We start from the raw sequence: 1,153,433 nt of genomic DNA on the forward strand, positions 1-1,153,433 counted from the left end.
CTCTGGGAGCCTTTCTCAGGGCGTAGGCAGCACCAGCTGCTTCCCAGGGAGGTGTGAAAGAGCCCTGTCAAACAGCTACGCCTGACACAGAGGTGTCACTTCCTGGCAGCAGTGTTTGGCCTGGAGCATCAGCCTTGTCTCAAGTGAAAATACAGCAAAGCACAGTCGTAGAGTGCAGAGATTGCAAGGAGAAACTCTAAAAAGGTCTCCCTGTTTCAAATGCTAGCCGAGGAGGGCAGCCACTCATCCTCACAGCTGCGTGTGGAAGAGTTAGAGCCATCTCCCTCCTCCCTGAGACAGATCTTTGGCTGACAGCAGCAGTTTTGATGGAGCTGCCTGGTTTTCCTGCACGCTCTACTGTACCAGGACACCCTTTAGTTTCATTACCTCCTCTGTGCCCACTTACCACTTTCTGGGACCGTTTCTTGGCTGGAGCTGCCATTCTGCATCTTGGAAAAAAAACCCCAAAACAAACATCTATTAGAAGCAGTTAAGTTGCTAATGGAGACAGATCAAGTGTGAAGTCCATCACCTGAAGGCTCAGCACTCGGGAGACCAGGAGGAAGCACTTAGCTACTTAAGAGAGGGATGCAAAGCTGTGGGAGTGAGCTGGAAGGCAGTTGTTGAAAAGAAGCCTTCATCTGTGGGATGCTTTAGCTACCTGTGTAAGGTCTCTGCAGCTCTGCCTAGTCTTTGCTAGTATCCTCTTCATCGGGTGGGTGGTACAGTAGAAAAATGAATAGGAATTAATTAGGAAAGCTGGGAATTTAGGGTGTTATCTGTAACATGCAGGTGGAAAAAACATGCGTTCTCTCTTAAGGACTTCCCACAGATTTAAGTCTCTTGTGTCTTTCCTTCTAATGTCAGTGGTTAAAAAATAGGACCGAAGAAGAAATCTAATATTTTTGCTAGCGTTAAGCTGGCAGCTAGTTAGTGCTGGCTATTTATTGCATAAGGCAAATAGCTCAGCTGAGACTTGCTTTATGGATGTGCAAAATAGCTGTGGCTCTCAGGAAGCAGGCAAAGTTGGAATCTTTTGTCCCTGTACTTCTCAGGAGTCACAGTGACCTGCAATACCTTAGCTTAAGGTAATGAGTCTCCCGTATCTGTGCTTACCCACCAGATAACAGCAGGTCAACTGGGCTCCTGGTAGAGTTGATGAGGCTTAAATAAGGGCGAACGAGTTCTCTAATAATGTCTGCTGCACTCCTGGGGGACACTTACCTGGGATGATGCTGTCCCCTACTGAGTGACCATCATCAGCCTTTATATTCAAATCCGCTGCTTCTCCTGTGCTTAAGAAGGATTTAAGCCTGTTAGGGAAAGGCAGTGTTCAAGTAGGGAGAGGATTGGCTCTGTGATGCACTTTCTTCTGGGTGCTGGTCTGAGCTCTGCACTGCTGAAACATCCAAACAGTGATCACAGGTATGTCTGTTTGTGGTCCGTACTGGAGTTGCCAAACCTGTTTACGGTAGTACTAGGATGCTGTCCCTTCTGCTCCCAACAACTGAACATTCAATGATTTCAGTTCTGATAATGTTCCTTTTTTCTTTTCTTTTTTTTTTTTAATATTTTAATTTAAACAACAGAAAACCAAACCCCTCCAAAACAACTCTGAAATCTGAAAACAAATTACTAGTTGCCACTAATTTCACTAGTGTAGATCCATAAGCATCAAAACCAATTCTTTTCCTGAAGAACTTGTAGTGGTTGCAGCCTGGAGTAGGGTGTCTTCAGGGAGGGGTGGAAGGAGCAGAATGAATCACCAGGCAGGGACTTGCCTTGCAACGGGTAAGGCAGTGCTGGGAGATGGACTTCAAGCTCTTCAGACCTGCAGGTCTCCCCTGTAAGGCTGCATTTCAAATACAAAACAACGTATTTTAATCCACTGTTTGAGAACATATGTTGGGAAGGGACTCTGCATTTGCTAACTGTTTGGGTTTGCTGCCTGGTAGAGCAGAGCCTGCTTGTTGCCTATGAGGTGCTGTGCTGGCTGAACATGCTGCTGCTTTTGCCATGCATCTGATTTTAAGTTTAAAAGTTACTGTTTTGGGGGAGTGGTGTAGCTGACTGAGTGGTTTTGTCATGGCCAAGGAGAGGAGGCTGGGATCCAGCAGTAGGAGTGCAGTGAGGCAAACTTGGGCTCAGATTCACCGGCTGAGCTGCTGGCTAGACCCTGCAGGAGTCTGTTAAAGGCAGGAAAATGGTGATGTGAGGACAGGCTGAGAAAATGGGGACGTTTCTGTCTCTCAGGGACTCCTGCCTCTTCCTCTGCCAGTGTGCATGTGTTGGGGAAAATGTTTCTTCCAACCTGGTACCTTCCTTAGTGTGGTGAGGAACGCTGTGGACTGAACTACTCTTCTGTGGAAGTGTGCTCTCTGCAGCGCGTGAAGCTCTCTGTGGAGCTCAGTGGCCCAAGGAACCAGGCAATAAGAAGAAATCCTGGTTCACGGGTGGTGCTTCCCTGCAAAGACATACAGTCCCCACCTGCCAACACCTTTGGAGTTAGCTTGGTTTTCATTTCAGATATGTTTAAAAACTTCAGTCTGGCAAGATGGGATTCCTCTTCTCAGCTACCTGCAAGCTGGCTCTTTCTATCCTGTCCTGCTCTTTTCCCACCAGCTGCTGTGCTTGCCAGCACGGATCTGCCAGGCAGCAGGAATCCCTGTGGCTGTGGGAGAGGCAGGCAGAGCCCATCTACACAGTCTTTGCTTTCTCTGGAGGATCTTCAGGCTTGATCTGTGCCAGCCAAGCAGCTCTTTTCGCTGGTAGCATCAGTGGATGTTCATTGTTTCCTGCAGGCCAGGCACTGGGGAGGGAGGGATGGTGACCCCACATTGGCACAAGCAGTTGCAGATGTTGCCAGTTCAGGGGTCCACAAAGTATATCTGTGGTGCCCCAGGAAAACATATCCCTCTTTCTCAAAACTATATGAGACGGAGCAGCATCTTCTGTTTATGCTCCCTCTTGCCAGGCTTTTAAATGTTATTTATTTAGCAGCTTGAGAAGAGCTCACCAGCCGGCAGCACCTTCCCTTTGAGCCATGGTCCATGCTGTCCCTCACCATGGCAGGCTGCCCACTTGCCGAGTGCGTTTTGCTGGCTCTTCAGCTGTTTTAAGGACCTGCTCACCAGCTAGGCTTTGGAAAGATTAATAATGTCTCTTTTCTGCACAATGCCCTCCACAAGCCAGAAATCCACCCATTCACTGTTTCAAGCAATTAAAATGATGACATGGCCATCAACCCCCACGCAACCAGTTGGCGAAAATGCTCTGCGATGGAAACTCACAGTCCTCGGTGAGTGAATTTGTATGTAGTTTGGCACAGAACAGCCCTACTGACTTCCCAGGCCGACACTGCTTTGTTACTCAAATACAAACATCTAAAACCAGCATTAGGCACTGCGAGCCGCGCCAAAGCCGACTGCTGTCGTCGTATAATAAAACAGCACGTTGGGGTTTGCTATTCTAATTGGGCAGCCAGGAACCCCGGCGGACGGCGGAGCTTATTTATTGATTGCTCTTCAGATCAGAAACTGGACGGCACCACAGGGAGCTAGTAAAGGAGGAAAACCATTTTAAATACACTGTAAATGCTCCTTTGCAGGATTAATGAGTGGGAAACTGTAATGTGTGTTAACAGGATGCACAGAAAAGTGAAAGCTGGTAAACTTGCATGCCTTTCCCTTCCACAGGAGAATTCTGCTTCAGCAGAGGTGGGGAAATACAGGCTGAAGTGGATGTTGCTTATTTCTGGGGCCTTATAGTGGGAAAATAACCTATATTCTTTCACTTAAGTTCTTGCAAAATGGGAAATTGTTAGAAAATATGGGGGAAAATGCTTTTTAAAAAGAAAAAAACCACCTGAAAAACTAAGGACGAGGGGGAGTTGGAGTCAGCAGAAGTGGGAACCTTTCCTGTTGGCTGCTTATTCCCTCAGGCCTAGCTTGCAAAAGGCATGAGATGCATGCTGTGCTGCCTCTCCTGCATAGCTGGAGGGATTCACCAAGCAAAATCACTGAAGGTGTTCAGTAGGGACAGGTTCCCCGCTCTGTAATGGACACAGTACCATGAAGCATCCCCAAGTCACCTCTCACCATGCAACACATGCCCACCCTCAACAGCTGGTCTAGTCAGTGTGAGGGAGGAGAGTGGGCTCTGATCGCAGAATCATAGAATGCTTTGGGTTGGAAGGGACCTTAAAGATCTAGTTGCAGCCCTGCTGCTATGGGAAGGGACGCTTTCCCGTTTATTGCTTTGCTGAGTGTTTGGATCTTCACCCAAAGTTGTACTTTCAAAATGCCTGGGAGGGGGGCTGAGCCACTGATGCACAGATGTGCAATGAAAGTATAAAAGCCTGTGCTGTTGTTTTAGGAACATGTGCTGTTCCCGTGGTTTGCCAAACTCTCATAATTATCACAACACCTGCAGCTTGCCTGCAGTTCAATCCTGGGTGCTTTTTTCTTGCTTGATCAGCTCATTTCCAGCTGCCTGTCATGTGGGAGATGCCCTCTCCAGCACAGCGGTTATCGTTACTGAAGCAGCTCCTGCAAGTCGGCAGGAAGGGGAGTGCAATTGCTGCGTGCCTCCTGTGGGCGTTTTGTGATCCTGGCTGGAGGAGACAGGTGACAGGCACAGCCAGGAATTAGCACATAGAAGTCCTGAAGTTTAGGCAGTCTAATGTCTTCATAATGAGCTGACTCCTTGTAGAATCACTTAAGAGTGAAATATTAAGGAAATTAAGTAAACCAGAAAGATGCTGGAATTTCTCAGTATAAAAGGCTAATGTTGCATGGGGAATGAACTCACCTGCAAAGCCTGTTTTGTTTTAATATGATGTCACCCTGTGCTTGCTTCCCCTTTGTGTTTGTCCACTTGACACATTCAGTCCGAAATGTGAGCAGCTTGCAACAGGGTATGTTTTTCTTGTGTTTGTAAAGCCTGGAGATCTTGGGCTGCAATGTGGAAAGGGGCCTAGGTAATCTCTGGGGGAGCTAGACCTGATGCTGAACTGAAGCACTGCACCGAGACCAATGAGTTAGATGCTTAGACTTCTGCAGCCTCAGGCATTTGCCATCTCGTGACTTTTAAGACAGGGTTGGCAGTGTCCTCTGGGAGACCTGTCAGCTCATCCACGCATGGGTGTCTCCTGGACCCTCTGCCTGGGAAGCAGCTGCCCAGGGCCACGGCGTGCCCAGTGATGCGCTTTCAGGACATCTTGGCACACTTGAACGCAATGGGCTGGACTGTCCTCACAGGGCTCAAACGCTTTGGCGGTGACGTGACTGCTTCATTGCTAGAGCTATCGGCTTGGAGCTTACTGAGAGATCTCCGCTTGTGCTCAGACCACCAAACACTGTGGCAAACGAGAGGGCTGTTTCTGTTATCTAATCCTTTCTTGTGGAGCGTGAGTGATTACTTAAGCACACAGAGGTTCGTGATGCAAGTGCTCATTATCTACCCCAGTTTGTTACAAATGAATCATAAAGTAAACTTAATGAAACAAAGCACACAAAAGTAGATTGATGTTTGACTTGGCTTGGCTTGATGTTTTCTCTTCTGAGTTTTTTTTTTTTTTTTTTTTTTTTTGTCAGTTTGGCAAACACTCTAGGTTTTTATCCAGCTTTGTGATCCCTTTAGAGGCTTTCACAGATCAGTCCAAAGTAAGGAAGAACCACGAAAATGAGAGAGAAACAGACAACACAGAGGTAAAAGCACAACAAGGGTACCAGGGTGTATTCTTTCACTCAAGGTCTTTTGGACCCATTTGGGGTCATCTTGACAAAGAAGCTTGGTTTCTACAGCTGTGGATGTTATTTTCAGGGGACTTTCCTCTGCAAAATGCTTTGCCATAACTGAAGCAGCAAAGATTGGCATGTCTGGGCGGTCATTGCTGCTGAGGGTAACTTCATGTAATGAGTGGAAAGTAAAGTAAAACTTGAAGAATAACTATGGAAAAAAAATTTAGAGGTTATAGTCAAGTCTCAGGGCACATTGCAACTTGTTGCTTTAGCAGACGGGCTGTTTTGTTAGTATCTGTCTTAGGCCTTCAGTGCCCCAGCAATGAAGAGCTATTCTCAGAAGGAATCACCTTAGAGGCAGTTTGTGATCTACAGAGCCTGACATTTAGATTATATTTCTGGTGGACTTCCATGGGCACCCAGGGAATGGTAGCCGTTGGGAGCAGGGAGGTGGTCTGAAGAGGATGTAAGACATACCTTACTTTTTATGCTTTTTTTTTGTCCCATCTCACTAAGGAGTTATAACAGGTTGTGTATTGGAGGATGAATGGTGAAGATGGGGTGTGCTGTACAGAAGTGAGCCATGTCCCTGGCTGAGCTGAAGGCTGTCTCTGCTTTTGAGGGCAGCTGCCAGAATGCGTCTGCAGCAACTTTTGGTCCACCAGCTGCGGAAGGCCCTGGTGCAGAGGGCAAATCCAGAGCCCCTGATGCCTTCTGGTGCAGCCAGACTTTTATGTTCCTTGTTGAAAAGCTTCCCAGGGGAGCAGGAGAGGGGTCTGCCTTGCTGCGTGAAGAGAAGCATAAATAAAAGCCATCAGAAAAAGGAATGGAGAGTTATTTTTCAGGTTGAGTCCACACTAGCCGACAACTTTGTCTCCTCTTAAAAACCAAAATCTCACTGGAGTCAGTCCTCTGGCAGCATAGAGCCTGCTTTAGGGAGGCTTTCTTTCTGGTTGCCTCAGCAAAACAAATATACTCAGGGTATATCTCACTCTGTGGGCCAGGTAACAAGCAAATAAAACCAATCAGCCCATCTCCAGGTGGTTTTTGATGCCTTTTGGTAGTAGCCTACCTGCCAGGAGCATCGCTGCAGCCCTGCTGAGAGCCGGAGTGCTGACAGAGTGGTGCAGGCGCAGCTCTGCACTAACAGTGGTGTGTGTCTGCCTGTCCTCTGGGCAGTGTGACGGCTTGAAATAATGTAGTAATTCAGTCTGGCGGGGTGCTGAGGACTCTCATCTTGCCTGAGGCTTCAGGAGGTCTTAGTTCTGATCCTAAGTACAGAGCACCTTGGAAACGTGAGTGTTTGGAGGGCAAGCCAACTGCCCTTGAAATGGGTGGCAAAGCCAGCACCTATTTTAGAGGATGCATGTGGTTATGTTTACTGCTGGCTTGGATACATCTGGGATCCAGGTGATAAAGCCTGGCTCCAGAGTGTCCTAGGTGGCAGTTTTGCAGGCAGAGCATTAGTCTGGTGAAGCCAAACCTTGAGGGTCAGATCCTCCACAGACAGAAGCAGATGCAGTTTTTAGTGCTTTTGGAAAAGCTGGGCCATTAATTATGAATAGAGCATGTGTACTTGCCTGCTTCCAGGGGACACGGAGCATAAGGGTGTCTGCCTTTGTACAAGGCACACAGTGAAATACAGCGATAGTTAAATGTTAATGCTCACGATCTGATATTTGGCTGTCTTCCTGCGTTTCTGTTTGCAGATGAGAGGGTTTTTTTGTGTGAGTTTGTTTGTTGTTGTTGTTTTAATTAAAAAAAGTCTTGAAGAGCAAAGAGCCTGAGAGCCCTCTGTGGAAGATCTGAATGCTCTCCTAATCGGAAAGGAGGGGGGAATAATTTAGAAGCCAGCCAAATAAAACTCAGGTGCCAGTTAAAAGCAAAGCAACCTTCCACTGACATTCGGAGTGGTGTCTCCCTCCTGGAGAGGGAATGGCATCTGTGGAAGCCTTCCAATTCAGACATTTGAGAGACACTTCTATTGACATTGACCTAATGGCTCAGGTCATTTGGATTTGTTACAATTACAATGGGACTTTGATTATGCCTTCTGTGTGGTCATAGCAAAGTCATGAGACTTCTGGACGGTCTACAAGTCTTTGGCTGCAATACTGTTCTTACTTGATGGTTAATAACAACACCACCCATTTAGAGTTGCTTAAAGAAAAATAAAGGCTGGGCAATTGGTGAAATTGTATGTAGTCAGAGTAAGGTAGTATTTTTTTTGCTATTTGCTAACAACAAATACACCGACGTATGTGAAAAGCTTAAATTGTGTTATTGCTTGGGTAGTTGCCTTACAATCTGTGAAGCAGCACAGCGTGAGGTCACACAGTCCTGTTGTCTGAGGATGAGCAGCTGCAGGGAGCAAAGGCAAATTCGACTGCGCCTGTGGCCGCAGGAGAGCAAGGCTGGGGGAAGGCTGCTGGCCGTGCTGCTGGCCCCCACACAGGCTGTGTGTGTCCTGAGGAGGAGCCTGCATGGCCATGCAGCATCCCCACCGGGAGAGGGGGGGGGGTCTCAGCAGTGGGAGCTGGGGGGCAGGTAGGGGGCACTGGCCCTCAGTGCAGGGTGTCAGTGCGCTGCCTGGGGGGCTTGGGGTTTTCCACTTACTTTTGTGGAGATGCGAATTCTTCAGCCAGCCTCATTAATTGTGGTTTAAGCAGAAAGTTATTTTTCCAGAACATGGTTTTCTCAATTTGTTTGCCCTCTGGTTTGATGACTCTGTGCGTGATAGATCACATAGGGAAAGGTGTGGGCATGATGTGCCTGCGCAGCCATATTTTAATCCTTCCTGGCTGTTTTGCATGTAAGTGATACACTTGTTCCTGATTTGGTTTTTTTTAACGTTTACTTTGTATTGCTGTATTTGATGTATTTGTATCATTTTATAATCAGAAGTGTCTACAGTGTTAGTTAGTAAAAAACCACATAAGAAAATTGGGCTTTTGTGCCAACATTCCTATGCTAATGTACCAAAAAAAAAATCATATTTAAACACCAATAACATTAAACTGCATTTAAATTAGAACCACTGAAATTCACCCCTTATTTCTGTCAAGGTCTCCAAAACACGCTTTTTCTAAAATACAAAAAGTAACATAAAAGCCTAAGGCTTCTAAAAGGTCATCTTTTAAAGAATAATCTGGATTTCAGCTGGAGGCTGCTAGAAATGCAGCAAACCTTTTAGTGACTGAGCTAAGCAACACTGAAAATCAGGTTTACAGGACTTGTATCAACAGACTGGCTGTAGAAGTTCAGCTTTGTTATCGTGGCAGCTTGCTACAAGTGGTAGGGCAGTATTGAGAAGCTGAGGTTGTGCTATGGGCTGCACTGAGAAGCTACAGGTGAGGATGTGGGGGTGCGTAATGTGAAGCGCATTGCATTTGTCTGTGGAAAACCAGGCCAATTTATTAATGTACATTTCTAACTGGAACTCTCGCTTTCAGTTTGTCTTTGTAAGGATTGAGGACCTTTGCAGTCGCACGCTGCTGTACCTTGCGTTGCTGCCGAATTGAGCGGTCCCTCAGGAGCTTACCCTCACTTACCCTCGGAGGCCGGACCAAAGTGATGATCTGCCAGTCCCATGGATGAGCTGGAAGTCGCTGGTGAGCAGCCGGTGTGTGGAAACCACAGCCCAGCACGACGGGCTGTGTTGTGGGCAGTTCATAACCCCTGGTGGGAATGGCAGGACTGGGATACGGAGGGGCCATGCTCAGCCTCCATCTGTGAGCAGATGGTTTTCTGCTCTGCTCTTTTCTGAGCAGCAAAGGGGCAGAGAGCAGGGGCAGGGCACAGCCCTGGGCTGCCCTGTAGGGCTCCAGGGACATCTAATAAGATGCATTATATTTTCCAAATGGTTCTCACTTCTCTGTGCTTTTACTTCCCTGCTGTATTTGTAGCTAATACAGGAGCAGCTGGCTGCTATTGCTCTCTGACTTCCAAAGATCTCCAGTTCCTCACCAGCCCTGCCGAAGGAGGCCCCAGTAGCCTGTACCAGTGATTTTTCCTACGTGACCTCGCCTTCTCCCCACCAGTCTTCAAAACCCAGACACTCTGGCAAAGTTTCAGATGACCCATAGAGGTCCAATCTAAAGAGCTAAAGTGACAGAGAATCTGTTGCATCCTCAGGTAAATTGTTCCAGTGGTTAATTAATAACCTTAAATGTTCTGCACCAAGAATAATTGTATTTCTTTGTAGAAATGCCTTTGGTTTCCAGCCACTGGATCTCAAGATGCCTTCATCTGTCAGATTAAAGAGCCTCATCTTATTACTTATTACTGTGTAGGCACTTGCTGACCGCTCTCAGGTCACCTCTTAACCTTCCTAGGGACAGACTAAATGGATTGAATGTCTGTAGTTCCCCTCTGTAAGTGAGGTTTATCAACCTCCTATTCTTCTTGCTTCTGTCTGCTGAAACCCCTCCAATTTGTTCTCATCCTCCTTTCCAGCCAGATGCAGCAGGGTCTTGTGCAGTCTTTCGTGCCTTCTACCATGGCTAAAGAGCTTCTGGGCACCCGCTGAGCCTTGTCCTGCTCTGTGCATCCCAGGGCTGAATTATTCCTCAGCTGCTGCTGTGTCCAGGGTCAGGCTGAGCCCTTAGTGCCTCTCTGGTGTCCCCATAAGAACGGAATGGAGAGTGCAAAGAAGCCAGTCCTGAGCTTGGGATCAGCCTGTCATGGCCCAAGGGGTTTTGGTGCCTCTAATTTGGCATCTACCCTGGCTATGCAAAAAGAAAAGGAAGGTCCTGAGACAGGCGGCTGGGCTGGGCAGGAGGGACAGAGGAGCTGCTGGGGAGCTTGGGGCTGTCTCCTGTGTGAGTCTGCTCACACAGAAGTTCACCAGCTCCAAGTGAGTGTAATTGCAGAGACAAAGTCGGAGCAGCCTGAAAATCACAGGGACAGCATAACTTCCAGCCGAGGAGAAAAGGGCCTTTACGAGGTCTTGAACCAGTGTCCTTAGGTAGGTTGTGCGGCGGCGTGATGTGTGAGCACTCAGCCACTCCGCTGCTGGTTAGAAATGAGAAATTTCAAGGGCTATTGAGCACTTTGTGAATTTTCACAGTGGCTCAGCGCAAAGTTATTTAGCACAGGTGTTTTAGTAATTGTGATGCATTGGGAAAATTCACAGTGCTCAATGGCCCTCAAACTTCCACCTGCTTGGTGTGGTGGTTAAGTATTAGTGCAGTGGATTATAAGATAAAATATGCAGGAGAGACTTGCTGGCTGCAGGAATTTTTCTGGCACTGGTTATACTTCTTTGTTATTCTACAAATGGTTTGTTTATCTGATGTGTATTAGAAGGACAGAAAGTTGACTTCAGTGGCTCTTAAAGTTGAGTGTTCTGTACCTACTGAGGCTGATGGGTCCACGTCCCCTCATGGCCCAGGCAAGGGCACTGCAGAGGGAAAGGGGTCTGCAGACCACATCCCTGGCCGTGCTCAGCGGTATCTCTGGGTGTCCCATTCTGGGGCTGCACAGCTGCTCAAAATGCCCAGCCATGAGCCCTGGGTAGGGGGACAGGGAAGAAGAAGGACCTCTGCCCACAGTTCTCTGAAGGTACGCAACTGTACCTGCAAGTCCTGGGTAAGTTTTCCTTTAATTATCCCTTTCCAAGTCACCTCTGCTCCCATGCTGACTGTGCTAGGAGGGCCCCTTCGGGAAGGATGCTCTATCTGTCCTTTCATGCACAAATGAATTGATTAGGCATCTTTGCAAGGATGTGATGTGGCCAAGTACAAAGAGTCAGAAGAAAGCTTTAATTTTACTTTTACTTCAGCCCTGACAGTGGAACATTGTGGAAAGCACAAATACCGAACTGATGACACAGGCCATTATTACAAAGTAATTAAATACAGAAAATACTGTTTTCTGCTGTCTCCTAAACTGAATTGATGGAGTAATCCTGCAAGCTTTACTGATTTTGCTGTGCTGTGGATGGGCAGCTAAAGCACAAGGACCTGTGGCAATGTGGGATGGCTGAGCTTGTTGGCTGCTGCAATTTGCAGAGCAAACTGTTTTCTCATGTTTTAGTTTTTGATGCTGAACGGATATTAGCAATGCGATTCCCCTCCTTCCCCAGCTTTCTTCCCAGATAAACACACATAGCTGACTGGCTTTGTTCCACCCAGTTCTCTCCATATATTCACCCCAAGCCCAGTTATCATGGGAATGGGCCTGCACCACTGAATAGAAATTTCCGAGGAAGGGAGGGTTCAGCATCTGAAAGCAAAAGGTGATAAGCGAGAACACACTGAAAATCCCAGATCTGTGCTGTGAAAGGGGAAGGCTGGTTGGGTCAGCTGAGACTCGTTGCTATATTCTTACATGGAGGTGTAAGTGCAGGTGAGGAGGAGGAAAGCGGTGGTTGTGGTGGGAGTGGGAATACTCAGATTGGGAGCTGTCGGTGTGGCTGCCACACGGCAGGAGCTCTCTGTCACCGACACAACCCCATCGGCCTAAGGGCAACTCAGATCCATCCATGGGGGCTGGAAACCCCTCAGTGGTGCTGGCGATGCTCAGCCCAGAGCTGCTTTTCCATTCACGGTGCCTGATCCTCTGCCACACGCTCCCCTCAGCCCTGCTAACACAAGCAGTGACGCTTTCTTTTCCAGCTCCCACAGCTGAGAGAGCAGCACTTCTACTTTTGCTTCTTTTCCCCACACTGCGTTTAGACACTGACTTTCTAATTGCAACCGGCCACCTCCTCCGTGCTGGGAAGCGAGCGTGTCTCCTGCGAGCCCTGGTGAGGCTGCGGGCTGCCCTGCCGTGCACCGTGCTGCGGGTTTTTGGCAGGGTGAAACACTGACTCTGTGGCATCTTTGGGTCTTGCAGGCACAGGTGGGACTTCAGTGATAAAAAAGCAAAACCAAAGCAGGCAAAGTTTGTCATGAGCCAAATGCAGCCATTTGCAGGTCTCCGGAAGATTAAAAGCTGGTGTGTAACTGGAGAGTCCTGCTGTGATATGCTAATAAAATTAATGAATGGACTCTATTTTGAGCTTATTGAAATATTTCAGAATTCCCAATTCTGACAAGATTTCAAATGGAAATTTCAGATGTCTTCTCCCCAGTTTCTCCTCAGTCTCCTCTCTCCCTCTCACACCATCGTTTTTGGTGATATTAACATGTAAATTAAGCTCAGTTATAGAAAGTAACATTTTGACAAGTTGACAAGTGTTGTACATGACAAGAGTTTGGGTTGGGAGGGGTTCCTGTTTCCACAATTGCTATTATTCCCTGGCATGGAAATATAGCTGTGTGCAGCAGTGGTCAAGGTGCTTGTGCTGTATTTAGCCCCAGTAGCCGGGATACCCTGCTGGACGCAGTCATCGGTGGCTGTGCAGGGTCTCTCCAGGTCCTACCAAAGCCAGCAGATGATCTGCTTTGCTGCCGCTACAGGAATCAGGTTTGGACCTGTGTGTTGCATAGCAACTCTAAATTATTATAAGGGTATTATTGCTACTCATGAATAAATACAGTTTGTCTCTTTCCTGTTTATGAATTGTTTTTATGCCGTTCCCCAGCCGAGTGAAGGCTTTCATCTCCCCAAACAATGAAACTCAAGTTACTGCCAGAAGCCTGGTAGCTGTCACTCAGCAGCACAGAGGCTGTAATTAGTCTTTTCCAGTGCACACTTCTTGGATTTCATTTTAAGGAGGACTTTAACTTGTTGCTTATTACTCACAGCTGACCCGTCTCAGCTCCCAGTTGTGAAATGGGTTTCCTGGTAAGCGTTGAGACAGGTTGTGTTTCAGGTGTGGGTGTTTTTCTGTGTGGATCCTCATTCCCAGATGGAAAAAGCTTACAGCTCGTCTGTCTTCACCACTTCTAGGAAAAAATCATCCCTGAAAGCAAGTGATATATTTTGCCTTTTTCTCCTATTCTTTGAAAGCTGTCAGTACTAATTTAATTAGTTGAAGCATAATCACAGTTTATCATTTCCAAGTCTAATGTATTATAATGTTGTTTATACTGATTTGATGATTAAAGGCCTTGTCAGAATCTTTGTTTCTTTTCAAAAAGAAAATGTATTTATCACCCTTAAAAAAAATAAATAAGTCTTTGTTGTTATGCAAATGAGACACACCAGATTAAGGATGCTTATTTTACCTGAACAGGTATTTACAATAATTTTCTGTACCTTTGTTGTCTTTTTTTCTTGACTGCAGTGCCCTTGTCTTGCTCTGCAAGATGAATCCTCACTGGGACCAGCTCTCTCACGCAGTGCTGTGGCTCTGCCCAGCCTTGGCCCGTGCTCGTGTCCACCCACACCCTCTTCTCCTTTACCTGTGAGCCCTGTCCACCCTCAGAGGGGCCCTCCATCACTGTGCCTGCTAACAGGGTCTCTCAGAGCTTCATCTGCAATGTGACCCCCTTGCACAGGACTGTCTCTCAGGGATGGTCCCAGTGCACCGGCCCAGCTGTGGGTCCCCAGGATGCTCAGTGCAGGTGCTGGGGTGGCTGTGGGACCCACTGCCAGCTGGGGAGCCCATGTCTGGGGGTAAATTGCAGTGTGTCCAGGGGCAAAATCTCAGTTTGGAGGCTGAGGGAGCTCCTTGCCTCTGCTTTGCTGGTGCAGGCAGTGTTGGTGGGTATGACCCTGTCCAGCACACAGGTGCTTCCATCCTTGTGTTGATGGGTTTTCCCAACTGCCCTTCCCAGAGACCACGGAGCCTCCACCAAGGTTTTACCAAATCCCACTTTATTTCCCCAGTCTCCTTGTAAGATCAAACATCTCCACTTTGCAGCAGCGCTGGACTGAAGATCCAGTCAGGTGAGTAAATGGAGAGAGGCCTGTCTGCTCAGAGCAGTATACCAGGTAAAAGCTTCTGGGTTTGGGCTGTTCACTATGTTCTGCTTTATTTTGCATGCATAAATACGGTGTCCTACATCTCATGGCCATGGTTGTAAGCTGTGTTTCTGGTCCTTGAAAAAGCAATATGTTTCATACACCTTCCTGCTGGAGCCTTAGCTGCAGTTTTCTGCAGCTGGGTGAATGATCATATTTGTGTCTGTCATCAATTCCACAGTCTGTTATTTAAATTACAAAGCTCATTCTTTGCATCAGTATATGCACAGCAAGTTAGCAATCTATGCATAAAGTCTCAGCAGGCAATGATTGTCTCCTGAGGAAGGCAGAAGTAAAGGCCGCCCACTGGATTGACAGAAATATTGCTGAATTCAGATGAGTTCCTGGAACAACTGGTTTTCTTTCGAAGAAAGTTGCCTTTAACACTGTTGCGACTGAGCACAGATGAGCAGGGTGTTGGAAATTAGGCTACCAGCATAATTACAAGCTGGTGTAAAAAAAAAAAAACACCCCAGTGTCATCAGCTTGTTTATGACCTCAGTAAAAACAAACCCCAGACCTGAACAATTATGCTAATTCTGCTTTGATTTACAGCAATGATAACCAGCAAATATGCTGACAGAGCTGCCTGATGCATGTGCTGGAGGAGCAGGCGGGGACCTCATGGGGCTTTCTGCAAGGTTTTTCTTTAATGGGTCATTAAGGTTTGGGTTCTGTTTAGCATTGCTCTCTCTTTGGGCGTCTCCTCCAGCCATGGGTGAAGGGTGATGTGAGCCCACTGACTTGTTTTTAGTGGTGGGGGAGAATGTGGGTGTGGGGAGCTGCACCCTATGAATTGGGGTATCAGTGATCTGTGCCAGCTGGCGAGGGAGGCAGGAAAAAAGAAAAGGTTTTTTTATTATTATTTTTTCTTTACTTGCAGACCCTAATAGGGTTATTCTCCCCTTGGCCTAGGCGGTGGTCAGGCAGGGAGACAGAAGGGACTGGTTTAGCCCTGTTTTGCCTCTGTGGTGTGGTCTCTTTGGGATACTGGTAGCAAGCACTGCAGTCTCCCAGATGTGCAAGTTTCAGATGTGCTGGTCCTTCCTTGAGCAGCTCCGAGAGTGATGCCCTGTCCCAGCAACACCTGCTGGGGCCAGCAGAGCTGGCACTGTTGGCTGTGAGTGCGGTGGAGACAGCAAGACCACCTTTGGTCCTCTGAAGGTGCTGAGCCACCTGGATTTTTGAGCTTACTGTGGATAAAAAGGCTATTTTCAAAGAGATCACTGGTTAAACTTTCAGTGGACAAAAAAGGAGCTGAACTTTAAAAGTAACTGAGCCCTCGCAGGACATTTCCAAGTATCTTTGCGAGGGAAAGTTCTGGGCTCTTGCTGTTTAGCTGGCAGGGACTGAGGGATGTGTGTATGTTTATTTTATATCTACACACACACACATGCGTGCATGCATGGGTGGGAGGGATGCCATGGAGGCTCTGAGATGTCTCTGTGTGCTCGAGGCTGGCAGCACAGGGCTTGTGTACGGACCAGGCTGGGAGTCCAAGCGGGTAAGTCACCCTGGTGGTGGCACCTCCTCGGGGCACTCTGGCTGAAGCCTCCACAGGCACCGGCACTGCTGCCCCGTTCTTGTTTGCAGTGCTGCCCTAACCAAAGTTCATGGTCGCTGACCCCTGGGGGGTCTGTCCTCTGTCTTACCAAATAAATCGGAGGAAGTGGCTCGTGCTTGGGGGGAGCCCACAGTGCCAGTGGATGGGGAGCATCATCCCCTGGCCACCATGCCGCAGCTGAGCCCGCCTGCCTGTCTCCCCACCCCGGCTAGTGCTGAGCGTGTGGAGGAGGCTGTGAGTAATTTTAACCCCTGGAACAATTTCTGGGTCCCTGGTAATGGGCTTTCTTCTTGCAGTAAAGCAATCTGGGAAAGTCTACCCTTCACTTTCAGGCTTTAAAATGACCTTTTTTTTTCCCCTGACATAAGGATAAAATCATGAAAACGAATGCCATAGTTCTTGTTGTTCGGGGTTTTATAATGCAATATATTTTGGCTGGTGTGAAAGTTGCACTCCCTGGTTGTGGCTCCTGCATGCTTCACCAAGCAGGCTCTGAGTGATAGGATTACAATGGCATGTCTTTCTCTAATGAGTTTAAGCACAAAGAGTTACTATTTCTAAATAAATATGTGCTATTAAGTGCTGTCAAACTTCTACAGAAATTATTAAAACATTGGATGAAAAACTTTATAAAAGGCTGAACTCTCACTTGGGAAGCAGCACATAATGCAAATCAATAGAGCTGCATTCCTTTGCCGTTTGACTCTCAAACATGCAGCTTGTAAGAGTCCTTCAGGATCTCCTCCCCCCTTCATAATGCTGTTTTGTTTCCAAATACCAGTAAAGGAACGTTTTTTTCCTCAAGGTAATTGCATAACTTCCTTCTGTTTCATGCTCAAAAAGCACCTGTGCAAGTCAATGGACCACAGAGCGTGTTTAGATATCTCTTACCCTCTGCTAATGATGTTCAGTAGATCAATCGAGGAAGAGAGTAATTTTTTTTTTTTTTCCCTTATAGAGGATCTTGATCTTTCTCTGAGGGGAATGACCTTGACTTCGTAAAGCAGCTAAACTGGGAAAGCTGTTTTGCTATTCAAACTGAATTTAGACTATCTAAATGGATAGTAGGCAAAAGAACAAATCTTCTCCCTCAAACAAATGTAAGATATTAAGACGTGGCTTTGGAATGATTATAGGCTAATACACAGCTTGCTGAGAGGTGGTATTTTTGCTTTTTCGCCTGTGTCTCTAACCTTGAATGTTCCATTCATCTCTGTGGAAATGCTTCCTTTTTGTCAGACGTTTTGTGCACACAAAGAACAATTTAAAACTTACATGGCATGGTCAATCTGAGATACCTAACTGGCTCTTTGGAAAACATGAATTGTGTTTTTTTTGGGTTTTTAATACAAACACAAAACAAGTCAGTGGCACCACATTAATCATTCAAGCCGATTGGACAGTCTCCAAGCACCAGTTGAGTTTAAAAAAAAAACAAAAAACAACCAAACAAAAACCCTACACACTTTGATAAGAACCAACTGGGAATGAGATATTTCTCCCCACCCCCCACCCCCACCCCCCCCAAAGTTTCGAAAAGAACAACAAAAAAACAATTGGAAGAATTGGCAAGAAAACAAATTGAACTACCATGGCTGGTTGTAAGGGCCATACTTTGCCTCTGGAGAAACGATTCATAAATATTCATTAGCCTGGGGAAACATGAAAAAGAGGATTAGACTTATTCGTGGGAGTTCATCTTTAGGGTCAATGCTAGGGTGTGAGAGCCAAGACAGGCAAATTGCAGTTTTATAACATATTTCCTGGGACAGGCAAGATCTGTGGTCTTCCCTCTTAAAAACAAAAAGGGGGGAAAATCCTGAAAAGACAACAAAAAAGTATTTTCATTTCTTTACACAGCAGAGATGCTGTCTCAGCTCAGGACTGCCCCATGGGTGATGCACACCCCGTGTCCTGAGGCACCGTGCCATGGCTCTGGCTGCGTGTCCCGGGGGCTCTGTGTGGCACGTCCCCAGGGATGGGTGCTGGCCCGTCCCTGCAGACTGCGGCACTGCTCCCTGTGCTGTGTTTGCTCCTTCTGTTGTTGCCTTGGCCTGTTCATCCCTGGGATGCTGGGGGGTCCCCTGTGCTCCTCGGCACTCTGTGCAGAGAGCCGCATCCAAGCAGCCCTGTGCTGGTGGGGGATTAGTGCCCGTGGCACGATGTAGCCCTGTACAGCGATGGGGTTTTTACTGCCTGAAAAGATCCAACAGTTTTGAAGCTGGCAGGATTGCTCCTGAAGTCCTTCCACGCAAAGCTGGTGCACAGCGGAGAGCTAATGAGCTCAAAAGGCTGATGGGATGGGAAGAGTCCATGATGCTTCCAGGAACCACCCCCAATTTACCAAGGGAAAAGAAAATGACTGTGACCTCTGGCAAGATGGCCAGGAGCATGAAGATGTCCATATGTCACCTATCCGCTAGAGGCTGAGATGATGAAGAGAAGCGAGTCCCAGGGAAATGTAGCCAGGTCCAGATGATAACTCAGTATTGCAGGACTTGGAGTCACTACCTTCCTCTGCTTCCAGGGAAAAGGCTCTGTTTACTCCTGCATCCCTTGGTTGCCTGTTTAGAAGGTGACATTGGTATTGCCTGCTGCCAAATGTACGTGTAATTTCTTATAGATTGCTCTCCACTGCCGGGATGGATGGCTATGTGCTGCCGTGAGACACAGACTGATATTAGCAACAGAAGTATGGAATCTGAGAGCGAGCCCCTGTGCTAATATTAAAGGAAAAATGCAGCATGAGCGTACGCAACATACTTTATGAAATCTAGCAGACTGATGACATCTAGAACCATCTGAAAAATCAGACCTCCACTTATCCACCCTCTGCAGCACACAAAGTTAATCATGCCGTAATGCCGCTAAAATGAGTGGGTAAGTGATTTTAGAGACTTTATCCATCATCAGTTCAGGGCAGATACACCATTTGTGATTCCTACACTTAAAATCATATAACCATAGAATCATTGTACTGGGTTTGCATGGCAAGGTTCTGGTAGCAGTGTGGCTGCTGTGAGAAGCTGCTGGAAGCTTCCCCCATGTCCGACAGAGCCAGCGCCAGCCGGCTCCAAGATGGACCATCAGCAACGGTGGTAGCACCTCTGAGATAACGTATCTAAAAAAGAGGGGAAAAAACCTGCGCAACAGCAATTGCGGCTGGGGAGAGCAGCGAGAATATGTGAGAGCAACAGCTCTGCAGGCACCAAAGGCCAGTGCAGGAGGAGGCAGGAGGGGCTCCAGGCGCCAGAGCAGAGATTCCCCGGCAGCCCGTGGTGAAGCCCACGGTGAGGCAGGCTGTGCCCCCAGCCCAGGGAGGTCCAGGGGGAGCAGATCCCCACCTGCAGCCCCGGGAGGGCCCCGGAGCAGGGGGATGCCCGAAGGAGGCTGTGAGCCGCGGGCAGCCCGCGCTGGAGCAGGGTTGTGGCAGGGCTTGTGCCCCCGCGGGGACCCCCGCTGGAGCTGGCTGTGCCGGAGGGACCCCCGCTGGAGCAGGGGCAGAGGGTGAGGACCCTGTCCCTGAGGAGGGGGGAGCAGCAGAGACAGAGTGTGATGGACTGACCCCAGCCCCGTTCCCTGCACCCCTGCGCCGCTGGGGAGGAGGAGGGAGAGAAAACCGGGGGTGAAGTTAAGCCCAGGAAGAAGGGAGGGGTGGGAGGATGGTGTGTTTCAGGTCTGGGTTTATTTCTCATTATCCTACTCTGATTTGAATGGTAAAAATCTAAATTAACTTTTCCCCAAGTTGAGTCTGTTTTGCCGGTGACGGTAATTGCTGAGTGATCTCCCTGTCCTTGTCTCGACCCTCGAGCCTTTTCTTATGTTTTCTCTCCCCTGTCCAGCTGAGGGAGGGGAGTGATGGAGCAGCTTTGGGGGGGCACCTGGCATCCAGCCATGGTCAACCTACTGCAAGCATTCAGGTTTGAAAAGACCTTTAAGATCATCAAGTCCAATCATTAACCCAGCACTGCCAAGCCCACCACTAAACCCTGTCCCTATGTGCCACATCTACATACCTTTTAAATACCTCTAGCAATGGGAATCCAATGCTTGATAACCTTTTGATGAAGAAACTTTTCCTAATATCCAATCTAAACCTTCCCTGGTGCAACTTGAGGCCGTTTCCTCTTGTTGTATTGCTTGTTACTTGGGAGAACGACCCCATGCCAGCCTCCTTTCAGGCAGTTGTAGAGAGCGATAAGGTCCCCCCTGAGTCTCCTTTTCTCCAGGCTGAACCACCCCAGCTCCCTCAGCTCTCCTCATCAGCCTTGTGCTCTAACCCCTTCCCCATCTTAGTTGCACAGAGGGATGTGATCCTCAAAATCCGGTAGCTGGGACAAAGTGTTGGAGTCTCACTGCCAGTGCACTAGAACAGGGAAACACAATATACCTTGTAAAGTGTGCATGGGCAAGTGCTGCCAGAGAGTCTTGTCAGAAATTGCACAGGTTTTGTAGACAAATCAGGCAAGGATGAAGCTGAATTTAGGAAAACAATAGCTAGAAATATTTTCTGCTTTGCTATAAGCAACAAAAACCTTGGAAGTGAATTGGTTAGTCTGCAGGATCCTGCTGTTAAATATCAGCTTTCCCAGCTTCAATGGGAAATGCTTTGCCCCATGGTAACCGGGATACTGTAATATTGCCTTGCATTTTTGTCTTTTCTATGTCTGCGGAGCTGTTTCCTCCATTTTTTCAGTTACTGCTGTCATTTCTGGTGCCTTTTAATATGCCAAAGTAACTCCTAGCAGAAGCACCAGAGGCTGAGGGGAAATTGGGCTTTCTCTGCCTGAGCCTTTTTGTGCAGGGTTTTCTGTTTGCTGATTATTATCTTGAACAAGCAGAATTCTGACAAACGAGGGGGGGGAGAAGGGGCGCTCACATTGCTTGAGCCTTTGTACCTTCCCCAGGTTGTTTTCCTCTGCTTGCTGGGTTACAAAGATACAATCACGGTACTTTAATACTCTTGCTTAGGAGCGAGGGATTTCCAGCTCCCCAAGGTGGATTTCACTGAACAGCTCCAAGCCTGATGATGTGGGAAGGCAGAGGCTGCAGGACAGGCTGTGCTGTGCAGCTTTTCTTGCTTTTGATTAGAGCTCATCGCGTGTTGAGGATAACTTGCCGTAAGGGGTAACCAGCGCACGCTAAGGCAGTGCCAAACAGCCGATTGCTCTATTATAATAAGAAGACTTAAAACCTTCCTCCACAGTGGGTCACCCTGAGTGTGCTTTTATCCCAGCCCAGGTGTCCCGTGGCTGTTTGGGTACAAGGGCCATTGTTGTGGTTTAACCCCAGCTGGCAGCTAAGCCCTGCACAGCGCTCGCTCACTCCCCCCAGGTGGGATGGGGGAAGAGTCAGAAGACTAAGAGTGAGAAAACTCGTGGGTTAAGTTGAAGACAGTTTAATAGGTAAAGCAAAAGCCACACACACAGCAAAGCAGGGAATTCATTCACCACTTCCCATGGGCGGGCAGGTGCTCAGCCATCGCCAGGACAGCAGGGCTCCAGCACGTGTAGCGGTTACTTGGGAAGACAAACATCATCACTCAGAATATCCCTCCCCTTCCTCCTCCTTCCCCAGCTTTACATGCTGAGCATGACACCATATGGTGTGGGACAGCCCTTGGGTCAGCTGTCCCGGCTGTGTCCCCTCCCGACCCCTTGTGCCCCCCCAGCCTCCTCGCTGCTGGGGGGGTGAGGAGCAGAGAAGCCCTTGGCGCTCTGTAAGCGCTGCCCAGCAGTAACGAAAACATCGGTGTGTTACCAACGCTGCTTCCGCCTGACAGGCGGCTGCCAACTTTTGAAGGGCAGATCGCTGCTGTTTTCTCCCCCCGCATGCTTAGGCATCTCAGACACCACCAGCCACAAACAGGGAGCCTGGAGCCCCGTCCCTCCCCACTCTGCACTTGCTCCAGTCTCTTGCTGTTTTCTTTTTCCTGCCCTGCATTGATACTTCCTTCACACTTCTTCTGGTCCTCGATCACCAGCAGCCAGGGCATTGCAGCTGTCTATATTTTAACTTAAAGTGAGTGGCATCTTTTCTCCTGGCAACAGGCTGCCTTGCTTTCTTCCCCTCTCCTTCGATAAAAAGTGACAAGTGCTCCTTCACAGAGCAGCACAATCAAAGGAGCCGCTCAAAGAGAGCTGACAGTAAGTTGTGTGCTGGCTGCAAGCTGTTTTACCGTGGGACCGCTTAAATAGAGTTCACATCCTTCCCATCTCTCTCCCTCATGTGACAATGCCTTGCACCCTTTCTGATGATATCAGAGATTATCTCATGGTGGCTTATCTGAATAATCAGCTCTGGGGTTTCTAAACTGTCTAGAGGGATTTTTTTGGCAGCTCTGCAAAGCTCTCCGAAATGTGGTACAATGCAGCTGAGAGCCGTGCCAGAGGGCTTCGCTCCTTGCTCTGCCGCTCAGCACCCTGCTAATGGCTAGGTCAGTATATAAGAGGCTTTTCTAAACATTTCAGGATGCACTGATGTGTCTTTAGCCCTGGTTCAGGCAATCACAGACACTCTTTGGATGCAGGATTGCATCTTACTGAGTGCCAGCACTGCCTAACAGCAAGGGAGCCTCTCGGCAATGCTGCAAATCAATAATGTCTGTAGTTTTTCTCCAAATTCCCTCGAGCCAAGGGTTTTACCTCTCCCCTGCCTTCATCTTCAGCAGTCTTCTTCAGTAGTAATGGGCATCTGTTACCCACTACCTCGGTGCCAAACATTTTCAAGTCTGTGTTGGAGGGATCTTGACTGAAACCGCTACTGTTACTGGTAGCAAGCCGACGATGAGCATCTGTGCTACCCAGCATAGCTCCAGTCTCAAAGGGAGTGTTTGTCAGGCTCCTTTTGGTTTGTAATGGCTGCTTTTACAGTACAGCAGTCAATTCAGCAGATAGCAGTGTAAGCACTGATGGTGGATACGGCTGCTCCCCTCTGCTCACCACCGTGGATATGCGGAGGGCAAAGTCAGCAGGATGGTAGCACAAGCTTTAAGTTAAACACATGCTTAAATTCCCTCTAGGGTAAGGTTGGGTTTTGTAACCCAGCCTTGCAATTAGGAAGGAAAATGCCTGCCATGGCCACGTGTGCTGGGACAAACCCATTGCTGCTGTGGCGATGCCGCCAGGAGGGCTCGGTGTTATTGCTGCCGCAGCTACGGAAAGGTGAAGAGTCCAGGGAGTGTTTTTTGCCTCAGGCTTAAATCTGAGTCTGCTTAAATGCCACTCCATTTAGTTCTGTTTGGACCAAGTGCATTTTAAGAAGAAGTTTAAGAAGAAGACTTTCAGAAAAAGTCACCAAGTCTTCCAGTCTGTCCTGCTTTGTATCACCAGTCATTTTATTTTGGCCCATTTTCCTAGAGATGACCCAGTAATGTGCACTGGACTCCAGCATATTTCCAGGAAGGCATCAGTCTCGATCTTCCTGTGTTTGGTGGGTTTTTTTCTTACTTTTATCTACAGTATGTTTCAGTGAGTTATCACCTTCGCTGTTAAATTATTTATTTTTTTCACTCCTCTAATTTAAATGAATGTCGCTTTAGCTAACAAATGTACCTTGGTAAAGAGCATTAAGAAGCTCAGATAACTACTTTGCAAAGATTCTCCTTCTGCTGCTGTGTTAATGAAACTGAAACACTCTTCCTTGCAGTGGTCTGTGTAAGATAGCTGGACTTTTTACATTTCATAATTAGTTTCTGGATGATTATCTATTAATATTTTCATGCTTGATTCCATGCCCACGTCTGCTTTTGGCCAAGGTCTCTTTTGGCCATCTTATTTTGCATATTTGGACTAAGCCGTTGAAGAAAATACTGCCTGTGCTGGAATCAGGGAGACTGCATTTGCTGAGCAGACTGGGGTAGCAATTTGGGAACTTCAATAATTAGTCATTTGTTTCTAGAATTCTGCTTTGGATGGCATGTAAATGTGAACTAACCTTTAGGAATCCTCTGCAGCTCTGACACCTAACATCAAACTTACACTTCGCAACAGGACAGAGAAGCTATAATTTATGAGCTAGTGAAGTATCTTTAATTAAACCGGTATTTTCTAAATTTTGACTTAATTTAATTTTAATCTAACAGAAAGAAGCAATCTGAGTCCAACCAAGGTTTTCCTTAAATACCATCCTTGTTATCTGGGAGGCTTTGAATCAAGTAAGATAGATGATTTTAATTTCCATGTTCTCAGTGTAACACTTGGGGTCAATGTTTGCATACTTATCATAGGCAGTTTACCATTGACAACCACTGTAATTGTTCAACTTTTCCTTGGTGAAGATCTGATTGACTATTATGCACTGTATTTATTATGTCTCACACTAAAATATAGATGATTGATTATTCCATTATTCTATTGACCAAGGCTGTAACAAGGTGTGACAAATATATGCCATTACAGTCCATAACCAACTGTGGAAGGTAGTGCAGTCAGGGTAGGAGAATTCTAATGCGTGCGACTCTCTGGAAAGCTTTAGGAAACTTTCAGGACACTGTATTTAAAAGACTTTTCCTGAATAAATGTTCTTCATTCCTGCTAGGTACTTTCTAAGGATAAAAAAAAAAGATAACAGCCCCCAATCCGAAAAGCTTAGAATATGATTGAGAGCCCACTGGATCCAAGGGAATTTCTTCCAGTGAGTTGCTGGGCTTTGGCAGGGTCCTGAGGGTAATCCCTCTGTTTACTTCACTGGGAGTTGTGTCAGCCCCTGGAAATATCACCATTTGTTAGCTGCATTAAGATGTGTGGGGAAAAAAGTGTCTTCTGTCACTGACGTAACACGTTAACGTGAATTATGTGCACATATAAAGGGGGCTTATAGTCGGAAGGAGAAAAACCCTGTATTTTAAAGCTCTTTATCTGCAGCTTGGTATTTGAAATACATAATTTAATTATCTTTGAACTCCTTTGTTCCTCCTTAAAATAAATCACGTTTAATTTTCCTTCTAAATATCATGCATTGATGGACACAGCACTGGGGATCATGGTAACAAAATGGTGTTGAACCAGCTACTGGAAATTAGGAGTAATAAACAATGCATTTGCTACCAGTCTGTCATATTAATTAGTCTTCAGAATGTGTCAGTGCTTTTCATTTGTATTTAACGTTGCCTGAGCTTACTGCCAATTAAATACAATGTTGTTATCAATTCAGCTCGCACGTGATTACATTGGATTAATGTGGTTATTTTCTTTGATCCACTATAATTAAAAATCACAGTTGTGATTTTAAACAAGTGTAAAAATATAATAAGTTTGCATTCACAGCTGCCTTTTTCTTCTAATTTACTTTAATAACATTTGCCTCTAATTAACAATTGTGGAAGTCCCGGGCCTCATTTAGCAGCTCAGAGGAGACAACAGCACTTTGCACGTGCCTGGGTGCTGTCCTCGCCCCCTGCCCAGCTGCAGTGGGCAACGTTTTCAAGCCAGGTCTATGGCAGTTCAGTCCCCAGATCCTCAAGGAGAACTCATCAGCCTCAAGCCAAAAGAAAATACCACCTTAAAACTCAATACTGTTTCCCATGAAGCCTGATGGCTGAGTCTAACTAGCGTCTGCACTGTGCTTAATTCCCAGGGAGGCTCGACCGCTGCGAGTGCTGCAGCAGGCTGTGCTGTGCAGCCGCCTTGTCCCCACAGGACCTGTCGCCCCAGCAGTTACACAGCCAAGAGGCACACGGAGACATTGATTCGTGCAAAATGGGAGACCATGACATGCTGAGAAGACGCGAATGCCTACAGGCTGATCTACCCAGTTCTGGGTTTTTGGGCTTCGGCTTTCCACTGAGTCGGAGCTCTTGATTTTGAGACCTTCCACCCAGATGAGGTAAGGAACAGGCAAAATGCCACCGCCCAAACCAGAAGGATGTTGTTTCCCATTGCAGCCCACTTCTGTGCTGCTGACAGACAAGACCCAGACAGCAGAAAGGCTGGAGGAGGCTGCTCTTCTGCTGAAGCAGATAGAAGTAATTAGTCAAATCACTGCGGCGCAGAGAGGGATGCTGGCCCATCTTCTGTCAGGCAGCAAATGACTCATTGCATAACAACTTCAGTAAAGGAGTAATTTTTTTCTTTTTTTTCCTCTTCCACTTTCAGCAGGGAAACAGAGAGATGGATTTTTCAAGAGGCCACCAAGGCTTTTGTTTGGGAGCTTTGCCTCCCAGGTCGCCTAAAGCCACTGAGAAAGTTACCGCCTGAATAATTGTCATCAGCAGTCACTCTGGTAAGGATGGAGACCAGAGGCATTGCTCCCCTTCAAGAGGCATAGACATACTGAGCAGCCGGTGGGTGAGTTTATTCCCTGTGTGGACCCAGCACTGCTGGATCCTGCAGGAATAAGGCAGCCCTGGATGCTCACCACCTCCCACCACCCAACCCCTTGTATCCCCCTGTCCATGCCGGCCATGGGGGTAGTGCACAGCAAGGACATTGCCGTGCAGCCCCCCACAAGGCACTGCTGGCTGGAAGAGCATTTTCCCCACAAGCAGCAACAAACAGAAAAGCGCTCTCACACATTCTTCATCACTTCCAAGTGAATGATGAGCAGCAAGCACCATGTTTGCTGAAAGCTGACCGCTTCAGCGACCGCTTCAGCTGAGTTTTGCCCACTGCTGTGTTTCATCAGGGGCCACTGCAAAGGTCTTCTGTGCTACAAGAGGCAGAGTCTGCCTGTCCTGCTGCGTGCCCTTCCTTACCAGTTCAGAAAGCAGATGAATAATAACGAAGCAAAGAATTAAGCCTGAATGAGTAGAAGTTAGCGAAACAGGAGCCATGCCTTGCTGGCCCTTAGGTAAGTAATGTGCAGCGTTCTGCTGAGGCAGGGCTCTCTGTGCACATAATAAGTAATGTTCCAGTGAGATGAAACCTCAGGCTCCTGATTCAGCTGGTATTTCTGGCAAATTGTTGACCTATTGCAGTTTGTTCAGGATTTTTCTAGTCTTGGTAGAGTGGCTCTTAACAGTGACAGATATGTCTGGCTGTTTCTAACAAATATGCAGCTTTTGTGACTCTAAAAATTCTAATACCTTGAAGAACCCCAGATAATAATTGCTCCTGTACTCTGCAGTAGCACTCTGTGTTTATAAGCAAGGAAAAGAATTAATTAAATATTAATTAATAGGATTTAATATAGCTGGTGCTATCTTGTGTCATAGAATAACTCACAGGGACAATTTTAATTTCACCTGACGTACGTATATGGATGATTTCTCTCCCGGGCTGGAACCGGAGGACAGTGCAGCTGTGCTGCAGGCAGGGAGAAGGGCAGCCCGGCTAATGAAAGGTGGCTGTGGGGAAAGGGTTCAGTGGAGCCGTTTGCCACATGGGAAAGATGTAAAGAGGAAAGCAGGAAAATGGCCTGCCTTTCTGTTCACCTTGGGAAGGAACAAATGCAGAAACCATCTCCTTGCCTGGCTTTGATGCAGCAGGTTTGATGGAGAAAATCCTGCTCTTTTAGAGCCCTTTTCCCTGCTTTATGGTAGCACAAGCAAAATTTTAGCCCAATTTTGGATCTGTTAAAATTTAGAGGAATTTTTTGAGTTCCTGTGAAGCGAACAAAACATAAGGGCATTGCTTATGTCACTACAAAGAGATGTGTCAAATGGAGTGACAAAACCAAATGCTAGCTTGTGCTTCACCACCTATTAAGCCCAGCAAGAGGCTGTGATCAAACCCCTTCTCTGAGTGTTGCTAAAAGGCTTTTATTAGCGGAGCGATGCAGCCTGTGGGGACCTGTCATACTGATGTTTCCCTGACAGGGGTCAGAGATCAGACAAACTACTACAGCACTGTACATCCAGGTTGTCTCTCAACATCCTTTGGCCTCTCGTTTCATGTCACATTAAGGCTTTTCTCCAAAGTACTTGTGTTTAAGGTGAATCTCAGGCTGACGCTTGCACAAGCTCGTAGATGTGCACCAGCAGCTGGTCGTTTGGTGATTTCAGGGGGCTTGCCATCGCAGCCCGGAGGTCAGGCAGTGCATGGCTCACCTTTGGCTGCCATGGGCTGGATCTCCATTGCAGCCCAGCCTGCATGGGTGAGGATGCTTGCAGACAGCTGAGGTCTTGGGAATTGCTAATGAAACCAACTGCTCTGCCAGCAAACTATCCCGGGTCCCCCACTGGCTGTGTAATTAAAATGGGGACTGTACGGGTGTGAAGTTAATGCTGTATACATAATGTATCTGTCCCAAGGTAAGCCTTCACATCTGTTCTCTGTAAAACTGTAAGTGCAGGATATAATTAAGCGAGTGAGAAATAGTTTGAGCTGAACACAGCATTGTCCACCAGCAGCTCAAACCGCCTCTCCCTGAAGCAGTGCAGTGAGTCTAACCAGCCAGAGTTAGAGCTGGCATAAAACAAGGCTGGAGGCGCTGGCGGATAAGAACGTTTGTGGGTTTGGCTTTTTTTCCTTTCCCCCCTTTATTCTGTCATCGAGTACAAGGAGAAACTTCAGTCTGTAAATGCCACCGGATCTCCATTTCACACTGACATTCCCAGGGACAGCAGAACTGCTTGTAAAGTGTCTGTCACCCAACGAAAATTGGGGAAAAAAATATCTTCCAGGCTTCTGCACACCTTCATCTCTCCTAAATAAGCTGTCGCTTAACCCTTGCCTGCCCTCCTCCTCCTGCTTCTGCCGGAGCTGATGGTGAAATGCTTGATCTGCTGGGTGTGGGCAGTTCTTGGAGAGCTGCTCACGAGATAGAAAAGAGGGAGGGGAAAAAACTTTTCCTGGATTTTTAGGAACATGCCTGAAAATGCTTTTATGTTCGTGACCCAGAAAGGCTCACCCAACAGATTTGCAACCACAGCCAAACACTGAACTGCCCATCCGGGCTTTTCCTCCCACCTCACCTGGTTTTTTAGTTAAATGTCAGCTTGCTTGTCAGCCCCCGGCTGTGGTTTTGATGTTATTTCCTCCCTTCTTTCAGCAGGATGTCTTTGCTGCAGAAGGACAGAAGTGCCGCGGCGTGACAGCTCCTCTTTCCCAGCCAGGGCTGCGCATGTGAGCAAGGGGCTCCGGCAGCGGCCGGGCGCACGAGGGATGGGCAGGCAGACATCAGACAGACAGGCATCACATCTCCTGGCCGGGCTGGTGCCAGGAAAGGAAAGGAGGTGTCAGGGCATCTGTCAGGCCCCAAAGCAGCAGCTGGCAGATTTAAAAGTGAAATGTGCAAACGGGGGATGTCCGCGCTCCAGTGGCCTCTCCAGGCACCAAGCAGGAGGATGCCGCACGCATCCAGGGCGCTGTGCTGGCCCCTCGGCTCCTGTTTGCCCACGGCTTCTCGTGAGTCAATGGTGTGCATGTTGTGTACGTATTGCAGGGGTTTTATCCAGTTACACCTGACTTCATTTACAAATACACACTTTTCATGTATAAAACTGTGCAGGGCTACAGGGCTCTCCTCCTCTTCTATATTACTTCTATGCCTCCTCTTCTATATTACTCCTCTTCTCCTACAATTTAGGTATAATCTTCGGTGATGGGCTGCTGATCTTCTACACTGTTTGTGCCAGCCCAGCCTCGGAGAGCCCCACCTGAGCAGCTTTTCCTTCTGGTGCTCCCGGAGATAAGTACAAGCTGCTCTGTCTGTCTGTGTATTTGTGTATAGGTATGTCCGTGCATACGCCTGTGTGTATATATATAGTGTTGTCTTGGATCATTAGAGGTTATTACCTAAATCTTTTCACATTTGTGTCTGCCAGGCAATAAGCAAGTATTATTAAAACAGGGCTGCTTAAATGAAAGCAGCTGGAGAATAGTTTTCATTACAAGGCTGCCAAATTATTTGAGCAATCTCCTCACCTTACCTCAGGCCTACCCAGGGGCTGCAACTCAAATGCCAGAAACTCATTTCTGTCGTTTTACTTTTATTTTTTCATTCATTCATATGCACAAGTTGAGATACATAAATATATATATGTGTACTTGTATACATATGTAGACAGACACCAATTATACCTATATATAAAGACCTTAAAGATCTTAAAAAATGTACATTCAAAATATATGTAGAATTATAACAGTATAAATGTACCCAATGAATAGCACAAAAATATAACATATTGTTTTCATATAATTGTGTATATTATATAATTATTATTAGTATATCATATAATTACCGTGATGATAAGTAGATATGTATATATAGTTAGATTTATTCATTATATCCATTCTATATTATATGCATATATGCATATTCATATAAACAAATATACACATATCTATATATAAAGTCCTTCTAAAGTACCTTCATATGGTTATATTTATATGAGGTCTATAATAAATATGTTAAATGTATATATAATATTATATGTGTATATGTATATATAGAAAGGTCTTATATATGTGGGTGTATATATGTGTAAATACATACGTCTGTATGTATATATATATATAAAAATGTTTTTTAAAGGTCTTTATAGATACATACACAACCAGCATATACATATATGCATATAGAAATGCATATATACACATTTTATATATTAAAAACAGAATTTCTTTTTCAGCTCTATAAAGACCTTTATATACAACTACCTGAAATCTGTCTATGTGTACCTAGTTAACGCATGTATTTTGCTGGGAGGGCTGCAGCGCCGGTGCCTGGCACAGCTGTGCTCGGTGGTGGCCACATCACCTGCCCAAGAGGTCCGGGGGAAGCGGCCGGCCCCCCGTGGGCTCTGCAGCGCCGGTGCTGCTGCTGTTGCCCCCCCTGCCCAGCAAAGCACGGCAAAGTTGCCTGTAGCATCTCGCTTTCAGCTTGCACCAGAGTATTTGTATTTGTTTCCCTGTCCCTTCATGCTGCCCTGCAGGGAAAGGATGGGATCTCTATCTGCTTGCCCCCATCCCTGACCAACATTTCATCTGTGTTTAGACCTGATAAACACGAAGTGTGCAGAAGCCTGGCCCGTGGGAGATGTGCATGTGCACACAGGCACCTGGGGCTCACTGTCTTGCAACTGTTCATTTTCCTCTCCTGTTTTATTGACAGGCCTTGCCTCAACCTACCCCAAAAGTCACTGCAGAGAGTGGCTGAGGCCAGCATAGAGCCAGAGCCCTGCTCCAGGGCCAGCAGTGACAGTAGGTCTTAGGAGAGGAGACCACGGGTGGAAAGGGTTGCTTTTCTTCTCAGCTGCTGCATTTGACTGGAAACGTCTGTTCAGTGTTTTTAGTACAGGTACTTACTGATGGTTTGCTTATGATCTGCAGCCTGGTTTATGCCAGGGGAGGTCTGGGATTCCAGCCTTCCCTTCCCTTCTGGTTATGGGGCTCAGGGGGGCTTGTGAGCGCTGCTGGAGGAGGCTGAGGATGCGGGCGGTACCTGGAAAACTCAGTTTAGCTGGGGCACAAACATCTGTGCAGGCTTAAGGCGGTGCCGAGTTTCTGCCTTGCGTGCAGTTAGCTGAAGTTGTTGTGTTTGTTCGTGCTCCCTGGAAAGACTTTTAATATTTTTTTTTCCCCCCATTTTATTTTATATCCCTGGCTTGAAATTTATAAAGCGCTTGATCACCCAAGGAGCTGTGCCACTCTACCATCTGCATCGTTGCACAGCGAGCAGGCAGGGACAGGCCACCTGCTTCAGATCTGGAAAGTGCTTCTCAGTTTAAGGGGAAAAAAACTTTTAGGAAGGAGTTGGAGGCAGAATTGGATGAAAAAATGTCTTCTTAGAAAGACCAAGAATTAGCAGAATCTGAGTGGCGCGAAGACGGAAGCCCTTGTAACAAAGCAAGGTCAGGAAAGGAAGGGATGAAGGGAGACTTGCTTAGGCAGACCTACAAACGATTATTCAAATGCACAACTTCTACAACCACAGGGCAAGAGGAGACTGGAGCGCTGCTGGCTCCTAGCACAGGGCAGGAGTGTGGGGGCAAGCATCATGTTTTGTACTGTCTTCCTCAAAGCGGGAGCAATGCCTGGCTTTTGGTTGAGAAGGAAGATTTGGAGCATGGGCTTAAAGGCAACATGGCAAAGGGACTGAATGCAAAACAGGAGGTTAAGAAGGGTATGCAGAAACAAAATTCCAAATCCAACAGCCCACAGTGAGTTAGGTTTTATGACACTCAATTACCCAGTGGGAACTTGCAACAGGTTGGGTTTTTTAGGTATTTACATACTTTTTGGGTTTTTTTAGGCACCGAGGGAGCAGGCTTGGGTGCCCAACAGCAGAAAGTGGGCAGTCTCTGTCCTGAACTTTGGAAGGATCTGGCCCATGGACCCACAGGTGGGTGCTTAACAAGTGTAACAGCTCAGGGGTGGGACTGTGTATATGGAGTGTGGCAAATGTAGTGCATCTATTTAAGAGGGGCTTGCTAAGTGTACAGGGTCCAATACTCAGAACTTGGAGACATTTTTCTGAGAGAAAGACCATTTACAGAGACAGGAAGGCAAATGGGATAAAATGCAACATGATTTACCAAGCAAGATTAACCTGAAATCCCTAACTGATCTCGCAGATAAAAGAAATCCAACGGTTCTCCTCCTCCAGGATTTCAGTGATCCCCTGCCTTCGTGCTCTGAATATCTAACAGTATAAGCCATGCTGGACAAGATGTGGATTAACTGAATACCTCAGAAATGGGCTGGGAACTGGCTAATAGGGCCAAGTAATGGTAAAAGGAGAAGTTTTTCAAGGACTGTCTGTCTTCCTTCAGCATGGGTGTTTGCTGATGGTACCTGGTGAGGATGGCACAAACTCACAAGGAGCTTCAGAACATTTTAGCGAAAGGACCTGGAAGACTGTGAGTACACAGGAGATTGCAACCAGCTGGTACAACATGGTCAAGGGCACCCTGTTGTCCCCCAAAGGCCCTGTGGCAAGAGGGAGCACGCTCAGCTTGACACATGTGGTGTGCTCTCCTGCAGCCGTGCACCAAGGCGCTGGCCTTCCTGGCAGCAGACGGAGCTACATTTTGGATGCCACTAGCTGCACAAAGCTGTGAGTAATGCTGGGGCTGTCCATTAGTGGACAACTATTGCCTGCGCAGGGTACACCCCGTTGTGGTGCATGGGCACCTGGTGCTCCAGAGCCTCCTGGGAAAACGCTGTATTTCAGCATATAGGAAGGTACATACAGGAGACTAAACTGGCTGATGGGAACATTGCTCTTGGGAAAAGCATGTGCTGCTCAGCCCCAGAACGTCTCTAGGGAAAAGCAGTGGTGCTGGTGGCATCACGCCTGGTTCAGCAACCCCCTTCTTCACAGCTACCAGGGAAACCCATCACAGCTGTGCTCTGGGTTTTCTGGCTATGCTTCTTCTTGCTGTCACCCATCTCTCTGCATGCCTGAGTTCTGACTAATGTAAATACCCTCCCCCTTCTTTAGCATAATGAATACTAATTCCTTAATATGTGTTATTTTCTACTGTATCTCTATTTCCCTTCTATCCGTCTTAAGAGTGCCAACAATTGCTATCACCGTTTGTCTGCTGTGTGTATATAATTAGAACAGTCGGCTCAGGTAATTACTTTTTGCTTCCTTCAGTTCCTTCCTCTGCTTTGTACTGGTTTGCCTTGTTGGGGTTTTTCTTCATTTCAGGCTCTTTGGAAGAAGTTTTCAAAGCAGGGTGCGTGGCTTTTTACCACCCATTGAATTGGAGGCCACCAGCTGCTAAAGCCTCTAAACCCTCTAAAACCTCAGAGCTTCCTAAAACCTCCTGAGCAGCCAGCTCTCTCTCATTCTCTATTTCTTATCCCTGAGGCTCTAAGTGGAACTTGGTAAATGGTGTTTCTGCAAGTGAATTGCCTGGTTGAGAAAACTGCCCAGCTGCTTTTATTCCCCCAGGGCTGCCAAGCACCCGGCACTGCTGGTGCTCAGCTCACCCCCAGTGTGCCCAGGGAAGGGACACACAGGAGATGGATCTGGCCAGCCCCTTGCCTTCTACCTACATGGAAACCAGTGGCTGTCAGTGGGCCATGAAACCTTCCTCGTTCCAGCAGCAGGGAAAGGAAAACTCCCAGCAGTTTGAGGGATTCATGCAGAGACACAAAGCAAACCCACATCGGAGACCTGGGAAATTCCTGCTCTCCTCCAGCGTGTCAGTTTGCCTTGAAAGATTTCCTTTCACAGGTAAGTATCTGTTTAATTACAGCTATCACAAAGACAGTTAATAGCTGATGAACATGCCAGTATATTTAAATTGAATATATTGAGCACGCTGAACAAAACCGCAGCTCTTGACCTTTCTCGTAAGTGAAATGTTGGAGCAAGCTCCTCTACATTTGGAGCCCAGGGAGAGCGTGGAGGGGACCACCCACTGCTGTTAATGGGAGCCACCCATGTAAATCCCTTTCATGCCAGCTCAACAACAGGCTGCTTAATGTCCAATTATTTTCATTTCATAGAGTTATTGTTCCTGTTGGCAGGGGAAAAAGTGGGAGGAAGGGTCTGGCTAAAGCAGAGCGCTCCAGGTTGCAGCATCTCTGGCCACACCAGCCTCAGCCATCCTGCACTAACACTTTTGTTACCGCCCTGAAGGCTCGGGGTGATTTAATGCTGGTGGCTACAGTTTGTCATTGGGATGGGACAGATCTGTGAACTAACCACCCTCCCCTGCCCTTCAGGATCATGACAGGACAAAGCCAGATTTATTCTGGATGCTGGGAAATGCTGGCCCTTTACCGGCCCGGGTGCAGGCGCTGCAGGGATGTGCCACCCACCCCCCTCACCGTCCCCTCGCCCCAGCCAGCTTCTGTCTTTATTGATTTCTCCGGAACGTGAGCTTGTGATTAAAGTTTGCTTGTGCTTAGGTACTTTCCTGAATTGGTGCTTGGGTCCTTACTCCAGCAAAAACTCTCATTGATTTGTGCTGGAGCACAGGCTGAGTAAGCCCCCGGGGACTGGCTATATATTTGCAGCACGGTTCTTTTCAGACACATGACAATTTCAGGGCAATTTTGTAACATTAAAACAGCATTACCAGTGTGTCTTTAACTGGCCATAAATAGAAACCTTGACTTGTCTATAGTGGTTTGATATTCCAGGCTAGGCAGGAACATTCAGTCCTGGCTCACAATCTGTTTTATCACCAAAAAGAAATTTTGTAGGTTAGACAAGTCAAGAGCTTACTCTTGCAAAACTTCAGCCTGTGTCTGTGAGCTGCGGTGAGGCTGCATCAAATATTCAAGTGCAGGAAGGCCCTTTTTAAGGCTCATTAGAGATGGCAAAAAGATACAAAAAGACCAACACCATTTTACACTTGTAAAAATACCCCTAGTAGATTCATATTTTTTAATCTTCAGTACAAAAGCTCCGTAACTACAGCAAGGCATTAGTTTCCGATGACTAGCTACCTTTTTTTCTATAGCCTCTGGCATTAAAGCTCTCAGTGAAAAGACACTTTAGAGCTAGTTCAGGCAGTTCATTTTCTGTCAATCAAGTCTCAGGCTGGAAGTATAAAGGCAGTAACATGACAAGATTTCTATTTTAATATCTTTACTCTTGATAAGATAATCCTAGAGGAACGGTGGTGATCAAATATTTACAGGCAGTGCTCGCTGGCACAGTCTATTGTAAAATTAAATACACAAAATTATGTGGGGATAATGTTAATGTTGTGATATGAGGACAAAAGGCAGCACGCTTGAAATGAAGGTTGACTCTTCTTAATATATCCTCCTCTGTGGCAGGGACTGGCGCTGCCGGAGCGGAGAACAGAAGAGCAGCTTTCATTTCACATTTTCTGACCTTTCTCCACTTTCCAGTAGCTTGTTTGTTATTTAAACATATTTGCGTACTTAATGATCTTGATTTTTAAGTATGTATTTGTGTGTGCATATCCTGTGGGTCTCTCGGAAGCACTCGACGACTCACAAAAGCCTGGGAGGGAGCAGTATTTTGTACTGAGCTAACCCCTTGCCCCATCATGAGCCCAGGTTCGGTCCCAGCCCTGGTTTGAGCCCCCTGGGAACAGCCAGTGCTGCAAGAGGCCATGCAGAGTGGGGACTGCAGGCGGAGGGTACATGGGGGGGTCTTTGCCAACTCGCCGCATGGGTTGCAGCCAGCAGTTACCTCTGGGGAGCTCTGCCTATGCAGCCTGCAGCCATGCACGTGCCCCAGAGCAGACAGAAGTGCCCCGAGTTCCTGGTTTTACAGACCAGGAGACTCGCAGCAAATGCACTCATGGACAAACCTTTGCAAAAGTGCATATTTTTCTTTCTTCCCCTTTTCTCTGTGCATCCTTGCTGTGTGGAGGTGGGGACATGCAGCGACCTGAAGGTCCTGTCCCTGCCCAGGCTGTCCAGGAGGAGCTCTGGCAGCACTGCGATGCACCGGGGCCCCTCTGCCACCACTTTTTCATGCCGCTCTGCTGGGGCTTAGCCGGAGCCTGGGGAAAATGAAGCGCTGATTTAGGCTGAAAGGCCAGTGCTAGCTAATATGGGAAATTACTCCAGCAATCATCACTCTTCTCCTGTCACTATGGTGACAAAAGAAATGACAAAAGCCTGAGCAGAAAGAGATAGAGTGACACAAGTAAAAAGGGACAGAGCAAATGCTCGGCAGCTGTGGCCGGTTCGGGAGCAGAGCTGAGGAGGGAACACACGGTACTCAAAAACTGCGCCGGAGCCACCTCTCACTGAGGGATGCAGCTGTGTCCCACCTGTGCACGCAGGGCTGCAAACAACACAAGTACTAAGCCCTCATTATACCAAGTGCAACAGTCAATGCAGCTTCCACAGGCCTAAAAAAAATTAATCCTGGCTGTAAAAGGCTTTTATGCCACAGCTTTAATCCTTAATGCACTAACCATTGATTTTTGCACCTCCTCCCTCCACAGCACTTGTTATTTGCCACCTGCCATAAGGACAGGGTCTGCAACCAGCCCAGCCTCCTCCCTATGTTTCAGCTCTGAGCAACGCTAGAGGACACAGCGAGGATGTCTGCGCTTTCCAGCCAAAGCAATGATCACCCATGACCGAGAAACACATGTCCAAAAGGAAGGGGAAAGCCCAGGGGGACACACCTGGAGGCAACCCAGAACCAAGAGGAGCAGCTGAAGGCAGGCCAGTGACTCTTGCTGCTCGGCCCCTTGTCTCTGCAGCGCTGCTGGTCAGGTTTATCTCAAGGCCATTCCAGCACCTACCATCTCCCCATGAACAGACATGGTTGCCAGCTCCTAGACGCCTAAACAGCACATTTTAGCTGCTCAAGGAGAGGAATAACTTCACGAAACTCCAAATAAGTGGTAAGTAGCAGCAAAAAGTGCAGGTCCAAGGGCAACTTGCCCAGGAACCCAGCTGGAGAAGGTGCCAGCGGGTTGGTGCCCATTCTGCAGCGAGACTCCTTACCCTGGGGGCCAGGAGGAGGTCACCAACAGATCAAACACAGCATCCAATTACTTTCCCACTTTAAGTTAAATTTTTATTTTCTTGGAGTCACTTTCAAAAAAACGGGGTTGGGAGGAAAAAGGGTGGAGTGCAGGGGAGAGCAGAAGAGGGTGCTTGAGGGAACAGTGGAGAAAATGTTCACCCTGACATGCCAAGCCAAAAGTACCCCCTGCCCCACCAAATCTTTTTTTTTTTTTTTTCCCCCTTTTGTCAAGAAGGAAAATTGTATTTTCCAGCCAGCTCTATTCATGAGTGATTGTGCAGAGCTCTGCTAATGGGCTATGCCAAGCTGTGGTCACCCTACAGAGCTATTGGCAGGAGAGGTGGCAAGTTGGAGAGGACTACAAGGGAACTCTGCATGATATTTTTTGATGAGCTGATTATTCAGAAATTTCACAAGAGCTGAAATACATCACTCTGTTCTGAAACTCACAGCCCTGCCAACACACAGGACAGCTTACATGAGCAGCAGCGTTTTCTCCTTCACAGTGCTGCTGGCCTGTGCATTAGCAACCAGATGCAGGAATCGGACAAGACTTTTCAGCAGCCATCGACAGCAGTGACAGCGAGAGATGGAAAGTGGGTAGAAGGACACAGAAAGCTGAGATAGAAATGATTTAGGTACTTTCACAGCTGTCACTATGTGAGTATTTGGGCTTGAAAGTTTTTCATTAGCTCCATGGGTACTAGGACATAATAATTTTTATTGCTTTACAGCTAGGATGTGAGATCACCCCCAGATCCCACATGTATTCAAGTATTCTTATTTCAGGGGTTGCTCAGTCCCCAGTCACATTTCAGGGTGCTATCACAAGCCAGGAGCTGACCTTGACTCTCCCCGTCGCAGCCAGGAGCCTCTGCCTTAGGCATTGTCCTGAGTCTGCAGCCAAGTCAGGCTCCCACAGAGAATAAACAATCATTTTCCCCTCTCTGCACCACTGATTATAAACAAAACACGGTGTTAGTTGAGCACAGGATCAACTGAGAGCATGATACCTGGGGGGGTTGGGTGCGTGTGTACTGGAGTGGGTTAGAAGCAGCACAGAGCTGATTTTGGAAATACTGCACAAAGACTCCAAGGAGCTGATGGGGCATGTCCCCAGACCATTGATCTGTCAACACACAAGCACCTTTGAGCTACCTGGAGTGGCACCGACTGTCCCCTGGAGGAGCAGAGGCTGAAGCAAGACTGGTGCTGGATGGCAATTAAAAAACACCCTCCTGCTGTACTCACCACCTTTGTTGTAAGCACTGTAGAATCCCTGCCTGCCTTAGTGCAAGCAGATTTGCTGTAGGTCAACTAGACTGTCTAAAGCTCTCTTTGTGCACCAAGAACCATAATTGTGGTCCAGGCGAGCATACTAGAAAGCCAAGTAGAGTCATCCAGAACTGGGTGCCTGCGACCTTGCACAGCATTGGCCCACGCTGCTGCCACGCCAAAGCCTTCAGGGACCATTCCTAATGGGTTTGCCCAGCCCTAAAAATGTACATGCATGAACCGATGGCTGCCAGGTAGCCTTCTCTCGGGACCGGGTACCCGGGCTGCCTGGCAGGGCAGGGACCGGGTGCACTGGCTGATTGTGTGCTCCCAATAACCCAGCCATTCTCCTACCCGCAGGACTAACCATGCCCAGGACAGCTCTTCTGCAATTTCTGTTTCAAGGCAGGCAGGGGAACAGGGCACGTGGAGCCACATCCTGCTCCCAGCCTGGTCCTACAAAAGTGAATGAAGAGCACTGTAGCGGAACCGCAGCTGGTTTACTAATGAAAATAGAGGCACACAGCCACAGGCACTGCACCCCCTTGGAGGAAATGCTCACTTCAGCAAAACAAACTTTTGGCAATGAAAAGAGTCTGGGAGTCTTGCTTCTGTATAAGAACAGGGAAGAAGAATCCGAGCCGTGTAACAGCAACCACAGTTAGCTCTGTCCTGTTACGAAGCCACCCCATTGGGACCACTCCACTTGCACCACATCCATCTAAGCCCCTGCATGTGCGATTTTTCTCCTGTTTTCTGCTTTTGGTGGAGGAGCTCAGCACTCTGAGGCATCCCCCAGCCCAAAGGCAAGCCCTGGGCCTGACCATAGCAAAGGCAATTATTTAAGGTTTTAAAGGACAAAGTTGGTTACAAAGACCATCAATGCCTTCAGCACAGCATATCCTCACATTTCCAGCAACTGCATCTTTGTATGCAGCACCCTGCCTGTGGAAAATTAAGTCTATAGGAAGCGTATTAATGATCCAGACACCATCCTCGAGACTCAAGTCTTATAAAAAGGGAGGGTTTACGCCACATACTGCTGCAGGATGTCATGTACTTCATGATCTGCCTTTTCTAATCTCGCCTTATCTCTCACCCCAATCCTTTCTCATGTCCCTCATCTATTGCAAATTCCCTTTTTAAGCTGGAGTGAAGCACATAAATATTTTCATGCTGCATAAATAGGTTGTTTTGTGCATAATGCCACAGGCGGCTTTTTTTTTTTAAAAAAAACAGGTCCTTTAGTGCTGTGATAACGGCCTCCTCATTTACACAAATGAAATCTTCCATACAGCTCAGCACTCATCTGCTCAGCAGCCCCCATGCAAAATGGTTGGCGCAGCGCCCACTCATCACAAGCCACAGAATTAATACAGAATATTCCATACTTAGTAGGAAGCCACTGAGCATCAGGTTTGGAAATACCTTGCACACGTAACGGATGCTCAGCTTCTCCTTGTAGCACTCTGCTGGCAGTGCCACTGTTGTCTTCTGCCTATGTGAAATCACAGCTACTTTAAATATTACAGTGCAAAAGCAGAACTGTTTGTGTCGGGCCCATTTGCCAGCATCTTTGCCCACCCTGCCTGCTCACCTTTCCTCCTCTGTCACTTCTTGCCCCCTGACCTTCATTTCCTGTTTATTCAGTCCTTGTTCAGGGTCCAGAAAGTGCAGACACCATCAAAATGGACTTCTCGTTTACTCTGCATCGAAAAAAAGATAGTGTTACAATCTCTACAGTTTTTAAAAGGGCTAATGAAAGACATCGGTGGCCACAGTGGGTCATGGTAAATCTTTGAAACAAACTGGCTTTTCAGGAGCAGTATTTTAACAGCACCACCATAAAATCTAGAATCAAACATCAGTGATTTTGTTTTAGTGTTTCTATTTATATTTGACCCGCACAAAGACTTCAGACCAAAGGACTGAATTCCTCTGCAGTATATAGCAGAGAAAGACTTAGGGAAAATTATGAGAGTTCATCCATTGCACATTTTCATACTTCTCAGGTCAGGCTGCAACCCTTTAGGACATACTATTGTGGAGCATTTTTATTTGTTCTGGTCAGTGACCACACTGTGCTGTCAGGCATGCAAAGCACTGCCAGGCTCTGGTTTGGACCTGACCCTGACCTCCTCACAAGCCTTCAAGCAGACTCTGTGCCCTACAGCTCCCCTCAGCACGGCTCTTACTGAAAGGCTTGGTTCAGGGGACACAGAAAGCTTCAGTTGTCACTTCCCTGCGATTCAAGAGCAAGATTACAGGTGCTCTTTTCATGCATATCTCACGGTCTCGTTTCTTCTCTCCTCCATCTGTTGTTTGACTACTTTTCCCTTATTACACGTTAGCAATCAACAACTAACACGCGTGGTGGGTATATTTCTGTGCAGGGCTCTGAGCGCAGCATCTCCTCCTGCCGGAGTGTTCCACACGGGTGGCTCCCACTCGTGTTGTTCGTTGCTGCAAGCAGGACATTAGTGTCAGTCTAACCCTAATGCGATTACTATGCCATTAGCACCTTTACATATTCATTGATTTGCAGAGGTGGTTTATACCACCTTACGCTCCAGAAGCACTGTGACAATGAATTAAAAGGAACAGAGAAAGGGAAGATCTTAGGAAATGTTATACCACCTTACCTGACAAAACGGTAGCTCTCCAAGCTTCTTTTGGCTAGTCTGTAACAAAGCCTTAGGTTTTATGAATTGTCATACTGCTAAAAAAATAAAAATCTACTTTTTCTGTCATACACAATAACTGAATCAAAAAGTGCAACACAGAGTAAATGCTTTGTAATATACCTAAACACAGTAGCTACCTGATTTTGCTAGCACTTTATTTCAATTTAGGCCAAGGGACAATTTAAAAAGATTCGTTCCCAAGTACACAATTCAGAAAAATATGAGTTACTACTCAGAGCAATATTTTGAATCAGTGCTGTTAGTTGTCTTAGCTGAAATTCAACCTTGATGATATCCAAAGGTCCAATAAAATTTTTCATGGAAGAATCCCATATTTGTAGAACATAATAAAATTGCTCAGCTGCAGCTCCAGGGCCACTGAGAACCGGAGAATGAGGTCTGTCTTTCTGGGAAGTTTCTTATGTCACAGGATATTTTTCAAACACTTTGTTACCTGAGAAATACCAAACATAACAGATAGTTACATATAACAGTATCTCTAATCTTTGTTAGTAAGATAAAGTGTAAGGCTGTTTATTGCTAACGACTTAGGTGCTCATTACTATGTTCCAACAGGAAACACTGACAGCGACAGGCAAAAGGAAATGTTCGGTGTTAAATCCACACACAGCACATTTTGGCTCCTATTATAGCCTGTGCAATAGAGAAAGGAGAAAATCTTTGCACACAACTATTTTAAAATTATATATCAAAGCAAGAAAGAGGACCATTTGTTTGATTTATTATCTACTTTTTCAATAAAGTTCACTTCCAAATAAAACTAATGCCTGTCTTTCACATTGCGCTTTTCATTCCTAACTCACAAAGCACCCTCCAAAGGAGGTCAGCAGCATTTTACAAAAAACAAACATGAAGTGAAGCCACCTCTCTGATGTCCCTGAGTAAGACAGCACAGTCCCCAGCTCTGTTGACCGCTAGTCATAGGAACAAAGGATTAGAAAGGGCATCTTGTGTCATCAAATCCAGTTTCTTACTCTTCAAATCAATTTTGCTATAATAACCTCATGCAAGAGTCTTTGGGGTGCATGATCGCTTATATAAGCTCCCTGTAAATGCTCTTTCAAAATCATCATCTCTTATGTATCCTCATCTAGGCTGACCCTGCCACGGGACTGTACCTGATGCCAAGGTATTACACACCAGTCATTTGGAACCATCAGCCTGAAAATGCTGCAAGTCTCACACACTGGAGAATGAATGGGGTATTTCTTCCCATTCCTGCTCTGATTTTATGACTCTCTTGGTGGTCCATCCTAGTAAAAGACCTGTAATAGGTGCCACGACAGACCTAGATGGTGTCCCCAAAGCAGAGAAATAGAAATAGCTGCAGCCAACTGCAGCTGCAAAAACGGCGTGCAAAATCCCTGCACAAACTCGGCACAGTTGCTATTGCAGTGCTAACTGGAGGGCTGCAGCAGCCCCAGACATTAACACAAGTGGGGCATTTGGGTTTACCGGGCACATACCTGCCCTTTTGGGTAGAGATTGACATCCTGGCAAACAAGGGAGCCTCAAGTATGCTCAGTTCAATATATTTCCAATGTCCATCACCCGCTTCCTTTTTCAAATAACTACTTACTGGAGAAATTATTAATGCCTTTCCACCTACGCAGCCTAGATATCAAAACTCACACAAAGGAAGCTTTCAAGCTTTGAGGTCACTTTTGAGTCGCTGGCTGGAGTGTTCCTCTGGACAGTTCTATTATGCACCAGCTACAGCAATAGGATAACACAACAGAAACCTTTGCTAATAACTGAGCGTGGAGTGGGCTTTTTGCTTGGTATCTTCAGTTTTGTACCTTCACTTCAAAGCATGTTTAGAGCTGGCTTCAATACTTGGAAAATTATTTCAGTTTATTAAATACAAAGCTGTTACTCAAATGTTACACGAGGGCACGGCCCCCAAACTCGTTTCCCCGGGGCTGTGTGTGAGGCTTGGATCCTTGCTGCTGTTGCGGCTGCAACTCCCCAGCCGCCCACTTCTTTGTTTGATTGTCTTTTCTCACTGAAACATATGTTTCCCCTTTCGATGGCATTTTGAGCAACAGTTTCCATTGTATGCCCCTCTTGACTGGCAGTTTGATGGCAGCCTGGAAATTACTTGGCACATGTTTTGCAAATCTGCTTGAAGGAGGGTCTGGCTGTTTACTATCCTTTTGCAGCTTTGGGGGCAAGAGATTAGCACCATTTTAGCACAGGTTTGAGTATAAAAGTACTTGACCACAGTTGATATTATCCTTATTTGAAGCTCAGCATTATCCTGTACCTTGACTCTTTTATCCCAGGTCCTGGGACACGATGTCTATCAGTTATTCTTGGCTTTCCCCATTTTCCTTTCATACAATGCAACATACATAAAGCTTAATGATGAACCAAGAACAGATCAGACTGAAAATACTTGGCATTTAACAGACAGCCCAGGTAAGTATCCAGACCACTGGATGTGCAAGTTAAGAGAACATCTGGCCCTCTATCAGCTTCCTTTGCTAACAGTAATGCACTTGCTGCTTTGCCTTTATAGGGTACAATCTTGTCTGTGTCTCTGACCACGACTTTTCTACTGTAGCTATACTCGCAGGATCCGAGCAGTGCTGTATGGGATTCATATACTCTTTACAGGTGATTTAAATGGCCACCTACAGGGAACTGGGAGTCCAGAAAATGAGGTGTATAGCTTTCAGCACGGTACTACTCTCAGCCTCAAAATAAAGCCCTGGAATACATATGAGGGGGACATTATGTTTATGCTGGCCTCCCACAAGAGAAAGACATTTCGCTTGTAATCATAGCTAACTCCATCGCAGCTTTGTTTTCATAAGAATAATGACATGCTTCAACCAGAAAAATAATCAGCCTCGACGCTGAGGCTGCTGTGCATTAGCACACCACATTTATTTGGGGAAGCCTTTTGCCCTGAGCTTTCTGGAGTGGGTATTACTGCTGTACACAATCGTTGCACTTCTTTTGGCTTTTTACATCTTCCCTTGAAGAGATAACTTAATTCCTGTGCATAAACCTTCTCCCTGCTGCAGAGGTGGTGGGTCTGGATTTTACACTTAAAAACACCAGCATGGGCCAGATTATGTTTGTCTGCTGGATTTGTGTTGATATAAACTTCTCTTGCATTCCATTGAAATGACAAAAAGATTACTTTATATATATTTACTGCAGAAATGGGGAAAAAAAGCATAGAACCTATGATATGATCCATCTTCTCTTTGCTATTTCCAACTACTAAAGCATAATGTCACACTGAAACGCACACTTGGAGTGCTGCATTCGCTTCCTCTCACAGATTGTTGTGATGTTTTCCAAGGTGACCTTTGTAAAGGTTTCTTTTCAAGCTTATATTTCACTCTCAGGTCATAACACTTTCATACAGACACAGAAACCGTCAGCTCCTGCTTTCTAATTAATGGTTCTTGGAGGCTTCTGAGTGGGGGATATAATTAATAGCACTTAAGTCTGGAGTGCAAGAGAAATCTATAGCTGATTATTAGGATGTGTATTTACTTAGGGATTATACACAAACAGCTACTAAGTGCAGCCATGAACAGCTCTCAGCAATGCTCTGAGAAATCCCCAGGACCAGACACCACCTTGAGTCTGGCTCCAGTGGAAGCACTCCAAAAATTCCCCTGCCTGTAAAATGAGGCTCTGAAACTGAGGGGTCCCTGCCTGCTGTACCCCTTTTCCTCTTCTCCCATTCCCCATACCAGAGTCCGCAGCATGTTGTATTTTCTGTGACTCGTGGGGACTCTTGCCAACAGGCTGCCTACAGCGGGGGAGCATCTACTGCTGAAAATACCTCTGACCACATCTGTGTTATCACTGTGGCACCCACCCAGGGGACAACCTGTGCTGGGTCCATGCTGCAGGTACAGCATCTTCTGGGGCAGACTGTGTCCTCACTGCATGGCATATGTCCCAGTTCCACTCTGTGGATCCACTCCAAGACATAGTTATTATTTCATGGTTCTATTCAGTTTAAAGTACCAGAAATAATAGGAGGGCTTTTCTTAAAGTAAAGCAACCAAAGAAAGGTGGTGCAAGCCATCTTGTTGTACTTGCTTAAATGTAAGGCAAGCGATGGGATTGCTCTGGTACTCCCTTTCATGCATACAGCATGGATTGTTAGAGATGCCAGTGCGAAACCAGATGCAAGCCAAAACACCAGTTTAAATTCCCACTGGTCAGCTGCTGCTAACAGTGGTTATTTCCCTGCTGAAGTCAATAGAACAGCATCTTTCCACACATACTGAGATCTTGGTGCAGAAGAGGCAACTGTGAGACAGAAGGAGCACTCTCAAAGAATGAGATTGTCTCTTTTTCACAGTGGGGAAAAAAAAATAATCTATATTCTCTGACAAAGTTGAAAAGACTATATTCTCTAGAAATATTGCCAGGCTGGGGATAAAGGGGAGAACTGACTTCAGAAATCTTGCATGACTACACAGCCTGCATTATTTGGAGAGATTTTAAAATGAATTTTGCATGTTGAATGACACAAAATATTTAGATGGTTAAGCAATTAAAAGCTATTGAATATTTGTAACTCAGCAAGCACTAGGCAACAGAATATCACTGTCAACTCCTTTATGCAAAGGGATGTTTTGACACCATACTTAAGACTGACTGGTTTTCTAATGGCATAAAACTATTACTTCAGTTATACATAAAATAGGAAAACTTCTACTGAAACTTGTACAGCCTGGTTCTTTCTTCAGAAACAACAACACAGAGTGAAACTGCCTTTGAAGAGAAACATTTTTCATATACTATCTGAAGGTTAGTAACTCTTTTAATCTTTACCCTTTTTTCTAGCATATGTAACTTAAAATGCACAAAACAGACTATCGAACCACTTATCCAGCTACAGACAGATAGAAAATTTAAAAAGTGACTCTGAAAACAGGCTTGGAAATTAAGATGCTGCATCAAATCTTGCTCTTTGAGTAAAAACTCTTTCCCCCTAGATCCACCTCAGAAAGCAACCAGTTACTAAACACAGCTGACCATACGACAGCTGATATTAAACAAGTAATGGCTCATGAAGAGGTCAAATCTTGGTGTTACTAAGCAAAAGAGCAACTAACTGGGGCAATTATTTATTAAATACCCCATCCACAGAAAGTTTATTTTCCTTTTCTTGTCCTCCTCCAGAGCCACATAAAGTTCTGCTGAACTTTGGCCCCGCAGACACAGTCCTGCGAGCAGCTCCACAGAGTCTGCACTTGCTGGGGGTGTTCAAGAAGTGAGAAGTCCTTCTAATGAGATAGGATACAGTGACATGGGCACAAGCAGTGAAAGACTAGAAACACGTACAAACCACAAATTCGCTCACTGATTTCAGTTTCATCCACTCAAGGCAATTGCACACACAAATAAATTATTTTAAGACAAGTATTTTCTCAAGCGTGCAAACTTAGCAAGGCTAAATGGGGTTCATTTCTTTGAGCAAGTGGCTGGTTATTTCTGATCATCTGGAGACTGGTGTAGAAGCACTGAGCTGTGGCAACCCAACCTGCCAAGAGGGATCAGCACCAGCAAACCTAGTAGGGAGAGAATCAAGAGCTTCTTCCTGCCTTGTTCTAGTATTTCTTAGGAAAAAGAAAAGTCACCTGCAAATCCTTCTTGAACAGACAGTCTACAAATACAGGTAAAAGGCGCTACTGTACCTGGTCAAGACATACAGCAGTTGTGACAGTTGGTGAAAGACTTGTGATAAATGTAAGAGTAACTGGGAAAGCTCTGAAACCCAGCTCAATCTGTCCAGGCTAATCCAGCTGAGCTGGGCTTCTTGGAACCAAACACTTAAGTAGAAAAATAATGCATGAGGCCTTAAAATTTTCTATTTATTGGCTCCAGCACACCCACATTCAGCTCTTTCTGAGTTTCCCTGTGCCGCCTGAAAGAACTCAAGTCAAATAGCATCCAGGTAAACTTATAAATGGCAAAATAAATCCTTTGTAGGTAAAAAACAAAAATAGCTTTGAAGAAGGATGCATATAGCCTTGTTAATTTGCCAAATGTTTTCAATCTTCATTACTTCAGAAGCAAGGTTAAGAGCATAGACAAAGGTTGAGAAATTCAGAAGGTGCTCAGATACACCTTTATCTTAGTTTCAGAGCCTTAAACCTCAGAAGCAAAACAATGTCGGGGGGAGAGATTGACAGTGGTGCCTTGTGTTGGGAATCTAGGGTTGGAAGGACTGCCTGTACTAGGCAAAATACTCTCATGATAATGATGCCAATAAGATTTAATTTACCAGTATCAAGAGGTCATTCATGCAGACATACACTGATTTATTTTCATAATAAATGGAAATAAAAGTCCAGCCACATGAATTTGCTTGCAGGAATGAATTTAAACCCTCTATCCAGTTTTGTGTTTAGTATCGAAAGAGCCTAAGAACATTTTATTGATATGTGGGGATTTAATCCTAAGCCCTTTGAGAATCTCTGCAGAAAATCATTGCAAATTCATTTTTAACCAGACCAAAAAAACCCCACCAAATATATAATGGGGAACATCATCACGTTGGAATAGGGATGTACCATTTTATCCTAAGTGCTGTTCATTTGCTGCTGCGCCATTGATGAAGCACTACATAATGCCTCTGTTAGTAGAAAAGAATGCTTACATATGCATTACCTAAGAATATGCTCTTTCTGGCTGAGTAAATAATTTTTGAAAAGTATATTTCTAAGAAGGTGAAAAGTGAGTGTCTAAATACAAATCCAGCAGCCACTGTGGCAACTTGCCTGTGTAGTCCAAACCCTGCTGCTCCAAGCCCTGGAGGACCCTAGGTCCCAGGTGCTGAGGACAAACTTCCTTCACAGATGGGACAGTGTGTGTTACACAGCTTTCTCTGTGCCAGTCCACAGAAGCGTTGGCACAGCTAAGTTAACTGGAGAAGATGAGAGCATGGTCATCATGCAGAAAAAAAAACAACTGGAGAGTCCAATGAACCAGCCCAAATGGAGATGCCAGAATGGCACTGGAGATGAGAGCTGCCACATGCACACTGTGTAGTTTAGCTCAAGATTTCTCAAGCTGAGCTGCAAGCAGTGAGTCACAGGCAGAGAGGAGGGATATTTATGGCATTTCAGTTCGTCAGAGGAAAAAAATATGAAACAGTCACAAATGACAGAGAAATGAGAGTGCTGGACGATGGCAGACGACATATGGGGAACAGGGAGAGGGAGGTTTTGGCATCATTGCTGCAGTGTACGTCCCAGCGTAACTCATATTGATCTCCGGGGGCCAGTTCACTTCTACTGGAAGAATCTGGCTTCTGGGACTCCAGGTACAAAACGAAAAACTCTCAATTTCTAGAGCACCAATGTTAGTGCCTGCCAAGTGTTTTCTTTTTTTCTGTTTCTCCCTGCAAACCTCTTTTGCTTCTACGGCCAGTGGAAAATTTAGCAGAACAGGCAGCTTTCCAGCAGGCATAATTTTGAAAGTTGAACTGATCAGATGATTTAAGATTTGACAGATGAAGTTAGCATTTGTTTAATCACTCTCTAGTCTGAATTCTTCTGGGATTTTGTATGTATAGGTGCATATGCATGTCTGGGTGTACACAGACACACCAGTTTTTAGCTCTTCATAGAGGTACCAAGGCTATTTTCTGTTCTAAAACCAGAGGGAGGATATGTTAGTTTAGACATTCCTCTTAAGCAGCTGATGATGATTCTAATTTCCAGATTTGTTATTTTTTGCTGTCTGGAAACTAAATGCTCTAGGATGATGCTGATTTGTTCAAGAAAGAGAACATTATTTCAGCCACTGTAGGAGTGTTCTGTTCTTTTGGAAACAATACAAACTGCAGAGCTCTGGTTTGCTTTGTTCTATTCTGCATCTTCCCCCTCTGACCTCAAGAAGCCTGTGGAGGCTTGAACAGAGTTTTGGACGTTGCAGGAATAAGTCAATATGTAAAACTTTACCTTTAATTTTCCTGAAAATACTTCTTCAGTATTGCTGCTTCAGCTGCCATTTCTTCTTCTGTCCTCCACTTGTCAGGGGAATCCTCTTTGTCATGTCGTTGCAACTTTTTTGAGGAAGAAAGAAGAGAAAAAAGAACAGTTAGTTGATATCTTTTTTCTAGTTTTATTCCTAAATTCAGAGCATGTCTGTATGTAACCAATCTAACTATCCACATGTCTGTGGGACGGAGGGCCCTGATGATGAAGAGATGAAGATTACTAGTTTAGAGTGGTGACAGTAGTTAACTGGCTCTGATGGATTTATGACAACGCAAGGTACCAGGGTGAACTGTAGGCAGTTGACAGAGTTCACCTTTGTGAATTGATGGTCAGATACCTTGCAAGTCTTTGATGCAAAGCTGGTAGGTAAGTTAATAGGATAACCAACGCACTCAGATATTTTGAGGTGCCCATGACATCAGTGGAGTGAGCTAGGCACAAGCTACCATGCCAGAAATTCATGTAAAACTTTCTCTCTGGCTTTTCCCTTGCCCATGGGGCCACCTTTCCCATCAAAGTCCTATTGTTATAACAAGGCCCTGTTGCAGCTCTTTCCCACCAGCAGTTTATATCAGGAGTTTTCAGAAGAGATACGTTCCCTCCCTGCATGCAAGTTATTAGTCCTTCCTTGCCCTTGCTGAGAGCGAGGCACATCCCTGGTCTAGAAACAAACCCTGTTATTTTAAGCAAACTATATTTCATTGATGATTTACTAGGGAAAAAGATCAAAAGTATGCGAAACAATTTTTGCATCTAGGTTGCATAATATGCCCACAAAATAAATTATAGCCCACATGCAGTATTAAGTAATATTTTTTCCAGCATGACAATTTTAAATACACATCCTTTGTCTCTCCAGAAGAAGGGAGAAGCTGCTTGTTTTCCCGCTTTCCAGAAGAAGGGAATTCTATTTTATGGCAAATAAAACGTGACAGCACTTGAGTGACTATTTGTACACATGTCCACTCAAAGAATCCCTGACACTCAAGGGAAGGCCACATTTAGAGCAGAAACATTTGCATTAACAGCCTAAGTATTGAGATTTCTAGTGCGTCTCTAGGTACAGAGCACAGCACAGATTGTGTTAACAGTATCACTGCTGCTGAGGAACGTTGTATCGACTTTTTGTTAAAGTCACAAACAAAGTTGGAAACTAATGAATTTATACCTTTTATTCCTGTACAAATTTTAGTAGAGAAGGTGAAGAAGTGAAAAACCAAAGATGAAGCAATATTGAACCTGCCAAGCAAACTGCATTACTGTATATGGCATGTTTAGCAATAAACTAGGATTGTTAGCATACATCCAACTCAAATGCTTTTATTTGTGCTGTGTTTCTCCTACTCTGAATTTCGCTGCCAGCTATAGTCCTATGTAGGTTTATATTCTGCAGCACAGATTTCTTCCTGCTCAGCAGATGAAGCTGCATTAGAAAGCTATTTCCTTTCATGCCAATACTTTACAGTAGCTGCAGGCAAATTAAAGTGTATTACTGTTCTCGTAGTAGAGAACTAATCTTCATTGTTACATTAGCTCTAGGTGTGTTATAAATCCATCTTGTAATAATGCTACAGAATTAGAGAAAGATTTGAAAGCCATGAACTGGCACAACGTATACACTGTCAACCCATGTCCTTTGCGTCCATGTGCCTGCTCTCCCCCACTGTACACACCTATGTGGTGTATAGGTACCTCATCTGAGCTGGCAGTGAGAGGGAGTTATAAGAAACAGCATACATCATCCTGTACTTTCCACGGCCTGTGAGCACTTACACTTCACAAGAGGATGCACCAGGACAAGCCGAGTGGTGGTAAATCAATTGTCTGTCTGAGGTGTGAGCTCTTTTTCTAAAAAACCAATGTCTTGCTCATTAGACCTAACACCAGCAGGAGATACAGCAGGCAACAGCTAGCAGGCAAGGGAGGGCAGCCCCTGCTCCTCACAGCCTCCTTGTTTCACCTGCAAGAAGTGCTTTTGGTGATGTGATTTGGCTGCTGCCCTCCCCTGCTATCCTGTTTCTGTGCAACCCAGGTGAGAGCTGACTCCAGGAGGAAACCAGTAAAGCGGGGATTTGACTTGTAGTTTTTATTTTTGTTTTTCCTGTTCAAAGAAACTGAACAGTAATTAGAAGGCATATCCTGAAACGGCTGCTGTTGTCCAAATTAAAACTGTGTGAAGTCGCAGACCATAGTGACTTCTCAAAGCTGGCAAAGGAGAGGGTTTCTTTTGCTACATAACTGCTAACCTTTCAAGATAATCAATCTTTGACTTAAGGTTAAAACCTTAAGCTGCTCTATGGGGAGCAGCAATGCTCTGTGAAACTTGCCTTCAAACCCAACCAACTCCAGCAGCCCTGGCTCCGGGTGCACAGCCCGCAGTCCCAACAGCCTGCCCCAGCCTGGCACAACAGCGCCCGAACACCCCTCACCGCGCTCTGCCGCGGCCACGCGCCCCTTACTGAAAACACGTATCCACAGTTTGTGGGCACACTGGGTATGGCGAACAACAGTCTGCGGTGTTAAATCACTGCCACGGCCAATGTATTCATGGTTCAACTGACTTATAGACGATATTATGTCACTACGAAGGCGCTGTGTCTACCCTAACAGGATCCCAGAACTATTCTGAATTCAACCCTCTTAGCATGTCAGTAATTTCTGAAGTGCAATAAGCAATTAGCACTCCAATGCCACTTAGTCTCTGATATTATCTAACCACCACTGTGGACATTTGGAAGACTTCTCCAGTGGCCACCTACCCTTCTCCCACCACCCTGCAGCTCTGACACAAGCCAAACTGTATAGCCGGCTACTCTGAAGCCAAATAGTTAAATTACGGATAACCTTTTACTAGATGATGTTCTGGATGCCGAACATTATGCAGGTTTAAGATTAACAGTACCAATAGATGAAAGGCAAATAAATTAAGGTCTGCTGATACCACCTCTAGCTCAGGGATTCTACATGCCACAAATTAATGGAGTCTGGAAATCACAATGGAGGCACATCTGTGCATCTGCCCAGTTCTTCAGATCTTCTCTTCTCTTCAGATCTTCAGATCTTCTCTTAGCAGCTGCTAATGGTGATCTGTGATCATAGAGGAGTTGGTCTCACCTGGCTATTTCATGTTTTCTTATGTAACATACTTTTCAAACAGGTTCAGATCTCCACGTGAAGACCTCTGTAAGCAAAACTACTTTATTTAATTTTTTTTTTTTTTTTTTTAAGAGCCTAAACCAGTCTCCCTAGTATTCTGGCTGTTGTAAAACAACATTCAGGAAAGAAGAACATACATATTTCCATATTAAATTGTATTCAAATAGAATTCAGGTGGGAGACACATGTAACAGTCGATACTTGTTTCTAAGGGACTTCTGTGCCTTGGAGTGTGCTTCTATTCACATGCACACCCAAGTCCCAGCCGTGCATTTTGCAAACATTTGACATGCTATTGAAAGTTTGGATTCTACAGGGGAAGCAATGCTCTCTCACACCTGGAGAACACTCCAAAGTTCTGCTCAAAGGGGAAAAAAACCCTCTCTTTGCCAGCTATCCATCTGTAAAAACCAGTGATTCCCCTTGCTTTTCTGCCCAGTCGGACAGAAAAAGCCCGAGAACTTAAGCCGACATCCTTACTCTTCTATTCAAACACAGACTAGCTTGAAGTCTGTGATAATTTCTGTAGAACAATTCTACTTCTGCACACTCTGAAAAGAAAACAAATGAAATTTTATCCAAAGCCCCACATCATCTGCCTGACACTATTTTCTGTGAAAGATGTTTCGCCTGGGTTTCCCTGGACAATCTGAACAGTGGTGGGGACTGACTGATCCACAGTGTCTCAAAACCACTTTGGCTACCTTCTCTACAGTTCCTGGGACAAGGCTTCTGTGTTACCCAAACACTCCTAAACAACGACCATTGTCCTTCTTGCAATAAACGCTTCTAGAAGAAACTGCTCACCTTCAGAATCCTTTCCCAAGCAAACGTATGCATTTCCAGTTGTGATAAGTAACCGCTAGTTCAAGTGACATGGAGGTAGCACATGATGAGGTTACAAGAGTCACTTTTGTGCAAAACACTGAAGCAAAGGGGACAGATTTTGCTCAGGGTCTTCCAGGGACATCCATGGGGTGATGGGGCTACTGCCAGGGGCTGTGGCTGAGCTCTGCTGGCACGCCAGGCTCTCCTGACAAGCACTCTTTGGTGGATAGCTGGAGACTTCTTGTCTTCCCTGAAACCCAGATCCCTCAGATGTGGAGCAGAAATGCGGGGAAGCACAGCCTGTCCTCAGCAATGTTGTGGTAATGTTGGCCAAAGCTGGCCAAACACAGACTAAAATTTACAATCTCTACAATAAGTGAAAGAAAGAATAATTAGGAAGCTATAACAATTAAAATAAAATAAAATAAAAAAAAGCTATAAGCTTCAGGCGAGCCTGGCAGGAGCGGAGACAACAAATACCAAACTACAAGGGATGGATCCGCATGGTGGTTTATACTGACATGAGCTCAATCTTCTAACTCTAAGCCAATCCTTCCCTTCCAGGCTGCATGCCAGGAAGGAAGCAGCATTTCTTGGTATCTGGACAGCAACTCCTCCTGCAGGACATGGCACAAGGGCTGGGAGGTGGGGGTCTGCCTACACACAGCGTTGCATTGCTTCAGGCCACAGGGCATGCCAAGGCACACACAGTCCGTAAAACCTTTTCTGTACAACTCCAAGGTAGTTACCAATTTAAAACTGCTGGTACGTTGCCTGTTTTCACAGAAGAGGGGTGATGCAAAAACACCACACCAGAGAGACAAGATGTTCTACTGCAAAACTCAGAAAGCCCCACATTCTCTGAAGCCAAACCCATTGCTGTATTACAGGAGTCTCAGAAGCACAACCATTAAAAATAAGGTAAGCAACCAAACTGGCATAGCTCGCGTAACTTCGAAAGGATAGGAAGAGAGAGCACCAGTATTTCTTTTAGACAATCTCTATTATGCTAACTTTTTCTTTTAATATGCTGAACAAGCACCGAGACACACATTAGTCAATTCTCTAATCGCAGCTGCCCAGCAAATTACACACTGTATCTGCTCAACATTCTTCAAGCACTAAAACTCTTGTTTATAACTTAGTACATCTTCTTGCCTTGCAGTATAAATAAACACGCTATTTCTAAGATATGCCCTTCTTCAAGCAGATCATTACTGATGTCTGACTTCTTGGGCTTCCTGATAAATTATCCTCTTCTTTCACCTCAAGCAGAAAATGCTCTTCCACCAATAATCTATGACTGTCAGTCTTGATTACTTGTAAACAGTGGAGCTCTTTGAATATTTCTGCTTGTGAAAAGTGTTCATTTTCTCACTCCTGTCTCCCAGTGTGAGATGCTGGCAGACCTGACAGCTGTGCTTTATGTTATTTTATTAAAGTTGTTAGTGCTGCAGAATGGTCTATGTTTTTATCACTGCAATTCTTAAGGGAAACACAATATTGTTTTATAACACATTCACATTGGGGAACCTCTGCTTCTTGCCCTTTGTGGAGAAGCCCAGCTCAATGCAGCAGACTACAGGGGACCTGGGTCTATGACTGACTGGTATTTGAAGTAACATCTATATTATGGTTTGTTCTATTTATGCCATAATACCAGTAGAAAAACAACCCGTGTCAATATAGGGCACTAGCCAAAAGTATTGGTAAAGAAGCTTTTGTGGTAGTTAGCACTATTCTCACTGCCCATGAGTATTTACTGCTTGATAGTTAAGAGTTTATAACCTCCAATGCATTTAACTAAAAGAAAAATTACAGTGATGGAGAACAGCTATGCCAAACTGCAGCAACACAACAGAGCTCAACTGCTTCAGCAATTGTAAAATATAGTATTATCAAACCCAGCAGCCAATAGCAACAAAAAAAACAGAACAAGAACAAATTTTTGCCAGCAGTTTGGATCAGATATTAGGCATTACCCAGCTGCTGGTATGCATTATTACCAATGCACCTTGGGATACCCAGGCATCATTTCCACACATTTCCCACACTTGGGTGAAATCTGCAGAGTGACATTTCAGATATTCATCAGATCAACATGTGAGCCATGAGGAGGCTGGATGTCTTATCCCCTGTCTCCAGTGGCAACTCTTTTCCAGAGATGGGAGACAAAAAGAATCCCAGGGCTGCTACATGTAGTTTTTCCTCCAACTCCCTCATGGATCCAGAATCTTGTGATGAACACACACCCCCAGCACATCCTCGCCCCCTGCTCTTGCGCTGCAGCGAGCAGCTGTGGTGGGGCTTCATCCAGAGCATGCCACCACATGGGAGGAAAACGTGACAACTGAGCTGGCTATAGCTCCTCAGCCTTTTGGTGATACTAAGGGCGTCCTGGTGGCAACTTCCAGTCATCTGAGCCTCCTCTTGTTACTGCTTTTACATCAATCTAACTCCTGAATTGCCTCCTTTGCCTTCTTGTCCCTGGTCTTGTTCTCCTGTGCTTTCTTTCCTCTCACTTCTCTTTATATTTAGCTTATATCCTCATCGTAAAACTTCATTTCCACCCCTTCCCATAATACAATTGTGATATTTACTTCTATTATCTGTACCCTCCTGCTATGCTTTAGCCTTTCTTCTCCCTCTGCTGTCTTGCTGAAGGAAGTGTGGGCTTTTTGGTGGGCAGCCTCCTCTGCCAGCCCATGCCTTCTGTCTCCACCTCATTTGCCTACAGTTGTGGTTTGAGCCTCAACTTGACTAGCAACATAAATTGAAAGAATAATTAATGAAACACAGAAGTTTCACAAAGCAGCTTCTCAGGGATGCTGCAATCGCAGCTTCTCAGGGATGCTGCAATCACATGGCTCTAAATCCTACCTACCTGGGGGTAATCACCGCAGAAGCTCCCAGCTGTGGGCATGGCCCAGCTGGATATTCCCCCCTGCAACTGCTCCGGGCAGGGCCCCAGGAAAGGCAAAAATACAGGCAGAGAAAAAGCATTGCATGCTCCCATTTGACCACCGACAAGATATTGCTTTAATACAGTGCAAGAGGCCTGGCTTGCTGATACAGGATCAGGATGAGTTTCCAAGCCCCTTTTACCATTGCTTCTACTCTGCAGCTCAGGCAGTTCAATGCTTTCTGCATCTCTGGGCTCATCTCCATATTTAATTACTGCTACAAGACTGCTGTAATTTAATTGCTCTAATTTACAGTGAACACTGCAGGAAAAAACCCACATCCTATAATTTTCTCATCTGCTGACTTTGCTTAAGATTCTATATCATACCAATATCTGCATTTGCATAAATCACAAATCTCTGATTTTGGGGTGGTTTTTACTCCCTGCGTTAAATCTGAGTTATTTAAGGAGATGGAGAAGAAGCTCAAGTTGCCTGCATTCTATATGAGACACAATTTTTTAACTATCTACTGGAAAATCCTCCTCCAATTGTTTCACCACTTCTGCATGAAATACGCTGCTACCTCACAGCTGCTGATATTATTGCTGCAAAGCATATATCCCATTGGAAACCTCAGTTTTTCAAAGCTGCGTTTTAAAGAGTGGTGTTTTTTTCCTCTCCTATCGACTCTTTGTCATAGTGGCTGCAAATATTTTTTCAGTTTTATTGTTGTGCTTTGGGGAAAGACTTGAACCTCACACTTCACGTGGACATATGAGTAACTGCACCCTTTTTAGCAAAGCACTCAAAGAGAATTTTGTGGAAACACGTAAAGGTTAAGTAAAACCCTTAAGCATATGTGTTTAAGTGCTTTGCTAAAATAAACTCTGCAAACACTAGTTTCTAACAATTCTGCATACAAAAAAGAATAAATATAAAAGGAATCCTAAGAAATTTTCTTTTGAAAGTATGAGACACAAGCAAGCCCACAAGCAGAATGACGGTTGTATAGAAAACACATTTACCATTCGGCAAAATATGTAGATTGCACTTTGAAGAGCTCAAATCTTGACAGATTTCCAGTTTGGCTCCAACTAAGATAAAAATCCTTGGAAAGTCAACATATTACAAAGGAGATACTTGAAGGAATATTCACTGGGGTAAGAAAGTCCTGCCAAAGACTTGGAGAACTGCTATTCACAACCTGATATGAATCCAGGACAGAACCTATAGAGATGTTTGAATATATTTTCACTGTGCCCATTATCCTCCTAGTTATCAGATAATGTTAGAAAGACCTCTGCAGTACTCCTCACCTGGGAAGAAAAGGTAGATGATTGTGGGGAGCTTCCTAATGACATTGGCTAGAGAGGGTTGCCTACACAAGAGAAATGTGTTGTATGGAGAGCCAGGTAAGAAATGGCAATGTCATCAATGTGATAATGTTGGAGGAAATGCTACCCTGTTGTGCATAGCCTGCCATGCAACATTACTCATTTGGAAAAAGGCTATTTTTAATCAAGGAAAAGCACTTTAATCAAGGATAGAGTCAGTGATTCAAAAATTTCATGCAGGTGCATGTATTACTTGACTGAAAGCCTTTTCCCAAAAGGTCAGAGCTGCAGAGCGATGTGTATGTCCCACTCCAAGAGCAGAGATAACCTCGAGGCATCTGTATCAGGCTGATGTATTCTGGCTCCCAGCGCAGGGAGTTTCAAAGTCAGAACTTCCCCTGCTAATCTTCTTAACTTTAGACAAATATTTGCCATACCCTGAGCACACTCAGTAAGATTCATGACATGCCAAGGAAGACACATGTGTTAGGGAGGTTGATTTGGTTTATTTGTTTTCTTTGTATTTTTCTGCCAGCACAAAGGCTATCAGCTGCAAGTCCTACAGCGCAGGCACAGAGCCGACTCAGCGTGCAGAGGGACATGCAGAGCATGCCCCCATCTCCCGGGGGGAGCTTCACCCACCCTGCTCACCACATCTCTCGGAGCTGCAGGGAAAGCCCACAACGGTCACAGCAGAGAGCAGATTTCTTCTCTGGGGAATTAGCCTATTCATATTAAACAAATGCCCACCCCCTCCCAACACTTTCTAAAATTAAGAAGAAAACATTCAGTCAATGTGTCCTGGAGGAACTCATACTCTGAGTCACTCTCTCTGCTGACTGTAGGAGGATTTTAAGGAGACTTCAGTTGTCTAAAATGACACATACTGCAAGCTTGAGGCAAACCACTGGGGTTTCAAAGCTGCTTTTGCGTGTGCTTCTCAGGGGACCCCTCACCAGCCAACAGATCTTCCTAGGATAGCCCTGTCTGCTTTCCCTGCGATGCTTAGGATCACAGCGCTCCTGGATGAAGCTACATCCTCAGGACAGGCTTTTCCCCCAGGCATCCCTCAAATACTTCTTTAGCTTTCAGCCTTGCACACGCCAGGCTACCTCACCTCTGAGATTGCCTCCCCGGGATTTAAGCAGCCAATACCCTCTAGTAGGTAGGTACTAAAATAGGTTGAGGAATAAATTGCTCTCATTTAACATTCACTCCAAAAAATACGGCTGCATTTATTATGCAGCATATTGTTTTATATACTGTTTTGTTATAATAAGTCATGTTTAAAATGTCATGACATTTAAATCAACAGCAGTAAGAGGGAAATGCTGAAAAAGAGCAAGATGATCAAAAAGGATTTGAAAAATCTTGGCGAAACATTATGGGCTAAACAGCCTCATTATAGTAAAAATAAAGTCACAAGAGAGCTTAAAACTCATCTATATGAAACCTGTTGTAGAGAAACCCACTCTGTCCCCCCAGGTCTCTGTGTCACTGTGGCTGTCCCCAGGTCCAGTGGCCGAGGAGCAGGTGCCACCACCAGCTGGCCAAGGGACTCGGGCACCTGCAGCAAAGCCTTCTTGGTGCTCTGCCTTCCCTTGCATGATTAGCCTTTCTCTATGCTGCCCTTTGCCACTGAGCCACCGCAATACTCTGGAAAACTATTGAATACGTCCTTGGAACCTGTTAATGCCATTTGTCTCAGTGAGGAGCTTTATTTCAATGACTGTGCTAAGTTATATGAATGAACTTTACATATAATATAAAAGCCTACTTTAATGTGGCTTCATAGCCTTTGAGGAGACACAGAGACTATCCGCCACTGATGATCTACATGCATAATGGCAAATTTTCACCAGAAAGCCTTTTAATGTTTAAAAAAAAAAAAAAAAAAAAAAAAAAAAAAGATAGCTTCGATCAGAGGAACTACCCTGTTTCTGCATATTCGGTGCTCATCTTCTGTATCAGGTCTGGACCCATATGCCAGCATCCCTCACTGCTGCCTCCATGCTCCCTTACCCCCCACCAAGGGAAAAAACAACAACAAGTGCAACAACAAAACAGATGGTGATGCCATGAAACATTAAACCCAATCCCAATACCTGAGCCATACCATGAATACTTCACCGAGGCATGGGGTAGAAAAGACAAAAAAAATGACCTTTTCTATGATCTTAAGGGATATCTAACCTTGTAATTTGTATAGACACACCAAAGACACACAAGAGGGAGACCCAAACTACTTAAAAGAAGCTGTGTATATTTTTATAAATTAGTATCTCAATGTTCCCATTATAGCCTGCCAATATGAATGACATTTACTCTTGCTCTGAAAAATGAAAGAAACTCTAAAAGACCGACTGCATTAAGAATCTATTGATATTCCACTGACCTAGTGACATAAGAACCAGACAAGTTTTGTCAAGGGCAAATGCCCCAGAGTCTGCAAATTCATCTTTTAAAGTAGCAGTAAAGTGGAAAAAAATATCTTCAATGTCTACAATATTTATAAAATCAGTGGAGGCTTGCAATTCTGGATGTTATGATGGAAGTGGATGGCACCAGACACAGATAGGGGAACAGAACTGGAGATTTCAGATGGTCAGTCACCTCTTCCGGTTTTCCCACTTCAGTTAATATAGCCAAAAATCTTATGCAGATATTCTCTTAAGAAACATCAACACGGGATTTTTACCCAATTTCTTTTTTTCCTGTTGTACAACCTTTACAAAGATATGTTACCCATAGCAGAATATGGTCCAAGATTCTGTTTGGGATGGATGGGTGCAGAAGGAGTAAGCTTTGCAAGAAGTCCCTGCGTTGCCTTCCCAGCAGCAGTGGAAAGACCCAGACAAGGGAAGAGCAGGGAAAATGAGGAACAGTTTGGTATTGTTCAAGCAGGCTCCTTCATGCATCAGATAAACTTCTTAACTCATACACTAAATCAAATGGGAACAAAATGTCACAGGCAAGGGGCCCAATACAGGAGCTCTTATTTACTTGGTGAAACTCAGACTGGGATAACAGGGGCTTTTTCAGTGGGCGGAGGGGCACAGGCTGACTTCACTTGGAGGAGGAGGAATCTATTTGCTCCTCTTCCAAGCTGCAATGTTGGCCTTCTGTTCAAATTCTTTTTCTGGGGAATAAGACCACAGTTGTACCCACATAAAGCCCACGCCGAAGAACAGGGACAGTATAATAGGCTGGGAATATAATATTCTGCAATTAATTTCAGTGAAGGGACTGTGAATTTGGGGTGAATTAATTTTAGCTGGATACATGTTGCAGTTAATTAAGGCTGATAGCTTCTACTAGTAGGAAGGTGTTTTTGATGAAAATACTTTGAAAAATCTTATTAAACTGCCTGGGAAAAAAACAGTTGCCATTACCCGTGCTATAACCTCCCAGACATCCTGAAGTTTCTATATAGGAATCATGAATTGATAGCATTTGCATAACAATTATTATTCAATATGTAGACTTCAGTATCATTGCTTTTGGACAGAATTAACATTCGAACATTTGAGCACAGACATTTTAGAAATATTCATCAGGAAGAGTCACAGGAACTTTTTTGTTTGCAATATTTTTGCAAGTTCTGTTCCTGTGATGATACCCTGGCAGCAGATCACCACCTTGTCTTACTACAATTCAAAGGACAGGCTTCAGAGATACAGAAAATCCCACACTGCATGGATGGGGCGACCACATGAGCATGGGGGTTGGAGGGTAGGAAGGGTATGGCGACAGGAAAAGCAACCCAAATATTCCTAATTTTCAGAGACAAAAAGTAATTTTGTTTGCTTTCAGTTCAATCAGCTTGTTCATGCCTTAGGAAACAATGAGATCAACAGAAATGAAAGCAATTTCCAGCAGATATGAATAAAACACATGGCTCAGCTGAGAAGAGGCTGTACATTACCCCAGAAGCTCAGTCAAATACTTGTGGATTAAATGCCATGAGAATGAATCTAGCATGGGCTTGCTTCATCCCAATTTGCCAGACTAGGAATTTGCAGGTTCCCCATTCATTCTTCAGGAGAGAGCTGACTGGGGCATAAGCTGTACAGTCACACGCTTTGGGGAGGATTTGCAAAATAATATTATTCATGTAGACACAATTCAAAGTCAAAGCAGGGTACCTTGCAAGCAGAACTTCTTCCACAGAAGGTCTATTGCTGCATTTTTCTCTCCTTTCTTTATGTCTGTCTTTTTTTTTTTTTTTTTAACTAGCCTTTAAACAAAATTATTAATAATAAAAATAATAAATCACATTTTCATTTTGCATTTCCAGGGTTTTCTGTATGCATGTACCTAGGTGTACTGAGGTCTACAGAGGCACACAAGCTCTCCTCATTCATTCTGACCCATAAGCATCGTTACGTTACATTTAATTGCAGAAGACACTGTCTTCACAGCTTTATTTCTCACATGACATCTTGTGAATTGCTTTTAAGAAGCCATTTACATGACTTCTATATATAATGTAAACTAGTACTCTAATGTCATGTTCTTGTTTGCACATACCCTTGTATTCATGTCAGCTAATCCTAATGAAAAAAGCAAGTGGCCCTTCATGTATTTCAGTTAGGAAACAGTAGCATGGATTTTCACAAAACAAAAGTTTGACTGATACTATGCAAAATCTGTTCCACTGGAAAACTGGCATCTTGCCCATCATCTTCCACAAAGTTCAGTATTTTTGTCAGTGCTCATCTACTTGACTTCTTAATTGTCTGTGTTCACTGGCTGTATCAAATGGAGTTTTCTTTTTGGTTTTGCTCACTGTGTATTACATCTTTTAATCGGTATATATAATTACTTACCACAATCTGCCATGCCAGATTTTCTAAGCATTAGTCTAATTAACTTAAGCTTGATAATTATGTTTCAGATATCATAACAGTATGCACAGAACTTGCAGATTGTGCTGTTGGCTTAACTGTTTCTGATAACATTTCTCTCCTAGTCTTACTTTTCAATTTTTCCTTTTGCTTTTTCCTTTGTGCAGGATGGGAGTACAAGAAGAAAGAGACTGCTGTTCTGTTTAAATGACTGGAAAGTTCTCTAAAAGCAAGAGCCGGCTGTTTCTAATAACAAGTCATCAAGTCAGTCAACACAAATGAGAACAGATCCAAAACGCAAGAATTTCCTCTTTTTATAAGAATAGAAGAGAAATATCACTGAAGAAACTTGAGCTTACGATAACAGAAATTGTAGAGGATTCAAGCACAAACCTACGTGCTTACTGGCCAATTATGAAAGTACTCACACTTTCCAAGGGTCTCCAGCCTGAGCTAGTCTAATTATATGCCTGTTGGCGACAGCATGCCGCCAGGGAGGCAATAAATAAGTGATAACATGCATGGGACCTGGCACACACACCTTTTCAGCACAGAAAGATCATCCTTCACAAAGTGATGCAGGCCATCTGGGCAAATGAAATATGCAAACCTGAGACCCCAAGTAAGAGTAAATAGATGCAGAGGACACATGTCACAGTAATAAATCAAGGAAAGCAAAAGACAACTGTAAAAGGCTATAGATTGGTATTTGGCTTTCTGATGTAAACCAAAATTTCTTCTCGCTTCTGTCCAACTTGCTTTGGTATTGTGCTTTTATGATGGAGAACATATCCCATGTTCATTTGTCTTTCTCCTGCATGAGGGCATGGATATTGTGTCCCACCACACTGAATGGCTTCTACCCAGTGGGAGGTGGGGCAGAGCCAGGAAGACCAGACCTCCTCTCCCTGCTCCCAAGGACCAGGAATCTCTCTTGCTGACTGGAGTCCAGCAGGCCACATTCAGGCACCCAGACCACAGTTTGGGTTGCAACCCCACTGATGTTATGCCTGTGCCAAGAGCTCATTTGTTTGAATTTTGGGTGCAGTGGTACATCTGTTTTTGTCAAGTCGCACAGAGAACCACACCAATGTGTTTCCTCTAGAATTATTGCTGAGGATTTAATCAGCTATGAAACACTGAAAGGATGTTCAACTGCTCCTATTTTTAACACAGACTTTATTGATACAGGGACAGGAACAGGCAGTTCCTCTTGCTGAAGTTCCCCTCATCCAAGCTCTTATTTTCAGGTGATTGAAGGGCTGTCACCCTTGACAGAAAACATTGCCAGCAGTCAAGGAAGTAATCAGGGTGGCCAGTGCATAAATAAGCGTAACAAAAATCTGAACATTACTGATTAGCATTTGATTCAATCAGACTAAAAGTGTTAGGCCACTTAAGCAGCGATTCCTTATAGGAAACTATTTAACATTCCAATTATCTTTAATGAATTAACCTCAAAGTATGGCTGAGGTGCAACATCCTATGAATCCCTTTGCTCATCTACAGTCCACTTGCAACTAATTTCACTTTACAAGCCTACCTCAATTAACATTTTTCTGTATTTCACACATGAGTAACTGCAGTACTGAAATATGCACTCCTTTCCTAAATTTAATAGCTGAGATACCTTAATTTTTTTTGATTCTATAAATGAAGGAAAATCATTTCCTGCTACTATCTCAAACCAATTAAAATTCTTTTTATATTGGCTTTGCATCTCTTCGATATATGTATGAACCAAAAAGGTCTTGCATTTTTCACATAATAATTACTTGGAATCGATCTGCTATGTAGTACTCCAAGACAAAAGGGTTTACAATTAGCAAATTTTAAAGCTTGGTTTACATTTTCCATCACTAGAGTTTTTAAAGAATGGTTTTTTGGTTGAATGTTTTATATTAGGAAAGAAAACTCAATTTGAATTAAAAAAAATTAGAAAAAGTGCAAATTTATCGATAAGCCTAGAAAGAAAGGAGAGCACACTGCCTTCTTGCACTATGCAACTACAAGTACACAAATAGCTATTGTAAAATAACGCACAAGGTGTATTATACTAGTGTTCTTTATGTGGCATGGGTAGAATGACAGATCTCAGAGTTACCAAATGCCTCTAAGGTAGGTTGAGACTGGTCAGTGGCTTCCCTATCTGCATAGCAGCGCAGCTGCTGGATGTCATGACTCTTTCCTTCTGCTTTACTTGGTTTCCTCTGTGAAATGTATAAAAAGACATAGTGTCATTTAATATCATTCCTGCTTTAGTGCAGAAACATGGTGAGGAAGCTCTTGCTTTGCACCAGGGTTGCAGTAAAAGGAGCAGCATTCTTGAACAGATTATAAATCTGACGTTATTTTCCTTTTCACTGCATGTTTGCAGCACTATTTTAGCATTAAGAAAAATGAACACACATGTAGATAGCAGCATCCACGCAGCAATATGGCATAGCTGTTATTCTTCTTACAAGCATCCAATTTAATTTTATCATCAGATACCACGCAGTACAATTCTGATGTTCTATTCCTTACTGATTTTAACCTTAGAGCAAAGCATTCTGTGCTTGCACATCAGCCAGAGCTCACTGTGGAGGGCATTGCTGGTGGAGACACGTGGGGGTATAGTACATGAGTCCTCCTCATATCAGGACTGTTGAATTTTCTTCTCCATCTGAAGCATCCATGTGATGCCACAGAGCTTCACTGTCATTTCTTCTCTGAACTACTGAGTAATGTTATAATGAAGTTACACAGACAGAGACACAGACATAATATAACTTGCCTACATAGCTACATAAATAGAGTGTATTTTTTCATATTAATTTTTATAACAAATAGGGATATTCATGGCCTGTTTGATTATATGAGCAAATTCATGCCCTGAAAGACTATGTTCTCATTAAGCAAAGCTGCAAGCCCGAATCTTATCTGAAGTGCTGTTTACTTTGCTGGCAGAACAGCCAGCATGCTACAGAGCATAAGTCTTTCACTATTGCCACTCAAATTGAGAGCACCCCATAGCAAATTCTGAAAGCTTAAAAAAAAAATATTAAATAAACCAGTGAAAGGAAAACATATTAATAACCAGTAACTGCTTAATTTCGCTAAAGTTATAAACCAACATTTTTATATAGAGTGAGGTTTTTTTTTCTTATCACACTATTTCTCAGTAGTATTTTATCTACCCTTGGAGAATACTGAATATTCTAATATTTTACCCTTACCTGAATTTTTACCAGCTCTTGGTTTTTATAGCGTACTACACTTTAGAAAGTCTAAATAACAGTTAAAAATAAACTCTTTGCTATCACCCTGTTTCCACTGCTTCCACTTATAACCAATACCACACTGCATTTATGCATGAATCTGTTCTTATTTCAAAACCTGTTTCAAGCCTGCTTTTACTCATGCTCTTTGTAAATGTCACTGGGCTCCTGGAATGGCTTTGGTCCACTCGGCCAAGTCAGGGAGAAATTCTTTACATCAAGGAGGCACTTTTATGCCTGGGCAAGCGTCCAGGGCCAAACCCTTGCATGGAGTTCCACCAGAGCTAATGCACCCTCCAGACCTCTCTCCACATCTTCTCATGCGTTAGGAACCCAGTCAGGACCATCCTGCTTCTAGAAAAGCACTGGTAGGACTATCAGCTGCCTTACAGCCAGGCTGAGCCGACAGGGTAACAGTTCATCGCCTCCCAGCACAGCTTACTGGCACTGACCTCTGAACTGATGCCTTTTGGGTGTTTTTTTGTTGTTTTTTTTTTTTTTTTCTTGTTCTTTTAAAAGTTTATTTTAGGTGTCAATGCCAAGCATCTGGAGACATTGCAGGAGATAGCCTTGAGAACATTAGGAAAGCTATAAATACTGTGTTAAGGATTATCTCTGTGACACAGATCAGGTCAAGACTTTCCATCTTTCCAACTCATATCTGGCATTTTGGGGCACCAGTAAAAATCTGGATAAATCAGTCATCACAGAAATAAAAATTGTCCCAGTTCACAACTAAAAAGTCTCCTGAAAATTAACATTGTGAAGCATCTCATTAATTCTTTAATACAGGAAGAGGGAAAGGCTGAGAATAATCTAAAAAAGCAAAATAGTTTGTATCATCTTGCTGCATTAAGCTTTTGCTTACATTGTGAAGACAGATTTTGTGTTGTTTTTGGGACCTGTAGGAAAAGGCTATTATCTCCAACTCATCTAACAAGATCCTAGGAAGGATTGAAATTTTCTTTAAATAACAATTTTGTCAGTAAATCAGAAGCTGATTCATGTCCCCATTCAACAGTGCATTTAAGTTCTCTCTTAATACTGAATGTATGCTTAAGATCTGTCTTAACTCACTTAAGCTGATCATTTGCTTAAATGCTAAAATGGGATTGCACTAAATACCAGTAGGCACATATATAATTAAAAAAACCTTCTGAGCCTAACAAGCATAGCTGGCTGTGTGTTACTCATTGTCTGCATTTGAGGGTAAGAATTTCTGCTTTAAAGTGATTGAAGATGTCTGAATGCTTACATATTATGACAGCAAGCACAGTACAGAATGAGAAATTAAGTCACAGTGTGAGTCAGAAACCACATGCAGAGGTCAATTGAAACTAGGGAAAAGTTATGACAAATTTGCTGAAATCCTTCATGAAAATGTTATCTGCTAGCTCACAGTCAAACATTCTGACAAATTTTAGGAAAACAACACTTCATTCTTAGCATCTCTTCTCTTGCATCTTCAGAAGCTTCTCCTGTTATGACACTTCTTCACCGTCACGTTTCAGTCGTGGCTAATGAACACTTAATATTATCTACAGTATTCTTGTGCCTCAACATAGAAAAACATGCATGGCACTTAAGGGGTAAAAGGAGACCCAGCAAGGGAGGATCACATCCTGCAGTGTTTACTCATAAGTATTGTTCTCATTCACTAGCATGTCCCTTGACCTGCTGTGATAATTGGGGTCTGCAGGTCTTCCATAATTGTGAGCTCAGCACAGGAAAATGTAAGGTTTCACATGATAGTCTGGAAACCTGTAACGATCGCTGTTGATAAAAACAGCACAGAAAGGGAGGAGCCTGCATTCATCCTAACAAGACAGCTTTGTATGTAAACCCAGAATAGTGATTAACACATAAAAAATTAGCAGTAGATCATAATTGGCACATCCACAATTACATTGAATTCGTGAAAAAATAAGGTAATACCTACTCTAATATTTCCCTCTCACTTTGGAGCTTCAAAAGGAGGTAGTGCGAGAAGAGGGGTGAAACAAGCTCCTGTGGAAGTGGGGAGGGTGCTGCTTTTTTGCTCCAGATACTCTGTTCCAGTCAGGACTATAATCTGCTGCTATTGAAGGAGATACACCATCATCCTTGCCATTCTCCCCCTTTGTGTGTTTTCCCATCCTCCATCATGTTGTTTTTCCTCTCACTTTCAACTTAACCTGATGCCCAGCCAGATGCCGTGCAGTACCCAGCGTGACTGCAGGAGATGCCTAACCCAGCGACGGTGGGTGGACAATGAGAGGGGTCTGGGATTTTCAATGCAGGGAGCATGAATTGAGGAGAACTGATTCTCATTCAAGTCATGGTGTCCACAGCACTCTTTCTTCTAACAGACTGTTTCAAAAGCATATTCAAATTAAAACCCTGTACACCATTTAACAGTGATGTCAGAAGTGACGTGTGGCTCTAATTTGATGCATTTGTCTGCGAGGAGAGCTGTATCACTTGCATTCCTGTGCCGCTGTAAAGCTGCTGTGCAGGCAGAGATGAAAAATCCCAGCTGCTTATAAAGAAAGTATCCAATACCCATAGTTCTTTTTTTTCTTTAAGGACACATTTTTAGTATAGATTGAATGAAAAAAATGACACTTTTACATATTTCCCCCAGCAGCCACTTTTGCATTAGATCAGTCCTTGGCAAGGAGCAAAATCACAGCGGGGCTGGCGGCGGAGCCGCAGCTAGAGCGAACAAGCTCCGTCCTGCCAGGCAGCCGCCGCTGCTCACGTCTGGGTGGGCAGCAGGAGGCCGGGGCACGTCTTGCCGGTGGTTATTGTGAGCTATCCGGGATAAGCCCTGGAGCCGGCTTGGTAACTCTGGATTTGCAGAGCTGTAATGGGGCTTTGATCTAATGTCACAACAGGCACAGGCCCCATCTGCGGCAGAATTTGACCCAGCCAAGGGCCTGCTGCAGTCAGTGGAAAAACACCCATTGGCTTCACTGGGAGCTCGTTCAGCGCTTCAGTGCCAGCAGTGGGGCTGGGGGAGGGGAAAAAAAGCTCGAAAGGTCACATAGAGAAAACATAAAGGGGAAATTGTTCCAAGGCACAAGGAGCTGCTTCATTTTTTTTTTTGTTCAGGCTGGCCTATCAGTTTGATTTTCAGCAGAGCAATGCATCTTACCATGCAGCCTCCCCTAACTAACTAGGCAGCAGCAGGATCAGTTTTTAAGAAAATACTGGGTTTTGTCTGCAGACAACTCAATATTTCATTGCATCAGACCCTGTTCCCTCATACTATTTTTTATTGATCAGAATACCTCAGGCTATTAAGTTTATTAATTAAATGATAATTTTTTTCCTGGTGAGTATACAAGGAGATAAATGTCTTACAAATAAACTCAGAGCTTGCAGGCTGAGTCATGTGGTGATTTAGAAGTCATTTATCTTTTTCTCTCCCCCTCAGCAAAAAGTAATCATTGCCACAATGCTCTGCAAGTCTAATGTGGCTGTGAAGTATGCAACATAAAGAGATATTTTTCATTTCCAGAACAATTATACCAAGCTTTTATGTTATACTAATTTGTAATTGCAATGCTAACAAGAGGACATGGATAGCTGCTAATCCATTTAAGCACAAACTGCCACCCTTCTGAAGTAGGGAGTGGTCTGACCCCATCGGCTGAAGCCAACCTTTGTAGAGGCTGAATTTAGATTCGAATGTCTCTATTCTTCAGTGACATACAAGTTTGCACAGGCCTGAATTTTCATTGCTGTTCTGAGTCAGGCCTCTGGTTGACAGGAATGCACTAAAGCTGCGAGACAGTAGCACTTTGAAGAACTTCCCCCCCCCAGTGCTGTTTTTCCTGGCCGAACCACTGGAGAGCACCCAGCCTTTCACTGCACCACCACCCCCCACCCCAGGGCAAACAGAGAAGCTGGCCAGGTGCCTGCTGAGCACATAGAGAAAATATCACCATTCTTTGGTCAAAACCCCAAGCAAACTGGTGGTGCCAAGCAGCACCAGGTGGAAGGGCCAAGTAACAGCAGAAACTAAAAAAGCAAGCATCCTGGTAGACAGAAATGAAGAAAAGGGTTTAGGTCCACTCTGGGAGAGGAGGGCTGCCGGGGACACGAGGACATGTTCAGATACAGCAGTGGATGTAGTTAGCAACACAGACAGTTCAATCTAAACAAAGCCTCTGGACTGCAAAGAAGCTGCATGAAGCTCCCCATACAGGCAGGTTTAATATATGGTAGCATAGCTATTGCTTTAAATGTTTTTAACACTGAATGCACAGTGAAGCTGAGCCCATTCCAGAATCCCTTATTTTCTTCTTGCTTCATCAACAGGACTTTGACTTAAAAAGACCATCATCATGGCAAGCCCATAGTTTATAGGGTAGCAGCTGAAAGCCTGAGTGATCAGAAGAACACTGGAAGAAGGAAAAACAGTATGAACTGAGAGCAGTCTAAATAATTAATCTGAAACTGGAATTGTGTTCTACAGCAAGACAAACCAGCAGCAGTTGACATTATCTGTGTGTAACTGCATTAACTGCAGCAGCCCACAGAATGGTAGGAGAGCTGGAGGAGTGCCAGGGGTTCCTCCTGTGCTGAAGACCACAAAGGTGTGCTTTGCTATTCTCAGTGAAAGTAAGCAAGAATCCAAATAATGCACCTTTTTTTCGTGCTCTTTGTTCTAAAAATTGCAGCTTTTTGTTTCTTCCAGAAGAATGTTACATTTTCTTAGGACGCTCAGCACAGAAAGGGACATAGCAGCATATGGGAAAAGAATGGTGACCTCTTGTGTGAAAAAAAAACAACAAAACCAACCAGACTCCAGTCTGGATCTCTCTTCCCAGGCCTCTTACTCTGATATGGTTTTGCTCGAGTCAAGACAGACTAAAAGGCCTTCAAGATTTGGTTCATACATTTCTCATCCTTAGATCACCTGCACTTTGAATACAAAATATCAAATATTAGGTTTTCTTTAACATTTACCAATCACTTAAAATCACAATAATTTCCCATTGACGCTACCCGTGGCTTTAGGCAGGCTGAAATAATTTGTCTAAGGCTGATTTGCAAGGTGATATTCAAAATTAACATAAGAGCCACATTCTCCTATGTTTGCAGTGTTGCTCTACCAGTCTGGAACTGGAAGAAGGGCTTAGCAGAAAGAGTCATAAAGAGGCAAAGGCAGCAAAGATAGTGCTCACAGGGACATATTTGAAATAAATAGCACAGGAATATAATGTAAGGCCTCTAATTTTTCATCCCCTTTTCCTGCAAGCAAGCAGCTGCTACAGTACCAACCTTCAGGTAGTTAAGGGACATCTGCAATTCCTTGGGGGAACCATGGATGCTGTTCCAATAACACATTTGATAGTAAGCTCAAGAGACCTTACTGACATCTTCCAGCTAGAAAGTAGGGCATGGTGTTAGCAGCATGCACATGTACAGTACACACGTCTTTTGGCCTTCAGCATGAACATCACATTCTCCACAGACCCACAGCCATCATGCCTCTGCTGGTAGTGTGCAGGTCAGAGAGCTCCCTGCACTCTAAACCAGGCTGCTTCCATCAAAGCAGCTCAGGGGTATTTCTGCAATAACCTATCCTGCTCTCTAGAGCTGTTTACTCACTGTTCCAAGTCAGCATCTGATACAGTTTGAAAGAACCATCGTGTTTAAAGAAATGAAGACCACAAATGTCCTGTGACAGCTACACAAAGAAACAGTGATGCTGCACTGAGTGCTAGTTTGTCAACCTTTGCTACTCACGCAATTCACAGCCAATTTAATTAAAAATGTAACAGATCTGAAAGCTGCTAAAATGCTTGCAATGACTATCAGTCATTTGATAATGGTATGAAAGAGCCATTAGAAGTGAACTGTAAGCAAACTTTTTAAGATTGAATAACAGGGGCATTACAGTTCCAGCCATTAATGTCATAATTTTCGAAAAATTAGCTGTCCATCTCAACATAAAAACTAAGCTTTTGTTGTCTCACACACGCATTTACAATCAAAATACATTTATAAAATGTACAGTAAATTTCATGGTTATGAGCTGCACATTTTGCATACTGAACACTAAAGCAGCCTCTGCTGACTCACTTCATCATTTACTTGATTTAGTACAAAACTTTTTTCCTCCCCTTTTCTGCTTGTTGCTAAGATGAATACTCTGTATTCATTAGTAATCAAATACAATAGCAAATGTAATATTGTTGCACACATGAACTCTTTTTATTACTAACACCCTCATGTTTAAATTATTTCCTTTAAATAGTTGTGTCTTGTTATTCTGGTTCAGCTCATGAAGGAAGCTCTGACAGCAACAGCTTGGCCAAAGAATGCAGAATTAAATAAGTGAAAAAAACCTACAGAATCAATGCGTACTGGTTACATCATTAAAATAAAATCATGTTTAGCTGTGCCCCAACAAGCCTTTGGGATTGACATTGTGGGATAGTGCTGGGAGAGAATTCTACTGCCAGTCCTAAGCACAAATCACACACATTCAACTGCTTTTGTCAGCTGAACACTTAAATATAGGTTGCCTCAACTTTGGGACATGGATTGGTCCTAGAAAGTCTGCAGAGTCCTGCAGGTCTCTTCCAGCAGAAGGTACCCACTAGATGAGAATGCTTGACTTTCAGGTTGTGTAGTCCTGCAGGTGTTGGAAGACCTCTGAGCTTTCAGAAGTTTGAAAAGGTGGATTTTCAGACCCAGGAAGGTACAACTGGGAGGTCGTGACAATATTAGCAATGTTATTTGACTGATGAGAATTCTGCAAATCAATTTTTGAATTTAATTCTACTACCTTAAAGCCACCAGTATTTGTTTTATGAGATACATTTCTCAATTCTGTCTTCTAACTGGAGGACTTCAGATTACCTGCAAAGAAAGAAATGCAAATAGCTTCGGTGCAGAGTAGCTTGGATGGTGCTCCCACAGCAAACTGCCATACACAAGTGCAGATGTAAAAGGAAGCCTGCACTCCTGTGAGCCAGGGCAGCCAAATGCAAAGCTCTCCTGGGGAGAGCTCAGATTTTGTAAATTGTCAAAAACATGAACCAAAGGAAGAAAAGCAAGCTGTGGCTTCCTTTGATCACATAGCTCCAAGAACAGAGATTTTTTTTTTTTTTTAACGATGCTGTATTACAAAGAAAGTGTATATATACACACACAAATTTATGTTTAGATGAAAAACAAGAGTTAATAAATCTTGTGCTGGAGATTAATCCTGATTCATCAAGGTCCTAAGCTCTGTTTTGAAATTCATTTTATACTTGTTATCACAGAATATTTTTTCTGTTTAAAACTAACACAAATTACTTGCTTTATTGAAGTGTTGCAAAGTTAGAATATTTATATGTCTAGCAGATGCTGCTGTATCTTTGTACAATATAATACAACTTTATATCATATACTGCCTTTCACACCAACTGTATTCCCAAACATTGAACTGAATTAAATACAAGGAAGCAGTGGATGCAGGCAGTATACAGTATAAATTACAGAAACCAGTGGTGTAAAGACACTGCATGATGAATAAATTAAAGCACTGAGCCATAAGGCCAATAAAAGAGTGAGAAAAAAAAATTAAGAGGCATATGCAGATGAGAAAATCTACTTTAAAAAAAAAGACAAAAGTTGAAGAGATGGAGGGTTGATGAGGCAGAAAGATACACGGAGGCTGCTCCAGATGGTAGAAACAACAGCAAAGGTTCCTATACCAGAGTGGCAAGACTATGTACAAAGCAGCATGAGGTGGTTGCAGAGTCTGCAAAAAAGACAGAAAGCAAAAAACAGGGGCTGCATGCATTGCTGAGATGAGTCACTGCTGTTTGAAATAAGGAAGGACCCTGAAAAGACTGAAGAATGTATTCCGAGTATGGTCATATTGCTTAAAGTACAAAGGCACCTGAGATTATGGCTGTGAAAGGGTCCTTTAGCTCTGGTGCTTGAGGAGCCTCTATGGCACAGGCAGGGATATCTGCAGACACAAAGGTCTGAAGGGAACATGTTACCAGTTAGATAACCACTGCTTAACAACTGGCACAGACATCTACATGAAACCACGCAATGAGTACACACACATGTGCACAAGGAATTACTCATATACATCACACACACTGTATAAAAAAAAACATTTGCCCAAAGGTATGGTTGACCTGACATCCCCATAGTAACCACTAGATATATACTACTATGTATGTGGTAGATTCGCCTTATGGCTGGGCACATTTTATGTAAAGTGCAGAGAAGTCAATCCATAAAAATACCCTGCTACCTGAACAGATTTTAGCACAGACTGAAATGATGCACTAGTGTCACCATGTTGTCTAATATTTTGAAAAGTCAAACACAACTGTGCTATGCTACACTGTTTTAAAAATATTAATAAACAAACATTACAAATCCTCAAATTTAGATCTTTGGCCTGAAGCTACAATACATGAGTGGCAAACTGGCATAGATGTGTTGGCCACAATTTACTCAGCTCTGAACTAAGTGGCAAAAGTGATGATAGTGCTACTTGAAATCACCAAGCACACATATTTGTGGATCCATTTCACTCTGAAGTTGTCAGTGTGAGAACAGTGCTGAAAATAAACATTCCTGTGTCAACCTCCACTAACAAGCCTGCACAACCTTTAGGCTTTCAGACTAGCAAGGTCTAGTGCTCACACGTGGCTTCCACAGTGGCATTTTCAAGCCGAGAACGACAGCAGTGACACATTTAAATCTTGCTCATCTCCTTCCCATATCCAGCTTTGTTTCCTTGCCCATCATCTGTAGTCTCTGCCAGTCAACTCCCAAGAAGACCCTAGTATATCAAAACAGGATTTAGCTACAATGCTTGTACACGTGGTCTTGCATGCCTCAGAAGACCCAAACATATAAATGCTGCACTTAACATTCATCAGACAGATTCAATAGAGCTGTAAATGAAAAGAAATGGAAAGGACTATGTGCCTAGGAATAAAGGTAAATTAAGTAGCAAGTGTTTATAAGATCAAGACCTAAACCACTGGCTCCTACAACATGGAATCAGTCACTCTGGCACATCTGGGCATTCAGTGGCCAGAAATGAGATCGATTCTCATGCAGAAACCCAGTAAATAACTTACAGGTAATTTAAAAGCCCTCAAGAGGGCACACAGAAAAAGCCCAAGTCACTTACTGAATTAGTGGTGGGACTCTGTATGGTGGCTAAACATCCATCTCTCTAGTGTCAGCTTTGGAAGGCAGTAAACGTAAGCTATCCAGTGCACCCAAAGAAAACAGCATGCAAAGGATTGGTAGCAATATAGATTCACTTTCCTGGCTACCTCCTAGCTTTTGAACTCGGGCATTTCCTTTTAACAGCAGATGCTTTAGACATTTTGGCATTATCAGCTATGGGTAGCCAACTCAAATAACTCAAACTATTTTAGGTCAGATACTTTTATGCTCAGCTTTGAGGATGATGGGTCATTACAAAGAGCTTGCATTACACAAATGCTGTATGATGTGCTGCTGGGTCATACTCCTACCAACGTGACAGTCCAAAATATGAAATGCAATATGAATGGATGCACTAAAAAACAAATCAAACCAATAATTAGTCTTCAGGTTGAAGACAGGACACTGCTGGTTTATATGAAATAGCCCTTGGAAAAAAGTTGCATTATTCATCTATAACCTAACTTGGCATTTAAATAAATTTCACTTAACTATTAATACACATATCATTATTTTTTTTTGCATTTATTTTTTAGATAAAGTTCTTATTAGCAGACCACTGAATCGAATATTTAATGGCATGGTGCTTTAAAGAGCATGCAAATGTCATGTGTGTCCAATGCTCGTGCAACAAATACAGAACAACCCCATGACCAGAATTGTATGTTTTCATAATGGATTTAGGATACTGTCAGTCACAATGCTTTACTCGGAACATCATGCTGATATGCCAGCTGAGATCCCCAGACTAAGCAGGATCTTGGGCTGTCAGAGCAGTCCAGATCTGAACTTTGAAAAGGATTAGGTCTTCCTCTGAGTCATAGGCAAGAACACAGTGTAGCTTCTTATGAAACTCAGAGTAATCTCTATCCAAAGCTACAGAAAAAGTATAATATTTATCAAACCTAGAAGGAAGATACAAACGATCATGGCCAGGTGCATGCACAACTTGGAAAAAAAACACCAATCACAAATAATCCACGGCAGGTAAGCTAGCTGCAATTATTAAATCTGATTGAGCAGAAAAAGCATTATTAAAAGAATTAACACATCCCATCCTGCAATTTATTTGTATGGAACCAACTGGTGGGTGAGATCATGTAAGAATTGATTTTTCTGCCTTGCTAAAAAAATAAGGTTATGCAGACACTAAAAATCATTATCTGAAGTGCCCAGAAAGTCTTAAGCAAAACTAAATCATACCTATAATTCACCCAGTGCATACACACATTTGATCAAGGGGTGGTAAAAGTAGTTGTAATGGAGAAATTACTAAATGCTTTTATTTATTTCAATTTTTAAAATATATCAAATATTTTGAAGACACAGACTAACATCAATTCATTTATTAACTAGGTCAATAAAAATTGCTGTAGCCAAGAGCTCTATTAAAAGTCCATAATGTTACCTTAATGGAGGAAAAACTAATAGAGTTCTTTTGGAAGTTGTCCATAAAATTAATATTATAGAATTCTAGTGGATGTCTTAAATAGTTTAAATAGACATTTTTATTAACAGAACTAATACTAGAATTAAAAAGAAATAAAAGCATTACTTTCTCTAAGAGGAAGTATTTACATTCCAAGCATCTTAACAGAGTTTATTCTTAAAAAAAATTTAGAAACAACACGCATTATTCAACATCATGAAGTCAGAATTGGCTAACTGGCATCCACGCACAGAAGATCTGCCAATTTGCAACTACAGTAGCACTTACTCGGAGCCTCTCTGTCTAAACCACTTTGCGTGGCTGCCATCCAGAACCTAGACCTGCAATACAATCCACCTCCTTGTCAAGAGCCATTCTTGTTGGAAAGCATTAAACTCACCCAGCAACCAAGTAACAACCCCCCCCCCCAACCAAACAAAAATATCTGGGTGATCCACAAAACAAATAATTATTGTAGCAGATATCTGCTCATACCGTGTTTCCCTGGGCATTTCACCATTTACAATCATGCCCTTGGTTTATCCCAGGTTATCCTGTATTAATTATTTCTGTGGCTAACTGCTTAGTGATGGTCTATGCACATTTGGAGCTGAATGAAAGCTTTATATTTCAATTGGACTGAGTACTTGCCTGTAGGATTAAAACACCCACCAGGCAATGTAGATGAGCTCAGTGTGAGCCTTAGAAGACCGTCATGGTTTAAGATGCAGATGGCATTCAAGGTGCTGGGAATGGCACTTCCTGCAAAAGCAAGCATAGCACTGGAGTAAAGTTTTTGGCAAACTCTTCCAGCTCACAGGGTAGAAGCATAGAATCACTCAGGTTGGAAAAGACCTTTAAGGTCATCAAGTCCAACTGTTAACCAAGGACTGCCAAGTCCTCCACTAAACCATGTCCCTAAATGCCACATCCACACCTCTTTTAAACACTTCCAGGGATGGTGATCCCACCACTTCCCTGGGCAGCCTGTTCCAGTGCTTAACAACCTTTTGTTGAAGATATTTTCCCTAATATCTAATCTAAACCTCCCCGGGTGCAACTTGAGGCCATTCCCTCTTGTCCTATCCCTTGTTACTTGGGAGAAGAGACTGACCCCACCTTGCTACACCCTCCTTTCGGGCAGCTGTAGAGAGCAATAAAGTCTCCCCTGAGCCTCCTTTTCTCCAGGCTCACCAACGCAATTCCCTCAGAAGTCCTATGCACCTTGCACAGCTAGAGGAAACCCAGACTAAGAAGCAAACTTGATCTGGACACCATCCTTAATTTATTGGGGGGGGGAGGGGGGCAGAAAGCATATTATTATATAGCTATTTAGGCCAAAAGCAGCCATGGAGCCTGTGCCTAGAACTAAACCCCACAGAACCACAGATAAATTTTGCTTTGAGCTTACCCAGGCATTTCTCAGGTGGTTTATGGAGAAGAGGGAAGCCCTGACCTGACAGAAGGGTACTGAAGCAAGTTTACCTTCCTGTTGAACTCTGTAGACTTCCAATTCTGTTCCTAAATTACAAAGCTGATGAATTTCTGATGAAGCCACTGTATATTTAATATCCAATTACTGTATGTGGGCAATTGAAATTAATGCTTTTGGAGTTTTATTGGCCTATGAACATCATCACTCGTCTTTGGTTAGAAGAGTACGTTTTCTTGACATGTCAGAGCAGATTATAAAAGGCATTTCCAGCACTGTTTTGTACACCAGGGTAATGCATGCATGTGCCTTCCAAAGTGAGCAAAAAAATTCATGTGACACCCACACTTCCCTTACCTCCATCACATAAGGGTGAGCGGAAGGTTGCCATGAGAGTGCTGTTTGGCAGGCACAGCCTGCCATGAGACCCAGCACAGCTCCCAGACTGGGGACCTTCATTAAAGGTTTTTTTACCAAGAACCCATCTCTTTTGTGCAGGTCACGTCATGCAAACAGGGACTTACCGCAATGCAAACAGCAGATCATACAGAAGTTATTGGCCATTATGGACTCAATAGTGATAACCAGATTTTGCTTCTTGTTATCAAAATTAGGTTGGAATAGATATTGGTAGAGGTTTCATACCACATCATAATTGCTGCCAAAAGTGGAAGATTTCCCCACCCCACCCCAAAATAGCTTGCCAGAGAGTTATAGCCCTTCCACAGAAACTGGCAGTACGTTAACATTCCAAGAACAAAGCAGAGCACTGGAAACTATTTCACCCATTACCTTACCAGACACATGCAAGGATCAGATCCAAAGGCCATAAAAGCTCCAGGAAACTTTTCATAGTCTATAACAAGGTTTGTATCAGGCTCCAGGTCCCAAGTGGCTATCCCTAGTTTTGGTATTCATGTTTGCTAAAATTGCAAAATGTCCTTTCATTACAGAGAATCTTATCAGAAAATTGATCTCTTTATATATAAAGTCTTCAGCCAAGCTAAAGTCCTTTCAGGAGTTTTATGGTTTCCTATCATTCTTTTCAAAACCCTCTGGAAACCGGAAAATATGCTGATACTGTTTCTGTGTTAAAAAGAATGGTTAAATAAAAGAAAAATATAGTTCTCAAGTGTTTGCAAATATCCAGCCTTTTCTAGTTTCTTTGACAAAAATGGCAAAGGTTAATAGCAAACAGGTAAAAAAAATAAATCAGAATGACACAATTATTTACAGAAGTACCTATCTGAATGTTATCTCATTCAGTTTCTTATAAAGACGACCTACAGCTGTGCTCTATGTATTTAAATTAAATTATCAAATGCAAGTATTATATATGAACAGCTCAGCAAGACACTGCATTGTAACAACACACCTTATTCCATGTAAAAGTGGATTGCTAGTTTTGGGATTGTAAATGTGTCAGACAATTTTATTGCTTCACAGGTAGAAGAACACCCAACGTTCTTGTTCCCAAATGGTGATTGAGTGATAGCTTTTAATATTGTCTAATGATCACAAACATGTGGAGTCTTGTATTAACATCTGGTTTATGGGTAAAGTCGCACACAGAAACTACTCACAAACAAATAACCCCCTGCCCTCCAAAAGCTAGAATTAATAGAACAAGCACATGCTTTTTTATTACTGAAGAAAAAGTAGCAGGGCACACACCAAATATTTCTAGGTATGTTTTATGTAGTGTAACTAACTGAATAGATCACTGTGTTAAAAAAGTTCTTAGAAGTCACAAGCTCTAAAGAGGGGAAAACAGTTTGTCAGGAACATTGGAGGAAGCAAACAACCACAAAGCTAAATCTTGTAATACTGAGCATAGCAAGGTTTCCACTGCAGACAAGGAGAGCTTTGCCTAAGGACAGTCTTAGCCACTAATATGTGATGTCCAGGTACGCTCAAGAACTCCTGAAGGTAAAAATAAAAACACTATGTTGGTTATTCCATCCTTATGGCTCATTTTTTCAGCAATGAGCATCACATAACCAATAAGACCTTAAGGACTATTAGAAATCTCCTTGGTCAGAGCTACGTTTTATTTGCAGATCTTCTTCTACAAAACTGTATTGAACAGGCTCCACTGTGGGATTTCCAGCCTTTTCACATTTATTCCAGTATCCCAGAAATTGCACTACTGTACTTTTTCCCCTTTAAACTATTTTTATTTGTTCTATCCCATTTTTGCTGTGGGGTTGGACTTTGTCCTAGATGCATAGATCCTTCCAGATGTGTGTTCACAGCCCAGAGCCCTGCTACTGACCGGTATGAATTCCACAGAAGACATTGCCATTTGCAAGGCAGAGCAGCAGCTCTGCTCAGGGCTCACACTGCATGAAAACAAGTCCCCCACACCTCTGGCATATCCCATCACACACCCCAAGGCCAACTTGCACCTCTTGCTGGGCTGTTCTGGAAGGGATGGGAAATATCTAAGACCCAGGGCTGCAGAAACTGCAGAGATGCAGAGGATGGAGAGGTATTTATTGTAATTAACAAAGCACCAGGGGCATTGTGGCCATTTTACAGAATTGAGATGCAGAAAAGGAATTTTTGCTCTGAGCAGAGGGTGTAAACAAGGCCTGCTCATTACACATATCCCATGTGCACCAAAGATCTCAACCCAGCAACACTCTTGCACCTGGGCCACAGGTGCATGTTAAAGACCCACCAAAGCAAAAAGTTTAAGCACACCAATACAGACTTGGCTAAGTGCTGCAGAGAGCTACAGGCCCTGTGAGCCTCTTCTAGTCCTCAAAGCATCTCTGTCAGACAACTTTCAGAAGAGAAACAAAGTATGATTAATGCTGTGAATAATACAGAGAACAACCTTTGGCATTACTGAAGCTTTCACAAGTCTGCCTCTTTACGTGAAACTGTAGGGCACAACTGCTCTTCCACCTCAGCACCAAATAGCCCTTACTGTCTGCTGCTTTCCATGGAGAGCAGATTGCTCAAAATCCCAAAATGCCATGGCTGAGATTTGGATGAGACTCAACATCTCCATCCTCTAGACCCCAACATATGCATATACTCCCTTTCACGCTCTCACCCCTGCAATTAATTGAAGAGATATTTTTTAACAAACCAGTTAATTGAACGGAGCTAAGTTGCAAAATTTAAGAAATTTTGCCACATTTATATACACAGTAATGAGATCAATTACTTTCAGCTCATGTAGACATATTGAGAACTAATGAGGTACTTAAAACATGCACGGAGAAAGTCTACTTTCTATTTCCATGCTGTAACTTAGAGCTTGTTAGGGATTTAGCTCTTTATCAGTTTGAGCTATGGCACTTCCATTGATAGAAGGCCTGTTAGCTGTGGCTCCCGACTGCATTAAAAAGTCTTTTAATGCAGTTTTGTAGTAGCATACATCTCATTATAGTGCAAAAATGGGCAAACACTGAAGACCGCATTGCTGGAAAATACTTTGTCTGAGAACACAGCAAGCAGAAAGCTTATTCTTTGAAGGATAACATCCACCTCACTCATAATTTAGATAAGTAATCCGGAGACCCTTATAATAAGAAAACCTTTATCATTTTTTTAAAGCTATTAAAAAAGACCTGCAAAGTGCCAAATTCTAGAACTGTTATCTTTATGGGTCACTTTTAACAACAAAACACTCTTTCTCCCAATACAAAACACAGTGGTAATTTATTTCTTCAAAGAAATTGCACTGAGAGAACATCTACAACACGCTTCCCTTCATACACTGAGCTCTAGGTTATTACCTGGGAAGCCAATTTTCAGGCAGCGATTTCAACATCTGAGCACAGCCTTGGATACAGCTCCAGGCACATCCAAAGTTTCTCATTAAGTTGGACATGCAATGAAAATGTTGAAAGATGTTTAAGGGTGAGAAGAAAAGGGATATAGATATTGTACAGGTACAAGAAAGAACAGAGAGTAGAGAAACCTTTGACTCCAACATGGAGAGTTACAGGTGAAGTCAGCCCAAGACAGTCTCACCATAGAGCATGTCCCCACTTCCATTTTCTGCACAAGCATACTGGCCAACCCACAGCAGAGCTTTAAATCTTGCTGTTTAGCAGATAAAACCAGCTTCTTTTTAACTATCCTTCTGACCATGTTTTCTGCCTATCAGGCCCTCTAGACATCTTATTTCCCTGGCCCAGATATTAAATGAGACCCTAGGTATGCAATAGCCCTCAGCCATCAGGCTGTCTTCCAGCTCAGTGCAACACCTTTCCCTGAGGGAAAGGGAGTCCTTGTCCACAGAGGGAACGCCACTGCACAGATATCTCAGCTTGGCTCCCTGGGCTCATTCAGGTTACCAGGGACATCTCTGCAGCATGACCAGGAGCTTCCTCTTCCCAAGATGCACAAAACAGCTTTTTGCAGCTCTACCAGTCCAAAGTCACCCTTTTCCTCCTTCAGTCAAAATGGCTCAACAACTTAATTCTACTCATGCACTTGCTGTTCTCCTTCGAAATGCCCATTTGCAACGATACAACACCCACCAGGACAGTACCCCTTCAAATATCAAATCAACGCTGGATGTGAGGCTCAAGGCAGGAGCCACAGGCACCACCTCCACTTGAAGCAGAGACTTTCAGATCTGACTTTGGGCTGCTAAGGGAAGGAAAAAAACCCACTTACTCAGCCGTGGCCAAGTGAAACACCCCTCAGGCAGCAGGAGAGCAGCAGCAAAAACTCAAGGCTGTTTGAGGGAGGATTTAAATAGCTATCTCTCGACCCAGCTGTGATCCTGCTGGGCTTAACCCACCTGCAGCACAGACTTGATTACCCAGCCTGGGTGAAAACAATCCTGTGGTACTCAGGTTTGTTGTTACCAGGCTGGAAGGCAGCTTAGCCCCTGATTCACTCCAGCTGTGGGTGCGTGCCAGGGCTGATGCTCCCCACCTGTGCCAGAATTGCCCTTTGGTTTCATCAGTCACCTGGAAGAGGAACAGACTCTACCCCTATCAGGCTAAATCAGCTGTGTGGGATTTTGTGGGTTTAGAGCTGGGGCATCAAGGCTCCCAGTTTACAGTGAGAGTTGGGAGCAGGTCTGTGGGTCCACCAGCTCTTCCTCCCTGCAGGAGATGACAACCTGCAGAATGGGGGAGAAGCAGACAGCTACAGGCTACACCTGGCTTTGGTTTTCCTTACACCCAGCATGCGTATGCTGATATGCAGCATGTTCAGCCTGAAGATACCGCTTTCTGTAGCACTGATCGTACATTTGCTTGTCATTACAGTGCCTATAAGTAAATACACAGAAATAAATAAGAATACTTAGCACTTTAAGCCCATTAAAGCATTGGCAAAGTTTCACATAAGATGGTCCTTAAAGCTTGATGTATGGCAATAAAATTAGATCAGAAAGAGACAGCTGCATAAAAACAATGTATGCCTTCACATAAAACTGTGAAAAATATTTTGACTGGCACAGATTTTAAGGTAGGCTTATTTATTGGAGCTATGCTTCAGTAATTTACAAAATACACAATCTGATAAATAGGAGTGTCAGATGCTTGCAGAGACGAAGTCCAATGTGCACTCATTTCAGCTGATGAGTTTGAAATCACATTAGGCTCATACCAAAGATTTATACCCAATGTTGGGGAACAATCACACTTTACAGAAACTGACAGCTAACAAAGTAAAATTAAAAATAAGTGGTATGGCAGGCTGAAAAGATTATCTAAAACTATAATATGAAAGGAATATCTAATGACTAAAGACCCATTCTTTTTAAAAAAAATCTAGGAGCATCAAGTTGGAATTAAAACTAGTATGTATTTTTCAAATTCTGCTTCTGGACTACGTGTGTCAGGAAAAAAACATCCAATCTGTGTCTTTTATCCAGTTAGCAGTAATAGAAAACACTTTCCCAGAGAGCGATGCAAAGGAAAAACAGATTCATGAGAGCATCCGCTCCTTATTTATAGCTTTATGCAATTTTTATCTCATATCCTTCTTCCTGTCCTTTAATTGAAAAGCAAAATTTATACCTAAGAGCAACAGTGCAATGAGAGATGGTGCCTGTAGATTGGATTTGAGTCTCTAAAGCGAACTGAGTCACATGAATGATGCAGTGTTCTAGTTTTGGTGTGCTCTTTGCTATCTATTTAATGATATTGTGAGACAAAGGCACAGGACCAGCAGCAGTAGCCTTAGCTAGCTCTTTCTTACCCTGTTTTAAAGTGGTGAATATAGTGGCCTCAATTCACACAGACCAAAGGAAAATAGGACATCTTACTCTCTGGAAATTGTAAAATGAGACAGAAACTTCATATTTTTAAACAAATATTAAAGGCTGATGTCTTTTGACAAGACCTTGGGCTTAAGCAAATAGATTGCTTTACCTTTTCATATCAGAAAAAAAGTTTCAAATAGTCAATGACAATTTGTACAGGTTCTCCATTTACACCTGGACTACCACCGAGCCTGTCTCACATGAGGAATGTCCTATTCATGCATTCTCTTAGTTGTCCATGTGATGAATTCTCATTACAAATTGAAGCCTTTGCAGTCACATTAAAGTCCATTAATCCTCTGATATATACATACATGTTAATTCAGATTATATTCCTCTAATTGCACAAATTAATTGCTCTCTGATGAATTTTACAACACCTTATTTCTAAGGGTTTCTCCTGAAAGTACACTGAAAAGGTCAACAACATGATCAAATGCTACCCTGTTAAACATGCTTTGAAGATTATAATTATATCTAATTAGAAGGTTTTGCAGTTAGCACATACTGTAAGTTTTCCATTCTATGAATTAATAAGATCCTTTTGTATTTATTTACCCTGCCAAACATGCATGCACATACTACACAACTGCTATTGTTGACGGACTATTATAGCTCAGTGAGGACAACAGGACATCACCGTTACTTGGTATTTTTCTGAGGCTCAGATGTCCTTCTCCCTGAAATCTTACCGCTAGTGTCTCCAGCCTGACCAGGACTTTTGGGACAGAAGAAGAATATGAATGAGCTGATATTTAATGTCACAGATATTAGCAGTAGTCTATGCCTTTGTGCAATTTTTTCATTAAAAAATGCTACCGTGAGGAGAAACTACTGATGTATCGGGTACTCTGTGGTGCCCGCTGTATATCGCCACTAAGCAAAGGACAGGCATGAAACCAATGCATTTCTGAGTCTGCCATAAGGCACATTTTTCTCATTCAGAAGGGTACAAATAACAGATTAGTATTCCAGGTACTGGCTGATTTTCAGCTCTTCTCTGAAAGCTACACATGCACTTGTACCCCAGAGAGCAATATTAGAGGAAGACTGTCAAGCTTCATCTTTGCTGTAGACTAATTACAAAACCTAGGAGCCTACTTTGCAAAACTAGGCTTCCTTTGCTGCCTATCCATGCTATTTTATGTATCTTAACAATATGAGGGATATTTTATCATGGTAACAGATATGCTCAGTTTCTGGGTCTCTTTGAAACAGCAAAACAGGACAGTGACGGTATTTGCAGCGCCATCAGGAAGAAAAGCTAGCAATGAGCTAAGTTTGCCTCAAATTAATTGCCTGTTGAAATCACAACAATTAGTTTGTTGATTCGAATTTTACCTAGGATACAAAAATAAACAGAAGAAAAGATTAAAAAAAGGAAAAAACAGTAATGGTGAAACTGAGGTTTCGTTGTCACCTCTTGAGACAGGATCTCTCTCTAACTCTCCAGCACAAACGTACATGGCTATGACAGAAAGCCCATCGCTCTCAGGAAGATTTGATTACTTTCCAAACACAAGAAGGAAGCATCATTCCTCAAAAGCCTGTCTTTCAGAGCATACCTGGGGCTTTCACATCACCATTCATTTAGGGTAGCAACTCACAACATAGCCTCTCCCACAGCAACATCATATCAAACTTCATTTAGAGAATGGCTCATCTCTAAGTCTGTCTGCTGCTTGAGTACGCCCAAAACTGCCCAGAGAGCTAATGACTAGTTTAATGATCAGATTTTAATATTCCTGAGCTGCCACCACATTGATCCTTTCACTGGATTGTATCCACATGTACCCTACAGAGCCATTTGTATATCTACTTGTACATCCTCAGGCATGTTCTGTGCCGATTTGCTCACTGTCTTGGATGTAGTATCTGTTTGGAAGACAAAGAGCTAATTATAAATATAAATAACAATAAAAAACATTTTATCCTTCAAGGCATTTTTTTTAATGTACATACTTTTAGCATATATGTGGCTTCCATATCTCAGCTTGAAGAATTACAAATGTATTATTGAGCGTTGGTAAAACTCTTCTGATTTGCTTATATTCCTTACATTCACATCCCACTGAACAAAATCTCCTTTTGTGGGATCTGTTGTCCTCCATCAGTGACATCAATATAACAATCCCTCACCACCAAGGGAAACATGAGTCAGGTGTCTCATTAGAATTGTTTCATTAAATCCTTTTTTATTGTCCCAGAAAATTCAGGAAAAGGTGAAATTTCATCCATTGCTCAGCTACAACCAACTGTGGCATGACTTCTAATTGACCTTGACATATGAGAACTTCACAGGATGGCAAATTACTAAGAGGACCTATGAGTCAGCAAGGTTAAGAGAAGTCAAATAGTGAATAGCGAGAAGGGCAACACAGCCACCAATATGTAAATTAGGAATTGTATTTAAGCCAACATATTGCATTATGCATGAAAAGGTGAGTAATAGCAAATAGTTTAAAAAATCTGTCTGCAATTAATGAATCCTAAATAGCTTTATTAATGTAGGTCAAATTCCATCTTCTTGTGGGAATTTGACATTTACTAATATGTCCCTGTATGAATTATTCAAATAATACATATTTAATATATATACAAAATTGTATTGAGTATGTTCTTCACAAAGGCTGCATTATACTTGTATTACAAAATCTATAGGGGCTACTTAATTTCTAATCCAGTAATCATTAATTAAATAATATTTAAATCATACTCTACTATATCTAAATCCAAATGTTATGCAGAAGTCTGCAAAATACTGTTTTATTTGTAGCCTGTAGCACAATGTCATCACCCATCACAAAGCAGGTATTCAAATTCTGTCTTTTGTCCTTGTAAAATATAAACCTAGTATCAATTCCCACTGTGAACAAAAACTATGATTAGTAATTAAATTACAGTGCATTAAACTTACTTAACTTAAGTTCACCAGCTGGGAAAATTCTATGCCTCTGGGCTTAACAATAACTCCTAATCTTGCTGTTGGCTGTACCTATTTTTTTAAGTTGTATTATAATTTTCTTTATTGGAATTTCATTAAAAATGGTAATGTCATTACTCCTGTTAATGCTTAAAACCAACACCATAATCCTGAATTTTAATTAGTAATTATAATTAATCATTATTTCATTAATGAAATGTTTAGTTGCTAATTGTCTTTGAGCACCCCAGTCCCTAGGTTTATAAGCATTTCACAGCATTTAATTTCTCACAGTTTCTGATCGAGTGGAACCATCAACCTTATTCACTTTTAACACTTTCATGTGGTGTAGTACTTTGAGCCTTTTATTTAGTATTTACACCTGTTCAAATGGATGGCTTCTGGTCTTGATTAGCGTTTCATTAACAGAGAAACAAGTGCCTGAGGTATGCAGCAAACAACACAAAATACTTGGGAGGTAAAATCAGTTCATCCAGGGCTATTCCCACTCACTCTGCTGTAACTGTAGCTGTAGATCTTCATTTTCCACTGTCTCAACATCACACAGGTCTGGGTTCATCCACCTGACATTTGGTAATACAAGGAATGCCCAATGTTAGCACCTGTTCTGCCTAAGAGGGACAGTGGGTGCCTGAGGGTCCCAGGCTTTTCATGGGCATGGGCAACTGTGCCCCCGACTACAAGACCTGGGGTGTTTGGAATTAGGTTGGATGATCTTGGGCCAGTGTGGTTAGATGCAAAGACACGTAGATACAGTGAAGATGTAAACTGCTTCTGAAAACCTGCCTCAGCCCTAGAATGACTGCAAGGAGAAACGTGCCAGTATGACACCTGGGATCCACACACCATGAATTCTGAAAGATAGAATACAATAGCAAAATTTTGCAATATGTAACTCATTACACTATTCTTACAAAAATGCCTACAACCGCTCTCTTGGGATTAATTTAAAACCAGGTGCTGGCTAGCCAACGGCTGGGATAACAAACTTTCTTTTGACAGGGTGTTGGAGGGTGCGAGAACCAAAGAATTCAAATTAATGGCTTAGTTCATGTGTGCTCTAAGAAAACTAACCTCTCACTGCCTGCTCTGAACTTGGGCAAAACCACAGGGGAAGGGGTTGAACCACAAGTGCCTCTAGCCTGGGACTCGTCTCCATCATTGAGCAGTTGTGGGTCCCAAGGAAAGCACAAAAGAACACACTGAGCATATGTTGACACTTCCCCAAACTCTTCTCAAAACTCTTGAGTTTCCTGAACCAGGCTGCTTCTATAATTACTCATAGAAGTCTATAAGTTGTTAATAGTCATTATATGTATATATATGTATACAGGCATGAGTATTATGAATTAGGCGTCATCCTAAATACAACAAAAGAAGGTTTTAGAGATGATCGCAAGTCATGATAATTGTTTTTTGAAGCTGTGGGGGCCGTGTAACAATTGGCTTACTGATGAACAAATATATCACTGCTAACACGAATATATTAACCTTTAATTTATAAATGGAACTCAGTATGGAGTGTAGCCAATTTGATCTGCAAAAGGGGCTGTGAATCTTACAAGGAATGACTGATATTCTGCATCACCATTTCCTAAGTTAAGGTTCACAAGTTACTGACAGTCTGTTCAGCTCTTGCTGGAAACCCTATCTGGTCCACAGAGACATGATGCCCCTTGGGTATTTTTAATTTAATGCTCCTTTCTAAGGCTGCAATGCTATCCCTAAGAAGTTATGAGGACTAACAAATGGATGCTGGCCCAAAAGGGTGGAAAGCCGGAGTTCCAGGTTTATGCTGGCATCGCTGTTAACCTGAGCCAACATTCACTGTGTAAAATCTTGAAAATTGAAAATAAGAATTAACCTGAGGTCTTGGTGAAAATCTGCTATTTTTGTTTCTGCACAGATCTTCATTTTCCAGAAGAAGTAAAGCAACAGAAATACTCAGCATTTTTGAACCCATGTATTTTTGGTTCAACAATAAAATAGTATTCAAGTTACACAACTTAAGTGTCTACTTATCTTGTGAATACACACACACAGCATTCTCGGGGTGGGGTGGGGAATATTTCTGTAAATGATTTTATGCTTATTTTACACTAAATATTCTTTAATACACCTAATCACGTGCAGTCTGTTACTACAAAGCACAAAGAACTTATTTTCTCCTTTTCAAAACAGGATGCTAGATATTTGATAGCTACCCAAGAGACGGTCAGTGAAAATGTCTGGAAATATGGTGGGATTTACATATAAAGAAGGGCTGGATTTTGAAAAAGGCACAGTGTGCTCAGGGAGGCACCGGCTGAGGGAGGCGCTTGATTCCATTGGCACAAGTTGAAGTTGGAGTATTTGTTTTAGGGCTGAAGGTTCAGAATACAAATCTCGGCCCCAATGCACTCAGGGACAAGAACTGCATGAAATACAGTAACAGAAAATAGACTTCCTCATGGTTCACCATCTGGATATTATCTATTTATTAGGAGATAGAAGATATGAAGGAAGGTACCTCTTTGTAAGGTATGGCCTACCCCCAGGAATATCTGACAATGCGCATATCCAAAACCATGATATTTGCAGACAAGGGCATTTAATTGAGATTTATACAGTATTTTCTTGGCTGCACAGGAAATAAACATGCAGAAAGCCAAGAGCATTTTTCTGTGTTATGGTGGCTGATGGATGATAGAAGTACATTTCTACTTACTACACCTCTAAGAGCAACTGGGATGCTGTGCTCTATCATGTTATGGTACTAATGTAGTACTTGATTCAGTGAGAGAAATGCTTAAAAGATCATTTTGAAGCAGATGGGGGATCAATAGTTTCCTGTACAGTCTGTACTCTCTATAGACCAAATAGTATTCATACATCTGAAGTTTAGCAGATGGTGTTTTTGCATTAATTTTCTAAACTACCAACTGTAGGATACTCTGTTTTCAGAAAACCAGTTGCCTTAAGGCTTGAATTTTTAAGAGTATTTCAAATGTTTTCATGTGTTGTAAGCACACCTCTTTCTCAGGTTTTCTCTCCCAAAGGTGCCGTTCTGATTTTGGATCTCAAAAAAAATGAATTGGAACAGGCTCAGATGTGCGGGTTCGCACTACGTTTGTAACAGGAGGGTGGAATACGGCAGCAGCATTTCACCAGAAGGTGTTTGCTCCACTGCCCGACCACAGAGCCACTCCTATGCCATCGTGCAACCTTGCTGCTTAGAAGGAAGGAAACCAAACTGGTGGGTGGAAAGTACAATAAAACCATTCAACATACTCACAAGATGCCGAAGACCATTTACCTCTGTTTCACATAAGTCTCCAAAGCCCACTCCGCACTTGGAGCACCTGTTTTCATCTATCTGCACTTCTTTTCTGACTTAAATTATTCATGTAAACAGAAGCAAACTTTAGAAATTACGAGAAGGCATAGCGCCTCTGAATATTTTAAAGATATTGGATTCTTTTTTTTTGGCCAACTATCACAAGCAACATTTTTGAAAATTTGATTATAGGTATATATATCAGGGCAGAAAAAGTCACCTGAAGGTCACTGTCTCATGGATTTTATCTGAGTTCCTAAAGAACTCACCAAAACTGAGAAGTCTTTGATCCACACCAAAAAGGGCAGAAAAAGAAAACTTCAAAGAAGAATAAAAATACTCCTACTTTGCACCTGCCTTAACTGCAGTCAGTGTGTATTATTTATCATCCTCACCTCACTTCTGCATTGCTCTAAGCATGCCGAAGTCATTCAATTTAGCTTTTCAGTTTGGTCAGCCTGCCAGGAAGGAGTAATCTTGCCTTCACCTTCCCTAGCCCTCTTCTGAACGTAAATATAGTGTGACTGCTAATTTGGTGATTTATACAAGGTTTAATCCACTAGAGTCATAAAATATTAAAGGAATCTTTCTTCGGTAAATTTACAGCTAAATAAAATCATAGCTCTCAAGACTTGCAAGAAACTAGAGTGACATTTTATTTGCTTGAAATGCATTTTCTGATTCACTGAGGTGGACTGACATGGGCAGCTTGCTTATTTAAACCACAGCGTATGCAATGGGCTTGGGTGGTATCTTTCTGAGAGAGAAAATTTGTTTCCTATTTCACACAGTAATGTAACCATTGCCTTCATCTCATCTTTTATTGTTACTACTAAATAACTGCAATGAAAGAGCAGTTAGTCTCTGCTGTAATTAACGCAAAATAATTAACAGAAAACCCCAAATTAGTGCAAGATGGAAGGTTGGCTGACTTGGATTGAAAAACATTCCTAAGCACCCTGGAAAACCTTGAAATAAGATCTCTCCCACTCCCTCGCAATTAGCAACTAATGGAGCTGGTATTCATTTCTACTGCAAAGTGAAGACTATGGTGTAAGTATCCAAAACGCTGGATAAAGGAGATTCAGTTTCCTACAGCACATCTGCAAACACTATTTCTATCAGTGTAAATTCTGCGAGCACCAACAGTCTAGACAACAGAACATGAAGAAAAAAAAAAAAAATTACCCCCTGTATATATCAGATTGGAGAGAGGTCAGACAAGGCATAGGAAAAATAATTTGATTGTAAAACCATTAATTTCATCCCAAGCATGATCCTGTCCATTTTTATTTCCATGTTTTATTTTACTTTTCATCAAGAGTCAGGCAATTCCATTTTGTTTTCTTGAGTACCTTACAGGGGTCAAACAGAACCTTTTCAGCTGTGTACACCTAGCATTGGACTTTTATTACATAGGGTTATATGCAACTACTATTTAAAAAGAAAGAAAAGACCCATGGGGCTACATCTTTTCTGAGCAAGAGAGGATGGGGAAATGGCCTATAGATTTTAACTTCCCACTGACAAGAATGGACCATAAGATGTCATTTGTGTACTATAGAAATTCCTTTACATAAGTGTTCTGCATATTTTTGGCAATTTCTCTACTGGAAACGCTTGTTTAGATGCTTGGTGTGAGTTCTATAAGGCAATAGAAGTTCTGGGTAATAAGCATTTTGGAAGACTGATTCCTTTACTTAAATGCCTAAAAATAAGATTAAAGAACAAGTCAAGTACCTGTATTAGTTTTGTTGCAACAGATTATTCAAGTGTATCAGAAAAATATTAGAGAGTGTGAACTCAATGAACATTAAAATATACAGATTAACAATGGGAAAACTAACAACTTCCATTTTTTAAGATGTTTATTGAAGAGCCTACACTTAAAAATGGTTATTTTCAATAAAATATGCTATTCCTATTAGAATAAAATCCTTTTATAAGAAGTATGGTTTAGCTTGAAATCAGAGTTGTTCCTTAGCATGGTTTGGAGGCACTTATTGATGAAGTTAAAAATTATTAAAGATTTTAAATCTCCATGTGTGGTTTTCTAGATATAATCATAGTGTAGCTTTGCTGATTTTCAGCCTGCAAGGCAGAACAACCAGTCCTTGAATAAGACCAGTTAACAACCAACTTACAGATCCCATATTTTCCACACACTTATCAGAATTTGGCAGATTCTGAATCCCCAAACTGCAGTATTGCAGAGAATCTCTTCTAAGTATGTCTGTGTTGCCCAAGATAATCTTTTTGATGTAATAAAAACCAAACCACAAAACAAAAAAAGGGTCTGCTCTCTGTGGTGATTTTAAAAAAGGGGACTAAAAAAATTATAATATTTATTCTTTCTGATGGGCTTGCTGTTAAAAGAGCAGCTAATCTCCTCTGCCTCTTCATCACAGAATCAAGTCTGTTTCCTTAAGGATGTAGCTCTGTGGCTGTAAATGATGCTGCACTTCTGCAGGCACAAAAGCCCTGGCACTGCCCCTGCTGCAACTCCAGCCACCTCCAGAGTCCCACAGCCCCACTGCCCAGACACTGGGCTGCACTGCTGTGGCACACTGGTATTTCCCCAAATGCTGGGCACTGGAAATATTTAACCATTCTATCATCTCTATGTCAGGATTGGCACTGTCTAATGAAAATTTCATTTCAAGCTCTCTAATTTATTTTTGAAAGTATTTATTTCATCTCAGCACTGACCTATAGGAAATCATGCTGTGAAGATATTTGGGGTTTATACAAATGTTTACATACATACATAGCAGAAAAAGTCCACTGTTTCCTTCCATCCTGCGATTTTTGTATTCTTTCCCTGTAGTCTGATGTTTCTGTGCCCATTGCATTGGAAGCAGTGTGTCAGCTGGTAAGTCAGCTACATCACTTCTTAGAACTGAGTTTCTCACTACATTTTCTTCTGGTTTATCTTTAAAAATCTGCACCGTTTAACAGTAATCCTCCTGCAGGTCTGCAAGCAGGCTGCTCCATTGCCCTTCATACTAGGTTCATTTATCACCATTCACTTCCCTCTCAGACCTTGCCTCTTTCCATAACAAATGTTCCTGTAATCTCTTTTTCTTCTTTCTCCTAAGCCTGCACAGGAACTTGCCAGAGTTTCTGCAAATCTCAGTATGGCATTAGGTGTAGCTTTGAATTCAGCTGCTGGCTAAACTCTGCCTGCTTGAGCCGAAAGCCCTGGGCCAGTACACCTCTGCTCTTGCCTTGATGAGTGGCTGCAGCCTGCTGCAATTCCAAGTAACCCCAATTCCACCCCTACATGAACCCATACTCCTTTCAAATTTAAGTCTTTCACTAGCCCCAAACTCATCTTCATTTAACTTAATGTCGACTCCTACTCTGGGAGACTCCAGCCATAAGTCTGCAACCGGGATGCTAACTTTTTATATCAGACACTTCAGCTATCTACAGAGGTCCACCACGTGGCTTGCCAATACATGTTTCACAATCCAGTTCTCAGCTGCTGAAGATCCTGAAATTCTTTGCAAATTTCAGGAATTCAGTTATAAATGTGCTCCAACCACTAGCTTCTGCTATCTGTGCTTTCATTGTACTTTTCATTCAATCAGTGTTTTATTTTTTCTCTCAAAGCCTTCCTTTCCTACTACTGGAGCCACAGCTTGGTCTGACACCATTTCCATCATGTTGCCTATCACCTATTTACATACAATATTGCAGCAAAAACGGTTGGAACATCCAGCATTTGGAGGTTCTTGCAGTGGGATTTATCCACCAAGAGATAAACTTGATTTATATGTTGCAGACTTTACACCTTCAGTTCTGTTTTGGCATACCCCTCGTACATTCAATATTCATTCCTGTCACTCTTATCCTTGCAGTTGTTGAGTTTATAAATCCTAATCTGTCTCTGTGGGATGGTGAGGTTGTATTGCATCTTCTGTAGTTCTTTGGCTCCTTGAAGATTCACATCATTTATTAACTGTTTGCGAAAACATGAGTTTGGGAAAAAGCTTTAATGCAGGGCCATGGATTAATCATAGTTATCAGAGCTCCTTTTTAAAATGGATAGCAACAAAGCATACACACACACACACTGCAGTTAGAATTTAAACTGCATTACTAAATTACTTTTTCCATTTATATATAAATTATGCATCTAAACGGAAGTGTTAATAATTTAAGTTATGAAGTTTCTCAGCTAACATCAGATCTTAATTAGTCTTTAGTATATCTGTAAAGTATAAATAGATTGATTATAACATGTAAATTAATTATATGTCTTTTCAGCTCTGAGTACAAAGTGAAAATTTGCTTTTTGTTTGTTTGGGGAGTTTAGGTATCCCAATTGCCATGTATACTTGAAATGTTGTTGTTATTTTCTCCAATAGGCAACAAACAGGAAAGAGCAGATAGAAATATTTAAACTAATTCAGAATTTTACTAGTAACAGGTTTTGGACATGCTTGGGACTTCCACTTTGAAACGCATTCTGAGTGAGGGAAGTAAAGATTTACTGCCATGGAGCTAGCTGCAAGGAAATATTCTGGGGCAAAACAGAGTATCACAGTCGAATTCAAGGCACGACCTCAGGTTCAACAATGCTGGGGAAATAATGATGATGGGAAAAAAGGCACTGATCTAAAAACTGGAAAAGTGTTTTGAAAGTTACTTCCTTCACCTTCAGCAACACAGTTAACCCAATAGTCACATGCTCCTTCTTTGCTTTCTGACCAAAAAGAGATGCCACCTGCTTGGCTGCTTGCAGTCAACCTTCTTTTATTTACATATCACATATTTCTAATTGGTACTTATTCAGCTTTGAGTTCTATTTGGGGGTGGAGAGGACATTAATTTAAATGCAAATGCATAAATATTATGCTTTGAAGAAAACATAGTTCAATAAGAAAAGTTTAGAGCAGGCCTGCTTTTCTTGTGGTTAGAAATTTGAACATGAATATGTGAGTACATAGGCATGTGTGCACCCTGTCATTGCAATACCCCATCCTCGGCACCTCCAGCCATGGGCCTGCAGAATGGTGATTTGCCGTTCAAAGGGACCAGTGAGTTCTGGAGACACCTGAAAATGATGAAGCACCTTGATGGTGTTGTGGATGGGCACAGCTGGTGCTGCCATCCTGCAAAAGACCACCAGCTGCTGGGAATGAACCCCCTAAGCTGTGATAACGGTCACCTCAAACACTCTCTAATAATGATGGCTCAGCCAGATGAGGCACTTGAGCCTGGTCTTGTGCCCCTGCAGACATGGCATAGTCCCGGGTCTCATTTTGCATTTGCTGAGCTGGACCAGGTCCTTGTCCACTCCCACTCCAGGCGGGACTGCGGCTCCTGAGTCTCTCAGGTCCATTTTCTGTTTTTCCCTTTGCAGTCAGTCCTCTAGGAGTTCCCCCCTTGGAAGCAGCTTCTCTCACAGCATCCAGAAATATATATCTGGGTTTGGGGTTTTTTTTCCTTCATACATCTAAGACATTTGCTTGGACTTGTGAGTTGTATTCTTTGGTACAAAGTCTGTCCGGGTGAGCCGTAAGAGCCTCTGTCTCCCAGCCCTGCTTCGCTGCTCCTGGTGCTGCTGCAATTTCAGAGATTAATTTTTCATCCTCTGCTTTCAGTACTTTTTACCCCAGCAGTTTTGAAAAGACATGACTATGGAAGGTTTCCAGACACTGCTTTGCCAGTTTAAGTGTATTTCATCTCTGTAGTGCTTGATTTTCTTTCCAGGATGTGAGAATTATACAAAAAATGCCACCCAATAAGCAACTGTCTGTGTTCCTCTGTTAAAGAATATGTATGTGTACACACAGAGAAATGTATCTGTAAGTGAGGAAATGAATTGCGCTCATGGTGTGTGAGGATGAAGTTTTCTAAACTAAATTCTCTTTGACAGAAGAATTCCAGCTTCAGGGGGGGAAAATAGTAACAGTAACTGTTAACACAAGGCCATCAGCATTTCCATGCGAATTATGATGAGGAAGGGTGACTATCACCATCCAAACCAGAGAAAATAGTCAGCCTTCATCACATATAGACAAATGTTTTCATTTGAAAATTTTGCTAGGAAGTTTCCAGACAACAAATACATCCCTTTATCAACGTCCACCTTTGTTCATAATGTCCAGCTTCATAAGTAAACTTTCTGAAGCCATGAGCTACCAATCATCCAGTGAGCAGAGTCCTGTGACTTTGCTGAGTTACCACATTACAGTGAAATTAAGATGCAGTCTAACACCAGAGAACCTCAGGCCTCCGATAAAAAATGATGCATGTATCTCCTCCTAAATTACATGAAAGATGTGATATCTGCCTCATCAAACAGTAAGGAGATCCTCGAGGCTGAGCTATTGCAGTTAATGAGGCAGTCCCAGACCAAGCACCCTAACCTAAGAGGTCAGAAACTGAAAATGTGCCCATAATTTGCAAAGTTTTTAAATTTAATATTTCAATTAAAAACTCTCCCTCACAGATCTCTTGCAGATCAGGGCACTTTGATCCAATGAGGGAATGTAAGTGTGGTGCCTCTGTCGTACATGAGCAGGTCCCCCGTGCAGCAGTGCTGAGCAGAAGGCACAGCCGCACCAGCCTGGCTTGCGATGGCAGTGCAGTGGCAAAGAGCACCGTGGAAAAATTGGATCTGGGAAGAGCTCAATTACAGACATGTTCTGGAAAAAAGAGTGAATCTGTCCTTGCCAATGCTGACAAATGCCTGACACAAAAGTTCCTCTGGGAGACTGCTTTGCTTCCTCTCCCAGGCTTAATGGAGTTTATTAACAAAAAGTGGGGTTTGTTGCTTTTGTCCCCACATCTAACGCTTTGCTTCCTAGACAGCACTCGTTACCCAGGGGCCAGGGATTTTCCCTCAAGCCCAGACACAAAGTCTGGGCTCTTTCGGCTGTTCAAAATCAAAATCAAAACAGCAGACACTAGTTCAAGGATCAGTCTGCAATTCAGTGGGGCCTGTTTTCCCACTCTCCAGAACCGAAGGGCAGTGAGACCCCGATGTGGCCACCCCCAGTGCTCTGCTGAAGCTGCTCAGCTCCATAGGGCAAGAAACATGAGCCCTCACCAGCATGCCAGTCGCAGCCCTCCACCACTGCCATTTCCAAAGGCCAGGAGGGCCAGCACAGCTTCAAAACTGCTTCCAGACTTCACCGTTCAACTGTGTACCACCTAATTCTATTGTTTGTCTCAAATACATTGCTTCAAAGTTTCATGAGATGTTCCCTTCTGCCCTTTCTTTGGAGGAACAGTGAATAACCCATCTCTTAGTCACCTTTTCCATGTTACCCTATGATTTTTATAGACCTCTGCATTTCCTTCCTTCTTTGCCTCTTTTCCAGCTGGAGAACCTTAACCCTCAGTCTGCCTTCCTGGGGAAGTCATGCGGATTCTCCTGAAGCTTTTTGGTCGAACACATTTCACTGAAATTTCCCTACATCCAAAAAATTCAATAGTGTACTGAAAGCAAATACAATAAATGCAATATGCCCAAGAGGTGCTTTTGTTTATAGAAAGCTGTGAGTTCTGGGTAGAAAAGAGAAGGAAGATTATAATGGATGCTGCATTTCAACATGAATTATATAAAAAATGTTTTTAGTTTCTTCTGCAATTTCACATCTTTGTTGTGTGTCCCAACCACAACGTGGTAATTTTCATTTATTCCACAGTCCAAATGCACGTATCTCTCTCCACAGCCCTTTTTTAATTAGCAAGAATATTTTTTTAGAAACTATTATATCTTACAAAGTTAGAGTGAACTTAACACTTGTGCAACTAGCATCTCACCAAAATAAATGCCCAGACTAGAAACTATGCTTTAGCTAAAGACAGAATCTCATTTGCAATTCTGGTTTGGGACAGAGCAGTTATATTTTAAACTACTTCAGATTAAAAGTTCTTGCTAGCCTTAGATGATGAGAAAATCATACATTTTTAAAATTAATTTGGAGGGATGGCAAGAGCTCAAAGATTCACATTCAGGGTTACAGAGCAGACACTGTATGAGTGATTATAATTTACACCTCCAAATTGTTTTAATAAATATGTAATGCTAAAAGAGGGATACTCTTGCTAGGCATTTGGGGGCTTTATACATTGAATAAGTTATTTAAATTATTTACTTAAATTCCTAGCAACCGAGCTATGTCTTGTTCACACATGCTTTCAAAACTTAATTTTTTACAACGGAAACTGGGTCTAGAGATCCTGGAGACTTCCACATAAAAGTCAGAGGCAGGGATGGGAGGAGGTCTGAGGACAGCAAGTGAGATATCTGACTTTAGGCACGTAATTCAAGTGACATGGTCCATCACCCTTCCCCCCGCAATCAGTACAAGCTGAGGTCCCTTCCATCGAGGAGAGCACTTACCCACTTTGAACAGATTTGTACGGATTAGTATTAGTATAACACATCACTCAGCCCCATGAAACACTCAGAGACAAATAAATGCAAAACAGGGATACAGATGAAACCAAGCCCCTTGCTTATTTGTCCCTCATTTTGTTATTTAATCTTTTGCTTTGCAGTTATGCTGGCTATTCCTTCCCATGAAAAGCATGAGAGCTTGACGTAAAGTTGAGCACATCCCACACCACGGTCCAATGGAACCAGAGCGAGCAAACCTCACAGCCAGATCCTCCGGGCAGGTCTCTTTCACCGCTGCCATGGGACTTACTGCAGCTTCAAAATGATTTCAGAAGTGCATTAATGGAGCTCATTTTGCCTCGGAGCACTATTAGGAGGTTACCATGCCATTGACTTCGTTTGCTGGGGAGAGTGGATTAATTGCCTTTGTTAAGTTATCATTACTGAGGAAAAAAAAAATTACTTTCACTGGGAATATCTCCCCCAGGCACCATCAAGTTATCTTACAATCTCCTAACTTGTTCATTTACTGGTAGAAACTTCATCATTTTCCCCTAATTTATATACATTCGTATATATTATATATATTCCAGGCCAGTGACAGGTACCTTGTCCAATATCTTTCAGCCCATCAGGGTTAGTAACAGGAGCTTTAAGCCATGGAAAACTACAAATCTCATTTTCCCAGTGGAATATGGCTTTATTTCTAGCCTTGAAAGGCCATGAAATGATAGGCTATAAATTGCATGTTTTAATATCTATTTATAGGCACTTCTATGGTGCACATCTATGTATAAAAAAACTTTCTGATCTCTAAAGTACTAAAATATATTACTGTCCTCTATTTCCAAGGTCTTTTTGGTGGAAGTCACAGATCTAAAGAAGCCAGGGTTTCCACATGGCAGGGATCAATAAGACGTGGATTAATTCATGCCAAAGTACCAAACTGCTGCCTCCCTGGACACTACACTCTGTCCACAGCAGCATCACATTCAGACTACTTATCCCATTAATATCTAATGAATATTGAAAAGGAAACAAAAGCAGGTAACCAGGACAGCTGATGCAATGAGCGTCTAGTGCAGAAACTGGTTCCTTCGTGCCCCCCCGGCTCCAGTGACCCACACAACACTTTCATACAGTCACTTGTGATCAATGTGATAGGAAATGGCAGAGTGCTTCCTGCCACTTCAATCTAGGCAAGAGCACAAGTGTGTTAACACGTGAAGAACAGTTACACTGAAAACTTCGCAGGAAGCATTTCCTGGTGGGCCACATCTCTGCACCTCCAACAAAACCCCAGCCCCTCTGGCTTTGTACACACAGCAGCGAGCTGTGGTGGTGAGTGCTCCAGGGGTGGCAGCAGCAAGCTCCAAACATCTGCCAAAACACTGAACAAACCTTCTTCCTGAAAGCAGTATTTACACTAAGCCTCAGGACCTTCTCTTGGACTGGGCGCCATGCAAGCCAAAGTGAAACTGAAAACGGAGAAGCTGTGCAGGTACCGTCAGAGCTGTTAGGAGCAGGCAGCTCTTTCTGGCAGGAACTGCCTCCAAGCCCCTTCTCAGCTGCAGCCCACGCAGACAGCTTTTCCCAAGTCACAAGGCTGATGTATTAGGGATATGCAATGTGGAGCAATCGTGCAAGACTCTGGAGCATCACCCCAGCTGGGCTGCTCTTCTACACTGCACATTTCCACCTCCATTCCCTTTGCACAGCACCACCGAAAGCAACCCCGTAACAGAAACCCTTGCAAGACCCAGAAGCGGGGGTTTCAGTGGGCCACTTCAGCCTTCGCAGGAAGACCAAAACACATTGGAAATGAGACCTGACTAATATCAGCTAATGAGAGCTGTGACTGGGTTTATCCCTCTTTGCATCATAGAAACCGAGAAAGTAGTTCCAGATTTGTGCCCATGCACCAAAGCGAGGGGCCAGCCGGCAGCGCTGCTTGGCAGGACATGCCGCAGCAGTGCACAGAAGAAGAGGACAGCTGCAGAGCTGATCCGAGAACTTCAAACAACTTTTTTCTCCCCTTCTTTTTTATGTTGACACAGGCCTGAGCAGAATGCTTAATGCTGGTGCACACAGCTACCACCACAGCATACGATTTATGATTATTTTCATAACATAGTCCTTGTCAGGGATTTTTGATTTGATTTTGGTTGGATTATCTATTGCAATGCCAATAACATGTTTCACAGGTTTTTTAGAATGCAATGCAGTCAAGGCTGGTGGGAAGCAGGGACAGACCCACTTAAATGCGATTTGTTAGTGTCCTCAATTCTAGGAGCTGCTCCCTAGGGGCAGCAAAGTTTGCAATGCTCTACAAAGGAATTACTTATTTTTTTTATTTTTTTTCCTAGACAACTACTTCCATTAATTATTTGAATAAGATTTAACTGAGATGAAAGTCTTTGGTCTGCCTTTGATGTGAATGCATAACTATGATTAACATTTTCTTATTAATAGGAGTTGGGCACATACAGAGGGAAGAATAGATCCCTTCTTATTTAAAGTAAAGCTTTTCCTCTTTTTTCCACCCTGTTCCTTTTACCTCTAATGACTAAAACAAGGGATTAACAGCTGGACACATGCTTTAGTGGTGTTAACAACCCACAAAACATCCTTGTTTTGATGGGAAGCATTTGCCAGCCTCCAGTACAAAGGTGGCAGAGCAACCTGCACTGAAGTTTCAGCTGTTGAGTAACATCCTCATGTGCTTACTGTGGGGGTCACATTTTACATGGCTGATGCCTGCCTCCCCAGCAACTTTTTCCTGGAAAGCTGAGGCATTAATTTGGCTGTTATTTTTGCATTCCAGAACAACAAAAACCCCTAGACTTTTTCCCCTGGAGCCTTCTTTATTAGAGTTAGGTACAAGCTGCCATCTGAACCTTAGAAAGCATTTATCCCCTGCAAAGACCTTACCTACAGGAGGAAATTGGACTATAACCATGACAGTGAAATTCCCTGCATGAGCAAACTACTTTAGAAAAAATATTTAGTCTAGGAAGAGCTACATTACAATGGTATAACTATTGCAATGGAAGTATTTTACTACACTACTGCCAACTGGTTTACAGATGTGGACAGGCTTCACATCTGAGACATTCATGAGGCATTAGGAAAAATTTAAAGGGTATAAACACTGGAAAAAATTACACTATAACCTAAGTAGGGTTGACAACTCTTAGGAGTTTGGTCAAGCCTTAAACAAGTTCCAGCTTCCTCCTAACAAAAATGCATATCCTCATTGCATATCTATTCTCCTGGTTTAGATAAGGAGATTGTGTTTCTTTCACAGAAATACCATGTGAGCAAATTAATGAAGCTAACAGAAACTTAACTTTTTCATTTCCAGACTATATCATTTTAACTGTGTTGGTTTTATGGTGCATTAATGTTGTTGTTGGCATTTATATGGCACATTAATTACATTGCACTCAGTTATTTTCTCTGCTAAACTTAAAAGGTCATATCCTTTGTGTATACTTCTCTATATGGAAATTTGATTTCTTTAGCATACCAAATAGAAGCTAAATCAATGAAATAATGCATTTTCTACGAAACGAGTAAACAGTATTCAGTGAAAGGACAGTTAATCTACAGGCTTGTTGTGAATATTTGAGCAATAGAATTAATGTTTTATTCCATTTCCTGCAGCAGAGGAACTGTGCTGTTCCTGTACAGCACTGCACGTGTTCTGTCAGTGCCAAGAACATTTACACCTGAGAAAGAAAAAAATGAGGGCGTGTATATAGCTTTCTATGTGCATAGTATTATACATGGTATAGAAATACTTTCCCCAAGAAGATAGCAGCATGGAAGACATCTGATATACTACAAGCTATTAAGTTGTCACTAAGTCTACACTGTATATCTTCCCTTGAGTGCAATTCTTGGATGTTTACCTTTTTAAAAAAAACTGGTTATATTTTACCCCCAAAAAATTTCCTGCAAAAATGAAGATCAATGGGGTGAGTAGAGAAGTGTAAATATTGTCTAGTGGAAAAAGCAGTCAATGCATAAAAATTATTGACAACAGCTGGGGCAATACAATGATTTTCCACAGAGATGAGACCATTTCATCATGAAAAGTTTGTATAACAGGAAAATACTCATTCTGCTAGGGACCTGCTGTACTATATTTCTCACAGATTTCCTTTGTACCACAAGCTGACATGCAGAACGCTAGTATGAACTGCAATGATAAGGTGCTTTTTGATCCTTACATTTCAGAAGTACACACGATCGACAGTGATCTGCTTGTGTGCTTGGGTTTACATTTTCTCTCAAAAGTGCAAAGGTCCTGTGGTCTGGGTACTTGGTCCTTGGAGGAACGACTCCCTGAAATCCACAGAAATTGTGTCTGAGGGAAGCAGCAGGATGCAGGATGCCAGCAGCTGCTGGCAGCTCATATGAGGTGTCAGTCCTGTGAGCACAGACGCTCTGTCCGGGGTCAGGGGATGTGTGTCCACCACTGCTTTCTTAGCTAGAGAAATGGCTCTGATCTAACACAGGGAGACATTACATCTGAGCCCTAAAATGGAAAAGAACATGAGAGAAACGTGCAGGACAGCAGGAGCACAGACAGGGGACTGTGTACAGGGACATGATGGGACACTGCCAGTGCTTGCTGTGGAGTCAGGCTGCCCCTGCCTCCCTGCTCTTCATACAGACACCAAGACACCAACATCCTTGTCCCCACCAGGATCTGGGAGTTTCCCCACTACAATAATGCAATATGCAATAATTACATTACAGTGTAATAATACTATTGATGCCTTACTGGAAAATAGCTAAATAAATGTTACTTAGAGACCTGATCCACCAGCTGCAACAAGTTTTTGCACCATTTAAGTGTCTGCCTTGAGACAACCACATCTGAAAAACATTTATTTTGGCCTCTCAGTGACTGAATTCCCATCAGCCACAAAATATTACACTGCTGCCTGGTGCTTTGTAAAAGGCATTATGCAGCTACAGAATACAACTGCCATGACAGTATGGTCAGTTGTGCCCCATCTGACCCAGCCAGCTGCTGGGTCTCATTGGGCTGCGCTCGGTACAAAAGCCATGGAGAAAGGTGCATGAGGGTTGTCTGTCTGATGGCTATTCCCCACCACATCTTAAAGTCTTGTTCAGTAAGTTTCTGCTAACAGCCCCCAGCACCATCGCATTGTGTGGGGCAGGTTGGTATGGAGGGATATCTAATGTAGTTGCCACCCTAGCTCTTAACTACTTGAGTTTCTCTTTAGTAAAGGAAAATACACCAAAGCATTCTCGGGTTCACAAGACAAAGCGCAGGTGAATTAAGGTATTTAAGTTTTAGCATTTTAGCTTTTTTTTTTTTTGAGAGAAGGCAAATTCCTTTCCGTCAAAATAGCACCCATCCTGCAAGGCAACAAATTACATCTTTTCACCTCAAAAGGGCAGGAAAGAATAGATGGACGTAATGACCATCTGGTTTCCTCAGGCCATATCTGTTTTCCTTCTTATGACAGGCTGAGTGATTTTTTTCTATTTCTGCTAAAATGAAGAGGGAATTAAGGTTGCAATTAAAAAACCAAAAATGTATTAGAAAAGCAAATAAAAAATATTGACATATATACATAAACCCAGGCAAGCACACCGAGCTACAGCATTCCTTCAGCACCTTGGGCTTTTTAAATATATTTCCTTTGGAGAGGGTGGTTCCCTCCTATCACAACAAATATCTTGAAGGGCAGGAAACTGCCAGCAGTGGCAACAGCAATATATGAAATTGCTTCTCAATTCTTCATATCTCCACTATGCCAGCTACTGTAAATCTAGCAATGTAAAAGCAGTCTGAACCTGCTGGGCTCCAGTTGTGCTTATTGTAGTGTGGAATGGCCAGAAACTAGAAGTGAATATATAACCTAGTGGCCATGCTTGTCCAGGCTCCCCCCCCACAAGTAACGGGTGCACTCAAAAAAAAAAAAAATTAGGAAAAGATTGTTGCCTGTAATGGATCTGTTTGCTTCTTTTCATTTGTTTTGCAGGAGGAATTTATGTTTTGTTGTGAGGTTGCCCACTCCTCCATGATGAAGTGATGGGGCAGGAAAGGTCTAGAGCCTCCTGATGCTAAGACTGAGGTACATAATGTTTTTTTTCCCAAGGCAGTACTCCCTCTCAGGCAATGCACTACATGTTATTGTGTTGACTTCAAATTTTTCCTGGTTTTTGGCCATGGGGCAGGAATGTGATGGCTGTCACTCCCATCTGCTGCATGGAAGCAGCCACCAGAAGTGCATCCCCTTCTCCTCCAGTCCTCATATACCCTCCAAGGAGGCTCCAGAGAATTATTCCTACAGCTGAGGAAGAGGAGAAGCAGATGGCAGAAGAAGACAGGGAGAGGACAACTCCCTCCTGGCTGCTAAAACCAGGCTGTGACATGTAGGGGAGAAGGAAGACAGGAAAGAGGTCAACTCCCCCAGCATGTGGTTCTCCCTCCCTCCTCCCAGTGCACAGCTGTGGTGCAGCCTGTGCTGCAGGGGCTGCAAGCTTCACTGGGTATCAACACCCTGACCTGCCTGGAGCAAGCAAAACCAGGCTCTAAAAGCACAGGGACTAGGTCAGCAAGGTGTGTGCTTGTGCTCCCACACATTTAGGAATGGGCTGAAACCCTGTTGGAAGCAATGACAGTCAAGCACAGAGAGCCAAAAGCTTTGCTGTATCAGCAAAGAAAGGCAAGCTCAGAGCAGGGTCTTGCCCAGGCACCCACTGCCCCCAGGCAGCTCTGCCCAGAGCCATCAAACACCATTCCCTGCTCTGACCCAGCCAGCCAACCCCACCTCACAGCTTCCCAAAGTTTCAACTTTCTTGAAGAAATAAAGAAGAGGTGCCGAAATTGGAAAGGACATTACTCTTCACATTTCTGGTGGGTTATCAATGTTAGAAACTTAAAATAAATTAATAATAGCAGATTAGTACTACAATGAAAAATTAATTCAATCTTTATTTTTTTAAAGAAGATTCCTTTCATGCTGCCGGTGTCACTGTGATATTAACAGTGTTGAAGCATAAATCCTTCCCTCCATGAAGCCCGCATAATTGCACGCTGTGTGCTACCTATTCTATTCACATTGGAAATGCATCCTTAAAACATTTCAGCTTAAGCCTTGTCAGTGCTAATCCTAATGCCTGATGCTGAGATGTGTATTTTATTACTGTGTATAAATGAAAACGGAAAACCTTCATGGAGGATTACAGGGTGTAGTAATGACCTCCACAGCATTACAGCATGAAGATGTTCCCAAGCACAAAATGGGATTCTGGGATAAAAGTGACATGTGCCTATATAACCTTGGCACCCACTCCCAGTACACATGTACCTACCAGCTGTGGGATTGTAAACATATGTCCCTTCTAGTGAACTGAATTTTCATTTATGAGAAGGCTAAAAATAAAGAGTGAGCAGGGGAGATGGATTTTGTCTGAGGCAGCTAATGGGCTCTCGCTTGCCCCTAGCTGGGAAAAAGACTGTTGTTGTTTCGTGCTGTCATGAGAGTGTGGACTAAGGGATGGCAGTGAGAACAAGAAGAAATGGCAGGAGAATGGAAAAAATGGAGGAGAAAAAAGCTGGAGGGTTAGGAGACAGGAAGGGGGAAGGAAGTGAAGGAAGACACAGGAGGAGGAGAGGAGGCAACAAAAGGGCTGGGGCTGGGGGATGCGTCTCCCTGCTTTCATGTCCCACCCCTTCAAAAGGACTGTCCCTCGTGTGTTTTTAGGGATCCCTCGGAGAGGAGCTGTGACAGATCCAGCCTGAGCTGTGTTGCTGTAGCCCAAGTGATGGCTGTGCTTGGGATTACTCCAAAAGAAGAGGGGGAAGTACATGTGGGGAAGGAGAGAGAGAGAAAAGTGGGGAAAGAGGCAAGGTTTATGTCATCCATGCTTCCTAAAAATGGCCCTTGCTGCCTTTTCTAATAGCAGTGAAATAGAAGTGAGATGCTTTGAAGCCTCATTTTATTTGGCCTGGTTTTACTCTAACCTAACCTGAGCCCAGAAACACAACTTTTCAATCTGCCAGAAAGTTGTTCTGCTGACCCTGAAATGTCAAACTGCTACAGGGGGCTGAATCTGAAACTGATTACTTCAGAGATAAGACAATAGCCAGTGTTGTAGTGATTTTTTTAAAAGTCTTTCCTATGAACATAAAAAAAAAAAAAAAAGAAAAAAAAAAAGAGAAAGAGAAGAAAACACTTTTGCAATAAGAGCAAGTGACCATGAACACAGGGCTTTCTGAGACATCAGCAGTGGCTCTTTGCAGAGGAGGGGAATGAAGCATAGACTGATGCTGCATGTGGTGCCTGCTGCCCCAGGGCAAGAGTGAGATCCCAGGGGTACAGCGCGCAGGGCGTATTTTTAGCCCAGTACTGGTACGCAAACATGGAACTGGGGCCAGCTGGCTGCCTTGACTGACTCCCAGACTGTTTCCATCACGAGCTTACCCCTTGCAGACTTGCAGAGAGGCACATGCCTTTCCCCTTCACCCTACAGCAATTCCCTGTGGCTTCAGGATTCATCCTGCAATGTCCAAAGCTGCAGCAGCTGCTGTTGAGCCACTGCAGTCACTGGGGAGAGCCCCCTCCCACCTGCATCCACCAGAACTCTCTCTGCCAAAGCCCCTTTATTTAACTTCCCCTCCAGCAATGAGAAATGCACACAGGAAGCATTTGGATTACTGTCTGCAGCTATTAGACCATCGCAAATACTGTAATCTATATGTTTATTCTCTGTAGTAAATATGTGCTCTTGCTAAATTCCAGCAATTACAAGTGCTTCATCCTTTTCTTTAGCCAGCCAGCAATATAAATACATTTAATTAGTTAACACCCCCTGCCAATTACAACATCTGAGGAAAGTATTGCTGAGATTGTTGGTCCTAATTATTTTAATATTCAGGAGAACCACTTTAACATAACAAGATAATTACTCATGGATAAGGGTTTATGAGAGCTGCAATCCTTTTCTTTATTTTCTACAGTGCAAGCCTGGGCCTAGTTAAATTTCTGGACACATTTTCAATTTAAGATTAAAAATTGTAATTTGTGAGAAATCATCAAAGCACCACATGTTGGAAGAAAAATAACTATATGCAATCTCTGTTAACACTATAGCAAAATAAATTCACTGTGTATTACATGCGATTAAGAGTGGAATCTAAGGGAACCAGTTTTATTTCTTTTTAAAAAGATCATTTCACATGTACTGAATTGATCAGCTATAAGAAAAACCCTGTCTGTTCCTCATTTTAGACAGAATGTGAGTTGTCCTTTATTAATCTAGCCTGTATCCTTTTGTAGCTATGTAAATCCTCTTTCCCTGCTAAAAGTAAATGGAAAACCTGAGCTACCTTCTCTACTGCATATCTGCGAAATCTTTAACTCATATTTCTGTTGTTTGCAGTATGACCATCAATGGAGGAGTTATTCAGCTGAGAAAAGGTTGGTCTCGGTATCTGTTATAAGTTAATAGTATAGCATACCCAAGGAGATATCCCACAAGGGTTTTTCACATGCCAAATACCAGAAATATATGCAGGTATTCATTTAAAAAGAGTTTGGCCAGGGCTGCTGAACAATAAATTGTGTGCTGTTCCCTTCACAAGCATTCAGAAGGAAGCCTTTCTTCCACTTCCCTAAAGACAGCTTGAGTACATATCCAGTGAAATATTTCAATTTTCTGTTTCGCTTTCAGTATTTGTACTCATGGAAGTACAGCCTGTTCACAGCAGAAGCCCGTTTTCAAAGGAAATTTTCCTTTAAGAAAGTAATTTGCCCATAACTCCTGTATTATGTATTTGCTTGGTCTCTACAGTGCACTAGTGGGAAAAGCAGAAGATGAGAGCTCAGCACCACCATTAAATATCTCCAGTTGCTCTGTGTGTAAAAAAGGCACCTGATGACGCAGCTCTTGCTCGGGATGACAGACCCTACTGGCTTTTGGGTTATTCCTATCCGACCATTTGACTTTAGACACAGGAGATTAATAGGCCAGGCACCAACTAGTAATATGAGCTAATCATTAGTTGTACTCCTTTCACTACTGCCACCACCAAATATTAGAGCTAACCTTAGGTGAAAGAGGTTGGCTGCTAATTAGATGTTTAAGTATTAAAGAATAATTTAGAATTAGATAAAAATAAAAAAAAAAGAAAATACCAGCATTGACCATTACTTTTACTCTATAATCAAGATCATTGGAATTTATTTACCAGAATATTTGCCATTTTTACAGTGGACTACCAGAGCGCACAGGGAAAAATCTGTCTGAGTAAATATATAGTAACAGAGAGGGAAAAGAAAGCAGCTTGATTTAGTGAAGCAAACTTTGCCTTTAGCCTGACAAGTGTGCTTTAACTCAGTTGCAAGTGTTGTAAAAACAATGCATATCTAAACAGCGGTGATAAATTAGTGAAATTAATCCAAATAATAGGCAAATGTTAAAAGCAACATATGTAGAATGATTGCAAAGTTAGATTAATTTAAAATAAAACCCTGGAGTTATGTAACCAATTACAAAACTTGCATTTAGCAGTAAAAGGGCAATTAAAAACAAAAAAATGCCCTAACCCCAGACATTATGGCTGGGAACAGGGACAGGGCTCATAGAGAACTCAGAGATGAGCTGGAAAAGCAATTGAACAGAAAGTTTGTCTGGTTTTACTGTGTTATGGAATCAAAGTGCTCAGATATGGCCTCATAATACACAGATGAAAGGCTCGTTTCTCCCCAGATGGGGCTTCGTAATCAGATATAGAAACAGCTATTTTTAATGAAGACCTGCAAAATCATAAAGGCTTAGATGTTGCTGGCTGGGATAAAGCAATGGGAGGCAGACGAAGCAATTTGCTAATCTGCCTGGTGGCACAAAGTCAAGCCCAATCAACACATTTTTCATAGCAAATCACATTCCTTCAGTAGGGCTGGCCCAGAAAGGCAACCATGCCAAGCAAGAGGGGAGACTTGTGCCAACTGGCACGCATGCTCCTCAGGTGGGAGAGCCCAAGCTGCATTACACAGCCTTATACATTAAAAGACAGAAAATACCTGCTGTATTTTTCAGTCCATCATCCTGACAAAATGTTCCCATCAGTTCATCTCTTTTTTTTTTTTTTTTTAAAAAAAAATATCTCCAGTCCACTCTATTTAAAATCTTTCCAGTCGGGGGCATTTATTTGGTATGCAGGCAGAGATCCTGATAATTACAGTGAGAGTGAACATCTCTGCCTTAACCCCTTATTTTCCATTGTACACATTACATATCTTTTGAATCCAATATACTCTGATATGCAAAGCCAGCATCATTTTTTAAAATGAGGTACTATCTTCTATTGGTAAATATATTGAACAGTGATGGCAGAGAGGATTTACTTCTCATTACAGTACGTTGGAATGCTAACCCTGAAGCATAAAGACACCAAAGAAACAAGCACCAAATGCCTAACAAAAATCTTAGTTGAACAGTCTCAAGCACGTCAAATAAATAATTTCTAATGGGACAAATCTGTGTATTTCTACACTAAGCAAATGCATGTTTAAATCGCTGTCTGAATCAAGTTGAAGTTTTATACCAAAAGACCTGCAGTGTGGAGGTTGTCTGTGGCACCCACAGACACAGCCTATGTACTGGGCACCTGAGATTCACCAACATTCCCCACCTGTTGTCAAAAAACTCAGATAACAACTCTGCAAGAAAGAAGTGATGTCAGTGCTTCCTGGCAGAAGCGACATATATTATTCTTGGCAAAACAAAGTCAGGCTGGTCCTGCCAGAACAGAAATGGAAGTAAGAGATCCTGGCAAAGCAAAGATAGTAGTAGAACTCCTATTCTAGAAAAAAAATATAATAAAACAAAGCAAAAAGAACTTTACATAATTCTTGGCAATGGAAGTATATTGTGTGGGTTTGATTTCCTGACAAGACAATCTGGCATTTGCAGACAAATAGTACCACACAGACACAGGCAACTACTCAGCTCGTGCTTGAGAGTTGCCAGCCCACCACAAAGAGAAAAAAAGCAAACATAAAACCCACAGTAGTTCCACAAAACCATTTTTGTTTCTTTGTGAATCCTGGCCAAGTTATATATCTCATGCCCACAACAAAGGAAGTCTGTCTTTCCCATGTGAAGGTTCTCTCAGGAGTGGAAAATGGTGGGGGGTGGGGGAGAGGGGGAGGCGCGTTACATCCTCATTTCAGCAGTGCCATGACTGTAATATTCCCTTAATAAAGAAATAAAGGCACACAACTAAGTTTCATAGAAATGTTAAGCACCATTAGCAAAAAGCCAATGTATGGACTTCTCAGCCACAGCAACCTCAAATCCGTTAAAAAATAGTCATGGCTATGAGAGATATAGGACATTACCAAATGTCTATTAGCGAAGGCTAGCAAACTGCTGTAAGTGGACTGTCAAACTTGCAATGAATAGAACTCAATTATTTGTCTATAGCCTTATTTGAGTTCAGTGTTCTTCTGACTCACCTGGATAAAACCCTGAATTTCAGACACCCTGTTCACGCTTTTTCTGCTTCAGATTAACCCCCCTCTACTGGTACTGGATCCCAGAAATAAAAAATAAAAACACATATACAAAAACATCGTTCTGATGATGGTTTACCTTACTGTTGGCAAGATACACTGTTTTCACACTTGCTACTGCTTCCTTGTCTGGTATCTATGAATAAGGCTGAGGATGTGTGAAGGATGAGAAACCACAGAAATCTAGCAACTTACAGTTTTGTACTGAAATAATCTTTATCTTGCACTCCTTGGTAAAAGAAATAAATTAAAAAGGAGGTCATAGCATTTCTAGCATACTGATGAATAGGTGAAACCAGCCTTACTGTGAAGTAAATGCTTCAGTAGCCAAAGCAGGAAAGAAGTCCCACCAGCCAGGGACCCTAGCAAACTGCCTGAGAGCTGAAGTCAAGGAACCACGTCTTGGCTGATCTTTTGACCTTGCTGCCTCAAAAAAGCCAGCAGAGCTACCTGCTAGAGCCCCCAGCTCGCTCTCCCTTTTACAAATGCTCAAGGTAGGAGGGTGAGGAGAAACACCATCTTTAAACATGGGTCTGAACTGAGAAACTGCAAGGCATTCAACCAGATTTCTTAAAAGAACTGTGTCCAATCTAGAGAAAAGTCTTTGCAAATGCAGAGGTCGTATACTCTTCTGCTAAGAATGAGCAGACCTCATGGGCTGATAAAATAGAGTGCAAAAGAGGGTCTAGTCTCAGGCCCAGAAAATTCCTCTGTATCAATGACAGCAAAAGAGACATGCCAACCGCCCAAAAGGAGGAGCTCCATCACTTAGCTAAAGAGGAGAGTGAGGGTTCAGCTATGTTGTATGTACTCACTGGAGAATTTTTAATTCAAGAGCCCAGTTTAATGCCAATCAAGCTTAATATATCTTCACACTGGTTTAAATAGGAACAGGACTGGACCCCAAGGAGCCTGTGTGAGCACAGATGTCCTCAGCTCCCAATGCACTGAACAGAAGCTGGTGGTCCACATTCCCACGATCAGGCACTAACCACCCCCATATGCTATCTCAGTCAAAAGTGTTAACCACCTTCAGAGTTTAACATTAACTCCTGATACAGCCATAAATGAGTTCCCAGCAATAATCTGTTCGTTTTTTGTTGGTTGTTTTTTTTTTTTTTTTTTAATCTTGCTCTAATTATTAAGGAGCAAAACACTGATGAACAACACTGATTGCATATTCTAAAAAAAAAAAGTACAACCCTCCAGCTGCTCTGCTGGTGAATCCCCTGCTTGCTGCTTGTTGGGATTTACTCTCAGCCCATTGCATCTGAAACTAATTACTGCAGCAGCATCTTCAACATTAATTCCCTTCTCCTCTCTGGAATCAGGAGCAATATGGTACATTCAGAGGATAATTTTTCATCTCTCTTCATAAAGGGAAGATCTCAGCTGTTCGATGGAGATAATGGTAAATGAGTCACCAATTTCAGAAGGTGAAGATTTCCGACGTCCCTTTATCAGAAACCATTGTCCGAAATTTCAGCTGGTGATTTAGGAAACTTTTTTATATGAATGTCACTGAGACCTAGAGAAATCTGTCAGCTCTCTGTGTGGTCTTAAAGACAAATTGCAGCAATATCTTGTCAACGAGCTCTCTTAAACTTACTTCAATGTCTATTTTCATTGTACCTGTTTCACTATTATTTTTTCTCCCAGAAAACCTTTTGCCAACTTCCTTCAGCAATACCTGCTGGAAATTAAATATTTTTCTTCCTTTTTAATTAAGTCCTTTTGTTTTCAATGAGAAGAAGCACTTATTAAGTGACCAGAATTATTAGGCAGTTGTATTTATGGTGTGGCAATATTAAAAAGAAAGATTGTGCCATCAGGCCCTGATACATCAGTGACATGCCCTGCCATGGTTGGTTTCAGGAAGGAAAGCCACCCCTTGCCACCTGCCAGTACTCACTCCTGTCCTCTGTCACCTCATCAGCCCTATTCCTGCATCTGTCTGGTCTCTGCTTTCCTGTGCAGCTGTACGTCTGGTGCACCTAAGTTTCCCTCCAGTTAAAGATCCTCAGCTCACACTTTAGTCAGCAGCAAATGTGCTGCTGCCCACCTGCTCCATTGGCCCAGGCATCTGAAGAGTGGCTTTTCAAGAGGCAGAGCCTTTAGTCCAAGATATATTGCTATAGCAAATATGTACTCTTACATTTTTCGCTATTCAACAAGATGCTAAAAATAAAAGGAAATGAAAAATCAGTAATTCATTCAATTCAGCAAGCAGATGTAACTTGTGCCCTTCCACATAGACTTCCCTATGCTAAATATTAATCATAACAATTAGACTTTCTAGTAGATGACACTGTGCTTTCTCAAATTGCTGCAGAGCATTAAGACTCGCTGCTCAAGTTCTCTGGTGCCTGAACTATTGCATTGCTATGCATAACATTAGAAGAATTAAATAATTCAAAGATGTACTGTTATGACCAAAATTACACAACTGAAGCAGTTTTCAGTTTCTGTGTGTGTTCTCTGAATACAGTCTGAGCCTTTCTAATAATACGTTCAAAACATTTACATCCTGACAATGCATTATAAAGGAAGTTAGAAAAACAGCAACAGGATAAAACGGAACACAGCCGAGGATCTCCCTAGTCATGTAGGTGAAGATGAGAATGCAAAGCTATGTCATTTCAATGAAACTCTGGTCCAAGTACTCCCAAGATCTATCTAGTCTGTATTTTTTAATCTATCAGGTTAAAATGAAGAACTGTTTGTTTAGCCTTTTTTTTTCTTCCTATTATGTTGACTGAGAGATTACATCTGACACTTGCCATTCGTGGTTCACTGATATTTGAAATAATGCAGCCAACAAGTTTTCAATGGATGAAACTGAAAAAGAATAATTGAATGGAAGTGACTTTCATGCAAGTCCTGGAAGAAGGGCTGTTTCTGTTGGTTTTAGTCTGGTTTGATCCTGATGTGAAGCTTGAGTCAGGCACACATCCTCTGTCCAGGCTGATTTAGATTGGAAATTAGGAAAAATTTCTTCACTGAAAGGGTTGTGAAGTATTGGAACAGGCTGCCCAGGAAAGTGGTTGAGTCACCATCTTTGGAAATATTTTAAAAGTATGTGAATGTGTTGCTTAGGGACATGGTTTGGTGGCGGACTTGGCAGTGCTAGATTAGTGGTTGGACCCTGTGATCTTAAAGGTCTTTTCCAACCAAAACGATTCTATGATTCTATGATTTTGTATCAGTGCTGCCCTATACAAACCTTTGCATGGACAAACCCTTACTAAAGCTGTACAGAGACGGTGAACAGCTATATTGCTCCAAGAGGCAATGTCCCACTCTTTTTGTTGCCCCATTCCCTGTGTTTGTGGGCTATGCAGACGAGTCACTGGCACCTTGAGACGATTCTGTTACATTAGGAGCTGTATTTTCCCCCTGCATAGCCCACTTGTGCTTTGAGCACAGTTTTCATGCCCACACTCTGGAACGGGAGAGCTGCAGAGCCAACAGCCGAGCTGAGAGCAAGCTTTGACTGTGAGGATTAGAAGAAATTTGCAACATCGTGTTTGCAATATTTTGTACTCCGTTGTTCCCAGAGATAATGCCTTCACTTTTATTTGGAAGATCTTTGTGTTCCCCACTACAATCAAGGAGAGGAAATCTGACTGTAAACCTTTTTGTTCTACATTATCATTTCACGTTGGTTTGGTGCGTTAATCAAAGTGTCAGTAATGGCTGCAAAGAGAACTCATTCAATCCTCAAACGAAGAGAAAACTGAGCTTTCTAACACTGACACATTTTCCAGTGGGTAAGCTTTTTCACAAAGTAATTATTTCATTTCCCAGAAAGATTACTGATTACATCACACTGGGAAAAACTAAAAGAGGGGCCCTTTATCTTCCCCATGTTTCTGCAATTCTTGTACAAACTTATACTTGTTACCATGAAAAATGACAAATTTGCCATCTGATCAAAATGTTAACAAGGTAAGTGTCAGTGAGATGGATCACTGACTGTCACTGCAAGCCAGAACATGAGGATACATTGATATTTCTCAATATATTCACTGCTTCCCCAATGTTCGCTAACAACATTTCTACTGCGAGTGTAATAAATCAAGCAGAAATAACAAGCTGCATAGGATCTCTAGGATATGATAGATTTGTCGTAATAGCAGTATCTGCAAGGTAGAAAACAATTGGTAATGATCTATAGAAAGACCTAATCAACTGTCATTTGCTATAATGTGGCAGATGAAGCAAAGATATGAAATCCCCAACACTTCTTTAGCCACTGCCCTACCCCTGCATATACACATGCATCAAGTGGGGAATAGTAAAAAGAATTAATGAGCTTTGGGGTCGCAGAAGTAGAAAAGAAAGTTAATAGCATGCCCTGGATGCAATCATTAAATTATACACTGCTGAACAAGGCAAGGGATAATCACAGAAGCTGCACAGTCCTGTAGCAACGTAAAGGCTTTTACCAAGCCTGCTCCTTCTCCTCTGCTTCATGTCTTTTTCATAAAAAGTGCCTGTGTCGAAGTAAAACCAAATGCAAGTGGGGCTGGATAACCAAAGGAAAGGCTCATCCTAAGTTCACAGGGAGGCTCAGAGGACTTAAGGCAAGATGTGCCAAGGCTCTCTATGTGTTTTGTGCAGCTCCAGAGATCAAAAACAAATGGCTGTTTTGTGTTGAAATGTGCCAGATCCTGAACTGGCTGCTAAGGCTTTAGTGTTCCTTTGCCCACTCCCATGTGGGAGTGAAACACCCACCTTTTCCAGCAGACATGTGCAAGATGTGCAGTTTCAGTTTACTGGAACACAAAAGCTTATCAGAGCTACTTTCCAAGGAGCTCAAGTGCTACCTAGGGTTAAAGCCTGAAGTCTTGCATTTTTTGTACACTGAAATACCCTCTCCCCATCACATTCTCCATTGCCACCTGCCTGCAATAAATTCCAGGTCAAGAATTAACACTCGATTTAACCCATAAGCTTTCAAGGTTCCACAGACTATTCTGCACAGATTTTTCTTGCTAGCCACATCAGGGGGGAAGCCTCTCTGGAGAACATGGCAGCACAGTGCATCCAAGGGGAATCTTGGGTTTAAAATTTCAAAAGAAAAACTCAACCTGTTTTTATAAGGTGCAAACAAATATTTTTTCTTTTTTTTTCTTTTTTTCTTTTTTTTTTTTTTTTTTAATTTATTTTCATTGTTTTCCCCGGGAAGGCTGGTGGAAGACTAATAGCTGCTTTGTGCTACTTTGCTTGCAAATCACATTTTGCTAAGTGAATGCATTTTTGGGAACAGAGGAATTGCCATGCTGTCTCAGCACAGCAGTGCTCTGCTCCAGCACCCTGCCTGGCAGCTGCTGCAGGGGAATATGCAGGAAACCTCCTAGTGGGCAATTATGGGAAAACCTGTGCAGATCCAAAATTTCCTCCCAGCTCCTCTATCGGTTGATAAAAATTGGCACATCTTGAAACACGAAAGTTTGTCTCTTCTTAAAAACTTGTTTCAAGTTCTTCCCATGTTTGTAATTTAATGTTTTCCATATCAGAGAGTTTGCTAAAAGCTGTATTTTCAGAAGTCCTCATCTTCCAGCTTGGTGCTAAACAAAGCTGGGCAGATTTTGGAAAGGGCTCAGCTCCTTGGTGAAAGGGAACTGCTGAGTTCTTTTGCAAATCTGTCCTTAAAGGGTCACAACAGGAGCTGCTCTGTGTTGAACAGTTCTGAAAATCTGTCCTCAGTGGGAGCTGCTAAGCCTTTGGGAAGCTTTGGAAAGCTGGTACTCAACACTTTTGATAATCTGGCCCCAAGTTAAGTAACAGGGGCCAAATTATGTGATTTAGAGGCAGAAATTCCCTACTGACAGCAGTGGAGATTTCCACTCAGCGATGAATGGCTCAATAGGATTCTGGAATAATAGAGCCATGAAAAGTGGATAATGCAACAAATAAACATCAAAGGGTAGGACTTTCCTTTTCAATCATGTCCTCTTGCACTCTACATAAAAAGGCTGAAATATTCTGACATGAAAGAGGGAGAAGGAATGATTAATTATACAGCTCTGCATTTCCTTCTAAGATGAAAACAGCATTTTTTAGGAACAGTGTATTCATATAACATATAATTGGTAGTTTACACAATATATAAGACACTGGTGGTATTTGGACTAGTCCTCTCTTCATATGCACGGACATGCATCAATGAGAGAAGAGCCTTACATTTCTCCAGTCTTTTCCACACTGGGAGGAAAGTTTTCTCAATCGAGCCCATCTTTCTTTTGCTTAGGAACAAATGACCTTCCCCTCTCTCCCTTAGGTATTTTCAATATTCAGCCACTTCTGTCCACGATTCTGATCAAAACAGGTTTGCACACAATTTGCTTGTGGCATTTTTGACCAAGAATTTCAGGGGAACTTACTGGTACTCAAATGAGCTTGGCAACCACAAGGCTTGAACCTCGGTCAATTTCCCCATGTTTCCATGACAGTTTTGGCCCCATGACAGTTTTGGCCCTACTTACTACTATCGTTTAGCTTTCTGTCCTTCACTTCTGCTGGAATATCCACTTATTGGGGGTTGTCTGTGCATTTAGAGGTGTAGGCTTGAACAGAGAGCTAAGGAGGGTATGCATGTTGTGGACTAGATGGGAGTACATCATGATTCCTTCATGGCTTCAGGTCTCTTCCAAAGCCCTGGACAGAAGACTGTTACTCGCAAGTCCCTGTAACACAGCCCGCTGCAGGGGCACACAGGATTTTTGGGGCCATAGGAACGGCCTGTTTGCAGAAGCTGAAGACACCCTATTAGGAGGACAGTGGGTTGCATGCTGGGGAGAAAATTTGGGCACTGGACTAATTACCGGAACAAGGTTGTTTAGCAAGTGTTAATGGAAGCTTTCTGTTGCAGAGGTTATTTGGTTTGGTGAAACCATGGGATAAGGCAGAAGACACTGAGATGTGGAAGATACTGCATGCTCCCTCCCCGAAAGGAAGGGAGCAAGGCAGAGGATGAACATTTTCATTTCACCAGAGGAAAACTGGTTATCAAGATACGATTTGTTAATAAATGCTGTTCCATGTAATTAAAAGAAACCAACAACAAACAAAAATGACTGCAGACCAGCAGGAAACAAGAAACTCTCCATGGAGAGTGGCAATTCAGAGAACACCCACCAAGCGGCCCACCCTCACATTTTCCCTCTAGAAACAGACCCATTTTATACATGGCGATTAAGGCACTAAAGAAAAAAGTATTAACATGATTCACATGTAGAAAACAAGGTTATTCATTTTGAGCACATTGTTCTCCCTAATAAGCATAGCAACGAGTAATTGAGTTTCAGGCAATCTCCAAGGTGGTGCTTTGTAGAGAAAACGGAACTTGGCATGATGTCTACTTTTCCTTTAATTACATTGCCCTAATGAGCAACTTTCTTTACTCTCAGCAAATTTATTTCTTGAGAAGAAGTAAGAGTAATAAATGGGTAATAAGGAACACCAGGTAGTACCAGAGAAGAAATATCAGCACCTTAAAATGACAACAGATTGCAAAAAGTGGTGGAAAACCAGCAGATTGTTCTCAGCTTCATTACGTTTACCACACTTACAAACAGAGTAAAGGATGTTAATCAATGGAGCACATTATCTAACCTGGGAACTGCCCTTGTCCTACTGTTACCTTCCTTCTGCACATGTCCACACAGCAACACAGAAACATGAAGTGCTGATACACCAGTCCAAAGCTCCTTTGCTTATATGCAGCAGAGGGCAATTCTGCCTCATGCCCTTGTGCAAGATAAGAGGAGAAAATCATATGCCAATAACATCCTACTGTCAATACTGCTCACCACCTTCCAACAGAAGGATAAAGGTCTGGCTTTTCAAAAGTCTTTAAGGCATTTAGACATCTGAATTGAAGGTTGCCCTGGCTGTTTTGCTTATCTTCATTTAAAAAACTCCACCTGAGAACCCACTTATGGCAAAGGACTCCCTGGATGTGCCTTTCTGGAGCACAAAAAGATGGGACACACCATACGTATGTTCATCCTTATCATCTTTTCTCTAAGCATTTGGTAGGAGATATCACACCAGTGAAGGCAGACCCCCAGCCCTAGTAAAACCATTCTTACCTACAGGTGGGTGAACATGTCACCTCTTAAAATACCTGAGATGTCCACCTTCGGAGAGTAGCAGTTGCTACAGCTCACAGGCCTTAGTTCAATTAAGCCAGTGTACTCCCAGGTGACAGTCTGGCTTTGTAAATGCCAACAGTATTATTTTCCAGAAAAAAAGCTGAAGCAAAGCTCTTTAGAGCCATCCAAGTTTTCAATGTTGCTCAAAGCCAAGAGGCACATCCCATCATATCTATCAGCTGCTTTAGGGTCATAGTTTCCTACAAGGAAGCATGAACTTCAGGTGTTGAATTAATCCATGTAGCTGTGGATGGGTCATCAATTCACTTCCCTCCTTTTCCTTGTTCAGAGATTCATGGATGTATCGGCACTCAGCGGCTTTACCCTGACTCGCTCCATAACTTCACAATGTCCCTTCGCCTCTCTGCACCACACTTGCAAGTACTATTACTTAACGCACTCACAGAGCTGGTAGGAAACTTAATTAACATAAGTAAAAAGAATACTCTGAGGTCTCCAAAATCAGGCACTTCAGATGTAAAAGTGTGACATGAAATTATCTTCAAACAGAAAATCTGAAAGTGTCAGTGGAAGCAGACACCGAAGACCTTAAGTGTTTGTGCAGCTTTATGTATTGTTATTTCTTCAGTAAGGCTGCCACAGAAATGGCAGAGGTATGGGAAGAAAGTATGTTAGCACTTAGAGTCTACTCGTAAATGCATTAAGTGCAACTATTTTACTGAGAAAAAAAATCAGGAAAAGAGCAGAGTCCCTTCTCCTGGGGAGCTAATCTCAATTACTGCTCACAATCATGCTTCAGCTGAAGAAAAACCTGCATAACTCCCATGCTGTACGTGATCTGGCAGTTGTGTGAATTTGCCACTTCAAAGACAGTAATGTAATGAACAAGACTAGATTTTTCCTTACAAAAAGAAATAAAAAAGTGATCTTTAATTCTAAAAATAGGCCTTCCATTAAAAACTCTATTTATTGCATTAGCTTCCCACTTCTATAGAGAATACAATCCCTAGAAGAAAGTTGCCAGTACACAAAAGTAATTTGTGTAGGCACAAGGGAGATACAAATGTTTAGGTGGATTTGCTTTGTGAATGTTTACCACAAACTCATGATCAGTTTTTGCAATTAAATACAGGAAGGTGCTCTTTGCCAGCCCCATCCACAACGCTGCGACTGTCTGGGCAGTGTGGGACAAAGGCTGCCTTGGTTCCCTGCTTTCCCTGGTTATTGGATTACCTGCACTTGGATAGCTGTAATTAGGTTGCAACCCAGTCAGGCAGGACTTTGAAGCAGTAAATGATGCTGCTCAGCATGGGCACCAATAAACACTCTCCATTTTGCAGAATACAAAAGCTGAAATTTGGGGAAAATGCTGCACCGCGCTACTTGAAACCCCTTCAGTGGCTCTCTGCAACATGGGAGGCATTTTCAGCCAAATGAAGCTGTTAGCACACAAGTTAGTTGTCAGAAAGATAAAAGTTTTCCTATACATGGAAAACAGAAACACTAGCTGTTTTTGGAAACAGATCATACATTTCAAGTAATTAATTAGATTTTGGACATGTTTCATTTTTGCCCCCCAGGGAAACGCTGTTAGCTCCTCTCTTCTTCTGAGCATCCTGCGTGTTTTAAAACACACATTCAATTCCACAGAGAATTAACAATTCTGAAGTCTTTGCAGTCATACGGGCATTTAAGGCTCCCTGCAGAGAGACATCACCCAGTGTGGGAGTTAAAGCTCTTCAGTCCCCCCACCCCAATGTTCCTTGTGGTTCGAAGCTGAGCAGTGGTCACTGTGGTCTGCTGGTGGCACTGCTGAATCCCTCCTGTCCCTGCAGTACCACATAAACCCTGTGCAGGGTTATAAACGCTATCTAATAAATTTGAGGGCTGGAGAACAGTAGGAGAGAGGGGAGCAGATTCTCACATCATCAGGAGGGAAATAGACTTTTAAAAAGCCAGTTGTGTCTGTGCACAACAATGAAGCTTTATGTCTATATAAACTGACAAGTCAAATTGTACTCCTGGGCCCAATTCTCAACATCAGCGCCATTTGACGGTGATAGCTCGCCTCCTGCCTCTGCAGCCTAATGGCTCTGTCTGCCAGGAAGGGCAGGAAGGATGATTAAAATAAGCATTAGCAGAATGGTTTGGTGATTAGCTTCTCCCTCTCTCTTTTTTCTCTTTGCTTTCTCTTTTTTTAGATATAGTTTTGGTCTGCCAAAGATTGCTAAAGCCTTTTCTTCATTAGCAGTGTACTTAACAAGTGTAAATTTAAAGTATTCATTTTCTTAAGGCCAAGGATTAAAGCAATTAAGGAAAACTGCAGCAACCCAGCACTCAAGTCAATCCTTAACATGAAAAAGAAACAATGGTGCTTAATGTATTTAAACAAAACCAAATTGTGTATAATTATCCTGACACTCTGTCAAACTGAATTTTCACTCTGCTGCAATGATTTGTTAAAATCTCCTTTCTGAAACTGAAATAAACACTTTCTTTCCCAGTGTGGGAACAGGTCTGCGGTCTCTTTGGACTACTTTCATGGCAAAAACATTGAGACAAAAGCTAATGTCCACTCTCATTCTGTACTCATTTTATCATCAGCTTTCTTCCTGATATCCTGTGGGCTTAATCCCCTCACCGGGTCTGCCCACGGGAGGCCTCAGCCCTTGCCAGCCCAGCAACTGGCCTCTGTACTGGCATCATCAGGGCCCGAAAGAGAATAAAATAATTTTGAGCAAATGTTTCTAGAAAGGGAAGCCATATTCCTGCAGTATTTGGCCTAAAATAATGTTGTGCCTTTGCCCTTTGTGCACATTAGGTCCTTCTTAAAATATGACAATAATTGTATAGAATGGGGCCTGGTCTATCTTTCACAATGATTTCTTCAGCTACTGTTTTAAATGCATGAAACCGAGATGTGCTTATGTGTGCTGGTTTTGGCTGGGGTAGAGTTAACTTTCTTCACAGTAGCTGGTACGGGCTGTGCTTTGGCTTTGTGCTGGACGCAGCGTTGGTAACACACCGATGTTTTCGTTACTGCTGGGCAGCGCTTACAGAGCGCCAAGGGCTTCTCTGCTCCTCACCCCCCCAGCAGCGAGGAGGCTGGGGGGGCACAAGGGGTCGGGAGGGGACACAGCCGGGACAGCTGACCCAAGGGCTGTCCCACACCATATGGTGTCATGCTCAGCATGTAAAGCTGGGGAAGAAGGAGGAAGGGGAGGGATATTCTGAGTGATGATGTTTGTCTTCCCAAGTAACCGCTACACGTGCTGGAGCCCTGCTGTCCTGGCGATGGCTGAGTGCCTGCCCGCCCATGGGAAGTGGTGAATGAATTCCCTGCTTTGCTTGCGTGTGCGTCTGGCTTTTACTATACCTATTAAACTGTCCTTGTCTCAACCCACAGGTTCTCTAACTTCTACTGTTCTGACTCTCCCTCATCCCACTGTGGGGGGTAGTGAGCAAGTGACGGGGTGGGGCTGGGGCTGGGGTTAAACCACATACTGATAAACTCTAGCATTTTTGTTAGCCCACAAACTGTAAAGTGTCCTCTGCTACAGAAAGGTGAGGTGTTAACTGTGAAATAACAGTGAGCTGGTGAACAGAAAGGTGTTAACTCTGGAGCCTTAAGGATGGCAATTTATATTTCAATGTTGCTAACTGTTTCACTGGAGATCTTGTTGCAGAAATACTGAGCAAAGGCATGATGTAATGAGATTTTGCTCAGAGATGTAGATGATGGCTCAAACCCCATACATTTCTGTGGAAAACAGAAAGTCCACAAGTTCCCACAAACTGTTTATGAATAAACCCCAAACACACGTCTATAGCATGCTACAATAGGAAGTGCAAAAATGCAGCATTATTCCTTATCTTAGAGGGGAACAAAAATACTGCCATGCTCCTGAGCCCTCCACTCTATCTATATGTGTAAGCCTATAAGTGTATGTCCATAAAGTGTATGCCCATAAGTATATATGCAAATATATAAATACAAATATATAAATACCTTCTTATTAAAAACAAAGTACTTTTCTTCATAATTTATAATTTTCACTTTTATTTTAATAAAAAATCCATATTTTAAAGTGCTTAAATAAGAGGTTTAGTGATTTTTGTTTCAACTTGAACTGTCAGCATGTCATTTTGGTTTCTGAAAACCACAAACATTCAGTTCTCTGTTTTCCAGTTTAGGCTTATTGATAGGGTTTTTTTAACTGTCTTTCAGCTCAGCTTCCTTCTACACTTTTACTTCCCCAGGAAAAAGAAAAAAAGAAAAAAAAGAAAAAAAAAAGAAAACAGTGGGCAAATATATAGAGGAAAAAGAAAGCATACTTTTTTTCTCCTCACAAAACAAACAAAACCAAAATACAAGCACATATCTGGAAAGCTTATTTCTCATATCTAGATATTTTTTCACTCTTTTGACTCAAAAAATAAATTAACTTGACCTTTCAGATATTGGCAAACCCATCCCATCAGACTTTTATTTACTTCCCAACCAGGAAGAACACTTGGCTCCATTAATATACCACCACCTTCATTTACAAAGAAAGTGATAGATAGGATTGCATCCGAATCACTGAAGCTGGTCATTCAATGCTGGGTAAGCCAGCAAAACTGCCAGCAACAACCAGTTCAGATGGTGTCTCCTATGAGATGATCACTTCCCAGGTACCCGGTCAAAGCTGATCCATCTGACCCATATTTGCAAGGCAGCAAAGAAACTGCCCCAAATTACAGGGTACAAAGAGCTCTTTCCTTGTGGGATCACAGGCTAAAACCACAGCATCTTTAAATAGCTGCATGTGGGTCAGAGGGTTGGATCGCTGTATCAGAATCTCCAAATTCTTGCTATTGCAGAACAGATCACTGAAGTAATCTGTTGTGCAGAGCACTGGATTTTAGTGCTATTTGTTTTGTGGATTATGAACTAGCTGCTCCCATAGCCTGAACCTTAAACAGAATGCAAGGCTGTATTTAATTTTACGTTTATGGCAACATTCCAGTTCAGCAAAGAAAAAAACTCTCTTTGGAAAATGCCAACTACCGGATAGGTTTGTTTACTTTCCAACTCATCAATTCCAAAAAGCCAGGTATCTAGGATACTAATGGGGCATGTTCTCCCCACTAGCATGAATTCACTGTGCATCAAAGAGTAAGCGGAGGTTGGGAGACAGTTTTACCTCCGGGACTGGGAATACACAAGAAGCACCTGAGCAGCTAAGCAAGTCCAAGCACTGACAAAGTACACTGGCCTGAGAGACCATGTTTGCTTAATACCCTTCACAGCAACTTGTTTTGGTTGGAGGCCCTTTGTCACTAAGTTGTTTGCCAATGAACTACCATCAAGGACACAAAAGAGCAAATACTCCATGAGCTAAACACAGTAAACATCCTACAGAAGGGGTCAGGAGATCTTTTGTAATGGTCATAATAATTTGTGTCTGCTATATTATAGACTAAGTGTAAATGATTTTTGGAAGCAAGTCTTTTTTACCTATGAGGAAAACAATTGTAGAAACCTTGAGGCAGGAAAGGGTAAGAAGCAGCAAGAGCAGTGACAGAATGCAGAGAGGCAGGTGGGCAGAAGGGCAATAAGTTTACACAACGGTATGCTAAATGCCAAATGTACCTTACCTTCCAGACAAAGTCTAGGTGTAAAGGGCATGTGTGTGACCATGAGGGATGGCTGCCTTAATGGGAACCCTTCTAACCACTTTGATTTGCTCCTATACTTGAGCTGATTCCAACTCTTTTGATCTGATGGAAGATATCAGTGAATGAAATGGCTCTTAATCAGATCTGATTATGATATCCGGCTATCTTAAAGTAAGTGCAGCAATGTATGCAGCATACAGGAATGTGTCAGAGATTTCAGGTATCAAGAAATGCCTCACAGGGTTGGAAAAGGGAGAAAGTACCACGAACAGTACGGTTTCCATCTAGGGAGATACATGTGATGATAGGATGTCTCCCAGTATTCCTGCTGGTGACAAATTTGTCAGTTTTGCCTTATGTAGGTTGGGCACATGCAAGAAGCTTGCAGGGCATGCTAGCAGTCTCCAGGGGCTTTCAAATCATAATCAGATAAAATATCATGGTCCAGAAAACAAATAATCCTGTTTAACTCAAAAAGGAAATTCATTTGATGGGGGGCAAAAAAACCTTTCAGGTCAACTCAGAATGACTTTTTGTCTGTTCAGCTCCCAAATCCAAAACATAATTATTTGGACAGTTCTAGCTTCTACCGCAATACTCTCCACTGGAAATATTCATGCACAGTTAATCTGACTTGCCCTGCTGGAGTCGCTATAATATCACAAGACTCATGAAGCAGCTGGGAAAGGCTTATGCTCCTTGGCTGGCAGAACCTCCTCTGATGCTCTCAGTCAGAAAGAGCAACATTGGCAAGACCAGGAGAAAATCCACCAGGATAAAATCCACAGCCTACTGTGAAGGATTTACTTGCTGCTGCATCAGAAGAAGATAAGGAAATAAACTTGTAACTGGGAAAAAAAAGAGCTTTTTTTTTTAAAAAAAAAAAAAAAAAAAAAAAGCACAACAGTTTAGATTCTGTGCTGCTTCCCTTCCTTTCCATGGGTTTATCCATGCAGGATGCAAAGAAAGCCGAGTCTGGCCCCAAGGGAGTTCAGATGCAGCAGACTGATCTACCAGCAGGCTACAATATGTTCCCAGAAGGTGCAATATAATTCCGAGGCCAAGGAACAGCCTATTAGCTCTGCATGCCATTAATTTTCATGAATAGTTCAATCCAATGCTCACAGAAGCTGTTGGGCATCTTTCCATTTTGTCTCGCAGGACCTGGATTAGGGCTTATTTATCTTTTCACTATATACCTTATCTTTAAGTAAGAAGCAGCCCAAACAGTTCAGTGCAGCTGTGCACGTTTCAAGCCCTCCACCAGGCACTGTGCACAGCAGCCTGCGCGACTCTGTCTGTAGGTTGGAGTGAAGGCATGTCACAGTCAAAGCCACTCACGGAGAATTAAACTTCAGGCTTGTTTAACTAAACTTGTGAATTCGCCATCATTCCCCTGTTTTGCCAGCCTGAAGAAGCAGCCCAGCAGGCTACTTGAGTCACATGCCAGAGTGCCTCCTTCATCCCCCCTGGAATTTGAAATGATTACTAATAGGTATTCTTGCTGAAGTGATTTAACATAATATGTTGAATGAGATCACTAAGTCAAAATATCTTTCCCTAAGTGACTCTCTTGCTGCTTGCCTGAATGCCAGAGGGGAAGGAGGACAGCATGAAGCAAATTCTTTTGCTGGCTTCTGCGTTTTACAAAATCTTTCAGTTACTGAAGAATTCACGTTAGGAAGTTTCACCCAGACTCATTACAAGAGGCCAATGATATAGGTCTGGCAGGCAGCCAGGGGATGGAGACACAGATGCTTGGGTTAACCTCTCTTGTTCACACTCTGCCCTTTTGCAGTATTTTCAGTGCTCTTCAGTCTACATTGGGAACTAAGACAGGCGAGGAAATGAGGTGGGCATGAAAGCAAAGCACTCTTTGCCCTGCATGCACAGCCCTGGACGAGCACCACTATTGCAGCTGCCTGTGTTACAGCAGGATGCAACCACCAAGTGAAACAGAATTCATGGAGGAACAGAGGCGTGCACCACAAAACACATCCCTGCATGCCAGGGATGCACAGGGTTTCACTGAGAGGCCAGGCTGCCCTTACCCGTCCGAGTCTGTCAACCTCAAATTTAAATTATTGAGGTCAGTACTCATAACAGCGGTATTGCGGGCTTTTGATTCAGTCTTCCTTTCTGAGAAAGCCCCATACTCTCTGGCCCAGTACGGCTATTACCTGCCAACCTAAAGGATGATGAATTTTATATATATTGCAGTAATGGCTAACCACTCAGTGGAGACCAGGGACAGGCTGTGCTATGGACTTTTCACACACTGAATGAGGACTGCCCACAGATGGCAGAGCGTATGAAACTGCTGAGACATTTCAGGATAATGTTCTTGAATGCCTTGGACACGATGACCTCCAACAACTCTGCAGTACTTGTGCTGACTGTAACAATACAGGGTGCCATTCTACAGTAAGGATGTTCATTCATACCAAATTACTATCAGTTGCCCTGACATGGCCTTATGATAGCAAGAAACTCATCTAATTCAAAGCAGGCAACTCCTTGATAGGAAGGTATTTAAGTGCCTTGATTAACAAATGTAAAAATTTTAATCTATTTCAAACTGAACAGAAAACATAGAGGAATAAGGAGATATTCTAATGAGAAGTTTTCCTAATATTTGGCTGCTATAGTTTTGGCTGTCCAAGAAATAAAGTGGATCAATGAACAAGAACTACTCAAGATGTAGATGAGAAAAGTAATCCAGCAATAGTAAAACGTGAAGGACCTGAACCTATAACAAAACCTGTAAGACCAATTTAACTCTGACATGTTCACACTTGCAGGATTAGGCTTCAAATAATTGCAGAAAAATGTAAGAACTGAAAAACTATACCTTTAGCTTTCTACTAGAGTGAGCCCTGAGGGTGGATAGCTAACCATTCCTGGGAAATACCCTCCCAAGAAATAGTCCCACAAAGATGCAGAGGAAATAAATCTAAAACATTCACTGCGGATTTTTTTCTCATTATTAGTCATTCTCTCTGTAACTCAGAAAAATCACACAGTGACTTCTTTCATATGCACTGAGGTACAGAAACATATTCTACCACGAACTGCCTTAAAGAAGGTGCTGTGAAAGAGGCGTCAGCCACTCTTTTATCCCTTCTGCAATTAATGTTCCAGTATTGAAGTTCTAAATATATATCCAGAAACCAGCAGACATTAGTATCCATCAGCAACCTTATTAAAATACAAGTGCTAAAGATATAAGTTACCTTTAAATATACTCTTTACACTTAGAAGTTGCTTTAGATGAGGCTGTGTCAGAGCTTCATAGCCAAAAGCCTGAAGATACCAAAGCCCAGCAAACAGACTAAGCAGGGACCAACCTGATACACTTTTTTCTCTATTCAGTCAGATGAGCGGTCACTCCCAAACCAAATGGGAGAAATAAAGCACACTGTAAGAGACTGCAAGTACTTTCTAGCTGTCTCAACTCTGAAAGTCTCCTAAGAGGACTGATATCTCAACAGCTGGGCACTCCTTTTGCTGTCAAACACTCACAGAGCAATGGGATTTGTCAGCAATCTGCTGAGCATATACAGATGACAACTGCCAAGCTTGGAGAGCTCAAAGGCATTTACAGAGAGATAGGGGTTTGCGATAGATACGTTGAACCAGAGCTGCGATCCAGAATCTGTGAAAATTGTGCCCAATAGCTGTAAAGCCTTTAGCTGTGGTAGTTAAACCAGGCACCGTAATATGCAGAATTTAGCCTGTTCAAGGGAGGATGATCAGCCTCCATGTCACATACTACAAGGAAAAGGGTGTTGGTATGATTTTGGAAGCTGATGTTTGCTGCCTAAATTACAACTCTATTTATCAGTCAAATATATGGAAATGAAGCATTGCTTAACAAACAGGTTTTGATTTGTCCCAGGTACAAATGTACAAATTTCATTGTTAACGGATTTAAAGCTCTCTCCAGCCACCTACACTTCACTCAGTGGTGCTCCATCCCTTGTAGATTTTCAGCCTGTTGCCCCACCATGATCTACATATCCCTAAATCTTTTTAAAGATCTTCCTGACAAAGGGATATGTTTTGTTGGTACAACACAGAGATGTATTATATCAAAAGATTTTTGCCTTACTGACATAAGCTCCAAATGATTCCCAAAGTCAGCTGTATTTTCAATAATTTGCCCATTTCATGTATTTCAAAACAGGTTTATCCACTTATGACAGCATACTGCTTAATCCCCTCCATCCTCCAATCCCACCAGTGATAGAACTTTGCATCAAACTTTTTATAGCATCAAATGTGGTTTTTTTCCCTGGCATCCTAAAAGAATGAAATTTTTGTTCAGCTACAGTCTGTGCAAAAGCGTAAGTTAGCTCAGTGATATTCAAGAATAACTAGTTAGACTCTGAGGCTCTACATTCTGCTAAAAGATACATTGTCACATCTGTGTCTGTTTTTTGCTTCCTATGTCTGCTAAAAGCAACATCTACAACGACTATAACCAAAAATAACAAGTTAAAAATGTTTTTCACCAATTTGTCACCTTTTTGCCCTTAACAACAGTAAATGTATAATCTAGTTCATTAACAGTTTCGCCTGTTTATACTTAATGTATAACAAGGGAAAAATAAATGCATTACAAAAGAAGAAAATGGAATTGTAAGTATGACAAAAATGGAAACAGAGTTCATGGATTGGTGCAGCAATTAAAATCACTTAACACATTTGAAAAGGAAAAAAATTACAGAATTATAGAAACATTTAGGTTGGAAAAGACCTTTAAGATCATAGAGTCCAACCATTAACCCAGCACTGCCAAGCCCACCACTAAACAATGTCCACATCTACGTATCTTTTAAATGCCTCCAAGGGGTGGTGACTCCACCACCTGCCTGGGCAGCCTGTTCCAGTGCTCGACAGCCCTTTCGGTGTTAATTCCAAGGTGCCTCACTTAACTGCTTTTATCTACATCAGCATATAAAATGGCCATCATATGTTTTCATTCAATCTTCTTGCTCAGCAGTGTCATTACAAGGTTTTACCCTTAGTAGTGGGGTTCTCATTCTCTGTGCTTCATGCAACTGGTCAATAATAAACTTTTTTTCCACAGCTTTTGCATATTTAAGTCATTAGAAAACTTTAAAATACACTACAGTTTTTTTTGTGAGTGGGGAGTTCTCATCATGTGATTACATGGGATACATATTACAAAGGAAAAAATACAAAAGCAGAAAATGTCATTAATTCTCCTTCAAGCAGATGGTAATGCTGTAGCAATGAACAAGTTTATATTATTACTTTCAGAAAGAGAAGGACGTGTCATATTTGAGATAGAGGATCCTACCAAACCTACTAAGTATCATCAGTAAATCTAACAACAGCAAAATTTTTCCATTAACTCATTGTGACAGCTGTCAAGCTAGGGAAAACTTTTTGTTAATGCCAGTATAATTGTTCATTTAAACAAAAGCCAGGAATTCAGTCACACTGGAACAGCTTATGTCTCCAGCTCTGCCGTACAATCTGCACACATGCATATATTACATCTATATGCATAGTTGCTCTTTAATTTTCATCTTTGAGGCTACAGTGTGATTTGTCCTGAGCCTGAGCAGAACCCTACAGAAAGCAGACCAGAAGGCAATTTGTGATTGAGTTGTAATGAGCCGCCTGTGTTTTCCCTTGTTGGAAGGAAGGCTTGGCACCCCAGCCAGCAGCTGGGGTAGGACATGCTCTCTGCATGCCAGGCTAACTGCATGGTCACCGATTTTCTCCACGCCTTCAAAATAGGAGAACACAACTATTGGTAGAAATGTCACCTCACTTTTTGTGAGGTGACAGATTGAAGTACCAAAGATGTAGACTGCATCCTCCCTTGGGACCCTGTGTGACCACAGCCTGACTCAGAGCTCACAAGGAAATCCCGGTATAGGTCTTGGTGCTATCACAGGGTCTTTGCAACCAAGGAAGATGCAGAGATCCCATTACCTACCTCCATTCAAGGCAGGGCTGGTATCATTAAGCTGATCTTCTAACAGCAAAACTAACCCTGAACAAGAAATGGTGTGCAGCCCTTACCTCCTCGTAGACATCGTCATTCCTGCTGAAGTCTCCAGCCCTCCTTGGAAGCACGTGGACATGAACATGCTGTCAACATGAAACAAAATAATGGTGATAATCAAGCTCATGACTTTCTTTTCTGGATTGTCAGCATTATTCTCAACACACACAAGTAACCATGCACAGGCTCCCACAGCATTATTTTCAGAGAAAAATACATTAACCTGTTCCATAACGGTATCTCAAGTCTTCAGAGAATATAAAAGGAAAAACATGAGAGAGCAGCTCTGCTGTATTATATGAGCTTCAGAGTGAAATGCCTGGAAGTTTAGGGACTCTGTGAAATTATTCATAGTTGTCATTCAGGAACGTATTTAGCCTCAGCTTTGAAATGACAACGTACCTCTGAACTGACAAGAATAAGAAGGTGCTGGTACAGGACCTGGCTGTAGCAGGTGTGAGCAGAGGGCTTGTGTAGGCAGCCCCGGGCTCAGTGCTGTGCTGCACGGGCCGGGGGACAGAGGAACCAATGGTATACAGCGGAGACCACGCAGGTAGGAGGGCTGTCAGAAGAAGACACTCACTGGGCTGTACAGCATGGCTAATACAATGTCTTTTGCAAGATTAAAATGGTTTGCTTTTCCTCCCAGGAGCTCATAGCCTGAACGCAACAGACTGAAGACCCCGGTGACATGAGGTGTGTGCTGGGGGCACGCGCCTGCAGGGACATGGGCTGCAGTGTATCAAATGGTACCAAACCTGTGAGGCACAAGAATTATGAGCCCAGTTTTGCAGAGGCTGAAGCGTAAGTGTCACTCTCCTGATGGCAGGGCCATTGCTTGGGGGGTAGAAGAGCTAAGGACTATAAGCTGCACAAGCAGCTTTGAGCTACCCAGTATGGGAAGCTAGGAGGTGCAATGTATTTTTGTCACAAATGATGACAGAAAAGACACAAAAATATGGACAAGAAAGCAAATATATTACTTGCCACCTTGCCAACTTGATGTTGTGTTGTTACTATATTTTTTTTCTCTTAAGAGACTATGACTGTCTCTTGATACGACATAGGAAGGGTAATTCAAGATTCTCAAGACTCAAACTCTACTAGGAAATTAAACAAACACTCATCTATCTGCTTTTCTACAGTAAATTCAGATTACATTGCAAAGCACTCCTTTATCATTTTCCCTTTCTCTTTCACTCTCTTTTGATGAAAAAAATCCACACCACAACTGAGAAGTAATTCTTCAGGAAAAAAACCACAGCACCTCATTGAGGAGAGGCAGCAAATGATCTGAGTGACAGATCACATTCATGCATCTCCAGATCTTTTTAGATGGGGCTTAAATCCTTTAAAAAAACCCACTGCATCAGAAACAGCACCAAATGCCTCACATAAAATTTAGATAGCTTGCACCTGACTCAATTTGATGAGGTAGAAATCAGCTGAAATTCATGCACCTCATTGAAACACTCTCAAAACACGGCTCAAGTCTATAATGAAATCCAAAATCAAAAAAGGTTTTCTTAGGCTATTTGTAAGAAAATTCAAACACACCTATATTGTGTTAGCTTCAATCCATAAAAACATTTGCTCAGTGAATAAAATGAAATCACAAGGATGTTTCAGTTAATGAAATATTCCGAATACCACTTTTTTTTTTCTCACTTTACCCTAGAGAAACTGAATATGCGATTGCTTATTCTTATCATTATCCACAGCCTTCAGTGTATTCAGCCTAGAGATGAGGATGATTCTTGAGGGTCAAAAACTGTGTTTTTGAGTAATACATCAGTGATAGTGTTCTGATAGTGTATTATACTAATATATCATGAGAGCGAAAGTGCTCTTGTGATGTATTAGTGCAATGTATCATCTGAACATCACTGCTCTCATGATGTATTGCTCAAAATCGCAAGGCAAGTTTAAAGATGGTCTTCAGTAGCCCAGGGCCTGAAATTTTGTTTTTGAACAAAGACTTTCAAGTAAAATAAAAGTGAAGATTAAAGTTTGCAGTGGTACTGTAAAATTTTGCTAGTGTGTCACACTTGTGGTTCTTGTTAGATTTTAAATCTACTCATGAAAATAGGGATTAATCCGCCAGTCAGTTTTTTTCTCTTCTACTGCTAGGAGTGAGAGTTTTGCTACAAATATCAATTTTCAGGAATTTCTCCTGATGATACATGTATATACAACCTAATACCAGCTATCAACAACCATACCCCCTAAATGTTCAGGCACCTTTAAAGTATTTTTTATCTCTGTGGCAGAATGTTCCAGGATGCACATAACAGAAGATCAGTATACCCATGACAGACAATTTGGAATATCAGAAAGCACGCAGGGACGTAGTCCAAAGCTCAGTGCAGAGATGCTGCACTGCAGATGCACAGACCAGCACAGCAGGTAATGAATGAGCCTAATGTGATCTTCTACCCAAAATGGGCTCTTGCGATCAGCATGAATAAAAGAAGAAAAAGTGTTTATGACAGCATATGGGCCACTTGGCATCAGTGAGGACATTCCCAGGGGTTAGTCACCTTTACTACATGCATTATGTTCCTACACAACACCAGGCTGCATAGCAAAATCCGTCAACTGTATTAGAAAACAAATTAGTATTTCCAAGGGTTGAGGTAACTACAATCAGTTTAAAAGACAGTAATTTTTGCCAGACATTCCAAATTTTTTTAAAAAAAAATATTTCTGTGCACGAAGCATAAATATATATCTGGATTCTCCCTATTGTTTATGTAACAGAAACAAATGGGATCAGCAATAGAGTCTCAAGCAGTTTCCATCTCTTCAGCTTTACCAAGAAAGCAGGGAAATACAAGCTGCACAGAGCAGCGGCTATCACAGAGAAAGAAACACTGAACAAGAGGATTTCACACCTTCTCTAATCTGCCTTTCAGCTTCTGGCCTTCCCAGCTCAGGGAGGCTGATACTTTGATTTATTAGGAGTTCTTTAATTGATCATTTTTGCTCCTTAGTGCTATTTGTTATTGCTAAAGCCTCAATCCACCAAGGCACTTAAGCACCAGCTCGATTTCCAGCCTGTGAATTGGTTCAGTGGGAGTATTCACATCCTGGATATTATGTATATGTCTGTGCTTTGTGTCCGCTGCATAGGCTACAGGGAGGTCTCCCCAACTAGTGGTAGCAGAAATAACCTCAAGGTACCTGCAAATTACAGTTGCTTCCTTCCAGTTTGTTTTCCAGGCAAAACAAAAACCTGCACGTCCAAAAAAAGACATTTGCAGTTGACTGAAATGTGTCAGTTGATGCAAACAAAACATTTGGCTGCATTGTTTTTTTTAACCAAACAAACAGATTTAGGCAAATCCTCCCTCAAAACACTGCTCGGAGACAAAAAAAATCCAAACATTGTGTATACAAACTGTCAAAATAAAGCATTTCAACTTTTTTCTCCAGTTATTGAGGGTATCCTCAAGTCTGGTGGGTGGCAGACAGCCCCATCACATTCCAGCAGGCTGTATTCAATCACAGTTGATAGTATTTCATTTTTTTCCTAAAAAATTGCTTTCCCCTCATTTTGCATTATTTTGATTAATAAGCAAGAAAAGCAACATACAACAGCCGAGACATTTACATTAATGGACCAATCAATGTCACCTGCATCAGGGTAGAAAATAATGCAGGCACACGCTTGCCTTGCTGAGAGTGTTAGCTACCTTTCCCTTCTCTTGTCAGACACTGATGGAGAAAGCTGCATGCAACTGGAGGAGGTGGGCACACTGGGTACAACAACATGAGGACACAGCAGTATGCCCTCAGCTAGGGGACATCATGTGGGTCAAAGATGCCTGAGCCCCACCAGTTGCTTCTGATACTGGGGACAAGATTTCTTGCCAAGGAGGGTCTGGGGCAGCAGTAGCTGAAAGGAGGCTGTGGGAGCTCAATTTTATAGGACTTTCAAAGTTAAAATTATTAGCCTGAGAGTTTTCCAGGGCTGGGACTGCAGCTTCCTCTGTTTTCACAGTGGCTACCACATTACAAATGAAATTGCAGTTTGAGAAACACCCAATGGTGACAATTATAAAGTGATGCAAAATCACTTTTAAGATAAGTTTTTTCAAGACATCCAGAATGGCAAGAATAGTTAGAAAATGTACTGCAAGGAACAAATCTATAGTGCCATGGGGAAATCATAAGCCAGAGCCAGAGTGATGTCTCTGACCTCCCACTGCAGCCAGAGGATCCTCCCCTGGAGCCCTGTGGCATTCCCAGCATGACTGGGAGCATGGGGCTGCTGCTGGGCACTCTGCAGCACGCTCATCCGTCTGCTGCTGAAATCTGGCAGCAGCACAGGCATTTGTGGGATTATATGGCTGAAGTTGATTTCCAGTGAACCAGGGCTGCAAAATGCTCACAAAAGTCTCAGTCAAAAAACTTGGAGCCTGTTTTGTTGCAAAAACAGCCATTCTGGTCAGGTGAGTTTTGCTTCAGCACTCAAGGCCATGCAGAAAGCAATGTTCCTAGTTACAGCTGGTTTTATATACTGAATTATGGTTGAATAACCAATGTGTCACCACTGCACTGGATGTAAAGTAAAAATACTAGGCAAAAATAGACACTGAAAGAGATTTCCTGGGTAGATCAGAATAGTGAAGAGCAGATGACCCTGCCACACACCACTGGGGAGGACATGGACGTTGCCCGCAATAATTCATGAACATTATGTTGTGTTCGCTCAGCTGCTGTGCTGGTTAGCAGAGCAACAAAGCTCAGCTTCCCACAGAAAGGGAGATAATAGCCTGTACAAGAGTTCCTCAGCATGCACTCAGGGTCTATTAGCAATAAATGTTGCTATAAGATGAATACATAAAAACTGGCAACGCGTCACGCAACCTTGAGGACAGGGGGCTGCCAGAAAGTCGGTAGAGGAAGAGCTGTTCCCACCACACCTGCAAAAGCAGTATATGGTCGAGATGTGCCTTCATACAGCAAAACCAGGTGCCTTTCAGCAGCTCAGTCCTTGCCCTCATTACTTTTCATTCTTTTTACAGAGACAAAGCTTTGCAGTTATGAGCTTCCATGGTCTCATGGTGCAGCAAGATCAGGAGAGGCTGTGATGTGGGGCACAGAGGGACGTCAGGGCCAGGAAGAGTAAACCCCAACGTCCCTTCCACTGTTGTGTTTAGGCAGGAGGAATGGTAGGAAGGGCATTAGTGGCTGCAGGCAGCAAGACTTGCTGGCCAGGAGACCCCCATCAGCCAGTTCACTGGGAAAAAGGATCGTGGTTCGCAGATAAGACCTTGCTTGCTGCACAGTCCCCTGTCCATTATAGAGACACGGGCTTCTTACAGGAGGCTGTGGCAATGCTTCTTCTAAACTACCAGATTAACTGTAGAAATTCCAAACTAATAACCATTCTCCAAGTAAGACTGTTAGTGGGTGATAAAGAAAATCAACAATAATACTGAGATAGCCACATGAAAAATAGGGCAATTTTGTCCTCTCTGTAAACTGGGCTTCCATGGAGCCCTTGTTTGCTATTCTTGATTAACTGCTCAATTATCCCTGATACAAAATTATTCCACGGAAAGCCCTGCCTGTATATCCATAGCTCATTAACAGAAAGCACTCCCTCTGCCGTCCCTGAAAATACATGGCGTTACCCAGGCGCCAGCACACTTCGTACTATCGCTCTTTCTAGGCACTGAAAGCTGATTTCTAGGGCCCTTGACTTGCAGACCCTGGCAAAGGCATCTTCATGGGAAAGCAATTTCTGTTCAGTGAGTACTTATGAGTTCTTGACGTTTTTCCTAGTCATGAATTAGGTTGGGATGGAGAAACAAATTAAAAACTAAATTACGTCCTATCCAACACTAGGAAGAGTTTTGGTCAATTAAAATATTCTGTTTTCACAGCCTTTAAAATTATTTCCAGCATTAATACTATTTACACGAAGCAGAGACCGCTTTGAAAGACCTAATTTTTGTGAAATATTAAAACATGACAGGAAACTACTTGAAACAATTCCTTTCCTACAAAAATGCCTCATTTCCAGCAATCAGCATTTTCCTTTCCAGCTTCCCTAGAACCTCATGCATGAGACTGTACAGATGCAGACACTCGGTGCCTCCTCCCCAGATGGCAGCTCTGGCATTCTGCTTGTGGGGGTGGCTCTGAACCCACAGGTTCGAAGGCTGCACAGACTAATGCATCTTTAACACCTTTGCTTTGGCCCCAGTTTATTAAAACACGAAACTGAGGCTTGGTTTTCTACCTTCATGAGAAACACAAGGAAGCGATACAGATGGAAAGGAGCGGCACAGACTGCCAGACTGGAGAGCGGTATGTGCAGGGGGACAGAGGGATGCTTTGGAAGGGAAGGACAGGGAAATCCACATCTGTCTCAGAAAGCCTAGGCCAACAGCAGAGGAAACAGGTGGGAATAGACTAGAAGAGCCACCAGAGAACAGGAATGGTAGGAGCTACTAATGGGATACAGATAGTGGTGGAAGTTTTGCGAACTAAAAAAATTGTGCAGAAAGAGGGTGCAAAGAGAGAAAACAGAAGAAACTGGAACAAGTCTTGGGAGAGGAGGCCACACAGGCTGACCACACAGTACCAAGCTGGAACATGAGGGCCCTTTCAGGAGACACTTGCATACACCTGGCATGGCCCTGCACCGTACACATACCCTCAGAAGGAAAAAAGAAAGCTCTGCAATGCTCCCTACCAACCTTTATGGATTTGTCTCTGGAAGAGTGAGTATCAAGATACCTGCTCAGCACAGAGGACACGTACTTTGGAAAGCAACAGAATGGAGAGAATTTGCAAATATATCAGAAACCAAACCAGGTGGGGGGGCTTACAGCAGAGTACATCTTCAAAAATGTAGATTGAGAAATGTACAGATTCAGCATCCTCAATAAATAATGCATCTGTCAACTGTTATAAAGTTTTAAAGAAATGAGCTGTAGATGAGCTAGAAAAGGGATGTAGACCTAATGAAAACATGTGCAGGAAGATTTTTAAACCCACTTGAGATCTGCAGTTATAACTTCCACAGCTGAAGGCAACTTCAGCGTTTGCAAGAACTGCTAAGCCTCCCTTCCCCCCCCCCCTCCAGCCCCAAACCCAAGAAAACTGGCACGATAATGAGGGTAATTAGCCTGGTTTTTGGAAGTAGTGATCCAAATGTAATTTGGACATCTCCTATGGGATCCTCTAAAAGGCAACAAATGAATAAACTAAATGGAAATAAGGGTGGGATGGTGCTTTTGAACTGATATTTCCTGACTTCTAATCTGGTCCACAACTCTAGGAATAAAGGGTCCACACACGGTGGTAGGAAGGTCAGGCCAAGGACCATCACCAGCTCCTCTCACCTGCCATTATTCAGTGCCTATCCCCTGTCTAGCACCCACAGTGGATGGGACAGGCAGACCTGCAGGAGCATCAACCATTACTCTGTGTGAATCAACAGGAAGAACAACACCTTGTTCCAGCCAAGGACCCTGATGGGAAAACTGCTATACCATGTTTCCTGGATTATATGTCAGCAACACCACAAATGGAACACCGAGAGACCTGTACAACATCTTCAACCCCCTGAATACCAAAGAACTGCAAAAACAACCTGACACCCTGGAAACCCCTGAATAAAGTATCACTTCCATTTTACAGATGGGAAGGCTGATGCACAAACCAACGAAGGTGCTGCTAAAGCTGCTTGAGAAGGTGGTGCAGGTTTAGGAACAGCTGGAGAGCACCTGCCTTGAGGTCCTGCCCCTTTGCCTTCCCTCAGGGTCACTTTGCCCAGGTGTTTTTGTGCAAGTTTGGTGTTGCTGATATGCAAATGAAAGCACAATTGCATTTCCCCTCACCTCTGATCTTTAGTTAAGTCTTGATAAACGCATATTGTTTAAACACTTGTGATACGTATAATTAGGGTTCTTTAATTTATGTTTCAATAAAATGTTCTATAATAAACATTTACTGCTCTGTGAATAAACATTTAAATGAAGCTCCTAATGGGGGTTACATGTTTCGAAGCAGTTCATGGCTTTGCCGAAGTTTCTCCCTATATTTAATGAGAGTCATTTCCATAATCTGTGCATTATTGCTTAAGCCTCCCTTCAGGAATATTTTACAAAGTAAAATTCTGTGAAATATTATCAGCCAAAAGAGAAAATGCTAAGAGGATTATCAAATTGTCCCGTTAAAGGGACAGCATAAGCTTTCATTTCCCCCCGAGATGCTAACATTGTAATTATGTAGAATGTGCTTACTAATTATCACACCGGTGTGTTATTACAGTTCTTTTTCCTCAGAGACCCAGTCTAAATGAAAAGGATGGGAGACTTCTGAAAGGTCTGATATGGGGGGCAATATAACGCTAATTTACTTTCTGATATTAATAAGAGTAAGGATTCAATGCCCCAGGCAAATTTTGTAGACGTCAGTTAAGGTCCAGCTCCCTCAGGGGGGGTTGAGTGTTGCTGTGTATGAAGTTGCGTACAGCTGATCCCACAACATCGGCCCTGCAGCCCCACGATTGACACCCAGGGTCTCATCCCCATTTTGCTGAAACTTACACCCATTTTCTCCCTGACTCCAATAATAGCAGGACTCGGCACCCCAGCTGAGATATAAAGTACACTAAGGTTGAGGGCAAGATTATTGTTGGAATACAGAGGGTTTTCAATTCTCTGGAGTATCTGCAATGATACAAACACCTGTAAGATATTTCTTCCATGTGTCTGAGTACATTTGAGGAGAGCATAAAACTGAAATATATCTTTTCTCCACTCACAGGGAATAAGAGCACTATAGCAGCAATGGCCCACTCTCCCTTTAAAGCAGAGGGTAGGGGATAAGAAGAGACAATAAATCAGGAATGGATGTGGCAGGGGAGGACAACCCTTACATACCAGTTACTCTTATTCTGAGAAGGAACACATTATCTCTAATTTTTGTGCTTATTCCCTTTCTAGACAACTGTTGCAACTTCTTCTATGATGGTGAAAAGGTGCCTACGGGACTGAAATACTGCCCTATCTCCTCTTTCCTTAAAGGTGTGTATTGCCTTTGCATGGCAATGTTTTGGCAGTGGGTGGCTTCTGTGAGAAGCTGCTGGAAGCTTCCCCCATGTCCGACAGAGCCAGCACAGCCAATACGGACCCGCTGCTGGCCAAGGCCGAGCCCATCAGCGACAGTGGTAGCACCTCTGAGATAACGTATCTAAAAAAGAGGGGAAAAAACCTGCGCAACAGCAATTGCGGCTGGGGAGAGCAGCGAGAATATGTGAGAGCAACAGCTCTGCAGGCACCAAAGGCCAGTGCAGGAGGAGGCAGGAGGGGCTCCAGGCGCCAGAGCAGAGATTCCCCGGCAGCCCGTGGTGAAGCCCACGGTGAGGCAGGCTGTGCCCCCAGCCCAGGGAGGTCCAGGGGGAGCAGATCCCCACCTGCAGCCCCGGGAGGGCCCCGGAGCAGGGGGATGCCCGAAGGAGGCTGTGAGCCGCGGGCAGCCCGCGCTGGAGCAGGGTTGTGGCAGGGCTTGTGCCCCCGCGGGGACCCCCGCTGGAGCCGGCTGTGCCGGAGGGACCCCCGCTGGAGCAGGGGCAGAGGGTGAGGACCCTGTCCCTGAGGAGGGGGGAGCAGCAGAGACAGAGTGTGATGGACTGACCCCAGCCCCGTTCCCTGCACCCCTGCGCCGCTGGGGAGGAGGAGGGAGAGAAAACCGGGGGTGAAGTTAAGCCCAGGAAGAAGGGAGGGGTGGGAGGAAGGTGTGTTTAGGTTTTGCTTTTTAGTTCTCATTATCCTGCTGTGATTTGATTGGTAATAAATTATACTGATTTCCCCAAGCTGAGTCTGTTTTGCCCATGATGGTAATTGCTGAGTGATCTCCCTGTCCTTGTCTCCACCCATGAGCCTTTTCTCATGTTTTCTCTCCCCTGTCCAGCTGAGGAGGGGAGTGATGGAGCGGCTTGGGGGGGCACCTGCAGGGCATCCAGCCAGGGTCAACCCACGACAAGATGGAAGAGTGATGGTACTACAAGGCAAAAGAAAAGGTTTCTGATGACAGTAACGTAACTGAGACTCATAACTTTCTGCAGAGGATGAAATGCATGAAAGCCACGGTGCTTTCCATCACAGTATCTATCAGTGCTAAGGGAGATTTCCAAGGCTCTGTGTCAGTTCTAAGGCATTTTATACCCTTAAGAATACATTTCCCAAGAACTGGCAAATATCTCTTTGCATACCTACAGCACTCACTAGACTGTATTTAGTTATTTATAATATTAAAATTATATATAGCAGCATGGGTTCCAAAACATGGGCTGTTTCCCTGTTGTATTGCCGAATGTGCACATTCATCACTAAGGTTTAGCTGCTTCAGTTAAACCTTTTAAATGTAAATTATTTTCTATTATAAAAAGCTGATTGTGGGAGTTTTAGTATTACAAAGATGGTAATTTATGTGACTGGAACAAAATAAAACATTCAACAGAAACAGAATTTTACTTGATCAGAAACACTTTTATGTTTCAGTATAGTTTTCTTTTCACATTTTCCTCCTGCAGCAGTGGCCTCTGTCTTTCAATTAGCTTGAAACAGAAGATCTTAAATAAAACTATAATTTAACTGCATTTGCATATGTATCATTCCACAGCTTCTTCACCTCACATCTGAAGTATTTTTAAGCTATCATGAAGCAATGCCTGGAAACCCTTACGCAGCTGCTGAGCTGTTCACCCGTTAACAGTCCACCAAAGTCTCTGGGATGGTGACAAACAGGACCATTTTCCAAGCAAACCACAGGAGTAAGTCTCCTCTCATGTCACCTCAAACCATTTTTATGGCATATCCAGTGAGGAAGCTGAGAATCCAGAAAGCAGGTTTTGGGCATGGATTATATGACTGCTGGTCATACTTTTCTTTGACTTACTTCCCACACACACCATTGAATCTGGGACACAAAATGGTTTTGTGGAAGTAAACGGCCTCCTTGAAAATCAGACTTCATAGGTCACCTACAACATCACCCAAAGGTGACTGAAATCCCCATAATGACTCCTCAGTCTCAGCAGCTACTGGATCAGGCCTTGCAGAATACCACAGTGTCAGCGTTGACACAAGTCACTTTTGAAGATTTTGACAACAGCCTATACAAGGTAGTATCTTCTCCCATGCTACCAGCGCGAAAGTACTTTTCTCCTTGGTTTCCCAAGTAACTAGGATTTTTCTTGCCACTTTTCATAATATGCAGCCGTGCTCCAATTCCCTTTCTGCTCAGGCCAGTGGCAGCACTCTTACTAACTTTAGGTTAAGTCCTTCATGATTTGAAGAGATTTGTCAAGCAGACGTGCTAATAAAGGCAAGGGATATACAATACTATGTCCTTAAACTTCAAAATAAAATAAAATGCATTCCATTGTCTTTATTCACTGTGTAATGTTTTGAAACCAGATTCGAAAAGGTACCAATGTCCCTTTCTGAAACATTTTTTAAACTTCTTAAAGTACTTCTTTTGTAAGCCCTTGCATGGCATGCCACATTTGCCCATCTGCCACCTAAGAGTAGTGAATGGCTACAAGGCCAACACTGATAAACACACAGAAATGCATCTTCCATTGACTGTTTGCTAAAACAAGAACTCGATCATTTTAACTTAACCAATTTAATTACAGAAATGTACTATTGATTCAATCTTTCTTCATATTCATGAGCTGGCTAGAGTGAAGAGTGAACTGTTCTGCTTAGTACACTTTCACCTTGACAAGCATGAATTACCCTAATTGGGAAAGGAGTTCTTTCAAAATTGTTTAAATCCACAAAATCCTTTCAACGAGGGAACTTTGGTGGATTTGTAATGCTCACTAGTGTTTGCCAGGAACCCAGCTGAAACCACCAGACTTGCTGTCCTGGAGACCTTTCAACAGACAGTTTGTCCAAATGGACTTTGACTGTGACTAGCAGGGCCATATGGGCAGAATGGTAGCAGAGGTGAACAGTTTGTGATTATGTCCCTAAGTCGTTTAACCTTCAGAACTGCAATTCAACATACTCTGCCACCCAACAGGAGGCTGTACAAGCAGGTGAAAAGATAGATGTCTATTCTTAATGACTGTTTAGGAGACTGCTGAGCTCTGGTCTGTGCCCATGTTGGTTCAGTTCATTAATGTAATTAACCAACAATCAATCTTTTTAAATTAGTTACACAAAAACAGCTACAGCCAGATCAACTGACATGGAAGTTAGGTCACGCTCCATTTCTGCACGATTTAACATCCACACTGGAACAGAATACGGGGCATGGAAGCATAAGAAACTGGAGCCAAATTCATTTGAAGTCCTACAACTTAATTAAAGTGTGCAAGATCTGTGCAGCTGCCTTGGTCTTATTTGCATGGCCTTCCAAGCTTGCAGCTAAACACCTTGGCAATATAAAAAGTGCTCAGAAAAAAAAAGAAAGAAAGAAAGAAAGAAAGGAAGGAAGAAAGAAGTGCTTCCAGGAAATACTTAGCAGTGAAGGAATTTAAATAATTTTAAACAGTGTAACTTTATGCAGGGTTTGAAACTGGACGTTAACAGCAGCTTTCATGGTTCACCAGCATCTCTGTTAACAGAATAAAATGAAACCAGAAGGAGCTTAAGTCACTGTTAGTGTCTGTTCCCTTTCTTTGGGCTAAGAAAAGACCAGCTAAGCACTGTCCGTTTTCACTGAACGCAGGGGTTACCCGGGAAGGGTTACAGCAGTGTCATCGCCAGCCTCGACATGCTGATCTGCTGTCCCGGATCAGAGCGGAGGCCCAGCTATAACTCAGGCTCATAACAGCCTGCCTGCCTCTTTCCCCTTCCTCGGGGGGCTGGGGAAAATATCTGGTTGGCCTAAAAGTGGTGCAATGCGTTCTCCAGAAGTGCTGGCCGAGAGCTTGCTAAGGTGACCGAATCCTGCCCCTGCTCACCTTCCAGCCCATTGCTACAAGGATGAGGAGCAAACAGCAGCCCTGTAGAGCCTGCTTTGGACCGAACAGACCTCACATTGTACAGACGTGCTCCGCTTGTGCTAGTCTGAGAGGTGGTCTCAGAGGAAGCGGCTCAGTGACCTCTGGCTGCTGCCTGTGCAGCTCCGCCAGGCTGAGCAGGGCTGCCAGGGGCAGGACGTGCCCAGCGTCGCCAGCAGGTCAATGCACGGCTCTGCCTGGTGGGCGCCGAGCATCTGCGAGCTCGGTGTGGGCGCACTGTCAGCCTGGTTTGAGACTAATAGACAATTACTTTCTTAACCCTCCAAGCTGAACCTGAACTAAACTGCTTTCAATTTCCCCAAAAGGCCAAGTGTGCGACTTCGCCTTATGCTTGTCCATTAAGACAGCATCTGGCTTTTTTAAATCCCTCGCACTAACTGAGTTGATCCAATTGCTTCCACTGGGCCTAACGCAGGCATTGCTGCTGAATGACTGCCATGAAACCAGGTTCCTCCCCCTAAATCCACCATGAAATGGATGGGCAGGAGCCTCCCTGCAATGCAGTGCTGCAGGAGGGTTCGGTAGTGCCCAGGCTTGCGAGTCTGCAAATGGCTGAGCACATCCCATGGAGTGCTGAGCACCTTCTCTGCTGTTTGCTGGAACAGCCATTGAAGGTTGCAGGATCAGGCCCACAGATTCCCCTTAAGCGAGGAGTAAGTGAAACACTCACCTGGTTTTCACTTTCATGAAATCAAGCAATTAGGCTGGTGCAGCAGAAAAGGAGGAGTGGGAATTGGGGCAGATGGGAAGGAGAGGAAGATGCCTGCTCAAGTTTCATTTTGAAAGCTGCATGTAAATTAGTGTGACTGGAGGAAAAAAAAGCCACTTCTAGGAGACCGAGGAGGAATGTACAACCAGTCACTTACCACTCCCCACCCTCTGCAGCATTGCTGCCAGAAAACCACCAGAGCAGGTGCCTCTGGAAATGAAACTGAAGCAGACATAAGTGAATTTAAAACTAATAAGAGCAAGAAACTTTAATGAAACTCTCTCTGACTAGCTAAAGCAGCTTTTCTCATATAGGATTTTCTGAGCTTTTATAACTCTGCACTCAAAAAAATCCTAAAAAATGGCAGGTAGCATATTATTACTTTGTGCCTCTGTGTGAACATACATGCATCTTTCCTGCAGCATACATATAACAGCAAAATGCAAGGAGCTCACCCTGGCTAATTCCTTATTCATTACCACAGTGATCTCTTGGCATATGCAATTTGATGTCATTGCTCTATGATATGCATACTGCTAACTGCAAATGGGCTGCTTCTGTAGCTGGAAGACTGGGTTAGGGGAGCTGGGGGAGTGGAGATCTTGCCCCAGGGGAAGCTCCCAGTTTGGGTTGGGTCTGCCTCTTTCCACAAGCTGAGCACAGAGCCTGAGCTATTTGTAGTTTTAGTATCCAACATTGCTGCCAGAGTCAAAAACAGGCTGCAATGCACAAGGAATACAAAATAGAGACCTAGAGGGCAGGCAAAACTTTCATAAATTCAGCTCATCTACCGACATTGAAAGAATTACTAATCAGAGAAGGCAAGCTATATAAGTGTTAACATTAATTCTACTCTGCTACAAGCCACGTGGCTAACACCATGACACCTTGCCATTTACTGAGGGAGAGCTATTTATTTATGTAACCTATAGCTCACATTTAAATAATTAGTCTGCCTGATAAATTTTAGAACTTGCAATCTGTGTGCCACATTTGCGTAAGCACAGCATATTTAATGCAGGTACAATTGTTTAACACCTCCAGCATCATATTAAAGAGTTTCATATAATTAGCAGAGTTAGCCACTCCAACTTTCAGGCCAGTTACAGACTGAAAAAAAAAAAAAAAAAAAAAAAAGTGTACAGAGTGAAGCTGCTGCTCCAGAAATGTAGCCTGCACTCCTAACAAGGGATGTTCAGAGTGTGATATGTGCTGCCTAGGAATAAGCAAATCAGGTCAGATAAGACAGGACTTGATCCAAAGTTCCTCTCAGACTTTCTGTTATCTCCAAGAATCTGAACGCTCCCCAGATCAGTCTGCTGTCTGGTTTTCTTTCAGCCTACCAGGAGCAAAGGCCTGAATTTAAAGAGGTGCTGACTACTTGTTACTCTCTTCAGCATCAGAAACTCAGTGCGCTTCCTTATAGTCAGATGCCAAAATACCACCCACAAGACTGTGGATCAGAGCTGAGCGGTTTTTACATGAGGCCAGGTTTCTAGAATGTGAAGAGTAACAGTCCTGGGATCCTATTCTGGATGCATAAGTTCTGACTTTTCAATAAGCAGCAGCAGCAGGAGTTGCATAGGGATACAGCTAATGAGCTATATTCACTCCTCAGCAGAATGGTCCTCACTTCCAGGAGGTGCATCAGGGATGAACTTGATCTTTGTTATTATTTTGACATAGTCAAGTAAGCAGAACCCTAGTTGTGTGAATCATATCATGGCAGTCTCTTCGCATCTCAGTAGAATAAGAAAGCAATAAATACAAACATTGTAGTTCAGATTGTAAACATTAAAATAAACCTGAATTTCAGCTTAAAAATTTAATCAGTGGAGGAACCTGAGGTAAAAGCTATGCTCACAGAGAGCGGATGCCCTTGACATTCCTACTACATTAGAATTTACTGAACAACATGAAGTCAACTAGCCTGTATTTTGGAACTTAGGGTGTGCAAAGTGACAATTAGAGAGCAAGGTTATATTCTGAAAACAAAATCAGAAATTCAGACATCAGAAATGCTCACTTAAGAGCTTTGCCTTAGGCACGTCACCTGAAAAGAAGTCCAAAAAAAGTTTATTTGCTTCTTTGGTAACTGTTGCTCTCTAGGCCAGATCTTCAAACATCCAAATTTAAAGCCAAATTTCTGAAGTCATTCTGCAACTAGCAGTTACTGTGACATTGACACTTCTTGTCAGATTTTCAAAGCACTTCAACATTCAGTATGCTTCAGATAAATTAGCCACCTGTACTATCACCAATCAGTTCCGAAAACCCTGTTTCATCTATGTTAAGCTCTCATGAAAGCTTCTACCTGTATGTCTTTTCCAAATGGTGTTTAGGCACTTCAGAAGCAATTCTAAGATTGATTATTTTGAAGACATGTCAAGGTCCTTTGCACAGGGAATTATTTTCTAGTTCAATCTATAAAAAAAATGTAAAGAAACTGCGATCAATCCTATCATGCCTGTTTATCACAAAATCTTGTATCATCACATGACATTCATCCTAGACAAGTAAAATGAAGCCAAACTTAAACTTAAAAATAGCACTATGCAGACTCCTACTTTGGTAACTTAGCTGCTAGGAACATTTACCTGTATATTGTACCAAATTCAGTCAAGCAAATAAACATCTTCTTGCTACTAGTGGAGAGAAGGAGCAAAGACCAATATATATTAAACAAGCCTTGATAACTCTGGGAAAATAAGTTTTATCAGGTGATAAGAATATCATTTCCAAGGAGAACTGCCATGAGCAATGAAGACTCTTAGCAGGAGGTGTGGGGTGAAGCACTGCATGATACTATAAGGGACATAAAAGACTTTTATACTGGCACAAGGAGAGTATAAGCAGCAGAAGAAAGGAATGAAATATTCCATATTCTTCGGCATGAGAAACAAAGCAGTCCATATTCAAAAGACCAAGGAAAGAAGATGCCTGTTCTTTGTTAAAGCAATGCACAAAACTTGGCCTGGAAAAAAAAAGGACCCTCTTTCTCCACAAAGAAACAAACACTGCACTGAATTCAGTTACACCAAAATCTTCAACTCAACAGGCATTTTAAGGGAAGGGTTTTCCCCAAATTTTGTCCACAACTTGAAAATAAAGAAATTCTTCCCCCCCGTCATTCCTATGAGGAAGCAAATGCTCAGTTTCCTACCTCTCCAAGCACAGAACCAGATCCCTGCCCCCTCCACAAGTGAAAGGAGATGGGGAGATACAGGAGAGAGAAATGTCTCCTTTACCCCCACAGAGAGGTTGTTCACACAGAGAAACAGGTCCTGTCCTGCCGAGGAAGGATGACACTGGGAGTGGGCTGGTGTTGACATTGCAGCAGGATAATGCGTAAAGCTGAGACCAAAAAGACAGTGGCAATGCAGCTGTGTGAGGTCCATCCATGTGGTGTATTTCAATGTCACGAATCATTTCTCATATTGAAACAAAGCCAGAATAAATATAATGGAGTAGTCTGGGAAATCATCCTTTGTAATCTGTAGCTCACAAAACCCAGCCACCCAAAGGGGTATTCCAAAACAGCTTCTGAATTGGTGATTGACAAAACCTGTGTATTCTGAAATGTTAATCAGAGCAGAATTAGCAGAATCAGGGAAACACCAAGTTAGATGAGGACAGGAGACTAGCAGCAGATTACAGTCTAAAAAGGTTTAAATAGACTTGTTAACATCTGCTTAGGGTACAACTATAATTAAGAGATCTCCTCTCCTTGTTTGGGGGTTTGAGAGTTTTGTTTGTTTGGGGTTTTGTCTTTGCTAGTTTTCTGCCTTTCCAGTTCTGACAATGAATTTTGTATCAGGACCCTGGGGAAGAAGAGCAGACTTTCAGCATTCACAATAAGGAGAAGCAGAAGATCATGGCAATGGAAAAGCAGTTTAGTCCCAGAGTTGTTACATACTTTCAGAAGCTTTTCATCTTATGAATGCAAATCTCTGAAAATTCTCTTTGCTCATGGATATACTTCTTTGGGCAGTTATATCAGTAAACACCTAAATTGGCACAAGTCAGTGTTACTCATTTTCCGTACTTGTTTTGCTACCTTAGTCAGAAAAATTAGCTAAAAAAGATCAATTCCTTCCATGTGTATAGGCTGTTAAAAGCAGGTGTCCAAATTATACAACCCTCACTTGATCCCTTATCCCCCTTCAAAAGTATGGAGTAAGCCAAAACTTACGAGCAGGATAATAGTTTTCATAGTGCTTAAATACATTTCAAGTGGCAGGTTTTGAAAGGCAGGGGTTTTTTGACCATCACAACCAAGAGACATGCACTTGTGGTAGCCAGAAAGCACAGCTTTGAGGGATAGTGGCTCATGACAAAAAAAGAGGTCACAGTTTATACAAAAAATGGAAGCCTGGTATTTGTCTTTGGTAAGTTAATGTAGACCTTTCTAAGCAATTTTTTAGGGCCTACTTTTGCTTTAGACCGCTGAAACTAATAGGTGCTTCCAGCACAAGGAGTGCAAGGGATCCTTTGGTTAGGGAGCAACTTGCTGGGAGAGTCAAGAGGACGTTATAACATGAAAATGTAAACATAAATTCCAGGCTTTTCCTGGAAGGAAAACACAACAGAAGTGCAAAGGGCTAGGGAAAGACCATATGATCCAGAGTAATACTACAGGACCTGGTGATTAAATGGAGCTAGCAAAAGCAAGGTACCTGCGTGCAAATTTAGCTACCTAAATGATTGGTTTGATTTTCAGAGGTGATGAATGCCTGCAGCTCCTGTCAAATTCAGGTGCCCACATTTGAAACGTTTGGCCTTTAGTCTTCAACTCAAACTAATTGAAGGATTTAACATTTCAAAGCTAAGGAGGTTTATCCAATCCAAAGTGCCATAGAGCTGCAGTTCCTAGGCATGAGAGATATGACACGCGAGCAACTCAAAGGCAAAGCAGGAGAAGAAAGATGATTATTCCCCAAAGTGCATATACTTGAAAGACAGGCTAATGAGTTCTTAAATGACATAATTTAATCCCAAGGCTTCTCAAATACAATGCTGGAGTTTTCCCTTCCTCAGTCATTAAGGAGTGCATAAGGAAATTTTAACTGTACTTCTCCTGCCCTTTGAAATGCAGAAAAAATGTGCCCCTCAGTTCAGTTCCCCGAGCTGTGCAATAGATCAAACTAGCCAGCAACAGCCCTGCACTACATGTGGGCAGGAAAGCAAGCCAAAGGGGTTATGCCCTCCCAAAGAGCAAGAGACACAACATTTTCACAGTGATCCAAGGCCCATCAACCCTTGGAAGCAGCCTGAAAAAGAAAATTGCCAGGCACTGCGACAGGCTTAGAGACACCTTGCAGAGAAGGGGACACCTCTAGAGAGGTCTAGACTGGTGCAGGCAATCCTACAGAGTATTAGGTCCTCAACATGCTCACACAAGGGATGAGCAGGTTTTCAAGAAAGCCTTGTAGGCCATTTAGCATCCAGTTCAACAGCTGCGGTGCACACTGTGGGGTTTTTGTAAAAGGGCTATTCCTAGGAGCCTCTGCCTACCAGGATCCCCACTGGCTTTGCACCAGCTTTACTCTGGAAAAACTTACATCGGTCTATATGATGATAAGCAATACAATATAGCTGCTTAATTATTGGTTAAACATTTAGTCAAAAGCAAGAGCAGTGAAAATATTGTTCTAAGAAAGGGGTGATAACATTTAAAGCTCAAGAGAGAGTTCTAGCAGCAGATTGAGGTTAAGTGAGGCTTTCTGCAATATGGTCCTTGCTCTGGTAGAGACATTTGAGAAAGCACAGTAAATTAAGACTGCATAAGACTGTCACAAGAAAAAAGTTAAGAATAAACCCATGGATAAGGTAATCAAACACCACTTTACAGAACTGAGCCCATCCTTTTCTTTGCCACGATTTTGTACTGCTAGGAAAGTCACCTCAGCCAGAACACCTCACAGTTGGTCAGCTTCTGGGCATCCACATGAAACATGCTGGCCTGGTCTGCAAAAATCCTGAGCGATGACAAGTGCAACTGTAGTCTCTAAGAGCCATGAGCTGAATCTGTCATTTAAGTTGCTAAGTATGCAAAAGAAATCAAGCTCTAAAGCTGTCACCCAAAGAGAATGAGCATTACTTAAAATATAAAATATACGTATTAATGCTTCAGAGACTTTCAGATACTCTGCTGAGAGGCTCCGTTTGAAAGCTCAGAAGACATTAATAACCTTGTATTCAGGGCAGAGTTAGGATGGCATCTAAGCACCGGAACTTCACACTGAACGATGCAGATAAAAATAAACACTTGATCTTGTCCACCCTGTGCACAGGATAAAGTAGCAGCTTGTGATCGAGTCTTTAAGACTGTATCTCATTCAAGTTCCAAATTAAAGCTATACAGGCAGTCTTAATTCTATCTTTTCCTAATCCTTCAGAGTCCAATTTTACAGTTCTAACTTTCTTTAAAGACAGACCTTTTTGCACATCAGTAATAGTTTACCCATCTCTGGCAAGAATGTTTTACATCTAGTATACTAGCACAGTAAATTCTACTGAAATTATCCCATTAACAACAACACAGCATTACATTTAATTGCTATATTCTTTAAATAAAAACATTGGGCTTTTTTGTAAAATTAGAAATTCTGAAGTGTTATCAAGTAAGATTAAACTAATAAGATAAGATTTGACTGAATGTTACTTGTATAAATAAGATTTTACACTGTGCTATATTCTAGCTTGATTTTAATTTGATTTAGGACACCAGCATCAAACTTTCAGATTCATTTCAGTTAATTTCACGCTAACTTTAAGAAGCTGAGTTTAATAATGATTGCATTGATAGCATATTGATTTATTTTCCTGTTACAGGTGATGTTTTCTGAGCAACAGCACTACTACTTCACAGAAAACACAGAAGGTGGACAGGATTTGTTTAGGTGCAAAGGGCACCTACTTATACGATGGAGAACTTCTACGTAAGCGAGTGTAAGATTAACTTGGTGGTGATGTTTTAGAGCCATGTAATTGCAAGTCCTACCAGGCAGGCTGCAGAGTTAAATGTCTTGGAAACATTCACATGGCCATTGGAGAATAGGAAGGGTTTTTTTTCCTGGAGATAGTCTTTCTTTTGGTGACTGGCTTGCAAAATTAGAGCAGAAAGACCTGGGCATCTGGAGAAGAGAAACAAGTCTCCTTTGCACCAGGTCCTGTCCTTCACAAGTATAAAAACAACCTAGAAGCCTAATATTATAGAATCATAGAGCCATTTAGGTTGGAAACGAGCTTTAAGATCATTAGTGCTGACCATGAAGATTTCAGATGCTTTTCTGTAAGAAACGCTGTTTTACCTTTGAGCATCATCTACTCAACAATTACCATAAAGTATTAATGTATACAGTGACTCTCACAAGCACCACAGCTTCCACCCACAGCAAACCATTGCAAACATTCATTTCAACGACTCTGACATGCTCTTGCTTCTGTTTTGCAAGGGACAGTTCCATAAGATGTCCACCCTTGATGTTTAACTGGAAAAAAAAAATAAATAAAAAAAAAGGCTGCAGAGACCAGCAACAAACTGTCACACAAATAAAGCAAATACCTGGAAATGCCCAGAAATGAGAACAGAAATAGAGTGTTTCCATTATCTAGTGGGCATTAAAAGCCATCTGCAGACTGTTGAAATTAGACTTGAGTTAAATGGACAGTGTAACTGAATAACACTGGACCATGTGAACAGCATGAAAATCAGCAGTGTAAGTTGAGCAGCCCATTTGGGCAAGATACAGAAAAACAGGGGGTCTTTTGAAAAGGGAATTGTAATAAGTCAAGTGTGAAGAAATCTTTGACTGAATCACACTTGTAGTTGAAGGCAGAGCCACTTGACAGAGGACTTCAGAAACATTAAGCAAATGTTATCTCCGAGTCTGAAGAACCAAGAAGGCAAAAAAAGACACAACTGAAAATGCTCTCAAGATCATCAACAGCACAATGGGGCAGAACAGCACCATAAAGAAAAACAAATAGTTTGATAACTGATATAAAGGCTGTATAGTATAAGCCAACTTAGATTTTGTAATTCATGTCAGAAAAAGGATGTGGCTTTTAGTGATGCTGAGCAACTGAAATCAAGCTCAAGGACACATTCCTACTAAACCTCACTTGGTTACACACTCCTTGCAGGCACAGACTGAACAACAGCATACACAGTTGGACCTACCAACCTCACAATTAACTGAATTTTCAAAAACATACACTTCTTCATTTCAGTACTCCCTGGGCTTTTCCACAGTGCATACTCAGATACAGGTTTCTCTAAGTTCAATAGATTCATCTGCACTTCTTAAGGATCATTACCCTGTGCTCTCTACTTTTGATCTAACTATGCCATTCTTAAAAAAAACCCAAACCAACAAAAAAGCCCTAATAATTTCCAATTTCCATGTCTTTGTTTATGTATCTTCAGAATACAAATGTAAAATCTGAACAAATCCAAAGACCCTAATACTGTTTCTTCAACGCTAGGATCTCTGCATTCCTGCCATATTACTGACATACAGGTGGAGGGTATCAGAGGAAATCTGAGAGTGATTATGGTTTATTCTCTAGCCTAATATATAAAGCAATATAGCACCTCATTAACATACACTTCAATTACCATACTCCATAGCTTAACAAACCACTTAGAGAAAAAGAAGCCTTTGAAAACGGTCCCAGTTCAGAAGGGCAAAATTACCTCCTGCCACTCATAAAAGTGACAAATCAGAGCCTCTCTCCCTGGAACATCCCTCCCCCCCCCAGCTATGATTCTGTCTACAGTCTTTTGAAGGCAGACAGGAATTCATCATTTGCATGCCCAGAAGGCCAGTGTGGATTCAAGCACCAGGACCACCTTCATAAGGTAGATGGCCCAAGCTTGCTGGGTTTATTAGCTTGCATCACGATGATGCTACCACAGTCTCAGGGCTTTTGGACCGAGGCTACTTTGCATTCCCCTGACCTTCAAGCAGACCTCACTTGCAACTACCTCAAAGAACAGGTAGCTAAAGGGCTTGCACTGTCTTCCATGACTGTGAATTACAGCTGTTTATTTGTCAGAGTACTTTTCACAAATAGCTAAGGAAAAAAATCTTTACATACCCTTACTGTGGCTTCCTCCTTTAGAAGCATGAAACAGGCCTTTTTTGCCCTTAGCAAACTTTTATATCAACTGTGCTTTGGTATGCTCAAGCATGGATCCGGTTCAAATGTTACAAAAGACTATTGGATATCATACCAGAGCTTTGGATCAGACACCATAACACTAATGTCTTTTGTTTTCACATGAAAAATCATATCCATATTAATATTCTGAAAAGAGCCTGTAAAAACACAATCCACATAAAATCTAATGAGATATACTATTTGTTAATAAGTTGTCCCAGGTCTTTTTTTCATTAACACTGCATATTTTGTTGCAAGAAATAATTCCAAATAAAATAGAAACTCTTTGTGCATTTATGCATAACTCATCTACTATGTGAAGCTCCTCTGGAGAATAGTATGTGGAGAACAGAGACAATAAAATTTTTTGGCAGTCTTTCTGACATACAGAGGTATCTTGTCACAGAGCAGATGCATATGCTTATGATAAGAGTATACAGTAGGTCATATTGATATTGAAAGTTTGATAACTCCCACAGTACAGAGCTGTCACTTAGCTGCTCCATACAACAGCAATTTGTTTGTCTGACATACAGTAATTCACTTCTGTGAGACAATTCAATAGAGCTAATGGCCAGAGGATTCTCCTAGTGTTGGTTACACTGATTTTACTGCTTGAGAAAAAGCTATTAGCTAATGACAAGAATTTCTTTTGTAATCTTTCTTTCATCTTTGGGGAAAAAAAATAATCACGTTCCATGTACGTCAGCATTGCTCAGTTCATTATTTCTGGTTGCAGCTATTTTGTGTTTTTCTTGGGTTTCTAAGAAAGCCTAGTGTACATGCTTTGGTTGATATAAGAAATAAAACGTTAAACACCAAAAAAACCCTGTTTATCTAAACTCTTGTGTGGAGTTAACATTTATCCTCTTGTCTGAATTCTGGATAAGAATGTTATCTTGTTTGCTCTCTATTGCCATGGTTATGTCTGTGCAGGTCATGAAAGGCTGTACTTGCATAATCTACATTGAAGTAGCAGGAATACTCAATCTGTTTTGTGTAATATGAAAACACCACCACCATTTACAGCACTTCTGTGCCTTTTTTATACTGCTAACCTCACTGGGGGCATTTCACATTCTTTCACAGATATCTTTATGTGATGGAGTTTTGTCTCATTGACATTCAGTCTAGTCTACTCTTTCAGTTTATGCATAGAATTAAATTGAACAGAATTGTTTATTTAAAGGAGACCAACCTGCTTTTCATCCAGACCACTTTAAAACTGAATAGCACCTGACTACAATAGGATGATCTGTAGAATAAAGCAGCACTCTGTTACTCTGGTAGGGTGCAATCCAGACCTTTACACTGCAGGTTTATAATGTGAGTGTTTATGATCAACCCAAGCAAAATGAAAAAGTGCTTCATTTTCTACAAAGTAAACCCAGCTTCACCACAATCACTGCTCAAGTAATTTGCCACTTGGTACATTCCATTGAGGTGTAGGTAGACAGAAAAGAATTACTCAGTCAAAGGTGGCAGAGTTCAGTGCAGATTAAAAATTCTGTAAAAGTAAAGGAGGAAGATAACTACAATCTTTCCAACACAGAACCATTCTAATGTGTACAGAACAGCTTTACCTAGTCTCAATCCACATATATTTTCATTTAAATACAGTCCTTTGTTAATTCTACCACTCTCTAAAGTTTACTGCAGGGAGCTTGAAAAAGATGGTCTTTATGAACAGATGGTCTTTTCAAGGAAATGTAGTTACACTTAAATACAGATAAATGTACTGCAGACTAATGGTCCTGTTAGAATGCAAGTTCTGAAAAGGGAAATATGGGACCACATAATATGCTAGCCCTTAATTACAGAGGGTTTTTTTCCCCTTCTGAAGACAAACTAATCACTAATGAAGCTTAATTAGCAGTAAACAGGTACCAGTGTACAATCATTCATGTACAAACAGATGTCTATTGATTGTATTTGACTGAATACAAACGTGACTAACTGTTGTTTAGGTATTATTTGTACAGAATGGGAAACTGTAACACAACTGCTGCCTTCTCTATGACAAGTGAACAAATTCAGTCTGTCATGCACAGCTGCATTTTTACTGTAAAGGATCAGCTTCCAATCTGAACACTTGGTAGCAACCTTTTAGTGTCCAGCATGCTATCCAATGAGCCTAGTTACATTTGAGAGCAAAGGTGGACAGATTGTACCAAACTACAGCCCAAATGAGCAATATACTTTTTTTTTACTTTTTTTTTTCTTTTACTTTTTTTACTTTCCAAGACACCTCCTGATATTTGCTCTTTTCCACATTTTTGCAGAGATCCTACAATTTTGTGCACGCTGCCTGGGCCAGCTGAAATGCTGACTGCAACAAAGGACCAACCAGGACGCAAAAGCCTGTTTGGTGGGTGGTTTTTTTTCTTTCTAAAGAGCCTCTCTTCTTTCATCTTCAACAGGGTTCTTTTATGAAGTCCATCAGACCTGAATCTGTGAAAGGCCAGCTCAACCTGAGGAGGCCAGATGACTTTCATAGGAGCAGAATATTTGGGCAGTAAACACTGGCAGATGGGGAACACAATCATGCTAGGGAAAAGATACAAAGAAACCTTGAAATTGAGAAGAAATCCTAACCTTTAAACTATATTGCTTTTTGTGTGCATGTGTGTTTGTTTTCTTTGAAAGACTTCTTGAGCTTACTATCTCAAGTTTAGGGCAATGCCTTTCAATCCTTAGCAGCCAGAATCCACTTTCAAGTCTACAAATACAATGAAATTAAATTATGGAAGATAAAAGCCCTCTGAATTCTTTGTCCACTGACAGTTTGCTGTTAGGTATAATGTTTTTTTGAAAAACATTTAAGCCAAAGTAGCCAAAATGGTATTTTTTTTTTTCACTCTCTAATGAAAATGGTGAACTTTTCACCTTCCAGAGATAAGCCCTATGGTCTTCCCTATAGGTCTCTGGAAAAGAGCAAAATTATGTGGGTACTGACAACAGCCAAGATCATTCCCCCGCTGTGTTTGCAATAGGTGCAGCAGGACTAACAAAATTCCACACTCGGCGGTGCTTCCTGCTGCAAGACTTCAATTTCTAGAGATGAAAAGTGAGCACAGCTTGGAGCTGCACCACCTCCCCAGGAAACCCTGCTCTCTGGTTGCGGTGGCACAGATGCATCGGGGTCTAATTGAGGGCAACAAGAGTCTTTCTGACATGATGAGGAAGGATAAATATCAAGAGCTATTCCCACCCCTACAGTTATCCAGTGTCCTCAGTTAGGAGGCTCTCACAGTCACTGGGAAACACTCAAAGAAAAGTCAGTCCTGCAGAAATCCACGTGACAGATCTTAGCAACTTATTTTGGTCTGCTCTAATTGGTTTTTCAAAGTGAAAGAAGCAGTGAATCTGGAAAGGATGACAAGACATGCAGTGCATAGCATTGGGCCAGGACTTTGGAGTATCAATTTATTTCAAGTTCTGCCTGTGGCTTCTTCTTTAAATTTCAGCGTGTCACTTCTCTCCCAGTGTCTCTTCATAAAGCAAGATAACAATGCATCCTTTGCCTGTTCAAGCTCAAGTCTAAGTATAGTTGCATATTTCATCAAAGTACTTCTCAATATAGGAGTGGAGCATTCAAAAGAATTGAAGCTGTGTCTCTACAGCACATACAGTGATTTCAAATGCTGCTGCAATATTAATATAATATTAATAATTTTTTAATAATAAAGCAAGTTGTATTTGAATATGCTAACAGAAATTTTAATAATGATCAGGTTTCCAACTATTACTTTTTCTAGTATTATAGTGGAGAGTGAAACATTCTTTTGAAGGCAATTAGTGAAGAAGATTGAAAAAAAAGAAATCAGTGATTAATATATTGAGTAAATAAACGAACACTGTAAGGCACATAGTGCCAGATAGTATCACAGCTAGGAGGAACCTTATTTCTGTTTTCCCCCTTTTATAGAGTAAATAGATTCAGCTAAAGAGCAATGATGCTACATTCTCTTCAAAATCAGATGAGTGAATATGCTCAAAACTGGTTTCTCTTCACTTGGGCAACAAGGATGATATGGCTAAACTTATAAAGGTATTTAGCAAAATAAAGGATGAAAACTCTAACTAAAGGAATGCCAATTCTATTAAGATGAAGACAAAAGAACTATAATACATATTAAAAAACAGGAAGGCTTATTTGATACCAGCTGAAATATTCATTCTGTTCTTTTTGCTGTGGCCAGTATTTCAGCTGAAGCCCTAGTGAGTGGCCCAAAATTTGGTCTTGCCTCTTAGGTATAGCAGTGAAAATCCAGAATAAATCCACTAAAGCAACAGAATTAGACAGGATTTACTCTGGTGTTCTTCAGAGTACACTGAAACCAGTTGTTCCTTTCGCTTTTAACTTCAGGATTTAGTTTTAAACAGGACAGAAAGGATGTCTCACAGTACAGGTCTATGCTTATACCACAGATATTCTGGCTGCCCAACAATCTTTTTTCTTTCCCTCAAAAACCAGCTTGATTCAGAGAAATCAGTAAAGGAACATGCAGATACAACACCAGAATTCCTATCTTGAAAAGAAGTGCTGAACCAGTGTCTCATTTAAAGCCATTTGGGACTGTGCTATTGATTTCATGCAGCAGTCACCCAGCTTCATTAAAGTATGTCAGGTGTGTTCAGTAGACGCATGTGTATCCAGCCTCCTGTTTCTGTTCTCCTCCCTTGTTTATTTGTTTCACCTCACTGGTGCATCGCAGTATTTACAGAAGAGTTAAATTTTAACATATCTATCCATTTGATGGCTTTTGACTATAAACCTTGTGAAGGAAGAAATAACCCTATTTAAAATGTTAAATTGCATGCTTGTCTACCATCCAGAATGGCCTCTGGTCTATGCCTCAAGGAACCTCTGAAAACAAATAACATTACCATATTGCTGAGCATGTCTTTCATGTCTTTCCACCTTGTTTCAACTACAGACATGAAATTTCCTTCATGCAATAATAATCTTTTTGTTTGAAACACAAATATGCTTAGTAACAACAAATAACTGAATTTGCCAAGAAAAGAATTAATTTGAAAAGTCTGTTTTAAATATTTCTTCCTGCTGCAGTTCTAAGTAATACCCATGCTTACTGTAAATAAGAAAAGTTTTGTGAAAATATGTTTTTGTCCTGGCTTTATTTGTGTAGAGAGCAATACCCTGAGCACATCATTCACTCTCTACTGTAGTTGATCAGATATCAAATTTTCACTTGGCTCATCAGCCATAGTGGAGGTGGAAAATAGTAAAATACTGGCCTCCTTGAAGTCATCAATTGTGTCTTTGGCAAGTATTTCTGTAGAGACAAGAATGAACACTACAGCAGCTTTTAAGGAAATAATCAGTACTGAACTAACTTAGTTTGTGCAGTTACTGCTGGAAGTTTGATTGCAGAAGTCAGTCAAGTGGACACAGGCTGATGATAAACACTTGGAGAAAAATCCTTATTTTATAAAAAAATAAATATACTCAACAATATCAATGCTTTGACAGCTGTCCTATGAGGAACTTAATTTTTCTTTCTTAATTTGGAAGTAAACATATAGAAAAGCGGCAATGTCTTTAGCATTTTCTTATTTCTAGTTTAAGAAACAGTACAGAACAAACAGATTAGAGAATATTTAAGAGTCTTTAATAACTTTCTATGCATTTCCCCTTGTATTTTACCTTGATTCATAAATACCATCTTTGCACTGTTTCTGAAATAGGTGACACACAGTATGCCTGCACAATTTTAGGTTTAGAGATTCAAGACACATTTGTAACTGATTCTGTAGCACAGCCACAGATCAAAGCGATGATTAAAATCTAAGTTCTGGTGGGAGTTCAATCACTTCAAAGCCTGTACATAGCAACATTAACATCCAGCCATGCATAGCTGTAGTGTGTGGCTGGGATCAGGAGTCCCAGAGGGAAACAAGGCAGTCTTTCTGTGGAAGCAGATAGCACTCACAATACTCAAAAGTTTAAATCTTGACTACTGTCAAACCCTCTTGGATGGTGAGGAGTCCTTTTGTGTTTATGTCAAAAAAAATTTATATTTTTTTTTTACTTTTGCTAAAATAGTAACAACAGCATTTCCATATGTGAGATTAAATGCACTGCTGTTACCACACAAATGCAGTGTGAAGAGCAATCTTTGCATCAATTGCAAAAAGACATCTGCCCCATAAATCCAAAATAAAATATGTTTTGAAATCATCATATACTACTTCAATGCTCAGGAATGTTCCCACTGAATACCTTTATTGTCTTATTCAATAATACCTCTGCACATAAATGGTACTAACACAATCAGTTTACCTCTGCTATTATTTATTATTCATGTTGTGGGAGCACAGAGAACCCCAGCCATGGGGCCTTGATCTTATTTGTACTTGCTGAACAAATATATCCTAAGAGACAAGTTGCTGTCCTGAAGAAACATTTTATTTACAGCCTAATCAGACAAGACAGACAACAGGTGGGAGAGGAAATAACAAGGTGAAAAGGCTTGCCCACAGTCACACTACTAACCACTGACTGATTGAGGACAAGTAACAAGCCACCATGAAGTCCAAGAATAGAAATCTGGTCATTGGGACTGCTGCAAAGAGCCAAACTCCCCATCCTGGCCCCTGGAGCACAGAATTCCGTCACCCTCTCATAGACACTGCCGTGAATGATCTTATATGGCAGCTGTACAACCCATCACATCTCAAATGCTTTTGCACTGAAACCTTGAGGAGAAGCTACTAGGTTTTCGGGGTTACAGGGAGTATATGCTGCCATAGCTGTGGATCAGTGGCACAGGTTTGTCCTGTGAGATGGCCAATTCCTCCAGCTTTCATTCCTGTCACATGATGCACATCGAATTTCTTGGGATCCCTCATAGTAACAAAGTTACTATGCTGCAAGTTTGCCTGAACTGGGCCAAAAATACATTTATTTATTCACTCGTGCCTGTCTCAGTGGCATAAGAAGCAATTAGTGCTTATGGGGACTAAATATAGAAGTCTGCAGTAATTAAAGAACATAGCATGGAGAACTGCTCGATCACCTTCACCACTCCTGAAAGACTCAGGCTCATTAGCTCATCTGTTCATGCAGAACAATGTTAATTCACCCTGAAAAGGATGGCAGGAGGGGTGAAAGGTTGCTACACATCCCTAGAGCTTACATATGGCACTGATAAGGTACAAGCGATAAAAAAACAAACAAACAAATGAAAAAAAACCCAAAACCTGGAAATGAGTGGGAAAGGCCCCTGGATCCTAATGTGGCTGGAAGTGAAACATCTGTCACATCCAGCATTCTTCAGAACCAGAAAGAGTCATTTGTTACCCAACTCTCTACTCAGAGATTTATATGCACAGTAACATCTAATAGGTGAATGATGTAAAATGTAATAGTTACAACTAAAAAGGTAGAAAGATATTGGAAACCATCACCAAAGCCGTAAGACTGAAGTTCTGACTCCTGATCATCCCAAATTACATCCCAGACCTCTGTTCTGTATATGCAGACAGGTTGGCACCAAGGTCCTGGGCAAATTGCAACTGAAGTAACATCGGCCCAGCTAATTTACACCCTACTTCCCCATCTTTTAACTAGCCATTAGATTTTTCTTACTACATTTTCACATGGTGCTTTTAAATGATAGCACTGTATTTTTCCAAAGATGTGGCTCTGTTTTCTGACAGATGGAATAATTTTTATATATTGTTTTGACCTGCCTCGCTGGGGAGCTCTGCAGTGTAATTAACACACAGGACAGATGAAGAGGTTTACAGCACAACTGCATCACTGCAACATAATGTTTGCTTGAGCATCACTTATTTCTTCCTGTTTCCCAAGGATGCAGCAGGCAGTGCAATGCTTGCTGGATGTCAGGCTGTTTGACTCCTCCTAGTAAGTGACTGAAGGACAAAAGAAATGCAGTAATTCTGCCCCATAGTTGCTTGGAACCATCTCAGCACCCAGGCTTCTGTTCCTAACTGAAAATATTACCTATATCAGAAAAATCTGTTCTATAAGAAGGCAGATGAATCAGGTAATGGGACCTCCCAGTGTTGGACATGGGAAAGAGAAGAAACAAATTCAGATGTGCCACTAGCAGTGTATTATCGTGTACTACACTACCTGCTCACATCCTCTCCACAGTGCTAGTGTGGTGGGATAATTCAGAAGTTAAAGAGAAGCAAACCCAACCCCAAACAAAACAACCCATAGAAAGCTGTTTGGCTGTCCTGGTACAACTTTGTTCCTAGTATTGCTTATTTATTAATACTGGGATTTTCAATGATACCTCCCAATGAGATTCGTGCATCTAAATCTCTCAATCTTCTTCAAAATCCCAACCTGAAGGCTGCCTATAACCTCAGCGCTAAGAGCTGTAGCAGTACATACATAAAAAAACACCAAAAACCTTGAAACACAAAAAAAGACCAAACCCAAAAAGCAAACCAACCAACCCAAAAGCCACAGCTGCAAACCAGAAACTGCTTGGAAAGAACCACGGTGGTAACTTTCTTACCCTCTAGAGATTAAACCAACATCAAAGAGCAGTAAAGGAATGTATATCCAGAAGGCTGACTAGTGTATTATTACCTACTATAGACCTTCCTCCTGATGCACATGAGATTGGCCATTATTGGTGAGAAACTGCTAGACTTCAATCAATCAGTCAATCAATCACTGGTGTGAACCAACCTGGCTGTACATGTCACCACACTGCTCCTATATTATTTCTTAGTGATCTTTTCCCAGTTTCTGTCTTTTGTCACTTGTTGGGCATGCTGTGCATGCAATGAAGAAGCAGCAAGAAACAGCCAGTTTCTGGATTAAGACTGACCTTCTGAAGCTACTATGATAAATTCATCCTTGCTACTGCTAACGATGTAAGTTCCCAAGGGTACCACCAGCTGTAAATGGCAGAGAAAGAAGACTCTGTTCCAGGATTTTAGGGTGCAATCCATAAATGTGACAGAACTACCCATCTCTGATAGTCTTTATACATACAGAATAAAGCCCAACATTTTCATGTGGGCTCCAGTTTTCTGATGTTATTTAATTTTCTTCACTTTTGCACAAAGACAACATAAAATATACACAATATTAAACTGATATATGAATCTCTAGACAAATGTCTAGAGAATTTTGGAGTGAAAACTTCATTCCCATAGCACTTACAAAGCGGCTTCACAACCCAGAAAAGACTGGCATTTTTTTGGTGAACAAAGGAAACAATACAAATTTTTTAGCATTTTGATTTTTATAAACTACCTTAGAATGGAAATTAAGTATAAAGACTTCCACAAAGTCAGCAAATCACCAGATACTTGGATCAAGCCCATGTGAAATGAATGGTTCAAATGGACACAAGTAGATGACATTAACTTAAAAATCCATAAAGTAACAAAACAGTAGAACACAGATGAACCACGAAGGCTTTGCAGACAGATGTTGTTATTGAGGTGAAAAACTACTTTATCTTGGCATGCATTAATAACCCATAGGGAGTGTAGGTATCTGTTCAATAGCGTGAACTATCTGCAAGATCAGCAAAACCAGAAAAAGTTATTGATTGCTCTATCATTAAAAATCAGTTGACGTGAAGTCCTCTGTGAATACGCAGCACTTAGGACTAGCAATATACTCATTGCCAATTTTTTTAGTGACAAGATGAAACAATAAATTGACTATTCAGACAAATCTCTCTTCTCACATTTGCCTTGGAAATACCAGTGTTCTGGAAAAAATATCAGGGAATACCCTTTGTTAGACAACCTTCAGCATATCATTAATTTGACTGGAATTTTAAATTTCAGTATTGGAAATCTGAAAATAAAAATAGCTGCAGATAAAAGTTCTGACATATTATTATAACAAATGGGCAATGTTTAATAATAATACTAATAAACTAAAAATGTAAAACACTCTTTGCAAGAAAATATCTAGAGGAAAAAGTGAAAGAATGGATTATTTCCGTATGTTAGCAAATTAAGTTAGCTCTATTGTCAAATGAATTTTTGCTACAATTTTATATTTAAATAATTCATGCTTTTTTTTGTTCCTCCTTTTACTAACAGGCTTATGTTTCCTCTTTTTATGTGTAGCAAAATCAAAAAGCGTATTTTCTTGCGTAAAGCTAAAAACATTCTGGTGTAGTTAGTTTTCTGACATACATTGTGACGGTTTCTCTACAAAAGCCTTTAAGACACTATGGAGTGAATGCAATATTCAGGGACATGTTCCTGCTTAGCCATCTGCAAAAATAAGATCTCAGCAAACCTACAGAGCAACAGGCTATCCAAAAAGCCCTTCTGGCCACAAACACAGTTTGTTGTTACATAAATGATTATGTGAAGAGTTCTTGGAAAAGGAAGCATGACCCTTGTATTTCTAGCCATCTTTTCCTAATAACATCTCCTTCCTAGTCTGTGTGGCTCTCTGAAATCTTGCCCTTCTTTTGCCAGTATAAGACTACCTTCTCTTGGGTTACTTCCTACTTTTTGATCTTTTCAGTTTGCCTTCAGAAAAACTTTAAATTTCTCTGTCATTTCTTCTTCACAGCTTCGTTGGAACTGTGGCCCTTTCCCTGGTAATCCTATGCATGCACCCCAGCTGCTACCCGCTCTAACAGAGGACACGCGGTAGGTATGTTTCTGCACCAGACAGCAACTGCTGCCTGTCTTGTTGGGCTGGGGCATTGCCCAAGACCATGGCAAATTTAATCTCCTCCACTTACACCTGTCCCCAAGGCCCTGTAAAGATCTTGCCTTAGCCTGTTATTTTGGCCATCTTACCTCTCTTTGCATCCCTGCATTATCTCACTGTCACTTCTTGATTTCACCAAACATTAAAGTTTTTCCTTCAACAGAGATCTACCTCCAGCACCAATTGCACTCGCCTGTCGCATTCTCTTATGCTGTTTAAATACTTTATTTTAAGATAAGACGACATTTGTTCAATTGCAAGCATGATTATAACGCTTCTGCTATGACAGAGGCAATGCCTGGTAATAATTTCATTTTAATTTTTAAGTAAAGCAAAAGGATATGCTTATGCATTTTAGTCAAAAATTAATTACTGCCAACATTTTCAAACAGGTAAAATTACATGAGCTAGGCATATAGAAATCTCAGATAGGCAGAGGATGACTATCAGACTTCGCCTACTGAATCTGTATTACAGAATATCTTTATGCTGCACATAGAGGATAACTCTGCATTACTTCTTACATGACAGATTTTTATTCCTTGTTCTTGTTATACAATATAGCTTAGTAGAAAATACCCGCATTTCCTTTAACAGCAGAATTTAACTCTGGATTTTGCCCTTGTTCTAAAAAAAAACGCAGTAATCCACTGCTGTCTACCTGTTGAGGAGTGTGGTGACAGTCACTCTGTCAGTTCTCTGTTACACTTGGTAGGTGGTAACAGAGCCATCACCTGGGAGCAGCTGCAACATAAGCAAACCGCTCGTCTCTTTCCACCTAGCTGTTCTATAGAAGAAAAAAATAAAGGTAGAGCTGAACTGGTACCACATGGTGCCATATTTACCAGATATAATTTTAACATTTATCACTACAGGTGATGGCATAAAGCCTGTCAACCATGCTCTAAGTTGTGCAGGAGACTGCAGAGCAGACAAATCTCAGTAGATGAAACTGTACATAGTTGCATGGGGAAAAATAAAGAATGCCTTAAATTGTGAATTGTGGTGGGTTGACATTGGCTGGATGCCAGGTGTCCACCCAAGCCGCTGTATCACTCCCATCTTCAGCTGGATGGGGAAAGAAAATATAACGCAGGGCTCATGGGTGGAGACAAGGACAGGGAGATCACTCAGCAATTACCATCATGGGCAAAGCAGACTCAGCTTGGGGAAATCAGTATAATTTATTACCAATCAAATCAGAGTAGGATAATGAGAAATAAACCCAAACTTTAAACACACCTTCCTCCCACCCCTCCCTTCTTCCTGGGCTTAACTTCACCCCCGGTTTTCTCTCCCTCCTCCTCCCCAGCGGCGCAGGGGTGCAGGGAACGGGGCTGGGGTCAGTCCATCACACTCTGTCTCTGCTGCTCCCCCCTCCTCAGGGACAGGGTCCTCACCCTCTGCCCCTGCTCCAGCGGGGGTCCCTCCGGCACAGCCGGCTCCAGCGGGGGTCCCCGCGGGGGCACAAGCCCTGCCACAACCCTGCTCCAGCGCGGGCTGCCCGCGGCTCACAGCCTCCTTCGGGCATCCCCCTGCTCCGGGGCCCTCCCGGGGCTGCAGGTGGGGATCTGCTCCCCCTGGACCTCCCTGGGCTGGGGGCACAGCCTGCCTCACCGTGGGCTTCACCACGGGCTGCCGGGGAATCTCTGCTCTGGCGCCTGGAGCCCCTCCTGCCTCCTCCTGCACTGGCCTTTGGTGCCTGCAGAGCTGTTGCTCTCACATATTCTCGCTGCTCTCCCCAGCCGCAATTGCTGTTGCGCAGGTTTTTTCCCCTCTTTTTTAGATACGTTATCTCAGAGGTGCTACCACTGTCGCTGATGGGCTTGGCCTTGGAGCCGGCTGGCGCTGCTGGTGGACCCACAGGAAACTTCCAGCAGCTTCTCACAGAAGCCACCTGTGTAGCCCCCACCCCGCTACAAAAACCTTGGCAGGCAAACACAATACTCTTAACAAAGCCATTAAGTGAATTTCAAGAGACATAAACAAACAGAACAAGTGATGTGTCATGATAAGAATTCTCCTTTTGATCAAATAGCTTCCTCTTTTTATCTGAGATATAGCAAACAGGCAGCTCTGACTTCTATCACCTTGAACACTTCTGGGCCTACAGGAGAAAGATGAGGAGCGTCAGTTAAGTGTTGCAGCCCATACTATGTCTCACCTAAATAATTTTTACAGAGATGCTCACATGCAAATCCAACAGAGATTTTGCCTTGCAGTATATGTTGGGCTGTGGACTGTAGACAGTAGCCTAATTGAATTTTGCTGTATGTGCAAGCACTTTCAGTGTACCTCTTGCTTGGGGTGCTAAGCTTAAGCATCATTAAATTGACATAAATGCAATAGACTTCAAATAGCAAGCTCAAGCATTAGACATAGAACACAATTCTTGAACCATCTTGTCCAGACCCCTACCCCTCCAGGACTGTTCCCTACAATACATGCTGAGATGTTTTACCTAGTGCTGTTGTATCTTTTTTCAGTCTTGTATAACATCAGTGATTACTGCCTTGTTAACATTCTATACAAAACGATATATAAGGCCAATGTTTAGTGCATTAGCAGCACCCTGTCCCAAGACACCACCCTGTTTGGAGACATTTGTAAACCTAAGCCTTGGTATTTGGTTTTTAATTAACAAAGAAAGCTTAATACGCATTTTTTGTTTAAATCCATCTGGCACTAAAATTGCTGAGTTGCTTCTGTGCATTTTCAGGAAGAGTTTAGGGCTATTAGAAGAAAATTACAGTATATTTCTCTCTCTCTGGTCCATTTGCCTATTTCAAAGGCAAAGGGTGTTTGGAATTGAGAAAAGTGTTAGAGAAGATACTAACTATACTCATATTTTTATGCATTCTTTCTACTGCCAGTAGAAAGGTCTTTTTTATTTGCCTTTTCACATGTTTCCACTGTTCTGTATCAGGTCTCTGCATTTCCCCCCCATCAAATCTTGACACAAAAAGAAAGAAAGAAGAAGAAAAAAAACCCAAAAAGAAAAAAAAAAAAAGAATCTGCAGTTAATGCATTGTCCACAGGTTGAAACAGGCCTAACTTCAGTGATCCAATTTAAAGACCCTGATGTGGTGAGATGACATAAATGTGGAATAATTTTATATTGCAATCTAGCACTTGTTCTCAGTGATTCCTTTATCCTCTTGAGGGTACCTTCAGGGACTATATATTGAGTTTTTAAATGAAACTCACTAAGTCTTTTTCTTCTCTTCCTTTCAAACTTTTCACTGAAGGAAATGTTTGTGAGCTCTGCAGAGTCTTCTGCAGTGTTCCTCTATCCATATTCCACCTTGCCTATTACAACTTTTCCAAGTACCACATTATAAACAAATGCAAATAAAGTAGAAACAACGTTGTTTTGAACTAAATCACAGAAAGGGGAGAACACCTAAGGAGCATGTTAGGAACTGCTCTTTGCTGACTTAGTTTCATTAGATATCCCAGTGGAAATATAACACAGAACATATGTTCATAAATAAAGTGAACATCTGATTAATTCTATTTCTATGTTTTTAATTGATCTGTTTCTCAATACATAATGCACAAATTACCATATCTAGGTTGCACTGGAAAGCCCACATGAAACCATAGAATATGCAGTGGAAGAGGCTCTGGGGAATTTTTAGCACAAGGTAAGCTTTTTAATGAAATTCATTTTTCTATGCTTTCTGAAAGGCATCCAGCACGCCCCATCTTAACAGCAGCTCCCTGAAATGGATCACCCTATGACACCCTCCATACCAGTAGTACCACCACCTGCCCAAGTGGTCAAAGTAATCCATCAGGGCCAATCTCTTGCTGTGGGACTGGCAACTGGCAGATGCCACAGCAGAAGCTGAATCCCTCTTAACAGTACATCTAATGATTTATATTATCTCGGGGAGGAAAAAAGATTTCTTTATATCTCCACATGACAATTGATAGGTGCAGAAATTGGAGATATAATCTTTGACTTAACTATAATTTGTAACTTGTCTAGTGCCACCACAGATGTTATTCTTCAAACAGAAGCTACCAAAGACTAGATACAAACTTCTGAGTTCGTTACTGCAGACACTGACAATAACATCGGTGTTTTCCTTCCCTGGGAACGAAGGGCGTGTCTATACCGCTACCATTGCAGTCTATCAAATGCTAAGTATTAACTGTCTTCCCTCTACAGTCATTTACCCCCAGGACCAAATAGCTTCTGTAAGAGGAATCAGAGAAAAGTGGAAAATACAGAGTACCAGCTTCAGAACTGCAGAGTTCAAGGAGAATTTCTCTAGATATGTTTTCTTTTAATAAAAGTCCTGTGCAAAGGAACAAACCTGCAAAGCTATGGACTCCAAGGGTGTCAAGAAATCTCCAAGATTCCAAGGACATCCTTGAGTATTGGGGAAATTTTTACAAAGACCTACTTCTCTAACAAGAATTTTCTTCCCTATGTTGGTCCCCAATACGCTATGCTTACCTAAATAACCCAGGATTTAATTCTTTCATTCGTTTACAAACCAAATCAGTAAGTTTTGAAAAGATGCAAAAGCAAGAACCTTTGTCTTTTAGTCTAAAAGGTTAAAATGCAAAAGGCTACATATCTAGGCCTACTCCAGAGTTTGCTGTAACCAGTATGAAAAAAAGGACACAAACCGATGCAGATTATTCCCCTAGAAACAGGATTTTGAATTTACATTAATTTAATCTAAATACATCAAAAGTAACATCTTAAAACAGAATGATGTTCCACAGTTCATATGGCAATTAGTACGAGGTCATGTTGTCCATTACTGTGGCTCTTCTCCTGCACTGTGTGTTTTCATTGCTTACTAATTACAGGAATGCAAAATCAATTAAGAGAAAATAATGAAAGGGAATATATAATTTCCATAAATAAAAAGAGCCACTTTCTTTAGAAACATTATATAAGCAAATGAAGGAAATCAGCTTTAATTTAACAGATGGCAATCCATTTGAAGATGCTGCTCACCACTAAGCCATACTTCCTAATTAGAGAATTTTGCCTCTGTGAACCTTTACTTATAACTGCATTATGATCTTTCCTGCCTGATCTGCTATGAAGGGCTAATTAATAATAACCCACACTAGCCAATACAGATAGACTAAAGTGAAAAGAGTATTAGATATACATTATCTGGAAATAATGCTCACTCTCTGAAAAACAACTAAAGGACTTTATTGACCTATCTTGTTTAACAAATGACACATAAGTAATCCATTGACAAGCTAGAACAATGACAGGACTGAAAGCCTATTAAGTCATTTTTCTAACAGACATCACACTGCATTGGCTGTACATTTCTGGTGTAATTAATTAATTAAGATTTAAATATTTCAGTGATTAATTTCTATGAGCAATTCATAAAATAGCATGGTGCTTCAGGAAAGAGATTAAGGTTACTAGCATCTATTGACTGGGCTGTTAAAAAAAATAGTCTATTTAGAAAAAAACCTCCTAGTTCAGCCACAGAACACTGAAAGCACTTATTGCAAACACTGTGAAAACAAAGTGCTGATATTGCTCTTACTTCTGGTGCATTTTCATTTTTCATTTGAGGACTGCTTTTAGCAGATTTTATTTAGGGATGAATATTCAACTCAGATGCACACAGCATTCCCAAGTCCCATCATCCCAGGACTAGCTTACTTAAGGATTTGGCTTAAAATGGTCGTGTATCTTGCCCAAATATCACAGCTCCACCTCCGCAGCTCTCTGCTGAGTTTGTGCCACATCCAACCCAATCTGTAGACAGGATCATGCCAGCCTTTCCCATCTATCCTCAACCCTGTACCACTCTTCACTGTGCCTTAAGCCTTTTCCCATCCAAGACTCATACTTCTTGTAGCATCTGTTGCCCAATATAGATTACTCTTCTGCTTGCAGCAAGTGGAGGAGTCTTTTTTTTTTTTTTGGGTGGTGGTGGTGGTTTTACCATGTTAAAGCAAACCAATCAGCTCATCCTGCCTGTTAGAAACAAAGATGATATACTTTTATCCCTCTTCCACGTTAAAGTCCCAGTTGCACACAGGGAGACCTGGATACCAGTACAAAGAAGCAGCAAAGCCATGAGGCACGCAGTGCCTACACAGATAAAAATTCCTTCCAATCTGTAGAAGATACTCACAGTTTTTACAGCAGGGGACATTAGATTACCCGCACTGACCTCTGTTTTACGGCACATTAGATTCCTCCCAATTACCATTCCACTGAGATCTGCAGGTTTAGGCCAGCCAGCTGACTTTGCAGGATCAGGGCTAACCTCTTCCATCCCACGGGAAGTAATAACAAGAAAAAGAAACTTAGAGGAAAATAAAAAAGAAAATAATTTCCTGGCATTCTAGCCTTAGCTGTTATCAATGCATATTGCATTTCACTTCATCTTCTATACAACTCTTAGCATATTCAGCACCTCTGATGGAAATCAGCATGGTAGAATGACAACAAACACACCCAGGGCTCTTCAACCCTCTTGGCTGTATCATTTCTATTTATCTGTTGTCTGCGTAAGTCCCTTTATTATAAACTCTTCCTTGAGGCTAAACATTAATGAGAGATATTGCAAACTCAAAGCTCAATAGAATTTATAATCACTACAAATGCTTTATATATAAAAAGCTAATATTTTCAATCTTTTTTCTTTTTTTGAATTAAAAGCCTCTTTCATATTTGATGTATTAGCATTTGTTCTCTACAGATATTAAATCTCGATGATAATTATTTGTATGTTAATGCTTATTAGTACATCCAACTGGATGTGAACAATAAATAGGAAAAAGTCTAAAGTGCAAAACACTTCACGTTATGTATTTCTGGAAAAGGATGGGAAGCCGAAAATACCAGTGAGTGCAGCCAAGCCTGCAATAATCAGAGTGAAATCTAAGGTGAAACTAATATGAAAACTGTAATGTAGTTTAACATAAGTTAAAGGTTAGATTAGTTTATTTATTTTAACTAGAAAATAGAATAAATTTAGTTTCTTTACATTTTCTCACATACAGCATTTTGAGTAATGTAAGAAGTTAATGTTTCCCCATAGCCCTCTTCAATTCTCACCAAAATTGACCTGTTCCATGAAGCACACAGAAACGCCAGCAGCCCCGGAGCTGGAGAGCTGCGGGGTGAACACAGCTCCCACCTGAGCCAAAAGCCGTGCTGGTGAGCACCATGTGTGACTGCACACCTGGTCATACATCAGCTCTTCAGCTTTTTGGTGCATCAGAGCTGCTTTCCCACAACTGCTTTTATGCCAGTATCATTGTGCTGACACTGAGGGTTTGGTCTGCATGGGAGTTTTGGGAGTTTTTTGTTTGTTTGGCTTTGTTTGTTTTAAAAGGAAAATATTACTTGGGGTCAAATTGAAGACCTAGCAAGTACAGGAGAATCTTGCTCAGCCTGTTCTTCAGGGTCATTGTCTTTCCCTATCCTTTTCTCACAGTTTTGCTCCTCAGGGATTTTATCTCCCTACTCTAATGGATCACTGTGGGGCTCCCTTCTCTTTCTAGTCCAGAAGCTTCCCACCCTGCTGCCCACTGCCCTGGCAGGCTGCTGGCACAAGGAGGGAGAGATGCCCAGAATGACTCCCAGCAGCAGGAGGGGCAGGGGCAGGATGAAGCAGGGCTCTCTCACCACTGTCACCTCTCATTTGCAGTGAAATTATCAGTCCTTTGGGATAAAACCTGGGTCTTTGTGCACAGCCTCAGACGAGAGGCTGGCTCTGGATCCCACAGCATTTTGGGGAGCTGCTGGTTCAGGGGAACAGATCATCCCATCTCCACTCCACAGTGGCACGTGGCCAGCTGCCAGGGCTTGTGTTTTTTCTCCATGGGGAAAGGGTAATCTCGGTTTAGGATAAAAGGGTTATTCCCTGTTGATTGTTTAAATTAAAACTGCTATCAGACAGTGAATATACACTTGGACTGTGACCACTGTGATTTGGACTCCAGTTCCTGAGAGCACTTGAAAGTCTCTTAGCACAGTCCTAGTCAAATACAGCTCTTCAGTCTGATGTAGGACCTGACCCTAATACAATACTGGCCTGAAGGCAGGAGACCAGCTAAGCAAGGCACACGAACACCTACTCTATGTCAAGACAACCTCTTCTTTCTTAGCGAAAACTGAGTTTAATTGCAGTTTCATTCATGATAATGACCTACATAATTTTCAACAATTAGATACAATTTATCTTTTCTTAATGAAAAAAATGGAAATTAGCAAAGAGATAGGATACTAGAAAATGCTTCATTTAACACCTCTTCATTAATTATGAGGATGTCTAAACACCATTTTGAGAAGTACAGTTATAAAACAAGAATCCAGCTAATAATTTTTTTCATTCTTCTGTAGAGTTTATTGTAATACTCTACGTCAAAAATAGCACCTAGTTCTAGGAGGCACCTGTTTTATTTGGGTACCATTAACTCCACTTCTGAAGTAAATGATAACTCCACATGTACTTGAAGATGCAGCACAACCACCAGTATAAACATGAATGAACACTATGACCTCATTAAATTAAGATGTTTAGGACTTACTGACATTCTTATAAATTGCTTAGATCTTCCCAGAATTTTTAGTGGGCTTTCTATCAACCACAAAATTCTTAAAATCTTTATTTTAAAATTAATTATTGTAATTCACATCATGTTCCTCATAACTAACTCTGACATCAGCATTTGATGGATGAAACAGAACAAGCAGGGCTTTGAAAAGACTGGTATACCTGTTATATTCCTCCCAATGACAATGATTAATAAAACTCAGTGTAATGCACTATATTTACCAAGTCTCATTTTACATTTGTCGACTTACTAAATTACTTTGACTTATATCCAGTTTATGTTCTATTACTGAAGAATAACTACACAACAGATGGCAGTATGTTTGCATAACAATTTTTTTCAACGGGTCAATCTACAAGGTGGTTATAGGGATTGATATATATTGGTAAGCAGAGGTTTTTTTGGGCAATATCAATCAGACAGTCAGTGAACATAGTAATTTCTATATTGCAAAGGAGAGGTTTAGTGAACATACACCATTAAGGACAATTCTTTAAAGAGTAAAACTGTAGTACCAAGGACTAAGATTAGAGTAGAGCCAGTATGTTGAAACTGACGTTTCTAGATAGAATCACTTTTCAAAGAGGGACTTGAAACTTTGAATCTTCCAGCAATATTAACAAAGAATGGCTGTGAAATCATATTAAAATTCATTTGGTACATAATTAAATAGCTATGGCTATACCTATTGCATTCTTCAGCAATAAGCAATAGATAATTACAGACTGTGTCATGTCAAGTGAAAATAATATCTTGCAAAAAATGAAATTATTATAAAGGAAAGCTATGCTGCTTCAAGAACCTTATTATTTAATTTTTTTTAAAAGCAATTCTGAAAAAAATGCCAAATCCTTCATTCCTGGAATACAGCCAAAGACATATGATTGAAAAGTTGCATTTTCCCCTTACACTGCAGACTGAACTAATGGGAAGGACTTTGTTTTCCCCCATATTTTGGGTTTATGTGCCAAGATTTTGGTATTGGGGGGCTAAAGGGGTGGCTTCTGTGAGAAGCTGCTGGAAGCTTCCCATGTCCAACAAAGCCAGCACCAGTTGGCTCCGAGATGGACCTGCTGCTGGCCAAGGCCAAGCCCATCAGTGACGGTGGTAGCACCTCTGGGATAACGTATCTAAAAAGAGGGGAGAAAAAATAATATCTGTGTAACAGCACTCACAGCCAGAGATTGCAATAAGAATATGTGGGAGCAAAAACTCTGCAGGCACCAAAGGCCAGTGAAGAAGAAGGAGGGGGAGGAAGTGCTGCAGATGCCAGAGCAGGGATTCCCCCAGCAGCCTGTGGTGAAGACCCCAGGTGAGGCAGACTGTGCCCCCAGCCCATGGAGCCCATGGGGGAGCAGATCCCCACCTGCAGCCCCAGGAGGGCCCCAGAGCATAGGCATCCCGAAAGGTGACTGTGACCCATGGACTACCTGTGCTGGAGCAGCTCCTGGTTTATGGTGGGCTGTCTCCTGTGGGAGGTAGCCCATACTGGAGCAGGGGCAGAGGGTGAGGACTCTCCCCCCCCTATGGGGGAAGGACCAGCAGAGACAGAGTGTGATGGACTGATGGCAGCCCCATTCCCTGCACCCCTGTGCTGCTTGCAGGGAGGAGGTAGATGAAACCAAGAGTGAAGTTAAGTCCAGGAAGAAGGGAGAGGTGGGGGGAAGATGTGTTTAAGGTTTGGGTTTATTTCTCATTGTCCTACTCTGATTTGATTGGTAATAAATTGTACTAATTTCCCCAAGCTGAGTCTGTTTTGCCCATGACAATAGTTGCTGAGTGATCTCCCTGTCCTTGTCTCGACACTCGAGCCTTTTGTTATATTTTCTCTTCACTGTCCAGCCGAGGAGGTGCATGATGGAGCGGCTTGGGGGGGCACCTGGCGTTCAGCCAGGGTCAGCCCACTGCACCTCATTCACCACTCTGCAACGTTATGTAATGTGATAGTACTGATTAATAAACCAGAACAGTTTGATCCTGTGTTAAGATGAAACAACTCTAGAGATGGGGCAGAAAATGTGTTGACCTGCAGTTCAGGACATCTGGCTTCCATTTGTAGAGCCACCCTTGCGCTGTTGCTTGGTCCTGGACAAGTGACCAACTATTTGCATTTCAGTAATGAGGACAATAATTCACTCTCTGAGAGCTAAGAATATAAACCATTATAACAAAGTGGGGTACACTAGTTACTTACAGTAGACATACATTGTAAATGGTTTTTTTCTATTTTGTCTGGTTGTAAGAGCCATTAAGTGACATTCCAATTGATTTTCAGCCAAAGAGACAGCTAATATTAATGACTTTCTGTCAAAGTATTGAAATGAAATAATAATGACAGAGTTCACAAAACACTATTATTGTATGTTCTTCTTAAGGAACATCTGTCAAAGTATTGAAATGAAATAATAATGACAGAGTTCACAAAACACTATTATTGTATGTTCTTCTTAAGGAACAATACAAAGTTCTGATTACTCAGCGCATTTTTTAAAACATCTCTTGCCATCTTACTCCAGTGTATAACTGCCATTGGAGAGGGCAGGGAACAGCTGTTTTCTGTAAGAAATTCTAACTTGTCTCTGTGGGTCAGTATTTCTGCTTGTTATGTACCCAGCTTAGTACCAGACCACTAATTTTTAGTAATGCAGGCTCTGTCTTTGATGCACAAAAAGGGTAAAGCAGTGTAATAATTTGGAGGTTGAAAATGCACTGCTTGATGCCTCCTGTAGTAAATTTGACCCTGGAATATTAAGGGGTGTTAAATAAATTGGACAAAGAGGTGTTTGGGGAGTAAAAGTGCCAGACACACTGCCATGAATGAGCAATTAGATGTTCACGAACCAGCTTATCACAAATTACATGCCTACAATATCTATTACTGTAATGACCTTGAGAGTTGACTCATATTCTCCCTTAACCTAATGAGCATGCTGAGTATAATCAATTACGTCTGCAATTAAAATTATAATTTATCTAACAAATTCTTCTTCACTTTCAGACGTTTTTTAACAAAGCCTGTTACATACTGGTATAAGATAAACATTAATTTCCTGTTGTGTTCTCATTTTTTCAGTTACTCTGTGGCTAATTTATTAAATCATATTACCTTTCTCCATTATTTTTTAAGTTTTCAGCAAAATTTAGTTACGTTTCAGTCCTGAATGTCATGGGATAATTATAACATTTAACAGCAATTTATCATTTCCCAACAGGGTTTGCAACCTGTCTTTGCCTGCCTATTGGAATTTGTTTGCATGTTCCACTCAACAGTTACTGCAAATATTCTGCCTTTCACTTCTATACACACACCCTGTTTTACTGGAGCGATCAGAAGATATCCTGCTGAACAGAACTGACATCCATTTGCCAGCCCGGACCGGCTGAGGTCCAGTCAACCCAACACAAGCAAAACACAGCCCTAACCATTAAGGAACAGGATGTCATTCATTGCAGTCTGCTGCTACATATAGAGTCAAACAGGCAGGCAACTACAGAACAACATTTTTTGCTTATGTATCCAGGTGTTCACAAACACTTAGAAAGATTCATACGGAAATTCAACATGTTAATCATAAAAAAATGGAAAGAACTGGAAGAGGGCTTTAAAATATAGGTCCATGCATTTTATGTAATGAACAAGCAAAGGAAATCCTTCCAGTTCTCAAGAAAGGACAACCTTGGCTCTTCCAATGTACAACTAGTTCAAACTCCCCAGAGTCCTGAATCCTTGCACTGAGCTCAGAGAGTTTTGAGTGAACCCACGTACCTCAAAACAGTCACTCCACTTTGCCAGGGCTGTTACTTTGCGTGTCACCAAGTGTACAGCACCAACTGGCATTCTGTCCTCGCAGGGAGGGGAATGAGCGCTCAGCTGGCTCTCTGCCACAAAAGTAGCAGTTTGGCTTTGGGCAAATGAAGGCCAGGATTTGTAACTGCAAGCATCACACAAAGATGCTCTATCAAGTAAAGCCAACCTAGAATAATGCTCTGCCCAAGGCAATATGCTCTTCTAAAGTCCTACCACTAGCCTAGCTGCAGTGAGCTGGCTTGGCGATAGTGTTCCCCAGCACAACTGCAACCAAATGCGTTCCCAGGTCCGTACAGATGTGCAGACTCCTGCGCAGGTAGGCTCAGCGCTTCCTACAACAAGCCAAGGAATCTGCCTCCCTGCTTCAGTCTGCTGCCAGGCTAGTCCAGCAAATGTAAACAAAACGCAGCTTTAACAGCTAATGAATGAGATGCCATTGCTCGTCCTGCAATTTTCTCTTAATTATAGAGCCAACCAGGTAGGCAACACCTGAGCCACAGGTGCTGCCAGGGTGTTGCTGTGGCAACGTGCTGGGCTGAGGAATTACACCCAAAGAGTTTTCTTGCCTGGGACAGCAGTGTTCTGGCACGTAGCATTTTATATGCGGAAGAGAATTAGCTGAAGGACTCATTTCCTGCTCCCATGATCTGCTCTTAAAACTCCCAATTAAGTGGAAGTGTGTCAAACTGAAGAGCTTTATTTGCTTACTTTCCCTTCTTCGATGCGCTTTTCCCAGGACCTTCACATACTTAATGCTCTCTATGAAATATTGATGTCTACCTCAGAAATGCAGAATGGCGAAGTTGTTATTTATATGAAATTAATTAAATTCTGTGTCCTCCGGATTTTGGATCTTTGTACTGTACTACACCTGGATGGAGCTGGAGGATGACTGACTACTGTGGAATATAGTTAAAAGCACAGGAAATGGGGAAAAAATGGGCCTTTCAGGTACAGAAATATCCATGAGTCACTTCTCTCAATATGCTACAGATAATGAATGAACTATCCTATATTTTGTATTTATTTTTGTCAACAAAATCTAATCAAAGTTATTTTTTTTTAGAAACTCAATAGTTACCCTATATTAGATTACATAGAAAATTAAATCATAAATCCATGTAACTAGGCCCTGCCTCTGTTGCTCCAAAACACAACTTTGCTCTCTTGAACACCTCATTTAATTCGAAGAGGCTGAGCTTCCAAACTAGTTATGGATTTGATCATTTAATAACATGAAACAAGTAATTGTGTGTGTGGAAATTTATTATTTAATTAGGCCTTACTGTTAATCAATAGCAATTTATTAATTCATTAATTTGCATATCCCTTGTTTTTACATGTGTCCACAGATTCTGCTAGATTTTTCTTTTAATTTATGAACTTTATACTTTTACTATGCAAAAGGAGGTGCTCAAACTGTATATATTAAGTAGAACAAATAACGGAGAAGCAGGAATGCATGTCTGCCCTATAGAACTAACTGCAGGACAAGATTTAACACTGAAAACAAGGAAAAGAAATAAAACAATAGGGCCTATTCTCCCCAGGATGCATACATAATTCTCATTAATGTTAATGAAAGATACTAAATGTATATGCACTGAGGGGAGTTTATTAGAACCTAACAAATTCTGGTATTTTTTATCTTTTTTTTTTTTGTAAACTTGATAGTTACTACTGTAACAGTGAACTTCTTCAGGTGAAGTGGAAAATATTTAAAGAAAAAACACCCACTGCTATATCAAATTGTGCTTCATAGGTTATTGTCTCAAAATACTATTTTGCATTTGGGACTACTAGATTTATACATATTACTAATAATTTAGGTTTAAATTATAAACTATGTGAAATCAAAGAGTTGTTTACACCAGTAGGGTCAAAAATGCTTGTGTAGAAATGGCAAAAGCTCTATTGATTGAGTCCACATATTTTCACAAGTGAACAGAACCATTTATACCAGAGAATAATCTAGCTCCAGACATGAGAGTTGTTCTACTTCCATGGGACTCAGAGAATTGAAGACAGGTTACAGATTCATATTCTGCTAGATCATATTTCTAAATGTAACTCAGAATGGCCTCACCAAAAGGCCACAATTGAAAGAACGGCTTTTATAGAGTTCAGAGATTACTTATTTGCAGAAAAAAGCATCCATTAAATACGGTGTAAATTGATCCACTTCTTAATCTGGGCAGACCAACCACCTGCTAATGATAACTTCTCTCCAGCTGAGCTGTGCTGGAAGGCCAGATGAGAAAACATCACTGTATTATTGACCTTTCTATACCTTCCCAATGGATAACTAATACAGTTCATTCGTAGATCCATTTAAAAAAAAAAAAAAAAAAAGGAAAAAAAAAGAAAAAACAAGTGCTACCTCTAGGCATTATCTTCACTTCAAATATTTATAACTAGACTTGAAATCAGAGAAATTAAACATTCATAAAACCAGATAGAGAAATTAAACGTTTCAGATTTTAACATTTTTACAAGGCAGATCAAGACAGTCATTCACACGAGCGCTTTCCCTCCAGTCTAGTTTATTTTCTTCCAACCTCTCACAGAATTTGGATCAGCGATGCTAGGCAGACAACATGAAATGAAGACTGTCATGATAGCAATGAAGGAGGTAACTCACAAAAAGAATAAATGGAAAAGAAAATGGTTTGATTTTTCAGAGATAATAATCTAGGAGCTAACCAAAGGAGAAACCATTTTTGTCCTTTGAAAGAACTGAGCAATCTAGCAAACAACACAGGACGTCTTTCCAAACTTCAACCTTTACCACAGGCTGTGGATTTCTGCTGCTCCTAGCCACAGAGCCTTGCTCTGAAGTGCTACAGGGCAGGATTTATTTAGAAGAGATGTGTGCACGGACGTACCACACTTAGCACTGGTCCTTGCACATGGGTATAGGCAGAAACAAATTTATTCTGACTGCATATATCATTCCCAGTCCAGAAGCAGAGGCAGCCTCTTAGCCTGAACCCAGCCCCATGCTAACAACCTCAGCCTGTTTGCATCTGTCCATGTAGACATAACCTTAATGGGTTTCATCAAGGATGAAAAACTAACCAGTCTCTTAGGGCTCTCCACTTGGGCATGTGGAGCCATGTCCGAGGTCACAGGAGACAGAAAAGCTCAGGACAGAAACAAGATGGTGCAAATGCAAAGCTCTGAGAAGAACACAATGTCGTGCACAGAGGTGAGCTCTCCTGGCATGGCCAGAGCAGGGCATTGCCTCTAAAGGACAGTGCCATTACCAACCCCAGCCTCTTCATCCACTCAACAAAAGAGGAATAATGACTTGGCCCTTCTTTAAATCACTTTTGCCGCAACAATTTGGTTGGTAAAATTGAATTACCAGTGTACTGCACCTAGCAAAGGACTGAAAACTCCTGAGGGGCACCGAGGCACCTCAGACTCCAGAAAAAAACAGTCTGTGATGGAAAAGAAGAATATGTATGTAGACCTAATGGTAAAAAAAGCAAGCTTCAGGATGAATTTTATTCAGTGGGCTAATTATTACAGGTGAATTTTCCCCTTTGAAAGTGAACAGTTTACGTCTAAAGTAGGTAACTGTGTCAAAGCAGGGAATCTAAGCTTCTCTCCTCAAATCTGTCTGTAATCTCAGATAAGGGGACAGTGTAATTGTTAAGAGATTCATTTGGTTTTCCCCAATTTATGCTAACTCTGGTATCATTCCTAGAAATCTGAAATACTAACATATGAAAAGAAATTTAAAAAAATACCCAGAAATGGTTTTATTTACAGAATTCTCTATTTGGAAGTTGCAATTCTAATTTTTTTTTACCTTCAAAATGAAGGGGCTGCAGAGTGTTTATGTATTGAAAGAAAATCATGAGCAGCAGCAGCTACTTCAGAAAGAGAATAATTTTTTTTTTAAAAAAAAAACCTTAATCCTCGCTGGGAATTTATCTACTAGTGAAGCAGAGAATTTCTCTCCAGAAAGGCCTGGCAGTTGTGCTGAACTGCATCCGTGGATGCCAATTTCTTTTATGTGATCCAAAACTGAGAAACCCACAAACCTACCAACCCGATTTTACGAAATAACAGCCTACATTTAAGTAGGAATCATACTTTGTCTCATGATTATTCCTTTCTCTTTTTAAAGACATGTTTCTTAACATTTGGTACATATATGTGCGTGCAAACCATCCAGAGACATTGGCATTCGGATTTCTGCAAAAGGGAAGGTATAGAGTGTTTCTTTAGCTTTTGCTAACACTTGCCTAAAAAAGCACCACAGCGCAAGCAGCAGAGCATTGCTCAGTAGCTGTCACCGAAACAGTAAAACAGAAAACAGCAGCGTGGAGTCATAGACCTCTGAAATACGTAACTAGCTGAGTTACTGCCTTGCGGAGTCACCACGTGAGCAGCACTGCATAAGCTGCAGGTTTTCGCTCCCATCACTAAAGCAAGTGAAAGGAAAACGTAAAATGGTGAGCACCACACAAGAGGTGCACTGGCATCTGCTCTGGTTCAACCTCAGAAACTGCTACTCCAGCAATATTTCCATCACCAGACAGCATGTGCTTTTCCTACCGCTAAGCAAATGAGGAGGGGCCATTGATAAAGCTCCCAGAGAGTGATTTTAAAGGCATATTTCACATTCTTCAAACTACAGCTTCGCATTATGGAAAGAGCAGGAGCCCTGTGGATGAGTGGTCTTGCCAGAGGGCACCCAAGCAGCTTTCAGGAGGATGGGGAACTGAGGCTTGAGAGAGGGGTTTTGCTTTCTTTTGCAGGAAGCTCTTGCTTGTAATGAGCTTAATACAAAAAAAACCCAAACCAAAACAAAACAAAAAAAACAAACCACAACACTGCAGTATCCAGAATGACTGATGTGTTTTTCTTTTAGTACTTTTAAACCAGTAAAAATATTATATACTCTTCACCCTGTCATCTTGTCTGGAGCTTGCTGAGCAAGTTTTATTCTATTATTTTAACCTTAGTTCTCCATTTCTGAATCATTTCAGCACAGGCTTTTCTTTCTTTGAAAGGAAGTCCTCCATGGGCTAACATGGTGCTGCCAGAACAGACTAAAAGGCGTGGACTAGATCAGATATACTTGTATTTCAGATGTGTTTAGAATTTCAGTAGCTTACAGGACAGTGTAACCACCTACTCTTTCACATGATAAAGGAACACAGGGCTAGGAAAGGCCCCCATTCCCTTGTTAACCACACGCAAAAACATTACATACGCTCTTTCCCTGTTGACATTTTTTAACAACAAACTCATTCAAGCTGTGCAGGTTCTCTGGGGAGCTGAAGGGACAGGTTTAAGTAGACAATTCTTTCATTTTCAGAAGGGGAGGTGACTTTAAGGGGAAAAAAAAAATGGAGCCAGCTTCACATTTTCTTTATTATTGCATTGAGAAGGCAGCCAAGGACTCTAATAAACAGGTTCCCTTTGTCTGGCTGAAACTGGGTCATTAACACGAGCAAAGCACAGTGATCCTGCCCTTCCCTGGGAGACTCTGGATCCAACCAGACCACTGAGGCACAACAGGTTAACACAGATCAGTCAACTGAAGATGCCTTTGGGCAAGAACACCCAATAAACTCGACCAAAAACCAGTTCAATTGTGTGGTTAAATGCCTGCTTATTGAAGGCACACATTGGCATGAAGAAACCTGTTTTGTACAGGACCCTTTGACATCCCTTCTAATCTGTCACCGGCATACAAATAAATTTATGGCAGCTCTTTGGAGGAGGCAAAAGCAGTAGTTGGTAGGTAAGAACACAAAGACAACTGTGCAAAATCATATGAGGTCAGAGCACAGGCACACAATAACCAGTTATAAAGCATTAAAGTAATTTTTAGAAAGAGTTAGTCAGAAACTTATTAAATTGAAATCTAACTTTGCCACACTTGCTTAATAAACAATTTTCACCTACTAAAAACCACTGAACAGCAGCAAGTTACACATCTGAATTAAACAGGAAAGCTTTTGCACATTTCTTGGTGTGTTGCACTCTAGTTGAAAGCAAAGTTTTGTAACAAAAAAGAAAGAAAAAAAGGAAGGAAGAAAGAAAGGAAAGAAAGCATTCCCTGTTAAATGAAGAGGTTTATAAGATATGAGCTTGACAAAAAGTATTATGGATGAGATAGAGCTTGGAAAGAAATTCATACAGTAACCACACAAAAATTAATCAGACAGCCTTGACTGTGCTACTAATGATTTCAGACCTCATACATTGTCTGGGATTTCCAGAGGTTTTACATTTACAGTACAATAGTGCATTTGTAGGACCTGTACTCAAAAGTGGCATTTGATTGATTGTACATACCCTGAGACAGAGAATAATTTAAATGCAAAACATATTGCTGTAACATGGGAACAAAGAAGTGAAAGATACTTTCTAATTAAAACATGGGATTTTTGATCCTAATCTCAGTCATTGTGGGGCAAATTAAGAGCAACATGTAGAGCAATTCATGGATTTCTCAACACCCCTCCCTGTATTGTTTTTGGGGTTTATCAAAAAAATGCCAATTCAGTAAAACAGAAAGCATTTCTAAAAGAGGTTTTGTTTTCATAAAGAAAACATTTTTGTTGTCAAAATACCCTGTTACAACATTTTCAGAGGAAAACTTTTCCACCTTTCTGCTAAAAATATTCTCATTTTTAAATGTTTATAAAAAATATCACTGATTTGTTCAAGATTCTTCTGTCATGAAAATTGTAAATATCTGAACACATACCAGAAAAAGAAGGAAAAAAAAAAAAAAAAAAAAGTAGTACATTTGAAATGCTTTTGTCAAAGCAGGAGCAGGCACTCCTGGAACTGCACAGAAGGGCAGAGCATGGGGAGCCTTGGCATTGCTTAACCCTTCCCTGCAGTAATCAGTCAGGTCACTGTGGGCAGCCTGAAGCATTGTGTCAGCATGAGCAGGGCTCCATGGGGTGACTGCTCACTTTCCACTGGAAAAGCTGCTGGCACAGCCACCTGCAGCCCCAGCCCTCCCCAGGTCCTCGGGGCTCTGCTGATGCATGATGCGGCTGCTGGGGACTGGGGCAGGCGCCACTGTGCTCCCACGGAGGTTCCTGAAAATGCACACACTCTCCACGTAACGGACATGCAAGCACCTTGCAGGTCTGCATGTGCTACCCAGAGTTTAGCTCTCACCCATTGACTTTTGGGAGGACAAAAGCGCCAGCAGCCAGTGCTCTGAAGGTCTGCTGCTGAAGGGGATTGTGCCCAGCAAGGGAAGAACTAGACAGTGGATGTGGCCAACACGTGACTTTTAATATCTGTACACTAAAGCAAATTAAACAAGCATTTGAGCTCACTTACTTGCTTATTAAAGTTTAATTTAGACAGTGTCAATAACTCTGACTAGCTCTGGGGGTATTTTTGGAATTAAACTGTATAAAGAGAATATTCATCTAAGAAATCCATATGGCAGGAAAGAAGTGTAGAATTGCTAGCATGCAACAGTAAAGTCTTCCTTCTCATTACCATTCTTCAACTTACATCTTTTGAAGTTTCTTTTACTTCCCTCCTTTACAGTTGCACATTTGTAATCCTGTTTTGTTTTGGAGTTTTTTATTTACACTCTAGTGCATACAGAATATTCTGTGTTTGTCCAGGGACAGAGAATGATATTACTTTACAAGTCAGTGGTACAGCATGTCATGACATTCACTACTGGAAATCCAAAATCATCCAGGTATAGAACCATAATTCACTGCTAAAGAGAATCTTTCAAAAATTTCTGTTCCCATCCCTTCAGGGAACTTTCACAACCTGATATTTCTAGACCAGACTTCATTATCCAGGTCATCATTTCAATTTATCAGTGCCTTGGAGCCTTTGGTATTCTCAACTAGGATAGTGCCACGTCCATCAATCACTAGGCTGTTTCCACATTCCCAATTTTCTTTCATCTCCTTCAGTCTTCGAAAAACCTTGATAACTTTACATGGGTGTATATCGGACACAGACACTCTTACTTTCGTCAACTGTTACCATGTTTTAAGCACAGGAACTGATCTGTACAAACTATGAGGGCCTTAAGAACTGTTTTCATTCTAGGTCCTGTATGTTATTATTTGTATTAAGGGAGGGTTTACAAATCCACCAGTGCCTCTTTGGAGTATAACCATGGCAAACAGAAAAGAAATACAATGCTTTTCCTAGAAAACTTAGAGTTCAATCAAAACCTGAATGTTAAATATAACAAACAGGAGTAAGAACCTGACAAAGCAAAGAGGAAACTGGGACTCTAGGGTTATACTATTACTATATGGTATATACTACTATATAATAATAATATACTAAGTGCATCTCAGAAAACATAGGTCTGGCCATGGGACTGAATGGAGAATTAGACCAACACAAGGCAGATTTTGAAGACAGCCCTGAAGGAAAGGGCAAGAATTTTTATTTAGTGTGAGTAGAAAACAGCTAGCAAAAGGTTTCAAGGGAGGAGGGACAAACTATCTGCATGCCTGTGCTGCTTCACCATTTCTGTAAGCACCAGTACAATCCTAGCTTTGAAAATACACACCACTAACATCCCACCAAAACCCATCCCAATCTAAGTATCGTACAAAAACAGAGAGAAAATCATGAGCTCAAGAGACATAGCAGCACTGAGACTACTGAATTTGCTGTACCAATTACCTATCTGCAATATTACATATTCTCTAATCAAATACTATTGGTGTGCTTCTCAAAGCAATTAAAAAAGACTGCTGTTCTTCATCAAATCATTTTTGGACATCCCACAAGCTTTCAAGACAATCATGGTTCTTCAGAGTAAAGCAAACAAGACCATTTGTTCACATGCTTGAGTACAATCTGGTTTTCATAACCTTGTTTCTTTCTTCCATGGTTTTGTTTCTCTTTCTTTCCTACTTGAATTTTTATATCTGTTTAGAGGTAAGAAAAATCTTTGCATTTCTCAAATGTCAGGTTTTTGTTCTTTTAGGAGAGCAAAAGGTGGTTTCCAATACTTCATTAAACAAGGACTCACATCTGCCAGTTTGCAGGGAAATCAGGCTGAGGCATCAGAAGTATTTCAGTTAGTGAATTTAATCCTTCTGATGCAATCAGTCTGCAATGCAATCTGATTAATTTTAAAGACTCAGACCTGAAGTCTAGTACTTCAGGTCCAGAGATAAGTAGACAAATAGTATGAAAAAGCAGTCTGCTGTGGGCTTAAATAAACCCTAGACTCCACAGTTCAGGTTAAGATTTCTAAAGAATGTAAGCCAGGTGGATTGATTTAACACAGCATTAAAAAACCATCTGGGAAAGAAAAACATGTACATCAAAAAATAATCGTAAGACAATCTTCTCAGTGTAAAATAATTAGTGGAATGTTTGACATAAAATAAATTTCTGCACATATACCCACACTGCCACCCTCAGCCTCGCTTTCTCATTTATTTACGTGAACCTGTAATTGGAAAACAGGCACTTACTCATGGATAACAGTGGAGGTGCTGAGCTGCTGGAGACTTTGACACTGCTGCAAAATAGAGTATGTGTTCGTATGTGTTTGTGCAATGGACACTTGCTGTGCAATATTATCTTGTCTCTACAGATAAATTAGTTGCATCATGCTCCCGCCAGCTTGATTTGTTTGGCTTTTACAGAGTACAGAGTACATGGAGTTTCTTGTGATTGAATCTCACATAAAAGGTAAACCTGAAAGTTTATTCTACACTATGCTATACATCCACCAAGGCAGCTAGAGCATTTGCTGACTTGATGTTAAAAAGAGGGCTATAAAATATACCAGGGAAATCTTGAAACGTCACTCACTTGACATAGCAATAAGAGCCCTGCATTAAGATGCAGAGCTGATTTCCCTGATCCATGAAATTACCTGGATATTTAAGGCATTCTCAAACATAACCAGCACGAAACGTACCCTCCATTCCTGGCACAAGGACACCATAAGTTTTGTGCTCTCCAAGAAAAACAGAGCTCAAAATTACAGAAATAAATATTCTTCAAGAACTTAAGCACAATTTCCTTCCTTTCTTAGGTAAAATGTGCTCAAAGAGTCTTTAACGCTGGAAGGTGGTTATACTTGCTGACACACAACTCGGAGATGCTCAGGTTCTTTGTTGTGAGTTGGTGCAAGTACCTCATCATAAAACACAGTGTGGAAAAGCCTGTGATCACTTTTGGAGAGGGACATTTCTCCCTCTCATATATAGATGACAGGGCTGGAATAGGCATAGTCTGTTGATGGCTATGAAAAAGATTATGCAGCAATACATTGTATTACTTTATGGTCTGAGAGCTGGGACATGGTTCAGAATTCCTTAGCAAACGTATATTTCCAGCTGCTAACAGGTATGAAAAGACCCACCTACATTTCCAAAATGTTGGTGAGCTGAGGGTGAGGTATCATTTACTCCAAAGATCCATCCAATGCAAACACACAGGCTGCACAAATGGGGGAATGTGAAAGGACCATAAGCTTCCCTAGAACACTGTCCTGCAGGCTCTGCTAGCTTAGATTCAAAGGAGTACAGTATCCACAAGGATCAGAGTACAGCAATAATGGAGATACATTTTAGACTATGAACAGCTTCCCATTAGATAACAAGGAAGGTTTCAGTCCAAGAGGCACCACTGAAGTATCCTGACATTACAGTACCTGGTACATCTAACTGAAACTTGCACACGTCAGCAGGTTTCACACCAGCACAATGAACATGTAACACTGGTAGGCAATCTTACTGATTTCTATCCAAAATCAGACTGAAAGGGTAATCTTTAAACCTGGTGCATGCTTTACGCATAACATTTTTTGACATCTCCATAGCAAAGAAAGACCTAAAACTCATACTCAAACTGAGATCCAATATTAGTCTTGAACATGTATTACCATTCCTCCTTCTTGACAAAGAAAGAAAATTTCCTAATCTTTTTCAGATAAAATTTCTCAGTCAGTTTTTGTCTTCAGCTAGCCTAACAGTTCCTCCCATTTTGTAGTAAAGCTTTGCACTGACCCATTTACAGCCAGTACACTTCCCCTGCTTCCTGTAATTATTTTCCTACATAGCAGATACAGTAGCCTGTATTTATACAGGTATACAGAATTATGTACTAATTATACAAAATTATACAAATTGTACAAATTATTACAAAATTATACAAAATACGAATCAAAAGGACTCTTGAAGCCATCTGGTATGTGACCCTGTGCAAAGCAAGATCAGCTACACCTAATTAGCTCCTGACATATGCTTGCCTACCCTACTGAAACAGTCTCCACAAATTCCCTTGGATATTTATTGTGATGCTTTGCTAGTCTTACTATTTAGAATGTTTTTCTAATGTTTAGTCTGTTCCAGAAATTTTAATTAAAACTTTCCTTACAGGAAGATTGGGTTATTCTGCATTCTGATACATGAAGAAAAATACATACAGAAAGACACGACACATTGAATTTAAGGTTCCTAAATTATTTGTAGATCACATAGGTGTTTTTTTCAAACTTTCTGATTCACAACAGTTTAAATGGAACCAGCTATTTATGTATCTACCTTATTGTTCACTTTAAAGAAGATCTTGATCATAGTAATTTCCTCCCTAATTCAAGTTTTGAAAGCTCTAAGTTCTCTGAAGAAAATAGTTGTTGGCACTTTTGGATGATAAGCATCCCAAAGTGATGATGATAAATTACAGCATTGACCAATGACGCAGAAAAGTAGAGAAAAGCAAACGCTAACCTCTGATTTATGAATACACACTCTTTATTACAGAGTCTAGGGGTTCACAGCTGTAAGAGCAGGCCATTTTCATCTCATTGCTTATTAAAACTGTGAGAAGGAAGCATGAAGGGTGGCTACCATCCTGCAATATATTGGATAGATTAACACTTAATGCACTTTGTCTCCAGTACAAATACAAAATGATACAGATTTTCTTGCTTTTTTAAGGTCTACATGAGTGTACATTACTGGTCACAATCACAGAAGATGGGAGTTTTGCATCTAGTTTTGCTTATTTGTATTAGTAATTTTTTTCATATTTTAAGGTAAACATCCCTATAAACCTTTTCTTTACACAGAAAAAAAATATTGCCAAAAGTATTAAAATAAATCCTGTGATCTACTAGTTAAAACACATCGGTGTTAATGACAAAATTTGCTTTGGAAAGTAGTTAAACTTAGTATTTTACCTATCAAAAGGCATTCCCAGTGAAACCCACCCAGTGCACTCTAAGTCACAAGCAGAGGAATCTGTTTTGTCACAGTACAGAACTGAATTGCATTACATTCCTTCATCACTCCTCAGCTTCCCAAAGGCTGGGGATTTTCTAATTTCTTCGTCTCTTTATTACCTCTCTGTTAAATATTCAAAGCAGGCAACAAAAAGGAGTAAGAAAAATAAGGTCAATACAGCAAGTTAGAAAGTAGTAAAATATTTCTTATACGCCATCATTTGGTTGTTACAGTTGCCTTAATCAACCCAAACAGCAGCTTTGAGACATCTAATTTGATTTTACAAAGTGCTAACCCATAGCCATATTTGACTTTCCTTTGATTCCGAATGTAAAAAATAGCCTTTGTCTAATGTTCAGGCATATAATCTAACCACACACGCATTTGCATTATGAGGTAGTGAAACATGGCTGGAGAGCCATCTTGGATGTTATCTATGTTATTACTCAAGTTGAGAGTATAATCATAAATCCTTCTCTTCCCCTCCACCCCACTGTCTTTTTTTTTAGAAGAACACTTAAAATCTGTTTTTAAGCTTCACTGGCTCCATTACATTTGAACTTCAGCAACAAGAATGTGATATGAATATATAGAGAGAAGGAATAGACAAAAGGTATATTTTCATAATGTGGTTCAGTTTAACTGTTGCTATAATTAGCTACAACTCATTAGGCAATAAAAAGACAAACAAAGAGATTATGAATGGAAGGGCAATATTTTCTCCATAAAACAAACAAAAAAACTTAAACAGATGCCTCTTTTCCAAGGCTTTCCTTGCATAAATACACCCAGCAGCTTAGAAAAGATATTTTCATGATTGAAAATTTTTACCTAGAAAAAAACCCTTGTAAACATTATCCTGTGCAATTTCAATAAAAAGTATTTACAGTTATTGTACACTTGGGATTTTTTGATCTCAGGGATAAAATAACAATACAGCAATGGTCTGCAGATGACTAGCTTTGATCTTTTATTAGTGCTTTTAATTGTCTCTTAATTTGTATTCTGCATAATAAGCACTCACCTTCACCGTTTGTCCAGCTTCGGGGCCATCCTGTAAGCAAAGGGAGAAGTCTTGGGTTAGAGAAGCTAACAAGGATCATGCAGCAATTCAGAAATCTTACTCAATAATCATTTACATCCAATTTCACTGTATGCTAATTTAACATGTTTTCCTGGGGACCATTCAACACAGTTTTTGGACAAGACGCCTTTCAATATAAGGCCACGGCAATGTTAGAAACTTGTCTTTATCTGACCACAAAACCGACAGATGTTATTTTTTATTCTTTCAGATCATATTTTTTAATAGGTAGCAAGAGATTTCTGATCCTTGTGAATATAAAACCAGACATGTGAGAATTTAATCAAAGCAGGCTTGCTTAAATTCTTATTCTAATGAAATGAGCTTAGATTCCTGATTTGCTTTAAACAGAGCTCTTTTTTGGTATAGAAACACCCAGCACAAATAACTGAAAGGTCAAGACCGATAACAGATTTAGATGGCTACATCTCTTTGCCTGCATATAAATGGCTGTGAGCAGGAATTACCTGTTTCTATCACAAGCAGTAGGTTACCTGCTGAATGGGGTGATGTGGCTGCCTTCTCTAGGTCAATCCTGCAAGCACTTCTTTGAAGAAAGAGTATGAAGAGTATTTGCTGAAATATGCACAAGTAAGCATCGTGCTTGGGAGAATTTGCAGGCTTATTCCAAAATCTTGCACTTACTAATTATCCACACTTATCTGCTGGTTTGTGTTTTAGTTTTCAATGGTAAATCTGGCAGACTGCAATGCAGTTATTGTACTACTTTTTATTATTATTATTATTATTTTGCATTTATTGCCCCTTGAAGTTTGAAAGTCCTTTTGTCATTGGACTAGGGAAGAAGGTTGAAAGCTTGATAAAACAAACCATTAAACCTTTTTTAGTTGACTGGTTTACGAACCTGAATTGAAATGGTGAGCGAAGTGCTGCAGAAGTGTTTCTCCACCACATTGCCAACCCTTTGCGCTGTACAAAATAAATCGGCGACTTCCTCAGGACACAAGTCACGGAAACGTTCCACTGGCCGGAGAGGACAAACAAGGACATCTGAAGGTGGCATTGTCAAGGCACAAATGCAAGTCTGAGTGGTCCAGAAGGACAAGGGTCTCAGTCCCTAGCCTGTAACCTGCTTCTGATCACCTTTGAACTGGCTAAACTCTTCCTCTCCAAGGATTACAGCAAGAGCAACTAAAATATAAGGCTAAATACGGATAATCATATGATGTTTTGTTCAGAAGTTCCCTCAGATACGGACAAAATAACTAAATTTAGGTTGCTACTGAGACATCTAAAGGAAAGCAAAGTTTTCAGAGACTCAGAGTTACCACTTTGATGGAGAGATACCTGTATTTAAGACCTCTGAATGTCAGAAACATTTCCTTTTGTGATTAAAAATGGGGGAAAGCCAAAGGAATTTAAGATGGGTTTGGGTGTGTGATCTGAAACAGCAGTTTTGCAATGCTTTTGTGCATATGTGGTATGTATTTTCAAAAATGTTATTCTTACACCTCTAATTTTAGGTACCTAAATGTGAAAAGCTCACACTATGCTTATAGTAGCAGAATGCTTATTTCTATATCACGTTAATTACCAATCACAAGGAACGCTCACCTGTTATAAATATTACATGTTTTTAGAAATACATTAAGATAATTAAGACTATTTCCTTTTAAGTGTGGTGTTCACCACACTGTAAATATACCTTGATGTTATTCTACCCTGGTGACTGCTCTTCATAAGTCAGTGAAAGGAAGCTATAAAGTAAACAATGGAAATACACAGGCACTATTCACAGTCATCTGATCTGCTGTCTTCACAGGAACTAACATTTGCTATGATTCCTCACTTGAACGTCAGTTTCGTAACATTATTAATAGGGTCCAGAATTCTTAGCCAGAGACTCAGTTGTGTAAATCCAACAAGCAAGTACTTGGGACTTGATTCTTATTTCAATTCCCTGCAGACAGGATTTTTTCTCAGATGTACAGTATTGTGTTTGCAGAATAAAGACCTTAAAATCACCTTTAACACCACTTGAATTTTCAAGACCAAAGGCTATGAAAATTAACAACTTCTTATTTTTCAGTATTGAATCGAGTGTTCAAAGGACTATTTGAAGAAACTAAAGTTCCATGCCATTGTATTAAAGTAATCTTTATTTTCACTGCATCTTGAAGTTTGCAGTTATTCAAGAATATTCTCTATACTTCAGAAAAGGTAACTAGGAGATGTTCTCAAGTTAACAGGTTCACAGAAAGGTTACATCAACCTGATTTTCAGGAACCACATGAGGCATTTGAAATAAAGATTAATACATGTGAAAAATATTTATTTCCATAAACAGAGGCAACATGTTTACATTCACCAAGTTTATCATAGGAATCTCATTTTTAATCCCAATTGGAGAGAAAACCAGACATTTTCTGGAAGAAGTAGGGACAGGTTTTGACCATTTTTCAGAGTCAAGACGAGGACAGACAAGATTGTAATGGATATTTGCTAAAGCAGAAGCAGATTTTTCAAGCAAGCTCCACAGCTAGTAGCTCCCAACAGAACAAGGGAAGACTGGCCCCAGCTGAAGGTGTTAATTTGAAAATCTGGCCCTCAGGGGTTTTCAGTACAGCATCAGCTATACCATCACTATTCTCTTTTTCTTTTATTACAACTTACAGTATTAAAATTTAAGAAAGGAGAAATATATATTTAGAAAGGAAGAACTTGGAAATAAACCAATCCTTGATGGGAACAAAACCCCTAGTTTTGTGGGGTTTTAGTTCTAAAACGCTGTGCCTCTTGGCAAGCTACTGGACATAATAAAACTCCTGTAATTTATTTGTGCCTTCCCAGCACACTGTACAAAGCACCTCCATAAAGGATGCTGTTGGCTGAACTTGGGGCCCAAGGGAATAGCTGGAAACTTGCTTGGCAGACCTGATTTCCATACCAGGAATAAAGGAATAGAAAAACTAATTAATTTTACTCATAAAAAGAAAATCCATGTCAACACTAAAACAGGAAAAAGGACATTTGTTTAATCTGAGTTCATTTTTCAAAAGGAGAGAAGGGAAGCTTTTACCCTTAGGGCATCTGATACTTAAGTAGATAATTATCCTTCTTCTGCAGCACTGCTTTATTATCATGGGTCAACGAACCATTTATAAATGAAGAATTTCCCCTCACTTACCTCTAGCAAAACTGCTGCTTACATTAAGACAAGTTTCCTTTTCTCCTTAAGGATTTTTCCCCAGCAGTTTCTCCACTCTCAGACTTGCACACGCCTCACCAGCGATTGTTTGTTCTCTACCTAGCTCAGGGCCACAGCCACAAGTATGAATTTTTGCATTAATCACGGTTTCTATAACCTTATATTAACACTGTGCTATTTGCTACTGTGATGCATTGTGAAAAACATGGGCTAAACACTGCTTGCAAGAGCTTTTTTTTCCATAGAACATAGCAGAGGGAGAGAGCATGGTGTAAGTGCTGGTTGTGACCAAGACAAGAGATCTGTTTTCTCTTCTTAGTTCTGTCACTAATCTGCTCTGTCGTTTAGGCAAGTTGTCTTTGTACCTCTCTCTCCCTCTCCTGTTCCACACTTTATCTGTCTTATCTGCTCAGATAGCATTTGCCAGTTGGTACAATGGATGTTTTCTTATTTAGCCATGAGACCTTCTTCTCATGTGGGGCCACAAAGCACTCTTGCAATATCAAATGATGCACCCATAAACCATATTGTTCTGAAAAACGGATTTTCAATTCCTCCTTACATTAGCAAGACACATTTACAACTAAAACTAGATTTTAACCATATTTCTGTCTTTGAATGCGATAAATAATTCAAAGGCACAATCACACACTAGAGCATCTTTACTGAACTTTCCATCATTTCAAAATAATTCTACAAAGAATAATGATAGAAATTCTGAATCAGAGCTAAATTAACATGAGAATGTAATTAGGACAACATTCAAGTTATATTTAACTATGAATATATAAAAAGGCAAATGTTAGAATGAATCCATGGATTTGAGGTCATTAAGAAAACAACCATTTGCTGCAACTTTAAATTATACTTTTAACTACAGTTTTTAACATTAGGATAGTGTTTAACTTTATAGCCTGGTCAGATTTTAATCTAAGTTCTCTATTCTTTCTAAGAACCTCAAAATTCTTCCTAAGTTTAAAATTAAATACACTGTTCATTGCTTTCTGCAATTACCCACTGCAAACACTGCTATGAACTACCAATGTGCTTCAGGTGACTGTGTATTAAAGATGCAAGTGAAAGTGATTCTGTACTTATGTCTACATGCAATTACTCCTTAGAAGCATCTACTGCCATCTGAGATGCCTCAGGGCATCCAGCTGACACTCCAGAAGGGCAGAAGTCTTCTGTATGCCCTGTGTCATATCTGTCAACCAGGTGGGAAGCCTGACTCAACTTAGGATATCTGAAATTGCAGTAGGTGCCTATGTTTGGGCAACAGATCCCAGTTTTACAGGGTGGTTCAGCAAGACAAGGGGCTGATACCCAGTAGACATGCTGCATGATTGAAGACAGCATTCTGCCTTCAGAAAATTTGAACTTTGTTTCCTTTCTCTAACCATCATAATTAATAATTTTGTGATTTCTTCATTCATTCTGAACTGTTACTGACTGATGAAGTTTCTATTTTTAAGCTTTGATGTGCACAGCTGTTACTTCCTTCAGATTCTCCCGAGTCAGTCTACATCATTAGAGTATGTGCAATTTAGTATATCAACTTCTCCATTTTAGAGTGTGGCAAACTTTTACACCTTGTTATAATCTGTGATCATATATTCCTCTCTAAGTCTTACAGGAGTCTCTCATCAGCTTTACTTTTTTCCTAATACCTAAATATGCTTACACAATTCGATATACATACCCTTATATGCACTAAAAGCTCCATTAAAGATTCATTAAACAATTAGAAATGTCAGTATTTTCCAAAGACTACCAGTAGATAGTAGATGAACTGCAGGTATATTAGTGGAAGTGCATAACCATAAAGTAGTGGTAAAGCAAAAATGGATCAGACCCATTACCCTCAAACTGAGATAAAACCCAGGGATGACCTACGATTTCAACAAAATCACTTGTTCTTATATATTTGGCACAATAGACTACTCCCTGCACAACCAGGGGTAGGTAGATTAATGCACCAAAGCCTGTAAGCCTCATCCATATTTCAAATTAACAGCCATGCCTGTTGGTCTGTTAAGATTGTAACCTGTTTGGAAAAGTTCAGGCTAGAGGCCAAGCAGGCACAGTTCGACAAGTTTCTACACACCAGCAGAGCAAGGATGATGAAACACGTGCCAGCTCTCAGCCCCCAACAGTCAAGGCTGCACACATTTCTGTAAAGCTCTTTCACTCTTTCATTGACTTTTTAGACCATAGTAACTGGAGCCCTTTGAGAGTGGCATTCAGAGGCATTTATTGCAATGTGTTTCTGTACACATTTACATCCAAGTATTGAAGGATATGCTCACACTGGAGATTATGGGTCACTACTGAAAAGTGAGCATTTGTTAACCACACAATGAATTCAAGTTGATCAGACAAAGAGGGCCCAGATTCTGCAAGAAAAGCAAAACACAAGGCCAACATTTGCAAGCTGACTACTTCAAATGCAGTTTTCCTTCCACTAATACAGAGTGGAGGCTGAAACTCCAAGGCACAGCAGCAATTTTTATTTGCTTTACACAAATTTTGACTTTGAAGCCTATATTATCGTAATTCCATATTTAAGGTCTAATCCAGGCTCTGTGTTTCCTTCAACAGGATTCTGATCAACCCCACAAGATGCCCATTACAAATTTTCACACACAGGTATCAAGGTACACATGTTCTGTAGTTCTGAAACATTGGAAAAGTGGCCATTGGGGGAGTAAAAAAACAGTAAGAAAACCAAAAGGAAACCCAAAAGAAGTCAAAATTCATTTTATGTGACAAGCTTTAGAACAAAACACAGCTTTTTCTTGGTTAAGTGCATTAGTTTGCTATATAGAAAACACTTTCGGTTTTGACTTTCGTTTTATTTCTGAGTTTGAACTTCAAACAGAACAATTCAAAGATTTATAAAGGAAAAAAAATTAAAAGCTCTCCAGGTATTGACATTCTAACAATAGGAATAAAGTTCCTTTTTCTTTTTTTTTTTTTTTTGAGAAACCAGTTAAAAACATTAAAATTGACAGGTTTTCTTAATATGTGAGGCTTTAAAAGAACAAAATACAAGGGGAAAAAGGCAGAATATCTAAAAGTGAAAGAGTAATTACTTCTTTATGAAGCTCCTGCATTTGACCATATTGTTAGTTTTCTAAACTATTCTTTACAAAAGGGTTTAACTTAGGAAAATGATTTATTTTCAATGTGTCATGGTCAGGAATCCATAGCTCATGTTGGTTTGAAAATACTGTTTTTGTTCAGGAGATCTTTTATAAGATTTTAAAAAGTCTTCCCTCTCACAACAGCACAAGAGTCAAAAATCTCAACAAAAATAATTGAAAAATATAATTTAAAGATTAGTAGTAGTAAATAAGATTTCATAAACTTTTAAAACTCTTGACCTGTTTCAGCATTCTAACATTTTTATACAAAAAGCAGTTTAGTGAATGATAAAATTTTTCCTTAATAAATTAAGTTTGGGAAACTCATAAAAACTGACTTTTGTATTAATATTTTGACTAACTGGTTCACATTTTTTAAAAACAAACAAAAAAGTGACCCAGACTATGGTACCTAGGGATACTTAATATTGCTTCATGTATTTCATAAGCTTGGGCGAGTAACTTAAAGCACAGCAGCATCTTGGCTGAAAACACCCTAATCATTTACAAAGCAACTCTCACCAAGAAGTCCCACCTTGGAGATCAGAGATTTGCTCATTTTGGGATTAGTACAGACTATAGCACCATGGATACCACGACCGCTTCTTTCTAACAGCAGGAAGCATTTGAGAGACACGTAGAGAGGGTGTCCCTTGAGTGAGAGGGCTGCTCAGTGTCCAGTTTAGCCCTCACTGAGGTGTGAAGACAGTACCTTGGTGTGGCTGCTGGGAGCTCAGAGGCCAGAAGAACCAGCTGCAGAAGTCTGCAATAAGTGATTATTTCTAACCATCTCATGTGTCTGTATGAAAGACCCCTTCTGCACATCCATAAGCTAGTTGATGGGAATGCAGAAGTAATGCACTGTGGGGAACTGGATGAGGGATTATTCTTTTCTTACACTCTGTTTTACATGAATTTGCATCAAGTGCCCCAAGCAGAGAAAATCAGTCAGATGAAGCTTCAGGTATTAAAACTCACCACAATGTTGTCCCCAGATTCAACTGAGGAGTGTAGGCAGGGGTATCGAATTCATCATTGCATCTAAGCAGAAGTTTTCTTTGTTCAAAAGCTCTAATTGCTAACAGAAAGTAGTCCCACAGCTCATAAAAAACACAGGAGAATGCATGAGTAATAAAATTTATATAAATGAAAAACAACTGCCAGTCATTTATCTTTTTTTCTGCCCTTGAACAATTCTTCGCATTTTTAAGGCTATGGGAGAAATTTCTCTATACGAAGAAAACAATCATGGTTCCACAGACACTGCCTATAGGAGGAGTTAAGAAGGAAGTGAAAACAGCTGAAATAGTGCATGCGTATACACATGCAAGACATCAGAAAGCCTTTAAAAATTAATCAAATACATATTCTGCAACAATACATCAAGACATGCGTTCAGTCCCCACTAAACCCTCTGAATTAGGAGATACATAAAACCGTAGTAATGCAAGAACTGATGTCTACCCCCCAGGACAAATCTTACTTGGGACAGAGTGACTCACTTTTGGAAGGAAATCTATAGAAATCCAAACTCTTATTTGGATTAAGAGTGATCATCTCATAATAGGAAAAGTTGGAGGACCACTCTTCCATGAGTTTTACATGTAGAACTGGATTTAAATATATTTTAGAAGGCTGCTTTGGTACAATACAGGAAGAACTTGTTAGTTTGGGAGAAAACTTAGTTGTGAACAATAAAGATGATTAAGAACCAATGAAAATGCAATGAAATTACAATAAAAACTTCAAAATTGCTTCTTACTCTTAAACCCACATACACTGCATTTTTAAAATATTGCTATGGCACATCTCAGCATTAATAAAATAAGTCATTAAGACAAGAAAATTATCTAAACATAGTTGATCTTGATAAGGCAGATCAGTACATGTTTACACTAATACAGAAGACCAGATCTATTCAATAAAACAGAGAATTAGTGGTTCCAGTGGAACCAAGAGCAATCAGGATAAATCTTTGACATGGATCTCTCTGTACTATAAGTTTTAAGACCACAATGCAGCTTTTATATAGCATGGTTTTTTACTCTACCTGATCTTCTCACCCCACTGAAGCTACTTAAAATAGCTCTTCATGTCAATGAAACATGCAATAGTTCCAAGAAAGGAACAATAAATATTATTTTACTTTTTCTGTAGAAAAAAAGGCAATACATTAAATATAGAAATGGCTTATAGTCTAAACCATGCTAGATAGCACACCAAAGTACAAAGTACTGCTACTCAAAGCACAGCTACTCCACAAGACAGAGGGCCACAGCAGGGAAATGTGAGATTTGGAACTGTTCACTTTTCATTTTAAACAAGTCTTTCGTATATTTGATATTCCCTTTAAATGCCTTTAGGGTATGTCAAGTAGGTCAACTGAAAGCTCAGTTCCTCATAGCAAGTGGTATTTTACTGTAGGATTCGTCCTTTTCTGCTAGCTAGTGACCTCAGGGGCAGCCTTGGGCAACAGCAGGTGCCTAAGTGGAACCACAGTGAGAATAGCCATGGGAGAATTCGTGGCTCAGAAACATGCCTCTGATCCAAGTTTCATTTGGTGGAAATTTACTGCAGATCTAAACTTACATTTGTACTAGGAATCATGATCACATTCTAGAATCACGTTAAGCTTTTGATCTTAGAAGACTCAAAAGCAATAACCAGTGGCTGAATTGGAAATGTAGAAGTTACAATACAAAAGGACTTCATCTACAACTGCTACGATGATCTGAGAAGATCATGTAAAAGAAATACGTCTGTACAACAACCCAAAAGTACTATGTCTATATTCCTCCAGACGATATATCATATTTCTAAGTATATAATGAAACTATTCATAATTACATGAAGATATCTATGCACATATACCAATTATACATGTATGAGACCGCTGAAATAAACAGCCATGCCTGAAGCTGACAGGAGACACCCAACAACATCTGGGGTGCAACACTCAAAGAGCATTTTTTTCTGCCTAAACATTGGAGCAATGGCATTTGCCATAGAAACTAATACGTTCATGCAAAGCAGCTCAGCAGCTACAAGTCTTGTCCAAATGATCTGCACCACCAGAAGACTGCACTGAACTGAATTTACCAAAGTTAACCCTGCTGGAATTGCAACATGTCATTGGAAAGCCTCATTTCAAACAGAGGAAGTAAGCTCATGATCCAGCCTCTGCACCTGAGAACAAGCAGCAACTTGTGAGAAAATTCTTCAGCATTGAATCTTAATTAAAGCTGTGGCATCATTTTATATAAAAAATAATGTGATCGTTATGAAGTTTATTCTAGCTCATGATTCAGGAACAATAGTTAGGGAATAATTAATTACTAAATATTAGTTATGACAAATTTACTTTTTTGTAATTCATTGGATGCCATATTCCAGGCATTAAGTTTTATTGGAAACAAGATTTAACCTGGTAGAAAGACACCATAGAATGCGTTGGGAATTAAGGTTCTGTACAAACCATAAGCATTATTGACATTGTTGTCTATGGTACTTGAAAGCACAATCTTTTTTGCTCCTCTGGGCATCTATGGCAGGACACACCAAAAAAACCCACAACCCAACAGATAAATATTTGGTGAACCTCCCTGGGATTTATCTTGCTTAATTTTGAAAATAAATTGGTTTGACCAACAGAGCAAACCATTGGATTTGGAACTGTGAAAAGGCAGTACTTCATGGCAGCGCTGAAGTACCTCGCTGCTTAGGAAGTATCACTCCTCCCATCCTATTCTGTTTTCTCCAGAATTAAGTTATTTCAAGGAGGGTTCCATTGGACCTACTGCTGGGGAAGCTGATAACAGGTCCACTTTCTCCAGCTACCTGTTGATGGCAGATGAGCAAGAGCTTTGTGCGTATTCTTTATAGCTCTGCACTAAGCCTATGCCAAACAGCACACAGAAAGATGAGCTTGTGGTAGCGCATGCCAGACAAACAGTGCCTTCATTTCATAACCAGTGGAGCATCAGCTGGAGGAATGCAGTACAAGATCAATTATCAGAGTATCACAGGGGACAATGAATATGTTTGGATAATCAAGGTTTCAGGTAATGAAGGTAATTTTGAAAGTAATTGATAGATAATGAGGAACATGAATAACAGGGAGCCCTGGAAAACTGAATTTGGATAATTCAGACTGGTTTACACTAAGTGTATTCCTCAAAGAATATTGTAACATATGCTGGGATTTTCAGAGTTTGTAAATGGAATAAACCACCTGATTCCCATTAATTCCTTTGAAGTGGTTTTCTACCTAGTTCTGTTAGGGCATTCAGACAACTGCTCCAAATAAAGTTAACGGAGAGCTGTGTTTACCTTAAGTTGGAAGCTCTCATGGCATATTTTGCACACTTAGTTACTGAAATTGCTTCTAAAGCAACAGGAAGGGCTATGCTGTTCCAAGGAACTATTCCATCAGAATACAATGGGCCTAAATTACAAAGAAGAGAAAGAAACTCTCTTGCAAAGAAGAAATGCTCTCTACACCTCTTGCAGGAACGGCTTAGCCCTCTGTAATAACATCAGCACCTTTAGTAACAGTCTGGAAAACAAAAGAACCTTCTATCTGCCTTATGAAAGAGCCGTTGAGCACATTTGCATGGCAGAAAGGCAAATCGTAGTGCCCTCGCCCTGCAAGACTACATCTTTGCTGCTGCACCTAATAATAATTCTCAGTGTATTTCCATCAGTTCCTCTGAATGTTTAAAATTGAAGAAGTCCATGATGAAGAACCTAGATGATTACCTTTTCTGCATTGGCAGTAACATTTAACACACAGTTGAAGTAGATGTAGTAGAAAGATGACTTTGCAAGTGAAAGTTTATCATTGTTTTTGCAAATGTTATTGCTACTTTGCTGTTTAGCAGGACCTACTGGAAACAGTACTGTTGACATCCCAAGTTCTACATTATTCACCAGTAAAGCCCAGGAGCATGCACATAACCCTCCATGCATTCAGGAGAGAAGTGCTGACCCTTCGAAACAGTAATAGTTGGTGAATGGTTTACCTGAAAAGGTAAACAAGGGAAATTTAACTGAGGACTGATAGAAGTATTTCAAAATGAAGAGGAATATAGCAATAGCCTCTGCAGTTTATGTATCTGGGGATTAAAACAACCAGTGTAGCAGTGCAGGGAATCAGCCTTCGCTCAGCTGCAGCAGAGAGAAAGGTGGGGTGGAAATACCAAAGACCTTACGTAGTGTTTAAACAGAGACTCAGAGGCAGTCTAACAGGAAAAGAAATTATTTTAAGCCACTATTCTTTAGCTACTTAACTTTCACAACTTATTTCATATCTGCTTTAACACAAAAAGCTTGATATCAATAAGAACGTTCATAGAAAGTGCATGTGTTAGGGCAAAATTCTCCCAGAGGTGCATTTTCCCTCACCTGCCAGGGGACTCAGTCTTCGGATAAGTCATACTTAAAGGCTGAGGAAATGTAAAACAGCCGTAGAGTAGTTAATCACAGAACTACCGATATTAAGCCCTCCTTTTAATACAAAAATAAAACTCAAGCAGAAATGGTAAAACATAGTTTACAAAGCACCAGAGACAATGAAAGCTATAAAGGAGAAGAGAATCAGAAAGCAGTTCTCCTGCCGTTTTTCACTTGCATAATAAGCCCTCTTGGATAACAACAGGGCCCTGAATCATGATTGCTTCTGTAGATGTTGTTCTAATACTATCATTGTCATTAACGCTCATTGTTCCCAGCTCTGTGCATCATAGCTAGGCATTTCAGCCTGCACAGTACATAAATTCATATCCTCATCCAGGACTCTTGCAATATTCAAGAACATGAGAATGAAGAAGACAAACTAGCAGTTTAACTCTGAATAACCTTATTTTGTGTGAGTGTCATCTGAAACCATTACTTTAATGTGATTATCTGTTTTTATTATTTCCTTTCTGTGGACTTGGAATAAAGACACAACTGAGACTCTCTCAGACACGGTCATTGGCATCATTACAGTCTTTCTGCTGTCATAACAGAGATCTAATCTGTAAATCAAGTTAGACTGTAAGGGCTACTGAAGAGCAAGCACTCTTTATCATGCTATTACATACCCAAGCTACCACTTCCTCTGGCTCACTGAGTAAACCAGACTGGTTTAGTTCCTTTACATAACCAGAGGAGTTCTTAATGCACAGATTATTGACTTACTGGGGTTTTATCATGTCCCAGTGTACCAGGGGATTCCTTAATCCAGGACTTCTTTACATGATCTATTTTCATGGGTCTTTTTATTGTCACAGTCTGTCATTATAATGATTTGCAAATCCAGACCCAGCATACGCTTAGCTCTTTAACAGTTGCTCAAGGAGGAGAGCAGGAGAAGGCATTTCCTGTCTTGTTTGCCCTCTTGCACTCCATAAACACTGAACCCCATCACATACAGCATGATAAAATCCCTGCAGGGCTGACTGCAGCAGGGAGTTGTGTGACACAACGTTGGCTTTCTGCCAAGAGCATTTCCACATCAGTCCATCACCTTCACCAAATTGCTAGGATGAAGATCCTCTTTTGCTGCTCTTCACAGAGGTCAGCCTTTGTGGGGAGGCACAGAAGACACACACAAAGAGCCAAGTAATCAGACCAGTGCTCTGCAGAAACAGGAGTCTCCAAGAGCAAATATAGATCTCAAAATGGTCTGCTGCATGTCAGTTACTAGTAAAAGCCACCAATGTCTGATTCCTTCGCTGATACTACTGAAAGTAGCCAAAGATGTTCATCCCTAGTCCAGGGTCAGTGCTGGGAAAAACAAATGTTCCAAAGCAAGTGGGTGTTGTCTCAGAACTGGCAAGGGAAGACCCTGAATGTCTTGCAGTTCTGAGATCAACAAAAAACTCAACAGAACAAGGGGTATGAAAAGATGTTTTCAGAAGTGAAATCTCCTATGTCTCCCTCTGTGAGTTTCTGGTCAGTAGAGACCTGAAGCTGCTCTTCTCCCTTCCACTCCCTCCTCCAATTTATTGAGACACAGTTGCACAGGCCCAAAGAGAAACATCCACATGAACCTCAATACCTGCTGGAAGCTCCCCGAGCACTGTACAGTGTGAGGACAGGGTTCAAGGTTATCAGATGCTTTAGGCTGAGGTCCATCAAGGCAAGCATCTGCTTTTACAGCCCTTAAACCCTGACATCCTACCTGACCCTCATTAATAGGTGTTTCTCTTGCCACTGTCGGAACTAGTGTGGGAAATCTGCAAGACCGCTGTGCACTCCAAATTAATCACAGGCCTAAAAGTCTCCCTGGAGCAAGGTCTGAGTAGCTGTTAGCACTTCACAGCACGCCTACATACCCCCAAAGATTTGGGCTGTGATCTCTGGTTTGGACCTCTCAGTGTCATCATAATATAAGCTGATAACAACAGTATGTCACTGTCCTTGTTGCTAGCAGACAGTTCCCTGGAGTGAAGAAAAAAAATGGTTTAAATCTGACATGTTTTCAATGTTAAAAAAAGAAAGTAAGTTTATAAAAAGAAAAAGCCAAACCAAAGAAAGATGACAGTACTCCAACTGCATCCTTGATGCAAGGGAAAAAACTGATGTTGCATTTGGTATCACAAACTTTGTTCCAGTAAGTAAATTTGTAGATCGCTCAGGTTTTTCTCTAAATTACAAGCACACAGCGTTCTTGGGGGTTTATGACCACCATCAAAGCCGTCTTGCTGAGAAACATAGATGTCTTTCTCTCTCCGAAGGTCACAAAGTAGATATCCCATATCTAGGGGCTGAAAAAGCAGGAACATTTGGTACTCCTCCAAATGAAAGCATCTCCACTGTCATTTGTTCAGCTTCCTCTTGTTAAGCTGCTGGATGTGAATCACCCAGTGACCTCTCAACATGTCAGTGATGGCTGTGTACACTGTTATAAAACTCACTCTTGCAAAAGCGATGTGCATGGTTGTTGCTCTGGAAATTAAACACATGTTCTCTACAGAGTCTCCTTGAATGTGCCTGTCTGCATTTCACATGCAACCCCATGCTGCTACTTACCACTGGTGTGAAAAACACTTGCGAATCATTTTTCCTGGGCTTTGCATTGCTATCTTATGTTTCTTATCAGGCCAGTCAGAAACTGGTGGCACAGTCATTCCTGGCTGCATGTCACTGATACAGAACAGAAGACACAAGAGATGCCTAAGTGGAAGCAAGCAAACTAAAAGCAGTATAACTAAAAAAGGCAGAAAACACTGCTTTCCAGTTGTTTATAGGAACTTCAAAGTTCTCCTCAGTTATAAATCATTCTGAGCTACCAGTCTGCCTAAGGATGGCTGTGCTTTTGAAGGTGAAAGCTTGAAGATCAGACCTTGGGTGATAAAAAGAATGTTGGTTCCACTACAGACAGTAGATTGCAGAGGAGATAAAATGGTGTCCAAGAATAGGATAGATCAGGCTGAGATGTTTTTGCCATGCAACTAGTCACCAAGAGATAAAAGTGCTTCTATAGGATAGATTTTCAGTAGGGTAGAATTTAAGGCCTTTTAAGTCACATTTTCCATCAGAAAGAGAAAAAGTAAATAAAAATTCCATTTGACTACCACTTTCTTAAGACGGGAATGAAAGTAACTAAATAAAAACCTCAATCTTTTAAATCAAACTTAAAAAAAAAAACCACCCTAAACAAACAGTGAACAATTTAAAAAAACCTACACCTTTGCAGCCATGACGCCAGAGCCATTTATATTTGTTCTACTAATTTTTAAGTGCAAGATTAGCAGTTATCAATGGAGATAAGAAGCCAAAGAACTATATGAGGGAAGGGAAATTGTTCTGTAGCAAAACATGCTCAGGATGTCCTCAAAAGAGGAACCGAAAAGCAATTTAATGTTGATTCAGTCTCTTCTGTTCCAGAAGAAGCTCATCAGACTGCATATGAAAACAAAGAACTGGCTCATAAAACTTTCAGACAAATTACGTTTAGAAAGCTTTATAAAAAAAAAAATCAGCCTTTTCTGGGAAAAAAAATTGATTTGTATGCAAATATACCCCAGCATTTGTCACCAAAACTAAAGGATTTTGAAGTGAGAGCTTTTTTGAATATAAAGTTTATCACTGCTTTGATGAAATGAGATGCCAGCTGCAAGGTTGCTGCTGTCTCCTTTAATACCAATTAAAAGAATGGAGAATGGAGCTCTAGCTTGTGCTCACAGGCAGAGCTGACACCACACATGTAGCACAACTTTGACACCTAAGCCTCCAGTGGCAGCAGCCAAGACATCAAGGGGCCTACATTTAAAAGTAAGCCACTAGACTTACTGGCAGCCTTTATGACCAGAAGCATTACAAAATGCATGAAACACATATTATTTACAGTAATTTAATGTTTTCCAGTGAGAGGAGGAATGGGGAGCCAATGTTTGAATAGAATAAAAGCACAGTTGCTTCCAAGAAGGAATGGGCAGATGTGTCATTTTACATTTTAGCCTTCTTTCAGTTTGTTCAGAAGAGTGTGTTTGCCCTTGGATGTCCTGGATGGTTTCATTTGACCCTTCTAGCCAGCAAGGATAGAGCAGGAAAGAAGTACTACAAATTGAACCCAGTAGCCATGCCTCCCTACCCAAGCAACAGGGAAGGGACAAGTCTTCCAGCACACTTTAAAAGTCAACAAGATCAGACAGAGCTCAAAGCCATGGGGTCCACACGTCAGCAACTCTGTCTTACAGGTCTTAGATCTGGAAACATTTGATAATCCCTCCATTCTTTTTAATTACACACTCTACATTTTTATCTGCACTTACAGAAATCCTGCAAAAATGAAATCCTGCAAGGAGGAGCTTCTTCCTCTCCCAGTAATTTTGAACCTAAATAAGTACTGGAAAATTCAAAAGACTTGCTCAGACTCAGAAAACTATCCAGACTTCCAGATGCTATCACCATTGCTCTGCAATAGTCGATTGCTAATTGATTTCCTTTAAAGTTGTGTAAGCTATACATATATAGATGTATACGTGCGTTGAAACTCAAAGTGTGTTTCCTTGTTCAGAACTCCAATATCAGAACTTCTACAAGCTCCCCAAGTGTACTCTAGGACAACCTTCAGGACAAAAGTAAATTAGTTTTGACAAAGCAGTACAGATTGCTAGAGTAGTGAACATGTTAACACATAATTTTTTAAAAAAATATTTTCTTGCCTTAACTCATATAGCCACACAATAGTTGTGTTTTAGAGGATAACATTTCTGAGACTGGCAGTGATCTATAAAAAAACCCCAAACAACAAAAACTTGCCAACAACCACAGAACACTCACTTGGAGGTTTAGCTTACTTACCTACATGTACACACCTGTTTCTTGTGTTTGCATGCTATAAAGATGTTCCAGAAACAGGTAAAGGCTAAAGTAATTAAACATCATTTTGAACACATCAGATAAAAAAAGTTCCCACAATGGCAAGCACAATGCAAAACAGTATATCTGCACATTATGGCAAGGAAAATACTGTGGAAGTAGACGTCAAGAAAATGGTTTTATCTTGATTAAGTTTCCTCAAGCAGGACTTCAAAACATTTTTCTGAAATATAGCTTAACACTGATGGACAAAAAGCTGGGCTGAGCAGCTGGGACATTTGCACCCCCCTTCTCCCACAACATATCTATTGTGTAGGTAGCATAGGTGATAGCACATCTGGATCACTCACTTTGCTTTGGGCACATGCAAAAAAACCCACAAAGCATGGCTGGTTGTACTGCTGACTCATGGGAGGCTGTGCCCAGGGAGCAGAGACATGGACAGTCAATGGCATGCATCAGCTCCACTGCAGGCAGGAGGATGCAGCAAGGCAGGGATGCAGCCCTCAACCTTGTGTGATATACCTTACCAGTACCCTAGTGTATCCTCCCAGTGCTCACGGGCTATCTCATAGCACAAAAAACATGCCATTAGAAAAGTGCAACTAAAAAAAAAATCTAACATACTACATTTTGTATATTTAACTACAGAAATAGATGCACGCACAGAAAAAGCCCCTTTAGAGTTATCAAACAAGTTTTGAAACCCAGTTGCTTCAGCATGGGGCACACAAATCTTCTGCAACAGCTAAAGATCTTGACTGATGGCAGGAGTGCCACACTGATATTGTTCTGTTTTCCACACAAACATGCACAAGGCAGAAACAGTTCTGGATTTCTGGTTTTACAAGGTAGTTTTACTATTCAGAAATGCTAACCCTTGAGATAAAGCAAAGCAAAAAGGTTTTCTGAGATAAGAACTTTTTTTAGCTAAAAGAATGCTAAAAAATCCCACCAAAAAGGTAGAGAAGAAAGGACCTTGGGATCCATCCATCCTGCTCCATATAATCCCCAAACAGGCTCTGTGCAATAAGGAATATATTACTATTTAATACTTTTGCCTTAGATAATTTAGTACAGCACTGGATGTTGCAAAACCATTTGACCTCTGCGTTTTTTTTCTCTCTCAATTTCCACAAAACCTGGTGACTTTTCTCTAAGGAAGTAAGGCATACAAGTTAATAAGTTGAGTATCATTTCATCCTCACATGATAAAAATTCATAAAGAATTCTTAAAAACACCCAAACAACCAACAACAGAGAAATCCGAAACAGAAGAAAATCATTAGTGCTGGAGTTTCAACAGAGGGCAAGAAAGATGGCCTCACTTGGAGCACAGTCCCTCACTCAGAAAAATCAAGGGTATCTATTGCCTTTTTTACAAATGCAGTTTGGAAAACCCATAAAAGCAGTTGTAACACCAAGTCAGGCAATGTAAATACTCAGGTATATGTCCAATTAATTCAGCTTTAAAGATTGGTGCAGTCTATCTCTTTATAAGCAGGCAGGGTGCACACAGGTTTTGATATATATGCTTGATGTATTTACCTTTGAAATCTGGCACTGCTGGTGACTGTTGTTGTTCAACCGAAGCGTACGTATGCAAAAGCTAGATCATTTTCGTCATGCTGTGCTGTGTGTAGCTGCACCTTTCAGACTAAATATCTATACTGCTGAAGAAAACGCCCTTTTTCTTTTGAAGTCGGAGAGCACAAGCCTCAAAGGTTCATTTCTTTGCAAAGACTAAGGCCCTAATGAGCATAACCAACACACTATTACACCAGCTCCAGAGTTACATGCAAATATATCTAAGGTAGATCTTTGTCAATACATCTTATAGCACAAATCCACATTGCAGAGAATAAAGTTGGTATAAACTATGCTTTCATATATTACTTCATATTGAAAGAAATATTGGTGACCTTATCCAGCATGACTGTTATAACAGTAATAAAACTGAATCTTGGAAGATTACACTTCTGGTCAGAGTAGTAAAATGTGACCTTATGCTATTCAACGTTGACATTTATAATATTAATACAGACAAAAAACTGCATTAAAATGATGTTAAGTGTCTAGCTTTCAAGCACAACAGCTAAGAAATTTAATCTGTAAGAAAGACTTCTTCACCAACTCTCCATTTCGCATTTCACCATTGCAACATATTGCACAAAATACTTATAGCTGTCCAGAGGATCTCAAATCTGAAAGTCTGGGCTCCTTAAATAAAAATCTGCTTGTATCTCAGCCACAGGGATCACGGCAGGGGTGACATAATGCATTGTCACATCTACAGTGCTCATACATTGTGCCTTCAATATAAAACCAAAAATAAAAAAAAAACCCCAAGATCAGGAATTCATCTTTGACCACCAGACTCCAAGAATGAATTTTTTCACAGCCATTTTTTAGTATCACAGCAGCACGTTAATTTTCAACACAGAGGAAAAAAAAAACCACCTGTCATGGTTTAACCCCAGCTGGCAACCAAGCAACAAACAAAACCAAACCTAGTCTCAGGTCAGCAAGGAAGATCGAGGATTCTGCAGTCCCACGTACTGTAAACTCCCACCGATTTCACTAAAAATACAGGACATACAGAAAGAGCAGCGTATCAGAGCAGAGATGTGCACTGCAGATCTCAGAACAGAATGAGGTCTGGAGCTATTTTGGGATTTAGCAAAAGTTGAAAGTAGAGCTATCTGACATTCTTTTTTTATTTTTCTTCTGTAGTTGGTGTTTATTCACAGGCAAATACTGCTGTACTAAAAAAAGATTTTTCAGGGTTACAAGACAATTTCTGGTTTTAAAATAATAACAACAATAATAATAATTTAAAGATTCCAGTATCTAAGTGATCTCAGATCAGGCAACAGTATGGTGATTTGAGCATTCATTTGAAGATCTGTCTCATGTTATGAGTATCCTGACTGTTCTGTCCTGTGTTACATGTTCACAGTGATTTTTAATAACTAAATTCAACAGCCATGTCAGTAACAACAAATAGCAGGACATCAAACATTTTTTTCCTAGATCAGAACTCTTATTTTCTGGCCAGCCTAAATTTGCAAATATGCCTAATTTTAACAATTCTGCAAATTAAATGAGAACACTAATGCTTCCTGCTATGTTGGCAAGTTGCAAATTTCTGTTTTAAATTTCAGACAGAAAGTGAAAAACATTGGCTTTTATTATCCAAGTTGCGTAATCTGTAAAGAACTATGATTTGCATCTGGTAAATGCTGATACGCATGTTTAGAAGAGCTAAGCAACAGCAGCTCTGTGAAGAGTGTGGAATCCACCCCCACTCCCCCCACCCTGGCTTGTAGGCCAGGCATCGCAAAATGAAGCTTTACGGGGAAAAATAAACAAAGTGGGTTTGTCATCAGAGTGGCAGACAACCATGCCTATTACATGTCAGTAATCTAGAACACAGACTTTGGTTTTTTTAGGCTATAACTGACAGAACTGCAGCTCTCCTGTAAGGGTGACACTTCATCTCAACAGCAGCTTCACCTCAAGACATCTTTTGGGCATGCACACTAGTCATACTCTCTTCCCAGACCATACAGCTTTGCTGGAGCACCTTGACATCACATTTGTGCAGGAGATCTACTGCTCTTCTGCCTCGACAGAAGCTGTTCCCCCAGGGATGGGTTGACAGTGCAGTGCTCAGTGTCTATGCAGATCCCTTGATTTTGTTCCCTTTCCCTCTCAGGGGTGCAACTGGGTCAGGCTTTTTTTTTTTTTTTTAATTTCCTTTTTGACACATTTCAGCAGGTTTTTCCTAATCCAACCATATTCCTGCCTCATCTTCACATAATGTGCTCTTTTAACAATGCATAATGCTCAGCAGGCCCCAACACCTGGATATAAAAGTCTTCTTTCTTTGCTCTTTAGCTCTTCTCCTACGTTATTTGCATCCCACTAAGATCCATCTCCTCTTATTTATGAGGACAGAAATGTGACTGGTAAGGCATGTTATGAACTAGAGTTTTTCACAAAAAATCTGCCAAGCCCTCCATGGCCAAACTAATTATAACTGTACTCTCTCAGGCTTGATGAAGCTAAATGGAGACATACAAACTGTCTTTGAAAACAGAAAAACATGCAAGTGAAAAATGTTCATATGGAGAAATATGCATAGAACATTGAGGCTTCAGGAGCAGCAGTTTATAGACCCAGTTACTACTACATGCATTTTAAATTTGAATGCCTCCTCAGTATTCATGAAGTGTACCACAGTTCAATAGTTGTTTTCATGAGTTGTGCCTTCATTAGGTGAACAACATTAAACACCTGGGATACTGTTCAAACTAGTCCTAAGGGGCAAATTTTCATGAAAAATGAGCTGAGATAAATTTTACACCTGAAAAAAAAAAAATCTCAATTTTGCAATGGTAAATTTACTACTTGTTTCAAAGAAATAAAATAAAGCAACAAAGACACAAAGTTAATATTAATATTACTTCTACAAAATCCCCACAGAAATGCTTTCAGTTGGCTGTGCAAATCAGAACACTTTCAAATACCAGAAGGAGAGTAAATATTTATTGACACGTGCTTTTTTTTCTCCCTTCAGGTTAATGGGGTTAATTCCTCGCTATCTTTGGAAACTTCTCTATATTCATTATCAGGGTGACTTCTAATGCCTTTAAGGCTAACAGTAACTTACAGATTTTGTTCAAATCTGTTTCCTTTTTCCCTAAGGCTTGCAGCAAGCTTGATTCAATTCTTATTTGGATAAGGTTCCATTGGAGACGTTACCAAATGTACATTTTTGTCTGCCCTCTCTCTCATTGGGAGCCTGCTTCATTCAGCACTGCACAAGTGCCTCAGTGCACACACAGCCCTCCTGCTCAGCCAGCCACAGGTGTTTTCCCACCCAAAAGCTTTGGGAAGGCACAGAGACAGCTAACTGCAAAGAAGTCCTCTGGCCTTGCAGGCCTGCCATGACTTCCCACAGCTCTGGCCATCCCCACTGCATACATGAGAAAGGTTTATTCCCCTCTGGATACTGCTATCAGGACAAAGAAACATTTTATATATGGGGTTTTCTTCTCTTCACTCACAGTTAGCCCTGTCCAAATGGGTGTTAACCTTGACAGCTTACCAAACTGTAAAAAGACTTAAAATACTTTGGACTGCAGGACTGACAGCTCAGGACTGGATATCAGTCTGATATCAATGACTGTCATACAGCCTGGCTGAGTCAGGGCAAGTCTTTTTCAGCTGGCTCCATACAATCTGGGCAGCACGACAATTTCAGTCACATGCCCTGCAGAGAAATATTGACATCACCTGCACTGCAAAATGACACTCATGCCAGAGGCAATAAGGACACAGACAGACTTACACCTCCATTTTGTTCAGACACCAAGGTCATAGAGAAGACATGGTGGAGAAGAAGCAAGAAGGGGCAGGACAACAAGCCTGCTAATCCTAAAGGCTGGTTTAATCATATGCAGGAATATTCAGCATGTGGTCCTTGCACCTGGCATATTCCCCCAAGCACTACAACAGTTGAAAATAGGGAAAAACAGCTGTATTTTGAGATAATTCTAATAATTACTATTTCCATAAACCTTTGTTCTAGTTTCTTAAATCACTGTTGCCCCCTTCTTCAATGACACCATCGCAGTAAGATAATACTGTCTAGCTGAGTAATATGCATAGATGCACAAAAGCCCCTAGCACAACAGAAGCTCTCCAGATATTTTCTTCTCTGCCTCTTTTTACTATCTTTCTGTTTCATTATACCCTAAACAACTCTTCCCTCGGGAGACCTTCCAGCTCTCTTCCAAGCAGCCACAGAGCCTTTCATACTTAATAAAACATAAAAATTAAAGCAATGAATATTAGAAATATCCATCTTACTCGATTACCTAGTCCACAGTGAACTGTAACCCTTTGAATGAGGTTGACTAATCCCATTAGCTGGTCAAGCAATTTTCTCTACTGCGTCTAGAAGTACAGAGCTCACTAGAAAATACATTTAGAACCATGCTCAGCCTTTAGATTAGATTAAGCTGCCTATACAACTCCAAAGCTTTTTTCTAAGGTTTAAGACCTGTATAGTAATCCCTGTATTTTTCACAATTCAGCAGGTATGCAGTGCTCCTAAAAATCACTACAGGCTTGCTTTCACTTAAAGGTTAGACCCTCCTCCAAAGTACCAATTATTATGGAATTACAGGCAAAGGGAAGAAGGACTTTCTTTATAGATTACTAAAAAGATCTTTTTCCTTATACTGAGAAAGAATTTTCCCAAGTTTGATTTATTAGCAGATTCAAGGTAGGCTTGAACAGGAGCAGGCTGGCTTCTCTGGATTGCATTACAACAGCTGCCAACCTTGCTGTGCCCGAGGTTGCAAACTTTGATTCAAGTCTGGTCCTCATTCATGAGGACTCTGTGATTTTGGTTTATTGTTGTAAGATCAGGCTTCAAACCTTCCCTGGGAGAACAGGGGAAATAACGGAGGACAGTTGGAGCCTGCCTCCTGCACCCAAATGTCTCCATTCAGTTATCAGGGAACCCCTGAGAACATAATATCCCCCTTCCCTTCCCACCACTTGAGACCACTTCCCTGTCAAAGTTGGTTAACAGGTTCAAAGCATGGGCAGGCTCCAGGGGATGCTTGGATCTGAATCCAATTTTTCCCTTGGTTTGAAGGTGGACAAGATGGTTCATTATCAACATCAGTTATTTTTATCTCCACTATAAAATACCAATCCCTTCGGGCCCTAAAAGCAAAATTAGAGGCAAGGTGCTAGGTCCTGCACAGATGAAGTAAGAAATAGTCCCTGCTCAAAAACCATGCAGGGCAGACAGGGGACAGGAACGCAGAAGGAGAAGAAATAAAACACATGCTCAAAACAGATATACAGCACAAGCATATAAACATCGTTTCCTAAGGATCCTTTGCTAAAAATCTGCCACAATCTCACTCAGCAAAATATGCAGCAGATGACTGAAAAGCCCAGTAGTGTTTGCAATGTAAACCCTATCCATGTGGATCCATTTTAAAAGTGCAAGAAAGCAAATCAGCACCAAAGTTTAGCTGTTTACATCAGATGATAATGTCAGAAACATGTTGTGTCACTCTGTACTGTATGCTTAAACAAAAGATACTAGAAGCGCAGAAGGAAGATATTTGAAATCAGTAACTAGAAAGGCAAATTAATTTTAAAACAGTGACATCTTGAAGTCTGTTTTCATAAAACGTTAATAAATTGGCTAGTATTAAACCTGAGTTTAGCTCAGAATATTCTTCATAGGTGATTATTCAATCAACATGAGGCTACTGAGAAAACGTTCTCTGAGCTGAACCCTAATATAACTGGTACAAAATTATAACAGTATAAAACATACCTCTCTACTAATAGAGCACATCTTTCAGCGACGACTCTTCCCAAAAAAATGCTACTTTTTGTAATGTGTGAATTCTCTATGTTTTCCAAGAAACAGCAGAGTAATAGTAAATATTTGCTTGGCACACAGCACACAGATCACATACTCTGAGATTTGAGGGCTCCGAGTCAAGAAAATGCTTCAGTGAATGCTTAAGTTTGAATATTCACACATCACCTGCCTTTTTTCCCCACAGTTGCTCCCCACAAGGCCCCCGCGTGACAGCACAACCCAGTAGATTAGACAGGCTCTGCTACAGCTAAATCAAAAGCTGGTAGTGCCTGGTATAGTGCTGTGAATCTGGGAGGGTCTGCAGAATGATGTCTGCCCTAAACCAGGGATGTAAGGCCTTTATTTTCATAAATGAAACATCTTTGTGAGTGATACACAAGTGAGGACTTAAGCAGGAAAAGGACAGACTGCAGAAAATATGCCACATCACAGGTATGCAGAAAAAAATCAACTGTAACATTTGCCCAAGAAAGGAGATAAACAGGGCTTTGATGGGTAGGTTCTTAAATAATCCCCAGGGAGATGTTTAATAGGAAATGCATTTAGAAACATATTTATCTACTTTGAAAAAAAAAGCCCACATTTTTATAAAGTCAGGAACACCAAACAGAGGACACACAACAGAGGAAAGCACCGACACAGATCACAGGCACTTGCTCATGCCCAGCACAAGCTCAACGGGGAGCAGACAACAGCATAGATCCCTAAGCACACAGGGTCCCGTGTGGTCACACAAACCTCCAGAACGGGCGTGGAGAGGGGTGCTTACCCCAAACACCTGCCCAAATTGAGCCATGCAATGTCACAGTGATGTGGCTAAGTGGTCCCATGGCCATGCTGATTTCTCACAGCTGCAGCTCTAACCCTCCCTGGGCAGTGCCACTGGAAGCCCTGAGCATTACTGAGGCACTAGAGGTCTATCTCTAAAGGCTGCTGCTGTGTATGTGCATCGCTGTGCTGTTGCTTAGCTATCCCCAAGTCCAGACTGGTCCTCTGCTGCTGTGCATAATTTAGAGGAGTCTGGGGAGCCAGAGCACCACAGCCTGGAGTTGTATTGTTTTCCAGCTTTAACCTTTGTCCCTTCTGCCCCTCAAAGAGTCAAGCTAAGCTCTAGCACAACAGAGAATCTGCATCACAATGGATTACTTGGTAACTGAAGTGCTGGACACTGAAAGAACCAAGTCCATAAGCAGGACAATAGGAGGAGATTAATCTCACTGCAGACACACCTTTTATCTACTTAGCAGCATTTGACACGTTAAGGAAGCCAACATGCATGGAAAAGAGAATGCATTTCAGTCAGTGACATTTTCACTACAATACTGAGTTAAAAATGCATTAGCAGTATCTTTCCATCTATCAAAAGCACGAGGCAGGAAGCAACACTTGCCTGGCAAAGCCTAAGAATGCTATTAAATGTGCCAGAGGCCAGACTCTGTCCTTTTTTTATGATCCATTTGCATAAGTAGGACATTTTCACATAAGTCTACATGGCTCTAGGGCAGCACAACTTGCCACCTCTCTACCTGACTGCTACTTGGATTGCCTGACTACCTAGCATCAAGGGCTGACTAAACATGAGTTTTAAAAAACATTTATACCTTGACCCATACAATATTTGCTCATTATTTGAATTTCTATAACATACAAACAGCAAATAATTACAGTCTCACACAAAGCTACCACACATCAGCTGATTCACAGTAACTGTACAAGTACACACTGTCTGCCCTCAGTGAATACAAGGGACTTAGCCTGCGCTCAAGGAAAGAAAATTACTGTATAGCAATGAGGTCTGGAAACCCCCACATGCTGATGTAATCACCTCCCCTCCTTACGTGCGGTCACTGAGTCTCCATCTTGCCATGGACTTGCCTTTCATTTTCAAACCCATGAACCACCCCACCCTCCTCACCCTTTTCTTGTTACACAGAAGTAGAGATCACTTGCTGTCCCACAAAAGCAGTTCATACTTGGAGCTCCCCACTGATGAAAGGCAGCTCGTGTGAAACTGGTAGAAAGCTCAGGGCAAGAGGAATTAAACCACCACTCCACAGCACCATCTGGTAAGCCTCTAAACTGCTCCATTCAGAGAAGCGGTGAAGTTTGTTACAAAAAGCTAACAGTAAAAAGTTCCCCAAAGCCTTTCACGCCAGAGGCTGTGCATCCATCCAGCATGATCCAACGTTGCCCATAAGAGTGGCCAGGGCTTTCCTGGTTTGGCTGCCAGTGCTCCACCTGCATTAGCTGCTGCTTCCCAGGGGCTTCTGTGTTTGTAGAATAAACACCAGAGTCCAGTATTCTGTGTTACAGAGTGCACTCTGTTAACTTTTATCTGCATATTTAGCTCTCTACAGAAGACTTGTGTTACAGACTTTCAAAGAATCTTCTTTGAAGTGGTGTAAGGTAGGAACCAGCCACAGGCATGCTTGCTCCTGCTCTCCGTGGGAGGAAAGAAGAAGGGCAGGCAAATACCCTTGGTGTCACTACTCTTTCTGCTATTCTAATGAATGCTCCTTACAGCTGCCTTTCTGATTGAAAGCCTGCAGTTTCTTTACATAATGACTTCAGAATAAATTGCATGGGGATCAGAACAGAAAGAAAATTATAACTTCCAAGTACAGTTCCCCATCTTTGCTTCTTAGTTGCTTCTTTATTTGGATCATACTCACTGTGTTTCTGATGATACAAACACATCAATGTATGCAGTGCCTTTACCGTGACTAGCAGTTACTCTGGAGTAGAGCCACGTGTGCAGGGGCAGACATTTAAAGTAGCCAGATGCCTAACTGTGATTAGAAAAAAAAACAGGTTTCCTTGCCATTCCTTCAGGGTCACAATAGTTAATTTTAAAACCTGTTTCCTGTCAGTGAATTTTAGACACTACTTGAAAGAAACCCACAGGTTTAGGAGTAGGCAAACTATCTTTTATATCTTCTTTAGATGCACCTGTTGGGTAATATTCTTTGGGAATTGTTATGGGCATCTAAGGACTGGGGCAACGTAGATTCTTATCAGAGAATGTTGTTGTCACAGACAGTAATACGGGCAAGTGGTCAAGAGCTACTGCAAGTCTTGCCCAAGTAGCACTTGGAATGGCAAACCTATTCATATTAGTGAGGGCAGGGCAAGGACCTGAGAACAGCCATTTGAAAATGTAGTAACCAGCCCAGGAAGCTTCCTGCAAACAGAAGTTCTTAAAAGGCTAAAAAAGAAAACATTTATTTTGTTCTTGAATCCAAGAAATGCTCTGGGATGAGCCAAGGCAAATTTTCCTGGGCCTTAAATATGATAGCGTGAGAGCCAAACTCCCTCACTCATTTCTTGCTATACCTTGGGCTCACTTCACCTAACTTCAGCCATCTAATATTAGGGTAGTGTAAATGTGTTAAAATCTAGTTTAAAGCTATCCTCAGGGGAAAGAGTGAGTCTTCTCTAGAATGCAATTTTCCTGTGGCGGCTGTCTCAGGTAACCAGGATAAATTGCTTCCTGGAATTATCTGCTTCTTTTCAGTCTAGATGACTGCCTGTCCTGATTTTGGCTGGGATAGAGTTAATTTTCTTCTTAGTAGCTGGTACAGTGCTGTGTTTTGGATTTAGTATGAGAATAATGTTGATAACACTGACGGTTTAGTTGTTGCTGAGCAGTGTTTGCTCTAAGTCAAGGACTTTTCAAGTTTCCCATGCTCTGCCAACGAGGAGGTGCACAGCAGCCAGGAGGGAGCAGAGCCAGGACAGCTGACCTGAACTAGCCAAAGGGTTATTCCATACCACAGAACATGATGTTCAGTATATAAACTGGGGGGGTTGGCCAGGAGGGGCCAGTCATTGCTCAGGCTGGGCATCAGCCAGCAGGTGGTGAAAATTGTATTGTGCACCACTTGTTAGTTTTCTCCTTGGACTTTATTTCTCTCTCTCTCCTCTTTTTTCTTTTTTGTTATTTTTGTTGTTGTTATTGTTATTACTTTGTTTCAATTATTAAACTCTCCTTATCTCAATCCACCGGTTTTACCTTTTTCCAGTTCTCCTGCCCATCCCACTGGGGGGTGTGGGGGAGTGCAGGTTAGCTCTCAGCTGGCATGGTACTTGGTTGCTGGCTGAGGTTAAACCACAGCATGAGCTTACAAAGGCAGTACAAATTCTAGGAGTAGGTTCTAATTTCTAACACCTAGATTAGGTATTGTGTCTAGATTGCTCAGCATTAGCAAGTCATCCTCTCTGTTACTTGCCTCACCCTGGTCTGCATCATCTGCCAAGCTGAACAGTAGCAATCTAGTGCTTTCATCCTGACTACTGATAAAAATACTAAAAGTGACAAGTGATACCAAGTTGAAGGATACCTGGAAATCTTACACCGGTATTATCAGCTTTAGCAGCACAACTTGGAATGAAATTTAAGAAGTCCACCCAACCAGTCTCATAAGAACCTTTGCTGCAAACTTACAGTGATAAGAATTACCTTGTTTTCATTTCTTTAGCATTATTAGTTAATTTTTACATCAATTGCTCTGTTATTTTATCATAAAAGTCAAACTTACAATTTTAAAATAGCTGCAAAACATTAGATTTGCTCTAGTCTTCTAAATTGCACAGTCTTCCGAGTCTTATTAAGTCAACAGTAATGGTCGACTCTGAAAAAGTTCAAGAATGTAAGCCACATGTTACATGTAATAATTGAAAACAAACAAAAAATCATGGCTGGCTTTTGCTTGAGTACTAAATTATTTTACACCTTTTTAATTTCCTAACTTCTAATTCCTGTTCAATCATTTTCATGCAGAAGTGGACTAATAACACTGTCAGGCTTGCTTTCTGTCCCTATCTTTCCTGGATCACATTTCTACAAGACTTAGCTTCTGATTTACACCAAAGGATTGAGCACTTGGGGCATCATTTAAAGTTTAATGAAACTTAGAAACAGGTTGTGAATTTTATTCCCCCCAATTATTTTGTCACAGGCCATAATTTTAATTTTAGAAAATAATTAAATTTTAAACCCCCAAAATGTTGAAGTTATGAAGTTGCTATAGACACCTAGCTACATTCTGAATCTCTAGGACAAAAAGCTTTGGGGGGTGGTGGGGGGTGGTGGGGGGTGGTGGTGGTAGGCGAGGAAAGCGCACACGCGAGAAAGCAAGCAGAACAGCAGATATATTTGTAGGAACTACCCACATGTCTAGATTGATAAATATATGTCTGTATAGACATTTACCTAACAAAAAGATAGATAAAATGTGCGAAGAGAAACAGTAATAGTAAATAACAGTTTCTGTTGCTGTTGTTTCTTTCTAAAATTAGTCAATTTGATTTCTGAGGTCTTGATCTACATTTTCTATTGCAGACTATTACAAACACAAGAAGTCAAAGCATCTACAGAACTTCAATCTATTATTAACCTTGGGACTGGCAGCTTATTAAAAGTCATAGGTTGAGTATTTCAATTATCAGCCAAGGAGATGGAAAGAAACAAATTAAACATTGTGGCAAACAACAAGGGTCTTATGGCCCACTGCATGCAGTAAAATCTTGTTTAGTCTAGTGTCTATTCTCAGAGGACTGCAGATTGGGCATATTGTGCTCTTATTCAGAGATTCTTGTGTATTTGTCTCTGTTATGTAAATCCCTGCACTCATCAGGGATGAGAGCTATTAATAGAGATCACAAGGACTCAGAAAATTGCTGTTTCTCTTCCTGTACTACTTTAGACTTTGATCCTGTAAACACTCATGCATCTTAACCCCCCCCCCCCAAATCTTGCAGTACTTACAAGTGCAAGTGTCCATGTCAAAATGCATGCTGTATTTCCTACCTTACTTTTTACAGGCTCACAAAGTTACTTTTTCATTTCAAACACTAAAAGTTTGTACTGCAGCATGGAAATTCTTCCTCTTGAAACCTGTCAATTACACAGGCCATGCCACTTACAAGCTTGAAACTCTTGTGTAAGAACGTACCCCTTTCTAGTAGCCTGATAAATTGTAAATATTGGCTATTTAATGTCACACAGAGATCACAGTTGTTAGCTTATGTGACAAAATCTCTGGGTTTGGGACAGATAATCTACGTGTTTGCATATGTAAAAGACTTGCAGGAGCTCTGTGTTTTACAGCATTTTAACTGCCTTTTTTATTACTTGCTATTTCTATCATCCACACAACTTTGAACCCACAATCATGCATTTATGCATGATTTGCCCTGCTTGTATCCAAATAGCTCACCAGTGGGACTATAAACGAAGCTTTCTCTGCAGAAAAACTAAGTGGCATGAAGAAGCTGAAGCTACTATTTCCTCCTGTGCCAGTCTTTGCTTAATCACAGGCATTGCAGCCTTTGACCCTTCATAGTAAATTTGTTAAGGTAATGCAACGTTGAGAATGTTACATTTTCTTTCGCAGGGAAGGAAAGCATATCTAAAACTAATTATTTTTCATTCACCAGTGCTACAAAGAGACTTGCTGTGTGGTCTTGTTTGCCACCAAGCATTAAATAGCATTTTTTTTGAAATAGCACTGCAATAAATGCTGATACAGGCACTAGAGAGAAAAATTTGAGGTATGCTTTTTCCCATTAAGGACTGTTAAGTGAATCTAAATCAGTCACCTCCATAGATCATTATCTTTTTTTTTTGTACTGACTTGCAGGGCACTATAGCTCAGAAGTATTTGTCCAAATTTCTACTTGGGTATACAGTGGGTAATCACAGTATCAGATTGAGAAGAAACAAATTTCCTTCAGACAAAATGAATAATGGATTTTTTTGCAGAAAACCTCTCCTTACTAATTGGAAGCCATAATTGCCATCATACAACTGTACAGAGGCGATTTTTGTGCCCCACTTGAAACACAAGTCCCACAAAGAATTACCAGTTAGGAAGACATAGTAAGAAATATTACACTGCATACAAATGAGCTGTGGAAAACATTCATACTTCTGAAGTGTCACAATTAAAATGCAGAATGGTATAACAACATATGAAGAGTGCTATAAATGCATAGCACATCAGCACTTTGAAGGAAAACATTTTTTGTCTTTATATATCTCTTACTACAATAGTACTTCAATTCTGGTATTAATTTGTTATATCCAATCACATTGTTTAGTGACTCAAGAAGAAGTAGAGCATTTTTTTAAAAAAACAGCCAAAAATCCAAGGGAGCACAAGTTTTCTTTTCTTACCACACCCTAAAAATATAAATAAATACTAAAAAGGGATTGTTCTGCAAAGCAATAGAAGCCCCCTAATGCGGAACAGCTGCATAGCACAACAGTAACAAAAGAGTAATAAGATCTGAATGTCATCTCATAATATGATTCTCTACAGAAACAAAATACTTTATGAATAATAGAACACTCCCATTCAGAATTACAGTCTCATTCTTTTGTATTTTTAACCTCTCTTCTTATGTGATAAGGAAGGTACCCTTGACTGCTTTGTACTTCTATCCTCTTGAAGCTGAAATGCACTGGCATATCGTCTATGAGGCACAGAAGAGACTTCATTAGCAATTCCAGGTTCAGGATGCTATGAACTGACATCTCTAGTGTGCATCTCCTTGTCACTTTACCCTTCCTTGGGGGGGGGGGGGAGAGTAATCCTGTCAAACACTCTTCTAGACACATGAGTCTCTAGATGGAAAAGAGTATTTTTAAACCAAATCCTCTAATCAGAAAAAGCAATAAGAAACCTGGTTAGTAATGCACAGTGATAATATTCCACATTGATTATGAATCTTCAAAAGCCCAGTGGTATTACTCTAAAGGTTTCTTTTCTTCTACACAAATACTAAAAGTAGCTGCTTAAGCATAAAGTAATCTACTTACAGAGTAAGTGGACTATTTGTGAACAAATAAAACTTTGCAAAAGTAGAATTACACATTGGTGATATCCATAACACCCAGGAAATATATCATAATAACTATGGAATAAGCTTCTAGTTCACTGATACTTAGTGTAAAAAAATAAACAGTATTTGTTTATTGAATACCCATACTCTGGTACAAAGGAGGCTTATGTTGCCTTACCAATTCTTTTGGCTTTAAAATATCTTATGGCCAGCACAGAAACAAGAAACTGCTTCCAGCACCACTTGGCTTCCTTCCACACTGAGTAACATTGAGAGCAGTTCACCTTGCCTTTTGGAAAGCAATCTTTATGGACCTGCTCTACCTACATGTCTCAACTGTCAGTCACAGGGAGACAGGACAGTTCTGGCATCACAATTATTTAAATGTTTAAAAGAATTGAAGAGGGTTGCAAAATGAAATCTTCCTTTTAGGAGAAATTCTAGAAGTTCACCACTAGTTTTCACCTTGAACAGACAAAAATTAAAGCTCCCGCAAATTAACATGTTAAAACTTTGACATAGTTTTCAAATCTTAAAATAAAAATACAAACTTGATACAAAAGATTGAAAACTGTCATCCAGCTGCATGTTACATGATTGGAACCCATTAAATAAATTTTTAAGCATAAACAATTTTTAGCATGACATGGTATGAAGTTCTATGCTTTTTAAATACTGTGGTCAGAAGACAAATCTATATACAGTTAAGTTTACTTTTTTTGAATTAAAATGTTAAGATGAGGGCTAATACCAAATTTGTAAGAGCATCTTTACTCTTCAGGTTTATACATTAGTCCTAAAGTTTCATCTGGAAGATAGATGATACTTTGCATTCACAAAATAATAAGCAAAACATTAATCTCATAATCCTCACTGTCTACTCTGTAATATATATATTATTAAAACCATTTCACAAAGAAACTGAAAAGCTAGACAGGTTGACCACAGGCAAAGCTGCTGTTTATGCTCAAGCCTTTCTAATTCCACTCTCAACCCAGTTTTGTGCACCTTCCTGTGCTGCCTGGACTCTGTGCAGCCTTCTCCAGTAACACATCTGCAACTTCTCAGCACTTACAGGCTGTCTCATTTCCAGGTAGTTTTGGTTATTCCAGAACAAAGAACCAACTCTTGAGAACAGAAACTCAGCTAATGAGAGATATTTTAACTATATGACAGAAAGGTGCCCTGCCCAGCACAGAAGGCGTACAGAACACACACAGCCAGCCAGCCAGCTACCCAGATATTTCTTTCAGCTAAAGATGTAACCTAGGGCTGGATTTCAAATACCTGTGTGGCCCAGGACTACTTTGGTACAACACCACTTGGTGACCTTGGTCCACTTTTATTGAGAAAACTGTTGCAGAGCTGGGATAGAGACCATGAACTAAAGAGCTGTAAGGTAAGAAGAGTAAAAAGACTGAAGCGTAACTGTTGAGTTGATAATTATTGGCTACTGAAGTGAAAAATATTGCCATGAAAATATATAAAACTATAAGAAAAAAAATGGGCTAAAAAGGAGAAGGTGTCAACTCAGCAAGACTGAGGATCAGCCTTTACCAAGAGACAACAAAGCTTAACACTTCCCCTTCCCTCCTGCCTGGCCAACAGAAACTCTTCGGTGTCTGCTTGGTCGTAGTAAGCATACTAATGCTAAATACATTATGTTGTGCTTATACATATGTACATATAAATACATATGTTGTACATAAATACAATGTGTTGCCATGCAGCACATTTGTCCTAGCTCTTGTATATGTGTATTTTGCACTTAATAGCTGATGTGTCCTCAGATTACATCTGCTCTGCCTGCTGTTTCTCTGTGCACAGTAAAAGATGTCCAGAAAAAAAATTGCCCCCAAAGTGGAGGGGATCACAAACATCGATTGGGACTTCAGTACCAGATCCTACCTTAGGATTCAAGCAGTTTAGTCACACTGAATGGCAATCTGGAGACAGATAGAATAAACATGGTTACAAACACTGGTCAGCAAATTGACTGAGAAAGCCAAAGACAGCTTCAGGCATGGGATGCGTATGTCACACAGTAAATCTTGGGGATTTGTAGAATTGCCTGCTTGGTCTTCTGCTGACTGCATTTTTAAACTCCTATACTACCCAGAAAAGAAAACTGAAGAACTATATCCAAATGCAGCACATGTACAGCCATGCCAGGCAGTGAAGGAAGCTCTTTCCAGTTACCAGCTCAAGGAGCTGTATTTCAGACACCAGAAGGCAGTAAGAGTCCTAGCAACCCTTCATTGCTATGGAAAATGCAGCGCACCCTAAATAGCTTCCTTTGCAGCAAATGAAAGAGTGGAGCCTACTAAATAATGTGCTGCTGCCCCAGTGAAGCAACAACTGTCAGTGACTCATTAAGAAATGTGCAATGCAGGGCACTTGTACAGGTGCATGGGAGAACGAGGTGGATGCCAGCATCAGCAATCAGCAGCCTTTTCTTCTGCCCATCATGCAAACCTCGGTGATCAGACCCTAAGTTCCCCATTGCCTCATCACTTGTGAATCCAACTTCTGAGTAGGAACAGCATTCCTCCTTCCCCAGACAGAGGTTCAGATCTGCCACATCTCATCTCACCACCCTGCGCCATCACTTAAAGCTAGAAGCGAGTTAGAATTTCTAAAATCCAACTTAAAAGTCCATGAGCAAAAGTTAAAACTATTACATGGTCTAGGATTTTACACAGTAAAAAGTTAGTGGAATTAAAAAAAAATAAAATTATCAAACAAGCACATTAGCACCTGCCAGGAACATTTGGGATCCAAATATTGTAAGAGTCTGCAATGAGTAGAGCAGAATAGGTAGATACCCTCCCATAACATACAAAATGTCAGACAGGTGTCCCTGAACATGCCTTGTTCCCCATTCCTCTTCAAGCCAGCACAAAATTACATCTGGTGACTGAGAAAATACACTCTAGGCTCAATCATCTGTAACTCCATGAAGAGTTGAAGGGTGTTCAGCTTCAGGTGTGAAAGCGAAGTGAGATATTTTAGTAATAGATTTGAGTAGGTTCCAAGAATTTACAAAAAGTCCTACCTTGGTGAGACTTTCATAGTATTAAAGGTTTGCAGAACATCTAAAGCCAGAATGTGACCTCCATCTCCAAATCCAGATTTGATTTGAAAGGCAATTAATTTTAGCACTGTTCTCCTTGGCATGACAGTGATTTCTTTTTATGCCAAGACATCCGATTCAGAACTAAACTAAACAGGATGCTCTTCCAGTCAAGAACATGTGACATCACATTATCTCTCACAGACTCAGCGTGGGTTTCTCAAGATGAGACACCAATTATCTAAACATTCTTTATTCTCTTTTCATAAAACAATTTGGCAAAAACTTAACTGAACCAATAGAATGGTAATGGATAACACATGACACTGATTTGAGCTTATAGCTAAAGATGCTGAATTTCTAGAACCAATCTTAATGAAATTTAATTTAATTTCACTTTTTGTGTCTCTCTTTCAGCAATAATAATCTATAGCTTACTATACTTCCCTAGTAGGAGTATTAGGTCTCGAGGCTGACTTCAAAGAGCCAGGGAAAGACTACACAAAAATGGGAAGTGGGCCAAAAAGCAATTAATTTTTTTCTACCATTTCATTATATTTACACATAAACAGAAATATATAGCCAAATATCATCCCAAGGCTTTCTTTAATCAGGCTAAACAAGCAATGCTCAGCAGATGTCTATTGGGCAACAGTTAATGAAAAGTTGTCTCGGACTGCTGGGGCTTTCCTGACAGCACCAGACCATTTGATTTCTCGTACTACACTGTCATTCCCAACAGTGGAATCCCTGCACACATATATAAGTACAGGTCTCAAGTACTACTGGATTCCAATATCCTGGACTAGGCTTTCTAGTTAGTGCTTGACTATGGGTTTGGTTTTGGGGTTGGGTTTTTTTGTTGTTGTTGTTCATTTTGGTGTGTTTTTTTGTTGTTGTTTTGTTTTTTGGTTGTTTGGGGTTTTTTTTTAGTTGTGTGGTTTTTTGGCACTTTTTTTTTTTTAAAAACTTGAGTATTTACCATCATGCTTAGTGTTTCCTGAGAGTTCTCCAAAGTCACTGGAAAGGCTTTCAATGAATTGCCTGAGTTTTCAGTCAGGTCCTATGGAGCTTTTTCAACTAAACCAGCACAGCTCCAGGCAGCAGATAAACTACAGAGAGTTCACACTAGGCAACGGTACCTAGTAATTTTAGGGGTAGGGTAGAGAATATCTTAGTTCTCAAAATCTTGTGACTTTATGTGATCAAAGTGATAATTCACAAAAGATAGTTATATATGTATTATTTATACTCCTAACAACCCAGCTGCTTATAGTAGCTCCCTCAAGCAAGAACGTCCAATCTGAATAATGAAATTGTAGAGATCATGTAAAATATAAAGAGACAAACTATTTTTAAATAGTTTCACATTTCCAAGGTATATCTGAGTAACCTATTTCCTCTTATGTACCCAACGTTGCACTAACTGTAATAGCAGCAACATAAACTAGACTGATAATTCTGTAAATACAATGTTTCCAAGAAAAAAATCCAGCCATTTTGGGTATAGGTGGTTGACTGTCTCAATTGACTAAATAAGCAAAATAACTTGTTCGTATACTACAGAGGCCAAGTTTTTAATACCTTCAAATTGGTAAGTTTCTGGAAGTAGGAACTTTGTATCCTTTTAGCAGTCAATCAGTCTTGAGGCGCTGCTCAAAATCCCTTTCACAGATACTGCTCATTAAGTCTGATGATTTTAAACATGCATGCGCGAGAATCTCTATGTGCTTTTATTCATAACCACTCAAATGGCGAGACAAACCATACCCACTTAATGCCAGTGTGGGATCAGAACCAACCTGCGTACATATTATGGCTGCAACTGTCATCTCCAGCCTTACTGTTACACCCACAACTATGTTTGCTGCCATTCTTGTTCCAACATTGTAATCCAGATGTAGCCTCACTATGAATAGTAAGGATGAAGAAGTGGGTCTTCGTGTCTCCTCCGTAAGGTACCTACTATGCCTTCAGAGCATTAGGAACTAATGAAATCCTATTATATAGTACCTTAAAAATATTTTTGGATTGCCTCTTCTAAGGACCTAATGAGAGCAGGTAATTCATGCAACCATACTCAACAGTAATTGGTAACTCACTGTTTGGAATTAAAGCTATTGGCTTCAGCGTACTTGACTAAAGCAGCATTGTGAGTCAAAGCTATGACCATGAAAACTCTTTTGAGAAGCACTTGTATAACTTACGGGGCTCATTTAAAGACACCTCAGACTTGCATTTTGTAAAGTGCTGTGCACAAGTTTTCCAGAAGTCAGTGTCCAATCTTTCTTCTTTCAGGCACCCCAAAACTTCTTCAGTTTTGGTTTTAACCTGAGCTAGTATTTTTCCCATTGTAAAACCCAATTTGATTATTTCACATTTTGGGACCCTGTACTTTCTTCTTTTAAACTCTTTCATTCTTAACTGCTTCAATCTGCAGGCAGAATCCAGAAGGAAGTCTGGCTCTAACAAGCTTTCACATATGGAAAACTTCTGCTCTGTTGAAAGGCCACAAAGAAATGCAACCTTTCCATTTTGCACCAAACTGATCGATACACAGAAACCGTATTTAAGAAATTCACAATCTTATAAACATCCTTTTTGAACTTAGCTGGCATCTCCTGAGTCATAATTCACAGCTCAAGACATACTTCACAATACTGTCCTAAATAGTGTTAAATTGGTATTCTCTGCTCCACTGGGCAATCTATCTAGATGTGTAAAGAAAAATCAAGACAGTCACAATTATTTATGGTTGACAGACACTGGCAACAAGAAATTGCAACATAACTCTTGGAAGCTCTATACCTTGCTTGAACCATAAAAAGATAAAACTTCATAGCAAATTAATTATTATGATTAGAAGGAAATAATAACCACCCCAAGCCAAACAACTACCTTGGCAATCAAATGTCACTTAAATTACTTGATTCATTTGACATATCTTTAATGCAGAATACATATTAATATAACACATGAGGAGTACAACCAAGATTTCAGAGGACAGCACTCCAGTAAAGCCTGAGAAAAATCAACCTAAAATGACTTTAGATCACCAAATCGATATCTAGGGATTAACTAAGGATCACTGAATCCTTCATTATTGATCCAACAAAATACCGTCCTTTTACTATGCAGCACACAATTACTTGTTATTTTTACAAATTCACACAATAAGAATCAACAAACTGTGTACTGATTAAAATTCAGTGCTGAATAAATTACATTATGAATTAAAATCATCTCAAAAATGAGAGCATGTTGTTACAAAATTCATAGGCTTCATGTCTTTACTGGAGATATAAAATGCATGCTTGCTTCCTTGTCATCTCATTTCAATCTTTCTGGGGTTTTGATGTTAACTGGTCTTCTACACCTGCTAACACAGAAGTAGATTTTAAAATGAAAATTAGTCGAAGAAACTCTGTGAAAAGTTTTCACTATATATTTCTACTTTGTAAAAACAACTGTCTTGACTGTTTTCTGCTAAAAAAACCCATAAACTGACTACATTGTATTTGTGTGTTCCAATCCCTTATTTTATCAGTGACTACTGCATTATATAAAGAGAGCACTGCCACACAATTCATATTTCTAACAAATTGTATCATGCTAGATTATGTTTTTTCTCTGTTTTGCACCTTACACTCAAAAAATATTAAATAGGGTGAGACTGGTAAACAAGAAGAGGCTTTTCTGACAACAATATTAAACTTAAACAAATCCTGTTCTCCATAAATAAGCTGAATCTCCACAAAGCATGCAGCTTTTCCCTGCCAATTCCTTGCCAAAAAAGTTCTACTCTTGTATTCAGGTCTGAACAGCCCCGACTGAAAAACCCAGGGCACAGTTCAGTTAAATCCATCCAAGAGCATTCAAATAATGCAGGATTGACTAATTAGCTACACTTTAAGGAAAAATATGGTAAAAGCTATTCACTTAAAAATCTACCACACTCACAGGAATGACAAGTACCTTATAAAGTTATATGCACTGGTTTTGAACAGGAATCTCTCAAAATGCTTAAACCATTTGTTACCCATATTGTTTTCCCTGAAATAACAGTTATTGCTATTTTATTCAGTATCAGAACCTCACAGGGATATTGTCCATGAGTGACCATGTTTTAATCTTCTGGTTTTGCTTCAGTCAGAAGAGTAGAAGTCAAGACTATGCCACAGTCATGATTATTACAACAGCTTCAACCAAAAATAGAGAAGGCATTTTATGTTTCTCTGGTTTTGTATGCACAAACAGAAATTTGTTGATATATAACAAATTTCAGACAAAATTGCAGAGACCCATTAACTATGAAGTTCACACAAGCCAAAACATTTTCACCAGAAGAATGTAATGTAAAAAACCAAACCAAAACAACAAATTGATGTTTAGTTCATAAATATTCTTTGGACAGTTTATATATAATATATATATATATATATATATATATACACACACACACATATATATATAGGTTTTAGGTTTCTATGCAGATCCATTCCCAGAGCATGCAGCCACATAACAGAACGTGCACAAAGAGAAAAAATACTCTCACAAGAGTCCAAGAAATCAGAAAAAATTTTAGATAGTGGAATTTTGTAACACATTTGTTAGAATAAAATTAGAAAGGTTCCAAGAGTGCAAATTAATGACTTCCCACAACACAGAAATCATATAAGACATAAAATGAAAGGGCTTTATAGCTATTTTTTTTTAAAAAAAACAGTAAATTAAATAAGGCAGTTAGGAGAGGCAAATACTCAAACTATCCTGCTAAATTATCCTGCCTTATATCCAGAAATCAGTCTCCAAAGCTTCTCAAGTCTCACCTTGTGAGACACAGTTCCCAAAGGATGCCTGTAAATACAGCCCTGCTTGACAAGCTTTCAACTCAAATAAAAAAGCTGTTGCATTGCAAGTAAATTTAATTTTTAAAAAAATAATTCCCTAGCACAATCCTACTATCTTTTCTACTTCAAAAGTAAGACAAAGAAAAAATAAATCATTATGTGGAGGTAGTAAAACAATATGGTTTATAATTTTCCTTTTTCTGACCTTTGAATGTGTGCAGTTCTCTCTGAACTTACTTCAGTGAGCTGTGCAGTGGTTGGCATTTTTCAATTTGAAGCAGTAATGAAGGAGTGTAACTATGACTAATGTGCCATAGTTGCTTTGCTCTATTCTGTCATTTCCTTCCATCCTAAACAACAATATCTACCATGCATTTTAGAAGCACACAGCAAAGCTTTTCAGCACGCTCTCTATACCATTGTGCCACTGATTTCAACCCTGTTGTAAACAAGCTGCAATGATATTCACCAAGGAAAATAGGTTGCACTGCAGTCTAAGGGAAGCAGCTGCCACTGACAGAGGAGCAAATGCAGACACATCTCAGGGACGGACAACAAAGGTGTTAATTTTACCTATTTTTACTTTTTATACTTTTCTGTTTTTTCCATAATGCATCTTTAAGGTATCACAGAAGGCGTAACATTTTCTGAGTCAATTCTTTGGGGAGGTGAAGGGCTGGATACTAAGCAAAGAGAAAATGCAGAAACTGGGAAATGTGCACCAGTATATTCTAATAGAAAGAAGGTCCTCTTCAATATCTGAATTATCCCTGTAATCTATGTTTCTATACTACAAAAGGAATTTAGCAAATCACAGCACATAAGCTATTTCTGCTGGGTTCCTTCTAGAGGTTTCTCCATATTGATGCCAGCAGGGTATACTGGGAAAAATCTATATATTCAATCCTACATTATCATGCAAAATGGGCTGTCTTCATAAAGGGTGGGCTAAAAGAAGTGAAAATACTGTAACATTTGAGCTTCTCTTAGCACAGAAAGAATAACCCCTTAACAAACAACACTTTTTTCCACACAGTTGGAAAGCAATCCCTAATTCAGGACTACTTTATATGTTAGCTCCATATTTTCACTGAAATCAAATCGAAATTGTGTCTTACTCTAAATAAGCATTTCTTCAATTCAAAGAGTATTAAATACACTGCACTTCAAGGCAGACAAAATGTTTACTTCCCAAGCCCTGACCTTAAATATTGTTAAACTGCAGAACCCAGGATTATTTTCTATATGATTAAAAAGTTGAATTCCCTTTAAATTTTTGACAAAATTAAGAAATATGATTAAATAGTTAATATTCTTAAGATAGCGTAAATATGTTTTAAGGAAGAATTGACTTCCAAGGGAAAAATCCTCAGCCTTTCCTCCACCTTGAGCAGTGTGACACCACTTTCAACAAACTGAACTGGGAAAACTATAACAGCTATCTAGAAATTATGCATGTCCTACTAATAAATGAATTTTTTCTGAAAAAAAGTTCTATGGAAGATTTGAACACTGGCTATTAGTATTACACACAAAAGAAACATGAATAAAAGCTTGCATCTCATTAGAATTGCATTATTTTCTTAAAGTATTGAGTCCATTTCATTTGCCCAATAGAAAAGAAAAAGATTAAAGTGCTTCCCTTAAACTGTAAGTCGCATGTGAATTTTTTATGTGATCTAACTGCTAAGTGGATGCTTTGGAGAAGTGGTAGTCTCCTGATCTCCTCTGGGGAGGAAGCCCAGGCAATAAACTTGCTCTGTGTCCCTTGCTCTGGGCACCAGCCTCTCTTCCCTGCCTTTCCCATCCCCAAACATTTTGACTTTGAGCAATGGGGTCTGATAAACCTTAGCTAGGAAGTCTCAACATTAAAAAAAAAAATACCATAGCTATTTCAAGGAAATCAGCACATAGGAGGAGAGGAGAGAGTTGGAGATAACACCACACAGAGAAAGGCTAGGGACATTCAGCAGCTGCAGCCTCTGAGAGCTGTTGGGACCACTTGACTGCATGACTTGCAGGCACATTTGGGATGTGAGAAAACATATGATGGGATGCGAGAAGACATGTATTACTCCATCCATGAACAGACAGCTTCTCTGAGAAGCATGCAATTCAGGGTTCAGGCTGCAAACAGATGTTGGGGGAGATACAAATGTTGATCAAAGAAGGACCTTCTCAAACTCCCCCCTTGTACAAATACTGGCTATGGGAGAAGCCAACACAAGTGCCTAGAGGGCCGTGACTAACTTGGGGAGTGTGAAGATCCACAGAGAAATGCCCAACACCACTGGAGAATAGGAACATCCATATTTTCTGAGTAAACTGAAGATGTGTGAATAGGCAAAACGTTGCCATACTCCTCTTCTGAGAATAGGATGCATCTTCTCCCAAACACTGGAAGCTACAGTCGCTGTCTAATTAGGAGTGTTATTAAAGGTCTTGTTCCCTCTATGATTTCCCTTCAAATGACACACGACAAGGTAATTTCTAAAACAGAACCCATTAATCATATATGCCAGGGAGCCTGCAGCTTGCAGTAAACATCTGGCTGTTTGTTCACTGATGCTTGCTTGTCTTGAAGACTGCCTTACAAAGGTGACAATATTTGCACACCCCTTGAAACCTTATTTTATCCCTACTGGATTTCACACAGTACTGTATGTCCTAGCTCCCTTCACACTGACAAAAAAGAGACCCTACATGTTGCAGCACTCTTGAACAAATATCTCTGAGCAGATCAGACACCCCCTGGCCTACAAGCTGGTGGTGGTCAGAGAAGCTCTCCCAGCTACATCGTTTGTTCAAGCTACATCAGTTGGAAACAAGAAAACTGTTTTATTTCAGCAGAGAGAGTATTACAGTCTCTAATACCATTACCTAAAAGAGGTTTATTAGTGGGAACAAACATATTGTCATATTTGCTAAGGTTTTTCTCATCCTCTCTCTCATTTCCCTCTGGAGTCCCATAAAATTAATATATTAACCCAATGTTGTGTCAGTAGTACTGAAAATAACCCAGGAGTACAACCTATTAATGTTATGGCACATTGTGGCAAACCTTGCTGAGACTTATCGCCACAATAGCTGCCTTTCATTTGGGATAGTTGTGGGGGATCTCTGAGCTTACTTACAGACATGGAAGGAAAAAATGTACCAGGTTCCAGCCCTTGAACGCCTCCACCAAAACAAAAAAATTATATTTAGAAAACTAGTTAAATCTGTTGTCATCCACAGAGGGAGAAAGAGGGAGAGGTCAGAAACAGGTTAAAAGGAAAGCACAACCTAACCCAGATTCAGTGAACCTGAAACAAAAGAAAAAATTTTGGGTCATACTAGCATGAACAGCAAAATTATTTCTGGCTGATTCCTTCAGTGCAGTGTTGGCTCTTCCCCCCCCCCCCCCCCCCCCCTAAGTAATCTGCAATGGAACAAAGAATCCACTGGATCAAGCACCAATCTTAACTTCTAAGTGAAATAAATGCTGGAGATCCTAAATTTTGACAAAATTTCTGACTCAAGGACTACAAAATTGCTTTACTTACACACTCCACTTATATAACAGCTCTGGAGCACTGCATTTATCAGCAGAACTGTCATTAACAGCACCTAGAGAAGTAGCTGGCAAGAACAGCTTGAGATTTTGCTTGGAGTGCTCCAGAATCTGTATTTGGAAGTTCTAGAGCCTCCAAGAATATATGTAATTACTTTTTCTTGATAGAAAGTTCAGATGCTTCCTGGAATGATTTTTATCTTTTAAAATAAAAGAAATAATGTCTTGTCAACAAGTAAAAATACAACCTTAGTAACAGAGCAACATGGTAATGGCAGAGGGAAAAGAGAAGATCTCTTGGTTAAAGTGCAGAGGACAGACATGGAGATGAGCACTAAATACCATATCACACGATCTACTTGTCCTACATATAGTCTTCCTTGGGCTGTATGGGCTGTTTCTGACTCCACAGAGACGGTGTGATGAGACATTCAGTAATAACTAGGGAGTGTAGAGATACTGCACTAGTTTAGAAAACTGGTTTGCTGGCCATTTCAGCCAAGACTGTTGATCATTCTTTAGGGTTCACACAACACCTTGCTTATCCATAATTTTACCATACATTTCTCCTTTGTGTTTCTGCCTAACTCCTCACTCTTCTTGAGCAGTGAAGCATGCTGTCTATGCTTAGACTGAAAACCTTTATTACAATTTTTCCAACACTCTGAGTAGCCTGCCAGGAGATATTTAGAAGAATAATAAATCTTATTGGTGCCAGGGATGTAGGAGAAAGGCTCAGGACTGATGCAGAGGTCTGGTTTATGGGTGTCATCTATTTCTGTTCTGCCAAAGGAAGAATGGCATATTGAAATTACTCTGCTGTTGGCAAGAACAGCAAGGACAGCACATTATCCTCTCTTGGTACTGGGGCAGGGGATGGGGTGAGGCGTGGAAAAAACATTGATGCTAGTACTAGGAAATACAGCAGATGATGTGGTGCAAGTTAAAGTGTTAAGTTACTATTAAGTTACTTAGTTACTGAAGCAGCAAACATTCCAGAGAGTTGCATAGAGTAGGTTACTGTTCCTGTTTTTTGTGATTGGAAAGATTTCCAGTTGCATTACAGCAAATAAGCATGATATCCTGTAAGTAGAAGATACACACTAGTGAAAGTGAAATGGCTCTCAATTCATACATCTGCTAATGGAAGCAAAGAAGCCTGGCACAACTGAAGCAACCAACGCATATCAGCTGTCCACAGAAAGACCTAACGAGCTTAGAAAGATTTTATTGCAAAATTAAAAAGATCTTGCACATCTTTAATCTCACTTGGCAAAGAAAATGCAGTGAGGGCAGCTACTTCTTTCATGCTATATGAAAGAAGGTCTAGAAGATGTGAGCATTTAAATCTTTAATGGGGAGGACAGAATAAATAAAGTTGAGAGTAAAGGGATTTTTCTTCTTCTGTTTATCAGGATTTGGTCAGCATGTACAACATCTATATTGATGATGTTAATTTATGATAAGCCATCACACATCAGTGACCACCGAGACCTTTACAATTTTTTCCGCCCAAGGAGAGTGCTGGAGGCCTTAGATAAAAATTTTAAATGACATTACTGGTAGTGGGCTACAGGAACCTAAAGAAGAAAATACAGGAACACAACAGTCTTGAGATATATATATATATATATTTATCTATTGCAAACAGAAGGCACCGTTCTCTCCATGTCTGGTGGCCAGAAAACATAACGAGCTTGAACTGTTGCATGAAGGAGCCACTGGAGAAAGGAAAGTTTTTCTGTTGGGGGATGCCCAGTAGGGCTCGGGTGTAGATCCTAAGAGGCTGTGGGACCTTGGCACTGGTGATAAAGTCATAGGTGATTCTGCCCTGGGGCAGGGAACAGATTAGACAACCTCTGAGAGTCTTTCAGATGTTTTTGTATAATCGACACAAGAACATGCTTCAGTCATCATGATAGGGAAGCTGTGATATTTGATAAAGCCATTGTGAATGGCTCCTATACCAAGTGTGGATGAGTTCTAGAAAACAGCAGATGCTAAGGAGAAGCAGAATTCAGAAGGAAAGGTGTTCCATTTTCCAGTGAACAATGGTCATAATTTGGAGTAACTAGATACAAACCAAACATCTGTGGCAACGAGGCCCAGATGGGGTCTCATCATTGGACACATTGTGCACACAGAGCTGCCAAGACAACCAGTATTGTTTTGCCAAGGGCAGAGGATGAACTACAGGCTGGTACTCCTGAGACTTCCCCATGATTTTATCTGAGGGTTTGGTCTTTATTTTTTTTTTTCCCCAGAGACCCAGAAAGGCCTAGAGTAGCAGGCTGTTTTATTCCAACTGCAAAATTCAGTACACACATTGACATACTTTTGAAACTTCAGAAAGGTAAAATTTCAGTCTGTAGAACAGGCTTGGCTGATTCTTAGGGTAACCATATCAAGTGACCCATCATAAGCAGAAACTCTTTTTCAAAAACAGAATTTTCAAGCATGGCTTTCATCTCCTGAGAAGGAGGAGAAAGTTGCGTTTAAAGATCCTAAACTCAGTGCAAATCACTTATGAGAATCATGTGGAAAGAATCTCTTCAAACAGAAGCATGGACACAAAACAAGTGTCATTTCAAGTGAAAATATATCCTGTTTTTCTCAAGAAACCCTGGAAACTGAGGAGGGGAACCCCATATGTTAATGTATTCCAGGCATTGAAACCCCCTGATTCACAGCCTTCTTCCCTGCTACCAATGCTCCATACACAACACCATCTAGCTGCTTTTTTGTGCACAGCAGTACCAGCACAGCAAGTGGTCCTCATGCAAGCTCCCAGTCATGGAGCACTGTATGCAGAAAAAAAACCCCTAAAATATCAAGGCTTACATGTAATAAAGGAAGAAAAGAAAACAGGAAAGCATAGACAGATGTCACTAAGTTACATTCTTAAAACAAAAAAAGTCTATTTTTTTAGCATGCCAAGTAAGTTATGTTTTCACAGACCAAAATGGGATATCCCTCCATCATTGCTGGCATTACTTTTTTTTTTTTAAAAAAAGGAATAAAACAAGCCAGCTTTCATTTTCAAATGATTTTTTTAAAAAATCCTTTCCATAAAATATTAAAAGCATTATTAAAAAAAACCCAAACCACTCCTATTTCTGTGCTGATAAAACCACAGGTTGATTATAAACGTTTGTCCTTTTTCATGTATTAAGGTAGCATTGTGCAATCATTGCTGACCTGGAATGAAAAGAAAACAAAACAAAAACAAAGAAGCATAGACCTACAACTATCATTATCCACATAGGCTCACCATGCAGATGCTGGGATATTAGCTTGAATTGTGCAAGTATGAGAGGGAAAAAGACCGTGATAGATGAGGAGATAATATTGCACAATGTCACCTAGCAAATGGTGATCACTGTGCTCATAGGGAGCCAAACAGCCACGCTGATATCCAGCGGCAACATAATTATATTTCAAATTAGTTTTCCGCAATGCAAAAGGGAAAATAAGAAAGATAGTCTGATGTGATCAAGCTACAGAAAGAGACTTGAGCAATATATTTGCTTTTCTGGTCCATTATTATACACAGAAAATGAGGCTGTACAATTCCAGCTCATTTCTGAAGGTTCAGGGTCATCTTATTAGGAACAACATATTTACTGGCTCTTCAGGTTCACAGTATTGATTTGAATATAAGCATTTATGCTTGTTTTTAGGATCTGTCTTTTTCTGCACTGTCCTAATGAGCCATGAAAATAACCTCAGCTAAATCAGAAATGCCCAACCATGGCTGGAAACAGGCCTTGTAACTGTGCTATCATTTTGATACCAGTAACATGGAAGCAACAAATTTCCAGCTCAGTGATTTTTAGGAGATACAGAAAACCAGCAAGAGGATATGGGAACACCAGGACTGATTTGCTGTAGCAAAATACTAAACAGAGGCACAATCCAGGCCTGTCACATACATGTAATTACAGGACCAGCCAGTTTTTGTGCTTTGTTTCACCTCCTTCTGCATTGTCTGAAAATGCACAAAAGTGGCAGCATAGATGTTGCCAAAACTTGAGTTTTGGCCCAGTTCACACATGCATCAAGGAAAAGCAGTATATAGTTGAGCAATATCTGAACCAACACAGGCTTGTATCCTAAACTCCATGCTAAGATGACATAAGCAGGCTTCTCAACAACAGAAATAACATCAAACTAGTGTATCATCCTGCTGTGGGATTTTTTGCTGGATTCATTACAAAAGCATAGCCATTTGGAGAATTCTTTCTAAGTAATACACTTTGAAATTAGCATTTTTATATTCTCTGTTACTTTAATGGATTCCCGCCTCTTGTTTGATACTTTGCTAGAAAGAAAATGCCTCCCTCTACACAACAAACCTAGGAACTGAGTCAGCAAACTACTGTTATGTGTGAAACCTCTTTGAGACATAGGCATTCGGCAGCTCCATTTCATTTGGACTAGATGTAAGCAGCAGTAAGAAAGTGGAATAATAGAAACAATACTGATTCATCCACCCAAATCCAAACCTCAGGAAAGCTTATTTAGGAACTGGCCTATATGGACAAAAACGTTTTGTTAGATATTACTGTTATGAGAAGTTTATGTATGTAGAAAGTAGAAAGAGAGAAAGAGAACAGAAACACCTTAAACCTTTCAAGCGTTAGAGAGAAACATCCCAAAAATTATACAGTAAGAACAGAACTGGAAAAGTTGCCCTGTGAGAACAGAAATGGAGCCTTTAAGAAAAGCACTAATGAAGAAAGAAGCCCCATAGACAAAGAAAAGTAGTCTTGTTATCTGCTGCCTGAGGTGTCTGGGGAATCAGGTCACAGGGTGCTTTCTTCTTGAATAAACTTGATGATAGCAAAGAAACAGCAGACTGCGTCATCAGCTTCTCCTCCCTGAGGAAACAGTCTACTAGACTCCAAATGCTGGCTTACCTTCTCAGTAGTACCTTCTCAGCAATAGTACCAATTTTATGCCTAAAGCTAATTTTAAGCCTACGCATTGTGTTTAAGTACCTCACTGCACAATGACAAATGCATAAGAGAAAAGAGAAAACTACATTTTTACAAGTAATTTCCTTCTGGTTTGGTAGCAAGTTGTTATTGATACTAGGAGTGAAAAATGTCACTTCTGTGCTTAAATGCAAGGTGATGGTGTCTTAAAAGGTAGTTTCTTTATCTATCAGGACCAGGCAAGCACTGGTCCTACTGAGCTCATTGGCAAATCTGCTGCTTCCTGTAGGACCGGGGTCAGACCTGTACTTGTGAATCCTGTCACACAAATAAACTCTGTAAAATAACAACACAAGGCTGGCAGCTCAGGGGCACCACGAGGCTCATGGGAGCAGGCGGCCTTATTTAATTTCATTTTTGAAGATGTTATCCTGTCTCCTCCTTTCTGGTTCCATTCCTTTTCTTTCTTCCATTTCTATCTGTCCAGAACATTTCTGTCCATTCATTCTCCTTTACTCAATCCCTCATCTATTTATCTGCTCTCAAATGTCAATTTTGTCTTGTCCCAAACCCCCCAACCCTCTCACTCCACTATCACTTCTTTTAAATTAGCACTAATTCAAGGGTGAAGAGACAAGGAAAAAAAAGGGTAAAGATGGCGAAAAAAGCTGACTATTGGTGCTACCACGTTTTATAACTCATTTCTATGGCTTCCCCTGAATCCTGCAACATTTTCTAGCCATCAAGGAGTCACAGCAAAATATAACCCCTGATTATGAGGGGGGGGGGAAGTGAGTGGCACAGAAAACTTGGTAATTCTCAGCCAAGGGCTGCAACTATCTACCAGCAGCAGGGCTGCATTGACAGTCTGCGATTTAGGGTCTTTACCAGAATGTATGCTGGTATTATACCAACTAATAAAGAGTTGCAGCAGAGATGTGCTAATTATATTTTTCCACTTCAGTGTGTACTGAACATTGTAAACTATCATTTAGTGTCATTATTTTAATGATATATTATGTTGACAATACAATCTGGGTTAATTCCCAAATGTGAAATATAGGAAGAAAAAGTTATTCTGATATTTTTAAAATGTGATTTCTCATTAACCCTAAACCAGAAACTACTATAGTCACAGCTTCAGAGAAAGCATTAATTTAACAGCAAAGGTAGCAACTATAATTATTCTGGAAACAGTTGTCCCAAACCAATTGTAAGCTCTGTTATTTTAGTACCAAAGACCCAAAGAAGAGATAAAACCAGTATTTTGTATAGTAAGGCCCATGATTAAGTGCTTTATTTTAAGGCATCTCTCACCTTTTGCTGAGAAAGGGCAAACAGCAGTGTATTCAGCACTGGCACAGAAGAAAAACATATACTTTTGTGTGCCTGTCTCAATGGGACGAGAACACCAAAGTGTAACAAAGTACGTAATTCTGATCACGTGTGTTCCCCATCATTTGAAGCAGTATCAAACACTTGATACTTTAAATAGCAGGGGCTTTCCCCCTAGTCTATTAGCCTGTGATCAGCAAGTAATCATTATCTCTGAAATTCCAATTCCAATCAAGAGACAGATATTTTCATATGTATTTAGGCAATAACTCCAACACAACGCGGGATGTGATGGCAGGTCATACAGGCATTTGCTTACTACTATATACTTTGTCATCGTGTATCTCTGGACTGCTGCAGAAGCAAGGAACGAACCCTCTGTGGGCTTACTGCCCACGAAGTATTTAACTAATTGCTCAAAGCAAGATGGAGGTGATCATTATCCTGGCTATCACAGAATCACATTTTCTTCAGGTAGGTAGTTTTACCTACCTTGTGGTACATACTCATGGTTAATATCCACATATCTCTCTAAAAGAAGTTTAAAGATTGTACGTAAGATTTCAGCTTTAAACATACTTGAAAGCCAAGAGTCTGACTTCCTCTACCTACACTCATATAGCCAGGAATGATCACCCTAAGTAACAGAAGGGTCTGCTAATATGGGATATGCCAATGGGACAAATGAATGAAGTTCAGGATGTTCAGCATCTTCCTCCGCTTCCTGCAGAGGCAGCTGGGGGAACACTGATCAGCAGATGGGCTGAATAGGCTCTCTGCTAAACCCCACGCACCTTCAGTGCCAACTACCTGTTAACAAAGCCCCAACAGATTCATTCATTGTTTATCAAACCATGGAAAAATTAAGTTTTTCCCCAGACAGAGAGAGGCAGAAGAATTCAAACAGACTCGAAGAATCTACATTAGGCACTTCTAGCAGCAGATCACAGGGACAGAGAATAAGTCTTAGCTACTGCAGCCACTGATTACTGGGTGCAGGACCTTGTCCCCAGCCCTGGAGGAAGGGCTGCTCCCAGCAATTAGAGGCAGATGAAACAGTTTGAAAAACAATGGATTTTAGATATTTAGAGGATGCATCAGAGAGTGGTTAAGGCATTTTTCGCCATTTCATCAACAGCAAGGGTTTGAGCCTGACTTCTGACTGTTGTTAGTTGACCAAAGCACAAATAGAAGCTTGCCAAGGAGAGAAGCAATCCAAATACCTTCATTCTATCCTGTGCCATCCTATTTTTACCCAGAACCTACCCCAGCATAGGGAATATGTGAGAATTTACAGGTTATGCAACTTGTATTTTCACTGTAGTTCAACACTGCGATGGCTATAATTGTGCTACACTGAGAACACTTGCAACCTTTTGCAGATCTCACACTCACATTTCTGCCCAACGGGTGTGATGTGCTCGTATTATAACAGCTCAACACGTCACAACCAAAAGCTGTCAAGAATGCTGGCTCATTGATTTTTCTCCATACACTGTCCTTTGTTTAGGACTTTACATCTAACAGTTGAAGCAGGGGATGGAGATTCAGTGCTAGTCACAGCCTTTCCAATTCCTTACTATGACACTGGGAAACCCACCTAATCTCTGTGTCTCAGCATGTCAGTCTGATATACTAATACCCTGCTCACAAAGGCAAGCAATCACAGACTTTAGAAAGGAAGGGCCAGGTGGGTGGTACCACTCTACAGATAAATTATGTAAATCAGATGGAGGTTTATGACAGATTAGGTATCCCAGCAAAACTAGCAATCTTGGTGATTCTGGTCATATCATGGAACAGTCAGCTGTATTTTCCATCAGCTTACTAATGCCTTGAGGCAAGAATAAGAAAATGTTTCCCAGCAGCTGCACTCAGACAGAACAGCAAACACTCTTAGTAAAAGATCCTGACTGTAGTGTTCAAACCTCCCAGAGTCTGAGAAGGAACTAACAACAAATGAAATCTCTCAAAGGAAGCTGCTCCTTTTCCATCTCAGAACATTGCTGACTTGCATGTTTTGCCCAGGGGATGGAAGTGGAGGGGATTTGTTTGAAGCTTTCTGTGTTGTCCGAGGTTTTTTTTCCCCTCTCAGACTTCTTGACCCCTTGGGAAGCTTCTGCTCTGTCAGATGAGTACTCAAGCCCAAGGGGAAATCAAATGGGCTCACTTACACAGTCATCATTGGTCTCTACGAAGCCCAAGGGGCTCATGCTTTCTGAGATTTGTAAAATAAATTGAGAAAACATTGTAAAATAAAGGAAATGAAGAGGGGAGAAAAGTTGGAACACATGACCGAGTAGGTCTGCTGGAGGCACCCTATTTTTGCAGCAAGTCCAGCAGCCTCCGTTGAGATTTGTTGTAAGAAAAGAGCCATCAAATCTGAATCACTAGTCCTTTGCAAAGTTTTTTTTCAATCTGCACCTCATGCATCACCTGAATGTTCTAGCTGGAGACAACTCAGCTGTCTCTCTCAAAAAAGCAGATTGTCTGAAAAACATCAGGAAAACAGGCATAGCCTATTAGGAAGGGCTGACAATAAATCCCTTATCTTTATTAAGATTCAAATCTTTCTCCACCCCACACTTATCAAATATATTGATTTCAAAGTAAACAAAACTCTCTGTATAGATTGGCTGTACTATGGATTTTGAATTTAATCTAAGTGTTCAGGTACCATGATTTAAGCAATAGAAAACCGTATCACCACAACAGGCTAGGAAATCATCTTTAAAAATTTGCATTCAATCAAAATATATGCTATGTATGCTATTTGCTATATTGTGTACTTCTATAATTTCTGTATATTAATTTAACCCCTCATGAGTCACACAACTGTACAACTGTGAAGCATTTGAACATAAGAATCTAGGGAAAAAAGAATGATGAGTTGATCTGCAATTTGTTTTGGAAAAAAATTGTTATCCACTTTATATCATCACTGGAGAAATTGCTTTTCAAATCTATTACATCTCAGGCATACTAAGTATACTCTAATGAGTTCAAAAATGTGTAATGACACTGTTAATTCTATGGCTAGCTTAGAATCAAGACTGTTTCTTTTCTTCAAAGGAAAATAGGATTATCAAGTGCACTAGGAGAATTTCCTTAAGATGATTGATAGGAAGAAAGAGTAATCACCTTTGAAGTGCCACTACATATAATACCTCTCTAGTGTTCTCTTTCTCCTCCTGACATCCACGAGTAATTGAAAGTAAAGAAGCTGCTTAGTGTGATCAATGAAGCCCAGATGACAGCCCCTTCTACAACACCCAGCAGCACTGTCGGGTGACAACATCATCATCTTTGATACCTTAGAGTTGACATAGGGCAACATATTTTGGAAGTGCCAGACTTCAGTTTGGCAGGTATCACATTTCCAGGAATGCTAATGACTTGTATTAGGTGCTCCTCCATCAGCACAGAGGGCCTTGCACTCTGTGGGAAATAACGTTGGAAGTTAGGTTGGAAATCTGAGCCAGACACTTGCTGGGTTTGGACTCAGTCTCATACCACCAGGCTTCTACTACAGGAAAGTCTCAGGACCTTAGTTTTGCAGCTATCAAGTGTATAGTCCCCCTCCTGACTCTGGCTGTGACATAGGCTGCTGAGCCCCTCCTAAACATCATCTTTCTGACGTTGCACAGAAGAGCAACAGTTCTGCACAGTTCCTTAAGTCGAGGTACTCAAGGGGCAGGGAGGCACTACCGTGTTTCCCAGCGTGTGATAAACAAACCAAGATGCATATACACTGTTAGTCACAAATTGTGTTATTTGGACAAAATAAAAGAAAATTGCAGACCCCAAGTACGCTGGAGTTAACTCGCTGCAGGTTTCTGAGGGATTACGTTGTCTAAAAAAATACCTGTTTGAATGGCTTCAGATTTATCCATGTAACATTCCATAATATTGTTTTGGTATCAACAGCTTAGATATTCATAATGAATTCAATTACTGTTACATAAGGAAGTAGCAAAACAACTGTATCTCTTCTAATGAATTCTTTGCAAGATGACAGGCTGGTCTGAGCTGACTTTTTTTGGAGAATATTTCTCATAAAACCTACAAATCAAGAAAATATGAACAAATTGGGCTTCTATCTTGAGCACTAGAAAAAAAATAATTCCTACACACAGAGCTTCTCTTAAAAAAAATAAAATTAAGTCCAACTTTATTGAAGCTTCAACAGCTCAGCTCAGATCTATTGTTTCACAGTCCTAGGCACTGAATTGAAGGTGGTACACAGAGGTTAAATCACAGTATTGACAGCTTCTTTTGTCAGACACCTGTCAAAATGTAATAAGGAATCTGTGAAAAGAAATAAGATGCCAGAAGAACATCACAACAGCTTTTTTTTTGTTTTTGTACATCATGATTTGTAAATCACAGAAACCGTATACCTATGAAAACAAGGTGACAGCTACATGCCAACACTTCTTGTTTGGCAGAAAGTTAGACTGGGTCAAACCCTAAAGTCCTGCCTGGGCATGCTCTAGAAGGCTGCGTACTCCCACGCGTGGGAATAACCTACTTAAGACATTGGCAAGTGGCAAATTTCTGCTTCACCTGGTAAAGTTGACAGAGGCAGCAGAGATTGCTGAAGCCTGGCCAAATCAATGCCCCAACTCAGCACCTCATATCTGCTGTGTCTGCAGCTTCTCCCTGGGGTCTCCTGCACACCTGTTTTCTGTGATTCCTAGTACATACCAAAATTCCAAGCTCCCTTTTCTTTACAAAGAACCCATGCGCATCAGACAAGCCGACCCAAAACAACAGAAGAAAATCCAAAGCCGTCAACTGAGTCAAGCCAGTATGTTCAAAACCATATTTAGTTAATGTATTCATAGGAGTCCTATCAATACTGGACTAGGGCACTGAGTCTGAGGAAAGTAGGACAGTCACAAGATGGACAGTTTCAAATCTGCAGATAGGTGCACAGGCATAAGACGGAAATAGCTCGAGAGTTGTAACACTGACTCCTTTTTGCTAAAGGGAATTATTTTAATATCTGTCCTTTGTAATTAAGGTGAAGTGACTTCCACGTAGATGAGCTTTCTGAATGCTATTCCAGTTACCAAATGATGCAATCACAGAGTAACTTAAATACCACACATACCTCTTGGCTTGCAAGCCTGCTTTAATGAATTCTAGCTGTACAGCAATAAGCAACCTCCAGTAAATCCCCTTTTCTGTCCTACATTACCTTTATTTATATGAGAAAAATAATGAAAACAGTGGCCAAAAGATGTATATACATTATGTAAAGGCAATATTAATTTCCATGCAAAGAGGACTTATTTCAGAGCGCAGTCACCTTTTTCTGGTTTGTTTTAAAATAGCCCTATTCTGTAATATAGGACAGTACTGTATTTGCTGGAAAGTCTGCTCCTTGAAGTCGATTTCTTTAAAACTGTGAATGATACTGTCTGTTCTGAGCTACCTATGCAGGGCTTTGGCAATAACACGTTATTGGCAGGAAAAGGAGTTTATAGCTGCAGTTTTGCAAAAAACAAGTAACATTTTCCTGTGATTATTGATTGCCATCTATTTTTATGACACATCTGTGACTTTCAGTGACTTACACAGTAAGTGTTCTGCATTAATAATATATCTGTTCCAGTTATTTACATATTTACTTGATAAATCAAAAATTACATACTAATAAAACAAGTCTAAGATTTTCCAGAGAGGAAAAATATTAAATGACTACTTTCAATGAAAGGCCACAGAGCAACACCCAACGAGATACTAACTAGTGGTTTGTATGTACATGTCACATATCCACACACATCAATGAACATACAGAACGTCCCTTTTCTTTTTGTTCCTCCCCCTTTAGGTGGTTCAATAACTTGTTACCTCCTCCCTTGCCAGAGGGGCCAGTAGCTGGGCTTGGCTCCACCTGCTCCTTCAGGGGCCCCAGAAGATAAGATTCCAGACCTTAGGCTTGACCCCTACCACAAGCAATTTGAAAGGGATAAAGTTATCAACAGCAGTCATTTCCCAGAGACTATTCATGCCTTTGCTACTGGCAGGGCTTAAAAAGATCAGCTGCAAAATAAAAATTATTGTTTACTATTTTTTCTTGCAATTTCTAAATATCTAAAAAAAATAATTTTAAAAATGTCTTACTGTGGCAGGTGCACGCACACCCCAACAAAAGAATCCCAGTCTTTGCCATAAGGTTTTCAACCCAAGTGCCTTCTCCTGTACTTTGGTTAGTCTCATGCTTACCTGCAGTTCAATGACACATCCTCTGTGTTGCACGCTACAATCTGCATGAATTTATACCATAATAAGACAATAGATATATTAAAAAAAAAAAAAAAGAATGAAAGAAAAAGCAGCACTGCTAAAAAGTTATTTCTATTTCTGTCTGTAGCAGTTTTCCAGGCTGGCATTTAGTCCTTAAAGTAACTACGCCTGATGCTGTCCTCTGTGCATCTTCAAGCCCTCCTGCTCCTCAGCAGTTCATGTTCCCAACAGTGCTAGCTCTGTCCTTCTCATTCCTTCTGCAGTCTGATGCAGCACCACTGAGCTAACTGGTACCTCACAAACTAATCTTTTACTAAAAAGTTCAGAACAAAGGCACTTAGGTGTTGGTTCTTACATTTAGAATTTCAAGAGGTCAAACCTTATGTGACCTTTTATATCTACATTAGCGATCAGTTCAGATGAAATGTAAAAGGTTATGACACTCCAAAATTGTGCCCTGCTGCTTGTCTAATGGAAGCTACAATGCACAGAATTACCCTTTAATCAGAGTTATCCTAAACCATCTTCCAGCGCTCTGCATTTTGTAATTAAAACACACTAGCCAGAAGGAAATGTTAGATTAACTAGCATTCACAGCATGCCTTTGAGCAGAGATTTACAGAGAACAAGTCACTTTAAACTGAAAAGATATTCCAATCCATTCTCAAAGTTCTGCAGAACACGAACAGAAAAGCAAAGAGAATAACCAGAACTATTCATACAGACTGCTAATGTCAAAGATGATGAAAATACAAAGTTGCATATTCCTGTTACTGGAGGAAGAAAGATTTCACCATCGTCCTGGTTTCAGCCAGATGGGGTGAAGCCATGACAGCCAGGGACCAAGATTTGCTGTCAGCTCTGCCACCAGCCTGCCAGCTAACCCTGGAAATCAATTTACCCACTTGCACCTCTCATTACAGAGAGGTTCCTCATCTACCCCTCTTTGCTCACACAGTTGTCCTTTTAAAAAGTGCTTTAAAATCCCCTAAGCATTTTGAGCCTGTATTTGTGAGGCTGGGTATCCACATGATGGCCTGTAGTCCACCAGGGAAGTCCCTTTACCCAGGTCACCATGTTGTGCTGCTGTAGCACAATGGGTTGCATGAAGTTAACAGCAGGAGCCAGGGGACATCAAGGGCAGAAACCACTAAGCTACCACTAATTGTGAAACCAGAGCTCAACTGAAATGAACTGGGTACATTTTCAGTAAAACCATGAAGCAAAGGAGTTCAACAGCCAGGCTGCCATGTGGCAGGAGCACAAGTCAAAAACACCGTAGCATCGTTTGCATCTGAGTTTTTTTTATATGCTCATAAAACTGCCCGCTCCTTTCCACCTCTAAAATCAGGCACCTAAGAGAAGCCTTTTCACACCGGCATCCCTCAATAGTCTAAGAGGCCCTTTCATACTGTGGAAGTGCGTCTTTTTGGCCACTGTCTATGGAGAAAGCATTATGGACTGAAGTGCCTTAGCTCTGTGCCCACTGCTAAGCCAGATGAACCCCGAGCCTAGAGTTCAACATCCTCTTTCATATTGTGACAGGGATTTCTGGTGATGCTATGGAAACCATTACTTTTCTCTACAGAGACTCAAAGCTGCATTAAATACTTTGCTTTACAAGCTAAACTTTCCTTCCTTCAATGCTGGTCCCATCATGAAAACGGATGCTGACGGGCTTTGCTCTTGACCTCAGTTCAAGCTCCCTGTGTTTCTCTGTCTAGTCCAAACAAAGAGGTAAATGCTGAAGGTGGCTTACAAACACTAACATCTAGGGAAAGGGTGAGGAAAAACTGCTTATATTATCACCTTGCTACTGCGTAAATAGTTAAAGCAAGGGACTAGGTTAGATGCTGCATTTAGCAAGTTATAAATCTGAGGTTTCAGTCTTAAATTCCAAGGCAAATACTGCTCAGCCAGCCCTTCTCTTTCTAGCCTTTAAAAACTGTACCTCATCCTCAGTCCTTTAAAATATGCAACTATGCATAAGCAGAAGGTGTTACAACTCAATCACTGAGTTCTTTCTTAAAAGGCAGGTTTTCTTTTATGCAGCACACTTTAAAAATGTGTAACATAATAGGGCCAACAAAAGGAGCAGGGGTCATTTGTTAGGTCCTTAGGTGCTTCAGTTTAAGCTTCTGGTTTTGAAATACCTCTGCCTTTCTAACTGGATAATGGTTCCGTTGCTATTTTCTTAATCATTTTACACATATCCATTCGCTCCAGACAGATTAAGATGAGAAAATGGGTCACACATCTACAACTGCTAAATAGATACCATCTACTAAAGTGTTATTTGCATGCATACCATGCTGTTACAAACATTGAAATAAAATGCATGTTCCAATGTTCCATGGCATGTAAACTAAGTCACAACAAGAGAGGAAAAAGGAGCTAATTAAAATACAAAGGTGAAAGACAAAACAGAACAAGCAATGAGCCAGGTGACAGCATTCTTTGGGTCATTACAAGGATGCTATTTCTCCATACATTCTTGGTAGAAGCACATGTCTCTGATAGAGATAGTTCTATTATCCCCTGTAAAGGCTTTTGTTTTTATTGACACCATCTTCCTGATGGACAAGAAAAGCCTGAAAATTTATCTTAATACACCCAAAATATTCAGAAACCAAAGGACAAACAATAATAAATCCAAAGTTAGTCCTTTCCTCTCAGTCTCTTATTATATTAAGATAATTTTGTAAGCTTTGGAGGCCAACTCATGCTTCTTGAAAACCTGAAGGCAGTCATAACTACTACTAGGCCAGTTTAATAATAGCTTAAGGGAGCTCCTCTTTTGCAAAGAAATTATCATGTCCTGAGCTAAGGACTTCCTCTGACCAAGAAAGGGCAGCTCTCCAGTTAACTGGAAGCCCAAACGATTTTATTATACTGAATATACTCTCCCTGTTATTTCTAGGGCTCTGCTTAAGAATTACAAATTGACTGCACAGGTAGGTGCTTTGAGAGATCAACTACCTGTCTAACATCGTTGTGTCTTCTATACAGAGTCACTGCAGCAGTGGGCAACCTAACCCCAGCCCATAGCAGTGGGTATGGCTTTGAGCACAGTGGAGTCCAGACCCCACCTGCAGTCCGTACGGTCAACGCTGCAGCTCCAGCCAACTCCCTTCTACACTGATTTAAGGAATCTCTGGCTTTGTGCCCACGTAGATGAGTCATGGGAAACCTTGCACTACAAAACCTCAGAGTTAAAACCACCGGAGTTCATCTTCTCTTGTACCACCCATATGCCTGCAGCCAAGCAGAGAGACTAAAGATACAGTTTGCCTCTTAACCCTTAAATATTTAATCCATACCTTCTATACAATATTCTAGCTTCTAGATACACTCCTGTAAAATCACTGAATGTCTGTAAGTAGTTGCCCAACTCTAGATTATTTTTTTTACATATTCCATTCTGTGTCACATACACATATAACGTGAAGGCTGACTGAATTATGCCTTTACATATTCTGACAAGGTCTTCCCACAGTGCTCAGGAATATTTCAGGCAAGAGAAGGAAACCATACTGAAATACAGCAACTTGGCAGTTCTCACCCTTGCAAATAGTTTGCCTTGAGTCCATCCTCAATGCTAAATCCTGCAGAAAAACAGATGTAGTATGTAAGAAATAGTGCAAGAGAGACATAGCCAAGGTGGTGGTGGTGGGGAGTGTATTTTATGCCAAGCAGTAATCTGTGTTTCTCTACAAATACACAACTGAAATTAAACAACTTTCCCAAAAGAAAGACACATTACACTGGTAAATTAATAAACTATTAAGACCTTAACCCGAGAAACCTGAATCGTCATCAGTGACTACTCCTAAGAGAACTTAGCTGCATCATTTTGTAAATGACACTTTGTTGCCACTGCATTTCACTGCAGCTGAATAATAAGGGATTTACGAATTGTGAGCATTGTGGGAAAGTCAGCAGGATTTTAAGTATCACAGGTGCAATTTGCATCTAGGCACGCAGTGAATGAAGGACAAATGTCCATTTTTACTTCAATGCATTAAATGTATTTATGCATTTATACAATACAAAAATAGGACCGTGTTCTGAGCAGTACTCTTGCCTTTCAAAGATGTGAAGGGACAGGATTATATGTTAGCAGGATAAGGTATGGCTGAGTACTTGACTGCTCAGGCATTTACAGTGATTTCTAGAACAGTCCTTTCAGGAAGGGAGTTACCTATATAATTTTCTCTTCTATTATGAAATAAATAATCAGGTACAATTTCCACTATTGTTCACTAGAAATAAAGTTCCCTCATTCTCCAGGATGGAACACTACCCACGGGCAAAATCTTGGTTTTTTCTTTCTTTTTTTTTTTCTTCTTTTTTTTCCCCCCTTTCCTTTCTGTTTAACAGGAAATTGCTATAATGCTAAATGTATATGTAACTAAGCTCTATGAGCAAGTTTGAAGCAAGGCTTTTATAGCTTTAGTAGTCAGGTTTGTGGTTTTTTTCATCTTCATAGTATCCTTTAACAGGTCTTCAGGATAAGTTTGTTTATTAATTATATCTGTCACACCAGGGACACAAATAGCATTCAGATTATTTCACAAAAGGACAAAAGCACCAATATCACCCGCTGGCTATTGAAAGAAGCTGAGAACAGAGCCTAGAAATCCCCATTTCCACATTCTTTGTCTCCACTAGACCACTGCAGCTCAAGTGGTCTAAAACAAGTTTGCTGCCACATGTTAAAATGCCATAAGCATTTAAAAATGAGAAACAGCCATGGTTGCTCAGAAGTAACAAGGTACTAGAGAGCCAGTGAGTAACGGGATAGGTTCTAAAACAGGAAACTGATTAAGAATTCCAAGTATAGGTTAGATTTTGCTTGTTTCACCTCTCCTAGAGGGGATCTACTGTCTCCAAGTCCTTAAATTAAAAAGTCAGCAAAAGTATGTGCTGAATCCCAGATGTTAATTGCACAGACTCACTGGATTATAACTGCAGACTATTAATTGCCAGTTTTTAATACATGCTGAACTAAATGGATGATGAGATTTCCAGTAGGTAGTTCTGAGGACCAGAAGGGGAAGATTATTTCTTAAAATGAGAGAGCCCTAGAGGCCAAAGTCATCTAAAATGTCTGATTTCAGGAAGTTAGAGAAACTTGGGAGACTAGTGGAATGGCAAGTGAGAAGCTTTAATGCTTGGGTATACAGTGCAACAGCTCAAGGGACCTTATATGCTCCTAAATTCCTTTTGGTAAGAAGGAAGCAGCTTTTCAGCTTTTAGAAATGGGCAGCCTGTTTGCTATGTTTGTTATAAGGTAAGCTATACACAAACTGCTCCATTAGATTTTGCTTAAAAAAACCCCGCAAAACAAGAACTCACACCATTTACTGCTATGATACGATAATCTCATTGTCCCAGTTCTTGGGAATTTAGTTCATCAATTAACACTCAGAATAAAATTATGTAATGACAGTAGAATTAATATACAAACCTTTTTAAGGGAAAAATGTCTACCTTTATGAAGACATTTTTATCTGGAGAGTACATAAAGCTAAAAGAACAAGATTAACACATAGAGAAGAATTCTTTTTATAATTTATACAATAATATAACTGGAAGACTCCAGCCATGATAACAGCCACACTGTACTTGGTGTTACTTGCTCATTAAAATCTGAATTAAAAAAGAAAAGCAAAAGTATACAGTAGCATAGGCTTTAAGACATATATAGTCTATTGTCTGATCAGGGAATTGAATCTTGGTCTTGAGGTCTCTGACTAGTTTGTTACTGCTCCTTTCTATCTTCACGCACTACAGCACTACCCTATTGCACACTGCCTTCCTGGTGTTTTCACTGACACAGGCAGAGTAAGATGTTTTGAGGTTGTTTTTTTTTCCCTGCAGAAATGTGCTACGGAGACTCTCAGACCTAAATTCACAAGTGTCTGCTGTGTGCTTCTAGCATTTTATTAGGAACTATGACTGAGAAGTATAATTTGAAACTATTGTTATACTGATAAGGCCACAGTTTATTTTCCTATAACAGGTGACCCAAGAGAAGTAATTTCCTGTATGACAAGACACCTAAATGACCATTAGCTGCGGGTATCAGGAAAACATGCCCTGCAATTAGATTTAAAGAATGATGAGCTTATTTTGGCTGGTGCCTGATACCTTTTGAATTACACTTCATCCTTTGTGGTGCCTTTTAAAGGAAGTTTTAGTGTGTCTGGTTTGAAGGTTCATGACCTCGAGGTCATCTTGGATATCAGCCCATCTTTTGATTCTCAGTTTAGCTACATGACAAAAACTTCTACATCTGCAGAGGATAGTAAGTAAGGCCACAACCAAGGCTGTCTCAGGAGGGTGCTAGGCTTTCATTCATGCTTTCATTACATCTCAGCTGGATTATTGAGACACATTGTTCACAGGCCCTCCAGATCAGCTGCTTCAGAAACTGCAACACAGCAAAAATATTGAAGCTGGAGGAATAAGTAGCTGCCAGCGAGCACAGCCCCTTTCACCCATGCTGAGAGCTTAACAAGAACCTCAGGCAGGACAGTAAAATACACTTCTGGTCTCCCAACCCCAACTCTAATACTAGGTCTTCACACCTGCACCAGCAGCATACCCAAGAAATAGACTTTGCCCCTCTGGGTGTTATTTGGTTACTAATGACAGGGCAGACAGAGGTTCAGGATTTGTTGAGTGCTGTGTGGCACTCTGCACATCAGACATCCATGGGGAAAGCAGATTTGCCTTCACACTGTCCCAGAGACTAAGGATTTCCTGTCAAATTTAACCAATAGACCCACTCTTCATTTACTCAGATCTATTTATTTTGTCAAAAGGAAAATGCTGCAGGTCACCTGGACATCACCTAATTCACCTGGGTGAACCCCAGCTCTCTAGTTTGGAACCAGAACTGTTTATTTAAAAAAATAATAAATTACCATTTCGACATTAAACCAAACTTATGTAAAGTGAGAAACTGTACTAATCACGCAACAGCTTAAAACATTACTTAGCTGTGAGGTTTAAATACAGAGCAGATAATTTTCTCTATTAGCAGAGGGCTGCAGCTATCGCTCCCTACTGAAGGAAGCCACAGAGAAGGTGTTCACAGGAGACCCTTGGGTTAGATGGCTTAAGACTCAGCTGTTGTGCAAACCTGCTCCGGCTCCACACTCACCTCCTGGCAATACAGTTACAAAGTCACTGTACAGTTACTTTCAGTCTGCATGGAAATATAGCAAAACAATATTAAACACTCTTGGAGAAGAAAAATTAAGACAGGCCAAATATGACCGCAATGTAACAAGGATTTCTATGTTAATGCAATCATGAGAGCCAAAACATCCAGCATGTATCTTTAACACAGAGGGTTTACATTAAAGTGAGTTGAGTCATAACTCACCGAGCATCACACTACAGTCTTGGGATACTCTTAGACATAGTATGAATTTATTTATTCAGCTGCACTTATTCACAATTGTATCTCAATATCTCTTCCCTCTAAGAACTAACTCAGCTTTTATTCTGTAGTTTGTTACTTCTGTGATTTTCCTACACACGAAGGGCATTCAGAATTTTACTGTATTTTGTAATGTATTGGTATAATTAAAAAAATCTCATTAAGGAGAACTTTATTATTGATTTACTGGTTTTCTATTCATTAAATTTCACTATAAAAAGGATTATTACTTTTAAAGTCAGCATGCTTAAACACAAATGGAATTATCGTAAGAGAAACAACATAAAATGGAGCTATTAATATTAGAATAGCTATAGTTTGAAGATTATTCATTTAATAAATCTTTGTGATATTAGCAAGATTGATGAGTAGTAGTACAAACGAGGGGAACATGGGAGAGATGATAATTTATTATCATTACAGAGATATAAAGTATGATTCAGTGTTTCATAATGGATGTTAAATTTGATTTAACATATGGCTGACTCATTCTCTGAAAACTAATCTTAAAGACATAAACTCATTGAAAAGTCAAATCCATTGTCTTAATAATACACATGAATTATCTTTTGATAAGAAAATAACTACTATGTCCTAAGACAAATCAGGCACATTATGGCAAAGCTGCCACGCTGTTTGCCACCAGTACAGAAAATGCACACCTTACATGTAGAAAAAAAATAAATATGCCTCAAGCATGTCACTGTAAGAGAGAATTGAAAACAAGTAGAAAATGTCTTCTACTTTTGTAGCAATTCCACATGCCCACAGACTGATGTTTGCACTGTGCATGTATGCCAGGTACTGCTTTTACCTAGTTAAAAGACAACAGCAACAGCATATCTGATTGTGAAAAGGGACAAGGCTTGCTAATTCACATCACACAAGGACCTGCTTGTACCTCTTTGATGCACAGACAAGGATCACTTCTCTATACACATACATCTCGCCCCACACTCGGACAGAATAGCTTTTTACTAACCAATGGGCTTTGAATCAAGTCTCTGCACAAAAATACCTACACCCAGGTGATGTAGCAAACCCACCGAGGTTTGCTGAAAACACACTTTAACCCCATTCAAAAAGTATGTTTCAGTACTTGGTATGTATAGATCAGTTCCTTGGACAGAAACGTGCAGTCCTAAGTTAGAATGTCTACACAACTCAAACGTTACACTCCACTCAAATGCTGAGCAACAGAAACTGAATTTTGTTACACTGTTAACAACATTTCTTTATATAAAATCAAACATACTGTGAGAAAGGACGATTAATTGCCTGATCATCTAGAATGTACTACTGCTTTAAATACCCTAGCAGATTAAAATACACGTTTAACAAATGAGTCATCTTAAATGAGTGACTAGTATTTCTTGGTGAATAAAGTCCTGGCAGGCATTTTCTGAGTGTATATCTGAAAGAACTGCCATCCACATTAACTGTGTACTCATGACAAGTTCTGTGTCATAGTAATGTTTCTGCTTAGCAATCTTGGCCACAAAGACTTCTGAAAAATACTCCTGTAAATTCATGGTTATTTTGCTATGAGTTATGAGCAAACAAAATGTCTTGTCCCCTACCCTGCCCCAAGAATTTCACCCACACATGGAACAGACACAGATGAGACTGAATGAATGTCACGTAGCACCCTCGGGACATTCAACATCTGTATCGTGCAAAGTGTCACCATTTTCCACAGAGGGCACTTCTGCTGCCTCTTTCCTTGCCTGCAGTTATCTGCAATAATTTTTGTTTAATTAGCAAAATAATTGAATCAATACGTCACCACCTCACTGTTTCACTCCCCTGAGATGCAGTCCTAACAGGATATTTATTTATTTATTCACACTATTGTGATAGTCTAGTCCTTGTTAAAATATTGGCAGCACAAGTCCCAGCAGTATGGTTTACTGGAAGGTTTACTGTTCTGGCCTATGTTGTTCTTGCTCAGAAATCATCCTCATAAATAGACTCCAGCAAAGGTCTGATGTTTTAATTTCTCACCTCTACAGAGTTTTACTTGTTTCTACACTCTGTCATATGCTATAACTAATCCAGACTTGTACTTAATGGAAAAGGATTGCTGAGCTGCTCTGTTACCTCTTCTTATGAAACAATTTACATTTCTAAAGGAAAGGCTTTGTCTTATTCTAATAAATTGCAGGCCTAATCCTGGAGCCTGTTGCAGAATCTGGCCTTCAATAACTTGTGTGTTCCTATACATACATCCTCCCAAATATCATCCTAAGTGAAATGTGACAGGCTCAAACATGCAGAAGAGTAGGAGTGTTTATTCTTTGAATATTATAATAATCTAATCATCTGCTAAAATATCCCATTCACTACCTCAATTCAGCCATTTGTTTATTTGGGTAGGAACTGAATCTGCACATCAACATTACATACATCTCAGACACTGTTATACTTCACCTTTTCTCCATCTGTTCTGTGAGAATTTACTTTCTCTTATGCAGCACTATTCAGGCAAACTTCCCAGTTGTTAAATGCACTAAAGAGGTATGAGAATAAAAGTGTGACAGGATGAAAAGGTTTCTGAATATTTGGCAACGGATGGATATGTAGATAATCCACTGAGGCAGAGATGATTCGTAATAGGAAAATTTTAGCATTTACATAAGTTTTAACTCATTCTCCTTTCTAATTTTACAGACTGACAACAGTTTCAAAAGCTCCCAGGAGAAAGTGAGCATGGCTGAAACACAGGAGGTCTAGTACAGAGATGAAGAAGCATTGTTAAGTGAAACTTTTTGAATATATATATATATATATATCTCCTTTTTTGTTCGCTGCAGTGAGTTTCTGTACTGCTAGTAATTCACTTCTGCTTGTTTACAATTAAAAGATACCATTCCTGTTAGAATATACAAGTGAAAAAGTGTCTTCTGCAGGTGAATAAATGTCATGGAAAGATAGAATGTAAGTTAGACGTGAAAACTGTTAATTGCAAATATACTCCAACATTAGGAACACTATCCCTGTCATAGTCTCCTTCCTAGCAAATCACACCAGAAAAAGACATTTGCAAGTCACACAGAAGCATGGACATGTTTTGCTAATGCTTTGTTGGACAATCCAGTGATTCTCATTTTGTGCAGTTTCTTACAGGTGAATAAACTAACAGTAAAGCCCTGAATATTCAGTGAAGTGCTGAGGAGACAGAATTAAGAAAAAAAGAAATATTTAATTGCTTTTGCTTAGTTTGCGATTAATCAAGATTATATTTTCTCATGATTACTTATCTTACAATTTTCATCAGGCACATACACATCTTGGGCCAAGTTAATCAATGGTGAAATAGCAGATCAACGACATTCAACCAGCAATGAGATTTTCCTAAGTGTACAGGAGTTGTAAACACAAACACAATATTTGGTCTATATGGCAATTTGATGCTTATAAAAAGATCAAAAAGATACTAACCATGCAAACTGTGGCTTCAAGCACACTTTATCCCAGCATCATTAGTTCCAGTGTTGGGCCAATCCCAAGTCATTATCCTTGTACCAGCATTTCTTTGTTAAACTAAGCATGTTTTGCAAGCCTTGCAGTGTTTCACTGGACAGATCCATCCGTCAGGTATGGGTTCACCTTCTGCTGATTTTACTTCACTTTCTTCAAAGTTTTATTGTTGCTGATTCAATCTTCTTTCGTGTTATGTGGTTGTTTGTTGTTTGGTGGTTTGTTTTTTTTTTTCCTTTCTTCCTTTTCTTCATATGATGGGAATATTTTATTTCAGAATTGTATCCTTTAGACTTCGGTCTCATTCCATCTCTTTGAACATTTCTAAATGTAACAGGTGTCATGTGAATATTTGAAGCAGAAAAAGACTTGTTCATTATAGTGTTTGGAAATTCAAAAAACATTGATCTATCTTTGATGCTAGTCTTCTCTGGCCAAGGTGTCATAGACTTCTTAATTAGCACTCAGTTCTTTTACATCCACTGTAGATTTTTCCTACTTCCTGGTGTGTGGCATGCAGATATATATATGTATCTATAACTTTATATGAATTTCTGAACGTCAAAATTAATAAATTTACTTTAAATAATCTTATAATAATAAATAACAAATATCAAATAATAAATAATAAATAATCTCCTTTGTCTTAATTCTTAAAGTCTTGTAAAAACAACCAAAATCATTTAGTGGCTGGAACTAAGTTTATGACCTTAAAAATGCTTTCTCCTGATGTCTCTTCAGTGGGACTACCTTAACATCTTTACACACCACTCATCACCAGACATGAGCACCGTTGATTTGAGCACATTTGCACGACTGGGAAAGTACTACAAGCCTATGAAAATCATCAGAGCCCCAAGAACATGAAGTACTGAGGTCTGAAAACACTAGGCATGCATATTGTTCATTATGTCTCTTTCTTCTCATGGTCCTAGCTTCTAAAACATCTCTCAAAATAGGAGGTGAAGATGTAAATGAGAGAAAGGCTTTCTTGTGCAGCACCATGTTTTATCTCGATCTTTTCATTCTCTCCCAGCGAAGCTTAAACACCATGTAAATGATTTTCAGAATATATGGATTTTCTGTTCTTTTTTCTTCTTGGGCTTCCAACATCGATGCTATTGTTGAGCACTGAAAGGTTCTTTGTAGCCCAAAATAGCTGTACCAAAGACTTTGCCGTATTCAGTCATTTTACCCAGAACCTGATTCTTATTCTGTGGAGTAGTGACGAGTTTTTTAAATCCTGCATGCTTTTGCAGGCATTTAAGGTTCAAAAGTCCCAATGCCTAGTTAATCAATACTTTAGGAAGATTTGTGTAATGCTCATTAAAGTCTAATTCATTGTATTTCTTCAGCTCCTATGTACTCTGCGCTCAGAACACCCTGCAGCTTCTTTCCAGCTAAATGGCCTTTGAGTTCCTCACACAGCTTGTTGAGGTGTTTTCCTGCCCATTTTTCAGTGATACAGCTTAACACCTCAGATACATCTTTTGTCCCAAATCCTCCCCCTCCTATAGACAATCTGCCAAGAAAATAAGGAGGGGTGGGAAGAACCAACTTCTCAACTGTTAATTCCTGGAGCTGCTACTATGCTTTTTGCTCTAAAGTGAAAAACCTGCAGGCTGTCAGAGGCAGCTGAGCACACAGCAAGGACACCCTTGTGCTCCCCTAGTCCACACAGATAAGCGGCCAGATGCCTTTGAGTGACACTCATCTTCTCCATCTCACTCTTTGAACTCAACTGAGGGCAAAGCTGACAGGCTATATTGCCTTCTCTTCTGTCCACTGCCTCCAACATCAGACAGATTCCAGGTGATGCCAGTCCAAACAACACTAAGTGTCATTTAACCTTTAAGGAGACCTCATCTCTGTAGGGAGAGCTAGAAAAAAATATCATACACTGCTTATTTACAATTTCTGGCCTATAGAAAAGTTTAAGTTGTCACACATATAGTTGCTAATTATGTGCTCAATTATCTGCTAGGTATCTACCCAGGACTACATTTCACCTCAGACTAACTTCCCACACTCTGAACCAGTAGCCCAAGCTGTTCACAGCTGGACCTCCAACAAGCTACTTTGCTACATTTTCCTTCAGCAGTAATGATCCTGACAGACCTACCAGCTATGGCCATACTGGGGAGAAGGCGGCTGCTACGGAGAAGCATTTATACTATGTAACTGCTGCCTGGGCATCATTCAGCATATCACTGGCTTCTGACCAGAGGCACACACCAACCCATTACGTTACCTGGGAGAAATATTAAATAGTACAGTAAACAAAATCCCTATTTTATTATTCCTGGCTGTAAACCCAACCCATCTTCCATTCTGCTATGTTAGGGCCACATTCAAATGAACATGCTGTTTCCATTTTCTCCTTCCTTATTTTCTCCATTTACATTAGTACAGATCAAATGAGATCATCTTGGTCAAAGTAAACCCCTGACAAACTTCTAAACAAGAGGCCAAATAATTTTTGAAAATAAATTTATATTCTCCTAATTGAGAAGAAAGGATTATAAAACGACCAAACTGATGACTAATAACTATTTAGACAAGTTGAGATCTTCTAATCTTTAATCACCAAGATAGGCTGCTCTCTCCAAGTCAGAAAGGCAGGCCAGTGTTTAACCTCAGACTGCGCTTGTTTTATCACACACAAGCTAGAATGTACTAAGTGACGTAAACTGCAAGCTACTGTCACTCTCACTTGTAGCTGTGATGCTTGAAATAACAGCTCAGAAGGCATATTTATCTTTTGCCACCTTATCTGGAAAGCACTGTAAAATGACCACCAGTCAATCTTAAATCAGAGCTCATGACAAGTGAGAATCATGTCTAATACAGACATAATTTTACATTCAATTGATTTTTCAAAAGTAGACTTTACAGAAATTGAGCAGCAATATAATCATGCAAGCAACAGCTTCACAATGTAAACCAGTATGTTTCTTGGTGTGTAAAGACACTTAATTAAAAGACTAGAAGAAAACCACAGATGTGTCTATCTTCAGATATAAAGTTCACATGCCTGCCCCACAAGTCTGGCAAAATCTTAGTTTGATAAGCCATGGATTTGGGAACATGAAATACATAACTTCCATAAACGTAATCTATACTACCACACACATCCATTTTCATAAAGACAGCAGAATGATCTCCATTCCACAAATTTATTTGCACTCTTCTGAAGGATATTAGTAACCTGATGTGACAAATAATCAGAGGGGAGAAACACCAAGTAAAACTTGTTTCACTAAAGATGCCTTACTACCCATATCTACAGTGAAACACCTGTACCGCCCCACCTCAGCCTTGCTCCAACGAAGCAAGGCCCATACAAATGTTGAAAAAAAGCATCCCCACAAAAAGGTCAATGAGAATTGCTGGCCTTGGCACAGGGCACAGTTTCCTAATGGCAACAGCCACTGCAAAGGGATGCTGGCTTTAGACACTATCTGACCCAAGCTAGTTAATGCTGTCAGAACTGGCCATTTCACCAAATTAGATAACAGTTCTCCTCTGGAGGGTGACTGGCATTTCCAGAGCAAGTTTGCTCAGCTTTCTGCAAACTAAACCTCAGGCATATGAAAGTCAATCTGTGCTCTTTCTGGTTCACACTGAAGAGGCAGCAGCAGCAACAAGATTCTCCTGACCAAATCTTGCCCTCAATTACACTTGTGCAGTCCCAGCTCTGTGAGGCTAACTGGAATACAAAGCAAGTACAAATGTGACAAAAGCAGCATGCTTGGCTCAGGATACACACAAGACTGGTTTGTTGGCAAAGGTGGTGACATTCTTAGGTGATTTTTTTGATCTACACTTTAAAGCAATGTCTGTAGCAAGCTAATTGTAGCAAGCAGAGAAAAAAAATTGCTGCAATTTGAAAAGAGAATTTAAGTAAGGATTTTTTAGATTAAGTCCATTGCAAACTCCAAGAAACTCCCCTGGGAACACATTTGAACATGTTTACTCATGCCTGTGAATGCTGAAAGAAGGGTCTATTTGTTTTTCCAGTACCCAGTACAGAGGAGTTGACTGACCACTAAAGAGTGCACAGCACCAATCTACCTGTTCAGTGACATGGAAAGTAATGGGGTGCTTTAATTCCCCTTCAGTCTTTATTTCTATTTCAGAACATCTTATTCATAGATTCCTAGCATTCATGGAAGCAGCAGATGCCAACTGTTCAATTCCTTTCCTCCTAAATGAGGTCTATCCTTTCTATTGCAATGCAGTTGTCAGTTGGAGTAGGTATACAAATCTCCGATCTATGTAGTAGGTTCCCAACCATCCTTGATTTCAGCTTTGGAGAGTCATAATGATTTCTTAAGGTAATGCTTGGGAGATAAATGCTTAGAGCTGATTTTGTTTTATTCTAGAGAATGAAATGCAATAAACCTACTAATTTCTGAGTGCTTTGGAAATAATCACTCTTTTATTTAGATGATGCTTCTTGCTTTCAGTCACAGAGGTAAATCCAAAGCAACTACTTGAAATCAGTGGAACAACCTCTTCAATTTGACCCTTTGTTTTCATAAGCTTATATAAAAATACTTGACTAGCAAAAGCTACAAATTATAAATAATAATAAACTACAATTTTAGTTTGACTGAGAGGAAAAAATTACCCTAATTTTACCTTAAAGAATAAAAATTAAAGCTTTTCCACATATTGCCAAAAGTTAATGGAACTCTGCAGCAATAATTACAGCAGGAGCAGCAAAACAAGAGTAGCCTCAGTCCTGACCACAGATGTGAGCCTTTTAGAACAAATCACTGGCTTCCCACACAGCTCTGCAGGATGTGCACTGCCCTCTGAATAACAAAGAGCCTCCTAACACCTTATAAAGCAAAGAACTCTATTTTACCATGACAGAAGCAGTATCCTGTCACCAGCCAGGTGGAATAATCCCAGGCTCTCTGTTCAATAGGATCATACCCATATCCATTTGTTTATTATAATACTCAGCTTTTCCCTTGCCTATTTCCATGACCTTCACATTTCCATGAGACAAGACTAAGTACTATCACCCTACCCACTTTCAATTATTGCTTTGATATTTGTTGCTCAAAACTATCAAATTCAGTGTGATTCCAGTCTTGCAGAAAGAAGAAATAGGAACGCGAATATTATTAGGAGAAAAGTTTTGAACCACCTACAAAAATAGCAATAATAATGAAACACACTTTCCCAAAGATGCCGTATATCACCTTTGTTTAATATTTTTGTCAGTTCCACTTAGAAAAATTAATGCCTTGCGAAGAAATAATTGAAAATGTCTTTCTGGAGTACTATAAGCAACCCCTTGGGGTCTTTATTATTCTAACAATTTCCCATTTTAAAATACACAGGTACTAACAACCAACAAATTATTACATTTCCTTTAAATGAACTGAAACAACAAAGATAATTAACTAAGAACATAAGCCTGCTTTCCATATGGTAATACACATCCCAAGGGCAAAGCACTTCTCTTTTAAGGAATTCCCCAAAGACTTCTTATCCACCTTGTAAGGGTAATTAACAACTGCAAAACACAACTGAACTTGCTTTATGTCACAATATTCTGCAATGCATTACTTTTTCCACAGAAAATGAATATGATCTGTAAAAAAACATAGGATCTTGAAAGAGTAAGGTGTTATTTTCTGTGATAGAGCATGCTGATGTAAGTAGCAGTATGATTTAAAACCTGAAAAGGTGTTTAGAACAATGTTTACATTGAGGGCTATGTCAAAAAGAAAGCTAAAATGGGAAGCATGGTTTCCCACTTAGCTATGTAGTAGTTCACAGTATGTTCTGTGAACAACAGTTTTTGGAGAAAAGAGAAAGGAACGCACTGGTTAATAGATATCCAATGTGTTAAAGATTAGGTTAGATAAGGCAAACTATGGTTTTATTATAATGTCATTAGTTGAAGCAAACAGTACACAGACTACTAACGCTTTCTTAGAGTGCACAGTGCCTACTAAAATTCAAAAGCATCTTGTCTACACTAGAATTTTAAGCTTGGAAGTATAATAGACAACAAGCCTATTGTTACTAGGAATAATATAAGCGAGAATGCGGTAAGTGCAATGAACTTAAAAATCAAGGGCTAAAACCAGTAAGCACAGGGGAGCAGCAAAGGTAAAGAGATGTTTCTGGATTGGCTGTGGATTTCCATGGGAATACAGCTAAAGAGACAGAACCCCACTCAAAGCAATCCCAGAAAGGAAAGATATGCCCAAAGTAGATCAAACCACAAAAGCAGAAATTATCACAACTTCTCTCTTCCTACAGTAAATGGCATGTTCAGTTTTCCAAGAGAACTTTTCTATGGATATACAAACCCTTTGCATTAATGATATGTCTTTCACTATACAGGAGACTAAACTTGAAATTCAGAGCTACCCTTCCTGTGCAAAAGTCTTCAGGCAAAATTATGGGCAGGTTAAGTCAAAGTAAACTTTGCCATCAACTTCCATGGCATGACTACTTGGTTTTAGATATTTTTTCTTTAAAACAAACACCACCACCACTCCACAAACTGAAACCACCACCTTATTTCCTTAAGGAAGATCCAAAGTAATATCTCATCAAGACTAGTCTTAATGTCTGCCAATAATTGCAGGAAGGCAGGTAGGCCATGCAGTCATGAGCAACCCAACTCTGGTTAGTGTTCAGGTTTTCAAATTTTATGATATTGCTTCAGTGAGGGATTTGACATGTTACCATTGGTGCAGTGTGGACCAGTTTTAAATTCAAGAACATTTTTACATAGGATAAATCACTGAGCTAGAGGGAAGTGAATGATTGACATAGGGCCGAAGTACATTTTGCTTCAAGGCTCTGGCCTGTCGTTTGCTAGAAAATCTGTTTTATTAAATGCCATTCACACTTCCCAGATAAGTCACCAAGGGATATGCCAGATTCTTTCCCAAATACTACTTGATTTTCAGTGCTGGTCACTGGTGCGAACACATCTCTTTTGATGTTCCTAAACACTGAAGTGTATTACATTTCCCAATGCACCAAATGTTTATAAGGCTAAAAGAGAAAGATATCAACCCTTCGAACAGAGAAAGAGAAGAAGAAACTATGGCTTTATTTAAATAAATATATTACTTGAAAGAGTTCAGGAAAACTCAAAATAGGTGCCAATTGACAGTGAGGTTTTGCGTTTGGTTTTGTTTTTTTTTTACTTTAGTTACTATAAGTTTTACTTAAGTGTAATTTCAGTCAATCAAGTAAACATTTATTACCAGGAGACAGGAAACAAGAGGGCAATAAGGTCTACTGTGTTAACAGTAATATACCAAGATATACCACCGGGGGCTCTGATCTGCTCCTGTGAAATATGTCTCTATAATCTACCCATGCAGAGAAGGGAGAAGGATCACAGCCTAAGTTTGCAGGTGACCGTGAAGGCCAAAGGAGTAAAAGGAAGCTGACATATATACATTTACTTGTAGACACATACAGATGCATTTCCTTGAACTAAGGCCCCTCATTTGACTCAGTCTTTTTCAGATGTGACATCTAAACACAATTATATCATCCACGTCAATGGCTGCTTTCTACTTCTGCTATATATGTCAAAGGACAATAAATGTATTCCTGCGACACCCAGCAACTGGGCAATTACCATCATGAAAACAGTACTGTTACTCAGGGACCATACAGAATGCTATTCTGCTTAGTCCCTTCAATCATACAAAACATCTTAAACCATTTTTTTTTTCAAAGACTTTATGGGTTCAGATCACCTTCAAAGAACTGTAAAGTGCTCTTATGTTAGAAGTCTCCTAACTGATCATTTAACATACACAGTATTTATAGCAATAAATGAAGTAGATTTACCATTAAAGCTGTGAAAATCAAGGTTGTTACTACACCAAATCTATCTGTCACCAGCCCTTATTTCAGATAGCCTTTTCTGCAGCTTAGGCACGTATACATATTTCTCAAATCGGGCACTGCATTCAAGAGTGATATGTAAAAGCACATCTCTAACACACAGCATGCTTTACAGCAGCATTTAAAAAAAAAATAATGTGAAGATTCAACCAACTAATCCTCATTGAGTATTTTTGCCTGCACCATCTGCATTGCTGTTTTAACCTCCTGTTTCGCTTTGTATCAAAACCAATGACTAACTATACGCCCACATGCACATTATCAAGAAGACTCACAACTAACCCTAATACATTATTCTAATTATTTTCTACAAAGGAGCACATTATACTTGATAATAACCACCAGCAGATCATTATAAATTAAATTTACAAACAGTAGAGGCAGGAAATAAACATTTGTATCACAGGCAAAGATCACTTTACCTCAAATGTAGTTCAGATTATGAACTAAAAGACCACTGATGTTTCCAAGGACTCTCAGCAAATGCAGTACATCCAGTGTTGCCGACATGGTCACACAGAATACTAATTATCAGTTTAATATCGAAGTGAAAATAACATAACACCCTTACTCAGCTGAAGGCTCCGATTCCTGGCAACCGCTGTACAGGATTTGCCCAGTCTGCAGATGCAACCCGCAGGGCGCCATTTGCAGGTGAGCCCCGGGCTCCTGCGTGAAAAGGCCCCTCACAACCCAGACACTGGGGTGCCATTGTTGAATGCACAATTCCACAGCCATCCTGCACAGCAAAATCCCCTGCCCCAGGTTACCAAAAAATCACAAAAATCTACGTAAGAGGTTTTTTCCTACAGCTGCAGGCATGCACCACCATTGCAGCTGGGCTTAGCACAGAAACCCAGCACCGTCTAGGACCACAGAGGCTATAATCCACCCTACAGCCAGCTTCCCACATCCCTGGGATGGCCCCAAGCTCACTTTATTAAGCATTTTTGACCACTATTTAGGTCAGGTTCTGTTGCTCCTGCTCTCGGCTCAGCCTGCTAATGGGGAAGCCCAGTGAGGGAACACCAGCACAGGCCACTGGTAGTTTCTGTATTAACAGGCAGGCACCAGTGGCAAACTGACAAAAAAAAAAAAAAAAAAAAAAAAATCAATCTCATGCTTCAGGCCCCTTCTGACACTCACTATTGGGACTGAAAATTTTCTTAGTTCTTTTCTCGGGGCTCATTCCTCTCACACTCACCAGAGCTTTGGGCAGGGCCTGTGTCCCCCCACAGCGGCCGCTTCCCGCCATGGCCATGCCAGCCCCACAGCCTGCGGAAGCGGAGCCCCGGGCACTGCCGGCCTTGGCTCCGAGGCTGTGCAGCTGCTCCAGAGAAAGCCTTGTATCCACTTCCAAACAGGTGATTAAAACATAAAACAACTTGGTCTTGGTGCAAGATTTATTACAAGAACTGACAAATTCCAGCAGCTCCAAAACTTTAACCAAAGCCTCACATGCTTTTCTTTGTTCCCTTTTCTTTCCTTCACAATCTTATCAAGCATGTTAGCAGCGTGCTACCTCAATACATCATAAAATATGTAAGAACATACAGGATAGCAAAGTGAACAGCTCCAGAAGCAGTGAGGCCCTTGGTATTTCCTGACTTTGGGGTACTTTTCATTCTTAAAGCTGCATTAGCGCTATTTTCAAGTGTTTGATGCAGTATTAACTAGCATCACTTTTTGAGGAATAGAGCTGTACAACACTGCCCGAAGGAAAGAGAAAATACCTTGAAATGAAAGATGTGATCATTTACAATGCCAAAAGCTTTTTAGCTATGGGCATTATTTCATAGCAAGGTAAGCTCTCTCTCCTATGAGTATGACTACACGGCTGCGTTACCAGCCCATCCTTCCTTCTTAAACTCACCCTGATGAGAACCAACCTCCCAGCCCTAGAGGTGCCACAGCTGCCCCCAAACCAGCCCACGAGCAGCCACAAAGGGGTTTTCCTCCGGCAGCCCCTCCAGCCTTCTGCAGCACCGCCCCAGCACACAGGGGCAAGCGTAGCTGCACAGAAACCTGCAAAGCCAACAGACATACCTGACCCAGGATGCTGAGAAGGATATGAAATCTGGAGCTGACGCGATGTGCTTGAAGGTAGTAAGGTACCACAGGCAAGTCACTGGCGCGAGGCCAGTATAACCAGCAAGGAGCAGCCATTCCACTGTGAGGGTGAAGTGAGGGCCCCTCCAGAGACCTCACCCTCACACAGCACCCAGGACACAGGTTCCTCCAAGAGTCCATCAGCTATCCTGGAAACAGCAAGTGATCATCCAGAACCCTTTCAAAGCCAGAGACAGGCACACACAGCATGACTCAGGGCTGAGATCAAAATGGAGCCCTCAGAGCAACAAGCTGAGGGGGTGTTGGTAGAGGTCCCAGGTGACGCTGGTCAGGGCAATTAAGCACAAGCAGAGCCCTGGGGATGGCTGCACATGTGTGCAAGAGCCTTGGCAGGTGTGTTTGTGTCTTCAACTCAGAAAGAAGCAGGAGGAAGCAATTTTCAGATCCCCCCGGTTTAAATATATTCTGAATTGCAGGGCTAAACCAAAAGGTTTCTACAAGTCCTTCCTTTGCCTTTGGGCTCTCCAACCCCACCCTAGTTTGTAGAAAGCATGAGTGAGCATATGCAACCCCTCTCCATCAGCTGGAGCACACAGTGAAAAAATGAGTTAACATTTGAATTAAAGTAAATAAATGTATACAGCATTACGGGGCAGACATTTTATTTAATTTCTCAGGTTGCTTATCCCTAAAAAAGAAATTAAGTTTCATCTCATGAAGACCTAAAAGCTGGACAATCTCTGGAAAAAAAATCTGCCTTTCAAGAATGCTGGAAATTGGAATAATATGTTCTATGCAGCATAAATAAACCTTAGCCTACAAAGAGGCTGCCTTCAGCTACACATATATTAATGTGCAAACATATAATTGATGCATAAATTTATTAATGCAAGCTCAGAAGCTTTACACCTTGTAGTCAAGTTGACATATGATCTTTTTATTTTATTTTCCTATAGGAGAAAAAAGTAGTGCAGAACTGATAAAACTGTTTGAGATTAAATTGGATTTTCCACTACAGAAAGCTGTTTGGAGACAGGTATTCCAACAGTGAGACACGGTACAAAAAAGTCTCTCAGAGCCTTAATGAGAGTGACAAGGGGGGAAAAAGTGTCTGTGCTCTTCTAGAATGTTACTCCAAACGCTGCTTTTGTCATAAAATACTTCTGCTTCTTTGCAGAAACTCTTTTCTTGTTGTCATTATTTTGCAGCATTTAGCTGAAAGCTTGGAACAAGAAAGCTACATTATGCAAAAATGTCTTATGTGCTATTCAAGCAAAATAAGACACCAGCTTTAGATTTAGGAAGTAATACACTCATGAATTCAGATTCAAAGGTCTAAATTCAATATAATGAATATGGTATATTAGGGTTCACCTGACAGTATCAAGGGGTTGGCATTATTAGTAAAGTTATCATAAGAAATATGGGATAGCAGTGAGTCTTAGCTCCACAGAATGAGTTCACTCAGCCCAGAGCTTCCTCTGTGCTTCCATCCGTTGCACCATACTGATCTCCTAACTAGTCAGCTCCTCCTTCCCCACACTGCATGAAGTCTACAACCCCTCCTTCATAACTGGGGAATGGCTTGTCCCTCCTTCTCTGCTCCTTCCCAGGACAGAGGTAGCTCACCATGTCCCTAACACCCTCGTATCCCTTCTGCCTTTTCAGTTGTCTTCCTCTTCTCCTTCCAAGGAATGTTTCAGCTTCACATTTCTCTCTGCCACCAGGAAGGGTTTCTTATTCTCTCCCCTGTGCCGATGACAATGTTCATTCCTCAACACAAACCACCTTCCAGCCCATCCCAGGATCTCTCAGTCCTTGACTCCAACTCATCTCTAGGTACACATGTACTGCCTCCTTCTTCAGGAACCCTGTTATCTCCTGTTCCTGTGGGGTGTCACAAGTCTTTCATTCCCTTCATCACTTATACTCACAATTCTTGGGTGAAGACAAAAGAAAACCCACAAATCCCCAATTCATGCCATGAACAGCAGGACAAATGAAAAACATCCTTTCCTTCAACTCCTAGATCTCTGCCGTCTAGAAAGAGAAGAGCTCTCATTGAAGCTTAGACAAATTGAAGATCCCATTGAAGATGTGAAGCCCCTTACAACTGGAATTATTCTGTGATTCTATGTGATTCTGATCTGCACTGGAGCTGGCAAAAATTAAAGTTATGGCTTACAGGCAGCAGCAGTTGGGAAAGCGATGTTAACATTTTTTTCAGCCAGATCAGACAGTTCCAGTGTCACTGCACATGCAGATAAGTTCATTGAACCAGGAAGGTTTCAGCTCAAATGCGCTCAGCTAAACGAACCGGTATTTTCTGGTTCAACTTTGTCATTTCACAAAATAACTCTAAATTCACACAGATCAAGGAAAACTTCAGCTCAAAAAAAATTATATGTAATTTATTTTACTTTCCTGAAGTACAGAAGGATAGCAAGCTGTTGCTGGTACTGCTAACTGAGCAGTTAAAGGGAATTTGTCTTTTCAGTGAAGAGCATTTGCAGGCTGAGTTATCAGTTAAATCTATCAAAATACTTTGAATCAAATACTGAAGATTTAGACAGTAAATACAGACTGGCTATACAAGCTGCTAAAGAAGCTATTTGTTGTGTCATTCACCAAAGACCCATATTAACAAGTTCTGATATACCCAAGGTTGTAAACACGGAAGTGCAAAATTTGATATTAATTGGGCCTAAACTGTGTAGGTAATGATGATACGGTATGTTCATGTAGCAGCACTCTACTTGGAGTGACTGGGAAGTTCCAGCTGTAATATAATAAATTTTCTCTTAGGTGACGAGTAAAATATCACCTTAGCACTGCCATTTTCTGCACAATAATGCAAATATTCATATTTTTTCAGAAAAGTAATTTATTTTTGCCCCTTTTTTTTCCCAAGCAGCACTCATTACACTTCGCCCTACCATCTTCAACACAGGCATTTGTCTTTCTCTGCACTCCTCAGTGTAGCACTAAGTCTAGCTATTGCTGAGAAAAACAGAACATCACAAAAATGTCATGACAAATGCACAACAGCATCCAGTATAGTTCATGTTATCACAATTCAGAATTCAGTTTGCCCTGCTCATAACAGTTTCTGTTGCATTTTTACCAAGTGAAAATGTTTGTCACCTTTAATAGAGACCTTTGCAATAGAAACTCTTTGAAAAGGATGGATTGAATAACTTCTTAAAAGCAGTAACTGACATGGCTATGAACGTTTGAAGAAGTCTGGAGCCTGAAAAGCAACATATATATATTCTTTGCAAAGAGCCCTGGCTTGCTTGCATGTGGGTCCTGGGGAAACACTGCTTTTCAAGTCTTCCAAAGAAAGGAGCCCCAAGAGCATTTCAAGTCCACAAGCCTGGAGTCACATCAGCCCAGTACACAACAGATAGCGTTGCAACATGCACCCTCCCTGCGAGGGAAATGGTATGAAGAAAGACCAAATCAGTACATCTAATTCTTTGATAGAGCACCCAGTCTGCACTAGGAACATGCAGTCCCACCATTTTCTTTCCTTCCTTCCTACACACTCTACGAAACTCAACCTTGTGCCTACATAGGAGCTATGGACTTTCCTGAATTTGCTGTCTCTTTTCTCCACACAGTCATTGTCTGTACCCACAGTTTCATAGTATGAAGATTCTGGCTGCAATGGTGGCTGACAATTCTTGTCTATCCCCGCACCACCCTGTTGTACCATGCCTCTACTCCAGTTGTGCAAATGTGCATTTTTTGAGGGCTGCAGTACAAAACATTCCTCAGGACTGATGTCGTAAAAATCTTTATACCACTGTTTCCATCACACATCTATTGTCATGGACTGGATACCTGCTATCAGGTCAGAAAGTAGACTGTAATGTTAAGGCACCTCTAGCTGGGAACATCTCTTCTTATTAATGCCAGTTTCCACATTGTTTGCAGTTACTTTGTAATGTCAACAAGTTTTATTAATTTGGACTGATATTTTCTAATTTGTATGCCTTGAGATTTTTGTTAGTTGTTTTTTAAAGTTTTTTGGCCATAATGGTGAAGGTCTTTCTGAGGAACAAGCTAAGGAAAATTACTTGGTATTGTTTTGGGGTGGTTTTTTTTGCACAAATTTGAAGATTCCAAGAAATCTTTGTTAACTCCATTTACCCCACATCTTCAGTATTGCCCAGGACCTTTCTTTTGCCATCCATACAGATGTCTGCTCAAATTCAGCTAACCTGAACTTCTTTAAAATCCTAGCTGTGGTCATTTATGTCATGCTATACCATTTTAATGCAATGCTTATTCATATAACAGACCAGTTTCTCCCAGTAGCATATTAAGCAACAAAATTAACAGCAATAATGTTGTCTAGTCTGTTCCTTGATGCTCGTTACAGTAGGCACTTCCTGGAATTTTGCGGCTTCATCTACTACAAACTCTGCAAGAGCAACCTCTTTGTGTGGGTCATCCTGTTCAGCAGCAACACCCCACCACAATAGGCCATGAAAGGTTTGCATCCAAATGGAAGGAAAATGGGACTCCCCACACTCTCCATTGCTTCCATTCTGCATTTGGATCCAAGTAGTGAACAAGAGGAAGTCTTTTCCAGCCAATTGCACATGCAACCTTAATTTAAGAATTTCCTAACTCCACTTTGCTACTTTGGTATGTGCTTTTAAAATAATTTTCTGCACTATGTAAATTACATAATTTTTTTTAGAACCAAGCTCATGCTTTTGGTGTTTGATATGTTTTAATAGTTCAATGATTCAACTATACACAGCATAGGTAATCAGTCAGAAAGACAGTGCTTACTGACAACTACACTTGGCATGTACATTATAATTTACAGAAATCTTTTTTCTAGATACTTAACAGTTATTTACCCAAATTATCCTCAAGGAACTACTTTTAAAAGAGGAATTATCATCCAAATTCAATGAAACAACTTCAGTTGATTTCAACTTCCAAGAGAAAGGTAAACTTTTTGAAAACAAAAGAAAACATTGGCAATCATGTATGGCAAATTTTAACTTGACTTTCTGTCAGCTTGCATTCAATAACCACTCTGAATAGAACTAACACATTATTCAAGGTTGTCTTGGGCCTACTAATCTTCAGTATATCATGACTTCTGAGTCACTATTATTACCGAAAGATAGATGATACTAATAAAGGACTTTTTTGGAGGATGTATTTTAGGGATTTCATTTCCCACTTTCAAATACCGTTTATTTGTAGGTTTCAAGAAAAATATTGATGTTGAAATTAAAACCCATCACTAAACTCAATCGGATTTTTCTGTAGCATATAGATAGTGATCAGGAATTGATCTGGCACAAGCTGAAGTCAATGGAAGGATTATTATTAACTTTTAGGTCATACTCTCTAGAGAGTGAAAGGGATTCTTTAACAAAAGCATAGTAAAATGGCCACAGTGTGTCAAAATCCATATCTAGCTCCCTCTGCATAGGTCTGCACTACACATTTTGCATATTTTAAGTGTGTGGAGCCTTAAATTGCTGGAGGAAATGTTAAAGGGTACCTTGAAGCTATTCTTTACCTGAACAGACTGACTATCCTTTATCTGGGAAAAAAGGATGGAACAGGGGCTGGAAGCAGTGAGAGCTACCACGTACACCATAGCATCATCTAAAAAGTTTTGGGCAAATTCTATTTCAGAGCAAGAACAAGAAGTGTTTCTTGGAAATTGGCTGAAAACTAGTGATTGTCCCAATACTTCAAATTAATTAAAGCAGCAGAGGAAAATAGTCATGGATATGGCTCCAAGAGCAAGAAGAGTGTGATTTATGTGGCCCTAAAACCTAGCAGAAAAACCTACTCAGGAAAGCCAGCTCAAGGATCACTGAACAACTAAACGTGCTCTGTTTAGGGGAATATCATTTTGTGTAGAAAAGATAGGTATAAAAGGTATATATGACTGTGATCTCTACTGAACAGAAAAAACTGTTCAGCATTCAGGGCTATTATTTGGGCCAGAGAAAGACGAGATGAAGAACTGAGCCATAATAGTCTGGACACAAGTGGAATAAACTGTACTCAGTAAGGAAGATAACTATTGAGGGAAACTTTCCAGAGGAGGAATGTGAAAATAAGGGGCCCTAGACTCTTTCCAGAAGGACCATAATTTGATAAACTGATAATACAGTCACACAAAATCTGCTAACACACATTCAAATTTCACCTGCTCTGTGTTACTGTATAACCACTGAAACAGGCTACTATCTGTAATTTATTAGATGAAGAATTATTTCACTTTGCCCTTCACTTAAAGGCTATTCACATACACATAAAGAAACATGACCTGCAGTAAATGGAGCATTTTCACACTACTTCATAAAACATTTAGAACACATTGAAAGTAAGAGAGAGTAGCGGTACAGTGTAGCAAAACACTACTGGAACAAAAACTGACCAATTCTTAATTTCATGTAGCCAATTTTCAAATAAAGTAAAGGGTGAGTGAATTGCTGAAGTTCTATGGCTAGACCTGCAGTTTCTGAAAAATCTCAGAAATACATGTAATTTACAGCAACTTCCCCAAATTAAACTCTTTCACCTTGCATATTTTGGTATTTTACTTCCCTAAATAGCCAAAGAGGTACTAAACATCCAGTTTTTGATCAACACAAACTCTCTTTACCTGTAGTTGGAATTTTGCTGAAGTATTTTCTACTTCATGAAAATCCATAAGAAGGTAATATATAAACAGAGAATCCAGCCAAAAACATTTTACTTTTCATTTGTCTAAGTGGGTGAAACTCTAAACACAGTAGATCAATTGTAATTTTGCCTGTGACATTATTAAATCAGCCGTTTATCATTTAGCTTTATAGTTTTAGCTGCTCAGCAAGGTATCTTCAAAGGATAGAACAGGTATAATTTTTCAGGGACTGAATTAGAGTGTAAAAGAGTAGATGGTTTGGATAAAATTCATAGTAAGTGTTCAGAACCCAAAATTTGGGCTCAGTTTATTGCAGCTGGTCACTCAATTGGAGCCCACCTGAAAATTTTCTTTAACTGAAATGTGTATATTTTGTAATCCAGCATAAAGCTTAAATGGTCACCTTTAGGTATACAAATTCCCCTTTCCGTAAGTATTGTGCCTTAGCTGGTAAATATTTTTTTTTTTTTTTCTACAGCTGGCCTGTCTAGCACATGCATTTATTAAAATAATCAGAGAAAGCTAACAGGCAGACAGGGATGTAACTTGGCTACAAATGGAAGAAAACAGCAGCAGAAATTTTGGAGCACAATATAACCAGCTCTAGTACAAGGCCAATACTGTTGAATCTGTAAGATTATCATGAAAATAATAAAACAGAAAAAGGCTTTCAGCATTCAAGTGAACCTCTGATAATTTTACTATTTATGTCAACAACAATTTGTAACAAAGTTTAACATGTTTATATTATCAGGGATTGTTATAAATATAGAGATTTTTTAAAAGGAAGGTATATTTCAGAATACGAACTATATGGCTCTTGGTCGTGAGGTGTTTGTCTCTTCTGCTATCGCCATACATCCAAGAAGAATCCAGTACTTTCTTTTTTTGTAGTAAGCATGTGTAAGCTTAACATATTCTATGTAATAAACATAATTTAAAAGCTGTAGAGATAACATTTTTAATTGTTGCCTAGTAACAGTTACATTATTGGAACTGACCTTCAGCTAAAAATAAAATATTTTAAAACAAAAAAAAAAGAAAGAAGAAGATAACATTCCTATATTAAAAAAATAAAACTATTTTAAAATTACCGTGCTACCATTTCTAAAGGTTCATTTCAGCTTCTTCCTATTAAAATGCCTGGAAGATTTAAATCATTCACCTATTAAGCCATTTCCCATTTCACCATCCAAGCTAAGATTTTATGAAGTGTTGCTAAAACATGACACACAGGATGAGTCTGTCACCTTGACAGCAAAAGTGTCCTGGTTTCAGCTGGGATAGAGTTACTTTTCTTCCTAGCAGCTGGTACAGTGCTGTGTTTTCAGATTTCACAGATTTCAGATGAGAATACTGTTGATAACATACCGGTGTTTTAATTGCTGCTGAGCAGTGTTTGCACTAAGTTAAAGCCTCTTCAGCTTCTCACCCCACCCCACCAGTGAGTAGGCTGGGGAGGCACAAAAAACTGGGAGGGGACAGTTGGGACAGCTGACCCCAGAGGGCCAAAGGGATATTCCATAACATATGGCATCATGAGCCACTGCTTGGGGACTGCCTGGGCAGCACCAGCAGGTGGTGAGCAATTGCATTATGAATCACTTGGTTTGTATATTATTATTATTTATTTTCCTTTCCTTCTCTGTCCTATTAAACTGTCTTTACCTCAACCCATGAATTATACTTTTTTTCCTTCCAGTTCTCTCCCCCATCCCACTGGTGGGAGGGGGAGTGAGTGAGTGGCTGTGTGGTGTTTAGCTGGCTGCTGGTTTAAACCGTGACGAAAAGGCAAACTGAAACCTAATGTAAGTGAACTTTTGATGTCTGGGAAATTTCAAAGAATAACATAAAAAATGGACTACATTCACTGTATTTGCTAAATGCATAGTACCTTTGTTTTTCACCATAAATAAAACAGATATAAAATTTGCACTCACCAAAAGAAATGAGCAGATTCTGGGACAGTTCTTAGTTGTTAGCATGCACTTACATGCAGCTCTGGTTGGAAATCCTCTTTTATGTGACCAGACAAAATGCAGACATATTTTTATAAGCAGAAATATTTTTACATATGTTAAAATCTGAGGTATATAACATCCCAGATTACAGTTTCTCTTAGCCGTTGAGCTATTCATTTGTAAATATTACTTACATTAATAAACAGGACACAATAATGCTAAAAAATAGTTCTGTATACATAGAAATGGCAAGTTTTTTTCTGCAGCTGCTGAATATTTCAGCACTGAAACAGATCCTTCATAATTCAGAGATAACAAATCTGAGGTCCCTTTGCAGCAGCCATATGTACTGGAGAAGATATTTCTCCAAAAAAAGAAATTTCATAGGTGTAAATGGTGATCTTTATGTTAACCAGATATATATCTAAAGGGCATTCATGAAAGTGTTGTCTGTTTTCAGGTCAGTTCCCTTGCTTAGAAGGCTCAGCTTTAATTGAAGCAGTAAGTTAGCTGATTTTACACATTTGGATGGAAGAGGAAAATGGCTTTTGTGATGAGCATCTGCTGTTTTGTTAAAAATGTGGTTAAAGACATTAACAAAAGTGACATTACCAGCTGTTCTAATGTCAAACAGCTTAGTAAAACTGTTTTTTGTCAAATGACAACATATGACACCAAAATCAATTCCAAACCAATAACACTCTCTTAGTTGCAAAACAGGCTGCAATCTAGAAAAAAAAATGTTAATTAAAGTACAAATTATACTTTTTTCCCCCTGAAAGACTAGAACACCAGATTTACTGACAAAACTCAACCTCTTTTCTAAGTTCATAAAAGGCAAAATATAATCTACAGTGAGTTCTCTGATGGATAAATAACACCTTATTCCCATAATATACTCATAATAGCAATAAAACATGACAGGCTGTGCCTTTCAGGGTAATTAAAGCATGCCTCAGGTGGTTAAAGTATGGTGGCCTTTGGACTTGCAGCTTACAACCCCCCTGCCCTCTTGTGCTGTAATCATCAGGCAGGCAGTGCCTGCTGTGTGCTGCTGTTCAACTATCCCACGCTCGTGTTTGCATCATTTATAATTATCAGATTATTAGAAGGTGACACATTAGCAGCCTTTGTCAGCCAGCATTCCTCTAAGAAGCAGATTATAGTCACAGCTAAGCTGTGCGTATTTGGGCCAATGCCCTTAAAATTCTCCAAAAATTTACTTGGAAAGAAAGAAGCAGGAAAATAAATTACCAAAATAAAAATGGCATCATTTATACCTTAATGTTAGGCTTCAAGTCAAAACTGGACAATTTTGCCTTCAACATCCTAATCAACCTGGCAAGATCAGATAAAATGAACCCCTAAATTCCTCTTGGTGCAGACCTTATTTAAGTGGTATACCCTGTTATTTGTGTGTGAGGTTTTTTGTGTGGTGGGTTGTTTTATTTTTGTTGGGTTTGTTTGTTTGTTTTGTTTTTTAATTAGGAGAAAGTTGCCCATCACAAATGTTTGGGAAAATGCCTTCCTGAAACATACGGTGAATTACATGAGTAGAGAGACTCAAGGTAAGTTTAGTCCTCTGAGACAGCTATGCTGCAAAAGAGATTGGTGGGAGAAGCAAGCAAACAGCTGTGCCTTCTTGTTAACTAAATAAAGGACAAATACTTTAAATCATGATCGATGTATGCAAACTCACAAACCTTGAAAAACATAGAAAATGGAATAATGGCTTCCAGATGGAATTGCCAGTAGTGCTTAAGTGACCGAGGTATAGAAGTCTGGTGGCATTCACTGGATTCAATGCTTTTGAACATTAACCCAGCTTGTACAGTACACACCATGGCAATTTGCATTTCTATATTAATCTCAGCCCGCTAAAATGGTGATTTTTATTAAACTATTTTTAAACGGATATCATTTTCCATTTTAAAAACCCAAACACATTTCAATACACATTTTTAGCCAGCTCCAGTAAAGAAACAGGATATGAAACATAAGTGTTTGTTGCTGTCCCCTCACACCACAGCATATGGTAGGTGAGTTACAGACACTTGTGTTGCTGCTGCAGCTCTTCAAAACTAAATTGTTACATTAAAACCTTAGACACATGCTATTTTCAAGCTGTAAAATACCTGCTTACTTAAACACACAGATGCCAATAATCCCCATATGTCTTGAGAAGATTTTGAACCACTTTTAATAATTGATTAGCTCTGCGCAATGCAAATTGGAAAATGTAATAATAAGAAGGGAAAAATAATTCTCACATTTGTCACAAATAACTGAAGTGCAGAATCCAGCCCCCTTTGCAGGCTGAATGCACGTCCTGGACTGGGTCATATCAGCCTTCGTCATATACTCAGTTGCACCTTCCCTGCTATAGGTACCATTGCTCTTTCCCGTGGGCTAATTAAATCCTAACTTGGAAATGATGCATGTTGCAGAGGATGGGGAGGACCTGGTCCTCTCTCTTCAGTGCCTGGGAGAGAAGACACCCTCAGGCAAGGTGATCCCTCCTGGGGAGAAGACAAAGAAATAGGAAACCCATAAATGGCAGGAATGTGGGGAAAAAAAACATGCCAGGAGAAAACAGAAACTGTGCTTATGAAAAGAGGGAGGCATACTAAAACATCCTGGATGCAGGATGTAGGATGATGTCCTGAGCAGCAGCGTATTGACCGAATTGGGAACTTGTGGCCCTCCAGCCTGTCCAGGTGCTAGGTGGACTCAGCACTCTCTTATCACTGTGTTTACATCATTGTCGACTGTGCATTAGACAGCACAGCAAATATTTTGTGTTCCATTTTCAGTAGGGAAAACAGCATGTGATGGTTGTTTGTTTCTTCATTTAGGAGAATTATTCTTTTCCAGTCGTTCAGTCTGATAGTATCATGTGCACATACCACTACATTTACAGTAGAAAAAGCAGGACAAATGCTTTACCAGTTGTCTGAACAAGATGGCTGAAACTTGGTAGCTTCAGAGTGAATCTGTTGCGTGGTCCTGTTCCAGGACAGATGACTTCACCATTGCTAGCATTTTCCATTCTGAAGCATCCCAACACCCTCCTGACAGCTCAGGAGTGCACTGTGTTACCCACTGTTCAAAACAAAAAGATGGTTTCTGCTCCTGCAAAGTAGTTTTGAGGGGTCTCCAAGGGGGCTTAGTCTATCCAACAAGGGCTCCCAGCAAGGTTTTGCTACCACGGGCCTAGGCCATAGGAAATCTTGAAGAGAGGACCCACAAAGGCCCAGAAAGGGCCAGGTCTTCTCAATACACAACAACCCACGACTGAGGAGGAAGGCCACAGTGGTTCGGTCATGCTCTATTCTTAGCAAGAAGAGTCAAGCAATCCTGAGAATGGCTTTTCCCCTTTGCAGATGCTTCTAAAACACAAACTTGAGAAATGCAACTGTTGCACCAGTACAGGATGTCTGGAAAACAGTTGCCTAGGATTCCTCTTTGAAGGGTCCCTGCTGATCTGGAAATTTCAGTAAAAGGGAGAGTTGCCTGGTTGAAACCACTATTATCTGAATGCACTGTCTCTGCAGACCTGTTTGCAAGGCCTCACTTAGATACAAGCAAATCATTACGTACAGTAAATATAAGGGACTGAACTCACAGTACAACCATTAATCTAATGCTCCCACTGCATCCACCTAAGTAATGAGATTTTCATTCCAGCCATCTGCAGAACTATGGATTCTCCTCCCACAACTTCTTGCTTTAGCTTGCTCTAAAACAGCACATTCACACAGAGACACAAATCAAGATATACATATTCCATAGTAGTTCATTAGGATTTCCCATCTGCTAATATTATTGATTAGTAATTGTTTTCACCCTGCTGCAAGTGGAATTTCTATTCCACATGTTAAAATGAGGCACCACCAAGGAAACTAAAAAAAAGATGCAAAAGGCTGACAATACAGATCAAAGAGTCAAAACTAAGCACTAAAAAAGGCAGCAGCAGACTGATGTTTAAAGTGTAGAATTAATCTGTAAACTATAGCTTAAACATTTTGTATGTTTTGATCAGGACACAATCATATAATAAAGTACACACAACAACAGGCTGCGTGCATGTGAGTCTGCCATTTCTCCCCAGCTGTGCAGCAGCATGTTGCACTGGTAAAAATTAGAAAGCAATGTAACCTCAGCTGACAGGTTTATTAAGACACAGAAGACATTACACAAGCCCCTTTGACATTATAATCACTAACTCAGTCAGGAGTAGAAATCTACTTGCTGTCATTATTGGAAGTAATTGGTCAAAAAAAAAAAAAAAGAAAGAAAAAAGAGGAAGAGAGTAAGCAAATACTCTTGTAAATGTCACGCTAATTATTTAGAATACAGGTGCTTTCAGCCAAATAGGTTGCATCCCATCTGTACTTTAGTATTTTTCAGTGATCAAAAGGAAAGACTCAGTAAAAGAAGTCTACTATGACCTTGCTCCATTAGTTCAACTGCTCTTATTTATGTTGATGAAACTGTTCATGCTCCTGTTCCACAGCTAAGGCTGTATCACTGCTACTAGTCCCAGTTTGCAAGGATTTATAATTAAACTATACAAAATTGCTCTAGGCTGGGACTTGGTACACACAATCACAATGCAAGTTCTTTCCTTTTTTTTTTTTTTTTTTTTTTTACTTTTTCCTAACCAAGTTTGATTTTAATGGAGTTGTCTGATTTTGTTATATGAGTTAGGGGAGGAGAAAGATTTAATGGACTTCTTGTGCTCTCCTATATGGGCTTCTACCTTAAATATATCAGAAAATGAATGCAAGAGAGTCAATATTTCTGGGATACACATAAGTAGTTTCCAGCTCTTCACCTGGTGGGACACAATCTAGTGCAAGTCAGAAGCAAATAAAACCTGTTGCCATCCCATCTTTACAGCCCTGCTCATTGCCGTTCCACCTCTGCTGTCCCCCTGCTGTTCCTGATGTGGGAGAAAGCATCATGTCAGGCACCAAATGACAGAAAAACACAATTCCTGCGTTTTTTGTAGTCTGCAATCTACATACAAAGACAAATATGAAACAGGTCAATGGGAAATACGAACTACCATAGAGATGGTATCATCCCTCTAACAAGGATCAATCTAATTGTAATTTTTGTTGGCAAAGGACAGAAGTCGTGCAGCCCTCTCAGAGCCTGGGCTGGCTCCTTATGCCATACACTGAAGAGTGGGGCAGAAGACTGTGTAGCTAATACTGTTTCTTTCTCTACTCCATGATTTAAAAGACTCACACACTCTTCACCCAACTACTTCCACAGCTCTAGAAAACACTTGAAAACAAGACTAAGCCGGAATTTCAAGAATGCTCACTCTACTTTCATGGCGACATGTATGTGTGAGTGCATGTGGAAATGGTGCCCGTAATACACAGCTCCATCCACTCCAAATAAAAGTCCTACAACAATTTTTATTATTTTTTTACACAAACTGCATAACATTTTAAACCTGACCTCTTTTTTGGGGAAGGAAACAGCAATTTAAAGTAATTTTAGTCTCAACATATTTGAACTTGTGCTTTTGCTTTCTGCTTCTCAGGGCAAGACCTCTTTTGCTCCTTGTGTCCTGAGAGAGCCTAGACCCACAGGCATGTCCTGTGTAGACCTACTGAAACTGCCTCTGGCTCCACTGATTGTTGCTCCCTGCCTTCAGGCACAACACAGGTATCTGGCATGAACTCCAAAGGGCAGCAGTCTCCTTAAAAAGAGGCACAAAGCAAAGATGCTCATATTTGCAGTCTCCTCCATGCATTTTTATAGGACCCCAAACCAGTTCACTTACAACCCTGATCCAATCCCATAAGCCACAGAAATCAGTCATTTGCAAGTGCAGATAACAGCTTGTGAGTTTATGTACACAGAGCTCCTCTGTTAACTTCAAAGGGGAGACCACCTTCAGAGAAACACTGTGTGAGTGTCACTGCAGGTATGTGCATGGATGAAAGGAGATACGAAAGTTCAGAGCAGTGCACTGTATTTATTTTATCTTCAAACTTTTCTGAATAATAATAAATGCAAAGCTAACAAACATTTACCATACTGGATTTCCTGATTTCTACTAGACTGTGTCACAAGGGTCCATTTAATACAAAGGAATTGCAAAAAGACTTGAAGATGCAACCTTTTAATGCTGAGCAGCCACTGCAAGCATTAAGTGTTCAATATATCTGAAAATACGCTTAAAAGAAGTTTATAAACACAGGTGGTGATGTGACTCAACTAGCTTTAATTTAAGAAGAAACCATACAGAGGCCTTAGGTACTCCTGTTTGATAGACATGGTAATGTATGCCAACACTTGTGCCCTGGAGGGATTTAGGGGATGATTTAGCAGGTGCAGAACTGCTTATGTTAAGGGATTCCTTTAATTTATTTATTTTGCTTTTAGAGCTTATATTGAAGAGTACTCTGTGAAGATATCTCAGGAAAGGTCATATTGCTTGGATTTTTACACCTTGTACAGAAAGTCCTCCAGAGAGCTACCTGCAAGCAGTGGTGAATAAACATTCTTTAGTGATGTTTGCTCCCAACTTACCTCAGCAGCCTGCAAGGTAGTAGCAGAGCTCTGCTTTCCCTTGCAGGATGCATGCCTTTCATTTTAATGTCAGTGAGCTAAGACAAGATCTGCTTTTTGTTTCCTCTCATTTCCAGCTGCCTTTTTTCTTTGTCAGAACTGACAACTTAGCGGACAATCGAAACACCGAGTAAGAAACCCTGTTTGACCTTACTGCCAAGAGTCATAAAAAATTAATGTTTACATCTATTTATATGCATTGGGAAATCACTCTTTCACCTTTGAGTTTAGCTGTTTCAAAATGTCTTTTTCAAGCTCTCTGGACTTCACCAAACTCTAAGAACTTTTCACAAGCCATGATCTTCACTTTAAGAAATGTACAAGGGCTGATAAGAAACTAATGTATCTCAAACACCCAGAGAGACAACTTCCAGCCACTGTCCAATGGGTAGATTCACCATAACACAATTCCTAGCATAATATTTTTTCAAAGCATTTAGCTTGCAACCCCACCTGTATCACATGAGGTATTTTCTCCTCCAAATCTATTCCAATGCCAGTCCTGAATCCAGCAATACTTTCTCCATACCCAAAACAAAGGGACATCCTCTTGTCTGTCTTTTTAGGTGTTCCAGCTGATCACTCTGCTAATCATATCATTTGGAATGTTTTGCAGGTCCAGCTTACTTTCCCAATAAAAGGTACTGTTTTAGTAGTAGTTGTAACTAGTGACTGTTCAGTTAAAAAAGCAAGAATAACAAGGGAAAATAAAACAAAATGATTGCACGCATTATTCTATTCCCTACCAAAATAAGTATTTGTGTTCAGCTTCCGTACATCTGTACTCTCCAGCTTGTTGGCAGAATTGGACACAAACTCATTTGAAGCTTAAAGGTCAGAGGGTGCTTCTTTAACAATTGATACTGTTCTCTGAGAAAACACTTGTGTTTGAACAGTTATATTTTCCTCTTGCTTTAAAAAAAAAAAAAGAAAGAAAAAGAAAAAAAGTGCATGCTGTTTTAAAGCTCCTAAGGAAGAGCACCAACAGCCGTGCAGAAATCAAACCAGAAAGACTAACTTGACACATTAGGATTCATCAAGCAAACTTTATCAGACATCAGGCCCTCGGGTAGTGCTTGGAACTATAAGCCAGGATGCTCTTAGCACCAGGTGAAGGTGTGCATTTGACCTAAACAGTGAAATGGTCTTAGTAGCCCTGTGTGAAAAAGCGCTTAATACATTGCCCATGCTGATGTTAGACATTACCTTTACACAGAAAGGGGAAAGAGATAAGAAAGGGAATGCACAGATTTAATAAGGAGAAGATGTCATTTTCTCTCTAGTAGGAGGCTAGCATCAGGGAAATGTTTGAAAAATTGTTAAATCAACTTTTGTGGCAGCTGAACATCCTTGAGGTTAGCCAATGTGATCTAAGCCTTCACAATGTGATTTGAAGATCCCACAAAGCAACCTGGACTGGAAATTGCAGTCAGGGTGAAAACATAGCTTCTAGGTCTTTAAGTGCCAGGTAGAGATTGTTCTTTACAATTGCTTCCTGCGAGGAGGAGCTGGAAACACGGGGACTGTGAAAGGAAGCTCTGTCAATCAAATTTTACAATTTATTTTTTCCATGGTTTAATTTTCACCCCAAAGCAATACAACTCACCTGGGTGGGAAAAGTGGTTGAAAACCTTTAGAAATGTCAAAGACCACTTCTGTACAAGAAAGGTAGGGAACATGCCTGGCGTGTGCCATTAGGCTGGTAGTCAAGACAGTATCAATACAAGGTGGATGACGGCATGGATGTTGCTTTTTTTATCCTGTCTTTTTCCAGTCGTATTGCCCCAAAAGAGCCATTAGTGAGAAATATAGGCAAAGATAGCCAGAATTATACACTATCAATGAATTGAAAAATAAAATTGTATCAATTTTATAGATATGCTTAGATTTCTGAGGGGTATATTACATTTCCATAACACCTTTGATTGCAAGTGCTCTGCAGACTGTGCATGGAAGAACCACAATACCCTCAGCCAGTTCTAGGGTCGGCAAGAGTAACTGTCACAGAGCTTACAGAACCTCACTGATGGTGGCTAGAAATGTTCAGCACAAGGACCAAAAACCCAGTCTGTATATTCTTCAGGTGGGAAGCAAAAAGGAACACAGTAATTATGGTGCAGGAGGAAGAATTAGATAAAACAGAATGTAATCCTGAAACTTGCAAGTTAGCCAGGATATCAGATTTATTATGTAACGTTCAGCAGGCTTAGCAAGAAGAGCAATGCAATTTTCAGGAATTAGTGGAATCCAGGTGGTCTTCATTTACTCTACTAGACTGAAAGTCACGGAGAAGCTTGAACTCCTCAGCATTCTGCAACAGTTGCCACATGTGAAAGACTGAAAAGGCACTTTCTGAGAAAACAAATGGTGAAGAAACCTAGTGATGTATTGAGTTGAGAGTGAAACCCCAGGCACATTTATTCCTTACACCCTGCTGTCTCTAATGATACCCATGCATCCCTCCCATAGACTGGGCTCCACTACGCTGCTGCTGAAAAGGAGCAAGATTTACAACATTGCTCTGAACAGCGCTATCACAGGATAATTGTTGTTCCATTGGATTTGGGTTAAATGTTTACCAGTACTTTGAAACTACAGGCTGAACAGGAGTCTTTGCAGATGTATGCACTCCTAGCAATTCCTTTTAACTAAGAGAAGAAATGCCAGTGTGTGACACGAGGATTAAGACTTCTTTTGCTGACCTCCCCTAACAGTTGGGAAAAATCTTCCCGGTTGTCTCCTCAGCTTTTCTGCTGCACTCTCTCCAAGCAGCATTTACACTTGTCAGAAAGCTGTGCTATTACTACGCTCTCAAATTTTATCTTGCATAGCCAAAATGCTATGTTATGCCTATCTACAAATTTCAGCACAGTGCATTGCAGCATGTTCATAAAACAGAAGTTCATACACACAAAGCCAACATTAATATGCAGCAGTTGAAAATGGATAATCTCAGCACACTGAATGCCAATGTTGTAAAACTGTGGGATACACTAAACTTAGATATACTGTCATATTAAATACAAAACTAATGTTACTTTAGTGGTGAAAGGGAGCACTGGAATTACCAAAAGTGTGTTCCTACTGTTACAGTGGGAATAATTACAGGGTATTGAATATATTATAAAGGGAATTTGATGATGTGAAGCAATGATGTAACAAGGGAAGTGTTTCCATACAGTTTCTGCTCTTAATTCCTTCGGGTAACAGTGACAGAAAAAATAAAGAGGGTAAGAGACAGAGAAAGAACACTAAACTATTTCTAATCACCTTAAGTGTGCATTAGAGAATCTGACTGCAACATTAGTGAAATTACACAGCATAGCTCAGATCAGGGGGACTGGATTTAATATAAAGAAATCCTTTCATAGGCTGTACTGAGGATAATATGGTAAGGAACATTGGGCTGAAAATTTGCAGGGTGAAAAAATGCACACTGTACAGCCTCATTAAAAGTTTGAGAGCTGTTGATATTCTCGGTAACAAATCTTTCAAGAAGCTGCAGCAGCAAGACACAAACTAGCATAGCCTTAAGCTGCTATCAATTGCACAACAGTTTAAATACAATACATGCCTGGCCAGGACAGAGATTACTGTATTAATAGGTAGTCTGGGCAGCCGATCTTGAAGACAGGAGGATTAGCTTGTGACATCAATTATTGAAGAATCCAAAGATGTTTTTTGACAAAACCAACCTAGAAGGACCAAAAGCACTAAAAATTGCCCAAAGCACAATAGCTGAACAGAAAGTAATGCTGACTTACGCTGAAGTCCCAAGGCTCAGGCAGCCACTTGACAATCAGCAGCATGTACACACTTTCAATGCATCTCAGAAAAGAAGAAACGTCTGGGAAGGCAGACGGAGCTCCCTAAGGCCATATAGGAAAATGTCCATTTGTGGGCAAGAGATGGGGAATGTGCGGTGGGGAGAATGTGTGTATGTATGATACAGACAAATGCTGTAACTTACATTCAGACAAAGGCCTTTGCTAGTCGAAAATTTAGCTGTCCAAAAGAGGCGCACCAAGACATAAACTCAAACAAGAGAAACAGAATGTTTACAAGGGGAATTGGATTTAACTAGGTCAGTGTCAAGGCTATCAACAGTGGAGATGTCCATGTGACCGGCAAAAGGGCAACAGATCATGACTGGCGAGGAGGATCCCCACACTTGTTATCCTATTTCTCCATAGTTTTCACTTCTTTTCACAGTTATCGATAGAAAAAGCAGCACTGGATTTTTCACTGCACAGATTAGAGGAGAGATACATAAAAGGGTATAGCACAAAAATAAATATGTGGAGAGAGGTACAGAATGATGGGTAACAGATAGGAGCAGAACATCAGTGGAAGGAGAGTTTTGTAGGGAAAAAGAAGATTTACAAAGACAGGTGTTCAGAGGAGCCAGAAGCTGTCACACAAGTAGAAAGGAGAAACACACAAAGAGCTGAGGAGGCGGCATTCATCTGGAATAAAAGAGCAGGCAATGAGACATATAGCAGACACACAGAGAGAGCAGAGGGTCTGGAAGAGGCAGAAGTGTTTGCAGACTTTCTGGAGGGTGAAGAAAGTTCATGAGCATACATGGAGGTCTGCAGTAAAGGACCAAATGCTGAAAGCCAGTTCTCCCTCCAATCCCTTCATCCACATCAACTGACTTTTAAGACATGCTATATGGCTGATCTGTTGCTGTAGTTTTAGGTGAAGGCTGTGAAATGAGGAGGAGAGTTGTTCATTAAGATGGAGCAGTATTTTATACTGTGTAGGAGGGTGTTGATCTGATATGATGCACTGTGTAGTGTTTACATTTACAGGAGTCCAATAGCATAGACAGATGCTTTATAAAACAAACTAGGAACATCTTAAAAGTCAAAGGTACATGGATATGCCAACACAAGGCAAACGCTATCCTTGTCTTTTCTAAGAGCAATAAACAGCACATTCACACAGATCAAATGTGGTTAAGGCACATAAAGCTAAACTAGGGCAAGATTAAGATTGATACACTGTCTATTTAAGCACTTGCAGAAGAAATGTTGAGCTTCATTCTCAAAGGGCAGCGCTCACAACCTGGTGACTCCTCAGAACTGGGAACATGCATTTTATCTCTTATGAAAGAAGGCATTTATATAATCCATCTCTGTAACTCTCAGCTGTCTGCCTATATCTTATCTTTGGCTGGGACCACAGCCCATCCAGCATATAAGCAGTGAAGATTATTTCTCTTTTTTCTGGCAATGGAACCAGTGGCAAGCTTCACTCTACTAGGGTTCTTGCAGAGCCAACATGGACATCCCCATTTCTCCAAAGCAGGTTATGGGTGGCTAGTGTGACCAAAATAAAGCTGGCTAAAGGACAGCTGCTGAATAGTAAGAAACATAGAAGCGTATAGACTTAGTATCTGAATATTTCAAAAAGGGCTAGCAAGCAAACCTTATCAGAAAGGGATAAAGATACAGGAAGAATCCAAAGGGAGGCGCACATCCATCCTCTTGCCTACGCAGTCAAAGAGATCGCTACAGCAAGGACAAGGACAGCAGAGCTATGCGGCTTTTCTCAGCTCGCTTTGTCTTAAGCTCCAGAATAGTTCATACAAAAGAAAAGAAGCTTTCACACAGGTGGCATTGCTACTTGAGAAAGGAAATTATTTCTGCCTGTGATCAGCTAGAATCCCTTTCTCTACATAGCTTGGGGAAGGGTCATGGGCCTAAACAGTCATCCACTATCTCCCACAGAAAAAATATGCCCTGAGCAACTGAGGCTGGGAAGAGCACTGACAGGTAGGGAAGATCACAGAGCATCATCTCAGAAAGTAACAGCTAGAACAGATAATGCATCAATTTAACCAGGTGTTGTCAGATCAAATCAGAAACACTGCTGCTACCCAGCTTCGAATTAATGTAGGTCAAGGCGCTCTGTTCCTCTCTTCTATATAATCTCCCACACTTGTTATGTAGATAAATGCAAAACAAACAGCACACTAAAAATAGGCTGAAAAGCCAAAAAGATTTCTCAGATTATGCCGTGAGCGTGTAAGACAGCAGGAGAGCAACTGCTCTCAGATTTGGGAGATGAAGCATATTCATGTTGTTTATTTGTCCTGTTTTCAGGGTATAATTTAATTGCTCTTAGCTGATGGGTTAGAGAGCAATGCCACAGGGTATACTGTATTCACAGTAAATACAGGTATATGACCAATGCAAAGCCTTTCAGTGGAATTTACAGAGGTGATAAAATGAGTCATACCAGAAATGTAGTGACCAAATCAAATTGCCAGGCCTTTCTTGACAGAGCATGCACTCAGATACATATAAATTGAGTCACTCTGTAAGAAACCCTTTTTAAAACAAGCAGAAGCTAAAAGCAGCAGGAGAAGCTTAATTGCAGTTGTGTTACACTGTTATCAGTTAAAAAGCCTAATTCAAAAATATTAATTCTAATTTTTAATTAAAGTTTGAGAATATCGTTACACCAGTCAAGGCCCAGTGAAAGGAAATGGTGCATAAAAGAAAGTTGGATGGGGGGTTGTTTTTAAGAAAGTGAATAACAAAAAAAAAACCAACAACCTTCTGCCTCACACTTGCCTCATGAAATGACACCAGAGCTTTTGGTTTGCCCAACTGCTCCTCCCCTCATTTCCTCTCTAGAGTGTGACTTGAGAAAATGTACGAAAAAGAACTGCAAGTGCTGCAAATTAGACTGACTGGGTTTATAAAAATTTCTGCTACTTTGTACACTGTCATTGCAAGCACCACGTTACATTGCTGAAAACTACATTTCTACAGGAACTTTTAAAATAGAGGTATTTGGTAAGTCCCATCTTCAGCATTGTCCTGGTACTGCTGAACCATTTTGCTCTACAAGCTTCTCATTTTCCCTGAGTCACTGTAGCAGCCACTTTTTCTTGGGGTAATAACCCTATTCAGGCAGAGGCTGGGAAGTTAGTGTCCAGCTGTGAGATACATCCCTTCAGCTAGGACACACTAACTGGGCATGTGAAGCAACCAGTTTTACCTCAGTGCAAAGGAAAATACTTCTACCTAAATCATCTTCAATTATTTAAGACCACCTTGCTGTGACTTGCACTGGAAAAGCCCAGACATACTTATGATTTCCTTTATGAGAGGAGCAGTAAATCCCAGCCGAGGCTGCTATCAGCCCTGATACGCATTTTCACATGATTTCACTTTTTGGGAAAAGGATGCTAATCCCTCCTCAGCTGTAATGCAGAAAGGTTAGGACAACTGTCTTGTCTTCAGGCAAGCTCAAGGGCAGTTTCTCAGCTGAAATTACTCCACCTGGACCCTGTCATGATACCATTTGTTGTATATTAAGATCGCCGTGCCTAATGATGGAGGGCAGGGATGTTCTAGTGTCATTAAATGTATTAAATCTGTCAGTTTTTATTTCTGGTCAGTAATTTCACCAACATCTCAGCCCAGCTGAGCTTAAAATGGTCAGACTGGTAGCAGAAGCATTTCAGTGGTGAAGACAACATGGGAAGTATTCTAAGACTATATATGTAAAGAAACTGTAAAAGACTTTAAAAAGGAAAATAAGTAGCCTCGCAGTTGCCTTTGCAAAACACAAAATATTAGTGTTGGCTTTCAAAGCACTAAGTGGCATTTAAATATCTTTGATGCATATAGCGTAAAAAGCAAAAATAAGTTCAGAAACCAGAGTCAGGAAGGTGGTTTTGAAGTACTCTGTAAACAGAGGAATAACCCAAAGCGATATAACTGAGGTATTACCGTGGAAAGCCACAACTTACATCTCCATCTTAGCATATTATTTTTCAGTTAAACCAATTACACACAAATCCACTTTTGATGGCTATCAGGAGTTGGTAAAAATATTCCATAAAGCGATACAAAAGCTACATTCTGAAGTAAAAAAACCCCCCCAAAAAAACCCCAAACAACAAACCAACCCACACACGACATAATTTTGTCATTTATTTTCAAGTAAACATCCCATGAATTTGAAATGCATAGCCTGGGCTGGAAGTTGACAGGTACCATCAAATTATGAGGTACTAAAATTTTTAATTCCCGATTTTTAATCAAATTTTCTACCCTAAACATCAAACAGATTTTATGTCTAAAATACCATGAAAAAATGACACTCTTCCCTAGGAGATTTATTACTTCACAGCACAAACACAAAATCTGATCCTGCAAATGCTCCCACACGAGTAACCCCTCGGATACAGGTTAGGTCTCAGATAACTTACTGGCATGAATCTAGTGACCAAAGAGTCAAAGATGGTAAACACTCTTAAGTACCACAAATTACCCGACCTGAGCATTTATCTCAATTTCTGCAGAATTAGACCCATGAACATGGGTCCATAACACAGCTGTTACTCACTGTTGATAGTAACAGCAGCAGACAACTCTCAGTCAGAATTGGAGCCCTACTGAAAGGCCTTTCCCACACACAGAGCCTTTAATTCCATATTAGTGCAGCAACTTTGTAGTATAAAATGTGGAAAAAGCAAGTAACTCTCCCAGTACGGTATGATGGATATGACACGGGGAAATACATAAAACTACCCTGCAGAAGGAAATAAGGGGGAAGATCAAATCTTGCCTGTGTTAAATGCACAACAGATCCATATTCCTTCAGTAATCAAGATTTCAGAATGGTCCAGCCTATTCTCATGAAAACGAGTGTTGGAGGAAAATGCCAGATCAGTGCTACTGTAGGCTGTACACCTCAGCTTTGTCTTTTACAAAAAGCTTTTCTTTTACAACGAGCAATTGGAAAACAGTTTTAAACTGGAAACAACAAATCAGAATAAGCAAAAATGGAATAACTCCTTTGAAGTCTAAAATAACATTTAAAAAATTATTTCAAACAGCATCATAACAACAGGTTGTTGTTTGGGAGTATGGGGCGGGAAACAGAGGACCAAACCAGCCTTGGCTTCACCAGTGTCACCACAGCAATTCTTACCAAAATGAACAGATCTGGAACCTGTACCTCCTCGTGCCGTGCACTGTGCTGGCCACCAACAGCTATGACCAATGGCCATACTGGAAGATACTGGTTCACTTCGTCTCCACTCTTATGCCTATAAACCCTTCAATATTTCAGGGTATCTCACCACTACAAGTGCCACAGCTAAAAGAAATGAAGGCTGATTCAGCGGAAGAAAGTCTTTGAACTGCAACATGAAGCACCTTGAACTCCTGTTCCCTGCTGTGCATCACCCTGCTCAGGACACAGGGTGCTGCCCCCCCTCAGCACGTTGCTGTCTACCTAACCAACCTTCGTTCATCTAACCTTCCTTCCTGCAACCACTGTTTTCTCTTCCTATACAAAGGAAACCATTTTATGACGACTGTATTCACAAACCCTAAAAAACAGTGATTCAGTTCTAAAAGAGATGGTTGTAACATTTTGTTTCTTGGTGTACACATCAGAGATAACAGCGACAGATCCACTTGATGAAACCCTTTGTAACGCATCTCAACAGGAAGGGGTGCTGGGCCTACCATTGCCTTTGCCTCACGCACAATGGTATTGTAAAGGAGTGGATTTTACTGCAGTATGTCTTTTTCAACACATTTCCCAGCAACAGCATTCATAAGCACCACGAGAAGACAGTAACATTTCAGATGACAATCCAATTCCAATTTCAAGCCTCACAGGGTGCTATTACAAACAGCAGGGAAAAATTATAGAAGGTACTTTGGCACCTTTAACTTTTAATAGCCATTTTAATGCAGATGATCTTGACATAATTTTACTGCCTATTTGGTAATCTTATTTGGAAAATGGAATGAACACAAGATCATTTTGCAATATACAGTAACATTTATTTTTTTCAGTATCTTTTCCTGAGCATCCTTCTAAGGGATCTTATCATAAATCAGTATACCCTGAATTGCTGGAATTTATTTGACTGTGTTGGCAGCTGGTGCTGATAGCTACAAATGTGAGTCAGAGAACTGTAAATTAGAATATAGTGCATCAATGGATTTCTTTAGGCAGAGACTTTTTTAATAGCATCACAGGAGTGACTGCATTTATGGCTCAAGTAGTATCTTGAGTTCTTTTCCAGCTTAACTTGTGAAGTCAGTTGAGTGGAATAGGACTTCAGCAAATTTTCCCCTAAAATGACTATCAAAAACCCACAAATGAAATAAAAACAACTTTTATTTTTTCAGAGTACTTAGTGGAACCCTTTTAGGATATAACCACCGAGGAAATGTAGCTATCATTTCTTACTAATGCCTCTTTTGGGGGGAAGGAAAAACAAAATAATCAAACCAAACCCCTCCATAACACCGAGATCAGTGGTATGTCCACACTGGCCAAGATTTTTATGAAGATTAACATAAATTATTTTTGCTTGTGTTCCTTCACGCTTCAGCATAAAGATGATGAAACTATAAATAAAACCTCTGTGTAGGGCTTTACCAATAAAAATACTTAGAACAAATAACAGAGCTTTAGCTAACGCTGCAGTGCAAAATCCCAAGGATGATTTGACATCCCACACATTTGTCTCTCTGCCTTCTGGAGATACTGGTGGGCCAAATGGTATGTTTTGTATTTACCAACATTTTTGCCATGACAGCAGGACCTCAGAACTAGGCATCCACAGGGTTTGTGTTTACATGTTCCCCAGAAGAAAATTTTTCTCTCATAAAGCTATTGAAAGGAACTTAATTAGAGCAAATATAATTTATGTGTATACTAAAATAAACTCTCACACATTAGAAATCAGAAGTAAAAACAAGGCAGATACTTAGATCATAAAAAATTTAAAAAACCCCAAAAAAACCCAAAAAACAAACAGGGGTGGATGGGAGAACACCAAAATTAGTTCCAGTTGAAAATGAAAATAATGATTAAAATTTATTGACAGACCATAAATAGGAAAAAAAAGTTCTTCTGACAAAATTAAAATGTTACATTTCAGCCTCAAACTTAAAGAAATTGGGTAACTTTTAAGGAAATGGTTTAAAAGAAATCTTATTCTAAAAAAGGAAAATATTTTAGAAAATGACAAGATCAAATATTTCAAAATTTGTTTTGTTTATAAATTTTAAAATTGAAAAATTTACTAATTGGCATTTGTGCCAAGTGAAGCTCTGCTCCATTCCTTCTGTTATGTATTTCAGGTAGCCCAGTTGTTTCTACATTTACACTGATGGAAATGTATGCTAAGTCTGTGTTACCAGCAGAACTCTCCTATGAATGCACACACATTTAGTTGGATGCGTCATTTTACAGGACAGTAATTCTGCCTAATCCTTCCCCAAAACCTAGAGAAAAAACAGAAAAAAGAATGGAAAAAAATCGAATCAATTTTACTTCCTTAGTGAAAAGAAAAATCACATAATTACATTCATTGTCATTAATCAATTTTTAAACAACGGTATATTTTGGAGCTTGGAACATAGTTTGAATATAAGAACAGTAAAGCAACTATTCATATACAGATAAACCTGCTAGAAGTGACAGTCAAAATCTGCTATATTCTATCCTCCGTATACATCTTAATGTATTTACAATGCCAATGCATAGAAAGCTAACTCACTTTTTTCTTTGGGAACTCAGCCTTCCTAGGCTGTCCTATTCCTATGGAATGGATTACCAGAATCGCTCTACAGAAAAGCATGTATGCAACACGGAGTCCAACCTGCTAACCAGGGCAGATGGAGCTGAAGTCAGACTGTGTAAATATTTGTTAGATGCCTGTGCTGCAGTGACTGGACTAGTTCGTATTTGACCTCTAAATTCTAGAAAAAATGTGTAAATTCTGCATGCAGGTACCAGTTGGGTTTTTTTTTTGTGGTTTTTGTTTTGTTTTGTTTTTTTTCCAGAGGATCACAGACATCTAAAAAAGCAGAAATAACTATAACTTGGTTGTTTTTCAGGTCATTATTCCATCTAGAGGAAGGTTGGCATACCTAGTGGTACTGAAGACAGGTAATAAATTTGGTATAAATTAATGTTTGACAATTTAGAGATAACAAATATTAAAAATAGTATACTATATTCCGAATGCTAAGGTTTAAGGAAACCAGAATTTTATCACACATCAATAAGAAGTCCTTAAACCAACAAAATACTAACATAAATAAAGGCTGCCTGGAACTTAATACTTCAGAGGTGGCAGATATTTAAATTGTGATTTCAGCTAATTTCTCAAATTCTAAGAGTAAAGCTTCTCCTTTTATTTGAGCTATGTGATCATATTGGTCTATATCTGCCCCAGAGCTCTGGCTGCCTTTTTTTTATTATTATTCAATAAAAAAAAAAAATGAAAGTGATCATAATTAGAGTCTGCTGGAAGCAAGTAAATCCTAGACAAGGTCAAAGAAATGTTTTTCTGTCCCGAGGGCACCACCAGAAATGAAGTGGTGAGAATTCTGAACCACTTCCTTGTCCTTTCTGTGCCTGTTTACAAATGATAAAAAAGATTTCTCAGTCACCCACACACTCACAGAAATCACACCAGCCAATCCATCAATGATATAAGTCCTTAATACTGTCACACTGGACTCAAGATATTATACCTTTCACTTCTGCTTCTCATGCCTTCTAAAATAAAGACAAACAGATGGATAAAATTATAGTTATAATGCAAAAAGAGAATGCATAGATGCTGAAGTTCTGCTAAAAGGCTGTCCTCTGAGACCTGAAGTGTATAACTTTGTAATTAGACTTTGGATGGGAGGACTACCATGTCTTAGTCTATTGTTGTTCTTATCAGTGGTCTCTAGAGACTGTGGACAACATCCGGTAATGATTGCAAAATTTGATCATGTTTCTAAATTAATTGAGCTTTGGCCTGTTGGGAGTATGCAGTCATATCCAGCAGAGAGGAAGGGAATAATACTGTAGCGTGCCAAATAACCCTAAATAGTCATTGTACTCAGCCTAGGCTGTGATCTAAATCAACTCAATTTACATAATCAAGTTGAATGTATTAATTTACATAATCAAGTTCAAATACAGTAAAGGTATATAACTGCAGCACAAATATATTTCTTATTCAGAATTTGGAGTCTACTAGTTGTATTCAAATGATCTGAAGTTTGAAAAATTTCTCCACAGTGTTAACATGGCGAAGAAACTTATCTATTTTGCTGAACAAAGTGGGATTGGGAGAAAGATTAAAGAGAATCAAACATTCCAATTTTTACTTTGTATTTCTTTAACATTCCTTTGTGCCTGATCAGACAGTGACTAATGAATACGCGTCTCAACATCCACAGCCACTCTGAACAGGATTCTCACGAGGAAGTAAGCTGTTGTGGAAACCCCAAACAAAAACAAAACCCCAAATTAATATTACAGTACTTAGAATAAAATAAAAATAAATAATTAAAAAAAAAAGGACCTTAGAGCTGTTGCATTATTGAGCAACCTGAATGTTTCCATTCATCAAAGTTTTGTAGATTCTTAACTAAAGGAAAAGCCGGTTTGTTTTTTTTTCCCTAGACAATGAGAAAGCCATAGACTGCTGTTTAGCTGAATGTGTCCTTTAGAACTCTTGAAGATACTGTAACCTCGTCATCTAAAAATCACATCAATATTTAAACAGGCCACTATAGTTGAGTGCCTTCAGTTGAAGATGATGGCTGTGGGACACGGGACTGGCTGGGATACAGGGTATGCCTGGCCAAGGGCTGCGCTGCCCAAGGAGATGGAGCATGGTGCGGAGAAGCCTGAGTGAGCAGAAACCCGGGCTTCTTATCAGCCACCGTGAAACTCTGGCACAGCTGCTGTCTACCTCCTGTGTATGGACAAGGCACTCACCGCTGATCTGTGCATTTCACTTGCAATTCTTACAGCCCTTGGGTTAGGGCACTTCCACCTGTGCCCATAGACTCACCCCTGGACAAAGGCCAGTGCAGAAGCATCATCTTCCACAAAGTCTCACAGTTCCCTTCACCCTGTCAGCACAACTGCCTCTGCTGTGGTGCTGATGCCATTTTTGTCCTTGAGAAGCACCAGGACTAGCTTTGCCTGGGCTCCCAGTGCTGAACCAATAAACTCATTTATTCCAAGTACTACTTCAGAGAAGCCCTAAAATTCTTCCTTTGGCAGCCATGTCTCCTCTTGCTAAGCATAAGCCCATGGTAGAGCAGCTGCTTGGTCATTTGTGCATCAGCTGCCTGTACCACATGTCCAGCCCAGGGCATCTGAGCCCGCACAATCAGCACTTTGTCACTCGGAGCAAATACTACATTTCTGGGCTCCTTCTCATGTTAGCCACAGGGCACCCCAGGAGATGGTAAAAATTAATTACACTTCAAGTAATTTCTCTAAGAAACACTGTTGTGTAAAATGGGAGTGCTTCTGTTCTGCAGTTGTTTCGTAAGGGCTAAAAAAACAGAAACAAAACCAAAAAGAAATTTGCAGGCCTGCAGATAAAATCTGCTTCCCTTCCACAGTTTCTAACATTTCCATTCCAGCACTGCCTTTGAAAGCCAGTTTGAAACAACCCCTGCCTACCAAATTGCAGAGGAATTATTCTCAATTACAGCCCTCCGTCTGTTAAAAAGTAGAGTCACTGATCAGTGCTGACCTCTCCTGTGACAGGTCAAACAGATGAAAAACTCTGACAGCCACTCAGTTTTGAAGCTCCAGGGAGAGGGAGACAGAGAAAGAAGGAAAGAAATAAGGTTTCTTTGCTCAGTTTGATTTCAGTCTTTTTTTGCGCTATTAGTAAAACCGCATTTGCTTTCTCTTTACTGAATAAATTGCATATGGCAATGCAATTTTCTTTAAAGTCATTAGCTTAATGTTTTAATTTTGGTATCATTTGTGGAAATCTTCACACAATCAATCACTTCAGCTTTTTTTTCCTAGTTCTGGACAGTTTTGCTGAGCAGCACAACTTTGCTCCTCTCTCTGTTCCGGTACCCTATATAACTAGATTGCATATAAATCTGATAGGATTCAGCAATGTCAAACAACTGGGAGAGACCTATTGCTGGGGACACCTTGCCAAGCTGTGGAGTAATCACTGAAAATGCCCTTTTGAAGCAGATTTGGGTTAATCAAATTTAACTGCATGAAAAGAGTTTTCTTAAAAAACTGACATTTACCTGTGACTGTTCCTTCCAAGAAAAGAGTTTCTGTGAAGGAAAGAGGCACTGACCTAATGAAAGGTAAACACAAAACCGTCTCACTTAAGACTTAGCAAAGTCTATACACTCCTGCATCCTCAAGGTAGAGCTGTTAATTAGGAGTGGGAACTATTTATATAGCTGGGCTGCCACTTCTAAGGATTTAAAAAAGATCAAAAGGACCAAAGGAAGAAGTATCCCCTCAGGAGCACTTTCAGCCCACATTTAGGTCATCTCATGCTTTATCCTTCAACTATACCAGATGTTTTTTTATTAGGGAATATGGTGTTCTGCCCCAAAAGAAATGCAGCTACTTAATCTCAGTGGAAAGAGTACATACCGGCTAGTGCAGCCCAGGCAGGCCAGCGGAAACAGGAAAGCAACGTTTTTGACATTTTACTTACGAATGACAGTGAAACTCTTAGAGAAAATGCTGATATCCATATTCATCTTCTACTCTGCTATTTTTTTCTACAACTAAAATAAACAAGAAAGGGAAGTCTAGAGCTGTCAAATAGTTGATTCTTGAGATCACTGGCTAAACAGAAAAAAAAAAAAAAAAGAGAAACAAGCAGAGAGCCTATAACTTCACAACAAGCCAAAATGTAAAAAAAAAAATAATAATAAAACAAAAAGCTTTTTTTTTAAATTAAAACAAAAGCAAAAAACCAAGCCAAACCATCTGACATGACACCACATTTTTATTAGGTCAATCAGAACTGTCCCCTTCAATCTGTACTAAATGATTTCCAAGTTGGGGTGCTGCATGTGTAATGATAGTCCTTGCTGAATTAAATCAGACTGATTTCAGAAGAAAATGTTTTTCTGGAAAAAAAATCCAAAAGATTTATTTTTAACATGTCAAATATAAGGAATATTTTCCTACAGCTGCTCATGCCAACCACAGAAACATTTTTTTCATTGACTATTTTAAGAAGCAGATAAGTTATTTGTGTGAAAAAAAGAAAAAACAAATTCAGTTGCCTGTGTATTTTTGCTTAAGTTGGCAAGAAACCATGTTGTTGTTGCTTTTGTCTCTCAGCTAATTGCGGGACAAACTTTTGGGTTTTGTTACCCTCAGCTTTAAACTTGAACAACCCTGGCGGGACAATTCCAACCAGTGAAGCTGGTTCTTTAGTTTCCATTCCTGTAAGTTGTCTGCCTTATTCCGTAAGCCTAAGAAGCCCATTAGCATGCAATATTTTCTCCTCACAACAACACTTACACCCGGTAGCCACAGCATCTCTCAGCCTTCGTTTGATTAAATGACCAGGCTGAACAATGGTTTCTGCACTCTTAGGCATTTTCTCCATTTCTTGACTCATTTTTATTGTTCTTTTTTTTTTTTAAAAAAAAAAAAGTGATTTTTGCAGTCTCACTATTTTTCATCATCCTGTGAGCACCAGAGCTGAGCACAGTACCACAGCACTGGCCTCATTGATGCGGTGCATCAGAAAGTGGAAGGCTTTGGAGGAGATCATTCTATCAGCTCCACTGTTAGCAGAAGACTGCTCCAAATTCATCAAAACAAAAAGTGCCATAGTCATGCAACTCTCATTAAGTCCCCTGCAATTAATAAGTGGTTAATATTTTCAAACTCTTCAATTCTAGCTAACTATTTCCCAGGAAACTGATGGGAAGGAAAAACAAAAAAAAAAACCCAACAAAACTAAACCAAACCAAACAAACAAAGCCCATTTCACTTTGAGTGCAATACATATGTAGGAATGGGAGAAATCTCAAGGCAGGTTTCCAGCACAGCAGTACCAGGGCTGACAAAGCACTGGTAATGTGATTCAGCCCTGGTGATTCAGTAGGTGATCATTCCCCCATGTCCCCTGAGATATGTCAGATCTCACTGCAAAGATATGGTGTTGCAGAGGCATTCTGAGGACTGAGATTTGGCACAAAAACTGGGACCTGAAGACTTGTTGTTCTTTACTTTCTATGGTAATTCATATAATCTCTGGGATGGGCATCTTGGCACTTTAGGTGCTTTCCAATTACATTTTGACCACAACTCCTCGCAGACCTTATTTTTTATATAAAAGCTGGTGGCTTTTTTCCCATTTCTTACATATTACTGGACACTGCTGAAAGATTTCCATCTCTTTCCTTAGAAAGGATGAGCAAAGCAGCTACTGTAAAACCTCTTGCCTGCCCCACACCCCACCTTGATCAGTTGAGAGGTTGTCCTGACTAAGACTAGCAGAAAATGACCTGTGTTTCACCTAGTCCTTGAGAACAAAAGACCCCACAATAATTATCTTGATTATAATTGCAGTTTTAATAATCTGACAAGAGACATAGCTCAGAAGATACTCTAGAGAGCTTTATCAATTAAACTCACCTCCTCAGTTACTACTGCTACTCATACAAGGACTACAACATTTTTTAGCTTTGCTATCTTGGGTGGTGATAAATATACTTTTATGACTTTCCAGATGTTAGTGTACAAGTCTCTTTCATTATTCATGCTCCATAAACCCATACGAAGAGCTGGGCAGAGATCAAGCACATGGGAAACCTAATTCCAACTATCTCACCATATTTTAGAAGTAATTTAGCAACAGCATGCTCCGTGCTCTTATTTATGAAGGTTATCTGCTTTAGAAATATATAAAGCCTCTACTTGTCCTTTTACAGAAGCTTTTCACGACTGAAGCTTGTAACACATCATGATAGCATAAGTCACATGAACAGCCAGCGAGGGATAATGCCCACATACAACAAAGTGTCTGATTTAACTGACAGTCTCTGTTTTGAAAGTAAAACTTCCCAAGGAGTTCAGGCCTAGAAGTTGACTTGAAGGCCCATTTATCATGACTTTGTGCTGTTAAACATGAAGGATTCAAAGACTTCAAGAGTACAAGAAGAGTCACGCAAGCATGGATGCATTTCTCTTTCAAACACAGGATTTGTAAAAATTTATTTTGCTTTTTAGTAGATTTAAGTTTAAACTTTAAGTTTAAAGATCTTAGTTTAAACCAGTTCTTAGCTACCTGGTTGACCACATTATATCCTGGGCCTTCAAAATAGGTTTTTGTTAGTCAACTAAAAAATACTACCAAAAGATCTATTTTATATGGATGTTGGTAAAGACTAAAATACTTCACAAGATAAAAATCTGTGGTTACATTTTACATGTTAGAAGCATTGTCTCCTTTCTGCAGATGTGTTCCAGCCTTTGGGATCAGAAACCCGCAAACCACTAGTAAGCAGCAAGCAGAACAACAGAGAGATATTCAGACTAGCCTCACTCCCATTAAAAGGTCTAAGCAATATCCCCAATTACTCTGATACCTCCCTTATGAGTGATACATGTGAAGGCACTGGCACAGTCATAAGTGACACAGGGTGTGCAAACCACCCAGTGAAGCAAGTGATGCTCTGAGAGAGCCAGCATCTTCTGATGACAAGGCCTAGGACTACAGCAAACCAGCGAGGACCCACAGGATGAGGTTTAGCTTTTAGTTTTCTCACTTCAGAAGATGCTGCTAAGCAAACCAAAGGGCATCGGACCTTTGGTATACTCAGAAATTTGTGAGCTCTAGTGGCAAAACATCCTTTCTTGCTTCATGAAAGGTGGAGGCAACAGTACCACATGCTTCGGAAATTCCTCCAGCTTAATTCATAATCTGCCTTTCCCTCTATGCAGAAATAGAGTGCAGGAAGTATTCTGCCATTAGTAGAAGAAAATGAAGCAAAATCCTATATCACATGTATCTGTATGTAGGTGGATGCTACCTTTTTTAATGCATAGTGTTTCATTGCCAAGGGATCAGTTAGAACATATGTATCAAATCATCACTTTCACGGAGCCAACTGTGAAGAAAAAAAGGGATTTTGTTCTCATTCCTTTAAGGGACACAACCAGAACAAAATAAACGCAACGCTTTACCGATACTAAGGACCCTTCTAGCCCACTTCTCACCTACAGCTTGGATAGTCCAGCTTAAAGGAGTGTGCCTCTCCTAACTTTCTGGACCTAAAAGCTCAAAGGAGCAACTCCACAGCAACTGCCAGGGTGAGCTCTAGCTCTCAACCGTCAGCTTGGTGAGTGTATACGGGTGAATTCATGGTTTCTGCCCTCTCTCTGTTGCTGACATAGCCCCTACTCTATGCAAAGAAACGAGAAGATAAGGGCTCTCTGGGACACACCATCACGTTCTGCACACTCTGCAAAACCTTAACAAGGTCACTCACACACCACCGCAGGGCTGCCTGGGACAGAGGGCTGGGTTTGCACCAACAGAGCAGAAATCCAGCGTTACATGAAAGAACTCACTTTGCCTTTCAAACTAAGCCAAGGAAAATTGGCTTTGATTTACCCCAGACATCTTCCTAGCTTGCAATACTCAGATGCAGTAACACTGAACTATCTTCTGACCACTTCAGGTTAAATTAAAATTCCGTAGAAATGAAAGTGACAAGCATAGAACGAAGAATGACTGAAAAGTTCAGATCATTTCAAGAGGGTTTGTTATTCTGAAAAGCTCCCAGCTCCATTTATGACATACAGGAATTTCATAACTGATTCACTGAAATTAGGATCAAAACAAAAGTTTAAGGAACTCTTGAGGAACCATGAAGTGATTGTACATCCACGTTTTTAATCTATAAACTCAGTTCTGTTGTAACAAAATCTTGCCTGCCTTTGCTGATGATGGAAACAACAAATGTATAATTTGCCTCAAAGGCAAAGCAGAAATTAAAAATGCATTAATTCATGCAAACTGAGATCTGGGATACAGCCGTTTTGTTTTGTTCTATTATTTAAAAAAGAAAGTTTAAACAAGATGAAAATTTAGCATGAAACATAATCCTGAAACTCCTAGGGTCCACTACAATGCTTGGACAAAAATCAAATACATTTTATCTAAAGTATGGCACCAGCTTCTATCAAAAAATTACATGTTCAGTCACAAATGGTTATTGTAAAATCTTTATTAACCTAAGTGCATATAAAAATTGTGAATTCTTAATACAAAGCAGTATTTGACTTTTAAATTTCATTTTAAGCTTGCCCTGTTCACTTGGAATGTGATTACAGAGTAAATTAAAAAGTAATCACATGTGAATTACATTTCCTCATGAATGTAATGACTTCAGGAGACTGATTAATGTTAAGCAGTGCCTGTCCTACCTCATGCATACCTTCCCAGGTGAGATGTGCAAGATAGCTGTCGTGAGTTGATTTAATTTCCTTTCTCTGGTAGTCCAGTGAGAAATGCTGAACAGAAACCAATTCAGCACGTTCATTAGATCTGTATATGTTCGCTTCTTTTGTCCATCCAAGCACCATCTGCAAAATGCTATCAGTGTCAGCTTATGATTGTGAGCAAGACCCAAGAGACTTAGCTCATCCTGTACACTGTATTCTAGCCAGGAAAACTCTTTACATTTAGATAGAACAACTCAGCTGGTGCATAGAGCAAGAGATACATATGTGTCAGCATATTAAAGACTGATGAAAAAGAATACCTTGTCAATAAACCAGGAAATAGGTCTGTCTAGGAAAATACCATCACACAAATATATATACCGCTGTTAAAAAAAAGCTGTACGTAACAAAACATGTCTAAAATATTTTTTTGAAAACAAGTGGTTTTTTAGACATATGTAGTAAATTAAAACTCACCATACTACAGGAATAGTTTATTATCTATGAGTAAAATAGAAGCCACAGAATTCTGTGTCTAGTACAACAGTCCCACAAAGGTCCAGTTCAAACTTTGTTTCCCAAGTATTACTTTTAATTTAAGTAAGAACCAGAATGAATATCAGCCTTATCCTCAGTTTGTTTGAATCAGTTCTCCTTACATCTTCTCTTTCCCAGGGAAAGATTCATATCTCTCTTTCATTCTTAACTTTAATAGTAAATAGGAATTCACTTAATATCGTGGCTCAAGAAATAAATCTGTCTTTCTGCACAGGCTTATATGTTTCTATACATGGTTTCTATCCAGATAACAATTTCTGGACCTTTTGTAAGCAAAGCATTCCACCAGACACAGAGGTTCAGAAGGGTGTTCAATGCTTGTGAGAATAAGAAGTAAATGCAGAATGTCCTCTGAAGACAGGAAAGGAAAATGTCCCCAAAGGAACCAGTCCTACCTGACCCATCACTGGTCTCGGATGGTAATACTGATGTTCTTCCAGTCTTAGATGTCTTGATGGGCAACAGTATGAATGTGACATGAATATATGCATATCAGCATTTACAAAGCAAACCTCTCACTTTGTTTTCACACAGCCAGGGGAAAAAAAAAAAAAAAGAAGAAAGAAAAAGAAATTTAAAAAAGTATAAACCCAGCGATTATTTTATGATTTTAGACTAAACTACCATAAGGTAAAATGTTAAAGCATTAATTCTGCAGCTTAATTCAGCCTTGTAAATACTAAACACAAAAGTACGGTCTAATTGTTCCAGAGCACAGTTTATTTCTGCTGGCAAGAGGACTGTTCTGAATTCTAAATGTGCATTTTAGTGGCAGCATGACAATAAATTCCAGCTTCTTAACAAGGCTTTTTACAATTATATATACATAAGTGTGTATATTCCTTTTCATCACCTTGTGTTGTCACTTTCTATTATTTGTACAGCCTCAGCAGTAAGGCTTTGTTTCTTATTGATTTGCCTCCCCGTCCCAAGCCCACTCCATCTCCTCCTGGCAGTGCTCCTAACACAGCACAGCCTAACACCTCTGCTTTCGCTGCCCTGGTTAGGTCCCAGGTGGAGCCATCCACTCACAGCCTCATTTGTTGGCTGGCTCTGCAGCAGTGCATCCAGCTGTGCCCAAACAGGTCACATTTTGGACTTAAAAGGTAGCAACTGCCCCATTCAAAACCCTATTTTAGAAGCAGCAACAAATAAAACCTCTGCAAATTGGACTATATCCTGATAGGAATAAAAATATCTGCAAGTAATGATTTGTAAACTATTTTATATAGAAAAGTTCAAAATATCTAAAACACCTACTTGCAAAGACGAGGATACCTGTAATGAGACAACATTCAAAGGGGAGCCTTTACATGTCACGTATACCATGCTCATTTTCCAAGCCCATGAGATTACTGCTTTAAATTTTCCTCTTGACACCTAGTACTCCAGTTTCCCTTCCTAAGAAGAGCACGCAATCACAAGAAAACATTTTACAGACGGTATATGGCATCCTTCCTACTATCTGCTTCTTCCCCCCACCCCCCCCACCCCCCCCCCGGACATCAAGGATCAAAAAAGACTATTCATAAAGACACAGAGAGATACTACTGCCCCAACTATCATTCTGTCACTTAAATAATATAACTGGAAATGAATTGGCATTAATTCACTTGTTCAGACTCGTATAGGAGATGTTCTTTACAAAAAGCAGCCATGGTTGACTGATTAGAGATAGGTAATTAATTTAGAAAAAAGGATACTGTAAAATAAGAATCCAATATAATCTCAGCAGGTGTCACTGTAGTCAGAAGAACATATCAGAGCAAGAATTCTGAATATTTAGACTGCACTGGCATCACCTGTCCTGTAGAAAGGAAATCTTTTCTCCATTTACCTGGCCTCTTCCGCTTGTAAACTAATTTGTAATCTCAAATTTCAATTCAGAGCTTGACTTAAGTCAGTTGTTTAGTGGAATAAAGATTCAGAGTGCAAGCACAGTATTTCTCTGCCCAGAATGAGAATCCTACAGCGCACACTGCTTGTAATGACTATTACCATTGAGACATTTCTCTGCAAAACGTGTTTCCTGAATTATAAATGAAAATAAAATGAAACATCTAGCTTGGCACAGGTTACTTCAGTATGCACCCACTGCCATTTTTCAGAGCAGGCTATTTTCACAAGCAATGCAGTGAAAAGGACTGGATGTTAGTGGGGGTGTCAGGATGCCCGAGTCTATTTCAGCTCTGCCATTCGTGTGCCATACCTCTTTTCCAAATGACATCTTACCTCCATGCCCCGTTCTCCTGCTATGTTTACTTCTTATGCTTAGTTTCCAGTCTCTTCTAAATCACTTTTTGTTTGTGTAGCATGTAGCTTAGTGGATTTCCAGCTTTGACTTGGACCAAAGAGAGTACAGGCATGGCTCCGACAGAGGGGGTGATGCACATGTTCTGCATGAACCTGTCCCATGATTGCACTTTTGTGCAATACCCTGGCTTCCCCCTGCACAGCCAATAACCCTGACACTGCCTAGTCCAGATGATGTGGTTTGGTCCAGTCCTATTTCTTACTGACCTATTCTTTCTCCTTCCTCAGACATTATGCAATGTTGATAAAGCAACACAAAAACCTTGATAAGCTTAGCATTTCTCTGCTATCAGCACTTTATACACAAAATATAGAACTACTAGGAGTTAATATTAAACTGACGTGGCATAGCTGTGTGATAGATATGGCAGCTAAAAGCAGTGCCCACATGCATTTTTTTCAGCTATATAATAAATTTTCTCTGTTAGAAGTTAGGTACTGCAAAACTGGTAGCATAATCAGCACTGAACTATGCCACTTAAGAAATCATAAGGTAGCCTGGGGAAAGCTTTAAGAATAGAAAGCTTAAAATTTTGTCAAGTGTTCTACTGACTATTTTCCATTTATTTTTGAAAGGAACCAAACAAGACAGGATTTTAAAATATGTATTTACAAGGGACTTATTTCTGAAGCCATCTTCTATCACATAAGGCAGTAGCACAAAGAAAAGGGAAAAAAACCTAAAAGAGCTCACGTAAGGATGCTACCATCTGTAACACTTAACTATTCTCCAGCTTAGTTGATATTACAGGCTTCACACTGAAGATCTGCCCAGCTCCCAGCATTATGCAGTGCAGAAGGCTACTCACACCCTAGAAAAAATACAGTTCAGCTATAGAGTGAATATAATTCCTGATGGGTGTTTTTTTGCTTCCTGACAGCTTCAAAAAAATCCCATCCCTGGTGTTTTTTCCCTAACAGCTTGGAAACTCTGGTTCAAGGCCAAAAGAATGAAGAGATGGTATTCCAGCTACTTGCGTGTATTTGCAGCGTGGCATACCAGAAGAAAATTTAGCTCAGAGAGACCTTCTGAGGAAGCTGAAGGAGCAAAAGGGAATCAGTATCTCCTCAACAAAGCTATTGTATTATTATGGATGTCCACAACACTACACACATGGCAGTGTGGCAACTGAAGTCTTCTAAACAAAGTCAACAAAGTCAGCTTGAAAATCCCTCAAGGGATGGGAAAAACCATTCATCTGAACAGGCTTCACTTTGAAAAACTTATTTGACTGTTACCAAAAGAACCAGCAACAAGAAAGCACTACCTCTTTAACTGCCTATGCTCAGCATGTAGAAGAACAAATTTATTAAGCAGACAACATAGACAACATAGAGGGGGAAAAAAAAAAAAAAAAAAAAGACCAGTATACCTTTTAAAATTAAGAACACTCATTTGGGATGCAGAAAACCTAACTTCAAACCCAGACACTGTTTCCTTCAGTGGCTTGAAGCTGGTTCATGCCAAATGAATGCCCTAAGCACTTAGTAACTTTGAAGTGCAGCAGATTACTTGCTCCTGTATTTTTAAAACCTTTCAAAAGAACTTTTCATTCCGGTGAAAATGAAGCTGATTTCACAATATCATGTTTTTGTGCACCTTGGAACAGGTGTCTTCCAGCCAGCCATATTAGAATTCTCCAAGATTTGATTAAAAAATAAATGAAATTACCTTACATCTTCTCAAAAACCCTGAATGCAATTTAGGATTAACCTTCACAATAGCCTTCATCTGTAATATTCAAATGTGGATCGATTCATTAAGGTGTTAAGCAAATATTTCTTTAACAACTGATTTTATCTTGGCCTTTACCACCTATTGTAGGAAGTCAAGCTAATACAGAAAACCAAGGATTTCCAACAAGGAAATGAAAGCCTTTTTTTATTCTGACTGGTCTTGGAGTCCCATTGTCTCATAAAGAAGGCAGTTACCTCCCCAGTAGTTACAACTGAAGAAACAGTCTATTTAATGCATTGATATTTTTCTCTGACTTTTGCACTTAGGCCTTTTGCTACATTAATGCCAAATGGCAGCAGCAAAAGGCACAATAGTAATTGCTTCAAGTGGCACCACAACCTTTAGGCATCATTAAGAAGTGCAGCTAGCTTTTTAAAGGTAACAATTATACCCTTACACTATGTAATTTTAAGACAATTGGCTGAAATTCCAATTCACATCTTGTGTTCTTTGTTTTACTAATAAAATAAATAAAATATATTCCACTACTAAGAGTATTAAGAGGTACATTTTCCTTCTGACAGAGATATAAAACTGTCATTAATATGTTATAAGAGAAGATTATAGTCCTAAATGTAGCTATCCTTTCCACTTCTGACATGCCAAATTAATCTTTGCTTACACCATTACATAAACTAGACACAGGATGAAAATTCATGCCTCTGTAAAAAGACACTGCAAGACCTCTGCAATACTGAATTTCCATTGTAAGTGCTAAGTGAGAACATGGACCTTGCTGCTGCTATGAATCTTCTGTGAAAGGCTCTGGTATTTCTGTGCCAATTGACAATATAACCTCCTAAAACTGCTAGCAAGACGGACAAAGCACTACAAGTGTTACCTGCATCGACCAAATTTTATCTACCAAGGACAATTCACATATATCATATATGTTATGTGTATTTCTGTTAAGAGTCATTAATTCATGATCCAGATGAAAAACCCACATGGTTAATAACCACACAGAACTTGAACCGCCTTACAAGCCACTCAGCAGATTATATCCAATTTGACTACTCGTGATATAGACCTAATCTTCAGTTCTCCATGAAAATTGCTTCAAAGTTGGACTTATTTTAAGATTACAAATGAAATAAAGACCAAGGTTAATAACATTCACACTGTTTAAACAAAGACTGCCAGCTGACATCTTTTAGGGAAAAGGTCCAAATTACTTCTGTCGACTTCCTTTTATACAATTGCACGTTACAGCAATGGCAGGGGTGAGAGCCACGTCTTCAGAGTCAACTGCGGAGGTGCTCAGAGGGTCTGAGCAGCACCGTCTATTAGAGGCTCCAAAGGAAAACAAATACACAGGCTGCTCGTCACAATTAATCCCCAGAGCTTCCAGCCATGGCCGTGTAACCTCCGTTCTTTTGTGAATACATTGTGAACTACAGGGATTCAGGAAGCGAGCAAAGGAAGATGAAGTGAGAATGCTTTATCACCAAAAGTTTGAAACCACATTGCTCCTTGTTTAGCACCAGACATTCCGGCTGTTCTGACTGTGCATTGCTTGGTAGCTAGAGGAGAGTAAATGAGAATACACCCTATCTCTACGGTACGTGCTTTTAAAATATCACATTTCTCCACATAAGGAAGAGCATCATCCAACAAAACCCCCGAGGTTTTAAGCTGGTGTGACTGCATCTAAAGTAGGATTGCATCTCTTGTTAAAAAACCCCACTGATGCGGTAAGCATATATTTAAAGCATTACAACACTGAAATCTGGGAGTGTTTTTCTAACACTGAATTTCCTGCTGTCTTCACCTGGACCTTTGACAGTGTTCAGCAGCATTTGCTGAAGCGGGGCCCAGAATGCCAGGTCCTGGGGAGCCCCATGCAGCTCCCAGCTGTGTTCAGAGAGGCTCTACCAGCTGAAAGCCTTCCAGGGGGACATGGGCCAGCAGGATGTCCCACCTCCCAGCAGCAAGCTACGGTGCTGGCTAGACAGTTTGTCAGAAGCTCCTGAAAGGTGTAGCTCACAAAAGCTACCCATAAATTTACTTTATTTTATTCTGCACTCTTGATCTTACCAGAGCTTACCAGCTGCTTATGCTGATTTTGGTATGGTGGATCTATGTTCATCCAAAGCCATTGTGGGCCATTCACGCTGAAACAGGAGCCTCTGGGAAAATGGTTCTTTGTGCCTGTTCTCACCTCAGCATGCCTGGTTGTGAAGGAAGGACTCAAAGTAATCACTTTACATGGAAATATCACAATTTAAAGTCCCTTTTCTCCACACCTGCCAGGTCCAGAAAGGCTGTTCAGAAATCTCTGATACTAGCGTTGAAAAGCTCAAGCTAAGATCTGGTGTGTTGGAAAACACTGTACCTTAAACTGGGATTCAGTATTTTCTTTGAGCAGTGAAATCCCTCACTTGGATGTGAAACGATGAAATCTCTGTGGCAGGCAGATGTTTTAAAGAGAACCTGAAACAGCCTGTTACCAGACAGAAAGTTGAAGCATATCCAGTCAGACGTGATATGTATACAACCTACCATGTGTGCATCAGGAGAACATACAGAAAAGCATACGTGTGTGCTATCTATAAATGCCTACACGTATATCAACACACACATACACGCACGTGCTGCTGAACTACAGCTGTTAAAATTATACATTCAAAGAGTACAGATTCCATCTGATCAATCACTTAAGATGTATTTACCTTTAGTCTGCATAAAGGATACCATGAGAAAGCCAAATATGTCACTGTGAAGATGTGCTAAGCCAAAGAAATTCTGTGCTTTGGGCAAACCCCCAGCATTATTAAGCATTTTAATCATATTTTTATAGGGGCAGTCATATAAATGTATGACATTGCTGGAAACATGACCAATTTTTTTTTTTTTTTTTTTGATGGCTTACCAAGCATGAAGCGAGCCAAAGATGCTCTGGAATCAGCCAACTTTATTTGTAAACTCACTTTTTAAAATGAGATATTAACCTGCAGTAAAGTAAAAATCTGAAAGGGCAGCAAAATAGCCTATTAAAACCTACTAAGTCTATTTAAATAAGAAGTTATCTAAAGTAGCAAGAGCACAGCAACTACGATCTTCACTTAGATAACATATTTCAACTTGAACCACTATAGACCTTTCTCAGTTGGTTCTTTCCAGGCATTTCAGAGTGCCTTGAAAACTGAAACAGGGCCTCAAGATTCTCCAGTTGAAAAAGAAAAAAGAAAAAAAAGGAAAAGAATAATAAAGAAAGAGCTTCTTTAAAAACAGCACAGCAAAAGGCAGCCACGACACTACCTTCTGGACACACATCCTCCATGTCACGTTAGAACTGGGGAAAGGCCAACGTAACAAGCAACCTGTAAAACAGCATGGGAAGATACTACCAGCTTGTTTAACTCCCCCTCCTCTCCCACCCACCCGGTTCGGTTATTCTGAGTGCCTTCCATCACTAAATTTGCAGGGTCAGGGTGTTAAAAAGAAACCAGCATGCCTTCCTTCTGCCTGGGCTGACAAAGAGATCCTCTACACAGAATCATGCTAATTTCCATTCACAGCAATTTCTTGAAATAGGCAGGTTGGTAAGATATTGGAGAACCAAAACCAGGGATAATTAGACCATCAGAAAATCCATTTGCACCTTGGTACCTGCAAGAAGTGAGAGGACTAGGAACAGGGAGTGCGGTAACATAGAACGTATACATGTGTGCATGTATGCGTGCAAATGAGAGAGAGAATGTGTATACATACAAGTAATGGAAATCATCAATGTCATGGATTATAAATACAAAATAAGAAAGTAACAAAGTGCAATTGGCTTTCACTCAGCAGAACTCAGCACTGTTGCCCACAACAAGACGTGATTAAGTAGCCTCTTCACAAAGTTCTGAGGAATTTTTTGAATGGAGACTGACATACGTTTCCTGATGGGCGGAAAACCCAGATACATGGTTTGCATGCTTCTGTATGTCTAAACAAATTCTGTTCCAGTTACAAGTGTTGAGGCTGGCTCTCACTAAGGATGCCAAAAAGCCAGCTGAGTGCTTTTTGTTCTGCCCTTCCAAAAACATGAACTGCTTAATGACCTAAAAGTCAATACCTAAAAATGTTACTGCAACATGATCTATGTTACATCCTAAAAGAAAAGAAATAATCCCATGATTAAGATATTTAACAGGAAATTAATAGATTTTACTTCAACTTCTTTCTTCTGTCATAAACTTTACTGTGTGACATTAGCAAATAACTTCATATCTCTGTGTCTTCATTAACCTTTCCTGTTACAAGCATTTCATGCTGTTTGGCACTATATATAGCCTCATACCCATTATTAAACATGAATACCCATTTATTCATGAGGTTATACATACTTTTCCTGAAATTAGTGCTGGAAATCAGTAAAGATAAAGGGGGGGGGGGGGGGGGGAAAACCTGAAGGTAAAGAAAGAGGTGCAGAATGTGCTGTACAGAGGACAATGTTTTCCATATTCTAATAGCACTCCTTGTTCGTCAACTAACAAGAAGAGCACTTTCTCTAGCATTTTGTAATTGTTATGTGAATATCTGCCAGTTAAATACTGGCACCAACTTGTTTGTTTTGATTGTGAGGGTAGAAAACTAGATGTAATTGTTCTATTAAAATGTGAAATTAGAGTTGGCTAATTTTACTAAAAAACTGAGTGTTTTTCTCCCCCCCCCCTTTAAACCTACTGCAACTTGTTTTAAAGACCTCTCAGTCCTCACAGGATGAAGCCATCTCTGATACTTGACAACTAGACACAGCTTATAACTATACATAAAAATACATTAAAAAACAAAACTAAGTTAATGGTACAATAAAAAAGAAATTGTAGAGAGTTTTCAGTAAACCTCATGCAACATGGCAGAAAAGCAGTGTACTGATGGATAGCAATTTATCTAGGAAAAACGTGATTTCATCCACAGGACTGCATGGATTACCAAAAGACTGTAGGTAATTTCATAGCATTACCTCCAAGAAAATAAGAGTAATCTTAGCATATTGCTGCAGGGAGAGGTCGAGATATTAAGGGGATGATGATGACCTTGAGATATAAATGGGGAAGAAGAGATGAAAGGAAAATTATCCGTAATTTTTTGTTCTCAAGCACTAGTAAATCTAAAGAATCCCTAGGTGAGCTCCATGCCTCATGATTCTGACAGGAGCACTGCATACTGAGCTACTTAAATATTTACTGGTGATGGATACTTGCTTATCCCATTGCCATGTTTTTAATAGGAAATTTCATCCAGTAAGTTTTTCTGTTCTACTCATGAATACGCAGAAAGTTTGTTAGAGCAACAGGTACATTTCAGCAGGTTCTTTCAGAAACTTCTTTCTATTTTCCTTGGGCAATACCAGTTACTGTTTTAAGAGAACGGCTTTTGCCAAGAGCTATCAAACACTAAGCTACTGCAATTATTCATTCCTTGAAATACAAATAGTTACAGTACTATTCATTTTTAGAAACAACAGTACATTTTCTCCTTCTATCTGCTTCAGTTCGGGTATTAAGATGAATCACATGGAAATACTGAATCTGAGTTGTCTGACCAGCACTGAGCTGCTTTGCTTGTGGTAGTGTTATTATGCAATTTGTTGCCTTTTTTGCTCAACAATGGTGCCACCTTTAAAACTATTAGGTGAAAGATGTACCCTAGCCAATAGAGGACGAGGCATTCCAAGCATTTTATATTCCCTTTTACAGTCCCCAAGATACTTAGTCCTCTGGTTCAGAGAGCAGTGCCAAAATTAAATTCCAGCAGTAGTTCACAGCACTCACTACCACAGAAGAAATCAAGACATAGAAACAGATGCAGAACCTGTTGAAGAGGAAAACAACACAGGCAACTGCTGAGTTCCTGTTCTTTTATTAGTCGAGCTCAAATAAAAAAATTGATTAATGAGCAAAAGCCCACTAAGGGATGGAGCCAAACAGCCCATTGTTTTGTACTTTGGTACAGGCTGTGACGGTATGGAAGTATGGACAGGATGAGATCAATCATTCCTGTAGATTTGGTAACACATATCCCCTAGGTTGCTCAGTCTAAAGTCTGAGCTAATAAAATGTTCAAGAGTAACTAAGAAACAGCAGTGTGACATGCACGCGCAGACACAGCAGAGTCTTCCTGAAACGTGCAATGAGACACAAAGAGTAGAGTGTGAGTAACATTCAGGCAATATATACAGAGTAGGCCAGAATGTACAGTGAAGCGTGTTGCATCGAAACAGCCAAATTACATATACTGTATTTTAGTAAAAATAATGACGAAGTGAAATCAAAGGCACCTCATCTAAATTTGAAATGGAAATATGCATCTGCCATGTTTATTTCATTATTATTTCATGAGGAGTCTATGCTTGTTTATGAAATCTTAAAGTATATTTAAGGAATCAGGCATAATAGTGGTGTAATTATCTCAAACCTATTGCAGTTCCAGGACTTTATGAGAAATCTAAGTGCATGTCATGTAGCTAGCTCCTAAGGTGTCTCACTCATGAGCTTATTCCCTGCTGTGTCTCATTGAAAAAAAGAGGCACTGGCAATCACCAGACATGAAAAAAACCATCACATTACGTGGGTGGGGAAGGCAACCCAATGGTCATGTACGCTGACACCAGTCCCATAAACTGTGCCCACATCCTTCACCGCACCAGCCTAAAGCCAGCAGCAGAGATCTTACAAGACGGGGCTTTTACTGGGTACAAAGCTAACTCTGCAACGCACTTCTGACCTGGGCATCTGTGCCTTGCAGCCAGCTTGCAATACAGTTGCCACCTTCAGGGGAAAAGAATACTGTTGGGGAGCTGGTATAAAGTGAAAATGATTGAAAAGAGGCTTTGCACTTAATAACACTGCTGCCATGGTGATCCCTTCTCCATTCTGCTGCTCACCAGATAGACAGCACTGGCACGTTCCCCTTCAGGTGTGCTATCAGCTGTTTTTAAGAGGCAGAGGGGATAATGCTTGGCAGCTGGCGTAGCAGCAGGGCAGCATAAAGCAGATATAGCTGTTTCCTTTGTCCCTTCTCTTATGGCCCAACAGAGTTTAACTTGCAAAGGGGTTTGGATGCATTTTGGGTTTTTTTTTTAAACATAAGAAAGACAACCCATGTTGTGGATTGTCCCCAGCACAGAAACAAAAAGGCACCACAAAGGATTGCTCAGCATTCAGCATTTGTGGAAAACACATTTTCTGTCAATCCCCTCAAAATGCTCCTATCAAAAGTTAAGAGTTTGTAGAAGGAAAGACAAGGCATGCAAGGGAAAGTGACAGGCACCATGAGAAACCAGCAAAGACCTTTCCCTTCTCTCCAAGCTGACACAAATATCATAGCTCAGAAATTAGCTTGTTCAAGCTAGGCAAAATTCCTGTCCAGGATTGCTACTACTAGGGCACGTTTCCAGTAGATGTGGGCCAGTTTTCCTGTGAAATCAAATATGGAGATTAGATTTAATTTCAGAGTAGAACTCTGAAACTGTCACCTTGGATTGGACTCGAGCTCCAGCACAAATTATCTTTTGTCCTCTTAAAACTGATCCAGCTAACTGAACTCTTCCCACTCAGTAAAAGCAAAATGAAGTCAAATACAGGCAAGATCATCTGCTCCACAAATTATTCTGAAACTAAGCTTTTCACAGACAACATACCTAATTAATGATTTGAAGAGTGTGAAAATTGAGCTCCAGGAAAACACATCTGTAAATCTCACCTGAAACAGCTCAAAGAATTGCCACTGCTCTAAATTCTGATACACACCTTTGAACTTTCAGTTTTGCTGTGGTAAAATCAAGACAAATGGGAGGTGACAGCTAAGTAGCAACAGTTCTTCAGTATAAAATGAAAGTCATTAGATGAACTTTCAAAGGGTCTATACAGTGTTTCATACTGAAAGAGCATCTTTTCTATGGCCTGTTTCAAGATGTTCAAGATTATATTGTTCCAACACAACTCTGGCTGCAGGGGAGTTTGTAAAAAAATTCTGAACTGATACAATAACGGGATACACAGTCATGGACAAGGATTAGGAGGTTTCCTTTATGGCGCTACTGTAAAAGGATTAGTTCTTTGGGTTTACAGCGTAAATCTCTAAAGAGAAATTTCTTCTTTGAGAAATTTCTTCTTTTTCTTTTTTAATGTATGAACAACAAATATATCACAGTATTTCTTTGTGAGATATGAACTTACTGCAATTTTTAAAACACGCTTCATCCTTATCTTTATTGCTGTATTACAATCAACAAACAGCATTTCCCATGCAATCCTTCCTTTTATCTCACCTTTTGCTTTATTAGCTCTGTCCTTTTTAGACCTAGCTCTACCTTTCAGGTGATATTTGATTAATTTGTGATCACTGCTTCTAGGCATCACATTCTGTAAGACACGCTATTGTGCAGATGATTATACATGGGAAACAACATCCTTTATATTTACCTTTGTTTATAACTCTTTCTCACTGTTCAGTGCCCATTTTTCCTTTTGTGCCAGACATACTGTGTCTGACTTTACACTAGCCACAGAGTTTTGGTCTCTGGTAATTGAAAAATTCTTTATCTAGTGTTACTGAGGTCAACAGCTGTGGACATCTCACATTTTTGAAATGCATTGAATGACACAGGCAAGTAGGTTTTCAGTTGTTTAAAAGAATCATACACAACTGTTTTTTAATCAGCAAAGACTCTTCAGATTAGTTAGTATGGTGCTGTTAACAGAAACTGCTGTTTAGATGTTTATATGAAAAGCACAAAGATTATTCAACCTGCTTTAACCTAAAATAAACTCATATTATCCAGCTCCAAATCAATGTGCACACACATAGTATAGTCCATATTCTAGCAGTACTTGGCTCATAATTTCTTTTCTACTAATACTGCAGAATTAAAACATACAATGTATCCCTTTGAGATACAAAAACTGTAGAGATACTCTTGGATCCAATACTGCTCTATGCTAAAGGACTTATTAGAATTTAAATTACTATTGTGTATTGTTTTAATATGCCTTCACAGCATGCACCGTAACAGTTCCTTTGCAGCTATTATACTGTAGATTGGCTACATCAATTAACAGAAGCGCGCGTTATATATTATGGACCTATATAATACCTAATACATTTTTCTACAGTCTATTTATTTTTCCTAATGTACATTCAGAAAACATACTAGGAGTTTTCCTAAAAAAGACATGTATCTGTGCACTTATTCCAAGAACAGTGTGCATATCTACATGTAACTGAATCTAGCGACTCCTTTTTAAAATGAAATTTTACTGTTTCCTTTTGCTAATGGAGTAAAAATCCTACTGTGTTTCTTTTAAAATACCTATTTTTAACTATGGCACTAAATTGATGCTGTGTTCCTAATGCTGAATTACAGGAAAACCCTTATTAACTGCACCCAGCAGCACAAAGAAAAAACTTGTGCAAGTTCAAGTGACAAATGTGAAAAATGTCAAATCTAAGCCAACATGATCAGATGATTACACTTGATATGTAATATCACACAACAAACAGACTGCAAAATACCTAAATGTGATTCACTAAATCAAGACAAAATGTTGAAACTGGCTTTCTTACAGATCACTATTTTAACAATAAACTTGATATTTGTGACTCTGCCTTTAGGAAGAAGAAAAAAATATCTTTAAAGCAGTGCTGAGAATTTAAATATTTAACTTTGACAGTCTGAGAAAAATAGTCAAGCATTTCTAAGAATTTCAATTATGTAAATGAGAAAGTTTTATAAATAACTGACAAAACAAACTGTTTCTTTGGTGGCCTATTAGTATTGTATTGCTAAACCAAAGTCACTGTTATGTTGATCATAGTGATTTATAAGCATACAGTGACTTATGGTTAAGCATCATATATATATTTACATTTATATATATACATTTATATTTATAATGCCACTGAATGCAAAAGCCTTTACACAATTCCAGGTTTGAAATGACGCATACGTATGCAAAGAAAAACAAAAAAGGGGCTTAAAAAAAGAAAAGCTTTTCTAAACTTTTTGCAGAGGGCTAAGCAGCTCTGGCTGTTCACAATAAAATAAAATTCTTCCTATTTCAAGACTGCTGATTTAAATTCAGCCTACGTTGGAAATGACCAAAAGCTGCTTAAATGTGACACGGTCTGTGTGGGAAGAAATGGTGGCTTTGCAGCAGCAGATAAGGACTCCCACCTGCGAAAGTGTCCTCACCAGGGCTGAAAGTCAGGGCCAGCTCAGGGGGAGGCTCAGCTCCTTTCTCCAGGCTGTAACACACCCTTGGCACAGTCTGGGGCGCTTGACGCAAATGATTTAGTGAACCATTGTTTTAGTGAAATGTTCACAGTGGCTCCATACTCTGATGGCAGCTCATAAACCCCTCCAGGTGAGCGTGAAAGACCATTCAAAGGTTCAGTAACAAGGCAGCTTTTTCAGAGGTCTCCAGCAGTGACTTCAGTGCAGATTAGCTGCGCACATCCTCTTCTGCCCTGTCCAGAGGACATTCTAGGGGCCTGGTATATGGATTTAATGTGGGTTGAGGAGAGTACAAAGAAAGATGGAGTGGGTTCATAATGCTTCACAAATCCTTCTTTTTTTCCCTGTCTTATTCCCCTCCTTTAATGTCTCCTTTCATGTTTCTTTTCTTTCCTTCTTTCTCTCTTCATGCCCAAGCAGTGGTGCTGAATGCTAACGAGAGCAGACCCAGTCAGTGAGTAACTTTGGATAATTTCTTGGGGTACAAGCCATGCGATTCACCCTTTGTGTACACCACCCAGCTACCAAAAGGTTAGACTCTTCATTGAAAGTAATGTTTCTGGTATCCAATTTTCAAAACCTGCCTACCTGATAGCAATCTCCTGATTCCATGTCTATTGTAGCTTTGGTTCTCTTTCACAGAGCCTTTTTCATTTTCTCTTCACGAAAGTGCTTCAATCTATCTTACATTTTAATTGAATCAAATTTAATTTAAACCAAATCAAAGGTCCTTTCGATACATCTACATAAGAAAGCACTTAATCTTAATAAACTACCGTTTAAGATGGAGAGGGTATCTACAGTAGCAGTGAAATATATAGCAAATCAAAATTCTCTCTGTTCATATAAAGGAATGAAGCCAAAATAAGCTCACTCTACTGTTTAAACTGTGCTGCATGTAATGTGTGAGGAAGAGAAATGTGCTGCTAAAGTAATACACTGTGACTGTGAACTATTCGCTGAAATCTGAAAAGAATCCCATTTCCCAAAGCAGCTTAGAAAATGACATTTGCTGGGACCCTGTATTAATGAGATGAAGTTCCTTACCCCCTTCAGATTTTATTACATTTCAGAAGACATTTCAAAAAGTCAAATAATTTACTTTGCTTAGGTGAGGAGGAGTTAACCCTCTGGGATTCTCTGTCTCTTCAGCTCTACAGTTGTCTAGCATATGAATTTTACTAGAGCTGTTAACTTTTATTTCCTGCAATGCATGGATATGAAATACTAACTGCTCCTCCTTCCTCCTTTGTGCCTTTGCATTGGGAAGTGCGTACAATTCTTCAAAAGCAAACACTGCATAGTCCTACATTAGCTGGACTATACGTTCATGTATTATTTACTACAATTTACGTAAGAACTAGCTCACATCGAATAAAGATTTGTGATCTTTCAACAGGACTGGATAAGAGACATTAGTTTACGGTAGACAGCTCTATTATCTTTCAAAGTCCTGCAATAAGATCATTAGATTTCTCCTTTAAAAAAGCATTTCTACAGGCTTCTTCTGAAGAAAAAAGCAGTGTTAGGTACGACTCCTTAAGTCGATGCATTTTGAAAACCTTAACATAGAGCATTTGTTCTGGCAAAAACGGTTTAAGGTTGTGGAGCCCGGACAGGCAGCTCTGGTGCACACCTCGGCTGGTTTTTGTAGCAGGGAGCAGAAAGCAAGCAGGCTCTTCGATAGCCTCTGCGCTGGATTCAGGGTCACTTTGTGATAATACCGCACAACTAACAAGACGTCACGTGCTCCGGCTGAAACCTTGGGCATGGCAATAACAGCATTTTTACTATCAGTGGTAAAAACATGAGATTGAGAAACCATGGAAGAGCAACACCTGCACTAAAGCATCTCTCACTCTGCTCTTGCAAACACTTCTGCTTCCATGCTCATGGTGAAATACGTAGTGAGAAATTTTGGGATTGTAATGCACACATAAGAAAACAGCCAAAATCAGTGATATGAATTAGTTTCCTCCACCCTCCACTTGTGGGGCACTGTTGTTAGCATAGAATGTGGCAAGAAAGGGTACTTACTGATGGTTAGCGTGGGTTTGGCTGCTAGAAAAATTTCAGGATACCAATAGTAACTGGTTTGGTCAGTAACACCTGGAAGACTAAGGCTTTTCTGTTTGTAGGAGTGAAGGCCAAGAAATGACAGCTAAGCAAGAAAGGGCAGGACAACACCTCAGAGGTAAAGAAAATAAAAATAAAATAAAATAGGCACAGACTGTGTTATACTTACGTGGCTGGTGGCAAATGACTACACACAATAAACTTGGGTAACTAAATATCTCAAATCTAAGGAGTAAATACTTATCCTACACATGTATTATTAAACGCATGCCTGCATACCATACCAGTGTGACACATTTGGTAGCATCAGGCCAATTTCTTCAAGAGAATCCCTTGGCAACAGCCCCTTGCTTACTTTTGAGGCTCTTGCCAACATTTTGATGCACAGGAGGCATCAAGCTGGCTGAATAAAGGGGACAAAAATTTATACCTCAGAAATCACTCATTGATGCAGAGGATGAGAAGATATAAAATAGAAGATGATATGCTGAACCATGCAGGAGGACTGGCAACAGGCCGGACCAGAGGGAAGGGAAAGATGACTGTCAGGGGGGTGAAAAGAAACAGATGAGCGCTGGAGTTTTCAATGCATCCATGGTAGTGGGAAGTCAGTGCGCACTCTTGAACTTCCCCCATATTAAATACTCAAACCACTACGATACATCAAAAGAAACAGAACTGTACTCCAAGCACCTGAAACGTTTCCTAGCTAAGCTGTTCACGCCACTTACATTCCTGAAAGCATATGGATGTGCCCAGGGTCTTTCCTGGATGTAACATCAGTCTGGCACGGAGTTACCCTGACGTTATGCTGTAGGTCAGCCTGACTTTTTTCTCTTGCTCTTTTCATTATCATTCAATCTCTGAAACAGACACATTTATAACCACTTCATCAGGAATTTCCATCTCTTTTATGATTCAAAGTGCTTAATACCACAACAACAGGCCACTGACAGTGCTCAACTCAAATGAGTCCTCTGTATCAGCTACACAGAGGTGTAATGTGTGGAGTTATGAAGACCATGATACTTAAAAAAATATAATAAACCCTAAAATTTAGTTCCTAAATACAGACTCAGGTATCTGCCTGATTTTCAGAAGCACAAAGCAATTATTAGTAAACTCTGAGATACAAGTAGGATTTCGGCTCCTCTTCCTGAAAACCTTGGCTTTGGTATATATGCCTTTTGTTATCTAACTGGTTTTAAAATCCAGCATGTACAATACATTGCACGTTACTCATATCAACATTCTTTCTCTCTTTCTTGCCCTTTTTTATTGTTGTCTTAAAGATTAGTCTTTTTTTTTTTCTGGGAAGCTAACACTATATTTGTTGAAGATATGTTTATGTGGCAGCTAGAGATGAATTATTGTCTGGCATTCCCTCATAGGGTTACAGGTGAATACAAAAGCATAACTTTCCTCACTTTGTTACATGTGCTAATGGACCAGTGTTTTATTTTGCTTTCTTTAAATTCTTTCCATATCTCACTTATTTGAGGACTTGTATGGTATAAGGAACGTCAATGACTGACTCGATACTTTTAATATTAACTGTTTCCTGATATATATGGTGTTTCTGAGCTTATGAATTTTCTGGCAACCTCCATTGCTCCCATGTGTTTGACCCCACCAGATGCACTGGTGGGTAAAAAATGGACTTTCCTCCCCCCCTCCCCCATAGCTATCACTCATTTGAAGCTTGTTTTAGCTGAGGAGACAAGGAGAACACACATCAACAGAGTTACTATTGTTTCTAAACTTCCCATTCCTAAAGGTCCTGCTGACACGGCATTTCATTAACCACCAAACAGCTTTGATGCTTGGGCAAACAAAAAGTAACACATTCTCCCAGGAGCAAACTTCCCATTTACGCATGGCTCAAACATCAAGCTAGCATGTTTAGCAAAAAAAGAAGCTTCATACCTAGACATATCTCTTCCCCAACACGTATTGTAGAAGGAAAAAATGTCCATGGCACAACATCAGCTCACGTGTTGCTCCAGGGACCTGTCTCCCCATCACAGGGCAGGAGACAACACAGCTTCACAGCCGTGCCACCGGCACAGCGAAACTGCACTGGCTCTGCTGCCCCGCTCTGAAAAGCCCAGCTAAGTTTCCAACAGGCATATTTGAAAAAGTAATTTAACCACAATCAGAGAGAGCACGGACTAGCTGTATGACTAGCAGGGATAGCCAAAATAGTTAACGGTAACAAAAAATACAGGATCGTTTAAAACCTCATGGATTATGCATAGAGTCTGTTCAGAACTGTATCAAGGCAACTACTTACTGCACCATTCTTTAAAAAACTGAGGGTCTCCAGAGGAGCTGCAAGATACTGTATTGACTGTACCTGAAGCTATTAGTTCTGATAGTTCTGGAAAAAATAGGAGTGGGTTATCTAAAATGTTGAGAGTTGGCTCAAATAGAACAAGGGAGAGCAAGTTCTGAAAAGTAAGAAAAGTAAAAAAGTAAGTAAGTAAAAAAGAAAAGTAAGAAAGGAAGATCATGAGGACAACGTCTGATCCTATCCGTTCCTCTTTGCATTTCCATCTGGAATTCAAGCATAAAGATAAGGCAATTCATAAATCTCTAATATTTTTAGTAGAAGTGTTAATGTTCAGTGCTAAACCAGAGATTTTATACAAGGTAGCTTCTACTGCCCTAGGAAAAACACATAAAATATTTCGAAGTAGACAAAGCAAAATATTGTTTATGCTTAATATTTTTTTAATGACTGGCCTTCTTCCAACTGGAAATCACCTATATTTAAGCCATTTGAATTGATGAACTGAGGCCTAAAATGCCTAGAGATGCTGACAGAAAGATGATTCTTCCTTTAAGTGGTTCTCTATAGTCTGTGTTAAAGCTTCCTGCTATATCCAGTATTTGTTATTCTACTGTTAACTACCTACATTATTCACAAGAACAAAAGTTCCAGTCTCTCCCCAAAAGATAACAAATGTTATGCTCTTTTTGTGACTTCTGATCAAAGTATAGCATATATGACAGAATTCTTCATAATATGGCAGGTATCAAATAAGGAGAAATCCCTTAGAGATAAATAACATCCTATAAACTAGGTCAGTCCATCCTCTTTAAGGTGAAAGGGTCCCCAGTACTTGTGAACTATCACAGAAAAAAAAAAAATAAAATCCTTATTCTGCCTGACCAAGATATGGATAAAGATGAAAATAAGCCAGAGAAGATCTGAGCCAGAGAAAGTGTAGGTATATTTAAAAGCATTCATTTGCAGACAGTTATAATGACTATGTCTGGTTTCATTCTAATCAGAAAGATGAAGAAGAATTCATAGGCTCCCTTCAGCAGTACCGAGGACATTATGTGGCAGCTGTTTGTTCATACGGTAAATGTATAACACCATGTCTTGATTATTAAATATGTATTTGCAGGTTTACAGGAATATTCCTCTGTCAGACATCAGCATACTTTATATTCAGGTGCAACAGCCTTATCTAATGTTAAGCAACCTCAGCATATTAAGTACACTTTGATTTTCCTTCAGTTATTCCATGACGCTCAAAAAATTGATTTTTAAGATTTTTATCAATGACCTTTAAGGTTCTTTTAGGGATGATTCTCTGCTATCATGGGGATTCATGATGGACTTACATGCCTGGTTGTTGTCCATCACTCCTTTGCAGTGTTCACTTTTTTATATACAATATCTTTTGAGAAACACTTAATTCTTTGTGCTAGATTAGTTGCAGATACTTTTAAGCCCTCTTTGAGATTGCTCTTTCTGTGCAACTTCCTGAACTACGATTTCTCCATCTTAAATGTTAAAACTAATGACCAGGAGCTTGCAGTACCTGATTACGTTGCATGATAATGAATTTCCTCCTTGAATGTAATTTTATGTTACTGTTCCAATTACATAGGCAAAGTGTATAGATTTCTACTTGCATGCATAATTTCTTTCACAAAAGTTTAAGTACAAATTGCCCAAAAACTCATCTAAAGAGATGCTTTGTACTGTGCTGCAGCCTAGAAAACAAACTCAGATCAAGCAGTTTCTCTTTGAAGGGTAACACATTGATCCATCCACTCCCTGTGTTGCACAAAAGAACAGACTACCTTATCTTAAAGGCTCTTTCTACTCTGAAAATCTAAGACTCAACTGCGATATTAGAATAGCTATCTGCTCTCACGATTATAAAAGGATGCTTAGCACAGAGCCAACAGTCCAGAGGTTCTTGCCACAGGTGGTCAAAAATATTCCAGCAAATTATCCTGATCCATGGATTCCACAGAAAGCTTACTGAAGTAGCATCATTTTCACAGTCCCATGCATACTCAGAAAGGAGAGTATTAATGCTTATTTTCCTTACAGCTAACGTATATCTATTTCTCTTCAAATTAGATGTGAGTGCTCACAAATTAAATATGTAAGCAAAACGAGAATGTACCTTTCCCACACGATAACCCCAAATGTAATAGCATTCTCAGTCTATTTGTCATCCTAGCCACGAGTGAGCTGAATCTGGCATCTGAACTCCTTTTTCACTCAAGCAAACACCTATATAGGTCAAAGGAAAATTGCTTTTGTAAAGACTGTGAAAATTGAGCAAGGAACATAGGACCTGGTATACAAGTAGCAGGATACAGTATGCTACAGGGAGATTATGCAGTTTAGCTATCCATCTCCACAGTACTCTGATTTCTCTTAGCAAAAGACACTGCAGCAGAAGCATAAAATACAGCCTACACACATTGTACATTTGAAATGTAAGCGAAAGTGTCAAGAGCAACTAAGTGAAAACAGTGTCTAATACAGACACAAGTGGAATCATGTCTCCCATCAAGACAGTGGAGTTAAATTGGGTACGATCAGTGACTTTGGTTAGGCATCTCCTCCTGTTGTGAACACAGATGTGCAATTTTCCCTTTTTTTCCAGAGGTATGGTGTATGGTCCTTATTGTTCTCTCTGATAACAACATAAATAACTCAGCTACTAGATTAAAGAAAGGTCCATGCTGGAAGTTGGAGAGTATTGTGGGGAAACCTGACTATTTACTTGCCCTGTTCTGCTGGCCTCTTTCAGAGCCAGGCCAGATGAACCTCCGATGGCTGTCCTGGTTCAGTTATGCTCCTTCAGGCAGAAGAGAGCCTCAGACAGGCTTCTCTGGGTCCTGCTGCCTCAATGAGGGCGTACAACCCAAGCTTAATAATATGATGTTGCCTTTGAAATGTCTGTACAGCTTGTACTTTATACAATTGCCAAAAAAATTGATTTACAGAGCCTTAATGACACCTTGAAAATAATTGTAAAAGGACTTTCACTTCTATGATCTGGTAATAGAAAGAGTAAGGAAAAAAACCATAAAGACCTTTTTAGGTTTATTTTTCCCAGATGTTAAAAACACCAAAAGGGAAACATTTCAGAATGACTCATTTGTAACCTCACAATTGAAAAAACTATTTAAAACATCCCCCAAACCTGACAGCCTACAATCAAATGAATCAACCAGGAACAGAACCCAGCCAGAAGCTCCTACCACATATTGATGCCTGGAAAATGTGACGCTGGGAAGCCATCATTCTTCAGCTACAATGGCCTGAAATTATTTGGTAAACAACATGACTGCAATGTAAAGGTAGAATAAACAGCGCAATATTAAAAATTCAAGAATGACTGCAGGGACTGATGAAATTATTACTCTATGTTTTTTTGTTTTATTCAAGTGCCAACAATATTTAGTCATCTTTCTCTCTTGTTTTTCTTTCTGGCATTCCTTTCAAAATGCACTTGTTGTGGTAATGCACTAGGTTAACCCTAACTGAACTACTGAACAGCTAGCTTGAGCACCAGCCACTGCAGTCTTTACAGCACTGAGGAAGGCTTCAGCACTTACTGTTTTAAAGAAAAATACACACATGTATGAGGTGCGGCTGGCTCACTCTGTGCAGCTTCTCCACAGCTGCTCTGACACCAGTGAAACCACACCGCAGTGAGCATCAGCTGAGTTTAGCCAGAAATCACAGCCATTAAATGTAAATGTGGCATGTTCATACCCAGCTGAAAAAGTTCAAGATCAAAAACACTGTCACACTGTCCGAGCTGTAGGTAGCACGATTTCAAGATTATTCTGCCTTCGACAACAACCACAGCAACATTCGCATTTTTGTCATGGGAATGCTCAGAGTTTGGGCAATTAAAATCCATGAGGATTAGGCCAGAAGACAGGACAAATCTACAAGGTCACAAGCACCATAGTGCAGCGTGTCTCTGAAAAAAAACCAGGGTGAAATAGCAGTCTGTGACTTCCTGAGGACTTAAATTGCTACTTTGTCCATGCTGCAAAGAGCTTTTCATGTAAGTGCACATACACAGTATTAGGTTCAATTAAAAGAAATGCAAGAAATCTTGCAAGGATATCACAGAAATTAGTTTAATTTTCCTGGGTCACAGTTGATGCATGTCTTCTCTGCATCCCCTGTGTCAGAGGGTCAGAAGATAATGTACTTCCAAAAAGACAGAGAGGCTGGTTGAATTCGTAGTTATCCTCACCAAAGCACTTTGTTGGTTTTTTTTTTCAGTTCCTCTATTGTTATCCTTCAATAACAACTCTTCTGAATTACAGAGGAAGATCTGCATTTCAAGTAGAAAGCCAATACCTTCCCTTTGGTTCTAGAGAAAGTGGAAACCCTTTTGGTAGATAAAACGGGAGTGAGAGTGACTATTCTACTCTTTGCATCCCCAGTTGTGTTCATTTTTCAACAGGAGAAAAAACTAAAATCCAAGCACTAAACTTCACCTTTCTGTAAGAGACCACACACATGTTGAGGTTCTTGAGCATAGAAATCATAAACTTCCAAGTGTGCAGACACCCCCCATGCTAGGGCAACGTGAACTGATAACTCTGAATTCACTCTTTGGACCCTGGGTTTCATTTCCCTACAGTTATGAGTTTACAAGGAACTGCCAGGGAATTTTATAAATTGCACAGCCCTCAAGCCCTTAACTCAAACTCCAGGCTCTCTCGTCACAACCACAAAGTAATCTCAGGTGAAAATTATGACATTTTTTATTTTAATATTCCAAGTATTTATTGATTTTTATTGTTCTTGACAGAAATTAATTGAAACTAATTTGAATAAAATTAGTTTCTATGTCGATTTAAGAAAGCTCTGCATTTACTTTCTGATGTATCAGCAAATTGACATGGAAAAACATTTGAACCATTTGCGAATATCAAGTAAGAGGTTTTCTCTTGAGGAAATTACTTTGTAGTCAAAAACCTGTACATGCTTTCCAAATAGGGCCATATAAGTTTCTAACTTCTTTCTAGACATAACATACATTAAACAGTCAAGAACCCAGATAACTAAGCCTGGAGCAATCACTTTTCCTCGCCTGATGGCAGAAACCCAAAATAATTTCCCCGTTTCTTTTTGTCCTGAAACATCCTCTCATTTGCCTTCTTACAACTTCTACTACACGAGCAAGTAAAACTGAAGAGAACAGAATCCCTCACTGATGAAATAGTTAAACTTTACCGGGACCTCGGAGCACATTCAAGTTCAACAAACTACAGAAAGTAAAACCGGGTCAAGAAGAGGTGGGTGGGTGGTATAAGCAAAGGTGTGTCACTAAGATTTTGAAGTGATGCGAAAAATACGGCTTCGTAATTCTTTGAAGTTAAAGAAACAGAGCACATACTACTTGTAATTCCACAGTGACACAGCCCACAGGCTGGATCCTCCCAGACCTTCATGAGGCACCCCCTTCCAGAGCTTCTCGATTCAGAATACTGAAGGGTTAATAGAGTTTAAAACCATTAGGCTTCACAATCATTTTATGATAAAGTCCACCTTGCAGAAACTGGAGAATTTGTCTGAAATCTATCTTTCTGAGACAAAACTGAATAAACAGTATCTCAGCCTGACAGAAATATTATTATTCTTTTGTAAAACAACAGACTATTGACATGTTTTGTACAAGATGGCATTTCAGAAAAAAAATAAAAAAGCCAGTACAAAACAGAAGGATTTTTAGTTGCTATTTTTAGCTCTTCTGAGAGATTTATGTATTAAAAATAAACTTGTAAAGAATGTAGTTCATCATACTCATCACATCTGCTACTCTGTTTTCCTTTTAATGCTAGAGAAAAAAAATGAAAACTGTCTGCTAGGTTCGTGAAAGAATTTTTAAAAATTATAAATTAAATTATATTACAGCAATAATGGCAAACATTTCAGTAATTACTTCATATCTTACTAGAACATAGATGTATTTGTATTAACTAGGTAATCAGAACAAGGGCAAAACCCACTCATTAAACAATAATAAGAAGTATATTAAAAAACATAACCGAGGCAAATGTTGCCTATTTTCATTGTCTTCTCACTTTGCATTGACACAAAAGTCCTTTTCAGCAACAACAACTGATAAAGGCTCTGCTTGCTCAAGCTGTAGACCTCAGATAAGTATTTGCCCATCCAGTGACATTAATAAGGCTTTTGGTTACTATAGGGATTTGCCTGTGTCCAGTCAAAGCAAGGTCAGACTCCCCACCACAAAGGTCAGGGACTATTCTCATTATGCACAGTTCTTCCCATTCACTCTCCAACCTACACAACTGGTTTTGATGAGAACCCACTTTGTCTTTGAACCAACTCATAGACAACCATCTGTAGTTTACGGCTACTTCTCTCTTTGTTCATCTTTATTTACAAGACACCTCCTGAGAACCATTTCTGGGCAGCTCTGATTAAAATTTCATCACTGAATATTCAGATGTTTCCTCTAACTCACGCTTGCCCCTCAATCGCCTGCATGTTCCCTGTGTCTACCTCTGATAGCTTTCTTTATCCACACTCAGTTCAGCATTAACTTCACATCCTAAAAATAAGGTTTCTTCTGGTTTACTGTAAGACTTAAAGTTCAGCATTTTGTGTAATCTCCAAAATCCTAATACATACAAGAGTTGCATACCTTCACCCATTTTGTTTTTTTCTTTTTTTAAATGGAATTCATTTACTAGCCATTAAGAAAAACTTTACCTGTTCCAACCATTCTTCATGTTAAGATTAACCAGCTATCTCAATCTTAACTACTTAGTAAAAAGAACCATCTTGTTTCTTTTTCGTATTTATTCTAACAATCTCTCTCTTATTCCTTTTCTGGTTATTCCTGTTCCCATCCAAGTAACAATTGAGCCTGGCTCTTGCTCTAAGTATAATGCTTAACACATGTTGAGGATTTTTTCCTTGAATGCAAGTTACATTCTCTTAAACTTCAGTGACTCTTTGCAGTCTCATGGTTGAATTCTGCTCATGCCTTGTAGAAGCGAGGCACTATAACCAGAGAACACCCAAGTTTAACTATTATTCTCCTTGGTGACAACAAAACCATTCTTAAGAGTTCGTTGAGCTTAAAAACATATACCATAGCTTATAAATTCCTTTATGAGCACTTCCATTCAGTCTCGACTGATGAACACACCACAAATGTTGATGGTAATGTATATAACTAAGGCACGTTCTGTTTGGCTTCAATGGTGTTTATCACATTTTGTCAATAGTATTTTCAAGTGCTGCACTATAGTTTCCTTACATTGATCAAATAGATCCACTTATGCTCTTGGCATCACTGCTACCTAGAAGTTAGACATTTTTGCCTTTAATGGAAGTCTTTCTAGACATGTACAATCAACTGTCTACTGGCATACATCCCTTTCCATTCGTTCTGCTGGTCACCATCGGAAAGGATTGAAAAGATTAAATGCTAATATATGTGCACAGACATAGGAATTTCTATACCAACCTTTTAACTGGTGAAATACTGTTCACACCATGTATTTTTAGTCCAAGAAATTCAGCCATGAACCTCTTTCATGTCAATTAGTGTCTTAACAAATTAAAGACAGATGTACAATCTGTAGCATAAGCTTACATGATGGAAAGCAAAAAAAAAAGTAAGTTTTTCTGTAATTGCTTTAAGAACCTTTTTAGGATATACAGCCTTCAAGTGTAATTTGAGTTATTTAGCCATTCTTAATTCCAAGAAAGGAAAAAGTAAGTAATGGCTTAGATAAAAACCTTAACCATGTGTAAGGAATTAGCTCAGTTGTACAAATTAATTCTTGTTGATAACAGATACTTGACTGATTGATTTGTTTTAATTATGTCATAAAGAAATATTCTGTGCATTCACTGCAGTTATTCATACAATGCAAAACTCCTAAACGTATATTAATTTTGGCACTGAAATCCCCAGCATCGTAATGTTTTGATCTGAGCATGATGCTCATTAATCTAGCACAATTACCACCTTTTAAACATTACTGCAGTGTTTACACTTGGATATAATGAGACAGACATTGTAAATTGGACAACACACTAGGGCAATTGAATACTTTTAAAACGAACAAAAACACCCCTAACATTCTGTCAAAAGGCACACAGCAAATTTAGGTGACAGACATTTTCTTAGATAGCCTTGGTTTTTAATTTACTTTAAATATTTTTGAGCTCTGGGAAAACACTTTAGCCTTCTAGAAAGGGTGTGTTATTAGTGACTGTCGATTGATCTGACTAAAGCCTTCATCATAAAAAATTTATAGCTCCATATAATTAAAAAATCCAAGCACTGTGAGTTGACTAAAATACTGTGGACTCTTAAATAATTCAAATTTGTGTTTAGTTACAGCAGCTGTTTAATTAAAAGGTAGAAACTGCAACTAATCCACTATGGTTGAATGAAATATAATCTATAACAGAGTTTAATCCCCCTAAGACAGAGAACAGTGATATGGATTCTAGAAGTCAGGGGCTCCATTTAATGAATCTCACAAAAGGGATCATAATACAACCGAGCCAGCGCATCTTTGTTTCTCTGATTATCCAAATAATGAATCATTTCCCAGCTTGGTGCTGAAATTATAATTTTGTATTTTAATATTAAAAAGAAAGTTCTTTCACATGCATTATGTAAACTCTTCTGTTGGAATTTGTACTCAAAGCTTTACCAGAGTGAGAAATTAGATGCACAAGAAAGAATGCATTTTTTGACTCTTAGCTAACTACTTAATTGTTCATAATTAAAACATTTTGTAACAAAATTCTTGCACGAATGGCCTGGAAGTATCTTTTGTAAGTTAAAAGTCAGCTAAGGAAACTGCTGCACACACGAGTTCTGCAGTTGCTTGCTCTAGCTCGGATGCAATGATTCAGGCACGATTTCAACTTTATATCAATTCCCAGAAGTATACTTCAAGGCAGGAGCACAACAAAACATTTTTTCTTCACTTCTGTATTTTTAATTACAAAACAGAATGAACAAAGCTAAAAATCACCACGTTTTCCTTCTCTGATCCAGAAAGCATTCATTAGTTTGGGATGTTTGTAATCATACTGAATTTTGTTTATACCAAGGTAGAGGGGCTATCAAAGCAGAAAATGGTAGTCCTTAATTAGAGAGGCCAGGTGGCACACAGAGTCACAGCACAAGTGCCTCTCCACATCCCTGCCAATGATTGAAGACTTGACCTCAGCAACCATTCTTCAGGGGTGAAAAATAATACAGTCACCAGGTGGCCATCTCCTCAACAAAGACAGCCATCTGCACCAAAATGTGCTCAATTATGTTTAGTTCATTTTAATGTGAACCATTATCTATTAGAGTCACGGCAGGAAACCACGAGGTCCTACTAATTGAAACTTCAGCTGTGACTTAAACCTCGTCCCAGACAGAAGACAGACACTTTACCTGCTGAGTCCTTCAGTCCAACAGGGTTAACATTTTTTCCTGAGTGTCTGATCAGATACACAACAGTAAATGCCTGATCTGCAAAATAGCTGAGGTTTTGTGGTAGGACTCATTCTGTGGAAGTTTTTATAGGTTTCTCAGTGCTGCCTGTCAGCCCAAAAAACAGTTTGATTTTGCACACCACTGTTTATTTTACTAATGAGCTGAAGGAGTTGTACTTGTGACTTGTTAACAAGCAGCTATTAACTGCTTTGAGGAACACCCTGAGAAAACGCAATGCAATGCAGGCTGCTAGTGCTGAGTCACATACAGAGGGCAAGCTCTGCTTCTGCAAAGAGAACCCCAAATTCTGTGCTAGTCTGTGACCTCCCCCAGCATACAGGAATCACACTGTTTGCTCGCTCATCCGTTCCTCAGGTATGGGGAGACTGAAAACGTACACCGAAATGCAAACAGAGGGTAAACATCTTGGGGAAAAAGCACGGCCAAGGGAAAACAAGAGAGGAGTTTGTACCCATCATAAAGATGCTCCTTCCAATGCTCAAATTTCCCTAAGCACCTTGACTTCTGTAACCGGGAGAAGCTAAATGGGAACCTCCATCTTTATGAAGACCAGTGCCCTGCCACTCAGCAGTATTTCCCCTTTGTTATTTCAGCTGCACTTGAAATAGATCCAGCACTGAACAGGAACTACCGTGGGGAGCACCCACCCGAGAAAGACCACTTCAAGGATCCCAGCAGAAGGCGCACCAGCAAGGCAAGGGAACGTCTGATGGAGCTGGAAGCTTGGGACACATTGACCCACCGCATTCTGCATTTGGAGGAGTGGGGACTGCATGAAGTAAAAGATGCCTGTCATTCCTGCGAAGACTTGATTGAAAGCTCACAGTCACCTCACTGGCTGTAAAGTATCAGTGGCATCACCAAGCCGTCTCTAGCTGGTGCATTAGGAGCGCTGTGCTAGAAGTTAACTTTCTGTGCTGTCATTTACATCTCCAAATGCCCAGGCAATCCTTGTAACATGGACAGGAGGAGATGGTCACAGACAATCGTGGATCTTCACTCAAACAAGTTTTTATTCAAACGAATAAAAGAGTAAAGACAGAGTGTTATGACTCCAAGCACGCACATTAACAGAATCATGGTTCATCAATTTTTAAATCCACATTTAGAGCTTCCTCCTAAAAGCCAAAAAGTAGATACAATACTCTTGAAAAACACAGCATCTGTTCTCTTTCATTCCTTGGTTATAGATAACCTTCATAAGCTGATTTGCTCATGACAATAAATTTATTTTCAGAAATTATACTCCTGATCTAATATGAAACAATAAATAATTCAGAAGTTTCACATTATTACAGGGAATTATATTTAGGAGATCAACTAGGGATCTCTGTAATGAGAAACATTCACCTTGCTAGAGGAATGCTACTCTGCATTTAATCTTATAATATTCCCTTCAGGGTGTACAAGACAGCTTGCTGGAAAATATAATGACTCCTTGACTATTTTCTGAAGGAAAAAAAAAAAAAAAAAAAAAAAAGAGTAAAGAAAACAGTGATATGGAAATGAGATCTACATTTCATTTGAAATTTTATATGCACTATTTTAAAGCCACCTTGTTTCAATATGGAGAAAATCAAAAGATTTTGATGGGCCTGATGATGTTATTTAGAAAAAAAGAGATTAAAACCACAAAGAAACAAAGAGTTGGCAAATGCGGTCATATTAATAGAAAGTGACTTTTACGCCACAAACAGGAAAAGATCTGCTTCAGCTGTTTTTGTTATATTATTTGTTACTAGAAAGAGAAGGGAACAAAGTTCCCATTGCCCAAAAAAGCAAAAGCATCTGTTGAGGTCACAAGTGACCAGCTAACCAAGCACAGCAGCACCAAGGACGCTGGCAGCAGCACCGCTCCACTCTCACTTTTAGGCAATCAGCACCAGCGACAGTAGCTGAGCACTGTGGGAACAGAGGAATACATTTTAGAGGACTGTGATGTTGGGCACTCATCTCAAAGTAACAACATTGTAACTAAGTATTTTTCTCTCTTGCCCCCCCATTCGGTGTAATTTATGTTGGCCAAAAGAAGGAAATTATCTACTTTTTCCAACCAAAGCTGATGATGGGGGTCTGCTGCATGCAGGGTAATGAATATTGATGTATGCAGACCTTTTCTCAATGAGGTAACTAAACAATACACACATAGTTTCCACCAGCATGGAGTCTCCAAGAAAAATCATTAAATTGTCAGTATGTATGATCAGCTCTAAAGAAAAAATAAATATTATTGATGATGACAGCTTACTATTGTATCTCTGCATCATTATGCAAGAGGTGTACATTTTCAGAGCATGCTATGAGAAGTAGGCAGACAACACCATTAATTGCCTGTGGGATTTAGGTACGCCATTTAGATGCAACAGCCTGAAAAAACATGTCTAAATTTTCCAAATGCTTTATTATTTTTTTAAGCATGGTACCTTCTGCCTCAAAGTATTTCACATTACATTCTTCAGAGTAATTAAAAATCTACTTATAATTAACTTTGTGGCAAACCAGAAATTTTGTCTTAATGACTATAAATGGATAATCTAAAAGATCAACTTTGATACTTTAGAAAATACAGTGATATTTAATCTATAAATACAAAAGAGCTCCAGGAAGAAGGATCTTAAAAATTTCTATTTTGGTTTCCACCTATGTTGTTATTATGCATCAAATGTCCATAGGCAACTGCCATCACAAAAACTATAAGGCTGAAAATTTCTACTTAGGCACTAATTTCAGAGTTTCACTTTGAAACAAGGATTCTGATATAAATACAGTCTTACTGTGATCTTTTTCTCTAAAAAGTCTCAAAACCCAATGGTCTATGTTGTATTTATGCAATAAACTATAGTGAGTTGACTATCTTTCAAACAAAGTTCCAGTCCCTGTATCGTAAGATTCCACAATAGTAATATGGAGACACTGACCTCTGTCAACTATCTGTATTTACATTTTTCTTCAGATTTGGCAGCTTTCCTCCAGAATTGACTTTATCAAACACATTCACAAATTATTATCTTCCTGCTTTCATCCTAGTTAATTGGAGAGTAGGTTTACTACATACAAATACTATTTTGTAAACAGTCTAGCAAGATATGCTGTGCAATCCACGTGAAAAGAGACACTATGAATATGTAGTATCCAGATGTAATTCCATCCTTAAGTACTCACAAGAATAAAACTCAAAATCACTGCAAATCCTGAGCCAAATAAAAAAGTGTTCTTTGCCATTATCAAGACAACCTCATTTCTTTTACCCTAGGAAATGCAGCTCAACTATAAGTTACAGGTATCAGTTAACAGCATTCGCTACAAATATGTTAAAATGGCATGTATTAAAATTAATTAGATTTCCAGAGGAGTAATGTGGTATTTGGACTTTGACATTAAATCAATTCAAGCTTTACAAATACTCTTGACAACCCCACCCGTAAAATCAATAGTAAAACCTTGTAGCCTTTGGAAAGGACAATGGTATCTATGTGCAAATAGGAATTTAAATAAAATTGGAATTGTCTGTAGTAGATAGGTTTGGGATTATTCTAGCATTTGCACAGTATTTAACATGACTTCTGAGTTATTCTTAATCTTATATTCCCAGTCACAATACAGAGGTTCTTTAAAGATGTAGTTGACTATTGTGAATATTTTCTGTATGATACCTTGTACATTGCACTTTTTTTTTCTCCATTATTAAAAGAAAGTTCTGGGATTAGTTTAAGGTAAAACGTGTATCTTCTCTTTGCACTTACTCTACCAAAGTGGTTTCACAAATCACGCAGTGATGGCAAGATTCTAAATTATACTTATGATAGCAAGCAGCTGTGAAAATCACTATGGGAACATTGGTAGGAGGTGGTGATATCATTTGTCCAGAACTAAACTTTTTATTTTTGTGCTACTTAATAAAAATTACTACTTTTTAAGATGGTTTTCGTTGTTGTCACCATTCATCTTCCAGTTTCTCATTACGTTAAACAACAATATCAAAGAAAAAGTAGGTGTTTTTTTCCAGAAAGACACCATAAACATCAGTCTAGAAACCAAGACCTGACAGTGACAGAAGAAACTGGTGAGACACACTTTCACAATCATTGAAAATGTTAAGGCTTCAAATGAAAAACAAAATGAAAGCATCCCGAAGGATGCAGCTACCACAAAACAATCCTGAATCTCCCAGAGAAGAGTAGAATATAAATATTCATTGTTCTCAACAGAGAATAGCACATTGCAAGCTCACTGCAAAATAGAGATACTTTAGTATATGTTGAGGCCTCATAACAATGGGATTTGCCAATTAAATCTGAGGGGTGTGATCATTTCTGTTGTGATATGGTGAATAACATGCTGAGAGACACTCAGATGAAAGGGTTTTGAAGCAGGCTTTTTTTTTTTTTTTTTCCCATCCTGTGTAAATATGAGAATGAAATGTGGTAGACAAGCCTGGGGAGACATAAAGGAAGGTTATTTTGAGGTTGTTTTTCTTTACTTAAGATAGCTAAATGCTAAACTAATACCAGCTATATTTACTTTTATTTTAAAGCCTGTAAATTGCACCTAATTATTAGACCCTGATGAAGTAAGACCGAAATCCGAGAAAAGGCAGGTATCTAATGGAATTATTCCCTGTTATGTCTCATGATTAAATCTTGGGACTGTGCTGTGCATATCTAAAGAAACAAATCCCCTTGGTTGCTTCCACCAAGTAAGTGTGAAGGACAGAGGATGGCCACCCTGCCACTACTGTAATTTTCAATCCTTTTGTTACAAGGGGCAAAACCCCCTGACTGTGACTCTCTGAGGCTGAGGGGGGAAAGGAAGGTCCTAATGCAACCTGACAGCATTCACAGAGAGCAGCTCACCACATTCCTGCAGGATTCACTGCTAATAATCCTCATGAAGGGGTTAGCAGGTTCCCTATGCCATCCTTTTCAAAGGCTGAGTTAGGTGAGGCACTGAAGTGACAGACCCAAGATTATCCATCACCATCGCTGTTCACATTAACACAGTATGTGGCAGCCAAGTCATGGGCCTCATCCCCCAGACTACACACAGTTTAAGCAAAATATAAAGCCATCTTGCTTGAAAATCTTATAATCCAGCAGAAGGCAAAGAACCCTAATAGATGGAAATTCAGAATAAAAAGCTGCTGTCTGGCATTTCTACAGTAGTCTCTAGTTATTAACCACCTCTCTCAATAACCTGAAATCATTACATTTCTGGTGTATATGCCATAGAAAAGGAGATATTTAAGGAGAGTTTTGAAGGAGAACCAACATTGCTTTATGGGAGTGTGTTGGGAGCTCTTCTGCCTGCGGGCATGGAAGGAGGTGCTGGAAGCTCTGCTGACAGCGTGGTCCATTGCACTCTGCATTCACTTCTTTTCTGAACTGACCTGAGGGCCATATGTTTCCAGTATGGTCATTAATACTGTTTAACTGGCAGGCACAGATATTTAAAGAAATCTAAAGGGAAAACTCCTTTATGTATATCTATATTTAAATAATGTTTCAGATCTCTTGTATAAGCACCGCCCCTACTAGCAACTACCACAGTATTTCAACCTTCAGTAGACTCTGTAAGACGTCATCTATCATTTTAATGTGACATACACTTATTTTCTTAGAAAATGAAGCCCCCAAAACCTAAAACACTATGCTACCAAAACAAAAGGCTACCAAAAGGGATCAATGGTAATACGTGGCTCTGTCTGGAAGATCATTTAGAAGAACTGAATAAAAAAGACCTAGCTAATATATTTAATTAACAACTTCTTGTCCTTTAACATCATGTCTTGTATTAAATGACAACTAGCAAAGAGTTTTCACAGAGCATGAAGTATCTTATTTCAGCTCATATTCTACAGAAATATATTTGATGGCCAGTCCCCATTTTGTCAATATGGCAGATACCATCTAATCTTCGTGCAGCAACATAAATCAGATATATCTTCACTTTTCTTGATAAACTCATTTACCCTCTTTCAGTAGCCACCAGCTCCCAGTGTATGTACAGCTATATGCTAAACCCTATTTTGGTCTCTCAAAATCATTGTCACAATTTCCTTTGACTTCAGCAAGACTTGGATTTGGCCTAAGGAATTTATCCCATTTATTTGCAAAGCTTTTGCTAAGTCTGTAAATCCCTGGAGTAATGTTCATATTGCAGGAAGAGAAATCTCTTAAATGTGACAGAGTTTATAAATTTCTGAGGCACAGAAAAGTCTGGAGAATGCTATTGCTATACTCTGAGCAATCGCCTGGCACACTGGGTGACGGCAAACTGGTTAATGCAAAGGGTTTCATGAGGATTTTTTAAAATAATTTCTCTTCCACCTTTTTGAATGGCCACACAACTACTATCAGATTCTGTATTAATATGCATTATAGGGACAAAGAAGTGAATAAGTTAAGCAGTAGTCTCCTTCCAGGCACTTGCTGCTGATCTATAAACCTTATGAAGTGTAGTATCATCATTTTGTAGGTCATACACCCAAGAAATTTAATTTTGCTTAGTTTTCATAAGAACTTCATTGCTGCAAAATAATTCAGATTCAGCTAGAAAAATAAGCTCACCAATTGGTTAAGACTTAGCTCTAGATGCTTCTTGTCAAGAGTAATCCAGAAAGAAGCTGAAGAATAAAAACAAGTAAAGGGTAATGACAATTTTCATAAGCAAACTAGGAACAGCTGCTCCAGGGTCAGTAACTGGAAAAATGATGTTAATGACCCTGCATTAGCTGGGTAAAGTGTCACAGCTAAAACAAATCAGTCCAGATTTGAACCATTGTGTGGCTCTACATCAGTACCAATTAAGGTGGCAGACGATGTATAAAGAGCATGGACAAGGGATATTATTATGTTACGAGCTGCATTGATTTTTACAAGGCTTGTTTGATTGACTGACTGATACTATCAAGTAATTAGCTTTAATCTTGGGTTACAATGACCAGAAGAAATCCTGAATCAGGTTATATTTGATCTTTGATAGTACTTCACTGATAGGAAAGCGCTTAAATAAGGCAGAACCCTAGTTTCCTTTGTAAAGGCAATGTTACACGAATAGTCTGTGCAGAACTTGGCACGCTCGGGAGGTGCCCAGGCTGCATACAGATTCTGGCCACACAGGCAGCAGTCAGTAAAGAATAACATGAGAAGTCATTCCAGCCCAGGAGTTCTTCATAATTGGTTTAATGTTTTGGCAAATCCAATTTTAAAAAGCATATATGTAAAATAGTATGCAAATCTAGAACTTTTTTTTTTTTTTTTTAAGATGTACATTCCCTTTCCTAAAAGACAGCCACAAAGGACAGAGGGGGAAGATGCCCAGCCCACTCGTCCACTGTGGCCACTTCTCTCACCAACAAAGCCAGGACCTTTACAAAAGCATTTACAATTTGCAAGCTCATTATCCATAAGAAAACCAGACTAATGTGGTGTCTGGAAGCTGGCCTTTCGAGTGAGCCCTTCCAGTGCATTTCTGATCCCAAATCCCAATATGACACTTATCTGAAAGGAAATTCTGTAGGAACAGAGGACCAGGTTACAGACATATGCAATACCTCTCCTAGGACAAGTAACAGCAAGATACCTTCATTTTGTCTTTATTGGCCCCAGCTCTTTTAAATCTATTTTACATATATGCCTAAGTTTAGACCAAGGCTATAAGAAACACTGCATTTTTTTAATCTTTGAGTTCCTCAACACACCCGTTGATTTCTAAATACATACTTGCCTTCCCTCCATTTACATACTTGCACTTGCTCAACATGTGGGCCACTCCGCTTCCTTGAATATCACCTCCCTCCCTTCACACATTTGCTCTCACACCCCTGTCCTCCTGACCCATATAATTCAGCTACATACTCATGAAGGTCTCTACTTTCTCCTGCTCACACTATTTTTTTTATATATGTATAGATACTCCCCATTTTTGCATAGGCTTTTCCCCTCTTCCCAAGCAAAGCTTCTCTAAAAGCACCTAGCTTTCCTATTTCAGCTAATAAACCCAACAATTTGGGACTACGAAACCACAAGGAAATACCATCACTGAATTTGCTGGCTCGGGCTTCTCCATCTCCCTTCAGCATGTCAGCTCTGATAAGCTACACATGCCTGCAACCATTTCAACATACTTGTTTGTAAAGCATCTGTCAAATCTTCAATTGCATGCAAATTATAAATAATACCATTGGAAATGATGACAGCAGATGTACGGTGATTTTTACAACAGGCAGCCCCGCTGAATTAAAACCTAGCATAGTGCTGAAGATACCCATCTGTAAGAGAAACAGAACATTATTTCTGCCACTGTGCTAGCTATTGACTTGCAGGATTATCCAGGCTCAAATATAATTTCCTTTCATTAGGATAATTCTATATTCATAGCATTTAAATAGTTTGAAAAATAGAGGTAGCATGAGCAAGCTGCAGCTCAACTTATCTCTTTAGTGCTATTAATGTAAACCCCAGTTCCTGGTCATCAGTGTTGGGGCAGGGGTGGTGTTGAAACGCAGTTAGTTTTCTTGTTAAATCTCTCTTTCCCCCCCCTTTGTTATTGATTTGCAGATCTTTTCTCCTAGAATGAATTCTCAGTTCCTTTTCTGGTGACACATTTGTGCATTGATATTTATTGTGGGTTTGGCTACATATATGTATGCCCCAGGGCTTCAGCTCTTATCAAGAGAGAGATTCAGTTTCTCAAAGCTGCAGGTCCTGTTTTTTCTGGTTCAACACACCCTTGCTCTGGAAGTTTCTGGGTTTGCTTGCCTCCTGAGAATTTACAAACTGAGCCAAAGTTCCAGAGTAAAGATAAATGTCTGTATATGCAACAGAAAAAAAGAAAAATGACAGCTGTTCTGATAAAATAATGCTGCCAGCTCATTTGAAAACTGTACTAATTTAAATTGAGGCAGCATAAGCTGATGCTTGCAGGCAGATATTTACAACCACCCTGCACCCCAGCACGGAGCTTGTACCCCAAGGACCTGCCAAGATCCAGGTGGCCCTCAGAGCCAGGGACAAAACTTCGTTTGGCCTATCGACAGCCTAGCTCATGCCCTCGTGAGACCAAATGGAGATTTGCCATTCTTCTCAAAAATAATATATCTGAGTTAAAATTTTGCTAGCTACCACCAACTGCATATGCAAGTGGGCAAATGATACATTATCATACACAATTAGCCTCTGTGAATGCAAATGACACACAAAACCTCCAGTAATCAGGTGCGGAAAAATTGAGTCCGTTTAAAAGGAATTCTTATATTTCTTCTTTTTAAAAGGAATTTGTACAACCTGCCATGGTTTTTACAGTCATTCTTAGGATGATGGGGCATATTAAAAAGAAAGTTTAAGAAAGCAATAAAGGAGGCTGTTCCTTACTGTAACTTGTAAATCTGAAACTAGTGCTGTCTGGGAAAACATCATTGGTGTTGGAGATCATGGGATGGGGAAGACAAGAAATAAAGCATCACGTATGAAAATAAGCATATGCAACTGAGATTTTTACATCTCTCATGAAATCATCTGTCTTCACTTTGAAAACTGTCGAGTTGGTGACACAATTATCAAATTATTAATTATTTTTTAATATTTTTTTGTGAGTTAGTTAAATATGGCTTCCAGGAGGGAGTTAAAAAGGACTTGCATTGGATAAAGGCTTCCCCCCATGGGAAGGCATACAGTCAGAAATGGCTGCTACGTATTCTCAGGGACTTCTCTCTCGTTCTCATTCAATACTGTTTTCTTTGCTAAAGAGAGATACAGCGTCCACATAGCTTCTTACAATAACTGTCCTTTTCCTTCTGATGGGATAACAGTTAAGCTAATGGGATAACCTTAGGAAGCAGAAATTCGACACAAACCAGACAGCAGGTACTTACCAAGCAGATTGCTCTGAAACAGAAATAATGCCACCATAAAGCCTCCATCCAAAATGCCAAAAAATAAACCAAGTCACAGTCCCTAAAACAGTTTTTAGCCCGAAAATAGAGGTTGCAGAGTCTCCGTGAAATCTAAGGACATGCTGGTTTGGATTTTCTATGGAAAACATTCAGATAATAACAGAGCATACAACAATTTAAAACCTTGAGATAGATTAATTTAAAATAAAGCCAGGAAAGACAGGCTTAAATTTGTACAAAATGAGCATACTATGTACTAAGCAGCAGGAGAATATCACATGTTCATCCCATTTTGAGAATGATAGCCAAATTCTTCTTTCTTGGAGTGAAATCCTAGCCCCGCTGAAATCAATAGCTGCATTATCAGAGCTTCACTGTCATCTCAGTCTTTATGACTGCCAGCTCTTTGGCCAATGAAACAAAATTTCAAAGAAAGAATACCATCTTCAAAGGATCTTTATTCACTCTAATATACAGGCATGTATACCAAGTAAATTTTTTGCTATTATGACAGACCTGACGTTCATTTTTTGGTCATATAAAAGCAGCAGATGCCTAACTAGGCAAAATGGGAGAGACAGGAAGGATAATGATAGCATAACAATTCTGTTTAGGAGGGGACAATGTATTCCAGTGGGTTTGAAGAGTTTTCTTTTATCTGCTTTGCTGGAAAGAACTGTTTCTTTGTGAAACAGCCAATATGCAGTAGCTGTGGTTGTTCTTTTTCATTCTAAAAAACCCTAAGACAAACCATAGATAAATTTGCAGATTTTAGATTTGCTCTTAAATTCCAGATGCTGGACTAGCTCTGAATTTAGAAGTAGATGTAACCCCACATCACTGCAAAGGTTCCCCATTCCTTCTGCCTGCTCCCCTGAATGATTTACATGCAGGAACAGAAACTGGAATGAGAAACAGCAGATGCCAGATAAAACCATACAAGCCACGTGCTAAGGAGCTGTGAAAGTACAACTGTAAAGGGAGATGCGTGAATCGCCAGCAGGATTTGCAGCTCATCAGCCTGCCTGGGCTGGGCACTCTCCTGGGGTAGCTGCATTCCCCGGGTGCCCGGCGAGGGTTGCCCACCACTGCTCCTAGGATTTATTATGTTCTTGCCTAAGCCACACCAATGACAGTTCTCTTTAACTAGTCTAAAGCTAATATAGGTCTTATGCAAGCTACAGAAGTGACTGCAATACAGATCTATCCAGAGAGATTGTGTTTCTCTTGGGCCAGAAAACCATGAACTACTTTTGTGTTTTTTCTATTTCAGCTGCTATTGTCTCGTTCCTACAGTCAAAATTCAGTTACAAAGCTGTTCTTTGAAGCTGAATGTTATTTTGTGATATCTATTTTAACAGTAGATACCAAAAAAACCTCAGCAACATTTCATATTACCTTAGTGTCCTGAAAGAGCACAAAACTCTCTGAACACAAGGGCAAACCAAAAGTAATTCAAATTCTGACAGCCTGAGCCACTACCAAAAGGGTTCCCCACATACCATGTGTCCTAAGGAACACAGCTATCTTTGTTCCCAACTTTAGCTGGAACTGGTATAGATATTTTTATCATAGAAAATCTACCAGTAAAGTAATTTTCTTCTCGTCGTTATTTTCTTCATAAAGAAACCTTAGCATTAAAAAGCATTTTAGGAAATTAGAACTGAAAAGCCTTTGTTTAAGCAACAAAACCTGCGCTTTGATGATTCAAATAGCACTGTGAATCCAGTCAACATTAATCATGACAGTCGGCATCCATTCAAGGCAGCAATTAAAATAATGTTATCTCCTGAGTTTTAAGAGCCACTTACTTAACGGGGAAAGGACTTTATATATACAGTGACACACAGATGGCACTTTAGTTCTTACAAAAGAAACAGACACAAATACCTCTCAGAAACATTCAGAACCCAACTGGTAATTTTAATATCTCTATTCTCAAGAGAATTGTCTGTATCTGAAGATCAGTTATCAAATCCCATGATTATCAGAACATGATTACATATAGAATTTACAGTGATAAAATCAAACTATTTCTTTAACAAGCTCACAACAGTCAGAGGAGGGTTTCAAATCACAGCACCACTTCCTATGGCCCTGCACCTCCACTATGGGCAAAGAAAGCACACAGTGGGACATGCTGAGATGCTGCCATCAGCACCAAGAGGGGGGGTGACAACCCTCGTGGGCATGCCTCAAGGCCACTTACTTTTGCTAGCCAGAAGCACAGCATGCCTCGGCAACATGCAAAAAGGAGGTGAGACAACAGGACTCTGCAGTCCACAGCAGCATGGGAGAGCAAACTGAGATTGCCTTCAGATCAGCTATGGAAGAAAGGCTAAGAATTTACTTATTAATCTAATTATTATTAATTAAATTACTTATTTAATTATTATTAATAATTATAGATTCATCTCACTGCCTGTGAGAGCAGCATAAGAACAGTCTAAGAGCTGATGCAGCAGGTACTCGTTCACACTGAATTATATACACTAAAGGCTTAGATTTGAAGTAATTTACTTTCCTTACCAAAATCAGAGCGGAGAGAGAAGATGCAAGACTGAATTCAGGGACTTGGCAGCAGTACATTACATTGTAATACTTATTTTTCAACTCCAATTATAAAAGGCAACCTATTCTCAACGTGAAACCTGAATGGGGTATTTACATTTACTGTATGTGCACTGGCAGAAATCAAATACGTATAACATAAATGCTTCCATTGCCATATTTGGTTCAAATCCAGGAGTGACTGAAGGCTGTGACCATCTGGGGGCATATGTATGATCCCTGTTAATTAACTCCCTGCTTCACCCCATGTTCTCATGGACAACTGTCTACAGCATAGTTGCAATCACTAGCCATTTTGGCAGTTTCACGGCTAAGCAAGATTCATGAAAACTGGCTCTGGAAAGAGAACGGAGCGTGCTCACAGAGAGCTGGCAGTTGTGCTGGCTGGTTCTGCCACTGGAGAGTTCCTCCTCCAAAACTGCTGGTTCTCACCTTTTAAAAGAACTAAACCTACACCTGCACAGGCCTACAGAGTATGTACACATAGGTGCAGAGTGGGAACTACCACCTTTTTATGGCCCAACAAAGGGTTACATACCTGAAGAACTTAAAATATTCCTTTTTTGAGGAGAAAAAAAAAAAAAAAAAAAGCTCATTCATTGCTGGCAGATGCAGTGAGCTTCCAGACAGAATAAAATAATTTTGTGAACAGTTATTTACCCTGAACTCAAGGTTTCTCTGCCTACACATCTGCAGAACTACAATTAACTCAGCAAAACTTTGCCTCCTCCACAGTGTCAGATTTTACAGTTAACTGGTGGACATCAGAAGAATTCCAGTAAGAAAGCCAAATAATTGGAAACACCAAGACTTTAACAAATCAGCACAGATGCACAGATTTGGTTTAATTTTCAGTTTGAGTTAGTAATTCTCAGTTCCAGAAAAAAGCAGAGAACAAAACAGTAGTGAGCATCCACTGTTCACTGGAACTTTTAAAATTTTTTACATCCCTCTGCCAATTTACTGCTCACCCTGAGCCGCAAAGTATTAGGAGTGAAACGTAAATCTTCAACTAAATAATGCAAATGTGATCGAGCCAATGTATACTACGTGCGAGTAAGAGAGAATGTGGGAATATACATATGCAATAAGGAATATTAAAAAGTTTCTTGGGCACTGCAGTATGACAATGCACTCTGATGATTATTAGATAGCACTGGATAAAGAGCCAATTCATTAAAAATTAATGGGACAATATTTCCATCCATACATTATACAGGCCCATAAAGTGGATGTGGAGCTAAATGTTAAATCTGTTGGAAATAACTGCAAAGTGAAGTCAGAGAGTGTCATAAAATAATAGGAACCATGTAATATGAAGGCCATACAATAAAATGGGAAGAAAAGAAAGACAACCTCACTGTCTGCTGAGTCTGCAAAATCAAATGAGGAAATTAGAAAAACTACAATAAACCAAAATTTTCCCTGAAAAATTGTTCCCGGAAAGTGTGCAACAGCAAATAAAATAACCTTATTAAAGAGTTACACTGGCGAGTGGTGAATACAATGACAAATGGCAGAAAGATGTTTTATTGCAAAACAGCAGAGCCATTCACAAAAAGAAAACAACCCTATTGTGTCTTTTGATGAAAGCTCAGCAAGGTAGGGCATTAATATCACCGAGGCAGAATCGGTAACAGGCATCAAAATAGTACAGATAAACCTTTTTATTCAATCAGAAAATGAGAATTCCATTTATTCCATGTTTTCTAATTAAATACATTTCTCTTTTAGAGCAATTTAAAAATATATGTTTCAATATTCTAAGATTTCTTACAGTTTTTGATTACAAAATGAATGCCTGTGGCAAATTACATGATTTTGGATTAAAACCACTACTCAGAATACTCACATCTGCTAGAATGATTATTTCCAAGGTTTGTAGAAAGCTTTTGCGTGGACTTCAGCTATCAGGAATAAATAACCATTTGGTGTGTACAGCCCTAATAAGATATGCCTTTATGAACATTTACCATTCCACATATTTATACAGCAAGATACTTTCTGAAATGATTTTGTTAACAAATGATTCCTTCACAGTGCACTGAGAATTAACATTTCTTCATAGTAGCGATGAAGAGGAAGAAATGGAACTTCAAAGAAAAACTGCTTAGTTCAAATATAGATGTATTTTCATAAACACATAAATCCTAATATTCCCAGAACTTACAAACAAGGCACAAATATTCAAAGAACTCTATCTTTGCAAATCAAATTTCAAGAGGAAAATTATATAGAGAACCTATCTGCTTATCTATGATATCTAGCAACTTGGTTTAGGAGCGCAACAAATACACATTGATGCAATTTAAGAGCCCGCACAGAACTGAAGGAACTGCAATAGTTAGCATAAGGCCAATTTTTAAATTTGACCTGGCTGAGGCACAGGAACAGTGTTACTCATATTAAGAATGGCATTACAAAATGTATCTAAAACAGACAAAGCTCCCCTCATTTCTACTAAACTGAAATGAGATCCTGACCCTGCAGCTCTAAGAACCACCAGCCTGACAGTGACAGCAGTAACAACATCCCGTGTCATCTGCGGATAACGGGCACTGGCATTTCTGAGCCTCTGTGAACGTCTGTACTTTGCGTTTCCAGGACGTACACGGCTTTTAATTATCATGTTGCATCACAATACAAGTCACCCTAAAAATGTACTGGTGCACCTCAGTGGAGCTCAGCTCCCTGGACTGAGTCTGAGACACAGAGCCCACCATTCTGCTGTTTGCAGACTTCTCTCTAATAAAGCTGTGTGTTGCACATCTGGTTTTACAATGTATTTATCATCACCGTTAGTCTCATACTTTGATATTTCAAATACAGATCCTTCAGACAACCGACAACCTTTTCATTTTAGCATCTTCTAATGACAGCTCTTTAGAAGAAGCTAGACATAGAGAAAGACTAATGCAAAGAGAACCTGAAAAGCAAGTTTTGAGTTTGGGGTAGGAAAGACCCCTAACAGAGCTCGGGAAAACATCTATTCCATGCTGCAAAGATCCTTGTGGATTATAAATGTGGAAACTACGAACAGAAAAGGAATTATTCACCATATTATTAAACATGACAAAAAGCTTCTGAATTGAAGCTTAAAACAGGCTATTTAAGATTCCAGCAATCCCTGGGACTTTGGCAACAAAAATGTTCAAAAGCCTTTTATAGTTGCTGTCAGATTTATGTAAAGCATTTGAGATTCCTGTGAACTTATTTATATAACAACCTAAAACTTGAAGCCAACTTGAAAGTCTTTCTATTCTAATTATTCAGAATTGTAGGTGCTGCACAAAAGATACAGAACACTCTTTCTTGAACATCTCCTAAAACGGTAGCTAGCAAAACATAAGACTTAGGTGAACATTTTATGGAATGACTGTTATTGTTGATGAGCTGCATCATTTGATATAAAAATTATTTGGTGAGATGTTTTCCTGTTTTCTATTCAGAGACAACAGGGGAGATATCACCGTATGCTACATTCAACTCTAATTGACTGCTCACATTCCACCCCGCTCGTCTCGCATAATTATTTTTAGGAAAATGCTGCAGTATGTAAAAATAAAATAAATGTTTCCATCTCTTTTCAGAAATATAGCACTGGAATACTTCCTGGAGTCAGGCTCAGGATGGACACCCAGATATTGCTGGGAAGTGAGGTCCAGCTGTCCTGGATGCAAGGCACTGTCATTCAAAACCATTTGGGTTATATCCCGCAGGAACACTGTGCCATCATTCTGGGTCACTCCTCCAGATCCAAAATGGAAAGGAGCATCAGCAGCAAACACATCTAGCCTCTCTCCAACAGCATCCACCCAACTGCATGTAGGGGTCACTGTGGGAGTGCAGCAAGACATGATCCAACAGGGTCTGCACAATTCAGTAAGAGCTACTACACAGTAAAAGAGCCCCCCACCCCAAAAAGCCTTTCAAGCTTTATCTTTCAGGATGATTCGATCACGTTTTCCCTTTCATATTCCCAACAGCTCTCAATGCATTTCCTTCCTTCCCAACTCCCAATTTTCCTGTTCCCACCATTGTGCTGTCTCAATGAGGTCTCTCCTGTTTCAACCACCAGCTTCACTCCTCCCTCATCCTTCACGTCAGCACTTCTTAACTATCTAGGGTGTGCATACTCTCAAACACAGACTTGTCAAACAGACTTCTAATTAGCTTATATGTCTTTATATAGATACTGCACCAGGGTGTCTGCAGCTTCAGAAAACCACAGGTCTAAGAAGAAATAAATACAAATGCTAGAGTATTGGCATTCCATATAAACATTGTGAATTGCAGACACAACAAAAGGGCATTTGCCTGTATTACCTGGAATGTGAATTATCTTTTGTAAGTATTGTGACACCACTGAAACTGTTTTATCCCTACACCTCCACAACTGCTCAGTGCCCAAATGTTGCAGTCTCTTCACAAAAACATATAGTTCCTCATCATTCTTATTTCTTTCATTACTATACAACTCATTTAATACTAGCTTATATTAACTATTCAAAGCAGGAGAAAATTTTTAACTCAAATGAGACCAGAAGCAATAGTACACAAGTTCAAAATTCTTTTCATTTATCAAACTTTTGCCATGTCAGTCAAGAACTAGAATTGTTATTGCAGTAGACCTAAAAAGAAGTCCACACATACAGTACTGCAAGTAAATATGTTAACTTGGTTTGGTTGGGCTTTTTACTTGTTTGTTTTCTCTGTCTTTGGGTGTTTTTTTTTTATTGTGCTGATGACATAGTTTAACACCCATGGATTGTTATAAACCAATGTGGCTTCCCTCTCTTCCTCTGTTTCTTTCATATAGGATTATTCCATATACATTCTGGCTGTGGGATTTTTATGGATTAAGACAGAAGCCAGAAACATTCTTTATTTGCTGCTTTTGGCATTAAAACACCACTTTGATTGCTTTCCTTTTTTTCTACTTAATCATGTTTTAGACAGACAGCATCCAGATTTAACTCATCCAAGCTCTGCTTTGCCATTTTCCCTTTAGCCATAAGAGCTACAGACAGAGGTTACAAAGAGCAAAGAAAAGGTAATTTAATATTTAGTTCAATGACGCCTGTGGAAGTGTCTTGTAAACCTGTGCTGATATCTCAATGAATCACCAGTCACTTATGATGCAAAAACAGTGACATAAAGGGGTAAAATGTTCATAAAGTCTTTAAAAGACCATTAGCTACCAGAAATAAAAATATTAATATCTCTGATAAAAGCATCCTTCAGACATCCACACTGCATTGCAGGCCCCGGGTCAACCTCATCCAGCTTATGCCAGGACAGATCCTGCTTAACATGAGGGTGGAAAACCTGTCCACACAGGGAACACATCAAACATAAGCACTTACAATTTCCCTTGTGTTGCTTGGATCACTTGAGTCAAGCAAAGCGAAGCCTCCACAACTTGCGATGTATTTACTTTATGGGCAGGTGTAAGAACAATCCCACCTGAAACCTCTTGGGAGGCAAAAAGCACAATCCAGTGTTTTACCTCCTACAGCAATTCCCATTGCTCAGGGATCAACGTACATTCAAAGTGAACCAGACCATCTCTCATAAGCCACACAACTGTCCTATGAAAACAAAAGATTTGAGAAAAAAAATATCTGAAGACAAACCAAAAATGTGGGGTACATACATCTCATTTTTCCTCGCAAAAGACGTTTTTCATTCTGACAGAGACAATACCCAGTGAAACTCACCACCCACGACAGACAGGCGTGACCTTCCTAAGCCTGCTGATCCACACAGGAAGCCTGCACTTGCTTCTCAGAAGGGCTGTTTCCATGCTTTGTGATCAGGTATCATTTACTTTGGGGGATTGTATGATACTAAGATTGTTAATAGGATACAGAGCCTTTCACCTGTAGGTCAGCGTCTTCAATTTCACCCCAGCTTATGAAGCTTGATCTTGCAACGTGCTGTGCGCTCTGCAGCGACTGCCCTCCGCTCCTGCCGACCCCCAGGAACTGCTCGGGGCGCTCGGCAGGGGACAGGAGCACTCAGCTCCTGGGAGAAGCAAGGTCCTGCTGGCTAAATGTCAATGTGTGCTGTGCAAGAGACCTAGGTGAAACAGTGCTGTTCCCAGGTTCGTTCCTATTACATTAATAGAAGGACCCACCAGGGCTGCCCCATTTGTGGCGTGAAATCGTGGTGACAGATGCAACTCCACCAGGCACACACAGAGCCTTAGCCACTTCTGCAGCCCAGAAGAACCTGTTCACGGCACAGCAGCAGATGGCCTGCTCCAGCCAAAGGCTAATGATGCCTATGATTAGCCACAGAATAACTAAACAGAGTGGTTCTCTAATAACACAAATTCAGGGCTTTTTACAAACATTAAGTTTCTTTTTTCTTATTTAAAAAGGATAACAATGTCTTTTGAATAAACTAATGGCACCCAGGAGTTGGGAAAGAGTTACTTGCAAGTATGCGTTATTTAGACCAATTTTTTCCTCAGGAAATAATGAGCTGAGTAAGACCCTAACAATTCCAGCCTCAGGTACAGCAATGGAGAAAATCACTCCCTCATTTACATATAACTGTGTAACACATTTCTAAGCGTCTACATTACCAATTTGGAAATATACTGCAAGTTCCCAGGATGAAAATTAACAAATGTATGTAGCACAGCTGAACTCTTCAGTTACAGATAACGTTTCTTGGACTAGAAATCATCAGAATCACCTAGAAAAAGATTTCTTTTCCCTAGTAAAAGTTTTAACATTTTTCAGGGAAGACAAATAAGAGAGACTTGTCCGTAGGAACTGTTTAACATATCTGAAAAGCTAATGCATTTACTTTAGACTGAGGTCAAAGCTGCATGTCTTTTTGTAAGTCATATTTTACTGTTATTTTGTAGTAGTATAACAAAAATACAAATTTTACAGAATTGTAAGTCAAAACTGCAATTCTGACTATAAAATGGGATCTTATTTTGTCTTTTAGTCTCAAAAACTGGAACTCAAGTACTTTGTAAGTCAAAATGAAATTCGTTCAAAATATTATCTTCTATTTATTATTAGTAGTCTTTTGACTGAGTAAATATTTTCTATTAAATAGAAAAGTTGTTTTGACAAAATTATATTTTTGTTTAGAAAGTATCTTGCACAAAAAAAAATCAACCTTCTCTAAAAAACCAGAGGGTTTTTTTTTTTGCATATGCCTCTTTCTGTGTGGAAGAGGTGGCTGCTCTTCAGTCTCTCAATTTTGTTGCCTTCTCCTCTATTCTATAAACCCACTGTTAGAGATGCCAGCACTGAACCATCAAACAGCAGTTGGCATTCACCAGCCCAGTGCTCCTGTACAACAAAGATGTATGCCTGTGCATGTCTAAATTTTGGCAGGATTTGACTGAAAAAAAAAACCCTTACTGTCAGCATCCAGAAATAAAAATTATGATGAAAACCTGATTTCCTAATTGCATTTTTAAATGGAAAAATGTACAACACATTTATTACGAAACTACAGCCATCAGAAAACACAAAAATAAATAGAAAACTCCTATCAGTGTACCAATTCTAGGTCCGTGACTGTGATATTTAAGGGCTTTCTGCTTGCTGATATATATTCTGCTAGCTGTCACTTTGTATTTCTAAATTGTTAAAAAACCCCTTACCTATCAGCCCCTAAGGCATTCATTTTTCCCTGGACTTTATAAAAAACTAGAACATGTTTCCGTGATATTTCTTTTAAAATAGGAGGCCTGTTAAAAACAGCATCATGAATATTCTAGTTATGACAGATATGAAAGGACATAATATCCAGGAAACAGTTCTTTCTTAACATATTCATGAAGAGGTCCTTGTCAATCACAGCTAGTGAATTGAATAAAAAAATAATACTCGGAGTCTTAGGAGGATACAACTGATTTTTACATGCTGGAGATATGAAGACTGAAGTGAGACCAGGTTCCACTAACAAGATTCCTGGCCTGAAGAGCCTTTGTGAAATTATTCAGAAACCTGCCAATAACAATATTGCAGGCTGCAGCTATCTCCTTGGCACTTGTGCTCCGTGTGGGTCCGTGTGCTGTTGCCACACAGTTAATGGAGTCTTTCAGCTGGTGCTTTAAAGGAACAATGTCTCCAATTTTCCATTCATCTTGGAGTTTCAAAACAATATGTTTTATGCCCCTTCTTCTTCTGAACATTAAAAAAAATCACATCTTGAAATATTCTGGAAATAAGAAATAAACTGCCAAATGCCTTAAGCAGGTGAAGAACTTACAAGGCAACTTATATAAGTGTAAAGCAACATTATTTACTATTTATGCTGTGTCTTCAACTTTTTCAGTGGTATCCCCATAGATAATTAAACAAAATTTTATATTAAAATACTTTTTTGTTGTCTTTGCTACTTTTAAAGCAGGTAAAAAGTATAATATTTAAAGGATACTACTCAAAAATATACCATATATAGTCAAACTTTACTTGATTTTTTTTACATATATCGAAAGCTAATTCCAAATGTTTTAATACACACAACAGCAGTCTGAAAAAAAGCCAGTTTGCTAAGACTATCAAACAAGGGCACCTCTTGAACCACATGTCATTTTCCTAAGCAAAGCCTAGAGGATAGCTCCTCCTGCAATAATTTACAAGCCAATTTTAATGGCTGTGTCACTTTACAGGTGTAATTTTCACCTTTAATATAATTACTCGTCACTGAAAGTTCTGCATCAAAATGGTAAAAAAACAAACCCCAAGTATAACAGATACCTCATTTCATATAAAATGAGTGAAACAAAACGAAAACCGTAATTAGAACAAGTTGCTAGAGCACTACACCCTGGGTTTCACTGCTGACCACTCTCCCCACAGCTAGCAACCACCAGGGTAACTCCCCCAGCATTCCTTCACAGCAGCCTGTTTCCAGGGCACTGAAAATACCAAAACGACTGGCCTAGGAAACGCACATGGATTCTTCTCATACAGCTTCCTACTGGTACTTCAAGCACTTGCCCCAGGATATATTTTATTTTCTTGTCTGGCTGAAGATAGCACTTTGTTTCTCTAACATTTAAAAGCAATCCATCTGAGATCCATTCTGAATTTAAAAGCGTATCACCCAGTCAGATGACATCAAAGTAAAACAGAAAACACAGGTAAACTTGCAGGCTAATGCAGGTAGAAAAGGGGAAAGTTATGAACTGGCAGCAGCACTACCAGAATTTTGGTATGGGGACCTCTTGTGTGAGTTTGTTGTGGATAAAATTAACCACAAGGCCTGACTCCAAGAGGTTTGCTGCTGCACTCAGATGTTATGTGTATATACAAAAAAACCCAACCCAAACAAAAAAGAAAAATCCTGCTTGAAGGTAGAAATCACCTCAACCCAAAACACTGGAGTAAATTTGCAACAGCTTTCAAATTGAAAATAACCATAAAGTGATAGTCAGATTAATGCATGTATATGGCATTTCACAGCCTTGCTTCCTCATGGAGATGGAAAAAATTGTGCACTGCTGGACACTCCAGCCCACAGGGTGATATATTGTCTTGACAGTTTTCATAGATTTGGTCTTTGCATCCTTTTCACAGTGCATCTGATGCCAATTCAATGGGATTACTTTCAAAAAGATAGGTTTCGATGCCTAGATTCCAGCGAAGAGCCAAGATTTGCCAGCTCTTATTGGAAAGACACCTTTAAGGCTCACAAAAATACTGCAGTGTTTTTTTGTTTTTGTTGGTTTTTTTTTTTTTAACAGGAAACAAAAATAATGTGAAACAACATCACAGAGCACATTGCAATGAAATCTGAAATATGGGTTACCAAAACCTTGAGGCAGAATACCAAATTGCCAAGTGACTGCTTCTTAAATGGAAGTGTCTCAGACTTTTATTTTCACCTACTTGTGGCAGAGTACACTGAATTGCAAACAAAAATATCCAAACACATTTTGGACTTCGTTTGCAAGTACCAGCAGAATTGCAAATAATAATAAAAAAATATAAATATATATACATATATGTATCTGCCTGGCAGTCATATATTAGCAATACTTACTACAGGTAAAGTTTGGCACAGCACCACATGTATTATGTAACTCACCCTGTTGAAAATAGTAACAACATAATAACATCTGAATAATTTTTAAAACACTGCTGAATCGAGCTCAGCCCTGGTTTCAAATTCCTCTCATGTTTGGACTAAAATAAATAAACAGGTTTTCTGAGCCACAGAGGTAAAATTTAATCACATTTTAAAAGTTTAAATATGTGAAAGAACAGCATCAGCATGTACCGGCGTGAAAACTGCAAGAATAATGAGGAACCACTGTTTGAAAACAAAACACCACAGATCTGAAATGCAAAAGGATGAAATTTCTGTGCACAGAAGCTATGTAATTCATACTTTTCCACTGGAAGTCTAAGTTGCTTCACCTTTGGTAAACTTGATTCATCAGTGTATTAACTGACAGTTGTCGTCTTTTCTGCATGATTGTTTTCCAGGTCTATTATGTACTGTTAAACAGCAGCACATGATTAACTACAAATAAACTAAGAACTTTGCTAACAATGGGATATTTGAAAGCCTCCTACCTTCAGGGAAGGAAGTCTGACACACATGGCCAGTTGAGTTGTTTTCTGGAGATTCCCTCACAGTCTTTCAAACACTGAGCGGCACTGGTATCTCAAGAGATTTTGGCTGACATTTGAGGTTGATATAAATGCGTTAATTCTTATTTTGTGCCTTACAAAATCACCCCTTAAACACACAAAGTCATGTACCAGTGTTGGTCCACACACAGAACATCTATCAACTGAGAAATCAAAACATATAAGGAGGACAGCAAAAGGCTGTACCATCAGCCACTTTATAGACCTCCAGCATGAAGTCCAGGTCCAATAGAAAGCCATCCCAGCCCTGGAGGCTTCCAAAGAATCCTCAGATCGATACAGGGAAATTAAGATACTTCATTTTGCTGTCAATATAATTAATACGAATGCCACTTAAGCAAACAGATTATCTATGGTCTCACGGCTCCCCAGAAAGAATTGGAAACTTAACGTGTTGCAATACCAAAGATATAAAGGCAGACGGCTGGACAGAGACCTCTGACAGGCTATTTATCACCCACCTCAGCACTAATGGCAGGAGTTCATAATGATTAAGAAGAAACATTTTGTCTGAGGTTGAAGTTGAGACGGTTTAACTTTCCCTTTCAAATCTGTTTGTGATGGATTTCCAGGGCTCTTATATGAACAGTTACTTGAACTGCAAACCAAAGAGGCTTGCATCCCTTCTTAAATGTTCCTCCTAGCCCGCTGCCCAGTTTCCTATTACTGGGGTGAATTACAAACTCTTTTTCTTCTAAGTCAGAAAGCTTCCCCCTGCCTATATTTCTTTTGGGCTTATCTGAAAACTAATTTCAGTAACTAAAATTCCTGAAATTACAAGAAGTCCATGAAGTGTACCCTGTTGCTCTCTTTCAGACCCTATAAAAACATTGGAATCACCTACACTGGAATAGCTTGCTATTTCTACAGTTCAGTTTTAAGATATTTCCAAAAGAACAGAGTTACTGCTGTTTAGGAAAAAAACACTCCCATGAGTAAAATAGTTTTCATCACTTTCAATAACATTAACAGAAAACAATTATTTCACTGTGGAAAACAATTGTGGTCTTTGTATCATGTAGCCAAGTTTAAACATCTGAAATAACCACACACAGCAGAAATGGAGACCGCCAGGTGTTTGTTTTATTCCTGTGAAAGCTATGGTGAATAGTTCTGGTAAGTCCACGGTTCATATTTTCAGATAGGTTGAACATGGCCACTGGAATTTTAAGTAAATTTCCCTACACCTCTAAAAACAAATAAATAAATTAATAAATAAAAAATAGATAGGCTATACATACAAGAAAAAGATGATTTACCTTGGCCCATCATAGAATAAAAGCCAGATGCAGTTAACTGGACCCTTCAACTAAAGCTGTTAAAATACATACGTCAATCATCATTTGGGGGCAGTCAGGAAAACAACAGTAATGAAAATTAGTACTTTGATCTTTTGCACCTAACTTTCTTTGTAAAAAGACAGACACATGCACAAGCAAAAAATCTATTGGAAGTCAAAATAAGTTATTTGCCAAGATCCTCAGATTTTCAAATTGTAAACAGCCATGATTAACATGGCTTCTTTTACTTCCTGGACATTTATTTATTTATTTATTTACTTATTTTAAAGCAGTTGTATTCAAAAGAAAGCCCGGTCTATAGCTGCCAAAAAATGCAAAAACAGAAGAGCCTAGATCTTTGTAACATGAACAAGGCTTATTTATTTCAGCTACTGTTAAGATGCAAAGATGAAGCATTTTGCTGGCTGTATTTTTCATTAATATATATACCATTAAATAGTATTTGTTAAACTAGTAAGAAAAAATGATGCATAACACATGGTATGTACATAATCCTGTACTCATCTCTGTAATCTTCGCTCAAATTTTTCCTAAAATGACAAAGTCAGAGAACAGCATCCCTGGGATCAGTTTCCTAACCGTAAAAGTAGAGGTGAAAAAGGTGAATGAATCACTTGATAAAGCTTTCCCTCTACCACAATATCCTTCTTTTTCTGGCAGGATTTTCTCAACCAAGTAATTATTTATTGCCACAAAGCACTAAATACTCATCTGAAAAAAAACTATTCACTTTTGAGAAGAACATCATCTGCTTCATCAGAAACATTAATCTAAAATGTTTTATTATTAATATTCTGAGAAACATTCTACTTGCACCCCTTCCTAATCCATTCCTTCATAGGCTTTTCTAATTCAGAGATTATCCTGCTTTTGGGATAATTCTCTATAATCTCATCACACTTCCATACAGTATCTTACTGCTGACCTACTTTGGGTCAGATGCTAAGCCTAATAAAGATAATCAAGCACCTTTCTTCTATATAAACTATATTTGCATCTTGAAAAACCTTAAATTTTGCTTGCTTTTTCCCCACCCTCCAAGAGTTGCGACCTTTAGTTACACTTCTTCATTGTTGCATTGCTTCCATGCCTTCAAGCTCAACTTCTCTCTACAAAATCTCCAAAACTGAGAGAAGACAAAGAGAGTGAGTGAACTCTTCTGCTGAGGGAAACAAGTGAAGTTTGTGGGTTAAAATGAATTGCATTTAAAGTATCTTTGTGACATATTTATAACAGACAAAGGTAGATTGTCCCATTAATCTTCAGAAGAAACTTACTCAGCATAAGAAACCCCAAAAGTGGAGCATGCCTACCTGACAATGACCCAGAAACATAGGTCTCATTGGCTACAAGTCATAGAAAACTACTGTTTTCAAAATTGACTTTAAGACACACACAATAAAACTGAATTTTAAAAAATTCAGCATTTGAAAAAGGAAATGGATGTGTACATATTTTGTTTGGCTTGAATCTTTTATGACTAATGTTTAGGCACACAACGGAAGGCTATATAATCCTTTTGCTATATTTCACTGCATTTTATGATTATAATTATTTCATATTTCTGAGTGTAAGCAATCTAAAAATAACTTGTAAGTAGAATTTGAAGAAATCTCAGCTTTTTTTTAAAAAATAAACTTGGAGAAATGAAGTAGCAGATGTATTAAAAGATCAAATCATCATATCATGTAACTGACGGAACTATTCCTAATTCCATTTCCCAAATCAGCTACAAAACTTCACTTTGTGCTTTATCAGGAACCATCAAGGACCAGAGTGTGAAAACGTAAAGGACAATGTATTGAATAAATGGAATGAAACAAAACAGTGCATGGTATGTGATGCAGAATCACTCCTTACCTTTACAGCTTACATTCAGTGCTGTCAGGGAGCCAATATCTCGAACAAGAATTAGCCAAATAAAACACTGCTGAATTCCCCTGAGCTTTAAATGCAGCTTTGGAAACAAACCCACTAGGTCAAGCCCCGTCTTGGGGCATTTTGCAGTCTCTGTGAGACACTTGCATTGCTGGGGTATGGACTGCAGGAGCTGAGTAGAATGAGAGGGAACAGCTGGGAGCCAAAACTCACATAGAACCAGAGTTAAACCTCATGCTTATAGAAGTACCTATGCCCCACTATATGCATTCAGCTTGAGTTTCATGCAAATTAACACACATAAGAAGATATACATACAGAATCCCGGAAATGGCTACATAATCCATAGTGTAATTTTGGTGCTCTTATAGTAACTTTGATCAGTTTTCACAATTATCACAGGCTTTTTTTGCCCCAATCCCCCCCCCCCCCCTCGTTTTTCTTTTGTTTTTGTTTTAGAACTAAACAAAGCAAAGAGCAAATTTTGAGCAGTCTTGTCCCTTTGGAATCATGCATAGAAACATGACATTTTCCACAAAGGATTTTATTATGCCAAGACTCTAAGACCCACAACAGGCAACATGACAGAAGAAGGATCAAGAAAAGACAAGTATGCCAGAAGAAAATAGGCAGTGCTGCTCAAGCACTTCATTTGAAGCACAAGAAGCTCCTTCCATCAGTAAAACACACGCATCTGGAAAGCCCTTAATTTACAAGTGACAGCGTCTGAATATAGAAATTTACAGGTATATTGGAACTTGCATATAATTGCACAGTCACTAATTTGTCATGAGAATACACAGGCCACTTGACCCTGCTGCTGATACGACTCCTCAGGGAGCTCTCAGAGTTTACTAAATCAGCAGAAAACCAGTGGAGCCAAAAAAACCCGGTGTAGTTTGAACTATCCAGTTTCAGGATAGCTATATTTGGCCACAATAGCACAAAGCTCAGCACCGGGAATTAGTTGAATATTTGTTTGCACAGACCACAGTGAGCTCCATGCTACCACAGCTACTTGGATAAAACAAAACCCAGGTGTGCAGGACTAGCAGTCAAAGCCAGGTCAGGTATGGTTGTCCAGTGCCTCACACTGGTGACGTACCTAAGTTACCTTTGAACGCTTCCATTGTGCTGACTGTATTTATAACAATGATTCACTATGACTGTCACCTGCAGTACTGCAGTTCAGCTGTATGCACTCCAGTCTCCATGCCCTGCCGCACAGGTAGGTGAACTCCAACATCCACCCAGCCATTTGCAACAAGACATCAGTCTCCATTCAGCACGACACCCACCCTGCTGGAATACCTGCATGTCATAGCCTTGCTCAGAGCACACTGCTTCCAAAAGAGCACCACCCGCATCATACTTTATTCTGCTTGGATCACCAGAACAAGAGAAGGATGAGACCAGCCTTGTTTATAATTCTGGTGTCGCTCTAGTAAAAGCCAAAAGGTCTAACTAGTAACTAGCCTCTAACACTTCCCAGCTGCTTCTCAGGATCAGCGATTAATTCTAAGATCACATGTTTAAAGCTATATGAAGTCCTAAAGGAACAAAACTAACCCCCACCACATTAAAAATATATCTTAAGATCTAACCCATTCTAATTCCGTAGTTTTCCTTTATTTTTATTGCAACCATTAATGACTACTTAGATATTTATTAGAGCACCCCATATTTCTCCATTAATGCAGACACTTGCCTGTTTAAGGTAGAGGCCGTGTTATTTATCTGTCTGATAAGTATCGTGAGCAGTTACTGCACTGCATAAATAACAACATATATACACAGACAGATAAGGGACACTGGGCCCAGACAGCTAGGTGTCTTCCCCAAAAATCTATTACCATTGTCAAAATCTGTGCAGTCAAGTTATATAGGGCAGAGAATTTAAGGAATAGAACTGTCTCTAGCACAACCTACATTTTTCCTAAGATGAGAAATGTTCAGCAGTACTCTGAGACACATTAGCTATCAATAGACCAGGGGTCCAGAAGATCAGTACAGAAGGGATGTGCCCTGGAACCACCTACCTGCCTTGTGACTGCTCTTGACTGAGAAGAAGGGCAGAAGGAAGTCTCTGTGCTGTTTTCTGAGCAAAGTCCTAAACTATAAGACTCCTTCATTTCAACCTTTTGCCGTGCTCCCCCTCCCAACAAGCCCTGCATCTTAGGTATTAGCAATGCAACCCCTCTTACCTGATGGGTCACATGCATTTTGGGGTGGGTATCATTTGGGATCTTCTCCACCGTGTACATAGCACAACAGATGATATCTCCCAGCAGGACACTGTGCTCATGTGGGCTCAGCTGTAAGGAACATTTCCCTGGGAAAGCCCAGTACCCTGTCCCCTCCATATTGCCATGTGACCTTTCACACTTAGAGAAGCACCTACCATATGACTACACCTGCAAGAGACCTTCAATAATGTAAGAAAGGCACTTGTCCTATTATGCAATCCAAAGCAGAACTCTCACCCATTAGGATGCTAGAAACTTGTGATGTCTGTATTTTAAATGGGGGAGAGCCTTTATCAGATAAAAAAAAAAAAAAACCAAACAAAAAACCACATAAAACAAACCCAAAACCAAACCAAACAAACAAAAAAAACCCCACAGCACAAAACCAAAAACCAACTCAAAAAAGGGTGGCTTCGGCCAGGGTTTCAGCTGGCACATTGACCTGCAATGCCGCCTTCAACAATTCATCTACAGTCTATCTTTGGGGGGCTAAACAACATGGAGATCTCAATACTGAAGAGCTTCACAGTGCATGTAAGTAAAACTACGCAGGAAGAATTGACAATATAAAAATTACCATCAATAAAAGCAGTTCTACATTATTCTACCCAAAGCCAGGTATCATCCTTGACAATGTTTCAGTGCCAGAAGGCTGCAAGCAAGCACAGAGTGTGCACCACATTATGTGCCTTCCCAGTCTAAGTACAAATAAATCAGAGTATCCACCAGCTTCAAACCCACACTAAATTAATGTTTTCTATAGCAACATATCCTCACTGCTACAAATGTTTAGGTAAAATGTGCTTCAGGGAAATATTTTGTTGACTGCTTATTATAGAACAAAAGGTTGGTTTAGATTAATTTTCTTAATACTAAATACTGGAGTAAACTTTAGCTTAAAGTTGTTTAGCAAACTTGTGATTTAGCTGCCGCACTGCACATTTACTCAGGGTACCTGAGAACTACAAAACATGCATAGTAAAATCTGATAGTACATTTTTCTCTCTTTTAGCTGCTTATTTAACAACAACAAAAAACCAAAACAAAACACACACACACACACACCAACAACTACAAAACCCCAAACAACCTCAAATAGATAGTTTCTTGAAATTTGAAAAGACAGTCTGGTTAGACACCAGAAACCTTCCCCCCAATACATCCCCAGATGAATAGTATTATACTGCAACAAATTTTCCTGGAGGTGTTGTGGAGCCTCCATCACCAAAGATCTGGAGGGGAAAAAAAGGTTAACCAAACATTTGAGATGCAGAGCATCAGCATAACCCAACACAGGCTGATACTGCCCTGGGACAGTGGGGCACACTAAAAGACCCGTTGAGAGATCTTCAAACCTATTTTTCTATGATTCTAAATTGTGTTTGTGTGTGTGTGTGTTCACCACAAAAGGCAAACCTACATAGCCTAAGAGAAATACAGCCTTTAGTTTCGAGATACAAAAGAAAGTGCTTCTCTGGGTGGGTAGAAGTGGGAAAGGTTAAGAACTTCAAACATAGCTGAGCAGATAGTCGTCGTTTCAACATTGCTTTGAACATGCTTCACAGTGCTGCAAAACTCTCAGATATAGAAATAATCAGTGAAAAAGCAGCTTGCTTATGGCTCATCTCATACAGAAGATCCTGTATGTTACAGGATGATTTATATGTAATGTTGCATCTCTCAAAAGAATGCAGCTGACCAGGTAAGCGTGGGTTCTTTTAAGCAGTCACGTTTCTACTTCTCAGTGCATCAGTACTTCCAGTTATAAGCAAACTATGTACACACAAAGGATTTCACCTCATATTGTTTCATGAGAGCCTCTGTATTATGGCAGCTGATGCACAAAACACAGCTGCAGGTGCTGCCAATGGCCTCTCCTCACCACCTATCCATATGTATGAACTAAAGTTTGGCAGAAGAGCTTTAAAAGTTTCCCCACGTGCAGAGGCAAGGAAGGAGGTATGACAGGAATTCTCTAACAGGTAAGAGCATACGCAGGAGGTCTTTGCATCTCTGCCTTTAAGGTGCCCGTCAAACCTTCCTACAGACCGGAGGGGACTTCTCTCTCCGCACTGCAGTTAGCGAGGCACGCAGAGCATCGACCCCAGCCTCGACAGACCAGTGTTCATTCCGGGAGAGCAATTCCAGCGTGGAAGTCTTTCAGGCTAGTAACAGTTTAAGTATAAGGTATTATTCCTGTATGATTTCTAGAGCCAGAGGCTTGTATAAATTAGACGTGTCATGAAAAATCTGAATTATGTGTCGCATAGTGCAGCAGAGGGTAATATACAGACCTTTATTATGTAATAAAACAATTGTGTGCTGGGGAGATATTTATGGCATAATCCTGTATGTCCTCATAGTACTCTTTGGAAACATATAATTTAATACACACTGTATATTTTGTCTATGTGTGTTTACATTTAAAGTAATGCAAGTTTATTCCCTAAAATCCCAGTAATATATCTGGATAGGTTATTGCATGGCAATACTGGTAAACACTACCAGAAGCCATACTCTCTTGAAAACGGCCACTTACTGCTACTGACTCATTCTGCATATTTCTTTAATATTTTTCTTTTTAAGTCAGAGCAAGCTTCCCAAATGCTTAATGAGTAGGTTCTAAGGCTTTAATTTTCAGCCAATCCAAACTTTATTACAAAAGTTTATCAAGCTATAAACACACTACTTCACTACGCTGTCATGTTTTTATAAAGTAGTTTATAAAAGGTGACATCTGGCAAAGAGGCAGATCTATAAAAATCATGCTGGTGGATGTAGTGTCATTTTTTCTGCCATCCTCCCAGAAAGAGTAATATTATTTTGACACACACATTCATCCCCACTGTCAAGCTTCTATTTTTATAGTTAGCTTACTGCACATATCCTTAAGCTATACAAAACCTTTGGGCTAATGTAAAGAATGACATTTCTGCATATTTATTATAACACTTATTTCAGGGGTTGACTTTGCCTGATAGGATATTTCCAAGTACAATGTCATCTTCATGACAATACAGTTCATTCAGAAACGATAAATAAAGATGCACAATAAGTCGTGAAAGGCCAAATATGCACGGACAAGTTTACAGCAACTGAGCTTGGCAAGCCCTACATTTGTCCTTCTTTAATATTTTCTCAGATGTGTGAACTTGGAGTTCAGTACAAACTTCAGTGTACAAAACAATGAAATCTCTCTAGGACATTATAGACTCCAGCAGAGTATAATTTTAATACTGTGGAGTTTTTAGCTCTGGTGTGTTGGGAACTACTTTCTTTCAAAGCTTTTTCTGTGTTTGTGTTGGCTCAAGCACAGCCAGGATATAAGCAAGTGAAAGACCACTGAAATCAGAGAAAAGAAGGAGCACTTTTTTGTGATATAATTACAGCAAATAACCTAAGACACAGCAGAGACTAATCAGTTATCTACTAAAGTAGATGATACAAATCCCAATATAACACAAAAAAGTTGTTACATTTGATTGTGCATAATGACCTGCTCCTTCCAGTCTTCCTCCAATGCAATGGACACTTGATTTTTTACATACGAAGTCTATCATCATTCACCTTTGTTGAAAGCTAGAACTCTAAAATATTTAGCTTTTAAAGCACATCCGCTATTCATGAAAAGACTTTTTAATGCCCTTTCGCAGTATTTAAAGAAGGAATGGAAGTGTGTATTCACACCAAGTCCGGAAATTAGAATTATTTAACTGCTTTTGAACATGACACTGATGCAGACAAAACCAAAAATAGGACTAGGAATCTATTACCAGCAGAATTATTCTGCCATCAAAAGGCTTCAATACTAAAACATTCCTGAGAAGAGATCATTATTGGCAGTTCACTAAATGATAATTTGGGTTAGAAACAGCATTCTGATCCTTAAACAGCGTATTATCTTTGAAGTTGATGAGAAACATTTTATACTGTATTTTTTAATGTCTAATTCAAACCAAAGAATCTCAGAGATATGCTAAGAAACCAACGTCACCCTCTGGATTGTTCACTATAATTGTGCTACAGATAAAGGCTTGTTTAACTTTATTGTTTTAGGTCAGAAATAAGGATTCAGTACAGTTTTTATTATTGTTGCCATTGCCCTTTTGCAGATGCTATTTTCGGTTGCAATTAACCATAACATCCCACTCTCTAAGATCCCAGTTCCACAGCTGCACATGAATAGTCAGATCTTTGCATCTGTCTGATGCCCCTATAAGCTTCAATTACAGAATCAGGGACTATTTTGCTCTCTAATTAAAATAACTTCAGTTTTAGTCACATAAGAGAAGGTTCTCAAGTGCACTACGCCTGGAGTTTCACAGGATTTCCACTTCTAGGGCACAAGTAAGGGCAAGAGACAGTAAAGAAACAGGAACCCACTAAGGGGGTGTAAATAACATAACTCTGCCATGAATCTATCCTCGCATCCGCTGCTGTAATGTCTTTTCATCTTTATGTACAATCAGTGCTTAAAAACGGGTCTTCAGAAATACTGGAATATATGCTTAATTGTACTGAAATATATACATTCACGTATTGCTATCTTTCAATTTGCCAGGCTACCTTCACAAGTTACATCGGTAGCTAATTCATACCTACGAGCTCCTTTTGATCACTGCATTATATTCAGTGCAGAAAGCGTAATTCTAAAATGCTAATTTACTACCTATATTGCATATGCACTTACTGGGCAATTGGAACAATCCACCACTTGCAATTATGCTGGCATAACCGGGGGAATCCTCTCCTTTAAGCAAAAATTTTTGGCAGTGGCTCTATCTTTCGATATCATCAAATGCAAACCAGCATGTTGTGTTTGGATGGTAAGGGAAAAGGGACATACACATATAAATGTGAAAAACATTACAGGATCATTACAAAGAGTGTTCTGAAAATAGTAGAGTGAAAAATACTGAAGAGTCATGTAAATATAATGCACTGGGAATGCTCTTTATAGATCTGATCTATTTTTGATTAGTTTTGTGGTATTTTGCAAGGCAGTACATTGTAGTGTCATGGTAATCAAGGACTGGAAGTACTATTACCTACAGTCAGCAATAATGAGAACAGAACCTTTAATTTCAAACTATAAGATAACACATTGATTAATAACTGTGGGATGATTAGTCAATCCAAGACCTTAATGCACAATGGAGAAATTCATCCATTATCTGTTCAATGTAATTCTTCTTTCATCTTGGTGACTTTAAAAACAACCAAGGAAAATTACTGTCCCTCAGTAAAGGCTTTTGAATTTCATATGCATTTAATTAGATAACTGCCAGCCCAAGGACAGGAACCATGACAAATAGTTGTTCTTTTCAAATTAGAAGAATAGACTGTTCAATGAGCAATATTGATGTTCTCTTGTACCGAGTTATACAAGAGTTCTGCTACTACTTCCTTTAATTTATCTAACCTTTTTTAACATTTAATGAGTTTTTTAACATGGTTTTAGTTACATATGCTAGTTGGTCATTTTAAAAAAATGTTGCTAACAGCAACAGTACCTTCACAGACATAAATGCATACCCCACCACAATTTTCTTGGAATTAGGTATGAAAGTATAATTTACATAGGGAAAAGAGCATTAGAAATTAAGAAGCCATCTTTATATTAGTAGAAAAACAACAGTTAATCCTGTTTAATCTCTTCAATTGCTTCAATAGCCATAATAATAAAGATTAGCTAGCTGTGAAATACTAACTATAAAACAAAGGAGGATTTTTTTTTTTCCATTTCTGGTCCCGAGATGTTGTTTTCTGCTTTTGCAGGATGAGAGTAGAATGAAGGAAAGATTCTTTTTCAAGTTTTGTTGTTACTTGGTTTTTGGGTCTACTTGGCTTTTGTTTGTTTGTTTCTAAAAGCCTTGCAGTAACAGACTATTTCCTTTTCCCTGCAACATGTACACATAATCTAAAGACTGCCTAGCAGATGAGGAATGGTTTATTTAGTAAGAGAGAACCACCCTCCTATTTCACAGGAGGTTAAAACTTGACCACCCTCAGTTTGGTACAGCAAGAGCACTTTAGATTTAAATGGCCAATGACAAAAATAAGAGCAAAAGACTACCCCTGAATAGCTTCCTGGTCTTTCTATAAGCAAGTTGCGATGAAGTTGTGATGGCAGGCTTGTCCTACCCAGACACAGTAGAGAGGCAGGTTAAGGAGAGGCAGCAAGGAAAGTAATTCAGATTAAACAAAACAAAACAAAAACCAAAAAACCCCAATAAACTCTTCAGTATTCCACTAAACACAAAGACAATTTTTCTGAAAGTTAAAAAATTATTTGGAGAAGTCAGAGACTTTGAACAACCACCCAACCTGGCGCTTTTGGCTTTCTATCTAGCAGCCACTGTTAATGCTACTAATGAGAAAATAATTTCCAGCTGTCATTTGCCTGTGCACTGTTGTAAGAACACAGGAGCTTCCAGCTTGAGCACCCAAGGGGCTACACTACAGCACCTGCACCGACGGCACTGCCATCCTTGGTGTCTGCTTGCAACGATTGGGTGAAAGATTACAACAGCACGCTCAGCCTACAGAGCCCTCCTGAACTGCCTCTTACCAAGGTTCCCCACTGCAGAGACAGGATTCCAGCTCCACTCTTGCCGTGGACTTACAAAACCTTGTTTATGATTAGAAAACCCACAAAGGCCATGGCCATGCTGACTGCTGCCACCCCCTTCAGCTTGGCTTTAACTTAAGAGTTGCTCAACAGGCCAAAGCTGGCAACCAGCCCGGGCCTTGCCGTGGGCTCTGCAGAGGGGTCCTGACTACCCCCAGAAGTGAATTTTGCCTCAAGCTTCCCTAGAGCTCTGGGCACAGATTTTCTGCCCGCAAGAGATCAATTGCATTCCGTAATCACCTATAAGACATGTTTGCCTCAAAGGAACCCTTCATATGTTAAATGTCAGATCTGAAATAATTTATTCCTGAAAGGGTTAAGCTGACAGTACATTCTACTTGACAAGTAAAACAGCGTGCTCTCTAACCATGACATACCGATACCCCGTGATAAAGCATTTCCCAATCTTTATACCATTTTGATAATTCAGTGTGTGTATTACACACAATCAAGACGTACAGGTTTCAGAGGGATTCCGAGCACATCGCTCAGACTGACAGAGCAAGTATTCCAGACAATTGGCTCCCCGAGGGTCAAGACAGTGATGCTCAATCAGGATTCAAACGGGTCATAAACCCTTCATGGATCTCGCTCAAGTGGGTGGTGATGTCTCCCTGGGGCAGCTCATCATTTTCTGCTACAGTCAAGCACTTGTCATTACAGACAAACTCCCTGTCAGTCTTAGGCACTCATTTAATCGAGTCTTAGTGAGAACAGCAAATATTATCAGTGCCACAAAAACCCTAAAGAGACAAATATATTAATCATAACTGCTGTGATGGTAATTTAAGACACTCTCAAAACTCTGCTGGTGGTCCTTATACTATGACTGCTTTTTAATGTAGACTCACATTTTCAAACATGGGTGCAGTAGTCAGGCACTGCCATTTGGGTTTTAAGCTCCTCAAGTGAAGAGAGAAGAGGGGTACCAGAGTACCCAGTTGCTGAGTATGGGAACTGGGACCGTGGCAGAGCACTCCAGAATTTTGGAATTCTTTCACTAGAAATACAGGTCAGGATTCAATGCCCTAATTTTAAGCATAAAAAAAAAGGAAAGAGTCTTCAAACAACTAGAAATGCTAAGAATAATTAAAAATATTTGCTTATGCAACAGTTCAGTTAACCTGGCATATAACCAAGGCAGCTATAATACACTACAAGCTTGAAATGAAAACCTAACACAATCCTGGCAGCTTGGGACACAATGTTTTTATTGTACTGTTTTCATATCTAATTATGCTTCTATGGAAAAAAAAAGGGGGGTGGGTGGGTGGAGAACATTGTTATGCACTAGAAAAGGATTGTAATAATCTAACATTAGGCTTGACTGGCTTTATAAAATCTTCCACACAAGGTTTGCTCCCTTTCCCTATACCATCCTAAATCCACACAATCCCATACTCATACAGTCGCAAATTTAATCTAGCTCAGAATCTCTGACCTGCTATAAGCAGCTAGGGTTTTTATGTTCAGATCATGTTTTAGAGTAAAGCTCAACACATGATAATTTATTTCTTGGGTTACTGTAGCATGCAGAATGAGCTCCTCACTAATTTAGCTGCACATGCACAGGTATAAACTTGAGACTGGATTTTTTTTTTTCCCAGCAAATGAGTCAGCCAACATAAAAGTGATGTCATGTCCCCATGAGGATAAAAAAGCCTCAGTGATATAAATCAGTCTGCAACCTAAATAACTTACTGAAAAAGAAAAAAATACCAAAAACATTTCCCAGCCTTCCCTTTCCAGCTGGTTCTAGTCCTTACAGGATCCATATCTCTGTTTTCACTCATGACAACCCTTCCCTCACTGTCTGCTAGTTTTCTCTTGGCTTCCTGGGTAATTTCAGTGCTAATGTATCCCGGGATGCAGTGGTGCAAACCAATAAACAAGCCAGGTGCTGCCTTTGCACCTAGTCTCCAGGAAGCCCAGTTAACCTCTACAGCCCAAAACCTTTTGCAATTACCAGGGGTCTAGTAGCTCAACCAGTCCATCTGTGGGCTCCAGGTAGCTTCCCCACTGAAAAGCACAAACATAATTTCTGCCTGGCCTCCCTGAGCGATGGCTGACACTCCCATGAGCCTAAAACTGCTTACACATCAGAAAGCTGTGCTTAGCACCCACCAGCTCCTTTCACACAAACACATATCTCAGAGGCCTCAATCTCTTTCTGTCTGGAAACAGGTAAGATACTCTTATCACTTCAATTCTAAACCAAATTTCCTTCACATTGCACATTTATCAGAAAGTTCAGGAACATATAAAATACATTTCTACATACCAGGTGGATAAAATATCTTATTAACGTAAAACTGTTTTAAGATGAAAATTTTGTGACTATATTCCAAAACGCTAAAGCATAAAGCAAAGTAGCTTTTAGCAGGATAAATGAAATCAGAAGCTGTACTTCAGTAATGGGGTTTTACAAGCTACTTGTGATCAGTTTTCAACACTAGTATCAGCAGCACAACAAAGAGGAACAAGGCTCACATGGCCCTTGCTGTTATTACACAGGCTTCTTGATCCTAAACTTCTTGAGGCTTTTCTTCAAAAGACCTTGGATCTGATCAATACCCATAACTAAACAGGCCTGAATATCAATCTATTTGTGTTTTCAATCCCCCACATTTTATGAAAAAGAAATAAACTATTGCGTATGAAACAAAAACCAGATAACCCCAAAGCAATCTGAAACCTTTTTACAATACTCAAGACAGATTAGTGTAAACAGATTCAGTGACCTTACTGAATAATAGATAAAGTTATATACATAGTGACCATGACAGAAAGCTCTGAAAATAATATACAGCTAATAATACACAACTAAAAATTTAATAAGAGTTGAAAAGGATTGCAATATTGGATATTTAAGCCCTGTCCAGCAAAGTACACAAGTTTTGGATTGACTTAACTGCTCATAAGTTCTGGATTGATTTACAGAGTATTTGTGTAACCTGAATTACTGAAAAAGAACTACGTATAAGAATGAACCTGAGCATGTAGCTCTCTTCCAGTCTGGTCTGGACCTTCATTTCCTAAACCAGTACAGGTAGGAGGAGGAAGATTATCCTTACAGTGAAGACCCCCACCAAAATGCAGAAGAAATTTTAAAAGATACCCAAAACCCTCAGATTTGAAAAGACCTGTAATTGTCCAGCAATAATAAGCCTAGAAATGCTGCAGAAGTTCAAGCTGGACAAGGATCAGTCTGGTATAACTTAGGCTCAGCTGAGCATCACTTTGGCAGGGGGATAAAATAGATACACTCTCAAGGTCCCTTCCAGCCTATGAATTTTGTAAAGTGGTTTAGGATCTATAAAGACAAAATGCACCACATAAACACAAAAGGGCAAAATGCTGCTCTTTCTCTAGTGCATGCGAGGCCCCAAATACAGCGGAAGAAACCAGCTTTCACTTTAAAAGCATAAAAAGCTTTAGTGCAAAGCCCAATGCTACGACTAAAAGGAGGCCTGAGGTCCTGGATCGGATGTGAGAGAAGGGATCCTATTGCTGATGCTGCTGAGCACACAACAAGAAGGGACAAGGGGATGTACTTACCTTTGCAAAGTAAATAAACATCATGTCATGGGAAGTGTCTTCTCTTGACATCTTGCAGATACAAGCAAAAGCAACTTGCTACCTGGATCCATGCTAGCTGAATACATTTGTTAACAACTGGGAAGGTGGAAAGCATGGGGTCGTCCTTAAAACTCTGGCAAAATTCTAGAAGAGTTTTGCATGTGAAACCACAGTGAAAACATACAGTATTAGAGATTACAGTCATTCTAAAATGAGAAAATATTTTTCTACCCAGGGTTTTTTTTCCTGATGCCTGTTGTTTCTGATATGAAACTAAAACACTGGGTCTTTATTTTCCATGTATATGAACTCCCAGTGTCCTGAAAATAAATAAACAAAATATGCTCACTTGAGATTTTATTTGAGAAATACTACGAATGAACATGCACTTCATTGTGTCACTGAGGGATTATTTAGTAAACTTATAATTGAATAGAAAAACAGTGCATTAAGTTTACAAGTTTCTTTTCATAAACAAGTTACATTTCTCTTGGCTAATAACAGTATTTCAGATTGATCCATGCATAGCAGGATATTGCTGTGTTGCAAAAACACAAGAAAAATAAAAGACTTAAAAAACATGAACCCTAAAATAAATACAGGAACAAAGCAGCTGTTCAAAAACATCCGTTCATTTAAGCATGAAGTCTGTTAGCTTGGTTTCTCTCATGTAACAACTTTGTTTTAACACACTTGCATTTTACTTGGCATCAGCTCCTTCAGGCTCCTGCCTGGAGCTCAGAGAAATAGTTCTATGCTATAGGAGGGCATACCACAGTGCAGACCATTGAAATGGTGAAGCCAAATCATCCCCATTTCCAATGAGTAGAGATGAGAATTAGGGGTAAGGAGAACCACAGCATCTACCTTGTCAGACCAGAGCAGCTCAGAGTTGCACAGTTCATCATGGCTTGGTACTCAGCAATTAAGACTACACTTTTATGAAAACGGGTGTGAAGGGCACTGAAAAAAGTTATGAAAAGGCAAATTAATTAATACAAACAGCACAAGAGGAATGAATACTGCTGAAAAGGACTGCTTAAACAGATCGGAATTAATTCTGATGAATTTTCCTTCCCTTTCAAACCATTTCCATTTGTGTCTGTAGCATCTCAGAGGGTGAACTAGACATGGTAAAAAAAAAACCCTAATGCAAAATCAGCAATTAGCTCTATAGCCAGATTCACTTTGAAAATTGTTAAGTAGTGGAGCAAGGGCAGAGGGAGAGAAGACAGAGTTACATTTGCAACTAGCTAGCCTTTTACTACCCAATTTCAAAATCGAAGCCACCATGGCAACTGAACACCATTTTTTTTTAGTAATGCAGAATGCTATTTATCTTCACAAAGAAACACTCACTAAAATAAAAGAGCCATCTCTGTAAACCGGACTTCTTGAATGCACTGTTTGAACGAATGCATTTGTCTTCAGTATTACAGACGCATTCAAGAGTTCTTCCATTTCGTACCATGAACACTTGCTTTCCTGGCTGCACTGTGGGGAACTAAAGATAGCTGACAGTCTTGCAACTTACAAGTTCTGTCTTCCATCATTATCCTTATTTTTTGCTGCCTGTATGAAAAGTAAGGGTAGGTAGTCACAGCTACTTTATTGAAAGAACCCTAGCTATGAGTGCATGGAAAATTCTACTAATGTCAGGAAAGGTGATTTTTCCATAGGATTTTTACTAAAGCAGCTAACTAAAGTAGAACAATAACATATGCTGGAGCACGTCCACGTAAATCCTGAATTATTCTATTTGAATTGAGCTTACTGTACTCTTCTCTGGTATGAAATATTCATGGCAAAAATGCAACCTCTTTAGTATGGGGTTAAGCTTTTAAATATTGGGAAGAGCTTTAAAATGTCATGGCAATGCAAAAGCAAGCAATATAAATATTATGAGTTTTCATAAGTCAAATCTTTGGATTTTCTGATAGTAACAGATTATATTCAATATCATTTACACATCAAGGGTTATGCTTCAGGTAAAATCTATAGGGTTTTATGAGTACAGAATTAGTGTGCTACTTCCTACACTATGGGACCTCTCCTTCCACAAAATCTCGTTTCCTGTAGGAACTGTGCATGGGAAATGGCCAAGGTGAAAGCATCAGACCCAGCACATGGAACTTAACTTGCCACCTTCCTTTGCTGACATAGGATCATCTGTAACAGTGAGGAGTTTCAATCCACCATGGAGCCACTCACATCACAGATGATGTGATTAAGAGGATATAGTTCAAACTCAGATACAGAAACATTTCCTTCTGGATCTCACAAAATCCCCTTATTTGGGAGATTAAACCTCTCCATTTGAAAAAGTAACAAGAGGAGGAACCACCTATAACTTCATCAGTCACTGCTCTGATCATTTTATTTTCACACTTAACGCTCTCCTTATCCTTCCTACTGTTGTTGGAAGTCCACAGGGAACAGAATTATGTGTTAGTCGGTTGTCCAGTAACATATAATAAAAGGAGAAGGCTGACAAAATAAACTTCTCTTTCGCAGTCCGACCCCTGCCTCTAGCAGCAAGAAGATAAAAAGATCAACTGTCCAGTTACTGCAGATAGAAATAATGGACACCCAACAATTATCCAGATCCTCAGAAGTGAGACTGTTGTTCATTTAAAGACTTCATTGATCTGTCTCTCCTTGCCTGCTTAAAAGGCCTGAAAGGGTACAGAGGAGCAAAGAAAAATCCAGCTTTGGTAATCAAGCTGTTTTGCACTTCAAATTAATATTTTCCTATTCACTGTAATTTAAAGATGTTCAAATCAGCACATATTACCAAGCTGACTTGGTTATGCGTAATTTTAATTCTTGCAATTTGTCACTTGCTTTCCAGACAATAATGTCATGTTGTTTCTAAACACGGATCATAGTGACTTTCTCACTTTATGCGTCCTGCAAATTGCTTTGTTTTACACAGTCATACTCTGTTATATTTTCAATTACAGTCACATTTTATAACTTTGACATTCTTAAAAGTATTATATGTTAATATATTAATTTAAGGAATGTCAGATGAAGTGTGTAGACTTAGCACAGAACATATTCTGACAGACCTGACAAAAAAACATGAAAAATGTGTGCTTTCTATCATAATGATTATTTTTCAGATAACACCAGCTGTGCAACTATTAAACCAAGTGACTGCTTTTCCACATAACACCAAGTACCAGCATTCAGTCATGAAAGAAATATAAATCTCCATGGGCTTTTTCCACATGCTTTAAATCAGCAGCAATCTGTGCATTTGTATCTGCACTAAAAACATGGTAAAAACTGGGAATGTCTTCCAGCTGGAAACTCTTTGGCATCTTTATTGATAGAGACTATGAATGGGGTTTGTAGTGCGATGTTTATAGGGACACAGTTCAGTTTTAATCTAAGTTCCAAGTTAAATATGACACACACAAAAAAGATTTCACTAACCAAATAAATTGAGCAACTCTACGAATCTTTCATTTCATCCTTCCATTACTTTATTCTGGAAGCCTTGGATTCCTCATCAACTTCACGTTAAAATTGTTCAGATCAAATGCATGACAAAAGGTACCATTCCCCTTATGAAACTCAGAGGTTTTAAAGGGGTCTTTAGTAATTCTTAGGTACTACAAGATTCTGCCTACAAGCTGCATGTTCAATAGCAGCCTTTCCTGACAGCTAACTGGATAATGCCATCCTACTTCAGATGTTGCAAGGTGAATAGAGTCTTCTGCCTTTTTTCTTTCCTACTCAGATGTGCTCATGAAACACCTTTAATTCTCTTTTATATTCATTTCAGCCTCAGAATCACATATCATCACTACATCTCAGATCCTGAGGAGATGAAAAGGAAACAGTCATTTTTCTGGGTACACTGTTAGTATTATGTGGTAAGCTATGAATTCTCCAAGGCAACAGCCTTTTGAAATGATGACGTTTTGAACTGGTCCGTAACTTTAGAATATGATAAATGGAACAGCTTAAAAGTGTAATAATTACATAAAAATATCTGCTTTCAACGATGATGCCAATTCTGGATTCAAAATATGCATAAAATGTTCTATGAAAAAAGGTTTGTGAGTTATAATGTGGAAAAAAATAGTATACCTCAGGTCTGGCTTGATACTGCATGTACATGTAGGGCATATAACTCTGGCTTGTGAGTAATATGGCTCATAAAAGGTCTGATCCCATTGAGTGATAAACAGTTACTTAGGGCCAGCATGAATTAACCAAAAAAGCAAACTCATGTCAAGTCACAGCAAGAGAAACCTTGTACAGTGCAATGAAAGATGAGCAAAACCCCTCCCTGGAGCTTCTGCTGGCTCTCTCCCAGACATGCCACATTCTGTTGCATTTCTCTCGTTTATGATTATGGAAGAGAATAGCAAGATCTTTCACAATTTTTTTAAACGTAGCAGGGCTGAGCTGGCAGCTTGCAACACACATGGCTTCCTCTTAGTGTTTCATACAAATACCGCATTAGAAGAAAAAAGAAAAGAAGAAACAATAAACGAAAAAACCAACAAAAAACCACACACCACGTTTCTTTTAAATCCTCTTGTCCTTACTCTCAGTTCAGGGAACTGCAGAAGAAAAACGTTCCAGAAGAGTAAATAGTCCACATACTGGTAAGATACCTCACTGGAAAAATCACAGGATCTAAGTCAGTACAAAATCTTCAACAATTTCAAAGCAAATCTATACTGGGTCATTGTGTTTAGTCAGAAAATTGAGTCAAGGTGTGTTTAAACCCACAGGGTACCAATGTCCCTATCTGCTAGTGGGAAAGAACAGAATGCTTGTGACCTGCTTATAAGACACTCAAGACACTAAATTACAAGCTCTGCTAGATCTTCTGCTCCATCCACATTCTGCAGCTTCCCAAACTCCAGCACACAGGTTACAGTTATGCCCTTTCTCTCAAAGTTCAGCAAGGCTTGCCAGCAGTCTTTTTCTAACAGCTGTGTGGCTCCTTCAACATTCAGCTCTACTCATGAACCACAGCACACTGAACTCTCTCAGCTCACACCATATCTTCACAGTTCCTTACAATTTTCTTTTCTTTCTGGTTCATGGTAAGAGGAAAAATCCTATCTGAATGAAATAAATAAAATCAATAATAATAATAATAAAAAAAACCAAACCAAAAAAGCCCAACCCAAATCTGCATGCAACACATCAATAGATGATTCTCTGGTTCTTAACAGGTGTAAATCACATGAATAGCTGAAATTATCTGCACTGGGCTGTCAAACAGATGCATCTGGAAAGGTCCCTAGATCTTCCATTCCACCCACCAGTAACTTAAGAAGATCAGGATGTTCTACCTTCTCATCTCTTTATTCTTCATTGTAGCTCTTAACTTTAACAAATTGTTACTCTATTTGGAATGTCTAAGAACAGGAATCTCAATGTGGTTAGTGGATGTTTTCCTCATGAAAAGGCAGAGTAGTGCACTGCCAATCAGTTACTGCAAGTAACTGTTACATTCCTTGGGGTGATTTTTCATGCAAGTATTTTAATTCCAGTTCAAGCATGGTTTCTCTTGTTTCAAAAATCTTTTGATTTTGGCTTACTGGACCTAGAAACATTACTCTTAAACAGTTATGGTTCCACAAACACAATATAAGGCTGAAGTATTTACTTGTTCCTCAGTGAATCTATTAAGGAATGTATTGGCATATAAAGCTACAAAATGGAGTGAGGCCACTTGGAAGTGTCAACAGAGGAAATGCTGGGATTCCTCAGCCATTTATGTCTGGCCAAGAAAATAAACAGAGAGAAGTCCCTAGCAGATGAAGCTGACCTGCTGACTGTTATCTTTCCAACCTTTTGATCCTACCTACCTGTCCAGTCTTGTCTCAAGTAGAGCTAGAGGGAATTGGTTTTGGTGAGTTTGCTGAGCAATGTTGTTTGAGTCACTTCCACACATTTCGCACATAACAGATAAAACTTATCTAATAGTATCACCTGCACAAAGTATTTTCAAGGCTAAAAGTCACAAAACTGCCAAAGGACTAACTCATGTTTTCTTTCACTGAACAGCCCTGTCAGCAGCCAGTAGTTTCCTGATGGAGGGAAGCTCTGAAGACTGTCCATGGAGGCTGTTCACACCTTAGCAGCAGCTGAAAATTCAATGGAAACAGGAGCCAGGAACAAAGCACATCTTGAGCTAAATAAGTTCAAACAATCATTCTTTCTAAATGCCTTTGATTTGCATGGAAATCAGAGAAATTCACTGTATTTGGGAGAACTTTCCTTTCATTTAAGCCATGAAGGTCTTGAAGCTGCTCTTTAACCTTGATGAAATCTGTTCACCCTTTAAATCTGCCTTTTCCTCTCACAGTCTTTCATGAACTTTGCCTTTTTTAGATGGTATGATTTTCAAAGCATGAGATAATCTCCTTCCAGGTACTTAAATGTGATGAAATTCAAATACTTGAACCATTAAACTTTATCATTATACAAATAATAATATGCGTTTCCAGGGCTAGCTTCTTCCTTTTGTAACTAGGCTAAAGAGGGATGCAAAGAAACTATAGTCCAAAATAGAAAACAAAAAAAAAAAAGTATATTATACAGTTCCTTAGTCTGCGGTATGGAATGACACCTACAGTGCATGGTGTATGTGCGTGGGTGCACACACAGGTTTGTCTGGTTCATATACACACATTTCCATTCCCCTTTAACAGTAATAACAGTCTTTTTGAGGTACAGAAGTGCCACAGACATATTATGGAAAGACATGGCTACAGCCGTTAGTGGCAAGCGGCACTCTGAAGTAGAGCAAAATGTTGTTGCCGGGTAAACAGCAGCATCATGCAGTCAGCAGCCTGACCTCCAGCTGTGAGTCGGTGCTGCTGGTTTATCGGAGTATTAAGTGATAGAGGCTGTTAGCCAGAACTTCTTTATCTGCTCTTATTCTGAATCCTGTCACGTTATCTTTAAAATTTATCTAAACTACCATGACAAACAAGTAGACAGGCTCTCAGTTTTCAGCTGCACTTCAAGCAGCTTAAGCCAGTAGGTTGCGCTGTCTATTGCCAGACAGAAGAAGAAGAGTACCTGTAGCTGGGTCATCTGCCATCACCCAAGGCAGGCCAGGAACAGTGAAGCACAATTATTCACTCATGAAATATTTTGTGACATTTGGCATTATGCACTCCAGATTTTGAGCACACCAAGAGCACCCTGACCAATACTCTTCCATTGGCCTTGGTATTTCTTCGCACGCTCATGTTGTCGCCTCTTGCACTGTGTGTTTCCTGACCAGCTTCTGGTGGCAGGCGCTACCTGTGATTGTATCGCATGCAGCACAACGTACGGTTGATAACAAAGAATCCCAACTAATACTATATCAGACCGATTTTCCATATCTAACAGGAGACCTACACATCAGGATTGCATGCCTCAAGTGCAGCACGGCATTTGGTCCTTTTCCCGGATACAGATTTCACACTTCAATTCACATCCAGGTTAGTGAAGAATGAAAAAAAAAATACTGTTCAAAGTCAGCTGTATAGTATATGAGTCTTCTGTATAAAACCTAGCCAAAACAGTTCTAGATAATGAACATCAATCCATTTTTCTCATCTCATGAATGCTTAAGGAGAGATAGAACAAGATATTTTATTTTTTTAAAATTTTTTTTCTCATAAATTCATTTCCCCAGGTTTGACACTGTGAACGGCTTTTCTTGTAACAGAACTCCAGGCTCAGAAGTGCAATGTTATTGATTTCTCTTGCCAGCATGCCTAGCAGATTGGTCTAACAGACTGGTAATATAATACCTCATTTTTTCTAATGGGTGGAGTTCTCCTTCACAATCTTCTGCTTACAAGCAAGAAAAAAGCCTACCTTTGCTTACAAGCAAGAAAAAGCCTACCTTTTCTTTACCTTTTTTAAAGAAATTCAATCATTTCTGTAGTTCAGTAAACTAGTAAAACCACCTGCAATATTTTTGGGGTTTCAAACTGTGTTATGCTTAACTTTGCTGCACAGAAATTACTTTATAAAGTGATTCAGTGCTCTGTACAAACCACAACCCTCTTTAGAAAACTGGTGCTGTTGACTGCAATAGATTTTTCAACAGAACAGTCAAACAACACAAGTGATTTGCAACATTGCAGGACCCAGTAATTCCCACTATTCATCTTTTCAGAAGAGCTATGAATCCAATGAAGATTTATAAGTGGAAAGTCACTTTCATTCTCAAATAATGTACAACTGGCAATATAACGCTCACACTTTTAGCAGACACTGTTTATAACATGCTGCATCACTTTGTGTTATGACATGCTGTAAAGTCTGACCTAATTTGACACGACAGCTAGAATTTAAAGGACAACATTTCCCACTTCACTTCCAAATGGGATAACCACAATGTTCCAACAAAAGCTGGCCAGCAGAAGAAGGGCAGACGGGAAAGTGTCTGTGGTCTGCCAACTTCAAATTACTGTTGAGTAGTTCAGCATATCTCCAGAAAAAAAACCCGAACTCACCTTAAAAGAATAATTAATCATCATTTAGGAAAGGTCTTCAGTGAAGTGCATTTATTGCCTTGTATTCATGCATTCCAGTTTATTAGCAAACACTGAACATTTCTGCACACATGTCCCTGTACTGCTGTCAATTCTAAGCTAGTAGTTTTCAACTGAATCAGAGAAATATGGTCATTCTAAAACCCAAGGCAAAAAGTGCTCAATGGTATCTTAATATTCTCCAGGTTTGGTTTGTTTGTTTTTTTTTTTTTCTAGAGATGTTTGAATCCAGTGACTAGGACACTTGTCCACTATTAACACACCTCCTGGGGTAATCTCTCTGAATCTGAATTATATGCTGTACTTACAAACAAATAAATAAATAAAAATCTGAGTTTCACAGATTGCAGCAAAACAACTGAGTGATTCAGAAGTTCACACAGCAACAAGTATCTCCTAACCAGTCCAAAATTTCTGCCTTGTGAGCTTAGCCTGTATCCATGTCCCATGAATAAGATCCTGAATGATTTCTTGTTACTAGGACATGCCCAGGACCTAACATCTCCATGCAGTACACGAGAAAGTTATCAGATTTGTTTTAACTTGACTTCATCTTAATTTCTCTCTTCACCAAAATACAGAAGTTTCAGAACAACATATTAATCTAATTTGCATCAACCTGTAGAAAGTAAATCAAAATGCCACCTCAGATTTGTATTTAACTTTATTAAGCCAATATATACACACCTGAATTTTAAAAGCTAAAAGAAGATTTTTTTTTAAAAAAATCTCCATAATTCAAAAACTTCAAGACAGCAACTGCAGCCTGCACTCTACTTCAGTCCCCAGTCAAGCAGACATTGGAGTGCATGACACAGTCAAAGCCTAAGAAAAATGCTATTCAATCAAAGCAAATCCTAATCTTTTGTGCATTTCATGATGGTGGGACATTTAGAAAATGGGATAATTTTCCCAAATCATCTTAATGTGTGGAAGTCATGAAAATCTCCATTTTCCTTCACCTCTGTACTTATTTCCCTGAATGAATGCTTGAGGCAATAATTTTAAAATGCTGCTAAAAAAAAAACAAAACAGCTGGGGCAGTAGAAACATGCTTGCTGTCAACGCTTGCCTTTATCTACTTCAAAATTAGCACTGATTATAGGAGACCTTATAAAACACTAGTAAATTCATTTTTCATCCTCAGTGGCAGGTGCCCTCAAAATCTTGGGGGAAGTGAACTCTTGCTTGTCCTGTCTGGCTTAAGTCTTAATGAACTACTCAGAGCAGTGCAAAGGCACTACTTTCTCCAAGAGAGATAAAACAGTAATTTTTATAGTAACTCTCATTTCTTCAGTGAATTAATAACATTTCAAAGAAGACTTCTGACCTATCCTTTCAACCCAAATTATCCAGTTATAATTACCTGGTAAAATATTATGTCATTTCCATATGCGTGGCTAAACCTGGCCTTCTCATGACTAAGTCTGATTACATTCCAGAGGTGTAAATTATAGAATTTTGATATCCTTAGAGAATTAAAATATGTTAAAAAAATAAATCAAGCAATGTGATTCTCATTAGGGAATTGTCTCTACTAGGTCAAGCAACCCTTATAACATAACAACTAGCTTGATTTTTTTATGCCATTGGCACATCCCTAGAACTTTTGCATAGTGACGTTTACTATTGATCTCTCAAGAAATCAAAGAAAACACTTATCCATTAAAAAAAAAAAATTCCCCATTTAGGACAGCAGGGACTATGGCTCTATTCTAATGGCAGAGACTATGGCTTTATTCTAAATATCCATCTCTACTATCCACCTTGATATTATTTCTCTAAGTGCTCATTTTAGGAATATTAAAATAAGGCAATGGAAAACCAGATTAATGCTAAACTCTTTGTAACCCAAATATTTTGATACCTCTATTAAAAAAAAAAGTATCTACCTGTAATGCTAACCTTTGCAGGTCAAATAAATGTTATTTATAGCCATTTATAAGGGGTGTGATGAGAATGTGCCAGGCCAGCTATATTCTACAATCTATCTATCCAGCGTGTTATGTGTAATGATGACCTTGCCAGATGTTTTATAGGGAAGAGCAAGAATCACTGCAACATGCTGAAATAAGACAGTTTGTGTCCTCCACTGAAGGTCTCAAACTAATTCTCAGCAGTTTAAGATGGGGTTCAAACATTGAAACAGAAGCCTTTTCCTACCTCCAGTCCTCCTTGGGTACACAACCTGGTATCATCTGCAGTCTTACTGAGGGTGCACTCAATCCCCTTGTCTAGATCACTGATAAATATATTAGATGAAATTGTCCCAAACACTGAGCCCTGGGGAAACACCACTTGCAATGACCCACCAGCTGCATGTAACGCCATTCACCACCACTCCTTGGGCTCAGCCATCCAGCCAGTGTGTTACCCAGTGCAGAGCACACCCATCCAAACCATGAGCAGCCAGATTCTCCAGCAGAATGCTGTAGGAAACTGTGTCAAAGGCTTTACTAAGGTCCAGTTAGGGAACATCCACAGCCCTTCCCTCATCCACTAGGTGGGCCATCTTGTCGCAGGAGACCAGGTTAGTCAGGTAAGACCTGCCTTTCATAAACCCACGCTGACTGGGCCCGATCACCTGGTTGTCCTGTACGTGCCGTGTGATGGCACTCAAGATGATCTGCTCCATACCTTCCCCAGCGCTGAGGTCAGACTGACAGGCCTGTAGTTCCCCAGATCCTCCTTCTGGCCCTTCTTGTAGGTGGATGATACATTTGCTAACCTCCGGTCAACTGGGACCTCCCCGGTTAGCCAGGACTGCTGATAAATGATTGAAAGTGTCTTGGTGAGCACTTCCACCAGCTCCCTCAGCACCCTTGAGTGGGTCCTATCCAGCCCCATAGACTTGTGCGTGTCAAAGTGGAACAGCGGGTCGCTGACCGTTTCCACTTGGTTTATGGGGACTTCATTCTGCTCACCGTCCCTGTCTCGCAGCTCAGGAGGCTGGGTACCCAGAGAAAGACTGGCCTCTTACTGTTAAAGGCTGATGCAAAGAAGGCACCGAGTACCTCAGCCTTTGTCACTGTGTGTTTGCCCCTACATCCAAATAAAGGATGGAAATTCTCCTTAGCCCTCTTTTTGTTGTTAATGTATTTATAGATATTTTTTTTTTATTGTCTTTTACAGCAGTAGCCAGCTTAAGTTCTAGTTGGGTTTTGGCTCTTCTGATTTTCCCCCAGCATAACCTCACAACATTCTTATAGCCATTCTGAGTTGCCTGCCCCCTCTTCCAAATGTTGTAAACTTTCCTGTTGTTCCCTGAGCTCCAGCCCAAGCTCTGTCTTCCCCACCAGCTTGTCTGTCGGCACACGGGACGCCTGCCCCTGAGCCTTTAAGATTTCCTTCCTGAGGAACGTCCAGCCTGCCTGGGCTCCTTGGCCCTTCAGGGCTGCCTCCCAAGGGACTCAGTCAACCAGATTAAAAATTTTAAATTCTAGAGCATATAAATTATAATTTGCGGTGTTCTTTGAAGCTCTTTAACTGAACCTAAATACAAAGATTCCCAGGCTGCCTACAATCTGAACTATTCTGGTCATGAAACATTACCTTCCCAGCATGTGGTATGCCTATCAGCAGAAAAGTGGTAAAAAAGAACTGACTAACTTTATTTATTACATTTGTATTGCTTACAAAACCATTTACTTAATGGATGACTATCATTAGCAGTCCAACCACAAAAAAAAAAAGAATACAATGATGTGTTTCATAGGTTCATTAAAATAATATTTCAAAGCAATCATTAGAACAAGAAGCTAAAGATCCAAGAGACAGTAAGTTATCTGCAAATAAATGAGGCAGAACAAACATGTTTTGAAGTTAAGAAACATGTTTACCAATATATTACACCATAAAGAAAGCAGGGCATGAAGCTTAGAGACGGCTGTTCATGCAACTTATTAAACAATAGTTGTAACTAGTTTTGAATCAAGGGTCCTCAGACTTGTGGTCAACACGCTCTGCTAAAGAGCGTGTGCTTGTCTGTATGGCATATAGAAGTTCATAAAGCACCATAAAGGTTACATATAAGAGTCCCTTAGGCTAAAGCCAGAAAACTATGAATATTGTCATCCCCTTCTGTGTTTAAAAAAAAAACACCAAACACCACACACAACAAAAACAACAAAAAAACAAAATACCACAAACAAACCAAAACAATGAAACACAAAACAAAGCAACCAAAAAGATGACCCACACTATTGCAGAAGCAATAAGCATCCTTATGTCCACAGGCTTCCATGGTGAAACAGAAGCCTTTCCAGTAGACCAGGCAAGGGTTGTAGAAACATGCTGGTGTGATAACTAGAGAGTCATAACTTCTCCCTTATGATAAATTCAGCCACAGAAATGCGGGTGAAGATTCTTGAGCATAATACTTATTTACTGTGATAGTTACAAACAGAAAAGATGAAAATAGAAATAGGGGGAAAACTGATTTGTCCAACCATAGGGATAAAAGGATGATACCAAAATCATGCTGAACAAATGCAACAGGACATAGTTATACTAGAAAAAAATTAAAGACTACAAAGCAAAAAGGTATAAAACCTTTTTCTTATGAAGAATTACTAAATAACATCAGGATTTTTCAGCTTAGAAAAAAAAAAAAAAAGACAACTGGGTGAGGATACACCAGACATGTAGGAACTTGTAAGAGGTGTGGAAAGATTGATTTCAACTGTTCACGATAACTTCCAGCACAAGAACTGGGGAGATGCTAAGCTATTAGGTAGCAGTTCCACATGGCTGAGCTATGGATAGTCTTGTCCTGCAATAGTGAAGATTGTAAAAAGCTATCGTGACTTCTAGGAGTGCCTGAACATCGAAGAGAAATTCATTGTCAGCTGTAACACATACAGACGTACTCTGGCTCACAAAGTCCCTAGACTGTGATCAGCTGGGTGCCAGAGAGCATTGGAGTAAGTACCACCAGGTGCGCAGCCTGTCATACCCTCGTGCCCTTCCACAGACACCAGCTTTGGCAACTCTCAAAGACAGTTTCCTGGCTTGAATGGACCCAAGATCTCACGTGGTTTAGCCATTCTTACATTCAGAGATGGAAATAATGTATCAGAAGTCAAGACTAGACAAAGTGACTAGGAAATGGGCCTCTCTGCCCCTCAGCTGGACCTTTTTGAGGTCTTTAAAACTATATTTCAGTAGCACAGAGGGAAACTGATAGACTGAACAGAAGGATGCTCTATTGTCCCAGCTGTTTGTTCCACCTTGAATGGCACCACAGCCTACAAGGTCTTCACCATCCTCAGCCTTACAGGTATCCTGGCCAAACCACTTGCACTTGGCTTCAGGTAAAAATCCAGGTCTAACCACAGCACAAGACATCAGTTCCTGCTGTGACTGCCTTTTCCTTTTGCATCCCTTATCATCCTCCCTTCTCAAAGATCTTTTTTCATGTCTCAGGTTCAAGCACACAGGATAACATCCTTTGCAGTTCTCTTAAAAAAATTAGAATGAGAAAGGCTAAAAGCAATGCATTAATTAGTCCAACAATGCCTCTCCATCAGTGAGACAGGAAGAAATAATCAGCACAGGAGCCTGTCCTCCTTGCACCCACTGGTCCTTTCTGCTCCCTTGAGCCTGCTTCCCTTCAAAGAAGAATCAGATTTGCAAATTGTAGTGCTCACAGTTCTACTCCATTTTAATATATTCCTCTTCTTTCTTAAAACCAGACTGTGAATATTGCTTTTGGTGATTTTTAAATAAAATCTAGCTTAACTAGAGGGAAAAGGAATAAAGAATGTTATTAGCATAAAAGCCTTCTTCATTTCATATTAAATGCTCTAACTGATTTTCATTGTTTTTCTGAATCTTTAATCTTTAAAAAAATGTAAACAATCGTTGCTGTCATGAATCTACAAGGAATAATAACTCTGGCCTATAATCAGCTGCTTAGAATTGTCAGCACCTTTAATTTTCTGGACCACCTCCTATCTAATGAAATTAAGAAAGCTGTCTTCCAGACATCAAAACATAGAGCAGCTGACTGTTTGAGAGGAACTGTTACGCTCCCAGAACCACCTGTGCCACAAATGTTTTGTTATGGGCCAGCAGTTACACAACTGTGCCTGCATCAAACGAGGAGCATGATAGAATGATTTAATAACGAGTATACTGAAGGGGAGAGCAAAGAGCATTACGGAAAGGAAGTAACAGCTCCTGAGTTAAAGCTGCAATCAATTCCTATTACAAAGCTCTCTTTTAGCAGTCTTATAATCAGAACCAGATTGGAAAAGGTGCTCAGCTCAAAAACTCAGATTTGCTCTGAAAGCAAAAGGCAAAGTTTAAATGGGCTTCAGTTCTATCCTGTTAAAATATTGCCATGTTTCAAGATTGCCTTTCACATTTCTTAGTCCCAGTCTCTCTCTCTCTCAAAAAAAAAAAAAAAAAGACCTTTCTCTTACACCCCTACACTATACTTAGTACTCATCATAAACTGTGCTAAACAACAGCAATTAATAGGAAATCTATGTATTCTTCCTGTGGATAGTTTGGGTCATATCTGAGATATCTGGGAGTCTTGACATTTGCTTTGGTAAGATCTTCCACACACATGAGTATGCACTAACTAGTGAAAGTAATAAAAAGGGGAGAAAAAAAAAAAAAAAAGAAGGCAGCGGTGAGGGAAATCATCCAAACCAGAAAACCACTTTTACAAGTGACAGAGACTTTCCTACAGAGTGAGCACAGAAATCTGGAGAGCTAGTACAAGTGTTTCTGAAGTCATAGCTGTGTACTGTCACAATAGGGGGTTAAGTGACAGGTTTTCTACAAGTGGCAGAACAATTTGGATTCACTTAAAATTCCAAATCAAGAAGCATTGCAAGAGTTCACAATTTATTTTTTTAAGTCTAAACAAAACATCTCTGAAGTGGAAAAGTCTTCTGGTTGAGTTCAAGCAGTAAGAATGCATCATCCAAACACGGATGAAGCCTGAATTTAAGATATGAGAACTTACCCCTTTCTGAAATTTTCCTGACAGGTATAGTAGTTCCTTATGAACCTTTATCAGCCCTGCAAATTAAACATTGATATTGACACCAGTCATGGAACAGGCAGGTTTTGTGGCCAGAAAAAAACCCACCATATTGCATTGATTTGAAATCAATCAACGTTTTCAGGGCAGATGCAGGCACGCTATCAGATTGTATGATGCACACTGCAGTGGACAATGCTGATGCACATGCAGAAAAGCTAGACCTGATGTTCTATCAATGAATCATAGAACAGTTCAGGTTGGAATGGACCTCTGGAGGACATCTTATCCACCCCTGCTGAGCCTCCCTGTTCAAGCAGTCATCTACAGCAGGTTGTCCAGGATCACGTCCAAGAGGTTTTTTGTGTCTCCAAGAATGGAGACTCCACAGCCTCTCTGGCAGCCCTTTCCAGTGCTCAGTCACCCTGAAAGAAGTCTTCCTTCTGAGAGATGAATTCTGTTTCTTCTAAGAAACAAGAGACTTCTAAGAACTCAACCAAAACCAAACAAAAGTATGTTGACACCCAGCTTTCTTCTAACAACTGCTTCTAAACTAGTATAGAAACTAGTCAAAATGACTTCCACAGACTGGGAAGTTGTATTTTGCATTTCCATTTTTATTTTACACTGAAACATCTGCTTAATCAAATAAGAAATGTTGTATATGTTTTTTATTTTTAAGGGGAGGGGGCAGTGAGGACAGAGGTTATAGCCTTTGACATTGTGTTTAAGGAAGTTTAAGTGACTTTCCAATATATACACAAGATAACATTAACTGCAGACTAGGAAAGAGCAATGCTGATTTTTTAATTTATTCTTGTATACTTAAGTATATATTCAATATATCTTATTATTGGAAAACTCAGGCTTGTTTAGTGTACAAGAATAGAAGTTGACAAAGATCTCAGTTTTGTAATACCTGTAACATAAGTGATTGTGATGGAATAGAAGACGACAAAAGGAAGGAAGAGCTGTTAAGCTAAAGGACAGTGTAGGCAAAAAGATAAATGAGTATAAATCAGTAAGTGGGATTTTTGTTTGTTTAGTATTCAAGAGAATAAAAAAATATGCCATGATTCGTATGTCTTAGGAAAACAGCAATCATACACAAGAAAAAAATTGTTACCACTTAATGCAACTAGTTGGCTAGGAAATGCGCAAGGTGAGGGCAGTTTCTGCCTGGGGTTAGATAAGCCCTGCTCTGCACACCCAGGCTGGCATGCAGCTGCCCCAGGCATTTGCCATCAGGCTTCGGACCTGAGCTTCCTTGTCTCAGGAAAATTAATGGGTGAACTGGGATCTCAGCCTGCGCAAGAATGCCAAAGGGTCTTTGTATAAATAAACCCGGAAAAAAATAAAACAAGCAAGTAAGCGAGTGACCCAGTTTGATCATGCCATCTTCACTGAGCCTACCCTCAGGCTAAAGCAGATTAATCTTTTTCTTTGAATAACAACATAATTAAAGAAAAAGTTCCCAAGAATGTGTGGAGTGTCAGCACCTGCATATTTGCAGAAATGGCAGCTTTTAGAGTAAGCAAATCCCAGTCAGTACGCAACACAGGGCATGGTGACCTCTGTGCACATCTGTCAAAGCAAGGACTGCACACATTTGAAAAAAGGAATTCTCAGACTGCAGAGCACCACAAAAATTTGTAGAAAAACAGTTGAGGAGAGTCCTAAATTGATTGATTAGAGATATGAGCAAATTGCATAAGAACAAATTCTTATTTTACATTAATTTACCTGTTTGCAAAACTAAATTATAATTTAATAAGCTTCATATTGCAAATATACTACAGACTGAATTAGTAAAAGTGATACTTACCTATAACATTTACTTGTGTTGAAAAATGCTAAAGGATTACTCGTAACACAAAAAAATCAGCCAATTTTTGATCTTGCACTTTCAAGATTCACCATATGAAAAGTACCTATAATTCTGTTTACTAGTAAGCCTTTAAGAGAAGTTGGTGGAAAGAACAAAGTATTAGAAACTTCTGAGTATGACCTGAGTTTACAGGCCGAGTACTGTCTGCAGGTACCAGCAAGTACTACCTCCATTTTCAGTGCCATGAATACCTAGGGCAGGGTTTTACTAAGCATCATTAAAAAAAAATGTGTTGGAACACACCAGTTTTATATAACTTCATTTATCAATCATATGAATTTAGAATTCAGACCCATTTAACAAGCAAGCTGTATATCACTTCAATAGGATGCACATTCTCAAGAAATCAAATGCACTATTTTTTACATGGTTTTGTCATCTTGAAAAATTCATTAAACACAAACATACATTAGATAGCAGGGAGATCGAGCCACAAAACTTTGTAAAACAAATTCAAGTAATTCCAATCACAACCGCTAATGAAATTTAGGCATGAATAAATAAAAATACCCACAAACACAAAAAACTGCAACTTTTGCTGGGCATCAAAAATGACAACATGTATATAGTAAGGGGACCATGACAATTTACATCCTGAATTAACAATAGTTCCAGTAGATTTCATAGTTTCTCAAATGCTTATACTTTCCTAAGGAACACCTAGCATTATCATCCTGCCCTTTTTGACCAACACAGCAAATAGCTCATCTCTAAGGAACAGAAGGAAACAAGAAAGGAAAAGAATTCACCTTAGTTAAACTCTTTTCTGAAAAATCAGCTCCAGTGAACCCTCCACAAAGTCATTGCTGAAGAAATATACTAAACAGCTCTTAATTTATTGCTTCACTCATCCAGTGAGTACTTAGAAAAATCCAATACTGAATTCATTAATAATATTAAAGCACTAAATTCTATGGTAAAGTTTACAATTTCAATCAACCATAATTCAATGACATTAAATTAGTGCAGCCATAGCAGGTGAGAATTAAAAATTACAGTTACTAAAAAAGAAATTTTGTTGTTGTTGTGGCACATCTCTAATATACTCCACAGCTCATTATTGGTAGTGACAAGATTAAAAAAATTACTCAGTTATAATTTCAGTATGATAAATACATCTAAGGTCTATCTAAGCAAAAGATAATATTTTTAAATGTACTGACCAACATAAGACCAAGGCACTCAACACTATTAAAAAAAAATATTGTGTGAATAAGTACAGCTATATGGGACTAAATACTATTTCAAGTTTTTAAAAAATTGTATTTTCAATATTTATTTTGATCCTTAAGTTCTTGAGGATGAGGACAAGTTTAAACACTTTGTGGAACAATGTTAAGAGTGAATGATTAAGGGGAATGCAGATTGGAGTCTGATTTTCTGGCAAAAAATACTGGTTTTTCCTTTGAAGGTATGGAAACCAAAAACACAGAAATATTAAGTTACCAAAAATTTTTTAGCAAATTTATATAACAGGTACAGGAAACCTCAGTCTTCACAGCCAGAAGAATCACCATCTTAAGAAAATCATTATATTAAAAAAAATAAAACCATATATAATAGCAAACCCTTCTACCTTCAGGGTAAGTACTGCTCCCAGCAGCACGATTTTACCAGTTTGGGGAGCTCCTGAAATCCAAGTAACTTCTGCTGAATTGATGCTAGAAGGTAGAGGAACAGCCTGATTGCTATGTGAAATAGAGAATTTCAGGAGAACATAATCCTTCTACACAAACTGGCAGGTAAGTGTTCGAGTCATTTTCTGTCACCCAGCTGAACATCTTCTAAAGATGCCAATATAATTCTGCCAACACAGAATGGGGATTTTCCTCCTTTGCTGAAAAAAATAACAAAATTTCAAAGAACTCCAAAAATTGAGTAACTGGTTCAGTGTATGCTTGAAAGGATGCAACATCCACAGCTATTCATTGATACACAAAACTACTCAAATTATTTGGAAAACAACAAACTTGTTGGAAGTTGACACAAAAAATTCTCAAAACAAATTCTAAACAGTTTAGTCCTCTGTCTTTAAGAGAATGGCAATGACTTTGTTTTTAGTATGAAATAATATTGTTTACGGATTTAGTTTTTGTCACTGGAGTTTTGGAAAGATGTTTGGACAGCAAAGAAAAGGGTAATATCAAAATGTTGGAAATGATAGTTCTGTGCTGCATACAATCGTATGCTGACTTACCTAGAAGTGACATAGTAATTACAAACATGATTAAACAAAATTGTTTAAATTTAAAATTGAGGCAATTGGGTCTCTCTTCAAAGGACAGAATATCAGAGGAGGTTACTAACTTCAACTCAGACAAAAGTAAGTGATATTACATTCTTGCATGTCATGAGCCACACACTTCTAAGGGCTATAAATGGACTTCTCCCAGGCAGAGACTGTACACAATACCGCAGTGTGGATAAGGGCAACCAATTTCATCACCCCTACCATGGGAAGTAACTGGAATTCAGCTGTGCTTATCTGTACAACAGAGTTTGTCTTATATGCTATTAAAAGTCTGATATATAAAAGTGAAACTATTAAAAATCACAGCATCACTGACTCTGAAAGTGTCAGTAAGACAGGGGGACTGTGACACTGCAGCAAACCAATTTGAAGAAGTGAAACATTCGATTTCCAGTTTCAGGCTGTTTTGCTTGGCTGTGCATTGAACAGAAAACATGAAAAGCATGAAGAAATAGACTATTGTCCTTGAAGACTCTGACCCCCAACATGAATCAAGGTTTGCTTGCTCTGTCTTCCAGGGCTAGAACTATTTGATTGGAGATAGTTGTCTTTAATTAAACTTATGTCACAAAACGAAGGGTATTGCTTAGTCAATTCAAATGGACTTCTGACCTGAAATTAGAGTTCCGTGGTTTGGTAGCAATGCAGTCTTTGAGAAATACCAAGGAGATTTATTGTAAAAGTAAAGAGTACACTCAGTAGCAAGAATAGACAGGGTGAAGCCCTTTTTCATATGCAAACATGCACACATAGGTACACACACACTCTAAGCATTCAGTATTTGTTGCAAGTTTCATCTCTGCTTTACAGCTGAGAATGAAGAAAAATACAGGCAAAAAGTACTCAACATGAACATACAGTGCTTCTCCTTTTATACAAATGTAAAACCTCCCTCATACAACAGAAAGATAAACTTCAAAGAGTCTATCCATGCTTATATTTCTACATACTTTTTGGTGGCTTTAGGCTATCTTTGCTTGAAAAGCAGGGATGTGATCTGGCCCAAGACAAACAAGTAGGATCTACTTAGTTATATACCACTTAGTTGTGACATCAGTTCATTCTGTCAGCAGTCAGGCAAGGCTCTCGGACACAGCTTTACTTGTGTACAATACATATAAGATTAATAAAATGCACTGCTGCTTGGCATAGCTCTCCAGTGCCATCACCTCAAAGCTCTTCAGCAAGGAGAAAAAGCTGAAGTGGGGGACGTGGGGAGAATTGGAAAAAGAGAAAAGCTTTCAAGGAGCACTCTTAGCATTGCTGACTTCAGGAGACCTGTCTCAAGGCATACAGAGAATTAATTACTCCATGAGGTACACAACTACAACATCACTTGAAACTATGCAACATTTGTGGATAGTTCCCAGGCATTTGTAGCCAACAGGTGTCTAGTAGTTGCACAATTTTCTAATTAGTTCATGCGCTATACTTCAAAACTAATTACAAAAATGGCTGGATTATAATGTTGCAGGGAGTCATTCATGTGCCACCTACCATTAAAGGGAGGGAAGTTTTGTAAAGGTTAATTAGCATTTTTAAAGTACTTTGGAGATGAAAAGCTTTAACTATAAGCCTAATAAAAGAAGCAGAAGTAATACTTTCTATTCAGTGAATGCCTTTTTGCATCAGAAGTGAATGACAAGGGTTGCTTTAAGTCTGAGAACATAAATTTTCATGTACAAGGAACTAAATCAACGCCCAACAGGATCGATCTGTTAGGGAGTGGAGAACTCCTGCAAGATACAAATCATCAGAGCTGACCACAGCATCCTGGTGCAAGAGGAGCCGGTGCTGGTTCCCAGACAGAGGATGCAACTAAAAGTAGACACTTCCCTATAACATGCCCTTGAAGAGGTCAAATAATCAAACCACTGTGAACAGGTACACTTTTAATTAAAATAACACAGAGATGTTCCCCTCTTGGGTCACATGCTGGCTGTTCTCTGCTCAGACAACACCCACTGGCCTCTCCAACAGGAAATCAAAGTGCATCTGAATCTGTAACCGAAGTGGCACCCTCAGCATTTTGCACTCTTGCATTATGTTAAGATTTTCACAGTGACAGAGGACATTAGACACATGTTCTGTAAACATAAAGTTATTTTCCCCAGACTTAGAGTTACATATAATATTTCTAATGAATTTATAATTGCTTTTTGTGAGCTTGGGAGATAATATACAAATCATTATTAAGCATACACACATATTTTGTATAAAATCTGTTTTTTCATAAGGGTAATAAGGGGGGAAAAGAGTATTCATTAATTACAAAAAATACATTGCAATTATTTGGTTCATATGATTACTATTTATGCTGTAAATCCAAAATTGCCACTGACTTAGAAATTTATTACTGTCATCAACAGAAAGATTATTTTAGTGCTACAGATGGTTGTCCTTTTATAGGCCATTTTAATGACTTGTTCTTATCTAATCTGTCATGCATTATTTTGTTGTCATTATGAACTTTTTAAGTTTCATATCAATCCATTTTGATGTTTACTAAACAGATGGTGTTACAAAAAAAAGAAAAAGTGAAAAGCATAACAATAACATTTATTTCTCAAAATACTCAAACCGCCACACATTCATTTTGTCAAATATGAAATCTATGTCATTTGTTTTAAAAAAACTTACATCAGAAACAAAACTATTCATAAGCTGTAAACTCAAACAGCTTACAAAGCAGAGCATGAAATCAACCAAAAGGTGTTTTTTTCTGCAAGGAGGTTATTGAACTTCAAAAATGTTTGTCAATTAAGATACATTAGGAACCTATTTACTGTCATTCTCAGCATTCCTTTTCTTTATAGAAAGCACTATTGGTTAATATTTGCAGTAATTGCTAAGTGAGGTAGATAATTATTTAATACACAGGTGTGACAGCTCTGCTGCTTGAAATCTACTTGTGAGCTGTGGTAATTATGTAAGCACCTCAATTTACAAAAAGTTTTGCTTTGTCTTTATAATCTTTATGATTTTTTTGTTTAATCAGTGCACTGTCATCAAATAGACACAAAGACCTGAGAACTGAGCACTACAGCAAACAAAATTACTTACACGTAAATGAACTAAGAGTTCAGAGGATGGTAAATAAAATTCTGCAACAGAACAGTAACACAGTTCAATCTCACCTCAACATTATGGGATGAAAAACCTCCCCAACTTCTAAGATTTTGCAGAAATCTACCTCAGAACACTAATATACCAAAGTGAAGCATTCTTAGATGAGGAAATTCCAGAGTTCAGGATCTCTTAACTCTACATCTTCCACACCTGCATTACAATACAGGCTCCAGTTATAGGATTACCTTCCTCACAAGAAGAATACCTACAGTCCTCCTAATTTCAAACAGCAAACAAAAGCTGTTTGTGGAGTTCATCTGATTAATCTCCTGACAAATACTGTAGTAGCTAAAAAGGAAACAATATAATAATCATTAGATCATAGCTCAGTGCCTTCCCAAGCGTTGAATATATCAAGGGATGGTTATCCCACAGATTCAGTTCCAGTCTGTAACCACTTTTACTGAGGAAGATGTTTTACCTGACATCAACCCAAAACCTCCCTCTCTGCAACTTGTGCCTGTTGTCCTCTGTCCTTTCAAGCTACTCCTCTGAGGAAAGTCTGACTAGACCTTCTCTCCAGCCCCATCCAGGTGGTGGGGGACAGCAACTGGATCCCCCTCAGGCTGACCAAACCGCATCTCTGACTCTCCTTCACTCAGGACACTCACTTTAAAGAGATCAGAGGGCAATGCATCTGACTTCCCACCTGTGTGCACACTCAGTCCCCCCTGTTCCCCATCAGCAATCAGCCATCTTCAGGTGACAATAATAGATTGAACTAGAGCAATAACATCACAATAACAAATTTCAGCTGACGAATCTAAGCATGCTTTCAGGTGGCCAGGGAAGTGTTTTCTCCCTGCTTTGTAGAACAGGAAATAAAGGAAATCAGGAAAATGGATGTTGTTTGTTCCAAGTACTGTCTCTTAGTAACATTGTTACTGGGCTCTCCATAATTTTAGGCAGTTTTATGATTGTGTAAAATGTCCTGAGTAAAATACAACTAATTAGCCTTTGTTAATTGTTACCTGTTTATAGTACGCTGCAGTAGAATAGGTAGCATTCTGTATCTGTTTTCTTATTTAGCCAACAGATGTGTCCCCAGCAGGAAGTTACTTCTACAACATATACTTAGCACAGTGATGTTCCCGCAAAATGTGGATTTCTCTTGGCATAGGCAAAACGTTAAAAATGTGGTAAAAAAAGGCATGTTACAGATGTACTATTTCTGCCAAAGGAAATTAGTAAAACCTGTCAATTTGTACTGTTGTTTCTAAGAGGGAAGGACAGAGTAACTGAATTCCCATTGCCCTAACAAGAATAAACATCTTTTAGTGCAGTAAGTGGCTCACTGGACATGACATGGGCCTGAGTGCTTGTATTCCTGGTATCTAAACTGGGCAAAATTTATCTCTGGTACAGCACTTTATAAGCCACTGGAATTTCACCAACTCTGCATTTGTTTTGATGGCAATCATTAACAATAAGCTGAAGGAAGGGCTGTTAGCAAGGCTGATGTCATTGCCTTTCATCAGATTCCTACAGGGAAAAAATTAGAGTTGACTTAAACTTAGCATGACTTCAGGGGTTTTTTTAAATATATTTGTACTAGTACAACATCAGTTTCTCATTAAACTGAACTCATTCAGGCAGAGATTGCAGAGGATGAAAGTTGAAAACTTTCCACCTTCTCTAATATATCTACTTTTAAACCACTGAAGACTGTCTCATTCATTACTAAAGCACAACTCCAAGCCATCTCTAAGCACGCTTGTATAGAAGTGAATGAAAGACACAGTACCTGTGGCTACAAGCTTATACTTAATGAATAACATTAAGTTTCTTAAATGGACAAAATCAAGTTCTTTTAACAGACCAATTACTCCCTGTTTTATCTCCATAGTCTTGCTCCATTTGCATGTCTGGTGTGCCAACTGTTATTCTTTAAATTAATGCAATCATCTGTTCACTGGAAAAAAGAAAACACTGAACTATATTTAACAAGATGAAAGGACTGGATAAAAGACATCTCACAGGCAAGCTTTATGTTGTGTCAATGATGAGTTTCATCTCAAATAAAGCTGGCTGTAAACATATTTGTTTCAAAACTCACTCGCTGTTCCTGGCTGTACCAAGTGTCACAGATACAGCGTGCTCTACTTTGGGCCATAGTGGGAGGCTAAAACAAGACTCATATTCCCTTTTCTACAGGCTGGCAGAGGCTGAATATGTCATAGTCATAAAGAAATACAAATGCTGTTTATCAGAATAGACATGTCTTTAGGCTGCCACATGCAACAGTATCTCCTGAAAGCCAGCCAAGCAGCAGTCAAAAATCACATCCCTAGCGTTAGGCTGGATGTTTATGAGAAGCAAGGGCTTACTGTGTACTGAAAGCTCATAGCTTTCCCAAGAGTCACGGTTCCCCAGAGGCTCAAGAAATGCCTCAATCACAGATGCAGTCACAGTTTAATGATCAGAGGGCTGGAACACCTTTCCTATGAAGAAAGCCTGAGAAAGTTGGGTTCTTTTAGCCTAGAGAAGGGGAGACCTTACTGTGTCCTTTCAATACTTGAAGGGTGCCTATAAGAAAGGCGGAGACACTTTTGACCATGCCCTGTAGTGACAGGACAAGGGGTAACACTTTTAATCTGAAATAGGCAGAATTTAGATTAGAAATAAGGAAGACATTCTTTATGCTGAGGGTGGCGAGGCGCTGGCACAGGCTGCCCAGAGCAGCTGTGGGTGCCCCATCCCTGGTAGTGCCCAAGGCCAGGTTGGATGGGGCTGGGAGCAGCCTGGTCTGGTGGAAAGTGTCCCTGCCCACGGCAGGGGGGGTGGGTGGAACTAAGTGATCTTTAAAAGTCCCTTCCAACCCAAACCATACTATGATTCCCACCCTTTGATTCTGCTTTTATTTTGGGGGGTTTACCTTTACAGTTTATATTTTACCTGTAGCAGAGCTCTCCTTAAGGGTCTCTACTCAGAGCTTGGGCTTCACCACTGATCTGGAGATCTTGGTACACAATGTTGCTGAGCCCCAGAAGCTGATCATTAAAGGTAAGCAAGCATTAGCAAAATGATCAAAGGAAGGCAAAGACTGGAAGACACAGATCCCAAGCACTGATGCTCTTATCACACAGCTATTTCAAAGGGGGCCTTCTAACAACGTGCAGAGCAGAGCTCAAGATTTAAAGAAAAAACAATACAGACCGAGAGCTCCCAAGAGATCCTCAGGGCATCCCAGAGAGCCTGCAGCATTCCTTGATTCAACTTAAAAGCAAGAGAAGTCCAGGGAAGTTGGTACATAGCCACTTCTACCAAAGAATAGACAAAATAGCTTTCTGCTCAGGGTTGCTCCCCATTTAAGGTCTGTATCTCCCTGTAGAGGAATGAAGCTGGGTTAATTAATATTGATAACATACAGCTGTGGGCTGGCTTCAGGGGCGGTGGGTTGGCTGGTGTAGACAAGGTGCAGCTGTGGCTGGTTCTGGTAAGGGGTTAGGCAGCCAAGGAAGAAGGAGAGAGAAGAGTGAGGATGAGGAGAGACTAGGAGAAGGCAGTAGAGGGACTGGCATGAAGAGTATGTTGGTATGTGATAGTAAGAGACCTTGTTGCAGCTGGTAGTTTGGAAAGTGCTGTGACACTTCCCTTCTCTTTCCAGGGCGTCAGTAAAGCTGGGCTCTAACCAGACTCCCCAGCATGTGGAAACTGTACTAATGGGTAACAATTCCCCAGTCAGAATCAACCACTGACTGGTAGGGCTTTCTTCCTTCCCCATTCCCCACTTTCTATTTCAAATATAAACATCCCTCTTCTCACTTTCCTCTGGCAAAAGGAATTACTGGTCATTTGTAGTACTGAAGATATACTTTCTATATCAGTAAGGCTCAAATAATTAAAATATATAGAGAAAATTCATAGCATTGTTTTAAACGTCTTGGTCATTTGTTTAAAGAATATTTCCAGTATCTGTCTGCATGAAACTTCACCATTAACTTTTAGAACTATATCACAAAATCCCAAACAAACAGAGTTGGAAGAGTTGTTGCTGCCAGATGCTTGATTTAATTCTGTACCAAAGATAATGAGACCACCTTGCTGACTGTAATTTTCCATTACTATTTAACAAATTATCTGGCAGGTCGCTCTATGAATATTCCTGGTTTCCATAATACTGTGACTTTCACAGCTAAATCCATTAACCAGCTATTTTTTCCAATGACTGTCCATAGAAGTATCACATGGGGTCTGAAAGTTATTTTATTAGCAGAGGTTGAAAACATACAGAAATTGCAGGGAAATATAACAGGAAAAAAAAATAGGACTGCATGAAAATTAAAACAGCTCCTATGTGCTTTGTGTTACTCTAGCTCTTCCATCAGTGAGAAAACCTCTTCTCGCCTATAAGCCAAAGGCATGCAGTGGGTATGGATTAGGTTTTCAACTCCTCTTACACTTAATTTCAGTGCTCTTTCTTTCACTCCCTCCTTTTGCATCTTTATTTTCAAACAGAATGAGGGGTGTGAACGCCTGAATAAGACTTTTCTCAATCTGTCCCTTAGGAGATGCTGACACAGCTCAATATCAGAATTCCACAGAGCCTAGAAAGATTTTCCAAAGGAAATGCCAACAGAACATTTTAAACCCCAACATTTTTCGTAATATTCTTTCTGGAAATAGATTAATAACTTCTCCTAATTCTGTAATATAATCAATAAAAAAAAAGGGGAAACATGCAATGAAACCGTTCAGCCTAAGATCTAAAATATGTCTGTATCATGCATGAGAGTTTAGCCCTGAAAATAATACCTGGTAAAGCTACAAGCAAATGAAAACAAGATGTTTGAATGGGATGTTTTGGATATCTCTAAATCAGTTCCATGTATAAAACTGTCATTTTGTAATTTTAGAACAGTTTTGAATGATATCTGCAGAGCTAGGAGTCCATCATGTGAAGCTGGCCACAAGTTTCTGTTTGATATTATTGCGTTCCTACTCCATGTGGATTTTGCTACCTCAAAGCAATTTTAAAACACATCAATCAAATCCCTGTGAATCAGCAAAAGCAGATGCTGCTAAATGTTACAGGCAATATCACTTGAAGTTTCATTTTCTGCAGTGCTCATTTAATGTAAAATGCATAGGCAGTCCTTGGAGTGGAGGCTGGATCCTGGGATTCTTGCCTATAACTAAATTCTCCAATCTCTAGACTATGGTGTCAGACTTTCCATTCCCTCTCTCTGGTTGTCTGAGCTTGAAAATATTCATAAATTTATAAATACATCCTCACTTTTTTTCCTTTTCAAAAGGCACAGACTCACCTGAAACAGTGAAGCATGCCTTCTTGGTAGAACAGAAGATGTTCTGGTAAACTGAGAACATTCCTGAGACACAAGAGCTGAGGATGGACCAGCTTGACAAAGCCCAACATCCCAAAGGAGCCCTTCCTCTGCTGTGTGGAGGAGTTGCTATCCCTCTTTCAAGTTTGCTTTCTAAGAGAGGGCATTCCCAGTTCAGCCTTTGATGCTATGGGTGCTCAACTTCAAGAGGTTTTGGTCTGTGATTCTCTGTCACAAGTATGTACATTACCTAATACATGAGAAAATGTTTAAGTACCCAAAGCAGGATTTAAACAACACTTTTTCTTCAGTGTTCAGCATGAATAAGCTCAGCTCACAAAGACAGTGGCTGCTATATCCTTCTCTCCCACACAGAACACTGTAGGAGCCCGAACATTAACTTACATCAAGTCCAGAGGCCAATTAAGCACTGTGACAACTCAGCATCAGAAGGTCCAAGTTCCTCTGTAGATTTGGTCAATAGGGCACTATAAGAGCAGCTAGTCTCCCTTCCTGCATGTTTTGAGGAACTATTATGGGAAAGAATTGGGTAACCCTATGTACTATGAATATGTAAATTAAATGTTAAGTGGCAGAAGTGTATTGTGCCTTTAAGGCACAGAGTAACTACAGGCCATAAACCACTGTTGGCTCACACACAGATCTCCCACTGCTGTCAGTGGGAATCTCAAACACAGACCGAGATCTGTGCATGCCCTTGAGAGTCTTTATTCAAATAGGAAATGTAAATGACTGGTAAAGCTATAGGAAAAAAAGTCGAACCCAAATCCTACTGCCTTTAAAACTGGTAAATAAAAATAGGTTTAGTGCCGATTTTATTTTTAATTTCCTTCTTGATTCCACGAAAACACAGGCTTAACAATTTGAGCTTTCCTTTCTTTCTCCCAGAAGCCATGCTCTGGCTGTGGAAATCATGAAGAATGTCTCTGAAAACAGCTAAATATTACTTTGGGCCAAATGTCTGATTTTGCTTACTGTGAAATTTTGCTTATTTAACACTATGAAAAACATTCAATGACAGACTTGGCTCTTTTTCATATCAGATCAAGCCCACTAAATGTTGTTAATGCTAAGAATTGCCATGAAGAATTGTTTTATTCCTGGGGAGCGAGGGGTGGGGTGGGGTGGTGCAACCCAAAAAAACCCAACCCCAAGCACAAGAAGTTAAACCAAAATAAAAAGAATCATAAAATCACAGAGGATTAATATCCTATTAAAGTCAGTTTTGCATGTCACACAATAATTTTAGTTTCATCAAAGACAGTTTTCCCTTTCACGCAACAGGAGTTAAGCAATTTGCCAGCTAGTACTGCCATCTAGAAAATGGAATGATTTCTAATAGGATAAAACCTTCTGCAATGTAGACTTGGGAACTACAAGCCAATCAATTAGACCTTAGTGAGGAATTAGTGCGATAGTAAGAAGTATTTGCTTTCTGTAAGAACATCTTTATAAGTAGATGTGATCCAGAAAATGTAAGCTAACAGTGAAAAAATTACTCCATGTGTATACATGTGTCTAAGTAAAATGAGGATGAACCTAAAGCTAATGGGTATTTAAAGAACTCCAACTCTGTTGCCAAGACAAATCCACCCTATTCTTCAATAGCAGGTCAAGGAGTAGTTCTGGGAATTCAAAATCTCTGAACTAAATGATTTAAATCAATAGGAATGAATGTAGAAACAGGGTAAGTACTGATCATAGTATACTCCCTCGTAGCTAATACTTGGTTCTACCAAACATTAGCTTTACATTTCACAAAGTATTAGAAAATGCACTGCAAGCTTGATCAATATGAGCTATACCCGCAATAAACTGCTCAGAAAGTCTGTTATTATGTTAAGATCAAAATGTTGTTCCTTTGTCTATATTAGTACAGTGAGCTTTGTCTATAGTAAATCTGTCACTTTGAGGTAGAAAGTATAAAATTCTATCAAAGAAATAATATTTTAGTAAGAAAACTGTTTTTTAAAATTGCATAAAATATTATAAAAGCTTAACCTATTCTATTAACTGCTGAAATTATGTCCAGAATAGGAATGATATATATGCTGTCTTTTGTTCATCCTTAAAATACACATACAGAAAGAATGGTTTAGTGTTAGAAACATTAGTAAGCAGTCAGATCAAATAACCTGACACTGGTGGAAAAGCTGATATTGAAGCTTATATAAAAAATTCACAAAACACTGAAATCCGTAATCCATATTCTGGCACTAAAAATATGACTTCTGTTTCCAACCGTTTTGGTTTGCCCCTGTCCTTACCCTGTATTTTGTGCACCTTGCAGAAGAGATAAAAGGTGACAACATTCTTCCACCCTCATTGCTACAGTCAACTTCAGAGACCTGGAAACCTAGGGTGTTATCTTTTATCCTGGGATCAATTTTTGCCTTTCAATTTAGGAGGTAGAGGCTGCTTCAAATGGCACGGAATGTGAAGGAAAACTCTGTTCTTCCCTGCAACAATTGATAATAGAGCAGGAAACTGGCAAACAAAAGCCTGAACAGAACAAGTCAGAACTTAAAATCTGTATTCATGAAAGTCATGCTACGGAGGCAATTACCTCTGTTTATGAAGTTATAGTTATTACCATGTTAGAAAAAAGCTTGTAGAAATGTACAACTAACGTGCCATATCTGAAAGATGGATACTAGCGTGAAGGAACATGGTTTGAAATAATTATTTGAAAATACATTTTTTTCCTCAAAGTCCCATACAAAAGACTATTAAGGAAAATAAGCACTGAAGGGTCAGAAGTATGATCTTCAGTCAAAATTTGTCTAAAATAGTGCAGATATTAATTAAGATGATAATAATTAAGACATAGTCAGAGGTCATAAAATATAGCTGAGATGTTCCTAATGCATTCTTCTTATTAAAGAAGAACAATTATTTAAATTACTAGATGAGATCCTCCCCAGACACCCTCTCCCCTTCCCCTCCCCCATGGCATAAAAAGCCCATAGAAGATATGGTCTCAAAATTTTGGTACAGTAACTTGATAGAAACAAAACACAGATTAGATATTTCTAAAGCCAGGACAGTAAGGAGGAGAAGAACTGTATGTGCATACATTTTAAGAGCTATAAGCCAGCCACAGTGTTAGAATTTTTCTTCCCAGCCTCTACCAAGGACCACGTCATTCCAAAATGCTATTGTAAGTTAATTGGTTCATTTTCCTTTCAGCATTTCATTTTCAGCACTGTTAGAGAAACAGGAGAATGGACAAGATAGACCACTAGCATAATACTGTAAAGCAATGCTTACATTCCCAAGATATATTAAAAGGATCTGTTAGTTCTTCACTGAAGCAGTGAAAGCTCAATTTGTTTATCAGAATTCACACTACCATGACTGATTAACAATTAATATACACAAGAGAAATGAGACAACATTATAGACTGAGCAGGAGAGATGTTTCTGATACCAATTTGGCATTTCAGAATCTTTCATTGCTAAGCGATAGTGAGAAATAAGATATTAATCATTTGGAATGGAGGACATATTATTTTAGCACCAGATACTCTTTTTAAAAACACGCTTAGATTTGAATGGTATAAAAAGAGGTTTTATTGAGGTTATTTCCCTAACAACAATTAATTTTGTTGTCAGGATTTATCACTGAGAAGACACAACTCCTGGTCACATGGGCACATCTGTTAAATGAAGGCAGTATATTGCAATATGACATGAACTGCATTAAATCTTTGCAGTGTCCCCAAAATTTTAAACACATGAGCATCATACAGTTACTATGTTGTATTGTGCTGTACTTTGCAATGCATATTATCATTATTGTACTGTGTTGTATGATACACAGTGTATTTCAAATGTGTTAAAAAATAAAAATTCTTTAGGGATTCTTAATAAGGTTCAATTTTTGCACATGACCAACCTTTTATAGCCACGAAGAGTTAAACTCCAGCAGAAAATTATTACATTGGATGGCAGGTAGGAATGGGGGAAAAGGAGGGAAATGAAGTGGTCATCTGGCTTTTTATGCTTTTTTAAGCACCTACAAATAAGTAAAAAACCAAAATGACATCACAAAAGTGAATGTAAAAATAGTTTAAGATCTTCAGCTCTTCTGAGATTCTTCACTAATATAAATCTGTGTCGCCTCCTCAGACAAGGCTCTGAGAACATTAAAGACTGATAGCCACCACAGCAATGTCTGATGTTTGAAGTCTTAAAAAAATTAATCATACTTGGAACTCTTAGAACACTGTGAAATGTTACATGTCCAGTGATTCCATGAGTCTCGGACAAACCTCAAAGTACTTAGACTTCATAGGAACTCCTCTCTGAGTGCAAGCACAATGCAAACTGTCTATTAAGGGAAGATAAAACATATCAACAACTTTTCTTGGATGTTTTTTACATCACTCAAAACCTTGCTCTCCTGAAACTCTCTAATATTTCAATTATAATTCTTATTTCCACACTACCAACATAAAACCTGAAAAACAGGAGATGCAAATAGATGGCAACAACTTTTTCAGCTATAGGAAATCTAATTTATGCAAGAGAACACATTGTTTGAAAGTCCATATACTTTTCAAGACTTGACCATGTCTTCGATTAGAATACATAAAGAAACTTCCATTTAAAAACAGAAATAAAACTATCATCTTGAATCTCAAAGCATACAAAGCAGAATACCATATCCACTACTAGAACCATCCAATGTAAACAAGGTGAGACAGGACCACAAGTGACCTATCACTCACCTACCAAAGCAAATTAATTACCCCTTGACATAAGTATCATTTTTATGTATGGAGTCTGGATCATAATGAGGTCTTTACTATGCAACCATATTTCAAGTAATTGTCATCTTAAGTAAACATGTTTTAATTACTGTCACTTTTTTCATTATTCATTCTGACGCCTACAATACCTGTCAGGGTTTAAAGGATTGTCATCTCCTGCTACTTTCCTGTGGCAACATATGTCCCCATTTATTTCACCAGCAAACTAATTAAAATACCTAGACTATACTATGAATTTAGGGTAATTTTCATGGTGATGGTGTTGCAGTTGCCCATCCTAACAAGTCTTCGGATCTTTTATCTGCTTCTCTGACTACTTTCATGATGCTTTATAACTGAAAATAAGGTGCTGTGTGACTGTGGTTAATAAAGTGACATTTGCCACAAGCACTGTCATTTTGAAGAATATCCAAGGAATAGAAAGGGAATCAATGTAATTGCCAGTTATCAACTTTAAATTTTCATTCAATTACATGATACAGAATAGCATAATTTCAGTTCACATAGTGCTGGGAAAGAAGTGTACATTCTGGGAAAAAAAGTACTGCCTTTTCTCATATCTAATTCTTAATACCCTTAAAAGTAAACAAATAACTTCATCTAGTTATATGCAAGCTGATTACTTCTCTGTTGAGATATTTTATTTACATTGGTTTTTGCCATTAACAGTGGTCCACCAAGAACTTGAAGGCCAGTTCACTCTGCCACTTGAGGATGGTCCTAAAGTTTACTACTTGCACTACAAATAAGGCATCTCAAATATTAAACTAGCTGCCATATTCACACCAAACACTTGTTGAATCTACCTGGTCCAGCAGTTCTTCATCAATTCCTGACAGATGTTTTCCTGGAGCCCTGAAGAGAAAGCAACAACTGGGGACTGTGTTCAGTCCTGTGCCTAACCTTTATATAAATAAAGCAATAATTCTGACAAAAGCAGCTTCAGAACACATTTAAAACACAAGTTAAAATGTAAAAGGGAAAATAACAGGAGCAAGAGAAGGAGAACAGAGGAAAAGACATAGTAGCTTGGATTATGTCTACTTTAACCCCACTGACTATAGGGTCTTTACATCAGAGATGATACCAGATACATCCTGCTCTTGGAGCTATTAGTGCTATTTCAAAGGTAGTCATCATATGTACAGTGAATTATGTTTGACTCATTTCCAACGTTTCTGTTCTGAAGGGAGACAGTAAAACTGCAGTGTCTGCAGAAAATAAATGCACATGCCTTATTGGTAGAAATTCTGCTCAGCATTATAAAGTGAAAGATAAATTTAATACTTTTAAGGATATAAAACCTCAGTGACTTATTTCTGTAAGCCACATATACCTCTCATTTCCTTAACATACAAAGAAATGTCTACTTGAAAGTCAAGTTTTGGAATTAGCATCTGTCTGTTTTTACCTATCAAACACAATCACGCTGGGTACAGCTGAAACTTTTATTGCTCTCCTGACAGACACCTGGAGCCTGTGCTGTCATTGCTCCTTTTTGTAAGCAGTGAAAAAGTGAATGAGACGGACAGTTCTTCAAAGAAATGTTTAACAAAAAGCAGACTGAAGCCTTTTACAAGGACGTCACCTTTTGCAATTCAAAAAGGTTCTTTTTGTTTGACTTTCTAGCACTGTCATATTTAGCAGCTCACCTTCTCTCTTCTCAGGCAATTTTCCCCTGTGATGAACCTACATTGGGGAGGGGACGAAGATAATCGCCAAAAAGCAGACAGAGGAATTCAGGTCGGGTTGTGAAGGTGAGGTAAGGGGAAGACTGTGATTCAGGCAGAGGCCTGTACAGGCATTATCAGGTCCTGGAGCAGCATGGGCAGGAGCTGAAACCCTGCTGTACTTCTGAGGAGCACACACAAGATTCTTCTTCAGTTCCAGGGTCACTGGGGCAGTAGTCAAGGCTCTCACTTCACCTCCTGCTCTGTCTGGGGCAAGGAATGGCCAAGAATTACTCCAGGTAGAGTCCTATGTTAGTACAGGAAGCTCTAAAAATATTCTTTGTCAATCTGACACTGCAGAAGCTGGACTCTATTCATTCTTGATAAAAGCACACGGACACTGCTTCTGGGCTGGTGGGCAGCTGTATGAGCTGGGGGGTTAATAACAATTCTGGTCCTGTTTGGATGCCCTTACTCTGTGTCAAATAGACTACACTGAGTGCTGCGATGATACTGCAAACATGCCTGTAGCATCCCAGAAACCTTTCAAAGGGTTCAGTCGAGCCTGTTAGTTTATGTGCTGGACAGCTCCTGCCAGAAATGTCCCAGCACAGTGAGGACCATGGTACCTTAGTACAGTATCCGCACACCCTTGGATAAAACAGCAAAATAGTCAACAGTATTTTGAAACTGCCCAGAGAAAGATGAATTGATTCCTAACTATAGCCTATTTCTAATCGTTGCTTCCTCTCCAAGTGATAAGAAATATTTGCTTTTCTTCATCAGAAAGCAACAGTAGCTGCTGGAGCCATGGTGAATTATTTCTTTCATATCCTTGGAAACATACTATACAGCCTTAATTAAAAGAGATTTCCAAAAGAATAGCAAAACACTCTTAATGGAAAAAGGACATTCTGGCTTTCAATAGCAAGGAAAAAATGCTTTTGTTTACTTCCCTTGATATTTTATAAGCCAGGAAAGGTCTTCTCTCCATATCTCACCTCCCAAAGCTTTGATTTACTCTGTTCTGCAGTATTTCACTTCCAGCAAAGATCAGGGGCTATAACATGCCAGTTTTCTCATACAACAATTTTATTTCTCCTCTGCACCTACACTTAATACAAGCCATTATTTAGAGAGAAGAAGAAAAAAATACCAAGAAAATGGGTTCTCCAAGGCCTTAAGATCCAGAAGCGTGGACAGCAAACCTCCTTCAATAAAGGAGAGACCCAGAAAAGACTGCTGATTGTACATCATACACCAATATCACTAAACTGGAAAAATCTAACAAGACCCTTGGGAAGCCTCTGAGCAGAGGACACAGAAACAAGGTACAGAGTGGTGTAAGTTACACATCACTGAATAAGTCACAACAGTGTCATATGAACCACATTCATATCTGGGTGAGAAGGGAGGTAAGAAATTATTACTACAGTGCCAATAAACCAAAACATGAAAGAGGAAAAGCTGAAAGTTAGGAGCAATTACTTAAACAAGACTCATTGACTAGCTTTGTATCAAAAGAAAGAATATTTCTTTCTTACATTAGCTAAAAAATTCATACAGATTTCTTCATGGAAAACTGGAATTTTTTGGGCACAGGTTGAAAGCCAGCGCCGAATATGGTTCAAGAATTGTCACTTATAAACCACCAAAGAAAGTCCATATGCAGTAAAGCAAATTTAAATTGATTTTAATACAGTGAGTAAATAAGGTAGTAATCAAGACTTGTGACAAACATGTATGAAAACTAAGACAATTTTCTTGTACCATTCCTGTACCATTCCTGTGATACAGCTCAGGGGCAGACCATGATTACACTCCTATCTGTTGCCTAATCAAAATCTAAGCCATCCAGCAGTAAAGATTATGCATCTCTTCACTTAGTACATGGACAAAACCCACCTATGAGAAAAGCCTCATGCATGCAGAACAGGGTAAGATAGTGTATTGCTCTGAAGCTGCACTATCTCAATAATTATAAGGATATAGTTATTCTAAACATGTTTGTGATCACATGTTCTAGCTTTAAGGGTAATACTTAGGAGGTTTGATTTAAAAACAATAATAAAGAAGAATAAACCTCTCTTTTCTGATCTTTCCAGGTTCCTCAGTATCACAAATCAGGTCCTGTGCAGGCTTTCAGTCATTACATTTACGCATCAGTGCTTTTCCTAATCAGAGATATACAGAAATCACCCCTCTACATATTGCCCTCTCCTCAGTCCCTCCATTTCAGACAATCTAAAAATTTACTTGCCTCAGAAAAAACAGTGAGCAAACTCTTCAAGATAACTGCTTCTAGGAAAGCAAGTCTATCAAATCTTGTATCTTGTAACATGTTTAGAGGCTTAGCACCCAGTAGCTATTCTTCTGCAATGCAAATCCACACATACCTTCCACTATCTTATCAAATATCTATAAAAATCTCCTTAGCAACTTTGACTTAATTTTTCTGGGTACATTTGACTAAATTTCTACTGAAAATCAAATAAAGGACAAATAAAATGAGCCACCTTGGGAGAAACTCACAGTGCAGGAAAAATACAGCTGATCCTCTTAAAGCCAAGATCCAACTCCCAGGATTTTTCTTTTTTAACAAACAAGAAAAAGTAACCCACTTGACACTGGGAATATGGTTTCCTGAAATCCATTCCAACTGCTGCAATTAAATGTGGCAGGCACATAAGCCAAAGACACAGAATTAGTTAGATTATACCTGACACACATGAACAAGATTAACCTTAAAAAGCATTTATAATAAATTGTTCCCTTGCAAAGTCAAGATTGGTGAGGTTAGACAATTTCTGCTATGAATGTCCTTTTTTTGAAAAATTGATCACAGGTGGAATCCTTTGCAGTTTCTTTCCATTCAAAGTGCTTTAAAGGATGTTGCCAGAAAGAAAAGCACTCACACATCATGCTACCCATTATATGCCTTGAGTTTTCTCAGTTTACTGAATTCTCGGCGTACATCCCCCTCCACAATCCACAGTGAATCAGTAGTGATGCACTACTCACATGTCCACCCAAAACTACTATTTTAGCTCATGTGGAACTGTCCCTTCATTACCCTTCACCTGACTGTGAGTTTTAACAATTTACCTACAACTATTATGTCCCCCATCATTCCTCTGAGTCATTCACTATGTCTCATAATGCATATAGAAGAGTAAAGCATAGAAATGCAGCCTAAATTAAAATTGATTTATTCAAAAGTTAAAGTATTGACAATCAGAGAAGGAAAGGTTAATCCTCTGTTCTCCAGATCTGCACACAAGCAGGAACATTGACCCAAACATCTTTCCCAAAGCTCTACATTATACAGAAAGTGACAACGTTATATGAAAAAGCTGTTATCTCAATATTGGTGGGAAATTTTTCAAACAGCATGTAATTAAGTTGGGGAACACAACTCAACAGAACAATGTGTAGGATAAAAGCATAAATGGATTCAAAGAGAAATTAAATAGAATCATGGAGAATAAGTAATCTGTGATTATTATGATGATGATTATGACAATGTTGTCATAATTCACAGACTCATGAAGACTGTAAATCACTGGTGGTTTGAGCTGGAACATGTACTAAAGGGGAAAGCATCACTCTATACTGACCCATGCCTTGCAGGCCATCCAAGAAAAACTACTGCCAGGTGCTGGATACTTACCTTCTGTCCCAGGTATGCATGCATAGTTTGAACTGCACCACTGACCACTGTACTTAGCGTCACATTTATTGTTAAAGTCTATTTAGTGGTTCCAGCAAAGTGTTATACAAATGGAAATGAAAACACGATACGGGAGCACCTTAGCATTTGGCCTTAAGCGATTTTCTGCTATAATCAAATCTTCAAGGATAACTCCAAAAAAGATGGGTGCAGTTTTCCAAGTTCACAGGAATGCCAGCATTCGTAGACATAGCCAAGCCCACCAAGTAAATATTTCATGCCTGAAATATTTATTCTATGCGAGCAAAACATCACAGTTCTTATGTAACATGTTTGGGACAGAGAGCTATTCAAACCCAGACTTAATGGCTTATTGCATTCTGCTATATTACCCAAGCACTTGCAGTAAAAAGATACAACTGAAGGGATGTTAATTAGCATGTGCTGCAGAAAACCAATGCTGCCTGTGCTTACTACAAATATATTGAAAAAGATTTGTTAATCCTAGTTCAGAAATGCCTTCCTTCCTTGTGAGGTTGTTCTCAGCAGCTAAGACAAAGCTTATTCCACGTTTTTCCCCAGACAAATGCAATCAAACAGGGAGTTTCTGAAACACATTAAAGCTTGTCTCTCAGACATCTGGAGCCAGGGCTGCCACAGACACGCTGCTATTCAGAAGAAAAGTGAAAAAGACAATCAGCACTTCAAAATAAATCAATTGCATTTATTAGCTCTTTTTGCTGATGTTTTGGGGCAGGAAGGAAGGGAAGAGAGAAGAGAGGAAGAGGTTTTCAGCATTAAAGGTCTTATTTTCTTTGCTATTTAAAACTCCTATTAGTTCTAGTCAGATCAATGGCATTGTGCATTTTCCAATAATTTGTCTGAGATAAAACTAGAGCTATAAAAGCTTCAGGATTTACTAGGGACATCTATTTCCATTCCAAGAGCTAAATAAAACCAGAAAGAGAAATAGATCAATTTGAGCCCAATACAGTTGGGTATATAGTTCCATTTCCACACACTGAAACCAAGCATGACTCTCAAATTTGCCTTGAAGAAGTTCAGAAGTCAAAACATTTGCTTGCACATATTAAAGAATATAATTTCTAAGAGTACACACATTGCCCCATACTGTCACCGTAGAAGCACAACCGATACGCATTTTAGGAGACATACTGCAGTAGCTGCAACATGCTGGAAAGTGGATTTTTTTCCACCTAAAATTAAACCTGAGTGTTTTATGAAGTCCATAAGGAACTGACCACCAGAGAGAAGAAATAAAAAAATCTTATAACAACTTTTAAAAGATCTTTTTGGATTGGAAGAATTTGTCAACATACTCAAGGCTTCACACGGAAGTCTGGAATACCACATATTGTTTGTCAACCCAAAGTGAAGTCTTCTAGTCACTTTTTCAGACAGAAAAATAAAACCTGATAAGCTGTCAGAATACTGGAGATTTCTGAGCTATATGCAATTGTATTGTCTCATTTCTCTTAAAATAATGCTTGACAACACAATTAAACACAGAAATAGAACAGCCAATTAATTAGATTCAGTTTTCCTTTACACTAACATAAACTGGGAGAGATGATGTGAAATAAGCTGAGTTAATTCCCAATTTATACTGATGACAATCAGAATCTGGCTTAAATATGATCATCTGCTAAAATACATGAACTAAGAATTTAAAAACAAAACAAAGTCTCTTCCTACAGAAGGCAACTGTGAAAAACAGATGTCTCTGCTGTAAGAATGTTCAGTTTGATGCTATTATAAGAATTATAAAAAACAAGATCCACGGAAACTTCCTTCCTGTTGGAAAATACAATATGGTTCGCTTCACTAAAACAAGCAAAATCTGCCATGTAAAAAAGCCAAACAAACCTACACTAGTGTTGCAGTCATTAACAGTAGTTCCTACGTTACAAATTTTGCCCCATCTTCTCATAACCTGAACAAGGTCTCAAAATACTAAAACATTGTTTTAAAATAGTTATGATTCTGCTTGGCTTCAAAGTAAAAGTGATTTGGCTGATGAGTGGGAGTGGAACGGGAGGCAAGAAATAAGAATACTGTAAACTCATTTTTGAGTACAAATAAGCTGAACATGGTGTGGGGAGAATATTGCTGTGGGCATCGTATTAACCACTGCAAAAGGATACACTCGGTTCCACACAACTATGTAGAAAAGAGACAGTTTCTGAAGCTGCAGATATTGAGTTCAAGGCAGTCCAGAAAACCAGTCTGAAACAAACTCTGCAGTGTCAAAGATCATTAGTAACATAAATACAGTAAATAGTAGAAGAAATGGAGGCATCTTTTTGATACCTACAGTACTAGTCAGCACTCCTGTGACTGCCCACCAACTACAATTACTTCAAAGCAGGCTCAGTAAAGCGGTTCGAGCTACCACCAATTTTCCTCCGTCAAGCTCTATGGATTCTCAAGTCTGGCTGAAGCACTGCAACTATTATTTTTCCTATCCAATATTTATTTCAAGAATTCTTCTCCCAAAAGACTTTCCAAAATAAGATTTTATGTCTTTATCTTGGCTTTGAAGCTGACACGTGTCAGATGCGGATCAACTTAAAGGCAGGAAAAAAGATCCTTTTGCTCAGCCCCAGTTTAATTGAAAAAGATTCTTTTCCAGAGTCTCAGAAGCTGCACTGCAACCAAGCTACAGCCATTACACTTTCCTCCTCTATACAAGAAGCCACTGGCAGAACACTTGTTGCTAAATAAGCCTGGGGTTTTCAGTGCTTCCAGTTGTCCATCAGATGTTCAACCTAATCAGATAATGCAGACATTTTAGATGGAACCATACAAATCAGCACATACTCCTACCATCAATGACAGAGTCACTGAGACTCGGTTTACACAATGTGTAATGCAGAAACCTTTAGAAAAAAACACCTGCATCTTCCACCTAGAGTCAGATGATTCCAATCGACCAACTTTGCAAACTAAAAATCATTATTTGCAGCAACAGATACTGTTTGAAAGGAAAGTGATTTTCTGGCTGGTTGCTCTGTGCGCTTATATCTATATTGAGATATCAGCTCAGAAATTCATATGGATAAACTTACACAAGGTTATACAATGTTGTAATTATTGACTGAAACAACACTGTTAATTTAACATACTTTGTTGCTCCTTTGAGCCATTGACTGGTACTGGGCAGCTCTGCGCCTCCAAAAAAGAGTGGGAATAGTGGAACACTCCTAAAATTACTGAAATAATACTTGAAAAGTTTATATGGAAGCACTTTCGTCATAGCATTTCCTGTGACTGTTCTGATTCCATGACAGAACTAGCACAATCAAAAATACACGTTAGAAATCCAGGGGAATACAAAAGAAGTTCAGTTTGTTTTCATAGCCTTGTTAGACCAAGGCATTATCCTTATGTACACTGCAGTTTGCCTTTTGGGATCAGAATGACAACCTGCTACTACACATTTATATCATTTGTACTTTGTCCATTACATACTTCTCAGGAAGATATCAAAGCCAAATAAATAAAAAATAAAAAAAAAAAAACCACAAAAGAAGTCAAAGTCCTTCTGGAGAAACCCGCAGAAGTTTGAAGAGCTCTGTCTTTGCCACAAAAACCTCAGAATTTGAAGGAAATACAACACAGCTATAGCTGCCTCCTGCTTTATGAATGAAAAAAAATACAACATTAAGTATTCTATTCCACCAGCAGGTTAATTAGCAGCAATGACTGGACAACAAAAACTACTTTCTGGAGTCTACACACCTTCCAGTGATACACAGTACCATCTAACTTCAAAGAAACTGCATGTTATCTTGTAAGAAATAAGATGGAAAATATACACTGACTTTACTTACAAAAGCAATTTCACTATGCATTCACAAGAAGACAGGAATCACATAATACTGTCTGTTATTAAAGCACTCTGAAAGCAACAAAAATTTGAGTGCAAAGAACCCAACAAGGGAAAGCAAATGGCATTGGTGACTAATCATTTAAGACTTGCCAAAGAATCGCAGACCTCTGAATTATAAAACCTCCTTTACTTAACAAAAGCATTTGTAGAAAAGACATTGGCTGAGGGGGGAAAAACATTCAAACACTTTTCAGACATTTCCAGGAAGTGATTTATCTATTGGAGGAAAGGTTAAGGGCTCAGAGGAATAGACAGGTTAATTTTGAATGCAGGAAGGGAGTCCACAGAGCCTGTACTATATATGTAGGTAAAAATAACACCAAGGAAGAGAGATCCCAAGCTTTGACACCTATTCCTAATTTTTTTTCCCCCAAGATGAGAGAAAAAAATGCAAAAAATTATTTTTGTACTTTCTGAAAGCTAAAGGTTCTTACTAGCAGAATTAAATGAACACATGTTTATCCAGATGGATTAAGATGGAAAACAGTTATGCAGAACCATAATCCTTCCTCAGGTTAAACAGGGCAATGCAGGAGAGATGGACAAGGTCTGAAGATGAACTAGAGACCACAAAAACACATCCAGCAGCCCTACAAATTGTTACTTGCAATAATGGCACAGGTTAATATCACACCTGTCAGGAGATTACATGCAATTTCCCAGAGGGTTTTGTGGTGGATCATGGAGCTACAAACCAGGATTCTTCAAATGAAATTTGTCAAGCGACAAGTTTATAAGAAGCTCTAATCACTTTTCATAGTTTTGAAGGTAGGGAAAAGAGAAATATCAGATACCCATGTTTCAGTTATGGCTACTCTGGATAATGGCTACTTTGCATGTATATTAAGAGCTTTCCCAAGGAATTTTACCATACTTTTTAATGCACATAATAGAAAGGAATGGCTCCCATTAGGAAAAATTATATGTCCTTAATAAAAACATATAGAAAGCTAGCTCTCTAATAAAATAACCAAGCACCATTCAACACTGGCAAACTTTTAGAAGACAAAATTACACATCGGATATTATATAAGCCTGTTACTGAAAAGAAAGCAGCAACTGCAGATTCTCTTGCCTCTTGGCTCTGTTTCTGGTCCTCCACTACCTACAACACTGAGGATGCTTTCTCCCCATCCCCAGCTTACTAGCTAGTCCATATTCCTCTCCTAATTTTCTCCAGACTCCATTTGCCTAAACTTTGTGGTCTTTGTGACCCTCCTCTTCCTAGCACGATTTCTGATTGTACTCAGTTTTCCTCCTGCTCTCTCTGTAGCTGTGCAATATCTTCATCTCCCTCATTCTGAATTCCCATGTACTTATTCTGTGCTTGTTTCGCACCTCACTTGTTGCTTTATATTGTATCAATTCAACTCAGTTTCCCCTGACCCTAATCTCCTGAGGTTAGTGGGAACTGGCTGCTGAGACCACTGGATCAGAATTTTACTTTTCATGTAAGGAAACATTGCAGAGGATTTTCTAATCCCCATGATCACTTCAGGGATCTGTGATCAAAATCTGTCCTATATAAATGAGAGCACCATAATCTCTCACACCAACCAAAAGGCACAAACACATGAAAACATGCGAACTCATTCCCTATTCAGATAGCATATGGATCTCATTCACCCGTATGACAGCCCTTGTCATTGCTCCTCCAGGAAGGACACTGGGGCTTCTTGTCTGTCTCACATCAACCATGAGACACGTACAGGGCAGAGGCAGATGTGACAGAGTGTCTGTCATACACACACACACACACACAACTCACACAGGTGCCTTGGTCAGACATGGCACGTTAGGAGCTCTCCGTACTGTGTGCTTCTCCCAGAGCCCACTCGACAGCGCTGGATTCCTCTCCCATCCAACCATCTCCTTGGCCTGGAGGGTGCTCTGACAAGCAGCCCTGTTAATCAGCCCCAAACCTGTCATTGTGTCAGAGCTGACACCACCCACTTTGCAGCGAGATTGGTGGCAAAACCATGCAGCTTAATGGTCAAGGTAGAGGCTTATACAATGGTGAAAGTGTTGAAGCTGCTACTTGGTGACAATGAATTCTAAAGCCTGGATCTCTTAAATGATTAAAATCATCTAACATAGAACAGAGTATGAAGCTGCAAAGTTCTGGTTGCAAAGAGGCCTTGGAAAGAAGGCTAAATCTTTAGCTACCACTCTGACAACAGTGCTCTGTGGGATCTGAGTTAAGCAGTACTCTAAAATGTAGTTCATGACATTTTTGAAGGCAAATAGATATAAACACGAAAAATAGTTTAGCTGCTTACTCAACTTAGGCAAAGAAATGCTTTCAGAAAAAAAGAAAATTAAGAACTTGTATTCATTAATAACTTCCTCTTTGGGAATCTTGGACTGATTCCTTATGTGTTTCTGTTGCAAATATCACCATTCTTCGATGATTATATAACTGGTGGAAGCATCAGGAATATGCAATGTTGGATCTCACTATAAAGCATTCTGGGCTCCAACTGGCATTAAGTTCCCTAAACAGATTAGAGTGAAAGGCCGGTCACAGCAGATGCCCTGTCTCAGTTCATTACTCAACACCTGTTAAACTTGATTAACAGCCCCAGCTAATTATCTGTTAAGAGTAACTCATGCTGTAACAGATCCCAAAGGTCTGAGAAGTTGACTTCATTTACATGTTTGTCTCCTCTCACAAGGTCTCAGTGAAGCAGCACCAAAAAATACCTCCCAGAAAACAATAATAAAACCTCTTTAACTAGAATACCATTAGCACCCATATGACCTGCTTCATAGTTCCAGATGTACACCTGCAGGGAAAGCTTTACAACAGGACTTAAAATGCTCCAAATACACACCTGCCCTACAATTTAAAACTGTCTCCAAACAATGTGCAATAAACTATAGCCATGTGTACTGTAGCAGCTGAAACAGATGTCATGGCAGCCAAACAAAAAAATGTTCTAATTTCAAATTCAAAATTCTGTGCCTGGGCAAACACCACTTCCCTAACATAATCCAGAAAGTGATATTTTCAGGTGCTGAATACAATAGAGATACATGTTATGAATTCTGCTGCTTAGGAAGCTAGAGTTGACACCATCACTCTATTTAGACTCAGTTTTCACACCTGTTTTAGTACTTTTCTAGATTTAAATAAAATTTTGTGTTAGGCTCTACTACAATAACTCCTACAGTCCATGAATTAAGAGATTGTGGGTTTGGTGGGCACAGTGTTTCATAGGACACTGATTCCTCAACAATGATTTCTGCTCTTTAAGTAGGCTGGACAGCTGATCACACGATATGAACCAAAGACTGTTTTCCAGCATTTGATAGTCTGTTTTGGTGAAACAAATCATGTTGTGGCAGTCATTTCACTCCATTCTACAGATGTGTAGCAACATGTAATACAGTAAATTATACCCACTTTTACACTAAATAGGTATTGCTTCCATAAAACTGTACAAAACTGTATAGACCATGTCAGTCGTTTCCTTTCTTTTCCAAGCAAGCCTCAGTGCTATCACTGAACCTCATTTCTGTCCAAAGACCAATTCCCTTTGCCCCTGGAAACACTGCCAACATGTTCCTCTGGGCTGCTGTTGCTTCCTCCTTGCACATCTTCCATCTTTTAGCACCCTAGGTGACTGGCCATTAAATGAGGCGTGTCACATCTTTTGTCTGATATTCGTGCCCTCAGAGCTCAGATCTGTGTGTATCAGCAAGACCCACCGCTCTTCTTCACGTGTCTCCACCCCGGGGCACCTCCTCAGCTGCGCAGGTGCCGTTGTACACTCATGTCCACTGACGTTATTTGCTAGAAATCTACATCCAAAACGTCCTTCTACTGCATGATGTAAATGTTAAAATTACAGCATCACAAATGGATATGTCTCCTTGCATTCTGCACAAATGCTTGTATCTGGATTCTTCCACACTGCAAGGTGGTTTTGCTTAGACCCAAAATTCAAAAGCAGTATCTAGGCACTAGCCTCATACTTGTAGGTGTCTAATTTTACATGCAAGTCTACCATGGAGTAGTTTTTTACAAACAGTGGGGCACTGTGCACTAAAGTCATTGAAGACACAGCCTAAATATAAGACTGACTAAAAGCAGTATATACATTTTTACTTTGGGCAACTTAAGAACACTCTTCAGATACAGATTAGATTATCCTGACTTGCTGCATCTTTTGCAACTCTTCCCTTATAATCATACTAAACCTTACAGTAACTTGAAGGAGGAGTGTCAGCTTTAGTACAATCTCTGTATTCAGTCAACAAGCAAAGAAAACATTATTTTATAGACATTTTACCATTTTAAAATTCATTAAATGAAAGTAGACATGACAATTTTAGATCATGTTCATAAAAGTGAAAAAGACAGTAGTTTTCAAAAGTCCAAATATTCCCCTACTAACTGCCTTTTAGAGGAACTGGCACATTGCAATATTGATGTTACAGTAGCATGCTATACCACTGTACCTCAGACAGAAAGGAGAGATTTAAAACTACATTATTAGCACCATTTAGTGTTAATGGGCCACAAAATCTCTAAAGACAAAATATCTTAACTCATCCTAACAACAGAAGAAATTTCTGCATCTGAGAAGAGATTTCTCAATCTGTTCATGTGAATTTTAAGACAACACACGCAAAATCTAGGAGAAAAATATCTGTAAGATCTGGTACCAAGCAGCCAAATCAGTTTGTAATTAGATATTTATTCCAATCAGCCACCACATTTCCTAAGACTGAACTCCAGAAAGACTTCCAAACAAAACTAAAAGATGAATGATACTGTGCAAAAAAAAAAAAAAAGGGAGAACAGCATACCAGGTCAATCAGGACATATATAACAGTAAGTGAACCACAACTAAAGAGCTGAAAACATGCTTTTGTCTCAAAATATGAGGGTTTTTTTCCCCAGCAAGACCTTACTTCTTGCAACCATTACACTGCTTATAATTATTCTAGCACTTCTTTAGCATCCCAGATGTCATATCCAATTTTATCCGTTTTACTCCTTTCATGTACTTCATCCCCCTGATACTATTGGAATCGACCCAGCTATAATCAGAAATCTTTTGTTCTTCCTTTCTTTTTGCCTTGTGTGCATTTTTCAGGGCATGAAACAACTGGTTAATATGGGCTGTAAGGAAGGGAAAAAAATTGCAGTATCTATATTCATACATGGTACAGAAATTATTTTTGCTTATATTAAAGAAAACAAATTTCTACATTTCTGAAATGATATATTTTTTTATACCAGCTGAACAGATAGAAAACAGTTAAAGAATGTGGATTTCCTCTATAAATTCAAACCCATTGCTTCTTTAGCTTTAGGTGTTTATTTTTTTCCCCCTGGAAGGACTGTATTTGAGAGGATATAACACAGGAAGCAAAATAATTTGCACTACTACTGGAAAGCCGTATGTTTTTGTATTTCTTCTAAGCTTCCTAACAGCAGCCAGTATTAAAGTCACTAAAAGCTTTTCCTCTTTTATTCAGATTATAATTTTCAGCTTAACATTTCTATTTTTTCCCTTTCTATAGTACTTTTTGTATAAATACATATACTAACAAACACTTCAATCAGTTCCGTCCCTCAGCTAGAGCAGCACTATACTTGTTATTATTCTTTTTCTTTGTAAGCAACATCTTTAGTCTAGTACATGTCTATGTTTCCCTTTCTTGTATCACATCAAGATGCAGAATTGGGATTTAACATTTCAGATCCTGATATTATCAAATATTAGCTATCTCCATTATGGAACATTTGCTGTCCCTTCAAAAACTAAGCACTTTTTCTCATGCTTCCAGCCTGTTGTTATAAAATGGAAGAATAATTTTATAGATTCTCTGTAAATACAGACATACACATTCATTTCACACCTACAGCAAGATTTTCGTGACAGTGCATGATACTCCAAGACATGTTTCTTTCAGAAGTAACGGATCACAGATACATAAAAAGATGCAATTTCAAGCTCTAGGGGCAGGAGTGAAATTATCATGTCACCAGTCTAAATGTCACCTTTTATTTTACCTCCTACCACCAGGTTCACACTGAAAACACATGCATTAGCTAGCCTGACAAAGACATCATCACATTCATTGTCATCTTTGCTTCATTTTTTTCTTTAAAAATGTTGCCAAGCATTCAGTCATCATCCTTCATTCTGAATCATGATAAACTCTCTTTTTGTCCTCATGTTTATGAAAGTATTAATTGTTGCACAGCATATATCTCTCTGTATAGATACACAGAGGTATGAAATAGTCTGTAGTGGTAATACCGAAATAAAGAAAGCTCTTTTTCATCATTGTTATGCCTCTGTGAAAGAAACAGGAAGCAGCAATTTTATAAGTAATATTCAACTTGAATCCATAGCAGAAACAGGGAAGAATTGGTCATGCCAGAAAAGATGTCTTGTAATCCTCCAGTTTACCTTTCTGCATTACATGAGATGGATATATTTTGAATTTTTTAAAAAAGAGAGAAAAAGAAATTTACCTTTTTCACTGCATGAAAAGGGCTTAAAATTTGCTTTTGATTAGGGGATGTGACAATTTCTGCACTAGTAGATGTGAGACAACAAAGGGAAAACGGCAAACAGTAGAATAAAGATGTTGCTTTCAAAGAAAGTAGAGACAAATAAGGACCATGCTGATTTAGTTGGAGGACAGAACTAGTAGAAAAAACACCCAGTTCATTAGTAAATATATACATTTATAAAGCAGGAAAAACTGACAACAATGGTCTGAAAAATAGTTTAATGCTGCCATATTTTATTTTATTTTATTTTTCATTTTTAGAAAAAGAGCTCTCATTTCCTTACACAATTTTGAAAGTCATCATTTATGAGCATCAGATATACCTAACTCGTTTCAGCAGCAAAAGGAACACTGATAGCTCTTCAGAGTACAGTTCATCTAATGTCTCAGCTTTGCAATGCGATGGGAACTCTCAAGCTCTCCTGTAACCTGTTGGAAAGGCTGAAACAGCCTTACAGGACATAGGACGAAGGAAAAGTGGCAGAAAAATAGGATAAAGAAGCTGCAAAAAAGGGAGGAGGGAGGAAGTTTCTTTAACAAAAATGAACACTGGGGAAGATGATGTATTGCTCCCTAGCATCAGTCTTGATCTTTGAACACACTCAGACTCTACCAAAACTACATGTCCTTCACACCATTCTTTCAAAGTGAGGATTTCAGAGGGGCTAACAGGAAAGGAAATGCAAGCTAAGGACATTCATCTAAGTTTATTTTACCTGAGTGAAAATCATGTAAATTCCAGGCATATAAATTACACTTTCAATGCACAAAGTGTAAGTCTGGTTATGAATAGAAAGTGGCAAACAAAGGAGTTATCAAAAAAAAAACCAAAACCAAACCTAAAAAAACAGTCTCAATACTGAAAACAACTAATGAAATAAAACTGTTCCATGAGGCAGAAGCAGCAGTTAGAACTAATCTACTGCAGAGGAGGCACAGCATGCCTCTAACATCACAAAAGCACCTAAATGTTGCAGGACAACATAAAATAAACATACGATTTATGTTATATGCACACGAGTTACAGAAAACAAAGAGTATTTTTTCCTTTCTGGAGAAGCCAGATAAACTCCAAACGCCATTAAAATCTGTTGGGGAAAACAGAAACTTCATTGAATGGACCATAAAGTTAGAAAAGACATAGACTGAGAGCAAAGGTGACAAAGCTGTCTATGAAGATAAAAGAAAATGGAAAACTAGTAATAAAGACATGAGAAAACCCACCAGAATATGGTTATCCCATTGCAGTTATGTGTAAGAGAGGACCAAAACAGTCAGCTAATTCATATAACCCAGTCTGCTCACTTTACAACTGGAACACTTTTTTGAAGATGTACCTGCTCACCTTAGCAGCATCCTCATTTTGCAGTTGTAATTTATATTACACAAGCAGCAAAAGAGTAATCAAACTGAAAAAAAAAAATCACTTTTGCCCGCAGGCATCCACAGGACATGAAAACAAGCAATTTACTTCGTATCTATCCTAACTTCCGTGCCTAGTTTTAATCAATGGCACTTCTGCAAAAACATAATGATTAGAAATATCACCACTTATCATTTGCCTTCTGTATGAAGAAGCTCCTTGAGCAGAGAGAGGCATTTTTGGTTTATTTTGATTGTTTATCACTTCTGTTGAAGTTCAGGATTCATCAGCTTGCATGTGGCTTCTTGCCAAGCCCACAAGAGATTGACACGCAAACCACAAACACCTTCTGCTACTTAACACCAAACTTAACGTACAGAATATAAAAATGTGTCCAAAAGAATTGAAACCCTTTTCCTTATATTTTGATGGATGTCAGGGTAAACTGGTAGGTTAAACAGTTCCAGCAAAACTCCAGTCATATATAAGATGCTGCATGGCATCCAATACATCCAGCCTTGCTATCAAACACTTTCTAGTCAAGAGCAGCTCCTTTCTTGCATCACTAAAGTGTCAGATGGTATAAATACCTCAAGGTTAATGGAAGCACAATTATTTATACCCGCTGGGACTCTGGATACTGATTTTAGTAAAAATATCTTCTTAAACTGTGCAAATTATTTAAAAGCTATATATGCATCCTTTCCTAGTGCTGAACTCTAGTGCATAACGCAAACCATTATTTTATATTTAATGTACCATGTCCAACATTTTACTTTTTCCCTCTGTTCTAGTCTTTTTATACAAACCTTTCATTTATGTTTAAAGTATTTTATTTTTAGTTTAAAAAAACTGCACCCATATTTTGTCAGTTAAACTTTTATGAAGAATAATGCACATGTGCAACTCAAAATACCAAAGTAAAACATTTTAATTTACATGGGTAAGGATGCATGAAGGCAAATGCCTTTCACAACTTGATAAAGGTAAATTCACTCTTTTGGAAATGCTTTATAATGATGATAAATGAAGACAGAGAGAACATTTTTGAAGTACACTGAGTGACTGTACATCCTCATACACTGAGGTGATCATGTTTCTTTTCATTTTCCTGATAGCAACAGACTTTATTATGGTCAGCAGACAAGTTTCACCTTTTTCTTTAAATGTCTTTGATATTGCCTGACACACCGCATTGAAAAAAATATTTGGGCACTGCTATTGATACTATCTTGGATTTCAGTATTACAGCTTACAGGTTACTATTTTGCCTGCTTGGAAAAAAGAAAAAAAAAAAAAGTAAGATCCCATGTTTCCCATCACAAAGCATAGCAACACAGCATTAACTACAACAGCTACGTGCCCTCTGCTTTCTCTCCCACACAAGTTACTTATGGCACAAGCAATACATGGGAGGTTGCTGGGCAGTGTACCACTGTGAATGGATTCTTTGCAAGTAAACTGGGTCATGAATAGGGTCATGTTTCGATAATAAGGGGAACAGTGTGAATAATTGATTTTCTGGCTGAACAGTGAAACTGGAAAGTAAAAAAAAAACAAGCAGACAACACACTAAAGAACCCCAAACTGGTTTTGATTAAGCTATTCCATTATTTATCCTGTTTTTTCCCCATCAGACTGCAATGAAACAGCACAAGACTTTCTCAGTTCAGCACAAGATGGTTAATTCAACCTGACATAAAATATTTATTGTGGATATCTGTAAGAAAAGCAAAGGCAAAACAAGAGCGTGCTTCAAAAAAGTTGAAGGTAGAGCCAGTTCCCTTTTAATGGTACAATTCAGAGCTTAAAATGCCCTTCCATGAGCCCAGAGGTCTGTGTTCATCTTCCTCCGCTTTACTTCCCTGGAGATGTATTATAGATTACTCTGCTGCTGGAGTATTCTCAGTCTCACAGTTAATGCTGTTCTATTGCATTCACTGAAGGAAGTCAGTTACTCCAGGAATCCTCCATGGAATAAGAAGTTATTCTTTCTCTCTCCTTAAATGATTACTTCAGTATTTCAAGCCAAACAAAACACCTCCAGAAGGAACCGAAGGTGTTCAAATAGTTAGGGTATTTACTTAAGCAGAATTTCAGCTTAATAATTATTGCACTCAGTCCAAGGAAGGGACTCGGGTTCTTCCAGCAGAGGTCTTGTAGAACTATTCCCTGAAATGGTCTGAAGCGCTTGCAGCTACACACCACTCCAAACTTATCCTATAGGGATTTTCAAAGAGTGTACACAATCTTATTAAAGCAAAAGAAGAAAGTAAAACATTGCTTTCTATAGATTTATTTAGTAGCAATGTTGGGGTTTTTTGCCATTATTGAAGGACTTGAGATGCTGCAAGAGCTTATAAATATGTATCTTCATTCACAGAAAAACAAGTAATGAGAAAAACATACATATATACATACACTATATATGCTCTAACTTGGAAAACACTCGGAAGGAAAATGTTACAAGTATCTTCTAAAGATATTGACAACATTTAAAGACTTTGTTATTTTTATGTTAAAGATCTAGAACTAGGAAACTATTTTCTAACTTGCATCTATACATTTCTTCAAATGAAGGTAAATTTAATAACTGACCATTTTAAGAAGTAATGTTATATGTGTAGCAGTTCTGTTTTGGGCAGTTGAAACCAAAACCAATTCCGAAACATTTTTGCAAATACAGTTAAGACTGTCTTAAAATTCCTCATGACAGAGTAATTTGATTTAGCTTGTTCTGTTGGAAGCTCACAAAGATATATTTCTTTGTACAATACAGATTGACAAGTAGCATCATACGTTATTGTATCTTTATAGAAAAAAAAACAACAACCAAACCCAAACTTGTTTATATGCAAAACTACAAGAGCAGAAAAAAATTGTGACTAGCAATTTGTAAGAAATAAATGCAGATGCTCTTCTCAAAGACAATCACATCTGCAGAAACAGTAAAAACAATCCTACCTCATTTAAAGATAAAAAAAATCACATAGAATCACTTAGAATAACGGGCTAGGGCAGACAATATGAGCATTCAACTAATTTATCATCTCAATTTGCTCCCAAATCCTGCTATTTCTTCAGTATTCCCACCATGGAGGACAGTCAATTGCAAAGAATATTTGATTAATGTTCCATTACTTGTACCAAATAAATACAACACAGACAACAATACCCTAGTTACCATCTAATGAAATGTCTCTAGATGAGCCCTCCGGTCAGTTGCTTTGAAAATAGGCAACCACACTGGAAAAAGGACAGAGGGAAATGCCAAAATATGGTTTTGACTGTAAATTCTTTCCATTGTTTCCAAAGCTCTAAATTCCAAAGCTTGCCTACACAGGATCATCTTGTAACTTGAGCAGGTATTTTTATGACAATTGAGATCAGTGATTTGACTTTAAATTTATTTTAAATAGTGTCTTACTTTTAAAATGCCCTTTAGAATTTGTTTCCTGCAGTAATTATGCAATCAGAAAATAAAATCTAAGTTTTCGATTTTCCATATCGCAATGATCTGAGTAGCTAATATGCAAAGCGACAGTGGGCTTGAACCATTATGAACACATTAAACAAACCTCACATGAAAGAAAACCACTGTTTTATTAAGCAAGCAAATATGGGGCAAGCGTACTAGAATTATTAGTTTTACAAATTGAAAAAAAACTAGGTATTGAAAACCTAAGTAAAATAATCCAAGGTCACACTAGAAACCAAGTACCGTCCTGGTATTTTTCCAGAATTTTTTTTTCCTATCAAAATAATACTGCCAGTTCACTGCATGGTATATTGAAAAGTTACCACGAGCATACACACAAACACACACACTCTTCTCCCCTCTTTTCCACACACATACACATGGATGCCAATGGACACATGAGCTTGCACTGAAGCTCACAAAGGGCTACAGAGAAAGTTAGCAGAAGCTCAGCCAAGTTACTCTGGCTGCCTGCTCTCCACATACTGGGTGTTAAATATCACAGTGACTGCAGGGAAAAAAACCCTAAGATCATCTTTGCTGGACATTGATTTAATGTCCAATACGCACAGACAAAACAGAATGTGCTTTCTGCAACAAATAGATTAAAGCCAGGTTTCATTGTTGTATATGCTCTGTTTTGCAAAATGGAATATTTGTATACATTCACTAATTGGATTATTTTATGCTACTGGTAAATGTGATTCACATACCGATTCTAAAGGAGCATGTACCGTTACAGTACTACTCAACACATTCAGCAGAACTGTGCTTACAAAAAAATCTGTCACTTTTTAATAAATTAATGCTTATAATACTAATCCTATGCCAAAAAAAGCTCAAGACTCAGTTGACTATGTTCCTTAAACTACCAATTTCTAGATTTTATGCTATAATAAAATATTTACCTTTACAGTTCTAATACGTCATTGGAAGTGCAGGCATTCTTTATACAGTGAGTCCCTGAATTAATGGACCCAGACTTTTCCAGTCTCAACCCCAAAGTAATTTTCCCTCCCCTACAATCCTATTATAAAAAAAAAAAAATAAAAAAAAATTGAACATTTGCTCCTTAGTGAAGAGCTGTTAGAAATGTGCTTCTGTTTTGCATGTGGATCATTATCCAGCTAAATCCTCGTTTAATGCCCAACACCATTGTTTCTGAGCAGCTGGCATTTAACCAACCTTTTAGCCATTTTGGACGGACAACGGGCTTTGGGGTCAATAAGTTTCTTTTACCTATTACAAAAGTTTGGTGACCTTTTCCTTGATTACCCTCCTGCACTTTAGGAGTAAGTAGTGGGAAGGAGCAGCTCACTGGGCATCTTTGTCAAAAATCCCTCTACATTTGGATGTGCAAAAGCCAGTTGAGGTGCCATTCTCAGTCAAATACAGCGTCACCATACAGCCTCTATATGCTAAGGCTTGATGCTTCCACAGCTTTTAGTGCTAACATGAAAGGGCCCGCTCTGTTCTTACAAAGGACCAACAGGTTCCTCTTCCTCACATACCTCTCATGAGATACAACCGCTTGTATGCTACCCTCACCACATGTCCTCATAGGTGGAGGAACTCCTAAGTACTGTTTCTACTGCCACTAAAAACTGGCCCAGACCAGGAAGGAGAATTAAACTAACTGGTATAAGTGTACCTATGGATAAAGACTTCAGTACAAAAAATAAATATATTTAAGCTGCTTTATTTTCTTAAAGAGCTCAGAGACCAAGAGAATTAGTGGTGAAGAAAGGGAAAGAGTTAAGCGTGAAGATTTTGAAAAGGATCAACCAAAGAAAAAACTGGTCAGGTAGCCAACTGGCCGTGAGAGAAAAGGATTGGGACTACCTAAAGTGAAGAGGACAGGAGGATCATGCTATCTAGGAAAGGGCAACAGAATCTAGACCTGCAGGGTGTGATGCAAAATAAGTTAATTCATTTTGGTTTCTCATTGATTACTCCTTAGTTTGGTGTAGTCCTAATTTGCAGAACTACTCCTTTTTTTTTTTTTTTTCTCATAGCTGCAAATAAAGGAAGAGATTAACTTTGTAGGTAAAAAGGCTGCACAAAACAGAGCTTTAAAAAATCATGGCTCAGATTTGGCTTCCCAAATTAGCTGATGTTTATGCCCACTCTTCCTCAGCTCCACCTGGATAAATGAGGATAAACACCATCACATCATTTCCCAGCAGAGACAGCATGAGCAGAAGTTCATTACATTTGTGAAGTTCATACATACAGCTGTGCTAGGTGTCACGGAAAGTCCATAAAGCAAATAATACTGCAGATAGTCCTAGTACAGTGTATAAAAACTAAGGCAATATAGTGAATCATGCAAGAAAGCAAAACTCTCAACAGCTGCTCCTGAAGCTAGCGCCACTCTTTCTGCATACTGAAAGATGCAGAGAGCTTAAAAAAAGAAATAGTGTGATCATGTAATTAGAGATGGCACGTATACATAGGAATGAAAAATACCGCTACAATTTACCTTAATTCTCGTATTTCCTAATTCCTGACTGGCTTTGCAATTTCAGTTATGTTCTAGATTTTCTGTATTTATAGAAATATAGATTGAGATTGAGTTATCTTGGAAGGATAACACTCCCTTGGAGACTTCATTAGTTGTGGTTGGACTTCACACAGTATGACAAGCTGTGTCCAGCAAATAAGACCCGTTATTTTTCTGGTAATAATAATAATAGCTTCACTTACTCTAAACAAAAAAGCACTGTTATTAAAGTGATTTACAGGATGATACATATGCTTGCATCGACTGTACTGGAACAAGATTATTGCTGCTGAAATTATAATTACAGCTTTCAAAGTTGACACGGGAGAAAGAAGGACTCTAAGCAGCTGTCATTTTGGGAAAATAATGATAGGATTGTCATATTTGAATAAAACACTCTTAAAAACCGGAGTGATTTCTGAGAATGGTGCATTTGTGTGTTATATTTTAAAGTAATGCCTGTAAGGATGTCATGCGAAGTAGAAATAATCATGGTAAGAAAGGAAAACAAGTTGAAAACAAGCTCAGACATGCAAAAGTGGATTGCAGCTGGCCCTGAGGTAAGGCATTTCAGTGATGTGGCATGTGCTTTTCCAATATGTGCTGTCTATGGCTGCAAAACTAACAAAGCGAGGGAATGTTGATACCTGACAGCAAGCTTGTTGTTCTTGATATGCTTTGCAGAAAGCAACTGCTTTTTAAAGAGGGAAGAAAAAAAAAAAAAAAAAAAAAAGCGAGAATATACCCCTGGAACAATTCTATTTTGAACCTTTTGTAAAAAATGTTGCTATTGGTGTTACTTGGAAGAACAGAAACAAAAGGATAAGGGGCAGGGGGTTTGGGAGGGTGGTAGGAAACAGGAAAAAACATGTACTGTGGATTTATTAATGATCTGAAACGCTGTGTGAGGACATATTCCAAGAGCACCATATAACAACATTCAGGTTAAAGTCTAGAGGAAAGGCTATGAATACAGATATTTAGCAAGAAGTAAACAAAGGAAAATATGTGCTTTTAGCTTTTCTCTTTAAAACCTGCTATGCCTCTCATGAATTTTGTAAATCATCATGTTCTCTTCAGCCTCCTCCTCTACACAACGCAATGTCCCGTTCTTTTCAGATCATTACTGCTAGGCAACTCCTTTAATATCTTGATTGTTTCAGCCACCCTTCTGTATTCCAAATTGATGTTTATGCTTTAAGAACTGAAATAATAACAAGCTGGGAAAAGACTATTGAGACACTGTCAGATCAGTATGTCAGATCAGCCTGTATTATCTGTAACACAACTGAAACCACGTGCTTATAATTCTTCACATCTTCCCCACAGCCATACAAGAATGTTCTTGACAATATGAATAGCAATGTAAGTCTTGCTTTGAGGTCAAAGGCCAAATATATTTGGAAGCATCACACCAGAAACTGTCTCTGGAAGCAGCAGAGGAGGAAGAGATGCTTTCATGTTGTTGAACCTCTTCTTCAAGTGAATAATAAGCTTCTGTATGAGAGTACTAAAAGTACATACTTCATTAAGTACAGTTTGAAAGAGTATGAAGTTGTTGCCAGCTTCCCCCAACACCCATCAAATACTCTATGGCTGGTAACACTGCTGAAAACAAGATTTCCTCTTGCAGAGCATTTCCACATTTTTACAAAGCCTGTTCTTGAAGAAGCTATATAAGATTATGGTGTTTAATTCCAACATTCTCTCTCTCTCTCTCTCCCCCCCACCCCAATACATACGGTATCAGCATCCTGAAGAATCTTTCTGTTGAAATAAATAATTCCTGACGAGTGGCACCTTCGCATATGAATTTATCTTTGATTCTTCTGCCAGTCAGATATGGTTTCTATTTGTTCACAACAGAACACCAGACACTGCCTGGATACAAGCTGCTGCTTAAGATAAGCTGACTATAATTTCAGAATACAGTGGTATGTTTCTTGCCATAGAATAACCTGACTTTATAGCAGCTGGACGTATGCCAGTTTCCAATTGTTTGTCTTTAGACTGCTGGCTTTCTTCTAATTATTCTCATCCTGGGATACTTGGCTCATCTACTCCTCATTTTGTGCTAAATATTCCTTATAAAGTCTTTATAAGCTTTCCTGCCTCCTTGTATTACTAGTATTTTCACTATGAAATAGTCTTTAATTATTCTAAGCCTAGCAGTCAAAACCTTTCTAAGTTTTAAAAGCCCATGTTATTTCATTTGCCTTCCCTTTAGCTAATAGCCATTTCATTGTCTTCTTCACATTTGAAACCTGCAGTCCTCTCTGATCTAACAAGTTACTAGGACATTGTACAGTATGTTTACAAGGAACCTGGAAGGCCTTGTTTCTCCTGCAGTATCTCTTGTCCACTTTTATGCTGTGTTCTAGTAAATGAAGACGTCTTCCTGGCACTTAGATTATAAATTGTCTTCCCATAAGCACTGGTTTGTCTCTAATCTGGTAGGGTAAAGTAATTTTCTTTCCATTCCTCTCTTTCTATGTGCAAATCTCCATATACAGAAAGATCAGGGGACAATGGGCATTTACTGTTCAAATACACCACTACTAAAGGAACTATATGCAATTTGCACTCTCAACTTTTTGGGGCAGGAACATCTTGTTCTGTGTCTATGTTGTAATTAATACACTATCACTCCTGATTTCCAGTCTGCGTCCCTAGGAACTAAATTACAATGAACATATATTATTACCAAGCCTGTGAAAAGGATCATGTTTTATTTTTTAAAAACTTATTTAGTTAAAATGTTATTGGTCTGTTCATTTGTTGTGCTAGTTAATAATTTGGCATTACATTCACCCCGTCCACTACACAAACGAGAAAAAAGACATCCCAAAAGGTCAATTATAGACAGAGCTAAGGCCAGCTAGCGGTATTCTTGAAGGAATCAAAGCTACCTTGTATTCTGACTCGTTAGGTAACTTTTCTTCTTGATGAGAACCGCAACCAGTTTTCTACACACTTTGAAATACAAAGACTTTGTATACAAATTTTAAACCATCTCTTTGGCTTCCAGAGTAAGCACATGTCTGGTAAAGAAATAACAGGTTTTATTCATCTTTTAAACCAAATCTATTTATTAATGTATATATTAGTTTATACTACAAATAGCTCCTTCTTACGCTTCATGCATAATAAAGGAGGGTCTGTCTCAAAAAGCTTACCATTTAATGAATATGTTTTTAAAAAGCATGGGAAGGAAGTAAAACAATTATTCTGTCCTGTTATATGGAGAAACAGAGACAGAGGCTTAGATTCTGCCTAGCTAACAATCCTGCTGCTTTCAGCTCACTATCATCCATGGAGAAATTGGCTCTTCTTCCACTGCTTTGTTTCAGAAGCTATGTGAAATCTGAGTGCTTGGAACTTCTACTGACTGTGATTATCGTTTCACTATTGCTAAAACAAAAAAAAAATAATGAGGTAAGAAGAGGCAAAAATATTTTCAAGGTCAAAAACAGTCACAGGAAGACTTGAGACTTGACCTCATGTCTGGTAAGATTCAGTGTTGCTTTTAATCCTATTTTACATCTTGATTGAAGGCCTATTGAATTCAATGGTCAGACTCATGTGAGCGACAGAGATGAAATCTTCTATTACAAAACCCAAAACGGTGGAGTTACTAATTTCACATGATGAATCCAAGTATAAGAAAGAGTACCTTTAAATATCTGAAGATTTAATAGTAGTCCAGTAGTAACTGATCGCGAGCTTTCAGAACTATCACTCAAGGATTATGATTACTTTTAAAAACACTCCTGCAAAGTGAAAAAAAAATCTTGACTGAGAGGGAAAAAATGTATATTTATATGTATATTTATAGCTCTCAAGGTACATATTTTTTTCAAATACCGCCCTCTGAACTGAACAAATGAGAGCACAGCATGGACACTAAAAGCCACAACAGACTGTTGTACAGACTTAAATAAAGGGTCAAATTGCACTTCCTATACTGTATTTCAAAGCAAAAACTCACACCAACACATAAAATTTCTGTATAGTGACTACAAACTAGAAGCGTGAAAGTATGTATTCACATGAAAAATGAAATAAATTCATCCCATTTAGGTTCCTAATAGTACTGAGAAAATTTCAAATAACTAGGTTACTTGAAGTCCTGCATGTTGGTTTGAATCAGAGACAGATCAGAAGGTGTGGCAACTAATGATTGCATTATGAAACCAATTTAGAAAAGTAGTTGTAACTTACACAGTTCACACAAACTTCAAGGGGTTTTCTAATTTTTGTGGTTTCAAAATACACTCAGAGCAATTCCTCTAGGAAATGTTAAAATGAAATTAAACATCATTACAGAGATTTTGACACTTTGCCCTCCAATGATCCAAATTACAGAAACAGGACTGTGTACATAATGATGTAATTACATACAGTCAGGAACAGTTTAATTAGCGTATGCCTGAGCAAGCTTTTGTTTTAAATTTGAGGTCACTGTTGGAATTTTTTTACTTCTATACCTGACTGATTTTAAGTATATTGATACTGTAGTCCTAGATTGCCATGTCAGCATATAGAAATTAATTCCCTTCTGAAGCAGCACAACAGAAACAAAAAGCAAGTACACATTATGGGTTAAGAAGTCGCTAACAGGCATTAAATGACACTTAGTGCTTCTTTTATTCCTTAGAAAATATTGCCTGTGGTCAGACAGAACTAGAAAAGGTCTTCATTAAAAATATATGCACCAAATTAATTCTGAAGTTGTTGTTGGACAGTCAGCTGCATCTTTAGTTTCTAAACACTTCTTAAAGCCTACCCTTAGCTTTTACATATTTTTATAGAAGTGTGACACATCAGATACACAAAGCATGTTCCCCTGAGGACTGCATCGTACTGCAAAGAAAGCTTCCAAACCCCATTTTGGGATGCACTGGTGCAACGCTGCTCACTGAATAACTAAACTGTAAAGTCATTTGCATTAAAGAAAAACGTGCATGATTCAATGGAGGCTCCACAATAGCACTGTGTGGAAGTTCTGCTGGCAAGCTGGGAGTTCTTTCAAGTGTACATTCACAAAAGATTGTAATTTGGATCACAGTTAAGAGTCAGGCAATATCAGGTTTTCCTAGAATTTTCCTGCATTTCAGTAGTCACATTGGATCTATAAATGAACCTGACAATTTTTAAGTTTTTTTTAAACCTTCTCATTAGCATTTCCACTGGATTAGCCAAGCCCAGTGAGAAATACATTTCATAAAATTGCTTAAGGTACACGGCAAGGAATGATCTGTATGACATTGCGAAGCTAGGAGGGAGCACTAAACTGGTTGTCCTTCATCATCAGGAAAAGCCAGTGGGGTTTCTGGATGAGAAAGGGAAACCAAAACCAGGTCTTCAATTCTACGTTAAAAAGAAAGCAGACAGATGCATGCCTTAATACATTTGTACTCTCACACTAAAAAGGTATCATGAAAACTCTCGTTTCTCCTAAATATTTTGCAGCACTGCAAGCTACAATTATGTTAGATCTCCAGTATGCGTAACTCCTTAATTAATCAGAATTCACAACCATATTTCACACACTAAAAATAAACCCTTGCTCATCTAACCATCCGAAAAACACACATAAACATGTGAAGAATCTACAACTGTACTGGGGATCCCGCATCTCCACCTACAAATGATTTTAAAATCTAATCATTTTGGTGGTGAACTATCCCACTGAACAGATGAATATTTGCATCCAAATATTACCCTCCTCTGCCACATGAACTCTCCAGGCTTGACAGTAGCTGTCCCAAGTCCTACATCTGCCAGCAGGACAACAAAACAAGGAGACATGTTAAAGCAGAGATGGAGAGCAGGTAGAGGGCAATTTAAACTCAAACCCAACAAGAATCTTTTTTGTTTTATTCTAAGCTTGGCTTTGCCTCAAGCCAATTCTCATTATTAAATGAAATAGATTCATCATTCCATAAGTGGGAATGTGCATTGCCAAAAAGGAAAGCACCCAACTATGATGACCAGTAAATTGCTCACAAACTTTTACATAGGAACATTTTTTCTTGAAAACAACATTAATTTTCTGTTCTTGATTAAACAAAAAATACACTATATACAACCACTGCTAAAGCCATGTTTCTATTAATATTAATACCAAAAGTAAAGTATCTTTGAGACTGAAAGTAAGGCAACCCTGATTGCTTTGAGAAGCACCACAAAAAATTAAAATCCAGAAACCTTCCTCAAGCTGGAATTACTTGAGACCTGCACAGTTAAGTACTTTCCGTTCAACAAGAAGTCCTTTTTTCTCCATATCATCAGTTCTTTACATTCTACTAATAATTTAAGCACAGCCCTGTCTAGTAATAAGCTTTAAATTCAATTAAAAGTGCAGTAGCACTCTTGAAAATATATTCTTGGGGGAAAAGCATCTCAAAATTCAAACTCTAATTTTAAGAGGAGGAGGACGGCAGCAGCAAGGCAGATGATGGAATGAGCCTTACCCACCCCACGTGCACTAGTGGCACAAATTACCTCAGTGTTCCACTTGGTAGTTTCAACCCATTCACTGGAATTACTGCAGGACATGTTGGAACAACTAGAGGTACATCACATGGAAATGCAGATGATAACTCATGTCAGCTCCACTGAGGCCTGCTTTTAAAACATACTTTAAGACAACACTAATTGCAGAGAAAACCGTATTTGCTTTAGATTTTTTTTTCCTAAGGGTTCAGCTGTTTATCTCCCTACAGATCCAAACATTTACTGTACTCTGAGAGTTCACTGTACTCTAGCAATTAAATTAATGGCTGCAGCAACAGCAAGAAATCCTTTAAACCCCTGTGGGCTTGTTCCTTTGATTAGACTAGATCAGTGAAGCTACAGCTATTTGCAGGCAGATTAGATAGGCTAGGTTTTTATTGCCATTTCCACTAGAGATTGAAAGGTCATGTTTGTTGACATCTTACCAAAACCCATCTGTGAAAGTTTACTTTAAAAGTTACTCTTCAGGAATATTTCTAATTTTTAAAAGAGTACCATATGGATCTAAGAATAAGAACTGACCTAACTATACCAATACAAACCAGAGTACTCCATTTTTGCAGTGAGCAGCAGAACATATCTAACACCGGCACATATATTTTCTCTTCTCTAAAAGCAAAGTTTGAACAAATTACAACACATGGGGCACTATTAATATTAGGCTTTGGGGATGAATCATAAGGTAGTTCACGATCTGCATCTCTCTCTGATTTTGCTTTGGTTGAAAGAATGGATTCAAAGAACATTCATATTTCTAGTTAAACTGTGCCATGCTATTTTTAACTCTATAATCTTTTTTTTCCTGCTAATTAAGAATGCTTATAATGACAATGTTGTGGGTAGTAATGAGCATCTCAGAACGTCTTTACAAGCATTAATGTTCCTATGCTATTTGAGGTGTCAAATGACAAACATTCTGGTATCAGAAAATATCTGCACAGCCTTGCGAGAACAGCACTACAATTCCCAATTTCCTGGGACAAGGGTAAATTGACATGGAAATTAGCAGCAGAACTGGGAAGTGAATCAAGCTTTCTGAAGACCTTATCGCCTGCCTTAATAATGAGATGATCACTTTCTCAGATGGTTTGCTTCTCTGCAGTAATACAACAGTCATGCTTGGGATGGTAATAATCCTTCAAGAACTTCCCCAACAAAGCGCAAAAGACACCAGAAATTAAACAAAGTCCTATAAAAAGTGAGATCCTCATATTTGTACTGCAAGGAAACAGCAGTAAGCTAATGGAATTTTAATAAAAATCTATTACATTCCATACAATCAACCAAACCAACACCTTTCCCCATACCTGCGCACTCCACACGCAGTACAAGTCACGGGCCCACTGGGCATTAATGCTCAAACTACTGAACTGTTTGCTTGCTTTAATTTCAACACTAAAGTCAATAATACTTATCAAACAGAAATGGGCTAAAAATAAAGTGCTGTGTATTTTGATACCACATTCCTTATTATCACCAAAATAGCTTATTTTCCTTCTTTCAAATTTAAGGTCATATCTGAAATAGTTCATCGAAGCACTGTAAAAGATGAGATTTCCACCACCCAAATGAGATACCTGTAACTTGGTATTTTAAGAAATCCAGTACATTTTGAGATCTTCTAAGTTCTCAAAACTCACTAATTTTTTAAAGTCAAATTTGTTTAAACAACTAAAGAGAAACCCACAAAAACTTATACTTTTTTAAAATGTAAAATGTTTTGCTCTTTGTAACACGCAATGTTCACACCAACTCATTCTACTCCTACTGTACTGCCAGTAGTAGGTCTGTTTCAAGAAAAAAATATCTTTAATTAGACTCTTATGAGAGAATTAAAAGAAATTATAGTTTAGTTTTTTTCTAAATTATACTACAATAATTCTCTTAGGCCATTGCGTTACAACTCTAATTCCACTCACTGATTGTACTGCTAGGGTGAAGCAGATTTCTTCAACTCTGTTTACAAAGGCATTGCTTTCTGTATGGAATTATGTCTCCTAAGGAGATGAAAGGTTTCGACATTTAACTTTGAAGCATGTGACTTCACCTGAAATGTTCAGTTTTAAAGACTACTTGCAAATAGTAGTACTCATTCCTCCATCCCAGTTGCAGCCCTGCAAATTCGTCATTTTCCACTCTTTTAATTGATAGTACATGGAATTATGCTTGAACCATAATTTTTGAAAAAACAATTAAAAAAGGATGTATGTGGCCATTTCCCAGTAGATTTAAAATTATCTTCCTTAGGATATATCTTATTTTCTTAAACCACATAAACCATACAAAATTTTATCCAGAAATTACATCTCTTCTTTGGCCAGTCAGCTCTTCGATTATTCCATTTTTGCTGACACAAATGTATTCTATTGTTTAAAAAATTTGGGGTGTGTGGAAGGTTAGAGAAGAGACTAGAGAAGAGGGAGCCACACATCTTCCTAACTGTCACACAGATCAAAAAACTCTCCTGAAATATCTGTCAAAAGCTCCGCAGGCAAAATTTCCAGACTGTTCCTTACATATAGCCATAACAGCCTGTTTTGTGAAGGTGTGTGATAACTGTAATCCATGAAAGTTACAGGAGAGATTCAGGGAAATTAAAACAAGAAGATATTAATGGCAATTCAATAATTCTTTTTTCTATATCTCATTTTGAAGAAAACGAAGTAGAATGCTTGAGGAAATAGCCTGTAAAAAGCTGGAAATGGGATGCATCAGATTCCCGAGACCAGGAATCAATCTGGGACCACAAGTTGCTTCTTATTATCTTGGCTCCCCAAACGAATGCTGTGAATAGCCAGCATGGAGCTTCAGGGACTAACCTTCAGACTGAGGGTCACAGTCATAACTCACTCACCCTTACTTCCACATGGATAGTAGGGAACATAAGATTTTTGAAAAATATAATTCAGTTCATAATACAGATCAGCTGTTTTCGTCTTCTAGAATATACAAGTCTCAAACCAAGTGCCAGTACTACTTCATTTCCACTTGGTATTTTTCAAATATTTATATGGCACTACAGAAATGTCTTCTAAAGTAAAAAGCAGAACATAATAGAACTGATCTTAAATGCTTTCCAATTTCAAAATCCACACAAAATATTTTATGGCTTATATTCCTGCAGTTTGTCAGTTCAATATCAGTGCAGGAATCCACTGAGAGTGAGCATGTAAGAAAACCACGAGGCAGCAAGAAATCTGGGTTGTGACTTACCTCCTGATATCATCACTCCTTCATTTCTTCACACCCTGCAGCACAGCCTCTACCTGATCACACATTTGTTAAAGAGTCTTAGGAAAGGTGTTATTATTTCATACATAAGGCAGTAGCAATAAAAATATCTCTTAGATGTAATTTTTTTAGTTCTTTGCATTCTAAAGGAGGAGAGGAAGCAAGACACCTACTGGGTAAAGTTTCTGGGTTGGTTTTCTAAAGAACAGCCACCTCCCACCAGAGAATAAAAATCTTCGCATTCAAGTGGAACTCTCTAACTCTTCCCCAAAATCACTGCAGCTGCAAAAGAAAAATTACTGGATTTTCTACCTAAACAATAAAGTTCACAAAAGAGAAATGAGGAAATACATCACCTCTATGGCATCTTTGATTTTTTTTATTTGTATACTAGCTTTATGCCATGCACTGGTAATAAAACAGAGAAGTTAATCATTCAGTGAACTGATATAATTCAATAAGCCACTGAACTTGAATACTCATCTTGGATAATAACAGTTTACTAGTTGCATGATCTGCGCATATCTTTGAGGAGAATTCAATTATCAAAACCAGATTTTCTCTGCCTTTTTTCTAGACTCTATTCTTTCTCATTGATTTTATAGTAGAAATCAACACCAACTACTGAACATGTTTATTCACTTTTTCTCGTGCCTTACTGTCTCTAAAAGTCACCCATATGTAACCCTCTTAAATCAGAATGACTAAGGAAACATGGACCAATAACTTCAGTTTATAAAGCATAAATACAATAGATGCATGAAATAAATATGACATACAGAAGAGGGACAAAAATATGTTCTTGAATCACTGCATGTGCTCCAGAAAAATGGTGTTACATATCAGCCACAACTCCTGGATGCATTCTGTAGGAAGTTAACCCATTCCTTCCTCAGAGTTTCTATGTTAACCAAGTTTTAAACCTTGCCAGATGTTCTTTCTTTCTTCAGATTGGAGTGTAAGGCTTTATCTCAGGCTGGAAAGGAAATTCTTATACATAGGAAAGCCCATTTGCCATTGCTTTGCAGTGACACAGCTTCCTAGAAAATTTATCCAAAGTATGACACCTACCAGATGTTGCTTCTCTATAGGAAGCCTCGCAGATATGTTCTCTTCCTCCCAGGGCTTTTTTTTCCCAGGACTTTTCCCCCTGATTTTATGGCATTAAAAGATGCCTCATTTATCTGCAAAAAGTAAACCTATGCATATTAAAATATTTTGGTACCCAGTTTATACAACTACTGGGGTCCTATCATTGTGATGTTTTCTGTCCCAGATTAGCCCTAGTTATTTTTTACAATGTTCTTCAGCCTAGAAGACCTTTCCAGGTTTTATTATCACCAATTAAGAGCTTTCCTTTCAGAAAAAAACATGAATGGCATTTGAGTTCTGTAGTCTTCCTGCTTAAGGACACCAGAAAATTACAGTAGTTTCACACAGTTGATATTTTAATATACTGGCAAATAGGCAGATGGGAATGAGGTAATACTGTGGAAAATTTGTAGTTAACTGCAATCAACAAATGGGTTATAAATTTAGGTTGCTAATTTGTCATGTTTGAACCTAGTTTGTGAACTACTGCAGAATGATCTAGAGAAACATCCCTGTACAAGGACTTGGATGCACATGCTTTCACTCTTGTCTGATTGTAGTTTATTGTTTTAATCCATAATCTGATTGTGCTGAGTGGGGCTCATTTTCTAGATATTTAATTGTGATCAAACGTTAACAGGCACAGAATCTAGGATAACAGTCTATGGACCTAATCCATAGTGAAAGCACTTCCTAGGGGGAATACTACTAAAGGTATTCAATAGCCCATTGCTATAGCCCATGTGATAATGGTTAGATAGTAAAAAAGACTGTGTGAAAGCAGATACGTAAAAACCTGCATATGCAAAAGCCCTATCGTCTGACTGTGTTGATGACAAAGTACAGTATATATGGTCCACAGCAACCCGGAGCACAGACTCCAGTCCCAACTACATCACCTTAGCAAGTCTGTCACTGGCCATGCTGCACAAACTACTATTTCACCCAGTAGCTTTACAAACCCTTTGGAAGGTGCCGGGAAGTCACACAATATTGGTTGAGATGTGCACCCTGAAGAGTCTGTTTGCCTTGTGCTAACAGCAAGACTGTGGACTGGGCAACAGATCTCATGGCAAGCTACTCACAAAGGGAAGACTGGATCAATCACAGCATAAAAACATTTTTTCGGGAAGTGAAGTGGCATGCACTGAGCAGCTAGCAATAGTAAACTGTCCTAAGCACAAGCTTGATAAAACTTCAGAACCAGCTAGAGGAGAAAGCATTTCTCACAGCTGTTGTCACCAAATCAGACAGCGTAAGCACGCCCAGCGCGCCCTCATCCTCGTACCCAGCGTGGCCTCACAGGCACAGCAACACACCCAGGGACTGCAGGCACTCCCCCAGCGCCGCAGAGAAACTATCGGGCCTTCTCTGCTTTTCAGGATATAGCAATGGGATGTCTGTATGACACCCACAATGGAGAGACATTTTAAAAAGCAGACTCTTGAAAATACAAAGATTAAAGTACAGCGCTACTGCTGACTGCATTTATTTCTAGTCCATGGATACCACTTGCAAATATTCTCTTCCTATCATCTTTTCCTTTCAATTTCAATGAAGCAGCATTACCAGCATGTTAGAGTTCATTCATTAGAATTAGAAACTTTCTTATAATACTCTAATAGTTTTTTTCTTGATAATAGCATATTTAATCTCTAACTGCATATTTATATATATATGCATACATCCTCTTCATTTCAGATGCAATAAAGTGAAGTTCAGCACATAGATACTTTTGTTCCAATATTGGCAATTCATGGATTTCCAGGGTGCTTAATTCTCTCCTACTGACAAAACTCTCCACAATATTAATTTCACACAGAGAACCATCATATTGCATGCACTCCTTCAAACATATTACAAAAATTTGGGATTTTTTAAAGCATTTGTACAATTCAGATTAATAGAAAGTCCTCACACACCCAAACACATTAGTGTTCAAATGAACAGGACTGGCTTTTTGATCTTAAAATTGCAGCAATTATCATATCTCATAAATTGCAGGAAAACCAAGTAGTTTGAATAAATATTATTTGCTTCCCTCCACAAAAGTGGCATCTAGCATCCACCTCATTGAATGCTAAAGCATACAAGACAAAAGGCTGCTTTCTTTTTTTCTTTATCTTATGTAGAGCAAGTGTCATTAATAATACCTGCATGTTATTAAAACCGACAGTAAAGTCTTGCTTTTTCAAGAAAAGTAGATAAATCAGGATTATTAAGTCTAATTTATTACCATCAATAAGCCATGTAAAAAATGCTGTGTAGAAGAAGAATACTTTTTAGAATTGAAGAGTTCAGGTATGAGGTCCCTCCGGCCTTCATTTCCCATATGTCAGACTCTCAGAAATTTTAAAAATACTTATTAAATCATCTAATAGAACTTCTCCATAAGCACAGATCTCTTCACCTATTATGTTGCAGAGTTGTTTTTAATTCTTAAATTTTAAATTTAAACATAACAGAGTATAAAGATATTGACAGTACATCTTTCTGATAGTCAAGATTTCTGCTGATGCTTTTTCTCTCTCCCCATTGTGCCTTCTTATTAACCATCACATTGCTTTTTATGACTTGATAAAACTTTATTTTGTATTTGAACTTTCCACAGCAATCCATTGTTGTCTTAGGCAGGATGGTTGTAAGGTACACCTTTCCTCAAAGAACAACCTCATTGCCTCACCCGCTTTGATATTCATCGTAACAGTACGACAACAAAACGTTTGAAACAGAACAGCATTCTCCTCCATCCCTCATGACTGCTGAGGTAGACCAAGTTACACACTGGAGATTGAGTCAACATACCAGGTATTCTCAAATCAGCACCAAATATAGATTGCTTTTGGCTTGGTATCACCGCACTATGCAGTCCAAACCATAATGAGTTGATCAAATCACATGACAAGGTTGTTTATTCACCATCTGTCAGCACCTATAGGTGGTCACCTTCTTCCAGAAGAGTATCTATGCCTGTATTCTTGCTCTCCCAGATGTTATGGTGATTTTTCCTACCTGTATCCTATCTATCAAAGCCATGTAACAACCTGCTGGAGGCATACACAGCAGTGTTGGACAAATTTACCACGAAGCCTTTTGCTATCTGCTGGGAGGCAACAAGAGATTTAGCACAATTCAGCTTAATGATACTCAAACATGCTCTTCCAGCTGGAATGCTCAAAGAGACACTGTCAGCATCATGAATTGTTTGGGAAGGATGGAAACAATTTTGAGATTCTTATTCCTGGGATTCTGCTACTCTAGAGACACAATGCCCTTCCAACATCTAGAAAATGCATCTCTCTCCCATTAATGGGCTTGAAGAAAGATAACGACTTCTGTGTGGGAAAACATCTCTTCTTTTCCTTCCACTCCAAAAGGAGTGATGTGTACGTTTTCTCTCCCCTTCCCTCCCAGTATTTATGAGAATACATGGGCCAACGTTCTTAGAGCCCCTCCAGAGCAGATGCAACAGCAATAATACAGGTATCTACAGACACAAATGCTAAAAAGGTAGAGCACAAGGATATAGGAATAGAAATTCATCAGAGATGACTCGCTGGAGAAATCTGTCAGCAAAGGACGGAGGTGAAAACTCTTGAAAAAGGAAAAGTTCAAGGAGATGAGGTTTTAAGCATTCTTTGAAAAGTTATACTAAAATAATGTTTTTTAACAAAATATTTCTGAATTTTCAGAAATAAATGTTTTAACTGTTTTAAAATTTAAATTATATTTGTGTTATTACTTTAAATATTATTTTATGTTCAAGAACAGAGCAAACCCTTTTGATTGAATTGAAACAAAAATGTTCAGAAAATTTTCATTTTATTCTCTATGAGTAAAAAGATAAGAAGGAAAATATCTTTTTCTAGTCAACTATTTTAAGCTACATGCATGGTTACTGTTGTCCACCATTCAACATTACTTTCTAGGGTCTGACCAGGATTTTTGCTACTGTTGTCTTAGTCCCTGAATTTTTCAGTCATCCCATTTTTCTGTCTAGGTATTTTACTGGGTCTGTTTTCATGTCCAACATCTCCTGGCTTTTCAGTCGTAGCTTTGCAAACAGCTAGACAGAGCACCAGACGGCTAGCTGAATTAGCAAAAATAAGCAAGCAAGAGAAAACACCACCCTAGGTGACAGGCTCCCAAACCTTTTTATGCTTGTTTCCACAACTGCAATTCAACATATTGAACAAAAAAGGTTATCAAACAAATTGCAAATTTTGACTTTCTGACACCTATATGATTTGTTGACAAGAAATAATTTTTTGAAGTGACACATCAGTTTGGTTTGCAAAAATAAAATTTCTAGTTCATGTTCAGCTAGTTAGCTGTGGCTTTTTTAAGAGAGTATAAAGAGCTAATTTAAATTAAAATTCAGTGTTTCTACTTGCAAAGTTCAACATAAATGAAAGGATTAGACAAGACTTTCTGATATCAGTTCAATATATCAAAGACAACTTGTATGGCAGGAAACATTCTGGCACATCAGAGGAATGAAAAATTACAGTCATCCTTTGTAATATTTATCAACTTCTCAATCAAATGTATTTGATACATGTGTATCTCTTGCCCTATTTGGAAATCTTCATAATCCTTCCATTCTGTGATTAATATTCAATAAGGAGAGTACATGGGATTCAGCATCCCAGTCACACCAGTGCGAGATAAGCTACTCTGCACTATTCATGCACTACTCCAAGACAAACACTTCAACACTGCTGCATTTAGTTCCCTTAGCATTTAAAGAAAGGAAAAGAGCAAATCAAAACAGCTTAGAGAGCTGCATTTTTTACCAATTACAAAGTGGCATAATCTAAACCTTCTCACTGGAGCTGCTACACAACAAACATCCACCTCAACCCTGGGAAAAAAAAATATGTAATACACACAATCCTTTTCACAAGCCCTGCCTAACCTTGTTGGGTTCAGTGGGACTTGTTTGTGTACTGTTTGTCAAGCGTGTGAATGCTCCTTTCCAGGAAAGAGAAGCAAGAGGAAAGGTATGAAAGAAAGAATACAGCTGAGGGAAAAAACCCTGTAACACCAAGCAGCAGCTTTTTCTACATTCAGATATATCCAAAACGTTGTGATGGTTCCCTGATATTTTCCTTTTTTTATTTGTATCACTGACTACAGTAGATTCTGTAGATGGTTTAGTTTGATACAAACTCATAATTCTTGGTTGCTGAGCCCACTTTTTTTTTCCTTTTTTAATTATTTTTTTCCCCCAGAACATTACAAGTAGCAAGCCTTCACCAAAAAGCAAGAGATATTCCTAGGACAACTTTTTAAAGTCCCTACGTGTTGCAGACCTCTGCATGCAACCCCTCACCCGTGCCCTGACACAAGTCTGGCAATATTGCCAATGCTCCAACACCCGTATTTCCAAAGCTCATTCATTTTCCTACCAGGACTATGGGAAAAACATAAAACAGACTCTCTGGGAAACACAGAACAGAATTATTGTATGCTACTCAGACTAGAGTATGAAAGCGGTCCAGCCTCATAATTTTTCCATCAATACACAATAAGGACATGCTTTAGGAATGCAGATATAATTATATAATCAACAATAGATACTTAAACCTTAACAAGGTGGGGCAGTATCTGTCAAACAGATGATAAATGTATGGAAGCATGTGTAGGGTGGTACAGGTTCCCAATCATTAATGATTTACTCGCTTTTATGACTTAGAATAAGAGTGTTTGGGGTTTATATTTTCATTTTTAACTTTGAACAATCTTAATTCACTTCCAACTAAATTTTTGTTTGCTGGATTATGAATTTAAGTGTTCTCTGTCAGTTTCTCATTAGTTTCTTGTAGTTTAATCTCACTAGATGACTGTACTTTACCATATTTAAATTAAAAACTGTAAGTTAGATAAACAAATGCAGAGTCCGGCAGATTCTTACAGGGTGACTGTGCAACACACAAATTACCTACCAAACATATGCTTTGAGAGAAACTGTATTTTAATTTTCAGTTTATTTATTAGTGATACTAGTGTGAAAGAACTGGACAGAAAAGCACCATAAAGTCAGTTGAGAGGTGACTTTAGCGTTGCCATGGCAATGTGTCTGTGAGCGTTCCTCTGTGTGTACTTGGATGTCAGGAAATTCTGTATTGAGCAAAGTGAGCCGATAAGAAGGTTTAGTCTATTTTAGGCTAAAGAAGCTTGGAGAAAAAGCCTGCATCCCAGAGCCAAATTATACAAGGAGGTTGGCACTAGTAATGTTTTTTAATTTCGTTAAGCATCTTACAACTATGAATAATTGATGTACAAAACCAAAAGCACCGTATCACCCCCATTCACCCAGAGCACCCAATGATGACGGCAGCCCCTAGCTGAGCTGCGTACACTGAGTACCCACCGATGCACTCAAAGTGATGTTACACAGCGATCAGATCAGTGATCAGTAACACCACGATCAGCCTCTACTGCTAATGTGGTAAGTCTAAAATGGGAAAATAATTAAAATTAGAGCTTACGTGTAGAAAGTTTCTTACTGCCGTACCATCTCACTGTAGTTTTCATCTCTGCCCTCTAAAATGGCCCTGTTCTGTATCATAGTTTTGATTTAGATTTAAACATTTAACTATTTACCTATGAGTCTAGCTAAGCAAGCACTGCTTTGCACCTTAAAAGTTGTTTCTATAACAAGTCTCTGCTTTTAAATAACTCAGAATATTTCTTATAATAAAACATCTAAGTAGAAAACTGGCACACAGGCACACTGACAGAAAGGCCTTTTGACAAGGGCTGGAGCTTCCTCAGCACCTTTCTGAAAATCTGCTATTTCTAAGCAACCTTAACAATTTTATTTTGTTTACAAACTTCTTATTGCAAAAAAGGAGCAATATTACAGTGAAAACATTTTCAAGATGCTGCTTTCGATAACATTTCCTACAGGTAAATTGTCCAAGTGAACTTTCACCTTACAATAAGCTTAAAACATCTAAACTTTAAAATTTTGGTTCATTTTATTTTAGTACTTCTGAAAATTAAAACAATTCTGTTAAGGAACACTTATACTTTCTATGAAAGATGAAATTCATCAGCAGGAGATATCTTCATACAACATAAATCATACTTTCATACCACAGAAACTGTATTTTTATTAAGATTCAAATATTGTATTTTTGTGACTCCAATTGAAATCAACCTAGGTTTCTGTTCCGGAAAATAAAGATAATATTTTATACGATAGTCTTGCTACTTCACACCAAGATCTCTCCCTAAACAGTTAACAGCATTCTACACTGATATCATACTTTAGAGATAGTCCTTATTTTATAATTCATAAAATTTGCTCTTAGTTGCTATGTAAGTAACAAATGTTACTGAAGGCCTGACTACTCTGGGTAGGTATTACAAATTCTCTGACTATTAAGGGTGTGTTCATTTGTGTGTGTGCATGCATACATCCACATATACTTTTTTCCAAATAAAGAATTGTGGTGGGCTGACCCCTGACACCTGACGCCAGGTGCCCCCCCCAAGCCGCTCCATCACTCCCCTCCTCAGCTGGACAGGGGAGAGAAGACAGAACGAAAGGCTCGAGGGTCAAGACAAGGACAGGGAGATCACTCAGCAATTACCGTCACCGGCAAAACAGACTCAACTTGGGGAAAAGTTAATTTAGTCTATTACCATTTAAATCACAGCAGGATAATGAGAACTAAAAAGCAAAACCTAAACACACCTTCCTCCCACCCCTCCCTTCTTCCTGGGCTTAACTTCATCCCCGGTTTTCTCTCCCTCCTCCTCCCCAGCGGCGCAGGGGCGCAGGGAATGGGGCTGGGGTCAGTCCATCACACTCTGTCTCTGCTGCTCCCCCCTCCTCAGGGACAGGGTCCTCACCCTCTGCCCCTGCTCCAGCGGGGGTCCCTCCGGCACAGCCGGCTCCAGCGGGGGTCCCCGCGGGGGCACAAGCCCTGCCACAACCCTGCTCCAGCGCGGGCTGCCCGCGGCTCACAGCCTCCTTCGGGCATCCCCCTGCTCCGGGGCCCTCCCGGGGCTGCAGGTGGGGATCTGCTCCCCCTGGACCTCCCTGGGCTGGGGGCACAGCCTGCCTCACCGTGGGCTTCACCACGGGCTGCCGGGGAATCTCTGCTCTGGCGCCTGGAGCCCCTCCTGCCTCCTCCTGCACTGGCCTTTGGTGCCTGCAGAGCTGTTGCTCTCACATATTCTCGCTGCTCTCCCCAGCCGCAATTGCTGTTGCGCAGGTTTTTTCCCCTCTTTTTTAGATACGTTATCTCAGAGGTGCTACCACTGTCGCTGATGGGCTCGGCCTTGGCCAGCAGCGGGTCCGTATTGGCTGTGCTGGCTCTGTCGGACATGGGGGAAGCTTCCAGCAGCTTCTCACAGAAGCCATTCCTGTAGCCCCCCGATACCAAAACTTGCCATACAAACCCAATACCACTAAGTGGTATAAGATGTCCTTTTCAGATCTATGCTTTCTAAAACATAATGTTTCCAGTCTAATTACAAAATTCATAGGAAATCCTGATACTACCTAGGGCAATAAAGTCCTGGCTAATAGAAAAGGCTTCTTTATTTATTTTCAGAGACTGAGAGTCAATAATTAAAGCCTGGAGCTTACCCACTTCTCTGAGCAGCTGTAATAACCAAAGGAAAGCTCATTTTGTTGGAAGTAGCCTGGTGAGATAGGTGTTTTAACAATAGGCAGAAAAAGAGAAGTGGGTATGGTAGTCCTATTTTCAGCTTTTATTTCATATTTCTCTTGTGAAAAGGTCAAGCATGAGCAGCAGCATACAACTCTAATGAACAAAGCCCTTAGTGTTTTCTCAGCTTTCTTTTTCCTCCAATATGTGAAACATCCTTACTTTTAACTACATCAAGTCTAAAACATATCGAATGCTGCGTTCCAAAATTCTGTTTCTCAACTTCCTCATCAAACTTACTGATCCTATTATCTCAGAACCACTGATACAAATTACATCATGGTTAAAATTTTCATAATTATGACACACCGAAGCTGCTTTGAACATATTATTAAGGAAAAACTAAATTTCACCTTCAGAATAAACACAGATAAATCACTGTACATTATATTACATTCAATAGTGTACTTCTGGTTAATAATCTAAATAACTAACTTTGAAAAAAATGAAAGAGATGCTTTCTATTTAACAGATAGTGAATGTTTTGTAATTTTCAGTTTTCATTATACCGAAACACAAGATCTCCCACCAGTAGCAAAATACGTCTGATAATAACACTAGTACTAAACTGGCATACAAGATACATTTTCAGATGCTTCATTATCCATTCTTTATTATACTGCAGCTTCTTGAATAACCAGACTTTTGCAATAAATACATTAGCTTGTTGAAAATGCATTTACTATTATCACAGAAGGGCCTGTTTGGACACACATTGAGTCATGCTTAAGCTCACAGGCCCATCTTTTTATAAAAACAATTCTACTGCTGATATAAAGGAGAGAAATGCCAGAATACCTTTTTGCTGGTAAAAATCAAGCAGCTACAAGATACCCCTATTAGAATTCCTTTTTTAAAGACATATCTTTAGCACAGAGCATCTGTATAAAAACTCATGGAACCTACACTACACCCATCTGTTTTATTTCCCTTGATTTCCCCATAATGATACTACATCAGTGACAATTGGGAAGACAAGATTTCTCAAGTTTTGCATCCACAGGCATACTCCATTGCTTTTAGAGAAATTATCTGGACATGCTAGAGTAAAGAATCCCTGTAAAATTTTACTTTTTATGACATGGTCTTCCCTAAAATAGATCGACTACTAAATAGACAGTAAAAAGCTCTAAAATGCTAGGGGGTTATTGATATGTTTTTCTAATATAGGGCCTGGTAAGCTAACATTTTAATTAATAAATATTACGTACAGAATGGAATCCCATAGTTCAATGAGCAAAGGAAAGAATGGAGGGAAGAAAGATTAATTAGCAGGTTAAAAATATTGTAACTGTATTGGTCAGGTCTGAACATGTTTTTATCCAGGTTATAAGCCTTGGAAAAAAGGAGTCTGTGACACATATACTGACCTAAAACTATAGCCATTACAAACACAACATTATCATTATGGGGTTTGATTGCCAGCTGGTTGAAAGATCTGCCATCCAGAACAAAATCGTAATTTCTAGCTAGAAACAATCAGTCAGAATTCCCAGATTGTAGAAAACTCATACGAGACACTATTATCTATGCAGCCACAGCTAGATGATGTCAGGGAATCAATTCATATAACATGCCAGCTTAATAAAATCTGCATACAAAATTTATGAACACAGTAATATTCCTTTATATCACAAGTTATTAATGGTCAATTTAATGACTATCTACAGCTGAAGTGCTTTGGTTCTGTATGATATTTTAATCATCTTCAGCCATGTATTTAAATGCATTTCATTTTATAGCCATCAGCTCCTTACAGATAAGACAGCCTTTACATTCACATGGAGACATTTGAGGTAGCTACTAATTCTGTCTTTATGCTGTTATTGATTTTCTGAAAATTTACTACATCAGGAACAGAACTACATGTGCCATTACAACAGTACTTGTTTTAAAGCCCAAACTAGACTAAAAAGGTGTTTATGAGAACTACTACATACATAATCATTCTAATATTTCTTCATGTCTACAATACACAGTCCTACACTGCTGGAAATTCAACATTCCCTAAAGACAAAGAAAAAAAGTTGAATTAAAATACCAGCATCCTTAAGACGAAGCAGTGTTCTCCTTATTCCATATTTACATCAAAACAACGGACTTGTTAAAAGTTTATTTTGATTTTATTTTAATGAAGGTATTATTCAAAAGTTCATTTTCTTGTTTCTGTATAGAAACAAACAGTCATAAATATAAATAGCCTCGTAATAAGTATCTGAAACTTCTACTTGGATACATGGTAGGGCAGGAAGGCAAACTAAAGAAAGTAAGTCCTAGGAGACTGGAGATTATTTTTTTTATTATTATTATACAGGAAAACAACATCTTTAGATCAAAGCTAATTATTGTTCAATGGAATTCACTATAAATGACCTGAGAATCCCTACAGGACAGTAGAAAAGACTAAGACTTCAAGATGGGACATAGCAGGCATAGTTTTAAAAAGAATTCCACCTGCTGAAACCTAACAGCCTTAAGGACATCAGTTTTGTTCATGGTCAGTGATTTCTACATATGAAAGTGACAAGACCTATTTGGCTCTGCCATTTCTTTTTTAAACATATGAATCTGTCTTGTCTTTCTGGGACAAGAGCTCTTTTGAAACAGGGTACCAATTTGAAATAAAAAAATAATTGTGATTATAAATGACAATTCTCATTCTAATTAAGCTGTTTTACTAACCTTAAAATAAGCATGTAATCCATAAATTTTTTTCTGAGAAACAGTTTCTAGTGGGAAATTCATGTCCTACCCATAAGCATATGTAACGTTAAAAATTTAATTTCCATAGCTGTTAACAATTGAAGTACAAAGTACGTGCTAAACACATGGCTTGACTCTAATAATATACACAAAGAATTGATGAGATGCAATTTTTATCTTACTATGTTTTGAAGTGAGCAAGTAATCATAAAATTAGGGCTATTCTTTTTGTTTGCTGTTTGTTTGGCATGCATAGACAAAGGAAAAGAAGTTAAGAGACTCAGCATAAAGAGATAAAAAGACACAACGTTGGATACTTGGGCATGATTAGTCTTCTTTCAAGTAAAGTCTAGAGCAAATGTATACTCCTATGCAAAACCACAGTCACTTGCACTTGAAAAGATAAAAGACTAAAAGTAATTTTCATGCTTATTTTTCATATTATCACTCAGTTTCTCTTATCATTCAGTATGAGCTAAATATAAATTTTGTACCCTTATAGAATTCAGATCTTCTGCTGTAACTCTAATGGCTCACAAAGCTATTTCTTCTTCAATACATGTTATGAATACAGGTAATTATAATTCATTACAATTCACTTTAATCCATTTCAATTTTCCCTGTCTCATCAAGCAAAATAGCATATGCACAAGCATTGGACTAAAGCAACAAACTAACCTGAGAATGGAATTGGCTAAATCAAATTATATTGTACTAGTGCTGTAGATTCTCAAAAATAAAACATATGCCTGATAAACAATACCAGGAGCACCTAAATATATTAATTACATTCACATACAGGTATATTTTAAGCTATAGTGTGATTACAATATTATATACGTATTACTCAAAGACTTCAAAGACTTCAAGAGAAAAGAACTATTAATCTCTAAATAGGAACATGCTTTCTTCATTTCTGTATCATTAATGATACTATAAACAAAGAGTTTTATGAGCAGTGAAAAATAATTAAAAAAAACCCCACCTCACAAAATCAAACTGATTTCCTGTGGATTTATGCCTTGGGGAATCAGTTTAGCATGATCTCTTTACTGCCTTATAAAAGGCAAGACCCTGTAAAATCTTCGCTTTGGATCATCATTAGTAACTCTCCTCCACTCTACTGCCTACTTACATCTGACATACACTCTGCCACTCTGCCAAATCTGCTTAAAATTGGACAAAGAACTTTTCCAGCCTGAAGATTAATGATGACATTTAAATGTTATCATGATACATACATGGTAAATGTTTACTGTTGTTCACATACAAAATGCTTTCTACTTAATTTACTTGCAAATTTAGTCAAAACTAATACTCTTAGGAAAGACAGTTGAATCTCTGAAACTGTAACTTATTGACCCCACACATATGACATTCCTTTTATTTAGAAGATTTAAATGCGCAACCAAAGACAGTAATATGTAGTAAGATTTTTTATTATGATTTCATAAAACTTTAAAATGTTATTCTTGTTATATAAATACATCGTCTGTTCCTACAAAGTTTTACTCAAAGCTAGTTTTATTGCGTGACCTCATTTGAATCAGTAGGAAGAGCTTAAATTAATAAGGACCATTCACCGCAGTACACAAAGGTCAAATTAGCACCACCTTTACTGCTTCTTTCTGTTTGTTTTATTCTTTTCTGTAAGATAAGAGCAGTAAGATAACCAAACACAATTTTGAAAATTGCATAGGAATTTGTTTACATCGTATACATGACCGGGGTCAGAGCCCTAGGCTCTGCAGTTTGCTAGCACTGGAATTTTTCTTTTGGAACTGCTTTGCAAAGTCAGGATCTTCTGTATTTGGAGGAGCAACACACTGTGTATATGCACAACATAACTTGCAAGCATCTGATAAACACTGTTACCATTCTGCTACAAAGCCACAACATGCAGCTCCCCGAGTATGTAAAAACACTTGTCCACCCTGTCTGCTGCTGGAAGGATGAACAACTGGCACACTCCATCACAGCTTTGGAACTGCATTCTAGTTTTTTAGAAAGAAAACAATGATGGCAACAATAACGTCTCTCCTCCCCATTGCCAGACTTTCATAATGGGTGAAGGGTTATGTCTCACCATCTTTTGCATATTCAAGGATAGGCTACTTTTCAGCTCCCTGGTACTAAGTTATACTTCAAATCACATACACACACATACATGTTTAAGGTTTCCATTTACCACTTGAGCAGTCATTTGACAGCTTGTGAAGTGGGAGTTCTGGTGAGATTGAAAACTTGTTGACTGAGGTAGAAGCCCAGAGCAGCAGGGAACAAAACAGGATTCAGAAGTTTTTAACACACTGACAATAAGTATTGGAAATCACCTGGCCTTCTGTTAGCCCATTCAAGGGCATTTACACTGTACAGGGACTTAAGAGAAACCATGCTTCCACAGAAATTCCCAAGCTGCCATCTTCAGCCTGGTTTTACAACTTATACATCATGACCAAAAGGTAAATCAGATTGTTATGACTGTGACTTAGGTTTAATACACAAATCAAGAAGCACTTCAAATTACTGTGAGTATGTCTATAGGGAAGAAGAAAAAAAAGGGGGGGGGGGGGGAGTAAAAAAAAAAAGAGACATTTCAGCTGAGGCTGTACAGAGCTGAACAGAAACTGCAAAATTCAACAGTGAAGTAAGACAAAAGCCAATCTTACAAAACTCCATGCTGTAGGTGGTTAAACTGTAAGAGTACTTCACCAAGACAGTAGTTTGGGTATCTTCAGATGGCATGCGTTCACCTAAGTGTCTATAGGAATTAGGAGGGTTGTTAGTCTTGGCCATCTACCATGGTCCATCATGGCTTTTTTAAAGCTTCAAAGCATAGAAGTAACTGTGCTAGGAAGTGAGCAGGGACACCTATCCCTTACTAAAGCTATGAACACCTACCATACAACCCAAAACCACGGTACAACCCCATCTTAATATAAAAATGATATAGTGGTGTATGATCCTGCAGCACGGCATGCAGCCCTCACTGCACAGCTTTCCTGTTCACCACGTGTTTGTTCTGTCCTTGGCCATACCATGCTGCAGGCACTGGCCTATCTACAGGCTACCTCTTACTGATAAAAGCCTATTTGTATACCAAATACACATTACTGACCCCTACAAATCCTATGGCGACTCCAGGAATTCTGAGAAAATTATCTGTCCTGTGCAGTCAGTCAAATAATTTGCAGATTCATCCTGTTTTCACTGTGAACATAACAGCTGATCCTTCAGGCCCTTCTTAAGTGTGCCACCTCCTACTGGCAAGAACAATGTGGCTGGTATCTGCAGGTCAGGACCTCAAAATTATCATTTGGTATGACTCAGACCTAGCAGAAAGCATGTCATAAAACATTATTACAGTTTTTGTCCTGATAGGCAAAATCCATTTTCACAGCTCATTCATGTCTCCGGTGTAAGATCTTAATTATCCAAATCAATGCAGGTTACTCATCATTTATTTCTATAGGCCATAATTCAACAAACTGCATAAGTGTGTGCTCAGCTTTAGGTGTCTGGATGGCCTGTTTGAAAGTCTATGGTAGTTCCTGACCTAGGCCATCAATTTGCTGTGGATTTTAGTGAAGGAAAAATACCTAGTTGTGATTTTAGTTTAAATTCTAACCAACGACTTCTTGGAACAAAAGCCTGGACTCTGCATTTAGGCTTCTGAGAATAGAAAGTCAAATGTAACTTCTACTGCAAACAGTCTGTATGATATGTTTTCTTTCTACTAATCAGAAAATCACTCAGAAAATTATGATTAGTGATATATATTCTTATGCTGCAAACAGTCTGTAACCTAAGATGCTTTCAATATTTAGCAGAAGTAAAAGTAGAAGTAAAAACTATCACTAGTAGTTACTCTTAGAGACTTAATACATGACCTGACCTACTGAAAATACTTTTCTGATATTATTGACATTTGTTTAACCTATAACATTAATTCTTTGTAGCTCAATAAATCTGAGTATCTTCCCCCTGTATCATCAAGAGACTGGCACTGACAAAGAAAGTCAATCTGCGGCCCACACACAAATAATAGCTTTCCATTACATTTGCCATTTCACCTGAATAATTCCTGATAATCATGAATAATGATATTATTTGACATTCTAATGATATCATGCTGTGCAACTTCAATCCATCAGTCACTGTCAGGAAGGTCAAATATTTGTATTCCATTACATTATGCAGAGTTCATTAAACAGTTAAATGACATTATACACCTTAATTATACTTCCAAATGAAACTAGCACATATCATTTAGATTTTAGAGTCTATGTGATGCATCTCCATTTAAAAGAAGGCTCACGATTTTGAATATTCATTCATGACAATGAAATACATTGAAACTTCAAACAATATTTTTTTTAGCTCTATCAAATCCTGATGTACAAATGAGTTTACTTGATACACCTAAACACAATGTTCCTTCACAGCCTAAGAAAGTTATCATATTTTCTACTGCATTACTATGGGTTACTTCTCAGTGTTCCTATGAAGGGTTCAAATACAGGGTCATAATGATATAAGAAACTGATTATTGACTAGAGCTATCCATACACAAGATGAAGATAAATTATTTATGTAAGAAAACAGGCAGGAAAAAAGAAGAGAAATTTTGTTGTCAGCAATATTTTCTTCTTCAAAGCCACAATTTAAAGTATATCTCAACACAATGCAAAACCTGTTGTAGTGGATCATAACCATCATAAGAAAGAAGAAAGAAGCATATTCAACTGTGACATTAAAAGAGTACTATTTTTTTCATAGATATTCAAAAAACATTATGGTCACCCCAGGTTATCAGTGTAAATATTTACTAACTAGCTACCTATGGCCAGTAATCTAAAAGACTTATTTCGCATAAATACAGTTTCTTATTTTTCCCCTCCCATCAAAACCATTTTCCTTGACAAGAAAAAGAAAAATAATAAGGGATTCTAAGGCAGTCATTAAGTAGCCATCAGAAGCTATGTATTGATTTAAGTAGACTTTTAAAGAGATCATAGCCTTTGTGATTGTACTGAGCATCTTCACTCAACCACAATCTTCTAAATGAGCCACACACAATAGGCAGAGAAGTGGAAAGATTAATACAAGGAAAAATATGTTTAAAATCCACAAAGAATCCAAGTAGGGACAAGACCTTTGTTAGATTAATGTAGTTTACCAGCTTACAAAAGCCTTATAAAAATGCAACTTTCTTCTTAGCTACAAATTGGCTGCTTCCTAAGTGAATCTTTGGGTCTAATATTAATAGACCAAGCCAACCTTTTTATCAGATTCTCTTTAATTCATTACAGTATTTTATGTACAGGAAAAGAAGTAAATTAATTAGATTTCACCAGATGCTATGTGTGTTCCTCAGTTAAAACATACCATGTCATAGAACAGTTTGGGTCAGAAGGGACCTTAAAGATCATCTACTTCCAAACCCCCGCCACCAGCAGGGACACCTTCCACCAGACCAGGCTGCTCAAAGCCCCATTCAACCTGGCCTTGAATGCTTCCAGGGATGAGGTATCCATAATTTCTCTGGGAAACCTCTTTCAGTGCCTCACTGCCCTCACGGTAAAGCATTTCTTCCCAATATCTAGTCTAAATATATACTCTTACAGCTTGAAGCCATTATCCCATGTCCTATCACTACATGCCCTTCTAAAGAGTCCCTCCAGCTTTCTTTAGCTCCCCTTTAGGCACTGGCAGACTGCTATAAGGTCTCCCTGGAGCCTTCTCTTCTCCAGGCTGAACAACCCCAACTCTCTCAGCCTGTCTTCACAGAATAAGTGCTCCAGCCCTCTGACCATCTTCATGGCCTCCTCTGGACTTGCTCGAACAGGTCCATGACCATCTTAAGTAGGGGACCCAGAGCTGAACACAGTACTGCAGGTGGGGTTTCATGAGAGCAGAGTTCTTTATCTAGCTTGAACCGCTGATGGGCAAGGTAACTTTAAACAATCAAAATCAACTCAGTTATGAAACTGAAGAAGCAACAAAACACTACAGGAAAAAAGCATATCCCCTTCCTCCCCCTAGAACATGTCATTGTGAATTCACAGTCTAAGTTCGATGACTTCATAGGTGGAAAACAGATTTGGAAGTTCAGTTCAAAAAAGCAATTAATACTTACTTATTCTTAAATATTTTATTTGAATTATTAGTTTAGCAAAATTTTAAGAATTCTCTTGAACTTGACCTGAATAAATAATAGGGTTTCCTTCTCTGTATTGCATATTAGCTTAGCCTCACTTATAGGGCAAAGCATGTATGTTGGCACCGCTAATTTACAGAAATATAGTTGAAACAACCATATCAATACAGTTTTGGAGAACAAACTCAGACGTTAATTGGGTTAATAACTGCCATCTTATAGACCTAGATAATCTAAAGAGTTTAAGTTTAATTATCTTCCTTTCACTAAGCTATCTATCTTTGTTTTCTGAAGAACTGGGAAAAAACTATTCTTTCCTTCAGATTACCTGTTCTTTCACTGTACTGAATCTCTCATAGATGCCAAAAGGTATTGGAGGGAACAGGGAAATAAGGAATAACAGCCTTCCAGTTTTGGAGTTATTCCTTAGTGTTTCTACAGCTCCAGCGAAAGACATTTTCAAGTTATTTAGAAACTAATTCCAAACGTCCATCATGTGGGGTATTTTTATATTCTGAAGTGAGCTGAACTGCATTGTCATCTGCAGAGTCAAGTCCAATTAATTACTTTTCTACTTCCTTTTGTCAGTGCCAAATGCACCATCACATCCCCATTACCAAATACTGCACAGCAGCGAAGGCCAGGCCTGGGCATCAGTTTCTAACAGAGTAGATTCAAGGCACTAAAAGAAAACAGCACCCAATGTTACATCCTCCGTATTCAGTGTGCCTAGCATCACTAATTCCAAGGAGCATAATGGAAAGATGATGACTGCCTTTTTGTTTTTCTATGGCATGGCTATTTAAAACAAATTTCAACTGAATCTGCATAGAAAGTTTTAGAGTTAAATTAAGTCTCAACAACATAAAAGGGAAAAACATTTTAAGGCTACCATTTTTACATCAAAAGGCACAAAACAAATAAAACCCTAAGATAAAATGTGCCTCTGAAATCAATCTTAAACTTTGCTAATTGGGCAAACTGAATTGCTTTCAGTATATGCAGCACACTTCTGCTTCCCTTTACTTAACGAACAAAATACAGACAATGTAGTAGTAAGCAAAGGTAATGATATTTAATTAGTGTGAATGGCAGTTTTTCAAGGTTTATCACTGTGTTGTGTATATTATAGTTTATATTAAAATTAATTTTGAAAGTTTTCCATTTCATTATTGTACTCAACAAAGCAGGACTGTCATGAAATATAATTAGGAAGTCACAGAGGACCTTCTTAAACAGATACTCAGAATTCTGTGTCTCTGACAGCAGAAGCTTTGCAGAGTGCAGCAGCTCAACTGACAATGAACAAAAATTAGATTCAAGATTTGGAATAACATTAGGTTTCTATGAGTCTGCTGGCTTTCAGTGCACTTAATACTAAGGAACCCATGGGAACCTTCTCAGCCATAGAACAGTAGGACAGTCAAACACGCACTGTCTCTCATGAGAAAAACAAAACACATTATACTTCCACGTTGTTTTTCTTCCTTTTCTGTCCAGTATTCGTACTGGCATTATTTTTTTTTTAATCTACTGGATTTTAAATGAAGCACTTTTAAATACATGTTTTCACATGCCATATGTTCCTAATCCCAAATATCTGGATTCCAACTATAAAATTCCTTTGGATTAAGAATATATTACTGCTAAGCTACCTTCTTTGGGGGTAGAAATGGACAACAGTCTGTGACTACTGACCAACTGGTACAGCATAAGGAATAAGAATACACAACTTGCTTACAAAGGGACAAATACTGATGGTTTTTAAGTTAAAGAAACTGCTCTCCCCACACCCGCAAGTGGAAACAATCATCACTGGAGTCACTCATCATAATCTCAGCAATGGCTTTTAAAATCTAAACCATCAACCATAAATGGCTTAAAAAAACTTGACCATTTTAAGCCACCATATGAATTAAAGACATAATTACATTAGGTAAATCATTATTTTTCTCCTCAGATCTGCAGTGATAAAGAACATAGGAGGTCTCTATGACAAATGAGAACCATTTCATCTCCTCACAAAATCACCATTTCAGTGAAGAGATTTTAGAAGTATGTACCCTTTAGTTGTGCATAAGTAAGTAAATGGGCACAACAAACACTTGAGATCTATAACACTTCCCAATTTTTCTTGCAAAGATTAAAAAGTTTCAAAAGGGAAGGGGAAGTAATGAGACGGAAGACAGTTATTGCTGCCGAATCCTCAGACAGATCAGATGACAATTCTGATTCGGTTTTCATTATGTAAAAAGACAAACTGAGCATCGCTCTGTGCCTTTTCAATCATGACAAAACACAATCATCAAATCACATTATCTTCTTTACTCTGATACCTTGTAGGCAATATAAAATGATCCCCTATGGACAACACTTCAGCTGAGGTACAAAGTTAGATTCATTCAGGTACCACCAATGTGACAGTTAAAGGTTAAGGAGGATATAAGAACATACTCAAAGCTGGACCGCACATCGCTGCCCTTCCCCTGACCCCACCCTCCAAATGTTGAGAGAATTAAAGGAACATCTCAAAAGCTGTACTTTTTGGAATATATATAGGCACAACAGCAATCCAACCATTGCACAGAATAGGCCCTTGTATTTCTACTGGTTGGTTGAAATACTATTTTTTTTCTCTTTCATTTAGCAGTGTCAGACTCATCAATTTCACATCAAAATACTCATCATTATGCATCCTGTTATTTAATTTAGGAGTATTAAACCCTCTTGCATTTCTAGTCAGGTTTACAGACTATCCTCTACTCTGCAAGCACTGTAAACACACGAATGAGCAGATACATCCGTGGGCTTCTAAGAGAGTGACGACTGTTGAAAAACATACAGTCATCAGCTAGAATAAAGAATCCACACTACATATCAGAGTTAGACTAAAACAAACAATACTGCTGTGAGCGCCATATAAATGGATCAGGTTTTTCTTGTTTAAGGATGAATAAAGTCTGACCTAGACCCTTACTAGAGGTTTGTATTAGGTGTACCATTCACACATACAGGAAAAAAAAAATCTCAACTTGACTTCTTGTGCCCCCACAGCTTCAAATTGGATCAAAAAAGTTTAAGATTTATATATAAAGTAGTAACAAATGTTATTAAAAAATCATCAGAAGAGACCTTTACATGCAAGTGAAGGAGCACAGCACAGAAATACATATCTGCACACAGTGCTACAGCCCCTCGCTCCCTAAATAAAATTCATTATTTCCATGCATTATTCCCATCTTCAGAGGCTAACCTGAGCCTGATATGCTTTCTAACATGCACAGTCCTATTTTTTTTTTCTATGGTGCTCCAGTCTGAATAAGATCTGCACCAACTCCATTATTATTAACGACTGTAACTGAACTAAAATATTTCTTCCAACTTTTAATGGTGTAAAAATCAAGCATAGATTACTAGTTGAGCCACGTGATAAAAACCAAGCCAGATGTTATAAACATTAAGGAAAGCAGTTCAGTTTAGTTCAAAATTCTCTCCAATTTTTCTCTTTCAACTGAATACATAAAAGCTATTGTAAGCTGTTTCTTGGTTTTGCTTTCTGCAAACATCTGATTGCACCGGTTCCTTTCAGCTAATGCCTAACTTTCATGTAAGAAGCATGTTTCTCCACATTTAAAAAAATGATTCAGTACCATATGGTATTTATAAGCAAGTCATAATCGATATTAAATGCATTGCATTTTATTTTGTTAAGGAACTGGAGAGAAAAAAGTGAGACTTTCACTGTTTGCTAAGCTAAAATAACATCACCGAAATATCATGCTGAGTCAGCAGTGTTCCATTAACATCACAGTTTTCAGAGTAAGATAAAAATAGGGTTATACAACTCCACAATATTTTTGTGATGAATGTTCTCCAGGTCAGATTCAGAATTTTTTTTGAAAGACCAGCAAGTATAACTTACTTTATTAATATTGATAGGGTCATAGTAAGGAAACGTTAATTGAGCAGAGATGTCATTAGCATCCTTCCACATGACTGGATACCAATTAGGTGGCTTTTTTTGCCTTTTTTTTTTTTTCTAAAGTCTTCCTACTACCTAAGAAGGGTGGCAATTCTATGTTTTACATTCATTCAAAATGACTGCAGAAAGAGAATACCCTAAACAACAAACATTCTCACAATACTCTACTAGTTCCTCTGCAATTCTATATAAGCAGCCATGTCTGAAGTCTCTCACTAATTTTTTTTAAGGAGAGTCATTGAAAAATACATTGAACTTATTCCAAAGTGCTTATAAAGTTCTTGCTCCTGACATAATTTCCCTCCACCACAATAGGGCTATGCAAAATTTAGTATGTTAAAAAATTTGCTTTCATTTTGTCTTTCATTTGCACTACCTGGAGTTAAAGTAATTGGGGGCAGACATGGGGGCATACCATGTAATTTCATTTTGCAAACATGATAGGTGGACCTTCTGCCAAAAATGTCAATAGAACATTGTGACACAAGGCATTTGGCTCTAACAAGGAAGTTTCAGGCTGTTTTCAACATTGCTGGGCGGTCCTTGTACCCAGACATTCAACAGATAGGTAATGCTTGGCAGAGGTATCCTGCTATGTCCTCATGAATAGGCAAAATTAAAATCCCAAAACGTTGATCTCTATTTCAGATACAGTTCAAATTAATTCAATTTTGCTACACACTGGATACAGCTAACAGAAGTTATATTAGGTGTGTAGATGTAAAGAAATACAACCAATAATACACAAATTAGGCAGACGTGTAACAAATTCTAAATTAGCTATTAATAGACAGTTAACAACACAACTTTATGTTCCCTTCCAAGCTCCTGGCAGGAATTTCAAGTTGCAGGTCAATAAAGCTGTTTTGTTTGTAATTCTCTACTACTGATTTCAAAGTTAAATGATATCCCTTCAAAAGTAAGACCCACCTCCTCTGTGAAAGGTTATCCAAATATCTTGACTTCAGTTCCTAACGCAAATCTTTTCCTTCCTTCTTATATCAATCTTTCTTGTAAGGAAGATGAGATTTCATTTTGAAGACTTGAGAATGGAAAAAAAAGTCACAGCTCATTGTTGTCCCATGAACTGTCCATGTCATTCAGCCAGTGAGAAAGAGATAAATTATTCTGATATCCTCCAGCTAACAGATTCCATCATTATCATTCCTCCATGAAGATAATAGCATCTTATTAACCTTAAAGAGAAGTCCAATCTTGATTTCAAAGTACCAAATAATAATAAATGCACCTCAATTCCAGCAGTTTCTTTCAGTCACTGAATTACTCTCAATACTTAAAAAATAAAATAAAAATCACTGCTTATAGTTCATGTATCTCTAGCTTTAAATGTATGGCTACATCTCCTATTAATGCCTTTGCTAGGCTAAGACTTTTATATATTGCTGGAAAAATTGTTCCTATATACAGACATATGATCAAGTCATTTTTCAGCTTCCTCTGGCAAAATCATTCTGACAACTTCTTTTATATTCCTTGTAATGTTATCACAAGTCTCACTACATTTTGAGCTCTTAAAGATTCTGAAATCAAGACTCTTCATGAGCTTATTCACCACCACCACCAAACATGAAGAAAAAAGACGTGTGCCGAAGAAGCAGCTGTGTAACCGTATACAAACAGCACCCAGATGCACCTGAAAGGGCAAAATTAAGATGGCAAACATAAATCTAATTCTCTCTCCCCTTTCTCTGCTTTTCCCTTCTTCCTCTTGCTCCCCATATCACACATGATTTTGAATTCAATAGCATCAACAGAAATGCACTGTTTTCACAACTGAGGTCTGGGTTTCTTCCTGACTTGGAATGCCATTTATCTGCTCAACTATATCATTACAATATTTTGGCTAAACTTTATCCTCAGAGTATGAATGAGCAATGTGAACTAAATACCAAATGAGATTAATAAAACTGAGCCTAAGAAAGTGTTGCTGAAATGTGCACTTATAGTGATTCAACTGCAATGCCTGAATTCTGGCAATGTTAATTTCTATGGCATGATATAAATATATAATCTGTGCCATATATTCTTTCCCTGCAACCAGGCAAATTCTACCTGGGAGAGGCAGACAAAGAACTACAGAAGCACACAATGACACATTTTCAAAAAACATTCATAAATAGCTGCATTTTTACGTACACATCAGAGCAAAACCTTGTATTTGGCTACATGTTCATCAGACCAGACTGCGCTAAAAAGCAGAATTTCCAGATTCACCTATTCAAACTCATACTTGTCACACACAATTTCTAATTCTATGAAACAAGGAGCAATGAGGTCATCTCAATGCATTTCCAGTTATTAACTGATAAAGATAATAAATTCTGAACTAAAACTAACTGTTCTTTAGCAGCTTCTGTAGAGAGGTCACTCATCTGCATACAATATGATGTTAAACTAAAGAGTATCAGTAGGGGAATTCTCAACTTTTATTGTACAACATGAACATCTGCTCAAGAGCTCACTCTAAGACTTCTGCTGTTTTGATCAGAAACAGTAGAAGTCACAGGTTACAAGGAACATCAAAAAGCAAAATACATTAGAAAATGAACAGCAGACTACACACATGTGCAACCTTAGAAATCTAGATACTGTATGAGAGATAAAGTGAAAACACCTGTATCACTGAATTATGCATTCATTTCCTACTGTAGCATCATTTTACAACAAAGCCTCCATTGTCTACTATGTTCATCTATAACTTTACACAAGACAAATTATTAATACATAATTTACCCAATTAGCAAAGATCTCCTAAACAATTGAAGGAGCACAACCAAGCAGCCTTGAGCATGCAGCAAAGTGGGAGATACTGTATGTGCTACCTCCTTGAGCAGGCAGTGAAGGAAAGCACACCACTGGGCATGAGTTAACTGCTACGGGAGTGGAGAGGAGGAAAAGAAGGGGAAGAACTCTAAAAAACAACAGATAAAAGAAGGGATAAAGCTCAACAGAGTCAGGGCCTTGCATCTCATAACTCAGTTATTTTGCATGTGTATCCAGAAGTCTAGTACTGCTTCAGAATAAAGCAATTGTTTTCAAAATATTCCTTTTGTGAACAGTTTTCCTTAAGCTGCCTCCTAATAAATCTGTATTGGTGACTGGACTCTCTTCAGACCTCTGTGTCTGCACTTACTGGGAGAATAGAGTAAATTGGATTTCCTCTCAAAGGACTGACACCTGCACCAGGTAGTCTGAAGAGATTAGCCTATGGCATTATTTATGCCCTGGTGAAGGTATGAGGAAGGCACACCACAGCACACTATTCCTTCATTTCTATATGTTTAGCGAGCATTCCTGCTTATTTTTCATTTACATGGCATGCCCTTTTTTCCCTTCTTCACTGTTGGAGATTGCAATGATTTTGCCTGGGACAGAGTTAATTTTCTTCATAGTAGCTAGTATACAGCTGGATTGGATTTGATTTGTGCTGGACGCAGCGTTGGTAACACACCGATGTTTTCGTTACTGCTGGGCAGCGCTTAGAGAGCGCCAAGGGCTTCTCTGCTCCTCACCCCCCCCCCCCCCCCAGCAGTGAGGAGGCTGGGGGGGGCACAAGGGGTCGGGAGGGGACAGAGCCAGGACAGCTGACCCAAGGGATGTCCCACACCATATGGCGTCATGCTCAGCATGTAAAGCTGGGGGAAGGAGGAGAGGGGCCCACACATTCGGAGTTACAGCATTTGTCTTCCCAAGTAACCACTGCACATAACAAAGCCCTGTTTTCCTGGGGATGGCTGAACACTTGCCTGCCCATGGGAAGCAGCTAATAAATTCTTCATTTTGCTTTGCTTGTTCACATGGCTTTTGTTTTGCCTATTAAACTGTCTTTATCTTCAGTCCATGAGTTTTCTCACTTTTGCCCTTCCCATTCTCCCCTGCATCGCACTGGGGAAATGAGTGAGTGGTGGCTTAGCTGTCAGCTGGTGTTAAACCACAACACAAGTCCTTTAAATATATGATGATGATTACTTCTGAAATTATGAAATATCTTCATTAGATTATAATTATGGTACACCAGGGAATATTAAGGTATGTTTCACAAGAAAAATGCTACATATTAGGCTCTTCACAGCAAATAGATGAGATGACAGTTTAACATTGTATCTCTACATCTCCTCTCAGGAGCTGCAGAAGGACGTTAGTATCAGATGCCTCTGAAAACTATTTACTTGAAAAAAACACATAGTTGTATTACACTGAGTAGCACAAAATATTCCAATATGCTAGAAACAATAAGCAATAAATGAAAATTCCAATTGACTTTCCAGCAAATCTATTTTCATTACAAATGGAGATTTTGGATGTATTGCATTACTTATGGTAATTGTGTGACATCTATTATGAATAACCATGTATTCCAATCATCTCTTTTAATTATATTCTGCCATAAGAGCAATCCATGCAATACCTTGCCCAGACTTAGTTAACTGTGTGTGTGCTGCATACCACATTCTGATGGCTCTGTTGAGGACAAAAGGTCCTAGGCATGCACAAACTGTAACGAGAATGGCTTGTAACTGTCACCCCCTTCATTACCCAGAAACTACTTAAAACAAGAGTGAAAAAAGCTGAATTTAAATCCAGTTATGTACTGAGGAAAAAAAAATATCTTTTTATTCCTTTCTTTTAGAAAGCTCATGGTAGTTGGTACCTGAATGCAAAGCACATGGCTATCTGCTATTGATGCAAGCACTTACATTTTCTATAGTGGAAAAACAGCAACAGCAGCAATCACCTCCTTTGTATCTGTTATCTGTTGTCCATTTATGGCTGTTGAGTTTGTTTGGGTTTCCTGGTGTGGTGAAAAGGATAAAATTACAGGTTTGTTCCATAACCACACCAATTACAAATTTGCTCTGTACTAGACTAGAAAACATCTCCTGGACCAGAAATATTCATTACTTATGAACAGGACTTCACAGTTTTATAACCAAGAATGCCAATTATTGTGTTACATCTCAAAGGAAACATTTTACTTTTTCTGAAACCTACCTCAGTTTCCCTGCCACTTTTCATACAGAAGTTTGCTACCTTTTTATTTTACTTCCTTCTACACAGCTTTGCCCCTGTCTTTTAAACTTGACTTCTTCCAGCTCCTTAGGATGAGGCTTTTTCACTAAACATTTAGCCAGGTCTCTTGCTATGCTGAAATAAGAATGGGTAAACTTTTTTCCCAGATATCTCTGTCACTCCAGTGAGAGGAACCTCAAAGTAAATTCACTTAAGTCAGTTACTACAAAACTATAGCTTTAAGTCAATGTGAAAATGCTAACATGCTTTGCAAGTTGTTAATGAAGGTAAAAATGACAAAATGGGAGGCTGTAACTAACCTAACACTCAGTGAAATATGAATGTAAATTTAAGCAAGTATTTTCAACCATCAAAAAATCAGCTGCTTTCATACAAAATAGGGTCTCAACAATTATGTCATAAAAATAAAAATCACAACATTGGGAAGACAGTAGGCAGTTTCTGTGAAATTTGATCTTCTATAGCCATCATCAGTCAACTGATCTAAAATTTAGATGGTTTACATTTTTTCACGATGACAGGAACAGGCTTTCCACAGTGTTCTTTATGGGCACAGTGTAAGTATGCAGAATGTACTTAACCCCCCACAATGAAGGGACTCATGGACTAGGTTTCAAAATTTCTTCTGCGTGTCCCTGGAGCTTGTGAGGACAAGCAGTTCCACTTTTAGAGGACATACATGAGTAGCACACCTTCAAAATTGTACCGTGAGTGCCCCTGAAACACACAAAGCGGTGGAGAGGTTCATTCATAATATGGTTTTCTTTAAGTCATTTATAAGTTCCAAATAACGATGATGACAAACAGGTGAATAAAAAGGATTAGATGACAATGGAATTAGAATTTTTTAGCCGCATTTCAGCATGTGTTAGCAAAGTAGCCAAGAAATTTAATTGCACAGATCGAACCCATTATGACACACAGTTTACGAGCTTATTTTTCAGAGATCTCATTACTATCCATACAGCTAGGTTTGAAGGTCAGTTGAACACATCACTAAGACACTGCTCATCCCTCCATGGCCTTTGGTAAGATGCACCAAGCTCCAGCCTAGGAGCTACTGCTACAGCTTTTTAATATCTCTTCCAGTGTAGGTTGTGCTACAATCTGAGAAATTCTTATCGCTAACTGGAATGCATGCAAATGAGTAATTTAGTTGGTAACTTACTCCATTTGCAATTCAGCAAAAATTAGTTGTGATTTCATTATTTTTTTTATTTCCATTTGAAAAACTGGCACAAAGCATTTAGAATGGGATTTTCATCAACTCCGTTATATTTAACGCAACAGTAACAATGCAAACAGAATAAATAAATCCTTATGGTGAAGTACATTCTCCTTCAACAGTGAGTACCTTTCAAGTCAGACAAGATCGGAAGGGAGAGAATTTTTATCAGACCAAATCATACAGTTGAACTTCACCCCCACAAATAAGGGAGACAGATAAGCTTTTGTGCACAGAGCCCTGAATCTATTATCTTCAGAAGCAGCATTTCTTAATGCGAGTCAACCACCATGCCTTTGTTTGTAGACCGCAAACAAAATGACTGCAGCTCTGAGATAATTAACTGGCCTCTCTATCACCACTAAATTCAAGTGGTTTGCATACACAGAGCCGAGCAGTCATTCTTTGGGTTGTTTGAAGAGAACCTTTTTTCCCAGAAGGTAGCTTGAGAAGTGAAGCTGATATACTCACTGGCTGCTGCCAAGGTCCAGTCCCACTCCTTACCCTCTACACAATATAGTTTAATTTAGCGAAAAATTATTAAGCACAGGAACTGGTTTTCTTACTCTCATTTGTGCAAGTAGATGAGGGACCAGGACTGATCATAAAGGGAAAAGTTATGGAACAGCTTTATTTGGGATTTGAGGGGGGGAAAAAAAAACTTGGGACCTTCCACTGATGGTCAACAGCTTCAGACTGGTATCTCACAAAGAATTTGGCAAACACTGACAATATAGAAAGTAAGTCTGAATCTGTTAGCATTCCTGATAAAGAAATAAAGTCTATACTTCCCCCACATTTTCACAAAAGATCCATCATTTACATTTGTTCTTCCATTCAGGAGGTCTTTTCTACACCAGAAAAGGTACTTTATCCTCTTCCTAGTACTGTCTTCTAGACTTAACTATACATTTTGGGAAAATCATGTAAGTAGTTCACTCCACAGGGTAACAAACATTTTCTGTCTCCACGTGAGACCCTGGCTATCTCTAGCATCATATTTAGCTTACAGAGTCTTTACCAAACCCCCTTATTTTTAGCTCTTTGATAAAGAGCTAAAAGAAGCATGACTGCTCCTTAGCATTGCACTAAAGCAAACTAATAATAATAGTAAGGCATACAAAGCTTCTGTAATAAGCGCTAAAGAGTACTTTCCCACAGGGTTTGATATTTGTAATGTGAAGTTGTAACAATGCAGTGTACATTATTGCGATATGTAAATGAAAATTTACATATTCTGCAATATAACTGAATTTTATTTTCTAAATCTTAGTTTTATGGCAAATATTAACACTTGTTTAGGCTAAAAACTATAAAATTCATAATTACATAGCATAAATACAGATGTGATAAATGTGCAATGTACAAAATACCTAAATCACAATAAAAAGCAGCTCTGTAACTTTATGAAGAATTAGAATTTCATATACATACTAAACCACATGATTTCCAACCAAACTTGTAAGAGAATACTACTGTTGTTTCCAGAGCCAGTGTGCTATCTTCAATGGAAATTTTGTCAGGACTTTTAACTAAATTAATTTTTTTTAAATATATTAATAAACAGTACTAATCAAAAGGATTATTTCTTTTTAACTGCAAATCTTTTAAGAAAAGCATTGTCACAACATTTGTGACAATACAGAATATGTCAGTCTCAAGTAATACAGCAATTCTGACAGCATATGACAGGGAAGCTCACAAACAGACAAATCGTACAGCAAAGCAGATGCTATTCTTATATTGCCTGACCCTGGATCCCATCCCACCCATGCAACAGATCCAGAACAATTACATGGCAGCATAGGGTGTTATCAAGTCTTTGAAGGAGCATCTGGTTCAACTAATGTTTTCTCTACTCATTAATAAAAGGAACAAGCTGCAGTAACTCACAATACAGTACGCTGTCTCGGCAACAAATTATGACCATTAACCTCATATAGTGATGAAGTTGCCAGAAAATATCACATGCTTTGACTTTTTATGTATGGTCTGTTCCCACAACCAGAGTACTTTCTGGTGAGAAACACTAGATCTCTGTGGAAATAGCAATACCACACAGTCCAGCAAAATTCAGTATACAACAGTTAAACAGTGCCTTTGGGGGGAGTTGGTTTTTTGTTTTGGTTTTACTTTTTTGATTGGAAAAAGCTTTTCATAATCAATCCCAGATGAAAAGTTATTGTCAAATGTTTATTCTAATTTATTATACACACATATATGTGCACATACTGAAGGAGCCAAACTGTTCACCACAAATTTCTATAAAATTGTTTGGTCCTGATAACCCTCAGCTCATTGTTCCCAGCTGGAAAGCCTGTTCTTTTTAATAACCAGTTCAATAAACTGTAGAAAAATGCTTTGTATAATATAGTATTGCCATAGATCTGATGTTTGTCTCTATCATTACATATTGCATTCAATCAATTTACAAATGCCGTGTTCCTTTTGTGCTAGTTCTTCTTCTGGCATCCTGAAGACAAATCTAAAGATCAATACCTTGTCTACTGAAAAAAAAAAAAAAATGGACATAAAAAATGAATAATTGTATTTATAATAAAAAGTCATAGTCCCCAAATGGATTCTACTAATGTTCAAATTAATTTTTCATCTTTAACACAAGATGAAAGCAAGTATCCTGCACAATGCAATGAGAAAGGCGGTGTTAATGAAAGTTCATGCTTATTGAAGAAATGAGCAAAGCCATGTAAAGTTACGGCATACGGTGAGGAAAACAACAATAAAGTAGGTCATTCACAAGGTATTTTCTACCGTATTAAAGAGCAAAAAGTCCATGTCAAAGAGCAGATGGATTTTCTTTAAAAGACACAACAGTTCTGCTCTGAACTATGGAAGCAGCAAGGCTCTGAATGAAATAAGTAGGAAAACAAGTAGAAGCTTAGCTCATGCTGGTTACATGAGATGATACAGTTTATCTTGTGCCTTTTGTGTGACAGAAACAATGCATTTGCTGACTACAAATACATCCCTCCCTGCACTATTCCAGCTAGTGAATACCTATCTCCTCTGAAACAACTACATAGCTGTTCAAGGGAGCCACAAATGACTTCTTTCACAATCACTCTTTGCAAAGCAGCAAGGTAAAAGAACTTAGAGGACACACGGACTCTGCTTTTCATAGGAAATGTTATTAGTACCTGCATAAGTGTACAAATCCCAGCAAGCTTACAGAATAACCAGCTCACCTCCTCCTCACTCCCACGCTGACTGCTAAGATGTGCACTGCATGCAGTATTCCCACCTAGACTCTTGGCTCCATAACAGTTCACAGGCATTAATAAAACAAAATCATACCATTTCTGTACAAAAGAGAAAACGAATGTAAAAACACACCCCGACATCCAATATATCATTAATCAAGACTGTCTCAAATACCACGTGCCTGGCCAGTCTAAGAAAGACAAGTGGAAAGGGGCAGGCAAGCCCCAATCTTCTCCTTTGACCTACATGCAAGAACAGGGCAGGTATGCATTCCTCATTCTGTTGAGTGACTTGATGTCTTCAGACAGACTCTGGTCAGACATCTCTGAGCCTTTAACCATTTCCCTGTTAGGTGACAGCAAAGGGACTGGATGTCCTGAGGGGAACACGCACTAATCCTGCACCCTGACCACGTGTACCTGTCCCTCTCCATTTGGTAGTGCCAAAAGAGGTGAACAAGTTTGCTACTATTGTCAAACACATGCATGTATTTTTGCTTACACAGCAGAGATTCCAGTTTAATGCCAGCTATCCCCTACTCAATAGTGAGAACCAAGTTGCTTCCTGTTCAAGAATCTGCAAAAACTGCTCAAAGGAATCTCATTACAAACAAGTTCCTGTATCCATGAACTCATTAGACAGAAGTCTAATGCTGAGGCAAATGAGGCGGCTCTCGCCGGGAATGGGGGAACTCTTCCCTTACCATGAATAGCATGTTATTCCTATTCCTGCTCTTAGTTACTATTAGCACAGTTTGACTTTCACGTGTCAAGCTGAATGCATGGGATTGGCAGCTGGAGATAAACAAAACAAAACTCTGTAATGTGTTAACTGAACAAGCATGCTTTGGCATTGCTCAAATCACAAACACTGAACTCCACGAGACAATTTTGACTGATTTTTTTCCAGAGTATAGCCTTATTTTAAAACTATTAAAGCAAATTCACAGTTCCAATCCTAGTTCTGTTTCAAGATGGAATTTCAACCTTACCAGTTAATTAAAGCCACCACCTGGAGTGAGCTGGCTTTCAAACTGATTTCCTTTGTCTCTCTAATTCACACACATTAAAATTTTATTTTCTACTTGAATAAAGAAATGAAAAGGGATGTCACAAGTGTGCCAATGATGAGGCAGATAAAATTATTGCAATAAAACAAAGAAAATACACTTGTTACTGCCAGGTCTCAAGATGAATGCTGCATTATACAGACGTTTTAAAGGCTTACAACTGCAAATTGCTCTATTTTACACACTGTATTGTAGCCTTTGCATCAAGATCTTTTCTAATTTTTTGTTACTGCAATGAGAAAGGGAAAGGGTTGGGGTTTTATTACCTGAACAGTTACTCAATGGAGAAACAAAGACTACATCATATATTACAACACATGAGCTATTAAAACAATGTGACACTATAAAATATGCTGCAGTACTCATTATGGGATAACAAAGCTAAACCTGAGCAAAAAAAATTATCTGCCAAACAGCAATAGCTGTACAACTAGAGTTTATAATCTTTAATTATTTAAGAAGGAAAGAAGCTTGTAATAATTAAGTTTTATAGGCTCCTTAAATTGTCATTGCCAGGTGCTCACAAAACTTTAAAACAAGGATCTTTCATCTGAAATAACTCTTATTTTTAACAACAGCTTCAATTGTTCACTTAACTGATTAATTAAAAAAAATCATTAACTTTTTTTTTTTTTCTTCAAACTTCCACACACAGTACAGATAACATTTTATTTACTCTCTGATCTGGACAATGCGTATACCAACATTCTGCTCAGGTGTTTACAGGCTCTGCATCTTAGAGTCACTGATGTGATACCGTCTTTAGAAAGCTTTGAAAATGTTGGGGGTTTTTTTAGGACAAATCTATAAATGACATTGATTTACATCAGATACTTCAGAAACATGAAGTTGAGAAGAACTGTTCACTTAATTCACTGCAATATATTGGTAAGATAGGAATATTTTAAAGTTTCTATAAATGCATAAAGATGCGTAGACCTTATAACCAAAAGGTGGTCTGACTAGTGGTACAAACAGACACCATTCAAAGCAGGTGTAGAGAGAAGTTCTATATTGATTCTGTATCAAACAACTATAATCTACAGAAGTGGCAGGAGAAGAGAAAGGTCTCACGTTTTAGACAAAACACATTTACGGGTCTAACAAAATATATTAAAACTTACAAATTATAAATTACACATTAAATTATGAAAGAAAACATAAAAATACAGAAGAACAAGAAAGCTTCTAATAAGCTTCAGATGACTCTTCTTTTCCCAAAATACATTCAGCCATTGCCTAACTGACTCCCTACTAAAATTTTACCATGGATCTCAATGGAAATGTTCAGCCTTGAGTATTTCTGAAGAATTCCACCTCCAGCCACTGAAATCAGCACAAGTTACACAGCAGCAAAGTTTTGACTGGAAAATAACATGCCACACTACAAAATACACTAAATAGGTACATTTAGGAGCTTGCAGAATCAAGTTCCTATACAGTTTCTAATGAGAACTTTACTTGCAACATGAGGCTTCATTTTTTCCTGAGAAAATGTGCGCACTATACAGATGGTTTATTTAATCTATTCCTACCTAAATTAATCAATCTGTCCCCAAAAAATAAGAGTCTTCATAACAGTCTTCATTAACGGTTGGACTCGATGACCTTAAAGGCCTTTTCCAAACTAAAGGATTCTATGAGTCTATACAGGATTGTGCTGCCATTTGCCAAATTGTGTACCTTTAGTTAGGAGAATTCGAAAATCTGCTGTAAAGAAGTTACCACATCTAAAAATAAGTGACATTATTAAAAAGGAAGCAGGATGTGCTATTTAGCATAATATGAAATTTAAACAGTACTTTCTCAGATACACTTTAAAATGCTTTTAGTAGCACCTGGTTGTTTATACATCTTCTGTGATGAAAAGGTCAATAGAAATTCACCTCTGAGGTCACAGTTGCTAAGCAACCATTTTCGGCAATTCTGCAACACCGATCAAGTGTATTACGTTCCAATGCCTGGTTTCAGAATAAACCCACACACCATCCTACCTGGTCTTCAAAGCGCACCGAGCTTCTCCCGTTTTCCCCAGAGCGCCGGCACCCATCATCAAGGCGCTGCTTGGAAGGATACGTCCTGGGACCACCGGCTTGCGGTTCACCAGAGCAAAGGAGAGCTCAGTCTTCAGGAAGACCACGGAGGGCTTAATGAGGTGCTGCCCAAATCTCAGCATGATAAATGTTAATCTTCAGGGTCTGAAAAAGACAATAGTTAAGATAATTAAGGGACTCACTTTGCCTTCCCAAACAACAGGAATAAGACAGCCAAATTGTTTTAGGCAGCTTCTGAAAGAAAGCATCTCCTGGGCTCACCAGGGCATTGGGTGTTTTGGAAGGGTTGGCAAGGCTTTCCTACAAGTATCACATCTTTGAAGGCGTGGTGGAAAAGGCTTTCTTTCCAAAGAAAAACTCTTACGTATAATTTCTTAAACCCTTTTCTCATCATTTTGGCAGGGCTACAAAATTCTATACAGAGGATGTCACTTCTCCCTCTCATTTTCATTTGTTCTGCATTGTATACATTTGGGTCATATGTTCTCGGAGAAGCATGAACAGTATTCCACATGCCCTTTGCCACAATGCAAATCAATGCCCACAGGACTTACAAAATAAAGAAGGCACATTTTCTAAATCAATCCCTCCCTAAATACCTCAACTGAAGAAATACTGACAAATTAAGGAAAGTACATTTACTCATTTTCCATGCATGCTTTCTAGTTCGAGCAACTGAAATGTGAAGACAATCAATAGTTGTGTGCAACATTTTCTCTTACAGAAAGAAAGCCAAAGATTTCCACTTTCATTCACTGAAGTTTTCACTCGTCCTGATGAGAATAAAAATCCTTCTTAAGTAGCTAAGGCACAATCCTAACAGTGTCTATTTTAGGTCTTTAAGCCCTAGAGTATTTAAAGTATTTCATCAATCAGAAATATCCAAGGTACTGCAGGGTAAAAGATGAAGTAACAAAGATTTCATGTGACAATACTTCAGACACATCGAAAGCATTACACTAACACTACCTCACTTGAACAAAGTGACTAATCAGAAAATTCAGTTTTATAATTTGCTTCAGCTGAGGAAAGATACTGTTAAAGTCATGGAGGATCTTTTGCGGCAGTTCTTTTCTTGCAAGCCTACTGTGTTCGGTAAGACACAAACTTTGTTCTTAGTCTAAAAGATTTATCATAATTAAGGACCCACTCCTTGTATCTGCTCCAACAAAAGGGCATACATATAACAACGCCCTCTAAGTGCACACACTTTGAAAGTGTCTGAGAAGTGCTTGTTCATTGGAAGTAAGTTCTGGCATTTTAGCAATCTGATTCCACAGAAGAACTTAACTAAATTAGATTAAGGATAGCAGATGCATCTAGCCAGGTTTTCTACCAGAAAACCATGTATAAAATTAGTATAGGATACAGTAACCAGTCAGATGACATATTCAAGCAATAACCATTCTCTAAGCAGACACCATGTCTTGTTTTATTTTTGAAAATCACAGATGAAAGGAAATGCTTGAACAGACCATAGAAGAGGGGAGATATTAACCATCCCTGATTCAAAGATCTGAAAAGATTATATAATTATTCTTTCCCATAAAGTCAACAGAAGATTAGATGTCTGAGAAGATGTGTCCCTTAACATACACTAAACCTGAAAAGCAACAACATACAAAAATCAAGTCTCTTTAGCTACTAGAAGAATCATTTACCAGAGGAAACACCTGCTGTCTTGTGCTGATGTCTGAAAAAAATAACTATTACAAACTTCAACCAATCTTCCTCATTTCTCTTAAGCAGTCCATCAGCAACACCCCCTGTAGGGGTTTCTCATTCTGATTAAAACATACAAGAATGGTTCTACATGATACCATAGAGAGACATGGGTCTCTTTGCAATGAAGTGTTTCTGATAAAGGAGCGAAACACGTTAAGTAGCCAGGACTACCATCCAGTGATGAAACTGTAAGCTAGTTGCTCCGGTAGCTGGAAAATCAAACGTACCACCGCAGTTGCCATTGCATGTAGCAATACACTGGACAGAAACAAAAGTACTAATGATCATTTCTTCTTCTGTCTTCCAGGCTACCGATAACTCAAAGCACTGTCTAGAGACACAGAACAGACTTAAACACAGAAACAAGGCTTCAAAATAACAGATGCTGATTTTAAAATCTGATGCTTTGAAATTCAATTTCAGGTGGCAGAGAACCTGAGATTTTGATAATCACCAAGTGCTGTTTGCTGCCATAAGCAAAAAACAATAAACCACAGCAGGATAAGGTTGATCACACTGGAAATAAGGCCTCGGTCCCATGCTTCAACAACTTAGACTCCAGGAAAGCTGAAAATTGATGAGCTGATGTTTTTCTATTCTAATTATCTATCTAAAATTACTAGGATCTCCTATGGGTCTTTATCAGATTAATGGGGACTCTGAAACTCACTGTTAAAAATAACCAAATCCCACTCTAAAGTGTATGTTGCAAAATTAGTTTCAGAATGGAACAAATATTGATAATTACAAGATCCAAGGTTAAAGCTGTGTTAAAGGCTTCATGTTAAGGGCAAGGGCATCCCCTGAGGTAAAAGTTTTGCTTAGTCAAAACACCACTGCAAGTAGTAGATTTGTGACAGAAAGGGGCCATACTGGAGAGTTCATAAGCTTATTATTACCACATTTTTATTTGAACAAGAAAACCAATATGAAGATCTTTTCTTTTGACTTAAATATTTACATATCCTAAATATTATACTATATATATAAACATCCTGCTATCCTACCCAATATCCTACTATCCATATGATAAAAATTTGTTTCTCTCTCCCCTTTTAATGCTCAGAATTTGGATTCCTATTTAGATTTAATGGCAGACTACTAATCTGGCCTTAACAGCTCAATTCAACATCTGCAAACAAAAGATGTTAAATTCATGAGAAAGTTTTCAATATCTCAAAATGGGAAGAGCTAGTGCCATGAAGCAGTGGTTAAAATGAACCAGAATGATGGAATGGAACCCAAACTCCAAAAGTGACATTTGAGTTTACCTGAAGTTGAGCACAGCACTATAGCTGGTAGGTACTGCTCCAGCAGATAACCTGTGGCACGCAAGGAAGTGGCAGAATTCCCTCAGCCCAAGAACCTTATTCACAACTGGAAATCAAGACCACGACTCTACAGATCCCTATATAACCATAGGCTGTTAGTGTAACCTCCAATGAACCTAAAGAGAATATGTCTGCAATCCACAGAAACACCGTAAATAAGAAGTGTCTCTTGAGGATATTCACCATCATCTAGACCCTACCAGCTACTGACCATAATTTCATCACATAATTTATGTTAAAATTAACCCTACTGGGAAAAATGCATATCTGATGGCCCTATCAGAAGAATGCCATACACGCTTTTTCATACCTCAAGACAGATTTAAAAAAAAAAAAATGTCAGTTGAGTTGACATCCTGTATAAATACATTAAACATTTGCCAAGATAAACACGTGCAACATTATTAGCCACAGAGTTTAGGTCATCATTGCTCTCCAGTATTGATGGATGGATAGGGTGGGCTGACCCTAGCTGGATGCCAGGTGCCCCCCCCAAGCCGCTCCATCACTCCCCTCCTCAGCTGGACAGGGGAGAGAAGACAGAACGAAAGGCTCAAGGGTCAAGACAAGGACAGGGAGATCACTCAGCAATTACCGTCACCGGCAAAACAGACTCAACTTGGGGAAAAGTTAATTTAGTCTATTACCACTTAAATCACAGCAGGATAATGAGAACTAAAAAGCAAAACCTAAACACACCTTCCTCCCACCCCTCCCTTCTTCCTGGGCTTAACTTCACCCCCGGTTTTCTCTCCCTCCTCCTCCCCAGCGGCGCAGGGGTGCAGGGAACGGGGCTGGGGTCAGTCCATCACACTCTGTCTCTGCTGCTCCCCCCTCCTCAGGGACAGGGTCCTCACCCTCTGCCCCTGCTCCAGCGGGGGTCCCTCCGGCACAGCCGGCTCCAGCGGGGGTCCCCGCGGGGGCACAAGCCCTGCCACAACCCTGCTCCAGCGCGGGCTGCCCGCGGCTCACAGCCTCCTTCGGGCATCCCCCTGCTCCGGGGCCCTCCCGGGGCTGCAGGTGGGGATCTGCTCCCCCTGGACCTCCCTGGGCTGGGGGCACAGCCTGCCTCACCGTGGGCTTCACCACGGGCTGCCGGGGAATCTCTGCTCTGGCGCCTGGAGCCCCTCCTGCCTCCTCCTGCACTGGCCTTTGGTGCCTGCAGAGCTGTTGCTCTCACATATTCTCGCTGCTCTCCCCAGCCGCAATTGCTGTTGCGCAGGTTTTTTCCCCTCTTTTTTAGATACGTTATCTCAGAGGTGCTACCACCGTCGCTGATGGGCTTGGCCTTGGCCAGCCGCGGGTCCGTCTTGGAGCCGGCTGGTGCTGGCTCTGTCAGACATGGGGAAGCTTCCAGCAGCTTCTCACAGAAGCCATTCCTGTAGCCTTCCCGCTACTAAAACCTTTCCATGCAAACCTACTACAATGAATATCTTCAATGCTTCAAAAACAACTAGAAATACATTTTCAGCAAATGCTAAATGGATCCATACACAGATTCTGTGCACCACAGAATCTATGTATTCATAATACACCTACCACATGCTTCTTATTTCACTGCCATCTTGTTAAAAAAAGTCCAGAAAGGTTCAGTAAAGTAAAAGCAATGGCCTCACACCTCACCAAGCAACAGTTTGAAGAATCAGGTTACAGCCCAACTTGGTTACCCGGAATTATTAGAACATTTTTAGATCTCACGCATAGGATTAATTAATACATTATAACCTTTTCTATTTGCTTCCTATACAATAATATATCTGAATAATGTATTACTATCTCTTGACTCGGACTAAGTACAGCATGTGTTTCAAACAATTGTGTCAGCTGTATTGGTTGTGCTATGTAATATTGCAGGGTTTCCAGTGCTGTTCTCTCAAATTCTGAAAAGGGTTATGGGAATTTTTTTTTCTTAAACATTTATTCATGATCTATTATATATTACTTAAGCTGTTTTCTGCCCTTGTGATCCTCTGTGTTTTTCTGAAAAGCATGATTATCTGTGCTCAGAACCAATACAAATGCTAAAAAATATATTAGGGAAATGAGTAATGGGTACAGCTGAAAAATCTGTGTCTGTGCAGCAACACACTGCAGCAAGGCTGGAATATTCCAGAGTGCAGCGAGGCAGGAAACTGCTACCAGCAGAGCAAGTTTTTAGTCATATGAATACTACCTGCTTATTGCTTGAATGGCCTGTAAACAAGCAGAAACCAATACAGTAGAGATGCATGCATGCAGGTCATAAGATGCAAATAGCGTTCGCACAATTTTTCCCAGCTGATTGGGGAAATCGCCTTACTAAGTCTGTGCCTCCAGGGATTTCCATTTTTCACATAAAGAGGAGGTCATTGCCACCTAAAACGGAAACTAAATATAATTGGTGAAAGATGCTCCTTCTTTAATGATAGTAGTCTTTCTAATCCCCAGTAATAAGGAAAACAATTACATACTAATGTTAGAAAATGAAAGAAATCCATTTCTGGTAAAATTTCAGCCCAGTTTAACACAGTTGCTATTCTGACTATTCAGATGAAAAGTGTATTTACTCTTCTTCGTATTGCACATACACATTACATTGCCTATTTCATCTGCCTCATTTTCCTAATTAAATTTCCTTCAAGCTGTGTTCTTGCAGTTGTAGGTAGGAATATAGTATTAAAGGCTAACACAGCAAGTAGACTAATTTTACAGCCAGAACAGATCTCAAATTTGTATAACCTGTGCTAGAAAAAAAATATTACACTGGCATTCTACATTGTACCCTGAAAAATAAGACTGTTAAAATTAAGAAAAATGTTGAGATACGCTGAAATATTTTCACATATTTTTACAGTTTTGTAAAATTTCAAAACTGGGCACATTGCATTTGCCTAGCCTTTATAATTACTACTTATACATTTAATGTGTTTTTGAGAAGAAATTGAAACACAGTTCTCAATTCTCCAAGTTTATTTGGGTTTGGGGGCTAGGGGTTTTGTTCTGTGCTTCAATTTTTAAATAACGTAAGCTGTAGAATCATTGGTGCCAAATACACAGGGAGAACTCTGAAGAGAAGATTAAGATCACCTAAAAACAGGTCCCTAGGACATCAGAGTAGGTGTCTGGTTGTTACATGTCATCTCTAGAGTCAGAGACCAATAGCCTGGAATACTGTTGGGAACTACTTTTTCTGTACTGACTGTAAGGAGTGATGGCACTATAAAGGCTGTCTTCCTGCCTCCATAGATCTCCCCACTGGATGCTTAATTGAGATGGTGCTGGTACTCCAACATGCCTCTTTATCATGCCATTACTTGTCTTAATGACAAGGTGTTGAGATCACCACCCGCTGGGAACCAAGCTCAAGACTTTTGCTGAGCAATCACGTGAGCACTGTTCTAGGAAAGCGACAAATCCAATAGTAAAGGGGCTAACACAAGACAGTGCAAAATGGGCTGCTAACTTAAAACGTGTATGTTCAAGAAAAACAATTACAATACCATTATATCTCTGTCCTAATATAAACGAATATTTTAGAAACATTATGAGGAGTATTCTTACATTTTAGTTTGTCATTTTACCATATTAACGTCACCCGTTCATTGATTTTGACACTTATGGTTCTGCTACTCAATTGTCACTGTAAAAACTGTGAAAATTTATATGGCAAAATGAAAACAAGTTAGCTGATCTTTTTAACATCTTACAAAAAAAAGGTATTTTTTTTGTTTTATTAGCATATTTATTTATTAGCAAGGTAAGACAACTTGTGTCACACGTTGTAGTTAAGGGAACAAAGTAACTCGCCAGGAAATTTATGGCCAAGTTCAGATTTTTCAATCACATTTTCTAAGCTGCTCTCTATCCTACAAAACTGTATCCTTAAATGCACATTTGGCATTTTTCCCTCTAAAAGGTTTGATTATGTGGAAAGTGATATTTCTACTTAGCTGAATTCTGCACCATATTCAAGAAGCGATGGTACAATGAAGAACTGCCCCGCATGCCATCTCCCCTCTCTTCATGCTTTATTATTTTTCACTCATTCCTTCCCATCACTGCCACTTTGTGAGGATGAAATCTACACAATTCAGGATATTACTTATTTAACTCAAGCACATAGCAATGAATGTCCTTGTTCCTAGCAGCCAGGTTTTTCCATTTTGATCAAAGTATAAGAAATAATTTTATTCTAAAATCACTCAGTTTTTCTACTAGGCCTTTGTCCCTAGAGCCACTTTATCGCCCAGCATTCTCCCCTCCCACCCTTGTACAAGATTTAACTACTTATTTTGAGTTCTTCCAGTTTCAGAAAATGGCCTCTAATTAAAAAAAAAAAATCCCTCTCCCTTTCAGTGAGCCAAATTATCGCATACTACTGCTATTTCTGTACTGAAAAAGCCAAGAAGAATTACAAAACTAGAAAAGGTGCTCAAGTATCTTTGACAGCCATAGCCTAGATTCTCTCCATGGGGATGGTATTAAGTGCTCTACATGGGGTTGAAAGGAAAAGCTTGTGTGGATTATTTTCCATTTTCGCCACCCACAGCAGCTACTGAACAGAAAGCCCATTAAATGTGATGCATGCAACCAGTCCTGGCGATGTTGACAAGGACCGATTTCTCACGTCATATACAGATTATGATGGACTTGAATTCACTACACGTGGCTTCCCTTGCTTAATCTAGCAGGGAACAAAACATCAAAATTATTACTGTTTAAATATATTGCTATTTTCTTAGCATGGTCAATCAAGCTAAAATACCCAGAAGTAAAATAGACTGTGGTCTGTTTGCATAGTACCTCAGCACCTTAACGCGTGTGATGCTAAGGGTCAGCATTTTCAATCCCATAGCCCACCTTCCTCCCCTTGCAGCTGGTCCCTTTCACCCAAGCTGCAGCAGCATTTCCCAGTCCCTCTAGGACAGTATTTTTCCATTCTGCTCTCTCAGTGTTGATCTTACAGCCTTGCACCTGAAAGCCCTGGTATTGCTGTTATGGATGAGTCTCCTAGGGTGTGACTGTGACCACCAGGAGAATCATCCCTTCCTTTGCGCTCTTCTCCTGTTGCTTGTTTGTAGCTTTTGGGTTACACTAGTGGACCCAAGAACGTGTCTACACGAAGCTTACCAACCAAGCAGCACCCAACCCTGAGCACAGCACGCTCGAGTTCACATCAGTAGCACCATGAGCAGGAATGTGAAGGAGGCCTGAGTAGGGCCTGATGAAAACTAGATAGTTCCAAATCTTACTGGGTCTGTTCCTAGTTGTACTGGATCTGACTGGGATGGGGTTAACTTTCTTCAAGCAGGAATGTGAAGGAGGCCTGAGTAGGGCCTGATGAAAACTAGATATTCCAAATCTTACTGGGTCTGTTCCTAGTTGTACTGGATCTGACTGGGATGGGGTTAACTTTCTTCACATAGCCTGTGTGGTACTGTGTTTTGGCTTTGTGACTAAAACCGTACTGATAACAGACAGTTTGACTATTCCTGTACAAGACCTCTTTTTTTTCCCCACTTTGTCCACCACCACCGAGTTGATATATGTCTTCACCTGTGGTGCCTGATGGTAAAGCTGCATACCTCTAAATCTGTCTCAACACCCTTTGCACAACCAGTCTAGCCCTCAACATCATATATTAAAATGGAAGATGCAAAAAATGAAAACAGAGCACTCCTAGCGTATTTAATAGCTACAGATAAAATACAATACTAGCATACAGTAATTGTATTGGGATCTGAACTTACAGCCCCCAGAATAAAGCAAAACTCAGATCCATTTTAAATGCCAGTATAGACAAGTTACTTTTTAAAGGGAGCCTTACATGCTACTGAAACATCTTCCTGTTACCTCCCTTTGGATCTTCATTTGCTTTGGTTCCCTTTCCCTTTTATTCATTTATTTATTGTTAAAGTAAACTTTATACATTATTTTTCAAAATTGTTCTTTTTCAAGCATTTAACAGCCTATCTACTGCACCTGATAAGCTAATGTGTGGGTACACACAGGTGCATGTATGTAAGCCTATACTCCGTTTCCTCTCTCCTAGTCATCTTTTCTGTCATTGCCATGACTTTTAAAATCTTCATTTAAAAAAAAATAATAATACCAAAACAAAATCCCGAAAAACAAACACTCCCCCCAAAAAAACAGCTTCCCCCACCAAAAAAAAGGCCCCAACCCACCCCAAAACAATTAAAACTTCCAGACACCTAGGTCTTTTGTTGACCAAGATACAAACATCTAAAAGGAAGAGAACAGCTCTGTAACAACACTGTAAAGTAATCACATTGACAAGTTAATCAACAAATGCAGTATCAAGCTAGATACAAAAAGAGATATACCATCCATAACAGATGTAGAGAGCATAAATATTTTTAAATGCCGTAGAAGTAGTTGTCAAATTCATTTCTATAGCAAGCATTTTAGAATACAAATTAGGCCAACTTGTTTGTTTCTTATAATTTAGGTAAAGAGTGCAAAGTTACACACAATAAATGAAGAGGTTTGTAGACGCAAAAAAACTGTGTAATGTATTAAACAAAGAAAAATGAGGCCTTAGAAGAGTCATGAAAGCACTAAACACACTCTTCATTCTTCAACTGCCCATATGTATATCATGTTCACTAGAAGATGACTCATAGCATTTAACCATATAGAGAAAATAATTCTGCCAGTGGAAGCTCATTGTCCCTCTGCACTCAAGTAACAGCTCAACTTTTATATATACTAGGACGTGTTTCCAAATATCACATTCATAATTTATTTGCTATTTGACAACTTAGCTATACCTGCAACTTTGATTTTTTCAAAAAAACTTTTATGATGACTAACATAAAACAAAATTCCTGTCTTGCATTATACTGGAGTTGTTTTATGTCCATTTTATGCCAGAACACATAAGCATGAACTTAACACACCACAATATTACGGAAGCTACCTTTCAAACAGAATCAAAACCCCAAGACTTGATCTAGAGTGTCACAATCTTTTCTGCCAGATGTCTGTGCTGTCTTCCTCATATTAGCAGAGATGATTCAAGATTATAACTCTTCCTTCCACCATCATTCAAGATGACATGAATCCAAAGAAAAGTCTGATAACTATGAATTTTTCAAAACCCATGTACTATATCAGTGATTTTAAGTGATTTTAAGGAAGACATTTTATGAAAAGGGATACAATCATTGGGTTAACCCCTTCATTGACTTCTACTGAAAGAGCAAAATATGTATAAATGTACATATGCAATACAATAAATGGCCTTTTCCTTAGTGTTAATCTCCTAGAAAAAAAAATCAAAACAAACTCACACTATATTTTAAACATTGTCTAATAACTTGCATGCACCATAGCTATTAGCCTGATGCATGGAGAAATCCGGGTTTTGGTTTTGCCTCTGCAAGTCATTCTGATGAACGAGACCTTTAGAGTTGTAATAACTACTGTGAGTAATGGAACAACCAATGGCTTTTATTAAGAAGGAACACTGAATAATGTATTACCAACACTAAGATCAAGGGAAAATACATTTTTATCAGGGAAAAATATTAATATCAATCATGCCATTTTTTAAAGCAGAAAGATGAAAGGCAGAAAAGGAAAAATTTAAAAAAATGCTACACAGTATGCAGCAAATGGCAGAAATTATACTATGAAAATCCTTTTTTCTAGTGTGGTTACCTAGGGCTACATTACATGTTAAAGGAACAATAAAAGAATGTGACATTTCTTGAGATATATAAGTGTAAGGAAAACTACACTGGTGAAAGGAGAGATGGGGGAGGAAGGTCGCTATAGACACTAGCACACTGCACATTGAAACACTTGAGCTTAAGCTCATTTCTTTTGAGGCTACAAACTAAGAGAGCTGACATGATGGAACAACTAGGAAAGTTCTTTTGCTATACCCTTCAGTGGAAAAAAGTGGCTTTAAAAATGTGGAGAGAAGAAAAAGCTGTCATGTTTTAGCATTCTTATTTATTACTTATATAGCACTACATAAAGCCACTTTATAGGGCTTAGAAATACACACCAAGACTAAGGCTTCCCCTGAAGTGGCTTACTATTTCCTTTGAGTGAATGCAATTTGGGCATCTATAGTATTGGACAGAAGAAACGGGCCCAACAGAGTTGCAGAAAAGCTGCAGGGAGCTAAGTGAAAAGATTGAAGGAGTAAAAGTCCATGGGGAGAAGAAAGAAATGGCTCTTACCAAAATTCTGTGATGGTATAAACCAAAGCACAATCAGAAAGGGAGAGCACAGAGTGTGCTATGGCAGAAGGATGGTCCACACAGCTCTGGGCTGGCACGAGGTGAGACGACAGCAAGTGTGCCATGAGCAAAAGATGTTGCATGGTGAGTTTCCAGACACAATCCAGAATTTTTTAAGTTATGCCACTGAGAAACCAGGTGCGTCACTTAAAAAAACCCTATGCATTCACTTTACACTTTAGAAGATCAGTTTTTTGTATTTTATTCTTTTGTCCTTTAAACTTTTTGATACTTACCACCAGGGAAACTGAAAGATGCAAAAAAGTTTTGCCCTCTTCAGATGAAACTACTTTAGTTAAATGACTGCAGTTAAAAGAAATCCAGCCTTACTAAAAAAGAAAATTATCAACAGAAAGACTGAGGCAGTTGAGACTTCTGAAAACTCTAAGAAAAGAAAAAAGCCACACATATACAATGACTTCTGACTGGAATTTTTGCCCATGTAAAGAAAAATAAGACACAAACATTAAGAAAAAGTCTGGGATTAGCATTACCATACTTAATTTCATTCTGAGTGCAACATATTAATATTAGACTGTGGATTTGCCTCTGTAATACTACAAATTTGTTACATTTGGAGCAATGCCTGTGATACCCAAGTGTCTCCAGAAGCATTTTATCTTGCTGAATTAATAAATGTAACACAAACATTTAGAGGAAAATGCAGACACTGTACTTTACTGAGCAATTCCTTAGGCATAGAGATGAAGAGAGTCATTTCGTGAAAATTTATTGTTAGATTTACATTTATATATAGTTAATAATACTAGATAGTGGGTTCTTTACATTTATGTCTAATGCTCGATGTTGGAATCTTTAAGACATTCCATTAGCTTTCATTTTACCACCCTACATATGTACGTGCTCTCCAAAATAAAGCCATTTAAACCAGGTTGTTCCATGGGCACTGGCATTCATGAAGCCTTGCTTCAAAGGATTTATGGTGCCATCTTTCCTCCAACACCCAAGAACAAGAGCCCTCCCCCATGGCCCTTAAGAGTATCCCAGCCAGGTAAGTAATAGCAGTGCTGTGGTTAATTGAGATTTCTGCATGTGATGAGTTGCGAGCCCAGAGGTGCACATTGACTGCTGACAAGCAACATGTCCAACAGTTGACAGGAAAAAGATGCTCCCATCATGATAAAGCAGGTCAAGGCCACTGCCCAAAACAAGGCTGTTATAACTGTACAGTCTAATCCTATGACCACCATGTACACGTACATACCTAACAACAGTCTACAGAATTCAAAGATGAAGTGCTTTTTTCATGCTGAAATTTGTTAGATTTAAAAAAAAAAAAAATGTTTGTACAATAGTCACTGACAAAATGCAAGTGCGCATGACTTTTTCTTACTATTTCTGGTTCAATTAAACCAGTAGGACTGCAAACTGCAAGCAAACAATGGTGGAAAGAAAAGAGAAAATAGCTGCAAATGCACAAAATGGTTAGTAACTCTTTAAAAAAAAAAAGAAAAAGAAAAGAAAAAGACTGTATAGTTTAGTAAACCATTTGAAGAAAGGTAGTCATGAGGAAAGGAACTTGTCTGAGAGAAGGAGGTTGTACACTTTTCTAGGTTTAGCTTTCCCTCTCTGCACATATTTTCCCTCTGATTTTCCACAAATGCCCTCTGTATACTTGACCATATGTTCCAAAAATGGCAAATAACATTCCGGATTTCTGGCTGCTTCCCTGTCTTTGTCAAAGATACCTGTGGCAGCGATCATAGCGTTCTGCATTGTCGTACAGTGCCCTATGAGGTACTCGGTCAGCATGGTAATCTTGAGTGATAACTTGGTTGCAAGTCAGCTGGAAGAATAAGCAAATTTTGGAACAGGGACCAAACTCACTGTTAAACCAGCAATAAAGCATGATGGGAACCTACTTATAGTTTACTGTGGTTGGTTAGATAATTCTGAACACGATGACTTAACTAAATGTAGGCAAAAATAAGCCAGTCTTATGTGATTATTTTTCAGGAGATGTTCTGGTAGCAGAAAATCGACCCTACTAGGGTTATATCAAAATACATCTATTTACTGAACATGACTCCTTTTCATAAGATACTTTCTGCTGAGAAAAAGTGGGTTGCAGTTCCTGTCATCTAATACACACATGCATTAGATTTAGTCCAGTCCTAACCCTAAGAGGTTTGTGTTTAGATTTTAGCAGTAAGACCTGACTATTCTTCCTCTCCTTCTCAACCAAGAGAGTAGAATTTCCTTGTAAAGCCAACATGAGGTTTGTCAGAGCCTTTAATGGACACAGACCTCAAAACATACGTGACAGATGCTTATAAAAAAAAGGGTCAATGCAGGCTTTGTCCACTTCAGCCTAAACTTTTGTTGGGAACATTGCCATGGACACAATCATGCTAGGGAGAATTTGGTTTTGATGTTTTCTAGAAAACATTGCTACAGCAACAGGTCTAAGTGAATCCATCTCCCTGTATTCAACCGTCTGGACTTTGGAGAATAGGCCTTAGTGTTGTGTCCTGACGTAACAGTAGTGAAACTTGGGCTCTCAAATAGGAATAACAGAGGATAATAATTTCTCTGCAACATTGTAATGCTACAATAAGCCTTATCTAGAGTAGGACAATGACTACTACACTACCTGCTGAAATAGCCATCATTGTTGCATGCATCTCCCAAGCACATGTTATATTTAAATATGTTCACCTTAAATTGCTTTCTTTATGAGTCTTTTTCCACTGTAGACATGAGCTCTTAGCAAATTAACCACTAAAATGTATCATACAGTTTTCTAGCTTCAGTAGGTTACTTTCAGAATCAGGACTTCAGTCCAGTATTTGGTCTTTTGATTAATTTAGACAAACAAAAGAAGTCAAAGATAATATTTTCAATATTCTTAAAATCAATTTTCAAAAACATAGATGTAATAAGGTATTTTCTCTACTGTAATATCTGCAGCAGAAATACAGAAAAGCCAAAACCAGAGGGGAAGATGCTGTTGTAAAGAGCCTAAACCTGCATTTTTAAATATAATGGCCAGCATCTTCTTTTGTAAAAGATTAAGAATTCCTTAAAATTTTTCTTTAAACACAGGAAAATTTTTAAGCACACAGAATCTCTACAAGTATATTATTTTAATGGTCATATATCATAAGTACGTTACATAGCATGTACTAATTATAAGATTTAACAGTAAATGCATATCATTCTCCAGATTGCTCTTTACTTCATATATCCTGAAAAAATATTCATTTTAATCTATCTGTAACTACCCTAAGGTTCCTGATTTTTTTATTTTAGACAATAGCCTATATGATTGTTTTTTGACCTAGTCTCATCATACACAATTTGCATGAGTCACATAATCAAGCCATAAAATAAGCAAACAATTTTGTATGTTTTTGCTGTATTTCTGACTTCTTTCCAACTCTGCATCACTTCAGGCATCGACAAAAAAAAATGTTTTAGCGTTACTGCTTTTAACTTTTCAAGATTTAAAAAAAAAAACCACACATTTGTGGTCACACAGTAAACTGGAATAACTAAGACAGTATTATGTTCCCATTTGTCAGTAAACCTGTTAACATTTTAAATCAGAATTGGGTGCCAGATGACTGGTCTGGAACTAATTCTGGAACAAATTTCTGTATAATCTACTGAAAGTGCTTTGGAGTTCCTTGCCAGCAAGATTTTCTAGTAAGATACTCATGAGTAATTAGGAATCTACAGACATGATTAAATCTTAATTTACAGTCTGCAGGATGAATGTTTAGGCTGAAGTGCAGCAAACTGGCAGAGAACTGAAATGGAGATCCCTCTGTAGGTTCAAGAATTTGGTTGCCATTTGTCAAACCTGAAGCTCTGATTTATTTGTGAATTCCTCAGAGTGCATTGGTTTCCACTGGACAGATAACTCATAAAACAGACTGCTAACTTGGTTCCACAGCCCTCTACTTTGCAGGCCTAACAGCTTGAGTACCGATGTCAAATATTTCACAGAAGGTGGGCATAAATTGGTTATTTCTAATGAAAACTTCAGATTATCATTGCACCTCTTAAATAATTGATTTAATTTGCCTGGTCTTTATTATTTAAAAGGTCATTTACTTGATACATATGTACAACACAAGCTACCCAATAGATAATTATACATAGCCAAGCAAAGTTCTCACAGTCATTTTTTCCTCAACAGCAAGCAGTTGTTCTGTAATGAATGCTACAGAAATACCATTAAGCTCTGGGAATAGCTGGTTCTAAGCAGCCTGGAAACGGTTACAACTGTAAACAAAAGAGATTTTGACTGAAACTACTGAAAAATTAATTTTCTCTTGTTGTTATAACAGATGTATTGGCTTACTCAAGTGCACTTTATAGCCAGGACAAAACCTCCCAACTTCCTATACACAGAGTAGCCTTCCTGGCACAACAGGAGGAATGTAGTCTAATAAGAAGCTAAATGTAGGCTAACGCTAAAAAGATATTTAAAGAAAGTGCTTCTATAACTAGCTAGGCAATTACGACATACATAGCCACTGTTCTGATAGGCAGAACCACACTGAGCACAAGAAAGATTTCACTTCTCTATTGTCAGCTAAAGATTTCAAAGAGCTTTGGAAAAATACATAGAAATATTCACCTTATGGATAAGAAAACACAGCACAGATAGGAGAGCAAAAATTGCCAGAAAAGGACACAATAAAATATTTTTTTCTTGGCCAAACTAGTCAAATTAAAATTCTTCAAAATTAACAGAAAGACTCACAGTTCAATATACTTAGCCTTTGTTCAAATCCATATTGCTGGTTTTAAATGACTATGAAGAACTAAGATGTTATCTTGAATTATCTATGTTACTATTTTAGCAGCCAGCAGGCCTAAAAGAACTAGCATAAAAAAAACTGCCAACAGAGAAAATACAAGTAAAATCAGGTACATGTAAATGTACTTGCTACACAAAATGTGGACATAACACATAAAGATCACCAATTAAAGTTTTCCTAAACAGAGGAGTAATATTTTGCTAGACTTGCTCATGAATCTTTTGCTATTTGGAATGTCTTCATAGAGGAAAGAAATCTGAATATAGGATGAAAATAAATGGAAGTACACTTGCAAAGATCCTGTTACTATGTCATAGAATCATAGAATCATTTAGGTTGGAAAAGACCTTTAAGATCATCAAGTCCAACCATAATTTATTATAGAAAAGATGGTACTACCCTTTCAGGCAATATGGTTTCTCAAGTAATATTTATTCCCCAAATTAACTGGATCACAAATTTCAATATTCCCAATTAATCTTTCTCCACTGCAAAAATCAAATAATCAAATTGACAAGGATGAGAATTCAGATAGCTTGTATAATCCAAATTTAAATGCAAGCATTAAGGAACAGTCTTTAATAACAAAATCATACATTAGAGTTTCCAACAGGACCCACTGCCTCTTCTCTGCAGGTGATTCACTGAAGTTTTGCCTTTTTCAGAGAAAGCTCAGAGTTCCTGTGTGATACTACACAAGGTATAAATCAAACTTTTCCTCAGCGATCAAGAGTGCCATGTAGATTTGCAGTTTACACACTTGAGAGGCAGGGGAAGATATCTAGACACAAGAAAAACACACCTAAAGATGAAGTAGCGAGTGTTGTTTTCTGAACACAGGATGTACTATATGATCTGAAGGGCTCTAAAAATCCAATCTTATGTCTTAAAATGTGCATTCAAATTTAGTGAATTCTTCTGACCTTAATCTCTGTCAGTTTTCCATCTGTAAAATAGAGATAATACCGCATTCCTCACTGGGGTTTTGTAGAGATAAATTTAATCTAAAACCTGTGAAGCACTTAGATACAGTAGTGATGAGCAGCACAGAAAAGCCTATGAGAAAATTAATAATTCTGACTTCCGAACAGGGTCTGAACAATGCGCTGTAAATAAGACATAGGGTCACATATCAAACACTGAGGAAAAAACAACATCTTGAATAGCTGCTCATTAATTGAGTACTGTCCATCTTGAGTACTGAGTAAGGAAGAAATCTTCTGGAAAAGTATTATGTGATCCTAAAGACTTCATCATAATGCATATGCACAAGAGAAGCTGAGTTTCGATTGAGATACCAACCTTAATACTAACACCCTTTTCGTGTGACTGCTTGCTTTTGCGCTGTTAATAATGTTCTCTCCATGCAGTTTGTAGGTGTATCATTTATATACAAAGAATGAATTATGATCTCATTGTGAATCTTTGATTTCCATGCACATGTGTTAATGAACAAAGCTTGGTTAAAAAAATTCCATTAGAAAAATAAAATACCAAGCTTGCCTAGGCTTGGTAAATTCAGCAGGGCTTCTACTGAATTTTCTCTTCAATTGCTTGAAATGGTCCAACTGCTACTGCTGTTAACACTCACTATGTATTATCATAAAAGACTTGGGAAGGGAAAAATGTATCAAGGGGCTGTCCTTTCAATTTTTAACACAGGCATTCAATTTTAATTCTCAACAATAACAGCAGCTGACATTTTCCTTTTGCTACTTCCTGTGAAAATAAATCAGGCAGAAATTAAGCTAGACGCGCAGGGGGATCAAGAAGAAATAATATCTCTTAAACATGCTCTCCAGTGCTGCCTTCCTCTTCCAAAAAGAGCTCCTCTGCACCTTGTAGAAGGAGGTGATGGCCCATTTTGTGAGGGTTTATATGCAAGTTCTTTTCCAGTGAAAACTGCCTCCTTGTCCAGACTGCACACATACACTCTCGTGGCAAGGGAGACCATTGCGATCACCCTCCGACAGCACCGCTCTTACAGAATGAGCCCTAAACAGCCCTGCCATCTGACCTGAGACAGTAGACTCTGGGAAGCTGGACAGTTTGAAGTCCTGATTTCACTTAGATGAGGGGTACATGGCTTATTAAAAGCAAGAAGAGTTACACCTAGCGACAGAAGATCAGCACCAGATCCTGCAAGTTTCAGCTCAAGAAGTTTCCTACAACTCAAGTACTGAAAGAGCATAATGTATACAAATTAACATGAAATTTTTGAATACTAAATCATTTCAAAGTGATCGTATATTTATTGATCATTTGAAAAATTAGACTCCCGAGAGGCTAATGGTAAAAAACCTTTATGAAAATAATATTTTCTTTTAATTAATTGCATCTATGTAAAATTATCAACGGTCTTAAATATCAAGGGAAATCTATTATATTCCAGCTCAACATATATGTCTTCAGAGAGTACTTAGAAGACATTCCTTGTTCAAATCAACATTCACTATACTTCGTCAACAAATCTTACATATTTATAACAATTTTTACAGTAATATGTAATATGAAGCCAGAAGATGTTGTACCTAGAATATTCCATCTTCTCAAAAGGGCAACAGAAAGCCAACATCTTTTAAATATTTAATTAGGACTCAAATCAAATTTACATAGTGATATAGTGATATGCCACATTTTCAGCTAGTGATGAAGACAAACATCTCTGCATATTATCAGTACTTGAAAGGGTAGTCATTTCTATTTCACTTTGCTTACAGAATGTCTCCAGAGGTTTTCACACTATTGTGCATCATTTCAGATGCTTCTTTTAGTTTTTTATTTAACTAGTCCATTGTTGATATAATTTGGGACATTACAGTTTCAACAGTGGAATATTTGGTACTTGATCAAAGTTTGAGATGTGCCCTAAAATAATTGTATTTGCCTTTAGCACACATTTTATTTGAGTTTTGAACAAAAACGCTGATGGAAGCTGGTGAAAATTACTCCAGCTTGAAATGCACTGACACATGTGCTATCTAGCAAGGGATTTCCCTGGAAAATTTCTAATTTTCTTTCACTAATTTAGAAAAGGTTTATTTACAATCTGTTAGAATGTACTGAAGTACAGGGTCACATAATATCTGGTCATGGCAATAAAGATAAATTGTAGCTGAGAAACCTAAGTCTTGGCATCTTGAAGAGATAAAAAATAATCCAGAAACCAGAAGTCTTTAAAATTAGTTAATATTTTCTACTGAAAAGAAAAGAAAAAAAATATTTAAACCTATAAAGTGACATGCTTTTCTCTCTTTATGAGCTTTTGGACAAAAGGAAAGGGGGAAAAAATCCATAGAAATCTTTCTTATTTTTCTTCTGTGTTGAATAAGTACTTAATTGTCAAGAAACCAAATTTCAATAAAAGGCGACAAATACACAAGCGCACGAACACCACATAAAAAGGCACTACAGAACTCTTAATATATTTCAAGGTTATGACTTGCAGACATTTCAAAAGTTCAAACCTAGATGTTATCACCTGGCAGTGTATTTCCCTTTCCAAAGTCAAACTTATATGAAATCAAAGAATTTCATCATTAAGCATAAAACCAAAAATGAAAACATGGCTAAAACAAACAAACAAAACAAAACAAAAAAAACACCTTACCTTCAAACTTCTATTAGCTAATAATTTTCCTTTTTCTGACAGCAATATAACCAGCTGAAGCAAGCATTTCCCTCTCACCCCCAGCATGAGAAGTTTGTTAGTCAAAGGTGCAGAGAGAAGCAGTAGCTATACAAACTTGGCACAAAAGTGTAACTATGGCAAACACTAGATCATTTTAGCCATGATTTTGGGCAGCTGAATCTCCAAGGATGGAGATTCCACAACCAATTCCAGAAACTTGTTCTTCAATATGGAAAAAAAGGTAGATTATGAAAGATCACTGAAGAAAAAAAAATAATCATCAGGTCTCCACCAAAAACATTGCAAGCATTATGGGGCAGCAGGCTCTTAATATTAGATAAGTATTACTCCCTTAACTTCTTAGATGGCATGTTGCCACACATTGGCTTTCTAATAATCATTAGAAATATGGAAGGTTGTGTTTCCCCCATCCACTTCCAATCTTTTTCCACTGCTTCCTTGCATGATTAGCACAAGCATAAGTACCCACATGCCCTTCACTGAAAGTATTTACAAGTGCACTGAAGAAAGCTCCTTTCATATTGTCACAATCAAGTTCTCCCAACTTGCCTCTTATAATGGTATTGGGAAAACCTTTCTCTGCAGTAGAAATAGGTAAACTAGCTCATTTTTGCTATATGATTAAACAAAGTATCAACAGATGCGAATTTCCAGACATATCATTGTGTGTCTTGTATCAGTTAAACCTTCAAAAATTCAAAACTTCACAAATTAATGTAATTTGATAGGTAATCACTTCCAAAGGAAGATTTTCTTTGACAGTAAGTTTTAACAACTAATTCTTATTCTTGTGAACTCTGAAGTAATTGTATTAACAATCTAACCTGAGTTAAATCAGGTTATTTAGCATTAATCTTGATAAATTATTCTTATTTTAATATATGCTCATGAAGTTTGCATTGCACAAGTTGAGTGAAGCTTCTACCCTCTAGCAATCCAACATTCACTCTATACATTCCCCTTTGACCTGTTCAATAGCCCTTGCATGAGTGATACAACATAGGAGTTGACTTTCCAGCATCATACTGCTATAGCGTTAAAGCACAGAAACCCACCTCCAAAATGCTGAACATTTCCTAAATACGATGTTTCAGGTGATTAAAACACTTGGAGATTTTCTTTTGTTGTCTTGCTTGCATGTAACACACTCTTACTGCATTTAGGTAAATGGGAAGTGAAACTCAACTGCTACATAGAAACATGTACCAAAATATTCCAGTTCTATGTGCAACACACGCGTTCCAAGCTGTGACCTACATGTTAACTTTAAAGAATGGAATTTTGGGCCTTACTCTTTAAGATGTAGGTCTGGTATTTTGTAATTCATTGTTCTAACTGATGTTTAACTAAGTGTATACAGGTCGCTATCACAATGGCTAATCTGTATTCCTACAACTGAATACTTTACTCAAAATTATTACTTTTACAAAGGACTTTGATAAGCACAAATCTTCAGAATGTACAGCACAGGATACTACATCTCTAGATTTCCTCAGATGCAGCTTCTGAGTTTGTGCCTGTGCCCCAGACATTTGCACTATTAGAGCAGGCAAGTACGCTTTTGGGAACCTCTGCATTACTGATAGAGAAGCTCTGCAGAATTAGCAACAGTAATCTTGGATGAAAGAGTCACATACACTCACAAGAAGTCCCTGAAGCAATTGCATCTCTTGAAATGTGATTTCAAATTGAAAAGCAATGTGGGGAGCAGCCACATTGCCCCATAGTGAACACTCGTACTTCTGTACATAGGGGTAAACAGAGCGCAATAACCTCATTTTGCAGGAGATTCACCTTCTGAAAGGCACAATGAAGGAACCATGCTTATGCCTACCCTAGGATAGTGTGGTCAATTACTGGGCAGGGTAAATTCTTTTTCCTTCAATTTCTACATGTCCATAGAAAAAAAAATCTGGCTAAATTTGCAAAACATCCTTTTATTTAATGAAGAAATATGTATGATGAATTATTTGGAGCATCATACTTCATGAGACAATTCTGACACAGAGCATGTTATTAGAATATTTATTTTACTGACACTTGGTGCACACACATATATGCTTATACCCACTCAGCAACACAAGCTAAAAAAAAAAGGCTATTCTATTGCACACATTTTGTCATTATTTCCATGTTGGAGAAAAACCGCAGTAAAGCATGTTTCTCCAGCTAGTTACAATCCCCTTTATCTTTCCCATACACAGGTATTCCCTATCCCTACTGAACACAAACACAGTCAAACATTTATTGAGCACATAGGAAACAAGCCAAGGCACCAGGAGACAGAGCTATTACTTTCTCAAGTTCAGAATGTAGAATTTACCCACCCTGGTGCAGGGTGTTCAGGGAAAAGACAGAAGAGAGCAGGATGATAGATGAATCTGGACTGAGCAATCCTTTATTCCACAAATAGATCTTGCTAATACAGTAGCATATGAATGATCAGCTCTTCCCCAGAGGCAACCCTGCCCCCCAAAAAACCTAGGTATGGAATCTGACATGACAAATATTGATTTCCCCAGAGGAATTTATTTTCCAAACACAAGTGAAGTATTATTTCAAATCAGTAATCAAACCTCAGCAGCAGTTTGCATTTAAAGACATTTAAAACTATTATACTGTAGCGTATATAATATGTAAATAACCAGGGAAGCCTAAGTTCAGTATGTATTTACATACAATTCTTGAATGCATTAGATATGTGTTGCCATACTTATTTATTTCTGAATCAACACTGTTTGAAATCAATTTCTTGGTTTATTTTGATTTAATTTACTAAAGGCACAATCCAAAGCCTCTTCACTGGAAGGAAAAAATTCCATCACACTAGAATCGACCTAAGATATGTTTGCAGAAATCCTACTTATCAATATTGTAGATCTAGTCTTCCCTGCTATCATTTAATGCCACTTCACTTACATAAAGTTAAACTAGGTGAATTTTCCATAATTTATTACTATTTGGAAGAATTTATATCCTATTTGTGTATTTCATCCATCAATGGCATGGATCTCCTAGACATGAAACTAGTATTTGACCCAGATTTAACCGATTTTAATAACGTATAAGTTCCCCAAACTTGAAGATGAATGAAAAGTGTATTATATATGCATATACCTATTCCATTCAAACCCACACACTTGAGATTCATGCTGTTCTTTCAACCTGACTATATCAAAACAGCAATATGAAATAACATGGAACTTGGAAAATTTAATACTTAAGTGGTATATACAGTTCTCTGACATTCCTCTGGTGAATAAAGGGCATCCACTACTAATCCCCTTCTAATTTACTCCACTAACTCATAATCTATTTGCATAATTTATTTGAACCGCCTATTCAGGGCAAAGAGTGATTTCTGCAATCAAAAGTAACCCTAAGATGATACTAGTTAATTTTCTATGTCATCTGATGAACTTTCAGCAATATGTATACTCTTTCACTGTTACAGCCAGCATGTTTTACATGAGTTTTATAGCAGAAAAATGTTCATATACAAGAGCAGCAAGACCAAAGCCAAGCAAAAATTTTGTGTCTCCAAGTATCAGTTGGAAAAATAAAAATAAATATTCTCTAAACCAAAACCTTATTATCCTCAAATGTCCTTTTGTACCAAAATGATCCAGGAACAGTTTCTTCTCAGGCAATTATTCAAGTGAGGAAAGAATCATACAATAATCATGTTTATCAAGCTTACACTCAAACTCACAATCTATGGATAGTATTGTTCCAGTATTCAATCTGTCTGTCAACTTCTACCTCAAAATCTATATTCCAAATCAGAGCAGTTGAATACTTCATCTAACAGGCATGTCTTCTCAAAAAATTATAAATAGATTTCTAGATTTATTTCTTTTTGACACTATAAATAAATTTCTAAATGTATTTAGAATACTTAGGCCAAAAATACTTAGTACAAATTAATAATACCTTCCTTAACCTATACACCTCCAAATCAAACTCCATTTTTCTATGAAAATCAAATGTATACTTTACAGCAGAAACAAGGTAGACTATACCAGATTTATTTACTTGGTTAATAAAATCTGATTTCTTTCTATGGAATATACACAAATATTTTCCCTAAGCACTGGAAGGTCTGTCCACAAGGACGTGTTACAGTTATTTTCTTATGATTTTTTTCTAAACTATTGACAGGAAACTGAGTCCTTCATCATATACACCAGCTCCACTGAACTTATACTGTTTCCATTCCATTAGATGATCCATGGTGTTCTGTGATCTTCTAGCGCCTGGCAATACTAACATCTCAAATGAAGCCCAACTTTTAACAGTCCTTTTCATTTGCATATATTTGTGCACACTTCTGTTCAAGAAGCTAAGAAATGGAAATAAATGTGCTATAGTCAAAGAAATAGATTGATCTACTAATCCTAGACTAAAAAAAAGAAAGAAATATGATAACAAAGTTCTTGGAAGACCATTCAGAAAACATCACCATCTTGCCTTTACCACTTCTCCAAAATTGTAAGTGAAGTTAAGATTCAGATGTACAAAACTATACACGATGCAAGAGGACAAAAAATGGTGAGAGTAAACCAAGTAAATCTTCACTACACTAAGCAACTACAGAAACCTGGATTTAAAAAAATGTGTAAATCATTCACTACAAAAGTCAGTTAAGACCAAGTGATTTGGAGTGTATTAAGTCGGGCATATGTTACAAGCTCACAGAAAGTCATAAGTCAAACAGAAACTAGCTCAGATTGATTTTAAAAAAAACCAAACTAATGTGGTTTAGATGAGTAGTAAAAGATACATAACAAATGGAAAAATGAAAAGCTGTTCCCAGCAATACATATGAGTCAGAACTAAGAAACTGCATAACTGACCAGGTAAAAAAGAAAAATATAGAAAAATAAATGGTCAGCAGAGTTTTGGACAATAAGAAAGATTTCATTGAGAACACAGAATTTATAAGTGTGCTGTATATCTGAATTGTTTGTGGCAAAAGCATTAATGGAAATAATACAGAAAAAACCAAGAGTATTCACTAAGTATTAGTCTTCAGGAAAAAGCTAGATGATGCAGTTGCAAGGTGAGGTGCTTTCTACATCAATAATTAGGGAGAGAATTAATTAACAGTTGCTGAAATTAAATAGATCTGGATAACTTACATCCCAGAATTTTGAGACAGCTAGCCAAGCAGCATCAAGAGTGTCAGAAAAAGATAACATTGCTAAGCTAAAAAAAAAAAAAAAAACACCAAAAACAAACCACAAAACCAAAATCCACAAATTGGGCAAGTAAGGCAATTATCTTGTTATTAGTCTGAAATCAGCTAATGGCAAAATACTGGAATGGTTGATATACGACTTTACTAATAAGCAATTTAAATAAAGTAAAACTAATGCCATTTGAGATGGATTTGTGGGAAATAAAGTCAGATATCTGGAATCTAGTTTAGTTGCGGTTTTTTAAATGCATTTGAAAGCTTAACTGATAAAAAAAGCTACATCTTCAAAATGACACGTTTCCAAAACCAACTTAGCAGCCCACGCAATTTTCATTAAGAAATTGGAATTATGTAAAGTCAACATAAAATACACAAAATGTATTTTTTAAAAGAATCATTAAGAGACATCAGTAAATAACTGTAAATAAGAATCATCTGGTTTTAGCTGAACACTTTTGGCATTTAACCCCATACTAACATTTTGACCGGTATTTAAAAGGAAATTTAATCCATTACAGATAAGGCTTGAGCGTAACAGACTGAAAAATGGTCTAGAATGCAGGACACCAATGCTAGGCAAGAAAATGGGTTGACTGGGAAAGCTGAGCAAAGAAGAGTAGAGGCTGTGCTAAACATAAAGTTTAACAAAAAGTATGCTGTGATATTTGCATATCAGAAATCTACGCTGAGAATCAGCAGTTTAGAAGAGACCTAGTCATCTGAATTAATCTCATAGACCTTGCAGCAAAGCTTCAGCATCATCACTGGATGTGCACACAGGGAAATCCCAAGCACATAAACGGATGTTAAATTACTTTCTGTATTTGGCACTGGTACAGCCACAGCTGGTATATATTTTTTTTTAATCAGGTGGATATATTAGAGAATATTCAAGTGAGACAAACACAACAAATCAATTAGAAAACACACTTTGCAAAAGGGCATACAACTCCATCTCTCTCATTTATTGAAAGGAAGCTTGATGAGTGTCTTGAGTGCAAAGGCAGCTACGAACCACACAGATCTTCACAATTTAGGAACACAAAGGTATAAAAGCTTCTCTTGATGGAAAGTGGTAACTATTAAAAAAGATCAGATTAGAAATTAAGTGCATGTTTTATTTGCTGTATTTCTTTTAAGAATAATTTATTATTTGAATAAATTAAAGAAAGAGTAATTTTAACAAATAAAGGTCGGATGCTCTTCTGAATGATCTAATTCAACCATGAATTAATTTGGGGAAGTCGTATGGCTTTGTCCAGTGACTCTACGAGCCAGAGTAAGGTGACCACACTGGTGCATACCTCTCTAAACTAAGAAATAGTTCCTTTAACAATCTTACTGCTGTACATAGCAGGTTCACCAATATTTTGGTGCTTTTAGTGTCATAATAATGATCATTAAGCAGACAGGTGTGATAGAGGACTGAGTAAATAAGGTGATTTGTAATTAAAATTAAATGCAAGTTTAATTTCTGCTACACCTTTGATTCTGTTATGAATGCTAGTCCAGTACTCACATAATAACCCACATTAATCAACATTATCTTTGTACCTTTTCAAAATCATGGTATGCAGCCTCTTTTCTCGGTGCCAGAAACATTTGCCACCACAAGCAGAAAAACAGTGATCTACATTTGCTTTCAAAATATAACTTAAAGAGTTTAGGATGGCTGTTGGAAGGCTGGTCATCCCTAATCATACGTATGTCTGTACTTGCAATCAGGTATAAAATGAAGTTTAAAAAGCTGATTACAGTGTAGACAATACTTAAAACTAAGTTCAATATTTTTGTAAATAAGTAAATAAAGATTTGGCTTTTTTTCTCTTCAGTCTCTTCCAAAGTTATTTAGCTTGAATTTATTTTGATAAGAACAAAGCTTATTCAAGAGAAAACAAACAAGGGTGGTGGTTAAACATCTGTATTGTCTGGTATTCCATCAAGTTACCAGCTACCAAATTACTACCAGTACCAGAAAAATTAATTAATCCTTGGAGAGTTTATACAACTCCGAATGTACACAACCCGCAGTGACCTTCCATTTCCAGTTGTCTTTTTCAAGATTAGATTCCCATTGAAATTCATACAAGTTCTAAATTTTCATAGAGATTCAGCTGCCACTGCCAGTATCATATATGTCACAGTGTTTCTCTAGGCAGGAGAAAGTGACATTTCTAGAGTTCAGATATTGATTCAGAAATGCACTTATGCATGTTTGTTTGTTCATTTGTTTGTTTTTAAAAAAAGCCATTCCTATTCCCAACAACAGTCAAACCTTGTATTGCCTGCATTGAGACTTCTGGTGAATTTCAATGCCATCTAAAATATAAGCACTATTCTAAACAGAAAACCTCTGAAAATTTTAAAAAAGGACATGCCAACTCAGAACCAACAGAAAAGTGCAGTGGTTTTTTGATCTTTAATGTAGATCAAAGCATGCTCACTTATATTCCATTAGAGCACCGGTATATGATTCTGGGGAAAAAAAGAAACACAATAAAAGTGTGTTTTTGCCAACTTCTGAAATGCATTTCCACATACTACAGGGCTGGTGCAAGTCCTATCAAAAGTCTAATAAAATCCTCCACGAATCTCAAGAGAAAGTTACTCCAGAAACAGCCTTACTACAAGGTTATGCTAGAATATACTAAATACATTCTACGTCTGGTTAGGAAGAAAGTTGCATGCAATTCTTACAGATCTGTGTAAGTAAATGCATTCTGAGATAAGTCTAAAAAGTCTAAAAGGAAAATCAAGTTTCGTATAAGAAAAAGCTTACATTCATAGCCCAGTTATGATTTACCTGATAGGAATCCTTGCAACAAGAAAGGCATAGTAAAAACAGAGGCTATTACCTCCAAATAACCCAACTTTCTTGACAAGCTATAAAACCCAATTTACAGGTTATTTACATGGGAATAATTTCATTGATTCTGGAAATGTAGCCATCTTTGGGATAAGACACAGAAGTTATACTGCCAATCCAGAAAACTGTCAATATCTTCAGCTAGCAGTGATTAGTAACAACATATAAGCTTGTGGGCTCCAAATCCCTTAAAGGGGAACCAGAAGTAGCTTTGCTAATTCTCTTGCTAGAAACCAGCACTTAGCAGAGTACTGTTTGTCTTACTACCTACATGCCTCTTTTGTCACCTACCTACTCACATCCAGCTTTAAGTTTTTGAGGAAAAATTAGAGTCCACTGATCCAGAGAGCCATCTCCAGAAGAATACTACATGGATCCTGCTTGCTTTATGCTCCTTTCATTAGGATGCGGAGACAAAAAAGGTAATTTCTCCGCTTTAAACCAAAACTAAGATCCTAGACAAATGACAAATGCTAGGCAGCAGCTTCAGCATAAACACTGGAGAGAAAAAGAATTTGCTATCTAATTCCACAAGCTGAAGAGATGGATTCCTAAACAGAGGCCCAAGAGTGAGAGATGATTTGTCCAATGGCTAATACCACTTCAGCAAAAAATAAGTGTGGCAGGCCTCCTGAGAGCCAGAAAAACAGTTTGCCCACATTTAGCAAGCAAAACAGCAAAGACTAGCAAGAGTCCTAACACATACATACACACCACCCCACACACTCCTTTAGAATTTAAAATTGAAGTTTATTAGCCTCCCACTCTAATGATTCCATAGTTTTGAATACGAAAGGACCTTATTTAAAATGTCTCCCTTTGCATGAAGAGAAACATTATAATGATTACAGTGTTGTATAAATACCTCTGCTCAGGGCACATCTTCATTTGTTTAAAAAGAGAAATCTTGTTAAAATGCAGCTTACTTTTTACTACAGGATAAAATATAAAAAAAATTGTCTTAGCAGGAGGCCCTGTACTCTTTAGGGATTGAAAAGTAAAGAAAAGAACAACCTAGAAACCTATCAGCCTTAGAGTCAGTATTCTGTCCTCTTGGAATCAGGTATAGAGATCAAGAGCAAACAGATTAGCAGCCCTTTAGGCAAGGCTTAAACCTTGACCTTATCTATCACAAGGCAAGAACAAAAAACAGTAAGAAAAGCTAAAGAGTGTGCTTGGTTTAACTTTTATTTTCACATTACAAAAATTAGAATGGTAAAATGTTCTCTTTGAGCGAGGATACATCTCTAATTATTGAAATGTTTAAATTTAAGTATTAGACCTGAGCTTTGGATCCAGAGGCTAATGCTGAAATGTATCCATTCCCTGTTCATGATATCATTTATGCAGATAATTATCTTTCAGTCCCTGCTTATGTGTTATTCTAAGTTATGTGTGAATTATGAATGATAGAGTGGCTTGGGTGGGCATGTGGTATCCAGCCAGGGTCAACCCACCACGGTACCCTTGCCAGAATTTGTTCTAAAGGCTGCAGATGTGCAGTGTGATGAAAAATCTCTTTGATAAACGGGAAATGGAGGAGAAAAAAAAAAAAAAAAAAGGTCAGCAGACCACTTCTCTGCGTCAGACTTCAAAACTGGTTTCCATTCTAATTAGTTTTAAAATGTTTCCTGCCTATTTCTTTTCCATAACACTTTTCTATTTCTTCCTGCAAAGTTGTCAGTACTAATTTTTAGAGGTGCCTGTACTCAATGTCTTCTCATAGAGTCACAGTTAAACAAGTTTTATTTTTCCTCCATGAGAACTACAAAGTTCTTTTCCCTGTTGTAGTTACAGTAGTCAGATAGCCTGAGTTGGCTAAGGTGCACCCTTATAATTTCCATTTCAATACAGTGCAATATTCTTGCTTGTTTTCCAAGCTAACTGCTGCATTCTGGGGCTGTCTTAATTATGCAGTTGCCAAAGTCTACCTCAGGAAGGACTGCACCCTGCAAACCCAGCACAAATACTTATGTATTTAGTACACAACATAAACTTCAGAGGTTTGAAAGGATGGCACTGCATTTCCTAGCCTCATGCAAACCCAAGCAATCTCACTTGTTTTTAATACACACGTATGAAACTGAAAATTGAGAATATGTAATAAAACCAAGGGACTAAATTATCTTCTCAGTCCTTAAAGAAGCAAATCGAATTAGAGCCGTATCTTATTCACAGAAATAAATGTACATAGAATTTGGCCCAAAATTCATATCAAAGATAATCAGTGCCCTAGAGCTAGCCAGGAAAAGCTGCCAACAGTGCATCAAGAGTTTTAAAGAGAGGCCATTACCTACTGCTGATTTCTTTTTCAACCTAGGAAAAGAAATCACTTGCCAGATGCTGAAACCTTCAGCAGAAGAGAATCTATCGTTCTCTTCTCATTACCATGGCATACATGAAAAGTACCCTCCCTTGACTTCAGTGCAGTTAGACGAGTACAGACTAGAAAGAGGAGAAACAGACCTTATGTTTTATTAAATACTTTAAAAATTGATACAAAGAGTGCTCTGGTAACAAGAGCTGACAGCTTTGATTAACGTAGCTGCATTTCCTTCCTATCCCTATATCATACCCATTGTAATATAAAAAAAAAAAAAAAACAAACCTCATTCTACTTCATAAAGTTCATGAAACTTCTAAAAAACACCTATTTGTAAATTCAAAGCAAATAGAAAATAAGCCTAAAACTTTACTCTCCCCACAAGTCATGCTACATAAAACAGAGAAGTCTATAGCTAGGAAGAAGCCCCTGCCTGCATTGTGTGATTAAACATTATTACATTAAGCACTTGAACAGGTGTCTAGAGTCACTACATTACATCTAGACAGAAAAAGCAGCATGCTCTCTGCCCCAGACTGTCTCCAATTTTAATAGCTACAACAGAAAGACAAAGGGAAAACATAGACAATTGCCAAGAAACAGAAAACATTAGTCAACGTGAAGTCAACATGACAGTCTATTTTCCTTAAAAGACTACAGACAGAGCCAGCATTCCCAACAGTCCCATGCAACACGAAACAATGTTTCTCATGTGTTAAGGGTATCATTTTGCCTTAAGATCATTCAGGCCTCTTTTAGTCACGTTTTCTGTTGCTATTTTGCATTTTTTATTAAATTAGGCAAGAGCAAACAGTTTTAAAATCAAATTACCATGTCTCAGCCAATTGTTCGCCAATGAAACAATATTAGTATTGGAGTGTATATTAAAGTTCAGAAGTTAGACTTCAACGCAAAACCTACTGAGAAAGATTACTTAGAACCTATAAATTAAACTGCAAGAAAAGCAGTGGTAAGGGTTTGTGGTTGACTATTGGGGCAGGAGGGCACAAAAGGAGAAGGCATCATTTAAACCCTTCAAGTTCATATTTTAACTTTTAAAACATTTGTGGTTTAAATACAAATAAAACTACTATTTTCATTTATGTATAAATAGGCTGTGATAGCACTAGTTGTCCAACTGCCAGGGCATGTGCACGTGTACATGCTTCCAGCACTGCAAATGTTCTGCTTTTGAAGACAGAAATTCCCTCTATTACTTAGTATTAACTAGTAGTAGGCAAATTCATTTTAGTAGGATTATTTCCAGGCTTACCGACATACCGTGTGCACAAAATCAGACATTTGTCTACTGGCTACAGCATCTCAGAATTACTAGAATTCAACCAAGATTTGATTTTTCTGGGCTTTTCATGAAGCAATTTGGGAGAGAATTATTACCAACAAAAGTTGCCACAGAAAAGACTGCAAAACCTTATGAAAAACTGAAAAGGCTAAGGGAGACCCTAAACCCACATTTTTTCATTTTCTGTCCAAACTGACTTGGAGCTATTCTTTTAATTTATGCTTCTGTCTTTGATGTAACTATTAACTGAATGTGCCACTGACCTTGGCTGGATGACAGAGGTAATCATTTCCCAAGGATGAATTGCTCTTGAACAGTTCTTTATTATCAGACAGGCCTGTAATTTCTTTTAAATACTAGCCATGCCTCTATCTATTATTGTTTTGTTTATTTTGATAAAGCAAGTGTATTTCATTACTTAAAAACATGTTAAAAAACCTATTTTTTTTCCAGCTTGCTGTATTCCAGAGTACAGATTATCTTCCCATGTTTTCTTGAAAGAGACCTGTAAGAACGTTAATGAGAATTACTGGATACAGAACACTTCTGAAAATTGCATTTGATTCACAGGAGCACACAGGAGGTTTAATCTTCATTTAACATTATTTTTTTTAATCTGGCCCAAAAATCAAAGTATTAAGCAGTCAAAATCAGCTAACTCCAGCGCCTAGAAAACTGATGCGGTAGACCTTATCAACCCTGCAATCTCTTATAATCAGGGAAAACTTATTTTTGGTGCCAATTAGTCTTGGATGACTCAAAATGGGAAGAATCTCCCTACAGCTATGGTGTCCTTTGCTCACAGAGGAAAAGAGGACTTCCCAGTGTTACTGCTGCACATTTGCCGCTTTATGTTCCTCATAGGACCACTGGCTTTAGAATAAAAAAAATGGACAAAAAATAACAACAAAACTTTTTCCTCTTCTCATCCTCTGTACTAACTAGAAAAATATACATGTAGTAACTTGGTATCTTTTAGCACCTTATTTTTCAGGATTTGTAAAATCTAGACCCTCACTCTGATAGGATAATAATAATAATTTGTTCTTTTCTGTCCACCAACCAGCATGCTATTTTTCAGTATCACTGCTGAAGGTGAAGTTTCTGAAATCCAAATCTTTGCTTGCATTGCATGCATTTACCACCTATTCTGTCTGTATATTGAGAAATTCTGCCATGTTGGTTGACATAACCTGCATTTTACAAATCTACTTATCTGCAATATAGACAGCCCCTTTCCTGCATATTAACACAAATTAATTCTGCTACTCTATGCGTTCTGACCTGTCATATGTCAAATATCCTTTCTACGAAGGCACAGAATGACACGAGATCTTTTGTGCACCTGAGGTTAAAAACGTTGGCCAAAATTTAGAAAACACAAACATTTAGCTCTTATTTCTGAGATGCCATCCACCAGGTCTCTAGGAAATATTTTAGTCTTATAGGACATTTTTCCAAATGGGCAAAGCACATCTCACATACAAACCCCAAAACATCCCTTCTCAAGTCAAGATAGCATAATTCTAAAGAGGAATTTGGACCTCATGAAGTTATTTGGTCAGTCACTCCTCTTCACATTTTCCCTCCTTTAACATACAATGAAAAACAGTTTTTAAGGAGCACAGTTGTTCTAATTTATCTGTTGCCATCTCTCGTTCTTAGAAGTGAATATGCTTTTTCCCATCTCTATGATTTTACTCTTTTTTTCCTGTTATTTAGCTATATTGAGGCAGGGGAAGCAATACCTTACATTAGTCTTCTAAATTCTAGTACATGGGTTGCTCAATATTATATGCAAATACTTCATAATATATTGATTACTCCCTTTAAAGTTTCCTAGTCTCAACGGAGCTGAGAAAAAAGGTGCTTTAAAAAACAATTCACTGACACTGAGTATTTCCAGTTCTTATTATTCAAATTAGTACACTATAAAGGAGAAAGATTTTTTTTACCTATGATCATTTTACTGAATGATCTTTACCTAAAAAGCTCTCAACTGGCTCATCACCTGCTTTAAAGCAGAGTTCCATCCATTCAGTCCATGCCTCTCCATAGGATGTACTCCCCCTGTACACCTCTTTCCAGTCTGTTCATCCTGTATCCATAGATTTCAGCCCTCCAGTCACAAGACCACCCCACTACATAGCTGTTCTACCAACGAGACCAAACTCCGGCAGTTCTGCGTGAACTTGCAGTTCTTCTGGTTTGCTTACTTTGCTGTGAGTTTTTAAGTATCAGTAATTAGAAAGAAGGAAGTGAAATCAGAATTCCTTAGTCATTGGCAGCTGCTTTAAAGCAAGTAGTGTAGCTGCTCAGACTTCAAAATCAAACTTACTGAGCTGAAAAATTTCCTTCTTTTAAAACTACAAGATTCGTATTCTATAACCTTGTCAGGTCATGGTCAGTTGATGGCTATTGTAGAACATTCTCTGAAAGTACGTATTTTATAAGACAACTTCTGAGACACAAAAAGCTTGATGCTGCCTAATGCAAGCAGCAATAATCAAGGGCACAAATAGTCAATTTATTTTAAAATTGCCATTACTTGAACAGTAAACACAGCTCTGTCTTGTATATAATAACTTGCAAGTGCTTATATTGGACAGTAATTTTAGCAAGCTATTTGATATAATTTCCCTGTCTTTTAATTAAATGTAACTGTTGGAAATAAGGAGGTACAAGTTGACTCAAGGTTACCACAAAGCACAAGCCCATGCTTTTCTAACTGTGGACTGAAGTCCAAAACTCAGCTGCTCAGGGATATATGGTTTCCATTGATGTAGCTAAATGAAGTTCTAAGGAAAGGGAGGGAACTGACTCCTTAGCAGATTTGCTCTCAGACTTCAGATTCTCTAGAAGAATCAAAATTTACCTACATGACAAAGAATTTCTGTTATTCTAAAATCCTGAACCAGGGGGCTATCTATCTTGTTTATAAGCTTACTGTTGGGGAAGAAAAAAAAAATCCCCAAAACAGACTGCTACCACCTTGTCTTTAAAAACAGGTGAAAGGGAGGCAAGGAAGATATACACTGTTTGTTCAAAATTGTATCAGCATCAAGTACCAAATCAAAGACTAGCAGGAAGTATTTGCCATACTTCTGAATTATCTGATAAAATTTCGGGTTTTTTAAACAAATCTGATTATTCAGGTTGAGGATCCTATACTAAAAGATTACCAGTATTTTGTAACTAGGGCTATAAATTTTGCCCCCAAAAAAGTGGATTTCTTCAACTTCCCTCATTTTTCTGAGATCATGATTTAAGAATACAGTCATTACTTAAAGTACGTTATGAACTAAATTTCGTAAACTTACTATTTAACAGAACAGATGCTCAGCACTTCAGAAAATGCTTTATTAAAATGGATTAAATGCTGTTGCTTCTAATATAGTTTAGGGTTATTATTCTGCTCAGCACCCTAACAGAATTGGATCACCTACTACATCATTCAATTTCTTGTTTTCAGAAATCTAATAGTCCTACCAATGTGAACAGGCTTCAGCACCACAAAATTCTTGTCCATTGCCCACACAGTGAAATGCAAAAGTCACATTAATGCACAGATAAATTATCAGCTGAGCAAGGTCACAAAAATTAACAACATTAGCAAATGGGAATGTTAGAACAAGAATATTAACCTGCCTGTATTTCACAACTTCTGCATACTTTTCAGATTAAAAACCCCAGCAACAGAATTCCCGCTTGGCATTTTCAGGGGACTTTATGAATGCTAGATTTCAACCTGTAGGGTAAAATACTTAGGAAAATTAAGAGCAAGTTAAAAGATTAAAAGAATTCTACAACATTTACATTTAGTGGTTACCTTCATCCGCATTATAATGTCAAATACATTCTCTGGAACTGAAGTTAAATCTCACAGATTTACTGAGCAGCCCAAGTAGAAACATCAGACTATTTTGATATTAGAATACTTCCATTAATAAATGTTTAATATTAATAATTTCTGGTGTGTCCATTTTAAACTTCTATTTCAAAGAGTCATTTCTTAAGGATGGCCTAATGCAGGACAGCATGGATGAAACTCAGAAAGCTTTTACTTTCCAAGTGGTCATCTCTATTTCCAGGCCAAATCCTCAAAAAATAAATTAGGCAAAACTGCCTATCTTGATGGCTGCTGAAGGAAAAGCAAGTTTCGTTTGAGTAATCACCACAGGACCAAAAACAGGGACCGTGAAAGGAGTCAGTGCTCAGGAAAAGCAGTTTCTAAGCTCTCCAAAGGACAGAACTGCCAGACTAGGCATCTTTCAACATTAAGCTTCATATTCCCTAGGAAACCAAATGCAAAACAACCTTACAATGTTAATGAAATGCTAAGATGGAATACCAAATAGTCAGACGTAGCTAATATTAATCTTTCTTCTATGTCAGCTGTGGTCCCATTTTTCTACATATTTTGCAAGTATTCTTTCTTAAATACAAACACTAGCGTCTTTTTTGCAATGTGAAAAATCAATATGTAAAACCACCCCAGGTCTAACCAGTTAATACTTATGTTGTTGCAGTCTTGGCCTAAAAAGATACAAAAGTCCCATCTCACCCCAAACCCTAGTCACAAAGTGGGATTGTGTAGATATTTTATCATTCATGAAAGCCATCAGAAAGTGAGGGGAAAAATTTTGCCCTCCACCACAATCTGTTTGGAAATTATTAAAACAACACAACATATGGAGATATGCACTTCTGGAGACAGAAAAGAAAAAGAAAAAAACCCAAACAACAACAACAAAAAAATAACAGCAAAGTCTAACTTGCTTTGGGAAAATGATGATTTACCAACTTAAATACAGAACTTCTGCGTGTGGAAAAAACAGTTTCCACTGTGAATGCTAACAAGCAACAGATGACTGAATGTCTTATGTTTCTGAGAAGTGAATGTCAAAAATTGAACTTTAAACTGTCAAGCAGGAACCTGACACTTGTGACTTACAACAACTTACAATTATGAACTGGCTCAAAATTTTATTAAATAGTGGAATAGAAGTGTTGTGTCCTGAATCCTCTAATTAAGAGAGCTACATGTGAGCTCTCTTAATTAGAGGATACTCTCTCACCTCCAGTGAAAAGGCTGAAGACATGCTTTTGCATGCCTATGTTTAGATTGGGAAAACCAGACAGCTTGAAGTTCTGGAAACTAGAGGAAGCTGAAAAGAAGGGTTCCCAAAAAGAAGCAGTGGTCTCAGAAGTGGGCCAGGGAAAAAGAAGCTTAAGATCCTGGATTGAGGAATGATTCTGGAGGCAAGAGAAGATCTTGGAGATCAGACAGGTGCATGGATATGAATGCCAGCGGATGCCCAGGGACCTTGCTCAGTAACGCCCAAGACCAGTAACTCAGAACTTTCTGTCCAACCTTTCAGAGCAGCAGTGATGTCCCAGCTGGGAAGGGATGTCAAGACCAAGTGAACACATTGCCAGCAGGGAACAAGTGTGATAAACAAAGAGGGTAAAAGCTCTGGTCTTTTTTGTTCTTTAAATAAATCCCAATATCCAGATCCATTACAGGTTGATTACTCTGTGTTGCTCATGACAGGAATTTCTCCTTCAAGAGAAACCATTCACCACAAATGCTACTATTACCAGTATTTAAAAACTAAAAAAAAAAAAAAAAAAAAAATCCAGGCATACCAGGAAGAAAAGTCAGAGTAAGTAAGGCAAAGAAACCCTATGATACAATCAAGTCTTACCTGAAGGCAACAAAATAAAATTATGACCCTTGGCAAAACTTTTAGGAGTCCCCCCCTACCAGGTTCGTTCTTGGAATGGTCAGAGCAATATACTATTATTTTTATAGATGTATTTGCAGGCGTGTATATACACTTAAATATACATATGTGAATTTGGATCAATTCGAAGATACACAACAGACAACTGAATGCAAGATGCTAGTTCTGCTAAGAAAAAGATATGAAGTCTCATGTAGTAACATTAAGAAAAAAAATATGGATTAAACTCATAAACTGAATACAGATAATTTTCTTGGTTAATGCATGTACTCTCTCTGAGTCTACAGCCACAGCAAATAAAAAGAAATTGCAGTGTCTGCTTCCAAAAAAGCAGGAAGGAAGCCTAATAAGCCTAACCATGAGACTGAACTGGATAAACTTTCTGTTGACCAGCCAGTACCCTTTCTCTGATTCCTCTTAATGTCTGACTTTTCAAACCTTAGCAAAAAGATTTGTGGGTTCATGTGACTTAACAGAAAGCACACACATTTCAACAGCAATAATCTTCAGTTTATCTGAGTAGAAAAAGCAGGATGGAAAAAAAGAAAGTAGTTTCAGTCAAGATAACTAAATTCTGAATCATGTGAAGTACAACTTCAGCACAATTAAGCATTAGATTTGGTGAGAATCAAAAGTAAAGCAGACGCAGTTTTCAACCCTCAAATATATACCTTTCATGTGAAAAAAACTGAAATCCCCAGGATACTGCAACTCCTCTCTAAGATGACAAACAAGACAAAAACAATTAGTAAATGATCAAGAAGCAAGAATGCAGATATAGGATTAAAATATCTGATGTTGTTGCTTGCTAACTCCATTGAGAGTGAGGTAATGTCAGGAGCAAACCGATGACTGACACCAGGCAAAGGACTATTAAGACTATGGGTCCTTACCTATGCTGCTGCATATTCTTCTTGATAGAACAGGCAAAGCATTATTGGGCATGAACAGTACACATGTAATGACTAAGCAAAACATGAATGCAAGCATGCAACTAATAGCTTTCACCAGTTTAAGCCATAACATTGTAGATAACTGATTATCTTTGAAATCTCCAACCAAGAACGCCGCCTGGTACAAAACAAAGGAAAGGAGAAGCCTTAGATCATAAAAGAAATTATGGCATTTTTTAATAGTTCAAGCACAGGGAACAGTAGCCAAAGTAAGTTGGATTTGTCCCTCGAGTTGAAGCTGATACACAGTGACTTGTCATCTACAATTTTGTTTTCTTATTTCCACAGGTTATGTTGTTTTTTCCTACATTTTTTTTTCTAGCTATCAAAAGAGAACTGCAGTACGCAATACCTCATCAGACCTGCTAAGCAATTACAGTTTATACTAAAACTCCTTTATCCCTAGGAACCACTATAACGGAAGAATTAAATGATACCTATTTAAGGCCAGAATAGGTGGAGACTGAAAGTTTGACATATTGTGACTGTTCAATCCAGAAACAACAGGAGTGAGAGAAATGCAAGTAGCCCAGATATACATTGTTTAACTCAGGCATCTAGTATTCAGTTACCAATGAAGAGATGAACATACAAGCAGCGAGGTAATTTAGGTGCTCAGCTTTATTTAAGTAAACTATTATTTAGGTTAGCAGCTTATTGTCAATACAATGTAGTTTTAAAATAGTAAGATGCTGAACCACGTAAAGGTAAAAGATGAAAAGGAAACACTTGTTGCTCTGTTTGCCTTACTGGAGAGTGTATTCAAAGATGATGATCAGCAGAGAATGTCACCGAGCTTAATAAAAACAACAATGGGAATGTTGAGGTTACAGTGAAAGCAATGTCAGCTCAAAGGCAGACAAAAACACATATAAAGAGATGATTTGCCACTTATTTTCAAGAGACAGTCAACACATCTGAACTGCAGCCTTAAAACTTAATTTTTTTTCCTATAGTTAGCAATAAATTTTTCCTTGTGTACAAAGGAGACCTAATCAGTTGTACTTTTCCCTAACAAGATAACATCTGGCAATAACAATTATATTGATTATCTGATTCCAGCTACCTTTGCAGAACAAAGCCTTGGCCATGAATGAATAATTCTCACCTCTCTATTGTGGTTTATTATGCAGTAAGGCAGTGATTGAACTGGGGGAGGAGCTTTCTGCTACTAGTCTTTCAGGTTGTTTTGGTTTAACCCCAGCCAGCAGCCAAGCACCACACAGTTGCTTGCTCACCGCCCCCCCCCCCGGCCTCACCCAAAGGGATGGGAGAGAAGAATTGGAAAGGAATGTAAAACTCGTGGATTGAGAGACCAGTTTAATAGGGAAAGCAAAAGCTGCGTACACAAGCAAAGCAAAGCAAGGAATTCATTCAGCACTTCCCATGGGTGGGCTGGTATTCAGCCATCCCCAGGACAGCAGGGCTCCAGCACACATAACGATTACTCGGGAAGACAAACACCATAATGCCAGATGTCCCCCCCTTCCTTCTTCTTTCCCCAGCTTATATACTCAGCATGATGTTCTATGGTATGGAATTCTTCCTTGGCTTGTTTGGGTCACCTGTCCTGGCCATGTCCCCTCCCAATTTCCCATGCACCCTCCAGCCCTCTCGCTGGCAGGGCCAAGAACCTGAAAAGTCCTTGATTCAGCATAAATATCACCCAGCATCAACTAAAAACATCAGTGTGCTGTCAGCGTTGTTCTCACACCAAATTCAAAACACAGCACTGCAACCAGCTACTAAGAAGAAAAGTAACTCTATCCCAGCTGAAACCAGGACACAGGTATATTTAACTACCACCTAGCTTCTTTTCCTAATAAAACACACAGTGACTGGATAATTAAGCCTCATTCTGTTTACCAACTGATTAGATTTTCAGAGCCCTCTTCCATTTTGCTCCTCCCACAAAAGCCGGCATGAAAAACAGCCTGCATGAGTAAACTGCTGAATTGCTGCACTGTCAGAAACACTGTGCTTCATGACAGCAAAATACTTCTTAAAAGAGATGCAAGAGAAATGAGCTTTGATAAATCACCATTTTCAGACCTAATCTGTTTTATAGCTAGAAAGCAGATGAAACAACGCTTCTAGTGCATGGGAAAAAGCAACATCCTACCCTGTCTCTTCCACCTTCTTCTCTTTACTTACCCATTAAAAAAATAAAAAAAAAGACTCAAAACCAGACAACAGCTTCACAACCAACTTAGTGCAGGATGCTGAAGAAGGGAGATATCTGGACCAAAATCTAGACAGATTGAGACTAGCTTCCTGGCATGTCACACTATGAGAAACTCTGCAAAAAATTGTAACCATTGTCAACAAATAAATACAGCAGTAACATACAAATTATGTTTGCAATTAACCACTTGTTCTGAAAATTCTAATATCATTCCATTTTGTAGATTTATTAATAGCAAATTAAAAAGATTATTTTTATTGCTGTACCACAGTTTGGGCTGTGTGCATTATGCAGCTAAATAATATTGATAAAACTACTACACTGTTTGCAGAATGTAATTAGCATTCCACTTTGCATATGCAATTGCTGCTATACTATAATAAAGAATGAACTGATAAACAAGATTCAGGATATGACCATTTGTCCTCTTTCCAATCATTATATTTCATAATGAAATGGCATTGCTCAATTTAGCTTCTAAATATCTTAACGGAGAATAATGAACTTGAGATGTTCTGGAAAGAAGGCTAGGGAATGCTGCATTGATAACAGCATTGTGTTCCCATGATAGGAATGAACTGGTAAAGTCTAGGACATTAAAAAAAAGCTCATTGTGTGATGAGGATAACATTGTGTTTATGCTGTATTAAGTTTGTTCATTCTCCTTTCTGTGCATGTGCCTTTTATTTCCAATGCATCACAGTTGAGCATTTGGGTTTTACTTAATTATTCCACAAAGTCATAAAGTGGGGAAAAAACAGACTTAACTCCACTGCAAAACAACTAATTCCCAAGTTCCGGCTTCTATTCTTTTAATTGAGTCTAATAAAGTTTGCCTGTGGGCACTGAACACAAGTGCTAACACCATGAAACACTTGATCTTACAGAAGCTTCGTTGTTCACCACAATTTCATTTTCAAAACAAAAAAGAACAGTACAAATTAGGAGGCACAGCCCTGCAGGTGTCTGTCATATGATTTACTTTTAGCTAGTCCTACGAGGAGCAGGGAGTTGGACTTGATGATCCTTATGGGGCCCTTCCACTTGAGATATTCTAGGGTTTTATGGATCCATATACCTGGTATTTGAGAATGCCTTGTTTGGCATAACACATTACAATACTGAGACTGGCAGCAGGAAGTGTAAAACAGGAAAGGTTACTCGAAGGATACCCTATAAAAAAAGCACCACATGAATTCTGTTGTCTGTAAAAAATAGTATTTTTTATTAAAATCGCTATACCAATACACTTTCTTGTACTCCATTTCTACCACTTCAGGAATCACTAACGTACTATGTCAAACTTCTTGCTGCAACCAAAGATGTCATTTTATAGTGGCTACGTCTTGTCTATTTTCTGTTAATGTTTGGGATTATATTTTACAGAAATATGCTGAGATGTATTCACTTTACCAAGTGACAAACTTCAAATGTCTTATATGTTATGCTTTTATTTCACTCTCCTCTAGAAGTAGATTATCTGAACAATGTGTATGGGGAAAAGACAAGTCACTGAAGAAAGTACTTGAATGGCTCAAAGGCTTTAAACGTGCACAGAATTTTGCCACCTTACCTCAAATCACAGTCCTCAACTGTCACAGTCTGATCTTTATCAGGATCTAGAAAAAACTTGACCAAGCATTTCAATATTTTCTTCATGGTATCCAACCATATTTATTCCGATGTTGCTGTTAAATTGGAACTAACAGTTGTGGGTAAGTGCCATCTACCCATTCTCTTCACAAGTAAAGCATTTCTCTAAACTATAAATGTATCTGTGAAATTAAAGGACACTCCCGTTTCCAGAATATACCACTTGGCATTAAAAGCAAAATATTATATCACTGCTTAAGATGGAAAAAGAATGGCAGAGACAAATGCAAGCTAGGGAGTAACCAACCACCAACAGCCACCTCCAGCTACATTTAAAATTCCTTTATATTCTCTTTAAACAAACTAAAACCTTGTATGATTAATTAATCCAACATTAGGTTCTCAGAATCTTTAACATATCACTAAAAGTTAAAAAGCATTACAAAAGAAATGGACCAGTGACTAATTCACTGCAATGTGATGAGAGATCACCCTCTGTCTTGCAGTAGCAGTATTTTTTAAATAGAGCTCTAATTAAATCTCTGGAAGTATGGTCGTTCCCCAAGTCTTGCATGCAAGATGCAGATTTGAGAATGTTTCCTCCCAAAAAATCAAAAGTTGTTTTCAGAACTGAAGTTTACCAGTAACACATTTAGAAAAGCAATGCCACCACATTATAAATCTTTCTCATCTTGAAAACACTTTACAATACCAAGCTGGCATCATTATCCCTTTGTTACTGAACAAGGCAGAAAAGGATAAATAACATGGCAAAAGCCTTAACAGTGACAAAGCTGGAGACAGAATTTAGATGACACCCTGTTCCTTATTCTACTTCCAAGGTTACACAGCTTCATATTTATCCTGCTATTTACATGAAAATACGAAACCTATTAGCATTTAGGGTATCTTTGTGCCAAAGGAAAGTTAAAATGTATTAAAAATACTGTGACACCAGCCTACAAAACCATCACTGAACAGGTTCTAGTACATGCCAGTGGGAATGTCTCAAGCTGGCCTTTAAAATCAATTCCTTGTTCTTTTTAGATTAACTTATGCGGAACCAGAACTAGTGTTAATACATTTGAAAAGAAGAATTGCAATGCCCTATGTTATGCTTCATTTGACATCAAATCTGTGCTGGATACAAACCCCAAATATTGACTAAGCTCCCAGCATAGAAGTTTGTTACATCTAAATTCTAAAGTGTCTCTAAAACATTTCAGAAAGAAAACAGCCGAATCTTCTAAAGGAAGTGGAACAGCACTTTCATTTTAAATCAAGACAGATTAATCTCTAGATTTCACTCATTAAAATGGTTTTGGCTGATTGTGTTTCACCTCAGCTCTACTACTGCCACACTAGTGCTTGTTGACTTGTTAATTAAAAATGCAGATACATCAAGGTACTCAGAAAATGAAAAGCCTCCTCAGAAATGGTAGTCTCTATAGCAGCTATCTTTTGCATGCCTAAAGCCCGTTTAGTACACAGGAGAGCAAACTATAGAAGATATTTTTTTCTTTATGCAAGAGCAATGAACAATGAGTAATAAAAGGCATCAATTATTCACATTGTTTCCCAGCAGTTTAGAATTTTGAAGAGGGAAAAAAAGAATTAAAAAAAGCTATACAGCTTTTGAGTAAAAAGTAAAAATTACTTGGTGAAACGCAGATATCTCTGAACAGAGAATTTCGATAAATACATTATTAATTTGGAACTAAGAAAAATATATCCAGCGTGGGGTTTTTGGTTTTTTTTTTCTTAATTTCTTAATGATGGAGATTATTTGCCAAAGTACAATTTCAAGAATTGAAAACTAAGATCACAAAAGCCACTGAATAGCTCATACTTGCTGTTACGAGGCCAAAAACTACTGCCTTACAAGAGCTGATGCTTTTGGGAATGCTGGGAAACCACAGTTGGCCCTTTGCCTCCCTGGCTTGAAGCTAATGTACTTACACACCAACAGCTAAATATTCCAAGAGTTGCTTCCACAGATATGGCACTTGTCTTCAGCTTGCTGATGTTGGAAATATGGTGTATATTGGACAAAGTCAGCTGCCCTTGGGTTTTGGGGTGTTTTTTGTTTTGGATTTTTTTTTGGGAGGGGGGGGGTGGGGGGTGTTGTTTTTTTAAAGAAAGAGGTATGGAACATGAAAATTGGAAGTGTCAAATGTTTCAAAATGTTTATTAGTACTTATGAGCTACTAAATACCTTCTACAATGAGGTAAAGCTTTCCAAAGGAATGCAGATTACACATTCTATGCTTAAGAAGTTTTTATCTTGGTGTACCTAATACGAATAATTAAATGGAATACTTCTTCCTGCCATTTTTTTCCCACTTCAGTATTCACCCATTCCCTCTCACTTAACCACATAGAAAAAGCATTTACATTTAGGTTTGTTGGCCATACTTTAACTCCTCTGCTTTATTTATGATCTGAAAGAGTAGGAAGCATCCTGGAAGAAAGCAGAGAGCACTGACCAATAAAAATAAGTTCACAAAAGACTGATCAGCAGAAAAGTTGTATGTTGCCATTGAGAAGACACAGCACCAATAGAACTGGAAAGAGTGAAGGTACGTTAGAATTTTCAAAGATAATTTTTAAAATACTAGAAACTGCTTTGATTATTTTAAGAACCAGAATTAGATCTGCTAGGAAAAGAGCAAAGATGACTACTGCAGATGCTAGGAGGACAAGGAGTATGGACTACAGACAGGGACCAGGTACTCTCCCTAAAAAGCATCTCAAATTACTGCTGTCAGACAGAATGCTGTCCTAGATGTACCACTGCGCTCATGAAGGAGGCTGTTTCACATAATCTAAGCCAACTGAATTGAAACAGAAATGTTAGATATGACAACAAATAAGGACTAACAAAGGTGAGGGCATAAAGAGGGAAAGCACTGCATTGGCAGATAAGCAGAATTCTTTGTGGATATAATCATACAAAATCGCTCGACAAGAGCTGATGGCAGGAAACACGGACAGACCTAGCCCTGTCAAGCCCAAAATACTGACACCACAGTTTTCATAGAATACATTTTAGAATTAGGGTTAGTATTAAGGAGTTAATGAAATAAGTCAAAGAATAAAAACTATGGTTACCCTATACAGTATTCAAGCACCTGCCATACCCATGGTAACAGTATTACATGGTCTGCAAGAGCTGCAAAGGAAAGGCGTATTAGCTTTCTAAGCCTTTAAAAGGTAACCACCCTATCCATCAGGCATTTGATGAATTTGCCCATATTAGCTCTTCTTAACAGAAAAAAACTCAACAAAAGACTGGCTTCTGTTTTCTTCCTTCCCCAAAGTCCTTAAATTATTACATTACAGTGGTTTAGAATATTGATATAACCATGAATTTTTCTAAATAATAAAATGCGAAGAAAAGAAAGGGCTAGCTTTCCTTTATGGTATTTTTTTAATGAATTCAAGAGGGAAAAAAGGATATCAAGAGTTTATGAACTGTTTAAACATAAAGCCAAAGAATTATAGATAAAGTTCCAAACCATTAATCCATTATATACTGTGAATTGGACAGCCCCAGTGAGATATCATTTCCAGAAATGAATCGAGCAAAGCCATCAGCAAATAGTTAACACTCTGAACCTCTGAAACACTCTGATTCAATTCAAGCTGCAAACCTCTATGTTTAGAAGCTAATTTACACTGGAATCTGGAATTTAATCATCTCTCCTCATGCATTTGAAAAAGGATGACTTTACTTCATATAGTCTAAATTAACTTTGAAATTTTGCTACACATAGTAATATAATATCCAGTCATATATGCTGATCTTACCTTGAAATAAATTAATTGCTTGATTCCTCCTCTTAATATTATCCTGATGCTAATAAAATTTCCCTAGGCAGCACTACGAGATGCTCTGGACTTTGCTCAAATAGGATAGGATGTATATAAAATTACATAAAGATCATCAGTGATAGGGAAAGAAACACTTTTTAGACAGGAGGAAAGATGAGATGGAAGGCAAATAACTTTTTGTTTGATCCAAAGTTCACTGGTTTCAAAATAAATTATCAAAAGGCCATAGAAATAAATAAGAAAAAAGTTGCAAAATGAGTGTAATGTTGAATTTTCTTTTTTTGTTGTTGTTGTTGTTATGTTTAAGTCAATAAAACTTCTACTTGTGCCACTATTTACATCACATTATCACGTTACTGCAAGAACACTACCAAAGTGATTAGCTACAATTTCCAGAAGTGCTCTGAAGAATCCTCTGGAAGGGGAAACTCTAAGTAGTCTAGATGTTCAGGTGGTAAATACAGGGAAAAGTTTATGATTTTCTCTTCCTCAAGAAACAAATTCTGCAATCAGTAACAAGGAAGGAAAAAAAAAAAAAACAATAAAAAACCAACATAATCAATATGAAGAGAGTCTTCCTATGCTTCAGACTGTATGAAGGCAGATGTGTTTTCTGATAAGAGTCCTCTTTCTCAGGAAGAAAGATGTCAAGTATTAGCACGATCTAGTGGGTTTATTCTTGTTCAACATCTGAAGAGCACAGCAAGTTCTTTGATCCTTCTTAGCCAAAGTCCTGACCTTCACAGAATCACAATGCAGTCAGGCCCTCTCAAGTAAAACCAGGTGATACTAGAATAAGTTGTTAATATTAACATAATAAATATTTAAACTGTTTTATTAACACCATGCTGGGCTCTACTGATTCATAGGAGTTCATACTGATGATCCTTCCAGAGAACAGGATCTGAGAGTTGCCATTTTTAAGGACACTAAGAAATTCACTAAGAGGAAACTGTATAGATGGACATTTAAAGCAGAAATTGCTGTAAGAGGATGGGAATTCTTATTTTAATTCTTTGTGACTCTAAAATGAGAATTTTTCCATGCAGTAGAATTACACAATAGGGGAAAGCAGCTTTCCATATCTTTTAGCAAACTGGAATAACCAAGACATAGTATCTCCATAAAGCATACTGGTCCACAGATTAAAGCAAGGCTTTGCTATTTCTACAGGATATTGGCTTCATCCATTAAAGACTAAGCAAATGCAATGAGTGCCCAATTTATTTACAGCAGATTCATATTAATATTATCCCTTTCTTACATATTCCTTCAAAATTAGGAATTAAAATGTTGAGGTCTGATACTGTATTTTTAAATACACGTTCCACAAATCAAAGCTATGCATTCATATTATCTCTGTATAATTTTAACCAATTTTAAACAAAATAACATTTGCAATTTTTACCTCTTACAAAAAGTGTACGCTTTTATAGTTCTATACTATTTCTTATTCTTCACAATGCAAAGTACATTAAGCATAACATGCCTTTATTTACAGTGGAATACAAAATGGTAGCTAGGTGTATCAAGTCCTTTGTGAAGTATTTACGTACCCAAGAAGCAAAACAGTAATATCGTTTGTAGATACAGGCAAATGCCTAATATTGTAAACTTTCAACACAAATTAACGATTGTCCACTACACAAAGACGCTAATCCACTCCATTGGAAGAACTGGAGAGTATTACACACAACTGTGGTTTTTTTTTTCTCCTTTAAATTGCCAAAATAAAATGTCATTGCCTACCTATAAAATCACTTCTCTTCTGCCTCTTATGTTTAGTAAACTTGTAGTCAGCACTCAATTGCTAATATAGCTTGAAAAGAATGTATGGGGATTTTTCACAAGCAATTAAGGTCAATTAATGCTCAATACACTACTTTACATTTGATAGCTTATACTATAGCAGATATTTAACTTGTAACCACTTACTAAATTTCCTGCTTACTAAGCTAGACTGAAGACTTCCGACAGATTTTTTTCCTGTTGGATTTTTATTTTTAGAGTTCTATGAAAAATGTAAATGTAAACATTTATTCTTAGACACACAGTTATCTAACATACGTGAGTTTTTACTTAAAAGTCTCTTTTTTTGGCCCTGAATATAGGCAGACTGCAAGGTATTAATTTCTCTACTTGGAGAAGAGTCAGTGGCTCGGCAGCCAGTCTTAGTACACATCCACCCTGACTTCCAGCAGAGACAAAGAGCAAGGTTCAGTCCATGACAGGAGTAATGCTACAAGGTGATGACCAAGTCTTGTGCTGAAACTTCGCTCCTCACTCAAAACATCACGTTGCATCAGCATTATTCAGCTAATATGGAAACTGCAATCTGTTCACTTATGAGCCACAGCCACCAGCAGTTAACCAGGCAGATAAATAACTGAACAATAAAACAGCTTAACCTTTAACAGCAGCATGCAGGAGGAATCCACATCACTTGGTTCCAAGCAAACAGTGAATGCATTGAAGAACAGGAAAGTTGTATTTAATAAACTTTAATGTTACTAAAAACATCAGAATCTATAACCATTCATGACATTGACAAACTGACCTCTGTGGCATTGTTGTTGTTATTAATAATACAGTAATAATAGTAAATTATAAGTTTTCATGCATGCAGCTCCTTTTAGTGATTAACTAAGTAATGTCTAATTTCATTTGAGAACAAATACATTTCTGCCTTCAGGAAAAAAACATGATAACTAATTTAGATAGGCAGACATATGAATATCTGTTTTAAAAATTAAGAAAAAAAAAAGGCTTTAAAGGTAATTTTCCATAAAAAATGTGCAACCAGAAAACTAAAAAAAAATTGAAGAAAAAAGGTTTGTAAAAATAGAAGGAATATAAATTGTGGGAAATGTTTATGGCATGAGTTCTCAAAACAAATGCTATGGAAGATGCAGAAAATTCAAATATATTTGAACTATTTTGACTTAGTATTCTTTGTAATTTGCATTTGGCAAATTACAGAAAAGCAAAAGGTTAATTTGAAAGAGTTCTTTCCCAAATGGATTCCTGCCCCACAGTCTTTCCTGTATGCAGAAACTGAGCTTTACAGGTATAACAACAAAAACGACTAATGACCCTTAACATTAGAATTTAAAATATCCTTCATGGACATACACTGGTTCCTTGATTATTTCGTAATACAACAGCAAGGACGTATTAGAAATGGGGGGGGGGGGGGGGAAGGGAAGAAAAAAGGCAAAAAGAGGTGCATGGAAATTACACAATGAAGTAGTTTCATTGTGATATTGAGAGGAGAATGAAATGAATACAAGATAACACTGACAGAGGAGTCTAGAAAGCCTTTTCCCCTCCAACTATCCATTCACTTAGATTGTCTTCATTGCAAAAAAAGGTTAAAAGAAATTACATGATTTAATCTGCTCAGCAGCAGCTTAAAAAGCAGGAAACAATAATTAATTTTAGCAAGGAAATGATTATTTTTTTCTTAAACAGATAGTGTCAAATGAAATCGACCCACAACTTACATATAATCACATCAGCTTTCTGAAAAACTGAGCAATGGAATTTCATATTTAGAAAAAATAGAAATTAACATGTATTACAAGAAGTCCTTTGCCTTTCAGTACCTTTAGCAAATCCACATTTGCACTCCAACATTACTTGAACAGCTAAAGAATGAAGTTACAAAGAATGGCTGCACAAACTCAGTTTGCCTCTAAAAGGGGAATCCTTCTCTGCCTCTGGAATTCCTCTTCCATGTCCCCGACCTTCCAGACTCGCTCCCTCTGCTCAGCTTTGGCAGCCAGCATGCCCTTCAGAAAGCACACTCAGAGCCAGCATAGTGTGCACTTTGTGTTCCATTACAAGTTGAATTAGTTCAGAGATAGGTTCAGCGCTTGCCAGAGCGGGGAGAGCAGAGTAACAGGTCCCCTGCAAGTGGTGGGGAGTTGTTAGAACAGCCGAGATGTCCCAGGTAACTTCCCCTTAAATGCAAGTCAATGACAATTACTCAGTTTCGAAACTTCAAGAAATGGAATAGATTACAAGAATTAAACATCTGTTATTTTAAAAATATTTTTATAGCTAATGTTATTTCATTGGCAATGTAGTTCTAAAAAATTAAATTGAGTTGTATAGACAAGATTATACCTAGCATTGTACCAAAACATAACAACATGAGAAAGACTTTCCATAGTAGATTACAGCTTAAGATCTCAAAGGAACATTCATGATTTCAATTGGCCATGAACCACCACAGGATTAGATCTGAATTTAAGACATTTTCCTTTTAACCAGTCCACCTTTTACAGATTCTCTAGAAAACCTGATTTTCAAAAGAAAAAAATGCCGAACAAATAAATCTTTTCTAAAACACATATGAGCAAAATTGCCTGTCTTACTGTTAGCCCCTTAACATACCAAAGCACAGAAACAGATAAATATTTGTCATGGAGGAAAACAAAAAGAGCTCAAACAAAAAGGACACAACTCTATTTTTTTTTTAGTTTCTATTTGGTTTACTTTCCTACAATGACAATGGTCTCATTTATTGCTGTTCAAAATGTCTTTTTTCTGCCAGTTTGGTCCTTCTCCATTGATCAGACATTGATTACTTTGAACCTCCCTTATGCCTAATAGAAAACCAGAGCAATGCTGGGTTGTGTAACTATTCATTTGCGTGCCCTCCATCATCAGTGAACATTAGAATAAAACTGGAAACAGTTTTATGAAACATGTATTCCCTCTGCCACAGCAAACCCAAATATCACCCAACAAGATGCAATCAAGGAAAACCAATTTTAAGCTGCAAAAAAGTGCCTGACAGGGAAAGCAGTAAAGACACTGCAATGTTTCTTCTTCATCATATCAAAAGGAAGAAAAAAATATCAAAGTAGTGGAGACATTAAACATTTACTATTAAAAGAAACTGATACCACGAGATATGAATACCACCAAAAAAAACCCAAACCAAACCAAAACCAAAACAACAACAACAAAATCAACAATACTAAAACACAAAAAATCAAACCAGAAATCTATTCTCAGACTGTGAGGGTCAGATTTATTACCAAAAGAAAAAGACACTGAAATGCAGGTGTTTCCCTTGATCCCAAGCAGCTTTATTGCAATTAGTGATAGCTAATTAGTGACAGCTACCTTGCCTACAATCCAAATCCCAGGACTAAACTGCTGCTCAGCCAGAGCTAGATAACCATATCTTTAAGATTTGGAACATAGTCCAAATCTCCTAACTACATGTAATGCAGAATAGCCTGGTAAAGCTAAACATGTTTGGGATAAGGCTGAAATAGTATCAAGTTATTTTTATTAGACCGGTCTGACAGGTTTCCTTCTGCAGTTCAGCCAGCACACCATACAGGAATGATTAAAAGATGCCAGAGCACAAGTTAAAGAAAGATGAAAATATTTAACTAGAGATATAAACAAGTAAATATTGTATTTTTCTTCGTTTCCACAAGAAAAAGATAAACTGAACTTACGAATCAGACAAGGATATGTCTCATGGTTACAGCTCTATACATACTGAGAAATAACCCAAAACTAGCTACTATATCTAAACTATAAAATAGGCTGCAGATGGGAAGAACAAGTGACCCTTAAACTTTAGTTTAACTACATATTACACAAGAAAAATTGGACAAGCAAAACAATTTACTTTGCAGAATTCACACAAGTAAATACTATTTGCAGAAGGCTAAAAACATTCTCCCAGTATTGCATAGCATTTGGATTATCTATTATAAGAAGAAGCAAAAAAAAAAAAAACCAAAACAAAAACTTGAAAATCGGATACACTTGTCATGAAAAGAAAGTTTCTGCAGAATAATAAAAAAGGCTCCAAATGGAATGTCATCAAAAAACAATGCAATTGATCTAGTACCAAAATTTAAATGGGAAAAGAAATGCAACATATCAAGATTCCAAGACTATTTCTTGTAAACTAGAAAGGTAACATTTCAAAGGTCCTTTCCTGAATGCTTGTGTACAGCAAAGACCAGAAGTACCAGACCATCAGTCATCACCTAACATAAGGTCTATAAAGGATTGTTAAAATTCCTGTGATTACTTTTGAACAGGAAGATAGATGTGTTGAAGAAATTAAGAACTGGATAAAACAAAGCCAGTATTGAAGACTCTGGAAGCTGTAAAACTTAGGAAAAAGAAAATTCCAAGCAGGAATATTTTCAATTTAAATACTCTACAAGGAAACAAAAGCGAGGGCATGGGGGCAAAGGGGAGTCAAAACATGAAACAGTTCGCTCCACAAAATTTTCATACTCAAAGCTTGTTGATATGTTTTTGGACGATGTTCAGAAAGCCTTAAGATCTAACTACCATCATTAGACCAACTCTCACCTCAGAAATACGTATCTTTTTACAGGACTGGAAAAGGTATTTTCACAAAAGACAACCCCTCAAGAAGCTACAGGTCAGCTCTATTCCACATTCCCATCTCTTACTGCCATTCACCTGATATGCAAACAAACCTGGTACTGGAGATGTGCCCCTCACAAGAGACTTCCCCTCTGCTAGAGGAGATCTCTTCGGGCAATACCAACATGGCTTCATTCATTTATTGCTATTGAAGCTGATGTAGAAAACGGGGGGGAGTTCAGTGTTTAGAGCCCACCAAATTCTGAAACAAATTTCTAAAAACCTACCAAAAAAAGGACAGAAATTCCAGTGCAATAAAAGCTTAGAGACAAATCTCACTTTGCATGGATTTCCAAATTATACATCCTGTAGACCACTTCAGAGTATCCTTTGAACAAGACTACTTCAAACACACTTGTCAATCTTCTTCTCATCCCCATGTTGATGTTCTCCCTGCCACAGTTCAGGCTTGATTATCCAACAGCAATGAAAGGGCTGTTCATCTACAGCTCACTTGCCTGAATTTAGCTAAACCTTATCTTTGATACACTTATTTACTATGCTGCTGTTGCTCCTCTGATACAAAGCAGAAGTCAGAAAGCATGATTTACAGAGTCTTGAGCCCTTCATTTCAGACACTTACAGGGAGCAGAGAGTACTACTTCATTTATTAAATGACCAGAGAAAGCACTGACCCCATCCATCACCCAACAGCTGAGGAATGCCAAGACATCATAGCACTACATGCCTAGGTGATGCAACAGGATACGATTGTCCCTTTCCTCCAAAAGGAAAAAATACATTCCCCACTTTATTAGCGAATTACTATTGTAAAAAGGTGCAACTCCAGCCATAGAAATTACTGTAGGAATAATGGTAATGTATGTCTTTATAGGAAGGGCCCCAATTCTCCTTGTAATGTCTGTAACTCTCATAAAACATAAGCGCACTAACATAGCACATTAAACCTGGTGAAAAGGCAAATCTTTTATGAAGGCAAGTCCAGCCATACGTTTGGTGGGCAGTAAGTCATGCCATCTGTCCTAGATTCAGCTGGGGTAGAGTTAATTTTCTTCTTAGTAACTGGTTGCAGTGCTGTGTTTTGGATTTGGTGTGAGAACAACGCTGACAGCACACTGATGTTTTTAGTTGATGCTGGGTGATGTTTATGCTGAATCAAGGACTTTTCAGGTTCTTGGCCCTGCCAGCGAGAGGGCTGGAGGGGCACGGGAAACTGGGAGAGGACATGGCCAGGACAGGTGACCTGGACTACCCAAAGGGATATTCCATACCATAGAACGTCATGCTGAGTATGCAAACCAGGGAAAGAAGAAGAAAGAGGGGGACATCCAGCATCATAGCGTTTGTCTTCCTGAGTAATCGTTACACGTGCTGGAGCCCTGCTGTCCTGGGGATGGCTGAGCACCTGCCCGCCCATGGGAAGTAGTGAATGAATTCCCTGCTTTGCTTTGCTTGTGTGTGTGGCTTTTGCTTTCCCTATTAAATTCTTCTCATCTCAACCCTCGAGTTTTGTGTTCCTTTCCGATTCTTCTCCCCATCACTCTGGGTGAGGGGAGGTGAGCAAGCAGCTGCGTGGTGCTTCGTCGCTGGCTGGGGTTAAACCATGACACCATCCTACATGCACACAGCACAGTCAGAAGAAAGCTGTCCCCACAGCACTCAGAAGTTAATGCAGCCCTTCCTCAACCTGTAACAATGGAGATACCATCACAGTATCTAAGAAAAACTGGAAAGGAGCTCAGCACATAATCTCACATGCCCCTTTATATACCCTTTTTTCTTTCATGTTTACATCCAGTTGAAGAATAGTTCAGCACTAATACAACCATCAAACCCTCTCCTTGACACATGAATTCACAGGTTTTCCAAGGTATGTCCACTGAATCATGTCCAAATTTAGTCATTGAATGCCAGTTGCATCACCTTTCGCTAATCCCTTTGTTCCTTTAGCCCAAGGCTAGTATTTCTTTTGATCAATATAAATCTTTTCTGTCATCTTATTTTTGCCATCACGCTGTGAAGTATTATGTTGCTGAGCCAAGATCTTCATTTATCCCTGGTATTGCAGTCCTGTCCCTCCTGACAGTTACCCTGTGAATATATCATTATCAATCTCCCTGATCCTCCCAGGTTTGTACATAAATTCACTCCTCAGGAATTGACTTCCATAAAGTCTTGAGTCCCACCCCATTAAATGCTACCTGCTGCAACACAGACTTTACTTGAAAGTAGCACTATAGAGACATGTTTGTTTTATTCTGTGGTGAAGAGAGCCATCCAGCAACAGTCAAGTGGGGATGCAAGGAGTTCAAATTATGGATACTGGAAGCTCCAGCTGATTTTTCACATCTGTTCAAAGCAGTATCTAATTTTATAGTGCAACACCACTTCCCACTTTTACACTAGAACACCTCTCTATACTTGAACTGAAATACTAATGAAATAATCACAGAAAAAGATAAAGTTAATTTTATATATTTGGCACATAGTAAATATGAGACAAGCATTTGCATGTGCAATAGCTAGACCTTATAAATCTTTGCATCCATATAAACATAAAGCTAAATCCTTTCCATTTGAAACAGCTGAAAATTAAAGTCTTTTTCTCTGCACTGCTACCTGATTATCAAAATCCAAGATATTTCATTATCAGCTAAACAGAACCCCGCTCCAGAGTTGGGGGAAGGAAAATGGTCATAGCTTTCAGAAATGCTGTTTTCATAGCGGTATTCATAGCGGTATGGATTCATAGTGGTAATAAACTGTAATAATGCTATAAAAGTATTACCATTCATCATAGTGCAACACATTTTTCACTAATTCGGAAAACACTCAGAGGCTGGTGTATTTCTGTGCTTTTGCTTGTCCATCCTTCTCGTGTACGTTCCAGAAGACAATATATCAACAGTACAGTTAAGCAGCCAGAGTAAATAGATAATGAGAATATTTAAATACCAGCACTAATCAAAACCCTTTTTCCCCCCTTACTCTTATTCACTTGTTAATACTACTGTTCTTGCATTTTGCTCTCTGGATAATAAGCCCGTATACATAAATACATACATATATTTAGGTTTGTATTTACACCAACATAAGACAAATTAAAACATTTTTTCTGTTCAATCCACCCAAAAGCTGACAAATTCTGTAACAGTAAATAATGTCTTACTTTTTATCATACCAAAGTATAACAACAGGAAAACTAAGTAACCTCTCCATAGACACTACCTTCTGGGTTTGGTATTAAATCCAACACTACCATTGCAAATTTTTCATGAGTGTCTTCAAACCCAGAAAAATTTCCAGAATTACCAATCTCAGATTAGACATCTTAGTCCTTGGTCTTGGCTCAGCCACAAACACCACATCTGTCAACAGGAGCAGCTAATTTTCAGTAGCCTTTCCTACATCTATTCCATTAATTACCTAGTTATCTTTAATTTTGGAGCAGACAAGTGTATTACCACAGTAAATAACAGGGGTAACCACATGCAGAAACAAACTAGAAAAGGATACTAATGTATATCCTTTTCCACTTCCCTTGTGCATGTAATTTTCACAGCTACTGCCACTGAGGCCTTCAACACAAAACAAGATCGTTAGGATGTTCTCCCATCAGCTGTTGAGGTTTCAGGTAGCTGGTTTGGGGGCTTTTTTTTTTTTTTTTTTTTTGGCAGTGTGTGTGTTATACATTTTTCAACATACATTGGTTCAATTCTACCAAACTTTCCAAGTCTTATCAAAATGTTAATTTCTTTTTCCACCAAGAATGTTCTGCTAGTGTTCCCGCATGTTTACTTATATTAAATAGAACCTCTTTTGATCATTATATTCTGAGATAAAACTATTTACTCCTGGTAACTAAATGCTTGAGCAATATTTCAGAAGGAAAAAAACCCTATACCCAATACTGATGGATGGCTTATTAATCGTAGGAATCTCCCCAAGGCAAATTAGGATAAAATTAACAAATTATGGCAAAACCAGCAGGTAAGTAGGTAGTTTAATTATTAAGAATGTCTCTCAGGAAGTGTTTTTTTGTTTCCAGCACCCATTTCTAGTGTGTGGTTTTATCATAGGTTCTCCTTGAAACAATTTACGTTATCGTGCAAGCCATGGTGGGTAGGTGGGTTTGGGGGTTTTTGTGTGTTTAAAAGCAACTGAGAAAACACCACTTCTGATGTCTTGTTGTTCTCATTCTTCTGGGAAAAAAAAAAACCCACCATAATCATCAAAAAGCAGATAGGCCAGTCCTCCCACAAAGACCATTAATATGTGTTTATCCTGATATGACTGAAAAGGTATGTGATAATTATAGACAGAGGCCAATTTGGATCTCATTATCCCCACACTGTTTTGTTAATGTTACTGCATTTTCCATGACTGTATGTAACTTGGCAAAGCATTATTCCTTTATTATAACTCAGTGTAAAAGTACTTTATGTCTTCGTATATGAAGGATACAACACAAGAAAAAATTCACGTATTGTACAACAATAATATATAAAAGCACTGTCTGGTATACTTCATTGCCTAAATTGATTTTAAAAGGCAGATTTTGTTTTTTCTTAGTCTAAAAGATTCAGCATAACTGAACTAAAATACATCGTCAGAACATCAGAACATTTTTTATCTTACTGATGACTATGCAAGTAGGCAAAAATCTTTAACGTTATATCATTGTATAATTTTTCTTCTGAAGCTTTAATTGATGGGAAAAAATTATTTGAAAAGAGAAGTCAGAAACAAAAATAGCATTTATTTTCTTCAACATTCTATATTAGCAATAAAGAGCTGCAGTAATTCAGCAGGATTATTATGGAGCCTCCTGGTAATAACCTGCCACAGTGAGAAAACAGTAAATAATAGACTGACCATCAAGCCAGGGGAGCCTTTACTCTCTGCAGTGAAATGTATACTGCAGCAGATGTAGAACAAGAGTCACTTTCTGGAACTTGAATGGATGAAAAAATATTTATAATCCTTAATACATCATAATCCCAGTTTTCTATATGCTCTTCTGTAAAGGGAAACATTTCACCTGTACTGTAGGAAACAGAAGAAGCCAGCTTTAGCATATTTGTTCTAGCAGCTCTTGTGGGGACATGAAATTCTGGCAAATAATAAATATTAAATGGTTTTTGAAATTTACAGTCTTTGGAGACTGTCATTTGAGAGCTAGATTACACTATTATTTATTATTCAAGGGGCATAATCAGTGAACACCCTAACTGTGTTTAACATCTAAAATAAGAACGCCAGCAGAAAATAATAATTGGTTTAAATAGGACCTATTTTAACTATAACTGTAACCAGGACAGTTTTGTTAATAATTCAATGTTGGTTGAAAACCACTCTCTTATAACTGATTTATACAGACTGAAGTAGGCATATGTTATGCTACAGGTGGATGTGAGGTCGTAAGAAACCACTTTACAGTCTTCCCAGAAGTACAGTGTCAAAAAGGTCACCTGTGGTAAAGGATCTTTCGGATTAGTCTTTCAAATCAATGCAAGAATTAAAGGCAATTTACATATAAATGGGCTAATACTCTGGCTTTGAAATTAGATGAATTTTTAAGAGATTTAAGAAACAGCAGAGAAGGTCAGTTGGGCATTAAGTATACATAATGCAGTTTTAAAAAACTGCTTGTCTTGGAACTAAATGTTTCTGGTTTATTAATATTTTGTATTCAGAGCCTGCTCTGCTCAGAGAGGTATTGCCAGCTGTTTTTTGTGAGCAAATGCAGGAAAATGATCCATGCTAGGGATACCAGATTTCAGGTAAGTATGGTCTAAGACTTAGAAAGTTAAATATTTTTAATATTAACATAGTTTGAAAGCATATTTGTTCTCATAAGGCAAAACTACAAAGCTTTAGTCAAAATCAGTGAAGATTGTTATATACTGGAAAACAACAAAATTTTAGGGAAACTTCTCATATGACTTTTTATTATCTCCTTCACACAAATCAACGTTCCAGTATGGCTTCATTCCACCCTATTTAGACCCTTATGACAAAAATACACCAGAAGCTGCACTGAATTTTACTGCATTAGCAGCACAAATGCATGCCACAGATGAAGGCAAGATCTAAGAATTAACCTTTCGTTTTGTGTGTGCACATATGTGTGTATGTGTAGATAAACTTTTGGAGTCAGGATTTTTCTTCCTCGTCTTCAGAAAGAATCCTTAAATCTATTGTATTTAACATGGACATTTTTTTCCTTAGGCATTTATGTTATTGTCTCGTTCCATAAAAGAGGCATTACTAACTCCTACATGCTGTTACTTTTTCACCACAGTACACTTTGACAATGACCTTTAATTCACAGAACTAGGAAATTACAGTGATATGGGATCCAGTGTTGCATTAAAAAAAAAAGTAAAATGCATTATTACCTCCCTTTTCAATACATCTGTGTAATTAAGTAGTATGTTCAACTTCACGTTCATGGATGCACAGAATTCATATACAAAGATGTAGTCAAACAATGGACACGGAAATAAAGTACCTTGTTCAAGGCCAAGGTTTGACAGACAGTACTTGCTCAAACCATCCAAGTAAAATTCAGTGCCTCATAAATAGAAAATAACAACATGGTTCAATGTTGAAGATGTTCTACTAACAGTACTTCTGCATTCTCAGTATTCATGCCATAGACTTGATGTCCCTGAGGAGGGGGGAGCAGCAGAGACAGAGTGTGATGGACTGACCCCAGCCCCATTCCCTGCGCCGCTGGGGAGGAGCGGGGAGAGAAAAACAGGGGTGAAGTTAAGCCCAGGAAGAAGGGAGCGGTGGGGGGGAAGGTGTGTTTAAGGTTTGGGTTTATCTCATGTTAAACTGTTTTGATTTGATTGGTAATAAAATACATTAACTTTTCCCCAAGTTGAGTCTGTTTTGCCAGTGACGGTAATTGCTGAGTGACCTCCCTGTCCCTATCTCAACCCCGGAGCCTTTCGCTGTATCTTCTCTCCCCTGTCCAGCTGAGGAGGGGAGTGATGGAGCGGCTTGGGGAGCACCTGGTGTCCTGCCAGGGTCGGTCAACCTACCGCAATTCTACAGTAGCTGATGAAGATAAAACTAGTATGTGTCACAGATACTAACAATATTTTTTTATTAAAAGTTTCAAAAACATTTATAATAAAGTCCATAATCCTTCCATACAGTTTATTCCAAAAATCAAAGAATTCTAAATAAAATAGGATTATCTAATCAACCTTGAGCATAGTTTGCTTAAAAGCCTGTTTTCTATCATACAGTACAGTGCAAAACTTAATTTTATGTGGCAGTTATTAAATTGGCCCCTTCCATTACAGGAAGGCAAAAGAAATCAACAGATGCTTGCAATGAGCCCTGCAGCAAGGCACAATCAAAACCAAGAAAATTTTATTGAGTTGATTTCAGAAGATAAACAATGAAATTGTATAGATACAGATAGAATTCTGAGGCACATTAAAGGAGTAATAAAGGCACAGAAAATACACTACAACTAATAAACTGTGTGTAAGTGGTAACAGTACTATTAAGATGATTACTTAGTTAAGTGTTAAAGTAACCCGTCAGTGTCAGATGACTTACGTCCTACATAAAGTACATTATCAGAACCTGATCAGCTTTAGCTTATATTACAGAACACAACCTTCTCAAGAGTCCAGACAGCTAAGCTTTGGAAAAAATAAGGAAAAAATAAATATTTTTATTAAAAGATATCCAAGAGTCCAAAGATAAAAGTACTTCCCAGTAATCTGACAGACAATTCTGATATTACAGAAAGTATTAACCATAAGGGAAGAAGGGACACCATACATCTAGTTACTGTGAATGTATTATATCAGGACTCCTTATAACAAGAGCTAACTGGGCCCTCAAATATAAAAGATAGTTTAAAAGTTTTTTTAGCAACAGTTCTAACAAAGAATTTGAAGATTTATTTTGTACTCTTCCTACAGAAAATTCATTCCTACAGAACCAAAAAAAAGCTTAAACCAATTACTGCAAAGTTGAGAGAAAATTCACACAGTTTTACCTTGACAAACTACCATTCTGTGCAGATACATTTAAAGCAGGTAGATGAACTTGTACAGCCATTCAGTTGATAAAAAATCTAGATTGCCTTTGCTATGTAACTGACTTTTTCTAGTGCAGATTATGCCCATAAATGGGATCATTTCTTTAGGTGCCAATTATACAGAAAAATCTTTTCAGTAAAAGCTACCAGGAAAAAAAAATAATGAAAATTTAACCTTATAGTACAGTGAGTTCAAATGCAACAAATAGTACTTATTTATATCATTTTGAATGGTTTCATGTACAAAAATTTGTAAGTCAGAGGAACATTATCTATTTCATATATATGAGACTCAAAGCCCATGTGGAACAATGCTGACATTTCCAATTACTGATTTATGAGAAGTATGCGAAAATAAAAATATAGATCAGTCATGTACGTACTGGAAGATCTGGGATAATAATAATAATTAAAAAAACACCTTAGAGGAATGAGGTCTAGCCTTTGGAAAAAGAAATTAAGAGCAGATCTCGCCAATTTATAAAGGAACAAAAGGTATACTTGATGAGGCTACAGGAGCTTGTGTCAAATATAACAAAGGGCATGAATTTAAGCTAAAGAAAGGTCATCTTCAAAGAGAATGTTGGAAGAAATGCTTTACACAGAGAATAATTACGATGGAAAATAAACCACTATGACAACTTTTGCAACAAGTGATATAAACTTTAAAAGGTGACAGGCATTTGAAAGACAGTTACTGTGCAAATAGAAAGACGGAGAGAGAGATGTCTGGCCTTTCCAAAAATAGGCTTCGCATCCATCCGTCTTTAAATCACCAGCATTACATCACTATCTGCTGCCTCATAAGCCCACTAAAAGAGAAAATTGACACCAAACTGAACTGAGGGACCTAACAAGAGGATAGTGACAGTTGAAATGAGACTTAGAGATTCCATCTCCAAACGTTATTGCCTGAACTAACTCATTTCAGTGAAGGAATAAATCTTGTCCCATCTATTTCAGAGCCTTCATTTCTCTTCTAATGATTCTTCCACTTTAACAGGCTTTGATTCAATAATTTGGGTGCTTTAAACCAAACATACAATCTTAAGTTGTTATCCATCACAAGTATAATGAAGGTGTATGTTAGAAAACTTAGAATTTTTATCTTGTGTCATCTGGACATCACCCTGAATCCCACATCTTTAAAAGTGAAAAAAAATATTATTTTTACCAATTATACGAGATATCAAGAACAGTTGAATACTACTTTTTGAGTCCTGACCAACAGCAAAATAGGCTAAGGAAAATGTTGGCATGCAGACAAGCCTCTAAGGAACTCCAAGCTATGTTTGGAACTGTATCCTTAGGAAGGCTCAAAAGGAGCTTGACATAATTTTTATCAAATGTTCAAGGGCATACATATACAGTTTCAAAAGTAAGAAGAACTCTCACTATAAGAAGTCTCACTGAAACAAATACAATCAAGTCAAGGTGGCTCCAGATCCTCAGTTATCTAGTGAAGGGATCAATAAAATAATTTAAATTACAGGATTCCTTTAAAAAGAAAAAGTAACTCCACTGTATCCTACTATACACAATACAGAAAACAAACTCCACTAACCATGGCCGCCTGCTTGCTTAAGAGGGAAACTACCTCTGGAAGTTAACATTTACTACTGTCTGTGCTAACAGATTCTACTATGAGATTGGTCTTGGGTTACCATCATTGAATGATGTAGTTAAGAACAATTTTTACCATAATTTGTGTATTTTAGAAAGTATTAACAAGTTGAATGATTGCTAAAATCTTTAATGATTTGTGGTGACTTTCACCATAAAGATGACAATATATTAGTTTATCAGATGCCAGATCGTGCAACGCATCATTAACAAGAGGGTGTTTTCTGAACATTTCCCAAACAAATACCAGCTGGTTTATTTTCAGCAAGCAGCTGTAGTCACAAGCATCTCTTATCTGATTCACTAAACTGATGTCAAATACATAATGTATTAAAATCTCTAATGTTCATTTATAACTTCTTTGTCTCAGAAGCATTATGCTATGTACAGTATACTGCAAAGATCCAAAATGATACGATCATCATTTTCTGACTTAAAAAAAAAAAAAAAGTATCAGGAGTTTAGTAAATTTTCTAAAGTTTATATAAATAGAAAAAATTATTATATTACACAACTATTCCAGATGTACCCTAGAGATTATCTGATTATAAGATAAGGAATAGCACATTTCTTATCTGTCAAGAGTACTTTGAGATCAAGACAGCTGAAGAGGATCATTTCAATGGATTAATAACTTTAGGCCACTTCATTTGAACCATCATATCCACACATTCAAAATCCAGACTAAACCAAACACACTGGGCTATCTGGAATTCACTGGGTATTTTAGGCAAAGCAATATTGATGCTCACTGAAAATCTGCTGCTGCTCATCTTAGAGGCCCCTGACCCTTGCACATCTCCAACATAAATGTAGAAATGCCAGTGACCAGCATTGCCTTGTAAATGGTGAAAACATTTGCAAACGGTACTTGTATCGCTTTCCAGCCCCTTTCCATGGGAAAGGGGAAGGGGTAGGGGGAAACCCCAAACCCAAAAACCAACCCATCCTACTCTTAGAATTCAGCTGTGTCTCTGTCTCCTTTGGGGAGCAAGCTGGCTCTAACAGACTCAGTCTCTAGTGTCTGCCACTTTCCCACTGTAATTGTAAAGCTGGGATCAGGGAATACACATGTATTTGCTCCTCCCTATCACTAAAAGGAAAATGTCTCCTGCTATTTGGTCAGCTTGGAGTATCCCTCCACTGGACAAGATCTCAGTTCTCTAGAGTAAAAGCATAGCTTACAGGGGGAAATCAGAAGAAAAAAAGATTTCTGGAAAGGGGAATAACTTCAAATTTAGTTTATTTTTTCTAAGCAACCTGTTTAAAAAAGAAAAAAATCTTGGTCACAGTTAAAGAAACAGAAATTCCTTGAATAAAGCACAAAATTAAAAAGCCGTTTCTCCCTATCATCAAAAAGCTATAGTTACTTCAAGAGCTGATAATGACAATCTACAGCTTTATAAAGGGAAAAGGGATGAATATCAATACGTGTGAGAGCTGCTGGTTATCAGCAAATAATTTAGAACTCTTCTACTAGGCATGTGTCTACCAATGCATCAATTGCTCGAGTTGCTCATTCCACAGCTAAACTACTGCACAAGTAGCAATTGCAAAACAATTTTTTACATAATGTTTAACAATCAATCAAAACATATCCATTGCTTTTCAAATGAACCATTTTTCCTTTCATGTTAAACATTTAATAATAGGTTTATTCTTAAACTGACTGATGATAATTCTTTGTCTTCATAAAAATACAAATGGAAGAGGGAAGAAGTTCAGTATCCCACTCTCCTGCAGCATGTGCAGTTTATGCCACTCAGTGAGTCAAAGGGCAAGTATCTCTAGATATTATCTAGTTCATATTTTCAACCTACGGCAGGATAAACCCAGGTCATTTCTGTTTTACTCACCCAAGATGATCAAAGAACCAAAGAACTGCAAGGTAGCCTGAAGAAGTTTTGTCCTAACCTGTTCATGTTCATCATGGGAAGATTATTGAGTTTTGGATCCATTTGTGTGCCTAACTAGCCTTGCTGTATTTCTTACCTAACCTGAAACTTTGTTTAAATTTCAGTCTGTTCTGTTTTAGATGTTCTGTTTAGGTTGGGGGGTGGAAAACAACCAACACAAAAAATTTCCCCTCTTTGTAATGGTCATTTATGGAGGTGGGGGTGGAGGGGGGTGGGGTATTTTGTTTTGTTTTAGGCTTGTTTGGGGGCTTTTTGGTTTTGGAGTTGTTGTTTGGGGGGGTTTTTTTGGGGGTGGGGGGGGAGGTGGGGGTTTTGGTTGGTTGGGTGGGTGGGTTTTTATTGCTAAACCACCTCAATCTTTAGGGATTTGGAGCCTGAAAAGTACTCAAGAAATGACAAATCAAGTGAGACTCCTCTTTAACTAGATCAGTTCTATATTAGCCAAGAATTTTATTTACAGAGTAGGAATATAGCATACTTCCCCCCACCCCCAATAGCTGGGTCCATAGATGATTAACTGATGATACCCAGGGCTTTGATACTTCAATACATTGTACTGCTAGCCACATACTCTTACCTCAAGCTTTTTTGGATCATTTCCAACTCCACCAAAACAAACCACAATCCTATCAAAGAGGGGCACCATAATAAGATTAATGAAACCCAAATGTAAGAACCTTCTTTGCTTCCCAGATCAGAGGTATCATGGTGGTTTCCTTGTAAGAAGTGAAGGCAGTTTAATATTAAGATTTCTCTCTTAGCTTTAAAACCATTGAGATTTTTCCTTCCTGAAAAACTAACAGTTCAGTATTGAAAGGTCTGGATTTCACTACGTAATTTCTTTAGGGAATTACTATTAAGTTACCAGCTCACTAGCATGACCACTTGGGGTCCTATTATGGCCACATACATTTGAATGTAAAAAATTGAAGGCTTCAGTGTCTGGAGAGACTCTGGTTTGACTAAACTTTAATTTTAGAATTCTCATAGGCACACCAACTGCATAATTCAGCACTAAATAACATTAGCTTGGTGAAGAATTAGAAGATGCAGAAGGCTACAGAAAGGAAGGCAGAAGAGAGCAGGAGTAGATTTGTATTTGAGCATATCTGACAAAACACTTCAGCAGAAAGTCAATCTCTCTTCAGAGGTTAGGGTGCGTAGCTGGGTACTCTCTTTACTAATGCCAAGCCTCTTGGCTTCATAAAATCTCCTGCTGTGATGGGATTAAAACATTTTTGCAAAAGATACAGAGGAATAAGGTCAATCACAGATCACGAAATAACCCTCACCCCAACTCTGTCTGCTGGGGGTTGGACTCTCCAGCCTAATCTTATTCAAACAAAAAGCCATATATATAGCCTGTGTCCTGAGTATCTAAAGCTGTTTCACATTACTGGATCTACTGTAATCCTTCTGTTTTTAACAAGTCCTGATGCACAAAATTGTGCTCCCAGTTCAAAGACAAGACATGTAGGTTTAGAGACCCACAGAGGTTCCTATTACATGATTCTGGGGTCAGGTTCCCCACCCCCTGCCCCAAGGTGTTTCCAAACACTTTTTAAATAGGTACTGGAATGGATATGTGTTGCATAGATTTTGTTATTCGTTATTCATTGCTGTCAGGAGAAATCACTGATGGGTCTCATGTCTCAGTGAACAGAGCAGGATGTTCATATGAGAAACACACACTTACATTAGGAGGTTGCAGGAAGCTTCTTCTATTGCCTAATCTTTACCTGAAAAAAGAAAACATAAATTAGAGGTCTTTAATAGAGAGGCTCGCAAAATCATTCAATGGAGATATTAATCCACAAGCGCTTGTTGTGTGGGAAGAGGTGTATTCTCCATGGGAATCTTATTGAACTCCTCAGAACAGAATAGTTCAGTTTGGGGAGCACCTAAATTTCTATTTGACTTCCCCCGCCCATATAGTTACAAAAGCGTACATTACTTTGCAGTACATACTTCTGCCACAAAACCACCAAAGAAAAAAAAATGCAATAATCAGTAACATTTATAGCATCAATTATCAGCTACCTGTTGAATTTCCAGTTTCCAAAATATCTACTTAGTAAACAGTATTGTAATTGGAAAGCTTTACAATCAATACCACGTATTTTCAGATACACAAATTTCACCATAAAGCAAAACCTTGACAAAACTAATGTTTGTTTGGTGAGAAGCTTCAACATTATGTCTTTTCATTCAGGTTTTCTTTTAAGTATCAGCCCAAAAATGATGAATTCTGAATTTTAATTAGATCTCCTCTTCAGAACAAGCCACAACTCTATCCTTACAGATAGCACAGCTAGAACTAATCAATCTTCTAAAAGGGTTACATGAAACAATATTAACTTCCCGCTGCTATAGAGTAAACCAATGCATTTTCTGGAGACTAGAAAAGCAAGGATATTTCTCATTTTTGTATACCACTAGGAGCTCCTTGTTAGGACCTATTTTAGCCACACAAGTATTTTAGCTCCAAGAGTAAGAAAAAAATCCATACCATATAGCTCAGTGCAGACGATGATCAGAGTGATTTTGTAGTGTGCAAGGAAGGGACAATATGACCCTATGCATTTCACTCTCAATTACACTACTCCATTACAGGAGAATGGAGATTAAACATTCCCATCATGCACAAGATGTATGCAGCTGCCTCTTATTATTTGGTGAAGGTCATGAATAAGGCCAAACCTATGACTGTATTCTAGCTAAGTAATTCAGCAGTCCCTTTCTCAAATGTGATTTGATAATGAGTTATTAGGAAATACAAGCCTGGGGTAAGAAATATGCCAATGTTTAGGAGACGAGTACGTGCAACAATCCACACTGTTACTCTAAATTAGTGACATGAAGGTTTCTCTGAGCATAAGTACAAAGCCACCATGAACAGAATTAACCTAATGTGGCATTTTGTCAGTTTACAGAGCGTTTAACAACACTTGAAATTGCTTTACCTAGTAACTCACTGATTCCATTAAATCCATCTATCCAGGTGTGCACTTTGTGGGACAGTCATTTCCTCATCAGTAATTTGTCTATTCTTTTGTTGCCATCAATATGATTTACTGTGATCCAATAAAATTATTTTGGTTTCATAAAAGTAACATAAGCATCTATGAAGAGGAAATATTTTCTTTCAGAAATGTAATTCCAGTGTTTACGGTCAACTTTTGTTGAATCAGAAGAGTAAGGGAATTCATACACTGTTCTGTATTCTTCCAAAGCACCTTTCTCAAATGTAAACAAAAAGTTAGCAACAATGTGCACAACATTAGGTATTAGGAAAGCATAAATTCTAGTTGGTAGGGACACAGTATTTTAGAATACAAGGCCTCCTTCCTTTTTTTTTTTGTTTTTTTTTTGACTACTCATGACCACCCTAGAATGTTCAGTCTAGCACTGGTACCTGGATTAGAACTGCCATATGTCAGAGTTGACACCCAGAGTTTGGGTTACAATGCCCTGAAATGACCACTTGGGACTGCCTTAATATCAGCTACTGGGAGCAATGCCAGAGCAAAATACTCAGCTGACAAGTTTCAGCAGTTTCTGAGCACCACATTTAAACCGGGATCTGTACTAAAGATAAAAAAATAAAAAAAAAAATCTTCCCAAGATTGAGAAGGTAACAAAAGTAACTCCAAGGAAAAATAAGAATAAACTAATTCATGGATAATTTCATAACAATTCTGTGAAACCAAGTCTGGAGAGAAGCTGCAATAACCAACCACTCCAGCAGCAATCCTCAAAGAAAGTCAGAACACTGGGACAGGCTCCTTGAGACAGAGAGGTTTCTTCAGGAACACATCTTCAACATCACCACATTAACATTTGGAATTACAACATCAACAGAGCAATTGTTTGCTTGTTTTTGTCTCCTGCTTTTACTTTTTTGAAACTTCAACAGTTTACTGTCTTAGTGGCTAAAGATCAAGCAAGAATGGATCCTCCTGTCCCAAATATTCTGTGCATACAACGCAGTCCACGTGCCCTGCCCTGAAGGGCCTCCATGGCCCAACACTAGGGACAAATACCAAGTCATATGTAGCTTTTAATATTCACCACTGCCAAGAACAAGGGAAGGAAGATAAATGCTGATTCTCTTTTTTCTGAACTAGAAGGAGATATCTAATAAACCCATTCCAACAGAAAGGGATCATTTTACAGGGCACCAGATCTCTGGAGAGATTATCGTGGATGTTCTTTGCTGGATTTTTTTTTGTTTACTTTTACCATTTCCTTACTTTTTTCCTCTTCCGTTCATGGCTAGCAGATTTAATACTGCTCTTTCAAAAGCCATTATAATTATAGAATCCAAGCTGTTAAAAGAAATCTTAATAAAAAAATCATCCTCACCACATAAAAGGAAACACCAAAATATTTCATCTTCCTTATTAATCCCATTAAAAACCTTCTACTCTTTATCCTGCAAAAAAGCATACCCATATTTTTCCAGCTAACAAATTTGAAAGTATAAAGGCAACTTTAGAGGCCAATTTAAATATGATGTATATATACACACACATATATATTGTGGGTATAAACACTAGTTGTCAAGCCAACATTTTAAAGAGACTGACGAACATTAACAAAAAGCCTAGCCATCTACTAATTAAGCTTTATACTTGAACATATTTCAGGTATGTTTTAGAAATATACTAATATTTCAGTTATTTGACCTTCCTTGATATCACACCTGTTTGTTCCTCAGCATGTCTCAGAATCATTATTTAAGACTAAAGCAGATAGACACATGAAAGATACTTAAAAGTAACCGTCAAAGGTTACATGAAGGATTTCAGCTCATGATATTAAAACTCCATTGGTTCTCAGTTCCATGAATTTTTATTCTGTTGCGTGGCTTCAGTGCCCACCATTTTGATTCTTTGGAATAAAGAACATAGGATTTAAAACCCAAAGGTATAAGCTCAGGTTTACAGGGCAAAACCCAGGACAGCCTTTTAAACAAGAAGTAGCAAGAAACTTGATTCTTGTGGTGGGTTTTTCATCATGAACTAGAGCAATAAATTAGTAATTATCATTAATAATCATGTATCTTCAAGGATGAAGAGGGCTTAAAGAAAAAGTATAGAAAAATCAAAGCAGCAAGCACAAGTTTTATATATCTATCAGGAACTTTTTAGATGGATTTGGCATTTGAAACATTGAAGTGAGGAGACATTCATTTATCTTTGTATATGGTTTTTTTCCCTAAATTTGTCTTCTCAGCAAGTTACTAAGACCAGTGGAATAAAGGCTATAACTTCTTTATGAAAGAGTTTGTATATATTATTTATAAGCTGTTACATAAGCACGTCTACATAACAGGACTGATATTCCATCATTTAAAAAAATGCAGTAACAAGAAGGATTTGTTTGTTCAAAGTATTGTAGATTTTTAAAATTAGCATCTATATTTTTATCCTTTGGACACATCCATAACATTAAGATTTATACTCCTACCAGTAATTTATAGTAAGATATATTCTATATCTAGGATATCTGAATTTCAATGTGGACTGATTTTAATTCCTACTGACATCGGTGCATCCTATTTATTAAGTCCCAGTAAGAACAAATACAGCTCCACAACACCAAGAAACATGTACAGAAGTATGAGACAGGAGCCTAAAGGCTAAAAACTATCCTGAAAGCCTGTCATGCTACCTGCCACAGATGATTTAAAAAAAAAAAACAAACTGATTTATGAAATATTTCATAATGAATCGGTCTTTTGAACTTGTCACTATTTTAATGCTACATCTTGCATCAAAAAATTTCAACCAAAACACTACCATTACCTAAAATATAACCTTCTCCCTACTCCAATCAGACATTCCTAACTGTGAGGTAGGAGCAAACATAACTTACCAAACCCATCCAGGACATTTATTTAGTCCATCACCTATATGCACAGCAAATATGTCAGCTACAAGGTTTAAATTTAGCCACAAAGATCTTTCAGTGTTTCATTCCTGAGAAAAGGCTCACAATTGTAGCTTGCTCTGAGAAAACTGAAATCCAAAGACTACTTACAGAAGCAGTTTTACTGTATGCTTTAGTCATTCTGTTAGTTACAGAGTTTGCTTTTTTTTTATGAAGATATGCAAAACTACATTCTTCTAATGAAGCAGTAAAAACCTGACAACACTTCAAATCGCTTTTACTAAATGGGAGTATTTAATATTTTTCTGTAATTGCTAAACCAAAGACTAATCATACACATCTGTGACAGCTAATGGGTCTGTATTAGTTAAGCTAGTCAGACAGGATTTAACCTTCATTTCTGTTCAGGTGATGTCCACAAATCATTAAAGGAGAGAATTACCTGCAGTGTATCCAAGAATACAGTGCAATTCAGGGGTTAGCGCTGCTTAATAGCTCTACAAAAAATAATAATTTTTTCCTCTTCAGTTTTTTTAAGTTCACTTTGCCTACATACCTACAAAAACCTTAGCAGCAGTTAAGGAATTGGTCATTTAAGACAACTGCCCAGCACGCCAAACACCTTATTTCTATGCTTCCATACTCCCATCTCTTGGACTGATTGTTTCAAGCCTTCCACTTAGAGGACTGGATCAGAGAACTTTTTCCTTGTAGTTTTGTAAGGCAGCTCTCAAAGCAGGTACTGTTGCAGCTTGATTACTCAGCGCTACAGTAATTCAATTTATGATTATGTGGCTTGTCAAACCTATGCTCTCTAACGTGAAAAATTAAAATACACTGAGAAATTCAAATATCTGTAAAGTTCTACCATTGTGTGGGAGTGAGATGAGCTTAGACCAAGTTGAAAACACAGAATAGTTGTTTGAAAACTGAAACTTATTTTTAAAAAAATCCTTATGCACACAAGCCTTAAAGTAGCAGCTTCCAGTAAAAGTCATTTAAGAGCAGCTTCCACTAGAGCAGACTTTAGGATGGATACTTTAACAGATACTGCCACAGTTTAGTGACATGAAAAAAACCAACTATAATACACAATAAAGTAAGAAAATCATAAAGAAATAAAGTAGCAAGTAATTTTTGTAATATCAAAAGTTTCTAGCAAGCTGCTTGAGATTTTTTTTAAACTATCTCATGAAGTTGAATTCCAGCCTACTAGTAAATGGGACTCACTGGGGTAACAGTGTGCTGAGTCTGAGGAAGGAGAAAAATGCCAAGAGGATATATAAACACATTAAACGTAATTTACATTCTGCTGAATTTAGTGTCTGCCAAGTCTGGCATACTGCTTGAAATGTTGTGTTTATCAGACATCTGGGCAAAATTTAGGAAAGTTGGGAGATACAGAAATTTCAAAACCATTTGGAAGAACCTCATAATAATTTGTTGTCATGCTTCATGATAGGTCTTTTTATAACACAATGACTATATGGTCACTATGAAACTATGATAACATTCTAATCCTTGAAAGTAAAAAAAAAAAAAAAGAAAAAACACACCACAAAAACCCCAACTTTTTGCAACTGAGTGTTTAGGGAATTCCAAAAGGATGGGAATATTAAAACACTTAAGTTTTGGAAGACAGTCTGCATCCATAATCTTTAAACCTAAGATTTAGAGAGGTCTGCAGGACAAAAGCAAATAAATATTTTTTCTACCTTTAACATTTTTTCCAGTATTACCTTTTTTTCCCCAGCATTTTTTAAAAATCTTTTATGGGAAGATAAAAATTTCTTGAAAATTGTTGAACACAAATTTGAGTGTTGTTGCAATATTCAACAGTGCATTGTTTAAGGTACTCAGCTTGTGCTGAATAGTCCATAAATACTGAAGAAAGCAAAACTCACAAAAAATGCCCCCACAGATTAGGCCAGTGAACTGGTCTGATCCTTGCCTTGATTATGGCACAGCTTTTTTAGATTTTCATCTTCAATTCTTGCATTTCAGAAATTTCTGTAAAGAGAAGCCAACAACACAAAAAAAGGCTACTGAGCTTATAGTATTCATTTGTGAGTACGATGTAAAGCTTGGCCCATGAAAACAGTCAGCATTCCTCTTGTTTCCAGTAGGGCAGGACTTCGCTTGCACTTCCCGGACCATTATTTTCCTAATAGGTGGGATATCAAACTGCAGCATTTGCAAGATGACCGTACTTGTGGAAGAACATTTTCTCCAAAAAGTAGACATAAAACTGAAGACATACTTGTATCCCCAGGTCTGCTGCAAGCCCAATAGCCAGGGAACATAGTAAACCAAAGAAAAATAAACATGAAAGTTTTATCACCTTGAGACATAACCATGCCCTGTTCTCTCATCTTCCCACAGTTTTGGGGACATGCCTTGTTTCTCATGTGAAAGGCCCGCAATTCCATTCACCCTCTTTAAAATAATTCCTCTATCTATTCTCTCACCACCTTTATACACCTTTTTTTAGAAAAAGACAAAAAGCACCACCACCAAAAGCCCCACCCTCAAAACCCCCTACACAATGCACCCTGAGCATACACAGCCACGGCAGGAAAGCATTTCCCACCATAACTTTGTAGGCTGAACTTTGAACCTATAGCTCCTAGGAGTCCTGCTGAGTCTAGCTCAGTAAGTAGCTATACCTCCGCTAGTAGAGAGAAATGTGAGTTTTAAAACAAGACTAATGCTCAGAATCCTGGCCAAATAAGGCAAAACCTCAACAAGTCACATTCTCCTGTACTTCGGATGGTTTCCAGTAAGCCCAGAGCCACATATTAAAACCACCTGAAAGTGCTGATGGCTTGAATTCACCAGACGAAAAACTGAGATTACAATGGGCTAAAAGGAACCAGGCTAAACACAACAAAACCTTTATGTTTCAACAAATATTTGCCCAAAGGCTACAACTGAAGTCTCTGGTTAATAACTTGATCACCTCACAGATATATAGCTTATGTCAGCATGTGGTCCCACACCCACTACTCTAATCCCATTCCTGGAACTACCTAATGGTTTTTTACTTTCATGCTTTTTCTTTCCTGAATAAACGTTTCTTTAGCTAAAAGCATGTCTTGGCTACACCAGAGATTTCAGACTGTATTTTGCTACACAATATAAAGTAGCAAACACACTTTTGGCCTGTACAAAACAAAAAAAAATAAATAAATAAATCTAAGGTTGTACAGAAATCCCAAAGCCTCAAATACACTATCAGCCAGTTCCCTCCCAGAGCAGGCTGCTGCTGCCCTGATGGTTTTCAATTCCTGTTGGGAATAATCCATAAAATGTTCAGGAAAAAAAGCATCTAGAAATGTCCATTATGTTTTTCATGCTTATCTGGGGAGGTCTCTTCTTTAGTTAAGAGAATAATTTCAAGCAAAGGTTAATTACGCACTAGCCTTCTAAGAGCCTATAAAGGATTTACAATAGGTTGTTGGCATCATGTTGTAGCACTGATCACCTCCCTGCATGCCTGCAAAAAAACTTCAGATTTAGCTCTGCATAAAGCAGCTATCAACTTTTTCCTTATTCTCCCTTTAATTAAAAAAGAAAAAAAAACAAACAACAAACCAGAAAACCTACTGTTCTGCAGTCTAAATTCATTAACAGGCTACACATAGCAATGAATTGCAGATCTCCTAGAATCAGTGGCAAAGCCTCTGTTAACTTGAAATCAGCCCAGATTTGTCCAAAAGGAGTGAAGTAAAAGAATGACATCTAAGGTTCTCAAGGTTACATAGAAAATATGAACAAAGGGGAAAGTTCTTTTACCAGCAGCTCCCTGCAGCTTTCCTTCACAGCCCACGTTCATCCACCCAAGGAGCCTGAGGCAGTGACCTGCTGGCAGCCACACACAGAATTCACTTCTGTCCTAGAAGCAACTTCACCCAACTCCACTAGTCAATACTCGTTATTGATAGGTGAATATGCAGCCTAGATACCATATTCTTAAGTTTGTGAATTTTCAGGATTTCAGAACAATATTAATAAAGACTATGAAAGGCCTGATTCATTACTGGAAATAGACTAAAACTTTTCATGGGATAAATTAGTCTTTTTATAAATATTCATAGCAACAGAAGACTATGAGAAAAAAAGTTATTGAAAAACTGAATACACCACAGGTATCTTTCAGGTACCATATCTACCATGTATATATTTTTTAATGCTGCACATGCCTAATTATGTTACAAACCATAATGGGACTACAGAGGTAGTTGGGTACAAATCACAAATAAAAGCATGGTTCTGAACTGCATCAATACAAGAATTGCTCTAGCAGAGCTCAGAGTAGCATGTGTGCAAAGAAGTTCAAAACAGAGTAAACAGATTAATATCTTATGCACATTTAAAATCTGTAACACTAGTTAAGCATTTATGAGCTAAATTACAGGTCCATGTTTTGAGTTTGGATTAACAATAAAGCAAACCTCACGCAACACAAATGTTACAAAAAAGCAGCCAACGTAAAATTCACATTTTGTCTTTTTGCCAGATGATAAAAATGATTCCCCACATGGAAATTAGATTCTTCAGACCTACCATACTGAATCATTTAATTTGTCTAAGTACTCCTAATGCAGTTGCACACTGCAATGAGCATTTGAATTTTAGATTAAGCAAATGAAGGGCAAGGTATCTCTTCATACACAGTTAGAGACTACTTAACAGCAGGGTGCCACATTGCTTATAGAGACAGACAGTAACCTAGCGCAATTTTTCATCTAGCCATCAGAAAAACAGATGTATCTTTTACCAATATTGGTTTTACTTAAATAGCTTCCCTCTTATATGTAACACTGTCTCATAGCTAATGCATAGAAATAACCTGGTATAGGGTAACTACAATTTCTATTTTGACTCACTGCCATTCAAACTTTCACCCCATTCTAACTTTTAAAGGTCTCTTTAAATAAATTAGTTCTGTTTAGGCAGGGCAGGTCTTCCAACTGTCAAGTTTAAAGTTTGAACACAGAGTATTTAGAGAGAAGTTAAATGATCTTAAAATCTCTTAATAGTCTTAAACTACTTAGTGCATATTTACTAACCCTAAGCAGCTCAGGCACGGCTGAAATAATTCTAAGTATACTTTGTGTTCCATTAAACAAAAAAAAAAAAAAAAATAGAAGAGCAGAAGTCTAGGCAAAAGGTTTCTAAATTATATCATAAAGCCTTTATTAATAGTCTGAGTTATTGCTACCCTTTTTTACCAACAATTAGAAGTAAAATAGACCCTGAACGCTACTCATCATAGATCATGCAGGCACTCAACTATGACCTGGAGATATCATCATCATCACAACAACAAGAATTACAATAATAATACAAAAAAGTAGTGCCATCTTCAGTACTTCATCTAATTACGAGTGAATGCAGACATCAGTTTAGTGAGAACTGAATACTCCATTGCTTTCTGGAGAAAGAGAGATCACCTATTAGATTTAAGTGGCCAGAAGATGTTGTCAACAAAAGGAAATAAATTGAAAACATCATCAGACAGATGAAAGGCTGTTATGCAGGGGAGAGAAATTTCTAATATGAGGATTAGAATATACTTAAAATCCATTTGACACCTTCTTTCCCCAACCACATTCTCACTATCAATTGCTCTGTTTCATGTGGTTTTAATGTATACTGGTCATTCTCATGTTACCATAAGCACGATCTTACTCATTTTAAGCAAAGAACCCAGTCCTGAGTTAATTATCCTACAGCCTGGCAGGTCTGCAGGCATTTTGTGACCCTTACATGGTAACGTGCACTGTGTTCAGTAATACCACCCCAGTCATTAGGTAAATGGGGGGCACTGACAGTTTTCCATAGGCATCAGAAGCATGCACGTGGTTATTGCAGAGGTTTAACTCCACAGTCCTGCATGGCTCTAAAATCCATGAAAAGGATGAAAAACAGTTGAACAGAGATTAAACATCTGCGCACTATCCAAGTGCGCCTTGTCTCAAGTACAGCTGGATATCTTGGAAAAGACTCAGTGGATGGGCTAGGTTAAAGTGAAATATTTTAGTACTAAGTCTCTCAGAAGTGGTCTGATTGCTTGAATGACTGTTTCTTGTCCTACTACACTATTTAGGAACTGCATGGGATAAGTTAGCAAGTCACCTGCTTTCCCTGACAACTAAACACAGAACGGTTTACTGGTACTACAAATACTAGACGGGAAAAGATTTTTAACAATCTGCAGTGCACCTGGAAACCTAACACAGGGCTTCATGTCTACTGCCAGTAGACTTCAGTTAGAGAAAACTGAAGTTATATTTGCTAGCCCTATAAGACAAGCTGTCACTTTGTCAAATGATTTCTTACTAAACCTGACTGCAAGCATAAAGCATTAACATAATTCATTAGAACAATTAGAATGCATCCTTGTTGTCTTCTAATTGGATTGTTCCTTACACTAGTAATTGCATCAGACAAGAAAAGAATAACAACTTCAGATTTCTATAATCATCTGTAGAGAACGTGAGAGAAGAATGATCAATAATGCTAATCTACTGGAACACAAATTCCCAGAAAGAGATATTTTCTCATGAGTTATTTTTTAAATAATCAGCATTATTTCTCAAAGTCTATGTTACTCCCATGCGTACTTAAAAAAGCATGAGCAGACACTGAAATAATCAGAAACACTGAATGATAACTGTACTTGGAGGGCTTCTGGGCAAAAGGCACATTACCATCTTCTCCCACTGGCTACAGACGTGGTAGTGAGAGCTATCATTACATTATCTTTATACAGACAAAGGGAAGAAAGTGGTGCAGATCAGCCCTCCTCCCCCATACTTCCAATAGCAGAGATGTTCCAAAACATCTGATTACTTCTAATATCTAAAAAGAGTATCTTTCCAATTATTTTCTCAGTGGCAATACCATCAACTGTAACAGAAAACTGTTCACCCACACAGGCTTTTTTTAACCATTGCCAAACTTCTCGGAACTTTGTTAGCACTCTGCATTGACTATGTCAATCAAAGTTGTCCTCAGCTTTAAGAATCATTAAATATTTTACAGCTAGGGAAAAAAAATAGCACGAAGGAAAGCAGGGGAGGATGCAAAAACAAAGAATGAAATCCAGCAAAAATATAAATACAAACAGAAGTAAAAACTCCAAAAGCAGAGCACAAAAAGATACCATCTGATTTCTCCACATTAATGGAAGTAGCCCTGCAGCTGGAGGACATCTCATAGAGCAAGAAGGCAGAGCAGTGTCAACTTTTATTATACTCCTGGTCCATCCTTTTCCTACCAACGTGAAACCTGTACGCAAATTGTAACATCATTGTTGGTTATTTAATTTAACATTAAGAACTACAAAGCGTGTTAAGCACACCATTTTTCAGGATTGTACTCGAGAAACAGGTGACACATGAACTATTATATCTGCTACATTCCATCCTTCAAGCTGTCCCATTCACTCCAAGAGGGGAATACTCCAAATCTTTAACAGTTTTTCACTATAAGGATCCTACTTTTTTTTTCCCTGTATTTCTGCAAAATCCTTGGGGAGGTCTTACAGTCCACTTTCACATTTCACCCACTTAACTATTAGCTTTGGGTGAGAAGAATCGAGAGGCAAAATGGTTTGTAGCACTTTACCTCAAGGTAGTCTCTGGACATTACTGAAATCCAGAGCCTTTAAAAAGCCATCACCCCAGTAAATACCATAATAGCCAACGAGAAACCACACATGAGAAGAACCCAGGTTCTAATGAGGGCACTCTAATCTAATAAAATTCAGATCATGTAAAATAAGGAATGGGAAATAACACTGGATCAGGGAAAAGCAAACTCATGGCCAAAAAGCTAATGAAGCAAACCAGAGGAATACCAGTTTTAAAACTGGAACTTTGAAGAAGAGGAAAAAGCTTACTGAACTTTGGTAATTCACATAAGTTTAAAAGTAAAAATAAAGGTAGGGAAGAGACTGAAGAAAGTGAACAGATGAAGGTAATTACTAAGCATTTTAGTGGACTTCAGCTGGGGTTGATTTCATTACACCTCTGTATGGGATTCTAGAATTTATGGTAACGGATAACACAACAGAAAGTTCTGCAACCCCTCCTAAGACTTCTACTTTATCTAAACTGAAGATAAAGCCTGTAGACCATTTGAACAGTAGACAGTATTTTAATAGTTTTCTTAAATTGTCCATCTTAGGAAGAGGGGTTTTCTTCTGAAGATTAAACACTTCCAGTTTATTTCCCCTAAGCAGTGTTTTGTACCTTGATTAATGGGAATTAAATCCACACTGACTGACAATTTCTAGACAGACACCTTCCCCAGCAGAATCTAGGGTCAATATACTTCATTCCCATTATCTCTTCTTATATATCTGTTCTAGGATCTTCTACAGAGTTTTACAAATCTCAGACCTTTCACCACAGTTGTACTTTTCCAGTTAAGATAATCAAGTTGTCCAAAGGCAAGAGATCTTTGAGCAACTTGAAGCATATTAGCCTTGTCCAACCTAAACCAAAAACTTCATGGAAATACATAATTCATACCATACACTTCCATGCTTGTCCTTCCTTTTAGGGTGATCATATCTCAATCTAAATTACATTAGAATTTTTTTTCATATAAACCCAGAAATTCAAAAACCAAATAATTCCACACCACAACCTTTAAACAAATCACACTCATCTTTTACCCAGAGAAGTATCTGGAGGTCTACTTGAAATAAGAAAAAAGCAGCCAGATGAAACAGCCTTCATCGTGCCCTGCTAAAACTGAAGTCTGGGCCAAAACTTTAATCTTCTGTGGCTTCCCAATAGAGTGCAAGGCTTAATCCATAGGGTTTAAAAGATGGACATACAATCTGGGATAAGCCTGAAATCATCTGAAATCTTCACCTGGCGCTCAGCTGTTCATTTGTGCCTTTTATAATTAGAAATGAGAAAGAACATATGCAAGTGATAAATGCAGCACAAAACCTCAAATTTCCCTTCCTCACAACACAAAGCTCTCAAGTTTGCATAACAGACCTTCTAGTGGGAAGGAGGCCAACATTTAAGTGTGATGGTTTAACCCCAACACCAACTAAGCCCCACACGTTAGGATGAGGGAGAGAATTGGAAGTGAGAAAACTCACAGGCTGAGATCAAGACAGTTTAATAGGTAAAGCAAAAGCCAGACACACACGCAAGCAAAGCAGAGAATTCATTCACCACTTCCCATGGGCGGGCAGGCGCTCAGCCATCGCCAGGACAGCAGGGCTCCAGCACGTGTAGCGGTTACTTGGGAAGACAAACATCATCACTCAGAATATCCCTCCCCTTCCTCCTTCTTCCCCAGCTTTACATGCTGAGCATGACACCATATGGTGTGGGACAGCCCTTGGGTCAGCTGTCCCGGCTGTGTCCCCTCCCGACCCCTTGTGCCCCCCCAGCCTCCTCGCTGCTGGGGGGGTGAGGAGCAGAGAAGCCCTTGGCGCTCTGTAAGCGCTGCCCAGCAGTAACGAAAACATTGGTGTGTTACCAACGCTGCGTCCAGCACAAAGCCAAAGCACAGCCCGTACCAGCTACTGTGAAGAAAGTTAACTCTACCCCAGCCAAAACCAGCACAATAAGATACGTGCTTACATGAACACAACACACATTTCCCTCCCTACTGTGGGGTTAACCACTGGATCCACACAACTTGTAAGGCCCAGAGTTTAAGATGCTCCCTTCCCTCCAGGGCCACAGGGAATATAGGGCCTGATTACTGATCATGAAAATAAAGAGGTAAGATCTAATCTATCCTGAAGTCTCAAAAGCTGAAAATATTGTTATTTTTGAGGCAGAGTAACTAAGGAAAGCTCAGATCAGGAAGTGGTCCCTAAATCAATGTGTTATCTTAAAAGTAAAATTATCATTTTATGTTATAAAAAATAAATGCCCTCAGCAGCCCTCATTATCATTTCAGCAATGAAGATCTGGATAAAAATATGCAGCAGTTTTTTCAGTGCTCACTCTGGAACAACTGCAGCTGTTAAACTCAAGTAGAAAATTCAGCCTTTCACATTCTTTACTTTCAAGGATACCTCAGACAAGCAAAGACCTGACTTATCTATTGATAGCTCTGCCAGCTTCCCTAAATGGACTGCAAATAATTTTCTGAAAGCTTTGTAAAAGTCTAGGCACTTTTCAATGCAGTAAAAAGACAACAATCTTGAATTTCTTTTCCATCAGACATTTCCACATCAGTGAAACCGTGCTGCGCTAGGCAAATAGGAGATGATACTGTACAAGTGATTGCACCTATCTTCAGTAAAGAAGATACTGAGAATAAGTTTTTCTAAGAGTCGTCCCAAGTCTAAAGTCCTTTTATCTTCTTGGGAGTTTAGAGTTTGTTTAGGGTGTTTATATGGTTTTTGAGGGGTTTACAGGGACAGGGGGAGAAAGGAGAAAGAGGAGTTACACACCTTTCAGAATGCGACAACAAAAAAATCACAGCTAATTGCATCCTATGCATTTAACAGACACTAAATTCAAGATGTAAAATAGCTGTAAAGAGATACTTACCATTTAGAAAACAGACCTAAATCTAATCCTAACAGACTTTTCCCAGCCCACTAACAGGAAGGCACCCTACAGTGAGCCAACATGGTTAACTGCTGATGGAGAGTTCACATTTTATGAATCCAATGGATTTGTAACTGAAGCAAACAACATTACTATACCTAGGAATTCACATCTGAAAAAAGAAAAAAAAAAAAAAAAAGATTTACAATGGTTCGCTCAACTGCAACTGCAGGAGAGATCTAAGTTTTATACCAGTTAACTGGCAGTAGAACAAACCCACAAAGAACATGAATGACCTGAAGGTACAGAATTACACAAGTGAGACCACAAAGACACAAACATATACAAAGGAACAAAAGAAATATGTGAAGCCAAACAAAAAGAATAACAGTCCACATAGAAAGACAGCATTGCTACCAGAACCAAGTGGCACCAAATTCTCTTGAAGCTGTGCTGTTCTTGTCTCCACCACCTAATCAAAAAGTACAGGAATTTCCAGCTGGAGTACAAGTTGAAGTAAAAACAAGAAATTCACTTGACAAAACCTTATTTTTTAAAAAATACCCAAGGAATTTGGAGATTCTCGCCACATCACCTATTTCCCATTGTTTTTGTGCAAAGCTTCCCATTGAAAACTCACCCACAGGAGTTTCACACAGTCTCACACAGAAACAAATTTGCCACAACAAAACTAAAGTAAACACTAAAAATGAGGAGATTTTCCAAATCTATACATCGGAATATCAAGGTGCAATTTGGAGACAAAGAAATTTGGAGAAATTTGTTGCATAGATTTTCATTAAGGATTAGCTTTAAGTATTGTAAGTTTGTAAAGTCAGTATATTCCTATAAGCCTGTTAACAAACCACAGATATAGATATGCTACCATTTGGTGTGTTCATACATTATTTATAAAGTAGCTTTAAAACTCCATAATAAAAGCTACAACCAATAATCTCAATGAAGCAGCTGTCATCAGCAGTCTGCAGGAAGTCTGAGAAAACAGGCAGTAGCATCGAATCTTTAAGAACTCTCCTCTACCACCTTCCACAATTATCTTCAATATAAATTACAGTCTCCTCAGTGACTGCTTCAAGTTGTGCTTTTTTTTTTTTTTCCTTTTCTGATTTTTTTCCCCTTTTAATTCCTTTAATTAATGACACAAAACAAAGATACAGTTTTTCCAAAAATAGAGGGGGGGGGGAAACCACCAAGTACTTAATGCTTTTGTTTAAGAGCATCCCTGGAGAGATTTGCTTCCTGAACTGCCCCTTTCACAGCAGAAAGTTTGACTCATGCTACAGATAACTCTGAGGTTTGAAATTGCTTAGAAAAAAAAAAAAAAAAACCCAAAAAAAAACCCATGAAAAAACTTTGTTTAGTTTACATTTCACAGAAAATTCCTTTCCAGACCTTATTCAGCAGGCATAATTTTATCATGTAGTCACTAGATTGAGATTCATGTTACCTGAGTTCAGCACTTTGCTTTGTCACAGACTTCAAGACTAGTTTTTCCACACAACACTTTATCTTTTTGTGGCTGTAATGAGGGCCAGTTCATTGATGGCTATAGAGCATTCAGATGTCAAGAGTAGAAAAGGAGGAAAAAGGCAAACACAGGGATATCCGCAGTTCACTAGCATCTGGAGGCTTTCCAGCCGTTCGCAAACTCAGAACATTATTGCAGTCCAAACAAGCAGTTGCTATTTTTCAGAACGAAAATAACATGTTAAGTACAAATTTACATCAATGCCTGCAACCCTAGAGGATTTAAAAAATAAGGTTTGAATGCACACCAGAACTTACAGGGCTTTGAACATGAAAAGGCCTAAAATAACCTCTTCCCTCCACAAATACCAATGTAAAAACAAACAATCTAAGAAATATGTATCTGTGTTATTATTTGCAATATCAAAGACACACAAAACCCCATAAAAAACATTCAAATAATTTTTTCAGCTACTGAAGGGTGATTGTTTTATTTCAATGCATCAAAAACTGAATTTTAATATTTTACTAATCTAAAATAAGTTTTATAGATGAAAGAAAATAATCCTTCAGTTACACAGATTCTCTGGAAAAGATTTGCTGGTGTTAGTTGTGTAGGTCACAGACAAAAGAGAAGGACAAATTTTAACTGAATCAAATTTCTGTGTGCATGTTTAAACTTGTCATTGCTGAGAATCAGTTATAGGAATAGTAAGCTTCTTGTATTTGTAAAAGTACATTAAATTAATAAGAACACTGAAAAATATTCTCATATTAAGGACATTATATCATGCATTTTTTAAAAAGGAGCATCCATTGCAAGTGCAAGGTATTAAGGACTGACATGAAGGCCACTGTTTATTTATTTATTTAACCATTATAACAACAGTTGGCATTTACATGCAGCAAAAAGGAACAGTGAGCAAAAAGCACTATTATCACCTACTACGGAAACCCACATTTACACACAGAAAAGGCATTCTATTCAGCTGCCTGAACTACATTAGCATCACCTATTTGCATCACTTCTTTTGGAAACAGATTCAGAAATGTCCAGTAGTAAGATAATGTTGAATTGGCACTTTGACCATCTGGAGCAGAAGTTAATTCTTTGTTGTATTTTAACCTTATGTAAACATGTAGTCAAAGAGAAAAGCAGATCGATTTACCTCTTTGTACCAGATAAACTTGCGAACCAATTTTCCTCTTAATAAATACCCCACACAGAGACAAATTTGCCACAACAAAACTAAAACGAACACTAAAAAAGAGGAAATTTTCCAAATCTATCTTAAGGGTCAAAGCAACAGATCTGATCTTGACAGTCCTTATAGATATAAATGATATACATAGATAGCCACTAAAAACAGGATTTACTTTTCAGGATCCTTCACAAATGTATTTTCCCCCATCAACCCAGAAGTACCATAGTTTCCCACTAGTTTCCCACATCCATTTGCTGCACAGACCAGAGGTTCCTGGCTTGTTTCTTAATGTATGGAAAGGGTTGCAACCCCTCACACTCCTCCACATCAGCTAAAGCCACCACTGTTCCTCACAACAGGCTGCAGCAGTGGCCATCAACCTTCCAAGCTACACTACTTTCATCTGGCTATTTCCACACCACATATGTCCCAGTAATCCTACTCCAGGTAGCAGGGACCAGACACATCTCACTAGCTCTGCACACAGGCAGCACAGAACTGGCCAACCTTATGTGTTAGGTCCCTACTCTGGGTCTCACTTGCTACACACTTGTTCCTTTGTAGTGTGGCTTACCTGCCTGGCTAAGAAACAATACGTTTCCTACATTACAAACCAAAGGTCAACACACAACAAGTTACCAAGATATTTCAGAAGTCTACATTGCCTGTCAGCAAGAGAATGAAAAAGAGAACACTGAAAACTTGTTCCCAAGGCAGGCGTCCTGTAAAGGACTGAGCTCCTTCAGCAGTAGCACAGTGTATAAAAGGGGTCATTTAAAAACAAAAAGAAATTGCATTACTGGCAAAGGCATGATGAGACACATTAAACATGGATCATAATAATTAAAATACAGAAGAAAAATCTGTAAGTTACTCAACTCCTAGCTAGTTTTAGATGAAAATGAAATCCTGTGCGTAGCAAGTCAGCATGATCTGGTGTTACACATTTTCAAACTATTTAATGAACCTTTTCATTGCTGTTATTTGTAGTTTGAAGAATAATTTACAAAGAAAGAAGTGTTTTAAAGCATGATATTTAGCCAAAAAAGACTTAAAGCCTGGCAATAACTCTGAACTCCTTGCACGTCCATCACATCTGTCATCCCAAAGATGAGTAGAAGCAGAGATCATATGTCAAGCAAAGATGAGATGGGAAAAGATGCCCAGTCTGGGGAAGAGGGAGAGGAAGCAAGGGGAAATGGATTAAATTAGTTCACTTAGCAATTGCTATGAAAAAATTAAGTACTGCAGGCTGGAGTAATAGCTGATTTTTAGTAACTGGATTCTGCACAAGATATTGCAAACAGTTCGAATTTCCTGTTGGTTTTTTTGTTTGGTTTTTTTTTTCATATAGAAACTTTAGCATTATTAGTAATAACAGCAGCACTGCTAAAGCACCACCTTACTCTTAGGATAAAAATACTTTGCACTAATATTGAACAAAGGGGAAATACAGATCCTACAGTCCACGTATGCAAGCTAATGAACTAGGAGAACAGGTAGGTAATAAGTGGTAGATACTTTAAGTCTTCTACCTGAACTGGCTCTCTGAAACCAACAGAAGGCCAGGATATCAACTCAGAATCTCTCCTGAAGAAGATCCAAAGGGCTTTCCTTAGGGAGGAGCTCCATTCCATCCCAAAACTGAAGAAAGCCAAAACCACTCTCAGAACAGCTGAGGCTCTTCAGACACAAATGCAGAATTAGAAAGTCTAAACATGGAACCTCATGATTTTTCTCTCTGCAAAAAACACACAGCATTTTATTGGTTTTTGCATGTTTGAATATTTTTCAACTGTTCTACTTGTTCAGCATGCCTACTGTATCTTCTGTGGGAATAACACAGAATGTAAACGTGCTTGTAATGTAATGCTAGACACTTCTAATTCCTACCAGTCTGGTTCTCCATTAATCTTCACCTACATCTTATGCATCGGCAACTGTAAACAAACTGAGATTTCACAGAAATCTGATAACTACATCTTTTAAGTGTTTTGATGCAATGCAAGCTTAAAGCAATGTCTAATCAGTTTTTCTAAGAAGGAATAATATTCTGTGAACCACTGCAAGACCTACAGTGGTGTGGTTGGAAAGGAAAATGTTGACTTTGACTTAAGTATTTTAATAACCTCTACTAAGTAACTGGCATTTTGCACCAAGATCTGCAAAAGTAAGGATCAGACACTAAAAAGAAACAATACATGACATCTTAATGTGAGAGGAATCTTATCTCAATCTTAAAACTTTTCATGCATGAATTTACTGCTAGAACTTTGGAAGCCTGTATGAGCCAGTTCCCCTAGATCACTGTGACACCTGTAACACTATATGATATACAACATCATTAAATACACAAATGTCTAAGCCATATATCTGAATTTCTACACCATAAAGCGCAGTGTGCTCAAATAATTTGAAAAAAGTATATGCCTGACAATTCTGTAAAGCTAACCCAGTTGCCATGCATTCCTAAAACAAGCACAAAACCTTAAATAAAGGAAAGCCACCTTTCAGAATTTCTCAGTCAAGTTGGTAAGAAGGAAACATGCTATTATTAAGATGAGACAAAAATGTTTTACCCATTTGGCATGGAAGTATCCACTCCCTTAAAACACTGACAGATGTTCAGTGAAATGTTACACCATCTATGCCATTTACTATAGTCTGCTGTCAAGATCTTCAGCAAACTTATTACCTCCTCTGGCAGTTCTGCTGTTGCACTGAAAGCTTATCTGAACAGCACTTAACATCTTGTTCTGCAGTACAGCTGGGTAATGTAAGGCCAACACTGCAGCTTTCGTTTTCTGTTTCCCTGCCCTTATTAGGATCTCAATCCAAATGTTTCAAAGATAATTATTACATCATGGCTTTCAAGCAGACATATAAGTACCTATACAAACAGATTTTACACAAATAATTTTACAAGTCTATGGCTGGTAAGCTTAAACCAGCCCAGTAGTCACAGTTGAAGTGTGCTTGGAGATGATGTAGTTTTTCTCCCTTTTTCTTGGAACACAACGGCAGAAGGTCTTAGTATTCCTCAAGCTCTTGAGGATCCTGTCACAGACACGATCTTGAACTCCAGAACTTTGGAGCAAATGCAAAATTATCCTAAGATATTTTCAAAACTTCCCATAATCCACAACATACATTAGGCGTAAATGTATTATTCTAGGAATAATACATATAGGCTTGGCAGAGCCAAGCTGAACAAGAATGAAATAGCAAACATTGTAGAAGGAGAAAGCTTTTAGACATCTTCTCAAAATTATTCAAATTAGACGTTGCTGAGTGTTTCTAAACATTTCTTAACCTTTATGACCAAAGCCTTTTCTCTCAGCTACCCTCTTTTACCTTAAATGTTTCTTGTTTTTTTAAAGCTGTGATACAAGAATGAGTAGGCTTAGAAGTCTAGCTTAAGAAAGAACACAGGGAATTGAGCTGAACCTTAGTTTTGGCTAGAATTCAAAGTTGATGTTCAGGCAAGCTATATAAACTGTATATACATAAAACAAGGTCTGCACTGGCCCAACTACATCAGTTATGAGAAACGAGGTGCAACCACTGACCACACTTCTAAGCTCAGCAAGAATTTTTATGAGGAAAATTGTCTTTTCACAAACAGCACACTCTACATACAGGTAATGGACAGAATAAACTGTAGCAGCAACAGTACAGTTCTTAGTTGCATTTATCTTATGGGTGCTATTGCAGCAAACTTTCCCTTATCCAGACCCACCAACAGAATGGCAAACAATTCAAGAGTTTTCTAAGTTGAAATATGTTAATTAGTGATGTAGTATTAACTTGATCCTATCCATAAAAGCCATAGAATAGTTACTTTTTACTGACATAAATCAGCATTACAGGATAGTAAAACCTAGGGAAGAATAATTATACCAACATAAGAATATTCAGTGGTGTAGCTGCATTCAGAAGAATCAAAGAAAACATTTTCCTAATATAAATATGCTGTCATAAGAAAAGCAGAAGAAAAGTAGTAAAAATGTGCATTTCAATACAGCAGAAGTAATACCCACATTTAACAAGATTCTTCAAGTTTCTCAAGGGAGTTGTTTATTTGTAACACAAAACTCTATCATTTCTTGTTTCCATTATGTCATGTGTCATTTGTCTTTCGGAAAGAAATCTGTTATCAATATCTATTTTACTGTTCAGTAAATTTTCATTACATATGCCATTATGTCTACATTCTGTTATTTCCCTGGTAAACTTGCCACTTTTGATATTTTCTAAACAGTGATATGTATTTAAATTCACACACAAAAAAAGAATCCCATAAGTGGAAATCCTTGTCTAGGCAGCCTTCTTACCAACAACTAGCATTTCTTTTATTTAAGAATAAATAAATTATTTGCAAAACAAATTATGTCTACAGTGGACTGACGATTTAGTTTCTTTGGAAAAGCACTCACAGGTTTGTTTGTTTTACTTTAAAGGATGATAAAAGTTTTTAGCCCAGGGCCTGGCGATGGAAATCAGCCAAAACCTTTTAACCTGGAATCACTTACAGGCCTTCACCCAAAGCACCGAAATCAATTTACCAAACAGGATTTTAACATATCTGCAGTCACAGGCAGAGTACAGAAAGTATTTCTATCCATTATAAAAAAACAATCCTCCAAGCCAGCAAACTTATGTCATACATAAAACCACTGCATTAAAATTCAGAGGTGTATCTCTCTTAGGCCTTTAGAATACCGCTGATCTCTGAGCTTCAGATAGCTTTTCTCGTGCACACATTTCACATGGTTTCAGATGACAGAAGCAGTTTGAATTTCTTTAATTATTGGTCTGCTTTTCAAATCCCTATGGTGACATTGTTTCAAGCTGATGCTGTAAATTTAGAATTGAAAACCACTTCTGAAATAGTCACACCAGTGCACCATTTCTTCTTTGGTCTAGAGGAATCATGCCATTGTATTGTGGAACAAGACAGAACAGCACAAAAATGTTGTATAGACACATATTTTTCAACACTAATCAAAAGTTACCCATCTCAAAAAAAGCCTTAAGACAAGCATGTTAGAATGGCTTATTAGTATACAATTCTAAGTTTATTACTAATATTTTTAATGTCTTTTGTTCTTTTGAAGCACCACTTCAGAATTCTTTTTTTCAAACACCACCACCACCACCCAAATGATAAAATTCATCATATCCTTACTGATGGCCTCTTGAGGGGAACTTATTTTTAAAATAAATACATATGGAAGTCAATCTTTACATAATATAAATAAAACTAGTCTAAGTAACACTGCCTTCTAATTTATCTTCCCAACACCATAGGTCTACCACTCCTGCCAGTGACATTCCTGTTTCCTGTGTTGTTATATCAAAGTGAAGAGACTCTCTTTTTGGAGTGATTCTGATGAAGGCATTCTAAGGGGGCACTAAAGTCAGGAATAAGTAGTTTCTACAGTTTTGAAGAATGTTTCAGATCAACACACATTTATGAGTGATCAGATTTCAGGATAATATTTGCATTTACATGTTAAAGTATGTCAAGGCTTTTGTCTTGCTTGTCTATACACCAAATGACTGCAGGTGTCAAATTTACTTACATTTTCTGATCCTGTTTAAGTACAGGAGTCTTGAAAAAACACGTATTTTGTTCCTGTTGAAAAAAGTAGTAGTGTTAACACCTCACCCCCCCTACCTCCCCATCTTTGTAATTCTATATAAAATAAGACAAGTAGAAAGAGTGACAAAAAGAAAAGGAACTATTCCTCCAAGGAAGTGCTTTAATGAAATCGAAAAAGACATAAATATCTCTGGATGCCTTGTGTGGAACATGGGAAGTCACATGAAGAAAAAATAGAAGGAACTTGAAAGCTTAGTAAAGCATTCTGTGCCCTGTCAGAAAAGGCTTCTAAATAAAAGAAAAAAGTTACTGCCTTAAGGGAAACCTGCATTTTCTTTGCTGTTTTCTGTTTTCCATCAGGCTTTCCTGCTACAGTGACACTTTTTAGCAAGACAGTGTCAACAGGCTTCAATGTATGGAGAACGAGCATACAACAACGTAACGTATCCAGGCTGTCAGATGGAGTATGTAAATTGGTTTAAATTAATTGGCAAAAGCTATCTGTACACATATAGTAAACTTCTACTTAGACGCTAATAAACCCTTATCACCAATTAAGAACATATATTCCATTTTAACCACTACCAGACTCTTCAGGTGCTCATTCAGATCAAGACAGATAGTAAGAATCACTGAAATCACTCTTACAGTAAATAAAGAATGCTTATGCTTTAGGCAAAACGCCACTCAAAATATTCCAAACTGGACTTAATATCACAGTAAGGAGGCCAGAGGTGGTGTTGGGGAGCATGAACAATAGATATCCTGCTGGGGATATACACCAAAGGACTCAGAAATACGTACAACCACGGCAGAAGTTCATACCGATAGTGGTTTGAGTCAGAGTCCATTGAAATCAATGGAATGAAAAATCTAGCCTGAATGTCAGATACTGAGAAATTGCTCACAACTTAAATGGTATAATTTCACATACAACTGCAAGTTTAAGAAGAAATGATAACAAGAACGTATGCCTTTTATTTCTTCCTGAAATATCTCAAGGGCAAGTGTCAAGACGATGAGGCCAGGCTCCCTTCAGTAGTGCCCAGGAAGAAGACAAGGGGCAATGTGTACGGACTGTAACACAGGGAGTTCCATCTGAATATGAAGAAAACTACCTTAGAGTGACAGAGCACTGGAACAGGCTGCCCAGAGAGGCTGTGGAGTCTCCTCCTCTGGAGGCTTTCAAAACCCACCTGGACATGAGGCTGTGCAACCTCTTCTGGGAGAACCTGCTTTAGCAGGGATGTGGACTAGATCTCCAGTGATCCCTTCCAAACCTGACCTTTCTGTGATTCTTTGAAATTATTTTTCACATATTTTTCAAGTTATCCAATAAAATGAAGATTAATTCATAGCAATGGTTTATGGTTTTGCAAGTTTCTTTTTTGTGTCTCTGGTTGTTAGTCAACTCTGCAAGTGCCATAAGAAAACTCCCTGCAACCTGTTAGTATCTGCAGTCAACAACTATTAGATCTGCTAATGATCTTATTTCAGTGAAAGTAGGCAAAATTAATAATTCAATTAGCAAACTAGGTTGCACTCAATCACTTCGCTGCTGTTTGGCTTGAACTATGAAACAGGGAAACAGATTTATCTGTGAAAATTAACGGGTATCCTGTGTTACACATTTTTTCATGCAGTTATGCAGTGACAATAAGCAACTCTCCAAATTCCACCTGAAGAAGCAAGGACAAAAGGCAATAGGTACAAACCTATTTCCTTACATTCTGATCATGTAAGGAAAGATTTTTTTCACAAGAACAATTAAGTACTGCAACAGGTAGCCCAGAGGGGCTGTAGAATTTCTCACCCTTAGAGATTTTCAGAGTTAAACTGGAAAAGCTCCTGACAATCTGTTTTAGTTTTAACTTTGAGCAGGCAGTTCATCTAGACTTCCACTATCCTCTGATTTCAAAAAATAACAGTGGGTTCCACTTGAGAACCACAGATTCTGGAAAGCCACTGCATCATAACTATGATGGTCATAATTAGTCTAAAATGGTTACTGTAGTAAGAGTTCAACAGAAAAAATCTGGATAGTGAGGAAAACTGTGACAAAAGTAGCAACGTAAAAGATCTACTTAGAAAGCACTATCTAGAAAGACAATAATGCAAAAATGCAAGTAGAGAAATAAAGCAACAGCAGAAAGCCCAAAATGCTTAGGATGCAGAAGAGCAAGTAGTAACAAAGCTGTAAATACAGCAAACCAGAAATTAATATAAAGAATTTAGACGTTTGAATTTGACACAAGGAGAAAAGGAAAATCAGCAAGGGAACAGAGAGTAACGATATAATGAAAATAGTGGGTGAGGTAGCTGCACTGGCATCAGGGCAACAGCAAAGAAAGTTAAAGCTTTTATCTCACAGTGCAAGATTAGGAAGGTCTTAAGTGCTTTGGCACAGTCACAAGAGAGACATGGAAGAGTTACTATCAGTCCATCTTTTCCTGAATAGCACTGGTGCAACTGAACTAACTGTATCTGAAAGAAAAATAAGTCAGTCAATGAAAAGAATATGCTTGAAACTATTTCACTATAATGATCAAAGTATGATAGAAACAAGAGAACGGCAGTTTTAAAAAGAAAAAAAAAAATATCTATATTTGATCTAGCCCAGGCTTCCTTTGTGTCAGCGCTTTAAATAACACAGCAAAGGTGCTGACAATAGTTCTGTTCACATTACTGTAAAAGCTACTAAAATTGAATGAGGTTTTAAAGACTGCTTATATTTAACTGATGGCCTGAATTGCAAACCAAAAAACAAGATGCTATCCCACCATATCCCAATTTTCAGTGTATTTGGCCTATGTAGAAACAAAGCAAACTAAATGGAAAAGCAAAGTCATTCTTTAAGTGAGAGAAGGAAAAACCCACCAGTAATTCCCAATCTTGCTAAGTTTCTAGCTCAAAACGCTTTTCAGAATATTCCCCATTTACTATCAGCGCAATTAAACTGCAGCTATTAAGACTTCAAGCACTTTATCTTCTTCATAAATACTGAAGTTCCTTTACTATGTTATGGTGCTATCTATATTACCACAATTGTTATAAAAGCAGGGAGCTGCTGAAAATATCATTCATGACAAAATTATCATTAAAGTGTTTAAAGAATCATCGGCATAAGAATTATTTATTCATTTAATCAGAGAGAAAACAGTAATAGTAAATAGAATATCCAGCAGACTAAAAATACTGAATTGTGTTAACAGTTGCATGTAATTAACTCTTGCAGCTTTCTGGACAGAACTTGTTTCTGTTCCACTTAGCTTTACTTGTACTCACTGTACTGGAAATTATGGCTCCCATTACTCCTGCTGAATTATGGACATAGTCCAGAGGGCCTGAGAACTGTCTCACAAGTCTAGGTCTCACCTCAAAGTATAAAAAACAACTGGTCCAAGAGGCAGAAGATCCTCACTGTGTGATAAACATCCTCAGCATCATGGTTTAACTCCAGCCAGCAACACAGCCCCACACAGATGCTCACTCACTCCCCCCACATCAGGATGAGGAAGAGAATCAGAAGACTAAAAGTGAGAAAACTCGTGGGTTGAGATCAAGACAATTTAATAGGCAAAGCAAAAGCTGTGCACATAAGCAAAGCAAGAAAACAAAGCAAGGAATTAATTCACCACTTCCCACCAGCAGGCTGGTGTTCGGCATTGCCAGGAAAGCAGGGCTGCAGCACGTGACAGTTATGTGGGAAGACAAACGGCATCATTCTGAACATCCCCCGCTTCCGCCTTTTTCCCTCAGCCTTATAGGACATGGTATGGTATGGAATATCCCTTTGGCTAATTCAGCTCAGCTGTCCTGGCTGTGACCCCTCCTAATTTCTTATGCCCCTCCAGCCCTCTCACTGGCAAGGTCTAAGAAATTAAAAAGTCCTCGACTTAATATAAACATTACCCAGCAACAACTGAAAACATCAGTATGTTATCAACATTATTCTCACACCAAACCCAAAACACAGCACTGCATAAGCTACTAAGAAGAAAATTATCTCTATTCAAGCTGAAACCAGGACACTCAACATTTCTGTATGTGCATCAACAGCCAGAGTACCCACCCCTGTGAATAAACCCCAGTGCTGCCCCTTTCCACAGCTGCTGCCATGACTGTTCCTGCAGGGTGCATTCGTAGTACAATTTTCCACATCACAGTCAGCAACGTTGGACTGTACTTGCCTCTTCCTAACCATACATGCTTTACTACCCCTTAAAGAAGGAACAGTGCCATGGCCATCATTAAACAGCCACTTGCAAATTTCACAATTAACTTTGAAGAAACTGGCACTTTAGGTGGTATTAGGCAGCAACTTATGAATTTTACTTTTCCTTCGAAAACAAAAACGATGGAGAAGAATTACTTAGCAGTAATATGTAAATTTAATCTTCTGCTTTAAGAAAATAATCTCTGATTGCACTACATAGTTCATACAACATGTCAAGTACCTGTTTTATTATACATGAAGCTATACTGGAGTTGGTTTTCTTATACAGAGAAAAAATTACAAGTTGTTGCTTTATGCTACCTTTTGGTATTCCCTTGTAAAGGGCTGAGGAATTTACACAGTGTTTCTGAACATCAACACTTTCATTGTGTAATGGAAAGTGAAACAACTTAAAATCTACCAGTAGGTCTCATGGTATAGTGCATGATTTTGTCCCATTCTGTAAGGTCATTATTTTCCCTTCTAGAACATTTTAGTAAGTTTTGCTTTCTCCTGAACATTTAATGTGACATTTTACACTTTCTGTTGATACAAATAAAACCCTAAAAACTAGAAAAATTAGGTATTTCTATTCAGTGTAATTAATCAAAAATCAGATTGGAGAATAAAAAAAAATAAAACAGAAGAGCAGTGTTACAAAATGCAGTACAGTTATTGTTCTTCAGAGTTCTTAGAAGCAGTAATTAGGTAAAACTGGCACAACCACCAAATGGAGATGCTTTCTCTAAAGTAAAAGACAGACGTGTTAATTTTTAAAATGCTACACAGGACGTTGTAGTATTTCAATAAAATGCAGGCAGCTAAAACATCATAAAATAAAAAGCATTAAACCCCAATTGCTTTCAATATGAAAAAAAGGAAGTCAGAGTAACAGCCAAACCCCAGTGACAGATGAACTTCTAACCAAGAAAAAAGGCACAATTTTAGCTGGTTTTCCTCTTTGAAGAAACTCCTAAGCAGTATATGCTTATTATCTCAGAGTAAAGTCTATAACTTAAGAAAAGCCCACCTAGCAGTCTTATGAATAGTATACTAAAGCCGCCAAAATATTTTCTCTTAACGACAAGCAGATTATAATTGACAGTGTAAGAGATTAAAGACCATTTTATTACTTCTCCATGCCACTCTGTTCTTACAATGCTGTAATTATGACTGGTCAAGTAGATCTTTAAATTGCACCCCTCTTCCAAATACTGATTATCTGTGTTCTGCAGACATCTGCAAATACATACATCAAAGCTGCCGACTTTCACAGAATGTTAACCAGGATCCATTGTTCTTATATTCTTTTTAAAGTTGAAATCCAATGCTTTAGGTCTACAAACAAGTCCACTTAGTCATTTTCTTACAAGTTATTCATGTAGAAACTATAATGTTCTGTTCTCCCTGGAAGCTTATAATACATCACATGGATAATAGCATTTGAAAAGATTAAATGAAATACAGGAAATACTGACAAAATTCAAAGTATACCCAAGTTATCACTGGAGAAATTCTTTTATTTTTTAAAGAAATATAATCTATTCGAAGAATAGATGCATGTAAGCACTGTGCAAGCATATAGCCCTCTCCACTGGGCACTGGCACTTACAAGGTACTTTTAAAAAATGAAATAATTCCATAGAAATACTTCTGTGTGGTAGAAAAATTTTACATTCAGAAATACTCGTAAACAGTAATACTTAGAATAAACAGAAGCCAAGATAAATGGAAGAATGTCTCTATTAGCTGACAGAATTGAACATGAAGCAACACTAATGAACATCAAACCAGGTATTTAAGCCTTTGAATTATATACAAACTGACCTCAGACACAAACAGTATTCAATAAAGTATTAAACACAAACTGAATTAGAATCAGCTTCATATACACGCAATAGAGCATAAATCTCTACTTAAGTCTTCTGAAACATGCAAAATACTTATGCAAATGAAGCAGTGAGAGAAGAATTTCCTGAGCTGGTGAAAGAGTACAATATTCTGAGCTTTTGCACCAGCTCGCCCTCTCCTGAGGCTAGAAAGTCTTTCCTAAAAATGATGATATTCAAGAACTAGAAAGTAATTTTTTAGAGGTTGAAAAACTACCCAAGCAGTTTGGAAATTTCATTCACTGGAGGTTTTTGAGAATAAGTTCAATAATAGAGGCAATGGTCACAAATTCTATCTTGGGAGATTTCAGCTGGGCATTAAGCATGGTAGTAGATCAACATCCTTAGAAACTGAACTAAAAAAACTCCTGGTTGAATTGATCTATTGTTGGCAGTAATTACGCTTTAAGCAGATGTTTGGACTAGATGATACATAGAAGTCCCTTCCAAGCAACATGCTGCCCAGCCAGGCTATGAAATCTCCCAGCTGTGCATATTTTTTACACCTAGTGGACAAGGCTCTAAGAATCTCATTTGAAGTTAAAGTCAGCTCTACCTTGAGCAGGACTTAAGGCTACGATCCAGGCATAACATAAAGTTCATTATTTGTCATCTTTGATATGCCACTGAACCTGGTTGGTCCCTGGCTAAGCTTACAAATATGCCAATTCAATACCTGCTAGCTACACAAGGTCTACAATGCCTAAGTTTTATGTGAGAGCTTTGACTTAGCATACGGAGTGACAACTTTCTGTCTGAAGTTACACAGCTTCTCACTCTCAGAGCTCAGAAAGATCTACCAATGCTCTAAAAGCCTCTATCATAGAGTATACTAAGAGTAGTAAATGTAATACTTAATATTAATTTGCTACTTCATTAGTTCATAAACAACATAGAAAAAGACCATAGCAACTTTTAAAATAGCAACAATCACTTTGTAAACGCATGTAGAAATTGTAAAAATAAGATTTCACATTATTTATATCAAAAGGAGACCCAGATCCTCAGCACAGTCTTGAACTTCTTTACTTCAGAAGTCATTCTTTAAGCAAGCAGGGATTAGTAGCAATACAACAATTACTTATACTTACAAAAAACTCCACTACTTTGCCAATTACCTAAATAGACTTGCATTGCTGCCAACGTCTGAAGAGAAAATGTTCTCAGTGATCAACACCTCTGACACAGCATCTCATTGTACCATAATATAGAGCAATAATTATAATTTAATAATGCTGTCTGCAGTGCCCAGCCAGCAGCTGCAAGCATAGAAAATAAGCAAGAGTTTCAATACAAGCAAAATGGCAACGCTGCAACAACTAATAAAATTTCCTTTCTTTTCTGTTTCTGGTACAGTAGGCAGGGTTAATACTGAGGCCCAGAGATGAGAAAGATCATTCAAAACAGTGAATTAATTCAACAATCTGGTTGTAAGACTTTGAAAGACAGCAAGACAAATAAAAACCCTAAGCACAGAAGATTCATCCTTTCTGCCTACCTGGCTTCTTTAGATAAATCAGTTTAACACTCATGACTAAACTCATACATGTCACTTCACACACCAAGTAAACAAGAAATAGAATTAACTTCTTTTAGCACAGAAACAAAATTAGAAGTACCCGGAAATCTTCCATACCCAAAAAACATTACTTAAACGAGTTTAGAACTCACTTTGTTCAAACCCTGAAAGATTGGGAAAAATTGGTTTGAGAGCAAATTTGTTACAGAATTTGTCAGCTCTTCTGACACTCACTCCATTTAGTCCTGGACAGGTAAATTGAAGAAAAGTGAAGTGCAGAGAAAGACTGTTAAGATGATTAGATGAACAGAGGATCTCACAACTTACAGCTTCAAAGTGCAATGTAGAAGCAACTAGCTCATACACAAATTGTTTGTCAAAAGTATATTTACATTTGCAGGGATAATCTCCAAGTTCTGCAACACCGAGTAAAGGTTATTCTTCAGGTGATCTATATGCCAAATGTAAACAACATACGTTGCTGCAGTATATTTTCTGCCTTTTTTTGTCTTTCCCCCTACTCCCAAATTTTGGGGTTTTTTCCCCTAGAAAGTACTGTGGGGAACAGTAAACGCAGCTCTTCGGAAGAAAAAAAAAGTTGAATAACCTATCTCATAACCCAGAACTAACATGTTATCATGAAAGTTTCCAGACATGTTATTTCCTCTATTAAAATCAATCTGCATTATGTTTCATTACCTTGGTTTTGCTAATGTAGTTAAGAGCACTGCTGCTGGTGGTGATAATCATTTTGCACAAAATTAATCTCCAGGGGCCTCAGAGTACTGTAGATTTAACAGAGTGAACACCTATCCCATTACGCTTAGAGGTCTTAATTTAAGCACTTAGACATAAAGACAAATTTTACTAGTGACATGTATTTAAAGTCTGGCATATTTTCAGAAATTACAAGAGAACACACTTAAGCACTGTTCTCAAGTAAGGTAAGAGCACAGAGTTTACATATGTATTTGACAGTTTTGTAAGTATTCAGAACATCATATGACTATGACTTGGACAGTGTAAAAGCAAACCAGCATTTATAAGTGTTTCTTTTCTCACAGAAAGTAGTTTTGAGTCATTCTTTTTTGTTCCTTCCCCCACCCCCTACCCCACCCCCCCAGCATTCAGACTCAGTCTTGGCTTCTTTGGAGGGATCTATCAATCTAATGTGTCTCTGTTACAACCCCTAGGTTCCAGCCATTACAGTAGGCAGTACTAACCTTATTGATACATGAAAGACTACAGATATGAGATACCTCTGATTTCCAAAAGAAATAGAATTGCTCCTTCCTTAGCACCCAGCACAGTTCAACTCCTTTCAGTTGTCAGTTTTTCCCGTTTCCCTTTGTTATTCTCCAAATCAGTAGAAAAATATCACTTCAGTATCCAACTATTGGTACCATGGTATTTAAACTCACCCTTGCTGCTGTAGCTAAGCACGTTCCATATTCAAATCACAAGTAGTAGTCAAGTGACTAATGTGAAAATGAAACTTCTGGTTTTCCTGTTAAAAACATAAACCTCTACTTCCATAACACACACAGAATCTGCACTACTCATTCTTATCACTTTTATAAAGCTTTAAACATTGACTGCATTAACTAATTAATTTGACGTTAACTAATTAATCTACTGACCAAAGAAAGAGAAACCGGCACTGGGAAATTATTAGTTTGGAGGTTACATTAATTAAAAATAGTACAGTAGTGACATAATTTAATCTCATACTTCTCATGAGAGGCATAGAAACACTCACAGCTGCAGCAATTTGTGATAAATCCATGGAGAAATTTCATGATGGGAGTAGAATTAATTTGTGTCACCCCTAAGAGTATAGGTTCTCACTCAGCCTATACTAAACAATATTAAAAATACACAAACTGAACAAACCAAAAGAATCTGTTGTTTCAGCTAGCATGTAATACTTGCCCTTCAATATCAAGATACAATTACTTGTATCAACAAAATTCAGGACATCGCAACAGTGGTCAGGAAAACCACAGCAATTTTTACAGTCTGTCTTTATCTGTGTGAATACACCGTATAAAGTGTAGTCACTTCCTTGACTAGTTTAATTTTATCCTTTATATTCTTCTTTAATCACGATACCTTTTAATCCAACAACTTGAATACCAGGGAATGATTTTAAAACACAGCTGAGAAAAATCTACACGTGATTAAGGGAGGTAGGAAGAGAGAGGAAGATAAACAGAGCTGGGGACAGACAAGACAGAAAAAGGCTATCACAATACCCAGTCTCACAAATACAACTACTAATCAACAGAGCTGCAGACAGTTACCCAACTCAAAAAGAAAGATGGACGACGCCTGCAAGTCATACTTAGTACACAAGTACACTGAGCAATGTACAAAGAAGCAAACAAACTGTACACACACTGTACTCATTCAGAAATATTTTGGACAGTTTTGATGCTGATGAATAAAAAGCCAGTCATCATTTTTTTTTTCTGATTAGCAGGCAAGTTCTTAAATTAACAAAGATACTGTCCTTGGACAGGAGCTCAGTTACATTAACAAAGTATTATCTGTGACCTCAGAGAGAGCCATAGCTCAAGCTATAACCCCCTGCTGAATGGGTATAAGAAAGGTTAATATTTTACATCCAGTCTCCAAAAAAAATCTTAAAGACTGTTTTATGCCACTTGGCTGCAATCACCGCTCAGAGCAGAAGCGGAGCAAACTAAGCTGCCCTGAACCTGCCAAGCACTAGGCTACTCCCAGGCTGGCTCAATGAAAAAAAGCTGCCTCTGTTGAGAAGGCAGGAGCATGGTCAGCCCTGAGCAATGGAAGAGGCAACAGAGGCAGTTCTAGTTCCTGTTGGTTAGGACCAGGAGCAGAAGAATAAAACACTCCAAACATGGATTTACAGAGATAAATCACTCATCATCCTCCACGTTGTGTTTCTTCTCAGCTCACTTACCTGTCACTAGCTATTGAGTTCTTCCATAGCAGAGTACAAAGGTAAAAGAAAACAACTCCCCAAGGAAGAGTCCAAACATGTTTCAACCTGCAGAACTCCTTTTCCCATTTTTAGACTTGCGTTGAAACACCTTGGTGCACAACTCCAAAAATAAATGAGATCCTATGGCAGAAAACTTATTTAAATATCTGCTGTTCATATACTAGATAAAAAGACAATCAAGGCTATGCATAAAGAACCCAGCAACACACAGGGCAGTGAAGGACCACAAACAATACACCATCAAACTCAACACCTCCCACCCAAAACCAATCACTACTTCACTTTTAAGAACCTACTACCAACTCAGAAGTCTAAAAGTTGACAGACCTCTGGGAATACATAAAGAGAGCAACAACTAGATTTACGAAAAAAATAAGTGGCAAAGAAATCTCAGAAGGAAGAGTGAGAAATGGAAGTATGAGCTACTCTAACCACAGGAGTTAGGCTTCTGCAGTAACTATTAACGTCTCCACTCAACTCTTTCCTACATAAAGCCTTCTACTAAAGTAAGGCTCTAACTATCCATGTACCTGCGATGTTTTGAACAGAGGATGAAAAAAACACAAATTGGAAGATTCTTTTGTCCCTACCTCTTAATAACACAAGTCTGATGATAGAACCTGTTTGCAACACAGTATGCTTACAACTGAAAGTAAGAGATGTTTTTGCAGTTTACATATATATAATCCAAATGGATTCAAATTTACTGTTGCAAGTATTAGTGACAATGTAGTTGTAGCAGCACCGTTTTCAGCATTTGTACAATTCTGCCCAGAAGCTAAAGTAGGTGCTCACATTAAGCATGCCATCTGTAAAAGAGAGATAATATTTTGTCCCTCTTCTAGTATTATTGGCAAGGTACCTTATATGTGCAAGCAGAAACTTACACTGCATCTTATGACAACAGCCATATTCGCTAGATGGTACTGTCAAGCAAATAATAGTAATGCTAATAACTAGAAGGAACTATTAAGGTGAATCAATATAAAAAGAAATGACAATGCTTATGTAAAGCATTATTGTCTATTTATTGAAAAATTACAAGCCACAGAATACAACTGATCTGGAAACACAGCTAAATTGTTATTGATTGGCATTGAGAATTTTTCCCTTCTTCTTGACACTTCTAGAATATTTATATTACCATATATTATGGCTCATAGTGAAGATAGAATCTATTATAAATTCTACACATCTGCTGAGATACGCCATTCTGAAATTAACTGTCCTGAAACCTACGTTTGGAGCACAAGAAAGTCATTCAATTTCCCAATATTAACTCCTCTTACACCAATACCTGAATTTAAGATAATTTGCATTCTTGTTCACATTGTAGAACAAAAACCAGAGTCTCTTTCCCATGGGGTCACAAGAAACAAGCAAAACTAGTATTTTTTGAACAGTTGTTCAGAGAACAGATTCAGCTGAGAAGGCTAATGTTTAAGTGGCTGAATAAATCAGTGACTTAAATTCTAAATAAATGTATGATGTAATCAAATTTTTATTACCATTAACATTATTCCCTTTTTTATATAAGCAATTTGAGTCTGTTTTAACAAGGATTTTGGCATACGATATAGACTTCTAACATCTAGTATAGACTAATGAGCTTCTGCATAGCTACTGAGGACCCATAAGTATAGCAATGATCAATGTGAGATACACGCCAGCATCTCTGAAAATGATACCGCTCACCGTGGGTTGTGAGTATGTAGACATGTAAATATGCACTGATAGAAAGTTACAGTAATGAGGGGACTCTGGTGAGCATTACATATCTCAGTTATGATGCAGGTACGAACCACTAAGAGGTTTGTTTCAAACAAAATTCATTGTGACTTAAAACCCTCTTAAATTATTTTTCTCCTATGCTGCTGTAATTTCCTGTTGAAATAAAAATTGTGTGATATCAAATGATATCTGAATATTTGAGACACATTATACATGCTATTTGTCTCACAGGCACTGTCGTTAGTTTTACATTAGTTATCTTCAAAACTCGATGGTGATCTAGCAATACTGGATATAAAGACGACAACCATTATTTTGTGTGAGGGAGGTTAACATTTAAACTTCACAAACCAGCAAGCTACTTCCCAATTACTCTCCCTCAAACCTTATCACTGAACTAATGTATCATGTCTGTTGTCCTTCATTGTTAATCTCATACTCCCTCACAAGGAACTAATCAGACAGCAATAAACCAATACCTATGCTATCTGATACCATTAATGATGCGTTTCTTTAGTATTAAGAAAAATCTATTTATCAAAGTTTCAGCTTTAGGTTTTACAGGCAGCTGTGGGTCCAGCTTCAGAAACAGAACCACACTGAAAGGGCTCAGAAAAACATTTCCTTTGATCATTAGCTGATAACCTTCCTCCTCATGTGGACAATTTTAGACTTGGACTACCATCTAGCCTTGCCATCTAATTGGTCTGTAATACTCTACCTGCTGTAAAACATTCATTCAGGAGACACCTGACCAGGAAAACACTCGATACACTAAGAAGATGAACTAATACGTACTACACCAGCACAGAGGCCAAGGGCTAGTGCAGACAGGCCAGAATGTTGTAAGACAGAAAAATTAAATTAATATTACAGAATGGAGTACAAACTGGGTCAAAGTAAACAATGAGTCATTCAGCGGATAGTAAAGTACAATTTTCTAGGGAAAAAAATGGCAGGTAGGCTTTGCGGAGAATGTTGGTGCTTTTTTTTGTTAAATAATCAGTATTTTTGGTTAAAGTTGGATAGACCTTTTCTCCAAAGATAAAAGTCAAGTCATAAAAGACTACAAAATTATTATTTCTTGCACCCACTTCTGCAAACTATCAGAAGTTAAAACACATAAATAAATGAATACAATATGCTGTAAAGGTCTTAGATTTTTATCTGATACTTCACTTGATACTCAAGGAGAAAATTGTGTCTTACTTTGAAGACGCTCCTAAATTAAATTTCCTTGTACAAATTAGGAACTTTGACATTTAAAATTAATTTTAATAGGGTAATAAACTCAGGAAATTTCATAACTCCATCCATGATATGAAGCACCTCTGACCTACTGACAGCTTACACTGAATGAAAGTCATCATTAAAGCCTCACGAGGCAGCACACCAATAGCTACTTCAGAGTGACTTATTTGAGTGATAATGACAAATATGAAGAAAAAACAGTTGAGGCTATTTTTAGCACTATCTTTACAAGGACTTCAAAAACAAGTCACAACATTGTGGAATTTGCATTGTACTCACAAATGTACAGCAGGACGCAATCCTTGATATTTTTCTTAAACACCAAATAGCCAAACTTTTTAAAATAATTCCATTATTTAAAAATTCTACTTTCCACCTCCTTTCTCTGAGTAAAACCTGAAAGTTGACACCAACTGGGCTAAGCGCTCAGAAACCAGGAAATAAATAACAAGAACATTAAAAGTTACACATTTCCACCTACCAGTTCCTTGGACCTTGACTTCTTAACAGACTTTTTTGTATAATTAATCTGTAAAACAAGAAGCACCATATTCAGTACTACTTGGCAAGTCACACAATATAAATATAAAGCTTTAATATTATTTTAAAATAAAATCAGCTAGTATCTGATACTTTTAAAAATTATGTTCCTCTTATTGAACCCTAATGCTACAATGCACTCAAAACCAAGTGCTTGCACTGCATTTCTGCCTGGTTTGCTGTTACAAGACATTGATCCAAGAAGCTTTTGGGATCATCAGCACCTCAAAATCGGAACCATTACATGATAAATCGCTGCTGTTCACACAGGCTTCAGTAAGACTTATTTGTCCAGCACCTCTCAGCACTGAGCTCTCTTCCTCAGAATCCTGCCTGGCAGAGGGCTGCAAAGGTTGCCTTGGTATCCATCCCACAAATACAACCTCAGAGTACAAGCCAACCTTAGGTATTCAGATCCTGTATTACCGATGAAGAGATTGACATAAACTGCATTTTATACTGGCTTTTATGTGATTTTATAGATTGCATTCCTGGAGTTAACATTCTCTCCCTTTTTATCTTTAATGTACTATGATTTTACTTGGGATTAAACATGGGACTTTTTAAAAAAATAATTATTCTAACAGAATATTTCACAGTAAAGAACGTGGAAAATACAAAGCAATACCAATGAACTGAGATAATCCAAACTGCAGTAGTAACACAATTTTAATGGAAGATATTCCATAAATTATGCTAATTATTTTTTTTAAAGAAATTCCTTTTTTCATTCATCTTTTCACAGTTACTTGACTGTCCATCTAATAAAAGCAATCATTCCACTCCTTTTATTGCAGTAACAATCAGTTACACCAACAGCCACAATTTAGGTTTGTATTTTTGGAGGGTTGTTTTTTATTTTGCCCTGGTCATAATCATCAATAGTTATTCTCTACAGTTAGAAGTTTTCTAAGTATGCTTTTGTTATTTACTTTTCCTAGTTTTTCTTAATGTTCCAGCAGAAAAGTCTGTCATATATACCTTTCCTATTATGAATAACTACTACCAAATTAAACACAGAAAATGTTCTAGCTCTCTGCTAGATAGAAAAGGGACGTCTCCCCACTACTAAACTGTTATTCCTAAACTCAGTAGTTATACAAGACATGTTAAAAATTGGCCCAAAGCAACCAATAATTCTGATTTCTGTGTGCCAACTGGCTATAAGAAATGCATACAATCTCTTCCTATAAATCAGGCAAATGGAGAAAGAACCACCAGACTTCTTACAACAGGTAAGTACAGGAAAAGGTAAGAGAAAACGCCAAAAAATATTTATTACAAGAAATTAAAAGTTCCTCTTCTAAAAATGACTTAAGTACTTCAAATCAAGTAGGAGAGATACTATATACTAATGCAGCTTGTTTCTACTAGTATTGTAATGAAAGAAAGAGCTTATAACCAATTGTTCCATAGCCAGCCCCCATCCCCGGTGCCTACCATAGGAAGGACTCCACCTACATCCCCACTCCAGCATAAATATCAATTTGCTGCAACTCCACTGATCTGTACAAGTAATGGAAGAACATTCCTGAAACTACTAAATCTCTCAAGTGCTCACTGATAAAATGAGACAGGCTGGCAGAGATTTACTTGATTTAGAAACAATTTTCTGCTTTACCAAACTGGGTTTAAGCAAGCATTCACAATAACTAGTTTTAATGGAATGCTATAGCTTTATAACAAAATTGGAGTTTATTGCACTGTAAGATGGAAAATAGAATGCTGTTGTTTAAGACTATTAAAACTGAAATAGCAACAGTAGCCTTGGAGGGGGTAGGAAGACCACCAGCTGCACTGCTATTCATACCCTGCTAGCAAATTCATGGAAAGGCATTTGCAAATGGCTTCATAAAGAACACTTCAGCACCTTTCCAACAATAATAGCTTTACAAAAAAAAAAATAAGGGGGGGGGAAGGGAGGGAGGAGGGAGAGTGCCAGAAAGTGCAGGAGAAAGAGAAAGAGAAAGAGGAGAAAAGATAGATAGATAGATAGATAGATAGATAGTTGGAGTAGAAAAATTGAGGACTAAAATGTTCTCTACATGATGAGAACAGACTTCATTAGTAGCCCAAGTTTTCTTTGCAAAAAAGCTCAAAGCAACCGTACATTAATTATATCAGACTCTGTGCCTCGTCCAGAATATCTGTCAGTTTACCATTACTACTACCATACGAGAAGGGGAGAAAAGTACTCAATGCACAATACACACTTTGATTGTGTATAGACACAATTGATAAGACTTTTTTTAAAGGACAGGATTTTAATTATGGAAGTGATTCAGTGCTAGTTATTGATTTACTGGTCAAATGTAAAACAGATTCACTCCTGTATGCCATAATGCAGATTATGAAAGCACATATGAAAACTAATTGCACCTGAATTACGGTGGAAGATACACAGTGTATTGTAACTTTAATTATAGTCAGAAAAATTTGGGGTTAAGACAAGAAATGGAATCAGTATTTCTGCAGGTATCAATACAGCAGTTACTAGAACAATTGTGTTACAACATTCTTTCTTATAAACTAAAACATGACTTTAAAAAGGATTAAACAAATCAATTGTCCCCAAAACACTTCCAAATTATGGCTCTGTAGGTGATTATGAAAAGGAGTAAATTCTATATATGCAGGTTTTTGACTGAAGTTCAAGCTGTGCATGCTTCCCAATGAATCTCATCTCACAGAGATTTGATATAAAAGTCACACTCTCAAATAACTAAACTCCAGACTAAGAATCAAGACTGTCTTGCAAAAGGAACTGAAAGCCCTTACTGAGGCTTAAGAACCAGGGGTTCCCAGTGGGCCATGACACTATTTATGCTTTGACTGTCTGTTAGAAGTAACTTTCCTCCCTTCTCCCTAAAACAGAGGATAGGATAGGCTAAAACAGTCAAACCTACAAACAACCAGGTCATAAATAAGTTACAGAAGCTTCTATAAACCAGCATTAGAAAATGAAAGGCTGCAATCCCCTGGCCAGCTGAGATATCAATGACCCTACAGACTGCCAGTTCATAGTACTCTCAATATTCAAATAACAACGCATCCACCAGGCTTGTCAAGACAGGAATCATTTGGGCAAAAACTGTACTGGTAACACCTGCATTAGCATCTATCATGCATCAGAATGCTTCTTTCTCTCAATTAATACACCTTCTAATTCACCTCATTAAATCTACTCTATTAATTTCACTACAGATCAACAGATTCTAAGATAGCAGCAGTAGTGTGGACTCTTGAATAAAAATTGATAACTGCATGTTCCCAACTTATCTTCAAAAAAAAAAAAAAAAAAAAAAAAGGAAACACAAATAGAAACACTAACAGGGATAAAAATACAATTATGTGTGTGCCTGTGTGCACAAAAATTAGATAAGCCATACAAGCAACAGTGAGGAATTCAGCTGTCATTACACAAATAATTTAAAAGACAATACTGAAAGGCAAATGTTAAGTATCCAGACATCTTAGAATCACTAAAATAAGCATATCATGGTCTGTATAAGTAGAACATCATAAAAGATTATCTCCCACAAACAGAATAACCTTTGTGAGTTTTAATCAAATGCAATACTCTGTTCTTTTCTTCATTCTGCTATTTAGGATCACAGAGGGAAGAGAAGTTTGGAGGAAAGAGGAGAAAAAAAATTGATTTGACCTATATCAACTTCTCAAATTCATTCATTTTTGTGTCATCACCAAGCCATAACATCCACTGGCTATTCAGCTGTAGTGGAAGGGAATCCTGCAGAAACTTGCATGTCAGATTTTCAGGGAAGAAGTACTGTTACTACCTTTTATGTCTGAGAAATTTAAACTATTGCCAGGCTAGTCAGTCTACTTGTGCAAGACTGCAAATTAAATCAGCAGCATTACTCACATGACCAGTAATATGAAGAGGAATTAAGAAACAAAGAAATTGTGGTACCATTACCACTGCATATCAGTTACTCCACAGTAGCTCTACACACACCCTTGGACACAGCCTGATTTTCACCATATAACCCTGTGAAAGACTGTTAAAATCCATCGTGTTATAAAATTCTGCTGGAGAAAGGGCTGCCTAAAAGCCAGTCGAGTTGCACAAAACTGCCTCAAATACAGCCTAAAAAGGCAGGGGGATGGGGAACATACACACTAATTTCTGTCAAGTTAGTTCCACAATTCATTAATGCCTCAGTGGCAGGGTTCCCACCCTCCCCACCACGTACACCATCAATTAGTACAGGGTTTTTTCATCATTATTCCCCCCATCCTCCCCAAGGCTAATTTCAGCATTTTCCCCTTTGACTTCTCCCCCAACTTCTTCAAAATCACTTACAGGAGCTTAAAAGACAAACGCTATAGGGTTTTTCCTTATCTTTAAGCATACACGGCACCTGACCATCCATGTTTTGTTAAGATTTATGAAAAAATTCTCTCATACTTATTCTGCATAAAATGCCAGCCCTTGTCGTCCTCCTCCTTCTTGTACATACTTAATGAAATTAAGTGGGTTTGAAAATTGTTCCACATTCTCACGCTTCATTATTTCACCTCTCACTCATCTTACTAAAAGATTGCTTTATAGATGTCTTATAATCACAGTTGTTTGTTGTCGGTCTTTTTACATTATCAAAGGGTAAGATTTAATAATAAAAAGAATTCTACTTTATTGCATGCCAGAGAGGCTTAATTTGCAATTAAACACCTTCTGGTAAGCCAAAAAATATCCAGTAGGAAAAAGAGAAATATAAGGAGACACGCTACTAATTTTGAAGGCAAAATCAGAAAGAAATTTGGAACACAACACAGATACACATATACATTAATATGAGCACTAGTTGCAGAATCAAAGCCTTTCTCAAATTTTACATTAAAAATGTATTTCAATTAGCCGGTGAAGAGTTATTTCTTGATTTTTCAGATTTTAACTGAGTATAAACACTCCTAAGGTATCAATAGCAATGACACTGCAGTATAGCTCTTTTCTCATCATTTGACCAAAAAGTGAAACAATATGAAAAGAAACACATATTCAAATAAGAATATCTAAAATCAGCATTAATAAGTTTTAGGACAGATGTCCTCCTTTCTCATGTACCAGTAGAGTTGATTTTTAAGCAAGTGACATTAGTTTTAAGAGACAAAGAGCAGCAGTAATGCTGCACCACTCCCACTGCACTGAACAATAATGACACAAGGGGCAGAACATCATAACTACACTTGGGCAAGGTGTTTCAAAAGAAACAGGGTGATTTAATTTACAAATTAGGATTACAATATGCTTATAAAAACTAAAAAAATGTGGATGTATTCATAAAATCGAGAAACAGAGAAACCTTTAAAACAAAAAATCTGTATACTTGGCTAAAACCCCAAAATTTTGGGGTTTGTATTCATAGATGTTATAACTGGGAAACCAAGTAAAGACATGAGCCCGGATATTTGTTTCTGCCCAGTTTATCTACCTGTTTTAATAGGCATTTAATTGAAAACCAAACCATGAAGGAGACAAAAAATAGCACTGGTTCTGTGTACATGCAAAGAAAAAAGCTTGTACATACAGCATAATTTTACAATAACTGCCTCTTGTTCTGACTTATCTATTTAGGTGAGTGTGATTTCATCCTTGCTATTTCAATTTATTATTGTCAAATACTATCTGAATTGCAGGAACTGAGAAATAAGCTGAAATTGTTATTTTACAAACCATGCCTATGGAAAAAAAAACCCCACAACCAACAGATTTCCCAAATTTTCATAATTCTCAAGGTTTTCTTCTATCATGGCTTTTTGTGTTTCTTGAAAATAGTCTTCCTATTAGATGTTCTATCAATTTAGGAAATTCTTATTTTGACTAAAATTTGCCTTTGGGGTGCCATGTTATTATTTTTAGTATCATAAACCTTATCAGGGAATAAATACTCTATAAACATGGGTCAAAGCAGGACAGCTCACTCAAGAGACTGCAAAAGGCAGATGAGAAGTTTAATGGAAACTATGAAATAACATCATTGCTGCAGACATGCACTAGTATTAGAAAACCTGAAGCCTACCTAATTGTTAAAATCTTTGAGATATCACAGTTAAAAAGATATGGTCAAGTTCCCATACATAATTCAGTAGCTATAAATGCATTTAAGGGGCGTCACTACCAAGTGCAAAGGGCAGCATGACCAAAAGCACAAGAGATGGTTACCAGTAAATTTAATTCTATATAATAATTTAACTTTCACTAAAACTAGTGGACATCAGAGCTGAGCTGACACATAGGACCAAAGAAGGACTAATATACTTGTTTGTATGGAGTAACATAGGTTACCACTCCTAATTCACACTTGTAAACACCTCAGGAGTTCAGAGAAGTTATACCACTAACATACAGACAATTTCTTGAGAATGTCAGTAGATCTGAGTACACCTACTGTTCATGGAGCCATGTTCAACTTTCTATGTCAAAGAAACAAAAGCACGTACTTATGAATTAGTGCAAAAGCCAAGAACATCATGATAATAAATGCAGAAAGCAGCATCCTGAGAGCAGTTAAATGACAGGGTTTTCAGGTTCAGAGGTGACTGCAAAGGGTAGCTTGGAGCTAAGTGCAAATCAAAGTTGTCTCTTCAATTCCTAGTGCATTAAGGAAAACAGATTCTGTAGCCTTGCAAGTAAATAGATTTACTCCTAACAATTCTAACATCCTTTTCTTCTGATAACTTCTGAACTGAATAATTGGTTAGGCTAAAGGAATAGCATTAAGCAAGTACAGGACAGAAGCTGGCGTCAGAGACAGCATTAGCATCTCAAGAGGAAATGAGATATGAGAAGTAATATTAGGACAGATAAGGGATCCTAAAAACTGATGCAATTTTCAGGACGTAAGAGAGATAGGTTGAGCCTGCAGAAGAGATACTCAAGGGCCCTTCACAGAAAGACAAACTTTACTTAGAAGGCTAACTTTGGTTCCATTTTAAGTATGTGACTGTCATTGATCTCAACAAATACAGGAATTTTATCATTAATAAACTCAAAAATGAAAGTTGTACAGAGGAAGTACATGTATAGAAACCATTTCCTCCTATGCTTGCTGTATCTTTTACTTGCCCTGTGACCCACAGTGCATTGCTCTGTCATACTCCATTTACTAAAAAAGTTGTTATAATATCTGCACTTGATCTATAAGAAGAGAATCATACAACAGCAGCTCTTCTACATGATGGGAGATACACACATTTGTAGCACCTGGTATCCTACAAAAGTTCTTCAGACAGTATTACCTAATTCTACTCCTAAAATGCATATGTTTTTCTTGTTCTGGATGAAGAGCTTGCTAATGAACAGAACAGGATTCAGCTACATGAAATGAAATGTGAAAATTCTGGCCTTTCACAAAAGTGTAAAATCCTAACAATTTCCTTCCTGCTTCCTCTGACTTAATGGGTGAAAAGAATTTACTAAACACCCAGTGATAAAGAACTTAGCATATGATCCGAATATTTCTTCTTCCTTTGCATACAGTGCTAACTATTTTGATTCCATCCAAATTCTACCATAGAGATATTCAGGAACATCTTTTTTGGTCAGTGTGCTTTCTTCTTCCATGCCTTATGAGACAGAAGCACCAATATCATCACTGCAGTAATGGTCCATTAGGTGTAGATTCAGTGCGACAGCTCTTATTTTTAACTGTTTTAATTCCTTTTTTCAAAATAGCATACCACTTTCTTAGAGACACTCCACCGTTCAGAGCAGAACCTTTCTTCCTGACACTTCTTTTCCTTTTAGAGCAACAATGAATTAAAAACAGACTGTCAGAAGGTCTTGATGTTCAGGGACCAACAAAGACAGACAGACAAAAATAAAAACAAAACCAGAGGCAATGATGATATGGGAATCACAGCAGACCACCCAGCAAACTCTAGGGCATAGAGATGTGAAGAAAGGGTGGCAGCAGAGGAATGACGTCAAGAAACTTGAGTGAAATGCAAGGACAAAGATCACAAAAAAAGCATAGCAGGAACACGACTATAAATCCTTGATAGCCACAGCCCTTGCTATAGAGATGTGTCTCCACAGAAGCAGGTACGGTTTATTTTGTGATTATGTAGGCTTGCTGTATTGTTGTGCCATTTTTTAATTTAAAATACACCATTAGAAGAAAGCAGAGATTTTACAGAAAAAATATCTTTTTTTTTGAAGTAAAACATACATTCAGAGATTTTACGTGGCTGCTAGAGAACAAATTGCTAATTGGCAGACACTTCTACTTGCTGTAGAACCATCACCACTGCTCAGACATCAATAAGGAATACTGAACCCCCACCTGCTCCCCTCTTCATCATCATCATCACTGCAGTACTACCGAGTGAAATGGTCAACAAAAGCAGCAGCGTACAGTGATCTTCATTTAACTGACCAGTCCTCTGTTGTTACAGGGTAGCCTGGATTTCTCACAGGAAAGGAGAAAAAAAAAAACAAACATTAGTTATCCTGGACAGGTACCAGCAGAGTTTTACAGCACTTTGGGGATTCTAAAGCTTTTAGAGATGCTAAAATTTGGAAATTTTCCAGTAAGCACTAAATATCAAAAATAGCACCTGTACTCAGTTAAGCTGAATTACCTGTTTACCACTCATGAGAGTAAAATCATTTAAAAAACTATTATTCAAAGTTCACCAAAAAGCCAACACAAGAGACCAAAGATCCAGAGACCTTTTATACTTTTATGAAGTATTAATTTGACACACACAAGGCTGAGAAAAAAATGTTAGAAAAAGACCTAGATAGTTTTATAAATTAGGAAAAGAACTTTGTGTTAAATTTTTATTGAAGGAATTAGACTTTAATGGCCAACCTATGTAATATTCTGTAAATCAGTATTAGACCCTGGCAACAAGAGCATAACAGCATGGGATTTAACACCGTCATCTTGCTAATTGAAGGGACCTGACCTCATCAGGGTCATGCTCTGCGAGTCAGAATGATAACACTGCAAATTATCACTGCTTTGCAGATGCTAGTGTCTCCTACCTGTAAAGAGAATGTAACTTAAGCACGTTACATTCTGTTGATTAAAAAGTATTTTTTCCCAGTCTACATAGTTTGTAGAAGTTTTAGAAACAGAAGAGCTTAAGATAAGACAGAATGTTGGGGTGCAAAGGTTTTTTCCCCCCACAATTCAAAGGTCTCTATAATTTAGAAAATTAATACACTGTTCCATGTATCATTCAGATTGATATTCAAGTTAGTCCTGGAGCTTTCGGGGAGATGACAAATGAGAAGTTTGTAAGTAGTGATGCATATATGCAGTATTGACCGAACTTTACAAACTTGACTCATGCCGTTTGCCTTTACTTATACAAATAGTACCACTGAACTCAATAAGACAACTTAAGCTAAAAACCTGACTCATACAAGAAAGGGTAAGAGAAGAATAATATTACATATGTACTTCAACATGTAGTTTCAGGACACTCAGTGTCCAAGATTTCTTCCCATTTTTGAAAAACCACGTTCCAAATATATAAGCAAGAGGATGTGACTGCTGGGAATAAAGTTTCAGTTCCCTGTAGGCACTTTTCCTCTGATAAAGGTATATTCAGCATATGAATATACTGAAAATTCAACATTGCTGTTCTTGGCATTTAATTAGGGGTAAAGGAAAATGTGCAGGACTAGAATTTTAAGTGTTGGTTTCATAACCTTTATCCAGCTCATTTCTGAATGATTTTCTTCCTCTCTGGAGAGGCTTCTAATGTCAAACACTGGTATTAAGGTGAGTCATGGTTACTGAAGAGGCACAGAGAAGGCACATGACAAAATTATTAATTATAAGGAGGGAAGGAGTCAGAGTATTCTTTTCACTCCATAAATGTCCTTCTAAAACAGAAGATTTAATATTGAATTCAAATACACTTTCAGTAGTCAATAGCCATTAAAGTCTTACTGGTGTCCATAAAAGTTGAGGATTTAAGAATGTCATTTAAAAACTGTTGTAAATTAGATTTTCAGAAACCACTGGAGATTTTGAGAAGGCACAAAGATTTTAAGTACAATAAAAGAAACTAGGCAACTATTCCCTATCTAAAATATATGGTAATTTAAGTAATTTCAATACAGTAATTTGAAATATACTCATACTGCTGGCTGTTATTGTTCATTTTTCAGATTCCTTCCTTTCATAACAAACGTTATGAATTGTACCTACGAAAAGATGACAGGAGGGGTTGGCCAGTGCTATTTTCTGCTAAACTGAAATCCAACACCTTATGTACTAATGCCAAAATGTATATATTTGGATACATAAAATACAATAATACAACTGAACAGGTGGAGTTTGTGGTTGTTTTTGTGGGGGTTTTGTTGTGGTGGTGGTTGGGGGTTTTTGTTGGGGTTTTTTTGGGGTGGGGTGTGTGTGCAGAGAATTGTGTTTTTACTGTAACCCATTTTATTTCAACTAAACTACCACAGTTATGGAAACTCAAGACTATTTGTTTATGCTTTTTTATTTTGTATGTTACTTGCAACTTCCTATGTGATAAAATAAGCACAAACTAACTCCTGTAAATGTATTCCTGCAGGTGACATTAAGTTATTATGCACTACCTTATAACGATGACAATATACAAAGTAATCAAAAACTAAAATGAACAGTGACAGCTAAAGAACATTAAATTCATGAGCATCACACAGGCTAAAGCCATTGCAGCCATTTTCTTTCTCTGATAGCTTTCTAACAGTGAGCAGCCTGTTTGTGTTTGTAATGCAAATGGAACATGAGTAGAAGAAAAAGCATTTAAAATAAAGACCTTTGCAAAAAATCAGGAATACAATTTCATTTGATACAAGTTCATGAAAACTATGACACCACTGTAATTAACAAGATGAAAACTAGAAGAAAAAGACTGCAAGATCCCTAAAACATAAAAGTAACAAACAAGCACAAACTTTAGCCAAGGGCTTGCAGGTCAACATTGACCATCACCAAAACTTTAACTTCCATTAGACAAAAAGGATAAACTGCAATCCTACAGTGAGACCTAAACCAGTATTCCAACACCAAATTTAATTCAATAATATTACAGATGATCATCTAAATAAATCCAGTAATATACCCTCTCACATTTAATCATAGTGCATGCTTTCTTTACTTCACAAGACAATAAATACTAAAACCAAAAATGGTAATTTGTTTCATAACAGTTATTTCACATTGCAGAAAGCAATATACCTAACTTACTGTTTGACTATGATTGTATATTAGTATGAAAGTTTGACGAAGAAATTGTGAATCCATTTTAACTACAAAATTGTATTATTTAATACTGCTGTTTCAGAATGGAGTTTGCCTTTAGTTTCTAAAACAGACAAGAGTAAACTCTGCTGCCAGTCACACAACTGCTAATCATTGTAGTCTAAGCAAACATACCCTGTTCTACAGCAGTACTGTTCATTCACCTCTACCAATCCACAGCTCTAATTTCCTCCAGTCTTTGCTCTTTCCTGTTCTGTGTGTCTTCCCTAGTCTCCAGCTGGTTTTGACCACTCATATCCTTTTTCGTTGTTTTGCAATCCTTTTCCTAGGACAGACCTGACTGTGCCTTCTCTTCCATAATTCTCAGAGGTTATCAAATACAAACTCTTTAGCATCATCACTCCTGCCACAACACATGAAGTGTTTGATTCTTCTCAGCTGTTAAACATATGCACAGAAAATGTTTTGTTTTTTTTTTTTAATTAATCCTGAGACCCCACCCCCCAAAAAAAATGTTCTCTGCCCTACTGGAGCTCCATCCTAAAAAGTGTCCCCTATTTTATGCAGCCAGCTCCTCAAGGACAATCTCTCCCTGGACTACAGAATGGCTATTTACAAGGTAATGTTTTACATCTCATCTTAAAAATTCTAACAGGATTCAAAAACACCACACTGAATCAAGTAAGAAACATATCCATTTTTAATTAAAAATACAGTTTCTAAAATATCCCTATGGATATCTCCTGCTTCTCTCACCCACAGTGACAGAAAAGAATAACTCTACAAACACAACACACAGTAGGGAGCTCCCTATTTCCCACTGCCCTTTCTGCATTACTCCAAAAATGTAAAATGTTATTTCCAACACGCACATCTCAAGTCTACAATGACAGATATCTAGCATTTCTGGGGAATGCTTATTTTGCCAATATTCACTTAAAAGACAGAATTTGCTTGCAGACCCCCATAAACACAGATTCTTAAGCACAATAAATGCACAACCCTTGAAGTCGAATGACTTTACCTGCCAGTGAATAATAGCCACAACAGTAGATGCTACTGCTTGGATATTATTACAGAACAAAACACAGGCTTATAATATATTCCTCTGGAATTATCTACAACAATATCAGATTAAATTAATAGATTTTCAGAAAGCTATAATAATCTATTTATAATTAATCTGCTATAGTCTAAGTACTTCTGTGTAATAGTCTGTTACAAATACCAGTTACTGCAGCTTAAAAGCAAAATTTTGCTGAATTGGGGCCAAGGAGCTGCATTTTAGCCTCCTATCTACTATGCTGAGCAGCCTTCATTATGAATTGTATCTTTGAACTAACATCCTAATCACAATTTAAGCAGGAAGCTCATGTAGAAGAAAGCAGAAAATAATGTTAACATATCAAATACAATTTAGGCTTCCAAAATGAAACATTTCCATTAAAAGTAAAAAAGTCTGATGATGTTTTTGTCTAGAAAACACTATTCGCATTACAGAAAGTCTACAGTATCCTGAATTCAAGTAATTCTTGAAGTTAGTTTGCCTGATACCATCTTACTTCTTACAAACATCAGAACATTTAACTGTGCCAATGAACTGTGTTTATGAAAAGTGCAACTTGTGAATGCCAAAGGCCACATTTGTCAATGAGAAAAACAATACATCCTTGAAAAGATGACAGTTTTCATGAAAGCCATTCCTCCTCTTTCCATTAATGGAAGTCACACTGGGAATAGTAAGCTTAACATATATGTGGCAGCTCACCGACAAGACATACTATTACCTATACAAAAGGTTATTTCTGAACATTTTGTCCTTAAAGTTTTGATTTTTCAATGATTACAGGTACAATGATGAACACAAGTGCAAGCTACTTGTTAGAAATGGCATATCATCATCCCTGCACTCTGTTTTACCGTACCTTCTACATTAAATGCATCTTTTCTGTAGCTTCCAATACATAACTTTAGCCTAGAACTTCCTCCACGTTCCTTAACATCTGAACTCCTTAACAGAGTTATCCCTCTTTCATTTTCTACAGCTTCCCTTCACCTGGCTGCCTACTCTTCCACCACATCTATCTTTTAAAACCTTTTCTCTGATCCTGAAAAAATAAGCAAGTCTCCTTCACTGACCCTTTAAAGGCATAATCTGTTCTCTCATTATGCAAGCTCTTTTTCTGGCTCCCTTCAACAATATTCAAGCTCTTTGTGTGATAGCAGTCATTTCTGACCTTATCACCAGGAGACAGAATTTGTTGTTGTGAATTTGGGGGGTTTTAAATACAAATATAAAATGTGAGAAAGGGTTTTTTTAAAATAACAGAGAGAAAAAGAAGGGGTTGTATTTATGAAGAACCTTCTGCTACCAGCTGACAGCCCGCAGAAGGTGTCAATAACCATGGTTTTGAACATAAACAAAGTCTTTTGGATATTAAGGGTCATACTGATGCACAAAACCTAAAAAATAGGATGCAGGCATTAAAATATTCACAGAGGAAACAGAAGTATTGATGGAGGTTTCATGTTTCTAATAATCCCTGCTTTTGAGACAGCTGGGTGCTGTGTTCAGTACTGTGCAGGCTTCCACTTTATATCTAAATGTAGAACTTCACAAAAGCAAAAGTCAGATGATATAAGGGATGGGAATCATCACAACCAGATCCGAGTGCACAATATCTGCATATAAACTTGTGGTCACACACAAACTGAAAGTGAATATTTCTCTCAAATTTGAATTTCCACACAAGTATAGAATTTAAGAATGCTACATTTTAGCAATCCAGTAACAGATTTTAAGATGCATGGGGAAGTTCTCTGGAGCTATTAAAGAAACGGAATACAGAAAAGTATGTTGTAGTATTCTGTAGTTTAGCTGAATTTGTCCATGTAATAGGTTTAGAGACAAGTACTTACTTTTTATTTAAACATAGCTTTAATAATGAAATAATACATAACAAGTACCAGCATTTAAATAGGTAGGCCAATACAGTCATCAGATAAAGCCTACCACATCCCTAGTCTCTGTTTCAGTATTAATCTTCATGTACTTAATATGTAGCCCCTACTCAATATAAATTAGAAGTGAGGCAGGTGCTAAAAAGGAGAGAGTGATTACTGTTTATCCAAGCCAGGAAGAATTAGAGGTCACTGCTTTTTTAAATGGGAGAGCACAGGTGAGCTGGTGGCCTCAGCCTTCCTCTTCCCCTATTACCCTTTATTCTGTAGACCCTGTTCATCTGGAAGAAAGAAAAAAAAAAAATACATATCCTATTTCTGTTGGCAGATTATTTTTGCCAAACTCAGAACTTGTATTTTTTAAAGCATTTCTTTGTGACCACTTTTCTAACAAAAAATACAAATACAAATTTGTATTTGACTTAACTTCAGAACTCTTTCCCAGCCTCTGTAAGGAAAGTAGGCTTTGGAGAACATGGGAAAAAAACTGGGATTATCAATGTAGACAGAGACTATCTATGAACATACACAGTCCAGTCTTAAAAGCAAGAATAAGAAGTTTGACCTTGTTGCAATGCAAAACTGATTGGAACGAAAATGAGCTATCCAGATAAAGCAAGGTGGAGGAGGAAAGGAGGGAGAAGGGAGCAAGAACAAAAGATGACTGGACCAGCAGCATTCAGATGGATTGGACTTAATGTGTTTCATTAATTATGCTTATCGTAAAAGTAGTAACACAAACCAACAGTTCTGTATATGAGAGTGATGCTTCCTGTCATAAGTGAAATTTGAAAATAAAACCACCACCTCAAATTTAATACTCTCATAGTATTTCACAATACTGAGTCACATTTGTTAACATTAGAAAGGGCTCACTGAACTGAAGACTAACACAAATTCAAAATGACAGAACAAAGTACTGTGCACGACTCAGTTATAAAAGTTGAATATTCAAAAAAAAAAATCATCGTTTGTTGGCAGCACACAACATAACCAATGTAAAATCTCATCTAAAACCTAATTTTTTAAGATTTTACTGTTATTTACCTCTCATGAATTTGGTTTTGGTTTTGCAAGAGCAGGGAAGTGGATGCAGAGGTTTTTTGTATTTCACTAGATGAAATCCCATACACAAATTCTTTTTCTTGCACTACCTCTTTTTGTTTTCTGCATCTATGTTCAGGCAGCCAAAGGGCCTAACTAGCACTTTCACTGAAAAAAAGAACTAATAAAATAATAGATTCTTCATATTCTTTTCAGCCATCTCTGTCTCTCCACAGATGCAACACAGTGAAAACTTAAATCAACTACACTCTAATCAACACTGTGTCACAAAAAGACAATCCACAGTTACACTATGTTAAACTCTTAAGAAAAAATAGAATTTGATTGGCTCAAACCTCTTTTTAGTTTTTCTCCTGTCCCACCATAAACTTATCACTGAATGGAAGTGTTAAATGCCTTTTTAAAAATAACAACAACAGTATGTTAAAATTGGTATCCTATAGTATTTTTTGCTTATTATTTAAAGCAGCATTTCATTTTCTACAGCAGAACAGACCAATTAATTATGTAGTCGTTTCATTTGCTTTACTGATAACCTAACTCATTCAGAAAAGACAGGGGGTACTGGATGGAGCTAAGACAGGAAAGACTTACTAGAATTTGTCAAGATTTTACAAACAGGTTGTAAACATTCCCTATTTCTCATATAATTATATTTAGAACAAGTCTGTTGTATTCTGAACAGTCAGTTTGATCCTAGAGTTCTGCTTTCTCTTTTTGAGTGAGAATACCACTGTTTAACCAAGGAGAGACACTGACATCAATAATAGGACAAGTGCCTCTTGACAAAGCAGCAGACAATGGGGAACAGTTACCCCAAAAAAGTCAACATTACTGAACTCATCCAGAGATGTTCTTATCTCTAAACACCCTTTGTAACAGACATTTCTGCAAACCTTCTATTCAAGGCTTCAGGAAAGAGTCATTGATTAGACAGAATACGTGCAAACAAGATCGTTCAACACTTCCTTCCCTTGTACAGACCTTAAGTAGTGCAGCTTGCATGACTCCACCCTACTAACCTCTTAACGGAGATTTGCTAGTGAAGTTACAACTTAAATGAATGAGATCAAAGATCTGCAATTTATTTTCCACTTCAATGGAGCTCAAAGAGTTTTACTAACTCATGTACAGTGACCTATTATTTTTAAAGGAATAAACCTTCTCCTTTCTAAAAATATAATTACACTGTAAAGTATTGTAATTTATTAGATAAACAGCACTTTAACATATCTTAAATGGAATTGAGAAAAAATCCTGAAGAAATAATCAGTATGCATAAATGCAAACTTTTTTTTTTATTGGTGATGAAGAGAAAGCAGCCTCCTTTGGTTTGCTTAATTTGCAGAAGCAAAATACATACAACCAGACACTCCCTTTAATAAAGTGTTTCTGCTAAGTATGATTACTGTCCAAATCAATTCTGTTCAGAAATGGATATTTAATTACTAATGGAAGTTAATTGGAGCCTCAAACTCCACCCACAAAAAAAAAGAATAGTTTAACTAATTCAAAGTTTCTTCCATTTCAAATTGCCATAATATTGGGTTTTAGAGACAAAATATATGCCAGCATCTGTATTAAGTCTTTAAGATACTGAAAGCAAACCTTTTTACCATGACTTCTTTTTAATGAATCGCCTGTCATACTGAATGTGATTCTCTGTATGAAATGATACAAGTGATAACATACTTAAATTATAAAAAAACCAATGGAAGATTGTTGATCTATATTTTATTGCTTTTGATATTTCTTTAGCAATCATAGCAGTCTGTCTAAACAATTCTCTGTGCACTGACATTCACAATAATGTGTTTTCATCAAAAAGTTAGACACTGTCATTAGGTTTCACGAAAGGCTATACATTACAGTTCCGAGCCATTTTTTTTTACACCTCACTGCATCATTGGGATGTGGATGCAACAAGTTTTACATCTGTCAGCTTTAGTTACATTTACTTGAATACAAACATTAATAACAGATTACTGGAAATCTGTAGAAAGAGGATGAATTAGTTGTGTTCTTATTAACCAACACTGAAATGGGACCAAGAGAGGAGGGTTTATCACGTCCTCTGCTAAGAGAGAACCTATCCATCAGCCATAACAATCTTCTAGAAACCTTGAGAAATGCAGCTTGTGAAACAGACTTATTCAGACCTCATTATTTCACAGCTGATATTTTACATAAGAGCTCTTAAAATACTTTTTTATTTCCTAGAACAGTTTGGAAAAAAACCCTACTTAACAGCTTTAGTAACTCGAGACACAAGTAGAAAACATACTAAACATACTCTAATGCCTATTACTTTTCATATTCATCTACCAGTGTACAGGGGCTCTGATACAATTCTTTTCCCCCCTTTTACAATCTCTTACACTTAGAAGCACTTGTGTGTGATGGAACCTTAACACAGGAAAGTGTTGGGGAATTTCTATTGTACATCTTGAGGCAAATTAAGCACACATTTCTGCACACAGACCACACAAACTTTCCTGTCCCCAAGGAGGGTCTTTGCCTATAGAGGCAAAGTACTTATGTAGAGTACATAAGGCTCTGTAGAGAGCAAATAGAATCACTTGATGATACCTGCAGACAAAACAAATCTCTGCCTCCAACAAGGGGGGAGGGTGGGGAGGAAAGGCATGCTCCAGCACAATGACATCATCCTAGCTACTAAAAAAAAGGGGGGGGGAATATACAGCCTATCTATAAAAAACGAATACAGATAAAGGTTTACATTAAAGCATTACATACTGAAGGGTGGGGGATCTATTTACAAAAAATATATACTTCTCAAAAAATCTATTTCTAAAAAAAATATAATCTGTTATAAGAGAACTCTGTTTTAAAAGACTGGCAGTTATGAATATGATAAGTAATAGCTTCCGAATTTTAGACTTCAGTTAGACTCAAGCCCCAAACTGCTCCCTTCCAAAACTTCAAGTGATATAGATTTTCTTAAATAAACCTAGTTGCCTCTTTTTTATATATATACACACCCCTCTGCATATATATATATTTTTATATATATATACACACACATATATATAAAAAGCTCTTGCCTAAGAGTGATTTTCTTACACATCTATTTAGATTTCAGAACATCAGTGTATTAATCCTAGAATGCTCTCAGGTAAGAAGTATGAAAAAGAAAACTGGGGTATAAAAGTTACAAATAAATGTTGTCTTAAGGTTCTTTAAATCTCAACCAATTAAGCAACAATTGCCAGAGAGTGCGAGCTGCTTCATAAGCTCCTCACAGATATGAAAAGCCTCCTCATTTATTCATGTCATTGGTGAGTTCTACTCCGGGGACAGCTGCAGTCAGGTACCCCCATGTTCAGCTGCAAGTGTCATTTCTATGTAGCCTAATTCCTAAAATGTTCAGAAGAACAAAGGAAGATTTTGACCCAATGAGAAAAAAGGCATAACAAGTTGAACATCAAACCAAGAAACATTTCTTTAATGTCTATTCGATGGCTGTGGCTTTTTTCTCTGCAGTTGCACTGCTGATTCTAATAGTAAAAGTAATGGTCATCCTTTAGCCTACACTGACAGTAATAAAGCAAATCAAAACCAAGCATGAATATACCTGACTGACAAAAGGTTTTAAAAGCATAAAACTAAGTCATCTGAAAGATCAAAACAGTGATAATTGCATTCTACACGTAGCCTGAACAGTATCATAAGAAAGTACAGCTTCCTCCTTTAAACTTTATCTTTCAGTTCAGCCCTACAATAGACTGCCACCCACACTGCTGCTGGGCTCTGCAGGACTGCATTTGTTCCCACAAAAGCCCTGCTGGGATTGCAGCACAGGTTTCTCTCCCTGTCAGGCTCACTGCCTACCCAGTAGCAGAGGACAGCAAACCGTAAGAAAGAAGGGCCAAGTCAGCTTAAAAACCTGCCATCGTACGTTCTCCAGGTATTGAAAATGAGCATCCACGCAACATCAGCCAGCCATCAGAAACCCACCCTGCTCCAGCATTCTGCCTCTCTTGCCCAAGGAGCAACAAATGCCAGAAAAGTATGTCCAAAGAAAGAGATCTGTGGGGCAATCTGCTGCTCATCCACGTGCCATCTACCTTTGTGTGAATTGGGCAGTACTGAAGAGGAATGAGTTCTTAATCAAACCTGGTTAACAAACACCCCCAGCAATTAGCTTCAGCTCTCTGCAGCTGAGATCCTCACCCAAATATCACACACTTATCTAAAGCCGCTAATCTGAATGCTTCTCTTCATACACAGCCAAGTGCTTTGAAAAAGAGACTCAAGAAAATAGATGTTATACCTGCTTTGGTACTGATAACGTTTGCTGCTCTCTGCAAGTCTGTATGCAGCAATGGCCTGCACAAGGAAGGTCTAAATTCAGGCCTAAGCTCAAACACTTCCTAACCATCTAACTACCAAAGAAATCTTGAAGCAAGATTAATTCTGCATAAAAAATATGTTAGTACACTTTATCTTTCAGGGACAAGGAATTTGGGAGGAAACTCTGAACGCAGGTCAGATATATAAATACCATCTAAATACTTACGATGGAAGACACTATCAGGACAAATTTATTGGCTAATTAAATTCAGTGCCCTATACAATTAAATTCTTAGTCACGTTTACTAAACATATCACTATCAGTGCCACAGAAACCATATCAGCTCGTTTCAACACAGCAATGATATATGGTATCTAACAAGCTGAATTAATCCTGCAACAATAGCTAAGAATTATTTTTATTAGCAGTTCACTAGAGGGGCTTAAGAAATACTTTGCCAAATGCTCTCGCTTCCTCATCAGCATTACTCACAAATCACCTGACATGAAACACTTCACACCTACAGCTCTCAAACTAAATACTACTGCATATTTTCAAACAAGCAGATCAAACATCGCGCATTTCGCTTGAAAGTATTTTAGTATATACTCATTGGCTTAACACTAGGCATTCCTACAGTCAAACCCATAAAGTGCAAACTAGAACTTGAAGCATCTTTCACAAACTAAAGCGAGTTAAAAACAGACCACGCACACTGTCTTCATCATTTTACTTGATAATATGCATGTTATTCGGCATGCAAAAAGAACAGATACTGGCGTTTGCTTCCTAATTTAAAGCAAAAAGGCACGGTTTTAAGTCAGTGAAGTTTGGTTCATCTTTTAAAACCACTCTAAATGCAAAGGTCTACAGACAAGTCAGAATCAAGAGCACATAAATGGAGACTCAACTGTTGCTACACTAAATCAAGTTTCTGTAATTATGTTTCATTGTCTTCACAGATCTGGTATTCCTTATAGCTATAAAATTAAAAATACCTCATAGTCAGTAAACGTATTATTTTTATTCAACTGTTCAGCACCAGTACATCTCCACTTTTCTTCCTCTTTCAAGAAACTTCTTCTATGACAATGCCCTACACAGACAACAGTCATCCTGCTTCCCTGATATATGGGTATTTTAATTCATTTTTTTCTATTAACAAGGAAACAGTCCATTAAAATGTGTGAGTGAAGGGGAATAGCGATGGGGGAACAGAGGGGAGCAACTTTATTTTTAAATCTAGGGATAAGACTAGTTTTCCTTGCTGTTTTCAAGCATCTCTTTTCCCTGGGAAGTATATACCCGTTTACTCCTCTGTATCTTGGGGGGGGGGGGGGGGAGGGGGAGGCGCAGAAATTAAAAAAGAAAAGAACCTTTAGGGACATGCTGCCAAGAAGCTGAGAATCTCAAAGGCTACATTAATCAAGGAAAATCTATGCTTTCAACACTTCACAACTTTCACAGTGAAAAAAATGTCAAGAGAATGAAAAAAGCAGTCTTCCCTAGAATCTTGAAGCCTGTTAAAGCGTATTTGTAAGAACAAAAATTCTACAAGGAATAATATTCATAGATAAACCATTTTCCTTATGTCACATTCACTCTAAGAACAAAATAGTCCCTGAAAGAGTGACATGGTGGTCAGCTGTCAAAATGAAATTTAATTTAACAGTAACAATAGGCAAGATATGTCAGTCTAAGTGCTCAATAAAAAACATGAAGACTTCCTTGAACAAAGTTCTTTTAACATTAGCTGTATCCGTAATAAAATTTTAGATCTTCATCTCTGCAAAAAAAAAGTACTATGGAATACTTTCTTATTATTATAAATTTTAAAATACATAAATTATGTAAAATACCATTTGGATTTTCTTCTGAAAATTACCATTTTGCTCTCTTTCACCATGTATCTCTGCACAAGGTACTGATGCTTCTTCCAAAAATAGACCAATTGCTTCAACAGTCCTGAGCACATTCACTTCCAAAGACAGCACCTGGTTTGTTTCTATTCTGCAAAAGTACAGCATAAAAAGTTACTGTACAGCCCAAAATGTTACTAGCCGGGCTCTGAAAGTAGCTCGTGTGATTTGCTGATGTTTACTTGATTATTTTTATATTAATTTACTAAGCCAACTTTCTTTGCCTAAATGGTATAAGCACTTAAGCTCCTTAATACACTTGTAGCTGAAACAGCAGAAGCTGCTTACCAGTCGCTGGATCACTCCTAAAGGCCTATGCTAGAAGTTACTCTTGTAAAATAATAAAGTTTTAAGTGGTAGAAGTGTTTTTGTAAAGCCTGGGGCATTTCATTGATTTAACACCCTGCAGCTTTGTCGATGCTTCAGAAGGGGGGGTGGGGGGGTGGGGGCATGTCAAACAAAACCCTCCCACAAACCACAAAAAAAACCCTATCCAACAACAACAAAACCCACAACTTTAAAAGGCCAAAAAGCAATTATGAGCTTAAACCCAAGAGAGCAGAAAACAACACCGTGAACCTAGGGAGGCAGGTCTGGAAATAGCAACCAAGGATTTCCTTTACTGAAACTATTGCACTCACAGCTGGAGAGGCATGTGTCTTTTACTAGAAAGGGGCTAGAACCAAAGAACTAGCTGACTTGTATCATCATCTTCTGACGGAAAACTTGCAAGGCCAGGTTGTTAGCTAACCACTGGAGCAAGGGGACAGTGCACCAGCTTCAGAGCACCACTGCTCCAAACCTAGCTCACTACTTGTGGAAGCTGAAGAGCAACATCCTGAAAGAAAAAGCCCAAGATCTCTTTTATTCTGGTGAAGACGATGCTACTCTGAAAAGCTGTAACCATTGTTTGAAAGAACTACTGTGAGGAGTGCCATTATGCAGAGGTGTATAGCTCTACATTGTTTATCTTTTACTTCTGTCCCCTAGGGTCACTTCCATTCCTTGCAGTCATTTCTATTTCAGGTGGATTTGAAGGAGATTAAACCCTATTTACGACCATCCTGCTTCTCATCTGAATTTGCACTATAATCCTCATTCTTCAAAGGTGAGACAGACAGTTACACTCTAGACTGAGAATCAGGCACACATGATAAAGAGTCTTCAGAATCAGATGTTTCCTATTCGCTGCTTCTTTAAATATTCGTACATATTTAAAAAAATCAGAGAGGTACAAACCAAATTAGCACAGGTGACAGAGATCAACAGGTGGACTGCATGGGTGCAAACATGCACAGTAACTTTCCAAAATTTTATCTATGGCATTTCCAAAAAAACCTCTATGCAGTTAACTGTTATGCTTCTCTGATATTTTTTGCAAGACGCATTTCAGTCTAACAGCTATAAAAATACACTAGAAGAGCTCCCCACATATTAAAAGAAACAGGTTTTACACAGCACTTTTTCACTTGGAGATGTCTATTTGCCACAAACCAAAAAAAACATCACCAATCATTGTGTAAGCAAAAGAAGCTCCTCTAATTTTATGTAATACCAAAATCTAATAATGCAGGGGTCTTAATATTATCACATACACAAAACAGTGTTTTTATTTAAGGGTAAAATAAACAGTTGAGGCCATTATGAGCAGAAAAGGACAGTCTTCTCTCTAGCAAGTTCATCTTGTCTGTGAGTTTTGATAACACCAGATGTTTTCTAATGCTGTACAAACAGAAGTCGTTAAAATTTATTGCTGTGAAATCAGATTCCTTTCTAGAATACTTATTAATATGCAAAGACACAGATTGAACTTGTGTCTAAACATCAAATGGGAGTCAAACTTCTATTGGGAAACTGAAAAATGTCAATTTGATTGATTTCTAATACTAAATTTGAGCTCAACACAGAACAAAATTAGTGCTATTCTATGACAACTTATGTAGAAACAAAAAAAGAGGTAGTAGTATTTGACAGTAACTGCCTAGATTTACTTTAGGAATTTAGTATTGAGGAAAAGTAACTCAGTTTTACTGAATAAATCTTTCCAATAAGACTGACTTAAGACCTGTGACTTCAAGGAAGGACAAAGAAAACCTAGAGCTAGACAGGAGATGGTCTGTCCAAGTCAAAGGCTCATCTGTCTTGATTCTCTTTCTTACATCCTGAAGTATGAGAGATGGGCAAAGACAAAAAGAAAGAAGCCTTGCCCTCTTTGTCTAAGTAATTATTTAATTTCCAACCCTTAGGAAATCTTCTGGAGGGATAAGTTTTTCCAGGTCTTCCTCAAGACACCTGACTGGCAACAACAACTACCACTACCACCACACCACTCAAAAAAAAAAAAGCAAAAGGCACAGATACAGCCTTAACACTGCACACTCCCCTGCTAAAAGGACTAACTTGCAGCACTGTGAGAATGATCTAAAGGGTCAGTTTGTTCCTAAATCTACCCACTGAATGCACTCCAAAAAATTGACACTTGCAAGTCATCATTCCTCTGTTTCTCCCAAGAGAATAGGTTTCACATTATATATTCAAAGCTATGAGTATGTATGTATATCACAAAGTAATTCCTCTGTAGATCAGAGTCAGAGATCCAAAGAAACAGCAGTGGCACAGCATCAACTCACTATCCTGTGTCCTCACCAACAGTCCAAAAGATTTTTGCACTGTGCTGATGCAGCAGCTGTTATTTAAGGTAGCTTCACACAGTGGGTAAAAATGTGGCTGAGCTAAGTTTTTATTCAAGCCCCTAGAAGTGAGCAGCTCTGATGAGAAAATCAAAACAGTGTCAAGTTAGGTAAATAAATGCTCAAAAGTCTGGTCATATAATGACGTGGGTACGATAGTCATGTCCCTTTCACCATGGGAATTTCCAACATAAGCCTCAGTAATCAGAGCCAGAAAAGCTTGAGTCTCTGTAGTGAAATACAAAAAGGTCACCTTTAGTGAATTAAATTAAATGCACTATAAATCAGACAGCAAAGCTACATAGGCACTGCAACTTATTTAACTGTTCATTGCATATAACAGTTAAGGAATCTACACACACAGTATTCCAGCAGGATTTTTTGCTATTCATCCCCACAAAAGAAAACCTTCCTAACCTTCATTTTTTTGGTGACATCTATAGCATTTTACAGCTTTGAGCTAGATTGACTGAATGCATGTTTTCTAATAATTCTACAAATAATACATTTCCTGAAATTACTACAATAAACTTACTATCTGGTGCCAAGATAGTTTTCCATGTTATTAAAATCCTCTAATAAGTTTTCAGGCTTTTTAGCAAGAGGTTGTAGCATTATCCAGCAGTACTACTAATTTTTGCACACACATAATCTAGACAGCAGACATACCCTAATCTATAGCTTTCCCAAGAAACAGCCAATGTAAGACAAACAAAGCTGTTGTGCATCATCATAAATAAGACCTCTACTTGTTCTGTTGCTAAAAGCCTTGATGTTTTAAATCTCTTTACCCATTATTAAAAACCTTACAAGCCTTATCTAATTTTAATAGCTTTTACATTGAAAAATAAATTAAAGCGATTTTATAGTTGTCAACAAGCAAAGTGCATATCTATTTTGCCTTAAAAATAAAGCAGTTGGGAAGACATCTTTTTAAACAGAACAGCACAGGCTGACGGGTAGGTACACGGCTGAAAGTTGTACCATTCCAGCTGGCGCAACCAGCTGGCTATTTCAAGTCTGCAGGGTTTTTTATGCATCATACAGGATTATTTTGATTTGAACCCATTAGTCTTCCGAGGACACCAAATACATTTTTGTATGACTGTAGGAGTCACTATGTCTCAGAGAAACACAGTACTTCCAGGAATTCTTGACATGCCAAGGAATCAGGCTTATTACTATTGCTCCTTGCTGAAAGTTCTTATTATCAGTGCTGCCATTAACTTAGACTGAAATCCAATTCTGGCTAGGTCCTTGACAAGACTTAAGGCAACCAAATACTTACAAAAACTATTATACTTTTTTCAACCAGACAAGTTTAGTTCTTGTTGCTGGTTTGTATTTTGTTGTTTTAATTTTCTAGAGAAGAGCTAAAACAAAATCCTGCTCATTGAAATTTTCATGCAGAGATGACAATCGCCAGGACATTTTTCATGCATATGTATCAAACTTTTAAGTCCTTTTGGGGTTTTTTTCAACCATGCTAATATTCAGCATACCTCTAAGAAATCTGCTGACACAATAACAACTTATTATACATGTATACAAATGTGCTTTTAAAAAAAAAAAATCGAATGTCTTTCATTTGCTGTTTTTAAGATTTCAAGGAATTTTTAACATACCATAGTCCATCTCCATGAATGAATCCCATATAGCCTTTTATGAGTTCTGGAACTTTCAAACTGTTCCAGTCCTACTGGGATGGTCATTGCCCATGTGCAGGAGTGCAGTTCCCATGTCCAGTGAAGATAATGTAAATTTAAAAAAAGGAAATAAAGAAAAGGAGTTATCATCATCCATCTCTAAATGGGAGTGAAGAACGAAAGGTAAGATTTTTCAAAGTAACTTCTACATCTAAGTTCCTTTGACTTTGAAAGCCACTGGGATTTATGAAAAAAATCCTCAAATTACTGGACAAAACCAAAATGATTTGTGCCAAGCAGGAAGTCAGTAAGGAGCAAGAGCCAGGACCTGAGCTTGTAGCTGCTGAACTTAAATCCACTACTATCACCCCAATCTTTCCTTTATTCTTCAGCACTACTGTGATATTTGCAACTCCATGGCTACTTTAAAGACTAGAAATAATCTTCAGTTCAAAACAGCTGTCTGTCACACTTGATTGAAGAAATGTATTCTAGAATCTAGGTTAGACTTAACCAAAGAAGAAATTTTTCTGCAGTTGAGTTAAAAGCTCTTCGGAAAGGTTTTATCTTAAGGGGGGTGGGGGTGGAATATGGCAAAACAAAAAAGAACCCTGCCAAAACAACAGAACAACCAAAACCCTAACCCCTTTAATTACCAGTAGTGCTAATGGCCAAGCCAAACTGAGAGAAACTTTTGTTTAACTTTCAGTGGTACAGTTTAAGTCTCCCTGAGAAACTTTCACTTATTCCCCTTTCACACAGAACAGAGTTTTCCAACTTAAACTTGGAATGTAAATTAGTTTCAAGTCCCACCTGTGGCAGTAAACAGAGAGGAAAGTACAATTTAAACAGTGTCTGGCATCAATAAGTGCAAAAGTTCTATTTTAGAGTTATGTGTCTATTCTCAAGGCAATGGCTGAAAAATCTGGCTGAACAAGGAGGCTCTTGACTCGCTAAACAAGCCAAACACAATATCAAAATCTACTGGACCAAGACACCTATATCAATATCTACACAGGTAGTGTGAGGGAAGCAACCCGCAGCCCAGACTATGTGCATAACATAAAGCAGAATTGTACAAGTCATCTAAATGTGTTCTTCTAACAAACTACGTTAATATATATGTGTGTATATATATATGTAGCATATAGAGAGATTTATGAAATAAGAAGACTTTCTCCTAACTAATGCACATTTAAATTAACTATTTGCAAATAACGGTATGAAAGCGGAACGAAAACAGAAAAGTGTGAGCTGTGGCAGAAGAAAATTTAGGGATTGGGGGAAAAGTAGTTCCTTATTTTGGGGTGCTGAGGGCAAAGTGATGAGAAAACAAGTAACCAGCATAAAACTTAACTGAAAACTCCTCCAGGTAAAAGAACAGCATAAATATGTCCAAAAGAGTGAGGGACTACTAGACTGCAAAAAGAAAACAGTACACAAGAGGATTCAGATGTAAAGTGACATATAGAATGCTTCCACTTGGTATAGATATTTAAGAGTTTTAAAATACTTAACTCATATCCACAACATGCTTACACAGACTAAGATGTAAAAAAATATACCTGCTAGCAACAGAAAAGTTGTTTCAAAATGCTTGAAGTACACAAGACAGAATTTGGTAGGAAAAAGACTGGGACTAATCAAGTAGACAGCCCCTCCAACTGCTCAGGGAGACTGTCAGAATATGGCAAAGGACAGCGCAGTCTGAAGGGTAAGAATTACTAGAATGGAGTCAGCACTCTGAACAATTGCTATTTGTAAGAAACAATTAGAGACTGGCATATGTCCCAAATCAATACATGGAGGTAACTCTCAGACAGTATAATGGTCACGTAAGAGAAACTAAAATGCATATAATTTTGCACTGAACAATATCTTGGTTTAGATGCCATACAGCTTTAGAAAATCTACCCACCAAATACCCTGCCATACATTTTAATTTATTAACACTTCTTCAAATAAACTACATACCGAAAGGTGGTCTGCCCCTTTTGGGGGGTGGGGGCGGAACAACCAAGAAACCAAAAGCAAAACACTGCATGTTAAACAGGTTCTATAGGAAACTGACCTAAAGCCAATAGAAGTCTATGAAAAGATATTGTTCACTTTGAGATTACTTGAGCTGGGGCCTATAGAAATAGTTCTCTGTATGTGAAATTAAAATAAGCCTGAGTGTTTAATCAAGAATTTCTAAAGACACAAAGTTACTCCCTTTTCTTTGGGGCTGCTGACATTAAATTGAAAGATTTTAGAAATACATTAAAAAAAAAAGGGTAAAAAATATCATGGTAATTGAAATGCAATTTCATTCACATTAAAGGAGTGTTATGACCATATTTTTAATACACCAGAACATTATACACAGCAATTAATGCAAAATCTACAACCACAGCACAACTAAACTAAAACCCTATACTATACATATAACAAAAAAATATACAGCACCTTTAATTCTAACTACTCTGGAACCTCAGCATCTGAAATATTTGATCCTTATCTATAACCTCACCACCTTCTAGAATGCCTCTTTCTAGGTATCTTTTTTCCCCCAGGTTCTGTTTCAACCGCTGTGAAATTGTCGAGTTTGATAGTGTGCCATTTTTGCCTGGGGTAGAGTTTATTTTCTTCACAGTAGCTGGTACGGGCTGTGCTTTGGATTTGTGCTGGAAGCAGCATTGATAACACACCAATGTTTTCATCATTGCTGGGCAGCGCTTACAGAGCACCAAGAAATTGGGAGGGGGCACAGCCAGTACAGCTGATCCCAACTGACCCAAGGGATATCCCATATGATGTCATTGCTCAATATGTAAAGCTGGGGGAAGGAGGAGGGAGGGGATGTTCAGATTGGTGGCATTTGTCTTCCCAAGTAACCGTTACACGTGCTGGAGCCCTGCTGTCCTGGCGATGGCTGAGCACCTGCCCGCCCATGGGAAGTGGTGAATGAATTCCCTGCTTTGCTCTGTGTGTGTGTGCGGGGGCGGGGGGGGGGGGCGCTTTTTCTTTGCCTATTAAACTGTCTTGATCTCAACCCATGAGTTTTCTCAATTTTACCCTTCCAATTCTCTCCCTCATCCCACCAGGGAGGAGTGAGTGAGCAGCTGCGTGGGGCTTAGCTGCCAGCTGGGTTAAACCACAACAGCTGGACTGGCTTTACAAAAGCTACTTGCAAATCTTAAATTTAGTTGCATCAGGATTTCAGTTGGAGAGAAGCTTCCTCCCACAAGACAGACTTGGATGTTTTGGATTCAAGAAACAAAAACCTTACTTTCAACCCTCATTTTAAACAGCTTAACCTAAATCGTACTATAAAAAAAAAAAAAAAAAAAATCAGTATTATACTACAAGTTTGTTGAAGGCTAAGAACTTTCCTGGGAGAAAAAAAGCTTTATTATAAACTAATTCCCATTACACTAAAAGTATACTGTTCCTCAGTGCAAAGTACAACATCCATCTCCTGTTAAGTAACAAGTAAAATGTCCATTAATCAGGAAAGCTTTTTTAAAAAACACAGAAAAATTGTAAACTAAAAAAATATTGTGAAGTTCAAATATCTCCTCCTCCCCCAGCCTGTTAACACACATAACTTTGGAAGCCCCAAGAGAATACCTTACTCCTTTTATACCTAATCACTTGAGGACACACTCTTATGGCAGTGAGGGTGACCTTAAAGGAGGAAACAAGTGTCACCTTGTTCCCGGGCAAGCAGGGTGCTACAGCGTGGTCACATTGCGCAAGCACTCCACAGAGAAAAGTTTTCAGATAACTTTGAAAAACTCATTAATTCATTCAACTTACTTTTCTTCCACTGATGCTTTTATAGTTGTCCAAGGGCTACTTGGACGTTTAATTACTTATTTTTTTAAAATATAAAACACTTGAGCAGTTGCTAAGGCAGCACTGATTTATCAATGTTACCTCAACATATTAACACTCAACTCTCTTTGCCCAATTTTGCACAATTACAGGCAAGTCCCCTTGAAGAGAGCTAGAAGCAATCAAACACCTAGAAGCAATCAAGACCTGGAGTGATAAGCACAAAATGGAACTAAAGAGGTTATTCCCTCAAGGTGGTTACCCTGCCCAAATGAGAAGGGCTGCAAGACTTCATGCTGTGAAGCTGCCAACAAAGAGAGCAGATAAGGATGGTTCAGAGCCATCACTGCAAACAGCTGTGGGTATCAGCTCCTTGCACAGACCAATATGCACCATTGTCAGGATAAAAACCTGGTTATGATCTTAAGTAGATGATGTTTGGTCAAGTGCATGCCCACAAAAATTCACAGGACCTCAACTCTCTGAGGTCATCATCACATTTATTTGACGTTGATCCCTGAGTTTGGAGAGGACTGATAGAAACACAGCATAATTACATAGGGTATGTGATTTAGCAAAGAACGACAAAGTTATGTTAACACAATAAAGGGCAGAAGAGACCAACTTATACAACTCGGGAACACAAGGGACCTCCTAGAATACGTAATTGAGTCCAGTCTCATCAACATCCATTTGTATAATCACATTCATTCATATAAAAAGTCCCATCTAGATCAGGAATTTTATGTTCCACAGTTCTTAGTGAAAGATTCATCTAGAATTTCATAAACTACAGTTAAACAAAACCCACAAAATGACAGTATTAATAAAATTGCAACACTGAATGCTGGAGGTATAGTTACTTAATATAACTAACCTTTTAGGTCTTTTCCAGACAAATTTGAAGTCATGACATTTAGGTCAAATCTCTTAGAATACTAAAACAGTAACAAAGACGAGCTTGTAGATAGATAGATAGATATACAGTCATGCCCTGGAAAGAATGCTGAGCAGAAAAAGGAGAGAGGAAGTAACAGTGGAGTTTGACAGTCATGTTTTCCTTACTCCCGATCTAAACCAAATGGAAAAAGATGAGTTTTCACTACTGTGTGAAATCCAGGCAAGACAGAATATTGAATCTTGTATTAATGAAATAAGAAGTGCTACATTTTTATATATGAGAAGTCTCAGTTTGGAAAAACAGTAAGTGGCTTCTTGAAGATAAAAGGCAGAGAATTGGTAAAATGGCTATGGGGCTTCCACACACTAATTCAGGCAGTAAAACGCTATAACCCAGAATGGAATCCATCTCACAACTTTGTCTTCATATAGCCCAACTGCACAGAAAACCTGCTAGAATTCAGAATTTGTCTACCTTTTTATTGAAGTTTCTAAGCTCTATGCAGTAATTGTAATAAGCACACAAGTATCTTGAAAAGTGTTTTCTAATCATTTCTAGTTTTAGTCATAAGACTGATGCCACTTTATTATATTTTGCAGATATTTACTCCTAGGTAAACTATACAGTGTAACTGAGTTTGTCAGCATGCACTGTTACAATCTTTATTTCTACTGCAAATAAGAAAATAAAAAGGTTTAAATACAAGGGAAATTAAAACATTTATGTGAATATTTCATCTTATAAAGCCCTTTCATTTCCAGCACTCTAGATATACTTAAAAAAACCACACTACTCTGCACTATTAATTTTATTTACACTTTAGTAATTTAAACTAAAACATCTATTACCACATATTCAAAGACACAAACAGCTGAATTTGGCCTCCACATCAGGGTTACAAGCAACATGAACTACAACCAGGAACTGAATTCAGTGTTTGATTTCCCAGTTTTGATTCCAATAGTTATTTTAATCAAGTTGCCTTTAAAGAGTCAACTGTATTTCACAGAATTAAGGAAAAGTAGGTGTAAGGTCAAGATGACAGATTTTTTTCTATTCATCCTGTTCAGAGATTTTCAGCGTGGAATCACATCCCATTTGCAATATCACAAATCAAAACACTGTGGACCTTGAAGAAAGCATAATTATTTTTTTTTCCAAAAAAAGGGGGCATTTCAAGTCATTTCAGATTTTATTCTCTTCCCAGATTTATACAGGGTATTTGGCACAAAGGTTTCTTCCTTTTCCTTTCTAAAGCTGAGCCTATATAGCCTAGACAAGAGACGAGTATTCAGACTGGCTGGCTGTCTTTGTGTCATACTTGCTGTGCTTCTAGTTAATAATATACCTTTAATAAGCTACTTAAATAAGGGAGACTTAAACAGATGATTTAAGGACACAAGGTAAAAATTCCTACAGTTTATGAACATCACTGGCAACTTGTACTTCATCATTTGTTTAAGCAGGGTTGAAGTATTTAAATCGTGTAAATGCGAACTAAAATAAAACAGCTGCTTATTCTTGATCTGACACAGGATATTTGTAACATATGAGATACACTTGCTATCCAGGGGTCACTAGACACATGAAAATACTTTTTATTAACAAAGTTGCACATTGCAAAGAACATTTTAATGCCAGTCAATATCACTTCTTGAACCACAAGATACGTAATGCTTTTAATTTTTGCTTTTTCTGTAAAGAATCTTGCATCTGATATTACTACTACACCAGAGAGGTCGAGACCTCTGGTAAAATGAGACAGATTGCAGTACATACTTCAATTGTTTCTTTGCTTCCAAATAAATAAATAGTTCATAATTGTGTTGGGGTGGGGTTTATTTCAGGGGTGGGGTGGGGTGGTTGTTTGGAGGTGATGGTGGGGTTTTGGAGGGCTTTGGTTTGTTTTTTCTTTTTTTAATGTAGCAAGTTTCAGGAAAATATATGGTCTTGAAAGGTTCTCTATAACCCAATACCTACCATAATTATAAATCATAATTCTAGATCAATTTGTGTATATAATGATAGAATAAGGAACAGATAAAAGGCATCCATATTTACAGATTTTGATCATTTACACTGACTTCAAGTCTTGAATTTGATTCATACCTCTTTTTCTTTTCTAATGTTGGATTAGCATGACTTCATAAAACTAGTCACAACTGGGGTTTTGTTTGGGGGTATTTCTGTTAGTTTTTAGAGTGAACCCTGTAATTAAGGGCTAAAGAAGAAAGAGAAGAGCAACATTAGCTCAAGGTAGGCCAACAAAAGGAAAGCTAAACACATATCAACTTAAAGCCTGGTTCAAACCTCCCCACACTAATATTCTCAGTAAGACACAGCAAACCTTTTTGTGAGCTCCAATTACATAAATTAGATTATCTCACACATACATTTGTAAAAAGCAGCAATACAGGTAAACGGAAAAAGTACAAGCAAAAACTGTAAGACACAGTCGCCCTTATATTCGTACCTTAAAACATTAAAACCCACCTTTGGTAAAGACATGCATTCTGCTACTTCAGATCTGCTCTAGAATATTAGCAAATATTGTACAAGCAAATCCTATACACCACAGCTGCAGCAGCAGGAACCAAAAGTTCCTGTGAAACACTTGGTTTATGCATCCCATTTGTACCTAGTTTTGCTTCTTAAGCTACTGAGATACCTTTTTCCCCTGACACTTTTCTTGAAATAAGAAAAAAAGGTAAATAAAATCACAGTCCTATAGCAGGGTAATAGTAAAAACAAATTTTGATGTTTCAGTACAACTATTTCTGTAAAACCATAAAAAAACTAGTATACACATAGCAAACAAACTTTATATGTTATATGCCAAGTACAGATTTCAAAATACATTGAAATTTTATTTTAGTGACAACAAAATCTAAAATGAAGGTAGGAGGTTCAGATTTATTTTGAACAAATTGATAAAAATGAATGTAGCACCACCTAAAATATTCTATTTGCCACTTCACTGCCGATTTGGCAAGTAGCTATGTACTTGCTTATATTTAGATACCCAAGTAATTCCCTTGGGATAAGGCCATAAATTCTATAGTACCAGCATCGGGGTGGGAGTACGCTTTCTATCCTTAGTCTTTTGCCTCTCACCATAGATTACTCTTCTCTCTCCACTGGCCTAACTGCAAAATTAACTTTGAAGTCTGATTGAACATTTATTTAAAAATATAAAGTGGGAAAAAGAAAACATCTTAGTTATGTTGGGTGTTACATATATAAAGATGGAAAGAAGACACAGACATAATATCATGTTTAAAGAAATGGAAAAATAGTTTTAAGAATCAGTAATGGCATGTTGTGCTTTGAAAATACAAATTATCCCAGGGCCAAAATAGGATTTCATTATGACTGTACACTAATGAGTTCATTTACATATGTCTTAGAAAACTGCATGTACCACAACTTCAAGTAAGATTTAGTCCCAACAGAATTTAACAAAAACAATTAATTTTCTAGTCTCAAAATAAATACTTGGTATATTCTATCATCAGTAATTCAGTCTTTGCACAAAAAAGTTACAACATTTAGAATTTCATTTTTAGTCTTACACTTTTTAATGAAGTTATGACAGATCAAAGTATTTCCTGCCAATCAAAAGAAAGGCTATTAATACCACTCGGTTTAAAGTTGGAGAAATTTTATCTTCACTTCAGACCAACAACTTCACCAATCACTGAAAAGACATGCTTTTCTATTTAGTGCTCTTCTTCGGGGGGTGGAGGGGGAAGGACACTATATGCACAAGAAGAAACCCACCAGGATTAACATCTTGCTATCTGCAAGTATCCAGAAACCCCACTGCTAATTTACTAATTTAAAGTAAGTCTCCCAGAAGACTACCATCCTTCAACACTGCCAGGTAAGACGATGAACTATACACGACTATATATCTTAATGTTGCTATTCAGATGCATTACTGGAATTGCTTCAATTTGCATGCTTCCAATTTGTCCCTACTATGACTTCCAAAAATAAAGTCATGCTAAAGAAAAAAAGCTGGATCATTCCTTAAACAAACAAACAAAAAATAACCACCAATCCACTACATTCAGAACAGGTCTAAACATCACTGGGAAGTTTGGGGGGTTTTGGTTTTTTTACTTTTTTTATACTCTACTACACTGAACATTCACTATGAACTTTATCTCCTTATATGCATCATAACTTAATATCAGAATAGCAAATCCTCAGTGAAATGCCAGGACTCAAGTCCAATTCACAAGTTTCTGTGTCTCTCAGGTATGCAAAATTTGATACCATGTCTACTATGTGAATACATACATTAAGTTGAAACATGCAGCAAATCTGGGTACAAGTGAACTCAAACACTGAAGTTTATAAGCAGTTTCTCTAACTAGAAAAACTATTTGACAAAGGAGTATTGACTTGTTATAAAAACTTGTAAGAGTTTGAGCCTGGTCTTAAAAATCTCATGTTCCTTGCTTTCTAACAAAAGTGAAATTTGTGACATTAAAGTATGTCAGCAGCTTCTGTAGCTTTAGTCATGCATAACTGTCTTTTATAGCCTCCAAGGCAGCAGAGACCTGCTAGCTCCTCTGGAGATCCTCTAAGTCACACACTGCATCAGCTTCCCCCCCACCCCCACCCCTCTTCTGAATATGAAGAGAGGCCAAGGACAATTAGTCAACTCACCAGGCTAAGTTATGTGCCCAGAAAGAGGAGAAAATGTTAGAGGCTTGATCAAAAGATATGACATGATAGATGAGAGTTACAAAACAGCCATATGGCAAAGTAAGAATAATGGTAGGATAATCGTAGTCGCTGTCTTTTACTAAGATCCTGTAAGCAAACAAGCGTTTTTCCCCCCTATGCTGATGCCTTACTCCTTTAAACCAAAAGTACAGGGAGAGAAAGGCAGCAACAACACAAGATCCTCATTGAACATTCTCAAATTACAGGGTGTCAGGGTATGCAGGGATACACCCAGCTCTGTTAAAATAATCATAATAAAAAACCCACAAAACCTACAGCAAAACAGATTTATTTCAGTGCGAGCAGAAGCCAAATTTATCTCTTCTCCTCAAAAAGATTTAGAAAATGCCATTATTTATACAGCTTATCATAAAATTCAAACAACTTCCCCTGCCATAATGAAATTATAGATTGGTTTACAAAAACATTAAGTTTAGAACTATAAAAGCTCACCATTTTGCATTTATTGAAAAGCTACAGCTACAGCCTTGCAAAGAGTTATGTATATACTCAACTTGATGCAGGTGAGGCATTCCACTGTGAAGGCTGTTACAGAGAGGCAGTAACAGCTGGTATAAGCCAACATTAATTTGAAGCACATAGTTGTTAATAGTTAGAAGGGGTTTTCATTTGTGTTAAACACCACTTTTAGGCAGGAAACATTCTTATTAACACAAAATAACTCCTACATTAAGTTAGATGCACAGCCAAACTACAAGGAATAGCACCTTTTTGTTCCCTTTTACTTTTGAGTTTTCGGTCACTGATACACTTGATTAATATATTCCAACTATAAACATGAGAAGGAGTCAGATGTTTCTCAGCCCTTATTTTCATTATTTAGTTCAAAATCCACACTTTTTTGCCTTCAGATCTCAGAGCACTTCACTAAAGTACTTGATGGAGCGCACAACAGCAACGTAGAAAGCAAGGACCATGGAAAAAAGGGTGGGGGACATGACAAAAAAACCCAGAATTTTTCCTACTTTTTTTGTTCACATGTTGAAATCAGGCAGTAACATGTTCTACCCCCTATATTATAGCTGTCTGTAATACATTATGCTCAAAGCAAGTCAGTGAAAAACCTTTTAAACATTTTTCCTGTTCATAAATTACTGTCTTCAACAGCCATTTGAGCAGTCATACCTTCAGAAGCTTCACATTCTGCCCTTCAGTTATAGTATGAACTCTGCTATTTTCCCTAGTTACTTTTATAAAGAAAAAAGGAAATCAGTTTTCTTCCAAAATTCTCAATTGTCAAAACCTCTTTTTAGTAGATTTTTATGCTTTGTAATTCCTGTCATAAAATCATTTCTGAGTCACTAGACAAAACCACAACAAATTTGAGTATTAATAAAACAAATCCCTTTATTACATGCAAGAATTTTTAAGTGAAAAATTCTTAGGCATTTGACAATCCACAGGCATGTAACAAAATGAGATTAACTGGAGAAAAGGTAAAAACTTTCAGAGTTAGCATTAACCCATAGTTTCTTTTGATGCTTGCCCCTTTGAAACTAGGTATAGGCTCTCCCAAGCCCAAGTGCTCAGATGAACTGCATTACTACCTCTAGTAAGTCTTATTTACCAATGGAAAGGCATTAACATGAAGAAAAAAATATGGAAAGGCTCAAGTACCTTTGAAAACCCTAAGGCTGTTGCAAACACAGGGGAAGAAGGTAACTTCTTCCCTGTCCCTGAACTCTTAGCCCATAAATCCCAGGAAACTGGGACCGTTGGTATTTAACCAGCAAATAAAAAGAAACCGTGAAATAACTTACCAAGACCTACCAAAAAAAAAAAAAAAAAAAAAAAAAATCTCAATTACAGCCTCAGTTATTTTTTGCAATACTTATACAATGACAGATTCTACATGAAAACAACTTGTGTAGTGCTTCAGCATTACTTGGCTAACATGTCTGTCAGAATCTGTGGCCAACATATTACAAGAAAATTAGGCTGTTTTAATTGCCCCTTGGCCATCACTGTTTTCCAGCTTGACAAATACGTACCCACTCACACCCAAGGCCTGCGATGTATATTTGAGTCTGGTCTGAAACACTTAGGGAGAAATACCAAGACAATCCTACCCAAAAAAAAAATACCCATCACCAAAAAACAAGGAACACACCTTCATTCGATGAAGTTAAAAAAAAATCTTCATTTCCTGACTTGAACAGACATACGAACATGTCTACAAAAACCTCAAGTAAATTTTCAACAGCATCTAAATGATCTAGAGTATGAAGTCCTATTTTTATGGCATAGACAATAACACCTCAATGTTCAAAAGATCTGAAGATAATACCAAGAGAACAAATTGACTAGAACATTCCCGCCTCTGCTATTACATAATACACAACTAATAAATACTGTCCTAATCATAGTGTTACCTTGAGATATACTCCCTGGACATTTGCATCTAATTTTTCTGAGAATACAATGTAAAATCTATTTCTATTGAGAAATAAATCAACTGAAGAAACTGAACTTCCATTCTGCAGAAAAGCTGGGTGCTACTCCCTGCTAGTATTGTTCTAAGCATGCCTGTGGGATACAGAAATACTGAGAACAATTTTCTATCTGATAGGACACTTTCTTCAACAGTGAAGTGCATCAGCTCTATACCAGTTTGCAAGTCCAAAAGAAATCAATCCCGTTTGCCAAAGTAGCCTTACATACCAGAAGTGACCCAAATTTATGTTTTCAAGAACGTAGTATATGACCAAGACTACCAATACTACAAGGTTAAATACTCTGGTGCAATGGATAACTTCTTTCTTCTATTTAGTACAGTACAAATATAATTAGACAAATCTTGGAGGATACCTTTGGCTGGCACTGTTTTTGTTTGCAACACGTTCTTGAAATTTCTCACTTGACTGGGAAGTTAGTTTGTGTTTATGTACAGCCACTTCTCATTGTGGTTCCATGCCTCAAGCAGCAATCACATTCGAATAAGAATAGTCTAATAAATACAGGAAGCTTTTACCAGCTATTAATTTTACATCTGTGTAACTGAACAACCCAATCTACTTTCTCAGAAGCCTGACTGGCAGCAAGACTAAACATTTCCTAGTCAATCCACTTCTGATTGAAGTAATTTTCTGCAGCATACAAAAAGAAGGAAACCTGAAAAAGTAAGCTATGAAGTACATTATTAAAAAAATCTTAACTTTAACACCAGCCATATCACAGCTGCCCCTATTCTGTATGGCCAAGTAATTATATGCAATGAATGACTAATGTATTGGTAGAATATTTATTAAATCAACAGTTTGTCCTGGTTAGCATGTTGTATTATTTATATTATATTGCACTTACAGGCCACAGTGCCATTATGGAAATTAGAAAGTGAAGAGACAGATTTTAAGTTCTTGCAGTTAACACTAAGTAGACCACTACTTTAAGAAAAGTCTTAGAAGCTTTCTTATTGCTTGGACCAAAATAAAGAAAGAACTCCAGGAAAACCAGTATAGAGTTGGTGAACTACAAATACATGCTTGTCTTGAACCAAAAACAAGGTATGGGAAAGCAAAGACAGAGAATAGGAAGTATCGAAAGGTTCAACGGTCACCTTATTTCTGAAAAAGAGAAATCTTCTGAACATATTAACCTGGATGTTTAAAAATCTACTGCATTTGAAGCTGTAAAAATCTTTTTAAATTAGATGAGAATGCCACATCACATGATTTTCCTATTTAAAAATTTAGTACTCATTTATGCACTTATCATTACCTTAGAAGCAGCAATGCTTGAAGAAAAGGTCATCTTGTGCCACAACGATATGCCCTACCTAGGTGTTGCATTACTGGTAATCACCAATCACGATGAGAAATTTATATGGCATTTCAAAAAAACCTTTATGCCTTAATTTTATTTTATTTGTTAACTGCAAAGAAATAACTTTACAAATCAGACATTTTGGTGCGTAAAGTCAAGCATTGCTAATTAAAAAGAATGAGTGATTAATTCCAGCCTCGTTCATTAAACAAAATTGCATTTAACTAGGATTTATTAGACTGAATCTAAAGTTTGAAATAAAGGTTATTTTATTTTGAGAAGCTTCTAACACTATTATAGTAAAAATAATACTTTCCTGGTCAGAACAATTTTCAAACTTTCACAGCATTTTACAATTATTATGCAGATTGTGCAAATCCAGAAACTATATTAAAAGGAGTTTAAATGACTTGTCAAAAGGACACAAAAAACCACCACCAGGAGTCTGAAGAAGTTGCAGGTTTCTCAAGACTCAAACATCATCACTTTTACTACTAGATCTGCATAGTTGAGTATAAGAGCAGGAAAAACAGGGCTATAAATCAAAGAAAATAAAGTACTCTTTCCCAAATTACTATCCTTCCTATCAAGCCAGAAAAACTACAGAGATGGATTCCTCCAGAAATAATTTTTTTTTCTAATAAGTTTCTTCAGCTGAAGTTGTACCTTTCATTAATGTGTGAAAGCATTTAACAGGAAATAATTTTTATATGTTTTTAAATTAGAAGTGTTGGTTATACAACTTAAATAATTAGAACCAACAGAACATATTACGGTATGACTTTTTATTTGACAGATTTCTTTTCCCCTCAGTTTTCAATTTATGTGTTATCTGTGTTGAACTAGATTAAGTGAAATTAGAACATTTCTATTAAAAACTCAGACCAAACAGGAATGCCAGTTTTAACAAATCCTTTGACATAAACTAGCACAAACTTGCACATAGACACACATTGCACAGACTATTTTTTATTCATCTACTACGAGTTTCTTTTAAACCCAGCTCAAATGCAACTCCATTCAGTTGACAATACTCAAAACTTGCTAAGTACCTAGATAAATTTAAAACTGATATGGTCACTTCAACTCTATTTTGTGCATAGACAAAGCTTATTATAACTTGATAATAAGCCAAACATGATTTTCAAGCACAAAAATTATTTCAGAAGCACAGCCTAATGGTTAAAGCTCAAGACTGCAAATCCATTTTTAAATAGAAACCAATTTCATCACAGATCACTGAGTGACTCTGGGCAAGTTAATTAACCTCCCTGCAATCTGTGAAATTGGGATAATACCTACCTTGCAGTGAGGCTTAATTCATTAATGCTTATGAAATGCTGTGAGATCCTTAGATGGATATACTATAGAAATACAAACAAGCTTAGTATTTCAAATGGTACTTTAAAACGTAATTTCTATTTGAAAACACACCTCTCTGTCAAGTAAAATGTCAATCCATAAGTACTATTTGAGTGACTTTAGGTGCACTGAAAATATATTCAACACGATATCAAATCACAACCAAAATAACAAAAAGGCTACATAGTACATGTCTTTTCCTTCAGCTGTGCATAGAATTATTACCATGCATTTATAGAGCTCATCAGATACTTGTCAGCTGTAACTACATACATTGCAATTTACTTTGAAGAGTTCCTCAGAGTCTGCCAGTGCACCAGAATTCTTCTCAATTCAGAATCTAGTTCTGACTGCAAAGCTGTAAAGCTCATTTCCAGTATAGCTTCCGTGCAAATATTAAAACATTTCACTGTACCTTATTTTTACATACTATGTAGCCCCCTGATTCTTACCTTCCTTCAAGACAAGAGTGCGATAGGAAATAGTTCATTCCAAGAACTGAGGTTAGATATGAAACCTGAATGGATGAGGTAATTGGCAGTCATTACAACAGGTTACCAAAGTTATTCAGGTAGAAAGGGGATTTTGAAAAGATGCAGCATTTCCAGGACCAACATTCTTTCTTACAGCCATCATCGTTGGAAAAGTCTTGGCAGCATGCTTGGACTTTCAAGCACTCAGCTATCTCAAAAGGAAATAGGTTTTGCCACAAAAAAAATCTGCAAAATATAAAATTTAACAGTAGTTCCAAGTTTCCTCCCCTGAACACCTGTAAATCATTACTTTTAGATTGCTTGCTCTTTTTAATTAAAACATGGTCTTCTGCTTCTGAAGTCATTAATGCCTGCACTTATATTCAGTTTCTTTCTTTTAATATTCTCAGTAAGAACAACGATTTTTATTTCCTTTGTTGCATAACTACAAGCTGCTGCTGCATAAGAGATTATATTCCAACAACTTTGATGTTTCATTGAGCCTTCACAATCTCTAAAACATTTAAGGACTGGAAAAAAGTCTATAATCCACTAGGTATGCATAATTCCCCCACCCGCACAAACAATTGCTAATACAAAAATTGAATGTAGATCATTCAGTGCATTTTTAATACTTCATTTGACATCCTTACTAAAGCTAATTTAATGGAAGGTGATTTCATATAAAGAAGAGTGCATCTAGAATGATTCATTATTTAAATAAAAAAAGATTTTGTTCAAGAATTTCAAAAGGAGAGTCTGTGGGAACTTCATACTTTGGCCTTTGTTAGAAGTTTTAATCTTCTGATAACAATCCCTGGTATCAAAAGTTTCAACAACAAACAACAATAATATTGTTAATGGCAATACTTTGTCACTTGTATATAGACAAATACATAGACAAAATAGACAGTATTAAAATACCACGTTACAACTACGGTGGTATGCTTTAAATAAAGTTCCTGAATGTATTCAGTCTTGCAGAAAATAGGTACCAAAAAAACCCAAACAAAATGCAACACTTCTAGTGCAAATATGAGTATTTACATTGTCAACAACCATTGAAATAAACATTGTTACCAGCACACCTTTAAAGCTCTAGCTAATGTGTTTCATACAATTACTCTTTATCATATTATGGGCTCTTTTTCTTAATGCTTTTGAGAAAGTTTTACATAACGTATTTTAATCAGCTATTGAATGCAAGTATTCTAATTCAGGGAATACTTCCAAGTATTTCTGTGGTATCTTCTAGCAACCATTTTTGTGCCTGTGCTTCAATAACTATGACAAAAGGCTTGAGAACAAGTAACTAAGGCCACAAAACCATTAGCAAATTCTTCTAAGAGCTCACTGATGGCACATTGAAATATTTTTTTATCCAGAAATGGAAAATATACAAATAATTGTTTGACCACATGCCAACACCTTTGAGCCCAAGAATACAATACAAAACTACCAAAGAAGCCACTACTACTTTACTTCAAGTTAAGGAGCATGTTTTCTAAAAAGAAATACTAAAAAAAAGCTTAGCTTGAGAAACAGGTCCAGTACATTTAGGTCTATTATTTAGTATTGCAAAACCTCATCTTAGCAATTACATTTTCTATTTTAAATATACCTTAATAGGGCTGTTATAGGAAACGGCAGACAAAAATGCAGAAAATCTGAATGGCTGCAACAATGCTGTTACTTAAATTTCAGTTTCTCTCTTTTGCATTACATACTTGGAACATTACCAAAATAGAAAAGCAATGCTTTTCCATGTATTTGGAAAAGGTTACAAGAAATATTGTTATAACATAACATACATATCATCACATACTACACTGTTCTGCAGTTTGTTTAAAATGTCACAAGCATTCATGGCTGAACACACCTTCGTAACGTCTAAGAGGTTAGAACATTTAGAGAAAAGCATCAGTCTTGTAAGAGAAGTGCAACCTATTTTGTTTATAAAATTCTTGTACATGTCCTTCTTCCTAAAGAATATTATGCTTCAGAGCTAGCATTTTTTAGAATAAGTGTTTACATAAGGCATATTAATGACACTGATGACAAACTTTTTTCCCCAAGCTTGGAAGCCAGCAAAAACACTCCTATAACTCATACACTCGATAAAAAATGATCTTTGCTGTTTCCATTCCTGAAGTACCAACTCACAGCCTTTAATACTTCACACACAGACACTGAGAGTGACAATACAATACTGCGACACAAATACAAGCAAAGCAATTATCACTCTTTAGGGCTTGATGACTCCTTTCTCCGCCTACTAAAACACAGTTCACAGAAAACTAATTTTATTAGAGATTAAGGAACATTAATAAGGAATTTATTCCTCCATAAGTCAAGACTTACTGACTACCTAAATACAACAGTGATCGATTATAAATGCATAATAATAACCTGTCAGCCAAAGACAAGCGAACTGCAAAAACACATCATTAAAATCCTTTGGGCTCAAACAGATTGTTTTCCACAACACAAATGACTTAAGATAATATTTAAGGAAGATATTAGGAGCAACTAACTACTCATTTTGATAACAATTTAACAGAACTCTGAACTAGTTAGGACAGTTGTGTTGTCAGAAAACCAATTGATCAGTATGACGCTAATTCTTAAGTGATCCTAAAACTAATCTAATTTTCCTTTAAATTGAGCGATATATATATGAAAAACTTTAGACTCATAAACGTAATATTCTTTCATTTTCACTGTGCTTTACAATTTTCTTGTAGTCTAGACCAACACACAAACATGTCTCAATATAAAAGATTTTAAACTCCAAAACCTGTTAACACCAGTAAAAGAATCATGTTTAGCTATGAAAAGAAGTTACTCTGCTAGAGTTACCTTGCTGAAATAAGGCAAGTAAAAACACAACAAAAAAGTGGATTTTGACATTTTATATTTTGTTGAATACCATTACTGCACATGCAATCACTGTCTCTTACATATAAATTAACATCCTACCATCTGTCAAGTGTTCAGATAATCACAGGGTTTAATGCACAATATGGTTATTAGAATGTGACCTGACAAAAAGAAAAAGAATACAACCTAATTTGGACTACGAAATCTATGATCTCACTTGCAAATGACAGTTTGACAAGCTATTATTCTGCATTTTGGCTCCTACAGTAAAAGCAATTTTACGCATATGTAATTCTATTAGTCATACTGCCAACTGCCTGTGGAAGATTACTTCAAACTATTTGCTTGGTCATTCAGGATTTTGAACTTACACAAATATTTGCACCATGAATAGGAATTCAGTGATCTGTATATACATACCTAGGAATAAGTCACTACGCAAAATAATCCTCTCTGATTCTACTATTAACTCTAACTACAGACTTCTCATGTCAGTTTTCAAGAAAGCATGCATGAAGTCATTAAACCCATTAATTATCTACATATCAACCGACATCAGCTGTTTCGGAAGTATAGTATACAGGACAGTTCTGTATGCAATCTGTTTCACATGCAACTGTGTCATCTACTAATAAGCACCATTAATGATTACTTTCATTCACATCATTACTTACTATCTTTACGGCTTATTTCACTTGCAATACCTTGTTTTGCCAAGGTAAACATTACCAACAGTTGCCTCAAGAGCACTAAAAAAATCCCATTACTCCCTACTAAATAGAAAATCCTAGCTGGCAAGCCCCATGTGCCCATGGCTCCCACGTTTTTCAATGACTCAACTACATCGTTAATGCTCTAATAAAGTAAGTTTCCAAAGGATATACTCTTAACTGTCACTTTGAAGTGTAAAATACATGCTTGGGAAAGGTGAAATTGTGTCTTCAGGAAAAAACAAACAAACAAAACATTCTAAGAATGTGATTCAAAATAACCAAACCACCACAACAACAGAAGTTTAACACAAACAGTTTTATCACGGACAGAATTTCGGCAGGACAACTATGTAATAAGTAAAATCAACAAGTGAGGTAAATTTTATTTCTTTACTTTTGCCTTCAGTCAGCGCCTCTAATTCTAACTTTCACGTTTTCTTTAGGCATGAAACAATTATGCATTTTCCTGTCGTGTTGGCTCAATACACTTGTGAGTCAGCGCACTGAAGCCTCTGCGGTAGAGAATCACCAGATCAGCCTGGGACTATCAAACCCATAGAAATTTAATTTAAGAACAATGTGATAGATTTTTCATCCTTTAGTTACACTACACAAGAACCTGCCTCAATAATAAAGCATCATGATCTTGCCTTCTTGCCAGAAGGCAAGAAAAATCAGATCATGGTTTATGCAAGGCTTGTCAGCACTTCAAAGCGTAGTACTGCTTACAGCTATACAAAACAGCTCTTACTAGACACAGGTCTGCTATTCTGATTACCAGTTTCTACCAAAAGGGAAATAAGAAAAAACAAGAACAAAGCACAAGGAAGAAACTTTCCAAGTACCTCGTTTAGGTTCAGTTTTACATGTAGTAAAAGATTTTCTCTATTACATGCCAGAAAATATCAGTTCTACAAGATAAACATCACAAAGTACCATTTACCAAAGCACCTGAGTGACCTACTGGCCTTATCCCCATTTTGAAAGATCACACAATCTAATTACTGCAGGTCACCAAACTCTCAAACATCTAATAAGGCAGGTAGCAGGAATTATAAGACATGCTCAGCTGCATCATCTAAACCTGTAATTGCTTTGTGAAACAGGTTCATGTGTTTCTTCTAATGAAGAAGAACATTTCTTCTAATGAGCTTCTAAGATTGTCTTCACCAGGAAATTACTGATAAACAAAGGTGAGAATAATCGTGATACAATCTACTAATTCTCTGGATGTCTCCTAGAGTGTACTAAGTGTGAAGAAGTGCAAACAAAAGCATCTTACCTTAGCTTGCTCTGCAAATGTTTACCTGAATAATGACCACAGAGTAACCAACCACCAAGCAGTAAATTCAGTCTCTTGTCCACTGAATTCATGAGGTAAAAGTGTTAACCTTACTGAAAGTGAAGCCTCTTCCAAAACTGGAATTTAGGCACTTCAGTCAGTTGGGTATATCTGAAAGATTTACCCTTAAATTCAACCATTTGGAACATTATTCTTCCATAACAATAACTGACAGCTCAAACCAACTTTAGGCTTTAACTAGAAAACACCACACATCAGACCCCACATTATGAAAGTTGGAGAATTACACAGAATTGTATGTGCCTATAGTTATTAGTGTTTGAGTCCTCACGGCAGACTTACATTGAAACTAAAACTTAACTCTCTGCAATGGCTGCTAATTGCTAGCTGCTCAAGTGACTGGAAGCAGATCTATGTGACCACAGCTGCTAAATCACACCTGATCAGCTTTACTGCTCTACATGACACTTTGAACAGAATGTAGTTGGGCAGCCTTAAATAACCGTGCAGATGATGATTTTATGTTGCAGTCTTTGGTAGGAAGCTGTGTAGCTAGGAACATTTCCAACAGGATATTCTAGAGACTTTACAATCTCACTTTGGACAAAATGCTTCTAGAATACTGCCTCTACTGCGCTTTTATAATTCACAGCTTGTGCCAGCAGAAGTAGGGTTGGGGAGCAGAATAAAAGACTTCTGGGTCAACCGACAGATAGCATAGCTCTCAGGTGAAGGCACTAGGCAGCAGCAGGGCTTGCCAAAAATTGTTTACAGCCAACAGGTAATTTTGGTTGGGTCTGGAACAGTCACTTCTACCACACTGTGAAGAACCTCCTTCAGCACCACCCCCAAACCAGCTACGTAAAGACAGCACCATCCTGGGACAGGCTGCACACTCCCAGAGGGACTGGCACAGTAGCAGATTGTGCGGTAGAGGTACAGGAAGAGTAACATTTTCCAGCATTTTCTGCTTGGGCCAGGCAAGAATCTCTCTTTATGTGCGCTAAACAACTCATCCATTCTTTTCTGTTTAGAGGCAGCACACCAACTCTTTCTTCATTTTGGGCTTGTATTTTTTTAATCACTGCTACAGTTCTGCCAATAAAGTTCTAAGGATGAAGTTTAGGTATTTCAAATCATTTTCTTGTATTTGCACATCCCAGTGGAAAAAAAAATATTAAAAATGAAAGGGAAGAAAATGTATCAAATCACATCAAAAGCTACCATTTTCAGGACTGTTACTCTTTGAATCCTCCAAACAAGGGTGAGAAAAGGTTATAGGCTTCTAGGATTCTCTACTTTATAAGACTTGGGTTTCCAAAATACATTTAAAAGATATGTGTATATATAGGTATTCCACTTTCACTTTTTTTTCTAAGCAACTGATATATCAAGATGCATTTCATTTACCAATGGAAAGGTCTCATTTTAAAGATTCAGTACACCAACTTCTAATTTTCTTTTTCCAGAGAAAAAGTGTTTTCACAGGAAGCTGATAAAGCTTTTGTGTTTTAAGGTCAATTTGCAAGTAGTTTGGCCTATACTGTTCCACAAGGCATTTATATTATTATGATTTACTCATATTCTCTCATGGGAGCATGAAATTGAATACATTAATATCAGAATAACCAAATAATCAGAAAGACAATGTAAGTTTCCTTACTGAAACATTTAAAGTAATTTCTCAGTAGGTCAAGGACAGGGGAAGATGAAGATTAATATCTGATTATCCCAAATCAACCAAAACACATGAGTAGCAGCTGACCTACAGTAGTATATTACAACTATCAAACCAAGTGGCAATGAGAACACCTTTGTAAACTGTGAGAGGAAAATACGTGAGAGGAAAACACTAAAAAGAGTACCTTTGGTAATCAAAGGGGCTTCATACTTCTCTTCCTCCTAGAATATTCAGCAAATTACATTTGCTTCTCCACAATAATTTCATCCCTAACAAGATCAGAAGAAATGATTTATTCCACCCCCAGTCTTTTTACATTTGTACGTCACCCTGTGGGACACTGACTTTCTGAATTGCTTTTGGCCATCTGATATTATATTACTGCAGCCTTCTGCAGAAGGAGCCACGAAAAAAAAATTTGATTAATGCTGAGAATCAAAGTTTATTGACTTTCCCTTGAGCTATAATACCAAAAAGCTGGTTACAGAAGTTGTCAACTTATTTAATGATACCACCAACTCCTCCCTGAACTCATCAAAATATCTTCTGAAAACATTCTCAAAAAAGTTTTTGATGTACAGTAATATATTATTAACTCTAGTTCATATCAATGCCAAAGTTATCTGCCTCTGCTCCTTCTACCTGTTTGTGCCTACCAGAACACTAAAAAACACTGACATTGTAATGAAAAAACCCTTCAAGGGTGCTCAGAATAGTTGCATTCCCAAGCAAACCAACTTCTCATTTTTACATCCCAAGTATGTCCTACTTATTCTACAAAACTGAGGAAAAGCTCTTATTAGAATACAGTTCTCATAAAAGTAAACACCTCATACCCACATGGTAGCTTGCTCTGAGAACTTCAATTCGTAGCATGGTATTCTGCACCATGCTTCAGTGGACAGATTGTCCATAGATCATTATCCTTTTTTTCAGCTTTCACTCACACTGATCCCTCCCAAGCAAAGAGGGCTACCTATACATCTATTTGTTCAAAAAGTTATCTTTGAAATTGCTAACACTTCTTCCCCAGATGTTTTCCTTTGGAGAGGAGATTTCATCTCCCAACACTTACTCCTAGACCAATAGTATCAAAAGCATATTTTCCCTTCCCTCCCTTTTTTAAAATGACTCTAAGGTACAATGTATTACTTGTGGGAAGAGGAAAATAATTACTTAGCTGATAATGAGAAAAAACTGTCAAAGCTACCTTTTCCATAAGGGTCAGCAGTGGAACAGAAGATACCACCTCTAACAAAAGATTTGTCCTTATATCATTTACAATACAGCTTATTTAAAACATACTGGGAAAATACCACAAAAAGATTCATAAGACAAAGCTGTTGTCACATTTTCTGAATACTAACAAAACCAAGTAGTACTTAATTGAAAGAAGAAGCTATAGCTAATCACTCTCTCTTTCAATATATTGTGAGCATGCTACGGAATGTTTCTAGTAAACCTCTCCCTCCAAAAAGGCTGGGGCTAAGAATTCTTTATTTTAAAATCTAAACAACATACAATTCAAAAACCCATAAAATACAATGCCTAAAATATAGCGTGTAAAAGAATGTTCCTCTTCACAGTTTGGGATAAAGGGAAGTTGGAACTTCTAAATAAGCGAATGAGTTAAATACTCTGATTATCTCCATTATTAAACCTGTTTCTTTAATTCACTTATGGGACAAGACAAGTTTGCTAGGTTTTTCATCTGGTGATTGAAAAAAGGGATTTGTTACAAAACACTCTTGCCAACGTAAGATACCTGCACATGTGTAACTTAATCTAACACGTGTTAGTAGCAATAGACAGACCCTTTGACGCTGTAGTGAGTAGGCCCTTTGATACTCATCCACAGTCAAACACCATGTTTAAGATCAGTCCGCAATGTAAAACTGCTTTGAAAGTTTGGCTTGAACAAGATTATTCAAGAAAACCGCTCAAACAAGATACCATAACATGACAGATCTGAAGAAACAGCTTTCAATAAAAGCAGATGGGGCATGCTTCTTTTCTTCTGCAAGGCGATTTGTTCTGTGACATTAGAAGGGACAAGATCAGACAGAACCAACAACCTAATCAATTGAATCAGTGTCACTGCCTCCCACTACAAACAGAATCTCCCATTTAAGCATCTATCAGTCCTATGAGAGGAAGTCGAGACACACTCAGGGAGCAATACTCATATTAAATAGGACCAAACAGAATTCTGTACACTTCCGAAGTGTTATCTGGTTTGCTTAATTAAAGTAGCTTTTGTCAGGTAGGGGAAAATAAAAAAATAAAAAAATTAAACATTTCTAAGTTAGGAGAGGCAAAATATGCATGATAATACTCTCCAATTAATTTAAAATATTGTATTCATCACTAAGCTTTTATTCTTGTAATTAGTTTTTAAATATATAAGAAAAGGGCAAGTCCTTTTTAGGACTTTTCAGTGTTGTCCAGGATTGGAAGTCAGCAAAGATTTTCCTGGAAAAAATTCAGTTTGTAAAACTATTCGAACAGCAGCAACAGAGATTTGCATTACTACAGCATTACCTAGAGGAAATTACTAAATTTCTACTAAATACTAAAATAAATTTTTCTAAAAACATTGGGTTAAATAGCATAAAACGTATCAATAAGTTCATATTACCACTGTCTTACCCAACACCTCATTTTTATTATAATAAAAATAAGGTTTCCCTACCTTCAGGTTAACAGGTTTACCTATATTTTAAACCATACATGTGAATTTATGCTCCCTCATGCAGAGTACAGAACACTAACATTGGGGGAAAAGAGGAATCAATTAGCTACCACAGCTGCTTAGTTCTACCCATTGGTAACAACATTTGAGAGGCAAAATAAAGACTACAACATTTCATTACAAGGACATGGCAAAATGACATCCTCACCTTGTAGCACTGAACCCAAGTTTGAGTTTCTCTACAGCGAAGCCACTCCTGACCACTCAGCTTCACTGAAACCGCTCACCTCAGCTTACCTGAGATGTGTCCCCAGGGCAGGGAGGGACAGCTATCAGACATGGTCTTCCAGGAGAACAGCTGGAACAGTTTGCTCATCTTATTCCATTGAGATGATTAGCAGAGATTCCAAGAAACTCTCTTTCCATTTGAAAATGAAGATGGAGGACAACAGTTTCAGACACAAAATATGCTGTGGCTTTAAAGACGATAATCAGAAGCTTCTTGAAAATTATTTAAGAGTAATTTATTAAAGATTAATTAATTAAAATGTAGAATTATTGAATTAAATATAGAATTAAATCACTGAATTATTTAGTGATAAAAAATACTGCAACTGATTTAAATTGTTATAAATTTCTATTCTTAAATCGGAAATACTGTAACATACAATACTGTGCATTTGCAGTAGTATGATTATGTAGATATTAAACTTTATCATCATACAACAATGGTACTATAGACATCTAGCATGGATAAGCAGGAATAGTGCCTAAGCTCTGTAGCAATAATGAAAATTACAACTTTTAGATATAAATTGGAACCCTCATTGAATTAAGTCAGCCTTTTATGTTGACAGTATACAGTATGAAAGACAAAATTAGAATCTTTATTTAATTTCTACTAGGAGTTCAAAACCGCAATTTCAGAAGTGCTTGATACAGAATGTCTTTTTTAAAAATTGATTTGCATTAACCTTTTGACAGTCTTCCTAACTGAATTAGTTTAAAGGGTGCCTAACATCTGCACTGACATGTACTATCCCTGTTTCTATTCCTAACAAAATTCCCTTGCCAGGCTGATGTATTTCAGTGGCTTTTCCTTCAGAATTATTTTAAATAAAACAATAAATACATGCCAGAGGTTATAGAGCCGAGGGTAGGGGGGTTTTGTTTGTTTTGGGTGTTGTTTTTTTTTTTTTAAAAAAAAGTATAGTTGAAGAAAATAAGACCCTCCTACAAAAGGAAAAATTTATTTTCTCATGCTTATTGTCAAATGATGTCCTGCCATATCTAGGCTTTTGAGTTCAGTTTTGGGTCTGCTTCTACTCAAAAGGCAGTTGACTGGTTTCAAACATTAGTTTTGTCTTTACCCTGTGGGTAGGTGAAATGGAGGGACTTGAATGTGTCAAGTTTTCCTGCTAAGTATTCAAAGCTCTTTGCTAAATCTTCCTGGTGACTTCAATTCTCTGCAACTGAGTTTGAGCACCTTAAAATAAACAATTTCCTATAATACCTTTTGGTCCCGCTGCTCTCACACAGATGTGTGATAGTTAACTTTTAAATAGTAAAATTGTACAGCAGTTTCCATTGGATGAAACCTTGACAATGTAGGTTTCATTAGTAGACAATTTTTAGGCATACAAAAAAAAAGTAAACTACTATTATGTTATTTTTTCAACTACCTTAAATACAAACCATTCCTTTACAAAACATTCAACAAGGTAGTGCAAATAGCATACTGTTTTGCAGTGTCAAGCAACACATACTACTCAGACCAAGCTTTGTTACTGATCTTCTTGTGTTAAAAAAGTTAAGCCAAAAGCTTTAATTGAATGATTAAAGTTTAATCTCTTACCAACTATGATTAAGTGGAATCCCTTTAACTGTAATCTGAACATCTTTTTGCCATTTCTGCCCAGAAGCTATGGCTTCAAGAGACCTAGTATAGAGAATTCTGTTGCACATTATACTTTTACCAAGAACATCAAGCATAACATCAAGCATAATGCATCTTTCATGTTTAGCCTAGTGAACAGGCTTCTTTCCCCAAGACCAAGAAGTTAGCCTTTAACAAAAGCAACCCAGAGAAAAGGATTATGAGAAGTACATCAGCATTACCAATGGGCTTTAAAGCAATCTAATTAGGTAGCAACATGTTATGTTTTGTGAGAAAACAAGCAACCTAATAACCAGATTGTCATTGGAAAGAAAATGAAAAATGCATGCTAGCAGTGAAATACTAGGTTTTCCTCTGCCATCTGCATCCTATAAAATCCTGTCGATATCTCATTGAGCTGACAGACTCTCTACTAAAATGCTTTTGATTATATTTTTTAAGAATTTATAGCCTTTGGAACATTATTTTAACTTAAGAATTACCTGCCCTATTTCAGGCTTGGAACTACAATGAGAGGCATTCCAGTGTAAGTACCACCTTCCAAAAGACAATGATTAAACACCCATTAGATACTGAAGTTCAACTCTATGACGAAGTCATTTTGTATTATATTTATGACAAAATAAAGTAAGTCATTGATAAGACACAAGATATTAGTTATCCTCACTTAAAACTTGAGGAACATATTATTGCCTAAATTCTGTTTGTAGAATAACTAACTTGATTACAAGTAGGCTTTTACACCACCACTAAACCACCTTCAGAAAAAGTGAACACATTTCCCAGAATTACAACTTATGAAGGTTAACTGCTTTGTTTCACTTCGAAAAAAACATCCATAAGCGATTTCAATAAATATTTCCATCTTAGCCAAGAAATAATGGTATAACAATGGAACAGTAATCCTGAGACAGCTGCATTTTCAGTATCATCTAAACCTCCCAGATCAGAAATGTGACATGATCTGACTTGCAGTATAAAAATCACATTTCAGGTTGTATGGAGCCACCATATTTTAGTCCTATCACGATATACAGAATTTTAAGACTGTATGATACAGTCACCTGGAAACCAGGTTGCCACTGCTATTATCTCATTCTCAATCCACACTTAAATTCTAACATAAATTTGGCAAGTAGTATGCTGAAAACCTTTAAAGTTAGAAATCTATGTTGTATACAGCCTGAAAGCTGTAATCCCAAATTTCAAGATGTAAAAGGCATTAATCTTCAGAAGTTTGAAGAGCAATGCCTGCTAAGCTTATGCAGCAAATGCACTGACAAAAATGATTAGTTGAGAAACCAGAAAATCCTTCCAAGCACTGCTTCTATACCAACACTGAGAAATAAGAAAGAACTCTTCCATAAGGGGACAAAAACCACTGGCTCTTGTGGAAAAACCTTTTTTTTTTTTTTTTTTAATTCACCTATTTAAAATTTACATCTTTAAAATCCCGACACTGCATGCAAAATATTAAGGAAATCTTTGTAAAAAAACTACATACAGCTATATTCTGGTTTTGATAAAAATCTTTCTTCTCTTCTATAAAGGAAGAAAGTACATGACATCACTGCTGTCCTTGACTAAGGCATTGCACATCTTTTGACTGATGTGTCAATAATATTTTTCCATAATACATAAAACTGAGGAAGCAACTCAGAACCCACCAGTCCTCAACTGTGAACAAGGAATTAAAAATTAACATGTGACTGCAGTATCACCCTGGCTGTATCTAAAGTATTTAAGACAATATGATATAAGAAAACCACTACAGAAACTAATAATGGAAAAAAAATATTTCATTCACCTGTTAAACTTATCCATACAAAAAGATGCAGTACCAACATGCCTCAAACTTTACCTGCTCCTACTTCAGTTTTACTTCTTTTCTCAACAGTTCATCTTACTGATGTTACAAGAACCACGGACAGCAAATGGACAAGTGTTCTTAAAATAATGTAATGATTCACTTTTTTTCTTCTTTTCCCTATAATCCCCCCCCCCCCCATTTTTCAATGAACCCTCTTAATGTGAAAACCTGCTTTTCCCTCAAGCACTCTTTTAGGAGCATTTGATTTCTGACCAGGTTATTTAAAACTAACTACTTGTTATCATTTACAGCAAAGCTCCCATTGATGCCCTTTCTAGTACCGCTGTAGATTAGTTACTATATGCAGCATTGCTTTGTTTCATCAAGTAAATGGTGTGCTATCATTTGAACACTTTATCCTTATATCAAGAACTTCAGAAAAACTGCTGTTCAATAGCTATTGTATAAAACAGTACAAAAAATTAAAAACAATTTAAATCCAGCATACTGTTCTAGTCCAATACAGTAAAAAAAAAAAGTTTTTTTTACTGTCTCATTTCAGAGACAATATACCAGAAAGACAACAGAAAATGCTGGAAACAAACAGAAAATATGAAAGACAATTCTTGATTATAAGCATAACATCCAGTCCTCATTTTATTCCCCAAGTCTCAGTAAAAGAATAAAAAGATTCTTCCTCCCTTCCCAGGAAATAGATTAGGTAGGCATGACATTTTTCCACTTCACTGTTGTATGCGTTTATAAGCTTTCCTTTTGTAGCATTTATGAATTCAAACAGTGCTAGGGTTAAGCTGGAGCAAAGCAATTTGGCATGCTTGCATCTGCTTTTATCAGGGAAAGCAAAAGCAATCCATGAGGTCTGGACTGACCTTAAAGCACAAGTATTTATGTGGAGATTCTAAGGGCTTACCAATTGTGTTTGGTAAGAGGGAATCTAAATTTGATCACGCTTGCACACAATGTCACCTTAATTCAAGCAATCACCTTTCAGTTCTTCTGGTGCATCAATAATATAATTGGCATTCTATTACTATAAATATTCCCTCTTTAAAAAGGACATACTAACCATACAGTCCAATTCTATAATGCTACTTTCTACAGGACAGTCAGGTTTCCAAAGTCAGCTATTTCCAAAATCAGATAATTTATTATAAAAAATTAAATCCATGCTGTTCAATGCAATTATATTTTCAATAAATATATATAAACAGTGATGCCTTCCACAAACAACTGTCCTAGAAAAATATTTAAATCAATCACCTCAAAAGAAAACAAATACAGAATATTGTCTTAGAAATCTCAGATACATGAAGGATGGATGCAGTTTGGAAAATAGGTCTTCATTGCTTTCACTAAGCAAGATATTTCTAAATTAGTCTGCTGAAGTATAAACGCATTCAGAGAACTCACTTTTCTTCCTCTAGGAACTGGACACTACTACTTTGTTCCAGGGTAGGATTACTCCCATTCTTTTGTGGGATTTGAGCAACTATTAGTGTTTCCAACTTTCAAGTCCACAATAAATTAAAAGAAAAGCATATAGGAACAGGTAGTGGGGAAATTTTTGCTGCCTCTCAATGACAAAGATACTTAAATTTATCTTTAAATTTATTTTATATATATATTTTATATTATTTTATATATATAATATAATTTATATATATAATTTTATATATAAATAAATTTATATCTTTAAATGTATTAAATTAAATACAAATTTAGATCCACTGCAGTGTGAGCAGTAAAACAATGTGCATACACAGTCTGCTGCTTTGCAAATGGACTGCTTTTCCTGAACACATCTGTCTTTCCACCTAATAAGCCTTACCATTATTGCCAGGTAGTGATGTGCCAGTGATTAAGATTTTGTTTTAATTTTTCCTGCTTTAACCACTTCCTCCATCCTTTTTTGTCCTTCCCAGGTTACTTCCTTTAACTACTAGATAATCTGAGACTATTTTAAAACTGGTAGTACACGGAACTCATCCTCAGTAACATGACAACAAGTCCCACCTCTCATACATTCTAGGTATGTCAGCATCCTATATTTGAATACAATCTGGTGTCCTGTGGCCCTGACTAATGTGTTTTGGGCTTTTCCCTGTAAAGAGTACTGATAAATCAGTATTTAGGATTGTTTGTTTCCAAATAACCAGCATCTTAAACACCGGACACCATTTTGACATAGTATTGTTCTCTCTTCCCTTTGATTCCTTCAGTCTTTTCTAGCTAGGCTACAACTATTTATTTTAATATTTCAAGAAAAAAGGCAGGCTTTTTTTTTCCCCACCGCTTACTGGAAAAACAAACTTGCTCACATCACTCATTTTCACCAACAGTCTAGTCACAGCATGTCCTTTGAAGGATTTTTCCTTCTTTTTTAAATGAATGGCATGAGAAGAGCAGCTGGACATTAATCCTTCAACATCTCTAAGAAATTAAGGGTCATCTATAATTTTCATAGCAGCCCAATGGCACCTGTTATGCACCATTACATTCTTACTACAATGGTATTTCATTAGTCTATTCAAACTTAAATATATGTTATCTTTAGGTTTAAAATGTTGGGCTGAGCAGCTATGTGTGCTAACACCTTCAACAATTTCCATGGCATAGAAATTTACACAACAGAATATGTTCTTGAATTTTTTACGCCTGGCTGTCTCAGGATGCCAATTCTTACAGAATTCAAAATTATGGCGGCTACACACTGTCAAGTATAGTCCTTCCATTCTGCCTACGCTATCAATCCCTTTCTTACATCAGATATCGAGATTTTTCTTAGTTCTAGTTGTCCAAAAATATTTCTGATTTTGCGGTGTCTCTAATCTGTTATTTGAGGATTCACACACACAAACGTACACTTCATTAAAAGAAAATGACCACTGGCCTACCAACAGGAAAGAGAATTGTTGTAGCTCTTAACAACTCCTCTACTATCAAACTGAACACAGAATTGCAGAAGGAAAGACACTTGCATTCCTTTCTTCTCAGTTGCCTTTGGAGCTCCAGACTACTTGCAGTTCAAACCAAGAATGCTCGGAGGACTGGGAATTCAGGCCACATGTTCTCACAAAAAGACAAATTGATCCAGTTCACCATGTCTGTTCAGGGCTCAAAACCAAAGCAATCTGGCTTTCAACTGAGACAGAGACCAACACATACAATTCCATTACCACCAAGTACAAGGTTCAACAACATACTCCATCACTCTTTACTGCTCAGCCAGTCTGTATGTTAACATCCTACTAACATACTCAAGGCATATCTACGCTGCCTTTTCAGTTCAAAGAAAACCTGCATGATTCTGTTAATCTGACATCAAATCCAGATTAGTAGCTTATGCTGAGGGGCAAGTCATAGTAGCTTGACCTCAGCTCAGTGCTAAAGGGGTGAGACAGCAGCTCATATTCACCAGTTCACAGTGACGGTGTGAAGAGCTTCTAAGAAATCTGCTCTTACTAAGGCAGAATTAAGCACATTCTCCTCAGAGTTTTTTCATCTTCAAGTATTCCTCCATGGAAAAGCAAGTCTAACAATTAATGCACATAATAGCATCTGACAGCAGCTATGCAGATGTGCCACCTAAGGGATGCAGACACTGAAAGGAATCTAACATACGTCTTCACTCTGTACCCAAATAAAGAACAGGAGAAGGAGAACAGGAGAAAGAACCGGGATGGTTCTGTGTGTATAGGAAATGGAAGCCAAAACTATCTGAAGTAAAGATAAATATAAAGAGAATAAGGATATTTGATTCACAGGTCACCTATGGCATGCAACACCAGAGGTACCGCGATAGCTACTGTTAAACTAAAGATTACACAGGTACAAACAGCTGTAAATCTACAAATTGCTGCTGTCACATATATAAGTACATTTTCTTGCTTCTCTTAAAACTTTAACTTTGAAAATACTTCTATTCATGGCAAATATTTGCTCCAATCTTTTTTTTATTCATCTACCTATAACCAGCTTAACTATGCATATAATACTAAAAATTAATTTACCATATCATAAAACGCAAACATGGTCAGGGAGAAAAAAAGAAAAAAGAAAAATCAAAATTCATACGCAGCATAGCATACATTAGTTTCTTCTACGTTCTACAAATCTGTTGTTTAACAAGTGTTTAAACAGTTGATCATAGTGATTTACATTTTATGACACCACAAATTCATAGCAATTTAAATTTCATGGCATAATGTGACTAACTTGAATTTCTAAATCTTTCTTTTATGTTGCAGGCTGCTTTAATTATCACAGTTCAAATTTCTGAAACTGACAACAGACAATCTCAAATTGCAAAAAAGTTGTTGAAAACAAATATAAGATTATAGAATATTTGAATTGGTCCAAAAAAGTTTATTGATGAAAATGGCTCTCTGCCATGGTGCCTGATTTATTATCTAACCTCTTCTTAGCAAAAAACTATTTCTACATTAACTATTAATCAAAGAACAATTAAGTTACACATTTATGAGTAAGTACAGAATGCTGAATTATCTTCAAAGCAAACACTAAAATTACTATGATACTTATACAGAGACATCTATTATGCTCTCCTACCTAAATTTTAGGTATTTATTCACATAAGACACAGTAGAAAATCCACAGCTATGCTGTATTATGTACCTTAATTTCCTGCTTTCTGTAGAACGGCTTGATGCATACTACTACATAAGCAATCCTCATGCAAATTCAGAACCATCATAAAAAAGCCACTTTTAATTAGTCTTTTTCCCCCACCTGGCATTACTCAGCTGGGGATCAAAACCAGTACCAGTGCATTTATTTTTAAATACACTAGCATTAATCTTCGTAAACATAACTAAACCAGAATAACTTAACCACTGTGAACAAAGCAGAAGTTGGCTGTCAATCTCCAAGACTGGGCAAGCCTCAGCATGTCACCTCTCTTTATATTATCCCTCTATCCCTCAGGATTTTTGTATGATAAGACAGACACCTGGCTTCCCGTACTTCAAGGCTACATAAAGGATAAACATGCATATGTGAAAGTAAGGACCTGCCTATCAGTAAGAAAAGAATATTTGGCCTATATATTAATAACCTTTTTCACTTTGTTCAGCTACTACTGTATGAAAAAAGTCTGTACTAATATGATGTTGCTTCTCCGTACTGCTTGAATGATGCCATAATTCAGTTGTTAACACTAACATCATTCAGTAGTCATGTACATAGAGAGGGAAGCCAAGGCTAAAACAATTTTGGCCAGTACCTATTTCCTCTTAAGTTACAGGGGTACTGCCCTGCCAGCCTAAGTGATTCTATGATTCTAGGTTTGTCAGCAAGACAACCCAACATAGCCAAAAAAATCAATTTGTACAAACCAAAGTTTCATCTGGAAGATTATTAACAAACTAGTAGAACCAATTACCAAAGGAAGTGGACACTCACTCCATGCTCAGTTTCTTCAGATGAAGACAGCCTTTCCAGCAGGTACACTTCAGCCTAACACAAGTTATTTGCCTCCATCATGAGAAATGAGTGAAATTTACATTCTGACACAGGAGGCAGAACTAAACACTTCAATCGTCTCTTCTGATCTGTACTACTATGAATCTATACATCACCCTAGTAACATTATGTGCAATTTAAATCTTATTTTAGAACAATAAGAAAACACGAACTTGTCCAAAACCAAGTTTTTATGAGTCTTTTCTTCAGTATTCCTGGAAGAAGAAAATCAAGTGAGGGAGAATTACCTCCTAGGTTCACCTCGTTACTGCTCCACTGAGAAAAAACATTTCTACCATCTTCCCTCTTTTAACTTCACAGCTGCACCTGAATTATAATGATTCTTCAAGTTATTTGGACTAGCAAGATCTGGTTATATAAGGAACAAAATATGCACTCCAAAATTGGGTCAAATGAAGGGACAATGCTGCGTATGTATTAGCTAGGAACAGAGGATTTAGGAAATAGGAATGCAGATTTCAGGTGCATACATCTTCACTATTGTTGAACATTTTTAGAGACACCGTTAAGTGTGCACATATAAATTGTATATCCATGTTTTTATTAGCATGCCTTTGGGTTATCCTCTCATAAATCCCTCTCTCATGCACAGAAAATCTGATTCATGTCTCAGTCTTCTACCAAAAAAACCTGAACAGATACAAAATACACTTTAGCCTATGTTGAAGAGTTTATTACAAGAGCAGCAGCCTTTTGCTGACTTTTAAAAATGTTTTTGTTCACTTACATTTTACTTCAGAGCTTGTTTTGAATATTCTTTTTACATCTGTAACATTGCCATTGATCCGTTCTGGTCAGAAGTCCTACGTTTACTTCTTTTGAGCAAACTAATGGGCTTTCTGAAGGAATCATTTTATTTATTTATTTTAAAGGAAGCTAACAACTAATGGTTTTAGCAACAAACCACACTGTGGCAAGTTACATTACAATCAGTCTTCAAAATCACCAGAAGTCATTCTGGTTCTTTGTTATGCTCTGAACTACGATATTGAGTGCAGGTGCTGTCTATAATGACCGGGCAAACGGAATTCAGCTGAACATCTTAATCTAATTTTTCAAACCTAGAACATTATGTCCCATTTCATTTTTACGAGACTTATTTCAAACTTTCCCCACACAGATCTGGGGTACAAAGAGGATATTTTTCTTTGGGTTTTGGGGGGGGGGGGTTTCATAGCTCTCTAAGCCATCCACAGAACTCATCAGCTGGATTCTTGTCAGCTGTTGTCGAGCTTTACAACAGTCATATTGATTGGTATCTCCCAAAGGCATATTGTAATCATTTTACCACTGATGGGTAATAGGCAGACACACACTTTGACATTCCCCTTAGATATGATAAATGCAATCCTCATTTTCTCAGATCTTGTGCAATTCACCACATATCCATCCATCACCTCAGAACGACCCTTTCTATTCCACTGAAGCTGCAAAGCCCAAAGATATTTGTGTCTTCTTAATTCATACATATGCCATACATTCCATAGTCCTATTTTTGATTAGTTCGTGGTGGTTCACCTCATCATTTCCACAGTGAAAATATCGGCTGGTGTATTTCTTTTGAATAATTTTGTACAGCATCACTTGGAATAAAACTTTATTAACAGGCTTCTCCCCCAGTGTTATCTATCTCAAATACCAGAGGGTAATGCTGACACATGTGCCTACCATGGTTTAACCCCAGCCACTAAGTACTATGCAGCCGCTCATTCACTCTCCCCTAGCTCCCCAGAAGGATGGAGAGGAGAATCAGGAAGGCATGTAAAACTCAAGGGTTGAGATAAAAACAATTTAATAATTAAAATAAAAAAATTAAATACCAATAATAATAATAATTAGAATGAAAAGGAGGGAGAACGGGAGAGAAATTATAATCCAAGGGGAAGGGAGGAAAAAAACCCAAGTGATGCACAATATAGTTGCTCACCACCTGCTGACCAATGCCCAGTCAGTCCCCAGGCAGCCACCAGCAGACCTAGGCCAACTCCCCCCAGTTTACATACCAAGCATGACGTTCTATGGTATGGGATACCCCTTTGGCTAGTTTGGCTCAGCTGTCCTGGCTGTGTCCCCTCCCAGTTTCTTGTGCCCCTCCAGCCTTCTGGCTGGCAAGGCCTGAGAAACTGAACACTTAGTATAAACATTACCTAGCAATAACTAAAAATATTTGTTATCAACATTATTCTCACATCAAATCCAAAACAGAGTACTGCACCAGCTGCTAAGAGGAAATTTAACTCTATCCCAGCTGAAACCAGGACAGTGCCACATATGGAACAATTTGCTTGTGGACTGCCACAATTGCTCTTATTATTAAGAACAGAAATCAGTTTGTGGTCGTTACTAGCTAAAGCAAAGATCCAATTTGTCTGCTTTTAACAGCATATTCTCCACTGATGCCTATTACCCTCAAATGATCATCAGTTCTAACATGCGTCTAGTTTCTGAAAACGCCTGCAAACCAAACCCACCACTGAAGTAGCCTGTTACTGCCATGTTAGAGAAAACCTGTTTTATCCTCATAGGGACGTTTTAAGACATGCACAATGCAGACCTGGTTAAGGTGCTATGTGTTTATGGAAGCAACAGATAAAACATAATCAGCATAATCTTTTAAATAAAAAGGTCATAAGGATTCCACAAGCACTATAATTAAACAGAAATTACATTCTGTGTCTGTAAACATTACATCCAGTATGCACAGTACTTCATATAGTCAGTTTTCAGAGACAGCTGATTCAAAGAAAATTAATTCTCTTTAAACAGCAAGAGAACAAATCCATGTCAATATAGCAAGATTACTTTTCCATATTAGAATTACGCTTGTATTCAGTTTTGCAGTTAAAGTATTTTTAAATATCAGTCAAGCGCACATCTAACTGGATGCAAGTTGATGCGAATTAGAATAGGTAACTCACATAAGCATTTAAAAAATATAAAACCAATAAGAATATACACATTTTAAGTCACAAACTTGCTAGCTTACCAACTAATGTGCACATTGTTTCAGTTACCAAAATTAGGGGTACTGAGGAACTACATATGTTCGTATGCATTAGGAAGAATAATGCCTTAATTCAGAAGGCTAGACCAAAGCAGAAAGTTTCATTATAAAAAAAAAATATATTGTGATTATGTGTGAATCACCTCATTATTGTAACACCTGTAATGATTAAAAAAAAATAAGTGTCTTAAGTATTTCAAGTCTTAACTATTACACTTCAGGTCAATGCCATTTAAAATTCAACCCATAATATTTTTCCCTAAAGATTTAACTTTATCAATTGCTACTACTACTGTTTTTATATCTGAGAGCTGTAAAATATTTCTAAAATATACAAATCTATTAACAATACTTAAATATGATCTACCTTCAGTGTTCATACCAGAAAAATGGACAGTAAAAAACATTAGTCAGTACTTCAAAGAAAAGACTAAAAATCTTCTAATTTGAGAACAACAAACTTTTCTAAAAATTTATTAAGTAGCTACAACAGATAAAATCAAGGATCAATGAAACAATTATTTTTCAAGTTTTACTCACGTAAGTTAAATATTGTACTACTGTAAATCAAAATATTTGGTTAAATGGAATTTCCATCATAGCTTAATAACCAAACATAAGCAAACAGAAATTGAAGTGTTATGTACTTTCTGTGGTTACTATAATGGCTAATTCAATAACCCTCAATGGAGCGTTACTGCTGATTATTCTAAGTTGGATAAAGTAACTTGTAACAGTTACCGTACTTTGAAATTTTACTCTAGTAAAAGTATTTTTAAAACTATATATATATATATCATAAAGGACCAGAAAAACTTCTTGCTTTGGTTGACATGAGAAAAACCTCTAATCAACATTTACTAAGCATTAAATTTTGTGCTTCTTTTGTTAATACTTTCAAAATGACAAGTAAAAATTTGTCACTGCAAAAGTAAAGCAGTCAAGCCAGCCACATATGAGCTTCAAAGAGCAACCTACACAAACTCAGAGCCCTAACATCGATATCATCACAGAAATTCAAAGACTGTTGAGATTATGGCAACATTTGGCCTAGTATACAAAATTCTAGCTGCACTATTTGGGGAAAATATAATAAAATCTCCATAAAAGTTTGACCATTTCAAATTCTAAGAAAGCACTCATAATGAAAATGGAGATGACTGTCACTGGCCCACTGAACAATAAAACTGTTCTTAGCATTGGATCTTAAATACACAACTAAAAGCTTTTTCATCTTTCTTTTCAGATAATGTAATGGCAAACTTTCTTTGGAAATTAACTTTCCACACAATACGAAGCCCTCCATGTAGTTCCTGGACAATTATTTTTTTTTTTTGAACCACAAACCTTTTAATTATTAAATGTGGCTTACATTTGGATCTCTGGAAATATTTTTTTTTATTCGCTATTTTTCTAGCATTTCATTTCACTCTGTTACTCGGGGTGTGAGCAGGTTGGTGATTATGCTGATAGGCAGAGAGTGGGGAGAAGTACTCTCTCCACATTTCATTCAGATAATAGAAATCTGCAAGCTGCTCAGTGTGACAGATGAGCTATGTGAGCTAAAGCAACTTGTTCCGCTTGTCAGACTCCAAGAGCCTCAGCAGCAAGATACAATTGTGATGACACCACGATCGCAGAACTGGGTCAAACATACGGTCACTTTAAAACAGAATGTCAACCATTCTTTCTACTTGAGGAATTTGATTCAGTGACACTAAAAGCTGTTAGATACCATTAGCTTTATATCTAGGTTCAAAATGAAACTGTTACTTTGACAGTATTTGAAGAATCCTCTTGTGAGCCCTACATCACCATTAAAGTTTGTAGGAATCACAAACTGTCAAATCATGTTACTATTGCCCATAGGGACTGGGTACTTTATGACCAGAACACTCTCCTGTGTTGCAGCTGGGGCTCTGTGCCTTTGGACCAATATTTCCATTATGACCTTTGTGGAGTAAATGGATTAATATCCTCACAGGTTTTTAAAGAAGATGCAAATTTTTTTAATTGCAGAAATAGAAAGAAAATATACCTTCAGTCATGCCTAGACCTATTATTTTGTTTAAGTTTACCTCATACAGAAATTATTGTTTTTATTATTTTTGTGGCATAGGAGACTTACTAACTGAATTATAGTACACATTTAAAGAGAACTTAAAAGTATTATCTAATAACCTATTCCAATTACTTCCTTAAATCTTGGAAGATTCACTTGCATTATAAGGTAATGATGAAATACCACATGCAATAATACTAGCATGCAAAGTTCAAAGTTTAAATAACTGTGGCATATAGATGATGCTACATGGTGGACCTAGGTAACATTTGGAAAAGCAGATACTGAGATGAAGATAGTTCTGGTCTTATTCTGATCAGAATTTGACCATCAGAATCGTTATTCAATGACATACAAGACTATTTTCTTGAACAGAATTACACCATGTCTAAGTTTCAGCACAGGTAACTTTCCTCCAAAAGCACTAGAAATGTGGAAGAAAACAACAGAAGATGGAGACATCCAAAAGCAATTTCCTTCTCAATATTTACCAATCTGCGTTAGCAGTCTGAGGCAAGCTCAAATCATGGACTCTGGCCAAGCTCAGATTCCCATCCTATTAGATTCCACAGTTGAATTTATAGGTATTTCAATACACCACATTCAAAACATTTTATATATTTCAGGGTTTGAGGTATATATTTTTCTGGTTTGTTTACATTACATAATTGCCTTTCTAGTTCAACATAAAAATTTTCAGGAAAAATATTTTCAAGAAAAACTTCTGATGGAGCTGTTCAGTTGAGTGCAGTTAAAACCTTATATAATTCTTAAAAATAATTGTTGTTTACTTGCTTTGATTTCTAAATGTCTTTGATCTCATTCATTAATATTCATTAGTCTTCTGATGTTGGACTAATGAGAATCTTACACATTTCTGAGAAACTATTTAAACAATGTTATCAGATTTTTTCTGATTTATGTTTTTCAACACTGACAATACTTTATTCTTTGTATTCTCCAGCTTTTTCTTCAAACTTCCTGAAGACACAGTCTACATACTCTAAAACAAAGTAGAATTCAACAAATGTTTAACTAATTCAGTAATTATGAGCATAGAACCCTAAACGGATACCAGCATAAGCACATAATATATATGGACAGAATGAGTAATGCTCATACTCAGCATCATTTATTTCCATGTTTTACATACATTATTTATGTTTATGATGGAACATCTCTGAAGCAAAAAAAGTAGGAATACAGCCGCTTTTCAGCCTCAAAAATTTACAGGCACAAAAGCAGGGGTGTTGTTGCCAGAAGACCATACCAGCCACTGGTATTTCACATCATAGGTGCAGATGCAACATGCATGAATAGCTAGTCACTTGTATTCTTTGCATTTAAGAAAACATTAGTTGCTTTCATATTTAGTTTCCACTGTTTGCAATACATACCCACAAGAATTTGAAAGCAAAGAGTGTCCCAGCATATGCTTGCACAATGTACCTGCAGTATATATACTGCATAAATTAGAAGCGCCCAGGGGAACCAATGTAAGCTTACAGGCTGAGACAATCCATCAGAACATGCCAACAGTTTCAGGTTAAACAGCAACGGCTCATTCACCCTTCTTCTATACTGTTAAGAGTTTTGCTATTTCCCCATTCAAAATGCTGATTAATGCTACAAGTAACTTGGGCAAAGCAGTCCCATCCTACTACATCCATGTGTATGCAAAGATAATGACAATATGCAGTAACTTTCAAAGAAATACTGAAACTTCAGAAATAATAATCTATGCAATCAGTAACTCTTACTTCTCCAAGCAACTGCAAAGGTCTTTTGTTGAAATATCATTTTGGTTAAAGAAATTATTTGGCATAAACCCCAGTGTTAATCAAGTCAATTTCACACATTCACATTTGCTTCACAGGCATCTGGATTTATGCATCTACCATAGTTCTTATATTCTGGTCTTTCACTGGTATTTCCAACTTAAAGATCAAATAGAATTTTATTTTCTTTTAATTATTTTGAGATACAACTACACCAATTTGACATTACAGCATTCTATCTAGGAATTAACTCTTACATCACAAGGGAAATATCCAATATAAGCTTTCTAATGACAATAAATGTGCAAAAGCAGGAGAGTACATAATTGTACAGTGCCCACTATGGCATACAGAGAGCAGAACATTTGACTGCACACCCATATACCAAATTGCCATAAGCATAGAAAACCATTACTCTAGTCCTAGTATCAAATAACAACAAAAACGTTCAAAGGACTAAGTATCTCTAATTCTAGGTACTCCCACTGACACAGGAGTGCCACTGGACACTTAGTACCTAATAGCACTGGAATCCACCAAACCCAAACATTTCAAGATAATCGTTTTAGGTATATCAAAGTTTAGATGATCTTCACTGGTACAAATGTTGGATTTATCTGTAAAGCTATGCATATTATTATGAATTTGGTTCTACATTACAGTGTGATTCTGGAAAAAATAAGGAAGTAATCTTAGAAGCTGCAGGTAGTACCCAAAGTACTTATATAAGCCAGATCCTGTGGATAATAATCCATCTCTAATTCTGATTATGTGCAATATCAGGCTTTATATATCCCTCTCAAATGTAAGCATTACTAATCTTCCTCTAAAGAACAGTATTGTCTCACTCTACCTTTTCCCCCTTTCTATTCCTCCCTTTTCAGCTGAACTAACATAGGTCTACAATTAGATACTGATGCTTGGTCTTTAATTTTGATACTCAAACTCACCACTTGGAGATGAGCCATTATAGCATATATCATATTGAGATTTTTATCCCAGCTAATCAAGCCTTTCAAAAGCAAGCCACACAGCAGAATTTACATGACACGAAAAACGTTAATGTCACAATACTGAAGGCAATTTTTTTCCTGATATCTGGGAAAGTGAAAAACAGGATAAAATTTTATTTAATAGAAATTGTTCCAAGTAACTCAAACATGTTCAATAGTTCTGTATGGTTTATGTTACAAAAACACTTACATTTTAATTTATACTTAAAATACTCTTAAGTACCCAATTTTTTTGTTTTGTTAAATCACACTGTCAAGGCCTAATAGCTACTGTTTCAGTTGCAGCACTGGGAAGGATACATATAGGTATAAAATACTAGAGCTATTTAATGGACTAGGATTGAAACAGCAAAACTGAGGAAAAGCTGACACAAAAATCTCTCTCACTGAATACACTTATTTAAACAGAAAAGACAGTTCCTGCTACCAACAATAATGAATCAGTGGAGGGAAGCTTACAAATTATACCAATTAGTAAGAAGTAGGCAAGAAAAGAAGAGCCTCAAAGCAGTAGCAGCACCTTGGCAAAATGCCCACAAGCAAACACACTACTAGTCTAGGCCTCACCATCCTTTCTGCGTCTTTCAAAGTACATGGACCCAGCAGTCCACTGTCTGCCATATGAAATTAGAGTCAACCAGCCTGGCCAAATACCCAATTTACTACAGCAATTTTTTAAACTAAAAAGAAATCTGTGAGACCAATCTGTTGCTACTAATATCCAGGCTTGGTTACATGCACACGAACCAAAGCAACTGCAGATTAAATATATACTAAATTAATCTTTGGCAAGGAAGATTAGTGCTCTACTTAGAAAGACATCTATTACTTACTACTGAAAGAGCCGCAGCTTCCTAGATGAGATTTATATTCTTTTACCCATAAAAAGAGACTCAGAACAATTTTTTAACCTTTCATATAGCTGCAAAATATGTCCATCCTTTGCATAAAATGTGCACTAAAACATAGAGTTTTGTTATGTTTTGGTATTATGTTCTTTCAATAAACATGTTCTGTCTCATTCAGATTTAATCTCCTAAAGTCAGAAAAGAAAGAATGTCAGAATACTTTTCACAGAAAAATCTGATTTGGTTAAACAACTCAAGACTTTCCAAGGGAATGTAAACTTTTGAAAAGGCACTTCTGTTCAAGTGAAAAATTGTCATTATTATTGTTTAGAAAATCTCTTTATTGGTATGAGTTACCATTTAAAAAGTCAACAAAAATATTTCTACCAGTATGTCTAACAGACAGAAGTACAATGTAAGGGGACTTACATAACAGCCATTTTTAGGACAAAAATTAGGCACCTTACAGAAGCAGTTTCTTTCTTATTTAATAGACGCCCACTTTATTACTAATTTTCATTGGTTCTGTGATGGAAAACTGCAACTAGTTATGCTTCACTGACACACATGAATCCTTTTGTGATTATATTATTCAACCTGAACATTAATAAGCAGGACTGTGAGAAATTCTAAGGGATTGCACCACCACCCCTATTAAACCATTTGTGACAAGACACAGTTAAATATTGTGTACCTCTTAAATACACTATTCTAGCTAGGAAAATATTAGTCTGCCACATGAATTAAACAAGCCAAGAAATCAAAACCCAAATAAGGCTACTGTTTAATTGTGCAAACAGTACTTAATTTTTAAGATCCCATAAAATATGAAAAAATAACATGCATTACTAATACTGTTGTTTGGTTTTTTAAATGGACCTCAGTTACAAATGAGATCCACTACAGAAACAAAACTGACATCAAAAAAAACAACAAAGGAAAACAACTTTCATTAGTTCAAATGAAACTAACAAGGGCTACCAGCAGTAAAAACCTAACTTCTTTAAATTCCAAAATGAATCTCCTCTCCTGACCTTTGTAGAGCTCAAGATGCATACGTACACAGAATAAACAAAGTAATTTGAAAGCAAATTCACTGTGTGTGCCTGACCTTTGAAACAGCACAGATAATTTTAATCAGATTTGCACAATGTTAGTCTGTCTCAGTTGCCATGTAGCGAAACAAAGATGACAAAACTACTTAAGGAAAAAAAAAAGACAACATTTTACCAAAACAAAAGCATTTCAAATATTTTTTTAAATAGCCAACAACCCTAGAAGTCCTAGGTTCAAGAGAATTTCCTCTGAAATTCTACTTTTACTGCTAAAGCTGTACAATTCAGCTCTAGAGAGAAAAGCCCCTTCTGCCAGTTATGCAAGTTTCTGTCAGTTACACAGAAGAGCTGACACCTAAAAGAAAAAAGCAATTAAAGTTACACAAACATTTTAAAAATTGGGTTTTCTAGGAGTGCCCAGTAGTTGCCTTTGCCTCCTTGATCACCCAGCATACAGTAGGCTATTTAAAGCTTCTCAGTTATGTTGATTATCTTAGATTTTCAGAGATAATGAGGGGAGAAAAAAAAAATATCAAGATTTGCAGCCTAAATAATCTGACAAGCAGTGCTGACTTGTAAAAATCTCTAGCTACAAAGAAGAGGAGTTCTCAGAACTATACACAAATTAGCCTTAGTTGAAACTAGCTGACAATACTTTCTTTTCTGGAAGGACAGATGTTACAAGAAGAGTTGTAAACAATTTATCAGCCATCAAAGCTGACCATCGCTTGAAATACTTGGAAAAATAAAGAAAGAAACCTTATACTTTATGCAAGCTCCAAAACAGCTTACTGTAAATAGTTGTATTACTTATGTCTGATGAAATGAGAAGAATTAACAGAGAGCTGAAAGCCCTGTTTAAATTCAGAATGTGCAACCTCTATCAGATTAGACCTTCCACACTGACAGTGACAACAGGATTCTGCCCAAGCTGGAAAACATAGCATGACAGTAAAATATAACAAACTAAACAAAGACACTTTTAAAATGCTCTAGTTTGGCTTTGGTACTTTTGAGAAAAGAACAGTGAGTAGAACAGATATCCTTATTAATTTAGTATTTACTCAAGACTAAACTCTATTTAAGAGATGCAACAGGACAACATAGCTTTGTCAAATAATGTGCTTCAATCTAACAGCTGTAGTTGAAATTACTTCTAGCCTAGTTGGTTTTAAAGCTTAAATTCTTAGCATTTACAAGGTTCAGTTTAACAAACCACTTATATATCAGAACAGCCAGAAAGGAAGTACGAAGTAAATGCTGTTAACTACATATTTCTAACTATGCATGGCTCACAAATGAACTTTGTATATTGGTTGTTTCCTTGTAAAACCACCACTACCCTTGTAATCTCTAGAAGCAGCAAGGTGAGCCAAATGTGTTTCTAAAGACAGAATTTTAGGTGGTCACCTGATCCACACTCAGATCATTAAGAACAAATATCAACATTTGACATAGCCTCTGAGACAATAAGCAACAGAAGAGTTTGTAAACCATTTAAAAACAAGCATTGCTGAGAGCTAACATGTTAAGGTGGGATCACGAACAGGACAGTTTTCCAGAACAGCAATCCACCATTTCTGTGTCACTGATTCATTATCTGAACTTGTTGTAGGCCAGCCAATCCTTTTTTATTATGGCAACAATCACATTCCTCTTCTGCCAGACTATTTTGGTCTTTTTCTCTCTCCTTTGCTCACAGTGGATTCTATCCTAGAGCTTCTCTTTTGCTACAGCTATCTGAGGTCCTCATCTTTTCCCAATAAGGGGGTTTAACTTATTCAGCTTATCAGGGAGTTTGTGGAGGGAGCTGATCACTGTGTACAGACACTTACAGAGTCTGACAATGTAAAGCATTCTGACCTTGCAAACAGTCATACAGGACCTAGCCCTTGGAAATGAACACTGGAGAAATTGAAAATTGAATAAGGTCTGATTTCCAGACACTGAAAGTAATCTAAAAGGAGCTGAAAAATTTGTAAATAAGTATTGAAGTAACTTATGACCATGTAATTGCATTAAAATTTATTTACCTGAAATGGAAATTACCGTTCTGCTGTAAGGTAAAATCCAGTTTTGTTTTGTTTTGTTTGGGGTAGAAGAAGGAAGCCTACATCTACCACTAACTACTACAGTTTCCAGCTAGGAAAGCTCCAATCTATAGGATGTTCATCAGAGACTAGTGGAAAAAAAAAAATTACTTCAATCACTCACCTCATTAAAGAAGAAATAATTTTTCTATAAAAAGATGTAAAGAGATGCAATACTCTGTTGAACTGCACTTTCAGGAGAAGATTAGTCAAAACCCGCTTTTTTCTTCAAGACTTTTTTAAACAAATTTAGAAAAAAATTAGACTGAAGAAACCCCACCCTTGTCTGATTATTAGTTAAAACTGCTCTTCTATTTTTTTCAATTACACCTTTCAAGATCTTTTCTAACATCCCTAAAAATCAAAATGGACAACTACACGTTTCATTGTTTTCAATAGGAAAGAACACTAACAGCAACATCTGTTAAGCAGCAACATCTACCTTAAACAGAGGGGTGCAGAGACAAGACTTCACTGTTGACATCCACTCTAACTTCTAATAAAGTCTCCTAAACTGTCAGGCAAATTTTAACGTAAGACGTTTCTCCTATGAACACTAAATCTTTATAGTGACAGGTATTTCAAGCTGTAGGCTTTAAGGTAGTGGGTTTTTTAATTTTTTTTTTATTTTATTTTAATTCAATAAATATACTGTGCTGGCTGCTAAAGGTATATAGGGGAAAATTATTCAGAAACCATATCCAAGAAAAACTCTGTTGATCCGCTCACAGTGTAGGCCAACAATCTATCCATGCTTTATTTGATTAGTTAAATTTACAATGCAGAACTTCTATGACCTGTTCAGAATACACACTAATATATTTTTTTTTGTTGAACTTCTGTACAATATTTTTATGTCAATAGATACATTTTAATGTATATTTCTATGTCAGTACTTGTGTACACAGTAATGCAACTCAGCTACTGATCCATTACAATACGGCCATACCCATGTTTGACGCTAATATTCAATAGATCCACTTTTGATGCAGTGCCCATATAGCTGGAAGTCTGTAAATAGTATCTGCAAAGAAATTACTGCATTCAGCTTATCTCTAAAATTGACTGTAAGCATCCCACTGTCATTAAAAGCTAAGAAGCAGTAGCCACCTTTCAACACAGAAATCCAATAATAGAAGAGGTATCTAGTCAACTTTTGATTATAATCAAAATGGTTTAAATGAACCTGTTGAATTTATGGAAGTATTTGCAAAGATATGGCTAGTGCAAACAAGTTGTTTAGAAATTGTTGCTTTTCATCTCAGTTGTAGCAATGCACAAATAAAGCAGCATTTTGTTCATACTACTCCAGTGTAAATCTGGTTCAGAGGATGAGGCACTCAGTTATACCACATTTCCAAACACAATTTTCTGGGTGTTAAGGCTAGCAATTCTTCCACCTTAAGCAACTCCCACTTCTCTCGCCAGACCTTGCATAAGCTTGTGCGAGCAACTGTCTGTAAGCTGTAGAATGAATTGGAGCAACAAACTTTTCAAGTTTGTCAAGGTTGAAAACAACCCATTTTTGTATAGTCAATTTGCTCAGATGTCTCCACTGGTCTGACTCACCACATGATCCAAGAAACAGCTGTACCAGTATAACAAATGCATTACACATGGGAAAGGAAAACAGCAGCTGAGATGGAGTTGTTTGACCTGGAATTCCTTGAGCTGGTTATGATACTAAAAACAAAATAAATAAATAAATAAATAAATTAAAGCTTCTGTTAGTAACTCCTTTTTGTAGTGGTTTATCTGTCCTAAAACAAACAAACAAACAAACAAACAAAACAGTAGTACTTATGCTGTTAGCAAGCAGTTTAGAATCTAGGGGTTTTTTTAATCATTTCTCACTTAAATGATTACACAAGTATCTCTAGAAAGACCCCTGTATCTCTAGACAAACTGCTATATCCACACTAAAGCACTAGCTCAGTATTTCTTGCATCTACATAGCAAGAAGCTAGCCTTACAAGTGCAGATGTAGCTCACTCCCGTTACCAAGCTACTCTTCCCACCCTTGACTTTGAACATTTCTGCAGTGGTTTCTGCATGGGCTCAATCCATGCTAGCGCAGCTTCAAAACTCACTATCACTTCAGCTGCCTGTATGGCTATATCCTTCTAGATGCTAGTACCATAGAGCAGCAATACATTTGATCTGGCAACAGCAGTCACAGCCTTACCATTTGAACGATTAATATGTGACTTCATCCTCTGATGCTTAGAGGACCATCTAATCACCATCAGCCCCAAGGTATCTCAGTTTCCATTATATGTTTTCAAAAGATAGTATAGTACAAAAATATTAGTGAATTAACAGCTCTACAATAGGTGGTTTCTTACAACACTGGAAAATATTTTTGGTAGTTGCATCATACAGTCTCAACACACAAAACTGAGAACTAGTTAAGATTTAGATCTTGGAATAAACAGAAAACATTCAAGGAATAACATCGGATGATTTTATCTTTTCTAATGCTGCCTTTATATTCCTATTTTCAATGTACCAACAAAGAACGCTCACATACATGCTAAGTCTACCTCAAAAACCAACATTACAGTAGAAAAATACATTAAAAACAGCTGTCAAACACAGAATGATGCCTCTTTCTACTTTGATATTTTATTTTCAAATTTTCAAGCACCTGTCTACATCTTTAGGCACACAAACACTTTAAAAATACTTGTTTTGCTAAGAAAGCCCTTTTCATTTGACTACTCATAAAAGTATGTATACTAAAATGCACTACTTTGTCTAGCATTACAGTACTTCAAATTGTATCCTGATTTCAAAATAAAAAACACATTAAGATTCTTTGCACTGTACTGCATGAATATCCAACTACCACTAAATCTTTCCTGTTTTAAATCCTGCACCTAGTAACCTCTTAGGTAACTGCAAAAAATAATCCTGATTTTTGTTACAAAGTTACAGACCAGTAACTCCTTACCATCCCACTCTGACCAGTTTAATTGCTACAGTGCAACTGCCAAGAATACTTTTCCTTTTCCAATTCAGTGCTTAGTAGGACAAGTTAAGATAAACAAATTCATAATGTCTTATAAAATAATATAGACATTAATAATACCTATTACATAAATAATAGAGGTTTTGACAGGCCAATGACTACTGTTACGCTATCTAGTGTATCTTTACATCTATCATTACATCTGTAATGATAAAGGAACCAAAACCATTCGTTGATAATCTGCATGCAGCAGCACACAAACAGGCACAACAGTTTGACAATCAGCATCTCACAAAACAATAGCATCGCTGCAGTTTCATGATGTCTTTAAATACAGCTTCTACAAAAGCTTGCATAGCAATGGAGGCTGAAGTCCAGGGTTGTAAAATTATCTACTGAAATATTGTGTAAACTTTTAGCTCTTCATTCAAGATTTTCTTGTCTGTATTTTGTTTTTTCCATAGATACAAGAAACTAATCATATTTTAAACACGACTGCACATTTTCCTCAGCAAAACATCTGCCTAATAAGAAATATGACTTAAGAGATTTATAAACCTTAGATTTAGGCAAGCTTCCTTCTGTCCATCCCCCATCTTCTAAAACTGAATGTTTTAAAGTCAAATTTGACCTGAAAACTTCTCTGCAATGAATAAAATTCTGCTAGTCTGAAAAAGTATTCATCACAACTATATAATTCTTAAATATTTAATAACACAACATGCACTCAAGAAGAGACTGAAAGCCTGGAATCATCAGATGTCCCAGCACAAGAAATAAAAAGGAGACATACATTTCCCTGCAAGTGTAATTTCAAAGTCCTTTCACATACGGATCTAAAGACTGTCAGGTTGGTTGATCTGCTACTGTATATTAAATAAGCATGTAATGAAGCTACTGGTTTTGATTAATTGAGATGCCAAAGATCATGGGTAAAGTATATAAAAATAATGATGGTGGGGGTTTTTTGAAAGTGGAATATCAAGAAGATGGTAAGAATCAGGTACAGCATCAACCCCCAAAATATTGACAACAGAAGACAACATAAAATGCAGCACCACTTCATCTTAGTGACCATTTAGAAAATTAATAACGCATAAATGCCTTTTAAGAGCCATTTCCAAATCAAAAAAATACTCGATTTCCTATCAGTTCAGGGAATCGTTACATCATTCTTACTAACAGAACACTGATTCCCAGTCTTAATACAAGCCAAATGCAAATTTGAGCCTTGTATGTTACCTAGCACTTTCAAACATGCCTTCATTATCTCTTAGTTCTCAGTTAAGACTTGCACACAAATCCAGCAAAACAGTTTAGAAGGTACTTAATTTTCAGTATTTGCATAATAACCTTGAACAGGACAAATAATATGCATGCTTAGTGCCAAATGTCAGCACTATGCCAGTTTAAAGCCTTATTCTTTAAAAATTCAGAAACAATTTTGAAAACAAATTAGACACATATAAACTATTCCAACAAGTTATTTGCAATGGCTTCTAAAAAACAGAATACCTCCCAAGGCCAATACCTACCAAAACATTAGATTTTTAGCAACTAAAGACCTTGTTACATCTGTGCAAATGCTAATGTTAAAAACCATTTATGCTCAGATTTAACATAATTTTTTTGACTATTCAAGCACTAAGCCACAACATTATTTTGATCAAGTAACAGGCCAATACAGAACATCTGTACACTGGATTATCTAAAAATGTGAAGCTGGTAAGTGTAGTTGCCGAGCTGGTTGCGTTACACTGCAAATCTATGAGCTATTCTGGGAATATTCCGTATTGCAGTGAAAACTAATGAGAGGAAAAGCATACATTCTTGTTAAAATAAAAAAATGTATTTACATCTCACAATTAGAACATTTTCTTTAGTGTTGCCCACAAATTTAAAAATAGCTTTTAACAAGGCCTATTTATCATTTTTCAAGTTTACTACTAGAATAACCACACCACTTCCCAAAAAAGTAGGCCTTTAGAAGCACTATATAATTTTGAAAATTTCTACCGCAATTTCAAATGTTTGAGAATGAAGGTTTGTTTTTGAAGAATCAGATTTAGAATTACCCAAACCTCTCTACCATCCAAGGATAGTCTTATTTCTCATGGCACAAAACAATCTCTTTATCCCCAAAGGAAATACAGTATGCAGCATACCTGTTTTTTTTAACATAGGAAAACCAGGTATTACCTATCAACGACCAATCTTGGATTCATTAAATCACTACCTTGCTTTGTATGATCCATCCAAACTCTGTATTTTGCCTATCTATTCACTGTTGACCATTAAAATACGCCTGACCTGACTTTTCCAAGTTCCTTCCAAGAAGAAACAGAAAGCAAAAATTACCAGGGGCTTCTGGCCATGATAATCTATTTGGTTTTCAGCAAATAACAATGCTTGACTCTGCTATGGAGTTGCATGTTGATAATTATAATTATTTTAAGTTTTCAGTGATTTCTACATGTTTCCTTTTGGTTTTGTTGTTGTTGGGGGGGATGTATGTGACAGGACTGTGTTTTTCTGTGCAGTTTTTCTAAGATCCAAGGTACTGGTGACTCTTATACAGAAGACAATACTGCCAAATGAATTAGTGTTCAACGGCTTTCACTTACATGAAGACAAGTCAGTATTCTGAATCTTTATAACACAATCACCATTTCTGTGCTGTGTACATATAAAGCAAGAATAAACTGTAGTCTAGGGATTCCTGCCAGAAGGATGACACCAGGGCCAACAGACATACACCGCTATTTATACAGCTATTCCTTCTACCAAGCTCTTCCTTTTCTTTTTCAGAAGTCAGTGCTCTAATTTACTTTTACCTTAAGTATTTTAAAATACACATTCTCTACTCCTTGGTCTTCATTACAAATATTTGCAAGGAGAACATTTCACTTGAAATGTACATGGGAACACTGTCTGGCCTGTCTCCTGCTCCAAGGAAGCTGAAATCTGGTAACTTAAACAGAACAACTGGCAGAAGCAAACTGAAGTAAACTCACAAGATCTGAGAAAGCAAGTAGAAGTGGAAAGGTCCAGTATCAGCAGATGACTATAACAAGGATAAAGCATCAACAATGGAAAATTAAGTTTAAAAATGGTGTTAGCTGTTTTGTCTATTCATTATGAAAACTTGCCTTTTTTTTTAACTCCACTTGGTCTGTGACACCACTCTATACATAAGAAACAAGACAGGAGGAAAAAGAAATTCTTAACTACTGCAGTAAAAAGGAGTCTGGTCAACAAAGCATTTCCTTAGAAATGTCAGCAACATACTGTTCATAATTATAACAACCCGATTACTGTAAGATGTGCCTTGAGAATGCCAGCTTTCCTATATTTGAATGATCGCCATGCTCATCAAAAACCTCTTCAACACTACCTCAAGCTAAATTTTAACCAAACTAAGGTTTACAGATGATTCCTTCAAGTTCCATTTGCCGATCAAAATAAATTCTCTGGCTCAGTATAAATAATAATTCTATTAAAATGTAGCTAATGAATCATCTGATTACTGTCCCAATCTGTGAAATTCCACAGAATGATATCCAGACTGGTGGAATATCACAATAGCAGCAAAAGATCATCATAAGTAAAACTGATTATCCATTAAAATAATCATGAAGTTTGCAATGTTTGTCTCCTGTACTTCACCTGAAGACAGAGGAAACAAGAAAAACAGAAAATAGACCTTCAATACATTGTGCTGTCTAGCTATAAGATTTATGTTCATGATTTCTGCTTTTGGGGGTGGAGTGGTATTTAAAATATTAAAATAGCAAAGTCCAGCACACTCAAAACCAGCCTTTTCTTCGCTCTTACCACAACCATCTGCGGGGACCTATCTGCATACCTTCTCCTCTCTGAAGGTAACCTCAGCTCTCCCACTCTGATACATCTCCCTGAGGGATGACATTTTGTTGAACCTCCACTTAGGGTCCTTTTACAGTAGGGAATTCTTTCTCACAAGCACTTGTAGAGGAGTGCTCTTTCTAACAACTCTCCAATCTGTTCCTTGTAGGAATACAATTAACATACTTGTCTTGAAATTTAAGGAAGGGAAGGGAGAATCAGTCTTAATTAAGGACTTCTGCAGAAGCTCTTCCAGCAGCTGAGTCACTCACTGGCTTTTGAGAGAACAGGCAAATGTTAATTGGATACTCACCAATAAGACTGCATCAACATAAAAAGTGATGGGTTAATCATAAACAGGACTAGACCCAGCTTACAGAGACAACCAAAAAAAGCATGGGAATCAAGTTCAACTAATGAAGATTTTATTTTAATTAGTAAAGCTTTCTAAATGCTGAATATTATGAAGCTGCCTCTCATACAACCCTATTTTATCTCTACTTTGTGTGGACACTATTCTATAAAGAGGTAACTACTTTGCTATAAAAACTTACACTCAGAAATCAAAGGCTTCAAATTCAGACACTGAGTATTTATGACAGATATTCAGAATTACCCTGTAGCGGCTTTAAGGATAATCATATTTCCCTCATGGAGACTCAACCACCCAAAGGAACCCAGCAGGAATTTTATCACCAAATACACCAAACCCAGATTGAGTTAGGCCTGGGTTTGGGGTTTTTTTGTTGGTTTGGTTTTGTTGTTTTTTTTTAAATCCAGTTACATAGAAACTTTACCATTGCATTCAGAAAACATGACTTATAAACTACAAGGCTGCAGAAAGAACACATTCTGCCAAATAAATCTGACAGTTTTATTTGATCAATTACTGGTATAGTAAGAAAGACAAGAAGAATGAACATAATTTATTAAGACCTTCTTTAAAGCATTCACCTTTCCTTTAGAACTTATGGAAATAACAAAGCAACAAAACCATGTAGCCCTGTCAGAATAATTTAAATATGAGTGCAAAAAATCTATAGTAAGGCAAATAAGACATTTAAGCTATTATTTTTTAAAAAGGAGATAATAGGTATGATACTGGTCAACCTAAATTCCACTTAAAAACAATTAATCTTAATGCAGTAAATAAAACATTGCCTACATAACACAAAATTATTTGGAAATAATCAATTACATTTCAGAATCATGCTAATATAAGAGTTTGATCTATAGAACATAACAGTTATCTTGCAGATTTAATAGACGTAACATTGAGGCCTCTGTAGTAAACGTTACCAATTTGTCTGAAACTGTTTATATAAACATTAATAACATTCTAGGCACAAACCCACTGACAAGGTTGAGACATGGCAATATTTTTACTTTTGCAGAAAAGGAATGATAAATAAATAGAATTATATAAATAAACATAATTGACAAACAAAGCTGCATACACTGAAGAAAGAATGACTTTGACATGTACTAAACTGAATAATTCTATTTACTACAAATTCATAAAAGGATTCCTCTGACTTGACAAAATGAGAGGATTACACACTGTAACCACAAAAATGGTAATTCTATACAGTACGTACACAGCTGTAATATGCGAGACAATGAATATGAGTTGACCCAAGCCATCATTTCCAATATCCTCTCTATATCCTCCAATTTTCTCAACATGTAAATCAATTTTGTCACTAGTGAAGTCAATAGAAACTGCAAACATACAACTCAAAGCATGTCTAAAATATTTGACTCTTGCTACACCCTTAGTTTAACACTCTGTTTCCATTGCACTCAGAGAATGAGCCATAAGCCATAACAAAGGTAACAAAATTACAAGCTGAACACAAACATCTGAAAAATTGATACAACTAAAAAAAAAAGGTTTAATAAATAAGTAAATGAAAACAAGTAGGCACCACAGTTTTCACATATTGCTGCCTTAATTCTTCTAAGTTTTCTCAAGACTATAATATCAATTAAATTAGCATAATTATAAACAGCATGTTTTGAAGAGATTTAATTAGAACTTGCATCAGAACTGCTATACTTGGAAATGTAACAGCTCAAACCGAATGAAACTAACAAGACTTCTGCCCAAACTTCCTACAAGGGGAAAGGGGGAAAAAAATAAACAAGCCAGAAAAGATACAAGGGGGGGGGGGGAATAAACAAACCAGAAAATATACAACTAAAAGTTTCATAATAAGTGGCAAAATTGACAAGTGAACTAAATTCAACTTTTACCAGCACACTATGCCCAGCATTCACAGGGAAAAAAACCTCTGTGTGTGCACAGAATTTCTTTTCAGCACACAGAATGTAACTTTTAAAGATAAGAACGGTACTCATCTGTCATTCAAAGATTTAAAACTACTCAGAATATCTAAAAATGTATTTGAGAGGAAATATGAAAGCAGGTTATGAAATCAGGGGGCCTACTATTTATTGGAGATAAAAGACATCTTGCCCTAAGGAAAAATGCAAAGTATTTACTGCCATTTTTCCATTAGGCATTTCAGTTATTAAATTTACAATTAAGTAGCCAGGATCTTAGCACATGCTCTAGAACATCTTATTTGAATCAACTGCATTCAACATTTGAAAATTAATTACTCAGAAAACTGCTTGCAGATGACATTTTGTGTGCAGTTATTCTTTGAACTGAACTTTCTATTTTCCTCTTTAGGAATGTTACCATTTAAGATTTGTAATTACATTACACCCCACAAAAATAATTTAAGCATCAGCTGCTCTTCATCTCAAAAGCAACTTTCAGCTGAACATTCCTGAGCTCACATTATTTTCAGTTCTTGCCTAGAATTAAGAGATATTTTTTTTTAAGTTCTCCATCTTGATTTTTCTCATTTCCTAACTGACTTATGATGAATCTGCAAAATTAATCTGTTCGTTGGACACACGCTATCCTCACAAAAACGCAACTCCCTTTACTAGGTGTATCATGTTGTCACCCAGTCTGCCCAGGTGCAGCAAAATTCCTTTACGAACTGGCGGTAGGAGCACCGAATCGATCACTTGAACAAAGCGCGTAAAGCACCTAAAATGATTTTAAGTGATTGGCCACAGTCAGCGTGATCCTAACACAGGCAAGCTATTACAACTATTTTGGTTTTGCTGGAGCACGAAAATGCAGGAATTTGCTTTAACCCGCTACATTTCTGCCCAGAAGGCGGGTTCCCCCCCCCCGCCCCGGACCACGCGGACGGCGAAGCCGGGCGTGCGCGCAGCCACCGGCCGCGCCATGTCCGCGCCGTCCGCGCAGCGCCAAGCGCCAGCCCCGAGCGAGCGGAGATGGCCAAGCGCTCCAGCGAATAAACACTTAAACCAGTGCGAGATGCTTTTTCAATATCCAGCCGGGAGGAAAGGGGAGAAGAAAGGGCCGCCGAGCCAGCCCCAGCCCCGGTGCAGCGGCCGCCCAGGGAGCAGAGCGCGGCGCCGTCGGCAGCCACCTCAGGGAGCGCGCAGCAGGCGGTGTTGAGGCGGGGGGCGCAGCGCTCCCCCCCCGCCCGCGCTCCCCTCCCTGCTGGCACACTCAGCGGCGCAGCAACCGGGAGGGAGGAGGACAACAAGAACACAAAATGGAAACTTACACTCCCTCTCCTAAGGCGCATGCGTGGCGCCGGCCGAGCGGGGCGCGCTGCGCGCCGGCCTGCAGCAGCCAGGGGGCGGGCCGGCAGGCGGGGCCAGCCGGTAGGCGGGGCCAGCCCGGCAGTAGTGGCCGCCGGGGCGGCACGTGTGCGCGCGGGCGTGGTGATGTTCCCGCGTCTCCCACGCGCCGCTGGCAGAGGGGTGTTCCCGCCTGTCGCGCGCGGCCCTAGCAGGGGCGGAGAGTCGCTCCCTCATCGTGAGGAGAGAGGCTGTTTTGCTGCGGTGGCCGCCCCTCAGCTAGCCTTAGGTTACAGGTTACAGCTGGTGAGTTGAGGAGCCTGCCTTTGCTGTGCCTGGGTTCAGCTGTGGGTAAAGCGAGCCGGTAGAGGAAAGTCCCGCAGATTTGTGTGGATGCGCCCCCTTGACTCAGTATTACCAGTAGATCACGCGGTTAGAAGTGGGGAAGTAGTGTCATGGTATGTGTCCCGTGCTTACGCTGTTGCCTATGTATCTTCATGGCTCACACAGGGTGCAGAGTTGCGGCCCTACCATCAGTTTTACCTTTCCTCTCATGTGGCTTCAGTTGTTGGTTTCTACATAACAATAGTGTGACTTTATCCCTCCTTTCCTCATTTCAATCAGTGGTAACATCCCTGTTGAACCCCCTGGCCCAAGCCGTGAATACTGGAGCACCTCAGTTCAGTATCACTCACACATCGCCTTGTGCAGCTGCGGGCACCTTCCAGAAGAGTTCATCTAGCACTGTGAAGAGCTTCAACCATTAAATATTTATTTCCCCCATCCCTTTCCTAAAGGGAAACATTGTGGTTGGTATCTTGCTTTAGTTTACATGGACTGAGCTTTTATTAGTGAAGGCAAGGTCTTACAGTAGAAAGCCAGGTTTCTAGTGGAGCTTCAGTTTGTAGGAGAGTTCATTTTCAGTCTGGTATCTAACAAAGCTCTCTTACATAACTGCTTTTATGTATATCCAATGCAGAGGAATAAAGTTGCTGAACATCACTGTTATTCCAGTGCTTCAGGGAATCAGATATGCTGGGCTCAAGCCCAAACCTTGAACTTTATTTTATATTCTAAAGGAAATGAGTATAACAAATGGAAGACAGGTTTGATGTATTTGCTGGAGCCAGTACCCCTGAGAATTAATGCAAGGCACTCCTCTTATTGCTGTATTAATGAACACTGCCACAAATAATGACCAATACTGCAAATATCATAGCTTATCAGGTACGCTCATTGAAGACACTGTTGTCACCAACCCATGAATGTGGTATCAAGTGTTATTATTATTTAATGCCAACAGAGAGCCATTATTGCCTTTTGATGCTACTGCCATGGATAATGCCTTGGTATCTGTACTTGCATACATCAAAGTCCCATGCCTAATCCCAAGAATCACTCTGTGCTGAAGTGACAGCATTAATTCCCCCTGCTGTTACACATTTTGCCAGCCCTTTGTGACACTGCACAGTGACAGCTTCCTTGTGTCAGTTGTGTGCAAAGCTACACTAGATATGTCCCTTTTACAGTGCATACACCTGTCTTCTAGGATTATGCAATTCATAATCCAGTACTGGCTGCTCTTCCTATATCCAGTCAGTCCTGAGAAACATACTGAGCACTCATTTTGTTTACGAAAGCAAACATAGTGTATACCATTCACTTACCTAGTACAAGTGAAGGATTTTGCCAACACATGGTCATGTGTGTATTTCTTAATTATTATCTTCTGCAGTTACACCCTGGATGGCAGACAGACCTTTCCCTCAAATTACCAGGTCATTGTGAATGCTAATTTCTTTGTAGTAAATCTTGACTGTCGGAAGATTACTTTGTACTTTCATTAATTCCTAGTGTTTTTAATAACATCACAGTTGTGGATTGATTTTATTACCTTGCACTGATTTGGTATTTTTCCTCATGTATCATTGATCTCACTGACCTGAGTGGATATATAATAGTATAGCAGGCAAGTAGCAGCAACTGTTTCCCCAGATTAACTCACTTCTGTCATTAAGGACCATGAAGACAGTGAAGTCTGTCTCTTCACTTCAAAACCTAATCTGTATCACTTTGTGGCCTTTAAGTTATTTGACTTTTCTGGTCATCCTACCCTCTAAGGATCTTACTTTTCCCATCATGTCATGTTTTACTGCCATTAATTTTTAAGGAGATTATAACAGTAGTAAAAGGAAAGACCGTCAGGCTTCTATGTAGAGTTTAACTGCCGTTTGCAGATGTAACTCCATTCAAGTCAAAGGGTACTGTGTAAGACTCAGTGCTCATCACATCCTGATGAAAAGATGCTCATTTATCCTTTTATTGTGTACTGTCCATTGTTTATTTGGTATTTTAAAATAGTATTAAAAAAACACTCCCTTTTGAGGTCTGAAAACAAAGATAAAAACTCAAGACTACTGTTGTCACACTGTGAAAACAAAAAACTATACTGAAGTGTATGCTGAAAAGAACGCAGACTTCAGTAAAGCAGCACATCAGAAAATCTGTTTAAATGTCAGAAAGTTTTAAAACCAACAAAACAAAAAAACCCACCCTGAATGTTATTCAACAGTGTTGAAAACAAACCACAAATCCTAATCTCTTTGAATAGCTCCAGTCATAATTCTCCATTTCTAAAGCTGCAATCTCTGTCTGTAACCAGAGATTGTGTGTTACATAAATACTTGCAACTGCTAAAATATGTAAAAAGCACATGAAGAGGTGGGCTACTGCTATGGCAGAAGCCTATGCTTACCAAAAATAGATTTAATGTTCTGCTATTAACAAAGAAAAACAAATGCAATGCATAAGTAAAACTGAAGTGTGTTTCTAGATAATCTGCTTCTTACATTCAACTGAGCATGAAATCTCTTATTGAAGAAAAGCTGAGTAGAGATCCCAGGGAAACGTTCTTTTAGCTCACTACTTCTTACTTGTTCAATGGGACAGTTCACTTTGTTCCTTTATACTGAGCTGCTTTATACTTATACAGAAACAATATTTTTTCTCCCTCTAATCCTTAGCAGAAACATGAGCCCTTAATAGCTTGTCTCTGCCAATCTCACAGTTTCAGTATATTAAGTCCTTACAGAAACTGGTTTTCTTGCAAAGTGATATGTAAGAGACTGTCTGGCTCTGTGATGCATGGGAATTAAAGTTTATTTTTCAGTGAATTCTGTGGTTTCCATTATGAAACCGTTTTTATCTTAAATTACAAGTCGTAGAGCTGTGATGTTACATAGCGTGTATTTTCAAACAAAGTTCTGCCTTTTGCCTTTATGTTTCTTGTGTATCCCAGAAGTAGGAACACAGTAGTTCTATGGAAGTAACAATGGTATTAGTAAATCGAAATCTTGCAGCTTTGTTGTCCTTCATATAACAAGGTGATTTTTCTTACAGTCTGTTTCTGCTGGGTTCTGAGATTTAAAGTCTGTGTCTATTTCTTCTTTCTATGTGAAATGACATCCACAATCCTCAAACATCTGTAAGAAGAGACCATAGTGTATAGCCATCAGAAAAGTAACAAAGTATCATAGGACTTTTGTAAGTTTTCATTGTTTTCTTTTTTTTAGTATGAAATCCTAAAGCTATCTTTCCATTTTATTTTGATGGAATCCAGAGAATATACTGTTCTGGATTACCACTATTTTAAGGAGGCTAGGTCTTAGGCATTAATACAGTTCCGTTTTCATGGCTACTTCTTTCTGTGCTGCAGGTTTGCTCTCACCAAGTATTTTCTTCAAGCCACAATGTATTATCCACTGGTCAACTCAACAACTACTTCTTTAAGACCAATTGGCCGTTTCTTCTAACTCACTGTTAGTCATTTCTCTTTTCCTCAAAACTGGGAACAGTATTCATGTTTTTGGCAGAGTAACAACGATACTGCATCTAACCAAAACAGCCCCTTCTGTGAAGCCAGTCATTAATTCCTCTCTGGTAGCTTGTTATCACCAGATGTCTGCTGAGTTTACACCCTGTGCATTTCCCCTGACTGCACCCACAAGGCATCCACAAATGATTCTGTATTTTCAATAAGATCACCACATCCTTTTATGAACTTTTTTCTTCAGTACCTCAGCAGCTGCAGCTGCTGACCACAGAACTGCAGCCTCTCTTTACGTTACGTATTGTACCTCTCTCTTGACTGAAAGAGTCTACAAACAGTGTAATGTTAGTTTTACTTTAAGGGTGGAGTTTCATCATTTAAGATTTTGGGAAATGGGTTTTGCACAGAAAGTAATGAGAATTATTCTACATCCAACACAGAAAGGCATTTGCAGGTTTATATCAACAAGTACAAAGTGTTTTTGTTTCTCATAAGAAGCACTGACAATGAAGTCTAACCCTGCCAATAAGAACGCATATCTGAAGGACTCAGTTATATCTAAGCATGAGGAGAAGCGTAGGCATATTTCCCACCAGAAATCTGCACTCACTGAACATAAATACCAGCAGTAGATGCAATTAGCTATGTCCAATTTACATTTTGAGTGCAAGGGACAAGCTCTCACAGCATGCTTAATACAGTGAGCACAACAAACTGGTTTTTGTGAATGCAATGCACAGTTTCTCAGTTCAACGGGAAACCTCACAAAATATATGTTCAAGGTGTAATTACAGCATGCCACGAATAAAATTTCAAAGGATAATCCAAACAACACTCATATCTTGAACAAGAAACTGGTTAATTGATGTAGGTTCATAGACATATGTCATAGCATACAATACAATAAATAAAATATAAACACTGATTTTCAAATTGACGTGCTGTGATAACTTGAATTCAGATTGTAGGAACAGAAAAAAAAAAAACAAACCCAACAAACAACCCCCCACCCACCCAAACCACAAAGTAACCCCTACATTACAAACCCTCAACTAACTGGTAAAGAAGAAGGAAAAAAATGAGAACTGTTAATATTTTTCTAACTCATTAGGAGTCTTTCTTTCATCTATTTGTTTCTTGCTCTCTGTGGCCATTGAGACTAGTAGGAAACCAGCCAATTTAGTCAGAAAACTTTGCAGCATAGCAGGGAGTCTCATTTGTCATCACATGCAATAGCAGCTGTCTCCATCAAGAATGAAGTTAATCAGTACAGACTAAATAAATTAGGTAATTCTTCAGATGGTTAATAATGTACTTTGAATGAGCAAAGACCAGTCTGGTACTGGGAAACTTCTCTTTCAGATATACTGATTTTGTGGAAACTAAGGAGCAATGAAGCTCCTTAATGTGTTTTTTGCACAAATATTTCTAGCAACTGAAGATACTCAGTTTACACAAGAGACACGAAGTGTTAAGAGCTATATCCAGACTCACGTTTTCTTTAGCTTTCTTCAGCTTCTTCCATTCTGTGCTTAATTATTTCAAATTCTTGCCTAAATTTCTTAGCCAGGTCAAATGAGAGAATTGCAAGAAACAAGTATAAAATCTTGGGAGCAAGTTTCTTCACGTAAAAAACCTGAAATATACTGTTGTACTGGTTTGAGTTAATATGCTGAACATGTAGCAAATAAATCTATAAAGATACTGAACTTCATGCAAATTTGCACCCTCCCCAACCTCTGCACTAAGTAAAGCAGCTTGTATGCCATTCAGGAAGACAGAATTTTCTTCTTAAAAATTCATTTTGTACAGCCTTGAGAACATACAGGACCTTTCTAACCCCAGGTTTTGTCACTTAGCAAATGTCTCTAGCCTGAAAACATAGATTGATGATGTGGCTAAAATCACTCCCATGGACATAAATGAAGGGAAAAACTGGTTGCATAAGCTTTATGCCTCCTCTCTTTACTTACTCTATATGTTTATTATGGAACTTATATTTAAAGCAGGTAACCAAAGAGGAAAAAAATTATCTATTCTGTAAAATATGAGAGTTACTGATTTAGAACTCTGGCCTATAGCTGTAAAAGATTTGCTTAGTTTTCCTCACAGTTTATGTCATTGTCATCTACTCCTTCCTGAAAAGATCTGGACTGCATGAATATGATACTGTAAGAATATGTGATATGCAAAAAGAAGAGCCCACACATATCAGCTGTCAGTTTTGAGAAGAAAGTACATCTCAGAAGGCTACTGTTTCATAACTCCAAGAATGATAGTAAAATGGAAAAAAGAAAAAAAAAAAAAAAAAAAAAAAGCTAGTATAGTCATAGAATCATTTAGGTTGGAAAGACCATCAAATCCAACCTTTAACCAGGACTGCCAAGTCCATCACTAAACCATGTCCCTAAGCCCTATGTCTATGTGTTTTTTTAAACACCTATAGGGATGATGATTCCACCACCTCCCTGGGCAGCCTGTTCCAGTGCTTGACCACCCTTTCAGTGAAAAATTTTTTCTTAATATCCAGTCTAAACCTCCGCTGATGCAACTTGAAGCTGTTTCCTCTTGTTCTATCACTTGTTACCTGGGAGAAGACACCTACAGCCACCTGTCTACAACCTTCTTTCCGGTGGCTGTAGAGAGCAATAAAGTCCCCACTAAGCCTCCTCCTCTCCAGGCTAAACAACTCCAGTTGTTTGGCATCAGTAGTACTGATGCACTAGTTTATGGGAAAGCCTGTGAATTGTTTAGGTTATTAAATGACCTTACTAATGGTATGACTTGGCCTATGTTGCAATCATAACCTACTGGGAAAGGACACACTGAGTGAGCTAAATCACAGGTATATGAGGTATATATACTGTGAGCATAATGGTTTCTCAGAATGCTGCTTGCCTGAGTGGACAGAGGGGCTATTCCAAAGATGCCATGTGATGAATAACCTCAGAGACTGTCAGGAGACAATTCATAGAATATCAGAGTAAAAGGAAGAAAAAGAAACTGGTTTGTACATAAGGACTTCAGCATTCACCTTACTCTTACCATCACAGTTCATTACTGCTTTCTGAAAACAATAAAGATTTTCAGTTTGTTTTGGGTTTCATTGTAATTCTTTCTGCAATGCTTGAAAAAAAGATGGTCTATGATGCCTGTTTAACTAAAGGAGCAACAAAAAATTAAGCAAAATAATTTTAATATAAAAAGAACTGAATCTTTATCACAAAAAAAGAAAGCAAGGAAGGTCTCATGTATTACAGAAAACTCATTTAACCTTCAAAATCTGCTAGGCAATTTTGTGAGGAACCACAGCAACTAAAACACATATTACAATAATTAAACACAGAAGTAAAGGTTGAGCAGCACATATGTTATCTTCAAAAGTTGTTAAACAATGGATGGGAATATTAATGCAAAGAGTATTCATACTGTGATGCTATCAAGGGCATACATCAAAGTAGAGTACTTTTTTCAAAATCAAGGGGAAATTACTTTTGTTTTGGCACATGCCATGACATCACATATCAAAAGAAATTAGAAAATGTTCTAAAATGTACCAAGTATATTACTCATAAAGTGTTTTGCTTTACTAGGAAGGAAGAAACAAAAGGCAGAAAAGTTGTGGGATACTAACAGCACTTAAAGCAGCATAGGTAAGCATTCTTATAATCTTTGTTCTTTTGCAAACTAGCTCTAGTCTTCACACACAAGCTCTGTGTGAGGAATATGGTTCATACAGATTTAAAGAACTTAGACAAAATTTTAAATTTCTTACGTGAAGTGGTTGCACCTTGATAAACTTCAAATTATCTTTTCCTCCTGAAGATTCCATAAGATAAGTGGATTTAGAGCTCCATTTTATGTAGGAAAATGCTCTAAATTTAAGTATGTCACTGGAATTAACAAAAACAGTCATAGGTTTACTCAAATGTATTTTAAATTAGCTATTGCACAAATGCTGAAGAACTACTTATAGCTGTGGATTCACTTGCAGTGAGTAATTTTTATAAAATTTCCATGTGTCAGTGACACAATGTCATTTAAGGACCTTTTTTCTAAATCACATAAAACTGACTTAAATCAGTTATTGTTTTTAATCAAGTTCTGCTGGCCCAACTTAGAACTTTTCCTTTGAATCCATAAATTATCTGAAGAAAATTTACCTTGAGAACAGTATGATAAAGTATCAACAAACACATAACTCATCTTTTGACAATTCTAGGTGCTTATGAAAAACGTTCAGTGGTGAAAACAGCTGTGCCAGCAGCTATTTAAATGCAGTTCCAATCTTACTTGACCAAACCACAGAAAACTGAGAAAGCTGAAGAGTTTTCACACCCCTGATAGCTTAAACGTTTCGTGTTTTCCTCTTTATGCTGCAATTTTAGTAGGTAAGGGATATTCCAATATTTTTAGATTTCTTCTTTATTTGATTTCTCTGGTGATTTCTTTTTGTAAGGTGTTGAAAGTGACTGTAGGTTTCCTAAACGGTATATGCACATACCTCTGTGAGCACATATGCAGTCAACAGAGGAAAGATGCTAGAAAAAAACTGTAACGAGTTTTAAACAATAGTAAAATACTGTCTCATACTCATTTTTATTACAGCATATCCTGACCTTTGATGTCTTAAGGAACTGATATTATTACTGTAATTTTTGGTAAACGGGAGTCATCAAACTACTGTTTCTCGACAGTTCTCTGAACGGTTGCAAGGGCAGTTGCTTCTGTGGGGCTGCTGGTGGGGACGAAGGAGTCCACAGAGTATCACAGTCTCTCCCTGGTCACACATCATGCTGTCTATATCAGAAAAGGCAAGGCCAAACTGGGAGCAGTAGTACTCACCTTCCCATCAACCAAGCTGTTCTTATAATCTGTATCACAGTATCACTTCTGTGAGGGGAGGGTAAGCCTCCACAACAGAATTACCACAGTACAGATACGCAGTACAATTTCAGATTTTAGTATAAGCTGAATTCTACCAGAGGAAGCTTTACACCTGGTTTTAGAATTATGATTTGAACGTTAAGAAACTTGGATTTGGTGCCATTTTTTAACCAGTATAAATCACAGATAAGACTCATTTGGTAAATTCTTTATTTGGCATCTATAACCAGTCAGTTTTCTCAACTGTTCAGAAGAGGTAAATTATTACTTTAAGCATTAATTAACTGGATAGTTGAACTACAGCCTGACCCTCATTTGTTGACTGGTTGCTCTGATATCAGTATGCTTTTGTTTGCTGAGATTTTGGTTTGTTTTAATTATATGCATAATACCTTAGCGTTAATGATAGTTTTGGTAATATGACTTCTTGCTAATACTTGGGTGTTTTAACAAAGCATGTAAGATCCTGTCTTATATTTCTTTCAGTAAGAAACCTATGGAGTTTTGAATAGGTGGTCCCTGATTAACGTAAGAGTATGACCAGTTTTCTCTGGTAGCATATGGTTCTTATGTCTGGCATTAATCTGGGCATGTAGTCTGCAAGCAGGAAGGCAGTAGCAGAAGAAGCATGGCCTTGTGCAATAAATGACAAAAATCTGCAGTACTCAATGCCGCAGTTTCAGCAGTCTTGTCACATTATTTCCCTGAACATCCCTCCTTTGGGGAAAGCACTTCAAACTGCGATATGAGCAAACGTGCCTTTACTGCTGGTTGTAGAGAGGGAGAATCTAAAGGTATGTGATTTTATTGATGATTTACAGTAATTAGCCATAGGCTGCCACTCTGCTTTTGCCTTCATCATTACTCTGTGGCTTTCTTCTCTGTGCTCTCCAGCAATTGTCCAGAAGCAAACTGAATCATCTGAGACTAACCTTATAAAAATACACACTGTATAAATTAATCAAAAGCTGTGTTGCTAAATTCAAGAGGAAGACGAAGGTATTGGGGGTTTAGGTTCAGTCCTTTATAAGCCTCCTAACTGGATCCATTATGAAATCACTCGTCTTCTAGAATACAATGACTCAGTAGAGAAATTCACAGGTCTTTAAATTGTTGTTTTTCTTTCATACTTTTTGGCAGAAAGATTAGAGTACAAAGCAAAACTGCACAGCTATCACAAGAAACCTCTAAGCAAAGCAAAATTAACATGAGAAGCAAGTAGAGGATTAGAGAGAAAAATGGTGCTACTCAAGAAACAGTACCATTAAGATCCTTTAGTTGGCAAGACAGCAAGCCTCGACTGATTGCCAACAGAATGGCAACAAAAACATTCAGATAAATTCCAGTCTCACAAATGTTAGGCCACATGGGAACTTTTAAATGGAATGTAGTATGCTTGCCTAAATAAGTGGTGGAAGAAAACATTTCTTTTATTTTGGTAGAGGAGAATGGCTAAAAGCTATAGGCAGAATTTTAACCTAGATTGGCATTCCACTCAGGTAGTGTGAGTAGGCAAAAAGGCTTATGCTAGCTGATATATTTTATGATTCCTGTAAGATGGGGAAGGACTCTCAAGTCCTCACTCATTCCTTACTCAGTTTTTAAAATGCACAGGTAGCTACTCTTTGCTTGAAAGAGAAGTAGCTTGCAGTTTGATCTGTTAACACCATAACAATACACTGAGTAGCATGAGAATGGGATATGGATAATAGGATACATAAAAAGTCAGTAGAAGACTATTCCATCTTGAAGCTAATGTTCAAATGAGTGCAGCCCCATGCTTGGGCACTGAGGAGAAATGATAACCAATTTATTGTGCTGAAAAAGAAAGGCCCCATGTTTTTTCCTAATGCTTATTTTCTCACTTCTACACTTTATGATGATCTACCTCCACAGGGAGCAGAATCTAGCCCTGGCTGCTCTAAATTTTTTACGTGATGTTTAATAAATGGCTCTTGGTTTCAGTCTCTTCTCCATAAGATGTCATTTGAATCTTAATATATTTAGCATAAGATATAAGGCCTATCCCTGTGCAGGTATTTTCCCTATTACAAAAAATTACAAAAAATGCAGGCATTCCATTGAATGCTATGAAGGATTATACCTGAAGAATCCTAAGATACAGAAATATCTATTTTAAAATTAAGATCATTTAAAATTAGATTGGAATGATCATTACTGGTTTTTATGACAAGGTTCTTTACACCTACTACCTGTGTACTACCTCCCCATGTGTAAGTACACAAGACCAAGATTAGAATGATAGGTTAGAAAATACTAGCTATTCTGGATTTTTGCTTTTGCAGTGTGAATCCCTAGGCAATAGTGAGGTGGTTGTTTTATATATAATTTTAAATCGTTGTCAATATTTGACTTTAGTATGGCCTTTGACTGAGTGTCATGCCCAGGGAATAATGGCATTCATTAGGGCCCCAATTTAAATCAATTGAAAAAATTGCTCTACAGAAAATAAAAAAACTAATTATCGGCAAAATGTCCACCTCAAGAAGTTTTAAATAAACAAATACCAGTTATGTTTCACCACTGTCTCCTTTCCAAATAATATGCTTATCACAGACATATTTACCAAAATAGCAGTATAAGCCTGTAACGTGCTGTTTATTGTGTCAAAACTCAGAGCAGCTATCATTGTCATATTAATTGGGGTGAATATTCAAAGGTTGTAGAAAATACTAAATATAAAGAAAAATATATAGAAAAATCATAACTGAGCTCTACACTGACATCAACTTAAGCAGTGCAGGACAAACTTTAGTAAGTTGAACAGAATCTGATGAAAAATTCTAAGATTTAGAGTAAATTTAAATATTTGTACCCCATCTTCAGAAAAACAAGCCAGTGAAAAAGATATCACTAGAGTCTGAATGATAAAAACCTAATTTTTCTGATCAGGTTTAAGTGGTTTAGATTTGTTTTCTGTCTAGAATATATAGAAGCCTTTTATAGTATATATTGCAACTCACTTGAGAAAATCACTTTTCTCTGAAATATCCAATGTGGTCACCCATATTGGTCACTTAGAAAAGCCTGAAGAATTTCATGCAGAAAGGAGATTTTCATAATCTTGCACAATAGGAAGCATGTTGCATGTAGTATCTCTTGTAATGAGCTGGACATAACAACGCAGCTGCAACGAGGGTTTGAAGTTTGAAGCCAATACTGTTTCTGTTTTCAAACATGGATAGTATCAAATAACAAAGAACTGTTACTACAGTGAAATATTCCACTTACAAACAAACATACAACAAACATGATGCACAGTACGTTTTTGCTGCACAACATTTATAGTATCTGCTTTGTATTTAATATTCAGTATGATACAGTAGGGGTCTGCAAGGGATGATTTGTAAGAATTCACCTGCATCAGGTTCTCCCCTCTTTGTATAACAACAAGCCATCCCACTTTCCAGAGATGTGAAGAGACATGCAGCGAAGAAATGGTCCAGAACCAGAGCACAGTGTCTGATCATATGTTTTAAACATTATGCTCTAACAAAGAGCCTGTGATAGGGACAGAGTAGCACCCAGTAATTACAGGCATCATTTTGTTTCCACTCCCTCCTCTTACAGGAACAGAGAAACTCTGGCAGCTGGCAGGCTTGTAATTCAACTCATGCTACCTGGCATAGATGACTGTTCACTCAGTGGAGTTGCACTAGTGTAAAACCAGTGAAAGCAAGCTGCAAAGCAAGCCGTTTATGGTACAATAGCAGGTGTAATCTGTGACCTTTAGCTGACACATCCAAATGCTCAATGATGTTTGGTAACTGTGCCATATGTCTGGTAGAAGGAAGCAGACTCTGAGCCCTCCTTGTATTTACTGGAGTATTACACCTAGCAAGTAACAGTAATGCATTGCCACACTAGAGACACTGGTGGAGTTAGAGCTGCACAACACTGGAGAAGTACTGGTGATTCAGTCCGTTTTTCATATGAGTTTATTTATTAATGATGGCAGTCGTATTTGTTGATTTACTTAAATATCACTGGCATTTTGCAACAAACCTTTGGTAAATACTTAGGAATCTTCACTTTATATTTAGGTGGGCCCCAATAATCTGTCTGTTTATGACTGTAATTATTTTGGTAGAAAAGGGCTTTTACATACTAAAGAAAGAAGACAAGCAAATTGGAAAGTGTCCTGTTGGCACACCAGCATTTGGGAAAGGATACAGACAGTACATCCTTAGACATTTATATTTATTTCCATGCTACAAACTGGCTAAGATATTTTATTCTATGCAAACACTGGCAAGACATCAATATAAACAAAATGATCTCAGATGAGCAGCTCCAGCTCATTGTTTTGGCCATTTCTCATGCAACTGCCTGTTTTAGCTATTGAACAATTGCTGGTATTTCTGACATGAAAGTATCAGTTACTTGTCTGTGAAGAATCTCAGAAGTGAGGAGTAAGTGACAGTGGAAAATTGTATACTATGATGATATAAACTATATAAAATAATAATGATTTTGAGGATATTTTTTTTATTCATAACCATAATTTTCATGCTATTGCATCTCTATTTATCAGCCTTCATAGCAAGTCAGTTTTCACATTCATTCTTTTGGCTCTACAGCTTCTAGCAGCTTAGCCAATAAGACAGATACTCAAGATCTCTATCCAAACATGCATTTTCTAGAACATAAGGTAAAACCAGATGGAAGCTGAATTACAAAAGTACAGTAATCACAATCTATATTAATAACCTGTAAAAGCAGACTGAGTCTTTGAAATGCATTCTACATATAGTCCTTTTATGTAGTGTCTGAAGGTCTTTTTTTATTTATCATTATTGATTCTGAATCAAATAGTTAAGAAGGTAGCTTTTACAATGAAAAAGCTACAGCTGGACCCATGGATATTTACAACAAACTTTGGCTTCAATGCAGTTAATATAGTGTCTGTTTTTTCCATGTTAACCTTAATTTTTAAGAAATTCAGAATTTCAACTCAGTCTATTGAGTTGGCAATAAGAAACGGCACAAAGAACTTGGAAGAATAAGTCCCTTTTTGTCATACCTATAAAGAGATGTCTAACTACTCAACATAAGAAAGCAACATCCTTAAAAACTCAGGATGCAGTTCAAAAAACTACTCCCAAGCAATAAATTAGAGTCAGACTAGAAAAAGATGCTACATTCTTTGATCAGCCTTAACTGACAAGTCTGCAGATGATGTGACAGTCCCACCTTAGCTTTCAGCCCCACTTGCACATACACATGAGCATCAATTACATGACCAAATGCCATACAATTAGCAGACCTCTCTGGACCCTACATTTAGATGACACTCCAACTATCTGCATGATGCAAGTTTTGTTTCTCTGGAGTAATCATTGTTTAAAACTTATATACATATACAAATATACTGTAACAGCAGTTATAGTATAGCAGTAGTATTTTTTAGGGGTTTTTTGTTACACATTACCCCAAAATTAAAAAAAAATAGCAACCTGTATCAATGAAGATTAACAACAAATAAGAAACACCTTAATTTTACAATAATTTTTTCTCTGTGTGAAAATATTTCTTACCTGGAATATATTGCCCCAATTCAGCAAACTCTTAGGCAGAGGAATAATGTTACTGCGTTGCAACTTCTACTAAGTCCATGGGTCTAGTTCTAGGCTTAAGGTAAAATCTCTGTGTAAGTGCAGAATCAGAATAAAATCCTAACCCAGCTGAAGCTGATGGCAAAATTCCGATAGGCTACAGTGATGCCAGCACTTAATCACACAGTGTTCATGTTCAAACATCTGCACCTAACAACCCTCCTTAAATTACTATTTCAAATTCCATTATTTTAAATTAGCAAAACTGAACAGACATTATTCTTATATAGCTGTGTATATGAAAAATATATAAAGTACATACTTTAGTATTTTTATGAAGCAGTCGCATTTAAATATACAAGTTCTACATAGTCCCTTAGTCATAAGTAGGGCAAAACAGTCCATTTACAAAATGACAGGAGGAAAAGAACATAATAGATAAGAGCTAAAAATACAAGCAGCTACATCTGTAATACAGAACAGTAGAAATAATAAGGAAGGGAGAAGGCGAAATAAAATTCAAGTGAAGGGTGTAACCTGGGAGAAGAGATGAAGAAAATAAATACACTGTGGATAAAAGAAAACAAAGATCATCCTAAATCAAAAGAAAGGTCAGCTGATACTGGCCAGAGAGAAAAAGAATTGTTCAACATCTACATTTTTTCCTAGTATTTAATATAAAAGAAGAGGGAAGCATGGAGCTTAGTGGAATAAATATTAATGAGGCTTGGGGAATATCTAGCAGCAGAATTAATAAAAAGCAGGTAAAAGAATATTTTGATAATTTAAATATTTATGATTCAGAAGGTCCAAATCATATTCAACCAAAGGATCTTAAGGAAATGGCTGAGAAGAATCTGACAGACATCTTTGAGACCTCATGGAAGAAAGGTTAGGTACCAAAGGATTGAAGAAGGATGAATCTTAGGAAGCAGAAAAAGGTAAAAAATGGAGAATTTCAAGCAAGCAAGCAAGTTCCCACTGTTCCCTACCATGCAAAATAACACAGTAAATATATAATTAATAGCATATAATTTAATGAACAGCAACATCAGAATACTCTTTTGAGACTGTAAATTCTGTCTCTGTCCATCTCTCTTTTTAGTTAATGTCGTTCAGTCTTAATCATTCCTGGATAAAAGTAAAAGCTAGTGAGTTTCAAAAAGCTCAAGCCAGATTATTTGGAAATAAACAGACTTTTTACACAATAAAACAGAATATTTAGCTACAAAATTGTAGAAGCTGAAAAGTTAAACAAAGATTATAAAAGGAAAAAAAAAAGAGGGCTACACATAAAATTACTTAGAATTACACATTTGTTTTAAATTACAGAAGTTCTTGAATGCAGAGGTTCAGTCCCTGCATAAATGAGATTCACGGAAAGCAATGCCATTTCCTGTGGAAAGCAATACAGGATATGACATAAGTCTGAGTTAGTAATCTTCTGTTTGGATCACATAATCATGTGCCAAGATCACACTTTTCACTCCGAGATGAGTGAGTAAGGTTAGTATTCAAAATATATTATTTCATAGGATAACGTTCTGGCATGGCGATTCCTATTTTGTGGGCTTGCCACCACTGTCTCCTGCTCATCCCATTCACAAACTGTTCACATACTGTATTAGAAACCACTAGGTGTTTGGCACTTATTCCTATAGGAAGTTGTTCCAGTATGTCACTCCTTAAATGACTAGAACCATCCTTCTAATTTCCAACTAAAATGTATGCATTGCCAATGTGAAACTGTCCATGATTGGCAATACATTAAATAGCTACTCTCTATGGCTGGTGTTTACTTCTCTGCATTTGCAGACACTAATCAGAACCTTTGTCAATCTTTGTTTTGCTGTCTAAACAAGTCTTACATGTAAATTCTTTACATTTTCTCTAATCACGTTAGTAATCCTTTATTTTCAGCCTGTGATTTTCTGCTGTATTCAAGGTAAGGTCTTACATCACTGTCTAAATGCAGTACTCTTTCCCATACCTTCCTGATGGATGGATCCTAAGATGATGTGTTCATTTCTCACTACTATATTGCCTTGGTCCTTAAAGTTATCTTGCAGCTGATTAAGACTCCTAGATCTCCTTTTGTGGAGATCCACTAGATAAAAGCAAAAATTCTTCTTTTTGCCTTCGAACCCATGACTTTGCAGTGTGCAATATTAAAAGTCATTCTATTTGTATTTCTGAGATCATCAAATCATCTAAGTTGTCCCACATGATATTCTGGTCCTCTTCTGTAATGATTGTATCTCCCAATTTTCTGTTTTCAGGAAGTGTCATTACCACATTTTTGCTTTCTGTGTCACACTCATTAATGAAAATATTAGATTGGTCTTTGAAGAACTTCATTAGCATGCTCTTTTCATCGCAATGCTTTCCCTTTAAATTGTTATCTCTTCTTTAGATATTTCCTTGCCTACTATAGATTTCTTTTACTATTCCCAACTTCTCTTGCTTAACTAGTAATTTCCCAAATGGTATTATATCAAAAACCTTTATGAAGTCCAGATAAATGAGACCTACTTCATTTCCTTTGTCAAAAATCAGTTACTTTATCTGAGAAAAAATATAGATGTTAATAGATTTACATTTTGCTGGTGGATATACTTTAGTTTTTCTACTGCATTTTGATGAAACTTATAGTACTGTGTTCTCAATTGTGAAAACAACTATATGCTGTACTTATCCACTATCTGCATGTTGTTAAAATTTTCATGAGGATTTTTAGTATGCAGAGGCAGTGCTCGTGCTCATCAGCTACATTAACACAATGGCTCTTTTGGAGCCATTACAGTTGATCGTGCCAATGATCCATGGATTATATACTTTTATAAGGTCTGATGCACTTGCAAACAAAAGGTTTTTTCCTTTGCATTTCTGTTTCTCAAGAGACCTTCTTTCTCCTCCCCAAATCATCCTTTAATATTAATGCAAAGCAACCAAACAAAGGAAACCAAGCCACAAAAATTCTATCTATGATGATATGATGAATACACTTAATCCTGGAACAGAAAAGTAATTTCTGTCTCTTATGTAGGCTCTTTGTGGCTGCTTTTCTGTTCTGTGCTTCCTTAGTACAGAAAGGCCCTGACCCACTGTTGGGATCATAAGCACACATGCAAATTTAGTCCCATTTTTAACCATGCCTCCAAGACAAAAACTGTTCCCTGAGAAAAGCACAGCTGTACGTATTTTTGTCTTTATATCACAGGTTATACTTATCCCTGCTTCTCACCATTCCCAAATAAAACTGTATTCTGAATCAAGTCCATGGTGTTATCCCAAATCTGGGTTCTCCACCCAGCGTGCAAGAGCTGATTCACACACAGAGTTGAGATATTTGTTTATTGCACATCTGTGCAGAGGTGGTTACTAGGTGGTGATCCACAGAGCTAGCACACCTCAACATATAGAAAAATTTTTTATACACTTTGAACAATTACTTACAATTACATTTAGTCACACTGAATTCTCATTGGTTCTTACAAGCCTTGTCTCCATTTAAAGGTACAGAGTTCTTTTTTTTCACCATACATGTTCTGTGAGGAGGGGGCTTTGTTAGCAGGGGGCTCTCTTTGATCAAGGGTGGATCTCATAGTATGCAGATTATGATAGTTCACACACAGTTCCAGTAATTTTCTCTTTAGCCTCTTTAACCATTTGGTTCCTCTTGAGCTTATCTTGTGCCCCAGCTTGACGTATTGATGGTGTCAGTTCCTTCTCCCAAGGCCATGTTTTGTTAACTGTTTGTAAGGCTTTAACTAACATTCTCTGTTTTTCAAATTCTTTCTTATTTTTCACTATAGATACTTACTTTTTTGTTTTTCCCTATCTTTTAAAAAGTAAATAATCCTTATATCAATGGTACTGTCCACCTGTGGTCTTGACCCATGCTGGTAGCCATGGCTTCTTGAATAGAGAAAGCCCTGGAGGCTTAGATGATGTCTAACAATGCAGATTATTTAAGGTATTTGGGAATTTGTTTGTCCCTCCTAATTGTAGTTTTCAGGCCATGCTTTAAAGTTGGAACAAATTGAGAAGGGAATAAAAGACATTGGTGCCACCAGATTTCCATGCTTTTCCTCTGCTAATCCTTTCTGCTGACAAGACATCTGCGAGTATCTCAGGGAAAAGGCCGTGCTAGAATCAACCAAAAGTAATCCCTGTGCCGAGTGGAAAGATTCAATTAGCATTAGCTGCAATGCTGTGTTGATTCACTTGTTTGTCTCTAAGCCAAAGCTTCTGATTGTCCCCATTATAAACATACTGGTTTCTTGCCTAACCCCATTCTGAATAAAACCAATTCGTTTCCTGGACAGAGACACCCCAATATAGATTAAAGGGCCGGTGTTACACTCTGTAGACACAGTACAGTCTGAGACAAGTTGTATTCCTTCCACACAATACAGAGTGGTAACTCAGCTAGCTATACACTCTCACTTTAGCCCAGATTTAGTGCAGATCCAGCCAATCTGCCCCAGAAGCCATTAACTCTACTCAGTATGTGCACAAGCCAGTTGGCTTAGGTGCCTACTGCACACATAGTAGAGACAGTATTAATATAACCGGGGACATTGGCCAGCAATAGGGGAACAATGAAGTTTAATAAAAACAAAACAAAGCACCAGGAGGAATTCAGGTAGGGTTTCCTTGTACACAAAACAACAAAAGACGGGACAAACAACTAAGTCAACTGCCAGCCCCATGAAAATACAGGTACTGAATCTGCAATGATTTGTCTGAAGGTGATTAGTTAGAACATCATAGAAGATTCCCATGAAAAGCCCTGCTGTAAGTTGCTTAAAAGAGAAAATGAGATTTAACAAAAGAGCTTTAACATCCTTGCTACTCGCAGTTCATAGACTTCTCACCAAAGAGTGAAGGCTTTGTTTGGAACATGTCTGTGCGAAAGACCTCCTGTGTGACCACAGGAGTGTATCTTACTTTCCCTGTACCTTTGTTACTTATCTATAAAATGGGTAATATATTCTTCCTTTCTCCATCCTTTATCTCGTCTGTTTAGATGTTAGTTTCTTTAAAGAAAAAATTGCCTGTCACAGCAAGGGAGAAAGAGTGCAGGCTCAGTAATAATAACACTGAGACCTAGACATTGTTTGACAAAGGGAGATGATTTCCTCTTTGTCTCCTTGCTCATCAACGAGGGGTGTCAGGATGTGCAAGTCTTATGAGTCAGTGGGCATATAATGGAAGGCTACCTAGCTGGGTAACCACAGGGGCATTCAGTGGCTTTTACCAAGGGATATAAACTGTGTTTGAATTAGGAGCAACTGACATTCAGGGTCTCCAACAATACAGGTAATTTGGTCTTGTGTAAGGAACTAGGAAGTACTTATTAAATAGAAAAGTTGTGCAGAGTACTGACCAGAAAAAGAATATATAAGGGCTATTGTCAATAAGTACTTGAAGTCATCATCCCAGTGAATTGGAAAAAACCCCACACTTGCTGAAATGCATCAATAGAAAGTGGAAAATGCAGAGACATAGAATACTAATGAAAAGATGTAGTGTATAAAATCTAGTTCTATCTGCAGTATTGCAGTCAGCTTTGATTACCTTATGTATGGGATGCTGTCAGTCCTAGAAAGGTGCAGTGCAGGAATTCAGGGTGGTTCCAGTTTATGAGAGTCTTTGATCCAAAGCAATTATGAGGAGCTAGGTTTGTTTTCTCTGGGGGATTTCAAGGACAGTCTAATAGAATAGAATTCAAGGTGACCAAAAGTATTAGGTACCTTTGTACTCAGCTAGAGAGAACCAGACACCTCTGAGAAGCACATAGCTAAAGATCACAGTCTCAAAGAAGGACTGAAGGTGGAAAAAACTTACTCAGGACAGCAACTTAATAATTTCAACAGAGCTCCCTCTCTTTTGATGATACAGATTATTGTTTGGTCTCCCTGGTGCCATGTAGCTCCATATGCCACTCTACTGATGAAGGGAGCACTAAAGGAGCATTTAGGTCACTCAAAGTAATTCCCATTATATGAATGGCACACTGTTAAGATGTATGTTCTATCATTATATAGTTACAGATCATCTTTTTATTTGTGATTTCTATATAGAAATGTCACAGAGGCATATAAAAACCAGGTTTTCTGAGGAACAAACAAGAGTTCTTTTCCTCTGCCTAAATAAACAAGTTAAAATAAGGCAGTCTTCTGGTTTAAATGTTAAAAGGTCACCATTGGCCTCTTTTTGTCTCTTTATGACATCCCTCAGCCCAACAGATTTATTTTTGTGCAATAATTTCCCATGCTAACAATTTTTTCTTTTAATATTCCAATTCCCCTTAGCCAGGTATGTGTCCTCTCAAATGTGTAACCATTACAATTTCATATATTTGGTGATTGTCATTATGTTGGTAAGAGTAAGAAAATATGTATTGCATCCTTATAGACTTTTAGAGGCTGTGGAAATAAATGAACATACGTTGTTAAGATTGATTTGTCTGACAGACCAAAAAACCTCTGATCATTGTGGTAGGCTCAAATTCAGCACTTCCTTCAGCATTATTATGCTGGCAAATGAACAGAATTAGTATTTCAAACTTCTTGGAAGGAGGAATACATTTCATTGTTCCTTTTTAAAATTACTGTGAAGGACTATGGACACTTATGAAACAAAAAAAGGTAAAATACTGTAGGACTAGATGTGCTGATCAATACCTTATAATCCCAGTTGCACAAATTATTTCACTTGCACAACTATAAAAGAAAGTATCGTTTTGTATAGTTAGTTGTAACAGATCCCAGATCTCCATTGTTCATTAAAATTATTGTGGTTTTAGACATTATTCTAATCATAATATAAAATATTAAAAATTTAAATAATTTATAATTCCCATTCTATAGAACTGAAATAAAGGTGCCCCTCTTCTGTCAACTGGTACAATTGAAATTATTGAAGTTACTCATAGATGAGAGTATGAAAAGCACAGAATGACACCTTTTTACAGCCCTAGTTATTCACCTGATAACAATTCACTAAGAGCAAGATCTTCTAAAGTGCTTTACTGGACTTAGATACCTAACTGTGACTTTAGACACATCACGTTTAACCTTCAGATTCACTCCTCAGTTGCCACCTGAAGTCTATAAATGTAAAACTTGTCCACCAGTAATTCATCATGATCATAAACAGTCAAGTAGTAATTGATCATGATCAGAAATGCCTTTTGTCATAACTGAACAATTCAGTCTGTCTCAAATTTGCTGAAATGTTTGATTGCACAAATTGAAGATATGACTGATTCATACTGTTTTCTCTTTTCCTGAGGACTTGACCCTGCCAATTCCATCATGTTGTCTTCAAAACCTAATTATTGATTATTCTAAGAGAAAATACTCACCTCTTGAATTTGTAGCACATTGCATGGAAAATTGAATATTAATTAAAAATTCAATACATGTGTTTATAGAAAGAGATGAAATAGTGAGTGCAACTACAATCTGCCTCTCCACCTGGGAAGTGAGGAGGCCTACGTTCTTTCTCCAATGACTGTTTATATTTTTTAATTAAGCATATTATTTCAGATAGGTCATGTCAAATGGAAACAACAATAGTCAAAACCAACTCTCAAAATCAAACAGACTGCTGGGAAACAGATGAATATGTGTCTTAAAATCTGCTCAAGCTAAGAAGAGATTTGAGGCTGTATTTTTCATATCCTTCACACTCTAACCCTTGATCAACTAGATAAAAGGTAGTGGCAACACTACCACTTCTTCTTGCTGTATTTTGTGAAAAGAGACCTGAAGTAGAGAGCCAGCCATACACATCTATAAAGTTCTGAGGGGCGAAAATGTCAGAAAAAAGTGGAGATTAGGAAATAACTATTTTCTCTCCTTGACATTTACTGTTAGGCAGCATCTTATTCAACAACATAGCTTTGAAAGATACCTAGTTCTTCCCTGGCACTGGCATAAGGAGACTAGTTATTTACTCTAGTAGAGAACAAGAAACTCAAATGGTAAGCCAAAAAAAATAGGTATTGCATGCTGAGCCTAGGTCACCTTTGTGGAAGAGTTATTAATTATTTAGTGATTATGAGGAATTCTGCCAGCTTCAGTTGTTCTGATGAATTTCTAATAAATCACTATTAACATAAATGGGAAGTGTAAATTGCTTGCATTATGCTATAGGCAGTAGTAGCAATGAGAGACTTCTGCACTCAGGTCCAAGATATGCTGCTTACTTAACAGAAACTGACAGCTGAATGATCCAGTTCTCTTGGGAATGTCCTGAAAAAAACAAAATCTTTTCACCATAAAGGAATTCTATTTTACAGTTGCCAAAAAACACCTAGAGCATTTAAGTTATCTGAAGAACTGACAAGAATAAAGAGTATTTTAGTGATCTGCTCCAAAGAATTACCTGAAGATGGAACTATCTGCAAAGAGAGAACTCAATTGAGCCAAAGGAGCTTTGTTTCCTAAAAACATCTAGCAAAAATAAAATTCTATTAGGAAAGTGTAAGTCTTCCTGAAGCACAGTATCTACCGACGATATTTTCCTAAATATAATCTGTTGTTCTTGAAAAACAGTTTAAAGACCAAAATAGTAATTTAAGGATTCATTATTGCTAGAGGAATTCCAGTGCTTTCTGTTTTCTCAGGAAGTTAGAAAATATTTAATAGGTGTTTGCATTAAAATAGGTTGGTTTAACACCTTCTATATTTTGACTGGTGACAGGACAGTGAGTCAGCCACAACACTGTTTTCAATGCACCTAGACCTTCACTCCAGAGCAGACAGAATGGTTTTCAGTTCAGAAAAGCCCACATTTACTTGAAGAAATACTAGAAATTAAACTTTTTAATGAAATACTACTTAGAACAGCTGGGGAAGACAGAACTTCGTTACAGTTGATCCCTTCCAGTGAACAAAATTACTTCCTAAGTCACTGAGTAAATTCCGTTCTCCTTTTGTCGCTGGGATGGTCTCTTCATCTTTTGTGACATTTGCTAGACTGCAGTCTTCCTGACTCTGCAGTGTCTTTGCATGAGCTTCAACCATCAACTTCATTCTTTGTAGCTTTTGCCTGTCCCAAGAAGCCTGGAATTGTTTCTGTCTCAACATATTCAACAGCTTCCCCGAGGAAAGAGTCTGCACAACCTCTCTGCAAGGCTCCACCCAGACAAGCTTCTTAAAAGAACATCAATACAGTTGTGAAGACATAAATAAAACAAATACCATCTGTCATGCTAGCATTGCCCCATATGTGTAACCACCTTTTCTTAGTCCTTTCAACTGATTTTCCACCATACCCAAATACACATTTGGTGTATCAAAGAATGTTAGCACTTTATGGATGCCATTCAAAAAAATTTTGAGTGTAATCCATGGAAGTACCCAATTCTGGATTTTTCTCATCCAGCTACAGCCATTTCTACTTCCTAATCAGCTGTAGATCATCTCTGTGGTTAAGTCCCTTTTATCCTAATTATCTATGGTTGTTATAGTCCTTTCTGGCTGTCTTTTTCTGAGCATCTCTTAGCCCTCACATAAAGAGAAAAGTGAATGGGTCAGACTTATTTGACACAATTTTCCTGAAATCAGCAGTGTTACAGCATATATGACTTTACTGAAATCTTTGCTTTGTTGCTGCCAAATACATCTTTAAGGCTACTCTTAGTCCTTAACTTTATCTCTCTTTTTATCTTTGTAAAAGTCCCATTAAAAATGGCTAAATTTTATTTACTAAAAAAGGATCATTTACTCCTTTAAAGTGGTGACAGAATCACAGAAGTGACACTTGTGAACCAATAGGTTGCAAAGCCAGCGAGAATGTGTGAAGAGATGCTCAGGGAGTAAACTGGTATATCTCCACTGTGCTTCAGGCCAGGTGGACAAAATTGTGAGGGAGCTGAACCAGAAAATGAAGCTGCTCAGTATTTCCCAGGCTTGGGAAGTGTTGTAAAAGCCATCAAACTTCCTCACAGTGGAAATTTTCTGTTGCAAGCTAGCTTTATTGTTGATCCAAAAAAGCCATGATCACTAAGTAAGGTAAACCTGTTCTGTTTACTGAGATTAAATTAAGCATCAGGTTATCTATGGTATTTCACATATATAGTGCAGAAAAATTAATTTCATATAATTTATTACTATATGTGATATGAACTGCCTGAGAGTCATACTGTTGCTTTCAGACTGAAGGCTAAAAACCAAGTGTGCAATAAGTGTCCAGTTGTCCCATGATGGAGGGAGAAAAATTCTGACTATAGATGTCAGTTTGAACTTAAAATTAGCCATACTTACATAAAGGTATGCATCTCAGCTGACAAATTATATTTTAAAAAATTCATCCTTCAGTTAAAGCTGCAGTAGTTCTGGATTAATAAAAACAAAAAAAAAAAGGGGGGGAAATGTAGCATAGAGAGTGTATAAAAGAAAGCTGTGGAAATTCATCTGCTCCTTGTTCAAAGATCAAACTTTACTGAGACTAAAATTCTGAGAACTAGTCTTATTTTAGGGAACATTTAAAATTATTTTCCTGCATAGGGTAGGAATCAAAGAGGAACTTGTCCTATAAAGAATTAGGCCAAAAGAATTACAATGGCTTTGTATACTATCTTATATTACATTTGTTGTCATAGCCATGGTCTTATTTCGAAGCATAAGATCACGATATGAAAGACAGCTCAAAAGGCAACTTGAAAAAACTTGTTGACTGTGTAGCACAGAGGTTTACAAAAGACTACGAAATACAGAAAATTGGCACCACCACAGACAATTTGTGCATCCTTGGGTAGAACACTTAATTTCATGGAGACCCAGTCTATCTGTTTATAATGATGATTCTGCTTTTTCCTATCTTTTGTCTGTCTTGCCTGTTTATATTGCAAGCTTCTCTACAGGGCAGTGCAGTAGAGTCTCTCAGCAGTGGCGTAATGCAAATCCATGAATTAAGAGAAACTCTATACTGCCTAACAGTGTGGGTTCCATGACATTAGAATTTGTCATGCCTTGATAACATTCTTCTTACCATAACTTTATTAGCATGATAAACTTCTGATTCTTATGATAGAAGTGCAAGTAAAAATGATAACATGGAATTTTTCTGCATTTCGGCCCTATGGGACCATAACTGACAGTGTAGCTCCTGAAGCTGATTGACAACTGTAATTGCAAGATGAACAGCAACCTCATATAAAATATCCTGCTCTAGAAGGACAAGGAGTCTCCTACTTAACTGGCCACAGGCAGAGGAAAGCTAAAGACTGAGGAAAAGATCAGCTGGATGATATGTAGTCAGAGAAGGGTTAATTTCCCCCTCTTTTACCAGTCAGTTGGCTGAAATTCCAGTGTTGTTCTGTCAGTGTTAAAGCATTCAAGTGAAGGAAAAATGAAGTTCAGACTCAGTTGCCACAGGCAGGCATACGATCAGCAACAGTGCTCACCTCAGCCCAATTACCATTTAGCAGACATTAGATACTTTCCTTTCTGCCATCAGGCCTGTGTTTTTGCCTATCGTATACTGATATGTTGTATTATAGGCGCTTAATTTTCTCATTTATTATTGCAATATCAGAACACATTACAGTGTCAGATCATAACGGAGAGAATGTTTATGTCTCTTTGCAAGCACAGCTGTATTGGTTACTTGGTACGCTGTAGGTAGGAGGGGGAATGACAGTAAATATTAAGTAAGGAAAATAAAACAGATTTAAAAGCATGTAACATTTTGGTAAGGAATTTTTTTAATGGCCATGGCTTTGGGGAAAATTACTTTTATGGCCAGCTTTTCAACAGGCCTGCACAAATATGCTTATAGTGTTTGCAGGTGCAACCATTTGTATGCAAGGCATGACTGTCTAAAGAAAAAGCTTTCAGCAGGCTGAGAGAGTTTCTTTTTAGTTCCTACTTGCTTTTAAAACACAAGTCTTCTAGGTAAGAAATAACAGCCTCCAGCTGAGCTCCTTAAGCTATGTGGTTGGAAGAGTGAGAAAGGCTCAGCATCTCAGGTGTTAAACTTCCCTGAGAAATCCAGTACTGAATTCTTCTGAATGTCACAGTGGATACAACTGGTGCAGAAGCTTGAAAAATCTGGCCTTAACATCTAGATGACTCCATCTAACTTCGCTTTAGCTTTTCTTTCTCTCACTCTTTTCCTGCTCCCTACACCTCCATTTATATACAGACATGCATGCATACACACACGCATGCACACATGTGCACACACACATGTGTGTAAGATTATGAGTGCATGTATATGCATAGACACACCCACAGAGAGAGAAACACAGACTGTGTATTTCAAAAAATGCAGATTTTTCCTATTCAATCATAACCTGCCTGCAAGCAATGTGTTTAATCATGCTAGAAAAGATATAAGTTGATAATTTTATTCAAATGAAGGAATTGAACAGAACTTAGAGGTTAGAAATCCTGAAGGCTGATTGCTAAGGTTGAGAGCATATATTTATAAGCAATTAATGGCATGTTTGATTTTTTTTTATTCCTACACATTTTTTGCAAAGATAAAGTACTCCCTGTATGGTATCCACCAGCTGTATTATCAAATAGAAAGAAGTAGATGAAAGAAAAAGCCACAAAATCCTGCAATATACTTATTCTCTGCCCACACACAGCTATTCTCTCCTCCTTTTCTCAGTGGGCTGTAATTTCCCCTTGCCCTTTGAAAGAAAGCAGGATTATGAAGAAAATTGTAAACATGTTTAAGAATTGGTCCCAAAATGCTAATATATTACAGTCCTGTTGTGTTCCAACCTGTATGTGGTGAACACACACTCATATGCAGTAGCACTAATTATCAGGGACATTGACTGAAAGTGGAGGTAAGCAGGAGCAAATGGTATTTTCATTGAGTATTAGACATGTACGCCTTTAAGATAGGACAGATAAAGATAAAAATATATTTTTATTAAGGTTTTAAATTGTTACATTCAAATTAAATCCATATTTCTTTTTGCCACACAGAAAACCATAAACCTTCTCTCCAGATGTTGATTGGAAAAGACTTGGAAACAAAGTGTTTCCTGGAAAAACAGTGATTTGTCAAAAGCAAAAGTTTTCACAGGAATGTGCCATATTTTTTGACAGGCAAAAAAATATCTTCAGAAATTTCTGGGAAAAGGTAGAGAGGAGAAAAGAGACTGGGAGTGACCCTAGAATATCTTGAAGGTAGGGTGTTTGCACAAGTGTGGGAGAGCAGTCCAAGACTTCATTTGAAGGAACAGTTAATTACTTCTAGATTATTCCACCATGAGAGACCCTTCTTGTGGTAGTCTGGTGTAAAGTTCTGTCTTGTGACATGGGAATATTGACTTACTCCTATATCTTCCTCCTGTGGGAGTGGATTAACATAGCTAAATATTGTATTAGTTCAAGCTCAAGGACTACAATGACTTAAGAAAGAAAAGTGGGCTTGGAAAGGACCTTGATAGATCCTGTAGTCCACCTTCCTGCACTGCGTACACAGTGAGGGGGCTGGATTAATTCAGTTTGGAGAAGGGACCTATTTGTGAGGTAGCTCTCTCCTTTCCCTTGTTGGAAACTACAGACACTTACTTTGGAAGGATAGCATAATTTGGAGTTGGGAAAAAGAGAAGAAAGACCTTTGTTTGTGTAAACTCTCCAGAATTGGCATTTATTAAATAAAACCCATGGATTTTTTCCATCAATCAGTTTTATTTCTTTTCAGAACAACTGACAAAAGTTAAGTATTTTAGCAGAATTGCTGAGTGTGTCAAGAAGTGTGTGTGAATTACTGGCAAAATGGTGTTTTCCAGTCAAAAACATCCATCAGTACCAGACTTCTGTAGTTTTCCCGTATATAGACTACTGTGTCACTGGAGTCACCAGATCAGCATTGAGAGAAGACCTGTTAAACTAAAATATAAGTTGTGTGATCTGAAAAGTATGCAAATTATTTCTTCTTGTACAAAACATCTACCTTAGACATTTGAATTTTGTAATTGAAATTTGAATTGGAAAGAAAAAAAGTCAAGTTTGTGTTTTGACATTGAAAGCTGTTAGCCCTCGTGTTCTCATATTTTCTGCCTTTATCTGTGCAAATATAAGGAAACCATCCAGATGCAGAGTGTTCAGTTTTATGTGAGGATTTTTGTCCTACTCAGCAGCACAGAAGTCATCCAAGTTCCTTCTCAACAGTCATTTGTTGTTGAATGATGGAGTCCAAAGACTTTAGAAAGTTCAAAGACATAGAAATTTCCTGTAGTCTTTTCTTGCCATGGGGCTAGTCCTAAAATTCCTGAAACCTGTTTCTCCAGGAATTCTTAACCCGTAGCAAAATACTGGTTACTTTATAGAAGTGTGTTGCTGTGCTGTCATCTAGTGGCAAGGATGAATTACACGTCATTCAGTGTCATTCAGTGACAGTGGCTGACAAGGTGTCCTTTTGCTAGAAACAAACGCATGATGTTTGGAAGCTCTCATCATTGCTATGTGCAGCACCACCGCAAAGGTCACTCCTCTGTGCTCTACAGAAAATCACTGTTGCGTAGAGCCTATGGCATGGGCCGTGCGATGGAAACTCTTGTTGCAAACAGGCTTTACAGAACCATGGCACTTCCTGCCACACAGTCTTCCCCTCCATCTTCTGTCATCCATCTTGCCTGTTAACTATTTGCAGACAAGTACTTGAAACTGGATTTTAAACAGTGATTGATATTTTCTTAACTACATCCGTACAGAGCACTGTCAACTAATGAAATGAGTAAATAAATCTGTAATCATCTAAGATGAAGATACTTTTCTCTCAGCAAAACGTCCTTCCTCTTGCATTCATTCCTAATTGACTCTTGGGGAAAAATTGAAAGTGCCACAGTGCAGTTTTCCAGGAGAAAACAGACAAAAATACCCTCCAGAATTAACCACATTTGTTCAGTATTTAGCAAGCTGACATGAAAGTGGACAGACTTCCTGCCATTGATTTCTAAGGGCTTTCACTCAGATCTGTAATATCATACACCAGGTGACATTACACTTGCTTGTCCTTAGTTTGCATTGGTAATGTTATTATTAACACACATAATCACTTACAGTCCCGATTTTATTTTCAAACTGCAACTGTAATGCTTGAATTAATGCCTTGCATTACTTTTTGTAAACTGCTTATTAAATTGTGTAGAAAGTAATAGAACCTTAACAATTAAACTTGTCACAACATCTGTAACACCTTTCTGGCATCACCTATTGAACACTGCTGGGCTTGGTTGGATTAGATAAACCAGCTGTAGCATATCCTTTGCTCCTTGAAATGCTGATCTCGTTACCATTTTAATGGGAAGCCTGGCAGCTTCTTTGCATAAGTTACCATCTTCTTTATAGACAGAGTTACTCATACGAATGGAGTGACTGGAGGACAATCCATCAGGCAAAGGTGGACTTTTCATAATTATCAGACTCTGAAAAGGAAATATCAATGAGCCATCCTCCCTGCAAAGCACCACTATCAAAGAGGCATTTTGCAATTATGTATAACCGGTCTGTTTTCATTCCTGCAAAATGGAGTCAACAAATAATGCTAAGATTCCTTTTTATGAGAAAGTTGGAATTTGTGTTTATATTTCCCTGTCTTCCTACAGTACAAATTGTGCTCTATCTCAGAATTTAGAAAGATTCCTCAGCACACTAAAAAGATACCTAAATCTCCAAGAAAACAGAAGAATGTGCTGATGTGCTTTACCAATAGGGGACATTTAAGCACATTCTTAAGCACCTTGTCTCTCAGGACTTCAGGAGATTCTCAAAAGAGAAAAAGAATGATGCTCTATATTTATGACCTTTCTTGTTTTGTCCAAGTCACAGACCTCTATCCCTATACTAATGGAAAATATTAATGAAGGCAAGAAACAGTCTGTTTTCCAAATGAATTATAATTAGTCAGAGGCAGTAAATCAATGACCTTTCACATTGGAATATGATAAGAGATTTCTTTATAAATTCCAGAAGAGGTTTAGTTTATTTCTGGCTCAGAATTTCATCTTCCTTAGGTGCTTTATAGAAACAAAATTGCACCTTCTTAATTAAGGAATTGAAAGACAAGCTGGAACAAGGTCAATCAGGTTGAAATAGCTGCATCTTCATTATAATGTAAATGCTTCTTATATTAACTTATAGTATCTTGATATAGTAAATGGTTATATATGTATATAAAGTGTTAAATACAAATAGAAAGGTTTAGGTCAAATACAATGAGTAAAAGTGTACATGCTTGTATGAAATAGAGAGCTAGGTTTTCATACAGAAATAGAAAAAATACAAGCTCTTTGTTAGCAAAAGTTAAAAATGATTTAACACACATACACCAAAAAGAGGTGGAAAAGATACACAAAGCCTTCCAGTGTCACCTTGAAACACTTGGTCAGGGCTTTATGGACAATGAAACTTGAAATTAAGATTGGGTTAAAAGCAGTATGTGAAGGAAGATGAGAGCTGCAATGTTCACTGCCACGGTAACAATTCTGTGGTCATCACGGAATGTTGCTTTTCATGAATGACCATTTGCACATATATTTTATCCTTTTTGCAGTCATTTTTTGTATGTTCACATTTCTTTAAGTGGAAGCCGTTTGTGTGTGTTCACAAATCCAGACCCTGCTCATGATCCTTGCTCCGGATGTTCACATTACCTACATAAACACAATTTAGCAGTTCTGACACTGAATGGAGGAATAACTTGTGAATTATTATTTTTCATCACATGTAAATTTTTAATTTCCTCATCAGAGTGACTGACAAAGGGAAAAAGAAGCAAGGCTGTCGAGTTTGACTTGCTTGTTTCTCCATTTGATTACATGTGGAAGTAAAAGCATAATTATTCCATTTAATGTCATAATCATCTCTCAGCCTCCTACTTACGAGTTTATTTCTCTTTGTCTAAGCATGGAAGGTGGCCCATAAAATTCTATCTTTGCTGATGATTCCTTTGTATTGATAATCCTTGTTTTGACTTGGTTCTTTCTGAAGATGCTCTTAAATGTAATGTTACTGTATGAGGCAACTTTCAGATTTTCTTTGTTTCACCTCTTTCTCAGCATACAAGAGATTTTTTCCAATTCTTTTCAGCTCCAGAACAGACATTTAAACTTTCTCTGTTTCATAAACATATTCAGCTTTGGCTTTACAAACATTCAGTCTTCATCATACAAGTACATCACCACAGAATTTTTCATGCAATTTATGCATTTTGCTACTATTTAACTCATATAATGGCTCTCGTAAGATGGACTTGTAATGAGGATTGATTATTTTTTGTACTTGGAAGAAAAAATTATATATATATATATATATATATGAAAATACTAAATTTTTCACAGAGATAAATTTGGTTAAATTCCAAGAAAACTGAATTTTAATGTATATAGTTTCCTTTATTAGATGAGCATGCAATTCCTGCACCCACAGAGAATATGTATGAATTCATCTTACTTTCTTGGGGTATGCAAACAATACCAAAAAATAGCCAAAGTTAGCATGTTCTATATAAAACACATTTGCATATGCTACGCACAACTTCCTACGCTCTTCATGTTTAATTTAGCAATGGCTGAATGATGAAGCCATTGAGTCTTAGGAATATGCACAGGTCAGGGTCTAAATCTTTATAATTCATCCAAATACCATTTCGGTTTGGCCCTTTTTACTGAGGTGCAATCCATCGTGGTACAGAAGATATAAGTGAGCACCATCAATAAATTAAGCAGAAATGAAAGTTCTACTACAAATTATGTTGCAACCAGCTGCAAATGCTACATGACCAACTCTTTTTTTCTAAGTTTGAGGTCAAATCATGAGATTAAGGACTGACCTAAGGTTTGTGGTTGTAGAAAGGAATCCAAAAAGAACTTGGATTCATTAATATCTATGATGAGAACTGAACCTACACAAATACTGTTTCTTTGCCTTTGACAATAGGTATAGGAAAGGCTCTTCTGACTCAGCCTATGATTTGTGCATACTTAATGCAAGTCTGTCTCTGTAAGCAGCAAGGCTTTTTACTTCAGTGATCAATCTGTGCTGTTTTCATAGCTATAGTTAATTCTGTTGTATGCCACCATGAAGGCTATGTTGTAGGAGACAAAGATTCTATTGCTTGGGAAGGCTGATGAAAATATGGAACAAAATATTTTGCTCAGAATGTTACTTTTAACTAACTGTAGTGGTATTGACTTTGTGAAAGTTGTTCCGAGCTACCACAGCCAAGGAAATGGCCCCAACTTCCCATCACATTTTTTTTTTTTATTTTGTATTGGCCTCCATGACTTTCAGCAATCTCTTTTTCAGTCACTGGAGAAAGGTGAAAGCATCCAGCGCATCTTATAATAGCACTTAAGGTTAGGCAGCGAGAATGTGTCCCAGTGTATTAAAGAGCCCAGTTAGACATAATGAATTTAAACAAATGACCAGTTTGTCCTGGAGAGTTCTGGAAAAAGGACACAGCTTCTGGGTGGAAACCTTTAGAATGCTAATTCCTCCTGGAGTTCTTGTGAGGATATGGGATTTTCTCCATCTTTCTTGTCAAGTCAGGGAGCTGAATGTAGGAATTTTGATTGCTGCAGGAAGAAAAAGTAAAAAGGGATTCCAGTCCTTTGTATCAAGTAACCCACTACAGTTGGTAAGTTCATTGCCACATGCCCATAGCTCTGTACTGTCAACCGGAAGTAAAAAATCATTCATGTAGGAAACCTTGTGGCATGCTGAGAGGTAGACTCAAGACTGTGAACAGGACAATAAGTTGTTCCACTTAAAAATTTTCAACACAAAATCCTGTCAGGAAACTCTTTCAGTTTGGAACTTAGAGGTGTGTGCTGCAGATAAAGAGGGCATAGTATTAGAAACATAAATCATTCGAACAATTCCCCTTTTGACATGAAAACTTATACTTTCTCCCAGTGATTAGGTTTGATTGGTTGGGGTTTTTTCCTATCACATATTGGAATATAGATTGGTATAGTAGGTACCCAGGTTGTAAACCCAGAAATTAGATAAGGGAAAGATAAAATAGATCAGGCAGAATTTTATTGTTTTTCTATTAAAACAAAGTAGTGCATTTCAACATCAGTCAAAATTTGCATTTTTCTGCACTGTAGCAGACAACCATTTAGTTGGTATTTGCTACCGAGTGTGACTTGCTAATGTAAGATTCCTGTATTAATTTAATGGGGATGTAATTGTGTTGTAAAATACATAATCTCAGGTAACCTACTATGACATTTACATTTGATTACCATATCAATGGCTGTTCCTTTGCATTACAGATACCTTTGGTGGTGTTCTTTAAAAAGTGCTGAGACATAATGCAGTATGCAGTATTTCAAGCAAAAAAATCTCCATTAGGAAGGAGTTATGGTGGTAAATGGCACTTCAGTGTTTCTGCTCCTTAATTGGGATATTTCCCTTTTTTTTTTTTTCTCCATAAGAATACAGATAATGCTTCACAAATAATTGTACTTGTTTTCTGCTGCTAATGTCACATACATCAGAGAGGAGTGCTGGAGCAGGTAGCCAGATTGTTCTATGCTAACACTGTTCCACCAGCTTGTAAATGCATTATTTCCCTGTAGCATGTTGGTTTTTTGTGGTTTGGTTTTTTTAATATTCTTATGCCATGAGATATATAGTAAGAAAAAACACAGCAGGCAATATGGAGCTGCATAGGGAATGCTTTTCATTAACCTAGAATACTATTAATAAAGCTAAATTAGACTTAAATATTTCCTGAAGCACCTTATAATCATTATTTTGGGGAACAATTTCATTAAGAGACAGATGTTTCATATCAAATACTTCTAGCCAATTGTCAGAGAAGATATTATTTGCCATGTTTCCTATAAACCATACATTTCACCCTTCACCTTAATATCGTCCAGAAATAGCTTCCAGACATCTTCAAATTAGTCAATTCACTTTAATTAAATAAGTTATTTTTCCTCAGTAGAACAATGCACTGAATGTACTGATATTTTCTGTTCTTCTTCCAAATGAATATTTTTTTGCAAGCAGAAATGTAATGTGCAACACTGGGACGTAACTTGTGCAAATTCTCTCTAAACATATTTACATTACATAGCTATTTCAAGAATGTTCTAACTCTGTAGCTTTTATTTCATTGTCAAGGTTCAGAATACTTTGAGTCTCTGAACAACTCTCTGAACAGCTACATGTACAAAACAAACTTTAATATTATATCTCTGACAATGGCAATAACAGCGTGAATGCCATCTTTAATTGGCAGACCTGCTAAAGGAGAACAAATTACTACTGTTATCAGCAGCCTCAGGTTACTCTCTAGTAAAAGAGTTCGTACCCCTGGACGCAGGACTTAATCTTTCCCTGGCTGAGGGTTTCAGTGTGGTTTTGCATTGCTTGCTGAAATAAGAGCAGTTCTCCGTTTTTCATTACAAGCTTCTAGAGACCCAAAATAAAACAAAAGAGATTGGGATTGGCCCAGTTCTGTTGTTGAAGGGATTCTAAGTGATTCAGGAGACCTAATAACTGCTGTAAAACCTTTTTTTTTTTTTTTTTTTTTTTTTTTTTTATGGAGGCTTTCTTCCTATCCAGACTCACATGAAATGAAATAAATGAAAATTTAATACTTTGCGTGACATGAACCCCTAAGATCTGCTCAAATTCTGATTTTTCTGAATGTCACCTTCTTCAGAGCAGTCTCTCTTATAAAACATGGATAACACGGTTGAGTGGATAGATCCCATTAGTAGAAAAGTGCTCAACTTGATCTTTCAGTGCTTTCCAAACACTTTGTGTAAGCACACAGCCAACACATGCAAGTTACTTGCCTCACAAAGCTTTGATGATCCCAGGTATTTAAATTAATTGAACTGACCTATGGGTCCACCTCAGCGTAACCACAAAGCATCTTACAAATATATTGTGTCTGCAGGATTTGCCCCAAACAGACAAGCAGCTTTGTTAACTCTGCCTTCTCTTTCACCCTTTCTTTTTATTCTCTCAAAGCACATTGCTCAAAATCCTAAGTCCACATCTACCCAATATTATTGCTGCATCTTTCAGGCCTCAAGGAACCGGACTCTTGGTTTACACTGGGAATTTCTTCACAGGGCCTTTTAATTATATAGTGCTCTCAAGGAGAAATTTTGAAATGTGAAATACAAATAAATTGTTATCGTATATGTAGTTCCTGTATTATACGGTTGTCACCTGACGTTTTTATGAAATGAATAGACTAGGAACTCAGAAATAACAAAATCTTTTAAATGAGTTTTCTAAATAGATAATCTTGCATTTAAAAATCATTTCATGTAATGAAGATTTTTCTTTTTCAAAGTGAACTGAAATTAGTTCCCAGACTGAATAGTGTGGTTTTTGCTGTGCAGTTAGATACGTTTAACCTCTGGGGTTCTGACTTGCATCTTTTCCTATACCCAGATGGTCCTTAAGACATAAGGTCAGTGGCATAGATTTTGTTGCAAATGCATATTAATAAAGAAGGAGGAAGTAAGCTTTGCAAAGACTGACTGTAGGCCTGTTAGGAGAACCAGTGCACTACTACATGGTTAATTATTACTTCAGTGCCAAAACACTTTGACTAGATATAATTACCCAATTCTAATACTAGAGTAATTAAATCTCTTTAGACTTCTTGCTGCAGAAGTGTGGTAGCTGTATGATTACAGCTCTGCAGTTTGGTAGGACAGTTACATGTGGTACTTGTAGCTCTGAGTGGCAAGCACATTCCCCACCATGGTCAGCCTTGCTCACCGGCATGTTCCTGTCTCATTCAGCTCCAGGAAAACAGGCTTTGCCCAGCACAAGGTCCCTGGACTGGGATGCCCCTTTGGCTCATGGTGCCCCCAGGGAGGCTGTATCTTATATGCAAGGCCCCCTTTCCCTCTCCATAGTGCTTTATTAATGTTAAGCCTTGACATTAATGCAAAGCATTACTGTATATCTATAGCTACTTTCATCCAAGCATATAAAAGTACTTATAAATATTAATGTCTTAAACCTAATAACACCCCTAGGAGGTAGATGAGAATTTCAGCATACACTGTACCGGTGCGTAAACATCAAGAAAGAACCGACTTCAGACAGTGGTAAAAGGCTGAGATGATGAACAGAGTGCCTCTAGGAGTGAGTCTGGATCAGAGAGGCTGTGTGGCTTGCCTGTTTCCTACACTAAGCCACTGACTAGAGCTAGAAGCAAAATTCAGAAGAACTAGTTCCTACTAGTCAGTATTACTATTTCTGTTGATTGGTTGGTTGGTTTGTTGGGTTTTTTTCTTTGCAATTATAGTAGTACCCAGATATTCCAATTAAAATTCAGGGCCCCATAGATTTCAGGTACTGCGCTGGTGCATAGTAAAGCCCCTGCCCTAAAGAACTTAAAGCCTAAGTAGATGAGATATAGAAAGCTTAAAAGAGAAAACAGAGTAGAAAAAAATCCCCATAGTGGAGATGGGAGGACGCTCCCTGAGTCCCAGTCCAGGGACCTTGCCTCTAGACATAATTCCTTTCCTTTGTATTATTCAGGGGATAACGCTGCCCCTCCTGCCTGCCCCCCACCCCCTCCCCACCCCTCTAAATTAAACACTTCCATTACTCAGGCAGGCAACTCTCCTGATAGCTTGTAACATTAGGAAAAGGTTACTTAATGTTTTCTGAACTGGAACATGACAAGGTGCAACTCAAAAGAATGAAAGGCAAAGTTGAAAACAATAGTTGAAAGGTGAGAATTACATGAAATCACTTAATTCTGAAAATTCAGGAGTGTTTCTTGCTTATGAAACCCTTTCTGAAAACTATCATCTTTGAGATTAAAAAATAAGATTTTGCTAGACTCAGAGTACAGCGATGAGAAATGAGAAGGAACTGATGTCAACTGATGTCAACAGCTGGTGGATGAACATGGTGGGGACCATTATAAATAAAAGTGTGCGTGGTATGCAGCAGGACAGCAGCTGATTGTAGTTTTCATGCTCAGTGGCAGAAGACTGCCTGGACAGGGTGAAAAGGCCAGAACTTTAACATCACTTCAGCACTTACTACCTATTGCACAGAGAAATAGGAGGAAATCTGCTGCACCCCCATGCCACCTTGTATGTACCTGTGCTGCAAATAATTAGGCACACTGCAGGGCAGTCAGAAATCTGTAGACTTCACAAGCATTAGGATGCCTGAGCAATAGTATTTCCCAGTCTGCACCCAACAAGTCGGATGTCCACAAAGAGGGGCAAATACACTCTCCCTTTTGCACCAGGGCACTCCCCAACAGAATAGGAAGAAGCACTGCAGCCCAGCTATCACTTAACACAACTCACCGACATAAAATGTTCATGCATGAATCAAGACCTGTAAAAAGGTTGCTTGGGAAATGGAAGAGGAAGATCCCACCATTGATGTGGTTTGGGGTTTGGATGCAACCCTGAAGGAAACCTTGTGTTACCCTTTCACCTTTTGATTGTTGGCTTTTTGCTTATAAATATTACCATGGAGGAGATGCCCAGGCTGACTGTGCCTGTCATCTCAGCACTGCTGAGCCATTCCCCAGCTTAAACCTATGTGCAGATGTACATTGGTAATAAGACAACACTCTGGAGCTTAATGGGCTTGTTTCTTCGAGGATAAAAACAATTATTAATAATTGAGAAGTCCTGTGCTAAGGGAATTTATAACCAATTAATAAAAATGTGGCTGTTGCAGTTAAACACAATAAAAATTACTCTTTATGCACTAAAGGAAAGACATATACACTTACATAATCACGTTCATGTCAGCATTGTTTAATTTATAAACAGATTTGTGTGTATGTAGCTACATTTACAGATAAAGAAGTAATTATTAATCAGAGTTTGTACACTATTACACTAAGTATATGATGCACTAATCTGTTATCAGAGAATGGGCTTTTATGATATTCAAAATCAAACTATAGGAGAGCTGTTGAGTTGTACCCGTGTCATAGATCTCTGCCAGGGGTGGCTGCCAGCCCTCACCTCTCCAGCTCTCTCAGGCTTGCAAGTCTGAATGAATCCATTAGCTCTGTGATAAGAAGTGAACCAAAACTGTACTACAAATAATGAGATGTAGTACCTTGGTCAAGATTAAGGACTTCAGACAGTGGATACCAAGGCAAAACAATATGCTGTGACATCAGTTTCTGTTATTTCGTTATTATGCTGAAACAACTAAACTCCAGGAATCTAAAATATATGATCTAACAGAAATATCTTGGGAGACCCTCTAGCAGCACTTTATTGGAAACAAGAGAAAGCTCTTTACTTTTCATTTTATCCACAGGATTTTATTCATCTTCTTCACCTGCATCTTTATTTCTTAGGAAATAGAAGCCTTTTTTCATATCATCTAAGGCCTGACCAGCTTCTTAGCACATTAGCATCTTTGCAGATTTACTGTGATTTCCACTTGGGGTTATCTGATTTTTTCCACTAGTCAGAAAAGCAGAATTTGCTTGCATGTTCACAGTAACATCAGAGGGAAAAGTACCTGGCACTACAAACTGCAGTTATTAACCATTGGGCATAACTCTGGAAACCAAAAGATCCTTTCTGATTTGTGTGGTGTTAGGTTACAAATGTAACACTTGCAGATTTCCTGGCAGAGAGCAATAGATTGAAGAGTGAGAAGGCTATGGTTAGGCTAAAAGCTTAAATTAAATAGAAAAGAATTTAGAAAATTAGCACAGCATAAGAAGAGCTTGTTGGCATTGTCTTTTAAGGGTAACAGTAAAATAACCTGTGGAAGTTATGCTTAGAGTACAGACAACATTAATTTCAACTTAGTTTGGGTAAATATAGAACTTTCTGATAGCAATTTTTGAGGAACCACCTCATCTTGCAGTTCTTTTCTGTGAGTGTCAGGAAAGGAAATCTCAAAAGTAGAAACCTAATATTTTAATCTGATTACTGTCAGAGAGCAGATGATTCAAACCATGACAAAGCCTAAGCAATGGGAATGGAAGGGGGCGGGGACAGAGTGGGGGAATATTAAGAAAAGTATAAAGCAGACATGCTTCAGTCTGGTGGCATCAGAAAAAAGCTCCTGGTTTCTCAGAAGTGCAGGAAAATTTGATTTTTGCTTTTCTGAAGGAAACAGCTGGGACTGAGGAGCAAGGAGAGATTTGTGCATAGTAAGGCAGAACCTTCTGCTTTTGTGGGAGGAGCGAAGAGGATGTTACTGCTGCCTCTCCCCACATTTGTCCTGCCCTGTCCTCTCCTGTGGCATCAGAAGGAGCTGTCAGTAAGGCTCTGGGCTAAGCAAAATAGAGTGACAACCCACAGCCAAGCCCTGGCAATTCTGACACCAATGACTGCTACTCTAGGTACCTGCTTTTTTTGCCCAAGCTCAAGCTGAATGGTGCTGAATAAAGATGCCATGTGTCAGAATATAACAGAGGGAACTGGAAGGCTAGAGCTGTGGACAAAAAGAGATGGCCAAAGATCAAAGAAACAAAAGCAAATCCAGATCTTTGGGAGGGGAAGCAATAGTCTCCAAACAGCAATTTAGCAAGTCAGACACATTTGGAAAGCAGTGGAAGAGATGCAAGTACAAAACCAGACACCAGAATACAAATCCAATGTGAGATAATTCCACATCAGATCAAGGTGTAAGAACATAGACAAATACAGAATAATGTACTCAGCAGAAGCATTTGGGGGAGAATTATAGAAATCATCAAGGGATGCTGAGGCTAGTCTAAAGAAAAAGATTTAAACAAGGAAGCAAGCTGCATTCATGCAGCTGCAGTTCCAGCACTAACTTCCAGTAGGCACACTTTGATCAAGCATGTAAGAATCATGTAAGAATTAAAAATAATAATTAAAAAGGGAAAGGTTCAGGGTTGCCAGTATGTCAAAGTAACAGAGGAGAGACAGGGGTAAAATGCAAGATGCCTACATCTCTCATAAGCAAAGGTAGTTCAACCTGATATCAAGAGGAGTAGCTTGCACATATCTGAAGGCAGAATATGCCCAGGAATCATCCTTTGAGACTGTCAGCTAAGAACCTTTCAAAAGCATTAAATACACATGCTAAGATATATCCCTAGCTGCATGAAGCCACTTAGCAAGAACCAAGTGACAGACCTGGGAATGCTTTGCAAGATCAAAATCTAGGCTACTACGCCTACTTTTTTTTCCATTTGTAGATGAATCCACCAGTGAAAATCACTTCCAAAATACTTAAATAGGGAGAGTCCACATTCATAACAAGTAGTTCCCTGAGCAGTGTGAACTACCATTGCCTATTTTTCTGTGGATTACACTCGGATTGCCTCTGTGTAGTTCCCAGTATCTAATAAGGCATGAGATGTGACTGAAGGTTTTTCCCCTTAGCAGTAGCGTAAGGATGCTGCTTTCCTCTCACTGACTACTGCTGTGTATGAAAGCTGTAGGAATTAGACATCTCCATCCCTGTACCTATCTCCACAATTGCATGATCCTAGGTAACCTGTCTGAAACATTGCATGTTTCAGAAACATGAAACATCCACGTTGTCAAGCATCACAGTCCTGTCTGCTGGCCAGAGGCTTTCCAGTGGACTTTTTGCAGTGGTCCTATGTAAAGCCACCGCATGTCCAGAGCTGCTGCTGTTTTAAGAATTAAAGCCCTAAATGTTTAAAAATTAAATTTTCAGTGTGATTACTTAAGAATCGTTCCAGGATACCAGGAAAAAAATATTAATTCCAGGAAATCTGTCATGTCACTACAGAATCTACAAGGCTGTTTCTTCTTTTTGCTTTTTGATATGTCCAATCTCTTTCTCTCTATTTTATTTTTTCTAAGTGTTTTCATTGATTTCTTTTTCATTTTATGCACAAACTGAACACAGTTAATCAGTAGATACAAAATGCATCCTGCAACATTGCCAGTAGCCTAACATAAGGGGATTCAATTGCTGAATTGTCGTAAGATTAGGCCTAAGCCACAGTATAAGCTTCATTGATCCAAGCACAGCAAGATATCCATTCAATAATATGTGTTTTAGCAAGGTTTTGCACTTGTAAAGACTTCCTGCAAATTAGGGTTCATCCAATATGTGCTATAAACACAGTGGATCAAATCTTCTATCAGTTTAAAAAGCAACTCACTCCTTAGGAAAGAAGCAGTGTAACTGGCTGTATTGTGTAAGCAGAGACACACACATGTAATGAAGTTAGCTATCAAGAGAGCCATATCTGTCGAGCTGCATGTTTAATAGACACTGTGCTTCCTGACAAGCTGCCTCTAAAAAAACCAAAGGATGAAAGAACAGATGATGTGCTGGTGTTCATAAAACCGTAGGTTCAGTAAAGCTGTTGTTACCAGCTGAGCAGCTCTTAGATGTAAGCACTTGCGGTAGAGAGGTTACAAAAAGGTGCCTGGCTCTGGTCATTGTGCAGTCCCATCCCTGTAGTATCTCAAAGTCTCACAGTGCAGTGTTTCCCCTCACACCACCATGCAGTGGGGCAATGCTGCTGCCCCACTGTGCAGAGGGGAGATCTGGTAGGCAGGAGCCAAAGGACTGTTCCAGCCCTCATGGCGTTCTCTGTGACCCTAGTTGCCTCTCCTTCAGCCTTGGTCCCCACCTGTTGAGAAGAATATGAGGTTTCAGTGGAAAATGGTATAATACCACAAGAGAGAAATAACGTGGGATTCCAAATTGTGCTGGGGGAAAAACAGGCCTCTAGGGCACCAAGCAGCGCTGCTAGCCTGTTTGTGCCCACTGCCACCTGTTCGTGGATACAAAGGACCCACATAGTCTTCAGTTTGCAAACTGGCTGATTAGCTTTGGTCTGGAGCAGAGACAGGTGCCAATACATGATTAATTTGGAACAGAACCCTGGTGGCATTTTAAGTTAGGAATTGTTGAGTTCCTCCACACAGGATTCTCTTTGTCAGCAAGATAGGCAAAAACTCAAATGGCAGAGGTGATCTAAATGCATCCAAGGGTTTGTGTTGCTGCTTACAATGGCCATCACCCAGCACAAGGCATGCAATGACATATTTGTGATTAGACCTTAGATTCAAGCCACGACAAATGAAGTGGGCATGCTGATGCCAAAGGAAGAGGCTGAATAGCATACAGAGTTTCAAAATTATATACCTCTACCAGGAAGATACAGACTTTATAGCATCTAAGGCTTCTTTTTCTTTAGAAGATTTTCTTTCTTTGGATTTTGCCCAAATCACAACTCCTATTTGGTTCTAAATACCTAAATGTAGATATTTTTTTTTCAGTCCTTCATCCTAGAATTTAAATGCACAGCATGCAGACTTTGGCATCAGAAAGGACTGACAACATAATGATTTTATAAATCTGTGAGGCTTAAAATTACCGCCAGTATGGTCTTATTCACTGGATGCTGCTCTTGAGAATAAACTTGAGTACTGGTAAACATATTCCTGAATACAGTCTCAGCTGGTACAAATACCTTATCATCTTTCCACACAGATTAAGAAAGCCCTTTATTATATAAATGTCCCCATTTTTTCCAATTGGGAACTGATAGCTTATGTATACTTAATTGTTGGTGTTGCTTGAGGAATGAGTCATCCCTATTTCCACTGAGAATTTCCCTGAACTACTTTAGTTCCATGTAGGGAGCAGTATTATTTTGCTTAATTATATAAAGATTTCAGATCACTAAGATTTTATGTTATTAACACAAACGTCAAATGATTTAAGCAAGTTCCTAGAATACCTAAGTAGAAAAATCAAAACAAGTGCCTTAGAGGAACTGCTTCTTAAGTTTTGAAAGTGTGGGCAAATGAAAAATATTAGTTAGTATTTTGCTCACAAGAAAACTAATAAACAGAAAGGCACAGATACCTTCCTTTGAATACGAAACTTCCTATGGCTAATGTTTCACCTTCTTTTATTTAGCCGAAACCCCCACCCTGCAAAAGTATAAACAGATATTTGAATTTATGAGCTTGAGAGGTCTACCCACATGAGCTTTTGCAGTATCGAGACCTGAGAGAAAGATTTCTGTTCATAAAGCATTTTTAAAGTTTTATGTGCCAAATTTTGAGAACAATCTATTTTCACCCACCCACTCTGACCTTATTTGCTCAGCAGGCACTATTTCTAGAGCTGCCAGAAAAATCAACATGGCCATACATTTTGCTGTCGACTCTTGAGGAGATAAGGCTAGTGTTTTCAAATGCTTTATGCACTTAGTCAGCTGGTTGAATGGTTCCTCATAGACATGCTGGGTATGGGATTTTTCAGTGAATGCAGATTCAGGGAGACCCTGCATAGTTCTATTTATGCCATGATTACAATCCTGAGACAAATCTCCTTTGAATGCGAAGCATGACTTGCAGAGTCAAAATGGGGAAAAATGACCTTAGATAATCTTTAGTAAAGCAGAAACAGATGAAGAGCTCAGCTAAGAGGGAGTCTGGTTCCTCTTCCCTGTCCTCTCTCCGGGAGAACCAGGTGGCTTTTGTCACAGTGAAAATCAATCATACTGTTCCCTGTTCCCATCTAGTCACTGTGTGTGAAATAAACCCTATTTCTAGGGCTTAAGTGAGATGCTAGGGGAAACTGTAGCTTGCTTCAGCCTATGGATAATACATCAGGTAACAATCTAGTGAAAGAACTGGATTTAAGGAAAAGTTCCTAAATATGTGTTTGCCCAAAACTTCCTCTTTTCCTGGGAGCTGCAAGTGTGTGAGACAATGCACAGGCCTCACACCGGCTTAAGCTCTACAAAAATAATTGAAAGGTATCGGTTGCATTTTAGTGTTCAGTATCTTTGAGTTTCATACCAGAAATGCTTCTGTAATATTACCTTGCACTTCATTATTAAAAAGAATATGAGGTAACTCTATAAATGGTAATGGAGCTTACAGGAATGTACCTTCCTCCATGATTGTTTTCTTCTCCTCCTCTCCTGAAAGATCCACTCACTGCACAAGCTGGTAGATGAACGGACAGCTTTGTTGAATAAAACTGACAGTATCTGGTTTGAAATTTAGACTAGTAGCTATTTTTTAAAGGCAATGGCTTGTTTGAGCTTCTTAAGAAAAGAAAAAACTTCCTAAAACCCAATTCTTGATAAGCATTATCGCTTCCCTCACCTTTTACACCCAAGGCCTCTAAGCTGTCTTCTTTCCACACTTGTTGAAAAAACAGTTGTCTTACACTTTCAACAGGTTTATTTACTCTTCCTAAAATTCTCAGAGACTTCAACTGTTGTTTTGGTTTCCATGATTCTATGACGAACAGCCTGCAGAATCATTTCAGTACATCCAAAATCTTCCATGGACACTACCAAAGCCTGCGGTAAAATGAAATATAACATTAATAAGTACTAACATTCAGCTCTTGAAGTTTCCTTTATGTCTATCAAACTTAAGTTTGAGCATGCAGTCTGTGAGATTATTCCTACAAGTAGTCACTATAGGATGCAGCACATTTCTGGGACATACTGGCAATTGCCACGACATATCTGTGATACAAAATACTTTGGAAACATCCTTTGTAGGCCCTGTTGTGGTCACTAGACACAGTATGGGAAGGGATGTCTTCTGAGAATTCACTGAATCCTTTTATTGCTGAAGTAGTGTTTAGGAAATACAGGGAGTGCTGCATGGGACACATCACACAGCATGACTACAGGATATATCACAACAGGTTCCCATTTTACAGATGAATCCCAGTAGTAACTGTGAAATTTTACAAGGCTCAGGCAGATCCTCTGTGGTGCCCACCCATTCTACTTCATACTGAGGCGGCCTGAATACTCAGAGGGGTTAGTCCAATTTTAGTTAGCTGAAATAATTGCAAGAAAACATAAAACATTGCTAACTGAATCTAACCATTCCTATGTCACAAGTAAAATTATCTCCTGTTGGTTTATCCTACAGAAAATGAGAGAGTTTGGGCTATAGTTAAAAGCTGGAAAAAGCAGCACAGAGGATTAGACAAGCTCAGTTTTGCATTTCTGGCTATCTAATTCACCAGCCCCAGTTAATTTAAATATTTTAAAACCTGATTTTAAAGTAATATAAAATATTAATAGACTGTAATTACAAATGACAGTGAAAAGCAGAGTTGGTTAGTTCAGACAAAAGTACCAACAGACTGAATTGGGTAGCAAACTCCTCCTCTGGGGTTGTATAGCTTACTAAAACATTTATATTGAAAACCCAAGAGCCTTTCCCTTGTAACTCCTGGGAGGAGAGTTTTTCCCAGGTGTATTCTGCTATAGGGATTGGGCATTACTTTAATGTGTAAGCAGCTCACCACAAGGTGCTGTGCTAGAAATGGAAATATGGCTACAATCTCTCTGCAGGGCATGACAAAATAAGAGGTTGCAGGAGGACTTGGAGTTATTGCCTCCTGCCAGTTTAATCACTAAGACAGCCTGTGGTTCTCATGTGCATGCTTGGCCACCTGCACTAAGCTGTTGTCACAGAGCTAACAGAGGAGATGAAATGGGTAGCCAGTGCTGGCCTGATGTCATGGTGTGCTCCTCTGAGCCTCAGCATGGATAGGATTGGGAAGGATCTTTCTTAGCTGAGGTCAGAACACAGTGGGGAAGAAAAAGAGGGCAATATATTTCTCTTCTTACCTCAGCTATGGAATACAGATATTTTTAAAGAGTCAATATTTAGGAATCACTACTTACAGCTTGTCTGAAGAGAATCTACATTTCGGTGTAACTGAGCAAGAAAAATATGGCGTAGGCTCTATCTTTGATGTCTTGCTCGATGGAACTTAGAAAACTATGACGGGTTAGAAGTAAATATCGACACCATGAGTTTTCAAAATGAAAAAGCATCATTCAGAAAAGCTCAGATCAAACTCAAAACATCACCAGACACCTCTGATAACTCATGTGTGAAATGGACCTCTGCTGCTGGCACGTGAAGCTGTGGGAATGCTAATGAGACTCTGCTGGAGGGCCAACAATTCAAAACTGTGTGCTGAAAGCTTATACCATAAAGATGGAAGCAGAGGATAAACTCTCATGAGCAACAACAAGTAGCGGTCCCAATATTGCATGATAGGCACCATTATAAGAACATGGAAAAGAGGAATGTCTTTAGTGGAGACGTAAATAATGCAGACAGGCACAAACACATAGGCTGCATGAGCTGAGATAGACTGCCTTTCAGGGCAAAATAGAAGTTATTTGCAAAAGGGCTGAGGAGTATGGATTATAAACTAAGTGTTGAAAAGCTGGTACACCATAAATATGGTAAGAGTAGTTTATCTGCAAGAGGATTCAAAGACTACAGAGAATTTTGCATGCTTAGATGAATGTATTCCTGAAATTCTGCAACTCAACTGTGGCTTCCCTCAGTGTGCAAATGGCAAGCAGAGACTTGATTTATTTATCAATAAATCCACAACATAATTGAACATAGAGAAAAAATAGTACTTGAGGATAGTTGAAGCAATATTAAACTACCTCCCAATGTTTGCTGAATCTACCACTTTTGTCCCTGCAAATTACACTGTGTTAGTACACCACTGCGTGGGGAATGGGTTCTCCCAGTGTGTGGGAGGAATCTGCCTAAGACACTCTCTTGCTGTCCTCTCTTGCTACCTTTACATACCCTCTGAACTCTTTTCTGGGGATCCTCTGTCTGGAATCATAGACTGTGTGGTGCTGGAGAAGAGCACGGAAATGCTGGCCATGATGATCAAAGAGATCCCTTTGTGTGATCCTTTCAGCTCCAAAAAATGTTATTGATCATGCATCTCATAGGGTCCCTTCCTGGACTCTCCCTGCAAAAGCAGGGAGTAGAAAAAAAAGAACGAGAGCTTCCCAGCTTCTCTGGGAGATTAAGATACAGGGAAGGCTCTTAGAGGGTGGGTAGCAGAATAGGTATTGCTTATTCCCCAGTTCTACCTTCCCCACCTTCAGCATTTCTATGCCTCTAAGTCCCATACCTCTGTTAAAACTCAGCTGAATCTGGAATCATCAGAGTAAGCAAAAAGATATTGACTTGACTGACTTACCTCTGATCTTTGAAATGCTAGGATCCACATTTTCAAGTTTCTTTTTGTTGTTTTGTTGTTGTTGTGTCTTTGTTTTTAGTTAAAATTAGGGTGTATATGCAACTACAAAACTATGCAATTACAGCATTTCAGGAGCTGAGGAAGACAGGGCTAGCAAGGACCTGAAAGGATGTGTGGTGTAAGTCCACCTCTGCAGAGGTATGCAGGTCAAGTATGCCCAGCAATGCTGACACCTGTTTTATCTAATCTGTTCTTTAAAAACCCAAGTAATGGAGATTCTACAGACAGTCTGTTCCAGCGCTTACCTAGGTTTATAGTTAGAAAGATAATTTAAATCTCCTTTGTTGGAAATTAAAGCAGTTTTCCTTGACCTTACCTCAGTGGATAATGAATTACTATCTTTTTTTAGTAGCTTCTTATACACTGGAAATCTGTTACCATACTCCCTTCAGTTGTGTAAATAAACCGAACTCAGTTTCTCCAAACTTTTCTCATAGCTTATGCATTTACAGGTTTCTTTTTATTCCTGTTCCTGCCCAGTGGGACTGAACCTTTTATTTAAAATACTTAGTACTTAAGCCAGATTCAGTATAAACTAGTAAATCTCCAATAGTTCTGAGCTCAGCAGAGTAACAAAGTTTGGTATGTTACAAGCTGCGCTACTGTTAGTACATTTTACAAGATTTGCTTTCTTACAAGTACATCTCACTTCTCATTTACTGTGGATGTTATCACCTTCAGATCTTCCAGGCTTCTGCTGCCTCTTTGGTATGTGGAGAATTTGGCTTCTCCTGCCTATATGTAGTTCTTTTTATTTCACTTGAGTGAATTTGACCTTGTTGAATTGGGATCATTTCCCAGGTTTATCAAGAGCACTAGTTCTAATTGTAGTGCTATAGTATTTCTAGTCCTTCCCAAAATGGTATCATTCACAAATGTTAAAATCTGTAATTTATTCTTTCCAGTTATAGCTTGCTTAAAGTTAGGATGAGAAGTCCATGATTTCTTGAGCAATTTCTTTTTCCATTTTCGTGAAAGCAAGTACTATATTTGCCCTCATCCAGTTTTATGGGACTTGACCTACCTCCACAGTTTCTAAGAGATGGTAACTAATAATTATGAAATTGCACTGGTTAATGCCTTAACTGCTGTAGGGGAACAGATCTTGCTGTTTGAGTATATGCAACTTAGCTAAATCCTCTCTAATTTTTTTCCATTCCAATTCACACTCCATCACCCTGTTAGAACAAGTTGTGATAAGGATCAAGTTACAATTAACCTTTTTTGAGGTAAGACCCTGAGATAACATTTTAAGAGTGAGCAAAATTGCTACTGCATCCTCTTGGATCCTTTCCCCCTCCAAAGAAAATCCCACAAAGTTTACAAGAGGGAGAATTTGCAAAAAGTAGAGAGAGAATAGCAAAAGCTGTTATGGCAAGTTGAAGTCTTCCTTATTTATCTCTTTGTGTTGTCTGCTAGACTTCCCTCTTTGTTCTAATTAATTGGCAAACTACTGCAGAAGTCATTCATTTCTCAAAACTTATTTATTTTGCCTTACAACATTTATTTGCACAGCACTACTGTTGTGTACAAAGATTACTCTTTAATGGAGTTCAGAACACCCTTTCACAGCATGCATTTCTGTTCAGTCCAAAGAATACAATACAGCATATACGTGAGTTTCTAACTTACATTAATTTTATTTGGTTTTACCCTGGTTGATTACTCTATGTGCTTTCTTCAAGTAATGGGATTTTTACTTATTATTTTGACTACTTTAATTACTTGTTTTCACAAAATATTTACAAGGATATTCCACAGCTTTTTTCAGAACGGTTTGTAATACCTAACTGAAATAGATTTATTTTTAAAAGATCGAATTTAAAAGAACACAGTTTTTTTTATATCTCAGGTGTGTATTTAAGTAAAAATGAGTAAAAACCAGTAAAGTCACACTAAACTCTTTAATATTTTGGACATTGGAGAAAATGTTGGCACTGTTTCAGCATCTCTGGATGTGAACATGCCCCATGTGAAGGTCTGTTTTATAGGCTGTATTGGCTGCAGCCATGTAAAGCACAGCAGGAAGACACATCTGCAAGAGGGTGTGTATTTCTGGAGATCAAATAAAGCTGTCTATTGGCAGTGTTGATCTGAACGTCTGCCCAGGTTTGATCTTCAGTCCTAGCTTACAGACAAAACAGGAAAGAACCTATGTGTGAAAGCAAGGGCTTTAAGATGAGTAAACATCGCCTGCAGCAAGGCTGAAATATCTAACCTTGGCAGAGGTAGAGGACATCAACACTGAGCCTCTCAGACCTGGTGCAGTCAGTCTTAGGAACTCATGGAGGCAGAACTCAGACCTATCTGTCTTGGGCAGGGCAAAATAACAATGAAGATGGTCCCGTGCTGGCTCAAGCAGAACTCTAGAACCTCCAGCAGATCCTGAAGCTCATTCAAGCAGCTGAAGTCAGCTGCTATGCTATCAATACTCAAACTAGCTAGAACAAGCTACAGTAATGTGTCTGCTCACAGGGCAGGCCCATTTCAAGGCTGGTGTCTCAGGCTAGGTCTGCTTTGCAGCCCACACCGCCACATACCACCAGCACTGACGGCAAACATCAATGGTGCAAATCCCAGCGCAGGCTGCAGGCTCCACTTGAGAAGCTGCCTCAGGCTGTCAGCAGTTGCTTTGACCTCCAACTGTGCCAGTAACAGCACCAAAACTAAGAAGTCTGAAGGGAGTGTGTGTCCTGGGAATGCTCTATGACTTTTGCTAGCAAAGGGAAATGAAGTTTCTATACTCTGACTGTGCTGGGTGTTTCCCTGAGGACAGTGAAAGAGCCCAGGGCAGAGGAACACCTGCACAGAGCAGTAACAAGAGGAAAGAAAGATGAAGCTGTGTTTTGTATCTTGTTGTTATTTAAGTGGCCAGTTAAGCCAAAGTCTGTAAGTGATAGATAGGAATAACACCTACTTGATCTGAAAACAGGAGCCTCAGTGACTTTCACATATACTGCAGATAAGCAATATCTTGCTTGGTCATAGATGCATGTATTGACACTGCTATTACTGCCAGTGTCTCAGAGGGCAGCTGCCCCCATCTGCACATCCAACAGATGCACAGATGCTACTGGTACCTCTGCTTGCTAGATAAAGCCAGCCAGTAATATCAGCAGACTCCAAGCTAGCTTTATCTAACTAGCATGTATACTAGTGACATGTGAGGGGCATGCAGATCTCAGGAGCTGCCCTCACGCATTCTGGCAGTAACATGGTGAAATGGTCCATTAAGGGTGGAGTTGTATGCTGCCAAACATTTTAAATGCAAAAAGAAAGCCAAGTTATTTATCTCATTTTATTTACAGTAATAGGGGAATGTTGAACAGCGTGTAAGTGCACTACAATAAAATCAATAGAGAATATTAAAAGTAGAAATAAAGATCAGCCAACCTGAGGAAACTACTAACTTGAATGAAAGGATCCAACAGGAGGCCAAACTGAACAGCTCAGGAAAACCAACCCACCAAAACAAAAGGGGCTAGTACCCGTTTGATTAGATAAATCCTGAGCCTTTTACTGAAACAAACTGCCCTTGACAGGTTGGTTTCTCTTAAGCCTTTAAAGGGAATTTTGCTCAGCAAGTACTTGAAAAAGTTTCATAATCAAGGATCTGAAAATGCATAATCTCCACTTGGTCTGGTCTCCGATGAGTATAATTCCAGAAGCTGATTCATCTACACTGTTACTGCAGGACTGGAAGCCAAAGAGAGCAGCTAACAAGTCAGCAGGACTGACTAGTCTGTCCCTTCTGAAGTCAACATGAGTTTTGCCAGTGGCCTGAAAACAGTGGCAGAAATTCTCACCTCATGTAGAGGGATGTTGGATGAGTATAGATAGACTAATGCTCTCCTTTCAGATGTAAGCAACAGATGGCTGGTACTCTTAAGTTAGCATGACTGAAAGGTTTCTCTGTGGTAAAGGTACTCAGATTCTGAGACAAAGTTTAATGGGTAAAATTCAAGTCTGACTAGAAAAGCTGTTACCTGGATCACTGACGAAGGTTAGTCCAGTTTGTGAACAATTTATATGATAATGTACCGAGAGGTCTGTTTTTAAAAAGCCAGAAATGTATTTCCTGTCAGGCTGATTTCTGTCTGGTTTAACTGGGCTATAAATGAAGTATCAAACCCAGCTACCCATTACTGGTGGTTATGGCAAAAGCCACAGCTATAGTTTGCTGAATATCCTCTCAGCAATTGCCTGATCTCCTCCGGTTGTTTGTAAAGGATGTATTAAACCAGACACCTCAGCTCTTACTGTAGGATTTCAGTCTGTTGACATTGCAATAGGTTAGAGATGTCGCCTGGCTTGTTTCTAACCAAAGACTGTATAAAATTGGGAGGACAATGTAAAGATGAAAACTTGTAAGCAGTTTGAAAACTTTAACCTGATTCTCTAGAACAATGTATTTGATCCAAAATAATTATTTTCTGTGAAAATCTGACACCCTTAAATGTTTTTGAGCTTTCCTTAGAAGTTAGAAATTTTGAATCATCATTGTTCAGTGGTGGCTGTTTTTTAACTGTCCTTTCCTTCATCTTTCTTTCATTCTTTTCTGCCACTGAATGTCTTACAATGAATGATTTGAGGGTTCCATTCTTCACTTTTCAATTTTTCTGTTTCTCTATTATTAATTTGTCTTGTTCTTTTGCTTTTCAAAACTTTTACGTCTCTGGTAAAGTTAAAGAACAGAAAAAAAATTTAAAAAGAACTCTGTCAGTCTCTTGGCTGGTAACCAGGGGGTTCCAAAAACTTTTCAGCTGCACATTCCAGTTTCACTGATCCCAAATAATTGTCCAGGTAATTGAATTGGAAGTAGTTCACATTCCTGTTCATAACTGTTAGGCCCAAAGAAAACAGTGAGTAATAAAAAAGAACCATGGTCATGGCTCATACTGAGAGTGGCCTGTGCATAGAGAGAGAGGTAGGAGGGGGAAAGGTCCAGTGGGGAAAAATTAAAAATTAACTTCAAAGAGTTTCTGTTAAAGCTGTAAAATAATATTTGCATAAAAGAAAGCATTAAAATATGAACACACACACATACTTGTGCATTTAAAGGAGATGCTTATTCCATATCGTAGTTCAGCTAAAAATTCTATGCCACAGAAAGCAGTAATTATTCCGGCTTTGCATATTGTAAACCTGGTCCCTGTCATTCTCTCTTTCCCTCCACATGCCTCAATGCCACATTTTCTACAATCGTGGGGAGATTGCCTTGGCTCTTACTCAGCTGGCTCAGCTAATGCAATTCACAGGCCTTCAAATGTAAGCTTGTAAACTATTTAGTTCTTTTTCTTTATAACAGCTTGTCTATTAACAGCTCATTCAATGGAGGAGAGAGAAGAAGCCAGTGAGACCTCTTTTGGTATTGTTCAGCAGTAACCCTGGCATTCTCAAATTGGTAGCCGATACTCACTAAACAGTGTTTGTCAGTACCTGTTGTTTTGCTGGACAATAGTATATTGTGCTAGCAGCAGTCTGTATTAGTAGCAGGTAACAATGAGCTGGCAAAGTAAGTCTCCTGTGTGGCATGGTAAGGTCATAAGAACAATGTATAAAAATCCAAGAGAAAGCTCATTAGGATGGTCTGATGCAGTGCTGGAAAACCTGTGCCCTCTTGAGAGATCTTTGTCAGCACTTCCCTTTGCGCGTTGTTCAGGAGCCTCATCACTGGGTTGAGATGGAATCGTGGAATGAGGATGGTTCACCCCCTCAGATGATTTTCATGCTGTATGTCCATGATTTTCGCCTGTATGTCCACGGCTCATAGCCTGTACTTCACAAAAGGTGTGTTTTGTCAAGATACCAGGCTCCTTAAAACCTAGGTGTACCCAGAGACTGCCCACACCATGGACCATGCCCATTTTTCCTGTAACTATATGGTAGAAGGCTGTGCTATATACTGCAATGAAAAATGTGTTCTTGAAATGCCTTAATCCTGCTGCAGCAATGTTGTTCCATTTTCGCTGTGCTAAGATAATGTGTTGCCATGCCATGCAATGAACCTGCCACACCCCCTGCCTTCCTAAACGATTAAATAAAATCTGGAGTATTTTATCACCTGATGGCTGATATTTCTTGAACCCTTCTTAGTGTTCTATATGGAAATACCAGGCAACTTTGTGGCTTAAACAGTGTTTGATAAAGAGAATCGTGCTTGACACAGATTTCCCCACCAACAAAATCCTATCCACCTTACTTATAAGCAGTTCATTTATAGAAACATCATGGTTTAGGCCTTGTTTTCTGCCCTGCCAAGTGTTGCAGGTCTTGTGTTATCGCTCAGACAAACTGACAAAGCTGCAGTACAGAGAAATCAGGTTTCAAAGCGAGTGATTAATGCAACACGAAGTTCTCCGCGCAGGCAGCGAGACTCCCCCGTGTGGTACGGCCGCTCCGGCCGGTGCCGCAGACGGCGGCTCAGCCAGCCGGGCTGCAGGGCTGGGCAGGCTGACATGCCGGCAGTTAACATAATTAAATGTGGCCCAGTGAAGACTCCCACGTTCAGAAGTGGCCATCAGTTTGCAATTAATGTTGACCGCTGGAGAATAATGTTGTTCTGTTGTGTTTCTGCTGTAGAAAAAAAATTAATATTTTACTAACTGTGATACTTTGGGAAGAATTATGAGGTCTCGTATTTCTTTACCATGAATTAGTCTTACATCTTTATTCTCAGTTTCCTTTTTCCCCAACAATGTGTCTTAAGATGATACCTTTAATAGATGCTAAAATCTATTTGGACATCATTAGTTATTTTAAAACTGGGAATTATAAATTCATGTGGATTAACAGAGCAGTTCAAGGTTCCAAACACATTTTAATAGTACTCCTCTTCCAGTCATTTTATGATAAACATTCCCCTTTTCGGCTCAGTTCTGAAAGCCTAGTTTTCAGTCCGGAATGGAATGCTTTTACCCAATACTCCTGTAAAAAACTGTTAATTAAAATTTCTTCTACAATCTATTGTGTATCTTAAATATATTTTCTTGGGCATGGACCAGAGGAAGCAATTGTATTCTTCCAAATTAAAGGGCTCGACTCTGTCCTATATTATACCGACTCAAATCTACCTGTCATCTGGATGGAGAGACTTCCGATTTACAACAGTGCAGACGAAGGGAGAATTTGGACCGAAGTGTTTATTGTTCTCTGGAACTTGGCATCTTCTTCTCCCATTCTCCTTCTGAAATCAACATAAAACTGATGCTGAAATTCTAAAATGTTTTAAACCCTCCAATACTGTAGCTATGAGCACAGTGCATTGTAACCACCAGACCTTGATGGCACAAAGATATGCATCATGAACATGAAATCTGGGTAGAAAAGATAACGGCACAGTCTTTCAAAGTAGCAAAACACTGTAGAAATGAACAACCGCATTTTTGTGGTATTCGGTCACATCCCTTCTTGCATGGGCAAAACTTTGACTTGGATCCAAGTAGGTGTAGTTCCAAGAAAGTGAATGCCCGGTCATTTACGTCAGTGGAGTTGTGCCCAGCTACAGTGGATCTATATTTGATGACAATTGAAAAGATGAATGAAAATCATTTCAGTTGCATTAAGGATGTAAGCTGGCAGGGGTTTGGATTACTGCTTGTTCAACTTTTTGGACGGCATCTTTACACTTCCAAGAAACCTTTTTTAGACCAGACATCAAGACGAGATGAACTCCAGCAAGAAACTGGTTTCAGACAAGTAGCTCATGCTCATGACACTGATCTTTGATTGGAGAGTAAGGGAATGGAAAGCATAACTATAGAAAACAGAGGATACTTTGTGGGTGTGCTGTACTGCCAAACCTCAGTGGCCTAGATATGTTGTTGTTGTTTAGCTATTTCCATCAGTGCTTATGGATATGTATTGATCTTACTAGCACTCATGTCTGTGGGGTCACTGTGGGTATCTGATTTTATCCTTTTCTTTGGAAGGTTTACTAATATTGACGCTTCTTCATTTGATTGGGGCACTGGCTATGGAATCCCTTTTTCACGGAATCGTATTAGCTAATGTACGGCTTGTCCACACTCAAATCCAGAGAGCTTCACACAAGCCTGTATTTGAGTAAATGATAATAAGAAGCCCCCCTCCAAAACACGAATCTATGAAAAAAAGAGGAATGGCAAAACCAGAACTATGCTGCAGTCTGCAAACTGCATTTCTCTATTGCAACGTATGAGGCCCAAAATAAAGTAAGGTTACTTGTTCCTGTAACACGTTCTCTCCCTGGAATGTAATTATTCACATCTGTACAAGCTGTTGTAAGATATTATGAACAAAAAAAGGTGGACAGAACATACAAATTTGCATATCATCTTATAACTTGCACTCAAAAAGAGTCTGTCTCTGAAAGAATATAGGTTTGGCAAATGTTCCTCTCTAACTTTCTTTTCTTTCTTTAAACAGATTTGGAGATTGGTTCTACCATTTATAGAACAGATGTTTCTTTTCTTTAAAGTGCTCTCCCGGGATTGGCTCGGAAAGTTTTTTTGCAGCCTGCTGGATTGGTCTTCATTGTGGAGCAGTTTCAGAGGTCTGGCTTTGGACACCATTTGCAATGGGTTTATATTAAAAGGTCATGTCTTGTTATAGAGCCATTATTGCCTTTCCAACTGAGACCACTGTACACATGTGACTTATCCTTCACAAGGAGGTTCTGACACATCCTTTTGACATCCATGCAGGAAGGCAGGAGCATGTTGCACTAACTCCTTTGATAGAAAGCAGCAGTGAAATGGAAGAGGGGGAAAGGAACAGTGGAAGTTCCACCTTCAATAAATTTATTCATTCTCACCAACTTATTTATAGTGGAAAAGGTAGAGTCTGATGCTTTGGTTGTAATGCTTGAGGCCTTTAAAAAAGTAGATATCCTATTGTGATGCTGACTTTCTGAGTTCTCTGGAACACAATGGGTCTGGCAGCTAAGGTTATTAGAGACAAGAAGATTGCTCCTATGAACTGTGTCTATAATATGTCTAGGTCCAGCTTACTGCACCCATGCTGTTCCTTACAGCAGCTTATATTCAGCCTGAGTTCATGCTGCCTGCAAAACCTGCCTGTCCTTGAGTCAACTTTACTGTGTAGAAAAAAATTGACAGTTGCAGTTATCTTGCTAGCAAGCTGCATAATAGCGTTAAAAACATAGATTCTGGATAGAGCCTTCCCATTCAAAGAGATTTTTGCTTTTCTGCAACTGATGTTCCCAAGACATACATTGAACCCAAATATTATTGAAGCCTATAAACAATTTTTTCATCAACAATAGAAGTTCATAAGTCTGTTGTCTCACTAGTTTCCACCTTAAATTCTGCAAAGACAATATATTCCCGGTGAGCTACTTAGATGGTAACAGACAAGCAGGACAATAAGCGGGGTCTTCCATGCTCATCCTTCAGCTCCATTCATTAACATGCTTGCTCTGCTCACTGCTACACTGATAATAGATTTTTTTTTCTTCTTTTCTTTTAACAAGAGAGGATTTGTGAATTAAACACACACAGCCCTAGCAAGGTCATACCACAGGACTCTGAACTACAGCTGCTTTTGAAAGAGAGAAACTCATTGCTACTCAGTCTGACCCTCCACTGTACCAGTTACTTACATGCACTTCTACAGAACACAGTCATTTTGAGGCCATTTCAGGAGACAAAAGAGCTGGATGACTTCAAGATTAAGTTGAAGTTTTCCAGTAGATATTTCAGCATGTGACCAAGTGTCTATTCCAAATGATTTAGCCTAAGGGTACCCTAAGGTGGAGGTTCTTTTTGTAGACCACACGAAAATAAACCTATTGGTCTTCCGAAAGAACCCTGTGCAAAACCCTGTGGGACACTGCCCAGCCAGGACATCTTGGAGGATCAGTGCTCAGATACTCTCATTCATATAATGCTGGTAGTGCTACAGATAGGCATCCTAATAATACTTTCAGTAATCTCTGACCTTACAACATATGTACCTAGAGTCTGCATCACCCATCAACATTTTTCATACATTTTGCTTTAACTGCCTCTCTGGGTTAATCCATTTTTATGTCTTCATAAATCAAACAACACAGCTCATTGCTATCATTACATTGATTTTTTTTAATTTTTTTTTATCACAGCTGCTTTGCTTGCCCTCCACCTCTGTTTCTCAGCAGATCCTCAGATGCCTTGTTAAGACTTTCAAAGCCTCACTGCATACTCCGAGAATGCATCTGTCCTGAGGCTACGAGAAAGTAACTCTGCAATAATACAATTTATGAAACTCCAAGTTCAGCATCCTTTTTTTTTTTTCCTTTTTATGCAAAGCTAAACAGGAACTAGGGCTCTTGAATTAACCTGGAAGTTTATACCTCACATCACTTATAATTGAACTGCAGCTGCTTCTCTGTACTTCACGCTGATTTATCCTTTCAGAGCTGGATCCTCACCTGCTATTTTCCCCACAGGTTAACCATTCCTGTGAGGCTGGCTGGACGTAAATCAGTGAAAACTCATCCCTTTCTTTCTAAACACAAAAAAGTGTGACTTTCTATTTCTGATTTCTTTCTTTGATTTTTATTCCCCAATCCTTTATATAGTCATTATAGATGTTAAGAAGCCTGTTTTGGAAATGATTAATGCTATTAATATTTTTTCTAATTCAATAAACCCTCTCATCTTTGAACTCCTTGCAATATTTTTGTGCTTTCTTCAGCTTTCCACTAATTCAAACATATGACAAATGTGAGTCTTCGTTTCAGTTTTCTATTATTTCTTCATGTCTGATCAAATAAATTAACAGACTTTCATTTCTTTCCCAGGAGTGATGCCCATATGTTGACGAAGGCAGCATAAAAATATTACCTGTTCAAACAGGAGGAAAAAAAAGATAAAGGCTATCTTTTACGCACTGTTCCATGCAAACCAGAGATGCTGATCCTATCCCTTTCACCTTGACAGCGCCCACTATGTGTAACGGTAAATATTGCAAGATTTGCAGAACACCCATCTGGTTTAACTCCACAGTATTATAATGTCCCTTTACAATTTCTTCATACAGTAGCAGTTATTTTAATCACACCACAGTACTTCAGTCATTGGGAAAGAATCAGCTCTCCTATCTAATGTACACTCTCCCCAGTCACATGGCACCAGTCCAGCAGAGCAGCATGCTGCTAATGCAGTTTTCTCTGTTTGGATAGTTAAAGATACATCTCCAGGCCAATTTGTACCTGTGTATTGTTGATAGACAGCGTGCCGCAGGCAAAGAGATACTGCATGCAGGAAATGGATTCTCATTTAACCGTGTTTAATTTTGTTCTCTGGATCTCCATCATAGCATCTTTCCATTTCTCTGCCCACACAAACCGCTAAAGTGAAACAAAGCTACTTCCCCCACTACAGCTCCTAAACTGATGTGTGACAATGCAATGATTGATTTGCCACTCTGAGAAAAGTGGGTCATTGTACACGTTGTACCACAGCATGCTGAACCAAGCTGTCCGTGCTGACATTGGGGTTTTACAGATTTGTTTCCAGAAGTTCAGACCTGAGGGGACCACTGTGAATATCCAGCCTGAACACTTCTGGTTTGTGATGGGAGCACTGCCATTCTAAAATTTCCCTCAGCAGCTCATAGAGATCTGGAGTCATCTGTGCTCCTCAGGACACAGTATTCTGCTTGTGTGTTTTGTATCTTACTTGCATGTTTGCTCTGAGGATGGAATACATAGAATTCCCCCAATTCCAAGACATGGAGGCAGTTTCAGATTTGTCATTTTCCAGGATAGTAAACCCTAAACTACTGTAAAAACATAATTTAAATGTAAAATGGTGTACATATCAGCTTTTGCAGAGGATTTTGAATCAGTGAGAAAAATATTGATGCAAACTTCTCTTTGAAAAAAATCCATTACTTTTATTCTTTTGTGAGATTGCAATAGTGTTTAATAACTTTTCTCATGTAATGAAACCTGTTGAGACTCACTTTAAGATTGCCTCTTATGATACCAGGGAGCCATCATTTGAAGAGGTAGGTCTCAGTACTAGAGGAGAGCCTGCCTACCTGTCTGTTGCATTAGATCAGTAAAGTTAGGAATCAATTGCTGAAAGGGGAATATTTTGCAGGTTTTTCTGGAGCAGCCAGATAAGTATCTGAGCCCAGATGTCACTGCAGAATCCAAAAGGTCAAGGCAGGTGGGGATTTGGTTTTTGGTTTTCATAGGAACAAAAAATTCAGAGAAATGTAGCCCTTGAAGTTTTATCTTTGTTTTTATGAGAGTTGAAACCAACCTCCAAACTCCACCTGTTTTGGGAAATGATTTAATGAACAATCAATTGGATAAGAACTTCCTTCAGGGCCTATAATTTTTTTGCTTTGATTTAAATAAATCCTTACGCAAGTGCCTTCTCTGCTCTTTGCACACCTCAAAGGGTGGTGCCCTCAAGGGCAGAGAACTCCTAATCAGGTCCTTAAACCCTTACACTGGTAAAATCCCTGTTGGGATAAACAGTTTTGCCTAGTAAGGACTGCACTTTTTAACTTCCAACTAATTTTTGGCAGGCACAACCTGGGCTGTGGACAGAAAGTCAAAGGAAAGCCTACGAATGCCGCCTAAATAGGAGCCCTTTGGCTGCAGTGTAATCCACTGATTTGGCACCCCGTGCTGCGTGGGGTAAACCTGGATGGACTCAAAGCCGCAGCCTCTTCCAGAAAAGTCAGAGCACAACAGTGGTAAGTACTCAAGCCCTGAGGGCTCTGCTGTAGTGATCCCTAAGCTGAGGCAGGGGGAGAGAAAATCACTGCCATTCCACTGAAGAAAATATGGCTTCTGAATCTTCCTCCTCTGCTCTCCTCCTGCTGCCCATCTCCTCCCCTCTGAAAACACCACAGATGCGGAAGGTTTGCAGGTAAGCAGGAGAGATGGTCACAGCAAATGACAGAGCCAGAGCTGAGCATAGCATGCACTGATAAACCCCTGCCAAACCCTTTCCCTTCTGAAACAGAATCCCTGTAATGGAAATAATTACCAAAGAAACAGACAAAAACTACTTCTGAATGAAATTTAAGCTTCAGCAGACCACAGCACCGCCAGGAAATGCCAAGTACAAACACCCATCCCCTCATCCTGAATTCACACCATTTTCTGTTTCTGTTTCCTGTGCAAAGTTATCAATCACTCAGAAACTGGTTGGGGGGGGTGTGTGTGCTGTGGATCAAGGTTTGGATGCAGAGTGCCTTGGGACAGCCTTCGCCTGACTCTGCAAAAATGTCAACTATCTCACTTTGGGGGGGCTCTCTGGAAATACGTAGTGTGCAATACTGGGGGAAACCCAGCATTTTTGTTAGGGAATCACTGGCAATACCCAGAACAATGCATATTAAATAAATATGTGGGGTGGGGGGTGCAGAGGGGGGCCCTCTGGCAATACCCAGTGTACTATTGGGGGGGTGGGAAATCTGTATGATTTCGTGGGGGAGCTCTAGCAATACCTAGAATTATGCACAGTACTGGGGGAAGAAAAAAAAAAGCTGTGTGGTTTTGGTGGGAATTTCTGGCAATACCCAGCACAGCATTCAGCTGTATGGTTTTGTGGGGGATCTTTGGCAATACGCAGCGTGATACAGAGCACAGAAGGGGATGGAGGAGAACTGTATCATTTCGGGGCGGGGGGCGGGGGCGGCCACGTCTGGCAATAGACGGGACGGTGCACACAGCTGGGGGACATACACGGACACCCAACCCCAAGCCCCGGCCCCCTGCGGCACACCGAGGGCGGCAGAATGACACAAGTAACTTCAAACGGGTACCGCCGGGGTAAGAGCGCAACGTCCGAGATTCCCGGCGGTGAATTAGCGCGGCTCCATCACGCACTTTCTCCCCCGCCCGGCGCTGCGCCGGCGCCCCCCTCCCCCACCACACACTCGGCAGGCGAAGGGGAGGGCGCCGCCGCCGCTCCGCGGACAGTGCGCGGGGCGCGGTGCAGCGCCGGGCAGCGGTGCGGGTGCGGGTGCGTGCACAGGAGCGACCGTGCGCGCCCCCGCCCCGCCGCCGCGGCCGCTTTAAGGGCGGCGGGGGCGCGCCGCCGGGGCGCCCGGCGCGCCGCCGCCTCGCCTCGCCGCCGCGCCGCGCTCCCTCTCCCTCTTCCCTCGCCCCGCTTTAAAGTCTCCGCCAGGATCCGGGTTCGCCCGCCACTTCCTGTACGGCAGGATGGAGCGCGCCGGGGCCCCGGCTGACCGCCGCCCGCCCGCCCGTGCGCGGAGGCGGCTCTGAGCGCCCCGTCCGCGGCATGCCGCGCGCCCCGCCGCCGCTGCCCGCCTGAGCCGCGCCGCCCCGCGCCCCGCCGCGCCCCGCCGCGCGGGGTGTCCCCGCACCCCGCCGCCGCTGTCCTCCCCCTGCCCCGCGGCTCTGGGATTTTTTTCCCCTTTGAGGAGGCGAGTAGGAGCCCCCCGCTTTCTCCCGCTGGAAGAGGGGTGCGGGGAGAAACTTATTTTCAACAAGTTTTTTTTTCCTTTTTTTTTTTCCTTTTTTTTCTTTTTTTTTTTTTTTTTTCCTCCCCTGTGCGTTAATTATTTTAGCCCCTCTCCCCTTTCGATGTGCGGCTTTGGACATGCGGAGGCTACTGCAACCGTGTTGGTGGATCTTTTTCTTGAAAATCACCAGCTCCGTGCTCCATGATGTGGTGTGCTTCCCCGGTGAGTGAGCGCGGCGGTTGGGAGGGTTCCCGGTGCCTCCGCCACACGTGTCCGCGACCCCCGTAGGGTGCCGGCGGGGCACCCCGCGAGTGCGGAGGGTGCGCCGGGGGCCGCAGGGGGCCGCTTTGCCCGGGTGGTCCCCACGTAGGTTTTCCTGCAGCACCCTCCCGGCTGCGGGCAGCGCTGCCCGCGCGTGGGGCCGTGCGCGGTGCAGAGGCTCGGCTCCGCGCTCCCGGCACGGTGCTCCCTCTCCCCGGTGCGCTGCAGCCCCCGACGGCGTGGGGCGGGCCGAGGGGGTCCTTACGCGCTGCCCTTCTTTTGCGGGGCTGCCTGGGGGCTCCCTTTGTGCCGCGGGAGTGCCGCCCGCCGCCCCGAAGGGAGCGTGACTCCGCGCTCCCATCTCTTGTTGCAGCCCCCCGTCCCCCGCCAAGAACTTAGTTTCGCGTGGGTCTGCGCCCTCCCCACCTCACTCGTGTCCGCGGTGGGTGTCTCGCCATGCCGGAGCGCTGACCTTGGCGGGGCGGGGGGAGGTGGTGCTGTTGGCGCGGGGCTGCGCGTTCGCTCCGCGCCCGGGGCTGGCTATGTGTCACCCCCCACGCGTGGGAGAGGGGCCATGGGAGCGGGGGGCACCCAGCACCGAGCTTTCCACCCCCCCTTCGCTCCCCATGGCTTATGTCTGTGCATCGCTCCTCGCCCGCCACCGAAACGCAGGGGCCGCGTATAACGGGACCGGGTGAGCGCTTGCCCCGCTCCGCGCCCGCGGTGGGACTCCGCGTCTCCCCCCCCTCACCGCGGGAGCGCCCCCGGCCCGGGGGAACTTGCAGCGCCAGCTCGGGGCTCCAGCTCCCGCTGCCCCCGCAGTACCCCGGGCCCTCCGCCAGGGGCGCTGTCGCTCCGCCGGCGCCCCCGCGGGGCCGCGCGCCCCTCCGCCGGCGCGCAGCGCGGCCCCGCCTGCTCGCAGCCCCTGTGAGCCGGCGCGTAGGCACAGCGGGCTCTTCAGTTTTTTTCTGTCGTACCCCCCGCCCCTTGCATCTGCGGCTGAAATGATTTTGCTGAAAATGGTTTAGCACTCCCGCACGCCCCGAAATGGTTCATTTCTTTACTTTTTCTTGAGCTTCCCCCTCCTGACAGCGAGGGGGCGGGGGGGCCGCGCGGAGGGGTGTGACCTAGGTGGGTGCGATGTGGGCTTTGGCCAGAACAAGCACCCCCGTGAGGCCCTTGTCCCCCGACTCCTCCTGTCCCTTCTGTGGGCTCCCGATGCAGCCTAACGCGTCGGCTGTGTCCGGGTATGCAAGTGTGAAAAGAAAAACCTAAATTCTGGAAGCTTTACAGGAACTTCCACTTCTGGGGGGGGAGGGGGGGTTCCTTTTCTTTTTTTTTTTTTTTTCTCTCTTTCTTTTTTCCTAACCCCAAACACAGAGCTCAGCAGATAGACCCATCATCCCAGTCCTTCCAGCAGCTTCCTACATGGTAAAATGATTTGAAGGCAAAAGAAAATAAGTTGGAGAGAGGGTTAATACCTCTGCAGCTCTTGAAGAAACATTTATCTTCTTTGTATTGATTTCTTCTCAATTTCAGCCCTCAGAGTGAAGCCTTTCTCTCTGCTTCTGATATATATTGTACAGTAATTACATGTAGAAGGCAGGCTCCAGAAACGCTTCAGGAAAACAAGCTGTGATGTAGGTTTAATATGACAGTATTGTATGACTTGCCGATTTAGATTAGTGATATTTGAACCAGGTAATATTTGCATTATCGTTTGAATATAAAGATGAATGCAAGCAAGGAGTAGTAGGTCTATGGACATTTGATGTGTGTAGGTAAACTCTTTAATACTAGCAGCTGTAGAACAGTGGTGTAATACTTGAGAATATTTCAAGGCTGTTCATCACTAAAGGTCTGCTTGGGAAGCAAACTGTTTTCCAGAAGGGCTTCTATGCATTTAGTTTTTGTACAGAACTACCATATTAGATCTCAGTGACTTGCTTACTCTTATATGCCTTCTTCTGAAAAGCAGCATTTGTGTGTGTGCGTGTGTGCAGGGGGGTGGTAAGTGAAACATCGTGATAAACAGGGATGCTCCAGACTCTGATCTGGTACATCAGATATGCCCGAGGCAGGAAAGCTGCAGGGAGGATCTCAGTGGACTATAACAGGACATCGGTGCTGACAACATCCAATGGCAAATCATTGGAATTTGTGTTGGCGGGGAATCCCGGCCAGATATTAACCATTTAGTATCTACCACAAATGTTTCAGTACCTTTTCATAATGTTTTCTAGAGAGGATTAGAGAATTACGGTGTGTTTTATTTATTTTATGTGTTAATTTACAAGCATCTTTCTTCCCTCTGCTTGATATCTAGCTTTCTAAATGAAAAAGAGGTCACTGTTTATTTTCTCTCCTGTAAATCACTTTACTTGGTGAAGAAACACAAGGACTGTTTTTTCTTTGTTCAGCAACCACAAATGAACCATGTAGAAAATAAGTCTTTGCAGTGTTCCTTTGTTATGGTGATTGTAATAGGTTTTCACTGTTTAAGTAGGTATTTTTGTTGCTATTCCTTTGGTTGCAATAAGAGGAAGGAGTCATTCTTACACAAAAAATATGTGGGTAAGGTTTTGCTCTTTCTGAAGTGTTTAGTGCATTTCTCTGTGGGCATGTCACTGGTAATTGCATTGCTTAATAAATCAAACTAAGACAAGGTAAGAGAGGTTGTTTCCATGGGGTCTGTTTGCTCATTAATCTGAATTCACAGTACCAAAAATCAGTAAGGCATATTAACATTACAGTGATATTCTTGCTGCATAATTGCTCATGGCTTTGCCAAGAGAGGATAAATATTTTTTTTGTAAAGGAAAAAGTACACATTTTTGCTGTTCTTAGCTGTGACAATCCTGTCGTCTAAGGAGTGACAATCGTTAGCATTCTCTTAGGCTAGAGGCAGGAATGAAAGTAATTTTCTTGAGTGTAGATTAGCTTTTTGGTAATGGATCAAATTGTTGCTGACCTGGTAACTGCCTGTAAATGGGTTTTGGATTTTGAGTCTTCATAGTTCAGAACTGAGAGTTAATTTTGCATGTAACTGTCTTCTGCTTGGAAGAAAAAATATACTAGGAGCTTTTCCCTATGAACTAATCAAATGCTACTTCAGATATTTTTAAAGTTACAGAGAATATTGGCTTTCTTTATTAAAGATTTTTCAAAGGAAGGTGTGTTGTGCACGTAGAGAAATACGGAATGTACAGGAGAGGGCCCTCCAAGACTTTATTTAGTCCTGTGGCTTTTATGAAGATGACACTTCTTACATTTTAATTATCCCTTATTTTCAGTGCCTTTTGGAAAATATGCTTTATGTTACGGGAAGTTGCTAATGGAGTCCTTGCAGATAAAGAATGTAAAGTCAGCCTTCCCAGGCTGTAAGAGCTGAGCTTGCTGGTATGCTTCTCGGGGGGGAAACCCCAGGGAGAGCTTTGCTGTCTGTTAGCAGGTTTACGGGAGCTCATTTGTGGTTAACAGAGCTTGGACACAGCTTTCAAAAGTCTTCAAATAGTCATGGGAGCTGCCTGCACTAGCAGCCAGAGTAAGAGGCTTCCTAAGTTGGGGAAGGAGGAAGAGGCATCACAGAAAGAAGGGTTTTCAGTATATTCAAAAAAGGAAGGAACACAGTTTGAGGGCAACTGGAATTCCCTTGGCCATATTGGGGTGTTTTGCAACAAAGCCTGTATTCAGACTGGGGACCTTGCTCTGCCTCAGAGTGAGGATTTTTGCCTGTGTGAATGAGTTAGAATATCTAGAAATTGGGGATGAAAGGGTTTTTGATCCTTTTAAAAAAATGGATGTGTTGGTCAGAGCAGTGAGGAACTTCTGTGAGTCTAGTCCAGAGGTGTCGTGTTGTTCACCTGTCCCTTGTCTGCACTGGGAACCCCTGCTGAACAAATAAATCGTGCTTGGGATCATAAAAAACACCAAACCCCACCTATTGATTTCGGTAGGATGATGGTTTCACTCGCAGTTTCTAGGTCTATGCAGGGATGAGTGTTGTCTTGAAGTTATCTATGTGCACTCAGTTAAAGCTGTACTGTTATCAAGTTGTGGGAGTTTAATAATTGGGGTTTCTTTCCAATTACAGAAAAGACAGATAACAGTGAGGACTCTATCCATCTTATGATCAGTGCTTAAGGACTACCATACTTAGTTTTCTGAAATAAAATGTTATTAACGTGGACTCTAATTTCAGTGTTCAAGTTTCATGGTTAAATTAAAGAAATGACTTCAAACTATTAATCTCAACTGTTCTTGGAAGAAATGCTAATGATTTGGTTGCTGCTTTTTAGCAGCCAAATGAACACGTGGCATGATGTGCTCTGAAGCCTGAGGGTACAGTTATAACACTGTACTTTAACTAATATATAACTTTAATCTGAGGAATTATGAAAAAATGAGACTAATTTCTGTTTGCCTAAGTTACTGTACTTCCATTTTTAAAGATCAGATTTGCTCCTGTGTGTTGATAAAATTGTAATTATTTATATTTACATGCCATGCTACTTAAAGCTTGATGCTAAACAACCATTTTTAAGTGTTTTAGGAAGTGGAATCTCATCAGACAAATGTTCTTAAAAGACATGGAGTTATCTGAGGATGTAGATGTGCACCAAATGGGCTAACTTATGGTTGTATATCCCTTCTGGGAGACTGCTTGCTGCTTTAGGTGCCTAAAATATCTTTACAAATTTTGCCCTTCTTTATGAGGTTAACTCCTATCTATGTTTCTTCCAAGTGGAAATTGTGGACCTGCGTCTTCTTGGACCAAGTTGGTGGGAATGTGACTTCATCAATTGCCAGAGTTACTCGCAGGAAGAACTGGACTTGTCAGTTTTGTAGAGACATGCAGGGGTTGGAAGCGATGCAGAGAAGGAAGATATAAATTAATGCACACTTTCATACAAAGCAGAGGAACCTGGGGCATGGCCAACTGGAGGTGTCCAGTAACGTATGATGAAAGCAACTAGTTTTTACATTTGTGTGTCAATAAACCTTTAGAGGAAAAAAAAAATCACAGGAAGATGATCCTTGGTTGCTGTTAATTTCTCCGTTACTCAGTATCTTGTGCTAGTGTTGCTGATCATGTTATGCATGTTGTAGGCTATAGATACCCATCCATATTACTTGCTCTAGGGCAAGTCAAACTGGCTTCTTTCTTTTAATGCTGCTAACATGTGATACAGCTCTCCAAAGTGATCTTGTTCCACTTCAGTGAGGACAGGTGTACTCTTGGATGAATCGGGGGCTACACTGGTCATATCTTCAAATGCTTCCTTTCAATGTACAGTCATCTTGAGGCACAGTTGCCAGGACACAGAGCATTCCTGGTTTATGTCTTGAGCTGCCCCATATTTGTAGCCTAAGCAGAGACTCTTCCTACGCAGAAAGCAAGCAGATGAATGAGGGTGCAGGTTGCAAGCACAGCAGTGAAGACACTGTGATACTCCATGGGTATTGCTGTTCTTGTTTCATTTTTCCTTTTCTCTGACTGCTAGCAGTGTTAATGGGAAGCTGACGAAAACAGTGGTGGTGAATAAGCTTTGCCAGCTGACTGGAGGAGGAGGGAGGACATAGGGCAGTAAGGAAACTAAGTTCGTGCAATCACTGTAAGGTAACATTTTTATTACACCGAATGGCCTCACCTTATGGCAATTTGAATTAGTTTTCAAGTGAACTATGGTTGAAGTAAAATCAGATAGTACATGGCCTTTTTATTTAATGTGGTTTTATTATGCATCTCTAAGTTTGCTTGGGAGTTGAAGTACTAGCGTTCTTAATTATCAAGTCATTTGAATAATGATGAACACTTTTCTAGAACTTAAAGCTTGACCGCATCACGCACCTGCCAGCAGTACTGACACAGAAAATCTCAACTGATGTGGGTGTTGCAGTTCTCTATGCATAAATCCTGCAGTGATGCCTGAATGTGTTTATCCTATGCCAGTGCCTGCTTTGAGGGACTTTGCATTCATAGCGTGAAGGCCTTTCTAAAGAAAATCTAGGTGTTTTGAGACTTGGATGCTTAGCTTACGAAAGCTGCTTTGAAAAAAAAATCCTTTTCTCTGCTTGCAGATACGTAATGAATGAGACCTTGAGCCCTGAAAAGCTGCACTGATATTTAGGAGCAAAATATGGGATGTTATTTGGTCTTGTGGCAGCTGTTTTGTTCTGGTTTTTTGTTTGTGTGTGTTGTGTTTTTGGGGTGTTTTTTTTTTTTTTTTGAAATAAAAAGTGCCTGTCTCTCTGACAGAGTGCTGTTTAAGTTCTTCTGTTGGGTGTCTGTTTATTCTGCTGACAGTAAAGGAAAGCTATCTGATAGCTCCTTGCAGGCAAAGCAACAGTTGTTCAGTTTTCCCACACTTCACTCTTTCCATCTTCTGTCTTTGCAGGAGACCTGTAAGAGACATATCAAATGCTATAATACATGCTTTAATCAAAGCAGTGCCTTACCCTTTCCTTACTCCTAGAAAAGAATCTACAATTTGGATTATCATTTTTTTAGCAGCCTGAAGTCTTAGACCTGGAGTTCTTTGGTCAGTTTGTCAGACTGGTTGAAAAGCATGTTAGTTGTCCCAGAGTGGAAGAGGGCTTCACCGTAACAAGTGCTGAACGCTGAATAAGCAGGATATGAAGATAGAATCGTTTGTGCCAATGCATTAGGTAGGCCATTTTTCTACAGCAGCAGTAAATAGAAACAGGTCTGTCCTGACCCTTGCTGATCCTAAACAGTAAGCAAGTTACTTTCTTTGGGCCTCATTCCATTTCTTTGAAATAAGGATGCCTGTGAAGTAACCCTTGCACCACTGAGGACCGGTGCTTGCCATTTTATCAGTTGGGTGTGCTTAGAAATGCTCTTTTTATATTTTTCTCCCCTACTCTCCCTTTCTGGATTTTAAAATAACTTATTTTACATCTTAACAGGTAGTGAAGTTAGTGATATACATCTCAATAAATTTAAGTCTTGGCTAAGAGGGTTGTTTTAGAGAAAGCTTAGGAATTTGTTTTTTTTAATGGATGTTTGTTTATATAAGCCTCAACATGAAACTGTTGCAGTTTCCTGGGTGTGGGGGAGGGCAGATGGATACAAGTTCAGACAACAAAGATGACTAGTAGCTTTCAAATAATTAAGTACAGATGAATGTTACTATCACATGTGAGTTTAAGGATTAAATTTTCAATACGTTTTCACTGGTATTTAGATTCCTAAGGTGCTTTAAGAGTTCTGGAGATGATGGTATAGATTTGCTGCAGTCAAAATAGAAATGAGGGTTTGCGCAGCATGACTGTCTTTTAAACATTGCATCCATTTAGTAGATAGGCAGAGAGAACCAACTATTTTTTTCTTGTTGGCCTCCATGCTACTTGTAACTAGCTTACTTATTATTCTTATAGTGCAGTAGGTTGTGTATTTTGTATTTAAATCCTTGCTTAAAATATAACAAAAATTTGCCTGTTGACAGCAGTTGCATCATATTTTAATTGGTGAGCATTGCTAATAGAGTGTTCAGGTTCTAAAATTAGTTGTTTGTTTTTCCTTCTTTGCCCAAGGGTTTTGCATCAGATTATATGCCTTCTGTATAACTGTTTGTGTTCCAAAGCAACACCTTTGTGCAGTTTTAGCTATTTAAGTAAGTGTTAAAAGTATGGGCTCCATGACAGCAGTTTCAGAAACTGTGACTTTTTAAATTGTTTCTTACAGCGTTGTTTATGCACTGTAAAGTGCTTCTCTTTTGTTTACTGTGAATTAATTCATAGTTATCTTTGTAGACCTAGGGCACAAAATGTGCAAGTTTATTATGTTTTATCTTGGTATAATGGCAGGTCCTCAGCTGCTGCAAATTGTCATAGCACAATTGATGCTACTGTTTCTGTGGCAGCTTTCATCAGGTGAGGATTTGTACCATAACAGTCATCATGACATTATCCTGAAAAACGGGTGTGTGTGGCTTCCCCCCCCGCCCAGTATTTCCATGGGCTGGCTTTGTCAAAGCTGCACAGTTTTGATGCTGTCTTCATGCTTCTTGGAGGGTTTTTCTTTTATTGTGTGGTGAAATGCAAAACCTCTTCTTTGTATGATTCTGCTTGCTGTGGAAGAGATGTGACCAGTCCTTCCATGAAAATTCAGACCTTTTGGAGGATGCTTGTTGTGCATATCAATCCTCAGGATTGTTCTGTTGTGTTGTACCTAGTTTTTTGACCAAAGCTGTGGCTGTTGCAAAGGTGTTCGTGAGGTTTTCTGTCAACAGCTATCAGTTGTTTTTTTTTTTAAAATAACTTGTTTGATCCATCGTGAAGTGATACCCAAACTTCTTTTCCTTGAATGAAGTAGTTGAAGTAAATAGGCCACCAAAAATGTGGTTGTTTGAATTACTTATTGTAGCTGTGAAGGTCAAACTGCAAATATATAGCCACTTTAACAACTGTCTTGTATCTGTTTCACTTTTCTCTACTAGCTTAAAGAGCCCTCTGATATTTTGTTACCATGAAAGTACTTACACATTACAATAAAACCATGTCACAATGTCCTGATTAACCTAGTGACCCGAACTCCACAAGGCCTTTTCTAGCAGGTTTTATCTAGTCCTTGAATAATTTTTGTAGCAAACGTTTTTGCCTTTTTCTCCATTTTTTAAAACTTATTTTTAGAAAGGTGCACGCCAGAACTGAAAACTGGTTTTACACATACCATATGCGCATGATGATATGGCCCTTTCTGTTTGTCCAAGGATTTTCAGTGACCTATTTTTCTGCCACAGCAAGAAAGCTCATGTTGATTGTTTGCCTAGTTTGACTTCTAGATCATTATTTGAGTCAGTGCTGAACAAAATAGTCTGCAGTTCAGTGGCTGTGGCCTGGATCACTAATTCTTGGAGGTTTTAACTTTATAATGGCAATTTTAGTATTAGAAAGGTAGGCCTCTTTGACTTAAGTCCTCTGCAACCTTAGTGTCTTAGATGCATCATTTGTTCTGATTTTGTTAGTTTCCCAACAGAACAGTTTTTAACGGAGTAGCAGTCAGTGCATCCATAATAGTCCTGGTGCCTGTTGTGGAGTTATCTAGGATGGGTGTCTTGGGGTTTGATTTCCATTAAGCATTGTAATACTGAAAGCTTCATGCAGGTCCAGAACATGACTGTGACCTGGTGAGAGTTACCACCCTTGTGTGGTAACAACAGTGATGTGGATAACAGTTGAGCTTCATCAGAAACTTGGAGTCGGGGTTAGGATTTGCATGTAACCCCGAGGAGGCAATGGTTTTCTTAGGAATGTGTTTTTATTCCCCATCTGTTTGCTCACCCTGTTACCATTACTCATATTGCTGGTTTTGGTAGGCAGTGTTTACTGTAGTGTCCTTATTTTCTTCCGCTGCTGGATGCAGGTGGGTGTGCCACTGGGTAATAAACTATCTGAAAGAATTTAGATCTGCTCTGTTACTGTGGCCCTGTTTCCATTAGGGTGGCCTCGCTTGGATAGTTTTAGCTTTGCACCTTGATGGTGTTTGTTTTGGGCAAGCATGTACCATGCAACAAATGAGGAAAAAACATCCCTTCTGCCCCAGCTAATATATATATATATATATATATATATATATATAAAATAAAAGACCTGTCTGGTAAGAGGCTGGTGTCTGTGAAGATGGAGAGACCCTTATGATTAAAGTAGAGAGGGAGTCCAATCTTCCAAATATGACATCCTTCACCAAAAACCTCTGAGAAGTCCTGATCCATACCTATCAGCTAATATTGGATCAGGTTCTGGCATGCTGAAAGGATCATAAAATTAATTGTGCTTGATCGATACTGGTGGTACTTGTGTGCTTGTCAGGAGAACAGGGCGCAGTATGAGCCAGGCAGGCCCTGGCAGTGCATGCTGCCTGGAGAGCAGAGAGCACTGACCAGGCAGTCTGCCAGGAAGGTTTTAACTAGCCTTTAAAATGATGGACTAGATGGCCATCACCAAAAGTCCCTTCCAGCATTGTTCTGTGCTGCACATACTCTTACTGTGCACCCTGCTTGCCCTGGAGAAGTAAAGCGTATCTGCAGCTGCTGCAGCCTATGAGAGAACCGTGGTCAGAGAACCTCTGCTGTGCATGGACGGGGAGTGTGATGCCCAATGTTATTACTTGCTAGAGCGTGAAGCCTGCAAGTAATGCTAATACAAATGTATTTCAATTTGTAACCTGGCCTTCTGTATCAAGATTGGACTACTTCTATTCTGTTGCACGTGTGCATCACTTGGGGAAACATGCTGATAGTACTTAACATTTAATTGCTTCTCTTGATTTTATTTGTAAATTAGAATCTAGAGGATCTGTAAGAAAAAACAGTAGAGCTTAATTGGACAACATTTTAGAGTAACTCAAAAAAAAAAGACATGTAGCTTTCCAGCTTTTGGAGCTGAGACAAATGCAAACTTACTTATTGATCCATCTATATGATATCATATTTTAACTACTGTCTAAACTGGAGGTCATATCTATACTAGATTGCTTAAGAATCTGTCTATCTTATCACATCTTGTACTCATTTATAGTTGTTTCCATTTCTGGCTTTGCTAGAGAGACAGCTAGTGTTTCAACCTAAATTAAAATCAATAAGAAGCAATTTTGTTTGTTTTTTAACTACTAGAGCAGGCTTTTTTTGGTGGGTTTTTTTTTGTAAACCTCTGCATGTTCAAGTTGGTCACTTGATTCTTTCCGGCATGATAATTGCCAGACCTCGTTAATTCCTAATTTTTGCATATGTAGGAAGGGGTTTGCATTCCAGTGTACCTAACAAAATGTCAAATGTGATTTAAAAATAAAAATTTATTTTAAATCATCACTGAGAAATAAATGCGGTAAAGAATACTTGGCAGTTAGAAGTAGTTAAAAAACATCTTGAGGGGAAGCATACGCCTGGGGGCTGTGGTAAATGCAGTTGACCCAGGAGTCCTGCTCTGGCAGGGTAGCACAGGCTTCCCCTGGCACATTTGGGCTATGTCCTGCAGGGATGATTTCCAGTGGAAAAAGCAGAGTCTAGGTCTCTGTGCCTTCAGTCCTTGGCTTGGATATTTCTGCATCACACCAATTCACGTAGGAAGCTGTTGTCATGTTGTCAGCTGGCTTTTACCATACAGCCAGCAGATTGCCAGCAATAACAATTAACCTGGGTCAAATTCAGTGTGGAGTTCCAACGGAAGCAATGTTGGTATTTCCTAGAAAAGGCAGTGGTGAACCATAACATAATATCAGAGTAAATATTTGAAGGTAATGCTCTGATGAAGTGTCCAAAATAGGATGTGTTGCTGCTCTGGCGAGTTGATTACAGGGTGCACGAAATCGTCCTCTTTAACTTGCAGTACAGGCCGCCCAAATGCACACAGGTGGACATATTGCTGTGTAATGGTTGCTTTCTATGTTGATAAAGTTTATGAAGGTTCAGTTTTCACTGGCAAAGCTTCTTGTCACTGACGTAGGTATCCAGTTGGAAGAAATAGTTTGTGTCTTAAACAGCATTTCCAGAACAGGTGGGCCAACTGCTGTGGTCAATAATCTGGCTCTTGCATAGAAGCTTTTGGTAAGGTGTTTACTCTGCCTCTTCTGGGTGAAGTTCAGCACCTAGCAACGTTGGGCCAGTGTCTATATAAACATTTATCATCTTCTGCATCTTGTTTTAAATTGTACAAGGTGAAACTTGAGTCCCTGGGAAAATGAATACCAATATTTTGATCAGGTGGTTCTTTCAGTTGCTGTGATCTTGCCCAGTGCTTCTCACGCTTTCAGAAATGTTTTAAGAATTCCTGGAATTCTTAATTCCAAATCCAAGAACTTTTTGAATGGTCTAAATCACTTCCTGTTTAACTTTCTTTTGAAGTTCCTAAGTATTATGAGCTACCTGTTACTTTAGTCTCTTTGGTTCAGTTTTCTCTCACCTTTTCTTCTGCTTCCACTTGCTTTGATTCAGATACGTTAATGAATCAAGGAAGAGGGCAAACCAAGGGCAAAAAGAAGCAGAACTGGCTACTCTGGTAATCAAAGCAAGAGTCTGTTCCCTTAAGTAAACTGCTAAAGCAGTGTTTTGTAGGAACAAAACATAATTAGTAACTAGATGACACTGAAGAGCACATTTCCTTCATCCTTGAAGGCAAGTTGAGTTGCGTGTGAATTTCTTAAATTTGATGTCAAACCAGCAAACCATTCATTTTTTAACTAATCACTTAAAACCACACCAAAATTTATGTGCCAAGAAGCCAGCTGTGTTTAAAAATACATGAGCAAACCTGGTACACAGTGATCCAGGAACGTGAAGTAAAAGTGACTTGTCTACGTGCTAGTAACACCTATTGTGAGTGAATCCCAAGCCATAGTTCAATGCAAGGAGTGATACATTACAGCACAAACAGATTCTTTGTCAAAAAGGTGATTAATACTTCATGTCAAACACTATCTGCATGTACTGCTTTCTCTATTTCGTGTTATTAAGCAGTGTGACCTTTTCTCTTTCAACAATTAGCTTTCAAGGTGAAAACCAACTTAGGAAGAAAATTAACTTTTTTTTTTTTCATTGGATCTGAGGAGTCTTACAGTTTTGCAGTAGTCTTGATTATACCTTCACACTTCATGGTTTTGATTGCTGTCTTGATCAATGACTCTCCATTTCTGCAGTTTGAGATTGCATTCCCCTATTTGCTTCTGTATTTAGGAGATATCATAGGGTGTTCTGGGTGCAGACTGTGTCTGTAGATGAGGCTTGTAAGATGCATGCTGTCAATGGGTAACAACTTTAGCTTGTCTCATTTGCTTTCTATTAGGAACAAGTTCACTTGCTAAATAATTCTGTTCTGATCTTCAGTTTTTAATTTACCTGACAGCGTGCTTTCTGTTGAACTGAGACTATGAACACTCACTGTAATCAAGTGCTCTTTATTTGCAAACCCAGATGTTTCTAAACGGCAGACACTGAGTATGAGAGATGGCTTACAATTTGGTTTGCCTTTCTGCTTCAATTTGTGAAACAGAAGCCATCCTGGAGTTTGCTACATTTGGTTGCAATTCTTGGAAACAAGGTTGAAGCACATGGGCCTTGCAAAGAATATTCTTTCTTGATGAGCTGGAAATAAAAGACGTGGGTTTGGTGAACACCATTTCTGTTATCACTGACTGTCTGGGCCGTACAATACTGAGCGAAATAAAGGATCAAAGCCAGTAGCACCGTAATGTCTGCCCTGGAAAGCTGATGAATTGTTCAGTGCTTCCCTTGGTGCCTTTCAGTGACTTCTGCTGTGATCAATACAAGCGGCATGAACAGAAATTGGACCCTTCTGCTAGCTCTCATGCTTGCAAGTAAAGTGGAGAAAGCTTGATTTGTTTTGCTGCTTAAGCCCTTGCTGTCCTCACACATATGCTATATGAGAGGCCTGCTTACCTGTTTGCATTCTATTATGTGGCTCTGCTGTCCTGCCTTCCAGGATGACACTTCAGTGGTGCCAAGCTGGATGTGAAGGAGCTAATGCTGTGATTTTGGATATATATATTAAAACAAACCAAAAAACCCCCAAACAAAAAAAAAAAACCCAGCACCAAACTCCAGAGAACTTTCAGCTGGACTGTAAGGATAATACAGTGCTAGTGTCTTTAATACTTGCAGTCTCTCAGAAAGACCTTAGACTTAAGGTCTACTGTCCATTATTCAGAATTACCAATACCTTTAGAAAGCTGCTTTGCCATTCCTTTACCCTTTCATCTAGACTATTTTCCGCTGATGAATTGTTCCGATGGTCACTGGCCATTGTAGTTGTTCTTGTAGTTTTTGCCACGTGGGCTCCTGAGCCGTTGTTCTTGTTGCAAAACCAAAATCCAGCAACAGGTGCAGTGCTGCCTTCCTGAGCATGGTGTTGTCTTTGCTGTAGGTGTTTGCCTGTCGTCTGCATGAATGCTCCCACTTGGACTGGGGGCTCCTTTCTTTGCCCCATGCCTCTCCTGGTGTAGCTGGGCCTTTACGCTTATGCAGTGTTTGCTAGCCAGGCCTTTTGCGGGCTTCAAGCAGGAATTGTCAGTGCCTGAATGCATAAGCTGAGGCTACCTGTGTCGTTCATCCCCTTGCTGCTGAGCGGTTGGACCAGTCTTCCTGATATCGGGACCTGACTTCTAAGATGTTTATCTCGCCCGAACTGGTAAGGAGGATGCTCTGATGGTCTTGGATCAGTCTTCTGCTCTGTCTGGTCTGTTGCGTGCTTCTGAGGTGCTATTTTGCATTGAGGTTGATATATATATATATATGTATGAATACTACTGCTTTTAAAAGCTGGCATAATAATAATTAAGCTTAGGAATGATACACCTGAATAGGTTTCTTCCATTAGTAAAGCAGTTAATAGGTGGATTAGAACGAACATTCAGCAGATGTTGTAGTAGCAGAGTAGAACTGACTTCACATTGGGGATTCATAATGTGTGTCTGTATCCATGCTTATAGACAAAATGGTGAGATGAGATTTTTTTGAAGAATAGTCTTGCCCAAAGAACAGATGAGGCTACTTTATAGGGCAGGAAACTTCTTTGTTAGGTGATACTGAAGTCAGATGGCCTTGTGATTCCTTTAGCTGAAGTATTTTTAGCGAAAGGTTTTTTGTTTTTTTTTTTTTTCTTGTAAACTTTGAAGCCAGATTTGTATGTATGCATACAAAAACTGATAGCACCTGTTAATTTTGCACCAGAGCTGAAGTGGTACAGACAAAGGCTCTATTACATAGTAACAGGTAATTAGTTATACAGGACTATTGGTTCTGGTCTGAAGGAAGCCCTCCCTGTTCAGTTCAGTGGAGATTTCCACCTTAAGTGTGATAGGGCAATGTCAGATGCGATCTGACTAGTGAGTGATTTATTGCAATGTTGACAAGAAAAAACTCTACTAAAGGAAATGTTGATAGAGGACAATGATACTTCATTGCAGTTTCTTCCCTGAAAAGCTACAGTGGCATTGATGTTTTACTGTTTACATGTTGCTTCATCAGCTTGGGCAGTTTGTCATGGAGGGGAACTTGTTTTCAAGCACTAATGCCTATAGACACACTTTTTTCAATGAGGAAAACCAGTGAAGAAGCAAGCTATTTGTACAGTCATGTTCGTGGTCAGATTGCTCCCTTTTCCTGTCTATGCTCCATTTTACCAATTATATATTTTCTTTAGTGTTTCGGGGAAAAGACTGGAAAAGCAATAGAAACAGCATCAACAGTCTGTGTAAAATACATATTAGTGTTCTAAAAATAATTTTAATTTTAGCATGTATTTTAACAAACTTCAGCTATGTGTTTCTTTGTCACTTTTTCCCAAGTTCAGCTGTTTGCCCTTCCATGCTGGGAGTGTTTGTGAAACCCATAATTCTCACAGTGCAACACATGAGAGTTTTGCAAGTGACAGTTATAAGGAAATTCCATGGTAAATTATACTAAATCACAGGTAATTTGCCCAAGGCATAAAATAATTGAAGGGATCTGATGATAATTCTGAGGAAAAAAACCCAGCCTGATTCTGGGGGACTGTGTGTTGTAGATTCTTAAACTTGATAGTTTCTTGTATACTCGTTTGAATCTTACTTTGAAGAAACTTAGGCCTTTAAGAGCTATAGGGTGTGTTGTCCCTGAAGACCTCAATGTCTTCTGATGTTCTAGTATCGTTAAGAAGGACACCAATGGACTGGGCTGTAGCTATTTTTAAAATGATGAAGCTGGACAAACATGCTAAAAATACCTTCTTAAGTTGGCTTGTGTGTAACCAGCACTTTTCAGATGACAGTCTGCATTTTCATCACTTCCAGGATGTTGAACCAGGTTGAATCACTCTAGCTTTTGTTACTGGAGTTGGATCCAACAGCTACAGAAAAGCAGAATCTGATGTGTAGTCTTCCTTGCGATGAAGGCCAGTGTGAACACATCGTACCTGTGCCTGGCAAACTCTTTGTTCTCCTTAGACCAAAGTCACTCCAAATTGAGAAGCATTTACATTTAATTAGATTGGAAGAATTTGGACCATATTCATCATAGTATACCCGTACACACAATCTGTCCTGGCTCTTTATTAAAACGTTGCAGTGGAAGGAGACACTAAGGAAAACATCCAGTTGTTTCCTTGTGTTCAGTGACATGGATTGTTTTGGTCAGAGAAACATTGTGAGATTCCTCATTGCATTCTCCCAGCTATGTGAACGTGGCTTGAAGGTTCTGGTTTGGTTAGTGTGGGAGCTTGGATAACTGAAGATGTATGTTTGGATGAGAAGCTCTGAGGAGGTGGCTGTGGTTTTGCCCTCCTAGACTCTGGCTCAGCAGGGTGCTGGCAAAGTTATTGATGGTGCTTTCAAGACTTGCTGTACAAGGACAGCAGTTGCATGCCCAGGCATATGGAGTCAAGGCTGACTGAACCAGCTTGCCAAAGCCAGGATGGCTTTTCTTGCTGTTGTGGCAAAGGAAAAGATGAACTCTTGTGCTGCAGTTCGTTGGGCTCAGCTGAATTTAGGTATCATATGGCAAGACTTCCTCCTGCTTTAATCCCTATGGAGACAAAAAGCGAGAGAGCAGCCAGGATATTGTGGAGCTCTGTGTATCTTGGGAGAGAGGAGCACCTTTCTGGTGGGGAATTCAGGATCTTGCTGCATTGCCAATCCCATCAGTGAATTTAGGCTGCCAGAAAGCCTTCTTGACCTGGGAGTTATACATCCAGATAGCAGCCTAGCTGGTTTCTCCCTTTGGGAATGAAGAGAGGGGGAAGTGTATGTTGCACAGCAATAGTTTGATCTGAGTGGATCCAAGATGCTTGTAAGGACTCTGTGGTATCTATGTGGGCACTGTTTATCAGGTTAGGAGACGTTTTTAGGGGCCCTAATGTCTGCTAGGACTGAGTATAAGTACCTTGACAACGAGGAAGACATGGTGTACATTCTCCAGATAAATTTTTTTCCTTTAATGACTTGAATACCTTTTGGATGCATCTGTATATCAGACCTTTCCTCAGTGTTATCTGAATTCCTCTGACCTAGAGGACATTACAGCTACACTTTCACCCTTTGGGCTTCTGTAAGGCTGGCTACAGCATAAATCTGGTTTTCTGTTGAGCTTCATAATCATGAAGTCGGCATTGATACTGAGCTGGTAGACTTTTTCAGAGGATAAATAGCAGTAGTCTTTGCATTTCTCTTTAATCAGATAGCCTCTCATCTGAGAGAGGCTAGGAGCTGCTAAACTGATGTGCAGTGGCTGAGACAGATAAAAAATGATACATACATCCACTAATTACTGAATAGTTTCTGAAAAAGAAATTATTTTTGGTGTGTAAAATAAATTGTCTCTGGGTGATGGCATTGATATGCTGTTGATCATGCAACAACCATCTTTGCAAGCCTGAGTTTTCTTTTAAAAAGGCATGATTGTCTGTTAAATATTTGGGCATTCATACTCCCCCTGGGTTGATCAACTATTTGAAATGAATTATCTCACAGTCCTGTGACAATTAGAGTGGCATGCTCAGGTGAAAGGGTTTGTCTGTTTCATAGATTGTAGAGATACGCTCAGTGAAAATGAACATCCTCCCAAGGTTAAATTATCTATTTAAAGCTCCTCCAATTACAACGTTGGATAGAAGGATTATTATTTTTTTTTAATGTGGATAAGAGTTAGCAGAGGACAAATGACATAATTGGAGGGGGAGAGAGAGACTTCATACGTGCTTGCATCTAAAAGAGTGAGAGGGGTAAGGAGAAGATGGTGCCAGAGAACTGTCTTCATAGTCCTTTCTGGTTGCCATAATCTCAAGCAGTCTTTGCAGGTCAGGAGAGTTAGTACTTGTGTAAAAGCTTCCTGCAACTTCTCCCTGGTGTGCGATGTGGCACTTGATGCCATCTGGCCTTTTTGTAAGAGAAAGTAAAAAAAAAAAAAACCTGACCCTTATATTGGGCTGTATAAATAGCCTGCTTTTTGCTCTTACATAGCACAGAAGAACTAATAGCTGGTGAGTTGAACTGACATATTCCTTTGTGCACAAGTTACAGCAACTTAAATGAAAATTACACTCCTAGCAAGAGAATGGACCTCTGTTTAAATTAGATAAGGAGATTATGACAGGAAAAGATCATTGAATAAAGGGGTTTTTAAAGTAGCCAGTGAAATAAATGTATGACTTCAAACTTTGTCTTGCCAGAATTTATTAATAAAACACAGTGAGGTTTTTGGAATACAAGGAAGATCCTTTCCTTTGAAGGTTACAGTGTAATTTGTGTAATTGTGTTTGTATAATTTGACTTCAAGATATGTCCTTGTAATTTGGTAAACTGCAGATCTTGTGCCAATCTATTGCATTTTTCTTGTGCCTCATATTGATGGACCTAATTGCCTCATAAGTATATACTCAGTTTAAAGCCATTGCACTGCCCTCTGGACCTTGAGAAATTCGCCTTCCAGTCTGTAATGATAATCTCTGTATGGATCTTGTCTGTGAAGCAGCTGGCCATCTTTGCTTGCTTCCTTACTAAGTATACATAGATAATTGCTGTTCTGGATAACCTCGTTTTGCTATTGTATAGCTGAAGAAAACACTGTATGACACCTACATTTTTCCCAGCTGCAGGATGCCCTTTTTTGGCAGGGAAGCTAGAACACAGCAATCGCAGGTGTCGTCTTGTCAGGAACTGGCTGATACTCACTGAGAAAATCCCCTAGAATTGTATGTGCACAGCACTGTTTCAGCTGGTCCTTCACTGAAAGTGTTTCCTGATGGAATGGGATAGAAAAGTGGCTGTGGGCAAGGCAGCGACCAGTGTTGGTAGGGTGTGTATGTATTTCTGAATATTTATTCTAATGACACTCTCGTATTAAATGGGCTTCATGCTCTTGCGCTTTCTCAGTACAAAACAGGTGCTGAAACATCCAGACAGGCTTGGAAAAAAGTTACCATTTCAGTGCTATCTTGTTGCTGAGGTCCTTTGAAGTCAACAGAAAATGTGGGCAAACAATTTGTGTTCTGAGGCATTAATACTATGAGTTGTTTGCTCACCCTAAGAATCTGCAGTGAGATTGCTCTTGGCTGCTGGAGCAGGGAGAAATTGTAAATACGGGATGAAAACGCTCGAAACTTTCCTCAAAATGCTGCAGAAGGAGGTAAAAAAAAAAAAATGGGTAAGAGGTGTCCATGGAAGGGTTGAGGGCAGACAATCATGCTGAGGAGTTGAGTCACTGGAACTCGAGGTGTAGATAAAGCTGATTTAAAGATGGAGTTTGATTGTGTTGCAGTAATTTCTCTGTTGCCTTTATGTGGTAGGCCCTGAAAAAAATGGCTGTTGTTAAAACCATCAGAAATGTAAAGTGTCTTTAAATCTTAAAATTGCACAGAATTAAAAAAAATTTAGAAAAGGTACCTCTTCACATAGGTATTGATTCTTAAATGAATGGTATGAAACTTGAAAAGAAATTGCACTATTTACAACTTATTTCTACAACCTTGGAGTGAAATATTATGTATCGACTTCAGAGCAGAAGACGTTGAGTGAAGTTATACAAGCTTAATGAAAATAAACCTACACATGACTTTGCATAAAGGGGGTGAAAATCAAAGGACTAACAAATTTGCATAGATAACATTTGAATTGATAATTCATATTGTACTTCATTGCAAGGATGTAATTTTTAATTAAGAATAAAATGTGGTAGATATTTTAAACGGGAAATGATTATAATTGCAGATGGAAATGGAGGTAATGAGAACTGGTTTAATTAATTGTTAAAATTTTTCTTTTTCTTTTTTTTTGTTTATAAGCTTGTGGCCTGTGGACATGACATTTGTTTTGTAGATGTGTATATTTAAACATACAATGTTTAAGGCATGAAATGCTGGTAGCAAACAGTTTGTCTGAGTTGTATCAGTTACTTGAAGGGGTCTGTATGGATGGACTTCTGAGCATCTTTGATAGACAGACTGCTGTTTGCAGGATTGGTGTGAAATTGTGGTGTAAAAACTCTATTTCCAAAATGTTCTTTTTAAACCATATTTGTCTTTCACTGTGGGTTTCACAGATGGCGGAGCTACTTCACTGGGGAAAAATGAGGTGGTGTTTGTACCAAGCAACTGTTGCCTCTAAAGTTCTCCATTGATGAATATGACAATACTGTGTTGACCTGAATTTAACTCGGCAAGATTTTGTTGATCTGTTGTACTCTGTTTGTGGTTAACCAACACAGCCCTTCAGGAAGCTGCTTCATACAGCTGAGCAGATCTGTGCCTGCAGAGGAGGGAAGAACCTGGGGTTATGCAGCTCCTATCATCAATAACTCTACATATGTCTGGGAGGGCTCCCATAGCTCCACAGAGCAGTGTGTCCAGCAAAAGTCTGCCAGCGAAGAAGATAGTGATACTGGAGGGAAAGAAACTCCAGGTCTGTGCAGAAGCAGCCCTGCTATTTTGCTGTGCCTTGAGGGTGTTTTGGACACAGCCTGTTGCAAGCAGCATTGGATTCCGCCACTTATAGAAGGTCCTTCTTCAACACCAGAGCATGGGCCCCTGTGGGGGCTGTGAATGGGGTTTGAGAGTGGGGAGCTGTGGGGTGGGACATAGCTTCTCAGTATGCACTTTATCATTTTTTATTCTTGAAACTTTGTCAAGGTCTGTTAAAGTTTACAACCTTGCGTTTAGAGAAATGCAGCATGAAAACCTACAAAATCACCATTTCCTATTCACTTATGACACCTGAGGTAAAGAAGATAATTTGCATAGAATTCTTAGAATAGAGGGTACTTGTGCCATTTGAAAGCTTGGTAAACTTACTTACCAAGCTTAGAGCTTTGCATCCAGATTTTGAAGTGAACAAAATTAGTGTTGCCACTTATGTTAAAAACCATGTATGAAATCTGTCATCTCTGGCTGCAGAGGGACTTGGAGAGAGCTACAATTAGCACTAATTGGAGTTGCGTCTGAATCTTCTGTCTATTGGTGTGAGAATGGACCCTCAAAGTGATTGGCAGAAACTACCTGCCTGCCCCAGTTCCCTAAGGAGCTGCTTTGTTGCATTGCAGCACATCACAAATGAAATAAGTGTTTACCAGAAGCCACCAGCTACCATGCCTGAATTACCCATGCAGCACAGGTGCTGAAATTTTATGCAAGCTATGCAGTGTGCTGGGTACTTGTAGCTGTAATAAAGATGCACTATGGTTTCTTTCTTGGAAGTCTATGGAGTTTTGATTCTTGCAGGTTTCATTGCTTTGTGATGCTCCACAGAATGGGTGGAAAAGAAGGTTGGGCATACCAAAGAGTTGTCCAGCTCTAACCTTTTCAATGTGTGTGTATTTGGCGTTTTTTTGTTTGGTGTTTGTTGTTGGCTCTTTTTTCTTAATTTTGGATTGTTGTTGCTTGGAAAGCAGCATGTCACATGAAATTTATCTTGTGTTACCCATGCTGTTCATGGGAAAATTTTTTTCCAAAGTAGATAAAACCTATATATGCAGAAAGACACATCTGTACTTGGTTTTGTTGCCCCTGGGTAAATAAAGTAGAAACCTAAGTAGTAAACTAATATTCAGAAAAATGATGAAAGAATTTACTTGAATGACAACATAGTGGTTGGGTTTTTTTTCCTGAAGTACGCAAGCAGAAATATGAAGTATGGTAATGTCACTAGGGTAATATACAGCTGATAGCAGTGCATTCATTTGCATTTTTTCCCCTTACCTTGTGTTTCTTTTTTTTCCCTGAAGCACATGTGTTGGGAATTGAAAATGCAGTTTGCCTATTATACACTGGCAGTAATCTTTCAATTTTTTTAATGTAAAAAAATGAGTCCACAAACATGAGCAGCCAGTGATGTATGGGGCTATTGATGGGAATTGAATTTGCAAAGGGAAAATGGGATTTGGTTGTAGTCTGAAATGATAATGATGCAGTCCAAATGGATTTGTAATGGTCATTCATTCATATTTTTTTTTCTGCAGTTTTGTGGTTTTGACAAAACATATTTATGCAGGTGACTATGAAAGTAGCATAGGTTCATTCTGAGTGGGAGTTTATAGCTAATGGCAAACAATAAGTATGCAAAGCCTGAGCCTGTTCCCACAGACTTCATTAGGTGAGGGAAGGGATGTTGTGATTTATTTTCCTAAGAAGGCAAAAAATGGTCAGGGTAGCGCTTCTTGGGGAGGTTTAAGAAATAATAAAATGTACATTGACATGAATTCTTAAAAATGTATGGATTTGTAGTATCAACCTAGTGAGCGCTTTATGCAGTGCAAGTATGAGACCTATTGCTCAACACCCAGATAAATAAAGACTGCCCTGAAGAGTTTCCAGTCTTAACTACGATCAAACCAATGTGCATTATGTTGAGGTGCTGTGCTAGGTATTTGAGTTCCTGTAAACTGTAGCTGTACCTGTGTGACAGTCTCCCCTCAGCCTGTTGTCTGAACTTGTAATTTGGGCTGCCAGGGGACTGCAGAAATTCCTGTATACCCCGGCTGCAGGTCTGCGTGCCTTTAAGGTAACTTTCCTGTTGGTCTGATTTCAGGGGAGTCTGTCTTCCCTTCTCTGAAAGGAAGGGAAGAATGACATGCCAGTGTTCCTATGGTCAGAACAAACTGGTGGTGACAGGAAAATGATAATTTAATGGTGTGGATGGATTTTTGGCTTTGTTTTCCTTTTGTTTCTATTTTTTTCTTTTATTTTTTTGATGTTTTTGAATGTCACAGTTGTAAACTGCCTTCCATTTGAACTGGACCATAGTCCTTGTTGAACACCATATAATTTTAAAGTATGAATAGAAGTAATTATGGCATATAGGGAGGGTGTTTCTGGTTTTATAAATATATTAATTGTTATAAATCTTTCCATTTAAAATCAATGCAGCCAGTGGTTCAGATGCAAAGGATGAAACACACGCCCATGTAAAGGAATCTGCTTTCAAGCTATAGAAGACAAAAAAGGGAGCACGTGTGGGGGGGGGAAAGATGCAGATTTACCTGTCATTAATATTGCCCCTATTTTCCTCTTGCTGCTGATTAAAGCCTGAGCTTTCTGAAGAAGAGCTTGGTTTAATGCTCTGAAGCCAAGCTGTGATGCAATCCTTGCGGGGCCTTCCTGGGGGAGAACAGGCAGCTCGGGGAGCAGGAAACCGCCCATTGTGAGCAGAATCGCTTAAGTATTTCCTGCAATGTAACTTCAGCTATTTTGGCTACAGGCCTCACTGCTTTTGAATTTTTTTTTTTCTTTTGATAAGCATTCCATGAATGGTCCTGATGCAGAAAGCCTGTGAGCATCATAAGTCTGTTTATTTTAATTGGCTTTGCTATCCTGATAAGCTAAAGGCAGAAGGAGCCAGGCGGCTCAGAGGGCTGTGGGTGGGGTTTCGTTTGTTCAAATATTGGCATTTGGAAACTGTTTTATAACCGAAGGAGGCAAATGTTGGCAGGGTTAGTCTGACATCCTGACTGTGTGAACTGGTTGGGGCAGAGACTGTTTCTCTGTCTGTACAGCATTCAACACACTGCAGACCTCTTCAGAGCTTGACTGCTAACAGTATAAATAGCATTAAGGGACGGTACTTTTCTGTCTCCTTCCTTTGTAAAGGATGGAAGTTTCCTCTTATGGTCCATTGTTTTGATCTGCTTTTCACAATGCTAAAGAAAAAGCTGCAAATACCAAGACATGCCAGTCACTCTTTGAATCCAGGAAACCTGTGCTGGGTCTGCCCTTATAAGAGTGCTTAAAGGATAAGTGCTGGAAGAATCAAAGAATTTTGTTTTGACTATGAAATTGCTAAACATTTTCCCTCTGAATTTTCAAATGTTGAAGAAAAACTAGATTTGCCAACGGTTATTTTAAAAATACTTCTGCATCATTTTAATCTCTTGCATTGGTTCTAATGGGGTAGGTTTTCTGTGAGGGATTTAATTGGGATTTTTTTCCCCAATTTAAGACTGGCTGCTAAACAAGCAGATCTCTTGTCATTACATAGCAAATCATGTTTGTGAAGCAGTGGTCTCACAACTACCTGGACTGTGAGGTAATTTGCACTTTCAATGAATGTAATCTTGGGGGGAGGTAGGCCCCTAAAAAGTTATTTTGCAGTTTCAGCCCAGTGCAGTGAGTGTTGTGAAAGGTCAGATGCCAACAGTTATAAAGCTTAGCTGACACAGGGTTTGCGGCTGTCTCTTCAGGAGCAGCATGGTTGCAGGCATTGATGGAAGCCATGCAAGCTTGAGCTCGCAGGTAACACAAGTCTACAGATAGCCTATGTGACATTTTAACTTTGTGCTTGAGGGACAGCCAAATAAAGGTAGATGGAAACGTTCTCTTATTGACTGTTGGAGCAGAAGCTCTTAGCTAATGTAGGAGAGACTTATACTTTGTGATAGTCTTTCATACTTTGTGTGCCCAGCTAAGTGTCTTATGTTGCAACCATCAGCCCGTTTGGTTTAATGTGGTGTTCCTTCTATGTTGGGTCCACAGCACATTTTCACCTCTTTGCTTTAACTCAGGAACGTACTTAAACATGAACTTAACTCTTGAATTCTTTAAGTGTGTTACTGAATTGGAGCCAAAATGGTGAAAGTGAGAAGCTTCTCAATAAATAAGTAGAGTATTGTTTTGACTTTTGGTTTGGGTTTTTTTTGTGGTTTTTTTAATTATTACAAACAGTATTAGTGAATTCTTAAGCAGCGTAGGTGATTACACTGCTTGGAGTTTCCTTTCTATTTTTGCAAACTGTAAATAATTGTTGCTTTAATAATTTTCTGCGTGTGTACCTAAAACACCCTTGTATGCTCTCCAAAGGGAAGAAAATTGATATGCCATTGCAGCCAAATTTGCCTGGATGGAGAACTCTTGTGAAGTCTCTGTTTTGGTCTGAGGTGGGTTGTCTTCTATTTTGTCTTTTGCAATTCAGTAGAGGTTTGCACTGCTACAGCTCCATTATGAAGTGTTTTGGTGATACTGTATTAATATGATGGAATTGTCAAGTGTAAGCCAGTAGCGTTCTGGTTGATCAGTGAAAGTATTTTTAATAGTGTAGCTATGTATGTGCAGACATTTGTTCTGAATATTTTCATTCAATGGCTCAGGGTTCAGTTGTTTTACTGGAAGTAGCAAGTATTTTTCGTCTTTTCCGTACTTAGCACCCGCATAAAACATTATGCTCATGAAACATTTATGGTAGCAATCCATTAACAGGAAGACAAAGGTTTTCCTCTAAAGAGAATCACCAGAATGTCTTGCTGAAATGAAACCTGTTCTCCAGCTGTTTTGTATGCATTATTGCTGCCTCTTACTGAAAGTTTAAAAGGTCCGTGTGATGTAATGCAATGATACCTTTGTGTGCAAAGCTGCTTGGAAGCAATCTGAGTCAACAGGAAAGCAATATCTTCTTAAAGCTTGTGACTTATATTAGTTTTGTGATCTCAGGTATGAAGGAGATAAAAAGGGCAAGGGTTTACTGTAGATTGTCTTGAAGGCATGTAGAGTTCTTGAAGTAGTAATAAATGGCAGATTAAAATTGATCTCAGTGAGACTTCCAATGTTAACCAGTGTTACAGAAGTAAATGACTTCAGCTTTTTGGCCGCTTCATCAAATGGATCATGTTGTATGGTGCTGTCAGGAAGCTGCTTTACCTGAGAATTTCAGCTGTGGGAAGAGCCTTTCCGGAGTGTCTCTAGAATAGTAAGCTTAAGACTATAATGAATGATTGAATGACTATTTGTGTGTATATACACACACATCATTTTAATGGAAGAGATAATGTTCTTGAAGACAAGATTAAGGATTCAGAGGAGCATTAAAAGCAGAAATATTATTTCTAAGTGAAAGGGAGATGAGAATTTATTATTAAAATGTTAAAATAATAATTAATACTGCTAGGAAATGGTAGAAGAAAAACTGTCTGGTTCAGCTGGTATAGATGAGCAGTTTCAAAACCACAATACGCGATGAATCACTTCCTCAAAGCACCAGGATCATTTGGTGTGTGATGATTCTGTTGGCTTGGGTGCCTTTCAGTAGAAGAAAGAAAGAAATACGTTCTTTTACAGTGGAGGGCAACTGACTTTACAACTGTTAGATGAACATGATGACCAGCCTAAAATAAGCAGTTGTTTTGAATACAGAGCCTTGATCAAATTACACCAGTCAAAAAAAGTGCATTTCTGCTGAAGTCAGTGGAGTTGTGCCTGTTTTTACTACTTAAGAAACTGGCAGATAGTTTGCTTTTGATGTTCGGGTATGAACTGTATTAAGTGTCTGGTGCTGTATGGAGAGTATGGGGGGACATTCTTGGTATTCTCTTCTGCTGAAATACCACTTAATTGCACCATGGGTTTCCATGTACTGCCCCCCCCCCCCAAAAAAAAAAAAAATTCTTAAAAACTTCCCTTCTCCATGTAACTAAACATGGAAGACTTTTATAAACTGTTTTTTCAGTTTGTTTTGCTTTTAATTTCTTCAGATGTGTGGACCATAAAGGATGGCCTAATAGACATGCTTGGCACTGTTAGTACCTCAAGATCTGTTTTCAGCAGTTCTGTCCCTCACAAGAACACTCAAAGGGTTAATCTTGTCCTGGCAATTGCTTAGAGCCCTGAATGAAATTCTGTTGTGTTTGCTTGTGGTTTTTTTTAATGAAAAGTATGATGTACTAAGTAGGTTATGTGTTTTGCTGGGCCCTGTGGTTTCCAGAGGAAAGAATCACAATTTTGTGAGTGCTCAAGCACTTAAAATGTCCAAAGTCTGATAGAGAAGTGATTGGTTTTCTATTGAAGGCTAGAACTTAGCACATTATCTTCCATGGATGAATAAAACAATTCTATTTTTGTTCTGCCACACTAGTGTTAAATTCATTAAATGCAAATCTGAAGTGTATGTACTGTGCATATTTGCCTCAACTCTGGAATGGAATGGAAGTTTATTACTAAGCACAGAACAATTTTTCAAGGTGTCGGTTTACATTCCTTTTGCTTACTAATGAACTATGGAAATTGCTTACTAATGAGCTATAGAAATGGAGATTCTGCTTTCTCCCAAGTATGAAAGTGTTCTCTACACAGTAAGTAAAATGACTAGTTACAGGTTGTGGAGAATACAGCTGTTCAGCATACCACTTGTATGTTCTATGGGGCCAAAGCTTCACCAGCTCCCAACTTTGCTATTGCTGCCTGCAGGTTTTTTTTCTAATAGTTCTGAAAATAAAAATTTGCCACTAATGCATATGTCAGCAGCACTCTAGTAAGCAGATTCTTGCATATAGAAATAATAAGCTAGGAGATACTGAATCAGAACTGAACTTGGGTGATCTGGGTTTGCTTGGAGAAGTTTTATTTCAAATACTGAACGCTGTATATTGACCCTTGTGTGCTGTGAGGTACTCTAATGTCTAGTTTGTTGTGTTTTTTTCTGCTTGAGCACAAAAGCTAGGGGGACAGGATGTGTCAAATCTGTAGAAGGAAGTAGAATGTAGGTTTCCCATCCATTTACAAATCTGCTGGAGATTTAAAAGACCTTTTAAAAGAAATTAAGTAAGAACACTTCCAGTTCTGTATATGAATTTCAAATCTCATGAACTTGAAGCCAGTAAGTTTATGTGCAAATAAAATGTTAACCCAAGTTAGAGATGTTGAGTGTGTGATTGCATACACACGTGCATATATAGTAGTATGCAAAGGCTTTAGAAGGGTTGTTAATTCCATATTTAAAGAGCCACGAAGAATTTACTGATTGGGAAGAAAATAGTTGGAAACAGAAATACAGTTGGTAACTATTTAAAATGCTTTGTTGTACACCCTTCAAAACCAAATAAACAATAATGTATGTTTTCAAAACAAAAGTTCTAGTTAGGGGGACTAGAAAGTGTAAATAATAACAAAAAGGGAAACTTGCAGGAAAAAAGATAAACAAGGCAGTAGCAGTAAAAGCAGCTGGTAAAGGAAGGTAAGTGTCAGGAATTACTGGTCAACTGATTTATGTACAATGAGAATAAATATTTTGAATGAAGGGAGACAAAACAATTACGAGATGTTATGAACAAGTATGGTAATTTGTCAATATCCACTCATCTGTATCATACTAAAATGTCTTTTTTGTAGTAAGAGGGGAACTAGACACTGTGTTCCCATATTGCAAGAATAATACCATAAATGTTTTCCAGTAAGTAAAGAGAATGTTAAACAGTAGTTTACACCCCCAAAGTATCAGAGGCTTCTAGTACATTTTAAGACACTGAGAAGCATGAGGTGATTAGAGAACAACTGTTATTTTCAGTTGGCTAAAATATAGATGGACAGGGGACAGTGTGTTGGTCTCGGATCCATTCCAGGCAAAATGAGGAAAAGCAGATGTGGGAAGCAATGAACAGTGTGAATAAAAGACAGTAATGTAATTCATGCTGACCATCACTGTTTTATGGGAAGCAGTCAGGCTTTCTGCAATGGAGCTTCAAGTTTGACTGCAACACAATGATATGTTATACTTTGATTTCTGTAAGGCATTTGATGTAGTTCCACATGACAGCTTAACTTGAAAAAGAGAGTGGGCTAGAAGGAGAGCAATAGCTAAAACTGGGCAAACTCAGTCTTGAAATAAAGCAAAAACACTTAGTCCATATATCCCTACTGGGTTGTAATTGAGTTTGGGTGCTGGTCCACCAGCACTCCTGTAGTGTTCCTGTGGTAGTAGGATTACATTATTTCTCTAGAAATGGCAATTAACAGATGCTTTTTTTCCCCCTTACATGAGCAGAAAGAGCTAGTGCAACAGGAAGCCACATCCGATGCGAATACCATCGGTTTGTTTGTTTTGCCAGTGTAATACTGTCAAAGCTTTATTGAATGAGCTGACTTCAAGCTGTTGATATAGTTCAGACCTTGGCAGCTCTCTAATCTCCTTGAAGCTTTAGTGTTTGATTGCATTCGTTTGCCCTGCAAATAGTCAACTGTGTAAGTTATCTCAAAGTGAGAATATATCTAAAGCCTGTATTTATAATGGACAAGGTTCACAGGAGTGCAGAGACCTTGTAAAACACACATGAGCTCTTTTTTGAATATGCAGTGAAATATTGAGTTCTGCTTTCTGAAACCTGTCAAAACTGCCTGGTTACAAGAATCCTTTAGACACTTAGCTTTAATTATTTAATGATACATGAAATCATTGTCTTCCTGTTATTGGCAGGTCACTGTTTAGTTTTATGTTAATAATACATGTTAGTGCTGTACCTGCTGTATATACATAAACCGCCATTTTTTTGTCATTATTGGAGGAGAGAGTGATGACATAGATGCAGTGATTTTTTTTTTTTTAATTGTTTAATTTTGTTGTGCTTTTCATGTTTTGTTATCTGTATCCAACAAGCATTCCTTTGCAGGTTTTGGTAGGGTAATGAGTTCAGGGAAACAAGTGCATGTAGTCTTTTCCACATTGATAAACTGATTGCTTTCAAATACATGATAGCCCAGGCACAATGTGACTACAGCAGTTGAGGCTCTGTAAACAGTTTCTTTCTAAATGGCTCCTCCTAGGGCTTTATGTCGTCTTTTGGGTACTGATTTGACAAATCTGTGCTTAGTGCAGAATAACATTGCTGAGAATTTGGGTAAAAGTATATTGGCTGCTTTCTAAGACTATGGAGAATGACAGTGTATGTTTTAAGAAATGCAAATTTTTTTGTATCTTTTTTTTTTAATGAATATGTAAGCTTCTTAGTGGGTTCTTTTTACAAAATAAAATCTGCTTTGGAGGGGAGAGGAAATAATAGGAAGGACTCTTCTACTTCAGGGAAAGTATTCAAGCAAGGGTGGCTGTCCTCACTTTCCTACCCACAGTTTCTTTTGTGGGGGTTGGTTTTTTTGTTGGGTTTTTTTTTTTTTAACTGTTCATTCAGGAGGTAGTGGGTGAATAATGCACACTTGAAAACTTTCTGTTCCTGAACAGTAACAGGTAACAGCAGTCTATGAAAGGAAAATAATGGGGCCATGAAGTCCTGTATTTATGCCACCTTCGTACTACTAGGAAGCAAGAAAACAATTAAAAACAACCAAACAAAACCCCATAGATGCTGACTGTCCAGGAGGCTTGAGGTTGATTATCCTATATCTGATCAGCACAGACTCCAATAGTTATCACTGCAAATTTTTTGTTTTGTCATGGAGAGGAATGGATGAATAGGAGTAGATGTATGGTCTTTCTTTCGCATCTGTAGTTCTGAGCAGCTTTTGCTGGAGGCTTTGTTGTTCTGACTAGTGCTAGCTATTCAGTCTTAGCTCTGTGTGGAGTCTTCCATCCTGTGTTGGCACAAGTATTCTTCATGTCAGGACAGTGATCAGATTTTGGGAGGAAACACCGAAAGCTCTAGAAATGCGTCCTTTTCCAGATGGATCTGTTTCTATCTGGTGCACTGCACAGCTGTTGAAACTGCTATGCTAAAACAGTGGGGGAATTAACTACTGGAAAAGCATGGGAGAATGTCTGCTTCCAACAGTCTAAATGTATCATGGTGTTAAATTTCTGTGGTTGTTTCTTGTTCAGCTGTACTAGGTCATAAAAGCTGCTGATCAATGTTACAAACAGGTGATTAGCAGTTTGAGTTATGAATATTTCTTTTAATTTGGTTGATGTATGCAGTGAAAGGCTAGTGGTGGAATGAATGAGTGAAGGAAAGAAGAATTAGGTTGTTTGGTTTTTCTTCTGAACTGACGATAATGCCAAGGGCTCATAAGTTGTCAAATTGGAACTTGTTGCATGCTTTAGAACCAAGAGAAAATCACTTGCTTACTCAGGATCGTTGGATCTGCGAGATCACTCGATGCACCACTGTAGGAGATACTCAGTGCTTGAAGAGAGCAGTTCACTGCATTTGATTGTACAAAGGAATCATTTTCCCATTGAGCATATTTTCATCAGACACTAAGGATTTAAATTCCTCCCTCATGCCTCCTGGTTCCACCTTCAGAAATTTCTTCTTTTCAAGCAATATGTGTGTATGTCAAAATTCAAGTGATAAGGTCTTAAAACTAATTGAAAAGAAGCAGAAAAGTGAGGTCTGTCAAGAGTGAGTTTTCTAAAGTGCAGCACAACTTGAAAGAGCATTGGAGTGCTCTGCTAGAATATTTTGTTTCTACAGGTATAAAGCTCATAGGTAGTTCAGGGTGTTGGTGATGTGTTCCTTGGTGCTCCCATTCCACTTGTGCATTGATTGTGGCATGAATCTTTTGAAAATGTATTGTCTGATAATTCATCTAAAGACTTATAGTATCACACAAATACAGCAGGCTAAAAAGTCCCTGTTGTCCAAATTGCTTTAATGTTTGCGCTTGAACATTTCAAGCTGCAGCCTTAAAATAACTTTCAAATACAGCTTTCTGAATGGAATATATAAATAAATGCACTCTTCCTTTCCCAGAGAGAGGCAGGAAGGGTGTATATGAGTTTAACTATTTCATAATTCTTTCTCAGATGAGTTACTAACACAAAACAATGCTTCCCCTCCACCTCCCTGTCCTGTACCGGGTTTGAAAGAAACACTTACTTCTTGGTGGAACGTGTGGTTGTATCCTGATGTGATTAAAGACTTGGTTCAAAATTCATGTTTCCCCCCCAGGCAAATAGAAGTTCAAATTAACACTTAAAGTTTGAAATGGCAAGTACAGAAATGCAGAAAGCCCTAAGGAGGGTTGTTAGATGTATTAACCTAGTTCAGAATTGCAGTCCCATCCTTACCTCTAAGAAGACCCTTCAGTTAGCAGCTTGTGAGGCATACATACATGCAGGCCCTTCTATGGCCTGACTTTTCTCTCTTTTGCGTTTTCAATATTTAAATCTGCAGAAGTAAATTGCCTTCAGAACATGTGAATTTCTACTGCTTAAAAACTAAGCAAACATGAAACACTTATTTCAGTTTTGCAACCCCAATTTACTTGTTAACTTTCTCCTTTCTTCCTTTCTGTCTTCTTTCTGAATGTTCAAGGTTTGTTATTACAGACAGTTTAAATTCCTTTCCCTCCTAATAATCTCTTGCTTGCACACACAAGATAACAGTCATGTATATGGGTTTGCTGGATTACTAAATTGCTGTTTATTCTGGTGCTTTGTCAATGTGTTGTGAGTAGAATTAGCTGATGTTTAGCCTTCTTTTTAATTTATTCAGGTTCTCTAACTCTGCTTGGCTCTAGTAAGAGCAGACCAATTGCTTGCTTCAGATCATTCTGTGGCATGCAAACCGATTACACTAACCTATCAAGATGAATACTGGGTGTAACAGGGAGAGCCTAGAGCCAGAATATTTGCAGGATTTCTTCGGCAGACATCCAGGAAGAACCTGTTCAGTAATCTGCAAATGTGTAATCCTTTTAATGCATCAACTTTGTTAGAACACATTAGTGTCAAATGTTAAGTGTAATATTTTAGTCTGTGAAGCATATTGTGGAAACAAAATAAAACTGGAATGTAATGTGGTGATGCTGAGGAAAAACTCCCATGAAATCTTTTGGAAATTAATCTTTATTAGCTTCATGAGGTGTTTTTCCATCAGCCTCCAAATGCTGGTGGCATTACATTTGTATGTACCTGGGTTGAAGGTGTTTGACCTTGAACCTGATGAAGGCTGCAGGAGACCTCATCTGGTTTGAACTAACTGAAGATGAGCCTGTGTTGCCATTGAAGTTATTGTTTGGGATTTTCTTGTTAATCTCTTTATTCATATTTGCAGTGTATCCCTGATATATTTCTAGTGGAAATTTGGCTAGTTTATGGAGTTGCTTTGTTGCTAAAGGCTTCTGTTACAGGAATGTCCCTTCCCAGTGGGGTGCAAGGAAGCTTGTGGGGTTCAAGCTGTTACGAAACTTTTGAACTGTGTACTTTCAACTTTGTGTGTTTTGGAAGGGGGTGGGGGTGGAAATGTTCTTTTTGGTCTGCAGACCTTTCCTTCCTTTGTAATTTTAAATCCATTTCCTCCCCTTTTTTCTGTGAACAATCCAACCTGAATATTTTTTTTTTTTCCCTAGTTATGGGGTGAGGGTGGGGAAGGCCTGTGATAAATGTCAGTGCAAGACTGGTGCAGCCAGGGGCCATAGCCACCTGGGTAATGGATAATCATTGTTCAGTACTTCTGCTGTACTCGTTTCTTTCTGCCTCTTCATTGATTTACTTAATAGTACCCAACCTATACCTGGACTTGGATTATTGGCAGGTTTCCTAAGCTTTATGTTGGTTGAGGATAACTGTCCCCACCATGATATCCTCCCAGCTTGTGGTGTCTCCCCGGTGAGTTCACCAGGGAGTGTACGGACAGGTATTAGATGGGCACTGAATCTTTAAAATCAGAAGGAATTAATATAAATCAAATCTTACTTGAATTTAAGCTGCATGTTGGATTGAGCCTTTTTATCCTTAATGCTACATCCCCCTGCTCTGGCCAGACACTGTAAATCTGCAACCTGTTCAAACTGCCTTGTGCAGGTACTGAAACATCCCAACCTTTTCCCTAAAATTTATCAGTGTCTTGACATTAAATATTTCAAGTGGGTTTTGTTGAACAGTGTAGCTTTTTTGTGTGTGTGCTTCTTAAAGGTTACTTCTTGGAACAAAATAGAAGGTTGGGAGTTCTTAGCAGATGTTATGATTAAATCTGACTGGTTGTAGGTTCCTTCCTCCCCCAGCTCCCAAATGTAACATTTGGGGTGATGAATAGCAGAATTTATAAGTGATGTCAGTAGCTCTAATTGTTCAGGTTTTTAAGTATGTGTGTGCACGCGCATGAATAAACTCTTTTCTGTGAGCAAAACTAGGCTGCAAAACTGATGGGGTTTATCTGGCTTTAACTGTATTTAAATATGTCAGTTAGTTCCCTTCATATGGGAGCGTCCTGACTTCAGAAGTATCAGCTGAAGATAAATCACATAAAGGACTTCATGTGTGTTAAGCTTTTTCTACATGTCTGGTGGTCAAATTTAATGTGATTACACATTTCAGACTTAGTGTTTTTGAGTGCGGAAACTACATGTTACTAAATCTTACTTTCAAAACAGTTCTCTTTACAAAACAGTTCTCCTTAAGTCTTTTTTTTTCTTATAGTGAAATTGCCCGCTGTCAGGCTAGCGTTGACCCAGTCGTCTAATATGTGCCTTTTTTTGCCTGTGGTTCTTCACCCTTTGATTGGTAAAAAAATTAAATTGAGCTCAGTTGAAAGCCTGAGTGGTCCAAAAGCTGCTAAAAAATGTGATCATCTTCCATGTACATAAGTGTATCTAAAGTCTGTAGGATATTGTGGAATTATTTTTTTTTTTATTCTCTGATAAATTATTGAACTTCCGGTTTTAGTGGCAGTGCTGTGTAATATAAATGAAGTCAATGCTGCTGTGTCTGAGCCGTAGAAGCAAACATTAATATACTTTTTAAAAAACACTTCATGAACATAAGTGCATGTGTGTATAGAATCTTATACGTTCAGATCAGATGAAAACTGGGCTTTTCTTCCAAGGAAAGCCCAGGACTTCCAAATCCAAATTCTCAAAATTGAGTCAGACACTGCCCTGTGCATTCATAGTATTGAAGCCTACATAGGTTTATTTGCCTCGACTATTTTGTGCTTTTGTTAGTTCTTAGACTTCTAAATTATTCTTTTTGAATGATAATTGCACTTTTTTTCCTTGTGATACAAGATCTCACCAGTATTGCCCATGTGAGTGTAGTGTTCTGAGAGATATGAAGTGATCACAGAAGATTGTGAGCGAAGTATTTCTTCCTTCATGAGGTCCCTGACCACCTCCTGCCGAACACATCAGGGAGGTGAGCAGGGTGACAAGTATAATTATTGTACCTCATCACTTTTCTTTATTGGTTTTTTTTATGTAGAACCAGCGAAGCTGTTTGCAACTGCTGTGATAAGTTTCTAGTGCCAGCAGAGATTTCTTGGGCGATGTCTGTGAAGCAGAAACCTTTAGTTCTGTAATATATACAATACTATACCCTTGCAGTGAAAGGAATGATTTAGGGCAGAAGTCCATTATTTCTGGGCTAGCTAAAGTTACTACTTCACCTTTGAACTGCTGTTCGTTGTCTAGTGGCTTTACAAAAGAGCAGCTAAGGCTTATTGAAACTTAAAAATCAATTAAAAAGATAATAATCCTGCATCTCTATACACCCATTTGTGACCTCAAAGTGGAGAAGGCACACAGATGCCAGATTGATTCCATTTTCATCTTGGATAATGATTCCATTTTCATCTTGGATAAATATTGATACTGTAGTATGTTTTATAAAGATCTGCTGAAATTTCTAGAAATACCTACCTACTAGAGATTGTTAGTGCCCTGACCTAGCTGAAGATAAAGTATATGTTAATATTATTAAAATAGGAAAAAAATTAAATAGTTGAGTACGGTGGGTTCCAATGTCATCTCTTCGTCTAGAGGAGCATTGAGAAGGCTGCTAATACAACTTGAATACTGCTGCTGGTACGTTCTGGGTCTGACAGTCTGAACTAAGCAGGATGTTTTTGGTTGTCAGAATGACAGTAGACTCAACATTTCATTGTCTGTGCTTATACAGTAACAGTCTATATTTAGTAATCTTGAATCCTAGTTAAAAAACAATACTGCTTAAAAGAGAAAGGGGGGAAAAAAAGCTGTTTGACAATTATGGTAGGCCCTGTGCCTTACTAAACTCTACAATGAGGCAGATACAGCTGCAGCAGGGTCAGACCTGGTAGTCTGTGTACTGTTCCAGGTAGAGATGAAATAGCAAAGAAAAGATCCTGAATTATAAAGCAGGATTCCCAGCTAGGATTGATCATACTGTTACTTTTACTTATCACTCAAGTATTTGTCTAGCTTCTAATTTTAATGGCTTTAGGAAAGTAATATATTACTTTTAGTCAGAAAGTGTTTTGTAGGTGGAAGATATAAGGAGCTTTTTGTTATTGCCTTCAGTGAATCCAGAATTTAATTTGTTTCTTGGTGCTTTGTTAAAAAACTGTAAAGGAAAGAGAATAGTCTCTAACAGACGTGAATCTCCCTTGTACAGCTGCACACGCAGCCTCAAAGCAAGCTGCCATTTTCGTAAGACAAAACCGTATGATTCTTGTTAAAATTATAGCCAGAACATTTCTATGTTAATGCTTCAGTGGGTGCTGCATAAAATCGTCCTGTTCTTTAGAAAGCAAAGGACATAGACTTCTGGAAACAACTGGCTTGCAGTTTAGAAGATGCCAGTGACCTAAGTTTGAATGAGATATCCTTTTGGGTAAATCTATACTTATTATTTCTTTAATATTATTAGAATGAGACATTGTATGAAATGTAGGCTTCAGCAAACTGGATGGCAGAACTGCTAATTTGAATATGCCTGGGCTTTTTTCTTCTATGTCTTGGTTGCTATTACTCCTTTTTTCTTTTTTTTTTTTTTTTTTTTTTCCCCCCCTTCTTCCTATCAGCCTTGCAATGAACTGTTCAAGGAAAAGAGACGAGCAAGCAAACTCCACATAATTTAAACTGTCACTCGGCAGTCACCCTGCGCAGCAGCTGAAGGAATGTGACACTCTTGTGGTCATATGCCTTGACGGTGAACTTGGACCCATAGAGACCTCTCCAAGAGTATGCTTAATCAGTGTTTCTCCAGAGAGTTTTGTCATTCTTACTTGCTTCTTGCTTATGCCACTGTAAATTAGAAGTTACTCCACTGAAGTTGAAGTAACTAAATCAGCATTAAGTGAGAAGAGAATTAGACTTGTGCCTCTTGATTTTAAATGAATAAAAGTAACACAACTTTTTTTTTTTAAAAAAAAACCCCATGATTCTTTGAAAAGTAACATGTCTGGTAATTCACAACTGAGAGTAGGCATTTTTCTGTTTAACTGAATGATAATCTTAACTTCACCTCCCTCAGACTATGAAGTATTGAAATAACTGAAGGTCAAAAACCAGTGACACTTGCTGGCATGGGTTTTTGAGGGTTTTTGGGGGGTTTTATGTGTCATTGCTCTGTGCTTTCTGGCAAAACTGAAAAACTGGGTTCAGTCCAGACAGGATCATCTTTAGGAAGAGACCTTTTCAGTGAGCATCTTCCCTCCACCAGTGGCCTTGTGTAACATACTGCAAGTGGATGTTGACTTGCTGCCTCCTTTAGACCTCAACTTCCTTACCTTCAGGGAACCTAAAAAGAGTTTTCCAATATGTGGCAGTAGAGAGTATGGAGTACGTAGAGGCTGTATTAATGACAAAATATGCTCAAAGCTGCGTGTTGTTGGGTTTTTGTGTGGGTTTTTTTTGTTGGGGTTTTTTGGTGGGTTTTTTTTATGTGGTGGCCATATATGAAGTATCTGGTCACACTTAAGAATTACTGCTGTGGATACAAAGTTTGAGGTCTTTGGTTTCATCTGTTGTGCCATTGAGTTAATGTACTCTTCGCTAGACCTGCTGGGCTTTCTACTTTTATGCAATTTATTTAGAATTGCTTATTGCTGCAAGTAAATGTAAACTGGCTGAAAACAAACAAAAAAACACCTTACATTAACTTAGCACATTGAAAATAATGTAAGGTGCAAAGATAACCTCTGTTTTCCCTTGGAGAATAAATTCAGGAACTTGTACTGTCTGCTGCTTTGCTCTTTGTGTTTATGTAGGAACTTTGCACATCTAAGATTCTAATCTTTGCTGTAAACTATTAAAATACTAATACAAATGTCTTAAACTCATTTACGTAAGAACAGTGATAAGCAGTCTACAGTCCCTGTGTGTGTGTGTGAGGAACATGGTGGCAGTCACTCAAAGGTAACACTTACTCTAATGATGCAGATAAATTGTGCTTGCTCTTCTCTCTGTATATACATTTATATTTCTTCCCTGCTGTGCACAATTTTAGCGCCTGATTTATCAACCTCAATTACTTGATCTCTTTTCCTACATCACTTCCATATGCAGCCAGATGGGTGCATTGGCTGCCATGTTTTTTAAAAACCAAAAACATTCAGCAGCCCATCTGGAATCTCGGTTGGCGTTGGCTAAAGCCAGCATTGAGCAGAGATTCCAGATAAGTGCCAGCAGCAACACATTTCTCCCTTTCAAAAAAATAATGTCATTTTTCTTTCAGTTCTTGAGTTGAAACTTAAGATGGAATCAAACTATGTTAGTTCAAAAAAATGTAGAAGCATTGCAATGTTAATGCAGATAACTTCTGAAATATTCAGGGATTGTTCTGCAAATGTGCTGAGGGTTCTGCAGCTACTTGAAGAGGCTGAGGTTTTGCTGTGTTTGAAAAGAGGATTTCAGTCTGTGTTGTCATTTACATTGTAGCTCTGAGGTAGCTAGAACATGTACCGCTAAGCATGAACTTTGCTAGTATGGGCTTCCACATGGAATGTATTAGCCCAGCAGGGAATCTGTTTACAACCTTGGCTAGCTTTCCCAAAGTAAAAACAATGATTTTGAAGTGAGGGAGACTGTTGGAAAAATCTGACCTTCCCATTTAGCTATATATATAGTTGTTCAATGCAGAGCTAGAAATGTCTTTCCGCTCCCTAAGTTACTGACAGCATATGCATAATTTTAAAGTTGATATAATAAGCAGTGTGTGCATGCGAAGAATAATACCCCATGCCTCTTGCATTTAGAGTAGATATCATATGCTTATCTTTGATTCTGTGTGAATGAAAAATAAAATGCATGCCTAGATTTTTGAAATTTTTGTAAAGGAATACTGTTTGATTATTGTTAATTACAGAAAAAGACATGTGGCAAGAGTGGGAAACACTCCAGGATCTAGTTTTGAAATTTTTTTTTCTGCAGGTTTTACTCTTATTTTTAATGTGAAGTAAAATGGGAAGCTTTATGTTGTGACTCAGTGAAGCAAAACTGACCCATCTGAATTCTGCCTAGCAATAAGAGTGAATGCAAGGAAATTCTGTCCCAACCAAAGTGTAATGACTGCTGTAATTACTGTTGTTACTGAAATTCTGCTTTTGTGTCTTAACAGACTACCTCAGCATCATTTTAGGGGAAAGAGCTAGCAGAGCAATTTAGAGTAGTAAATACTTGTATTAAAATGAATTCAGATTCTTTAGTGTAGGTTTACTTTAAATAAAAAATAGCTCAGTACAAAACATAACAAAACCACAACAAACACCAAAGAATAGTGATGGTTTTCTCTCCTCCTTTAAAACTTGATGCATAATTCGAAGTTGTTCCAACTTCAAATTCCATTTTTCAACAAGGAGTTTGAATCTGTGAATATGTGTTCTTTGAGTACATTGCAAAGCCTTATTATCATGTGCATGGGTTTTTAAAGTTGTTTCCATTTTCATCCATGATGAAGTATTCAGAGACTGTATGCTAACACAAGAGCCGTAATAAAGTTAGCTTTATTTACATGCAAGTTACAGAGTATAAAATTCAAGTTAATTCATACTGTTTTGCTGCATTAATTTCTCTCCATCTTCTTTAGAATGCAAGAATATTTTTGTTTCTTTAGACTGGAAATTTACTTTTGTCTTTCAGATGGTAGAGAATAGATGGAACTGGAGACAAGCACTTAGTCTGCTACATCTGTGCATATGGATCAATACTGAAACCAGTGCTATATACCTCACTGATTATGTTAACAATTTTGAATTTTTTTAACAGTGCCTTCTGGTATATCAACTCTGATCTCTCTCCAGGCGGTCCTCTTACACGCTTTTTATTGGGAGTGCATGCATCTAGGTGAAATACAATAGCTAATGCTGTGTAACGGTTCTGTAGACTAGACTGTAGTATTTAGTGGCTGGTGGAGGTGAACTGAGGAAGCCCTGCTCTATTACAGGACTCAATAGCCTTATACTGGCAAGCAGTGAGTGTCCTTCTTGGTAGGTCAAGGAATATGCCTCCCATGAGTGCTTTCTTGCCTACCTTCCTTCACTTTTTCCTCTCACATCCCCATGTAAAGAGGTACAGCACTTTAACCAGTACCTTCCTTAAATACTGAGTGAAAGGTGAAGGAGCTTGAGTTTTCTATGGAAAGGGAGATTTGATACACGGGGAATTAAGATGTTGTGGACAGACTTGGGTCTTGCTGTCTTCAGTCACTGCTTTTGAAAGTGCTATGCTTCAGCAGACTGATGTGAGATGCGATAAAGAAAAGTTCTGGTGCCCCATGATCTGTGAAATAGCCTGGGCTGGTGGGTCAATTTGTAGTACAAATAGTTGCTGCCTGGTTATTACAAAGTAAAGCTTGGAGGATTATGGGCTGAGCTTTTGAAACCTGTCTGCTTACTACCAAAGGATGCCACTGATGTGAAATGGTTCCTCAGCCACAAAATGTTTTATTCTAATCCCCAATATTGTATTTTAAAACAGTATTACAAAATGCAAGGATTGGATACCTACTTACAATTTAGGTACTCTGTTTCAGCCAGGCCAGTCTTCTACTCCACCAGGTTGTCTTTTGGCACATGAGAAGTGACTGGGCATGAGGGAGCACAAGTAGGGGCAGAATCTTCCAACTTATGTTTTGAATTTTCCAGGTTGTGTTTCTTTAAAACCGGAATGACTTTGAGCAGCCAGAAAATGCAAAAGCTTTAGCATAATGATGTGTGGGTGTGGTGCCAGGAACTGTTATTTCCCTTGAGAATATTTGTCATCCTTTGAATAAGATCAGAAATAGATTTGAGTGCTCACTACTATGAGGTTTTTCTTCTTGGTATTTATTTTATTCTTTTGTTAGATGCTGTTCCCCTTATTTTTTATCTCCTCCTTCCAATACCTCTTACTCCTTCTGTGTGTTTAGACTCCAGCTTGTCCTGTCTGCCTTGTAGGTTATAACCTGTCTTGGCCAGGAACCAGTGAATTCCAGGAAGGGAAGCGGTGTCATTTGTTGCTCCTCCTGCACCTTGCACAGCCGGGCTGTCAGCCGGTGAGTGCCCTCAGAGGTGTTGCTCTAATGCAATGGTAAATATTCCTGCCTACTCCTCTGGTGTATTTCTCATCTTCTGAAGATAAATCTAGCTTAATTTTTTTTTTTTTTAAACGAACCAAATGAAAAGAAAGTGCCTACCCAGAAACAGCTCTATACACTGAAAGAAAGATATACACCCACACCCCCCCCCCATTCTTGCTGAATAGTGATTGAGCCAGTTCAGTTGAGAAACTTCCTTCCAGAGTGATGCTGTAGTTAACACAGGCTTTGGCATCCAGAGGGGTTTGGAGGAGTGCAGCCTCAGCTGGTCATCTGTGTTGTAACCTCTGAAACCTTATCGCCTGGGCTTTCTTAGGTGCTGTTACTAGAAGGGAAATTGTGCTCTCATCTTCTTTTGGCTGGAAGGAAAAAGGAGAGGGGCTGCTCTCAGGTTTATTTTATTCTGCTCTTGAAAGCTAGTCTTAAACCATGTATAGTCTGGGCACAATACTGCTGCATAAGCATAGGTATGCATATAGAACCTTTAAAAATGGTGTCAGGCATTTGAGATGACGCCCTCAGGGTCAGCAAACCTGACACAGGACCTCTGGGATATGCAGGTCCTTCTGTAGCAGCCTTTAGAGCCCTGGTGAGTTATCTCAGAGTATCTTGGATGGCGTGTGAATGAGAAACTACATCGTTTCATGTGTTTTCTGCAGATATTAGACATACAGTTTCTGAATTGTGTGCTGATGGAGACGGGAAGTATCTTCATCTGTACATTGGAATAAATCTGGCACAGCTTGGGTACCACATAAGCAAAACTGAATCTCATCATCCATAGCTCATTTTTATTAACTTTTGTATAGGTATCAGCATTTCATAAATGAGAACAGCATCTCATACCAAGCCAGCTTTCTTTTCTGCTGCTCAGTTGATGGAGTCTGGGTGGCAATGGGCCACTAACTCAAGGCATAATTTTGGTTTATGCTCTAGCTTTATTATACCCTGTTCAAGGAATATATATATACACACACAAACATGTGTTTTTACTGGCCTTTTCTGTTTACATGGGTGCATGTTTTTTGCCCATGGCAGGTTTTTTTTCTGTGAACTTTCCCAACTATCTGGACCTTCATTGTCTTTTTCAACTTTTTGTTTGTTTGGTTATTTATTTATTTATTTATTCATTCATCACAGGGAAAGAATATTCTTTGTGTTTTATCTCTGGCAGGATTGTTGAAATGGGGCTGTGAAATTAATTTTTTGCTCATAGGGAGTTTCTTGCTTTCTGCCAAGGTGGAGTTCCCTGTTCTTTCTATATATATAATATTGTGGGTTTTTTTTCTGATGTCCCCAAGGAGTTCAGAATATGCAGCAGTTATATCATGTCCTGTTTCTCTATGTAACTGCAACTTTGCAACTTGTCAAATTTTTGAGCGTGTAGACTCCCGATACACTTCTTTGAGAGGAGTGTGTGTGTGTTTTGTATTTGGCAGTATGAATTTACAAGACCATTAGGAAGCTATTTTGCGTATCTGGAATTTGGAAGGGTTCCTTGTGTTACTATGATTCTTCACTTGTAGAAAACCTGGAGTAGTGGTGGCAACTGCCATCCTGTGTGGACAGGACAATGTGGCTTTGTTTACAATTGTTCTCTGTCTGCTCAATAGTTAGTAGATGGAAGAGCACTTATAAACCATGTGTATTTAAATGCAAAAAACTTGCAACAATCAATAGACACACTTTAGTGCAGAAGTCAGATCTGCAATACACAGCAGATGTAGCTATCTCCCAAGTAGCATAAGGATGCCTAATAAATAAGCTCAAATCCCTGAGAAAATTATGCTGTGTTTGAGGGGATATGTTATCTCCTTTTATCAGCTTCTGAGCTGCTGTTGTGCTCTCTACATGGGATTAGTAATAGTGGGATTAGTAGTAACGTACTATAACTAGGCAAAGGGAAGGGAGACATCACATTATAAGCTGTGTGTGCCTCCAGGAGGAAGAGTGTTTTATGTGTTTAGAGGTCAGCTGTTTAAGCTCTGGTTGGTGTGGGGAATTTTTTGAGAGCAGAAAGGACTATGTATGTAGTCATATGCTTGGTTGCCATTTACAGTACTAAGCATCTAAATTTGCTGTTTAAACGTGTTTGTAATAAAAATTATAATAGGCTTGTTTTGAATGGCCAAGCAATTGGTCCTTGACACTCTTCCTCTTCCATGAGAAGCTGCTGTTTTCAGTTGCTACTTTTCCCCAGTGATTTTGGTTGTTCCTTATGGCTTTGTTCTAGACCCTTTACTCTTTTCCTTGATCTTCAGGTAACTTTTTAAATTCATAGCTGAGGATATCACATCTCTGTGCAGATGATCTATAAACATGTCTCTCTGTCCTCAGCTAAGCTTCTTCTGCTTTTTGATCTTGCATATTGGCTTGTTTCTGTAAAATGCCTTTACAAATGTCATCTTAGACTAAATAGTGCTACAGAAGCCTCTGTGTCTCCTTTGGCTCAGGACCACACCAGGCAGGTTACTCTGAATTTCTTCCATCTCTGCAGGGTATTTTCTTGTTCAGGCATTTCTCTGCTATCCTGTTCTGAATAATATATGTTAAGTAAATCTGTCTTCCCAGTCATAGCCATTACTCCTGTTGGTCCAGCCAAAGCACTTCTACTAACCTACCTGTCCATGAAATTCCTTTCTTAGAAATCCCCTGTAAAATCCTCATCCATTTATTGTATCTGATGGATACTTTTTGGCAGTCTTGAAGCTATACATAATTGCGACCCTCTCAATTTAGCTTCACTTGCTAGACTTTCCAAGGTCTCTTGTCACTTCTGCTCTGCTACTTGCTTGTCAGATGTTTCATGATCCATCTTTGTGCCTCCTGTGTGACTCCCTATATGTTAATTTGCAACCTCCCTGCATTTATCTGCACAGGTCCCTATCCTGTCTGCTTTGTAAGTCCCTCTTGAAGACCAATGTGTACAGTGCTGCTTGGTGAACCGAGCTGACAGATGTACAAATTGCTGACTTTTCCCTGAATCAAGGTTCAGAAAAGTGTTTGGAAAATGCCTCACATCTCTATTTGCTGGCAGCACCCACAAAGCAATAATACTTGAAGTGGAAATCAGTCTGACTTCTTGGTACAACTTCTCCACTTGTAACTCCTGGCATGGATGGCTGAATCATCTTCATCTAAATAGACAGTACTGTGAACAGATGGTAAATAATTTACGAAAAGTGAAGCTATGAGCAGGCCTAAGATTGAGCTTCATGTCATATCTTTCTTACTGTCATAGATGTAGACTTGCAGCTCTGAATCACAGCAGACTATACTCCATTTGTAAGATGAATTTTAAATCATTTAAGAGTAAATGAGACAAAGCTGAATTTCTTGAATTAGGCTAATAACAGGCAGTGATCCCCCAGAACAAAGGGCTGCGAAGGGACTGAAAAGCATTGCCAGAAATTCATCTTCTGCCTCTGCCCAGAAGCCCTGGTCCAAAGTAATGCTGAAGCCACTTGTCATTTTCACTTCAGCTGTTCCACTGACATGTTCAAACCCAGCACTAGATGCTGTGTCAGAAAGTTTCTTGATGTTTGAAGAAACAGCATTAACTGTGAAATCGGGAAGATGCTGCAGGAGGAATAAATTCAGTATTTTGTAAGTAAGGGGCCAATACTGGAAACTGTGCTTTAGGAATGTTTGCCAACAATATCTTTGTAAAGTTGGGGAGACTTGGATAGCAGTCCCCACTGTCTAAGATCGTAGCATCTGCTAGCATTGAAGAAAGAAATGAAGGGATTTGTATTCCCTGGCTAAGTTGCAAACCTGTTCCTGGTTGTAATAAGGGGTTGAAAGTACTAAATGGCATTATTCCTCAATTTGTTACAGGTAATCTTGTAGACACCTTTAGGTTTTTTGTTAGTGTGTTCCCCCCCAGCTCCCAGTTTAGAGCTGTGGCTCTCTCAGTTGTTTTAGGGGAAACACAGAGCATTAGTATATGTTTGATGTCGTACACCAGTATATAGAGCACTAATTATTTTTCTGTCCTTGCGTGATTGCTTTGAAAGCAGAACAAAGATAAAAAGGAAGGGATGCTTTGACAGTCAGCAACCTACATTTGCAGATAACCAGTTGAAGGCTGCATTGTCTCAGTGCTGTATTTTCAACATGGAAAACTGGTGCTAGCTCTTGCAGGGAGAAGGTGATCTGGGCCAGCATAACAGACCTTGGAGAAAAATAAAGGAAAACAAAGAGTTATGGTATGGTTTCTCCTGTCTTGATCAGTAAAGTCTGTCCAGATGTTTTGCATCTCCCACAGCAGTGAAGGTCCTGGCAGTGGGTGGCTGCCCAGTTGCTCCCTCTAAAGGCTGTGTTGGCTGGGGACTGTCTGATCTCTTACCATACAAAGTGAGTGTACCTTTGCTGAAGGCTGAATATTTCCTTCTATGGCTTGAACTAGTCACTGCTCTTCTGAACAATTCTCTGTTTTACAAAACACCATCATTGCCCTTTGGAGGATTCTGTGACTGCTTTTCTTCTGATGTAGACACTTTTTCATGCTAAGATCTCCTTTTTGGCAATGCCTATGGATCTGTTGACAAGAGTTAGTGGAACCACTGCTTAATTCAGTGGCTTCTAGCCAGACTAGCCATGCTTTGTAATGATACCTGCAGTTGCCCTAAGTAGTTGGAGTTTTGCTCACCTTTTGGGTGTATGTACAATAGGGACTGTGTAACCCCTTAAACAAGTGCTTTGTTTACAGAGCCACAACACCTCAGAGAAAAAATAGTTGGTAACATTTGCCGGAAGCAAACTTAGTCCAAATTGTATCTGACATACTATAGTCAACATTTAGTTCTACGATTATAAAATCATAGAAAGGTTTGGGTTGGAAGGGACTTGAAAGATCCTCTAGTTCCGAACCCTCTGCCATGGGCAGCACCACCTTCCACTAAACCAGGGTGCTCAAAGCCCCATCCAACCTGGCCTTGAACAGAAGGGAATTTTATGGTAGTTGATATGTGAAAAGTCTTGGATTCAGTTGTGGATTATAGACACTTTTTAAGATCCTTTCATAAGTATTCTTTGAAATTGCACCCTTTAATCAAAAGGTCAGTGCTAAGGCTGTTCTGCCTGTAGTAACAACAGTCATGAAGACTGACTTAGTTTTCAGTCAGACGTAAGAGTACAAATTTTGTTTGGACTATCAAAGTAGTGATAATATAGATGTTTTATCATAGCAATGGGCGGGGAGTTTTTTGTTGGTGTCCTGTCCCCCCCCTCTTTAGTCAGCGTTGTGGCTAATGGTACAACTGGTACAGCTTAGGTGACGGTTCTTGCACAGAGAAAAAGAGCATAATTCTGCCAAATGAAAAGTTACATGATTCATTACAAAGACCTTTAATTTGCCTTATTAATTTTTTAGGAATAATTTGTGAAATCTATTAAGCATGGTGGTCTTTCTGAACACAGTGTGATCTCAAAATCACAAAAATTCTCAGAATTCTTTTCAAGATGAGTGCTATCCTGTGCTAAAAATACGTTGCACTACTGCAATCATTTCGTAGCTGGATTCACTCCATCACACAAGCTCTTTATCTGAAATTGCTATAAGCCATAACATAAAGCTTTTTACTTGCACACATCTAATTGAAAGAATATTTATTTGCTGCATATTAAATTCAAACTGGCCTACTTCTGAAGGAATATTTATTACTTTAAATCTCAGTACTTTGAAGAGAGAAGTTTTAGAACAACTCATTCATATGACAAAGTTAATTAGAAACTGGTATTTTAGTTCCTGTAATATTTGAAAGGGAGTAGTGCAGTATTTGACAGAAAGGTATAGTAAATCGTGATTTCTTGACAAAATTAAACTGTAACGAAAATTTAAGTTTTGTTGGGCACAGTCTGAAACAGTTTACAGGGTACACATGGAACTTCACAGACAAATCTGGTGTGTTATAGCTTAGAGTTTATAACGCAGCAACATCTATTCTGGCTTTTCCAGCTTGATCTTGCATTATGGATATAATGTAACATGGGGACATGTTCCCTGCTGTTGGTTTGGGGAAGCAGTATGGCTAACAATCCCAATGTCTTTTTATAAACTGTTGGATTTTATGCATATGGAAAAATGTCAAAAACCAAACTGTCAAGAACCAAAGCTATGTCTCAAATATTTATTAAATACAAACCAGCCTGCTAGTTCTCACTAGCAATAAAGCTGTGCTTGTGAATTTTGAGTAGACCCTGTAGCACAATAGCTGGCTCCTTCCACTGGTGATTTACCAGCTTACTGCAACCATGGCCACTTGTCTCCTCCCCCATGAACTCTGAAGTAGTACTATGTGTGTATTTTAAGAGGAAGCCCTCTTCCAGTAAACTGTGCTATTTTGCTGATGATAAAGATCAAACTTATGTGCTAGAAATCAGCAGTAACAAACAGCAGTTGTAGTTATGTGCAGCACATCTTTAAAAAGAGGTGAGAGAAGTAATTCATTGATCTTTACATAACATCACAAAAACTTTGAGGTTGCATGTCACGTGCATCTATGTAGTCATGTTGTAGTGAGCTATTTGTGCCTTAGACAGGGTTCTACTTAGGACTTAGAGCTGTTGTATGGTTACAGCTCCTCTCCACTCAACCAAGCGCTTTTAGCCTGAAGTGTACTAAATCCCCGAACAGTGTACTTGGGATGTTACATACTCATGGTTGGATGGGCTTGGATGAAGGTTTGGTGCAGCTTGTGTGGGGAGTTGTGTTTCAGATAGATCACTTGTTAATATTTCCCCCAGTTTATTTAGTTATTTTGCTTGTGATTTCCCTAAAATTGGATAAAATCTAAAAAACATTCTTTGCTTCTCTTGGAATTCTTAAAGAAAAAAAAAATCAGTGATCTGGGCAGAGCTCGGGTTTCAGTGTGAACACTCAAAGGATTCTACTTTATCTAGGCATGTATAGGCATATATATGCAACTGCATATATTTTTTTCAAGAACTCTCTACTTTGCAATTCTGTAATGCGTGCATAATGTCTGAGGTGTTGTGTAAAGTCCAAACAAGTTACAGATACAAAGTATCAGCCAACATTTGAAATTGGATGTTAGGTCTTTGAATCTGCCCACGTGCAGCTGAGAAAACAGCAATGCTCTCGGCTCCTTTTGTTCAAAATTATGTGAAAGCTATTTCATAGTATTTAAAAGTACAAAAGCAAAGACAGATTTCGACCTAGCTACAGAACTGACACAGGCCAAGGAAAAGGAGATGTTGAGACGGTATCTGCTTAGACCATTCGAAGTCTTGACCTTCTATCAAAGAGTTCTGGAGTATCTCGTAGAGGCACACCTTATGCTCTGAGTGCCTCCTGAATTATTAAAAGGTCATTAATATATGTTGGAAGTATTAGAGACTGATTTTAAATATAAATGCAACAAATCAGAATGTAATGGGGAATAGGACATGAAACCAAAGTGAAGGTTATAGTATATGAAAGACAGTTTAGGGAAGAAGGGGTGCAACAAAAACACTGGGAATACTGGGCACATGAGAGTCTGTAGCATTTTTTGTGTCAGATTATTTGAACTTTGTTCCTAGGATTTCTTACATACTTTTCTTCCTCTGGCTTGGTATTCTTAAATTGTACAATGTAGTAGCATAGCTTATAGGCTACCAAAGCATAGATTCCCATCTTGTGACGTAACATCAAGAATAATTTTCTAAAAAGGTAAAAACCAGATGCTTAGGGAAATAGCCTATCACAAAGTAACTGGAAGGTGAATGCCATACGCTATGTTCTGCATCTTTAACCATGTAATCATAGTCAAAATGGATATGCTGGTGAAATGGATAACCCAACCACAAATTCAAGGTGCCATTGGCTTTTGACTGTCTATCATAATGTCTTAGTTGAATTCAGCCTGGGAATATTATGGAAAAGGAGCAGTAATATGGTTCAGTGATCTCTGCAGATGGAGACAATAGCTGAAGGTAGCCAGAGGAGAAATGCTAGTGAATCAGTCTAAGCTGATGAGTAAGTGAATCAAGAATCGCTCTCTGAATGTTGCTAATACCATTATTAGATTTTTGGTATAGGTTTTTATATAGTTTGCCAGACCAGGGGATGGATATTTCTTCTCTGAGTAAACATTAGCTAGATGGGAAGCAAACATAGCAAGAGTAGACCTACTGTGAAAGTATAGAAATAACATTGGCTGCCAGCCTTTAGCAAAAAAACCCCTAATATTACTGAGAAAGAGACTTCAGATGCTGAATGCATGGAGTACACTGAGCTTGTACTTTAACCACTTACTATCTTTAGTCCTGTCAGTAGTTACAACTACTGCCCTCCAGTGCTTATTTTTCAAGCTCTTGTTGCATCCTGTCTGTTAAGGAACCTTGTTTTCACTTTTTTGGAACATGACCAGCTTTTTGTACAACTGATTCCTTAGCATTAAGTCAAAAGTTTCATTAAAAAAAAAAGCATGTGTTTCTGGAGCACTGTGAATGTAATGTGATCAGGTATCTGAAGTCATGTGTGTGGGAACTGTTAAATATTCTGCGAACAGCAGCTTGTTGGGTTTTTGTTTGTTTTTTAACATAGTGTCACTTGCACAGAAGTTTCTTCTCTATTGAGTTACTGAAGGTGTTTGAGGGGAAGGGAATGTTAAACTGGATGTTACACCAATGCTATAACACACTATGATTTTAACCTGTTGTTGCCTAATTTACTCACTGGAAGATCTGCTTAGAGCATGATTCAGACACCCTTTGAGAAAACTGGGAGATCAAAAAATAGCTCAGTACAATGGCTTGCTTCTCATGGAACAGCTCTGTTTCTCAAAATTATTTTGGTCAGGGACTGAGAGTATGTTTGCAGGCAGTTGTCAATTCATGCTCTGCTTCAAACAGATGTGGCTATGCTCTGAGCTGTGATCATGTGGTTAACACAGCAGATTATTGGCCAAAGTGAGTTAAGTCCAGTTTGGCAAACGTGGCGGCACAGAATCTGGTCCAAGCAAGCTTGCATCTGCCTGCAAAAGACTATGTGGACAACCTGTGGGGAAGAGTAGACTTCCCTGCTGCTTCTTCATCTCCCTTTCTGAGAGCTGCTGCCCATACTGAGTGTTGCATGACGAAACCCAGCAACAACACAGCAGGTCTTTCCAGGACTGCAGACCTGTTTGCACAAAAAGAGCTCAGAAGGTGGTGTACCGGTGCTTCCTCGCATTCAGAGGCAGCCTGCTTCAGTAACGGGCAGGTTGTGAGATCCTGACCCTCCTAGGAATATTCCTAGTATATTCATGGTACTCAGAGATCTTGCAGTGTTCAGTGGGATTATTTGTGATGTAAGGTAGTATGTAACACAAGTAAGGGACATCACAATCTGTCTCTCTAAATTAGCAATCTGTTACAAAGATCAAATTAAAATTAAGGTCAGATTTCCATTCTCCCATGCACATATTTGGCTGACATGCAAGTCAACAAGAGTTCTGTGTGCGACTCAAGATGCAATTTGGCCCTAAATTAATTTCATTAGCAAAACTGAAACTCAAACATGGTGTGAATGACACATCTGTTAGTCTGCTGATTCATGTCTAAAGAGAAATGTCATAAGGATTTTTAGAATGCAATGCTGCATCAGAGGCAGCTGCACTGACGTCGCAGATCAGTCTGTTTTAAATGAAGTCTTAAACAATAAACCCTTCTGTGATTCTTTTTGTTGTGGATGTATGTCTTTGAAAATGCAGAGAAATTACTGTGACAGTGAAAATGAGATAGAAATGCAGGGAAAGAAGCATGGAAGCTTCCCACTAGTGCTGACCCATCAAGCTTAGGTAAATTGTCACTGTACCTTACCTCCCCATAAATCCTCTTGGTGCTTCCCTTCTTCCCCCACCTCTGTGAAGAGAAGGACTTCGGTTAATTGTGGCAACACACAGTACTAAAGAAATCATCTACCTAGGAAATACTAGCTTTCAATGACAGTCTGTTACCCTCCTGTCTGAGCTGGCATTTCATCTGCAACTTCCATTTAATTTAATTGGGTGTATTTTGTATTGGTGCTTTTTGCTTGTTGGAAATATATTTGCTCCCATTGAATACTCACATAGTCACAAACATTCACTAATGGTGACAAAATGTTATTTATTTATGTTTATTTGTTTTTTATTGGCTTTTATAGCATCTGTTTCCTTTGGCATGTGAGCTTCCCTGCTACTATAACTGGGATTTCAGGAACATGAGCTGAAACTGCAGTGGGATTACACTTAAAACTCCTTTCAATTGTTTGTTTTTTTGTGTTTTTGGTGGAAGCTTGGGTATGCATGAATAGCAGGGTAGGTAGCATGCCTCTTCCAGTGAGAATAAGCACTAGGAACACAAGAATGTCAGAGCAATAACAATCCTGTTTTCATGCAAATTTCCCAGGAGTAAGAGAGGCATATTGTAGATGACACATTAACAGGCTTGTCTTTAAATAGAATGTTTTTTCAAAGTCTTCCTTGGGGCACCAATGGCTGTTCAATGCAACATTAATGGATGCATTCTCCTGATAGAATAACAAGAATTTGGAGGCTGAAAGAGATACTAAATTTGCCTCCTGCCAGATGTTGCATGTCTTGTGTTTTTCCTCTAAATACATACCTGGATTGATGGCTTGCTGTCTCATAGCAAGGGAAAATCCACTCTCATGTCTGTAGTGCCAGTTGCCCTCTTTTAGAAGGGAAGTCTTCTACTGTGTAAGCCTGAGTAGATTGTGAGTATCAAGTGCAGTAAGTGCAGCTGCTCCCAATGATTTGAATACAGGAGATATACGCTCCAGCAGCTGGAGTGCTGTGGGTTTGTGGAGTGTCTTCTGAACATGGCTCTGGTGATGGAAAGATAATAAAGAGCCTGTACATGGATGCAGTTCCTAGTACCCACAAGTACTGTCCTCTGGATCAGTTCTGCTTCATCATGCAAGAAGCCTCGTAGCTGCTTGAGAGTTCATGGGGCAGTGAACAGCTGCACCACAAGCAGTGATAGAAATGAAAAGTGAATACAAAATACAATTTGGCCGTACTTTGAAGAGTGAAATATATTTCCCCTTTTTCCTTGGTCCCAAAGGAACTTGTCTTCCTCCCCCATATGATTTGGTAAATCAAATAATTTGGCTGTTTTTCAATATATTTTACTATTTGACTAGTTGTCTGTCTTATTCTCCTCACTTTCTTTTTATACTTGTTGCCAAAATCAAAAGCTTTGAAAGGTGTCTCTTTTCTTATTCAAGAGGGCACTGCAAATCTGTTTGGGCAATAAAACTCACCCTTTTGTTCATCTCTTACTCTTTCTGCCTTGTCATTGCAGCGCCCTGTTATACGATCGTCTCCAATCAGCTTATGCAAAGCTAGAATAGCATTTTAACATCAGCATATTTAACTGGCTGTGATGAATTGGCACAATTTCCATCTGCATTATGCATGATTTCCAGATCTCTACGTCAGAGGGGCGTGAAATGTTTTGTCTTTTGACAGGTGTCTGTTTTTTAATTTACTTACTAGGACGAAGTCATAGACTTGTTTGATGAAGGTGGCCTAAGTTAGCACATCCATAGAAAGCCTAGATTGCTACAGCAGTGTTCCAGGGACATAAAGAATTACAAGCCTACCAAATGTGTCTTCTGCTCTTCCAGGTTAGGTCTTTTGTTAGTTACTTTCCACAGAAGCTGTTCAGCTCTGCTTAATTTAAATACTCATTTTAGCAGAATCTGGAGCTTGAGTTCTTTCTGTTCTTCTGCCCCTGGCAAATTCTCTTAAGTACCAGGCAATTGAGCCTTTTTCTGATCCAATGAATATTTAAATATTTTATACAAATATTTGCTATATATTAATTGAGAACAAGTGAGCAGACAAGAATAACTCCATATGCTGATACTTACTGTAGTTTACTGGTACTGGGGAAACAGGATGTTGATACAGCTCCAGCACATGCTTTTGCAAGTGCTTGTTAGGCAGTGAGTAGCTTTGATGCAGCAGTCTGCACTTAGAATATTCTGTAGCTCACTAGTGTAGGGCCACTTGGTAAGTAGGATTGTCAGAAAGGAGATTTAAACTTCCTAGTTTCCAGGTGAATGTTATAATTGCTTATTTAAATTTGAGTTAAGTTCATGCACAATTTTTTTTCCTTAAAACTGCATTTTTGTCTTTTTAATTCTTGGAAGGAGGAGGAACAGTGACTTTAGAACAGAAAAGGACCATTTTGGACCTCACCAGTTTATGCTACGAGAGTCACCTATACCTCTAAGGCTTTCCTTACTTCTACATAAGCCTGGCAGAGCAGGGAAGTGCTAATGCAAAAACCCGCAAGATTAAAATGCTCAAATATACTCCAAGCACTTCTTTTTAAGCACGTGAAAATTAGAATGCACCATATATGATAATTTAAACATTGCTTAATTCATGACTTGGCATCACTGATACACTGGAAGAACCTGAATAGAGTCAAATGTAATTCTAGCCATTAATTCCTTTGCCATAACATCTTTCTTTCTGAAGAGTAAGTAGTAAGAAGGAAATGCAAGAAACAAGATCAAAAGGGAGTGGCTAATCTTTTTGTATTTTTTTATGTTCTTAGTTGATGCAATAAGAATGATGAAATAATGTTACTGCTTTATGTTCTAATACATAGGTGTGTTTGAATGTCGGTTTCTTGTCAAGTAACCACTTCTGGCTAGTACTGAACTGTTAACTTTAGAGTGGACAAAAAGGCTTCTGAGAAGCAGAACAAAATTCTTCTTTGTGTGGTGTGTTTTTTATAAAGCCCTGAGATACCTGATGAGAGAGAGTGCATGGCAGAGCACATTGCAATAGGCCACAGGGCTTTTTGTCTTTGAAAAATATCTTGGTTATATAAGAAAATTGCTTGTCTTTGTTGCCAATCATAGTTATTCTTCATTGGATGGCAGTGCAGAGTCTTACAATATTTTTCACTTGGACTTTCAGAATTGAAACCTGTTATCTTACTGTCTCTTAATTATTTCTGTTAATAGCAATAAATACAGATATTTCTCAACAAAGAAGCACATACTGCCGTGAACGAGCAAATCTGGCAATCATCTTGCTAGCAATGCTGCAGGAAACAATAAAACATACCAGTAAGCATATAATTCTTTCTGCATACCCTTGAACTGAAATCAGTGGCTCAGACTATCAGTCACTGAAAGAAGGTGTTGATACAATGTGTATATCTTCTGTTGGATCAAAAAGACTTGAAGGAAAGTTTTTCTTCTGAAGACCATCTATTTTCCTTGGTTGAAGCTAACAGTAATTCTGAATTGTTTTTCCAAGGTAGGGGTGGGAAATGACAGACACAACAAAAACCCTTCCCAAAACAAATCTCTAATTCAGTAATTTGGTTAAGCTGAGACACACATCAGAGCTGGCAAGTTTTGAAACATTGTCTTTGGAAGCTTAATGCTAAGTGTTTTCTCTTGAAGCTAACTATTCACTAATCCCAAGTTAAACCTTGCCCTCAGCAAAACCCAGAATTCCAATAACACACTTGCACAGAGCCAAAGCAGGCTGCCATGGTAAAGGAGTGGGGATATTGTCCTTTATTTTTTCCTCTGACCATCCTCCAGAAAATTGACCCAGAATATTCATTGAATTTTACCACTTTAGCCTCACCCATTAAGAACCAAGACTATCCAATAAATAGTCAATTGTGTGTTGATAAACCACAGTAGTTCTTCAGAGAATAATTATTAGGGCTCTCCCACAGAAGAGGGAAGCATTGGATTTCTGTTCTCAGCTCTTCTTCTGGATTGCTAATGGAGTTGCTTGACCTTAATGAGTTTATTAAAGGAAGCTTAGTCAAGAACTTTGGAGCATCTGTAAAGGTGGAACAATTTTCAGGTGGTAGAGATTCTTCATTAGAATAAAAAAAAATGAAAAACTATACTTTTTTCCCCCTTCTTTTACTAGATTAACAAAAGTCTGAAGGATTTTTAGGCCAATGCTTATAGGAAAACTTGCTTGGCAAAGAGTGCTAGTAACTGTTTAGAACAGTTCACTGACACTGCTTTTTAATGCCTTTAGCACCCTTATACAACAGATGAGAGTATTACAGAAACAGTTTTGAGGTGTTGTGTTAATATTTAGCAGATTATGGTAAAATCTCACAAATCAATTGATAAAATGTCTGCAAATAGGAAAGCTTAACTATCTCCTGTCTAGTAAAAGCCTCAAAGCTGTTGGCTCAAATCCATTTCAGTGTGGGAACTGGGCTATGAAAATTCTAGTGATATACAGAACAAGAATCAGGTATTTCAAACTGCAGTTCAGTTTTGTCCTCGTTTAGTGTTACCATTTGATAGTCTGGTGCATCAGAAACAGTTCTCTAGAGCTAGCAGCGAGTTCTTATGCTCCCAGATTTGCTTCACTGCATTTTTTTTTTTTTTTAATTCGAGCCTTACTATTTTGAGAGATCTCCATCAGGCAGCAGAACGTGTATGTTTTTGTGCATTGCTTTGATGCTTTGGAGGTTCATATGTTTAAACTCATGGGAAAGCTAGTTGCTGAGAAGCTCAGGTCAGTTGGAAGGTGAAGATTCAGCTTTGCTGAGGAACTTGCCTTGTGCACAATCTTGGCACTTCAGACCAAATGCTTTGCATGTCCTGTGGCACAGCCAGCTCAGAGTGCAGGCTGTTTCCAGTTGCTAATTTCTCCCTGAGCCAGCAGCTTTAGCGGGTTTGTGCCACTGGTTGCTAGTGCTTTGTGTTGCTGATTAGAATTAGCCCAGAAAACCATGACACTGAGGGGGCTTTTTGAAGGGAATTTGAACATAATTTTGAGTTTGACTACGCCAAGCGTTCGCTGTGGTGATTACATAGCATACACTCAGCGGATAGTCTTTGTACAGCTTATGGCTGATCCTCCGCCAGACTGGGGGAAGAAAGCAGCAGCGCCTTTGTACAGTGGGAGAGCATAGTTTATTACCCAGTAGGTGTAATTTAAAAAGATCTGAGGAAGAGAAGACAGATGTGAGGAGAACTTCTGTCCAAGTAGGGTCAGTTATATTTAGACACCCTGGTATATTTGTGTTTTGAAATGGCTTTTTGAGAAATAGCAGTCTTAAAAGGAAGACCAAAGCCTAGCCAAACAACATGCTGTTTGATTTTTACATCAAACCTTTAAGGTAGGATAATATTCACTCCAGGGAGAAAGAATGGTTGAATAAACATGTAGAAACCTAAAGGTACCGAGAATTTGAGTAATCAGTGTACAGAGATGTCTACTGAAATGCTACGACACATACGACACAGCTTTGTAAATTTAGTCAGAATGGAATTTAAACTACACTGTAATTATAGAGCTGGGGGTTTTGCAGAGGCAGTCGACTCTGCAGGTTTGTACCAACCAAAATTTGCTGAACCTGGTTGTTTTTGGTTTGGTGGTTTTGGGGGGTTTTTGTTTGGTTGATTGGTTGGGTTTTTTTGTGACCCAGGACTCTGCCCTTTCTACCCTTTCTAATTCATCAGCTGTTGAACTTTAACCTCCACTCAATATTGCTAAACATTGTCATCAAGCTCTTCAGGTCCTTATCTTCTCCCCTGCCTTGTTCACCTAAGTTGAACACTTCTGTAACTGCATGATGGTGGTCCTCTGTTCCTGCTTCCCTCTGGCATCATCACCTATTACCTTTCCTTTTGAAGTAGAGTAACAGCTCCTTGGGAGGGTACCTAAGTGTCTTTTGTGGCCATGCAAAACTGAGCCTGGTGGATTTTCACAGGCAGGGCTTATGAGCCTTGATTCCTAAGAATGTGTTTTATTCACTAATGAAATGACTAGCTGGAAAACACTGGTGGAACAAAACCAAAGTGGCAAAGTATTAGAAAAATACTACTAAGAGAAAATAGATGATCCTGTGTTTTTTCTTTGCCAGTTTAATTTTTCAATATAGACAGATTTGGTTTTTTCCCCACAATGAGGAATTATTAGCAGTTGTATAATGAAGCATGAATTTTTAATTGTGTGTTTTTGCCTTTTTTATGTAGGATTTCATGCATTTTAATGTAGGATTAGCCTGTTTGTGGTTTTGGTTGTTAGTGGTTTTCATTGTTGTTTTTAAATTCATATGTGACCTAAGTTAGGCTGTGTGGGACTCAAATTTAAAGAACCAACCTTCCCCCGCTGGCCTCCACCTCCACTCCCGTACATCCTTATTTGCTGCCTTAGGTCTCTGGCTTAGTCAAAGCTATTACTGTTGGTTTGGTTTTGCTTCTCTCCTTTTGTTCATCCATTTGGTACTCCCACAACTGTCTCTCTGTCAGTTTGAGAAAAGACCTGGTGTGCAAGCAGCCAGTTATGTGCAGCACTAGCCGAAGCTTTCAATCTTTCCTACTATAAGGCACCAGTAGGGATTCAACATATTTCTGTTCCCCCTGCACCTGTCCTCCCCCTGTCCAGCTAATTTTCTGCTGATACTGTGTTCAGTTTTATTTACCACATATTGCTGCTACTTCTTTCTAAGTCATGGAGACAAGTTTGGGCCACCCTTGGTGCCAAAATCATTGTATGCGCTCCTGGGAAGTCCCTGGTGTGGTGTTTATGACTCTACACAGTGCTTTTCCCACATGTTAGTGTAGAACAATTCTTCGTAGATGAACAGGACAGAGGGATGTGCAGGAAGATGTTCTAGAGTTTAGTGACTGTGGTTTGACTCCTTTGTATTGGTTGTTCCAATTCTTGTGATATTTAATCAAAAACCTACAGTACTGCTTCCCTGAAAGGCCTAGTTCCTGGAGACGTGGGATTATATGAGGAGTGTTTCTGGGTGGTTTGTGTTTGTTGGATTTTTTTTTTTCCCTTTATCATTTATTTATTTATTTATTTTTAATTTGAGTGCAAGTTGTTTGCCTTTTAGTAGAAATAGATCCCGTGGTCTTTAGAGCTTTAGAGAAAAGCCTAAAAAATGTCACCTGGTAAGGTTCAAAACCTGATGGGGAAATTAAAACATAATGTATTATTTCTGTAAAAAAACACACAAGAAAAAAATTCTCTTGTGACTGTTTCAAGCTGTGTTTTGTGAAAGGTCTGGATTGTAGTGTACACTGGGCGGTAAGCATGAAACAGACCCTGAAGATTTGTATCTTCTTGTATTGCTTTACCCCTTTTCCAAAAAGAAAAAGGAGCGGGGAGAAATACAAAGAAACCTTTGAGGTGAAGTGTTGTCAAGGGGGGGATATTGTGCACATCCTAAAAAAAAATAATAAAAAATTCCTAGGCAAACAGCTGCTGCTCGTCTTTTTAAGTAGCTTTAAAATTATAAGCTAGATAGTGAGGAGGGTGGAATCTTTGCCTGCTTCTAGCTCAGAAATGAATATTTAGTCATGTAGAAAGGGTTTGTGAAAGTAGATTCCCTTTTCAAAGATGATTGTCACAGTAGCTTAAATTGTCTGCCAAGCATCATAATACAGTTTTACTACTGTAGGAAAACAAAAGCAAAAGATAAGCTTAACTTACTGAAACAAAAAGAGAACAGAGTCGAAGAATAGCAAAGAGTCTCATTGATGACAAGAGAGCACAGTGATTTCCATGCAAGTAACAACTTGAAAGGGGCTTCTAAAATAAGGTTAGTGCACTAAACAGATTAAGAGGTGTTTCCCTTTTGCAACAGGGCTCGGGTACTGTGGTAACAAGCATGGGGGGATGGGTTTGGGGGCTCTGGAGAAAAGCCACCCTTCTGTTCTCAAAGGAGGGACTCTGAGGCAGTATTGAGGGCCACATGCCCATCCAAAAGTCCTGTTGAGCAGAGAAGGAAAAAGATTCCTAGGTGGGAATCATGAAGTGATGGAGACATGACCCAAACTAGTGTCTGACAGTTTCATTTCTTGCCATCTTTGTTCCTGTGCTGGAAACTCAATGAATTGGCTAATCTTGCTCTTTGCCTGTTTTCAGTTGGTACTAAAGGCATGGCTCAGGCCAAAAGATGACACGAGAGGCATCTAGGTAAAGCAATGGCTTTAGAAACTGTTTGCCTTTCAGGAAGAAAGGAGGTATTTGCCTTTTGAGATATGCAGTTGGGAGGTACTAGCACTGTCAGGAAGCCAGAGCTCACTATTAGGTTTAAAATGTCACACATCATTCCCATCTAGCCCTTGCTGTCTTGCTATTTTGTTCTCATTTTTTAAATTTGTTTATAAATATTCATTATTGGATATGAAATGAATGAGTGAATATCAACCAGGTGAATGGTTCCTAGGACTGTAAGACATACTGTCTTTCGGGATTGATACATCTCTCAATTTCCAGAAATTCAGTCCTGATCCTGCACATGCTTAGATATTTAGGCTTCTTGTAGTGAATATTTGTGTGTCTAGATAAGAACATAGGATGTGAATAATATTATGCTGAAGTATGGAAAGACTTGCCAGGACCTCACAGCAGTGCTCCATGAAACACCCAGTGAGCTCCACTTTCTCAATGACAATGGTAAAGAATGTATTGCACAAAGCCTTAAACGTAGCTTGACCACACTACTTTTTCCTATTTAAATGTTGTGTTTGTGGTGGGTTTTTTTTGTTGTTGTTGCTTTATTTTTAAGTTTTTAAACTACATGTAGAAAGAAATGATGAGCAGAGTGGCAGATGTGATCGAGGCTCTCGCCAAGCTTTTCTGTCTGCTCTGCCCCTGACAGTCAGTGGTGATGCTGCAGGTAGGGGGACTGGATCGTTGAACCTCATGTTTAGACTTTTAGAAGTAATTTATCTCTTTACTTGAAAAGGGGTCCCCAACATGTGCTCCAGAGCAGTGATAGGAGGCATGCCATTGCTGCCCATCTCCGTCAGCTGATGGGCTGCATGACGGACAAAGAAGAGTTGATCAGGTGGCACCTCCATACAGCGAGGCAGCAGGGTGAGCTGGAGTACCTGTGTACCCCAGGTTGCTTGTGGGAGACTTCTGCAAGCTGCCTTACTTTGGTCATTTGCCTTTCATGTAAATTTTCAGCATAATTTCATAACCAACTTAGGTCTTTGTTACAGTCATCATGGCTTGCTAGTACGGATGTATGTCAAGCCAATCTAATTTTTTCTACAGTAGGATAACATCCTTTGTGGACAAAGGAGAAGTGGCTGTTAGAGATCTTGACTTCAGTGCCTTGCTGTGTATCTATTGGTAGGCGTTGGATGCAAACCTGGCTAGATAATGGTGATGGGAGTTTACTTATCAGTGTTTTACTTACAGAAACGTATGGGATAATGTACTGAGCATGGCTTGGAAAAGGTCTGTCCTGGCACTAGTTCTGTTCAGTATTTCAGTTTTCATAATGATTTGGATGATGCAGAAGGGAGTGTACTTACTAAGCATGCAGATGATGTGAAGCTGGGATGGGCTATAAATACATCACTTAAGTAATCTTTAAAAAAAAACTTTGTTCCTACATTTGCCTTCAATGAATCACAATCATTTGGATTTTTGCAAAAAGCTTGGAGAAAAAAAAAGACCTGGAGCTGTGGTTTGTCACAAGCTGAACATGAGTCAGCAATGCCATTGCAGTGAGAACGCTTCACAGAAATCAAAACTCCTTGTTGTGAGAAGCACAGCAGTCATATTCGGCTGTGCTGCCTGCACGTCACCTGGCATCATCATTCTGCTTCGTGCTGTTCCTGACAACAGTGTTAAGCTACTGTGGCTGGTTTGGGGCACCGAGCTTCAAGGGAAAAGGTGGGGTAACTGAGCTGACTTACCCTGAGGAAGGTTGCCAGGAGCTGTAATAATAGGCTTCAAGAGAGACATTTCTCTGTGTTCTTGGTACAAGAACCTTAAATTTAATAAAGTGTCAGGTACAAGAAAAAGCCAAATGGTAAGGCTGGGAAGGTGTGGGCTAGACAGTTTGAGAGACTGTGGAGTCTGTTTGACAGCCTTCAACAACAGGCAGGAGAGTCTGTTAGCTTTATTGTAAGCTTGGTGCTTTTTGACTTTTTCCTGTGAATTACAGTTGATGCTGCAGCCCTGCTGAACCACAGCCTTGCCGGGAATGAACGCCACACATCAGCAGTGCTCGGTGTGTTGTATGCTTCACAGACAAGTGCTCACTAAGCCTACTCCCCTAGGAGCTCGAGGAGTGATGGTGTGAATGTTGGGTAGAGAGGAGGGGATACATGTTTTATTTATAGCTATACTTTTGTCTAATCCCAATGCAAACAATTGTGTTGAAAGGCTTTATGAAATCTGTGTGCCTGCTCCCACTATTGTGCATATCCAAGGACATCAGGGTGACTCTGTACCTCCATGCTGGAGCCCTGAGAAGGGTGCTTTTGCATCTGTGTGGATTCTGTGAGGGCCAGCTCGTGTCTTTGGAGCTCGTCAGGGCTGGGATTAGTGCTATGAAGGTGTTGGAGGGAACTCTTGGCCACTCCAAGAAGGCATGCCAAGAGGAAATACCAGAGTCTATTACCTACCTGCTCAGGGCATGGTTTACTGCCTCTGCTATGGTAGCAGTGAATGCTCACTTCTACTGCTGCCTCCTCTTCAGTTGTGTTGGCACCACTTTAGACGCTACGTGATGTTTATAGCCCACATGGTGACCTGAGTCAATGAAGTGAGCTAAACTAGCCGTAACCATGAAAGAAAACTGTTATTTTGCTGGAGGCTTTTTTTTGGCTTAAGTGTGGCTCCCCACTCGAACCTACAGACAGCTGTTACCAGCCCAAGTGGGTTTTTTGAGCAGGGAGAGGAATGAATGGCATGGGAGGGCTTGGAGGATGCCTGAACTTTCACTTGTGCCAGGAAAAGCATGCCTTGCTCCAGCCCAAAGGCTCCCATGTCTGGAGCAAATGGCTCAAATACAAGAGCTTCAGAAGCTGTCAGCTTCAGGTGTGCCACAGAGGCTGTATGTAGTGTGCAGGTGTATTGTCCGTCAAGTAGCAAACATGTGATTTGTATTCTGTTGCCTGTGTAAGCATTAAATTACATGCTGTTATGGTTTTGAGGGAAGATATTTAAAGCCATCTAAACTTTAATGGAAACAAGATTTCAATTATTCTTGTAATGATAAGGATGAAGGTTTTCTAGTTTATCTAGAAAAAGCCCTGTTCTTTAATGAACCTCAGTAATTAGAAATGCACTAGTCTATAACTGAATTTTGAATGAATAATCTATAGATTTAGCAGCTTCTGTCTTCATTCGCCTTGTCCTTTATAAAAAGTTCCCAGTAAGCTACATATTTCCCACTGTGCACTCAGAGCACGCTACTGTCTTGCCATATGGTTACCTTCCTCTAGCAATTAATAGGATTGTATGCAAAGGCCCCTGAATCTTTGGGGACTATATATTTGCTTGTGGTCTTGTCAGAACATGCAGCATTTTGATAGGCAATTTCTCACATTTATGTCCACTGAGTAACAAGTTGCTTGAAAGACGGCATAGTAACATAATTGTACAGAACTTAACCAGAGGAATTTGGTTTATACAATTTTTTTAAAAATAGAGAGTGGATATATCTTTTCAAGCTTCTTGGGTCATTTTCTAGAACTAGTGTTTATGGCTGGATGCAGGTTTCATGGATGCATGTAATCAGTTTCTTGGCAAATGTATTTACAAGGACATTATTTACAGTCATTTTTCCCTTGCATTATTTAAAAACTAGCATGACCCCAAATAAGCAAACTTGAAGGATTCAACTAACATTGACAGAGATGTAGTAAGCGAAGGAGGAGAAAGATTATGGAAGCAATAACCAAAGGTCCCTATTTCAAAAAAGGAAAAGTGATTAAATAGCAGTGTATTGATGTTGCTAAGCAGTGCACCTTTACCCCATTTACATGAGCACTGAAGCATTTGAAGACTATTTTAGATAATTTCCACACACATTTTTCTTTAGAGATGAAAACTGTAGGCAGCTTTTTAGAGCAAATGTTATCTGAATTATCTCTTCTTTATGTTGCTGGCGCCTACTTGCATGACATTTGAAAGTGGCTATGCATGATTTCCCCTTCTTCGTAGCTCTTATTATGCATCGTGGCAGGAGCAGTTCTGTGCTGAGACCCACAGCTCTCAGGAGTTTGAGCTGCTCTGTGTTGGAGCATCGCCTCCGCCATGGCTGTGCCATGACAATACCGGTTTCACTGGGTTTTTACTCTTTGTAGGGGTATCCAGGAAGTGGCTGACGGGTGAATCTGACCTGGGCTTAGTGAGAGAAGTGGTGTGTTCTTGTGCCTGTGGAACATGGGCTGCTCTTGAGGAAGGAAGGGGTTTAGAGAGTGAAAAGATCAGTCAGTTGCCTTAATGGAAACTGAACTATCAGGGCCAGTCCTGCAGTTTGGATAACCCTGAACAAGCCTCTCACTTTAGAACTGTTTAGACTGTAAAGTTGTAGAAGGTGGAGCATGTCCTCTTCTGTGTACCCTACAAAGTCTAGTAAAAAAGGACCTTTTTCTGCATGTCTCTGAGGTAACATTAAGGATATCTTTTTAGGTGGAGTCTAGTCCTGCCAAAATAAATGAGGTGCGGGGAGGATGTATTGTATCTTCTGCACAGAAATCTTAACAGCATTGGGGACACCGTGGGTTAACAAATCTGACACTGAGGAAGTCAGTAGGCATTTTATTGCACCAATATTATGGTGACTTGAGAGCTTGCTTACCTGCCGAGGAATTCAAGGTTCTTCAAACCTTGTTTTATTTCAGTATATCAGGAAGGGAAGGCAGAGAGAGGATGATGGCAACTAATCCTCTTGCGATGCTGGAGATGATGGTTTTACTAAATCTGTTAAGTTTCTGTGGGTCTGCCTGGGAACTGGCTTAGGGCAAGGGATTACAGGGCTTTAACAACTGTCAGATGCGGAGTTGCAATGGACTGTTGCCGGGTCCTTGCCTTAGCTGCTTCTAAGGTCATGTCAGCATGTCTGCATCATGTGCCTACCTTGATTCCAGGATACCTCCTCAGCATCTTGGGGAAAAGTTCTCCCCACACCTCCAGGTGAACTCTGAAATGTCAGAACCTGTACTTCTATTCTTCTTTCCTTCTGCTCCCCCTCCACCCCCACTCCCCACCCTTTCATTCTGGAATGGACATAAAAGTATGTCACACTCGGCTGTGCCCTGTGAACATAAGATAGTTTTGAGCAGACGCAAAGGATACCAGATCAATTTCTACCTACACGCATGTTGAATCTACCTCAGAAAATTTGGCCACAGGTTTTAATACTGAAAATGCAGCTGTCACTCTGTTGTTGCTTTTAAAGATGCTGATATAATCTGACAGCGTCAGTGAGTGGGTCGGCTGAGTCTACAAAGCTGTTGCACAGGAAGAGTCCCTTAAATTTCATGGCCATGGACATATTTTGCTTTTTTAGCTACCTTGGTGAGGAAAGAAACTTACTTATTGTAGAGTAACCCAAACAAATTTTGAACAATTGTTCAGCTTGCGTCCCTTTCCCATAAGGTAAAATGGACAGTGACTGTACCTGGACTGGAAGTAACTAGAATGCTGTTGTACCCCAAGGAAGGTTGATATGTTTATAAATGTATCTTGTGCAGGAATATCAAACAGCAAATGAGTGAATAGGAGCTGTACTGATATATTTTGGGCTTATCTATTTGGCATGTGAGTGGTGGGGAGGTGTTGGCCCCCCTTCTATAGTGGCTAATTACATTTCCCACATGACATTTCTCTCTCCTTGACATATCCCATCATTCGCCTCAGTGATGATTGTCACCAGCCCCCCGGCATCTCCTGTGCTTGTTTGAAGGATGAAGCCATTTGTTTAGGGGAAAAAAAAAAAATATCCCAGTGTTTTTTTTTCCGCTGTCCTAATTTTCTTGCCAATTTATTTGAGATAACTTTGAGGTTTTTATTCTCATAAACAAGCTTACTCTCTAGATAAGCTTTTCCCAGATGTCCCAGTCTTGTTAGATACCTTGGTTTCCATGTGTTTGTTACCGTGAGAGAAGAGTGTATTTGACATGGTATTTTCCTAACTAGAAAAACATATTTATATTCCATACTTTACAGAATACAGCTGTTCTGTGTATTAAGTTTGAGCTGTTGAAGGTTTTTTTTGAGTAGGCATTCTCTACATATCTAAGTGTCCAAACATATTCTACGTACATACCATATTAAAAATGACACCAGCTTCTAGTTTGCAGGAGGACAAGAAGGCTTTTATAATTCTAAAGGCCTCTCAAGGAAATGAAACAAAGCAGGTGGCCCGGTTTATATGTCTTGCTACTGTTGTTCCAGTATCCCGTTTCAATAGTTCTATTCCAGAATAAGAATCCATGTGGAGGTAACAGCATTCCTAGTAGTTGTTCCAGGAGCTGTTGCAACAGAAGTGAATGTGGTGCAGCTTCCTGGGAAGATGCCGACCTTTCAGTCTGGTACAGGGTAGCCTTTCTGCCTAGTTTTCCTCCATGGTGCGAAGTCTTGTAGGAATGGGATCTACATCATGACTTACAGGAGAGTGCTGCCTATTTTCTTTAACTACAACATGAACATGGCCGAAAGCTGCCCAGATAAAGAGTCTCTAACTTTATTTTTATTAATGAAAATAATTTTCCCTATGATGTTGCCAAACTATGTTGAAAAGTTGTTTCACATTTACTCAGGCACTGCTGTGCCAGCAGATGTCCAGTTTCTGCCTCTAACTACCTTTTAAACTCTTCCCCAATAACCAACTCGCACCTTGTTAAATATTCCAGGAAACTTGAAGCTTCATGTTGTTTTTACCTCACAAGTTAGGACTTAAACCTGGCCAAGGAATGGAAAATTAGATATAGATCTGGGAAAAGGCTAATAGTGGGGATCCCTGTGCTCCTTTTGAAAGTGCGTTCAGTTTCTTTGTGTGAGTTGAAAGAGGAGACTGGAAATGATGCAGAATTAAGTTGAGATAGAGGAGCAGTGGAAGGAGTGTCAGGGAGACCTGGGAGGGAGGGCAGCAGGGTGGTAGGTACAGTATGGGGGACTCAGCACAGGAGGCGTTAGTCCTGTGGCTGAGCTTGGCTGACTTCCGAATTAGCAGCAGTCTCATGGCGACAGAAGACTTGGGCGTTAAAGGTGAGCAGCTCCCTGCAACATGGTGGTGAATGGTTGATGGCAATTATTGATTCAGGTCTCAGAAACTGGCATATATATTGGATTTCAGAAGTCATGTGTTGGGCTGTTGGAGAGGAGCAGACATTTTTGGCTTTTCCCCTGACAACTGAATTCAGTCATGAGACCCGTAATTGCAAGGCATTAAGCTTGAATGGATCTAACTGCCTGGGGCCATTAGGGTGGTGCTCTTCTGGAGGGTCTGGTTAAAAAAGCAAAACAAGACAGAACTTAAAAGCCTTCAAGTCTTTATCCTTTGCCAAAGGCACTGTTGAAAAGTGCAGTAAAGGAAGATGAGGGAATGTCATCTATATATAGGTATGTCTATATAAAAATGTATACATCTGTTTATGTGGGGGTTGGCAGAGGGGAATTTGAAAAGGTTGCTACTCTTGGAAGCTAGAAACAGATCCCATGTCTTGGATAGGTAAACTGATATAAAGTGGGCTCCCAGCATATCACTGAAGAACATGTTCCTGAAAAAGTCTGTCAACCTTCTCTTGTACTGAAGCGTAAGATACATCAGATGCTGCATATCCATCTTAATATTTTTTCTTAGTTAAACAGAAGTGCTCCAAGAGTGCTTTTATTCTGTCTGACCTTGGGCTCAGGTTCCCGAAAGATCTGTGCAGCTAGTGAAAACCATATTGGACCTACATGGTGGTGAGTGGCTGATACTGTATCAAGGTGGTATACTTTGAACGTGTTCTGAAAATGAGTTACAGTTAACCTGGAATTTTGCAAGCAGGTACCAGGACAGCAGTGTTGCCCTTGGCTGTAATACATCAGTGGCCTTAGGAACTCAAGATTTAGTTAATGAAAAACTCTGCTTTGATGTCACCCTCCCCTGTTTCCTCGATTGGCATTGAATGGGAAATCCTCCAAGATCTTTGAAAAGAAGACTGCAAAGTCTGGGAGATGCAGAGGCAGAGGGACCAGAGGTATGAAAGCCACCGCCAGCTGCAGTTTCATCTATGACATTTTACATAAAAAGAACGCACAGCAGTGAAATACCGTTCAACTGTCACGAGATAAACTTTAACTGAAGTATAACAATGGTTTGGGGACTTCTACTCTTATAGGTGTAAATCTGTAGATTCACTGGGTTTATTCTGATTCAAAATTGTGCAGTTCAGGAAAAGCAATGGTCCTCTATTTCTTTAGAGCTCTGCTTATCAGAGCACTTAGGATGAAATCACATCCTTGTTGAAGTCAATGGCAAAGCTTCCACTTATTTTGATGGTGTCAGATTTCATCCATTGCAAATTGCTGAACATTATAGAATTCAGTCACATGTAATCAAAATATAAATGCAAATTGGTATCATCTCATAATGTAGCAAATACAGGGGGAGTATCTTGCTAGTGGTGGTATGAAAGACACATCTGTGCATATTTTTAATGCACCTATGCTGTGATGAACAGATTTAGATACTATGTCATTATGATCACAGGGGAGATAGATTTGCACTGTCATCGACTGATTGCTTCTGCTTATTCCTTGTTATTTCACAGTAAGAAATCTAGGAATTATGATGGACAAGGCAGAAAAAATAATCTAGCTGTTTGTGCTGTGGTTTTTGATGCTGGTGACCTTCTTTTCACCACTTGGATGTCAGATGCACTACTGAATGCTGAGAGGCAGTGGAGTTTCATTCTTTGAGAAACTGTGGAAGGGGAGAAAAAGTACCTATCCATTATTAGGAAGTTAATGTAATGGTGAAATTAGTGAGTGCTGATTAAGTATTGGCTGCTTCAGAGCCTTGTGTAGATCTTCTTAAATTGGTGTTGTATTGGATAGTGTTTTGACATGATTGCTTTAGTTATAGGAAATACTTCCCAGAAGCTTTTGATTTTTCACAATGCTTTCCAGAGAAAAACTTCTCAGGACAGTGAGAGTGCCAGAGATGGGATTTAGGTTACTTACTTGGTACAATCAGTCAATTCCCTGATTAAACTGTTCTTGAACCTATAAGATAATCATAAGTTTAAAAAAAACAGAACTGCTATTTTAAAACTCAGCCTTTAAAAACATTGAGGGGGAAGACTTACCTCTTCCAAGTTGTCTGAGTCAGGGTGGGAATCTTTGTTACCCAACATGATTAATTTTAGGGAATGAAGCTTGTGAATCAGAATGGGGCTAGGCTGTTGAAGAAGGGGAAAAGTATCCTGTTTTCCAAGCAACAATTTTAACCTGAAAGCTAGTTCTTTCCTCTTATTCCCTGCTAATATAATGGGACATAGCAGTGGATGAAAGGTATAAGCTAGCTGGCAGAGTTGTAGACAAGTTGGACAGTGATGAGATAGTTTTGGAAATGATTGTGCGGAGTTGCATAACTGTCAAGTATTGCAAAGAAAATGGGGTCAGCATGTTTCTTCACTAGCAACCTGTAGGCCTGTATCTGTTACAAGGAGGAGTACAGGTGGGGTTTGCAGGCAGTTCTGGATAAAATGAGCTATATATTTGTGGTCTGTTTTTTAGGAAGCTTTGATTAACAGCTCTCCGTGAGGTTTCAGAGTCTGTTCAGCATTTCTGTCACCAAATATTTTGGGAATGAGGAGAGTGTTCCCACTGTTAAGGCAGTCACAAAAGAATATGTGAAGTATTTCTGGTAGCATGGTGAGTCTCCTCACCTAGGGTTTTGAATTAAAATTTCTCCATGAATGTGTACTGTGGTCAAAGGAGAAAAGTCTGTAAGACTTTCTTCAGAAAGAGCTAATACATCATTCTGATGCCTGTTACAGTGTGACATGAGATTCCTTTTATGCTGTATCACCATGACTAGAGATGTTCCCTTCCTTTGTAGTGGTGGTTGGAAGCTACCCAGGAGACACGAGCTTATGTCTCATTTCTGTAATATAAATCCTAAGTGCTACTGTGGAGCTTTTAATAGTTAACTGCTTCGATGTCAACATATTAAGCTGCAGGGTGTCCCCTAGATATTGTAAATTCATAGGAGTGTACCTACACCAAGGGGATGGAGGGTGGGGAGGAGGAGGATAAGGCAGGCGGTGGGTTTTTGCCTGGGCTTCTAATAAAATTTGTGTAATTGAATATGTACTAAATGAGAGCAGGCTCTAACAAGAGTAGATGAGCAGAATGACAATTAGGGCTGTGCACTTCAAGCTTGAAACCAGGAACGAGGGCAGTAAACATACCTGGTATTAGGTAGCCAGATAACAGAAAGTTTAAGACTTAATAAAAATGAGCAATGTTCTTTCTTCAGCAACACAAAAAAGAGCAGTCTTGATTCCTGTAGCATTGTATCATGTCCTTTCTTTGTCCTTAATCAGCTGCAGCAGAGGCTTGGAGTTCAATACATATTGACTTAGAGCATATGCTGAAGTCTGAACTACTTGGGTTTCAAAACTTCAGTTGTCAGGAGCAGCATACAGATCTGGGTTAAGCTATCTGTCCCTTTAAAGTTACTTCTGCAGTATAGTCACACTTCTAATTCGAACATATTAAACTTCGAGGTGTTTAAAAATCCATGCATCCTTACCACTGAGCAGCTTGTTGGAAGAGCATCTGTATAACTTATTACAGAACTCTGATTGCCTTTAGGATGGCGTTGCCTATGTCCATTAATCTCAGTAACATTATATACACATAATATATTGATAAAATGCTAATGACCTAAGTTAATGCCAATAAAAGCAGGAAATGAGGGTGTAGGAGTTCAAAGTGTAGCACTCTTTAGCCTTCAGTCTTTCTGGTTGGTTTATTTGTTTGCTTACTGATTATTTTCAAATCATATCACTACCACCCCACCTCCCACCACCCCCTGCATTGCACCAGACTGTATGCAAAAGCACGCATTGTGCCCAGATTCTGAACTAGCTATTCACACATCAGGGGATGAGAAATGTCCTCGGACTAGCCAGTGCACAAATGTTTTGATGTTCTGATCTCCTTTGCCAATTTGTGCTGTTCTTTGGGCACCTTCTGCACACATTGTTTGTTGCACCACTGCTACAGCCAACAGTCAGAGCCTGCCGTGCTCCTGTTGGCAATCAGTTATTGAGTTGTCTCATAGCATGCCAATCACTTATTCTTTTATTTAAAAGGCAGCTGGTCGCTTAAAAGATTTTCCACTGGGAGTAAGAGCACATTGAATGGTCTTGGTTGGAGCCTCTCAGAATATCTATCCTTATGATCAGTAAAACTAGCAGCAAATTACTGCAGAGCCAAACTTTGCTGCTGCTGGTACCTACACAGCATTGTGAAACCAGGTGGATTTCTGTAGCTGGAACTCAGAGGAGAATGCAGCCTGGAAAGGTATTAAGGCTTCCAAGTATTTAAATTAAAACTTAAATCTGAACTCTGTAACACATCAAATGGACAGAGGAGAAAGAGCAACAAAAATCAATATAAAAAATAGTTAATGCTAATGACATTTAACAGTGCTGCCCTGCAGTGTGTTCTCATTCAGGGAGGAGGCAAGTGTATTGGTTATTGAAATCTTACATAAAGTGTGAAATGAAGAATGTATGCTGGAGGGCATCAATATAAATCTCATAATATATTTTAAATTTTCCCCCTCCTAATTAAACCAAACGAAGCTTATGGTGATCCTCATGGGATTTTTCTTGAGAAGAGGGAAAAATGAACTGAATCTAGATTCTGTATGTTGAAGGTTAATTCTAATAAATCAGAAAGCAAAGATCTTGTAATGGGAAAGTATTTTCTGCAGTCACCCAATTAAATGTTAGAAGCTGGATAATGGAATAATTGTAGTTAGTCAATTGCTACAAAGTCATAATAGCTTGAGTACAACTAAGACTCCAAGGCAGTAAAATGCCGGTGGTAAAATAATAAACCCATTATTTCAATAATAATCTCAAGTTAATTAGAATAAGGCAGTGCAGCGTATTTTTAATACTAGACAAAAACAATTAGCATAGTACTTAGTAACAACAATATCCTTATTATCTGAAAGACAAAATAGGATTAATACAGCCGTAAAGCATTGAAGCCATATGTCAACAAAAGAACACAGAGCAAAAATAACTTTGTCAATAGCCCAAGCCCCAGCACAAGGGATGGAAACTTCTACCTCCAAGCAAAGGAAAGCTTGGTTGTAGCAGATGTATGGTGGAGTTTCTTCATATGAATGTGGTCTTTTCCCTGTGCCAAATGTTTATTTTTGTGGATTCATTCTTCATGAAATGTCTTGAGTCAGTTATGGTTATTCCTTCTGCTTTTTTTTTTTTCTTGGCAAGATTAAGACATGATATATCTCCACGTGCCCGCCTGTGTACAAAATAACTTAAAGTTAAGGCTGGAGGGATTATTTAAATTATGGTCTGACCTCCTGCAAAGCACAGACCAGAGAATTCTGCTCTGTTATTCCTGTATTATCAGGCTGACATTTGAAGCAGATACGTGTTGTAGATGCCTCAGGTTTCAGGACTGTTTTACAGCATGCAGCAGTCAGTATTCTGACCCCATTGCTTCTTTAATGATAGGGCGAAAAACTGCAGTATGTTTTGTTGCAGTTGCCCTGATAGGGATCTGGAAGGCTGAGAAAACATTCGGCATTTGAACCAAGCCTCGTCCTAGAGCTGCAGAAAGCTTTCCATGGGGACGTGTGAACACTGCCTTTTAACTTGCAGAGAACAGTCAAGAACAAAATGCTGATTTTTGTTCTGAAAAATCTTTATTGTTGCTTTCAAGCTGATCCACTGATGTTACAGCATTTTGACTTTGGTGCTTTTGTCCCCCGGAGGCTCTTGGGTATTTGCTGTGTTTTGCAGGTTTGAGGTGAAATGAACAGTCTCCTTGCTCGCCCTTACCTGCATTGTTACTCACGAGGAAAATGAGGTACTCTTCCTCCATGAGGGAAAACGGTGACTAACAGTAGGTTTTGTATTCGAACCATAGAATCATTGAGGTTGGAAAAGACCTTTGAGATCATCAAGTCCAACCGTTAACCCAGGTGATTAGCTCAAGTCCTCTAAGCTTCGCTGTCTCACTGCCTCTGGCTTGCATTTATTTGCAGCCTAATCTCAGATCAAGAGGCTGGTCAACCTGTCTTCTCACCCTCCTTTTGAAATTTTAGGAAGGATCTGAAGTGTATCCTTGCAGGATAGGGTAGTTTGCAATGCACTTACTTTGCTTTTCTGCTGAAATATGTTACTTGGTCGTTCAGGAATAGCACACAGGAGAGGCTTTCTGCTTGTGCTGCCTGACCCTGTGCTCAGCAAAGGCAATGCTGAAGGTCCTGTTGCCACAAAGGGCTGGAAGCTGTGCTTGGTTTCCCTGCTGAGACACCCAACAAATGCTAATCAACATGGTTCATTATCATATGTTGTAATGCAGCCATCTCATGGTAAGGGCTGTCAGCTGGGTGGGACCTGGGCTGAGCTGGAAATGGTTGCTGAAATGGGAAAAGCATTGGAGAGTTGTGGTATAGAGAAGAGACGGGGAAAGGGCATGTGGAAACTGAGAACATGGGGATCTTGTAATTTGCAAGCTGCTACTCATCGTGGTATATAAATCAGGAGTATTGGAGGTCTTTGAGCTTGCTACAGTTCTTTTGAAAATTAGTTTGTTCTTGGAAGTCATGGTTGTCTTGCTTTCTGTATGTGTTTTACAGATGAATACACATGTGTGCATTCTGGCAGATTTGCTCATTAATGTTGGTATAAGGAAGGCAGTGGTTTTGAGAAATTTGGCTGTACCAGAGAAATACCAAACATTCCTGCATAGCTACCGATATCTGGATTATAGTATCTGCCACGTTGCAATAATATTTTGCAATTTAAGCCCCAAGACATAAATCCAGGAACTGCGGCATAGTCGATAAACTAAAAAATTGCTTGGTGTGGATAATTATGGCAGTGATCTTACATTACATTTTAACCTACATGAGACCCTGCTGACTTGACAGTGTTAGTTAGTTCCTTTTCTTGTAATGCATGTTGCACTGCTTTGGTCTAGTATTCTGGGCAGAAAAAAAGGGCCATGGCTCTGTTCTGCTATGTCTACTCCTATTTTACAGTACAGCTGTTTGATAATCACTAACTAGTTTCCTGAAAAATCTAGGAGATGCACTGTAGGAAGAAATGCTCTAAAAGCATAACTTAAGTTTATTAGAATGGGATCTTAGCATTTTATTACTTTTTATTATCATTTATGATTTTGCTGAGAGTTGTGCATTCCTCTTGGGCTCTATCACTGGGAATAATGGCTGACATTTGGTTGGGGAGCGTGGGGTGGTGAAGGTTAGGGAACTTCCCCATTCACTGTCATGACAGTTTCCTATTTAATCTAGATAAAATAAGAATCCCAATGAAATATGGCCTATGATTAATTTATCTCATTTTGCCTTCTGTTAATTATAACCTACTGTCTGGGGAATTGGTAAGAGAGGGCAAAGTCTCGCATACAATCAAGCGTTTGAAAGAATCAAAAGATATAAGCTAATTCCCACAAACCTATCTCAGAGAGAGAGGCATCTCCCAAAGGCCCTTTACACGGTGGGAAGGCTCTTATTTTCAGCAACATCCTAATGTCTGTGTGTTGCTTGAGATTTTCATGATGCTGTCAGCTGCTGCAGACATATGGCTCCAATTGATTTGTCCTGACAATAACAGTTACCAGCACTCATTTCTCCACACTCAGAATGAGGCACATCTGTTATAAATTTGTTGACTGTCAAGGACCAGTAAAGACCTATCTGAAAAACATCCTTTTTTGTTCTGTACTTCCCCCACCCTCCCAGCCCCATATTAAGTGTGGTTGTGGCCTGCTGTCCAAGACTGTGGCTATTTAAAGGTCATTTCCATGGTATGATGTGTATCATGGGCATTGATTTTTATCCAGAATATATTGCTGTGACTAAATAATTCCCGGCTACACTTGCTCATTTTATTCTGGGAGTTCTTAGTTGTTCGGAAGGGTTTTGGGGGGCTGGCTTGGTTTCTCCTCCGAGACAGTAATTCTGCCCCTTAGTCCCATTTTAGGCTACTGGTGATTATTTTAGTGTGTACTTTTCCCTTTGAATGAGTAACAGAGCTTTATCTTGAGTCTCAGCTAGAGAGTTCCTGCAAATTATAGGGGGACCTTACAGAAGAAAAAAAAGGCATCATTTTTTACAATATGGCAAATATACATAGAAATGCTTCTCCTGCTTTTAGGCAAGTGTCACACGAGCACATGCAGCATAAGGATATTCCTCTGCCACCCAAACCCCCTTTGTTTCATGTACATCTGCCAGTTTCTTCTGTGGTTTAATTCCTGGATGCACTTTGTGAACTAGTGCAGTGTTTGAATTTCTGTCATCACCCTGTGTTTAACTTTTGAAGGACAAATCAGTTCAACTGCCTGGATGGAATATTCCACTGGTGTTCAGGTCTGATTCTGCATTTTAACCCTGATTTGGCTGATAGCCATCAGATGATACTGAATAATGATTTATCTTCTCTGCACCTCAGTTCTTCTGTTGCTGACCACCTTTGCAAAATACTATGGTTTCTAACATTCTACAGGACTATATTTTTATCTAGCTGTAAGCTCCAATGTGTTCCCATTGCTCTCATCCACCAGAGTTGGAAAATGTAAATATCTAACACATATAGGAGGTTTATCTCTGTTGGCACTGCAGGGAGGACGTGCCTGCCTTGCAGGTAGAAGTAGGATGCACAGGCACTGCAGGTATTGTGCTTCTCCTTGACTGGCTTGACTCATTTGAGGATGAGTTCTGTTCCTTTGCTCTGCACTTCACCTGGCATAAGGATGGCTGTAATAATACAGAGCAACAGGCTGTAACTGTTATCCTCTACTTCAGCAGGAGGAACGTGCATCTTGACTTAAGACCTTTGCCCTGAGACCATGCAAAGATGGAAGTTTTAGCTTTCTGGTATCCCTGAGACTTAATGAAGTTTAGTTTTGCATTTTCTTTAAGTTTGCATAAAAATGGAAAAGTTTCTTTTCCTGCTTCTCATTTAATAGCTGAAGCTGGGATTCATAACACTGCAAGGGAAATATTAATTTAAAAGAAAAATCCTTTTCTTCCACTTTAAATTAAATCTAAAATGAAGGGAGACATTTCTATTCCTCCTGCAGTAATCTTTCTTTTGTTTTTAATACAATGTATTATAACATCATAAATAGAAATGTAATCTTACTAAAAGACATGCAGCAAGTACTTCTTTATTAGAAACTTTTTAAAAAGAATAATTTACCAAGGTGAAATATTAACGCAGCTGGCTGGAAATTGCAGATTTTTACTAGGGCATAGTCATTTTTTTAAAAAGCAAATTAAAGTAGATATATTTTAAAGAAGTCAAATTCCAATTGTGCCAAGCTTTTACTATAATATTTTGGCACCGCTGTGTATTTCTAAAATATTTTTTTTTAAAAAAAACCCTCTTTAATTTAAAATTTATCCAAACATAAATTAAAAAAAAAAATCTGCCCTGTTTTTCCTTCTTTTCGTAATCGTAACCTTTAAGTGTGGAATAGGAACAGTTATGTTAGTCTCAATTTGACTGTTGTTTGACTTTTATGTAGTACAAATGAAGTTACACCAACAGAAGGCCCTTACCTTTGAATGACACAGTGTATATGTAACACCTTCCCACGTATCGAATTCTAAGGGGCATGAATGCGGCATGTGCTGCATCTCTCAGCTGTGTTAGACCTCAGTGGCAATTAAGAACTTGCAGCTCTTTCAATGATCCTTTCCTCCTGACTTGACATATTCCTTACTGTGACCTGAGAAGCACCTTTTTTCCTTTCCTTACCCATACAGAAATAAAGAACAGTTATCGATTACATGTTGCTTAATGGGCTCTAATAAATTTACACTTACAATTAAATTTTTAATAAAGCATTTTCAGATTAATTAGGGCTTGGTTCATTTGCAGTTAATGCTGCTTCTGCATGCAGTGGAATAGCTAAAATTGCACAAGCAGTCTCCTTGCTGTGTCTTTCGTTTGTTTGTTATTATAGTATTAGGCTTACATGACTGGTTTACCAATAAGAAAGTAATCGGTGCCATCATAAATTCATGAAGGGTACTCAGCAATAACTTTGGCAGTTCCTGGCCCTAAGTAGAACACCAGTCTGTGATGTTTCTGTTAATATTTGATCTGTCTTGCAGTTGGATTCTCGCTTCTTTGCCCTGCCTCCAGCCTGCTGTGGCAGTTTTGGCTTCATGTTGCCCACCCTTCTGCTCCGGCTGCTTAGGGCCAGAAGATGCTGTTGTGTTCTTGTCCCAAAAAATTTTCTTTTTTTGACTGCTGTGAGCAGTTCCTTTCTGCTCACCCACTGGACCTGCCACCTGAATGCGTTCTTCAAGCCAGACCTTTCTCAGCGTAGCCTTGCTGTGTCTGAGCGTTTTGGGTTCTTTCTGCATAGCATCTCTTAAGAAATAGTCCTCCTTCTGCATACACCCAGCTACATTTTCCCTGCAGGATTTTGTCCCTGAGCGGTTTGAATGATCTTCGCTGCTCTTGTGTCTATTTAGAAAGCTGTTAGGAAGACTGGTTTTCAAGCCTGTCTCTTAAGGTCTGGAACCTTTTTCTCTATTGCACCAACCTCCACATTCCCTGTGGCTCAGTCTTGTTCCACACATCCTGACTCCAGCTGAGGCTGATTGGCCCATTGCTGCTGCTCAGTTTTGAAGCCTCAGCGCCCCTTCTCTGTGCTTTTTGTGGGTTTTGTGGGTGAAAAGGAGGATTGTTTGCTGGGATTTTTGTGGGTGTTGGGTGGTTGTGTTTAGGACTTCCAAAATCCTGGCAAGTCCTAGTATCCATCTTAATAGGATAATAGCTAAGAGCCAGCTCTGCTGGAAGCTAAGCTTCTTGCAGCTTCTTGCTATTTCAGCAGATCTCCTTAAACTAACTTCTTATCTCATGTTTGTATCTTGTAGTTCCTTGCAAAGCAGTGCAGTAAAGAGATGAATATACTCCATGTGAGCAAAGACGTCTTTGTATATGCCGTGTTAAGATGGATAATATCAGTTGCCAAATACGCTCTGCATCAGTCTTTATTTTCCTGCAGCCTTAAATCTAATCACATACAGTAGATGTTTTACAAATCATTGTTAACATTTTTTGTAGCTTTTTAAAATCCTGTGTTCAAAACTGATTTGGTTGTCAGTTGGCAAGTAGCTTGAGTATATAGATGCCTCCTTGTAATACATCACTTTGTTCATCAAAGAAAATTGCAATGTCAAGAGTCCTCCTCCCCCCATCCCTGAAATTTTGATGCATGTTTTTTGAAGAAGTCATGAAAGGATTTAAATCCAAAGCTGAAAAGCCTGACTGGAACTGATTGCTTTGAGCTGCTTGTTTACAATATATGGATTGGGGGTTAAAAAACACAGACAACAACATGGGGGTTCCTTACGGATAGTCTTACTTTTGATTTCTCTAGTAAAGACTGTGGTGTGGTGTATATGGAGAACATAAAGAATAACAATAAAAGCATATTTAATAATGAACAACTTGTTTGAGGAAAACTAATTTTTGATAGTTGGTGCAGTATTGACAGAAGGTTTTTATAGTTGTAAGATGCAGATTTGCAGATCCCTGTCATGGATAGGATAAATTCTGTCACAGAACAAGCACTGATATGCTGTCAGTGTTTAATGCATTTGTTGTTTAAAAAGTAGTTTCCTTAATATAACAAATTTTTAGATTGTTTAGAGTGAGAGAGAATACCTGTTGTGATGGCAATATCTCTTTTTTGTGGATGAATTAGAATATAGGATATTTCCATGAAGAAATCTTTTAAGCATTACATGAAAGGATAAATCTGGGTTGTTTTTTTCTAACACTGATGCCAGCTATATAGGAGGTGGAATATTGTTGCGGTTCACGGTGAAAGCATAAAAGAAGCATAAAATATGGAAATAGCAACTGTGGTACACATGCACACAATTTGGAATTAATTTGCCTGGGGGGAGTTATTTTCTTGAGTAATTAAACTTTCTGTGGGTATTGAGGACCATTCTGGGGCTTTCTGAGTCAAGTGGGGGCTAAGTACAAAGCTGTATTGTAATTAAATAGCCAAGCCGATCTGCTTGGAAAGTGAGAAACCTGCAGCAGTCGACAACCTGGCTTTCTGCAGGTGGGCTGAAGTCTTTATGAGGGTTCTTACAATCCTTAAGAAAACAATTACATTTGTCAGGCTGCAGGCTGTACACTAGATCACTCTTCCGTGGCACGGTGCTTTTGTTGTGTTTTTTAGCAATTTAAGTGCTTGTAATAACTGTAGGCTTAGTAACACTGGGAACTGGGGAGCGTTGCAGGGTGGTTGAGACTGGAATAGGAAGGGAGTGAGCTCCTTTGCCTGAGCCTTCCCAAGAAGAGTTGCTCTGGGGGACGTGAAAGCTTGAGCACTGAGTGTGCAGCTTTCCAGCTTTCTCCTACCCCTGCCAAGAGCTGACTTCTCTTTTGTTGGCCTGGCAATGTGGACCCGTTCAAAGTGGTTGGGAAGGCTGTATGCTTCTCATGCTATGGTCTCTGTTCTTAGCCAGAGCTGATCTGTAGTGGCACTCAAGCAAAGTATGTGTTGTTCCCACTACTTGTGTGCACAGAGCATCTTCTCTCAGACCTGCCCCCTGCTTAATAGATGGTGTGCATTTGAGCTCCCACTGTGCCCACCACAAGGTGAAAGCATCCCTTTGTTTCTTACCGAGCTCTTCATCTCCTTGTCTACTCTTGTGCTGTGAGAGCACTTCTTGCCTGAAGATCAACACTTCTGAGTGCTCTAAAATCTAACTCTTTATGAGGCTTGTTATGAAAATTGATGTATGAAACAAGGAGGTACAGTGTGGAGTGGGACATCTGAGAGTTGAGAGGATATGAGCATGAGCACACCAAGGCAATGCCAGGCAGGGCTGAGCAGCCTGTGGCTGGGCTGGCTGGGCCAGCACAGAGTGGGGCACAAGGCTCGTGTTAAAGATGCTTTGATTCATTCTGTGTATCGTGTGTCATCCCTCGTTGTCTCTCCCTCCCCGGCCCAGGTCTTACATTTTTGGTTAAAAATGATATTTTTTTTCTTTTTTTTTGAGTAATGGGTCTCAGACAGCATGTGGCACTACAGTGACAGTCTTGCCAAAGACTTTCTAAAACTGAGTTATTGCCTCCAGTATCTCTGTGCATGTGCCCCAGGATAGCAATTGGCTTTTTCTGCAGTGGTATTGCAGCATGAACTTTAATCTAATTCATTATCCACCCTAATGCTCAAGTCTTTCTGCATTACTGCTTTCTAAACAGCAGTCTCTCACTTCATTCCTGCACTGATTATTATTTCTCCCTAACTGCATAGCCTTACATCTATCTTCAGTGGGATGTCTCACTTACATCAGCCCATTTTAGTGAGTTTGCCAGACAGCTGAATATTTTTGAGTCATTCTTGCTTGGTTCTCCTCCTCTTGCTTTAGCATCATTTACATTTACTGAGAGTGGCATTAGCTTTGTTATCCAGATGGTTAAATTGGTTATATAGGAAAGAACAGTGACCCTGTGCCTTTTCAGACCGTGCTGCATACCATTACTGTATGATTACAGCGTGCGCCATTGCTGGCAATTTTTATCTATTTATTTCATCTGAGCTCAACTACTGCTTTCTTGCTCTTGCTGCCAAAGGCCTTTGTGCTCTTGCTCTCAGTAGTATGAGGTTTTGTGTAGAGATAGTTATTGCATTCTCCACAGACAAATGACCCAGGAACCAAGTATTATTTTTGGACCCTCAACACCACCAGACCCTCATGCTGGGAAACTTCAAGAAAAAAAATTTGCCTGGGTGAAAACCTAATTGTGAACTGCAAAGCAAAGATGGAAGTTTGATTCATTTAACAGATTAGCTCTGTAGTATTTATAGTGTCTTTTCCCTTTGAACAATGCAACCTATTTGGAAGGAAAGGAGAGAGTTCTCAAAATGGTAGGTCATGTTTTGGGGGCGTATCTCCCTGACTAACAACTTGTTCAGTCAGCACAAAAAAATTTCTATCTCAGTTTCCACTTTAGATTTTATATTTTGGGAAATAAATGTGGATGAAACCCTGTGCTACAAAATCTGTATGTAATACAAGCTGTCAGCATAAAAAAAGAAGAAAAAACATGTTTTGTAGATCATAAGCCAAATTAAATACATTTTTACACAAATAAAAATGAATGCTTGTTTGCTTGCTTCTACTCGGCTTTTAAGTTTGATCCTAAAATAATTTTTGTGGATCTGGCTGGAATTACTGTCACATGCTGGAGGCACTAAATCTGGCTACCTGAGTGCTACTGATCTCTTTCAGTGCAGAGTGATACAAATCTCATGTTATTTCTGTTCAGTCTGGGGGAGCGTGCTGGTTTATGCCTTTCCATCTTTTCTCCAGGAGATTGTGTAGCTATAGATGGTGAGACCTGATGGCAAACGGAGAGGAAGATATCTCACAGTGGGACTAGAGCATTTCTCCTTTCTTTTCTTAAATAGTTCTTTATTGAGCTTTCCACCTTCTGCATTAATTTGAGAGCCTGAACCAAATAACCAGGAAGAGATTGATGTGGCCTCACTTTATTTCCCACAGTCAATAAATTGTTAAATGGGCCAAAGGACATGGGTTAAAAAAATCATTTTGTATAAAGAATGAGGGATTTTTATTAGCTGACAGAGCCCCTGTCTCTAAAGACTTTATAATGGTGCAAGTTTGATCTCATGCCATGCAGTGGGAACAGCTCTGTTGGCTTCATAAAGTGCCTCGCTATTCTCCATGTGAATGAAATTAGCACTGTGCCCTGCATTTTCTGCTGAATGAATACTGGGTTTGCTGTTCCTTCAGTGTTAGAGGCAGGTGAGTTTGAAGGGATGCCCTGGAGTGAGGACTCGGTGCGGTGTCAGTGCGGACCTGTCCTCCCCAGGAGAGATCTGTCATGTACACAAGAACAGAGTCTCTGGGGTCGCTGCATAAGTTTAGCAGAGAAGACCTCGGGTTGAAGGTACGTGCATGCTTTTTTTGATATAAGGCAGAGGTGGCTTTAATGGGATGATGACATGAGTAAATGAAACTGTAGGCTACCTACAGGGAAGCAAGATGGCAGCCTGGGTGGATGGAAGTCAGGGAGAGAGCAGGTCTGCATCACAAGGTCCTTGCCATGGTTATTTGGATGACTCTAGTACACTTTTTATTTATCTTTTACCAAGATACTTCTTATGTGACTTAGGGGAATCTGTTCTAAAAAATAAGGCTGTACTATGACAAATACCGTCAGTGGATACAAGCAAATTATTTCCAGAGGAGAGAGGTGAAACTGGTGATTTTGTGTGAGTTAGTGTGGTTTTGTGAGTATTACTGGATTTAGTGAAATGAAAATGGTATGATTCTATATTAAACAAGGAAGTGAAGGTACAAAATACTCCATAAATATCACATTTATCTGCTCTTCAGAGGCGGCTCTTCTAACACTGTGCATGCTGCAGCACCTCTTCTGTGAGGGTGAGAGTAAGACAGGTGGATCCAGCCTTAAGGTTTAGGTACTTGCAATAAGGCATGAAGTGAAATAAAGCCCTTTTGCTATTGTTAATTCATCGTACAAACAAGTCACTCGTATACATGTGTGGCTTATACATTTCCTGGATAAACCATGCCATGAATGACGAGACCAATCTAGCCCCTTCTGGGTGTGCCAGTGCTGATGGATTCAGGTCTCTTCCACACAAATACGCTGTGCTGCCTCTGCATTCCAGCTTGTTCCAAGCTTGACTTCAGGCTTGCTCTTGGGGAAATGGTGCAAAGGCACTGGAGCTGGCTGTGTAAGCAGTCATTTTGCTGTGAAACCTTGGTTTCGTTGCCTTGGTTCAGTCTGGCAAGGTTACTCTAGATATCAGAGAACTGACTTTATCTGTTTTCTCCCTAATATCTGCTGTGATTCAGTCAGCATTGGCTGAGAGACCATCAGCTTTCTTGTGGAGGTCAGCCTTGCGTATGAACCTCTGCTATGAAGTTTTATTTCTGCTTTTGCATCGTGCATTGTTATGAATAAAATTCAGAGGTGACATGACCCTTCTGAAATACAGCATGGAGAGGCGATGAACAAGGATGAGGATTCCTCCTTTTAAGAAATGCAGATAATGATGGTTAACAGAGGTCTGAAGGACTGTGAAGGATGCACAGACTAAGAGTTTTCAAGGTTACAGAGTTTTCAGATGCTCCCAATTATTTTTCTGTCTTGCTACCCAAATCAGAAGTGCTTAAAAGGAGTCCATTTTTTAAGATGTAATGTGCATTAGTCTTCTCTAAGGTATTTCGACTTAGATGACCAGAATACCATTCTGGTACAAAGAAAACTTTGTCTTAAAGTTAAATGGAGTTTATTTCTGCATGCAGGGAGGTGTCAGGGAACAGTTTGGTGGGATGAAGGATTTTCTCTGGGTTTGGATCACACACAGCTGGTTTTGATGCATTTGCAGTTCTCAGTGATGGGGGATGGATGTTTCTGAAGCGGGGGTCCTCAAACATCGTTTCCGCACCTATCACCATTGCATACTGTTTGCACTGTGACACAAACAGCAGACCTTCCGTCCTGGAGGAGTGCCATTGTCTGAGCTATTTTTTTCTGCTAAGCATTTCTGCATTTTCTCAGGGAAAAGATTACAGACTGGGGTTTTTGTTCATGACTTGTTGCTCACACATGGGTAGATTTGAGCTCACGTAGTGCAGTCTGAGAACCCTTATTCTAAGGGTATTCCCCAAGCTCTCTGGCAGAAAATTTACTGCAGGGCACCACCCTCCTGGAAGGGGTGGGAAGGGGTGATGTTGCATTTGGTTTAATTTGTGTGGGTTTATATTGAGATGGAAATTGTTGGCATTGTTGGTTATCTGGCTGACTTTGCTTATTCCTAGCAGAAGTGCTGCAGGTGATGCCAGTTGACATCAGTGGTCCAAATTTACCAGCTATATCATATCTTGCACAGCTGATGCCAGCAGACTGTAAGCCATGAAAATGCAAAATCAAGCCTTTTCTAATCATCCAGCAGCATCTGTCTCTTCCTGGCCTCCCAAGCTTCTTTTTCTGGGTCCCCTTAATGGGGCATCATTAATGCAACTTGAAGTTGCATTACTGTCTTGCTAATGAGCTTTTGCTCATCTTGCTTATAAAGCCAGGCAGCCTGAGAGAAGGATCTGTGGGAACTCATGACTGAGGAGACTGGTTTGCTTTTCCTTGGGTGGGCATCTGCTCTGCTAGAGAGTGGCTGATAGCACCGGGCATTGCGGTACACTTTGGTGTCCTTGTTCTAGTTTGCCATAAGGCTTGCTCTGAAGCAGGCGATTTCCCTGTCACGCTTAAGCTCCGTCCCTTGTAATGCAAGGAAAAGACTGCACTGCAAATCTGTTTTCTGTTGCTTGTTGACATCAGGTGTAATGCCTTGGGACTGGCATTGATACATTGGAGTAATATAAAATTGCATTACACTTTACTTGCTGGCTTTGAACTCAACAGGTTACCAAGGGTTAATGCACCTAGTGACTGGTGTATTCATGTTTGGGATAAGGGCTTTTAATTCTGCTAGTTAATTTAATCCCCACAGTTTGACAGCGTGTTCCCTGGACTATTTTTCATCTTCAAATTGCAGTCTGCTGGTTAGTTCCTGTAAAGGCCTGCTGTGCTCTGCATTTATATTCTTCTTCTTGGGATTTGCGCTGTTACGACGTCATCTATCAGACACGTGAAAAACGGAGAATGAATGGTGTGAAAATTCCTCATGTCATTTTTAGAGATAGACCTGTGGATTGTGCTCACGCAGGAATTAAGGGGTTGCCTGAGTGACTGTCATCTGGGAAAGGGATATACATGTCCTGGCAGATGTAGCATCTCGGTGTCTGTTATTTCACTTAGTTGCAAGAAACTTTTGATTTGTAACTCCCATATTTCATTAATGGAAAACTGCGAAAATTGCATGTGCATTCATAAGAGAATAGATTTTTTCTTTTATCTGGTAATCAGAAGAAATCTCTGCAGTATAATCAAAGGAAGAAGTCTCAATCAGAATATAATTTGTTGATACTGTCTGACCACCATATGTTGTTCTAAATTTCATCCTTCTTTGGCAAGATATAAAATACTCTGCAAAATATAGTTGAAGAGTCTGTTTAAAGTAATGCACTATCAAAATGGATTAGCTGTGTCTGAAATATTTCTAGATTTATTTGCTGTCAAAAGGTGGTAAAATATTTAAGGCAAATAGCCTAGTTTTGTTTAGGAAGTTGCCTGTGAAAGAGCATAGAGAGATGAATTTAACCATTATTTATTTTAATTGTACAAAGCTATTTCAATTGTTTAATAGTATACATTTATTTCCTATCCGTCCCATGTCCTGTCCATTCCTGTCTCTCCTTCCCTCCCCCCCCCCCCCCCCCCCCCCCCCCCTTCCCTTTTAGCTCCTTTGACATTTATTCTAAGAAATTGCCCAGAGGACTGAACTGTTTTCAGCAGAGTGTGTGTTACAGTGTATAGCATTGTGGTGTCTTCAGCTTACCTGCTTCTCTTTAGCACAGTTTGATTAAAAATACAGTAAGTGCACCTAGATAAAGATGCTGCTTTTCTTCAGCTAGGCTTGCTTGAAGCTTTAGGCTTGCAGATGGCTCAGTGTCTTGGCTCAATGATCTCTTAAACTTCATTTAAGAGATGATACAAAAGTCCTTCAGGTACTGTTTCTGTGCCCCCTCCACCTTGTAAAATGCAGTGTTGGTTGTGCAGTCTTCAAGGAAAAATTACAGGCATTGATTTGGTACAGAACTAATTGCTAGCATTCCTTCTGATTTGGTGCGGTTTTGCTACACACTAGCAAGAATTTATTTTTAAATTCCGTGCCTTAAGTGTTTTCATAGTGTGACACTGCTCCAGGTTCCAATAGCCATGTCTCTTGGCTCCACTTGCTTTCCAGTGGTAGCAGCAAGTTGGACTACATCAGTTAAAAAGCATGGCCATGTTAGGGACTAGGAGTAAAACTGATTCAGCTCCTAGTGTAATCCAGTGGCAAGTCACGGAATGATTATGAGCTGGGCAATCTGTTTACCTTTGACTTTGTACCATTTTAATCGGAACAGCTGAAAACAGATTTGAGTGCAATCCTTGTCTTCAAAGAAGGCTTAGAAGAATCCATGTTTGGCACACAATCTAGTTAATCTACCATCATAACTAATGATTTCACCATTCAGACATAAAGTATCGACCTTAAAGGATTTTCCTTACATAGCTGATGGCTTGATACCTTTTAAACACTAATGCCAAGGGTATAATCTCTCTGAATAGTATAATAGCTTTATATTTAAGGTAGATTGGGGATAAAATTTTGTGTTTTCATGTGAACTATGAATACCAGTAAGGTATTCAGGCAGGAATTACGTTATCGTACCTCTGAGGGCACTTATCAAATAATTTTTATTGGAAAGTTAATACATTGAGACGGAGTGAATGGAAAGCTGATCAGAATGCTAAGGCATGTTCCAGCATTGCATTGCTTTTGCTGCCTGCAGATATGCAGCATGGGTTGATTCATTTAGCACATCATCTAAAATCATGTAGCGTTCAGTACCGATTAGAATTATATGAAATTGTGTGTAAGAGATTTCTCCATGTTAGCTCTGAAGGATCCTCTATTCCTTGCAGAAGTAGTTCTGATAGGCACAGCACAACTCCACTGACTGCAGGTGTTACGCTTCATAGGTGCCAATACTGCACCAGCAGCCAGAGGAGTTGCTCAGGATTTAATTTCACGCTTGTGTATCTGAGTGTAAGATTGGTCCCCTTCTCTTCTAATCGTGTATCTGCAAGTCTCAGACCATATATTATAGTATTCATTACTCCTCTTCCATTAGCACTGGCATGATGTATCAAATGAAACCTCACATGGCAAGGGCTTCTGCTGTCCCTTTTCTTTCCCTCTGCCTCCTGATGCATGTATGTGCCCATATTCCAGCCCACCCCTCTATGTTGGCTGCTGCATTTTGAGCCTTGTTCCTGCCCCTCCTATTGGCCTGATCTCCACTTCCCCAGCTTTTCAAGGGTTCCCAGAAGAGTGGAGCTTCCCTGTGTCTCCTCTGTGCTGGGCCAGCACATCTAATTGCTGGCTCTTCATCAGCATCCAGTTTTGCAGGAGTGGAGCAGGAAACCACTTGGCTGCTCTCAGTTCTTGAGCTGTTAACTGTGTCCCAGCTGAAAAAGTCTTGTGGAAACCTGTAGCGATTGGTGCTAATGTAACTTAACGTTCTTAAATATTTTCCTCTAAACTTGTTTGGATGTTAGAACCACCAGAAGATACCAATTGAGTTAGTCTTTTATTTGCATGTGTAGCTTTTGAAACTGTGGAACTGAGCATTTCACAAAATAGAATAAATGTACTCTAATGGCTGGAGCTGAACAAAGTATTTCAGCTGTATTTATTTTCAGTGAAAAAAGTAGATTCAGGAGCACTGAGATGGCTGTTAAATTTTCATTGGTAGTATCAAGTTGTTTTGGTTGGAAGGTGCACCTCCACCCCCACCCTCAAAGTCTGGAAAAAGTAACAATTCTGCCTGAAATACGAGATGGTTTTGATTTATGAAGCAGTTTCTTTTTTAAAATAACTTGTCTTGAATGCTTTGGCTCTTCCGAACTTCTACCTGAAAAGCCACTGTTCTGTACTTTGTACTTCTTCAGTGTGAGAAAGTCCAGTGACCCCAGTTGATATAACGGAACAAAAGCACCATGAGATTGAGTCTGTGGTTTCCTGATGACCTTACCAGTATAAGATATATTGCCAAAAACAGCTATTTGTTCCCACAGTGTGTTCTTGGAGTGTTTGTGTGGCCCCATCCAGACATGCGTGGTCATACAGTGAACAGACGAGGCAATGGAGCTGGCTTAGGGAAGAAGGTGGTGTCCTGATTTCTGATAAGAGACACACCATTACCTTTCTAGTTCACAGGCTTGCCAGAGATCTTGACCTGTCATCCTCTTCCCAGAGTTTTTGCAGCTATCCAGTTAACATATATCTTTTCTGCATTGCTAATGACTACTGAATTATTGCACGTTTGTAAAGGGATGATTGACATTAATGCTGGGCTGCCTAAAAATGATGCAGGATTTTACTTAGAACAGGCTGTTCCAATTTGTTTCTTTTTTCAGTCCTACAGAAGATGTTTGGTGGTATAACCAGCAAGCTCCTTCCCACAGTTCTATTGACATATACTTCAGCTGCCCTCTTGGTTTGTAACATCCTTTTTAGTGGGAATAAATTTGTGTACAGAATGGCTCTTCACCATTTATAAGTATAGATAAATGTACAGATCTATTAAGTGTCTATGCAGAAAACTAAACCTGCATATTTTTACAAGAATGTCAGGGTTTTAATTGCATAAATAAGATGCTGACTGAAGCAAATGTTCTATTTTATATTAAGGTTAGGCATGAAGGCTTGGATTTGCATAATTTAATTTTCTGCACAGAGGATACTGAAAATCAATGGTATGATTCATAGCCACATCGTGGTTGCCATGTGGCTTTTTGATGGTTCAAGCTACGGGAGTACAAAGGGGTTTAGAACTTCAGATGGTTTGCATTGACTCAGAGCCTTTTTACTTTGAACAAATATAGATTATTTAGATGTAGTTTCTTTCGTCTGATGGTGAGTAAGCCAGAGAAGGGCTCACTGGGCAGGTACCTGCAGGAGTACCTTATTCCTTGTAGGGGGCAGGGTGAAATCTTTCATCTGCCTGCAGGAATCAATTTTTCTGGGTGACAGAAGCCTCACATCTATTTGCCTCCTCTATGTAAAGGATGCTTGGAAGAAAGCTGCTGTTGTCTTTTATTTTGTAATAAGGAGAGTCTGTAGGTGTATTTCTCAGCACATGTGATATGAAAGTGAATAATTGGACCTTTTTTACTGATAGCATTTACAGTCATCCACTTAGTTTATTCCGATGTTCTCTTCCTTGGGACTTTCATGGTCTCTGATCTTTGCTCAGGTTTTTGGATTTTTGTTTTGCTTCCCCTGCCTCCCTGAGAGGGTGTGGGTCTCCACATCCCTTACCTGTTCGTTCCTGCTGAAATGAGCGTCTGTTGCCCCCCAGCCAGATAGACATCTTAAGGTAAACCAGAAGAGGAATGTGATGATATTGTGTTGCCTACAAATCCTGGTAGCATGACATGTTCCAGTGTTTCTAGTTTGCAGCCTGAAGTGAATTAGCATTTAGGAAGTTGCCAGGAAATCTGGAAAACTCATTCAAATCAGAGGCTCACAATAAATTGCACAATTAGTACCTTTGCTTGCACAAGAGAAAATTTGGCAGCAGCAAACCTGTAATAGCTTTCCTGAGACTGAATGACTTTCTACCACTTCAGGATTCCAGAATCTGCAGAAATCCATGATCCATGTTGTGGAGTGAAGGTTATCTATAGAGCCGTATAGCGTACATGGATAGTCCTCAGACACAGCATGCTCTTTGCTACTCTGATACTGAAGAGGTGTCACCCAGAAGCTTATCTAAAGGGAAAGCAAGCCAAATGCTGACTTAATGGTGCTTGATGTTCAGTAAAGTCCTGTTACAAGCTTAGCTTCAGCCCAGATGTGGTTGACCTGGAAACAGAAAGGAATATGGTGCTTGGTGACTGCATATGGGTAGCAGTACTTTACATTGTTTTCTGAAGTTTTAATTTGCATTATTCAGCTTGTTTATTACCAATCAAACAAGTGGTTTGGAATCAGTTGGACTTAAATTGCCATAAAGCCAGTTGTTGCGTATTTGTTCTTTGTTTGTGGATGTAAGGTCGGGTTTTTTTTGGTTTGTTTGTGCGTGTTTACTATAGCAGAAAAGTTTTTGGTTGAGGTGCTCTGAGAAAAAATAATTGGATCTATCATAGACTTTCTCTTGACATTTGTGAATTTACATACGTCCAGTTTGGTTCAGTCAGATGCATAGAAACAATAAGAATTTTGCATGTAAAAAACTGAAATGACCTTATGGAAGTTAAGCATTCCTTTACAAGAGAAAATAATATATGGTTTGATGTATAAAAGAAAATCCTGGGATGCAATGTAGGATGTGTTCTTATCTGTTTTGGTTGATGAATTTAATTTGTTCTAGCTTGTGAAGTCTTACAAAGATTTTTTCATTACTGGCTTCTTGGTTTCATGTTGCAAGGCATTGGTGTTGCAGCTGGCTATTTTGTCTGACATATGCAACCTTCCTCAGGCTAGAAGGCAGGGCTACATGTCTGTCTTGCTTCAGTGAATTGCATGAAGTGATGTTACTCAAGCCTTGCTTGTATTGGGACTGCTACCCAGTGTGCTGTGGACTCAGGTCCGGGGGCTCTGCATGGAGGAGGTTAATTCAGTCCTGAGTGAATCAGTTCTACGTGGGATTTTCAGATGAGTTTTAAAACAGGTACAGTTATGATAACCAGGGTAACACTGTACTGGCATATTACACACACTTGCATCTGTATTCTTCTAAGGATCTTGATAATTTTGGTGTTGAATTACAATTAGGAGCTTGGTAACCACTAGCAAAGGAAGCTGTCTTTTGGGTCTGGACAGAGGAAGCTTGGTCAGATGACTTGGTTCATACTTGTCTATATTGGAATTTCTTTATGGAAGTTACTGGAGTTACGCAGGCATGTGCCAGATCAGAATAACGCCATCAGTGAGTCCTGGCTTCTGTGAATCATCTTGGGATGGTGGGTTTTCACGGGTGAGGAACATGCCTGTTAAATGTTTTCTAAGCAATGCCAACTTTGTAGTCTCTTTTGCAAAGATTTAATCTCAACAGTGTAAACTCTAGGGAGTAAATAGCACTTTCTTAATGATTTATGCTTTTTCTCTTTCCAGCTCTGACTGAAGGTTATGTTGGTGCTCTGCATGAAAACAGACATGGTAGTTCTGTGCAGATACGGAGGCGAAAGGCTTCGGGGGATCCTTACTGGGCATACTCGGGTGAGTTGACTTCTTCAGAGGACTGAAACATAAAATATCTCCAAAATCAAATTGTTTACTTGCTTTTTGCTACTACTATGCTCAGAAATAGTTTAGATTAGATTTACAGTGAATTTTCTTCTGCTGACTTCCTTGCAAAACTGTCTCTACAGGCATCCTCTTCTTTCTTGCATTTATGCCATTTACCTGCAAGATTTGCCTTGTTATTTTGTTCCTTCTCTGCCTTCTTTTAGTTTAACGCACCCTTAAAAAGGCATCCTCTCACAAATTTTTCTTTACTTTTCCTGTCCAATCAGTACATTCTCAAGCTCATAATTTGCTTACCCTGTCAAGCCATCTAGGAAGACTGAAGGCATCCATATATATATCCAGATGAAAAAAAAACAAAAACAAGCAAACAAAAAAACCCTAAATATTTTACAATTATTTCCTTCTATGCATATATTTTTGCGGTAGCATATAATAACAACAATGAGACCTGTCAGTGCAGCATCACACCAGGATGCATGATGCTGAGAAGGCAGGACATTGGGAGGGTATTTGATTGTTTGTCCCACTGCTCTTACAACTCTTATGGAAAACCTGATGTGTCTGCACAATTTTGAAGTGCCACAAATCAAAATATACTTCAGAGTGATGTCTTTGATGTATGGTTTGATGGATGGTTCAGGTCTAGAAAATTCCAAGCCTGTATTTGAAGTTGTTAAAAAAACCAAGAACTTGAAATCTTATTAATAGCTATGTTGACTCTGGGGGAAAATGTCTAATATCTAGGAAGTTTTTATTTCAAGATTTCAAACATCGTAATGAACTTGTGCTTGCTTTTTTGGAAGACCTGAGATGCATTTCAAACATTTGGTGCTCATCAGAGAGGAATGTTGTGCGGGCCTGCTTTTAGCAGAAGGAAAAATACTACTTTCTAGGAAGACTGAATACTGATACCAGATAAACAGACAAATGTTGATTTTTAACTGCCAGCTCCTTTCTTTTATACAGACCATAAATTTCAGTGGAAATGAAATTTTATGGGTATACTTAGATGTTGTTTTCCATTGATGTACAAAATACCAAAAGTCACAAGATTTCTCTATTAGATCTCTAAATACAAGGTATCTCAATGTAGTCGGGCAAGAAAAATTACATAGTAATGTAGGACAAATGGGCGCTTTTGTTAAACTTTGAGATTATCAGATGGACAAATGTTGCCACAAGATATTATTTCCATATTGCAGCTTAAAATAACTTCAGATTTTTTAAGCCCCCAAACTCATTAAGAGTAGAAATAAGAAAATAGAGGAAAATTTGTATGTTGGAATGAATGGCCTGTTCCTATCTGCTGTCTTGTGTAAAATATTACAAGTTAAGTTCCACTTGGCAGGGTTTTTTTTGTCTCTGTCACCAAAAAATGTACAGAAAGATGTCCTTCAACCAACCAACCACACCAAAAAAAAACCCCAAAACCCCCAAAGCAAGCAAACAAAGCATAAACCCCCCACAAATCTATCTAACACCAGTTTATGCATAGACAGTTTTCCTAATTCTGTTTTTGTGATGGTGGTGTTTTTCCTTTGAGTAGTATCACTTGTTCACCCCTCTAAAAAAGCTTTTACCACCCACAAATCCTTTTTAGATTTATGTCAAAATAAAATGTATAGTCCTGATGTGTAATTACACCTTACCTTTTGGGGTTTTTCATAGTTTTGTCTATTGATAAATCTCCCGCTTCTATGAGGAAAATAGTCAATCTGTTTTTCAGAGAACAGATAGTGACTTCTCAGCTGTCAATCACATGCCATTCTACCTGATTAGTGCTATCTAATTAGAACCTTTTAGTCACTATTGCTGATAAAAGGAGTAAATTAGGAGATGGAAAAGGTGGGAATGATATATTTACCAGCACTTGTCAAGAAACCAGAAGAGGGTGTAATATCATTTCTTAGGATGCTTTGTCAGGCTACTGTTTGAACAGGGTGATTTGAAGTGGCATTCCAGGCAAACTGGTTTGGGACAAAGTATTCCAGCTGCAGAACCTGGGTCTTCATCCATGGTTTTGTGACTTGAGGTACACGTGGGAGCAAACAGCCTGCGTACTGTATGCCCTGGCTATGTGGGTCATGTGTGTACTGCATCTGAGCAAGAGAATCTTGGAGGTAGATGAAGATCTGGTGTCCTGAGCTGTGTTGTTGTTTCTGCCTGCAAGGAGGAGCAGCTTTGCCCTGCTGAGCCCCACGTGTGCCTGGGAGCAGGAGGGACAGGGCCATGTGCTAAGTGTGAATGCAGGCAATGATTTGGGTTGTGTCTGAGAGGGAAAAGACAAGTAGAGATTCTAAAGGAATTTTCCAGGGTTGATGCTGTGTCCTACAGAAGTCTCAGTACTTCAAGCATCTTCCTGAGAAAGGGACGAAATCAAGATGGCAATCAGATGGCAGAAAGGAGCCTAGCCTGTGCTCTGTTAGAAACGGGATATTTCTATAGGCTGCTGCTTTGTCATGGCTTTTTATATGTAGGAGTCTCTCCCTCTCTCTTCCCCTCACTTGGTTCCTTCCAGCTCTATGTGGGATGTTCAGCGTCCCTTATCTGATGTTTTTTGTCCAGATTTGCTCACTGAGGTGACCAGAAGTAATGAAAATGCCTAGCTTCTGTGTTTAGGTTGAAGGTGGGAGTAAATGGTGAGCCAGATGCCAGACAGATGTTTGTTTCTAGCAGAGCACAGTGAGGAGGATGACTATGTTATCTGTTTCTCCTTGATTCCTCATTCTCCAGAATATTTCCTAGGAACCTGAGCAGGGCTTGACTAAGCAGTTTGTGCTAACAACGATTGTCCTACGGGCAGGGTTTTGGACATGACTAGGAAATATACATCAAATGAGCCAATGGAGAGTGGAAACTTTACTCTGCAGTAAGCAATTAGCCTGTGCCAATGGTTTCCAGACTCTTCTACAAACATTATCTGGTAGGCTGCTTCCCTTTCCTATCCTCAAATGATTAGGCCAGTTCCCCTCCGGTTAGTTGTACAACATCTGCTGGCCCAGCCCCAGCAATTACAGACAGGGAAGAAAGTTATGTTAGACTGTGCGCTCGTGAATCTGAAGTTTCTTCTAAGGGAATTTGCCAAATGGAGTAAATGATCTTAAAGACCTTTTCCAGCCTAAATGGTTCTACAATTCTACAAATAGAACCAGGACAGCTTCCAACAGCTGTCAGTGGACAGTTATCTGTTGAACCCCAATATTGACCAGCACGCCTATACGTCTGCTGGGTCTGCATTAGGCAACTGTGGCTTTATATTGATTTTGATTGAGCGGTACTGATTTATAGCTGCAGAAGCCTCTTTACATTTATAGCTGTGCCTGCCTGCTTGCAGAGAGCTTTTGTATTTTGGGGCTTAAGTGTTCTGTAATAAATCCTGGTCAGGGTGGAGAGGTCTGAATGCAGCCAGCCAGTTGTGGCTTTCCTGCCCAGGGGTGGAAAAAGGGCATAGCCTTTTTGCTATGGCAAACAATTTTGTCGTATTGCAATATGCAAAAAAAAAAAAAAAAAAAAACCAAAAAAAAAACCCCCAAAAACAACAAAAAAAAAAACCAAAAAAAACCACCCCACCCACTATTGCAATATGCAAAAGCCATATTGCAGAGAGCCCTCAGTCTTTTCTCTTCCACAGGATATTATCTGTCCTATGCTGTTCTTTTAGAGTAATTCCTCTGTAGCCTGTAGGAAACCCTTCTGTGGCTCCATGCTCTTGTGGAGGGCGGATGGTCCAGGAGCTGGTTTAAACTCTGGAGAATCAGGAATTTTCCTGGTTTCATAAGAGATCTGTAGCATTATTGTGTGCTGCCTGGTAACAGTGCTCCTCTCAGGCACAAGAGTTTAATGTGAATAAACCTTAATTATTGATCAGGAGTCAGACAGCCCTTGGGTCTGTAACATAGGCACCTACATACCTAAATGTCCTGTGACAGGACCCCGTGAGCCGCAGTGCCCTGTGCTCATACTGCATGTGCCCTGGACAGAGCCACGGAGCCAGCACCACAGAGCTCTTGCTTCACTGGCTGATTGTAAAGAAAACTATTTTTAAGCCTTATAAAATAAGCCTGTTGTTATAGTCAGAAGTGTGTCTGTAGACATTTATTCCAGCTCAAAAATAAAACTTGCAAAAATAAAGACTAGATAATTAAATGAAGAAGGCCCATTTTAAATGGGTTCTGTCAAAAAGGTAGAAGGCAACACAATCAGCCTTTCAGAACAAACTTCATTATGTCTACACTAGCAGCTCTTTAAACCAAATTTGGAAGTGAGCAAACACTGAAAACCAAAGACTAAACTTGTCTTTAAGTAGGAACTGTAAAAGTGAACAGACTGAAATCTCCTAGATATTCTTTTTCAGATTTTTCAGGAAGCTCCAACTACATTTCTAGCAGGGTTTCTCTGCGTGTGTGTATTTGTATGTTTTGCCGAAGTATTTATTCCATGATAGTGTCTTATGGTTTGCCAAAGACTTCCTAAATTGCAACTGGCCCCATTACTTGTAGTCTAACAGGAATGTGGGATAGGTGCAGCACAGTCAAAGCAAGAAGTAGGTATGGATCATGAATGTGCTTCAGTGTAGTCTTTTCACAATAATCTTTTCCGTTAGGCTAACCACTGAATGGACAAGTTTGAAATGATTTCTAGGACATCCTTATAATTGCCACAGAACTCGGTATGTTTCTAATACCCGCAGTAGTGACAGTAGTTCGGGTGCCTTGTCATTAGCACAGAAATATTTTTGTAAATACATAAGCTGTTTTTTAAAATAAAACAAAACTTAGAAAGAAATCCTACAGAAATATGCAACTGAGACATCTAGCAGATCCAGGGCTTTCTGACTAGCCCTCCCTTGTGTAGTGTATGCTACTTCAGAGCATAATATTCCAGATATTTAAAGATGCCTCTCGATGTCAAATGTTGCATCTGTTGACGCTGAGAACACTTTGCTGGTGACCTGAGCAGATGCTCTTTAGCCTTGCAGTAGGCTGAAAAAATGAATAGTGAGAAGGTCAGGACTTTAGGAGGAGATTACAGTATTGGATATTGATGCAGATGCTTGTATCTTAAGTGCTAGTAGCTCTGAAGGGACTATACCTACTCACAGCTGCTTTTCTGAAAAACTATTATGTAAAACTAATGTGACAATTATTGCATGAGATTGTGGAAAACCAGAAGTGGCTGTGGGGAAATGTTCCTCCTTACTCAGTTACCTAAATCAGGAAACTCCTTTTTGAGCCTTCAGATATGTGATATCTAATTATTAACATATGTGATCTATGGATATAGAATGGGAGTTTGCACTGTCCTGGGGCAGGATGTTGTAGGTGATGGTGCTTTTGTTACCGGAGTTTCCCAGTTGAGTTGTGGTGCTAGCACTGGCGGGGCTTGTGTGCCTTGCTCTCTTGGTGACTGTTCCACTGATCAGCCTTACTGTTGGAAGCTGACTCATTCAAGGAATGCTCTATTTTAAGTAATCAGAACCATCTGAGTTTCTCAGAGAACAAAAAAGCAGACAGTAGCCAAGCATGTATATGTGTTGGGGTTTGTCTGTTTACTTAACTATGGCTTTGTAAAGAGAACCCATGTAGAAAATGCATACAGTTGTTTTTCTCTTTAATCTTATGGTGTATTCAAGGCATCTCTTTCCTATTTGTGTCTTTGATCCTTCATTTTCTGTGTGAAATTATTAGCACTACATATGATGCTTCTGTTCTTTTTCTGTGTCCTTACTGATGTGTTTTCTGTCGAATATGTGGGATCCTTTCTCTCCAAGATACTATGCAACTACCATGAACATTAGTAGAAGTTAATAGAAGTAGGCTTCACAAGAGTAAGGGATGTGACCCCGTGAGTGAGGAAAAGTGTCCATTAAGAATAGGAACTGTGGCCATGCTGTCATGCTAGTGGGCACTAACTGTGTGAATGCTTTGTTCCGCAACACTTAGACTGTCACTGCTGTCCTTTAAGATGCTATTATTTAAAATACAACTGGTGGGGAATATAAGAATTGAGTGTTCATCTCAAAAGCAATTGCTGGCATTAAAACAGGGAAGATCAGTAAAGGTTATTTCCTGAAAGAATAGCAAATGGTGTTAACTGTGATGAAATGTAACTTGGTGATGTTGTTCGTAAATGTGTGAATTTCTCTCTCGTTGCTGAGTGTTCTATTAAATAAGCTGCTAATGTGAATTAGACAGGAAACAATCAGCACATAGTAAGGAAAGCATAAAGACTTATTGAGCTGAGAAGTAACTAATGGCCTATTTGCCATGGTCAGTATTTCATTCTTTCTGTCCCTCAGAATAATAAATCTTGATATTGACCAAAACTCTGGCATACCACGTGCGCAGTTATCGTTCCACTGTAAGACTACTCATCTCTGTTAAACACAGGATGCTCAAAATGAGTAGGTTCTGGCTCTTTCCCTTCCTCACTCATTTAAGCTGACTTTCTAAAGAGGAACTAAGCTGAGAGGTCTACGAAAAGTATTCCCATTAATATCTGATCTGATCAGTAAACTGAGCCTTGAATATTTTATCTCCATTCCTCTGAGATGATTGGTAGTCTTTGCTGAACCCTGCTGAAGCCAGCTGTGTTGCATTTGTTTTCATGTGCAATCCTATTAGAGTAACAGTTGTTCCAGAAATCAGCGCTACGCTCTTTCATAACAGAAATGTGGAAAACCATAGCTTGAGAGTCTGCTGTTACTGTCAGTGCATGAACTCTGATTTTTAATGTGCATAGCTAAAGCAAGTGGTATACTGCTGTGTGTTTTCTCAAATAAACAGGAAATACCATCTGTATATTTTGATTGTTTGTATTCTGACGGTACTGGGTCATGAGTCTTCGTGTCCATGGAGCTAGGCACTGTAGAAATGTGCGCTAGACACATACTTGTCTGCAGAACCTGTACCAAGACGTGTCCTTACTAGAGGATGTCAAGGAGAATGCTTTTTATCTTTCTTTAGCTATTCTGCATTATGAAGTAACAAATACAAAATACTATCTTTTGGTTTTATTATGAGAATGAAGAAATGAGTTTTCAAGTTCCTGTCCCTGAGAACAGGATATATCTTCCTAACCATAAGCTAGCATGAATAAGGACTTTACAGTCACGTTTGTGTTGAGTGTTTAACATTAGCAGTCCTTTAAGGAGAGCCAGCCTTGCCAGAGTCCAAGTCTGTATCATTTTTACTAAGCCATATTACAGGGGAACACAGCTCTGATTGAGAGTCTTGTCATTTACTTTGTTTGTCTATTGGCAAGTTTCTAAATAATCTGCTAAGAAAACCTCGGATAGTAATTTAGTTTCTACTTAGACACAGACACGATTTCCTTATTGAATACCATTAATACTGTTTACTCTCTCTTCTTGCCACCTTTTCTTCTGCGGCGTGCTTACAGTTTATTCCAAGTACAGTTATAGTCAATCGTGGTATCCAGTTTGTAATGAAATGGTTGACTGAAATTTTTAAATGTTGGACATGGTTATGGTGAAATTGCTTTCTTTTTTATTTTAGTTCTTATTTGGCAAGGTTCTTTCTGGAAGTTGATGGTTTTTCATTATTTATATACATTAAAGCAAATCTCTGATTTTTTGAATGCTCTGAATTCTTTCTTTGCTGTTTCTTAGTAGATAGGCCTTTGGCAGATGACCAGCTTTGAGAAGCTTAAATATAAGAGGTGCAAAGAGCCGGATGTTCCCTCAACTATCATTCTTTCAAGAAGTTTTCCCTACCACAGTTCAAAAGGATAAAACAACTAGAGCAGATGCTAGATGAAATCTTCAGACCTTCAGATATAGTTGTTCCAATACTATACCAAAGTATTTTTACTTATCACTGCTGCAATCATAGCTCTGGCTATATCTGTGCTGAAGTGAGGAAGCACAAAGAGCTGCTTTTGCTGGAGATGGGGGAACCTCTCACTTCTTTAAACGTACTGTGCTTTTTGTTGCATTTTCTTTCAATGTGAACACTGGGACATTTGTAGAAAACCTCTGGAATGACAACAACCAGCGCACTGTTCCATAAAACCGAAAGTGTGCTGAAGTGCAGCAAAAAGTTGTCAATTTAGCTGATTTCTAGGCATTGAAATAGGAAATAGTATAAAATATTTCAAGCTCCTTAGACATAAAAACATGTGAAATGACTATATTTTAAGCATACAAAAGAAAGATGGAGTATTTGGGTAGCAGCTGTAATACAAGCTCAGCAAATGGACTGGAGAATACATAGAAGGTTGGAGCCTGCTGTTGCCTTGAGGTTCTTGAATGATTGCAGTAATACATTGAACTTCCAGTCTTGATTTCATATGTAACTGAATGCATATAGGAGAATAACAATGGGGAAAAAAGTATGGGAACAGCAAGGATACTGCAGTGAGAAAGAAAGCAAGCAGGGAAGCTTTGAATAGCCTTGTAGTGTGTGGATTAAAAAAAAAAAAAAAAGCTGGCACAAACATTATTGCAATAGTCCAAGCATGAAATAATCAAGGAATGAATCAGAATTCTAGTTGCAGGATATAAGTGGAGTCTTTGTATGAAAGGGCTGAGCAAGGCCAGTACTGCAGTTGATGCAGTAGATGTAAATTTATTTCTGTTATTCTTGTGATGTCAGATGGCTGCTTTGTGTCATTCCAGTTGCTGTTCAGAATATAATCTTCTTTTCAGTATCTCTGCTCCCGGAATTGCCCTATCTTTCCCTCTTCCCAGAAAGTGTCTCCATCTTACAGAATGTGGCATCGAAGACTTGTACTTCTTCAGCATTATGATCCTTGAAAAAAGAGCCCCTGGCTGCCGGAGGAGTCAGTCTGCCCCGCTGGGTTCTTGCAAAGGGATGAGCGAGCAGGAGCAGTGCAGCGGTGGGCTGCTGGAGGGCATTGCCACCCAGCACCTGGCCAGCTGCCCGTGGGGCAGTCTCTGCTGCAGGTGGGCAGAGGTCCCGTGCATTTCTTCTGTGTTGAAGGTCACATGCCTGTCAGTGGAAGGTAGAATTAAAAAGTGTCTCATCTATGGCTGTTCTGAGGTGTCAGTTGGTAGTGCAGTATGAGGGCTTAGCAGTTGAGGGAGAATATCCCTGAGGAATATGTGTTTACGTGGTGGGAACTGAAGGGCAGGACAGTTAAGTAACTTATTTGATAGACCCCATGTGGTGTACGGCAGAGTGGGAGTCTCAGTGCTGTGCACTGATTCTTAGGCCACACATCCAACCTTATCAAATGCTAATTGAAGAGATCTTGGTTGCCTTGGAGACTGCCTTTTCTTGGGGGAGACCATGTCAGTAGCACAGGTGTTGAGAAGCTCCTGAGCTGACAGGAGAGGCCTTCCTGGAGATGATCCAGCTATGGAGATTTATTTTTTCTTCAGCAGCAAACTGAACTTCTCCCTGTGCCGGCTGCCTTGTTGGAGCTCTCAGTCTGTTTGGTGCTCTTAGTGCTTTCCAGCAGGGTTGGGACAATGTTGGGCTTGAGTAAGAAGACATTCTTTTCAGATTCAATACACTGAACATTTGGCTCTAAATTACAAAGTTTTTTTATTAAAGACTCTGCCCACAGAATTGGATGGGCAGACTTTTAACCATCAAATTAAATAAATATGAAACCCTGCAATGGAGTGCAGAGCTGTGCATATAAATTACATCTTTAAACAGCACTTGAGTGATTTTCTGGAAATGTTTTTAACTCTCCTCTGAACTCTTAAGGGTCATCTCTGTAGCCTTCCTATCTGAGGGAGGCTGTTGGCACTGGAATGATTTATTGAAGAGGTATGTTGTTCTGCAATATAACAGTAATGTCAAGCCTTACTGAGAACCTGAGTATCAAGCTTCTGTTTTTGTAGAGCTGGGAAAGTAAGTAGGTTTAATTCAATTGAACCCTGAATGAATGATTCCTAAGTATGTGTTCCCACCCACTCCCATCTCTTAACACTGCCCAGCTGTGCGGTGAGTGTGACTGTGCGTTGATAATGTTTTCAGGACAGTTAGTGAGATGACTGTTTGCATTCATGAAGAATTAGGAGCAGAAAGATGAAGACAGCAACTTGAGCTGACATAGTACTAGTGGGCATTGCTGACTCATGGAGTGTTTATGGTTGAATCTTCAGTAAGGTGAGATACCTTTGAGATGAGTAACTGCTTTAAAAATACTGAAGTGAACTGACTTGACCAGCAAGTTAGTCTTCCACCAAAGGAGCCTGCCATCTTTCTCCATCTCAAAGAAAATCCTGCCTGTTGTCTTCCAAACAGTACTGCCAAGTTTAACCTAAGCTGCTCTATTCGATTGGTGACCAAAGTACACCCTTCCTCCCCTACATTCCTCTTCGAATGCAGTCTTACTTCACACCTGTTTGCTCCACACTGCCACAGGATTACAGCCTTGCAGGTGTGAGGGCTGATACATGTCTATCCCAGTGTAGCTGCTATAAGGTAAGGTCATACTGTGATCACAGCTGTAAAGACCAGGAGGGCGCAGAGAGGCTGGGTGACATGTCTCAGACTACCCAAATTTGGCTGAGCAGAGGGACAAACTGAGATCTCCTGTAGCTGGCCCATACTGCTTTTTTTACCTTGCTGTAATTAGAGCATTCAGGCCAACATCTCAGTTGTCCAGCTGCCAGAAAGTTCAGGAGGAACTGTTTCACATAGCGTTCTTAGTCTCGGAAACAGGTCAGAAATATTCTCCACTGTCTTGATGTATAAATTTCCTCAAAAATGAACAAAAGAAGAAACGACCTTGCAATTGAATGCCTGAAGGTGGTGTATATTGGCATGTGAAGGTAATTTCTGTTCCTTTTCCTGTGTGGAATAGTGAAACAAATATCTCCTGTCCCCTTTCCAACTCACTTGTAATACACTCGTAGCTAGAGCTGAGGTGACGAAGGTCACTTAAATGTTGATCACGTGCTTTTGACCTCACAGGATGACTTTGATGTATTTCACATCATCTGGTCCTTGAGCATTTGGGTCAATCCCATGTGCCGAGCTCCTGTATGAACAAATCGGTAAGTGGACGCACTCTGAAGAATTGGATGTTACATGATTTGCTTTGCGTTTGTGAGAGTGTATTTCTCAAGTACAGAAATAAGATTTACCCTGAGGTAACGATGACAGTGAAGTCATGGAGAGTTTAGATCACTTCATGTTCAGTTTTACATGCTGTCTTTTGCTCCCGAGGTGTGGTGGTGTGTCTCAGGCTGCTGCTGAAGCCTTCTGGCCCCTTGGGGTATGAAAAGCCATTTTACATGCCAGATGCTAGTCTGCTCCTAACCAGAGGTGACATGAACTTTGGATATGTTCCAACTTGGAAGCTTCTGTGGCACTTCAGATCATGTTTTTAATTTATAATTCTGTTGCTGGAGACTTGAAATTGAGGCAATTATCTGCATGATATGGTATTATCATACGCTTATCTCTGAGGAAGGGTATTTGCTATGTGAAGATAAGTTTGCAGAGAGAATTGGATGTGACTTCTATAAAGAAGGGTTTGGTATATGTGGTTCAGCTACTGTTTATATTGCACAAGGCCTGCTCAGATGTCTGCAGGACTTAATTGGTCTCAGTGCAAACACAGCCAAGTTACCTCTACTTTAAACTTGTAGAAGCCATCTGATATGGCTTGGTGTTAAATGCATGAATGGCTGAAGCAGGGTGTAACAAGGTGAGGACTATGAGCTGGAGAAGGCACTAAGATCCTTCCCTTTCTTTGCCATTGAAAAAATCAGAACTATACGGCTTTACGAGCAGCTAGGTGCTTCATATTCCTGTGAAAAGTCTCTAATGCCTAAGAAGCTTTAAGCTTCTTTCACAGCCTTCAGTAGCGCTTTGGGCCACTGTTCCGTGTGTTGATGCTTTCACTTCATGAAACCGGTGGCTATCATGCATCTGAAGATCACCTGCTTCTCTCAGATTTGATCAGTTAGCTGGCAGGTTCAAAAGTGGTAGGTAAGAGAAGGGGAATTGGTAGACCGGCTGCAATAGAAGGATCAAATGCAGAAGCCTGTTTCCTTAGGAAACAAGGCTCATCCATTATGGACCTCTAGTCAAAATTGCAAGCTCTCATGAGTGGCTTTTCAGAGTACATGCCAGTTAAGTCCTGCTTCTGCAAGGAAGTCTCTGCCATTTCAGCAGATGGGTTCTTAATAGTGGAAAATGTCTGGGTAGTTCAAGTGAGCAAAGTGTTGGTCACAGTTCTGTCCTGTTGTGCTAAGTGAAGTATAACTCTCAGAGGAAACAGTGCGAGTCCCTGCAGCCCTTCTGTCTGAGGCCATCCGTGGTCCTGATCAATGAAGAGGTCTGCACAGAAAACCTTGGAAGAGCACATGGTAGACAACCATTTGTTTTGCATTAACAGAAGACCTTAAATTAGGGAAGGTGGTTGTGGTGCCTGGATACCTGGTTCAACATTGCATCTTGCGATGTCTGTTAGAACTGGAGTGCAGAGTACAGTAAACATTTTCAGCTTTTTCCCCCAAATACTATTGGAAACTGTAATAAAAAGTAACTGCAGGGAAAGTAGTTTTGCTGAGTTATGCTACTTTTGAAAATGCGTAGTGCTCCATAAGTGATACTGGGCATATTTAACATTCTTTGATGTTAATTTCCTGGCATATGGACATCTCAACTTATTAAAATAAATAAGTACTTTCAAATTTAATGACATGATGGAGGAAATGGCCCTTTTTCACATTCACGTCCGCTTCGCTGGATAATTTAATGTTTTAAAATGTAAGTTCATATTAAAGTTTAAAATTCAAGTATTGGTTTTTGAAATTCTGTAATAAAAAGGTTTTGCTGTAGGAGAGATGTATGAATTAGGGCGCATGATAACACGATTAACAAAGTCTAGCTGGTGATTTCTTCTGTACAAAATGCTAGCTGTAAATCCTCCCACTAGGACCTACAGTGATGGTCTGGTGGTAGGATCTTCGGGTACTAGTAACTGTTCCTTTCCTCGGGGCATTGCTGTGTAGCCTGTCGGGCTTGCCTACTGCCTGTATTCCAGAGTGAAGGTACATCTGTGGGAAAGGTCAGCCCTTAGGTGCTACCATCTTATTACTAAGTGTAAGAAATGCACTTTGATCCTCTCTTTTGTGCTAAGGGAGGGTAACAATTCCCTGGAGGATAAGTAATGCTCAATATAATTGAATGGGTATAAATATCTGAGTCCTAAATAATTAATACAGATCATTGTGTTTGAATTTTGGAGTGTGCAGATGGTGGAAGTTTGCTCTGTCTTGCATTCCTTGAGAGACTGCTTACATGCCGTTGAAGCCAAGGATAGCTTTATTTCATTTCAAGGCAGACTAGAAACTGAAGAACTTATTTTCAGAGAGAAAAATGGCAAGGGACTCGAATGAAAAACCTACTCAGCTGAAGCAGAGGTGACAAAGTTCACTTTGATTATATTGATTTTAAATTACTGTGTAGAGCTGGGACTAGCCTATGTCTAGTCCTGCTCATGATGAGAAGAAGACCGGAAGAAGGCATGAATACTCCTCTCTCCTCTGCTTCCAAATACTTTGTTACCAGTATGATAACTGAGAGCAGTCTCATCCTCCTGACCTTCCCAACATGCAGAGGCAAGGGCATTCTGGCATACTCAGTGGAGCTGAAAGGAGGTAAGAGGCACAGAGAGACTGAAACGTAATTTGGTGGTGTGGTTTTCCCCCCCTCAGCAGCCCAGCCCTGCGCGCTGGCTGCCTGAACCGGAGGAGCACGTAGTGCCCTGTTTGGTGTGTAACAGGTGCCTCCAGTCTGTGTGTGCCCCCCGCTCTACAAGAGATGATGACATTAATAGGAAACGGAGCGCGGCTGAGTTTGATGCATTTTTGGTGAAAGGTACTACAACCGCCTATACCACAAATCATAACTAAGCTACAATTAATAGCAATTAACAGCACCAACATTCATTTACTAGGAGTTTTACAGAGGAGCCATTAGTGTTTAAGTAGTTTGCATTTGTTTCACTGTCAATGAGAAAATTATTCAGTCAGTAGGAGTTAATGTTTTATTTTAGACCAGTCTTATCTATTTTATTGCCTAGTGTGCCTTTTGGGAACAAGAACCAAGAGCAAATAAAGCTAATTTTGATAGAAATTTGATACGTTATTGTAATGAAACTCTTAGTTGCCACATGACTGAAAGAGCACAGAAAAATGTCTTGTACCTGCACTAAATCCAGCAAAGTTGTGATGGGAGATGTTGTGTCTCCTTGTTTGGTGTGATGGAGAGAATGCCTGAGGCACTTGGGTAGGGAAGATGACTATTTCTGTTTCTTCCCCGTGGTTTTTCAGCAATCTGACATAGTGTGCATGCCTGGGCCTATGCCAAGCAGAGATGCAGCCTCCAAGTGAGACTTTATTACTACAGTCCTAGATGATTAATTTTGTACCAAATTGTACGGGCCTGATTAACCCAGAACACAGCAATAATGCTGTTTTAAAGATCTTTAGCACATCCATTACTTCCATTTCCAGTGTGCTGCTTCACAAGGAAAATATTTGTTTCTTACTGTCAAATCTTCAGGTAGAGTCTGGGCCATAAAAATCACACTGAGCTCACGGTAGCTTGTGCATTTGTTATGTTTAACTTTGACCTCATTGAGGGAATGGCTGAGAGATCCTTACTTGTAGCACTTTAGTAAGGGCAGACGTTATTGCCCCCCCATAACTGTAAGGGAGACAAGAAAGGCATTATTTGTCCAGAAGACTAAGAAGGCCGAGACTAGAATTAAAATCGGGATTTGTAGATGTGCTTCATCCCTTTCAAGGTGCTGGCTACTCTGTATGTGGTAGCACACTCCTCTGATCCGCCCAGGGTGGCAGGTACTTTGTGTATTATCTAATCAGCGAGGCTGTAGCTAGCTGGAGCAAGACCTGTTACGCTCACGGTGCAGTATTTATTGCAGCTGCAGAGCAGGCACGAGGATGCTACCTGCATGTTAGTGCTGGATGTGTGGAAATGGGAAGAGTTGAGGTGGTTCGACAGGCAGGACAGGACAGGTTTTGCATTCCTGACTCTTTTAGCTTTTGTTGTTTGGGGTTTTTTTCTTAATAAGATGTTGCAATAGATTTGGGGTATGTTTGTTGGGGTTTTTTTTCTCTTTTTTTGTTTTTAATTTTAAGCTCCAAAACATTTTGTAGTTCCTTTGCAGAAGTACAGGTTAGAAAAATCTATCCATATTTTGCAAATCACTGAACTCTAATATCTTTATTTAGAAGTATTTTTTGGGCACTGCTTGACTTTTAGAAATCTGCTGTTTGTTAAATCACTTTTGAGTTGTTTTGCATAGTTCAGGTCTTAAAAAGTAAAAATAAACCCCACAATCTTTCTATTGTTCCTGGAAAAGCCTTGTACCCTTATCAACATCCTCTGGCTTGTCTGGGGAAAGCAGATACACTCTCTCGTGCCAATGGCCATATACAGGCACAGTTTCACATTATTCCTGTAGGATCATGACTTTTGTGACCCCTTGCAGTGGAGTGTTTGCATGAATAAATAATGTGATAACGTGTTGCTGGCTGAATTTACCCTTATGGGGAGAGCAGTGGTGGTGTGAAGCAGGGAGCGCCCATTTCAGATGCTTGCACTTGTGCAAAGAAACACTTTTGCCAAGTCTGGAGGAAGAAAAAATGAGTGTGGGAATCCTTTCTTCATACAAGCAGTCAAAGCGTTACCTGTGTAGCCCCATCAGAAGGCCCTTCTCCTAATCAAAGGCTTCATATCTGGTGGAGAGGCAGGGCAGACTTCACATAGGCCTCCTGGGCCTTATTGATGTCTTTGGAGATGAGGGTGCTTAGCAGGATCAGCCGAGGTGACCTCTGTTTCCCAACACGCGGCAGCTCTGCTGTCTGCTGCTTTTCAGCCTAGGTCAGATTTCAGCTAGAGGTGACAGACTTGGGTCTCATTATCTGTTCTCGTCAATTTTCGATTTCCTCACCGCCACACATCTTTCTTCCTCGAATATCCGTAACAAGGCAGAGATCTCCAGCCAGTTACACTGCTCAGTCTCTTCTGCAAACACTTTTTTGAATAATTGTGCCCTTTCTCCCCAAGACTCGCTTTCACAAAAGGATATATTGCTGACTTTTTAGACACTAGATCCCATTATCTTGATGCAAAGACTTTGTCTCCCTAAATGAAGGGGAAATTATTTTTAATCAATGAAACTATAAATGCCATTCCTGTATGGTTTTAAACCCAAAGTACTGGAAACAATCTGGCAGTGTCCTGCCAGCCGGTGCCTCTGAGAGGTGTTTCTCAAGTGAGCTACGTTCCTGGAGGCTGACAGGGAAAACTTACTTCTTAAACAAAAGTGGTTCCAAAAAGTAAGGTTTTGGCTCCCTGAAAACCTATATTTTTGCAGCCACCTGTCCTGACTGCTTCCTGGTGTGATTTAAGCCTGTGCAGTCTGCCAGTGTATGATGATAGAGATTGTTTTACAGTAGGCTGGGCTGTGGGACTGTGTCAAGATGTGCTCTAAGAGTATTTCACTTTCTCCACTACGTGGAGGTGGGCAAAACCCCCCAAACCCTGTGTTGAAACTCCTCATGGTTATATAAAGCTGTTAGACTGCAGATGTACATGGCACACAGATCGACCTGTCAGAAACTAGGTCCGTCTTCACTTTCAAAAAGGACAGATAAAGGAAGAAGCATCCCCTGCAGGCAACTTCTGTAAGTGGAGTTTTATTACATACAGACCTCCAGGACAATCAGACAAGGATTTTGATTTATGAGATAACTGTTACTTTTAAAATACTGAAGGGAGAATTCAGGAGAAGGTTATTGTTAGATTAATTAGTGTTGATAGAATTGACACAGGTATAATGTAACATTGTCATGGCAGGTGGAAGTCACCGGATAGACAGCCAGTGAGAGAATGTTTGTTTAGTTTTGTGCTCACCTTATCTCATCTTTTGCTGTGAGGTGACTCATGAACAAATCTGTATGAATGTAAAATGAGGCTTTCTGTGTTTAATGCTCTCATAAAGAACTAAATTAAAGTTTTTAGACAGAAATTGCATTATAAATTAATTGAAATTAGGTTCGGCTTTTGACAGTCAGTTTCCTAGTATTTAGTGATCCCTGTTGTTGGGTTTTTAAACTGGTTATCAATATTAAAGCAAAGCCAATTGATGGAAAAGAGGAATATGTATTCTACGGCGCTAAAATAGATTGAGTTTTATCTTCAATGGTTTAAGAATGTGCTTTCAAGACCTTACAGTAGGAGTAAATTCTCCAGACTTAAAGGGTTTTTACCTGTTAATCCAAAATACCCGTATCTCCTACAGAAATTGACAATACAAAGAAAGTGTAGGACTTGATTTTCAGGGAGATTAATTTGTATGAATAAATGCTACTGGAAGGGAGAGTTTAGGAGAAATCTTAATAGAAATCTCCAATTAGTTGAATGGCTGGTTATCTGTGAGAAGACATAATATTTACTAGACATTGGAAGCTGCATGAGTACTTACAAAGAAAAGGGTAAAGTAAGATTAAAGTTTGTGTACTGTGTGTTGTAAATTGTGGGCAATCTTTCAAAGGCTTTATGGCTTATTTAAGTTTTTGAGAAAATACTGGGAAAGATATTAATAGAGCATAATGTTATGAAAATGACAGTGTTTGGAGAAAAGATTTTAACAAGGTGCCCAACAGCCATTTTATTACTTTTGGCTCTAATTTGATAAGCAAGGCTGGCAGAATTGGGATCTTCTATTTTTGTTACTAAAGGCAGCTCTATGAAAATAAGGAGGAAGAATCTCTAACCCTTTCAGTGCACAAATAAGACCAAACTGAAACAAATTGAAAGCTATGTGGTAAATGCTATGAAGTGTGACTCCTAAACTCCAGTCATCAGATACTTCAAGTTTAAACAAAAATAATAATGAATTCCACAGGAAGTAATGCTATTAAAATTGTAAATTCTGTTCTTGGTCCTAGAGATCGCTTGAATCTTGCATTGATTAGTCGTAGGCGTGAGGATCAGGTGAAGTGGTGTTAGCTCATTTGTAATTACAGAGGGAGTTTTATGATGTGAAATGCCTATATGTGGCTGACAGTGTAAAAGAGAAAAACAAGACAGTTCTTGAAAATGAGTGCTATATGTGAAATGTGGTTCTTTATCCATCACTGATAATTTCCCAGGTAATCCGCAAGATATCTGTCAGTCCTCAAGTAGTGACGTTTCATCCTGTTCATATTTTAGTGCAAGGTCAACCTAGGGCTTCATCACCTTTCCTGGAGCCGTTTAATATCAGATTGAAGCACACACCTGCATTAGTGTGTACCCCTGCTTTTGCATCATTGGTTTTGGTTTTCAATAAGAGGTGGAGACCTGTGGTGATTTATGTTCTAGTTTTGCTAAAAATATTTTCACCTGATCAAAATAGACGACATCCAGACTTTTGAAGTACCCTGGCATGGCTGGGAACTGAAGTAGCAAAGGAGTGTTTAACACAAGTAAATGAAAGGCTGAAAGGCTGGAGGCATGAGATAAAAAGCCACTGGAACAAAACTGGGGGATGAAAGTAAACCAGAGCTGCATCATCTTTTACTGTACTTTACTGCTGAAATGTGAATGTTCCTACTTAGCAGTTGGGAAGTAAGTGTCCTAGGACGTGGTCTTGAAAGGCCTCAAGTGCATGTTGTCTGTATCATAGAATCATTTAGGGTGGAAAAGACCCTTAAGATCACTAAGTCCAACTGTTAACCCAGCACTGCCAAGCCCACCACTAAACCACGTCCCTGGAGTGCCATATACAGTGCCCAGAGTTCATGTTCTAAAAACCTGAAGGGATGGTGACTCAACCACCTCCCTGGGCAGCCTGTTCCAGTGCCTGACAGCCCTTTTGGTGAAGAAATTTTTCCTGACATCCAATCAAAACCTCCCCTGGTGCAACTTGAGGTTGTTTCCTCTTGTCCTACCGCTTGTTACTTGGGAGAAGAGACAAACCCCCGGCCCAGCCTCCTTTCAGGCAGTTGTAGAGAGCGATACGTCCCCCCTGAGTCTCCTCTTCTCCAGGCTGAACCCCCAAGCTCCCTCAGCTGTTCCTCATCAGACCTGTGCCCCAGCCCCTTCCCCAGCCCCTGCCCGGCTCTGGACACGCTCCAGCCCCTCAGTGTCTGTCTGGGAGTGAGGGGCCCAAACCTGAACCCAGGGTCCGAGGTGCGGCCACACCAGGGCAGAGTACAGGGGGACGGTCACTGCCCTGGCCCTGCTGGCCACACTGTTTCAGGTACAAGCCAGGATGCTGTTGGCCTTCTTGGCCACCTGGGCACACTGCTGGGTCACGTTCAGCTACTGTCAGCCAGCACCCCCAGGACCTTTCCCACCAGGCACCTTCCCAGCCTCTTCCCCAAGCCTGTAGTGTTGTGGGGGGTTGTTGTGACCCCAGGGCAGGACCTGGCACTCAGCCTTGCTGAGCCTCATACAGATGGCCTTGGCCCACCAATCCAGCTTGTCCAGATCCCTCTGCCGAGCCGTCCTGCCCTCAAGCAGAGCAACACGCCCTGCTCACCTCCCACCCCCCCACACCCAACTTTGTGTCATCTACAGTCTTACTGAGGGTGCACTCAATCCCCTCATCCAGGTTGTTGATAAGTCATTAAACAGGACTGTCCCCAGCACTGAGCCCTGGGGAACACCACTTGTGAGCAGCCATCAACTGGATGTAACTCCATTCACCACCACTCCTTGGGCTCAGCCATCCAAACCATGAGCAGCCAGATTCTCCAGCAGAATGCTGTAGGAAACTGTGTCAAAGGCTTTACTAAGGTCCAGTTAGGGAACATCCACAGCCCTTCCCTCATCCACTAGGTGGGTCATCTTGTCGCAGGAGACCAGGTTAGTCAGGTAAGACCTGCCTTTCATAAACCCACGCTGACTGGGCCCGATCACCTGGTTGTCCTGTACGTGCCGTGTGATGGCAGTCAAGATGATCTGCTCCATACCTTCCCCAGCGCTGAGGTCAGACTGACAGGCCTGTAGTTCCCCAGATCCTCCTTCTGGCCCTTCTTGTAGGTGGATGATACATTTGCTAACCTCCGGTCAACTGGGACCTCCCCGGTTAGCCAGGACTGCTGATAAATGATTGAAAGTGTCTTGGTGAGCACTTCCACCAGCTCCCTCAGCACCCTCGAGTGGGTCCTATCCAGCCCCATAGACTTGTGCGTGTCAAAGTGGAACAGCAGGTCGCTGACCGTTTCCCCTTGGTTTATGGGGACTTCATTCTGCTCACCGTCCCTGTCTCGCAGCTCAGGAGGCTGGGTACCCAGAGAAAGACTGGCCTCTTACTGTTAAAGGCTGATGCAAAGAAGGCACCAAGTACCTCAGCCTTTGTCACTTTGTTTGCCCTTACATCCAATAAAGGATGGAAATTCTTCTTAGCCCTCTTTTTGTTGCTAATTTATTTATAGAATATTTTTTTTGTTGTCTTTTACAGCAGTAGCCATATTAAGTTCTTGTTGGGCTTTAGCCATATCATTGCATTTTACAAACCCAGAGAGAGAAAGAGGGGAAAGGGATGAGTGTGTGGCTTGGTTCATTTGGTTTTGTTTGTTGTTTTTTTTAAAATCTGCCTGGAAGACTCAGAAAAGAAAATAAGAGGCCAGTGACTTGGTGGCCAGTGACTTATCACCTGTTGCTCCAATGAGAGCTGAACAGGGGTTAGTATTCCCTGGGCTCCCCCTGCTACTCCTGCTCTCAATCTGAATTTTTGTCTAACCCTGTTTGAGATGAAAATGCAACAGTCTGGCATGAATGAACACTGATATAGATCTGTCTAAGCTCCTTTCTCACTTCAAACTCAGTGATAGTTAAGATGGGATTATAAAGAAGCAAGGAAATTCAGCTCAGAAGTCTTAAAATCAAAGCAGTTCACTAAAACTAAGGTATTCTCAAACCTTTGTGCCAATTAACACTGAGCTGTGACAGCACAGTCTCTTTTACCTCATAAAAATTCTAACTTGTGCGTATTCAGGTGGGTGGATTTAAGTAGGGGGAGCCTATAAGACTTCCTTTTGATTAGCTTTCCCGAGGCAGCACGTCAGATCAAGCAGTGCTTGACAGTTGGATTTTTATCACTTCAAAGAAGAAAATATTTAGCATGATACAGGGATTAGATGCCCATGCTGATGCTGTTAACCGTGCTGAGGACACCTTTTTTTCAGCCAAATAGGTGTCGCGGGAGGAGTTTTTTGCTATCGAACAGAAGTATTTAAATTTGGAAAAAATTCTACAGATTTTGCTTCAGATCTTACTTACATGGAACAAATTTGTGAGCTCAGAATTTGCAGTCACTTAAGCAATCATGAAATTTAATTTGTATCAATAGTTCTGTAAAACTATTCATGTGAATTACAGTGCATATATGCTTTTAATAATGTCAGGACACTGGCATCCAGCTGTGCAATACTGTTGTTATCCTCATCAAGCCTGTTTGAAAAGTATCAATTCAACCCAGGTAACATCATTACCGATACAACAGGTGTTTTTACAGTAGACCTTTTCCATTATAAAATTCAATTAAACATTATTATTATTTTTTGTATTCCTTCCAGGAGAGAAATAATTAGCTGGTTTTACAAAATGTAGTTGCTTTAAAGAAAAAAAGCAAAATAAAATTACAACCTTTTCTAACTACATAGGCTACTCTGAGAGCAATGATGCTACAATATACAGAGTTCATTGCATGCACAGCTGAAATTTGGTCAACCAGCTTCACAGCGAAATAAGTGTTTTAAACCACTTAAGAACAGCACAAACCAGATCAGTATGTGAAGTGAGGAATATTAAACTTCACTAAAAGTTTTAGGTGGACAGACTGTCATTACTAAAATTGAAGTTGTCAGGCTCCTGGGATTAATATCCCTGTACTTAGAAAAATTGCTGTAATGTCAATGACCACGAGTAGTCATGACCTCTGTTCTATTTGGAGAGCTTTTAAAAGGTCTCCTACTGACCTTAAAAACCCAATTTCCAACATTTTCGATAAGACCATTATTGCAAAGATAGGAACATAGAAGGATCCATACTGGAGCAAGGATTAGGTCCCTTAGTTCAAGGTTACATCTCCAGCCATAGTTAGTGGTTTGTGCTGGTGAATTTTTTATTAAATAAAAGTTATGCTACCTGAACTACAGGCTTTAAATCGCCTCTGCATGCTGCTACTTTGTGCAGTGTTAGGGCTGCCAGTGGAGTCAGAGTCTGAAGAAAGAAGGAGCTGTTGCCATGGGAATTTTGAAAGCTGTCGTTGTTTCAACCTTTGCTAGCAATTGTGGAGAAACGTGACTCACTGGAGCAAATTCTTCCTGGGGTGTAACTCCGCTCAGCCACGACGAGATGCCTAGAGATGCAGAGACTGGGATAGCTGAGGAGGGGGACAAGGAAGGGAAAGCTTCCTTTTCCCCTGCCCAAATCACTAGCAGAGTTCGCAAGTAACTGGGCAGATTTGGAAATTCATGACTGCTGGGAGTATTAGACCATCTCATTCTTTTCCCAAGGCTTGTGCTTCTCCTGTAGACTCCAGGAAGAGGTTTTCAAAGGAGTTCTGTATTCCCATAGCAAATGATTGTGAAAATGAAAAACTCTCTCGTAAAGGTCAGCCTGAGCGGGGGGCTGAGCTGACATTTATGCCTTTCAGAAGTTCCTCTCAGTTGTTGCTTTGTTACGCACGATGAAGAAACTTACTTACAGGGCACTAAGTAATTTTGGTTTATTGTTTTGTTTACTTGTGTTGTTTCTGGTTATAGCACCTGTTTGATACTCTCTGGGCAATACTGTTATAGTCAGCTGCTCTTGTGGTTCAAACCCAGATTTTCCTGGTAAAATTTTCCTTCAGTCTGACACTTCACAAACTTTTCCCAAGCCAGATATGAACGAATAGTCTTGGAAAGTCTGCTAAGAATCTTTAGCCTGCTATTTTCTGAGCTGTCTAAGAATTTAATCCAATAACCATTTCTAGTGGCTGTGTCAGGCTTTTGGATCAGGGGATCAGACCCAAAGCGTGCCCCTCTTCCTGCCCCCCCCCCCCCCCCCCCCAGTTTAAATTTAGATGTTTATGAGGAACGTCCATATCTTACCTTAATCTGTGAGAAAACGTAGAGCTCTGCTTCTGAAAACATCTACTGGGATATCCACCTTTAGATCACATGCATGTTGGTGAAGAAATCAGTGCTAATTTTATTCCTGTGCTTCCTGCCCATTTACTTTCCCCAAGCAAAGGATGACTTCTTCGTTGAGGGCTGGTTTTCTTCAGTTTTCAGAGCACAAAATAAAGCAGCTGTTTATTCTAATTTCTTTTGTACTGTAAGGACCATTTAGTATGCAAGAGACCAAAAACTTCACATGTACCACAAGAAATCATGTGAGTCTAATGATGCCATTTAACAGACAGTGTTTTTCTTGGTATAAATTAAGACCCCATAGAAAAAGGTTATAAAAATTGGAAGAAGCTGTGTTGACTGAGGAAGATGCTGAAAAAGAGAGGAGTGTATTAAGGAAGACAGTTCTGTTGTTTTAAAAGCTGATGATTCTTCAGCTGAGCAAGAAATTTATGTTGCCATACACTGAAGTTCAATAATTGCTGTTGTTTTCTGAGTTGAGATGAAGTTCCTTTGCTTATGGAAAGGCATTAATTAGAAGAGGGGTTTTTCTGGTGCGTTTTTTTTTTGGCCTAGCTTCCTGCAGTTCTAGGGCATTGACTTTTGACTTTTGAGAGAAGACATTGCACAGGAGACAGTGTCTCAATTAAAAGAGCTTTTCAGAAAGCAGCTAGGAAGAATTCATATTTCTAATATAGACTTGCAGAATACGTGCTTAAGAGATTGATCAAAATGGCCACCCACCTAAACCTGACAGCCAGAGCTCTGTTGTGCTTATAGCCTGAATTCTTAAAGGGGAATTCCTCTCTTAAGTTCATGTTCTCAATTTTTAAAATTAAAATAGACTGACATTATCATTGGTTTTGGTTTCCTTTTTCACTGGACTGTTTAGGATTTCATTAGGTTTCCCATTGCTGTTGTATGTGGTACCTTCCTTACAAGGCAATCCTGAAACTCTTTTCTTCTGCTGTTATTCAGCACAAAGTTAGATTGATTGACTGGTTTATCTTTAATAGTAACATCCCAGAATCCCATTGCCTATCTTTCTTGCATCAATTAGCTCTCTGTTAACCAGAGGGTGCTATTACCTTCAGTATGTCTTGAGAAGTTGTAAAAAGATAATTGTTAACCTAGATACCAATAAGACTTTACTGAAGACTTGTTTAGGGCTCAAAGGTTTCAGCAGTAATCGATTTGATAAAATAATGGCTTCTGTTCCCATGTGGATATATTTCTGTCTTTTCAGGCACTGTTTGTTGAATGGAGGGAAGTGGTCATCGGATCTATGGCCCTTAGTAACAGGCTGCTGAAAACAGTTGTGACTTGTTCCCTGTAATTTGCGTCTTCGAATTCTTTTGATTCTGGAAGTTAAAGAGAAGCAAAGATTTTGTGTGATTCTGTCAGTACTGCTTTGATGCTTGTCAGAGCATTTTCTGTTATACCTCCCTATCCAATCCCTTGTGTTTTGCATAATTTATTTTATATTTTTTTTTAACCAGGCTTTCACTGTTTAAACTTTTGATGGATGTAGGTGCTGGCTGTTTTAAGCATATTTAAAAACCTGGCAAAAAATCTTTTTTAATTGGCATCTAAGTGTTCGTGCAAATCACCTGCATGGCCATTTGGGGATGTCTGTGTACTGCTGTGGCAGCCTGCTGGTGTTGAACAGTTATCTTCAGCGGCAGGTAGGAGGGCTTGAGAAGCCAAGGCCATGAGTAGCTGTATTGAAGCCTATATTGACAGATGCCCCTGTATTAAGTGGCGACTCCGCTGCTCCTTTTCGCTTTAACTCTTTATGTTGCTGACGACCAAGTTGAATGCTTCCCTGCTGCTTGTTTGCAAGCAGTTGGTATTGTTTGGAGGGAGCTCTTTACATTGGTCTGGCTTTTTCATTTTAAATTCATGCATTGTAGTTCAGAAAGATAAAATAGCCACTTCTAGCTAAATGACAGAAGGGTGTATCAGTTTCTGGAAGGAATAACTTCTCTGCCTTTAATGCATCCTAAGGGAGAAGTAAGTATGTTGAGACACGTTACCAGAGTGGAAACTTGCTGGGAGATTTGAGGGCAGCAAACCGAGGAAGAAAGCTTTCCTCAGCTCCCTCATTTTTCCTCCATTCACCAGTAATCTGTTGGGGAAAAGTTCCATTTAACCTTTTCCCTCTTCTGTTTTTTTGTTTGGGACGCACTCCTGGGAACAGGGAATATCCACACACTGGAGATTTTTTCAGGAGTAGGAATGGTAATGGTGCCCAGATTTCTGTCTCTGGCAGAACAGCTGAGCTTTCTGATCCGTAATCGGGTTTGGGATAGGAAGAACAGGAACTGATCACCCACCTGACACTTCTTTCTGCTTGACTTCTCAGGGTCAAACTGTGATCACAGGCTACAGAGTTTTTCCAGAATTTTAATAGCACAAACAGATTTTTACAAATTCTACTAATACATCATAGTTTAAACTGACTTAAACATTGTCAGGAAAACTTGCCATCATGGTGTCGATTTCTGTGATGTGATAGAGAAGACTTTAATAGTTTGAAAATGAATGAATTTAAAATTGGGTAGTTGAAGGTCAGAACCCTATAGTGATAACTCAGCTAATGTAATATTCATACCTTGGTCTAAAGTACTGCTGTATATCAATGTTGTCCCTGTCTGCCATGATTATATAGGGTAGAAATGCATTTGTGCACTGACAAATATCTAAGGGAGAAAGAGACAGGGTATTATACAGACAACATATAGGAAAATTCAGGAGTAAGGCACCTGAAAGAATTCATAGCCATGAACCATTATTCTCTTCTGACTAAAGCAAACTTTATCCTTTAAGTGTTAACCACTGTCAATACTTGTCACAGCAGAATTGCCTGGACCATCCTTCAGCTGGTTCTGTGCACCAGATTAACAGCTCATTTTTTTTAAAAAAGCACTGAATTAGGAAGGGGGAAAATATCTGATTTGTTTCTAGTGGGCTTAGTTCTCAAATCAAAAATGTGCCCTAAGGATTGAAAATTACTGTTGCCTCTCCAGTATGGATGGACCAAATCAAACGTGATGCACGAGGTATGGATAATCTAACACCACGTGCTGGCCTAATACAGGTCAGCATCTATTCCAGGTCTGGGAAGCAAAAATGTGTCCATGGATGTTTTAAAAGTCAGAGGTCTGGTGTGTGCCGGCAAGGATTTCATGGACACTGTTCATCGGCTGCTATCTCTCCTTGTCTTCTCTCAGCTGTGTTGCCTGGCTAGGGAAGTTATCAAGTTGAAGTTTTCAAAATCTTGATTATCCTTTGTTGTTCTAAAAGCAAATATGTGATAAATTTTGCAAATTGTTATCCATCAGTTAAATGAAGGTCATCTGCCCCCTTGGTTTTAAGAAAGGACAGTGCTTTGCCCTAAAGATGCATAAAATGAGACTACAGGACAGAGTCAGTTTCAATACCGTGATTACCAGTTAAAGAATGAGGAGGCATTGCAATTGTATTTGCAAACATTTACTTGGGGAAAAAAATACTAAATTAGCATTTATCTATGAACTCCAGTGAATTGCTTACCAAGTAGACTTACCACCTGATTTAACAGTAAATACTTTTAACTCTAACTGGCTAGATGAACCGTCTATATGCATTTATACTCTTCTGCTCCAAAAAGAGCACTTAGCCCTTTACTCTGTAGCACAAGCAAAGGCCTGAACTGTAGAGTTGAGAGAGGGGCTGTAGTGGTTAGCTGAGCTGGATGTGATGGGATCAGGATTTGGTATCCCCTCCTTGGTATGCTACTAAATATTCTGGGCAAAGGTTGAACTTCTGTTGTGATTTTGTTGTTGTTGATGTTGTTGTTGCCATTTTGGTTTGGGCTTGTTGTTTTTTAAATCTTTGAGAAATTGGTGATGAACTTGAGAGGTCTTGAGGCTGGTTTAAAATCCCATATCTCTATGTACCACTCCCATAGATTTTATAGACATTACTGTGGTCGTTGCCAGGCTAAAAAAAATGACACCTCTCTGCTATCTTGACAAAAAAGGGTAGTCTGGAAGAGCTAATCTGCCTGAATAGGAGATGATTTATTTTCTCTGGCTGTCAAAAGAGCACCTTTTACAGACACATAAGGTAGAAGATCTGCAAAGGAGGAGAAGCACTTATATGCAAAATGAGCTAAAAAAAAGGAAATCTTCAAACTTGTTAGACAAACCAATTTATAAACACAAGTGTTCTTCCTCTGTTCCTGTTACCAGATTTCTGAAGAGTCAAGAAAATTAATCAAAAGTAAGCTTCCTTAAGAGGATATCTAAATAGATATTGATTTCTTTTTTTAATGCACTTTGTATTTTGCACAGTTTTGTAGTTTATAAGCCCTTTTAACTCATGAGATGGTGGAAAACTCATTGTGGTATTTGACAGGTGGTTGCAATAATGATCAAATGCCTGTCATTTGTAATTGTGCAGCAGTAAGGCCAGGGGAGTGGGGGGTGGGGGGTTGTGCTTTCATGCCATTACTGAGACTAGCATGGAATTGAATTATTTGTATGAATATTTTGAAGAAGTTATTTGAATGCCCTGTATTTTGTGTACAACTAGAGGAAGATGATGTTTTCTTTTCAAAAAGGATCAGTCAGTTACTTTGAAGACAACATCTGAAATTGTAATAATCTGTGGGGGTTTATCTTCTGGATTTATATAAACAGACCTCAATCTCACAAAAAGCGATTTTCTTATACAGCAGAGACAGAATTCAATTTTTTTTTTTTTTTTTAAAAAAAAACCCCAGATTTATTAAAATGTCCTTTTCAGGTTCTGGTGACCAGTAGGGAAGTAAGAAAAGAGCACCTTTGCCCCAGGCTCCCTGTTTTGCCAGCTTAGCCTGTCCATGACATAAATGCTTTTGCTCTGAGCCATGGGAGCTCATTTGGTGGCTGCCTTGGTGGACACTCAGATGTAAGATTTTGTCGTCTTCCTGCTTGTTTCTTTGCTCTTAAATGGATAACAGATATCCATCCTGAGCTTAGGCAAGTTGTATAAATAACTGAACATGTGAGGTTCATAATACCCATGGCATAGAGGAAGGGTGGGTCTCAATAGGTGGTAATGTATGGCCTGTGACAACAGGAGATGCTAATTCCAGCCCAACAAGGAAAAGTTCACTGAAAGTAAGCAACCCTTAGAATAATGAAATTCCTTCTCTTATTTACTCTGAGGAATGAGAGTTCAAGGTCCAACCTCCAGTGGTCTGGTGTGGCCATGTTGGATGGAGATCAGTAGTGCCCTCCCTTTGGCTTCTCCATTGTCACTTCATCTGTAAACTAATCTGTAATCACAGCACAGGGAGAAAACTGATGTGCAGTCAGGAGCTGGGCCTTTGGTGTGACCAGCCTGCTGGTGTTCTCCCAGTGCCTCTCTGGTGGTCCACTGAATATGCCCACAGTGGTGGAGACTTGTCTCAGTGGTAGTGGATCATGTCCCACCCATCAAGGCAATCTTCACATCCCAGATTCCATTTTCATCCCTGTAGCAGAGGCTCAGTGTGCCATCCCTGTAAATGGGCTGTCTGTACCTGGGGGGGGGGGGCCGATGACGACAATGGGGACACAGCTGAGAGCTCCTGTGGGATGGCATCAAAAACACCCAGTATAGTTGATGCTTTTTGTCTCTGTCATCAACACAGGGAAAAATAAATAAATAAATAAAACCCAAAAATATCCCTGTGAATTTCTTCTTGGCAGTTTCAATAGGGAGAGTGTAGCAAAGTAATAGGTAACATTTTTACACTCCTACTGGATTAGAAAAAAAGGGGGGGGGGTTGTGTAGGGTTTTTTTTCCTTTTTTTCTTTTTGGTTTAAATACAGGCTGAGAAGTCACTGCTGTAAATGTATTTGAGAAATAACAGATAATGTTCTTTCACATAAAGCTTTAATGTTTCCTTTTTCCTTAAGTAAATAACACCTTGCTGAGCCATACTTAAGTGTGCCAGTTTCTCTCTGATAAGAAGACTGCAAAGGTGTCAATTATAGTGAGCAAACTAGTTATTAATGGTATTTTTATATTCTTAACATTTATTGGTGGCTAAGGGAGGATGGTTGGAAGGGATGTTTAATTTGTAATACAGGTTCCTTTCTACTAGCAGAAAAAGGATAACAAGAACAGGGAGGATTTAAAATTTTTCTACAAGGGTTAAAGGAGCTGGCGTTCATGCATGGATGGCTGGTTGATAAAAGTTCTGAAGAGTTGCCTTTACTGCCTTTCACTTAAGTGATCCGTGAATGAAAGTGTCCCCAAGTAGGATATGACACAACAACCTGTGACTTGCTCATTAAAGGCTCATATTAAGGCCTGTCTGGGAACTCTCTAATGCCAGATCACTGGGACCACGTACTGGAACAGTGCCTTTAGAGCTCCTGCGATCCTTAATGGTAATGCCTCAATATCTGGCTCATGGGCAGAATATGCAGCATCGCTGTCCTATGGGACTGTTAAAGACTGTTCTCAGAGACCCCTAAAGATGAAAATGATTGATACAATGGGCTTAAAGTAGTTACTGTTCTTTGTGCCAGTAATCTTCATCAGGTGGCAGTAGAGCCATGAGTTGATAGATATTACTGTAGCATAGTAATGCTGTATCATAATTGTAATCACCTGACAGTGAAGTATGGCCAGCCTAGGAAGTATCTCAAAGACTTGTCTGTATGTTTACTTTATATTCCTGATACATAAAACCTTGGTGTGTCCGTGTCTTGAGTTCTTTGTGCAGTGCTGGCATTTGTACCTCAAGAAATGTATACCACTACCTAAAAGAACAGGTCTATGAACAAGAGCTAATGGGAATTTTCAGAGATCCACCTCTTAACATTCCTGATCCTACAGGCTTTTGTGCACCTCCTAAAGAGCTCCTTCAGTTGCTACTGCTGGAGAGAGGGCAGTTGGCCGGGCATCATTCTGACCCACCAGGACATCCCATCTGCCTGTACAGCCCATTAAAGAACGTTGTGCTGGAACCCAGTCACAGTAAAATTTGACCAAAGCCAAATGAGAAGAAACAGCAGGGAGTAACTTATGTTTTGACATTAGGCTGCTTTGATCATCTATTTCATCTCAGTATTTTTGAACATATAGTTGTACAGTCAGCAAACATCTGGCAACGCCCTTTCATGCTGACGGAGCATAGAATACAGGGTGATTTTACTGATAGACCTTTTTCTGTGAAGAGACGTGATGGAACTTGGGTACAATCAGTTATTCAGCTCAGAAGATTCATGGTGCTGAAAATGATATTGTGTACACATGTGTTTTAAGGGTTTCTATTGTGTTACAGAAAGATTAAATGCAAATGGACTATAGATAGTGTTTTTAGGAGGTTTTGAAGAGGAATTGTTTGGATTTTGGAAGGTTTTTTGGGATAACAGCATGAATTGTAGCATTTATGTGTTAGCAGGAGCAAGGACAATCATTTACATGCAAGTGTAAAGCTGCATTTCTATCGTATCTGTGCTGTTGGTGTATGCAAATTCAACACCACCCCAGACCACAGTTAGGTGCTGGTAGTGAAGCAGCAGCTAAGCTAAAAGCTGTGGTTGCAAAGTGGGTCCTGGGAGCCTTGAACCTGGCTTAGACTACTCCTGAGCATTGGCATGGACTGTGTGAACCCCCTGAAGAAATAAGCTGTGCCCGGCCCAGTGGGAGACACAGGCAGTGATGCTACTTTAGCTTAAGTCCTAAAAGGATATGGATATGTCTGTAAACTGTGGGAGCTGATGCTCATAATGGCAGAAACTTTGATAGATGGGAAGTAATTTGGGGATTTAAAATATGTAGCAAAAGGGATTTTGAAGACTGTGGTCCTTAGTCTTGATTTCCTGGTTTGAATGAGAAATGTAATGAAGATATATGTTGTACTTCAGTATTAGATGAAATTGTGTTGGTTCAGGATCAGTGTTAGCCATTTGCTTCTTTTCACCTTCCCCCCCACCTCCCAAGTCCCTCAGAGTTTTCTGATGTTTTCTCAGTATACTGTATTTTTTTCCCATTTTGAGTTTTTTCTGGTTTGGGTCTGTCTAGTTAGGCATGTGTGTTGTTTATTCCTGTGCTGCTGTTATTGCATGGTCATTGGTTTTGATCCCTCTTATTTTTTTAAAGATAGTTATTGCTTCAATAGTTATTGTTTGGTTTTAGTTAGTTAGAGGTTGTTTAGCTCCAGCTCTTCCTCAGAGACTGTGGGTCAAACCTTTAGCTGGGTAAAATCAATGTAATCAATAGAGCACTGCTGATACACATCAGTGCAGATGAGCCCTTGTGTAACATCAGCTCAGCAGAATCCTACTTGAATCTTTGCTTTATTTCCCAGTTCAGCTTTTTGAAGGCATTTATGGTCACAAAACACTTCTTTTCTTTCTGCAAACCCCATGGTTTTCAAAGGACAGAGCAAACAGAACTCAGTTAAGAATGATACTTTCCCATTAGGCATGTCAGAAATGTACCCTTTTTTTTTTCTGTACAAATAAATGGAAGCTTGGGATATTTTAGAGGAAGAATTCTGATCTTTTCCCCCATGACTGAATATATTAGTGCAAAAGTCCCATATTCCAGGCATTAGCCATTTGCCATTTCGTGACACACTTTCAAGCAACAATAGTAGCAGTTTATGTGGAGTATAATTAGGAAAATATCTGATGCCTTTTTGCCTTTGCCTTGGCAATAAATCCCACATACATGTGTGGGAACAAGGAAAGCCAGCAGTTCTTTGCCAGCCAATTTCTCACAACATCAACCAGCAAATGTTCCCTCTGCAATTGGTGTTCCACCGACCACAATTCAAACCCACTGGTTTAAATACCTGACCCAGCTACCACTGAAGAGGCAGCAAGAAAGCTACCAGTGGAGCCCAGCAGTGGTGGCTGTCAGTCTCCTTCTCTAACCTTTATATATGCTGCCTCTGTGTGTCAAGAGTCAGTAATACATCTTCCTAAAATAGGTGGCTGCAGGATGTGCGGGTAAATTGGTTGACTGACAACATGAGATAAATCATCAAGAGATACACGATAACAAGCAGTATCCTGCACCCTGTCCTGGAGCATCTGCATGGGCAGTCATTTGCAATGAATTTGAGAGATGTATTGTCTTTTTTAAACATCCATTGTCTGAAAAGGAAGCTGCTACAGTGGAAAGGGAGGATCTTTCAAAATATGACAGTAATTAGGATTTGTTCTTGATGAAAAGCCTCTTCACTAATGGGTGGATACCCCACATGGTTCCTTTGCATAGCACACCCACTACCTGTCCCCGTTTCAAATAGGAAAGGCTTAAAACAAAGAAGGGAAGAGCACTGATTACCAGGAAATTGCAACACAAAACGAAGGAACACCAGAAGAGGGTTATGGTACAAACAGGCCTCTCTTTCTGACCTGAGCTGCAATGACTTGCGGGTCACAACACAGAATCAGCTCCTTCATCTACAGATGCTGCTGGGGCAGACTGGCGGGAGTTTAGCAGGTTTCTTCTGGTGGAGGTCGTATGCCAGGTGAGGTGAACTTGGCGTGAAAGAAGCAAAAAAAGCTAAGTTTGAGGGATGTGATAGAGACAACATCATATTAAATATTTGTTTCCTCAGTAAACTCTGCATTTCCCCCCAGCAGGATCTTTCAAAGTCCTTGCAAGAAGCAAGGCCATTGTTTTCCCAAAATACTTGTGTCGTCTTGAGCACCTCTTGACATACAGATGGAAATCTGGGCAGGATAGTTGCATCTCCCTTACGTGACATCCCCTTCTGTCTCAAACTGTCCTGTGTCAAGTTTCCATGACATTTTTTAGAAATCCTGCATTTTCTCTTAACTTTTTGTAAGCAGTAGTCAAGGCTACATTGTCACCAGTGGATGAGCACTGTTACACCGCTTACTTGACAGCTTAAGAAATGAGGATACGTTCATGAGTTAGGAGAGAAGGCTCTGAGCAGACCTTAGAGCAGCCGCCCAGTATCCAAAGGGGCCGACAAGGAAGCTGGAGAGGGGCTTTTTACAACAGCAGGCAGCGATAGGACAAGGGGTGATGGCTTTAAACTGAAAGAGAGAGGATTTAGATTAGATATTAGGAAGAAGTTCTTCCCTGTGAGGGCGGCGAGGCGCTGGCACAGGCTGCCCGGAGCAGCTGTGGGTGCCCCATCCCTGGCAGTGCCCAAGGCCGGGCTGGACAGGGCTGGGAGCAGCCTGGTCTGGTGGAAGGTGTCCCTGCCCGTGGCAGGGGGATGGAACTAGGTGATCTTTAAAGGTCCCTTCTAATCTGAACCATTCTATGATGCTGTGATTTATAAAAAGTAGCCCACTTTAATGCATAGCTGTATAAAACTCTATGCAACACTATCCCGAATGTTTATAGAAGTGTATTTGTTGGAGGGTGCTGGTAGCCCTTTCCCAGCTGGTCCCTGAAATCTAAATCCTTTGCGTATTTCGGCAACTAATCTATAAATAAGAGTTAGGTGTTTAAATGTCTTCATGAAAGTAAGCCTGGTGTTTTTCCTGTTCTGGAACATTTTTCTTTTCCTTGGTTTAACCCTTAGTTTTGGTTTTAAGTGGTGCCACACATTAAAGAAATTCTTCAGTTCAGAGAAACCATGTCTTTCAATCTGAAAAACAGTATCCTAGCTTGTGTCTCAAGCCTGTCTTTGAAGATACCCTTGATTTAATTCATCAATACCTTTAAGGAAATAGAAAGGAGACTGTTCTCAGTAAATTCCAGAAAAAAAGATTATTACTACCTAGTCATATACACATAGGAAAATTTCAGAACATTCAAGGTGATTAACGATACAATGTATAATACTTGGCACTTAATGTAGACGTACAGACCTGAATTTAAGGAGTTTTAAGTCACAATTTTTAGGTGCATTAAAGAATGAGTAACATTTTTATTTTTTTTTAAAAGTCTTATACTTAGAGTTTTAATAATTTGTTTACATATTTTTAAATACTCTAGAGCTCTTTTTAGTGCCTGAGCGTGCATTACAGACCTGCCAAGGTTCTTCCTGCAGTTACACATTCACCTGTAATGACTTTGTCTTAATCAATAGTTTCTCAAATGGAGACGCTCAGATATTCCAAAAGTCACCTTAAAGGACCTCTGGCAGATAAATAATTAAACGACCCTCTGGCTGTCTTCCTGCATGCAGGGAACTTCTGGTAGAAACCTAATTGTTTGATTTCAAAAATCAAAACCTGTCAACCTCTTGAAAAAAAGGCAGTTTTAGCTGTTTGAAGAATCTCATTGTTTATAACAGGTTGTTGTAATGATGGGCTGTTGTGTGAAAGAAGAGTTCCTTTTAATCTTTAAATATTCTGGCTTACAGAAGAGAAGTTGAATGGAGGGAGGAAGTATTGAAAACTAGTAGAAAAAATCTCATCTTGTCGGGTTGCTAACTAGGAGCTTGATCCCGGAATTGCTCAAGTGCTTTTACAACTTTGCTAGTGTGAGTTGTGTTGACCGCATTATGCATGTGCATGTGTGTTTGAAAGATGAGACACGTGAAATCTGAATCAGTTTCCGTTATTGCCCTGACATTAACTTCACTGGTAATAGGGAAGTCTGAGTGCTGGTGCTAATTGTCTCTCCTATATGTCCTTCTGACCAGTGAATCCTCTGCTCTATTTTGAACTTGCCAGAAATAACTTGGACATGGTGATAGGATGAGTGTTAAGCTTCACAAATGTGCATATTAATCTGGTAATGAAACTAGTTCATATTTGTCATTGTTGCTGATTAGGTTGGTGTATTATCTATCTAGGCAGAAGTCTGCATCTTTTGGAGGCAGTGATTGAGGGTGACAGCTGCCAGCACAGAGAAGGGATGGAAACAGGGGTCTCAAACTCCCTACCTTCAGGAAAAGTTGTTTCCCAGAACTGGTCTGTTAGCAACCTTTGCACATTCGGTATGTCCTGTAGTTTGTAAATCATTGCAGGCTTCAGTAGATGAGCTTAGTCACCCCAGAGAGTAGACTGGGCATTTAATTCTGTTACGTATATTGGATTAAATATTAAGGTAGACTGTCAGATCACTTGCAAAATGCAGTGGCTGGTTCCTTGAGGAAGCAAGATGTGCAAGTCCATGTTATTAGATTTTAGGCAACATCTGACACAACATTTTACTTGCAAATTATGTGAACAGTGTTTCCTGCTGCTTTAAGACTGTTCCGAATGCCAAAGGGCTCTGCTGTCACAGTCTGGATTTCAGGTACCTGCGTAAGCTGATGTGAGCTCTTAACGCTGCGTAACTCCCATGGGTGATGGTCAGATCTTCAGCACCATGGTGGTAACTTTTTTCCCGTGAAAGGTGCTTGCAGGGAGTCAGGTAATCAGCCTTGCTAGGATGAAAATATGCCATGTTTGGGATTAGCTGGGAATGGTGGCAAAAATGATATGTTGCTGTGGAGTTTGGTGGGATCAGCACAGAATCTTGATGGATGGGGTGGTTGAGTGGATATTACTAAGAATGTGTTAAAGAGCGTAACTGAAGTTCTTAGCCCCCTTTGTTTGAATTACTTTTTGGTTCTCTGTTTTTAGCTTCTCTATTCACATGTCTTAGTATCACATATAAAGTAGTACAAACACCATCTTTGCTTTACATTGAAGATGAATATAAAAATGTCTCAGATTTCTCAAGGAATTAAAATAATAATTTAGGATAGCATCTGGAAATAAAAAAAAAAAAGAAAATACATTAAAGGAGAAAACAAAAAAGTAATACCTGAGAATGAATAAAGGATTACATCACTGTGAGTGCTGAGGGTACGTGGCGTTGACGAACAAATTCTTCTAAAGTTCATTAGCATCCTAAGACTAGGAAGAATTCAACTCCTGTACATTTTGTGTTTCAGAATTTTGGTTCATGTATTATAAGACAGTGTATGGTCCTCCAGATATATCCCCTTTCCTATGCATCTCAAAACAGGGGTGTGAGGTTGCTTTCTCTGTTCAGCTGCCAAGTACTAAGTTTCTCAGATAAACTGCAATTTTTTTTTAACTAGTCTAGACCTTGATGTATTTAGTTCCCTGCAGTTATCACATGAGCATCTTGGTTATAGCAGCTGAATATGTAACTTGATATTTATAAATTTAAGAAGTTTGGAGAAACCTGAAGTCCAGCCATGCTCAATATCTCCTGTAAAGCTCTCTGTTCAAATATTTCCACCATTACTGAGAAAGGAGTTGCACCTTTCCTTCTTCCCTAGCCTAGAAGATTCTACTTCAGGTAGAGCTGTGTTTCTACAATATGGTATAAAATACCTTCTGTCAGTTTAATTTGACTTGAAGAGGAGGTGCCGAAGTCCTCACCTCTTCTAAGGTGGTCAGCTCATAGCCATGCCTGCTGTCTGTCATGCATTTGGGCAAATGGTGGCCCTCGGACAGCATCTCATTGGAAGCTCCACTATGCAATACTCTTGGTGGACTCCTCCATGGATGCATTCCCAGGAGGAAGAGGGTCAGTGTCTTGTGAGCTGAGAGCCAGGGTGATCTGGCAGTGTGCTTTACTTCTCCTTCCATAGCTGTGAGGGACCTGGGCAGACTGGCTGTCATTGCATGTACTCTGCAGATCAAGATCATCTGCCTGTGTCCAGTGATATTCTGATAAAAATAGTCAGAGAAGCATAAGCATAATCTGTAGCATGGAAGGAGAGTTTCAGTCAAGCAGTCTCTGGTTATGTGGTTTTCTGCTAGTTGTCCCCCTCATGGCACTTTCAGGGCATTTTGCTTCTTCCCAAGCAGATTTTCCTCGCGTCTTTGGAAGCCTTCCAGGAAAAAATGCAAATAGAGCAGTGTGATGAAGTGCATGGTAACACTGATTAGTTTTATTCTGGAAATGCCATACACACAATCTCAGCTAATCATGCTATATATATATTTATATTTTTTACGAAAAATTATACTGTTGGTCTGTAAGGAGAAGGGGTTCTTCCTCTAAAAAATTAATTTTTAATTCCTTATTCTTACTGAGAAAGGTGGTGTGCAGTCACGGATTTAATTAGGGGTATAGCAGGCTTTGTCAATCAAGGGAGGCAGAATTTTACTTTGGCTACCTTCCAAAATGGCAGAGGCTTAAAATCAAAACCAAAAAACCTTCCCCGAAGTGTGTTAACACACCTTGACCATTATTACAGCTCGTGTTTGTTTGTTTGCTTTTCTTGTGCCAGTAAGAGAATATCATTATACTGAAAATCAGATATAACAGATTCTAGTCATCACTGGCTTGGAGCTTTACATCCTTCTCTGCTGCTCTGTCTAGCTTTAATTAAGCATTAGGTCAATCTTGGAGGGGGAGAGCCTTTCGTGAAGTAATATGTAAGGAACAACATTACAATATTTATTTCATTTCAGTAGAGATTTTATTTGTTGTCAGGGCAAGAGACACATAGAAATAATGGCAAGTCGGCAAGGAAGTATGTATCTTCTTATGATAATGGAGCTTTGTTTGCCTGACCTTCCAATTAGTCAAATGTGGATTCTTGTTTGTATCCTGATTACCTGATTTCTCTGGGTTTGCCTGGTTCAGGTACAGATGCAGTTTAAAAAAAGAAAAGCGAGCCCCTCAAAGTTGATTTCCTACACACACCCCCACCCCCACAGCTTGTAAAAGCAAATAAGATTTCAGCATGATGTTAATGAGTAGTAACAGACAGTCAGAATAATTGGTACCTTCCTGGTTGTGATTAGGATTCAGACGAGTTACTTAACAACCACTGTTTCTTAAATATGAATTCTGATGAATAACAGAGACCTTTTTCTCTTATCTACTGTGTCTGTTACTAACACACTTAGCAGTTGCAATAGTTTGAAATTATATATTTCTTTTTATGTACTGTCATGTCTTGAATTGTAATAATCTCAGTGGGAAGTTTTGAGCAGTACATGCCAGTGTGACCCTTGGGTTTTATATTTTTATTATTTTACTTTATTTTCTTTTCCCTTTATGCTTGTGGATTAAAGTGGTACTGTTTAAATCTGCTGCCTCTTGTAAGAGATGCTGAGATAAAGGTTCTTGGTTACCTCTGGCAATACACATGCTTTCAAGAGTGACTGTTCTGTAAACATACGGATGCTATAAGTGATTTCATTATACCCAGTGAGTCATTATACAGAAAGTGTTAATGTCACAAAAATAACTTGGGAAATAAACTTTATTGTGGGTGATAGGGATTTTTTGTTTGTTTGTTTTAGTTTTACGGAGGTCATATATAGCTCAGGAAAAGCGTTGGACCTTTGACAGCAGTCCTGGCCATGTGCAATGCATTAATCCCAAGCTAGCTGCCATATTCACAGCTCTCCTTGCTGTTACAGTTTGGTGCATGTCAGTCTTCATTAACAGACTATTTCAGGAATCTCCAGCCATTCCCAGGCTGCAGCTAATTAAGAGTATTCTAGTTGTAGGAGTGCAGGAGGTCAGATGCTATTTTATGAAGTGCAGTTACATGGCCAGCAACCCTCCAGCTGCTGCTCAGATGTGTTGTTCTGGAAATCTGCGTGAAGCGAGGGGAATGAAAGACTCTTGTCAGTGCATTTTGTCTGCCGATTTTGTCCTGGGACATCGTGGTGTGTTGGACAGAGTAAGGAGTGCTGGTGGATTTGGCTGTTTATTGGATTTTTCGGTGGTCTGGAGGGCCAGAACTGTTTCTGTGTGTCGTGTTTTTAGAATTAGGTTTGAGGGCGTTCGAGAAAAAGTGCAGCATGGAAAATGAATGTTTCAGGGGTTTGCATTAGTATAGTAAAATTTGCTGTAAAAAGAGCAAAGTGGCAGATTTTTCATACCTTCTGAACTTGCTAACAGGTTTTCATATAAATTTAAAAATTTCCCCACTGATGTCAGCAACAGATATTTCAGAACTTACTAGGTCAGTTACAAGCAAGAAGCACTTACTTAATAATAAAGTATTAATATTTATGAGAATTGCATATTTATTCGGGGATCTCAAATCGTATTACAGATTAAATGAATTACTGCATACAACACAGGCTGAGGTACAGAGAAGTTAAATCAAATGCAAGTCATCCGGGCTTGGAGCCGGTGAGGCTCTTTGGAGAGTGCAATGATTTTATTCACATTCTGAGTGTTTGCAAGTGCTTTGTGGAGTCGGGTTTAGTGAGTCATTGGCAAGGCTGGGAATTGAGCGTTGCAGGGCTGTCTCCCAGGCCTGCACTTTAACCAGTAGAGCTTCTTTCACTGCTAATTTGAACTTCGAGTTACCCCAAGCAGAAAGTCAATTTGCCATTGTCAGACCTCCCTATTCTACATCTCTAGTTGATCAAACAGCAAATTCCCCTCCAGATGTAACCGTGTTCCATTAGGGAGTTTTTATTTCTAAAAAGGACTGGAAATGAAAGACTCACTTACTCAAATCATGTAGAGATGACTCAGATGCCAAACTTTTTAACATCCTCACGCCTTTTTTTTTTTAACTTTTTTTTTTTTTAAAGAAATTTGTGAACAAACTCCAAAAGGAGCATCAAGAGACTTGAACTGAAAGGAAAGTGAGCGAGCCATTCAAACTGCCATTAAAATCTGGTGGTATGCCAGCTCCTGGTCAGGCACTGTTCTTCACAGTGTAATTTATTTTATTCCTAAAACAAATCACCCCTACCAATGGCAAACAAGAAAACTTCTTTCTTCCAGATTTTAATTGTTGAATGAAAGGATTAGGGAATAAGCAAACCTAGCCCACTTAAATTTCATGGCATGCACCTTCACTGGAGAAAATTGTTTTCCATTTTTGGATGGCCCAGTACGTTTTTGTGCCTCTCTGTTAACTTTTCCACTATACACTTGTGTTGCTCTAGCTGTCATTCAGGTCAGAGTAAGAGCCCAGAACTTAATTCCAGCGTATTATCTGTGCTTCACCTGGGCATTCTGGCCCTGTTTTTTGAAGTGGGTAAATCAACTCATCCTCAGCGGTGTGAGTTTTGTGGTGGTTGTAAATTGCATTGAACTAAGGGGGTGGCTTATACACTTACAGTTAGAGTGCATACTTAGGATCTCTCTGAATGGGGGGGGGGGGGCAGAGGAATCGGTCCTGTCAGCTTTGCCTATGTTGTGAACTAAAAAACTGTGTTAACTGAATAAATTTAAGTTAATTAGGATTAATGTTTAACAGTTTATTTTAAAGCAGAGCATGACTGAGATGTTCAAACTCTTGTAAGTACAGATTTGTAAGACAAGTGCTAAAGCTTGGAAACTTTGCAAGTTGAGTAAGTAGAAATTGGGTATGAAATGAGTATTTTGGAGTCTATAAACATGCCTCTGGCTGTGTTGCCCAGCCTGAAAGGCGATTAAATTGAAGTTTTCTAGAACAGTATTTTTTTTGATCCAGAGAACCATCAAACTTTGTGTGGATGTTTTAGCTTCTCTCTTTTAGCACAGATTGGAAAACCAAGTGTGAATACGCTCATTAAAGAAGGGTTTGTGCAGAAGTATGTATACAATTCCATTGGAAAAAAGATGCCTGTTATGAGGAATTATATGCAAAGTACAGATTAAGGTACTTTCCGATTATGAATAAATGTATTGCTTTCCGTGTGTGGTGTTGGCATTGTTTTGATCCATCGTACACATGTAATTTACTCCCATGTAGAAGCCGCTTACGCTGCTCTTTGCCCTTTGGGAGTGGTTTAATATGATCTTAATGTAAATGAGAGCCCTAGACTAAGGTCCATGCTTTGCCAGCCTGCTCCGTGCATCTTCCTGCCTGAGGCTTACTGCAATCAATGTGATTGGAAAGTGGATATCAAGGCTGCAGCTCTGACCCCTAAACCTGTACCTCTAAGAGTTTTCCAAAAAGAAACTCTCAGAACGCATTTCATTACCTCTGCAAATAAGTTTTTTAAGCAAATGAAAGGAGGATCCTTTGTAGCCTCCAGGAAACCTTGCCATGGACTGACAGACAAGAAATAGAGATCAGGTGTTTATGAGAAAGGTAGTAGTTCAGGCGAGAGATCCTGAAAGGTATTCTCTATTATATGAGCCTAATTAGAGCTAGTGGTCCAGAGATTTGTTACTCTTAAATTATGTGGGAGAGTGTTTCCAAACCTTGGGAGTTTCTTGGGTTTGTTTTGTTTAACTTGCCTGTAGCTTTCAGGTGTCAAAGAGATGTGATGGGCTTTTTTTTGAATCCTCAAATCTGCTGACAGATAAAACACTTTCTGGCTGACCTGCCACATGAAAAATAATTTAGCTCTGTGCTTTATGCTTTCCCCTGATATTTTTACAACTTGGTTTAAGAAAGTGTGTGTGTGTGTATGTAAGCATTTCCAGAACAATAAATTATTTGTGCTTTTACTGCGGTAATACATATGTCCTAGAAAATGCCTTGTTTTGGCTTTACTTACCAGTGCATGCAGAGCTGGGTTTCTCAGCTAAGGATCTGAACTAGAGTGAGCAAGATCCTGCTACAAGTGACTGGATCAGTGAGACAGTTGGATCTTGTTGCCTGGAAAAACAAAGCTTCCTGAATTTTAGTTCTCATTGAATGAATCAGATTTTAATTGTAGATTTTTTTCAAATTTTTTTTTCCAGTGCCTACAGGATGGGTTTGTATTTTTGGGTAGAATGACATTGCCATGGTGACCCTTTCCATTGAATGTCAAATCTGTGGAGCCACTCCTTGTTTCTACCCTTTTGCTGGTACAATTTTACCCTTGAAAAGGGATGGCTGCATTCACAACAGCTTCTGTTGTAGCTGGAACCAGCCTTCTGACTTCCAGTTTATCTGTCTGCATGCCATATAGTAAGGACCACATGCTTCTTACTGACAAGCAAATAAACATACTGGGGCTAAGGTGTCAGGTAAGAGCTTGCGATAACTACGGGGGTTTTTTGCCGTTTGATTCTGCTGTAGGCATTGCAGGTGTGACCTTTGAAAGTATCAAGAGTGTCTGAGCTGTTGTCTGGCCTGGGTCGCTGCAACAGAAGCTGTTGCCGATGCAGCTGTCCCTCTCTGCAGGACAAACCATACTGGTAATGGTCAATCAGACTCCTGAAGTTCTGGTGCTTTACAGCTGGGTGTGTACTTGGGTGTTCTGATAGTTTCCTTCTCAGCAGGAAGGCCAGGCTTTAGGCACTGCATATGGAGCTGGAAGTTGTCTTATTTTGGGCAAATGTTCCTGTTCCATTGAACCTCCTCTTACTGCACCATTTGCAGAGAGGTACAGAAGGGAACCTAGGAGAAAAAGTTATTGAAAGCCTTTCCATAAGTTACATATCAAAAATTTGTGCTAGTTATGAGAATAAGCCAGTTGTGGACACCTCTGTGTGTATACAGAGACACCCAGAGCTGCTATATGCATACAGTACACTTAACATGTATATGCTGCATATAGATAGAACGTGTTATTTGTAGCTATCAGAAAGTTTTGTATTTGAGCAGTTTTTCAAATTTTTGTACCAGTTTCACAGAGAACTAGAAGGATATATGCCTAACAAAGTAAGTAGCTCTAGCTTTCTTTGTGTTAGGATTTTTTAATAGAGCTTGCTTTGCCTTTAGCTGTAAAGCCTAACATTTAAATTGCAGCAGGCTTCCCTCATTTCCATGGTTGAAATAAATGCTCTGTATCGTTTTACTATTCATGTCATTACACCAGTAATCACCACACTCATCCTAGCACACTGTGTAGTATGCTCAGTTGAATATCTCTGACTTTCAGGAGGCTTCGTTGCTGGCTGTTGTTTGTTTCTGAAGCTGCGCAATGACATACTCTATTGGGCTAATTTGATAGTTTGCACTCCAGTTGCTGTGAGTTATGACCTGTTTTCTTTGTTTGCCATGTAAATGAAGAATTGAAATTTACAGGGGATCACGTGCTTCTCTGGTCTCTTGATCTGAATTTACGGATTGTAATTAATGATACAAGTTTGGTGAAAGTTCAAAACTTTCACCCTTTTCTCCTCCTTCCCCACCTCTGTAAAAGTTAATTGCTACCGCTGCATATTCAGCGGAGACCTGGGATGGAAATCTAGGAGAGTTAATTTCCTGCTGAATATTGGAGCACATTGCTACTTGGACTCTCATCCTGTGATCAGATTCATGCACTCAAGCGTTCACGTCCTTGCATTCACGTGGTGACTAGTTCATTTCCCTTGCATGCCTGTGGCTGGAGGTGCTCCTCGTGAGCAGGGTGAATCGTCCTTGTCTGAAAAAAAACCAGAAGTGGAGGTGTGGAAGCCAGCAGAGACTGCAAGATTGTACTTAATGCTGCTTTAGGTATAAGTGGTGTGTGAGCATGAAGATGTGCAACTAGGTATGTTGGTGAGAGAAAACAATTTGGTCTTAAGCACTTTTAAAAATCCTTCCAGATTTGTATTATGGTTGGAAAAGTTAGTTGCCTGTCTACCCTATACTCCTGCGTGGCCACAAAAGGCTCAAACTGCTGTGGCACAGACAGCAGAAGTTCAGCAAGACAGGGTGTTCAGGGGGTCAGTACAGCTAGCAGATTTGTAAATGAAATTAATACAATTATAGGGGAGTTTCCCTCTTTTTGCCCCCGCAGGCAGCAGGCACTTATCCTTACTTCATGCATGGTAGGTAAGTAGAAAATGTATTTTAGGATATTAACCTTCAGTGGCAGTGATTTACTTCACAAAAAGAGCTCAATCCCTCTATTTTATTAGGAACACTTGGGAAGTAGAATGTTTCTCGGTGTGATGAGACATCTCAGATTATGGCTTTTGCAGTTGCTCATATTGTGAGAGTTAGCACGATCCGTCTGTTCCCAGTGCCGGAATGACTCTCTGCACCTGCCATGCTTACCAGGTTTGAACTAATATTAAAGCCTTTCATACTCTTAAGAAATGATGTTTCATTTAGAAGATTGACCAGTAAGAGAAAACTGTACAGACATATCCTGCCCTTCTGGTCATGGTGGCAAGGAAAGAAAACCTTGTGTGGAAGTTTTTTGCTTGCTTGATATGGTTTTTAAAGCCAACGCTGAGAACAGGCATCTTAGAAGTTTCCTGACTAGAGGTTAGCCTACTAATTACTGTTTCTATTACGATCCTGAGATCCACATCATGACTGATGAGGCAAGTGAAAATAAAGGTAAATATGCCACTTGTATCCTGTTTATTTTGTAGTAGATGAGACAAACATGTGCCCTGCTTACCATAACTAGACAAACGGTTTTAAGACTATGTCTGTGCAGATACATATATATATACACACACATATATATGTATATTCATACTTTAGTTTATGAGTTCAATCCACAGAGGTATGGGGTCTTTATCAAGGAAGGCAATTTTAAATAATTATATTTAAAGAGTAATACAGGGGAAGTCATGCGCAGCTATGGAGCAGAAAGCCTCAGTGTGTTTTGTAGCTCTGTAATAGCTATTATTTATCACAAATGTGCCGTCTGTTTGTTCACACTGAGTAATGAATGACCTTTCTGTTTCCACAGCTAGACCTGTGCAGACTTCAGCTGATGGGGGTGTAGTGCAGTAGCTATTTATCATGCTTCACTTACACTGATCACTGGTTTAAGCTGCACCACCAGGGAAATATCCGGGACTTACATTATGGTTCAAAAAAGGAGCTTTTATGGGGTTAACAGCTAAGAAAAGCAGTTATATTCTGTCCCTGGCTGCTATAATTCAAAATTGACTTTGCTGGAATTTGAATCAAATTACTGCCAATATTGTCATAAGCAAATTTATCAGCCAAGGGCTTGTTTACTGTGTCTTAGCAATGCAGGGCCTGTATTGTTGTTGGGTTGGGGTTTTTTTGTGTGAGATTCCTTTGTAAAGCTTCAATTTCTTACATTGATAAATGGGATAGAATATATGAATGAGAACGAGGTAGCTCAGAGAAGGTAATGCATATACTTCTTAGCACAGAAAGGGTTTATGAAGAAGTTACATTTTTAGCTCCTCATATCGTTCAGAAATGAATAATGTAAAGAACAAAAAAAAGATTGTATTTGGGAGGGCAAGAGAGAGGTTAGGATGGGGTGGGAGAATGAAGTAACTGAACTGTTCTTTGGAACAATCAAGGTCTCCTATTTTGTTCTTGCAGATTGCACCAATTAGTTATGTTTTACTGACGCAATCTCTGGATGTCAGAAGTCAGTCTATTCCCATTTGGCATGTTAAAAAGCAAAATGCATTATTAATGCTTGAGGTGGGACCTCTGGATCTGTAGTATAAAGCGTTAAATGACATTAATTTAGACAATAATACTATCATCACACTGTTTTACAAGCCAATAACCCAGCTCTTGTTCCCCCTAGTAGTTTATCTCAAGGAGGGAAGTGGATTATTGCTTTATAAAATAGGCACAATGGTATTTGTGCCATTATGCTGCAATACAGAAATACTAAACAAGTGAAGGTAGGGAGCTGAACAAAAGTAGAGAGAGACGGAAGACTGCAACAGAGCAGCATTCACCCTGTGTCACGTAGGTGAACTGAAAACTATAGAAAACACTTCACATGTGTAAAGACATGGATGGGAATGTCTTCTCCACTGTAAGAACATGACCCAGGAGGCACTCACACTTCTTTCAACACAGACCATTGGATTGGAAAGATTACTGAGAGAATTTTGGTCTTGAGACCACGCTTGCAGTTTCTGCAGCATGCACGGTTGTGGTGCGGTTTGCCAGGTGCCCACCCAAGCTGCTCTATCACTCCCCCCACCCCACCCCCACCCCCCCACCTCAGCTGGATGGGGAGAGAAAAAAAGACTCGGGGGTTGAGACAAGGACAGGGGGATCACTCATCAGTTACTGTCACGGGCAAAATAGATTCAACTTGGGTAAAACTTAATTTAGTTTATTACCAGAGTAGGATAATGAAACTAAAAAGCAAAACTTAAAAATTCCCTGCACTTCTCCCTTCTTCCCAGGCTCTGCTTCACCCCCGGTTTTCTCTCCCTCCTCCTCCCCAGCGGCGCAGGGGTGCAGGGAACGGGGCTGGGGTCAGTCCATCACACTCTGTCTCTGCTGCTCCCCCCTCCTCAGGGACAGGGTCCTCACCCTCTGCCCCTGCTCCAGCGGGGGTCCCTCCGGCACAGCCGGCTCCAGCGGGGGTCCCCGCGGGGGCACAAGCCCTGCCACAACCCTGCTCCAGCGCGGGCTGCCCGCGGCTCACAGCCTCCTTCGGGCATCCCCCTGCTCCGGGGCCCTCCCGGGGCTGCAGGTGGGGATCTGCTCCCCCTGGACCTCCCTGGGCTGGGGGCACAGCCTGCCTCACCGTGGGCTTCACCACGGGCTGCCGGGGAATCTCTGCTCTGGCGCCTGGAGCCCCTCCTGCCTCCTCCTGCACTGGCCTTTGGTGCCTGCAGAGCTGTTGCTCTCATATTCTTGCTCACCAGCTGCAATTGTTGCACAGATATTTTTTTTCCACCTTTTTAGACACACTGTCCCAGAGGCACTACCGCTGTCGCTGATGGGCTCCGCCTTGGCCAGTAGTGGGTCCATCTTGGAGCCAGCTGGCATTGCTCTGTTGGACATGGGAAGCTTCCAGCAGCTTCTCACAGCAGCCACCCCTGTAGCCCCCCTGCTACCAGAACCTTGCCATGCAAACCCAGTACAATGGTCCAGGCTGAATTTGTGCAGTTAGAGCAGATAGTAGGTAACTTACTACCTGCCTGTTGGCAAAGCTGTATCAGCCAGCTTGTTCCTGGAAAGCTTTTGTTATTCTAAACAACATTTACAGCTATGGACCGCAAATTCCAGGTTCTGCAGGGTGTTTCTGAAGGACAATATGGGGCTGAGACCAGCAAATTCAGCACTTAAAGTTGAGGTGATGCAGGGAGGCTTGGTTTTGGAGATGGAAAGGAGAGCTGGTTGCCTGTAACCCCCAGCCCCTGCCCTGGGACTCGAGCAGATGGGTGGGTGTTGCTGTAGCTCTTGCTGCTGAAGGGATGAGGTGTATGGTAAATTCTCCAGAGGAAGGAATTAACTTTTCAGGGTACAAAACACTTGTCTCTCGTCTGGCAGACTTGCAGTATGTGTTTTGGCACAAAATACCTTGTAGCAGTGCTTTTCGCATGTGAAATTAATGGTCTCTCTGCTCATTTGATCTTGAACTCCTTTTCAGTAAAAGCTTTTCAATAAAAACCTTTACAGTATTCAATAAGATAAGTGGTAAGACAGCAGCATTCGATTATCTAACCTTCCCTGTTATTTGGAACACGGTCATGTCCCCTGACATCAGTTAATTACTCTGAAAATTACCTCGGTTATCCAAAACCTCAACTCTCCACACACATACTGTGTCTTTGTGACATTCAGATGCCCAAGGTTGTTCTATATTAGCATAAATATCTGACCAACTCCCAGGAACTAAACGGACAGATTTTGGCTCTCATTACATCTATGTGTATTTCTGCCAACCTCAGCAAGTCTGCTGCTTTATATTTTATATATTTATATATATGAACACATATATATATTTATATATCTGTTTAAATCGGTGAATTTTGTATTATACTTACGGCTTCTCTGTGCTACATATTGCAGAAAACCATAGTAATATACTGTCTTCACCTGAATTTTTGAACTGTTCTACTTTTTTCCTTCATTTGTCAAAATAACATTTTTTTTTATTAATTTTTCCTTTGGCTACATTTAAAGTTAAATTGTATTGCTGGTAGGGCTGCAAAAATATCCAGCAGAGCTTGTTCAAGAAAGAGAAATTTAAAAGTATGTTGGTATTCTAAGTGTATTTTTAAATGTTTCACTTATTTTTCTTTGGAGTAACTGTTATTTGGAATGAAGTTTTGCCTTGTTTTTTGGTAAAAGCATTGGAAAATGTTTCTGCTCTCTATTTGCAACATTTTATGTGTTTGTGTACTCAAAAACACTGTGAAAAAGTGAAATAACATTATCAATTGATGTCTAGGAAGTGTTTCTTTTACTATACCACTCTTTCTGAGTCAGAAGAAATGGGGAGCTAAAAAGGAATGGGGACATTTTTCTATTACTAGGTTTTGTCTTGGAACTGTTGTGCATGTTGCATTTTACTAAACCGTTACTTAGGGTATATGAGGTACTTTGCATGAAGCAAAATATGCTGTATGTTTTTTAGGTTTCATCATAAATTACTGAAGAGAAAGTAACATGCAAGATCTGTGGGAGAACACAAAGCATTGTATTTGATATATCTGGGGTTGCATGAGGTTGGAAAGATGACTTGGAGTGATATAGATTAAAATACGTATTTTCAAACCTAAGTGTGATTTCAGTGGATGCTTTGTTTCTTTCCCCGTAAGTGATTCTAATGGGAAATACACTTACTTGCCATGGGGAGTCATGCTGCTGATGGTTTCGTTCATTGGGATGTTTTGGTTTTAGTTATTTTGTTACCCACTCGCCCAAAACACTTGGCATTAGAGGTGCCTCTTATTGTGAAGGTCACACCCTATGTGTGCAATTATGCTTTGAATAAATGTATCTTGATTGTTAAATGCATCTTGATTGTTATTTTTCTCCTACTGGAATAATAAATGAACTGGTGATCTATAAATCTGTTGATTTAACAGCAGTTAATAAGTGTTTTATGTGGATGAACTGGGTTGTCTTACAAGTGATGCTTAAATATATAACTCTGGAAGTGGTTTTGTTTTAAATGAATTAAAGCAAGCAGGGCTGCCATGTCCCTGCTTGTTTTGATTCTTTGTAATGTCTCAGTAAAAGAGCTGAATTCTCTGGAAAGTCATATGTGTTGAAAGCGGGGCAAGCATTTAAATAGGTTCAGAAATGCACTTTCACATTCTTGATTGTAGTTATTTAACAATTGTTTGAAATCAAGGGAGCTTGTAAATAAGGGAATGCACTGATACTTACATTGTAATTTGGAAAACCGGATGGTGTTACCGTCTTTGTCAGAATGCAGACAATAGATGTACCAGTGGATCTGGTCTTGAGAAAATTGTTCCCTGCTGCTCGCTGCCACATACCTCTCTGTCTCCTTTCTCACAGCCAGGTTTGCAGAAGGTGGAAACCACAGCTCTCACTGTTCTGGCTTGTGGATTACTGCACAGATATCCTCCCTAAATGCAGAGACGGCAGCTGAAGGCCTGGCTGTCCCTTCTGCTTTCTTGGAGACCATCAGTGCTGTCCCAGAGCTGGTAGGAGGGAGCAGGACTGGTCCTTGGCTGCCCTGTGGCCCATAGGCTTTGACTGCCAGCAATAGTGCATGTTTGTATTAACAAGCCAAGTCACGATCCAGAGGACTGAGGCCTGGGCTTCTGTCCCATCTTACCATTTCTTCCTACATCTAGCTGATGGATATTGCAATAACATCCGAAGCCTTGCAGAAGGGCAGCAGTCGGAACACAGCTCTGACTTTTTTGCGTTGTGGTGATAGATAGCAAGGATGTTCTAGTCCTCTGCCTGCTGCAGAGGGAAGAACCTCCTCCTTGCTCATTCCTGAGCTGAGCTCACAAGTTCAGCTATTCATTACTGAGGGGTAGGACAGTGGACATCAGATATGTCATGTTTTATGCTGTTCCCACTTGGTCTGTACAGTGAAAGGTGAGAAGGTGGTAGGGATTGGTAGTTAAAACACAGAGCTATCAGAACAGATGGGCAACAAAGTCAATTCCTGCTGTGGTTCTCTGTGGGAAATATCAGTTATAAGCAGCTTAGTCTTGGTCCTAAGCACCATAGAATGGGATCTGTTACTGCAGTAGAATCAGAAAAGATTCCCTTATCAAGAACAATGAATAAACCCAGTACCTTTCTTGTATCTGAGGACGATGCCTTCAAGCTGCTGTGTAAGAATGCAAAAACCCAAAATATGACAGTTTCTCCTACCTAGTAAAAACACCATGGGAAAAAAAAGTACTTTCCTGAGATAAGTGATGTATTATGTTTTCGATTTCTGCTTTTCCCCAAAAGCAACTACATTTTTTAAAAACTCTTTGTCTTTCTGGGTAGGTTGTGTCTATTAATATCTTAATTGGGGGGAGTTTTGAACTCTGATCAACAATGTTGTTAATAGCTAAATCATGCATGACTTACTACCCAGGTAAGATCTAGGAAGATGTGTGATATTCCCTCAGCCTCCATGCTTTTCTTTATGTTGACTTCAGGGCAACCACACACAAGCTTGCAGTTGAGAATCCATTAGATGGCCTAATGGGGCATTGAACTAACCTAAGGCAATGTATGTAGGGAACTGCTTCTCTCTTAACATCTTATCAGAACTCTTTCAAGTATAACAGGAGGCTAGAGGTAATTAAGCTAAAAATGCAAATAAACATGATGTGACCACTTTTATGCTAAGTGAGTGGCTGAAAATAAGTATCTGCTTGGCGTACGTCGTTTCCATGGAGCAGGGTAAATACAAGCTTGCTGCTTGTAGCAGGGTCATGGTCTCCTGCTGTGGCCCAGATTGAAAGGTGAAGATTCACAATATTTATCTTTTCAGCAAGTGTGTGGGATCCTGTTACAGGAAAGAGAAAAAGATGAAAGATTTGGTAGGTGGTTCAAGTAGTCTTCCCACACTGGGCCACTAGCTTACCTGCAGCAGAAGGGGGACAGCCATCATCAGTGCTGGCTGTGTGGGGACAGTAAAAATGAATTGGTGGCTTCACTCCAGCTCTTAATAAAGCAACTTGCTATAATTGTGCCTTTTTGTAGGTGCTAGAGAAGAAATGTTTGGCAGAACATAGAGGATTAACTGTTGTTCTGCCACTGGAAGTCTCTGACTGAGGAGATCATGAGCCCGTTGGAGGCAAGATAGCCATGCAACAATTTGTATTCCAAGCTTATCATCATTTGAGAGTGAAATCAATCCATCAGTTTTCACAGGCAATGTAACACTTTCCTTACAAGCATTTCTCATGGCCCCTGGTCCTCTGTACACCAATGGAAGCTTTGCCGCTAGCACTAATAGGTCTGGAATTCAAGATCTTTCAATTTAGTCATCAAACAACTATTGATAGAGCTGAATGATGCTCATCTTGTGAGTTCCTTTTGGCAGTGACATCATATACTGTACATGTTCACAAGACCCGTATCTTCTCTTTGGGTCTCTAAGGATTACTGTGCAAAACTAATGGTGTGCTGGTTTCTTACTGCATCAGTTTTGAAGAGGAGCAGTCTTCCTGGAAGCTCAGACCTTTCCTAAGCAATTAAAATATCCATGTAACTTTTCCTGAATGCTAGGGTTTTTTTCAAGCATGCCAACTTGTGATTTGGGCAAGTTGTATTTACATTTAATTTTTATTCTCTCAGAAGATTTTTCATTCAGGAACTGTCTAGCACAAGTTCACAGTAGAAATTTGCTTGATGCCGAGTGCCCTTTTCTCCTGTTGGCTTTAAAACGACTTATGCGTACTAAGCTTCTTGCAGGATCATGCACCATCATTTATTTTACACAAGAGTCTGTTTTATTTAATAAGATTTACAACATCAAAGACAGCAAGAATGTTCTTTTTAAGAGAAAGAGTGTGAACCCTTTACACGCTTGGGAAAAACATTCATATCCTGTATGTATTTCTCGCATACTGGAATGCCTGCTATTTAACAGCATCTAGGGATTTAAATGAAAGCTGACAACAGAAATATCCCAGACATACCTCTTCTGTAAATACCTTTAACTTCTTTTAGCTGCCTGTCTTCTGGCTTTGCACGGACAATAAAAGCCAAAATGTTAGAACTAACTTTGTTCACAGGATTTCCAGAATACTCCAAATTATTTCTGTGCATGGTGAAAACACAATAAAGATGTAGGAGAGCACTGTCAAAAACACACTGAGGAGAAGCTATCAGGCTTTGTATTTTTTTCCCCCTTTCAGCTGCATTTCTATTGACTCAAATTCGGCAGGCCCAGGACCTTTCCTTTACAGCTTTTGCCTAAGGAAGGAGCTGTTGAGTACGAACCAGGTTTCATTAATCTCATGAGTCGTGCTGAAAGGGCAGGAGTGCTCCAGAGAAGTGTTCGGAGAGCAAGGTGAGGACATCTGCTCTGCAGTGGCCTAGTGAGCACAGACCATGTCCGATCCACTTGTTAGATAATGTTTTCTTGATAGCAGTGCAGGGGCAGTTGAAACAATACAAAGAAAATCAGTAAGATGCTTACAGATGAAGTGAATTAAATACACATAGTGTTATATCCTTGTCTTATTCACTTATGACAGTGTTACACAAAGGGTGGAAGAGGTGGACTTGTAATTTCTGTGGACCTGGTGGTCAGGAAAGGCCACTATACAATGCAGGGATTTTTTTAATAGGTTGTTTAAAGATGCTTAGTGAGTAGAATATATACTAGGAGTAACAGGTTGAAGTTAATTGCGGAAGTCCGGCCAGTTGATAAAAACAAGTAACTTTCAGCATATTGCTCTCTGAAAAGTTTAGACTCCCCATCCATTGGAGTCCTTTAAAGTCATTTGCTGTTTCATTGCCCTCTGTCATGCTTATCATAACCTTGTGAGATGGGCTGGCTCTGCAACCTGAACAGACTTTCTGGCAGCTGCAGTATCCCAGATTTGTGCGTTGTAAAAATTTGTAGGAAAAAAGAGATCCATGGCAAGCAAGAGCTTTTTTCTTCTTTTTTTTTTTTCTTTACACTTTAATGTTTAGACTATTCCTGTGCAAGAAACCACTTATTTTTGCTCTATTGCACATAGTTGTAGGGATAACTAATTTTGTTAAGATCTAGCATGTGCTTTTAAATATACTCTGGAGAAAAATTCTGCCATGGCAGGAAATGAAGAAGATGAACTAATTGGTTGTCTTTGTCACCAGTTTTATGATTCATTTTTATGGTGCTGTGTCTTTATGAAATCATATGAAATGTATGAAATTGTCCTTGTTTGCAAGACTTTTAAAATGTTATGGAATTCTTATTTGCAAGCCATGTTTCATATATAAATATATAAATACATCTAAATACATCAGCAGATTAGAATTTCATTGCTGCAGCTTTTCGAAACTGCTTCAAGCACAGTCTTCATGCAAACGGTGTAATCCCTTTGCTTTGCAGTCCCTAGGTCAAAACTGGGAGAATTTTTGCAGGGACCTGAGTGCCTTTTTTAGCTGGCTCCTATAGAAGAACAGACAGACAGTCATTGGAACAGCTCGTGACATATGTTTGGCAGCAAAAGTACCCCTGATTCCAAGTTCCAGATTATACTTCTCAGCTATGGCTGGCCCTCTTCCTGGGCACTCATTAGCTTTTCTTTTAGTCATTTTACACCCTACAGAGGTAGTCTTCTTCCACTGAGGGTTTTTTGGGGGTTTTTGGTGTTTTTTTTTTAATTGCAGAAGACCCAATCTGTCCTTTGTAGTGGTATGAATGTGTTGGGGTTTCCTTTGAGTGAAAGGGTGGCTGGCAGAAAACGTGTACTTTTATATTATAATGAAGAGGGGAAGTGTGAACTGGGAAGAAGAGTTCCTGAGAAATCTAAAGCGCGTTGTGAGTCTTATCTTGAGCACATAGCCCTCACATATGCATACTTCTGTGAAAGGCAGAACCATTTCATCCCCTGTGTCTCAGATACCTTTGTGCGCAGACTGATTCTCTTGTGCTTGAGCAGCAGATTTGTCTAGGATTATATGGGTGGTGGCTCCCATATAGTCTTCTATAGAGTCCCAAGACTGTTCAGACTTGGAGCGATCTTCCATTCCTGGCTGCAGCATCCTGTCTTTCTGAAGGCAGCATCAGAATGATGAAAACCACGTACAGCATTTGAAACAAAGGAATGAATAGCAACAAGAGAAACCTCTGAATGCACAGAGGTGACTGGCTGGGATAATTTAAAATAAAAAATAGTTCTTGTCTAGCAGCTCCTTTATAACACAAAGTTACTGTCCAGAATATCTCAGGAAGCCGTTTTGTATTCTGCTAGTGTAAACCTAGATAGCAGTTTTATCTTTAAAGATTAGGAGTTATTTGGGAAAGTTTCATTTCATTGTTGTATTTAAAATGGGAGATTCCTGCAGCTTTGTCATCTAACTGTGCTTTACATTAATTACTTTAGTGAAGCTGAGTTAAATATTAGTCAGACTGCATATTTAAGTCTACTTGTGGTATCAAGATAAAAATCCAGTCATCCCATGTTATAAGCACTTCCCTTCTCTTCCCTTGACTCCCCCAAAAAAGGTTTAAATTGTTTGGTTGTTTGCATTCTTTGAAGAATATGAAGGTTTTGCACTTCAGACAAGCTCATTTCCTTTTTTAATGGGAAAAGGTCCAAGCATTTCTTTTCAAACAGAACTAGAAAGATTATTTTTGCAGACTTCTGTTGAGCAGTTTTGGACAACACCCTGTAACAGGAAACCATGGCTTCTCCTAAATATCTTCAAGATGAAAATAGATAACGTTCCTGTTTGAAATTACTAGCCACAATTGATGATTTGAGATTATGATAGTAATTTATAAATTGTTTTACCCGTTTTATATGAATGAGTTTATTCCATTATTCAACTCAAAGTTTGTTATTATGGTATTTGAACTTGCAAGGTTATTTTGTTACAAAGAAAGGCTAAGACAACCTACTTCTTACGTAAAAACAACATTCCTAAGAAATGGATCTGGGAGCAGACCTACTGTTTAGTCAGTATTGAGAGTAGTGGGTTTAAGCAAACGTTAAAAGGGAAGATCTTTAGTTAGAGGTGATAGTATGGGCCCTTAAGGAAAAAAGTGATGGAATTTAAGGAACAAGTATTCACAGTTGTGTTGCACATAAACATTTTGAACTTTCTCCTGAATCTTTTTGTTTTGTATCTGCTGATGAGTGTAGGTCAAAAAATATTTCAGGAATGTGAGTTTGACGTAACCACAACTTCACAAACTAAATATAACCACAATTTTACAAAGCATCAAAGCATTTATGCACACAGAATCATGCAGAGTGAGCTGAGAAAGGATATAAATGCCTATTTAATTTCTAAAAACTTTAGTTTGTATCTAAGGAGTAATAATTACTAAGTACACATAATCCACACAGATACACACGGGCATCCAAGTGGTTTTGCATGGCCAGAGGACCTCGTGTTTCTTTTAGCTGTTCTGCGTGTTGAGGACTGGGGGTGATTAGACAGAAGATTTCTGTCTTCGCTCAATAGGATGACAATTTTGTGATGCTTTTTTTCATAGTCCATACAGTAGAATGACATGATTCAGCACTTGAGCCAAATTCCTAGTTATCTGCCAAGTTTGGGCTAGCAATTTTAGTCAAAGTGGATGCCCTTGATGAAGTGTGAGGTCGAGATTGCAGGACATGCAAAGAATGAATTGAAAATAAAAGTGCTATTACTGAAAATTTTCAAGATCTTAGATTTGATATCATAGATTGCAGATTTAGGATAGATTGTACTGTTTTGTTAAAAAGAGATGGTTAGCTATATCCAACAGGCCCGTGAGAGCCAGAAACTTCTTACCAAGAGCCAGTTCTGGGGGAAGTGGAACATAATCTTTTGAACTTTGGCTTCATTATGTTCTTGGTTCATTGTATTCCACGGAAGATTCATGAAGGAGAGTCCCTGCTTTCTATTAGTTTAAAAAATAAAAGAAAACAATCCTCCCAAACCACTAAAATGTGTTACGTGATGTTTAGATGGGCATATTTTCAAAAACCAGCATATCATTTTTTGCTGGAGTTCCAGAACCTTATGCTAACGTCTTTTTCCTTCTCTTTTCTTGTTTATTTGAACGATGAGTAAAAAGCAGAAAGTAGCTTTCTGGCAGTAAATGCTCTCCGGCATTGGAAAGTATTTGACGGTTAAGTTAAGAATGAAAAATACGGGGTTGGATATGTGGTGGTTGAGCTGCTGTGCTGGCTGAGCTCCTTCCCGGATGGCCAGGCATGTGCCTTGCTGCCATAGATATATGCTGCGGCATTTCTGCAGAAGGGGGAAGAAAAGACTATTTCTAAATGGGGAGGGCAAAGGCTTTGAACAGAGAAGCTGTTTTTACTTTGGTTTTTTGATGCTCTCTGAAGTCATAATTTGTTTCTTGCCTTCTAAAAGACACCACTGAATAAAGGAGTAATACCTTACAGATTGCCTCACACTTGCACTCCCTTCTGCAGTTCATCGCCATACCAGTTTTCCTCTTGCATGTTTGTAGAGCATCTAGCTCACAGAAACCCAATGCTAGTGGAGGCATACAGGCTACAGTATATTAATAATATTAATGCCATGCTACCCCATCTATGTTATGTTTTCTGTACTATGAAATTACCCCTTAGCCAGATAAGTGACTTAAGTGCCTGCTTTCCTCTTTCCATTTCCTGCAAAAGTGAGACTCGTTTCACTGCTCACTAGCTCAGGGAGAGGGCTTTGAGCATGAATTTCTTTTGCAATTGCCACAGTGGGACAGCACTCGCATACTAGCGTAATTTGCATTGCTGTCTGAGGACACTTCCATGGTTTAAGCACTTCGGGAGCCACCAAAGCAATTTATGCACCGTGCAGCCAAATGCATTCTTTCCTGCACCCTGCTGTGTAGCAGATCTCCCTGCAAAACAGAAATCCTGTGTATTGCCCCACCTTCCTCCCATGATCTCCTGCAGCTACATCTGCTGTTTGTGAAATCAGCTTTCAAGCCAGCGATGTGTGCAGAAATGACCTTTGTTCCTCAAGGAATCTCCCTCTCCCACAGCTCTTTTCCGTTGAGGTTAGCAGCGCCCTGTGCTGCACCTGCAGCAGCTGGATAGCGCGGTGCTGTGGGGTGCAAAGTGAGCAGGGAGAGCACCTTGTGCTTCCCTCTCTTGTGATTAGTTCCGTGTACGTTGGAAGCTATAAAATGGTGTTGGTGATGGTCTTGCACTCCCGTATGGGTAGCCTGACCAGAGTATGTCGCATGGAAGAAACTCATACTTAATTACAAGTGTCAACTTAGAATAGCGCTTCTGTTTATTTCTAACTAAATACACAGTTTAACTGTCATTGCAAACTGGGTATGCGTTCTGGTAGTAAAGTGCAGCTTATCTTTAAACTGAAACTGACTTTTGTGAATAATATGCTTCCTACAGCTTGTTTGTAGTGCTGTAACTGAGCAACTGGAGGTAAAAAGAATGTGCTTTTCCCATAAATAACTGCTATACCAACAGGAGTGCTACTAAGAACTGAGATACAGGGGGGCAAACGATGGTATGGATGCTTATGCATTGATTTTTTTGTTGTTGTTCTTTGATAGGAGGAAAGTAATGAAGACATTAGAAAATTTAGCAAAAGGAAAATAAATATCAAGGTAGTGATTGGTTTACATGGAAATAGTGTCTTATCGCATGGATACTTGATTTTTTTTATAACAATAGATGCTAAGCTAGTACTTAAAGCATGTGTAGCATGATTTATATCTAGGAGCCTAGTGACTGGTACTGTTTGAGGAGGAAAAGGCATATGGCTTTAATATATTAAAATTTGTCTTCAGCAACAGAATTGTTTTTAAATACTATTGCCTTTCCCTCTCTCTACACTTCTCCTATTTCTTGTTTCCCAAATTCCACGGGATCCAGCCATCTGGCTTTCTCATTATCTGGCCCACTGTATATTGTTAGTCTACTTTTCTCTAAAGAAGGGGAGACAAAGAAATTCGACATTTAATTTTGTGTCATTACTCATTCCCTCTTTGGAGTCAGATTTTAGTTTAATTTGTATTCCTTTACCTGTTTCTTGGTCCTGCCTGGTTCTACTCTGTGTTAGCGCCTGCTGATGGTTGCTAGCTCAGTGTGGCGGAAACACTGTGGGCTGAACGGGGTTTCGTTTTTTGCTTGCTGGCTAAACTTGGTTGGTTTTTCTAACCCTTTGCACAGCAGGGAGACATATGCTTTTTCTGTGGCTTGAGCACAGGTTCAAAAGCCTCAGCCTGTGGACTGCCCAGCCTTTGGTGGGTCTTTATGTGGAGCTGCCTGTTCATTTTCAGGAGCTGTGGTCCCAGCAGCTCTCCTGACTGAGAGGTTTCCTTGTGAGTCGCCTTTGCAGGGGCAAGGCAATGACAGCAATTACCCATGCTGAAGGCTGTTTTAACCTCCTTTAGTCCCCTGTAGTGCAGGCAGGGGAGAGCGATGGCTGCAATATAAACCCTTCGGAGTGGAGGGGGGTGTGAAGGTGGTCAGGAGCAGGTGGGATGGGGTCTGTACTGAGCCCCTCCGGCTACACTGCAAGGAGTGATATGGCGCAGCAGGGCAATCCAGGTAATGAGGACTTACAAAGAAATCCAGAGGTCTCCTCTGCTTTGTTCCGCCTGGATGCCTTGAAAATTTGGGTACTGTTTAGAGTAGTAGTAGGGGCAGAGCCATTTCTCTCTCTGCGTATCTCGGCTCTGTTCCACATGAACTGGAAAGGCCTCTATAGCCTCAAGGAAGTACAGGAGTCAAGGACTGGGAGAAGTTAGCAAAATCCATTGACATTAATCCAAATTAACCTTTGAACACCCTACGTTTTCTGAATGCAGTTTTTTTAAATGGCAGCAGACAGCAGTAAATGATCTTGTTTAATATCTCTGGGCTTCAGTGAATGTGAAACATTAGTATGAAATCTCCTTATTGTTATAATAAATATCTGGTTTAGCCTGATAAGAGGTGAGATGGTTCATAAAATGCTGGATGAGTAAGCCTAAAGAATCTGTCTAATTGAATCTTCTTTTGTACAACGTCAGAGTAGCCGAAAATAGAGGTCTGGGGAATTGTAGTAAATGCTGCTTTGGCATTTTCTCATTGGCAAGCTGGGCTGGTGATGATCCTGCTTTGGGTCCCCATGAAACCAATTGTAGGCAAGTCACTCCTAACAGCAGACAAGGCATTTTAATATAAACCTTGGCTGCATGAAAATGTGCATGTGTGGGTTGGGAGACACATAGCTTAATTTCATAGGTCAAATAAGGAAGCGAGGTTGAATTTAACTATCGAGTTTGGAGTAGCAGGAGATGTGTTTCTTAATGTCACTATTTTCCCTGTTCTTTTAGAAACTGTATGTGTTATATTGCACAGGGAACACTTAACAGTTGTGTCTCTGAGTCCCTGTTGTTTACTGATGTGACCTTTCATATAGCTCTCAAATGTGGTGGTGTTTTGGTTTTTTTTTTCCCTCCATGTCAAATGAAGCTTAAATTTAAATTTCATGTACCACTCACATTGGCATGGCTTGGTCTCACACAAGCTGAACAAGTATCCCTGCCTCATCTGCTGGAGCCACTTATATAAGGAAAGGCTCTGAGAAACGTTAGTACGTGCTACTTTAAAATATCCGTATTGCATATATAAGACCTTTATTTTAGGCAACAAAGAAAGAAGATAGAAGGACAAAAAAAAGTGATTAGCTATCACATCCTTTATAAAACCTAACTGCTTCGAAGCAAGTTAAGAAGTAGTTAAGGGGATCGTAAATCTTACACCTAGGTAGTAAATTTGGCAGGTATACTGTGGGTACATAATACTTGTCAAATACAAAGAAATGCTCATTTTGTTACACATAGGTCTGAGCTCTGACCTATAGATTTCTGAGACCTCTAAGAGAAGTTGCTTCTCATTTTATGTCATGATCTTACTATTTCCTGCCATGCTGCAGCCTTCTCGTCATCTGGGAAGAATCATGTCAAGTTGTCAAACAGACTAATTGCTTTAATATTTTGCAATTCTTTCACTTGAAAACTGGTTCTTGCCCAGTGATAAAATCACTTTTGTTTTAAATGTTAGTGTCTTTGGCAGATAGAAGTATTAGATAATGTGATAGGATTTTCAGAATCGCCCATGGGTTTTGGACGTTTAATTCCCATTCATTTCTGAGAGGTTCTTTGCTTCCCTCAGGACACCTTCAAAATCTCAGCCTTCATAAACCTTCTGGTAATGGCAGGTTTTAAAATCTTTTCAGTTTCAACTTAATGGCAAATCTGTTTCTCATGCGGTTTCTGCAAGTATAAAAGGAACACAGGACTTTTCCTTGGAGTACTGGGCAAGGGAGGCAGCCAAAACAAACACAAATAGGATCACAGCGACAACCTCACTGAGATCCTGACGCCTCTTTGGGCGGGAGCTCTGTTTGCTTTTGCAGCGCTGCGGGCAGAGTGCACATCCTCTCCTTGAAATGAGCTGCTTCCCACCGGGACCGAGGGAGGGAGAGGGCTTGCAGGCACAGAAGTAACCCAGCGCTTGTGATCCAGCGAGGACAGCTGTGGCTCCCACTGGTCTGCTGCACCTTCATATCTCCCCATGCCGGGGGCCATGCAGAAATTCCTGATCGTATTGCTAAAATATGGTGGTGGAAGAACTGGGGTAGATCTGATGTCCTTTGACTTGTTATATTTTGTATCTTGGAGCACGAGCCTATAATAGAAGGATGCTCAGCTGGAAGGCTGCGGCTCTGAAGAGATTAGGGAAAGGCCGGTATTAGCTACAAAACCTTTCTTACGGTTTCTTTGGAAAATACAGTTTGAGGAGCTTAGTAAATCCGGGTTAAAATCAGTAAGTGAATTCAGAGGCAGACAATATGGCCTGTGAAACCTGGGCTGATGACTGGAAGAAAGCAGAATGTGTAAAACAATGGGGCTGGAAGCAAGCTGGGAAGCTCGGAGCCAGCTGCGCAGCCTTAGGCTAGCCTGGGAGTTGCGATACACGTGATGAAAGCAGCCTGGTCCAGTAGGGAAATTCTGCCTGCAAACTTCCCTTCTGCCCTGAAATCATCAGCCTTCATCTCTGTATTGCTGACATTTCTTGGCTCAATGATTTGACTTGTCAGTAGCAAAAGACAATGTGAGAAAAAACATTTTGCAATTCGTGTTGTTCCTTTGCGTTTGTTCAAAATGGCTGCTGGGCAAGGGGGAGAGGCTGTTGCCGAAGGTTCAGCAAGGGAGGCACTGCAGAGTGCCCTGGGTCGTGCGGGGTAGTCTGGCGGTTCAAGCATTTGCAGTAATTCCCCAGGAGTTACTCTGGAATGCCCGAAGCTCCTAATGGTTGGGCCTTTTCCTTGTCCCGAGGAAGGGTGGGGAGACAAAAGTGACCTTTGAAGTGATCTTGTCAATCTAGGGGTTGCAAAAAATGCAGCGCTGTTGGTCAGAGACACCCTTGTAAAAATAAAGGGCATCCAGTATGCCATCATAATTTTTCTGACTTGCATTTGTCTGCTGTTAGTAAAGCCCTGTCCTTTGTCTTCAAAAGTGCTGGAGAGATGTGCAGCATAAAAGGAACAATCATGGGGCCACCAAAGAGTCCAGTCTTTGTTGTTGTTTATACCAAAGTATTATGTTATGCTATTGGCAAAGTAATTTTCAGCTCCGAGTGAGACAAGATCAGTCACAGTGGTTTTCACAAGATTGATGTGAAGAGCTAGAGTGGTGCTAATTAATCAGAGATGGGGAGAGCGTGTGCCTGCATACTCAATTAGTGTAACATTTCCTAAATTGGAAAGGACTTCTGCCATACAGTAACACTATAGCAAAGCCTGAAGGGTGCAGAAATACAATTCATATTGAACTTCCTTAACTCATTACTTGAACACTTGCACCCCAAGATGTTATTGAATGGTAAGCCTAGAGTGACTTTTCTGTTGTAGGTATTGCAATGCTGGGAATTGCCAAAAATGCATGAAAGGCAATATGTCCTTTTATTTAGAAGATGTTATATAACTAGGCTCCCTAATTATATTTTTACTTACACAGAAAGAGGAATGGGTGTTCGTTACAGTAAATCATCTTTGACATAAACAATACTTAGTTACAGCTGCTTTTCACTGTTCTTTGAAATCCAGTCTCTTTGAAGAAAAACTGAAGGTTGTGATAGCTGCTACAACACTATAAACAATAATAAAATGGTAGTTCCAGCTTTGTTCCAGTACTGCCCATGGAAGTCTAAAAATGAAAACTGGTTTCCAACCTAAAAGCAGACATGATGGTAGGATAGAATATTTTCTCTGCTTGTTATCTAAATTAATTTTAATATTGAACTCTAGTATTTTTGCTTGCTTGTTCTTCTGTTACAGCAAAGATATTTTTTCTTGCCTATAGGTAGAATAACCTGTAAACCATTGTGATCAAAAATAGCAGATTTTTGTTAAGTCTTTGGAAATAAAGTGATTTAGTGGTATAGCAGCTTTAATTTTATCCAGATTTGTAGTTTACATCAGGCACAGCTGTTGAGTAAACCTGCAGAATGAATTAGAAATGGATTAATGAAGCTGTAAGACAAATACATTAGAATATTTTAAACAGCTCTCAAGGAAACAGTTTAATTTTAGTCATGTAACGGCTTTATACTCTGAGCAAAATAAAGTAAAACAATAGACTCAAATTCTAAATTGACAGCCAACAGATAATATTTTCCATGGGGTTTTGAAGTATGCAAACCCATATAATTATTTTTCTGACTAGTGAAATTGATTCATATGGTTTATGAGGGAAAGAAGCCCTCTCTGACAAATATGGTCTGTGGCAGCTGGCCCGATACCTGTTATGCCACTCCAATGGCTATAAAACCAGAGATAACAGTCCAATTTCATTTGTAGTTATGCTGCTATAAATCTGGAGTAAGTTCATTGGTTTGATTCGAGCATTAGAAACCTAAGTTACTTTTCCTTTCCCAATGTCTGTCATTTGAGGTCATGTTCTGTGCAATATAGTGCGGATGAAATGTGTCCAGTATCTTTGATATCTTAAGCCAGAAATAGGTCACTGATCTTTGATTCTCCAAGGGAAAAATACTCAGTTTAGCAGCCCGACAAGGGGACAGGAGGGATGATAGCTTTTGGTAGACTTACTCAACTTAAGAAATCCTCAAGCTGATTATGTGCCTTATTCAAGATTCTGCCTCGTTTCTGCCGCAAACAGTCCTGGAAAACATGGACTTCTGGTGCTCCTAGGTTTGCTGGAGGAACCTGGGAACGAGTTGCTGTCTTGGTCTTTGTATTGTTGTCATAGTCATCCTTTGAGCATGTGTTACTCCTGTAGCGTGGCTAACACAACAGGAGCTGCCTAGCAAATCTAAGAAAGTGCCAGCAGGTTTACTTGTCTTAATCATACTGCTGTAGTTAAACTGCTGCAAATCTCTTACATTTCAGAATATCCTCCTCCTTGCAGTTTAGCTGAAGTGTTACTACCCGAGAATTTAATTTGGCAGGAGCAAAACTGTACCTGTATGGAAGGAGTGGTGGACTCCCACTGATATACGCACTCTTGCTGAGTTGCTCTGTAGCTGTTTGCTTGAGGTATGACTGTTGAAGCTGGCTAGAGATGGATTTGTTCTTTTTTCTGCTTATTTGTGGTGTTTGTTTGCTTTACAATTGAACCTATTCCTGTAAGAAGTTGAGAAAGGATCAGGAATGCTTAACAAAAGTGCAGGTACTTGGGAATCTGGGTAGAACGGTGTTTGTAAGAAATAATTATCCTTGCCTTACACTCAAGGCATACAAAGTACACTCTTCACCTAACCAAACGTAGGTCAAACTGAGCTTAGGCCACTCTTGAGAGATTTGAAAAGCCTGTGCATGTATTTAAATTCTAGTGCAGTGAAACAAATCCTCTGGTTGACTTCCTAGGATAGGTGGTTGTTTTAAAAACACCACTGAAATTAGAAAGCATATGTAGGAGTTTGTCCTGGCCCCCTCTTTCTTGCATTGTTCAGAATTTCTTACCCTATGGCCATTGAGCATGGCTGATCTGCCTCAAAGTTACCTGCTCTTACACCCTGCAGAATCACTTGCAGCAGCGTATGTCTGTCTTTTTCTCACTGCAATGACTTGGCTGTACTTAACGTCTGTGTGAGTAAAAGTAAATAAAATTCAAGTCAATAAAATGTAATAAGTAGCATCCCTGTTACAGGTACAAAATGATAGTGCTGTACCTCAGTCAAGCAGTTGTACAGCAGAAACTGCTTCTTAGACAAAAACGTGATCTTTCACAATCCAGAATGTATTTTTCCCAGTTCTGTGTGACTTCATGGTCTAGTCAGAAAAAGCTCCTATTTTTTTTCTCTTAGACCATATTTTGTCTGTCTTTGCTCCTGCTTTGTTGAGTTCTATAATCAGTCCTAATTATCTCCATGTCTCTGTATCTGATTTCAAAGGATGGTGTCGTGCCATACCTAAAACCACTGGGGTTACCAATTAAATAAAATATTGCAGAGTGGGTTAACATATTAGCAACCTTTGTTCAGAATATTTTTGCAAAGATAATCCGAGTTATTAGCTAGCTGAACAGGGACACAAGTTTGGTCATTAAATGCAGCTGACTGAAAATTGAGTTAAGTCTCCTAATTACATGGACAAACAGCCCTGGAAGCTGTTTCTGTGCAAGCCATTGTTCTCTGATCAAAAGGAGTTTGTGATAGAGTCATCTCTTTTTATGAGATGGGAAATGTGAGTTCTATGAAATGTGCTACCTTAATGTCATCTGTTATGTATTGATGTTTTCAAACTTCTCAGAATGAAACATGATCCTGTAGTTGGCTGTAATGATAGTGTTTGTTGGGGTTTTTTGCTTTGTATGGAAATCACGTATTTCTTGTCTTTTTGTCACTGGTTGAATTTTAGTGTTGATGCTAGCTGTGCCATTCTGATGTTTGCAGTGACTTGTGTGAAATGGGTGACGTTTTAGCCACCTTTCCCAAGGAGCAGACAATAACTTTCCGTGAACACAGCTCTTCAGGAAGGAAACACTGCAGGCCTTTTCAGCGGCGAGAGAGGGAATGAAAACTAGCACTCAGAAACTGAAGTCTCGCAAATAAAAAAATGCATAGTCATGGACTGTTGGTCTGAGCATTTCTCATGTCCCCAGGTTCTTATGTCATCGCTCCAGGAGCAGCTGTGTCAGGGTTCTGGATCTACTTTTTGCTGACGGACGCACCAAAGATGACTCTGTACCGGGCACGGAAGAACTGGGGAACAGTTTGTAAAGTTAATTCAGCTAATTGAATGCAGAACCGAGCTGGGTATCTCTTCCCAGCTCTTTTCAGTCTTAGGGGGCGAGTTCCTGTTTAGGACCATTTGTGAAGCCCTGGAGCTAATAAGCTTCCATATTAACCAGTAGTTCTGGGTTATCTAATCCGGACACGCCAGCTGACTGCTTGGTGAGGCTGCTTGGGTCCTGAGCCGGCTGCTTGGGTCCTGAACCAACGGTAGCGTCTGGGATTTCCTTTGTCTGTTTGCCAGCTGGTGAGAAACTTGACTGAAAGGCACAAATTAGAATCTAAAGAAAGCCTTAATGGAAGGGCCAAGCAGATGGAGATCAGCGTGGAGACTGGTAAACAGGATAGTAAGGCATAAGACACAACTTGTACTGTTGCCCTCAGGCTGCATCTGTTACTGGAAATAAAACTTGGGGTTGTCATTATTTTAACTTGCCAAATATATATGAGCTGACAAAAAGCAATTCTCATGTCTCTAAGCATCTTCATGATAATGCATCTTATGTTTCTGTATTAGGGCACAACCCTTTTGCTGCAACTTCATCTCGTAACACAGACGCTGAACACATGAAGCAGTTGCGTGTATTCACACCCGTATTCACATCATGGATTTGCTGTTAATCATTGATAAATTGTATGCCAGACCAGCTGTACAGTTTAATTTCTGCCCTCTGTCTGTTTGCAAATAACATGACTATGCATATTGAGTCATATTCCAGATACTTTATTGACAGTAACTTTTTATAACCTGATACCCATGGCTATGTTTATCATTGCTATATAGCTACAAAATAAGCACAGTTATTTATAACAAAATGGCTCTAAGTAAAGCTGTGAAGTGATTATGGTATTTTTAATAAGTAAAGGATTTGGAAACCACTATGGTTTCCATTTTTTGTAAGTGTATTAGTATAATTACGTGTTTTAGTGACTAAAATGAAAAACAAATAGCAAAGCATGTTTTTATTCTATTAATAAACTTGGCTAAAATGCTGATTCTCCAAATGCATTCCACTCAGTAGGAAAGGATGAGGTTAATAATAAGATAGCATCCTTTCATCACCTCTGTAATTTGGAAGACTTGTTGATTTTCACTTTTTTTGATGTATTTCCTTTTTCTATTTTGTTAGGGGTTTTAGTTGGGGTTTTTTATTTATATTTTTGTAGGTTTTGGAATAGAAACGTGAGGATCATGTGGAGAGAGTACCATGTAGATGTAACCATGCAAGTATAGTCCTGTTCTAAACTGAGTAAAAGTTTCTAGACTGAATGCTCTAAGTTAACAGGTTATTCCTGTTCATTCCTTGTGGTACAAAGTACGAATCACCTGTAAAATTTTTTAAACTTCAACTTTAGGAGCTGTAATTTGAAAATATTTTGTCCTTCTGTTTAAATGAATATTTTTGCTTATGCTTTTTGACTTGGAAAAGTATAACAGAAGAGCGTTTAACGTGCGTCAAGTACATCAAGGATGATGCTTTAGTGCCCTGTGTAAAGGTGCATTTCAGCAGAGCATATTTGCCAGCAAGTATAAGGTCCATTCCTATACTGGGACCTTGACTCTCTTCTCTGTTCTCTGTCCTGGTTCTCACATTGGTAAAATGAATTCTGGTTTATCTCTCTGAAGTCTCTGAGCTTGTCAGGAGGAAAGCAGTGGGTATTTTATGCGTGAGGTATGTAAGATAAGACACATGGGAAGGTGTAGAGTGTCCACGGAAACTGATGGATGGCTTTCCTCTTAAACAGAGGTTGAATTGGAAGCTAAGAGAAATAGCCTTCCTTGGGTGGGAGTTCTACACGTTACAGCGTGTGCGTGCACACGTATACTGATGATGTAATTGTGAATGCACTTTAAAAAAATTGGCTTTTTATATGAACTGTGGTTTACAAAATGTTTCTAATAATTAGATTTTTATTACATAAACTCTTTTCTGCTTTTAATTAGTGTCTGGGTGTAAAGACTTTATTTTGTATGTCCTTTTGTAATTTCATACAGGAACAGTCAAAACCTGAAGGGATCCTGTACTGTTTGTATATTAAATCAGTCCTAATGTTCTTAATCTCATCGGTAATTAAAAACAAAGTTAACTTGGTACTTGATTGAGATGTAAGGATGTGGTTAATTCATTGTTTCCCTCTCTCTAGAACAGTAAAACTTTGCAGGTTTGGTTCATGTCAGAGTTCCACAGTTATTCCAAGAAGCTTAACCTTACGTGTGTGTGTGTGTTTATATATTTTTTTCTTTGGATAAACTTATTTTGACAGGTGGCAAGATCCATGCAGGTCTGATTGTTTACCATGCTATGCAGTAAGCTGTGTAAAATTTTTTTTAAGTCTCTCTGGGGGCGATGGCATCCTGAAGTAGCTGTATTGTTGCATAAGGGACTAGATGCCAATATCTTCCGTTCATATAAATTCTAGCAATAGTGGAAGTATTGTGTAGTCTGAGTCCCTGTGTAGGATAGGTGTAATATATATCCCATACTTTCAAAGCCAAGAAGTCCATGCTAATGTTTGTTCTTTGTATTGACACAGTTTGTATCTACAGCCAGCCTTTTCAATAGCTTGGTTTAATTCCCCTTGCTGCTAGGTTAAGGTGATTTCTGCCCAGCCACTCTGGGGTAGGTTAAAACTGGATTTCTTCTAGGAGCTCTTAGAGCCCACCGGTCAGCTATTGCTCAAGGAGCCTGTATAGCTGACAAATTAATTTCTGCCCTATTGAAATTAAAAACAAATAATTGCCACAGGGTGACGGTGCATCGTAATGTAAGTAATAAATTCATGGTAAATTATATTTATACTGAAACAGGGAGGCACCATGTATCTTTGGTGATTTATACACGCAATCTGCCAAGTTACTGAGCTAATATTAATTTGTGGAAGACATCAACCTTGCTCTGCAAGATAATTTAGATTATTCCTTGTACAACTCCAGTGCATTCACATGAAGCTGTGGGAACAATAAAAATATTAATAAAGGACTTAAAAATGGGAATGCTTATGGGAAAGGAAAAGCCTCATACGTCCCTGAATAAACTGGTTCTTTACATGCTGAGTTATTTCTTAATTCTCACTGTCTTCTAGTATATTTTCTATAGTTTTCTAGCTTGTATTCATCACCATGGTATTAGAATACTTTTGGGTAGTCCATTAAGTAGCATGTTCATCAGATCATTCTACCCTGTCACTGAGGAGAGGATTAAATAGTGATATTGTATCTATTAATCTGGGAAACTGTGCTTCAATTACAGCAGAGTGGAGAATGGATGAAGGGATGAGTTTTATTGGCATATGGCCTTGATAGAATATTGGTGGTTTACTTAATTTGGTAGTTTTTTCTAACATATTTGTCTTTTATAAAAAAATAAAATTAATTGAAAGTCCATGTACTGATAGAGGAGAATTGCCTATCTCTACTGGGTTTACTAGGTTACTTCCAATTGCCAATTGACATGTAATTGTCATATAAAGAAAAGAATGTTAGAATCTGTCTGTGTATCCAAGGAGAAAAAATAAAAAAATATTTAAAAAACACCCTGCAAGTGAGCAATCAATCTCCAAGGAAGAGGTGAGGAATAGAAAAAAATTACTGAAATACATTTAGATAAGAGTACATCTGCTGCAGAGGAAATCAAACCAGAAGAGTCCATCTCCTGGTAGTTAAAAAGGAAAAAATTCCATCTGCCAACATCCGAGATCAGAGGGGACACAAATGAACATCAACCAAAGTTATGATAAAATATTAAAGAAATATTTAAAACTATTTCAATGCAGCATTCACACTTCACTGCAAGGATGTGCACAGGGACATAGAAGACTATGTAGTTAGACTATATTAGCTTGCTGGAGCCAGATGGAAAAATTCAGAAGTTACATAAAGGTTTTCAAACAGAGATATTGCATCCTGGCAGAAGAAACAACTGTTGGGATTGGTGACATGTAAAGTGATATAAATTTTTAATTAACCAGATTAAGTCCTTTTTTTGAAAGCTTTTGCCTACATAATTGAAAGTTTCCAGAATGGTGTTCTTCTGCAATCTTTGCCTTTTTGAAATGTAGCAAAGATTTTATGAAACTAAGATTTTATGAAACTAACCCATTAAGATACTTGTCTTCATCAAGTTACGCATTTTTTATTTATCTTTATTTTTAAAGCAATCATTTAAAACCTTTGAGGGGAGAAACTAGCAAAACTTGTATGTTCAGCTGAGACAGCTTTGTGGCCAGGGTTTCCCAGGTGGTAATATAAGATCATGATTATAACAGCAGCCAAGGGACCTGCAATGTGTATTCTGAGAAGGCTGTTGGCAGAGCAGAAGAGGTATTGACAGTGGCTCTGCATCCACTTGGACGTGGCTCTTCCAGAATTAAAAAGGTACAAGTTCAAAATAGGAGGTTGTAGGCTTAATGCTCCTTCTGTAATTACTGATTGCCTTGTAACGGAGCCCCGGACTGGAATGGGAAACAGTATCACGCTGAGGGTCACGCTGCCTGGGTTTAGATGTCCCTGCTCTGTTCCTAGCTCCTTGTGTAATCAGAAATACGGCAACCGGGGGGTTAGCAGGAGGTGACGTGAGGGAAAGCAAAACTAAATGTGAAATGTTCTTCAGGTTAAAATGCCCCCATGGGGAAAATGCAGAGATCGCTTCCTGGATACTTCTGAGTGTGAATATTTCTCATAAATGGAATGAGATTTAGTGGGTGCGTTGTGCCTGCTTTGCAGTAGGAACAGAACTATATAAAGAACAGAGCAAAACGCAAGCTTAGAAAATTCATTCATTCAGTGTATTGCTGTACTATTTCTTGACAGATGTAATTTGTTTATCTTCTGTTTTTACTGAAACAATTAGCTCACCCCCACTATTCTCTCTAAAAGTGGTGGTGATGAGCAGTTAATTACGGAATCTATCACAGTTTCTTAAATGCAGTTGGTTGATTGACCAATGACAACATGCTAATAATTACCTGTAACTCTTTCTGATTTATCTTGTTTTACAGTAAGCTACATTTAATAATAGCAACCTTGCCTTGCTTCCAACCCTCTAGAGACTTGCCTAAGTAATAATTACTTGCAGATGCAGCTCATTTGTGCCCTGATTCACACCCCTTCAGCCCCAGTGAGGTCAGGCCTTTCACATTTGTATTTTCCATCTTTAAGCAAAACAACATGTTGATAGAGAACAGAATATGAGAAAGAAATACTGCAGGATTTGTGTATGAATGCTGCCCATGGGAACAGGGGCTTTGCCTTACAACTTCTGGAGAGTCTTCCTCAAAGGGATACCTGCTGGCTAAAGGTAATAGGCACTGCCTTCTGCACAGTGATTGGGTTCGGCTGAAAACTTGAAAAATTGCTTTTGACCAATGCCACAGCCTGAAACGCAGATCAGGTGGCTTAACTTCTGAGGCTGATGTTTCTGTCCACCTGCCTGTCCTCTTCAAAGTCTTTACACCTGCTGGCAAGGCTCCTGAATATGATGGGACAGGAAAAGCACGGTTAGGATAGTTGAATACATTGCAGATTGACAAGTTTCGTGAAAACAGAACCTAGGGTAGAGAAACAGAGCTCTGTTAATGCCTCTCCCTGAAAGGAATGGTGCTGCAGGGACTGGGCTTTCATTAGACATCTGTGAATCCGCTGGAGAAACAGCTGTTGTGAATGTCTCGATTCTGGGATGGTAGACCCTTAAATCGGATTACACACACTATTAGTCACTGGTGAAGCTAGCCACTAGATGCAAAGTCCATTCCAAAATACAAATTTTAGTTTTGCTACCCAGCTTTCCATCATGTGTGCAAGGGTCTGTTCCTATGGGATGCTGAACGCCTTTAGCTAAAGTAGAGTCTGATCGTTGCTGTTCATTTGCCTTCAGCCTCTCCTGGCTCTTATGGGGATTTGAAAGGTTTTATGTTGCATAATCGACCCTCTTCTGAGTAGGCATTAGTGAAGAGGACATGGGAAATCATCCGGTGACAGGTTTTAGTCGTGAAATTTCAAAAGTGCTTTTGCCTGTGTGTGCCAAGTAAGGAAAGATCCATATATTTGCATGCATTGTCTTTGGGCAGCAATGAAAAAGATAACTGACAACTTGGTTTTCTGGGAAAGAAAGGAGCATTATCAAGGAAGATACTGGAAAAGTTAATTAGAATACTAAATGAGCAAATATTTTACTGTCATTACTTAAGCTTTCCTAGGAAAAGAGATAACTTAACATTAATTGCCTATCAGAGAAATGTTGGAGGATTATGACAAATGAATATGTGGGATATAGGATGAGCATTCAGATACTGGAGAAATAGGGCAAAACAAATAACATTAATAATAGCAATAATTTGTGAATGTGTATGTGTTAGAAATAGTTAAAAAATGTTTTTGAAATTTAATTAATCTTGTATGTATGTGCATGCAATACTTTTTTATTGGATTAGCAGGGGCATCTTTCAGAAATATGAAATACAAGCTGTATTCTCTAATACTGAGAGCTCTTATAATTGCCAGAAGTACAGTAAATGTCCCTATCATTCTCTGGGTTTAATCTCAGCATAATTAGCTTCTTGCACAATAGAGTGTTTAATTTGAATGGCTGCCAAGGCTCATTAAGTTAGAGAAGTAGTTCCTGAGATCTCTGTTGTTAAAATTGGGGCTCTTCTATGAGAGAATTTTCACTGGAGGTGTCATAGGGTTCTTTTTGGTATTCCAGTATTAATTTTAGGCAGGCAACTAAATATTTAAAGAGATACTGATGCATCTTTCTACCAGATGCTTAGAAGCGGGACTTCACACCTTGCTCAAAAATGTGTCTGCAATCTAGCAGATCTTTCAGAGCAAACCGGGACAAAACCAGTGTGCAACTAGTACTGCCTCAAGCAGTACTTGAGTATTTTTCTAAGGGAGGGGTATGTATCCATCTTTGCTGGTGATAGTTGCAAAATAATTACTCTTCCTAATTTGGAGAATAGGAACCCTTACAGTGAATGTTAATGTGATTTATTTGTAGTAATGGAATCCTTTCATCAAATATTTTCACTCATATTAAACATCAGTTTAATATGAATACTTGACTGAGGTTCTCTCTGTTCTGATTCTCAGAGTTGTTTTCCCGGTGCAGAAAACTATTTCCGATGCATGCAGCTGGCAGTGGGACCATGGTGCTGACTGAAGGCAATTGTGTTCCTCATGTTACCTGGCAATTACCTGTGACTCATTCATATTGTCATCTAAATTAAAGCAGTGCTAGACTGCATCGTCTTGAGGGATCTCATATTTTTGGTTTTTTTTCAGAACGGAATACTAACAGTGCTACTTCATATCACTTCTGAACTGTTTGAAATTAGATGTCAAAGGCTGTACCAAAAATGTTTGAAAAATATCAAAAGCCAACAAGCACGTTTGCAGAGTTTGAGGCTGCTTCTGTGCAGAATCGCATGAATCGCATGCTGCTTTACACCGTTGGGACCTTGTCTTTGTTGCTTGTTGCTTAAGGTGTAAGATAGCTATGAAAATATAAGGTGAAGTGAAGGAAAAAAGCCCCTCAAAAAACAACTGACATGTCTACAGCCCCTGTTATTTTGCTCCTTCCTGAAGCCTGATCTTTTTCGATTTATAGAACAGGCGGTGTCAGTTCCTTTATCATGTGCTTTGTGATGGTCTCAGGACAGTAGAAATTATAGGATAAAAAAACAATGAAGAATCAGACCCTTCAAGAAAAGAAACTTACTGTGTTCGTTGCTAATAGTGCTGGTCTGAAATTTGAGAAAGCTATACCAGATGTCTTTACATACGCGTCTTGTACTTCTTTGTACTGACTTGTGTTTCCTATCTCTTGAGATTTCACAGTGCTAGCCCAAGACTGACAGACATGGTTTCCATTTAAATTGCCTAAAATATACAGGGGGGGTTACTGTTGGGGTCCGTTGTGATTTATGCATATGTGAAATAAATAAAAATGTTTCTAGGGATCACTTTTCTTCAGATGTGGCACATTATCTGCATGAAATTCTCAAATGCTTCTCTGCAGTAGTTAGTAGGCCCGTGTAGAAAAATCTCATCTTGTCTCTTTTTGAGACGGTCTGGGAGAAGTGTTCAGGCATTAATTTAAAAACCTGAAATTTGTTCCTGATGCTCTGGTTTGGAGGAGGAAGAGCTGCCTCATCTCCGTTTCTATTCTCCCTACGATCCTTCTACTCTTTTTTTAATATGACTTGATGGCTCTGTGAAGCAAGAACTGTCTCTTCCTCTGTTTGCACAGGACACAATGAGGCCCTGGGCTCAGCGGGGTCTCTGACTTCTACCAGAATATCAACATAATTAGTACTAGCTTCAGACTGCAGGATATGGAGGTTGAATTATTTGTTTATTTAAGAAAAGCTTAAAGAGCTTAGATGGCAAAATTTGCATGAATTATACATTGCCTCAAAGTGGCTCTTTACATTTTCTGCTTATTGCAATGCAGGTGACGGAGCAGTGGGTATCGCTATTTTTAGTGTGTGGTCCCATTGCACCACAATTAAATGTGTTAGAGCTTCATCTTTAGAAAAATACTGAAATGGCCATAGAGGTCAAACTAGAGGTCTGTTTAGGCCAGTATTTTATGCCTTTTGGTAACTCAACAAGATGAGCTATTGGTAAGGGAAGAGCTTAAGAAGGCAATGATGCATCTGCAGCAGCCCTGCCAGGCGGTGGTGGTCTGTGGTTGAGGGGTTTCTTCGGCCAGAGCTTGTATCTGCATAATCGTTTTTGATAGCTCTCGATTGGATTGTCTCCCAAGCATTTGTCTAATTTACTTTTTTGCACCATTTTAATATTTCTAGCCTCTGCAATGTCCTGTGGCAATGAGTGCATTAAGCAAAAGGAAGAAGTGCTTTTTTGTTGTAAACTTACTGACTTATAATTCCACCTGAGGCTCTGGAGCTCTTGTGTTGGCACAAGGCATGAACACTAGCTTTGTGTTCCTCTTCTCCATGCAATTTCTGGTTTTTAAAGACTGCTACCATATTCTTCTCTCTCCACTCTGCATCTTCTCTTTGCCTGGCCCAGACATTTTTTTTTTCTTCCTTTTTGAAACAGAAGCCATTGCATACCTATGCTCATCCTTCCTGCCTTTCCTGATAACATTTTTGCAACCTTTTTGAGAGGAGCAAGCAGAACTGCTCCCACCGTTCAGGACATGGATCTGTAAGGTGCTTGCTTTGGTGTTTCACTCTAATTCTTTCGTGGTGATTCTTTGGGTTCTGTTTGCCTTCAGGCTGCTGTGGAGCATGGAGGTGACACATAGAGAACTGCCAGCCTAAGTGATTACTCTGAAATCTTCCCTGAATATTAACAACTAATTTCAAGTCCATCATTGTATATATAATTAGGGTTGATTCTGCATTGATTGTCATTGAATTTCATCTGCTATCTATTGCGCAGTGTTGTGAGATCCTTGTACAACCCTTTGCAGTCATTTTTTGTGCAAGACAGGTGGCAAGATCTGCTGATCACCAGACTTGTTTATTTTTAAATTATCCACAGATAAATTTTAAACTCCTTTTTGCAGTTAAATTAAGATTTGAGCATCTGTCTTGAGTGGGAATCCCTGCAATGTCAACTTCCTTCCATGGAAAAACCTGTCCCTGTATTACCACTGTTTGTTTCCTATTTTTAAACAGGATTGCATCAAGTTAACATGCCATGTAAACGTGTTTATTTTGTTACAATAGTGCTGCCCCACCTAGGGTATGCTTATCTTAGGTAAAAGTAGGTTGTATTGTTGCAAATTAAGTGGGAACACATTTAAGTTTATTCACCCTCGTACTTATCCTACCAGGATTTGTGCCAGTTTAATTTGAATGGTTTAGAATTTAATTTAGGTTTATATCATAGTAGGTGAAAAACCTTTGCAGAGATGAGTATATGTGGAGTTAACAGTAGCATTTAATTCCAAAGTGTTCAAAAAAAAGGGAAAATCAATAAAATTTTTATATAAATTGGGGCCTTAAGGCAGCTGTTTAATATATAAAGTTACTGCTCTGAATTTATATTCTCTAGATTTGTCTGAGTCGCTGAATTCAGCTAAATATTTCAACATTTAATAAAGCCCTACTATATATTATTTTTAAGGGTCTTAGAGGCTGTCATTTAGAAATCTCTTTCTCTTCATCATATAATTAAGAGCAGTGAACTACAACAGCCAGTTTTAAAGTCAGGATAATGCTAGTTGTTCTATGTTGTTATTTTTAAAACAAAACCAAACAAAAATAACCAATGACGCATGGATGCTTAAAATCCTCATCTCGTCCTGCTTACAGGCTCTGATTAAGCCGGTGAAAGCAGGCTGGATCTAAAAAGGCTGGGGAGGGAAATGAAAGGTCCTCAGAGAAATCACAGAAGAAAATTGCAAAGTTAGTCTTCTCTGTGAGTCGAGCTGTGAGGAGGGATGCGGCTTTCAGCTGAAGTGGGTGTTTAAAACCAAATATCATCTTGCAGTTTGTAGAAGTGTAAAACTGAGTTTCCTTATTTCGGTCCTGCTCCATAAATGCGGCCCACTTAGCAGCCCTTAGAAGAAGTGATGTCCAAGGCTGAGGGGCAGAAAGCGTATGAATGTAAGTGATGGTCCCCTGGAACTTTCCACCTCCAGGGGACATCCTGGCAAGGAAGGTCTCTTTAAGTGAGGAAGGTAACAATTTGTAGTAGCTTGCATTTAGACATATTTTCAATGACCACCTAAAAGTTGTTGGAAGACGTGAAAAGGTATAAGTAGTGCCAGGAGAAAATCTATGAAGGTGGGCTTGCAGGCCTCTTGCTCCACAAGTCAAGCGCGGGAATGGCTGTGGAAACAGCTCCTTGCAGGGCATGGGTAGGTCTGGATGCCCGCAGGCAAGTAAAAAATTGCAGGATAATGTGATAAATTGTACTTGCACCATAAATGTCATTATATTATATTGCAATAGGGCTTTTTGGAGGTTATACTGTTTTATGTTAGAGGTTTTTCATGTTTAGGTTCGAGAAGTTGCCTGCAGCATTGCAGAGGTAGGTAAGCCCCAAGGTGTAAGCAGAGCTGTTCTTACCAGCACCATTTTTTTTTTAATGTATTGTATGGTCCTTTTGGATTTTTGTAGAGAGAAGACAGAGTTTAATGTGACCAAGGGGTTCTAGCAGAAAAACAGAAGTGGAATGAGGTTTGTGACTGCTGATAGTCTGCAAGGAGAATCTTGTCTTTGCCTTTTGCTGGGACTGTTCTTCAAACCAGTGCTGCAGCTGTTCTTCCGTTATCCCAGTGAGACAACTACAAAATACAATATTGATTAGACATAAAAGGGAGGGCACGGCCCGTAGTCCTGCAGTTCTGGGTAGACAAATCCTGCCGTTCCTACTGCTAATGGCTAAATTATGCCCTCCGCCCTGTCAGCCTGAATCTGGCCCTGCTGGAATTAATAATGCGGTTGGAACTGAGCTATGTTTTGCCTTTCATCTCCATTAGGGCTGGGGGTTGACAGTAGAGAGCAGGAATTGGCGATTTGCCTCTGACTACAGAGATGGCCAAAAGTATGGAAATACAATCTTCTTGTTCACTCGAACAAACGTCTGCCACAGGCTACTGAATCTTATCACACTTGTTTTGCTTGTGAAATATTGTTTGAACTGCAGTGATTACTCAGCAGCTCTTTTATTTCCATTCATATTTTACCTATATCCTTCCCAAAGGAGGAGGGGAGTTATTTTATGCTTAATTAAGTGTAAATAAGTGATTGCCTGTTTCTTTTTTTTTTGTTGTCATGAGTTTTCTGAGCTTTTATTTCTTTATTTACATGCTTGCCTTTGGTCTGTGCTAGAAAACTGATCTATGGAGGGACTGGCCTCTTCTAAAAAGTGAAAGCTTGATCAAAGCACCAGTCGATACATGCATGCAGTTCCTGGGTGCTAAGTAAACTAATGAAGTGCTATGTGTACCCTGCCAATAAAAGGTGAAATATGGTTCCTATTTTCCTAATATTACTCTTGGAGCTTTGCAGCTGGAACTAAATTGCCGCTTTTCTTGTAAATTGAGTTGTAAAGTGCTTGTGCCAAAATGACAAGGAGTTGCTTGAGAAGTTGGATGAATGCAAGCCTTCCTTTGGCCAAATTACTGGGAGCCCAAGTTTAAGTGTATTGTGAGAGTGAAGAATGTATCTGTTGTGTTCGCTGGGTAATGTGGACTGTTGGCCATGAGCCACTGAACTCTGAAAGGGACTACGTAGGGTTGAGATTTATACAGGAATTGGAGTCTGCAGAGAGGTTGACAGAGAAGGTACAGCAGAAATTGGAGACCTCTTCACTGCTCTTCTCTGACACTTCTTAATCATTTTGTTTCCGGCAAAGAGATTGTGAATTCTTAAGGTTGTGATCTCAGAAAAACACACAAAGCAGCCACAGACTGCTTGGATATAGAGCTGTCCTGTAAGAACTGATACAGTATTAAATATAAAGCCTTTTATCTTTATACTGATTATCCCACATAGTATTAAAATGGAGGAAAAAAAAAACCAAAACCCCAACCAAAACCATTTACAAATCCCTTTACCTTTTTAGGCTTTTGCCTAATCATTCCCAGATTTTTCACAGGACCTTTTTTAGATTTGTTTTTTTTTTATTTTATTAGTTTGTTCTGTATCTGGAAGCCCAGCAGATGCCCCACTCTTGCCCCGTCTGGATGTAATGGATAAGCATGTTCATCTCTTTCACCAGAACTAGTTCACTTAGGCAAAGATTTTGATCCTTATTTTTTGCAACCTCTCACTTCTGTATAGTCAAGTTACTGTACAGGAACATTAGCTTTCATTTTTAATACAAAAGAAGTAGTTTCCTGGCCTTCTGCTTGGAAATAAAACTGCAGTGCACTTTTAAATTATGGCCTTTGATAATCTCACGGTAATATTCCTTCTTATTTTAACTTTGATGAAGAGTCTCTATAATTCTACATGCATTAGACTATTGCTGTAGTTGGTGGTGGAAATTTAGCTGTAATGCTCCAACATGTAAAAATGTTCATTTCTGCTGTTGAGAGTTTTTGGAAAAGTAAGTGAAGGCTAATAAAAATGGCTGGCTTTTTTTTTTTTTTTTGTTGTTTTTTTTGTTTGCATTACTAACAAAAGCTGGTATGTATGTATTCAAGGTATTTTATGCTTGTAATGCTACAGCTTTTCTTGCTGCATAGCTCATGGCAGATCCTTTGGGCTGTTGTGGACTTTGTGTTCCCTGCCGCATAGCAATCCTTTCAGCAGCTTCTGCAGAAGATGTTTCCTTTCTGCATTCCCTGGTTGGCATGTGGTAATGGTGGAATGTGGCTGGTTTTTTCCCTTGTGAAATCATTGAGACGTTAGGTGCTTGGAGTAAGTTTTGGGAATTGCAGCGTACTGTGCTTTTTGTCAAGTAGGAAGAAACTATCAATAAACAGAATCGCTGTGCATGGAGAGGAGGTTAGTAATGTTATTATCACCACTTTTAAAAATAATATTCATGTCATTTATAATGACATCAATTTTTATTTCTATTCTTCGTATGCATCTGTGGGTTTACGACAGATGAAGATTAAACCTGTCCAATTTAAAATCTCAGACATACCAGAGTTTGAAAGAGCCAGCTGCAGGAACTAGAGCTGACTGCATTTGGGTTGTCACCATAACAGCAGAAATAATGGAAACACTTTTTTTTGTTTGTTTCGTTTCTTTTTGGTTTTGGAGGGTTTTTTTGGTTTGGGTTTTTTGTTCTCATAAAGTAACATAGATACTTTTTCTAGGTTCCTCTTTCTCTCTGTTGGTTTGGGAAGCCTAGATGACTGATGCAGATGTTTCCCTTTGGTAGCTTAGGTGGAGCTAGACCCCCATTTGCTATCTGTGAAATGAGGCTGAGGCAACACAATTGCATTTGGCTGTGGGGCAGCCTCACTGCCTGAGCTGCAGAAAAGCAGAGGTTTGGTCTCTCTCAGTGAGCAGTTCCCCACCCAACAGCATGGAGTAACTGCTGCCTAATTACTAAAGCACTAACGTGACTCTGAATCGGCATGGAAAATGCTCTATTTGTGTGAAGTATTTGTTGTTGTAATTTTTTTCTTTTTTTAAACATTTTTATCCCTTAAATTGAAACGTTATTATGCCCCTATGGTCCAAATGAGTAGTTCTGTATCCATATAGGTATTTGTTTCAAAAAGACTATTGCATATGGTGATGCAATGGAAAAATGTTGTACTATGCCGTCTTCTGAGACCAGCATATGTGTTCTGTGTAACAGCAAACCCAAGTCATAAGTCTTTGGTAAAAGCCATGTTCTTCGGGACACATGAGAATAGGGTTGAACAGGGTGGTAGAAGAGAGACCCTGGAGAACGGTTCTGTCCTGGTGGGCATGTGAAGCAGTTGGTGAAGCAAATCTTTTTTTCTTATACTACTGTAAGACATCATATTGTTGAAATAGACATTTGTCGTTTTAAAGTTCTTTTTTAAGGTGTTGAATTTTCGTGGCTGCTTTGTAAAACATTACTCTGTGCAAGCAGGTGTTGGAAAGAGAAGTGTTTTGTGTAGTTATCTGTCTGTTGTGACTATAATTATGGAGAATTTGGCTCAATTAAAAAGAAAGGGGATAACATGGACCATGGTTATAACATACATCACTTCTTAATTTGTATAATCAGTTGTTTCACTTCCTGCTTGCTGAATACATTTCTAAAAGGTGTCTTTATTTAAAAAATCTACGAAAATTTATCATGTGCTATTTAAGCTACTGGGTTGTGCTGCTGCTTAAACTATGTCAGTTTAGTACAATATTTTTGTCCAATTGTTTTTAGCTCTTTTACCAAAGGTAGCACAATTTAGTTTTGTCCAACCCAAAAGCAGAAGTCATAACTTGATTAAAAACCTACAAAGCAGATAACGTTAATTTTATATCTAAACTTTTTGTTTTGTTCACCTGGAAACATTATAGGACTTATAGTTCTTAATGTGTTAAATGGCCTTATGGATTAATGCTGGTTAATAACTGAACAGAAGGTGTAAGAGGGTAATTAAAAGTCAAATTTTATGTGTTCAAAAACTATGTTACCAGTTTCCTAACAAGGAATGTAACAGATGTTTTTTGCATTCAGACTTTTATCTTGATAGGTGACACATCATTATCAACAACTGTTGATTAAGAGCATTTAATACCCTAGGGACATGATATTGTGGAGGTGAAGAAGCCTTCATTGGAACACACTTACATCCCTGTGTGCTTAAAATTTAAAAGCTGTTATCTGAGTTATTAGGACTCTGGGGTTTTTTTCCTTTCTTTTTCCTTCTTTATTTTTCTCCCCAGAAAAAGCATATGTCTTCATTTGTGTGAAATACCAGCACTGGAAAATGTTATCTAAAGTCAGCTGATCTTGGCAAGTATGGTAAAATTAAATGTCCCATTTAACGTCCCACACCAACTCCAAGTATTTTATGTTTGCAAGTTACCATGAACTTGGAAAATAATCAAAAGTTTGTTTTATATTTTGTTCCTTTTTGTATATGTTCTATTGGAAGTATTTTCTATGGCTTTCTCTTGCTTTCAGATCGTGGATGTGAGTCATCGCATATTTTCTCTGTTTTGATATGGTGCAAATAAATAGTGATCAGTAGCTAATCTTTTAATTTAAACCACAGTGCACGACCTTGCATTTTCTCAATGAAAGTCCAAAGCCTAGAAAATGTACAATGTACTTCAACAGCTGACTTCACTTTGGTAGAGCATTAGCATGTTGCCTTGTTGAGAGAAAAATCATGCACAGCAATGTTTTACAATTTAAGTTCTGGACTCTGGCATTTTCAGTTCTTTCTAATGGCAGGTCCATGGGTGTTGGGATATACAGCAAGGTTAGAGGGGATAGCCAAGCAGTGCTTCGTGAGAAATACTGTGGCTCAGGGAATTAATTAAGGGGTTTTTTTTATCATCTTCAGTTATTGAAGAAAAAAAAAGTGTATTTTATTTTAAAAGCTTCTTTTTAAAAAGATGCTTTATAAAATTACTGCTTTTTATGAAGCAATGTTTTGCTATTATGCTGAACTCCTCATGTCTCGGTTATGCGTTTTTGCTTATATAAGGCATTTAAGGAAGCAATATATGACTTGGGACTGCCTATAAATTCAAATAAATCCTCAGCTGAACTATTTAGGGGCAATAGACACAGACTTTTGGGGGAAGCGGGACTTCATTACGTTTCTGAATGCATTTAGATACATTCAAACAATGTTAAAAGTTTTGTTTAAACTGACAAATGCTGGAATATCTCTGAGTGAAAGCAGCAATTAGGGCAAATAGACTGTGCAGATAGAGATGTGAATCCCTGCAGATTCAGATAAAATCCAGTTTTATGACCCCATACACTGGTATACAACTTTCTGACCTCGTGCAGATGGAAAAAGATGCTGGAAGATGAGTTCTGCTGCTCTGGCCATATTTCCCACACCCACTAGATATGGGACGTGGGAAATTGCAAATACAGCCTGCGAAAAGTCAGGCAAGCACTGAACTCTGCCTGGGGATGGGTGTGTGTGTGTGAGATGCCGTGAGAGCCAGTCTTAGCCCTGATGTGCTGCTTGTCTCTGGCTGCAAAGGGGCTTTCTCAGGCCAGGACTGTTTTAGACCCAGGGGGTGGGAATGCTTTTATGTGATGGATGCAGGTTCTTTAGCTAGGTGACTTTGTTGGCATAAGTAACGGAAGATAACTAGCTCTGCAGTGATGACAGAGGGAAATGGAAGGAATTGCTTAAACTGTTGGTGGCTTTTCTCTCCTTTTCTTTTGATGCTGGAATACAGGGTGCCTTACTTGCTTATCTACCTAAGGAATCAGAGAGCGGGGGAAAAATCTCAATAACAGTATTGAATTGTTTGTGGATGTGATTTGAGAAGCTGGCAGGAAATACTTTTCTTGAAGGGCAAGAGGAGATGAGCAGTGAGAACAGGAGACATTCCTCTTTTCATTTGCCTAACACCTACAATTTCTAATCCCTTCTAACCTTTGAGGTTGCCTTTCACAACCCATAGAGGCATTATGCTGGTAAAACACTGCTCTATCCAGACTGAGCATTTTCAAGTGAAATGGTAAAATCCATATTTCAGTTGTTAAGAGCAAAGTGTATGTGCAGAAGTGTAGTACATTCCTGCAGAGTTCATGTAGCTGTCCGAGTCTGTAGTATGTGAATGTGGGTCCTTGTGCCTCTCTCACATGTGAGTAATTCAGCATCCAAACTTAAGGGAGCACCCTCAGCCTTATAGCACTAATGCCCTATAGCAGCTATGACTATCACAAGAAAAGGATGCTGTGGGTAGCGGTTCAAATAAGGCCGGTGTGCTATAATAGTAAATATTAAATTTGTATTTGTCTTCTTCTGTTGTCTAGAGACATCACCCTGACCTTCGCATCCTGCTAGAATAACACTGACCTCCCAGTCTGGGAGAGTGAATCCTGCCTGGGCTTTTCACAATAGCAGGGGTTGTTGCTAATCCCCTGCCCGCAGCCCTTCTCAAGTGTAGTGAAGTTTTGCTGAGGTGGCATGCAGGCATCGTCATGGCTGGAGTGGACTGACTGTCGCTAGACCCTGCCCAGGCTCCCCCCTGGAAAAGCTGTTGGCCAGCTGTGTCTACTTATTTATGCCTTAGTTGCCAAATGTTACTCCATTGAGGCTGACTGGGTGATTGGCATGTCAGATTCACCCAGAAAAAAATAGATCTTTCATCCTGACCTAAGGGGCCGTCGGAGTCCCTAATCAAAGGAAATTGCTTCTGCCTTAGTGGAGAGGAAACTAAACGCTTTTGGGTCTAGCATCATCTCACAGCAAGGATTCTTCAGAAATCCTGCTTCAGCATCCCTTAATTGTGCCTTTAGACTTTCCTCCTGAAGTGCTTTCTTGGAAGAGTTAAATTAATCACCAAGTCCTGGTGCCGTAGCTGTTTTCCTGTTGTTTTTCTTGTGCTGTGAGATGATTAGCTAACTGGACAAGCTTGGCATCTTGAAATCTGAAACTGTCTCTTGGCGTTTTTTTATTGCTTTGAAACATTTTTTAACATTTAGTACACAGTATTAAATATTACTATACCCTGGGTGTTCTAAAAATTGATAAAACCATTAACAGAAACGCAGGGCGGTGAGCTTTCAAATAACGGTTTCTTGGAAACATTAAATATATTTTATATATACTGGAGACTTTTTTTTCACATGGTAAAAGTGACTGAAAATTATTTGGTTGATGTACCTGTTTAACTGCAAGTCTTTGTTAGTAATACATCTTCATGTAAATTTAAGTTAATCCAAATCTGAAATAATTTTTAAGTGGGCTTTAACTGACCCAAAGGACAAACGTCTGCTCCAAATGTTTGTACAATAAATATACATCCCACTCTCTTTCCAGATTTGAGAAATTATGGAAAGCAACAGTTGGAAATACCATGATGAATTTTTCCTTTTATTAATCTATTTGTTCATTTTGTTCTTGTCCGTCACCCTAAAGCTCTATGCAGCAAGTACTAAATTAGCTGGTGCCACTAAATACTATTTCTTCCTAAAAATATTGAATAAGCTTCTTTCATAGTTAACTGTGAATGCCAAGAACTTGGCTATGAAATATTTACCCACTATTAAGAGCATTATACTCACATCATTGTTCTTTTTTAAAAAAAAGTTGGTTTTCATCTCAAACTTGCTTTTTTTTTAATTTTTAAAGAGGTGAGCTTAATATCCAATTAGCTTCATTGATGTGAAGTTAATGTCTTGTTTGGTGGAGGTGAAATATTTTTGGAAGGTTCTGCTTCCAGCAGATTGCATTAACATACATTATAATTACCTTATTTACTAATAGTTACAAAAGTGGGGAATTCCATACAAGATCTTGAGTAACGGAGGAATCAAAATGTGCCGTTGTAGTCTTTCAGGAAAAGCATCTACATTTTATACATTTTTGCATATGTCTTTTTATGACAGATCAATGTCAGACTGTGATCCCAGTAATGCAAATAGTATCTTTAAGCCTTGCTTGAATCTGAGTAGTTTTTCACATCTACCGGCTCCTACATTGCTCATCTTGCGACACTGAGTTGATTTCCCAGAATCTAAACATCTGTCAGAAAATCCAAGTGTGGTAGGAAGGACTTCAGTGATGCAGTCAGTGTGGATCGCATCCCACAGTTCGTTCATTCACGTGATTCTTCCTGTTGCTTTTCAACGTGGGTCTGTACGTTGAAGGTCCGTGTAAGGCAGTGGTCACTATTCTTTTATTCATTATTAAATTTAGAGTTTTTCTGTTACTAAGAATGCAGCAGCCTGTAGCAGGGGGCATGGCACAGTAGGGTGAAACAGCTACTTGCCTTTCCCATTTTTTGTTTTGTGACATGTTCTGAGGACCAAAAGGTCATAAATACTTTTAGACCGATCTTCCAAAGCACTGGGGGAAATGTGAGCCGAAGAGGGAGCTCTTTAAGATACTGTACTCGTATTCCTTTTATATATGTAGCGTAGGAAGTCCAGTTCTAGTGCTCCTGCCCTGACATGTAAGTTAGTAAATACTAAAGATTTACAAATCAGAGTTTCTTGGATGTGATTTTTGAGTTAATAAAGCATCAGTATTAATTTCTGTGTTCTCTATAAGTGCATAGACATATATTTATGCGGACAATCAGAGCTACACAGGATATCAACTGTGCTATTTATCCTACAGAGAGATGGCCTGTTTCTGCCTTGTCTTTTTTACTAACACAGTTCAGCAATGAGCCCTAAGCATCGATCAGATAGAGCAAATAGGAATCAATTATGTTTTATGAGGTTAAATGGACCATAATGAAAAGTCTGTTGATATAGCACATATTTATTATAATTAATCTACCTAAAAAAGAATGATACTGATATAAAAATAATGTTAGCAATATCAGTGTGACTTGAATACTAAACTCCTTTTGAGGTCATACCATTGTATCTGCTCATCTCGGGCAGGGCAAGCAGGGATGGAACAGTTGTATGGTGTATTCACAAGGTCTGATTAAGATTTTTGTGTTTATGTGGTTATTCATTAAAGAACTCAGCAGGAACTTCCCAAAATTTTTGTAGCAAGGGTTCTGTGATTTCTGCAACATTTCTGTCCACAAGATAATATACAAAGAAAGCTCATCAGGAAATGTGCCACATAATTTCATTGCTCTGGTAAGTAAGAGATGCTCATTCTGTAAGGGTTCCGATGCTTTGAATCTCTTTCATTTTTCATCCAGAAGCTTCAAGGAACTTTGTGGTTCCAGGATTCTCAGGCAGTAGTAGCTTGATTTTAAAATATGTTGAGCTATTCTCCTTTTCACTCTTTTCAATCAGATTTATAGGTGATAGGAGCCTCTGGAAATAAGATGTGTTTGGCAAATTCCAGGTTCATCCTGACCTGTAAGTCACGCTAATGACCACCAGGAACTGTGCACTTAGCAGAAGAGCAAACTGATTTGATTTCATATGCTGTAAAAATGCAAACCAATCTTAGCTATAACGATAATAATGCAAAGTGTAACAGTAATATTGTATTACACTAACCCTTTGACCCAGTGGCATTTAAATCTTAAGTATTTATATATTAATGTTCTTCGAGAGGTTTCCCTCAGTACAGGAAAGCAGTGTGTTCAGGGGAGGAGTGTAGGGATGTTTTCATCTTAAGTGAGGAGAAATGTTTGCTACAGAATTTCATGCTGCTTGTAACTACCTACCAGTTAGTGATTATATTTCAGTGTTGTTGCATTACTGAGAAAATAAATGTGTAATTTTGGTTTTTTTTTAAAAACAATATTTGTCTGTAAAGCAAACTGATACTTTATAGATTTTTTCTTGGCTTTGTTTTTTTAAATTAAAATTTAATTACAGATTCACATTCTGTCATGTTTTAGCATTAGTTTTTCCTTATTATACTGTAAGCATAAATTTCACTTAAGAACAAAACAATTGCCCTTTAATTTCAGAGTACAGATTTTTGTCATTATGACTGATTTGAATATACTAAAAAGTTGAGAATTGAAGACACTTTGATGTTTATATTTCTCTTAGAATAGTGCACAAAACAATAAGAACCATTTTCATTCTTTTGTTCATATCCTTAACATTAAATCAAGACTAGAAGCTTTAAAGACAAATACACGTTTGTAACTATTATTTTTTTGTATTTAACAAATCATCATAGATCTGTAAAGTTCTGAATCATTGCCGAAGTTGGCAGAGCATAGTTGAAATGACTTCTGCAATGCAGAACCTAATGGAGATTCTTAAGCAAAATGCATAAAGATGTGGGAGTCCCACATTGATCTGATTTTTCTTAGAATTCTATTTAAGCTCTCAATCACTTTATCGTTTATTCAATAACCACTGTTTATTAGCATTGTTCTTTCAGTTGGTCTACCTCTGTATACTGTTAAATTTCTCTTTATCTTGATTATTTTTTTTCTTATGATCTGTATAATCATCTTGATAAAACATCGCCTTAGCATATTTGGTCCCCATCAGAATGTATCAAAAGACCTTGGAACTCAGGGCATGAATGCACAAGGAAATGCCCAGGTAAAGTCATCTGTTCTACAGCTTTATTATATTTACAGCCCTTACAGTAACAACAAAGTGTGTTTAGGAAGCAGTGAAGGACCTGTTCCCTTCACTCTTGGCCTCAAAAAAGACTGTAAGCTCTGGCAGCTGATGTTTTCCAAGTTCATGCCCTCAGTGACCTTTTCTTAGCATCTTGTGTGTCCCTGCCTGAGATTTACTTTGGGTGGACTACTGTCCGTCTTGTTGCTGCCTGTATGCGTTTCCCTTTTATGCCCTGTGCCCTAGAGCAAGTCTTTGGTTCTGCCATAGCCTATTTGGGGACTTATAGCAGCGAAATTGCCCACTTGAAGCACGGCTTCTTCTTTGCTAGATGCTTTTGCTGGTGCCTGTTGAACACACTTTCTTTTGGACACTTAATAAATGAATAGAGAAATTAAGAACGCTGGTAGCATACAGGGAAGAGGACTGCATGGAAGGGCACAGTGCAGCTTCCAACCAACAGCTTTGCGTTATTACCTGCTGAATGTGTTGTTGGAATGGAACATGTTGCATTCAAAAAATTGACACTCCTCTAATAGCCTGGTAATAAGCAGACTCAACAGGTAGCTTATTCATATAGTGTAATAAGGTAATCTTGTTAGCATGAGTTTTATCTAGCTTCAAAATTACTGAATTGGGTAATTTCCTCTTGGATGTTCCTCTTCCTCCTGTTTTGTGAATGGTCTGCAATAACCTTCCCTGTGCTTAAGCTAGAGCTAGGAGATACTGAGAAGTTGTAGCCCCTTTCTGCACAATGCAGAGCTGCAGAAGTCTGTAGGGGGAATTCAGGATTCTAGTCCTGAAATGGGCTGTGTCCAGTCACCTTTTAATGACATGCAAGGCAAGTAATTAATTTTTTGCAGTATAGAGGTGTAAAGTCCTTGTGGATGAATTCGTGATGGTGCGTTGCAGCTCCTAGGATCCTCTGTGCAGGGAGCAGCTGCGGTGCTCTTCTGGAGGAAGGGGCTCAGCCATGTACAGGGCAGGGAAGCCGGGTGCCTTCCCTTCTGCTCAGGCTGCAGCTGCTTTCAAACCTCAGTCTTCCACTTTTTTTTTCTTTTTTTCTTTTTTTCTTTTTTTCTTTTTTCTTTTTTTTTATTTTTTTCTTTTTTTATTTTTTTATTTTTTTCTTTTTTTCTTTTTTCTTTTTTCTTTTTTCTTTTTTCTTTTTTTCTTTTTTTCTTTTTTTCTTTTTTTCTTTTTTTCTTTTTTTCTTTTTTTCTTTTTTTCTTTTTTTCTTTTTTTCTTTTTTTCTTTTTTTCTTTTTTTCTTTTTTCTTTTTTTCTTTTTTTTTTTTCTTTTTTCTTTTTTCTTTTTTCTTTTTTCTTTTTTCTTTTTTCTTTTTTCTTTTTTCTTTTTTCTTTTTTCTTTTTTCTTTTTTCTTTTTTCTTTTTTCTTTTTTCTTTTTTTCTTTTTTTCTTTTTTTCTTTTTTTCTTTTTTTCTTTTTTTCTTTTTTATTTTTTCTTTTTTATTTTTTCTTTTTTATTTTTTCTTTTTTATTTTTTTATTTTTTTATTTATTTATTTATTTTTTTTTTTATTTTATTCTTTTTTTCTTTTTTTCTTTTTTTCTTTTTCTTTTTTTTTTTTTTTTCAAGTGAAAAGCAGCAATGAAATTTTATTAAAAGCATTAGCTTTCTTTGCATTACTGCAGTGGAAAATAACTACCGAGAAGATTGGACCGGGCAGCCAGGCCACGATTCTCTGTCGCAGTGTATGGCTTTTCATCTTCATTTTTGAAAGCTACATTTATCAATTAAAAAGTATATTTTAATTTTATCAAAAGTGCTAGTTGCAATTAAAGAGCTACTGAAGGTCAGTAGTAAAAGGCTTGGAAGGGTGGGAGGTGACACCTGAGAATGTCAAGATTATAGCTTTCTTCAGTAAAACTGTGAATGTTTGAAATGAGTGTAAATAACTTATTCTTGGCCGACCTTTTTCAGGCTAGGATGCTGGACTCCTCCCTGGGGAACTTATTATCTCTTGAGTGTGCTCATCTTTACATGGGCTTCTTTTTGACGTTGGGGATGTATCTTGGGCGCTTCGCAGCCGCCTTGCCGTGCTCAGCCAGTGTGTGAAGGGCTGTACGTATGGTATGCTGTACACAATTTTGGCAGCGTCGTTTCCTACTCCTGCTAATCTGACAGGAACCTGTGGCTGTGACAGTCTTCAAGAGGCGGTGAAGAGTGAGCTCCCAGCTGGGAGCTATAATAACTGTTGTCAGGAGCATCCCAGCAGAGGGAAGATGGGTGGATTTTGGTTTTTTGTATCTTTATTTCTGTGGGGAGGGGCAAGCAGTGAAAGCCTTTTTTAATGTCATCATTTCCTCCTTTAATTTTCCCCCAGTATTTAGAATGAGCAAACAGAAATGAGTAAAATATGGCTGGCTGCCCTCAGGGGCATTGTGGTAATGTCCCTCTTTGGGCTTCTGCAGCTAGAGAGGAGCTTTGTTTGGGAAGATAATTGGTATTTTCAGTTGTGGTTACATCTACAGCAGTGAGGACCTATAATATCTGTTCAGTCCCTGTGCTGTCCCACACAGCTTGTTCCTTGGAGAAGAGGCTTTTGTGTGATAAACAGCAATAATATCAAACTGCAGATAATCTACCCACACCCCAAAAAAGCAGCAGTAGTAATGTGTCATCTGCATTTCTTTTAAAAGACAAAAAAATGATCTTAAACACAGCACAAAAGGAGAGGCTGCCTCCGCTTGTTTTTTTGTTGCCCTCAGCGTTTCCAAAGAGCGAGAGAATTTCTTGGTGATTGGTTTGAGAACCTGGAGAATTGTGCTGAAATCCTGATTAACACGCAAGTTTTTCAAGCCTCTCTAGTGCTTTCAGTGTGAAAGGAATTGGCATTTGCAAGAGAAAGAATCATTGTTTAAATAGCAATGTGAAATATCTTATTTATCTTGTCATTTTCACTGCCTTCATGATTAAGGTGAATGCTTGAAGCTTGCAGTCTTCGTTTTGCAGTGCACTCTGAGCTTTATATGAAAAATGAACAGCTGAGGCATTCTTTCCTTTTCAAACATTGGTGATGGAAGAAGTGGTCTTAATTCTGTAATTCTATGATTGTTTTGAGGTAAAAGGAAATTAATTTTCCAGCAAGAAAACCAAACCTACTGGGAACCCATTAGAAAGTGCATAAGATGACACTGTCACTATTTTGATTTAGCATTATATACCCGAACATCTGCATCTAAGGGAACAATAGAGCAAATCTTATGCAATGACATTGAACTGCAGCCAATTCTGTTTGCATTTACTGCCCCTAGCTGAATAGCAAAAAATAATTGCAGCCAATTCCTGAATTAATGTTCCTGTGCCTCTGTGGATTAGAAAATATGTGGGAAAATAAAATACAGTAAACTGCTCATCTACTGAAGTTAATTCTAATAAATCCAGAAACCAAGAAGCAAAGTCAAGTTAGGGCAGAAATTTTTAATAAATATTTCTGTTCAGTAAATCAGATGATGTAGTCATATTAGATGTTGGTGATTTAACTACGTACCATCACACTGACAAGTAGGCATGATATTGGACAGAAGGTATTAAAATCCATCATTTTTATATCAGTGGGGACAGATAACTTGTATCCAAGAGTTCTTGCAGAGCTGAGAAGTTGATTTCCACTAAGGATGAGTGGTGCTGAATTGCTTTGAAGGAGATGCATACCCAGCTGAGAGGCAAGATGTAAAACTACTTGCTGCTTTTTTGAGGCTCTTGTCTCTCCAGCTCTGTGGGATTCGAGGTCCAGTGTTTCAGATTCGGAGTTCAGTGGCCAGAAATTAGATGTAAAACTCCATACCCTGCAAGTGCAACAATGTAGGGATTGCTGTTTGTGTCTGGACTTTAATTGCAACTAACCTCAAGTCCTATAAAACTCTCAAGTCTCGGGCAGATTCTGGATAGCTTTCTGGGGGGGCTGTACAGGAGAATGATAGTTTTGCATTAAAAGTTGCGAGTACTTTTTTTTCTTTTCTTTTCTTTCCCTTTTGTGGATCATTGGTATAATCTGAAATTTTAACCTTATAAATAAGAGAACCTTGTACTTTCTCTTCCTTGCTAACACAGCCATGGAATTTTAATATATTTTACAGTGAAACTGTGTGTCAAAAACCACTTTATACATAATTACTAAAAATAATTATCTTTTGAACTGTACACTATGCTCAGGACTAAGCAGTAACACAGGAGTCCTTCATTTGAATTTGTAATTCTTGATGCTATAATTGCACCAGAATAAAATTTAAAGCATTAAATGTCTATCTCTTCCTGTCCCTTAAATCTTAGTGAATAAATGTGACATTCTTACCCTGATGACGAAGGTACAGACTCAGTTGGTTAAATATTTTAAAGCTTGTGGTTAGATCAATATTTCACAGCCCTGTGATGTGTACATAGGATGTCGTAGGTAGTTAGTCTCTTTGGAAGCCAGCAATTAGACTGATACGGACTTCAAAGGTGTGCTCAGAAAAATCAACTAATCAGGTGTGCTGGCTGACAGTGGTTGCGTTCTAGGTCAAAGCATTAGTTAATGCTTCATGGGCACGCTGCAGCTGTTGAAACAATATGGATTTGGTTGGTGGAGACATGCCAAGCAGGACTTGCATCTCCTTATTATGCTTCAGGAACTGTAGCTTTCAACAAGCCTCCTGCCCTGCAGTGGCTCAGATCATTGCATTGCTATGTCATGCTGAATAATTTGCAGCATTTAGCACTTAAATTGGCTCACTGCAGACAATCCAATTAGAATAAAGTCTATTATCATTTTGGAACCTTGGGATGAAATAGTGTTTAAGCGATGAGCGTTGCCATACAGCTGCTTCTTGTAGCTTCCCTCTAGTCTTGCAGGTCTTGTGTGCTGTGCCAAAATGGTGACCGATGCTGACGGAGAGAAGCTCCTGCTTCCAAGCTCAGCCCTTGGTTGCAAGCTGCATTTTCATCTGAAGATGTATGGGAAACACACAGTCTTGAGAGAGACCTGAGGTGCTTCATTTTTTTGTCTCTTCATACATAGAACTTTGTAAGCGTTTTGGTTTTTGTTTGTTTGGTTTTGGGTTTTTTTTGTCAGGGCAGACAAAATAGCTGGCACTGTGATGTCCGCACTACAGTGGGTGAATTTGGCATGGCTCTGCCTGAGCTGGACTGTTTCCCATGCCAGGCCCAGGAAGCCACGTGTTCTGCTGTGAATTTTGCTGTTGACCTTTTCCTCAGACTTTGATAGTCAGCAGAGGATAGTTTTGAAAGCCATACAGTAAGGTGCGTAGGGGATTTCACAAACCACCTGCATGATTTAGGCATTTAGATCCCATGGACTAGCTGGAAACAGTGCCTGAGTGACAGGTACACTTGAAATCCTAACTAGATGTGTTCTGATGTCTTCAGCTTCTCTCTGCTTTAGGACACCTTTTTTTGGTTGTATTTATTGGTGACAAATCGGGTACAAGTGGCTTTTACCCCTCCTCCCCCAGCTTGTACCCAGCCACGTGCACTCCTCTGGTGCCAGTGTTTGAGCTGTGCAATGAACTGATTTGGGAACTGTCCCAGGTTAAATATAACTCTTTTCTTCAAGCCTCAGCAGATGACGTAGCTAACGCATTCAGATATTTTTGCTTGTATCAGTAGAAAAATTGTAATAACGTAGATGGAAAACCATATATGAGCAAGCACCTATGTTGAAGTATTGTATATAAGCTAAACTACTGAAAAGAGAATAATACATGAATATTACATTATAATACTAATATTGATTTCTTATGCTTAGATAAGTCTCTTTGCACTCAGGACGCTTTAGCAAAAGGAGATAAGGGCCAAATCCATTAGCTCTGGTGAGATTTGGATCTGCTTACCTTTGGATTTCATGAAGTCAGGTGCTTGCATCCTGAGCAGCCATCGTGCTGGGTTAAATACTGCTGTGCAGAGCAGGGGTACGAGGAGCTTGTAACAAACAGAGAACGTAGCTCAGCAGTGAGAGCATTTTTCACGTAGGGAGATCAGATGTGTGTTCTGTATATCGTTCATCTTGTTGAAAGGTTTTTATTTACGTACCTTAGATCTGACTGTGTATCTAAACATACATGCATATAATAATGTTTTCTCAACCCTGAAAAATGTAGACTGGGATAGATTTTTGTGGTGCTTTGTATTTAAGTATTTGCCTTATTCCTCGGTGACATTAAAGAAATTGTCCACAGAATAACAGTAAGCGCATTAATCTTCCTATCCAAGAAGGTATTTCATGCACAGTGTTTGGCATGCAATAGCTGCATTTTACCAAAATCACTTTGATAATAAAATCCTTTCTCTATTAAAAAAAAAAAAAAAGCCAAGTGAAAGTGTTTACTGCATGACACTTCTACGCAGTAACATATTGAAAAGGAGTCTTAATACACTAACTAAAAAAGATGCCAAGTCTACATGTTGGAGTTTCCCTGAATCTTGTAATATAAGCAGCTCAAGATTTATCAATGGAGATAGCTGTTTAATATGGACAAATTAATTTTGCTGCAGAAGTTAGACTAGTTTTCTTGCCCAGACTCATGGTATACGTGGTACCTGAGATGAAGTCCTTGAGCTTTTAAGCCTTCAACAGCTAAGTGTAGCTGAAACATGTCCCCTATCCTCTGTTGGTCCATCAGTTGCAAAGGAGTGTCCCATTACATGCAAAAGCTTTTTTGTTCAGCGGGAAGATTTTAAAATATAATTGCCTTAGAGTCGCAGTTTTATGATGCACCTGAATCAATTCAAGTTTGTGCCATGCTGGAAAGTATGACTCTGCCCCAGCCATGTGCTGCTGCCTCTCCCTGGGCTCTGGTGACTATGCTCATCTGACCCCCTTGTCGTGTCTTTAGGAAGAATTCACCTTAGGCAAAAAGAAGGGAACAGTTTCAGGCCCCTGTGGCATCAGCCCAGCAGCCAAAGCAATGGAGAAGGTGGTAGGCACATAGGAGAGGAAGGTCCAGCCCTTTTAGCAGCAGTGCCTGGTTAGGATGGCTCAGCCATGTGGCTGGGTCTCACCCTCAGGTACCGCAGCCTGTGCTGCCTCGGTATGTTGTCATGGCTGGTATTTCATCACTGTGCTGGGGAACCCTGTGGAGCTCAAAGCAAGCAGAGTTTTTATGTTGTAAATACCTGCTTTGTGTTTGCCTCAGAGTAATGCTTTGGGAGGAGTGGGTAGGACCAAGGAGTAGCATCTCGGTAGCACAACCTTTTCTTCTCTGCTGACTGCAGCGCAGCCCTAGGAAAGGTGGTAAAAAGGCTGTCAGGCTGAGTGAACACTGGCTTGAGAATGAACTTAGCACCTGCTGCTCTCTTCCCTGCGCATCAGTGTGCTGGCCGAGCAGTCTGTCTGATGTGGTACTGGTTACATCGTGTGTATACTGGGGGATGCATGAGTCTTCTGCTGTGGTGGTATTCTGTGGTTGCTTTTAATACACCTGTTGGTGAGAACTAGGGAAAACACTACATGTCTTCTGGGTATACATCGCTGTAAAATGCAGGAAAGAAGTGAAGTTTATGTTGATTAAAAAGCCTCTTTGTTTATTCAATGGTGATTAGCTTCAGAGTAGTGGTTGGGTTTTGTTTTTAATTTGTACAATCACAGTCTCTCATAGAATAGCCAATTAAAGAAAACATACATAACAAACACTTACTTTTAACTGTCCTAAAAATAGAGGTTCATATTGGAAGTGTTATCTCAACTTTAACTACACAGTAGCATAAGCTGTAATAATGTGGTAATAGCTGGAGTTGACGCAGCAGGTAATGAATCTTCAGTTGGGTATGAACTTTATTATCCAATGTATGGCTTCAGCTTGAGTTTGTCTCTTGTTGTCACAAGAGTAGCATTTGCATAATTAAATAAATGATCCTAAAACTGTCTGCTCCTGTGTGGCTGTGAAATACAACGCTTCTTTCTGTCAGCGCTCAAGCTCGTACTCATGGATTATTGGAAAATGCATCACAGAAAATTAACATCAAACCTTTGGTCTTTATGAAATATATAGTAAGCAGAGGACTTACTGAACCAACAGCCTGGGTTTTGTTTCTCATCTCACTTAATTGATCTCATCAGCAATTCTTCACTGAAGAGAAGAAATTAAAAGGGTATTCTGAGGGCCTCTTTACACAGGCTAATATTAAAAAAACCAACCTATGCAGTGGTAAGAGAGACTGAAGGCATTAGGTATTCTTGAAAGGTGGAGGAGATAAGCTTGTGTTTCTGGTTTTTATTTAGTTTCAGTATTTCACGAAGCAGATTACACTCACTCATTGCAGTGTATTAACATCAAAAGGCATTTCAAGGGTGTAGCTTCCACTCTCTTCCTATGTGGTGGGGTTTGTTTTTTTTAATTATTTTTTATATTTAATTCTCTGTCTGTTGTTGCTAAGGGCTACATTTTCTGTTTTTAATTGAAAAATCCAGTGCAACCCATGTGCTGGTGTGTTCCCATTGCCGTGCCCCTGGAGAACGTTGGCTGGCCATAGCTTTGCTTCAGAAGTGTTAGCTCTTTAGCTTGGGCTATACACCTAAAACCGTTTTAGTTCTGGAAGTCACCAGCTCAGTCCCTTGTTTTGGCCAAAGCAGCAGTAGAAGCAAAATAGTATGATAGTGTCATTTATTTTTGCAGTTTCTTTTTGTTGTAGTGGTGACTGTGTTCAATTGCAACAAGGTAGTCCCAGGGCCTTCACCTTCAGCACATGCTGCTTACGTGGGAGGTCCTTGGATCTGTCTCCTACAGCTGGTGGAGAGAGCTCTGCTTAATTGCTAATGAAGCTGGCAAAGCCCTGGGCATGGTGACGAAGAGCAGGAGTATTACTAAGGGAGAGAATGTGTAACCTCACCTTGAGGTACAAAATGAATAAAAAAATTCATGCTGAATTTCACAAATGATTTTCATACAATTTCCTCATGGCTAGAGACACCCATTAAGGGCACTGAACACAGGAAAATAACTGGCCAGTGAAGGAATGTCAGTGGCATTGATATTCTCCTTGTGTCCTCATCCAGCACCTACTAAAGCCCATGGAAGAAGTTCAGCAGTGTGTGTAGCTGGGGCTTATATCACTTGTGAATTGTTACACAGGCATTGACACTTCTCAAGGAGAAAAAAAAAAAAAAAGAAAAAAACCACTGCTAAAATGGCATATATGTTTCCAAGCTTTGTGTTTCTATACAGGTGTCAACTGTACCATGATATTTTCCAGACATAATAGAATGTCATAGTTCTACCAAAAATCTGTGATTGATTGCCGCTATAATGAAAGCCAGTGTACACTGATGTACACATTTTAAACTATTTTTGCCTTTATGCTTTTCTTGTTTAACCTGACATTTCTGATTATTGTATCGGTGCCTAAATACGTCAAATGTTTATAGTGCGTAAAGAGCTTTTTTGTTTTTTTTAATAGCAGTAATCCTGTTTGAACCTGCGATTTCTTGAAGGTTTTTCTCCATTGTTGCACTTGATGCTCTGTTAAAAAAAAATATATATAAATACCGCTATGTGGCTTGTGAAAGGAGGACAACTGATTTATAACAGTAGTCCAATAGTCTCTTTTAATCCATTGACCGAATTCAGCTCGTTCATCCTAAATTTATTTCCCAAGACATAGAGCAAACATTTAGTTGAAAAGTGAGTACCTCATTCAATTTCCATATGTTTTTAATTGTCCAGTTCCTCTGAGAAAAGACCATTAACTGAACTAAATTACAGTTTGGATGTGAATTTTTCAGCATGGATCTCTGCCCAAAAGGTGATAAATTAGATGCTAAACTGTCTTTGATAGTGACCTGAGAGATTAACACAAAACTATTTTGAAAACAGAGGGAAAGATTTGTTAGCCAGTCAGTGACTGTCAGGTTTGGACATCATAAATTCCTGCAGTACTTGCCTTATTTGAAGTGAATGACGATAAATAGGAAAATTTCAAGCAAAGTTAACCCTTTGGCATCCCCATAAATCTTGGAATTAAATTTGAGCAGCAGTAATGTTGAAATTGTAAAGAAACCAAAAACCTTATGTGGACTACAGCTTGCTGTTTAGATTTTTGGTACCTTTGGTGCAGGAGCACATAGAGGGCTGGTGGGAAGCTATAAAGAGTAAGATAGCTGTAATCCTGGGGGGGGGTTCAACTTACAAATAAAACAATAACAAAATACAACTCAACAATTAAATCTCAAGTCCTCTGTGGCTTTGGTTCTTGTGTTTTGATTTTATGCAACAACAGAAGTAACAGAGAGGTATGTTTTTCCTCCACCACTTTTAACAGCCCTCAAGTTAAATGAGAAGTGGTTAGAGTGTTTTGTGCAGCTGCGTTTGATACATTAAATGCACAGACGTGCTGGCTGTGTTGACCTGAAAAAGGAGAGGATATGCGTTCCTGTAATTTTAGCTGCTCTGTGGTCGTTAGGAAAATGCCATTGTTTTTATGCTTACATCTGCTATTTAATGATGACCTTTGGTGAATGTTCCTAGTACCTCTCAGCTTGTCTGTAATGCAGTGCCTTACTGCAGTGTGGCCCAGGCACAGGCCACCGTCTTGTTCTGGGTGGAAAGTCTAGATGTGGTCAGCATAGGGCTCCGATTCCTACTTTTCTTAACGACGCTTTTAAGAGGTATTTGCTTAAAAGGTATAGCTAGATCTTGCTTCCAGGATGAAACTAATCTTTGAAGGACACTTGTTCCCCTCTGTTAAACATTTTCCCCTTTAGAGAAAATATTTCCTCCTTCAAGGGATTTGAAGAGGGCTTGGGCATGACGTTGGAGTGGATAATCTTTGCAGCTGCCTTTTTCAGCAAACCTCTGGGGAGAGGGGGGTGAAGCAAGTGTCTGGGAAGCCTGAAGACAGGATATTTCTTCAGACAAGTTGAGAAATAATCAGGGGCCATGGGAGGCTTCTCAGGATGAGAATGAAAAGGAACAGATGGATTCTGGAGATTACCCAGCGGGATTTAGTGACCACGTCAACGTGTAGGGTGGGGGGAGGATATTCAGTGTGAAGAAGTGCTCTGATTGCTTTTATTTTAAGGCAGCCCTAAAACTAGTGACAAGGCTGGTGCTGTGTGATATTTGGGTGCTGCCAGTAGTTTACGAGGTTTTGATTTGGTCGGTCCCTAATAAATGTGAAAGTAGTAAAGGAAGGGCAGGTGCTGGCGAGGAAATAGTAGCTCTTACTTTTAAGAAAAATATTGGACTTGAAATTATTGGGGAGCAGCTGGGTACTCGTATTTTTTCAGTTAAAAAATAATTATCTTTTTCTTTCATTGGGAGATCGCTGGGATTCAAGGCTTGCACCTTTCTTCCAAGTCCCTCTTTTCTGGGCTTACATCATTAAAATCCCTGTCTTCGTAATTCAGTGTCTTGGTCAGGTGCGAGAGCAGCAGGTCTGGAGCATGCCCCTCTCAACAGACATGTTAATTCAAGTCCAGCACGACCTTATCTGCTAAAATGAAGGGAAGACACTACATTTTCCAATACTGGAACAGGGCAAAATTTTAACACTCTTCTTTGGGAGCTGCCTTTTGTAATGACATGGTTTTGTTCTTTTTTTCTACAGTAGTTAAATAGTTAAAATTGCTGTGCAACAGAAGGATAATAAAAAGCACCAACTAGCCAGGTTATTTCTGGTCTCTCAAGAAGAGTTGAAAATGCTGAATTTTAAGATAATTATTTTTTTTAATACATTTAACCTATAATCTGGAGGCATAACTATCAAACATTGAACAGCGCTATTTTTGGGCTGTCGGCAAAGACATGAAGGACATGGGGAGACATGTTCTTTTCCTGATGACCCTTTCAATATAGTTGTGGGATTCCTACATTTTTCCTACCTGTTTTTAGATGTAGTTATTCTTTTGTTTCTTGTTGCTTGGCAAAGCAAATTGAATGAAGAAAATCTCTGCAGAAAAATCTTTATCATTACGTATAAGCAAGTGCCTACAGGGTGATGTTAAGAAGTGACTTGAAAAGCTTGCAAAATAGTTTGAATTGATTGGCTGGATTGGTAAATTACTCTAAAAACATAATGAAGAGCAAATGTAAATAAAATAGGAAACACTATTCTCAAAAGACAGGTAGCACTGATGTCCATTCAGCTCAAAATGGACTGTAAAATGCTTGTAGCTCTTTGTATAAATCATGCCCCCTTCAGCTTTGTGAAAGCTTTCAGTGGAGCTTTTGAATCTTAAACAGGCAAAGCAGTCGTATCAGATTTAGACTTTTTTTTTTCCTTCCCCTCCATAGGGCACATAACAGTAACCAGATGTAGTAGTAGAGGCAGAGCAGACAACTGTAATCCCCATTGCCTGTGTCACCGCTGTTGATCCGTTCTATTATGTAGCTCATTCTTGTACTTTCCGCAGTTTTAACGACCCATCTTCTATGTTGCTGAATGTAATTTTTAATCTGCAAGAGCCTCTTTCTGGGTTTTCTGGGTGTATTTCCACTTTCTGCTTTCAGAATGTCACATAATAGATACAACTCATAGACATAAGATTTATAGCTCCTCTGGGGGCTACAGCTGGATTTAGTGTCCAATGCTGTTTGTCAGGTTGATTTTTGTAGTGGTATCACCCCAAATTTTGTGCATCTGTAATGTAGGAACAATGAAACATTTAGATTTGAGACTGAAATCCTACCTTGACACCAGACACTCTTGCCTTGCAAGTCTCCATTTGTAGATGGATATTTTTTTTTTCTCCATTTCAGCAGATACCATTTTTTGTATATTAGTTAATTTAGGACAAATCTGTTTGGCCTCCTGGCTGACAACTAAGTATGGAATTGACTTTTGTGGCACTAGTGGTATTGAATGAGTGAGTGTTCTTATTCTAAGCTTCCTAGCATATTTATTAGCAGTTCCTGAACGCATTGCAATTACTGATTAAACAGGTTTTTTTCATCTTTACAAACTGCTGGTGCTACTAAGATTTCAGGCATTATAATAGAAGAAAAAGGAATTCTTGGACTTAATTTTGAGGAAGAACAGATTCTTTGCAGCAAGTACTTAATGATAACCTGGAGGACACCAGCATTTCATCCTACTTGCTATCCTGTATTGGTTTCCTGTTTAAATCAAGATTAATTTTGGTGTTATACCTATTACAGTGTTCTATTTCCTTCTGTAGACAGTTACATTTATATGAACTACTTGTCCATGTCCTTACAGTTACTGTTAGGTTTTTATGTTTTAGATTTGACTTGATTTTTGTGGTGGGTTTGGAAACAACTATGAGTTTCACTGGAAGTGTCATCAGAGTTCTGATTTTGCAAATACTGATGAGAAGACATAAGCACCACTCTGGTGCACAGATAGTGGAGACTTTGATTTGGGCTGCAGTGTTTGGGACAAATTAAAAACTTCTGATATCACTTTCACATTGTGATTTTCCTACTGCTTTGTAACTGATAAATTATTTTAATCTGAAGTGCTGAAATATCTTGATGTAAAATGTTAAAATCAACTGATTCTACTTGTGGGGAAAGGGAGAAGCTTGATTCCACTCCAGCCTCCCCATGACTGCTTCCAGTCCAGATATCTGCCAGATTCATCTCAAATTGTAACCCGTTAGCCCCCAGATGTGCTGGGCGGGCAGAAGTGCAGAAGGCAGGTGTTCGCAGCTGTACAGAGTCTGTCCTGGCTGTGGTGTGGAGACCAGCATGGCTTCCCCTTCGTCTCTAGGGGAATGTCGTGATATTGATACTGATCTGTGGTGATCTTTGTAGTTTGGGGCCTGGCTGGTGAGACTGCTTCTGGGGCCAAGAGCTGTCAGAACAGAGGAGATCAACAGGAGGCCCATTTGTTACATGTCAGGAGGAGGGTCCGTTCACTCAAGCAGCCTTAGCTTGGAATTACCTTCCCCTGGTGGATTGGCAGTTGGTATCCGCTGGCATTCGGGTGACTGTGGCAGGCTCATCTGTCACCCGTGCTTGTGCTCACTGTACTGATTGCAGAGATTGTGATAAACCTAATCTAGGGTGGGAAGTCTATTTTCCCTGACGTTAGTCAATAAGCCATATGTATTTGTGTACACAGGCCTACAGACCACACGGGATAATGCATTAGCAAATCCCTAAATAGATGACTTGCCTTAAATTTAATGAGCCCTTTTTATATAGGGGGGGGTGGGGGGTGTAGCCACAGACCTCTTCCAATATAGTCAGCTTCTGCTTTTTTCCCTGTAAAACACACCTCACTTGATGCCTTTCTCACATCTGCTCTGGGATGGTACTGGTATGTAGCCCAAAACTACATTGACTCAAAGCATGCCTCCTTGCTATGTTACTGCTTCCCCTTTTGATTCCCACAATTGTGGGGACTGACTTGCTGACCCCTCCATGGGTGGATGTCAGCTTCATCAGATAAATCTCTAGCAGCAGCCCAGGAGCCAGCATGCCATCAGTTGGCATTATAGGAGGAGACTCACCTCTGGTCACATCTGCTGGCACTGCCCCTCCTGGCATCCAACCATCCAGCGGGGCTGGAGAGAGGCTGCTGAGGTTTCCCACATGTTGTCTTGTTGAAGAAACCTTGATGGTATTGAATTCCTGCTTCTGTAGAAACAAAGGTGGCAGTGATGGTGTTTTGTAGGAAGACACAGAACAGGTTGACATGCAGCTCATGGGGGCAGAGCAAGCCAGGGAGAGTGGGCGAGTTACTATAATATATTTATGTATTGAGGAATTGCCTTAATATATAAGCTGTCTGCCATGTTGCATGACTTCGCTTCAGAAGCCTCTCCTTTTGCTAGCTGCTTTCTAAACGCATAAAACAGGAATGTTTGCAAACCAAGTGCTTGCAGTTTGCGCAGATCCATATCACACATTAAGCATTCGCCAGGACCACTGACACATGGCTCTCCAAGCAGCCAGCTGGCCACTGCCATATATAAAAGTTTTGGCAAAATTGTAGAAACAGATTTCACTCGGGAGAGAAAGATGCGCTGGCTTGAATATGTCTGATGAACAAGGTGGAGTCACAGAAACAAACCCCAGCTTTCTTGTCCCCATCTCTCCCTCCTCTCCTGCATCTTGAGCATTTTTTGGAAGGTGATGTAGTTGTTTTAGTAACTCCAAGTCTACAAATACACCCCAAGCCTGTACATGTATGTATCTGCCTTCTAGCACTAGGGCTGTGAGATTTTTTGAAGGTCTGAGCCTTAATACTACGTGATGCTCTGGTGTGTGTGGCCTTCTGGTCTCACAGGACCTTGAAAGTAAGTCTGCAGTGATCTTCAATGAGAAAAAAACCTAGCTCTCGAAGGGACTGCTGGTGCGAATTTGTGTTAGTGTTTTATGTGAGCCTTTGAACCTCTGGAATACAAAGCGCTATCCCGATATATTGGACTGTGTGCTCTCCTGCTATGAACCTGCCTCTGGTGGAGGGAGCAGTTGTTCATACCAGTATGTACTGGTATTGCTGGCATGAGCAGTTATTACTTGGAAGATTGTAGCCCAAAAATAGATATTGCTTGTTTCTGGATGGGGATTTCTTTCCCTTTTCCTACCAACATGTGCAAACACAAGCTGCATTGTTTTCAGGTAACCTTTTTTCTTTGGACCATAGAGAGATAATTTATCTCGGAGGCTTCCTGGGGAGAATTCCTTGTGGTATTTATGTTGTGAAAAAGGGCTGTATGTCCCAGCTTCAAAGTGAAACTTGGCAGTGTTGTGCCACCTATGTGAGACTGAAAAATATAAGCACCAATATAGGTGAGATGATCACTGGAGAGTAAACAGGCAGAGAAGACTGGAAAGCTCAGCTTATAATGCACTCCCAAAGGAATGATAAACAACTCCTTGGCTCCTTGTCTGAAGCAGATGTGTTTGGGGGTAAAGCAGAGAGGTAGCAGCAGGATTTGGGTATGTTGTGTTTCACCCTGTGTAATTCAAAGAGCAAAGATGAATCCCCTTAGGGTCACAGATTCATTCCTCCTGAACTTCGGCACCCATCACCCCATTCTTGATGGTGCCTCTTTCCTCACCAGAACAGACCTCGTCCCATCAGACCTCTGTTCCAGAACTACCTGTCATCTGCATGCTAGCGCACATTTCCAGGTGCACCTTCCCAGCTTGACAAGGTTCCCTTTGTGCCCATAGTCTCCTGGCTCTCTTCCTAGTTGTCTACCAGCTGGTAGTCTGCCATTGCTGGTCCTGCACCCCAGGGTTTTTTGTTCTTTTTTCTTTGAAGAGGAGGACAGCAACGTCGTGGCTGCCCTAAGAGCAACACTGCTTTTGCAGCCTCTCGCTGTATGGGGAATCTTAAATAGGCGTCTTCAGCCAGGCTGTGGAGACCTTGCCTGACCGCTGGTGGGAAGCTTAGCTGTGCTTTGCTGGGCTGGCTGCAATGGCAAAATGCCACGTGAAGTACCTGGGCTTAAATGTCAAAGACATTTATTCAGTTTCAATTAATCTGTGAAAATACCTTAGGAGTTCATTGAGAATCAGAATCTGATGTTGTAAAAGGTTTTCACACGTTGAGACTTTTGATGCAATAGAATGCCAGAAGTCTTCCCTGTTACTGGGGAATGTTGATGCCTCTGTGAAACTGGAAAGGCAGGAGACATGCACAGGGTTTCTGTCGCTGCAGGAGCAAATGTCCAAGGACTGGGAGGAGGGAGAAATGGGGCCAACTTTTTTGACAGCGCTCAGATGTCAGATGAGCTCTGCTGCATCATTTGACTGCGCTCTAAGTGTATTTCTGAGAATTCTGATTTGGGTGTAATAGGGTTTAGTATTTTTTAAGGACAGGAAGCATTACTGGATGTGGGATCAGTTTCATCTCTTTTCCGCAACAGTGTGTTAGTATTTTCCTGTAGTTAATATTTAAATAGCCTGGTGATTATTTCTAAGGAAATGAGATTAAACTATTGGTAAAGTTGCTGAGGAACAGAATGACCTAAAGTGTGCCAGAATAAGTTATTTTAGGGTGGGTTTAATTGAAAACAATGACTTAAGTTTCGCAGAAAGCCAACATACAGGGAACTTCACCGCTACTGGCAATTTTGCAGTTGTTAATTACTGTAGATCTGGTATTTGCTTGTTGCTTGATACCCTCATCTGCTATTGAGTTGTGATAGTAGAAACCTGTACATTTTTGGTGCTGGGATTCATGTTTAGGGATAAAGGGAAAAGGCTCCGGCTCTCGTGTAACTGGCAGGAGAAGGCAGTGGTCCGGTCGATGGGAAGGAGAACATGTCAGCTGTATCCTCAGAGTGCAACAAATGTGTGGTCTCCTACTTTGCTTTCCCTCCATAATCCCTTACTTAATGGATGTTTTCCCTGTGATTTTTTTTTTTCTTTTTGTGAACACTAAGGCTGTTTAAAATGAATCCGTTGTAATCCGTGTAGCAAAGCTTTGTGAGTTCCTCATAATGCCTGTTGGGTTGTTTTTTGAGTGAAGATCCCAGATCCCTAATCTTTTATCTGGCTGTGTCTTTCGACTAAATTTTTACAGCTGGGATTATCTCTTCTCTGGATAGCTGTGTCAGTAGTTCATTTCTTGAGACAGTGGCCAAACAGAGAAATAAGGGAGGGGAGGCTGAAGGTGGGAAATGTATTGGATCAATCCTAAAAGAAGAATAGTGTTTATTCATGCTGAAATGTAAAACAAACCAAAAAGCTTTCAGCTGAACAAAATACTCCTCTGAAGGGTGTTCTTAATCCTTTTCCAAAATGTAGCTCCACTGTAAAAATAAGTATTTCTTCAAAACAAAAATTAAAATATTTAATTTAAGGCTGGTCAAAGTGGACATTCTTCCAATTTTTTTTTCCTGAAAATACTCAGCAGATTAGACTAGTTTGAATCAGATTTGTTGATTCCAGTTCAAACTGGCTTTTTTAAGCAAATAAACTCTGTATGTGAACAACCTAACAGACGAACTTACGTGCCTCCATGGCAAATCCTGCTACCTTTGTCTTCTGCTGAGAGTAACGTAACATTTAAAAAAGAAGAAAAAATTTCCAAGTGTGGGACCAAAGGTTTAGCATTCCCATATTTCTAACTGCAGATCAGGTGGAGGTGGGTTTGGTAGCGGGGTGGAAATATTATAGACAAAGGGAACCATCTGTTCCCCCTTTAGAAGGAGGGTTGCAAGAAACGCCTGCAATAAGGCGTAAGTCACTGTCTGCCAGTGGCTTAATGGAGGCAGTGGATGGTGACAAGAGCCAGCCGTGGTGGAGAAGCCCTGCAGAATTTGTTGGCATTTCTTCTACCTCTGAATCTGCCTGTTCACACCGAGGTCAGGAATAACAGCACCGTGTTTAGGAAAGGCTCGCGTATGGGAGGAAATTGTTCTATTAATTGCCATTGAGGTTTTAAAAAATTTGTATCACCTTGATCCAGGAAACCAAGTGCTACTCAATAATCTGAAACTATGCCCTGGAGAGATGTCTCCACGAACAGAAGCCAGGAATAATTAAATTTACGGATGGCTTTTTTTCTTTCTTTTTGGTTATGCTATAATCGTAGTAGAAGTTTTATAGGCTTCATAAACCTGACTGGCACATACCTTTCTTCAAACCTGAAGGATTACTATATATTACAGTGCTGGGCAGTGATCAATAGTACAATAACAGCAGTTATGAAAGGCTTAAGACCCAAAAGATGCACTAATGGGAAAGCACATTTTGCATCTTAAATGTGAATTATGCTCCTGCCACTAGAGTGCTGGTGAAGGGGAACTTTCTTCTATTCAGTTGATCTTGCATCGTGTCGGACACTAGAATTGAAGACTAAGGCTAAGACCTTCAGTGGAAGACTGCTAAACAACGGGTTTTAAGGATGTTTGGAGTGTTGTGGGATTGCACAGCCAGTGAATGGATTGGGATCGGGCCATGATCAGTCCCTACTGTACTGGGCAGAGCTCTCAGAAGCTGACTCTCCAAGAAATCCCTTTGATATAGGTGCTGGAAAGTATGTACCTGCATCTCTGATCATTTAACAGAGCTGTCTGGGTCGCTAGATCCAAGCTCTCAGTGTGTACCAATAGTGAAAAGCCTTCTGACAGGAGTTGCATCTCTTCTGAACAATAGCTATTTGGAATGATACTGGTTGAATTTCAGGAAATTTATTTCAAGGTGTCGAGTTATGTGCCAGGAATAATCCAGCCACTGGGGGTGGCACACTAAGTAATGTAACTTTCAATTCTGAGTTGTGCTGAAATGTTTATTTGAAAATTTAACAGAAGATTCTGACCAGAACATTATTAAAGAATTAAAATCTATGAAAATGTTTTAGTAATTTTCAAGATAAGAATTTGCTTTGTTGCAAGCAAACTATTTTGTAAAACATTTAAAAAGATTTGGAAAACCTTAGCTAGTAGGTTGTTTAAACCTTATCTTACTCCATACCAGGAGGAACAGTTTCCTAGACATCTTGTGGGTGTTATTTTGTTTTGATTTGTTTGTTTTTAAATCAGTTGCTACATTCTACACCCCCACACCCCCCCTTGGTGAAAAATATTAAATTGAACGATAGGAATAACACACAAGCTGCTCATTTCAGAAAACTTTGGCTGTAAAAGATTCTCAAAAGTGAGCTTATTTTTATTCATGGATAACACCAATTTTCCTTTGGTAATTGAATATAAATTCTGAAGGAAGCTTAGGCTTGCTTTCAGCATATTGCCCTCTCTGGGCAGGATACTGTTATCAGCGTAGGTATTTCCTCCAGATCTTGTGGTCTTGTGTGTACTGCGCAGTCTTCAGAGAGCAAAACGAGGAGTTAGTCGAAAGTTGTGTGGCGCCTGTACCACCTGCTATTGTTTTCACTTTTCTGCTTCTTTTGTGTTTTTTTGTTGTTGTTGTTTGTTTGTTTAAAATATTTGGGGATTAAATCTTCAACCAAGGAAAAAAAAAATTCTTAATAGGTAGTTCCAAACGTACTGAGATTTCTCCCTGCTGCTCACCCTGGAATGTGTATGGGACAGACTTCCATGTATCACCTCTTCCCAGTTTTGTCCCTCATGGATTTCCCTAGGCATCATCTTCACTTTACTCGTGCACTATTTTTTGTAAAGCTATTCACTTAGGTTAACAGTCCAACCCATCACGGGAGGTGTTTTGCAGATGTTATGGCAGTGGAAGATGGGTTGTCTGCTGTAAGGGTAGATGTAGAGTAACTGGCTTTTTGTGTAGCTTTTCACATGCGTAGTGTACAAAAAATATCTAAGTGAATACTAAGGGTATGGGATGTTCTATAAGATTTAAACAAATTTCTAAACATGTGCTGGGAAAGCAAGTGAAAACACCAATTTTGCTTGGATCCTTCACAGAACTGTTAAGAAAACACTTTGTCTGTGAAACTGAGAATTAAATGGGTTTGCTATCTTCTTAGCCCCATTTGGCTTATGTCATATACAGATGGGTATAGATGTAAAATAGGCCTATATAATGCATGCATACATGCACAATAGATACACATGCACATAAACATTTACAATGTGCATTAAACTTCTGATTGATTTAGGCTTCAGAGAGAAGCCTGGGATATGGATTTTTCAATGCTTCTCACAGTAGTATTTCTCCTTTTGTGTGGAAGCAAATAGCCACTGTAAAAGCAGACTCTACTGGAATAATTAAAAAGCAATTAGGTCGGTATGTTTATAAGTAGTCTAACAAAGTGTCTACTGAAAAATAATCAGTGAAATCATGGTAGTCCTGCAGGGGAACCTGTAAAGAGAGTGAATACTCAGGGGAGCACCAGTCAGCAAGATGTGCAGTCCTCAAGTACTTAACAAATCAGCTGACAAAGGGAGCTTTGAAAAGAAAATCAATGTTGGTAAAAAGAATGCATTTATCAGAGTTTGATTAAACAATGCAAATATATCACAAGGAAAACAAAGGAATTTAAACAGCTGTTTTAAAGTTGTAGTAGTCATAATGATAGTTGTGTGTGCTGGTGTCTGTATGGATGGTGTGCAGTACCGAACACACAGACGTATACCTGCTGTAGTCCGTCACAGGTTTGCGTTTGTGGACCCTCGAGGATCCATGGGTTTTTTTTATAAAAGGTCCATGAATGGTATCTAAGAAAAGAAAACCCATTATCAATGGGCTTAAATCCACCGTCACTGGGATCTGCACCACCTTGGAACATGTTTTGCAGTGTACAAATCACAAAGGTTTAAAAGCCTGGGCTGTGCAGCATTTGCAGCAGTAGGAAAATTAGCAGCTGCAGGATTAGGCACATAGCCCATATAAGAGCTCCCGTGTAGATTTACATCCTTCAGTACCTCATTAGTCTTCAAAAGTGTGTTTTGAGGGTTTGGTTTTTTTTTTAAACCTGGCTCTCTTGAGTTTTGTGACCCCAGGAGTTTGTTGTTATAGCAAGGAAATGATGCTCTTTTTTGTTTTATGAGAAGTGAATGTTAAATAAATTGAAATTTAATGTTTACTATGGTCCCAAAGGAAGACAAAACCATTAGCTAATGACCATAATGATGAACAGATTTTATTTAAATTTGCAATAATATTTGATCTGCTATGCTATTAATGGTGATTCTGTTAAAAAAATTCTATAAATATAAAGGAATAAGTGTGATTTATGCAGGCAGTATGAAGTTGAAAGCAGTATAAAGAATCTGTTTGGACTGGAATTTATTTATATGCAAGTTTGGATGTTGAATGTAGCTAGAAAAGTTTCCTAGTTTGTAAAAACAGAATAGCAAACTTCCCTGCAGTTACCTATTCCTTTGGAATATTCTTCCCTTAAGTTTACCTGAGCAATAAAAAGGGATTAGTAATTATCACAGAATGAACTTCCAGGAATTAAAATTCATAGCTCTGCACGTCAGAGCTTTGATTTTTTTTATTTTCATTGGAGTGAGCACAACATCTACGTTAACATTATTTTAGTGCTATTTACAGTGTATAATATTTGTGCATTTCCATGTATCATCACAGAGGAAATCGCCAGCGTTTCATTTTTCTTGAACATTGTTTTCAATTGATAAAAATGTGCAAGGTTTAAAAAAACAGAAAAGCCAAGTACCTGGGTGGTGTCAGTTGCCAAAAGCTGCTCAGAGAGATCGTTGACAAGTTTCAGACTTCCAAAAACATATTTATGTATTTCCGTGTAAGGCAAAGCCTTAGGCCATGTCTGTGAGGTTATTCTGGTTACACTTGCTGAAGAGAATCAGGGCGTTGTAGATCTGGGCTTGGTGCTCTGGCATTTAGAAGACCTTGACCTGGTCCTTGGGTCCAGAACGCCAGAGTGCTGCTGATCTCATCTGCCTGCACCAAATGAGGATTTGCAAAAGACCCTCTGTGCTGCCAAAATCTCATGTAAATCTTCGGTGTGGTGCTTGGGGCTTTATGCAGTCTTCATCACTGTTGTAGGCTTCCCCTGTGCTGTTGAGGGAGTGAGAACAAGGAACCTGGGTCGTAGGGGCCTTTCAGAGTCCTGGTTAACATCTGGAGTTGCACATGGAAGGAAATTGCAAGCCCATAGAGGCTCTGGAGAACAGATGGAGCATGTTTCCCATAGTTAAACGAGTATTATTATCTTGAAATACAATCAAATTAAATAAAAACTGGCCTAAAAGTCTTTTATTGTTTCTAACCTTGGCTGTCCTACAAGCATTTGTTTTAGAACCATGATTTATGAGAGAATGAGGTGATATATATATCACCAAATTGGTTGTACTTCATCTTGGTGCTGCTGATCCCAGCCAGATGCTGATGACACATCCAAAGAAATTTTTCTTTAATCTTTTTCAGCATTTGTGAACTTGGATGCTGTCTGGGACAGGAGTGGATAGGGGCGTACATTTAAGCTGTGTGTCCCTGTAACGTCTGTGAAAGAAGCTTGCAGCTTCTGATAAAGAGTGCTGCAGGCCTCCGAGGGATTGAGTCCGTAGTGCTTACCCAAATCTTTGCAGGTCTGCAAGGGAGGGCAGGCCTATGGCTTCCTTGCGAAGTGCAGGCCACTGCCTTACTCAAAGCACTAGGTTATTCGTCACTTGAAGACATGTTGTGCCATGTGAATCTGGCATTAAAGCCCCGTTAGCTTGGGGGAACGATGGATCCCTTCATCCTGAACTTTGGTCGAGCTACTCATGGGAGAATTTCAGGGGGAAGCCTTTCCTGGCTCAGCACTTGTGTGCAGATTTATTTTGTGTATCGATTAAGAAGCTACCTTTTAAGTGATTCTGTAAATACCTTTGTAAAGAATTACTGACTGCTTGTAGGGGTTGAAAATGTTGCAGTCGGGTATTTTCCTAATGTCACCAAAATGTCCTGGAACATCAGGTCTACTACAGGAGAACTGCAGCAGGGATCCTTGCGTGATCCTCTGAGCTGTGTCAGATGAGCAGCCATGTGAACAGAGACACTGCTTTTCTGTGAATGTTCCCGCACATAACCTGGCAAAGAAAGCTCAGGACATTCAGCTGTAAGGACTGGTGTATTAAAACTGAATTAAAGTGTTGTCATACAGATTAGAATGGAAAAACACACAGCCAGATCTCTAATGTCTTCTCTTTACTGTGCACATTGAATAATAATGATTTTATGAAGATAGTGCATGGTAAATATTTATAAACAAACCAGGCAAACTGTGAGACCACAGTGAATAAATAGCTATAAATGTATCTAAGTCCTGTTTCAGAATAAAGTACAATTACATTCCTTGCTATAATCAATACTTCTTCCCTTTCAAAGAGTTATACGGTCATCAGTGTCCAGTTCCAGTAGGATATCACCAGATACATTCTGGCTAAATTTTGGGTTAATATCAAAGTAGTGTTCTTGTTCCACATGTAAAAACAAATAATCTCTAAATATAGATCTTTTCTGGTATAGTAATTACTGCTTCTTCACCAACTATAAGAGCAATTAAGCCCCAACTAATGAGCAGTTTTCTATGTTATAGTTATTCTGCTCTATCTTAATAACACTTATCTCATTAAATAGCTTTTTTCCTTCGGAAAAGGAATGTCTAAATTCATTACACGTTTTATAGCTACTGGTCAGAAGAGCTTAATCCTTTTATCTTTTTCAGGCAATTTTAGTTTCTTTCTTTTCTCAGGTGTATCTGGTCCTGTTTACATTTATTTCCCCATTTTAAATTGGCTTCTCCAGCCAGCTTATAATCTAAATTTGTTATACCTGCAGGGCTGGGGCAGGGGCTTTAATCTGAAACAATGGGACTTAATACCAGGCAAGGAAAGAGTTCTGCTCTGAAAGCAGATGCCTGTAAAGTGTGAATTTCATTGTCTTTCCATCTAACAGCTTGAGAGAGCTGTCTTTGTACAAATTTGTGCTTTTGCCTTTTTTTGCCATGCCTTTTTTAATAATTTAAACAGATCTATTTCTAAACATCTGAAGCAGTAGCTAACAAACTGGTAAGGGACCCTGCGCTGTGTGGTTCAGCAGGGAGCTGCTCAGAATGGAAGTGGCCCAAAGGGGTAAGGCAGCAACGCCAGGTCTAGTAGTGTCATTGTTAGTCTCACAGTATTTGTTCTTTTTCTTAAAGCCACAGTTCCTGGATTCTTCTAATGAGAGGAAGATTCGTCAGCATCCATGTAGAAATGCAATAGTGGTTATGAGGGAGGAACTTGAAAGCCTGTCTCAAATATCATTTTGTGACTGGGGTGGGGAGAAATTGTGTGAAAAGACCCCCCAGAACGCTCTGATCATGTTTTTGTAATCAAATATCATTGTTTGGAGACTGAAATGCATGATGTGACTGGGGATACTGTAAATTGAGAGGCAAGTTCTCTAGCGAGGCCCCTTCCTCTTCCTGATGTAGCACTGGCTGCAGCCCCTGTGCAAGAGCATGGCTCTGCATGACTTCTGGGATATAGGGAAAAGCCTCTGCAGAGGTAGTTTTAACACAGGATAATTGTTTTTTTTTAATTTATTTATTTTATTAGTTTAAGGAGCAAACACGTCTCTTAAAATGGGTTGAGAAAATAAGCCTAATGCTTTATTGAACCATGTTGCCACAATTGTAGTCAGTGCTAAATCAAGGTTCAGATATGAAAGGAATTGCAAGTCCTATGGTTATTTAGTTTTCCTTTTTGAAATGCCTGACAGTTTAGAACTGAATTCGTAGAAGTGTTATTGAATAAACTCTGACTGTGGCATATTTGCTTTAGGACCTTGTTTAGCAAAGCACTTAAGTAAATGCGTAATGTGAAGCCCATGAATAATATTTGTGCAATGAATAGAGCACATAAGTGAGCGCTCAGTGTCCAAGATATGAGGAGCCCTTGAACTGGAACTATTCACACAATTAAAGTTAAACATTTGCTGAAAAGACATTAGATTATTCAGCTATTTAAAGTAAAGCATGTGCTTAAGTACTTTGCTGAATCAGAGCCTATAAAAAGAAATGCTCACAAAAACATGTGAATGCTGAAAATGGAAACGAATCGCTAGCTAACTGATATTGTGTCGCAAACGCAAGCGAACTGAAGCTGGGTACGAGGCCATCGCTGGCCGAGTTAGCACCGTGCATCTCACAGCAGAGTTCTAGACTGTGAGCTTTGCTCTTGAGTGTTTGTGCTGACTGCCCTGGGTGACTAAAACTGGAGTCTTTTCTAGGGTGATAAATCCACTGCTTAGTTTGCAAATCGTCATACCAGGAGCATTATGCTACATGATGTGCATACTGTAAATGCAAGGCTTCTCTGAAGCACTTAATCGAGGCATAAACTGGAGCTGTGAGGTAAACTCTGGAGGCTGAATGTGAGTAAAGAAGATCAATAAGATGTGTCTCAGTAACTACCAGATTAATAAACTTCTGTTACAGATTTACTAGCTTCACTGTGTTAGTGGAGCTGTAAGTGGTTACATCCAGAATTTACTTCAGAATAACCCTGCTTGCTTTTTTGCTGCTGCGAAAACCTGACAAAACCAGAGAGACCAGAAGGTGTGTTATGTGGATAAAAGTCAGCATCAGTCACTGATAGTTAAAAAGAGACATTAAAAAAGTTGGTGCAACCACTCTCACAAAATCCTACTATTTGCTTGAGCTTCCATCCCTCAGAAAATAATCTTCTCCACCCAAAGGTGTGCACTGGGTTGCATTTCTGGGAGCAGGCACTTGTACAGGACACATCACAACCAAAGAAGAAACAGGAGTGCTTCTTGTGCTTCTAAACAGGAGTGCTCTGTGCTTCTAAAATATTCCTTAAAGAAAGACCTGGGAAAGATCCAAATAAATCCGATTTTACTGCATCTCCTTTCTTGCTAGATAGTATGAAGTATATAGATGTCATCTAGAATAAACGCATCCTGAAGTAAGCAGCAGTCTGTGGTTTTTCACCCTTTTGTTACAAAGGCAATGGGAGAAGCTCAGAGCCAGGCACTGAAGGGTGACTGGCCTTTGGGCACCTGTGTGGATCATATGTATTAGCCCTGCTCTTGGTATTGATGGTTTTGGTTTCTTTTGTTATTTCCCTTGGCATTAGATGCTGTTTGGTATTTGTCAATAAGCTCAGGTATGCTGGAGTACTGCCAGGATCAGTTGCTTGAAAGTAATGAGACCGACCAAAACAAATCAGGGGAGACTGAAAAAAAGATAGTAATTTTAAGGTTCTTGTTTGCCTTCTGGCTCCTGGACCTTTCTTTCGTGTTTTCAAATTTTCTTCTGGAGCCACAGAGCCTGGAAACTTTCAAGTTTAAAAAGCTGGACATAATTCATTCTCATGAGACCAAGACTGAAGTCTCTCAAGCCCACCAACTTCAGCTTTAATAAAAGCATTAAATTACCTAAGGCATGCTCTGTAATCAGGAAGGTTGCTTTTAATCACTTATTTTGGTCTGTGTTCCCAAATACTGCTTCTGCGATTACCTTATAATACTCAGAATACTCTAACTCATTCCTATGGGTTTATGCTGACAAGAAATTCCAGTCATGGATTGACATGTACTTTGTATTTTACTCTGAACAATAGAAAACTGGAAAGTCAGTCTGCTGCTCAAAAAGCTCTTGGCTTCAGTTTAAGCTAATAGATAGCCCAGGAATACAGACAAGTGCAGCGGGACAGCATGGCTTAGCGTAACAAGTGATCTCACGCCCACGGTGAGCTTAATTGGCATCCAGATTTTTTTAGGTGAAACTATTAAGTGTTGACCTAAAGGAAGAAAAGAACTATTGTGAATATTTTTAAGTGGTACCTAGTCTGGAGCTGTTCATCTGTTTTCCCCCTCCATCGCCTTTTGACTGCTGCAAGTCTGTTGGCAAGTCCCATCAGAGCCAAAAGAAGAAATGTAGGCTCTTGGGGGCTATCTGACTTAGGAGGGACAGGTTTCCTTTACTCATCTTTGATCCAAGGAATCCTCTAGCTATGGTAGTGGCAGGCTCTGCTTAGGTCTGTTGAGTGTTTTCTCTGAATTCCCAGCCTGGCTGACTCCCTCACTGGATGATAGTTCTGGGCAGCGCACGACCTTCCCCCAGGAGGAACCTTGTCCAGCCCCAACTGCATTTACTAACCAAGACACTCTGTAAATATATGGATCAGCCCCTTGAAGCGTGAATGTCCGCAAAGGGAAAGTGCAGGCTCCCGAAAACCTCTTGCAGTCTACCACTAGAAGGCAAACAAAAGATGGGTCAGGAGACCTGATGAGCTGACGTTAGAAGAAAGCTGCAGATTGAAACTTGGAGAGCAATTAAACACTGAAACAATCCTTAAAAAAAAAAAAAAAAAAAAACAAAAAACACACCCAACAAACAAAAACAAACCCACACAGTGCCTTCTCAAGTCTTGATTTCTTCAACACTGGACACCTTTCTGAACGAGGTGAAAACTTTTTAAGGCTCTGTTGAGAGGTAACTTTGGAAGCGTGTTCATCATGTCCATACATGTTATCCAACTGTATCTTCTGGCATGAAAATCTGTTACTTTTTACTGATATTGTAAACCAAACAAAACCTGAGATTCTTTCCCCTGGAACAATGTAAGTTTCAACAACCTGTTGGAGATACAACAAGGCTTTCCTTGATGTAGCATACTGTTTACAGACGTGAGTAACTATCAAGGATGCTGGTGGTTATTGAGGTAGTCTGGTTTTGATGGAAATCAGAAATAATGAAACCTCGTTTCTATTCCGTGCATTAATATGCCTGTCAAACAAATGCAAATACTATTTAAGGAACATCTAGTTTGTAAATGAGGAAAGATTTCAGGCCTGGAGTAGAGAATCTGTATCAACTACGCAGCCAAAGCAAAGACTGCTCTGTTGGAGGTGGAGTGTGTGGTTCTGCATAACAGGTGAACTGAAAATGATGGCTATGACAGGAGCTGTATTTAAATAAGCCAAGTTGAAAGCAGTGCAAGAATAGAGGAAAATGATATACACAAATCACAGTGAATTCTGTCCTCCACAGATCTATTTCTTTTGTCACAAGCAAAAATTGCTGCAATGGAACATGAGGAACTAACTTCTGTGACCAAATGAGTCGAAACAACAGTCTGAGTTTGGCAAAGGTACATGCCTTGTGGCACATGAAGGGGAAAGGAACAAATGTCTTCTGGACAAGACTGAGCAAAATACAAATTTAATTTTGCAGGGCTTCAGAAGGATTTTTCCTTGTGTAGAAGGAAACTTCAAGATCACAATCTCTAGTAGTTTAGGTCAATGCAGTCATAGAACCTCTGAGCAATGTGTCACGAAAGGTCAAAGTAGCTATTAATAATACTGTGAATGGGTCTTTATTCTAGCCAAGTCCCTGATATTTTTTTTTCATACATTTTGGTGTTTCAGTTACTTGTGGTTTAAAGGAAGGGTCAGGACAGTGTAGAGCAAGGGAAGTGGTTTTGTATGACACTAGCCAGGCTACGCCAGCATGGCATGAAGATCACATGCTTACCAGTCTCTGGTACTGAAAAAATATTTAAGGTAATTAAAGTCTTAGTTTAGAGCACATTTAGATTGGAGGAGCACCCCACAAAGGCTCTGGTGTCTTTATATTCTCAAGGGAAAGTCCTGGTGTTATCAAAATCAGTGCCAAGTCCTGTCACTTCAGACAAAGACTGGCTTTTGTGTTTCGTCCCACCAGTTTGCACTGGAGTCAGCCCAGTATCCTTGCACTGCTGCTGTGCTGAGTAAGTCACCATCTATTTGTATCATAACCTTTCATCTTACAGACAGATAAGTATAGGAGCAACTTTACTCCAGTTTTACCTCTTGACATTCCTGGATGGAGTCTCTTAGGTGGAATGTATAATACATTGCAAATTTTTATTTGGGGAGTTTTCACTGTCATTGAACTCTAGGCTTAAAAGCACTTTATGCTTAAAATAGCGAAATACTTTTATGCGATATAAAAGTTGAAAAGCACTGTTCTGTTCTTCCAGACACCAGTAGTCTCAGTAATGTGCATTGAAGTGAATCTCCTCTTTGCTTTGGGGTTTTTTTCCCCCCTTTTTTCTTCTGTACTGTATGGAACCTGTGTCTGTCCTTGTTATGTCAGACTTTCATAAGGGCCACTCAGGTTGATCTCCGTGCTCACCCTTTCAGTGAACGTCTTTACTGCTTGCCATCTTTTCCCCCTAAAGAAAGTCCCTACATATTGAGTGAAAGTGGTAAAAATGATGTAGTTTTTTTCCATACCACTCAAAGCTCCTGTTGGTACGGGCAGTATGGGTGCATGTTAGCGTCATATCAGGAGGAGCTGCATTTCTCCTAAGTAGCGCTTTGTTATGAAGTTCATTTGACTGAAAATATTTTGCATGCTTAACTACCTGCTAGTGAATTTTTCTATGCCAAGTAATGTGTCAGGAGCTAGCGGAGCATAGTAAGTTAATTACTTGTGTGCATACTGTGAAGGAAAAGCAAACAGCAAGGCACCAGTGATACGAAGAATGAGACTTCATTTCAGTCACCAGAGATTGTGTTGTTAATGAATCCGCTCAATCAGCAGGGAATTGGTAATGTAGATAAGACCAGGTACGGCTGTGTACCGATACGAAGATTAGTCCCTCAACCAAAACATTGTTTTTAGTGAGGGTTTGCTAATATTAAATAGTTTTTCAAAAGCACCGGTGAGATAGAGTAACAACCTGAATAATTATGACTGTCTTGAAAAGATGATGATGATCTTCTAATGTGCTCTGCAGACACCATATAAATCCAATATCTTAGAGATTTCACAGTTAACTGCTATACTCCAGATTCCATTTTATGGTATATGTCACTGTGGGCTGTGACTAAACAGCATAGGGAAGCGCGTTCAAAGCTGGCTGCTGCCTTTCTCACACCGGGACAAGAGGGGCGGGGAGCGCTGTGCAAAAGCATCTGCCTCGCTCCCGAGCATCCTCGGCGGCAGTGCAAGAAGACGCTTCCATCGGAGGGAGCAGGCAGCTGTGTGAGCTGCAGACAGGGAGGTGAAGGGACAGGTGATGCTCTTACCTTGCCCTGGGGAAAATCAATCCCAGTGATAAGCTGTGGCCCAAAGCCTGCAAGCTGCACTCTGGGGTGAATGTCCCTAAATGAAATGTTCATTCAGTGTTGGAGGAAAGAACATTTATCCCAGCCTTTTTTTTTTTTTTTTTTTTTAAAATCAGTGGTTGACTGTGCACCACTGGTACTGTGGGAGTGAATCTCCTGCAACGCTCACCCCAGCTCCATCCGTCACAGCAGTCAGTGTGCTGCCAGCTCTCTGCAGCAGCTGGTTTTTCCCCGCAGCAGCTGCTCAGCTGTTTGCGTGCAGAGGCTTTGCCTGTCCTGGCCAGGCAAGACTGCAGAGCCAAGGGACAGTGGGGCGGGAAGGGGGGCTGCTGCCAGTGCTCTCCTCCAGCACTAACACACTTCTGCCTAAAACTCATCTAGGCAGGAGAGATGCGATGGAATAAGATACACCTTAGGAACATTAGGTACTTTTCAAGACTTTGGTTTGTTGGGATTTGTTGGGTTTGGGCTTTTTTTGTGTTTTTGTTTGGTGGTTTTTTTTTAAACTCTGGACTTCCCTAATTAGAAAACTAAACCTGGTTTTGAATAGTTTAAGCCATTTAGTGCAACATACTGGAAATAAGAAATATAGAACAAAAATGAGAAAAACAGTTGTAAGTGTTCTCTGGCAGCTACAGAAGCAGTGCTATCTGCTAGGGTACCTCACAGTGGATGCTATGGTTGCTTATTGTCTTCCTATTTATTCCTGCTCCTGATGCTCTTAAATTAATGGTAGAAACATAGACTGAATGTTAATGGAAGTTGAGGCCAGGGTTCACAACGTGTCGTTAAGTAAAAGCTGGCAATCTCCCAGAAACTCTCCTGGGAGCTATTTTACTGGTGCATATTAGTGAAAGTGACAGCTGGATTGAGAAAGCTGCTGTAACAGGGATGTCATTAAGAACTTAGTTGGACAAAAGTTGATTTTCACCTAAAAAGGAAATATCATAGCAAAGCCAGTGTTTGTCAAGGTTTAATGAGTGATTTAGGGGACTGCAGTGTTGTTAATATAATTAAACAGTACGGGCCTAGTATGGTGGCTGTCTTCTGGTCAGATTAGGATCACGAAGGGGTACTGGAAGGCAGAAGGTGATGTGTTTCAGCATCAGGTAATTTTATCTTCCTGATTTTAAATTTTAGTCTGCTTAGGACACTTCTGGTTTTTGTAAATTCTAAACCTGATCCAAAGCAACAAGTGAAAATCATTTTTGTGGAAGGTTTCTTTTGAAATCGCGAGTACTTTCACTCCCACCAGTGCCTCTGGATAGGCTTTATTGATATCAGCCCTCCCTCCCTTTATTCCCTTTCTATATTGCTCTGTGCTCTCTGTGGGTGTTTTATTAACCTGCATCCTGCAAAAATTCAATAAAAATATACAATTTTTTCCTTTCTTTCCTCCTCCTTTTTTTTTTTTTTTTTTATGCTGGCTTTCAGACAGAGCTCTAGGGAAGGCTCCTTTAGTTAGTTACGAGGAACAGATGGGAATCAAGAAAAGGTACTTTCTGTTCCCGTACCCACCTAAATTGGAGATAATTAAGTTACAGTGAGGCATCATTTACGTTAGCAGTTTCTTTGGTGAGATCAAGGCTATTAAGGGTACATGTGAGAAGTAGTAGGATTCAAGTCTGTGGTGCTTTGAGAAATAATTGGAACCGTGTTTTTCCTAAATTTGTTTGCAGGCAGCCTGGCCCTGAGGTCCATAGTAGGACAGCTGAGTCTTGCAGTTACTGCGCTTTTTATTTCTGCAGCTTTCCTCAAGTTGTGAGCAATCCTTGCAGATACTCTGACGAGACAGGTGAACTTCTCCTTTTTTTATAAAGGAAGAGAGTGAAATGGAGCGTGTAGCTCCTGGTGGTAGGAAGGAGACAGAGAAGCAAGATGGGAATTTGAGATTTCCTGACTTAAATGTCACGGCTTATTACTGTCACTGTCATTCAGCATTCATCTCTGAGCTGCTGGGCAGGTTCAGCAGCATGGGAGCCCTCAAACAAGCCAAGATCTCTGGTTTAAAGACAAAATGATCCCATAAAAAGGTTCCTTAGCCCACCACACATGTTCTTGCAGGTTTTCCTCTTGCCCCACTCCTCCTGCAGACGGAGATGTCTCTACCAGTTTCAGCTCAACAGCTGCTCTCAGGCTGCTGCCTGGGTTCAGCATGGGATGGGTCCTACAGGGGCCATCACCTGCGCTCTGGTGGTAAGGTCACAGGCACTGAGCAGCAAGCTGTCTGCTCAGCCCCCTCACTTTTGCTTGCTCTGGGTGCTGGCAAGGGATGTTGAAATTAGTACCAAGCAAAATTCAGATACTCTTCCTTCCTTTTCTTTCAACAGCCTTCTTGAAGACCCCCCTCAGGCCTCCATCTGCATCTCATAACTCTTGGGTGGGAAAGTTTCCTGCCCAGTTTCTTCTGTTATATTTTCTCAGGGATTTATTCACACTGTGCTTTCTTCTTGGAGTAGCTCAGATGGAATCACAGTTTACACCAGCATTATACGTGCTTGTGCTCCTTCATCTGTTTACTTCCATGAAACACCAGACTCATTTCTTCGTTTATCTTTGCTCTTTGGAAGAATTGGCATTTCTTTTCTCATCTGTCCCATGGGAAGGTCAGTTGCCTTTCTGGTGTGCTAGTGGGTTGTCCGGCTCAGGGAGACGGCTTTGTAGAAGAGCACATTGTTACAGAATAGGGTAGGTTAGCCCAGGAGGGTTGCACGCGCTCAAATTTGAGGTGCTTCGTGTTGGATTGCTTGCAGCTCTGTCTTAACATTGTTTGGTTGTAAGTTTTTCGAGGCAGGAGCTGTTTGCTGCTCTGGACGTGGAAGAATGGAGCCCCTCTTCCTTTTCCTGTATTTAGGCACTACAGCAATATAAGTGTTTCTGCTGTCAAAGTCCATTGTTATACAGCTATTGCCCTGTAAAGGAAAAAAGGACAGTGAGAGAGAGACACCCTTCTGCAGAGAAAGTTGTCCTGGACATGACCTGTCCGAGCCACCCGTGCCCTGTCTGAGGCACCCATTACTGAAATATGTCTTCCTCCCAGCAATGCAAAGCGCTGTCATTGAGCTACTGCATTGATTCATAATACATCGTCATTCAGTAATTTCCATTAGGATTTATACTTTTTTAAAATTATATTTAGGAAAAAATCTATTTTTATGTCTGTCCCTAGCCTTCATGGAGCTTTACTCAACTAGTACAGGAATAGAAGAAAGTTAATTTACAATGTCTGTATAAATTAATCTCCTGTTTTCTCCTTATATTGTAAGTTATCACCTCGTTTATTATATGCAGCTCAGGGGTGAGCAGTTTTTAAAAGGCCTCAGACAGTTATGAAATGAATGGTGTGAGATGTCAGATATATTTATTAAAAATGCAGAAAAATATAAAAAACAGAGGATGGAGATGTATATGGTCTCACTCACTTGCCACCAGCAGGCACCTTCTATACGACAATTTATCCTCCCACTCAGTGTGTTCTTCATGATAATTTATTTGATATTGTTGTGCTCTGTGCTCAATATAAATATTTTTGAACTATTAGAGTTACAAAACTCAACAGCTCATTAGTCGTGTCTATCAAGAGTTTATTGTGTGAGACACCCTGTAAAAAACCCCAGACTATTTTGCCAGCATAGCTAAACTTAGTACTATTTTCACTTCCGTGTGGTGGTAAATTATTCAGCTCACAAATGCTAAAACTTGAAATGTTTATGGAAAAAGCTTGTTTTAGTAATTACACTTACTCCACTTTATTGTGAGCTTCCTGCAACATTTGTCTTAAGGTCCTGGTGTTTCCTGATGTTGGATATTTATCATACATTTGTGCCACTGGCAGGTTGATGGGTACAGTGGGAGCTTCATACAAGATTCATGGCAGCACCATACTTTTTTGAGGACAAAATTAGGATGTAGAAACTATGCATATGTGTGTGTGGAGATACATAGTAAAAAAGCACTGTGTTTGTGACTGTGTAATACAGATGTTCACACATATACTACAGATTACAAAGGTTTTGCAAACATATACATTAAAATTTTTGCCAAAGAAGAAGATTGTAAGGTTTAATTAAAGAATCCAGCGATAATCGTAGCATCTGTGGATATGAAAATTTAAGGAGAACATGCACCTCACTCTGTCTTCAGGTTTAAAAGCTACAGACATTATGGGATAGTTTATATTTAGGAGCGTGATTTAAAGCCTTTCTTCGCATCTGCCAGATTCTGTCAGTGAGGCAGTATCACTGACAAAATCAGTTTTGAAGATCAGCTTTGCTTTTCCAGGCCCTTGGCTGGACATTTCTGTAGGTGTGGTGGCATCGCTGCAGAAAGGAGTTGGTGCTTCTGATGTTGCTGCTAGCAGTTGCTCAAAGTTTATCTAAATCCAAACCCTTTTTGTTCTGTCTTCCTGTATTTGTGTTTGTTCCAACAACTGCCGGTTAAGATATCCCTTATCAGAGATTGTTCTTGGGGAAAATGTCTTTCTTTCAGTTCTCAAAAAAACTGTTCTTGGCTGTTTACAACTCTTATGCCTTGTACGCTCATTTCCATACTGAGCTTGCATACTGGATGATTCTTAGACCTGTTCAGGTCTCAGCAAGCTTTTCAGGATCTTGCTCGTGGTATTCGGTCTCAATTTTCAAGCAGTAATTGGAATTTTCTGCAAGCATGAATGTCTCATGTTAAACAGAGTGGTGACAGAGAATAATAAAATGAAAAGCCCTTTTCCCTCTGGGTAGGAAATCCTGAAATCTTTGTTCAAACAGCACTGTGAACTCTAACTACAGGCTGTCCTTCTCCATCTCTTTGATTTTGGTATGCCATCATTTTAGAGCAGGACAATATAATTTCAGCAACTTTTCTCCCTAATATGATTCAACAGCCTGATTGCTTTCTCTGCAATGGGAAGACCTCTGGAAGATGCCACCGATTTTTTTTTTTTTTTTTAATCAGGGATTTCAGGGATTTTTATACCTTTACCCTTGCAGCCTCATGGTAAATGACTCAGCAAGAGATAACGTCATTCAAATTATCCTTTTCTGCCTTGTATCTAAATACAGTCTTTAGGCTTCACCCTGTGGGGTTCACTTGATTTCTTCTTCCTGGGAGGGAACTGGAGGTGAGAGGAGAGGGTGAAGGGACGCTGATTTTTCAACCAGTCCAGGTCTGCAGTACATGCCCTGCCTCCTGTCATAACTCACATGGTGTAAGCACCTTCTCTGGTGCCTTCCTGGACTTACTGATATGGTTGCTTTTAAATGGCAAAAGGTGGTGGTGGTCTTGGTTTATAGCATCAAGTAACAGTTCCTATTTTTTTTTTGCCCAAGATAACAGAGAGAAGACCCAGGCTGAGATTTGTGAAGGATTTTAAAATGCATTTGTTTCCATAGTGAATTTCACTGATATTTGATTGTCTTAAATTATTTTTTCCTGTTTGAAAATTCAGCCTGCTATTGAAGTGCATTGCTTTGTAGCTGAGAAAGGGCACCACTTCCTTGTTTTTTCTCAGTGTGAAAAAAGGAACTGGTTTTGTTACTGGTGGTGGCATTTCTTTACAGTGTTTCTTGAGATTTGGCTCATGGTATGACAGAGACTCAGAGGCAGAGATTCACATCTTCAGTGTTGCTCAGCTAAATGCTGAGGTGGTTGGGCAGATCATAGCTGCCGGTCCGTGCGAAGGAAAGCATCCCTATTTATCCAAAGCCTTTAAAACTTGTGATTTCTTACCTGCTGTGGTCCTTTAAGTCTTTAAGCTACCCACCCAGAGCTGTGCAAGCAAAGTTTGAGAGATTTTTGTGTGAAGAAGATGCGCTGTGTCATTCCATCCATCCTTAATAACTGGTTGGATTTTGCCATAAGAGAAGCCTGGAATTTTCCCTTTTATACCCACTTGCACTAAATGGCACGGTACTGTCACACATCCGAAATAGGGAGACGCTTTTGAAAACGCTGTGTCAGAGATTGTCCCCATTGACTTTCAAGTGAGATTTGGCTTTTAAGCACTTGAATCCTTTCTGTTCCTTGTGCGTAAGGCAGGAAGGCAACCTGTGGTAGATGCTAGAGATAACTTGGACATGCAAGCGAGCAGCAAGAGCCGTCTACATGTGGGGTGGTGAAGACAAAGTAGAGCTGGAAAAGGGGTCAGGGATATAAGCCTTTCTGCAGTGCCGTTTTTCTTATGGCTCTGTAAATACCTGTCTTACACATAATGACAGATGAAGGATCTCCCATATTAGGATAATGGGATAGGATGTCCCCATGAAATGACAAAGCTAATTTGCTTCATTTGCAGAAGTGAGGGGTTTTGGTTGCTTTGCAACCCTTGCTACCATTTTCATTCAAAAAGGGAAAGGTTAAGAGGCATCAAATGCAAAGAGTTGTCTAAGATAATTTTGTTAAAAACCCAATAAGAACAAATAATAAACTCCAAAATTAAACTCCTTAAACTAGTTCTTTGGATGCCAGGCCTGGGATTTAAAGTCAGATTTTTGTGAAAATGTTAAAAACAAGTGAAATAAAAAAAAAACCCAAGTGTTGACATTTCTCCCTTTTTACTAACTTGTAAACAAATGATCAGAATCACATTACCCAAAATTTGCTAGTGTCTGTTAAACTATATTTGGATGTTGTGTAAAGGCATGTGTGTTAGACACCAGTACATACCGGAGTAGCTGATCCATTACTTGGAAAATTATTTAAAATCAAGGAAATGCCAGTGGTTTTAATACGAGATGTTTTAAACAAAAGATTGTGGAGGAAAAATATATTTGAATTTTTTTGAAGTGGAAGTTTCTGTACAAGTTTTAATTAGATTTTGGCAGAATACATTATTTTAATGGTTTTTCATTAATGGAAGACTGCTCATTGTTTTGGCTGTACAGTAAAAAGAAGAAAAAAGTAATCTTGGATTCTATTTAAAGAGCAGCCTGTGTATTAAAAAACTATTAAAGAAATTGCAGTCATTGACAGAAAGATTTTTGCATGAGAAAAGAATGCAGAATTCATATAGGAAGCATCAAGTAATTTCAGATGAGGATGAGTGATAACATCTCTGGTGTTACATGTTGTTTGAAACTTCACATGTGAGAAGCTGCAGTGTTGCTGAGGTTCCTGACCCCAGCTCTGCTCTCACACCTTGGAAGCCAGCAGCCCTTTTGCCCCTGATTTCAGTGGGGATAGGGCCAAGTCTCCAGAGACCTTGCTGCAATCCAAAATGAGCTCAGGGGGTTGCCAGCCCTGGGAGATCCATGGACCCTGCAGCTCCCTGAGCCACAAGCGGATGCGGGGCAGGGTTTCAGGGGACCTGGAGTTACTGGGGCTGCGCTGGATAGACGCTCTGTCCTTTGTACCAGCAAGTGTCATTTAGCTCTGTGTGGTGGGACCGAGTGAGAAAACACCCTGCGGCAGCTGACAGGGGGTGGCCTCCTCTCTGCAATACGCGGGGGTCACTGTAGCCAAATTCCCTTTTCTCACTGCTTGCTTTAGCCCCCAGCCCCATCCCATAGCTCAGGCATGCTCCAGTTGCCAGCTTATGTCGCTGCTGTTCATTTGGCTGACCAGGGGGTGAGCGCAGCCCTCCTTCCCCAGTGTGTGTACTTAGTTGTTGGACCTAAGCACATGATTTCCCCAAGGGAGGACACAGACTTCAATATCTGAAGATGCCAAGTGTTACCAGTCCATTCTGTTTCAGTGCTGCTTTTGCATCAAATGCTCCAGCTCCAGGACGGGGCTGTCTGATGTTTACCTTTGCTTGCTGGTTGCTCTACCATCTCAGTGGAAATGTGTAGTATTTATTAACACAGGTGAGGACTCTTAACTTGTTTGGGTTTTTGAAAACCAAATTATTTGTCAGCCCTTACAAGGGCAATTCAAATTTGTTCCAAATTTTATTTGATTAAAGCCATGATGCTTACTGTTGGAAAAATGAAATACAAATAGCTGTAAGTTATTCTGTTTCAGATGGGTAAATGTCACACACAGAATGAAGGGATTTTTTTTTTACCAGGTTTAAGTGAAACAGAGTCTTTATTTAGTGTCATGTTTTTATTTAAAAGCATTTATTTAAAGTTCTAAAAAACAAAGAATTCAATAAAGCAAGACAGGTGTAACTGCAAATGATTAATGATATAATTCTCAGTACTTTATAAAGTGTCTAACACTGAAGAGATTTATACAGTGCAGAATGGCAATTGTGCTTTGATGGAAGGAATAGGTAATCAATACCTGCAAGCTTAGAAAAAGTGTTCTATTTCCTCCTCTAATGATATAGGGTTTTTTGCAAGGCAAGGATGTCTGGAGCATGAGAACACTTGGAAGAAGAATTAATTTGAAATCAGTAGTGGAAGATCAGTTTCAATTAAAACTGCACTTGAATGTCCATGGAAAAAAGCAGGCAGTTACGCCTAAACCTTCTGATGGCTACCAGTGAATAAATTAATCCCACTGCACTATTCTTGATTACATTTTATAGATTGTTTAGCTTATTTTTTTCTGGTTAGGGGATATAATTTATTTACTTTGGTCTCAAACTAAAAATTTTTCTTCTTGGCCCCCTAGCCTGCCTTTTCACGCTAATTGTTAAAGGTGGGATGGCTCCAGTCCTGCGCCGCTGGGAATGGCAATGTTGGGGTCATGGCCTCTATTTCTGTCTAGAATTGCTGCCATAATGGTGTAGGTCATATTGCATGTAATAATTTGCATATCAAAAACTTCTGAAAGAAATTAATGGAAAACCTAGCCATTTATAAAATCCTGTGCTGATTTTAACTAGCAGGTCTTGAACTTCTAAATCAGAGCTTACCCTTATGACTGTAATTTGGGATGTCAGGACTTGGAGTCACAGCACCAGCACTAAGTTGGGGTTTTGAATTGCTGAGTGAGTTTCATTGCATTAGATTTTTCTTTAATAATTCAGCACCATTACAGAAACATTTTATGCATGAAAACTAATACTATCACACGAAGAGAGCAGATACTGCTAGGCTTTCTTTTGTAAATTATAGTTTTAGGAGCAAGTGAAGCTACTGTATTTATGGAAAGAGATGCATTGCTATTAAATTAATCCAAACAAGTTTAATTTTTAAAAAAGCAGACTTAATGTGTTTTTTTTTAATGATACAAAGCTATACAAGCCTTTAAAGGTCTGTGAAGAGCTACATTTCCACAAGAGTCAGTCCAGGTAACTAAGTGACTTGAGGTTCTAATTCAACATGGTGATTGGTTTGTTTGTTTGTTCACCTTTATGGCTTATTTTATACATTTTGACAAGACAGTTTTCACTGCTAATTGATTGAGTTGGCTATACTTAAAAAAAAAACCCAAACAAGTCTTTGTGACAATATGCATGGAAGGAGCCATACAGTCCCTGTTAAATTAAATCTGCCTACTCAAAAAAAAGCCCCACAAATATCTCCCCATTGACACCAAAATATTTAAAGAAAAATTTGAGTGCACAGCTTCTTTTGAATGCACAGCTGAAACTACTGCGATAGCCTCTGTGAGCAGAGTGCTTTTGAAAAGCTTGCCCCATGTTTATAACAAAGCCAAAAAATTAGAGCTGGCAGGTTTGATGATTATGTGTAGTACTAAACATTTTAAAGCAAATTCCCAAATTTCATGGAGTAAACGCAAGGTTATATGAAAAGTAAATCTGAATTGCCAATTAATTTACTGCAAAGCAATTACTAAGAGCATCCTGATGCAGGAAAAATATCTGTGTTTGAGTGTAACACAGGTTTTTAATAATTCTGTTCTCCTTGGGAAATTAACTGGAAGTGGATTTTGCTGACAATGCAAGTTGAGCCATGAGATAAACGTAACTGATTTTTAACCTGTGCAGATGTGTAAATTATTTTTAAAGGATGTTGCAATTTGCCTAAATGTAGTTGAAAGTAAAACACTTTCTTGTTGTTTTGGTTACCTTACAGTGTTTGTGTGTGATGACTGTAGCACAAAGTCTTGCTATTGATTAAGTGTCTTGCATTAGCCCACAGGAAGATAGGAAGAATGCATGTTGCAACTAGACAGATTAAAACCCAGGGGCCAAAGAAGCTGGCCTTCACAACTGCTGGGTTTGGGTGGCACTAATTGAATTTACATATGCTTCTGAGATGGAAGAGTAATAAATGCATATTTGGGCATCATTTACTGCTGTTTGCCCATTGAACAGACACGCTGACTATGTAGTTCAGTGGTACGATACAGGTATGACATCAGGGGTCCCGGGAGAGCAGCATTCAGCTGTGGGTTGTAACTTGGTTTTGGTATATGAGCTTGGGCAAGTTGCTTCCCTCCTCAGGCCATCAATTTCCCTGTCCTTACATGAGAATAATGTTGCTGATCCCTGCTGTAAAGCACTCCAAGAACCGTGAGCGAGAAGCGCTTTACAAGAACTCTGTGCTGTTATTTCAGGAGCTTAAACCACTGTTTGCACTCATAGGAAAATAATCTCTTAGTCCGTGTTAATACAATTTAAGAATTGGAGAGGGAGGTCATAAGAAAAATTTGAAATTCACTGGAGATGCTCCTGTATGTGCTGCTGAAGGTCCCTGTTTCAGAGTGCATCTAGAGCTGGTATACAGTGGGAATGACAAGGTCCTTGCCTGAAACCTCTTTTTTTAATGTATTATTTTTATTGACTGTTCATGCTGGAGAACCCCACAGAATGGGTACGGTGAGTTGGGGCTGTGGTAGACACTCTCTGGCAGATTTAGTGGTGGTTTGTGATACTACCTCTTGCAGCTCCACCACCACACCATAAGATACTGCTGCTTTTCTTCTCCCAGCAGCAGTGCTGGTGCAATCCTGTCATGAAATTTAGTTAAACAATTTAGGGGTTTAAGACTCATAAATACACCAAAAAAATAATTTGGAGCTGGTGAAAGCTCTGGAACAGGAGCAGGGTGCACTCCTCCTCTGCCTTATGAGTTGGCTGGACAGCTGTAATAACAGTATCTTAAACTACTAAAAAGCACTTTAAAGCATTATGCTGAGCCTATGAGAACACTGACGGGCTGGGGACAGAGGCTGCTGGTGTCATTTCTCTTTGTAGCTGTAGGATGACTTTCTCTTATGGACCTTGAATGGTGGCTAGCAATGGGCTCACAAAATACAGAAGTTTATATTGATTTCCAGAACTTAAACCTACTCCCTGTAACTTTTTAAAATAAAAAAGAGAGCAGAGTGTGGAGAGGAGGAGAGGTGACAGTATTTGGTTCTGTGTCTGCTTTTGGCTAGATGCCGTGTAATACAGATGGCTCTGATGTGCTCAGGTACAGCCAAGTATGGTAGACTCTGCCCATCAGTCCTTGGAGCTTCTCATTTACTGTTAATATTTGACTTGACTTGTTTTGAGAGAGTAGTTTATGTCAGGTGAGAACAGACTGTGGTAATAAGGGAAACAGAAAACTCATGTAAGAACAGCAGCAAAAGAAAGTTATGGTGTTTTCCAGACAGGTCATTGTCCTCTTTACTTCATCCAGAGTAAATTTTTTTCTTTCATTGTTTTCTTCAAATTTACCAGTATTCATTTTGCTTAATTCTTTCTTATCTTTTCTGTCCTCAAAACCTCCAAAATAAGTGAGATCATTAATAAAGATCATATTATCTAAGCAGAGTATTGCACAGATGTGGGTTAATGGGGAGCTGTTACATTATTTGTCTCATGTGAAAAGGTAAACCATATAGTAATATAATAAGGCTGAGGGTTTAGGATAAAGTTTCTGTAACGCTATGCTAATTGACATCATATGCATGAGGGGAACTTGGGAATTGCAGATAGTTTTATGGAATAGTAATTAAAAAAAAAAAAGGCCATTGTTCGTTACTGCTAGAGGCAAAGCTGGAGTACTATACAAAGCTAATGGATTCCAATCTCCTCCTAAGTTTACAAGTCTTAACCTCTTTCAAACACGGGAAGTGTGACTGCAGTGGAGTTACCTGAGGAGTTTAAGTGCTTCGTCCTCTTACTTAAGAGTAATCCACAGCTATTGAGCCACTGGAACGTTAATTGGCGTTGGTATTTTTTAACAGGTACCTATGGTCCCGAGCACTGGGTTACTTCCAGCGAGAAGTGTGGAGGATCTCACCAGTCTCCCATAGACATCATAGACCATCAGGCTCATGTTGGAGATGAGTATCAAGAACTGCAACTTGATGGTTTTGACAATGAATCTTCAAACAAGACTTGGATGAAAAACACAGGAAAAACGGGTATGTTCTTTTTCATTTGTCTTCATAGCCTGCCTGCAGTCAATTAAAAATTCAAGCCATGTTCCACCCTCCTTTTTCATTGTTCTGTTGTTTGGGTTTTGCTGCTTTTCTTTTTTTCTTTATTTTTTTTTTAAATACAATTTTCCAGCAGCAGCCACCTATGTCTGCCTCTGCATTCTGTGCAAAGCTAGTTCTGCAGATTGATTTTAAGAGGGTTTTTTTAAGGGTTTTTTTTTTTTAAGGTTCTCAGTATAAAATAATTCTCTTGGTAGTCAGTTGTTCCTCAGAATAAAAGGCTATATAAGAGTTTCAAGGTGTAACCTTGAATTATCAGCTTTCGGAGGCTGTAACATCAAATCCAAAAGAATGCTGAGATGCGAGGCTCAGGGGGAAGGAAAGAGGAAGTCTTAGAAATTGGAAGGTTTTAGAGAAGAAAGAGCAATAACTGCTCAGAGTAGTGGGGGCTTATTAATGTGTTTCTGATATGATTATTATAGCACTGTGTTCTTCACTGAACTGAATCCTCTTCTGCTCTGTCTGTTCTGGCTTTCAGAGAAAAGAACAGAGTACTGCTTATTTTTACCAAAACAGTTCACCGAAAGGTCAAGGTTGATTTATATGCAAAGCCGCATGCATTTGATGACTCTTTAATTCTAAAAATGTAAAAAGCTGAAATTATAAGGGCACCCTCTTCATTTGACAAGGTCAAATATTTTTAGGGAATTGGATTAAACCACTAATTAATTCAATTTTACTTATTGGAAGTATATTTTTATCTTTATTAACATTCTACATACATCTCTATAGTGCTTTATGTAATGTGTCCCTAGTCAGAGGTCTGCTAGCAAAACCTGGGGCATGTACCTGCTCTGGGAGTTTGCCGCACAGCTGTGCACGCAGCACAGCCTCAGATACACCCATTGCTTCCAGGGAACTTTGGATCCGAGCTGCAACCTGGAGTTCAGCAAGCGCTTCAGATCCAGTTCCAGAAATTCAGGATCTTAGGGGGAGTTGAGAGTTACTGCCCCTGAGATGAAATGGAGTGACAGGCTGTGATCCTGTTTTCCTTCGCTGCAAAGCAAATCCAGTTAACATAAACTACCACCAAGCATAGCTTGGGTTTTTGATACAATACTGGGGGTTTTTCCAGCTTCACTAAGAAATGCTTCTGTTTACTTTGAAATCCTGATTTTGTTGCCCTTTGTAGCAACATGAGGTTCAAGCAAGGTTGAATGCTATGGAAATTTGGTGTTTAAATAATCTATTCATGCTATGCACCCAGCCCTTTTAGTCACAGAGGGGTGTTTATACTAACCAGTAATAAATGTAATTAGAAATACCACGGAAAAGTGATGGTGCTGTTCTAAGAGAGATGCTAATGCTGTACTGTATGTGTAATAGGAACATATTGTTGCACATACAATAGGAAACCATGTTAGAATCACTGAATTGTTTAGGTTGAAAAAGGCCTTTAAGATCCTCAAGTCCAGCTGTTAACCCAGCACTGCCAAGCCCACCACTAACCCGTGTCCCTGAGTGCCACAACTACAGGTCTTTTAAATACCTCCAGGGATGGTGACCCCACCACCTCCCTTGGCAGCCTGTGCCGGTGCTTGATAACCCTTTTTTTTCCTGACATCCAACCTAAACCTCCCCTGGCGCAACTTGAGGCCTTTTCCTCTTTCCTCTTGTCCTACCGCTTGTTACCTGGGAGAAGAGACCGACCCCAGCCCAGCCCAGCCTCCTTTCAGGCAGTTGTAGAGAGCGATACGTCCCCCCTGAGCCTCCTCTTCTCCAGGCTGAACCCCCAAGCTCCCTCAGCTGCTCCTCATCAGACCTGTGCCCCAGCCCCTTCCCCAGCCCCTGCCCAGCTCTGGACACGCTCCAGCCCCTCAGTGTCTGTCTGGGAGTGAGGGGCCCAAACCTGAACCCAGGGTCCGAGGTGCAGCCGCACCAGTGCCCAGTTCAGGGGATGATCACTGCCCTGGTCCTGCTGGCCACACTGTTTCGGATACAAGCCAGAACCTTGTTCTGTTGAACCAAAACGTGCCAGCAGATTTTCCAGTCTCCATGCAGTTGGCAGTGAAAGCTGTATCTTCAGTCTTCTCTGCTGGGTGATTTTAGCACTGCTGCTATATTTGATTTCTTCACCCACTGGGGTATGGATTTTTGCTGACAAGTTATTGCTTCACAGAGCAACAGTAACTGTCAGTTTTCTTGGTAACTTACGGCCTTTTACTGGTAACGTGAAGACTCTTTTTGCCTTGCTGTCATCCCTGATTTCTTCTGCTGAGCTTTTAACTCCTCCCTTATTTTATCAAATCCCATTCCTTTTCTTGGGTTTTCTGGCCTTTTGAAGAAACTTGTCTGAGATTATTTTTTTTTAGGGGGTAAGTGGTAGAGCAGCAAACCAAGTAGGATGTTTTGGCTTGTGGGTAGAACGTAGAGGCAGGCTGTGCCATGAATCGTGATGCATTTTGGCAGCAGAGTCATGGAGCAGATGGCCACATGAGACCTTCATATTGCAGACTGACAGAGACAGTAAACTAAATATCTGTTTAAGCAATGGTGACGGATGTAGAGGGCATTTCTCAGCAATTAATGACTGGTTAATAGAGACAGGGGTCCAAGGGAAAGCCAAAGGCCCTTAACCTTGACACTCATCAACTGCCAGGAAATGTGTTACTTGGGTTATTACTATTGGAGTTAGCAATTCTTTTTCTTTTTTCTTTCCCCTCCCCACCCCCACCCCCTCCACCCCGGATAGAACAATTATTTATTTTTATGCTTTGAAATGTTAAAGATAAAGAGATTATGGCTTTTTAGATGTGTTGTGCTTTTGCTTGTTCCCACTCCTCCACCACATCAGGTAAAGGGCAGACAGTGTACAGAAAACAGTGTTTCATTCAGAAAATGGAAATGGATTTGTTAAGCCTCTGTCTCGATGGAAATGCTTTTGTGCATTATTACACTGACAGAGGCACTAATGTGGGTTCGATTTCATCACCATAGTAGCTGGTCCCCTAGTGGTAAAGATCATTTGGAGTGTATAAGCACATTTCATAGTTACATTTGCATTATTTGTTTTCATATGTGACACCTCATAATTGTTAGCTGGTGTCAACCAGGCCTGAGGCTGATGAGGCTTCTGCAAGCCTGACCTTCCCTGTGGGAAGAGTGCTGGTGGGAGCAGTACCCTCGCCAGCATTACACAGACATTACCACTTTACCACTTTTTATGTCACTGAGAACTTCTGAAATGCCTTCCACTGAGAAAAACCTGCTAAAATTTCTGCCAGAGGTGTGTTTTTGTTAAGTACTTTTCCTACATGATGTGCGTCACTCTGGCTTGTCCTGACCATCAGAGCCGCTCTGCTAAGACAGGCGAAGAGCTGCTTTGTATCCAGGTTTATTTTTGCTCTCGTGAGGGTGATGGGCATACAGCTCCAGCCCTGATCCTGCAAATGGCATCACACAATTGTGATCCTGGTGGCTGTGGTTTGATAATCTCAGTTATATAGTACTTCAAATTAGCAGGCCTCGGGGTTTGATTCCTTGCTGTGCATTCTGCAGAACTCATTGGATAAAGGCAGCAGCTCTCAAAGCCCAGTAAGGTGATGTTTGGTTACTTTAGTCCTGAATAGTAGAGATCACATGGAAGGGAGGGAAGCCACCACATCGCTGGCAATAAGGGGATGCTGCTTAAGATAGGAAGGTGATGGGAACACGTGTCGTACAGCTCAGCAGTGTAAGAAATACTGTAAAATGAACAATTAGATGAACATTTCAGATTGTACATCCTCCTAATTATCCTTTTAATTATTCATCTAAAACAAGTAAAATGACCCCTGACAGAGCCATAAATGATTTAGGAACTATCAAATATTTATTAGATGCAACTGAATCCCCACAGAGGTTCTTAACAGATGCACACGAATCTGCTTTCCTGTATTCCTCATCTCCTACAATTTTATCTATGGAATTTTTAACCAATTGAGTGAGATTTTCAGTATTTAAAGTACTGCTGAGCTCACTGAGAATTTTTTAAGGGAGAAAGAGAGCGATGGTGCTTTCAGCGCCTTGTGTTTCACAGATTTGGTGTAAGAAGATGGTGACCACCAGTTGTACCCTGGCTGACACAGGCAATATCCTACAGCCAGTCCTGCACCCCCCATCTTCCTACACAAACACTTTGATGCAAAGGGAGTGCTGAACGAACCAGAAATCGTGGAAGAAAATAGTCCCATGATATAAGTAGCACAATTTAGAAACATCTGAACATCTCAAACAATTTAACATTTAGATGATTTTAACATAAACAATTTAAAGTTGAGACGTGTCTGAATTGTACAGTTGAGCCTGAGACGAGGCTGCTGTAGCCAGCTCTCTGGGCTCATGGGGGGGGCAGCCCTGGTGCAGCAGAAAGCGTAGTCCGCAGCGAAGCCTGCCACTGATTCATGAACAGAGGAATAACTTTTCTTTCACAAATAGCTTTTTTTGTTTTTTCAGCAGTGAACAAAATCCTCCCTCTTACATAATAAATTGGATTTATATTAATGTTCCCATTGTGATGACACAGTTGGCTTGAGAACACAGAGAAATCCTTCTGGGTTATGCTATTCCCATTAAAAAAAAAATTCAGAAAACCAACACAAAAACTTTAATCACAGGATTCTGGGCACAGCAATGGCTTTTACAAGAACAAAATCCTAATTTTAGTTCTGTTTTTAAGCAACAGTTTTGTAAGGGATGAGAAGAAAGGATTTTGTAGGGTAGTAATTTTTAGGGATCATGCATATTGAAAATGGAAGATGCTAGAAAGGCAGGTAATCTTTTAGTTTGAGCAGCAAACAGGAAATTTTTTGAAAGCTGGATTCAGTTCTGGGTTGGACCATGGACCTCCCCTGTAACATGTACCAGCTTCCACCATATGATTTTGCGCTCTTGTTTGGACCTGCAGCTTTTATTGTTACATAAAATACAAAGGCTTTTGGAAATAAAAATACAAAGGAGATCCTTCTGATCCTTATTGAATCACATAATAATATTGTCAGAGTGACTAATAAAACCCAGTTCCTATGGAGGACATCTCATGAGTGAGTCTCAAAAACATTATTGTCACTTTCCCCATTTTACAGAAAGGAGGAGCAGGGAGGGTAAGGAAGGTACCCACCATGTGCAGCGGTGGAGGTGTGACAGGGCACAAGGATGTCTCCCCCTGCCCCTAACAAAACAGAGGAAATCCAACAGCCAGAGGATCCATTCTTTACCTAACTTGTGAGCTACTGACCTTCAGTGGTTTGTAAGGCCAAGGAACATAGTCAGCTGTTACTCTCTGGAACCACGATAAACAGGTTTTGATGGAGTTTGCTGTTTAAATTTCAATCAAAGTTCAATAAGGAGGACAAAAAGTCCTTGAGAAATTTGGACTTCAGGATTTTCTGTAGTCTATGTAAATTCATAATCACTTCCATAATTAGCCAGTATTACTTGTAGACTTTTTTTGTAAACCAATCCCTGTAAAGTGGAAAAAGATGACCCGACATTTTACTTACATTAGAAGTATTCTAATGTAATGAGCAAAAAGTGTAAATGCTTCAGAAAAACTGTGCTAAGAATGTGTTTCTCGTTGTTCTGTGTGTGCAGTTGCTATCCTGCTGAAGGATGATTATTTTGTCAGTGGTGCCGGGTTGCCGGGCAGATTCAAGGCAGAGAAAGTGGAGTTTCACTGGGGTCAAAGCAACGGATCAGCTGGCTCTGAGCACAGCATCAATGGCAAGAGGTTCCCTGTTGAGGTGAGTGGAAAGACATGCGCTTATGTTGTTGAAAAAAATAAAATCAGAATGTATTGCTGTAGTTTGAGACGACTGTGAAATAGGGCAATGTTTCCTTCAGTGAACATATCGCTCTCAAGGCCCTTCCGGCCCTTGCAGTACTCCATCTATCATCTCTTATGTGCTTTTGCAATGTCAGCTCTGAGCTCTGCTTTGCTAGTGTTGCCAGCTCTCGTGTCCCATGGGTTAAGTTGCAAACAGCCACTTTTCTTGTTTCTCCCATAAGCTTTCCATGTGTGGGAGGATCTCCTTGCAAATATCCGCAAAGTGACCTCGTTGTCCTCCAAATCTTTTCTTTCCCATGATGCTTACAAACAAATAGCAGCGGTTTGGAAGCCGTTGTGCTGAAACCACTGTTTTTCATTGGTATTGCTTCCTTGCACACGTATGGCCTTCTCCCTACCTGTAGTCAGCCACGGTCCCTTGCCTTGTACTAACAGGGCGTCTACATGGATTTGTGCAAACAGCCGTGCGTTTGCTGGGCCAGGGCCAGCCCTGCTCTGACAGCTGCCCAGCTATCACACAGTGCCGTGCCGCAGCGGGAGCCAGCACCCTGCATAACGCGGCCACGTTCATGGCACTGGGCCACGGGCTGCAGCTGGCCACAAGGACGTGCCTTCAGGTGGCAGGCAGGGCCCTAGCGCCGTGGACTCCTACTGCTGTAGAGGAGCAGTTGGGTCTTGGCTGGTGGCTAATAGTCCTAGGTCGCTCTGTCGTCAGTGCAGTGTTTTCTGTGTCAATAGAGTTTGTTGATACTTTCTACTCTATAGTCAAGGTTTTCCATGGTGAGATAAAACAGATGTTATCTGGGATTACCTTTGCCTGTGGGTAGGCAGATAAGCACTTTCAGAGCCTGGCATGTGGATGTGGCGGGTCGTGGGGGGCTGCGCTTGCCCATAAGGCTCATGTGTGGGCAGAAATGGTTGGCTTGTGAGCTGGGTCTTGCAAGAATTTGATTCAGCCTCCAGCTTGCCGTAATTCGTCCCATGTGGCTTTAGCCACGTCACATTTTTCAGGAGGTGGAAAGGGACTTCCAAAGATCAAAGGGACATTGTAATAGGTTCTGCTGTATGACCAAAACCTCCAACTTCCAGCTTCTTGCTCCAGCTGCCCCATCCCATGAGAATTAGAAGCCATTTGTTGTCTCCCAATTCAGAACCTGCATGGTGGATGTTCTGAGAGGCACAGATTTTTTTATCACCTTTTTAATGAGCTGCTGCAACAGCTTCTGGCTTGAGGTAGCTGTGATTTCTCATGTGGAGCCACTCCTGAACGCATAGAGAAAGGCCCAGGCGTTGTCCTGCTGCCCTGTCTGTCTCAGTTGGCAATACTGGTATGTGTAAACTTATTTCTGGGTGGCAGAAGGAGCACTCAGGAAATCTATGGAATCAGTCAACTCCCCTTTTGAAATTTCAGGGAGTGGAGCTGGTAAAGGAGCCTGGGCCTTCTTGTTTGTGTCAGAAATAGTATTTCCACTTCACAAACCCTTTCTTATAATGCCAGGTCTATTTGATGCTGGCTTGATGAATGGAAGCTATTTTAGTTTGGAAAAAAGGAAATTCCTAAGAAATAATTTTCCTTTGGTTTAAATATTCTTCATTTTCTTTATTATTTTTTTTTTTAGTATTCCAAGAATTTAGTATTCTTGGAATACTATTTTTTTCTACTTTAAAATTGAAGAGTGGGTGTGTGTGGGGAAGAGAGACTGCCTTTCACAATTTAGGTCAGTTTTTTATTAATGCTGTGCAAAATAAGTTGCTGCATCACATGGGTTCAGTGTTAATCCTAATAATAAAAATGTAGTTTTCCAAGTTATTTGTATTCCTTGCAATGACACAAACCTCTGTTCTCTGGCTTTCCTGGGTACGATGGCATTAGCAGAATTCCTACTGCCCTTCCTTTACTATTTTGTAAAGGAAGAACACTTTTCAAACTGAGCCTTTCCCCATTGTGATGCTATCTACCCTCCTACACAAGAACTCCAAATTTCATTCCAAACATGTGCTAAAAAGGATTTTCATGGGTGGATTTTGAATAGTCTAAGGTGATGACACTGAGTCCTTCTTGCCGACACATGCAACAACAATCCTCATAGTTGGGATTAGATGTCTCAAACAGTAACTGTACATGTATTCATGGTGGAGCTTTTAATTTGTAATGCTAATTGTAGTTCAGCTTGCAACTGTCTGATGCAACCCTAATTGCCTGATGCTGGGAGGTCTGTGCCAGAAATACTGTACTTCATTTGAGAACTGGCATTTCTAGGAAGGCTGTGGAAAGGAAAAAACCAAAATCCTATCCTACAGAAAGCAAAGCCCAAATCATTCTGGTTATTCTGAGCCCATGGACATAGGTAAAGCTTTTAAGGAGCATGTAGATATTGGTATTCCAGGTCTGCAGCAGTTACAGTGGTGATGCAGCTGAAAGGAAGCATTTTCTGAATCTAATTGTGCAACCAGATGTGGACTATGCAAAACCCATTAGTTCCAGAGCACATCCCAAGGGAATGCAGATAGATCAGTTTCATCCATAGGCTATGCTCTGAGCGCATGAAGTTTAGATGTTTTTTCCTCTGGGAAACAAAGTGCTTGCTGATAGTCTTTTTTTCTTGAAGAGGATGCAGAAACTAATTACAAACGTCAGATATAATACAGAGCATTATTGTTTGACCATGTTGTTTCGTTTTTATTATTACAACTAAAGTGTCAGATGGTAAGGCTGTCTACGTTAATTGGTTTCCTTCATTGAAGCCCATCTGGATCATATTTTTTTGTGATTTATATGTTAAATTACTTGGTAAGATATATGAGAACATCCTTTTGTTTCCTGCTTTAAAGGCATGTTGGATCAAAGGCATATTATCTTGCACTACTTTCATGCATATGTAGCGTATCGTGATTCCTTTTCAAACCATGGACATACATAATGGTGTTCTTTCATTATGTGGTCCTGATTGCTTATTTATTGATTAGATTTTCCTTGGTGATACTTGAGCCTTAAGAAGCCTTTATGAGCTTGGCTGTCTTTGCAGTAACATTCATGAACAGAGATGCCCACATGCCTCAAACTTTCATCCACAGTAAGATTCCAGTTTGATACCAGGCCTGGTCAGCATGGGCCTGAAGTTTCTTTTCCCCCCTCCTTCTTGCCTTTTTAGCACCATCATCTGGGTGAGGCCAGGCACTAGTGCTGTGGTGCTAAAGAGTAAAGTGATACCATTAGTGTGTCTGTGTGAGTGGAGTGCAAATCCTAATGAGGGCATGGGCTCTGTGCCAGTTTAGAAAAAGTCTCTCTCCTTTTTTCTTTAAGAAAAGGTTTTAACATTGCATTCTCCAAATTTTAATGAATTGCTGACTCCTTTGTATTTTGTTATTGTTCTTCTCCACTATAATTACTCAGGTTTTTCTTTTTCTTTCTGAAGTCACGGCAGTATAAATGAACATGCAAATGCTAGAAACCATTTAAATGGTGAAGTGACAAAATTAAAATTAAAAAGATGAGCTTCCCTCAGGCCAGGAGAGAACCCAGGTTCCCCTCATTAGAGCCAAGAGGAGTAATTGCAGTGCTTTAATCTCCAGTGTCACGGCACCGGTTAGCAGCCCTGCCGGTGCAGAGCTTGCGGCAGGCAGGGAACACCATGCGGGCTGCCTGCTAGGAGGGAGACCCGGCGCTTAATATTTCATAGGCAGGCAAACTGCTGACGTGGTAGTGCTGTGCTGGTGGAGCTCAGTACCACCGTCCCAGCATAACTGATTTTTTTTTTTTTTTTAGCTGCTTCATACTCATTTTTATGTAAAATGCTGATTATTTCTGTGAAGAGCAGAAATCAGAAGAGTGATTTTAATCATGACTGTGTTAATTTGATGTGAGCTTTGGCTGTTTATGAGCTTTCTCTTTAATGGCGCTAATTGTCAGTTATAATGTGAACACCATTATACAGTACTATACAGTAATTTATTTAGTAAATGAGAATCTTATTCCAAGGACCATACTGCAATATGCCATAGAGACCTCATCCCTTTAATCTTACATGAACAAACTTGCACTGTCTAGGCCAAATTGGTAATAGGAACATCAACTTCGCTTCTGAAATAGCAATGTGATTTTGTACCCACAAGTGCCAACATGCATGTTTTTGGAGATCTCGAGTTCTTCATTTAAAAAAAAATAAAATAAAAATCCAATCCCACCCCCCCCAAAAAAAAACCACAAAAAAAAAAACCAAACAAAAAACCCACAAATCATCCCAGCAGAAAATGAAGAGCTAACACCCTTTTATGTCGATTAATGAGCTTCTATGTTATGTTCGTAGATTCATTTTACTAAATTATTATTACAAAACAATCATTTGCATTAACAATTCTTGCTCTTCTTTAGGTGTTCTTCTTAGAAGACTTTCCAGGTTCTAATGGTGTCTTTGTTCTTGCTGCTTCTTTGATTTTCTTCTTTTCCCTTTGAATATACATACTAACTTTGGCGTGGTCTAGATCTGCAGCTAGTTGCTCTGATTTGAATGCTCAGATCTCCTTGCCAAAGTTTATCAGTGTGCTATGTTACCTCTCGTTAGGCCATGTAAATTCTGTTGTATATTATCATAAGCAGAAGACAATCAATGTCATTAATGGAGAAGAAATGTGTGTTATCCAGTGCATAGAACCCTTTACTACAGGGAATAAACTGAGACTAGTTAATGTTTTTGGTTTATCCTGAATGTTAGATGGAGTCATTTACAGTATATGTCCAACCTTTTGTCCATCTGTTGATTGCAGGGGATATTTGCTTTTTAATGTTAGAATTGAAGCCTTTTCTGTTCTTTAGTTTTACTCTTGGTGCATTTGTAAGTCTGTTTAGATTTGTGCTTGCTTTTTGACATTAGAAGGTGAATGTATCACAGTATTTTCTTGATATACAGGAGAGCACTAACACCCTATGTTGCTGTGTTGCAGCTGGGTTTATTATTTCTGGCATCCAGCATATCTGGTAATTGTAATTTTGCAAAGATCTCTGGTATTGGCTTCAAGCACAAGTGAAAACTAATTGTGAAAGAGGGACCTAGTGTTGGGTTTATTTCCTTATATTTCATTTACTAGTTGCTCTTCAAATTTCCTTGCCTCCATCTGGCAGGATGTGGCAAAGTAGAAGTCAATAAATGATGGAGGAACCTAAGGAGGATCATTGGGAATATATATCAGTGAGAGACTCTGTCTGAAGTAATGTTACTGTAATACTCCCTCCAAGGATCAAATCCACAGTTACAGGGGGTACTTCGATCTCCCAGTAACTTTGATGGGAGATGTGCTGATGGAACTCTGAGTGAGAGTTTGGATCCATACTCCTGCTGTCTGTGCTGTAGAGCATCCAGGGAATTCAGCATGCTTTGCTTATTCCATCTACATCTCTTACAACACCCCTGACTTAATCATTCAGACAAGGAGGTGGTCTGGGGATTTTCACATTTAATTTTTTTTTTTTTTTTTTATTTTTCTCTCCCCTCCCAGGTGACACTTAGCATGGTTTTTTCGGTCTGTTTTCTTACCTTCTTCTGTCTCCCTTTCCCCACAGTGTTCAGGGGTCTGGATAGCCATAAAATACTCTAAAAATACAAGATGCTAAAAAGCCAGAACTGCTGCTCTGTCTTTTTTCCAGTAAAGTAAGATTTTAATCCAGGAGTCTCCAGACTTTACTCCTCTTTGCTCTTCAGACTTTACTCCTCTTTGCTCTTCACTGCTTTTAAAATTTGTTCGGGTTTCTCATCGTCAGGAAAGCAGCATGTCATAATTTTAAAACATAAAATGGATGGATATATTGAACACATGGCTGAGTTTCTGTCATGATGCACTGTAAAGACCACGAGCAGTGCAAGTTAAACGTCATCTTAGAACAGTCTGGTTTACTGTTTTGTTTTCCTTAGTGCAGCTGATACACTGTCTCCTCGCAGTTGTCTTTAGTGCCTCCCATATACTGACAGGAGAATCAGTTGAGACTTTAATTAATGACTATTGCAATCAAGGTTCCATTTTAGTGCAGAATGCTTCATCTTGTAGTAGTGAAATATTTAGTCTCCATCTGGCTGATCTTTTCTGTGAATGCCCCATGATAATTAAGTAGAAACATGAGAGGATGGTCTGAAATTAAAATATGTTTAGTGGAGGGGTTAGCATATCTTGGGACTGTTTGTGTAGAGACCCAAACAAAATTTAGGGATGTAACAGCAGTTTGGTTTTATGGCAGCATCTTCCTGTGGCCTGCCAGGCCCCAGTAGTTTCTGGAGTGAGTTAACGAATGCTACAGTGCATCCCGAGTTTTATTCTGAAATAACTATCCAGTAACACAAACCAGATATAACTCTTTTTACGTTGGCTGGGAATGTCCTGCTTTCCCCAAAGGATTTCCACTGTCTAGTTGCAAAGGTCAGAGGCAGTAGCACTACAGTGCAATTACAGTATGTTAATGATGAGCTAAGAGTTGTACATTTCTCTTAACATAAATCCCTGATTTTCTACATGATTAATTGGAGTCTGGAAAGACTGACAAGGAGAAGGAGGATCAGATGGGGTGCAAATAAGAGATAAGAGGCTGACAGCTAGTTCTTGTTGTAAAGGAGAGTTATTTTGAATAGGAGAAAAAAATCAATACAAAGGTTGGAGATTTTGACAGAGTTGTAAGAGCTACTTTAATGAAAGGTAGCAGATTCAATAGGATTGTTACTTGAAATGTGGGATTGTCTGAGTTAGAAAAATGGGACTGTCTCTCCCCAGTTGTAAAGGTGAGCTTTACGTGCTGAGCTTACTGGGTACTTAGGCCCTTGGATTTATTGGTATTCACCGTGGGCACTCAATGTGGCAAAAAAAGGGAAAAAAAGTATCTATGGGAGTTTGCTAAATTCTGATCTTCTGGTATAGCGACTTGATTATGTAAGGAGAAGGAAGAGGACAGCAGGATATAGCTATTGCTGCTGCTTCAGCATGTTAGGAAGCTACCACGTTAGAGTATCTTGCAGGCTTCTGCAAGGTAAAGTGTGTTTTATTATGAGGAGGGGGCTTCGTTTAGCCTTAGCTGTAAGGTCCAGGCTAAGGCTTTGATAGACTCAAAGGGACGTTTGACAGGACCTCTCCTCTGACATGTCCATGTCGGCCTCCTTCCCTCAGCAGTGCTGGTGGGAGGTGAGTTCAGGCAGGGAGGCTGTGGTGGAAGCTTTATAAGCCAGGTTAGAGGTGAGGCAAGGAGTCAGCTGAACCTCAGCATCCCTCTGTGCAGATACATCTTGGACAGAAGCACCCCTTCATTTAGTGTGGCTGGATACGGGGGCTCCAGTAACGCTGCAGAAAGAAACTCTGCAGTTGTTAGAGGGTTATTCTATTGCTCTCAGTGGAAACGGCCACCTCAGGCTTAAACAAGGAGCTGGGTTTTCCGACATTGCTCCTAGCTTTTTAAGTTTGGGAACTTAGGTGCAGGAAGGATTTTTTTTTTTCAGAGTCAAATGCACAGCCATGAGGTGCGTGAGGCTTACAGAGAGGTGCCTTGCAGGTCAGTCGAGTGTCTCTGGGCTGAGGGCTCTGAGCACGTGGAGGGGTGCACCGAGCACGCAGGTCAGGTGTGTTTGCAATGCCATACTGCACCAGGTCGGCTGTACTCAAGGGTCCTGGGACACTGGTTAGAAACACGTGAAGTCTGACCAGTGCTCAGCACTGCCCCATTCTGTCAGGCAAGTCTAACAGTGCTAGGACTTTGGGGCATCTTCCCCTGGAGATGTATGACCCTTCGTAGTTATTCCAATAGGCCCTCTGCAAATAACAAAGATGGATAACGTTGCGGGGGGAGAAATAAAAAGAAACATTGCACAAATGTGTTAAGAAGTGATAATGTTTCCTTGGCATGGAAAAAATCAAAACAAAACCTTAATGTGGTTAATGGGCTTGTTGGTAGCTTGTTGGGCAGTATTTCCCATGGAAGTCATTTCACTGGGTCTCAACAGTGAATATAGATTTCACCAATGTTAATCATGATTTAAGGCAGCAAGCATGAAAATATTTGAATTGTCTATTATGCTGCTGCTTTACTGATTGCATTTTTGGTTTTTAGGTGGGTATTTTTTCTGAAGAATTCTAAACAGTTGCTATAATTTAATGCCAAGAGAATAAATTAAGTTAGATATGTTTTTTTGCAGTTAGAAAAAGTACATTTATTCAGGTTTTAATCCCCCCCCCCCCCCTTTTATCACATGTTACATAAGTGGTTTCTAAAGGATGATGAGCAAAAGCTTGTGTAAACCAGAAAGAAGGATGTAGCTTCTTGTTTGGTTATTCGTGTGTCCAAAAAGGTTTTCATTAAAATCGATTTCATAATGCAGGTCACTGAAAGGCTTTTTAATTCTAGGGGGAGACAGGCTGTCAAATACATTCACTGTGGACTGTGCTTGATCAGTAGTATCATGTTTACATTCTTGCCCTCCCACCTGAATGCCTCTGCTGTCTCTTATATTGAGTTTAAAAGCCCTTTGGGACAAAGCGTGTCTCTTTGCTGGGTTTGTGCAGTGCCTGCCCCAGTGGAATTCCTGCTCTGGGATACAGCAATGCTGCTGCTGCTATAACCACAGGCTTTGCAGGGGTGAATTGCTTTGTTTTTACTATGATAAAGCTTCACATGATGTAAGAGATCAGGCAGCAATATGAGTGTAGTCCCTGTTATTTCCGCAGTTCGCAGGCATTGTATTTCCAGACAGGATGGGAAGGTTAACTAAAGTTGAAAAAGGATCTAAAATGCAGCAAGAGTTTGCCGTCTGGTAGAAATGAAATAACAATCAAGTGGTTGAAAATGAGAAAAAAAGGTATGCGTTTGCTTATGGTTTGAGACACGCAGCACTCATCTTTCTGTAAAGAAAAAACAATCCGGGGAAAATAGTCGTTCCCTGAATACATGTGTCCTCCTGCTCCCTATTTTTCTACCCAGCTTATTAAGCAAAATTCTGTGTTGTCTAATTAGTTGGGCTTTTCAGCACATGCCTCCAAAGGCCAATAATGTCTTTTTCTATCACCATCCCATCTAAGCTGGCTGTCCTCAGAGGGAGCTTTCCTTTCTCCTCTGGCTCCAGGGGGGAGGCAAAGCGGGCTCCTATTTCCAGGAAAGCACAGCCCCCTGTTTCCTGCCTGCAGCTGCCTGCAGCGCGCTCCCTGCCCGGGCAGGAAAGCCTTTGTAATCTTATCCTTCAAAGAGGGCTGGGATATTGTTGTCCATTGACCATTCAGGAGATATATATTTATTTTTTTTTTTTTATAAAACATAGCTCCCGATCTACACATGTGCAAGAAATACAAATTTTGGCTTCCCACCAGAATTAGAAATAGCATTACTGAGTAGGAAAAAGCTTTTCCCCCTGCAGTGGGCTAACAGTTTGTTAATAGTTTGTTCAAGCACAGAAAATGGCACCTGCTCTGCCAAAAGAGCGTTAGTTTCTCCAGAGGGGACTGTTAATTGTCCAGGAAAAGAAGATTGAAAGTGTCTCCTTAATAATTTAAGGATGAATCATTCTTCCCTGGGACTGGGGGCAAATCTGATTTTTGAACAGACTCTCAGACGCAAAATCAAGGGTGGTGAGGCAACCTTGCACTTCTCAGGCAGTAACTTGAGTATAAAAATATGCATTAGCACAAGATCTGTCACACATTTGTTATGGACAGGGAGAGATCTTTGGGATTTGATCATGTCAGGGACGGATTAGAATTTTGTCATTTTTGTCTTTATAGAGCTTTAACTACATTCTGTGTTTTGAAGTTCATGCCTGCAACACCGCTTGTGTTTGCTCTTTACCTTAACTGGATTGCTGTAAGGTGATCTTAGTTGATTTTTGTTCCTACATCAAGCCTTTCCGTTCCTTCAGGATGGTAGTACCTACAAATAAGATAAATTCAGTACCCAATGCCTGTATGCAGTGCTCAAATGTTTTCAAACAGTAGCAGATTCAACTTCTGAAAATGCAAAACTACCCACAGATGGGTAGTCAAAATTACAAAAGTCATTCGAAAAGAGGAGGAAACTTCTTTAGTTTTTCATCAATCTTGGCTAGTGGGAAATTCTATTCTCCTTTCTCTAAGGTCTAGATCCTCTTAGAGCAGGTGAGTGTTCTTGAGGAGAAGGTGGAATGCTGAGAGTGACACATTAAGTCTTGTGTTGGCACATACCAGGTAGGACCATAATAGGCCCTAAGAAAAAGAAATGTCATTACATCCACTTCAAAATAGGAGATTGGAGATATAACAAGGCGGTTTTAAAAAAGATTAATTTGAAATTCGTTGCTTGAGAGGTCTTATTCTGTCCGGGAGGCAGGAATGTGACCACTCACTTAATGAGCTGCATTCAAAAGATTAAATTTCAAGAGAGTAAAAGTAAAGCCTGTTATTTCCTGAACATAAATGGAGTCACCCATCCTCAAAACCAGTCATGTGTTTCTCCTCAACCTCATCTAATATTCCCTTTGCTCCCCATTTAACTAGGAAAAATTTGAGGGGCCCTTGCCTCCAGGAAATACCCAAAGTAAATAACTTCAATCATATCAGTCAGTGATGTTAAACCACATGCTGTTTACTAAGTAATGCTGAAAGCTACATGCTGTTGTTGCTGGCATACCATTTATGAAAGGCCTGTTAGCCCTCCCACTGAACCATATGGTGATTTATCAGACAGTTTAGTAGTAGCAAGACCAAGACCCAAAATTGGTCAAAACTAAAAAAGGATGTTGCTTATGTTGCCTCTGATACAACGTTCCTGTTCCTCTTCCCTTTGTAGTATAGGGGATGTGTGCGCTGCGCTGCCTGTCCCCTTACGGGGCACAGCCTGGAAAGCAGTTGCTGTATTTCCAGGGTACAGGATTCAAATCTTAAAAGTTAGTTTTTCAAGAAACTTAAACCAACAATTTCTGGATGCTTGCAGCTCCAATAGCTGTTGTGTTGGTCTATTTAAAAAAAAAAGAAATATGAAATATACATGAAACATGAAAGCTGAAGTTTGGGGCTCAGCTCTGAGGAGTTTGAAGGGTGAGACCGTATAAGAGGAAATTAATGTTTTCTGTAGAAGAAAAGCAAACTGTCATTTCAAAGAACACTTCCTAGCAAAATGTTTTAGCCCGCTTAACACCTGAGGAAGCAAAACATCCAGATGCGATCTCTGACTTAATATTGCTGTATTATTAGCAGAGTTAGTTCAGATTTTTTCCCATCATGATCAAGATAAAAGTGGAAAACATTTTGGTAACACTGCAAGGAGTAGTTTGGCAGCGGTCAGAAGCTGGAACTGCAAAAGGGCAGTAAGAGAGAAATAATTAACAAGGATAATTTTCAGGCCTTGACAGCCTGGCTTGTCTTTCTAGCAGTGAATGGATTCACCTGACACCCAGAGATAGCCATCTGATAATAGCACTCATAAGATCAATACATCAATACTTTATCCTTGAAACAGTATTTAAAGTGTGTTCTTAGGTTCATTTCTTTACTTCTGTAAAGTTGTAGCAATCTGGGATTTGAGATAATGCATTCATTACAGTCTCTTGGCCCTTCTTCATTTACTGTATTTTAATGCATCTGCCATGATTGCTGAAGAAGGATGCTCAGTAAACTTAATCTGCTTATGCTTTAAAAAGAAAGGATGCTCAAAAGATTAAAATGGGGCCTCACAGAGAACAGGTTTGAGAGTTTGCAGTGCTTACAATGGCACGGCATTTTGTGCAAGAGGTATTTCAAACATAAAGCTTCTGTGGTGCTGGCTCTGCAGACCTCATGGTGAGGAGAGGAGGGGGAGCTGGGCACAGCTGAGATTTTGCTTTTGTAGATTGAGATTCTGCCCAGGCTCTCACACGGCTGATAATGCCAGAATGTCACTGGGTTAAACCTAATGCTGCTTCTTTCTGGTAGTGTATCTTGCTGGTCCACATCTCTTCACGTTGTGGGGAATTATTTGTGGGATTGTGATGCACACCCCAGGACACAGAAATAGCATGTGCATGCTTGAAATAATGCTTATGCAGATAAGAACCCCGTATGTAAGTACGGCGAGAGATTTCGATCCGTTTCCTTTGTTATAGACTCACCAGATACCCCCAAACATATGCATTTTGAAAGAATTTAAATGGGACTGAAAATTTTCTTTTTAGTAAGCGCTGCTGTGAAGGTCAGGAGACGTGCAGCAGGGCAGTATTGTTTCTGTGATTGCACCACCTATGTGTTCTGTCTCTAGCAAGGGAGAAGCTCATGCTGAAAAACACCTATTTATCTAACAACATCAACGACAAAGAAATCCTTTTTTCTGATAAAACCGGAGAGAACAGTGACTGCCCTCTGAGCACCCGGGAGAAATGACTCGTACCTCTGTCTCGGTATCGATGGGCGCTTTCCCGCAGCAGCCTGAGGGGCCGGTGCCATCCCCGCCGCCACCGTGCTGCCGGCCTCACTGTGAGGGGGAAAGTTTAGCACTTTCAAAACCGGTGGGATTTTGTTCATTTTAAGCAGATTATGGCGTGAAAGATGGAAGAGGAGATCAGAACTGGCAGGAGGCTGTAATTTGAATAGGACCTTCAATTTGACACGTGTTATGTCCTTAAGAGAGGAGCCAGCGCCTGGTTTTTGTTGACAGGTGTGGCAGCGGCCTTGAGGGATGATGGGCACTTTGGCAAATCGTTAAATTGATTTGATAATCAGTAAGTGAATTTGCTAAGAGCGGGTACTACGTGCCTTCTTTGGGGCTTGGTTCAACCTAGTGACAGCCTGTTTTAAATGTATTGGGAGTCTTTAGTTTATTTTTCCTTCTCTTTTCCTGGCGAGAGCTCTACACAGAGTTACTGCCAAATAAAAGAAGCCATTTGTCCTCTTTGGCTGTAAAACTAACCTGAAGACAACCAGACCTCACTTTTACAGAGGACCTGCTGTCCCAGGTTAAACTCTCTCCATTTTTCCCAGCTATGCCCAGATAGCAGTGATCGTCATCGTCAGGTCTGTAATGTTTTATGTCCCCTCAGCGGGGCCACAGTATTTCATCACTGCTTCCCTCTCTGGGTGGGGAGCATCGGGGCCGAGGCAGCCTTTGACTCACCAGGAGCCCTTTACAGCTGCCTTACTCCAGTTCCCAGCTGCTCTTTCCCAGCTGGTCCTGGGAGCCACAGATTTTCCCCCTCAACATGGAGCAGAAAGCAGAGGTTTTTCCTTTCACTGGTGGCACAGATGATGGGTGCGGTAGAGCGGGCAGGCTCTGTGGCATGGGGTGGCAGCCGGCTGTAGCTGCAGGTGGTCTCCCTCGGGTGCCTTTCTGTGTGACCTTTAGGCTGTTTGTGTGGCTCATGCTTGGATTTGCAGTTATCTCCCCAGTAGCCCTGCTATTTACTGTGGAAACTGGACACGGGACAAGTCTGTCGAATTAAAACGCGCTGCCTCCAGCATCAAGCATATTTATTAGAGTTTACGCTGGTTTCTGTTGGAGCTGTTCAGAAGGGGGATTTTGCTTCAGGCGTTTCCAAACAGCAATGCAATTTGTAAAAGTTTAATGTGTGTTTATTTTCTGGTTCCCCAGCAATGTCTGTATTGTTTGCTTGGGTTCAGATTAGAAACGTTTGTGTTCTGGGTAACTCCCTTGCCCAACTATTACAAATAAGAGATGGTTTGGTGTTTTGTGGGGTTTTTTTCTTACATGCATTCATAATTGCCCACTGCTCTTAAGACACAAATTGAAATTGTGTCCTTCGTACCATGATGCTCAAACGATTTCCTTTTCAACAAAGAGTATGTAATAAAGGTTAAAAATTATTTTTGCAATCTATGCATTTAAGTATACATTACTATCTGTTTTAAGGATGGATAATCAATGTAAAAAATGATACTTCCGTGTATTCCTAATAGGTCACTGTGTAAATATCCATAATGGAATCGATCCCTTAGGTTATGGCAACCATTAGTACAGAAAGGGGTTTCACAATAAATGTATCAGACATTTGCCTTTCATACTTACACGCAAAATGATTATTTATTGATTATTTTCAGTCCAGGTTAATGATGTTGAAGAGGTTTCGATATCTCGATTTAAAGTACTTAGTGTGGTTCAAACAGAGATGTCATATCCCTTTCAAGAAGTTGTAACTGATACCTGATAAGTGATTTTGCTCCACATTCTCTCTGTTATATATGTATACATACATATATATATATAAAATATATAAATCAAGGATGTTTATGCAGAGACTAGACTAGAAAGTCTTGGTGACACATATCTGTACCAGCCTGGGTTGTAAGTTTTACTGTTTCTATAGTTTTGTATTTCTGTACAGCAACAGGGTGTTGCTGTAGCCAAACGCTCAGGGATTCGCTGTTCTCAAAGCGTGTGACTCTCATTGGGGTTAATAGCAGTTGTGCATTTGCCACAACAGGGAGGAAGATTTTCTTGCTGAGCGTGATTTTTTTTTTTTTCTTTTTTAACTGCAAATGTTTTCACAAGTTGACTAATGGATTCAGTTATTCCCGTTAGAAATATCCTCGTAAACATGGGCATTATTATCTCAGGTAACCTGCTGAGGGAGCGGGAGCAGAGATGTGGCTGCTAAAAATAAGCTGATTCCCCCAATATCTGCCCAGCACCTTTTCTTGCAGAGCTCTGCTGAGCGCAGGGACCAACAGGATGGAGAGGGAGGGCACTGCTGTGCCCACCGGGACTGGCACCACTGTACGTGCCAAATTCTGGAATGCATAACCCAAACAGAAAAGCCTTTCAGGGGTCTTCACGGTCTCCATTGACAGAGAGGCAAGTAAGACAATCAAGCATGGTTGCTTACTTGTTGCAAGGTGAGGATACAACCTTTACCTACCCTGATGCTGTTTCGGTAGTGTTCTACCATCACACTAGGAAGCTGTGTTGGGCAGCTGGCTGGCCAGGCTCGATGGTTGCACCCCTGGGGGTGAGTACCTAATGGCAGCCAGGATTAGGCCACGACTGAAGGAGTACTTAGCAGTGAAAGTGTAACTGCAAGGAAGAAAGACTATTACGTTTCATCCCAGTTCAGCAGGAAAGGATTTCCAGGCTGTCAGCTGAACTGGTTTTCTTTAGATCTCTGAAGCTTTTGGGTCAGGAAAAATTATTATATTTTTACTGTTACCTACTATATTATCTTTTACAAACTAATTGTTGCCTAGAGCGGTTCGGCACTATGAGCATGAAAAACACATAAAACCAAACTGTATGCTAGAAGACTTACTTGATTATCTTAGAACATTTTGCATTTGTAAAGCTTTCCAACTGAATATCATAGAGCTCTTTGGCAATATTAATGAGCAGTGGGAAAAACAATTAAAAAAAAGCATAAAGTGACTTAGGATCTTGTGCCCCATTTGCAAAGTGACTTGGCACGTAGCTCCAAAGCCTTTCAGGTCAATACATAGTGGCTTCCTCAGTTCCTGAAAGTCAAGCCCACAAGCATCAACACAACTGTTAGTCCAGAAGGAGCCTGATCTCAGCTTCTGGCACTGTGTACCACTTTGGTTTGGGTTTTGGCACATAAGAAGAAAACCCACTATTTGTGTTCATAGCTTAGCTCTCTTGTGCAAACAAGTATCTAAAAAGAGAAAGATCTCTCCCAGGCAGCCTGTCCCGCCAGACTCCAAAGGGACAAAGGGTGGCTGAGATGAGACATGGACAGAGTCTGTTTTTTATTAAAAGTGGAGGACATTTTCTTCCTCTGATATGTAACTCCAAAGCAACTGAGATCCAGAAAGTAACTCCATTTCAGTTCAGAAGGGTGTTAAGCTGAGATGTTTACCTCTGCTTGATCGTATATACAAGCAGGAGGTGGAGTGCTCGGTGACAGCTTGGTGAAGTGGTGACCTTGGCAGTGGAGGAGTGGGTATGGTGAAAATTCACCGGTCCTCTCAGAGGCAGAGGTGGCATCTGAAGGCTGCTGGCACATGCTGCTATGGCTGCTGCATCTAAGTTCTGAGCCTATAAGGCTGACATCTGCTTTTGAATAAAACTGTGCTGGAAGCTGACATCAACCATTTATGCTGCTTTAAATTCATATTCTCCTTGGAAAAAAATAATCTAGTATTTCAGTGCAGGTTTGAACTTTTTTTTTATTTGTGAGTCTCCTAAACATATTCCTGCTGAAGTGTAGGCCCTTTTTCAGTGAGTTTAAGCCTACTGACAGTAGACTGACTTTTCTTAATTATCTTTTCCAGACCCCTTTAAATTAGTCCCCCAGGGGTCTGTGAACCTCATATTGAAAATGACAGCTTTAATATTTCCTTGCTAAATACTTGCAGAGAGTTGTCCAGGGATGCTGACTCACATAAGATTGCTAATTCCCACTGAAAAACAAAAGAATCTGATTTTAAGCAGTAATGCATCTGAGGGGATGGGGCACAGTATGGAGGAAGAGGAGAACGGCCATCAAATGTGGCCATGGCTTTGTACATACTGAAAGTGGGAGCGTGTGGGAGGGGAAAAATCATTTGAAACCATTGAACTCATGCATAAATGTATAGCTTTCAAATAGCTAATTTTTTTGTGTCATAAAAGAAAACTGGCTGGGGCTGGTTCCTTTTTTATAGCCCTGTCATAAACGCTGAAAAATGAGGTTTATAATTTATGGTCTGAAACCACCTTAACTATTGCAATACAAACAGCATCTCTGTACTGCAGTTTATTTCTAAAATGCCTCCGGTGAAAATATTGCAGTGCCATAATTAACTAATACGAAGATCCTGTTTGTGGTGCTTTGTGCTGCTTTCTCCAGAAATATGCAGTTAGTATAAATCCTCAAGGCTCAGAAGATGGTGGTGCTTCAAAATAATGTCACATCACCATGTCAGTTAAGACAATCATTAATATTGTTTCTGTGACTTACAGAAACCATCCCATTGGATTTATAAGGAGGGGCTAATACAGTTTATATATATGTTTGTGTGTATGTATATGTAAAAAAAAGAAGTACAGAGGAGAACAGCATGCATGCTGTCTCCTAATTACTTTGTTTTCTGATATCTCAGCAACATTGATCTTTCAAAATGATCTCTTGCTGGTGGCATTGGTTTTATGTTGGAAAATATTCCTGCAATTCTGGCAATGATAAACTAATTACAGGCTATACATTTTTAATGATTTAATCTCTTGTCATATTCCTAGAGAGAAGTGATCCTGATTCCAAACAAATCTCCCATGCATGACCAAACACTCATCATGAAATGTATGGTTTTCATTAAACCCTGTTGTTAATACAGGCTTAGAATTGTTTTTGTTAAAATGGGGAGAGGTTGGGGAGTAAAAGCATGCTGAAAGATTACTGTAATAATGCTGCAGTAAGCGTTTTGAATCACACAGAGCTCCCAGCAACATTCCACTGACATGTGCCTCCCATTACGGAGGGCTCTTGACAAGCCATATGTAATGCCAGAGCCACATGTGTCAAAGGGGCTTTGGATGGGTAGCAATTAGGAAGATGCATTCATGTTACTTATTATGTGCTAGAAAGGCAGGTTTGTGTCGCTTGCCCCATCCATGTTAGTCTTCAGGTTTAAGAATAATGATTAGGCAAGCAGTGGATGAAAACAACAGCTTCAAGTGACACCCTTTTTTTCATGCACGGAGATTTCTGCCCTGTGAACTGCTGCCACGCGAGTGCAGTTCGTGCCCTTGTTGCCACCCCTCTCATCGCCACGTGCCTCCGTGGGGGTCTGCTTTTTAATCTTGCAGAAAGACTAAAGCAATGTGCCTTGGCCTCTGACTGGAGTCGGAGGGTGGTGCTGCGATGGGGAAACATGAAACGCTCCTGTCCTTTGCATTTACTGGAGGGACTGGATCTTTAATCCTCGTTGGTAGCAGCTCCTGTATTTGCGCGTCAGATCCAGAAATGGAAGAGGGACTTGGTTCTCTTGAGAGTGCAGATGTAAGAGGTATTGGAGAGATGACAGGGAAAAACAATTGTTAGAAATTTCTTTTACCTATGGGAGAAATTTAAAGTAATTTCAGTGAGCTGTAAACATTCCTGCCATTTTGCTTGCTTTCAGGTGCCTTTGCCCCTCTCCCAGCGAGCTGTTTTGTTGTTTTTAACGCCTCCAGTCTTCAGGAGGTCTGAAGATAAGAACAGTGTTTAGAGGAGACATTTAAATCAAATCTTAGTATATCTGGACCAACTGTGTGTATGCTGATATGCTTGGAAGAATTTGAGTGAGATGCACACACGTACATATGGCTAATAAAAATGAGGGCCTGTAATTCCTTAACCGAGAGAAGTGAGTATGTGGCGGGTGAATTAAGGTTCCTGTGAACTTCTTGTGGTTCTCCTGGCACAGTGAAGATGAAACTATTATTATGAACTGGAACTCCAATTTTATTAATGTTCTGAAGTATGGAAGGAAGCAACAAATCTGATTTAAGTGAAGACATTTGTCTTGGCAGTGTGATTTACTCCAGGGTTGTAAATTTGACATGATGGAGACTAAAATGTACTGAAACTTAAATTTCTCCCATATCTCACTCAAAGTCAAATGATTTAAATAGCAGGGTATGAGAAATGACATGTATCCTTGGATGCAAATATATTTTTGGTGCTGAAGATTTTAATTTCACGTCTGAGGAAATTTATCAATTTGAGGACTAAACTTTCAGGAAAACAAGGGTCGAAGCTTCAGGGCATGGTGTGGGGATGTAGCTGTAATGAGCACATCACCATATGCTGCAGTGAAGCTTTCCTGCCTGGTAGCCTCCTATCCAGGGTCCAGTAATGACAAAACAGGTATTATCAAAGGTGGAATCTGCTTTGCTGACACAGATCCTGATAATGCTTCTGTCCTGCAGTGCTCACCATGCTTCTCGCTGGCACAGTGCCTCCTCTGTCTCCTGCACTGTAAAAGTCTGTTCAGGAGAAAACATTAAAACATGTTAAAGGTACAAAACCGTTAACAAACCAGAGTGGACCTGGGAGATGGCGGGGGGGGGGGGGGGGGGGGGGGGGGAGTTAGCATCGCTCACAGAAAGCTCCCAAGGGGATGCAGCACCGAGCATCCTGCCTGCTCTGTCTGGGGGAGAGTTTGTTGTTGCTGGTTTTCTGTCCTTTTCGGACCAGCTCAGGTAGGTGGACCAAACCAGCATCCATAACGTTGGACTCTTTGCCCTGATTTGGTTTTCCTTTTCATTCAGTGATAACTGACACCTTGCCGAGGGTCACTGAGTCCTTGGGAAAATTTGTCCTCTGAAGAGGCCCTCTCCTGCTGAGGATTAAGGGAATTTATGGGAACTTCACTCCTTGCTTTCACATGTCAAAGGTGCCTGAAGTTAATTTTCAGGCTTTGACTTTTTGGTAATCAACAGGGAGACTTTTTTTCTGATGTGAATGTGAATTTAACCCAATGGCTATATGGTTGATTTGGCATAGCTCTAATTCTCCTGTTCATTTCCTGAGTAGCGTCTTTAAAAAATCCCCATATTCTGGAAGTAAAAATCAGAGCTTAAGTTTAATTTTTATTATTATTTTTTAAGATAAACCAGTAACTTTTACTGCCTTGCTCTGTGATTCCGTGAAATGGGATTAATTTCTTAGCAGCACTGGACCTGCTCTGTCAGTTCAATAAAAGTAATGTGGACAATTTCAGTCTATTACTTTTAAATTAACTCAGCCCATATGACTCTTCCTAATACACTGCCACCTTGTGAAAAACAGGGTTGCGTTTTATTGATTCGTGTGATAGATGAGAATATTAAGTGTTCCCTGGCAAACAGCACCCCAAACAACACGAGGCTCTTAAGGCATGCCAGGACTGGGGAACTAATTATGCTGAGACAGAGGAGGTTATTTTACTCATATGTTGTAAAATGGAAAAAATATTAAAGTAACTTTATAGCTTAAAAACCCACACCACCTCTCCTCCATCCCCCCGCAGCCTGGCTGATACATTTTGTCTTGCCATATTTTAAGTTGGTTTCTGAAACTGCAGAATTTAAGAAGGTCATTGGGGAGTGAATAAGAAAGAAACCAAAGCAGGGGAAACCTCAAGCCAGTGAAAATATAAGGAAATTAAAAGAGGCCCTTGTAACTTAACACACCTGATATTTCAGTGCATGTAGTAGCTCTATTTTCCACAAAGGGAAGAGGAATGAACGGGTTTTGCCCCTTCAAAGATGAAAACTTTACAGAAAGGCTGCTTGTTAAAATTTCACTCAGTGAAAAATGAAGTCTGGAAAAGCTGGTGTGATGATCCTTTGAGGACGTTTTAGAATAATTGTAACAATAATGCATTAAAATGTCACTAGGGGAAATGATTAATTGGAATTACCTTCATTTTTCTCCTCCATTTGCTTGCATTCCTGTCCTTAGTTCCTCATATAAAAAATAAAAATAGTAACATCCAGTCCTAGCACTATATATGAAGTCTTTTATTACTGCAAAGTGACATATGTGAAACCTTGCTACTGACATTCATGAACTTCTATGCCTACTACTTCAATTGCTTTATTAATGTTTTGGCTTTCAGCATAAAAGCTAAAACAGTGAAAACCACTGAAAATTTCTGACCATGGCACTGACATTTATCATTCTGTAACAGAAAGTGTGCTGGCTTGTTTGCTGGCTGTTGGTCTGTTCTTTCCAAGGCAGAGAACCTAATTTTCAGTTATTTTTCTCTCAACTCTTGTCCTCCTATAACAAGGACTAATCCAAGCTGGCACACTGTACAAAACAAGGATCAGTGATAGAGGTGACTTTTGTTCTTGAGGCTCTAAAACACAAGCAAAGTGGGAGTAAATGACAGACAGATGTAATAGGAGCAAGAGAAATTGGGAGCGGGAAGTTTATCTTCATGAACTCTTGCCTGTGCTTGCTGGTTACCTCCTCCAGATGATGAGCTTTAAAATAAGCTGCTGGGCCAGCATCCGAAACTTAACCTTGTGTGGGTGCATCTTCCCTTTGTGCATTTGCCTTTATAAAATCTGTATGGCATGCGGGATTTAAAACTCATCTCCGTATTTAAAAAAAATATGCGGTTCTGTATGTCGTCAAAAGAACTAGAGGAGAGGAAAAAAAGAAAGCAACATTACAAATAAGTAAAATAAGTAATCTGCTTGTTGCTTTAGGCATGTTTCTGCTCATTTTAGTGTGTTGTCATTCAGTTTGATTCACTGAACTGATTCAATTTTAATGGTTCGCTTATGCATGCAACTACCTGGAAAAAAAAGATAAAAAAATGCCCCTAAAGCAAATCTTACTGAGATTTTGGTCAAAAAAGGATCATAAATAAGCAGAAGTAAGAGCAAAAGCTAAAACAATATGGCACACATCAAGTAAAAAGAAAGTACAATATGTGAAGTGAAGAGTAGAAAACAAACAATGAGCTACAAACTAGAAGTTAAAAAATAGCACCTAAGGTAAAAAATGAAATTCAGTATGTTTTACAATTACACAGGAGAATGAGTTTCTTCAACCTTTAGCTTCTTTCTTTATTCAGTTAATTTAAAGACAAGGCTGGAAGGGTATCTTTTCCAAGGCACCAGCAGTTTCTTAGAGCCCTTGCTGAATGCCAGAAAATTTAGCAAGGGGGAAAATTGCATATACTAAGAATATAACATGATGAATATGTTGTGTCACATACATACCATCTGTGAGTTATTCTGATAGACAGAACAGCTTGTCTGCCAAATCCTAAAGCATGGCTTTGATTAGTGCATACATAGTAAAATAATAGTCTTGCGGACTTTAGATGAATTGAAGTATGACCTTGAACTTTTAAAGGTCATACCATCTAGGTCTGGAAGGGTAACTCCCTGCTTCTGTAATTAGGTCTTTCTGTAATGAGTGCTGTAGAACAGAAGTTTGCACAAATGAGGCTGCCGGCAGTTACCAAGGAGAGGAGAACATCAGGGCATAACTCTTGGAGAACAGTGATGGTGGTTTGTTTTGTGGGTTTTTTTTCTGGTGAACTTCATGATGGTTGTAAAACAAGATGTGTTGCATCCAGGGCTTTATACTGGGGGAGAGTAATGAGGAGGGGAGTTTCAAACTCACTGGGGTTGCAGCCACTCAAGGAGAGGTGTGCTGTGCACAGTAATTTGTTAATTGTCTATGCAGCTCCATAAATCTTCTGCTTTTGTGGTGGTCACAGTGTTCCGAACTTCTTGGCCCCATGGCAATCACTTACCATGTGGGAAGATGATCAGCATCTCACAGATTTGGTCCTTGCTATTCTGTTTTTTAGTACTGTTGGAAGTTAATTTCATATGTTATTATTTACTTAAAGCTGTTAGCCTGAGTTTAAAAAAACCCTCATTTTTGTGCAATAACATGATTCAGCTGTGATGGCTGCTGCAGTAAATGTCTTATAAAAGAGGTCCCTTCCTGAGCTATAGTGCCTATAAATATTAGCTTTATTTTTATAAGTGGTTGCTTTTTCAGCAGCAGAGTAGCTGTAACCATAAAAATGCTTAATAAGAAATGCTTTCTCAGTCACTGTTTATATGGTTAAACATTTAAAAAAAAAACATTTTGTATTTCCTGAATAGCCCTTAACATTAAATGTAAGTTCTAAGCAATTGTTTTTCTGTGGTTTGGGGGTTTTCTGCAAAGTGAGTGTGGAAGGCTTTCTTTTTTATTTTTTTCCTCCCTTTTTTTTTTTTTTTTCTTTTGAAACTGCTGAGTGGCTCTCAGTGTTGAAGATTTAGATTTTGAGAACGAAGAAACTTAAAAGAGGCTCCGCACACATCCTCTTTTGGCACGCTGTTTTAATACAAATGTCACCAAGCGGAATCGAGGCAGTTTCAAAACATGAACTTGCTGTTTCTAATTGGTACCTGTTCTGAGTCACCCTGACTCGCTGTTGTGGTTTGAAAATCACATTTTCCTGTCTCTCCCCCTTTTGCATGAAAATAATAGAGCAATCCAATTAATTCAAGCTGCCTTTTACTAATTACATGGGGGGATGTGTGAAAGGTTCAGGTGTTTTACGTGCCTTTCGCCATGAGCTTCAGTGGGAGCAAGCAACCAGAACTCCGGGCATATCAAATCCCTGTTGCCTTTCTTAGTCTTTCCATGGCTAGAGAATCTCAGCATCTTTCTGATGCTCTTTGATAGGTATAAAAATCTGCAAGCGTTGCTCGTGACTCTCTGGAAGCAGAGCAGAATCCTGTTAAATGATTTGTGACTCATCTAGTAGCACTTCTCTGTATTCAAGGTTTAAGAGCTACCCAAACCAGGAGAAATCTTTGAAGTGTAGCAGACTTCAGAGTGGGTAGGGCCAGACTTAGTCAACCCTGCCATTTGAGTCCAGTCCCAGGGTATCTTGTGCTTTGCTGTATGAAAAGGAAACGATCCGACTGAATCCTCTACAAAACTTTTATCCTACCCTGTTCATTGAGTGTGATCATTTGTAAGCTTTTGGAGAGAGAGAAGAAAATCTATTTTTAAAAGTTTCACTCTGTTGGAAAGTTTCACTCTGTTGGAATTTTTTATTTTGGAGTCTGCATTAAAAGAGGAAAAAAAAATGGCCATCAGCTAGGAACTTATCACTTGATAACCAGAAGGCATAGTGAAACTGCAAAACTCATTTCCATTGTCTCTTTGATTTGATCCTATAAAAATCATGACAATGAACGCAAGCAAGCATAATATATTCTTTCATTATGCTTCCATATTTATTTTGTATAATAGGCAGAAACAATAAGTATGTCTCTAGCAGTTTCCCTTAAGAATATTATTGTTGATTTAAATATATATATACTTTTTTAAAGTCATGTTTAGGTAATGCATTTTCATTTGGGATGGTTTTGTTGCACAGATTCATTTTTTATAGCAACACTTAATCAGAGGTTGTGATCTCTCCTGAATAATACCTTTAAAGAAAAACTTTACTTTTACTGGCTTGCACAGATATCTAAGTTTCCTTCAGGCCCACATGGAAAGTCAGTACCTGTCCTGAATATAGGATGTGATCAGAACAAAATAATTTGTGATGGGCTATTAAGTTCCATTTGCAGAACACCCAGAAGATAACCACATAGAAGCTGTGGTTGCTCATGTTCTCCGTGGTGAATTTTATAGCATCAAATCAAATAGTGTAAATGAGTTCAGTGGTTTCACTGCTTCCATGTGTCATTGCCCCCCCCCACCCCCCGTTTTTTTTTTGCACAGGGTGCAGTAATTGCCATAAATTCTGCAGAGAATTTCAATCAGACATATTTTCTCTTATAACAAGGGGGCCCAGTTTGAGTGCCTTTGCCAGCAATAGATCTTGGCAGCAAGTCCTCAGGGGAAAAGTTGTTCCTGAAGCTGTTCCTGGACAGGAGACCAACTCTTAAAATGAATAAGCAGTAAGTGCAGATACTAGACCATTAGGTCATATATCACAATCCAGTATGAAAAATGCTACAGCTCCGTCTCCAAATGTCTTTTAGGTGCTGCCTTCACAGCACACTGTAAATGAAAAGAGAAGAAAAGGTTTTACATATTGCATTTGGGACAGCATAGGAAATATGAATTTCCACAGATAGATCAAGATGTTAAAGTTAGATCTGGTTACAGTGGAGACCAGTTCTGTGGAGGGCCATGTGTTAGGAAAGAATGTTCTAGTCTAGAATCAAAAACACTTTCTAAAACTATGTCTTAAAATACGCATTCAACTCCAGAATAGCAGATGCTCTCTGCTCCAGATGCCGTGTATTGGAAGAAGTCTGCATTTTTTTCAGTTGCTGCTAAAATAATGTGTATTGCATTTCAGATTGGAGACACTTTGCAGTTCAGGAAGAAGTTCCCCAGATGGAAGGATGTGAATTATTTATGCAATGTTTATCTCAAGGCCTACTTCCCATCACAACTAATTAAGGCTATTTCATTTCATTTCGTTTCATTAAAACTAACATTTTCACATTGGGGAAAACATTTGTCTAAGGAAAATGTTACAGTATCCACTACTTAAAAGCTTGGAAGGTTCCATCAATCATATAGTCTCATATTCTTCTAAAAACTTAAAAGATGGGAAAGTAAAGGCATTTCCCTGTATTAGGGCTTGCCAAATTGAATTGTAATTAATTGGAATTTAACGAATTAAGATACACGTTCTTTTCCTCTACTTAACAGGAGACGATGGGGTTCAGAAGTGGTGCTCTGTGACCTCAGTTTTGCAGTCCCTGGACAAAGCTCAGCTCATTTTTATCTGTATACGTAGAGCAGAAAAGGAGCCTTTGTTCCCTCTGGATTGCCTTAAGACTTTTTTTTTTTTTTGCGTGAGCAAAGACTGAGATCAAGCCTCACAGAAACAGAACGTATTGTGAAATAAAATTGGCTTCTTGGTATGTAACTTGGCATTTAAAGTGGCTGTGTTTGCATGGCAGGGAGGAATCTACTGTAATTCTTGTCTTTGTTCCTCTCCTGCTGCCAGTGTCTGAGTGTGACTTGTGCAAAGTACTCCATTAGGTATCTGTGATAGCCAAAGCATTAAACTGAAAGGTCGTGCTAGTATTCATTTTAGAACTGTTTTCCATCTGAGATACTGCCAGGTCTCACTGAGGTTTCAGCAGATTAGATGGTCTTGTGTATAGACCTGCACTAAAGGAATATCATCAGTCTTGGGAAAGAGGGGAAGGGAGAAAGAGAGCCCATTACTGTCATTTGACAACTTCATTTCGGTTCTTGCCCCCCAATAATTATAACTCCTAGAAAAGCCAAATTTTGGAATCGGCGCAGTTAAGATCTGGTCAAACAACTCACGGCCTGTCACTGCATTTTTAAAAGCCTAGAGGTACAAGGATGCCAGCCTGTGAAATATGCTAGGAAACTACAGGCAAAAGTAATGAAAATAACATGTATACAGCTTTTTCTTGGTCTGTGATGGGTTTACAATTATAGAATATGCAGCAGCTAACTTTTCTGGTGGCTTTTTGTGAGGTCTGGATCAACGATATCATGGTAAGAATGTTAAAACATCGATTTATTCTTGTGGCAGGCAGGATTCCTGCATTATCTCCATCCTCTCAGGGGACAGGCATTAACAAAGGCCTTTGGAAGTTGTTCAAGACTAGTTTGCAAACAGCTACAATTTCACAGAATTTTATAAGTAGGCTGTAGTGGTCTGACAATCAGTTATTGTGATTTCACGCATTTAAGGGGAAATAAACATTGTTTTTCACAGCATCCTGCTGGAAAATAATCTATTGTTTCCCTAAGCTTGTGGGTGTATGTGTGCATTTGTTTATGTGGAAGCTCTGAATCTTAAAACCATGTGCATATAACTACTATTTCTTGGTGAGATACAACAAAATTCTGCATGTGATAAAGAGGATCTAACAGTGGGTGAAATTTCTTTATAGCACGGATTTAGTAAAATGCCTGACATTATTCCTGTGGAGGAAAGTTCATCCTTATTTATGCCTTGCTGCTGTTAACATGGAAAAGAGCAAGATGATAGTGATTACCAACTCAGGTTTGTATGTGACTGTAATCGAGTTGTGATGTGGAAGGAAGGAGGAGGAAATCTCACCTAGGTTGAGTGTGCTCCAGTAGTTTGTTAGGCATTAGGTCTTCTTTAAACCATCTTCCCCCACAAATGTTTGCGTATCTAGTTAGGCCAGAGAAAATCCAAGTAATTCTTGCCTCATTTTTTAAGGCTCTTTTATCTGAGCTGAAAGTACTTTGCGGAAATCCTATGGTTTGCTGGCTTCTGTGGTTGTAGTGCCTTTTGAACCAGGCTTCGTGTTTGTGGGGTTGGATCCTGTACAAACACCAAGCAAGGAGGCTGCCCCTGCTCCGGGCAGGTGCAGAAGGGTGGCTGCAAAGTGAGCCTCCTGCAATGAGCCCTCACTCTCACTGACTACTGGTTTTACTCTCAGCATCCCACTTCCAAGATTTAACCCCTGTCTGGCATAGCAGTGTTTAAACTTGTTTCATCTGTGCGTGGGTGAAAAAGGAATACATGACACAATTAAGAAAACATACCTAAAAGTATCAATTATGCTGTGTTACGCTGCTTGTAACTTATTGCTTTCATCTGACACTTGTCAAGTTGTGCTGGTCAGATGCTTTACATTCTGAAAAGGTAATTTAGCGGCAGAACTTAGTTTATGTGTTCGTGCATACTCTTGCATTTGTCTAGAAGAATAAATTTACTATCACATAGTATAGCTAGCATGATTTTTTTGTGGTGTGGAGGCTGTTAGTGTTATCTGCTTTTGAATATCTACAGATCAGAGCGTGGCTTCCTGTAGCTACAGAAATCCCAGGTCTGAAACCTCACTGGGTGGGTCCAGACATCAGAATAACAGTCACTGTATTAAGGACATAGTCTTCCTTCATATCCGCTCTTATTGAACCATCATTAACTGAAATCATAAGATAGCGTTCAAAGGAGACTTTATCTTTACAAGCTTACGTCTGAATACACAAGAGCTTTGTTCCAGCAAGTCTCAGCACAACGGCTCTAGAAGCCTTTTCTATGTGAGGCTCTGAAAATTATCTTCTGCATTTATTAAATCTCAGTTAATTTCAAGATGGGAAGACACAGGGAATTGCTGCTTCTGTTTCTCTTGCTGACTTACTGATCCACAGAAACTGAAGCTCGGTATAATATAGCTGTTTGGAGGCAAACCCTTCACAGGTCAGGGCGAAGGTCGCATTTAGGTCCAGGATACGTGGTTACAAGTGCAATGAAAGTGCGATCTTGGGTGACCATGTCCCTCCAGGTCTGTTCCTATAGTGGCCACAGAGGAAATGTTCGTGACTGAATGCCACGCACAGACTGTTTTTCCCATGTTTTTCAGACCTTCCTTCTTTTCCACGACAGGATTTAGCAGAACAGCCACACAGCTTTGCTTAGTATTCAGCTGGGCTTCAATTGTCAGTGAGATACTAATGGAAATTTATCATATGCTGAACCCGAAGTGACATATATATATGTTAAAATGCTGTGTTTTATTGCACACCTAAAAATACTTCACTGTCCTTACTTTTTGAGCTTTTTTATGTAAAGTCCTCAATCATAGCTTAAAATCTGGCACTTCCATATTAATCTTTCTCTCTTTTTTTTTTTTTTTTATGTAACTTTTTCTAATGAGGAAGAAAGTACAGTGGAAATTTTTGATCACCAAGTTATCAAATCTTTCATCTTGTTTTCATTCGTCATTCAAAGCAGAATTAAGAACAGAAGCATTTCATGACGCACTGTCAAATGATGATGAAACTATTTGATACTAGGAATCAGATAGTCAGCTGCTACAAATTGGCTGTATGGCAATGATTTTGACTTCTGCTTTCTCAGTATAAGGAGATGGCCTCTTTCTGTATTATTGATGGCTGCTTTGGAAATGAAGCTGGGACGCTGAGTGAACTAGCATGAAGGTAAATACAATCTGACATGGTTTGCTCTGGAGAGCTCATCATCTCTAAAGGCTTCTGAATGCCCCTGAGAGGTAAAACTATGGTCAGGATGAGGAGACAAGTATTTTTATGCCTTTTGCTTCTATCTTCTTGCTCTTGACTGTGAAGAAGCAACCTTCTCTATGGAGCAACATGCTGAATCACTCTATTCACAGACCTCTGGTGACCAGAGAATGCAAATTTCTTTCCCCAGTCTCTTTTATTAGCAGTAAGTAATATGCAAGCAGACGGAGTTTTAGGAAAAACATCTTTAGGGAACTCGAATAAAGGCCAGCATTTTGTATGAACAAGAGGTCTGCATTTTCCTGATATTCTAGAGTTTTGTGTGTTACATAAAAGCAGGTTCATCTGAAAACTCTCTCCCCAGTCATGGCCAGATAAACTGGCGTGGGTTTGGATTGAATACTTTTTCTGATCCCTCTATTTTTCTGCTTAGCAATTCTTCCCTGGAATGACAGAGGGATATTCTGGGGGAATAGAGCAATTATTCTTTGTGAGTTAATCCATAAGGATTATGGCATTTTCAGGAGTTCCCATTCAGCTATTCCATCTAGTTATTCTTCCTCTGATAATGTTTTGCTAGGACAGATTTCCCTGCGAGTCTGAGTACTAATTTTGCTCATAAGGAACCTTTGCCAGTGTCTAATAAGGCAGGGTATGCAAATTTTTCTTCCAGAGTAAGTAGGAGGGCCTACCCCCTAATTTTATCAGGAGTTGTCTTTGAAGTCCAGCTAACAGGTCAGAAAAAAATGACCTATTCCTCATCCACACGAGGACTGAAGTGGAGTGTAAGGTATTTATCACCATCTTTGTTACAATTCTGAGAGATTTAATAGTCCCCAGAATTGTTCATTTCTTAAGAGCTATGTGCTATTAAACTGAGGCATTATTTAGCAATCGGTGCTGTCTCAAGAGGATAATTACTCAGAAGTATCTATTTGAACATTCATCTACTGCTAGTTGTATAAATGTCTACAGTGCCTGAAGTATTTAAATACTAAGAGGCTTTATGATTAAAGTTACTATATTACAATATTTAACAGAATGGTGGATTTCCATTAATACTGTGTGTGCTTAGATCCAAATACTGGTATTTTCTCAGTGACTCGTGGGAAGCCGCACCTACTGATGGCAATCCCACTGAGTAAAAGAAAATCGGTACATTGTGTGACCTGGTGCCTCCCCGGGTGCAGAACTGAACACAGCGCAGCTCTCAAGTCAGAAACGCCCCAGTTTACCTGTGTACAGCACTGCTGAGTTTGGAGGGAACGTGACAGCGGCTGAAGTGGCTGCTGCCTGTGCTACGCATGATGATGAAGTGCTTTGTGAAGGAAGACAGGGAGAGTCTTCAATATTTGATCCATACTTGCGAAACTAATGGGGTCTTTCTTTACCTTTGCCGCTTAATTGCAAAGGAACTTGCACGGGTGTGAAGTTTTTGAGAACCTGAGCGAGCAGTCAGGTTTCGATTGTGATTAAATTGGCCGATGCGCTCTAACATTTTTACAAGGGACTGACATGTCATATGCAGACACACACGCAAAGCATATAAATCTCATTTTATAGTTTAACTAGGTCAAAAAGAAGACTGAGTTTGCACATGTAGTAATGAACTTTATATCAGTTATTGCCACTTAAGAAAGTGTTCCCAGAGTCCTTATACAGAGCTGTCCAAACGTGTGCTCAATGCTCAGCAGTAGCAAAAAGGCAAATAGGAAGACTAGAAGTTATTAGGAAATGAGTACAATCAACAGGGAAAAAATCTTTTCTCCGTGGTACATATGACTTGGCCAGTTCTGATTTCCCAGCCTCAAAAATGTATTGTATGTCCAAAAGCATAGCTGGCCTTCTGTGATACAAAACACCTTCCGTGAAGACAAGAAGATAAATAGTTTTTGTGACGTCTCAGCCTGGAAAAGGTGACTCAGGGCACGTGATTACAAAGGTCCGTGAAAGTTAAATAGGTGTTACTTTATATGCTTCATGATATAACTAAGGGTCTGAGGCCAGAAAGATGGAAGGTGCACATTCAGCAGAAAGGAACACATCTCACGCAGTGTATCCAAGTACATGAATTGTGGAACCCCTTGTGAAATGATCTTCTAGCGGTCAGCAGTACATCCAGGTTGGAAAGAGGATTTAACAGTGTTTTGGACAAACCAGTCAAAGGATGGTTCTTGTGCACCTTCCAGCCCAGAAAGGCCTCTGAGGCTTGCTGGAAGATGCAGGGGTGTAGCTAAAGGGGACAGTTGCTGTTTGTCCATGTAAACATGCACTGTCTTGTTTTTACTTTCTGTTAGTACTTGGTACTGGAGATAGGATACACCTGTACACTAGATGCACCTGTAGCCTGAACCAAGTGTTTTTATGAGGGCTGTCCAGGGCTACATTAATGCAGCCTTGAGTATCAGACAGCATCCACAGCAACACTGCTCCAGACAAGATCAGTGTTTGACATTAAGAACCTCTACAGAAAGATTGCGGATTGAAATAATCTAAAAACCATGGAGATACCCTCGAAGGTATGAGCTTAAATGGGAAGGGAATGGAGCTAGAAACTGGAAGATCAAAACTGGTGTTTTGTAAATCATTGGTGGATGTAATTAATGGATATGCTCATGCCATCTGTAGCCCTTGGCTGGCAGTCTGTGTGAAGGAAGCTTTTGAGAGTGAAAGGGCCAGATGATGTATTGATGAAGGGAAGGAGACAAAATACAGTGCTTGCAATTTCTTGATCTCTAGGGATCTCAGGACCCTGTAATACCAATATACCAACTGCCACGTGACTGGGTGTTCTGGGAAGACAGTCATGATCCTGAGAGTGTTTTGACCTGCTCAGAGCAGCAGTGTGGGAAGCTATGAGAGCTGCCACTGACTGCACCTAAATCTTTAACAGCCCTTTGGCGTGAGAGATACAGATGCTGTCTCTTCTTTGTTTGTTCTTTTCTTCCCCCATCTCAGTTCTTTTCCTTCCTATCTCTTTCTTCCTTCTGTTTAAGGTGAGCCTGGCATAATGAGCCCAGGCACGCTCCCTTTCACAGCGCTGTTGTGATCCCGTGACTGGCGAGGCAGGGAAAAGCTGTGCCCCGTGCCACCCGACAGGGGCTGCCAGGTGTCGGAGTGGCTGATAACAGCCACTTTCATTGCCTGTTTTCCACGGTAATGAAGTTGCAAGCATCAGTCGCAGAAGCTGCTTTATCTGTCTGTGCAATTCTTTTCTTTTTGCTGTTACATTTTTTCCTGCAAAAATTAGGACTGGACTACAGAATTAGCTCCAGCGTACCTTACCTGTTTTTCTGAAGAAGAGTATTTGTCACTACATTTAATACCCATCCAAAGATTGTCCTTGTAAGAAAAACCCATTTGCTAACAGCGATGGGGATAAGGCATATGCTAAAGCTCAAATATTTAATTGGTTATTTTTGAAATTCTATATTTTTCTGCACTGTTCTTAACTTTTATACTATATCTTTAATAAAATGTTATAAAGTTGCTTAAATCATTAGTGTTTCCATGGAGCTGAGCAGTGTGGGTCTGTGCTCTCAACTCAAACCAAGTTTGAATCGTTTAGCGTTACAGGCTGGGTCATGTTAACACCTTAGCTTATGACTCTTCGTACTCCATTTTATTAACGTGAGTGAGCCAAGATGTTGGATGCTTTTTCCCCTGGAGTCACCAGCTCTGCTGCTGGAGGACAGAATGAGGCTCTGGGTCACTGGTGAATACTGTTCATGAACAGGGTGGTCCAACTCCCTCAAGATCAAGCAGGTGACATTACATCTGTTGGATTCAGGTCTCATTTGCTGCCTTTCCTCTACAGCTGTGAGAGCGAGATGCATGCTTTTAGTAAGTGAATATGGGGATTACTGAGTAAACACAAGACTTTTTTATCTAGGGCTCTAATTACAAATCTGCAATATTTCTGTCATAAATTGACCTGTAAGACTTTTCTTTGTGAAGCACTAGCATTAGAAGCTGACAGCCTTTGGAGTGTGTGTGTTTGACAAGGGATGCTGTGGAAGGAAACCAGGCACACTGGTTTAAAGAATGAAGCTAGCCAGGGTGGAAGAGGAAAGCTAAGAAAAAACTGAAATAGGACATGGACTATATGTTAGAGACAGCAGACCCTCACCCCCTCCCTGCAGCAGGCACTGCTGCTCCTGGGGTGTCAGTGCAGGAGTCAAGAGGTGGTGCCCAGACCTAGTTTAAGAGAGAAAACACTGTGATATGAGTGTGACCTTTAAAACATACTGGGACATAGTTATTTTGTGTATCTAGTGAGGAGCACTCTGGTCTTTCTGAAATGCCCCCAGTAACAAACACTAGGAGATTAGTGATGTTCTCTCTTTGAGTGAAGAAATCATTATCTTCATGAAACCGGATGTTTTGGAATGTCCTCTGGTGATACACTCTTAGGGGGTTGGTCATGATCAAGGTTGTATGGTTAGAGCACCATTCGCACCATGTTCTGTTTCTATGTAGAAAGATAACTTTAAAATTCTCTTTGAGATACCATCCTGGATTTAATCTCCTTTGAGTATTTGAGTGCAGCATATGCTCACCTTTTTCTAAACCTTTATTACAATAACAGAAAAGTTTAAAATTTAAATCAAGGCTTTAACTTTAATTCTGTTCCTTGAGCCATGGTGTATTTTAAATAGGTGGTGGTATATTTGAACAATCTGTTTGGCAATACCTTGCTGACCAAGACCAAGATTTATGCAAGTAGTTTTATCTCAGATTTGTGATTCATAATATATCTTGTATATAAAAAGGTTAAATAAAAGAAATACAACTTTCACAGAACATCGGCTATAAACAGACTCTTAAATGAATCAGTGATTTGTAGGTTAATGTTTGAATTTTTAACTTCAGTGCCACACTTTTAATATATTTCAGGCTTCTTGATCCAAAGCTTACTTTATATTCTGAAGGTGTGCAATTGTTTGCTGTAATCTCAAGAGAAGATAAGCATGACATCTGGTTCACACCTGTGGTTTTAGGGATAAGAGTGTAGCTGCTTTATGTATTATTCAGGGCGCACTGTTGAAACTGCAAGGAATTTGACTCTTTGAGGCCCTTTGTCCCTAGGTTTTTATGCTTGCTTAAAGTAAACATGAAATATAGGAGTCTTCTCTCAGTAGGTATTGAATAGACTATTTATTCCAACCTATGCCTGCTGCCAGAAGGGAAATTAGTTATGCAGGTTAATTATCAGATTTATGATAAAGACTCTACTTGTGCAATTCCCGTATTTCAAAAGTTCCATTGAGGCATTTTGTGCTGTGACAGAGCAATGCCAGGAGAGCTGCATGTACTGGTAACACGTACAATGGTGTGGTTCAGTGTCACAGGTGATGCCTTCCCTGCCCACCCCAGCCCTGGCCACAGGCAGCATGGGGCATGCTCTCTGTGGGATGTGACAGGGAGAGGCTGCACTATTTTGCAGGATTTCCAGTTTCCATTCCTGGTTACAGGTGCAAACTAAGTGTCTGGGGCTGGCAGAGACAGCAGTGGCATGAGCAAGAATTAATTTGGTTGGGCACTTCTAGAGCCAAAGACACCCACAGTCTGGAGAAAAGCCAGCAGCTGTCACACTGAAAACCAGAACTTATATGGTGTCCGCTACCCAGGGAATTGTTCAAATGTGAGATGCTGAGGCAGGAGAGGTGCTTTCAGAAATACACAGATGTGAGCTAGGGTGGAAATGTGACTCTCTGCCTTGAGAGTTATTTCTATTATTAAAATGCAGAGTAGAGGGAAGGGACGAAGCTGGCACGGAGCCTGGCTGAGCAGAGACACAACTGTTCATACCTCCCGCAAGGAGTGTGTACTGAAAACGGTACTGAACCACAGCCTGTAAAATTTGGACTCAAATGCCAATCTGGTAGCACTGTTGTGTGCATCAGGAACCCAAAGAAGTTCAATATGCTTTTCTTCCAACATCAATGGCCCCCTAAAAAATTGGAAGTGTTAAAGCTGAGAGGTTGTTTTATTTCACTGTTTTATTCACATCACATAAGGTGATGCCACAAGCGAGCAGCAGTCTCCGATGCACCAGGGGAGTCTCAACACAGCATCTGCAGACAGGTATCAGTGTGGGAAGGAGGTGAGAGTTAGATTTGTGTTTCTGTTTCATAGGCATGGAAGAATAACTTTGACATTTAGCAAAGGACCATTACAGATTGTGTTTGCAGATGTGACAGTGGACAAGGCTTTAACTTTAAAAGGCTACACAATTTCTAGCACTTTTGCTACTTCCTTGAATATTTTGCTTCTTGCTGTGCTGAAGTCCAGTTCTTTTGGATTTGCTAGTGTTAATACAGAATCTTGTCCTTAACAAGCTGGTGCCATTAAGGATGTGTATTCAGCTACTCTGCGTGTGTTTCTGTACACAGTTTCAAAGACAAGTAGTTTACAGAATTCTTCACACTGCACTTCAGATGTGTACAGACTTCACTTCCTGCTCTGATAAAGCAGTCCAAGGATAAGGGTAAAGAAAGCTAGAAAATTAGAGACAGAGTACAGAGATATTACATGCAAGGTTTTCCAAGAGACTGTGGAATTTGGGTAGGCACCCCATAGTGGAGACGGATTTCAGTTTGAGGTATTTTCAAGAGATCCTGGGTTTTAAAAAGGATATAGTGTACTTGCTCCTTGCATATTAAGGCCTTTTGAGAAACCTGAAGTAAACCAATCACGTTAAGCAGTTGCATTGGAAAAAATCCCTCTGGTGTTCAGGTGGGAAGTCTGTAGCAGAATTAGTGTCCCTGCAACACAGAGCTGTTCTGCCTTCCTCTGGGAATCTGCAAGTGGCTACTGAGACCTCTGATGCTGACCACTCCGCTGGCTTTATCTTTGGGATTATGATGCTGCCATAGATGGATGTGTATTCCACAAAATATGGGAAAGCCCATATTATTTTTACCCTCTATTACAAAGCCCTCCAAGTAAGCTCTTCTCATGGGCTGGTTCTGTGGTAATTGCCCATGTACTTCACAGTTCATAAATAAAAATAACTCTGCAAGTGTACAGCCCGGAGGATTTCACATCCCCTCAGAGACAGGAATGGCCTTTCGCCCAGCAAAATGCTTCTGAAAACGTGCCCCATCTGCTGCATGGCTTTGAATCCAGAGATGCAACAAAACTATAAATATATCAAAATTTGTTCTGAGGCATTTTGAAGATCATTAAACCTCATGGAAGAGCTTGCCTTCTCCTGTTCAAAAAAAACACACAGAAAACAAATAAACCACACAGGACGTTCTGAATTCCACAGTACAAAAAGAATAATTTGCGCTAAGATATGAGCTCTCCAAGGAGTGAATGCTTGTGCTAGTGCATCTTTAAAGTGAATGGTATATGAAATTGTATTAATCACACATGTTAGGAAAAGCGTGCTTTTGTAGAGTTTATTTTTAAAGTGTGGCTCCTTTCTTTTCCCTGAAGAGTGCTGGAGTGTTTTTGCTAGGAAATCCCAGCAGTTCTTTCCATTCTGGCGGCACTTCTTGATGTTTAAGAAAGTAAATGGATTCTTGAAATATGAGCTGAAATATGGACAGTTTGGGTATTTTGAAGTTTCACACTCTTTCTTCAGTAGTTTAGTTGTCCTTGTAGGAAGACCATGGGAAACAGATGAAGATGACATCTGAAACAGTCAGTTTTGGGTTGAGTTCAGAGGTCTTGTATTCATACAGTCAGTCCCTCTGGCTTTGGTTTTAGTCTCTGGCATTCAGTACTTAGCCACTTCCTAAATTGCCTGTTTCAGTTTCCCCCCTCTGCCAGCAGCTAAATATTGTTTCTAATTTTTCTGTTTGGACACTTTTAGAAAGCAAAGTTTGTCTCTCGCTGAAATGGGTCTCTCAGCGTTGCATGTTCCCGCACGCATGTGCTGGCTGTCTTGTTTGGAATATGCCATGATCAGACAAAGCCACTGTGGGTGAGGCTCAGATCTACTGGATAAATAATCCAAAAAGTCTCTGGCAGAGTCAGAGTCTGGTAGTGGAGCTAAAGACTAGTGAAAGACCCCAACTGACCTCCAGGAGCCTGGGAAGATGCCCTTGGGTATGCGGATGCAGCGCCTTGCGATGTGTCTGTGCTGAGCTCCTGTGTCATCAGCTCCATGGCAGATAGGAGCTGTTTAGAAGTTGGTACCAGTATTAAGAAGCAACGTACTGTCTCTGTGAGATACTTTTGTGACTATTCCTTATTGCAATATCAAACAAATGAACAACAACCCTGGAGTGTTTTTTTCCCTCCCAGTGGCAGTTTATTTCATGTGTTTTCCAGTTTCTTGTCATTCTTCCCATTTGTTTCCAATCTTTCCTATTTTTCTTCATAAAATATCTGGTTAAAGGAGGGATGGGCAATGACCGTAGACAATTCCTCACATGAGGAAATGAGGCACAGAAATGGGCAGTGATTTATGCAAGATAGTAGAAACTCTCTAGTAGTCTGGGAAGATGTGCCTTTGCGTTCCAAGGAGGTTGCAAACCTAGTAGGTTGCTGCTTGTTCTCAAATTACTTAAAGACCTGATTGGTAAGAAATACTCCTACCCAAAAATCAGAATACTGAGCTACTTGTTGCTCATTTGGTTTTACAGGCTTCTTATTCTTCTCAGAAGGGAAAGAGCTTTGCCTTTTTAAGGTTTTTCTCACAAGCATGAAGTCAACAGCCACAGTGATTTTTAAATTGCAGTGAAAGGTCCTCCTGGAATCGCTTCATTCCAGATACTTGGACTTGAAGTGAAATACCATATGTCAGGAACCCTCTGATGGAGGGGTACCAATGAGCAGTACTGTGTGGTGTAATCTTTTATGCTTCTTTTATTTTTACCTCCTCTCCTTGGATCTCTTCCATCGCTTGGACATGTGGTTCTCATCCTTTATATGAGCTGACTGAGCACCCTATTGTACACTTACCACCCACGTTTCCAGAAAAAGAGCCTCCTAAATTTGTGAGCCTAACAAGACACTGTGATATATCTGGATACAGGTATAATTATCACAGGATGAAGATATTTAAACATTTCTAGAAGATGAGAAAAGGAGGAAAGGTTCAAAAAGCCTCCTGCTCGTTGTTTCAATTCTTGTTTGCATCTTACTGTTTAGTGTTAGTATTATAATTTCCTATGTTTGGAAGGAGGTCAGATATGAAACAACCCTTGTAACAAGGAAGAGGATCAGAAATGAGAGGCACTGCATGGGGAGGTAATAACCACAGCTCTATAATTCAGGGGTCTTGTGTGTTGTGAAAGAGAAGACTTACTGCTGATTTTTTGTTGGTTTTGAATGATTTATAACATTTTACTTGTGGTGGAGTGTTGCAATCTATGTTGTCATGGAAATTCTATTGAATTTATAGTTCCATTTATCCAAAACGATTTTCCAGACTTCATTTCATGGTGAATCATATGGCTGTTATTTGGGAGTACAAAGCAATTGCAAAAAAGTTTCATGTTATGGAAAGCATAAACACTGAAACCGTTATTTTCATATTATGGAAATACAAATGAATGCAACACAGCTTTTTAGCATCAAATATGCCTTCATTGTGTAATGACTCAGTGTATATACAAGAGATGGATTTTCTTGCTTGGGATGGGAGCGGGCCTAAGGGGTATTTACCTCTGGCTGTAGAAATCAGGGAAGTTTCTGGCTTGCCAAGGTACTTCGCTCTTAGCAGTCAGGACTTAACACTGAAGATGCTGAGCGATATGGCTGTGATCCAGCCATGCGTTGAAGCCCAGGGCAACCCCACAAGCATCATGTTGCCTCACTGTTCCTGCTGGGCTGTTCCTGCACCACTCACCGGTTTAAACGCTGTTCAGAGCTAGACACAGAACGTGTAACAACTACCAACCTTAAGGCTGAAAGTGACTATGAAATTGCTTAATCTCGACTTATAACATAGGTATACCTACTGTGTTGTTTGTAGACAACAAAGCAATAATTAATGTTTATTATTAAAGAAGATTAAAGGGAAATTTACCATACTTCTAAGGCATGTGAATGTCTAAATTGAATTAAATTCTGTTATTTCACTTGTATGATCTTTGCTCTTCCTGTTGTTTCAAGTCCTTTCATTTTTTTCAGCCTAGCATTGTATTCATTATCAAGTTGCAATTACTTTAGGGCAAGGACCCTGTCTGACTCTTTGTTTTGCAATTTACCCAGTGCACATTAGGCACTGTAAAATACTAAGTTATGACATTCAAAATGCATCTCTGTACCTGCCTAACTATAGTTAAAAATTCACTGATGAATAATAGACCAGGCAGGAAAAACATGCCATTATCTGTTCCTGTTCAACTTTATCTTTTAAAAAGAATGCAGTATACTCTATGTTATTACATCAAGCTCTAGTAGAAGTGGAAAACATCACGATTCACTCTTCCCCCCAACCTTTTATAAGCAGATTCTGATTATGTTATAAATGATAGGTTTCATGGTTTTTTTAAAGAGAATATAATGAGAAGTCAAACATCAGGTTTTATTGCCCTAATGTACATCTCACACTCCAGTAAGCACACAGACTGCAGGACAGTTATTCTAAATTTTCAGTGCTGCAGTGAAGATTACATTATGTCTGTAGAAAATTTTTATTCCAGCCAAATGGATCACATCATCCAGTTCGCTAGAAATCTGTGCACATATTTAAAGCAGAAGTGAGTTACATACAAGCTTTCAATTAAGAAAAATCATGTATGATTCATAATCTTAGCACAGAATTTGTTTTTGTGCAAAGGGTTTTAAATCCAGCTGTAAAAGTGCCTGAGAATAATTTATTCTTACAATGTAAGCAGCAAAGGTACTAATTAAGAATTAGTATATTCAGTGATTAACTCCATCATTTAAAGCAAACATTTCAAGATTTTTGGTTCTCCACACTTGCAAAAAAAGATTTGCAATCTACCTGCAATGCCTGTGTGTTTTGCTCTTCTGAAAATACTCTCAGTCTCTAAAGCAGTACATAATAAGCCACGTAACTGTTGCCTCCGCATCTTGCTGCCTGATTCATCCAAAAATTGGCTGGCCTATAAAACCTTTTTTTTTTTTTTTTAGCTTTAAATTGCGTAGTAGCCCTTGGATTACTGGAAGGAAATGAGTGGAAAGCTAATTCCAATGATCTTTTCCCTTCCACCAGAATTCCTGATACTATTGAATATTCTGTGCTCCACATCTGTGACAGCACAATGAGTCTTTGTTCATTTTTTTTTAATCTAAAGAGAAATCTGCTGTAGGAGGTTGCACAGGGTGATAGCAGCCCAATTTAAAAGTCTCAATTATTTATTTTTAAAATACTTGGCATCTGTCTATGGAAAACGTACTTGCTTGGTTTCCAATCTCTTAGAATTGCTTTGAACTCACTCACATCTTCTGGGATCTATCAAATGCTCATTGTAGCTTTTCTCTCATAAGTGCTGAATGAGTTTAGCCATGACAGTCTGTACTGGATGTAAACTTTGTGTCTTTGTAGTGGGGTAATAACAGCAAAGGGATGTCATGCACAGGAGTGGTGATTCCTGTCTGGGTGTCTGGCCAAGCAGAGGAGCATCTGAGCAGAGAGCCAGAGCCTTTTGTTTGTGGGTGGGTGGTGAGGAGAAGTCGAAGCAGGCTCCGTTTTTGCAAGCTGGTGACATTTCATAAAGAGAGTTTAATCACTCAGAGGCAATTGTACTTTATAAAATCAGAACAGATCTCTGGTGGGCAGTATTTCTGGGTAATACACATGCACATTTTAGGCAGCCCGTCCTTACAAGATCAGCGTGGTGACAGGACAGTTTTGAGTCAAAAGTGTCTTAAGCACAGAGCAGGACTTGACGTTTTGCCAGGTCTGGGAAACACCAGATTTCTGTAGAGGCTGGAAGAACATGAAAAAAAGTGTTTCTGCAGAGAGGAGGACCCCAAGGAGGAGGGGATTGCCTGTCCCAGGGCATGGTGCAGGGGTGTTGTAGCTGGTAGAAGCCTGGAGGTAAAGATGCTCCAGGTTGGGGAATTACTTAGGTGTTGGATGTATGCAGTGTATTTGTTCATGGAAGTATTGTCAGTTGGAAAAAGGCCTGAAATGCTTAGGAAACATAATGCTTGGGTACTGAATTGTCCTGGACAGAAGAGACTAGAAAACATGACGTGGTTTTATAGGGTGACTGGCAATTATCTCTTGGGTTATGGCAGACTGAGGCTTTTCTCTCTAATCCTCTGTTTTAAGGCACTTGTAACATTCTGGATTTTCCCCTTCAGTGAGATTTTTTTCAGGTTTAATCTGTGCTGTACAGCAAATCTCTCTCAAGTTTGAGTGAAAACAATTCTACTGTTTTAGAGTGTAAAGAGTGTCAAAGCATGAAGTTTTTCCATTAAAAGCAAACTTTTGCTCTCACTCTGCCTTGGTAAACCTCTGTAGCTGCAGTACTTTGTAGCATTTTAGGATGGAAAGAGTCTTCCTGCAAGGAAAGGGCCATTGTCGCTAGGGACGGCTTGTTTCAGCTTAGCCTTATCAAAATACTGACAATTTCGAGTTGCTTGGGCACTGCACAGTTTTTTGTAATAGATCTTTACAAGGTACACGCAAGCATACTGCTGTGCTGGACATCTGAGATTAAGGAAGTCCATGTAAGCCTTCCCCAGCCTTGTTACTTGTAATGGAGCTAGATGTGAAAGACTTATAAATCCAGTATATTGTGCCACAGAGAACAGGACTCTTATGCCCTCTGGGACCTATGCCACTGGGAGGGCTATTTAGAGCACTCTCAGCTGGGATGTGTGGAACAGAACATACTGGGTGCAGACAGTGTCACACTATAGAAACTACAAAGAATATTTCAGGCTTTCCCATTGCTAAGGGATTTAGTGCCTTTGAAAATATATTTTTTTAAAAAATATTTGGAAAATAGGAGCTATTGTGAAATCAAATGCAAAAATTTACAAGAAGATTATGGTTTATGGTGCTGACATTGGGCAGTGCCACAATTTGGTTGGATGTGCAAGCGTGGATGATGCTTCATTCTGCATTTCACAAATAGCATATTATAATAGGATCCAAATTTTCTTTAGCTTAAATGCCCCTATGTTGCATTCTCTACTACAGCTTTGTATGTACCAGGCAGAGACAGTAAAAGTCATTTATATGCAAAATGCATCATATATTGTATATACTAATTATATAATAAGGAGTAATAATGAAAATTTTCTAGCATGTTTAGACCACTTAAGTCTGCAGTGAAATTAATTTTATGGTTAACTGTCTTATTCCCTATTTGTACATAAAGACCGTTATGCCATCCATAGAAAATATTAAATTAAATATCTACTGATAAATGCATTCAATATTATGTATATTATGTATAAAAGAACAAAAATACATTAGATGCATTTACATTTTATTGTAAATTGGGGAAAACAGATGAGACTGTATTATGGAAGAGAACAATATGTGATCACATAATTAGAAAACTGTCATAATACTAATGCTCAGCGGTGTCCAGGTGTGGTTTTATGAGCAGCCTGATCCATGCAGCTTTGAGGATGTAACTTTACCATCTTCTTAACATTGTTTTTGCAGCGTATGCATGTGTAAATTATATAATAGCAACTCCCGGGAGAGTCTACTCCTAAAATGTTCCTTCTAGCTGTGTGAACACATAAGGAAGCTACTGTATGACAGATGACAATAATTTTTCATACAAGACAGTTCCCCGTGACTTGATGGATGCCGAGAGAGGAACCATGCTCTCTGGAAAAACACCAGGGAGCAGTGGTAAAATGTTTCAATGTGTATGGTAATCAAGGCAGAGTGTGGTTCTTGATTAGTCTGTGAAATTGCACTGCTGAGACAAGGGATCTGAATTAAGCACTTTTTTACCAAAGCCCTTTGCACTGCTATCCAAAAGTGTATTGTAAAAATTAATTTCCTTAAAATGCCGTGAGCAAAATTGATCCAAAATGTTTTTGGCATATGCTGAACTCAGTCAGTGATGCTTTTCTTCATAAACTCCTATGGGGACTATATAGTGTTGTTTTATAGAAGGTATGCCTAATTTTAGACTTTATTTTAAAGGGGAGTAAAATGTAATTTGCGAATGTTTTGTGAGCCTTTGTCTGTGCTGGCTAAATTAAGCAATTCTACCTGAAACAAACGGTTTCTAGTTTCTACATCAATGAAAGGCTGTACCTCAGTCTAAATTTGTTCAAAGCACAAGTTGTCAGAACCTGGAGGCACCACCAACTTTGTGAGATATTGCCAGCATCTCTGTGTGTACTGGGAATAGGAAGGCCAAAATCAGGGAAGAAAATTGCTTTCAAATTTTATGAAGCTAGAGTGAGTGCCAGGCAATTTTTCCTCTTTTTTTTTTTTTTTTTTTTTTTTTTTTTTGTAAGCTATTCCGAGTGTGATCTTACTTTATTCTCCTGCTGAAAAAAAGTACCTCTACATCTGAAGAGATTGATCTTCACCTTGGCCTTTTCTCTATATCGTGAAGTTTTATTAGATGTATAGTACTGGCAAAGTACCTATACATTACAGCCGATATATATAGGCAGAAACCTGGGAATCAGTAAATATGAGTAGGAACATAGCAAGATTAAAGGGTATCATCTCATCTGGCAATATACAAAATTTCAGGATACGGGAATAATACTCGCACTTATGAATATGGTAGGATTTGTCATGCAGCATGATCTGGAAAAACCTAAACAGCCCCAAACAAGTTATCGGTGCCAGCAGAGCATTTGCCTGCAGCCAGACTTGCAGGAGGGAGCGATGGTCAGACCGGCAGTGTGTCAGGAGGTGTGGACAGTCTCAGCTAGACCTTACGTCTCCATTTCACTGTGTACTGTGTGGCTATTTCTTATCGCCTAGTAATGCTGTGAAAAGCCTGAACAGGTCAGGTAACTGGTGATGGGCAGCAGAGAAGCAGGAGTGAATGTGCAGGTTCAGGCAAGAAGCCAGTGGCAGAGAAGCCTGATGGGTCCATTCCTGTTTCACAGCCACGAACAGATTTTTTTGCTGGAGTCAGATGTGCACAAATAAGCATATGTGTCGGCCAAGCGTCCTGCAGTAGTGTTGCCCCCACGGACACGCCAGCGCTGGCTTGGATTGTGAAATCCATCTGTGAGGATCCCTGAAGTGGCCCCAAGGGCAACCGCGGCAAAGTCCAGTTCTTGTGCTTGGCTGTTACCATCAGGCATATGTTTTTAATTTATAACGTGTAGAGCGCACATACGACAAATGTTACCAATGCTGAATTTATTCTATGAAAATGTACGCACCTGCATGGTGTAATGTTGAGAAGGGAACGCTGCATATTTTGGATGTAAACCAGATCCCTTGGAGCAAATCATGGCTGATACAGATGGACTGACACGAGGGACGACTTTGGGAATGGAGGGGCTGAAAAACTGCTGGAGAAGCAGCAGTGTGTTAGGACAGCTGGCAGAAGTGGTAGTTCAGTTAGTGTGGTAAATGGAACAAGAACCATACAGAGAATTAAGAGCAGTAGTGCCTACAGGCGTCTGTGAGTTGCCCTTATCCATGGTATGTGTGTGTACTGAAGTGGAATTGTTCAAGAGCAGAGTGTATGAAGGAAGGTATTTCTCAGTCTTATATTTGTGTAACTCTGATATTTACTGGTTTGGGATAATCATTGTTCTCACCTGCTTTCACTTTGGATTTGCCTGATTATTAATATTTATTATTCTTCCTAAAATGACATCAAAATATCTGGTTTTGTCTCCTACATTTTGCTAAGTACTAACACTTTGGAAAAAAAAGTAATGAAATTTAACTGAAGTCAGGGAGAAGTCTGACCCTAACTGATAGTCCTGAATATCAGAGGCTCATAAAAATGCATTGCTACAGAGACGGACTTTTATCTTACAAATTGCTTTAGGAATAAAGGAATAACTCTAAACGTTTAAATCCTTTTCAGAAATTCTCTAAGGTTTTTGAGGTAAATATGTTTAGCACATTTAACAGAGTAGGAGATGGGCCTGCAGTGAGCAAAGAAATGAAGACATGCTGGCTGAAAGCACAAAGTTTACCATCTAAGCAGACTGACCATACTGTTTATCCTTGGGTTTGGTATTAAAATGCACTGCATTGACTCTGTTCCCTGGTTACTGTCCCAGTAGGGCAGTCATGCTATTAATCAAGATACTGGTTAAACAATATTGTTCAGCAGAATTCCTTTATCTCAGGTTCATAACACTGGGTTTGGGTACGACAGGTATTCATTACCTCATTTGAAAGCTGTATGAATCAACACTAATGTGATTTTATTGTTGTTTTTAATTTATACAGATGCAGATTTACTTCTACAATCCTGATGACTTTGACAGTTTTGGAACAGCCGTTCTAGAAAACAGGGTAGTAGGAGCCATGGCCGTGTTTTTTCAAGTAAGTTTAAACAAGGGCTATATCCATAAACAAAAGCATTCACCAAGTACTATTTAATTCATTGAATTGTTTCAAGCTTAATGGATGCATCTGTTTTCTTGTTCCCACCTGTCTAAGTGAAAGATATTTCATATTGTCTATGTGTGATTTAAAATGTAAATAAGTATATTTAAAAACATAATGAAAAGTTTTGCATGAATTGTTCTGATTTTATAGCTACTTTACAGATGCAGGTTGGGGAACACATTTATCATGGAACTTCCTTCACTGCTGAAGCACATTGCTGCAGTCCTCGGAATACAAACAAACCAACATGAACTGATTCTGTCTAGAGAAAACTTAAAATTCAAACATAGCTTGAGAGAAAATTAATCAATAAGTTTCATCATTCTTATCTGTAGCAGCTTCTTCTAAACTGTCATAGTAACAAGTTCTTGAACAGACCAGGTTTCCCAATGAGTGAATTTATGCATCTCCTTTTTTAAAATGCATCCCTCAAGAGCATGACTGCTCGATTAGCTCATTTGTTGGTTCAACACGCTCAAGAGTTGTGGTGCAGGGTAGAGGCTGCTGCTTGCGATGGCTGGCAGGTCAAGCCACGTGGCTGTGGTGCTCAGCAATGTGGGCTTTTTGTCATGTTGCATCAGAAATGGAGGGGTTTTTTCCCTTCTGACTTGGGGGTGAATTGAACAGAGGGAGTTGGAGCAACTCCACACAACCAGGCTGTCACAGGCAGAAAAGTGGCTAATGATGATTTGAAATGTGTCAAGGTGTTGCTTTTTCAAAAGAAAGGAAAGGAGGGAGGGAAGAACAAGGGAAAATGCTGGTCGTCTGTGAGGTTTCACACTAGTTTTTACTCTGGAAGAAAGTGATCTTACTGTTATCTTTGTGAAGCCAGATAAAAAAGAATATGGAAGCACCCATATGTAAATACCTCCCTTTTTCTTATGATGTTAAAGTGACAAGCCTGACTCTCCTGCTCAAATTAAGTAAGGTTGTCTTTTTCCATGTCACTGATTTTGATCAAATGCTTTGATAAGGAGAAAAGGACAGATCCTTGTATTGCATAAATTGCTGTAACTCTGCTGACATCAGGCTAGTGGAAGCAAGCATGTTAAATTCATCACTGTTGAATTCTGAGCACTTGTGTGGCGTTTCATGTTAGGGTAAAGTTGGTGGAGCTGTGATAATTTACAGTGGCATAGCAGGATGATTTCCCAGACTTCTTAATCTTGATGTGATGTGGAAAGCATTGGGCAAATTGAATTTGGCCTTAAAAGACAAAAGTTTAGAAACAGAACAACCAAAGGCACTGTTACTTGATTTATGCCATAGTGGGGAGCTGTACATTATGTGAGTGTGCCGTTTCAGAAGGAGCATGTGTTCTGTCATGGTGTGCAATACGTGTTGTGGCATCGTCTGTCTGGAATTTAATTGTTAAATTACCCTCGTATGCTTCACATAAGCCATGTGAAGCTCTGGCCCCATGTCGCACCATTTCCTAGTCTGTTTGTGACATTTATTCCATAAAACCTGTTTTTAGAGGATCTTAAAATTGTAGTGGGACTGTATTTTGTATTCCCCACCTGCAAAGCCAGGTGTGATGCTTACTGCAAGTCCCACTTTGCACGATTCCAAGGGAGCCATTAAACTCACTAAAAATAACCTAAAATAGTCTGTAATGCTGTTAAAAAAAGCCATCTTTGATTGTAAGAGACCTCAGGCTCTTTCAGACCACAATCGAGCATTGCAGTCCCCTCAGGGAAGCAGAAATCTATACTTTTCATCATTTCTAGCCCTGCAGGCCACAGGACATTAGGCTGTAAAGTCTGGATGATGGTGCAGCTGGGCTCCTCTGCTCCAGGAGCCGTGAAATCTGAAGCCATTACTGATAAACAGTCTCTGATCTCTTCCAGAGAGTGGGGGTAAGGTAACTCCTTGGCAAAGTGACCCAGGGACCACCTGTTTTGCGGCTGCAAGGAAATGGAGGGTGGGGGGGTGGGTATTGCTTTCCTTGCCTTTGGGCTGAAGTGATAAATCAGTGGTGTGCCATTAAACAACTGAGTGCATCAGGTCTTCTTTCTGGGTAGCTCTGCTCCAAGATGGAAAGGTAGCTGCCAAGAAAGATTTGTAGAGGCCAAAGTCCCCGTTCTGGAAGGGTATGTGCCCCATCCCTGGCAGTGTCCAAGGCCAGGTTGGACGGGGCTTTGAGCAACTTGGTCTAGTAGAAGGTGTCCCTGCCCATGGCAGCAAGGTTGGAACTAGAGGTCTTTAAGGTCCCTTCCTACCCAAACTATTCCGTAATTCTATGAATTCTGGCCCATGTAAGTAAAGTCTAAGGACTTCCGTGTGGCAACCACTATTTTGGCCAACATGAGGGTTTTCCAGAACTTGTCCCATAGAGCTTGAGTTTGTGTACATAGGGTTATTAATTGGTGGTCATAATCCTTTGCAGATCCATACTGTGTTTCACCAAGATGCTGTTTAGGTTCCTTCAACTGCGTATCATGCGCTGGAGCTGGTAAACCACAATTTGGAAAAACCTTTACAGTTTTGTTCAGAAATACTTGGTGGTTTTGGCCTTGCTCCCCAAGGCACCATGTGGATAATCTTGCCATGGGTAGTATTTCATACAGCTAATTTAAAAGCTGTCTTTTAAAACTGATTCTTAGTAACTTCTGAATGAAATGTCCTGAAGATGTCCATGGTCGCATTTTGATTGGCAGCTTTGACTATTCAAACACTAATTTTATAGTTTGCTGTTTTCCAGAGCTGTAGTCCCATCTCCAACTCATTTATCTAGAACAGCTTAAAAATTCGTTGCAATTGAGGTCATACTGTTTTTTAGAAATACATTCAAATACTGAATTGTGCATGCTTTTCTGTGTAAATATTTTAACACGGAAATTATTGGCTAGGTTTGCCTTCGAGTCAAGACTTGGATTTTTGCTAATGCATTAATGCTGTGTTGGAATGAATGTGTACTGCACTGACTGAGTTTATAGTCTGGCAGGTGTTTTTTGTTTGACTGATGTTCACAAATGTTCCTTTGAAAATCAGGTTCTCCAGTGAGTGAACATTATACTGAACTATATAATTATTGGTGAAGCATTAAATAATTAAGAACCCTCTTTCCTCCTTTTTAAATAATTTAACTTGGACTTTATAAGAATTTTCCTTATTGAATTCACTGTTTCAGGGTAATTTCCAGGTGAAGTACATTGGTTCTGAACCTGGATAATTGAAGCACTTGGAACTTTGTTGAAACTGCTAATTAAATCTATGTTTTTCTCTTTGCTTTCACTGTAAATTGTTGATAAATTCTATTTCTGTTTGCATGCTGCAGGTCAGTTCTCCTGGCAAATAACAAAAATTACTAGTTAAAATCAAGAAACAATTCTTGCATATAATAACTGCCTTAATTGTACATCTTTGTATTTCATTGTGGATAGACACTCAGAGAGTCTCACATAAAAGAGCACTGTAGGGACTCTATGGAAGTTATTCTTAATAGGTAAATGAGACAAGCTGGCCTGAAATCTCTAACCAGACTTTGAAAGCTGCTTTTTGCACCGGAGTACAAGCTGTACAGTGAACAGATATGTTGAGAAAAAGGGTCCCATAATATTTGGTCCCTTTTCTGACCATAGCGTCACTTCAAGCATCATGCTGAGGACTATTGCAAATACAGGGGAGTGCAGTAAGTAAAGCAAAAGATGATTTGACTCTGCTGAAAATTCCTACAGACTTCTGTTCTGTAGCTGTGTATTTGGGGCAGAATGAGGTGCCTCACTGTGCAAAATCTGAACAGCAAATAAACAAAACCTTGCACCATGCTGTGGTGTTTCCTTCAAAATCCTCTCTCATCCTCACTGAGGCCCAGTGAGTGTAATAGAGGAGCAAAGTGATTTAGGAACCTCTGATCTTTTTCTTTAGTTCAAATTATTTTAAAATTTATTCAGCTGGAGCAACCTGAAGAGGGGACATGGGAGCTGCAGCCTACTGTATATACATCAGGTATCATGGTTATTAACGCCCATTGAGGGTGGAGGAATCAGTGGGGAAGATGGCCTTTTTGTTAAAAGTAGGAATGTCTGTGGGAAAAAGTGTGTTTTGAGAGGGAGAGGGGATCAGAGTGTTAAACAGCAATGTGAGTCAAAAAACTCTTGGGTTTTTGTTGATAAAGGGAGCTCACCTGTTATTTTAGCAAAAATCCAAATTGTCTGGAGACATGAGATAATGCCAATGATTTCTCTTTGCCTCCTGTTTTCAGGAGAAAACAATGTGACAATTCCTATCAGTATTGGGGTTACCTGGTGTTTCTCAAAGCGAAGCTAGCGCTAGCGGAAGATGCTTAACCACGTATCCGCTGCCTCCCGCCAGCAGTACCCTCTTGGTCTGCAGTGAAGGCGTCTGGGTTTGCAGATCCGGTAGTGCTGCAGCGACGGCACCAATGTGCAGGGGCTCAGAGTTTTGTGCACCTTAAAAGGTGCCTGTGGCTGCACGCTGAGGCCCACTGATCCGCTGAAACACGTAGCCGGTCCCAGTCAGGCAGATTGCAATGATCCTGACGTGAATAGCTGGGGCACGTGCTTAATTTCAGCACGCATAAGGTTCAACTTGTACTTAATGATATTCTGGCTCCAGGCCTTGATTAATTATCAGGCTGAGCCAGTTTTGAAGCAAGCCAGGAGTGGAAGGGAAGGCCCAGATTTCTCACTGGTCCCTGAGTCATCCATTCGTATATGCACATGTAATACATATTTACAAGTCACATTTAAAATGAGTAGTTACTTGGATTAAATGCATTCAGACATATTGCTCGGCTCTGTTTTAACCATCTAACAATATAATTCATTGCACACTTCACTACTTGCTTTATTAAAGCCAAACTTAAATGTGTTCAAAACAAACATATTGCTTTTGCATTTGAAATATTCATCTTTTGGGCCTGTGGTAGATTCATTACAGCAGAGAATACTTCATTCCTTGATTACTGCTGTGAAAAGACACAATACTGATTCCCTAAGCACTCATCAAATATTCGATAGCTCAGAAATTCAGGAGGAGGTGATGGAATTCTTGTTCCTACAGGGAGGGCATATAAATCTGTTTTATTATTTGCACAGAAAACCATCAGTGATTAGTTACTGTATCTCAGGTACTCAAACAAATCATCTCTAAAGAAGTTAAAATAAAAATTAATTTTAAAATAACTTTTAGCAATGGTTTCATCATTAAAATTATCTCTGTAATGATGAATGATGTTGATACCTGGATCACTCAAGAGCTTTAGCAGTGCAGGGCTAGATTTTTAAAGGTAATTAGTACTTGACAGCAAATATGCAACTAACAGTATTTTCAAAAGTAAGTGGGATAAAAGCCCAGAGGTTTACAGGTCTTAGACTGTAATTTTACTTTTCATTTTCTTTTCCAATACTAACATTCTTTCACGGTTGTTGAAAAAAATAACGTGTAGCACTTTTACATCTATGTGTATGTTGTATGTAAATGTCTTTATATTTCCTACTAATTTGCGTATGCAGAGATTTGTTCTTCAGTAAAACAAATACCAATTGTGGCCTTGCTTTTTGTAAGTTTTTTTTGGTAGTAGTTCTTGGTGTGCTTTATGAAGGCGACCAATAACTCACTTTTCACAGGACCTAAATGACCTAAACACAGAATAAATTGGTGGAACACCATCAAAGCCCTTGAATACTTGGCACAAATATGCTTTTTTTAGTGTATGTTTCTCAAATAACAGAATTCAAGTTTTAACTTCCCTAGAAGCCTTTTTTATTCCTTTTTCTTCCCTTTCATTAAGTGTTTCATGGGCTTGCCATCATAACCAAAGAAATTCAACAAGTGCTTTAAATACAGTAGCTGTTGAGAAAACTGTATCTGGTAGGAGACCAGGTTCCTGTGTTCCCATCTTGATTCCTGGCAATTCCCTAATTCCACCTCTCCCTTACTATAAAGCTGAGCATTTAAAATCTGAGCAAAACTAGCTTGATTGTGAAAATAAGAAGGGAGAGGCAGGTGTGCACTTCTGCTGAAACATTATATCCACCTACATGAAGTATAATCACTGCTTCAGTGTTTAGGCAATATCTTAAAGGTGATTTGCAGTAGTTCAAATAACATGTAGCATCATTAACACACAGGGCATCATCCAGAGTCATTGAGAAGCTTTTCATTTATTTTAATAGACTTCAGATACATGTAAAGACCTTAAAATTAAATTACAGTATTAATTCTTTTAATGGTTACATTAGAACCCGTGGTGTTTTAATAATAGTAGCTTATGAATAATAAAACAATTATTATTGATTGGCAGTACTATTATTTAGTAATTAGTACAGGTATTTTTTTATCATCTTCATAACATGAGAATGTGTGCAAGCTAAAGGTACTTACTCAATGCCTTTACAAATCATAATTTATATTTGTCAAAATATTTATGTACTAGTAACTCTCCATGTAACGGAGGACAAGCAAAACAATTTGAAATGTGTTCTTGCTCACTAAGTCCAGTTTCCCAGCATTTTTAAATTGTTGCAGCTGTTTAAAACCAGTTTATTAGTTGTTGCTAATAAAAGCAGTACTAGGGCCCTTAAGTGGTTGAAGAATAATATAGAAATACAAAGTAACTACCCTGGCATATAAAGACCAGCAAGTCAGAGTAGGTAGAGATGGTCGGTACACCACTGAGAATACATGTTCTGAGAAACACCTTGTACAATACCTGTAATGATGTAGAAGGCAAATATTCATGAAAAGTGTCTGTTTCTGGAAAATATATTCTACCTTTCCATTAAAGAAAATAGAAATAATTTTTTAAACTAAGCCCCAAATTCAGATTTTTATTTCAACTTCCGTTGAATGTTTCTTTGGGAAATATGAATATTTTTGAATATTTTATGTAAAAGAAGAAAGGAAGGGGAGAACAGATGGGGAATAGCTCTGTGAATAAAAAATATATATCCAGTTTCAATTTTGGTGCTTATTGATTTTCAAGTGCTTAAAAATGAGACTTTAACTTTATTCTGATTCATACCTTTGCCCAGACTGCTCATGTTTAATAGCAAAATTGCTGTTTACAGCAGAGATTTTTTAAAAAAATTAAAGTCTCTTGTAATAAGGTTCTTCATCTTTTATTTTAGTACATAAATGAGTAGGCTGACTCTTGAGAGTACTAAGCAAACAATTCTTGATGAAGTCTTGAGTTTAACAGGGAAGCTTCCAGAGTGTTCTGGCAGTGGAGTGAGATGCTGTTGTGAGATGGGCAGCGCTGCAGCCTTTCTTGAAGGATCATAGCTTGAAGCAGGGCAGGCAGGTAGGGAAGCAGCAGGCTGCTGGGGTGGTTGAGCCCTGGGACTTCACCAAGGAAAAGCCACGAGCGCTTTGGGGAGCTGGGATGGGGTCGGGCTGTGAGCCTGGTGATGTTCATCAGTCATGCTGCTCTGGGCCCAAGAAACGAGGACTTTGTTAGCTGAAATGTGCAGGTGAAAAGCAGGCCCTATCACCTGGGGGGCTTTTGAACCAGATAATCTTCAGCACTCCAAATTTTCTGTCCATTGACAACAGCAGCGATACGCACCTTTGCTGGTGGGGTCACTGTGCAGAGCCTGGGCTCCTGGTGTCCCTCATTTCAGACCCCATACCAACATCAGCAGTTTCTCTTGGTGTGCAGGGTACTGTGGGCTTGCACGTTCTCATTCGCGTGGCTGCACGTTTGTCACAACTTATCTGTGAAAAGCAGCCCACGTGGCTAACTCTGGGGCTGCTAAGAGCAGAGGTGTTCACAACAGCAGCCTGAACATCCTGAGCAAGCGTGCTCGGAGGAGTGAGGTACAAATGCATGAGCAAAAGCGGGGCTGGATTTGGAGGCAGACAGACTGACAGGGCGGCTGAAACAGATCGTTCTTGGAAGCAAACACATCGTTCTGCTTCTGCTTGCCTGTGTTCTGCCAAGAGGCATTTGCAGTCTCTAGATCATGATGGCTGCAACCTGCTGTGTTGAAACTTTTCTATCCACAGGCTGACTGTGCAGTGTAGAAAGATAATCTACCTTATGTGCATTTCTTCATTGCCCAAGTTATCGTCTTCCTTTCCCTTCTTCTCTTCAGCTCTGTGAACTCGTTCATGGTATTTTCCAAGGAGGCAGAAGAGCAGGAAGGCTGGTTTTGTGAGGTGACCTCCAAAATGCAGTAGTTTCAATTAAAGCAGTTTTGTTAGGTTGTGGTTTAAAGGATATGGTCTGTACTGAAAGCGGTGTCATGCAGTTCTTTTTACAATGCAGACCAAAATACCAGAATGCAGAGTCTGTGACTTTTATTTGGTTTTTAGGCTCAGATATATCTGGAGAAATTAACTTCTAAAGTATTTGGAAAAAAAACTCTAATTGAAGGTAAAAGATAGATTTATTTATTTATTTATTCTCCAAATGCACTGTAAATGCTTTCTTAACTGCAAAGTTTGAGATCGTAACTTGTGCTGTCACTTCTCAGGTTTGGATGCAGTAGTAAGGAGGGTGGGTAACAACGGTGATGGGTTATCGAGTGACCTTAGCTGTTTGTGATAAATTGCAGTCCTTTAATGTATTTAACAGAAACATCACAATTATTGATGCTAGAAAGGAACTGTAAACTTTCTTGCTGTTAAAAGGACTTGGAATCCAAAGTTGTGCAACACTACAAATTTTAAAAACACTCTCTGTACATTTTATGGGGTCTCTCCTCCTCAGTATCTTGAACCATTAATGAGAGCTGGTTGTGTGCATTGCAGGGGGAATAGATCTCTGCACTTTCCCAGTTGAATGTTCATTTGAATGTCAGGATCACTGTCTTTCAGTTTACAGCATTGTAAACATTTTTGACTTGCAGCTTTTTTGCTTTCCCAATGCTTCCTAATTGATTAATGTATTATGATTAATCCCAGGTGGGATGCCATTATTAACTTGCTTCATTAAATTACATACCAATTTGTTAGCCTTAATTCTCATAATTGTCCCCTCATATTTTAGTGGCTTTATTTGAATAACTTGCCCTAAGAACTTGATCAGCATGCATTTGTATGTTCTTTTTCCTCCCTTTCCTTCCTCTCATTCTTGACGTTCAGAAGTGGAGTCAGTTTAGGAATATTTATAGTGTCTAGTGTCAGCATCTTAAACACAGTAATTTACTTCTCTGTGATGTAAAAATATCCTGTCTTTAAAAAAATAAAACAGCACTTTTGTAGCCATACCATAAAAATCTTTAAATTGACAGAAAAATATTTTGTGGAGTTTTCATTACCAGACTCCTGAAAATGACACTTAGATGTCTAATATGTAAAAATTACAGTTCTCAGTCTATAATCTCACCCTCTCTGTGGTTCAGGAAGATTGATACTCAGGAAGTCTGCTGATTATAACCATTAGACTAAAAAACAAATTAGTTCCCTAACTACGGTAATGCTTTTTGCATTTTACTCTCTGATGTGCTTTGTGGATGCATCACGTTGTCACTTCACCAAACATCACAAAGCAGACCTAGGGCAGGATGCCGTGAGAGCTGGGTCGAAGTGGTCCCCCAGCCTCCATGCAGGCTCCTGTCACTCGCCTGTTGTCTGCTCTAGGAGAGGGACAACAGCCCCTTGTAGCGTCTCTCTTTGTGTCTTTGAGCACTGATAAGCCATTGAACATGGCTTGTTTTCTTTGCTGCAAGTATGTTTTCTCCTCTCTGTGATAGCAATGATTGCTTCATCCCCTTCTTTCTCACATGTTCCAAATCTGGTGCATTTTGACATGACCTTTTTTGTTTCAGAAAAGGAAAGAGAAGCTGGAAATAAGGTATCTATTTTTTGCTATGCACGTCTTTGGAGAGTTTTGATAGAATTGGTCTTAGTTACAGAATCAAAGGAGATGTAAAGCTGTGTGTTCATCTTTCTCTTCTCAAGTGCAGCAGCTGCCTCTGATAAGTCCCTGTTTTCTCCCTGTTGTTAAACATCCAGCCTGGGTTCCAGGAAGATCGGGTTTTATGCCTATCTGCTTACCTCTTTTTTAAATTTAATTCGATTTCTTTTTCTGCAAAAAAACATCCTCTGTAGCCATCCGGGACTCATACCCCATTTGTCGCTCAGAGGACTAATCAAGTCAATTACATGCAGTTTACATTCATGGGCTGTAGATGGAGAAATCTAACATTTCAGGCAGGAAACTCCACCTCTCCAGTCCACATCACCCAGTTCTGCAGGATTTTGCACAGGATTTGTGTACCCCTTAGAAAAATTACACTTGTTTTCATCCTCTGTACCTTTCATGAAACTGTAGTCTTCATATGTCTCTGGTTACCGGTTAGTGTTATGGCACATTTTAAGTGAAGGTGAGCACAGGATCTATTCATAAATGATTGCCTAGTTTCACTTTGCGCCATAAAAGTGAGATTGGTTGTAAAGTCTGAATACATAAAATAGATGGGTAAAATTGGGGCTTCCTTTGCTTTAGATCTTCTGGCTCAGATGAAAAAGTTATTCTTATTAAATTTAAGCTGTTCTGCCTGAAGAATTATTACTGTAGTTCTCAGATATAACAGTGCCAAGTTTCTCCTAGTATTGGCAATAATAAACAATGTAAGCTTCGGATAGAATTTCCTGGGTAGCATACCAAACGTTCTAGAAAACCTTCTCGGACAGCAGCTAATACATTTTTAATACAAATAAAACATAATTCTTTAGTCTTGTTTCAGTTTGATCCCTAAGGTAGAAAAAGTATACCGACTATGCATAATTTATGTATTTGTTTGAAGTGTTTACCCAGATACTCCATTCACAGAGTCTCTTTTTTGTTAATAGGTTGCTGCGAGATGTAAGAATCACTTAGGGCTCAGATTGTACAAATAAATGGAACGTGTCACTTTTATATGATCAGTGAGGTGGCTACGTAGTAATGCTAATCCTGCCTTCGTCCACGCTGCCCACCTCATCCATCCTTAGCCCAGTCACTGAACAGGTCTGGCTGAAATGTCAGTATGTTTATCCCAGAATGTACGTGATGTGAAAGCATGGAAGTATGCAAGGGAGGGAAGGGGAGCAGTTGGGAGCAGAGGGTGCTGCCCACCCCTTTCGGGGACAGCATGGATTGGTGTTGGGTTGGCGTGTCCCTGTAAGCACCACCCCAGTTATTGCCAACGATACGTGTGGTTTCCTGTATATTACTGTATAATTCTGAAAAGTTACACATGGTGCAGAGCAAGCATGCAGGAAAATATCCCTCGGTAATTTAATTATAATCTATCCTAAATTATTGTAAATCCAGTGTTACAGATTGCTGCCGGAGGGTTGAGTTGTTGCTGGGTTTTGTCATTTGTAGTTTCTGTGCTGCAGGACAACTGTGGGAGAGGTGATTATTGAGGGTTTTCTGAGCCGGTGGTTTTCTTTCCAGAGGTCAAAGGCAGGCAATGAAAGTAAATCAGAGCCTAGTCTGGTCCCTTTCTTTATTTCTTTGTACAGAGGCAGACATTTGTATGTATGGCTGATGGCTTAACTGATAATGCTGATGGCATATTGCCCCCAAAAATAATTCTGCAGCCGAGATGGCAGCTTGCCCAGAGCAATCCTTGTATCTGATGTTTTGCCACCCATGAATCTAAATCAGAAATCTTCAAGTCCATAGAGTGGAGATGGGAGTGTGTAAACTTGGGAACCCTTTTACAGCGTAATTTTAGTAGCTTTCAGACGTGTCTTCTACATCTAAGATTCACTGAAAAGCACAATAATCCAACTGAGATGATGATTCTGAAATTAGCTAAATAATCCAACTGAGATGATGATTCTGAAATTAGCTAAATGGTCCCAGTTTGAGTAATATTAAACCTCCCTTTGTTTTAAGCTCAGGTGTGTTTGCATCAGAGTTCCCTGAACAAAAGCAGCAAAGAATTCGGGATGTGCTTTTATGCACATTAAGCTCTACTGGAGATAGATGAGAGTCAAGAATGCCAGTCACCATGTTATCCTGTGCCGAAAATTGAAATATGTGTTAAATAAAGATTGCATGAATCTGTTCACAGCATCTCTGAATAGTGATTTTTCAGAGGCTTGCAAGATGGAGCAGGATTTTTCCTATGAGCTTACAGTGTTTGCAACTGTTTCACAGCTCTGGGAGCACTGAGAAGCCAAAGAAAAGCCGCCTGGCTGAGACCATGAGAAAAGTATTTAGCTGCTGATTGTAACTGTACCATCAAAAATGCATCGTAATGTAGTCATTTTCAAGAGTAAAGAGACTTTCTGAAAGAAGGTATTGGTTTCACAGCATCTGTACTGTATCAAATGACGCCGAACTGGAGATTTGGCAAACTGTTCTTTATGAGTAAAATGATGTACCACGTTAGAAAGTAGCTTGGTTATTAGAAAGCTCAGTCTTGCTCCTGATAAAATGGATTTTTTACTGTAAAATTCATCTTTACTTGCAGCAAGAATATTGCTGAAAGAGATTAACTTTGGATCTCAATGTGTTTTGTAGTGTGTCTCATGTTATTTTAAGGCTGTAAATATATTAGCTGATCTGTAAGCTTCGCTTAGGTTACTGCTTTCTGGGCTTTTGAAGAAACAGGTTCATGTTATGCAGGAATCAGGATGATTGAATTAAATCACCCCTTTTGATATTCATTTTTCCCTCAGGATCATGCTACCCGATCAATGTTTAAAAACAGCTATATGAGTAAGCATTGATTAGAAAGCAAAGCTCCATAACCCTAACAGCTAAACTAGTTAATTTTTTGTGTGTACTTTGTCTGTGGTTTTCATCACATTACGCACATGGCTGTGTTTTAGAAGCAGTCAACATAAAATTATTTCCTTACACCTTCCTTCCCCCTTACCTACCTTGCCACCTGGCAAACAGTCTTTATCATATCTAGATCCTATAAAAGCATCTAACGTAATTTGAAATGTTCTTGTGTGAAACATGATTAGACTACATCAATCACTTTTCAAAGTTCTTTTTTCCCTGGATTTTGTACTCTAAACCACTAAAAAACACATGCTTTTATATCCTGCTGCATTTTGTGGGAGACATGAGCAGACAGATAGTTCCCCATCTGAGGTGACCCAAACTGGTTACTCTCCCCAAGTACTCTCCCAAAGTGCATACCAGTCAAATTAAGCTTTAGGTTTATGTTTTGGAATGCTGTCCTCTTGCCAACTCATTACCAGTGATATGGGTAAGCAAACTGTTGCCTTCTGCTATTCCAGATATCTATGGAGATTTATTATATTTCAGCTAATAAGCTTACCTTCTCTAATAGCACACAGCCCACCCCACCTTATGGCTAGACTTGTCTCTTCTCATAACTTGGGCAGAGAATTCAAGGCCAGAAGTAAAGCTGGCTTTTAAACCTGTCTGGGTAGAGCTGTTTGGTGGTCCCTGGGTTGTGGATGGAAACACCCATTATTTGTGAGTCTGAACTCGCTTGTTATCTAGACCAGCTCTGCACTAGCCCTCAGGTCGATACCGATACCTCTCTGTGGACAGATGGTGGTGGGAGAGGGGGGTGATGCCTGGGCAGGTGGTACCACCTCGGTGTGCTGCAGGGCCATATGGGCCCTCAGGTTTCAGAGAAACTTGGTCTGTGCATGCAGTACAGCTGGCTGCTACCACACCTGTCTAATAGAGTTGCTGAAAGGCTATATAAATTCATGCTGAGCTATGGAGATTATCTCTGTCAGCTGTTCTTGTGTCAGAAGCAATTTTTTTTAATGCTGCATATATGTCGTAAGTGCCCAGGCTATGCCTACCTCTTAGGAAGTATCCTCTTTCTTCCTTCATTACTGCTTGCATTGCATCTGAGGCGTATAACTAGTGTCTTACCCCTAAAAATAGAAGAATTTTTTATGCCTTCCTTATCATGCCATATATTAAAATGTTTGCTCCCCCCCCCCCTGAAATCTGCAGAGCTGAGCTGCAGATGCAGGTGCATCCTACCAGTATGCAGGGGTTACAGGCCAGTGTGCAGAGAACGTGGGATGCTACGGCATCCAGCTTTTGAGCACTGGTGCTCGCTGCTGTTGGCTCTGGAAAGCCTCTCATCCTCACAGCAGCCATCAGTGCAGTGCTCCTTGTTTGCGCGTTACAGCTGGGCTGGAATTCAGACTATGTTGGGTCACAGGTATTTTGGGGAGAATTGCCTATGCAGCCTGGCAGCAAACATGTCCCTTTGTGACAGCCCTCTGAGGATTGCCCTGACAGAGTATTGGCTTTTTACCTTGCTCCAGACCAGCTCAAGCTTTTGGCAGGGAAAAGCCCAATGCAGGCTGCGGTATCAGTTGCATGTGGTCATATGAGCGTGGTGACATCAAAGGACCATGCAGCCTGCCAGGCTTTTGAGAGGAGAGATAATAAACTTTTCTAGAGGTGGATACCAAAACCGAGGTTGTGGCAAAGCATGTGCCTGGAGCCTGGATGCTCCAGCTGACTGGCCACGGTGTCGGTGATAGGATCATAACCAGCGTACATGATCTGTGGACACTTAGGAGTTAAAGCGCTGGGGTGTGAAAAGAAGTGAAAAAGAAGGAGGTAAACACCTCAAATTAATAGGCAGGTTCGCTGGCAAGCAGATTCAGAGTGTGTGAGAGGACAGGAGATGGAAGACCCTTCCTGAGAGCATTCCTGTGTACACCCACCTGCAGGAAGTGTCTTCACTGCTCTGGGTCAGACTAGACTTGTTCAAAGAGCACCTTTTGTTCCAACCATGTTTTAAGTTTTGTTTTAAATCGTATTCAGTTGCATTTTATTTCTTTTTTCCTACCTTTCCCTGCGATGTTGAGATTCTGGTAATTTTGAAGTTAGATCCTGTGTAGGAGGAGGGCTTCCTGACCAGAGCCAGAGCTTGAAAACCCCCTCCACAGATGGGTCATGCTCCACAGGAGCACCGGAAAAATGTAAGAAACCTGTGGAGCAGAGGCATGAAGGCTAGAGCATCCTGAGGAGATCTGTGGCTTTAAGACTATCACCTACTCACAGTGATTGGATAGCATTCACTGTGCCACTGCTGAAATGTAGAACATCTTGAAACAAGCATACATGTCATGTTAGTTTTTGTATTTCTTTGTATTTCAAGAGGAAGAAACTGCTGCCACAAACTGAATGTTTCCCAGGCTTTTAATGCACTTATGTTCTAAGTGGGTTTTCTTCTGTACGATAATTTCCCCATTTCCTCTAAACACAAGCCATGATACTTGTTGAAAGGGTTTTGTAAGGAACTGAGTGAGTTGTTGGGTCATTCTAACCGAGTGAAAAATAAACAGCTTGACATATGATCCTCACTGTTGCGCATAGTGTTACACCAGGTGAAATGGGGGGGGGGGGGGGGGGGTTTGAGCTCTACTGTTATTGCTGCAGGAACTTGAGTAGCTTAGAAGCAGCTAAGAAAATTGCAGGCCACATCCTGCCGTTTTTAATTCAGTGGCTTGAAGGAGACTGAGATAAGGACTGCCTCATCGCACCTGCTTCTTGGAGCACTACTGCTGTGGCTGCCCTGCTGCTGGTACCCAGCCTGGCTGAGGGATGTGGCTCTTGGTGCACCTGCACTTCATGCCCATGATCTCTGGAGTCCTGGGCAGTCCTGCAGCTGGTGTCCTTGGCACCCTGTCTGCTGGCATCCAAGTCTCCCTTGGATAAGGCCACTTGCCACCCTCAATAGCTGAGGCTACTTCTTTCCCTTGTCTCTATGAAGGACATCTGGGTGGGGGTGGGAGGGCACAGGGACTTCTGTGGTGATGCAGGAGGCCGGGGGTGGAGAGGAGGAGGTGGCAGAGTCGTGCAAGGGTGTGCGAGGGGTATGTGGAATGGTTTGGGAAGAGAGGATGCTGTAGTGTTGGAGGAGACAGAAACAGCTCACTGGGTGGGAAGAGAGAGCGAGGAGGAGGTGGCAGGTGGGCGATGGAAGAGGGAGGCAACTCAGAAATGAGAACGGAGGCAGACGTGAGGAAGCTCTGAGGATTAGATGGCGCTTTCTGCCTTAGGTACCATGAGCACTGAACTGCACAGGTTTATGGCGTTTTGCAGAGCTGCACACACCTGCAAGAACTTAAATGACACTCGAAATTTAAGAAGGATAAGTGAAGATGGAAGAACTTGCTTGAAAGAGAATTACAAATACAAAAATGTATCTTAGTTGACAGACTCATCCTCTTGTGCCAGAAAGCTGTTAATGAACACCACTGGTCTAACAGTGGGTTCTTGTACCACAACGATGCCTGGAAGCCGGAGAGCCCTCCTGACCCATGGCTGCTACATTACACATGGGGAATTTGCTGTAGCAAAAATTCCTGCAGCAGTTTCGGTAGATGAGTTCACGTCAATGTCCTTAAAAATGAGGTAAAAGGAATGGCAAGCAAACTACTTTGGAGTTTGATGTTTCAAAGTAAGAGAGAAAAAAAAATCTGCCCTACAATAATTTGTTTTCATTGGATCTCTAATTTAATTGTGAGGTGAGGTGTGGTTGTCGTTGGGGAAGTGGCTGTGTAACTTACTTGACATTTCTGCATCCTTTGTATTTGTGACTCATAGATGCCGGCTTGAGTCATCTCGCACTGGCGGGCTGGAGGGAGCCGCTGCTGTTGTGGGGAAGTGAGCCGAGGGCAGTGCTGGGAGAGAAAAAAATGAGGATTTTTCATACAGAATGAATGAAAGATGTTGGGAAGCTGAGATGACTGCTTTTCTTCATTTTAAAGGGGTGATTGCTGTGACCTCTCTCACCAAAATCCTTTGTGTTGGATGGAAGAGAAAGAAAAGGCTGGAAATCTCTGCTGCATCCTAGGCCAGCTTAGCTGGAGCAATTAAATTATAAACCCCTGCAAAATGCTGGGGTTCCAGATGCCCGTCTGAGCTGTTCCCTTCCACCCTTTGCATTTTGCCTAGCCCATTTTCTTGTTTAGCCATCAGATTTCATTGTTTTATTTTTAAAAAAGAAGAACTTTTTTTTTTTTCTCAGTTGCACATGTTTGTACCAAATTCAAGCCAGGAGCAGAAGAAATTGAAAGCTAACTTCCATTCTTGGTTTCACAGTTTTGAGTTTAGCCTCTCCAAATGTGTGAAGCTGTATATCAAAGAGTGGGTGCTGTAGGATGATCTGGTTGTAGTGCTTGTTATATTTTTTTCATTACACTAATTCATTTTCCTCCCTACTTAGGTCACAATGGTTATTCTTGCCTAAAAACTCCTGTAAATTGAGCAGATTGTGGAAACTCTAAAAGAGACTCAACTATTTTTTTTTCCCCTTCTTTTTTTTCTTTTTTTTTTTTTAAACTCAGATGGTGAGAACAGTTTATAACTGATGGCAGTTTTTATAAAATAGCCTCCATCCTGATAAAATGTTACCCCCTGGTGTGTCATTTTTCCAGCTGAACTGCTGGTAGGATTGAGAGATCTTGCACACTGCTGCTTAAATAAGTAGACTACATGCTCTATGAAGAAATCATATTATTTTCTCAAAGGAGAACAAGTAGGCTCAGTGCACCAAAATTGCTTTAAATAAACTTGCAGCTACTCTAGCCTTTTTTTTTTTTGCGCAGCTGCAGATGGTAAAGTCTATCAATCAAGCTTTCCCAGCTTTGAGAATCTGCCACTGAAGCTGTCTCTCCTCTGTGTTGCAATTACATTTTTGTCTTTTATAGAGTTTTGTATCTTAGATATTCTATTGCTACTAATCAGATTGCGCTTTTGGGCTGCAGATAACTTTTGGTTTTCCTCAGATATATGCGTATTAAGATCTTCCAATGATTTGTTAATTAAATATACTATTCACTTGCAGTAAATTAGCTGTATCATGCTTTCAAAGGGCAAGGATACTTTGGGGAAATTAATGCTTACCTTATCAATGGAATGAGTCAAAGTTCAGGCAAACAAGTGGCTTACAAAAAGAAAGGAAAATACATTGTTGGCTGTTTCTTACCATCCTGGTGGTTGCAAATCTTGTGATAGTGAATAGAGGTAATGCTGCAGGGGGAAGGCTGCAAAGTCTTCCTCAGCCTGGTGAGCTGATCAGTCAGCTGCCAGCATCTGTACAACACTCGATCAATGTTTCTATTCACTAACAAAGAAATTCAGTGTGCACAAACACAACGTACTCTGAGCTGAGTTATTAAGCAGTACTTAATTCTACCTCTGAGTTTCATGCTCTTGCTTTTTTTGAGACAGCCCCTTATATTAGCACGTTGCCTTGCAACATGCTGGTGCAAATTCTGTTGTATGTTCTGATGTAGCCTGTGCTCTCCCTTTGCTCTTTTTATGATACTGCTGTTTCAGACAAATTTTGGTGTAAAAGTAACTATTTATGCTTCTTGTATCTTCAGGCATCCCTACTAGACATAATGAAAGTGGAAGTTGTGATCTATAACTTAGTTTGACCCATCCTTGTCCCAGGGTGTCTTTAACTACCTGAGGTCCAGAGACAGCAGGTACAAAGCAATGGAGGGGGTGAGCTAAGGCTGAGAGGAGCTGCGGCTGCAAGCAGCTGCATTGCACTCAACCAAAGATGAGGAACAGCCAGAAGACCTGACCTCGATGTCAGTTCAATAGCTTTTAAAACTATTTTGGACTCCTCTTTTTTTTTAAAACCAAACAAACAAAAAAAAAAAAAAGAAAGAAAGAAAAGAAAAGAAAAAGAAAAAAACGAAAAAGTGCAGCTTCCTCTTTGGCACTGCTAGTTAATATCTCACTGTAGGTACCTTCCAAAGCTGTGATGAAATATGAAGTTAATAGATCACTAGCAAGCTTTCAGTCAGAATGATGCATTATTCAAAGTGGAATTAGCTAGAAGGATCAATGCACACCCATTACGCTATTTAAAATAATCATTGGAAGACTGATTAACTTCCCCTCCCCCCCCCTCTTCCAACAACGTAGTGAATGATAAGTTTAGGAACACCCCCTCTGCTTACATATGCACCTCATAACTTCTGTATATTTTCATTCATAATGGGATTATTAACACCTGAAGGCCAAACCCCAGATTTAACTTAACAGAATTTGCCTTCAAATCACTGAACCTGAAACCAGTTGCCATAGGTAAAGGCAAACTCAGCTCTAATGCACATTTTGAAAAAATCAAAGGTCATGGCAGTATCTATGTGAAATAGTGCATGTGCCAGCATAAGGTTCAGTGTCACATCTTGCCTGGGTACCTGTTATTCTCTCTGATTTTCCACATGAGCAGCAACTTGAAGTATTAAGGGGGCTGTTTCCATTTCTTGTTTTCCCTTAAAATATATTCTGCAGGATACTTACTTTGGGCAGTCCATTCATTATACAGCAAATGCTTTCTGTCTCCCAGCTCACCTCTGTCAGGCTGCAGGCTCTTGGCCAGATTTGTCCTTTTGCATCGACTTATAAAGGAGATGTGCAATTATAGCATATATGGGGGAGATGGAAGAAAATATCATCTGTGGAGGAGCAGGAATACATCATTCTTGGATCATTTAGTGCTTGTGAAGGTGAAAAATTCACAGCACCAAATCTAGCTTATCATTGTGATGAGAGCTCTGTAGGCATTTTCTTGCCTTCACAGATTGCTCAATGTGCTGTAGTGTCGACCAGTATCCCTTCTCACCCATCAGTTCTCCTGAAAAGGTCCAAATAAATATTTCCTACTGTTTTTCAAAGCAAAGCACATGTAAAATTTTCCCGTCTATTCATCCACATTCCAGATTCTGCTGAAATCTTTCACTCCCTTTTATTCAGAAATGTTTAAGAAATGAGATATTTATCCACAACCAGATTTTACAATGTAGACTTCAAAAGGGAGAGAAGAGAAAGGGGAGATAATGGACTTTGTGCAGAGCAAAAGGCTGCGTACCACAAATCCAGGATGTATATCCTTTCGCAGTGCTGCAGAGCGATGCAGGGTTAATGCATCATTGTTCCGAAGGGTTAGGAGTAGGACCTACCCATGCTGTTAGTTATCTCTAAAATAATTTGGCCCATAAAATATGGATTTGAAGAGTTTCACAAGCAATATGCCGTGTACTTTGCTGAGAAAAGTATGTTTCTTTTGTCTGTGATTATCTTGGATTCTTTGAAATCTTATTGCTGTGATGTTAAAATACATAGTGTGGCATAACGTTTGCATTAATGGAATTCTCATTTCTGTCCTAAAGCGGTGAAAATCAGGTCCTTTCCCATAGAGACTCAGGACTGGCATCTGTCCAACAGTACTGAGCTGATAAGAGAATAAATTGCTTAACCATGTTGATTGTCCTGAAACCCTACAGGACAATTTAATCTCTGCAACCTACTTAATTTATAATAGTTTTCTTTTTAGTCTTAGTTGTTTGTACAGAGTGTTTGGAGACTTGAGTATTTGGCTGGTGAGCTGTAGATCTTAACCGCAAGCTGAATGGGAGCTGAAGGCATACGGTTGGGGGAATATTACCCCTGACTTTCACCGTTGTAATTGAAAGTAGAATTTGACACATTGGCATCTCTCTGTGTCAGCCATTGTCACTGGCTTCAGCTGCCACGGTTAAGTGTGTAGTCATTCATCCTTGGCAGACACTGTCCTTTACAGCACAAGAGAATGGTCTTTGGATGTTAATGCCACAGCACTCTGGGAGCAGCTGGCTATATCGAATTCAAGGCATGCAGATTGTCTTGGCCATTTTACTTAGCAGATGGGTAAGGCTTGATAGATTGAAGATTTAGTTTCCAAGTCAAGGGCCAAATGTTGCAGTGGGAGAGAAAAGTAAATTATATCACTATTCGGAGGGGAAAGGCTCAGGTACTGTATCACAAAATTGTTGCCATTCATTTTCCTCTGACTTGCACAAAATGCATGTCATTTCGCCTTTCAATATAGCCGACTATGGCATTCTCCTTCGTTTTGAGATGCTTTGCAATACTGTCTGTGAGCCCATTTAATGAGCTTGAAAGCAGTTGCTGCAAATTTATGACAGTTTAATAAGTCTAAATGCCAGATATTTTTTTAAGGTGGAAATGAAAGATAAATTTGTATTTTGTATCACCCCGAATAGGTGGTTTTTCTTCTGTTCTTTTCTGCCCACACCCTTTTCTCCAATACAGCAGATCTATGTAAGCATATTTTTAAAAGAGAAGTGTATTCCTTCCTCCTGAGCTTCTTAAGCTATTAATATTCACCTACTTTTCACAAGGTGGTTAGCACCAGTGATCATTAGAGAGCTTTGTGGTGCTTCCCCCAGCCCTTCTCACGTTGGCTGGTGGGAAGATAACCTGACTTTTGGAGAGGCTGCCCAGAGCGGTGGAAAGTGGGAGAAGTCTGGCCCTTTAGGCAGGGTCTTGGAGGTAAGATCTGGTGTCGCTGTGTGGTTTAACTGCTTCAATGTGTGTTTGGGGGTTCCTCTGCTTTTATTTGTCGCTGTTCCTAAAATAAGCATTGTAAGCTCAAAATTTTTGCCTGAGACTTTTTTTTTTTTTTTTTTTTTTTTGCTTTATAGAACGGTTTCCAGCAGACAGACAGGTCTTGGACCACATATATGACTTTAGCGTATGGTTTAGATTATATAGTATGGGGTATAAATTGTAACACTTTACAACTCTGCTGATTTTTGTAAAAGCAGAGACTTCAGGAGGTTCTGAGTTTGTCCTATAAAGCTCAATCAGATGAACAGAGAGCTTCAGCTACTTGGTGTACAATTAATGACAGAATATGAGAACTGGTTAGAGTTTTTAACTCATTAGGAGACCCTGAGCTTAGTACTGCTGTAACACAGGGACTTTCAGCAGAGTAGTACCTTGCCCGCTAACATCTATTTTTACATGCTGTGACTTGGTGCCTGTACTAGCATGGTCAGCCTGGCTGTGGTGCTGTCTCTGCTCTCATCATGCTCCTGCTTTGCTCCTTTGCTGGAACTTTCCTCTTTGGAGTATTAATAACGTTATCCTGAGAAGGTGCTTAGCTCCCTGACCTGCCCTCTACCCTATTGACTCTGAGGGTAGGGCTGCAGGAACAGCATTTTCAAGCCAGGGGACAGCAGGCTGTGCTGCTGAAAGGTGTTAACGCTGTTGTCAATAGAGTTCGTGACCGATCAACCTTGTTGTTCACTAAGGAATGAATCATTTCTCAGTCCCTGCACTACATGCAGGAGCTGTAAGTAAATGCAACCTGTCTAGAGTAATGATTTCCACCATGACTTCACTTGAAGAACATCTCTGTCTTATGCTCCAGAATGGGGTCACTTGTGCATTACCTTTTCCTACATTGCCAATGCTTGTTTTGTACATTGCATTAACATCAAGCCATTGCTTCTACTCAGAATGGCATGCACACCAGGTATCGAAGTCACCCACAGGGTATGATAAACAAAGAGATTTTGCTTCCTCATGTCATGTTCATCCCATATTTACCCTATGGTGAGCACTCTGTTAGCACAGGAAAGTGCTTAATGATATCTCTGTGTTTATTTTTCCCTTGCGCTTAGCATGATAGTTACCTATTTATTTCTGCTGAAGAGGATTACAGGCATTTTTCAATTATAAATGATGCACACAAGTATTATTTATCTTGCTTACTGCAGACCTATAGAGTGTTAGTCAGTCTTGAGCAAAAGCATCTTGTTCAGAAAAAAAACATTTGTAGTAGCGGTACCATGGGTATTTAGGGCAATTTCAGGATGGTTTTCCATCTGTCCATTAATACTTGCTGTGCAGCATGCTCAAGACCATAGCATAGCAGGTTTGTGTTTGTGTGCGACATTTGTGTGCTTGAGAAATTGTCATTTATGATGTGTCTTCTGTGCTAGCCTCTTGGAGGAGGAGAGGGAAACTCATTGCTTTTGTCTCACGGGAAAAGAAAAGCTTTGCAGAGCTTTGGCAGGCATGTGTTGGGTGAAGCCTAAGTGCTGAAGACCCTGTTACAGATGTACGGTCTTTCTCTAATTCTGCATCCGAGGCATTATGAGAAATGTGGCATGTAAAGTCAATCTGAAGAATTCATTGCTGTTTTCCTTCAGGATATATTCATAAGATAATAAAAACCGCACTGTTGTAATACAGATGATATAACAGAAAAAGATAAAAACAGTTTGTAGAAGAATATAAGCTCAAGTTTCATGACATGGAATCGTAAAGGAGGTCAGAAGGACACTTCTTATTCTACAGATTTTTGTCCTTTTTATTATTCTGCTTTTTTTTGCCCTTCCTTTCTTTTAAGTATCAGTTGTTGTCAGAGACAGGATTCTTGTATGGGTGAATCTCTGATCTCAACCAGCATGGTAGCTCCAGGCCAGTTAAACTAGAGATGTACAGCAATGGGGATAGAACTTGACATTTTGAGTTTCAGAAACCTCCTTTTCTCTGTGAACACAGGCAGAAAAAGGATACAGAGAAGTGCAAAAAAATAGAGAGGAAATTCAAGGTGGGGTGGGGTTTTTTTGAGAACCTGAAAAAAAAAAAAAAAAACCATAAGAAAAGTTTTGTTCTGAAGCCTGAACCATTCCACAAAATGAGAAAACTTTTGGGCACTTTTCTAATGGTATTACCATGATCCTGAAACAGTTGTAGTGAGGTTTGGGAGAACAGTGTGTGAGTATGAGGAAAAAGGAGAAAAGCATCTGGAAAGAAAGTAAGACTATATGCTGTACAGGTCTGAACTGACATCGCAAGTGGTACATGTTTGCATGTGATTTTTAAAGAAACTTGAGATACCCGTCCCCATACCCTTGGAGAAAACAAGATTACAGATGCACAGAGCATTTGCTTTCCAGCCTCCAAAGAAAGAACGTGACTCTTGATCTCATGCTATTGAAGAACACAGCACATTTGCAGAATATGCTATCAAAAAGATTGCGTAGCTGGATCTATATAGGCATACCACCTCAGCAGATTAAAGAGGCGCTGCCAAGGCTGAAGTGAAGAATTGATCTACTTTGACAGAAAATCCCAAAAGGAAGAGTTTTAACCTTTAGGATTCTTTCCATCTATTTGCTTTCTTCAAACTGATTGCAGCTGTCACCAGAAATAAAAACAAAGCAAACAAAATAAAACTATTTACCACTTATAGTTAGGCAGCAATAAATAAAACATTGTTCAAGTCCAGTGCAAGTTTTTCTTGCAGTCTTGTATTAAACTGTTTGTAGCTTTTTTAATGATTTTTTTTTTTTTTTTTAGTGGTAGCCATGGCTTGGAGAGACCTGAATAAATGGAAAAGATGCAGGAATGTGTCTAGCAACAGCTCTGCATTTTCAGTGATATGCAGAAGCCAAACAGAGCCTACAAAGTGGGTCAATGGGTCCAGTGTACTGTGATTACTATTTATAAAGAATCCAAAGTGTACAGAACACCCCTTTGGGCATATAAAAGTTCACGCTTCAAAGCGCTTACAGCCTTCAGGGCTAATAATATTATTGCCAGTAACATCTAAGCTGTATATATTTCAAAGCTGCTGTTGCTAGTTTCATAATTTTATTGCATATCTTGCCCTACCTGATCATTGTAAGTTCTGGAGCACCATGATAAGAAAGGGATCTTCAATTTCCATTTAAAATGCTAAACTAAAAAAAAACATTTTGTCTCTAGACAAGAGCACGAAAATGCGTCCTGAACACAGTGTAGTAGTTAAAAGGCCCAATAAACACAAAAATGAAAGGTGGCTTGTTGTGGTTTTTTTCAATGCAGTTAGCTAAGAAGATAATGAGGTTTCTAAGATTCCTAATTAGTCATGGGGAGGAAGGACAAGAAGAGACATGCTTGTTCTTTTGAAACTTGGGCAGTGAGTCCTATTTTTCTCCTCAGGCCATTAAAAGTCATGATTTTTTTTTACAATAAAGCATTTTTTGGATGTGCTGTGGTCAGTGATGTCCTTTTCCTAAGAGTGCACTCCAAGCTGGTGCTGTGCTTTACGCAACAGTGTGCTCCCCGCTGGGCGCGATGTCCTGTCTCATGGATTTCTTCTTTTATCTCCGCTCCTTTCCTCATATGTTAATACGTGGCCATAAAATGATTAAACTTTGTCTTCCCTGATGACATTGAGGTCATGGGCAGGCAATAAAGTACAGAGGAGCTCTTTTTGCATTCAATTTGTTTGCCATTGGCAGCAGTCCATCCAAAAATGATCAACACGGCACAGGCTTCTGATGCTGACCGGTGGCAAAAAAAAAAAAAGAGAAATAGACCATGTGGATGAGGTGCATGCCAGTATTTATTTCCCAAAAGTAAATTGGAAAGTATCTTAAATAATAGAACATGTTCACAGAAATTGTGAGTTATTCCTTTAATACCTCTGAAGGAGGCAAAAGGTTAAAAAAAAAATTGCATTATTGGTTGTAAATTCCTTGGCTGTGTTACAAGTAAGTGACTGAAGTGATGGGTTTAATTTGTAAGTTGTGGAGCTCAACAGGGTTAATCCCTCCTGCTGCCTTTGCCGCCTCTCTCTGGTGCTAGGTCTCACCGTTGCAGAGGACACGGGTGATCGCTGTGTGATAGAAGAAATACTGCAGGAAACGAGTTTTTGGTGTGGCAGTGCCAGCAATTACATCATCAAAAATCAGAGATTTCTTCTAGATCCTCTCACAAAGCTTTTTTCTCTCTCCCTTGTCCAAGTGACACTAAATTAAATAAGTGTAAAAATATGAATAGCAAAGAGATGCCAAGACCTAACTCCATTATGGCTAAAAGAGGTCCAGCTTCACTGATTTCAGTGGCAGCACCAGATTTATTCCCCTATCAGTAAGGGATGAACTGGTCTGAGATAACTTCTGTTTATCACAGCAGTTTTCCTCTGTGAAAGCAGACGTAGATGGAGAAAAATTCAGCACTCTGGTTTTTAGGCTTTGCTGGGCTGATAATATGGCTAATGTTTTAATGAATTCAGAGGACGCTTTCTTTTGATTTAACCTTCCTTACTTTATTTTATTACACCATGTATCTTTGGCATTTGGTGAGGAGCCATTGAGAATGTGAGAACTAAGCAGCTTGTTAGATAACATCTTTTTTTTTTTTCTCTCTAGAAGATTAAGCTGAGACTGTTCTGCCTGATGACAGAATAGATGTAACCAATCCTGTATCCTTTGCATGTAGGTCAGTCAGAGGGACAATCCTGCACTGGATCCCATTATCCATGGGTTGAAGGGCGTTGTACATCATGGTAAGTACCTGCTTAAACTTTCTTCTTGCTGGAAAGGGGAGAAGGGCAGGAATATTGTCCTTAAGGGACCAGGTCACCCCTGGAAGGACGCAGCGAGCCTGTATGTTCCCCATTCACTGATGTTTAAGGGCATCACAGCCATTATTTGATTGGTAAAGATCGAAGTCATTTGTTACCTGAAAATGGTTTGGGGTTAACAGTAAACGATTTGTTTCTTTTCAGCCAGTGCTCTAGAATGCATAAGTTATCAATCAAAACCTACTGCAATATATCATTCATATTAGTACTTCGAAGGCAGCGTTGATGCTTCAGTCCTGCTATTTATCTTCTGTTTGCTCTAAAAATACTCCTCTCTGAAGTTTCTATTTGTTTATAAATTATTTGTCTTTCAAATTTAGGGAGCTGATAATGAAACAGAAAATTAACTATCTATGAAAATTAATTAAACTTTGCAGCAGATGAACATCTTTCTAACACTGACATAAATACGATCATTCAGCTGTTCTGATGCATATAAACCTATTATCCTTGAACTTATAGCAGGTACTGAAATAAATATTAATATATTTAATACTTTTATAACCAATTTTTCCTTAGGAATTTTCCTGAAACCTTATCATGGGTAATGCATCATTAGCAGTGACATCAAGATGCTCCAGTTCCCAAAGTACTCTTGTCAGGTTTTAATATAATGATTTGTAAAGTTTTAATAATCTCATTGTAATTCAAATGGCATCTGCTGGAATGGAGCTAGGTACTATAATAAATCTCCGTCCCATCTATAGTGCTGTGATAAAACATCTTTGCACCTTTTCTGAGGATTGTCTTTAGATATTAGCTAGTGCTGTAGAGCTTAACAAACTTTTTTTTTCTCTTGACTGCAAACCTAAAACTAGTTGACAGTGTTAGATTAAAAGAAATAGGATTTTGTATTAATTGCTTTACTTTCAGAGTCATTTAACATTGCAACTGGGAACACCAGTAAATCCAAAGAAAATTAAACATAGGGGTTAAAAGATAACATACCATAAAGTCCTTCATTTAGAGAATTTTCCGTAGGTTTTGCTGTTTATAAATTGCAGGGTTCTGCTGTGAAATAAAAACACACTGTGCTGAAAAACTGTGGTGTTTTCCACAAAAATAGACGTTATTATCTACCACCCACTGGGGAACAAAACTGGCTAGCAAAAATAAAGCGAGGACCACTTGGGCTGCAAGGATTTTTCAGTGGCTATGCAATTTGACAAGGAAGTCAAGCTGCCATCTAACTGGACCAGGATCTTTTTCTAGCTTTGTTTTCTACCTGCCTTCTATTTCAAGACTCTCTACCCCCTGCAAGCATGACAGTGCTTTTTATTCTGCTCCCTCTCTTGCTCCTCGCTGCTGCAGCCAAAATAGCCACTAGTGGATAATCACACCGGTGTCTCCTAAGTGTGTTATTCCATTCCCCAAAATAATTGTTTCGGTAGGATGTGACACGGTCCCAAGGTTGTGATTGCCTGACCACATAATGATTAGTCTGTCTTGGTGCTGCCTACCCGCAGCAAAATCTGGGTGGATAAAAGGCATTTATTTTTGTTTTGCTCACAATGCACAGAAGGCTGGTAGTGTTTCAAGTAAAGGAAATCACTTGATATATTTCAATAGCTTGTTTCCTTTTCAAAACATTAAGGAAGAAAAAGAGGAAAATCTCGCTTTCCTTCCTGTTTCAAAGGCCCTGATTAAAGGCCTTTTCTAAGGTTCTTTTGGCGGCTAGAGGAAGGGAATTTCCTCCTGCAAAGTAGTTCAAAGAAATTGTTCTCTTAAACATTGATGGAACGCTTCAGTGAAGAATTCTCACATCATATCTCTCTTTTAATGTTATTATATGGAATAATAGTAAAGATGTGAGCTTTTATTCCAGACACTCATTTCTTTTCTTGGTGTAATTTACTTACATCTTACACAAGCACATTTTTATGAATTTATCTGAAAAGGTTCTTCCTGCCTTCCATTTGCATTCAACTGGAACCCTAAGGCAATGTGGACTTTTTGGCTGAAATACAGTGGAAAACTCTTGTGCTTGTTGGATAGAGTGGTAGGATCAAGCAGGGATATCCAACAAAAGAAGCTGGAGAAAGGCAAAATTGAAACCTTAAATTTCTTTGCATTTTATAACACTTTCATGCCCATGTTGGTTTTAGGTGGTCATCACAATACAAAGTCGCCTATAATATTAGAAACCAAGAACACATATGACTGTTGAGATAACTAGCTTGCTTTTACGCTAGACCACGTTTGTATATTGTCTGCTGGCTGGAGTGATCACCAGCCCCTCAGCTTTGCTCCTCTCATGTGCCTCATCTCAGCATGCCTATTTAAGTAAGATTTCCCTGGTTTTCTGTGTCCCTCTCCCTCCAACTGGCAGAGCATCCTTCCTGAGTCATGCTGGACAGTCACTCCTTCCTCTCAATTATTCAGTTGTCAAAGAGGAAATTGCTCACCCACACAAACATCATCACAGCATCACCCTCATATCTTCATTTGCCTTGTGGTGGTACTAGAAGGCCTGGTCCTGTATGAGGGCTGCGCTCTGCACCGTGCTGTGTAGGGCACCCACACTGGTCTGTCCCCATAATGGTGACACACACAGTGACCCTCAGCTATATGCGGGGGTGGTACTGGTGAGTAGTGAGCTCGTTTTTAACCATTCTTGTATAGCTTTTCATTTTTTCTGTGAAATTCTTGGATTCTCACAGTGCCCTTCCAGGGATAAGTGAACAACTGAAGTGTCAGGAGGACTTTCTGTGAAAGTGAAAGCAATTTTTGCTTGAGGTTTCGTCAGGGATTTGAATTACATACTAATTTGATGGAACATAAATAATTGTGCCCTTCACAGTGTCATCAGCTTAGTAACAATGATAGAGAAATGGACACATAAAAATCAATACAGACTCAGTTGCTACTCAGAGTTCACTTTGTTTCCTCATTCTCCAGGCATAATTTTGTAGAATCTTAATGCCACATTAAGCTTAATTTTACATGAGCAGCCATATAAAGTTTCTTAGCTGGAAGGAAAACCAGTGATGTACCAAACTGCCTCGCAATGTTTGGATCAATGATAATGCTCTCGGGTTTGCCCCGCATCTTCCTGCCGAACAGCATGTTCCCATCACGTCGACGCTCCCCAGCTCCCGCATCTGCCCTCACAGTGCATTGTAAAGGCACACGAATGCCGAGGAGGCTCTTTTCAGAGCTGTCAGATGCCTGTTGCTGATTTTAAAATTGCTTTCAGTTTTGTGCTCTGCCAAGGATTTTGTCACACCTCCCGCCAGCGAGGTGCCTGCTATTCTCACTCCTGCTTTCCCTGCCATAAAGCACACGGCAAGCGTGCGTCTGCCACGGAGCCTGCTGGGGACTGACAGCTGGGAGCGTGCAGCCCCCTCTCTGCAGAAGGGATGGAGTACCAGCAGGTGTGATAGGAATTTTCAGATGCTGACTTGCCAGTGGCTTCCAGCTCTGACCGCTGGGGCTCTTTTTTAGCTCTTCTTCAAATGCTCTTCTCACCACGAAAGCTGATGGGGAAGGTCTCCGGCAATGCGGGTGCTGGTGCCATGATGCACATCCTTATTTGAAGTTGGATCATTAGGTAAAGTAATAAAATCACTAGTGCCTGGCTGCACTTCCACTGCATGTGGTGCTGCAAATCAGACTTTTCTGCCTCCGTTGTGCTGCTGAGGTGCTCGGCTGGGTGCCCAGCCCTGAGCCCCTCTCTGCTCCTCATCCTTCCTCATGATGCTGAGGAGCAGGAGGGCAGAGCTGTTCTTGTGCAAGGACTGAGGAGGCTCCCAGGGCCTCAGAGAGATTGATTGTGCCCTTGTGGGAATAGGGGAACATGAAATGCCAGGTTATGTCTTAGACAGTTGATTTGCATTAAAATGGCTACTAAAGCTTTTGTCTGCCACATGCCTCAGCAAGATCTCAGAGGAGTACCTAGCAGGATGGAACTATTGCACAGAAACACTGCTTTTTCCCATCTCTGCTGTCTTTGACTTGCCCTTTTTAGTACCCTTTTGTATGTAAGCCACTTAGAGATGCCTTTTCCTTGTTCTTACCAGCTGCCTGAAAGGCAATAAAATGAGTCTCCTTCCCTGATGTCAGTCCTGAGGGCAGCGCCCGAGGCTGCGCAGCGTTCGCCCTCTCCCAGCCTGGCTGCAGGTGCTCTGCACGGTCCCGTTCTACCATGCAAGCAGATGGTTGTCAGAGGGAGCAGCAAACCCCAGGCCCCTGGAAAATCTTTCAGGGTGATGGAAACCATGTTTTGTCATTTTGTCCTGTTCCCTGTGTCTGTCACCAAGAATCTACACAAATCAGCAGAAAATTATTAGCAGAGCACAAATAAATTACCACAGCAGAAAAGCATCTATTAATGTCACAAAAATGGGGCTCTTATTCCCTTCCTTGTCAAAAGTGAGCACTGAAAATCAAAGTGCAGCCAGATCAAAAGCTTAGGTACAAAGTGAATCAATGGCATCTGTTGCTTGTTTGCGAACACGGGGTGGGGTGAGTGGAAGAGAGGAACCTTTGTTTATTTAAAAGGGAGTTTGGGGAAAAAACTTGCTTTTTTCTTCTGCCTTTGTATTATTAAAACGCCATAACTTAAACTTAGCATGGAGCAGAGTGTGATCTTGGGTCTCCCTCGAGATGGTCGAGAGGTGTTCAGGCAAGTTGGTGGTGACCACCAAAGTTTCAGGGGCTGATGGGGAGACCATGCCAAAATACAGTGGGAGAATTGCTTTAATAATGAAAAAGGATAGAGGATAAATATGTTGCGCATCTCTCCAGTTGTCCTAGGCAAAAAGGCAGCAAATAACCTGTTAAAATAAATCAGCACTGAAAAAGAAGCAATCCAGACAGTGTTAGTTACCCTGTGGATCTATCACACCAGAAGGCATAATAAGAAAACACCATTAGCAGCATGACAGGTTTTTTCTTTTGTTTTTAACTTTAACCATAACACCACCTGACAAGCTGTTTGTTTTCTGCACCAAATATCCAGGGATTGTAGAGAAGAAAGGCAGGGGATAGGGGTGAGGGTGAGATGTGATACCGTGGGACCTCATCTTTTAAAGTAAAACTTTGCGAAAGCAGCAGCCCAATTTGGAACAAGGAAGGCCATCAAAGGGATCGCAGCATGATGTGTTAAACTGAGAAGGAAATGTGGAGGAGCAGTTCTTTTTCCTCAGGGGTGATCTGGATATATTCTTTTGTTTTCTGATCTGTTCTTGTGTTCACAGCCAGAGTAGCCATGTGAAAGGGGCCAGGACACGATTACTGTGGAGCAAAGGGGAGGAGGAGGGAGGTGGGAAATGAATATAAGAGCAGAGGTGATAAGTTCACACCTTTATATAGGGCAGCTCTGTGCCTAACTGCAGGGCTCTGTGACATTTAAAAGAATAAATGATGGAAGTGTTGGAAATCTCTGCTCCTTCACCTGCCAGCTCTGCGGAAAGCAGTGCTGGTCACGGCCGAGTAAAGACCAGCAAGCTGACATAGAATTAATACATTGCACACAAAAATAATTCAAATTAACAAAGAGAAGATTGCAGTTGTTAAGAATTAAGGTTGATGCTGAATGTGAACAAAGCACCTGCAGGGGGAAGGAGCTGGGTGCATTGCTGGTGGGTTTTGAGGATGTTTGCTGAGAAGAGAGGGGTGGTAAAGTCCGAGAATGTGCGGCTTTGCTCTGGCGCCGCTGGAGCAAAACGTGAACGGCCTGTGCTGCTCTGGCTGCTTGTGCCTCACTTCCCCCTACCTCTGCCAGGGTCCAGTGTGCTCCAGGGATCATCTTCTCTAAACCCCTTGTCATAGTTTCTTTTTCTTCTACCTACTACTGGTGCCGATTCTATATTTCTTTGTTTCTGTGTCCCTCCAGACTTCCCTCTGCATGTTCCTCTGCCTTGGGCTAGGTTTTGCAGAACCTGGGGAAGTCTCATCCCAGTCTAGAGTGGCAGCAGCTGCTCTGCATCAGCAGTGCTTAAGCCTTAAAGTTTCAGAATTATTTTTCACTTCTTTAACAAGTTAAGACCTCTCCTCCCCAGCAAAACGTTTTCCTTCTAAGCTGTTTTAAGAGAGGGAGTAAGAAAAATTAAGCCCGAGACCAATACCTGGTATAGAAACAATTAACTTTAATATTTTTTTTTTCATAGAAGACTTGTCTTTTCTTCGTTCCTCCCGATTTTTGTACTGCTCGCTGGTTGTCTCAGATTAAATTAATCTGCAGGACTGTGTTATTGCCTCATTCCTTTCCTCCCAGCCATGCTGTGCTTTCTGTGTCCTTACAGTTCCTTATATTGTTCAGTAGAGGCTCTGGGTTTTTAAAAAATAAATACAATTGAGAAAAATAATTACACAATAAATGACAAGAATTACCCTAAGTACAGAGGACTGTCAGAAACTGCTCTTCATGCTGGATTTACAGAGCAAGTACTCCTCTGCTGATCATTTCAGTTGAAATAACATCCTATATTTGTAATATCATCTTTAAAACCACTGCTGTGAGTCTGGTCCCTGGCTCTGCTGTGCAGCCTGCTTTAGCTGGGGAGTTCTGGCTCAGTGGGTGTGCGGCATGGTGTCCTTTTCATTATTTTTGTGTGTTTGCCTTTTAAATGTTTGAATGCAGAAGCTTTAGAATGACTTGGCTCATCGTGAAAATGAAATTGGCAGTAACATTGTTGAACAAATTTAGGAGACTTTCAAAGCTCTTCATATTGGTATTGCAGATTTCAGTTATTCAAAGTGTAGCTGGGTAACGTTTCCACCTATCAGGCATTGCACATACATTAATTTTGGAAATAATCTCATTTTAAGATATTGTTTTCAATGCAGCCAAGTTCCTGTTTTCTTGCAGAAAAGCATGATGAAAGTCCCAAAGCAGTCCATGAGATATAAATGGACTTGGCATATAGTTATTTTCTTGTGATCTCCAATCTAAGTTCCTGTTAGGTTTAAAAAGGGGTTTGATCACAGATAGTTGTGTGCTGTTTACCTGCATATCTCAAGAAGCTTCTTGCTCTACAGTGATTTGGTTAAAAATTTGGGTCTATCTTTATCTAGCGTTTCACAGAATATATTTTTAGCAAGTCAGTCCTTGAACTCAAAACGTTAAATTGATGGCTCTTGCAATATAATATTTGTTGGCATCAGCTTGTGAAAACTGCAGTAGTTGGTGGAGATCCCCTACTGGTATCTGGTTTAAGATCTGATTTTTTCCTTTGCTTGGAAAACTATCATGTACAATTCAGTATTAATTCACATCTGTGGTGATGCCTTGACAAATAAAGAGTGTAAATAGGTCAGCTTTTTAAATCACGCTTGTAATTGCTCTACCTTTAGGTTGGGCTGTACAAAAAATGGACCTTGTTCCCATGCAAAACATTAGGGAGATTTACCAGCCCAAATAAAGAGTGTACTGGGTGTGACTTTTCCCATTGCCATTACGGGAGAGGGACCAAGAGGTAGGCATGAATGTTGTATCAGAAGATCAAATATGCTACCAGCTGGCTCTGTTATTTGGGGTTTTGTGAATGTAAGCGTTAAAATACAATCCTTTCCTTTAATGTTGTGGAACACTCAGTAGTTTAAATGTCACAATCATTGTCTTAATTGTCAACAATGAAGCTGCGACACTTGCTAATTTTTCCTTTAGAAATATTAGAGTCAACACATTTTTACGAGCCTTGATACTGTAAACAAAGTCATGCTGTTTGTTAACTGTCGATAAAACAGGCTGTACTGCGCTAGTGGAGCATCTCGGTGGATGTTTTGGGTGCTGCTCTTTTCTGTGTTGCCCGGGAGTGGTGGCCGCAGCAGCACGTTTTATTGTTGCTTCCCAGAGGAATGCTCTCTAGTTCGAGGGCCTGTCATTATGGTCCTGATCTCTGGGGCTCCGATTTCCTGGATGTTTATTTTTTTGCTTGGGTGCCCATCTGCATTCGGGTGCTGGGATGGGAGTGCGACAAGGAGCAGCAGAAGAGACCGCTTCGGTGTAGGGCTCTGGTTTACTCGTAAGAGCAAGGAAGTGGCTCGTGGATCCGTTTGCAGCATTGATTGCGGTGCTTCACAGGTATTTGCAGGTGAACACATGTTTTCATTAGTGCGTTTTATTACTTTTGTTTGCCAGTTATTTCCTAGTACCTGTCAGCAAATGTTGTCTTCTGGGTCATGTAATACTCAGCTTTGTCCACTTTGTCCCTCCTTATAAATTCATCACCCTGCTCAGCCTGTTCCTGGGCTTCTGTGCCCCTCCAAAGCACTGAAAATAGGAAATAGGAGCTGGTCATAAAAGACAGTGAGGAAAGGTTTGATATTATTTCCAAACTTGTTCTTTCTTATTTAGTAGGAATTATATATATACACATATGTGTACATGTGTAGAAAATATTTCTACCATATTCGGTGAACGCTGTCGCTTAGCTTGCAAATCATTCTCCTTACAGTTTTACCAACAAGGATAACCAGTGTAAGGTTGAAATTTTAAAAGTGACATGACTTCAAAATCCTATCTTCAAAAATGTCTCAAACTCTTAGGAACATAACTTCGTGGCATTTACTGTTTCGATAGGCTCTTGAAGGATATGGGAGGCAGACTGCTGAATTTCTAAGTCCTTTTTTCTTAAAGTTTCACGTGGCGATCTGTTTTGTGACTCTGGTTTCTAAAAATCTGTACCACACGTCTAGATGGAAGCGATACAAATGAATGATCTGTTCTCAGAAGTGTTAGGTTATTAAAGCATAATCAATTGATTATCTATTTTAGTAGCCATTTTAATCCAATTATATGTTTTTTTTTTATTTTAATCTTTGGAATTCATTAATGAAAACTTAACAGCGTTGCTTGTAGCCATGAAAAATTAGATCGAGTACACCCTGCCCTACTTAAACTGTGTATTAGCAAAGCTACTTTTTCCTCAAGAAATACTCTGTTTTAGAGCTGACTATGACTTTCCAAATTCTTCAGAAAAAACCTCCCTAATTGATAACCAAAATTTAATCATAGTCGGATACTTCCAGTTTGCATTCAAATAAGGTATTTCTCTGTCTAAATAAGCTTCCCCTTGGTTGATTATTCATATTGTAGTTCAAAATGTTTAAAAATGAAAGACAGAGTTGGATGAAATGTAGACTACTTAATACAGTGTGTATTTAATATAAAAGTCATGCATTATTCATTTTTGCAATTTGAATAACTTTGAATTTAGCATCCCTGTTCTTCATCTTTTCCTTTGATGAACAATTAATTATTAAAATATAATATTGTCAGCATATGGCACAAAAATCCTTGAAAGTGTAAAATGAGCTCATTCTCCTGCCATCCTTTGATAAAGGGATACTCCATATTCTCAGTTTCTCTACAGAATGTTTATCCAGCATCTTAACTGATTCCATCATTCTAAATTCAAGATTATGAAAGTTAAAAATAGTTAAATTGTTAATTTTAACTGAAACATAGTTTTTTTAATACAAGAGGAAAACTTTTTCCAAAATGTGCCTCTACCTCCCAACTATTCCATATGTAGTCATTGGCTGTTAACGCAAAGAGGATGTTTGCATGTTCAAATACTCTTTCAGATTCACAGCTGTCCGCTGTGTGCTCAGCTTCCATAGAGAGACAGTTTCTGAAATAGAAAACCCATGTCTTTTTGCTGTGAAGATGCGCACGCTGCGTTTGAAAATCACATCCTGTGACTGAGTTTACAGTTTTTCTAACCAAGTTTTTTTTCATAAAACTAAGCCAATCAAATTAAATATGACCTTTTGCTGTGATTATGACTTCTGATTAGCATCTCTTTCAACATTGGCCAATCATATATGTTTTACTATTTCTTATCTAAGCACACTTTTTTCCCAGAGGTATGCTATGAAGAGGAAAAAAACCTGTGGTTTATTATTTGTTTGTTTCCTTTTTGGACATGCAGAAGTTGTTGATATCTGTGTGGGCTAGAAGTAACCAAGTTGTTAATGAAGAGATAGCAGTATTCTATTACAATGTGTACTTTGACTTTAATAGAATTACTCCTATTTTGGAACACTAAAGACTATGAAAACATTGCACACCTGTTGATATTGTGCAGGAGAATAGATGTCTGAAGTGCATGATATATTTGCACCTTGCAGCAGCGGTGGAGGAAAAAAAGACCCTGATTATCAGACTGCTGCACAGAGGTATAGGCAACTCTGGATTTGATCAAGACTTCCAGAAAACTGTGGGATGCTTGGCAAGTGAATTCTGCAGACTTCATCCTTTTGCTTTTCATTCTGACTTTGGAAGGTGTGTGTGTCAGTCACCAGCCTACCTGTTTCTCCGCTCTGCTGTGCGGGGAGCGGGCTTGCTTAGCAGCTCTGATGAGGCAGAGAGAGAAGAGTTCCTACTACCCAAATGTAGACTCTTGTTTGAACCGTGAACAATATAGAAAGTGAGGAATAGAGATGTATGGGAGAACCTGTGTGTCAGCATGCCCTGAGGCAGTGAACACCTTTGCACAGGCTGAGAGGGAGCTTCGGCCTCTGAGTCAACATAAATTGCAGAGGATAAATGCTCAGGGATGGCAGGGAAATTGTCTTGCCTGCAGCTGTTCCTTCCTTTAATTTTTTTTTTTTTTTTTTTTTTTTTTTTTTGTCACAGTATTAAATATTACCAGCTTGTCACTGTTACTTGAAGCTAAATGCTTTCAGTGGTTAGGTTTGCATTTCAGGCTGTCCAAGTTGCTTCTCAGAGGAAAGAGTTTGTCCCCAGACTGTTGGACCCTGGGAAGGAGTTTCATGGATTAGGGAGAAGAGACAGTGGTTTTACCTCTGAAATGTATTTCTGGTGCTGTGCTGACTGCGTCTCACAACGTCGCCAGCAATGCCTGTGTGGCTGGCTGCAGGCAGTCCCAAACAAGCAGTTCCTGGATGCTGCTTCAGCCACCTTGTTGAGCTTCAGAGGTGCCCTCCAGCCCTGCTCCTCAGCTCATCTCCCTGGCAGCTCCCAGCGAAGTTTGGCTGGCATGGCTCTGCCTCCTCCATCTCAGCAACCTGCAGAGGGATTGATCCCACTCCTACATCCCTTTCCCCCACTGGTGGGGACGGGATGGATGTGCTACCTGATGCTCTTTGGTCATGCACCAGCAAGCAGGACCACAGGAGCCCGGCTGTGTCCCCACTGGGTCTTGGTGAACCCTCACTGCCATCAGGCTGGAGAGCCATTGACTGAGTGCTGAAACCACTGAATACGGTGTTATTTCTGTGCTAACATAAACCAGTGGGATAACAAGGGCATTTCACACCTGCGTACATTCAGAACTGGAGCGTGTGTGTTCGGTATAGGATTGACTAGCATTTTGGCTGCTCTTTTAATAATCAACACATCAACTCTTATAGAGCTTTCCCGATACGGTGTTTTCATCTTTCATTTTATATATATATATGATAAAATATGTTGTTGCCATTACACCTTGTTAGGCTGCCTATCGATGTGATGTCTGTTTTAAAGGCATGTAAAAAACGTGTAATTCCACTTGTCAATCTTTCCTGCAGAGAAGGAGACCTTTCTGGATCCCTTTGTTTTGCGGGACCTCCTGCCGACATCGCTGGGGAGTTACTACCGCTACACGGGTTCTCTGACTACTCCTCCGTGTAGCGAGATCGTGGAATGGATCGTTTTTCGGAAGCCCGTTCCCATTTCTTACCACCAGGTGTGTTTATTTTCTTAGTGAAGTCCATCTCTTGATTTGCTCTCTTTAAGACAGTGTTTTCAAAACCTGCTGGTTTAATTATGATATCAGGAATGTTTCTGTTGACAAAAAAGGAAGTGTCAGTGATCTTTTTTTTCTCTTAAGTAATATTGTTTCTGAACATGAGCCATCAGTCTTAGGAAGACAGTACAACATGAAACCCAGTTTCCTTTCCAAATGATTTATTTGGTATTGTTTTTGTGAAGATTCAATTAAGCTCTGGTGTAAATATTTACATGGAGTTCCTTTTTATTCTTTTTAATTGAAACTTGCTTTTCAAGGTAAAGTGAGTGATTTCAGTTCTGCTCAGATTTAGTAATTTGAACTAATTACATTAGAAAAGACATCTTTCCATTAATTCTCCATGCTTAACTGTTTTTATAACACAGTAAAGCTGCCATTATGTGCTCAGAGAGCTGGTGCACAAATCTTTAAAATTAGCACATAGCAGCTTCTAATGCAAATAAGCACAATGTCTGGGATTTGTCTGGAGAAGAATGGTCCTGATAAAATAATGTTAGAGTCAGATGTTTACCAGTTAAGTGTATTTTGACACTGTAAGACTGTTGTCTTTAGCAAGCCATCCTGCTGCAGTTAGTCTTTCCTTTTATTCATCTGGCATAAGCCACTGAAAACACATTTTTTGCATGCACAAATTCTGTAAAGGGAGTAGTTTTTGAATTCTGTAAATGCATAGTTCACTGGGAGATCCTGACTGACAGGTACTGGTTCTCAAAGATTTCAGAAGGGTGGTAGGCAATCGCCATGCCCCTGCTCCAGGCTTTTTTTGTGTTTTCTAGATCCCATTGCTTCTCCTGTAGACTCTTCCATCTTTCTCCAAAGTGCTGTGTTTGACACCAGTCGCAGCACCTCAGCTGGGGCCCTACCAAGGCCAAGGGACGTGGCAGGATTCCCGTGTCCAGCCCCCCTGTGCGGGGTGGTTATTTTGCCTTTTTCACAACAGCGTGACGTGACGGTGGGGCCCACATTCGGCTCCCGGTGAGCAGGAGCCCTTCCCGGGGGCTCTCTTTAGCAGTGCTGACACATCACGCGCTCCTGCAGCCCGCGGGCCTGGCTGATGCGTGGGGCTCCTCGCACATGGTCCCGGTTGAATTGGACCCTTTGTTTTTTCCAGGCTATTTCTCTGATTGTTGAGATCATTTTGAATTCTGTCCTTGCCTGCAGGATACTTGCAATCCCTTGTAGCTTTTCACTACATCAATAAGTTTACTGTTTATTATTTGGTGGCTGTGAGGCCTGGCCCACACTCAGCTTTATACCCTGTACATGCATCAGGTGGATTGTGACTTCTTTTTTTTCTTTTTAAAAAATACAAGTAAACTGGTAAATACCAATTAAGGCCATCACTATAATGGTATAAAGGTACTTTATCCTTGCATAGCTTCTTTCCTGTGCTGTACAACAGTAACTGTGCCAAGTCAAGCCTTTAAAATTTGGCGTTGTGCTGCTTTATGCATGCGTGTGTGGTTGAAGGGCTGGGAATTCTGTGTGTAGACAGACTTTCATTGATACTACAACACATGTGGAATAAATAATAGTATTCTTCCCCTTGGCAGCTCTAGATGGGTGGATTTTAAGAGCCTGCCACCCTGCCATTGCTATGATTATTATTTGTTCCTCCTCCTCCTTCCACTGAAACAGTGCGACATAATCCATTGCCACAGTTTAACCTTCTTTATCACAAACCCCGTGAAGCAGCCTGTAATCCCAGAGGAGGAAAGTGATATTGTTTAAGCTCTGTTGCTGTTCCAATTAAACCCTTGCTTTTGTGCAAAATACCTTGCTGTAAAAAGGACAGTACTGAAGTGGTCCATTTGTGGAGGCTTCTCTATTTTATGCTCAGTGCTTCATCATCATCATCTTTCCTGATAATTAGACAACAAAACAGGACAAGCCGTGTCACCCTGCAGATGCATTGTAAAGCTAAGTGCATTCAATGACCCAAAGCACAGCATTATCTCTCATAATGCATACCTCAGAGTATCTCATTGTGCTTGTTACGGTTTCAGTATTTTTAATTGCCATTTGTATATCCAACCCTTAGAAAACTGTGCACATCAGGCTTTAATGGTTTGTAATTGTATGGCTCAGAGTTTTAGATCAGGTTTCTCTGTATCTACAGTAGTCTTACACCAGCTTTTCATTTCTTCTTCTGAACAGGAGTTCCTGTTCTCCTTTTACTCCTTGAAAAGCATGAAGGTAGCTCCTTGACTGCCACTCTTTATTTTTTTTTTTCTGGCAGCTATAGATAAATTAATTTCTCATTTGTCGTAGATAATATTTTTATAGTAAAAATGAAGCTGAAATGACTTATATGTACTTCAACACATAAAAAGGGGAAGGTTAAAAATCATATTTGAATTGGCAGTTGTTAAAATGCAATTATACCTCCCCAAGGTAGCATGGCAGAAGAAAATATTTTAAAAGTTCTCTCTGAAAGTTTAAAAATTCAATTAATGTCATGGCTGTATAAGCCTAGAGACTTGACTTCAGAGAAGCAGTTGCTACCTAAGTTCTTGAGCTTTTATAAAGTAACCTTAAACCCTGTTAGCTGGCTTCCAGTGCATAAAGTGCAAAAGATATGTAAATATTCCCAAGAGTTTTGGTTTGTGATTTCATAGAAGGGTATAGCAGGATCACCTGCTGAGTTTTTTTTGTAAGACAGAAGTGTAAGATGATAATCCTTTTACTGCTTTTTTAACCCATCTATCAATGCTTCTGAGGGACTCCTGCTAATAATTAGGAAACTGTTTTCAAGATTTTCCAAGATGATGCTCTAAAGAATCAGAGAGAGAATTCCAGTTTAGAACCAGACAATAAGGCATCATCTAGGATGCAGAAAAAGTACAGTCCGAATCCCACCATCGGTACCTGCAAGGCTGGGTGGGAGCTGTACCTGAGCTCCCCGCCTGCCATGGGAACTGGTGACTGGCTGTCACCCCTCCCTGCTGGTCACCTGCTGTCCCTCTGCCTCAGTTCCCCTGCTTGTATAATAAAAGTAGTTGTCATAAGGGGGAAGCTACTGCTAAAAATGTACAAGCCTGAGTTGTGCTGTTATCTCAGAGGTAGCAGGACTCAGTTCCCATAGTTTTGTGTTTTATGGCAGACTTGCCAAACTCAGGATTAGAGCTGTGAGGTCCATCCTTTCTCACCCCTGCTATCCGTGCCCTGCGCCCGGTGGTAACATTCCTATACATATCCCCATCAGCCAGCTCAATGCACCACCTGCTCCAGGGGGACTTACTTTTGAAATTAAATGTGTAAAAATTGGCGCTCTCCTGTCCTGAGGGCCAAAGAAGTTTTACACATTCTGGCCCAATAACTAGGACTGTCAAGCCCAGCAGACTGGGCAAGCTGGACAGCAGCAGCAAAAAGGGGTTCAGATTACTCGTTTGAAGGAAAATGAAATGATAGTAGCAAGGGCCTCTTGATTCAGTGGAGGATGTTTAACTGCTCTGTTACAGCTTCCTTTGATTATTTCTATCAGTACTATCAACTGAGGCTACAATGACAGTTTTTCTCAGTTGCAAGTTTCAGGACTCTCATACACTTCTCTATAGCTGTTAGAGCAGATGCACTTTGTGGAAAGGGTGTAGCTTTCAAAGTGACTTATCATTTGGCTATGAGTGTAATTCAAGTCCCTTTTTAACATCTTGGGCCAGATTCTGTACTCCCCAAATCCATGCTATTAATGTATGTAATTTATGTTGATGTAAACAATATTGGGACCGAATCCTTTTCAGCTCTGTCTTGCTCAGTCTTTCAAGCAGCAACATAACTAAATCTAGTTCTTGACCTGAATGATGACAGTCTTGTAGTAAATGCTATACTGACCTTGATAGATGTGAGAAAATTAGCTGAAAATATTTTCACCTTAGTTTGCTAGAAGTTTCTTTCTAAGAAATACTAATATATGAAGTAACAAAAAAGTTTTCCAATTATAGTTCGTTCTTACAGGTTAATACATTTTATTAAAAATAGCTCAGATCTGAATCCAACAGAAGGAACTGATTCCCAGAGGAGTATATGCTAACTGTGCCTAAATAGATTTATTCTGTGGGTGGTTTTTTTTTCTCACCCTGTAGTTCTGTATCTGAGGGAATAGTGATTGGTAGGGAAGTCGGGACACTTGGAGCTGGTAGTCCTGAGGTTGCTCCATTCTGCTACTGACCTGCTCATGGGGAGGCCAGCTCATGGGTTTGGTTGTCCAGCCCAGAAAGGTGTGACAACTGCCGTCACCTTCCCGAGAAAGTGCTGCAAGAGCTGTCTGTGAAGCTTAGCCTGGCAGCTAAACTTCATAAGGTATTCGGAGATGAGGATGTGTTGCCCTGTCCTGGAGAAGGCTTTTGGCATGGGATGACCTAGAAGCACTTTTTGACGTGATGCTGCAAAACAAAACAGCAGTGAGGAGGGTTTGGCAAGGCTGTGTCACACACAAAGTCCTTCCAGACAAGGGGTCTAAGGGCAAATGTTTCCTTGCCGGTGACAGACTCCACAGGTTGCTGTAGGGCCTTCTCCCTGTTGGGCAGGATAAGCACTGTGCTGAGATAAGACGATAAGATGGCTGGCAGTGATTTCAGTGGGCAGCCTGAATTCCCACGTGGTTTATCAGTCTTGGCATCAAGGTTTTACTTCCTGCCATTTTACTTTCTTATCAGCCACCCGGATTGTACCACATTGTTTTTCTAATTAATGTTCTTTCGCTCCCCTGCCATGATGACTGTGATCAGCTGGAGGCGTTCTACTCCATATTCACCACCGAACAGCAAGACCATGTCAAGTCCGTGGAGTACCTGAGGAATAACTTCCGACCACAGCAAAGCCTGAACAACAGGAAGGTGTCTAAGTCTGCTGTGAAGGATGCTTGGAGCCAGGATATGACAGACATCTTGGAAAATCCACTCGGCACAGAAGCTTCCAAAGGTAGATTACGCTTCTGCATTTTGTGCTTGACTAATAAGAGAATTTTTTTTGTCTAACTTCATCATAAAACGATGTTGAGGGTAGCTGTGAGCTACCAAAGAAATAATGCAGGTTATGCAGGCATTCATTCCCTGTTGGTATGTGTCGATAAATCAACTAATCCTGTGGGTACCTGCAATTACCTTTCAAACTCACTGTCACAAGGTGCCATGGCAGTAAAGCCCCAGAATATGTGAGTCTCAGACTGGCAGTGTCCCTGTTTCTGCTGACTGGCGGTAGGGCCTTAGTGATGCCTGACAAAAGGGAAATGTGAAAGGACAAGGTCAGAGGTAAAATTTCAACCCCATTAGCACTGACTCATTAGGTATTTGAATGGGAATAGGGTATCCAGATGTGGTTATGGGTTTCATTTTTACAGTAACAAGCCTTTTGAAGAGCAGTCGACCTTTTAATTTGACATTTGTATCAATCAGTTGGCAATGGTGACGGGGAAAAACCCTCTTCCTTATAGACAGGTGATTTTCTAATTTCTTGCTGAAGTGTTTCATGTGCCTTTTTGTCGAGCAGCTGGTGCTCGCTTCTGTCAGACACTGGATAATGAGCTGGATGGAAGGGGGTGGGAGGGAGGTTGCAGTCATTGTGTTGGCACAGGCAGCCCTGGCTAGAGGAGGACATGAAAAATTCTGAAAGAAAAGCATACTGGATAAAATAAGACTAGAAATAAATATCATTTACTACCTTTATTTGCCTTTATTTTATTGAATGGTGTTATTTATAGGTAGGAGGGATGACATGCACTTCCCAGTCTTCAGTCTTGAGAAGTGCTCGGTGCTTAACCAGTTCTGGGTTGAGGTAAGGAAGAGAGGGGCAGTTTGCCAGAAGGAAACAGCTAAGCAGATTTACAAGCTTCCCTTTCGTACCTGGCATTTTCACCTGGCCAGGCACAGAGAGCGTAGTTCTTAGAGGATGTGAATCATGAAAACAGCTGCATTCAGCAACCTTACCCTCCCAAGAGAGTGCTGGAAGAGTGTGTTTCTCAGGGCTCATTATTCTATGAGCATGCTTATTTATATATATATAATATACACGTACACAAACCTCATGTACATTAAAGGCAGCCTTGGGACGGAGAATTTACATCAGAAGTGAGAAGGAGATCTTGGGAATGAAGAAATCCTGCTACACTCTGATGCTCTGGCATGCGGTTTTCAATCAGTGTTTTAACAGCCACATGTGTCAATATTTATTTCTTCAGTTATATCCTGTGTACATATTACTTACCCAGAACAGTGATGAAAGTTAATAGGTTACGTTATGTTAAAAGTGACAAAACTGACTAGTTTTTATTTTGAGTAGAGCCGAGGTACCTCTGGTACATGTGGTATAATATTCAAGAAGATTTTACTGCTTTGGCCACATGCCTGCATATTCCGTGCCTCACTGAATGGCTTTTAAGATTATATAAATGCTTTAGGTGATTTGCACCCCCATAGTAAGTAGCTGAAACCAACAATGTTGACAGAACGTTACAAACGCTAAGGTGTGTAGTAATGAGCTGATCTTGAAGTTGGAAGTATTGATGCCGAAGGAGCACTTGAATAACTGGAAAGATTGGCATTGATTTTTGATCTTTAAGAACTCCGAGGGCCAGATTCAACCAGGTGCACATGGCTTAGTTAACATGGTGTGAGCCGGTCTACAGGAGCATGGGAGCCGCACAGCTGTTTGTCCACACTTAGATAGCTTGGTGCCTGGGTGCTTGACACCTGACGTGATTTCAGGACTGGTTTCCTGAGTAGGTTCTCTCTGGATCCTCTCCCATCATGTCCAGGTGCCATAATGCTCCGTACTTGTGCCTGCCTGGGAATTTGAGCTTGCTCAAGAGAGACCATCAGGTGGGGAGCATGCATTTCCCACGGCCTGACAACATTCAGCATGCCATCTAATGGCAGGGGTGATGCTACAGTCAGTGATTCTTTTTTTCCCCTTGAGCTTTTGCTATAGGAGGCTAATGGCTGGGCAGCCAGTCTTTTTGTACCAGCTCTGTCAACTTGTCACTTTTTGGGTTGTGTGCACACCAGGGAACACTGAAAATAGGTGCATTTTTTTCATGAACTTAAAAATAAATAGGTTGCTGCAGTGTTGCTAACACAAAATGGATTGTAGCGTATCCTCCAAAGGTTACAGGGATGAGTTATAGCTGTTCCAGAGATATAACAACGTGGATGTTTCTGGCCTCTTCTTTGACAAAGGTGAACAGTGATGATGTGCCTGGTCCACTGCACATTCTGAACTACTGACATATAAATAAAATGAGTTGAAGTCATAATACTTGAGTGAAAGCAAAACCTACTGTTTATTCAGCTAGTAAATACAGTACCTCTTTATATAGTGTCATTCATGCAAAAGTACTGAGGAGCCAAGCGCGCGGAGCGCTTCTCAGCCAGACAGTCTAGCATTACAAATATAAGAGTGCAGGGTTAGCGTAACAAATTTATTTTATGCAGATTCTTCTGCACAACCTCATGGTTGCATCTCGATGCTTTCCACATTGCATTAAGCAATGTGACCAGTGGCTGTCAGATGTTGGCTCTTGTCTACCCTCCCCGTGCTTAGATTTGTGCGTTGTAGAAAAAGGCAAGGTCACGAAAATGTGTCTGTTACTTGCTGCAAGGTGATATGGTTTGTGATGGTCTTCAGCTCTGGAGGGGAAGTTTGGGTTTGTTTGTCGGTGTGAATTTTTGCAATTTGTTTCCTCTGTCACACTCTATTAAGTCTGTGGGCAGTATTGCTAATCTAGAAAACAGCGTAGGGTTCATTATGTAAGCCTTTCTTATTTTGGAGGAAAATGTGCCCAGAACAATTTGCATATAATGTTCAGAATAATTTTCAGAATCCCCCAGTGAATAGGGAATTTCAGATCAGCACAAAGCAATGCAGCTCTGCCGTTGCCCATTGACAAACATGCTACCCCGAACAGTTTGGCACCAAACAGGGATGTCTCTTCTCCCAACTGTCAAAGCTATCTTGGGTCACAGAACCGTGACCAGTAGAGTAACCTGCAGATACACGGGAGGAAAACTATTTCTCACTTTATGCCAGTCCTCAGAGTATTTCCTTAGCAAAGCCCTGCAAGCGGTGGTATTTGGTAAATAACATGTCTTCTGGGAAAGGTTATTTTAGGTCAACCAAAACTGTCAGTGCATTTGGATCCAGTTTGTTAGCCAACATGGATGTTACCAGCCTTTTGTTTTGCAGTCACTCTCCTCTCCCTTCTCTTTTTTATTTTTAAAGAGGCAATGAAGGGAGGGGTGGTGTTTTCAAGTGTCAAAATATTTTTGCTAATTAGAAATAGTGTAGAGGGCTAATAGAGGGAGAGTGAAAAGTCCAGTTTTCCCTCTGTGTTAGTATTTAGCAAGAAGAGTTTTCTTTGGTTCCATTATCTCATTCCTTCTTCCTGCTGGCAAAAGCTGATTTAAAATAGTTCTCTTGGGGACTGCATGTATGCCTGGAATAAAAGCATATGCATAAGACCTTTGCTGAATCAGACCCCATGAGCTGAGCTTAATTCTTCATTTGACCCTGGAGCTGTTTCAAGGAACCGTACAGATCATCTTTAAATATCTTATTTCTGAAATATACCATTCAGGATAAATACTGTTCAGCTATGTAATTGTAGCAACTGGTGGATTTATAGTAAACCATCATACATTGATATTTTTTACAAAGATGAAACTTTGGGAGATTCAAAGTATATAGTGGATCATGCTGTTAAATCATGCAGATCATCGGCCTGTAAAAGTTAACAAGAGGGCTCCCAATGTTACAGTACTGATGTATATAAAGTTTTGAAAAGTTAGAGTTTCTCTGTACAGACATATTAAATCAGGAATGTATTTGTAAAATGTTCATCAGATACTGTAAGTGTCAGTGACGGTGACAGTGTTTGATTTTTGCAGGTGGCCATCTGTTAAAATTGCCTCCTTTCTTGTCTGGCCTGTCCTCTGTGGCTCAGGACTGTGTTGCTCTGTCACGCCACATATTGTGCTTCTGGCTTTTTGTGGGCTGCTTTCAAGCAGCTATGCTAGAGGGATTGTTAATTACTTATCAGTTTAATAGTGTACATTGCTCTTTAGGGACAAATAGACAGAATTCTTACATAAAGAGTCCATCCAGTTTGAAGACATGAGTTTGCATGTTCCTTACTACTTTCACATGTTGTTTCATCAGGCAGAGATGTATTTACAAAACATTACCTGCTTCAGTAAAGGTGTAGGCGTGGAAACTCAGGAGGAAAAGGTGTTTCATTTCCTTGTTTCAGAAAGTACCCCGTAAGCAACAGTATTTGCCCATTTTATTTTGCTGCTGATTAGGACTGTCAAATGTTGTTTCTTTGTCTTTATGTTTTTTAACACTTAAAAAAAGAAAAAAAAGCCTTTAACCTTTCTGTCTCATTAAACGTGCAGCAAGCCTTACAACACTTAAACAAGCATCCCGTGTGAGGGGCTCTTGACATCAGAGTTTTCTTTCACAGATGCCTGATTACTTCCCCAAAGGTGTCTGATTACTCTTTGCTGGAGTCTCAAATGATGCTGTTTCCCATCAGTGGGAATTCGCCTTAGAGTACCATCTTTAATTATGATCCTAGACTAAGTTAAATAATGAGCAGTCATAAATTCACTGTAGTAAAACTTACTTAGCTTTGGACTCTAAACAGGGACATTTCTCTAGCGGTGTGCAGGCAGTCATTTTCCTTACTGTTCTTTGTTATGCGGTAGTGATACACAGTTTGGAAGACCTTGTAACTTAACGCCGCTAAAAACATGGATAGAAAATATTTGAATTTCCCTCCAGCTTGCTTTGCACTGGAGGCACAGCTCCAGTTATCAGCCTGCAGTCAAAGCAGTTTAGTTCTTATTTGCTATCTCATGGCTCCTGGTGTCAGAAGTGAAACTGAGGCCTCCTACGAAGGTATTGCCTTTTCCGCATGGTGTAGCATCCTTGCGTTGGAGTGCACCTCCACTGCAGCAGCATCCAAAGTTCTGGGGATTCAGTGCAGTGACATCATCATTTTGAAGCAGATAGTTTAGAGCATTGGCGGCAGTGTTTCTGAATGAGAACAAGTTATTTGTCTCATTTATAGCCTCTGTTATTACTCCCAGTAATTTGTTTTTACTTTCTAAATGCCCATGTTTTATGAGAGCTCTCTCAAAACAGCTTTGCAGTCTCTTCATGCCCTCGGGTTCTCTCTGGGAGGTCAAAAAGAGCATTAGGCAGAAAAGTTCTACTCTTGAAGAATGTCGTTTATACGATATATTTTTGTATGACCACAAAATACTCTATAGCAGTAAGTGTTATCTATCCAAAACAACATAGTAAATGTAAATTTAAAATGAAATGTTATTGAAACCTTAAGTCGGGTTTGCTAAAGCAAAATAACTATTTATTTTCTTTAAATATCTTAGGGAAAATGAAAATAAGCAAGAACCTTTTTTAGTGATGGTTCTTGTACTTTGGCCAATTCTTGGAAAATTTCTTCATAGATTAACAACTCCTTCCTAGTTTCCTTGGCTAACTGGACTTTTCAGAGTTTCCTTTTTTATTTTGTTTCGTTATAAAGATTATTCTTTCCCGATTCCATTCCCCTTTAATCAGGTCAGTGCCCTACTACCGTGTGCTGGTGCAGATGAATCTATGTATCATTATTAGGATTTATGTTGGTGCAGCAGACTGTCTCAGTGCAGAAGGTTGCACTTGAAGGTGGTAACACCATGCTGCTAATTGCTTGCCCTGCATCTTCTTTGCACTGTAGACCTGCCCAGCTGCCTCTATGCATGAGTGCTCCAAGTAAATGTACTCACCTATTGCTTTAAGAGTCTCTTTGATATGCACCTTGAGTACCTGCTGTAATCACATTTTAGGCAGAGATCAGTGTGCTCCTGCGTATCTCATCCCTTCCACCTCATCTGTGTCTTGCTCTTCAGCGCTGGGTCCTCATGTATGTAGTTGGCTTGGAGCATGTTATGCAAAAGCAGGAAAGGACAAGCTGCTGCCTTCCGAAGAGTCTCAGATCAGTCAGGTGGAAAGCAAAGCATTTCAGGAAAAAACTGACTCCTTTTGAGGGGATTCGGGTACAAAAAGATGTGGTACATATACCTGACATAGGTCTCATGTGTCCCCTCTCAGCGGCTCTGTCCTGCAGGGTTCTCTTTTCACCTGTAGCTGTAATGTGAGCAACATGTAATGTGAGCTGAATGTAGTAGGCAGCTTACTAGTAGATTTATTAATAAACAAAAGTAACTGCTTGCACTTGTTTAGAGCTTATAAAGGGCCTAAACCAAGAGAGCAAGAGGAATGCAGTATAAACGTTTTAAGTGTGGTTTGTGTTCACAGCTGCTACTAAAGCTGGAAGAGCTGAGTACTTGTAAGGGAGCTTGATGATTTATTCCGTTTACACCTGCAGGGAATTCCTTTCTACACTGCCTATGTGCCAGTCCAGCTGTTTGGCCCACAGAAGTACAGATTTTCATTTCAGTCTTGACAGTACTTTGGACCATGAGTGTCTGCTGCTCATCCCTTGTGTTGGAAAAAGCCTCCAGAAGCTATGAAAGGGAAGCTGCTTTCCCAATTTGATTCTGGACATCCCTCAGGCACGTACTGGGATGTTCTACCAGCCCTGTTGGCTTGTGCTTCATACGCTCCCTGGTCCAAGCAACCCTCTCCAGGACATTGGAAAGGATGACTTGGCTAACATGGCAAATAGATGTCCTTCTGGCAGGAAATCCTCCTTTCTCCCCCTGTTGATGCAGCACGTGCCACTGAATGTGGTCACATGTTGCATCAGACACACTGTATAAATAAGGAGGCAGGTGTACATATTAAACACTGGTCACCCTCTGTGTGTATGTGTGCAATATAAACAGAAAACTTGCAGGGCAGACCCTTGGTGGACATCAGTTTAGCCCAGCATGGCATCTGACGGTGCAAGGCTGATCTGCACCCGCTGAGAATTCAGGCCACAGCTCTAGAAACAGTATTTGTGAAATATATGATATATTTGGGCTCAAACAAAATGTAGTAAGACCCAGAGTCCATGCCTTGCGGTAAAACAGGGTCGTTGCTGTGATGCCATGGAAACTCAAATGCTACAAAGCAAGCCATACAGGAATGAATCCGTGTGCTGGTTGTGTGTCGCCTCTGGAAAGGGACAGGCAGCGGAGGGGCAAAACCCAGCTTACCCAGAGCTCCTCCGTCGGAAGTGCCCCATGTGCCAGTTTGCTCATGAGGTTGTTTCACAGAGCTTATAAAACACGAGCAGGGTCTGTTTGGTGTCCCTCACTCCTTAAGAAACAACCCTGCCTGTTTGAAGCATAGTGAAAGGTAAGAGCGGGGAAGATAAATAGTCTGTCTCCTAGCTACATTCTGCCTGTGGATTGAAGTAGATCAACACAAATATTTGCGTGTATGGCATGCTCCAGAGCCTGCAAATGCCTGCTGGCAAAGTGCAGGCAAAGGTAAAGGAAAAATGCGTGATTCTCTTTGAAGCAATTATCCTTATATATTAATAATGTCATTTATAAGCACTCTGAGAAGTTAACGATGTACACTAAAGCAAAGCAAAAGAATTGCAAACATTTAGTAAAAAGAGAAAGGGGAAATGTTGTAAGTATGCCTCGTAGCACTTTTCTATGTATTAAAGCCTGTGTTGTCTCTGCGTATGAGCCTCGTAGTCTATTTGTTATCCTTTGGGAGCACAGCCCTCACTGAACTCTAGAGATTGAATCCGACGGCCCAAAGAATGCTGCTGTTTGTTATGGATCAGAGTCTCTTCCCAAGTTTCTCCACTGAGTCACAGCAACGCAAGGCAGCTGAATCTGGTGCTGCATCACTTCCCTTACCACAACGCTGTTGGCATGGCATTGAAAGCAACTGTGAGTTTTCTCATTGCAGTGTGACCCATACTTCTGCTTCAGGGCATATTTGAAGATTTGAGCATTTAATAATGAGAAGGAATATGTATGTGTGTGTGTGTATAGACATATATACGATTGAAACTATTTTTCTTCCCTTCTCTGTTGGTGGCATTGCTTCTGTCTTGTCTGCAGTCAGGTTCCTGGGGGCTGCTGGGGTGGATGAACTTGGTGCAGTATTTTGTTGATAGCACAGGCATTGGTGACACTTTTCAGGCTTCTCTGAAATCAGCTGGGAAACTTCTGGCTGAGTTAGGTGTCATTATGGCAACAGCAGCAAGTGGTCTGTCTGTCCTCTGTCCAGCAGGACTGGACCTTCCAGCTCCTTCCCAGTGCTGGGGCAGAGGGGAAAAAAACACCCTCTCTCCCCTGAGAGCCTGGCCACCAACTTCTTTGTCCTTATGGGGAAGAAAGGCATGAAACCCCCCATACTGACCTTTCAGTTTTTCTCCTACTGAGCGTGTAGGAAGAAATTCCCCATCTACCATCCTCTGTGCTCCGACTTTGTAAGGGAGAAACACTCTTCCCTGCTGCTCATCCCACATATATCCAGATCAGTAAGAAAAAGGAGAATTGGAGCCTCTCTCATCTTGCAGCCAGGAGCTGACTTCCAGAGCAAGACAAGACCCTTACCCCTGTGTTTTAGCTACCCCTGCTCAGTCCTGAGCCAGCAATGTGTTATGGGCACATCCTGATGCCAGTGTTTCCTCTCTCCACGTATGAATTGACTTAGAAGATCCCTGCCTATCTCGCCATAAGGGATGCAGGACTTCACTGGCATGTTGCTTTTCTGTGCTGAAAATTGTCAGGGTTTCATCACACAATGTGTATCCCACAGTACCAAGGAGAGGAACAGCAATTTTGCATTGCTGAGACATGCAGCAGGAGGGAGAGAGTGGGCTTTTCCAAAAGAGGGAATAGCACAGCTAGAAATAACTGTCTTTAAAGTGGTGACATTTTTATGCATGGAAGAGCTAACTTAGAACATTTTTAGTGGATTTTATAAATCCCTGTGAGCCCCATGCCACTGGATTCATCATATGAGGCACCTGTTCACAGGAAGAAGGTATACCTGCAATAACCCGACATGCAGTTCTTGCACTCTCTCAAACTTTCCCTAAATGGCTCTTTTTATAACTGCAGGTAGCATATACAAAAAGCATGATGAAACCCAGAAAGTTTGGCTGGTTTTGCATTTCTGTCTTTGAAAGAGAAATGGAGGCTGCTTTCTTTTTTTTTTTTTTTTTTCTTTAGGAAAAAAATAAAGCTGTAATATTCTCTTAGATGACCTTTCTGATTCATGGGTGTGCCTTAATATCAGTGGTTAGTTTTTGCAAAACAATAAGCCCTCTTTTTGTCTTTCAACTCTCTGAAATGGAGCTGCCAGCAGCTTTTGGATTAAGCTTTATCAGGCTTCAGTTAGGAAAGCCTTGTGGAGGTTACATAGCCAAATACAACATACAAATCAAATTATGGGAGAGATGAATGCAGAGTTGTTAAATTAATTTTGTTTGTTCCAGCCCATTGGAATGTTTTTAACATGAAGAAAATAATTCTCTGCTGTATGGCTGGCCTGGCCAGCACTTAGGACTGTATTAGCATGCTACATTTGTCTGCGAGTGGCAAACAGGTTTTCTCCAGGCTTGACTGAGCCCTGGAAGACAAACCTAGCCAAGATACTGGCTTGCCCCCTGCCTTCCCCAGTGGGCTAATCTGCAGGGAAAAAAGACTGTGGCAAACTCCCAGACAGCCCCACACATGGCCAACAGCTGGAAACATCGGCTGAGGCTGCCCTGTGTCAGGTCAGAGGGCTTCCTCCAGATGTACCCATGCAACCTCCCTCTTCTGCAGGACTTTTCCATCAGGCAGGACCCAGCTTGTTTGTCAGGTTCCCAGTTCAGGTCACCCCTGACAGGAGGGAGCGGGGCTTTTCTCACTCCAAGAGGTCCCAGGTGTGCCATGCTCGGGGCATTCCTGCCTGCCCCGAGGCATGCCCTGTGGCCCTGGCGAGGCATCTCTGCTTCCAGGAGTACTGGCACAGGCGGTCTGCTAGCCAGGACAGAGTGGCTTTGGTGTCCTGCTACACCTACGCAGGGCCAGTTCAGGTATCTGCTCAGTATTGCACTACAACACAGAAAGACATCCTGGAAGCCCCCTCAATATTTTTATTATGTCTTAGAATCTGAATTTTAGAAAAAGTATTAGTAATATTTTTTCTAAAAATAGATGAGATGCTATTTCAATGTGAAATGATGCTAGTTGTTGGGTGTGGTTCTTTTTTCTCACGCAATCATGAATTCACAGGTTGTCTTTGGCTTATTGTTTGGGGTTTTAAAATAAATAAATAAATAAAAGCTTGTGTTTCTCTTTAGTGTGTTCTGATTCAATTCAGAGGAAGATGCAAACTTCTCCCTCCCTGCCCCAACCTCTTTCTGCATTTCTGTTTGTCCTTCAGGTACACATTTTGCGAAATCAGTATAGGTTCTTTAGGATCTAAAAAAAAACCCAGAAAATGAGGAGCCTATGACTCTTGTAATCTTCTTTCAAAAATCCAAGGCACACAGGGTATTGAAAGGAAAATTAGATCTCTGGAAAATGCCAGTTGTTTTATAGATGGTCAAATCATTGCACTTTTTTTCTTGCCTTTCAGACATTTGCTACGTTATTATGTATCACTTTAATTAAATCATCAAATTGAATTATTGGATCAAACGTGGGGTTTTTTTCATTCCATTGTGTCCTGAGCAGGTTTGGTTAAATTAATAAAACCATATGTTTCATTTTATAAAAAAGATTTCTTTTTTGCCCGTTCATAATCTTTAAAAAAAAAAAAGTAGCTGAACAGAAAAGGTTGGTTATTACTTAATTACATCAGCTACTGCTATGTGCCTTGGAGTAATTGGAACAAAGTCACACTAAGTCATGAAAAATTTGTAATATTTACTGTGAAATAGCAGTAGTGTAAATTCAGTCTCCTTTTAGCTGGCTGTGAATGAGGTTTGTCCTTGTCAAAACTTGTCTCAGTGAGGTTATTAAAGTCCCCCAGCTGCTTAAAAGTGCTCTCATGACCTTGGGTCAGGGTGCAGGGTCAGGGAGGGTCTCCTAACTTTGAGCCTGCAGTCTCCTATTTACCCTTGGAAAATACCCACTTCTTCTCTCTGACTGGCATGAGCTCTTCTGAGTGGCATCAAAGCTGGCTGCAAAGAGTGGCATGGAATAGAGGACGTGACAGTCCCCGCTCCCAAGGGTGGCTTGGGGTCCCTTGAAAAACAGCTGGCTAGCCATGGTTCGGAGGGGTATTGCAATCAAGGTAGATGTCTCTGTCTCTCATTAAGGTTACCTGGTTGAATTATTTCTAAAACAATTTGATGCGTGATTATTTTAAATATATACATCACTGCGTGTCCTCCTGGAGGAGGAGGACTGGATAAGACTTGTAGGATTTGATTAGGTGGAACGACAAAGGCTGGTCTGGCATTTTGAAGCGTAATTCCGTGATGGCAAAGGTCTCCAAAGGGGGCAGTTATGATTTATTGGTGCAGTTATCAATAAACAGTGATGTCAGTGAGAACGGATCTGCCTATCTCAGTGGAAGGAGGTGGGCATGGAGAGGCATAACAAGGATGGTGAAGCTCTGTAAAGAGGGACAACAGCAACTACTTCCAGCGGTGCCTTCTCGGCTGGGTCCCAGCCACCTTTGTGCTGTGCTCTGCAGCACCCTGGCTCCACGGGCTCCCTGCAGAGACCAGGAAGGGAGCAGGAGGGAAGGGGTCTGCAGGCAGCTCACCAAGATGTTCTTTCTGGCTTTGTGGCATTGCCAGCAGGATGCCATTTTGGTTCCTTCAACTCAGTGTAAATAGTGACTCCTATTCGGTTTGTCAATGCTTTGAGGTACTGCAGGGTCTGTTTGCTTTGCTGGATCATTCTTCTGGGTTGAGCAGAACGATCTACTGTAAAACTGCAAGGTTGTCATCACTCGTGGCAGGAGCAAGCACCAAAGATCTTTCCTGCCCAAGTGTATTTCTGCAATATATGTTCTCTTGTGCAGGCTAGCTACAAAATGTAAGTTATAACTGCACAAATGCATTTGACAGGTATTTTTCTATTGCACTGGTAATGTTGGTGTTTACAGCATTTAATCATTTTTATTTAGGAACTGTAGCTGTTCCAGTAATGTAACAGCATTGCTGCATGACCAACCTGCAAGTCCAGGCGCAGGAAGGCATTTCTCCCCTTGAGTGCTGCCAGGACAGTTTAGAAGTGAAATAATGGCCAAATATACACACTGTCACATACCTGCAGAGTGCAAACAAGCTGAATGTGTTGGCTTTAAATGGAAAAGTCGTATTGGGAAAAATAATTCTGCAAACAGTGTCAGCCTGATAGGCTGGGTGACACTTTGACTTTCCCTGGCAGAAAAGAGCAGCTCCTTTGCCACAGCACCTGTGTTTAGGTATCATTGCACGGTATTTTGCTTGGTTCAGAGTTTATATTGGGAAAGAGAATGTGAGAATCTGTCCTCAGTTGTGTATTTTAAACATTATTTTTAAAGCTTGGAAAAAAAGCGAAACCCTTTATGTTTGGGAAGCGGACGATGTACTTTTTCGATAGCGTATGAGCGCCATCTAGTGTCCTTCGGTAGTACCTGACCTTTGCATTGCAGCGGCTTCAGAAGCGTTTTCTTCAGCGAGCGGGCTCTGCACATCCCACTCCTCCCGAGGCGCGTGGGCTGGTTTTGGGCTTCCCTGGAGAAGTTTGGGCTCTGGTGGCTGCCCCGAGCAGGAGCTGTGGGTTTGCCGCTGCTTAAGTTATCCCTGTGCTGGTGTTCCCACCGACTTCAGCCGGAGTGAGGAGTCACTCCTGCCTCCCCACTGCAGGCAGGGTTAGGAGGGCTTTCGGAGGGCTCCCCAGCCTGTTGTGAGAAGGGGATGGCCAAGGGCCATCAAGTGATGCTCTCCCCTGTGCTGGTGATACCTTACTGACATACAGCTGAGAATCTATGAAGGGAAACCTGTAGAAAGAGGAGTATAAAGTAACTTCTGCTCATGTGCAAAAGTGTACCAGGTTAAGAGGTATATGCTGACCAATATAGTCATGTATGTGACACAACAGTGTCACATTTTCAGAGGTTCCAAGTATTTCCAGTGCCTGCAGAGCACGCTGGAGCATCTACCCCCTTCATGCAGCAGGAGGCTGTGGGCCAGGGGAGCTGGGGCTCAGGCTGACTGGGCTTCTTAATGTTCCAGCACAGAGCTCTTAAGTGACCAAGTTAAAGTGTATGTGTAAATGTCAGGACTGAAAGTAAGTTGAGAACTAAGCAACCTGCCTGCAGAAAATGGATTCTCTCACTCCCTTTACTCTGGAGCACGGAAAGCAGCTGCAGGTGGTATTAAATCCCATTGGTCTCAGTGGATTGCAGTCTAAGCTATTACCGTAGGCAAGGGCATTAAAGAAAAAAACCGGCTCTTAGAGTGAGGCGCAGTTCTTCCTGTTTGTTTTCTCTCGGTTATTTAAGAGACCCTCATATTTTTCCCTTCTGTTTTTTTTAGCTTGCAGCACTCCCCCAGTCAACATGAAAGTGCAGCCGGTGAACAGGACAGCATTACTTGTAACTTGGAACCAACCAGAAACTATCTACCACCCTCCAATCATGAACTACATGATCTCCTATAGCTGGACTAAAAATGAAGACGAAAAGGAGAAGACTTTCACCAAGGACAGTGACAAGGACCTGGTAAAACCACAGCATCCACCCCAGACATATGTATCAAGCTATCCTTATATTGTTATTTTCTCAGTAGAAGGAAGCAGAGGAGGAAAGCAGTTGTTATCTTATAGACAAGCTAGTGTTTGACTTGCAATGAATTGCTATTAAAATGTTCAGCATTCGTTGAACGTTGCCTAACAGACTACCCACAACACTGGAGTGTGAACTTATAGTTCGTGTGAGTGAATAAAGGACTAAATCTGCAGACACTTTTTCATATACTGTTGTTGAGAAGCAGCTGGCTCGGGAAATAGTTAGACTCTGAATACCTTGTGGCTTGTGTTCAGCTCACAGATTTTCACATAAAAAGTCTGATCCCCCAGAATCTTTCCTGGGCTCAGGCTTTTCACTGTGCATAGCCCCTTGCAGTCTTCAGAGCAGTTTCTGGCAGTAAGGGCTAGGAGGTAGGAGTTGCGTGGTCAGGGCTAGAAGATTATTATGGAGTGGCCCTGTACAAGCACTGCCCATGTCTGGCAGTGGCAGAAAAAGAGGGAAGAGCAAGACAGTTCCAGCACAGATGGAAACACCGATCAATCTCCTCCATTTAGGATTTGATCTGCTTGTCATTCTTGTCTAAGTTGAAGCAAGTATTGTACTGGTCTTTAACATCCTCTGCATATAAAATCAAAGTGACATATTCAGGTTTGAAAGGCCTCCGTTTATTGTTAATCAAAGAAAGCCTCTAGAATAATGAAATCAGTAATTGTATATGCACATGAAAAATGCAGCAGCAGAGTGTTATTCCTAATGACTGTTATCGTATTTTTTTTCAAATACACAGTCCTCTGGGCCCATTCAATCAGTTATACAATAATACCTCTCTTATTCCCTTAGATGAAGATTCTTTTACTTCATTTCCATTTATATTTTCAATTTCCCCACTAGACATTGTTATCTGGGTCACATTAGGGAGCGATGTGCCTCACAAAATCAGAAAGGAATCTATTGAAAGGCACCCAAGGTTATGATGTATTGTAACCTCTCTCTTGTCATAACTTCACACTCTTAAGGGAGATTTTTTTTAATCAGGTATAAGGAGAGCCTTAATCAGCAAAAATGAGGTGGGCACAGTGAAAGCATCCTGTTTTATGTAAAAGAAATAATTAAAAGTGCAGGGGATGTGATGGAGTGATAGCTTGGAAATAAATTGCGGTGAGACCCTGTGCTGTGCAGCAGAGCTTGGAGGTTAAGAAAGCAATGACAGCTTTCTGGAGGCAAGAAAAGTAGGAAACTTTTTCCGAGGAAAGTGCAGTTTCCTTTCACTGCTCTGGCAGAGACAGTTGGGCTGTCCCGTCTTGAACCAGTGCTAGACGGTGTTGCAAAAGAGATCACTGGTATTTTAAGGAACCCACACGGCTACTTCTGCTGTCTGCTGCAAGACATTAAATGATGTGATTGTGGACTAAGGCAGCACAAGAGAGTATCTGGAAGGCAGCAGGGCAGGATCTGAGATCTAAGAGTACACAAGGACATCCCAGGCCAGAGTGCTGAGCCATCACGTTGTGCAGGCCACTGACATGAAATTGCCATAGCCAATTTGTTGCAAAAAAAATAGTCAGTTTGAACATGCAATGACTTTTCTGGGCTTATCCCATATTTGGGACTTGGATCTGCACCTGTAAAAAAAATTCCATTTTAATTCCTTTAAGATCAAATATATTTGAGTTTTAGGTTTTTCTGAGGAGAGCAGAGACTTCCAGGTATGAAGGTTGTCATGACAGTAGATGTGGGACATGTTCATTTCTTTCTCATGGGCAGAGTCAGCAGAGTCTGGGTGCATCACTTCGGCCTTGCCCTCTCCCGGGGGACCAGTGAATATTTCTGTTTAGAAACAAGTTTGACTTACATGGCATAAATGTCCTGTGTTAGCACAATGCTTTTTATATTTCAAACTGATCGTGGACAGTACTGTGGGGGTAAAAAACTGAATAATATCTATTTTTTTTAAACAGAAGGCCATCATTAGCCATGTCTCACCTGACATCCTTTATCTGTTCAGAGTTCAAGCAGTTTGCCGAAATGAAATGCGTAGTGACTTTAGCCAGACTATGCTCTTTCAAGGTAAAACCCCACATACATATTTTTACATTAAATGACTCTTTGTTTGTTTAACATTTTCTTTGCAGCATGCAATATGGTGTCGAATGATTTCAGAAGATGTTTGAATGCATGTAGACAATGCTAATTTCAGATGTGGCCAGTGACTTTATCAGAGTCCTATTTCTAGTGATGGGAGTTTGCCTATACCTCTCTGCTGTCAGGTTTTAGGAGAATTCAGAGCTTTTGTCAGTACTAGTTTTCTCAAACAAATTCATCAGAGACTGCTTACGCATCAGAGGCACAGCTATGCAGAATGTGAGTCTGATCGGTGTCTGGCTTATGTAAAAAGGAAAGGAGATCAGTCCTACCTTGACAACCACATGTGGAGATGTTCAGGTTTTACCATGCACGCAAACCTCAGCAATTTCCAGGACATACATATTTAAGTGAAAGCAAAAGAACTGGATGCTAAACTGTCCTTTGTCATGGACTTCCTTTTAACTGTATTGGAGAAATCTGGTAAAGCTGAGATTTGGTGGGAGAACTTGATGCTTTGTAGATTTCTAAGTACTGAAGTTTGTTGTTCCTTCCTGGGACTTTATTACTACTATTTTATTAAGTAGGACAAAATTCACCTCTGCTGAGAACACTTCCTTCCACTCCAGTTTACAGATATATAAACCTCAGAATGGGTAATGGAAGAAGAAAACAAGCAGAGAGTAAAAAATTTAAATCCTTAAGATGAAGCAAAGAGTAAAGTCAGTTGGGTCTGATGCTGTATATGGAACAAAGTAATAGAGGCATTTTTCAGTGTGATATTTGGAAAATGTGGAGGTTTTAATCCTACTCTGTTGGCACTTAGCATCCAAAGAATATCAAGCTGTGGACACAATGTAGTTCTGTTGTGGTGTTAGCAGCATTGCAGAGAGAGCAGGGGAGAGTCAAGAGATGTCCTGTCCAAGAAGCATCTCATAGGGAGCTCTCAGTTTCTTAGTATCTCAGCATAGTGTTCTAGCCTTCACTTTAAGTGCCAGGCAGAGGACCAAAACTTGTATATTACTGATTATGGCCTCTTTTTGGCAGATAATAGAATGGAAAAATTCTTTGAAATTTGACCATGATACCTATTTAATTACAGTTAAGAGTCAGTCATTATTGATGGTTTTGCTGGATGCTCTTTGATAACTCTGGCCCAGTGTTCAAAGCAGTGGAAATGATACATGGCATCTGCAATGGGAGTAGATGCCGCGTTTCCTTCTGTATCTCCCCAAAAGAGAGCTGTTCTTCCTGTCTTTGGTTGTACCCAAGATCTAATCTAGAAAAAGAATCCACTTGAGCTTTCAAAACATTCTTCACAGGCTATCGTTATATATATAGTTATATATATAGTTGTATTTGAGATAATAAGCAGTAATAAATAATGATATTATCATAAGGGCAGAAAAAACTGTTATTGTCAGCCGCTCTTGCTTCCTGTGCCAGTCAGGACATTTCATCCAACTTGGGTTTGAAGGAGAGCATGTCTTTTCTGACAGTGCCCTCACACCGGCACTGCCAGGGCTGAGTAATTAACCGAATCTGTCTTTAGCCTCAAGCATGAGGTAAGGTGGTACCCAACGAGCCGAGCCCGGATGCTCTTGCTCCAGGCTGAGACCCACGCGCGCGTTTTGCTCGGCAGTTGTTTAGCAGTTTTACCGAGGCCTCCCTTGCCGGCCCGCTGACACAGCGTTGTTCTTTGTTTCTCAGCTAACACGACTCGAATTTTCGAGGGGACCCGAATTGTGAAAACGGGCGCGGTAAGTGGGGGGCGCGGTAAGTGGGGGGCGCGGGGGCGCCGCCAGGTGGCAGCAGGGGGCCGCGCAGCTGCGGCGGGGCTGAGCCTGCCGCCCGCTCCCGGCGGCCGCGGCGGGAGAACCGAGTGTCAGAAAAAAATATCTTCCCAAATACGTATTCGACCCGCTGAGAGGGGATTTGTAATCTTGGTGATGACTGTGGGAATAAATTGAATTTCTTTTATTAGCTGCATGAGCAGAAGTATATGCAACAGGAGCGGGGCTTCGCGCCCGGCATCTTTGCTCTTCCACTGCTTCAGGGATACCGGCTATTGTGTGACTAAAGCTTTAACAAGCTCTTTGTTTTACTTTTAATTCAGGTGAGACTGTAACGAGTCAGTGAAGCTGCCTGTTGTATTCCAGAATCAGAAAAGTTGATAGTTTATATCATTCAATCAATCAAAAAAATTATTTACAATAGAACTGGAATACACTGTTTCAGTTTTGAAAGCACCTTATTAAGTTATTTAACATCAACTATCCATAACCTAAATTTCTTGCCTTTTGGTATACTGAAGTGTTCAGTCAGATTTATGGGCTGGATTCATACGATTTAAGTACATTGCTTCTGGTTTTATTCTGTTCCAGTTTGATATACTCCCTAGTAAGCAAATAACACATACAAAGCTTGAATTTGAATGATTAATGTTTATTTAATGATGTATAGAGGTGTTCTAGACATACAAAATCTGCCGTCAAATTTTAATACTCAGGCCAGCTTTGAGACTGTACATGCCAGTGAAAAGCAAATCTTACGGTGCCTTAGGGATTGACACTGATAAATATCCAAAAGTTTAGATGCTTATTTAAAGTTTTGGCTTGAACTCTCCAAAGCACAGGGTTTTTCCTGAGATCTCAGGTTCTCTGTGATTGCAGCTGGTCAAAAACAACGTGAGAAAGCAGCCTTTCTTGGTTTGCTGCAGCATTTCAACTACATGACCTGACTGAAACTAGGAATTGCAGAAAGATGCAGAAATACTGTTAAGTTACAAATTTCAGTTCCAAAAATAAACATTTTACAGTTTTGTTCAACGTTCGGTAGCACCTTTTTAACGCTTGTTTGTCCTTGTCTGACGCATACCTTTCCAGGTAATGCTCCTCTCGCTGATGAATTCAGTAACGTGAGACATTTTTCAGTAAGTTAGAGAGGGAGCATGCTCAGGCTGTCTGGGCAGAACTGCTGACCCCAGCTCTTCTACAGAATTACTGCTTGTCCTTAGTTAACTCACTCCAGTGTCTTTTTCCACATGTAATTCAGGAAGGGAAATGACTTCTTTAGTTCTTTAAGTATATACCGAGGTTTTTTATTTCTGGTGGAGCATACATACACACGTGTGCCCAGAGACCCGCATGTGAGCATACGTGCACTGGGTTGACGTTAGAATAACAGTGGCAGGGTGCAGAGGATGTACAGTGGATGGTTCATTCCCTGCTTCCTCTCAGCTCCCCCGTGGACAGTGGGCAGTGCCAGCCCTGGCTCTGGGTCACTGGTGGTAGACAGGGAGAACCCTGTGTATGGGGAAAGCTGGGTCTACCCATGGCTGCCACAGCCTGGTGGTCCTGAGAGGTCGTGGTTACTTGCCAAAGTGCTCCTGATGCTCTCCGAGTCCTTCATGAGTGCCCAGCTGGCCGTGCTGCTGGTCTTTCCTAAGAGAGCGATGCCTCTCTGCAGCATCGGTCCTTAGGAGAATAATGCTGATGGGTAGATCAAAGAAATAAAAATAGTACCGTTCAAGGCCCTGCCAGTGTGTGTGGGAAGAGCCAGAGTTCCCTGTCAGAGCAGACCCAGCAGCCACGGATGCTCACATTGGCAGCACAGCCCTTATTTTGGGACAGCCCTTATGTAATGCTATATTTTAAAATTGTGTGTTCTAAGGATTACAACACTGTGAGTAATGCAGCTAAACTCAAACTCCTTTACATCCTCTTTACCCCTGTGAGAAAATGTTACTCACAAGTCACTGGTGACGTGGGTGGAGAAGGTCCCACTGTAAAATAAAGATAAAGATAAAGAGGGTTTTGATGACAATGATTATTTGCAAGCGGCGAATGCAGGGAGGTTTCCCCAATTTGTGGTTTGCTGTGTAGCTGTGTGGCATGTCCCGTCCCTGGCTCAGCCCTGCAGCCACCTGCCATCAGTCTCATTTTAAGAGTAGCAACCAGAATGTGGGAAGGGAGGGAAAAGCAAAAGAAAAATGACCCCAGGTAGCATTGCTGGGGCCTCTGCTGATGCTCTCTGCTGTGTTTTCTTCCCCTCTGCTGCTGGTGACCTCCTCAAGCCCACAGCATCTCCTGCCTCCTCAGCCGACATGGCTCCCATCAGCTCCGGCTCCTCCACCTGGACCTCCTCGGGGCTCCCCTTCTCCTTCGTGTCCATGGCCACAGGGATGGGGCCTTCCTCCAGCGGCAGCCAGGCCACCGTGGCCTCAGTGGTGACCAGCACCTTGCTGGCAGGGCTGGGCTTCAGCGGCGGCGGCATCTCCTCCTTCCCCAGCAGTGTGTGGCCCACCCGGCTCCCTGCAGCGGCCGCCCCCACCAAGCAGGCAGGACGCCCGGTGGTGGCTGCCACCGAGGCCGCCGCGGCCGCCTCTCCGGGACCAGAGCGGGACTCAGCGCTGACGAAAGACGGCGAGGGAGCTGAGGAGGGGGAGAAGGATGAAAAGAGCGAAAGCGAGGATGGGGAGCGGGAGCATGAGGAAGAGGAAGAAAAGGATGCCGAGAAGAAGAAAAACAGGGCGACGGCGGCTGCGGAGGCACGCGATAGCACAGAGCCCAGCGTGGCCGTGGCTTCTCCCAACCGGACTGCTGAGGAGGAAAGAAATAAAACCATATCGGGTGAAGAGCCAAACCAAAATGTTGCCCCCACGGCTGGAGGTCCCGAGGAGGAGAGCTTTGCTGAAGCAGGCGCTCAGCCCCAGCCGCTCCCTTCCACCCAAGTGCCACCAGCCTTCACCAACGAACTTTACCTGGGGAAGATCCCAAGAAGACCAGAGACAACAAGAAAACCTCCCCCAAAGGAGGACAAGTTTCCAGAGGAATACCCCTCAGATAACAAATTCATCACCATTAACCCAGGTGAGTGACCTCCAGGAAAACTGTTTTTACTGATGTAAGACTGTTGGAAAAGTACACAATCCAAATTTCTTACTGATTTCCAGTAGATAGAATGTTTTTGTGGTGCCTGGCTTCATCCAGTGGGCAGGTCGTCACAGGATCCAACCCACACATTGTTACTGGGTTGACCAGAGGGGGAAGGATTATCCTTTTATTTTATTGGGACAGATTTATGGTTCTCGTAGCTTACTAGAAGAGAAAATTTAGGAATATGTTAACCCCTAAGACACTGCATTAAGATTTAAAAAAACTAAGAGAGAGGAATGCAGTGAACTATGGCTATGAAATTAATTTGGAAGAGCAGTTGCTGTGCTGGCTGGTGTTTCACGGGGCGGTTGCTATATATGCTGTAAGCTAATTGAGTTTATCTGCAGGATTCTCCCTGACTGGGCTTTGAGATATTCTTCCAAATACAGGATCATCACTTATTTCTCACCACAAAACCTGCATGTTCTGATCTTCCAAGACAAGAAGCCTTTCGCACTCGAGTTTACCTTCTTTTTTTTCCTGTGAAAAAAGAATATCTTAGCCAGGCAGAGTTCACGTATTTTCTGTGTTTGTCCTGATGAGAATTACCAATGCTCCTGTACCCGCCAACTCTGGATGGATGTACCGACTCCGCAGTATGTACACAGCAAATATGACCTTTTGGAAGCGTGCCCAGGTGATCTGCGTGTGCACCAAGCCCTGTGTGGCCAGGATTTGCTGCACACGCCTATGCAAGCAGGTATCTTATGGTGCTCCCAGCTCGCTGTGAAGAAAGTCCAGTCCATATGCACATGTTTCTGCTTGGGGACCTCCAGGCACTGGTGAGGAAAACAGATCTTAGAAATGCAAGGAGCAAATTGGGTACATGCATATGGATTTCTTTGCAGAGTAAGGACTGAGATTTAGATACGGCGATGAGTTTATCTGAGTGATTATGTGTATTACCACAGCATTTATAAGGCAGTGCACATTTTTTTGTTTGGGGTTTGTGGGTTTTTTTACTGTTATTGTTTATTTTGCTAATCTACAGACTGTTTTGTAATTTTGTTTTTCCATCAAAGCTGCTCTAGAGTTAGAATACTGTGAAAAAACCTTACATACTTATTTTTCCCTGCATTTATAAGCACAAAAATGCAAACGTTGTGCACTCAGTTAGAGCTCAGAACCAATTTAAAAAACAAAGCTAAATCCAATCTTTAATAACATTTGTTACAGAAATGCTGACCTGACTCTAATGCTGTGAATCATAACTGTTCTGTAAGGGAACAGATTAACAATGCAGAGGCCAAGAAACCTGTACCAGGTTGTACTGATGGTTTTTTTTAAAAAATACACTGCTGTTTTTCTTACTGCTCAACTGGAAATCTTCAAAGTCCAGTGCTCCCACTGAATGTGGTCTGAGATGCCTGTCAGTCAGCTTTCAGCATGCCACTTGCCCTAACCACCTTCTCATCAGGAAGGAGGGAACTTGTTCTAGCCATGCTTTGCAATGTTGAGAGTAAGCATTCAGCACCATTTGGGTATTTGGCTTCAAACCCCAGCAATTCAGTCTGCCTGGGTAAATCTGCCTCTGGAATAGTTCTTTGGTTCTTCCTGCCTTCTGCTTCCCTGTTTCTTATGTGCCAGTTTCTTGGATGTCCTAAGTACAATGTCCCTTATATAAAACCTAGAAAGGGCCTCATGGCTTATTCTCAGCCTAAAAAAATTGGAGGAAGGATGGGTAGTTGATCTTAATTCTTAGCTCATGGTGAAAGGATTGTTATTAGATTGGTTTTTATTCCATGGTGAAATTCAGATGAAAAGGATGAAAATTGCTGAGATGAAGAAATATTATTAATATTGCCAAGAAGTTCCTACTAGTTATTATGAATTGTATCCCCATAGTCTGTAGTGATTTCTATCTCTTTTTAGCATGTAGAGAACTATCACTGAAAGTGGTTCAGAGCTTTGCCTCCCACTAGACAGACTCTTTTAAGAGCTCTGCTCACTGGCAGGCTTGGAGGCTTGAAGAGACCATGCCTGAAGACTGCACGCAAAGACAATTAGTCTTGAAAGGACTCCACAAATTAGGTTTCCCATGCTCATATGGGGAGGAAGGATAACTTACTAAGATCACTATGTCTTTCAAAAATGGCTTCCATGAGTAGGAAATGACATGTGAAATAACCAGCACGTGTTAGCTGGGGAAAAGATAAGTGGGAAAGGTTGCCTGTTTCATCCAAATTAACCTTAGTTAAATTAAATCTTAGTCAAAACTCTGGTGACTTACCTGGGATGGGGAGGAGGAACGGTAACATATTTTCAGCTTATCAGACAAGCCTCTCCCAGGCCCCTCAAGTGTCCTGAAGAGGACAATCACAGCTAAAGGGCTGGGAATGGCTACTCAGAGATGAAGAAGGGTCCATTTGTGCCATTTTCCTTGGGGTAGATGTTCATTCCCTGTCCTTGACCTCCAGGTGGAAGAAGATATATTCATCACAAACCTGATGACTCCCTGTCCAGACATTGAGAAGGGCTAGTGTTTTTCAACTCTTGAGAACATTTTAAGATGTTTCTTACTGGCTTTTGGACAGAGGTTTTCAGTTTTAAACTCTTTGTACCAGGTGTGAGGACCTTGTCCTTCAAAGTCTCTTCAGACAAGTCCTTTTGTTTGCATCTCATGTCACCAGTCTTCTGCAGTGGATACTGTAGTCCACCTAACCCAGAATTTGCCCAAATATGTTACCAGATGTGTCCGAGTAAGGTCTGGCTGACCTGTTGGCAGTGCCACCCTTGTGAGAAAACTCTTGGGAACGCAGGAGAAGGAGCTTTCCTCTGGGTTGGATCTAGGTTACTAAAGACACACGCCAGCGAAACCCACAGCTGGCGAATTGTCCCATCGATCAAACACTAGCATGGAGCCTAAGATTAGCTGCTTCAGATTCATTGCTTTCCACGGTAATCTGGACATTTGCAATTCATACAGACAGACCTGACCTAGCTCACACAAGGAGTTGAGCTCAGTGAAACTCCAGACATAAGCAAGACCTCTTCCTATGAGAAAGGGCCTTAAAGGTTTTCCATAACAAGGTAAGTCTGAGATCAAGAGAACGACCAGCGAAGCTGAGAAGACACTGCCAGAAGTGTCTGGAAGCATTCCTGAACATCAGGACAGTTAAAAGAGTGTGAAGGCCACTTCCAAAGTGGGCAGAAAGAACCCCTGCAGCTTACTGTGTCCCATAGAGGGCAGAAACTTTTTTGGATGCATCTTTTCTCCAGGAAAGCAGTTTTTGAAAAACTGTCAAGGTTTCAAAAATGTTTTTGTGAGTAGGAAGTTTAATCATTTTAAAGAGTAGAAAATTGTTTCATAACAATGTACACTTGTAAAATTAATTATATAGCATCAAATTAGCAGTTGTAAGGAGATAACTGAATGGGAAAGTACTCATGAGTGTGGATGATTAGAGGAGAACAGGGAACACATGAGAAATTACAGGGAAAGTGCGAGGCCAATTAGTACAGCAAGGCTCATTTTCTTTTAGTGCTTATTTCACACGCACATACACACACACCTCTCCTGAGGCCGTGTCATTATTTTCCAAATGGCATTGGCCTCTTCTTGTCTGGTGGTATCGGCCAATGCTAATGATTTTCCTCTGTCACTGAACGCTTGCTTGCATTCTCCTCTTTCATTTTCCTGATCATCCTTTTCTCTGTTTTGGTGCCCACATTAGACTAATTGTACCTTTGATCTGCAACTGTTACCCACACAGCTGCTCAGCATTGTCCGCCACTCCGAAACCCGAACAGTAGAAGAACAGCAATTAGAACAATTCTCTACCCCACCAAAACAAAAAAAAAAAAAGGGGGGGGGGGGCAGAACAGCATGATTCAGTTTAATCAGGCTAAAGTAGATATTATCCCACAGAATTTTGGTTTGTGTGCCGGACAGTTACACAGATCCTTTGCATTTGACAGGAGATGACTGGTGGGCTGTTGTGAGCAGTGACGGATGCCAAGTCGGGGCTTTGGCCTGAGTCATGAGCTGGGACTGAGAACAGAGATGTGGGTTTGGCCCTTGATCCGAACTTCAGCCAGGTCCTCCCACCCCTCCGCGCTCACCCACTTCTGCCAAGGGCTTTGTATAGAGAGATGATGATGGGCAGGGTTAAATTTCAAGCCTGATGTATGCTTTTAGCAGAGACTGAATTTTGATTTTTGGAACAGCCTTTGCCAGGTCTGAGGTTAAAAAAGCCTTTTGGGGATAACCTCATTAAGATAATTAAACATCTGTGTAATTCTTTCTTTCTCCATACATGGCAAGGATTATTAAGCTGTATTTTCAGGTGGCATTTTGAGCCATTTTGCATGGCAACGTACAGAAGCAAACAGTGGAATGGCTTGACAATAAAAGAATTGAATTATTTGACGTTTGCAAACAGCATGAATTTCAGATATCTCACATCAAGATAAAACATGATTGGCATCTGTTTACAAAACAGTGAAAAGCCATGCTTAGTTGTGCGCAGCCTGTAAGTACAACTGCTGCAGGAATGTCTTTAAAGAAACAGGGAGAAAATATTTGCACAATGCATGAGCTTGTATCAAAGGTAATACTTTTTTAAGAAACATGGGTTTGCATTTTCATGGTTTATTAATATGGCCGTTACTATTTTCCAGAATTAATTGATACCTTTGTGTAAGTCTGTGGTTTTATTTACTACAAGGGAAGATGAGCAGGTGCCTTTTAAGAGAGTGGATGGTGTGAAGCAGCTCAGCAGCAGGGGGTTTCTTTTGGCCTGCAGAACACGTGTATTATCATCGGTAACAGTATCTGTCACAGTACAACAAACAGAACTTTGTCCTGGCGGTTTGTGCAATGGCAAGGGATGATAAAGGTAGATAGGTTATATATTACAGCTATGGTTGCTTATTATAGCCAGCAGTGTTACTTAAGGGAAATAAACATGTTTCTATTCTCAGGAACCAATTACCGAGAATACAAGGAAAAACAGTACATTTCACAAACTGTAGAATGCCTCTTTCTTGCCTTGACCTTTGTGCAAGAGTTGTACTGCCAAAGCCTCCCTTGCTGCCTAACGCCCTCTAACACTTTCTGTGCCAGGGCCTCTTCCATCCAGGGGCTGGGTGGCGCTGCTGAATGGGTGTTTCACAGGAGTTACGGATTTTTCCAGACACAGGAGTGGATTTATCAGTGCCAGGGCTTGTATCGTGTGGGACCTCCTGAAACAGATATGCTGTAATAATTTTTATTCCTTCTTACTGGGATGAATTCCAAGCCATTAAAAGGCAAACTGAATTAATTCAACGAAGGCATATGCCACTGGAAACTGTTTACATTTCTTAGCAAAGATGGAGTTTCCTGGTCCATTTTTTAAGCTCCCCCTCCCTGCTGCAAAGTACAGCGTATGGTGGGCACTTACAACGATATGCTGTTGACACTACCAAGGCTCAGCATTCTTGCTTTGGAAAAAAGTGAAATGCTGACTATTTTTTATTTTATAATATTTTGTTGTGTAGGAGAACAGGAAGCTATAAAGGCTCAGATCTGTCTTTTTTTGTGTGTGTGTATTTTCTTCAACTCTTTTTCCAAGTTATCCAGTGTGCTGCCTTTTGTTAGGCTCTTCTGCCATGACACTCAAGAGACTGGCGCCAGCACTCCAGCTGTACTGCTGTGCTTCTGGCCCCAGCTGTCATTCTAGTACAATTTGTATTGGCATTGGTTTGTTTAAGCTCTCTCAACACTTTACTTAAGCAGTGGAGAACACCTAAGACTTTTTCTTCAAAGCCAGCACAGGAACGGTCTCTTTTTTTCTGAAGCACATCACTGCTTGGGCATTCCCAACTGGAATTCTGGGGCGAGAATGGCATTTGTTATTCTGGCACACAGCATACTGAACGCTTTCTTATCCTCACATCTGCGGTATAGGGAGTTGGCAGGGTCAGATAAGTCTGTTCTCCACAGTAGACTGAGTAAGAGGAGCATCGTGAGCACTGCAGAATTTAATAGTGTGCGTTGGGACTTCAGCCCATGCTGTGCTTACAATGGAATTTCATTTTCTTCCCATGCAAACAGAAACATATGTTTTTGTGTTGAAATATGTGGAGGTGAAACTAAACAGAATACTGTCCTTGGAGAGAAATGAAGCAACACCCTAATGGATGTAAGGTGGTGGGACTATTTGGCTCTCCTACAAAGTTTCATTACATCGCATGGTTTTTTGTTTTGTCCCTTTTACCATTCTGATTAGTAACACTTACCTCACAGCCTTAATTTTTTCATGCTGTTAAATGATTTGAAATGCACTGATAAAAACCGATGCCTCAGGGCTTATGATTTTTGCGAGTTTGGCAAAAACAGAGAATAAGCCTTTGCTCTAATTTTGGGGCTGTTCTTTTCCTTATTCTCTGCTAGTCAAGGAAATCAAAGATGTTCAATCAAAGTGCACGTTCACTTCCCCCAAACATCCCTCTGATTAGCACCTCATTTAGGCTGCTTGCTAAAGGGCATTACCTCCATCAACCTAGTTCTTAAAACCAGAAAGATTTCTTGCTGGGCTTGCAGCAGCCTGCAGCCTTGCTCTGTTTTCAGCAGTCAGGAAAAAGCATTTACAATTAACCTTTACTTCCATGTTAGTTGAATTTTACTCCTGCCTATGGAGGAGTATAATCTAAATGCTATTAAAATAGAGTATGACTTCATATTATGTGACATCTGGTGACTTCCAATTATCTGTGTTTTGCCTGCCTATGGTGAAAAGGCAATTATGTTCTTCTGGTAGGATTTGCAGCAGTTTCAGAAGATATGATAATACAATACTGAACAAGGGCAAGGAAGCACATTGGTAAAGAAAGACTCACGGAGGCTAAAAAGCAGAAGAAGTCAAGTGCGCATGTTTCAATCCATGCTGAAATCTGAAGCTGTTTACGCTAATCCTTTCTCATTACGTCCTGTTGACAGGTATTGATCAACTACCGCCTGTTTGTTAGGAAACATGAAGAAGATACAGAATCTGCTTCTGTATTTTTCTTTTATCATTCTGTCTAAAACAATTTATTCGTCAAGTCTACACAAATTTGCACAAATTAGATGTCTTTCGAAATACCTTGATACTGTGTCTATGCTCATTGGCTCCAGTACTTGTAGAACCTCTAGATATTCATCTTAGAGATGATAAAGTAATTTTAATGAGATGTCATGCAAAAAGTGAAATGGAGTTACTCAGCCAGATCTCAGGATATTGACCAACTCTAATTTTGTTCAAAAGCTGTGGCGTAATGATTTCTTCTGTCAGTTACAACACATCCTATCCATTCATTCATCCATCCATCTTGACAATCCATATGCTAAAAAGTGCTTTCGTATGCAATAACTCACCAGATTGTGACAATTCTGCAAATGATGTGACATGACACCCAACATGTTGAGGATTTTTTATTTTAAGATAGTTACCAAGAAATTTATTTCTCAAGCAAAGTATTACACCGAGCTTTGCAAACAGGACTGTCCTGTAGTGTTGAGAAACAGAACGCATTTATCTGCAAACACTGATGACAGAGCAAAGTGTTTACTTTGTTACCGTGGTGAAATGACTTAGTGGGGTACTCCACATCTGATAATAGGTGCTTGCACGATAGAGTCCTAAAATTGTCTATGAGACTGTAATTACAGGCAGTAGTAAAATCCAAGCCATATTGTGGCAATAAACACCATACTTCTGTGCTCTCATGTCTCAGACTAAAGACGAATGGATTCCCACCCTGCAGTCAGAAGATCTTTGCTCTGTTTACTCATACCATGTAAAATGGACAAGCCATGTGTTTTGCTTACACGTTGGTCCATACGGTAATTCTCTTTCCATTTAGTGATTGGTTTTGTTCTGTTTTTTCACACAGCTGACAAGAACAGCTCCAGCATGGCCACGAGACCTTCTCCTGGTAAAATGGAATGGATCATCCCACTTATTGTGGTCTCAGCCCTGACCTTCGTGTGCCTCATTCTTCTCATTGCTGTGCTTGTCTACTGGAGGTGAGCCTGTTTCCTTTTGATTGGAAACCGATTATGATTTAAAACACATTTCAGGTGATGTTTTTTAACGTGGTCCTGTGTTTTTTATTTCACTAGATGTTACGGTGATAGATGCGTTAGATAACTGTCTGGATGCCAGAACAGCTCTGTTGGTTAACTATTCAGCTGTCTTAAATATTGATTTTTGTGTCATGAAAATGAGCTTGGTAGAGCTCTAGCAATGGTAGAGCCAGCTGTAATGCCAACAAATATTTTCACAATTAGGTCCTGTAATATAGTTATAAAAAGGTGTCTTTGTCTTGGCCTTCAGGAAATGTGGTCGTGGGAGAAAAGCCTGATGAGACTGGCCTTGGCTCAATGTATGGCTTTGCCACAGACCTCCTGTGTGATCTTAGGCAGTTCTTTTCTTCCTTTGGTTGTGCTTCAAGAAAGGGGAATAAGCTTGTTTCCCGTTGTATAGCAGTGCTCTGAGTAAGAGTTCTTTAGCATTGGTGAAGTGTTCACAAGTGCAGCCTGCAAGGTCTTGAAAGTAAAAATTGCCTCTTACAAAGAGATACTGTCCTTTATACCAATGGACATTGGTTCGGTGGTGGAGACTAGGATTAGCATCAATAAATCCATCCCCACTTCACTTATAGTAAATTAAAAGCTGAAACACTTCTTGTGCCGGAACCAGAACCCAAAGACGCTTGGTTTGTCTGGTACTGAAAATTAACCAGGGATTAACCTCATAGAAGTTATTTAGGAATTATTTTAAAATCTGATTAGATGTGACACAGAAAAGTAGCTTTGATGAGAAATAGCAGTCCGTTGATCATCGTATTTGTAGACTTAATTAAAAATACTACCAAGCTGTTTTTCACTGCACCCATTTCACTGACAATTAATTGGCCAAATTGCTGAGGCTGGGAACATTTGAAAGAATATTAATAAACAGGTGACAATAGTCTTGTGAAAATCATTTCTATTAACATTTGCAAGTAATTTAACATCATTGCAGTAAGACAATGAATAACATTGTGTGATATGTGCACAAAACCTGAAATTGGCAAGGTTCTGATGATCCCGCTGGAGTGTCCTGTCCTTCAAGATATATTTCCTTCATCTGAAGGACTAAACTTGGTCACATTCACACCAGGCAATCCCAAGGAATATGGTATATCCTGAAGCGCTGTAATAACGAGGGGTCAGTGATGTTTCTCTTGCCTTGATACAAAATGCTCGTCTAAGGAGGAAAGTTTTTGAAATGAAACACTAACAGCTATTATCAACAAGAATGTTGGTACCTCTCATTGTTTGGAAAACACTTCCGTTTCCTGAAATTTCACTAATGGATTGAGAGAAATAATTGCAAAAATAGCATTTAATTCACTCAAAAAGTAACAAAACTGTCCCTGAGAAGATATTAAAGTTGGAAAGTACTAGTTTAGTGACCAATAGTTAGAGACTAATTCTTTATAAAAATTGGCTTCCACTATAGTCATAATATTACTCAAGTCTAAAATTAAGATGTGTTCATTAAAGTTAAATACATTTTTCTTCAAAATTCCTAACCATCCTCATAAAATTTTTATGTGCTTCATAATAACAAACATGCACATAAATCAAGAAAGATGCATGAAAACTGTAGCTGAAACACAATTACTTTTCCAGTAATGTTTGTTATTTTGCATATGGACAATAATTGTTTCTTATCTGCTCTCCATAATACGCATGAGTAGTTAACATTCATTAGTGGCTTTGGTAAAATTACAAACACTGTCATTAATATGCTTGACAGCGGTGGATCAATTTTTTTGTGTAAGATTAATACTAAAAAAGGTTGAGGTCAAAAATTAATATAAACATGGAAAGTACGTCATGTAGCAGTCAAAGTTTTTTAATAAATATGAAGAACAAATTGAAGAACAATAAACTTGAGCAAATGTATACTGGCTTCAAAATAATCTCCTGTGTCTAGCTTCATAGTTCTGAGGATTTTGTAAAAGTGTATAAAAAAAAGGTAAATGTGTGTTTTAGAGTAAATCAACAAGCAAGCAGAACACAAACTGTCCACAGTAACATTTCACGTTATGCAGACCGTGTCACTCAAGTGGTAACACAGCATTTTGTGTGCCCTTTTCAGTGTGATTACCTTTCCTTAGGAAAAATAAAATATTTATCTCTGTGAGTGTTTTAAAATAAGGAAAAAAAAAGATCCTCAAACACAGTGGAGTCTAATTTACAAGTTTGAATGGAACTGTGGTCTGGATTTTCAGGAAGAAATACTTTGCTTAAAATGTAATGGAATAATGAAATAATTTGCTAAATAACACCATCAAAGCAAATGGCATGAAAACGAGTTTGAGACAGATATTTCAGTAAGGGAAACATGGTATTAAAGTGCACAGCGGAGAAACCCTCGTTATGAAAGGATAACCCTCAAGGGGACAGGCGTGCTGGACCAAGGGGTCTTTTCTTGCACAGCAGCTCTTTGTTTTGATGTGAGAAAAAGCATTACAGAACAAAACCCAAAGAACTAGAAAATGCAGAAAAGACATAGTTACCCTTTGGCAATACATTTTGAAGATAAAACAAATGATATTTTCACTTATGCATTTTTGAGCATTTGTGGGATTAGATGATTTGAGACCAGAGGTGACATAAGCAGAACAATGAAGCAGAGAGAAGCCTTCTGCTTGTTTGCATTGCGTCAATGCCCTATTATTCAGGGACCAAAATAAGGAGTTAGGGAAGTTGTTTGTGAAGGTTTGGCAAAGCGTTTATCTCTGTTTAGATTTTTCGTAACTCATTCCATGATAGAGCAATGAAATAAGTCTTGTGATGATGTCTTGTTGCAAGGAAGCTTCATTTTGTGTTCCCTTTACTTGAAAAGGAGAGTGATAGGAAGCAGTCATTGTTTGATTGAAGCTTTTCCTTTCTTTAGCTGTTTAGCTTCCATGCTGTGTTCATTAGAGACTTCTTGTAATTGAATATATTTGGAAATTATCTGTGCTGAGTCTGAACAAGACTCCCTTATTTGCAGAGGTAATTTGCTGTTCTCAGTTCCTTTTCCGTGTGGATCCTGGACAAATGGTGAAAGAATATGATTGATGTTGAAGCGAAAGGGTCACTTCTGTCTTTTTAGCATGGTGGCTGTCTCAGTAATGAAAAGGGATGGGAACTTGCAGGCAAGCAGCAGCTCTGAATTACCTTTCTACTAGTTTCCTGCATTCAGTGCTTTTAATGGCACTGCTGTGCAAAGAGGGCTATGTGATTTTAAGTTGGTAGAGTGGAAAATAAACTAGGTCAGCATAATGAAGCTGCAAAAATTGTGCTGCCTTTCATCCCCGAACAATGAGGAGAGCACCATCATGGGATGACCAGGACCCCACGACGTCTGCTGGCGCTGGCTGGTGGTTGGGCTTCCTGGCCGGGAGGGACAGTGTCAGCAGTAGTTTTAAGTTTGCTTCCATGCACCTTTGATTGCTCTTGAGGAAAAGCTGGTCTGGCTGATCCTTGAGCTGTTGTGGGCACTATGAAGGGGACTGTTGCTCCCAGGACCTCTAGTGCTTGCAACTGGTTTCTTTTAGCATCGAGTAGAGAATTTGTCTTAGCAGACAGAAAAGGTGTGAGGAGACCAGATCCTCATTCTACTCAACATGTAGATTCAACGTTTGCTTCTGCAGTGACACAGCAGTATTTCTTTTGCTGCTTTCATTCCTTTCATACTGGTTTCTGAAATTGTGTGCTGTAGGGACAACCACTGGATATTTCTAAGAATTAATCACTGGGGTTTTAGGATCTTTCACTGGAGCACTACTAGCTCATCTAGAGGCCGTTAAAACGTGTGCATTGGGAGGTGTGGTTTCCCGAGCACATTAGGTTTTGCATTTCTGGGCATTTGTTTTGCATCTGTGATTTTATACCTAGACACAGTATCATGAGATCCTTCTGCAGTTCTTCAAGGTCAGTTTAAAATTTGACTTGGATTGTCTGCAGTCTTTGCCACTGTTATTCTCACAGCCTTTTCTACAAGCTCTGAGAATTGCAGAGTGTGTTTGGTAGTGACCTCCAAACTATTTAGGGATTGAGTGTGACTTCAGTTTATTTTGTAACAAGGTAAGTTCCTATAGCATGCTGAGCCATAATATGGCTTGAAACGTGTTTTTCTAGCATTTCCTCTATATTCTGTTGCAAATTGAACAAGTCCTGGGCATTGACACTTTAAGGGAAACCCACGGTCAGTGCCACTTTCTTTTTCACAGAGGTGCAGGAGGGTGACCAGAGTTAAGAAACCAGCTAAAATACTTCGATACACATTAAGTTCTGTCATTTTAGGAAAAAAAAAAACCAATACATATTTTTAGGAGTGACTGGAGACCTTCCATTCTTTGTTTTCCATTCCGATTTTTAATCTAAACACTACAATCCTATAGAATGTGCTTTCAAAGGGAAAAATAAGCAGAGAATATTAAGAAGCAATTAAGATTTTAGAGTTTAGCCAACAGCAACTTTTAAATGGGAACTAAATTATAGCCATTTCTCATTTTCAGCTAAGAGGAAGAAATTAATTCACAACTATAGCTGGAGAGTTTTCTTTTTCTTTCTTTGGAACAGATACCATAATTCACCTTGAATTATTGCTGCCATCAACATTGTGATCCCAAAGACAAAGCGGGAATATTGTATTGCATTTCTTATTAAATCAAGCTGTTTATACAGTGCTAATATGTTTACATTCAGGAGGGATTTTTGGAACAACACAGCTGCTGCCTTTGAAAGAGCAAGCAAGCTTGCATTGCTTGTTTATAGTCATGTGTGTGTGTGAGACAGCTTGGGAAAAAGATGCCTTTAATTTTCCTTAGGCAAAACTCTATATAATTTAGTAGACAGTGAGAGTTTTCTTAGATTTTTATTAAGCATCCTGTTGAATTGAACAGAATCCTTGAGATAGGTCCTGTGGCAGAGCCTTGTACTTCTCTGGCAGTGCCTTTCTCTGCAGAAGAAATGACATTGAGCACCAGGAGATGTGGGTTCTTTTTCTGACTCAGTCATTGATTTTCTGTGTGACCCAGGGCCAAGTCACTTACGGTTTGACAGTATTGTTGTTGAACTCAGTGGCAAAGATCTCACTTGGGAGCAAGCTCAGGTGTTCAATATTTCAGCATCTGAGCTCTGTCACTGGTAAAATAGCACTGAAGAAGGTTGGTCAACCGTATTTGTAAATCAGCGTGTAATATAAAAATGAAAGCTGCAACGTAAGACCAAGAACATGTCGAATAACCATGCCTTGGAAAACTGCCTTTTGGTCTTAAATTCTGGGGAACTTGCACAGCTCCATAGCTAAGGCAGTCTTCAATTTTAAGGGGGGGGGGTGGGGAAAGAAGAGCTTCTGCCTGTAGCAGGTAGTAAAAAGTGCTGAAATTGTTATTTGAACCGATCTCTAGGTTTTATTTTATGAGTACACAATGTGTTGTTCATCTACTGTACTGATTGAAAAAGAAACATTGCAAATTTACAGAGCATTGTAAAATTGCTTGCTTTCAATGATAAAAGCCGCTTTTAGCTTACTCTAAAATATTCGTGATTCTGCTTGTTTTCTCACTCGTGTAGGATGCTAGGTGGTAACACTTTCTGAGAGCCTGTGTGTTGATTTTGAGAATGCCTCTGGTGCAGTTGCATGAGTATTTATTTTAATAGCAGCGGTTCAAGCAGCCTTCTTCATTCCTGCCTTTGTTCTGCCCTCTGTGATACCAATGCAAATGTTTGTACAACCATGTGAGGAGCTGGACTGAGAAATAATCCACATTTGCAAAAAAAAAAAAAAAAAAAAAAAGGGAGAAAGGAGCTTTCATGCCTTGATTTAAGCGAGACTAGCTCCCAGACCAGAGTTGTACCAGCATAACTGAGGGACCAGCATGAGGCAGGAATGAGCAGGAGGGATAGGGATGCTCACACTGACTGCCCCCAGTGATAACCGAAGACCACATCCAAGCTTGGGGATGGCGGTGCCCCAGAGTGCAACTCATGTCATCACAAGCGGTGCGGAGAATTAGCCAACAAGGGCAATAGATTCCCTAAACTGGGAGACAGGCAATACCCCAGGGAGACGAGGGGAAATGTGGAGGTGGATGGCATGCCTGAAACCTCATGCAGCCTCCATCTCCTTTTTAGTGACCAGATGTGCCCTGCTCATACTGAACAGGGCATGCCTTCATTTTCCTCTGGGAATGGCCACGTCTAGGCTTGTATGATGACAAACAGCCTCAGAGGGATGGGGACGGGGCAGGTCACTGCCTGGCAAGGGGGATGCAGCCCAGCCTGATTCAGAGCCCTCAACCCAGGCAATGCAGAAAAAGCTCTTCAGCTTTTATTGCAGAAGATTCAGTTTGTATTTAATTTTGCCAGTGCCAGAGGTAAGGTACTGAAATATTGGGCACTTTTGTGTTCTGTATCTTAAAGCACTGCTCGTTTTCATTAAAAAGGAGCAGGCCTGTGATCAGCTCCCTCTTATCCCATGCAGGGAACTAAGCTTATGGGGACTAAGCTCATCCTCTGTGCTGACGACAGGCAGCTTGCTTTCAAGCCTGAAGCTCAGGGCAGCTGCCGGTTGCTTGTTCTAGCTGTTGATACCATTCTTTGAGCGCTTGTCATTCTTCCATTATGAGGAAAATCAATATGAAAACTTCTCCGACAGCGTCTGTGCTCTTCCACCCGGCAACACACAGCCCGGGGTGAGGGTGGGAGAGCCCACAAGGAGATCTGCTAAGGCCAGATCGTAGCATGCCGCTGCTGTTCCTCCTGTTGTTGGCTCGTGGGCTTTTATCTTTCCCTCTTGCAAGGCGCTGGAAAGGATCCGGCCCGGCTGTTTGCAAGGGTGGCGGGATGCTGGGCTTTCTTCCGTGCATGGGGCTGAGGTCGGGGAGAGCAGCTGTGCAAAGGGAGGCTGGGTCTCTGCGCCCCACACAGCCATTCCTTCACAACTTCTTGCTCAATAACCATTTCCCAAATGGCTACTTTAGGGCCTTTCAGAAATCACAGGAGTTGTCAGTTGTTATAGTAACAGACCCCCTGCTGCTGAATTGGCCCTGAGATGCCCATTTGGGCTTTTGAACAGACTAACTCATGCTCATTAGACAAAAAAGAGAGAGAGACAGATTTGCAGATGGAAAGTTGCTTTTTAAGCATGCTGGATGATCTGTTAAGAGCTAGACTGTGGAAAGGGGCATGTTCTCTCATTATATGCCTGTTACTTTTACTCTTCTTTAATTAACACTAGTTTTACTTTTTCTTGCAAACCAGAAATCTGCAAGATTTCCATTTCCTCACTGGTGAGGCTCGTAGTCAGCTGCCGCTTTATAAACCAACCATTTTTTCTTGAGCAAGGAAGGTTGGAGAGGGATTTGCCAAGCTTAAATGCAGATCGATGGCAACTTTCAGGACTGTAAGGATATCTACAAAGCTCAGAACACAGTGCTTTTAGTCCTAATTGTACAGCGTCAGGAGCAACATAAAAAATCGGTAAGCATGTTTTGACCCCAGAATGTCTCATTTCAAGGAAACCATCTAGATTTTGCTTCAGGTTTAAACCTGGGCAGTCCCATTGACGTTAACAGAGTGACTCCTGAATAACTGGTACCAGCTGAATCAGACCTTGCCCTTGTAAATTTGAGTCCGCATGACTGAAGAACCTGTATCACCTTAAACGGGTTCTCGAGAGTATGCCATTGAAATAAGTAACTTCTTGCCAGGTGTCTGAAGCCAGCTTTTTCCTGTGTCAAGCATGTCCAGCCTTCATCTGAATTTCATGAAGCAATGTTCTCCTTTCAGCTGTCCTGCAAATGAAAAGCAAATCCAGATTTATAGCAGGCCGGTGTATCTCCAGGTGTAAATACAAGAGGACTATGGTAGTTGTTGTGCGATATGAGGAAGCTGGTTAGATCAGATGGGTAGGCAGGGTTGTTAGCGGAGAGGGGGAGCAAGTGCTCTAGTACTTGAAAGGGGGTCTTTAAGGAATACATGCTCTTCTGCACCCCTTGTGCTGAGGATAAGGAGTCTTTGGCTTAAATTGCAGCAAGAGAGAAATTTAGGTTTGACACTAGAATAAGCTTCGCGATAGGAAAGACAATAAAGCAGTGGTCTACAGAATTTCCATCATCTCTAGGTTCCAAAACAAGGTTAAGCAGCCATTTGTCAGGAGCACCACAGGAGTCATTGATGCTACACGGGAGCTTCGAGGCCCATTCTCCGCAGCTTTGCGGTGTGAGCTTTAAAGCACACAAGCAAGTATGAGAAAAGAGGAGGAATGGTGTAGTGTGATAAATTGTCCTGTAAATCAGAGACTAGGAGCGTGAAAAAGCATTTGGAAGACACAGTTTAAATGCATCATGTTTAAAGTGAGTAAAGTGAAGCCGATAAAAGAGCACATCTAAGAACCGGGGGAAGGGGGGGAGGGAGGGAGAGGGAGGGCTCTAACTGTGGAGAGAGAGTGAAGGGAAGATACAAGTGGGCAGGAAAGAAACCGCAAAGGCAGCTTGCAGAGGACAACCGTGTCAGGAGACCCACAGGTTGGTGGAAAAAAAATCTGTTTGGAGTTTTGTTCCATCTGTTCTCCTGCAGCAGGGAGCCTAGAAGTAGGGAAGAGTTAAGAGTACAATGATCTGAAGTTTAAAAACAAAAACAGAGGAGAAGGGATTGGTATAGCTGCAGTTTGTTGTTCCTGTTGTGTGTTATCTATGGCACCATCTGCACTGCACGTGTCAATACTGCCCTGTTAGGAGTGAATGCCAACGTGAGGCCACCCCTGCCAAGGGCAAAATACCCAGGGTGACTGTGTCTAGACATCCCTGGAAAGGCTGTTACATGAAAATATTTTCTTGCAAAGGAGATGGGGAATGGCGGTTGCTCAAAGAACCAAGATTTCACAGCTGTGAGGCCATGCGTGCCAATGCCAGCAATCCTGGTGCCTGCTGAATTGTGATTATTTTTAACAGCACCTTTAAATGAGAATTCTTACTCTGAAACTGTGCATGTTCGTCAGCTCCTGGGATGTTCATACCATGTGGGTCAGTTGTGTTAACATCTTTCCTGCAGGCACTTTTATGGATGTGGCCACTGAACTCAGTGGGAGCCCAGGTCTGCATCACCTTTATTTTAAAAGATAATGTCAAGCATGCAATCACAAATCAAACAACAGGAGGATACGTGCTTTGGTTGTGGAAGACTGGAATTCAAAATAGCACGTTGGTGACCTTGAAAACTCCCAAACAAAAAAAGTATACTTTTTTATTTTTAATTTGCTTTATGATGTGTCCCATAAGACATTTAGGCTATGCTTTGCCCATAGGCCCACACAGGCCATCCCTAAAGGGGATGAAGTTTATGTAAAAGTCTTGGTAGCACATTGGAAAACTTTTGTTGACTCACTCCTCACTGCTTTGTTTAGAGGTGTAACAGCATTTCTCCAGCATTTCCAAAAATACCTTCTTCTGCAGAGAGAGCAAAGGGGAGCAGGCAAGGGCAGCTGAGGTCAGGTAAGGAGGGATCTGCGGCATGGCTGCAATTGATCTTTCTGTTTTCTTTCTGTGGAACTAATTAAATGGATTAATTGCAGATATTTTTTTTCCTGGAAATGCCTTTCCCAGTGTTGCTGTAATGGTGAGGTCTTGGGAAAAAAAAAAAAGGGCAAGATTTTATCTGTGCAGTAGCTGGATAAAAAGTAGTACAAGGCGTTAAGTTTGAACGAATATTTTTTAAACATTCAAATGTTCTAGTTAAGCTCCATTAAGAACTGGTTTGTAGGTGCTGAGAAATAATATGCCATGAGTAGCATGGGTCTTCTCATAAGCACAGCAGTAGAGGATGCCATGTACCACTGGCTTTTCCTACTCATCTGTTGAGTCTTTTGCAAGCTGTTCTACAGGAAACTTTTTACAACTTCAAAATTTTTGAACTCTGGCTGTTAAAGCTGTGATAGGTATTTTAAAAGAGAAACAAATTTCACAAGTGCTTTTTGCAAAAATAAATCACTTGGGGGGGAAAAAAGCTATTTCCTAAGAAGACGGGCACATTCTTTTTCTGTTCCCCTTCTCAGCTTCAAGAAACAATTTATTAACCCATTGTTGTTTGATCTGTTGCTAGTTTATGTTTTCTATTGATCTGTTGCTAGTTTATGTCTTTTCTATAATATTCTTAGCATGTAAGAGTTCGTATTAAGGTGCATACAAGTACCTCTGGAGTAGATTTTCTCTAATAAATTGGTAGGTTCAGAGCTAGAGGAATGTCTCGGACAAACTGTGAATGAAATATCCTATAATACAAGTAGATGTACCCGGAGGGAACAGTATACCTCTGCTGTGAAACTGTGAATTAACCACAGCAACCAGATAAATTATATTTTTTCTCTCTCCTTGTAACCATAAAATACAGCTATTGAAGGGCCCTGTGCTGTCCTGAGTCCCACAGCAGCATTTGGACTAACATTAGCACGAGCTATTTCACAGCAGGATGTGGTCTGACTGTAAAATTGAAGAGTAAGAATATTAAATCAATTCAGTAATCTTAACTGCTTGGATAAATACTAGGAATCAGCAGGCTAGTAAAACAATAACAAGCAGGGATGGACTTAATTTTACTTTTCTTAAAACCTGTGCTATTTGGGGAAAAACAACATCTTGGAATGCACATGTGCTGCTATTACAAATGTTGCAACTATGTGAATTCATTCAATTTAGTGTAGAAAAATAAACATGCCGTTCGTTAAAAGAAAACATTTCCTCTATTGCTATAACCAGCATGTATTTTACTTTACTGACTTACAAGTTAAAATCCATTTGAGTTCTAACTTTTACACTGAAACAGGTGTAGGTGGCATGCCTGGTTCTTGATCAGTGGGGTTGTTTCATGTTTTAGAAATCCCATCTTTTCCAAACTAGAACAAAGACGTCTTGAAATAGCCTACAAAGCGACACTTATAAAGCAATAGAAATAAGCCAAATTTGAATTTTAAAAATATTGTTAATGTTAAAAATAAATACATAAATAAATAAATAAAAGCATTTCTCAATAGTAACAAATGTTTTATTCCCTGAAGGCTCAAATTTGGGTTTGTGTTTTTTTCCTTCTGATCAAATTATCAGTTAAATGGATATATTTCTGCACAGTGATTCACTGTCTAAAACCATTTCTTAACCACCATCAGGAAGTTTCCAGTGAGTGCTGGTAAAATTCCTCATGTTTTGTAGCGGCATGAGCTTATCTCATTCACCCCCATGTCAAATATGGTTTAAGCCGTTATGGATCGAGGCATGTTCTGTCATGCCACAGATTGGGCTCAGGGCTATGATGCTGAATCCCTGCAGGTGGGGGCTTCTCCAAGTCATGTATAAAGGGATATCTTCCCTTTGGCACAGGCCTGAGGCTGGTGATCCAGGTGCTCCTTAGCTGGAACAAACCCCTCACTAGCAGTGGATGGAGATAGGAAATGACGTTTACCCCTGCTGATGGGTATTTGGCATGAATGTGGGGTTTAAATGGGAGTAAGAGGATAGCTCTCTGCAAGGCAGGCCAAGGGAGAGCATCTCCTGCACCCGTCACAGGACATTACATCTGCCAACCTTAGTATTATGGTCTGAGTGGTTCATCAGTGAGGAGAATTTTATGCTGTTAGAGAAGTGATCAAAGTAAACTGGTCCAAGAGCTTTCCAGCTGCCTCCCAGCTGTTCTCAAGGTATTTATGTCCCTGAGCCGGTTCCACTAAAGCTGAGAGGAGTGTGAAGGGATGGGCACTGCAAGGGCAGAGGATGCTGAGCAGGGACCAGGGGGAGCTTCTCCTCCCGCAGTGCCGGGCAGTGCTGCCCCGGCAGCAGTGGTACCCGTGAAGGTTGCAGCAGCTGTACAGTGCTAGCAGTACCGAGGGCATGGAGGACTACCAACGACATCATAACTCAAAATGATGATCATTTACTCTTCAGTCTTGCAAGTTTCCTGAATTTCAGTGTTCATTGGTAATAGCAACTGGTATTACAAACATGAAGTGAAAGCTGTGAAGATGCAGTCCTCATACTCGTCATGTTTTGGTTTGGTTTTGGGTTTGGTGTTTTCTTGGTGTTTTTTTTTAATAGAAGCCTAGGACATAAATGTACCAGAATGGTTAGTCTCTTCCCATTCATACAGCTCCTTATTTTTGAAGCATTCAGGGTGCTGCTTCAATCAGGGAGTAAATGGGTTTGCTTTGCAGTTTGCTTTTCAGAGCCTGCAAATGATGGTTTTGTGAGTTAAGGCTGAATCTAGGCTTCTTTATCCACGTAATCAACATTTACACAACAGCAAAAAAAAGATTCTCCTGGCCCTGATATCATTGTGGGCTTCATATTCATTTGAACAAACTATTTTTTACAACTTCCCTCACTGTCATAGGTACAGGCAAGCCTTTTAACCTAAAATGGCTTTTCCTGCAATCTGTTTATTCTTCAGCAAGCTTTTCTGTAGGCTTTGAATGACAGAAGTTGTGGTCATGTTTTCTGCTGATACCTTGTCTCCCTACAACTATACACTTGTCTGGTGCCCTTGTTCTGTCTAATTTTGGGGACCAGGAAGAAAGGAGAGAGCGACTAACAGCCTAGCAAATGTCAAGGATATTTAACTTGGTCTACATCTGACAGTTACTCTGAACATGCTTTGTGATATTAAAGAATGTATGCACCTTATATTTTTCAACATTAATTCCGTATTAGAAAACAAATCTAATAACAATGAAGTTACACTGCTTGTATGCACAAATCACCATAGTTTGATTTGGGTGATATTTAATATGGATTCTATCCAGGCAAAGCAATTGTATCCATGTGGAGACCAATCCTAAAGAATAAAAAAGTTGAAAAGTTTTTTTAAAAAATGTGAGCAAAGAAAATAATTCTCTTTTTTTCTGAGGCTGGGGAAATAAAGTTTCTGCTTTCCAAAGGAAAATACAGTAATTAGGAAATTTGCAAATGGAAATTAGCCTGTGTTGGTCTTTGTCTTTATTTATGTCATTAAATGGAGTCTTTAATTAGCATATATATTATTCATGTTTCAATATAATCCATTTTATAAGTCCAAGTTCAAATATAAAAATCAAAATGGGCTTGATGCACCCTATTGTTCACATGCAAAGCAGCTAACATAGATGTAAAGATATGAGGTGAATTGAAACATTCATATTTCATAAGGATGCAGTCTACATTTTCTGAAATTATGGCTTGAACTCTTTATTTTTAACTTTTTCTCATTTGCATACATATTAGTCCCTGTTTAAATGAAGTGTTAATTCTATTCATTAGACTTCAGTGAATGCCTCTAACTCTCCTGATAATCAAGCATAGGTCCCTGGAAAGCAAATTACGGACTTTCATGTTGCAAACCCCATTGTAAACGTGACATTTATCACTGCAAAGCCAACTCATGTAGAGCGCGTGGCTGCAGTCAGGAGGGCAGAACCCTTTTCCTTATGCTTACAGTAACAATTGTCATCTGTGAAGAAGGACCTGGCACCTGGTCCCCGATGTCTCTTCAGAAACAATTGGGCATTTCACAACTGTGCCACTCTCTTGATGGTAAAAGTGCCGGTTCAGCTCTTTGGGGGAGAAAGAGTAACTTGACTCAGGTCCTTACACAAACAGCTTCAAGAAAATGGGCCATCAGGAATCTTCTGTTCCACATAATGTGGTGGTGGAGATGAGAATTTGGGGACCTAGAAGGGCTCTGCAGCACTCTGGGGTGTATTTGGCCGTCAAAGCAGAAGCCTGCAGACTTGGCTTTGCTGCCATACAGAGTGCACTTGTGCTTCAAAAGCTGCAAGAACAGTAGCCCTGAAAGCATAAGCACGAAGGTGACAACAGTGCAACAGGAGTGCTTTCGCTGGCTTGCTGAGCCACGTAGCGAATGGTGGAACCGTGGTCCGTGGGAAGCAAAGGGGCGACGAAATAGTATTGGAGTTTGGTGTCTGCAGTTGCGTATTGATTTGCCAGGCTGTGACAATTAATCTTTTTAATTCTAGGTATAAAAGCATTGTTATCCCAGTGGTAAACCTGAGGTGATAATTTTGCAAGGTTTTATGTTGATGGGGTGAGCCCTGAGTGGTGCCACACAGGGAGTTGCCATGTGTGCTCTGATTAATAAAAAAATTGATGGCAAGGAGAAAGATTCCTATGCCATCACTGTGAGGAAATGCTTGACATCTTTAAAGGCCCATAAGTTCAGTTTCCATCTGTTTTTTTGCAGAGTCTGGACCTTTTCAAAAGCAGTGCTGATGTGCTGTAGGGAATTAATTTAGCTCTTTGTGGTAGCAGAAGGTTAGAGTTCAACATCACTGTTTTTGTTATCCACACAGCTACATAGAACAAGTTCCCTGTTGTAAAGTTTAAAGGAATAGGTGGAGACTACTAGAAAGAGACCTGTTGTCCCTGCAGCATAGTTTTATTTGAGGTGCACGGAATAAAAGAGCAGAAGAGAAGAAATCACAGTATTTGATACACATTCTCAGCAGCTGCTTCATCTCACCATGTCTGAATGTGTAATCTCGCTCTCAGGAGCATTCTGCTTGAGAAGCAGCTGGGTGCTTCTGAACACAGAAGAAATACTCCCGTTTCACCAGCATTTGTGATAATACAAGCTGCAGCCAGGCCTATGGGGAAATGAAAAGTCTGTGTTTGCTAGCGACGCACATTCGGGTGGGTTACAGTGTTGTCTGTAGGATCTGAGCATGCACTTGGATTGTCCTCTCTTTCCTTAGCAGTGCTTTCTTGTACTGGAAGTGTACAAAAGAATCCCTGAGCTTTGTACCAGCTTTTTTAAAGCACTTAAACCATCTGCAGCACTTTCCTCCTTCGCTCCTTGGATGGCAAGTGTGGGGTCCATTGAGTTCCTCACTGCCAAACTGGGACAGGCTGTGCTAATTTCCCAGTGTGCTGAGCACAGAAAAGGATGCTGAAGAAAAGGGGCTTTAAACCAACTGTAGCTCAGGGTTTAATGTTATCCACAGTCCTCCAGTTGTTTGGAGTTTTTTGGAAACCTGGAAAGCAGACAGCTCAGCTCATGGGGGAATAAGGCGGTGGATGAGCACTTCCCTTCCATGCCTTCTTCCAGCATTTTTTTTCCTTGGTGTGCCAGAGAGCATCTCCCCACCCCAGAGAGAGAGACATTGGCAACCTCACTCCTCATTTTTTTCTGGTGACTGGATTAGCTGTAACATTGTCATTGCTCTCCGCCAACCTGATTGTATTGACTCAGCTTTCTGAGAAGCTGGAGTTAAATTCATACAAGTTGGATGTTTTCTGTTACAGCTCATGTTCTGTTTTGACCTTCTTGCCTTCACATATTTTCCCCTTTTAAAGTTACTAGCTGTACCTGAGATCTTACCATCAGCGAGCCACTTTGTGGAAACAAATATTAATTAGATGGCTGCTGATAGCATCGCATGGGTAGAAACAAATGCTTTTATAATAAATGGAATTTAATATTAATTGAGTGGTTTGGCGTTAAAGCAGGATATAAAGTGACAAGCTCATGGCACAGCAAACTGCCCTTTGCAGAAATCCAATTAGAAGAGTGAGCAGCAAATTCTAAGCAAACTTGCTATAATCACATGGGGGCAATGTAAGAAAGAGTGGAGCACAATTTGGAGACTGGGACCTGTCCCCTTGAATGTCTCGTAATTTCCTTGAATCAACATTTAGATACTATGTGGTGCCAAGTTTGCATTCTTCAGCTCTTTCCTGGCAATGCTGCACCCCATTGCTCTAGTCAAAGTGGAGAGAGACGGTATGTTTTGCAATAAAAGGGCACATCAATTAAGTGCACTGTGTTCTGCTACACGTCTGTTGAAGAGAAGTGACTCATTTGTTAGCCTGATGAAATTACTTTGCATTGAAAACTTGTGCTGATGTTACAAGGTTTTGCCTGATCACTTGAAGCTGTTACCTTTGCCATTTCCTCAACGAGAATGATCAAGAGTTGTTCCCTTTCCAAATTGCAGTGTTTGTTTATGACTTTGAAAAATAGATGATTTGCTGAGATGTGTCACAGACAGTTAAGTGCTGCCTGGAGTAACCAAGTACAATTGTCACAGGTATAGCTCATGTCCTAAAGAGCGATGTAAAATGTTTATTGGGTTTGAATTGTTCAAAAATAGTTTCTCTAAATATTATGCACCATTTTCATCTGGCAGATGGAGTTTCAGAAGCTGCTATAACAAGAGTTTGTGGCATTTCAGACAACCTGTGTATTGTGTGAAATTGGCTTAGCAAGCCTCTAAAAGGAGGAGGGTGCAGGATGTAAAGCGAGGGTGTAGGAGTGATAAAGACCTAAGCATGGCATCTGGGAAGCTGGGGCAGTGCTTCCAGGCTGATGGAGAAGCACGTGGGGAAAAAAAACCACAAAGAGCAAGTCAATTTATCCATCCTGTCAAAATGGCTATGATCAGCCAGGAGGCAAATGAATAAACGGATCAACAAGTATTTCACACTTGTGTGTTCTCGACAGGAAATCACAGATCTGAAACCAAATGTCTGGGACAAAACTACCAGAAATAGTGGCAAAATACTCTGCTGTTTAGTCTACATTTCAAACATTTTTAGCTCACAAAACTCCTTGGATTAAAATAGTGGAATAAAACAGGAACCTGTTATTGCAGTTCCCAGTTATAAGCAAAGATGAAAATAGTTGGAGTGGGTCTAGCAGCAGGACCTCGGTCCCCGCGGGAACCTCCCTTTGCCTGCATACCTGAACGTGCCTTGTTGGCTGTGGTGATTGCTGCTGTCATTTCCACCCCCAAGCTTACTGTCTAATTGCTGCACTAATGTCAGCGAAAGCACCACCAAAGATCGCATCAGAGCATGGAAATGACATGCATAAATACAGTAGGTGGAAAATTAATCTGAATTGCTAGAGGTGTCAGGACTGAACAATTCACCTAGGAGCAGACATCTCCTACGTTCCTTGAGGACAGTGTGTCTGCCTGCGCAGCCACATCGCTTCACCAGCTTCAAGAAGAGGAAATTCTGAGCCAAGAGCTTGTGTTTAATTTACATGTCTGCTTCTGAGCAAGTGCCTGATGGATCCAGGTGTGTTTCTTCATACGTTAAAAAGCGTTCATATGTTTTTGCTAAGATGCAAACTGCAGCTCTTGTGGGCTTTTTTCCTCCTTTTCCCCAGCCCCGCATTTATCAACAGTGAAAGGTTATAAAGAGCTTAATAAAAGGTAGATTAAAGCTTTGGAAATAGTGGAAATAAAGAGAACGGTCTATAAATAGAGAATATATTAAACTGTATTTGGTGTTAAGGAATCTAATAATTAACATAGGTTGGCTGTATTTCTCTTGTTTCACTTATCTGCAATGAACTTTTATCTTGAATCAAAATGTTCTGCTCGTGTGATTAGTTTCATTATTAGCTGTTTCTACACACTGATTAAGACAACAGGAAAGCAATAGTTTACTTGCCCGAGTGTATACCTACTGAAAAAAGTTTGTCATAAGGATGAAAGCAGTTTCTAATTTTCAGAATATTTTTTACTGATTTCATAAAGGCAAAGTCTCTTCTAAATCTGTTACTTTCTGATTTTTCAGTTCTTGACTTCTGTATAACTGGGGGCCTACTAATAGACTTCATGGTAACTTTTCTGATATGCCTCATACTTCGAGTCCTTTTTCTGTAATAAATGGGTATTTCCTTGACACTAAAACTCCAGGAGCTTTGAATGTGTTACAGGGCTGAAACTTCAAAGATGTCCTTTTCTTAACTATTTTGAAAAGGGAACTCTTCCTTGCTTCATTTCAAGGACTTTCAGGATTATCATTCTAGTGATGCCTCTGGTGTGGTGGATTCTACCTCCATTACTTGCTTAAAATATTTCTAGAATTTTTCTTAACGGCTTGTTTGGTCTGTGGCAATGGTAATTTAAAACATCCATTGGTTTTATTTTCTCTGCTTCTTTGTTATGCCTAAGTATGCTTCATACTGCTTACTGCTTTTTGGTATTAATTCAATTTTTCTTATAGTATTGATTCTCTTGGTATTTGTTTGGTATTATTGCTATTGTTGATGCTATTTATTTTTTAGAAATATACAGACAGAAAATACTGCACTGTTTAATGCAAATGCTACTGGAAGGATCTTCCTGAGATGCAGGGACTTTTTATTCTGATGTATTAATTGATGTGGGTCTGTTGTGTTTAGCGAAGGGAGCCGGGTGGATATGTTCACATCACGCTGATTGTCCGATTTAACCAGAACATCTCTTCAGCGAATACAACTTGCTTCTCTGCGGTATAGCTCTATTAATGCAGAACTATGCCCAAGGTACTTAGCCCAGCAGATAAGGAGTATTGGAGCGGGCAGAGCTCACACTAACGTGCCTGCATGTCTCCTGGCATCTGAGATAGGTCACTGGGGTCTGACTACAGTATTTTTACAGAGCTAGTTAGAGATGTATTCGGTATACCACAGCGAAATATGCAACGTGGTATTTCTTAGTGGTTTGGTTCAATGGATGGTAGTTTATTGTCTCTGATTTTTCTGTTTCCTTGTCACATTTGTTAACCTTTGAATGCAAGAAACTCATTAAAGCAATTCCTCAGACACACATACTCCAGGCTTCCCCAGAGCTCTCGAGTCACTACCAGATTAGTATCAGCGACAGCAAGAAGCGAATTTCCAAATAGGTTGATTGATAGCGAGATTAATGATCCTCAAGACTTCTGTCCAGGTTTATTATTTGGCAGCTTACAAATCTTCGCTTTCAGGGAGATGGGTGAGGAAGAAGGACCAGCTGGCTGCCACCCGGTCTGTCTGTATTAGCGTGATGAGGTGATGTACGTAGCCCTGTCAGAGCACTAGCATTAAGTAGTGTATTTTCAGTGTTCTCATTATCTGCCAGGTACTAAATAATTTGCTTCTCTGCTCTCCGTGCCAGCTGCTCTTTTCTTTTCCTTTGTACTGTGCTTCCAAAGGTATCTTTTTGTGCCATGTCTAATTGTGTTCTAAACAGAGTTAACAGAGAGACCATGAAAATTTATAAGCAGCTATTTCATTTTGAAATGGCCAACAAAAAAAGCCCACCCTCCAAATACACGATAATGAAAAGAGAAAGGAAATAATCACACTTTTAACATTTTATCCTGGCTTCAAATAAGCTAAGCATGAAATATGTCCAGCAGTGTTGGGAAAGCTTCCTAGTTCTCCCATGCCGCTTTAGTCCAGGTGCACGTGGACATGGTTGTTGAGAAATAGGGAGCTTCCCATTGAGTATTTCATTATATTTAACTAACTGGCATTTCTGCCTGAAGATGGGCAGGGCCATCAAAACAGAGCTAAAAACTGTGCCTGAATATTTAGCACATTTTTGTGTTATGCTTAGGTCCCAGGCCATGGCTTGGAATACCTGAATTGAATGTTTTGATGTCCCATTTGGAGGAAGGAAAGAATATTTTTGCAAAGGAAAAAGCAGAGCTCTTCCATTTTGAGAGTAATTGGGGACATTGAGGTGAATGTTCCAGAGAGAAAGCCAGTTTCTGCTGTCCTCTTTTAGGTGGGATCATCTCTGTCTTGTTTGTCTTATAACAAAATTTCAATCCAGAGGAATTACGCTTTGCATTTAAAAGTACCTGTATTTTAACCTCCCAGTGTGCCACCCTGGTTTTATTCCTTCCTTTCTTGAGATTCATCCCAAAGGGAATTCATGTCCTGAAATGATAATATCAAGTGTGCCCAATTTTGAGTTCTTAGAGGTGCTACTAAAAGCTCCTCTCTGGTAAGAGGCAATCTTCATTGATTGCTGCAGTTCTTGTGATTACAGAACAACTCTTCACTTGGTTAAATTTAGCTTCCTTCTGTGAAAAAGTTTTAGGTTCCTTTTTAATATTACATGATGTTTAGGGCATTGGAGGTACTACACATTTTATAGGAACTGCCTAAGATATGTTTTGATTGGAAAAGGCATATCTTTGTTTTCCTCTGTGATTTTCTAGTCTTTATTATGAATGTTGCATTAAATAAATAGTTGGCTCAGGGAGAGGAAAATTAATACATCAGGCTTCCCTTGGGTTTTTAAAACCGTGCCTAATTTTTAAACCATTTTAAGATACCACCTATAGGTTTCTCTACCCCATTTTTGCCTGAAGACATTAAAGTTTTGAGTGGTAGTGCATATAACCAGGGCACTTGTTCTCTTGCAGCAGAAAATACTGATGAGTAAACCCATTCAGTCGTCTGTAAAATTGCTGAGTGTATCCAACACAGCTGCTGTGAGTATTGATTAAAGCAGGAGGGGAAGGTCTGATGCTGCTAGCCCTGTCAGAGGTCACCAGGAGAGTAATTAGCTACCAAGTGTTACAGGGCCAAGTGTCATCACAAATAAGGTTTCACCATCGCCTTCACTGTTCTCCAGGGGCAGCAGGAAGATGGGACAAGAAAGCGTGGAAAATATTTGTGCTGAGTTAAACTAAGATTTATCCACTTAAATTTGCAGTTAAAGACCTTTCTAAGTGCATTTCTGCACTGGCCACCTGGGCACTTTCTGGTCGCACAGCTGATGAAGGGGGGAGGGCTTGAAAGCAGCTCATCTTAGTGTGTGCTGTCATTTCTTAACTGTTTAATTATTTGAATACCTTCCTAAAAATTATTATTTCTTGTATAATGTCTGAGTTCAATATCATATGTGATGTGAATGGGTGTCTAGTCTCTGGTGCAGAATAGGATCTCAGAGGGTAGGGAGAAGAGGATTTTTAATTTTGTGGAGAGCTGTGTAGTCAGCTGGCAAATTTAGGCCATAAATATTAAATTAGCTGCCTTTCCGTGTCAGAAATCCCTAGTCTTGTTTGCAGATTAGTTTTTCAGATGGACAATTTTACTAGTGGTGTGTTTTTCATCACAAATACTGTCTCAAAGTTTTGTCTGCCGCTGCCTTTTTTTTTTTTTTCCCCCTTCCATCTGCCTTTTCTCAGCCTTTTTCTTGTCTTTATTTCTTACGGTACTGCAGAACGTGTGGTTTAAAGTATGTGTGGTTGGACTGATGATTAGCGTTTGGATCCTTTTAGCTTTTGCAGGACTGTGTGGGTGTGCAACAACTCACTAATGTGAAAAAGCGTTTCTCCTTGCCCAGAGGAAGTCCCCTGAAAGGGACAGGCTACTTTTCACCATCCTGTCTGGGAAAGGATGCCAAGGACTTGGCATGCTGTGAACTTCTGAAACCCATCCATGTACCATCCAGACCTCTCCAGTTATCCTATCTGGGCAATGCTTGATGCTGCTGAAGAAGATTACAGGCAGAAATTGCTTTGTGAGAGAAAGTGAATCGTCTTCGGGAGGGATATGCAGGAGAATCGGCATTATTGTCGAGAAATTTTCCTCCTTTTTCAACTTTCCTTTGTTCTCTTGGGTTTTATGCATTCCTGCTTTGTATATCCTCCCATAGCTCAAGTTCGGTCAGCCTTTGCTGCCTTACCACTCCAGTGTAGCATAGGTTCTTTTATAACTCTGCTTTTGAATTCTGATCATTAAGCGTTAAGACCTGGGATTGAAAATAATTGTAGAAAATTGGGGGAATATAAGCCATTTTCTGCCCAAAAAAGAGTAAATGCAGATGCCCCTCTGATACAATGAACGTAATATCACTGCTCCATGCTGGTCGCTTATTCATATTCATAAGATCAGCTTTTTTTCATGTGGTTTTCTCTTCTCTTTTTCTTCTTAACGCTTGAGTCAGTTTTATTGCTCATAAAAATCAGTGACTGATGACCCCAGCTAGAGCAGTGCAGACTGCAGACAGCTGTTGTCCAGGCTCCCATCCACTGCTCTGCTGGTGACATGGTCATGATTTGCAGCGCTTCTGTTGTTCGGTAGTCTGCAGCTCTTTTCTGAGGAGTCATTGCCAATTCTGACAGTGACAAATGCTTGCCAAGGAATAGTGAAGCTAGTTTAAAGTGCAGAGCCATGTGTTACTAGTACACTTGACTGCATACATACTCTGTTTTTGGTGCCAGCAGAAACCAATCTTAATTGTGTCTCCTGGAAAACATGCAAAACAGTTCAACGAGAATCTGAAGCACCTTTTCTTCTACTGAAAAGTGAGAATGAATGTGCAGAGGTAGTGAAAGGGATCATTTCCTGTCTTTGGATCATTGTTTGGGAGTTATTTGCAGACCACCCCCACCCCGGTGATGGAGGAGCGTGGTGAACGAATGCCTGTATCCAGGTTGCATTTGATAAAGGCTGAGCCATGTCCTGTGCAGCCTGGTTTAGAGGTCGCTTACAGATCCTGCTTTGATTCTTGTTTGATCTTACCTGTTCTGCACACCAGCTAAGGACTGTCTGTTCAAGTAGGGTGGCTGCAGGGACTATTGGTCTCTTTCTTAATAAATGTACGTTCAGCAGATCTCCTGTCTATGGGACTGTGGGAGGCTCTTTCTGGAGGAAGGGTACCCAGAGGACAAGGTTTGCCTTGCTCTGACAGAAGTGAATAGGCCTCCAGGACCCTTTCAAGCCATCTGCCCTCAAATTGGTCATGCTTTAGGAGGTAATGACCCAGGAAGAGAGTAGTTGCAAGAAACTGGGAGCCTGGAGCTCCTAGATGCTATTACAGCAATAAAGTATTAAAAATCTGGCTAGCCTTGGAGAGGGAATACATGCTGCTCCAGCCAACAGAAATGCCTGGAAGAAGGAGTAGATCCCTAGTGAACAAGGAAGCAATGAATGTGCCATTTCCTTCAGTGTGTGAGGCAGGACATGACTCTTGGGTGTCCCCAGAAAGTGAAGCATTCCCTTTGATTTTTCCTGTGTTCAGCCACTATCCTGGTGGCTTCAGCCAGCCACTGCAGAGGCAATCACTCGCCCTCTGCAATAACCCCCTGCTCCTTCTCTCCCTGCCTCAGCTCCAGAGCGGATCCCTCGCCTGTCATCACAGATCAGGAGATGCTGCCCACGCTAGACAGAGTACAGAGGAGTAAAGGCCAGACGCTGCCCTCCGATCTATTCCCAGTGCTCCCATCAGCTGCAGCCTGCACTGTGTGTTTGTGTTGGAGGCAGTATTAAATAAACACTAAGGTGCTATCTTCTACACAAAAATAAAATGCATCCGTGCTTTCAGGCCATTATGTGATCAGGTTCTCCCTCTTGCTTTTAGATGAGTATAAAAGAGAAGCTGCTTGAGGTTTATTAACTAATAACCAAGGAAACTTGTTTTGAGTGTCAAATCTCATGAGGCATCTCTTCTTCAGGAGCTAATCTGCTGTTTTGCTCAATGGAGATGGAACAAGCATTTAACCCAGCTAATCAGGACCAACTCGGCATATTTTTCTGCTTTCAGCTTGATAATAAGGTGCTGCTGCTTGGGACTTTGCATCCTGCTAGTTTGCTTTAATAACTCACTGCCAGTATCTCTGCAAAAAGATTCTGGGCAGGGGGATGCTCTCCCTCGCCTTGTCTTTGCATTCCAGACCCTGCCTCTGCTCCTTCTCAGGGGAGTTGCTAATCTCGCAGTGTTTTACTTTCTGCATTTTGGTCCATATGTGACAACTGTGTGTCTGATCACCACAATCCCGAACAGTTATTGTACCCCAGGGGAAGAAAGCCAAAAAAACATATGGGGCTAGAGAAAATGGTGTGCTTCACTGCACACAGGCGTATTTCAGAGACAACAGAGTCTTTGGTATTTTGCAGAAAAGATGCGGGCTCTCAGAAATCTTCCGGAAGTGAAATCAAGGCTGTGATTTGCTTTTCCTCCACCAGTGCTGCAAGAAATGCAAGAATTATTCTAAAATTAGTGTTTTGGTTGTTAAGATTTTAATAATATTTATGCCATTGACAAATCCCGTTCGCTCATTCACTCAGGACTGCTGACAGTGTTGGTTTCCTGAGCAAACAGGCACGCGGGTGCAAACACCTGCACATGGGTACACACTGGGGTTAGAAGTTACAGGCTGACGTGCTCATGTGAAAACAGTTGTAGACTTGCAGCTTGTCTAGCCCTGCATCCGCTCCCACCTCTCTCCGTAGCTGCTTCTCCAGTGACTCGAAACAAGCAATTTTCTGCTCTCATCCTTCTCCTTTATCCAGCCCTTCCCATATACGTGCACAGCTTTAGTGCAGCCTCTTGTAGCCTTAGCAACTGCTGCTGCTTAAGGTTTGTGTGCTGAGGGAAAGGTGATGGGTGGGGGAAATGCCAGGGGATAGAAAGGAGCATCCTAAACTGGGGGAAAAGGAAGATACTAAATTGTCTGAAATGCCTCTCAGTAGTCTTGATCCCAGCTATCAGTATTTCATTAGTACAAACTAGACAAGTTTGACAAAGGCTCTTCTTGGGCCCAGCTGTTTCCTTGCTCAGGAAAAATGGACATGATCCAAACTGGGGGCCTGGAGGCATCTGCCTGGTGCCCCTGGAGTTCCCTCCAGGATCTGCACAGAGGAGAGATGCAAGAGTAGGAAACAGACCCAGTAAGCAGAACTTGCTAGAAAATGCATCCAGTGAGTTTGTAAAGCCCATTGTAAAAGGTCTTTTAAAGATCAATCCTCTCTGTCCTGTTCGAGGACAGAGAGTTTGAGCCTGCATAGTCCCATCAGTGCTGCCTTCTGCTGCCACCAGGCACCCCTGAGACCTGGAGGGAGTCACCAGGACAGGGATGCAATGGCCTGTGCACAGCAAGCTCAGCTTTAGAGGCTAAACTTGGAATATTTACAGCTATTATGAAAAAGTGGGGGGGAAGAAATGTTTGAGAGGCATTCTTTCACCTAACCTGCCAGTATCCAGTATTGTAAAGTAATGAACATGCTGTGTTATGTATGTATATACATAAAACAATGGGATGTTTGTGACTTGAGAAAATCTTTAGTCAAAAGGTGGCTGCCTTTTCAAAACAGCTACAGAAAGTCTTCCAGAAATAAAATAAAGAATTGCTAATGACATTAATGATTGTAGCAAACTTTACTATGTGAAATATTCACATAATACATTGTTATTCCAACATTGTGCTCAGCAGTGATGTGCTGGACTGGGTGTTCTGCTATTGCCATCATGGGCCTTACAATATCGCATGATGTGTTTATCAACACAATTACATATTTTGAGGCTATTAAGGAAAAGCTATCTTATGGCTGCATAAAAAAAACCATAATGCCAGCCCATCAGAGCCTCTCAGAGTATAGAATAACAAATTAACAGAAAATAATTGCTTTTCTTCAGTATCATCAGCTTAAAAAAATCCTGTAAATCCCTGCGTAAAGGTCTGTCTTTCTATCAAACACCTTCTTAAGGCCTTCATTACCAGGAGAAGCCGTTCAAGGATTTTTGTAGTATTGACTCAAGGGAAAGAGCCCCAAATACATCAAAATCAAGAACATTTTGCCTGTTTCATATTCATAGTTTCTTCTTTATGTGTGACTGATTTATTCTGCTGCGTGCCCCCAGGGTGTGCATTGTCCAAAATAAAGGCTGCCAAAAAAAACTGAGAACAGGGAGCAAGTAGGATGGGGGGAGTTCAGCCGATGTTTTTATATGGCTGTGAGACTATTGCACATCTTGCATCCTCATGTGTGAATTCACCTTATGGTGTTTCTTAACAAAAGCATACTCGCTAAATAAATAACTTCAGCACAATGCAAGACATCGTGCCTGAAAATAGAAAGCTGCTCCGAGACAATTACTCCATGCTGTGAAATCCGCTCTCTCCTGCTTCAGTATTGTCTTAAGTTGTACTTGTGCAGCCATAGCATGTGCTTGTGTTATAAAGCACTGTGACTGCAGTAGAAAGTACAAATGCATGGAACGCAAGCACCCATGATTATTTCAGGGTCTGGTTTCGCCTAAGAGAGTGGTTTGATTTTCAGTGACTATTTCGCTCCCTGGCATGCATGGATGTTGAAAACAAAGGGAGCACAAATTACTTTGAGGAAGTCTGCAAAGCCAGCGTTGCAGAGTGGGCTCTCTGTGGAGAGCACAATGCCCAAATTACAGAGAAGCAGACTGCAAGGCAGAAACTTGTAAGCCACTACGTGCAAATACGTTTCAGCAAGGGAAGCGGCAACTTGACAAAAGGCACAGCTCACAAGGCCACCTGCAAACTTTGCCCAGGTGTTGAGAAGCAGTTCATTAAGGGCTGCAATGAGGGGGATCTTTCTGCAATGGGAAGCTATTGTTAAGCGCCTCGACAGATGAGAGCAGACCCTTCTCCTGCCACAATAGCTGCTCGCACCAAGCAAGACTCATTAAATATTCAGTTCCAGCCTCAAGCAGCTCATTAAGTCAGCAATGAGCGGTGACGCTGGTGTTGGAAAACCCTGCCTCAGTTAACATCACCATGCAGAGTCTCCTCGGATCTCTTGATGTTATTCTGCTCAGTACCTTTTCTGTGATGACCAGCTTGTGCTCTCTGCTTTGCATTAAATACAGGTAAAAAAAAGTGTCAGGTGGATTTAAGTTCTGCTGTTCTTTATAGGCCTTTTCAGAGATGACTCCTGGAGCCCTAGCTAAGTGTCTATTGCGTTTTTCTGTAGCAGTGTATGTAATACAAGTTTGCAGGATGGGATGAGGGTTATATGGCTTTTGTGTTAAAAACAAACAAACAAAAAAACGTTATGTTTGCAGAATAACTTTCATAGCAGAACACCATGACACACAGCAGTTACAGATGCTGTATTACTGTCTGTCGGCTGTTACACAGCAGAAACTTTTACAGTAAGTGTATTTTCCCTGGAAATGCTGGTGTCTTAGGTGGATTTTGGCTTGAACTGTATGCTGGATATGTTTCTTGTGTGCAGAGTTTCTTTCTGAATGATGTATTTGAAACCTGTTTTGCAACTGCTAACTTTTGTGAGTGTAATTTCATATTCAGTAGTACTTAGCAGTAATATACAGAAGCATTTATGATGGGTGGATGTCAGATGTCAATGAATTAGAGCACACCAGAATCCAGAATTAGGACTGTTAATTGTAGAAAACACACATGTTTTCACGCATTGGTATTTCAAAGCTATAATGTCTGAAAGTATGGAGCAGAAATGGAAGAGAAATGGAGAAGCAGAACATGTGCAAAAGTTTTTGGCTGTTGTTTCAGAGGGTAGTTTTTCACACCCTGAATTTATTATCTTTTTTTTCTTTTTCTTTTATCAGAAAGTGTTTTCAGACTGCCCATTTCTATGTGGAGGACAGCAGTTCCCCCCGTGTGGTCCCCAATGAAAGTATTCCCATTATACCTATTCCAGGTAAGACAGTCTTAAACTGCTGTGCTTGTGCTACTACTTGGAGTCTGTTTTAATTACATAGAGAAGGATATGCTTGTGGTAATTCATGGGGATTTGGTAGAAATTTGTTGTATCAGTGCTGCTTCATATACTATAAGGTGCTTTGCAATGGGGCTTTGAATGCCAATCCTGTATTTTTCCCTAGGCACCTCTCTCACGTTGTTTTAATAGAAATTTCTGAATAACCTTTCTAAAATGTCAAAAATACGAGCAACACTTCTTAAAAACACAAAGGCATTGCATCCAGTGTGGAACAAGCCGCTCCATCAGGGAGGCTGTGGACAAGGGACATGCAGCTCCACTGCTCTCTCGAGAGCGGGGGACTTGCCCCCCACTTTCAGGTGGGCAGAGGTGGTGTCTGCAGGGTCTCAGAGAGGAAAGCAGGACGCAGGGAAAATCAAACAATCTCAAGTAAAGTCCAAAGGCGTATGTTAATTTGGTATTAATCAAGTTACCAAAAGCCAAATTCTCCCCTCAGCTATACCGACAGTGAAGCTGGAAGCAGAGTTTAGTACTTTTCTCTCTTCGTGAGACATTTCCCCTAGGAATTATTAAGTGTGGGATCCAGCTCCCTTTAAGCCGTGATGACAGAGAGCAGCTTGGTGTCACAGTGGCCTTTGCAGCCGCTGCCTTGTTTGATGTTGGTTCGTTTCACAGGCAGAATTAAGATGCCCAAAGTGTTGTATTGACCTCAGTCTGTCAAATGCTCATACTCGCTGCTTCAAGGTGGTTTGAGTTTCCTTGTCGTATTCTGTAATTTGTGTCGTTGGTGTAGGATTCAGTCTGTAGCTAATTAGGTTCATTTTACCAAAAAACATTCAAAGCCATCTCTGAGACACTGAAGGAAACATGCTTCCTAGAAAAGTGAAAGAATCCGGTTATATTTTCCTTGATTTTATTCAGTAGACATGTGTGACTTATTTCTAGAAAGAGTCTTTCAGAGTAGCCATGGGAACTAATATGAAAGGTTAGCTATTACGTTCCTGCAGAAAACATTAGGCAGTTTGCCTTGCAGTCTGATGCTGTGCCACTGAAAAGAAAAGCAAACGTGCTATCATCTCCTCTCCTTTCTGTGGCAGACATGTCCTGGCCACATCGCGTCCTTTGTAAGAAGCCACCCTTCTTCTCCTTTAGGGTAACGGGAGATGGGAGGTTTTAGCCTTGCAATGAGCTTTCACAAAAGAACCTAAATAGTTGGAGAACTCCATTCTTCCTACTGTAAACCCAGGATGAGCGCTTCCCTGTTGGGGCTGCTTTTGGCAGTCATCTTAATGGTCCCACCGCGCCTGCTGTCGTGTGGTACCTCCTTAGAGCTTGCGAGGAAGGGGAGGGTGAGCTAACCTGGACTCTCTGCAAAGCAGTGTCAAAGCACAGGGGATTACGAGCACAAGGCAGTGGGAGGAGATAAATTCTCCCCTTGGAGAGAAGTCTCTGGCCATTGTGTAGGTTTTTCACTGTAATTGAGACAACTTTTTTATAGATAAAGAAACCAGCAGAAAGTTCAGCATCTTTTCATGCTGTGGTCTGTGTTGCTGAGACAGTGGTTCTTCCCCTGTTTTGCAGGGATGTTCTGATGGTCAGTCCATTAATGACTGGACAGCATTCATATAAACTGTAATTTATACTGAAGAAGTTCCATTAAAACTGTTCAGGTGACAGGTACCATCAGGCTAGCACATGCCATTCTAACATGTAACAACAGGTGACAGAACAGAAGAAAATTGCTTTTTGGGGCTGTCTTGCCATGACTAGAACAAGCTGGACCACAGCAGCTTTGGGACTGACATGATGCCCCATCACTGCAGTGCACACCGTGGCCTGCTCAGGCTCGGTAACGCTAAGAGTGAGCTGCTCACCCCGATAATGGGCACTGCAGATTAAGGCACCTGCTGAGCAAGTGCTGCAAGATATCTCAAGAAGCTTTGTAGTTCAAAATCTACAAGGACTGCCGATGCGATGAGCTCTGAGGCGCATGAAGAACTGGGACTTAGAGGTTTAGTCTAGTTGGATGCAAAGGTGAATCCAGCCCTTGAATTCCCAATGCAATCACAAGATTTTTGTGGCTAAGATAGACGTTTAGACACCTGCATATAGATATCCAAATGGAGATGCATTGACCTGAAGCTGAATCATGCCCAGAAAGTCTTAAGAGAGAATGAACTGATGAACTTGAAGATCTTGGCACTGACAGTAAAGCTATTCAGGCCACCAAAATACAAGTCACCCTCTGGAAGTGCCTCTCTGTGTCTATTAGCTATTACCTGTACAAGGAGCTGGTAATGAGGCTCAGTGTTAGTAGAGATAAATTCCAGCTATGCTGGCTTTTTCCAAAGATGGGAGCTACTGCCTGGAAAGATCCTGAAGCTGTCCTAAACATTTCCCTTGTTTGGAGATGTCGAAGAGGCCTGTTTTCCCCCATATACCTGTTGCTAAATGACAGTCTCCTCTGACGTCAGCTGCTACTCCCACATAAGCAGCCCACTGAAGTGCCTTAAAAATATTAAATGACAAAATTTTCCTTTAAACTGATCACAACTGATGAAATTATAAGCCTCTGAACTTTTCCTCTGGAAGCTGCCAGAGGGTGTGAGAAAGTCTTACTTGCCATGTTGATCCTAAAAGCAAAATGTAAGTGGCATTTCAAATTTTTCGAAGTAATCCTGTTAGGTTGTGAAACCCCATCCTTATAAAAGAAATTTTAATAGATCCCCATGGGACCATGCATCTGCCTCCTACAATTCAGTGGACTAATTTCTGCTCTGAGTTATGAGCAAGCAGCCACAATGATGGATATTTAGGGCAGCGTATCTGAAGACAGGAGATTTGCCAAGGCCCATCTACAGCCTGCAGTGAGCTGCCGGTCAGAGGGAGCTGAGCGGGTTTGGCTTGCCTGGTCCTGGCCAGGTGTGGGGTGGCTCTGCCAGGTGTCTGGAAGCCAGGCACAGCAACATCCTGACACAGCTCACGAGGTTTCAGAAGCGGCACTGGCATCTCTGCATGCCACCGCTCTGCTCCGTGACCTGTCGGCGTGCTCAGAGGTAGCTTTCGTGTTTAGTTCTGCACCACATTCTGCTCTTATTTAGGCAAGCCCTCTGTCTTCTCAGGTCTATGAGCTCTAAAATCAATCTGCCTGCTACCTACAATAGACAAACAGTACAATTCATCAGGTCCAAAATCTAAAACAATCTTCCTGTAAAGGAATTATTTTACCTATTTTCTATTTCACTTCCCATGGCATACGTGCTTAATTATTGTGCATGAAGCCACATCACCCATGTGTGTGTTCTTATCTGTGCAAATTTGCTCTGAGACTCAAATCATTATCATTATTCATAATTATCTGCACTGCTTGATCTAGAGAAACACGGGACAAAGGAGATATCATTAACTGAGTCACCCACTGGATATTACAATTGAGGTATAAATCTAAACTCACATAAGCCTTACACCTGACAATAATGCATCTGTAATCAATGCAGATTTCTCAAACTCCCCTGCTGTTCAGCCCAACAAAATTATTTCTCCATGTCTTCTCTCTTTGCCTCCACACTCAGTTAATTTTGGCCACATCCACATCATCTTTGCCTGGATCTCTCTGCTATAACATTTGGTCTTGGCAAGACCTTGTTCTCAGCAAACCAGCTCCTGGTCCTGTTGGTTTGGTTTTTTCCATAGCTGGGTCAGTATCTGGGTAAAACATTTCTGGACTTGATCCTTTTTAGTAGAGTTGGGTAAGTAAGAATAACAGCAACATCGTAGCTGCAGACCTGTATGTTTTTTGCAGCACTGCAAAACAAAATGCATCCCATGTCAGTTTTCCTGTCTTCTCGTTGCTAGACCTGCTCCACAACAGCAGTGCAGAAGTGCACCTCTGTGATGACATCCAATAGTGGAACTAGCAAAAACTCCACTTCTGCCCTCCTACTGTCCTTTGTTTCAGAGCTTTCCTGCTTTTGGGTGTTTTTTCTGGATCTTGCTGTGGCTTTACTGGTTTCTTGCCCAGCCCATGGACACAACAGACACTGTGGCACTGGTGTTAGCAGGACTTGTGAGATCCATACAGAGGTAGTTGAGGCTTGACCCTACAGCAAAACTCTGCATAGTCTTGACCACAGTTCAGAGAAACAGGCTGGCCAATGCAACTGATTCATTTAGCATATTATTCCAGATGTCTTTCACCATTTTTAGTACAAGTAAAATGTCTCAGATGGGATGCCAGTCATTTCAGCTGTGTCTAGACTACAAGACTAAGGAGCACTTCCCAGTTCTTGGATCAAGGTGCATGCAGTTTTAAGTTTAAATGGCAGTAAATTAATTTTTTAACTAGTACTGGAATTTATGAATAGTGTATTTAAAATAACTAGAGGCACAATCCAATGGAGAAACACTCTCATGCTTCTTTAAGAGTGACTCAGTGTGTGTGCATGAGCCCAGGAAACAGCGGAGCAGCCAGTTACGTTGCAGTGAAAAGGTGTCTGGACCACCTCATGCCATCGTGTGAAGGTGTAAAGCCAGTGCAGCCATGGCCCTCCTTCATTTCCCTCCCTCTTTGCATGGTTACAAGAAGGAGTCCTATCAAGAGTCCATCTTACTAACTTTTAGTTTCTGTTAAATCTCTGCAGAATTTTGAAACCTTCTTCCTTATTCCTTTAATAACCATGGTTGCCTTGAACTTTCCTGATGAATGTCGGTGCTTAGGCTTGTTGGGCTTTTTTACAAGCCCAGCTCCTGCACTTCTGATACCTTCTGGGAGTATCCACCCCGTGATAAACTGTTTCTATTAAGAGACTGACTTAAAAGTACCTCTGCAAAGAAACTGCAGGTTCCCAACAGAGCCTTGGTATCTTACTGTCTTCTGCCAAGATATAGCTGTCTCAAGCTGCATCCCAAAGCAGAGCACCAGGGCGTGTCTGTGCCTACTACAGTGGTGGTGTATTGAGCACAGCGATCCTCCGTGCTCTGTGCTAGAGACTGACAAGGTACAGGAAAAAGTGCCAAGTGCAGCTCAGGACATGTTTCTCAAGGGCATGAAGCTCTTCACTGAGCACAGACGTAGTGCTTTTCAGCTGTTTAAGACTTTTTCTGCTTTTTGCTCCCTGCGGATTTATGTCCCAGCACCATATTGTGAATTGTACCTATCTTCAGCTTCAATTAAATTCATGAATGCAATATTGCAAACACAGCTATCCTCTGAAGCCAAGAAGATATCAAGGTATTTTAGGGAACATCCACCTTCCTTTTTCTCTGCTACGAACCCTGCTCCTGCAGAACACTGAAGAATTTATGGTATGATATCTAACCATGGTACTTGTGGAGGCTTTAGGAGCTGGATAAATCATCCAAAAACATGTTTTCTTGGTGGCCATGTGAATTGCGGATGAGAGGCATCACACTGGGATGCAGAGCCCTGGAAGTTGAACCTCCGTGTGCTTAAATGTAAGGCATGTATGGAATTGATGGCATGACTGAGACCTGAGGATGGAAATATGTGAGGTTAAAATTGTGTTCCTTAGCAGGCAATATAAAATAAGATCAGGCTTAATTTCTGTGCTAAGGAGAAATTCGCATTGTTTCATTCTCTTGGAGTGAAATTGTTTTTTAGCTTAAAGGGAAGAAGTGTATTGCTATTACGTTTATAATTAATGATAACCTAATCTAAAATTTGTACAAGCAGATTTAAACTGAGCTCTTATTTTGACACATATAAAATTTTATCATTAACATCTTTATACTCCTGACTGACACATGGCTAATAGCATCGTAGTAGATTAAATCTTGAAGCAAGAGAGATGAATGTAGCTACAATATTACACAGGTGATTTTTCATATTCTGCTTTTTCATGTGTCTCCCCTTTATCAGAAACCTGCCCTTGTGTTCATTTGACTTGATCTTAACAAATAGATTGCAATTATCTTGCTGAAAGGACTTCTGTGTTCTTCTTTCAACACGCCCACCTATCCAGGGCTTTCCAAATGTATTTGAAGTGTTTCCCGTGACTTTTCACTTTGAAAGGCCATTTTTATTAAAAACAGCACTTCATATGCATGATTACAAAAATGTGAGCATTAATGAGGAATAGTGTCCCCAATAATCAACTCTCAGTAATTCATTATTTATCTTAATTTATTTTAATTTATGAATTGTGTAAAGTACTAAGGTCCGTGACTTCAGGAGGATAGCAGCCTTAAAGGGCTTCAGCAGGTAGTTTGGTCTCCTAGAATGAAACCCATTGTATTGCCTGTTTAGTGTTTATGCAGATATGATCTCCACAGAAAGCAGACACCTTCTGAATATTAAGGGGGTTTTAATGACTTTTTTTATCATAAATTAATTGATACTGATTTTATAAAAATAAAACTGTTGTTATATATCCGGCCATCTTTTATACAGCAAGCAATGTGATCAGTCAGAAAAATTAATTATTCCAAATGAAATACGATGGCTTCAGTTGCATTCTTATTTTTAATAGTTAAGCAAGGAAAGCCAGTGTACTGCAGAATTCAAGGCTCTGACTATATAAATGTGTATAATTCAAATACACTATATCTAAAAGGGTTTGAAGAAAGCTGGGCACCGCCCTTTTTTACATGTGGAATTACTCGTGGAGTCTAGTATTTGCGTGACTTCGATCAGGATCTGGCTGTGGAGTCACCTGCTCAAACATTTCAGATTCAATCACTGCCGAAATCTGAGCTGAATGTGAAGTTTCTGGTCCCTGTAAGTGTGTGCGCTTCGGAGTGTGCACTCAATTTGTAGGTTTGGAGGTTTTTGTATATTGTAGAGGTGAACACCTGACCTTAGCGGAATCGATAGGAGTTTTCCAATAACCTTTACTGGGGCAGAATTTTACCCAAGGGTATGCAATTAATCCTTGCAGTATTCTTTACGATCAGTCAGTCTTCTAGAGACAGACCAAATAGAGACATACTTGGGCTTTACATCCCCGTTTAGTACTGTGTGTTGTATGCGCTCTCCTATTGCACGGTACAGTTGCATAGATCCTATTCAGACCTGTGCCACGAGTGCCCCATGGCTCCTTGTGGAAATGAATCTGTTGGAATCGCACTCCGCGTGGTTATTTCTGCAGCAGTGCTGCATGTGAAGGCAAGCTTTTGCCATAGCTCTGCAGCTTTCGTTCTGGTACATATTGTAGTTTACTGAATGGCTGTTAGACTCAGTTTTAAGCAATACGCATCCTAAATATTGATGCTAGGTATTCCAGCTGCTTGCAGAATGTTTCTGTCCATCTTTGTAAAAAAGAAAAACCCTTGAACCCCACTGAATGTGGTTAACAATAAAATAAATATATATATTAAAAAAATCCTGAGATTGCATTTAATGCTCTCTCCAGCAGTGGAGAAGAAGAGGGTGGAAGATTAATTGACATCCCAGGGTTGAGTGCTGCTGGGAACAGATTGGTGCTTGTTTGCTATGGATATGGGAAGACATTTGTCAGATACGTTATTTAACAGATCTGTGAGTTAAGAAGTCAAATCCAGTTCTAGTATGGTGCTCCTGGTAGATACTTCTTTCCAGTCAGGAAAACTTTTTTGCAGAAGGTGAGAACTGTGAGGATACGCTGCTGAGAGTGGATTCTCCACGACTGAAGTCACTAACAATGTCACTGGTTTCATGACTGTCGTAAGCCAGGCTTTTGCCGCCTTCAGAAAGGGCAGTTTCCCTGGCACTTCGCTATTCTTCATGCTAATGAGTAGGATCAACCCATCTACACCACGGACAACTAATCCTTCTTCCCCTTCCCCACAAATCAATTAATCCTTTCTTATCAGCCAGATCAGCAGCCTGATTCAGTTCACTGCTCAGCCCTGCAGGCAGGGAGCCGAGTGGGAGAATCCCCCTGTCCTTTGGCTGAAGCCAGCTGTGAAGGGCACGCTGAGAATTGATGGAGGTGCTTCTGAGATGCCAGGGATGGCATGGGGCTGCTGAGCAGTGCGGTAGGTGGCTGCTGTTGGAGCAGATGGGCCAAGCCACGTGGCGGCTATGGCACATGAGTCCAGGTGGCTTTGCAAATGAGAGGCTGAAGTGTAGTGACTAACAAACAAATGGAATAAACTTTCACATTAAAAGTAAGGCGTAAGATACAAGGAGTATATTGGATTTAGTAGAATGGGTAAGATAATAACTGAAGAACAGCAAGCATTTAGAAACAGAACAAAAGACATGGGTGAATTTTCTTACCAAGACTTCTTCATGTGTGTCAAACATCTGGTCTTCAGAAACACCAAAACTCCAAACCAGACAAAGGTAATATGAAGAAGCACTTTGCCTTTGACCTTCTGGATTAATTCCTGACCCAAAACCGTCTGTTCCAATCCAATCCCACTCAACTATCCAGTGAGCTCTCAGGCTATAAATGAATCAAAATGAATCTGAGATTTTATTATGTGGAAGTGCCATCTCTGATATGATATCCTGTTTTTCTTTTGAAATTGAACCCTATTGCTTTAACATTACAAAGGCAGCTTATTAAGTGGGAAGTATAGGAATATCCTTCCTGGCAGGACTGCTAATTATCCAAACTTCAAATATAACCCTGTTTGAACTTTATTGCTTCTATACACTTTGGGCTTCTTTTGAAAGTGGCTGTCTTCCGAAGGGATGTATAAAGTATTCTGCATTGTCAATTGCCATTCCTCAAAAAAATGAGATGCAAGTAAAGGTTTTCCTCTACAATCATTTTTTTAAACAAACATGACTTTCTTCTTGGCATGCTGTCTTTGTGGCAGGGAATGAGCTGCATTGTGGTCCCCTTTGCTTCTGTGTTTTTGCTACTCCTCTCAGGCACTTGTCGAGGATGGGAACTCCACCAAAGTGTTAAATATCTAGCATAGTAGTTAAACATACCCCCCACCTCTCAGCTTCAGTAGTGTCTGATTATAAAGGATATTGCTATGTTATATTATTTACATTGATGAATGTATATACAATTCCTTTAAGTTCTGGAGACTTCTGCTCCTGTCCATCTAAGATTACTTCTTTCTCTGCGCAACACAAAGGGTTGGTACATTCAGCTCATTCAGAGCCAGATTCAGCTCATATTTTGTAGTGACATAAATCCAGAATCATTTTATTGACACTGATAAAACAGATGGCTAAACCCAAGCTAGACAGAACTTTAATTATATCTGCGGTGTTAGAGGTGAAGGTATGTTATTAAAACATTTCCCACTTCTCTTTGAACAGCATGTAAGTCTTGCAAAATGTAGGGGTCATACGGACAATATCAAATGTTGCTTAAGCTTCTGGGTGGGAAAAAGTATATGGTGTAAAAGGGAATATGCACAGAATGACTATGAGAGCTCCTAATTAGCCATTATAGGTTTCCATTAATCTCTTCAATCGACTATAAGAATTATAATCATTCAAGTCTATTTGTCTTAAGATGTAAAGAAGGCTTAACCAAAGCCTTTGGACTGATGATAGTGCAAGGAAAAGCATATTCTGTGCATCTAGCTACATCTGTTGATTTTCTTAGAGCAAGTCACAGCCATCTTCGGATAACATCAGAGCAGATACCATTCAGGAGTGCTGAGCACGTCAGTACACATTTTCCCAGAGGTCTGGCACGCTGCCTGTGGCGGGGCATGTATGTACCCCAGCTAAAATAATTTGCGTTCTTGGCTGAAAAGTTCAGAGTTGGAGGTCATGAACAGAAAAATACAGCCCCAAATTACTTTCACACTCTTCTGGTTCATTGGTTAGTGTAACAGACTATATCTTGGGGGTGGCTGCTTTCTGGTGGCTATCAGCTGGGGGCAAGATGGGTGTGCAGCCGGTCCCCTCTGGGCTGCCATGTCCCTCCAGGGGTGGCCTCCTGCGCGGTGCCTGCCACATCTTGCACCATGCTATCCCAGCAGTTTGAAAGCTGGAAATCATAAGTGGTTTATTGAGTTTCTGATATTTGTGGTTCTGATTTTAATCTTCCTAATATGAAACAATTACATTTACTCCAACGTGGGTTTCCTGAGTTTATGGGCACCTTCAGCAGCATAAGCTCTCTCTCACCCAGTGAGCTCATACATCAACAGTATTTCCTATTTAATTTATTTAATGCTTAATTGTTGCCCATGTTATCAAATAGAGTAAGAAACTGCATTTGGTTATGGCTTCTGGAGGGATTCAGAAGTGAAAAAGGGAGGAGAAACAATAAAGGATAGTGAACAAGGGAAGTGAATTAGCAGTGGCTATAAAGGTGGAGACACACCGCCACCATGCAGTGATGATGATAAAAAGAAAGCTGACCATAGTTTGCCATGGATCTCTGGTGCAGACCCATCCTTGAAATTGGTGGGAATTCAGTGGACCAGAGAGCACGTCATCTGTAATGTATTTTTTGGCTCACAGATCACAATTAAAATTAAATTCTTCCTTCTGCAAAATTAAATTGGACACACTGGTCTGCGGCAGTGAATCCTTGATCTCAGTTGGTCTCAGCTGAGCTAGACTACTCAAGAAAAAACCTAAATGATAACTATGGAACTTTTCTTGTGAGAGTATTTGAAATTGCTATCATAGCACAAGTTATTTTCAAGGAAAACTAGGATGTATGGGTTACTTCTCAGGAGAGGAATGATTGTTTTACAGGCTCTTGCTATTGACTGCTGTTCCTGTAGATCATTCCACTCAAGTGTCTTGGCTGCAAAAATATTAATACAAATGTTGTTGTGAGATGATGATGTTCTCAATATTACATAGAATAAATGTTATCACTTAAATATTTCGAAGCGCCAGCATTTCTGCATGCTGCAGCTTTTTGCTAAGATAAGCATACACTTGTCAAATGTTTTGAATTCTGTATTATTCAGTAAATGAGCATGTGGTTAATTAAAGTAGCATTACTATACTGGGTGGTGATCAGATTGCAAACATATCTCTAACAATTGGCTCTTGTAAATAAAATAGAAGAGAGCTGATTGAGATCTGAAAATGCCAAGAGATGCAAAAAGCCACCTTAGAGCATTACCTGATAAAATAAGAGTAGAGAAGTAATGACATGGTCAATATTAATTGTCATCAGCTGGAAAGAAATCAGATTGTCAGGGATCTATAAAATTCTTGCCAAAGTAGAACCTCATTTACACATACAGATCTTCATACCCTTTGCTAAGAAAAGCATATGTGACAGCTTAGAGGTTTTAGCTGCCAAAGATCTTTCACTCTGAATACAGTAAATGTCACATCTATTTATTTATCGTTAAATTTTGCTAAGTATCTGTAGAAATATTTGGATTTTTTCAATCATAATGTAGATGTTTAAAAGGAAAAGAATCCAGATTATAATGCAGCTGTAGCACCAAACCATATGGCTGCTAAATAGGAGCAAAAATACACCACTGAATTACTGGGAGTAAACATAAACTGGATGCAATCTTCAGAAGAATATTAAATGGAATATATAAATACCAGAGTATTGCCATAAAATCATGCAATCAGACAATAGTCGCCATCAGGCAATAGATTATTTCACATGCTGAAAGTAATCACAGTTGTATAGCAATTCACATTTCCTAAATGCCAGACTGAAAATATTAACTAATGAATCTTGGCAAGCGCGGTGTTTCCACCAACTGCAGTGGTGGTTACACCACCACCTAGGCCCTTTTTGAGAGACAGAAAGGGAGAGAAATAGGGCAGCCATCCCACACCCCAGCCAGGTGCTTGAAACAGTCTTGTTTGTCTTTAATTCAATTCAAGCCTTTGACTTCTGTCTTTGAAAAAAGGTCTGTGGGTGATTTATTGGTATATTGGGTGGAATTTGCACTGTGCTGAGCAAGAACAAATGGTCCAGTGGAATACATATTCAATGTTATGAACAGTGTCTGGCATGAGAGAGAGCTCAAATTAGCGTGGGTGTTGTGGTGCCTGTTCTTTTGCTCAGAGACAGTTTCCTGATAAGTCCATTTGGGTTCTACATCATTGTGTAAAAAGGAAAAGGTTAATAACTTCCAAGAGAAAAGCCTGTGTGTCTGCTCAGTCTGGTAAAAATGTACTGGGAGCAATCGTCAACTGTAATTTCATATTTTGGGTCTCTTCTGTTCTTTTTATACAATGTGGGAGGAGGCCTCTTCATCCCATCCACAGCTATCTTCGAACCACGAACAAGAACTAAGCAATCCTTGGAACTTCTGTTGGAGTTTGCAAAATAGCATCCTAGGGAAGAGACTCTCGGTATTCATAATTGTAGTACTTATTAGATATATATGACAAAGAGTTTATCTCAAAATTGGCCAGATTCATCAAGATTTCTTATTATTGCATATTGAATGAGCTCTGCCCTTGGGAAACTCAGATCTAGGTGATACTGAGTGCAGACTTTCTCTCCTGAAGTTTTATGATGAGACAAGTAGCAACTCTGAATATCTCTTTCTTTCTACAGATGATATGGAAGCAATTCCAGTCAAGCAGTTCGTTAAACACATCAGTGAGCTGTATTCTAATAGCCAGCATGGGTTCTCAGAAGACTTTGAGGTACGATTTAATGATCCACTAATAAAATGTTGTTTTCCCAAAGTTAATTGTGTGTTAATAGTTATGGACCGTGCGACATCTGTGTGATGCTGTAATGTCAGGTAAATGCAATGCTCAAAGGTATCAGAAGAAATAGGGAAATACCAATTTGCCTCCAGGTATAAGCATTGTGGGACTGGACATTTACAGATGCTTTCTAACCACCCCAGATTTGGTGCCTTTAAGGGGGGACCCTCTGAGATTTTTATTAAATAGGAAAAGCTGCCTGCAGTCCCCCAGGAACAACGTGAAGATACAAGCAGTTGGGTTTAACTCCAGGCTTTTCTTACAATCTGCAGCTTATTTTACTGTTGTTGGCCCAGAATTTGCTCCTCTTAGTCACACTGAGAAGTCCCAGACCCCCTGCGTAGCCCGAAAGGAGGAACACAGTGCTCACTATGAGTAATAGTAGTAGAATATAGTCTTTTTATGAAAACCCAAACTGTGGGTCAGTTCGTGGAGTCCTTGTTGATGGTCTGTTCAGCCAGGAAAGATTATTGTTGAAATCGTTGGTTATTTTGTTCCAGTAAAACCAAGGAGAAAAGGCTTCAGGATTTAGTTGGTGAGCTTTACCTAATGTGTCTTTTGTAAAGTTTGCAACTTGTTACCTGTTTAGGACAGATTCTGACTTACAAATCTGCTATAAATTGGAGGTAATTCCAATGAAGTGAAAGTAGTTTTCCACCTCTGGGTTACCAAACCCATATCATGCAAGCATGGTAAACATCCCCCAGTATGAGGACGGGCTGCAGAGTCAAGCCTCGATAAGCACAAGTCAGTATTCTCTGGCTAGTTTTTAGGCACTTCTTTCATTCAGTCTAACCATAGCCACTGCTGAACCTTTGGAAGTATGGAGAACCAGGAGGAGCCCCGGGAAACGGCATGGACCTGTGCTATTGGCTTCCCCACCAGCAAAAGGAGGTTTCTTTGTGTGTTGCATGTGAATCAGAGAGGCAGCTCTGCTTACGAACAAGGCAATGAACCAAAATAGGTGGCCTAATATCTACGGCTTCGTCGCTTACTGCAGTAAAGACAAGACTGTATGCAGGAATTGTTTTTAATGAGATCATTTAAAACATTTATTGTCGCTGTTTGGTTACTGTCTACAAAGACTGCCTGCTTTGTCTGATGCCCAAAAACTGTTGTGTAAGTTAGAAACATTTTGTATTCATGAGGAAGGCAAATGTGTAAGGTGTTAAAGTGATTTAGTTCAATTGACTGCTGGCTGGATGGCTGAGCAGGAATATTGAGGCATTTAACAATGTTGATGGTATTCAGGACAAACATTTATTCTCCAGAGAGTAGAATTTGATCAGGGTGATCAAATGCGACTCACTCTTCTCAATTATTTATGAATTGTGACCCCGGTGCTATTCATCACAGCTGGGTTTTACACCATTTAATTATTCAAAATAATCAGCAACACATCTGTAAACTTGGTCTGGCTTTAAGCAGGCTTTGCTTCAGCTGTCACAAAATCACTGCTATTAACAAATGTTGGACACCTTCTGCCCGTGTTTTAGCAAAGAAAAACACTGCTCTAATAGCCTTATTTTTCCCTTCCTCCTGGAGTTCCCTGCTGCGAGTGCCACGCCGTGGCAGCCAGTCAGAGAGATAGCTTTGGCCAATTAGTCCTGTGCTGGGGAGCGCAGGGTCCCCTCTGAAGGGAAGTTAAACTGCTTCGACCGCGCTGCACATGCCAAATTCTGTTCTCCGTGCTGGCTTAAAATTCGGAGAGTCTGCTTTGAAGTCAGTATAGCTACTCCAGATGTATTTCTCCATAGCTGAGGTCTCAGCTTCCTAAAGAGTACATGAAATGTCCTCCTGGAGTAAGGAGAAGGAACAGGAACAAGACGATCGGAGTCTGGGATAAACCATTTGGCTCCCTTGCACTGCTTATGTTCTGCCCTGCTGACACCTCATGGGCCTTATTTTCTTCCTTATGGATCACAGTGATGAGACGGAAGAGTAAAACCTGGGATTTTTCACAGGGCCTGTAGGTGAAATGTTTCTCAAGTGCCTAAACTGGCTCAGAGATCAGAATCCCAGTTTTGAAAGTGGCTGTGGGACAGAGGAGCCTGAGGTTACGTTTACACAGTAGCTGTCGGAAGTGGCTAGCGATGTAACTTCCCACACGCAGTCAGATCCAGCCACGGTGTGTTGTGCTGGAATTGTATCTGCTAGCTACAGTGAAGACTTAGTTAATGTTCTATGGAGAAACAGAAGGATTGCAGCTGAAACAGAAAATCCAGTGTTAGAGGGCTGCTAGCCTTGGGTGGGACATAGCACAGCCATAACACGCCTTCATGCCTGGGGAACTTCTGAAAAGAGGTATAAGGTTCTGCAGTCATACGGGCTTTTTACAAAAGAATCTGCTTTTTACATCTCAAAGGAAGAGAGAAGATGGCAAGGAGATGCTGAAAACATGTGATCGATACTACAGAATAGATAAATCTTCCCAAGGATAGCCAGTGCGTGGGATGTTTTTAAAAGAAAGGAAGATCAAAAATCTCTTCAGAAATTTCTGTGGCAGGAGGTTTATGGTGGAACTTGTGAAAGGAAAGACTAAACTAGGCACACACATACTTTGCCCGATGTAGAAGGTAAACATTCTCCATTTGTTTGTTGCTAGGTTTTGGTGTAAGTCTCTTCCTGCATTTTTGGCAGTGGGTTGTGGGTTGTATTGAGGTGGTTTTTACATGAAGAAGATTCCTTTGAAAGTAAATGGTGTGAATACTCCCTCCTTCTCTTAAAATAAGCTTAATTACTGCTAAATATTTTGTGAATGTGCTTAGGAAGCATTTTATGTGCAGAGGAAAAAATGACTTTGAACTCACAGACCTTTCCTTGGAAAATACATCCAAAATGAATCCTTATTCCCTTTGGGTAGTCACAGTGCAAGTAGCCAGCTTTATTGTCTGGTGATAGCTGGGCTTTCTTGTATATACAGACTTGTTAAGATTTCCTTTGAGTCCCGTGAATTTTCATTTTTTGATATAAACTAGTAATATAGGGTGCAATTTAATACTGAACAAACAAATAGCTTTTTAAAATAAAATCCACAATCCTGCATCGCCAGTGCTGGTCTCTGATATAACTCTTTGTATTCTATCTTGGAATTTGTTCAACCTAACACTGAAAAGAGTTCAAGGAGGTTTTTTGGCTTGCTCTTGGGCAGCTCCAGGACTCTCTTGCTGTGGTGTACAGGCTGAGGTACTACATTTTTACAGGGCAGCACTGGGGCAGGGTTTGGTGGCAAGACTGAAGAGAATTGAGAGGTTCCTGAGCCAGAGATTATATCTACTCCTTGTCTAGCCACAGATGTTCTTGGCATCATTATGTTTGATAGTCTTTGATAGACCTTTCTTCCATAATCTTCTAATTGCCTCTTGAACCCATTTAGACTTCTGGTGTCCAAAGCATCCCATGGCAATGAATTCTACAATTTGTTCCACAAGAACAAACTTCCTTTTGCTTTCAACTCATGCCTAATAACTTCTCTTGGTGCCTCCTAGTTTTTGCATTAGAGAGTACATCCCTCTTCATTTAAATGCCTCACATGATTGTGTCTGCCTCCCTCATATTCCCCCTTAATCATCTGTTTTCAAATCTGAGGAAGTCTAAACTGTTGTGTTTGAGGAAGCCATTCTAGACTTATGATGACTTGTTCCCTCTGTACCTTTCTTCTTCCTTTACCATACCCTTTTCAAGACGGGAAAGCCAAAACTGTGCACGGCATTTAATGAGTGGGTTTACTGCAGAGTTCTGTGGGAGCACAGTGACGTTTTCTGTTTGTTTTTCTATTACTTTCCTTCTTTCTAACATACTATTTGTTTTTTAACAACTACTGAGCACTCAGCTGACATCTCCAGAAAACTATCAGCTGTGACCCCAAGGTCTTATCACTGAATGGCAATAGCAAATTGGGAACTTGCCAGGATGGATGTATAGTTATGGTTGTTTTTCCCAAGTGCATCACTTTGCATTTATCAACATTGAATTTCATTTGCCATTTTATCACTCAGCCACTCAGTATTGCGAGATTGTTCTGCTTCCCTTCACAAACAGCTTTTGTTCTAATTATCCTGAATAATTTTATATCATAAACACACTTTGTCTCCTCTGCAGTCCATTTGTGAATAGATTAGGTCCCCATAAGGTCCCACTGGTGAAATCTGAACGCTGACAATTCCTGGGCAGGTGTGTCACACCTCTAACCTGTTGGTAGACAAGCCGAGTTTGTCTTTTGCTCCAAGACAGATCAGTTTTTTAAGTAATGTCTTCTGAGAGGCCTTTTCACAGACATTTTGGAAATCCAAATATGCTATTCTCTTCCAGACTGTTCTTACCTATAGACTTCTTCAGGGACCTCTCCACAGCATGTTAGAGGTAGGTGTTCACCAGCTCTGCTATTTATGGCAGCGTCTAGCAGTTTGCCCCACAGAGAAGTCAGATTGAGTGGGCTGTAGTGCCTGAAATCCCTTCTTGATTGCGTTTTAAAAACTGATGTCACATCTGTCAATCTTCTGTTCCCCTGATAGCCTGACTATATAGGACATGTGCCCTCCAAATTCTTGTATCAAAGGGGGTGTGAAGTGCCACCTCCCACGGCAAAGCTTTTCGCTCCCTCCCCTTGGCTGGTGACTGGAATTAACACGGGAAGTTTTTCGAGTAGTCGTCTCCTTTTCCTCTAAGAAAGGAACACTAAGCCAAGGAATCACCATCCATCCCCAAAGCTAACTGTGAATTTTTATAGAGTAATACAGTATTTTGATTTTTGAGATCAGACAATTTTATTTCCCTCCTCCCTAATTCTGGAGCAGGCTGGTCAGCGCTGCTGCGGGAGCGATTAGAGTGGGTGAATGCAATCTCCGCAGACCTCTCCTGCCTGTGGCCGTGTGAGTGTAATGATTCATTGCCAATTTGGAGTCTGAACAGGCTCGCTGAACTTGGAGGCAGGCTGTCTAGCTCCCTCATCACATAAATTGAAAATATCTTTATACTCCAGTGGCACCTTCTTCTAAATGTCCTGAAATGTAAGAAAATAACATAAATCTATATCTTCAGTGATGTGGCAGGGATTTGCTAATGTTATTCTCATGGTTGCTGCTGCTTGGGGCAGGGGTCACTAGCTCTTTTTAACCAGTGACCTCAGAATGTTATTCTCTAGCGAAGGGCTGCATTGAAGACAGATAACACTGCACTTTGCACATTTCTTGAGACAGTGAAAACACTGTGTAGTTATACTGGCATCCCTTACAGATTAGACACAGCTTACACCAGACACACGCTTATAACTGCATCTACACCAAGGAATTTGGCAGCAGAAATATGCCATTTCAAAAGCATGCTGCTAGTAGACATTACTGCACTGGGAAATGTTTTATAACCCTGGCCCAAAATTGCCATAACGAGAAGTATTCTCAGCCTGTGCATTGCTGTACTGGCACCGAAGGGAAGAAGCACTGTGAAGCTGGAGGAGGAAGGATGGCTACAGAATAGGGTCTTCCTGGAGTTCTCAATTCTTATCTCACCGCTTCACCTACCCTAAGAAATTGGCATTGTGAATTAAAAGATAAAGCTGAAGAGAAGCAATAGAAGAAGTTTGGATATCTGGGCTTTCTGTTGCTAGCCATAGCCCTGCAGCTATAACTGAAGATCCTGCCTGGAAGCCCCACTCGGAGCAGCCGTGGCCCCGCACGGGCAGTGCAAGGCTCCAGCCGGGCTCCGACACCTCCCTTCAGAACAAAGGGCAGGATGCTGCAAGCAAGCATTCCTCCACCATCCTCTCCTCTCTCGTTCATTTACGTGAATTTTTAGCTGTCTATTGATTCCTCTGCTGTTATTCCTCTGTTGAGTTTGGTTTGTTTATTTCCCCCTTCTTTCTAGGCTGCCCCCAGCTTACCTCTCTCTTGAGAGCTGCCAGAGAGTTGATGCTAGTGCTAAATTATCTCAAAAATCTACACTGTTCCTTTGGGATATCTTCAAATACTATCTCTGTCTCTGTTGGTATGCCACCTCTACATTTGCTGTGATGAAACATCAAGAGTGCTACCAGAGAATTCTCTACTTTGGGATTAAATAATACATGCAAAATGATTTTAGGGGTGGATGAACTAGCTGCTTTCATGCTGAAAAGTATCACAATAATACCAAAACATAGCTATGGATGTTCTCTAATTTAGTCCGTGAGATTAGGATCCTTTCTTTGTTCGTGATTCCTCCTCATTTCTATTCATAGGCTTTCACAGTTCAGCCCCTGCTAGGACATCAGGCTGAAGTAATGGGAAACAACAGCAGCGCTGCATAAGGCCAAATCAAGAGACCGAGTTCCTGCTCAGGCACTGTAGCAAAAATTCTTGCTCAGAACCTTATATTGCCAGCACGACACTGGAACAGTTTGATTTTACACAAATGGAAATTCTTTGAAGTTTAGAAGAAACTAATCTGTAACTTGTTTCAGAAAGGCAATGAAAATGGATCGTTAAACCTGGGTGTATCAAATTCCAATTAGCATTAGCATGGACAATATAATTAAAAGGTAAATTAGCCATAATAGCATAGACTAGAACACTTTTTAAAGTAACTAACGGTCAATTGAAACCATGTACTTTGGTTTCTTGGGTTGTCAATGATAAGTTGAAAGGACAGAGTAAGAGCCTGTATCCATTCATCTTTGGACAGTAATGTGTTCTGCAAAGTTAAAATGTGAAAAGCAGCAGTGTGCTAGCCAGCCACCATTAAAATCAGTGGAAGAGACTCAGCAGGATTAAGGAGAGCCAAAGAAAATACTCTAGAGCTGAAAAGTTTGTGGATGAATGACGAATGTGGCGATATGGATGCTATCTGTCCTACCCCAAGGTTCCAGTAGCAGTTTTGTGCTAATTGGGAGAGAAGTTTGTTTAAGCTGCGGTGAGCAGCCTGGGATCAGACCTGACCTGGTGGCCTGCCTACAAACTTCAGTTGTAATAATAATATAATTATGGTGATGTTTTAAATATAAATGAAGGACTGGGTAGCCAGTAAGATTTATAAATCCCAGGGTGTTCATTGTACAAGCAATGGAAAATGTTGGGAAGATAAATATGTAATATACATAAATGGGGTAAAATGGCATAATTAAGATGGTGACTTTTTGGTACTTTCTCCAGGGTGAAATTTATTAACACCAGGCTGTCCTCTTCTGCCAAAGGGTAAATAATACTCTGAACAGAGGCACAGATAACAGGCTGCAACTAGTCTTGTCTTCGTGCAGCATTTTGTGCATTGATGAAAGACAACCACTTTGACTTTAATAACAAAGGAATGTTAAATTATGCCTCACTGTCTGGTGGGATGAGCCTGTGGTTTAGTAATTTGCTGTTAGAATTTGGAGAGAGGAACCCCGGAGGGTAAGACAGCATGGGTAACCGCCCTCTGCTCTCAGCCCCATCTGTCTGCAGCACAGCCAGACCTGGTCAGTGGCCAGCATGGAGCTGGAGGGTGTCCTCAGTCCCCTCCTTGTTGGGCAACTTCAATGTCCCACAGCATCAGCTGTGTCCTGACTTGGGAGAGGGGGGGAGGACAACACGACGACTGAAGTCAAAATGGCCTTTTATTGTTCTAAGTTGATTTTTATTGAAGACAAAAATAGTCGAGGCGTGTTGGCGAGGGGGAAGCTTTTGTTGAACAGTCTCCTTTTGCTATGCTTTTGCAGCGTGCAAACATAGGAATCCACCATTAATAGTAGCTTTCCAGAGTATTAAGAATAATTTAGAATGTTATGTGTTAAGAAAAGCCATTTTCAGATGATCAGCTCTCACAGCGTCAGACCTTTTCCATTGCTGCATTTTTCTCCATCATAGCTTAATCTTCCTTGTCTATTAACTTTATATTGGCCAGCTGGGAACATGTACAGTTGAGAAAACAGTCGGCATCAACATAAAAAGGTTAACTAAAATGATTAACCTTACCAACAATTCCCTTATGGAAAAAAACGTATAGAATTTAATAGAAAGTTATACATTTACTATGTAGTATTTAAACTGTCAGAGAAAATTCCTTAGCAGGGAGGTAATTCCCTATTAAATTCTATAACTTTTTAGAGTATTCTCCACAGAACCTTATTGGATTAATGTATATTAAATTCTGCAGCATTTGCCATAAATGTTTCAATGCTAATAACTTCTAAAAAGAATTTTGTAGTGATACAGAGATGTAGAGTTTGGCACGAGGCTTTTCAGAAGCAGGGGGGTATTTTTAGGAGTGACCTACAATGGTACAACAGTGATGTTATATGATTTCTAAATGCAAAAAAAGGTAAAATGAAATTGCATTAAATCAACCTCACATGTAAGTATGCTGGTTTTCCAGTTATGACTTAGGCTGAACTGATCCTGCCCACTGTGTAATCAGAAGTCCCTTGCTTACTGGAGCTGATAGGCAGAATTAGGGGAAGTGCACGCTTTGATATTTTATTTTTATTTTTATTTCTGTGATAGAAATGGAACTATGAAAATTCTATTAGGGCCAGCTGAGAGTTTTGCTTGTTCCACTTTGTCTTTGTTCAGCTATCTCCTTGAGCATAGTGTTTCTCCCTATGGCGACGGGGGGGGAGAAGAAAGAGGGAAAGTAATTGTTATTTGGGAGTGTCATGTGGATATAAAAGCTATAAAATGTTCAAGGTTTTAGTATACTTTGCACTTTTAAATTGTAAATGCTGGGGAAGATATCAAAATTGCTATGCAAGTCCTTTGTGAAATGTCTGCATAATGCTGAACTCTGTTACATCTGCTGTTTGTATAGCATTTCTCTTGATAATTTTTCACTGTCACTTAGCTCATGATCTTTGTAGCAGCTGTGAGCTCCTAATGACTTTCCCTCTTAGGCAGGTTCTATACTGTTATTTTTAAAGCCCGAAGTACAAAGTAATTTGGCACTTCCCCATATATCCTTGGGGGAAATTGGTTCTGTTTGGTGCAATTTCTGGGACTCACAACTTTGTAAATGCCAAACACTTACATATTTTTTTAAAATGTGGCTTTAAGCTAAAAATGTTTATGCCTAGTGACAAAGAGGGGCTTAGCTTTTTCAGGAAGATTGTGGTTAAATAGATTTTTAAAAAATATTTTGGAGGTGGCATCACACATGAGTTTTAGTGATTCAGTTTGTAAGATGGTTTCTGAAGTGTGTAACTAGCACGGTCTGGCCATGGGGAATAACTGCTTTTCAGGGTCAGAGAAAAGACCCTCTATGACCCCATTTCAGTAGCCCTGTTATTCTGTTGTTGGACAGTCTAAGTAAGGGGTAGGTTAAGAACTAAAAAAATCAATGAGAATTAGATACCTAACCTACAGCCTCAACCAGACAGAAATCTGCATCTCTAGCTTCATGAAAACCTTGGCAAGCCTGGCCTTTGCAAATGTATATATATATTGGTACAACCTTTTTTCTTTTTCACTGTATCACGGGCTGTTGATCAGTGCCCAAGCAGTGGTATTTGAAGCACTCGCTGCTATCTGCAGAGATCTATTTTATTTGTATTTTGTAAAAGGCATCTTTCTGCAGAGAACTAACAAAAGGTCAGTGCCAAACTTAAATGTCAGAAACCCTGTTTTGAGAGGTTATAAGCAGGTAAGTTGTCCAGCAGTCAAAAGTCTTTTGTTGAAATGGTTTTTGTGCTTAGTTTCTTACACTGCACTGGCCACTCTTGCCTTGGAGGGGCTCTGCCCTCCCTTCCCAAGGAGGGACAGAGTGGGGCATCACAGCAGATGCAGTCCAGAAGACAAACGGACTGCTGGCCGGGGGGACGGTCAGCCCTCAGGGTGCTCACAGTGCATCTCTCACCGTCTGTGGTGAGGAGCATAACCGCACACCAGGGAGCAGGCAACACGGCTCAGTTTAATCAGACTGTGTCATACAGGATAATACTGAAAGATTTTGTGTTTAATCCAGTCATTAAGGTATTGGTATTTTAAATGTGGTTTCTGTGAGCTATTGCAAAAGGAGATCAAGTTGAATTTTTTTTGGACTGAAATGTTTTCCATGCAAATAATTTTTACGCCTAGGAAGTGCAGCGCTGTACGGCTGACATGAACATCACTGCAGAGCATTCCAACCACCCTGACAACAAGCACAAGAACAGATACATCAACATCCTAGCCTGTAAGTAAGCATGGGCCATAAGCACAGTGAATCATCTCAGAAAGGTGCTCTCCTCTCACAGGGCATCTGTGTGTGGCTGGGATGTCCTTTGCCCACTAAAGGCAGTGGATGTTTTGACTTCTCTGGGGCCAGGATTTCACTCCAGCTTTTGTTTTAAAAAAAACTTTGCAGTTCGATGGTCCAAGTGTAGTTTTAGAAGTATCGGTTTGGTATCAAATTTTGTGGAGGAATAACGGGGGTGAATTGATGATCAGAGCTTTACTGACCAATAATGTCTGAAAATTAGCCTAAGGGAAGTGCATGGTGGAGCAAAGAGTTTTATGGATGATCCCTGTGATTCCCTTATAATCCCAAAGGTGCTAAATCTTACAGTGTATCTGCTGTATTTCAAACTGCTTCAGCTGTGTGTACAACTTGGACAAACAGTGATCTCTGTAGCACAGCACAGGCCTTGCCTCTATTCCTGTGAGAACTGCAAATCTGGACTCTGCTCTAGAATGCAAATTATTGCAAGTCTGGGATGGAAATCCAGTAATTTTTTCTGTATCATTCTCTGATGTGGAGTGAATGGCAGATGCAGCAATCACTGTGGTTTAGGAACAAAGATGGAGAGCCACTGATAGAAAGTTCACAATGTTCATAAACATAGCAATAAATCTTGAATTTTTTTGATGGCTTGGGAAGGAAATGCATGTCTCTTAACAGATCTGAAGAAGTAATCAAGGTGCCAGCTGAGGACCAACTCCCAGACCTGTAAAAGACTTGCTGTGTGGCCTTGGGCAAGGGGATTCATTGCGGTTGTCCCAGCTCTGATTTTAGACATAGATGTCTGGTCTAGGCACAGAGGGAGAAGTACCACTGGAGAATTGGAACAGGCACTCCAGTCCTCCAGCTTGCCCCTGGAGGAACCTCTCTCTCCACCGGTGCTAAAGAAGGGCAGCTGAAACCAGATTCTTCATGCTTAAAGTTAGCTCTCGTGTCTCATCTCTGTGTGTGTTGGAAGCATCACCCAGCCCAACACTGCTGCCCAGGAGCGGGGGAAGGACTGCACATTTTTTCTGATTGAAGCCGAATTTGAGCATTTGGGTGGAACAAAAAGAGGAGCTAAAGAGCGTGATTTAGTCTGTCCTCTTGGTGTGATGAGGGTGGTGGAGTGAGGACATTCACTCAGCTCCCAGAGCCAGTCAAGGGGAGGATGATGAGCTCAGTCACTGAGCCGAGCAAAGGCAGCTTTACTGCCTGCGAGAGCCGAGCCGGCACCTCCGCACAGCGCGATGGAGCCCTGGGGTGCCCTGGCTCTTGGGACCGCACGGTGCTGTGTGACGGGGGTGATCCCAGAGATCATGCTCCTGAGGCTCCAGCGTCCTTTAAAGCGAAGTTGTCCCAGCATGATCCACATATTTTAAGGGATGTGAAGACTGAGGACCTGCTTCCATAAGCAGATGACCAAGAACAGATACTCTCATCTCCCTCTTGAACCCAATCCAAGACCAATTTCTTCCATGTATTAGTAAGGGTTACTCCAATACGCAGGAAATGGGATGCTTACCTGTAGTTCTGCACAATGTTTCCTTAATGCTTCTCTGCTCTGTTTTTCATCCTGCAGATGATCACAGCAGGGTGAAGCTAAGGCCTTTACCAGGAAAAGATTCTAAGCACAGTGACTACATTAATGCTAATTATGTCGATGTAAGTTGTTTGAATTGTTTTTTCTTCTTTAACTCTGAATCTTTCCACAAGGAGGAAGTATTGCCACTTGTAAAGTGGTTGTGTTTTCCAACTTCACCTGATAATTTCGCTACAAATTCCTTGCTGTTCTGAATAAGAAAGGCACCTTTCTTTGTTACATTTAAAATATTAATATGTCTGCCACGGTGTTGCTTTCATCTCACTTGGCATTATGGTTTTCTTTGAAGGGTTACAACAAAGCAAAAGCCTACATTGCTACCCAGGGACCTTTAAAGTCTACCTTTGAAGATTTCTGGAGGATGATTTGGGAACAAAATACTGGAATCATTGTCATGATCACAAACCTTGTTGAAAAAGGAAGAGTAAGAGATTTTCCAGTTTATTAGTAGTTGCTCCTTCCACCTCCCTGAATCACATGGGCAGAATTTGTTTTTAAATGGTTTGAGACGATACATACTGATGTATAATATATAACTAACACAAAGAGGGATACATAGCTATGATTTTACTGTCATATGTCAAAAAGCTCTTGACACAAATATAAAGAAGCAGCTCAGACTCTTTGCCAATCCACCCAACTATGTCTTTGTTTAGAGAAAATGCGATCAGTACTGGCCGTCGGAGAACAGCGAGGAGTATGGCAACATAATCGTCACACTGAAGAGCACAAACATTCACGCCTGCTACACTGTGCGCCGCTTCACAGTCAGGAACACAAAGATGAAAAAGGTGAGTAAAGCCTTCACCGTTCTCATCCAGGTGCCTTCTGGCTTGCGTAGGATGCAAGGCCCACAGCCGCGAAACTCAGTGTTTGCATAGGCAGCTTGAATAGCAGGTGGATGGGCCATAAGTAAGCAAAGCCAGGATTACAAGGAATCCAGTGAAAGGTTTAGCCTGTATTTCTTTTTCTTAAGTTCACCGCTGCTTTGGTGTCACAGTTGTTATTGTTATTATCGGTTCCCACAGTATTTTTCCTTGAACTCTGTCTCCACCTAGCAGGAGGCAGAGCTGCAGAAGGTTTCCTCTGTTAGAGTCCAGCACTTTCTCAGCTGAACAAGCCAGTAGGATCAAGTGCCTTTTTCTGCTTCTCTTCCATAATCTTTCACTTCTTTCTGCAAACATTTTGCACGCAGGGTCAGAAAGGAAACCCCAAAGGGCGGCAGAATGAGAGAACAGTTATTCAGTATCACTACACTCAGTGGCCTGACATGGGTGTGCCGGAGTACGCCCTGCCTGTGTTAACCTTCGTGAGGAGATCCTCCGCAGCCAGAACCCCGGACATGGGACCAGTGGTGGTGCACTGCAGGTACGATGGGTGCCATAACTGCTTCGTGCCAAGCATACCTCGTGCACAGCGTGTGCTCTTACATGCCAGCTAAGACAGACCCTGTAAGTTATTCATACAGGAGTGTGCCAGCACCATGGAGCGCAGATAGACCTGAGCTTGCTTTGCCTACATCTTATGACAGCTCCGATGCAAAAGCTTCCCAGTTGCATTAGAAAATTCTGCGTCGCGATACTGAGCTGCTGAGCATCGCACTGGTGTGGTTGTGAAGGTCCCTGCTCGAAGCTTGTTTGTAGCCTGCCCATTCCGCGTGTGGGCAGGGCAGGATCACCTCTGCTGGCAACCAGCCGTGTGGATGCACGGACGCCTGGGCATGCGATTGCCACTGACCCATGCTCACATTGACCAGCGCTTGCGACTGACCGAGGATTTCCCTTAGATAAGTTAAGGGATGTGGCCTTCATCACTGTGTGAAGGGGCTGTACAGTACTGTAGCAAAGAGGAGGGATGATGAGGGTTAGAGCTTCTTCCTGAGCAGAAACTGAGAAGCTCTGAAGAGTTCCTCTCTCTGCCCTCTGTTGGGCCCAGGACTGCCCTCCTCCACTGTAAGGAGTCCTGCCTCCACAGGATTAGACCCCTCACTCCTGCCCATAGTGCCCGTACCACTTGCATTTCCAGAGCAGGATTACAGCTCCCCTGTGAAGCCTAAGCCTTACCTCAAGGCTGAAGCCAACCAGGGCAGCCCCACAGCCTGGAGCAACCTTGATGGTCCAGGGCAGTGCCAGTTTGGCATAGGGTGGATCTCTATATGGCTTCTTCTAGCCAGCACCAGTAATAACAGCAGTGGAGGCAGGAGCCAAGTGTCAGACCATGTGAACAGCCAGAACGTGAAATCCAGGACCACGGCAGCCCCATCCTCACTGCCCTGGCCTGTGGGGCCAGCCAGTTTTGGTGCCACCAGTATGGTGGCTTGCGTTTTGTTCATCCGCATCTAGCAGCACAGATACCCACAGAAGGGAGGGAATATATACCTGGTAAAATTCCCAGAAAACCAAAATGTTTTGCAGAGAAATTTTCATGGTTTGGGGCTAGCAGGGGAATGAAAGTCTATGAACAGGAATATTTATTTGCTTAGTTCTGTTCTGCTGTTGTGAGCATTTACTTTCATCTGTAGTTTCATTTTACTGTGTTACACGGTTTTCTCTTATGTGTTCTATAGTGCTGGTGTTGGCAGAACTGGTACCTACATTGTGATAGACAGTATGCTGCAACAGATAAAAGACAAAAGCACAGTTAATGTCCTGGGTTTCCTGAAACATATCAGGACACAGCGCAACTACCTCGTCCAGACAGAGGTAAAAATTGTAGTGGGGTCAAAGTTAAAGCCATGTTCATTTTTATGTTGTAATCAGAAAGAAAATAGATTTTTCTGTTACATCCCTGTAAAAAATTAATATATCACTGGCATTTTTTTGCACTGGAACATCTCTTTTTTTTCTAGACCAGAAACTTCAGATTTTGCTTTTGACTTAATCAGAGTTGTATGTGCTACGCTTGTAAATTTTTGTTCTGGGCCTGGCACTACTTGCATGGGTAGCTTGTTCTGCACACCCTTTCCTTTAGTGTGATCTACCCCTCAGTTAATGCCAGCTCTTTAGTTTATTCCAAGCACCTACCTGACATCCTGTTGTTTTTCTAGGAGCAGTACATTTTTATTCATGATGCCTTGTTGGAAGCCATCCTTGGGAAGGAGACTGAAGTATCTGCAAACCAGCTGCATAGTTACGTTAACAGCATCCTCATACCTGGCATAGGAGGGAAGACTCGACTAGAAAAACAGTTCAAGGTAAGGCTTATCACTGCTACCCAGAGGGACTTAATTTCCCTACTCTCTTCTGTAAGGGCTATCTTCACTGTCAGTTATCATAGATAAGGAACCAAACCAGAACACTTCATTAGCACAGCACAGCATCTTGAGAAGTTCCCTCCTCAACAGCCTTCGCCACACTGCTGGAAGTGAGTGCTAACACTCTTGAAGTTAGAGGAGAGAAGAGGGGCACGGGCACTGCTTTGGAGTGTACTGCTCGTCTCCCTGTTCTTCCCAAGGGGGCTTGGATGTTCCCGAGTCTGTGGCTAGCTTGGCTTGGAAGTCTTCCTCCAAACTGTGGCTCTCATACATATATATGGAGAAAGACATGAAATGAGATTCTTAGCACCACCTATGATTTCAGCACTGTAGAAAAAGAATGAAAAATATTTTGAGACCAGGAAACACGATATGCCTTTCTCATCGCTAATAACTCTGCTTACTGCTTTTGTCTGCTACATCACAGCTGTTTGTATCCTGGCCAAAGTAACTTCTTTTTCCCCATATCTCCTATTTGAAACCTAAGATTTCTGATTGCATTTTATTTGAATGCATTTAAAAATATTTTGTGAGACTATGTATCTTAAGAAGATTATATGTGACATCTGTTTTCACAGCTAAACTCACTCAGTTAATAACTACTCTAGGAACAGAAACTGTTAAATTATACCAGGTGCCAAGCTATTCAAAAAATGAACAGGCTTTTCTCTGAATTCACTTGTAGAAAACTCAGTACTTCTCCATCAGTCAAGACATTCCAGATGCTTAATTACTAAATTAAAGAAGCAAGTGCAAGCGCATGCACACACACACAAAATGCAGCAGGAGAAAAAGATTTCTTATCCCCCCAAAAAAGTGTTGCACTTTTACAAACGTACTAAATTATATGAATAAAGATGTTTTCTGATGACTCGTGGCAAAATTTCAAAACCTTAAGTGCCATTTTAGAAATTACTTTCTCTGCCAACGTTGCACAGGTATATAGAAACCCCATAACTTCTAATGGGTCTTACGCCAGTACATAGATGAGTTGAGTGCTATCTTGTTTGGAGTGCATTTGATACTGGGACGTGACCAGCAGCAATTATTAAATCTTTCTCTCATTTCTGCTGCTACCACAGAGCTGGCAGAAAATAACTTGTGCTCATTCCCTGGTACAGTAGTTTATGTTCAACCATCTTAGAATAAAATTACGCTGAGTAATGAGTTGCTAGTGCAGGAGATGAAAAACCCACCTTCACTCTCTCTGCTCTGTTTCCCCATATACTGGGGGAATATTCAAATACAAACCTGCCTCCCTGACTTTTCTTTGTGCCTCTAAGTAGCCCAGAATGAACTTGGCAAACCAGAGAATGTAACCCATGGCCTCGGATCTCAGATGCTGGCGTGGTGGGTTCCACAGAGGCCTGGCAGAAAAAGGCATTCTGCAGGAACGTTCTGGCTTCTATTTTAGAAGAAAATGTAAAAAAAAGTTTTTGTTGTTCTGTTTTTCTAGCTTTTTTTCCTTGAGACCTGCTTCTGACTGAACATATCTGCAAGCCTTTGAAATATACTCTCAGAGATAACTAAACGTTGTGTTCTGTGAAAATACATTTTAATGGAACTTCATTTTCAGGATGTTTCGAAGATGAGAGCCGCAGAGATCTTTTTATCCATTAAACATGTTGTATGAAAAGGATGATTTCCATTGGCACCTTGAGTACTTAAACAAGTTTAACAATGCAGTTTATTCTTCTACTGATGCATCTTTGCAGGAGTTGGCAAAGAAACCTCCTCTTTTCATTTAGAGCGCAGTGAGGACTGACTTACTGCTTTATTCTCTTTCAGCTGGTTACACAGTGTAATGCAAAATACGTGGAATGCTTCAGTGCTCAGAAAGACTGCAACAAAGAGAAGAACAGGAACTCATCAGTTGTGCCATGTAAGATCACATCTTCGGTTTGATTACTGCCTAGCATAACTTTTTGTACTTAATTGTCCAGGGGTTATGCATGAAAAGGCATAGCCACTAGGAAGGAGAAATGTAATCTTTTGTTCAGACCAAGCTGTCTTGTCTTTCAGAATTACCCTGATGAAACTGAACAAAAGAAAATAGTTACAGTGTCAGCCAGATATACTGTTCAAGTGAAATGTTAATTTGAAGTGCTTAAGTATTTGAATAATTAGGTAGGGGACAAATCTATGGAATACTGAGAGAATTACTTTGATACCACTCCCAGCTCAGGTGAGATCTCCTGGTGGGATTGGCACAAGTTTGTAATTCGGTTAGACACTCACGTTTCCATGTGTGAGCCTTCCCCAGATTTGAGGGTATGTAGTGCCCAAGGACACAGTTTCAGAGTCGTTAATACAGGATCAGTGCAAGGCTGCCAAGCAGTGTAAATTTGCAACAGACCAATCGCGGGCGCATCTTTCCCGTCACGTTAGCCAGAGTACAGGACATACAGGACCGGTGATAGCCAAGCTAGCCCAAAGTAATCATGGCACAGGGACGTGGCCCATCGTGAAGTTTGGTAATAAAAAGGGAAGTCATCAGGATATATCTTAGAAAGAGACGTGAACGGGGCAGAAATATTCTCTATGAATTTGCACTTCGTGTCACGTAGCTGCAGTAATTTCAGGTGGGCGCTTGCGGCTTGGCAGTTGTGTTGAGGATGTTGTTGAGCCCAGCCCTCAAAGACAGAGAAGTGCAGATCTGCTGAAGAACACACACACATGCTTGTGGGTGGTTACCCGTTAGGGAAGGGGTTTGTCTCTGGAGGTTCTCTCACCCTCCAGCTGGGAGGAGTGAGTGATGTTAGTGCTATGGAGTGGTAGGGAAAACAAAATAAATCAGCTGGGTTTGTGTGCTGCTGGAGACAAATGGAACACTACAGTCAAGAATTACCTGAAATCCCCTGTTATCACTGCATATACTGTTATTTGGTAATTCAGCCTGCTGTGAAAATCTTTGCTATAGTAAAATTTGATTCCTGAAATTACTTTGTCCTTGTGGGAATATTGTGCAACATTCTCTTTTATATCCTGTGTTAGCAGGCAATGCTTTAACGCAGTTAAAGTGCTGGCCTTCTCCTGCGGGAGATGGGAACTGCACACTGTTTGGTTTGTTAACGTCTGAGAAATTCTTACTTTCTGCACTGTGCCATGACCAGACTTTGATCTTTTTCCCCCCCACCCTCTCTTTTTTTTTTTAATCTTATAGCTGAGCGTGCTAGAGTGGGCTTGGCACCACTGCCTGGAATGAAGGGAACAGATTACATTAATGCCTCTTATATCATGGTGAGGAAGCCAACACCTAATTACAAAGTAAAATCAATTCTAAGGTGCTAAATACCAGATGCCTATAATTGTCTTAATTCTGTACGTAATGGCTGTGTATTAACAGATGATATTTTAACACCTTCCCCATAATGTAAAGCTATTAACTGTGTTTTATTAAAGATTGTTGCCTAAAAAAATTAAATACAAGATGCATTTAGATGGAATGTGTATTTCCATGAGATACAGTCCAATAAATACTGGGGTTTAGAGTAAATGAAAACAACAGGGACTCTGCAGAATGGAAATGGAGTTATAAAATTATAGTCTGTGTGAAAATATTGTGGAATAAAATGAAGTAGGGTCGTTATGTGTCCCCAAAGATTAAATCAATGCTTTAAAAGTATTGAAGGCAGTAAGTAACTGTGTGGTTTATTTTGCTGCAAAAGGGCTACTACAGGAGTAATGAGTTCATCATAACCCAACATCCACTGCCACATACGACTAAAGATTTCTGGCGAATGATCTGGGATCACAATGCACAGATCATTGTCATGCTGCCGGACAACCAGAGCCTGGTGAGTTCAACGTGTATCTCCCTGTGCAGTCCCACAGTCGCTTACCCAGCTGGGCACCAGCGCAGGGTCACTCCACTGCATGCTGTGGGTATTTTCTGGTTAAAAGCAAAGCCAATTTTTGGGCCACCTTCTCAAACCTTGCCATAAGCTTGTTACAAAAAGTTCTGAAATGTGGGGCATGGTTTTTTGCTCTCCCCTTCTGCACTTCCCCCTGGGAAAGACACCCTGAGCTGAGGCCTCTGAGGGCTGCCTGGCTGGCGGGGTGCAAGGCGCTGAGGTTACTCAGTGGCCAGGGCCATGGGTGAGGACTTTGAGAGGAGCAGAAATAAAAGAAGAGACAGTAGGATAGTTCCTTCTTTGCCTGGGGACTTAAGACTCAGGCTATGCAAGACTACAGCTGTGCAAGGTTACAAATGCTATTTTTGATAAAAGTAAAAAACAAATATCTATGTTAATTTAGGTGGAAATAATGGGACAGAGAGAGGGAGAATAAGGAGACCCGGGTGAAGTGGTAATCGCTACTTTCAGATTTACTAGCATGTCTCAAGACAGCGCGTTGAAAAGGATTAAGAACTAAATGGTTCGTTCTTTCGTACACACATCACTGAGGTGAACAGACGATTGTAGCTGAGAATGGAAGAGAAACCACCTTCATTACAGCAAGAAAACAGCAGTCTTAAGGGGCTACTAAAGAGGCAGCAGTCAATATGCTTCCTGTGTGTGGTGTGATGAAAGGGATTGAAGGCCCTGCAAGGCAAAGAGTGTTCTGAAAAATCCGATCGAATCAGAAAGCACTAATGAAATGAAAGTGTGTCAGGTGGAAATGAAGAGGCTGATCTTGTCTTTACAAGTACATGAAATAGCTCTGCAGAACAATAGCGATTAAAGGGTAAAGGAGGAAACGCTGGACTCGGCCGCATCCCTTGCAAGGACGCCTGGTCCGTGCTTTCGCCTTCCCCATTCCCAGGGCAGAGGTTGGCCAGCTGGGCAGCTGCATCCGTGCGTTGGCTCAGTGTTCAGTGTGGGTTGTGTTGGCTGGCCAGGAGGGGTGACACGGGGCTGAGGCAGCGTCAAGGTGCTGAATGTGTATAATGCCAAAGGACGAGACAATAGTGCAAGCTACCTGCTGCCTGAGGACCTGCCACGTGGCAGGACAGGTCACTTCCCTGGCGTTCAGCGATACTGCACTGCTTGCTGGTGCCTCTGCTTATCATCAGCTAAGGGCAGAATCATCAAGGCACTCTGAAGGACTTGGGACAACGTCCCATTTCCACAATAAACATTTAAGGCCCAAATTTCAACGGTATCTTGCATATCACGCGCATCAAGGCTCCAGGCCCACAGAAACAAACTTGGGTTTAAAGACAGGCTCATGACGGCAGCAGGATGAAGTGGGTTTGTGGTTCATGTTCTCTCATGAGTAAAACATGGGTTGCTCAGAGACGCAGGCGTTGCAGTGCTGTACGTGCTGCCAGAGTAGCTTCTGTGCTTACGCTGCAGGGACATCAGACCCCTGAAGGCAGGAGGAGAAACAGGCATTGCATGTATGTGGTGAGCCTAATTTCCTTTCTCTGCAATAAATTAGGAATTTGCAGTTCTTTTTTAAAGAATAGCTTTGTCAGTATGTTATCTACATCTTGTCAGTTAGGCTACTCCAGCACTGAGCCTCTTCCATCATTCACAGTCTCACTGAGGTTTTGCAGCGTCCCTTCAGTAGAGGAGTTTTGCTGGAGAACTTGCATTAAGTTAAGACAGTGGTTTTTTTCAAGGCTAAGAATATTTGGGTTTTTTCCTTCCTCCTTACTCCCCACCTCGCTCTTAAAATTCCAGCCCTACATAAGTTTCCATCAATCTTCTACCTAGATCTGAATCACAGACCTTGAATTTTTGGATTAGACTACAATAAACACAAATTAAAATAATAAGCAATTAATTTTTAAAGGTCAATTAGTTTTTTTCTAAACAGATATCTGAATTTCACACAAAACTGTGTCAGCAGGAGGTAATAAAGCCTGGGATGCAATATAAAGGTTAAGTATGAGTGAGCGAAGATAACTATTTCCCTATGAAACCAATTAAAAAGCAGACGTTACCTGTTTGGACACACAAAGGAAGGATCTGGCAGGGTTACTGCCTACTGTAACAGTAAATTTGGTTTAGACAGAAATGGTTTGTAAAGGTCAGCTCTCAACCATCTCTATTTATCAAACCAGTTTTTTGATCCACTGGATTTTTCAGCCACACAGAAGGTATCTGAAAGGCTGCAGTAGTGTGTTGTTTCATTCCTCCAGGCAGAAGATGAGTTTGTGTACTGGCCAAGTCGCGAGGAATCCATGAACTGTGAGGCCTTTACTGTGACCCTTATCAGCAAAGACAGACTGTGCCTCTCTAACGAAGAGCAAATTATCATCCATGACTTTATCCTTGAAGCTACCCAGGTAAAATAAACCTCCAAATGTGGGTCTTGGCTTTTCATCAAAATGTTATTGACGTAATTCAAATATGGAAGAAGAATTCAGAGTTCAGAAACAGTTCTGAAAAGGTTTTACTTGTAAATGCATGTGCGTGCATGTTGCTCACGGGGGAAAGGTATTCTCGTTGGCCCCTCTCTCTCTCACATCTTCTACTTCCAGGTAGATTCCTTTAGCTATTGAGACTGTAGTATTAATTGTCTTATTTTAAAGTGATAACATTGATTTTTCATTTTGAAATCACAAAAGTAGATTCAATTATTCTTTGTAAAGTACACGAAGGTTTATTGTCCTATTTCTGCTTATAAAATTCACCACTTATAGTTTCATTGTTTGGGGGTCTTAATTAAGGGGTTTTATGTAAGTACACCTTATCTGAACTATAAACCTGCCTCTAGTTATCTATCCAGATTGCAGCTGGATTTTGCTGCAAGACATTAATTTGCAAGTCCTTTTAGGTTTAAATTCCTCGGTTGCTCTCCTCTTGTTTGACTTTGAGCCATAAGGGCTCTGAGAGGTTTATGTGGATATAAGCCCTGAACTCAAATGCAAAATCTTTTATCAATCAAACATTTTGTTAAAGTTACATTATTTTGGGGTGTTCACTGTTACAGAGATGCCAGAGCTGTGTGTCTTCTTCTTTCTGTATAAAAGAAGATGGTATCTCTTCAGATTGTAGTGAGGATCTTCCCTCTTTCTACCTGGAGTGGATGAATGTGAAACTAAATAGCTAATGCCCAGGCTGGTGTTTCATTGCAGGATGACTACGTTCTGGAAGTACGCCACTTTCAGTGTCCTAAATGGCCAAACCCAGATGCTCCCATAAGCAGTACCTTTGAACTTATCAATGTAATCAAGGAAGAGGCCTTAACAAGGGATGGCCCCACCATAGTTCATGATGAGTATGTCGTCTCTTTTCTCCCATTTATGTGCAGGTTACTCAGTTACAGCACGCTTGTTAGGAATGTTGTCCATTCTTGCATGGAGTAGATGGGGTTTAGTTGTCTAGGGAACAGGATCAGACTGTTTAATCTTCCAGGGATGAGTTTTCAGTTGGCACCTGAGGACAAGCACATTTTGCTTAGCGTAGATTTTATGTTGGTCATAATCTTAGATGGACTCAGAAAGTGAGGCTGTTTGCTTTGTAAGCGTTTTGGATTCTTCTGCACCCAGAAGTATCCCAAACAAATCCTACAACCTGTTTTGGAACTCAGCAGAGCCCTGGTTTAGACAGGGCTCTAAGCAGCCCAATATGGGCTTATGGAACCAGTTTCAAAACAGCCTGAGCTCCTGTCTAACAGCTGGGGTTTAATGTGCCAGGTAAAACAGAACAAGCTCAGTTCAGCTGTGTCTCAGGATGATCAGCAGAAGTATCTTGTGATAAAGGGCCCAGGTTTTCTGAGAGAAGATTTATTTTTCCTCCATCTGCTTCCCCAAAAACACTCAAGGGGCCCATATGGCACCGGGAGGGAGGGAGGGAGCCCCTAGCAGAGGGCCAGCGTGTCCCAGCACTTGTCTCTGCTGTAGTGCAGTGGTGAGCATTGACTGGCCAGCTGTGTTTGAATGCCCAGTTATAAAGGGCGCTAAATATTGCGTTGCATATTATTACTTTGCACACGTTATGGAGCTGCAAAATGCCATTGTAGTGGAGCTGGAGCCCGGGTCTGACAGGCTGTCTTTGGAGGGACTGTTTCCTGGTGGGCAGAGTGCTTCTTGGCATCTTTCCAACATTAAAATCCCAAGCAAGCCCAATTTCTGCCACTGCTTGAGTTGCCCTTAGAGTGAACACTGAGCCAGCAAAAACTACTTCTATACCTGCAGCCCCCCTGCGCTCCGCCCGTTAGACCTTTTGTCATTGCTACAAAACAGAATTGGTGGGAAAATCTTGGGAATCTTCCCCTTCTGTGCAAAAATGTTGTTACCATGCTCTAGTATGTCAGCAGTCAGATCAGTCTTCACGCTGCTGAGTGAGCTTCCACCTCGCACCCGCGTGTTGCTGCTGCAACAGGTTTTTCCCAGCTGACTCCTGCAAATGGTGCCTTGGGCTGCAGCAAGTAGTTTTTCTCCCACCATCTCCTGCCTTGCTAATGCACAGTGTAAGCTCTGTTGCCTTTTGCCAGCACTGATTAATTTCAGGCTAGTTTTAATATTCATGTTTTGGGTAGTCTGAAGTGAGGTTTTGCTACTCTTGCAGTATTTAAGATTATGTTTTACAAAATTAGAACCATTATTGATTTGGGCATTTCATGCTAGACAGAAGGAAAAAAAAAAAAACCAAAATTGCATTCCTCCTAACAGTGCTGAGTCATTCTTTCTGTAAATTGCTTTTTTGGTTTATTTGTCATATTCAATGATTTTATTTTTATGCCTAATACATAATGTGGATTCTGCTTTTCATTGGAGCCTAAGCAAATGTGGCTGAAAATGAAAATTTCCCTTTACTACATGTAACAACTATATCACGTAATCCACTAATAATTACAACTGCAGATTAATTCCAAATATATGAATTTGCAGATACTAAATGTATGTGGTATTTAGGCAGTACATGGTGGGATGAACTTGATAACGATATTTCAAAGAAGTTCATAAATTCCAACTTGAGGCAGTTGTCAAGATTTTTAAATATAACTGCCCATATGTAGGCAACTAGATAAAGATTTTCTGCATAATTTTCCATGAGAAAAGCCTTCATGTTGTTGGGAGCCGGAGGTTATCAGCCCAAGTGAAAATGATGCTGTTAGACCCTCAGGGGCATTTAGCTGTGTCCCATCAGGCACATCCACCGGCCACTTTGTCCGCTATCCCTATAGATGATCAGGCAGAGCCATGTATACGGTTCTGCTTCTTCTGCTATAGACTTCATCAAATATAGCAGATCTATTGTTATCTGATTTCTGTTTCCCATTTCTAGGCAAATTGAGTTTGCAAAAATCATATGAAATTAAGTCAGCATATGTCTCAATTTCCACAGGAATGTTGTAAAAAATCGTAGTGGTAATCTTATGATACCAGATGGCATTGCAGCACTTGCCGATTATTTAAGTTTTCCTGTATAGCTCTCCAGACGGTTTACAGAGCAAGTCAGCACCGATGTCCCCTTTTACAGGTGGCGACATTTAGACACAGACTTTCTCAAAGTCACAGAGCAGACCCATAGCACAGCCAGAACAGAATTTCAGCCTCCCGAGTGCTGGGAGAGCAGAGGACAGCTGAGGCTCCTCAGAAGCACTTAGGAGACCCTGTTCCTATGGCTCCGTTACGCCGTGCCTCGCCACTGCATGTACAATTCAAGCATACCCACAGTTTTAGCAGCAGTAAGATTTCCACCTGACCAGTATCTCAAGGACACATTGAGTCACGCTCCTGATGAATAACCGTTGCTCAGGTTCTTATTAAATGACAGCACAGCTCAACTCTTCAGAATCCGTAATGTCTCTGGGGTGCCCAGCTCAGGGATGTTGCCTTTTGCCAATAAATCAGACCTAAGGAAGATGCTGAGATGTGCCCCATTTACTTGTGAGCACCTCAAATCCATGTTAGTTTTCTGTAATTGTCAGATGTGGAGGAAGAGGCGAAGTCTCATTTCTTTCTAATCGTTTATGTTTTGCTTGAGCTCACACTAATGAATTTAAAATACGCTCAACTATAATGCAGATGCTTTCAGTACATGTGGCATGTGAGAACTGATTTCCGTGTGACAGGCTCCAGGCTGGGTATTTTTAAATGGCTCACGTTCTCCTGCTGATGGAGTTTTTTGTGTTGAGTACTGCAGATATCCTGAGATGACGGGTGTACCATCCAATTTCTTCTGCAAATTAAAATGACTAAAAATTAGCCAGTTATAAAACAAGCATTTAATAGATACAAAGATGAACTACAGTAATCGAATAAGACTCTATCAACATTTTCATGGCTCTGTGTCGGTGCCCAGGTACGTTTCTGAGTAACTTCTCATTTTGGTGTGGTTTTTCAGGTATGGAGCTGTGTCAGCGGGAACGCTATGTGCCCTTACCACTCTGTCCCAGCAGCTGGAGAATGAAAATGCTGTTGATGTTTTCCAGGTGGCAAAGATGATAAATCTTATGCGGCCTGGAGTATTTACAGACATTGTAAGTCTTTAAATGGAATATAAATGGATAGTTTACAAGGTTTTCATCTGAGACCAAAAGCATGAACTAAACCACACATCGCATACGTTATCAAGCCATACTGCATGCTGCAAAGCAGAATTTGCATTTGGGCTTTTTTTTGTACAGTTGTCATTTGTTATAAACCTCAGTCCCACCGTGTACGTCTCTGATTTGCAGTTTGGCTTATATCTTATAGAGATAGGGGGCCACTGTATGGGCAGCCCTAGCGGAGAAGGACTTTCCGCTTGTCATCACCCCCCTGCCAGCCCTGGAAGGTTAAGCTGTGCTATTCAAACCTGGCATGTTGTGATCTGAAGGGCTGCAGCAGGGCAGGTAGAGCTGCAGGGAGATCAGGCTTCAGCAGAGGGGCTCTCCACTCTGCAGCGAGAGCAGCACCCTTGCCTCGGCGTGCATAGCTCTGCTTGTACGGGGGAACAACCTGGGGCTGAGCTCCGGGCTCAGGTATCATCCTTCCCTCCTGTAGTATTTAATAATATATCAGGAATAATATAATTTACACAAAACTGGAGGTTTGGGTTGGCAAGGTTAAACTAGATTAACAGAGGCAATTGCTCTCTGAGTCTTTTTCGTTGCTCTGTGTGTGTCTAGTAATGAACATCCACGACCTTTCCTGGAAATGCCAAATTTAAGTGCCACTCGTTTCTGTACACTTAAAAGGATTGAAGTAATTTGTCCTTTCTTTTCCAGGAACAGTACCAGTTTCTTTATAAGGCAATGCTAAGCTTGGTCAGCACTAAGGAAAATGGCAATGGTCCCATGACACTGGACAAAAATGGTGCTGTGATGGCCAGTGACGAATCTGATCCCGCAGAAAGCATGGAGTCTCTTGTCTAATCGGAAACCTGAAAAGGCACTTAATTTGTAGAACTTCTGAAGACTGAGTGAACTTTTTTGAGGCCTTTTTTGCCAGACTCTAGGTTATACAATAACCCAATTACTTTTTTACACTGATAAGAGTTTTGATATTTATTTTTTGCCATTTTATGTCTTAATGGTATCCTACTGAGCATTTGCACCTCTGTTTATTTCACACAGTGAAACGCAATTTTATCTAGTTTGCACTATATGATCAGTGTTACTGCCTATAATATTCTAATACAAGACAAGCCCTGATGTGACATTCCATGACAACAAACATATGCTTTTCCTGTTTTGTTTAAATGCAGTGAACTTTTGCTAACTACAGTGACCCTCGAATCTTAAATCTTGAATGCTAGGCCAGATGGATTCTTTCTACAACAGATACTGTACCCCTTCATACCATATTTATTATTTTAATGATCACGTCACCGTTTTGGTAACGGTATTCTGCATTCCAGTGGAGTGGATGAGCAGTGTTCATCCTTTCTTGACAAAACATAGCAGGTGATTATTGGCTACAGTGGAAGTGTAATAGCCTTGTGGAGCTGAAACAATTATTTCTGTATTGTTTCAAATTGCTGTTTTTTACACAGACATGCCTAAGACTTGCTTCACATGGAATATATAAATTACATACACTATGATTATAAATTAGATGCAATTCATGCGTGGGACGCAGTGATAGGTTTTGAATTTACAATTTGGAAGTTTCCCCATGTATTCAGAAAAATGTTGATTTTAGTTTTTAACCAGCCATATGATGGGAAAGTGTTTTGATTTTATTCTCATCAGCGCCAATACAGTGAGAAATCTACTACAACCCAAAGTCAGACCTGTTTTCAGATATATTGAAGGTAGCAATATTTTACATTACTAAGCTATTCAATATTTTAAACACATTAATTTCCTTACTATTTCTTGAATATGACCTCACACCTAATGGTATGTTACATGATGACAGGCGTTTCTTAATTCCATAACTGTTAGATGCCATTTTTACAGGTGTGTAATTTTCATACTTTAGTGCTAAAACATAAAGTACTGATCCATATTTACTGGTGAAGCAAACTAATAAAAAAACTACCTATAAAGTTACACTCTCCCTCTTTTTTTTGCCAGACTAATTCTTTAGCACAAACCTAGCTTATTGTGTTTTCCCTCCCGCACCAATAAAATGTTTTCCTCCAGATTATAGAAATAACTGAATTATTCTTTGGAGCATTTAAGTATACATCCTCACTGGCTCCCTTTTCCTTTGTGTTTGGTTGCAGTTCAAGAAGGTCCATCCCTATTTAACAAAAGAAGTACATACTTAATTCTCCTGAAAATTAAAGCTAATCATGTCCTTCATAGCTTGGCTGAGTAGGGAGGGGTTATTGCATCTGCCTTGAGAAGGAAATACATCATTTCAACCATCCTGACGTCTGGTATACAGTTAAAGGCACTATCCCTTATATATGGCATTAGTTTCTTCTAAATTTCAACTGCACAAAGCATGCATTGTAAGTTTTCAGGACTTGTCAAAATGTTGCAGTGTATTTTTTTTTTTTTTCATTTCAATTTGAACCTATTAATTTCTGCCAGTCCAGTCTTGCGGGAATACAGAGATTTGGCAAGGTTCTGTGCGTTTTCATTTGCAAGGAAGCTGAAAGCGAACTGCTTAAAATTATATTGAGAGTAGGTATTTTAGTTGAGAACCTCATGAGGTACAAACTGATATGGTCTCGCTGGGAGCAGAGGAGCTATGCAAACTGGTATGTGCTAACATCTGGCCTTTTATTTTTAATAAGGGAAAGACTTCCTAGTATGATACACTTGATTAATTCAACACCAAAGTATTCAAGAATTCATCAGCAACCTTTTACACAGTCACTTTTTACTTCTCAGTTTGTTGAATCCCTCCATACAAGTTATCCAAATAACTGCTAATGCTGAACAGTATAATATATCCATGGTTTCAGTAAGGAAATCCCGTGTCCAGCAACAGCTTGCCCAAATAAAAAAATGTGCAAAATGTTTCAAAAGATTGCTTGTTAGTTTGGATCCCCGTTGCACTGGGACAACCTGGTACCGAGGAGGGAGTCAGTTAACGTCTGGGAGGAGGTAAGGCTGGCTTTCCAGTCCTACACCCCGGTAACGAGAATTAAGTAAGTTTTCAAGTAGTGCTGCCTGCAGGGGCTGGAAGGCTCTGCTGAGTGTTCTGCTGGCCAGTGTGCATCAGCGTTAGAGGCCGGGGAGCCCCCCCTTGCACCCCCAGTAGTGATCCTGGCCCCAGGCAATCCCAGCTGGTAGCACGGAGGGACTCTGATGAGTTGGATCAGTTCAGGCTGAAGTAATTTAAGTTCCTGGGGAGGTGTAGGGAGAAGTTAAGAATCCAAGCCCTGACAAGAGCTAAGTGACACAAAGATTACTGCAGGCATCAAGAGGGCTGCATTTGTTCAGTACTTTCAGCTGATTACTTTTCATTTCACTGGCGTGATGGAAGATAACTGTGGTTCATGACACACTGCCTGAATATCCTTGGTTTAATCCCTTACCTTCTCACAAGTTTTAAAAATCAATGAAAGAAGGCTGTGGGGTTTGAACTTCGGCAGGTGCTTTGGAAATCCATGCGTTTGCATTGGCATTTTCCCACACCTGAGATACCTGCTTGGGGTCTAATCCATGGGGAAAGAATTTACACTGATGTTCTTTGAGTTCTCCATGGATTTTTTTCTTAAGGGGGGGGTCAAGCTGTGTGTTAAGCGCTGTGTTGACAGTCAGATAGCCGAAAGATGGTAGTGATGCATTAGGCTGGAAGTGGATGAAGCTAGGAATTGCTTGTGAAGGTCAGGATTAAAAGCATGGAAGAGCCAGGTCTATCCCACTGTAAGCAGCTGCGGTTCTGCTCTCACAGGGGTTGGCACCCTTTCCCTGGGGCTGAGCGACACTGGCAGAAGGAGCGAGTGCATGTTCAGGGGTGTGCACTCATACTGCTGTGCTGAGATGCTCTCAGGAGTGTCTGGCCAAAGCCCCACTCTGTGCATCACAACTTTTGCCACACCACCCCCCGCACTGCAACCACCCCGTGGCATTCGGCCGGGATGTCTTTCATGCATCAGAAGTTCCCAGACAATGTGCAGGCCTGTGAATTAAGAGAGCCTGAGTCTACCCCATCGCTATAAAATGTGGTCCTCAGCACCAGCCCTGAGAAATAAGGAGAGAAAGGACTGAAGTACACATGTATATCTGTGTCTACATTTAGAAAATACTGTTTCTCCATGTCTTGCATGTGTAGACCATGTGAAAGTCACAAAAGACTTCTATGCTTTGAGCCCATAAGAGCAGGCAAGCTTTCCAAGAGGGAATGCTTGGAAAGCTGCTGTGTCATCTTAACATCTAAAATGGGTGACAGTCTCAGATGAATGCCCTATCCTGCAAACACTCCTGTACGTGAACTTGGCATCACTAGGAAGGTCTGGGAGAGCCAGTGGGACTGCTCAGGTGTGCGGGCTAAGCCTCAACTCTTCTGCAGGACCAAGGTCTAAGAAACATTCATTTTAAACAGCATTTGTCCTTAGTATTTCACAGTGTCTGTTTCCAAATATTAGTTTAGGAACAGGAAAAAGAAAAATCTGAAACCCTTAAACTGCTTCTTGTGTGTGACTGTTTCCATACTGTGGGTCTGTTCTAGGTTAGTGGAATCATTTACAGGATCTGCAAAATTTCAGTTGTTTTTCCAGTTTCTGACTGCTTGAATTGCTTGAATCCAGAGTGATACATTGGAACATTAGGAGAAGAATCTTTGACACAGCACAACTGCCTTCTTATTAATCTTTTTTTAAGCTGATATATTTTATTTAAAAGCTAAAAATATAGATATTGATTCTACCAAAGATACATACTACTAATTCTCAGCAAAACAAAACCAACTTAATTTAAAAATAAAAAATAAATTAAAACGTAGTTGTCTTAAAGATTTAGCAGTCTTTCTCAAATTCATGTCTTTTGACATCAGATCTTGTGTTCTGAAGTTTATGTTCAAATGGTGCCAGTGAATTTTTATATGAAGGGAGAATGCCTATTTGTTGATCCACTGCATTGCTTTGCTTCTTTTTTCTTTTTACTTTTTTTTTTTTTACAGACGTAATTCAACTCTTACTGTTACCCCTTTGCTCTTCTTCTCTTTGTTGCCATTCTAACAATGTGAACTACATTGGCTTTACTTATCAAAGGAGAAGGAATGCAAAAATAGAGAGAGAAGGAACTGTAATGAAGAGATTTGGCCTCCACTTTGTCTTAGCTGTTAAACTGTTTTTAGTGGTTTTGTTAACTATTTGCAAAGGGAAGCATTTTCTACAGAGGATAATTAATTTCAAGAAAAATGTCTTGAGTTTTAAGAATAAACGTCTCCAAAAGAGGAGATAGTCGATTTTATACAATGTCACAACTCTCCAACATTTGGGGTAGTGACTTTTTTTTGTTTTGTTAGAACATTTGAAACTAGAAAGCAGCCATTGTTTCTAAAGACCGAAGCATTCATGTGTACTCCTATTTTCTTTTCCTTCATTTTTAAAATAGCAAAATCATTAAAACTGTAAATATTTTGTTGCTTGGATAAGCATCTTCTGGGAACTTTGTATCTATGGTATATAATCATAGAATTTTATATTTTCATATAAAGCTAATTTTTTTCTAGTTTCACCTCCTTCCTAGTTCTGTGGTGGCTATGTGAATACATACCTTCTGTGTATCGAGGCAGTGAGACACCATCATCACACTCCAAAAAAGATTTCCACACATGTCATTTATTTGGGGCAGTGATTGTGAAAGTTGGATTATTTTTTTTTTGATTCCATTGTCAGTGTGTGCAATAGGAATTAGACTTAGCCAGTCACTGGATACGTTTGTCTCATTGATCCATTCAGAAAAAAAAAATGTGGTGTTTGGTTTGGGGAGAGGGTGGGAGGGAGTATTTTGAGGGAGATTTTTTGTTGGTTTTGTTTTTTTGTTTGGGGGGTTTTTGTAACTTGAAGAATCTTCTTTTTGTTATGTTAAACTATATCAAATCATTCTATTATAGTGTTATTTAATATGTAAATTGTATTGCTATACATAAAATAAAGTATGGTTTTTGATGTATTTACAGACTTCTTCCTTATTTGCATCAAGTACACATACAGAACAGATGCACAAGTCAGTATTTCATTGTCCCAGGCGTGCAGGAAGAATGATGAGATCCAAGGCCTGCTTTAATTAGATCTCAAATTTCCAAGCAGTACTCAGCTGGGAACAGTCTCTCAGTCACTTGACAGTGGAGATCACCGTTACTTTCTTAATTGTCTCCGACTATTAGAGAGCTGCCAGTAAACCCCTTCCCTCGCCACTGGTCCTCCCCAGACTATTGTGACCCATCAGAATCCCTTTTGGAAGGGGTGTTGTCTCCATTCAGAACAGGACCTCAGAGCGTGGACGTTATTGCCAGCTCCTTTGGGTGCTCCCTTCCTTCGCTCTCACCCCGGTTTATCAGCAGGTGTCTGCCTGGAGGAACGGGGGCTTCCACCAAGCCACTGTCACCTGATGTGTTGTGATAACCTGCATCTACTCGCTGCTTACCTAACCCCAGGGCTGTGGTAGAAAATGCAAGAGTACTCATCCCCATCTCAGGCAGACTGGGAGGGAGGGACAGATGTTCCCAGTCCCAGAGATAAAGCAGCAAATATTCCCCATGGAGCACATTAGCAGTCATACCTGCCTGCCGCATCTGAGCCAAGAGCCGTCACCGCAACAGGCGTGCGCTACACCACCAATGCTCAGTGATTTGCAACAAACCCCGACAGCTCTGCGTACCGCCTCCCGCGCCGGTGCTGCGCCGAGTGCAGGCGTTACTTTGTTGTCATTGTCCTTGTGGGAAAACCGCTTGGGTTTGTGGATACGTTCTCGTTCAGATCTGCTGCCAGCAGCGAGCTGCAGAGGCACTGCCTGCCGTGGGGCACGGCAGCTGCCTGGGCTGACAGCCTTCGGGAACAGGGCAGCATGCAGCCTGCAGAGCAGTACCTGCACGTGGGCAAACACCACCAATAACTGAAATTGCTGGTCGACGTGAAATTGCCGGTTGAAATCAATACACTGCATGCCTGCCCTCTTTTGTGTTGCTGCGTTCTCACTTGTGTGTCCATGTTCTGGCTGACTGGCAGAAAGAGGGAGCCTGGGAAGCTAAGACAGGGAAGCGGTGAGTGTGGCACGGCAGTGCTAGCAGTACAGCCTGCTGGCTCCTGCAAAGTCCCTGACTTTGTAGCATGCTTCCTTGCTCCAGGGCACTGCCTCCTGTTGCACCCCAGTAACAGGCCAGCACTAGCCCACAAGCAGCTCCACCTGCCTGGCTGCTCAGGGCGCGGGTGTGGGAGGGCAGGGGGCTGCTTCCCCGCCTGCCAGGCCTGCCCTGCGGGATGCTACAGCAGCAAGAAGAGCCCAGTGCCCTCTGCATGTCAGGCCAGGAGCAGGTAACTGGGGCTGGGCACCTGGGGAAGGGTCCTCTGCCTGGCTTGGCTTGGCTGCCCTACCTCCATGGAGAAGATGGTTTAACAGTTGGACTCCACTATCTTAAAGGTCTTTTCCAACCTAAATGACTCCATGATAAGACGGCAGCCTCTGCAGGCACAGGTAGGTGGGTACACCGTGCTTCGTAACAACGCGATGGGAAGAGGGCTGCTGAAACACCGCTGGTCCGGGCAGCGCCGAGGTGGACCTGATGGCAAGCTGCACGCAAGTCAACACCGCCTGCCGTAAGAAAGACAAACACAAGTCTGGCAGGTTTAACCTGGGACCACGTAAGGAAATCCTCCCAGTCTGCTCACAGCAGGTTTAAAACCATCTCTTCTTAGGAGGGAGAGCCACACAGGAAAAAAACGTAACCCCACTGACCACTGACAAAAGGAGAGCAACAGGAATGGTTAGTGATCTGGAAATCCTCAGAACAAAACCAGGATGAACTGGAACATTGCCCAGTGAAACGCTGGAGAGAGACAGCCTGGGAGATGCAGGAGTGGAGGAAAGGCTGTGGGGCTTGTCTCCGGGTATTTAAAACACCGCTCCTGAAGAAAGGGTGTAATCTTCCTACATCTTTGGTAGATACGGCAAGAAATAGAACTTGAACAGCCACAAGGCAGGTAGGGGTCGGGCAGCAGGGACATCACCTGGGACAGTGATGCAACAAAAAAAAGATTTCTCTGTAGCAGCTGCCAAAATCAGGACAATCCAAGGCAGCCCCTTAAATGAAAAACTGCATTTTCAATAGATAGCAGCAGCTCCAGGGTGGAGCCCCCACGCTGCTGACAGCCAGATCATCATGTGCACATACAACAAATGGGGCAGAGCTCGCTGCGGGATGCAGGGTGGCTGTTCTTTCCTAATTTACCTTTGCCTTGAGCCAAGCTCAGCAGAAGCTCCCTAAACTGCAAACAAAGGCAGCACAGTGTTTGCTGTGGGAGTCCCTGGTCCTCCTGAGCCATCTTGGTGAGCCACAAAAGCAGGAGCAGAGAACAGGTGAAAAGGCAAAGCCTGGGAGAAAGTACTTGGTTTGTGTGCTTATGCTGGGGAGGGGGCCTGGCTGAGATCTTTATCCAGTGGAAACCTACAGTAGGTAATTTATTAATACTTGGCAACAAAGATATGATTTACCAGCACTGCCCACTACTAACAATGTGCCTGAATTAATTGGTGGTATCAGGAGATCCCAACTTCTTTCGTAATAAATAGCTAATGAGTTTAGCCTTTAAGGCTTCCAGAGGCTGCCAGCAGTCATGCTAAGCAGGCACAAATAATAGCAGCATTTTTATTAAATGGATTCAAATGCCAGAAGGTGTACTTTCAAGACCTTTTGCAAGACAAAAATAATTTTGATCAATGGCTTAGTCCCAGTCCTATTAGCCACTTCAAGCTCCACGAAGTGCTTCGTGTGCTGACGTGTCATCCCACCGGCTGGCAGCCGCTTTATTGATCACTTGTAGTTTGTTTCCCCTTTGCTGCCCATCAGTGTTTCTGATGTCTCTCTGACTTTGTAACGCTTTAAGAAGCAACACTTCACAAAGCAATCTTTCCTGACACTGCGTTCAATTAATCTGACAGTCACTGAGCTCACTTTTCTAAGTTGTTATCTTCCTTATGTCTCAAAATCCTTGTTTAGGAGTTGACGCCTGCTTTGCTGGTGTTTTATGTTACGTTTTTGAATTTTGAAAAGATTCTGCATTTCAGTTCCATGTCTCTTGTGGGAGTGGTTTCCAACACTTCATATTTCACTGCCTCTGTCCGTGAGCCATGCTTTCTGTACAGCTCATAATTTCTGTCACTCCCAAATTCGAACCCTGTTGGTCACATGTCCTGTATCACAGGATAGCCTTGCACAATATGTAATCATAAATACTTTGTTCCTCTGTCTAAGGTGCTGCTGAAAGAGGGAGTTTCTGAGTCAACGTCAGGAGAAAGCCAGAAGGTACGTGTGTTTTGTCTTGGAAGGATAGCATTATTGGCTGGAAGCCCAAGGCTTGATAGAAGGGAATGTGGCACAACCCTCCACCAGCTGTTTTGCTGGGTTTTTTATGATCTAAAATGATGCCCCATCTGAAAGATGAGAGCCAGCAGGCTCTGATTGCACAGGCTTCGATGTAATATAGAAGTTTTTCTGCACTATTTAGGGTCTATGGGTTCCAGCTTTCTCTGGGTCCATCAGGGCACGATGCCTGCAGCCAGGGGTGAGCAGAGAAGTTTTTCCTACACGCGAATCTGGCCTAGGATGGGTTTGAGACAGCTGATGGCTACTTTTGGTACCTCCATAAAATGTATCACTGCTCTGCTCGTCAGTACCATATGTGCACAGCAGGTAATGTACAGTCTTGTTAGCTGGTGTCACGCTAGTCCTCAGAAGCCAGATCTGGAGGAGTGAGACACTGAGGCAACAGAGGGAACCTCCAGATAAAACCCAGACACTGTAAGGAATTTAGTACAGCTTCCTGAAAAATATTTTCACATCCTAATAGAGAAACTGTGGCTTCTCAGCCATGCCTCACACAGACCCACAGCCCCTCCCTACCCCACGCATTGCCCAGCTGCCTGCCCCCCCCCCCCCCGTCTCCATGCGCTATTACAGAGCATGTGGCAGCTCCAGCAACTGCTTCGGCGGAAAGAGCCGTAACATCTGCCCAGCCCCTTTCTATTGATTTACACTAACTTCACACTGGTAATCAGGCTGTGTGCGGGACATCAATGAAGACTTGATAGTCTGCTAGAGTAAGAAATGCATGCCCCACAGCCACGTACAATGCTCGGTGCGTTACCCATTGGCTGAGGTTCTTCCTTCACACAGACTTTTAGTGGGGCAGTAAATACTGGTGACCATAACAATCACCGTGAAGGAGAGAGAACTCTAGGTCAAACAACATCCATTCGGCACCTGGCACAGCAAGTTCTGTAGTTCAGCACCAGAGCCCTGAGATGCTGCATGCTCCCTCTTTCTGTGAGAGGGGAGGCTGCAATCCTCTTCAGTTCCTTGCTGAGAAGGAAAAGCAAGGGGAGAGCTGACGAGCTTGATTGCAGGATAAAATGAGATCTTTAGCAGTCTCTCAGACAATGCATGGGAGGGAAATGATGATCTCTTAAGGAAAGCCTGGCTGTTTTCTCTCTGCAAAGAGCTTCCTACATGGTGCACCAGAGGGATGGAATGGTGGTGTCCTGCATGTACTAGATAAATGGGCAATTTTCTGTAACAAGGTGCTTAGGTTTCATCAGCAGACGATCAAGAATAGAAAACCATAGAAACACAATAAATTGAGGCCTTCATTACATACAGCCTGATGGGACCATCAGCACCACACAGCTTCACCCTCCAGGAATTTTTCCCAACAGGCTCAAATTGTTATCTTTAACAATACAGGCTGTGTCAGAACTGGTGGATGAACTCTGAGTCCCATCACCAGATCAACATCCTGACTCTAAGCTGTAGTTTTAATTTAAGATATCATTTAATGTGATTTAAATTAAATATAATTTCATTCGTGGCATTGTGAACTGACATTTGTAGAGAACATCAGGCTGCAGAATGTCTGATGTGTTCAAATACCATGGGCGTGACGGTGACCAAAACAAGCTGTTGGCTATTGTAGCTGTAATATAACAAGCTGTATAAAAATAGATGACACAGAATAAAAGGGTAAAGCTAGTTAAAACCTTGTTTGTCTAGATATAGAAAGGTTATCACACTTTGCAACTAGCAAAGAATACTCTTAGTTTTGCTTAATACTAGCCTTCAAGCTGAAAAACACCATTGCTGGGGGGAAAGCATAAAAACTGTTAAAAGTACAGTAACCTCAGTTATGAAAGGCTCTGCCATCTGAGTTTTAGTGCTTTAAATAAGTTTCCTTATTACTTCAATCCAGTTTTCTAGATAGCCTCTTACTTTGAGCCTGTTAGACATGTTATGCCTTTGCCTGAAAGTCTCCTAGTGACCTGTAAATTGATTTCAGCCTGTGAAATTGGCCATAAGTAAATCTTTGTTCTTCTTCTTTTTCCTCTTTTCTTTCCTCTTTTCTGAAATAAAAAGGATGCAGGTGGCTTGTCTGCTATCAGGCTATAAATCCTGTATACACTTCAGAAATGCTAGTGCCTTCTTAGCAATGATGTAACTCCTGAAATCTGTAGCACTAGGCTCTTGTATTATGAAGCTAAGATCACTGCGTTCATTGATAATGCCGCTATGTAAAGAAAGGCTTAAATTCTTCTCCATCATTGTTCCTTGTTATCACAAGTACATCCGCAATAGGCAGGGGTTTATTCATCTGATAGGTTTACATATCTCATCGGAGTCTACTGTGTAACATATTTGGAAAGAATGAGGCGTACCTAATTGGTTTCATGCAGAATTTCAGTATAAAGAGTTTTGCAGCATTTGTTTATCTCATTATTTGTGTTTACAATTTACATGTGGTAAAAAATGTCCTGTATCTTTCTTGCATCGTAACAACTCCACAACAGCAGAGTGCCACAGCCAGCTCTCACGTCCTTACATCTTCATAACATTCACCCAGTGAACTGGGAGAACATTTTATGAATGTTTTAGGAAGAATAACTGATTCAAGCTAACCTGGTGAGCAGAGCCCGGTCACAATAAAGTTTTCTCTTTGCCAAAATTCTCTTCCCAATTCCCTAACTTGAGTCATGGGTGCCTGATCAGCCAGGGCTCAGCATCTTCCATTCGCCAGCAAAGATCAATGACTGGACTCCGATTCATCGGCTTTAATAGTTTCTGAAACACATTGTTGTGCTGGTATCCACAGGAATCAGGAAGATTAAGTATGTAACTGCCAAAAAAATATATTAAGCTGGAGTTTGTCACATAAAAGGTATGACAGAAAGGAAAAGAATAATCTTCAAAATGACAACCATAAAGAACATGGTGATTTAATATAAACAGCATAAAAATGTTCAAATTGCACCATAGTTCGCAAATAAGGGATATTAGTAGAGCCCCCTCCACCCCCACTTTTTATGCCTTTGTTTCTTACAGATGATCCCTGGGTTTATGCCCCTGTCACCACATGTAGTAGAAGAAGACCACGTTCCAGAATAGGATAATGCTAATTTTGCAAATGATCACAAAGTCACAGACACATGGCACAAAATGTTGACCCAGTCTAACGCCCTCCTGGTGGTTTCCAATTTGTTCAAAAAAATTTTCTGGAGCAGCTGTATCCCCACAGACTTTACACCAGATGAGGAAAGTCCGTTCTCTCACTAATGGCACAAAAGCCACCACTTTGGGTGCTTTGACCAGATATTTGTTATCAAGAGGCCCTTAATCACAGCCTCAGCAATGAACAGCCCTGAGCAGGGCTGATGTCTTCCTGAGCACACAGCCACCCCTCCCAAATTTTCTACATGAGTCATCTCTCACCCTCTCCTCTTCCTTAGACTACACAGTAGTCCCCTTCCAGAATGGAAAGTCTCCATTATGTTATTTCCTTCCTAGTAAGTCCAAAAATCATGTCCCAAAGAGGTAATATTAACTTTGGCAATGGCATTCTTTGCCTTTGGAGCTCTTATTCTACATTCTGCCTGTACTTATAGAGACTTCAATCTTTATTGATTCTCCTGTGCCACCTCTCAGCATCCTTCCTAGGCAGCATGATGCATTAACTTTCCATATAATGAATATTCCTGTTTGGTTCCGTACCCTGAAATATACCCAAGTCTGAATGAGATTTCAACACTCTGCATTGCTGATTTTCAGCTGCATGCCATAGCCCTTGTTTTTCACAGGCTGGGGACACCAAAAGAGGCCTATAGATCCAGAGATCTTGCTTTTAACACAATCACTGTTGTACTGGGGGGGAGGAGAGCCTTTATATTTTTCAGACTAGTTCCAACAATAAAGTTATTAAAGCTATTTTCCACCTTGCAAGAAAGCTACCTGATGATGACATTGTTCCTGTCTTTTAAACTAATTTTATTTCAATATGGTACATTTGTAGTCATCATAATCCTATTGTCGCATGTTATTCCCAGTATAATGACTGAAAATGCTATTGCTTGGGGGAAGGGGGTTGTTCTGGGTTTTGTGGGTTCAGGTTTTTTTCTGTTTAATTTTATCTACTGCTATAGTATCAGAAGATAAGCCAATTTATTCACTAAAATCCTTCCCATCCATTCTGTTGTTGACTCCAGTTTCCAGTGGAGGATACAAGGTACTTCTGTAAAGCAATATGAAGAAAGACCTACAGTCATTCTGCTAAAGGCAGGCTGCATCCACACAGCTGTCTGCCCCAGCCCTAGGGCAGAGTGGTTAGCATCCTGGCCGTTGAGCTTCTCATAGGAGATGGGAATATATACATTATAGCTGTAAAGCTATATAGACAGCTCCTCCACACCGGGTTTGGAAAACTGTGGCACTAAATCCATAGCCTCTCTAGGGTGGCACCTCCACAGCACTGGGAACATCGTAGTCTTCCTGAACTGAATGCCATCAGACCTCCAAATAAAAGAATTCCAGATAATTTATTTTTACTCTTAACTTCTTGTTGAAAATTCATCTTCAACTTCTGTAAAACAGGATGACAAACGCTTTCACACCATGTCATTACAACTATTATAGCTTACACTATAGCACAAAAGCACTATTTTGAGTCCCAGGCTTGAGGCAATTTAGAAGGTAATGAGCTTCAGGAGAGTGGAATTTTAACCTTCCTGCAATTACGATTTTTGTGTTTAGCACACAAAACCCGAAGTCTCAGATACCCACGTGAACCTGAGGTCCAAGGTGGGTATGTAGTACTTAGTGACCAGGTTGACACAGGAGGTCATTTCCCCGTGTAGATACCCACCTCTGCACCTACCGGTAGGGGATACAATTTGATGGATATGGCCCAGATGTTGCAGGGAGCTGCTTCCAGGGGATGTCATTTCATGTAACCCAACTTACTTGGACAGCTGTTCTGTGCAGTGCTGTAACAAACCTTTTCTTCATGAAACCATTATTGCTGCTGCCCAGCTCAAAATCTGAGCTTCCTAACAATGCACTGTAGAAGAAAAATAAATTTCCTTCTCTCCTCACATATGAGTTCTAGCTGACACTTTTCCCATTTACAGAAGGATCTTATCAAGCCTCAGCAAGCCCTAAAAGACAAAATAGCATTAAAAAAGTGATCTCATATTATATGCCCATTACTGCCATGTTTTGTATTAAACTTCCTTTTATAATAGTTAGTTAGAATTAATAGATATTTTCACAAATAGGTCTCAATTGTTACAGGTGATTACGGAGTTCAGCAGGTTGGTTATTACTGCAATAGAGCATTATCTGCTGATGAGCTTGTAACCCATATTATTCTTATCTGTTAGGTGTTTATATTATCTATTAATAATTTATAAACTAACCTCATTATAAGGTTGTAATATGGACTGTGACAGATTACAGCACAAACAGGCAATACTCAAGCACCAAGAAGTTTCTCTGTGCAGCTAATCTCAGCTTCATTATGCATTTCTCGTTTAGATTTTATCACACGCTGTTGATATTCTGGAGGGCTCCACTTATTCCTAGGATGCTGTTATCAATAATCCATGTTCTGCATTTGTCCACATGGCAACTGATGCCTGGAGTAGGAGCTACTTGCTGTTTTATTGGTATAGACAGGTTCAGGAACAAGACCAAGAGTTTGCTAATAGTCATCAGAGCAAGCGGAGCTCTGCACAGGTTTGTGGGTCTCATTGCAGCAGTGAGGCCACAGCAATGGCTATCTCTGCTCTCAGCCCCATCTTGGAGCTGGTACCTTCAGTCCTCCTTTCACAGGAGTTCTGTCTAGTGCCTGAAGATACAGCTTAACCAGTACACTAAACTCTGCTTCCCATCCACGTCAGCCATGTTCTTAATAGATTTATCTCACTAAAATAGCCACAATGTAAAGTACTAAACCTACAAGCAGAAGCACTTGCTGTAAAATGGCCGGAGAAATTGCCAGAGAAGGACTGGGAGCAGTCCTCTTCCTGATTTGTATGTACAGAAGATGGAAAGCTTGGGAATAAAAAAAGTGGTTTATGCCCAAGTCTTTCATTTTTCACAACAGTCTCTTTCCGGTGCTATGTAAACAACAAGCCAACATTTTTCAACAAAATCCTCTGTACTTGAATGTTTTTTGCCAGTTCTCCTTCACAAGGTGGCACGCAAAGACTGACAACTGTGAGCACTCAGCTGCAGTATCTGAGTGGGTGAAAATTAATAGCAAAGCTGGAAAGAGTAGGTTGCTCACAAAAAGAGTAGCATAGGCATTCTGGGTGCACACATGCTTGTTTAAATCCTTTTTTTGTCTGAATTCATGACAGCACACCTTTCCTCGGAGCCCCTTCAGGCAGGAGATGCTCTCAGGACATCCAGGAAGAGCAGCTGGTCTGGGCAGACTCTCAAGGCAAAAATCTGGGCTTTACTGAAGCGACTGGCAAAGTTCACTTTTACTTTGGCAGAGCCAAGATTTTATTACCACCTTACCACTAAATCTCTTGGCTTTCAGCATTACTGCGTATTTGCCTGAGCAATTTTAGACATACCTAGTTCAGTCTTCTGGCAAAGATATTTATGATAAATAGTAATTATTCTGTTGTAGTAGTATCCTGGGACCTTAGCTACGGACCCATGTGCATCATCAATAGCAGTGTGTGGATGTATAATAAAGAGACAGGTTTGCTCTTTATTTATGTATGGTGCTCTTTACCTTATCCTCAGACGTTTATGCAAAGGAGTTTAAACTGAGGAGTAAACACAAAGATGTGAATACAACCTCTGGTTCATGATGTGCCTCGTCTACAGACTGTCAGAGCCTGGTAAGAAATAACATCTGTTGCTCTGTACCACTTTCCCAGATATCCTCTATTGTCTCTTCTCTGAAAGAGGATACAGTATGAATATTCCTACACTCTCAGTAACGGAGTTTTTTCTGCCTGTGTTATGTTGGGAAAATCTGTCTGGAATGTCAGTGGTGTTGGGGCAGATCTGACTCCTGCACGCTGACTGCAAATGGATGGTTCTTTCTAAAGCACTTGTATGATGTGTGCCTTATTTTTCCATCACTATAAAAGGGGCTTTGTCGAACATTTTGACAGTTTAAAAAGAATGACGCCGTTTCTAACTTAGTGTTTCCACTGAGATTAATCTGATCTTCAGACAAGTATTCTGGCCTAGAAAGTAGCTAGTAATCTAACTGTTTTTTAAAAATTTTACTCAAAATAAACAAATAATTTTCCCCAGCCACATTTATTGTAAATCTCAGTCTTATGGCTGTGAGATCTTTCATTGTCCCTCTTCCTCGTCACACCCATATCACGCTGAGTCATTTTCTAAAACTAATCCAATTGCTTTTCTACAAGCAAGTGAATAAAAACTAAACACAGACTACACCAGGAAGATGACGAGAAGGAAGGCATATGTTATCATAACTTCCCAGCCTTCCAAGGGTTGTATTTCCTCATAGTCTCGCAAGCATATGCAATGAGAACAAACAAACAAACAAACAAAAACACTCAGTAAACTATAGGGGAAAAGAAAGTCTTTTTTTTCTCAGAACTTGTGTGGGCTTTGCAAACATACGGTTTGTTAGAAGATAATTCCTTATACAGGGTTACTTATCAGGCTGAGACAGGAGCACATAGGTTCTGCAGTATAAGCACCTCAGCTTGGAAGAACAGGGCAGGGGGTCAAAACAAGGTGGAGAACACATCCTTAGGCGGGTATTTCCTTTCTGCTGTATTCTAAACACTAGCAATTAATGCTCTCTTAGCTGAGCGGAGCAAATTCTGCAGTAGCTGCTGGTTCAGGTGCATGGTGAGAGCTGTTCTTGACACTGCCACACAGCCTGGGATCACACACTCAGCTCTGCAGACTCCCACAGAGGAACAGGCTTGCCCAGCAAGAGGCTGCTCAGGCTGTGGTCCCACGTACATCCTGCTGCACAGCGTACTGGTGGCTGTTAGCCTTTAAGGTTTCCTTTGGTTTGGGTATTATGCAGAGCACAAAAAAGGATGAAAATCAAGAGCAATACATTGATTTTTATCACACGTGCAGGCGCTAGTGTGAGATGGTGTGGAATGAGAAAGTGGATCACCAGCTGCAGCTTCTGGTCGGCATGAGTGGTTGGTATTGTTGTGCGTGTCTGGTTTGGTCTTCTCCACGTCTGCCATCCCACTGAATAAGACTTGAAGGCACACAGAAGAGAGCAGTTAGCTGGAGAGCCAAAAGCAATGGAGTAGAGTTGAGGTCCATTAAGATTTCTCTTTACTGATTCACTTTGGTTCTGTCTCATAGTGCATCTCTAAAAAGACTCAGTGACTGAATAGTTACTGACTTGTATAATTCCAACTTTATTCTCCAAAATTAACTGGCTCTTTTTTATTATTATTATTCCTACAGTTTCTTTCCTTCATCTGGTCTCTGATTTTAAACAAATGTTACTCTTAATTCTATGTTATATCTACAGTAGATGTGTCCCAGAAATTACTCCTCTAGTGTCCAAAAGTGCCTGATAAAGAATAACCAGGTAACACTGAAGATGATCCTTTACTGTCAGAGATTACAGTTTTGAGAAGTCCCTTCAGCACTTTGTGGTGTTGTACCTTGCTACCTTCAGCATATGCTGTGTGGGATTTAGACCATGGATCCCAATGATGCTTTCGTGATTTTTCCTACAGGTAACACCCACAGTCTCTCATACATGAACAAAGACTAATAACCATTTCTTCACTTGGCTGTGTGACTTCTAGTGCAGAGACAATGGTCCCTTCACAGAGTCTATAACAGTTTAAGACAACTCAAAGTATGTAAAAGTTATGGACTACATTTTTAAAATAGAACGGGGGGAAATAATTTTAATCAGCCCTGTTTGATTATTCCAGTTGGCACAATGTGTAAAAAGGACTCACAAATTATTTTGAGAGATTAGCCAATTACAAAGAGCCATTTCCAGAGAGGAAATTTAGGGCATCTCACTAACAGCTTGATTTATACAGCAGTCCATATTTTAGCAACAGATCGCTTGGTTGCTTATATAAACTGGTTTCATTTCACTTGCTTTAAATACAGAAAAACTGTAAGTAGATAAGCAGCTCTATGAATAACAGAACCAAAGAGCCTGGTTTCCTATGGATTTGTCTTGGCAGGAAAAATCCTACACCGACCCTCTGACATCTAGCAAGTAGTAAGCTCTCCTTACAGCCTTTTCTTTTTCTTTGAATAGCCATCTACTTTCACAAAACCTTTAGAACTGCAACATCTTTGGCACCAGTAACCTTAGCGCTGAATTTGGCTGCAATTGTTCAACTTCAAAAATTACTGAAAAAAGAGATGGAATATGCATGTGTGCACGCACAGCTGCATGTATATATACACACACACAGAGCATGACCGCATAAGCCTTGTTTAATTAAAAAAACATGCTCTTGAAAAAACTGACATAAACTGCTGTAACTCTACAGTTTTTACCAGAATCATGTCCATTTTCTGAAACTGAAGAGCTAACCATCAACTGATATCCTTCTGTGATATGGCTTAATGAAGAAAATAAATGATACTCCCTAAGGAAAGTAATTTTCTCATTCCTTGGAATCTATTCATTTTCTCATATTTCTTACTGAACGTACTGCTTCATCTTTCCAAAGAAAATCTCCTTTCTTACATCATTGCTAAGCCGAAACATAAATGACAGAAAACCAAGCATTGACCCTTTTCATGTCAATGGCAGCACTGACATTTTTACCTAGTTATTTTAAAGCCTGGACTCTATAGTGCTGTCCATAACTCTGATCACAAATAGAGCCCTGTTCAGTAAAGCCAAAGACAGTCAGACAGTCAATTGAGCTAGAAAACCTGAGACTGTTGTTAGAACTTGCTGTAATTTTAATATTTTAAACTGACAGCATTTGAAAACCAACTTGAAAGCTAGAATTTAAATTCACCTGCCTTTCTGTGCCTTAGGCTATGAAATAGGTTCAGACAAACAGCCAACTACAAATAATGTCATGTAAGACTTTGTAATATAAAGCTCATAGTGAGATCACAGTAAATAGAAGTTTACATTAGGAAGCCTACGCAGTCAGCAAGATCTTCACAACACAGAGATATTTTGTTAAAAACATTCTTTTTCCAGTGCCTGAGTGGTGCAGCTGTACTCTACACACCTACATAGCACTGGTGTCAACTGCAAGCAGGCTGGCTTGGCAAGCAAAGCCAAGCAGACTGCGGACGTTCTGCATTACGTGGTTTATTGCCGATTTTCCCTTTGCAATACTATTCATAGCCAGAGGTACAGAGCAGTAGGTGACTTGGAGCTTTAATTTCCAAGTTTTCTCTCGGAGATGACTAGCAGCTGGTTACAATATTGGCGCTAGTGATGTGATCCTGGAATTTCACCAGCGTTGCTCAGCAGAACATGGCTGCTACGAATGACTTGCCATTGGAAAGGCTCTGCAAGTCAGGCTTCCCTCTGAAAGTCACACAGAAAGCCGTGTCTCAGACTCCCAGTCACAAACTGATGAAGGTCTGTGTTAAAATGAATCCATTTTCTTGCTCTCCCTCCACCTCTATTTTGCCTAGGAGGGTGTCCTAGAAGCTCACTTCTCTGATGCTTAAGCACTGTCCTCAAACTTCTCTGTTCAAGAGAAGATTTATTCATTACACCCATTTGTCCTTCTGCTATCTATATTTTTTTGCTTAAAAGGCTTTTTTCTTTGATGTTAACGCTACTCACATATTAGTAGAAAACAATCGGATACTTTTGCTGCTTTTGTTCTGATAAATAAGCCAAACATTTTAATCTCTTCTCACAAAACAAGCTTGCTCTACTATCTTGACCATCCTAAAAGCTTTTTCTATTTCTCTTCATTCTCAGGTGACCAGAAACACCTGGTAACTATCGCAGCTGCCTAAATAAGTAGAATGACCCATAACAGGCTTCCAAGAGCTCAACTGAACAATTCTCTCAACAGGAAAGAGGGGTGAGGTAGTCCATCTTTTCCTCCATTTGCTGACTATGGGTAAACCCCAGCAGAGGGTTTAAATTGAAGGATAGAGTATTCACTGTAATTTGGGATTAGTGCAGATCATTTGTGTCCCTTGGAAGTATTCATTAATTACACCTTTACATTACTTAGATAACCCTTGCCTCTCTCTGCTTCCCATTCAAAGAAATTTGATGCGTTGCTATTTATTCTTTACATAGCGTTATAAAGCAAAGTGGAACCATTTTATGACAGTCTTGAGATACGTAGATTCTGTTTGCTTTTCTTAGATTTATGTGATCATGCTGCTTGCTTCTTTGCTTTTACTATGGTTATTAATTTTCTAAATGTTTTGTTACATGCTGTTTACATTCATTCATTCAAACTTCAAAACACATCCCTGAAGAGAATTGTTTATCAAAACAGTATTTTGTGTTTCTAAAACAATGTAACTTCTCTCCTAAAAAAAAAAAAAAAAACAAAACCAAAAAAAACCCCAAGCAAACCAAGACCAACCAACCAACCAAAAACCCAAACAAAACCACCCAAATTTCATAGAAGCAAAACAGAGGAAAGAGATTAGGCAAAGATATTTGCATATCTTTTAAAATCTGCTATAAAAGCTACTTGTGACCATCTTAATTTCTGGTTACCTAACACAATGCCAATTAGACTTTCCTTTTCTGGCAGCGCTAAGGGCACTGCTCGAAATTATTTGAACTGCAGTTCTGAGCACTCAGCTACTCCGAAAATCAGGCCCTATACGGGTCAAGCTGGTCATTTCCTCTGAATGAACACTTAAGAAAACATTGGCTTTAGCGAGTTGGTTCAGACTATGAATCCACCCTGGCAGAGACAGGAACAGAACTTGGGTTTTCTAACTGACTGATCAAATGACTCGACTGCGCTATCGCCAAGAAAGGATTTAAAGAATGACTCCGAAAGGTTATTTTCACTGAATTGCTGAGTACATAAAATGTGTTGAAAGAAAAGGTAAAACTTCTTGAAAGGGTTTAGAAATGGTTATATTTATAATCTGTTGTGGTAGGATTTTCAAGTCCAGTGTTCAGTGAAGCTAGACTGACAAATTTATTATAGTTATAAGGCTGAGAAACCTATTAGAAGAAATATAATAGAAGGTACATTTTTGCGAAGCTTTAATAGGAACTGAAACAATTCAACAAAAGACTAAATTCAGTAAGGGGGGAAAAGACATTTATTAAATCTTTCTAAAAAGATTGACTGACCTTTCTTTAAAAAGAGTGGGGTTTTTGTAAAAAATGAAAAGCTCAACCTTCATAACAACAATCTAGTAAAAGGGTTTATTAGAAACTGGCTTCTTGTGCAAGTTCAGTTATTTTTATTCTCAATAAGTGCTGGTGTTATGCAATAACAGAAGCATTGTTGCCTCTCTAATTTCTCTCAGGGACTGAAGAAACTCATAATGAAAGCATTCAAAATCTAAACTGGAATAAAAAATAGAACACTCCTGCTCAGGTTTGTATGGCAAAAACAGACACAGAAACTATGGGCTGAGAATTCATCTCATAGGCAAACTGTGCCAGAACTGTGAAGGTGGTGTTATTTCTTCTACCTCTGCTTACAGGAAAAGTCAAGCTATTAATATCAGGCATCTTGACAGTCGCATAAATGCATATATTAAAATTCAAAGTACTTTTTGCTTCTGTAGATGTATCATCATTACAGAACAAGACAATTTTAATGTAAGACCAGATGGCAACAGCATTACTTACTTACAGTGGATAAAAGTTATAGGCCAACTTGTATACCCTGTAAAAACAGGCCAGAACTGAAGATGGTGTCTATCACCATCCCAGAGCAAGAGCAGACACAAAGTTAAATAGTCCAGTCCGTTCAAAGCGGGGTGGAAAAGCAGCTGGAAGACTGTTTAAATAACCAGCAGTACCTGCATGTGATCGGATTCCCATGAACATCAGGAGGCACTGACATGCTGTACAGTTACAGCAGTGTATATCAAATAGGAATCTCAAATCAGGCCAGAGCTGACAGGCCTTCTGTCCACGTGGCAGGCAACGTCACCCTCCACGCCAAGATGAACCTGCACTATGGTGTGACAGACATAAGCGGCGGTGGGTTTTGAAGCAGATGATCAGACACTAATCAGGTACACAGTTACGGGCATTGACCCAAGGAAGCCAGTTTCTTAAAGCTGCCCATAAAGCCCATATGGAAAGACACCTCTGGTCTTTCAGGGCAACTCCAAATGCTCAGCCTCCTGCCCTACATCACTGTCAGGGAGAGCTTATCCCTCCGCACCGGTTAGGGAGGGAGCCTAGGAAAATCAGCCTTCTTAAGTGTAAATCATTGGATGTGACTCTCCCACTTAAGAGCCAAAAGGTGTATTTCTTGTTCACATGCATCCTCTTGTTACTCTCAGGAGTATGTTCTCAGTGTGCAAGGGAAGAAAGATGTAGTCTACATGGGTACGTGAAGTGCTGCTTGTAAGATCAAAGCTAAGCATTCCCATTCGACATACTTCAAACAGGAACTGAGAACGGTGGTTCTCCAAGTGTTTGTTTTTATTGGGTCTCCTGTGTTCAGTTTAGGGAAAACAGACAACAGGAGTCGTTTGAAATAAAGCTGTAATTTACTATCCTAACATGCTGAGAAGCAATTAGATTCAAGCTAATTACTGTAAATAATTTTTATAATTACTTGTAAAACATCCTACTACCTGTACATCTATTAAAGTGAGTTGAGGCCTGTAGAATTTTTTTTTAAAAAAAATAGAAGGCTTAATGTTATTAATCAAGGGCCAAACTATTTTCTTGAAATCTTCAAAGAGAAGCAGCTATGCCATAGAAACTACTGATGGAAAGCACCTGTTAGGGCATGTATCCCCTTGATAGTAGAGTGGGTGTATCAGTAAACTGTCTGAAGAATCATCTAAGCTAGTTTATATTTCACAGCTATATGTACTGCTATCTGGAAGGACTCTTCCAGAACCTAAAAGGATCTTTCTCAAAAGAAAAAAGAAAAAAAAATAAAATAATTTGAAGCTGAATACTGATTTTCTTAGCTTTGTCCTATTTATCATGTTTTAATCTCTACTTGAAGCATAAAGAAAATATTTTTTTCCTTATGTCCTTCTGCCTCAACGATTTATTTATTTTTTTGACATTGGACAGAGTTTGGCCTGGTCTGATCCATAGTTTTACACCACACTTTCACAGGCACACCAACCAGTTGGAGTTGCACACCTCTGTGTCCTCACAGCCACAGCTGTTGGTTCCTCCTCTTCCCACAGGTCTTCCAGCTCTTGTTCTGAACTTCTCTCTAGTTTGGACAACTATTTTTGGACCTGTTGATGGGTGCTCAGCCCATCCTGGTCTATTGTTTGGGTTCTGGTTCACCAGAAACAGGTCTCCTGATGTCCGGGGGCAATTCCAGCAAGCAGGCACGGAGCGCTCACGTTAGTTTATCTAAGAGTACAGTAACGCATTGGCAATCCTCTTTCAACAAAGTGTGACTTCGACACATGTACCAGTACACATCTTTAGCTGCCAAATAACAAAGTGCAAATACAGGAATATGTTCTTGGGCTGTTCTACCATTTATGAGCTTCATCTCAGTGAAAACCTTACCACCACAGAGAAGACAACTACTTGTAACCCTGAGTGGTATGGGACCCACCAACACCAGGGTTGAGAGCAACTCCCTGAACACCAGAATGTGAGGGGAAAGAGGAACTAGATGTCTATTTTTGCACTTTCTAGGATTGATGCTTTATTAGCTTGCTCCTGCACGGGCAGGATATTCCCTTGCACACCTTTCCCTTTTTAGCTTCTTGTAACTTAAAGCAGCTTTGCACAGGAGCTTGTGCAGTTCACTGAAATGCTGCTGACCACTTCTGCAGTTGATAGGAAAAACTGTCAGAACCCAAGGTGATGGTTGCAAGCTGCTCTGATGGGATTTCATGGCTCTCAGACTGTCCCATAGGCCTGGTATATTTTACCAATGGTATCACTTAAGAAATGTTTATGAACAGCTGGACTTTAGACCTCCAAGTGGATATTAAGCAACTATAGCAATAGAGGTGTACCTCCAAAAGGTAAGTAAAGAAAGAAGTGGACAGCAAAGCAATTAGGAAAAAAAAAAAAAAAATATATATATATATATACACACACGTATTTTTTAAAAGGTTTTGAAGTGGTTTTATATAAAAAAACGCCTTTCTTATTGTTTTCCCTTTGAAATACTCCTGTTTTAAAATCCCAATACATAAAAACATTCAGTTTTTTTAAAACTGACATATGGCAAAAAATTGGTAGCAGTAAATAAAAGCACATAAAGCTAAATCGCGCCATTCTAAATGTTAGTAAAAATGACAAAATAAAATACTAGCTATACAAACTACACACAGGTGTGTAGCATATTACAAGTAAAAAACATATCTTGCAATTATAAGCCTACAGTATTTACTTCACTTGTCTGTAATTACATTTTATACATGTTTGTTTAGTAATATCAATCCAAGACATCATTTTGAGTATATAATTAACTGCATGTTTAGAACAGAATGTGTTTGACTGTTTTTGTGTGTTGCAAGAGATGTCTTTGTTAGCTGTATTTAAGTGCCACCTAGTGTTACAATTCACCAATTTCGCTCAGAAAACCCTCTAAATTTTCAGCATAAAACCAAATTGCAGGGTTAAGAAAAACCTAGGGTCACAATGCCCACATTTCAATGTCAACAGTAAATCCTTAATCCATATTTAGGCACTCAAGGAGTACAGAATCTCATGGATAACACTTCTACTGCAGACTGCGACCAAGCAACAGAGAGACTAACGCTCTGGTGTTAAAGTGCACACTCAGTTATATCAGCGCAATTGGGCAGTAAATACGGATCTCAAGGTCTCACTTGCAGGTATCTGGTTTTTCTATTTTTATACCAGTGATCCAGCAGTAACTTCACATAAAGATAGAAATAGCTAATGAAGACATGGTATCTGGGGGGAAAAAAGACCTTTTTATAAAAAATATTAAATACTTATGCACCGTATAACTGGAAACAGGGTGGAGACAGGATGACATACACGAACTTCGCACACGGCACGACACACATATAACAACAGAGCACACTACAGTTAGGTGCCAGTGCATTAAGACATGCAAGAGAATGCTGTTCCCCACCTAAGTGACTTCTATCTATCAAACCCTGTTTCTGCAGCAAGTCTCACCGACTTCACTGTGGCTGCTTTTCGTGGATACAAAGAATGCCCAATTTAAAGGAGCCTGCTATTGGGGATTTCTGGCTGTAACTAATGGTCTTTTTTAAAAAAATAAATGTAAAGCTTATATTCTTGACAAGTTTGGAACTGATCTAGGCTAGGTTGCCCTTCTAACGAAAAAAGAACATTAATACTGAAAAACTAAATTCAGTGTTTATAGCTCATTAGCTATGAACTTACAGAGTGTTTCATCCACTGTCAAGTAAAGTAGTCATTAAGAAATTACGGTTTCTATCCTGCCTCTGTTTCCGCAACACTGAACAATTGATAGGATCTGTAGCTTAACTAAAATGCTCTTTGCATTCTCTCCACAAATAGCATATATAATGGTTTATGTAAACCAAATTTCAATCTGTCACTATTCTTTCTGAAATTCATTAAAAGCTACAAGAAAGAAAGATCACTGCCATTACAGAGGACTGGTGTAGCTCAAAGTAGAATACGCAAAACACTTAGGCTTTCCGTTAAATTTAGTGAGACTGTAACCATTAGCTTTTCACACCATTAGAAATGAGGACAGATTCCTATTTCTCTGTTATCATTTATTGGAAAGTCTCATCTTTAAATCACAATAGTAAAAAAAAAAATAAAAAATTAAGTACCATTTATCCTGACTGCTGCAATAAGCAGGGGTAAGTTGACAAGCACATTAAAGAACTTATATTTAATTATATGTCGTGAAGTGAATTAATATGTTTGTTGCAGAAATATAAAATCAGAGGAAAAAAGTAGAAAAAGAGCTGAAGGATCACAAGAAAAAACTTCTCATCGGCAGTTAGAAAGGCTCACGATGAGGCATCTTAAACACCAGGATCAGAGAATGTTTAGAAAGAAAACAGGAGAGAGCAGCTTTTTCAGAGCAGCTTTTATCACCTGCAGCTGCAAACGCGCGTAAATCTATCAGGCAACAACAAAGAAAATGAAGAAAAATGTACTTTCAGCTGTATTTCATTCAGAATAGTTTGGTTTATGTTTTCTGTGAATCAGGACAAAACATTCACAGAAAAGTGGATTAATACAAGTACATTTGATGAAAGATTGACTATAAAGGACTACAGTCAGCCTCAGTAAATTGTCTTCAGCTTTGAGGCCTGGAGAAAACGCTTCCCTCAAGTACACAGGGAGCACGATGGCACCGCGGGGTTTGGGAACAGATGTGGAGAACCTGGCTGGCATTCACAGCACGCTTCCCACGCTAAAACCACCATGCTGTGCCTCGTGCAGGACAGTAACAACCGGCTTCAAGGGAAGGATCCCCGCCTGGAGAGCTGGAAGGCGAGGGGGCGAGAAGGGGCCCTGCTCACCCCCAGCAGCCCCCACCTCTCTCCCAGCGGGTTCAGCCTCCCTCGGCGTGCGCGGGCTGCAGCGTCCAAACCGTTTGCCCAGGCTATCCCCAAAACTCGTGCCTGTGTGTAAGGGCTGGGGGTGGTTCAAGCGATGGGTTTCACCGCGGACAGCGCCTGAGCCGCTGCCGCCCTCCACCGGGCTCCAGCCCAGCACGGCCACCCGCCACTGCCCCCACCGCCGCGGCGCGTGCCCCCTCAGGCGTAACGGCCGCCGCGCCAGCCCGCCCTCCAGCCGCGGGCCGCCCGCCGGCAGTGATTGGGCCTTGCGTTCTCTCGTTCCTCCAATCCCAGTGCCGGAGGGGGATCCCGACCTCGCCTGATTCCGCCTACCGAAGCGCAACGAGGCCAATCAGCGCCTACGGCTGGGCTCCACCTTTCCGGCCGTCTCCATGGCAGCGGGGGGGTGGGTTAAGGCGTCGCGGAGACCATGGTGGGTGATTGTTTTCCTTTTCGAAGCCGGCGAGGCTAAAGGTAAACTAGGTCTGCTTATTTATTTATTTATCTTTCCTGGCTTCTCCCCCCTCAATCCTACAGAGTGGTGCATTCCGACGGGCTTGTAGACACCCCAGCCCCCCCCCCCCCCCCCCCCCGCAGTGGTAGGGTTAAGGGCGGTTCCTACGCGCCGCTTCCCGCTCCCCCCGCGGCTGCTGCTCTCCAGCCTCACCAGGACCGCCGGCCTGAGGCGGGGCACTTGTCCCTGCTGCCGCCCCCCAGCGCCTCCCGGGGGCTTCTGGCGAGGCAGGGCCTCGGCGTGGGGCAGCCGGAGGGGCCTTGCCCGCAGCGGCCTGGCCTGGCCTGGCCTGGCTTACCTCACCTCACACCTTGGCCGCCGCCTAGGGAAGATGTGTGTGAGGCGGTGGCCCCGGGTTGCTGCGGGCGGAGGGTGCTGAGGCTGGGTGCCCGTTCATTGTGACTGTGTAAGCCAGGCTCCCTGAAGGAAAAGGGGTGCGTACGGTTGTGCTTCCCCGTGCTTCAGTTTCTACCGTTGCCAGTGAAGGCATTGCCTCCTGAGGAGAGACATCACCTGGCCTAGCGAGTGGCGTGAGGCCTGGGCTGAGGGAAGGGTACCGAGGTGCTGTGCCCCTCATGCCCCTCGTAGGGGAGGTGCCAGCAACAGGCATCTCTCTGGCAGTGTGGTGAAGCATGTATCGCTAGAAAATGGCCTCCACCAAAGTCGGCATGCACATGTAAATAGCTTATTTCAAAGTGAAGTGTGATTCTCGACGGAGAGGAGGCCCTTCCTGATGCTACCGTATCTTCATGAGATCTTTCAGTTCTCCCACCTTTCAACATTGTGAACATGCGATAGGTTCTTTAGTTTTGCTTAACGTGGCAACGGTGCAGTCACCTCTGAGGTGGAAAAAACACTAAAACACTTTCAGCATTCTGAGAAGTTCTGTAGGATCCTGATTTGCATGCGGTGGGCAGTTGGTCTCCTTCATATCTCAAAAAAAGTAACAGTAAACAGTTTAAGCTGTGTATTCCATCCTGTACTGTGTTGCAGTACTGAAGAGCTGAGCTCAGAGAAGTCTTCACTTTATTTTTCAAGCATGCAAAAATTAAATTGGTTTGGTAGCCTAAGTTACTTAGTTTAATCATGCCTGTACTTAAACGTAGATTTCTATGAACAGGGCACTGTATCTGTGAGAAGTAGTTATAAATTATATTTACAAGAATAACTTTGTGTTCAGAGTTACTGCCCAGAAATCACTAACGTAAACAGTAATACACAAATCATGCAAGCACGCAGTTTGCTGGTGTGATTGTAAGCACCTGAAACTTGAGAAAACTTAATACTAAATCTGAAACTTGAAAGTCAAATTATAGTTATCTCAGAAATTATTAGAATGCAGTGAGATTTTCCTAAAACATATTGTGAACGTTGATAGTGTGCATGTAGTCAAAGCATAATGTAAAAATGTCTTGCAGGTTTTGTGTAGTTAGCTGATGTATAAATATCATGCATGCAACTTTTTAACACAGGATTGTTGAATACTGAAAAATGTGTGTATGCCTTTGGAAGATTTTATTTTACTTGGTTTTCCTTTTATAGTGACAAACCTGGGCCAAAGAACTGAAAATGTCATCCGGTTTGGCTCAGGAGGTTCACCTTGCTAGGAGACATGGAGAGATGTAAGTAATTGTTTCAGCGCTGTGGCATGCCTCGCAGCAATTTGTGTCGTGGCCTTGCAAGACCTCCCTTTCCACGCATGACCATCCTGTGAACAGTGAATTTGAGCTCTGTACAGAGCACAGTGGTATTTCAACAAGGGGTTAGTGTTCCAGGAGGTGGCACTCTTTCTTCATGAACTATTGGAATTAGCATCCTTGCTTGCTGTTAAGGGTGTTTAGGTTGATGAGGGTTTTGACTTCCAGTGGTGCTACTGGTTTAAGATCTCCATTGTTAACCTCCTGTCACCATTAAATTCCTGTTTGGGGAAGGTAATTGGATTCTCTCACTGTAGCCTCAATTATGGAATTGCTGCTTTGTTGCCCTGTAAACTCAGATTGTGAAGCAAATACAGTAATGAGTCAGAAAAATCTGCTTTTCTTGTAACAACTAGTACTTGCCAATGAGCAAGAGTAGCACTGATCAAGTCACCCCATCCCACCCTGTCTTTCCTGTTCTGG

At 39.6% G+C, this 1,153,433-nt stretch overlaps 3 protein-coding genes and 3 long non-coding RNA genes across 11 annotated transcripts in view; 4 read left to right on the forward strand and 2 right to left on the reverse strand.

Annotated features, from left to right (window-relative positions):
- Positions 1-5,709: 5,709 nt before the first annotated feature.
- On the reverse strand, positions 5,710-8,470 carry LOC119147417. Its single transcript, XR_005104020.1, has 2 exons — positions 8,358-8,470; positions 5,710-6,525 (listed from the first exon to the last, which is right to left on the reverse strand). It is a non-coding gene; the product is annotated as an uncharacterized LOC119147417 (long non-coding RNA).
- Positions 8,471-9,208: 738 nt separating this feature from the next.
- Positions 9,209-29,553, forward strand: LOC119147575. The gene is made up of 5 exons (XR_005104081.1): positions 9,209-9,352; positions 9,647-19,038; positions 25,735-25,983; positions 26,253-26,379; positions 26,782-29,553. It is a non-coding gene; the product is annotated as an uncharacterized LOC119147575 (long non-coding RNA).
- Positions 29,554-41,560: 12,007 nt separating this feature from the next.
- On the reverse strand, positions 41,561-655,543 carry FHIT (fragile histidine triad diadenosine triphosphatase). Of its 2 annotated transcripts, XM_037385512.1 has the most exons (9): positions 655,470-655,543; positions 573,696-573,743; positions 536,582-536,624; positions 471,142-471,263; positions 191,219-191,364; positions 190,294-190,323; positions 131,099-131,167; positions 49,397-49,500; positions 41,561-41,880 (listed from the first exon to the last, which is right to left on the reverse strand). In XM_037385512.1, the coding sequence occupies exons 4-8, from the start codon at positions 471,239-471,241 to the stop codon at positions 49,399-49,401; spliced, it is 447 nt and encodes a 148-aa protein (XP_037241409.1). In that variant the 5' UTR covers positions 471,242-471,263; positions 536,582-536,624; positions 573,696-573,743; positions 655,470-655,543; the 3' UTR covers positions 41,561-41,880; positions 49,397-49,398. The 2 variants fall into 2 exon arrangements, with proteins under 2 accessions (XP_037241409.1, XP_037241410.1); XM_037385513.1 differs by lacking the exon at positions 573,696-573,743 and having other exon boundaries at positions 655,470-655,541.
- Positions 555,104-563,408, forward strand: LOC119147051. Its single transcript, XR_005103937.1, has 3 exons — positions 555,104-555,115; positions 555,512-555,516; positions 563,321-563,408. It is a non-coding gene; the product is annotated as an uncharacterized LOC119147051 (long non-coding RNA).
- Positions 655,544-717,140: 61,597 nt separating the features above from the next.
- PTPRG (protein tyrosine phosphatase receptor type G) lies at positions 717,141-1,129,795 on the forward strand. Its single transcript, XM_037383177.1, has 29 exons — positions 717,141-717,464; positions 807,252-807,356; positions 936,285-936,464; positions 942,111-942,259; positions 986,965-987,060; positions 1,013,087-1,013,153; positions 1,024,710-1,024,867; positions 1,029,658-1,029,850; positions 1,043,370-1,043,554; positions 1,045,540-1,045,648; positions 1,047,374-1,047,423; positions 1,049,739-1,050,534; positions 1,058,458-1,058,590; positions 1,085,709-1,085,800; positions 1,098,238-1,098,329; positions 1,108,415-1,108,511; positions 1,110,118-1,110,200; positions 1,110,428-1,110,562; positions 1,110,795-1,110,929; positions 1,111,334-1,111,506; positions 1,112,705-1,112,840; positions 1,113,185-1,113,331; positions 1,115,180-1,115,273; positions 1,116,555-1,116,631; positions 1,117,060-1,117,188; positions 1,119,480-1,119,626; positions 1,120,419-1,120,561; positions 1,123,636-1,123,771; positions 1,124,501-1,129,795. Exons 1-29 carry the CDS (start codon positions 717,380-717,382, stop codon positions 1,124,645-1,124,647), a joined length of 4,269 nt encoding a protein of 1,422 aa, XP_037239074.1. The 5' UTR covers positions 717,141-717,379; the 3' UTR covers positions 1,124,648-1,129,795.
- Positions 1,129,796-1,151,171: 21,376 nt separating this feature from the next.
- C4H3orf14 (chromosome 4 C3orf14 homolog) overlaps positions 1,151,172-1,153,433 on the forward strand; it is a 34,287-nt gene continuing 32,025 nt past the window's right edge. For 2 of the 5 annotated variants that reach the window (XM_037383089.1, XM_037383094.1), the window contains exons 1-2: positions 1,151,172-1,151,273; positions 1,152,856-1,152,935. In XM_037383089.1, the coding sequence (XP_037238986.1) occupies positions 1,152,883-1,152,935 (53 nt within the window). In that variant the 5' untranslated portion in view covers positions 1,151,172-1,151,273; positions 1,152,856-1,152,882. Of the gene's footprint in view, positions 1,151,283-1,151,450; positions 1,151,748-1,152,855; positions 1,152,936-1,153,433 lie in introns of those variants that run through there. The other 3 variants (XM_037383092.1, XM_037383090.1, XM_037383093.1) reach the window with 3 other exon arrangements.

The sequence above is a fragment of the Falco rusticolus genome, chromosome 4 (genome assembly GCF_015220075.1).
Source record: "Falco rusticolus isolate bFalRus1 chromosome 4, bFalRus1.pri, whole genome shotgun sequence".
NCBI classification, from domain to species: Eukaryota; Metazoa; Chordata; class Aves; order Falconiformes; family Falconidae; genus Falco; species Falco rusticolus.

What these genes read in the sequence shown, in the direction of transcription:
- FHIT (XM_037385512.1), bottom strand. Translation starts at nt 471,241, where the DNA reads ATGCTGAGATTTGGGCAGCACCTCATTAAGCCCTCCGTGGTCTTCCTG. An exon ending in CGCTCACCATTTCAATTCAG is followed by an intron (nt 190,324 to 191,218) that starts GTTCGTAAACCA and finishes CTTTGCTTACAG; the next exon opens with GATGGCCCCGAAGCTGGACA. An exon ending in ATGACGATGTCTACGAGGAG is followed by an intron (nt 49,501 to 131,098) that starts GTAAGGGCTGCA and finishes TCCTCAAAAAAG; the next exon opens with TTGCAACGACATGACAAAGA.
- PTPRG (XM_037383177.1), top strand. Translation starts at nt 717,380, where the DNA reads ATGCGGAGGCTACTGCAACCGTGTTGGTGGATCTTTTTCTTGAAAATC. An exon ending in ATACATCAACATCCTAGCCT is followed by an intron (nt 1,108,512 to 1,110,117) that starts GTAAGTAAGCAT and finishes TTCATCCTGCAG; the next exon opens with ATGATCACAGCAGGGTGAAG. An exon ending in TTATCCTTGAAGCTACCCAG is followed by an intron (nt 1,119,627 to 1,120,418) that starts GTAAAATAAACC and finishes GTTTCATTGCAG; the next exon opens with GATGACTACGTTCTGGAAGT.